The following is a 1,153,433-nucleotide window of genomic DNA, read 5'->3' on the forward strand; positions in this document are numbered from 1 at the left end:
GAAATAACTATAAGTTTTCAGAAAAAATTATCATTTTGATAAACTTAATTTAAAATGAACGTAATAATATTGATGAATCATGAACTACCTTCAATTACAGACACTGTATATTAATAAGGCAAAAATTACAATTTCTCATTAAAAAAGGTACGAACACAAATATTGCATCCGATGGTTTATATGTATTCTTTAAAATATCCTACAGAAACCTTAATTCAATCTACGATAAATCAGAATTTTATATATGTAGAAGTTTTCGCTATAACTCATGGACTTTACATCGAATTTATACTATACTAGTTGTAGTTTAAACTAATGTTTTTCAAATAAATAGAACTGGTAAAAATGAATTCAGAGAAAAGAAATATAATTTCTGCAACTCAATATCCGAGAAATATATCACATAAATTAATAATAAATTAATATAATGATTAAAAACGTTCGAAACAAATAAGAGAAAAAAAAATGTTATTTCTTTCATTAAATATGTATTCAATTACAATGACCAAATTAGAGATGAAATGAATCAGTCCATTTTTCTTGTATACGATACAAATGATCGCGATTATAACAATAATTATCATTTTCAAATAAAAAAATTAACAGATATTGGCCACCGAATTGATTTCGAGGAAGAAAAACAAAATAAAACTTGTTATGTAACACAATGAAAACTTGAAAAGAATTTATTAGTAACGTGTAAAAATAGTATAAAATTAGTGTAAAATTAGTAATATTCACGTCTCAGTGTATTGCAAATTAAGTTCAAAAATACGCAGAAAATATCCAATATATTTTTGTTGTAAAAATACAGTAAAAAAGTATATTTTATAAATTGAACTTCGAGAACAAACTCCGATTACGTAAACGTAAATTAAATACAAAAAAGGAAACATATTTCAAATCAGAATTTTGTTATCAAAGTGAAAGACTTGACCAAGACTTAGCTCGAGCATCTTTAAAATTGAATGCACAATTGATTTAAATCGAACTTCCATTTAGTCTCGAACACTATTGTAAAATTATAATTATGAAATTACAACTATCACTTACTTTATCTTGGAACAACAACACAAGGACAAATGAGAAAGAGAACGATCTAAAAAGAGTCGAAACTGGACGGAAATAATTAAAAAAAAAAAGTATTTGTGTTTATTTATTATTACCATTGTACCGTATCATTATTTACGATTATATTTTATGTTTTGCTGTTGTTTTCATTTCTTTTTCAATTAAGTTCACAAAATTTATTTTCGTTTATGTTAAATTTGCCGTTTTTTCTTTTTACTAACACTCACACCCTTCTAGGTCCCGAGGACAAGTTGAAGACAGAAACTTTTTCGACGGCCATCAAGATGGCAAACCTTCAAAAAATGATGAACCGAAGATACTACAAGATACCGCAGTACACAATTACTGGATTTGATGCAAGATAACGCAGACTGATTTGTTAAACGTAGTAAAAAATTTTAAACAGAGGATTACGAATATGACGAGAAACTTGGCAGAAATTTTCTAAATTAGGCACATAGCAGAAATTGAAATTAAATTCAATAAACCGGAAATGGGAATGAAAAAGATACATTGTTTAATAGTCTTTGGAACTCGCTTCAAGCTTACAAATTGAGAAGATCTATAAACCCAGTAAAATGGAAAAATTTAATAAAATAATATTACCACAATGAATAAAAGTCCTTTCGGAATGCAAACAGAATGTTTCGACACATGAAGAAAACATTGTGCAAACACAGTACTGTGTTTCGACACAGTAAAAAAGATACTTTAAAATATTTCTATTGAATCAATGATTGAAAAAAGCCTTGGAACCGGAAAAACATGATTAATGAAGCAGAAAAATCTGAAATAGAAAAGTAAAAAAAGAATTAATAAAATTTATTAGGAACGAAAGGATCTTCTACGAATCAGGATGAAAAAAATTAATAGAATTGTTTTATTCAGTTGGTACTGTCAATGCTATCTGGGATTTCGTTTAAAATGTTACGTGGTGTCGAAAAATAAGAATGAATCATTATTCGCAAATTTGTTTAAGCCCTAATATTTTATGTAAAAATTGCACATTAGTTTGGTATAAAATCGAAGTAGTTTGTTGGATAAATTAATTCACGACTAGAAAATTGTTAAGAAAAAACAGTACAATGATAAGAAGCTTTCGATGAATAGAATTCACTTTTACAAAATTTTTTAAAATTATTTCTATAAAATTTTGAAGGGTTTTTGCGATGAAAAAATATTAATAGTGATAATCGTTTGTAACGCTTGTTTTCGTTTTTCTTCGTTTCTTTGATTCGTTAAGTTTATTCCTCGTTTGTTAAATCGTTTGTTAAAAATATTGTTGTAGAGACGGTGTTACGAAAATTAGGAGTTTTTTGTTAAAAGTATTGTTGCACTTTTGTTAAGTTTGTTGCGCGCTCTCTCTTGTTCTCGTTAATGTTAACGTTTCGTTAAAGTTAATGTTAAATTTGACAAAACAGAAAATCGAAGTTACATTGTTTTAAGTTGTTTTTGTTACATTTTTGCAAAAAAAAAAAAAAAAAAGAAAATATTTTACGTTGAAAGTATTCGATTTTTACGCATAAAAAATTTAAACGTTAATTTGTGCGTGAAAAATCGTCCATATACTTTTCACATAAAATGTACAAAACAAAAAATTTCTTATGGACATTTTGTTTCTGTTTATAGCTGGTTAATGAAAATATTTTCCATTGTTCATTGTTTCACAGAAAATGTTTTTTTAACTGTTGATATTTGTTGCTAATTATGTTAATAGTTGACTAAAAAAAAAAAAATTGTTTAAAATTTTAGACATTGTTTTTGTTTCTTTTCTTTTTTTGGTGTTCACCGAAGTGCCTTCAGTTTGTTATTTGATCTATCATGTTGGCCGATCATTCATGAAAACCATAAATGTGTGAACGAATGAATTGGTATGCGAACGTATTCTAAAGCACAATATATGAATGAATTAACGATTCGATTGATTCATTTATGTATTCATTAGCGAATTATTGTATTAATGTTAAGGTAAATCGATCACTTCGTCTCTTGTATACTAAGCTATTACCGATTACTGAACGAATAAATAAAGAAAATTAATTGATTCGTCTGTTCACTTATTGATTATTCGACATCATTGTTTGTCGGCTTGTCAATCAGTCGTTGTACACGCGTGTACTTGGTAAAATAATAGTTTAAAAAAGTGATTCGACCGATAAATCAATAACATAATTATTCATTAATAGAATCGTGGGCGAATTCAACCGTATAGTATGTAATTACTTTACATAGTTATTCCTTAGTATTACGTGCGTATGAGTGAATTTTTGTCAATATTCCCTTTTTCGAATAGTTTCGATTAGAATTCAACAATTCGATATAAATGCTGTAAACATCAATGAACAATGAGAGAAGACTTGACTTGTATTATGCGTGTATTGATAATGATTTATCATTTAGAACACTTTTCTTGTTCTGTAAAGTACTTAAGATGTACAATACATAATAAACATGTGTAAATATCGAATACATTTCTTTGCTTCATTTTTCCAATTTAATCATCCTCTCCCTCAGTAATTTTTCCTATCGCTTGTCCCATTAAATCATGACTTAGTGCTTGTATACATAGTCTAATTATGTCCCTACGGTTGTGTTTCAATAACACTAAAGATCTCAAAATTGTATTATCTTTTATCCCTCGAGCACGCGATTAAAGCGGTAATTAAATTCCAATATTATTCCTCGAACATTGTCGCGATTGGATTAATTAAACGACAATAATTACCTAATTCCGTTTCACTTAGAATATTTCACTTTAAAATATCCACTCTTAGAACAAGATACTTGTGATCGGTTTTTGTTTCTTTCTAGCTAGATGTAATCTTCGAAACCGACCTGCATTCTCTGCGTTTGAAATAAATTCTCGTTGACCTTAAACTCCGAAAGGATTTCGAATTTTGTGTTTCCTCGAATCCGTTGTTCTCGTACTTAAAATTCAAATGGGTTTCTAGAAGTATTCTCCGTGTCGAGGATAACAAATTTCCGAAACCTTTGAATTCGGCGTTAAATTATGGAAAATTAGAGTTTAACTGGACGCGTCCGATCGACGGCCGAGGTGTGTATGTTAAAGGGAAGCAGGGTCCAGAGGAAAATAAATGTGGAAAAGCCTGGGAGCACAGATAGAAACTGACGGATACCGATAACCGGAATCGATAAAACGAAACCTGGGAAAGAGAAGGCAAGGAGGTTAAGTAGAAGCAGAACGATTCGTGATGGAACGAAAGATATGCAACAAGGACTTGGAAATTGGTTGTGGTCGTACATAGTTCAGAGTGGAAAAATGTGGCGATCGACGTTCGCTGGAAAGGGCAAGCATTATATTTCAAACTGACAAATATTTCGGAACGTTCGATTGTTTCACGGTGCACCGTTTTCGGCGTGACGTTTCATCTCGCGATAAAATAATAATCGATGTTTGAGGAAGAATAAAAAGAATCCCCCCCCCCCCCCCCAAGAGAATTAATATTACGAGACCAGAAGGTAGATAACAATAACGATGTGATATGAAATTTTATACAAAGTAATATTTTCGAATTATCGAAATTTCGTTGCATTAGAAGAAAGCATTTCTTCAGACAAATACATTACAGTTGATTTCGATTCAACGAAAATCTGTAATAGAGAACGCCGAAGAAGGTGGTCTACCACAAGAAGGTATAAAAGGCTCTGTCTAAGGAATGAAGTGGTTCAGTCGTTCGAAAAACGATCGAGGGTTCAGAATCAGTCTGGAAGGCCCTTCTGCGGGCTTCTTCATCTCTTCTTTTTCCAACTCTTCCTTCGATCTAGCGTGGTCCTCTTTGGTTCCATAATTTCTCCGGCAAGACAGTTCTTTAAAATTGTGTTCGATATAATATAATAAAGCGGGGGCACTGAAACTAATACTAACGACGAAAATCGAATAGAAGAAAATTGAAGATCGAAGGTCCCAAGGAAGAGAGGTCAACAAAGTGAATAGAAGAAGAAGAAGAAGAGGATTTGAACTAAAGATTTTGAAGGAAAGGAAGAGAGAGTTCGTAGGTGAAGAAAGATTAGCGGATGTTCGAAGCCGAGAGAAAATCGATTTCTCCGTTTGTTCGTATTCAAACAAAATTTTAACAGTTAAACGACCGAGTGAAAACAGTTAAGATTTCAGATTTCAGATTCTCGTTTCTTTTTTGGCCTATGAATAAAGTAACGAGGAGTTAAAAGTGAAATTTGGAAAAAGTGAAGCCTCATTGAAAACGAAGTTTAGGAAACAAGTACGTTCCACGAGTAGGGATAAATATTAAAAGTGGGGGGGAGGGAATAAGAAGAGCAAAGAGAAGAAGGGCATAAAAAGAGAAGAGAATAGTGGAAGAGGAAGGGAAGACTAAAGAAGGAAGAGAGGACGGAAGGAAGAAGAGGGGTGAAGGGAGAATGGTAAAAGAGGGAAAGGAATAAAGCAGGAAGAAAAAGGGAGTGTGAAGGAAGACGGAAGGAAAGGAAGAAGGGAGAACGAAGTAGAGCAGTGGAAGAGGGAAGGAAGGAAAGAAAAATAGAAGAGGCAAAGAGTGGAGGAAAAAGGAAAGAAGGGAAGACCGCAGAAAGAGGGAGAGTGAGAGCAAGGAGTAAGAGAGGTGGCTCCGAAGGTGTTCCAGAGGGACAAGTTTTTCGAGTGCACTTGCTCTTCTTCGTTCGGGGGCAGAGGGTGAAGAAGACAGCGATGGCCGGATGGTGGAGCCTCGGTGGTGCTTTTCTTCTGCTTTTTGGTATTCTCCTTGCTCCCTATTTGTACAAGATCAACTGGATCAAGGTGAGTCTTCTTTGATACCTTTGCCCGGCTTACCTACTTATACAGTATTTTACTTGCGTCTTCGCGACTCTTAAACCCGACGGATATTTTCTGCTCATAGAGAGAAAAATAGAAACCATTGGAACAACACCAATTAACGAAACTGTTCGACTAAAAATTACTACCAGAGACTAATTTAAAAAAAAATTTTCGTTAGACCAAAGTGAACATTCTTTCGGTCCAAAGAGCAATAGTACAGCGAAGGATTACTATATATTTGTATTCTTTTAGTCTTCAGGGTAGAAGGCTAAAATCATAATATGAAAACGTACAAAAATTCTGAAGAAATATTATGTATCATGTAGCCCATCAATAGTATAACAGTATAATCGATATAATAACGATAATGAAAGATCAACCTTGTATCCTGAAGGGTGTCATCGACATTGGTTGAAACGGTGATATATAAACGTTACGAAAACAAATTTCACTGCAATTTATCTAACATTATTCATTGATTTAAGAGGGAAAAGTGAAAATTAAAACTTTTAAATACAATACTTTACGAATCTTTAAAATTTTCAAGTTCACCTACTTACGTATTCTCATCGAACGGGAACGTGCTTTTTGTACATTTTGTTCATTTAATTATACATAAAACGTGATCCCTTACCCCGTTTTAATTGGCTTTTATTTAACTGCGAAGAGGTGAAAATGTTTGTTCTTATATTGAATTTAATAAAAACACGAAAAAGCTGGTAAAACCTAAAGATCGCGTTAGCTTGCCATAGAATTAGCATTAAATTTCAATCGAAAACGAGCCAGGTCTGCGTCAAAGTTACGTATATTGCAATGCTACGTCAACTGTTACCGGATATACATTACTCATTCTCTTGTTCAACTCAACAATACCTTTTTGATTCGAGCGAAGAAACTAAGGTAATAAATCGATAAGAAAATTGAGGAAAACCGTCCTCGTCTGTGATAGAGTCACTTTCCTCTTGTTCCATTTGTTATGCCTCGATTGTATGTAATTTGACATAAAAAAAACATGTCCAACGTGAGTACAAGCCAACGCGATAACATTATGTGTTATGATGAGGAAGCAAATATCTTTTGCGCGTGACATCATAAAAGTAGAGGAATCCTTTTTCTTCGTATCAGCGATTCGTGACATCCTTTAAAAGGAAATCGTTCAATACCCTATGGTAATATCAAATATTTAGAAGCAAAGATACATTTTAATGATATTTATAACGATAATTGACCATCAGATGGATTTATTTAAATTTATAGGAGCTGTCACTAACTTTGGACAAGAAGTATACCAAATTTTTGCTCAACTTATTTAACCAATGACGATGTATAAACATTTTTTAATATCATTTTACACATTTTCGTCGAAAAGAAATTGTATTATTAATAATAGAAATATCGAATTTATTGCACCGTGCACAATGACGAATAGATGAAATTCAACATTATTTTCTGTTATATGTGATCGTTGTAATATTTCTAATGTTAATTCCGCTACTCGTTAATATTAGTTTATTTCCGTACAGTATTATCGACGAAAATTATTTACTCAATAATATTTCACTTAGCACGAAAAACTTCAGAGTAACTATCACTTCTTCTTATTTCTTTTTGTTTAGGATCTAAGGCTAGTGGGTGACAACAAAAGGGTTCTGGCAAATCATTTAGAATCGAAGAAACGCAAATTGGGAAAACTTCCTCCCGTTTATCCGAATGGATGGTTTGCCCTCTTAGAAAGTTCTCAATTGGAAAAAGCCCAAGTGAAACACGTGGCGGCACTTGGACAAAATTTTGCCGTTTTTAGGTAATTCAATATTATATATTTTATCCGATCTACTGAGATTCTACTGACAAAATTAAATGGAATAATTAACAGCAATATTCGTTTAAAGAACAAATAAAGGGACGGTAAGGATTTTAGACGCTTACTGTCCTCATCTTGGCGCTAACATGGCAGAGGGTGGTCGTGTGAAGGGGGATTGTTTAGAATGTCCTTTCCATGGTTGGCAGTTTCGTGGTTCCGATGGACATTGCGAACACATTCCATACTCTGACAAAGGTAATTTATGCAGATTACCGCATTATTTAATTACTTGTATCTTCCTGTCAAATTTATCCTCTATCTTGTCTCCTCTTCTTAACTATTTTTCCCTCCAAACGGAGTTAAACCGTGTTGTTATTCTTTTTTGTTTCCCTTCAAATTATATAGTATGACGGATCCTCACTTATTATTCCTATTTTAGTGCCGCACATTGCGAAAACAAAAACTTGGAAGAGTTGCGAAGCTAATGAGATTATTTTCGTTTGGTACCATGCGGAAGGATTGGAACCAAGTTGGCAGCCGCAGACAATCAGTCATGTATTAAATCGAGCATGGCGTTATCAAGGTCGAAACGAATTCCTTATCAACTGCCACATACAGGTTAGTTTAATGAAGTTGGAAACAAATTTTTTGGTCTACTCTGATTTTATAATTAAATAGACACTCTAACCAATAAACAAATCTTATTTTTGAAAATTTCAGAAATACGCTCTTTAAGTGTATGTCGCTTCTGATTCGTCACTCTAGGACAATCGACCTCGTTACATTTTTATCGATAATTATTTGATACACACTGCTAACGATAAGTAAAATTGTTTTACAGTCAATTTCAAAAACTTTAATTTCCGCCAAATTCTGTTCTCCATTTATGCGGAAATAAAATGAGAGAAGAAGCACTGAAATTGTCAAATTACTTTATTCGAATCGAAACAATTTTACGAAGTATCGATATAGAAAAGCTATTAATAAACGTTTAAAATAATATTTAAAACTAACGAACCCACAAAAACATTGTTCATAATTATAGATAGCTTTGCATTAACAGAACATGTAAGTATAAATAGTGGGTATTTCACAATATTAGATTTGTGAGTCCTCATAGTGAAAACAGTGAATGAAAAATGTTCAGTTATCGATTGAAGTGTTTAAAAACTAAGATTAATGAATAAAACAAATTCCTTAAATTTATCATGGAAACTAAAATCAAGGAAACCAACTTGCCATTAATTTCTCGATCGACAAAGATCTCTTAGCCTTTCTCTTTTTCTTTTTCCTGTTTTTAGATATCTTTTAAGTAAGGCAGATGGATATTTGAAATAAGAAATGGATTTTGGACTCCTTGATTGCAACCTCCATGATGAATCCTAAGAACAATGATCAATACATCGTTTCAGGTACGAACAGGTAAGAAATACGTCGATATAGCTGACAAAATGTGAACAGAATTAAAACTTCTTTTCGCGAATAACTGTTTAAATCAGTAAAAATAATTTTACAAACAATGCAATAAATTAAAAAAAAAAAAAGACGCATACACTGGTTGAAATAAAAATAATTAAATAAAATTGAATGAAAATATTCAAAAAAATGAATTCACGTTCACAAAAAAAAAAACGACATTGAAATCAAACAGAATTTTGTTTTCTGTTCTATTATAGACCAATAATGTGTAAAATTACATTATTTTTGTATAACAAACTATCTGAACCATTTTCCTAATGCTACAAATATTTCGGAGATTTTTAACAAATATAATTTTAATGATAATAATTATTACTCTGCCGATACCATGTACATATGTAGATATTCTTCCTAATTTTACGATATAATCGCCATACTACAATTTCAGCATTATCTCATATTGTCTTTCCATAGTTAGCGTTACAAATTTCTATTTTGACTATTACTAAGCAACAATGCGATAAAAGTGGTTCTACTGTAATACTTAATTTAACAAACTATTCAAAAAATTGTAAAGTTACAACAAAAAATAAATTCAGAATATATTACGTGTTATAGGAAGTTGCAGAAAATGGCGCCGATACAGCACACCTGAGTGCAGTGCATGGACCAATAATCTTTTCAAATTTTATATACCCGTTTTCTTGTATCGCTCGTCATTCTTGGACGAACGTTGGTTGGAGACCACACAATTTGTTCTCGGAAAGCAAGAGCTCCGACGGAGACGAACCAAAGAAGCAAAGCAGCGAAAACTTGAGTCACAGAGCATATACAACTCTAAAGCACAGTTTAGTTCTGTTCAAGAAGTACAAACTTTTGAACTTGGATGTGCACGTTCAGCAAATCGGTCCAGGCTATGTTGAATTGACGATGGACACCTATTTTGGGCGCATGTGCATTTTTCAAACAGTGACACCGATGGAACCCCTTTTACAAAAGGTTCCTTATTTTAATTAAATTTTTAAAGCCATATTTTTTACGCTTTTTCATAATTTTATTTGTTTACATTAATTTAATAAACTATATCCTCGTAGGTTTACGTAATTTTTATTTGATAAATTAGAAGAATCCTATTTCATTATTTTCATATAAATTTTTAATGAAACAAAGTATTAACGAAGGAAGTTGTTACATCGAGTCGTTAACAACACAAATATTCCATTAATCTTGTTTCTTTATTTTTTGTTAATATTTATATCGATATATTTTAACCGAAAAGGAATGAATTCCAATGGAATGCAACATAATGGATTTTTAAAGTTATAATTTTTAATAAAGGAAAGTTGCAATAACATTTGTTGTTTTTTACTTAAAGATCTTCATCCGATAAATTTTCTAATAAGAATTTGAGGAAAAAAATGAAACCGAAGTGACATACTTTATTAACATTATTATTATTATTATTATTGTTATTATTATTAATATTATTGTTATTGTTGTTATTAGGTGACTCATTTAATTTATGCCGCACCGCTACTTGCTCCATACACCTGTATGATATTCTTAGGAGAGTGTTTAATGTTTGAAAGAGATGTAGCCATTTGGAACCGCAAGAAATATGAAAAACAGCCGCTCCTCGTGAAAGAAGAGAAAAGTATTCTTAATTACCGCAGGTGGTACTCTCAATTTTATTCACAGCATAGTCCCAGTTATCATTCAGCTATGAGATCTTTACAATGGTAGCATATATTTTTTCTGTTATAATTGAAGATCTTTCAATTTTTAAAGATATCCGACAAGATTTTATAATATTAATTATAATAGTATTAATGATTAAAAACTATAAATATTATCTAATGTAATAAAATATATAAATACCAATTTCATTTGCATAATGTTAATAATGCCTTTTTTGGGCGTAAAGTTCGCTATATATAGTCAATTGAAAATTCAAATACTATGTAAGAGACTATATTATTCCTCATAAGTATTATTAAATGTTCTACCACAAAAGTAGATTATTTATGAATCACTTTATTATTGCACCTTCTCCCTACTGTTGATACATAGTACTAAAATCCACAGTCACGTGACACATACCATATATTTAATACCTCGAAAACAATTAGATCCCTCAAATTAGAATTATTTTTTTCGTGCAGGAAAAACTATGATCCACGAATTAAGCCTCGAAGATGTAAGTAATTTAAATTTCTCGCAGTTTTTTTCTTAGCCAATTGAATTTGACTTAATGTTATTTCAATACTTAGACGGTTAATACATCACACATAACCTTAATTGAATTGTGTTTTCTCAACATTCACTCTAGAAATTACTTTTAACTACAATCATTTTATTAGAGAATTACAAATATGAATAATTTATATTTAGAAGGTTTATAATTGAAAAAATGACTGATTAAACTTCTCTCCTTACTTAATATGCTTTATATAATGTTTCATTCTTTCAGAAAATAGTATGTCAAATGGTATAACAAAATTTAATGGTAAACAAAGAAAAATTTAATGTTAAATGGTGTAAAGGAAAAATTGAAAGAAGTAATTTATATACAAATTTGACAAAACTTGGTCATATATTATATTATACTTAGAAAAAAAATTATTGTTTTAGAAATGTACATATGTCGGTGTGGCTTTTATAAAGTGAGGTTAAAATAATTAAAGAATATTATAAACGTGATTCTAAAACAAAAAGCAATCTAATTTTTTTAATATTATACGTTTCGCATGCCTTAAGATGGAAAATTTATTATTTTAATTAAGATGAAAATTAGTGGAAAATTAGTAATAAAAGTTAGCCCCTTATGCAATTCAATTAAGTTTATTGTATATTTTATATTTTTGTTTAAATTAGTATACATATTAACTAAAATAACAAAATTAATATCTTCAACAAAATTTTAAGATGATTTTTTAGATCTAAAATTTCACACAAGAGAAATTACAAATGTAAAAAAGAATTCAAATTCGAAAAGTAAAATAAAAATCAAGCATATACATACCAAAGCAAGATACTTTTTATCATTTCTTAACAACACTAAGTTCCAATGGATATTAATGAATAATAAATTTTTATTTTAAATTGTGTTCAAAAATATGATTTATTATTAGACAATTTTATTTTAAATATTAACATATTTAACTTATTTTTGTAATACTAATCAAATTTTTTAATTTTATTTTTTATATAGTTTCCAACGCTGCAATCAAAACATGTCCATATTAAAGACAAAGAACGTCTTCTGAGGATAATAAACACAATTTTGAAGGATGGTTGTAATTCTTTGCAGGTATATCTATTATTGTTTATATCACACTTATGTTATCATCGTAAAAGTGATCATATAAATTGAATTTATATATTCACTATAAAAGTGTATATTACTTTGAAAGTTAAAGAAAATATTTGTTGTACTTAATAATTTCTACAAAATTATGTGTTTACAGTAATTCCTTGATTATCTGATTCTTGTTTATTTGATTCCTAGATTATTCAACCATCCAATTGTAAAGCAAAATATTCATTTATTACAATAACAATACAACTTAAAAATATATAATTTGCAAATTTAATTATTTATAACCAATTTACTTTATATTTGTAAATCAAGTGTCATAGCCTTTTGGGTTGTGACGTTACATTTAGTAATTTAAAATATTTTACTTTCAGATTGTTACTGATTTTGATTTAACATTAACAAAACAACATGTTAATGGTGCAAAAGTTCTCAGCAGTTTTGGTAAGTAAACATGTAAATAGTATCTGTATTTTATTAGTGGAATGAAATTTTAAGTTGTGTCTAGTTTAAATATTATTACAAATAAACAAATAGCAAATAATTTTAAGTTGTAAGTTTTATATAAGTAATGAGAACCTACATTTAGATATATTTAGTTGAGTTCTTCTACATACTTCTCCTTTTAAAATAATAGAATTTATGCAAAGGAAAAAAACAGTTTTTAATTTTAAAATATAGGAATCTTCAACAAATGTAAGCAACTTCCACAAACTTATACACAGGCGTCAACTCATCTCTACAATACATATAGGCCAATTGAAATCGATCCTTATTTGCCACTTGAAATAAAAATACAAGAAATGAAACATTGGATAGTTGAGACAGAAGAAAGACTAAAAGAAATACCCTTTGATCCTGATGAGTTATCAGAAGTGACTAAGATTTATGGAACAGATTTCAGGGATGGTACTAAAGAACTTTTTGAAAAACTACAATCTGCCGGAGTACCAATATTAGTTTTTAGTGCTGGCTTAGGAGATATTGTTGAACTTCTTTTAAGAAATCAAGGGGTTCTATTTGATAATGTAAAGGTAATATATTTAACAATTTTTATAATGGTACTGAATTGATTTTCAATATAATGTAATAAATATTTCACTTTTGGTAATTGCTTTATTTTTGAAAATAGAACATGTTACAGGCTACAATTGTTTGATTTTGGGGGAGATATTTGTCTGGTTCTAAATGGATTTTTCAAAAATCATGCAAAATCACTAACATTTTCTATATGGAATTTTTAATTTAAAAAATTATGCATTTTAAAAAATAATTTTTATAGTTTTATACATACTATTTTTAAAAATATTGGTTTCAACTGTCTTTGACTCATCTATTCAAACAATTCCTGCCAGCAACAATTTTTATCATCTTTCAAAATTAAAGAGATATTCAGTTGAGCTACTTTAAATACTTCACTCTGTGCAATAAATCTATTTTAAACGTTTTTAATATTGATACCAACTTGATAGTAGTAAAAATAAAATTACGAGTAATATAATAATAGTAATCAAAATTCTTATTTTATTAATAAGGTAATCTCAAATTTTCTTAAATATGAAGATGGAAAGTTAGCAGGCTTTAAAAATAAGACACTACTTCATGTTTTAAATAAAAATGAACATGTCATAGAACAAGAGTATCTTAAAGTTCTTGAAGGAAGAAAAAATGTTGTTTTAATGGGTGATCATACAGGAGATGCTTCAATGGTAGATGGTATAGTAGATGCACATGCAGTACTAAAAATTGGTTTTCTCTATGACCATGTAAGTGTTACATATTTTATTAAATATTTCTTAAGTATTAATTTCATATTGTTTTTTATGAGTTTTTATATTACACAAAATTATAAAGGACTATAATCCATATATAAAACCTACTAAGGGAAAATAGGAAATATCCAAAAGTTTTTATTTATATCTTTTGCATATATAAATATCCAAAAGTATATGTATATATATATTGCTTTCATTTAAGCCTCAAGAATTAGAACTACTTTCCTTATCGAACAGTACTTTTTTCTTTCATTTTTAACCTACAAGCCAATACTATCCTTTAGTTAGTAACAGACAACTACTAAACTTGTTTTGACAAACATATGGATATTTTCTGCTTTTTCCTGATAATCTTCACATATTGATATTGTTAATAATTTAATAAGATATAAAATGTCATCTATAATATAAGATTTATATAATAATACATGAAAAATACAAAACATGAATATAATTTAGTAAATAAAGCTAGTATATTTAATAATCACTTGAAACATCTTGTAATTATTTTCTAGGTCGAAAGTAGTTTGTCTTCATACAAGGAAAAATTTGACATTGTCTTAGTTGATGATCAAACAATGGAAGTTCCAATTAATATACTACAAAAATTATTTTAGAATTTCTAGTAAAAAGTTGTTCGAATATATATATTTTTTTTTATATTTTAATCCTATTAATTCTCGAAAAGAAAAAGAAATAATGCATTAGATGCAAATATTATATTGGAGATATGTACTAATTATAAAGATCTAGAGTCTCTGTTAAATATCCATTCGATCGCATTAATTCATTCCCTATTTAACGAATGGTTATTGGCCCGGAACAACCAAGATTCGTTTTTTTTCTTAGCAAGCATCGCAATTGGAACGAAGCTAGTGACTTTTTTTGTAAGTGCAAACAAATTAATGCAATTGGGTGTTCATATACTATAAAATTCCCTACATACTATGGAGGTATATTTTAAGAGAAAGCAAGTTGAGAACCATTTACCGCCTAACGCGCAGTGTATTCATTGTTAACCACAAAATAAGTGTGTTTTTCGGTAATAAAAATTTCGTAACTTTAACTTTGAAATAGACAATTAAAACGTAAGTTATTTCTAATTTGTTTTTACTTGAATCAATTAAATGTTAAATTGTAGTTTTGTTTGATGAAAACAAATTGTATTAAATCAATACATCATAACTTGATACGACAGTATTGAACTCTAAAGTACAATTCGATTAATCGATTCCGGTCGGTATCAAGTATTATATTGTAGTTAAAATCGATGACAAGTCATAAATCGACCTAAGATTCGATATGAATTAACTTCAATAATTTCAAATCATGATTTACGAATGATAAATTTAAAAATATGTGTTTTATAGGTATTATTTGTTGATTAAGAGAATAATTGTTTAAAAAGAAACTCTTATTTTCTTTTAAAAAGTACCATACCAAAAAAAAAACTATCTATATTAAAAGTAGTAATATATTTGAAAATTAAATGAATAGTACTGCAGAAGCTTGTAATCAATTCAAAAAGGATTACGACGCGTGCTTCAAATTTTGGTTTTCCGAAAAATTTCTGAAAGGTGATTTTGACGATTCAATGTGTTCAAAATATTTTAAATTATACAACCAGTGCCTGCAGGTAATTACATTTGAATCTTTTATTATTTACTTTTATATATTTAGTTTTTCAATTTAACTGAATAATTTTAAACATTCGTACTTTATTTCAAGAATACTAAAATAAAACCAAATAATTGAGTGAAATTTTGTTCGTATGCACATTTCTTCGTAGATAATCATACAATGTAGATTAGAGAAAATTAAATTTTTTAAATCTTCAATTAAATTGTGGAGTAGTACTAAAAATATATTTGATAATATTAGAAATTATTGTATATTGATATAACCTGTGGTATCCGTTTTTATGAATTAAATTTAAGTTGAGGAAAAAAATAGAAAACAAAAAATTTAAGAAGAATTTTGGAGATATTGTATGTATTTATTTATAAATGATATTTCTAATCCCTTTTTAATTCAAACTACATTGTATTGTAAAAAAAATTATACAAAATGAATCATATAATGAGTTACAAGTTTTTTCTTCTGAAAATGTTATTGACAATAACAAAATTCTTTTTTAATATTTTGAACTTCCTTGGCTCATTTTTTATGCGATACATACTTACCGTATTGCTATTGATTTGTCGATAAACATACTTTGAAAAGAAAAATTTTATTTCGATTAAACGACGTATAATTTTGAATACTTTTTGATAATTCGTTAAAAATAAGTAACAGTAATTTGAGATATTTTTCATATTATGTATAATTAAGAAGAAATAATGAAAAATATTGTTTATAAGAATACTTTCGATTTTCTACGTGATAAACGGAAGCGAAATTGATAGTGATATAATATACATATACGTATATGTATACTGTAAATATCGTATTCAGGACTTCAATTAGTCCTAAGTTATAAAAATAGAATTTTGTTATTGTCATGAAAAATTCTTGGAAAAAACAACTCGTAACACTTGTACATCTCAACATTTATAATGATATCTTGTAAATTGAAATATTGATGGTGCAAAATGACTAAAACGAATTTCTAATTTATGAAACAAATAAATTACATATTTCGTCTTATATGAGTTACAAGAAAATAAAACAAATTTTCATGAATAGTCGAAATATAATGTTGGTTTAACTGATGTTTGAACTCACAAATGTGAATGATAGAACGGAAAGTTTTTAAAAATTTCGATAGAAATTAACACAACAATAAATTATGGAGGCTTGCAAAGAATTGAAAGAAAAATACGACCACTGCTTTAATGTCTGGTTTTCTGAAAAATTTTTACGTGGGAATTATGACGATAGTGATTGTGCATCGTTACTTAAAGTTTATACTGAGTGTGTCACGGTAAGTTAGTTTTAGAAAAAATTACAGTTTATTTTTTTATTCCCTAACCTCGGTTTGGGCCTTTTAATATATATGTACATTCAATATCCATAAGTTAAATAAATAGAGAAGGTGTATTTGAACAATTAAATAATTACATGTCTTGCAAAATTTTAATATCCTTATGATTTGAAATTATGCATGTTATGCTGATAGTTTTTAAAGATGAAATAATAATCTTTTAAAAATAAAGAATACGAATTGTATTAAAATTTGTACAATTTAAAAGTATATTAACCTCAATTTAATATTATGTTAATCACGTGTGAAATTTTTAAATTCAAACTGATGTTAAATTGATCTAATTGGAAATATATAAATAGCAAAAATTGTTAAATATTTAGATATTTAACAATTGGAAAAATGTGATTCAAATTTGTTATAAACTTTTTTACAATTTTTCAATTGTATATAACCTTGTGTTAAATATTAAGTTATTAGAATGAAATAAAATATATAAAAATAATTAATTTTTATATTAAAACACTTTAATTATATTATGTTTCAGCAAGCAATGAAGGATCAAAATATAAACCTAGATGAAATTGAATTAATACATTTGGGGACAGACAAAGAGAAGGCAGCAGAAGGTTAATTTTGGGTGTAATTAAATTTACTTTTCTAATTCTTTGTTATGAAAGAAAAAGTGGATGGTATACAGTTAAATAAATTGTTATAATTATTATAATGTAATGTATAATTGTATTTTTCTTTTTGTTAATCCTTTCAATGTTTAGCCCATACAATGTAGAAACAAGGTAAGATACATCAAACTATTTAGCCCATCCTACATACAGGACAACCAAACTGCTTTGTCTATATAATAAATAATCAGGATATAGTGTTTAAGCTATAATTTCTTATGTCGCTAAACAAATATATATGTATACACAGAAGGTATGAAAAATAACTTTCTCTTTCTTATAGATCAAACTGTTTGGAATTTATATATCTTATACAAAAAGAAACTAAAGTTCAAAAACTCATTAGCAATTTCAATTATAACTTGTAGGTATGTTAATATCAAAACGTTTCATTACTGATTTACTAAGCACAAGAAAAGGCAAGGCAATCTGCTATACCAACACTAGTATTTCAGAGATTAGCCTCTTTTTTAAATATTATAGCATTAAAAAAAAACAAAAACAAATTCACAGATCCAGTATATTGCATGCTTATTTCAATGTGTTAATGGAAAAAAAATCAGAAAAATGACAAGATATTATTGGTAAAATTTTACCAATTGAACTGTGTATTTAAAATACTCTTATAATAATTACACAATAACAACTGTAAAAATATGTATAAAATATATTCTTTTTGACTATTTATATCGAATACAACTAATTTAAATAATAAAAAATAGTATTCTCTTTTATCTGTATTTCATTTTATTATACAGCAAAGGAATTAATATTATAATTAATCACATTTCCTTTTAAATAATTTTCATTTTCCAACACAAAATTTTTTAAATATAATATTAAGAATATCCTCACTGCTAATGGAACCTGTAATTTTTCCTAATTCTCTTGCTGCGCTCCTAATATCCTGCAAGGATATGGCTATATCATAATTCTGAATTTCTGTCTTTTTTAAATATGCTTGAAGATAATCGATTGCAAGTAATAAGTGACTTCTGTATCTTGCGTGACTTATTACAGGATTTTCTTCAGATGGATCACCACATCTGTAATTAATAAATTAGAATAAAATCTAATCAAAAATGGTTCATGGAAACTAAATATGTAAATATAATATATAGATTTTAATCAATATTCTCTAATTTTTGTACTACATATACTATGCTGGATACTGCAATAATTCTGATTGTATACATACGACACGTACATTTCCTTTAAACACTGTGTTAATTTGTTTATAAATTGCTCTAAGCCTTGTTGTGTTTTACATGAGAGAGTAACGATATTTTGTTTTTCCCATTTCTTCATCTCTTCCTTTTCAAGCAAATCTACTTTGTTCACTATTACAAGAACTTTCTCTGTTTTTATTCCCAAAAAGTTCTTATAATGTTCTAAAAATTCTTTAAAAGAACTTTTGAAACTCTTTTTTGCATTTATCATGCATATAACAAGGTCTGCTTTTTTTGTACATTCTTTTGCTCTTCTAATACTTTCTACTTCTATTTCATTTTCTGGATTATTTCTAATTCCTGCTGTATCTGCAAGAATTATTGGATATCCACAAATATTTATTGTTAGTTCAATAATATCTCTTGTTGTTCCTGGAAAAGGTGTGACAATAGCAGCACTTTTTTTTGAAAGAAGGTTTAAAAGGCTGCTTTTTCCCACATTTGGTTCTCCAAGGAGTGCCACACGTACTCCAGTACGCAAAATTTCTCCTTTTCTTCCATCCGACAGATGTTGTTGCATATCTATAGATAACTTCTGCAGTTGGGTTTTAGAATTTTCTAAGATATTAGATTCTAAACTGTGCTCTTCTGAGAAGTCAATATAAGCTTCCAAGCTAGCAAGACAATTTAAAAGAGTAATTCGCCAAGAGTCATAGAGTTTGCGAAGAGAACCACTGGTTTGATAAGAGGCCTGTTGAATTTTAATAATAAATTTTATAGTTTAAATTATACAACATGAAAAATTGAACAGAAGTCTAATATATTTAAAAATATTGTTACATAATACAACAAATTTGAAAATCTTTTATTCTTGTACAAAAATATGATTTAGTAACATCTTTATTGAAAGGTTTGTACTTGTTTGCGTTGTTTTTCAGTTTCTGCTTCAATTAGGTCTCCTATACCCTCTGCTTCAGTCAAATCCAATTTCCCATTTAAAAACGCTCTTTTAGTAAATTCTCCAGCAGATGCAGGCTGAAAATGCAACTTTGATAGTGCATTAAGGATTGATGTCACTACTGCAGGGCCTCCATGGACATGAAATTCTACAGAGTCCTCCCCAGTAAATGAGTTAGGTTCTAAAATTGATTATTATTTATTGAAAATAATAAATTTTTTGTTTAGTACTTTTTTTTCAATGTTATTACTTAAAACAATTGTACATCATTTTCTTACATATTATAATTAATTTGTGATGCAAATGCTAATTCTCAGAACAAAAATTAACACTATTTAGATTTTTTCTTTATTCTATGTTAAAACTACCTGGAAACCAAAGGCAAAGGCCTTTGTCTAGAACTTCTGTTGTTTCTGGATCCTGAATTTTTTGTAGAACAGCTTTTCTAGGTTTTAAATTAGTTATTTTAGTCATTTTTTGTAGGGCTACTGATGCATTTGGGCCAGATACCCGAATGATTGCTACTCCACATTTACCATATCCTTTCATGCAAAAAAGTATAATGACAAAACTTGTTCATATAGCACTCTAAACAAATAGTAATAACAATTACAGTATTACAGTATAATATTACAAAAAAACAATTACTCTAGTAATTTGTATTATTTATTCACAATTTAATTTATTCCTAAATAAATAAGTAAAATTTTATTTATGTTTGTTTTCTTATCTAATGTTAGGAATTAAAATTGAATATCTTTAAATTATGGCATTTCTGCAATGTTATTTATATTTGCAAAGTAAATACAAATTATTGATAGACATTTCAATTTTGTTATCATATATGCACGTTTTAAACAGTAAAGATTTAGACACACACAATATATGTTTAATAAAACTGTTACTGTTTAAAACATGCATGTATAATAACAAATATTTAATAGAAAAGATTTGTGTGTGTGTATGTGCAAATATAAATTTATTGTTACCAAAGTAGTATACAAATCTTACACATCTCATTCCTTTAAAAACAATTTTAAATCATGTAAAGCATTCTTTTTTTTAAGAACACGTCATAAAAAATAAAAATAGTCTACTTCAAAGATAAATGTTTCAACACAATTTGTAAAAAAATTATGCAAAAATATTTTTCTTTATTTTTATAATATATTTCAAATGGAAAATATTAGTTTCGCTTAATTTAATTCAATTTTAGTATATTTCTATTTCTTTTTGTACTGCTATGAATCGTAAATAAAATTCTTAAAATTGCCTTAAGTTGTGAGACGCATGCGCAGTTAAAATTGGCGGAATATGAGACATGTCTCGTTGTAGGAGAGTGTCGAACTTTCAAGCTAAAACTAAATAAGTCACATTATTCTATAGAAAATATAAAATATATGAAGAATGTAAAAACTAGTGTAACAACCGGAGGACAGTGCGAAAATTGTAGAATATTTTTTATATCCATCGACGTATCGTTGCAGTGAAATTTGTGAACCAAAATCTGTGCATCTCCTTCCCACGGACGCAGTCGATAATTTCCACTTTTGATCGTATAGAAATTTTCGAAGCATTTAAACGTTGAATAGTGAAATACCAAAAACTTTCTTTAATATAATACAACACTTTACTTTATAATTTATTTTACGTTAGATTACAATCAGGTTAAGTATTCAAACCCAAGAGCTAAGCACGAGCATTGATAAAAGAAATATAAGATTGAAGTCAAGGACTTATTGGTAATTTTAAGTTTAATAAAAAATCGAAGATTTAAAGTAAATCATTTAACTTTTTATATTCTTAATCTCTTGGAAAGGAACATAAACATAAAAAGAACAAAATTTATATATTAATTCTGTAGAAAGAGTTTTAAGAATGGCAGAATTCGCAAAAAAATTAATAACTAGTAAAGATATGCAACAACGGTGTAACGACTGGGTAGAATCTCAAAAAAATTTTACGTATATGGATGAAATACATTATAAAAGAAAACAAACTGACGATGATGACAGTTACAATACCGATTCCGAATTCGATTCTGTATCGGAATGTGGTGCAAAAAGAAGGAGGGTTGGTTTGCCGTTAAAGCGCGAAGTTTTCCATCTTTCTTGCGAGTGGATCGGTTGTGAATACGAAGCCAATCATGTCGAAAGATTTGTACAGCACGTGGCTCAACACGTGTCTGAATTAAATATACAGACCAATGAACAAGGTATTAATGTTTATGTATGTCAGTGGAGCGGTTGTTTTTATGAAAATAATGATCCTGACGAGATTTCGAGGCATGTAAATTACCATGCATACCATACAAAGTTAAAATGTATCGGGTCAAATATTCGCGCCAGAATTAAATTGCCTGTAAGGAATTATTCGATGTCTTTTTACTTTTTAAATAAAATAAAGAGTTTATTTTAAAAGAATTAGTTTCATCATTATGATTATTAAATAAAATAGTTTTAATTAAGTAGTAAAATTATTTTATACTAAAACAATTTTCGATATTATATCTGTATTTACATTAATTTCAATTTTTAAATTTACATTATTCTTTGATAAATTGCTTAAATGCATAATTTTTAACAATTTAAGAAACAAACTAGATAAATGTAAAATCAATAGTATTCTAATGATACTTCTCATTTCTTTTTTCAACATTATCATTTATAAAAAAATGCATATATTATATACATATACAAAGTGAAACATTATAATTTCACTTTTCATTAGTACAATGAAACAAATTTTTGTAACTTTACAATATGAATCTAATGTTTTCTTATAGAGATGTCGCAGAGATTCTGGTTGGAAAAATATTGTAGACCTTCCAGCACCTCTTCTTTGTCGCTGGGAGGAATGTTTAAAACGTTTTAGGAATTATCAGTTATACTTATACCATGTAACTGCTCACATTGAAGAAGGTCCACGAGGTAACAAAGTTGAGGGAGGCATAGAATGCAAATGGACAGGTTGCAATAGCTTGTATCCTAATTTGTATAAATTACGGGATCATACACGATGTCATACAAAGGAAAAAATTGTTGCCTGTCCAGATTGTGGTGCAACATTTGCATCTAATACAAAATTTCATGTACATTGCAAACGACAAATTCCAATTGACGGTAAAGTATTATATCAAGTTTTTAATTTTTCTATATCATATATCAAATACTAAAGCATGTGCAAACATACAACTTGAAAAATTATATAAAATTTAAATGACTTTTTCACATAGTTACATTAACTTGTATAAAAAACGTATTTATTCATATTTTGTACATTATAATAATACGAAATCTGGGTAACCATTTAATAGCAAATTTCTGTAAAAAAATAATATAAAATTAATGTTAAATAAATTTAAATAAGTAATTTTAGTAAAAAGTAAATTTAAATTCAAAATTTAATATTCTTTTCTAACACAAGTTAAATTATGTTAATTATGAAATAAAAAGATTAATCTAACTCCATTCATAAAAATAAATTTATTTGTTCATAAGTCCAGGGATTCCAGTGCTCTCATTGCAATAAGTTTTATCCTACGGAAGGAATCTTAAGGGACCATATGCGATTGCATGTTTTTAATTACAAATGCAGTCTTTGTGATATGAGCTGTGAATCACCAGCTGGTTTGGCTAAACATGTTAGATATCGGCATGTGTCTACTAGGAGCTTTCCCTGCCAACTTTGTAGTCATGCTGCCAAATCTCAACAGGATCTTGATTACCACATGTCAGTACATACAAATGGACCCAATTTTTCATGTCATTTTGAGGGATGTTTATACACATGCAAAGGCGCATATACTTTGGACAGGTAATGAGTAAGGCTACTTAAAATTCAAAAGAACAGAAATAGAAAAACTTCTAACTTTCATTACAACAATGTCAATAAACTTGTTTACATAAATGTGTCTGTATGAAATTGTATTTAAAGTGTATAAATGCACCCAAATTTATATGACTTGTAATTTATAAATATTATTTAATTAAGTTCTAAAGATATATATTGTTTGGTAAAGAATAGTAGTTAATTTTACGATTTTTGTTTTTTAACTTTTACTTTCATTAATAAAAAATTTGATAGGGATAATGAAAATAATTTGAAAATAAATTTTTAATAAATTTTTGGTATTCTAAGACATGTAGAACGAGTTCATGGGATGCAAGTACGGTGGTATTGCTGCCATGAATGCCCAATAAAGTACAGAAAAAGTTATGGGTTGACAAAACATTTAATCGAGGCACATCGTTTACAACTACCTAGTGGTCATACAAGATTTCAGTTTACGCATGATGAAGATGGCTGCTATAGATTGCAAATGGTTAGATATGAGGCTGTTGAAGAAGAAAGTGATTCTACAATTGGACAATCAAAAATTCAAGATAAAAGATACAAAATTAAATTAAATCAAAATTCCAGTATGCCTCAAGTTGAAGTAATATTTTTTCTTATTTTAGAATAAATACTTATAACAAATTTAAGTATAGAATCAAACAAAATTTTATCATTTTTAGATTTTTGAAGACTTAGATGAGAATGGGGAGGAAGATGGACAAAGAGGAACAGAAGAAAAGTCAAAAGCAGAGGGTTACCAGGGAAAATCGATGCCCGTTATTTCGAATATTCTAATATCAATTGATGAAACCGATGCTGAGGGAAATATAATTAGAAGTAGAATTGTAGAAGCGCAGGAAACAATGGAATTACCACCTTCCGAGGGATCACCATTAATTTTGACACAAATTAATTTCAATTAATTAATAAGAAATTTTAATGAAATTTAACAAAGATCAAATATACATTTTTTATTAACAAGACAATTAACTATCAGTGTATGTTTTTATGTATAGATTTTCCTTGTTTGACATGTTGGTGTTTTAAGCATATTCTACAGATTTCTGAAGTTAATTATACCAGAATGCAATAATTAATTCTTTATATGAAGTTAATAATTAAGTGTAAATTATTACATAATTAGTAATTATTTATATTTCAGGTAATTTTATTAAATATATTTCAATAAATAAGAATAAAATAATTACTAAGCAGTTGATCGTAGATCAAAACAAGCTTTGTCTTCTATTTCTAATGAATCTGGTGTATCTGTTATTGCAATTAACTCCCCATCGAAGTACAACTTTATTCTCGATTCTTCAGTATGTAATTCCTGTGCACATTTTGTCCAAAGAGTTTTAAAATTTTCATCTCGTTTAACTAATATTGTCAGACTCATCTTATTTGTTGTTTGTACTTTTATAACACAAACGTCTTCATTGACTTTTCCTTCTAGATTCTTTTGGAATATAGTACTGTCTTTTTTGATAATACCTCCTTCTATAAAAATATGTTTTCTTTAATTTTCTCTGATAAAAATGAAAAAAGACTAGCCTGTAATTCGTATCAAAATTAACTTTAAAAGATTTTAATTAATTTACCAAGTATATCGATCACGGACAAATTTATGGAAGCTGGAGTATCATTTTTTTTAATGGTCCTATCTTTTTTAGTTATAAAGATTTCATCTATCGAAACTTGTTCCAAATTCGCAAAATGTTCAAAAATTTGTCGGAAGTTTTCATTCTGAAACAATGCAGAATATAAAATGTAAAATAAATAATATACTTACTTAATCAATTATTTATTCATGAATTTAGTTCTTTCGTGTAATTAGTAATCTATTTATTTATCCATTCATCTTTTCTCTTTTAATTTATTTGTAATTATTACATACGCGACGAATATTCAAACGATGCATATTTTTCGATCGCCAGAGGATTTTCAAATCTATATCATAGTTTTCATCGTCACTAGAGTCTATATATATATTCTGTTCTATTACTATCAAATCATTCTCTATAGCATTTAATTGCTTTGGTAAAGCTTTTCTCTACAAAAGAAAATATTAATATTAATATTAATGATAGTAAAATTTGAAAACATATTACATGCTCTACAGTTATATAATATATTTTAATTTGATAAAAAATTATAAATTTGACTTGAATTTTAAAGTATTGTTTGACAAATCAAATTTCCAATTCTGTATATTATACTGATTGAAATTTAATATTGTTGTGTGCTGTAATTATAGTAGATTATTTTACTTGTGTTTGCTTTCTTGATGGATAATCAGAGGTATTTTTATGGCGTCTTGTTTTCCGAGTTCTACTTGTTGCTACAGTTTCCTCGTCAGTTTCTATTCTGCAAATTAAATCTGTTGGTAAAATTACTATTTGTTTATGCATAAAATTTATATAAATATTAATCAAAGCGTGATGTAATAAATTCTAAGTTACAATGTTCTAAAAAAATTAATTTTTTATGAATTTTATTATATATGTATCAAATTTGTTTGAACCCTTTTATTTTTTCTTCTTTTCCTTCATCCTTTTTTTTGTAGGACTGTGATATCTGCTTCTTCAGGGCTGTAATTAAATTTTTGCTGAATTTTTATAAGAGACATATAAACAAATGCAATAAAACATCCTATCAATCAGCAAGTATTTTAAAAGTATTTCATTGTTAGATATAAATTTTTTTGAGAAAAATTTCTAAAAGATACATTTTAATTTTTTGTACTGAAAATTTGTAATTATTAACATCAAATGTTTAATAGCTGAAAAAACTTGAAATAATTTAAAAAGCTGATTATTAATAACTGTAACAATATTCATACGCATACCATTTAATTTTGCAACAGAATTTAAATATACATCGTCGTCATCTTCGGATGAACTTCCTACTTGCACTGTTTCCATTACTCAATGTTTATATAATTTACAAAAATCAAAATTAAAGAAAAACGTGATAAAATCACACCAAACAAATATTTTTACTTCATATGAAAATAAAGGTGAGGTTAGTTTCAACTTTTTTTGAATTTTTAAATATTCAAGAATGACAAGTTTTGCTCAATTTATATTAACAAAATAATATGATGTTATATATTATTACATGTTCGAAAATCAATTTTACAAAATACACATCGAAATATTTAACACATTTTATTGGTAACTCTCATACTCAGGGAGCAAAATTTCTATGTATTGTACATGTAACTAATCTTTATATTCTTCAAAGAACCCTAATAAATAATATTATTTGAAAGCATAACGAAAATAAAGAAAATTCTTATTTTGAATTCATAATTTAAACTTATTCAAATCACAACAGTATTTTGAATTATAGCTATGCTGCCATCTTCAGAAAATAATATGATCCAATTTTTAAGCACCGTGGGAGACAAAACATAGAACGTTTAATACACACTAAACGTACACAACTTAATTCATTTCCACTTCAAGGGAAAGTTACCAGCTTTGCATTACCATAATCCATTTTGCTTTCTATGCCATTTATTTAAGACGGAATCGTTAACTTTCTTTTGAAGAAGAATTTACCATACGTTGTCAAAGAAACCTTATGACGCTAAAAAATCGTAAAAAATGTCCATGGTGCATATTCTTGCGTGAGGGGAAAACCTTAGAAATTTTACGAAGCTTAGCTTGGACATACTGACGTAAATTATATTTCCAGGATCCAAATATACTATCATTGATAGGGGATTTCCAGAAAAATTTCATTACTTTTTATGTTCGTTGTATCAAAAATATAAGAATCATTTAAAATGGGTATTCTTGGTTTAACAACTTACATAAAGAACCACTCAGACTGTTATCTAAAATATTATGAACTACACGATACATATTCGGTGATTGATGGTAATAATATATGTTGTAAAATATATGATTCCTTTGAAAATATGAATTATGAGTTTGGTGATGACTATGATAAATATGCTCATTGTGTGTCCAATTTTTTTGATCATTTGACAAAGTGCGATGTGACAGCAGTAGTACTATTTAACAGAGGTAAGGAGGATAAGAAATTAAAAACAAATGTACGAAGATTTGAAGAAATAATTCAAAGAGCAGAAACTTTTTCTCTGATCAGTAGAAAGAAATTTCTTCCTCTATTAATAAGGCAAATTTTTAAAGATGTTTTAAACAAGAAGAATATTCAGTTTGCGCAATGTTTATTTGAAGTTAATAATACTATTACTTTAGTTTAAAAAATGTTTGTGTTTATGTTTTTATATTTATGGAACTCAATATATACCATTTTATACATTGAATAATTATATAATTAAGAGTCTAACTGGAGAAAGTTATGTAAAGCTCTGCAAAATTTATAGAGTTAAATACTTTGAGAATAATATTATAGAATATGGTATATTAAAGAACATTTTTCTTCATCTACAATCAGTGAGCTTAATAACAAATGCACATAATTATTTTAAATATTGTAGAAAAGTTGTTTTTAATAGGTTGAAGAGATATACGTTAGAGGAAGCTATTTAAAAAATTCTAAGAGAACACTTATATCAATGCGACAAAGAATATTAAATATAATAGAAGATACTAAATAATTATAAAAATATATCTGCAGAAATATTTATTTTGTTGAGATTTCCAGGTAATTATAATGCGCAAGTATCCACAGATTTTGCAAACAGAATTTTTAAATTTAATAGACATTAATAGTTTTCCTTACATAAAAGGAACCTATGAGAAAGAGAACTTTTAAGAATATAACGAATAATAAGAAGATATAGATAAAATGTATTAAAACCAGCTAATATTGCCATTATTAATAATTTGGCTGCTTGGTTTGTAAATGAATTTCATATTGGTAAATATGTAAGATATTTTATAGACCCACTAGTTCAGAATTTATATATTTGTCCAATATGACTAAAGAATTTTTATAATTCTTCAAGCAATGTAATATAAAAATTCTTGAAATTATATTTGGTCATCTAAAAATGGGAATAAATGATAAAACAGCTAATATAAAATGTATAATTAGAGATAAAAATAACAAAATTGCATATTATCCATTAGAAGATATTTATTCTATATCTCAGTTTAATCTTAGAGAAATTCCATTAATTGCTCAAAGACAAATTTTAAATGACACGCTGAAGGCTGAGAAATCCTTATATTTAAAGTTCGTTTTGTCTCATACCTAAAAAGGTCAAAGTAAATTTCCATAGAAGAGTATAATCTTGATTATCTGAAATTTGTGAAAATAACAATTGAATTGATTCTGAAGCTAAAGTCTTCATTAATACATGTTCCTTTTGTACCTAATCATAAAAATAAATTATTGTGAATTAATAAAATACACATAACACATTAATGTAATTCATAAATTAATATAAAATCAAAAATCAAATACACACGTAATTCATATTATTTGAAACAGTTTAACAGGAAAAGAGGGGGCATCATCTCTCTCTTTTGCTCTCTTATTTCTAAAAGCTATTGCGATTGGCTCGTAGCCTATGACGTAGTGAACGACGGTTCCACTCGTGGACCGTGTCGACTTCTCTTTTATTTCTTCAGATACTCAGTGAAAGCGAAATCCCTCGAGTATCATGTTAGTTGCATTGCCCGCGAGAGACTGAGCTTCCTTCGTCATTCTTATTACCACTTTCGATGCTAAGAATTGTTTTTCGTCAACGAAACACCTTAAGCAACTATTCTCCATTTTTGATCGGTGAGTATGTCTTCTGCTAAATTTCCGGTCGACTGTCATTCTACAATATCAACCAAATAACTATCGCAGACGAAATTTAATGATTGTGAATAGTATCATCTTTATCAAAACATTCCACGCTTTTAATTTTCTGTTTAAACATAGAAATCGATTAATATAATGTTTTTTTCTTAAATCGAAGAATTTGGTTGTGGGTTTTGTAATTGGACGTTGTCCTTAATTCAAAAATCCTTGTTGACCGTCATTGATTGATTGAAAGCAATTGTTCATTATTGAAAAGTATTGTCAAGGTTTTTCATATTTTGAAACCTAACCTTTCATGCATACAGTTTTCGATGTGGGTGGTCATTACCTAACCTATTTTATTGGTCACTATATACTTTCATAGTTGCATTTTGCTTTGTATATATTGTTACTGTTCACAACCTTATTTCACCATTTCTTCAATTATATTTAATTACTTCATCATTAAATTATTGATTTGTGTATTTCATTATTTATTTATAGATTCTTTTACTTAAATATTTATTTACTTATCAGTATTTATGTATTAACAAGTGTGTGTGTTTTTTTATATTTTCTCATGTTATTTTATCAGAATAAAATTGTTACCCATATTAAAATCGTATTTCAGATTTTGCTAACTTTGAAGTTTTTTTTTTGTAATTTTGTTTAGATGTTTCGAAAACCAGTTGAATTTCATATTTACTCTTTACAAAGATTGTCACGTAAATTTTGTTATCTGTACTTTAATACGTTATGTAATATTTCTTGAACATTTGTTATTATATTAAGCCTCAAGGTTATGACAAAATTTCAATTAACGACAATTTAAAAGTTTACAAAAGATGGGTCTGTAAAACCTCTCTTTTAATTCAATGCAATATTACAAAAATAAGAATTTGAGATTAGCAAAATCTAATAGGTATTAGTAAAATACCAACAGTTTGGAAGCTGTTTTAATACTAAACAAAAAAAATGATCAGAATAAGAATTTCGGAGCATTTTAAGTAATTTTGAATTTTCTCGAAATTTGATAAATTTGAAATGTCAAATCATTATTGTTAAACTGTTTTTTTCTTTTTTCGGAATCACTTCATACGAAGTTTGTAACACAAATAATTTATTGTTTATTATATTTTTGAAATATTGCACGAAATCGTATAAATAGTCGAAAGTGTTACGTGTTTTATGTATTCACTGTATCAAACATAAAACATATTTTTAAAATAATCACTTTAATTAATTAATCTTCTTTATTTTGTAATTAATTAATTTTTATTTTTTACTTGCGGTATATTTATTCTTTTCTGCTAATATATAGAATTACGTTGGTCCGTTAATAATTTGTTGGGGGTACAAAACTGGTTTCTTATCGAATTTGTTGGGATGAGAGCATTCTCTCAAGAAATACCGATTGATACTTATGCCGAAATTCTTTATACTTTAATATATCAAGAAATCGTTAACAATGTTCAAAATAGGTCACGAAAATTGTTTTCGTACTTGCTAATTTTTATTACTCTAAATGAAAAAAAGTGACACTGAACCAATAATAGTGTACGTATATATTTATACGGATATATTAAATTAGATCAAGGTTTCTCAATAATTCAAGATATTTTAATATTAATATTTTATATCGCAATATTCCAACGTATTTTTAAATTCGTGTTCGAATTTTTCATATTCCTCTGTTAAAAATTCTTATAAATTATGTTGTACGTAAAGACTAGTTACTCTATTAACGGAGTCATTTAAATGATTGAAGGCTTGTTGTAAGCTGACGCGTTGTTTGTAGGTGTTTGCTGGAAACTGCGGCTTTCGTAAGAAATCAATGCTGTGTTCAGGTCATAGTACTCTACGGAGAGAATAGTAATAGCAAGTGAGAATATTGCCGGAACGATAGGGGTCGTTTACATTATTATACGTACATAGAATATACACATAAACGATTAATGAAAATGTTGATATTACAAATGCTTCTTATTGGAAGAGACGAGAAAACTTACGAGTTTATAAAAATGACGGTTTTTTGAATATATGTAGTAGCTACGTTCAGCTCTACTCACAAGTCATAAGACACTTTTCTATTTTAACAAATTTTGATTGTATAGTCTAAATTATTGAAATTATTTTTCTTTATTTTCGCATATATTTACGAATATATAATTGGAACATTTTAAATGATAAAAAATGTATCTAAACTGTTGCAAAACAAATGTCCAAAGTCACAAACGAAGCTCAAAAACATTTCACGAGATGAATGGAACAATATTAATCAAGAATAATTTGAGTATAATTTGATTTACCCCTTTTATTTTTAACTATTACGAATAGAAATACATTCCAGTTAACAACAATAGCTCATTTGTATCTGTTGATCCATTTGCAATAAGTTTTTAAAATGGCAGTGTGTATTGATGTTACGTGATTAATTTTATAATTCAATTGTAAAGTAAAACACTAATTCGCTCAAGTAACAGGAAAATGTATCTCGCGGGACTTGAAGTTTTAAATGTATAAAATTACATACATGCGTATATATGCGCAGCTCCACTGTTCGTCCAAGTTTTATATCAAAATTTTCCTTCTAAATATCTGATTGTTTTATCGTTTCTCTTATCAACTGATACGCATAGGATCTTTTTTTACCTCCTGTTGCAAAAATTGATTTAGATTTCCTTTTTCGATAGATTTAATGTAAATTGTGAATTTGTGAGTTACAGGTTAATTAATTTGGTCAACAAACTATAGTTTTAATAAAAAAACTACTGAAATTAATGGAAGTAATAATAATAGAGTAATTATGAAAAATAAATATAAAAAATAACATCTATTACAAATTATAAGAGTATCGACGTTACTCTTTTGATTATAAAAAGAAAACAGATTTACAATTAATTCAAGATAATGAATAAATAAATAACCGGTTCAATAGTGATAGCATTACATTTTATACTTAGTAAATATATTTTTCCAAATTAATAGTATATTATTATATGTATTGGAACCATTCTAAGGAAGACCAAAATAATTTGTCAAGGATCACTCTAATTATATACATACAGTTTTTCAAAAATATAGGATAAGTTAAACGCGCAAATTGCATGTGTTTATTGAAATATTAACAGATGACGTATTTACGCGTGTTGATGAATAGGCACATGTTTCTCACGTGTGAATGCCTGCATATGCAGTCGCACGATCAGCTGACTGATACATAAATAGCGCGTATCAGGAGTCACATCAGCAAACTTTAACTGTTAATAATTACGATTGCAAAATGGTAAAGAACTTCTCGATTTCTCTTTGTACGAAAAATTTGCATGTTCGGCTTGACCTATACTTTTGAAACACCTTTATGTATATACACGTGTACATTTCGGTAGAAATAAAAGTTTTCAAAAAAGGAATTGATTCATTTATTTATAATAAAATTACCAGATATGCGAACAAACTGAAGTATCACAAATATTTCAAATAAAAAATGTCGCACGGAGCAGTATTTGATGGTTGGGTGTATGATTTAATAAAAGTAAGGAATCGAGGGCGAAATGATTAATAGACTTGTTTAACGATGTGAGAATAGAGTGACGCAGGTCCAACTCCTTTTGGACCTTTGTTTATTTTCTAGTAATTTTCATAATTATTGTTTGAATATTTGATATAAAAAAAGTATGCAATTATAGTTCGAAATGTACGAAATATATTCTAATATATATGGTGTAGCGACATTAATGACATATAATAATAAACATATTTATTAGGATATATTATAAATGAGAAGGATTGTTTATTGTGGAGAAATAATAAATTATAATTTCGTAATAGGGAGGAAGTTTTAAACTCTAGTTTCAATGGAAAAGAACAGTGTGAAAGCTTCGGATCAATTTCAGTAAGTAAACACCCTTTGAATTAAAATTTGTGTTCAATAGAATAATCAATCCTGTAATCGAGAATAATAATTTAATTTGCCGTTAACTCAATTTTAATACAGCTCTATCTGTGATGAATCACGCAAACGATTGATAATAAAATTTCATAAGGAAATCTTATAATTGCAGACTCTTACCAAAAATTATAAATGGCGGAATCGCAGGTATTATCGGGGTCTCCGTCGTATTCCCACTGGACTTGGTTAAAACACGATTACAGAATCAAGTTATAGGGCCTAATGGTGAACGAATGTACAAATCTATGTGGGTAATTTATATACGATATAACAGACTACTTACAGTACTTTGTAAATGTTGTATATATTTAAGAAATACATTGAATAAGTTCGCAGCCATAAAAAATAATCGAGTTGGATGCATTTTTAGGCTTGACTGTTTTGTGAAAACTTATAAAGCGGAGGGTTATTTTGGCATGTATAAAGGATCTGCTGTAAATATTCTTCTAATCACGCCTGAAAAAGCCATTAAACTCACTGCCAACGATACTTTTCGACATTATCTATCTAAGGGGCCTGGGTATGTTAATTTTCGTTACAACAAATGTAATTTTATTATTTTTGAAAGCATTATATTTAACTTCATTCGGAGCTTGAGGACTACTGTTACTGACACGAATACCAGTATCGACACTGACACAACATCGTTACCAAACCAGTGCTGGTACCAGTGCCGGTACCAGTGCCGGTACCAGTATCGATACCAATGTTAGTACTGGTACAAACGCTGATTCCGATATCAAGATTAATATTGCGTCCTCAGATTCTTAATGAAATCGGTTACAATGACGATTAATTTAAAAATTTCTTTTTATATATTTTAGTCGGTATTTCTCATACTTGGCTGTTATATAATCCAACGTTGAATAATTTTCAGACAGAAACTGCCTATAGAACGCGAAATGCTTGCCGGTGGTCTAGCAGGAGCATGTCAAATTATTGTTACAACTCCAATGGAGCTATTAAAAATTCAAATGCAAGATGCTGGACGAGTAGCGGCAGCAGCAAGAAAAGGTAACTACATTTTTGTAAAATTTATACATTTTCATGGAATGAATGGGTACATATGTAAATTACGGCAAACAATTAAATTATATAAAATATAAATTATGTATTTAAGTTTTTAAGTTTTCGAAATTATAGAAATTAATAATAAAAACATTTCTTTTGAAGAGTTCTATGACTGTGTACTGTTTATAAATAATTATACGAACGTATTAAACGTTTTACACTTAATTCTGTTTAACACATTCACGAAAATATTAACAAGTGCCATCGATGAGTCTATTAATGAATTGTAAACATGATTTTTATCGAGAAACTTCATCTCGTTCGATACATATTGTTTACAGCTACGTGACATCCGCGATATCCAATAAAGTTAAGAAAAGGAAGATTTAGTTGAGGATGGACAACTGCATATCAAATATAGATTGGTAAACAGTTTGAGAACACTGCATTTGCTTCGAATCTAGAATAGAACTGTTAATTGTTAACACATTTTGTGTCAAATTTTAATTTTTGGAAATTGTACCGATTTTGAAAATTTGCTTTTGAGAAAAGCAAGTTAATGTTTTTGTCTTAATTGCAGAAACACTCTTGTACTCTCCTTTTTTATAATGAAAATGGAAAATTGTTTTTTTATTTTATATAGACTTTATTTTTCGCCCTTCAAAAATTAATAATTTCTTCATTCAAATTTTATTGGTTTCGAAAGATATACATTTACTCTCAACATTTAAAAATTCGTTTTTTCCTTTTTTATAAGGATTGAGTTTTCTTTAATATAGAAATTCCATTTCCATTGTTTACAAACCATTTATTCCTAACTTCTTGATGTGTGTTCTTTTCCTTCGTATTGAAGATTCTCCTTGTGTGATTTCATGCTAGTTATTTATTTGTTTTTAGTACAAAATATCTAACTAACCAATATTAAAAACTATAAAAGTAAAAATTAATAATTTTCAAAATTTTTGTAGAAATAATTGTTTGCGATGGTACAATCCTGTTTTATTTTAATTTGAACCTTTCAAAGTTATGATATAATAAAATAGTTGTATATTATAGGAATACATCTTGTTAAGGAGGTAATTTTCGCCTGATTAAATAATTATAGATAATTCTCTCTATACATTTGTATACAAAATTTTAAAAAATTATAATATAAATATTTAGAAAAAAATCAACCCATGAAATGAAAATTAAAAAAAAAAAGCTGTTTTATTGCAGCTGGGAAAACTGTAACAAAGGTATCAGCTTTGTCCATAACAAAAGATCTCCTTCAAAAAAGAGGTATTTTGGGACTCTACCAAGGCACTGGTGCAACAGCGCTTAGAGATGTTACTTTTTCTGTTATATACTTCCCATTATTTGCTAGACTAAATGATATTGGGCCTAAGAGAGAGGATGGCTCTGGTAAGTCTGTTTACAATGAAAAGAAATCTGTTTAGAAACTTATTTAAAGTTTAACATTTTAATCAACATTATTTGAGAATGTATTTTTATTTTTATGGTCAGCTGTATTTTGGTGTTCGTTTTTGGCGGGTTGTGTTGCTGGTTCCACAGCTGCACTGTTTGTTAATCCATTTGATGTAATCAAAACTAGATTGCAAGTAATCAAGAAGGCTCCTGGTGAACCGACATATAATGGTGTGTTTGATTGCATAAGGTAAGTGGAAATGTATCAGAAATGTTTACCTAAAATCAAACCATGCTTTGTTTGTAGTTTAACTTCAAGTTGACAAAAATTAAATTATAAGTAATAAATTTGAATATACAGAAACATTTTAATAGATTAGATGTATGATACTCAAAATACTTAAAATATCATCTGCTTCATTAACTTTATCGCTTAGTAAAATCTTTAGTTCTTTGCTCTAGTACAAAGCTTCAACATACCTTGTTATATATATTTAATAAAAGTATTACTATATTTAATTTACAGTATTTTTTTTATCTCTCATATTTAGATTATTTTTCTAAATCATATAGAAACGTATTCCTTTAATTGTTTTTGGCAGCAAAATATATCTTATTTATTACTTTTTAATTATTGATAATTTATGAGAAAACTTGAAATTTTCTTAAAAGATTGCACCTGTGCAGTAATATGAAATGTACCTTGCAGTAAAACGATGAGGAATGAGGGTCTGACAGCGTTCTTCAAAGGTGGAGCATGCAGAATGATTGTAATAGCACCACTTTTTGGGATTGCACAAACTGTTTACTATCTCGGCGTCGCAGAGAGACTTTTGGGCCTTAAATGAACATTGCCCTCTACCTTTTTCTGCCGTTTTGAATACTCTGGGATTAAACTGACAATAACTGGCGTATTATAGATGTATTTTCGCTTAGTATGGTTCGCTAGTTACCCAGTAAGTGAATTGTTCTTTTTTTTTAAATCAGTATAGAACCTTGATTATCAGAATTTATTTATAGGGTATTTTTTATACACTATTTTGTATGTACCATTACTTTGAGATTTGTTATATCGATTTAACATATTTTTATATTACAAATGGTTATTTTCCTTCTTCTTTTTTCTGTTATATACTAAGTTCCATCATATGATGAATTACAAACTTAATGATTCTACAGAAAATCGAAATTTATATATGTAATGTGAATTGATTAAGTAGTGGAATTTAAAAACTATTTTAATTGAGTTCTGAATAGAATTGGTTATACTGTATTCTCTGTATTGTTATATTTATAACATCTTCAGATAATCAAGGTTCTTCTATTCCATACCAGGGCCAGATCAACGCTGGTAATAATAACGTTGAATCCGACCCAGTATTATAATTAAATGAAGATAAAATCCATGATTTTCGACCATGTTTGTTTATTTTTATTGTCGAACTAGTATCGTAAGTCGTGGATTTTATTTGATACATTATACTGCCTTTTACATGGATTAATTTTTCCAAAACCAGTGTTTCCAGTTTTATACTCAATTTTATTTAATATCTTAATTAAAAACATTTAAAAAAAGCATAATTTTCTTACTGAATTACTAAGTTTTTAATCAAGCTCATTGAAATAGTTATTCACATGTTCTATAGAGAAAATCATAAAATATTACATATCTGAATATAAATTACTGAGGAGAAATTGTTTAAGAATTAGAAACATTTTTTTTCTATTTAATTTCTTGTAAATATTTTATTAGTAATGTATATTATATTAGAAATACTTTGGGAACACTGGCATAACACATGTTATCCTCTTCGTATAACACATCGTGATAATAGGAGCTTACATTTTGTAAGACTTTAGTTTCTTATCTAACTCTATGATTTAATTGTCAAGATTTACTATAACTGTAAGAATCAAATGATTCAGATTAACTCTTAATTGGTATGATTAATAAGAAACAGTAATAAAACACACTCAATCTTTTAGTTTTAAATTTTGTATAAATGAACAACTTTTTTAATTAATTAAAAAAATAATGCAATTCTCAATTTCTCTTTTAATTGATGTGTAAGACATTATTAAATTACATTTTATTAATGTAATTAATTGTAAGATTATTTTAAATATATTTAAAGTAGTGAAAAAGCAAATATTGTTTATGTCTTTGAAAATGATCTATTCCCAGTATTATTAAATTTATATTGAGTTTGTCTAAAATGTTTAGATATTTTCGAAGAATTTTACAAAAGTATTTTGAATTTCTTTTAAGTATTATTTTAAGTATATATTGTATTACATGCAATGCTATTTTTAAAACGTAACATAACAATTAAGGGTTAAACTGTTCTTCTTCCTTTTTTCCTTCCTAGGGAATATTATGGGGAGATTCTAGTAAAGTTTTCCAAAAGGAATTCACTGTCAATTGTAGTTGAGGTTCTCCAAAAATGTAATAGAAAAATTAATGTTATTAATGTATATTAATGTTATACAAAAGTAAATCTGCCCTATACAAATCTTGACTTATTTTTAAAAATATTCCTATGACATCTCATTTTGCATTCAACAAAGTATTTTAAAAAACTTCTTTTTGGAAATAGTGTTGAAATATTTTTATAGGTGCATTTATTATTCATTTTTGTAATCAAAATTTATGCAGAACAGGGAATGATAATTCATTTCATCAATGAAACTTTGAGTAAACAATTTTATTTAACAATTGTTTCTGCAAAACTGTGTTATATGTTTTATTTTTATTAAAATCATATGTACAAAGTCAGAGTGGAAAAAATCAAAGGGATTCAATTTTTTACTGTTGAATTGATCCCTTCTTAAACAGACTTATACAGAACTTCCCTCTGAGAATTCTTATTCTTTACCATTCTTAAATTTTATTATGGTATTCAGATCTCTATACTCTTAAATGTTCATTTCAAGTTAATATAGTTAATTTCTGTTTATTTTCCTTTCCAAGAATAAACTATAAATCTTTGTGCACGTTAACTGTAATAATGAGAATAGTTTTGTTAATAAATCTTTATAGAAAATATTTTTATTCATGTAAATAAATTGTACTTGATGTCGATGAAAATTAATATTTAAAAAGTATGACTACTGTTTTAAAATAAAAACCATAATTTTACCTCACGTTGTAATGGTGCACAGGTTTGCGATAAAGTTCAAAGGCACTTCCTCTTTGCTCTCTACTTCCAGCGAGATCCAGTCCACTCGGTTCTCTGTTGTGCCCTGGACTCGTTGGGAAGTTTTGTGCAGGAACGTTATGACCGTTGTTCCCAACATATCCGTTGTGATTCACATTGTTTCTATTATGCGAGAGACCAAGACTTAACTGACTGGCACTATTGCTGTGACTATGAGCTGCCGATATTGGCGGGCTACAATGCGCATGCGTATGACTTAGGCTGTGATTGTGCGCAGGCGTAGAAAGATGACTCAAGTTGTGGTGGGAATTTCCAAGATTTGAATCGTGACGATTTGGAGGTGGAATATTGTAATAATACTGGCCACTATTACGCTGGACGTTGTTATTACCTTCTACCTAAGAGAAAACAATAAAATTTTGTTTAATTAGTTTTTTACTTTTGCATCTAAAATTAGAATGTGTGGTGCATGAATGAGGTAATGGGAAATAACATTTTGTTCATTTTAACCTTAGAGTGAGTAGGGATGAACAGATTAGTGAAGCTCAATATGTATTTTGAAATTAATTTTTTATCTTCTATAATTCGAATTATTTCTATTTTACCTTTGTAAAAATTAATTTATTCCTTTCAGAAAAAGAGAAAGAAAGTTACTTACATGAGAAGTAGCAATGGAGTAACTCTTTGAATGTTGATGAGTATTACTTCCATCGTTTCCATTATTTTCTTGTTGTGTTAAGTTTGTTTGTGGTGGTCTGTAGTTTTTTGGTTTTGGAGGTGGTATTGGCTTATATGATCCTCCAGGTTTGTTTTGGGGAAGTGTTATCGACTTGTAATCAGTTGTGCGGCTACAATATATATAAAGCAGAATATTCTAGCATATAAGGGGTATATTGGATATTGAATAATAATACTGAAAAATGTAAAATATATAGAAATCAATGGTTCAGTACCTAAAATATACAAGCTATGAAATAAAATAAAGAAATAAAAGTTAGCAAAAGTAATAGAAGATAGTAACTTTGGTTGGTATAAATTACACAAAAGAAATTGAGGCAATAATGTTACAAAACAAGATTCTTCTTTAAGAATAATTTCAAAACAAAATTTTCTTTTGTTTTACATTGTACATTTGATATAATCCTTTTACAAAAAATGGGATTTTCAAATATTTCTTTCAGCTAAAAAAATTAGGAAATTGTATTCTTCTTACGCAAAAGGGTACATGCATTTGTATATTAGCTTTGGATGAAATAAAAAAATTGTAATAAAACAAAAAATTCAAACTAATGTATCACGACTAGAAATATATATTCTACAAGCCCTTCTCAGTGGTCGAGGTTTCCGCGCCACCACTCTAAAGAGAGAGGGAGAGAAAAATTGACACAGAAAAAGATTAAACATTTTTGTAACATTTAAATAGTCTTGTGTTTAGACTTTAAGCTTCTCTATATAATGATACTTGAAAACAAAATCATTAAAAATATAATGTGTAGTTATTGGGCAAAACATGGAAAGTACAATTTTTTTCTATGCAAAGCATTTTGAATACCACGAATAAGGTACAATAAGTAAGTTTTCAGAAAACTTAGGATATGAGATACTCTATATCACCTTATAAATGCGACAATGAAGTATAAATGAGTAAATCATATTTTATATTCAGTGATAAGAAAGTACCTATATTTGGCATAATCAGTTCGTGTCTGTGAATCGTGACTCGGTATCGGTTGTGCTGTTGATCTGGTAAATCTGTAAGGATCATGTGACCTTGCTGGTCCACCACTGCTTTTTAAGTCGTCGGGTACATTAGGGCCCAATCGACCAGTTGACGTACTTAATCCCGGTGCTCCATAACTGGTATTTCCATTTGTATTATTATAGGAATCGTAAGAAGACATACTATCGTAGCTCCCCTATGTACACATAATATAACAAATTACAAAAATTAAGTAAATAAGATCACGAATATAATACGTCCCACAGAATCATTAGAGGAATACCTATAGATAACCAATATTTTTAAAGTTATTCATATTATACATGTTGAACGTTCAATAAACATTCTATGATACTAAATTTGATTCATTTGACAGACACGAGATTAATTATTCTAATTATGTTGAGTGCTATAAAGAGATTGTAAACAATTTTTACCGCTTTTGGCTGAGCTCTTTCGAGTGATGACGTAGCATTGGCTTTATGGGGTGTGGCATTTATATAATTTGCAACATCCAATACTGAATCCGTTTTATTGAGTAACCGTTCTTGAGCCGATCTTCCGATCGTGTTCCGTCCTGACTGATTGCTTGGTTTTGCATTACGATCTACCCGTGGAGGTAAATCAGGAGGACTATGATGAGATGATCTCGGTTCAAACGAGCCACCGAGATATTCGGGTGAGCCGGACTGATTACTGACTTGCCCTGATAACGAGAATCCATATTTACCATCACCCATTGCTCCTTGTGATCTCCTTTTTGGTTGTTCAAAGGATTGCTAGAGAAAAAAATATTTAGAAATTTATGTAAATGCTTGAAAGAAAGCTATGGAAATTACACATACTAGAAACTTTATTTTGTTTATCTTTGTGACATAAGGACATTCTTGAAATTTTGACAGTTTTAAAAAAACAATACAGATCATTTTGCCTCTGTTCTAAAAATTGATGATTAAGAAATAAAATTATAAAAATATTCCAATTTCATTTAGAAAATTAGGATTTGATTAATTAAATATAATTATTATGTTTGTATAACAGTTATATATTTACCTGATAAGTGGTCGAATATGGTGGTGGTGCAGCAATATCATCTTGCGTTGCGATACTTGGGTCAGAGCTGCTTTTCAATCTAGACGGTGCACCCAGAGCACCTGGTAAAGCTGGTGCCGGACTGAGTTCCAAGTCACTCTCCGGGGAGGAAGCATAGGAGAGGCGAGAAGTCATCGGGAATAGGAAGTCATCCGAGAGTGCTTCTTCTGGCTATCATCGCAGGACACAGAGGACAACACGTTACAAAGGTTTATGCTCTGGTATTCCTTTCAGACTTTTCTTCTTTTCATTCATATTAACATACTTTGAAAATATAACATACATATTTCTGGATGATATTGACTATACCTATTCTTTAAAGAAAGTTTGATCATAATGATTTCTTTTAGTCTGCTAAAAAAGTGTTAGAATAAGTTAATAAATTTGGCAAAACAATCTAATTGAAGTAATAGTGTCTGAAAGGGTTAATATTTTACAGACCGCTTCCAGGATTTGGCAGCTATACAAAAGCCTGAATCTGCATTGGTGCAAAATTAAAGTACATAAGGCGATTCTCGGCAAAACCCTTATAACTGATACAATATGATAAAATGCGTCAGTATGCACTCATAAACAAATTGATTCAGCTGCACTGTACTTATAATATTACTTAAAGTTTAAATTACAAGAATTTTGCCAACAATTTTCTCTATACACTCTAACCCTGCATAAGTGTGGAGCCAGGTTTACATGCATATACTAAATTTTGTGCTAGGATAAAAACGGTCCATAAGGTGTTAAAATTGTAATGAAAAACAAATACTTGCCATTCGGTTTAATTAATTCTTAAATTCAGTTAAGGTGTTTTGAAGATTACAGGATGGATTAAAACTAATCTGATTATGCAAAAGGATAAAACAACATGATTCAAATTATAAGTATTTCAATATTCTTCAATTACTATTTGTTTTAGAATAGTGAAATGTTTGATAATTACTCATTGTCAGCTCTGGAAACCTCACATGTAAAAATTAAGACAAGACATACCAAACATTCTGTTAGTCTTGCAAGAAGATGCAGGATAAATAATGAAATAAATTCCTAGAAAATTAATTTGATTAAAAGGTTTTACTGATTATATGTATATTATCTATTAGGATAATACATTTAATCTTACAATCTACACAGTTTGAATAATATATTTCGTAAATGTATTAAATAATTTAAAATCAATAGTGTTAAAGTACAAATAGGTTTAAAGAAAGTAAATTTGTATGATAACCTTTTAATCTTAAAAAAGTATTCCTTGTTATACATATATTTAATTTAATAATAAATTTTGAGATCAAATTTTTATTTGATTTCCATGAAATCTTTTAAATAAATTCTGTAATAAATTTTTATTAAAAGAAATTAATTCTAAACTTTTAGACATAACATTATTTTTAGAGGATCATATATTTATTAAGTTCTACCAATGCATGAGATGAAAAATTGTTAAGAATGTGTTAATCATATTTTTTAATGAAATTATGAATTAGATTTGTTTTCTCCTCGTGATTCTCCCATTCAATGTGATCCCAATAACGCGCTTTGATATTTTATTTAAAAATCATCTTATTCAATGATACAGAATGATAAAAGTTCTTTTGACTGATTTTTAAATATTTATAGCATATTTCGTATATTGTGCAAAATCTTCATTTTAACTTATGGTTTACAATGGTACAATAAAGCTATGAAATGTAGTCATGCAAATTGAATTTAATAGAAAACGCAAGGTGTCTCGAGTATCTTAAGATATAATAATATGTAATTTTAATAAAAAATTTGCTTTTGGTTAGTTATTAATTAATAAAATCTTTAAATAGGATTTGCCAATAGTTATTCAAAATGAAATTATGATTTATGAAAAGATTAAACTGTAAAACAAAAAATCTACTTAAGTCTTACAAATATATTTAAGCTCTTTGATCCTACCAAAATGACCTAAAAATATAACTAAACTACAAAACGGTTATGAGAAGTTGATAATCAAGACACCTGACAAGGAGAAGCGGGATTCAAATGTAGCCGAAAAATTGCTCACGGACAACATCAGAAGTTAGAGACGGATAAGAAGGTAATGACAATAATTTGTCCGTGCGATAAGTGTCATTTTCGTTCACATCATGAAACGCAGTTTCCTTTGTAATCGGGGGTACAGGAGGGGGAGGTAAATCACGAGGGTCACTGGACGAACGACATAGCTCCCACGTCATTTGTCGACCATATAACGGCTATAATAAATTATTACAAAATAATTTTATCAACGTAATTCCGTTGATTTTCGACCGAATAGAATTTTCAATATTAGCGCGTTAACCCAGTTTAAATATTCCCAATATTTTTGTTCAAATAAATATTTCATTAAATTTTCCATTCATTATAAATATTATGTAATAGACATGAAATAAGTAAATATTCAATACCAAATTACTTTATTAATTCATGATTTTTTCAATTAGACATTTAAAATCATGCATGTAGAATTACAAATATTTTGGAACAGATTAAAAAATATTGTTACCTTAGTTTGACTCATCCACAGTAATCCCTGTTGTTGTCGATCGATCAATTCTCTTAATTTTCGATACCAGGCTTCCGGTGTGGTTAACGTGATCACTGCGCTGAAAATGTGGCCCCAAATTTTATCCAATTTTTGACACTGCTCCAAAAGTTTTTTACTGCTCTTATGTGCCGATCTGTAATAAGTATAACATTTTTCACTAACGGAAATCCATATTGAAGGTACATTTGTTTGATGAGTACTTACTTAGGAATACCAGCTCGCATTTCTTTGATAATTTGCTTTGTTTCAGCTTTCAAAAAAATAACTATGGGGTAAAACTGCGCGTAGTTCAATCGGTCCACCGCATTGGGAGTAATATCCAGTAATGCGTGCTTTCCTCGATCCATCACTTCTCTAATGGCACTCAATCGGATAATACCTGACGATTTTGTGTTTTTTCCAACGCTATCATCCAGTTGGTTTTCCATTTCTATATATATGTATATATGTATATATGTATGTATATATATATATATATATATATATATATATATATATATATATATAAAAAGTTTCATTAAAATGTTTGAAATTAATTTCAATATTAATTGAAACTGTTTCCACTTACGCGGTGATGTAAATTTATCAGGAAAGTCTTTTAAAAGTTTTTCTCTGGCTAGATCTGCAACCGGTCCAAAGAGTACAACGGGTCTAACAAAACCTGGATGCCTAAGAATAACTCTTTCGTAGGCAGGAAATTTACTAACGCTGTCCGAAAACACTACATCATCCCAGTGATCCTAAAAAACAGAAATAATAACAGTAATTATAAATGACTATTTTTCCTATTTACTTCTATTTGCTGTTGAACAAGACGATTTACTAACTATTCCTACTTAAATAACTTCAAAATTATAAAAGTTGTACAAAAATCTTTGTAATAAATATTGCACGTTTCAAAAGGGTTTATTATGATGGTAATAGTGGCAATAATTTTACTTGATCACGTTATGTAATATGAAAATTAATTTTGTGAAAGTTATTCAATAAATTATGTTTGAAATATCATAGAGTAATTTAAATTGATGTTTGTCTTAACAAATATGGTAACTAGTGAAAAGGAGTACAATGAACTTACTCTTCCAAGAGATTTTGAACGTCTATGACTGCTTCTTCTCCTTCTAAAAAAGCTACCTCTACTTTCACTAGCGCTCTGTTCCTTTTTCGTAGCATTAAATTGTGCAGTTGCTAGTTCTTCAGCTCGAGCTTTGTTCGGAATAATCCCTTTCTGTACTTCCTGATTATTCCTACCAATACGAAAGACTTGCCAAGAACCGACGACTCCATTGTGTAACGTATCCACTACGTGAAATACATCTCCACTGCGGAAACTCATTTCACCCTTTTGTGGTTGTTCGTAATGAAAATGAGTCCTGCAATGTTTTGAGTGAAGTTTCTTGTCATTAAATACTCGCTAATCTGATCTATGATTATTCTTGTACGAATACGTTTATAAAATGTTCAAACAATACTGTTGAAATTATCAACAAGTGCATACTTTATATGAAAAGAATCACCCTTTCCGGAGGCTACTACTTGATCATACTCTTGTCGACGATGCTGAACAATTAAATCGATTTGTTCTTGCAAACTAAGCAAGAAAAGAACAGCTTCTTCTCTTGTTACTCCCTTCATGTCCATATCATTTATCTGTAATATTTTAATATATTTAATTCATATTGAAATTTCATAGATAAAGTTTATATAGTAGTGTTTACAATAAATTGTATTATATTTTATTTAAAGAGAAACGTAAGACACTGAATTGTACTGTACCTTAAGAATTTTATCTCCAGGTTGCAAGCCTTGAAGAGATGCTGGACTCCCTGCCTGTACAGCAGTAACAAAAACACCGGTTTCGTTTCCACCACTTAAACGAACACCCACTGATCCTTCTTTTTGAAAAGTAATAAATCGAGGATCTGGCCTAAAAAAAAACGATAATAAATGTTAATCGGGTAACAAACTTTTCTTTATGATTACTTACAGCTAAAGGATATCATTACAAACGTACTTTCAAAGTGTGTTCCGTTGTATAATGCTTGTTTTTTAAGAGTCAGACTAATACAATTATTTTTCTCATAATAGAAATCACCAATATAGTAGTAAATAAATTCTTACACAATAGTAGTAAACAAATTCTTCATATTAAAAAATGCAACTTACATTGGAAGTTTATTCCGAGATAAATCCTCGTCATACAATTGTCTTCTTGTGCTGTAATAATCTGAAAAAAATCTTATGCTTAGTATTAATTCTAATTTTCACACTTTTTGTCAATTCTCTTAATAATAAAAATGACTGAAAATGACATTTATTTAGTGAAGGAATATACATTGAAATTATACCTTCTGGTCTTGGAGGTGGTGGTCTGGGAGGATCAACAGTAGGTGTTGCAGGAAGATCCAACTGACTAAGAGAGACATCCATCAAAGGTCCTCTGGCACGGCCTCTGGGAACAAGATTACTTTTGTCCTCTATTGGTTGCCTCGTTGGGGGTGGAACATATAAATTCTGGCTACTGTAACTTGTCGTTCCAGAGAGGTACTCCCCAGTTTCATTCTTCACTTGTTGCACGTGACAACAGGAATTATCTCGGGTTACTACAATTGATAATCTATCTTTGCATTGGTCCATCAATTTCTTGGCCTCCTTTAGACTCATATTATCCGTGGCTACACTGCCGATTCGAGTTAAAACATCCCCTGGTTTTACTCCCGTGTTTTCACGAGTTACTTCTTTCACGTAGAGGCGGCAACCGAGAACAATTCCAAAATCTAGAGAGAATTGATAACAATCGTCATAATCATTGTTACAATGAGGTGGGATTCAATTTTGAACATTTGTATTTTAAATATTATTGGTGGAAGATGTTCTGCTTACCATCTTTTTTATTGTTTCTCGTAAGAGTTAATCGATGACTCTGAAGGGTGGAGTTTCCTAGAATGCCAGAAGAATTCGATGTAGCTCTACGTTTGACGACCAACAGAACTGTCGATCCGGAATCCCTGAGGACGCGAATTGCGGCTCCATAATCAGCACCCTCCAACGATATTCCATTCGCGGATATTATCCGATCGTTTACTCTAAAAAGTGACAAACTCTTAGAAAATTATTATCCAAATAAAGTAACCTTTCAATAAAAATTGTCCGGAGTCATTAACATCTTACGGACCGTCCGTGTCCACCTGTAATAACATTTTCTAAAACGTTGTCTACTTTGATTCGTTTGAAATCACGCTTTCCTCAAATGAAAAATAAAAGAAAAAAATAATAATATGTACATCACTAATTCATGAACATTTTAAGATCAATTTACAGTTTGATACTATTTGGTAATTCCAGATATAAGCCATACTCTTTTAGAAAAATGTTCCGACATTTGATCGGTATTTAAGTATTATTATCAGGTAGTACTGATACCAATATCGATGGGACTAACACAGTTTATATTTGAAAATTTGAAACAGTACCAACCGCGAACGTAATTCGACTGGTGTCTCGGATGTTTTCTCTTATTGATATTGTCATACGTTCGCTTACTGTAATTTTCCTTCAGCAGGTCCAGCTTTCAAGACATCGGAAATGGCAATAGCCGGATCACCATTAGTGAAATGGGGATTGTCCCGTCCACCGGAAACAGCGATCCCAAATCCGTAACCGGGAACTCTGGTAACTGTGACATGATGGACCTCCCATCCTCTGTCTCCGTTCTGAAATATGATTAGTACAAATAAAATTTATTTTTACAAAAGTAAATTAACTTGGCAAAACTTAATACACGTTTAAGTGAATTGTTATCCAATAAATGAAACATTGATTTTTCATTTCGTTTGTCTCGTGGTGACGAGATCATCGGTTACTTGTACGTTCTAGATACTTACAAAATTACTTATTTTCCTATTAAAGTCACGAAGAAATTAGTTCTCGACGAACTAATAGAAGGAATTCGAGAAAACAAGCGGAACAAGTAATTGGATGAAAATTCTAGGGATTCTCGTTAAGAGGATTCTTCTTCTACTTATCAGGTATTTAACTCGAACCCAATCCAGAACTATATTTTAGGTCATAATTTATCTGAGTTGAATGTTTAATTGAAAGTTTTGTATTAAATTTAAATTTGTTCACAATTAAAACGCGAACGCGTGAGTGTGCTTCGAGATTCAATTAGAAAAGTGATTGTCATTTGTAATTACTTTCATTTAGTTAAGATTGAACTGAAACATTTCTTTTTACTACGAATAATAGAAGTTTTACTTTAAATATATTTCATATTTAATTTTAAATCTGAAATTACACATATTCTACAAATCTATCAGATTCTCAAAATTCCAGAAAATTTCTACACTTTCAATAAAAAATAATTTTGATCACTAACAAATTACAATTGATGATTCTTGATTAATTGAAACTATTTGTTAAAAAATAACAATTATGACAATCATGCTAAGAATGATAACGGGAGAAATTTTAGAAAATATTAGAAAGAAAAAGTGAATTCTAATAATAAAAGACTGACAACGTTACATTTCGTGTACGGTATCATTTATTTACACAAAATTGTTTAGTTCGCACCTGTACATCGGTTCCACTGGAATTGTTGTGAAGATTACTACCGTGTGTCGCTGGAGACGAATTCGGGGGATTTCCCGAATTTCCAACACCCACATTGTTATCGTTTCTATCCATTCTCACGTATTGAAAAATTTCAACGTATTTGAAGAAACATTTTTGCTATATGTACGCTCTTTCTCCTATATATTTTCTTCTAAATTATATTTCCATATTCGTTCGGTTAAAATGAGCAAAAGAATTTTCTTTCACTCAATTTGTTTTTATACGAAGCTGTTAATAATGATACGAAGTAGTCTGATAATTTAATATTGCACTTCTACGAAAAGTGGGATTTAAAAATTCGTTTTTTTTTTTTTTAAATTTTTCCTAATTCTCACTCGATTATTATTCGAAGCACCATTTACTCATAGCATTCTTCTTTGAAATTCACCTTCTTACATCCGGACCTTTAATAATCTTCGTTGTTTTATCCTATAATTTTCCTCAATTTACGAATACTTTCTTCACGCGTTTAATATTTTTCTTCTCTTTCCTTTCTTAGAAAAAATTCTTTTCTGTAAAATCTCCATGAGTTGTTCCGCAATAGAAATTCTCATCTTCTTTCGTCAACATTTTCTTATCGAACGAATTTTATTTTATTTCGTATAATTTTCTTCTTAAAATTGTCTTGGCTCTTTTTGTATTTAAATACGCTATTCTTTCTTATTATTTTCAATTTAAACATATCATTTTACAATAAAATTTATCATAGCCCTATGGTTGCTAGAAAAATGAAGTGGATGAGCGTTCCTTCGGCAGTGTTTTCCGGTGCATAGGCGTCGCAGTCAATGGTGTAGGAGCGATCAATCCTACGTGCATGCCCCAGGCACCTACAACGTTTTTTTCTTTCTTTTATTCTATTATACTTTTATCGCATACTATTCTAGGATGATCTATTCTATAGAATCGCACGACCTCATTTCTAATGAGAGAGTTTTCCCAATCGCGTTGCGTTTTATACGATGCGCTGCGCGCAACACGCGGAGAATTCAAAGCAATACACAGTTATGGAATTCCATTTTCCTTTCGAGTGGTCAGACCTTCACTTTCCTCGTCGTTCTAATTCCATGTTTCACACTCGGCGTTTTTCTATGCTGATCTTGAATATTTCGTTCAATCTCGATTGAACCAATTCCAGTCTCTTTCTTCCTTTACCATTCATACGCTTGAAAGTTCTTTCCTTTTCTTACTACGTAAAAATAGTTTCTGTTACAGGGAATACTTTTTTCACGTGTAATGTTTGTTTCTGTTCGTTTGAAACATTCTTTTATTCGGGTTTCTCTATATAATAATTTTCCATTTTTATTATTTATTTTTTATTTTTAACGAAAAGAAAAAGAACATTACATGGTTGCTATTTGGAACATTTCGTGACCACTTTTTGTTTTGTACAACGTATTAGTCTTTTGTTATTCGCATATTGCAATTGTAGAATTTGTATTTGCGTCTTTTTACAATTCGACTTGCCAAACATCGGTGTTATTCGAAAAAAAACTTTTGTATTTGCTTAGCTTTTTCACGCGTTTGTTAACTGCATCACGAGTACATGTGTTTCACTAGTGGTGATTATCTTCTAGCACATAATACTGTAAATTTATAAAATCATGCGTCAAGAAATCACGTACGTTATTAAGGACTTTTTTTTACATACATGTTTACACAGATGCATTGAGAATAAAAACGGATTACAAAAATATGATCTCCAACCTATAAACTTCCAACTTGAACCAGAAATTATTTTTTGCATTTCATTTACTTTTAAAAACACATGAATTTTTAAAAGAATGTTCCGTTCAATTTTCAAAGGTATGGAATTCAAAAAATTTTAATTGTTTTTTGCTGATCAAATGATACGAGAGCAGTACATTTATTCGAAATTTTGTTATTTCATTCGATCTATTGCTTACAAATTTTACACTTAACTAAATATTCCAAAGAAATAATGGTTAATACTGATCATTGTAACGATTATCTTCATTATAATTTCAAGCTTATTTAAATGATTCGAAATGTTACGATTTAAAAGTTAACGTTAGCACGAATTTCTTTCTCGGATCACCACTTGTTGCACAGAAATGTAAGCCACAAGTTCTTAAGTTTTTACGTTCGTAGAGTTCCATGATTCTGTTTTATCACTCGAACTTCCATTTTCCAAACTCGATCTGTACTACAAGGACAAGTTCGAACCACTGTAAACACACTTGTATACATACTCGGCAAGTGGGGAAACTTGGAATGAAAAGTAATCTCTGTCCACTCGAAAAATTACTACTACGTTGTCAGTGGGGAACAAATTCCAATGATCCGAGTCACCCTCGGCCAAAGAACAACTGTGAGAAAATGCTTTTAGAAGCTAAGGAAGCTCTGCAACTTCCGCATTGTTCAATGAAAAAAGCTCGAGTTATTCGCTCTCCAATTACAAATAACTGAAAATGTTTAAAAACTTTGAAAGTTCTATTTACTATAAGTAAATGTACTAAATATATTTCAGTATTTAGTATATATAATCTACTCTTAAAGTGTCAAGAAACAATCAAAATAATTACTGGTCAAGATTCATTAATATGAATTTAATAGAATAAAAAGAAACAGAAAAGAATGAATTATATTAAAAATAGTTAAACTTTACAATTCATTTTCACATCTTAACTATGATAAATTTTTTAATGGAAAGATTCATGCAACAGGAGATTTTCTCAATGTATTCGTGCAAATAAAAGGCATCGAACTCTACATCCTCGCATTGAATCATAAAAGAAAGGAAACAAAAATCTTCTTTTGAATGAGGTAGAGATCAGGATATTTAATGTTAAAAAATTAAAAACTAAAGAAAGGAAAACCTCTCACGTGATCCTAAAAAGGAGAGCACATCGATCCTATACTATTTAGTGTAGAAAATCCATGATCCACGTATCGGAATTCCAAACGGCACAGGCACAACGTTTAACACATCCACGAACTTAAGATCCACAATGAGAAACTTCGACACGATGCTCGATCACTTGGTAAGCTGCACGCACATGAAACCGAGTCGAAATAAACGATAAAAATTGATAAATGTGCCACGCTACACACATCAGAAAGTCAAGAAATTCTCTTTTCCCGAAGATCGGTTCATAGTTTCAAGCGTGGCTTGGCTGCGGCAGGCAGCAGGTCGACGCAAATCGGATGAGAAACGGGCTTGGCGGCTGCGGGGAAGAGTACAGAGCTTGTCGAGTGAACGTGTCGCGAGGAGTGGGAAATGGTGGGGACCGTGGACCTGCGCAAGGGGACCGGGGAGTGGTAGGGGACCATACAGCATGCGCGTGCCTGTGCACCGGTTTTCGGCTTCGCTAGTGATGGGCCCGATCTCGAGCCGTGAACTTGATTGGGTTATGTTAATCGACGTTTGTTCGAGTGTAATGATAACCAAATGCATATTTTATTCCATGAAACTAAAAATATTTGTTTTCATCATAACTTTCCAAACTACAATGTAATCTATCATTTTGAATTTTAAACTGGTGCCAAGTGAATTTTTAACGGGATTAAATGCTAATTATGAAAGTGCTTCAGTTTATTCAGATCGATCTTGTTCAACTTCTTTTTAGATGGTTAGAATTTCATTTTAATTTAAACATTTAAGGATTCATCGTGATTTGAGATTGATATAAAGAGTATGCGTATTATTGTTAATATCTTCGTATAAAAAGGCACTCAGTTGTTTTGTATAGAACACCCGTTATGTGAAAGTTACGTTGGTTCGGACGCACGTGCGCATAAACGACGATGAATGCACATACCATACACGGTCCAGTATGAAATGCTCAAAGTGCCAAATTGGCATACGTATAAAATAGACAATAATTAAAGAAAAATTATGAAAAAGTATTTACTGACTGAGATTTGTTTTACTATCTAGCCTAGACTATTGCAAACTTAGCACCAAGACAATTTTCTCCATTGAAATTTGTTCTTAATTTCATTAAAAATAAATAGTTTAAAGCAAAGTTTATATTTCATTGTACGTGTGTTAAATTTTACTTTACTTCGTAATTATTGGAAGTATTTTAAATTTTAATTTCTATTGCACTTGTTCTGAATTGTATCAAATACTGCGTGCTACCTGCGAATCTAGGAGAAAATTAGAATAAACGACACAAAAGACTGGTACCTGAGCCACGCCGACACATTCCAGCTGCTCGAGAGGTGTGTCATATTCCAGTCAAAGTGGCGCTTTTCTTTGTGTGCGTCTTCAGCGATGGCTTTGAGTCACGAATTGATTTAAAATAGCATTTTTCTCATAGAATCTCGATAGATTTGAAAATTAACTTCTAATAAAATCTATTGATGACAAATAATATTATATTAAATGAAAAATTATTGGCAGCATATTTCTCATTATTGTTTTAAATGTTCTTTGTTTTTTTATTCTCCATAATAAATATTTTTTTGTTTCAGATGCACATCATTATTTTTCTTTCTCTATTTTTTAAAGTATGCTAATCCTGAGTGATATACAATTGATAAATATTAAACGTTGTAAATGATTAACATTTTTTTAGAAACACAACTTGTAATATTTCTAGATCATAAAAATTATAAAGACAATCGATTTAGTAGAGAAGTTCTCTGTTTTATAACCATTGTAAGGTATAATATCATTTTTCTAAAAAATTATACAAATTCGAATTTTTAGAAGCCTTAACTTTAATGCAATTATCTACTTTATGTTTATTTCTTTTTTAAATAGGTCATTTACCTTGTGTTTCCGCTTATGTCGTTTAGATTGGCTTCCACTCAGAAGAAAGCTGTCATGAGGTGCATGACTCTTCTTTTTTAGTATATCTTTTTTTGAATCGCGCCCCTTTCTTTTTCTTTTTCTATTGTGAAATAATTTGCCGAATATTTTCATTGTTCGGTTTCAATCCCTTCTTTATCGACAGGCCGATAAAGACAATTGTTGAGAATGTTGATCTGACGTTGGTAAGGTCTCGCAATCAATAATAAGCTCCGTTAGTAGCTATATAAATCGAAAAACATTAACAATTTAGTAGTATTTGTTCGTATCTAGAAATACATAAAATCTTATACGAATAAAAATTTTATTTTTTAAATATTGCAATGAATGGAACATACATATTTATTCGATGCGCTGTTAATTAAATTTTTATTATTATAAATTACTATTTATCTTGTTCAAGCAAATGTGTAGCAACTTAGTGGTGGTCCTCGTTCTAAGTAAAGATAGAAGAGAGGGGCTCGAGATTGAAATGGTAATGAAACGTGTCAAGACAATAAAGTGAAATTATTGCAATGGAGAATCACGAGTTGTTTTGTAAAATTTTTTAGGAACTTTAATAATAACTGCTAGATGACCCAATAATATATAGGTGTATATATATATACACATACACTCACAGCAAATTTATTTCACATTTCGTAATTCGTAGTTGCTCTTAAAATTCCTTAACGATCTTCCAAAACAACCTTTTCTACTTTCAAAATACATATTTATATAAATGATAATAAAAGCAAAATATTTAAAAAATATTTCAAAACGAAAGAAAATATTACTTTGGTGTTATTCAAAATATATTTTCAAGCGAAACAATGTAACTTGCATAAATTACGTAATATTGCGCCAAAGAATTAATTAATCTATCCATACGTATAATATTCAAAAGGCAAACACGATACCTACAAGATCCAACACCCCTTGTGGTTTACGCGATGAAAGATTTCCTACTTAATTCACGTTATCCTCGAAAATTTACGATTCACCACTGAAACACACCATGCCACAATAACATTCAATGGCTAAAAAGCTTACTGAAACGTATTTGAAACGATTTAACGAGGGGAAGTGTAGTGCGAAGCACTCTGAATGTTGATTCACGATAGGATAGTGGAAAGTGAGCAGAGGTACCATTTGAAATGTGGGCGGCTTCGCAGCGTGGCTTATCACGGCGGGTGTTGCTGATACGAGATGAGCCGATGAAATATCTGTGTAATTCCTTGTCGACTCCGGAAGAACGATCGATCTATCGACCCACTGAAGCCCCAGAATCACGAACTGGCTTCATATTCATACTATTTCAACGTGTTTTCCTTTACTTCTACCTCCATTTCGTGAAATGAAATATATGTACACACTGCAACGTAATTTGCGGTACCACTGAAAAAAAATAATGATTAGCAGAATTTGCGAGAGCCTAGATCACTAATCTGTTTCAGGCACATAGATACTCTTTTAGGAAGCCTCAAATTGAAAAAAAAAACTCTTTTCTATTTAATAAATGATACAAAGAACAAAATTACTGCGTATCCGCTAGCAGATTCTATATTAGACGTTTCATTATTACTTATTATCACCGAATCACAAACTGATTAGAACAGCATGCAAATTTATTAATTTCTTTTTCTTTTATAAATTTGAGCTCCTCGTAAATGTGAGATTTGTATCAAATAGCCTGACCAACTTCCTTTGTAATAAGGTCTGATAATTCCATGTGAACAAATTAACCGTAAATGGAAACTAAATTTCTCTCTAAGAAAATGTTCATTTACCCTTAACTTTGTACCTACTCTAATTACGTCGTGGTAATTGGTTTCCAGTTAAAGAACGGTGATTCGTAAACATCAAATTTGATAACAGGTGGACTTCGTAAACGGAAATATGAAAATTATCACACGTTAGGCACTCAAAATTTATTAAACAACAGAAACATTGCTATTTAATAATACAAACCCTAAAAATACTTTTAACGAATATGCAAATACAATAAAACCACAAAAAGAAATTTATTTTAAATCTGAGGTACGCTATTAGACGATGGACGTTCTCTTTCCATCATCGAAGCTAAAATATCGTAAATATTTGAGCTATAAGCCGAAATATTAGGAAATCAATGAGAAGTAACTGCGATAATTACGTGTTTAAAAGATGTTTACTTGTACTTAAATTTAGTAACGCAGGTTTCTACAAATGTTTAACACTTATGAGTTAATAACGAACCTTATTGTTCGATAATTCAGAGATTTCGTGAAAACTGCATTTAAAAGTGTATCGAAATTTTACAAAATTTAAGATAATGGTAAACAAACTTTGACAAAAACTTCTCATTGATTTCTGTAACGTTCGTTGACGACAATAAGAAACATTAGAGAAATAAAACTCTAAGAATAAAACGATATTTACGCTTCGTTTATGGAATTCTTCTAGGCGAAATGCAGTTGTAATTGGTTCACGTACGCGCCAATATTACCGCGTTTAATGAATGAATCGAAGCTATTGATTTTGGCTATGATTCGATCGTTCGACTCACATAAAAATAATTACTTGCATGTATTTCATCTATAGTTAATTATATGATTATACTTCTTTCTAAACACTCAGATCTTTACTGCTTCGAATGCAAATACAACTACGTTACATACGAGGTGTCTCAAGAGATCAGTTGACGATAGATCATAATTTTGTAAAATTGGATACAGTGTGAAATTTTATCTTCCCAAGAATTATCATTAAGAAGAATAGAGATTATTAGATGTTTTTTTGCTTATTTTTTTTTTTTTTTTTAATATGAAAGAACTGAGACCGAAGTTTCGTTACTTTCATGATTTTCCAAATCAAGGCAAGGAATCTATTATATAAATACATCTATATATAAAAATGAGATCTATACTATATAAAGGTAACGAAAATTAATCATTATTAATCCTTAAAAGCATAGGTACTTAATTATAAAAATAAATTACAAACATATTTACAATAATGGAATAGAAAAAGTGGTCGCCAATTCGCTTCTACACAAGTGAAGTGATATTTGTTCCAATGAGACACCTAGTATAATCACAATGATACAACAACTATTTAATTATCATTACTTTAGTAAATACTCCCTTCTTCTCAATGAGAACAGCATTCACGTTGTGTGAAGTAGTAAATAGTCCTTATTATAAAAACTGAAGTTCAGGTGAAAGTTAAACACCATGAAGATTTGCATTCGTATTGGCCCGAGGATATTTTCCTTTTTCGGAAAAAGTTGCCTATAATAGTGACAATACTACGTGCCTCTTTTGACGTAAAAATTATCGCTACACTGGAATAAAACAAATGAAAGTTAAAATTGAAACGTATAATATAACGTTTTGTTATTTTTTTTCTATAATTACATATTTTTTCTCACGTTTTTAACACACCATTATAGTGTTGTCACTATAATAGGCATGAAAATTATGATATCACCAATTCGAGTTGTTATTAAATAATCCTAATGATAAAAAAAAACGCAATATTGACAGCGTTCCGAAAGAAGTAATCTACAGCTTATCATATAAACAGATTTTTATTTATTATTCTTGATACGACACTGTCATACGAGCCGCTAATTAAATTTACCTCCCAAATAAGGTAGAGTAGTCAATTCGAGAAAAATAATAGGCGTGCATTTAGTCATCAAATTTGTAGCAATTGTTTCAATATCGCTTCAATATTATTCAAATGTTAACATACGTACATACTCGATAACTGAGTATTTTAAGTGGAATAAAACGGGAATGTAAAAGTCATTCGTCATCCATTCATTATTATATTAACTAAATATGGATTAAATATTCTTCGTTATTCTTTAACTTCAACGAATATCACTGTTTTTAAATAACTAAATAGTAGTTCGACTTTATATTGACGCAATACAGGGTTGTCAACATCAAAACTAAATCTTTAAGTTTATCATATCCATTCGGCGATGCGAATGTTTTATTACTTCAAAAACGCAACTTTATTAATCTTACAACTAAATTGAGGAACTGGGACAAAAATGTCGTACGATTATCGAAGAAGGAAATTATATTTTTGACATATGACTCGAATGTTATTAAAAAAACAAAAAGTCGAATCGGTCCAAGTCTGTTGAAAATACATATATTCTTCAGTTTCTTCGTATTTTAGAGAGTTTATCCCGCTTGTGGTAACCCTCGATTAAATTGCTTGAAACATTGCTCTCCCAATTTCTCAATTGTATTCACTGTACACGCTACATACAGTCAAATAATCGTATTCGCAGCGTTTCAAACTAATATTACCAAACATTAATAAATCTTAACGGAACAATCTCAAATTCTTTTTGCAATTTTTGAAATGATTGAAAATTAATTGTTACATTAGCCGAAATACGCGACACGTCGTTGCGACTCAACGGTAAAGGTTCAGTATTGATCGATTTATAAAAAGCGTAATTGCAATCCGCTGATGCATTGATGCGGCGCGTGGCGTATTGCGAGTTGGGGACCCTCTAGTAAGATCACGTCGTAACAATAAGTAGAATTAAGAACAATTCGATTTCCAATGGAATCCTAATTCTCGGTAGGTCCAGTATTGTAACGTTACGGTCATATCCGCGATTCTCTATGAACACGTTATAACACGGTAAAATATATGTGCATGTAACTACTTAAGAATTATTACAGAGCCGCTATCCTTTATCCGTTTACATTACATATATACGTGTACATATACATGGTATTCTGAAAACGGCAGTACAAATGAAAAACATAGAAATTCTTCGCACATGATTGAAAGAAGAAAACATTTAAAAGGATAAAACCTTTTGTCTTCAATTATCTGTTACGATTGAATGCAGCTGCAGCTGTGCTTTTATTTAATCGTTAAAGATTTGCTCCGAAGAACATTTCTAATCTCGAATGGATGATAAAGCTACGTGCACAGTAAATTTTTGTTTAAATCGTAACTAATTCGAAAACACCGAGGCTTACAAAAACAAGTTACTTTTCTACGTTTCCTTGTTTTTAGCGACGCAGAATCTTTACATTTCTCGCTTGTGCCGCTCTATTTTCGGCGCACCTTATATATTATATTAATATATATATATATATATATAATATAATATATATATTATATTAATATATATAAATATATATATATGCATTTATATTTATATTTATATTTATATATACAGGATGCTCCATTTAACATGAGCACCTTAAATACCTTTTTTGCAATTGTAAACGTGAAAAAATGATAAAAGGAAAGTGACACAGTTAGAGGCAGGGAATGAAATAGAGCAAAGCATTACCACTAAGATCGTTTTAAGGTTGCTAACATTTTTCATATAGTATCACATATTTTGTTTCATCACGTGGTGTTATAATCAGTATAGAAACAAGTTCATCGACCGTTTAGATCTTCTAATACAAGACCTTGAGAACGAGAAATCAATGTTAAATCATTTCTCGACTCTTGCCCAACTTCGACACAAGCTATATTCGACTATTGATTATTCAAATTGTTTGTTTCATTTATCTAAATCACCAGAATCAGAATGTAATCGATCTACAGATTAAATCGATAGATTAAATTATAAAAATTTAATTATTGTGAAAAATGTACAATCAAGAGGACAAAGTGAATATAATATTTATGTATGATGAAGCTGGAAGAGACGCGATTCTAGGATGTAAGCATTAGATGGAAAGATATTCGACATGGAATCACCTTTTTTGAGCTACATTTCGGCGGATTATAAATCTATTTTACGAAACGGGCAGTGTTTATCTGTATAAAAGTAAAACTATCACTGCTATTAACGAAAGAACAAAAACTACTGTACTAGAAGCAGTTATAAACATTCTATTACAACAACGAATTATCGATGTGATATACCCTCCAATCATTGGATTACGTTACATTTAAAATTTTTCTTAAAGTAAAACAACTTGTTTCTTTTGTATTTCTCTATATTTACTTTGTTCTGATTTAAACATACTTTTTTATCCATAAGATTATTTCAAAATCATGATATGATGGGCTGTTAAATTTGTCTCGATAACAGTTATAACGCTACGTGATGAAAAAAGTATATGGTATTACATGAAAACATATTAAGGACTTTGAAATGATCTTGAAAAGGAGGTAATTCTTTTTGTTATTATCAGTTTCGTTCTCTCACACTGTGCAATTTCCCCTTAGTTATTTTCTCGCACTTTTAATAGCAACGAGTATAGGTAAAATGCTCATGACAAATGGCACACTCTGTGTACATAATTCTCTGGATGGTGAGTGTCCATCTTTCTCTTCCACGCTCTTGCACACTTCCTTATCTCAATTTCGAATATGTACTCAAGGACAGTAACTCAATTTTTTTTGTCTTTTATTCTTTCTTCGTTTTTGCTTACGCCAGTGAGTTCAGGTGTAAGACTTATTATGTGGTCAACAATAAGAAGCACAGTTTTAACAAGTAACGTTTGTTGTCTTTCGCACATATACCCATGTATTCTTTATATTCTTTCATACACAGACATACGTACATGCACGCGCACATTCTCACTTTCCCTCCTCTTTATCTCCTGCTCACCTGCCTCTTTAATTCTCCTTCGCCTTCCTCTCCCTTTTTCCATTCCTGTTCTCTTTCATTCACTATGGTTGTCTTACTATGAAAACTTACTCTATCGACATTGCTCAATGAACTATCGAATGATCGAAGAGTTTCTCGCGGAGCTTCTGTCTTCTCTTTCCTATTGATTCTTGCGTTGTGTCTAAAACAGGTAATGAAACTATTACAGAAATCGCTGTTAAGAACTGTTCTAGAAAAATTTGATTGTAAAATTAAAGCTGCCTTGGACAGAAACGGCTCTCGTATAGATCGGTTTCACAATCAGGACAAAATCAATTAGTCGCTCAAATTCACAGAGGGACTATTCTCGGTGTGGCTTTTTGACTATCTTCACCACTCTATCTTTTATCTTTTCGTGCAATCCTATAGGTACACGCTGGCAAATCATCGAAGTAGAAGTTATACATAACATGATTCCCAATCGAGAAAATGGTCTGGGGTCGCTAATTGATATTTTCCCGACTATACTCATGGTTGATCAGATTCATGGGAATTAAAATGATTAAAAACTACGCTAGCGCATGTACGTATATACATTGTATATGAAAGTAATTAAAAATAATCATAAAAACTGTTATAACATCGTTGAGTTGATCGTTGTTTTTCAAATTATCGACATGATGTAAAATAGATTTTATTTTACCGATAGTATTAGATTATGTCTGAAGGGGTTAGTAAGCCGGAGCTTGGAAATCGGGCATCCGTTGTTGCTGTTGCTGTTGCTGTTGTTGTTGTTGACCGAATGGTGGATCCTGGTAGCCAGTATCGTTCGCATCAGGGTAACTTGTATATCCTGTTCCACCAACAGGATCTGCCTCGTAGCTGGGCGCGAAAGCAGCATCGGTTCCTTGTTTGAATCTTTGGAAGGCGAACCAAGCACAGGCGGCCTATCGAACGTTTAAAAAAAAATTATATTAAGTCCAGAATTAAAAATACATATTAAAATAAAAATTACTTTTTATATTTGATATATTGAAACTTATTTATCATTACGCCATTCAAAATAGTTAGATACTTTTTTACGGTAGCTCATATTTTAAAAGCTATTCATAATATTCTATAAAAGGCATGTTTGATAAAAAAAAAATGCTACAATTATAAGTATAGGAGACTTTTTTCACCTATAATAGGTAACATATTTTCCAGACATAAAATCCTCTAATTATTTTGAGAAGTGTACAAATTCTTAAATTTTTTGTTGTTCTTTTCATGAATACATGAATCTCTGTCTTCCGTCAACGATCAAAAATATTTTGCTTATAAAAGCATCAAATACAATTTGTGAATTTATTGATTGAAAATGTTTAACCCATATACCCAGGTAAAAATGGAGAAGAAGGAAAAGGCGATAGCGCTTTGGGCATTGTTCACTCCGTGTTCTGGCGTAGTTTTCGTTTTGTTCCAAGCGTTAGTTAAGTAACAGAATCCGACGAAGTAGAGGAATGCCCAGAAACCTGAAAATCTAAATATCAAAATACATTTTAATTGTGTTTATAATTTATACTTGTATGAATATTATTTCTCATTAAAAAAAAAAGAGATAGTTTTCAACAAAGTTTTATATGTTTCTGTTCTAAAATCAACAATTTAATCAAAACATTTCAAAGGATTGAATCATATTCGGGGCAGAAAATATTGACTGCTCAAGGTGACTGAGCGATCCCCCCCCCCCCCCCCGTACTGTTCGCTTATCACATTTTTTCATTTCTCATCTACTTTTTCTGCCCCATTATTGCGTTTTAAAGACAGGCAACGCATATATGTAGGCACCATGCTCTCATATAGAAACAAGCTATTGTTGATAGATGGGGAAGGAACCTTGAGCGGCCAAATTTTTTACTCTGAAAATAATATTTGATGCGAATCAATAATGTGTAGAAACATTTCAATTGTATAAATAGAAAGTTATTTTCGCATAAAGGAGTTAGCCAATAGTACCCCAAGTCAAGAAGGACAAAGTGCTTCCTGGTCTTAACAGAGGACATTTGCTCGAAAAGGTATTCCCCGACGAGGAATCCCATGCTGGCAAGGAAGGCAAGTACTCCGACTCCTATTCCATAATCGCAGGCGTTGGAGTCCCCGTAATAGATGCATTCCTCTTTTCCGTCTGCCCTTGTAATGTATCCCTTGTTGCTTATGCATCCAAACACAATTATCGCGAAGAGCTGAAAAATTGAATGATAATTGTGCAGTTTCTAAATAACGTCAGCTTATCTTTACAAATGAACACTCGTTTTTACTACCGGCGACACAATACGAAATTTATCAAGTTTTTAATTTTACCACCGCCTCTTTAAGTAGTATACGACGTGAAAATAAATAAAAATATTTAGTGATCTGAAATTCCTTATAAAATGAGTATGTTCTATTATATTTGAAATATCTGTACTTAAATTGAACTTCAAATCGATTTTCCTTGAAGTATTTGCCTTGCCTACAATCTTCTTTGCGTGAAATTCAAACTTAGTTTCGACTTGGACCACTTTCCCCTTGACATGGAAATCAATTAGGCGAAGACCACAGTTCCGTCAAATGCGAAAGAAATTAAAAATACAGAAAAAATTCAATTACAAAATAGCACAGATAAAATACACGTAATATATTTGTTTACATTATTATAGTATTAAAAACAGTACTTAGAAACTAAAGTAGCCTTTATTGTTCACATTGAAAAAAGAAAATGTCTTAATTAGAAATAAATGAAAAAAAAATAATAACCCTCATAAAAAATTGCTAGCTATTATTCAAATATTATTTCGTAAAGATTTGTTAAACTAAACAAATAGTAACGTAATGAGTAATTATAATGATTAAAAATAGGATTTCAGAACGAATGTAAAACGAATATTAATATCGATATTCATTTCCCAATGTTTTTATACAAATACAAAATTATGAATTTTGCTCATTTTTACTAGAAACGTACCAAGTATTCTTAAAATTTCGGACATTTAAAATAATCAATACTCTCCGAACTCTGTAATTCAATGCTTGTTAATTCTAACTCAGAATTGTCCAATGGTGCGCAGGAATTTTTAGTATTCCAAAAATTCGGGAAAGTTTGGTATACTAAAATAAAAATGTAACCATGATTATCATGAACTGGACTACAGTCAATACTTTTGGAACCTTGACGACTTCAAAGTTTGATACTTTTAATATTGAAAAATATTAAAATATCACAAAATTCTTGTATAAAGAGAATAAATTTCTCCAATCGTTAAAGAGTTTAAAAATTATAAAAAATGTATAATTGTAAAAATAATTATAAAAAGTATAGCCAGATAATTCACGTATTACAAAATTCGCGTAATCGTTAATTACTCGCAGCATGAAACATTAATTGATAGATGTTCCCTTTCTTGATACGATTTCCTATATTGTAAATTACAATTAGAACCTCGTTATAACAGTACATAGTTCCCGCTTCAAATAACGCCCAAAATCGATCTCAATGTTTCCTTAATAGTTCATCTCTCTTCTTTAAATCAAAAAGAATTTCGAATTTTTTAAAAAACCGCGAACCATCTTTGCGATCTAACACTGGCAAGATTTGCCTTTCGAGAGTCATATACTTTTCTTCAATGTATATTTAGAATACCTTGAATGTTTCAATTTATTCCACCTATCCAAACATTGATAATAAAATGGGATTAAAAAAAAGAATATACAATTTTACGGGATCCTGTATTATGGGGTGTATCGCAGGAATTCACGAAAAATCAATAGAACCCCATCGTGTTGGATTGGTGGGGGGAGTGGTGGTTCACCCTTTAAAATCAATGTTTGTCGCATAAAATTGACATTTCCTTTGATTCGTGAAATCGTCATCCAAGAAAACAGTTAGATGTTGGATTTTTTATGAGAGAACTTACCAAGCAACCGGCTCTTAAGATGACTTGAGGCCTTTGAACAAAGGCAATGGGATCAAAAGGGGCTCCTGCCTTTCCTCCACCGTACGCTCCACCGTCCATCTTAGTGCGACTGAGCTGAAATTTGAAAGCTTGAAGCTGATAGAAGCACGCATGCGCCACAAGAGGTTACCCTTTTTCTACCCCCACCACTTCACTCTTTTGGGGTGGATCCTCTCACAGGCGCGCTTCGGGTGGATGGAACGTAAGTTAATCGAGAACTCGATTGCTTTTGATCGATTTGTCGAGTTTAATTATCGCATTATCTATCATTTATTTCGTACAATCAACACGTGTTTGTATATTAGCACGATTATATGGTAAAAGCAATTTGTTTGTTTGTTCAGTTATTTCCAATCAACGCAAAATTCAAGATTTAACAACATAATAACATTAATTCTATCATGTATAGAATGCTAAAATTTATATTTATAAAAAAAACAGTAAACGACACTTTCAATACAAATAAGTAGGAACATCGTTAATAGTATCACTATTCGATTAGATGACATAAACAATATCAATTTGACAGATGATATTAATCGAAATCTCGATACGAATTCGATAGAATCGAACCTTCTTTATTGAATTCCATTTTTTCGATATTTGTACACTTCATTCATTTTCCACATATTATTTATTTATGTATTCTTTACTTTTTCTTTACTGTGATTTAATATGTCATATATTATAACAAAGAAATTACATCCAAAATAAAGCAAACGGATCAACTGTTTTAAAATTGAAAGTTTATTCATAATTAATCCTGCCTGCATTCTTTATTAACAACCTTGTTCATTTGCCATTAACTATGACAAATACTGAAAAAAAAACAGTAACTAAACATGGGAAAAAGACAAGTTGTAACTTGGAAATAATTTTCCTGAATACTATTACTAAAGTATAATTTTTATAGATTATGTACAGAAAAAATGTGTATTTATTATTTATACATTGCTTACATCGAAATAATCAAATTAAATATATCTTCAATACTAAAAGTGTTACCAATCCTATTCCACTAATTAAAAAATAAAGTCGAGTATTATCGTGTTTTGATTTCACTCTTAACTGTAAAAAAATAATAGAAATTTATTCATATTGTACTTAACATATATCAATTAATTTTGTTTTCTTATTCATATAATGTAAGTAATGATAATTTTATTATAAACATATGATTAAATTCATTGCACTCATAATATAACAGTATGCACTCATACACATCTTTGTGAAAATTTAGTAGAATATCTTTAATTATCATAAATATCATAAATATCATGCAAATTATAAATAAATTTAATGTGATATTTTCATAGTATGACTTATAAATATAAATTAAATGTTTATTAATAGAGTATACATATACAAAACTATTAATAATACATTAAATTAATAGTAACTTTATATATACAATTATTGAAACATACCCCTAAAATTAATTTTTTTAGTTCAGAAAGATTTTGTTCTGCTTCTTCTAGTTCTGTTAATGTTGCATTAACAGAAAGTGGTAATACCTCAGAAGCACTTAAACATTTGTTGGGATCAATAAAAATGTTGATCCTCTCTTTTATGAGCCTTAATCTACAGTATACTACAAATGCTTGTATCAAAGATAACTGTTGCTCTCCATGTTTAATTATTTCAAGGCAATCTTGAAGCCTAAAAAGTTCACATGTCTTAACCAGTTGTTTCTATGTCAATATCTATCTGACTAATTACATATATAATTTGTATCTAAAAATAGAAGCTCTTTTGCATTACTTTAAATGATTTATAATATAATTATTTAAAAATACTTGAATAAAATAACTTAAAGTGAGTTCCTACCTATCTGAAACATTTGTTCTTACAATGCCAGATTTTCTTCTTTTCACATTTAAAGAATTCTTTATATCTTCAGCCTTTTTAGAATTAACACCTGTATTAAGATCAGTTAAATCAGATATGGTGAGTATAACTATGAAAACATAATATAATAATAATCTTATAAAACATATAAGTAATACATTTTGACATATTAAAAGAACTAATCTATAACTAAGAAATCAATATTTTAGTTTAGTTAGTATTAATATCATATATTGTTTAGTTTACCTAACACAATTAAATCCTGAGTACTGAGCTCATGCAATGTATCAGTCGATACATTTATTTTTTTGCATTCTGGTATTAATTCAGGTGCACCCAAACCACGCAATAGGGTAGCTGTTTGTTTAGTAAAACTAAAAGGATCAGAGTAACTATCCATCATTTGAAATTACACAGAAAGCCTAAAATTTGAAAGCCACTGACTTAATAATTGTACAGATGTTCATGGAGATTTTTAATAATATACTTGATATAACTTAAAAGAATTTGAAAATATATTTTCTACATTGTAAATCTTCTTTTTTAATATTGAATGAAAAAAGAAAACAAACAATTCAAATTGTAGTTTATTGTTTATGAAAGCATGGCAACGTATGTTTTACCTAATATTTACATTTAAACCGTTGCACTAAATAAATTTATATTAATATAAATTTTCCATTAAATATTTAAAATACAGAAGTCTTGATGTAAGAGGGAATATTGCAAACTTTGTCTTTGTCAACATAAATTTAGTATTGTAAACATTGTACAGTAATGCAATTTAATAATATTATTTCATTGGTCACGCATAAATCTAGTTTGCATATTCACCAGCTTATTTATTATATTTGTTTAAATAACTGTAATAATTTCTATTTATAAAATAGATTAAACTGAATATAGATTTCTAAATTTATAAAACATTGGTTAATTTTATTTTGTAAGACAATATTATAAATTAAACTTGTAGTTTATACTAAATAATAACATAATTTAAATAATTTGTACATACACAATGTAACTGGACAGCATCAATTTCTACTATTTGAAGGGAAATTCTAGTGAGTTATATGTGGCTGAAGCACTAGATGGTGCTACTTGGCGTTATCTCAAACTTTAAGATTTGTACTATAGGCTTATTTAAGATCTAAGCTTTAATGCAGTTTTATTAAGAAATATTTTAAAATTCACGTAACTATTACCAGACTATTATATAATTATTTTATAGCGGTTTAAACGACTTGTTACATGTAGATTAATTGCGTTCGGATTAGACGTTCCAAAGGTTTGACTATTCTGCTATATGATGAATGACATAGTGATTCTATACTCTTACATGAATTACGTCGAATTTTGGCGATTTCGTCATTTTACAGGTGTAGCAATATAGTGTACACTTTGCGAACGCACGTTAACAGAAGAAAACAGTAATATCTACTTTGATCATTTTTATGCTCTCTTTCTTATTTTAGTTGGAGACATAGTAAGGTCTAGATGCTTTTGTTGTATCCACATTTTCACGTGTACATCGTAAAGGTTTTATAATCTTGTTTTGTATTGTACTTTATTGTAAAATGGTGTAAAATACAAATTTGGTTAGTTACAATAAATATAGCGATAGTTATAAATATTTTGTTTTTCAAAAATAGAAATAACTTTAAATATTGAGTCTATAATAGTGCTATCTGTTAATTCAACCATGCAACAAGTTGAACTTGAGACGGAGAACAGGATGCTTTCAGTGTTCCAAATCCTCTCAAACGCAGGAATCTACCAATTGGAAATCGAAGTGCACTTATCATTTAAATAGCATAGATAAGTTTTTTTGTGGTCAGAGTACTTATACACTTCTGATCAGGATGGCGTGTAATCACAATACCAAATGAGACCTGATCATATGAAGATCTGTTTGTTTACATGTACTCTATCTTTATTTTGGCAAAATAGATTAGACATGTCCAAATTATACTCCGAAGCTTAAGCCTCTTTTGTCACTGTTCCGTTGGCATGAGGACTAATGTCGCACTATTTATAAGATACACATTCAATGTGTCATGCGAACGTTTCAACAAAAATTAGTGTATCGTATTTTGTTTAATGAACAAAATACTCAGAAAAAGCGGGAAACGTGATTTTGTTGATGGTTTTGTTTCTCGATAGTTATATGTGAAAGAGGAATAAATCACGTAAGGGACTCCATCCGTGGCATGCCTGTAATAGATTATAGATTTGAATGAATATACAATTAATATTATAGATATGCGTATTGTAGTTAGGTTAGGTTATTGATATAACATGTATTTGTAACAAAGTATTTACAAAATATGACTATTTAACTAATTTGTTTATTAATATAAAGTAGGAAACAAAAATCTATAAAAAAAATAATTAATAGTAAAATTTTAATAATGACAGAGTGAATGCATCAATTGAAGAATATCAGCAATTAGATTAATGTGCACCAATCAAATAGTTTTCACATAAACGTTCATTGGAAATGCTCAATGATGCTGCAGAAATCAATTCAATATGAACGGGCCTTATACAAGGCCAAAATACAATTCGTGGTTTCTAAAGTATCGAAAAATCACTGGATATCTGTGCCGAAGCGCAAGATACCTAGCGACATGGAGGAGGTTGTGCTCGACAGGACCGACGAAACAAGTGTCTGTGTACAAGATGGCGGCGCCCGGGGCCTTAACTGTCGTGAAAATCGCCAGGAAGTAACCCGTAAACGGAAGCCGCGCGGTGTCGCAGCGAGCCGCGGATCCCCGCTCCGAAGGATGTGATCCGAGGAAGAAGAAGAAGAAGGCCGAGTCCGGGCCAGAGGAGCCTTTTTCTACACTGCCACGAGGAAATTCGGATTATCCAAATTCCTCGGGCCAGTATCCTAATCCTCTTCGTGGCCACGCTGACGATGGAGCCCAGGGAACGCTACCAGGAGCTCTGCAGACTTTGCGCATCCTACGACGCCGTCAAGATGGACATCTTCGGTCAAGAGGGCAAGAATAGACAGCTCGTTGACAAGATACAAGCTTGTCTACCGTTTAAGGTTCGTCTTCATCCCTGTATGAGACTACACATTGCTTCTGTATTGAACTTCCTTTCACTTCGTGTCAAGTTGTTGTTTAGAAAATAATGTTCTTTTTTCAATGTAAAACGTTCTGATTCATTGGCATTCAATTTATCTTTGACAAAAACGTTTTCGCCCGAATAATAACTTTTCGGCGTATTTTTTACGTGTGTGCTTTGTAATTTCACCTTCGTAGAGTTTATATTTTGTTTCTATTTTCTTAGATACATTAAAGTAAATTGTAGAAGTTTGATTTTGTAGATTTTTCTGAATTTTTTCTGAATTTGTCTACTTGACCTTTCTTTAAATATATTTTTTATGTATACTTCATAATATTCATATTTTTTTTTTTTAAAAAGCAGGCTTAACAAATTATTTAATGTTGTATTAATAATTTGTTATAACTTACTCAACAATTTCCTTTTCGTTTTATTTCTTAACATACATTTTCTTTTGCTTTGACCTTATTTTGAATATTTTTGTAATTATGTCAAAATTAATGTAAAATTTAGTATAAACCAATTTATGCAAACATTTTACTATTGCATGTTTTGACATGTGTTTGTTTTTCAATCTATATTTTTATATTTCTTGACTTTTTTTTATCGAATATAATGTTTAAAATGTTCTTAAACCTGTGTATTATAATATATATCATATACTTTTGAAATAAGTGATACACACACACACACACGCGCGCGCGCGCGCGCGCGCACACACACACACACACACACACACACAGATCCATATAATAATAGTATTAGTGTTGTACTATATTTTAATCATAAAAAATGATAAGGTTGAACAAACTATTTTGATATAAGTTTTTTATAAGAAAGTTTTTTTAAACTTCTCCCTTTATAATGTTTTAATTTAATACATTTTCATTTGATAATTTTTATTTACTATTCATTACTCAATTTAGATTTTAATGTTTGTTGTGAATAAAATATAATGATGTTGAAATACATCATTTTTCTTAATTCAACTGTTTTTATTTTTTTAATACTATGTGTTCCTTCATTCACATCATTAAAATTTTTCATATCATTTTATTTGTTATAATAATTCATTCTTTTAAGTAATTAGAATCACCAAATGTGAACAGTTTTCTTCTTATTAATATTAATTCATCTCTATTCTGGTTTTTACTAATTTTTATTATTTTAAATGAAATTAAATTATGGTCAGTTGAATAACTAATAGTTTGATTAAACTACATTTCAAAATCTAATGTCAAATTTTAACCAACTTTATAACAAGTTAAAAATCTATTGTTGATTCCAAATGATATATTCTTATAATTAATAAATGTAATTATTTCTTTCATGTTTTGTGTAACTTGGTTTCAAATTATTTCTTTACCTATTAATTAATCTCTTTCTGTTATATTTTCTTCTAATATATTCTTTTCTTGTTAATTTTGAGTGAGAATTCATATATTCATTACACATGTAAGAAATTGTAATATAATTACAAAAATTGAACCTATTATGTAAGAAATGATCTATGTTAAATAACACAATAAAAATGTAAAATAATATTTAAGAAATAAATCAATATCTTTAAAATATATTATTACCTCATTAAAAATATAAAAATTCTGTTTTTGCAATCAGTTATATAATTCTTATTTACATCATTGTTAAACACAATCAGTGTTCAAACCATTTTTATGAAAATTCTTTCATTAGTAATGCTAATTACAATTCATTGTATAAAATAATTTTGTTCAGTAATGTTATTTGTATATTAGGATAATTTTGATTACATTTAGGTTTCTACTATTTAATCTACTAAACTCATTTATATTTTTAGTGAATTCTCTGGAAAATGACAACATTAATATTCAAATATTTAATTACAGATTGCAGAAGATGATCGTTTACCAAAATGCCTCTGTTACCGGTGCATGTACAATTTGGAAAATTTCTATGATTTTAGAACAGCATGTGTCAATGCAGTGGCCCTCTTGGAAAGATGTTTACCACCTTCAGATTTGGTAAAATTAAATGCAATTTCAACATTTTAAAATGTTTTTTTCATTTCTTTTTTTTAATGTTTAATATTTGCACTTCAAAAAATGAATAATAATTAATGTCGAATTATCATTGAATATTAAATAATAAATAAAAAATAATTGTTATGTTATTTTCTTAGAAACATGCACATATATGAAATGAATATGAGTATACTACATAATTTTACTAAAACGTTTCTATATATTGACAATTTTTAAATAATATAGTAATAATAATGATAACAGAAACACTGATGATTTTATATTTTATTTCAGGCTGGAGGTGTTACAACCATCTTAACATGTTGCAACGATTTACAGCTGTTGAAGAGAAAGGAAAACATGCCCATGTTGATTCCAGAGGCTCCTGTTGTGAATCCAAATGCTGCCTTAGGCACACCACCTAGATTAAATTCTGATGGGGAAGCAGATCATGAGACCGAAGAAATTGTTGATAATAGTGGCACGGATGATGGTACTTTTATATTTTAATCTTTGAGAAATTTCTGTTTACTAATTTATAAATATATAATTATATAAAGAAATTAGGCTAAAAGAAAAAATTATCTAATATTTTAAATTGAATCAGTCAATAAATATTGTACTGTATTGGAATTTATTTTTAATTCATATTACATATTAGTCACAAAATAATTATTTCTTCTATTTTCCTGTTTAAGCAACGATAGTGGACGACTCTGAGGATCGTCGTTCAGAAGAGTATGAAATGGATATGGAAACAAATCCAAGTGATTTTTTAGAGATGACTTCAATAGTTACAGAAGAACCTGCTGAATCAGAATTAAGACACCAAGAACTTTCCAACAGCTTACCAGAGGTATGCTATTTAAATTTAAATAATAACTGTGTTGTTCTTCAATTGTAGTGTTGAAAAATTTTGATTGATTGCTGTCATACAATTTTTGATTAATTATTTCAGCATACATCTCAACAACATGAAGTTTATGTTTGTTCTTTGTGTAACAAAGCATTCAGTTCAAAGGGCCATTTATCGTTACATGCACGAATCCACGTTGGAGCCGGTGATGTAATTGGTGAAAAAGTTCTTACAGATGATCATACTTCCTACAAGAGACCTTATCAGTGTGATCTTTGTCATAAATCGTATTCGACCGCAAAGCATCGTTGGGGCCATGTTTCAACAACTCATAGGTTTGTTTTTAATTATAAAGTACATTGACATTAATCATAATCAATATATTTTTGGTTTTTTCATTTATGCTTTTTCCCTACATTTATATGAACTGTTACAATTGTCATAATGAAAAGCAAAACGTCAATACAAATAAATTCTAGGGAAGGACAAACAATATTCTGAGTGGATGCAGAGGAAAACATTAGTTTTAAAATGTGTAAAGGTGTACCATATATATTTATAATGCAATGATAATGATAATAACAATGATAATATAATAATCTTTGTATTAGAGGCCATCCAGCAGTGACATGCGGTTATTGTTCCCGAATCTACTCAACCCGAACAAATTTGGAAGAACATATAAAATCTCGTCATGCTGGTCTTCCAGCGCCCACGGAGGTTGCAGTGAATAATTCCTATCGTTCAGAAAACAGATGTCAATGCAATGCTTGTGGAAAAATTTGCATGGATGCTATGGAATTGAACCTTCATGGTAGGATCTGTATCGAAGAACAGAGATTAGATCATTTAAGGAAAAGTGAGAGTAGAGATAAAATTGTGGATAGTTCGGAAGCATCAAGTATTGGCAGCGACGATGATAATAAAGATTATAGGTATGGTTACTGTCACTATTAGACAATAGTTCAAAAGTTTATAACGATTTTTCGAAAATTCAATGAGTAAATTATAACATTTTCATTTTTTTAGGAGTGCAGAGGCAAAGCTAGCTAAAAATCCTCAATTGACAATTCTGAAACAAGCATTAACAAAAGGAGATAGCCTTAAACGAGATTTTGATGACAAATTTACAACAAATTGCAAACCAAAAAAGTTGCCAAAAACAGGTAATTTGAACATTAAATCACATATTTTTAATTATAAGTCATCATTAAATTTGAATATAACTCAAATATAAATTGATTAAATTGTAATTTAAAATAGTTCAATATAAAAAATTACTTCAATATAACAAATATTTATTTAAAATATAACTTTAAATTAAAAACATTATTTTCTCTTTTGTATAGAAAATACGAATATGAGAAACGACAAAAAATGGTACTGTGAATCTTGTCCCCAACTTTTTACCTCAGTTGAAAATTTGAAAGAACATGAAGCAACTCATGATGCTGATAAGCCATTCGTCTGTATTCTCTGTAAAAAAGATTTTGTTCTGAAGTCTTCCTTAAGCCGACATATTCAAACATTGCATGGTGTTGATCCATGTCCTATCATAGAAAGTGAAAAGTGTTTAAAGAAGTTTGTTTCACGAAATTGGAATGAATCTATGGATCTTGATTATGAGGGCAAAACTTCTGAATTTCCGTTATCACCAGAGGTATATTTTTTTATTAAGTATAACAAAAGTTCTATTTATATTTGTATGAGACTCGTAATAGATTAACGAAGTACTATAAAACGTTCTAATTATGGAGGTATATATACTTTGTTTTAAATTTAATTTGCCATGTTAATTTTTTTTCATGTATATAAAGATTTCCTTCATGGAGATTACAATTTACGTTTTTTATAATGATCTTGTTTGAAACAAATGGTTAGTATTTTAAAAAAATTTTACAATTTTAGACAAATGCTGAAAATGAAGAAGAAGATCATGAGAGTGGACAGGAAAACCTTATTGAAATTGAAACTGTGTTTGTCTGTGAAATCTGTACACGTGACTTTAATGATCGTGCATCTCTTTGGCTTCACATTCGAGCTACTCATAAAGAATTTGCAGCATTTGCATGTGGCGTTTGTTTGAAAATCTGTGCAGACAACACGCAACTTTTAAATCATGTTAACATGTACCATGGAGGTTCAAAATTATTACTTTCTGAACAAAGAAGGTATTGTTTTCTAAATTATTTGAAATAAGTGTAAACAAGTCTAAAAAATAAATGTTTTTCATGTATAAATTCTTGTACATGAAACGTACAAGTATGTTTCCTGTAGAAATTTTTGTTATATTCATATGCCATATGATATTTAAACTATTTTTCTTTATTATTGATTTTTGTTTTTATCATTAATAGGTACAGTTGCACGATTTGTGGCAGACAGCATGATTCTAGGAAGAAGTTGATCGCACATGTGTCTATACATAATGTAGATCCAAATTATGACCCTGCAACTTTCGTTCAGTTGAATAGTAATTATTATGGAGAAAATATAAATGGCAACGAACCTGTTGAACAAATGCTTGATTATGAAGAAGATGGAGACAAAGTAGACTGTTATATTTGTTATAAATCATTTCCCAACGAAGATCATTTAATACGGCATCAACGAAATGCACATAGGGTAAAGATCTTTGAATGAATCACAAAAATATTTAACTCAAGTTAGAAAACATTCATTAAAACGTAGTATTTGATCATTTTGATTTTTTACTCTTCTTTATTTTGTTTATCATAACACTTATAATACATATTTAAAACCTTTTTATCTTTCTATTTCACTCCATCAATTTGTCTCTATTTAGAAAATAAGTTTTTATTTTAAACATTTTAAACATTTTTAATAATTTTACAATCTTTCAGTCAGAACAACTAATGTCAACAGGAGACTCTTTAAATTCATCCAATTTAAATGGTGGTGGAAATAGAGCTCAGTACCACCTTTTTTTTGTTTGTGAACTTTGTGGTAGTTCACACCCTAGTAAATGGGAACGTTGGTTACATGTTAGCTCTTCTCATAACAACGAACTAGCCATAAAATGTGATCGTGAAGATTGTGCAAAAATCTTTGCTACAAAATCTCTCAGAAATGATCACATTCAGCACCATGCAATTCAAGGCTCATCCCCAAATACTTGTGAAATTTGTGGTAAACTTTGGGGTAGTAGAGTGGATTACTGGAAACACGTTATGGGCGTTCATTCTGATACTGTCCCGTTAATTTGTGGTGTTTGTCTAAAAGTGTTTCCAAATGTGTTACAATTAAGTACTCATGTCAAATCGAAACATTGGCCGTTAACGAATGGCGATTTTAGTTGTGATATATGTGGAAGGCCATACTCAAATAAATCCAAAATGTCTAGACACAGAAAAATTCATGGTTTTGAAGAAGCGTGCAATAACGGAATGGAAAATAATGAACATAAAATAGATGGACGAATCAGGGAGACAGAATTAAGGTGTGAACTCTGTGCAGACTTAAAATTCACTAGTTTAGAAAAATTGTGTAATCATAGACGAATTGTTCATGGACTTTTTCCTTGTGATCTCTGTAATAAATGTTATGGAAGAACTTCGCATTTATGGAAACATGTAAATAGGGTTCACAAAGGTCATGAGGATGTTACTTGTCCTTATTGCTTAAAAACTAGTGCTTCAAAAGATCACTTGGCTGCTCACATTTCAAAAATTCATAGATATGAACCTGATTCTAGAAAAGACGGAAAAGATAATAGACAATTTAAAACTGAGGAAGTTAGTTTACATTATTGTGAGAAATGCAATAAAGGATTTCACAAGCGATACCTTTTGCGTAGACATATGAAGGGATGTCAGAACTATAGGAAAGATCCGGGAGCATTGCTAACAAGATGCAGAGCTTGTGAAAGAATATTTAAAGATCGTGCTAGTTTACAAAAACATATTGAGAATCATCATAGTACATACACGTGTCATCTATGCAATGAGACAATCACCTCAAAATTGGGCATTATGACGCATAATAGAGTGAAACATATGGATCACCCAGATTTAACTTGCAATTTTGGAGCTTGTAGAAAGTTATTCAGAACAAAGGAAGATTTAGAAGCACATAGGAAAGACCATAGGTACTTAATTATAGTATACAATTATTAACCAATGATTTACTATAATTCATTCTTTTTTTAAAATCTATATATTTAATAGTTATAATTATAATTAAATCAGTCTTTTGAATTTTACACTTATCCTTAATAAAGGTACTTATTAAGAGAAAATATTCCACTTCTAAAATAATAATTATGAACTTTTTTCTTCAAGATATCATACAAATCCTAATGTCTGCGATTTCTGTGGCGATACTGTCGAGAATAAACTGAAACTAAAAATGCACGTATTGTCCCTTCATCGTAATGAAATTGGTGTTTCTTGTGGAGTGTGTTTAATCCCAATGAAGGATCCGAAAGAGCTTAAAAGTCATGTAGAACAAGTTCATTCCAGTGTTCTTTCAAGACCTAACACTTGTCAAGTCTGTGGAAAACAATATGCTTCAAAATGGAAAGCTTTTGATCATACTAAAAAGTGTCATGGAAAAGTATTCCGGACTTGCAAACAATGTTTAGCTGTTTTCACTGAAGACTCAACTATTAGAGATCATTACGAAACGATACATAATGTTCCAAAAGATCAACTTGCTGCATTTGAATATAGATTGGATATTGGATCGAAAAATGAAGATTTTGAAATGGAGGTAAGTTTATGGTAAATAACAATGATAAATATATTATACTAGAACTTTAACTCGGTTTCACTCGCGAAGAAGATAGATTATCAACAGGTTGTAATGTAGTTATTCTTGAATTAGTAGAGTCAAGTGTGATATTAGTTACTCGCATATAAAAGTATTTCTTTATACATAATGCTGGTAGTATTTTTAGAAGGTGAGAACATATATAAACAACAAGGTGTACTCACTTTAGAGAATGTTATATACAACTAGTTAAATATAAATAAATTTTTAACGTTCTAACAGACAGATATTGCCTTCTCTTATGTAGAGAGAAGAAAAGAGATATATTGTGCATGAATTAAAGTAAATCAAAAAGTAATATATGATTAAACAAATGAGTAATTGATTATTATTTGCTTTATAGTCTCCTGACATCATTGTTAAAGAAGAACCAGATGATTTGGAGTATGATGTAGATCTTTGTGATGAGGATTCTAGTGATTCAAAAAGAAGAAGATCTTTAACAGACACTTTTGATTGTGAAATGTGTCCGGAAATGTTTGTGAATAGTGATGCCCTTTCGAAACATTATCGTAATATGCATAATACGGATCCAGAAAGAATGTTTAAGAGATTAAAACAGGAAGAGCAGAGAAGAATGCGTGGAAAAATGAATTTTGTTTGTAAGAATTGTAAGAGACAGTTCTGTACAAAGACACTATATTGGAGCCATGTGGCGACTTGTAGAAGAAACATTTTGCGAAAAGAAGTAATATTATCATTGTTTTTTTTTTTTTATTTATTATATTTTAGATAAATTTTTTATTGAAAATTAAGTACAATTTATACTAGATCAAGAATTGTTTTATTTAGGTAGAACTCCTGCCCTTGCGAAATGATATTTTAGATAATCGGGAAGAAATTTCGAAAAACAATAACCAAGTTAAAAAGGAAGAACCTACATCAAATTTGAATATTCCTGATTTCAATCTTTTTGAAGATATAAATCTTCAACTATCAGGTCAGAGACCTCTTCCAAATCTTATGCCACTCTCTCAGAGGTAAATATTATATAATATAATAATGCACAATTAATAAAAAAAAGTTATTTCTTTTTTTTTACTGTATCTTGCAAATTATGTTCAATATCTATTTCTATGTTACATCACTCAAACTTAAAATACTACAATTATTTACATATGATTTCAGGGTGAAATCCTCAATAAAGTGTTCAAGAAAGGATTCTAGAAAAGTTTATGATGAATCAACAAATACAGAATGTGCCTGCGAAGTATGTGGAAAACAGTGGCCAGCAAAGAAACATTTGTGGCAACACCTAATTCGATTTCATCGAGCGGAAGCTGCAGTTACTTGTGGAGTATGCCTGAAACTTTGTAAAGATTATGATGATCTGGCAGAGCATTTGAAAGCTATGCATGAAGCAATTTTATCGTGCGAGGGAAACAATTTTACGTGTAAAACGTGTGGCAGGTACTATATTGTGTTTTATTAATTTAGTCCTTAACCCTTGAATTTATTTGTAATACTTTGACTTTTATTTTATTATTGTTGTCTATTTAAGCATAAAATCTACTACATTTTTGTGGGTGAAAAATTAAAATTAATTATATAACTTCAATTAATCCACTGTTGAAAACGAGAATTTTTTTTCTATTAATTATATTATTTTGTGCAATAGGTATCACAATGCACGCAGTAAGTTACTACTACACACGAGTATTCATATTGGACACGCAAGTAATGGAACCTCATGTCCAAAATGCCAAAAAAATATCACTGACGAAATTGATCATTCTAATACCTGTTCTGGGAAGACAGAAGAAGAAGAAGAGGAAGAGGAAGAAGAAGAAGAGGAAGAGGAAGAAGAAGAACAACAACAACATTTGAAGAATGAACAAAAGCTGGAAGTAAGTACAATAGAAGAATCCTGATTATCTGGGTATATCAGAGAATAAAATTTCACATATAGTCAAATTCCAAAGTACTTTGCAAAAATGTGAAAAAAAATACTATTATATAACACTAATACAGTTACATTGGCCGACATAAACTTGTTAGAATTAGACAGTGTGCCATAAAGATGCAGAAGCTTTCAATTAATGGAATAAATTGATAACTTACACTATACCGATCGGAAGCATTTGTGTCTCCATGACGCACTCCATAACTAATAAGTTTTATACCGGTAAACGTACATTAAAAAATTATGAATAAAGTATATGCGTTATTTATTAAACAAAGAAAGTAAAGATGTCTACATTTTTCAATATCAATTATTGTGTATAATACAAAAATTTCACAATATTAGTTCTATAAAAGTGATATTTTGCTAATGGATTGCTCCAGGCTAGGGACAATTCTAATTTCGAGACTCGGTTAATTCGCAATTCGGAAGTCTGCTTCATTTATAACTGCAATAAATTAATGTATTTAAGAAACAAAAATTTTTCAATTTAATTATAAATATTTATCATAAATCTTATCATATTTTAAACTTAATTTTCATAAAAAGGGAAGCCTAATAGCGGATAATGAGATAATTGAAGTGGAGGAAGGGGACTTTGAATCTGAAGCCGAGGAAGCAGACACAGAAGAATCGGAAAGTGGTAGTAGCACCGAAGTTGAAGAAGAAAATGATTCCGAAGGTGAATCCAGAGCTACCGGGGAAATTACTTATAATTCAGAAAGTGAAGATTCCGAAGAATTAGATAATTTGGAAATAGGGGAAAAGAGTATACAATGTTTCACTTTGGAACACCTTCAGGAAACCAAAAGCACAGGTAATAAAATAGATATTTGGTATTTATTACTTATTACTATAAGATCTAAAAATGAGGAATAAAAAAGTTAGATATGAATAAATGTTCAATAATTATTTTAGAAGCAGAGAAAAATGACGTAGATCTATCGGATGACGATGGACCTCCAGTTCTCAGTCCCATAATGCCCTTACTTCCAGAAAACATATCCCAGGAACAATCGATAGGCCGCAAACTCGATACAATAGTAACTTTAACTGAAAAAAGGATAGAATTATGCAATTTATCAGAAATTCGAAATCAGTCTGTTTCGAAATCAATGAATTATTATGGAAAAGATATATCTACCAATGAATCTTTAGATTTTAAGTCTGAAACGTTTGTAAATCGAAGTGATGATGACTTTGAAGACACGAAACCTGAATTTGACGAAAATTCTATGGAAGAAAATAAGGATAATGAAGAAATTGAAGAAAATGAAGATAACGAGACAAATGAAGAAGTTGAAGAGAATAATGACATAGAAGAAAATGAAGAAAATGAAGAAAATGAAGAAAATGAAGAAAATGAAGAAAATGAAGAAAATGAAGAAGATGAAGAAGATGAAGAAAATGAAGATAACGAAGATAACGAAGATAACGAAGATAACGAAGATAATGAAGATAACGAAGATAATGAAGATAATGAAGATAATGAAGATAATGAAGCTAATGAAGATAATGAGATAGAGGACAATGAGGAGACTGAAGAAAATGAAGATAGCGAGGAAAGTGAAGAAAGCGAAGAAAATGACGATAAGGAAGAAAGCATGCAGTTAGATGATCTGGAGGGTGCGGTTTTGATGGTGGCAGAAGGAAATCAAATACTGATTCAACAGAATATGTTAGAAGTCGAAAATGAAAATACAAATCAAGAATACGTTTATTCTACGTTTACGTACAGTTCAGAGGAAGACAGTGATGATGTAAGGAAATGAGTGCCAAATTGTGATTAATTAATTTGAAAAAATGTAAGACAAAGAAGTTATTAGATGTTTCAGGTATCAAGAATATGTGGAGATGAATTGAGTGAAACTTAAAGTTACTGAGGATCAAATTTCAAAAACTAAAATTAAAAGGATATTTTAAATAATACCTAAAGATCAGAATGTAGAAAGCATAATATGAAATACAATATCTATGATTGTATTTAATATAGAATACGAAATATTTAAATTTTTTGAATGTCACGTATTCAAATTCCAAATCAATTGAACGCTTAAGAATCGACGAAATCTATCAAATTAAAAACATAAGTTATAGAAATTTCAAAAAATGTGTATGTATATATTTTTACGAAAAATATACTTCCCACATAAAGATTACTGTTATACAAGAAAATTATTGAAAATGTTAATCTCCAATAACATCACTTACAATATGTCCACGTATTCTTAAAATGTATAGGAAGATAATCAGGATTTGTATTGTTTTATTCTGTATAAAAAAACAGAGATCGACTATTACGTGATATGTACCTTGGAATTTACGGAAATTCATGCCGATGTTGCGATAACTTGTAAATATGTTAAATTAAGTGGTAAAATTAGCTTTCGCAAATTTTCTGGTAGGGGACCGTTCTTTCATTATGTCAAATAGTAAGAAAGAGGGATATCAGTGAAATTTGTACTAGGGATATTGTAGGGTTATATAGGAATATCAATGAATTTAATGTAGAATGAGAACAGACTGGACTAAAAATTCATGCAATGGGCATAAAGGGATTAAAGAAGGGATTGAAGTAGTGTAAAACGACCAAAATCAGTGTGATGTAATAAAAGAACAACCCCTAAGCCCCTAGGACAGGGATGGCCAACTCGTTATTCCAGCGTGCCTGGGCAAATAGCTTTCAGTGGATAGGGTACACTATGAATATAGAGAGAGAGTATGTATAAGTGTAAACTGTAAACCTCCTACAGCTAGTAACAAAATCTTAAACAATATATAAGATGCAATGAAAAACCAAACATTTTTAAAAATGTGTTTTACAATTTCATGAAAATTTCCTAGCGTATTCGTGAAATTAATACTAGGAGAACAGAAGCTTCAAATATGTAAAGTACAGAGTTTTTATTTAACAGTAAAATTTTAATAATATGCAACACTAAAAATACATGTTATGCACTTTTCTCTTAAAATGACTACTTTGATATATTTGTTATAAAGTTTCATTATAAATTTAAAGTAAACTATTTGTAATTATACGCAAAAAAATGCGTCAAGCATTTATGCATAACACACTGCAAATCCGCTTAGCATAGCATATAAATTTGCTTAGATATTATTTATAAAGAAATATAAATATAAATACGATGTAAGATCTAAACTTATGTTAAGATGATATAAATTGAGAGGACGATAATATAGCGGTCAAAAAAGTAAAATCACACATATGTACTAACGACCAACAATTGCTGGTGACCGAAATTGTACATTGGTACAGCAGTTGTCAGTAAATGTGTACCCATCTACTAACTAATTGATTTTCATCTGTCATTTCTTGCTATGATATCATGTATCCGAAGATTTACTTTGAAGTAATAGTAGGCGCTCGAGTTCAAATGAAATCCAATTGGCCACTCCTGCCCTAGGAAATTTATTTAAGTTTTTACCGATTTCGACTTTGCAGCGCAGATCCGATTCGACCTCGAAGTATTTGAGGTAATTCGATCGGTATCGATATCTCATTTTCAAAATTTTTTCTATAAATATTTCCAAGCGAAAATAGTACAAAGATAGCAATATGCAGAATTATCGTAATATTAGATAAATAATTAACGCTAAAATATTACACAATTTTTGAAATTCTACTAAATTATAAGTAAATCATTTTGTATCTAGTATTGAACATTTGTTTCAAGTATATAATACTGTATGTGTTATACTGTTATACATATCTATGTTGATGCTCTATTACTACTATTATTATTATTATTATTAATATTATTATTTCGGTATTATATTAATATCGATTCGATTGAATCTACCGCAAGAAATTTCAAAATCGGAGGATGATAAAACAGAAACAACTTAGTGTATATAGTAGTCATGTAAGTAATTTCGTGTACAGCTATGTTATACTATACAAAACAAGAACATGTTTATATGCGTGCATGGAGAAAGCATGATCATTGTGTGACAGAAAAGAAAGGCCAGCTTCTATTACTTTTTTACCATCGGACCTTGAAAATATTTAAGAAGAAACTGATAATCGGTTCTATTTTCCAATAAAAGTGTCCAATAATTATATATACTAATAAAACTAAAATTTCGATAATAAACAAATTAAAATTTTGTCAAATATACTGAAATTTTTTTTATTGATTGTATGGAATATAAATTGACTCAGTTTCTTTAACAGATGTCGTTCCGCTGTACTTTATCAGCCTTCGAGTATGTGTATATCTTAGCGTAGTAAATGACATTTTTTTAATCGCACTAATTTTGTTCGAATTTTCCATTATCCTAACACCATTGTTGATGTCCATTAAAAAGGAAAGTAAAACAAAATATAATTTCCTTTTTCATTTATCTAGTTATCCATGGTCATTTCTTATGAGTTTTGTTCAATTTCTTTTGTTTCGTTTATTATTTATTGGAGCATTCGCTTCCTTTCCGGCGTGTTAGTGCATAAGAAATGAAAATGGCAATTCGCATTTAACGTTTGTAACGATTACAATAAAAATTACTAAGTTGATTAATACTTTATTTTCATTTCGATCCCATAAGAATTACATAAACATTTAGATTCAAGTATTTTTTTTAAATATAAAGTAAGAGCTTCAATCTGTACTTACTATTAGTCATCATACGTCATGCGTCTAGCCGGCATTGTTTTGTTGTATGAATGAAATTAACAAATAATTAAAAAATATTGAGAAGGATTTGAAAAACTTAAAAATATGATGCTTTAAATCTATAATATTTTCTTTCATTTTTCTGTTTTCATTAAAGTAACCTGTAAAGTTCTCGTAAGTTTACGATTAAACAAACATACCAATAGATAAATTAAGATCTAAATAAAATATTCTTTTACAAAAAGCAAAATTATGTATAGAATAAAGAATCGCACATTCGTTTCATTTGTGTTAAGAAAATTTATTTCACAATCTTAGACATTTTAATATTAGAAGTTATATAACTATAACTATAATTTTATGTTAGAAGTGCAGTTAAAATTATATTTAAAACGTACAATGTATCTTCTAGCCTATATGTTAACAATTGTTCTAAATTTTAATTGCATATATAAAAAGTATAATGGTAAATAACATTGAGTCATATATTGTTTTTTTATAAATTAGTTAAAGTATACACGAATTTTTCTTCAACTGAATTGTAATTATCTTAAGGTCTAAGGCAAGTAATTAATTATTTTTATATTATACTCAATCATATTTATCTATCTTTTGCATCGACAACTTAATTTAAAATTTAATCACCTAATTTTATTTCAAATCGAATAAAACAATGAGAAAAGAGAAGACAAAAGGTTATTGTTTTTTACTTCCAACTTATAATTTTGTATTCTTCAATTACGACTTCGAATATTCGATCTTTTTAGTAATAAGTTTAAGGATGAAAATTTTAATGTAGGAACAAGCATTAAAGGAGTATTCTATTCTAGGTGGTCATATTCAAAATCTTTGAGAATTACAAAAAAATTATTGCAAAGAAAACCGATTGAATTAAAAACAACCATTGAAAGGAAACCATTGAGGTTTTATATACATAAATTCATATTTATGTTCCAACTAATTGTAAGCAATATTTCAAATAATTATCTTCAATATTCTATTAACTGGAGACAATGTCATAACACAATTTGAATCATACATACATAGTTTGTTTTAAAATTTCTATGTAACGTCATGGTAACATTGATTAAGGTTTATTTTTATAGTTATCCGAATTAACAGATATCAAGTCTTTTTTTTTAATATCTATGAATATGACTATTGTCTGAATCGGGATAAATACGATAGGATAATGTTTAATAATTTGATGGCCTTCAAAATGTAAAATTTAATTTTCAATGTTAATTTTACAATTTTAACGAACAACTTTTTATTAAAAAAAAAGTATTGCATGCATTTATATAATTGATGTAGTATTTTCTAAGATATTAATGTAATCAATTCGAAAAACATCCTTTTGACTAAATGTAACAGGATTTCAACCATAATTATTCTCAGTTAATGATACTGGAACTGTATAATGTACTTTACTCTTCTTTAAAAGTATCATATTGCTGAATGATATCTTTTTTGTCATGTTGAACAGTCGCCATTTGAACCGCAGAACATGTTGTTTGTCTTTCACAGTGGATTTTTATTCTTATCACTGTCAAGATTTGTAGAACCATATTAAATTTTTTGTTAAATTCATTAGTTCGCAAATGTGCTTCGAAACAGCCCACAGAAAGATCTTCATAAATGAGTTTTTCCACCAATTTTATGATTTTTTTTTGCCCTTCGGATCTTTGACCCAATCGTTTTTTCAACGTACTCTCCACTCTTTTTTTACGTAATAATAATGTCTTTATCATATGGCTTCACTTTCGAAAAAGTTGAAAATGATTTACTGTCGCCACTTGAATTAACGTGGTATATTTATACTTACACGTTACAAGGCTAATATCTTCTTTATTTTTACAAATTTTAATAAAACTCCTTTATAAATGTATTTCCAAAACCGTACTATTATTTTCTAATATTAGAAAATGTAAGAAAAAATCAATTTTTACAAAATGCTAAAATAGAATTCTCTTTTAAGCTGGCATTCAGTTGAAGTTAATAGCTTTTCCAAAAAAATCGTCGGTGTGACTAAATCCGAATCATTCTTTTCTCAGAATCCAGAAACAAAACTTTTATAGCACTCTTATATTCCAATATTTCTACAGATAATTTAAACATTACTAATATTGGAACATTATGCTTTGTTTAAATTAAAACATAATTCAAAATGTCTTTTTGAAGATATTATAAAAAATAAACATCCTCGAATACTAGGACTTATAAGAAACATTAATATTAACTATGTTAACGAATTAATTGACTTCTCTAAATTACATAAATTAATTATCGTTTAGTGTTTCATTTAAATGTTTTTAACATATGAAAAGCATATAAAAATATTGTGTAGATCATGGTGTTGAACGAAGATCGACGACGAAACGAGGCGTCCTCTCAAAAAGCTGCGGAGCGTGGCTTGGAGCGAAAGGAGGAGGGTTTCAAGAAATCGGACGATTGCTTTATTAAGACGTCAGAAGGTACAGGATAGGCTGGGCCTGCGGTCGTTATTGCCTCAACCGGGTTCTCGCTTGGAACAATTGCTGCGAGAAGATCAAAAAGACCATCGAGAGCAACTGACAGCGAGAAAGAAGGAGAAACACAGAGCGAGAGAGAGCAAAAACAGCCATGTTAACCGTTCGTGCGCGGCTCACAAAGTTGAGATATTGGTCCGAGTTAGGTATTCGTAAAATTTGTAAAATATATTTGTATTTCTAATATATTCAATCTACTGTAGATTATCTTCAATCAGAAACGTATATTCGCAAGTATTTAATTAAATTTGGATTATATTTACCTATCTGGAATCAAAACATGTAAATATTAGAAACGGATGATATCGTTAAATTTGTCATAACGAGGAAAAATTTTGCAAAACAATGTATTAACAATTTGTTACAAAATAAAATGTCAATTACATTACAAAAATTCAAACATTATTACATGCGTATGTATAACTTCGATAATTAATTATTTTTAAGAGATGTGACAGTAGAATATACATATAGAGATATTGTGCAGCATCGAATTCCTGGAAATTTTCTAATATTTATAAAATATTTTCTACATTTAATACTTTAAGAGTCACATAATGTACATATACATATATACATATTTTGAATCAACCAAATAATTGATATATTCAAGTCATTAATTAAACAAACGATTTTTCATATTTTTGTACTTCTGTATCAACAAAGTATTAACGCAAACGTGAGTTATCGTTCGTGTATCTCTGCTTCGTATCTAACAATCTATTTCCTTTATATCGTCTAGATCGTCCGTGCTTCATCACAATTTGTGGATCTAGATCTCTTATCACATTTCCTGCAATACAGGAAATTAAGTTTCATCCATCATCACACAATCTGTTTGAAATTTCAATCCTCGTATATTTTATTAAATGTGAAGTGAATATGGTTCACCTACTTTTTTTATTTCACATATCTATAAAGTGTTAAAGAAACTAGCAAGTAAATCGGTAAATAAATGAAAAACCGTTAAGGATCAATAAAACTTATCTTCAATAAAACATCAGTCCCGAGTAAACGAAGCCGAAAGCATTTATTGGGATATCCTAAACAAACCAAACACACGTTCTTGTCAACTTGTTAATTTTTAAACAAATGTTCCCTCTCATCTCTTTTTCATTTGTTTGATTGGAAAATAATACTTATATGAAAACTATAAAATATGCAGCTGACAATGTCTTTAATCTTTCGCTTAACAATAACAAATAAAAATGAGTAAAAGATAAAAATACTTTTCGGTAGCACTGTGTCGACTAAGAAGTAAACAAAATGGAAACGTGTTTCGCAATTATTTCGTTTCCTTCGGTGCTCTCGCTCACCCCGCAGAATCGATTAACTGGTTCAATTTGTACTCAACAGCTAATCTCCTCTGCGCTATCCACCGCTTCTCGGTCGAAGAAGCGAAATTGAGTTGAGAGTCGCAGGAGCCAGCTGAATGCTCGTGGTAGGGAATAGAAGTAGTAAGGGCTCTGAAAGGGAGCCCAATGGAAAGCCGGCACGGGAAGAAGGAGAAACGTAAGAAAGAACGAAACGCATCTAAATGCGGGACTGTTCGACGTCGCTGTTAGAAGGGTACGGGTGAGGACGGGGAAGAAGGAGATAGTGTTGGAACCAGGCTGGTGTCTCAATCAGCCAAGCAGGTTGGGGCACCTTGGACCCCTGTGGGTGGAAGATAGAGCTAGTGATGACAGTAAAACGTGTTCGTGATAAAAACAAGAACAACTGAACAATTCAACAAAATTAATTAAAAACTACAAAGTTATTGGAAAATATCGATTTAAGATTATTTTATTATTGTTTAAAAAAATACTTTAACAAATTAAGTGTGACATGTAATTAAATATATACGAAATAATCAAGTGCAATCTATAAGAAGCACTCTTTTATGATATGTATGTATATGTCTTTATATACACCTTTTAGTTTTTATTTTAAAAATAAAGCTATTTGAAAGTAATAAAAAATAATGTTTTACAAATAGATTGTTCTTGTAAAAGACTTTATATTATTGATTAACATTATTGAATGTATAATACAGTTATGTATATAATATGAATGTGAAATATAAAGAAATTTTTTTAAATTTCTAGTTTTGATCATAACTTGAATCTATCAGTAGTCCTCCGGTCCGGGCCAGTGGCTGGTGGTAGGGGAAGAAGAGCGGCGCGCGCAACTTCTCGATGAAGCGGGGCAGGCCGTCACAACTCAATCTAGTGTCTCGGTGACCGTGCGCTCGTGAATAAGTTTCTCTTTTCTTCTCTTCTTCCACAGTGTTATAATTCTTAACACGGAATCGCAGTTTTCATTGGTGGTTAGCTTGCACCTGGAATCTTAAACTTCATATCTTTCGGCTATTAGAACAATGTAATTGTTCACAAGGTTTGTATCAGAAATCCCTGCTATTAAATCTAACAAACGATATTATTTTTGTACCTCGAAAAAATTTATAGATGCGACGTTTCAGTAGTTGTTTAGATGTATACATATCAACGGTGTACATTTTATTTACTGAATAAAAAAAAAACTTGTAATACAAATAATATATTTAAATACAGTGCGTTAAAACTTCAACTTATCTGTACAATAAAAATGAAATGTTTGGTTCGATAAAAACATAAAACAAATAATGTTAAAAATGAAAGAAAACTATTAATATTTTGATAACGAATATTAAGTATAATAACATCTACCGATCCAGTACACATAATTTCTTTTAAAGTATATACGTATTAACTGTTACATGTTATTTATTAAAAAATAGTTCTGTAGAAACGTTCAATGTTTATGATGTTATATGTGTTTTGCCAAAACAACTTGTTACACTTAAGGAAAATGAAAGCGTTACTAAGATAAATTGAATTAAATTGGTGGTACAACTTTAATTGATTGATATTAAACCTTTGATTTGTATCTCTTGTTTCTTAGTCATGTCAGTATATGTAACGCGAAGAGTTTTAATGTGTAGACATATTGATACAACAAATTGTACAAATTTATACACACATTTTACATTTTAAATTATTTTATACTATATGCTAAGAATTCTGCTTACGAACTTCGTAAGGTTTATTTTATGATTGATTTTTATGCAATTTTCTCGTAATCAAAAATATGTATATGTATATAAAATGAGTAAAAAATATTTTGGCTAGATAAATTATGTATAATACCGAAAACAAAAATATTGATAAATTACAATAATCTTGATCAACGATTGTACATTATTGTTGCAATATTTTTATAAATAAATATTGTTTTCACTTACTTAGCATTCATTGTTTTAAAGAATAATTCAAATTACTCGATTAAATTATTATGGAATTTAAATAATTTGACTTTTAACTAATATTCCATAATAAAATTTTCATTATTTATTGAACGACATTAGCCAAGTTTATTTCAATTTGTGTTGAAAATATTTAGAAATGAAATTTACTAATTCCTACTCCTGTCCCAATAATTCGACATTCAAAAGAAATTTATTGTACACGCGGCAAATTTAACAACTTGTTTATTACATAATGTGCAAATGAATTATGCGAGGGCTTTTTTAATAAATAAACAAATTTATTTTTCACGAGCGGTTACTGATTCCTGATTGATATTTGAAACTATATCTAACTTTTGTATTTACTTCTCACAAACAACATGAATACTATTATAATAAAACGTATTTATTAACTGTTATTATTGCGGTCGATACGTCATTCATGGAAAGTATAATATAATTTGTTTTCCCAAAATAACTCGTTCATCTATTCGTGAGAAATTATTTATCATCTCTCATAATTATAATTAATTGACATTCGTAAAAAATTGTAGGTTTATTTATTATAAATTTGACATTATTCCTTACTTCCTTTTCAATATATGTGTTCATTACCTCTAACATATCCATTTAAATATATCTTACATGTCGAATATTATAATCCTAACACAGAATATAAATATATCTTTCATTTTTACAAAGCTAACATCTCTACCTCGACATAATATATTCAAATATCAATCGATACTTTATTTCGAAAGTATTTGTATTCTGTAATCGGTGTTTGTTTAGGTATTGTTCCTTTGCGGCAACTAAACAGCTTCCCGTTTCGACACCAACTTAACGCCGTCGGATGAGATTAGTACAGTTAACACCAACCAAACATTCTAGTACAAAAGATAGCTAAAATAGTTTTGTTGTTAAGTGTTTTAATATTCCTCGTATTTATTCGAAATGAGATTTAAACTTGAGAGCAAAGTGAAGTTGATGATCACTGACGGTCTATAGGGCTGGCCATCTGTCCCTCGTTGCCACGTCTGCGACGTCTTGGTGGTCCATTTTGGGGCTGGTGCGCAACAGCATCGGCACTAGCGCTGGCAATGAAGCGCTCTCAGGTAGAATCTGCCCCCTCCTTCTCTCATTATATCGTGTGCGCACTGGCGCACGTGCTCTCTTTCACCCCCTTCTCTTCCTCTTCCTTGCTTTTTTACTGGTATCAGTAGAGAGCAGTAGAGAGTAGACTGGGAGAATGGTGAGCTGCGTTGTTCTGGTAGAAATTCTAACGACGTGAGCCACACTTTTCTCGTTGTTCAATTACAATTGTTTGTATCGATGGACATACGGAGGTTTTCAACCAGAACAACTAACATCCGTCCATTGATGCAATTACGATTTTTGGCTGAGAGTAAAAATCATGAAAATTTTAAGAAAATGTAGCACCCTTGAATATATAGTTAATACTCGGTACTCTTCTTGCACTTGAAATATAGAAACGATTACATTCTAGGTGTAATTTTACAATATCTATAAAGTTTTAAAGTCGTCGTTTTTTGAAATTACAGAATTGTAAAACCATTAGAATTTTTAAAATACATCAAGAATTGATTACTTTACCTATTTCTAAAATTAGACAGTAGGTGAATTTTAACATAAAGAATTTCCAATGTTTTCAAACTAAATAACTTTTATAAACTTAGAAGTAGCTTTTTGGGATACATAATAAGTAACAAACTTTAACGATATTTGTATTCTCTAAATATGAATGTAAAATCCTTCTATTAACTAGAATGACAGACAGAAGACCGATTTATTTTAAGAATATCATGGAATGTCCCTTATACCAGGCATCTGTTACATGAATCCGCAAGCACTTCGTAGTATAACACAATGTTTGAATTACAATTTATATCGTCCAATACAAACTGTTGACACGTGTTCCAAAACATGTAAACAAACAAAAATTTTATTAGTTAATTTTATGTATAATTATGTACACATTAAAACGTAATTAAAACGTTTTAAAGTGTTAACTAAAACTATTTAAAGGTCTTGAAAATAAAATGGTATTATTTTACTAATCGAAATAGAAATTACATGCATTATAATTTATGAATGAACAAATATAAACGAGACGAGTCAAATTATCATTATTTCCAAAAATGTCAATTTGAACATTAGTAACGTTCTTTGTATCCATTTTAAAAATATTTGTATTACAACAAATCAAGTATTAAATAAAATATAGCGATATTAAAGTAATAATATACAAAACATTCTGAAATACTTGATAAACTTAATATCATTAAATTACTGAAAAAGTACAACTAAACGCGTTAAGACGTTAAAATAGTAACTGTCTACTATAGAGCTAGGAAGAATATAGATTTAGTTATCAAAATTTTTGAAAACAATTATTTCACTATTAATCAGAACTTCATTATGTATAAACTAATGACTAATAGCATTACTACCGTGGAAACATATTTTATTAACGAGAAGACGAATTTTTCTCACATCATGTACATCACTCAAGAATACTATGGTTTCTTGCAGTATATGAAAGAAAAAAAATATAACAATATATTAAAAGCATTTAAATTTGAATATCACTTTTATAAATCGTTTACTACAGAAAGAAACTAAAATTGTTTAATTGTGATTTTTTTATTATGAAATAAAAATTAGGAAAATGCTTAAAATTCTTTTGAAAAATTTGAAAAATAGAAAAATTAAAAAACTTCTTTAAATTAAAACCTACAAAAATTCTTATTGAAAAATCTCAAATATAAAAAGCTGTTTCGAGATTTATTCATTTTTATGTGTTTAAAAGTAGTTTTACAAATTGCTCTTAACGTGTTTGATATTTGAAGATTAGATAATTTTGTTTGATTTACATTACAACGTTAATCGTTGTAATCTAGTTATATGTTACGAAAATTTTCATTGATGTAATTATTTTGGCGATGTTTTAGAAGGATGTCACGCTGGTTGGATCGATCGGCCATAATCCTAATGGATATGGTATTGATTAGTACAATAATATTCAATACAGCTAAAAGTTCAATAATCAGGTGCGAAGAAGCAAAACTAAGGTGCGCTTACAGAACAGGCTGTGGTACTGCTTTGCAACATTATTTTACGGGCTGTGCGCCCGTTCTCCAAAGCAACGATTGTTCTGAGACTTGCCAACATGCCCTCATTGCTCTTACTAGCACCGATGAAGGCAAAGAATTGATGACAGTACATAGCATTTATTTATTTTATTACATTTTCTTTTATTCAAGCATATGCGTCATTTTTTTAAGCAAACACCAATTTAAATATTTTATAATAAGATATTGCTAATTTAAATTTTATAAAAAGAACAAATATTTTTAATTAGTTTAAATTACAACAGTTACTCCGAAGAATAATAAAAATGTATTGTTATTTAGTGCGAATGTGAGGATAATTTATGTTTACAATCAAAACAAAGAGTAGAAATCTGCAGATCTTCCGTGACAATGGCAATGAATAGAACAAGAGTGTCTTGCAGAATTGCAACCTGGATTTGTAACGCCGATGCGCTCTGTCAAACTGCTCTTAAATATTATAATAAGTTCTGCAAGAGTATGTTTCAAGGACGAAAATGTACTAGGCGGTAAATAATTCTTTTCTTTAATCATTTTGACAGAATTAAAAATTTTACAGAAACAAATCCTAATAAACTTCATCTATTTGAAAATAAAAATCAAATAATTTCTAAAAAATATATTCCGTTGAAAAGATTTTAAATAATTATATTTTTATTTCTAATGCTATAAACTAATTTAATTTATAAATTATTTAATATGAAATAATAAGAATAACATTTTAGGTGTAGAAATTCAATAAGTATTCTTACACGGCAAGAAAAAGCTGCAAAATTGAATACATGCCAATGTGATGGTTTTGAAGATTATGACTGTAAGGAAATTCACAGGAATATGAATCTTCTTTGTTTTGGAAAAATACATCATGGTTATCGTGATGTCAACATCAATGATGATAGAAGAAATGAATTCCTGAGGCCAAACATAACTGTTAGAGGACATGCTGTTCAAACATTAGTTGACAGAGGACTCTTTTTATTTTGTCTAACAATTTATCACATATTTAAAGTGAGACAAGGTAAGAGGGCTCAATTTTGAATAAAACTGTATTTAATTTTAAATCCTGTTTTAGTTAACAAATTTTAATGTTAGTGTTATGTAATATCCTCTTAATTAACTTATTAAGCAGTCTATTTATTGTTTTGAATTCGTTAAAGATTGTTTTTTTCAGTCTGACGATCAGAAGAAACACACAAATTTCCAAAAGACAGCAGTATTCCATGACCAAAGATTTTTATCAATCTATCCTTAATATTTGAACAATTTTATACTGGTAATAATGGATTCATTTTTCCTACTATAAATTCTTTACTAGCATAATTAAATGATTGAAAGGCTGCATCTCCTACTAAAGTTTTACATGTTTTTTTATTAAAATTGTAAAAATGAAAACAGAGGAAGGAATCCTGTACAGTAAAAATATTGTATATTGATTGTATTATAGTAAATGTAACTGAATAATTCATTGCAGATATGTAGTTGCAGATGAATTTTATTTATGAAGGTATAATCATGTAAATATTCGTGTAAGAAAAGATTCTAATTGTTTGTCTTTTATTCTCCAATTTGTAGCCTCAAAAATTCTATTCTTCTTGTAAAAAAGTATTTTCTTGAAAGAGACCTCGATATACACGAGTCAATGTTGGGAGAAGTACACATACCGAAATTGATTTGATATAAATTTTTTCATAGAAAAATATTAAAAATCTTAATAAATAATATTTTTTATGTTTCCTAGAGAATTAATTTAAAAGATCAATTTTAAATCGTTCCAAGTTTTTTTCAAAGAACGACTTTAATATTTTTTAACTAAGCAAATTTGTTTGTAAAATAGTTATACTTGAAGAATATGAGGTTTCAAGGCTCATACTATTATTGTATTTATATATGCTCAAAAGTATCTTATGTCTTACTTCTATGTAAAATTTTCGAAAAATTTAATTTTGTGATTGCTGGATCTTTAAAGATAACTGATCATTACCACTTGATTGATACAAAAAATAATTAAATTTCAAGTATAAAATGGCTCCTAGAATTTGTATACTAATTGCATAGTTACCGAATGATTCAAAGCCTGTTGTAAATTTATTATAATGTATTATTACAATTTCATTAAGTGTAAAACATTTGTGATCTTCATATTTTTAACATTAAATATTACAGCATTGTAATATATATATATATTACCATTTTCATTAAAAAATTATTAAAAATTTTAGAATTACAAGTATTTAATTATAATGAACAAACAAAATATTCTGTTGTATGTTATAATTATATACAGTGATAAATATTACATCACTGAACATTATAAATGACATATCTACATTCTAGAAATTCTGATCGAAAAATTTGAAGAAATATTTACAACAAATTAACTTCTTTATTAAAAAAATGTATTAAAAAAAAATTCCTCCATATTGAGTGTATTTTAAAATATGCTGTATTAAAACCAATTATCCTTCATATCTAATATTAAGTATAAGAAAGTTTAACATTAACTTTCTTCATGAATTGCTTTATTAATTAAATATATCCAAAAAATAAATAGCCTAAGGAAATCCATCATCATCTTCCTCTGCCATTTCTTTTGCAAGTTCCAAATCCTGTTGCTCCCTTTCTCTACGTTCCTCTGCCGATTCAAGATCCTTTCCATATGATTTCGGAGGGTATCTCATGGCTTTGACACTCTGATTATGTAAATCTAAGCAAAAAGTAATTCTTTGATGAAACGCAAGCAATGGTTCTTTTGTACAATAAATATCCGTAGTTTCTTTGCTACGCATGTATCCATTCTCTGGTTCTAATGTAGCCTCAATTACACAGTCTCTAACAGCTTTAGCAACAATGAACTCGGCATCAATACTGGAATCTAAGCCTAATTTCTTTGCAATGTCTGCAGGAGAAATTCTGGAATAAGATAATCCAATTGATCTAATTCCAGTTTTAATAACATTATGTCTTAATCTGAGGATTAAAGTGAATGTATGATCTGCTCTAAATTGTGGACCAAAGTTTTCTAAAACTTCTCCAAACCGTTGGAGATTTCCTAAACGCACAGCTTGTGTTAATTGGAAATATGGAGCTAAAGCATGACGCAAAGCTGCTTGTCGAAACGTTTGACGTTCAGGGATATCACCAAGAAGAAGATCCACCGCCACAGCTAGTTTCTGAACTGTTTGGCGGAAACCTACTGCAGTGCTTTGTGGTGCCTTTCTGAGAGCCTACAAAATAAGCAGCATTGACAAAATAAGCTAATAAATGATTTCATGATCGTAAAAATAAATAAAATACTATTAAAAATCTAACTTACCTGTACTAAATACTTGTGTGCAGCAGAGTATTCTAATCTGGCTGCCTTAATACGTCCTAAGTAATACAAAAATCTAGCCCATTCATTATTACTGGCAGATTCTGGGAACGTTGATTTAAGTACAAGCTTGTCTGCTTGATCATACAAATTATAATGTAAATAATTTCTCAATAAACAGTTAATCAATACTGCCTGTCCTTCAAAGTCATTCCTCAGTGTTGCCGTTCTTAATCTCAAATGCAATAATCCACGAATTTCGTCCAATCTATCCACTAGTTCATATGCTCTTGAATAATAAAAATAACATTTTGCAGCAATCAAATCAATTGTACGCCTATTTTGTGCAATAATTTTTCCTAATAATGCCTCAGAACATTGAATGGTTGCTTCATATGCACCAATATCAATTAAATGCACAAGAACTAATAAATGAATGTAAGCATCAATTTCTGGTAATGGACTTATGGTGGAAGCACGAAATTTCTGTGTTTCTCCTAGTTCTGTAGTTTTTTTTAACCACATTAATAATGTATCACGTTCTGTGCATGGTTTTGAATAAAAACTCAATATTACTCCGTGTAAAACATTAGAGTTTAACTTGCGACGTATACTAGGCAATGTACGCAAGGCTCTTAAAATGAAGCGGGGCTCTTTACTTTGTACAGCTTTCTCTATTTGACGTGCATGTTCACGAATATCATGAATTGTTTGAAGTTCAATATCTTTTTTATCACTGATATCCCCATCACCATTTTGACCTTTTGGAGAAATTATTTCAACATCCATGGCTTCAGGATTTTTGGACGAAGGTACTTCCATTTCGTCTGCTCTGAAGAAATTAAATCTTTATACATACATACATCGTCCTGAGTTTTATGCAGAAAGATATACTTAAAATAAAAATATTGTGATTTGATATAGTAATTGATAAGATTTTGTAGCAAAGACGACAGTAACTAGTATGAGCTTAAATTTCATTTTGTATTGAACAGTAGTACTTCCAATACATTTTTTAGTTTTATAGGAAGCGTACATTATAGTACTTAATATATTTGATGATTCTTTAATCGAATAATTTTACAAGTTACTTAATGTTAACGATAAATATTGTACAGATTAAATACATGGAACCTAGGAACATTGCAGAATTTATTTCTACAAAAAAGTTTAATAACTAATTTCATTATTCAAGTAACTTCTTACAATCAGAAATATTTAATACTTTTCTGTGTCTAATATAAAATTCATTATGTACAAAAATTATAGTAGTAGAAAATAATTTCAATAGTGAACATTTACCTTTGGTTTAAACTTTTTTTTACACAAACAGAAGTTCTCTGAATAACTACAATTTTACGTTTTCATCCAACCAATTCACAATCATGCACACGACTTAACATAATCAACAGAAAGGATTGAAATATTCCTATTTACTAGGGTATTCCATTGCTAATCGTATAAAAAGGAATTTCTTTATTTTAGTAATTCAGAAACAATATTTTCAAATTGTATTAAAAGTAGTTTCAATCTCTTTAATTTTGTATTTCTTATAGATAAAACGTAAAATTATATAGCATGAGATAATATATATGATAAATGAAAATTATCGATTTCCTAAAATTATTATAGTTTTATATAAATAAAAGTTATAAGTTTTATACAAACAAAACTTATCGTACAACTAATGTTTTATTGGTCCAATGCAGTCTGTTACATCGACACATTATTTCAGATTATCGTAGATCCAAGGCATGATAAATTAAAATACACAAAACAGACGTAAAATTTGAAAAAGCTATAGCCAAGCTTCTATTAAATAATTATTACACAGCACAGACTTCAGTACGTACAATCAACAATTAGTCTATACGTACATAAATAGTACCTTGATCAATTTTACTGATTTGTATGTACTCGGGAAATAGTATTTTGCTATATAGCCTGCGTAGTCAAGTGTGTTCTGATTAGATTTACTCATCATCGGTAGAATAAACTGTAATTTTTTTATGAATATTATTTATCACTATGTTACTATTTAAAAGTATAACTTGCACAAATATAGTTTCTCGAATACAAGCATATTATATTTTTATTTGACAGTTCTCATAAATTAGGAAAGTTTTGGTAGATGGCGCAATTCACAATTTCTTCACTAGTTCTCATCTAAATTAATAATTTAATCAAAGGATAGGAGAAACATCATTAGGCATGAGATAACCTCGATCCTAAATAACACAATATTTTTAATTACGATGTATAGGAAAATTTAACATTAACTTTCTTCATGAATTGCTTTATTAATTAAATATATCCAAAAAATAAATAGCCTAAGGAAATCCATCATCATCTTCCTCTGCCATTTCTTTTGCAAGTTCCAAATCCTGTTGCTCCCTTTCTCTACGTTCCTCTGCCGATTCAAGATCCTTTCCATATGATTTCGGAGGGTATCTCATGGCTTTGACACTCTGATTATGTAAATCTAAGCAAAAAGTAATTCTTTGATGAAACGCAAGCAATGGTTCTTTTGTACAATAAATATCCGTAGTTTCTTTGCTACGCATGTATCCATTCTCTGGTTCTAATGTAGCCTCAATTACACAGTCTCTAACAGCTTTAGCAACAATGAACTCGGCATCAATACTGGAATCTAAGCCTAATTTCTTTGCAATGTCTGCAGGAGAAATTCTGGAATAGGATAGTCCAATTGATCTAATTCCAGTTTTAATAACATTATGCCTAATTCTGAGGATTAAAGTGAATGTATGATCTGCTCTAAATTGTGGACCAAAGTTTTCTAAAACTTCTCCAAACCGTTGGAGATTTCCTAAACGCACAGCTTGTGTTAATTGGAAATATGGAGCTAATGCACGACGCAAAGCTGCTTGTCGAAACGTTTGACGTTCAGGGATATCACCAAGAAGAAGATCCACCGCCACAGCTAGTTTCTGAACTGTTTGGCGGAAACCTACTGCAGTGATTTGTGGTGCTTTTCTGAGAGCCTAGAAAATAAGCAGCATTGACAAAATAAGCTAATAAAAGATTTCATGATCGTAAAAATAAATAAAATACTATTAAAATTCTAACTTACCTGTACTAAATACTTGTGTGCAGCAGAGTATTCTAATCTGGCTGCCTTAATACGTCCTAAGTAATACAAAAATCTAGCCCATTCATTATTACTGGCAGATTCTGGGAACGTTGATTTAAGTACAAGCTTGTCTGCTTGATCATACAAATTATAATGTAAATAATTTCTCAATAAACAGTTAATCAATACTGCCTGTCCTTCAAAGTCATTCCTCAGTGTTGCCGTTCTTAATCTCAAATGCAATAATCCACGAATTTTGTCCAATCTATTCACTAGTTCATATGCTCTTGAATAATAAAAATAACATTTTGCAGCAATCAAATCAATTGTACGCCTATTTTGTGCAATAATTTTTCCTAATAATGCCTCAGAACATTGAATGGTTGCTTCATATGCACCAATATCAATTAAATGCACAAGAACTAATAAATGAATGTAAGCATCAATTTCTGGCAATGGACTTATGACGGCTGCACGAAATTTCTGTGTTTCTCCTAGTTCTGTAGTTTTTTCTAACCACCACAATAATGCATCACGTTCTGTGCATGGTTTTGAATAAAAACTCAGAATTACACCACGTAAGACATTAGAGTTTAACTTGCGACGTATACTAGGCAATGTACGCAAGGCTCTTAAAATGAAGCGGGGCTCTTTACTTTGTACAGCTTTCTCTATTTGACGTGCATGTTCACGAATATCATGAATTGTTTGAAGTTCAATATCTTTTTTATCACTGATATCCCCATCACCATTTTGACCTTTTGGAGAAATTATTTCAACATCCATAGCTTCAGGATTTTTGGATGAAGGTACTTCCATTTCGTGTACTCTGAAAAAATTAAATCTTTATACATACACACATCATCCTGAGTTTTATGCAGAAAGATATACTTAAAATAAAAATATTGTGATTTGATACAATAATTGATAAGATTAATACAATAATTACATAGATTATACAATAATTGATATACTTAATATATTTGATGATTCTTTAATCAAATAATTTTATAAGTTACTTAATGTTAACGATAAATATTGTACAGATTAAATACATGGAACCTAGGAACATTGCAGAATTTATTTCTACAAAAAAGTTTAATAACTAATTTCATTATTCAAGTAACTTCGTACAATCAATTCTTACAATCAGAAATATTTAATACTTTTCTGTGTCTAATATAAAATTCATTATATACAAAAATTATAGTAGTAGAAAATAATTTCAATAATAAACCTTTTCATTTACCTTTGGCTTAACCTTTTTTTACACAAACAGAGAAGTTCGCTGAGTAACTACAATTTTACGTTTTCATCCACCCAATTTACAATCATGCACACGTCTTAACATAATCAACAGAATGGATTGAAATATTCCTATTTACTAGGGTATTCTATTGCTAATCGTATAAAAAAAAATTTCTTTATTTTAGTAATTCAGAAACAATATTTTCAAATTTTATTAAAATTAGTCTTAAACTCTAATTTTATATTTCTTATACATAAAACATAAAATTATGTAGCAGGATATAATATGTAGTATAAGTAAAAATCATCGGTTGTATAAAATTGTGATTTCGATGTAAACTAAATTGATCAATAACCAAAGTTTTATTGGTTCGAGGCAGTTTGCTATATCAACACATCATTTCAAATTATTGCAGATTCAATATAAGAAACGTGACATATAATTTGAAAACCTGTAGCAAAGCTTCGATTACTGAATTGTTACAAAATCATAGCCTTAAATAAGAACCAATAATATTACTGATTACGTACATAAATAGTAATTTGTATAAATTTTATTGATCTGTATATTCTTGGGAAATCGTCTTCTGCTACATGGCTTGTGTACATACACGTTATCTTGTTAAATTTACTTATCGTTTGTAGGATAAACTATAATATTTTTACTAATTAGCTTATGAATCTTATGTATTGCTATGTTACAATTTATATACTTGCATAAATATAGTTTCTCGAATATATGCATATTACGTTCTTACTTGACACTTATAATTTAAGGAAATTTTGGTAGATGGCGTAATTCACAATTTCTTTACTAGTACTCATCTAAATAAATAATTTAATCAATGGATAGGAGAAACTTCATTAGGCATGAGATAACCTCGATCTTAAATAATACAATATTTTTAATTATGATGATGTAAATACTTGTGCTAAAACGTAATCGAGGACTTCATTTATTAGTTTTTGTGTCACACTTGAAAATGAATTTAAGTAAAACTGAAAAGTTAGTGGCTGCTAAGAAGAAGGTATCACTTTCTTGAAGTATTGACAGCTACGTAGATATTTATATACCGATTAAAACTTATAAAAAGTTCATATGTTAAACATGTTATTTAAATAAAGTTTTCATGCATCAATCATAAAAGGAAAGAGTATTTTTGTTTCTATATTTATAGATTTTGTATTTTATCAAATTTGTAGGTTATATTAACTGTCAAACATCTTTATTTATTCTATTATAGTTATTTATCAATCATTGAAATTATTTAATTAATAGGAACAATTTACACCTTTTAATACATGTTTCTTAATATTAATATTAGATATGTTTGATATGTTAATTACTTGTGTTTTATGAATTGTCTCACCCTTTTAGCTCAGAGAATTTCAATTGAGCAAAATGATGCAGGATAGTTCTACAAAACAAAAACACCAATTAATGGATTCATTGTCCTCGCAGGTAAATGAAATGCTTATTTGTCAATTATACTTTAAATTTCAAGTTTAGATTATTAGCTGCAGTATAAATGTGAGTCAATGCAAACATTAATGTTTAGATGCTAATAATTCGTTTAAGAAATAGGTAAATTAATATTTCTGGTTAATTTTGTAGTGTCAAAATGTAGAAATTAATAAATCAGATTTTGAAGTTGTAAATAATACACCCACATTACAAACAACTGAAAGTAACATAAATATTGTTGGTCAAGATTTCCAAAGGAATGAAACGATATACACAAATTTAATAATAGATACAGAAAATACAGTAAATTGTGAAGAATTACAGAATTCTGTAACAAAGACCACGAAACCCATACAAGAAATGCAGGAGATTAATTTAACAACAGATATTGAAAAAAAAGTGGAATTAAATGATTTTCCAAAAGTACAAAAAGAACATCTTTTGGAAATGGCTTCTGCAGTTGCAGATGTTTTGACAAGTGATTCAGAACATATAGATACAACTTTGGACTGCGATTTGATGTATCGTAATCAGTTTTTAAGTTCCTGTTTGGAAGAGCAGAAGAAGATTGTAAATGAATTACACTTAGAACTTAGTAACTCTGTAAGTATATACATTGCATACGTTTTTAAAAAATTGCAAAAATTTAACGTTCGTAATTTAAATTAACGAACTTTATGATTTTAATTATGACATTAATATTTCTTCAAGTACAATTTATTTTTAAAAACATTTTTTAATCAATTAATCAGCGTAGCAGAGTTGTAGACTTAGAAGCTAAATTAAATGCAAATGAGGTAGAATTTCAGGCGCAATTAGCGCGTGAAATAAATCCTCTAAAAGAACAGCTTCAAATTCATACTCAGACAACTGGAATCCTAATAGCAGAAAAGGCGGAGCTTATTGCTGCTCTTAATCAGGCTCAACAAAGTACTAGACAAAGTTCAGGTTTGTTTTTAAATTTTATGAAACTTCTTACACAGTTATTAATTTCACATCATACAAAATTTTGAACTAATAAACATTTTTCAGGTGAGATAGAAGAAATAATGGGAAAGTTTAAACATTCACAAGTTCGTGTAATTGAATTAGAAAAAGAAACTGCAGCTTTAAAAAGTAATAATGAAGAAATACGAAAAAATTGTCATCAATTGCAAAATGATTATGATTCTCTTGAAAAAAGATTCTTTGAATTAAAAAAAGAAAAGGAAGATTTAAATTTAGAGGCATCAGAATTGAAACAGAAATTAAATCTGAAAAAAACGGAATTAATTGCTGTTCAACAAGAACTCCATGAGAAGACAGCACTACTTTCATTAAGTGAATTAAGAATACAACAGGTAAATATATACATATTATTAATAAAAAGTTTGTGTAATTTTAATTTCTTTTATTACTGTAGATGAAAGGTGCTACGTCAACAGAAGAAGAAAGACATGCAGGAGCTCTTTTAGAACAGGAATTAATACAAACCAAGGAATCTCTAAGAGCTGTTAGTACTGAAAAGGATGAAGCCAATAAACAATATCAAAATTATGTCAAACAATTAGATATACAACAAGCTAAATTGTTAGATGAGGTATATTATACTTTATTCATAAAGATTTTAGAAAGCAAAGAAAATAACAAAATTTGAAAGTAGAACATGTTTGTATTTTAATACAAACATAAATAAACTTCTATGAAAAAAAGAAATAACAAAAATTCTACATAAATTTATTTTATTAATAAATAATCTGTCATGAATAATTTAACTTTTTTTTATAGGTACAAACACAAAAGAAAACTATAGAAAACTTACAATTAAGAGAACAAAGTTATGTGCAAAGACTATCAGAATTTGAGCAACAGTTACAACAAGAAAGAGAAAAATTAGAGAATTTATTGCCTTTACGAGATCGTAAGGAACAAATAGATAATCTGTTGAAAAATATAGATGAACTTACACTAGAGCAAGAAAGGCTCCATATTACACTTTCTGAAAAAGTAAGTTCTTTTTATAGTGATTTTCATTGTTTTAGTATTCTAAATCTAATGTAAATTATACAAAATGTTATTTATAGTTAAGTATAGTAACTTATTTATAATCAATAACAGCTATAAAACTTGCAAATATTACTGAGTTTAATTAGAAGTGAATTTTATATATCTAGGATTCACACATTGAAATGTTAACAAAAGAAGTAAACGATTTGCGCGAAGCAAATAATCAAGAAGCTGAAGTAACAAAATTAGCTAATGCTCTTGAAAGTGAACAACTAGGAGCATCCAGAGCAGTTCATCAAAATAGACAATTAAAAGAACAGTTGACTGACATGGAGAATGCTTTTGTTTCTCTTGTAAGTGTATGTTTATAATTAAAATCTTAATTGAATCTTCGAATGTGTATTTAATGATTGTACGTTGTTACAAATTTTCAAGTAAAGTTAAATAAATGATACAAGTCTTTAACATGATTTTTAAGAGCAATGCAAAGTTGGACTTAACAGAACAACTTCAAGCAGAGCGTTCCATTGGACGCAAACTAAATGCTCGGCTAAATAATGTTGAAACTGAATTAGGAGAATTAAAAGAAAAACTGAAAGAAAAGGAGGTTATTCTCGGAGAACTTGAAAAAGAAAGGCTTCAAAGTGCTCAGATAGCTGATCAAATACAACATTATCAAGCACAATCACATCATGCTGATACTTTTCAACAAGAACTTCAAAATGCCTTGGTAACTATTTATTTATTTCATACTTCATCAAAATATATCATTTAGTAGAAAAATTCAAAAATTTGTTAGTGAATTATTTATTATTACTTCCCACTATTTTAATATTAATATTATTTTATTATTTTATTATTTTACAATAGAACATTCTATATATTGCCTTCAGAATTACTGATACTAAATGAGTTTTCATTTTTGTCTTAGATTACTATAGAAAAGCTAGAAAAAGAGAAGCAGGGACTTATAAAGAAATTAAAAGAAAAAAATCAAAACAGAATTTTTTCTGAAAATGATTTAAGTGCAGTAAGTGTCAATAATGAATCGAATCAGAAAGAAAGGGCACATCTGGAAAAATCAGAGGAAAGTGATATTGTAGTATCAGAACCCATGAAACAACTTGAACAGAGATTTAAACAAACAATGGAACGAGTTGCTGAACTTACAGAAGAGAAACAGAAACTTGAGCATCTTGTTTTGCAACTTCAAAGTGAAACAGAAACAATAGGTACAAGCATTCAGAGAGTACAAGTACTTAGTATTATCATATTATGATATAATATTATATATAATAATATATTAAATCTTTTTGTAGCTTTTTAGTGAATCCAATAATTACTTTAACTTTATATTCAAGAAATTTATTTTTTAGGAGAATATATAACATTATATCAAAAACAAAGAGCAGTTCTTCAAAGTAGAGCAAGAGAAAGAGAACATGTATTTCGACAATTGCTTGAACAAAGAAATCAACAACAAGAACAATTACATAAATTGAAGATTTTGGTCGGTGATTTTCTTAGAAACGAATATATTCATTCGAATGGTACGGAATATCTAATTCAGACAGGTATAAATTAAAGCTTAAATTTTATTAAAATGTAATTACATTGAAAAAATATTTTGTAAAATCATATAAATTGATTTCTGATATCATTAAGGTAAATAGAATTATGATGAAAAGGCAATTAAGAATGTATTAGACACCCAAGTTACTATGTTTAAGAAAATCATAATCTTCAATAATAATAAAATATTAGATTTTATAATATACAAAAAATTTTTTTTCAGAGGTGAACTCTAATGATTTTGTAGCTACGGAAAGAAAGAAAGAAGCAATAGTGTCACAAACAGACAACCAAAGTGTTTCAGAACTTCTAGATGTTTTAACAGAAATAAAGGATTGTAAGGATTCCTGCTTTTTTGAGCCAAATTACCACCCGTGTCCTTGGTGTTCTGGAAAATTACTCACAGTATAAAAGATATGTTATGTACATATCCTGTATTTTTAGTATAGAGTGTTAATATAGGATTTCTAATGGACAACGATTTGTAGGATATAATTGTATATAAGACAAATACTATAATAATTGTAATTTGTAAATGATCAATATAAAAGAAAAAAGTTTCCTTCAGAAACAATTCTTCTTCAAAAAAGAAAAATATGAAAAGGGAAGTCATTTTGACATTGAATTCTTATTCAAGAAATTAATAAGATTAAAAAAAAATACTCTTTCAAACAATTGTCCTTATTCATAATTATGTAAAATTTGTCACTTTATTACATTTTATTACTTTATCCTAAGTGGAAATATATTTGAAATATTTTTTACATGTTTCATCATAAAAAGTAATTAAGTTTCTGAAGAATAATGTATCTCTTTCTTAAATATTCTAAATAAAAAAACATATTTAATTATATTTAAATAGGATTTTATTTAATATCTTTAGAAAACTGGTACCATGTTTTTAATACTAACATTATAATTCATTAAGAATTTTTTAATTATTAAAGCATTTAAGTAGTTGTTTTATTTTCATGAATATTAATTTTCTTGTTATATTTTTTTAAATACAAAGATAACTATTTAATATAATGACAAATTTTAATGTTTTTAAACATTTTTATTAAAAAAGATTATTTTAAAATTAGGAAGTTGTATCAAAGTTCAACAAATCTATAGTATCAATATTAAAAATTGAGGAAAAGACAATTTCATTTCTTTAATATCATTCTTCTCTGTTTTTTACAAACTTGATTTATAATTTCAATTTTTTTGAAAATCTCCCATTGTCTCCAATAATGTTAATTGTTTTGTTTCCTCTTCGATAATAAAAGCTGCCTTTCCCCTACGTCTTCTTTCTAAATGAATAAATACAGCAGACAAAAATTAGTACTTTTATTCAATGTGATTCTATAGTATATGAAAATTTATAATAATAAAGAAAAAAGGCATAATTATGAAATATATTATTATTACTATTACTATTATTTTTGTTATTTACTTATATTTTATTTTTAGATATATATACCTGCTCTCAAAAGAAGTTTTTTGCATTGATATAATATTGATGCCTTTGCTTTAATTTCAGATAATCCAAGTAAGCATGATAAATTGATTAAATCATATGGATTTCTAATGGTTTTGACATTATCGGAACCACTGGATAATATAACATTCTGCATACAAATAATATTTAATTAAAATTGTTTGTAATTGAAAGATTTTAAATAAATATTTGTAAATAACTACTTTTTTAAAAGTATTTATAAGTTTTATAATCTATTATTAATAAAAATATTAATATTGGGGCTAATTTACAATATTTATTATTGTTTTACATTATATAATTTTAAAAAATTTGATTTTTTAACACTAATACTTTTATACCTTGCTTTTTCCATAAGTGTGAAAAAGATGTGAATAATGAATTATAAGTCTTCTAGATTCTACATTTAATAAATCTGTATATTGAATTTCAAAATGTATTCCTCTTTCAACAGCTTGTTCATACAGTTTTTTATTAAGTTTAAAAGTTGTAGAAGACGATTTCAAAGTAATTATATCTGCATTTAACTGAGTACATGCAAACTGTAATGCATTTTGTGTTTTTGGAACAAATGCATATAAATCATACTTCTTTAAACTTGTACAATGATTCAGCACATGTGTCTTTGCAGGATTAGAACACGAAAAACTAATTCGATTAAAGATTTTTAGCTTTCCATGGAAATCTCTTTTTACAGTTTCTAGGTTCACTGTTTCAGGAACAATATTTTGAGACAATTCTCCTTCATCACTTTTTTTTTTTTTTTTCTTATCCGTTCCAAGAACGCTTTCATCTATATTAGTATTTATTGCTACAGTTTTAAATCCAAATTCATGTAATTTTAATAAAAGAGGATATAAATTGTACTTCGCATTCGCTGATACGTTTACACATAAGTCATAAAATCCCGTACTTCGTCTAATATCCATTTTTAAGAGATATTGAATCTACATAAAAAATAACTTGAAATGATTATATGTTAATACACATTCAATTAAATTCATTTGAAAATTAAATTTTAATTAAAATAAATTACTTCTTAAATTAAATTAAAATTTCATTATAAAAATGATGTTGTTTTAAGCGGCCTGTAATGGCGGATATTTATTAGAGGTTTAGTTGTAAACTTTGTCTTTTCTATAAAAAAGATGGTTGACTATATTCGATCAAACCTGCGAGTAAATCGATTCCAATAAATTTCTATGTATATGAGTCTACTCAAATCATATGTAACACTAAAAGTTACACCTAACTTGCAAGTATGAAAACTGACAGAAAAATTACTATAGTCCGTTCTAGACATAGACTTCATATGAATAAATCGCTGATTATAACAAGACTGAGATGGAAAAGGGTTATACTCTGAATAGAAATAAACTTTCAATATGATTGAAAGTTCTAACATTTACAAGTTTTAAATTAAGGCTTTGTTATTAGTTTTTTAACCTGATATTTGTTGAATAGTTGAATGATAGTTTGTTGAATCTTTCCGTATTTCAACTGATTACGTAACGCTATGGGTTGGACTTAAGTATACTTTTGGCCAAAGGAGCAACAGTTCAATAAGGTTTTTCCATAAATACGAGTTTTATTTGGTACCCAAAACCTTGGAATTAAACATATGATATAATAAGTGAAGTAAAAATCTTATTGCTTTGAAGGGAACATTTGAACTGAAGAAAGTAAATAAAATTCGTGATCATTACTTTTTAATGAATGCTTACAATTTATAGAAAATTTATGTAGAAATTCACTTACAAAGTAACTGCAAGGTAAAAAGAGTATATTACGAACATCTTATTATACAATATTTCAATGGTTTTAAATACTATTACTTATTAACTAAATTACTATTTTCTTATTTACTAATAAATTATGATTAGTTGCAAGTAAAAAATGAAGTTTTTGAATTTTAATTACACATTTTAACTAACTTATATAAATATTTCGACTCCTAGTCAATTCAAATAAATGATAATCAAACAAATATAAATATTTAAAATACAGATAAAAAATATTTAATTTTTTCAGAAATACTAATAATACACATACATGTATAATGATCGTAATTAGTCGCTATCCTTAGATTCTACATCACTGGAAGGTGGAGTGCTTTCAATAGGTTCTTCATCACTACCTTCATCGGACTCGCTTTTCTTTATTTTCTTCGTTAATTTATCATCATCATCCTATAAAATAATTTAATCAATTTAATTTATAATTACATACAAACTTCATGTAATTATTAAGCAATTTACATATCAAGTATATATGTTTGACTAACCAAACGTGCATAAAATTAACTTGTTTTAGAAAATAAGATAATAAACTTATTACCGTGCTACGTTTTTCTCCTCTTTTCATTCCTTTATCTTCTTCGCCGTCTTCATCAGAACGTTTCTTTTCTGATTTCTGTACAAATGTTTCATAAATAGAACTGAATTCGTATTTTAAAAGTAGCAATTTTTTATTTACTAGTAATAATAAATTTAATTCAAGTTATTATCTCTTATTTTTAATACAAGTACCTTAGTATCTTCATCACTACTGCTTTCATCTTCACTAATATATTCCTTACTCTTGAAAGTATTTCCTGACATAAGTTTACTACTAGGAGACTCTTTCTTTACATCTTTCTTTTTCTTATCTACCTTTTCTTTCTTATCTCCCTTTTCTTTTTTGTCTTTTACCTGACCACCTCCACTGGCTTCGTACTCTTTCATCGAAGCAGTATATTCTTTTTTTGCCTTTGCTGCCTTTTCTTCCCATTCCTAAACAATATTTATACATATAATTAAAATATAGAGATTAAATAATAATGAATAGACCTATAAAACAGCAGTAAACAAAGAATAAGTTATATATTACTACATCCTTACAGATTTGTCTTTGAGCTCCCTCCACATTTCCCCTCCTTTTTTAGCAATCTCTGTAACCGCAATTCCAGGATTATCCGCTTTAATTTTCTCTCGAGTACTATTCAACCATATCATAAAAGCAGTTGGTGGCCTCTTAGGTTTGTTTTCATCTCTTTCTTTCTTCTGCTTTCTAGGTTTTCTCGGCTTTTCCGACTAAGGAAATGATTTTTCTATATTTGATTGTGCATTTGATTGGTTACTATTTTAAGCAATCTTTCGTATTAATTATAACGTATTTAAATTACTTGTGATTTTAATAAAAGATTTATTAAATATTAAGCAGTATAAATGAAGTTATAATCATATTATTAAAATTCAATTAATTTTGAAGCTGATTCTATTTTAAAAATTGTGTAATACTTACTACCGTTTTTGCTGATTTCGTTTTTTTTTCCTTCTTATCTTTCTTGTCTTTCTTTTGACTCTTTCCAGAAACATCGGAATCATTTTCACTTTCTGAAGTGTTAGGATTACTGTCATACTCCTCTGCGACATCACTTTCATCCTAAATAGGAAAATACACTTCTTAAATATATGAAAAGTTAAGCAATTTTCGTTTAATAACATTCTAAAAATAGAATAAATCAATTACACAAATAATGTAGTTGAATTCATTACATTTGTAACTTTAAATATTGGAATAGTATTAAAATATAGCAAACTTTAATAATAAACACAACTACTTTCTAAGGAGGAAAAAGATAGTGGAAGAAAGAAGGAGAATGTAAAGAAATCAAGAAGAAGAATAGAGAACTGGATAAGAAAAAAGAAATGTTGAAGAAAATGAAAAAGAAGACTGTGTGATAAAAGAGTTAAAGAGGAATAATATAGTATTAGACTAGGATTACATAAAATTTGGTATCGAGAATGAAGTATAAAATACAAATGAAATTAAATGTGTTGCAACAGAAATCACCTGAAGTCAAAGATCAGAATTAATAATAATAAATAATAATGAACACCAATACTATTATTCTTAATTATTAATAATAATTAAATTAATAATAAACTTGAAATACTTAATTTCCTAACAATTTAGACTATTATTACAAAAATAATTCTATTTCTACCCAATCATTACATATACATAAACAATTAATAAATAAAATTATTTTTGTATAAAATTTTAAGAAAATCAAAAAGTATGTTAATAATTTATACCAATAATAATCTTAAATTCTAATATAATCATACTTGATTAGGATTGAAATCTTCATCAGTAGATTCTTCTTCAGAATCCTGATTTTCTTCTGCAGCCCGTTCCTGTGCTTCAGCTTTAACTCTTGCCAGGTAAGCATCTGGTTCATCTTCTTGATCACTGTCTCCAAAGTCATTATCATAACTCAATTTATCCTATGATAAAGATTTAAACAATTGTTTTTAAAGATAATTTTTAACAATTATAAAATAACTTAAAGATAGATAAATTATTTTACTTACACTCTTGCCTCTATTTTTAACACGCAGTTTTTTTGATGTAATGAAATCAAAAAGTTTTCCATATTCTTCTTTTTCAATACTACTAAATGTGTGAACTACGCCGCTAGTTAATTCAATTTCAAAGTCAAACGATCTGGTTGAGCCTCCACCACGAGCAAAATTTACAGATGCTATTTCTTCAAAACGTATGTGAATTGGAGGTTTGTGAACATAAATAAAACCTCTTTCTAGAGGATATAAGTATCCTGCAGCTGCTTTGAAAGAACAACTAATTGCAAGGGCTCCAGAATGACTACAAATTTAGACAAAATAATATATAAATTAATAAATTATAATATGCTTAATATATATTTTACAAATAAAATTACCTCGTGAAATTTCCAGGTCCTGTAATTTTTCTATTGATTATAACTTTCATTACTTTTCCTAATACCTCATAAGTTGGTCCTGATAATTCTTTTGGCAATTTATCTTCATATTTTTCTTTTAATTCTTTTCTATAAACATAATTAAAGTATTTAAAGTACAATTTTATATTTGAACGTTATCAAAGAGAACTTTCACTGAAATATTAAATTTATATTTTAACTAGAAATTTCTAACAACATTGTATTTTTACATACTCTGAGAAAGGTAATTCGATAGAAGTTTCTTCTTCTTGATTGAACAGTAACACCAAATAATGATAACGAGTTTGACCTTGTTTAATAGGTGGATCTAAACTGACCTGGAAATACATTAAGAACAATAAGAAAATAATAATATATAAGTTAACAATTGCTTTGAATATATAATTATCATACAAAAATGCATATATTCATGTTTCTAAGAAACTTACCACAAAATACATTTGTCTACTATCTTTATGTGGTAGAAGGAAAAGCCTCAAAACTGTTGACATTGGAATTTTATAATCAAAAGTTTTACCATGTAATTGGAAGAATGACTGAAATATTTTTATATCATAACGACCACTGAAAATAAAATTTTACTTTAATTTAAAACTTAAAAACTAGTTATGTAATATTCTTAAACAACTTAAGTCTATTTAAATATACAGACTGAACATAAATATGTACCGGGGTGTAAGACATTGAATTTCTCTAAATATGGCAATAGCATCTCCACTGACACTAATAACAGAAGCTTTTTCCATAACTTGTTGATGAAATGCTTCTACAGGATCTTGATCTGCACTATCACTAACCGGAATATGAAATCTCATTTCCATTAAACTTACTGGAGCATCATCATTCTAGAAAATTAATTATTGAACTATTAATGTTAATAATTGAAATGGGACTTAATACAAAACATTAAATCATTGATACAACAAGGAATTTTTTAATTCATTACAATTTACCTGATGAAATTCTAACGTAACTTCATTCTTTCCAGTATTGCATTGAGATACATCATAAAGTGGAATTTCAAAAGCAGTATGATGACCAACATCAAAACTCAAAACAGAGCCATTAAACCTAGCTGTACCCCAATTCCAACCTTTTAAGCTGAGTTCTTTTTCTAACATATCTTTCTTATAATTTTGTGCAAAGAACTTTGCAATTTTTTCCTGATCCTGCATAAAAACTTTTATTTATTTACAATGTAAATTATAAAGTACCTTGTAATTCATTTAAAAATCTTTCACATTAATTAAATGTTTAATATAATTTCTCTTTAAAAAAATTTCATTATTTTAAAAAGCTTACTGCATCCTTAAAGCCACGAAACCTATGTAAAGTTCCATTTTTAAGAAATATCCGCAGACCCCAGGTACCAATGAATTTTTGATAATTTACCATTTCCATATCAAATGCTGAAATTTGTTCTACCTTGCCTGTCTTCTGATTTTTAAAAATTAAATGTTGATCCGTCAGTTTCAATCGCCCTGGAGTCTATATATAACAAACATATCAAGTAATTATACTTAAAATAGAATTACATCAAATTATACTTTCAAATATATTACTTGACACTAAGATACAATTTTTTGAAAATGTATAACATGCTACTATATAAATATTTATTATATATTATACATTTATAAATATATAAAAACAGTTTTAATTAATAACAGTGACTGATCAATATATAAACTAGAACTATGTAAACACTTTGTTACTATAATTAATAATAAGATATAACTACACAAGAATTGTAAATAAAATATGAGGTAATTGTACAAACATAACAAAGATTATTATCGATTAAATAGAAACAAATGTCTAACCTCAAATACTATAAAAAAAAATGATGTACATATTAGGTGCACTAAAACAGTATTAAAGGAATGTCCTGTTAATATTTGAAACAGAAGTACCCATATTAACTGTTAAAATTTGTAAATAAGATATTATTTACCATAGCTCCTTTAACTTCTGCAATTACATCGGGATATTCTAAGAAGTCCATTTTCGAATTCAATTGAAAATGACTTGCTTATTGTTTTATTTTATTATTTAAACACTAAACACATAACCTTGGAATGAAATGTTTTTATTCAGCTACTTTTTCTTAAAAGCAGAAATGAAGAGAAATTAGAATGAATCACGTGTTAAATTTCTTGCGTGCTGCATAACCCTTTAGAGTCCGTTGTAGCCCGCCAAATCACGCGTCACTCCAAGTTCGTTCGTTTCAAAATTTGTTTGCGAACATAATTGGTCAAAACCATAAACTAAGAAAAATGTAGAGTTTATAATGTGCGAAACATGCAACATATTTTGCAATACTTCAAAATATAATAAATATTATGTTCACCATATATTAAAATATAGCGAAATGTATATAGTATGCAATATATATTACATGACAACTTACAGCCCATCCAAAAGACGAGATACCAATGTTTATATTAACGCCTGCGTAATAAGTTCAATGGTCTGTAACTATTAGTTTATTTTCCTGAGCTCCAGAAACGATCCTCACTCAATTATAGAAGATGTTTTCTTTAATCAAAATTAATCGAATGGTTTAAAAGAACTTTCAGAATTCATATTGAACCGTTATTTTCATATTGAACCAACAATTCTTCTTTCAAACCGTTCGATTTTCCTGAAGTTGCTCGGTTTATTCGAAATGTGGATGAATTATTTCATCACGTTAGATGAACTATATTGAATTATATTACATGTATATACGTACATTATATATTCTTTATATCGTAAACTATTCCAATATATGCTGTATATTAATTATAATTTTTAAGTATTATATTGAATGTTGTATGTGCTATTATGTTTTCAAGTATTTTAATGTATGCTAATAGTTTTCGATGGTTTGTAACTATTTTCTACATTAAAACGTACGAACTGTATATATCTATGTAATATATTTGTGTTTATTACTTGATTAAAATATGTAACGTTTAGTTACATCTATTAAAACAGATACTCAAAACACAAATATATTTAATAAATAAAAGTATAATTCTTGATTTAAACTATTGACTGAACACTTATAAGTTAAATGTATCAAAATTAATTCTATCAATGGTCAAAATTAATTCTACAAACGGTCAAACATTATGGCGCGCGATGCATAATATAAAACAGAAAAGGAAGCCAATGCTAGTTCTTTTCCTTTTAAACAGGAACGAATTAATGTTCTCGGCATATCTACAACTTGGATCTCTGGCTAAGAAATGTTATTGGTTGAAACGTATTATTTAGAGAAAGTGCAATTCATGTCAGACTATTTTTCATATTTTTTTGTGATACATTCGAATGGATAAAAAGAATAACAAAAAAGAAAAAAGTATTCGTTAAATAAGAGAGTGAATTTAATTCGTTAAATAAGAATTGAATTGAAATATAAAACACTTTTTAATGATTTTGTAGGTTAAAAGTAATAAATTAATCTATAATAAAAGGTATAAAAAGAACAAATAGTAAAGCATAATGCTTTTACAAATGCATTAGTATAAGATTTTTATGAATTATTTAATTGTAAGTACTCAAAAGTAAAATATTTTATAAAATATTTTAGTTTCATTAACTATGATTCTTTTTTGTTTTAAATTTTATTTAAATTTCTCTCATCTTTGTACTATTATTAAAATTAATACCATTTTTTCTTACAGGTCCGTGAAGGCTCATAATTTCTTAAATATAAATATTTTTGTTTAAAAATAATAATGGCACAACTAGAATTTCCAGCATTAAAAAATGATTTAATTTTGAAAGCTGCATATGGAGAACCAGTGGAACGTGTTCCAATATGGATAATGCGCCAAGCTGGAAGATATCTTCCAGAATTTCAAGAAGTCAGATCAAAACACGATTTTTTTACCATTTGTAAAACACCAGCCTTAGCTTGTGAAGTTACTTTGCAACCTTTGAGGCGTTTTAATTTGGATGCCAGCATTATTTTTTCTGATATCTTAGTTATTCCACAAGCAATGGGTTTGACTGTTGAAATGGTACCTGGGACAGTATGTTTTTCAAAATTTTGAATTTATCCACTAAAGATTTTAAATTCTTTGAAAATTTCTTATTTGATTTTAAGCAATCTGTAAGATATTAGAATTTTAAATTTATAGGTAAAAGACTATTATTAAAATTTGCCTAGTGTCTGAAACTTGTACAGTTTTGAGAATATCAAAAATATAAGTATTATAATATTTTTTTATAAATTATTATTATAGGGACCAATTTTACCCAAACCTTTATATGATCCATCACATTTGGATAGATTAGTTCATGTAAATGTGGAACAGGATTTAAAATATGTAGGGGATGCTATAACTTTAACACGATATAAATTAGAAGGAAAGGTACCATTAATTGGTTTTACCGGTGCTCCTGTAAGTAAAATAAATTTTAAATGCTGTCCATTATAATTTTCAAGAAACATTATTTTTTGAAAATTTTGTTGTTCATTTATACACATATATAGATTTTATAATAACAGTATTCATATTTATAATTTATTAGTGGACATTAATGTGCTACATGATCCAAGGTGGAGGTAGTTCAAAAATGACTAAAGCACAGTCTTGGTTATATAAATATCCAGAAGATTCTCACAAACTGTTACAACTCATCACAAATGTCATAGTGGACTACCTTGTAATGCAAGTTAAAGCTGGAGCACAGGTATAAAAATATGCTCTTGATAATAAGTTTAAATTTTAGAATAAATTAATAACTAGTGTAATAAATTAACACATAAATTGTCATTTTTTACTTAATCAATACAACAAACAGATTATATTGAAAAATCAAATTAAGTAAAATACTTTTATTAAACATTTACCCATATGAAGAGATACATCATAAAAATTGAGTGGGAAATAGAACTGTTTAGAAACAAAACTTTTGATATGAAAAACATGTTAAATAACATAACATTTGATATCTGTTAAGTATATTTTTAATGATTTCTTTTTTATCTTATTTCTTTTTTGCAGTTATTACAAGTATTTGAAAGTCATGGTGATGTCCTTAATGATGAATTATTCTTAAAATATTCATTTAAATATTTGACGGAAATAAGTGAAAAAGTCAGGCAACGACTTAAAGAAGAAAATATTCCTGATGTACCAATGGTAAGCTTCAAAATAAATATTATCTATAATGTAGTTTATATTTTATTTTTTAAGTTTTTATAACTTCTATTTTTGGATTCTGCAATGATTGAAATTACATAAGAATGAAAGTAAGAAAGATTTGATATTATATTGTACTAATAAACTATCAAATGAATTCTAAAGTTGTTGAAGATACTGAAAAATTAATATATTTCCTATGACATTATTTAGAAGTATTTATAGGAAAAAATAAAGATAAAATTATTTATTTTCACAATTTATACAAAAATTATTAAACTAATTTTAGATAGCTTTTCCTAAAGGAGCAACAATGAATTCTTTAGAAATGCTAGCAGTTTCAAAAACTTACGAGGTATTAAGTTTAGATTGGACTGTAAACCCTATAGAAGCAAGAAGAAGATTAGGTTCTGATATTACTTTGCAAGGAAATTTGGATCCATGTGCATTATATGCTTCTGAGGTTAATATTCAACTGATACACATGTATATATTTAATTTTTTTTTAATAAAATAATTAATATTTTTTTTATATAGCAAGAAATAATGAATCGAGCAAGAGATATGACAATGCAATTTGGTAAAAATCGATATATTGCAAATTTGGGACATGGTATTCTCCCGGATATACCAATCACATCTGTTGAAGCTTTTGTTAAAGGAATTCATTCAGTGTAATTTATTAGACTGATTTTTTCTTTCATGCATTTATTGTAATACAAACTTGTAATAAATTATAATTGATTATGTACTTTTATTTGAAATCAATTTGTATACGTCCAATGTTAATTTTTACATATCATGAGATACGATTTATTATATATAGTTCTATTTTAAAAGATTAAAATCGTTCTGTCATGATGTCAACAGCACATGTTGTACGTTCTATATTGCAATGTTTCTACGTATCTATAGTGTGTGTAAGACTGATTATGAGATGTGTACTGCGCAAAGAAGGGGTAATTAAAGCTGGTGATTTTCCCCTCAAACGGCAAGTTTTAATGATCCCCAATGTATTTGTATCTAGAGGGCCTCAGAGACCTCTACTCCTTGCTGTTCGGTTCTATCGTAATCTCATGGTTCTGTATACACAAAGTTCCTCTTTTAGTTAAACGTGGTATAGTGTTCACTTAAGAAAATTACACCACACGAAACAGCGCCTGCGTATTACACTAACTTCTGACTGGCAATCAAATTTCGCATCCAACTCTACCCCCACGTAGACTCTCAGCCGGAATCCGTGGTTCTATTCGGGTGGCCCCCTGTCGCCGTTTAGCGGTTCGCGCAAGCGCAGTCAACTCTTCTGGTTAGAGTGTCCATTTTGATCACATGTGAGTATCTCCAGCCTGTTCTCCATTTTTCACGGCGAGTCTAGCCGATCGGCTTGTGATCGCTTGAGCAAGTTCACAAAACGTGTACTGAAAGATCCAGAAAATAAAGGGCGACATTATTAGAAACCAGTTGTCATCCGTGATTCCTCGAATTTTTTCTGAGAGTCGGCAACTTCGACTACAAACCGCACGCAATCCTTTTCGCGCCATCTTCTCGAAGAAAACGGTCAAAAAACCGCAGTAAACTCGTCCTCGAAGGTAATTCGACTTCCGCGAAGCTTTCCGATTGAGTTTTCATATAAAAGCTCTGATAATCAGGGAACTGTCAGCCGGGTTGAATCTTTGGTTAGCTCGTGCTACCACAACGTGTTCGTGTACTTTTCGATCATTTTATGTAAACTTTTTGAAGCTATTTACGTTTAAAACTTTTTGAGAACATTTTCTGGAATCGATATTGCATGGTGTTCCAATTCTTTCTCTTTTTTTTCTTGTTTATAATATTTCTGTATTATTTGAATTTGCTGAAATTTGAAGTAGTTCTCATTCCATAATATAATAAGATATTGTACTTCTTTTATTGTTCCATGTAATTTATGTATATTTAGTTTCTGAATTTTATTCTTAATTCAAGATTGTAATTCTATTATGCATTAAAATATCAATGTACTTTTTAAATGTAAAGAAGTAGCAACCAGAGCACATATACTGTTACGTTTCAAAACATATTGAGTTATATAAAATAATTCTAAATTTTTCACCATTTCATTTTTATATAATACTTTCAATGTAATTTTAATGGTTTGCAAAACTATATGAAATTAGACTTTTATGGAATTTCATTTTATTAGAAGTATTCCTAATTTATCTTTATGAGATCATTTAAAATAATTTCAATGCAATCTCAATAAGTTTTTAAAATATTTTTTTATTAAAATAGTTCTAATAATGGTACGTTATATTCCATATGGCAATTTTGAAAAAATTATAATACTTGCAAGGTTTTGAAGTTTATTGAAATATTTTTAAATGAATCTGCGAAGTTTAATGGACATGATTTCTATAGAATTTTTATAATTTTTAAGTATACAAAAAAAAGTATACGACATTTAATGAAATGTCTTGTCACTTTTATGTTTTTTATACAATTATTACAAATTTATTTTTTCTTAATGTCACATTGTAAGTTGTAAAATAGTTACAAATCTTTTCAATGATTGGTTATTATTATTTATAAAATGGATTTAAAAATTTTTGTAAATTTAAAATATATTTTATTATTTTCTTCAAATTTAATCAGTTTGTAATTATTTGTTACATATTGGTTTTTAAAAATGTTGTAGGTTATAGAACTCATTGGTTTATTAAAATCATTTTATTATAATAAAATTATATCTCATGACCTATTAAATTAAAATTTTTTTAAGTATATAAGTTTATTATGAATTTCTAATTTTAGTAATTTGTATGTTTTATTTGAATTTCATTATTAATTTATTTTAAATCATTATTTCAGATTAACAAAAACCAAGGATGGCTGACATTGAGGATACTCATTTTGAGACTGGAGACTCTGGTGCTTCTGTAACATACCCAATGCAGTGTTCAGCACTGCGTAAAAATGGATTCGTAATGCTCAAATCTCGACCATGTAAAATTGTAGAAATGTCAACTTCCAAGACAGGAAAACATGGTCATGCCAAAGTACATCTTGTAGGCATTGATATTTTTACTTCAAAAAAATATGAAGATATTTGTCCTTCTACGCACAATATGGATGTGCCGTTTGTTAAACGAGAAGATTACCAGGTATTCAAAAATATTTTTATACATATTAGACATTAATTAATCATTCATGTAGAAAATATTAAATGTGTTATTTGTACCAAACTTCATATTGTATAGTTTACTTATTTCTGATTGTTTGTCATAATAAAATTATTATGATTCTGCTATAAAAATTGCAATAAAATATGGAATCTTTGTTGAAAAATAAAACTAACAGTAATGTTTCATTACACTTTTTTAACAGAAATAATAATTTCTTAGTTTTGTTCATTATTTGTATTCTTTATTTGTAGCATTTATTAAAAATTGATTCTTTTAAATTTAGTGTCAGTTTTCAAACAATTTTATTTCTCTACAGAACCAAAATTGTAACAAAAATTTGTATATTTATATCTTCTGTTACAGCTAGCAGACATATCTGACGATGGCTATTTATGCCTGATGGCTGATAATGGTGAACTTCGTGAGGATCTGAAAATTCCTGATGGTGAACTGGGTACTCAGTTACGTGCTGATCACGAAGCTGGAAAGGAGCTTCTTGTAAGTGTCGCTATAGTTTTGTATACAAATAAAATATTTTATTTTTATTCAGAAGTATAATACTGAGTTTAAGTAATATATAAATGTGTTGAAAATGTTACGAATATTAAAAATAATAATGTTATGAATCCAATTAAATAGAAGTTCAGTGACTCTTTTGAAAATTTATAGTGAAATTAAAAAGACTTAATTACTTAGTTGGTTTTTTAAAAGTATAAATGTCATAGATTTTTATGTATTTCCTCATGTTGCCTAATATGTAAAAAAAATTCAATTTTTATTTTAAAATGTGATTTCTTAGAAATTTGTTTAAAATTGTATAATTCTACAATATTATTTATTTACTCTCAGTATCTACACTTGGAGATTTTGTGCTATTTCATACTGTTTGATTAAAAAAATAAATATAAAACTAAGTCTGCTGTAGTGAAAACGAAAAACTCAAATTGTTTTATTTTAGTGCACTGTACTGAAAGCTTGTGGTGAGGAGGTCGTGATTGCCATCAAAACTAACACTGCCATCGATAAATAATTGTGTTCAGTCCAAACTCCACCATCACATTAAAGAAAAAACAAAACACACACAGCTAATATATTATTAAGCGAAACCTAAGATACAATACAAGATGATCAGTGGTTAAAATAAGAACTACCAACAACATACAGAAAGGAAAAGAGTGGTGGGCACTTGAAAAAGAATAAAATGAAGGAATACGAAATAAAGGAAAGGAAAGAGACTAACATATAATTCAAAAAGAAGGGAAGAGAAAAGCAAATGTGCGTGAGCGTGTAAGTGTGACGGAGGAGAGGATTACAAATAATGAAATAATTGCAAAAAAAAAAAAAAAATAAATAAAAAGAGAATAAACCAAGAAACAGCATCACCTTAGACTTTGAGGGAGAAGAATGTTTTTGGCGGCTTAAAATGTTGAGATTAAAAGGCAATTTTGACAGTCGAAAATTTTGAAAGAGAAATAACTATTTTGCCTTCATTTGTGATTTCTAAAATTTCAACATGATTAGAATTCTATTTCTATTGGAATTTCGATTATTTTGTAATAGTGATTACACAAACTTCTTACTGAAATTATAATTTTATTGAAATTCGAATACACCTAGAATTCTAATTATCTAAAAGTTTTGTTCCCTTATGATAACCCTTTCTCTCTTTATACTTTAATTGAAATTTCAATTCCTCTAAAAGTTTCATTTTTTAAATTTTTTCTAGTGAATTAGTTAGAATTTCAATGTTATAATTCTAATTATCACAGTATCCTAATTTTATTGGAATCCCATTTTTTTTATATTTAAGTTCACAAAATTATTTCTATTACACTTCTCTATTTTAAAGTATCTGTCCTAATTCAGAATTCCTGTCTCATAATTTTGAAATCTTTTTTATCGTGTAATGTTAATCTAATTTTGTCCAATCTTCATTAGAATTCCAGTTGTATTAGAATTCTATACTGATGAAGTTTCGTTAAAAGATGTATGCCTTATTAGAAATTCCCAAAAATTTGTTTATCCGAAATTTTCCTACTAGAATTTGTCCTCATAGAGGTTTTTATTTAATTCTATAACTCTGATTCTATTACAGTTTGGGTAGTCATACTCGAGTTTTTTTTTTTTTTTTTTAAATTATTTACAATTCTGTTTTGATGAAAATTAGAAACATCTAACAGTTTTCTTAATTTTTCAAATTTATATAAGAAATTCATATTTGTACTTCTCGCTTAAAATTTAAGTGTAGCTCTTTACTCAAAATTCCAGAACTTAATATCCAACTTGGAATTCTGGAACATTCAACGTAGGTCTGAGAAGTTTTTATTCATTTTTTTGTGAATTTCTGAAGTTTCATTTTCAATTCATATTTTGTACTGCTGTTTTGTATTTAAAAACTTCTAAAGAAAAGTTTTGCAAGTCTTGTATTAAAATCGAAACTTCAAATTCAATGAATGTTAAATTTAAAAAAAAATTTCATTTTGAATTTCAGACTGCGATCATCTAATAATTTCACAGATAGACTTTAAAGATGAATTCTAAAATTTTACGTTCACTTTTTAATTCTGGTTTTTTATTTGAAATTTGAGTTTCAATGTAGAAATTTTGATATTGCATCAAAAACTCGATTTCAAATCAGATTACATCACCTTCGATAAAACCAAGGAAGTTTACAAAAATATAAAAAATGAATAATAAGAAACGACTAAGCTATATAATCTAAGCAGACTAATTTAAGATTAACACGACCTAGATAAATGAATTTAATCGATTCAAACAAAAAAAAAATAAAAAAATGAAAAAAAGAACAAAAACAAACGAATCAATCGGCCTCATGGTCGAATTTCAGCTACGAGAGACGGAAACAATTTTTTTCTGCTTCTCGATATTCTGTTTAATTAATTATACACCACTGCTGGTCATTCTTTCAAATTCTAACGGTTTTTACTTATAATAGATTTCAAACACCGAAAAAATTGTAAGAGTAATTATGATCCTATAAGCACGTATATGAGATGATATTTCGAGAATATTATTGTAGAAATATATTTAGTATTTGAAATTTCGAACTTTTGTTGCAAGTTATCAATTTATAGATAAATTGATAAATAATTATCAGTATTTATGTAGGTAATAATACATTACCTATTATAGAATAGAATTCTTAATATTAATATATTGAATTCAATTAGTGAAGTAATTAGCATTCCAAATTATAAGTACTTTTAATTCAGAAATGTTCTCGAAATATTTTGTATTTCAATGTGCACACAGTAAATCAATTCCTAAAATATTTATAAAACGATAACAATATTAAATACTGTAACACATCAAGGTATGCAAATAGTTATAAAAATATAACCAGCATTGGCGTATATAGGCAAGCAAAAATACATATACATACACACACGTATACAAATACACGCAGTGGTAAAGTAAATGAAAACACACAAGTTTATGTGAAAGTTCTCGATTATGGAATTTCAAACAGAAAACAAACGTAAAATATATAAATTAACGGATATCAACGAGCATTTGTTTATACGGCAGAAATCAATGGAGGATAAATAAAGGAAACAAAAAGCAATTTGTGCTTTTGTGCCACCTTCGATAATATTTAGTTGTTTTTTTTATAATCACATTTTGTAGGTAATTTAGGTTGTAACGATTTTGTTACTTTTTCTCATTGTGTGCTTTTATGTTAATTAATGCTACTGAAATCATATTGAAATATTTCTATTGGAAATGATAAATTAGAAGCACACATAATATAGATTCATAAAATTCATGGTTCTGTAACTAGTAATATTTTGAATTTAAAAAATTCTCCATATTAATATTATTTGAATGTCATCAACTTGGGTAAATTCAATTCAGTATCACAAATATAATTGATGCAGAAATTAATGATGATAACAATGATGAAGTATATTCAATTACATTAAATTGAATAAAATTTGTCATCCAACTAAAACCGTGTTTTAAAAATTTGTATCCAATGTTTAATCAAGTTTAATTCGAAGCTAAATATGTTGAAACTAGAAATCATTATTCGTAAATATTTTCATTTAGTAATTAATCTAATTCAAATATATTTAAATTAATTTTAAGTATTTGTTTGGGAAAACATTAAACAAACTGTTAGGAATTTATTCGCAAATATTCTCTTTAATATTCCTACATTTTTCAAACATTAATACTCTTACATTTTGTATTATTAATAATTATTAATAATTAAAAAACATTACGAGTGCCATTACATATATGTGTGTGTACGTGTATTTATTATATATACACACACATACATATTTGTGCTCACTTATACGAGCGCCGCGCGCGCGCGCACACACACACACACACACACACACATACATACACACGCCCGCACGCAAATATGCCGAAAGATATGTAACCCAAAAACGAAAATGCGTTGAAATGTGCGATGACTGTTTTTTCTAATTTATTTGTTGTAAAAATTAGACGCGATTATACAAGTACAAGAACATGTTTTTATAACTTATAACTACACATCTTAGACATCGCGTGCACACCAGATGATGAAATCATTTTACTTTGATAAAAAATTCATTAAGCACTATTATGAAGGCTTTGTACGTTTGCATAGGTCAAATTTCTATGGAAATAACAAGAAATATAGCGATTTATAAAATTAATAATAAACAATACATAAAACTATGAAAATGTACGAAAACGTCATAACAATGCTTTATAAATTAATATTTAATACGTGCATGTTTAAATTAATAAAAATAATACAAAAAAATTGCACAATGAGATGAAATATAAGTACGTAATTTGTTATACCTGTATTTAAGAACAAAGATCTTCAAACATAAATATGCATTCTATAAAATTACCATCAACTAATTATTTTGAAGTTAATCACATCAATTCAAGGTGTTACATACCTTTAAAGACATCCTATATATAAAACCCAGCGCTCGTAATGTCTCTTAATATTTTATTCAAAATCTTGACATAATTAATAATTGATAATCAATTATTATTCATTTTTTAATTCTTTAATACTTCAGGAAAAATTCATCTTTACCGTTGCACCCTGCACCTCACAGGAAACTGTTCAAAATTCTTGTCACAATAACTGCAACAAATCGAACCTTAATTTGATCATTTACGATTATCTGTTTCTTTTTTTTTTTTATTGACACTCTTCAAAATCGGAAGAAAACTGATGTTCTTCATAAGATCAATTATTAGCGTTTCTCCTTTGAAGAGCGGCCGCGAGATCCTGCCTGAGGGCAGCTTGTTGTCTCTGATCAGCTAGAGATTGAACAGATCTTAACCCATTTACAATATCTTTTGTTTTGCCGAAATAAATTTCGTTTAGGGTATTTCGAATTTTGTTTTCCATATCTTCAACCATTCGTCCAATATTGACAATATGTGGAGAGCTCTCGCTTATTTGTGCATCTTGCTCAACCTAGAAGAAAATTTTGACTAAATTTAACTACATTTAATTCAGATTTAATACAAAAAAATAATGTATAAGATATTAATTGTATCAAAATCAAAAATAATTAAAAACATACCTGTCTAGTAAGACTGCCCCCAAGATTCATTGTTCCAGATCCATGTTTATTAGTTTGTAACCAAAGCATTGCAGTAGAAGTTAATTTATAATGTGCAGTTCTGCCATTGGATTTTTCCTGAACTTCTACCACATGGATTGAATCCCAACAACCTTTAATTTTCTTTGAACCATCTCCAGCTTTTTTAATAAGAATCACTGCTGCAAACCCATGATCCAAATCCCAGAGATAAACAGAGGAAACTCCACCCTCAAAATAAAGTTCTCTGTATTGATCAAATGCATGATTTGCATCAATCTCTAATTTCCTGAGTCTTTCAGAAGGCATTGAACCGTCTTCTAATGGTGGATCATATGTATTGCTCCATGGAGATCTGAAAAAAATATTTATAAAAAGTACTTTAAACTATATTATACTATAATATAAAATAAAATAATATGATCCTAATAAACCAATGAACAAAGTTTCAAAAGAATTTAGTATTTTTTTAAATCAATTACCTATACGAATCTCCATCTCTATTATAATCACATAATAAATAATCTCTTCCAGACTCTTTATCTTTTGCAATTTTTAAGGGTTGATCAACAGAAGATAAAAGATCTTCACACAAAGATGGCACTAGATCTATTAAATCACTTAAATTTTTTTCAATTTGCTGTGGTGGCAATCTTCTCATCAAATCCAATGCACAATCCATTTGCTGCTCCGTCTTTGAAAGTAATGTATAATATTAAGTTTAATATTTTACAATTCAAAAAAATTTTCCATAATATTTACTTGACTTTCTATTAACCATTAATTTTATGCATTTATAATTAAATTTGGATAAGATACATGTAAATATAATTATTCATTCATACAATCGTGTTATATATAAATTCAATTAAATGTAACTCGTTCAATTTGATGTTAGTTTAACATCATAAAATATTTAACATAATTCAATTTACATAGAAATTAATTAATAAGAATTAACTTTCGTTGATCACTATTCATTCCTATTCGAAAAGCAGAAACAAATATGTCACAATTTATAAATTTTAATTTGTCAATATGAAAAAATTAAATTTACAATACCGCTATATTCGTATAAACACTTATTATAATAAAAAAATATATACATATATTTAATATTCTCAATACTTCTTTAAAACAATAAAAAAATTAAAATTTAAATGTATGTCAGTGGGCGCCGCCATTTTGACGTTTATATCATTTGAGGTTAGGTACAATTTTCTTTGTATTCTTTTAAAATTGCAAAAAGTTACTAATTTTCACAGTACATAGTTATTAAAAATTCGTTCAAATCTAAAAGATTTTATAAAATCTAATTTTATTATAACAAACATTATTTATTAATAGTTCTAATAATGATTTCATTTAACATCATTAATAAAGAAATATAACGTTACAGTTATAAACTGGGAGTGTTAACTCACCATTTTAAACAATTGAGAAATTTTGCAAACGTCGATCAGAGCATCAATCAATAAAAATTACAAAATCAATGAAAAATGTATCGAAACTGTTTATCCTCTGACCCGCATTCAGTCACCGAAAACGAATATTCGAGGGGCGTGTCAAGACTAGTGCTGATTGGCCAATCCGTTACACAATGCTAGCAACTTAACACAAATGAAAATTAAATACAAAATTAACAATAAAACGATAATTAATTTAATTCTCATGTATCAGGAATGCTTAAACTAACATCAAAATAATTAAATTAATGTTAAAAGGAACTCTTTAAATTGAATTATTAACTTTCTTATATACAGTAGATTCAATTGTTAAAAATTAAAATTCCTTATTTTGTCACTTGTAATTTAAAAAATGTCACATCTTTTAGTTAACAGAAGACAGTTTAATTGCATTAAACTATTTATGATTTTTAGAAACTATTTTTCTCTATCAAAAATAATGTAATGTTTATATAATGTTTGAACCGTATAGGGATTTTAATCATTTTTAAACATTGTGTAAATTACAAATAACATTTTCAATACATTTAAAATAAAACTATATTTCAAAATGCATTTAACTTGTTTATTATTAGTTTAAATAAATTTGTATACACACATATATACTCAGTATAGAAATTTTATTCTTTTTAAATATTCTATAATGTGTATTAAAAACAGGTAAGGTTTGATATTTCGTGTCTAATAATAATCTATAGTGATAAATTGAGTAAAATACAAGTTATAAAATTATATCGTGTAAAAAAAGATAAATTTGAGAGTAAAAGAGACATATTTTTTTTCAATTTTGAATAATAAGTTAATATTATTAATAATAAATGAGAAAACGCATTGTTGGAATAGCATTTTTCTATAAACTTAGCCTACATTTATAAGATCGAATAATGCGTTAAATAAAGATGCATATACTTCATTTTTCCATATTCATTTCCACATTTTTAAGAAAATATCAAGCATGTAAAATGTTGTATACTTGTTGTATACTTCCTAACATTGTTAGGAAAGGATTATCATAAATTAGGATTTGAAAAATATTTAATGTATAATATACTTTTATGATGTGTAAAATTGAAATAAATTTTCAATACAGAATAAACTTTTATTTTTGTTTCTGAAATAATAAAATAATCATTTATTATTCTGTTATGAATAAAAATTATTAGTTACACTTTCCAGAGCACAGATTGGTTGTATAAGTTATCAATATATAGAAATTATTCAAATAAACTTAACATTTTGTTCATATTTTAGGACTCTTTAAAAGACAATGTATATAAATAAATATTAATACATAGTATGCATGAACTTGAAAGATTTATTCAGTATACTTCACTACATCTTAAGAATTAGTTTTATCAAACCTACTTAATATTTCGTATATTGTAGCTATATGAGTACATACATAATGTACAGTATTCATTACAGCTGTTTAAGATATAACAAACATGCAGCGTACAGTATAATACTTAAAAGCAAAGAATATATGATATTCACTACAATATTTTAAAAAATATTGAACACAGCATTCCTAATAATATATTAAAATATAAAGAATATACAATATACACTATAATGGTGTAAAAAGTAATAAATATATAACAAACATTAAAATAATTAAAGATATAATAAATATACAGTATTCAGTATATTACTTAAAAATATAATGAATACATAGTATACATTGCAATGAGTTTACATTATACAGCACAATACTTCAATATGCGATGAATATACAGCATATTCTGGAATAGTTCACAATACAAAGATTATATAACATACAGTACAATAAATTAAGCTGTCATTTTGCAGATACTGCACATTATACACATTTTGAAGTTTCTATTCTATTGTAATATATATATATTCTTTATATTTTTAATTAAACTCTTTGTTTACATTCTTTATATTTGAAACTATTTAAATGTATGCTGCATATTGTTTATATTTTGAAGTCGTGTGATGCATTCTGTATCTCCAATATACAATAATAACTTTGCATATTATTTTGGCTTGCGCAAATGCTTTCATCTGTGCTTCTCACCAGTACTTAAATTTCTAAGAATATGAACCAAACAAGATGATGATTGCTGATTGCCTGTATAAAACTACTTGTTATTATTCATAGATAACTATTTGCATACTATACAGTGAAATAATTATTATTCGTACTTCAGTGCAATTCACTATAGTGACTGTATCAATCTTCTGAAAACATAATAAAATATATTTAATGTTTTAAATTTTATATATTAATGAGTTTATCGACAAAGCATTGTCATTTATTTATAACCACTAATGCGACTCATTATGAAAAAATTACATGTATAAAAATTAATTCTGAAAATATAATGAAATATATTCAGTAAATAATAATTTAATCATTAGATCCGACGTTACATACCTCGAAGACATTGCCAGTCCATTCTTATTTTATAGTGATTCATGCATTTTGTTGTACATATGTTAGTCGCATGAATGCCAAATACTTTGAAAAACTACAAATGTTTTGTTACGGAAAATCCGCATGCGGCCTGCAACATAATACTCCGCGCAACTTGTCGCGCAGCGTGTACGGAAGCTATCTTTGAAGAAGTAGTCAACATTAATGCATTTGCCTTACGAGAGAACGAATTAATGCTCGTAGGTGTACACCTTTATAAAATGCTAAAGTTAATGCAAATAAAGTAATATTTCACGTATAATACGAAAATCTAAGAAATAATTTTATTTAAATATTAAATAGTTGGAATTAAAATATTATATTTTGAAATATTTTAAATATTTAAAATCTCCTGCAACATTATGGTGTAAATATAAAAAAAAAGTAACATGTCAGAAATTTATTATATTACTGGCTAAATTCATGGGTAACTATTAAATTATTTAAAGCAAAATGTATGTTCAAGTAATAAGGATGTACATTTAGACCTTAGAATGTTCATAATCTAAATTACATAAAAATAATTACTACGCAACAATTTTGAATTAAATAAAAATAATTATTGAATTAATTTAATTTTTACAAATAAAACATCAATTACAGTGGTGTTCAAATACTTGCATAAGTTGTATGCTTGTACTTGTGTTTTCTCCAAAAATGAACATTACATTGTTGAATTATCAAAATACAATTGATGTCATAAATATGAATGGTTAAGCATTTACAATTTTCTTTTAAATATTAAGTATTGAAAGTAATATAAACTTCTATAAGCCCGATACAATAGCTCTATTATATTTTTCATTAAACATTTTACACAAATTGTAGTCATTATATGATTTTGTAAATCATGTAATGATTGAGTCATCTATGATCACTCTTAATCTACTTATTTATTGTAGTTGATTCTACTTCTAACTTATATTAAGCTTAAAGCTGCAGATTTGAGTATTCCAGCTAATGTAAGCGTAAGAGCTTGTAATACAGTTAGTATAATACAGTAATGTAATAAAACAGAATCAAATGCATAATTTTTTAACTGTGGTTATTATGATTTTAAAATGGCTTATCACCATAATAGTATAATGTAGTAGTAATATGCATCATTGCACAGACAAAATTTAATTTGTATTGTATCATCACATCACTTATTGTATTAATACAAATAATTTATTTTATTCATTCCTTGTATGCAGCAGATACTTGTCTGTAAGTTACTTTAATAGTACTACTAATAACAAAAAAAGAAAAATAGTTGAACATCAATTCCCTTCAAGCTGCCCTGTGACCAAAAATGTCTCTATGTTATAATATATTTATTTATATTTGAAACTGTATTAATAATATTAAATTTAAAATTTAACATCTAAGTAAACTATCAATAATTTTTCCTATAACACATGCATGAATACAACATGCATTAGTGCCACTTAATATTTTACTGAAATATCAAAAGCTGATACTAAACAACTTTAAAGTAAATTTCAGATTCACTAATATTTTCAGTTGGACTTTTTGTCTATATATAAATCCTAACATCATTGAGTTCGTTGTTATTACACATATTTATAATACAGCATATAGTTTTGATCAATACGCTATATATTAGACGGAAGTTACGTAGAATTAATTCAGACAAGCAATTTTTTAAGTTTAAAAAAATATCTATTACATGCGATATGGAGTGTTTATAAAGAAAACTAAATTTGATTGCCTAAATAATGATTTCTCTTGAACAAATTTACATAATTTCCTAATCAATGAATATTTTAAAGATAATTCAAAGTTTAATATTGCTATACAAGACAAAATAACACAAAGAGCAGTCTAGTTTTGTAAAATTTCAGTTGCTTATATTATGCTCTTAGTAACTAGATATAATAAAGCGCATACAAATTTAAAAAAATGTTAATTCAAAATGACAATAAAGTAAAAAAATTATAGAAGTTCAACTTTTAATATAAAGCTTTTAAGGGATTCAAGGCCTTTGGGTGGTGAGGAACATGTTAAAATTTGACTGAAGTATATAATAAGGTATACAAGTTTATAACTAAAGGGTTTTAAATAGCAAAAAACTATCAATTTGAATGAATCCACATTGGTCACATTTCCCAACCTTGTTCAAGTTAACTTTCAAAAAATGAGTAAACATAAAAGACAATGTAAATTAAACAGAGTTGTAATAATGAGGTATGGTAAAAAATTCCTTATTTTTGATAATCATGAAAATACAACTTAAAATATTTTACTGGAAGTATAATAAAAGGCATTTAAAAAATTAGAACAAATATTCTATGACCTTAAAAATGTTAATTTTTTTTACTTATGAAGTTGACTTTTTCATAATCATTTGTACATAAAAGTTAAACCGAAATATAATTTATGCAAGATCAAAATGAATTGTATAAGAAAGTATAAAATATTACATGCAGAAACAATACATTTTATTCACATATAATTAATCTCAATAATTAATACTAAATGTCACTTACTAAAATAATTGATATTACAAATCATACCAATGTGAAGACATTTAGAATTAAATTCTGATTTAGGAATCTCATTTAATACACATTTTATGGAAAATCCTTTTTATAGAGTATTTTATAAATTATAGTATATAATTAATAAATGAGAATTCATTCCACGAAAATAAGAATTGTGGTTTTTCATGTAACAATTTATTATAAATGTTTATGTTAATGCTATTCGCTCTAAAATTTTTTAATTTTTCATTCACTATACAGTTTCTGTCATCAATAACTCAAAAAATTAATATTGATTGTAAGAAAATGTTAAAAAATGATTTTTCTCAAAAATCACTCGTTTTCTAGTTATATTAGTCTTATAAACTACTTGTTAACAAGTTACATCAAAATTTTATAAAGACCTACAATAAAATAATTCCGTAAGCAATATTGGGAACTAAAAATTAATTAATTAGTCCATAACTTACAAAACATGGGACTATAAAAACAAGTATATCTTGATTAATTAATGAAATAGTAATATTTCATCTACTGGACAATTATATATGTCAAATATAACATTAAAAAATTAGTGATCTGTTACAAAGCAAATAGCTATAATAGTATGAAATAAATGACATACAAATAAAGTTATAACTGTGTTAAAGAATTGGAAAATTATATAACTATATGATTGAATATTAGATAATTTATATAAAAATAAATAATAACCTACTGATGAAGTATTAGTATTAGTAGTAAGTAATAATTACTACTTAAATATTAATTAAATAATTAATAATTAAATTAGTTTTTTATATTGTATGTCAAAGCACCAAAATATATCACAAAAGTATTAAACTGTGACTTCATTTTTATAAATAAATAATTCTATAGTTCTATTTTTTAAATTATTTGAAAGTTTTACTTTGTGTACGATAAGTATCATTTTAAATTTATTAATCAATTACTAGGTTATTAATAATTAAAACATCGAAAATGAAGAATTAAATTAAAAACTTGTTTAATTATTAATTATTTATTTGTTTGTAATTAATTACGCAATTAATTATCTATACATTGACATTAAATTCGTTGTGTAATTAATTACACCAATTAATTAATAAGTCAATTGTTGGAAAATGGTAAACCAGTCAGTTAAAAAATTTATTGACTTAATTGTGTAACTAATCTAATATGGACATTTTTATTAAAGTAACTAATGATTTAACCTTTCTATTATCTATCAGACAATAGTGAAAATTTACCACAAACTGAAAATGTTAGATAAATGAACTCTAAATTTTAGTAATTCATAACATTGTTTATCAAGGTTCTTAGCATATCACTTCTGCTCTGTTTTATCACAGGACGGCATGCACTTGAATCTAACATCAAAATTAATTTGTTCTTGAGATGAAAAAGAACTATTGTCGTCGTCTTTTTCTATATCCTCTTCATTTTCCTCATCTTTTTTGTCATTTTCGTCCTCATCTTCTTCATCTTGTTCAAGTAACTGTTTTCGAGCCATCTGTACTACTTGCCACTCTTGGTAATGGCGTTTTCTCTTTGCTTCAAATGCTTTTCGTTTTTCTAAAATTTTTGTAAATAAATTGATATATTTTTGTCACTTTAAATAATATCTTTATATTTTTTCCTGTTTCTTAATAAGTTTAAATTACAGATTATTTTTATTTGATATATTTTAATATGACTAAAATTTTGTCAAACAGTGATAATAATAGCAATTGTAATAAAAAAAATTTATAATCAAACTTGAAGCATAAATATTATACCTCCTTTAAAATATATGAAATGTCATAAAACCATAAGTCTTATAGATTTTGCAGTTAACTACATGTACACAAACATAGTAGGTATAAGAAATCCATTAAACAATATAAATTATTTAAAGATTCTTAATGTATAATTAAATGCTTACCTCTTTCCTCAGGAGTCTCCTTTTCTTCTTCGTCATCACTTGATTCCTCAAATATTTTTGGTTTACTGCTTCCTGCCAACCTATAAAAGTTAAAAAATAAATCATTCAATATTCAATTCCTAATAAATAAATCATAGAAGGAAATACAAATTTGTTTATTTCAATTTATAAATGTCAGTAGATTAAAATATTTATAATTAATAATTTTATGGAAATGCAGTATGCCTCCTTATTAACTTAAAAACTTATTTAATATAGAGATAATATACAACTTCAATGTAATTGCAACTTGTTTTTTTGCAACCACTATCTTTTATAACTTGCTTTTGACTAATTAGCATTAGTTCCTTTGTTTCAAATATAATTTTAATTAATTCTGATTATTATAAAATGAAGAATATTGCAGCAAAAATTATAAATTTACCTATATTGGATATGTTGCAATAGTTAACCATGGTTTTTTAATAATTCACATGCGGTTCCCAAAATAAGATTTTAAAAATATTAATTTTTGTATTTAATAATATTCAGATATGATACATTTAAAGATGGAATATTGTTGTATTAATACCTTAAATTCTATATTAATTTTATTTTGACTTTTACTTGAAATTTTAAAGGTTAATTTTGATATACAAATATTATTATTATGAACATTTTTTATATACTCAAAATGCAATTGTTACTTCAACTTTAACTAGGTAAATAATAGTAATAAATAATTCTATATTAAAAATAACCATACACTTTTGTACAATGTTATTCAATAAATATGTTGAATCAAAAATGTAATTTGAATGAAAATTTGAAAACAAATTTTTTAAATAAAAATGATCATTTCATATTGCATAAATTAGTAACGTTTGCTAATAGTAAGTTGTTCTTATATCCTTAATGTATACCACATTAAGAAAAACAAACAAATTTTTTAGAAGATATAAATTTGTAATTACAATGGGGTTTATTATTTCTCAAATCCTGTATAAAAAATTAGTATATTTTTAAGTAAAACCCATAAGACATATTAATTTACTTTATTTACCTATTATTACCTCAATAATTGTTACTTATTGTACAGTAATAGTGAGCAATATTTTGGTTTAAAATTTAATAAGTATGTGAGTTGAGATAAATGCAGTACTTTCTCTATGAGAACATTATTCTTTGGTGATAAAATGCAATTTCTTTAATCAATTTAAACTTCCTATTATTTATTAAATTACTTACTAAATCATTAATTGAATATTTGTTAAATATTCTATCAATTTAAACAAAATAAAAGTACTTTAATGTTTGATTATATAAATAAATTTATTGACAATAATAATTTAAAAGATAAAAAATAATTTGAGAAATAAAAGTTTTTAAATAAGTGGGTCAACATTGCTGCCTTGCCAATTAAGAATAGATTTTCAATAACAAGGAATTATTAACTAATGCTTGTATGAATATATCAAATAAAATCTCACTCTTCATAAAAAAGTCTTTGATATTTTGCATGTACATAAGGTAATATACAGGATGTTTCAAAAAGATGAAACAAGCACAAACATTCAAATTTCTTATGCAAACAGAAATTAAAGTCCTTTACTATTTTGTAACCTGAGGCTTCATTTCTGGAATATAAGTAGTTAATATTTACTGAGATGACTCTCAACATATGCTACTTATATTCTAGTCAGTTGATCACATGGCTGCACATATATGCATTCATATACGAAAAACACATATCAATATCACCACATACAAAAACTTGAAACTGCATAAAACTCGGAAATGAAACCTCACATTACAAAATTGTGAAGAATTTAGCAATTTCTCTTTGAACAAAAAGTGTATATGTTTTAGCTAATTCTGTTTTTTTTTTAAACGTTCCATATAAATATGTTACACAAGGTGGATCAACAGCAATTTTCATTTTGAATATCTTAGGAACTATGAGAGTGAAAGAAAAAGTAACATTTTTATTACTTTTAACCTTTGTTAACTTTAATGTTGGTCAATAAAATAAAATTACACCTTGTTGTATTTGCTTCAAGAATTACTATTAGCAGATGACTTATATTTAAAGCGATTATATATGCTACAAAAAAGATTACTATTACAATGTTTATTTAAAAATTTTTTTTTCCCACTTCCATAACTTTGAAGATGTTCAAAGTAATAATTTTTGTTGATTCATCCTGTATATTTCGAATTTCTACAGTAGTGAATCAATTTTTAATTAAAGCTACTTAACTATATTTTCTTCTTTTCTTACGCCACATGACAATTCCAGTTAAATGTTTAAATTACACATAGTATAAACATGTATTTTGGAAAAGTATAAATGTAAGAGAGTTTTTTGGAAGATGTGTAACACCTTAAAATAAGAACAAAACTATGATTTGTATCAATCAGTTTCTACAATTTTTATACAACATATAGTTATGAGTTCTTTTAGATTATATATTATTAAAATTGAATGCCCAAGTGACAATTTCAATTTGAAACTATTGTACAAAACTATATATTTATATATTGAAGCAATACATGAAATAATATTTTGAATTTTCTAAATTTTCTAAATTTTTTACAGTTCATTTAAAATTAATACTTTAATGCAGTGACAAGCAACTTTTAATCTGCAGTATACCAAAATTGAAAACCTAATTAAATATATTAATTTAAAAAATTGAATTTATAGAATACAATTTCTTATTTTCAACAATAAAATATTTTTTGACAAATTTTCCTCTTGTACACACATATGCACATATACACTTATGTTCTACTTTTTCAATAATAGGCTTAGATTTTGAAGAAATTTGTATTAATAAGTTTATTTGAAAATAATTTAGCTATTTTTAGATGTCATTAAAGTACCATTGCTAGTTCGCAACTGAAAAGGCGAATAACACAATTGTGGCAACTATAATATATTGCTTGTTTCAACTTGCTATCATTTGTTTTTGTTGTTTTCTTTTGTTTTCGCTGCACCGTCACGAACGAATAATTTTCAAGTATAAATTGAAATCATAAATTGTGACATTTGCTAAAATTTAGTACACTTCAACTAAATGAAGTGCAATGTTCTGACAGGTTGCAGGTAAGTAGTTGGAAGAACACAGGTTGCTCATCACTGCTTTAATATATATATTAGGAAATAATTAATATTATATAATATTTTATCGTTTGTAATTTATTCAGTAAATATATTGCGCAAATTTTTGTTAGATTTTTTATTTTGTTATCATACTTTAATAGCATTTTAAACTACATAAAAACAGAGTACATTGTTGTTCTTTTCTTTCGTCTTCATTTCAAAATATAGATTGATGTAAACTCATTAAATAAAAATTAACATTTTATGAACACAATATATGAAAAGTATTTTGATACATATATGTGTTCAATTCTGACAATTAATAAGATTAAAAAAAATCATAACTATATGTCATGTAACTCTCAACTTCAGGATGTTACATACCTTCTGAAACACTCTGTAAGTTTCTTGGTGTTCATATTCAATTAAAATTGTTTGATCATTGAATTTGTACATAGTATGAATCATCTTAAAAATTGGTCCTTTTTATTCAAATATGGAAATCTAAATAAGACTGTATTGAGGAATTCAAGTAGTTTTCCATACAAGTAGCTCTTTTTGTGTAGAATTACTGAAAACAATAAAGGAATATAAGAGATTCCTCTGAGAAGGAAACGTAGCAAATGTACATTTTGAAGGGCACTAGAACTTACCAATGGAGATTAATTCCAACAAAAAGAATTAATCAACATGAAATTTCTACATACATTTGCATATATTCATTATATTATTAACATTTCTTCAATACTATGTATACAACAATATTAAAACCTACATGATGATGCTGCTGCTTAGTAGAAATTAGTTGCATAATTTAAATTTGTTAGCTTCCATTTAAGCCAATCCTGGTACAAAGCTTTAAAGAGATAGTATAAATTAGACTGAAGAACTTAAAATAAGTAAGAAAAAATACATTTGGAACTAGTCCTCAAATAAAATGTTATAGTTACAGTTGCTTCATATATAAGTATTGTGATAGATTTATTTGAAGTAATATATTTTATTTTGTCACATTATCATTAACCAATAGTATTTTAAAATAAATAATTTTTACATTTAAAATGGTCCTAAAAGTTAATGTTTGGGTACCGCATGAATTAACAAAAGAGGTCAAATTATGGAATTAAACTACTTTTGAATGGAAATTTTATTGGAGAGAAAAAAGGGCAACTATTTACAGTAATCTCTGGATAACTAAAACGAAATTCGATCCTCAGCATTTCAGTTAGACTGAGAAGGCCAAGTTGTTGTTCCAAGAATCAAACATTTTCTTATCTTGAACTGAAGCCAAATCATGCATATACCATATGACAAGGAGAGTGAATAGGGTACAAAGGAGGTAAGCAAGGTAGAGCAACAGCAAACAAATCTTGTATTACCTGCATTTGATGGTTCACAATCAAGAACAATAAGGCACGCATCCAGGATAAGACTATTCATAAAAATTAAAATCTTTATATTTTTCGTTATATCTTCAGGAAAACATCACTAATAGATTTGTTTGACTTCTCTGATGAAAACGAGTTCAAACACTATTTGTTTTTTAATTTTGCTATTTTTAACTCCACTTTTGGACTATTTTTAATTTTATGTTATTTGAATCATTAGTATAAAACTAAAGTTACATATAAATCATAAATAGTTTAAGTACAATTGTGTTTAGATTCATATTTACTTAGAAATCTCTATTAATCTATTTTTAATACTCTTATGAAGATACAATGGCAAACATACAAATTTTGATTTTACTAGTAGATGGGTCACTCACAAGGAATAAATATAAATAATGGTGAGAATAATTTTATTTCAGATATCTGGAGATTACTGAATCTTTAATTAGTCTAATCTGAATTCATTAAAGGTTGTTGACTTTTTTCCTTTTTTCATACAATAAAGCATTCTGTAGAATGACATATAAAATTTACTAATGAACAAAATTTAAAAAATTATGAATACAATACCTATAACTAATAAACTTACTTAGCAGCAACAGCAGTTGAATCTAATTGATCAAATTCAAATTCACTGTTCAGGCCTTCGTAGTTGTATGGGGTTTTTGGCTCATCAATCTTCATATGACCATAATCTTTTTCTGCTGGATGTAATGTTGCTATTATATTCATTTCATCCCATTTTGTCTCCTTATTTGGTCTACAATAATATTTATAACAAACTATTACAAATTTGATTTTGACAATAGCATGTAGTGAATTAAATTCTAATTTAAATTCTTCTCTAAATAAAAAAAAATGAATATCATTAATTTCATAGTGACAAATAGAATTACTTTTTGAAATCACTTAAAATTATATAACTATGTAATATTCCAGATTGCTCTTCTAAGCTTTAAAAATACATTCTACAAGAAAATATACTTCTAATACCTTCTAACTATATACTTCTAAATTAAATTACAGTAATTCGACGATTATAATTTAATTATAGGCAAAAATTCTCTTCAAAGTCAAATTTTTAAATTATGATTTTTAATGGAAATTTAAAATTGAAAATAAAAAGTGAAACCAATACATACTAATGGATTTGTAAAGTAAAAATGTGAAAAATTAAAGTACATACAATGATATAAATTTCAATTAACCTAACCTTAAAGAACAATTTTCAAGTTTACTGTAACCCAATTATTTATTATAAAAAACAGTTAACTTTGTTTTATAATGCTTTACGGCGATAAAACTGAAATTAAATTTTAATATAAAAACATAAATTTAAGACGTTGAATAAGATAAATAAAAAATTTTTACCTAGGTATATCTGGATTATCAAAGCTGCTAGATGTTTTTAAAATCCCTTTAGGAGGCCGTTTCGAAAGATTTTCTGCCATTTTGAGAAGAATTGATTCACAGTTGATAATTATAAAACATGACCGATCTTTATAAAGTTAATTTTTCGTCGCAACGTTTTCACTCAAATTAGGGGTAATCAGGCTGACAATTGTTTACAAATGATGACAATTTGCCACCTTAAAAATTATAAGTTTAAATTACAAAATCACGAGCTGTGATTGGTGCCATGTTGCAAAACACATTATACAGTGAAGAATGTTTCAAGCATATTACTTTGTAACATTTCAATACGTTTAAAATGATTACTGGAACATTAAAATCTATTCTTTGATTACCACCATAATGTAACAGAGAAGGAATTGTAATGTTCATATACAAAACCATTCTTTATTACCTACTGACTCGTTAATAAAATGAATAACTTTCTATAACAGTAAAAGGAATTTTACATACTATTATAGATCATTCGATACTTGGGATGCGGCTTACTAAGTGAAACGCAAAAAGGGATAGCTTATTACCAACACAAATTTTTTAGTAACCTTTTCTTCAATAAATTACTAGTAAATTAATTTCTAAGGAATAGCACATTTTTATGCATTTTGTTTAATGCTATAATTAATGGTGATGCTATTTTTTACAAAATGGTCACATTCTTTAAAATTAATTAACCTTTACTAGTAACATAAAATACTAGAGTAGATACACTATGCTTTACTCGTGTTATATTTCACAGGGTAAAATCAGATTCTTTAATATAAAGTTAGTTTCAGGAGACCCTATAAAAACAGAGGGGTAGTATTGTAGAGGGGTAGTTTGGGTAGTATTTCATATTTTTAAAAAGAGATAGCACATTAATTTTTACATTTTTGTACACATATTCCTCGAAGGAAAGTGTTTGATTGATGTTCTTCTCATAAAAATAGTAAGAACATTGATTCATGCGTAAGAAAAAGAATCATCAGCATTTATTTATTATCCATCTGTTGAAAAAAAGCCAGGTATTGGTTGGTAGAACTGGTAACTTTCCCTTGAAGCAAGAACGAATTAATTTTACAAGTTACAAGGATTTTGCGACACATCTAGTTGATTTTTATATCTGCAGCTATATTGTTCAAGATTTACTCAGTCGGTATGGCTGTTGATAGACTAAAAAATTATTTTCAACTTTCTATCTACTGTATTCTGAAAATGTAATTGTCATTTATGTTAATTTGAAATTAGTGACTAATACTGCTTTGAAATATGTTGAACTGATTATATTTAATTGATTAATGTCCTAATACTTGTTGATGATTGTGATGTCAGTTTATTTAATGGATGAATAACAATCAACTCGATCAAACCGTGATTCAAATATTTATCAAATTTTTTTTAAAAAAAGAAAAGTTTATTTTGCTGATTCAGGCATTTATCTCGTAAATTTTGTCACAACGGGTGCCGAACAATCAGCCATGTCTGTCTCTCAGATGGAAAGTATCCTTATCTAAATATTTTACAAATTTGACATTTGTTATTTCAGACGTTAATCAACGATCTTATTAAAATAAATATTTTCTTTTGTCAAACAATATGGATTGTTTATAATCGTTATTAAAGCTTTGAAAGAGAATCTTAATACTTTTGATTTTAAGTTAAATTATTAAAGATTATTTCTATAATAATTTTTGTATTTTGGTTCAATAATTGATGTTTGTATCGAAACACTAGTTACATGTTTCATAAAAATAAATTACAATATTTTTATGTGTACTATTATGACGAACTTTGACAATTTTCATTTTTGTAAATAAGGTTAGATTAGATTTAAAGTTCATATTCTAAGAATAAATGATCATTAAATTAAAAATATTCCATTTATGGTGTTTTTGAATGTTTAGAACATCTTAAGTTCATTTCTTTTATAAAATAAGCAACGTATACAAACCTCTTACATGGATATAAACTTATATAAAAATTACAATTAAATAATTGGAATCTAGTAATGAATTAAACTAAATAGGAGCAGCAAAATATTTTCCTAAATTATTGATAAGAAAATCTATTTAATCTTAAGTTTGCAGTGAAAGAGTTAGAAAGGAACTCAAAAAAGTGTGAGAAAGAAGAAAAAGTTGAAAAGGCTAAAATAAAAAAAGCCATTCAAAAAGGTAATATGGAAGGAGCTCGTATTCATGCAGAAAATGCAATTCGTCAACGGAATCAAGCATTAAATTATTTGCGTATGAGTGCAAGAGTTGATGCAGTAGCTAGCAGAGTACAAACTGCTTTGACTACGCGCAAAGTCACTCAATCAATGGCTGGTGTAGTTAAAGCAATGGATGCTGCAATGAAATCAATGAATTTAGAAAAAATTTCAGGTAACTGAAAAAATATCAATTTCATAAATATATTAGTACTATAATTTAAAAAGAAACTAAAATGTAATCAATTTATTTTAAATATGCACATTATTGGTAGTAAACTAATAAATATTTTTATCTATATTATGAATTTAATATAAAAAGTACTATGAAAAATAAGTATATGCAACTGTATAGATACATTAAAATTAATCTTTTACAAACTTAATCTCAGGTTTAATGGATAAGTTTGAAAGCCAGTTTGAAGATCTTGATGTTCAAAGTTCATACATGGAAAATGCAATGTCCCAAACTACAACTACTAATGTTCCACAAAATGATGTTGATTCATTATTACAGCAAGTTGCAGATGAAGCTGGGTAAGTATTTATCCTGCAAATTTTATATTTAGTAAAAATTATTTACTTCATGCAATCTGAATACAGTTAAATAAAGAAATATTATAGTGACAACAGTTTAATAATCTGTTGCAGTATTTTATAATGGTAGAAAAATTTTAACAAGGAATTTTATTTTATATAATTTTTCACAGACTGGAATTGAATATGGAATTACCAACTGGACAAGTAGGTAGTATAGGTACCACTACAGTCAGCCAAGAACAGGATGAGCTTACCCAGCGACTAGCAAGGCTTCGTGAATAATAATATAGAAATAGAAATCATTCATAGCATAAATACACAACAAGAAAAACATTTAATGCTTGTTTATTATAATCAGCACGAATCTATCACAAGAAGAAAGCAGTCATAAATGATTTCAAGTATACTTTATTGTTTTAAAAAGCAGATATGCAGAATATTTCAACATAATGGGACAAATAAAAACATACAAAGTCCTCATTCAAAGAGATTAAGGTATCTGTTAACTGAAACCTCATATTAATGTTACAAATGTAACGATCTTATGTTATAGAATTTTATCAAAACAAATATATACAAACTAATTAAAATTTTATATCTATTTTTGAAAGTTACAATTTAAACAAATTGAAAGCAAAAAATATTTAGAAAAAAGCTTGCACATTAAAGCTTTTTATGTGTTATTCAATAACTTTAAACAATTTCAAAAAAGTAAATCTCTAAAAGCTGCATAGTACAATAATTATATTCATGTAGGCTATATTTGCATTAATGATCAACAAAATATCGATAATCAGTTTATTTCAAAAGTGATTATAACATAAATATAATGCTTTTTAATACAAACTTGAATATATAATGTAAATTTAAAAAGAGAAATAATGTAACATTATTAACTATAATTAATTACTATGATATAAAAGAAATTATAATTTAATATAAAAACCATTTATAAAAAGTGTGCTTTATTATTACAATATTATTTATGCTTTAAATTTATTCTATACAAAAATAATTCACACAAATTGTATTCTAAGAGTACTTTGTAACAAATAAATACTTGTATTATATGTATCACATGTTGAATATACAATATTATACACAGTTTATTGTATATTTGTTTTATAAAAATAAATTTATTTGGAGAATACCTTAATAATTGATATATTTTTACATATGTAACTGTTGTGAACTTGTAGTAATTGCATCTACAACATTATCTTCACCATTTTTTGAAGAGTAGTAAGGGTATTTTTCAATCCAAATTGTATGAAAGGGTTGATCCTGTTTTAAGATCAAAACATTTTCCGCATGGAATTCTAAAAGTGTGTAACAATTGAAAATAAACAATTAAAGGAAAAGGTTTTTAAAATCTAAAGAACTGCAATAAAATTCTGTTTGGTTTTAATGTTATAATAAAATTTACTAAGTTTAATAAATAACTATATTCACCTAAGCAATATTGAAATGCACATGAGGCATCGAGTTTGTTGTAATCCAGTGTGATTAAATCCTGAAATTTCACTAAATTTCCTTGGTACCAGTGGATTTCCAGCAAAGCTAATACTTCTGCTTTGATCAAATGTATTCTGGAACTATTATAAAAATCAGAATACTGTTATTTGCTAAAAAAACTTTTAAAAAAACTAAAATTATTATAATACTTTAAAAAACATTTTAAGTACTTATTTTATTGTTTATATAAAATTTAGAAAAAACAAAAAATTCTGACCAAGAAGAAAAACTGGACGTTGATAGACGCCTTTTTCTTTCATTTAATTGTTTCTCTAACATTTCAGTATTTGACGTCTGTCTGTAAAAATTAATTTTTGTTTTAATGTTTAATCGAACATGTATTCTACATTACTTATCATCATGTAATAATAGAATTCATTTACTGTAATCGAAAATAAATTTATTGAATGTAAAATATGGACTGTAATATGGTAAGTGTAAAAGAAAAAATCAAAATAAATTTATACAATGAATACTATTCGTAACATAAAATTAAAATAAAATGTTACACTATATTAATTAATTAAGCATTGAAGTATACCTAATTTTCTCTTCAATATTAGTAATTTCTGGAAGTTCAACCAGAGATTCTTCAATTTGTTTTCTCTGTTGCTCTTCAGGTATTTTTGCCCGATAATGGTCAATTGGAAGTATTTTCTCTATAGTTTTAGAATAATCACTTGTCTCCGTTGTGGTTGTTATTGCAATTTTACTTGATAATTCGCCTATTTGACCGTGTAATTTACTCGACGTGTCTGGGCGTATAGTTTCTTTAACTGCAAAAATATAGTCGCAAAAGTGTATACTTCATTATTTGACATATTTACATATCTTTTCTACTGAAAACCATGATAGTGATAGTTTAATAACACTTATATGTTTGAATTTATTTATTTAATATTTCATTATTTATTACTGAATCAATGTAATAGAGTTAAAATCGTATTATGTTGCTCACATTTTACTTGGTCAGTTTCAAAATCTAAAAACTCATTTTGAGCAAAAAAGGGTCCAGTAAGGTAATGTCTAAAAAGTTTCATTAAAGGTTCTGCCCATGATGTGCCTAAATTTTTTAATGTGGGCTGTGTTAAATACTCCTTTGCTGATGGTAAAGTAGCAGTAAACGAACAATGTTCCTAAGAAATGGCAAAATTGGAATCAAATAATTATTTCTACATATTTTCAATAATTCGATTATTTTAAATACTTAGTACCACATGAGTCAATCATTTCAATTAATACCTTTCCTTTTCAATAATTTTTCAAATAATTTATTTAATTTTCTATGTAAATTATTTACTTATCTATAACTTCATTTATTCTAAAAACTTATTAGTATTTTTGGTATTAAGGAACTTACTACAGTATGAGCTGCAACATTTTTAATCCAGTTGCGCATTACATTGCTACTTAAACCAGTTTGTTTATCAAAAAGTTTTTTTCTTCGTCTTGGTATTATTATCTCTGTTAATTGTACATTTTTAAAAGCAGATCTTTGTTGTGGCTCAAATTCTGATGAATTTACAGATGCAAGCACTTGTGCAGTTACGTCTGCAAATTCTAGTGCATGTATTTCTGCAAGTGGTAGTGCAAGTATTTCTGGAGGTGGTAATGGAGGTACATCTGCAGATATAGATTGGGATGCTGGTACTTCTTCAGAGCTGACCTATAAAATGAGGAATTTGGAAAGTTTAATTTTATCGCGATTTATTGACTTCAATATGAAAATATGAAAAAGAAACGTAATCCAAATTGAAACAAATGTTTTCTTTTCAAGATACCTTTCTTCTTTTTTTAGGAGTTTCAATAAGAGATTTTGTAGTTCTCTTTTTGGGAGTTACAGCAGCAGGTTTTTTTAATTGATGATCTGCAAATAAAATTGCCAATAAAAATGGCCAATATTTATTAATAGTAATATAAATGTTACATATCTCTTTTTAAATAAGAACATTATTAAACTTATTGAAATTCAAAGACCTTCATTTATCAGCAAAGATTCTCTTTGATCTTCTTTCGTAAAAACTTCTCGCGTTTCGATTTCCGACTCGACAATATCGATTTCAAATCCATTAAGATCAACTAGAGGAATTTGTACACATTCTTCAATAATGTCTTCTGATTCATTCCAATGAAATTTCCGTATTTCATTCCTAGTAAATAAATATAAATAATTTTATAAAAGTTAACAAAAAAGATAAGTAAAAGAAAAAAATTTTTGAAGATTAATTAAAAGAAATCAAATACAAGATTTAGTGTAACTAATCATAATTATATAGAAAGGAAAAGGAATACATTTTCGTTTATCCAAGTTATAATATCAGTAGAAAATAGTTTCTTTTTTCCTTTGCATTCTTATAAATTAATTTTGAAATGATTAGAATTCAAACTTTTTACGTTATACATGTAAAAGGATTTGGAATCATGGAATCAGTGGAATCATGGAAAACTAACAAGCACTGTTCTTCTGCTTCAGGTAACATGAATTTCTCCATCTCAGAATCAGTCAACACTCCAAAATTCATTTCATCTTGTATCTACATTTGAATAATATTATTACACATTTAATCAATCATAGATTAATGTAAAAAACAAAATAGATAGAGTAATCAAGATTACAGAAAAATTTAATAAATAAAATTCTTTGTCATTAAAAAAAAATTCACTTATGAACGTACTTTGTTAAAATGTTATATTTTAAACAAAGAGTAACAAACATGAATTTTTACTTTTTAATCAAATATAATAGTAAAATAAATAAATACTGTACATCTAGTATTAGATTTTAGTACTACATTTATCAAAAACTGTGTATACTTTTTGCACTTTCAAAAATATAAATAAATTATTTCTTGTTAATACAATGTTAAGGTCATGTTAAGTTTGTGTAATATATGATGCATACAACTATGATTACTCTATGTAATAATATCTTTAATTTGTGTTTACGCAACTGATTCATTTAAATTTTGGCAAAATATCAGGTTTTAACAAAATATTTGTTTGTTTTAATAATATTTTGACATAGCTTGATTAAACTTTCTTACCAAGTGTTCTATGATAGAAGTGTAAGGTCTTTCCGTTATGAGGTGCAAATTTAATGGTCGTTCTACATCGCGAAACACCTCAATTACAGGAGGATCTTCTAGTTCCCTTAAAGCTATTGCTAAATTAAACTCGAATTTACGCCTATAAAAAATGATATCATTTAAAATCTTGCTTCTTTAAACTATTAACAGATTTCTCATTATTAATGTACATTCAAAATTCAAAAATTCTCATGAAATTTATATTTTCTTAATTACCAATACTTTCTCTACATATTAAAACTTTTAAAATATTAGAAATATATTTTACAAAAATGTTCACAGATTCAGGAACTAAAAGATTTTCATAGAATTTTAAGATGTATAAAGATTATGGAAGTGTGTTGAAACTATATGCATAACTATGAATGTACATTGCCTTATGATTTTTTACTTCATTGTTACCTGTTCATTTTACCCATTTTCCAGTTTATTGTAAATAAATAATCTGTAACAAAAAAGGAAAAAATAATAAATTTCCTCTATACATAAAAAAAATAAAAAATTATTATGATTGTGAAAAATTATAATGAACTAAATTAAAATATTATTAATATACCCTTATTACTTAAAAATATGTTGTTTATATTTTTTAAATTTGACATATTTCATATTAAATATTATTTTTTCTTAGTTTTAAGTAAAGTCGAGTATGCAGCAAAATTACCTTCAAAAAGTTTCGTTTGATAAGAGAGTATTTTTGTTGCTCCATACATTAATTGTGAAGAAAGATAAAGACTAAATCTATCGTAGTTCCTACCATTCTGTATTGCGAATGTTAAAATCTCTTTGCTAGAAATCCAAAAATAATGGAAATTATTAATTTAACAAACAAACAATTACTCATTGAGAATAAAATTACATTTATAAAAAAGAATTAAATAAACGAAATCTTTAGATAAATTATATGCTAGAAGAACAATTTGCGATTTTATTTAGAAATTATCAATCAGAAAATTTATCTCTTCAAAACCCGATATTCTTTCTGATCGTTAAAAATAACGGAGATATTTGTTTTGATCGCGATTTCTGAGTCACCCTATGCATTATAAGATATTACAGAAATATATACTCGAGACAAAAAATATTAACCATTGAAGGTTCTTGAACAATTACCCTCATCATATCACTTGGATGATATTTCTCTATTTTTCAATACAAGGCAAGACTTCTTACCTCCTTGAAAGTTGAACAACTTATTTATCTTAATTATTTACAGGATATCGATGTTTTTGTAACAAAAAATAATATACATATTTATTAAATACCTATCTCTATACATTATTATATAAAACTTTGAAAGCAATTGTAGTGGAATTCATTGTAATTTATACAAACATTTTTTGGACATTTTCGATTCAATTTTTGTGCAAAAATCCATGCTCTTTCGGGTTGTACTGAGTATACTGGGACACACTGTGTATATTTCTAACTTATATTGGGAAAATACTCTGCTCCATTAATTTCTGTCAAATTTCGTAAAAAGTTAAACGCGGAAAATTAAACGTATTTAAATTTTATTTTGGCTTTTGTTTTTTTATGTTCCCAATAATTATTTGAGCATTTATTATTGGAAATCTTCATTACCATAACAATGTAGTAATAAACAATATAAAAACAAATGCATATACACACATAAAAAACCAACTTTACCAGATAACGGTTACATCAATCTTCGTAATTGATCCAGGTTTAAAAGTTTGTCTAAACATTTTTTCGCTGATTGTAGCGGCCAACCAACATCGCGCGAGTTTGCCTTTTCGTCGAAGAGAAAGAAGCTCAGATGAGTAAAACATCGGAAAACTGAAGAGTTAAATAAGAATACAAGTATAAAATGCAAATCGTCCCACTGGTGCGTTTTGTTTCTTTCAGATAAATGAAGTATCATTAAGTAATCGATCAATCGATTTTTTGGAGAAACTCGCTTCATTTATATATCTATTAATATCTAAATTCTAGACAATTAAAGATTGTCTTATATTGTTTTACCATGTGAACAAAAAATAGTACTATTATATATTTTTAATTACAATGAATATACAACATAAATAATTTTATTTGTAAAGCAACTATCTTTTGTGTATAATGTAATTCTAATATACTTATCAGTTCATTAGAATTTTCTTCAAACACATGTGTAAAACGTAAAATATGATTGCATTTATGAAACATTTAGCATAAGAATTTTTGGGGATTTTGTTCAAAATTTTATTTGTACTGTTATTAATAATAACAATTAGAATACTTAAAAAGGGCGCCATTTAGTTCAAGTTCTCATATGTACAGATAAAATACGTATTGAGGAAAACTACTGACCACACCTGGCTATATTCACGTTCAATCCGTTTGTATGATATGAATCTCTGCATACGATACGTATCTGAAGTTTGTAGAAATACGACAATGCACGACCAATTTTCCTTAATATTTAAAGTCATTTTTTTTATTAAATATTAAATTTGCGTTTATATGTTCTGTCCGTTTAATTCCTTATGCAAAGTGCGTATAGGTGAGGGATCATATTTAAAAGATACTATAATACGTATACACAGTGAAATTAAACATTGCATTGCATTCAGTTCGTTTGAGCTGTCACTTTGTCATTTTCCGAATAACCTCTATTTGCCTCCCACGTAAGAGTATGAGAAGTCGTGTCAATTTTTCGCACTTGTAATAAAATAATCGAACGAACATGTTTTCAAGCGGCCCGAATTATACGAAATTGAAGACACTTCTGCGTCTATCAATAAATCGGTTAAAATTACTTGAGAAAAAGAAAACTGAGCTTGCTCAAAAAGCACGAAAAGAAATTGCTGGTTACATTGCTGCAGGAAAAATTGAAAGAGCAAAAATACGTGTCGAACATATTATTAGGGAAGACTACATGGTCGAGGCTATGGAATTACTTGAAATGTATTGTGATCTTCTATTGGCACGTTTTGGACTTATTCAGCAAATGAAGTAAGAGCGACATTTTAATGACGATTAAATATTGAATTTTAGGTTTTATTTTTTTAATTACGTCGTTTAGATTTGTAATATTTTGTTAACAAACCACTATTAAAAATCGTAAAAACAAAATGTTATTTTCTTTTTTAATAATATTTAAATATTAAATCATTTAATATATATTACTACATTATTTGTATTTTTATAATTATAGAAACTTAGATGAAGGATTGGCAGAAGCTATTTCTACAATAATTTGGGCCGCACCCAGAATTCAAACAGATGTGCAAGAAATTAAAGCAATTTCTAATATTTTAACATCTAAGTATGGTAGGCAATATACCGAAGCTTGTCGGGAAGAGGCAGTGCAGACTATTTCTGAAAAATTGAAACACAAGATGAGCGTACAATCACCATCTAAGCTTCTTGTTGAAAGATATCTTGTGGAGATTGCAAAGAATTATGATGTTGAATATGAGCCAGATCCCCAGGTAAATATAGTTTGTCAAAATTGATTCTCTTGATTAATATTAGATACATCATGATAAAGATAGTAACAAATATATAAATTTTAATGTTATAGGTAATGGCTGAAGGACAAGATGCTGTGTTGATCGATGTTGGTGGTAATGGAGAAACTAGAAATAATTTGGATATAGCTTCTGGAGGTTGTATGCCACAATCGATTGGATTCGTTGAATTTCCGCAAGTTCCACTGTTACCAAATTCAACAACTAATTTAATAGTAAGTGAGACTTCCATGTTTAAATTTTTATAATTTTTTAATTTTGATTTATTATTAAAAAAATATATAAAGATATCAATCAACTTTTGTTATCAAGTGATCAAACAAATTTGATATATCATTATTTAAATCTCTATACTTTTGAATAAAATGTATTCTTATTAAATATCATTTATATTACGTATAATATTTTTTAATTATATATATTTATAGCTACATCAACTATTAATAGTTATTATTACATATGTAATAAAATAAATTTTACAATAATTTGCGTTTCTAGAATTCAGAAAAAGGTCCTATTGGATTTGTAGCTCCACCAGGGCCTTCAAGAAATAAAGATGAAAATGTTCCTTACAATCCTACTAGTGTCTCTTACAACATTCCATTAGACAACTCCAATGGTAACAAACCAGTAAGTAACTTTAACATCACATTTTGAAAACAATTGGAACATATAATTGTTACATATAACTATTTTTAATTGTGGAACTATTTATTTAGGAAAATGATTTACCTCCACCGTATGATTCATTCCCACCTGATTTAAACAAGCAGGTAATACAATAATGAGAATATTGATATAGATATAAATTACAATGAACAAAAGTTCATAGTATTACATTAATAGTATTACTTTATTAAATCAGTAGTGTTTCTTTTGTAATATATCATTTTGATAACATGTAAATATTCTTTATATGCTAATTTGTGATTATTTATTACAGTCTGATCAGAAACCAAAACCACAACCAAGATCAAAAATGCCAATGAATGACTTTCAACTTCCAGAATTACCAGCTGTGCCATCACAGAATGATTTACCCTCCAATAATCCGTCTTCTAGTGAAGACATTGATTTTGATGATTTAATGAAACGTTTTGAAGATTTAAAAAAAAAGAAATAGTATTTTTATTTTTATAACATTTTGTGACATTAATATGTATGTTATAATATAACACATGTAGGTATTACTGTAAAAATTGAAAATAATATAGATTATTCGTTATATATTACCTTGGAATTTCAGTAACCCAATAATATTATCAGTAATCATTTGTATAAAATATTTTACAACAGTAGTTTAAAAAATATTAATAGAATTATTATTTACAATAATACAGCCAATTTACAAGTGGTCATGATATGCGAAGAAGTGGCACGATTTCGCGGATTCTTTGAAATGACGTCGAATTCCAAGAATTTACGCGAATTGAGATTTTGCGGAATTTTCGAATGAATTTCTGAACTTTTGCTAAAATTTTTCGTCGATTTCGGGACTTTGGTATGAGGAGCACATGATAGGCGAGGAAAAAAGAATATTTTGCCTTTCTTGAAGTAAATTTATTAAAGTACATAAATACATTGAAGATACAAACGCATTCTTTCGTGTCATTAACATATTCACACTCTCACACGGATTACAAGAATGTTGTTTTCTTCTTGTTCTTATATCTTAAATAACTATTCTAGGTTCGCAGCTAATTAGCTCGGCATTACTCGCGGCAAGTAATACTACATCGCGAGTAGTCCAAATCACAAGAATTAAACAATTATTCAATCGATGTATTTAATAAACAATGAAGTTCAATAAATAATGTATACTTATTCTTTAAGAAAACGTATGCATTATTTAACATGAGTTGTACTTAAAACTTGTATTGCAATATAAATGTCAAAATGTAATTTTCCTTTAATAATGAGGAATAAATTTTGCTTCAATAGTTGAACTTAGAAAGTTTGTTACAATGTTAGGGTTAAAAATTATAAATTTCTCTTAAATAACCAGAAAAAATAATGGTTATACAGGTATGATATAAGCATAATAAATTAATTTTTGACTCATAATGGCATGCAAAAGCACAAATCCTAAAAATAATTTAATTTGTTTAAAATTTAAATAATCCGAAAAAGTACAGGTGGCTCCATCTACGGCAAAACGCCCAAGTTTGACGAGAAATAGTTCGTTCGTAAAACGCTAGATGGTGACGTAGGTGCTGTTAGACACGTATTAGAATATAGTTGACAAAATATCTATTCAGAACGTGTATTGCAATGTAAGGATCGAATAAAATTTATACGTAAAGTATTTTACATAAAATTGTATGTATAAATTTTATTTCGAACCTTACATATATAACATGCATCCTGTGTATACCTCTAAACGCGATATTTATGCGTTTTTTTTTGTGAAAAGTTTATATTTTGTAAAAAGTCAGCTACATTCTAATACGCGGTCTAACAGCACCTACGCTACCATCTAGCGCTTTTCTAACGAACTATTTTTCGACAAACTTGGGCGTTTTGCCGTAGATGGAGCCACCTGTACTTTTTCGGATTATTTAAATTTTAAACAAATTAAATTATTTTTAGGATTTGTGCTTTTGCATGCCATTATGAGTCAAAAATTAATTTATTATGCTTATATCATACCCGTATAACCATAATTTTTTCTGGTTATTTAAGAGAAATTTATAATTTTTGACCCTAACATTGTAACAAACTTTCTAAGTTCAACTATTGAAGCAAAATTTATTCCTCATTATTAAAGGAAAATTACATTTTGACATTTATATTGCAATACAAGTTTTAAGTACAACTCATGTTAAATAATGCATACGTTTTCTTAAAGAATAAGTATACATTATTTATTGAACTTCATTGTTTATTAGATACATTTAAAATTTATCAATATACATTCAAAATTTTTTCAAGATTTTTTGCAAATTATCAAACGATCATTTAAACTTTAGTATCTTTTTCTGAAAATTAATTTAAGATCTGACGAAGAAAATGAAAGGAAAAAAAAGCCTTTTTGTTATTCGAAATGAATTTATTGAAATATATAAAATTATAGACATATTCTTATATTCTGCTAGAATAATCAAAGCTTCAAACATTCTCATGTGTCACAAAAGTTTCTAATGGTATAATATAACATATATTTTTATATCTATTCTAACATATTCTACGTTCAAATCCGAGTATGGAATAAGTGTATTAAATTATAATTCGTGAGGTTCCGAATTCGAATTCTATTAGGAAGAAGAATATTTTGATTCTACTCGCTTGCCGCAATAGTACTGACAGTTACACGCGATCTGCGCAATACAGTTGTACATTAGTTGTTAGTGCGCACATGATTCCACGTAAGTGACAGACACTGGGGAACATAACCTTTCAACGATCTTTATTTAATCGTTGAACCGTTCGTAATTTTTTACGTAAATTTGAGTAGAAAGTATTGTAAAAATGGTGTCTGTCTTGAATACTGTTGACACCGGACACGAAGATATGATCCATGATGCAGAAATGGATTACTATGGTTTGAGGTTAGCAACTTGTTCCAGTGACAATTCGGTAAAAATTTTCGATTTAAAGAACGGGTCGCAAAGTTTAGTAGCTGATCTGAAAGGTCACGTTGGACCTGTGTGGCAAGTTGCTTGGGCACATCCCAAATTTGGAAATCTCTTAGCTTCTTGCAGTTACGATCGGTATGTTAAAATTTATTTTTCTAATGTGTCAATACTTATTAATATCTTTCATTTGGTACGAATTAAGTGGAAGTAAAACATTTTATTTTATTTTAAAATCATTCGATATTATTTTTTCTAATAGAAAAGTAATTATTTGGAAGGAACTAAGAGAATGGACAAAAATTTATGAACACACTGGTCATGATTCCTCTGTTAACTCATTAGCATGGGCGCCACATGAATTTGGCTTGATTCTTGCTTGTGGTAGCTCTGATGGTTCATTATCTATTCTCACTAATAATGGAGATACATGGGACACACAAAAAATTGCAAATGCTCATACTATTGGATGTAACGCTGTAAGCTGGTGTCCAGCTATTGAACCGAGCTTTGATGCCAGTGGCACACAAAGGAATGGGCCTGTAAAAAGATTAGCAACAGGAGGTTGTGATAACTTAGTTAAAATTTGGAAAGAAGAAGGTGACAGATGGATCGAAGAAGACAAACTAGAAGCACACAGTGATTGGGTGGGACTTTTATTATCTTTCAAATTTAGAAAGCATGGTTATATGTATATATATGTAGTAAATAAATTCTTTGTTTTTGTAAATATTCAAATGTAGGTAAGAGATGTAGCATGGGCACCAGCAGTTGGACCGTCTAAAGCTGCTTTAGCTTCATGTTCACAAGATCGTCGTGTGATTGTATGGACTTCAAACGATTATTCCAGTTGGACACCAACTATCCTTCATGTCTTTGATGATGTTATTTGGAATGTAAGTTGGTCACTTACTGGAGGTATTTTAGCAGTTAGTGGTGGAGATAATAAGGTATATCTTTGGCGTGAAAATACAGAAGGACAGTGGACATGCATTTCTGAGACAAATAAAGGTCAAGGAAATCTTAATAATGTAGATCAGCGTGCACTTTAATATCAGAGAATAAAATATAGAATAATGTTTTGTATCGATAAACATTGTAAATTAAACCAGTTGTTCCATATTAGTAAGAATCTTATTCTATATGTTTGTACTCTTATCATATATCTAGACATAAAGAACTATAATTTATATAATAAAATTAAATTTCAATACTCTACATTTACAGTGAAAATCATATCGCAGTTTTTTTTAACATATACTTCATAAATGGTGTATAAATTATAAAAATATACCTATTTCTCAATTATCAAAATTGAAAATGTTTTGAGAATTTATACATAAAAATAAATTATTGTATATAGAACTCATTTAACAATTAATCTTGCGTGTATAAAGACGCGGCAAAAACAATATCCCTCTTAATAGTTGTAGAAGCTTCTTCCATCTTTTCCTTTAAAACGGGATCACCAATAGTCACAGATGCGTTTTTAACATCTTTTAAGGTTTCACTTAATTGTTGAATACATCGCACTATAATCCCTTCTTGTACATCCGTTTTTTCCATTATTTCAGCAAATGATTTTGCTTGTGCCCAATCATATACCACTTCTACTAAACCGAAGTTCAATTGCTGCAGTGTAGCTAATTGATAATGCTGTTCTAATGCTTCTAATTCGGCATATATTTTTTGTATTTCTTCGCATCCCTAAAATAGAACAAATACAAATGTTTCAAACAGCAGAGCATTTTAATTGCAATAAATTATAAAATTATATTAAAAAATTATACCTTTTTCAATTCTGGTGTAAGATTCGGTTCAACGTACGTTCGTTGTTGAAATATTAGGGTAGACAATAATGCTGCAATTTCAGCTGGCTGAAGTACTGTTAATACGTTTTTAAGAATAAGTTCTGTAATTAATAATTCGTTACTTCCCATCTGTAACGCAACTCGACCTTTTAATGCAACTGAAAAATATTTAAATATTCATGTAATAATTTATCAAAACTGATGATCTTTATAAAATATTACCCTATACCAACTTCTATTGTCATTATCTATGTATCCTAAATCTTTAAGAAGAGCAACAGCATTTGTGTAATCAGGGTAAAGACTCAACCCTTTATCACTAAGTTGAAGTTGAAGTTCCATTTTCTTATTTTCTAATTCATTTCGATTAAATACAATTTCAAATTGTTCTTCAAAATTTGAAATTTCAGTACATTTTGTATCGTAAACAGCATTCTTTAACTTAAGTAAGTGTTGCATTTTCATCTTAACATGATAGTTTAATTTCATTACTTGATATGGTTGTAAAATAGAAATATTATTAGCAGCCTTTAACGATAATGTTATTAATTCTTGTATAGCAGTTTGGTAAGTCTGACTGGGAATTTCGTTCCTAAAAATAATTATAAATTATGTATTATGTCAAATCGAACCTAAGTCTACTCTTAACATTAACCCTCCTTACCTAAATCTTGCTATTTGCCTTTTCTCCCAGTTTGCAAGGATTAGATTACAATCTAGTTTTATTTGACAATTAGTTATTTCTAAAATATGCCATGCTGAAATAATCAATACTTCATCAGATGGCACTCCAACTGGTACAAACATCTTTTTTACTGTTAAAGCAACCATGTCATGCCATTTTTCTGAATCCTTAAATGTAAGTCCTGGCTCATCTTCAACATGCTTTGATGTTTCAGAATTTTTAAGGACTAATACCCTGTATTGTATTTTATTTTTACTTTGAACAGTACTCAGCATTAAAGCTAATTTATTGTAATGACTTGCATATGATATAAGTAAAACCCTACCAGGCATTAAATATTGATTTGTTTTATTCTGTGTCTTGAACAATAAAGGTTTCAAATACTTCAGATATTCTAAGTAATCAATAGCAGCCTGATAGAAGTCACAAAGTTCCTTTTGTACATCGGTTAAAGGAGGTAACTTAGATAGTTCATCTTCCACTTTATGCAATTCAAGTTCGTAAATATTTTGTTTCGAAATTAATGACGATTCTTTAAAGGATCTACGCATCATTGCCTCAACTGTTACTGATTCGTTTATTCTTCTCAGATTTAGAACCATTGAGTATGTTACTTTAAATTTGGATTCTAAGTTTTGAGCTTTACCACACATCATACGTTTCAACTCATTAAAATGTGGTACAGATGTTTTACACATGATTATAACCGTTCCTGTCGTATCATGACCTCTACGGCCAGCTCGACCAGCCATTTGTATGTATTCAGTAGGATAAAGTGTTCGAAAATTATTACCATCATATTTTATAATTGAGTCGAATACTACTGTACGTGCTGGCATATTTAGACCCATTGCAAATGTTTCTGTTGCAAATAATAACTGCAAAATTTTTTTATAAATTTCCAATTTATAAATATCCAAACGTTAATATATTTTTTGTCTTGTAGGTAGTACGTAGGTAAATAAAACATACAATTAGAAACGAAAGAAATTAAATGATATTTGAACAACTGACCTTTACTACTCCATTTTGAAAAAGCATTTCTACTATTTCCTTTAAAATAGGTAATATACCACTGTGATGTATACCAACACCATTTTGTAACAATTCTTGCATCATAAGAACTTGTGGCAACTGTCTATCATTACCTTTTAAATGCTTAATATTATTTTGAAAAAAGACTCTAATAGTATGCTTTTCCGTTTCGGTGGTGAGATCGATATGCTTTAATAAGACAGAAATCGTGTCGCAACGTTTCCGTGATAACATAAAGACAACGACGGGTAACAATTTCTAAAACAACAAAATTTAATCACTTATATGAGTAAATAACTACTAATTATTAAATATGAATACCTTAATCATACATTAGACTTAAGATGATAGATAAAAGCATTCCATAACGTCTGCTCTTGTTTTAGCGTCATTTTATTATCCTTCAAATTTTTGGAATTATTCTTTTTTGATTCTTTTGTATTTACTGCCTGGTACCATCTAAATTAATGATTGTGTATTATATATATAATATGTATGTATTAAACATTTACACGTCCAATTGAAGATAAAAGATAGCACGATCATTACCTATCTAATAAAAATGCGTCATTTTCGGTTAACAATAAAAATTTATTATTCTTGGTTTGATTATTAGTGCCAGTATATAAATAATGTTGGAGCGGTATTGGTCTTTTTAAAGTACTTATCACATACATTTTCTTTTTCTTAGTACGACCAACCCAATTTGCAAATATTAATGGATTTGGCACAGTTGCAGATAACATTACTATGTTAACTGTTTTTGGTAAAAGAATGACACTTTCTTCCCAAACATGACCACGCTACAATAAATAGAATATGATAAAATAAATCATTAATTATTTTATAACAGAAAATTAATTAAAGTTTTACTCACTTCGTCATTATTAATATAATGTACCTCGTCGAAAATAACAAATTCTAAATCTCTTAAAACATCTGATGCACAGTATAACATAGATTGTAAAATTTCTGTAGTTATGATAAGACATGAAGCATTTGAGTTAATCTGTAAGTCCCCTGTTAATAATCCAACACTTTCAAATTTTTGTTTAAACTCACGATATTTTTGATTTGAAAGTGCTTTTATAGGAGATGTATAAATGACCCTAAAACAAATGTAATTAATAGTGAGATAGAATATAAAAATTATTAAATTGTACCTTGTCATATGTTTTTGACTTAATGCAATTGCATATTCTGCTACTGTTGTTTTTCCAGCTGATGTATGAGCAGTAACAAATACATTACAGTTTTCTTCTAATTTAAGGATTGCATACTTCTGAAAGTTATCTAATTCGTATGGAAAAGTTATTGCTGGATCAGGAATGTGTTTTTCAAAATCAGTTAATGGAACAGACACATTCAATTCTTCTGCCCATTCTGATTTTGCATTCTCTGCAGGCTTTTTTGAAATTTTCAAAATAGGAATATTTGATTTGTCTAAAAGTTGATCAATTTCATCAAACAATGACTCTTGAATAGTTGAAGGTTTAATAGTTTTATTCTCAATCTTTGTTTCTTTTTCTGGTGACCAGATGTCAAGTTCGTTTCGCTCATAATTTACAATATCCATTAAATTAATCTTATCTGCTATTCTTTCAACTTCATTTTTCTCTGTATCCAATAATTGTTTTTCCTGTGTTATTGTCTCTTTTGGAGTGCAGTTATCGCTTTTAAACTCTACACCAGCACTGAATCCTTTTGCTAAAGTTCTTAAATTGTTTTCAAAGTCAATATCTTCCATCGATGGATCTTGTATCATTTCAGGTTCATCAAAGCCGCCTGGCCAAAATAGAATATTACTGACACTTCCTATAAACAATTACCATAAATAATTTATAAAATTTCATTTTAACATTTTAGACACTACTAATATTTTTTAACATATGGTTTTATATATTGCTTACCTCTAATGCTATTTCTAGCAGGGCCTGGTGCACGAGTCATAGACATTGAATTTTGTGCATTTTCCCCAGCTGATGTTACAGGAACTTCGTGCATTTCACCAAGTTCTCCAGTAACAGGATTACGATCAAATTTTAATGTAGTACTAAGCGGTGCTAAACCAAAGTCCAAAAGGGATAAAATATTTGGTTTCCTTGGCCAATAACATTGAACTTTATCCAAGTGATATATTGGAAGATTATCCACACATGTAATATATTCTCTCAATACATTCTGATTATCAGGCCAAAGAAGTGATGTCTTGAGCGAAAACTGTGAAGCAAAATATTTCCAAAATGTAAACAAATATTTCATATATTTAATTATAAAAGAATATCCAGAAAGAAATACCTCTGTATCTGTATTTGCTTTCACATCCATTTTACTGAATTATTGTATTTATGTAATATAAATAATATAACCTTTGTACTAATTACTCAATAGGTTTCAATTTATCACATAAAACACTATAAGGAAAATGTACACACATAACAAATATTAGTAAATACTGCACACCAGTCTTAAGAACGAAAAATGCATTAAAATAAATTCTATAATTTATGTAAAATATGTTTGTTTTAATTATTTTTATTGAAATTAGAAGGTAATTGTAATACCGTTAAAATAAACTTTATATAAACATTAAAGAAAGAAATTGAAATATACCATTAGTTTTCGCAAATCAGTTCTATATGTAAGGTTATATTTATAAACATTGTAATATACCAACATAACGTTCATTCTACCAACGTAATCACAGAAAATTACTTATATATTTAGTCCAGTATTATTATTTAAATACAAATAAAACATTTAATCGGCAAAAGTGAGAAATTATTGTATTATCGTAATAAATAAGTTTGTTACAATATTATATAAATCTATAACTCTATAGATTTTGGTGTATTCTACTTAAAAACATAAATATAAATTGTAGTTACATTTATTTGAATCTTAACTATACTGTTGGTAATGCATTTGAAAAATAAACGTTTTATAGTTTATGTGATATTGGCCGTTTCTATCTGCATTATTATAAAGATTTATATTTAAAGCGGGAACAGATAATTTACGACTTAACATGAAACGAAAAGTAAATACAGCAATAAACGAAATATTCTACAATGTTCAATTTAACAGAACTTGTCATCAAAGTAATCTGAAAAGATTAAGAGAGTATTATAATAAGGTATAAAGAAATTATTAGAATACGTTGCAATCTTACTTTCATTATCTTAAACGATTAATTGTAATATTCTTTTCATATAGATTTACATAATTTAGTTTCAATATAAATATTTTCTACATAAGGTTATTATAGATTGTCAATAATTCTTTTTTTTTTATTTTAGAGTAATATTTCCAGTTTTTGGGAATCCTTTGTGTCCTGTTTTAGAATTCCACTTACTATTGCACAGTCTCATACACAGATTCAATATACTCTTGAATTTGTTGCTAATTTTGCTGCTAGTTTATATACAGTCACAGATGAGGAATCAGAGGAACCATTGTGTCCTTTTCTCAATGAATTATTCAATTTTATTTTGACAAATCATTGTGCAAAGGATCCTGCAATAAGATTTCGCATTTGTCACTTTTTGAATATATTATTGAACTCAATGGGTGATCAAGCTTTTATAGATGATACTCTTTGTGACAAAATTACTGTTTCTATGATGAATCGTTTATTGGATAAATCTGCAAAAGTCAGAGCACAAGCAATTTTTGCTTTGCATAGACTTCAAGACCCCATGGACGATGACTGTCCAGTTATAAAAATGTACATATTCCATGCTTCGAAGGATCCAAAAGCAGAGGTTCGCAAAGCAGCATTGATGAGCATGGGAAAAAATCAAAAAACTTTACAAGTAGCATTAAGACGAACAAGGGATGTGAACGAAGGAGTACGTAAAACGGCATATGATTTTATTAGCAAAATTACAGTTAGATCTTTAACTATTACACAAAGAGATCAGTTATTGAACGATGGTCTAAAAGATAGATCTGAAATAGTTAGAAAGTGTGTACAAAATGTTTTATTACCATCATGGTTAAGACATTTTAGTGGGGATTTTATGAATTTAGTGAAAGCTCTTGATGCTGAAATTGGTACAGATGTATCTGTTCTTGCTTTAGAAACTTTATTTAAGTAAGTATTTCATTACACATAAAGAAATCAAGCATTTGTTTTAAGTAATAAGTATTTAATATTTATTCAATTAGGAATTGTGAATTGAACACATTGATAGAACAATTGCCTATCGACAAAGAAAGTAAATTAATTCCAATAAATAATTTAGCTAGTGAGAATGTATTGTATTGGAAATGTTTAATAACATATTTTTATCGTGAAGCTTATACAGAAGAAATAGAAAGAATTTTACCAGAATTATCTATATTTTGCACATACATCTCTGACTTTCTAACAGCAATGTCTGTGAGTCAAACAGAGACATGGGTGGATCATACGCAGAAGTTCATTCTTTTGCAATTATTTGAGATAGCAACAACATATGATCTATCTGATGAAGTGGGACGGAAGAAATTGAAAGAATTAATATGTAACACCTTGTTGAGTAACTACTGGTCTGAAAAAATCATTGAATGCATAGTGAAGCATTTACAAAAAGTTATACCAGATGTAAATACCAGATTGGACACTTTAGCTAATATAATCAGTGATATCAGATTACCTTTGAAAGAACATACCCAAGGTACTCAAGTTTCTGAATACCAACAAGAGGAGATGAATATGCAAGTAAGTTTATAATCTACAGATAACATTAAGACATTGTTCATGGTACACATTCTAATTGTACTGTATTTTGTACTTATATTAATCAATAGTACTTTTCAGAGAGCAAAACTCAAGGTGAAGTTACTAGAGTTAAAAGAAGAAGAATATCAAGCTGTACAAGACAAACAGTATTTGAAGGCAGATAGTCTAACAAACGAAATAAATTTATTACATCAAGAAATAATAAAATTGTCAGAAAAACCGCAGATAATGATTTCTGAAGAGGTCAAAGAAAAAGATGATCCAGAAACAATGATCAAATGTCTAAGCATAATATGTACTATGATGCAGTCTATAACTACATTAACACCAACTATTAGTAATCTCATGCAAATAGGTCTTGATAGTTTAAATGTATGTATTTGTGTTTAATTTCACTTCATTTTCAAGTGATTTAATATGATTTTTACTTTTAGAATTCAAATGATACTGTACACATACTAGCAATAAAAGCAATCAGTATTTGTTGTATATTGGATAAAAATTTAGCAAAAAAACATATCCTAATGTTATTCCTACAGTTTTCTGTAGAACAAGAAAATCAGGAAATTTGGATTGTAACGTTGAAAGGAATTTTCGACCTTTTATTATTGTACGGTCTCAAGTATTTCGACATTTTAGAAAATCAGAACGAGAGCATCGATCGAACTGAAAAATCTCGAACAAAATTATATACTAACACCGACCGAGAAGTATCTCTGTCATCGTCGCAGAAATCTGACACGGAGAGAAGCAATTATAATTTAATCAATATTTTAGCAGGATTATTAGATAACGCGGTAAGCATATGTCATACGTAACGTAATATTCATTTACGTTAAGCAAATTATATTTATATTTTCTTAAATAAAAATGCAGGATCAAGGATTAAGAACAATTGCTACTGAAGGAATATGCAAGTTGCTAATTAATCGACGAATCACTAGCTCTAGTTTATTATCGAGATTAATAATTTTGTGCTATAATCCTGTGAACGATAACGACTTCTATCTTCGGCAATGTTTAAGCTGTTTCTTCGATCATTTTTTAATATACGTACCTGAGGCACAAGAATTATTGGAAGAGGCGTACTTACCGACATTACGAATTTTGTATAACGCGCCAGAGATTAGTCCGTTGCAGGAAATCGATCCCTACGACGTGTCCAAATTTTTATTGAATATGACCAGGCATAGAATTTCCAAATCTATAACGGAAAATTACTGTGCACACAATAATCTCGTTTTCATTATTTTGGCGGAAATATTGAATCCAAATAGCTGCATTAGTCAAGAAATGCTCATTCAATCTCTACAGAATTTGTATCCAGAAATAGACGACAATACGTCAAGAGAAAATTTACAACTATCTATAAAGAAAGTTGTGCAAATGGTAAGTTTACACAAACGGTTTATTATTATTTGTAAACTGAAATGTGTAAATTTATTATTTTCTGTAGATGAACAATTCTGAGAAACGATTATTGAGATACATAGAAATTTTTAAACGGAAATTAGAAACACCAAATGCAGTTGATGCGCCAGAGGAAGAAGACACTGAAGCCGATGATTGAAAATTATCTTATAATTTATAATGAACGCGTACATTAATTGTACACACGAACAAATGATTGTACTCTGTATACTATTTAGTTAAATTATTTATCATTTTTACTTAAAAGTGTATCAAATCTTTCTTTTATAATAAATGACGGAATTGGTGCTTACAAATCTTTGAATTCCAAATTTCCCGCGATATTGTTTTTGATTACGTCACGGTAGATGGTAGCAAAATTTGTTTATGGTTACTTTAAACAGGTTGCTGTCACGATCTTCCGAATTTCGGTTAGAAATAGGACTGTCCAGTTATAAGGTTAATTTTATAAAGCATGGAGCAACTCGAGAAACCTCAAATAATTTGTCATATTGAGAAATCGGTAAATTATTCCTTATTTGATACAAAGTGGATACCATGCAGTGCAAAATTTGTAGTTATGGGTTCAAGACCGCGTGGTAGCGGTATTATACAAATATATGAAGTGTCGAGTGGTGAGCTAAAACTTGTTAAAGATATTGAAAAATCACAACCATTGAAATGTGGAACCTTCAGAGCCTCTAGTTTGAAAGATAGATATCTGGCGGCTGGTGATTTTCAGGTATTGGTAAAAATATTTGTTTTAAAATTAATTAAAAGCCAATTAAAAAACTTCTGACTTCTTAAAAATCAGACACATTTGAACAAGTTGTTGTCCCTACATTCAGAAGACTTAAAATCACCTTTATTAGGGTAAACTGAATATCTATAACCTAGAAGATCCCTCAATACCAATTTATACAGTCAATGCTCATAATGAGATTATAAATAGCATCGATGGTGTGGCTGGACAAAGCATCGGATGTGGTGCACCAGAAATAGTAACTGGTTCCAGAGATGGAAGTGTTAAAGTTTGGGATCCTAGACAAAAAGGACGTCCAGTAGCTGTAATGGAACCTAAGGAAGGTGAAACCCATAGAGACTGTTGGGCAGTTGCATTTGGAAATTCGTACAATTCTGAAGAAAGAGTTGTAGCTGCTGGTTATGATAATGGAGATGTAAAAATGTTTGATTTAAAAACAATGTCCGTCCAATGGGAAAGTAATCTCAAAAATGGTATTTGTAGCCTCGAATTTGATAGACAAAATATTCCAATGAACAAGTTAGTAGTAACCACTTTGGAGTCAAAGTTCTACTTATTTGACTTAAAAACACAGCATCCTAAAAAAGGATTTGCTTATCTTACTGAAAAGGTACAGTATTGAATGTAAAAGTACAGATTTTCTTTACTTCATTTTTTATGTTCGATGTAGTCTAATATAACCTGATACCATTTTCAGGCGCACAATTCGACTGTATGGTTAGTTAGACATTTACCACAAAATCGTGAAATATTTGTTACTTGTGGTGGGGGTGGAAGTCTTTGTCTTTGGAAATAGTAAATATATTTTTTATATTTTCTTTGTGTTTAATTTCTACATTTCTAAATTTTTAATCATTTGTTATTAATTTTCTTTTTATTATTTTAGTAATTATCCAGAAAAAAGAAAAGTAGCGGACGCGGACGGCATTGAATACGGAGTTGTTGGTGATCTAAGTCTTCTACAAAACACTACTCTTTCGTCACAACCTGTTAGCTCTTTGGACTGGAGTCCTGACAAACAAGGATTGGCTGTTTGCACTGCATTTGATCAATGTATAAGAGTTATTATCACCACGAAACTCAATACTTTTTAAGAAAACTTATAAAATCAATTGTAGACTTCGCAACAGAGAGTACGTACGTTTCTGTTACGTATCATCGTTTAACAGTACGTCGTTAAATATTGCGGACACTAAAGGAAAATAATGATGAAGGCTATACTTGCATCATCACATCGATAATTGCACATAGTTGTGAATATCAATTGCTTTAATTTATAAAATTTTGCTAATCAATAAACAAAATAACAAAGTACTTTCAAAATGAGATTATTCGATTACTGTAGTATTAACATACTAATCACTGTATTAAAATTTGAATTACATTTCCTTCGTCAAATAAAAAGAGATAGTAATCGGTGAATTATAGTTTCACGGTGATACCAAGAGTTGGCAGTACCCTCCTTGCTTACGACTATCGATTTTTCTTAGCCTCCGTTGGTCCCTTGCGGTTGTAAGCATTGCGCAACCTCGCACGAGCGGCCAGATAAAAGCGAATTATATGTCATTGGGCCAATCTATTTAGGATCAGACCCTTATTAAGTGGCAGCCATGTTGCAGAGCGACGGGTTATGCAATGGGCCGCCATATTGGGGCTGTAGACGAGCCCACGCCAAATGCACTTATGCTACATTGTTCGAGCTAGCTTCGGCCAGCTCGCATTAAACCGTACAAGGTCAGGAATATCGCGAGTTTAATTACATAAATTAGCTCTTGGCTCTTCCTCTTCTGGTGGTGTCTCTATCGCGAACTCTTTTCCTCTTTTGCTGTCACACGTTCAACGCGAACCCGCATTTCAATCGGTTTACATACTTCGTTTTTAGCTATGTTCTCCAAAATGGCATTGTAACCAATGTTTTGATTATTTTGAGGATCTGACAATATCATCGAGTGTTTCTCAAATTTAAGGAAAATTAATTATATATAAAATAATCTAGAATTTACATTGTCTATATATTTTTGCATTTCAAATCCGGCCATTTATTTATACTCTTTCGCGATAGATTGGGTTATATAAATTTTTAACTTAGTAAATTATCAAATTTACACGGTCTCCTACGCTTAGAATTGTATTAATATTTTATTAAAACGAATTTTTAAAGTCTACGCCAATTACTGAGAAATGATTATTGAGCATAATATCCCGTGTTATTCTGAATAATTTGATAACGTGCCTAACGAATTAATTCATTATTGAAAGCAGTCGATAATCCGCAATGCAGTGAACTGATTGCCCGGGGAATTTCTCATTCTACAGCGAGGCAAAAAACTTCGAATAAAAAAGAACGAGAAATTACGGAGTCTGGTAAACGTAATGCAATTACAAAACGATGCGATATTAAACGACTCGCAACGAGGTGCAGAAAAACGATTCGTTTGGATTTGTACCAATTCGGTTGGCTGATTGCAACGCACGGTGTAAATCTAGAAACTTATTGGTACACATGGGAAGGGATTCGTTGTCGCCTGTTTTTCGAACGCGTATTTTATTTAACAGAAAAATTGTTGATGTTTTATCTAATTAGTAAATTATATAGAGACGTGTTTCTCAATTGTCACACATTCGCTCGTTCCATATATTACGAAAAGCTAAAATATGTATTATATTTTCAGTTGAATGATTGGGATACAATATATTATACTTTGTAATAAAACAGGAATTAAGGTTAGAAGGGCATCATAAATGTGGAAAAATATCTTTATTAATTACCGTGTCTTAAAAATTGCAGTGGCAGTGAGAATACTTAATCCAGATCCTTGTATTCATACTTGAAGAGTGCGAATAATAAAAGAGAATCTTTTTTTCACAATTCTCGTTTTCAGTACACAATACAGGCCTTTCTTTTTCGCATCTATATCAGTCGTTATAAACCACGAGTAGTTCAATCGTCTTTTTAACACAAATTACACACTGTATAAATTGCCTCGGAATTTAATTACTCGTGACTATTAACAAATAGGGGAAAATATATATATAAAACAGAAATTTCCCAAGTCGTGTCACGATGCACGACGCAGTTAGAAGGCGAGTTTCTTCATGAGTAGGTACATATGCTGATCGATCTCAAAACCGTGTAGGTTGTTTGCGTCACCCTGTAACCTCATCAGTAGTCCTCCGAACGAGACGTAGGCAGACCTGCAACAGAAGGAAAAGGCGAATGTAAGTCGCACTCTAACCTCGAACAAAAGTGTGTAAAATGTTTTGCTGCAACGTAGATTCTTTGTTTCGTCTCGGCTTCCTTGTTCAGAAAATTATACACGTATGATAGAGATTTATACTTTCTCTATCAAAAAATCACCCAATGAATTTACAAAACCGTTACGTGCTTTTTCGTCGACTATCAGAACTTGGGAAGACGGAAAACCAATGGACCTTGCTGACTCAAGTGGTAAAGCAGTTCGGTCTAAATAATGATCATGCTTTCTTTTCTTCCTACGATATAAAAATTCTCGATCAAGTTTCAGAATAGTAACTTTTACGAATCCAAAGAAGCTCTCGAAGATTTCCGGTTCCTGAAGGGTCTCTTCTTTGATCGTAGTGTAACCGTAGATCCGCGATCGTCATATAATTGCAGTGCCGATAGCGGTCGTGTATATGATTTAACCACACAACCAGCTAACCACACTGCCAACATGCCAATCGCAAAAATGTTCTCTCCAAGGATTCCATGTTCTTGGGTTCCCCATCTTCCGTGTAACGCCATGTTGACTCGTTCAGTAAGAATATCCATAGTTCCTTCCTGGTATTTAGTGACAGTATCGCTTCATCCTTGGACTTCGATGACGATACAAGCAGATATATGTATTTAATATTTAAACAAAAAAATAATATCTAAAAAAAAAAAACAAAATCACATCGGTAGGTACTTTACATTGCCAACGTTGCAAAATTTACTAAAATTAAATTTTATTCTCCTAGAAGGAATATGTATTCTTTTATATTTATAGCTGCACCGTTTTACGCACTTAGTACAGAGAATGATAATTTTTGTAAATTCTACGTTAATATGAACATTTCGGCGTTGTTCAACCGAATTCAGTTTTGCGATACTATTTTTAGAGATAAGAATTCTCGTACGATAACATTCGGCACAGAACGTATTTTGCACTTTTTACTTACTCCAGAAGGGCGATATATGCATACACAAATCGCAAAACTGTTTGAAAAGAAGTTCAGTCGTTCTTACCGTCTAGTTTATTTACATAAAATCTCGCTTGGCATTGCAGAACGCAGTATATTTTTAGTAATATATTCTGAAGTAAAATGGAACTTCACTCCCGCGCGATGGTTAAAATAAACGATGTGGCCCGGAATATATTTAAAATTTATGCGACAGTTTTGCAACAAAGATACGACCAAAAATGTGTGTTGTACTCGGATGGTTTTTATTAAAGGAAAACGAAGCACGTGTATCAAAATCTTGAAGAAATTTTTCGATCGATTTTCATTTTTAAAATTAATTTTCAGCGATACTTCACTCGCAATAGGAAATACAATCCTTTTTTTTTTTTTTAAATATCTTTTATAAAGTTGATAAATACTATAATGTTTGAAAAAGAAAAAAATAAGAACTAGTAAATATATATTTCCTATCTATTATTCGCAGTAACTATCAACATTTTATCTTCCAGCTTAATTAAAATAACCGAGAACGATTCGAGATGAATATTTATACAACACATGTTTAGGAAGTTGCGACGCTATCGATCGACCTTGCTCCCGAATTTCTGACCATCTCAGTAAGAGTTGATTATTTTTACCCGAAGTATTTTGGGACTCTGTTCTCCATCTATTGGCCTCACCCCTGCCCCCTCGTTCAATTACGTCCATCTATCTCTATACTAAACTTCTCGGATATCGATAATATTGAACTTCGGAGCGACATTGACAATGAGGCAATTTATAAAAAGACGTTTCCACTATTAATTCCCAGAGAAGTGTGTCTTTGATATTATTTGCTTAATAATATCGCGCGTACCGTGTGTCACGAATTGTCCGCTGTTTTTACACGAAAGGTTATACTGCAAGTATCGTAAATAACAATTTGAAATTAGCTTCTCTCGAGGTACTATTTTTATTCCCTAGAATTACGTCCAATTTATTGCTATTAAACATGCTAAACATGGCGCTGTAAAATCTGAAATGAAGTCGAATGGCGATTTGTATAAATATAGGTTTATGTCATTCGTAAGAAAAATCCGCGTAATTTGCATAAATTTGTTTCACAGCACAACGTACACATCGTGAACAAAGTAAACGAACGGTGACTTTCTCGCTTTTGTCTCGGTGAAGTGAAAAAAAAAGATCGTTTTCCTTGGTCCGAGAATAACTCTACCTAATGAAATCGACATTCCACGAGCGCTACTCCCGAAGGTGACGGTATGAAATGAAATATGATAGGAGGGATGGTACAGTATGATTTTTATTGTCATTAAAATTACAATGAGCAGTGATAAAAGACGGTGACAACAAGGTAAGCCCGATCTCATTACTCGATTGGAGGAGAACGCAGGCTCCTTAACCTATCAGCGACAGAGGGGGATTTTGAAATTGAGTCTTTACGAAAAATGAATCGAAAAATAACTGTCCCTATTCTCGAATCAAAACATTTAATAAAAGACCTGTCCACAATCGGCTCTGGAATCCAAGTCGCTTCCCCCATTTCGTCTCCGTTACGAAGGTGCAAAGATGGTGGCTGGATGCAGGGTTATGTGCAAGAAACGAGTGGCCAGTACGATCATTCCCGCGAAAACCTGCGACTGTTTGTCTTTCGGTTCTAGAACGTAACGTGGGAAGGGCAAAATAGCGCAGGTGGCTCCATCTGTGAGCGAGCCTAATGTGAAACACCATTTGTCGCTGAGAGGTCGAAAAATCGGTCGAAAACCGCGCAGATTACATAATTAACGACGATCTTTGATCACTCGAGGCAATAATGATCGTAAATCATGAAGTGGGATACGTGTGCATTACATAACATAATAACGTGTCAGGCATACACAAGGACCACCAACTGCGAAACGCAACGAATACGGATACGGTATAAACATCGCGTAGACGATCAAGAAACTAATGCATCGATGACAAAACAGGGAGTGGAAAAAATAAAACGTCTACAGCATGTACACACTGCGATCCGTGGAAAACACGTTCGACCGATTCTTTTATATCGAGACTGTCTCGAGAAACAACGTTCCAAGAACACGCGTGTTTACATTACTCGCACAACTCGGTGAAATGTCTTTTTCGTGCAACGCGTGAATTTATCGTGACACATGCCGGCATTCCGAACAAGTTTTCCATATCTCGTGCATAAGTTTGCATTTACGCGCGGTTCACAGGTATTGTGCGAGTGGACACATTACTATCGCAAAATCTGCGAGATATACGACGTCGACAATACCTATTGTGATCTGTGCAAAAATCATTCCTTAGATTCTGCTGGGTGTCTTCGATCTCTTTTCCCTTGTTTCGTCCTCGGCTATTTCGAATCTCACGCGATACTTTACAGACCGTTCAAGCACAGTGAAGTCCTTTTTTTCCTGACGTAGCTTTTCATGTTACACACATATTCTCGTGTCTAATGTACTGTTATATTTTGGTCAATTTATTCATTCGTGTTGTAATGGAATTTATGGCTTTGTGGAAACGTGATAATATACATTTGTACTTGTAATTCCAGTGGTTATGAAATTTACATTCTTACATGGACAGGATACGATTCCAAGATACTTCGAACGTCACGTTCCAATGTTTATATTTTGAAATCGGTGGTTTATAAAACATGGAATGTTTAGCAAGATTACGAATAACGTGTATACAAATGTTCGTGTAGCGGTTTCCATTGAAAAATCGTGTAGATTTAATCGATTCCAAATCGAATTATAAACGCGGTATATGCACAATTTTAACATCATTGACAAGACGGATCACGGGGTACGTAACACTACAAATGATTTTTCGTATATGATTCTTCCTGTATCGGTGAGAGATGTATATACACGTGCTCACCCGTGTTCCGTGATTTCTTCAGCGGATGCTCTACACTCTAATTTTAGATTATAATTTCGCAATCTCATTCTATGATCCAATTTTAACTCGTTGGTACACACGTTCGGACGCATGCACTCTGGCACGATATGCGTCGTCAAATTGGAAGGAGATCTTTAATCTTAGACTACCTTGCGGCGCACTTTTACAAACTATATTATCGTATAATTTATTTCTACACCTACATCATATTTCATTTTCGTTTTTAATTTGTTTCACCATCGAAACAAAAATCTCACCACTTGCGTCAATGTTAAAGATCCAATTCTAATCCATTGTTTACCAGATCGATTTTATTTCTAATTTCAGCTCGTCGAGGAATCTATTAAAATACCTCGTAGATAGACGTATACGTACTAACGCTGAAACGTCTTATTTACTCTAAAAATTTTTTTTATCACATATCGTAAGAGTATGTACCAACAACTATATCAATTAAGATAGCGTTCTTACTCGATATATTGACACTGATATAATACGAAGTTAACGATTCGGGTGTTAATATCGCAATTTTTTAGCGATGACTGTTACAATACACTTTCGGTCGATATAAACGTTTACTCGACGGTAAACTACCGAGATTTTAATATTAATCTACGGTATTGTAAATCTTTCGAACAAACAGATTCCACCCGTGTAACGGATGATCGGATAACGTTGACGCGTATGGTATTACGCTATACCGGAACAGAATATGATACACTTTGCGAGTAAAGCGATCCGTGTTCTTCGCGTATCCAATTGTTCCCTGATTCCCGTCTTCGCGAGCGTGACGTAACGTGACATTGCGTCTCCGTAACGTTTTCAATGACAGGCACATCGGATCTCTCTCGTCGACGTGTGGATGGATTTTTCTGTTGGGATGATACAGAGACGAGGATAGAGATGCGAACTTACAACACACGCAATCTGCACCCTCGTTGTTCATCGCGGTATCGTCGTCGGACGAGTTTCCCATTTTAATACATTCACCACCCCTCCCCCAACCCCTTTCATTTTCTACAACGTTGAACGTCACGCTTTCGTACATTCCCCGAAAATGGGTACAATCGTTAAGTACGAAAATAGTCGGTACCGAGCACATTATTAATTATCCGAACGATTAAGAAACGTTTCGATCTTGGTTCCAAGTCCTCCCTTACACGTAAAAACGAAATTATTTTTATATATCTCTCATTTTATCTTGTTCGTTAAAAGTCGATACAATTATCGATCTCGTGGAATCAACTTGATTTGTCCACGTTTAATTAAACTTTTACACAATTAGCTCGATTCTTTCCTGCTTGATATCAATTTTCATTCAATCTTCCTTCCGTGTATATATAAAAATACTTGTACCAAAGATCTGGAAAGCCCAAGAACGAAACGTTCGTTACAGGTAAATAATAACGTGCTCGTATCGACTGTTCTCGTACTTGATTTGGTCTTTCGATTCGCAAGCATCGATTTTAATGGATACACTTGACGGGTGTTTTCTCTGCGAACCGCAAATTAATTCTTTTTACGCGCAAACAGCGATGTAACTCTAGGGGAATTATTTTCATGAAAAATGACAAAACAGTTGAAAAACTTTACTCGTTTCGATTCCATTGCGAGGTTCCACCCTTCGAGCTACCGAGGATAGTTCACGCGGTATAGAAAGTAAATTCAATGAACGTGAATCTGATTAACGGTTTCGCAAAGCAATTATCATTCGAAGGATTGGGAATAGAGTCGAAATATCTACGTCTTTTTTTCTTTTTTTTTTCTACGCGCGTAACCGAAAATTTGTTTTTTTTTTCTTTTCAATTTTTTTTTTTGTTTACGTCGCACCGCCGAAAAGCAGCAGCTCGGTGACCGTTACTGATGGCGGCGACAGGAGAGATGTCGTACCAGATAGTGCATTTACAGCATTCACGGCCCGTGTAAACGCGCATCTGGCACGAGCCCCAACTGCCCTGTAATCTCATATTGGCTCGCTTCCGTTAGCTCTCTCGTTCGTGCTCAGTTTTTCTCGTTTGCTCTCTCTCTCTCTTTCTCTCTTTCTCTCTCTCTGTTTCTCGTGTTGCCTTCCTTCGCTGTACTGTTCTACTTTTACATCCCTAAGGACCTCCCACCCCCTCCCTTAATTAACCCTTTAATACACCCTGGAAAGGGCATACGTCCCTACGGTGAAACTTTCTTGAAAACGGTAATGACGCTCCCGATATTTAATCAAGCCGTTTAATTACGGCTGCTCGATGTTTTATTAGTAATTTATTCTACATCAACGTTTTTCAATTCCGAAAGATTTTTTTCATCGAGCCGCGCACACGGTTACCATTGTTTTCAATTCCACAGGATTTTTATTAACGCGCGACTAGGATTCGAAGTTTTAATTTCACGGTGTTTTGTGCGGTTTTTTAAATATTTTTTTTTCTTTTTCTCTCGACGATTTCGTCGAGCGATCCCGCGCGATAGGATACGAGCGTCGCTGGGTCAGGATTCGTGGAATTTCGTTCGTTCAACAGCCGACAGAAGTGTTCGCGGGTTCGCGGAAGCTGCGATCGAGCGTGACAGACGCGAAGTGCGTCGTGCCCGCGGGCAAATTGGTTTCCCGAGCGGGCGCCCTACACTGTTCGCGTTTTATTCGCGCCGCGTCCCGGGGACAATGAGAAAGAAGGGCGAAACAAAGAACGGGGCGGTCTTCGCGTTGCTGGTTTCAATAGCTCAAACACACCAGCGCTACGGACTAATTACTTCTCACTGTACGAACTGGGTCTTCGTTTTAACTTCATTTCTATCGGATAATGATACATACTTTTACACAGTTTTCTATTTTTAATCCCGCGTATTATTAATCGAGCTACACTTAACATTTTTAAGCAACACCTTTCTTCGAAGGAACAATTTATTCGTTTATTTACCCATTTCCAACGATCGCAAATTTTAATTTACCGTTTTTTTTTTTTTTTTTTTTTTTTTTTAAATAGAGGTTTAAATTTTTTTTACATTTCTTTCATTTTGTTTAAATTTATTACACGCTCGAGTGCAAATCTAAGACAGGTTAAAAAGAAAAAAGGAAAAAAAAATCGAGTCGAGTGTACCGGTGAAAGTCTCGGTGTGGTAATTCGTTTGGATGTTATTGCGCCGTTTACAGGACAAGTTGCAATTTACACTATCGGTCGAATCTTCAAATAGCCGCGCAAGTGGAAAACTGAAAATCGCGTCGTGCCTGAGGGGTTAAGGAGTGGAACGAAGAGAAGAGACGTTTCTAATAATAGGCGACTGTCCTCGGTGTCGCGGCGCCTTGGCGTCGGGACGCGCTCGTCAGTTACGCTCGATATAACACCTTAACGCGTGTAATTAAAAACGTTGTTTCTCGCGACGAAATTAGAATCGATACGTCTCGACGCGTTTTTATCGAGAGGCATAAAAATTTCTCGAAATTATCGAACACAAATTACATTCGACCAACGATATTTCCGAACCGAGTACCGATAAGACTCGTTATCTATTAAAAGCCATTGCCTTACACGTGTTGGTCGGTTTACGTCGCATGACGTCACGCAAAGGCGTGATGCTACCACGTGCTACGTGTATCTTCGCCTTATTACGATTTACGTTTCTTATTTATACCGGATTATATAATTTCACGTTAAATCTCTCCCGGTTTAAGGATCGTTAAACGAATTCGGTTAATTGAATTTAATAAATTCGTTCCGGCGCAGATTCGTTTAACGAATCAAAGTATGCGGGTAACACTTCGAAATATCAATTTTTAAATTCCGCGTTGGAATCAATTTCACAGTTCGACGGCCACAATTATTTACGTTCGAAGCACAAAAAATTACCACGAATTTTACAACCTCCTGTTCGACTCGTTCGTAAAGCGTCGAGATATCGGAGACACGCGTATGCAGTCGATTACACAGGTTTCGTACGCGAGAACGCGACACGTTACGAAGACGACGAGTTACGCGATGATGCACACTCAAAGAGTGCGATAGCGAGACTACGATGCGGACACACGTTATTGCACAATCACGATTTGGACCTTCGTTTGTAATGTAACTTTACTTTGCATGCAATTTCGATCGTAAAAATTATTCCCGTCGATTGTACACCGTCCCGACTGCACCTTTCGTCACTTGGATCGGCGAAGGTGGATTTTGCATTATAGAAATTCAAAGATGAAATATCTACATTCACACTGCCGTGAATATGGAATTACACCGTCGTTTCGGTAGCGGAACCTTCGATGAAATTTTATCGTGAAGTCAAGAACTTCGAAGATATTGAAACCTTACCGACCGAAGACTTCCAATACTGCGAACCATTCACACAACCGAATGCCACAAAGAAATGCCTCGATTATCTTACTATTCGTTTTATTCGAATAGTTCCGTTCGAACGATCGCACATTTATTCCCGGTGTTTTCTCCAAGGATTACCGACGGAGTGGACGCGATTTCGATCTATGGACTCGTCCAATTAACTTGTACGTTGCACAACGCGCGTAAAATCAAAGTGTGCATAGATCGACTCGCGACGGAACCAAGATTTAATGTTACCCTCGCATGCAGTCGCGCGACGTTACCGACGTGGCGATTGTAATTCACACGTGTTACGCAATCGTTCTCGTCCGTGGCTCGAAATATTCATCCATTTCCCTCGGGAGACTGTGTGTATCGATTAATAAACTCGAGTCAATTACAAGCTGGCGATCTACTTTGATCTTACATAATCGAGAGATCGACCGTGAGATAAAAAAACCGTGGCGTGCGAAAGAAAAAACTCGGGGGAAACAAACGATATCTCGCGATACCGTCGACCGAGCACCACTACCGCGCCACGAGCGGCAACTGCAATTCACGCTCTGTCTACCGAGCGGAGAGCGCGTCCCTAATGCTTGTTACACAATTACGACCTTGAAGACAGGCGTGCACAGGAATTCGTTCGACGAAATCAATTCGGAATGCGTGGGAGGAACTCCCCGGGTTTCGTTTCGCGGCGGTTGGATACTTTTTCACGTAGCCCACTTATATTTACGTCGCACATTCCGAGCACGTTGTATAATGCGTGCATCGAGCACAATGCGCGCGCGAGAGCGATAACGCGACGACAGCCGGGAGCGATATTTATACACGATTCTCGGACGCCGAAAGGCGAGGTCTATTTCTTCTCCATCGCCCGTTTTCGTGCGTTGAGTAATCGTCCTACACGATCGACCGTGCGACCTTGACTAGCCGCAGGGAAAACAACTCTACGCGAGGATAACAGTGAGGCCACCTATTGAGAGAATTTTCATCGAGAAGAAGGACGATGTATCACTCTGGCGACCGTTCGACGATGCGAAAAAAACGTCGAGAACGACGACGCGGTTCGTCGGGAACGACCTAACCAATTTCGATCCAATTCGCTTCGGCTCGACTGGAACACGTGCGCCAAGCCGTTACGGAGAAACCTGATCCGATGGAAAGACGAACAACGGAATCGGACCAACGCGAAAACGGATCTTGATCGACGGGGAAGAGCAACGCGCAGAAAGAACCGGTAGTTACACGCGCACGAAATTCCACGAGGAACGACGGGAAACACGGCGACAGAATGCACGCGGCACGTACGACGACTAGACGACGACTAGAGTCACGGTGCCTGTAGGGGCTACAGCAAGCCTACGATGCGACCGTAGAGCAGCACAGCAGCAGCAGGCCGAAACGGCGCTGCACTCACGCTCTATCTCGGCTCTCTGTTACACAATCCGCGCGTATACAGGGTGAGTCACGCAATTGGGCCCGGGTTGTATCTCGAATTTGATGAAAGATAGAAGGAAACTGCGGAGGGAAAAATCGAACGGTACCGAGAATGTCTATTTTTTCACGACTTTTCACCAAGTCGAGACAAAATCCGATTGCACGACTCGCTCTGTACATCGGGTATTTTTATTCGATCGACGTTTTCCCCGAACGATTCGTCCGGTGGAACGGTTTTAGGGGTCGAGCGCGGGCCAGGAAACTCGTGAGTTCGCACGTACCTCGTCCGAAAAATGAAAACAGCTGTTCTATCAAGGTCGGACGAACCTCGATCACCAGGAACGTCCTCTTTCTTGGATCCCTCGACAGGAGAAGAAATCAACGCTTCTCCCTGGATCGAATTCGTCATTCGTGCAACCGAAATAATATTTATAGCGTTCTTCGTGTTATTGTTTGCTCGGTTGGATTTCACGCGGACACGGTCGGTAACAAAGATTTCATCCGCGTGGAATAAGGCGTTCGATTGGAAAACTTGCTTCGAGAATTGCGTCGATTTTAACCCTTTCGCTCACGCGAGCGCGTTAAATTTATCACATTCCCACGTTTTCACACAGATCGGAGAACAAGATACTCGAACAAGTCTCCGAGAAGCCAATTCAATTCGAGTTTTTTTTTTTCCGAAACCGAGAGAAAAGTTCTGCACAAAAGATTGGAAAATCTTTCGACGTCCAATAACCTCGAAGTTAATTTCTTTTTTTTTGCAATCGCTCCGAGAAGAAAATTACCATCGAGAAGCCTATTCGATCGAAAGTAACTAATTCGAGGTACCGGGGGACGGTTCGGGGAACACTGTACCAGAAACCAGCACCCGATGCGCGTGCCAAATCAGGCTCCCATGATGCGTGTTGGCGGCGTACAAAGATAGAAGACAAATGGAAGAAAACATGCAAAGGCAATTGCTGTTGCTCTGTGGTGCGTGCTGCCGTCGATTGAGACGACTACGTGATTATACGGTTTTCTGGCGCTAAAAAGCTTCCTCCCACAGCATCCACGAGTCCACGAACCGTCGTACAAACGGTCTCGTGACTTTAATTTTTCTCCAGCGTATTGAAAAAGAAAAAAAAACGACGACAGCCAAAGTTGAGAACTCTTCGCGAATCGCGTTACACAATCCCGATACGCGTACCCCGGGACTAGGTCCGCGCGCTCCAAGAGCCAATCCTATTTAGGTCATAGTGGAAGATGTATATTCGAGAAGAAACAAGGAAACGGAATGTGGAACGGTGTTATCGAGAGGGGACTGATACGCGAGACTCGAGGAGGTCGTAAATTCACGATGATAAACGTCGTTGTGATACGTCGTTCGTGAGAATGGTAACCCCGAAAACGGGACCAATAGGGTGGGGGGGGGGGGGGGGGGGCTGAGAAAAATCCACGGGCGATCCGCGTGGCTTTCAGACGAGGTAAAAAGCCACAGAAGAGCGGTAGCGGTTGTAATTGGACCACTTTGCCGCTAAACGAGCTTAACGATCGATTCTGCCTTCCACTCTAATGGCATAATGCGGAGAGGCGACGGAATGGATCTTCCGACCGGTTACGTTGTTTTAATAACGATCGCGAGCTAAGGCGATGCGTCAGTTCCGAGTGAAACAAATCGAACTGGAACGCAAATTCAACAAAATGGCGGATAATCGTCCACCGGTAGGGGACGATAGTAATTGTTACCAGTATTGTTATTACTAACGATTACTTTTTTTTCCAAGAACACCCGTATTGCTACAAACCTTGGAAAATCGAAGCTCCGCGGTCCCAAGGACTGTAACGCAAAGAAATTGATCGCGTAATCCTTCGTCGCTGGGACCCGTTTTGTGATTCGTGGATTCATCGTTCGAGAACTCGAGATACAGATTATTTTCTCAAGAATCGAGTTTTCTCGAAAATAGCCCTACGTAATTAATTACCGTGGACGAAAGCCAAGATTGGAAGACACGGTACCAAATTTGGAACGCAATTATTCGTTAGTTTCGTTCCAAAAAGATTATTTTTCAACGCCACGCGACTAATTACCGTAAGCTGACCCTCGAAATTACCGGGTCCTGAGACCGCGAACGCGAAAGGAACATAGAGAGTTAGAGCGTTAAGAAGAATATTTTTCCCCAGAAGCGATTCCCAGCGTTGATTCCTACTCCTGGATCCCCGTTGGAACTCTCGAGCGACCGATCCGTCGTGTTCGCGCCTCGCGTGTACCGCCGCGAACAAACTACATAGAAACACCGGAGGTTCGGGCGAATCGATCCCGAAACTGGTCCCGGACTCTCCGTAGTCGGCATCGGGCCGCGTAAACCTCACGTTTCGAACGCCCTGGTACAAGAGCGGAGTCCTTAACAAGATCCTCTCGACCGCGACGTCTCGAGTTGCAAGCCGAGCGGCACTACTACTGCGCGTCCGAGAGACGAGAGACCATGGATATCGCCTCTCGTTTCGATGCTCTCTCCACCGCCGTCCACCGGTGGTGTGCCAGCGGTCCCCTATAACCGTGTACGTTACGAGTCTCGTAGCCCGCGACACTGTTATCGAACCGTGAACCGCGACACGTCTGGCGGTACCGAGAAACGCGTGGATCGTGCCGGAGGGAAAAAGAATCGATTTCGTCCCGACGTCTCGGGCCTCGCGAAGAGAACTAGCCCGCGACTAGGCGGACGACGCGACATCGCGCTTGTAAAGCGCAACGGGAGAGCCGCCACCGGCAAACCGTCGACGACGAGGAGACGAACCGGAGGAGAAGCGCGTTACACAACCGAGATGGCCGAAAAAGCTGTGCCAAGCTGCGTGGCGCTGGGCCACGGCATAAATGCGTGTGTCCACCTAACCTCGAAACAGCACCGAACACGCAGACACCGATACGATACGAAGTGGCACGCGCAACACACACGGTCCACGTACACGTGTTCTGTACGTATACACGGGACGGTGGTGGCTGTCTCCCAAACGCATTCGGGGTTGCGAAAAAGCCCAGGGTTATTTGGACCATTCGGGTCGCGCCTAGGGACGACTCCACCTCCTATAGAGGCTCTCGGGGACCTCGCGACGCGTCTTACACAGTGTCCCGCGACCTTACAGTGACTCGAGAAAGTATTCGCGCGCTATATTACCAACCAGTCGATTCTTCTCACCCGTGAAAACGATCTCGACGAAAGTTTACGCGCACCTAGAGCGCAATGGTGCGCGTTGCGGAGAGATTCTATCTCGCGCGCAGGAAATTTTCTTCGTGGTGAAATCGAGTCTCGAAAGTTTTAACGTATTTTCTTCTTTTTTTTTTTTTAACGCGATTCTTCGCGCGACTTTTTCGCAACGTCGACAGAGCACTTCAGGGTGAACACATTTTTCGTATTAATGCGGCACCGTGAAAAGATGGATTTTAGCACACTACACACGATTGGTGAGCTGGTAATTTTCGTTTTTTTTTTTTTTCGGTAACTGTTCTTTGCAATCGTGCGAGATACAAACAATTTTTTCTTAGATCGAATGTTCAATTTTTAGTGCTCTGTTGTACTACTGCGACAGAAATCCCCCCCCCCCAAAGATTCTATTAAAAAATGAAGAAACGTTGAATTTTCGAGTCTTGATTTTATCCCCTCGAGAATATTTTTTATCGACGAAGAAAATTACCTCATATGCGGTTCAGTATGTTTTACGTGCGCAGAAACTTTCGTTAAAATCGGATTTGTAGGTTAAGGGTATTTTCTTACAATATAGCGTACGAGTATACTTTTTTGAGCCACTGTACGTCTAAGAAGGGGCTCGCTGGGCCAACCAGATATTGCACGAGAGACGGGGGGGAGGTGAGACGGGCTTGGAACGAATTTTCGAATGTGTTGCCATAAATGAACTCGAGCGATATAGTGTCGGTAACGTTAAACGAAAGACCTCGAGGAGCACGAATTTGTAAATTTTACTCGTGGAGCTTGCGATACTCGTGACGAGATTAGGCGATCGGTGACAAATGATGAATCTTTAACTTTCTGAACGATGGTTCGGGATTTAATTTTGCATATATAGAGTAGAGTAACGTACGAAAGGGAATACATAGTTTCTTTCGAGTACGATTACTATCGAAGAAGAATAATTTTGAGTAACTCCTCTGTGACGAAGGAGGATCATTTTTGAAAAAATGCGAACGTAGAAGAATTTTTATTACTATTTCCTCGTTTCACCAATTCGACGAATATCTTAATTTTCCGCGTAAAAGAAATACAATTTATTTCGAGAAACTACGGACTACTCTCTCCGAGGATTTTTTTATCAATTTTTATTTTCAAAGAAACCATTCCCTCGGGTGTCCAATCGACGAAGAACATTTCAACGTAAAAAGTACGGTAATTCTCCTTTTGGAAAAACACGGCTCTCCAAGGTAGGAACAATTTTGATTAATTTCTCTATCGAGGAACGGGGACACGAGCGTTCCAATTCGAAGCTTTACAATATTCGAAAAGCCGAGAGAGCTTCGACGATTTTATCAGGAATATTGCGACCGGGTTAATTTCCCGTATATAGTTGTATTAATCGAGCGCCCGGAATTTTTTCCAATTTTTTTCTTTCTCTTCGTTTTTGAAATTTTAATCGAAATATTTCCCCTCGGTCGCTCGAAAGGGAGCCTTCGTGTTTTTCAGCGCCGGTGTTTCTCGGTTATTAAAATTTTCGATATCGTTTCGCGCGTTCGTATACGGGGCTCGAATCGATTGGAAGTGGATACATTCGATACAGCGGAGTGTGTTCCACGTACACGATGGTTCCACGAAAGCAGTTGTTGGGTCGTAGAATAATGCCGGAATTCGCTTGCACGAAATTAATATCAGACGTCAGCTGTTGCGACGCGGTCCGCTTCGCATCGTCGACGAACGACTTTAAATTCCGTTTTATCGATCAGGTACGCGCGCGCGCGCGCGCACGCGGGGGTGGTTCGTTCCGAAACGTTACGAAGTGGAAAGAGCTTCGATTTTAATTATTTATTTACGCGCCACGATCGAACCACCGACTGTTCACCGAACGGAATAACAGCGTTTATCGTTTTTCGAGCAACAATTTTCTCCCACTCGAAGCGTCATTACGATTTTTCGAGAATTGTTCGTGAAAGTAAATAAATAACAAAAATATATATATATTCCAACGTAGGGCACACGTAAAACAATTTTTTTTTTTTAAGCGTTGTTCGAGAGACGTTGACAATTTCTTTTTTAAGCTTTGTTCGAGAGACGTTCACAATTTTTGTTTATTTTTTATTTTATTTTCTCTGGAAGCTCGATAAAAAGTTACGCGAGAAGCAACGATCGAGCAAAAACGAGCGCGTGGTATAACTAACAGGCCATTTCGTCGGTATTTTTGCATATTTTTTTAATCGGTTAAATAAATTTTATTCGCGGAAGATACGTACACGAACAGCGACGAAAAGTGTCACCGTGGTTCTTTCTGGTTTGTTTGTAAAGACGATTGTTGAAAATTGCGACTTTTAATGTTTTTCTCTCGCGAAAGGAACTTCCAGGTATCCGATGCTATAAATTTCGATAAAGTATTTAATGCACAGTGGCTTGTGTGAATTTTCCCAAGGTTCGTTTCTATTCGAGAAACGTATATGTATATTTACAATCGTTTCGAATAATACAGAGACTTATTTTAAATGACCTGCGTGTAATACCTTTTGTCTCGATACACCATTGGGGATGAAATATCGATACAGGGCGTTTCAGAGAAGAGGTTACGAACTTTTATGGCTCACGGTTCCAAAGTTTCAACGAACGTACGTTATAAAACTAATACTCGCCGAGATACGTCTTCCGTGTTATCTCTAGACAGCCCAGATTCTCTGGAAACGCTTTTTAAAGAAACTCGTGTGTGGTCTTTAGCGGTGTTCAATTCTCATTAGCGACTGTGTACCCACGAAAAAGGTGTCCTTGGTAGAATCAGAGATTTTCTACCTCTATTTAATACGTATTAATACATCCGAACACACGTTTGTTAAGACTCTTTTACACAGCCGTAAAACGCTCATAACCGATTTTCTCGAAACATCTGAAATCCTTTTAAACTCGTTCTAAAGAAATTCTCGAAGGTGCAATACGAACAGAGGAATCGCGACTGGATTCCTGGATCGAGCAAACGCGAACGAGACACATCCGAAAACGAGCGTTACTTGTATCATTCCCTTCCCTAAATCTCGATTCGTTACCAAATCGTGCGTCGTTACTGTTTCTTGGAATTTTGCAGTCCCTAACAAGCATACGTTTAAATACGCGTAAAATTTAAACGTTCCAAATTTGTACTTTTTACAAATTTTCTTTCGCGCGATAAATAGGCTTTATCGTGTTTCTTATTTTTCCATTGCGTGGAAAAAATATTTCTCGACATCGAACTCGGGCGTAGTAAATAAATTATATCATTTTTCTTCACTTTCCTGATTTTTTTCATCGCGTAAGAAATATTTCTCGACTTCGAACTCGGGCACAGCGGGTAAACCTTTGTATTTTCCTGAATTTTTCTTATTTTTCCATACGAAATATATTTCTCTTTTCTCTACTAAACTAATTGTGTTCTCTTTTTTCTATTAAACTAATTGTATTCTCTTTTTCCCACTAAACTACCCTCTTCCTCCCCCCTTCCTTCCCCGACCAATTAATACGAATTGTATCCTATATTCTAATTATACCGAAGGATACTCGAGCGAAGCGTACGGAGACGTACGCGTGTGTATTTTAAATTTGGATTTACATTCGACGAGCACTTATCGTTTACGAAACTGTTTCGTCCAATAGTTGTTCACGAGGGTCTTGGAACGCCAGGCGACGTCAATCGTTTCGCGAGACACGTTCCACTTCTTTTCCCGTGTAGAGAAGAGCTCGATCGTCCCGGGTGCGGGCCGATTAATATAGGTCACGTCGGGAACGATCGATTCGCCAAAGGTGGATACGAACGAGCCTCGAGAATCGCTTTAAAACAATGCCACCCCGGCTTTTAACAGTTTCCGTGGCCGACCTTCGCGCGAAATATAATTAGCGGTAATTATTGAATGCGCGGCGCACCGACGTCCCTGAATTTCGATCAATCCCTCGAGAGAGAGTAAACCCACCGAACACGCCACCTGGTACATATATTCTCGCACACGTGTGCTTTTACTTTTAATATCCAGACGATACCGTACACTCACCTCCGCTCCGATTAAGACCTGGCCTCTATCGATCGTTAATTGACTATTATGAATGAAGCTTCTTTCAATTTTCGTCGGACGAGGGACGCTTTTCGCGAGTATGTTTCTTTTTTTTTTTTTATTTTACACTTTGCGTTCACCTTTCGGTAGAATTCTTAGCATTTTACACAGATTCGTTGATTATTGGTTAATTATTGTCCGGTTTATTCACCGATATATGAATTCGAATATAATTGTGCGTAAATATTCATAGATTTTGATTCGAATATAATTGTGCGTAAATATTCATAAATTTTGATTGGAATAATTGCGTGGAATTATTGTAAATTAAATATTCGCGATCCAGTGTCGTGTTAAATGTGTCGTATTCCTTTTGCGTAGAATTCTTACGATTCCGTGGGGATAAGTACATAGTGTTGATTGTTGTGTAATTTTCAAATATCAAGTGTTTCTTTTTATGGAATTTTTGAATGGGAAATTTTCCATTCCAGTTGGATGTAAATTGAGTGCAATTATTATTGCACGGTGTACTGTGCAGTATAGAATATATTTCTAGTATTTTGTATTCCACGTAAGCGATACAACCGGTAAAAATATTATTGTATCCACTTACGTAAGACTGTGCAGACTCTTAACGAGGGTGGGTAGAGAATTTTCTGCCACAGATTCGGATACTGCGAAGCAACAAGCTGCGATACACTGTTAAACGATAACATATGTCACGGAAATTCTGCGATTCCAGGTGTGTCGCGAAATAAAATTATTTAACCGTTGGATCCTTTTCAAATTGCGTTCCTGGTCCTCAATTCGATCCATAAAATGATCAAAAAAATCTGATTCAATTATGTCAAACGCGGGAGAATAAAAAATAATCAGTTAAAAAAAAAAAAAGAAAGAACCGTACCGTGTTCACGGAATCGTACGAATAAACGAATCTGTTGTACACCTAAAGCCGCGTTTCCAAGTAGGTAGATGCATGTATTATACGTGATTGGCGTGACGTCACCTGGACTCTGTTGCTCGTCGATATTCACCTGCGTAATCGATGCTGCGTTCGAATGGCAACGAAAAACTGGACCCGGAGGCTGCCGCGAGAACCAGAAAAAAATCGATCGGAGAGAAGATTGATTGATTTTCAAACGTTCGTCGGAGAACGAACTTTCTATTAATAAAAAGAAAAAGAAAAAGAAAAAAAAAACAAATTAAGTCTCGTTGGATCTTACACGGCTCGAGAACAAGAATCGGGCAATCGAAATGCAACGGAGAGGGAGAGACGTACGTAGAGGGGGACGAGGGAACGCAGGGAAGAACTTGCCAAGCGCGAAAGAAGAAGCAGGGACGAGCATGCGAAGAAACAAGAAAAAGAGGGGAAGGAGACCGGGAAGATAAAGAGCAAACAGCAGCCTCCCTTGCCAGGTGAGCGGAACCTGGGCCGACTTAATCTTAGAACACCTCCTCTCCACTGCCACAAACGAAGAGTTTCTCACACACCGAGACAAACACTGCGCGCCGCTGGGTCCCCGCGTTCGTGTGTCACTTTCGTCATCGGCGAGCGGCGCGGAACGGCGCACGTACGCAACACACCGCGACTACCGACGGGAAGCGGACTACTAAAGCGGTGCACACGCAACGGACGCGAAAACCGACCCCACACGCTGTCGCGACACCGCGACGACGCGACCAGACGAGACCGATGGAGAACAGGCCCGAAAGGAACGATCGAACGAGTGAAAGAGAGGAAGGAAAGAGAGACGCGGATGGAATGGATGGATATCTCTCTCCTCGCGCTGCCGGGTGTGCGCGGTCCCGACGCTATGTAAACGCGGCTTAAAGTAGTAGTCGAGGATCCTCCTGGTCGATCTTTCTCTCTTTCTCTTTCCCTCCTCGCCCCTTTTTCCCTCTATCGGTCTCCCCAGCTCGCTCTCCCGTATAGTAAAACCAGAACAGTATCGCGCGAGAAAAGCGCACCTGCGCGCTCCTGCGTCGTTTTCTCGGTCGCGGCCCGTTTGTCCCTGTCCGTGCCACCTCTCCTCTCCGCTACTCCCTCGACCGGCCGACTAAACCTTGTCCCCTTGCCCCCTCGCCCCCCCCCCCCCCCCGCCGCGCGACCGGAGCACTCGTCGAGCGCCAGACCACCTCCTCTCTTCTGCGCCGCTAACTTGCCAGTCGACAAGGGGAGGGGGGACTAGGAGGCACCTTCTGCCACCTCTTTCGCACGACCCCCCTCTCTCTCTGTCACGCGCTCTGTTACCCCCTCTCTCTTCTCTTCGTCGCGCCGAGCCAACATCCACGTCGACCCTGTAACACCACCCACCCACCCACCCGCCACCCGGCCAGCCGGCGTGCATCGTCGAGAGTCGATTATCGTCGGTAGAACCAGGGACGGGCCCTTCTCTCTCCACTCGATACAACAAGCGCGACGAAAGAGACACCAATATGGCCGATCGAATTCGTACCAACAGTCGCACCAGGGGATTATGTAAGCCCGCGAATGATTATCGTTACTCGCGTCGTCCAGACGCAGTGGCGTATCGGGCACCAAGCGAACGCGTGGGTTTCTCGAGGAAACGGGTTTGTCGGGTTGCTCGGGATGTTCCATTAGGGAATAACTGGGTTGCCAGGTCAGAAGGTGGGGATATATTTTTTTTTTTTCTTTTTTAGATCGATTGGTCGTTGTTAACCCTCAAACGGAATTTATGGGGTGGTCCCGGCCACTTTGACCGCAGTCGACAGCTGCTTCTGTTTTATTAACTAGAATTTTACCTTTTATTAAATCGTGGCCGTTGTTTAATTTTTAGCGATCCATCGCGAGCGGAATATGTCGTTGGGTGCGTTTCAGGGCCGTGTAAAAATTGGTGCGATTCTACTAACTCGACTATACTTGTGACCTATATAACGACGGGGAGCTCGAAAGATCGTCCCTGGACCTCGATTCAATCGCAGTTACCTAAAACCACGTTCTCGATGATTCTCCCGCGCACGATCCGCGGGCGTGTTTTTAGGTAGAAAACCGAGCGGCACAGCTCGTGCCGCGAATCTAAAATTAGAGACACTGCCAATCACCGAGTCCAATCTATATTATCGGGACAATCGATTGGAGCACGCCGTGCCGCCGGAGCCACCGTACGTACACACGGTGATATTAATCGACCGTTGTACGGCGATATTAATAGCTGGATTAGGAAGGACCAAAGCAATTGGTTCGCGATAGGTCGAGTGCCAGGGAAGTTAATACGATTCGATGACGTTTCACGGAGTTGCGTTATTGCCAATTACGTACGTGGATCTTGGTGACACCAGGAGGAAACGTTTAATTATTTAAAAAAAAAGAACATTTCCAAACACGAAAGAGTTCCACTCGGTCATGAAGCGGACATTGTTTTACAAGTGTAAAATTGCCACAAAGTTTGGCTCGACGACAAACCCGAGGTGCGCAGTTGGCTCGCTCGGATATGAAAAGAATTCGCGGGTCGGATGGGTTGGATCGTTAATTGGAGCGTGAAAACGTTAGCGAGCCACATCGTCGCGTAATTGCTGCTCGAGTTTAAAACTAATAACATTAAACAGCATTAATCTCGACCACGGTACTTGGCGAGTACTCTAAGAACGACGTGTACCGTAAGTTTCGTCACTGTCGATGTTGTCGGTCGCTCGAACGGGGTAGCCCGAGGGGTCCGTAACACACCCGGAAATTTACGTAAACGTTCTGAGAAAACTACTGAAAATATTTTATATTTCGACATTGAATTACCATCCGCGCGAGAAGTAGGGAATTGCGAGTCATTCCCGCGCGAAGAAATTCCCAACGAACGTCTTCTCCACGGTGGAAATGTATACGAAATTATTTAACGTTGGTCGAGAACGAAATACGTTCTTCGTGCTCTAATCAGAACATTGATGCGCGCGACTGCCCCCCCCCCCCCCCACGCTCTACTGGTCGAATCGCAATTAAATTATAACCGAAGTTCCAATTACGATAACGGTAAAGTAATAAAAGTCTGATTGTTAATTAGCGTTGCGCGAGAGCGTCGTAAGTAAGAAATACTCTCCTGAAACACCGTAAACAACTGTGAAATTATCCACGGGGCACTGAAGAAACGAGTCCGAGAAAAGAATGGGGAAAAGAAAAAAAGAACGCGCATCTCCGGTGACCCGCACTGCGACTCGAAGGCCGCGTCGCCCTGTCTGGCCACGAATCGAACTTTTCTACTTAGAAACCGGGCAGGGAGACCCGAGGATGCACGAAGGGGCACGAGGGAAGTCGAAGCAACACGTGGCCCCGGGAACGAACCAACCGACCGCCGCTGGCTACGAACACACCAGTCGATTATTCTAGCTACGAAAGTCCCCGGAAGAGCCGTTACACGCTTCGCGTCTCAATGTCACGGCTCTAGCACGCGCCGTGTGCGCGTCGGTCCGTGAAGGGAATCCACGCGACGTCGACAACGACGACGACGACGACAACGGACGAAACATCATCAACGAGCGCGAATTATGGACAAACGAGTAAACAGCGGTACGAACGAGTACGGCGCACAGAACGTACGCGAGAGAGAGCGCGATTGGTTCCGTCGTCGAGCGTTTAGATGGGCAAGGGCCTGGTGGTGGGGGTATCGAAGTAGGAACACCAATCGGATTATACCGGTGATATATCCGCTGCACAGAAGCGATTTTATAGGACTTGAAATTTCGCGATCAATTTAAATGACCCACATTCCGGTGAACGATATACGGTGTACCGGGTGTAAAAGAATTTATGACGGTACTTTGATAGATAGAGTTACGGGACTATAAAGAAGAAATGTATGTATAGAATAAGCGCGTCGTAAATGTATCGCTGGTGTATATTTTTACGAGGCAGCGAGCGTGAGATTGATACATTAACTCCTTAGGGCGTAAATTCTGCCGCAAACAGGAAACGCGCGCGCATGCATATCTGTGTATGTGGAAAAGTATGCTTTTCAGTACGTATAATCGCATGACCTTTTTTCGACACCAAGGTGAGCAGAGTACTCCCGCGAAGTTCGGCCACGATGTATGTCATAACAAAGATAATGCTCGTCGAGGTGTATCACTGAGTATGTTACGACCGTTCGACTTTGAAGTATTAATGAATAAATAAATAAATAAATAAATAAATAAATATATATATATATATTGGTGGATAAAATATACAATAGGAACAATCCCCAGTGAACTTCCACCTACCCGAAACGTTCACAACTTAACAACGCGTTCCATATTATTTCTTTTCTTTTCAAAAATTTCTAATTTTAATTCCAACCGAAGTATCAAAATTCCCGTATACTCTACGACATCCTACATTTTTTAGGATGCACGCAGACACTCGCGGTCGACTGTATTTATCCGAATAGAAATTCTGTCCGGTATGTCTATCGCGTTGTATCATATTGGACCGTGACACAAGTATTTTATTGGTTCGTCGTCCAAATGGTTACTACTCGGTAGCAAATATCGACCATTCGGAAAGCAATTTGGAACCGGATCGTAAATTCCCTACGGTGGTTCGCGTTAGTTTTTTTTCATAAACTCGTACGAAATTTTGAACCGGGCGTTCATTGCGTATCATATTTTATTCCCGTAACCGCGGACCGAGTTTCACACGCCCTCTGAAACGTTCTCGAGTAATTTTCTAACACATTGTACGTGGAACGCGCGGGAGAGTAACTCGGTGTTCTCGAGTACGACGGACAGGTCGAGTAATTGGATCGAGCGGCCGGGCTGCGATTGGCAGCCGAGTAACAGGCCTGTTTCAACCCCCCATCCAGGAAGTGGCAAGGGCTTGAGGTCCTCTAATGCTTTACTCAACTTGACCTTAATTTCACGGGATACAATCTGATTGCCGTTTATGAGTTCTTGGAAATTCTGGGGCACGTATCGCTTTGATGGAAGACTCGCATTCGACGAACCATTTCCAGCCCACTTCCGCCAAATGGAAAAAACTGTATTTCCCATTAAAATCCACGCGGGAGGTACACAACGTTCAATAATTTACCATCTCGCGCTACCAAACCGGATTTTTCCCAGTTGAGAACATACAAAATCGTTCGATTGTTTGGAAAGTCGTTTCGTTCTCCATAATGGAGAATGTACAATTTAATAAAATGTATCGGTAAATAAATGTATAGTAATTTATACTATCTGTTAGACTATTATACTATTATTATTATTATCTATTATTATATTATACTATTAGAGTATTAACACTCTAAAAAAGTCATGTTCCATTTCCACCAAAGACGACTTTCCGAACAATCTAGTACAATAGAAATTCTCGATTGTGTATCTCATTAGAAAATACTCGAAACGAGTCTCTCGTAAAAAAAAAAAAATTACTTTAAACTGCTAAAAATTACTCTGAAATTAATTTCCAGAACGCTCGAAACGAACTTGTAAATATACTCTCGGGTCAGAAAATTCGTCGAAAATCCGCTTTGTTTACCATCGTTCCAAGAAGCACCGAGTAATTTCAACGAGCCGAGAATCATTAATATCGATGCTCGCCCAATGTTTACTACGCTTTTACAGAGCGAAGCCCCGTTTGGGGATAATTTCCTTTAATCTTTCGCTCTTTGATCTCTATCGCCACAATTGCGATACGAGCTCGCAAGTATGACGTCAGTGTGATACCTCTCCCGTGTTCCCGCGCACCGCCTCTTGTAATCCCGACCGGAAACGGGGAGGCCACACGGGGGTGGTACGGCAGCACATCTTCTCCAGTCAATAGCGAAACCGGGGGCCTCGCAGCTTTCGAACATTTTCCGTGTTCGAGGACCAACGTATTCATTCGAACTCCCGTATACCTCCATCGCCTGAGAAACACTTCCATTTTCCATTGAAACACGTTCAACCAAGTGACAAACTCTCGTTATTTTTCAACGATACGAAGAAGTGAATTGGACCGTCGAAATGCAAATCTCGAGCTCTGCGAAAGAAACATCCTCTCGTTGTACACTCTCGGTGGTGTCGAGTCACGTTTGTCGAGATGGGGAAAAAAAAGAAAAATGAAAATGGTGAATGGAAGAAGAGACATAGCAGAAACGTCTCGTTAGAATCGGCTTAAGGTCGCGTTCGAAGGAAATACAATGTATATGGAAATGTTCAAAGTATGTTGAACAGGTATACTCGAGAACTTCGAAAGATAACGTTGAATTCGCAGATGGCGAGGCAAGAGGAGGGGGAAACCTCGTGGAAAAGTAGACGACACGTAGGAGGAAGAGACACACTATCGATCGTTGCTTAATCAGCTTTTACTTCTTGGAGCGCGCGGGGGAGGGAGGGACGTCTTTGTACCAGCGAAGCTCCAACCTTGGTGCGTATTAAGGGCACCATAGTTTGCTCGATGATAATAGGGCCAAGGACGCGTTCCCAGCCGCGTTCCTATTCGCTCGAATAAACGACAAACTATCGACAAATTGTTCCACCTATCGAAAGCGTCGCCACGGTACTCGTTTATTGACCATTAACCCATTTAACACCTCGTGTGTCGTCGTCGTCGAGTCTTTTTTAAAACCAGGTATGCACGTCACTTTTCTCGAAATTCGCGTGGTTCCTCGAACCTCCACGAGCTGTGTTTTCTGGACATCGTTATTTGTTTGCAAAACACTGATATTTGTGAAATATCCAGTTGGTAGGATACACAGTCTCCATAGTTATGTATACACAATTATCGATTGGTATACTTGTATGAACATTTTATTCAATTCTATTTATTCTCCACTTTGGAAAACGAAATGACTTTACGAAGAATCGAATAGTTTCCAAGGGTACAAAGATACTAGAGATTCTTTATACAATAATTTACCAATAAATAATATTCTCGATAAAAAACGAAACTCTTGAGAAGAATTAAGGTAATCGTTTGTTGCCCAATTTACCGGTAAATTCTTCGCGATTTGTAACAGTTATGTTCCAATTACAAAACGAAAGACCTTCGCTTAAAAAAAAAAAAACTTACAAATATATTACCAAATATACAATTTATCTATATAATGTTTCCATCGGTTAGGTTTCTCCCCGTAGAATATTTCCCAGTGAACGTGTCCTCGTGAACTACATTTCGTTCACAGTACCTGTTTCCTGATTATTCATCCTTATATAAATTCTTCGCAAAAGTTACGTTCTCGGTAAAAGACGAGGGATTTTCAAAAAAAAAAAGAAAAATGAAACCAATCGTTCCAAGATTGTGTGAAACCAAACACACTTTATCTTTGATACGAACTGTGAAACCGTCTGAAAGTACCACGTAAATGTTTCGTCGACGGCCACGCGAGCGTTAAATTTCAGCTAGCACGGAAAATTAAGAGGAAAACCTAATTCGCAGGTCCCGCACGTTCTCGCATTCCTTTCAATTTCTTCCCACCGTACTTTATTCCGGTTTCGCTCCTGAGCGTAACCCATTTTTTTTCCCACCATCAACGACACCCGCACGCTTTCTGGAGCTCTCCTGGAAAACCCTCTGGCCCCGTGGCGAGGAGACCAGGGGATTCATGCACGAGCGGCCGTCAGGGGTTGACCCAATTTCACCGGTAGGTTGGCCTCTGACTGTCTGACCTTTTCCCAGGAGAGTTCCTGGCGAGGGTGCGCGTACGAACGTGCATTGGAGAGAGATCAAGCAGAAAGACTGTACGAGGGAGCACCAAAGAGAGAGAGAGAGAGAAGCCTCTATCCTGCACGTGTACGACCTCAGCGTACGTGGGAGGTAAAACCGAGAGAGAACGTAGGAAACAATGAGATTACGAGCGCGCGGAATACTCGATGGAAATTGAAAAAGAAAGGAACTTAAATCTTCGTTCGTCGCCATTTTCCCTCGCCGGGACAACGCGGGGTGAAATTTTCTTCTCTCGCTTCGAGATTACCGAAAGTGTAACAGGTTTGTTGGAAAGGGAGTTTAAACTTCAGAAACTGAGGAAAAGTACGATCGATGTTGTCGTAATTGTTTAAAATATATATTCTTGTCGCGCGAGTGCAGAAAGAAGTGTGTACACGGAAATTCTGACTACTGAATCGGTCGAGCTACAATCTCGTTTAAAAGTGGTTGGAACGTACTTGTATTGATATTAGTAAAGCAAAGTGGGAGAAAAATCACTTTCTCTCTATGGATATATTTTTGTTAATTTTTATATTATATTTCTCAAATTATCCTTCTGCGTGATTAAAATTCTATCGCACGAGAGGATGGACGGACGAACGTGAAACGAAACGAGGGAGAGGAGAGAGAAAGAAAAAGTAAGCGCGTAAGAGGATAGAAACGCGCGCGCGGCTCTGAGTCGTTGTTAAATTCGTAGGGTCGTTACACGATGAAGTGTAATCGGCTTAACGCCGCTGTGGCTAAGAATCCAAACGATCGAAAGAAGTTTTCACCGGCTGGGAGTCGGGCAAGTGGAATAAGTAGCGCGTACGAGAAGGGTCACGTGTTGCGGGGTAAGTAGAATGAGACGTTAACAGGGCGGACCGACGCGTCTGACCAGTGACGACTCCGAGTCCTTCCAGGAACGATCTTTATCTACTTATACCACTGAATCGGTCGAGCTACAATCCCGTTTAACCCGTTGGACTCGAGAGGAGATACTCGATCGTCACCCAATTCAGTGCACTATTTTCAATCCGGGGAAACTTCGTGGTTTGGAATTCAAATTGAAAGTTAAATATTACGTTCTTGCAGAGTGTAAACGCATGTATGGGAAGTGTATCAAAATGTTCCATTTCAGATGAATATTAAATATGGGAATATTTTCCTCAGATTCTACTTTTAATTTTAGAAACAGCTTCAATGTTTAACAAGTAATAAATAACCACTCTCCGAGTATCTCGACCGTGCAACAAAATTTCAGCTGACACATTCACCGATAGATTCTTTTCGTAATTCTGAACACACCATAAATACAAATCACAACAGACTACTCGACAAGAAATGGAGCTCTATCAGATTCGTCGTTTCATTTTCCTAAAAACGATACTACTTATGAACTCGTGCTTCAAGTTCCCCATAGATCTCATTTGTACATTCATCGCACTTGTTGAAAATCCAAGCGTCGTAGTATTTTACTCGATAGGGGAAAAACGACGAAACTTATCGAATAACCTGATACAGGGACGGTCCGTCCGCACGGTTTCGTAATTACACGTGCGCAAAGACGTAGCGCTCGCGTGCGAATAAATAATGCACGTCGTCGGATAATCGACTTTAAAATATTCCGCTCGCACGGTACCCGAAGGGACGTAAAACGCGTCCGAAGTTATTTACAGTTACGTGCCTTTATTTACCGTGCAGCAACCCTTTGCATTTGCGAGGGAACGTGGAGTCGTTCGCAACGAGAAACAGCACGAAAACAACGGGAACTGATTAAAAAGGGATTCGAGGGGAGGCGGTGGAGCTCGAGAGGGAGTCGGTGGTAGGTGGACCGAGCTCCATCCGGAGAGGCTGCCTGGTGAATCCGCGTAGGTGGTACACGAGCGCGTACGTAGGTGGTGGAGGAGGTTCGCCAGGCAGGTGACGGCCAACCGTGAGAGGATAAACGAAACTGGGTCACCCCTGGGAACCGGTGAGCCTGGGGCTCGTGTCCGGGAACAACTGGCCGGAGCCTGCGAATATCGGCTACGAAACGGAAGCTGTTGCGCGCGCTATTTACAGCCAGAGTTTTCGGATTCGTGCGTTACGCGATAATGTTATTCCAGCAGGTTGCCCGTCCCTCGCGTTCTTAGAGGGCTCTTTTTCGTTCGTTTACGAGCTCGAGAGGGAGCTATTGGTTAACAAATTTCTCGAATGTGTGGAACTTGTGCTTTTTTTTTTTTTTTTCATTTTATTCTTTGACAAGAATGGAATATAAATAGAAAGATAATTTATTATCGGGCAGAGCTTGGAAATATCGATTTACGAAATGGAAGGTGTGTTTGTGATGGAAAATCTTTGGATTCCGGTGAATCCAACGATTTATCGAACGACGAAACTTATAGAGGAACCTGGTTCCTTTGATCGTGGGAATGTTCCAACGGGTCGAAAAAGACCCGAATCGTCGCCCATCGTCGACACAATACTACCATTTGGAGCACAAGTGCTCGAATTCCGAGAAAACAGAAATGCAAACCGATTACTGTGTTTCCTCCGTAGTATCACTTCGTGTCCTCGCGAAACAATCCCCCGAGAGATTCCTGTCTCTAACGTCACAGGTTAATCGACGAGTCTCTATAGGTAACACGAGGAGCCAGCGGTGAACAAAAGGAGATAGGAAATTAATGTTTCGGTGATATTACGTATCGGTGTCTCTCTCTCCCTTTCTCTCTCTCGAGACGAGAAGACAAAAGAGACCCTTCGTAGGGGGATGGGTGGTGGTGGTGGTATCGATTACCGACCGTGCACAAAAGGAAATATTAGGGATCCAGTGTACGTACGGTACATAGGGTAGGCGCGGAACACATCCGTGAAATCACGCGCGGGATCGTTCTCTCGCGCGTGGAACATGCGCGCTCAAAACACAGAGAGAGAGAAGTTCGAGAGGAGAGAGAGAGAGAGAGAGAGAGAGAGAGAGAGAGAGAGAGAGAGAGAGAGAGAGCATCGATATCGTTCCGTGTTGACCTACATCGTTTTAACAGGGGGGAGGGAAAAAAAAAGAAAAAAAAAGGAGCAGTAGGGGAGGAAACAAGTGATTTGATTATCCGGAATAATTCCGCCTCGGACTCGATCGAGCCTGATCGATGCGCGCAATTTGTACGTACGCAGACGCCTGGGCCGCGTACACGGTACGTACTACACCGCCGTGTGTGTACGTCCGTGGTGGAATTGCAGCCTCGACGAACTAGACGCGGAGAGCGAGCTTCCACGGAGGAGGAGGAGGAGGAGGAGGAGGAGGAGGATGCGTCAGTGCTAGGAGGAGCAGACCGGAATCGTGGAGCTCGGAATACGGATTAACGTAACGTAATCGAATAACTCTTGTACCGGCTCGGTGTCCCCTTCTGCGCGGCGTGACGTCAACGCGACTAATTCCCGAGCTACGTGTGCCGCGCATCTGCGCCCGTAAAATGACTCCCGACACCAGTCGAGTAGAGTGGTCTCCCGAACGAGACAATGGGTACCCTAACGACGTTGCGTACCGAAGTTACGAGCCGTGGACAGGATTTACGAAAGGTGGTGGACACGTCGATAGGCGGCGGGAAGACGAGTAGTCGACCGTAGGAGGACCCACTTTGAATTCAGGGGGGATTTGAAAGCGAATAACAGGTCGAGACGTCTATTGGCAAAATCCATTGCGTGGATAGATTCAGCCTCTGATAGGAACATAAAAGAGTTCGTGTGTAAACGTATGACCTAACTGACCTTGTTTCCAGTTATAACTGCTTATCTTTACATCGAGAGCTCGAAACGATCCGATCTTCTCGCGAATGCTTATCTGTTCTGGATGATCTCCGTGTAACGAGGAGGATTCGTTGAAACAGTACGGTGAATTGTTCGAGATCGGTGTCCGATGGTAAGGATTGCGATCGATGATCGATTATTGATCGTTTGATCGGGTCGTGGGCAAGGGTTGCACGAACAACCTTTTCCAGATTCTTTGCTAAGGGTAGAGATCACGATAGGGTGGAGGAGTAGCCAGCAATGATGAAACAGTAGGAAGAATACGCGAAACACTGTGTCAGCTAAAAAAGATCAGCTGTTCTGTTAGCGCACGGGCGGTGCTGAGTTGCATAATGCTTGCATTACGTGACGATGCATTCCCTTCCTCCTTCCGCTCTTCCGAAGTGCCTATGTGTAATGTATATAAAGCCTCTAAAGTACAAGGCTACGAGACGGCCAGTAGCGTATGAAATGTTGGCGCGGTACGTGCGCCACGATATTTTAACCTATCGCGTTACCAATCTTTCTAGCCCGCTTTGATGCAAATGCATACGTTACGTGATTATTCGTACTGTGTGTACTCGTCTTTATTCTCGTACTTGTATCGATATCGACACTGGAAATCGCGATACTCGGAACCTGTGTAGATTCCTTATATTTGTACTCGTACTAATCTCTTGGTACTTGATGAAATATATATATATATATATATATGCTCCTGATACTGGTACATTCACATTGATGGCTAGTCTGATACTGATGTTTGTACCTATACCTAAGATTCTGGTAAACACGATACACCCATTATGTTTATATTCGTACCGTTACTGAGTCTAATAACTACAATTATACCGATTCTGAGATCCTGATACTGAGTCGTGCTGATACTAGTACCGATACTGATATTCCAATACTCGTACTGATACTGAGATCCTGATACCGATACCGACACTGATACTCCAATACTCGTACCAATACCGACACTGATACTCCAATACTCCAATACTCGTACCGATACTGATATCCTGATACTCGTACCGATACTGATATCCCGATACTCGTACCGATTCTGATATCCTGATACTCGTACCGATCCTAAGATCCTAAGATCCTGATATCCTGACACTTGTACCGATACGACCACACCATAGCAGTGTTACGCTGCCCATAGTAGCGTGATGCAGTATTTTTCAAACAATGCATCGTCGGTAGAGAACAAAAATGTTTTCCTTCCGTGCCAAAAACACGAGCTGCGGCTCCGCCGTTGCTGCAGCGGGACCTTACGTAATCTCTTCTCCCTCCCTGACTCCTCTTTGTGACGAGCCACGCCGCGCCGCGCCGCGACATTTTTACGCGCGTCGCTCCTCCCCTCCACCGCTCAGTTTTCTTCTAACGCTAACGTCGAATGACGTGGCGGTTAAATATTCCGCAGACTCGCGCTGGTATATTTACGACTTCGAGCGTTCGGCCCTGGGCTTCCTGTGCCAGGAACCTGGCCGACTCGCGCGCACCTCGCGAAAAAAAATCCACGTGTAGGTACTGATGGAGGGGGGTGGGGGATGTAAGGAGAGCTACAAGGAATTGATAACAACACTCGACGAGTGAAATTATCGACACTCTCCATCTTTTACACGCTCATGGAAACCGATCTTTCCTCGTACACGCGACCCGGCTCTCTGCAAACCCTTTCAAACGAGTCCCACACGCTGTACACGGCGGTCACTTATATTCGTAACAGCGCGTGTGTTTGAAACCTTTGGGCGCTGAGACCTTGAATATAAAGCGTGCGTTTCGCCTACGATCGTGTTCCTCGGTGCCTTGTGTGCGTTTACCGCAAGCGCGGGAAAGATTTATTAACATGTTGGCTAACAGTCTATAGTAAACAGGGAATTAGGAATTTGTGCGTGGAACTCATTGCATGTATTTAAGTATCTCGGGCGAGGCGCGACGTAAGAATTTTTTTTTATACACAATGTGGTCATCGGTATGAATATCAGGAACAGTATCGGTACGAATATGAGAACGAGATCGGTATCAGGAGCAGTATCACCGTGAATTGAAGAACAGAATAGGTGTATCGGGAACAGTACCAGCGTGAATAGAAGAACAGAATAGGTGTATCAGGAGCAGTATCAGCGTGAATAGAAGAACAGAGTAGGTTTATCAGAAGCAGTATGAGGGTGAATTTAAGAACAAGTTCTGTATCAGGAGCAGTATCAGAGTAAATAGAACAGGGCAGGTATCAGGAGCAGTATCAGCGTGAATTTAAGAACGAGATCAGTATCAGGAGAAGTATCAGAGTGAATAGAAGAACCAGAATAGATACGGAGATACGTATAAGAAAGAACCTCCAAGAGTTAACTAAGTGGTCTTACAAAGAATCCAAAAGTTCGAAAGATATTTTAATTCCAGTAAGCGCCATCTAACCGGCGCTGCAACATCGGAACAATTTTTATTATCCGTCGATTCACTGAAACTCGCGTTTGTAAACGTCTCGCCGCTACAAAAACGGAGATTTCGATCAAGATTCAATTTAGATACCCGTACGACAATGCGAAGCAATTATCTCAATTATCCTATCGCGATATAATTATCGAACCGTCCTGTAGCCTCCGTCATCTCCGTGTGTGCACCGGTGTGCACGGCGACGATAACAGAAAATACGGCATATGCGTTATGCACCGCTTCGAACTCGTATTTTCCATCGTGGAGCACGCGGAAGGTAATAGTTAATTATCGGTTACGTTCCCGCGGCTACTTTTCGCATTAAAACGCGCGCCGTTAAAGCCGCGGACAATGGATGGAACTACCACGTTGCCCGCGGTCCTATTTTCAGTTATTCCGGTTGTTTTGATCACCGTGGCCACCGCGAGCAATCGTTATTTTCCACGTTGAAAACGTACCACGCAAGGAACGTGAACGTTTACCGATTACTTTCGTTTAGGTACATTTAATCGCGATAATGGCGAGGTATGATGTCATTCGAGATATTAACGTTTGACGTGTGTCGCAACGATTCTAATGCATGCATCATGGGATCTCGAGCGAGTAGCACTCGTGTCGGCACGCCAAGTTCTCGTAGAGAAATTAATCGAATCGTTCGATCGAATTTCAAACGGTTATCAAGGTTACACTTCGTTCGATTATTTCTTTTTTTTATCAATAAACGAATACACGCTCTTCTTCGGGAAAGTATGCGAATGATTATCCATTGTTAACGTATCTAACCTTCGTGTGACGAGTGATCGAACTTCGGACAGGGTAGACTGATCGTCAATATTTTTAACATTTAATAATCGTAAAATATTGCACGCGGTCCGATGCGAATTAATTAAATAAAAACCGTTCCAACTTGACAATACCGATAAAGATCCCGGATACGACTAATGAATAATAAAGCTCGGATAATATTTAAAATCGACGAACCAAGGTCGCGTTGAATATTCGCGAATGTATAATTATCGAGGAATTATAATTCTTAAAAAAAAGTGAGCGCGTGTCCAACAGCGGTAGAATTCGTCCGCGCACCACGAGCGTATTTATTTAAAACTTTTCTTTCGACCGTTAACGATTTGAAATATATTCAAGCGGAAAGCACAATGGTAAAATCGTTCAAGACGTTCAGAAGTTCCAAAAAATGGAATCGAGTCAACTATTAATCCACAAAATGGAATCGAGTCACCTATTAATCCACAAAATGGAATTAAGTCACCTATTGATCCATAAATTCGAATTTAAATATTCACCGATACGTTGAATCGATATAAATGCACGAATAAGATGAAAGAAGAAAGAAAAAAAAAAGAAGAAGGAGAAGCAGCAGAAGGAGGTAAGTAATTAGCTTTAGGAGCGGTCGAGAGATCGAGCGCCCTCTGAGCCTCGAGGGGCCAGGAGCGTCGAGTCTCCCGCGGAGCTCAAGGGATCAGCTGATTGGTCACCAGAGCGTCAGCTGATTTTGACAGCCCGGGCGACCTTGCGCGCATCCTAGCGCGTCGCGGACCAATTCGAATGCAAGTCTCGCAGCGTTCGCGCGGCACGGTTACGCTGCGCGCATTCTCCCGACCGTGTGAACCGCGCATTACGAAAAACAACCTCGAAACCGTTACCAGGCTCGAAAGAAAAAAATAAAGACTGTTCGAATACCGAACTCAACGACGCGAGTAACACTTTGTGCTCGAACCGCTGGAAACAATGGTAAATGGGAGACAGAAAAAAAAGAAAGAAAACAAAAATGGCGTGAAAATTCCAACGATGACGCACCACTTCTATAGCTTTGTTCCATTCGCTGGAAGATTACCTGTATCCCGGGGTCTCCAAAGACCCCAATCGATCATTCATTTCCCGGTTGTCGCGCCTCTGTTCAATGGATTCGTACGAAACGTCGCATCGAAGCGAATGGACTGTCGTCTCTGATAACGCGAAGCACCTGTGTGGTGGTTTTTCTTCGTGCTTTTGTGCACCATTGTCCGAAAGTATCGAGTCGACCAACTCGGAACAGTGACGATTATTTTTGTACCAAAAATAATATTATTCAATTGTTACGGTTCGCACGAGGTTTAAGATCATAAAGCTGATTATGAAATCGAGACACCTTCTTTATACGAGAAATTTGAACAGATCGTCCCGTGTACTCGGTGTATTTTTTCCTTTTCTCGGTTTCGGTTTCTTTGGGTTTCTTCGGTGATACCGTGAACCATTGTTCTTCCACAAAACCACCACAGGTAACTGCAGGTAACACTCTCAATGGGTTGCCAACGCTCTCAGAAAACTGAGATACCACCAGCTGTGTTCACCCGCTTCATTACCCACCGAGTGAACGCAGAGTGGCTCCCTGTTCTTCGAGAGCCCGTTTCGGTGTCTCCGTTCCGCTTTTACCGACCGAAACTGGTGTACAGATAGCCGCCGCGCGTCTTCGCGACTCGTCGATTGGTCGATACCTTCGAAAAAGAAACGGGAACCCCGTTTTCGAGTTCTCGATGTTGACCGAGAGCTTGAGATCAATTTTAAATCGTCGATGAATCTTTTCTCCTTCCATTTCTTATCTCTTTGGGTAGCGGAGAAACGATATCTCTTCAAATTCGCTGGGCCATCTTTGTGCTTGTTTGGAAATTCCGAATTTCTTCACGGTGAATAATCGTTTTTAACTTTCGACTCGTTTATGAAAATTTCTCAGCGGTGAATTATCTTTTTACTTTCGATTCGTTTATGAACATTTCTGAGGTGCATATTTTCACTTTCTCGCCCGTTTATGAAAATTTCATAACAAACGAGCAAACTTTTCACTTTCGATTCGTCTGTGAAAAATTCTCTTTCTATTCGCTCGATACGCACTCGGCTTCGCCGCCGTGGAAATAATCGAAATACGTAAGTTTTCAAGCCAAGCGTCGTTACTACGAAAATAAAAAATAAAAAAAAAGAAAATTATGAATACTCGACGATATTATTACTGAGAAATAATCGATCTTCTGCACGAGCCCGGTGTGAAATGATTTTTTTCGAAGAATAGAACACCGCCGAGCGCGATAAAATCCCCGACAACAATTGAACGCAAACACCTATACGAAGTAACGAGGGAACCCGTGGATCATGTGCAACAAAGGGATCGATAAATCGATACGAAAGCATTCAGAAGGCCTGAAAGCGAATTGCTGTTCAGACGGCGTACATTCCCCACCGGGACCACTAAACCCGCGGATATGTCCGATAATAAATTGCAAACTGTCACAAGTTAATCGATTTTGCAATCATTCTTCGCGCTACAACGACGAGTATCTATCTGTCCAATTAATTCTGTGGCGATGGAAAGAGTTGCCAGGTGGCGTTAAGCACTTTATGCGATATGGCCAAGAGAGAGAGAGAGAGAGAGAGAGAGAGAGAGAGAGAGAGAGAGAGAGAGAGAGAGAGAGAGAGGTCGAAACTTTCTGGCGCGTCAAAAATGCTTGATCGAAGTAATAATTCTCCCAACCCCCTCCTCCTTCCCCCAACCGTGCGTTAAAAAAAAAAAAATATCTGTCCATTGTCGTCGATAAACGCCGTCGCCGAGTTCTTTATTCTCGGATAACGGGTTACATTGGTAAACACAACAGTCGTCCTTCAAAAATTTGTAACACGAATAATCCGTATCGATGATCGATCGACGATATTTACAATACGGTTTCGTTCCTCGTCCATTGTGTCTTTTTTTTTTTAGTTTTATTTTTTTTTCCGACAGTGTCGACCGAAAACATAACGATAATAAATACAGGGATTTTCTACGCGTCGTACACGACTCGTATAGAAAAAAAAAACAATTGCGTAATTTCCACGCATTGGTTAAAATCTCTCAACGCACCACACGGCGAGTATACAACGAGAGGCTTTATCTTATCGAGCGTCGGCCACGGTGCACTCTTCCATCTTCAACAATGCGAGCACGCACAAATACCCGGGAACGAGTCCGCACACACGGTTTACGACACAACCTGTGCTGATCAAACATCAAAGTGGCCTTTACTGCATACGTTGACTGCACGCGGTAGGAATCGAGTTTCAAGGTTAAACGATAAGTCGGTCAAGTCAGGGTTATCGCGGAACCCCACTGCGATGCAACTTTCTCTCCCCTAACAATTCGCGAAGAATTCCAATGTCGAACGCAACAACCGCGGCAAATGTATTTACTTCTAAATGAGAACAGTTTTCCCATCAACCGTAACCCGATCGATGTATATTAAATTATTATCGACAATTATTCAACAGTCGTTCGCAAATACTCCTAGCCCGGTCGATGAAATATTTCTATGTACGGTTTCCTTTTACCAATATATTTCGAGTACTGGCACAACATTCCAAGAAACATTTCTAAACCTACATTTTATCGACAATTCCTTCCCCGATGTGTTTTAAATTATTATCGATAATTATACAGCGGTCGTTTTCGTCACTGTCAAATGTTCCTGGTCTAATTTAAATATTTCGATAGTTTTTTTTTTCTTTTTATCAATAGTATTTCGAATATTGGCACAAAATTCCAAGAAATGTATCTACATTTATACGTTACAAGTTATCGGATTTTCTGTGCGCCTTTTACGTTCTCTTAGCGCGATCCACTTTCAAGGTACTTCGCGAAACGATCGTAATAAAAACCGTAGCTTTAACCATTTTCTTTCCATATCGCATTGTACGTCGATACGAATTTTTATTTTTTTTTATTTTAGCGAATGTTCATCGGAAATTATACTTTCCAGAAACTCACGAGACTTCATTGAGCACTGGAAGCGAGCCAATCGGAGATTCACAGCAGAAAGAGCGCGTTTACACGCGCATCGACGCGTACGAATGACGTCACGCTATGACGTAGCGTGCGTGCACGCATGAGATACGCGAAGCGATTACGGGTGGATCGTAACAGAATAAAATAGCGATGGAAACGTAACGCAAATTACGAGCGCTTTATATAGTTCAATACTTTCCGGAGATACTTCGGTGAAAACGCTGCATAAATAACACAATGATACGTAACGAACATTGATTCGAATTCATGGAGAAAAAGAAAATTGGCAATTCAGATTATTCGAGCTCGAATCGTTTAAGCATCGCTCCGCTTAAACCTTCGTGAAGAGGTGGTGGTAATCGGTAGATTCTTTCTCCCCTATGTCTATTCCAAAATGGCCGCCGTCTACCGCTCGACGAACGCGACGGTCCTCGATTACGCACGAAACAACACGAAATAATGCGAGAAATATCGAAACGTTCGCAATACATTTATTGAAAAATTGCAAAAAGAATCGACCGAATTGCCAGAATTTTCTCTTCCGGTCCGATTGCACAAAAATAAATAAATTTTATTCTGTCAAGAAGTACCGTTAACGCTACGACGAACGAGATGATCGATGGTAAAATAAAATACAATCGTTACTTACAGTCTGCTGCTGGGCTCGTTGCTGGCTTCGTCACCTTCGATTCTGTAAACCTTGCCAGACATCACGTATTCGAAACTGTCTGCCCTGGAACCTCCTTCCTGTTCCGTCGCGTTCCACTCCCCTCCATCAGGATAGCCGTCCTCCCTCAAGGTCGTCGCGAGAACCAGACGAAACTTGTCGCCTGCAACGAGAAAAATAATATTCCGATGATGACAAATCGATCAGCGATATTTATACGGTGAGTAGGGAAATATTATCTCTTTTCGTTCAGACGAGCCACCGATGCGTCACGAAACGAGCAACATCGGAACAGGAAGATCGACTACTAATAATAAACCTCAAGGCGGTTGCATCGAAAATACATTGGGGACGTTGCAGAAACGTACTTCGGCACTTTTAACGAGATTCACACGGTTGATCGCGCGAACCAACACGGGCCCTCTCCTTGTCCTCTCGCTATTTTTGCGAGTATCAGGAATACACGGTATGCTGAAGAGGCGACACCGTTCGCCCGAACATTTTCGTCACCGTGTCGTATCGCGCACATACAGTATTACAGTGGCACACGGTACACCACACTGCGGAAGAGAACGCACGAAAACTATAATACGTCGCGACGATTATCTGCACTCGTCGTTGATTATGCAAGAGATCGACGCGAGGTAGGAAAACATTCGAAAAATTACTGCGACGGAATGGTATCTTAAACGAGCGGAGATCGACGATCGTGCCGACCGCGAAGGTAGATTTTCGAAAGGGTGATAGAAATTTGACTTGTTCGAAAAAAATTGTGAAAATCTTTCGACAAATCGTGCAAATCTTATGAAAATTTTTTTATAGAAACGTTTCTCCCCCAGTAATTGTTTTTCGATAAATTTCAACTTTTTGACAAACCGAGAATAAATAAACGAGAAAATGTAACCGGTTGTATTTACATATATGCGCGTGTCGGAACCTTCAATGAAACTTGGAACGTAACCGAAGAGCAAGAAAAAGGGGCGAAGAATGAAAGGCAGCAGGGAGACCGAGAGTAAGGGACGCCTGGAAAGAGGTTAGCCTATAGACGGTAAAGGACGATCGGCGACGGGAACTGGAACACGAACGAAAACGACGGAAAGCGGAAACACCGTGGAGACGCAAAAGACGCGAAGCACCAGCGTGCGATAATACGCGACAGATAACGAGGCCTGACGAAAGATAACGAACGTTTGATGTGTTCCGCGGACTAGGAAACATCAGAGTCCGCATGTAAGAGTTTCGGAGAACAAGGGTCAAGGTTAAGTCCACGGCTATGTCGATGATAGATATAGCACGGTAATCGATATTACCGACCGTGGCAATGCCTAGAGGACGGCAAAGAAACAACGAATGAAACGAAGTCGGGGAATCTGCATAACCAATTGATCGTGTTACAAACCGTACGTGGATCGAGCCTCGCATCATAATAGCGAGTGTAACGATTATAGATTACCTAGTCGAACGATGCACAACCGTATTATGTGCCCGGCCGTATTAACTCAATAATGCGAGCCGTGGGAAGAATTACGTTTTGTTCGCGTGATTTACAACGTTAACCTTGACACTGGCAATCGTGTATACCGTACGTTTGCTCGTGTGGACACGTATTATAGCTTTACTTCCCGGTCAGTCGTATTTAGTCATCAACGTTAGTGACTGTTTCTAAACACAGCTTACCAGAGCAGCCCGTACCGTATTGTAAATATTTTGTTTCAAACGTTAATAAAGCCTTCGCACAGAACGCGACGCGTTAAAAAAACTTGCTTCTCTTCTTCCGCGTCGTGTGCACAGATGAATAGACAGTAACGAAGAATAAATAAGGAACAACGTATTAGAACTGGTACCGTGCAAGGGATCCGGAAACGTCAACCATCCTAGTACGGAAACCTTTAACGACTGTCCCGGGTCTACCGAAATCCGCCATCTTGTCTCGTGACGTCAAGCACGATCGAAAGATAAAGAGAGAGAACGCGCGCGCGCGAGAGAGAGAGGGGGAGAGGGACAGAGAGAGAGTGGACGACAATAGTTTATATCCATTCTTCGTATGATGCGCATCCGCATTCGCCGCGCAGGACGTCCTGCTCTCGTCCTCCACTAATATTCACGCACCTGTCACGACCTTGCTTCTGCACGAGCTGGGCTTCTCGACGTCGCGCGATAACGCACGAATGTTTCCGACTGATTGCGCACCATTACGTTTACTTGTCGGTTACACATTGTTCTCGTTTATCGTTCCCAGTCCTTGTAACTCGTCGAACGATCGAAAAAAAAAACAGACGGTAACACATCCCGACTTGACTCGACGCGTCCACTGCGATTCGCCGCGATGATTTCGTGTCGAGGAACACCGCATATGTGGGTTAGTCGCGCGAAAAGAAACGAAAAAACGTCGCCGAGGAAACGAGCGAAGAAAAAGCACGCGCGGATGATACAGCGGACGATGAGGAAGAAGATCGAACGCGAATACACGATGGAACGACGAACGTCGGCAGACGCGACACACACACGACCGCTTCTTCTCTCAGCGAGCGAGTATCGCGACCGACACGACTACGAGCCGTGGCCGTTTTGACCTTGGCATTGAACTTATGGGAGCTACCGGGTGAGGCAGGAGAGAGGGAATGGAACAAGCGACGAGGAGAGGGGAGGCTAGCAGAATGTGGCACGGGTAGAGCGGCGAGAGGGGGAGGGAGATTGCGTCATCTCGCGCAAGCCTGTGCGCGCCGCGCGTCAATACAGCGGGACTGCCTGGCCCTATGGACTAACCTTCGTTCCTTCTCCCCTCCCCAACGCTTCTCGCTCTCTTGCACGGACTCGACACAATCGCCTTCCCGTAAAATCCATCTCGCTTCGCTCTCACAGCTGTAAACGCAATTTTCGATTTCCTTTCTGCGCGATTATATTTCGTAGCTTCTGGATTTTTCCTAGTCCCGGTCCCGGTCCCCGGGAAATTTATAATCTCGAACGCTTCTCGCTTCGTTCATTCCTCGCGCGATTCTTAATCTCGACGGGACGTTACACACGCGTTTCGAACGAAGAACACTTATTGCCGGGAAAGAGGGTACACGCGAAATTGAGCTGCTGTAAACCGATCCAGGGTCGAAAGAGAGAGAGACACAGATGGGAAATTATTCTCGAAGCGAGAGGAGGCAGGGAAACAGGATACGAATCTGTAAACACACAGAAAGCAGGCAGGGGTGGATCGACGATGCGGTGCACCCCACCTCCAATCCCCACCCCTGGAACCGGTGGGTGTGACGCACCCACTCCCTCTGCAGCGCCCGAATCAACGGGATACATCCAGAACTGTCCGTAGGGCGAGTCAAAATGACGATATTCGAGGGGAGAAGGGAGGTTGCTTTGCTGCAGCGTGACGTGGCCTTGGGCACACTTACGAACCCAATGCACGTTATCGCGAATACCCCCGGGTTTGTTTCTTCCTCTATCCATTCGATTGCAAACATCACGTAGTCGTCAACCATTAAGAATTTCGATTCGAGATATATCGCTCTGTCTATGATCACAATTTTTCCACATTCTGACCTAAATTTGCTATTCGAAAAATTGGCTCTCCCACTGAATAGCCTTCGTCGATCGTATATATTTATTTTCACGTCGCGCTACGAAACGAGAATCACCAATGGCTTTCGTCGCCGCGTGAAAACGTTCGAACTTTAAAGAGGAATAGCGAGAATTTAAAAACGGGACGCGTATGATGATTTCTTTATTTAATCCTCGAAAGGGAGACGGCGACGCTCGACGCGTCGAAGCGTGTCGTGCCACGAAAACGTTTCGTCTTCGGGAAAGAGCACGATGGAAGTCACCTTCAAGTGGGTACACACAACGTTGGGACAAGTTGCTTCGGGCTGCGCGCGGAACACGTTCCGCCAGTGTCCATTACCAGGGTCGTCCTTCCGACGTCTAGCCAAGAAGTGGAAGTGGCAGCGGAGAATAAAAAGGCTGCCGCGGGAGCACGTGTGCCCGTTAGCGCGAAACACGTGTCACGTTTACCAAAGGGCTGAGAGGACGGCGGTATCGATTCTTCGACATCGATCGCATGTGCCGTGGCACTCATATATATATTTTATATATATATATATATGTACACACACATATATATATATACACGATCTCGTTCTTTTATAAACGTTTCAGGCCCACAAACGCGCTGCTCTCCAAGCTTATAAAAGAGATGCGCACGGTCTTGGCATGTCAACAGTTTTGGCATACGTTGCACGACCGGATGTAGAACTCTCCGAAAATTCCCTCGAGAAAGAAAATAGAAATCTCGGATTCCTTCACAGCTGCCAAATGTGATCTCGAACGTTCCGCGACTTTCACGGGCGTAAATCTTTTACTCCGAGCTCAAAAAATTCCCGAAGAATCTCCTCGATCGAGCAATTTAAACAAACCATATATATCTGGTAACGTATTTTCGATCCGTGAAATTTTATTCGAGTTTTACCGCGTAAGTTTTCTTTTCGACAACGTTTTCGGCGCGTTTCCGCGCTCGCATCGAGGGGGTAAACGAAATCGAAAATACCACCTCTGGTGTGCCAAATCGAGAAAGAAGTGGTACGTGCCAGAAGTCTCATCGGCCGGAAATTATACAAGTAGGCCCTCCCGCGCGTTCGGAACGAAAAAGATCTTGGCGTTACCTTTCTCGCGATTATACGAAACGATTGCAACGATCGCCCAGTCCTACCCCCTCCAACTTCTCTTTCCCTTGACAATTCTCGAGTTTCATATTTTTCTAACAACGATTACGTATTCCGGACTACGAAGAAATTGCCACCGAATGTCTCGTGTACGTATAACCTGACGTTCATCAACTATTTCAGACACGGTCTCCAATTAAACGGGACTGCAAACGTTGCGCTAACCCTGCAAAATTTACGCTGCCAGTGTATCGATCATGTACATACGCCAGTCCGTGAGACAGGCGACGTAAACAAACACAGGAGTCGTGACAGCGCGTCTGCGATATGGCAAACAGAATTTTCATGCGATGCGAGAGAGCTCCGCGCAGGCTATCCTTTGCCAACAAAGACCGTTTAATTACTTCCCTCCTTCGACGACAGTCCACGCGGACACGAGCGTCTATGATCCAACGAGACCGAAACCTTTCCCCTTAACGCGTTTCTCCGACCAACGAGAAAAAAAACACTGGCTATAAATCATCCGCCCGACCGATCTTACGACGGCCGTGTTCCGTTACGAAACCGAATCTCGCAGCCTTTGAGGAATTTAAGCGGTGCGCGACGATGTATCGCTCTAACCCACGAATCACGGAGGAAGATGTTCCTCCCGGCGGTATTTTTATTCCCGCGATCGGAATTCACGCCGGTGTGGGTCATCGCCGAATACGAACGGTCAATCTCGTTGACACAACGTTAATGAACACCGTACGAATTCTTCGATTTCGAAGTACCACGGTTACCCGAAAATTATCATTAATCAGGCGAGACGAATTATTTTCGTATAGATTACTCGCAAACCGTTTGTGTATTCAAGACGATATTTCGTCTAAGATGCAGTATTAAATACTTTTGTATAAATTGGTTTTGTAGATTTTTATAGGTTAATTTTCGTACAAAATAGGAGAATATTTATCGATTGTATTTGTAACAGTAAACGTTCCCACCTTAAGTTAAAAAAAGAAAAATTTAGTATCACGTAGAACGAAAAGTTTGTTGTAAATAATAATACACTTGCATCGAGTGCTTATCGTTAATTTTATCAATGCTTCCGGTAACAAAATAACGCACACTTACTCTCGAGGTGTTTATAAATATCGACGTTTTGAACACGACTCCGTTCATCCGCGATTGTTATTGTACGAATTTTTCCGATCGTACATTTGTATTTGTAAATGAAATACGAACGTTTTGATGCTCGTAGCAATAGAGTAGAATCATGGAAAGACACTCACCCAGTTCCATCGGATAGAGCCAGCTGTTGATGTCCAGGATCAGGTCCATTTTAAAGGACTCGGACTCGCAATGGAGCCTGCTCACTGCAACCCATCGTCATCGATCGCCGCCCGGCCAGGGAACCGGAAAAAAAAGAAACGGGAAGGCATCATCGTTAGACAGTTCGGTCGAGGCGCACGTATATTTTTCACGGGCACAAATGCTGCGCCAATCGATATACGGAGAGATCAGATTGGCCCGAACCGAGGTAAATACGCGTTCGGATCGCGCGGAAAAAAGAGAGGAAAAAACGACAAGCGTCACGTGACATACGTGTCAGCGACGGGTGACTCACGACAGTCTTCGTACACCGTCGCGCATAGGTTCCCGATCGCGCGACCGATCAGGGGGGAAGGGGAAAGGTGGTGGGGAAAAAAAGCGAATTTTCACGGGGTCTTAGCGAACCGCGCGACGCAGCCTTTGCCACTTGACGGCTGCCCACCGGCTTGACGTCACTGTCAGCCCAGCCAATCGCATTTGATTCGCGATACGAATTTATCGCCCGAGCCGCCGACATTCGCGAAACTCACCCACATACGAAGCCGAGGAGGGCTCGAACGTTCCGGCTCGTTCGGAAATGTGCACCCGTGGCCGTGTATACACGGTGTGTGTCTGGCCCAGTGTGTGCGCGTGCCCCGAGAGTAGGTGCGCGCGTTTTCACACACGTGCCCAGGTACAACACGACGAGAGCTCATCCACACACGGCAAGCTCGCAATAATTGCGCGTAGAACCACCGCGCGTTCATGTTTCGCGTCGGTATTTTTTTTTTTTTTTTCTTTTATTTTCGCGTACTCGAAACTTGTTGACTGGTAGTTTCGCCAATCTGTGAATTCCGTGTCTCTCCCCACGCGCCCTACCAGTTTTAAATTTATTCCGCGATACCGTTTTTCCCTCGTTTCTCGTTGAGAGATCCGAAGTAGAATTACTCGATATAAAATTCGTCGAAAATATGTCCGTATCATTGTCCAGCGAATTTGTTCGATCGAAAACTATACGTAAGAGCAATACGAGAGAAACGATGATGTTTAACGTTCGTTGAAAATAATGAAAACGAGTCTATTCGGATTTAAAAGAAATTGGTAATCCGTGACGCGTATATCGCGCGCGCGTCGGTAATCGTCGCGCATTGATTCGTAATCACCTTGAAAATTTCGAAAACGGTCGACGGTATTAATCTCTGTGTTACGAAAATAGATCCGAGTTAACTCGGGAGTTACCTGATTTTAGCTCGTGCCCGATAATAATCGTTATTAGCGGTCGCGCGTATTGTTCGGATTATATAATTCGTCCTTGCACCGGAGCTTCGTCTTTGTGCTACGCCATTGTACCCGCGAAACGGCCAATAAGACCTTTGCTGCATCACTGCGCCGATGATTGCAATGGACCCGTCCGCGTGACGCGGCAATTTCGAACGAACACGCGCCACTTCCAATTCTTACTATCGTCACCTCGGCGTCCGATGGAACAAGATTTTTTTTACGATCGCACACGCATCGAAAGTGAATCGCAAGGCACGGAGGAAACGGGGCGGGTAATGCGACATGATAATTCAGTCGTTCCCGGTGAAATAAACGTCCGGCAAATGGAATTGCATCACGGAGAAAACGAAACGAGAATAATCGCGGACAGGTTGCTTTATAGCTCGGTAGTACGGTTTGCAATTTTTCTACACTGAAAAAGATTGTTTACGGCTCTCGGTGTGCAGAATGCGCGAACGGTATTACACTGTAATTAAAATGGCGCGATCTCTTTTTAATCGACCCCATAACGCTACGGTCGGAGACTGACTGGAAAGGTTCTACGAAACCCTCGATTGTTTCTCGAGACGTGTATTTTACACTATCGATGTAATTTTTTCAGGTTTATCGAATTCCGTCAACTGAACGACAGTTCGTAGGTTCCAGCGCATGCGTCACGAGGCATATAAATTCCGACCAATGGGGGACCCGCGTTCCCTTCAAGGCTGTTCTCTTCTGCTTCCAACAGTACCCTGTTTCGTCGAAACGATGCGCGACCAGTTGCTTATTTTTAACGATTCATCGAGCGTTTTCGACTATTCGACGCTTACATACGTTCGTACAGATCACGCGTGGGATTTGTCCGTTGTCGATCATCCATATGGCGTTCGTTTGAGATATTATGGGCAACGAGGGGGCGAGTCTAATTTGTATGTATCTCATTGCCGGGATCGTATTCGTGTGAATTAATGGTATGTTCCAACAACGTGACTCAGTGCACATTTTAAGTGCAGCTCGTGTTATGCACTTCGATCTGTTCCGCCGACAAGACCATCGATGCTAAACCGGTGAGAGAGCTCGCGCGCGCAATTGCTCTCGTCATTGTGTCCGTAAAAAAAAAAAAACAAAAAAAAATAAAATGTGTGATAGGGTCGACGGATTCCATTTGCGTCAATTTGTTCTTCGAGATGGTGCTTGATCGTAATTTTCCGAAAGAAAAACGCTCGAAATTCACGAGGTCTCGGCCCAAAGCCGATTCGAAGTCCACTCTTGATATTGATTCCATCGATAAGCCGGTTTCGAGATAACGAAGCGTTTGCAAAACCGAGCGATACCGCGGAAAAAACGTCGACGAGTATCGAGTGTCCTTTTATCGGAATCAAAAATTGCGAGCGCGACGAGGCGGTGAAGAGAAGGAAAACAGAAGACGATACAAGCGCAGAGACACACGCTAACAGCAGCGGGTTGGTCTTGCGTTTGCACGCGTAATTAGTATTTTCTGATTGTGCAAAGGTTTCTTGGACAGAAAGAAAAAAAAAAAAGAAAAAATAGTAAGGATACCCAAAAGCAATGGACAATAATAACAAAGAAGATTCAGGCTACAAAATTGTGATCCGGATGAACGAGAAGCAAAAATTTCGACGTCGTGTCTTTCTCTTAGTGAACGATCGTGAAAACACGATTCCAATACGGACGAGTCGAACGGGGGACAAAGGTAAACAAGGGTGATAAAATTGATATCCTCTATGCAGTGAATTCTACGGGAATCTATTTCCCCTGAAATTACTCACGCTAATCGTTGACGTGGATCGGGGCACGGAAGTCAGCCCGTGATCGTGACAATTCCCACTACTGGCCGGTTACTTCCGGATCCTCTCTCTCTCTCTCTCTCTCTCTCTCTCTCTCTCTTTCTTTCTTTCTTTCTTTCTTTCTTTCTCTCTCTCTCTCTCTCTCTTCTTCCACCGTATCGTTCTCTTTGTGTTAATCGTCCCGACGCTCGTAACACGTTAAATCGATCGATTATTCTCCGGTACGATCCGGTTCCCGGTCCTCCTCAGGCGAAAACGTTTCCCAGGCCCCCGCATCGGGTTACCAACGAAGGAGAAATATTATCGGGAATACGGTATGTATATCTCGGTATATCTCCATCGGGGAGGTTGCGGCATCGGGAAGGATCCGGTAAGAGCACGGATCCCGATGCTGGCACACGGTGGACTGATCCGTTCCTGGTTGCTGACGTTGCTGCCAGCTGCTCGACTTCTATGTGCCGATGTGGAGGAGAGAGAGCAACCGACGACCTTTACGGTCGCCCGGTGGTACGAGAGTTCTCCAACGAAACGCACGGAACCTGCCTCTATCCCCCACTCCGTCGCCCGACTCACACCCTCCAACCCCACCTCCTCCTCCCCCTCGTTTCCCTCTACCCGGCTGATCGCTCTCCAGCTACCCTCCTCTATCGCTCTCTGCCTCGTCGTCGTCCTACCTTCTCCTTCACTACCCCGAAATGTTCTCCAGCCAGAGTCCTCTCTCTCTCTCCCACTGCTGTTTCTCTCCACCTGTCGCACTCTAGCTCCCTCTGTTTTCGTTTCTCTCGGTTCTCGAGTAGAGGGGTGGGCTTTCGCTTGCTGGTCCTGTTGGCGAGCCTCCCGATATACCCATATTTCTCAGGAATCTTCGCTGTCCTTCGTACCACGTCTCGAAAAAGCTTTGATCGCCACCCGGGGTCTGGGTGTTGTGTAATAACAAAAGAAAATGACAAATTGGAGAGACGGATAGGATTTTTCCACCCGTTGCGCCAGCTAAATGATTGGAACGGTATTAAATAAGAGGCGCGTTTAAAAATATCTCCGACTTTCCTCCGTGCTCGATACGGTGGTCTCGCTCGTCGGACTCCGATGGTTCTCTTCTTCTCTCTCGATCTCTCTCTCGTCGCGCAAGTGACGTAGGATCCGTAATTAACGTTTTTCCCATGCTCGACGTGTGCCTCGAGAACGGTGGACGCGATATCACACTTCGTGAACCAGAATCCTTCCCAACAGTGTCAGCTGGTCTTCCGCCATCGGGATACGCGCGACAATGCCTCGGCACAGCCGACGGCTAATGGGTACCGGGGCTCCCAGACGAAATGTGCAAGGAGAGAAGCCTGCGATTCCCCGCCCTTCGTCCCACTCCGTTTCCATCCTTCGACTGCCCTCTAACCTTCACCGCGCCCCGAACGCACTCCCGTCCCCCCTCTCCATGCGACCCTTTAAAATTTCCTCGCAGCGCGCGCGACAGAGACAGAGGGTAGGAGGATATGACACATTTTCCACTGAGCTCCCGTTTCCGGTCTCCCATTCGGACTTTTCCCCAGGCTCGATTGAAATTCTTATCCCTTGATCCCGGCGATTCGGTGTACACCGCGAAGAGACTCCGTTGATTTCTGAATGTTCCAGTCGAGCGAAATGCGCGCCCCATTGAACGACGGTGCGGTGCACGGGACGCACTGGATCGCTCACCGTCGCTGCGTTCGCTGCCAGCTGGTCGGATTCGACGTTAAAGGACAACGGAGAGGATAGATAGAACGAAAGAAGCCAAAAGAGGAAAAGAGAATACCGCGGCGACCTTTACGGTCGGCCGGTAGTTAGTTCTCCAACGAAACGCACGGAACCTCGGTCTCTCTTTCTCTCACTTTCTCGCTCGATCTCTTTCACTCTGTGTGTATTGTACCTCTTTAGCCTCTCCGTCTAGCTGGTTCTTTCACTCGCGCGCTCGTCTCCGTCACTCGGGTTTCCCTCGTTGGCGATCATCGCCGTCTCTTTGTCCAACTAACCAGCTTCTATCCTTTTCCACAGTAACGCCCACGCTCGATCCGTCCTCTTCCGTTCGCTCGTTTTTCGCGTCTGCCTTTCTCCGGCTCGCGCTGAAACCACCGGGTGGGGAGGGTGACAACCCCCTGATGCATTCCGGCCGCCAGAAAGGGACGGCGATAGATTTACCCCCACCCCGTCAGGGGCGGCGCTCGGCAACCCTCTAACCTCCCTTTTCTCCTCTCGTTGTTTCACTCCAGCTCGGCCACCTTCTTGCTTTCTCTCTACGGCAGGTACATACGTTGATACGTGGCTTTCTCGTGTCCTTTTTCAGACGAATTCTTTATCTAACGACGTTTCTTCTTCTTTCTCTCTCACACTCTCTCTTTCCACGTGAAGTTTCTTGTTTTCTTTATTCGCCTGTACTCTCTCCCCTGTATATTCTTCTTCGTTTTCTCCGCTGTCTTGGCCGATCTGGTTTTTTGTTTTTTGTCCGCGGAATGGAGACACAACGACGTTGTTTTTGCATTCGGCTGGCTCCTCGGACGTAACAGGCGCGTCCCCTTGGATGCTCTCTGGTCGACGATCAAATTCCGTACCAGATTTTCATCGTCCCTTGTTCGAAGTAATTTTTACCACGATAAATTATTACCAGCTAATACCGTTGATTTCGCGATTTTAACTCCGTATCCTCTATCTTCTGTTCTCTTTCAATTAGTTGATCCCATTGCATCGCGGAAAATTACATCCTTTCCATCGCGTTGGTACGCGAATTTAACAGAATAGTGGAACGTTATTGTCGGTAATAATTGAGCACCCCAAAAATAAGAGTAATTTATAGCGAAAGAGATACAAAATTAAATTACACACCTATGTTCCCATTTAAAACCGATTTCATTAACATTTAGCATAGGCGCTGGCTATGAGGTAACTTGTTATCTCATTTTTTTACGAATATCTACGAATTCGGTTCCTCGATGTACGCGCTGATTTTTATTCTTCTTGGTAACAATTATATTATACGTTGATGGTGCGCGGTGTAATCTAACCCGTTAATTATGAAACTCTCCAATCGGTCTTCAATTTTGTTCATTATTAATTATCTCCAATAATTAATTGTTACACTAAACGCGCGAAATTTAATTTCAGAGATAAAGAAAATTTTCTCATTAAATTCACACTGCCCTCCCCTCTCTTCCCATTTATCGATCATTATTTGCTACCAGCACGTGTACTTCGATGACTCGGTAATCAATGGCGTGACGGGTAATTCTCGTTAATAATCCAATGATCCATAATCCGTTGTCTTAATTTAGCGCTACCGGTCAGCGATCGTTCTCTAATAACGCACACCGTGAATTACCGCGAAAATAGAGCTAAGCCTTCTATACTTAGGACTCACGATAGATGACACACCACTGCGTTGTCCAAGATGGATATGCTTCCGCAAAGCGGAGTCGCGCTACGCAACTACAGGATATTTGTTCGATGTGCCTGGCCGGCGGCGACCAGTACAGGAAAACATACGCCGACTTCGACAGAGATTCTCAGAACTCGGTATAAACGAAAACATCCTCGCGATAATCCCCCGAAGAAACCCGAAGCTCGCCTCGCGTACGTCAGCCGTCACGCAACGTGGACGAACGAAACACGATCTCGCGCGATATCTTCGACGGTATCTGAAACTACTACTAAACCATCGCTGCTAAAAACACCCAATCAATATCAATATCGACCTTTCCGCGTCCTCCCGAAGCATCGAGCGACCTGGCAATAGGCAAAACTTTATTCCGATAACGGACGACAAATAAAAGCAACGTACAACTTTTTATTCGTTTGACGGTGAAAATGTAAGTTCGTTTTGTCGTGAACGTTCTGTTTTTCTTTTTATTTGCTCCGTTTTGCGGATCGATCAGTCCGTGCGATGGGAAGTAGTCGGGCAAAGATTTATCGCGAAACGATTAGATCGATTATTTTATAATGAATTTTAATCTCGGCGTTCGGTGATATTGTTTTTCTCGAACGGATTAAACGTCGATTGCAATTTTAATTCAACAAGTAAACGTGCGAGAAGTTGTTCCTCGTTTCAACCGTTAATCGAAATTTTTACCTAAATAATCATTTTTCCCATCTGTGCCCATGACCAATATCCCGAGGAAAGTTCCCTCTGCCTCCCGTTCGCCTTCTATGATGTACCAACAGGAAAAAAAGAAAAAAGAAAAAAAAAAATTAAATTTAAAGTGAAGGCGGATAGAATGGGGGAGAAGAGGGGAAGGAGCAAAAAGCCTTGATGCGAAAGGGGTGGCCGAGCAAGTAAGAGGTCGGTAAAGGGTGGACGGGGGAGGGTTGTTCGAAGGTAGCTGAGAGACAAGGACAGAAGGGAGAGAAAGAGGAGGGCAGGGGAGGGTGGACTTCGGTACGAGGGCTTCCCAACTGCGCAGTGTCGCTATCCGCTATCGACCGGTTCGCAAGCGCTATAAATACTGGGCACCGGGCTCTCGCCACCCCTGGCACACACCCCCACGGCCACCCACGCGCACCCCCGACCTATCCCCCGTTCTCCGTCGCCCGCTCGTCTACCAACACTTGTACGCCTGCAGCCTCCCCTCTTACCCCCCCCCCCCCCCCCCGCGTAATCCTCTTGCCTCACGCGCGCACACAGAGGGGCGCGGGAGAGAAACCTTGACCTTCAAAAGAGCCACGGAGGGCGAGGGTGGTAGCCGCCACCTACCGGTGACGCATCTCCCGCCTCCCCAACCTCGTCCGCTCTAGTAGCTAGCCTTCCTCTGTCTTTCTCACTTTTTCGCCACCTCTGTGCTCGAAGGCTTTTAATTCCAGCGCGATGAAGTACGCGAGACGCGGCGCGGTGTGTTTTCCTTTCTTACTTAAGGCGACGACGTCGTCAACGACAGCAGTTTTTTCTTTTCGTCGTTTCGTTCCGTTCGGGGCAGCAACATCGTGCGCGCGCGCACGGCCATCGTGTCCACATTGATTCCTTTGATCAGGATCGACAGCCCGGCGAAGAGGGACGTGCGTTTTAATTAGTCGGCCGACACGCGGGAATTTTGACGGTCCTTCGCGGCTTTCGGGCTTCCCATCGATCCGCCCGGGATTAGGGGTTTTGTATTATTGATGAACGTGTATCGGGGGATTCGCGGGGAGAGCCCGCGCGCGCGAGTTGATTTTTGAGCCCGTTTAGAACGGCCTGGACCAAAGTTGGTGGGTACAAATGGGAAATTTTCTCGAAATCGAAACCTTCGTTGCAGTTTTCTTATTCCACATCTTCGTCTTATTCCGAGCCATAGAATTTCCCTCACCCCGTTGAGGGGTGAAGTGAATTTTGACTCTCACGATTGTATATGTAAATGACAGACGCGAGACTTATTGGGTTCTCGTTTCCTTCGTGCTCTCCGTTCGTATTCAATACGCGTCTCGGTTTCATACCTCGAACCAAATCATAACGGGAAAGAGTGTCTCACGGTGATCTCGGGCAGTCAATTAAGTTCGTTTCAACATTCAATTTTACCAACGCGCCCGTTTATTCGGAACGAATCGCTGGTATTTCCGTTAAAATGGTTAAAGAATTTTCATTTCCTAAATCTTTTTTAACATCCATTTACCAAATTTATTTTTTCATGAAGAATCATCGTTCGCCGATTTCTCCGAGCTTTGTAAGTGCAGGGAGAAAGGGATTTACGTTCATTGAAGACAAAATTCCACGAGCAGCCTTGATCGCTCGCGGCACTGGTTATTTGCGTGAAATATGAATTTCAATTTTGGCTTCGCGCAGCTCCGTCTATTCGCGATCGAAGGAAATAATATACCGGCGATAGAACGATTCAGGAGGTACCGTGTAGCGTCGCGCGGAAATCGAAGACGAAAGGGACACGTTCCGCTGATCGATTTAATAAAATACCGCACATATCGAGCCGAAACGAGCGCCGGCCGAATCGACGATCAGCGAAGCCAGCTCGGTCGAAGGTCACGGCACGTAACGAATTATCGGTACACAATTCTCTCTCTCTCTCTCTCTCTCTCTCTCTCTCTCTCTCTCTCTCTCTCTCTCTCTCTCTCTCTCTCTCTCTCATCTGTTCGAACTCGAGTCGCAGACCGCGCTAAGGACGCTCGAAAGTTCTTCTAATTAGAGGAACGACTTTCACTAATAATTAAATATTAACGGTTAAAGGAAAAAGGGACCAAAACGAAAGGTCCCGCGACTTTTCAAATAAAATCTCCACAACTTTTTACTCGGTGGCGTGTAAACCCTTCGTTCGAAGTTTTAATAAAGCTCGCGGAGCGAATGAGAGAAATTAAAAGAATCTTCGTTACGGAGCCTCATCGATTTTCCTTTAATTGCCACTAGAGGGACGATGCAACCAAAAAACGTGGTACAACACGCTCTCTATCGTTGCGTTTCGCGCACGAAATAACGCAAATAAATGTTCCCAACGGAACGGGGATGGGGAAAAAATTGACGTTGAAAATTGCGCGGAGCGCTAAAACTGAAAAATTTTACTATCTCGCTTTCGAGCCGTTTCAACAAAATTGTTCAGCGATCGCGGTGCTCGAGAACCGTACCTCGCGGTAAACACCGTACCTACGCGAAACGAGCCATATTCCAACGATTACGGTACGTACTTGAAAAAATATTTTGAACCGTTGTATCTTTTTATTACAAATGTACACGTACACGCGTATGTGTATATATATATATACATACATGTCCTCGGTATCATTTATGAGCACGGAAGTTCTAGCGGAAAAAACATAAAAAAAAAAGGGAATATATTACTTCAGAGGCGAACCTCCGTTTAACCGAAAAGCGAATAGAGACCGTCGTTGATTCCTCATCGAGCGACCGCCGGTATGAATAATCCCGGCGCGCTTAAAAGTTCGCCACGGACCGCGATTTCGCATAAATCTCTTGTCGGTGAAGTCGAAAGGCGTGTACGAAAATAAATTCGTCCGTCGGACAGGCCGACGTTCGGCGTAAAAGATACAAAGAGACGGGAATCGATGGAGAGAGAGACGGGAAAAAAGGAGAGAAAGAGAGACGGAAAAAAAAGGGGAGAGAGCGAAGAGGCGACCACACGTTGGCCTGTGCGCCTTTTTTCCCCCGCACCGTGACCGCCTCCTCCTCCTCCTTCTTCTGCTCGTTACGAATTCGCTGAGACAAAGAGGAACCCTGAGGATGTGGCTGGGTGACCGACGATGGGCGTTCCTACGTCATGGCATTTCGAAGCATTGCGCAATCTCCCCATCGAACGATGGTGTTGCCGCCGCTTCTTCCTCGGTTTTGTCAGCTGGTTTCAAGGTCGACTGGTAAAAGAGACCGGTCCTCGAAAGCAATCTCCTCTCAGGGACCAAGCGTTGAAACCCTCGCACGAGACATTTCGAGATTAGAAGACCGACTAGCGAACTTCAAGGTGGACCGAAAGACGGATTCCCGCGCGAAGCGGACTTAACGATATTGAAGATTGCGTGATCCAAACACGTGCGAACAGTTTACCACTTTGAGAACTACGCTTATGGGCATGCCGACAATTCTTCAACTACTTGCATTGGATCAACGAGAAATTTATTTCGAGTCGATTAGAATTACTATTATCAATGGAAGAATGTTTGGAGGAAAATACATAATACAGAGTGTTAAATACAAAAGACGAGTAACAAAGAGCGTAGAATTTAAGAAGAGTAATATCGGAGCACGAGTCAAATTTAGACGTTTAAAAAAATCGATATCAATGCACAATTTGATAAACGTTTCTAATTTAACGAAGGAAATAAATTTCAGAAATATCGAGTTCCTGATATTCCACGAACTACGGGCGCAGCCGATAAACAGAAATTATTTTCCGTTTCTCCGTTGTGGGAAAATGCGCCGGATTGAACGAACCGTTTTATTAATTTGTTTGTTTTTTTTTCAAGCAGCGTCTTTCAGTCATTCCGGGAAACAAATCGTCAGTAACGTATCGGTGAAATTGTTGAAAGCGGTGGGAGGGGCACTTAACCGAAGAATGCCACCGCGCAAAAGCGTAGGAGAAATTATTACGGTTGACGAGATGGCGGAGGGCGCAAAAAATTTCATTAGATTGGTCGGGGAATTATAGAGAGGAATTGCGGGATATGATAAGCACTATATTTGTCTGCCCGTCGAAGAGGGTTTAACTACTGAACTATGTCCAATCGGTGTCGTACCTGTTTTGGGACTAACTACTGACGACCACTGATCCAGCATAAATCTCACCACTGGTATAATACTCCCGAGGTTGAGATACAAACACGACTTGCCGTATCAATGAACACGAAGAAATTAATCGTAACCATTTCGGGATAAATTCGAAATCGATTTCCACGGAACGTGTAAAATCGATAGGGTGAACCGTCGATAAGTTACGATACCTAAAATTTGTATATTTCTAACCGATATTATTTATACCGAAACAAACGCTAACCTATATTTCTAATTTCAGTCCATGAAAGTACACGCTTTAATTCTATCGATTTTAATGTGTAGGTAATGCAATAATATTTTGCTAATTTGTAAGCGATTCTTTATGTAAATCACCGGTTAATATCGTTGAATTCCCTCGATGATCTTTTGACCTTTCGCATGGACACGCAAAACTAAATAGACGGCGTCATTGTTAACCGACGCACCATTCTCCTTTAGGGCAACTGATGTTCTGTTATTGACATACTCTTTACACGTTGGGCATCGAGGCTGCGGATAGATCTACACGCTGCTTTATCGACGCCTGTCGAAGCGCGCCCGATTAATTAATACACCACGAAATTGAACCGTCGCCGACGCCGCCGTGCTGAAACTCCGACGGCGTTCGCCTCGCGGAACATGTTCGCATGGAACGGCGAAGAGACTGAGGGAACCAGCCGGGGACAGGTACACGCTTTGTAATGATCCGAGATTTAAGAACCGGTTCTGATCTCGGTTCGATTGGCAGAAAGTAATGGCCGGGAGAAATTACGAGCATAACCGAGGCAGAAAGAAACACAATAATCGGATATAGCCTAGCGCTTCGTCGGTCGATAGTAACAAGGAACGGATAAAGGAAAAAGACGACCGCGGTAAATTCTGAGAATAATTGATCCAGCCGATACACAGGGCGACATTTATCGAAGGTTCATAAACATTTCCCCGGGAGAAATATACTGTTCGTCCAAAGGATATTACACCGTTGTACACACGTGAACAAGTTTGCGTAAGAGACGGTTGAACGCATCGCGGCGAACATCGGGAAGATTCGTCGATGCTTTATAAAAAGAAAAAAAAAAGCGACTTATCCTGAACAAAGAAAATCGTGGAGTCGTTTAAAAGTCATTCGAAATCGTGCTTTATGGATTTAGTATTCATTAGGAAATTACATATGTTGGGTAAAGTCGTAAACGTACGAATAAAGGGAGACCGAAGAAAGGACCGAATCCTTTGTGTCTAATACCGCCGGCAGACTAATTCCGTATTAACAGTCAAACGGCATATTAAACGACGCCACGCGGTTAACATTTCTAAGCTTCGTGGCGCACGTCGAACAGAAACGCTCTACACAATAGCCAGTTTCCATGAAATTTACGTTCGGCCGATTCTTGTACGATATTTCGAAACGTAACACAGCATATCCTAGGTAAATTTAAACTTATTACTGAAATTTAAATTCTATGTAATCCACTCTACAATTCGTTTAAAATCGAATATGTTCTCAACGACAGCAACAAGTCTTAAACCTCTCCACAGAGGTATCCATCTTCCTTTATACGTTTCGAGAAGGAGAGAGGAGAGTACGAAGAATTCAAGCATCGATCATGAAAACGTAGTCGCGAAACGGTACGAACGTTTGCGCAGGTTCACCCGCGCACACAAGACCCCGTCGGTTGATTTACGCTCATTCCCCTAATCGCGTTAACGGGGACACCTAGGCGACCCTCAAGTGTTACGAAGAGGCAGATCAGGGGATACAACCCGTTAACTACGCAATTTTCTTCGACCAGCTTCCCTCTGAATCGATTTTGCATCGCAGCTTGCGTGTAAACACGCGCCGTGTCGTGCACAAGCGCGAGCAACAACTGCCAACACAACGACACGGTACGGAAACGTTCATAGGAAAACGAGATGCACACTTCTCGGACCTTGCAACGATTTCACAGTATTGCGTCACCTTCTGAATTGAATTCGATGCTTCGATGCCAACTCGAAGTCGACGAGAAAAAAAGTTCACGTTTGACTTACGAGACCAAAAAGCATCGGACACTTGTACGCAAAACTGGCTGCAAGATGTAGACGTCGCTACAATGGCTCTATTTTTATGCTTCGTTTCCAGGAGGCTACGACAAATTGTAATTCAATATCTTGTTTACTTTTTCGATAACCAGTAGGTCGTAATGTAATACATCTGTATCAGGCTCCTATCGTGTCGTCTTAGTTACTAAATAATTTATAGTTAAAAAATCGAACATCGGACGTATGTATATAATTGGAAACCTTTCGGCTGGAAATATGTGCGACGGCATCGAACAAGTCGAGATAAGACGTGACACTCGATGAAATCGGAACGATTTATGTCGGTGCTGCCCATTATTTCCTTCGAGGCGCTTAAAACGTTTCCACGTTTCAGAAAGTATATTTAACTGTTCGATACGATACGATAAGAAACGGCCTTAAACATCGTTGGTAGCAAAATTTGTAATTTAATATATTTTAAATTCATTTCTACGACTCTGTACTTATCAATTATTCGTCGTAAAATACCGTTTTTATACGATAGTCATATTTACGACCCAGTGTTACAGTTCAATATATACGAAACTCTTACGGGTTCGTAAAACTTTCAAAAAGTGTAAATATCAAAATATACGAGAGTAATAAAACGTTTATCGTCGATTAAAGAGTGTGGCTGGATGGAATCGCGTGGGCAATATCGCGCAATTCACTAGCTACTTTTAAACGTTAACGAACATTTCCATATCATTAGCAAGTATCGCGCCGTACCAACTTGAAAAATTTTCGAACGAGAAAAATTCGAATTTGAATTTCATTTATGAGCTGGCAATACGATGAAAAACCATCGTTTTATCGAATTCTATCTGATTTAACCACGAGACCGCGAGATCCGCGCAACATTCGAATTCCATCCGGCTCCCGTACTTTTCACAAAATAATCTGACTTCTACCTGATCATAGGCCCGTTCCTATGGCATGAAGCCATTGCAAAATTGTTCAAAAGATGTCCCATCGTCAATCGTTCCGCTGTATTTGCGTGTCTCCATGTTCTTTCTCGGGATTTTCACGCACACACGCACGCAGACGCAGCACGACGGCGACGCAGTGCTGCCAAAGAGCCGACCCGACTGAGTGCCGGTTCACCGTTGGAACAGTCTCGAAAACGCATCGCGACGGGAACCGTGCTTACGGCTAAAAAACATGAACAGAATATCTCGACGAGTCGCGAGGTAGACCGGGAGGAATGACGGAACGAATGCACGAAGGCGAGAAACGAAGGAAAAGGTAGCTCGATTCGCGGTCGCGAGAAGGTTGCCGGCTGCCGCCTTGGCACTGACAGTGGCCCTCGCGCCTAGCAACACCGAACGCCAAACTGTCGACTCGCCGAAGGCAGCCGGCACCGCACCACCGTGCCCCCCTTTTTCATCGACGTGTCCCTCTCGCGCTCTCGGTACGTCTTTCTCGCTCGTGCCGTTCATCCGTAGCACCGTCTCGCTTCCACGCCCGCTCCGTCTTCCTCTATCTCGCTTCGTCTCGACGCGTATGTCCATTTTCTTCTTCGCTATTTACTTTTGTCTTCGTTGTTCTTTCCGTGCACATCCTTCTTTCTTTCTCGAGCACACACACGCGAACTGGAAACGTTCGTCGGCTTCGTTCCGATCGCGATTTTACGTTCGTCTTTTTTTCGCGAACACGTACACTGATCACCCTCGCTTTTTCTCGCTTTGCGCGCAATTGCTAGCGAGTCAACCAGCCGCGGGCAAGCCAGACGAGCGGGAAAGCCGGTAACCGGCGCATCGTGCCATGCTAAAGGATTCACGCGATTGGTCGAGCCGTCGTGATGCAACCAATCGTGCGCCTCCTTTCGTCGTCAAGTGGTATCGCGTTCTCTCGTTCACAAGTGTCGGCCAGCGAAAAAAATTGGTCTTGCCGGTTTCCAACGCAAACGTTGCATTTTTCGGGGATGCTGCTTAATAGATTCGCATGTCCAATGGTACCTTTCGCAAGAAATCGATTAATACCGATTTCCAAAATTTCAGCTCTACGCGCGTAATAACTTTGATTAAGACTTCTCTCCACGTATAAAATACGAAAGTACAAATGTAAGAAAATGATGTTCAAAATCTCATCTAATCGACAAATACATCTCTTTGTCGTATAATTTGGTTATATATTTACAGTAAAATGTGCATACTACTTCCTCGTGTTCCTAGCCTTCCCAATTTCCCGTATATCGATGTTCTTCGTACAATGAATCTTCCGACACAGTATTGCATTCCTCGAGGAACAGAGATATATATACGTAGAGTATCTATCGAATCGTTCTGCCTCTAAATGGATACATTTATACCGTCCATTAATGTGACACAAAGATTGTCTTAAATTACCGGCGCGTAGGTGTGCCAACTTAACAGCTGAACTTAAAGGAATCGCATGTGGCACAAGTGGACTCGTTTTAGTACGGCAATGGGCAACATCGCGAGGTGTTCTCATCGCCGGAGTGTCTAAAAAGAAACCCCACCGTGTCTTCTACCATTGTCGAACGTTAGCGAACCACGAATCACGAATTCTCGAGCGTACGGATGCGAATCTATCTGTTGAACGTCGCGCGTTCGTTCCATGCGTTCTCTCTATCCGTTTCTGTGCTTTCTATCTCTTCGAATTTTTTCCTCCTTTACCTTTGCCCCATCGAAATAGGTCACGGTGAAAAGGACTAAGCAGATGGGTCTACTTGCGGCAAGGAGAACAGTCGAGGACGAGGATCACGCGTGTTTGAGTACGTGCCTTGCATCCACTGCGCCGCGTTGCGCGTTCCGTTCGTCATTGCCTGATTAGCTCGGCGTCATTTATCAGATTAAATGGATAATGCGGCCCCAACGTCTGACGTAACCCGCGCGCTCCCAGGAACAATCGTTTCTCAAAGATTCTTCACTGACCCGCTCCTGTGGACGCTCCTTGCACAATCGAACGCCAACTAACATCGAACGCCGAACAATCGGTCGCGTTAACGAGTTCATTGTGTTTGCGTCCGAAACGGGGAACGGTGTTACGTAACGGACGGAATCAATTTTAGGAATTAAGCGTGGAATTGAAAAATATTCGACCATCGATCGTTGGAAATAGAATTCAACGCGAAATAACCGATAATTCAAGAAGCTGATAAAGTACGAAAATAATTGGTGGACGCGTTTTATTATCGTTTGTAATAATTTGTAATTTTATTTTCGACGATCAAAGACACGCAATTCTTACTGGCTTCTTTTCAAAGATAAGTTGCACCGAGCTACGTACACCGAGTTCATTTTAAATGCTAATATCGCAATCACATCGTTACAAATGTATAGGTTAACCCAGTAATTAGAGTTTGCGCCATGTACTTTGATTAGGTCGTTAAAGAAACCATAGGAGTGACTAACAGAGTCTGGGCATTCTCTCAACCGTAATTTGATGCAACGCAACGTGTCTAGGTGTCGAATCGTGCACGATTTTAAACTCCTCGCATAAAAATATCGGTCTCATTTTGAAAAATGATGCAAACCCCGTCCAGGTGCGTATCTCGTTGGCACGATGACCCGCGATAAAATTTGTTTAAAAATACTCGAACGATTCGGATTATATTTTTTTGTTTTTAACAATTATCGTAAACATCCATCGCGAATCGATCGAACAAACGGACGAGTATAGATTGAATTTCTCGCGTAAGAACACCTGCGAGTTATCCGTGCGCGATTCTATCGTTCGCGGAATCACTCGCCGCATTTCCACTCCTAAAAATAACGTCGAGCCGTGTATGCACGATTCTTGGACAGAAAGAGGAAATTATTAGGCTCGTCAGCGATCTGCCCAAGTCGTTCGAGCAAATTGCTCGAATTACCCCAGCACCCAACATTGGAAGGTGACCTACTACGAGAAACGATCTTCCAAGATTGTGCAACTTGGGGTTTTTTTTTCTTTTTTTTTGTTTTCGAGAGGGACCTTATTACAAAGTTTTCTCGAACGACCTCGACCACCAGAGTCGTTCGTTCCTCCGATCGAAGATCACGTTCGGCAACTCGCTCGCGTTCGATTCACCGAAATTCTGGGATATTTTTAGACACCGTGTGCACGCGAATAGAAGTGTACCGGACAACCACAAATTTATCGAAAGCTTCCATAAATATTATCCGTCGGGAATTTATCCGACTCGTTAAAGATTTAAAACTCTTTCTCGGCGCAGTTGCCGGCCAAGGTCGTGGCCTTAATCGCACATTGGGCGTCTGACCCATATATACAGATACGCTCTCTAGGATTTAAAGTTTCTGGAACCACCGCGGCTGTATCGACTTCAAGGAGCTCCTCTAGATAAACGATACGGCAGTGCGGAGGCTGGGACACATTTCCCAACAATAGTCGAATAAACGAGTTTGGAACTTCGATGATCAAACGGCCTCAATATTCGCGCGATAAACGACAAATTACGACAGTTCTGGGGGGAAAAAAAGAAACGTTTGTCGAAATCTTACCTAATCGTCGTAATCGCGGTACAATCTAAGATTGAGAATATCACGATTACGTAACGTAGCAAAATAACCTTGAACGAACAATATACAACACAGGCCATTCGATTTTGTCTTTTTGTCCGAAACTGTGCTCGAAGCGTACAAAAAAATTGAAATATTTCTATAAGTAAATAAATTTAATATTTTTCTTGATCGTTCCTAATATAAATTTATCCGTTACGTTTTCGAGCAATATTTTTTCTTCTGGTACAGGTCCTCTTTATTCACAACCAACGGTGGAACGTATTTTCGTTCGGTTTACTTCGAACCGTGTAATTTGGTTCGTTCTCTATTCCCGTTCGGTAATACGAACCCCGATTTGTTTCCAAGCAGTACGATTCAAAGAGACCGGAGCAAAACGAAAAGAAACGTTGGAATAAAGATTCAGATCCCTGATGTCGATCAGAACGAATGGAAGTTGACCCATAAACGGTGATTTAATCCCGATGCCCGATTGGCCTTCGCGACAGTCGATCATCGCCATCGACCTTCGCTTCGACGTGTACCAGGCAGACTCGCTTCGGCGGGCTTTTTGTCTCGCTATTCGACCAACGCAAACACCGAAGACACAAACAACGCGAGATCGCCGCGTTAAGGGGCTATTACGGTTTAGAATTTCAAAAAAAAAAGTCGATCTCCTTTTTTATTTTATTTTCTCAAAGTATACCGTTTCGAGTGACTTTAAAAATATCCACGCAGAACCATTTGCTTCAATTCGCGAAAATATAGATACAAAGGTTCGAACATACATTCCTGCTACGTGCGAAATCGACGAGAGAAATTTTCAATGCATTTCTCTCGGAACGTCGTTTTTTTAAATTGACTTCCACGATATCTCAAGGTCCAGCTGATCGATTTACATCAATTTTGGAGAGTATTTGGTAGATGTGCCTTTATCCCTGGAAGTATAGATTCTTGAAAAATCGAGTTGCGTTATTGTTTTTTTTTTAACATACTATCCGGGTATTTGAAAAGGTGGGACGTTTCTTAACCCGCTGTGCTCCAAAGAGTTAACGTTATCGTTGCGCGACCTACCGGGCGAAATGTTCTTTCAGTGAAATACGCTCGTGGATCTCAAGGACGAAGCCTTAACCCTTATTGACTTTTACGGACAATAAAGAATATGGTGACATTATAACGTGAATGTTATCGATTGTATCGATGTAACTTTTTTTAGACGCGATATAATCGGCCTACCGATGGTAGAAATAGTGATTTGTAGTATTAGCGATTTTTAAGCATACTATATGTCAGATAGGGAGAACATTGAGTAGAATCTCCGTTATATGAATACTATAATAGTATATATCATAATACTATTATATGTACATTCTATTATATAAATATTATTATAATAGTATTATATATCATAATACTATTATATGAACATTCTATTATATAAATATTGTATTATGTGCAAACTCTACTGTACGAACATTCCGTTATGTGAAGATTCTCTTGAACGAACATTCTATTATGTGAAAGTTCTATTGTATGAACATTTTATTATATGAAAGTTCTATTATTCAAACCTCCTGTTACAAGAAAGTTCTATTATATAAACACTCTATGTGAAAGTTCTATTGTCCCCTAATTAGTTCGTGCAACGGAGGTTCCACCGTACTACGATCTCATATGCTCCGATTTACTTCGTGGAATTGATTATGTACAATATATTCGAGAAAACATAAAATTTTTATTTCCCGAAAGCATTCCGTCTATTCTTAACAAATGAAAAATCATCGAGTAAAAATTGTAAGATTTTCAATTGGAAAAAAAAAAGAGAAAAAAATTACCAGCACGAGTTTACACGATTATTTTCACTGGACGTAAAATGCTGACGGGTTTGAAAATCTGACGTTCCCTTTAAAAAATTAAAAAAATGCCGCTTTCGTGACGAACGTACCTATTCCTGTAAACCTTCGTCGCGTTTCGCGTAAATCCGTTGAAAAACGAAGTTCCGCATATCGAGCCACGCAAAACGTACTGCGGCGCGTCTCGCGAAGGCATTTCACGGTTGAAATTCGCTGACAACGCCCGTTTCACGCGATTAATTTTATACACGAAAATGGAAATGAAGTCGATATCGTATGTCAGAATTAGAAGCACGTATCCTATTGGAATATCATACCGGCGGAACGGCCGTCAGAAACAAGAGGTTGGGATTAATGGAACAAATTAATAATATAATTTCCTCCTACCCGTGATGCGTCTGTTTCGCTGTCCGGTCTGTCCACGTTTGGCGAAAATGGATCCCGTTCACCGTGATCGTGGAATCGTTGGAATGTTCCCGCTACGATGAAATTTATTAGTTCGGCAGTTCAAACGAACCATAACGCGCGAACACGACGTTGTTCACGCCATTGAAATTTCCAAACGTTCGACGAAAAGTGTCGAAACGAAATCGGACGACCGACCAAACAACCAGGAAACAGATTTACACGTATCGCAAATAAAGTGCTGATTGACCGGCGGTTCGAGCTCGGATTGATCAAAACGTTATTTAATCAACGTGGATCGTAACCGTGGAAATTGACGCGACCTCCGACCGGCCCGCTAACGAAGAAAATCAATTTCGATGGCCGGAAGCCTTCACCGTTTTCCTTAAAATCGGTAGTCGCGTTTGCGAGAGCCGTGCGACGATGAGCACGATATTGGATAATCGTCTACGCGGAGAAATGTGGATAACTTGAGTATCTGTTTGTCCGCTGCGCGAAAGGTACTGTTGAAATGAAATATCACACGAGTAAAATGTATAAGAGTAATACGGAAATTTAGGAGTATCAATTTTACGCTTATACGCTTCTTCGCGTAGCTCGAATCGGTTCCCAGTTCCCGGTATTAACGCGCCGTACTGTTTTCGTACCGTAACGGGGTATCCCGACAGGAGCACCGAGTAGCGCGAATAAAAGTTTCGGCCCCGTGTTCCCGAATCGTTATAGGAAAACCGGGCACGAACGACGAAAGAGCCAATGCACACAAGTCGAGGAGTCGGGGGCGACCTTCGATGCGTCGCGAAGACGGTATAGCAAACGAAATGAGGGTACGGAGCAGCGGAGGCAGAGAAACCGAAGAATAAGAAGCACTAGAAGAAATCTGTATTACACCGCAATTGCCGTAGCGCACCGAGATAGCGAGGGAGGCAGCGCGACGGAGATCGCGTTAACGGTCGCGAGCACAACGGAAAGAGAAACGACGAACGATGAAATAGAAGACAGCGCGAACGAGAAAGTGGGACAGAGAAGGAAAGACCACGCGTCTCCCTCCTGAGATGACATCTCCCCGCGACCTTGGAACGGAGACTGACCTTGACCGTGTCAACCCCCACCACCATCGCCCTAACGCGTCCCGGCTGCTCCCCCCACTCTAGCGGCCTCCCCACGGTATCCAGAGTCGCGTCGTATTACGCGAATGCGATGTTGCTCGGTGCTGCCTGCTGCTGCTGCTGCGGCTGCGGGCATCGTTGCTGCATCGACCGGCCGCAGCAGACTGCCAGCCCCCTCGTCTTTCACCTCTCAACCCCCTGGCAGAACCCATCGCACTGCCCCCCCGCCGCCTCGCCACACCCTTCGAGCAGCCACGACGGAGCTCGCAGCCTGCCGGCGGATCGCGTCCCACCGCCCTTTTATTCTATATACCTATATAAACGCGTCTATCCGTGTTCGGCGGGTGAAAGTCGAGAGGAATCGCATAAATAATGGCCGCGAATATCACTGGTAGACTCGCGAGTTCTGTCGGTGACGATGAATCATACGACGGAGAAACCGGAGCAACGTCACTCGGAACTCGAATTTCTGGACACGTTGACCAATCGGTCGCTAGCATTACGTGGACCGTATCCAGGGACCGCTGTGTACGTTGAAAAGGTTTCGACGGTATAACGACCGTATTCACGTGCAAAGCGTGGAAAAAGGAAAGGGTGCTGTTTATTTCGCACTCGTATCGACAGGAATACCCGGGATACAGATGTGGAGACGGTAGGTACCGATTCCCTTCGAGCCGAGGTAACGTATCGGAGAACGTTTTGAGCTACGGTGAAACAAGAGAACGAAGAACCGCCGTCCTCGCGGGCAGAAAGTTTCGAATGGGTAGCTTGGATTTACAGCCACGCGCAGCGCTGCGATTAGTCGCACTTTTTTGCGTAGACAGCCCCGAACAACGGGCCCTCCTGCGCGTCAAATTTCGAGAAACGGAATCGTATGCAGTGCACAAGGGAAAGAAGTGCTTTTACCGTCTAGCCATCCACTACGATCCTTCGAGAGCTGCCGTAAAGCCGCTCCCACCCGTCCTGTCGGCTTTTTTCCCCCAACCCCTCGCTCCTTTCCCTTCCCCGCTAACCGAGATCCCATCTTTTCTCTCACTCGCTCGCATAGCTGGCTCCACTAACACCCATCCGCGTGAACGCTGCTGTTCCAGCGGAACCCTTTCCCCGGCGATAATGTAGGTGAAAATATAGGGTGACGCTGCGATGCGCGCCACACTCTTACGAATTACACTCGCTGGCTCGAAAATGATCCTTTGTACGATTCGTATTACCAAATAGATATGCGGTTTTAATGTACAAATATGATATAACAAAATGTTTCAGTTTTACGGTTACCTTTTTTTGAGCGAAGTTTATAAAATGCACGATGATGCATATTTGCATCGATTCGATTTTACACCGATAAACTTATATTAGAAATATGTCGTGTGCAGATAACTAATTCGTGTCTGCTGATTATTCATAAATTGTTCGTGTGTGATATATTATGTGACTGTTTAATGCGCGTATATAAGTCAATGTTTGTTTAATACCAAATTTATTGAAAAATTGCCTAATATTAATATCTCATGACACATATAAAAAAAAAATAGATAAATTATATAAATTAAATTTATTTAAGTTAAAATTTACATTGGTTTTCAAAAATGCAGATTAAAAAATTCACCGACGAATTTCTTAATCTTAGGGAAATTATTAAATTTACAGTTCTTTCTAATATTTAAAAAATTTCTTTTTAAATACACTTTTGACACGAGCGTCGTAAAACTGTATCATATAACGACAATATTAGAGTAAAGCATTAAAATTTATCATAAGTTTAATGCAATTCGTCAGATTATGAATACTTTGTTCAAGGTCGTCGTTTATATGAAAAATTAATTCACTATGACATATTGTTGTAATATTTATACCGGTTAAAAAATGTAAATATTTCACTCCCAGAGATGTATAACGAAACAGTATCCATTGATTTTTCAACTTTTTCACTCGAGATAAGATATCATTGTGCATTGAATTTGTGATATTCTGAAAGTGATTTTAGTTTTCAATCCATCGCGTAAAAATGTATATAGAATGTAAATATCGTCAATCGTAAAATTGGAATATTTAGAACGAATGCAGGGTCGCAGGACTCAAAAACAGTTCGATTTCGTCACTTTTTACTGAATGCAAAACAGAAAACCGATAAGAGGTTGTGATAAGTAAAACAACAAACATCGTTGAACGACACACGTGGCGACGCGCAATCATTAAAGGTTTCAACAAAATTCTCCGTGTCACGAAATCGTAATTTTTGTGTACATGTGGGACTGCCCACAAACGTGTGTAGAGTAAAGGAAACATGAGCAGCAAATCTCAAATCAGAGTTTAAGATGAAGAAAAGAAGGAAACTGTATTGTTACGAAGCACTACCTTTCACATTAATGTTAAACATACATGACCTTTGCACTTTTTTACTAAAAAAAATCGCGATAACAGAATCTTTGTGACACATCGAGTGAATGTCGATAAATAACTGAAGGTTACGTTAAACTGACTTCGTTATAATATCGCAATCAAAGTAAGGAACTTCAACTATCAACAAAATTCAACGCCGTGAATATGTACTATTAACACACTTGCTTTGCTAATCTTGCCTTCGAAAATACTACTTTTCCTGATTTGTTTTCTCTTTAGGAAAATTTGGATGAATATTACAATGTATAAGTACATTTATCATGCGTTAAATGACCGTCATTTTGAAGTCAACCACAAGTCATTCATACTACTAACGAACCAACTAGATTTATCGTTATGATTCTATAATAATTATACATTTCGTTATTTAACTTTTAAATTACCCGCCGTCGCAGAAGACCAGTTGATCAACGAATGACTAGTGCAATTTAGGATGATCCAAACAATTACACGACATTCTTATCAATGAACGAACGTCAGATGCTAGACACACTACTTATATCAGATTGTCAAAACAGTTTCTTAAAGAGTTCACGTACAAAAACTAGTATTTAAATCAAGCTGTCACACCATGTGCTTCCCGGCAACTTCCGCAAGGGACAAACGTTGTCAGAACGTACTTCGTTCAACGCTTACAAATTTCGCGTCAGGGCCAAGTATTCCCGCGCAACACTGTTTATAAACACATGAAGATGTAACGAATGTTATAGACTTACCCCTGTCAAATTTCTTGCCCTCCGGATCGATGTCTTTTACGTTGAAAATATCCTCGAACAGCACGCCCGCCATTTTAGACACTTCTGATAGTGCTTCCCCCTCGTAGCGAATGTTCGATTTACACTTAGGAACATAATTTCGGATAGCTACAATTTATAAATGTAGATTAATAAATTAATTTCAAATTTGCGAGACAAAACTTGCATATAATGCAGAACCTTTTAAAATTTTATTTTGTAAAATGTATTTTTGTACCAACTACTAGGACATTGATTTTTGTTAACTTACATCTGGATTTAAAATATAATTATATACTTAAGATTCATATTGTAATTATTTGTTGTATTTTTTATAACAATTTGCAAATATTTTCTTAAGTATACATATTATATTTGTAAATTTTATTACGTGGTACTTTAAATATTCTAGCATGATATAAGTACGTGTTCTTTAATCATGTTAATAATAAAATTGTAATAGTGAAGGCTAAGACAGCCTTTCTTTACATTTACAGCAGAACATCAATATAATTAGGAAGTAATGATGTTTATTAGATTGAAGACTCAGATAACCTTGAAAACTGAGCTTGTAAAAATGTGTACAGAGGGACCCACTGTACAGACTTACGGTTTTTACGCAGTACAATTATCCTTTTACGCAGCTTGAGGGGGTTCTATCGTGATACATATATAGCAATAAGTTTCGGTATTATGACACATATATTAGTGCACAGCGTTACGTAAAATTAGGGATTTCATAATGTTACGCAATGACCAGGAAATCTGCATAAAATTACCACTAAATGTGGCCGAGAGAACATGTACGTACATAGGTATATGCATACATATACGTAATTTATTATCTGTCGAGTTTTACGCATATTTTAGAATTTGTATGTAAATCTAATCAAGATTTTTTAATAAAGACTTTTCCTATTTCTACTGTTTTTATTTATATATAAAAATCCTCTACATATGGTTAATGTAATATTATAATAAATTTTATTACTTTAGTTATTGAATGTTATGTGTCTGAACTATATTACAGATAATTATATTAATATTGTTTAATAATGCATACCACTCTAAGTAACTGAATTCTATAATCAATACTTTACATCTAAAGAAATGCGAATTTACCATTTTGCAATAATTTGTTGGATCGGTAATGCTATTGTATGATTATACACAGACGAGATATTTCATAGTAGTTCGGTATACAAAGATTAGTGGCGACATCGAACAGTAAAACTGGGAATTATTTTGTTACAAACTTGGGCAGAATGCCGTTAAAGGCGCAGTCTGTACTACAAACTTAGTTGCAACAACAGTAGTTCAATCTACTCACCATTAGGTGACTATTTTATTTTACTGTTCGTTTTTATTGTAAATTGATTATTGACCTATATAAGGCTTGAGGTTTCATTAATTAGTACTTTTCTTTATAAATAAATTATCAGCCAAAGGATTAAACTATTATTTATTAAATATGTATCATTTTGTTTTGAGAATAAATTTCGAAACGTATAGTCTAGACACGACGAGTGCTACGAAATAAGAACTATTAGTAGTTCCACGATATTTTAACTTTATAATGAAGATCAGTCCAATAAACACATTTTTATAAAATATGTATCATAGCATTTTGGAAGTGAATTCTATTACATGTAACCAATATTTTGTATAGTTTATTTAAATTACAAACACACACATTTATTAAAATGCAATAATACGTATTTAACAAATAATAATCCGTTCATTGAATTGATAACCTATTATAAAGTATAGATAAGTAACACCATCTAGCGTTTCATTCGCATGGTACCTAGTAGCGTACCGTGATGGTGAAGGGGTAACAGGATTTTATCATTTTTTCCCTTGTGCGACACGAATTCGTGTCACCAGGTATACAACCAGCGAAAATCTATTGTCAATTCATTTTTACGGTAACTTTTGCAACACGATATGTGCTGAGTCTTCAAATCTTAGAACCGAAAAGATTAAACAGTAGTAGACATTACTTAATAATTTTGAAGTAAACACAGGAACATTTGTATTGGAACAAATATCAAAACTGTATTAGTAAGTTCATCTGCCTTTTTCTCGACAAAAGCTCTTGAGAAATTGCAAAAACGCATAGACAATGTATTCCAGTGTTTTTCAAACTTCACTTATTCACGAATGATATTAATGCAAGAAAACTATTAGCAGGCCTCCAGAGTAGAATTAAATCAGATTTTTAAACGTATCTTAAAATTTTTCTTAAAAAAAGGGATTTATATTTAAAAAATTTTATTCACTTTAAATGGTTTTATATTTTTAAATTTAAACTTTTCATACAATCTATTTTAAAGCAATGCCCAAGAATAATTATGGAAAATAGCTAGTGGTTTCACATGAATTTTCTTGGGATTTATTTGACATTATTTAAGAGTAAATTCATTTTTTATTGAATAGTATTATAGAGATAAAATTATCTCTTTGGAAACGAAATATCAAAAAAATTAATTGGTGATTTCCAGCGGTACGCGATTCGTTCATAGTTTGAAAAACACTGGTATATATTCAATGCAATTAAAAATCAACCAAATTATTAGCTACTATGTCTTAACGAACAAACATAAAGTCGCTGTATCTTGTAAACGAAAGGTTTGCGCACACGTGTTGATTAAAATATTTTTCTTAATTCTGAAGTGTAGAATACGCCTGTAAATTTTTTGACACCATTATTGAATCACTCTTGCATAAAAAACAAAAGAAGATGAATCGTTACGTCAGGCGTAAACGCGTAGCATCGTCGACTTACGAAATTATAAGTGAATAAAGGAGCGCGCATTCGGCGGATGTAATTCAGCTTGAAACGAGTTTGGCTCGACACCGACATCATTGAGCTCTTTTCATTATTATCTTCAATCGATTTGCAGTTCACACACAGTGCGCGTAAAACCACATTAGCGATAAATCGGGCCAAAACAGTTTCGAGCTTTACATGATCTTCCGTATTTATATGTAGCTTCAACTGATTCGTGCATCTAATTCAGTTTCCGTTTTTTCATGTACATTAGTTCAGTTATTTGTTCCTTCTCCTCTTTTGCAATACGTAGAGTAAGTAACAAAAGACTTATTTTTCATCTATAAATGAAGGTTGGAGATTGATAGAAGTTGAGGAAGATTTGTAGATAAAGATCAGTGGATGGTGCTGTGAGGGCATTTCAAGGTCACTTTTGTTTGTTTTCACTTGGCGCAGTAGTTGGTGCGCGATCAGTGATCCTCACGAGACGTGTTTAATCGCAGAACACGTTCTGAGATCTACTTTTTCGAGTTTAAACATTAGGAACCGAAAAATTTAACTTAAAACTTATATCGTGAATTAGTTCCACTAAACATTTTGTAAAAAGACATTGCGATTAATCCTCTGTTCTTTTCTTTTCAAAAACAGATCGAGTTCAAAATTTAAACCGGCTCTCGAAATTTAAACAATGTAAACATCGATCAATTTTCGTTGTTTAATTTTCCAAATTTCGTAACAAACTTATATGGTATTGATTGAATTTATTACCAAACAGTACAACCCCACAAGTTTAAAGCACGATTCGTTTTTGAAGAATGAAGTTACGAATTTAATAAATTTTAGAATTTCTCGAAATTGTTAAAACTTTGTCGAGTGTTTCCTCGGTAAAGTTTGGTCGGTGCAATTTTCTTCCTGAACGCTTACGATTTTCTCAAAAACTTGGTTTGGTTAACATATAGAATATTCCAGAATTATAAGTACAATTTTAACTTTCCGAAAGTTTCTTTAACCAGTTGTATTTGTACCTATAATTCTGAAATATCCTGTTCGATATTTGAAACTGTGCTGGCATCAAAAGGGCTAACGTGACTCATTGAATGAAACAAATGTTTGACACAGAAGGATTGTATTTCGATGATGGAGCGCAAAGGGTTCGGCAATGAAATCAGCACGCGTGTAAATACATTGTCCGCTTAACGAGGTAGATGAATCGGTAAATCATTCTGTTGTCTTTCTTTCGTTCAAATAGCCTCGGCGAAAATCGTCAAAGGCAAATGAGAAACGCGGAGTACCGAAAGTGGTGGAGAGCTTGTTCCAGCGATGATTTTTGTACATTAAAATGTTAAAACACACAGTGCATCATTGTATATAAAAAACGTTACAGAATTGTCGCTCTAAAAACAAGAAAAAAAAACAAAACAAAAAGAGACAGAAAAAGAACTTTCCAGAAATGCGCTACGCTACTAAATGAACGAAGTTAATTAATCTCCTTCCGTTTATTTAATTTTACTGACTAGAGCGTCGATCGAGTGAATACATAAAATTACGTTTACAACTAAAACTAAACGGGCATCAACGAGGGACTCTGCTGCTTTCGTTTCGTTTATGTTTTAAGAAAGTTCTCCACGTTTGAATTCGAATTGCTAGGTCTTTTTTTTTCCTTTCATTTTCGTCACGCTTATAAGCATACATATGTACAGCTTTAGGTTATATTCTTCTGTTTCATTGCTTCATATGCATTTGCCTTTGATTTTTGATTGACACCTCTCGATAAATGTTGCATCGATCGCTTTCGTCTCGTTATCAAGATTTGTAAATGGTCTTCTTTTTTTGTTGTGTTTTCTCCCAATGACGCTCCACGCAAAACAAAAAAATGGTAGTTCGTATTATGTCGTTTCTGTGTCGTTATGGAAACGAATACCGCGTTAAAGATGACCGCCAATCTTGATCGACTCTTATAAATCTGTTAGTTTACACAGAAATAGTGATAATGAGAATGCTCGCGTTCGATGAAATCACGATTGTTTGGACAGTCAGTTGATTGTTTAATTAGAACCATGTACCCGGCTGTCGCATCTCGTGTTGTTCTCACTTGTACCTCTCTATCGCTCGTTTAGAAAGAAAAAGAAATTAATATAGTAAAGAAACAAATGATACTACGTTGTTGTATCATGACACAAACTTCGAGGTTCGACCGCATAAATCTTGACATTGATTCTTCAAAGAAATCAAGTTATATGTATATGTATATATATATATGTATATATATATATGTATATATCATACAAGACGTGTTACGCTTATTTAGCGATACAATTAAATATTAAATAATTATAGACTACATTCTCTCGTTAACAAAAAGAAAGAAATGAACTTAGCATACAGTCTGTGTACAAAAAACCAGGATTTACAATAGCGTACTAACCTCAATGTATAATAGGAATATAATAATTTTTATCACATATAAAAAGCAGTTGTATATGTACATATCTGAGTAAGATTAGGTACCATTATCATTATCATTATCATTATTATTATTATTATTATTATTATTATTATTATTTAACCGATAGAAGCTATTATATAATTTGGTACACTGTTTAACATGGATATTTGATAAATACGAACAATAATCAATATGTCGTTATTTCCTGGTGTCTTGACATTGTCGTTGGTTTCTCATCGCACGAATTCCTATGTATACACACGGTTCGCTTATTCTCGTTACACGTGACTTTATTTCACTTTTTTCCCAGTTTCTTTTCGTATTATTTATATAATATCTATATAACACATGTTATTCAATAAGTCAGAGCTATGGCCAGTTCATAAGTTTAAGAATCATCCGATCGCAGTCACGTTCGTGTCCTTTTGTTTACACGTATGCCCGATAAAATGCCAAAGGATACTAGGTAGTCTGTCTAAATTCTTTCTTACCGACTGAAAACTCAGAATTGTCTTTACAATACTGCGAAAAGACCACAGCTCTTTTCTCAACGATGGGATCGTACCATAGAACGATACAAATTAGCGTTTACATTTGCTCCATACTCTTTTGTTGCTACTGTCACGCTTTCTTCAATTCCTTTTCTTTGTAAAAATTTAGACTTCGAACAAAGCTCGTCTTTCTTGCGACATCTCCACCTCTTGTGCTAAAACCGGACATTTCCTTCCTGCAGTGTTCTATATTATCCATCGTTACGGTATTGAGTTAGAGTTATCCCGTCGTAGCTCGCGTTTATTCACATAATTTATCGAACAGTCGACTCTGCATCGCGTATTTTGACGTATTTCTCGCGTAGTTCCATCGATTCTTTCTCTAGTTTCTCCTAAGTAGTCAACGTAACAGACAAAAATAGAAGCAATCAAATTCGAAGCAATAACTTGATCCTTAAACATCTACCTAAAAATACAAATGGAGTCGCACAATATCGAAGGCACAACTCTTTCAAATTGGATGAACTGAAAGAAAGCACAATGGGAGGCATCATTGGTGTATGTCTAAATTCTTAAGCAGCGTAATCCACTGCACAGAGAATGACTTTCCTTCTTTCATGCTCGAGATTAAGTACAAGGAAATTTCTTCTTTCGTGTGTGTGTGTGTGTGTGTGTTTTTAATACGTCTCGAAAGACTAAAATAGTGAAATATCGATAGTTGCATAATTTTCTTTTTTTTTCTGTAGCTCTGCTCTTTCCAATTAAATTGTAAACTACTGTACTTTTAGCCTTATCTTTCGGTCGTTAGAAAGTTCCATTTTAACTCTTTTTTTATTAGTAACAAATTTACATAGGCAAACGGAAACTTTGTTTTCTATTCGGCAGAGACGGGATTCCATAACACTATTCGCTATACATTTATACAATCTTATCGTATTCCTACACTTGAATTTGTATGCATTAATCGAGGCAAGTCAGATTCATAGCTAAATTATTTCTTTTTTTCCTTTTTTCTTTTTCGTATTCGTTAATCTCTACTGGAGATTTTTTCCTACCAAAACGTCCTTTTTTCTAAATTCGAAAGCCGAAACGACCATAGATGCACGAAATGAAAAATATGCGAACGTTAAGTGTAAGAAAAAACCACGACGAGAATTGTTTGCCTCAACCAATACATAAAATTCTGTTCTTAATCGTAATCGCCTGCTGTTCTATCATCGTTCTTCTTTTTTTCTCAATAGTGCAAATGGCTATACCACATCGTATCGTTATGAATTGTAACTGCCCACAGTAAAACTGACAGATTGCAAATGCAAAGTTCGTGAATACCAGTTGCAAAAAAGAACAGTTTTGCGAGTTATATCTGTACAGGTGCCTCTACCGTTCGGCACCAAGCTGCTGGCGCAGTAACATCTAAATATTTTGAAATGGTTTCACCGAGGCAGCAACTTGGTAGAACGTCAGTATTTAGCGTTCATTATGGATCCCGGCTGGTATTTTGTGATGACTCACAGTTCTGTGGACTATGTAACTGGTGAGCTAAAAGAGGAGTGTGAACTGGAGCTGGTCCAGACTGTGATTGTTGTTCCTCTAGCATTTGTTGCATTATAGTTACATCTGGATATCTGCATACAAGAAAGAACAATATTTTTTATATTAATATAAAAATGAGAATTACTATTGTAGCGGTAAATAAGTATTTAAAACAAATATTTGGTAAGGTTAAAGATATGAATTTTTCGTATAGCAAACAGAATCTTACCCTAAAGACATCCATCCTAGATTACGTCCTGATCGCATTATCACTCTATTTTGTGGCTGATACTTCTCTGCTTCCTCCGCGCAATCTTCACTCGCATCTTCCACCTCTGGTTCCACATCGGGACAAAGTTCACAAGCTCTTTCCAATGTCTTCCTTGCACTGTTGCTTCGCTCCAAAACGTAACCATTTGTAGAATCATTAGACTGTGCTGGTGGAGACCAATTACTGTACGCGTGAGTGTACGGGGCCGTAGAAGCATATGGTCTCTAAAAATACAATTGATATTGTTCGTAGAATCAGCACTTTATTTAGTAAAAATGTAATTAAATCGTCGTTACTGTTGAACGCTCACTTTGTCAAGTTCTTCATGAAGCCAGTCAATAGCATGTATCCACTTCCTCTTCAATTCCGAGCTGTGATGTAAAAGTTGATGAGCAGGTCTACATTTACTGAAAAGCTGTACCATACATTTAATGCACTGGTAGGCTCTCTTCTGATAATGATGTTTGCTTCTTTGTATTATTTCGAATAAACCTTCTCGTTCATCCGGTACACCTAAAAATATTTGCATTTTATCTTCACTGGTCCATTATGGTAATCTTTTTATCTTCACTAAAAATTTACATTTTAAATGTTTACCTTTAAGTGCATTGTGAACACGATGCGTTTGCCATGAATCTTCCATAAGAAGCATGGCGAGTAGTAACTCTGCATGATGTTTGAGTTCGTGTGTGAAAGCAAATCCAATTTGCCATAATAATTCACTGAGCACTGTCCGTGATAAGTGTGGATTTTCCCAACAACAGTATTGCAATAATTTGACTGTATCTTCAGTGACGTTAACATCGGCGTCTTCGATCAGTTTTTTCATATAACTGTCAATAAAAACATAATTTATCTCGTTGATCTTTGGTTTGTCTTTCATTTAAGATATGATCTTCAATCTTACTTGTTTTTAACAAAAAGAATATCGGCTGCCTGCGGTTGAATAGGCATCAAATATTCATTCTGACACGCCGGATCACCATACGGATTTGGGAAAGGCGCTACTCCTGACTGTGCATGACTCGAATGTGTTTTCGATGATACATCACAACAACGTAACAGCATACTAACTACTTGATGCAATTTAGTCAATTCAGGATACTGATACTTTATTGTATGGCCGGGTCCTTCGTCGATTGCAACTAACATAAATGTAACCGGAACATTCAACTATAATAAAAGAAAAATTATAAATAATGCAATTTACGAAATAAACATTATTTCTTGTTCTACGAGAAATGGAACAGGCTCTTTACCTTAAGCAATTGAGCCTTTTCAGCAAGACCGAGCGATGCATATGTGTAGAACAAAGAAAAGTAGTGTGGTAGGTGACGCCCATGATCTGAGATTTCGCGATGAAGTAAAGAAAGAACTGCATGTAATAAGTGATCACTGAGCGTCGCCGTTGGGTCCAAAAGTATGGCTGAAAAAATTTGAAAAGTTTGTAAAGAAATATTTGTGTTACTACTAATTAAAGAATTGAAAATCATTGAAATGAAAAACATCATTTGAAAAACATTTCATTCCTAACGATTGTGTAGAACGTACTATAGAAGAACTTACTTGGTGCATTTAAACTAGGTGGCACGCATGGGCCATCCTGAAGGGAAACGTGTGCAAGAAATACCAAAATTTTGAGAAAAGCTGTTCGAACTTCTGTACTTGGACAGCTCAAAAGGTAGTCGCAAAATCTAAAGACAATGAATTATTTTTGTTAAATATCGACAATTCTTACAATCATGCATACATACTCAAAAAAACGTGGTACCTATTTGGATGATTAAATAACACGTTATGAGCAAACCAGGACCGCACAGATTTACTGCTGCGTAAATGGTGACAAACAATATCGTACCAATCCGTTGCATTACCACGCAAAGTCTTCTTAGTATGGAAACCTGTGTGAAACAGGAATCTGGATGCTAATTGAACGGACAACATAGCAAGTTCTTCCTGTTCGGAGCTCTACAATAACAATCATAAATTATTATGAATTGTTCACAAAGTAACATTTAAAAAATTATTATTTGCTGTAATCAACTTACAAGTTTTTCGTTCATATTTTGTCTATTAATGTTAAAAGGATTACAAGATACAAGTTTTTTAATAAATTGAAAATATTCTGCGCTAAACTGGTTCCGATTATGCATGAACTTTATATTCTGTTTTCTGACGCTGTACTCGATGGCTGGAGGCATTTTCATGACTCCCAATTTCGTATCTAAAAGTCAAAGTGTCTCCATAGTATGCAAATTTAACATTTGAGTCAGTACAGAATCTAAATGATACTTACACAATGATAATTCATTAACACTTTTCATTAAAGAATTTTCCTCTACATCTAATCTGGTGTAAAATAACATATAGGCGTTCCACCATCGTTTCTGCTTCCGGTAACTCATTCGTTTAAGCATGTGGTCAAACACTTCTCCCAAGTAATCACCACCAAAACATTGAGATTTCATTTCTTCCTCTTCTTCCATTTTACATTCGGTAACATCACCATCATCGAATTTGTACCACTTGGCAACACCATCGCTTTGTCTAACAAACGAATATTAAAATTACTTTATTACACATACTGCACACAATTATTCAATTCGTTTCTACATACAAGTTTCTTAAATACCTGTGTAAAATATAAGAATAATAATGACCCCCGCTTGCTTGACCACTATGCACTACGATGCCAGTCAATTGATATTTAGTACAGGTTCCTTTTATTGACTCCTCGTAATCACAGTCTATAACTTCTCCCTCCACTTTAGCTAGTCCAGAAACAGTGTAAGGTTCCATATCCAAATCTCTTGGGAATTCAAAATAATCATTAAATTTTATAGCGCAAACTCTTTCAAAATCATATTCAAATCTTTTTAATTGAATGGCTAAAACAGGTGGTAACTTCTTTACGCATAATCGTTTCACCGTTACGACCTAAAAAATATAATAAAATTAACATTACATTTTAAGAATAACTAAACTATTTCATTCATGAATCTAAATATCTGAAGAATATACCTTTTTGTTACATTTATCACAATGATAAGCGTCTGCACCTTCTAGCAATTCTCCTTTCACATATTGTTCAAGGGAGTCCAATAAATTGCTATGATTCCTGATATCCACGCTTATCAAACTGAACGGTTCCTCCTTGGAATATCTGAAGATAATGTAATGCGGTATTACAGTTTACCGAAAAAAGCAAAACGTAAGAATTAAGAAGGTACCTATGAGGGCAACCTTTGCAGATTTTTTGGTCACTGTATGAACCACCAAGAATCCTGCTCATTATTTGTTCATGTCCTAAAGCTTTTAACGCCTCATCTAAGCTTTCCACTAGGCTCATGAAAAATTCTACTGCGTCCTGTTGTTCCCTAAGATTTACAGGTTCACCCTGAAGTCTGAAAATATCATAGAGCCTAATGTAATAGAACTTTTATTACATGAATGTAATTTTTCGATAGCATGTATAACTAATTAAAAAATGTATAGAAATGTGTACTTACTTAAAGTGTTTCCAAAGCCCTCTAGGTATATAATATTGTAATTTGCTGTAAGCTAGATGACCAAAGATAGCTTGAACCTGTTTCAAAATACCAATATTATATTCTTTTCTGGATTCATCGGCTCCGCATTTTTCTTCATTCGTATCGTTATCGTTCGCTTCGATCGTTTGTTCTCCCTCAATTCTTTCTTCGCCAGAGAAATCTTCGTTTAAGTCTGTCGCTGCACCTTCTGCGGCCAAAAGCCCGATTCTTATACTTTCAACCATGTACAATTGTTGTAATACTGAGTTCATGTAGCAAGTCGCGCCTGCATTCTTTAGACCTACAAAGCCCTTCAACGGCCTAAGTCCAACTGGTGGCAGGTAATCCCATTCTACTAGCGGTTCGTCTCTTTCTGAGTAGAACATGTCAGTGAGCATTATGACTAGAAGTTTCATGTTGGGTACACAGCCTATACAAAGACCTACAAGTAAATCGAATGCTGCACTGGTCGACTGAGGTGTTGTGCATACTGGACTCGCTTGCGAAGCGCTTAACTCTCCAGTGCTACGAAGTTGCAGCATAAGACGCGATGCAGGGAACACAAAATCTTCGACCAATTCTTTTATCAAATTTGCGCCATGTTTTTCATCGGAGCCCAGTTCATACTTCTTGCTTGGAGGTAGGAATGCCAGCAGTTCTTTAGTAAGACCAAGGTGTCCTTCAAGGACCGCTTCATCGATTTGACTCTCTCCAGTTTCTTTAACATTGTCACGAACTTTCTTTAACCATGCTATTTCGATGTTCAGTAACGTTTCAGCCGTCAAGAGAGGGCAGCCCGACATATGTGCAAAATTTAACAATCTACATAATAGATGAAAGTACTCGTGGCTTTGTTTTGCGTGTTCCATAACAGTGGTGTTTAAAACAGAGAAAAGTAGTGTTATCGCGAATAACAACGGTTGATGACCGCTGCTGTACCACGTTGATATAAGAAAAAACTGTTCAGCAGCAGCCATTCTAACTACTCTTGATGTACTCAGGAGCACAAGATCTATCAGAAACGTGTGCCACATCTTGTCTCTTGGTAACGACTCTAACGCAGTTGGATTCAATACCAATGCAATTGTTAGAACTTCTAGTGCCTCTTTACATACTAGTACGTCATTGTTGTCAGGATTATTGAACGCTTCCTTTTCGTTCGTTTCATGCAGCGTATGAAGCATCTCAACAGATATGTTTATGTTGTTTAGATTGCCTGTGGATGCCGCCCATGCTAGCCTAATTATGGCACGAATGGTAGCTACGTCCGGTAGCTCCCAGGATAGGGCTTGCATAAAAAGCTGCCGGCATTTGTCAGATTCTGTTCCTCCACACAACATTCGACGCGCTAAATGTTGAGCTAACTTCGCTGCTACGCTTCTCAACATGTATTCAGTGTTCTGATTAGGTACACTTTGTAACGCTTGTTTCAGGACCGCCACCGGACCTCGATTGTTATGAGCATGATTATCGTGATTTTCTGAAATCCCAGCTTGTTGCACTTCATCCATCACGCAGGCCATTACGTTACCGACTACTGTCAGTAAGAGTTTGCACAATTTCAATACCGTTAAATAAGCTGCCCGCTTTGTAACTTCATCGGCATTTGGTAAAAATTTGTTTTTAGTTAACATTTCAAGGATAACACCAGCTTCACCGCTCTTTATGAAACTGCATTGAAATTCAAATACCCTTTCTGACATCGGGTCTAGAGTTGGCATTAACAAACTATATAAAACCTGAAATGCAGATCAATTATGAATTGTTCTTGAAGCTTGATTAATAAGCATCGGTTTTATAGGCAATTTATATTGTAAGATAGTACCTCTAGATTGTATAAAACTTGGCTGGGACTTGCAGTAAAAAATAAAGAATCTACTGTAGTATTTTGTTCATTACAAAGAGCATTATCTAAAGTATCATCATCTTTACAGTGACCAAATAACCACTGTAATCGGGATACAGTAAGTGTATCTGGTGGCACTAGTTGTAACAGATTTCGTGCGCCATCGCGTAATTGCGCATGTTGAAGTGTACATCCAAGATCTGACAATTGAAAGAAAAACGTGGCGTATTGCGATCTTTGCGATATGACCTATAAGAACATAAAGTCAGGAGTTCAAAATCTTTTGTTTAAGTTTTGTAAACTTGTAGAAAATTATGAAACAAATATTTTAATAAAAACTCAAAAATTAATTCGAAGTTTATAGTATACAAAAAAAATTTAATATTATCGTTTTATCTATTAAGACATACATACCACACCCGGTAAGCTATTTTCTGCTTCTACGTTTGGTCCATCGTATGGATGATGTGGAGAACTAGTAGAGCTATCCGAACTGCTCTCTGGTGAACTTGGCATGTTACTGTTTACTTGACTCAGCTTCGCAGACAATAACTAAATGATAAATATTTAACTGATTATTTATTTAATCACTGTTATACATTAAAAGTAATTATTAATACAAACCATTTTATCTCTTAATGGCGTTTGAGAAAGAAGCTTTCTATCATCTGTTGGCTCCAGAGACTCTCCATTAAGAAATAAGTCAAGTTTTACATTCGAGCCGTTCGCTTTAATTCTGCGTAATATTTGTCGTCTCAATGATCCCAAAGTGTCATTACTGTGTGTGAATACATCTATATCGTCTACGTTACGACCAGGATTTACAAAACGAATTATGAGAGATAAATACTTCCCACGAGCTGCTCTGTAATCAAACACGATACAACGTTCCCATTATATTAAATGGTATACTTATAATAAATAAAAACAATTAATTTTACCTATGTAATGGCAATATTCTCCGATCTACTGGAAATGCTGAATCGCACTCATTTATGTATTCCTGTAACACTTTCATAACACGGCACATTTTCATGGCTTCTACTTTAATTTTATTTGACATTTGTTCCTCGCGTTCCTCTTTTCCTTCGAGATACACTTTACTTAAGACAGACACAGTGTCGTAATGTGCTTTCAATCTGTCCATGCATTCTCCTATGTATGTTACATGAAAAGCCAGAACTGAAGAGTGAAGTCGTGGTCCTAAATTAGTATTTACTTCCTTTAAAAGTTCTATGGCTCGATTTGCAATTTCTTCGGGACTATTAGTTACCACCTGAATAAATGAACACATATAATAACAAACACTATTATTACCGTCGAAATAAGACAACTAATATTATGATTTTACTCACTCGCCACAAATAATCTGTACCAATGAGGTCAACGTCATCCATAAAAAAAGTTCTTCTTTTCAGTTTTAGTTTTCCTTCTTTAGAATTAACGGCTTTGAAAAATCGCTCGTAACATTTAATACCGCTTTCTGTAAGTAATATTGGATCTAGTTGTAGTATATTTTTTTGGAAAAATTCTTTGTTTATTGCCGGGTCAAGATCTGGTTCGTCTCCCATTAGTTTTGAGAACCATTTGAAGCAAGCTTCACGATCGGACACGAACACTCCTTGTTCTGCTAAGCATTGCCAAATTTGTTCAGCTTGATCCTCGCATAACCATAGTTGACCGTCCTATTAATGGACAAGTAGATACATATTAATTAGTTATACAAATTTGCAGTTAAATATTCTGTTACTATATAACGTAACATACTTTTAATAAGAAACGTAGGAAATTAAGCCTTTCTTGCACTTGCATAATGTGGCTGTAACGATTATCGGGCATGTAAGTATTTGCATCAATGTCCGAATTTTCTTTGACCAATTGCCGTGTTTTGTCCATATAGTTTGTTAAACTGTTTGTTACAAGAACTACTATTGAGTGTTCTGCTTGAAGTCGTTCTATAACATCTTGCCTAAGTGATGAAAGATGAGAGGTAAGATACAATATAGAAGAGAACAAGTAGTGACGATTTTAAATCACAATTATCATCCTTAAATTACATATACCTAAAATGTAAATGATGACCCCGTGGACCGTTGCCTACTATATTAGGATTTGATTCATACAGACAACATATTTCTCGAATTTGTTTCAAGGCAGGTAAAGCCCACTTATCGCCACTCTTCAATTCTTCCACACATTTGTCTAGCCAAATTGTTTTTTGAGCATCTCTTTCTTGTGAACACGAATAATCAAGAATTTTTACATGAGCATTTAGTGCTTGATCCATAATCTCCGTAGGCACCTCGTCAGAATGAGCCAAGTTCCAAAAAAGGGTTAAAACCTAATTTTAAAGAAATATTCGATTAAATTTAAATAACACTAGAAATATGATTATATGTACATATGTGAGTAAAAATTACAAAACCTTGTGTGCCATTACACCATCCTTATCATCTTCTGCCAGTCTCCTGATTAATTCTAATAACTTTTCTCTTTGTTTCTTATTGGCAGTCTTCCAACTCATCTGAGATAAAGAAAATTTTAATTAAGTTATAATAATCATTACAATGAAAACAACTGTAATATCATAATAATAAACACCTGAAAACATTCAAAAAGATGATCGAGTTGTTCAGGGCTAAAATCCCAAGCAAGTTTGGCCAGTAAGTCATGAACATTTTTCACAATTGCTTCATGTTTTCCAGCTTGTGCCGCCCAAACAGCGTCTAAATCTTCTAAAGTCAGTGCGTGTTCTTTTATGATAAAGCGTAAAATTTTTTCCAATTTTTCAACATACTGAGGCTGATGTAACGAATCCCTTAAAACGATTTCTAATACTCCATTTTCTTTTATCCATTTCTAGATAAACAAAATAATTATAAATGCTTATTAATCTTTATCAACAAATTACAAATAAAATTAATAAATAACTGGAGCCTATAAATTCTAATTTAATTTCTTTAAATTAAACTTACAGCCATACGTTCTGCGGTAAGCCATTCTTCTTCTTCAGTAATCGCATTTCGATGTTGATAAAAACTAACGGTTGTAATTACTTTATTTACTTCATTTAAAGCATTCATTTTCCCATTAAATGAAGAAATTTGTAGGAGTCTCAATATCATTTTCAGTCTCAGAATTTCCAAATTTTTAATCATCTCATCCTGTTGTGGTACTCGCGACACTAAACATTTGGCGGCTTTGATTATGGCTGATATTGCATCATTTTTTGATTCATTTTTCGCCTCTTTCTTTAATTCTTCATCAGTCAAATTATTCAAAATTACAGGCACCATTTCCTATAGACAAGAAAATATTTTAGAAAATGCAAATTCAAATATAATTAAATTGTACTAATTGAAACGATGTACAAGATGCTTACCACAATAGGCATAAGATATTTAACTATTGTGTGAACAGTAAGTAGTTCATAACACAAACCAAAGGGTCTAATTAAAGCATAAATAACCGGTACTGTTAAATTTCGGCCGCTCTGAAATCTAGAGAGCAAAATTTCAAATCCATTAAGACTTCCAAACCTATAAAAAAAAAAAATAAACATTAAGAATACTGAGTACAAATTGCAATATTGTGAGGCAAATAACATTATTCATCCACCTATTTATGAGATCCACTAGCCAACCACGAGGACTTCTTGAATCAGATGGTGGTCGTGCATAAAGTTCTTCATCAGGAATATCACTGCCAGGGGGAACAGTTTCCGAAGACCTTGCAGCATTAAATGTGTGAAATCTAGAAAAGAATATCAAGAATTAATACCAAAACGAAATCTTTTTAATTACATTTTTAAGAACATTGAACTCACTTATTACTAGGATTAAAAACCATCGCCAGCAAATCTAGAAGAGGAAACCAGTCCTCATCTAGTTTCAAGACACATAGTTCCACCAACCGCTCACAATTTGCATTAATACAATTTTGAATGTTCAGTTTCCAACTACTTACTGCATCATCAGTCAATATTTTGGTAAAAGAAATTGTGAGTCCCTCTCGAAAAAAGCGCTGACACGCTTCACTTTGTACATCAATTCCTACAGAATGTTACACTCAGAATTAGTATTGTTCAATTATATAAAAAACGAAAATAACTTTTTATATGTAACAACCTTTTTTACAAAGATCGATACTGGCTTGCAACAGGCACTCTAACTCTTGTTCTGGCAGAACTGGTACAACCCAGCGTGGACTAGATATTTTTTCATGAAGAATATTGAGTTTTGCTACAGGAAAATCAGGCTCCCCCTGGAGTTGATTACTATCTTCTACTGAAGTTAAGGTATCATTGGTGCATTCTGTTTGTACCACATTCTCTGTGAGTTGAAGTCCTGACATTGTGTCAGCCAACTGTTGCGGACCCAGTGGACTGTGCATCTATTGTACATTTTACATTAATTGCTTAATTCAATAATGTCAATTAATAAAGAATCGATTAAATACATTTAAAATCACAATTCTTATGAACATGAAATTACAATAAATTTTATATGTAATGTAAAATTAATTGCAAACTATGTTTACATATAAAACTTATTTTAAATATTACTGCATAGTAGTAGTGCAATATTAAAAATGATATTTACTATGAATGAAACATGATAAAGGTAACTGTTAATATATTACCTAATATCAAAATAATATTACTTTAATGTACCTGTGTACTTTGCTGGCTGTCAGGAAGGTCTATGCCTACACCTTGGCCTCTGGTGGCAATCGTCATTTTGTGTACTCTTTGTTATATTCCAATTATCTCAATACCTCTTGGTCCAATAATCGCACCACCAATAACAATCATCCAACTCATTCACTGACATTAAATATAATTATACCCTAAAGGCCTTGTTTGAATAAACTATACCTACATTATCTGAAACAGAATAATAAAGTTCAACAAAACATTAAGTTTACGTAAAATTGCTTAATAATGTTTTAAGAATATTAATGTGCAATTTTCTACAGCTTTCAATAAATGTAATACTATTCCAATTATTAAAAAGTTAGAGCAATTTTACAGGAATACATACAAATGCATCACGGAATATTTCAGAGTATTTGTGTTTGCAACTCACTTTTTCAACTTTATAGCTATTTAAATATTCATTCGTCCATTATTTGGTGTGATGCTTAACTACTATTTATTTCCTATGTAAAATACTGAAATTCAAATCAGTATTTATGGAAAAAATTAAAATGGTTAAAAAATCCATAAGACGAAAAGTAACTCTTTCTATCGTAATTCACAGATTTGTTCAAATAAGATTATAATATTACTCAATTTACTCATTTGTATTAATAATTCTGTTTTTGACATTAATATTAAATAAATCAAGTACAAGACAAATAGTAAGACTATAAAGACAATAATAATTTTAATTTTGAAGGTACAGAACAACAATAATAATGTTACTTTTGATAGTAAAGAACATTGGTCTTGGAAAAATTATTCTTATATTCATTTTTGAAATTGGTATGTAAACTGCAACTTTTGTACAATATTTTAAGTAAACTCTAAATTTAATAAATCCTTCTGTCCATATTTAGATTGATGATCAAAATTTAGTACAATATTTCCAATTTTTTAGACCAGAATAAACTTTTGTTTTAAAAATTTGAAGAAAACAAAGATGCACCACAGTAATTATTACAATTACTTAATACTCCAAAACGTTCGAACAAATCTGGGTGTTAGTGTAAGTCGAGCCCGTCCCGAGGGACACCGGTAAGCGTCAATATTTCGCCGTTGAACGTCACAAAATGAATTTTAACGATGTCTACGACAAGATACAGATAACGAGGGATATGTCGCGCATTTGGTAAGTCGCATGACAGCATGATCTTGCTAAGGTTTCAACCGACGAATACCGATCGTTTGTCTCGACCAACAAGAGTGATTCTTTCGTAAACGATAATGGTGTCACTCGACCGTACAAAACTAGTGCAAAACTAATAATCGCATCTAACGGGTTGTATTCTTTTTTGGAATTTCGCAATCCACGAAAGGTACGATGTCATGTCGCGAATTATTCCTCTATCTTGCTTTCTCTCACTCTGACTCTCTTCCTCTTACTGGCTCTTTTTATTTCTCGGGTGGATCGTCGAACGTACCGAGAGCTGTCAACCGTCAAAAATTAGAGCCAGGAAACGGCCAAGCCGGCTCACTTTTTGTCGATGAGATAGCATCGTCGAGCAAAGGATATCGTGAAAGATCGTCGCTAAATTAGCTTGAAATTGCGCGAAAATACGTCTACGGCGTGCTTACAAAGGACTAACGTCGAGCGGCGACGAAAGAAAATCTTGGATATTTGTACGCGTACACTTCTCTTACGAGCGTCAGATTTCTTTCGTTTACGAGAATTAGGTGAAATGATTCCACTCGACCGGTACCTATGTGATTTCAACGATCCTCGGTGTTCAGGGAGCAACTATTTTCGCCCCGTTCACTCAACCGGGCCACCTCCGGACAAAATGGCGACCATCCTAACGATTAGCACTGCCGTATTAAGAAAAACCTTTTAAATTTCCGTCTCGAAGAAATACCGACCGGATAACGACTTACAGTGACACAAACTGTTCCTGCTATCACCAATTATCGCATTAAACTTCTAACAAAGGGAAACGCACCTTTACATAGTAAACGGTGGTAGAAATATTTGTTGCACTTTTTGACGTGACGTTATGGAACTCACTGGCAAATCTGTAAACACGGCTATGTTACGGCGCTACTGTCGTCCTCGAGTTAAAACGACCACCGCACCACTGACATTACTACGTTCACAGTGCTTCTCGTGCCTTTCCTCGATCATTCAATCTCGATCATCGCTTCCTTTAACTCCATTGTTCATTGATTTCTTTCGTAAAAGTTAATTTTTTTTATTGTTATTAAAGATTATATTATAAATACTTGTCTTTTCGAATTTTTTTCGCTAAGTTTATTTTGATTGTCCTTTACAAAAATTTCAATGGTATGATAGATATACAAACGTCTTATTTTTTCAACCCCCGTTCGTCCTTACAACTTTCACCCTTTGTTGTAACCGTTTGAGATAGATGAAGAATATCGAAAATTAAAATACGAGTACAGCATCAATAGATAGACATTGTTACAACCTTCTTTTTAATTATTTAATTCCATAAAATTTAATCTAACTGTACACAACATTAGCGAATGTAATTTTTTTTCCGATGTAATTGATTTTGTAATATGTTTATTACTCAAGAAATTAAGCTATGATTTATACAAATACCATTAAATGTATGTGTCTCGCATTTCGACATAGATATACCTCGTATTAATTTTGTTTTCAATTGAACAAAGACTATCGTATAAATTTTGTGATTAAAGTGTCAAAAGTAATAAGAGCAAAGTAAAGAATATATTTCTTTCTTCATTTGTACAATTTCATTCATTCACATAAACTTAAAAATCCTGCTAAAAATAGCACATGTAAAATAAAAACGATCTTGAGGTAATACAACAATTATTCTTATTACACATTGTATGTTCATAGAACAAACTGAAAAACAAGAAAGGATAACTTTGAACTTTGTTAAAAAAAATGTTTTAAAAATGGTACATAATAAGTCAACTAATTCAAAAAGCTAAATTTCCTTTATTATTTAAGTGTTTTTTAAGCTGTGGAACAACGGTTGATACTTTTTTTTGGAAGTTCTCTTCATTTATTTAATAAACTGTGCCAGGTAATCGTGTTTTATCTGACCAGTCTTATAATCCTTGAAAGCAAAAAAAATATAAAATGCGAATCTTAAACATAATGCAAGGCACGAAAAACAAAAATATTGTGTATAAGAACGAAACGTATTCTCAAAGACATTATCGCAATACCCATGATTTCAGTAACAATTAAATCACAAACTAATATATCTACTTCTAACCCTCACTAAATGTTCAAGAATGGAAATTCTTACAAGGAAAAGAAAATAGTATACAATAATTTATGAACATGAGAATTTAAATAATAGCACCTGCCTCCAGGAACTTATTTTTGTGTGCATTAAATCTTACAATCACGCTATTTTTTCTTCTCATGCTATCCATGTGATTATATATTTTATATAATCGCCTACTCGTCGAATATAATACCAAAAAATGCTTGTGTATCTTTTAGTATTATTTAGAAATATTATTTAAAATGAAAAATCTGTTAAGAAAGAAGAAATCGATACTCCTTAGTTATTAAAGAAGAGGTGCAATGGGGCATTTTAATCCCTTCGTTATCGCTCATGATTAAATTTTATGATTGTATCTTAAATTCTAACAACCTTAATAATGTGGAAACCTGTTCAATCCACTTCCAAAATTTAATTTGTTCCCACTACCTCTTCACAGAATGAAAATTTTATTTACAGCCAAACGTAACTTCCGTACGTACAGTACTGTAAATGATGGGCCGAGATCATTTTCCGTTCTCACGAGAAACATTCGGACTCTTTTTTTTTTTAACCGTATACATCCGTAGTTTAAAATGTTCATCATAAAGCAAGTTCTTCAAGTTCGTTTAGTAAATCAGCTTCTTTCTTGATTTTGTCCAATTGATTGATTTCTAATTGTTTGCCAGCAACTAACTGTTCCTTCAATTTTGAAATCTGCTCTAATTTCTGTAAAGAATAAATATATCAGAATCATAATTATTACTTCTATATGATTTTGGTATATTAAACAGAGATTCTTACAACTTTAATCCTTTTAATTTTCTTACTTCTTTCCAAATCATCGCATTCAGGAACATTTGCGGTAGTTAATTGATTTTTTGTACTTGTAGTAACTTGTCCATTTGTATTTGGGTTATTAAAATGCGACTGAGAAGATGCGGAAGCTTCTGGTTCTTTCTTGACTTTCTTTGTCTTTTTCTTTATTTTTGTTGTATCTTTAAAAGGACAAACCACTGCGTATTTTGCTATAAATAAATTAATGCAACTAACACATAGATTGCATGAGATATTTACATGTTTTTTGAATGTATTACCAAAATTTTTTCCTACCGTCTGTTTCTCCTCTTGCTGAAGGAGGTCGATATGCTTGTTTTGAAGCTGTAAGCAAATCATACAAAAAATTGTATCTCATTTGGTAATTATTTATTTTCTATTAATTAACTAAAGCAATTTTATTGGTTTGTTATATATTATGATAAATCATTACCTTGCGGTTGACTAGGAGCGATACCCTCAACAGCTTTATAACTGATTGTTTTTTCTGGAAATGTATTTGGTGGAAAAGTTTGCCAAAGTACTTCCCACAGTTCTTCTTGTTCGTTCCATGGTCGCTCATATAATAATGTTCCAGTGTAATGCCAGATTTTAAATCTTTAAAGTAAGTATTATATTATGAATAGATACTAACTTAATTAATATATGCACACAGAATATAATATTTCATTCATTAAAATATTACTTACCCATTACCCATTCGAAGTCTAGGTGCTGTAGTTGCAGTCATAAAGTGTTCTCCATCTGGAGACCACTGAAGAAGTGTAGTATCAGGTGCTTCAGTTTTAGCAATTAATTTTCTTTTACCTACATCCCACAGTTCAATACCACCGCGGAGGTTGCCAAACCCAGTCAATATCAGAAGTACAAAGTGGTTAAGGAACTTAATTACTTAATACATCAAAGAACATTTCGATTAAATAATTATATTATGAATAAAAATGAATGAAATAATATAAATAATATTTTGAAGTGATTAAAGGATATTATTTCCTTGAGGATTGTAATAAATGCTATTTCGATGCAGGGCCCCAAACTCGAATATAGATTCACATTTAAGATTAAACAATGTGGCTTTAGCTGGCATAAAACCATATACAACACAAAATTCAGTATTTTTTGGAGACCACTGTACTGCATGTATGGAACCTTTCTTACCTAATGTAAAAAAATGAAAATTACAGTTTTTCTAGACATTAATTTCATTATTTATAAAGAGTAAAGTGAGTTTATTAGTTTATAAATAACTAGAATCAATAAATTATTACTTACTAAGCATAACCATAGAGGTTTCTCCTTTTGTACTAAGATAATGTAAAGTCTGTTTTCCATAATATGAAGCGTTCGTTTTATCGACCTCTGTGCTCGTCATTAACAAAGCATTTGTTCCAATGTTATTCCAGTAAATATTAACTCTATCTGCCTGAAAAAGAAAAATTATACAATTTTATATAGATAAATGTATATGTATATATATTTTGTATAAAAAAATATAATACCTGAAAGAAACTTTTATTTGCCAAAGCCTGTGTAGATTCGAATTTTGGATATTGAAACAGTCTACCAAATGAAGGCTGACCAGATTTTCCTATGAGATAATAACATAATTTACAAAAACAATTCAGTATTTACAATTATAATGTATATGATTATACAATTAAAAAAATTGGTATTTAATGTGGAGAGTACTTATTTTTACAATGTTTTATGTAATAATAGAGCAACAATGTTATTTGTCGTATTAATTTCAAATCTACAATATTAAATGTATTAATGTTTTGAATATAATTCTATTTATAATTACCTGTTAAACATTCATTTTCATTCCCTATGATTTTATTAACGTACTTACATAGAAAACTGTGCATGCAATAATCAGGAAAATTTCCCATTACTGTTGATCCTGATTATATATTCATATTTGTCTATTTTGCAAAATACCATTATGTATTAATATTCTGTCGTACTTCTTTACAATATTAAAGTGTTCTACAGATATAATTGTCTTATAATCTTCATTCCACCTGTGCATTACATGCTTGCCACGCATATTTGCTTCATAATGAGAGAAACTGAAATAAAAAAGTACTTCATAACATATGCCAATTTTTATCTCAGCTACACTTGAACTATATTATTATTAAACACTTCATAATTTACATATTTTAATTAATGACGCACAGTTATCACTCATATATAATACATTGTATTATTTTTTCATTAAACTTCTCATATATTTGGATTTATCTAATCTTTGTTATCTATTTTTGTTAGTCTTTTTCATGATAAATTCTACATTTAACGAAAACTATTTTGTTTTTAAATAGTTTTTTTTACAAAAATGATATACTCTCCACATATAAGTACCTTGACATAATATACATATATTTGTAAGATTTAAAATTAAATGCAACAAAATGTAATTACCAGGCATATAACAGAGAATATAATATGGAGTATTATTGGGTGATATACTAAAATTAGCAACTTTGGCTATATTTATTCTATGAGCAATTTTTTTAAAATTGACATCCTCATATAGAACGACATTTGCACCAATTAACATCCCACAGAGTTTTTCATCGCTTGACCATTGGGGTTCCCTGAATAGACACGATATAAATATAGCTACATGTTGAACAAAATGTATCAAATATTTTTTTATATACATCTTGTTAAATTTAGTTCTCTAAGCGAAAAAATTATTAACAAAGTGTATAGAAGAGATCTCTTGAAGATATTGTGTAAAATTAAATTATTATGCTTTCCAAATATAAAATATCCATAAAAATAAAAGTTTCTTCAATCTGTGAAATGCAAAATGAGTAAAAAAAATTGTTTTGTAATACGACATTTACTAAGCCTATTGCATAATTAATAATGAATTTTAGTTAGTAACTTAGTAATGTAATAATTAAATAATACTTCACCAATCTGATTGTTTCTTCTGTATTAAACTCTTCATTAATTCTCCACTTTCAGACTTCCATATGTGAAGATTTGGTGTTCCTTGAGGATTTGATTGTGTTGCTATAACAGAAAAGTTAATAATAATGTAAATAATATCAAAATAAAAAAACTTTTGGGTATAATATAATTATAATTATTTATTTTGCTATAAAGATTTTGTAAGAAATAAGAAAGTAAATAAAATGATAGAAAATAAACATAGATTATTAATAATATAATATAATTTATAGAAGTAAATAACATTATATGCAATTTAGTACCAATGAATGGTTCCCATGTCATGAAATATGTGCCTCGAGTGGAAAATTGAATTGCAGAAATTTTGGGTCTTTTGATTTCTATAGCAACTTTCCATGTATCACAGTGCAAAATCTTGGCAGACATTCCATTGACCCAAGCAAAATAACTTCCCTCTGGACTAAAAACCATCGCTTTACATGTTTTGCTATCATCCTTAGGAAATGATTTAACAGGTTCGTATGATGGTGGACCTTGTCCTAAACTGACCCCAATGGAACCTCTCACTAAACAAAATTAATTTTTAAAATTCTTAGTTTTCTTTGACCTTTACAGAAATTTTAATGGTTATGAATATCATCTTATTCGTTATTAAATAATTATACAGAACTTAAAAAATAACGTTTTAAAGATGTTTTAAAATGTGATATAAATTATATAAAATTATCAAGGTACTGTGACCAGAAACAAATTTCAAGTACGAATCATTTCGAAAATTATTTAAAATTGTCACAAGAAATGCATAATAAATATTCTTCTTTAAAACTGTACATTTATTCATATTTACGATATTGTAACGTAATAGCATGCTTTCTATCATAAATGTGTTTTCATTATATGGTGCCACATGACACAATTTTGTACAGTCAATCGCGGCATATTATGAAACTGTAACCATATCATGAATAAATACATGTTTAATAAATCCGTATATTATTTGTAAAGAAACAGCAGTTAAAATTCATTTTTCAATCGAGTAAAACATCTGTATAAATAATATGAAAATACTTACCAGCGACACAAGAAACAGGCAACGCCATTTTACCTCCGTTACCATGTGGTACCGTAATATCGAGTATCGACCACTCTTGCCAGATTGAGGAATTTGTCCCTTGAAAAGGATTTCTTGCACATGCGTCGCCAACATCGTATGCAAGGAACACGTGCGCTCAGGGCCGTCTATACAGGTATTTCATATAATTTTTTGACATTTATCCGATTTTTGAAAAGTCTATTAATATCTAGAGAGTATATCATTTATAAATGGTTATCAACATCTAAATCAAATAATAGACGTTGATTTAAATATAATGATCAACAAGTGATGCATAACGCATCACTTATAGTTCTATTAGTTGGAAACTATATAGACTGCATGCGGGTCAATGGATTCTGGCCATTTAAGGGGAAAGTTACCATGCTCTGAATACCCTTTCTTCTTCATCATTTACTCGCGCACACTGCGCAAACAGATGCGCAGAAGTATTATGTATAATGGTCAAATCGTGACTACATAGCGAATCATGGAATTTCCCCCACTATTTCATACACTAATGCAAGAGCCGGTTCAGTGAGCTCGACATCGCGGCTTTAGCAAATCAGAAAGAAGAGTGAGGTTTTCTATTAAAAGAAAAGAAAAAAAACGCAATACGAACCATTGTGTTTCCTAATTTTTATTCATTTTATTCAAGAATGTAATTGCTTAACAGAACTAAATGAGAAAATCGAAAAAACTTTGATTCCATCTATGTATGCAGGCCAGTACGTTCAAATGTGGTCAGCGATATAACATTTCCAAAGGAGAAGGAGAATGCACGCTAGTGCTTTTCCCCTTATGAAGAAATATTAATGTTCACTGGTGTACCTAGTGACTCTAATATCGATTAATTTTCTCGATCATACACTATTGCCCCTTAGAAAATCGATCTTTTAGTTTTTTGTAAAGAAACATCTTTTCTACTGAAACGTTCTAAGTAATACATTTATGTTTAAGTCGCTTTATTCGAAATTTAATGTTTAAATTCGTCTATTGATGAACATATATTTTCTAAGTACATTATCATATATACACGCAAAATCTTATCGACAAAATAGATAATAAGTTTATACACTTTACTAATCAAAGACCTAATATGCTTATTATAGAACATTGATTTTGGTGCTTTCAAAAGTCAAAATCGTAACATTTGAATTATTAAATTTACAAATTATACATATACATGAAATTTAATCTAAAAAGTGGTAAAAGGTACATCATTTCTACTGTGATATATTGACAATATTAGCTAATATAACAATGAAAATGCAAAGTAAAATTACAATTCAAAAAGGTTTGCTGAATACTCTATATACAGCAGAGATTATATGTCAGCATCATCTCGTGTGGGGTATGGCAAGTTCATGTTTTAGGTAAGTATGAAAAATTTGGCGTTATTTTGTGATAACACTATAACCTTTTACTTATTTCGCAAAAATATGTCAAAGCTGTAAACAATATAATTAATGTACATACATTGTACACATATCTCCCGCTTTTGTTTCAATTTAAGTTAGGTTATGTTTTCATAAATATCATTTCTAATAATATAATGAAAATAAAATAAATGACAATTAAATATAATAAATGTTTTGATTGTATTTTAAAAAAATGTTTTACAGTTACTTTTTCAAAATAACTCTGTCATTATCTTCGTATAAAGTTTATTTATATTATTCTTCCTTTTTATAAATTTTTACTTTTGAAATTTAAAAAATATTAATTGCAATTTCTAAATCAATTGATAATTTTATGTCGTTTAATCCATTAGTAATGTGGATGAGTATGGCTTTGAAAGACCACATGATTTTGACTACGAAACTTATGAAGATTTTATGTCGGAGTACCTCAAAGTACTTGCTAAAAGAGCAAAAAAATGGGCTGAAATTATTGGCGAAGGAAAATCATTACAGCGCAGTATTACAATAAAGAGATATGTTCGTAAAGGTATACCAGGAGAACATAGAGGATTGGTAAATACAAAACTTAAATTGTTTTTCACTATATTTTAAATCAAACTAAGAATTTTACATTCACTTTTTGTTTTTATGAAGCAAATTAAAAATTAAACTATAAATTATATATCTAAAAGAAAATTTAACTTTCAAAGGTTTGGCTTTCTGTCAGTGGAGGAGAAGATATGAAGAATGCATTCCCAGATTTGTACCAGAACTTATTACAATCTTCACATAACAAACAAATTGCAGATATTATCAGAATTGATTTACCAAGAACTTTTCCTGATAATATATTCTTCAATAATACAGAAAATCAGCAGCATCAGTTGTACAATGTTCTATTAGCTTTTGCTCATCAAAATGAAACAGTAGGATACTGTCAAGTAAGTATTTTAAAATCTATTGTAATAATGTGTATGATACATTTATAGTATATAATTTTTATGAAAATATTTAAAATTTATTTTAGGGTTTGAACTATATAGCAGGCATATTATTACTTGTAACAAAAAATGAAGAAACAGCTTTTTGGTTATTAAAAATTTTAATAGAAACAATTTTACCTGATTATTATACACCGACCATGGATGGCTTACTTACAGATATTGATGTGCTTGCAGAATTAGTCAAGTAAATTTTTCAATTCTTTACTGTTAATTTTAGAATTATTTATTAATATATTATTTACTATTATTTTAGAATAAAGATGCCAGATATCTATGAACATGTTACAAATATAGGCCTACCTTGGGCAGTTATTACAACAAAATGGTTTGTTTGTTTATTTGCAGAGGTCTTACCAATTGAGGTAAAGTTAATTACATATGTTATTCAAATTAAAACTCATATGAATTTGATGTTTTAATCTTTTTAAATATTATTATATATAGTGTGAACAGAGTTGACAAATTATTTTGTTAATTTAACATTTTGTATTAATAATTGAATTCCTGTTTGGATTGCCATAAACTATAGAAGTACTGAATAAAATATTTACAACTTGGTAGACTACGCTGCGTATATGGGACTGCCTGTTTTATGAAGGCAGTAAAATAATATTTCGTGTTGCATTGACTTTGATAAAAAGGAATAAATGCAACTTACTTGCATGTCAAAATTTTATGACATTAGCTGAGTGCTTTAAAGAAATAACAAAGGACAGTATTGTTTTAAAATGTCATGATTTTATGCAGGTAAATATAATTTATTTCTTAAAATATAATTACTTAATTTGTTTTTTTTACTAAATTGAAAATATTTTATCACTAAAATACTTAAGCAATTGTCACAAGATATTTCTCTTTTGTTAGAGTATATTTAAAGTACCAGGATCACTGCCTGGTAGTACTGTTCTAAAATTACGAACAAAAATATCGCGACAACGCATAGAACAAAAAGAAAACAAACTAGGACGATAATACTAAAACAGAGTTCACTGAAATATTCTAGTCAATATATTGTTCTTTTGTAATTCTTACAAAATGAACGTGCTGTGTAAAATTGTATCATATTACGTTTACAGTGTTCCTGTAAATATAAATTTAGTACGAAAAGGTAAGACAATATATCGATGATCTTCGTATTATTGATTTATAAGATTCTTTATACTTTTATTATTTGTAAAAAGGAACAAATATTAGTAAATACTAGTTTTATTATGTACTCCGTAAGATTGTAATATATTGGTTATATTAGAATCATGTATTAGGTATCTTTATTACTATGATTTTTAGCTCAAATAGACAGTATTGAAATTAAAATAACCAGCAATGTATCTATTTACACATAACTTTATTCTAAGTTAAATAAAATATAAGATTGATTTGCTTTTAGGTATGTACATACAACTTTTTTTACTACAATTAAATTTACAAATGTAGATGTAATACAAATTATTATATCTAATCCCTCATTTAACTAAGTGTACTTGGATTACTTTTCAAGTAAGTCCTTTGCTTCATTAATTTTTGCTGCAATAAATGGTGATCCACCTCGATCTGGATGATTTACAGCCATAATTTTTTTAAAACGTTCTTTTATTTTTGCTTTATTTGCATTTGGTGATACACCCAATATTAAACTAGCTTCACGTCGTGTCATTTTAGATTCAAAACCACCTTTATAATATTTGTTATTTGCCAATGTCTATAAATATAGATTTGGATATATTCATTATATCTCTAGCTTATATTTAAAATAACTTACTTGTGAATCTAGTTTTTGTATATTTTTAACAGTCTCTGACATTCTTTGAGATATAGTTGGTAGTTTTTTAAGAATATAACGTCCAGAGAAACCCAGTGCAGCAATGCCTAAGCCTGCTATAATGAGCGAACTAGCCTGTAAGAATTGAAATCAAAGACTAATATACATATTTCAACAATTGCCCATTTTTATAGTTATAAAAATATGATACCATATCTTAAAGTTATTCAACAAAGATTCTATAATAGATTCAACTACGTTCATTTAAACAGTAAATATTCTTATAACCTCCAATTCACTGAAATAATTACATTTACAAAAACATTAAAACTATTTGTTATTTTTTTTTATAGTAAAGATTATTTGAAAAGTAATGATAGAATTTTGATTAAATAAAAGACATAATTATGACATACACGTGTATATAATTAGTGAAACTTCAATGATGAAATCTTGAAATATTTTAAACTCAATGATATATTATTAAGAATTGTGATGTTATATCAATTAAGGATATTATAAATTTTTAGTTTATTCTTACCATTTCACTAAAATTGTCAAAACAATGAAAATTTGAACACAGATAACTTAACTTCAGATAAAGTTAATTCTGTCAGGATGTCGAATACACTATTAAAAGAGATGTTCGTTTGCACAGTATGCACACTTGAGCACAGTAACGCTAAATTTAAAATTATAGCTATAGTTTTGAAGAGAGTAAAGAATACTCAAGTTTTATCTATTTCTTAATTAAAATAATGACATCTGGTGGTTAAATGAAAAAGATTGTTTTTCAAGGTTACCAGATCAGATGATTATATGACGTTAAAATAAACTCAAAAATAATAAAACTCAATAATAGTAACTTCCATTTTTAATAATACAGTATTTTATATAATGTGTAGCATATATATTGAAATTTCATTATTCTCATTAAAAACTTGCAATCGTTCTCCATGCAAGAATGGCAATATTACCACCATTATACATATATAACAATGATTTTGCTTGATATATAATCGCACAACCATATGATTCTCCAACAACTACCTGAAACGGACCTCCAAATCTTTTATCTAAACTATCTTTAATTGTTCGAGCCGCAATTTCATAATTATCCGTAAATTTTTCTGATGCAGTGACACATATTTCCATAGCTTCTTGTTTCATGTCTTCCTTCATGTCACAATGCTGTAAAAATGGTACTTAAGATAGAATTTTTCTGTAGAAAAAAGAATCAGTAACTATTATGTTAATGTATTAAATTTTTTATGATAATTATCAACTTGATCTCATATACATATGTACCTCACACAAAGGATATGTATGTAAAATCAAAGGTTCTTCAGTTTTCTTTACTTCCTCTGCTGACATGCTTGATTATCAGTATATTTTACTTTGACGTAAATTAATTTTGGTTAAAGATATCTACTACAATATAAGAATTAAAAAATATACTGAAACATGTTATTGTATACAGTTTCATTTGTTATTATATAAAGTTGTCAAGAAATGAAAGCAGAAATAAAAATTGTGAGTTGCTTATTTTTAAAATATTGGTTTTTCTTTTTTTCTATACCGAATGTGAATTGTTGGATTTAAAGTTTAAATGAACGATATCTATAAGATTCAAATTTAATGTTTAAGTTTATACACATGTAAAATTTATACACATGCAAAAGATGCATTATATACATTTTGAATTACGCATAACCAAAATTGATAAAAATACGTTGACCTTTTGTGAGTTGAAAGCACCGTGTTATGAATTGAAAGATGTTACTTTCCGAAAGTAACCAATGGCTTGCAAGTATTTAGATATAGGCTCCAGCAGGCTCCAGTCAATCTCTAAACTTCGAAAGGATTGTAATTATAGCTTGAATAACCGCTTTATTTTTGGCGCGAAGTTGTTTTATAGTCATATTTAAAGAAAAATAATATAAAGTGATATTTATTGAATCGTACAATACACAAGTATCAAAATAAGGTATAATAATGTAGTAATACCTTGTGTAATGCACAAAAACTTCAATAATTTTTGAAAACATCGAAACGTGAGACTAATAAGAAACATAAAAAGAAATGTTAATTTAAGGAACTGAATGAAAAAGTTTTGTTAATTATTAACCGGGTAATTTGTATTTAATTCGGTTTGTGATTACAAATATATTGTACTTAATATATTATTAAATTGTATTATACGCGCTATATAACCTATGAATGTTGGTTTGGGATTCCTATTGATCAAGGTCAAGTCTGTGTAATTAAAAGTATAATATCAAATGATTTAAAATACTTACTGTATGATATAAATATGATTATTAAATATTTTTTATTTTATTTTTTTGTATGAAAATAGGATAAATAATCAGGAATATTTGTATACAAGAGATTAAATATATTTACCATAAATTAACTACTAATGTGTTTATAATTACAGATGAATATGTTATTTATTGTATTCTTACAGTAAAATGGAAGATCCAGCTATGGCACGTTTAAAAACTTTAGTAGTAAGCAGCAATGAAGCCTTGGAATTCAAATTGATCCGTAATGTAGAAGATCTAGAAAATGATGAAATCATATTTAAACCAGAAATGTCTCATCAAGTATTTGGGGACAGGTTTGTTGTTAAATTATATGTTATATATTATATAATTAAAGAGGTATTTCTGTATTTATACATCTTATTTTCAATGTCACTTTATAGAATGATCTTATTCCTTTGATTATAATTTATAATATATTATATAGACATGTTGTTAATTACATTATATACATATATATATATATATATTAAATTTATTTATTAATTGTTTTCTTGAATATTCATTTTATTTGTCAGTGAATCTATATTTGGTTACCGGGATCTCAGAGTGAAGCTGTATTACTCATCAGGTTGCTTAGAAACTTATTTGGGCATGACATATTCAGAAAAAGTAAACAAAATGATTTACGAAGGAGTTGAGGCTGATGAAGTATTGCCAAAAATTGCAGAAAAACTGGCACCACGAGTTCATGAAAACTTAGATGCATTTATTAAATCCCTGAAGAAAGACGATACATTTAGACCTCATGGGGAATTGCTCCATTCATTTTCTATTAATGGTAATTTTTTATTTTGCAACTGAATCATAATTTGTCCATTATAAAGAATTACATTCACACGTATCACATATATTGTATATATTTCAATGGTAATATGTAATATAGTTAATTAATAAATATTTATAAATGATATGTAGATAAAGGTTGTACAAGGAAATTTGAAGTTTATAAAGCAGATATGACTTACAAAGGATTCAAAGAATATCACCAACGTCTTCAAACATTTGTCCTCTGGTATATAGATGCTGCTAATTTTATAGATGTTGATGATGATCGATGGCATTACTTTAATATGTAAGCCCAATTATCATTATTCACTGTATACTAATTATTTGTGCTCTCTTTAAGCAGTTTATTTTTTCTCCATATAGGTTTGAAAAGTACCATGCAGCAGATGGTTCTGTTCATTATGGAACTATTGGTTATGCAACTGTGTATCAGTATTATGCATACCCGCATCATACTAGACCCCGTATAGCTCAAGTTTTAATTCTACCACCATTTCAAAATATGGGTCTTGGTGCTCATTTATTACATGCTATTTATCGCGAATATATTGGAAGAAATCAAGTTAAAGATATAACAGGTAAATGAATGTATATTAGCTTGTAATTGTAATAATCACATTTCCATGCCTAATCAGTGTTTAGCTTTTGAGGAAAGCAAAACGAAACCGAGGCCTGATCAATCAATTTCGTTTCAGTAAATCTAGTTCATTTTGGTAAGGCATTGTCATCATTTTTGTAGTTGAGGACCCGTCTGTGACTTTTCAACGACTAAGAGATTACGTGGACGCAATGAACTGTAACACGTTACCTAGTTTTTCACGAGAGTATCTACTTCAAGGTTTTAATAAAACAATGGCTGCAGAAGCAAAAGAAAAATTCAAGATCAATAAGGTATTGATAATGCGCCTTTTGTCGATATTAACTAATATAAAAAGATATTTTTTATTCATATAATAAGAATTCATTTTTATTTTTAGAAACAAGCTCGTAGGGTGTATGAAATTTTGCGATTGCGTGCAACAGATTTAATAAACGAACAAGAATATCGCGAATACAGATTAGATGTAAAAAGGAGGTTGAATATTCCATATAGACGTGAACAAAACGATTTAAAAAAGTTGGAATGTGCATTACAAAATATTGATAAACGATCAAATATTACATTACCCACATTGGAGCAACGAATGCAAACACTCGAGAAAGAATATAGAAGTTTAGAAGAGGAATATAAAAAAGTTATTAAACGCTTGGAAGAAGCGGAAGAACTTTGAAGTTTAAGTTTTTCCTTTTTTGTTATTATTAAGCTGTCTATATATAAGTTGATTAATACTGTTTGAATGTGAAGCATCGTCCGAAGCATTTTTTTTTTATTGGCTTAATAAAGTTTTTTTTTTATAAAACAATTAATTAAATAATGATACTTAACAAGATAAAGTATTTATCTAAGTTACATATCTTTATAATGCTGCTATGCCATACCAAAGTTTAAATACTTATACTTTAAGAAAACAGAAATATAATGTCTATTTATTTTTCTATAAAATCAAGTTTATATGCATTTCTATATATATTTGATAATTCGTTAGTTTGAATATTTCTTTGCTTTAAAAATTAAATTAAATTAATAATTTGAATGCAATCCGCATGATGTACGTGATTTGTTTGTTTGATAGTTGCAATAATTTTAATATTTCTTGTAATATTCTTACTTTTTCAAAATAAATATTTTAGAAAAACTGTAAGAATAGGAATATATAAGATTTGATAAATTTGATAAATACAAATTTATCTTTAAAATCAACGTAACATTTTACGAGCTTAGATATTACATAGGTAGTGTTGAAATTTTTAATATTATGTGATATCAGTGCTAGATGGCGCTTATCCAACTTATTTCCATTAAGTGATACTTGTATTAAAAAGTTCTTTATTGATAACACATTTCTGCAAAATTAGCAAATAGCAATCAAATAATACTGAATTGGTTTTAAAATGGCTACGTATAAAGTCAAGGTAAGATAATCTTTTTAACAATGTAAAAAATTTTAGTTTATTCGTATAAAGTGTTTTTTAAGTTTATTCTATCGATTTGCTGTGTAAATATTAACTTATTTTTTGCTTAGTCTTATACATTTTATGAATTTTTACGTATAATATGATTCTATTGTGTAGAAACAATTGTGTCTTTATGTAGAATTTAATAGTTGCAATCGCTGACTTAAACAGGTGGCTGGTGATACTTTTTTAATTCAAAAAGAATTACTCTATTTGTAAATTCATGTAATCGTGATTTCTAGATCGGTATAATTGGCGGTTCTGGTTTAGATGATCCTCAAAATGAAATCTTCAATATGCACAAAGTAATTACCCGAGAAGAAGCCAAAAATGATTTTGGATTACCTTCAAGCGATCTCTATTACGGAACACTTAATCGTGTAGACGTGATATTATTATCAAGGTAATACTGTGCTTGTAGTAGTAATTTAATTCTTAAAATCAATGTATAATATTCTAAAAAATTAATATTAAAACAATTTCAAAATTTAGTTTTCCATTTATATTAATAATAATAATTGCTCTGATTTACAAAGAAAATTTAAAGAAAGAAATTTTGTATAATTAATAAATGTAGACATGGATCAGGTCATAAAATAAGTCCAACTGCAGTGAATTATCGTGCAAACATTGAAGCTTTACGATTAGCTAAATGTACTCACATACTTGCATCTGCAGCTTGTGGTTCCTTACAAGAATCCATTTCCAAAGGGCAATTGGTTGTTCCAAATAGTTTTATAGATAAAACAATAAAAAGAAATACCACTTTTTATGATGGCACTTCATCTGAATATTCAGGTAAAGTATTCTGTTTCTGTATTATATTAGTACATTATAAATTATAGAATAATAAATGTAATATGATATAAAATTATAGGTGTGTGCCATATGCCAATGGAACCAGCCTTTAATCCAGAGACATCAAAAATATTATTCGAAGTTGCCAAAGACCTAGGATATGAAATACGAAATGGTGGAACTGTAGTAGTTATAGAAGGACCTCATTTTTCTTCAAAAGCCGAAAGTAATGCATTGCGTCTATGGGGTGGAGATTTAGTTGGTATGACTACATGTCCAGAGGTATTATATTTTTTTCAAATTTCAAAATTAAAGTACAAATTAGAAGTTCCAATAAATTTGGAAAAAACAAAATGTACCATTTTATATTTAGATAAAATTTTAAACTAGGTATATTTGGCAAAAGAAGCAGGTCTCTTGTATACAGTTATAGCAATGGCAACAGATTACGATTGTTGGCGAGACTGTGAAGATAATGTTCATGCGGCTGATGTGGTAGCAGTATTTAAACAAAATGTCAGTAAAGTAACAAACCTACTCCTTAAAGCAATCGAAGTTATAGGTGAAAGGAATTGGGATAATGAAATCAATACTTTGAAGGTAACATTTATCTGATACGCAAATGTATAAAATTATCAATTTTATCATGGATTTTTTTCATTTTAGGCATTGTGTCACAGTAGTAATGTTTCTTCTTAAATTTTATTTCTTACCAGACCGGTGTCTACAAATTAACAATTTCATTTTAAGGTTTTGTATAAAACCTAGATACCTATAAAACAAATATACCTATACAATTAATAAAAGCAAATTTAATGACTCGTCATTTCCCTTTAATGTATTTATAAGCTATAACGGTAAATTGTGATTACACGTAAGAATTCTTTTATTCATGGATTCAACATACATTTATAATTTGGCTAGTATTGTCATCATTATAACTGAAATATTATTTTTACAACTGGAATTTTAGAATAATAGAAATATAATATTATAACTGATTTTATGGTATATAAAATAATACATTTTCAGAATTATCAGTATGATACATATTATAACGTTTTAAACATATAGAATATGTTCATTAAATAACATATAGGAAAATCTATTTTTGTACAAATTTTAATTAGCGACGATAAAATTTCTTTTCTTTGTTAACAATTTATCGCCAACGATACAATAATTTACATTTTGGAGTACACTTGTGTTTTGAAGCACCAATGGTAGTTTATTATTATAAACGGAAATTATAAACTGGGTAAATTATATTTTCACAGGTTAAAATAATTTGCATAAATCAGGAATAATGATACTATATCTGCAACTTATCCAGGTTCTAAAACGTATATACAGATTAAAACTGTGAATACATTTAGACATATGCTTCAATTTATGCTCATCAATTAAAAGTATCATTTTGACGAAAATGAAGTTAAATGATACTTAATCATTGATTAAAGTAATATTGCATAGTATATTTTCTATACACAAAGCATTTATAATACATTCTGTTCAATCATTCAACATTTATTGCAGTGATTTCTCACTGTTACACATAATTTTTGTGCTGCCTTCAAATTAACATGTAGCAAGTTTTAGCAAGTACTGCTGATTAATACCTTCTTGTATAATATGCATCATTAAGATAATAATTTTGAACAAATTTTATGAAATAATTTTTTGTAGGACAATATCCAAATAATACTTACTTTACTAATTGCTATATAGCATGTATAATATGAAGGCTCTTTGAATGAAGACGGTTAAAACATCACTTTGACCAGTATTATGATTTCTATGTTATTATAACAAGATGCACTTTTCCTTTCATAATAATATTCACAATGTTCTTAATTTTATAGATAATACATAAAATAATACAGTTATACATTGCAGAATTTCTATTCTGGCACGATACTCATTTTTTTGTTTCTGTAATACCATGTAAAATAGGTTGTGCTATATTTAATTGTGAGAAGTTTAATAAATTAATACATTTAGGCGTTACAAGGAATATATGGATTCTATAACTGTAACAATAAATCTTTCAATATTTTCAGGTTTTTACAGTTCCTAGTTTAAACTGGATAGAGTAGTCATAGTATAGATTTAATTTGTACTAATGTCTATTATTCAATTAAATATAGTCTGTTTAAAAAGAAAAGAAAGTTTGCAAAATGTATTCAAATATGTTTGTTGGAATTTATACAAATGATTGCACAATCTATTATGCACAGTTTATATTGAGCTAATATCATAGTTTATACATCTCTCCAGGTATTTCAATGTACTATAAAAATATCACTTTTGGATAAATATTTGGTCTATTCCTAGAAGTGAACCAATAATAATTATAGTTACATTAAAAATCAAGTTTGTAACAAAGTCCTAAAAATATAAATCATATTTCATATGAACAAAAAATACATTTTATCTTCATATGCACCTGCTGTTAAGTACCTGGAGTTACAGAAGTATGTTATGTAAATGAAAAAATATTTAAAATATAGGAGGAGAATGGTCTCATTTTCATTCTCATTCTCATTTAACGATTAAACCTTATTGTCGATCATGTCTATATTGATTTTATAATACACATACGGGAAATAATCGTTTTGTCCAAAACCTAATCCAGGTATATCCACACTCTGTTTGAACAAATCAATATGCAAAATATTAACGAATTTGATATATTAAAACATTCATTTAAAACATTTAAAGTAAGTTTATATTCAAAAAGAACTATTTATAAAATATTTCGTTAAATAATAGTGTACTATAACTTACATCTTGATTTCCTTGCGCAGCTGTAGCAGATGAATCTAGATGAGCATACAGCTGATTGAGAACATCACGTAATCGTTTTGCACACTTCTTTTGCGGACGCAATAGAATTGCTTGAAAATTCACAGGTAAGCCATACCTGTTAAGTTATTGCTCTAATCAATATATATATATTCAGAAATTTCATATAATCAGTTATTACCTTAGAACAGATTCCACAAATACACGCAATGCTTTAACATGAATCCATGCACAGAAACATTCACTGAAATTGACCTTTAGCCAACGTACAAGAGGTCCATATTGTTTCTTTTTATCAGTTACCAGTTTTGTAATCTCATTTTTCCCTATAATACATATTAGTTAATATTATAACTATAAGCAACATAAGATGTTATATACTGTAAATTTTTCTGTTGTAGATTACTGTTCTGTTCTGTTGAATTATATTTAATAAAAATATAAGTAGGAATTTATGTAAAAATAGCAGTTACCTGCTGCTAATTCTTCTTCATTATATGTAAAATCACGGACAATGAACTTCTTCTCACGAGCGTGTAATTTAAATTCTTCAATAACTTTCTTGAATAAGGTAACAGTAAATAATCCATATTCAGAATCCTGAGTAATAAATTCTGTACTACGTGGTACTACCATAGGTGTTAATTTTTCGTATACACTGTGCCATTCCTGGAAATTTGCTCTAAAATGTTCATGTATTAATATTCGTTATTAAATGGTAACAATAATATTAAGAATAGATTATAGGAAAACTAAACATATATACCTTGGCACAATTACAAGTAATGTAGTTAAGTATTCACTATCCAAGATGAAGTGTTCCTTTTTCACTAAGTCTGCCAAGTTTCTTGTTAATAAACTTCCTCTGTACAATAGAAATTATTTAAAACTATTAGTATAAATTTGTATAGTACCAATTTTCAGTATTTAAACTTATTTAAATTAAGAATTAATTTTCTATTAATTGTAGTTATTAAGAACAACATTCAAAGCAATAATAATAAATTGAGTGAAATACATAAAATATTAAGTTCCTAGCTAGCAATGACAAACATACAAACAATGAACGTTTTAATAAATATTTTCCCATATTTTAGTAATGAACTTACGTTTGTTTCTTTTCAAGATTTTGCAAGCTGCCTTTTAAATTATTATATGTTGTAGATTTAGTTTTGAGGTCTGCATCAATCTGACCTACTTGTTTACTGATAATGTCGGCAATATTTCTCAGAGATTGTTTGATAGGATATTTTGCCAGATCCCACTGGAATTGAGTTATATATGATGGTAGATCACCTAGTAAATTTAAAATATTAGAGTAATTGTCTTGTGGAACAACATTTTTCATTTTCTATAAATATATTCAAACAGAGCTCACGAAATTTGGAAAGTATAGAATCATAACATGCAATGTTTAAATTACATGTAATACTAAGTGCTTAAATGTGCTTCCAAATGTAGTATTAAATATATATCTTTTATGATTTAATAAAATTTAGAAGCTGAAAATGATAAAGCTCTGTTGAATTATACAGTATTTGTACAAACATGTGAACAGACCATACGTATTCACATACAATATATACACAAAATAGTGAGCCTATATTATTATATTTTTGAATAGAAACATTTTATGTTCACTTTTTATATCTTTTTTATGTATCTCTCAGTTGAGATTTTTACAAAAATTTGTATACAAGTGCTGATGAGTTTATTTTGCAAAAAAGCAATTTATTCCAGGTTGTGTTCACAATTTTGTGTTTTCTAAACACATGTGTGTACACATATTTATGCATATGAATATGTATCTAATTAAATTAATTTTAGCTGGATCAAAATTAAAATAATTTTCAAACTCTGTGATAAGGAGAGTATTGACAACAATGAAATAACAGAGAAAGACTGTTTCTACTAAACTTATTTCTCTTGATTCTAGTACGCTCCTTACTAGTTATTAGCATTACAAAAATAAGCGAGACATTAACAAAATACAGCATGCAAACATTAATGTATAGAAGCATTTTATATTATCAATGTATCTTTTTTTTATATGAGAATTATTTCATTTAAATAGAGTTACTCTTCAGCTAGATAACATTTTTAAATAGTTTAAATTAATTTATTTAATTTATTCAAATAACTATATGTTATGGAATTACTTGTAAATCACGTTTGAATGAATAAAGTATGTATAATGTTCTGACTAGTCTCATCAATTAAATTTGTAACATAATTGCATATCAATATAATATTAAGCATTATCATAAAGTAACGGATTGTATACTTTTTCTTATTTATCATTAATTTAAAAAATAAATTATATTTTTTAAAATATTCATTCAAACAAAATTTATGATAACTTTGTAACTAATATAAATTTTGAGGTGTTGCATTATCATATTCTTTTTTATAAAGCTGTTAATTTGTAATAATATTGAATAAACGCACGCACGCATGCACACTTGGTTTATTAGAGTATGAATGTAATGAATACTATAAAGTATAGTGACCATCGATATTACATAATATGGATTTTTCATATATTTTAAAAATTATTCTTAGTATTATTGTCGTCTCATGTATATTAGTGACCTAAATGTTTTATACTATGAGAAATAGTAACATCAACACAGAGTATGCAACTAAGCCAAGATATTTAAGCATTTCATGCCAACTGTTTATGAGGTACTTTATTAAAGTTGATCAGTAGGATGTATTTTGTGAAATGGTAACTTGTAGTGTTGATGGGTATTGAGCACCATACTGTCTTCAAAATCTATCTGAACATGCGAAACAGTATTTTATAAGTCCATGTACCGATCGATAAGTGTTTTTAAATTTTTATTAATTGTGTCCCTTCTGTAATCTGTGCTAGCGTCCATAATACATATGTTGTACATGTATTATAGTTTGTGCAGTATTGTCCTTCTATGAAAATTATAGAAAGTAATGGTTAAAAAGCAATGTGAAAGCCAGGTATGGGAAAAATGCTAAATAATATACTAAAAGAAACGAAATTATATAAGATAGTGTTGCTGCTTCCAAATTTAGAGAACACATCTCTTACAACTGTTCTTAAACCATACTTTAGATAATATTTGTGGATATAGCTAACAGTTTACATCCACAAGCACTTGTAATTTTTAATCAATCACTTCAAATTTAGTTTTATTTAAATTAATAAAATAATTTAAAGTAATGTTAAAAGAATGATATTTTTAAAACCAATTATATTAACATATATTGATTGTACAAAAGAATTCTATTAATGAATTTAAAATTTATTTAAACATGTATCTTTCAAAATTAATATAAAAAAAAATTATGTAAATATAATAAACTAAAACAAAGTATGGTATAAGAAAATATTAAACAAAAAGAAGCTATTAAAATATTAAAAAAGGTTGATAATGATTAAGGTAATACACTGTGTTCATTCATTCATCTACATCACCTGGAACAATTGATTGAACAATATCCAAAAATATTAATCAAATATGGCCCTTTGTATCATCAAAATCAGACTTAAAAAAAAAAAAGAAAATTGATAAGTTTCTTAACGTATCTTGTAATTTGTATAAAATTTGTGAAATAGTCATAACTAGGACGCAGGAGTAAAAAAGAACTAGCTAAGAAATTAAAACATACTAGAGCATTTCCCGAAAACCAAACTTTCCGAACATATGCACATTTGTTGCAATTAAAATGTGCTAGAAACATGGGCATTTGTTTTTGTTATTTTCCAATATTTTAATTCCTGCGTGCACAAGAAATCAAATGTTGTTGCAATATCACCAAGGAAATTATTGCGATACAATGTAAAGTATTCGATATACTAGGGTTCTTTTTATTTTGAATCACAAGCTAAGTAAACTAAGCGAAGTATTTCTCCTTTTGGTACTGTCTCACTTTGTGTATGCTGTAAGCACTGGAGAGAGATTGTCATGACTTTTGTAAAGTGTTCTCTTTTCTTTTGATACATAATTGAAGTATATACAAATATATATGATGTACTTAGTCATAGATACAAAACAAGTTGTGTCTTTTGAACAATGCAAATTCAGTTACAAAAAAAGTGTAGAAAATTTACTTACAGTGAGAGAACAAAATATAATATGTAATAAGCAATGCTTTCTGATTTGACACAGCACCTTAACATTTAAAAACGACTTTAAATCATCTATTACATTAGAGGCAAAATTTGGCAGAAAATACTTCAGCGTTACAAACATTGCATATGTAGTGCAGCTGTGCAAAATTGACATTGAAGGAAATGCGCACTAGGATCATAAAGACGCTTTCATTATGTAGTGACTGGGAAGAATTGAAATAAGATCAATGTGAGTTTTAATTATTTTCTTTCCTAGATATTCCCTAAGCAAAAGCTGCATGCGAAAATTACTGTTTAAAAACTCGAGTACCATGAAATGACAACCTCTCTCTTTCTTTCTCTCCTATATCTACCTCCAAAGGAGATAAGACAAGACAAGAATCGGTCGCTAAACGGGCGAATCACGAGGTACACAGGAAAATAGGTTTGAACAAGTCTCGCAGCTATGTTGGGAATAAGGTTCGACGGGTTGACCTGGCGGTGGTAGGACGGGTACCTGGATTGGGCAAATTGCCGCTATGGTCTTGGTCTTGGTCTTGGTCGCTGTTTTGGTCCGCATCGTCTTCGTCGTCGTCGTCATTGCCGAGCGATTTGCGATTGAAGGTAGATCGATCTGCTTTCTCGGTAGTCCGATGACGTGTCGCCGACTGCCATCTGGTCTCTCCTTCGCTGCTACAGTTTGATGAAAGGGAAAGGCTCGGACTCGTAGGGGTAGGACTAGGAATAGGTGTGGAAGAGGTAGAAGCGGCGCACCAATGCGCATGGTAGCATGAATATACTGATAAAGGATCATTTGATCGGACATCACAAAGGCCTTGAGGACTGTGTGATGATTTCTTTTCGAAATCAGAAGGATGATTATGATGTTTATGACTATGATGATGCTCATGATGGTGATGATGACGCTGGTGATGATGCTGACCTAAACAGGTGGCCGGTTCTGGTTCGCATTTCTCCGATTCCTTCCACTGCTTATGGTGCTCCTTTGAAGTCTTGTGTGATGGGGTGACGGGGGTGTTTGGCGGGGTGTCCGGACCCCCTTCGGGGCTCGTGCTCTCCCCATCCATTGACGTTTGACCTATCCATTACAGCCCAGTCCCAATCTCCGCGCGATTTTTCTTACGTCTCGTTCAACTATTATTGCGTCCTACGCAAATGCCTAACGACAATGCTGTCGAAACTCAATCAAAATAACTCAAAAAAAAAAAAAAAAAAAAAAAGGGAGAGAGGGGGAAAAAAAGAAAAAAACACGGAGTATTTAGCGGACGGAAACCTCTATGTCTTAATAAAGATTCAGTTACAAATTTCAATATTATAAAATGTTGTATATTTTTATGAGACAATGATTCTTGTAATTCATTTTTAATAATAATAACTATCTAACTATCACTAATTTTATAATTATAAAACATTACATCTTCATTAAAGAAGAATAAGTTAAAAGAAAAAGTTATATTTGAATAACTATATTCACCAAAATTATGCACCTCATGATTACATTATTGAATTTTCACTTTAATATTCTTTATTTCTTTTCGTTACACAAATTTAATGTGATTACCTATATCATGAAGTAAACTTTTCGTTAAATACTCCAATGTAATAAAAACAATAAGAAGGTATTGAAAAGAAAATAATACGTAAGTGGAATGAATAAAAAACTGAAAACTGTATGAGTAAATGATAGGCAGTGATTAAAACATAAATTGCAAACAATCTATAATGCCAAGGGAGAAATAATAAACAATAGAATTAAAGAGGAAAGGAAAAAATCCTTGTAATAACTAATTGGAGCTTGGTGACCACAGTAACCCAAGCAACTCCTTGCGTCCGTTGTAAACTTTTAACAATGAATGTGGTCTATGGGTCCAGATTTGTATGTACTGTTTTGAAAATTTTCTTTCATCTTAGTACATTATACTGCATGTTTGTGTCTTAAAATTTGTTGTAGCTTTATACAACATTTTTGATGGTGCACATGTATGAGCATTTGTTAATAAAATAATAAGTAAGGTAGGGAAACAGGGTTAATGTGGTCCAAATTAAACAAAGCAAGCCAAGCAACACCACAAACATGAAAAATTATTTGTAGTAAGTAATAAATGATATGATGTCTAACTCAATAGTAATAATAAGCATTCTACAGATATATAAATTATATGGCAAAATATGATGTGTACCACAATTATTTCGAGAAACATTAATTTAAAAAATTTAAATAAAAGTATACAATAATGCTAATTGTAAAAAGTTCGCATATATTAAATTAAGTATAAATATAAAAGTGCTTAATAAAACAAACTTTAATGCTTTAAGAAATTTATATTCAGAATCATCATTAATATCATTATATCTTTAAACAGTCATTTGTAAAAAATACAATACATTAAATTTGGGTTTTTATTAAAACTCGAGTATAATGATTTTCTATAATAAAAATTTTATTAGATCAACCTTAATATATTCAATAAAAGAAAATGTAAAATGTAATTCATTTCTCCATTATATTTTAAATGCATAGATTACCTATATGTTTGTGATTCATAGTACACATCATACTTATGAATGTTAGTTACTATGTGCTATAGCAACAAGTATTTTGCCTGTATATTATTCTTAACAAAAAAAAGGAAAAAAAAAGATGTCCGTTCAGATATATTAATAAAAAAAATATGCTTTTCATATTATAATTAGCATACACAGACAAAATTTTGTTTTCATCTATTGATCTATTAATGTAGGGTACTTAGGAGAATAAGGATCAAAGACTCTAAAGTCGTGCTATTATTATCTTCAATGAATAAATAAAAAATCTTAATAAATTAACTGATACATGTTTAAGATTATCATTAAAAACAAATTCTAAGTAGTGTGCATGTTTTGTGTTGTGTATAGTATTCATTGATGTTTTTGCCAACTGATATTATTTTATGTTAGAAAACATCATACACAAAAAATCGATCGATACCTGTCTACAAGGGTCCAAAAACTAATATTTTTAATCAGTGTTCTATTCAACCTTTATATTAGTAATTTTGCCCAGTAACATATAACACATAAAAAAAAGTTAAATAATTTTGGACCCTTGAATATTTGGTAACCTACCCTCTTCCATCGGAGGATAGATGTAAATTAAAGAGCAAGTTCTAAAGATACAAGCACAACATTATTGTACTCACTATTGTTGGCCAGAAGATTTTCATGAAGCTTGTCCCTTTGATCGTCTAAGACCTCTTTCATATATGTTGCAACCTTGCGGGTTATCTGTTCAACATAGGCATCAAGCTTTCCAAGGTCATCTGACAGACCAACCAATTGGTCCAAGGTTCCAACCTTCAGATCTGGGATATGGAATTTATAGTTGACTGATAAAGTATGTTGCTTAGAAGTCAAATTGTTCATAGTTTCCCATGTTTGCTGACATGTTTTATCTCCTGGTGCAGATATTAACCAATATTCCGTCATTTTGAATAATTTTTCAAAATAAATGTCCTACTGTTTCTGAAACATTTTTTTATATTGTACAAATTATACTTTGCTTTACATTATATGAAACAAACTTAGGCTAGTCAAGCTTAAAAATACGCTTTTCTATATAATTAAATTATCCAATAATTTCATTTTTATATTGCAGTTTTTATGATAACTTAGCAACACATGTTCAGTTATCACTCATTGTATGTATTTTTACAAAATCAATAACATATTATTTCGTATGATTTGGATTCAATAACACTTTAACATTATTTTACAACGATTGTACATCATTTGTTTTATATACGCAAGTAACGATCTTCACAATTGTTGAAAATTGATCTATAAGGAAAAGATAATTTCATTAACAACCACCTGCTTCACCTTCTGTATATTATTGATCTGACATATAACTCTATAATGTTAGGGGCATCATTCATTGATTTGTTGGTCAGTTGTAGATGAAGTAATCAATTGTATAAAATTCAAAGTTTGAAAGATTTTTAAAGCATCCATGAACTTGTGAAAAGTAAAATAAAAGAAGGGGGTGTGGCACAATGTATTTCCTCGGCTACGGTATTATGTAATTAGGCGCGCTTTCCACGTGACACATACTAAGTGTAAGAATGGCGCGCTGAACTTGTATAGTGATCAATATAGGGAAGTGACAAGTATGCACGAAATTGCATACGAAAAGGTGTCCTTGAATTGACGTTGACCATGTGAAGACATTACTACGAAGTCGGGGCTATTGCCGAAATGACTTAATGGCGCCCACTATTAAACCACTGGTAAAATCGATAATACAATAGTTCTTCTTTAAAATGCATCACCTATGAAGTTCCGAATTTTATGGAAACCTAAAGTCAATTAGTACGACGAACTGTTGTCATAAATGTTACAAAATTGTGCATAAAGAAACTTTGACAGAAGCTTTCGACACTTTTGAATCATAAAATACGGATTAATAGTGTTTTTTGATTCGACAAAAAATTCTTTCTGTATCGGTGTATTTCATGTAACAAACGAATTATTTCCACTTACCAGATATTTTGTCTTACACCTTTCTATGCAGAACTCGGCAGATGCTTGAATTTCTCAAGAAATTCAAAACATTCGCTGTTCTAATCACTCGTCGCCGAAACCATCAGAAACCATTGTGACCTCACGTGATGATAATTGTGTGCTGCTGCCTTACGACCCGCCCGATAACTAAAACATAAACTGAAAGGGAGTATCATCAGCTGACTCGGGACCAGCTGCAACGATCGGTACTGTTGCCAAACACTGAAAATTTTCATTCTCAACTTTCGGTAGACTTAAATGAATTTAAAATTTTTGTTTATTAACGATTCATTCGTTATATATTGTTGGCATTAATTGTAAAAGAGATACATATGTTTCTTTCAATTTAATAAAATTACGTTTGTTACGAAAACATTCTTGTTACGAATGGAAAGTTGGTAACACTAAACTCGTTTACTTAAATACTATAGCATTGATTCTCAATCTTTTTTAAAAAAATTTCAAACTTACATTTTATTCGCAAATCCTATTTTATACTGATGCAAAATATGAATAAATTACAACGAAGTTGAAATAGAAATTAAAAACAATAAATAATCATAATATATTTTTAATTTGTTCTTGAACCACAAAATTATTATATAAATTTATACAATTAATAATGATGTAGATCATTTTTTTCTAAAGTAGAAAAATTAATATACATATTTGTTTACTGACCTCTAAACCAATCTCTAGTAATATACTAACACCTATTCCAATCGATTGACTCATTAGGAGTCGCTAGCGATTGGTTGAGAACCTTTGCTATAGTCCATAATAGCATTTGACGTAGATCTTGTTCGAGTCCATTAAGTCATAATTGTTTTCCGATTTTGGTCTAAACATCAGTATATATCATGGGTTGCGATGGCGGAACTATTCCTCGTAGAGATGAACTTGTCAGAGTTAAAAAGAAACCAGAACAGGTAATTTTGTACTCATATTTGTGCATGAGTTGTATACTGCATACAACATTAGCGTTTTTCATTTACAAATTTCCTACGTACTCTTGTCATATATAAGAACTTCGTACACTAGTGAAGTTATTTACATATATATTACATATGAAAAAAAAAAAACAAATTTAATTGTCATATATTTTATTAAATCATACACTCATAAAATGTAACTAAATTTACAGAAAAATTTATGTTTTTATGTAATTATTTCTAGAAAGATAAAGAGGCAGAGCTAGCATTTAAATGGAGACATTGCACAATAAAACAATTACCGCTACAGCCACCAGTAGTTGGTTGTGCTTTAGGGCGCCTGTACAGCAAAGAATCTGTATTGGAAGGTCTTCTTGATCGAAGCACACTCCCAGAATCAGCACAACATATCAAGAGCTTGAAAGATGTAAAAAATCTAAATTTAACACCAAATCCAGCATTTGATGGTAATAAAGCAGAAAAAGGAGATTGTTATGCAGATGGTGGTAAAAGTCCATACATTTGTCCAATTATTGGATTAGAGATGAATGGCAAATATAAATTTTGCTTTTTGTGGTCGTGTGGTTGTGTAATGAGCGAACGTGCACTTAAAGAAATCAAAAGTACAGTAAGTAATTACATTAGGAATGTTGAGATAAGGACAGATTGAAATAAAACTATCTGTGCAATTAAATAAGTTTAATGATTTATATTTTTCAATATTTACCAGATATGTCATCGGTGTCAGCAATTTTTTACTGAGGCAGATGTTATTATTATAAATGCAGAGGGTGATGATCTTAAGCTAATGGAGGAAAATATGTCAATTCGGAAGGTTGCTCAAAAAAAATCTAAGAAACAGAAGCATAATGAAGATCATAGTCAAACACAAGATGTTAAAGAAGATGAAACACCGAAGAAGAAAATGAAGAAGGAAGATAAAACTGCTACATTTAAAATTAATACTAACAGAAGTGAAGCTGAAGATCCAGCATATAAAAAAGTTAAAGACAACTATAGTGTTGCTAAGGACCCTAAAGCATCAGAAGTCTTTAAAAGTATTTTTACTACTCATAAGTCTGCAGCGGAACAGGATAGGGCACATTGGATTACATATAATCCATTTTACAATTAATGTATTATTAATTTCAATGTAAAAAGTTTTAAAAACATACAATTATTGTTTTGCACATTGACAACATTATATACAAAAATAATTAAAACATTGCAAATAGTAAAATCTTTCCATGTCGCTAAATAAATAATTTTATATTTAAAAAGGATAAATAATCTTATTATTTTTATCGTTTCTTTGATTGTTATAAATCAGGTAATTCATCTTACTAAATAGAAACATTTATAAATTAAAAGTATTGTATTACTGCTTATTGAAATTATGTTTGTAACAAAAACCGGATATTATTATACTCATGTGTATTAAAACAATAATAATTATATATCACAAATTAATAACAGTGAAAAAACTTATATTATTACTCTATTAATATTAATATAATATAATAATCCTTTTGCATATGCTTGTGCACCACAAGCAAATATGTATTTTATAAACTTAAAGATTAATGTGTTTGATAAAATACATATACAAACATATAAAATGCTACTAATGGTAAATCCAAAATATATCTTTGCAATCTGTTGGAAGTGCAAATTTATATTTATTTTCCTCGTATTTCATTAACATATTTCTATATTTATTCATAATGAACTTATATTTGGACTTAATTTTATTTAAGCGATTAAATGAAGAAATAATGTAGTGATTTTGCATTTTCATGTATGTATATCAACAGAAATATGTACATGTATAGAATGAATTAGCGACACACAAAATTTATCAAAATAATTTATATAATTTTTAAATGTATGTTGAGTACTGTATATTTAAAGGCACATAATATAGTTTGTTATTCTCTAATCGTTTACCATAGATAATTGAACATTATCTTGCATTGGTTAAAGATTTGTCAGATGTAAAGTCACATTTGAGGCACTCTGCGCACAGAAATTGTTTGAATAACTCTGCGTAATCTACCGACTGTTCGTTTTCTTCGAGAATGCCTTTTTGATATTAAGCAATTCCATCGATTTAATAAACAGAGGACAATAATTCCTACAATAATGATTCCTGCCATGTAACGCCACTTACTTGTAAATATTTCACTATTATCTTCATCAGTTTGTTCTAATTCATCAATATTATTCTGCTCTGCATGATGCAGTGTAGGAATGTTTGCACCACCAACTCGCCTTCTAAGCCACAGAGGACTTGAATCTTGCAAAACTGGATTTACTGCAACTATGGTATCTCTCATGGAGAGTAATTTCTGAGGTTTATAAAGATTTCTGGAATAGAATCAAATTTATGAATAATATTATTTAATGATGGTAACTTGTAAATGAAATACCAATATAACAAAGTTTATAATTACTTACATAGGGACAGATTCATTCAGAGGTCTTGGAATAGCAAGAATGATAGTAGGGCAAGATGGAAGTGGTCGAATATGGCCAGTATTGGTATTTTCAGGTAGTAATACTTTACTATGACGTTTTAAATGACTATCTTCCATACGTTGTGGTAATTCGTTACTATCTAAAATGCTAGGCTTTTCAAGAATTTTTGCCTTAGTTTGACTTTCGTCCGTAAAAACAGTTGCAACGTGACCTGTTGTTGTATACTCTAGTATAGCATCAAGCATCCAAAAACAAGCTAATAATAATGTAACGTTAATAAATTATATATATGTATACAACTAATTCATTAAATTAGTATTAATTTTAAAACATACGTTTTTGTAAATGACTATCATCAATACAGTTTGAATCCCCGTAAACAACAATTCTGCCTGGTACAATATTTATTTGATCTTTTATATTATTTTTGTCTAAATTTTCTTTATCTGCTATTATGTTGCTGTCATAGTTATCATTATACATTTTTTTAGTACTCCTATAACCATTTGTTTGAAAAAGTCCAAGAATTGGCATAGACATTGTAGATCTTGATTCAGATTCAAGAACAAGTTCTTGTCCTTGATCGTATAATTCCGCATAAAGAATAATTCCATCTTTTGGAAACCTTGATTAATAGGAAAATGTATTTCTCATACTATAAACTATATACAAGTAATACAGACGAATATATTTTTAATAATATTATCATACCGAGTAATTGTAGTACCAGAAGCAAAAGCAACAGGTGGATGTTGACCAAGAGTAAACTGGCCATTGCGCACTTGATCCCCAAATGCTATTCCCCAGTTAGGATATAGTAGATCATTTAGGGCTGGTACATTTGCTCCTCCTGTATCTGGGATCCACCATTGTCGAGTATTTTCATCATAAAATTTTACCTTCCTCATAACAGTGACATTATACCAATCTGCAAATATAATTACGGAGAGACCTTCTTCTTCTACATCTCGTTTTAATTTAGCGACCTGAAATAAGTTTGCCATTGTTTAGCGCAATTAATTAAATGTTATAGAAAAAGTTATTATTAAAAATTGTACAATGCATGCAAGATCACCTCTTCAGGAAAAAATTCTTCTTCTGTGTCTACGATAAGCAAAGTACCATAGTTTCTAGCATTAAAACAAGTAAATGGAGCACCAAGTACTTCTAGGTAGTAACCGGCATTACGTAAATGCTGATACATATCTTTAAAGTTCGTGTGAATGTGATCTCCATTCCAATCAAGGGGGTCATTTTTTGCGCGTAAATCATCTCTTGGGAAATATCCCGGAGGATAACGTAAATTATGATATTGATCCCATAGAATACGTTTTCTATGAAATAAATATTATTTGTTCTAATTATATTAGTATTCATAATGATATTAAAGAAATTAATTTTTTTTTATTTACTGGCGGGGTGGTGTAGGAATAACCTTTGCCTTTAAAGGTAATTCTATTTTAGATTGTCTCGGTTTTTCTTCTCCATCACTTGGTGGCGATTCAATTGTAACAGATACGTAGCCTACATAAAAAGTTAAACTGTATAAATAGAAATTTTATACAACACAAATACATAAACAAGGAAAGTAAGGCATTGTCAACCTTGTGCTATGCCTTGCCAGTCACGAGCAGATGATGGAACTGTTATTGCAACTGCTAACCACCCAGACCACGGCCAGAGAACGTCACTGTGAGTTATTGATACATCTATTCGTTCACCATTTCCATTACCGGTATAAGGATGCCATAAAAGATCTGCTACGTGTCCAGATACTCCCAAACCATTTATTATAGTTATATTTACAATTGTAGGCATACCAGTGTGATACACAGCTTGGGTACAGTATGGCCACATATACTGACATTCAGTTAGGTCTATATAGCTAGTAATATACGACATATTATACATAATTATAAATAATGTTAAATTAATATATTTTACAATATAATGTAAAAAAGTAAGTACCTTGGACTAAGTGTAGCAATCGGTGTATATGAACGAAGAAAATGAAATGCTCGTAACAAATCTAACTTTCCTGCACCTTGTTCAAACATTCCAACGCCAGGTAAGCGACGCGCCGAACCAAGTAATGCTTGTTTCATACTTGCTGGAGTTACCTTATATCATATACAACTTCTAAATTAAATTTTTATTTGCTAATATAATTTTAAAGTAATTAATATATAAAAATATTAAATAGCTAATGCTATTGTGTAGAATACATAGAAAAGTACAAATTTAAGATATAATTACTCTTTGTTTAACAGTTTGAGATCCATCTGCTTGTACAAATCCACTGGCTAAAAGTGCTACAGCACCAGCAACAACAGGACTAGCAACAGAAGTTCCAGACAATGTTCTGCAACCTGTTTGTAATGCAGATCCTCGTACTCCTGATCCATATGTAACCAAATCAGGTTTTACTCTTCCATATCCAGATGGTAACTCCCATGTTGTCATGCCTCGTGATGAAAATCTTGCTATTTGATCCTCCCAATTAATTCCACCTACTCCAATGACATCCATTTGATCCGCAGGATTATTTAAAGTACTGTATTAAATAAAATTAAATTCACTTATGAAGAATAATTTAAAATTCTGAAATCAAGAAGAGTGAATTTTTAATTCCTTACCCATATAAAGGTCCATCATTACCAATTGCTGAGATCATAATCACACCATTTGCTGTTAGTTCCCATACTTTATCAACAAATGGATGATCCATAAAGTCTGGCCCTCCAATACTAAGATTTAGTACTGTAACTTTTGTAAGAATAGCATAATTGAATGCATCCAAGAACCATGAAGTATATGATACCTATAAAAAAGCAAAAAGTTTTGCAAAATTTTGGATTTAAGTAGGAAATATATTTATAAAAAAAATAAAAGGTACCTGAGTATTAGTAAAAATACGAAAAATATGAAGTTCAGCATCTGGTGCAAAACCAAGACAATCTATACAAGATGATGCAATAACTCCAGCTACAAAAGTTCCATGGCCTAATCCATCTTCCAATGTCTTTTCGTTTGTCCAATTTGATCGTTCTTTTATTTTTTTAAAATGTGGATGGCTTGCTGCTAATCCAGTATCAAATATTGCTACCTAACAATAATTATTGTGCATACAACAAATATTTTATGATTTTTTCTTGAAGAAATTGTTTAAACTTATATTGTTTACCTTGACACCATATCCAGTAACACCCATTCCCCATAAAGCATCAGCTTGAAGTATGCTTGTAATTTGCCTTGGTATAGCTCTTAATAATCTACGGGATGTGTGACGATTGATTGATTGCCAGAACTGGTTGTTCTAAAATTTGGATGATTTCTCGGTATAACTCATATATTATATAATAATATACACTTTATTGTATCAATTAATACCAATATCTATAAAATATAACAAAGTATGATTTAGACACTTACATAATTGTTAATTTTTCTTTTAAAATTTTTATATTCTGGGAAATCAGCATCTTCTGATGCATTAACAAACTTTAAACTTCTCTGTACAAGTCTTTGTGGAGTTACTCTTCTAATAAGAGGATGATCAGTTAAAGCATCAAGACCATTATGTTTGTCTGTTTCTTCTAAGAGAACAACATCAAAGTCACTAGGGAAATTACTGGCCAAATTGTCACGAAATAAAATCTTCCAATTACGAATGCCAGATAAATTCAATGCAGCCCTTATATAATTTTCACGTGTATGAGGTTTATAATAACCCTTAAATGCAACAATGTATTCATTTTCAACAATCCTGCTAGCAAAATGAACTTTTACTTGTTCTGGACCATTGTTGTGACATGGTAATTTGGCAGTGTTAGAATTTATAGAATTGTTGCTATCGACCGAACAATTTACTTGGTTGTGCGATAATTCAATCCCATTACAAAGCACTAACAATAAAGAGATATATAGCCAGCATGTGTGTGGCTTCATACTATTAATATCAGCTGAAAAATATGTATGACAATTAACATAAATTATAAACGCTTGTCAGTATAACAATAAATTGAATTACTAGGAAACCATTTATTAACTTCTATATTTTTTCAGTGCTGTTATCTTATTGGTTTTAATAATAAAAAAAATTTATTTTAATTTCGATTATATAAACATAATTGTCTTACAGTTTGTAATTGTAGTTTGTGAAACTTACATGTAGTAGAAAGGCATAATTTATTAAACAGTGTTTCTCCCGATCATGCTTCTTTTTAACGATTTGGATAGTAAGAAGCTAATATAATATTTTTTATTTGATTAATTTTTAAGAAAACCAAAAACGGCGTAAAGGCGTTTTTTATTGTCAAAATTTTGTTTTGATGTCATAACCTCAACGTTTTCAAAATAAAGATACACTTCGATCGAAAAATCGAAATGTTCAAAACATGCATTTTCGTTCAATATTTTCACGTTCCTTACTTCTTTGAAGTACAATCGATGTGTTTCACTGGTAATAAATTGCACTTACGAACAATGAACAAACAAATCATAATGCAGCATATTATCACACTGTTTACAGAACTTCACATTGCACAGTGCTGATGTCAGTAAGAGAAATTACTGTTTGTATTATCTATTTTCCGATACAAGAATTAAAGTACATCAATTGTATTTTATATCTATAAGAAATTTATATTGTGAAAGAGTATTTGTTTGCTGAAGGAATTTCATGTAAATTACATCGTGTGACACTTAACGAAGGTAAACAATTTACACAACTTAACCTCAAATATAAATTTATTTTTTATAAGTACGGATTTTATAACGTAAATACATGAATTTTAATGTACACAGATTGTTAATAATATATAGAAATTATTTAATAATTTAAAATACAAAGTTTTAAAATACTTATCATATGTATACTGTTTGACTGTTATATGTCGTGACTATTGAAAAGTGTTTAATTATCATATTATAATTTTGTTTAGTATTTTCTGCAAGGTTTATTTTCTTATATTTTTATTGTACAAATATTTTCACTGTGATTTTTAAAAATATTTATGTTTATGAAACTATTATTAGTTCAATATAATTATTTTAAACATATTTTCTAATAAAAATTTAGTGTTTTGTACTGTGTACAAAAAGTGAATAATTTCATAATGGCATCTAATATGCAAACTGATATGGATGAAGAGGCAGTAATTGAAATTAATTTACCATCGCCAACTCACAAAGACAATGTGACAATCAATGAAGAAAGTACAATAGCATCGGTGATCATAGAAGAACTAGATGAAAATGCTCTTAATAATATGAATGTAGATATGACAGAATTTGTTGAAGCAAATGCTTTAGAGATTAAAGATATAGCAGAAAATATTATACCAGATACATATGCTGAACAAAGTAATTCTATCATGGATATTACTACAGACATAGAAGATCAAGACATATTATTGACTGCAGATGAAGAAGATCAATTAACAAAACAATTCTTAAATGGAGAATTAACATTCTCTGAGTATTCTTTGAGAATGGACCAAGGTGTAGATATAGAAACTCTAGAAACTGATCCTTCTAGGTAGTATTCCACTAATGATTCTTATACATTACGTAAAACACCTGGCAACAAATTTTTTTTGTAGAAATGATAATGAAAATGAAGAAATAGAAACAAATGTATCTATCTATCGCAAAGCACCTAGACGTTATAGGCGAAAAAAAAGGACACTTCCTCCAGTTCTACAAGGTCTTATGGGTGAAGCAAATTTAAGATTTGCTAGAGGAAATACAGAATTAGCTGCTCAAATATGTATGGAAATAATTAGGCAAGTGATTTTTCCAAAATTAAAATGTAGGCAGCAGTTACTGTGGATTATAAGACTTAGTAGAAAAAAAATATCAACAGCTTGGATAGATCGATTAATTAAAGCAGTCACCTGACATGAAAATTTGAAGTTTAAATAATAATCCATCATTCAGATTGATTGATTCTTTTTTTTCTACAGATTCATAAACCACAATGGTTGTTGCATACAAAACATACATGTTATTTTGAGATTTACAAATAAAACATTATAAAATATATATTGTGATACTCCTTCAGACAAGTACCAAGTGCTCCAGAACCATTTCATACATTAGCTATGATATATGAAGCAGATCAACCAGAGAAATCATTACAATTTGCTTTAATAGCAGCACATCTCAGTCCAAGAGATGCTGATCAATGGGTGCGATTAGCAAATATGTCATTGGAAAGTGGAGACATTAAACAAGCTATAACATGTTATAATAAAGCAATTCAGGCAAATCCAAAAGATATAAATTTATATGAAACACGAGCACGACTTTTAGAACGGAATGGAGATAAGAAAGCTTACTTAAGGGGATTTTCAAAATTAGTTCATCAATTGGAACCTGAAGATGGTAATAATATAGTTAAGTATGCTAAAATGTTGGCTAAACGATACATGGAGGAAAATAACAATGAGCAAGCATTAGAAGCAATGGAAAATATTTTTTCAAAGTGTCCTACTTTTATTACTCTGGAAGAAGTTAATATTATGACTGAAATATTAATAGCACTAAAAAGATTTAGAAAATGTTTAAATATTTTGACTAAATATACAACTATCTGGGTAAAATATAAACATATTAATGATAAACAGAATCCATACATAATGGTTAAAAAATCTGAAAATGAAAAGAAAGAAGAATCAGAAGATAGGGATATAGGTGAAATAGAGGCCTGTGGTATACCAGATGATGTTGTTGTTGATTTAAAAGCAAAGTTTCTTATAATCCTTATTGAATTAGATCAAATGAAATTAGCCGAAAATCTTTTGTCCAAATTTTATTTGAATGAAAATCCAGAAATTTCTGGAGATCTTTTTTTAGACATAGCAGAAACTCTGATGGGGAAAAAAGAATTTGAGCGTGCTTTAGCATTATTAGATCCATTAGTAAATAGCAATAATTATAGTTTAGCTGCAGTGTGGTTACGACATGCAGAATGTTGGGTTGGCTGCAAAGATTTGAAAAAAGCAATAAAATCTTATGAAGTTGTTACAAAGTTATCATCTCAACATTTAGGTGCAAGAATAGCTCTAGCTAAACTTTATCAATTAAAGGGTCAATACAACAAAGCAATAGAAGTCCTTGATCAAGATCCTGAGTCAGATACTTTAGATCCTCATGTAATTTATCGAAGAACATTGCTTCTTTTTAAAGTAAGGAGATACGATGAATATTTTCGATCTGGAATGTTACTTTTCTCCAGACATTGTGTTCATTTAAGGAGCAAAGTTGAGTTGAATGCATTAACTAGAGCATATGGAATACGACAACGTATAGATTCATTAAAACTTCATCGACTATCACGAGGAGAGAAATTTGAAGAAGAAAATGTACCAGTCTTTCTCAATACTACAGAATTAAGTGAAAAGAATGAATTTTTCTTACTTGTTCAAATGTGTAAATTAGCTTGTAAATTAAAGAAGTATGGTTTACTGCAGAGAATATGTTTGAGTGCTTTAACATCGAAACGATTTGAAAAGAGAAACACTCATATTATGTTTTTATGTTTGCTCTCTTGCATTTACAATAATGATTCCTATCATGGATATAACATTGTTCGACAATTAATACGCATCTGCCAGAGGCCAAACTCTTGGAATTTGTTAAATATTATTGTTCAAAATGCCCAAGATTGTAGGCATAATAGATTCATTATGCGTCTTCTTGGAAGGGAAGATGTATTTTCTTATTTAAATATAATGCATGCTAACAACTGTCTTGTTTCGGGAACATATAAATATGCCCTCAACGATTACATTTCTCTTTTTAAAGTTGCACCCAGTGCATTATTGGCATTACTTATTGGTGTAACTTTATTACAAATGGCGTGTCAAAAATTATCTGCTAAAAAAAATCAACTTGTAATTCAAGGTAACTATAGCTGTATAGATAAAGTAGTTTATTTTATTTAAGAAGTGAAAGATTGCGATTTTTTTAATACTTTTATTTGTTAGTACTTTTTACCTCATTTTGTTTTAGCTATCGCTTTCCTGAAGAAATATTGTCAATTACGGGGTGAAGATGGCAAGCAAGAAGCCCATTACAATATGGGCCGTGCATTCCATCAGATTGGTTTATTACCAGCAGCTGTACATTTTTACAAATTAGTACTTAATGAAGATCCTGGAGATTTAGTTAAAAAGAATTCATATCTTTTAGACTTAAAACAAGAAGCTGCCTTCAATTTACATCTTATTTATTTAGAATCAGAAAATTACTTGTTGGCAAGAATGTACATTGAAAACTATATTACAGTTTAGATTAAGAATGTTAATTTATATTATTACTAATGCATGATTAATAATTTATTATGTATTACATACAATCGCAACTATCTACAAGAAATATATACAAACGATCAAAAGTGTAAAATAAACTATAATACTGTAAATAAACATCTAAATATTTTTATACTTTAAGAATTTTTATGACTAAACCTGCGATATAGTGTTAAGTGTTAAGTATATCTCCTTTATATTTTTGATCATAAACGTGTTGTTGAATGATTAAACATTATTGTTTTTTAGATATAGAAGTAAAATGAGTGTAACATTAGCAGCCGAACTTGAATTTAAGAAATTATGTAATGTCTTGGAAGAAATCAAGAAAGCACGTGTAGCTAAGAAAGCCGAGATTTTAGAGAAATTCATCCAACAGTGTCGTCTTATTAATAACAAACTTAAAACAAGATTTCCACGTATGGTATGATTATGAACTTTTTAATTAAATTTCATTAACAATAAATAACAACTATTTTTTAAAACGAAATTAAAAATTTGTATTATTAGGATACTTCACTCTTTTCTATAATGAGATTAATTTTGCCACATTTGGAACGAGAACGTGGACCTTCCAATTTAAAAGAGAAATCCCTTGCTAATCTTTATATTCGTGTATTTTGCTTAGGTAAAGGTAGCAAGGACGGAAATAATCTTATACGATACAAGTAAGATTATTACTTGATATTTGTTTCTTTTCACTATCAATGTTGCATTACCATTTTATATATTGAATAAAGAACACTGTTTCAGAGCTTCAACAACGAAAAAGATTGCAGGATCTGACTTTGCAGAAAAAGCTTATTGGATTCTCAAAAATAGGTTGCCACGTGAGAGTTCATGTTTCAAAATAGAACGAATCAACTTATTCCTTAATAATATATCATCAAGAAATGAAATTATTCAGGAAAAGGATGAAGCATTTAAAGTTTTATTCGGAAAAATCAATGCATTGGAGTTTAAATGGATAACACGAATAATTCTTAAAGATTTGAAACTTGGTATTGGGACAAAAAAGATACTACGAGGTTTCTCCTTTACATAAATATTGAGTTATTATATTTAACTTATAGCTTTGACTATTTCTCATTAATTTTGTTTTTAATCTACTCACTTTTATTTCATGTTAGGAGAATATATTTACAGATAATGTGTTTTTTCAGTTTTTCATCCAAATGCAAATACATTGTTTGATGTGTCATCAAATTTACGTCAGGTTTGCGATACATTGTATGATCCTCAGTTGAGATACTATCACAACATTAAAGTTTTCTCTCATATTAAACCCATGTTGCTAGAGAGGTGTAGGATTGAAAATACAGAGAAACTTTTCACTAAAGATGAACAGTATTTTATACAATTCAAGTATGATGGTGAACGATCTCAAGTGCATATGAAAGATGGTAAATATAAATACTTTACGAGACAAGGATACGACATTACAAATAATTGTGGTTACGGGGAAATTAGTTCATCAGGTATAATTCAAATATATTATAAATAAACACATTCTTATTGCAAAAAGAAATCTTTATACTTCTAATCTTTTTACCAGGTTTTATGAGTAGTGTATTTAGCCGACTTTTAAATTTACAATGTAAATCAATAATTTTGGATGGTGAATTAATGGGTTGGCATAAAGAGAAGAAACTATTGGGTTCGAAAGGAATGAATTTTGATGTTAAAAAGCTTTCAGAAAATAGTCATCATCAGCCATGTTTTATTGCATTTGATATCATTATGTACAATGATGATTTACTTGATAATAAATCTTATGAAGAAAGGCTGAGAATCTTGAAAAATGCGTTTAAGGAAGAAGAGGGCCATCTAATGTTATGTAAATCCGTTAAAATTTCTAAAAGGTATAATTAATCTTTATAAGCAACTTTAAGAATACATTTTGTGTGTATAATTTTAATTATCTTCGTTAAAAGAGAAGAAATATATACAATTTTTGAGGAAAGTATGAAAAATAAAGAAGAAGGAATTGTAGTAAAGAAATGTAACACTAAATATAAACCAAATGTGCGAGATGGAATTGGTTGTTATAAAATAAAAGCAGAGGTAATATTTTCTCTTTTTTTAATATTTATTTATAAAATTATTACTTATACATTTTTATTTAATTTTAACAATAATGTTTCAGTATTCTGATAATTTGGTACATGATGTAGACTTGATTATCCTTGGTGGTTACTATGGTGAAGGAAAATTTATGGGTTTAATGAAAAGTTTTCTAATGGCAGTGGCTTTGCCACCAGATATTCCAGGAGAGAATCCCTCACAATTTTTATCTGTTGTATCAGTCAGTAATGGTATTTCTATGGAAACCTTGAAAGAACTTTGGAATAGATTCAAAGATAAATGGCAAATAGAGTGCCCTGCAAATGTAACTCCCCCTAGGGTAAGTTTTGTAAAATAAATATGTATGTATTTAAAGCTTTAACATTAATATTTTACAGCTAGATTTACCGGATAAGTGGATTCGTCCTGAAGATTCCATTATTTTGACAGTACGAGCAACAGAGATGACACAAAGTAATGATTACCCAACAAATTACAGTTTACGATTTCCAAGGGTCAAGAATGTTAGAATTGATAAACCATGGTATAGTGTTTGTACCACCAGGGAACTGTTATCACTTGTCAAAGTGTGTGCAATTAAATGAATAAATTTTAATTACTTGGTTACATAAATATACGACTAACAGATTTTATTGTTATGCAGGATTCAAGACCGATTCAAAAGTTAATAAAACCAGATGTAGATTTCAATGATATAGAAGAAGTTCCTGAAATTAAAGTACGTAGAATAAAACAGTGTTCAACAAAATTTGAAGAGAAATTAACAAAGTCTAACATTTTTGATAATTCACTGGTTTATCTTACACGACTTTTCGATGGTAAAGAAATTTGCGTGATAAATGGAGATGACGAGTTACCTAAAGAACACATTGAAAATATTCTTTCACAACATAGAGCCAAAGTGGTTCAAACTCCATTAAAGGAGAACTACTGTATTATTGTTGGCAATGTTAAAACGGTAAAAATATAAACTATATTCTTTTATTATGTTATCAATAGAACTTCAATTATTTATATATGAAACTAAATCCTCTAGGCAAGAGCAAAGAATATTATACAATGTAAAAAGTATAACGTAGTATCGTTAGATTGGTTCAAACGGGTCACCAAGGAAGAAAATTGGTCATCATTACAAGACTTTCTACCATGGGATTTAATATGCAGCCGTGAATCTACGGAACGTCAATTAGCACAATATTACGATCAGTATTACGATAATTTTACTGTGGATGCAAACAAAGAGAGTTTAGCACGTTCTTTCAGAAAAGCTGAAGAAATGGTATTATGTATTATTATTATTCTTTGTATAACGTTAGAAAAAAATTTGGGGAATGATGATAATTTTAATACATCTATTAAAAATGTGATTTATGAGGGTACTTAGAATTCTTTTGTAAAATTGTTTTCAGGCAACTACTATTGAGTTTGACCATTTGCAAATAAAAGAGCTAGATGAAGAGTTGTTTGACAGTGGAACATCACCTTATTCCATATTTCGAGGCATAATAGGCTATTTTGATGACCATTCAGATTGGTTAAAGTTTGAATTTCGTTTTTTGGCAGGAATAATTAAAGATACTATTGATGACTCTGTTACACATGTGTTTAGCAATGAAAATTCTATCAGTTCTGAACTCAAAAGTCTAATTGACAATGAAATACAAAGACCACTAATAATCACTAAAAGCAAGTGGATTGGTGAGTGTTTCAGACAAAATAAACTTATTTCAGATAAAGAATATCTTATTCATTTTTAAAATAAAATTAGCGATGGACTTCCATTGCAAAGTATAATGTAACTTATGTACATATATATATTTGAAGATATATTTAATGTTCAATGATTCTTACTCATGCATATGTTATTTTCTGTAAAATGAACGAATTTATTTCTAAATAAATTCATGAATTAAACTATGCTGATCCGTTTTTTATTGGCATTAGCAGGATAAATAAAAATGAAAGTATAATTTTGGAATCGAGGTGTTTCGAAAGAAAAGTTGTCGTGTAAGTATATTATGCTAAGTCTATTTGTAACATAGATACCGAAAATATATAGATTCATTTTGGCTCATATTTTCGTTAAGTGCTAAGAAACTGGGTACTAGGCAGAGTGACAGTTGGACAGTTCGCTCATTTAACATCCCGTTTCGAAATATTTCTTCTCGGTTGAAGTCGGCACCCTTGCTAGCCTTGTTTTATTTCATTGGAATGCGTGCAAAATACGAGGCGTGAGGGACGCAGCTGCGACGTTTCCTTTACAAAGCCTGCCATTCAGAGAGATTCTCGAGTAGATTAAGACGAGAGAACTTTTGGGAAAAAAGACTTCACAAATACAGAGACTGATGCGCCGACCAACGTTTTTCTTGCGTTATTAACTTGAAACGAGATCTCTGTAAATCTCATTCCTTAACCTAACTAACGTGAATTTTAGTTCCTGGTCCCTGGATTACGATGTTAAAGTCGTCATGGAATGGAATTAGTAAACACTTTATTAGTTTTCTATCAAATTCTGCAAAAAATAAAATAGTACAACACGATGTTAAGAAGATACACCGTTATCAAATATAAAACACTATCAAGGCGAAAGTTTTCGTTTGAAGTGTTCTTGAGCATGTAAAATGACTCGAAGAAGGGAAATTGGTGGTTTCTTTTTCTCGTCGGTTAAATTGTAGCTGAAATTTTCGTCGAAGATGTATACCGTGGCATTGCATGATGTATGCATAGTGTTAACCGTTGCGGATATCTCGTTAGCGTAAAGGAAGGTTCCGTCTACCAGGTCGGAATATAATATATGAATATGACTGACGTTCGTGTCCGCTGAAGATTCTACTTATAGACTCTTCACCTACGGACACGACGCGTATTAATCGAGTTTCAGATTTTCCAAGCGCGTCCAACGGGACGCGTCACTCCCGCGCCAGCGCATGTCCAATTTATTCACGGAGTTTCAGTGCTAACTCGGTACCTGCCAATTATCTGTTGTACTCGTTACTGTTGTTGCTTACTCGTTCATCGTTAACGCAGTAAATTTGCGGTCCAAGAGTCCACGTCTGGATTCCGTGTTTACCGACGGTTCTATGAAAGAATCATTCGAGTCGCGAACGTTGCATCGCTCTCCACAAACGTTCAAATTTGTTCGGATTCGTTCCTTTTATTAAGCGATGCCGAACCACGTAAACCTGTACCTTTTTGAGTCTTCCACAATATACAATCTTTTGCATTAAAATATCAATAATTAAATACAATGCGCTTCTTTCTATGTCATTTATAAAGTTACTTGTTTTCTTCCTTCGATCCTGTTACTAATACGTGTGCTTGATGTTCCACCTAACGTGTCTTTCATTCATGTATATCGCTCTCTTCTTCTCGTGTTCACGAAATCTTGGTCTTTTCCATAATTTTCGGTTCTTTTTTAATTCCCTAATGTTACTTATTTCTTCACCAAGCATGTCGTTACTTCCCTTTAATACGGTATACATAGTTTGATCGATGTCATTGATTCTTTCAAACTCGCAGCCTTTCTTGTAGGTCGACAGGGATGTCGAAGACGAGGTTGAGGAAGGATACGTGCTTGTTTCTTTCGCGTTCTTTGGGCTTCTTCTCTTCCATCTTTGAATGTTCGTGCAGGAGGAAGACGAGATTGGTTTCTGTTTATGACAGAAAGAGTCCTGCGACATCGCCGTCCAAGAATGGTGTCGCTTGGAGGAGGACAGACTCGACGGGGATGAGAATAGGGATGAACGACCGAATCTTGAGTTTTGTTTATCGTGTTTGAATCGATCTTTAAAATTTATCGCGTACTGAGATTTATAAAGCGGGCACTGACAAGCGACTCGATTGCTAGAGTTCTCGGTGAACTGTGTAGAAGTCGTAGAAGTATTATATGCCGAACGGGTCGAATTTTCGTATTTCGATTCATCAAGGCTTCTTGGCTCGCCGGATCGTTTGTTCTTGAAGAGGACCAAAGTTGGTTTCTCTTTGCATTGCGGAAGCAGCGGTCTGCACTTCACGCAGCGGGTTTCTTGAGCCAAAATGTATTCACGATCAAACAACGAGTCGATGTTCTTCTTTAACTTTGAATTCTCTCGCCGGTAATTGTTCTTCTGCGATTTTGAAGAGTAAGGATTAAATTTCAACGTGTGCGAGCTCGCAGAAAGTATTTTGTATTGCGACTGTAAGGAGTAAGGATTGAATTTCAACGCAGGTTCTTTTTTGGCGGTGTTCCATTGCGAGCCATTGCGATTACGTGCCCTAAACAGATAGAATAAGAGGAATTAAGTACAGCAACTTTTTTTGTAATAACGATAGAATAATAAAAAAAAAAAAATGTACGTATTAAAGATGATGTAACTAACTTTGCGTCGCAAGAACAATTTTCACAACGGAACTTAGACGTTCTTTTGTAATTTATTCCAACTTTTTGCCAAGCGGTAGGAAACGTCGAACCAATTTCAATTTCGCGTTGAAGACATTTTTTTTGACACCTCGAGATCAATTGATGTTTATTCATGGAACGTTTTTTTGAATTGTAATTTTGTTTATGTTTCTCAGAAAGTATTCGTGCATCGTCTGAAAAATTTCCTATGTTTTCAGTGTCAATGTCAGACTCTTGATAGGATTTTGTGTTACTAGATTTGAAGCTCGATTTCAACTCGATACTTTCTGTATCCTTTATGGAATTTAACGAGTGTTTCTTTCTATTTGTAGGAATACATCTTTTTCGTAATTCACGGTACAGAATCGAATCCATGCAATTATCTGTAATAATCGTTTCACTGAAACTGGTGTCACTTTGCGATTGTTTCTTCATTCTTCTCGAATAAGGCTTATACACGTTTGAATCAATATTCTCGATCAATTCTTCATCAGAAAGTACCTCAGTGATTTTACCTAAACTACTTTTCCTTTGCGTTCCAAATGCACTTTGACTAACGTGTTTGGGAGAATATGTTTCATTATCACAGCTGATTTTAACAATTTGTGATTCTGGAATACTCTGCGGAGGAGTTTCATCTAACTTCTTATTGAAACATTGATTTTCTTCATGGATGTTTTCAGATGATCGAAGAGACAAGTCAGACCCGTTGCAATCGACAGATATGCATGAATAATCAATTGATATTTTTTGTTTAGAATCTGCTTCATTAACACATAACTTTGAAGATATTTCTTCTTTTGGGTATCCCATATAGTTTTGCATGTCTTCTGAGCCTACCTCTACTTCAATAGGTTTAACGTCCACGTCTAACACGTTGCAAGAACATTCGTTTATGATTTTTTCCTTACTCTTGTGTACTTGTACAGTCTCTTTTGATTTAGTTAAAATTGCTTCGCGTATTTTGTTATTATTGTTAATAATATCGATTGTGTCAACGTCATTCGTATCGTTCTTCAGTTCACCGTTATTATTTTTATTGTATATTTTCCAACAATTGGAAATAATGTCTTGGGTAACGCGCAGATGTGTGCAAGGTTGTTTGTGTTTTCTTCGTTTCAATAGTTTTTCAGCGCATACAATTCCACTGCAATGGCGGAAGAGACAAGATCTACGGGATCGTTTCCTTCTTACACTTGTCGTTGATTCTGTAAGCTGATTACGTTATCGTTACAATCTTTTTATCCCCAATATTAACGGTATTAATGTACGATTAGCAATGATATTTTTTTATACCTTATCCTTTCGGTTGTGCAATGTTACACAGCACATACAATTTATGGACGATATATCTGCAATAGAAGCAACCACAGAATCATTGATCTATTGTGCAATTAAAATGATCCCCGATCGTAAGACTTACAGCGATTTGCTGGTGAAGTCGAAATTACCATTGTCATGTTTAGGAAGAGCTCTCCCCAGGGTAAATGCAGTCTCCGAGATCCTCACTGGATCGGTCTCCTGAAACCATTTCGTGAACCTCCTATACCCTAAAAATGTAACGGATACCGTCACTTTTAAATACCCAGTGTTACTTACAAGCATCGTCAAGCTTCAGCGAGTTGTATTATTTGTAATAAATAAAGAAATATCCGTACTCACATGTCCATGCGTTTTCTGCAGCCGCAAATATAAAACTTGTTCCGCATTCTATGTAAAAAACGATCAAGAAAATTCGTATATTAATTTAATATTAAGTACATGATAAAATATTATATCGGAGCTTACCCCTCTTTGCAATCACACCTGCCTGGTCGTCTGTGGAGCAGGAATTAGTACTAAGTATTAGAACTTTTGATTATGCCATGCGCATGACACTGTTGGTCATACGATGCGTGATGTCCTTTAGGGTTCCGTCACGGCCGTCTTTGAACGTATGGACAACGAGAAGACTACAATAATACTCCTCCGCGAGGAAATAATTCAAAAACGGTTGCCTTAGAGACCTCGCACGTATGACCAACGTGACCCACTTTTCTCTTTTCTGGCGTAAGAAGTTTCTTATTCTTGCTCTGCAGAGGCAATTATATTCCCTATAACGTGCACAAATATTTCTATTGTTAGTATGTTCCCTTCGTGTTGCTCGAGGTCGGACGATTTACTTACTCTTCTTTCAAGAAGACCACGTAGAAAAAAAGCATACCGGTGAAGCTTGCGATGAACTTCCCCAAGTACAATGCGAAGTTTTTCGTACAATGGGGCATCGTGATGCGTTTAATCGCTAATTGTTCATCGGTCCCGCAGCTGCACAAAGAACGTGAAAATATTAAGTCGATTAAGAAAAATGGAAAAAACATTCTTTGATATTTGTTCGTCGTTGAACAATTGCAGAAAGATTTTCAAAACCATAGTGGCCCACGGCTCTGAACATTTGCAAGACCGAAGAAACGATTGTCACGATTCGATCGATATTCTTTCGGAGAGTATTCGTAACGATTGAAAGTACACTTCCGGTGAAAGAAAAATATATGAAAAAAATATTTTCACGAACCTATCTACGCTTACTAGTTATTAGAGAAGAGATACAATCCTTTTTCGTAAGATGATTTTATCGAAAAGCAAAATGTCACGTTAAAAATGGCAAATAGTCGAGAACAGAATGTCCCTTAACATTGTTTCTCTCTGCACTCTCACCCCTCGATGTATGAAATACCTATAACCGATGAATATCCGTTGTTACGTTTATTCATAAATGACTGAATTACGTTTCACGGTAACTAGCGGTGATGATGTTGTCTCAAATTTCTCGGGGTTAGTTTCGACATACGTCGTCATCGTCTTCGTCGTGTAATATTTCTCCCGTTTGATTTATCGTTCGGATTTCGCGTTACATAACATGTTTGCAACTTCGAGGCCCACGCTCCCGTTTCTCTTCGCCGGTCCTCGCTTGAAAGACGCGCAAGGCCGCGGTGAATTTCAACGAGAGAGACTTCTCGAGACTGTCAAAACGGATTTATTAATTTTCGTACGCCACGGATCGCGGGGATAACGCGAAGAGTTTTTCACACCGCTTGCGGAACAAATGCAAAGTGCCACGATTTGCAAATGTCAGAGCTGTCGGGTCCTCGTGAACGTCGCCTACTTCTGTTACTTGACTTTTGATGGCTTGGAAACGGATCGTTTCTTCGCGATGCAACGTCTTTTAATCGTCAGAAAGTGTCGCAGATCTTTCCTGGTTCCCCCGAGCATCGATGCGTGAAACGATTTCATCCGAAGTAACCCAATGGGTATCATTTCGTGCATTTCACCCTGTACGAACCGGATTATCTGCAATTAAACGATACGATAAACTGGTGAACCATGTAAGAAGACCACGATGTACATATTGTAAAAGAAAATGATGTGTACACCGATACAGAGAGACTGTAGTATTTTTTCACGAAGAATTAACCAATCCTACGGTCCAAGTTCAATCGTTGATCTTGATTATGTCCCCTACGTCTTGGCAGCAATTTTGTAACGAACCTGTGTACAAAATGAGTCATTAATTCATCAAATAAAGACTACTACTACTACTACTACTGCTTAATAATAATAATTAAGAAATTATCCACAAATTTCTTCACTATTCGTATGTCACTGTACAAAAGCTTGATGTATATCCGCATAGACAATAAATAATAATAATAACAATAACAACAACAATAATAATAATAATATTTCCACCGATGATCGAAACTTGTTGTGCATAATTATTGCAGCCTAACGTGCGACATGTTCGAGTAAAGTTTCGCTCTTTCGAGGGACGACGAGAGCCTTTTGGACTTTTTCTCGTGGACGACGAAAGAAGAACCGATCGGGGAAGTTTAAATTTACATCCGCCAGTAGGCACGCGTGAAACGCACCGAGGAATTCGTCCTAATGAGCGTGGAACGAAGGGGTGTCATCTCAGACGTTTCGCTCCCCCGTTTCCCATCGACAACGAACAGCTTTTGCTCGAGGGGTGTTGTCAGTGCGGCAAATATGTTGACAGGTCATTCAACATCTTTCCGTCGTTGGCAGGGACGGTTCCGCTGGAGATGCGTGACCGGAGCTATGTTGCACCTCAGAATATCCATAGCTAAGATTGGTCTTCCCCCTTCTTTCTCTCTCTGTCTCCCTTTCCTCGAGGTTTTTTGTAAAAACGCGGTGCCCTGGGACAAAGGACTCCCAATTTCGTGGGCTATTAACGGAAAGCTGAACAAAGATAAAAAAAAAAACTTGAAAATAAAATTCGCTTTATTTTTGAAAAAAAAAATAGACCATTCCGATGAAGAGATTCGTCGTAGAATTTAACTCGATAATACGGGCCGGTGAACAATTGCGGATTTTGCACTCGAATGTTACGTTTTGTAAAAATGTACGGAACATCGAAGAGAAAACAATGTAATGCATAACTTTTGCTTCGAGAAATTTTGCCCAGTTTTTTATTGATCTATGAGTCAGCAATGATCGAGGAGAACGGACGGTTCGATCGAATCCGAGAACATCTCTACGTTTAAATTCTTCGGGCATGATAATTGCACCGAAATAACTCCAAGTTGCAAGAACATTTTAAACACGGGGACGTGTATGGCCGCCAACCGGAAAGTAAACAAAAATGATCGATTACTTCGCGCGCGGTTAACGAACAACGTAGTTCGCCCCGAGAACGTCATCGAGCGTGACGAGAAGTACGGATCGGTTACGGTTACAACTAAAAATATGATATGCCGGTCGAAGTATCGGAAAGGCGGAAGACAGTGCAATCCCTTTCCCCGCTCCCATTTAGTTCTATCGCGTACTGCAAAAATAGAAGACAGAGAGAGAGAATCTCGTTGGACTAACAACGGTACACACCGCCAGCTGCGGCCACATGGCATTCTTTCTGTGATCTTGCTCTAAGAGCTCGTTAATACGATCCTCTCGGATGTTGCCAACGCGCAGTTAATATTAGTTTCGAGTATGTTTTCTTAACGTATGAGCGTTCTTTCGGGTGGCCGGACTCTTAAGTGCCCTGCCCCCGTAAACTTTATGTTCTACCCTAGGTTTGGATATAAAAATCTATATACTCGAACCGTTGAGGAAACATCGCACGATTTACCGTTTCTCCCTAACAGAGAACACCTTCCCGGGATCCAACCCGATCCACGACAGAGTTGTTCCCGTTCAGAATCTTCGCTTACATCCTTGAGATTACAATGATAATCGTGGTTCTCCGATCACGAAGACTCGATCGGAGACCGAAATACGTTCAATTCGAATCTTTGTTTACATCTCTCACATTAATAACCCTGTCCGTGTACACGTGTAAGATGCAACGACGTAATCGATGCGCCTTCCACGGATATTTTACACGTAAGACGGTCGTTCGCGCGGAATCGAGCGCGATAAATCTCGCTGTTTCGCGTAAAGCGGTTCACTGTGCGTACGCATGTCGGCCGTAGGATCTTGGGCGCGTAAGATCGATACGATCCCGTCACGGGGGTGGCCGGTGGTCAAAGAAGTCGCCGGTTTAACGATGATCTTCGCCCTTTTTCTCGAGGTGATACAACCGGGCGACGAGCAACAAGAAAACACCGGGACGCCGTTGTTGCTCCTCGATTGGCTCACGGTTCACCAGGGTGGCGGGGTTTCATCGCGTTACGGGCCAATCGTGGCGTGTTCCTTCTCTAAAAATAAATTTCGTATCGGTAGGAGGAGATGTGGAGACACCTCCCTCGCCGTTGGAAAAAGATTACCTCTAAGTATATAACTCATTCAACAGTGCGTACTGACCGCTTCATCGGTTAGAGGCTCGCGGACAGCTGCCAAAGAACAATTCGGTAGGGTGTGAGGTACCGGAACGCGGTTCGTTTTCGAATCGTCGGTTTCATCTGCGGCGTGTGTTCGTCGAAACGGTACCGGAGTGTCTCCGGACGGGGAATAACCCGAGTTCGGTGATGTGATCAAGCACGGTATGCCGTACCACGAGGTTCTGCGCGTGATCGTTCCCTCCACGATGATCCCTACGATTCCGTCGTAATTAAATTGCAACGCGTTGAAGGACCACGGAGACGATTTCGAGGCGATTCGCGTAAGAATTCGTGAAATTGATCTAGCCACGATGAAGACCGAGAACGGTAGTAATTCGAGTCACGGTAACTCAAGTATCGAGCAACGTCTGAGAAGTCCGAAGTGCGCGAGATGCAGGAACCACGGTGTGATTTCCGGTCTGAAGGGTCACAAGAGGTCGTGTGCGTGGAAGGATTGTCGTTGCCCGTGTTGTTTGCTGGTGGTCGAGAGACAACGGGTGATGGCGGCCCAGGTCGCGTTGAGGAGGCAACAACAGGCCCAGGGGAACTACTTCGGCGAAAGTGTCTCGACGGTTTGTCACGGACCACCGATGGACACTACCGGTCCACCGTATCTACTCAAAACCGAGCAGGGCCCTCTCTGTCGAAGAACGAAGAATTTCCAACGTCATCAGCTACACTTCACGCAGACCAGCATCAGCGTCACCCAGGGGTTCTACGGATTGAAGACGATCCATGGTTTACCTACAACATGTTAGCGATTAGTAACAAGTTAAAGAATAATAAAAAAAAAAAAGAATATAAAATTATAAGTACGAGTAGATGGATAAGTTCGTTGAATGCTACTTAATGAACGCTTGTAATTTTTATTCTCGGGGGTTCGTTCGAAGTTTTTCGTTTTTTTATTAAAATTTTGCGTAACTCTTTTTCTCCAAGATCGAAGTGTCCTCCCCGTTCTTTGAATTTGTGTTCTCTGGATTAGTCAAGAACGTGGAATTTGGTAGACAAAGCACTCTTTTGTAGATGTTTGCAGGAAATCGTAAAAAAGTAACGCCCGTGTGGCGTCAGCTGTCGTTGATATACACAGAATTTTGGTTTGTTACGATAGAGGAGATTATATTTAACACTCCTTTACCAACAAAGGATGATTCTTAATCATCTTCTCCGTGCTTCTTCGTTGTAGTGTTCGCGTTGCATTCCCTGCGAAATATCCAAGAAAATTAGTCGCACGAATGAATAGTATTTTAGGAGTAGACGGTAACTTTAATAATTTTTTATGAATTGAAAGAATGTTTTTCGTTCCAGTTACCGCAGACGCCCCTTTATTGAACGGATTGTCGCATAATCAAGAATATCGACAAGAATCCGAGGGTTCGAAAAAATTGCAGCCATTTCCGACTACGTATTCCGCAATTCCGTGGTTCGAACATGTAACGGAACCCCGCAAGATGAAGAAAAATTTTAACAATTTTAGTTCCGCTGTGACGGATCTCGACAATATCTCTGCAGCCAAGAATGGATCTTGCTTGGAAAAGAAGTCCACGATTTCATTTAGCGTGGAATCTATCATTGGAACAAAATGATGCGGAACGACTGATTTTACTTAGCACGAGATTGCATTTCATTGTTGTAAATAGGACTCACCTTTATGGTTTGTCCATACTTAATAACTTATGGAATAAAAACATCGAATAGAAAATATACGAGGATTAATTTTTTTTAAATTTATACAAATTGTATTAGACGAATTACCTTCTTATAAAATGTAGTCAATATACTTCTGGAATGTCTTTTTTTAAGTATATGTTTGTATGTTGGTAATTGCATATCACTCTTAAATTAGAAGGCTGCTAATTTGTTGCATATATTTAAAATACATTAATTATTTTACATTAACATCGCGATAAACTTATGTATTACATAATCGTGAATAATTGTATAAAAACTTAAGTATTATATCGCTTTAATTCGTCACCACGATTATTTTAAACGTGTCAAAGATATTTAAATTAATATATTGTTACGTCTTGTCCTACAATCTGTGTATTAAATTAACAAAATAAATATGAACACATACTAAGGAACATACTTTATGAATTCATATGAATTCACACTACCTCAACTGAAGATCTTATATAACAATATAATAATTAATATATAAACCACTGATATTGTTTAGTGTACAAAAGGACACGATAGTGTTTATCACTTATCGTTTTCAAGTGATTCGCTACAACGTTTCATGTATAAATCCATCTCAGAAAAATCAGATAAAGTGGTATGAATTATTTCGCGTAAAATATTTGGCCATTTATTTTCAAGTAATTGTAATTTTTGAATTGCATCTACAGTGATATTGATCAGATTTAACAGATGTACTTTTCCTTTATGTCGCCAAATAAGATCTTCCTATAATTAAAATGAAATTCAGTGAAAGAAAAGATTAAAGTTAGATTAACTATGCACTGTCTATAAACACTGTATTTTCATTATATCACCTGTGTTATACTTCCTTTTCTCCATTGTAATGCTTCTTTGGCAACAACACTCCTGAGGGCTGGATCACTGCTAAGTAAGAATTGTTTGGCAGTAATTTGTTCTCCATTTTGTCTTTGCATTTTTTCTAAATGGAGTCTTTGTACTAAAGGTTGTAGCAAAGACTCTGGCAGTGAACACATTACAATATCGACAAGACCAGCATATTCTTTGTTTGCCAAGTCGATTTCTTCGTTTGTAATCTATATATAAAGTGTATCTTTTAATAAGTAAAATTCATCTACTGATATTTATAATTTGATGTTCTTCTTTTTACAAAATAAGAAATATTTACTTCTTTTCCATTAATAACTTTAAGTCCCCAATGAGCTAAACGAAATATAGCATAGACTTTCCAATCCTTTGATATAATTGGGTTTCCTGTTTCTATATGAATGCTTGTTAATCCCTGTACTTCTGCTAAAGCATTAAGCTGTCCAAGGTAACTGATGTTAGTTTCTTTAAACATAAAGTGTTCTATGTTTGGAAATCTATTTTTTATTTTACATAAAACTTTGGTCACATCATTAAACTGTACATAATTAAATTTAACTACATTAACATCTTCAGCTTTCGAAGAGTCCCATGGTCGATCGATAAAACGTAATGCACCTTGACCATAAACGTTTAAGCATCGACCAACTATTTCTATTAAATAATCTCCTCCTAAAAATTGTTTATTTATAAGTTCACAAATGGATCTGGATATTAGAGTCATTTATTTGTAACAGAAGTTTGCAGTAAATTGTAGTTTGTAATATATCTTTTGAATATTGTTGCTACATACCCTGTTCTCTTTCCTTTGGAGGATTTTGCAATGGAGGTGTACTTTGTGGTGTCAAAGCTCTATATTTAGCTCTAGCAGTTGCCGCTCTATTACTTTTGTAACTCACGATTTTCTTCACTTGAGCACTTTTTACTCTATTCTTATCTTTTTCTGAATTTTTGTACTTTAACAATACGTTTTTAGTAACAGATGATGTACTGGAATCGCTCAACACTGATTTACAACTATCCATGCTGTTAGTTTTAGAACTTAAAGAACAATATCCAGAGGAACCAACACTTGACTTTGATTGGCAATCGCTTAAACTTTGCTGATCATGAAACTTTATATTTTGAGACATTTTTGTTAAATCTTTGTCACCATTTATTAATACTTCAGAAGATTTGAAAACATTAAAACTTTTTCTATCATCTGTTTCGTTAGTAACACTTTCTGATATAGGTGAAGAAACGTTCGAACAACTGAATATTTTATTAGTCATAAATTTATTAATATTACGAGAAGAAATATGATTGCTGGAGTCTAACAGATGAGATTTTAAACAACTTTTCAGATTCTCATTACTTTCGATACATTCTGAATCACTGCTCAATGCACTGTCAGCATCGCTACTGGTTTTTGGTTTTGTCAAGCCTTTACTGCTTTTATCTACTGTTTCATCAAATTTATTATTAATTAAATTATCTACAATAGAACCTAAAATAGGTGGAAGTTTAAACTCTAATGGACATGTTTTAGTTGTATCTTTTAGTCTAAATAAATTATCACTAGAATTACTTCTTTTCTTTATATTTATTTTCGTTGCTTCTATATTTTCATTTATGGAAGTCAAACTTCCAAAACCTTTTGTTTTGACTTTTTCTATGTTTTTGGGTTTCAGTGCATGAAACTTGTTTGTTCTTTGAACTTGCTGTAAACTAATGTTACTTTTTCGAACATTGCATCCATTGTTATCTGCGGAGGAGTTAGAATGACATCTGAGAAGTTCCCAATTTATTTTAGCATTTGATATAATTTCTTCTCGTCGAGCATTCATACAAACTTGTGTGCTCAGGTTTAAAAAAGTGGAATTACTTTGCTCCTTAGTTGTCCTCCAGGCTATAGCAGTTCTTCGAATTTGTTCAGTAATTTGTATAGTAGATAAAAATTGTAAATTAGGTAAATATGACACAAGGAAAGACAAATAGTCTCCATTTAATGTTATTGGATTTCCATCAATTGTTATTTCTCTTAAATGTAATGCTTTTGTAAGACTTCCTATATCTTCGATTCTGAAATAACATTAACAAACAAAGACTTGTTATAAAATACATACTACAGATACCATTGACATATGTTTTGTATGTGATTGTAATAAATTAATAAAATACTTACTTTTGAATGTCATTATTATTTAAATATAATTTTTGTAATTGTGGTGTTTCACCAAAACCTAATAATTTCTTAATTTTATTACGTCTAAGGTTCAATTCTTTCAATGATGTTAAACCTTGAAAATCATGATACCCTATTACTTTAATATTATTACCAGCTAAGTTAAGCACTTTTAAAGTAGCAAGATTATCTAATTCAGATATTTGTAGAATCTGATTTCCATGGAGATCTAACACCTCTAATTTAGAAAGGTGTTTCAAGCCTTCAATCTTTTTTATTCTATTTTTTCCAATCAACAATACTCTCAGATTTTCTAACAACTCAAAATTACAAATTTTTTCAATTTGATTATCGTACAAATCAAGAAATACTAATTTTATTAACTGAGAAAAGTTGCAATTCTCGATTTTTGTAAGAAGATTATGTTGGAGAGATAATAAACGTAATCGTGGTTCTCCAACTATATTTGGAAATGTAGTAAGACCACGTCTGTCGAGACACATTCTATCAGGATCTTTTTCTTTTTCTGCAGCTGTTCTTGTTGCAACAATGGTCTTTCCTTCACTTGTCCATTGTAATGCAACTGTATTAGAACTTTCAACTTTGGCATGTTCTATGTTAAACGGAGAATCTGTTGTGCTATATGTAAAATTTATAAAACTGTTTTGTAGTTTAATAATCCATAAGGATTTATTTATAAATTATTAATTATAATTATTTGGTATATATAAATATACCAAATAAATGTTACCATTACTTTTTAATATGTATTAACTTGTATTAGTTATTAATACCTAAATGAATTATAACAACGTTTAGATAGTTTTGGTGGTACAGGTGCTCCAGGTAAAATTGGCAAAGCAGGTGCAATTGTTAAAAAATGATTGTCCCCCTGAATATTTATGCGAGTTTCTGTTGATTTTCCCTTTATACCTTTTATATCAAAGGCAACTGTCTTTATCTATAACAATAAATAATATTGTTTAAATTATTATTTATTATATCAAAATTGTTTGAACTAAAAAGCAATTGATAGGAATAAATTTCAAATTCCATGTTTGTTCTAACAGGTAGTTATATAATTTAATAAAATTTATATAACTTTAATAAAACTTTAATAAAACTTTAATAAAATTTTATCTATTATAATAATATAATAAAATATATGTAATATATATAATCTAAAAGAATATATTAATAAAAGTACTCTGAATTTGAATTAATTATCATGTGAAAGACATGTATGTATTATTTTATTCATTACATATTTTATTTGTTTTATCAAATACTGTATACGATTTTATATGGTATTTTATGAAAAAGTCGAACCTACCCGCGTCGCTCTATCGCTGCTTATTGGCATTACATAACCGAAACATAAAAATGTAATTAATGTATTGCGCCACAGATTTATGATTTTAATTACAGTCATTTATAGAATACTGATAAATTCATGATACACTTCAAACCTTCCGTTTTTTATTAAATAGTGAGTAAATTAAGTCAAATATAGAACAGACTTTATTGTTTGTCATTGCGCATTTGATCTTGTTACCGTTGTCAACGTTTGAAAGTTGCGCGTCGTGTCATAACTATAGTACGATATTGATACTATATAAGCAATAAATATTTTGTTTAATATTCAAATTTATATTTTTGATTATTAAGTTTTTAAATTAGCATTATTATATATATCAAAACCTCAAATTTGGAAATTTAAATATATAGTATTGTTAGTGAAAAATAAAACATAGAAAAGAATTGAAAAGAAATACAAATTATTGTTTTTGCGAGTAGCAGTATATTTGCTATTGAAGTTAAGATAAATGTGCATATAAATAAAATAAATATTATATTTCATTGTTACTTGATATCCATTAGCCGGATTAAAAGCACGCTAGGGACTTTACAATTTATCAAATTGTGTTTACAAAGTACTATGTCTTTTCTGTCTGCTTTGCGATTGTTTCAATTCAAGGAATGTTTTATTATTCCAGCACAATATGCGATACAAACGAAAAACTATGCGGGTAAATATATTTTCCATCGAATTATTATGTTTATTTATTGTATAGGTTATATTCTTTTCGAAGCAGAGGTTATGTTCTGTACATTCACATTTTTTAACTTTTTCATTTCTAATCTTCCTAATGCATTAATTTTACACAGAAATTATGTTTCTTTTAATCTATTAATTAAAATGTTAACAAACCAGTTATATCGAATAAAATTGTGTCAATTGTTGTAGTTGCAACCGGAAAAAAAGTAATAAAAAAAATGAAGATAGAAAAAGTTCAGTTACCCGTTGAAAAGGATGTTAACAAACTTTTGACTTACGTATGTGGGTCAAACATTTATCAGACAGGAGAGGATGTAAAACTGAAGCCTGATTCTGAATATCCTGATTGGTTATGGACTCTTAGGTTGAAACCAAAAGATTTCTCAGAATTGGATCCAAATACTAAAGAATATTGGAAATATGTACGAAAGCATGGATTGCTACAAAATAATAGAAAAATGAAGCACCGAAGATTCAAGTGATTTTTTCATATATTGTTACAAAATTATGTTAAATAGGTATAAATATATAATATTCCATTTATAAGTATATGTGTACTTGATTACAGACACCCTACAAAGTGATCTTGTACATTTTTAATAGTATAATTGTAATTCTGTTATTAGAATAATAAGTTTAAAATAGTGGAGTTCGATACAGTTTCACTATATATTAATGAATGAATTATTAAAAATTTGTAGAAAATAGAATCTTAACAATTATGTTGGTAAAATATTGACAATGAAGTATATAATCAATCAATTGCATTAATTAAAAATCCGTCCTGTCGTAGCATCTTTTTTTTTCATTTAACAATCGTTAATCAATTATTTCTGTGGTTTAATGATCTGCATTTAAAACAACCATATCTACTGGTGATTATCTACAATGTTCAGTGATCTCATTTGTTAAATTCGTCGAAGAAATATTCATTGTATAACGTTCCGTATAATTCCAAAAAAGTTACTCATTTAATTCCGAAGAATCCGTAGATTATCGGACGATATACGTGGCGCGTGTACGTTCGATAATTCCCCGTGTTATTATACATAAATTAAAAATGTTTAATTCTATCGTAAGTATCCAATATCAAGATATAAAATATTTGACTAATTAGATTACATTTCTGTTCTTAAGGACAGTTTGCTTAAAACATTACAAAATTCTCAAGCTCGCGACACCGTGACTTTATCGATATCGTTGGCAAACGTATCGATCAATTCTTAACACCTTTATCGCACGTTCTTCAAAGTCGCAATACGAAAAGAAACGAGCCCTTTTTTCGTATGTTAACGTTTTATCGATAAAACTACACCATTCTCTGATAAACGCGTAGATTACTATTGATAAGATTACTATTTGTAGTTGGAGAAAGTAAATTTTTCGCGCACAGAGATGAGTTAGTTTGCGGTACTCTAATCTTTCAGTGAAGTATCGTCTATTGCAAAGCCAATATATGAGTAGTATGAGTTGATCAACCTAGTCGATAGACAAGTAGCCGCCTTCGAGCTTGTGACGCATTCAGCTCGTGAAACGTCTGACGGAACCAGAATTTTTTCACCTCGTAACAAGTAACATTTTCCCTTTATATTTATTAATTTCTGTTCGTTTGTATACGTATCACCGTAATCCGTGTACGGTGAACATTGTGTCGAGAGATGCGCGTGCCGTTACGTCGTCGAGATTGTGAAATTGGTATCGCGGTGGAATAACAGATTTACTTGTGATCTCGGGGGTTTTAGAAATTCGATAAATCGTCACTGTGGTGTGCTCGAGAATCTTTCGTTCGACGCGTTGTACAGTGTAGGCCCGGTGTTGCATATAGTACGATATCAGTTACTATCTAACGCGGAATCGTAAATTTTATATGGCCTGAGTGCTTTGCCTTTACTGCACCTTCGTATCGCGCGGAATTGCGACACCCATGCGATGAGGTCCTCGAGGAGAGACACTAGAAGAGCAAATACTCGACGTTAACACGTTGACCACCATGCCAGTTTTCCATACTCGAGGATGTCTGAACGAACGTGAACAAGTAGAAAATTCGATAATTGGTCGATGTACTTTTTACTTTGTAGCATTACCGACGCGAGTAATTACTTAAAGGTTTACGAGTATTTACGTTTCGTGTCTTGTGAGCGTTTTAGAGAATCGTAACTTTGGAGCGCCGGTCACCGATGACCACCGGCGGCGCGTCCAAAGTGTTAACAATGGAACTAGCCAGAGATTCCTCGTGTTTATTCATACGAGGAAAAAGAGGAAGTTACACGTACAAGTACGTTTATGGAGTCTCTGGAGAACTGGAAAAGGTGGAAAATTTTGAATAAATTTCCTCGCGAACGCAGTCGAGTCTGGTGTCAACTTCCGGTAGCCAAGGAAATATTTTCGTTACAGAAGTACTGTGTACCTTGTTCTAACGATTTATCGTGCAAATTTGCAACTCGATTTCGAAGAAACTTTTGCGTTTTCATTCGAGGCAATTGTTAACGGTATCGTTGCAATTTAATAAAATTGTTAACGGTGTGTTACCCCGTTTGGTAGCCGTAACGAAGAGAACGATCTACACGAATGATCTGCACGTCGATTTACGCTCGTTCGATTTACGTCGGACCATGTAGATCGAACACTTCGTGGAAGTGTTGTAATTATGTGCTCAGCTTGTAATACCGATAAAACCTTTTTTCGCTATAGGTAAACTGATACGGGCGATTAATTTTAAATAAAAGGCAACGTACAATTTCGATTGATAATACAAATACTACCGATACGTTTCAGTAAAGATCGACGCCAAGGTAATATTTAACGTTAAACGAAAAACAATTCGTTCCAGTTCTCGAGATCTTACGTTGAACGTTAGTTCGTCTCGCCACGAGGGCCTGCTGTTCGTTCGTGACTGGAGAAACAGTCATTGAGAATAACAAATTTAACAATTTCGCATTCGGAGTTATCGTCGTAGTTATTTGTTGTCGAGGAATATGTTTTATCGCTTCTAGACATTTTTCTCGGAAGGAAAATATTGTCTGAGTGTTTCTGAAAACGCGGGGGCCTTTTATTCAATTAAAGGTTAAAAGCTGCCTGCACATAAAGTCTAAGGTAGATCGGTGTAACGCGAGATAAGCTTCTGACGAATTCAATTTCTTCGAATATTTACGTTCGGTGTTATTCAGTTTCGCAGCGTTCATTTTCGAACTTTTAACATCCGGTTGCTCGACACTGATCCATTTTTTCCGGATAGGGAGATACTTTTCGTTCTAACGCAGTGACGCGCAATCGTTTTGGACCAACGATACACTTTGAATTTGATCAAATTAAAATATGAAAAGAAAGAAAAAAAAGAAAAGAAAAATGTTTGAATTGCTACAATCGTGATACACTTTCGTATCAGTTTCTATTTATCGCGAAAGAAATAATTGTATCGAATGTAACGGTGTCAAGTACGGTTAGAAAAGAGTTATTTATTTAATGGAAATAAAATTCCAGAAACACTGTTATGTACATAAAATATAATTGAGTTCGGTCGTCGAGAATTTTAATATCACCGTTACACTATAGGAATTATACGTTTTCAGATGTACAAGGCAGTACTGTTGATTGTTTTCCTGGCGTTCGTCGCTAACAATGTACAAGCTGATAGTAAGTAATGATTTATCGCCGATAATAGTTGAGTTTTCTTTTTTTTTAACGAGCTAGATAATCCGAACAACCTTCGGACCGTTGATCTTTAAACGGTTGTATCGTCGTAAAAGTCAATCGAACTATAATCTTCGTGGAGTCATTTTAAAGGTCGAAACCTCCCCTTTTCAACGACGCCCTAAAAGTTGCGCATTATTCTCTTCTCACCGTACGCTTTTCGTTTAATGTGGAATAACACTGTAAAAAAGAAAATCGTACTCCGTTCCCGAGGTGGTCGTTCCAAAAAGTAGATTTCGAGCTTCAAATCTACGAGAACGTCAGTCTTGTGAAAAATTGTTTACGCAAGTGTGAGCGGTTTGAAATTTGCAAAAATTTGTTCTGGAAAGAAACCACCTTTTTCAATCACTAAGCGATATAAAAGAATTTTCAGGGAAATTCGATCCAAGCACGTGAAAGCAGAAGGTTCACCCTTTAAAACGACCCCACGAAAATCATCGTACGATTTTTCGCGGAGATACAATCCTTCGAGGATTTCGGTTGCCTCGAACTTTCGAGCGAGGGTGTAGGAAAGTAACTAAAAGACCTAATTTCCCTCGCGCAGAGAAGATCGTTTGCTACTTCGGTAGCTGGGCGATCTACCGGCCTGGATTGGGCAAGATCCATATCTCCGATATCGATCCACGTCTCTGTACTCATCTGATTTACACCTTCGTCGGGATTAGCACTGACGGCGAGGTCAAGATTCTCGATTCGTGGGCCGATCTGGCCAACAATAGTGGTAAAGACGGTTATGGGAAATTCAATGCACTCCGTCAGTTGAGTCCAGGCCTCAAGACGTTGGTCGCCATTGGTGGTTGGAACGAAGGGTCTGTAAAGTACTCCGAAGTCGCAGCCAATCCTGAGATCCGTGCACGATTTGTTGAAAATGTGGTGAAATTCCTGAAGGAGTACAAGTTCGATGGTTTCGACGTCGATTGGGAATACCCTAATCAACGTGGCGGTAAACCAATCGACAAGGACAACTTCGTGTCCCTGTTGAAGGAACTTAGACACGCTTTGGATCAACACGGTTACCTCCTTAGCGTAGCGGCAGGCAGTGCCGAAAAGTCCGCCTCCCTGTCCTACCACATTGCTGAGGTATCACAATACGTTCATTTCATCAATCTGATGACCTACGATTACAACGGTTCCTGGGACAATTTCGTGGGGATTAACGCCCCCCTGTACGCCTCCTCAAAAGACACCGGGAACTCGGCTGAGCTGAACGTGGTAAGATAGATAACCGCTAGAAACGATCTACTGTACACCTATCTTCTTTAGGTTATTTAATCTATCCACCAAACTCCCCTCGTCACATCCCTGAGCTCGACGAACGACCGATGTGACTCGAATATCAATGAAACGACACCGATGTGACGATGGAAGTTTTCTATTCTTCTCCTTCCTTAACGAAACCCTCACAAATGTACCCGTGAAGCTTTTTTTCCGTTTGAAACGATATCATCGTGTTATTTAACAAGTAACGCGAGAAAGATACTATTGCTTAACTACTGTTAAGTTTCTAACTACCGTCCACGTTATCTTCACACCCGCTACCGGGTTCTCTTTGATCCATTGGTCAAATGGAGCTAACTATAGATACTGGCTTGGAGATAGATTAACATTGACAAAAGTGTATCCTGGAATCGCCACAGTAATAACGAAAAATGGTGCCAAGACTTCGTGGGTTTAAATTTAAGAATTTTTCAAAAACATTTAGGAAAAAATGTTCAATGAACGTGCTAGAGTTGTAAAATTAACTTTAGTTGTTCATAACTTTCCAATTTCAGAATGCATCGGTTCGATATTGGTTGTCGCAAGGTGCATCGGCCGAGAAAATTGTGCTTGGTGTGCCCGCGTATGGTAGATCCTTTACTTTGGTGAATCCCGTTAACAACGGGATAGGCGCGTTGAGTAGTGGTCCTGGAAATGCTGGACCTTACACACAACAGGGTGGTACTCTGGGTTACAACGAGATCTGCAGCTACTTGAGTCAGGGTGGTTGGACCGTTGTCCGTGATCAGGAACAACGTGTGCCTTATGCTTACAAAGGCAACCAATGGGTCGGATACGACGATCCTACGTGAGTGTTTGAACACTACTCTCGAAATAATTAACAACAAAAAGATAGTAATCAAAGATAAAAAGAATCGAGATAGCGTAGAAGACAGTTACTTAAAAGATTTAAAATTAGGATACAAGTCTAGCTCATGTCCTATCCCCGATGGAATTGTGTTAAACTCGCGTGAATGAACATCCTTGCAACTGTTGTACGGTAGACCAGTCGATGGTCTACCGTATCATCTTTCTCGATGATTCGAATACGATGAGAGAATTTGTTCGTTATTAAACTCTGGTAATGGCTACCAAATAGTTCTGTAGTTCTCGATCTTCTAATCAGTTAGGGTTATAGACGACACCTATAGGTGCTACTGATATGGAACTTATACACAAACGATTGATTCAGCGGATCGAATGAACCACAAGTGGTTGTGCGTTAATTTTCAGATCTTTGCTAGAGAAGGCTAGGTACATCAACTCCATGGGTCTTGGCGGTGCTATGATGTGGAGCATTGAGACTGACGACTTCCGAGGCACCTGTGGCGAGAAGTATCCACTTTTGAAAGCTTTGAATAGCGTTTTGAGAGACAGTGCAATCGCGTCAAGTCCTTCTGACTCCGATGACACTACTGTAGTGCCACCAGAGGTGGTGGAATCAACGTCAATAAAGCCAACGTCAACTAAACCAACGTCAACACAGCCAGTAACACCATCGAATTTTGTTTGCATACGCGAGGGATACTTCCGGGATCCCCAAGACTGTTCAACGTTCTACTTTTGTCGATTCGTTGAAAACGATTACATGATCTACACGCTTCACTGCCCTAATGGACTTCATTTCGACACATTGTACAATGTTTGCAACTACAAATCGCTTGTTACTAACTGTTGAGTGATCGCACATGATCAAAACTTGTTTACAATTATAAATATATGTATAGTATAATAATAAATGACCATAAATTGAAACTCGTGCCTAGTTTATTTCTTTGATCGTATTTCCGATGAACAGGATACACGAATTGCAATCTGAGCGTTGTTAACCGATTTTCCGTATTTAAATGCGATCTCTATGTTTGTAGAATTTGTAACGTACAGAGTAAAAGTATTCGATTAATTTGGGGATCTACTTTTTGTGTTTATTTTAACGACGTTGATGTTCCTTAATGTTTAGAAATATTAAAGTCCGTTTATTAAATAGTAAGGTCCGTTGTATGCGCATTGAATGTCACCCATGACCACGGCCGCGAATACTTAAAAATATAATATAATGTTTGATTAAGCGCATAGGTATTTATTGAAGATTGTCAAAATGATGATTCAGTATAATTTACCCTTTGCAAACAATATGTTATCACTTTAATAACAAATAGAATAATATTTGACGGTCATATAAGCTTTTGTCTCAATTAGTCATTTCTTTGAGGAGTTACTAACCACTAATTTCTTTGTCAAGTTTTTATTCGCTGGGAGTATAAATACATGCACATGGGTGAACATGATCATTATTGTGCGAAGAGAGTATTCGAAGAGACTGTTCCAAGAGACTATTCGAAGAAATTAGAATTCGATCATCAAGGTAATAAAAACGTCATCAATATCTTAGAACGTTGCAAAACAGTTTTATCGAAAAAATGAAGTTTCGATACTTTGGTCCATAAGTAGCACGTCAAACATTCGTAAGAATGATCAATAAAATAACAATTGTTTCGCGGTAACTTTAATTTTTATCCAATTCTAACAGAACATTGAAAAAAAAAATTGTTTCGCTATTAAAAAAAAAAAAGAAAAATAGAAAGCAAAAAAGAAAGTTATATACGCTTATGTAACAGACATAATCTCGTTCGAAGTAATGCTCCGAGTACTCTATAAAAACGTACCTTTCCAGATGTTCAAAGCAGTAGTTTTGATTGCACTCGTCATGTTCACCTCTAACGGTGGTGTGGCTGCTAGTAAGTATCGATTTATTGCTGATGGTACACGGTATTATCAGCACATTGTATCTACGTATAAGTGGTTCCTGTCTTCTAATCGGTAAAGTGACGATTTAAGTTTCGCCATTACTTAGAAAAAAAAACTCACGTCATCCATCACGATACTTTGTCTTTTCGTTACTTAGAAAGGATCGTTTGCTACTTTGGTAGCTGGGCGGTCTACCGGCCTGGAATAGGTGCTTTCCAACCTACCGACATCGATCCACGGCTCTGTACTCATCTGATCTATGCCTTTGCCGGACTCAACACCGATGGATCTATCAAGGTTCTCGATGCATGGGCTGATCTACCCGACGGTGGTGGTAAAGCTGGTTACAACAAATTCAACGCGCTCCGTCAGTCGAATCCAGCCCTCAAAACGATGATCGCCATCGGTGGTTCGAACCAGGCGTCCAGCACGTTCTCCCAAGTTGCAGCCAATGCAGGCGTCCGTTCCCAATTTGTTCAGAACGTTGTGCAATTTTTACAGAGATACAATTTCGACGGTTTCGACGTTGACTGGGAGTACCCCAATCAACTTGGCGGTCAATACTACGATCAGGACAACTTTGTGTCCCTGTTGAGGGAGCTCAGACAAGCTTTGGACCAACACGGTTACACCCTCAGCGCGGCGGTGGCCGCCGCCCAATCGTCTGCCGCTTTATCTTATCATATTGCTCAAGTGGCGCAATACGTTCACTTTATCAATCTCATGGCGTATGATTTCCATGGTTCCTGGAATAATTACGTGGGCATTAATGCTCCACTGTACGCTTCCTCCGGAGACACTGGATACGCGGCTGAATTGAACGTGGTAAGTAGTCTTCTATGTTTATTTTCTTTCAAGAAGAGTGGAGTCTTGGTCAAATTGAACGTGACGAGTCCTGCTGCTTTATAGTACTGTAAAACGTGCTTTATAGTACTGGTTTATACAATAGTACTTCCGCCCATAATCCTGTAAAGTTAAAGACACGTGTTCCACATATTCGAGACACTTTGTTTCAAAGACTTGTAAGATAACAAATATCGAAGACCTCTGTGAAACAACCTTACGAAGATCTGCTCTTTTTCACCCTTGTTAAATTGAGACTCGATTACTTAATAAACAAAATAGATATTTTTCTGCAACACAATGTCACCAAGATCGAAGAGTTTAGAACATCCGTGATTTAGAATGAGTTCTTACAGGTTGTTCCAATCTTGATACACTTTTCGTTTTAGAATGCAGCGGTTCGATATTGGTTGTCGCAAGGTGCACCGGCCGACAAGATCAACCTTGGAATACCCTCTTATGGTAGATCTTTTACTCTGACGAATCCCGGTAATCACGGATTAGGCGCGCCGAGTAGTGGTGCTGGAACGGCTGGACCTTACACAAGACAGGCTGGTATGCTGGGTTACTATGAGATATGCAGTGACTTGCGTCAGGGTGGTTGGACCGTTGTCCGTGATCAGCAGCAACGTGTGCCTTATGCTTACGAAGGCAACCAGTGGGTCGGATACGATGATCCTACGTGAGTGTTTCGATGTTACTCTCAAGGTGGTTAACAACAAAGCTTTGTCAGTAAAAGATAAAAAGAAGGGTGGTAGCGTAGACGACAGCTATTTAAAAAAGTTAAAATCCAAGTTTGTGGATCATACTGCATATTATATAGTATATCACATTGTATTTCACTGCCTACCGTTTCATCATTCGATGATAAAACGACGAAGAGAGTGCATTAGTTTCATGGCTCTGTTACAATACTTGCCACAGAAGTGACACTTCTACGTTCTAGTGAAATGAGAAAGTAAAAGAAGTCGTCTTGTTTCATTTCTGGCATAGACGACGATCGTTTGGAAATTAGATTTAGAAAGAAAAATTCTAATTTCGATTTCTTTTTCAGATCTGTCAGAGAGAAGGCTAATTATATTAATTCTTTGGGTCTTGGCGGTGCTATGTTATGGACCATCGATACTGACGACTTCCGTGGTAGCTGTGGCCAGAAGTATCCACTCTTGACTGCTTTGAACCAAGCATTGACATAATAATTCTAAGTGATCTCCTCGAAGTGGGCGGATTGGGCTTGATTTTTATTTTGTATTTTATAATTAATGAGTGAATAGATTTAGTATTCCATTCTTTGTAATCGACACGATGTAACTATACCGATAATTATGTATACAATTAGAGAATAAATGAACTTTGTATAATGCACGATGCTTTGTTTTACTACGTTATTATTTAGTGAGGTAATTAATTGAATAATTGATGTTTTATGTAAGTAGTGTAACTACTGCGGCTATGGTTGTTAATCAATTTTCCGAATTTAAATGCAATCTCTATATTTGTACAATTTGTAACGTGCAGAGTAAAAGTATTTGATTAATTTGTTGGTGTACTGTTTGTGTTTATTTTAACGACGTTGATGTTCCTTAATGTTTACAAATATTAAAGTCCCTTGTTTGCGCCTTGAATGTCACCCATGACCACCGCTACAAATGCTCAGAAATATAATGCCTGGTCTGATTAAACGCATAACTGTTTATTGAAGATTGTCGAAATGGTGATTCAGTATAATTTACCCTTCGCAAATAATATGTTATCACTGTAATAACAAATAGAGTAATATTTAACGGCCATATAAGCTTTTGTCTCAGTTAGTCATTTCTTTGAGGAGTCATTAACCACTAATTTCTTTGTCAAGTTAAAATATTCGTTGGTATATTCTAATGAAAACAGATAGAAAGCCAAGGAATATAAATACATGAACACGGGTGAACATGATCATTATCGTGCGAAGAGAGTATTCGAAGAGACTGTTCGAAAAGATTAGAATTTGTACATCAAGGTAATAAAAACGTCATCAATATCCTAGAACGTTGCAAAACAGTTTTATCGAAAAAATGAAATTTCGATACTTTGGTCCATAAGTAGCACGTCAAACATTCGTAAGAATGATCAATAAAATAACAATTGTTTCGCGGTAACTTTAACTTTTATCCAATTCTAACAGAACATTGAGAAAAAAAATTAAAAAATTGTTTCGCTATTAAAAAAAAAAAAAGAAAAATAGGAAGCAAAAAAGAAAGTTATATCCGCTTATGTAACAGACATAATCTCGTTCGAAGTAATGCTCCGAGTACTCTATAAAAACGTACCTTTCCAGATGCTCAAAGCAGTAGTCTTGATTGCACTCGTCATGTTTGCCTCTAACGGTGGTGTGGCTGCTAGTAAGTATCGATTTATTGCTGATGGTACACGGTATTATCAGCATATTGTATCTACGTACAAGTGGTTCCTGTATTCTAATCGGCAAAGTGACGAATCAAGTTTCGTCATTCCTTATCAAAAAAAAAAAAAAAACTCACGTTATCCATCACGATACTTTGTTTTTTCGTTACTTAGAGAGGATCGTTTGCTACTTCGGTAGCTGGGCGGTCTACCGGCCTGGATTAGGTGCTTTCCAACCTAATGACATCGATCCACGGCTCTGTACTCATCTGATCTATAGCTTTACCGGACTCAACACCGATGGAACTATCAAGATTCTCGATCCATGGGCTGATCTAGCCAACGGTGGTGGTAAAGCTGGTTACGACAAGTTCAACGCGCTCCGTCAGTTGAATCCAGCCGTCAAAACAATGATCGCCATCGGTGGTTGGAACGAGGGGTCCACCAAGTACTCCCAAGTTGCAGCCAATGTAGCCCTCCGTGCCCAATTTGTTCAGAACGTTGTGCAATTTCTACAGAAATACAATTTTGACGGTTTCGACGTCGACTGGGAGTACCCCAATCAACGTGGCGGTCAATTATACGATCTAGACAACTATGTGGCCCTGTTGAGGGATCTTAGACAAGCTTTGGACCAACACGGTTACATCCTCAGTGTGGCGGTGGCTGCCGCCGAATCGTCTGCCGCTTTATCTTATCATATTGCTCAAGTGGCGCAATACGTTCACTTTATCAATCTCATGACGTACGATTTCAATGGTTCCTGGAACAATTACGTGGGCTTTAATGCACCACTCTATGCTTCCTCCAGAGATATTGGAGCAGCGGCTAAATTGAACGTGGTAAGTAGTTTTCTATTTTTTTTTTCTTTCAAGAAGAGTGTAGTCTTGGTTAAATTGAACGTGACGAGTCCTGCTGCTTTATAGTACTGTAAAGCATGTTTTATAGTACTGCTTTATACAATACTACTTACACTCATAGTACTGTAAAGTTAAAGACACGTGTTCCACATATTCGAGACACTTTGTTTCAAAGACTTGTAAGATAACAAATATCGAAGACTTCCGTGAAACACTGTTTCGAAGATCTGCTCTTTTTCACCGTTGTTAAATTTAGACTCGATTACTTAATAAACAAAATAGATATTTTTCTGCAACACAATGTCACCAAGATCGAAGAGTTTAGGACATCCGTGATTTAGAATGAGTTCCTACAGATTATTCCAATCTCGATGCATTTCTTGTTTTAGGATGCAGCGGTTCGATATTGGTTGTCGCTAGGTGCACCGGCCGACAAGATCAACCTTGGAATACCCTCTTATGGTAGATCCTTTACTCTGGTGAATCCCGGTGATAACGGATTAGGCGCGTTGTGTAGTGGTCCTGGAATAGCTGGACCTTACACACGAGAAGCTGGTTGTCTGGGTTACAATGAGATATGCAGTAACTTGGGTCAAGGTGGTTGGACAGTTATCCGTGATCTGCAGCAAGGTGTGCCTTATGCTTTTAAAGGCAACCAATGGGTCGGATACGATGATCCTACGTGAGTGTTTCAATATTACTCTCAAGGTGGTTAACAACAAAACGTTGTCAATAAAAGATAAAAAGAAGGGTGCTAGCGTAGACGACATTTATGCAAAAGAGTTAGAATCCAAGTTTATGGATCACGGTGCATAAGTTTCTTGGCTCTGTTACAATACTTGCCGCAGAAGTAACATTTCTACGTTCTAGTGAAATGAGGAAGTAAAAGAAGTCACCTTGTCTCATTTCTAGCATAGACGATGATTGTTTGGAAATTAGATTTAGAAAGAAAAATTCTAATTTCGGTTTCTTTTTCAGATCTGTCAGAGAGAAGGCTAATTATATTAATTCTTTGGGTCTTGGCGGTGCTATGTTATGGAGCATCGAAACTGACGACTTCCGTGGTATCTGTGGCCAGAAGTATCCACTCTTGACTGCTTTGAACCAAGCATTGAGATAAATATTCTAAGTGTATTCTAATTATGTATTCAATTAGACAATAAATAAACTTTGTATCATACACGATGCTTTGTTTTACTATGTTATTATCGACAATTATCTATCCATTTACGAGAGAAATAAATTAAATTATTCATTGTAATTATTAACAATTGTTAGCAAATCATAGTTGCTACCATTATTAACAATATTTCCGTCCAAATAATAGCTTAAAATGTCATTTTTTAAAATATTCTTTTTCATGGAGCAATTTTTCCATTTAGTGAGGTAATTAATTGAATAATTAATGTCTTATGTAAGAAATGTAACTACTGCGGCTATGGTGTATATTGTAAGAATTTGAGAAGTGTCTAAGTAATATATGTAGTAAATAATTATTACATTCTATTCATTAACTCTAAACTTATTTAAAAGTTATTTAAAAGTAACCATCTTTTACTACGAATCTTAATCAAAATGAATTCCTGTAACTATTTAATCATTTATAATGCATAAATAATATGCATATTCCAACATTAATATTTGGAACGTGCGTAAATGTTAATAACAATCGCGCAAATGAAGAAACATTCACTGAAACCGTTCGCCTTTGTAGATTTTGCAATATCTTGATGTTTATTTATCGTAATTATTAATAACCGTCATAGGAACATAGTTTCAGTAATTATTTACCATATCTTAGCATAAATAATAGTTTAAAAGCCATCAATTTGTTGGAAATTCGGTTAAATCAAACAGAGGCAGTCGAAGTAATGGTAAGTCACCTTATGGAGGATATATATGAACTTACCGGTTGCCGAAAATTTGATTCCAGAGGTAGCCTCCGAGGTGGATAGATCTCTTCCAGTAGTGGACTTTAATTTTTTGTTTTTTTTTTATTTTATTTGTACTTATTCTCCGATTTTAATTTCTCCTTATTTTCCCATGTTTACTTCTTTCTCACTGCTTCGTTTATATTCTCTGTCACTGCACTGTCGTGTCTTGACTTGTTTAATATTTATTACAAATTTAATTTAATTACCTTAGCTAGGTATATCAGAAAACGAAGAGGACTGCTTCGTTGCATCCTCCGCGGAATCGTTTATTTTAAGTTTAGACTAAGTTAATTTTAAGGCCACCATGTACAAGTAAGAAAACGTAAGAATATGAATGTAATTCAATAAATTTATTATGTATGACACAAATAGCTCTTTTCTTTTCCTACTTTCCTTCTTCCATACCCTCTACACGATCGTAAATTATAAGTCAAAGGAACATGAGTAAATATTAATTACAATCAGCATTTCGAAATAAAAATTCATTGAAATTGTCGGACCTCACATGTTTCGCAATACCTAGATATTTATTTATCATAATTTTTAGAAATTGTCATCTCCAGATTTCATTACCCAAATGGACCCAACTTCGACAAATTGTACAATGTTTGCAAATACAAATCCCTTGTTACTAACTGTTGAGTGATCACACACGATCCAAACTTGTTCATAACTATAAATATATGTATAATAATAAATGTTCATAAAATGAAACTCATGCCTATTTCATTCTCTCGATCATATTTTTGGTGATCTCGATGTTTGGTCAATTTCTAATGTGCAAAGTAAAAATATTCGATAGTTTGTTAATATATTATTTGCATTTACATTAACGATGATAATGTTATGTAAACATTTATAAGTTTTGAGGTTTCTTTATCGTAAGCGCATTGAAAAGACATTGAGAGTTTCAAACGATAATCACCGATTGACCAATGCAGCGAATGTTTAGAAATGTAGTGCTTGATTTGATTATACGCGCAGGTGTTCGCCAAAGATTATCAAACACGTGGTTCAGTATAGTTTACCGTTTGCAAACAATATGTTATCGCCGTACTAACGGGTAAAGCAATATTTAACGGGAATATACCCGTATGACACCTTTTGTCATTTCTTTGACTAGTCCTTGACCGCTAATTTCTTTATCAATTCTTTGTTCGATGGGAGATTCTGATGAAAACAAGTGGAGAGCCTACGAATATAAATACCTGCATCCGTCTGGACATGGTCATTATTGTACGAAGAGACAATTCGAAGAGACAATTCGAAGAGACTATTCGAAGAGACTGTTCAAAGAGTTTGGAAGTCGATCGTCAAGGTGAGAAAAGAATCTTTGATTTCGAAGAACGTAAAACTACCCTATCGAGAAAACGAAGTTTCAATACTTTGATCCATAAGTAGCGTGTCAAACGTTCGAAAGAACGATTAATAATTTTCATTTTTTATCCAACTCTAACATAAAGTATAACAAAACAAAAAATTTCCACTTGTATTATTATTGAAAAAAAAAAAGAAGAAATAATCTCGTCCAAAGTAACACCCCAAGCACTGTATAAAAATGTACCATTTCAGATGTTCAAAGCTATATTCTTGGTTGCGTTTATGACGCTCACCTATTCCGGTTGTCAGGCCTCTCATGACAGTAAGTATCGATTTATCGTTCATAAGTTCGTGTATTATCAGCACGTTGCATTCAAGTATCATCGTCTCTTGTCAAAGATACAACTTGTGTCATCCATAACAATACTTTGTTTCACTCAGAGAGGATCGTTTGCTACTATGGTAACTGGGCCGGAAACCGACCTGGATTGGGCGGGATTCATATCGGTGATATCAATCCGCGTCTCTGTACTCATCTGGTTTATGCTTACGTTGGACTCGACCACGATGGCGGTATCAAGATTCTCAATCCAATAAACGATCTGGCCGACCATGGCGGTAGAGCCGGTTACGAGAAGTTCAATTACCTCCGAAGGTGGACTCCAGGCCTTAAGACGATGATCTCCCTCGGTGGTCGAAAGGAGGAATCCAGCAAGTATTCGATTATCGCTGCCGATTCCCATAGACGTGCACGATTCGTGCAAAGCGTGTTGAGATTCCTGCGTAGATACAAGTTCGACGGTCTCGACGTCGACTGGCAGTACCCGAACCAAAATGGCGGCCGACCATGCGACAAGGAGAACTACGTACTGCTGTTGGAAGAACTCAGAAGAGCGTTCGAGCACAACGGTCATATCCTTAGCGTCGCGGTGGCAGCCGCCGAACAGTCAGCCTCACTCTCGTACAACATTGCTGAAATATTGCGACACGTTCACTTCATCAATCTCAAGACATACGATTTCAATGGTTCCTGGAACAAACACGCGGGCATTAACGCACCGTTGTACGCTTCCTCCAAAGCGACTGGAGCCGAGGCTAAATTGTGCGTGGTAAGTAGTCCTGCTGTTTTACTTTTCGATGAAGTTCGTTGATTCCACTCGTAGTATCGTAAAGTTAAAGACAGAAGTTCCCTTCGTTTGGGACACTTTTCGCCCAAAGACTCGTAAGTTATCAAATATCTGCCCGTTTTCACCCTTGCTAAGTTTCAGACTCGTCTACTTAACGAACGAAACAGATATTTTTTGCAACGCAATATCACCGAGATCGAAGTGTTTGGGACGTCTGTGTTTTAAAACGGTGTCATATAGGTTGTTCGAATCTCGATGTGAGTATCTTTTGTTCAGGATTCAGCGGTTCGTTATTGGCTTTCGCAAGGTGCACCGGCCCATATGCTCAATCTTGGGATACCCTCGTTTGGTAGAAGCTTTACTCTGGAGGATTCCGCTAAAAACGAAATAGGAGCGTCGTGCAGTGGTCCTGGATTAGCTGGACCTTACTCGCAAGAGGCTGGTAATCTTGGTTACAACGAGATATGCACTGACTTAGCTCAGAAAGGTTGGACCGTTGTCCGTGATAAGGAGCAGCGTGTGCCTTATGCTTACAAAGACAACCAATGGATCGGATACGACGATCCTATGTGAGTGTCTAAACGTTTTTCCTGCGATGTTTAACGATTAAGGGATGATAATCTTGTACCATACTTGGCACAAAAGTGACACTTCCACTTTCGAGGGAAATAAAAAAGTCCAGGAAATCAGAGTTATAGGGGAAGGATTTAAATCTGGGTTCGTTTTCAGATCTGTCAAGGAGAAGGCTAATTATATCAACTCTTTGGGTCTTGGTGGTGCTATGTTATGGAGTCTCGAGAACGACGACTTCCTTGGTAGCTGTGGCCAGAGATATCCACTCTTGACTGCTTTGAACCTAGGATTGAGAGGCGGTGTGAAAAAATGGTGTGACTGAACGATTCACACCAAGGGGTCGAGATGGAGTTTGTTTTTTATTTTGTAGTTTGTAAACAATCGGTGGTTAGATTTAGTACTTCATTCTTTGTATTCGACAGGGATTAATCACAATTATAATTATGTATTGAGATAGAGAATAAATTAGTTCTGTATTGTACACGATACCTTCTTTTCTACTATTTACCTTTCAATCTTGTCACTGACAATGATTTCTTCGTCTACGAGAGAAATAAATTGAAATCGTCATAGCAATTATTATTAATTGCCATCGAATGATAGTTGAAAAAATAATTATTAACAATATTTTCGTCCAAGTAATAATTTAAAGTGTCATTTTGGCGAAATATTTTTCGTTTACGAACCAATTTTACCACGACATCAATGAGATATTGAGTAGAATAGCTCTCATCGGTTTTTCTGTCTAATGAAGTAATTAATTAAATAATTGTTTTTTTTGTATAAAAAATGTAATCAGTGCGAGTATGTTGTATATTATAAGAAATAAACAAATGTAAAAATAATGTATCTATTAAATAATTAATACCCCCTATGTTTTAAATTTAAACTTATTTAAAAAACGTGTGAATAATCATCCGTTATTTCGAGCCTCGATCAACATCAATTTTTATAAGCCGATTAATCATTTATAATGCATAAATAAGATGCATGCTATTGTAACATTAGTATTCGGAACGTGTGTAAATGTTAATAACAATCGCGTTTATGAACAAACATTTCCCAAAATCGTTCGCCTTCACAAATTTTGCAATATCTCGACTTTTATTTATTATAATTATTAACAATCGTCATCGGGAATGATTTCAATAATTATTAGCAATATCTTAGTATAAATAATGACTTAAAATATGATTTTACTGATATACTTTTTATTCATCAAGCAACTTTTCGATTAGTTCGAACAAAGGCAACCGAAGTAACTGTAAATCTTTGAGAAATAGTAAATCATTTCTCTTAGATGTAAGGCAAAGTTCTGTCATCTTTTATTTTTAGGAAAATAAAAATGATTGTTCAAACTTACTTGTTAAAATTTATTCTGAAATATAATTTCCTTCGTTAATTAAGACTGTTTTCCATCATTCTGGTAACTTCTCCACTACCCTAGAGGAAAAGTCCTATCTTTTTCACGCGAAAATGTTTCTACTGTTACTTGACATATTCAAAGCTTACGTATTCATTACTATCGAAAAAGATTTACAGATATCTGAATAAACGACAGTTCAATGGTGCATTCACCGATAAGTAGGAGGAGTGGAAAAGTGAGAAAAAATTTTCTAATAAATCTCTGTTCACTTTTGAATGGTCTTCCTTACCACATATAGTCTAACATCGTCACGTTGAAAGCCACATCTGTTTGTAAAAGACGGATACTTACGTTAAATTTCAAGTTTCAAAAGCTCAAGTTGGGAACAGTAATATGAGTCTCGTGAAAAATTTTGTACACAAGTGAGAATGGTTTGAAATTAGTAAAATTTGTTGGGGGGAAACAACCACCTTTTTCGATCATTTCGCAATGTAAAAGAATTTTCAGGAAAATTCAACCCATGGACGCGATAGCAGAGGGTTCACTCTTTAAAATGACCCCACGAAAATCATCGTACGATTATTTTTCACGGAGTTACAGTCGTTCAAAAATCTATAGCGTTTCGGTTACCTCGAATTTTTGAGCACGAGTGTACAAAAGTAATTCAAAAACTCATTTTCCGCAAAAGTAGAAGAACTATCCACGTCTGAAAGCTTTGAATAGCGTTTTGAGAGACAGTGCAACCATTCTCAGTCATTCTGAACACGACAATTTTATAGCAGTGCCACCAGAACCAATAGAACCAGCATCACTGCCGAATTCCATTTGCAAACACGAGGAATACACTCAGAGTCCCCAATACTATTCAACGTTATACTATTTTCGAATTACGGACAACCAATATCTGATCTCCACGTTTCACTGCTCCACTGGACTCGGTTCCAACACGTTGTTCAATGTTTGCAACTACGAATACCATGTTTCTGACTGTTGAGTGATCACACACGATCGAAACTTGTTCACAATTATAAATATATCTATAATAATAAACGTCCATAAATCGAAACTCGGGTCTAGTTTATTCTCTCGATCATATTTCCGGCGAACGAGATACATAAATTGCAACGTTAGCGTTGTTACCCAATTTTCCATATTTAAATGTGATCTCGATGTTTGTTCAATTTGTAGCGTGCAGAATAAAAATATTCGGTAGTTTGTTGATGTATTTAATTTATTTGCTTCAACGATGGTGGTGTTACGTAAAGGTTTACAAGTTTCGAGGTTTGTTTATCATAAGCGCATTGGAAAAACATTGCGAGTTTGTAACGATGAACATCGGTGACCAATGCAGCGGGTGTTCAGAAATGTAATGCTTGATCCGATTATACGCACAGGTGCCGGCCAAAGATTGTCAAGCACGTGGTACGGTGTAGTTTGCAGTTTCCAAGCAGTATGTTATCGCCATAATAACAAGTAGAGCAATATTTAACGGCAGTATATACATATGGCTCTGTTTGTCGTTTCTTTGACTAGTCCTTGACCGCTAATTTCTTTATCAAGTCTTTGTTCGCTGATGGATTCGAATGAAAACAAGTGGAGAGGCTACGAATATAAATACGTGCATCCGTGCGAACATGGTCATTACCGTACGAAGAGACAATTCGAAGGGACAATTCGAAGAGACAATTCGAAGAGACTATTCGAAGAGACAATTCGAAGAGACTGTTCAAAGAGATTGGAAGTCGATCGTCAAGGTGAGAAAAGAATCTTCGATTTCGAGGAACGTAAAACTACCCTATCGAGAAAACGAAGTTTCAATATTTTGGTCCATAAGTAGCGTGTCAAACGTTCGAAAGAACGATTGATAATTTTCATTTTTTAACCAAATTTAACGTAAAGTATAACAAAACAAAAACTTTCCACTTGTATTATTATTGAAATATTTACTAATAATCCAAATCTAACGTAAAGTATAACAAAGCAAAAAATTTCCACTTGTATTGTTGTTAAAAAAAAAAGAAGAAGAAGAAATAATCTAATCCAAAGTAACGCTCCAGGCACTGTATAAAAACGTACCATTCCAGATGTTCAAAGCCATATTCTTGGTTGCGTTCATGACGCTCACCTATTCCGGTTGTCAGGCCTCTCATGACAGTAAGTATCGATTTATCGTTCATAAGTTAGTGTACTACCAGCACGTTGCATTCAAGTAACATCGTTTCTTATCAAAGATACAACTTGTGTCATCGGTAACAATATTTTGTTTCACTCAGAGAGGGTCGTTTGCTACTTTGGTAACTGGGCTGGAGAACGACCCGGATTGGGCGCGATTCATGTCAGTGATATCAATCCGCGTCTCTGCACTCATCTGATCTATGCCTATGTTGGTCTCGACTACCAGGGAGACATCAAGATTCTCAATCCATGGACCGATCTAGCCGAAGATGGCGGTAGAGCCGGTTACGAGAAGTTCAATTCCCTCCGAAGGTGGAGTCCAGGCATTAAGACGTTGATCTCCCTCGGTGGTCGAAAGGAGGAGTCCAGCAAGTACTCGTACATCGCCAGCAATTCTCACACTCGTACACGATTCGTTCACAACGTGGTGAGATTCCTTCGTAGACACAAGTTCGACGGTCTCGACGTCGACTGGCAGTACCCGAACCAAAATGGCGGCCGACCATGCGACAAGGAGAACTACGTACTCCTGTTGAAAGAACTGAGAAAAGCGTTCGAGCGCAAAGGTCACCTCCTCAGCGTGGCGGTGGCAGCCGCTGAAGAGTCAGCCGCACTCTCGTACAACATTGCTGAAATATTGGAACACGTTCACTTCGTCAATCTCAAGACGTACGATTTCAATGGTTCCTGGAACAAACACGCGGGCATTAACGCACCGTTGTACGCTTCCTCCAAAGCGACTGGAGCTGCGGCTAAATTGTGCGTGGTAAGTAGTCCTGCTGTTTTACTTTTCGATGAAGTTCGTTGATTCCACTCGTAGTATCGTAAAGTTAAAGACAGAAGTTCCCTTCGTTTGGGACACTTTTCGCCCAAAGACTCGTAAGTTGTCAAATATCTGCCCGTTTCCACCTTTGCTAAATTTCAGACTCGTCTACTTAACGAACGAAACAGATATTTTTTGCAACGCAATATCACCGAGATCGAAGTGTTTGGGACGTCTGTGTTTTAAAACGGTGTCATATAGGTTGTTCGAATCTCGATGCGAGTATCTTTTGTTCAGGATGCAGCGGTTCGGTATTGGCTTTCGCAAGGTGCACCGGCCCACAAGCTCAACCTTGGAATACCCTCGTACGGTAGAACCTTTACTCTGGAGGATGCCACTAAAAACGCAATAGGATCGACGTGCAGCGGTCCTGGATTAGCTGGACCTTACTCGCAAGAGGCTGGTAATCTTGGTTACAACGAGATATGCACTGACTTGGCCCAGAAAGGTTGGACCGTTGTTCGGGACGAGGAGCAGCACGTGCCTTATGCTTACAAAGACAACCAATGGGTCGGATACGACGATCCTACGTGAGTGTTTAAACATTTTTACTGCGATGGTTAACGATTAAGGTACTTTCGTGGGAAATAAAATAGTCCAGGGAATCAGAGTTATATGGGAAAGATTTAAATCTGGGTTCGTTTTCAGATCTGTCAAGGAGAAGGCTAAGTATATCAACTCCTTGGGTCTTGGTGGTGCTATGTTATGGAGTCTCGAAAACGACGACTTCCGTGGTACCTGTGGCCAGAAGTATCCACTCTTGACTGCTTTGAACGGGGAATTGAGAGGTAGTGAGAAAGAGTGGTGTGACTGAGCTCTCCCTTCCAAGGATGGAGTTTGATTTTTATTTTGTATTTTGTAAATAGTGAGCGATTAGATTTAGTATTGTCTTCTTTGTATTCAACACGAAATAACTACAATGATAATTATCTATTCAATTAGGGAATAAATTGGCTTCGTATCATGCACGATGCTTTGTTTTACTACTATTTATATTAATACGTTATCATAGATTAGTTAGTCAATGTATACGAACGAATTGAATATTGTAACGTAGAAAATTGTTGTAACATGTAGAAAAGTCTGAACATGTTTGTAGAATGTAAGAATATTATTGTAACTCTGATGCATTCCAATAAAGTTATTCGTAGAAACACGAACTTTTATGTTTCCTCCGTTCTTCACCCCTTTGCCTTTATTTATTTATCAATTGTATTTGATATGAACCTTTAAACCGTTCAGTAAAAAGTATTCGTTCCAGCAGTCACTTCATATTCGAATATATATTTTTTCTCGCGTATCGATAAATTTGAATATTTGCCTAAATTTACATATGGTTTGAATATTTTCATTCGTCTGTGTAGATATAAACGTATAGTTAAATATGTATCGATAATGATTCTGTACATTTATTCGGTAGCTGATAGAGTAGTTAAAATATTCCAAATTCACGCTATTGACACATCTCTGACACCTGTTTTAACACGAAAGTGCGGAAATACCTGAAATTTTGAATATTTTTCTTGATTGTCCGAATAAACAGAAGATACAATATTCTCATCAAAGTAAACTAAATAGACTGTAGAATGTTTTGTACGATTGATAAGATTATTAGATTTTATAATATTTTATAAAATATTAGATAGTTGTAGATTGTATGTAAAACATTTTATTGAGGAGATCGAATACGTAGAATTTATACCCTTTCATCGAGATACTAGCATAGATAGAGCATAGAATACTTTTTTAAGTATTGTAAATAAATGAAAAATAGAATATTCTTTTTAGCTACGAAGTAGGTAACGAAAGAAATTATTTTAAATGGTAGAATAGAATTCGTTAGCTAACGAGATACAAAAACATCAGTATCTCATATCGTTAAACAAATAATCTGGGCATCAAGAGTTTCAACGAAAAACAAACTCCACGTGATTTATAATTACAAGTTTGTTTTCTCCTTTCTTGCTTCGCATAATAGACTTAATTTGATAACCCATTTATAAATATGTAAGTTTTCACTGACACTCTTTAAGCAAAGAGTCCAAATGTCATGTTAGTTCTTGTTGGCTTAAAATATGTTTACGATAAGAATTACTGAAATTGTACAAAATGTAAATGCATACATACCTTTGTAATAATCGTTCGGTTACTTTGTTTATACATTTGAATGTAAAATAGGTACAGATAGTGCGAATATAAATACGTATAGGTGTTCGAGAACACCATCATTATAGTGTCAAAAATAAGAAAGACTGCGTAAAGATCGTAGCCTAATCGAGGTAAGATTCACACTTACGGGGGTTAACTGGTTGAATTTGTTACCATAACTTTCTGCTGAAATTGATCACGGAATAAAATCGATCTCGACAATCTTACCAGATCAGTATTATCCGTTAGAAAGAATATTTATATTAGTCGATAAAATAGAAAATTTTATGTTCAAAGTCACAAAGTGTCCACCGCCCTGTTTTCCTTTATAAATAACATTTTCGAAAATGATTTCATCGTTCGACGATTTTCCAATTCACGATACTTTTCATCTCGTTGTCAGTTAGGTCCACCGAACAGTAAAATAAATCACGTATCATTGTGCGAAAAAAAAAATCCCCCAATTATATCGAGAGTAAACAATGAACATTTTTTTAACAGATGCACGCGAAGCTTGTGCTTTTGAGCTTTGTTCTAGCGATTGCTGTTACAACGTACGCAGATAGTGAGTATTTAAAACAATATTTAAAAAGTCGAGGGACTATATCTTGTTTTTAATAAAGAGCAATCCAACTGCAAAAATATACCGATAATATTTAAATCGTCAATTCAGGAAAGATCATTTGCTACTATGCGAGTTGGGCAAAATATCGTAACGGGCCTGCGAAGTACGCCATAGGACTGCTCGATGACGAAGTGGACTTATGGAAGTTCACGTGAAATCACGTGAAAAGGCTCGGCACGAAAGCGATCGTATCCATAGGTGGCGCGAGTGAAAGTTCGGAAAAATTTTCCAATGTGTTCAGCACCAAAGATAGCAGCAAAGAGAACAGCAGTTCGCAACGAAGGTACTTGCATTCTTGAGAAGATACAACTTCGATGGCGTAGACATCGATTGGGAGTATCCGAATCAAAACGGTGGCAATCCAGCCGATAAAGGGAATTTCGTATGGTTAGTGAGAGATCTGAAGAATGCATTCGCCGGCACAGATTATACCCTCAGCGCCACTATCGGCGCGGAGGCCTCGGTGTCTTATCCGGTATATTATTCCGGTATCGCGGAAATATCTCAATATTTGGACTTCATCAATATTATGACGTACGACTTTAACGGATCGTGGAACGATTACACCGGCCTGAACTCCCCTCTCCGCCCCTCGTGGATGGACGATTCGTACCAAAGGACATTGAACGTGGTATGTGAGAATCCCCGATGACGAAACGCAAACAAGGAACAAAACGGATTGATCGTGACATAAAATATTTTGTCTCAGCACGCGGTGATTGTATACTAGCGCTCCCAAGGTGCTCCCGCTGATAAGATCATCATAGGTGTACCTTTCTACGGAATAACGTTCACTCTACAGGATTTCCAAACATGGTCAATATCCACTCTTGAGTACTCTCAACCAAGTTTTGAGATATTGAGATCACTTTCATGATAACATGATAACATGATAACAAATGAACGACAATAACAATGTTGCGGTTCAACGATCGATTTGATCGCGAAAACCATACAATGTGGTGATGTGAAGGTCTAATGTAAACAAACTACTACGATTATTGGCTATTATTAATGATATGACGAACTTGCACAATTTTGTAGCATAAATGCTAAATAAACAAATAATAAAATAAAATTTATTCTTCGAGAAATTTTCTCGTAATTGCCGCAAATTATGATTGTTTCGTTTGTACTAATACTATTTATTGACGAATAAACGATTTTAAATTTAAAATAGACTGTAATTACCTATTATTTTCCTCTTTGTGCTTTGCTTTTAATTGAAGGGTTACTAGCAACAGGCAAACCGTCCTACGTTGATTCAGACGAAGTAGAACTTAATGCTACTAACGATTATACTTTAAAGATTAAGAACGAGCTTCGTTTACTTTTTGCACCTGAACACTCAAAACATATCCCTCTAAGACATTTCAAGGCCCTTGATATTGAGGAGATAGATATTATTAACAATCATCATCGGGTTGAACTATTTTTAAAGCTGTTTATACTACGCTAGCGTCCTCGACGGTAAAATGACTAAGTTTGTAGCGAAATGGTTTCCATTTTTAACGTTATATGGCGCCACCAATTTCGGTAAATCGATACTGTACCATAATACCAATGTGTTTAGAATCCAAAGTTTATCAATAAAAAGAAGATGTACTACAGATGAAATATAAAATAGACATATAGGTAAAGTACGTCTTCCACTTCTATATCACTTTTAATGTCATTGACTCGAACTGGAATAAAATGCCAACGCTATTAAGTGTAAGAATTACAACTAAACATGACAAAAAGTAATTACTTTAGTAGCAAATGGAATTACAGTTTTCTACGTTTACTACCTTTATCGACTTAATGGTTTAGTTGAATATAATTTCTAGATTCACCATTCCAAAATCATTAGTATTTTACGAGGTCCGTATTTCAGATTGTCTAACACCAAAGCATAAGATGGAATCTTTTTTAAATATTATATTTTGTTTATGCATTGTTCAAATGTTTATATTATATAAAAATTAAAAAGCAATAAAATTTGTGTACGATTTATCTATATAAATTTATTTTTTATTATTATGGCTGTTTAGTTAATTTTATATTTCGCACCAATGAGCGGAAATAGTTTTGTATATGATCACCGCAGTACTACTGCGAAAACATTGTGGCGCCTTCGTTCCACTTCCTTTCCACGACGTGCTTACCAAAATGCAGAAGGTAAGTTTTTTATGCTGCTAATTTTTCGAATTTATCTCATTTTATGGTAAATAAATGTACGTTTTGAGATTGACATATGATATTTCTTACAGAAACAGAAGGAACCGATCCAGTCCGTGCAAGTTTTCGGACGCAAAGTGAGTGTAACTGCCAAAAAATATGTATGGTTATGTTTGCGCGTGATTTTTTGTAATTGTGCACATTTGTATTTACAGAAAAGTGCAACCGCGGTCGCTTATTGCAAGCGAGGCCGTGGAAATCTTCGTGTTAATGGGCGTCCATTGGAATTAGTAGAGCCTCGTGTATTACAATACAAATTGCAGGAGCCCATTTTGTTACTTGGCAAAGTAAGTACTCGATAATATAAAAGCCATCATGAAAGTCGAAGTATCTCCTCCTACAGTAACTTTCTTTAAAGAAAAATTACATTTGTAAGTCTGTCATTAATCTATCATTCCTCATTCCAAACATGTTTATTTGTGATTAGACACAAGGATACTGAGAAGGTGAACTACGTATTGTTTATATGAACATGTTTATGTGAAATCGTGATATTCAACTTGGTACATTTTTTATTTAGGAAAAATTCTCTGGAGTTGACATCAGAGTAAGAGTAAATGGTGGTGGTCATGTAGCACAAATTTATGCTATCCGTCAAGCTATTTCCAAAGCTCTCGTTGCATACTATCAGAAATGTAGGTATAAGTAATGGATTTACATTACCCTTAAAATATGAACATGTAACAGTGATTTTGAAAATATTAATATTATTATGTGCAAATAGATTTAACATTGAAAATATCTTTTTCCAGATGTTGATGAAGCAAGTAAAAAGGAAGTGAAAGACATTCTCATTCAATATGACCGTACTCTTTTGGTTGCTGATCCAAGGCGGTGTGAGCCAAAGAAGTTTGGTGGTCCAGGTGCCAGAGCCAGATACCAGAAATCTTATCGTTAATACCTACAAATTTCACATTACATTTTATTCATATTATTGAATAAAAAATTTAAAAACCGACTTTGTTTGTTGTTCTTAATACATTTTAAACATGTAAAAATCATAAGTTCACTCTACTTTGTTATTAATGATAGTGGAATGTTCATGCTCTTTTTTTTACAAAATTTTTCAAATTTTGATTAAAGTTATGAAAATTTAATTGATCTAATGTTCTATATTCGCATAAAGTATATAAATTTAATGTTTCCAACCAATTTATATAAGCATGTCACATGGTTGACAATTGCATTGCTGCACACATGCATCCGAAGTGGTACTATTCACGTCAAGATTGTATCGTTCCGATAATTTATATTTCAAATATAAGAAATAACATATAGGTAAAAATGAAAAATCGATTTAATTCCTACGACATTGTTTGTATTATAAGTGAGCTGCAGAAGTAAGTAAATCATAAGAGCACATAATGAAAGTTTAATTTTTTTAATTATAGAGGTTATGGCAATAGTATGTAAATATAATACATTTCGTTTAAATTGTTCAAATTAATCTTATGTTGATAAATATATTTGTAATGCAGTTATATTTTTAGTTAATTTTGATTTTTAGGCTCATTGGTATGCGTGTAAATCAAATATACGACATTGATCATCGATCATATCTTATACGTCTTCAACGAAGCGAAGAAAAATGTATTCTTTTAATAGAATCTGGTAATAGAATACATACAACGGCATTTGAATGGCCAAAAAATGTAGCACCATCAGGATTTTCTATGAAGGTATGTAGCATTAATGTTTTTATTACTTTGCACTACAGAAAATAATATTCTGAAATAATCTTTGTAGAATGTATTTATTTATTTATTACAATACATAATTTTCTTAGATGCGTAAACATCTCAAGAACAAACGACTTGAAAGCCTTACACAAATAGGTGTAGATCGAATAATAGATTTACAATTTGGTAGCGGAGAGGCAGCTTATCACATAATTCTAGAGTTGTATGATCGTGGTAATATAGTTCTCACAAATTATGAAATGACTATATTAAACATTTTGAGACCTCATACAGAGGGTGATAAAATTAGGTAAGGAATAATTTAAACAAATATTAAATATATCATATAAGTATAAGAATGTTAAAAAAAATATGAATAATTAGGTTTGCTGTGAGAGAAAAATATCCTATAGATCGTGCTCATAAAAATACAATGCCACCTATAGAGGAAATTCAACAACATCTTCAGAATGCTAAAGCAGGAGAGAGTCTTAAGAAAGTTTTGAATCCACTTTTAGAATTTGGTTCTACTGTAATTGATCATGTTTTATTAACACATGGTTTTACACTTGGTTGCAAAATTGGCAAAGATTTTAATGTTGTAGAAGACATGCCAAAATTAATTGAAGCATTAGAATGTGCAAATAAAATGATGAACTCTGCTAAAACAAATATTTCTCCAGGGTATATTATACAAAAGAAAGAAGTAAAACCAACTACAGATGGCACAGATGATTTTATATATACCAATATTGAATTTCATCCTTTTTTATCTGAACAACATAAAGATCATCCTTATAAAGAATTTACTTCATTTGATGTTGCAGTAGATGAATATTTTTCTACAATGGAAGGTCAAAAGTTAGATTTAAAGGTTTTGCATCAGGAACGCGAGGCTGTCAAGAAATTGGAAAATGTAAAAAAAGATCATGATCAAAGGCTAATGACATTGGAAAAAACTCAAGAGTTAGATAAACAGAAAGCAGAATTAATTTCTAGAAATCAAGGTTTAGTGGACAATGCTATATTAGCTATACTAAGTGCTCTTGCAAATCAAATGGCTTGGCCAGATATAAAAATTCTATTAAAAGAAGCAGAGAGTAAAGGGGATCCTGTTGCATCTGCAATTAAGCAGTTAAAATTGGAAACAAACCACGTTTCGTTAATGTTACATGATCCTTATAAAGATAGCGACGAGGAGTCGGAATTGAAACCTATGTTGATTGACATTGATTTGGCTCATACAGCTTTTGGAAATGCTAGAAAATATTACAATCAGAAAAGATCAGCAGCTAAAAAACAGCAAAAGACAATAGAATCTCAAGATAAAGCCTTAAAATCTGCAGAAAAAAAGACAAAGCAAACACTAAAAGAAGTGCAAGCCATTCACAGTATTAACAAATTAAGGAAAATATATTGGTTTGAAAAATTTTACTGGTTTATTAGCTCCGAAAATTATCTGGGTTAGTTGATAATATATTATAATTATTATAACAAGATATTAATATCATTATACAAATGTATTAATATAACTTTATGATTTTATAGTAATTGGAGGAAGGGATCAACAACAGAATGAATTAATTGTAAAAAGGTATCTTAAGTCTGGAGACATATATGTCCATGCAGATTTAACTGGTGCTAGTTCAGTAGTTGTTAAAAATCCTGGTGGCAGTCCTTTACCTCCAAAGACTTTAGCTGAAGCAGGCACAATGGCTGTTGCTTATAGGTATGTCAATAATTGTAACTTATTAATATGTAGTTTTTAATATAAAAATATTATAATTGATAATTACTTTATTAGTATTGCATGGGAAGCTAAGGTGGTAACAGGAGCATGGTGGGTAAACAATGACCAGGTGTCAAAAACTGCTCCAACTGGTGAATATCTTACTACTGGATCATTTATGATTCGTGGAAAAAAGAATTATCTACCACCGTGTCAGTTAATTATGGGATTGGGATTTCTATTTCGCTTAGAAGAAAGTTCAGTTGAAAGACATAAAGATGAGAGGAGGGTCAAAGTTGTAGATGATGAAAGTGAATATACAGAATCTATAATTGAAGAAGATAGAGAAATCGAATTAATAGAGGATTCTGATGAAGGTAAAATGTCAATTATAGAAGTATGTAAAATAAGTAACAAATTGAATTCATCATTAGTAATTCGGATTTTATAATTATATATTAAACAGATGAACAACCAGAGAAAACAAATGATTTAAATCCCATTCAGGAAGAATCCAAAGATTTAATTATGGAAGAAAATAGTGTTAATCAAGATTTTAGTGATGAAGATGATAATACACTTCAGTTTCCTGATACACAAATTACTATTGATGTGTCTGATTCAAAGTAAGTTACAAAATATACAGATTTATAATTTCTTTGTTATTGAAAATGATGTTTACAATTACGAATTCTTGTACTATAGAATGAAGCTACTTGTCAACAATAGTCAACCAACAATGTTACAAAAGGATGAAGAAAATGTAATATATTTGGGTGATGATAAACCAGTAATCATAAAGACTGCTGTGGAGGGAAAAAATTCTAAAAATATACAGAAGCAATCTTCTAAAAAGGAAAATGAAAAGATTGAAACAGAAACTAAAAAAAATGATCAAGTAGTTTTGAAACAAGAGCAGAAAGGAAGATTGAAGAACATGAAGGAAAAATATAAAGATCAAGATGAAACAGAAACTAAAAAAAATGATCAAGTAGTTTTGAAACGAGGGCAGAAAGGAAGATTGAAAAAAATGAAAGAAAAATATAAGGATCAAGATGAGGAAGACAGAAGATTGTCTATGCAAGTTCTTCAAGTAAGTATAGATTATTCTTTGATAATATTTATATTATTACAAACATTTAAATTATGACAATGTAATGCTATTTAGTCAGCAGGCGCTGCGAAAGAAGATAAACGAAAAAGTAAAAATAAAGATCCTTCAGGGCCAAAACAACAAGGAAAGAAAAGAGGTACAGCAAAACCACCTCCGCCACAAAATTCCCAAATTATAGATAATAATGAAGAAGAGGACACGGGTCCAGGACCTGAAATAGACATGCTGGATCAGTTGACAGGAAAACCTGTTGCAGAAGACGAATTGTTGTTTGCTGTACCAGTAGTGGCACCCTATAATACACTACTAAGTTATAAGTAAATCAAAATGTTCACATTTGCATTGCATTATAAATAAGTTTACTAGTTACATTTATGTAACGTATTATTTTTCAGATTCAAAGTAAAGCTAACACCAGGAACAGGTAAGAGGGGGAAAGCAGCGAAAACCGCTATGACGGTATTTATGAAAGATAGAGAAATTACTTCACGAGAAAAAGACTTGTTGAAAGCTGTTAAAGAAGAATCAGTAGCTAGAAATATTCCTGGAAAAGTTAAGATAAGTGCTCCACAAATACAGAAACTAAAAAAATAAGTGTTTCTAGTACCTAAGATATTTAACAAAGTACTGTATACAAAATATATATAGAAAAAATCTTAATTCGATTTATATTATGATTAAATTACTCTCTCCTTGCTATGGAATGTGCAAGGTACACATTAAGGTATTACAACATGTTTATCATTTTTAAACATTCTTAATACACAGCTATGTATTTATATATATATGTATATGATGTGCTTGTACAAAACTCATGTATTGATAAAAATCTTTTCAATAATAGACTGCTAACTTCAAATCCGAGTTTGTTTTTATCGTCAAATAATTTATAGCATGTTTTTTATTTTTGCATAAATATAGAAAATTAATACTGCTGACCAGTCAGTACTCATCATTTACAATTTGGTAACTTTATATACTTTATACAATTTCTTAGTATGAAGATGTATCAAAATATATCGATTTCTCTCGGTACAGGTTACATGAAAGATACTGCATATTTGCAACTAGTATTCCGTTTGCAGAATTTACATACTAACAAACATTGCCTTTACAAATTTTGATAAAAATACAGTAATGTATAAAAGTTCTACCAAATAAGATGATTCTTAATGTGTGAACTGCATTTGAAACATAATTATTCACTTTATATTTGTAATGATTATACATCAAACATGTCTTCGTCAGTAGTACTTTCGCGCATTATCAATGCTTTTGAACGTTCTTTTCTATTTGTAGATGTTGCCTTTCTAGTAGAATTAGATCGTGATCGTGATCTCTTTGGTATAATCTGCAGAGAAAAAATATACGCATATAAGATAATTTTAATAATAATAACGTATGACTTTATTATAGCTATATGTTAATTTAAATACTAAATTAAAAAAAGAAGTAATTGTACGTATTACCTCTGGTTCAGAATCCGAGATCGATTCATCAATATAATTTCTTTTAACTTTTTTCTTCTTTTTAACTGTAGTCTTTGTGCCTTTAGATTTATTTACAAGTACAGAATTGATAGGCTTCTTTGATTTCTTAACTATTGTTATATCATATTCTTCATCAGATTCAATATCTTTCAATACTTTTTTTATGTCTTTTGCGCCACCACGTTTTTTATCCATTACTATATCTACATTACTATCATCAAGATTCCTTTCAGGACTTGGACATTTTATTGATTTTAAACGTGGGCTTTTCCTACTTTTATTAACTGTCTCTTTCACTTTTTGTGGTGTAAGTTTTTGATTTTCTGGTTTATGATTATCAATATTATTTTTAAATTCCAATTTTCCATCCGGTTTATGCGACAATTGTTTTAATCCTTCTGTTAGTATTTTCTTGAATTTTTCATAATTTGGTGTTTCATTGAATTTCATACTTGCTAAATGAGTCATATACTGAAGTATACAGTTTGGAACTGAGCCATTGAAAGACTTATTTAAAAAATCTGGTATATCAGCAAATGCTTTTTCCTTTTGTTTTTGTACTACAACTGGGTCTGATAAATCTTTTTCCCATAACAATGAACCACATAACCATTGAATCATATTATAACCCAAAATTTCGAAATCACCACGCATTGTTGGCACTGGAATTTAAGAAATGTATCATACTATCATAATATTGAGAAACAACAAATGTGGATTCACAAATTTCATAGAATGTTCTTCATCTTTACCTCCTATGTGAGCATCTCTACTAGTATATTCAATAGTTCCATTATGTGCTTTTTTTGGATCTAATTTATATTCATCTTTGGTTGTATAATGAGAAGCTAATCCAAAATCTACTAAATAAACTTTATCTTGAAATTTTAAATTTAACAATAAATTTGCTCCTTTTATATCTGCATGTACATATGTTTTAAAATGGATGTATTCTAATACATTTATCTAAAAATTATATATATACATAACTTAATACACTATTTTGAAAATATTTATAAAAATATACATTTATGTTGAGTTTCAATGAAATGTGAATAGTAAATGGCAAAAATATTTTTATGACCTCTTACTATTTGTAAAGCTATTTTGTACACTGTATGTTCTGGAAATCGTCTATTATTTTGTTCGAACAGTTTCCATAAATCCGTACCATATCGATCCATTACAACAAATCGGTATTTTGTATTCTCATATTCATGACTTCCAGAGCCTATATATTGAGGCATTCCAAGTGCAGAAAGTTTCTTTTTCTTTCGCCAACTATCAACTAAAATAAATAAATATGGAACATTTAGTCAATATCATATTCAAATATGATTTCATGTAGATTACATGTAGATATTACAGTTCATAAGTAACTTACTTTCATCTGGTTTGGCATTTCTCATATAAAAATGCATTTCTACAAACAATGGTCCATTTCCATGTGGTTCCTAGAATTGTTTAGTTTACAAAAAATATTATATTAAGTAAATAGCTAGGTGTAAAGGAATAACTAGTCAATACTTACAATTTTAATTACATAAGAATAATCTTTTGGAGTTTTCCCATTGTAAGGAGCAGCTGTAATTGTTTATCATATGTGATTTATTGTACACATATTTTGTATTAACAAATTGTGTATCATTTACAAATATAAATAAAACGGAACTTTGTTTATGCCTCAGAATGTGATTTTAAAAGAACTTGAACACAATCATACCAGAATAAATGCTTACCAGAATAAATTTCACCAAAACCCCCGACACCAATTGATGTACCAAGAATCCACTGTTTTTTTGTTATATCTGTCAATATCTCACCGGCTGATATCGGATCTGGCAATTTGTATGCTTTCGCTGCTTTTTTTTTTATAACTTTCTTCACTCCTTTACCAGACATTGTGAGGTTACGAAAATGTATCACTAAAAACGTGTATAGAAATATCCTACGCTAACAAAATAATGTCAGAGAACTAAGAGCGATTTCAAATAGTGTAAATTAAAATTATTATATCGTAACAAGTTACATTTAAACGAATATTAGATACGCCGTTGTACGCATTCAATGCGAACAACGATTTCTCATGCACAGTTGCTGAGCTGTTAACTATAAACATAATATAAATTTAAAAGCGGGAACTGTGTATCATCAGTGCACTCTTAAAAGATCATGAAAATTCCTATGAAGGAGAACGTGTTACAATAAAATTATTTGGAAAGAGCGTGCACGGTAAATTTAAAAATATTTTTTTCGTTTAATGTCGCTAACATTTTTCTTCATTGTTAAATACTTTCAATTTATATTACTTAATGTTTCATAGAGAAAAAAGATTACTATTGGTAGACCTGATTATTTCAAACGGTTTGAATGCAACGCTTTTTCTGTCACATGTTCACCATCAGAATGTTCAGTTTAGACGTCTTCGCGGTTATGTTTATAAGTATTATTTGAAATCATGCGCTTTAAATTTTAAATATTCACACTTGTTCATATACAGTAATTAATTTTGAGACTCTAAACAATTTTAAGCGTTGCAAAATGAGGATTAAACAAGGAAAGGCACGATTCGCAATACTATAGAGTATAACTTAATATACGTTTTACTGTTTTTTTGCATATTGTATTTAAATGACATATATATAAATGTATGAATACAAAGTGATACGTACGTAATAAATAACACTTTGTTAGTTTTATTGGTAACTTATTCGAACATTTAAATAATGTTATCTAGCATATTATGACAGACCAGAGGAAGTTACATTTTTCCCTCACTTGGCACAAATCTGTGTCACTGGGTATTCGTAACACTTGTTGATCTTCAAACTGTCAGATAGCCGTTAAAGTATACTTATGTACATGTACACGAGAAAAACACACAATATGAAAGAACGATGAAAAAAAATCTTGTGTTTTTTGAGCCGGAAAGTTATTTTATGAATCAAAGTTTCGATATTTTACGTTCCTTTATATAGGTTCGTGACTTGGTTCCCGATTAGGTTACGTTTTTAAATGGAAGAGGCGGCGATTGAATCGCCAGAATTACGTCTAAACGGTAATGATCAAATTATTGAGACAGACGATGAGAATTCTTGCGGGAACTACAATGGCACAGAAATTGAACGTGAGATTCCATATGGGGAGTGTACACCACAACAGTCATCCACATCTAGACAAATCGATAATTCCATTTTTAATACCATTTCTAAAATTGTTAATCCTACGGCAAAGGTAAAAAAAAGAAAATATTTTTAAGTTACTTGTTAATCCTTTAACCGATATCAGTGCATATAGATGCTTATCAATTTATCTATCCATTTTTTTTACAAATTGCTTTATTTAATTGTTGTACACTTATCTGTTTTTTGAATTGCATAATCTGTTTGTAGTTTATTATAGTTTGCTTATGCACAAATATTATTTAGTTAAAGGATTAGTTATGTAGGACTAGAATTTAAAATTTGACTTTGTTATTATATTTAATACTCAGGTACCAGAAATTCAAGATTTCAAGATCGTGAAACCTATAAGTCGTGGAGCATTTGGCAAAGTATTCCTTGGATTCAAAAAATCGAATCCTGACAAAGTATATGCTATTAAAGTAATGAAGAAGATCGAAATGATAAATAAGAATATGGCTTCGCAAGTGATAATCGAGCGTAACGCATTGGCTTTAACACGTAGTCCTTATTGCGTGCAATTATTTTATTCACTGCAGTCTCTTACCAGCGTCTACTTGGTAATGGAGTATATGGTGGGTGGAGATCTCAAGAGTTTGCTTGGTGTATATGGATATATGGAAGAGTCTATGGCAGCTTTTTACACTGCGGAAGTGTGCCTCGCATTGGAGTATCTTCATTCCCATGGAATTGTACATAGAGATTTGAAGCCGGACAACATGCTATTGTCCCGGGAAGGACACGTCAAGCTCACGGACTTTGGGCTTAGTAAAATATCCTTGCACAGAGATCTTGAAATATCTGATTTAGTAAATTGTACACCTAGTCTTTTAACCAGGACTCCTGGACAACTTCTTTCGTTGACGTCGCATTTATCATTTGGCTCTGGACACAGATCCACCAGTGAATCTAATCTCAGTGATGGGAGCATACCTGCCGCTAACTTACTCCCCACCCTGCAAAGGAACTGCCCCAAATTCCAGACATCGCCCAACTCGGTAATTTCTTCCGCCACGTCAGGGGATTACTCTCGAGTATCCGGCGTTACTCCTTTCCAATCTGCCGAGGATCTTCGTTTCGGGGAACGTTTGGTAGATAACGCCATTGTACAAAATCTCGACGAAGGACAAGAGAGTAGTTCTGGTAGCTATCACACGTGCGATGCATCTTCCATTCGTTTGAACAGTCAATTCAATAACGACGGAGAAGACGAAGACGAGTCCACGCTAGAAGCTGAACAATCCCAGCAAGCACTTTTTCATATTAGTCCGTTGAGCACGTGCACGAATTCGCTTGCAAGAGGCGCGAAAAGGAAGAGGACAGCTGCAGCAAGTGGTACCGGTTTAACCTGCGAGATAAATGCAATGGAATTGGACGTGGACAAGACACCTAAGAGAAAAAATCGTGGTAGCATATTTTCCAGGAGTCCGTTGGATCCCAATATCTCTGAATCCATAAAGGAACCGAGCAGCGTTATCGATGTAACACGGGGACAAGAAAACGGATCCGGCGGCCGAGTTGCGTTCAGTACACCGGTGTCGTCGATGAAACAAAGGTGTCACAGCGAAGAAGAGGGTGTGAAATGCGAAGAGGTAACAGCACCGTTGATCAAAACCACGAGATTCCAACTTCCACCGCCTCTTACGGAACAACTAACACCCGACGTATCGACCCACGATGCATCGGACAAGCATCGTTCCCCTCAGGGTATATCGCCTATCAAAACCCCGGCAAGCTCTGGCAATTCTTACACACCTTATAGGACACCAAAGTCCGTAAGAAGAGGTGGTCAGTGTGCTATCAGGAGTTCGGACGACCGTATACTTGGAACACCCGATTATCTCGCTCCAGAGTTACTATTGAGACACGGTCATGGACACGCGGTGGATTGGTGGGCCCTAGGCGTGTGCCTCTTCGAGTTCTGTACCGGTGTTCCGCCGTTCAACGACGAAACACCGCAAGCCGTGTTCGCGAACATTCTCGCCAGGGACGTGCCCTGGCCCGAAGACGAAGAGGCTTTGTCGTTGCCGGCTACGAAGGCCATAGACACTCTTCTCACTTTGGATCAACACGAGCGACCATCCGCGAAGGAGGTACGGGCCATGAGCGTCTTCCAGGACTTCCCATGGAACGAGCCGCTCAAAGCGGTCCCACCTTTCATACCTCAACCGGACGACAATTACGATACGTGTTACTTCCAAGGTAATTTTCATCCGATGTCGGGTGCGTTGCGAGCCAATCGATCGCTTAAATATCATCTTTGTTTGTTCACAGCGCGAAACATCATGCAACACCTGAACGTGAGCAGCTGCGACGCATGATCTAGGATGAACTGGGACAACTTGTCAATACGCTGTCTGTCCTGCGAGAGGAACAGAGATCACTAAACGCAACGAATTGTTATATTGTAAAACTATTTTTTATATAGTTGTATATGTATAATACTAAAAAAATATTTTGTTACGACTTGTAATTTCCGTGTGATCACTTATCTGTAGGCGATGACTCGTGACTACTGTTTTCTCGTTTCGCTAACGATTAAGAGGAGAATGGAACTAATTGCGTGGATCAGGAGAGAGCGTCGATGATTTTCTTAACCGATAGAATGAAAGCTGTTTGTTTTACGTGTGTGTACAAAGGTCTCGTTATCATACAATGGTGGGTGTATCTCGTGTGGTTGGATGACGGTGAGGATGAATTATCGACCGAAACGGAATACTTTATCAAGCTGAGGATGGTGTAGCACCTGTACCGTGCTCGCTTTTACTTCAGATTCTTGTAGATCCAGGGCAGGAAATGCGTCACTCTCGTGTAAACACCCGGATACTGGCCTTTACCGCATCCGATGCCCCAGCTGACGACACCCACTTGCGTCCAGCGTCCGTCGTTGATCATCAATGGACCACCGCTGTCACCCTGTAATAAACATGGCCATCGTTGAACGATCGAGCGGGACGCAACAAAGAACTACCGCTGTACAAACCGAACAGGAATCCTTCGCGGCTCGTCCTGCGCATAAAAAGCTGTCCACGATACCACCGGGTGCTGCAGCACCGTACTTCGATTTGCATTCGGTGTTCGACCAGACCGGTATCGAAACCTCTTGAAGTACAGCCGGTTGGGGCCCACCTTGACAAACCAAACGTCACACCACGTGAATTACATCCAACACAGGAAGCGTGGACTCGCGCGAAATTAGAGTCTGAACTTTCGTTTTTCTATCTAATGCTCGAAATCTGACACAGCTCTGCAACTGTTATCACTCTTACTCTCTCTCAAGGAACCCCAGCCAATGACCGTGGCAGTTTTTCCGGAGTACAGTTGGGAACCGCTTGGCAAACAAATCGGCCGTATCTGGGCCGTGAACGGAACCGGCTCGCTGAGGGTGAGGAGAGCGATGTCGTTGTAGAGGGTGCGAAGATTGAAGCCCCTGTGTCTGACCACGCGTTTCACTCTGCGCTCGACGTGTTGGATTTCCGTGTTGGTCTTGATGTTGTGGTCACCGAGACGTACCGTTAGTCTCGCCACGTCCCACGGATTCATGCTGGAAACAACGAGTTTCGCGTGTACGCATATGAAAAATTCACCCAATGACGATTGTTATATACACGTGGTCCGGGAGTTCAGGGTCCTCGCGATGTCACGAACGTTTACCGGAGCGTTTTACGTCATTCTTCGTTTCTACAAATTCCACAAAGACCAAAAGACAGATCAGATAAATTTCATAGTACTCTCCTTAGGTCGAGAACTTCTCAAGATATATCCCACAGACCGAAGAACAGATCAGGCAGACGCTACGATGTTCTTCGTAGGTCAAGAACTTCTCAAGAAATTCCCACAGACCAAGGTACAAATTCAGGTAGAATACTCGGCAATAATCTCCGTACGTCGAGTACCGATTCTCTTCTCTGAAATTCCACAAAGACCGAGGAACAGGTCGGGGAGATGGTTTTGTCATGCTGTGCGTCTTTCAGGGGACTTACTTGGCAACGCAATGAGCCGCGGTGAGAATGTGTTTATCGTCTATGAGGGAACCGCCACAGAATTGTCGGCCAGCGTTGAAGAGCGCCGCGATCCAAGGCCATTCGCCGAGGTCGGCGTTCTGGCCACCCACGATCCTCTCCTGGTCCTGATTACCGTTCTTCGCTCCACATTGGGAGGTGTCCACGCCAGGAACGGTTCCGGAGACGGCTCTCTCGGTGGTGGTCGGCGTTGTGGGTGCACCTGGCCACCAGGCAGGTTTCTTCGTCGGCCAGGTCGTCCCGTAGCTGGGTTTTTTCGTACTGGTAACTGGTTTTGACGTGGAGATCGCCGTCACGTCGTGATACGGGGGATGGGTGGGCAATGGTGGCACCGTGTGGTTCGGTGGATGAGTCGGTATCGGTGGTGGCCAAGAACCCGGTAACTGGGGCCTCGGTTTCACGGTCGTCGGGTCGTTAAGCCTGTCGTTTTCGTTGCCCTGAAACGATCCAGGCTACGTCGACATCACCGATGAAAAGATTTCACCGTAGGAACCGGGCACGATCGGGCACGGCAGTTAACGCCGATCGTAAAAGTCCGGTTTGCGAAACCGCGTGGTCCGATAGAGACTTTCTACGCTGGATCTAATGTTTTTCGATTCGGATCACGTATTATTTTCACGAGTTCCTGGTAACTAACCGAACCCCACCGATCGACCGAGAATTCGCTCGAACCGGGACTCTATCCCAGCGGAACGCACTGTCGGATCGATAGCGAGTCTTTGGGACATAGTAGAATCTCACTGTGTGGTTTTCGAACCGACTCGTGAAAAATTAAAATAACACTAGAATTAAAATATTCTCAATAATTAAATATCTAATCCATTTTTAAGTTTCGTTCGTTTTCTATCGTTTTGCACGTTTAACAACTATGCCCCAAAGAATCAACGGTTAACTAACCCCGTGATGTGGGCTCAACGAAGGGTCTAGAGAACGGAAAACCGAGAGCGCTTCTTTACGAATTTTTTCCTCCAAGATTATTAACGACACTTCGATCAAACTTTGCACGTTTGTTCGTACGTGTTTCGAGAAAGGGTGTACATTTTTTTTATAACGAAACGTCACTTCACTCGGGAGATACGTCATCCGAGGTATCTCGCTAAAAATAAAAAATACAGAGTCCTCCTTGACCGTCCGAATTTCATCGAGATCTACGCTGTTTCGTTCGTTCGCGTTCCATGCACTCGGTATAAATTTTATTTCGATGATTATTGTACGTTTTATTCGTAGAGAAAGAATCGTTTCCATCGAGTGCGTAGCATTGTTGTGAAAAAATCGTAAAGAGAGCCTTCGTTTCGTCATCGTCGAACCGATCCCCTTGATTTGGTTGCGTATCGGTACAACAGCGTTCATCGTCAATTACCTGAGCATCCTCTACAACGGTGTCCTCCTTGTTGTCCGTAGGTGGTGTAATAACCGGAAGTATGTTCGAGCAGCAGATCCCGAAGTTCGTCTGACCGTTCTCCCGTACGTAGCTGCACGTATCGTAAACACCGAGCACCCAGCCATCCAGGGCACTCAGATCGGGAATTTTGAAATACGGATAGCACTCCTTGAAGCTGGTGCAACGTCCAACCTCGCCCTTCGACGTCAGACAGGACTCGCGATTCGAAATTCCGTTCCACAGGATACCACGGCTGCCTCTCGATTCGTAACGAGCATCCGAATTGTTGGGAGCTACGTAATCAAATGATGTATCACGTCATTGACGATAAAATTCACGTCCCGTTGTTGACGAAATTAATTTACAAAGCGAGAGAAAGAGAGGGACCAGAGCAAAATTTTGTTCACTTTTATTCCGTTGATGAACACTTCTTTTAATTTCCCAACACCTACGTTTAGATACTCGTCAAATCAATGTATCGCGTCGTTGGTAACAAAATTGACCATCCATTGGTAACAAAATTGACCACCCATTGGTAACAAAATTGACCACCCGTTGGTAACAAAATTAATTTACAGAACACGAGAGAACAAAATTTTGTGCATATATCTCTGTACATACATACTAGGTTGTTCGGTAAGTTTGGTCGTTTTTTTCATTGAAAAAAAAAATACTAAGACGCTTCAACTTCGAACAACTGTAAATATACGAACGAGTCGACGGATCTACGTGAAATTTCGCACATGTTCATCGAACAGTGGTACCGTCTTTAGAAAAATAACCTAATAGCTTCGTTTCTTATTGAACGACGTATCGAGCAATCTATTATGTATTACAAGGTCCTGGTATCAGATCCTCCAGGAAAATTCTTCAAGCACACTAATACATCGCAGTAATTTACTTCTTGCTTTTTAACAAGTACCTCGACATGGACCACATTTGTAACGGACCATCGTGTCACATTGTTTACCGAAGAATTGAGCCACAACCGCGGATACTCGTCCCGTTGCGTACACACGTGCACATGTATATATTCTTTAATGATACCCGACACAAAGAATGACACATCGTCTACCGTTGCGATGAATGCAGATCGCTCTCGCGATGATGCACGGTCACCGTGAGTGCACGTATTCGTCGAGAGAGCGTGCCATTGATATCGTTGAAAGATTGACCGTTTCCATTTTTCCGTCAAGAATCTCCGACGAGATTTCTACAATTGAAACGCTCACGAATCACGAAAAAATTTCGTCGAAAATTTTACGCGATGTGTCTCCAATCGTACTCACTGGCGCATACTTTTGCACGTTTACCTCGAGCACCGCGAATGTATTCCTCTCATGCACGCCGCGACACATTCTGATACGTCCTATTGTTGCAGAGAATTTTAATTGCAAAGGATCAAGAAAATGACCCACTTGGCGACCATCGGTTAAGGCCTGCTCGACCCGTCGTGCCCGTGGAAATTGATCTGACCGATCGCGACCGAGATATTTCAATAAAATTCTAGCAAGATTCCCGGTGCACGAGTTCGCTGACCCGGGTTACACACAGGTGCACGCGCGTGTCAACGACGAGGATCGTTACGCGCCTGGATGACTTCCGTTCGCCGTGTACGGTAAGTGACGGGATCACTCGTCGATACTCACCTTCGCTAGCACGCGCGACGATCGTCGAGAGTATCCGAAACAGTGCGACAACACCGGATCGATCGATCCTTCGTCCGAAACCGAGCTGACGAACGATCCAACGAGAGTCCAATACTGCTCTATTACTGTTAATAATACGATAAATGATCGTACTATTGCTACTAACTATTATTATAGTACGTGATGTACTATAAACAACGATAAATGATATTCTAATTCTTCACAGTTCGGAAGAGGATGTGTTTCGAGAAGAGTTCAACGATCCTGAAACGATCCTCGAGCTTGACGCGAGCTCACTAATTTCGATCTTCGTAAATGAAATTATCACGACTAAGGAAAGAACAATCTATCGTTTCGCTAGTTTCGAACGGTAGGCAAAGGTGAAGTGTTTGCTACCTTCTCGGCATCGAACAGCAAGTTAAAACGATGTATTGATTATTGTTTCGTTTCTGTTACAGATACTTTGGACGATTTACGAAGTTAGAGAACCGAAGGAACCGAGACTGTCCCACTGCTCTGAATAGTACCGTGAACGAGAATTTTAATTCCCCACGATTCGGGAGACGACGTTTCGAGAATAGTACAACAAACCCGTAACTTGACGCGAGTTCACCAATTTCAATCTTCGTGGTTAAAATCATTATCGTTGAGAAAAGAAGAATCTATCGTTTAGCTAGTTTCAAAGAGTCGGTCAAGTGTTGTACGCTACCTTTTCAGCGTTAAACGATCCGTTAAAACGATCTAATACTTTTTCTTTATCCCTGTTCCAGGGATCCCCTCGACGATCTATGATGTTAGAGAGCCAAAGGGACGAAGTGTGGGCACACAATGGTCGCGACTCACCGTCAACGATCACCGCGTTATCGTCCTCGTTTCCACGGGCATCGTCGATCGACGACTGGTAGATCATCGATCTGGCCGCGGAATCGGCGTAGGTCGTGTCTGCGATCGTGATGATCGCCGCGATTGTCTGCACCACGAGCACCAGCACCATCGTGAGCGACGACATCCGGTGTACGTGTAACCACCAGCCGAGGGAACAACGCGTAAACCTGGATCGAGCACGAGATCTTGGGGCGCTGTTACCGGTAGGGATCTTGGGGCCGGCACTAAGTTGCCAAGCTGCTGAATAGCCGGTGCCCGAGCTTATAACGGGCCTCGTCCTCCCCTCTCGTGCTCACTCTGCTGTTCTTTGCCCCAAGCAGGTTCGATACGACGAGTCACCGGGAGTCATCGGGCTCTCCTCTTGTTCTTTTACCGGCTGACAAACACCTCGGGCGTCCCACCGCGAGGAAAACGGTGGGCGGAGGGCGCGAACGAGAATCGAGGACGACGATATGCAAATATACGATGAATTGAGAGATCGGATCGCGCGAGAGCAATTTCGCCGCCTCCTCGCGATTCGGCAACCCCTATATTTAGGGCTACGGGATCATCGAAGAGACGGGGATATTTATTTCCTTGTTTTGGAATCGAGGGAATGTAATTATTCGCGGTAGGGGGAACGGTATCGAAGTAACAAAGAGGGTTTAGGTACAGGTACTTCTAAGTTTGGAGAACCCTTTACTTTTTTGGAATGTTTAAGTTTGGAGGACTCTTTACTTTTTTGGAATATTTAAGTTTGGAGAACTCTTCGATTTTTAAATCTTTGAGTTTGGAGAACCCTTTAGAACTTTTAGTTTACATACGCGAACGTTTCACTGAAAATAGTAGCCTTGTATATTAAATGGGCAATGTTTAAGTATAATTGAAGACAAAAGTTATAATTGTGGATTGAGACATTCGCTTGCGGATTCTTGGCAACCTTTATAAATTTCTTCAAGGGACTGAATATTTATCGATGTAAATTGTTGCTTATTAACGGAATATCTATAAAACACCTAGATGATTGATTACTGAAGATTGTAAGACTGAAACATACTTTAGCAACATAATCAATCTCGATACTTCGTGTTCCCGGGAAAAAGAGCAGTTTGTAAACTTTCTCTTCTTTTTCTAAAGAATATTTACGATACGCAGTTTTGGTTTTATTTCATACTCGAGTATATACCTTTTAACGCGAAAAGGGATAACATTTTCAGCGAAGCGAGTGTACAAAAATTTTTCTTTCCATAAAAACCGCAACTAAAAATTCTCGAGCCCTATTCTTCAAACTCTTCTAACGGTATTCTTACTTCATTGTGGTTTCTCTTTAATTTTCGTCACCTCTTAAAACAACAAAACTATTAAATTACGCACGATATTTCCCAATTAAAAGATTCGGAGAATAATTTACATATCTATCGAGTGTAAATTTGCTTACGAATCGTAAACCAATCGATCAAAGAGAGTAGCCAATGTTCCGTTAACAACTCGAGAACAACCATCACTTCCATACATAGAACTCGATGGCTCGGTCGTTCCAATTTCTATAGCCTTTTTTTTTCCCCCCGTCTGTCTCTGTCACGATGATTTGTTTCCTCGAAGATACAGGCTGTATCTAATTTCCCCGTTCGATAACGGGTGACCGGACGGTTATCCGATATGTATCAGGAATATGTAATTCAACGAGGAACGAAAATACGTTCTGGACGACCGAGCCGATTCATAGTAATTTCGCGCGTCGGTGATTATGCAAGTTACGTGACGAAACCGGCTCAACTTTGATTTGTCGCCGTTCAAATCCCCTGTCGAACATGAATGCCGAGCTCGAGTCGCATTTGCATAGAGAGTACGATCCTCGGGTTGGCCTTGAAGAGGCCGGCTAGAAGGCTGCACGTAAGGGACGGCCGTGAACTTGCCAGCCGTGTGATCCTCGCTCACCATCTCGAATGCCAAGCGGTAAGGTGTGCATTTCCTTCTGACCACAATGAATGGAATTTCTACGATCCGGCCAGTGTACGTACCATCGAACGAACAGTGTTCTCCGGTTCAACGATTACAATCTGCGTAACGAGACACTTGAAACTGACCTCTCTAACGACACTTTTATTTTTTTTTTTAGAAAGAGTGACCAGTACTTTGGACAGAAGTTGAGGGAAAGAAGAGGACCAAGATTTGGATAACGTCAGGGGAATAGGCAGGAACAAATACACGGGGTGATTCGTTATTGGTGAACATTCAATTGAGGGTTGGTCAAGGTCGTCGAAGATCACAACGGGAGGATAATTTAAAATCGGTTACTCGAATGACGGTTTTATTTTTCAGGGAGAAGGAATGGTATTTTGGGAAGGTAATGCGAAGAAAGAAGATTGAAGATATTTGGAAAATGACAGGGAAGTCGCGAGGAAGAAACGTATAGCGTGTTATTGATGAAAATACGGTTCAAGGTCGTTCAAGTTCATCGAAGGACGATCGTTCATCGGCCGAGTGTACGACGAATATTATGGGTTTACAGACCCGTGTTTATATACCCTTTTTCATCCTTACGGTGAGCGGAAGATGCTCCTACTCACCTATTTCAGAAACACACTGTATACGTACATGACGTTCGTGCATTCTGCGATTCGAACAAGCGAAGCGCATCGTACACTGTGAATGGGGGCCAGTCTAGTCAAGACATAGAAGTAGATTGAGGGTCATAAAGAGCGCCGTGGCTCGATCATCGGCGCTTGTTATTGTTATCGTTGTCGTTATTATAATATCCTGGGATGTTGCTCGGACCGGCGAAAGGTGAATATTATCGTGAATTTTTTTCATTGTCGTGGATCGTTAAAAATGTATGCTAAGAAAAATGTGCCGTAAAAATGTGTGCTCTTCTTCGTGTAAATATAACGCAAAGGAAAGGCTTCCAGGGGGAAAAAAAGGAACAGGAGGATGGTAGTCCTTGAAATGGACGTAAACTTCGCGTTTCGTGGTTCAACGAACTGCCCCCCTTAAAGGGCAAGGGGAGTGCACACAATTTAGCTTCACTTTTTTTTTTTTATTCCTTTCGTGTCTAGTTCCAGGAGACCATTAATAATTCGTACCGGTGAATCGCAGATCGTAGATCTTTGATACAGTCGCAGGTATTAGACGATAACCCTCTCGAAGAATTCGGTGGGTTCCAATATTTTTCCAAGGTGCCCTTCTATAGAAAAGAGGCAAAAGAAACGTCTGTATACGAGATTTATTAAGCAAACATTTTTATCTTTATTTTAGAATTATGATAAAAGAGACGTTTAAGTTGTACACATTTTTTCAGACTGAAAAATGCCACAAGCTCCGGGGGCGGGGGGGGGGGGGTGTCTTTCGGAAAATTTTTTGAAATTTGGTCAAAAGGCATGCTCGGAAAAAATTGTTTTATGTATAAAGAAAGAATAGTATTTCTCGTAAATGAACAACTGTAGGACAATATCTTTCCATTATCGTTTATTCTGGACACAAAAATATTTTTGCTTCCAAAGGGGGGCTACCTTTCGAAACAATTTTGGAAACCACTGATCAATGGGTCGAAAGGGACGCTTGAAAGAAAATGTTTGACTCTATATTTTTTCTTACTATAGTATTCCGAGCAGAGAGGAGGGCACTTTTCGAAAAAATTTTCAAAACCATCGAAAATTTACTATTCACTTAATGAATTCACTACTAATTTATTAGATCACAAGGGTGACGGAAATTATTTCAACAATGCATGAAATTTACAATTCCGAAGAAAGGTGTCGCCGTCCCTGTAAGGGGGGTTTTAATAATCCATAAGGGGACCGTGAGTCCACTCGTCAAACCGGACCGATCCGAAAATATTCGCGCGCTAATTGCTGGGCCCAGAGAGATCACGGGGTCCCGAATCGTTGATCCTGGCGTTCGGAGAAAATCCTCATGGTTCATTGTCAGTGTTCGTCGATCTCCCTTTTGGTGGTCAGAATCTTAATAGCGCGTTCGTCGATGCTATCTTGGCGCTTAATTGCGAACCGATGTCACTGGAAAGATCAAGGGGACTCGGTTTTAATTTTAGTCGCCGATGATGGCGTGGAATTCTTAGATCTAGGAAAGCTTACATAGTTCTTTACACGAACGTATTACGTTATTTGAGATACTCGTTCCAATTCGAGGCGTCTTATCCCGATCGACGCCTCTTTTTGAACCTGATTTAAATATCCGGACAGATTTACGACCACGTCGTACACGGTCTTACGTGTACGTTCTGGTACCTCGTGAGCGAACAGGATATTTCCTTTAAATCCCCTACCGTGAATTTTTAACGTTTGTTGTGATTGCTTGATGGTCAGTATTGGAAACTTGAACGCTAGGTTCGACGACCGATTACGTTTCGGCAGTGCGCGCGGCGCTTAGCGTCGCGTGTATGAAATTCGTTTCGATTTCGCGATGGCGCCACCGTTGGATCTCCCGCGAAACCGGTTGCGTCAGGATTGCTTTTTATTATGCAGCCGTAAACAGTATCAAAGCCCCTCTATAACGAACCGCGTCTTGCGATGCTGTTCGAGAAACGAAATGCACTATCCCGTCGGGTATGGTCGCTTTCCTGAAACGAGGATATTGAAAAGTGATGAAAATTTTACCTACGCCCATAAAATATCATCTGGACATCGTTTCGTTATTTCAAAGGACTTGCTAACTTACAATTATTCCGTGCGATTGTTTAGAAAATGTCGATTCAATCGAATAAATTAATTATTCTTTATTAAGAAGTATCACTTGTCGCTAAAAATTCTCAGAAGTGACAATTATTCACATTTCTTTCACAGAAAGAAGAACCGAGGAACTTGTAAAAATTCTCCGCTTCAACTCGTGTTCTGTTTACTTTACGAATCTTGGTTTATTTTTCAAGTTCTGGTATTACGATGTCGAAAGGTTATTAATTTGCTTTAATGGGCGAAGTAAAAAGTTTTGAGCGTTTTTCGTTAGATGGCTTTAGCGAACTATATCTTACGATGTATACGTTGCATCTTGTCGTTCTATGCTACGACTTAAAGGCGACATAACGCTTTAAAAAAAGTTCTCCGACAGTTTTGTGTTTAGTGAATCCAGTTGGGTGTTAGAGCGTTCCAAAATGGAGGTAAAAAAGGAGAAAATTCGATACATTCTTCAGTACCACTACGATCAAGGGAAAGAAGCGGAGTAGGCGGCCAAAAAAATTTGTGCTGCTTATGGATCCAATACAGTATCGAATGTAATAGCAAAGCAGTGGTTCGAACGCTTCCGTTCTGGTAATATGGACGTCAAAGATGAAAGACGCTTTGGTAGGCCAATCATGGAAATGAAAAAATCATGGAAATCGTCGAGTCGGACCGGCATGTGAGCACTTATTCCATTACCCAGGTACTGAAGATTGGCCAGAAAACCGTTTGGAACCATTTGTATAAGGCTAGTCTTAAGAAGAAGCTCGGTGTATGGGTCCCACACGAATTGATGCAAAAGAACCTTTTGGAGCGAGTGGATGCCTGCGATTCTTAGCTAAAACGTAACGAAATCGATTCATTTTTGAAGCGGATAGTGATTGAGGATGAAAAATGGGTCTGCCAAGCCCGGATTAACGACCAAGAAGGTTTTACTGTGTGTTTGGTGGGATTGGAAGGGAATCCTCCTCTATGAGCTGCACCCATCGGGCCAATTACTCTATTCGGACTTATACTGCCAACAGCTGACCAGATTGAAGCAAGGAATCGACGAGGAGGGTCCAGAATTGGCCAATAGGAAGGGTGTTATGTTCCATGAGAGCTTGGATGGGAGGTTATATCGCACCAGCTGTATAGCCCAGACCTGTCCCCAAGCGATTATCACCTTGTCGAGCATTTGCAAAATTTTCACGAGGGTAAAAACCTGGCTTTAAAAGAGGCTTGGGAAAATAAGCTGGTCCAGTTTCTTAGCAATAGAGACGAGGACTTCTTCAATCGCGGAATTATGAAATTGCCTACAAAATGGACAAAAATTACCGAACAAAACGACACATATTTGATCTAAATTCGAAAATCCTAACCTTGTTAATTTCATCGTCGGAAACGAAGAGAAAAAACACTCAGAATATTTTACCTTACGAAAAATGCATAGGGTGGACAGCTTTAACCGCGTATCTACAATTAAATTTTCTGTATTTTACAAAATTTTCAATTCGTAAAATATTCGACGTTACAAATTAATATAGATAATTTAGATAATAGATAATGGCTAATAGACAATGGATAATAGATCACTCACGTGACCACCAGTAACCTCCAGTTACCTCACGCCAAATCACGTGAAGTCACGCCTCCTTACGTGAACTCAGGCCACCTCACGTGACCTCACGAGACCTCCGATGACCTCGCGTGACCTCGTGTGACCTTCAGTAACCTCCAGTGACCTCACGACACCTCGTGTATCGCGCATTCAGTGAACGGAGGAATTAAGACAAAAATGTAATATCGAGTATCAAAACTGCAGCGTAAAATAGAAAAAAATGTTACGTAAACATGATAACGGTATAAATGGTGAGGTTATTTGCCGATTTTAACAATTTTATATTGTAGTTTTTGTATCCTCTTACTTGTGTAGATTGTGTTAGCTACATTCTAATATACGTCCTAACAGTACCTATGCCGCCATCTAGCGTTTCATGAACGAACTATTCCTCGACAAACTTGGGCGTTTTGCCGTAGATGGAGCCACCTAGACTTTTTCAGCTTATTGAAAATTTGAAAAAATTAAATTATTTTTAGGATTTGTACTTCTGCACACAATTATGAGCCAAAAATTAATTTATTACGCTTATATCATGCCTGTAGAACCATTATTTTTGCTGATTATTTAAGAGAAATTTATCATTTTTGCGTCACTGATTGTACTAAGCTTCCTAAATACAACTAATAAAGCATAGGACGTAGCTGACAAAATATAAAGTATTCATAAAAGATAAAGGTAAATATTCTGTTTAGAGGTGTACATAGGAAGTCAGCTAGAATGTAAGTGTTAATTATAATTTATGCATAAAGTATTATATATTGGAACTCTACTCAGAATGTATATTGCAATATAAGGATCGAATAAAATTTATATATAAAGTATTTTACATAAAATTGTAAGTATAAATTTTATTTCGTTCTTTACACATATAACACGCATCCTGTGTATACCTCTAAACGCAATATTTATGCATACTTTTTGTGAAAGGTTTATATTGTGTCAGCTACATTCGAATACGCCGACTAACAGTACCTATGCCGCCATCTAGCGCTTCGGGAACGAACAATTTCTCGACAAACTTGGGCATTTTGCCGTAGATGGAGCCACCTAGACTTTCTCAGCTTATTGAAAATTTGAAAAAATTAAATTATTTTTAGGATTTGTACTTCTGCACACAATTATGAGTCAAAAATTAATTTATTACGCTTATATCATGCCTGTAGAACCATTATTTTTGCTGATTATTTAAGAGAAATTTATCATTTTTGCGTCACTGATTGTACTAAGCTTCCTAAATACAACTAATAAAGCATTAGAACGTAGCTGACAAAATATAAAGTATTCATAAAAGATAAAGGTAAATATTCTGTTTAGAGGTGTACATAGGAAGTCAGCTAGAATGTAAGTGTTAATTATAATTTATGCATAAAGTATTATATATTGGAACTCTACTCAGAATGTATATTGCAATATAAGGATCGTATAAAATTTATACATAAAGTATTTTACATAAAATTGTATGTATAAATTTTATTTCGTTCTTTACACATATAACACGCATCCTGTGTATACCTCTAAACGCAATATTTATGCATACTTTTTGTGAAAGGTTTATATTGTGTCAGCTACATTCGAATACGCCGACTAACAGTACCTATGCCGCTATCTAGCGCTTCGGGAACGAACTATTTCTCGACAAACTTGGGCGTTTTGCCGTAGATGGAGTCACTTGTACTTTTTCGGATTATTTAAATTTTAAACATATTTAATTATTTTTATGGTTTGCGCTTCTGCCCGCAATTATGAGTCAAAAATTAATTTTTTTATGCATAAATCATTTTTCACATTATTTACTAGAAATTTATAATTTTTGACCCTAACATTGTAACAAGCTTTCTATGTTCAACTATTAAAGTAAAATTTATTCCTCATTTTTAAGGGAAAATTACATTTTGATATTTACGTTGCAATACATGTTTTAAGTACAACTCATTTTACAAGGTTTCGTTTTCTTAAAGAGTATGTATACATAATTTATTGGACTCCATTGTTTAGTGGATACATCCATTGAATAATTGTTTAATTCTTGTGATTTGGACAGTACACGTAGTCGTGGCACGTGTTGGATAATGGAGTCAAAATATAATTAATTACTTTGCTAAACATAAAATTTATCATCGTGAGCACCTGTTGAAGAATCTATCGTGGAATTTCAAATATGTCTATCCTTGTACAAAGGAAACCCAATTTTAACAAAAACAGTGTAATGTAGAAGTTCTGTTTTACACGTTCTGTGTCCTTCATCAGAATAAAATAATACGGATAGTCCGGATAATCCGATAATTCGGATAATCCCGATAATCCAAATAATCCCGATAATCCAAATAATCCCGACAATTCAGATAATTTTCAGATAATCAGTGAAAATTTTTATTGCACTAAATTATTCCCTTCCCTCTCGAATCTGTGCAACTTGCATTTGAAATATTTTCTGATATAATACTTTCGATGGGATTGATTTAATTGAAAATTTTCTTGGTAGGTTTTAACGAGAAACGTCGAGAACATTCTGAGAATACCAAATTTTTTTTTCAATGATATATATTTTTTATTTATTTTCCGGTAAATTTAGAGTTACCAGGAGAAATATTTTTCTCGATGGTCAGAAACAAGAAAATGGCATAACTCTCGACATCGAACGACTTCGACTTGAAATATTTTCAGGTGTCTTTAAAAACGAAGGAGCTGGATGTTTTAATTGCCTCGTTTTATTTTGTCATCGTGAACAGGAATCTCATTTCGTTCTTCCGAAGGACTTTCCGCGCAGAGGGTCCTTTTATTAGATTCTCAACTAACTGGTTTCATCTGTCGACAGAATATCCCGATGTTTCTCTTCCATGGAAAAAATTTAATTACGCAAAATGTGTTTGCGATTATCGTAGAATAAATTCAACATCTTCTAAAATTTTAACGGGAATCGTAAGACTCGATACGGAAAATCCTGAATTCGAAGAGACTTGTTACGCAGACGACACCAAACTTGTGTATACGTAATTCTGGAGTAAAGTGAGCGCCGTATATTTTGGCCGCTCGAGGCCAACGAGGAGTCATCCCCACTATACCTCCTACTCCAACACATCGTGCATTACAAAAATTAAAATCTCCGAATCTCTCGGGATTGCTGTTGAGTATCTTAAGAATCTTACGGTTTCGAGAAATCGTAAAATTTGATTATTAAAAATTAATATTAATGTCTATGAAGGGGATTAACTTCGCAGATTACCCTTCTTGCATTCAAGAAGACCGTCTTCAAGGTTTTCAGGTGCCCCCTCCCCTAGTAAAAACACGTAATTTATAAAACGTACTAATATAATATTTATTGTTTGCAATAAACAGCGTAATATAATATCACCTCTGGCACAATCTCACGATGGCAAGACAACGCGAAAACGGTATATAATCGGTACTCTCACATCATTTCTGGTCCGGCGACGTCTCTCCGGCTTTCTCGCTTCGTCCAAAACAAAACAGTGCGCTGCGCGCGCTCGTGTCGGGGATCCCCAAATAAAATCAGGCCCTGTTTCAATATTCCACCGCCTCGCGCGGTCACATTTCTAACGAAAAGTTGAGGCTTGCGAGCCTGTCGGGCGCGTTCCGCATCGTCGATCACGTGGTTTAAGTATGGATAATCGAGATGAGCTGAGAGACGATCACGAGAAGACCGCAAACGCGAACCGTTGCGAAAAAAGATGGCGGACGCTGGGGCCCGCGATCTTCTTGCTCACCCGCGGGGTGGGAGTGTGGGTGGGTGGGGGGAGTGGGCTTGTCGTTCGCCGATTGAAGTCTCCTCCTGACCCTAACACGTGGCTGCCTTTCAATAATGAATCATTAATTAATAATATTAATAAACGTAAGGATAATAAAGGGATCATGCGATAGCAATAGAAAAAAAAAGAGAAGGAAGAAGAAATCGTTCGCTAGAGGCCGTTTGTGCACTTCGTCGACGAGTCTCTATCTCTCTCTCTCATTTTCGAGAGGTGCAACGGCGAATGACAAAAAAACATTTGGGGGTGGTGGTTCAAGGGCATCGGGGGCTGTGTGTGCGTGGCTGTAGGGGGAGATATCGATTACGAATAAAAATGTCATGGAGCAACGCTAACAATCATAATCTGTGGATATCCCTAATTCTCTATTGTTCTTTCTCTCTCTCTCTCTCTCTCAACTCACAAACATACGCTCTTCCCATTCACTCTCTCGTACTCTCGCATTCTTTTTCTCGCTTCGATCTCCTCGTTCGGTTCTTCTTTTACTCTCATTCTCGCACCGTCAAAGTCACTCATCCCTTGTATAAAAATAATAATAATAATAATAATAATAATAATAATAATAATTATATACGGTATTACGTAGCTCTAGTCAATAGAATCAATAATATTAATAATATCAAACTATATGCTGTCTTGCAATAGATGTAACAAAATATAGTACTCATTATAATAATATGCATTTTACAAGCGTATTTTGATCCTTGCTTTGATATCGGTGTGTCGCGACGTGCGTGTACTTACGTGCGGCCGCGTGTGTGTACGTGTACGTGTACGGTTTCTGGTGCGCACGATATCGCGATATGCTCTTCTAGTCCAATCTAAACGCGACTAATTACCATTTTGTTTTCGAAACATGTACGCGCATGTGCGCGGTGCCGTGTCTGTTTCTCCGTGTGCGTGTATACGGGTCGTAACTCGTTTCTCTTTTTTTTTTCCTGTGTCTCGATAAAAAAAAAATTATGCGACGAGAATGGCAAATGGCTCGCTGTCGTCGGTGGCACGTTAACGTTAAATTCACCTTAAGAAACAAACACGATCGCAGGCTATCTATCGGTACTCCGACACCGTATGTTCCGCTCACACGGGACGAGCTTGCTCGAACTCGTTGACGATGTGCCCCACACAAAAGTGGGACACAATCGCGCGCGGATCGCTCGCGATCGGAACTCGGTCGGAACATCCCCTGTCACGGGACGCGTGCGCGCGTTTTTCGAGATCCTTGACCGGAAATGGTTCGTCCACGTTCACGTTTCAACGTCCAGGTGACGTTCCATTCGAGCAAAGACGTCCCGAGCGAGTAATAAACGAAATTACATTCCGTTGAAAGAGTTCTTCCTCCCCCTTGTTTGCGGGGGAGTCGTTCAACGTTCGAGAATGTTTGTCAACGGATCGATTACGTCAATACAGGCGTGGTTGCTTATAGTAATCTATCCTAAATAACGGTCGCTGCAATGACGCGACGTTCACCGGTAATTTCATCGAAATTTGGGGTCGCGTTCTACCTAAGTCTTCTAAACGGGTACTGTTCGTTTCTTTATTTTTCTCGTGGATGTTGGACGGGAATGGTTGGATGACGGGTGGTTACGTATTTGAGTAATACTTGGTCTTTGTATGATATCAAAGTGATCCTGGGATACCGAGGAGGTTCTGGAATGATCGCGAAGTACCTAAACGAATACTTACAAGTACGCGGATCCTCGTATAAATAACGGGGTATAATAGACGGTTCGCGCATGAAACACGAATGAGGGAGATACCGGTCCCCGTGGAATGCCAGAGAACCTTTAATTATGACACTGGTACGCTCCGGAACCCGAACAAGACCGAACAGAACGATTGAACGCGCGCGCGTGTGTATACGCGAGCATAACGGTACTACGAAGCGACGATCGCTTGGATGGCACCCGTTTATCTCGGAATGGCGGCGTCGAGAATGATCGCTTCGAAGTTCTACGGCTAAGACCAACGACGCTTCGCGAACAAGTGTCTCTCCGACTCCGAACCGACGATTACGATAAAACGGAGCGGACGTTTTTCATAAAAAATCATGTACGTCATACGTATGCTTAACATGTAACATGGGCGGTTGATATTAGAATTAAAAGGTGAGTAGAGGGGGGGGGGGGAGGGTTCCTTAAATCAATTTTGATTGATTTACATATTAGCCGTCGCGTTTCCACCACGACGCCCACGGGTATCTCTCTAAGCTAACAACCATCGATATAAATTGTTCACAAGTGAAAACAAACAAAAAAAAATATATATATATAATAACTGGGTCGCCTTGCGCGGAGAACACGCTCGTAAACGCGTGATCGAGGGATTCGTCGGTCCGTAGACTGTTTGTTCCCCCGTGGGGTTTGATTTTCCCCCACTCCTCTGGGGTTAACGCCTATTCGTGAACACGATTACCTCGTTATAAGAATTTCCATTCCCCCTACCTGCGTAACGGTTCGACAACTCACCGGGAAAATGTGCTACTCGGCGGTAACTAGTGTATATATGTATATAAGTTTCCGTGGAAACACGTCGAGAAACTTCCAATATTTAAACGAAACAAAAGAGAATCGAAACGCGTCACGCTCCGTGTTCACGAAAACGGTCCCATGAGGAGGAGGGGTCCGCCAGTATCGTCGTTCGTTGGATGGCGCAAGACGACCGCTGTACGACTAACAATCTTGATTTGTCTCCTTAAATTGTACGGCACGGACGAGTGAGTACATCGGTCCGTTCAGCAGTCCCGAGAGTACAGAACAGTCGAATCCGTTGCTCCTCCTAGCAATGGTCCACCAAACGCGTCCTCTTCGTTTCTTCTTGGGGCCATCTTCTTCGCCGGTTGGCGCGTCGAAGCAGTTCCATCGATCGGGAACGTTGAATGATCTTCGGTGTTGGTCCCTGAAAACCTCTCTATCCGTCTCTGTCTGTCCCTAGATCTTTCACTCTCACTCCGGTCTGTCCTTTCCCATTGCACCGTGATCGATGATCACCCACGTGGTCATCGTCGGTTTGGCCACGTCGTCTCCTCGGACATTTATATACACAAAGCTACGGGATATGTATAATACGTTTTCATCATTTGTTTCGTGCAACGCTCGCTTCACGTGTTCCCGTTATCGTGGACGTGCGCATGAGCGTGCGCCGAATTAGCGAGGGGCGAGTGAGCTATGTGGGCCGGCGACGATGGTAGCTCGATCAGGGTGACGTCGTATCCGGCTGTGGTCGGCGGATCACCTGGATCACCTGGATCACCAGGCGATCCGGGATTATTCGGGTTGCGATCGTTGCTCGGGTCCTGGTTCACTCTGGAGTGGCTCACTTCCAACAGGAACAGGTCCTCGTCCACGTAATAACGGATCATGTCGTCGTCAATTTTCGCTGTAATTCTGAAACAATCGGATGAGTCGGTCGTTAGACGCGTACGTAATCATTCGGACCGTGAGCGTACCCTGCTTAAAATTTTGAGGGGGTTCCTGGGGTTCGATCGGGGGGAGGGGGCTTGGACAAGAACAACGTGTCTTGGAACCTGGCGGTTACGTGTGTTTCGTGTCATGGGACGGGGAGCTCTGTGAATTATGTCGCATTCGTTCCGTGTGAGGTACATTTTAAGCAGAGTATGGTTAAGGAGACCTTGCTCGATAGTTCGACACATTCGATCGCGCGTCGAGGGACTTCCGTTGCGTTTCTTTGGATCATCTTTTTCTAATAACGAAGGGCTCCGCTCGAAACTGTTGAAAAATATCGGGGACACTTACGTGGAAGTCTAAACTTTTCGAATTTTTGGAACCTTTTTAGAGGTTATGGTTATGAAAATCGATGAGAACGATGTCGGAGAAGAATTGTGTACGAAAAGAAACGATGTATCGGTGGAAAAAGTATCGATATACATTATCCTTGTTAACCTAACCTCTACTGGAAAACTATAGCGGAATTATTACGTATCGAGGAAGTCTGATTTTTGTAGTTTTTGAAACATTGGGGACGATCGTGGTCGTGAAAATTGATAAGAATGATATTGGAGAAACATTGTGCTCAAAAAGGAACAAAGTATCGGTCGAGAGAAAGTATTGGTGTGTATTACTGTTGGTAACCTAACCTCTATCGAAAAGCTACAGCAAAATCGAAAAATCGTCGTCGACAATTCCACGTCGACGTGGAAGTTTAACTATAATTTTTGAACCATCGGACGTCGAAATCATCGTAATTGATAAGAAAGATATCGCAGCGAAACGATAGGCAAAGAAACGAAGTGTCGGTGGAGAAAAAGTATCGGTACGCATCGTGGTCGCTAACCTAACCTCAAAAATCGTAACGTCCTCGGTAAATTTGAACACATCTGAACACATTTGAAGATTGCTTCCATGAGTTACTAATATCAAAAATACATATTCGTTGCAAAAGAAATCATCACGGTACAAAGGGGAAGTACTGGTGTACCTAACCTCAAAAATCGAAATACACTTTGTAAATCTTATTATTTTCGACTTCCATTTGGTTATCAGTTCGAGCGGATCCCCAAACTACTTCTAGGAGCAATTTTCAACACAAATTTCCGTGTCAAAGTCATCAAAATTGAAACATCCTTCGCGACTTCGATCATTGGGGCATATGTGCGCGAATCTGTCGGTTCCATCGAACGCAGGGGTACCGAGGTCACGGATCAAAACGCCGAGCAGGGTGGGTGGGGACTCTGGTCTAACGCAGGCGGAAAGTGAAAACACAAAGAGCAAAACAACAAAACAACAAAAACGTCAAAAATAAAAAAAACAAAAAACAGAAAAAAGAAGAAAAACGCACACGTTTAATCTGAAGCGAATGAAGGTTGACGTGATGGCGTACGAGAGGTGAGATACGCATGCTGGGGAATACCCGAGAAGCGAGAAAGCGGGCATGCTGAGAGGCGTGCAAGGCAGGCAGGGCGTGAATACTCGTGACAGTGGAAAAATAGAGAAGTCGCGGAAGAGATTAGTGGATTAGTCGGTACACGGTTCGAGACACGGAAGCTCGATGAATCGGTGTGGTCGACAGCAATGAGCTTTACGCGCGCGGGTGAACATGGCAGGCGGTGGTTATGAGGAGGTAGCAAGAAGAAAGAAAGAGAAAGAGAGAGAGAGAGATTACCAAGTACCAGGTAGAAATAAATGATTAGAGAATATTGAGCGTATATCGGATAAGAGAGCCACAGAGAGAGAGAGAGAGAGAGAGGTGGTCGCTTTCGGAAAAGAAAGAAGCACGATCGCAGGCGAGAGACAGAGAAAGAAAGAGAGGGAAGAAACTACCAAACCAGCCGGAGAGAAGTCAGGCAATGTCACCGTTATGGCATGCACTACGTGGGCGGTGCATGCAAGTAAAGATGACACTCTACTAAACTTACCCCTTTGTGTTTTTGCGATAGAGGTTATTAATACTCGAGGATGCAATTTTGTACTTTGACTCAATCTGTAAAATAGAAAAAAGTAGAACATTAGAATTTTGACAGTGGTTGCGGACCATCAAGTTGGGGAGTTTTTTTCTCGTGCTCGAACCCCCGCGAGAAAGGCTACACAACGTACGAGACCGCGGGCGCGCGGAACAGAGACAGACGCGAGAAACTGGACAGAGAGAGAGAGAGAGAGAGAGAAAGATAGAGGGTACGAAAGAGTTCGAGTTTCTGGAAAGTAGACAAAGAATCAAAGACGAGAGAGAGAGAGAGAAAGAGAGATACAGGTTGGAGGAGTAGAGGGGAGGGAGTACAGAGAACAGAAACGCGATTCGCGACAAAAATTGAAAAATTGTCGCGCACAAAATGGTGATTCGAGATTGCGAAAGCTGGACTCGTTTCCGCATAAGAGCACGTTGAGCCGAGGGAGAGTAGTGAAATAAAGACAGAGAGAGAGAAGAGAGAAGAGAGAGAGAGAGAGAGAGAGAGAGAGAGAGAGAGAGAGAGAGAGAGAGAGAGAGAGAGAGGAGAGAGAGAGAGAAGGAACGCGTCACAGCGAGAAAAAAGAACAATGTTAACAAAATTTTTATTTCTTTTCCACTTTTTTCTTCTGCCACTGGAATCGCTATGAAGAATGCGACCCTCGGTGTGTTCTCGTAGCATTATACGAGCAACGGTTCCAACCCGACGTCGAAACCATCGATCGTGTCTCGCATCTCAGGGGGTAGGGGTTTCTGGGGGTTGAGGGTTGGGGGGTTGTTGTTGTTGTTGTTGTTGTTGTTGTTAATCGATCAGTCGTTAACGGCTGGATCGTTATTAATTTGCGAGGATCTTTGGAGGAGTGATGCATGCGCGTTAATAATTAATACCAGCGTATGGAACGGTGCAACAAGTATTAATAAATGGGGGTGGTGGTATGTCCCTCGCATGCATGGCTAGTAGTAACTCGTGGGTGCGTTTCTTGTATATATCCCCCGTGTATACTCTCATCGCGCATCACTCATTGCTCATACTGTGGAGGGAGTGGGCGGAGGGGAGGGCGTTAAAATCGAACACGGCCGTACAAAGGTGACAAAATGGCCGCCACGGGTAACCGTCGATGGTAATTGTCGAAATATGGTCGCTAATGTGTCGCTCTCTATCGGGTGCCTGTTTCGAAACGTTATATGGACGTTATATACAATCGTATTTTCTTGGAAATTTGTTACCCAACCGAGCTTCTCCAGCGCGAGAAAAATGATCTTTGGACGGTTTCGCGCGATCTCATCGTCAGAATTTTCCCGCCATTTCGAAAACGGAAATCGCGAACGTGACGTTACCGGATCCACGCAGCCGGACTGGTTGCTACGGTTGTTCCATCGTCACGATACCGCCGAAGCATCGGGTACAGTCGCTTTGAAGGAAGAGTCGACTCGAGGGAAGCCCCCACCGATCGTCCCAATATGGAGGAATTACATCCCCACTCCGTTGGGCGATCAGTGACGGGCTCGAGAGTATCGCGAGTAATCCGATAACCCTACTGCGTTCGTCGGGTCTTTTTTGACCCGTCCTTTGCAAAACATTCTCTTTCCGTAATCAAAGCTATCACGATACACGCATCCTATATCTCGGTTTTCTCATTGCACAACAAAGTTACAAACCCGAGATTTGGTACAATTTTCAAAGACCTTGAATATACAATCGAACGAAAGAAAGCTTTACGTTCTCGTCCTAGCCTTTGATCCTCGAATAGGACAACTCGAAAGAAAAGTAAAGCAATTTTAACGCGCGAAGATCGCCGGTTACTCGATATCGGAGACTTGCGCGTCACTGAAATATAAATTTCACGTCGACTGTAAAATTTTCATGTAAAAAAAAAAAAAGGTTTCTGCCACGGTCCAAGCGCGGGAGAGTGGTTCTCATTCAAACATCAGCTGGTCGAGTCGAGTCTTCCTTCGATACTGTGGTCTCTACGAGTGTCTTAGGCTAGGTGTGTTGGATGTGTGGTCGTTACAATAATCCGTGACGTGTCTTACAGCGTTTAATAGTCCCTGGACGGTCGGCGGCGTGACGTGCAGTGGTGTGTAGACGTCCTCGGACTCCTGGCGTACGTACAGCATCACCCTCTCCTCGGCGTCGGCTGGACGCAGATGGGGTGGTTGTTGTTGGAGATGGAGACGATTTCCAACACCGGAGACGACCGTTCCGGTGAGACCAGCTTGCTGCACGCCCTGCAGCACCGAGCCCTGGAGCTCCTGGACCTGCATCAGCAACGAGTCCTTCTTGTCGTGCAGGCTAGTCAGATTGTCGGGCGGAAAATGGTTGTGGAACTTGAGGGCCGGCAAGCTGGGTCTGCCGCAGGCCGGGTAAGGGCTGCTGCCACCCGCCTTCAATCCTCCGCCCTCGCCATTACTGAGGGACGACGTGTCGGTGTCGCCACCGCCTCCGCCGCCACCCCCGTAGAAGCCCGACAACTCCATCGTCGAGAACTGTCGTGGAACAAGAAACATAGATTGTTGGCCATTCGCTCGCGAGCTACACGCGGACAATCGTTGCGCGTACCCAGTAAGATCTCGTGTCAATTCGTCGTGAGTCGAGTTATTAAAAATAAGAACGTTGGAAGGAAAGGAATACTCAAATACAGGGGAAGGTAATAGTTTCTCTTTGGTGATTTTAGAGCGAACGAGGTTCAAGGATGTAGATTTCTTCACCGAAGGTATTTACCTGAATGTCTAATCGACTGATAAATCATTCTACAGGTGTTTAATGCTTGGGGAAGAGAACAACGTTGGAAGACTTAAGAGAACTACATCGAACGAGTCAACAATGAAATTCATGGACGTCGATAGTGTTAAGGGAACTCCATTGGGAGGTTGGTCCAGCAACTGCTGGTAGAGTTTGGACGAGTCTGTTGTAGTTATACGGAGAACAAAAATGTTTCTGTAAGTTTTATTCGCTCTAAAATTTCGGAAAGAAAATTTGCCTTTTCCTCATATCTGATATATTTTGTAGAAGTACAGGTTAGGGTATCAGAGGCCTCGAGGTAGACCCTTCTTCCATTGAGCGTCTATGGACGCTTCGGGTACTGTCTAAGGATTAGACAATTTGGACTTGTGTCGAGAGTATAGTCGGTAGTGTTATCACCAGTGGGTACTAGAACTCGGTCTCTGTAGTTGTTGTCACGATGTAAGAGTCGCGGTTAGTACAGAGTTGTGCGGTAGTGAGAGCAGAGGATTGTGATGGGTACTGTCTAGATATTTTTCAGTCCGTTTCTCACTAGTCGGGTTTGTTCGAATTGACCACTTCGTTTGAAAAACTGTGCACGGAAGGACCTCGTGTAAACAACAACACGTGACTAGAAGAGGATCTCATTGGTTCACCGCGGCTCCGACAAGGAGGTCGGTAGGTTAAACACGGAATAATTCGACAAACGATAAAAAAGAAAACAATGGCAGAGTATCCGTAAAATTTATTTGTAAATATTAAAGCTTTCCCGAAAAATGTTTACTTTAATATAACATTATACTAAACATATAACATTATAGTATATGTATACATATACTATATATATAACATACGTATACTATAAGTTTACTATATAAATTATACTTATGTATAATAGTAACACGTACGAAATTCTACGTAAGAAAAAGAAAATAGTTCTTTGACGACAAAACGAGCAAAGAACAGAATACTTGTAATTTTGGCCAGTAGCGTAGCTCGACGAAGAAGAATAAAAATAAGAAAACAAGTAATTTTCTCTGCTTAGTGTTTAATCAGGAATCTGGACAAGTTACCTTATCAATGGTGTGCTCCGCTGGTGGTGAAAACAGGACCGGTGGTTTGTGGAGGTCGACCATAGAGTAAAATTCACTGCGTTCCGTGACCGAATGGTAAAGCTCGTCGAGCTTTTTCCTACCGGTGGCGGTCATCTTCCTCTTCGCCGCTCTCCTCTCCTCGTCGCGAGTCTTCCTCTCAGCACCCTGTATAAACGACACCAGCGATTCATGAGTCTCTTCACTTTTGAAATTTACTTCGATCGTTCACCGCGCGCAACAAATCTAGACGACATTCTTATCCTGATAAAAAAAAAGGAACGTCTATAAAAATCGCAAATAATCGTAGTCATTGGAGCGTTTCTTCGAAATTCGTCTAGGTTTAATAACAGTGTGATTAATCTTGCGCAACAACGACGGTTTATTATTATTATTATTATTTGCAGGTTAACGAGCCGCGAAAAATTGTCCCCGTCTATAAATTCTTCTAGGTTCTATAAATAGGGAAATCGACGAGGGAATAGACACGAGTGGGAGGCCCCGGGCCGAAAATGGAACTGGAACCGTGTCTGGCCACGCACCAGAGAGACACGCACCGGTAATTTCTTTCGTTTGCGCAACGACAAGCTAGGTAAATTACAACTACCTTATCGCAAAAGACTTTGATCTGACAGTAGCCACGATGGGACGGCGGTGTGTAAGAGTGAGCGTGAGGCGGTGGTTCCTCGTAGGTGTCCACCTGGATGTGGAGCGGTAAACCCTTGACGCCCTTCTGACTGGAGAAATCGGTGCTGAGACACTGGACCGCTACGTTGATCTGTAACGTGTAAACGCGAAGAGACGCGATCAGCTCGACGCAATTCTTGTCGACGTGGTCTCTCTCTCTCTTTCTCTCCCTCCCCTAATGAAAACTCCCTACGGATCGTTTCATGCGAACGAAGTATCGAGCGTTAATGAACGTTGAAGGACTCTCATACCTTCGCCGATGATTCGAGTGGGTTCCAATAAACAGCGATCGCATTGTGAGCAATTTCCTCTATGCAGCCCACCAGGCCCACGCTGTTCTTCGTGTCTGTAATGGTACAGATTGTTGTTAAATTTGCAAATCGCTCCGCGACTGGCAACGAGAATGACGCAATTCTTTCACCGTTTCGCGTTTTCATCTTACCGAACGCATGATAATCCTACGTTAAGCGGCTTGCGTGGAAAATATAAGGTATATATTTAAATACGTCCGTGTATGTATATATTTGTGTAGATATATATATATATATATATATATATATATGTGCGTTTTACGTACGTGTGCAGATATAATTACGAAAGGTATATATAAAGACGTAAGGTTTTCCCTCAGATCGAGTGTGCCGATTAGATTGTAATTTGTACGTATGCGTACGATGGTAGTAGCCATTATTTAGAAGAGGACTTAATGTGCACCGGGGTCGGTGATTTCGCACGCTTTACTTACCGGCGTCGAGAATACGTTGCTTGACAGAATGTTGCCTTCCGTGCCAGAACTGCCACGCCTTAATCTCGTCTTCGGGGCTCTTCTCTTCTCGGAACATCAACATTACCACGCTCTGCGCGACAAACCATCGAGAAAACATCGTAAGTACTTTATTAAGGTTAATACTGTAAGGGCAGATAAATATGGCTTTCGCTAACGTACGCGTCTGGGTGATTCTTTCTCGTTTGTTTTTAAGTGGCAAGTAATTTCTCGCGATTACATTTTACTACCATCGACAGTATCGGATTTAATATCGTAAACGGGCGGTACACGAGCGTGGAAAAATTATAAAAGGGGCCCTGTACGAACGAACGACCTACTTGACCTTTAGATCTTTCCTTCGATTTTTGTTACACGGGACGGTTATATATTTTTATCGCGCCTATTACGGTCCGTTTAATTATATACATTTGCTCGACACGGCGTTCAGGTTGTTCGTCTTTCGTTCGGATAGTTTGTGCGTACCTCGGTCGTCAGTGTGCCGCGATTTTAAAAAAAGTCCGTGGATGAATCCGTTGTGGGCAAAAAATCGACGTTCAAATTGATCGCGTATTTCCCGCGCGAAAAATGTGTTCTCTTGCGTCCCATTCGGATCGCGAGGCTCGTTTGGGGGGGTTGGAACGTTCCGTTACGGGGAACGGTTGGTTTTAGATCGTCCGTATCTCGCGACAGAAAGTGCGACCGAGTGTACGCGCGATCGCGTGCATCGTAAATTACACGGTAGCGTGCAATTATGCAACGCAAATTACAGAGATTCTGGCATCGACAGGCATCAATGAGCGGTTGCGTATCCCGCGCGGGAATTTTTCGAATTTCACGCGTAATGACGACGCTGTGCGCCGGTATTCCCCTGCCCCCCACCACCCCCTGTATCGTTCGCCTTCGATGATACGCGGGGACGATCGAACAATGCTCGGTCGGTAACGGAACACCGTTGCGGAATCCGTGTGACGCGGCAAACCGCGTGGCCAACCGCGCGGCACGCGAAACGCGAATTTCGCGTGAGCGTGGCATCGTTCGCGCGACATAGACACGCTCGAGCGAGCGAGCGAGCGAATGAGCGAGCCGCCCGGCGCAACGCGTATAAATCACGCCGGTACCGTATAATCCGGTAGCATAAATCGCACCATTCGACACTGCTAATTCCCAATAAACGACCGTGTATTCGTAGATAGCCGTGTTTTTCGACGTTTTTCACCCCGCGCGGCGACGCGTCCGCTCGCGATCGTGATTCATTGGCAAAAATGTGTCGTGCGAGCACCGGGTGCAATTATGTTGATTAATCGACGGGGACACGAGACGGTCGATTTTTTAAACCGTAACGAACCATCGATCGAATCGATCGCTCGTTTCGATTAATATGGCCGACGGTCGAGCACCGCCGTGTGTCGGCCGCGTCTTTGTAATTACGGGTTGTAAGGTTTTCGGTGCACGGTGCAGCGTGTCTGTTAACAAGAGGGAAACGAACCTGCTCGCGAGGAATTGCGCGTTAATCGACGGTATTTAAGAGGCTCTCCGCGGTCGATTCGACTGGAGAATGTTACTGAACCCGGCGTCGATGATTTTCCACGTAGACGTAAGTACGAAAGTGCCACGTAATCGATGATAACTAAGTACATCGGTTATCGTGTAATCGTTGCGCGCGAAACGTGTAAGTTTTATGATTAGCGATTGCCATCGTCCTCGGCGAGCGAACGTTGTGAAAAAAGGTCGAGTGCGTAGAGTCGACGAGCTTCGCCAGTTTACGATTCACCGGTATTCGTGTAACCGAGCAAACGTCGACTCCGATGATAAGTAATGCGATTCGCGTATAGTTTAGTAAACAAAACACGATAGCCGAACGTTGTTGTTGATACCGCGCGCAGAGGACAGCACGGGGCCCTGCGTAACCGACGCGTCACAATAGAGACCTCTGTCGTGCGTTCGTACGATCATAAGTTCCTTATTGTCCCGCCGTATTAAGCCGCGAGATCAGATAAAAGGCTAACCTTCGCGGCTGACCAGTTTACACGTGTCCCCGGGGCGTTTTCGCGGGTTAACATTCATACCCTGGCTGTGTACAGATTGCCGACAAATAATTTAGAATCAGGCAACCGTTCGACGGCGGTAGGCGATGAAAAATCCGTAGCTGGGAGCCGCCGCGATAACACGGGCTTCGCGTGAGCGTGACATCGGTCGCGACAGAAGCACGCTCGAGTGCGCAGACCGGCGCGAGCGCGTTCTCTGGTGATTTTTCGTGATTCGGGTGAATGGGCGAAGAATTGCACGCATCGAGAAAACGCGGAGTCCATTAAACAAAGAGAGGTTCGACGAGCGGAAGAGTGTTTAAGATTCGATGGCAGAGGCGAACTCGCGGAAGGACGAACACGAAAACAAAAAGAAGCATCCAGAATGGCAGGGGGTAGGGGAGAAAAGTAGAAGATGGAGGAAATCGGAAGTTCGATCGGATTAACGATAGAGGGCAGGCCAACTCCGAATAAAAAGAAACCGAGCTGACGAGATTACGGAGAACGAACAGAGAGGGAAACACGCGATTGGAGGATAAAGGAAAAATCGAAGCCGCGGACGATCTGTAGCTGGAACGAAATAGAAGAAGATAAAGCAAATAGAGTCGAGTGGTGGTAAACGTGGACGAAGAGAGATAAAGTAGAAGGGTTGTCGGGGGGGGGGGGGGTATGGATAAACGGTGAGTTTGTACCCGCGGCTCCCTCTTCGCCTCCGTACGCATGTACGTACACCGTTCGAATCGCCACGCGGCCCGACGCTCGATTAGCAATTAACGAGGAAGTCGTAACTCGTCCTAGCGGGAGGAAAAAGAAAAGAATCGGCAGCTTTATCAGGATGGAAATTGCTAACGGTGCGCCGTGCTGCCAATTAGAGCCGCGAGAACAAACGACCTCGTCCGACTTCTTCTTTCGACGCGAGCGCCCCGGACGGGCTGTGCGAATTCTATCGCTCGTAGGAGTCGGTAAACGAGCGTAATACTCCGGCATCGCGATGCCAGCCCAGCCTAATGTGATTTAAGGGAAGTACGTTGCAATTTCGCGTGACGATGTTGCGGCGATGCGTGCGCGCGCGCGTCTGGTTTATTGTTTATTGCCACGGGATTTTTATTCGGCGTCTCATTGTATCGCGGATCGCGTGCACTGACGATCACGCCGGGGAAAGGAACGATTCTTACGCTGCGAGCGCCAGTGGACCGTTCCTGGACGTTTGTTCGTTGATTGCGACCGGCCGACACACGATTCCTTTTATCGCGGTAAGTATGCAGAACTCGGTTCTCAAACTTCCTTTACCATTATTCGATAAAAAGCCGTGTGCGAGAACAATCGGTTAACCTTGTCGGTGTGTTTTGTTACGTGCCCTCTGTTGTCCCGTATCGCGCACCAGTGTCGACGCACGACCAGGGTAAGTTAGGTTAGTTTTCTCGCCGATGTTACTATCGTTCGTGCAATCGTGCTCTGTAAATTTCGTAATATTAATTCTCCCGATTAGAAAGTTAAATATTTCATTCAAGCGTTATCCGTTAATTAACTTGTATTCCACTGTATACAACGGTGCTCTCCCCCCCCGGGACAATTATTGTCGAGAATAAATTTTTCTCTCGCACCCTTGAGAAGTATCGATGCGATACCGGTGCTTTAAAGTATTTTCTATGCACGAGTATCGTTGTGTAATAGATTTCGGAAGATATTAATTCGTGTATATAGGCTAACTCACTAGAAATTGAATTTCTTTTAAAAATTCTTGCCTTTAAAGTCGCTTGAATTTACCAGGGACTCATTTAAACGATTTGTGGTTTTTTTCCACTATTCGATCTCGCTTTTGAATACCTCGCGATCGATTAAAACATCCAGCTTACCTTAACAGTCTGCCCCGCTTTAAGGGTCGGCTTGTCCGGATCGGGGACATAGTCCAACGTGATCCCGTAGAATTGGCCCTTGTTGATGTACGTGATTCTGTCGTCTTCGCGACGCTGCGAGGTGCTAATTGGCGACTCCAGGTGATACTTGAACCCATAGGCGGAGAATCTGCGTGCAGATTACGCTCGTAAGAAAAATTCCCACGATTTTTCCTCCACCCTTTAATTGGAACTGTTGGACGTGCATCGATAAGCGTTCAACAACAGATTGATTTATAGGTCCACCAGCAGAAATAAACTGCCGGGTCCGATAGTAACTACCAACGTGCCGAACAAACAGATGGTGAGTCTCCGATCTTTATACATTAAGCCGCGATTTTATTTTCCATTATCTTGATTGGAAAAGTAATTCAAAATAAACTCTCGACCATAAGAGAGTTCTCGAAAGGAAAATTTATTTTCCAAAAAATATTCTCCGAGATCCAAATCGATGATCTCGAAAGTTTGCGCATATCAATCCAAACACGGTGACATCTAACAGAGACTTCTAACAAAGAATCTGATGTTCAAGTAGTTACGTAAATTACTTGGAGGATCAGTTACCAAGGTTGACCCTCCATGAGACAAGGACCACGAGGACGAAGTCTCGATTAAGAAGAGGATCGCGCGAAGGACTCTCCAAGAGGAAGAAGAGGAAAATTAAAGAGCAAAAAGGGAGAAGAGTCCTCATCGTGTCTTTTAAGAATGTTTGCACAGATCTCCGAGATTGATTTTCCGCAAAATGGACACGTTCGACCGCCACGGTTCTAAATCTAGAGCTTTGAAACGCGAAATAAAAGGCGATTATCTTTAACCGAGGGAAGCCGAGCTTTTTCCTAGCACGGCCTATCGGCGGTGTCGGCGAACTTTTCGCTGTACTCTAGTCGACTTATTATCTTTATCTACGCGACGACACGCGTCGGAGATCGGCGTGGTTTCGTATTCGTGGCGGTTCTTTTTTTTTCTCTCTTCTTTTCTTTTTTTCTCTTTTTTCCACAGCCGCGCCAGTCGCCAACGGAGAACAACCAGGACAGTGCGGTGCGTGCGAGCCGATAACCGAGCCTGGCCCGGGTGAACGGCCTGCAAGCCTTCTGCTCCTGTTCACTGTACCGCCGCCTACCTTTGGTTCAGCCTTATTATACTTCTGTGTAGGTTACGCAGTGTCCTCGACCAGAGTCACAGAAGACCTCCCTGCAGCTCCAACTTTCGGGAGAGACCTCTCCGAGAAGAGCCACTTCGGCGTTGGTATACACTTTTTAGAGGGGTTGGAGGGAAGACGCCTTGGCATGGACACTTGAACGGTTATTTGTGGAGGATTTGTAGAGAATGGGAGGAGCCAGTCTCCAAGTTCCAGTATCTAAGAGAGACGATCTTCGAGGAGGACCAGCTACTTTGTTGGTATACACTATATGGTGAAGAAAGATAAAGTTGAGGACACTTGGAGGGTTCTCTGAGATTCGAAATGCGTTTGTGGAGGATTTGTAGAGAGAATGGGAGAAACTTTTTCCCTTTTTGCAGACTCTAAGAGAGATGATCTTCGAGGAGGACCAGCTACTTTGTTGGTATACACTTTATGGGGAAGGAAGATGAAGTTGAGGACACTTGGAGGGTTTTCTGAGATCCGAAAAGGATTTGTTGAGAATTTGGGAAAGGTCTGTGGAGGATTTATACAGATGATAGGATGAACTGTATGATAGGATGATCACCTTTCTGAAAAGGACTACTTTGGTGTTGGTATACATTTCTCGAAGGGACTGGACTTTTCGATTCTAGCAGTTTGAAGGTGCCTTGGGGCGGACACTTGAAGTCACCTCAGTGTTCGTAGAGGATTTGGAGACAGGACGAAAGGACATTCCTCCCTCCAGCCAAGATCGAGTACCAGAAGTTCAAGTTGTCTTTTCGTGGACACTCGGAGAACTTTCTCGAATCTGGTAGAGCTCACAAAGGATTTGTAGCGGTGAAAGCTAATGGAGATTTATGGGGGTAATATAAGAACCGCGCAATCTTCGAGAAACAAGATCATCTCTGTAAATACGATCGTCTATGTTCAAGGCAGTGACGGTTTAGGAGGATTGGAAGACGAAGTGTTGAACCTGTTTCTCTTTCGAAGCGTACACGTGGAAGACTCCTTATAGCCTGTGGAGGGTTTACAAATGGCCCGTAAAAGGGTACTTACAGCCTACAGAGTGAAAGACTGAGAATGTTGTTTCATTTGGCGCGCTTTTACGAAGCCACGGATTTTCACTTTGCGTCAGGAGACGAGTCATCGGGATCCGTGACCACCGGTTACTTACATTTTTGGTATCTGGATTTTGTCCGCGTCGTTCTGTCTGCCAAAATCGTGCCACGGTCGCGATCTCGGTGGATTCGGGTTGGGGTTCGGGTTCGTTGCCGCCGAGGACACCAGAGCTCCGCGTTGCACTTGCGCCTGTGCGTGACTCTGCTGCAGTTGCAGCTGCAATGGCTGATGGTGTATCACAGCGCCGCTCTCCAGAACCACCGCTGCTCCTGCCGCTGTTCCTCCGGGACATAGTTCCGTGTAGTCGAAAGAGGACTGCGTGAACAAGAAGCAAACACTTTATTACTCTGCTTCAAACGATTTTCCGTATTTCTCCAAGTACTTCAAAGTCTCGTCCAATAGTCTCATCGGTACAAAAGGTTCAGTTTTGATACTTTGAAGTATACTTTGAAGTACTCAGCAGATAGGATACGATCTTTACATCTTTACTACACTGAGTTAGGTGACAATCGAGGATCTCCTCTCGAGTCCAAAAGGTTGAACAACCCTACCAGATGACCCTACCCTACTCAAAACGCGAAAATCGTCTCGAACCCTCTCAAACAGCTAAAATCAACCCCAAACTGGTAGTGGTTGGCCGCTCGAGAGTCTCGGGACGAGCGCTCAGCCTCTTCCGTGAAACAAAAGAGCAAGGAGCCGGAATAGAATAGGCTGTTGCGGTCTCGTAAAATTGACCAGGCTGGCCGCACGTGCTTCCAGCGGTGGTTTGTTAATAAGCGGTCTGCCCGTACGGTTTATTCCCTCGTACGTCTTCATGCGAGGCTCGTCGGAGGCCGTCTCGAATGTGGCGTGGTTACCGCAGCTCGTTACTTGGCCTGACGAACGGCATCGCGGAAGCCATCCATCGAACCTGGTCCGTGAACGAACCCGAGAGGGAACGACGTTTCGTTTTCCCGTGACCGGGATGCTCGGTGCATCCCCCTCCACCTCCCCTGTCCGTATCGCGAAGCGATAAATTAATACCGCGTCGATCCCGTGATTAGGAATAATATTCCACGTGTTCCTGCGATCGTTTCTACTTTATCCGACTATACAGCTGCCGGCTGAGTTCCGGCTTAACGTTGATTCACATCGATCGTTCGTCACAACCGGTGGTTCTCCTTTTGGAAAATTTTATTTACGGTTACACGGTGGCGATAAGTGCTCGTTCGTATGGAAACTCGGTTCGACTCGTCGGGTGAAATTATTGCTTTAACGTATCTTTTTTAATATCGTGGTTTCGTTCCAACGAAGATGGAGTTCCCTCGGGAAGTGTTAACGAGGTAAACGATTCCTCGTCGTTGAAATTTCGAGGTTTCGAAGGGTCTCTGATTCGAAATTTGAACAGCTTCGACATTTGTAATATTATAGATACTATTAATAACGCGTCCTTTCACAGGTCCCGAGGAATGGCAAACCTGCGATTATTTATCGCAAATACGATGGAAAAGTTACCAAAACAGCGGATGAAACGACAGATGCGCAAAAACAGCACATCGGACGTGCCGGGTGAGTAAAAGAGAAAATTTTAATCGTAATAATTGTTCTCGTTGATAATTGTTATTACGTAAAGATTTATCTTTAGTTATTACCGATGTGTTTCAATAGTCGCATTCGTCACGTCACAGATTTCTATACGCGATCGCATCGATCGTTGATATAAAATGCGTGCAATTCTCTGGTGCGACGCCTAGTTTAATTTACGATATCTGTACGCCACTAGTAGCGTAAAGATTTTTATTTATTTGCAACCATTTGAATACTCGCGACAATATGAGAAACGCGTCGAACACTGTTTCGACGAATAATCGTCCCGACCGATAGCACGAATCAATCTCAATTACGTTAAAATCGATCTCGTGGAATATTCAGATTGTTGAAAAAAAAAAAATAAAAAAAAATAAACAAGACGCAATAGGACACGAACACCACATTTACGATTAATTGCTATACCTTCGATGGCGCTCGCGCTTTTTCTCAATAGATTCATCTAATGGCGCCGCGATCGGAATCGTTTATGCTCTCCGCCCCCTCCACGATCCCAAGCTCTCGGTATCTCTCCATTATGCATTCTTCTGCACGACACTATCACGCGCAATGGTACGCGTGTACCGTACACGTGTTCACCACGTGTCGTTGTACAGTGGCGTCATTCATATTTCTCGAGTGAAAACTTCGGCATATCCATCGTCGGTATCGCGGAACGATTGAACGACATAATCGTGTTTTTATCGGTTACATGTGAACGCTACGTAAGACTTTATCGTCGGACGATCGATTTTTTTCTCGTTATTTAGGAAACCTTCGATTTGTTACCGCGCAAAAAGTTGCGCTGCTTGGCGCAATTCACGACACGATCGACGATTGACAAATCGAGAGAGGAAAATCGAAAGACGTCCTCGAGACCTCGTCGTCTCGCGAACACTTTTTCAAACAGTGTAAATCACTTCGATCGATTATCATTGCAATGTCTGTTTGCGTTTTGATCCGCATAATTTAACGAAACTTTCTGATTCGAGGCGTGGATCATTTTTCAGGTTTGAACACTCGATCGTAGCAACCTTCGTTAATACTAGGTTTGCATACACTCGCATGAAACGCGTATCGGGAATAGGTGTAATATATAGAGAATTATTAAATTAGAAAGCTTCTAGGAAAAATGAATTTTCGTATTGTATTTACGTCGTTAAATGGACAAAAGGTGCAAGGTGATGGAAGGAAAAATGTGAACTGGAATTTTCTTCGCCAATCGAAATGAGTCGAAATGACGCATTCTGCAAACCTAGTGTTAACGCCTCGAGTGATTGTAACATTACCCAGCATTGAAATCACCGTAGCTGTTGCGTTCGCGCGACTGTGTGTACCAGTTCCGAGCAAGGAGAACGATAGCCCCCCCGGTTTACGACAGAATAAATTATTTGGAAAGTGCAACGGGTGGCGCGAAGTTTTAAAATGGTAGGAAATCCAACGATTATTACGGTATCGCGGGAAGTCACGGAAACGCGACGGAATCATGTAACGAATTCTCGGGGCGCGCGGCGGAATTACAAAATCATAAAATTCCGCGACAGGGAGATACCCGTTAGATTACGGGGTTACGAAATCGCGAGAGAGAAAATTGCAAAACGAACCCGAGCCGTAATTACGAAATTGGCGCGGCCACGCTTCCGAATTTCACTTCGCGCGTAAGTGCCCGACCGATTTCCTCCTCGCTTCCAAACGCGCGAGTTATCCGCCGCACGTGAAATTTCCGCATCCGTTGGCTCACGATCCAGCTTTAATGGTGTTATCAAATCGCGTCGCGGTCACTATCCACGCGGACAGCGTAGCGAATATTGCGCACTCTGGTTATTTACGCGTGTCAGGGGAGTGGGGGTCCTCGGTGTGCGCACGCGCGAAAAGCAGCGGGAGATTCGATCCGTAATTACGAGTGTCAGTGGTGCGCAGAATGAACGAACAGTTAGAAAGAAACTCGAAAATCTGTATGCGAAATACCAGAAGAATTCGTTCCATTGACGGTAAAAGGTTGCGCGCCACTGCTCTAACGTACACACGTATCGATTTGAAATTATTCCGAATAGGAATGTATAACTTTATTCCAGGTCTGATATAAAAATTTAACTCTTAAGGATAATATTCTACTTCGTTCGTCCCACTGACAGAAAAGGTTGCGCACCACTGGTCTAACGTATACATATATCAATTATAAACTACATCGAATAGGAATATACAACTTTATTCCAGGTTTGATATAAAAATTGAATTTCTAAGGATAGTATTCTATTTCGTTCGTCCCGCTGGCGGAAAAGGTTGAGCACTACTGGTCTAATGTAACGTGTTCGCCAGCTTGGTAGCCGGCTCGACTATCGCGGAAGTCGTCGATCGCCAGGCCGGTTTATCCGAAATTGCCTCGCGGAGCGAAACGAGCTCCCGAGGTAAAGAACGAAACGGAAAGAGAGCAATCGTTATCCGCGCTCGCGCGAGTGTGAGCGCGCATGCGCGCGCGCACCGGGGCTCTAATATGAGCATTTTAATTACCCTCGGACGTATCGGTTTTCGTGCGCCGTTTACGTTCGATAGGCGGACGAGCTCGGCTCTTTTTATTTTCAACTGCGTTCGCGACAAGCGGAGCAGAACGGAACGCGTGCTTTCTAATTCGTAATGTCAACCGCGAATGCTAATGACTTACTCGCGCGGATAAACCGCTGCCCCCGTCAGACGATTAATGTTTCCGGAAGCGGCCGATTACGCGCGACAACCGAATCGCGCGTGGGAGTGATGTATCGTGCATGGTCCAGCGTGTGGAAGTCCTTCGACGGCCGCGAAAATTACGCGTGAAACGCGCCGCAAGCGAACAATATGCGAGGGACGTTTCGATCTGACTGGGGATTCATTGTTTTCCTTGGTTTTCGTCTAACATGGAGGTACCGTGATCGGTGGACTGTATTTTTTGAAGATAAATTGCGTGAAGATAAATTTTTTGAAGATAAGTGCGTGTATGTACTGTATGAAAGTGGAAAGATTGCATCCGAGTGATTTGAGAGAAATTCGTATCTCTTTCACGATAGCGACCCTACCGAGCTTTATTTCGAGCTATACAACGGCGGAATAATCATTTCTGAAAATTCATGTGTACTGTACGGAACTGGAAAGATTGCACTTGAGTGATTTCAAAGAAATTCTTATTTTTCTACGATAGTTATACTATTAATCGTTACTTTACGCGATGCAACGATGAAGTAACCTTTTTTGAGAATTGATATGTGTACAGTACGGAACTGGAAAGATTGCATCCGATCGATTTGAGAGAAATCCATGTATTTTTACACCAGTGACGCTACGAATCGTTAATTTATGTCGTACAGTGGTGAAATCTTTTTTAAAAGTTCACACGTGTACTGTAGAAACTTCTAAAGATTGCAACCGAACGATATTCACGATAATGATGCAACTAACTCAAGCAACAGTGAAACCATTTCGAAAAATTCTAATCCCCGAATTTGAATTCTACGATCAATCTCGTCGAGTGATTAGAATACTACCTTTTCTTGTAACTTAAACAAGGAACCGAGAAAACATTCTGAAATATCTATTTCCATCGATAAATCGGTCAGAGTTTAACGATTGTATTATATATTTTATCCAGTTCGACAGCCAATCTCGTGACACGTATTGTACCCGCATTCCGTCCAGGTATTGTCTCTTCGGCACCCAATGTGACCTCAGTGTGTTATCACAGCTCTCTTAGTCTCCAATTCGATTTCAGTCGTGTACATTACGCAATCTCTCGCGAAGCATCTAAACGAATTGTTTACTCTGCCATCGGCTCTGGCATTAACTGCGCGAGGGTTCACGAGAGACTCGAGCGGCCAGGTGTTTTGTTCCCGCTTCCTCCAATCGACATCTCTCACGGGGCGCGTGATAATAATTAACGACCGATCTCGATTAATTTACTTCGATTTCCATATTATCGCCACGAACACAGCCGGCGCTGCCATTACATAAATACTCAATGAAAATCAAATCGTTTCACGATTCTCCGCGTCGGGAATTCGCTGTTACGCGATCGAATCAATTCCCGCGCAAAGGTCGCGTTCCGTAAGTCGAAGGCGGTGCTTTTGTTTCACGAAAGTTGTATCTTTGCTTCACGAACGTTGTGCTTTTGTTTCACGGAAGTTGTACTTTTGTTTCACGAAAGTTGTGCTTTTGCTTCACAAAAGTTGTTCTTTCGTTTCACGAAAGTTGTGCTTGTGTTCTGCGATGGTCCTGCTTCCTTTTTCGTGGAAGTTCCGCTTTCGTTTCGTGAACGTTCCGTGTTTACAGTTTCGCGACTCCCGGGGCGTAAACCGGCGTTTGGCGACGCGAAAGAAGTCGCCGGCTGGCCGTATTATACGATTCTCGGGGCGAGTATAAATAAATGTGTCAGTATCCCAGAGAGATATGCGTTGCTGATTATGTAAAACGCTCGTGTCGTTACCAGGCCGTGTAAGTTCTGTTCCACGAGAGCGCGCAGAAAATTATTGCGCGTGGAAGAGGTTATATCTGCCCGAGATGAGGGCGCGATAACGCTTAATGGTAGGCGTTGTCCGATTAATTTGTTAGAAGCGATCAAAACATCTTTACGGTGCCTAGGCACGAAATCAACACCATGGAGGAAAGTGATCGAGGGGGAAAAACGTCCTCGTCGAAAGTGCCCGCGCGATGTCAATGATGGTTCTACACGAGTGTCGGCCATTTAAAAGTAATCCGAGGTATTCGATATTGCGTTTCGAAGGTACAGATCTTCGCGACATGGCAAAACTCGTCGTTATACGTTTCGTCCTGGAAAATAAAGAATATATGCGTAACGTTCCGTTTTCTCGTTTAGGCTATTCAACGTTCGTGTACCCCGAGGAACTAATCGTTTGAAATAATCATTCTCGAGTTACCGATAAGATACGTTACAGAGGCACTCGTAGCAAGAAACCTGGCGTGTTCTCTGGTTCAGCACTTAAAAGCGACGAAACTAGTCGACGTAGACACGCCTGTCTTATTCCATCTCAAATTTAGTTCGACGTTCCTTCTCGTTTGACCATGAGTTCGAACAAACGTTCTATTTTATCTCAAGTTCGGGTAAACGTACGTATTCGCCCTTTAATTAAGGTAGACGTTCGTCCTCTTTGACCTCGAGTTCAGACAAGCGCTCCATTTGACCTTTAGTTTGCGTAAACACATCCCGTACGACCTTGGGTCGTAAACACGAGGACTTGGTCGCTTTCGAGTGCTAAATCCAGTCTCGTTTGAAAGAGCTCGAGTTCGATGATAAATCTAGAAAGATTGAAAAAAAAAGAGAAAGAACGAAAAGGAAATGAAACGTTCACGACCCGAAGTAAGTGCCAGATGTCGGGTGTTTCGAGTGTGAATCGTCTCGTATCGTTGTTTCGACTAACCTGATGCAGCGCCGTGGGCGGATGATGATCTTGCCTGGGCGTGACCGCGTCGGCGCCGATGCCAGAGTCAGGGCTGGGAAGATCAACGGTCAGGACTTTGCTGCTGCTCGAGGACGAGCGTATCGCGTGTGTCGTCGCGTAAGAGCTTGGCACAACCTCGTACCTCGTGTACGAAGCGGTGGTGGTCGACAAAGAGGATGAGCTCGAGGAGGCCAACGGTGGCAGAGCGTCCCCGGTTACGTAGACCGCCGTCGCCTCCTGGTGAAGTCCGCTCGGGTTCCCAGCATTCGCCGCGCCCGTCGCCGAGGTCGACGTATACGCCGTGGACTGGAGCCGTGGGCTGCACGAGGTGTAGGGGTCGTAGGGACTTCCGTACTGTTGCACCTGTAAATCATTTCACACGGTTGCTAGAGATTTTTAATATTGTAAATTTCTAGGAAATATTTCTTTTTCAGCAATGATTGCTCATAACACTCGTGAAATATTTCGTTTTCAAAAGTCCGACATGTTTGACACATGCATCACTCTTCGTTGCTGAATTAACGAGCAATAGGAACACTGAATTAATTTCACAGTTTACTCGTTAATAATTGTGTGTATCGTCGTATGTAGAAGCCGAACGAAAAAGTAAAAGATCACGGTTGTCTAGAGCGAATAAGAAGTCTATACACCCGGTGTTCTCTTTAACTTAAACACCCAAAACAATATTCTCAATCCACGACTCTCGAAAGGTTAATAATTCCTTTATCATTAGATCAAATTCCATAAAACAATTCACGAGTAGCAAGCAATATTCACGAGTACTTCGTTGAAAAAGATTTCGATTCGATGTATATCTATCTTCCCCCTCCCTCCCTCCCTCCCCAAAAATGGTAAAAATCTATTTTCCAAACTTGAGAAAACTCGGTAAGAGTGTTAATCGGTAAGAGGTACGGTGAATCGCTCACCTGCAGTTGATGTTGATGATGATGGTACATCCCCGGTGGCGTGGGACTGTCCGGTTGGGCCTGTTTGTGCCTCTTGCTGGACTGCTGGGCCCCTCGGGAGGAGCTCAGGTCCTCGGGTTCCCTTTTGACGCCGGCGATGCCCGCGCTCGAGGAACCGTCGTGTCTGAGGGACTGCGGGCTAAGCGGAAGCGGAAGGCCACCCTGCAGGCTCTGGCCGGGACTGTGGGACTGCTGGTTGTACTGATGGAGGAAGTGGTGTAGCTCCCCCCCTCCGGCGCCTTCGCCGCCTTCCATGCGATTCGTCGAACCGGAACCGGAGCCAGGCGCCTCCTGCACCAGCAGCTTCTGGCCCATCACACCCCTTCAACAGTCCGTGGAGAATCGACCTTTAGCTCGTCGGCCCTTTTGTGCCCGACTTTCGAACTCGGGATCGGGATCGATCGTCTATGCTAAGTACGCGCGTCGAATCGTCTCGCGAACGAAACCATCGTCTCTCGTCTATTTGCCCCGGGTTACGTTTTCGTTGGGTACGTCCGTTGACGGGCCGAAGAATCTCGAATATACCGGGGGTCTCTCGGATACATGTACGGGGAGAAAGTGTTCTCAAAGACGGGAGAGCCTCTTTGTCTTTTTGTGTATCATCGTGATCGTTTCGGTTCTCTGTCAGTTCGTCTTTTGTATCTTATCGATGTGCGAGAGGAACGTAATCTTTTGATGCTCGGATAAAAGATCAGGGAATCATCAGAGACAAGAGTATTTTATCTATCGACGGAATAACATACTTCCACGAGGAAAGAACACTAGTGTCAGTTTCTCTGTTATATCCCCTTGATATACGAGAAGAACTTAATCCCTTCGTTGCTCGTTAGTTGATCTGGTGTTATATCTCGATATATGTAAGAGGAATATAACTTTATTGGTTGTACTTGACAAGAAGTTCAGAGACACGAATATGTTGTCTATCGATGGTACAGGATAGTTAGGCATATGGTAAAAATGGATTCACCGTGGAAAGTACGTCAGACAGAGGGATAGGAGAGAATTTTTATCGTTTTGTGTATCATTATGGTCGTTTCAATTCTCAGTTAGTCTCTTTGTCATTATATCTCAATATATGAGAGGAACGTAATCCCTTCGTTGCTTGCTAGTTTCATCGTCATAATATCCTCTCGATATACGAGAGAAACATAATCCTTTCGTTGCTGGCTAACGGAGAACTTGGAGTAGCCATGATGGTGCACGAAACGATAAAACTCTTTTTCGAAACTCTGTATGATAATTTTCCAAGAAAGAATGGCACCTTTCTCGAGCAATGTCAGTCATCCGATAAAATAGATCGATATCTTTTCTCGAGATCAAATTTTCGAAAAATTTTTATCCACGTCCGATATCTCCAAGATTTTTTAATCCTTCTCTCACCAAGCGGCACGTAAAATAGAGCAACGATCTCTCGAAATAAAATTTTTGAAAAATTTCCATCCGCGCATATCGCCATACCTTCTCGAGAATTTATGGTAATCACGTTCGCGGTAAGAAGTTGGAGACGCGAGACTGACGAGCCAACTATTATATATCCTCCTGCCAGCAGCGAGTAGAGATAAGTTTGTGAAAAAAAAGAGAAAAAAAGAAAAAAAGTGAATCCAACCCGTTGAGGCACCTACGTTAATCTGCCCTACGATAAGTTAATTACTCCGCGATTGTTTTTGGGAAAAATAAATTTCATCGCTCGCGGATAAGGTAATGATAGGCTTTCACGGGCTGGATGATTGCTTCTTTCAACTGTCCCGTTGAAATCGATTGCGTTCCAACGAATCGCCTGGATCCAATGCCCCGTGGGAAGTTATAATGTTAATACCGTATTAGCTAACGAGCGGTGCGATTTATTGCACGGCGCAGCATTTATGACGAAGCGAAGGCATCGATCGACAGCGCGATTTCTGCGGTACATTTGTCATCTCGAAACTCACGGTTCGAGCTACGCGATATCATCGGGCAAACGCGTAACATTCAAGAAAAGTATAATTAATTCATAGATTTTCAAGGTCCGTCACGGAAAATAAATGCGTAATGTGTCTCATCAATAACGTTATGGGCGCACGCGCGCGCGCCGGGTGTTTCGCAACAGCGGCTTTTTCTGAATAAAAACCGAGATAAAGACACCGCGGATAAATATCAATGTTCTCCAATCATTACTAAATATAAACGATAAGCGCGAAGCATTCCACCCGGGGCGTTAATTAATTGCACTTCGATTTGCTATCCGAGCGTGGACAATATAATTAATAAATCGAGATTGATCGTCATCGGTTCGGAGAGGAAAACTTTGTCTGCTTTGTTCGTTCATCGTGGGGCTGTGGATAGAGATGGAGAGAATTAGTAATTTTAACGTAGATTGTACAATTATGTTTAATGGGTTCACGGTGCTCGATCCATCGTGGTAATCCCTTTTCGAACAATATGTATTATATTTGTTAGGTCCGATGTCTCCACCACTGAACTTCACTTGGATGTATAGAAAATCTTCGGTTCAATTGTTGGACCTAGTTTTCCTTTTTAAACTCTCACTATTAACGCCTACGTATAATACCAAAAATTCCAAGTATACTCAAATCCTTACCTATCAACTACCTAACTACCCCAAAGTGTGTTGCACTCGGTGCATCCTCCGTACATCGCGCAAGAGCCAACTTCATCCACCCGAAATACTCCCGCGGCCCGACTCACGGGGCCCGTTTACCCCGGAGGCGTTCGAAATCTCCATGAATCTTTCGTCCTACATCATGGATTAGCATCGCATTACCACGCGGCGGGCATTAAAGCAACGCGGAACGAATACGCGACTCGGGCGCGACGACTCCCGTGGATCCATTTCACGTAAGCCGAATTCATGAGGCCGCGAGGAGCGAGCGACCGTGGGCCCTCGGGTTATGGCAGCGAGCAGCAGCTTTTCGTCGTGGAAAGGACAACGCGTTCACCTCCAGCGCAAACTCCCGGGGTTCACCCGTCGTTTTTCCAATCCTATCCGCACCTCTTCAAGCACAAGTGTGCCGAGGGCGACGACGTGTCGCGTCTCTCTCTGTCTCTCTTTCTTCCTCTGGCATTTCCTCTCTCCTTCACTGGTGCTTCTCCCGTGTCACCCTTTTTCCTCGAGGATCTCCGAGGGCCTCGAGCGAACGAGAGCCGCTCAGCAGACAGAAAACACCGACCCGAGCGAGAACGCGCCGAAGGTGGGGGAAGTAGAGAAGAGACGTAGGGATGCGGGGTGGGGAGAGGGTTCGAGACGAGTGAGATCAGGTATCAAGTGTAAAAAAAGAGCCATTGTACGGGAGCATCTGACCGTAGGGTAGGTACCCACAGTGGCGATGTTCAGCGGGCAGAAAGAGAACGAAAGAGACACGAGGACCGTCTACGATGCGCGAGAGAGACAAAGTGGTGGGGGGCGGTGTGGCGAAACGAGGAGGGAACGAGCGAGTGAACCTGGCGGAGGTTGCCACGACACGTCGGCAAGGACGAGAGCATGGAAGAATGGAAAAGAAAAGGAACAAGGGTGAGGTGGGGAGCGAAAAAGAAGAACTCGGAGAGAGAGAGAGAGAGAGAGAGAGAGAGAGAGAGAGAGAGAGAGAGAGAGAGAGAGAGAGAGAGAGAAAAAGAGAGAGTGCGCGCTCTTGCCGTGCACCGAGAGCGTTGGCAGTTTATAAGGGTCCCCCGTATTGTGGATACGTATTATCATGCTAAATATAACATGTTAACTACTTCGCATAATGCCGCCGCGCGATCCTCTCGATTCTTACGACCCGTACGACCGTTCGGCGAATCGCGTTTCCGCGCCCAGAAAATTTTATTGCCGCACGTTTCAGGCAGATGCACATCGTACTCGGCGTTTGAAACGATACTCGCGGTTCCCAGACCGGGGAACGGTTCTTCGATAGGAAAAATGGGAACGAGGCAACCGACGTTCGATGCTCGCCATCTTTGTCACGTAGGGAAATTAAGCGGAGGGATCGTTGCAATTTCTGGAGTCATTGTAGGTGTTTCCCGCGAAGTGTTGCATCTGAGAGCGCGAGGGTGGCTCTTCGCGAGGTCAGTTGCAATGGCAGTACGGAGGGAACTCTCTAGGAGTGGGAAGGAGAGAGAGTTTTCGATGTAGAAAAATGTGAACGATCGGTAAATTAACTGTCTCACGAGTCTATAAAACGGATAATAATGGAAAATTTTGAATATTATTTATTCTGCGAAGGATGGATGGAAGGAGAATTTTTAATACGCAAAAATGGAGACCACTCCTAAGGTAAAGGTTCCAATTATCGACACATGTCTTGAGTCACTTGGAACGACGACAGATGGATAATTATCTGAATATTTAAATAATTCTGTAGTATTATTTAATTCGATGCTTTATTCCGTACGAAAGCGTCACCTACTTATTCATCGAGTCTCCGTAATAATTCACGAATGATTTAACAATTGCATACGATGTTCAACAGAAAAAAAAAAGTGATTTCCAGTCAATTTTGCAATTAGTGCCTCTTATTAGCCTCGCAGTCGTGGTATATCGCGAATGCTTGAGCACACACCGGAGTTCTTCCTACTCAACTTCATTAATCACACGGTTCCGCAAATCGCGTGCGGCCGCGCGCAAATTCACGGAAGGGAACATGCCGTTTGAATTGAAGAGAAGGAAAAAGAGAGAAAAAATGAAAATGTCAATATCGACCGCTCGTTACGCACCGACGACGTTTTCTGAATAAATTCAGACGTCTCGATTTCCTCCTTTCCATTTTAATAACGTATTAATCGTAAAATCCCGACGCCTGGAATCAAGGACTTGGCCAACATCAACGAGAACTACGGCCCGTTATAATGAAACTAATAATCGCATTAAAACGCGACGATTCCTGTTAGGAATTCTCGTCGGTGGCTAATACTTCCCAAGCAAAACAATAATGCCGCTACCTTTCCCGTTTACACGGACCCGCAAGTGCCTCCAACAATTATAGGAGGTGTATAACAAATTAAACGCAGCGCCGACTTTAATGGAAGTACACTCCGTCGGAGATTGCGTTCGCGATGTTGGATATTTCGTACATGCGACGAAAATTTGTTTTCCAAATATTCTAGGATTACAGAAACCATCAAATTTTGAATTAAATTTTTGCTCGATATGCTGGACGTTTCAAACGTGCAACAAAAACTTTCTCATCGTATAACTGTTTTTTCAATATTTTTCATCGTTTCGTAGATATTCAAAATTTACAATTTCTTTAAGGGAAAAAAATAATATTTAACCAATTTAACGTTGTCGACCACAGCCTGGTCATCGTATTTTACTACTCCAAAGATCAATGAAAATGTTAAATGTATCGTTTAAATATTTATTCGGAGACCGTATTAAAATTCACTGCTTGAACGACCGGACTCGTATTTTTGTTTTTTTTTGTCTTCCGACAAAAAAAATTTGTCAAGTCGTTGCGCTATACTTGAGAGTTCCTTTTTGTCGACTTGGTATTCTTGGAGAATTAAATCACAAGTGTTTCGGCAGCCGCCTTTTATCCAGGCAATTTTCGAACGAATTCGCCGCTAATTCAGGAATTCGCGACCGTTTCCCGTATAAACGAGCAAATTATCCCGCTGTAACGTTACACGATCGTTTTTGCCGCGTCGTGGTAGCCACGCACCGTTGGTCTACGCGCAAAACAGGCAATTACGCGCTTACGGTGCAGCATTATCGACGACAAGACAGACGTACCTCGCGAGCTTCGAGGTCGTCGGGTCAGTGAAGGGTCACGACGCGCTCACGGATTTGTGTGTGAGTATGCTCGCGTCGTTCGAGGAAAAGAGGAACCGACGTGTTGTAGTATCGAGGGAAAAACATCATTTCTGGATGTAGCATTCGAAGATTCTAGACTCGGTGGAAGACTCCGACAAAGACCCCCGTGTAAGTCAACCGGTTCCTTTTCTGAACGGGCATCGATGTATTACTCGGACGATGTTATCTCAATAATCCTCGACATCGATTAAATCTATCGATACGGCACTAGGCGAGTTTGAAAATCCACGGAGTGTTTAAATATGTTCTACATGTCCGAACTAACGCAAAAGGTCTAACGGACGTAGAACCCAAAGTGGTTCGTTTGTGAGATACAGCGAAACCTCGATAAGAGTAACTTCGACGATGGTATGCGAACCTCGTTGTAACGACAAGTCGAAGGCGTGTACGAGAGGTAGATCATAGATACTACAATTTGATCGGATCGTAATCATTTCAGGATTTCTCTATTCACGAAGTTTCAAATTTGTTTTCAGTTCTAAATTATCCACACGCGTAAAAAGATATTGCAAACAAAATAAAGATTTGTACCATTCCACGAAGTACAGATCCGTTTCACGATCAAAGCCCCATGGATACCGATACTTTTTGAGTGTCACTAGTCAACCAACAAAATTACCGGATGTATCAAGAATTCTCCGCTCAAACTGTGCCCAAGCACGTTCAACCGGTAGAAACAAGAAGATACGCAAACGTTATGTTCGCCCGCGCGGCGATCCTGAGGTCGCCGTGTTCGCGATCGGAGGGGTCACGTGACGCCCGTGACGTGTTCGCGTCGGACGAGCTTGCGGTACCCTGGCAGGAACCCGGTTCGGAACCGGAATCGGCGTTCCTCAAACCGGAAATCGACGGCGGAAGAGAGTGGTGTGCGTGGCGGCGGGACCTGCTGCGGTCGGACTCGAAAGACAGGTCCGACCGAGTGGCGCTCTACCGGCTTGGGGCCGGGTCACGCGTTTGATTATTATTGTCTGGCCTCTTCTTCTCCTCCTTCGCTGACGTCTTCTGTTTTTTTATATATATAGATATATATTCTCTCTCTCTCTCTCTCTCTCTCTCTCTCTCTCTCTCTCTCTCTCTCTCTCTCTCTCTCTCTCTCTAACTTTCACTTGCTCACTCACCCATTTACTCACTCACTCACTTATTCATTTACTCACTCAGTCACTCACTCACTCATTCAATCACTCACTCACTCACTCACTCACTCACTCACTCACTCACTCACTTACTCACTCACTCACTCACTCACTCACTCACTCACTCACTCACTCACTCACTCACTCACTCACTCACTCACTTACTCATTAACTCACTCATCAACTAAGTCATTGACTCGCTAATTTTCCCTCACTCAATTACTCACTTACTCGTTCACTCGCTCGCTCTTCCTCCCTCTGTACTCGCTTTTCCCAAGCGTGGACTTTTTGCCTTTGCGGGGCACGCACGCACGCACGCACGCACGCAGCCACCACGTCACCTGTGCGCGCAGCACGTGCCGCCAAGGATCCACGCCGCGCATATGTATAGCGCGCGTTTTTCGTCGTTCCGCCCGGCGAATTTAAATGCGCGCCGCGTGGACGCGCGCGGGCTTCTGCCAGCGACGCGTTCTGGTGCGTACCGGGAGGAATTGCGCCGTTCCCGGAAGACGGTGTCTCTCGTGAAACATTGGTGGGGTGATTTTGTTATGTCGGGCACGCGTCGTCGGTGCTTCTAAGTAAACTCGCTATTTCGGCGAGTAACTTCCTCGGCTCGTAATCCTTCCACGGTCGGAAGCGTTCCTGTGCTCTAATTATGCACTCGACCCTCTTATAACACTGGTCTCTCTATGATACGGTCGAAATAAAATTTCGAAGAAATTACTCGTTACATAATAAAGGAAAAGCTACTATTGTAAACTATCCTACTGGAAAAATGTCCACAAATGATAGACGTTTCTCAAGAAATGCGAAAATTCAAGAATACAGAGAAAATCTTCACGATGTTACACGGTAACAGAAATAAACTACTGATAGTAGAAGAAAACTATTACTCTTGGTATACATTCTAAAGAAAAGATAAAACAAATGTTATTTCTTAGAGTTATCCGTTAATTGTGCTACCACGAGAACAAATCTTTCGGAGTCGAAGAAAATTGGTCGCTTCAACGATAGAATCCTGGTTCGAAAGAATAGGAACAATGACTCTAGGGCTCTGAATTGACCCAACGGTGAAATAAAGATTGAAATCTTTCCAACGAATACTTTCAACGGGTACAAGGAAAATAGGAAAAACACCGTTGACACGTTCCAGGAGTTAAAGCACAGATTCAACGCCATCAAACTGAACTGGTCTAACAAGCTCGCGGCAAAGATTCCATCCACGCGCGAAACCTCCACCGCAAAGTTTCATTAGCGCGAAGTCACGATCGCGCGATATGCACGACGGCGCTGTCGATCTCTCGTTTTACCCGTGTCAGGTAGGTAGGTCCTTGGCCGCTGAAATCGTCGCCTGGACGACCGTGAATACTCTATCTGGCAACACCGGGACACCAGGAACCGGCCATAGAGATCGCGGGGTCAGAAACACGAACAGTCAGCAATTCTAACATCGAGATTCCAGTTTGGAACATTAAGGCTCGTCCCTAATGCTCCTCGGTACATTACGAATGAAATAATTCATCGTGATTTACAGATACCCACGTTGATGGAAGAAATTTCAAAATTCAACAACCGCTACGGCTCGCGCTTAATTAATCATTTTTAAACGGCATCCTATATTCTCTTGTCGTTATCCTTGTGGAACACGATGAAAAAAGCAGATCCAACGAACTCACGAACTGTGTTGTTCTTATTATTCGAGTTAATTCGTCATTCTCGTTAATGCAATAATTTAGTCTCGTTGTAAATTATTTTTCTACATTTTCTAACTTCTGTGACACAATTGAAGCAGATGTTCATTGATAGTTAATTGTTCCGTATCCTCCAGTGTTGTGGGTCTGGGTTAAGTTTGGATTAGTAATAATAATTTACGTAGTTATTATAGAAATTTAAAAATTATTTGTGTCGTATCCTCCACTGTTGTAGGTTAGGTCTGGGTTAGTAATAATAAATTTGAAGTAATTATTTTAGAAGTTTAAAAATAAAATCAAAAAAACGATTCGCGATCTCGTGGTAGGGCATCCACGTTTTGGTGAGGGGGTTGCTGACGAGATTCGACCCCCTCGAGGGGCGAGGTCCGAAGAACCGGACTATCAGTTGCGAAACAGGAAGGCGTGGACTCGTCGCGCGTTTTAACCTCACGATACGCGAGCGAAACGTCTGGGAACCGGAATTACACGAAACGAGAGTTCACGGTTGTCGTTTCGCGACATCGACGGTAATTGAGACAGAGAGGTCGAGAAACGAGCGTTACTGGATTAGAAATCATAAAGGACAATGTCGCCGTGACTCGTTACACAAAAGAAGGCCGCTCGAAGTGTCGCGCACCAATTTTTAACAAAGCGCGTAAATAGACGGAGTAGTAGAAAAATATTTGACCAGTGGACGAACAAAATTATACCTAATGCAATAATGTTCAGCTTATGGTACTCCTTAGCTATGGAAATTGAAGAATTAAATACACGTGAAGACACGTGCATTTGTTCCAATCCTTACGCAAGCTAGAAGAAAAAGAATTCCCCAGATGCAATCTTCTCAAGTGCGTACAGTACATTTCCTCAGACTGACACAAAGTACCCGTGATTTCTTCTTCGTCCTTCGCTCACTGTTCCCCCAAATAATGTAACGTTCCAAGGACATTTTCCCAAAAGCCAGAAAAAAATAAAACCTTCCCCAGATGCAATCTTCTCGGGTGCGTACAGTACATTCCCTTACATCGACTTCAAATACCCGTGATTTTTCTTCCATGGAACAATGTACCAGCCTTCCAAAGACATTCGTTCAAATCCTTACCTAAACACCGGGAAACAATACTTTTTGCAAAATATTGCGAAAAATATTCCCTCGGACGGACCCGACCATTCGTTGTCAACGAAACCGATGGGCCTTTTTCCCTCTCAGGACCAAGACCGTTCACCCCTTCCCATGGTTCAACGAAACCCCCTTATCGCGTGGATCTCACGCCTGGAAATAACAGTCGTCCACTCCGCGTCCAGTTTCGTTTGTTCCAGCGCCTCCCGCAATTACGTCGGACGACCAGTTGCGCCAGGGGCCTCATAAAACGGGGCCCACGGACCCACGTCCGCGGTCACCGCGTAGTTTCCTTCCCGTCCCGGAAAACCAGTACACGACGAAGGGAAAATCGTCGACGCGGCGGGGGTGTGCTTCGGGAGCGGGGGCCCGCGCAGGAGTGGGAGGAGGGGGGAGGGGACGTTTACCGAGGTTTTGGGACCATAAATTCAAATAAAGGGGGAACGCGCTCGCGTTACGTGTCGGGCATAAAGCACCGGCGGGCAGCGAAAACGGGGCATGCCACTCGTCCCGAGCGGCTGATTCTGGTTCTTCGGGCCCGTTTCGTTTTACGACGTGACACGAGGCCCCTCGTCAAGTGGGTCAGAGGCCAGCGTGTACCGGGAGGCACGCCGGGTTCCTCGTAGCCGACAGATCTCCGCGTAACGATAAACGAACGACGAAACGCGTAATAAGGAGTTGGGTTCACTTTAGACTACTAGGGGTGGCTCGACGAGTACACCTTGGTATTTAAAAATTTCCCCAAGGGTTAAACAAAACGTCGATTATCACTCATCCGAATTTTTCCTATCCGAATTTTTCTTATCCGGAACGAGTCGTATTTGGATCATGTATATAACAGTGTGTGCATTTTTGCTTTGAAAAATTTTACTATCGACCATGTTCAGAAATTGTTAGACACGGATAAAATTAATTTTGGATAAAAGTAACGTTGTTAAGATTTTATTTGAATCTTTCTTTAAAAAATACAATGATAACAATGATGAGATGAAGGAAGACACGAAGGGATGTGTAGTCTAGGTATTATACTAATGTGTATACTGTGAAATTGAAAGTGCATTGGATATTATATTATAATGGAAAAAACAACGAAAAGAAATAGATGTTCTATGGATGTTATTTTTACAGAGTGTGCCATATGAACGCAGATAGAAAGTCGTACATTTTAGGAAGACTACAATGTCTGAACAAACTATCAAGTATGTAAACATTATTTGATATTGTAAAGTTGTTCTTGTATATCAAGTTGTGTTAAAAATTACATTTTTCCATTCATAAATCAATGCTCTCATATTTCAATTTTTATATAACATTAAAATCGTAGTCCCAATGGATAGAACACATCCCTAAGTTCTCTCCCCTTGTTTCAAGAATGCTCCGCACATCGAAGCAAGATTTCGAGACGCTCGAAAACGCAAAGTGCACTTCCCGAATCGATTGATCTATGCAATATCTATATACAATAAATTTAATAATTTATGCAACGAATTAGCAATTCACCGAGAAAACGCAGGCAACTCGCAGAGATGACGCACTTTCAAAGATGCGTACAATAACCACCCGGATGATTCATGCGCCACTGAAAATAGACGTGTGGCTGTGTATACGCTCAGACACAAAGGCTTCGTTTCTTTTCTTTTTTTTTCTTTCTTTTTTCTTCTCTTTTATTTTTTCTTTTTAGAAGATCGCGGCCTAACGATAACCCGCGAGCGCAATAAACGGCGACACCGCGGTCAATCATTGCGGACGCTACCGCTTTCATTAAAAGTCGACCTTTGAACCGTTTTTACAAGGCGAGTGTCGTTTTATATTTCACACGTAAAACGAAACAGGACGAACAGGTCTCGTTTTGAACGCTCGCGTTTCTACAATTGCGTTATCGTTGTGACCGAGAATTGTGAAATAATTCTTTTCTTCTTTTTTTTTTTTATTCGTACCGAGAAAGCGATAACTCGTTAACGTTCTCCGAAATCGAGAGACTCCGGTTGGTCGACTTTTTGTCTGAATTGTCGAGCGAGGGGAGTTTCTCGAACATTTGTTTCAACAACGATGTGTGAACGTTATTATCGCGGACGACAAGGAAACGCAAGCGCGACGAAACGAAATCCGCCGCGAACGAAGGATCTGGTTCGAATTCCGTTTCTCAATACGTAATGCATCCCTTGCTACTCTGTAACTCGGATGTAATGATACGCTATCGCGTGTCGAGGAGAAAGAACCGACAAAAACCGTGCCCGTGATACTCTGGCTGGATTGCAAGGAACGATTAATAGCTACGTCGAACGTGGCAACAATATCGACGCGGGTATCCAGTCCGCGATAGTTATTCCGTGTCTGGAAATTCGAACTTTCGTGCCCCAATTGAGCAACATTTGGAGTGGGGGACTGCGCAACTGTGTAGATATTTCGGGGGTAGAATTGCGAAACGATTCTTTCTATTTAAGCCGAACGAAAGTTGCGGATATATAGTCTCTAGGTGGAGGGAGTAATTTTCAAAATGTTTGAAAAGTTTGCGCAAGTCTTCCTCGTTTATCGTGCCCGGTTGTGAATTCTTTCACGATGCAGTTCTATTGCTCTAGAATTCTTTTAAGCTATAATCCTTATAGCTTTTGCTCTAGAATTTTTTCACGACGCAATTCTATTGCTCTAGAATTCTTTCAATCTATAACCCTTTTGCTATAGAATTCTTTCACGATACAATTCTTTGCTCTAGAATACATTCACGCTATAATTTCTCTTGCTCTAAAATTCTTTCACGATACAATTCTTTGCTCTAGAATTCACTCAGGCTATAATTCTTTTACTCTAGTATTTCTTTACGCTACAATTTTAATTCCCAAATTACACGACTTTTTCCCCACGAAGGAATAATTATACATTACCACCAATTAAAGAACTATTTTTTACGGCTTTCTCAGCCGCTGTACATTCCTACATAATGTTACATTGTCCTCTGTGATTCCTCATCCAAGACGACACGGACAATTCGCCCGTTCGTTTAATTCCCGTGTGCTTCAGGGTTTGAAGGTCGCGGTTGTCACTTGCTGGCACGGGCGTTTAGATTAAAGTGGCGATCGCAGGGGCCCACGGGACCCGACTTTATCGCGGCGGCTTGCTGTGAAACCATACGCCGATTCCGGGCGACGTTACAACCCCATGGCGAGCGTTAAGTGACTCGACTCGAGCGTAACAGCCCTCTCTTCGAAATTATCTGCCTCTCTGGCTGGTCGTCCTGGCGAGATTTCACCGATTCGCGAAACTTTCCGCCGCTTAATGGCACCATCCTGTGTCCTGTGTAATAATAATTTCGCTCGTTAAGGGTAACACGCGCCGCCGCGATCTTACACGCGTTTCGTCGCGCCATATTTCGCACCGAGGATGTTGATGTTCCGATTTCACTCTTAGGCATAGATATTTTTTCGGTCGAGATGATGAGAAATTTTTAAGAACAGTATAGACGCTTTATTTTTTATCCACTTTTGTTCGTATAGTAGTTTTTGGTTAATTGAGGTTAAGTGTAGTTATTTTTTTTGTCAAGATGGAGTTTTTTTTTTAAGATTTTGTGTTTCTGGCTGGAGTTTAGAAACTATCTTTGACTGTGCATTACTGATAGCGTTTTTTACGTATGTGTACAACTATTCTATAATAATATAATATTATATAGCAGAAGTAGAGACACTTTCGTATAATAATAATTAAAAACATCTAAAATACATTCACCGAAAAATATATAAAATAAATTCTTAAAAAAAAGTTTCTAGAAAGATTTCTTCGCTCGAGATTCAAGAACGCGAACAAAATATTCCAATTAAATCGATATTCGGTTACGAGTTCTTGTACACGGGATCCATAAAAGAGATTATTACAGTATTTGAAAAAAGCTGCTCGACGTAACACCGTAAAATTATTTTTCTCCCGTGTAAATATTTTCATTCCGCCGGGAGGTCTGCACAACGAGTCGACGATTCGATGAAAAAAAATTCTTAGCGTCGATAAAATTTGGATAATTCTTACGTAACCGTCTTCGAGCACTCTGAATACTAAAACACCTTCGTTTCGTTCGCGTTCGATTCATGGGAGAGCCATAGGTTCATCGGATGCGACGTATATCCGTGTTAGAACGTATTTTACAACCGTGTCCCTGGGGTTGTGCAACTACACGGAACTTGGACTGTGGTTAGCAGTGTCGCGGGATAGTTTACAAACTTCGACGGGGTCTAAAGAGCCCCATAGAATGCACGTATTTATCGCGATCCACCGTTTCCTGAAGAGATCGTGCGCGCGAAAAAAAAAAATTCGAGCGTGGTTACGTTTCCTAATGAACATAACTCTCGGTACCATCGCGCAATTAAGAAATTTCATCCAGCCGAAGTGATCTCGGGATCAAATAAAAATTTACGTACAGTGAAAAACAGTTGGTAAAAATGAAAATATTTTTCTGGAGAATCTTCGAACGATTACCAGTGATTTGTCGACGTTTGGGTCCTGTGGTCCCTCTTGGAAAGAATATAAAATTCACAATCGAGTAAATACGAAAACTACCCAATCCGTCAGACTTCTACGTTCCCGTAGCAAGAAAATCGTCGAATGAAGAGTACCTAACCTCGGTAAATCTCTCAGGAATGTTCAACAATAGAAACTTACTCTAGAAATCCACGAAACGATTACAGTGGAGAAGTTTATCCAAAGTCGAGCCATCGTGGATTCCAATTAAGAAGCACGGGAGAAACCGAGCCGGACGAATCTCACGAGCGCGTTGTAAGTCCGTGGCAAAATGGCGGATTTATCGAAAGAAATGCAATTAATCGCAAACGCGTAGACTTTCACTCCGCACAAGAAAATTCGCCGGTTTCCACGAGCGGACGGAGCCGATTGGCGAGCAATTTGTCCCACGGTAGCCGAAGAATTTTCGTTCCAAGTTATTTTTTTCTTTTTCTTTCTTTTTTTTTCTCTTCTCTCCGTGCGAGGTCGTACTCCGGTGGATCGCGATGACGTACGATTTTAACGGTCGGGTGTTTATATTATCGACTATCCGTAGAAGAATTCGCCTGGAGACCCTAACGTCTTAACACCGGCAACGGTATATGCCTAACCCAGACCTTGTGTTCACGGTGCAGGCGTATATCGTGGCCATTAGTAAGCCCATACCTGAAAAGCAGCATGGAGGCGGCGGCGGCCGGCTCGAGGATCGCGCGTCTTCGCGTTTATAATATTCTTCGCGGTTTCTCGAAGCCACGTCGACTGGCTTTCGACCGGAGGCGTCTCTAAATTGTCCGCTCGTAACCTATGGGAGACGAAGACGCTTTTCTGCTACGTGATTCTTTTCGTCGTTACGTGGAATCCTCGCCACTTGGGAGGTAAACGTTCCAGCGACTATCAGTGAAAGTCTCGTATCGGGCCGGAGTCAATTTGATCGGGTGGACATTTTGGTGATTACCGGTGAAAGTCAAAACGGGAGGTTTAATTAGATCGAAGTCATGTCTGTCGTTCGGGTATTTTATCGGGTGGACGCCGTGGTTTTATCGTTATCGGTGAAAGTCAAAATGGGGTATAATAGGTGATCCAGTTGGCTCGAAATTATTTTTATCTTTTAATAGTGATTATGGATCTTGGATCGAATAGAGTTCAAGTATCGGTGGAAATTGAAACGGGGTGATTTAATTAGAACCTTTCATTCTTGTTGTTTAGGTAGTTTATGGGGTAGACACTGCGGTGATTATTAATGAGAGTCAAAATGGGGAGTAGTAGGCGATTAAATTAGATCGAAATTATTTTTTTTAACTCCGGTTTAATTATAGATCTTGCAATTAGATCGTATGGAGTTGATTGTACCGGGTAGATACTCCGCGACGATTATCGGTGAAAATTGAAACCAGGTGATTTAATTAGATTCGACTCGTCATTTTTATTTCTCTGGTGTTATCAATCTTGGATCGAACGGAGTTAATTGTATCGGGTAGACCATGCGGCGATTATCGATGAAAATTATAACAGGATGTAGTAACTGATTCAATTAGATCGAGAGTCACTTTTGTCTTTCAGTGGTTATACAATAGATCTTAGAATAAATAGGGTTAATTGTATCGGGTAGGAATTCTGAAGACTATCAATGAAATTAACGTGGCAGTTAGGGGCTTAATTATGTTAAACGAAGCTATGATCTTTGTCTTTATTTTCTTCACGCGACTTGAACTTTATGTGAAAACTTTATATTATTTTGTTATATCGGACAAGGGGTACAGAATTAATTTATTCAACAGGAATACGAATATCCTCAGTTTCGAAGGACAAAGAGATGATGGAAGGAACGAGTTCCCGAGGTTAAACACGACTTAGAGGAGACGCTGTTCGAACATTAATTTGTGGAAGACTATTTTTACTTTCTCGAGTGATTCATCCCATACTTCGAGCGACACGAGGTAAGATTTATTGACTGTGGTACTGGTTTTAAATGAAACTGCTTATCAAAGCCTCGTTTAACTTTAATTTCATTAACGATCGTAAAATACTTCGCTGGAATATTTCTCACCAGGTATGTACTACGTATTATTATATTTAAATTGATCTCTAAACCCCAAGAAGGACCTATAGTAAATTTCAAAACATAGAGTTACAGTAAAAGTTTAAATCTTTACTATCAATTCTTTGCGAAGCTTAATTACATATTCGTTCTTCATTTTTCTCAACAACTTTCACACCCCCAAAGATCCAACTCAACATCTCCCCAAGCTTCACAGTACAAACCCCCAAACCTGACGTCAAACTTTTGAGAAATGGTGGCTGAAAATCGTCGCTAAAAACCTAAAAAAAAATCGCGAGAGTGTCGAGACGAAGAATCCTCGTGGTCGTTCACGAGTGAAAACTCGATTACGGGGTGTCTCCCATGAAACCAGCCCGTGCGAGTCTCACGCGTTGATTTCGATCCCCCGTTACGCGTCTCCGCGACACAATGAAATTGGATTAAGCTCGTGCTCCTCGGTGCACATCGTAGCCACATCGTGTGTGTCGGAGCTCCGCGCCGGGTAGAGCGACGAGTTTTAACGATCCAGCGACGTACAAATTGTCGAGATGGTATCGCGAGGCCCGCGGGAGCCTGGCGGGCGCCCGATCGGGAGCCGCCGTGGGAGCGAGAGAGACGGACGACGACGACCGAGTGTAGAGACTGGCGGCGCAGATAGTGGATACGATAACCCGCGTGGAAGCGAAAGAGTGGGGGGGGGGGGGCCGCGTAAAGAGGAGGGGCGAGAGAGGAAAGATGCGAGGGAAGATTAGAGGCGGTATCTCCTCTACCTACGGGCAGCGTGTAGAAGACTCTCGGGTGATCCTACGTATGCCACTGTTGCGCGCGCCGGTACTGCCGCGCGTTATTCGTCGCCCTGGGCCCGATCCTCGGGGCCCCCGGGGTCTCCCCGTACGTTAAGGATTCTCAACAGTAAATTACAAAATATGCTAAGCGGACCGATATAAATCAAAAAAACCCCGAGCCAAGGGTGCCCTAGGAAGTCGCTGGTAGGCTGGGAGGGGGTAGACCTAAGGTGTACGGGGGTTTCAAAGGAGGGGGGCACTCGATCAGGCCGGTTCCGGGAGACCCAAAATAAAGAGGGTGCCACGGTGTATGTATTCTAGGGCGATCTTTCTCTTTCTCTTTTTCTCTCTTTCTAATCTTCTCTTCCGGTGTACGAAGATCAGAGTTTGCAAACCGAGCAAATGGGCCGGAAGGTCTGGCGCGAGCGTGGATGTAAATAGGTATAGTTTGCCGCCGCGCGGGAATAGTCGGTTATGAAATACGAATTAGTCGAGCAGATCACGGGTGGGGACGGTGCACGGTCCTCGCGACGCGGATCAACGACGGTGATTTATGGGGGGGCCGGGGTCGTCACGGGGGCCGATTTCGCGGCGTGGTTGGCTACCTCGCGGGGATTCGCGATATCCAGGTGCGATAAAAGCGCCGCGGTCGCGTTTGATACGGCCGCGGGAGCTCGGGGAGATCGATGCGCGATTGAGATACCGGGAGAAGAGGATCGATCGGCTTGTACGATGCTTCGCGCGGTACAGGGGGGCTGGGAGGGGGCTGGGGGGACGAGCTGCCACTGTTTGCACGCGCGAGGCCACCCTCGGGGAAAACGTAATTACGACGACCGAGTGAAAAATGCGCTTTCGAATCCGGATGGCTTGCCCGCCATTAACCCTCGACCGGACGACCCTGGGTCATTTTTGAAGCCATCCCTTGCGGTACAGTGAGTCTCAGAAGTATCGATGCCACTTCTTACCGTGACTTTGAACGATTGGTATTTTTCAGCGACAGGAGTTTTAGTATTATTGTCGGAATAACCGAGCTTTCGATCGATGGAAATTTTATTCGCGTTTGAGAGAACCTGGTTTTTTAATTATTTTAACGCAATAGTGTGTTTTATAGCAGAAGGGAAGAAAGATCTATGCGAAATATTGCGACGAGAATCAAGAAAGAGTCAGAAAAGTATCGAAAGCGAGACTCGAGCGCAGCTGAAGCTTATAGCGTGGAGATCTTGGAAACATTTTGTTCGAGAGCTGAACAACGAATAAAGACACTTTATTGAGATTTATTCGACCGAAGTATTGGTCAAGTTTAATATACAGTTTCGTAGTACAGATTGTAGCTTTTATCGTGTAGATGCTTTTAACGCTCCTGCTCTACGATAAGAGACTCGATAGTTTGGATACTTGTACGGATATTCGACGGATGATTTTAATCTTTCAATTTTGTGTGTTTTTTTTTTTATCGAGCGCGGAAAACAATTTAGTTAATGGTTTTAAGTTATTCGAAAAAGGAAAAACGGAGAAGCAGTGGAACCCTAAGTAGCTTTCTCCGTTTCTACACAATCGAATGGAAATCGGTCCATAATTTTCTCCACGCTTTCAAGCGTCGAACATCTCGTCCAACCGGCGCAATAAATCGTACGTAATAATGCAATAAACAGCCGCAATAAATCCGTTTCTCGCGCGTCTGAAAATTCTGGGATCCGGGAGCGTCGCACGAACACCATCGGCCGTTAATCTTTCGTCTCCTGAAACGAGAGAAAACAAAAACCCCCTCGAAAGCTCCCGAGCACGAGGAAAAGATCCTTCAATATTTTAACTTTTCTTTTTTCGCAATAATTCCCCCACTTTCTCGCCCGAGACATCTCCGTTTATAATTTACAACGCTCGACGTTAAAATTCAAATTAATCCTTTCCGGTTTCTCGACCCGAAAAGTAACACAATGAGCCCGACAACTGTACCGAATAAACAGCAAAAAAATATCACATCGTTAAAATTCGTACTCCAGATTTAAAATTGTTTCCAGTTTTTCGATTCCTTACGAATAAACGTACAAAAAAAAAAGAAGAGAAATGACACAACGTTGAAATTCCTGCTTCGTGTTTTTATTTTCACCGGTTTCTCGGCTCGAGAAGGAGTACAATTGTCCGACTACTGTACCGAATAAATAAAAAAAAAAAGAAATGTTACGTCGTTGAAACACATGCTTCGGATTTGAAAATTTTGTCCGGTTTTTCGACCCAAAAACGACCACATAATCGTCCAGTAAACTGTACCGTAAACTACTACTGTGACTACAAAGTTCGATAATCATCGAAACAGTAGAATTGGCATCGAGTTCCCGGGAGCTAAGGAATTATGGTCTTTGATAAAGGAGGAAGGTCCCTTCGAGTCGCGTTTACTCGTTGGAATCGGTCGCGCGATTGTTCCACATAGAGTCGACTCGCGCGTCGCGATAAATTATGCCGGCCGCGAGCACTCAATTATGCGCGCAGGGACTATTAATCGAGATACGGGGAAACGTGGATGTTAATAAAGCGTCGAGCCGCGTTGAAAGTGTTTTCAGCGACGTTTACACGCAGCTATCTGGCGATCTACGCTAATCGAGTACTCCCGATGCACCCAGTCGTCACGCGCCGCTATCTTTACGAACTCGCGAACTTTCTGGCCTCCCTTTCAGCCAATTCGACGAGCTGGATCGTTGTATATTAATAAATTACACGCCGTTGGTTAACCATTTTTTTTTTCCTAACCGCCAATGAAAACGGTACAAAATGATCGATGAATGTATCGAGTATTTATATTTTTCATTAGAGCGTGGTTTCAACAAATGTCGAGGATCATTCCAAACGAATAATAATATTACTATCGTTGTGAACACTCGTAAAATGATAAACGAAGTAATTGAGTATTTTTATCAATTTCTTACGGTATAACTTTGACGAATATCGTTTGAACAACTACCTCGGATGAGTTAGTGTTATCAAGAACACTATAAAGTGATAGGTGTCGAGTATTTTTATTCTTTCACACAATACTTTTAACAAATGTCGAATAATATTACTGAGGTTAGAAACCGTGTAAACTGGTAAGGTATTATTTTTATTTTTCATGGTGCAATTCGAACAAATGTCGAGGACAACCTTGGATGTACACTGTAAAATGATAAATAGCGTATCGAGTACTTTACGTTTTGCACTATAATTTTAACAAATGTCAAGGACAACCCCAGTAGAATAACGTTACCGTCATTTGGAATACCGTATAATGATAAGCATCGAGAATTTTTTATTCCCATTATAATTTGGACAAATGTCGAGGACAACCCCGGACGAATAACGTTCCCGTCGTTGGGAGTCACTGCAAAGCGATAAGTAAAGTATTTTATTTTTTGCACTATAATTTTTACAAAATGTCGAGGACAACCCCGGACATGGAAAATTGACGCGGCGGTCGGGTGTATTAAGCGTGGATTCGTAAATGTATTTTAATCGGCTTGTCACCGTTCCGTGAATATTTATGGATATTTCAGCGACCATTGCGAAAGGAATCTTTAGGCGAAGTTTAAGAGATGTAGAATATTTTTAATTTTATTGTTGATGCAAGAGAACAGTTTCACGTGGTATTATTAGCACGAGGATGTTGCGTAGAATCTTCTAGGCAATCGTTCCATGGTTGGAAGATTGTAACGTGATTGGAAACGGTGGATTTTTCAAGAAACTCGAAAGTTATGAAGTTTTCATTCAAACTCTGTTCTATTTTAATTCCCACGAAACAATCTCAAACTTGATACAATGTCTTCTACGAGCAACAAGAATTCTTCAACAAGTGAAAAAAGAAGATTCTTAATCAAATTTCTGTTTTGGAATAGAGTTTCAAAATGAAAAGATTCGAAGTGTTCGCTTCGATTCTTGATAATTAAGGAGGAGTGAAAAAATATGTTCATCGATAACAATTATCGTTACGCAGATGGAATGTAAAGAAATGGAAAAAAAGGTGGAGGAAAAAAATTTGAATATCATAACCATCGGAGTCCACGGTTAGAGGTAGAGCGAGAAAACAAACGAGATGCATCTCGATGCACCGATGCAACGTAGGTTTCTGCGTTATTCAGCCGCGCCAACTGCGTGCTTAGAATCTTTCCATGCATCGCGGGAAGGCGTTGCGGGATAACTGTGGAAAGTTGTGATTTTTATCTGGTGACCTTAAGACACAGATACTAATATGCCATAGGTTCAGCGGCGAGGCAACGCGTCATTTTGCATTAGCAATGCAGCCGCGCGATAATGAATAGTTTCGCTATAGTATCGCTGCCTTGAGTCCGGGTTATGGGATAAACGAATGTATTTTAGCTCTTCGCGATAGGCGAGGTTCGAATGTCTCTACAAAAGTGTTTTTTTTTCTTTTATCCATTTTCGAACAGTATCGAAAATACCTAAGCTATTTAAGCTCGTACATCTTTGGCTCCCAACGATGGATATTAACGGGTTCTCTAGATGCTCGTAGATAAATCGAAAGAAATACACATGGACCGGAGTTCACGAGTGGGTAGATTTATCCGTGATGTTATAAAGTTTCTTTTAATAGCTATCTTATAAAGTTTCGATTTATCTTTCTTCTTCGTCATACTGGGAGAAAAAGTACCCAAATCTTTCATTTAATAAATCTTCAGCTCCCAACGGTTGATATTAACGCGCTCCGTTCCCAGCAGTACTCTCCAGCTACTCATAAATAAAATAAAAGAAACCCACGTGGACCAAAGTTCACGAGTAGGTAGGTTTGCCCATGATATTAACTTTTCTTTAATAACGATCTTATAAATTTCTCACGCGAACCATAGTTCACGAGTGGGTAGCAATTTCCCGTGATGTTACACACTCTCGACTTCGTGTTCGTTCTATCGCAAGAAAAAATACCCAAACCTTTCCTCCAATAAATCTTCAGCTCCCAGTAGACAATATTAACGCATTCGGACTCTAAAATCACTCTATAGACACCCAATAGTAAAATAAAAGTAACCCACGTGGACCATAGTCCACGAGTGGGTAGCTTTGCCCGTGATATTCCGTACTTTCGACTCGCATTTCATGTTCGTTCTATCGCGAGAAAGAAATATCCAAAGCTTTCCTCTAATAAATCTTCAGCTCTCGATAGTCAATATTAACGCACTCGGACACTAAAATCACTCTACAGACGCCCAATAGTAAAATAAAAGTAACCCACGTGGACCATAGTCCACGAGTGGGTAGCTTTGCCCGTGATGTTCCGTACTTTCGACTCGCGTTCCATGTTCGTTCTATTGCGAGAAAAAAAAAACCCCGAACCTTTTGTCTAATAAATCTTCAGTTCCCGGTGGACGATGTTAACGCGCCCGGACTCCAAGATCGCTCTCTTAGACGTCCATAAATAAAACGAAAGGAAACTCACGTGGACCATAGTTCATGAGTGGGCGGTAGCTTGACGTCCGCGGCGGTCTTCTCCGGCAGCTTGTAGTACTCGTACACGTAGGAAGCCGCTGGATCGTCGCCATGGCTTGCGACGGCCGAGACCTGGTGTTGTTGTTGAAGATTGAGCATAGCCGCGGTCGCTACGGAGAGCGGGTGCTCGCAGTAGGTCCGCCAGTCGCCCTCCATACCCTGCACCTGCACCTGCACCGCAGCAACCCTCTTGTGTACTTCGGGGTCGGCGCCCTCGGCGCCGCTCTGCAGGGACTGGGCTGCTTGCGCCGCCGCCTCTTCCGCACCCAGTTCCTCCTCTTCCTCTGTTTCCCGTTGCCCGGATACGTAGCTGGGTTGCTGTTGCTGCTGCGAGGTGTCGTCGTTGACCACGCCGCCGTTCGTCTCCTCCTCGCCGCGGCTTCGTCGTCTGAAATAACAAACGCGGTTTCATTGTTAGACGGATGACTCCTCTTCCCTCCACGGGGAATAAGCGATTCGCGCGCGAACCTTGTGTAATCTCAAACCACCTCGTGCGCCATTTTGAGAAATTGGCCGGAAAAATACGCGCCATACGGGAATGAAAATCATTGTTCTTCTTCTCTCCTCTCTTTCACGAGGAATTCTGGACGTGACGATGGAAACGCGACGCGGAGTTACCGTTTGTGGGTAATCTTACGCGGTGTGGAACGGTCGTGGGTAGTGTGCCGAGGTGAGGACTTGACCTCTGGGGAAAAAACGCGAATCGTAGTAGGTCGTTTTAGTCTTTCAGGGCCAGTGAGTAAATATGATGTTTGTATTCTTTTTAATTTAGGTGCCACGTTCTCGGTTGACTATAGGTGGAATGGGTTGAATAGACCAGTCGTAGACAATGATAAAAGTGTATGTAAACCTGCGGAGCTTTAGGTTATCCAAATAGTTACAGCAGATCTTCAAGTGCTTTTCAAGTGGTGAGAACTATCCTCAAAAATTAGAGGTCTCGAGAACTAATGGAAATGGCTATAGATTATGGTTACCCGATTGGCTACGGTAGATCCTCACCCATGATTTGACAAGTATTGATAACTGAGCAGCTATGTTTACCACTAAATTCGAGGGTAGTTGTCACCCTTGGAACACGAACGATAGAAAAGTATACACGGTCCTTGGTGGATCGTTCCGCAGTTGGAGGACATGTTTCCTCGGGAAGGTCTCGGGTGACAAATATCCAGGTGGTCATTCGTTCGACCGTAGCGGAAACGCTTCGCACGGGAGTTCTAAGAAGCGATTAGATATCGCGACGCGAATGACGATAAATTATCAACACTGGCGAACGTGTGTGGCGACCCACCATCGCGGTGGCCATTGCTAAATTGAGGAATCATCGGCCCGGGATTTCGCGCGCCGCGATTATCGTTAATTGATAAATTCGACGACCCCTGCGGTAATTTATCCCGCGACGGTTCCCGGTATTCGTGAACAGTTATTCCGCAGCGAATGTGTTCACCGACCTCTGAGAAATCGCTGGAGAATCCCACCAATGACAGTTGGTCGGACTTCAGCAACATTTGCTGGCTACCGTCCACGTTGTCCAAGGGTCGTGTCTTTGATAGAATTGTGTTAAACTCTGGTAGCAGAAAGGGCACCAAGAGCAGTAAACTTCCTTGCAACTGCTGGAGACTATAGAATCCCTAGTTTCTTAGTCTTTTATACCTCTGCGATTCGAATACGAGGTCTAACACCTCTGATAGTGGATAATAGGGGATGGATACTTTTATTTAGCTACATTTGGATCAATGAGGTTGGAGACAACTGTAAAATTTCAGTAGCAACAATGATTCCGAGAGTAATCTTCCTTGCAACTGCTGGTAAGAGATGCCTAAGGTCTTTTGTGACTCTGATGATTCGAATAGGACTAGAGAGGACAATTCTACTAGTTGTCGAGATGTCTAACATTTGAGGAGAGTTTTCATCACTCGAACACGTATAAAAAGAAATACCTGTTTAGTGGAATATTTTGAAAAATAGTGACGATAGAATAAAAATAAGGGGAGAAAGATTTAATTATAAAAAATTCTCCCATCTTTATTAATTTTCTAATGTCATCGAAGGAAGACAGAATCATCGAAGAAAGTTTTCACTCCTCGAACACGCGTAAAAAGAAACATCTGCTTGGTTGAATATTTAAAAAAATAGAATACGGAGGAAAACTTTTAGTATTCGATCGGATAATTATACAAAGGCAATCTGGCGACAGTGGAGCCACCTTTTTCCTCCATTTCGAAGAAAAATACTAAAGAAAGCGTTTGCTTCGGGACGAGCGATCGCCAAGTGTCGAAATCCTCTCAGAGTCACAACTGAGGCAACTCAGGCATACGTGACCAGTGGCGTCGCCCGCGAAATTTTCCTCCATACCCGTCGCTACTTTCACCAAACTTTCCAACCCTGTAAAACACCGGTAAAAAAAAATTTCCAACGTTCTATCGGTGCTTCGAGTTCCGTAAAGATCGTGGATCGCCAATTGGTCGACGTTTCTCGGTATAACGTACGCAGTACGAGCTGAGAGCCGCGTCTCGGCGCGCGATACGCTCCGAGAGAAAAAATTCTCGCCGGATGCGAGCAGATGCCTTTAACGCGAGACGCCGCGCGAACGACGAAGAAAGCCTCGGAGAGGGGCGACAAGGACGATACATATATACATGCACATGTATATACATACATATATATACATATATACACGCACGAAGATTAATTATTATAAACCCCTGCCTTTTGCCTACAGTCATCAATTTATACTCCTCTCTCGCGCATCCCAATTCCAATCCCAATCCCGATCCCGTGAGTCGCGCACGGAATAAAGGCTCATCCTCTCTAATTTATGCATGTCGAATCAATCTCCCTTTTCCTCCCCTCGACCCCTTCCCCACCCCCTCTCTCTCTCTTTCTCACATACGGTCCCGCTTTTCTGTCCTTTTTCTTCGTCTCGTTTCCTTTACGCCCGACCTCGTCCATCCTTCTTCCCGGCGTCGTTCAACGCCGTGGTCCCGTCGCGGCGTCTTGTTGCTCCTGTTCCAGCACCTGGGCAACCGTCGCCCCTTCTGGTGAGGAGAGAGCCAGCTACCCCGATAATGAGGGGGCCGCGTTATCCTGTGCAAATATTTTCCTCGACGGGTGTTTGCACAGCCACACGGTTCTCGGCGACGTCGATCGAAACTTGCGTACGCGCGCGGATACGCGAGATTCGTCGGTAAAGATCGTCCTGCTCGATTGTGCACGCACGTATGTATATAGGTACGTGTGCGTACAATGAGTTCATTCGTGATCATCAAAGTGAAGACGCGCACCGGGGCATCTGCAAACAGAGTTCTCGCGACGGGTGAGGCTCACGATCCTGCGAGGAGGGTTTTCACGTGGTACGGTTCGCTGCATCCCCGTGATTCGAGGATTTCTCGAGCTAACGGTGATGCAGGATTTAAGAACATCGGTTGGTTGGAGTTTCGCGCGGATGGGGTAATTCGATTGTTCGCGCAGATACGGAGCATTATTAATTCGTACATCTGGTCCCTTTAATTCGGGATAATTAATCTTGTCGAAGAATTATTCCGGATCGTATCGCTGGAATGAAATATAGTATTTCAATGTTTTCGCGATTAGTCGAATAATGTTATTTGTTCAGGTACATTGAGATTCGCTTGTAATTTTTAATTTCTTGAAAAGGTTAGTCTTACTTTACGCAACAGTCTGTTGTTATTTGCGTTATCGAACATTGAATCGAGATCAAATCACGCGAGTATGGCGTGAGAAGATTATAAAAAACGCTGTGTCTCACTATGATACAGGGTTTGTAGATATTATTGTGTAGCTGGTATATATAAATACAGAGCAGTAGATTATTAAAGTTATTCTCACTTTATTATTAAAATTTCTCTTCCTGCATTATCGAAAATCGAGTCGAACCATTCAGGAGAAATTAATCAAAGAAGAAAAGGTGTATCCTCTCACTATAGTAGGCAGTTCGTAGACTATTTAGAGCATTGTGTAGCCTATGGAGCATTCTCTTATTCTCGCTTTATCGATGACTCGACTTGGAAGAATCTCACTTTCTCTGTCATCGAGAATCAAATCGGACCAGAAATCGCGCGAAAGTAATCAAACAGGGTGAACCCTCGTCCAGTAACCATTTATTTAGTAAAATCAGCGTCCAGGAACCAACTGCCACGTTGGTTGGACGTCCAGTTGGAGCGTGCGCACGAGTGGAGGCGGGTTTATTGAAATGCACCGCGATGGAGCGACAGGGTGGGTTCTCAGGTCGCGTGGACAACACTCCCGTGGAATATTAAACGCGTTTCACGTCTTCGTGTACCATCCTCGTCTCGTCGTCGGGGGTTCCCGCGAGGTTTCACGCGGTGACAACGCGCGATAACAACGCGTTGCCTACGATCTCCAGACGCGACGACGACGCCTTCGTCCTCGTTTCCATCGAGGCGACCGCGATCATTGGACCGGCGCAAGACGTACGATCGATCGATCGATCGATCGAACGTCGACGATGGATCAACTCGAGAGAGTCGAGCACGAGACAATTTGTCTCGCTCGGTCACCGTTTTTCTCATTCCTTCGTCGCGATATCCTTCGAGAACACGTTTTGCATTGGAAAGATGTCTCCTCCAGAGGTTGCCGTGTGCGTTGAAAGTTCAGATATGTTGCGTTTAGAAAAAGATAGAATAAAGAGTCAAGAGTCTCGATCATCCACAGGATACTTGAAATTCAATTTTTGGAATCTACATTTTCTGATAACCTATCTTTCACTCTTTGATGGTTTCCTATCCCCAATAAGGGGTTTGTTATTCACGTATAGACTCTAGGATTGTTAGAGTACTTGTCAAAATTGAATCTAAAATTGTTATACACTTATCAAACGTCTCGAAGGAATATTCGTCTATTTGATATTTCACGTTGGGATAGAAATAGCTAACTGTTACCGGTTGGAACGAAATATTAAGGGGTTACGTCACCTACGCAATAGGAAGGAGATTTTTTCATATAAAATACTCGACACTCGACCATAGAGAGCTACTCTCGTAGCAAAGACCATAGAGCGGTTTCCGAGGTAATAGAAGGTTACCAGGCCTCGTGTTCCCAGAAGCTGACGTATGGTACTTTTTCGAGTGTTTGACAGAGAAGTGTTTGATCTAGGCCTGGTTCGAGCTCTCACGCGGGTCACCATTGTGCGCCATCTTTGAAAGACAGAGGTGTGGATGGATTCCTCGTAAAAGTATCCGCGATGACTAGATAGACGAAGAACAATAACTATAATATTTGAGTGAAAACGGCGAGTATCATTCGCACAAGTACTTTGTGCTTAATTAAAATAATTTCGCTGCAGTATTATTATTTAACTATTATCATTCTTACCCCCATTGTTATATATCTTCACCTAATCTATCGTATTGAAAGTAAAATAGTTTTCTTTTGTTCTGAAAAAAATCGAGTCGATGAAAACCACTTCGAGTCACTATATTTTAAGATATTTAAATAAATAGCTATTTGCACTTGTCAAGGGTTACATCTTTTATGCTCTTCTCGATTACAGCGTATAGTAATGTGCTAGTTTTCGTGTAGTTTCAAAATTGTTCGAACGTGGCTAATTTTAGACTTGTCCTGTTCGTCGACTAATCGATTCAATTGTGAAAGAAAGGATTGTACAGGCTTCTCGTGTCAAAGGGGGTATCCAGTTCGATACGCTGTACACGGTGTTTAATATCACGCTGAAATTGCATACTCGAAGTATTTGAACACAGTTGGAACGAACGTGGCGTGGTATAAAAATGTCGATCGTTTAAAGAACCTGAAAAGTAGTTCCAAGAAAACGGAGCTACTTTCCGTTCGGAAAGGAAACTGTTCACATTATTAAACCATTATCGGTATTCAAGTTAATCGAAGACGATTATAGTTTTATGTCAGCGCGGTTTAATAACATACAGTGACGTCGTTTTTTAATTCAACGTAATGACACGTACCGTTTAATAATCCAACGATCGACAGTTAGACCTAGTTCCTATTATCCACAGGGATGTCTCGACGATCTTTATTACAAAATGGCCTCCCCCTAATTACCAGACCTCAATCGCATCGAGTGGTTGAACAGACAATTACTCAAACTCGTTAGAGAGATTCGTGGAAATATTTAGAAAAAACAATTAAGAACCGAGCAGAAAGATTATTTAATTTGATTCCATTTAAAACGCGATTTATTCCACAGAGTTTCACCCCCCTATGGTATAATATCTCATATTCTTAAAAAACTTATTCGACACAGAGATAGAATACGGTATAAATAATTCTTCCATTCCCCCAGTATCAAATAACATCGATAAAAACATTTCAAATCTGAAAATTGATAAATGTTGTCAATCTTTCTTCAAAATCTGTTCCAGATTAAACTTCACATTAGTTCGTTCCTCGTATTATCTACTTGTGCTTATACATTATTCCCTCCATATTTTTCTACCAAAGACTTTACCCCGTGAGTAAATAAATAACAATAAAACATTCCATCCATCCAAATACTATTTCCAGATCACTAAACGACATTTATACCACGTTACTGCACACCCCGGATTTCCTGTCAACTTGCAAGAAAAGAAGTTCCGTTCGATCTAGCGATCGATCTCGATCTCTCGTCGATCCCTTACGTCGCTCCGCGGCCATTTTTCCGTACGACGTTTCTGCGACTTTCAATCGCGAGCCCACACGTGTGTCTCGTAAAAATTGCCAAATCCTCGCTGGCATTCGCCATTGAAAACGTGGTTTTACACTAGCGGACAGGTTTTGCGCAACGTCTCTCTACCGTTAATAACAATTTCGCGAGCAACGGCGAGGGATTACGCGTTCCCTTGCTCCGTTGCGAAATCCACAGCATCCACCACAATGGCGTTTGTCGTGGCAAAACCGTAACGATATCCGAATGGATCCCGCGCTTGCGCCGCACGGGCGTTTTCTCTCCATTCAATGCTTCCCTCGATTGTCTTGTAACCTCGATGCATAATCCGTCGGTACCGATCGCGGTGTTAATAAGATTTATAAAGGAGAAGCGGGGAAAAGAATGCCGCGATACTTTTTCAACGATCGTTATCGCGGTGTAATGTCACCTTTGCTCGCTCACACGTCCCTGTCGTTTGCTCGGCCGGCAGTCCATACGGTATGCATACTAATTCCACAAATAAATCTGTTTCACCGCGTTTCGAGGCCGCTGCCACCGGTCGAAGGGTGAATAAATTTCCGACGGTGATAGTTTCCACGAAAACTAGCTCGCCTAACCGCTGAACGGATCGCTACCGATCGTGAACACGGAAGATCGTGCCAGCTGGATCGATTTCTAGAGCCCACTGACGAGTAAGGTATTACGGTATCGTAACGGTGTTAACTGAGCGATAATATAGGTTCTGAAAGTTTGTAAGTTTGTAAAAGGTGTACTGATGTTTTCTATTGCAATGGTGGAAAAATGGGGGAAGATGTTCCATGGTTCAATGTATGTATACTCTTGCCAAGCGTTGAAATCTCCACAATGGTATACATCTGGATCGTCTTATACTTTTAATTCTTATACTTTCAAGTGGAGTGATGCGCTATCGTAACGGTCGAGTGATAATATACGTTTCGAAATTGTTAATCGGTGAATCGATACCTTAGTTTATGCGTTGTGTTAATATTTTATTTTGTAACGTAAAAAAAAAAAAGAAAAAAGAAAAGAACGAGGAAAGACGTACTTCGACGTTTGCAAACTTTGCACGCATTGAAGTCTCCGCGATTGTACCCTTGCCGCGCATTGAAATCTCCGCGATGATACTCTTACCGTACTGTCAGCGGAGCGTAGCGCGCGTTAACGTTACCTACGCGATCTTGTTACGCGAAAACAAGCCACCTCGTCGACTCGAATTTTCGCTTTACGATTCACCATTTAATCGCGATATCTCCAACGAATCCTTTGACCCTAAAACGATGGGTCGTAAACGTCCGATTTCACTCTCAAATTATTTCGATCGTTTATATCACTCTCAAAATAATCGTTTTACGATTCACCGTTTAATTACAATATTTTTCAACGAACTCCTCGGCCCTAAAACAGCGGGTCGTAAAGGTCCGATTTCACTCTCAAATGATCCCGGTAAACAAATACGTCGATTCCGCGTCGATCCTAAAAATTTTCAATCCCGATTCGCAATTTATACACGTTGTTTATCGCAACGAAGGAAGCGGTCGTAAAAAAATATGGTATACCTGGACGAAAACGAAGGTAAGAAAATGGTGGCCGCAATTACACGAATACGTTAATTCTCTGAATATTTGTTTTGCAAGGAAGTCGTGCCCACTTTCGAGTATCACCCCTCGCGATAAAACTTCCAAGGGGAACGTTAAACGCGCAATTAATCGCGCAATTAAGTCTTCCGCGCGCGCTCGCGTATCGCGGAATGCCTCGTTTCCTCTTCTGCATAACCAATGGAACAATGGCCCCGTAAATCTTCACTCGCGCGTGTCTGCCTACGTAAAAATCCACGAGATGAAAACGAGAACGACTCTCGCCACCGAGCGCATAGCTGTCGCGCGTACCACCGTGTCGTTGTTTTGCATGTATCGCCGAGGTTGTTCATCCTTGCCGTTAATACGAAACCCTGAAGACCGAAGTCGATCGATCGTTACTCGGGTTTCGAATCCTCGATATCTCTCGAAAGGAAGGACTCGTCAAGGTTGTCAATCTTTGCGATCGATTCGAAAGTTTGAACAATCAAACACGATGGAAGTATTCTGAGTTTCGAATCTTTCCTATCCTTCGAAGAGAAGTATCCTAAGATCGTCGAGATTGTTGGTCCTCTTGGTTGATTAGCTTCCTTGTGTCTTTTCCGACCCATCCACCCGATACACCGTACTTCTGTCATCAAAGCTACCACACTAAGTTCTATTCAATATTCTCCCGTATCTCTTCAATTCTCCCATTGTCCTACAATATCAGAATAAATTGCACATTTTCTGGACACGTCAGATCCAAAAGTTACCCACACGTCCCCGGAATCGATACCAAACCCCCCGAGTACGATCGAACCGAAGTTTTCGATTCTTCGTCGCCGTTCGAAAAGATGGTTTCCCCGGCAAGATGTCTTCTCGATACCGAAGAAGTTCGATTAGCATTCCATTGGTACTTTCAGCCTCTAATAACGCTATCCTGGTATTACGATCCTGCACGCTCGTTCCAACGCGTTTCGTCGACAACAGAAGTTGTACGATATAGTCGGCGGAGCAACTTTCCACGAGTTGCAACGCCAAGAATATCGAGAGAGGCGCCCCTCCCCCCTCGCCCCCTCTACCCCTCCCACCACCGGATCCCCGCGATCGCGGTTCATTGCTACCATTATCTCCTAGCGGGGCTTGTCAATTTCCAAACGCCCCTTCGACCAAAGCACTCGTTCATTTGCCACCATTACGCGGCACCGGCAATCCCCAATTTACTGTTATTACTTCTCCCCTTGGCTACCTCGCACTCGCTACCGTTTTTCGCCGCGCGCTGATTCGCTGCTTTTTCATCGTCCCGTGTTCGCATCGTCTCGGAAGTATCGCGTTTCAACCCATTTGCGTGGTATTTAAATACCCCATGGCGAACCCCATGGTAGCCGGATTCGAACGGGCAGAACTTTTTTACGAATGCTGCGAACGAAACGGGCAGGAGGGGGGGATTATTTTACACGCGACAAGTGGACGCGTGTAATGGGTCGAAGTCGAACGAGTCGCGGTGGACGAGAAATTTTTACTTGATCGTATCACGTGCAACGTTGTTCGTTGGTTGTAGAACACCCTATATGTTTCGCGAAGAAGAGGCGTAAAATCGTTTCTTGTCGTTGGTATTGTATCTTTGTCGGTGGTTGGACTTTTTCAACGTGAATTTTTTCGTATCGTTTTTAACGATTCGAAGCATTTATTTGTAGGAGAAAATATAAATTTCTATTTTGATCCCAACGGTGACGCAATTGTTTAATATTTTGTTCGGTGGGATGACAGGCAGTATGGGTCGACGTACCTTGTAACAATTTGAATTCGCTTTCGATCGACGATAATTGAAGAATAAGTATGTTAGGTTTCTAGAAGTGTATAGAGAGTTTGGAAAAGTTATAAAATATTAAATAATCGCAGTCGTGTAATTCTGAGACATGAACGAAAGGAATAGTTCCAATTTGGAGCTCTAGTTTCTAGAGCAATATTTGTCACGATACATCTCTCACAATTACGCATCGACAACACCTAAACTTTGTACACGTTTTCGATCGTGTCTCGAGACAACAATATTAAATTTTTAGCCCTCAATCTTTATCGATGCTTACGCGATCTCACGTTTTTCACATCACGGTACGGTGTGGAACGGGCACGGTATCTCAATCATTACGATCGATCTCGTCGGGCATGAAGGCCGAAATAAAAAATCCCCCCCACCCCCAAAGAATCCCTAGTATCTGGTCGAATCGAGGGATCGGCGTAAAAATTTCGTCTCGATAAATAAATTCTACCGTACGGTTCGAACACGAGAACGCTTTCGATGGTCGGTTTCGTTGTTTATATTAACAGCTCCCTTGGGACTGGTTCGATCCATCGCGAAATTTCTCGTTTCGGCTCCGCTCGATCGATCATCGAGAGACGCTCGTTCCTTCGACTCGGGGAAGCAACCAGGCACCCGAGAATAAGACGTCGGCGTCGTGAGGGCTACGTCTTTGTCCCGCGAGTCGACCCTCGTTCTTCTGTCGCGAATCGACGGTCGTCCTGTAATCAGTATTCCTCCGCTCTCGTGCGTCTGCGCCCGGTAACCGGTCACTTCCGGCGGCTACACCACCCAGCCACCGAAACAGAAAAAGCAAGAGTGTCTCTCCTCGGCCTTAATACGTGGGCACGGTTATGCGCCCGAGACACGCGAGTCTACGGCTACGGGAATTGGCTGAGAACGAGGACACGGGTTTCACGATATCCTGGAAATATCCTTCCCGTGAATGTGCTTTTCGTGAATTTTTCAGGGGAGGGGAAACTCTCGTCGAGATATATTCAACGGTTATTATTATCTATCGTGAGGTCTAGAAGGGTGGAAGCTCTGTACTTCGAGACGATCGGAGAAGAATGATTATTAAAAGATTCTGGGAGTAATTTTATGCATTTCAGTGCATTGGTGTATTTGGAAAATTATGATTTTCTTAAGTAGAAGTCTGTATATCAGTTCGAAAGTTATTGCAGTCAAGAAGTTTTAACTTCCTTTCCTGGCATTTTGATCAGTTTCTAGTCGTTTCGAAGATACAACTTGTTACAGTTGCCCAGGACACTCTGTAGAGTTGAAGAGGTTAAGTGTGTTAATGTTTGGGAATTTTGTCGAATACGGAGAAAGTGTCTCGGACGAATATTCTTAGCACGGAATAAGTTTGATCTCTGATGAGCAATTACAAGATGCTGTTATATCATCTTTTGTGGCAAAGAAGCTTCTTTACTCTGTACAGTTCTTCCCCGACCGAAAAACGCTCTCCCGTAAATTGCAAAATTACTTTAAGACCAAACGAGAATCTCATCTCTGGTTTCTATCAGCGGATCGAGAGCGTTGAACGATTGAAATATTTCTCGGCATTCCGGTGTCTCTCTTCCACACGACTTTCCCCACGAACAAGAAGACGTAAACCCCTGAACAAAAAACGAAAGCAACCCCGTGCTCGTAATAAGTTCGTCAAGCGCGTTCGACGTGCTCGTAAAACTTTCACCGTGCCGAACTACGCGGCGGTAAAAATCTCGCTTTCGAGTCGTGGCTCGGAGCGACGAGGACAGAAGCGGAGAGGACACGATCCAAAGGGGGTAGAAAGGTGTCAAGCGTTGACTTTGATGGATCGAAGATCCCCGGGCCTCACCTACCCCCGTCTCCCCTCTTTTTGTTCACCTCGGACCACCGAGTAGGTATGTATTTGTTTCTTTTTTTTTCTTCATTCTCTACGGATAAAACGGCGTGTCTGACAGGTTACTCTCTCACGGTGTATGTTAACGTTTCCTTTGCCCAGAGCGCGTGCACTCGATACGCGTGCAGATGCGAGTACCTCGCGCGAGATCGAGCGGCAACTATGCAGCTGCAGTTTTGTCGCAGCGGGCGAGAAATCGGATCTCGGGCGATCGACGCTCTGGAAATTTCACTTTCCACTGGTTGCTTAAAATTGCGCCGATCTGCGCGTGGGCGGTGTCGTCGTTTCGTAGTACCCGAGGCGAGAAGCCTCGAGAGCCTTAGAACTATCTGGAGGAGGGATTTGTAATTTTCTTGGCAATTTTTACGGAACGATATTTTCCCTTTTGGAAGATCCGAACGATAGCGCGCGAACGGGATAGTAAAGATTCGAGATCGATATCGCGGCCATTTTGTGACGAGAAAAACACGAATGATAACTTCCAAAGTGCGCAGTAAAGATTCGAGATCGATATCACGACCATTTTGCGATTAGAAACACCAACGATGACGTCCAAACGGGGCAGTAGAAATCTGAAATCGATATCGTGGCCAAGCGTCAGATTACACGGACAATCGTGCTCTAAAAGACGTAACTTTTAACGAGGTAGGACTCGAAATGCCCCCCTCCGATCTTAACGCAGCTTCGCAGGATGATACAATACACCAACCCAGTTGCAACGCGTAAAATATCAAGCGCAGACGCTCGGTAATCATAAATATATAAATAAAGTTACTTACGATAGGTATATACTTATATCGAGGTGCCCTTTTGTCTTTCTTTGTACGTTAGTACTTACTCTCGGCACGAGTTTTCTTCACTTTTCATCTCGATACGGGGAGTATTCCACGCATCGAACGATCCGAGTTACCAATAAATTTCGATTATTTATATTTTTATAATTATCGAATGTCTACGTCTAATATTCTGCGCGCACCGTTAGGGAATCGTACTCTATCATCCTGCAAAGGCGCGTTAAAATCGGAGGGGGACAACTCGGGCACCTTTGCAATAATCACCGAGAAAATGCAGCAATAGGTCATTAATAATGCACAGGAAGAGGTGCGCTACGAATTGCCCACCCTTTTCAAATACGCAACGAGAAAATCTCGGATACGTGACGTTGACAGTCACGTTCCTTCGCGCGAGATCGAACTACCGACTCTTTGTAGCCCGACAACGAGCCACATAACCTTCTCCTCTCGTGCTTGATGAGCGATTGTTTTAAAATAGCGATCCTCGACGTAGGAAGCGCCGTTACAACCGAAGGGCGGTCCCCGATGTTCAGGGAGCGTTTGAAGCGATCCCATATTTTTAGCCAGCTACTTTGCATCCGGTTGGCTGTATTACTTGCATTAAAGTATTATATCACTTTCTCTCGACATCGTTACTTACACTTACAACAATGTCTTTGTTGAATTTTTCTCGTGTCGTGAATAACCGACCGATGCGAGCTTCTAGAGATACATTTGCTAGAGATCGTTATTAGAGATCGTTACTCGTTTGTGGAACTTCGACAAGTTTAGTAAACTTACTAAACTTAGTAATTTGACAAGAAATTTAATTTTACGAAGACAGAGTCGGTTCAAAAGTAAGCGTAGTCTCCTGAAAGTGGATGTAACTTTTATCGTAGATCTTCGTTAAAGGTGACTCTCGACGCTCTAAACGAGAACTGTGTCGAAGCTTTGTCTCGCAACTGGTCAAGAAGAATGCCCAAACAAAGTGTAACGATTTCGTCGAGAAAGAAATACGATTTCACTGACGTAAACTCGGTTAAAAAAATAATCATGGCGTCCTGGAAGTCGATTTCGCCTTTATCGTCGATCTTCGCTAAGTGCAACGTTCGATGCACTAAACGAGAACCTAGATAGGGGAACACCGCGAGCCCGGATATCCTGCATTACGCGCCTCCGCAAGTCGCCTAATCCGATATACGTGGCTGGAAAAATTCGTCCGCCATATTGGCGACGCGTAGACAGCTTTCTTCGATAAGGTTTCGAAAAATCATGGCTACGGGCCTCTGCCGATCCATCGCCGCGAGAGGTGCAGTTTACATAATTACCCACCGTGCACGATCGATCGGTCGTGAGTCACGTTGGAAATCGATAACGAACGCCGAGATAATAGCTCACCGTGCACTGGAATTCTTTCCTTGAAAGAAAAAAACAAAAAAATGGCTTCCTCACGAAAAGAACGCCACTCGGCGCGGTACAAAAGAATTTTTATCGTTTCGTGTACCCATTCATCATGAAACCCATAACCTCGATGGTCAGTTAGGTGTCTTTGTATTGGATTCATTTCCAAATGCATTTCTCCCGATGCAATTTTTTTACAAATTCTTCTTACTTCTCGTGGAAAGAATGCCAGTGGCTAACTCCTGTCGCTATTCCATCGACGAATGCTCCTCTCTTTGAAAACACTTTCTCCCTGAATATGTATCCGAACATGTTTCTCTCGTACATCGAAAAGATAAATGGGGGAAAAATGGCGCGAAAATTAAATAGAAATTTTCTTCGAGTGGACTCAGACACGATTGGAATTTCTATGACTTCACGAAAGTGACTATGGAAGAAATGGCGTACTTTAATCGAGGAAAGAATGTTAACTGATCGTGATGCTAACAGGGGGCCTCGTTGGTCGTTTTCATCGCGCGAATCAAAATTGTGAGTAGCACGCGTCGTCGTGCACCGATATTCACGTTACAGGTCAGGGTATTATCTTACCGGCTATTGATATTTCGTTCCCCCGATCGTGTTACAAATTCGTTGCGCGTACGTAGTACGTATCGGAGCCAGCATCGCTGTCCTGTAATTTCGTCTCGTGTCGTGCACGCCGATACACGCGCGCGCGTTTTGTTCGACCCGCGTTTTTCGCGAAACGCTGCCTGTTGTGCAACCCGAGATAAAGACGAAAGAACGATGCCGCGCGAATCACTAATACGCTCGCGATCTCGCGTGCCGTGATTTCTACGTTCGAAACGATGACACTTAACTCTGGTGATTTCGATGCGTGGGAACAGTATTATGGAACAGTACACGAGGTATCTAACCTGACACCACCATCTTGATTTACGTCGCTATTATTATCCGTACAGCGATAAATGAAAGTTGAATGGCAGATGGCACATTTTTGTACTATTAATTTGTTCTTAGATTGGGGATATAAGGGATCTGTCAAATTTCTTTTTAACGGAGTTTTAACGAGAATGTATTAAAACCAAAGCTTGGGTCGCAATAGTCGATGCGAAGTATACTTCTGAACCGCGGTGAAGTATTACCCGATACATTGCACGATGTACGACGATCGTTGCTTGGTCGATTTTGAAAATTTCGCGACAGAGAACGTCAAGTTGCATCGATTGATTCGTTAAGAAACACATAATTAAGTAAGCCTTGAAATTGTTCAGCTTGCGCGTGAAACGTTTCTCATCACAGCTAATAATAGCAACGTGAATCAAGGTGGTCACATCGAATGAGACACTGTACATTACTCTCAGGATCCACCGTTGGTAACCGAAGAAAATTCTCCTAATTCGCTCCAGAATTGTCTTCAACGTATTTAAAACACAGCATTGATTCGTTTTCAGAGACTTCTTTCATCCCCTGGTGGAGATTTCTCGAACTACCCGTCAAGATATAAAAGTAAAAAAAAGAAACAAATAAATAAACTTGCTCTGAAAACTATACACAAAAGTCTCTGGTAGTCCAGGTTCCCATTACGGGTTCCTCGAAGTGGACTTTTCCTCATTCCCCGGGATATCGGATTAGGTAATGCGCGGAGGCGCATAATACAGGCGGTTATCTGTCGTTACAATGTACACCCGGTATCTAGGCTCTCGTTTCGAGCTGCCTCTGTCGCGGCTTTCTCTCTGTCTCGCCCGACGCGCCGTATTCGCGTATCTGAAAACGGGGCACGGACGTGGCTACCCAGCGTGACCGGGCGATAGGATAAGCGTCACCCTGGACTTCCTACGCTGCATGAAAATTAACCGGACAGGACGAGAACAATTAGCATCCGAGCGGCGTAATCGCGCGCCGTTTACGGAGGACGGTGGACGATAACGCGACTAACGGAACGACCACGGCCGCGTATGGTAAATCCTTCGTTCGTGGTATCGGTGAAACGAACGACCGAGTGCGGTGGAAAGAATTCGAGAGGGGGTGAGTTACTCGGAGAACGATCGCGGAGTTCGGATGTATCTTACCCATGTGGCGCGATAGACAGAGCGCAGCGTGTCCGTGGTCGGGGGAATTGAAAGAAGCGGTTGTGGAATGCGGTTGGCGGTAGAAACATCCCGGTACAATCTTTCATTTCGTCGCTTTATCCTCGCAATAATGGTGTCAACGAATCGGCGAGATTCTCCTGAGAAAAATGAGTACCGACACGACGTACCTCGGACGGTATTTATTCGCGCAAAAACGAATCCAAAATTTACTCCGAGAATCGAAAATCACGGATGAGTGGTAAGATTGCTCCGATCTGTATCTGTGCCGTGTTTGGGCTCGTTTTAACGGGGAGGATCTCGCCGATCCATCGACACCACTGTTACGACGATAAAGCGAAGAATGTGTAAACTAAAATGTTCAGAATTGAATTTTTCTTCGAAGTTCTCGATTCGACCATCATTGTTCGACACAGCCTCGGCTCCAGACACTTGGGTAGCGGGGACGAGTTGAAATTTAGGCGAGACGATTCCAACGAAATTCGAGGGAGCGTGTATACATTTTTTGTTATCATCTTTATCGCGTATCTCGAAGATTGAATCCGAATCGAACGGACGGCGGGAATTTTCTCTAAGACTAGCAAGCGATCAAGAACCGTAAGGTAGAAAATTAATTTCAAAGCGAAAGCAAACGTCGAATCGTTCCCGCGGGTGGAATCGATGCGTCCGCCGCGATAACGCGCATGCGCGCGGAAAAAAAACAAGGAGGGAAGCGGGTAATAGTCGAGCAGCTTGTTAGCGACCGTCGCGATAGAGCTATCATCGCGGAACAAGAGTCCGCACTTAACTCAATTCGCTGTGAATATGGACACGGCCGATCTCTCGAATAGCCGATTCGATCGCGTCGATATCTCAGCCTGGGCCTAGCGGGATAGAATAGCCCGGGAGTTGAAGTTTGATCGTAAAGTTAATATTCCCCACTCGGTCTGATAAATGCGCGCGATTATCGTCGCCGCGCGAACGCGCGACCGAGAGACCGAGAGAAACAAACATCATCCCCCCTCCCCTTCCCTCCCGCGTAAAAATCGACCATCCTGATCATGGGAACTCGTTCCTTTTCCCTCGACGTTCACCCGGTTCGTGTTTAAGACGCGTTTACATTTATCGCGTCGAGCGGCTATTTGCGTTTCCGCCGTTTTCCCTATTTTTAGAGCGCGAAGATCGATTAGGATCGGTTTCTCGGTGAAACAGTAAACGAGGTTACAATTTTCACGAACACGGATCGAAGATCTGTGGGGGTAGGGCACACGGGGGGAGAAAAGTGAGGTTATTAATCGAGAAATCGGTGGGTGAGTTTTCAATTTAAGAATGGAAGACTCGTGAGAGTATTTAACCTCGAGAGTTGCCAGTTTTTCGACTCTTGGAGCGGAAAATTCGATCGATCGACGAGACGATATTTTTCACGATTACGAGAAGAGTGAAAAGTTAGACGATCGAAAGATAAGTGGATAACGTCGCTTTTCGAAGACAGATATTTCGCGTCGTTACTTTTACACGAATTTTTGTATCATACGGTTAACTCAATTTCGTCTCTGAAATTTCTATAAACTGTCCCAAAAAGTTGGTATATACCCATACGTACGTAAATTAAGGGGGTTCCACTCCTGTCTGTGTCGATCTTAATTTTATTCCTACTATAAAATTAAGTCAACATCGCCCAAACACGCTTCCATACCAAGGTACCCCTTCTGTCCCCCCTTATTCTAATGGTTCGAAGCGAGGGAACAAAAAGTGAGGTTATCGACTGAGAAAATTTATTCGAGCAATCTCAAATAAATTGGGTGGAGGTGTCGTGTGGTGGGGGGACAGCACGTCACGAGCAATTTTAAACAAATTAAGGGGGGGGGGTAGTGCTCCGATCCACGTACATCTTAATTTCACTCCCACTGTAAAATTAACCAGCGTCGACCGGACACGCTCCGCGAAAATCGGTGTCGCGAAATTTCCATACCCACTTACTGTGCCCCCCTACTACCCCTCTTCTCTTCTCCCCTCGCGGTCCTCGTCACGGTCTCGCGGCTTCCTTCATCTCCCGTTTCGCTCGCGGTGTACCGTGCCCGCGTTGAAAAGGGAACAGGAACCTTGGCTCTCTCTCGCGTGACCCCACTCACGGAGTTTTGACTTTTCGCGCGTGCACGGAAGCGCCACGGGATCAAAGCGACGAGAAAGAGATTCCTCCGGAGCGGTGAGGAGGGAGGGGGTTGCCCCCCGTGGCGAAGGATCGAACACACAACACCACCCCGCAACGCGTCGATTCTCTATCCGCGCCCGGAAGGCGCTGGACCGCGATCATCGAGACGAAAAGGGGACCAACGACCCGTGTGTTAGGGTCGAGACGAAAGAAGCTCGTTGGAAAATGAAAAGATGCACGGTGGAAAGGTGGGGGGCAGCGACGGTGGCGGGGTACGAAACTGTTCCCCACGGGATGGAAGAGTGCGGCGTGGATGTAACTCTATATTATTATCCTCTTTCACACCTCCCTGCACCTCTATGCGCGAGGTGAAGCCACGGTAACAATCAACGAACCGGGGGCCCCCATTGTCTCTCATTGTCGGTCTCGTGCGCGCCGGCTACCCCTTCCCCCCTGCTCCTCTTTCGGTAAAACGTGAGCCACGAGATCCGTTCCACGCCGACCTGCTCCTCGAGAATTAATTAGTCCCGACGTGGCCGCTAATTAGCAAATCGAGCCGGTGTCCCCCCACCATCCCTCTCACTCCCTCCCTCGTTCCTCCTCTTCTTCATTCTCTTCTCTCGTCTCGGTTCCCCCCTTCTTCGGGTGTGCCCCCGGTCGGACGATTGGAAAGCGAGCGGCTAGTAGGTAGGTACATACGTCGGTGACTTTCACGTGGAGCGTGAATTTTTTTGTTTTTTTTCCTTCTCCTCCTCCTCCTCCTCCTCCTTCTCTTTCTTCTTCTTCTTCTTCTTCAGTCCCCCTTCTGGCCCCTACGATGTGCCCATCTATCGGTCTGCTACCGCGGTAACGATTCCGTGCGGACTCTCCCAACGCCGCGCGCCGCGCCCGGGGGATTATTAAAGGTTCTTTTTCATCGCGTGTGTTTCTTTTTCGTTTGGTAGCACTCGAGCGAGGGATCAGAATGCGGAGTTATCTAGATGGACGTACTCTCGCGACCGAGTTCGAGACCGAGTTAACTCGTTCCGACTTGGCGCGAGATAGCCTGCGCGCCAACCCCCTCGTGGAAAAATATTAATAAGCTACCGAGATGGTGGAAGGAGGCGGTGGAGTTTTAATACAAATCTAATTAAGAGTACGAGAAATCCGGGAACGGGTTCTCGCTGTACTGCGGGACGATTAGGCGAATCCATGAGCGTTGCAAGAGGGATGCCGCGCAAACGTCTTCCAAATATGGCGTTTAATGCACCCGCGAGTCCCTTGGGAAAATTAAACGCGATCGTTAGGGAATTTCATCGGGCAGAAAATCGAGACGGTAGTCGATTTTTAGCTCGCCGGAACGAGCAACGAATTGCCCCGGTGCGCGGATTTTCGACGTCGAGCGGAAACGTCTCGATGAGCCTCGATCGTGCACGATTTGAATAAATATCTCGTATCCGCGTATGCATGCTCGAGCTTGAAAGTTCGCGTGTACATAATTCAGGTATATAAATGGAGTCTTTAATCCGGGGCATCGCCGTGAAACAGAGATTCAGTTTGCCGGCCAGCTGAATGCCTGTGTAACAAAATGTACTTATTAACGAGCTGGGTCTATAAATTCCCGACCCGCGGAAAGAAATTAAAACCGTATTTATTAAACACTTTCGTAACGAAGGTGGAATAACGCGAAAATAAAATTGCGAGGCTCGAAGCGGGGACTTGATCTGGAAATGGTCTCGGAAAACTTTTCTTCAAGAGGTACAGAAGGTACAGAAAGTGTAGGAATGAGGAATAGCAACGGTGGAAAATTCTAGCGCGATCGAGACTCTAGCGTGAAATAATTCTAGCGCAGGAATGTTTACCAGTTGGAAAATTATAGCGCAACGATATTATAGCAAAGGAAAATTCTAGCGCAGGAATGTTTAACAGTCGAAAAATTCTAGCACAACGATGTTATAGCAGAGGAAAATTCTCGCGCAGGAAATGTCACTGTGAACAATTCTAGAGCCGAATGTTAGCGCACACATGTTTCCATTCGCAGATTACTCTAGAATTTCTTATATTTACATCCTCCTAACACAAACTACACACGCACATTTATTTTCCTTTATAGTTCTCTTTGCGCTAAAATTCTTCTGCGCTAGAATTTCTCGTACACCGTCTGATTCTCGACAAAAAAGAAAATACACAGACCCATTTATTTTCATTCGTTGATCTCTTTACACTGGAATTTCTTACACTCGCGTCCTCTGACTCTCAACAAAAAAGAATCCACATGCACGCACACATTCGCAGACACATTTATTTTCCTTCATAGATCTCTTTACGCTATAATTCTTCTGTGCTATAATCTTCTCCCGTGGAAAACGGTTATAGATCGCGGTTTCCCAGAACGAAATCCCAGCCTCTAGCTTGCAATATCAACATCATCGAGCGTCGAATCGTGCGATTCGTTTGGCTATCGTGCGTTTCGCGACGGCGATCCATCAGCTCCGTGTCTCCTTCGTCCTCCTCGGTATTAAATAATTCAATGAACCGCTCGGCGAACGCCGAGAGGAGGAAAGGAAAGAGTGAGAGGGGGACAGGACGGTGCACTGTTGAGAAACGGTAAAAAATGACGATAGTCAAGCACGGTTACGCACGGCCCGCGGTGATTCGATGCGTGACATTGCTCGTTTAAGAGCTCGGGGAGCGCGAGGCGCGCGTCTTTTTCCAACCGTGGTTCGGTTATCGCGCGTTAATGCGACGCCGCTAATAAGAGGTGTCTCCTGTTTCGAGAAATGTTCCCCTTTTTGCCCTATTGTCAGCGTCGTGCTCGCGGAAGTCCCTCGTCGATGTCGTCGACCTGGATAATCGACGAACCTACTTCGATAAAAGGGCGCACGATCGCATCGCATTAAGATACAATGTTCACAATCGTTTGTCGGTATCCTCCATTTTTTACTTTCGAGAAAGTAACACAAAGATCCGTTGTACTTGTCCGTATATAGTAGCGGATTTTGTTACCGCGCGTTTCAGAGTACTCTATCGTAGGAGAATAATTGTAGCTCTAAAATACTCGGAGATATTTTAAGGTGTGATGAAATTTCCAGCGTGGAGGGTCTATTGCAAGAGAATTCTACTATGGAAAAAATACTTTAACAGAATTTTAGTGTGAAAGTATTCTAGCGCAAGTAAAATTCTGTTCTAAAGAAATTCTAGAGTAAATGAAATTCTGCTATAAAATATTCTAGCGTGGGTAGAATTCTCCCGTAAAAAAATTTAACTGTAAAGAAAATTTTAACGTAAGTAAAATTCTGTTCTAGAGAAATTCTAGAGTAAATGAAATTCTGCTATAAAATATTCTACCGTGGGTAGAATTCTCCTGTAAAAAAATTTGACCGTAAAGAAAATCTTAACATAAGTAAAATTCTGTTCCAGAGAAATTTCAGCGCGAATGAAATTCTTTCGTGAAAAAATTTAACGTAAATAAACTTACTATTTACTAGTGAAAAAAAAAATAAAATCTACCACGCATCGAATTCACCGAAACAACATTCGCATTACCACGCATCGAAGTCACCGGATATCGACGTTATCGCGCATCGAAATCACCGAAGTGTTCGTATTAGCGTTCGCGATTTTATAATTCTCTTGCAAACGTCGAGCATTCAATCTAAACGAGCACCATCGTTGAATCTCGCGAAGGCATAAAACCGTCCTCTCGTCTTAATTTCGCGTTGCAACAACCTCGTCCTCCCCGGAATTCGACGCCCTCGAGGCGTCGCTCGTAAACGATCGACGTTAACGTTCTCTTCCGGCATCGAGTTACCAAATTTCTATTTCTCTCTTTCTCTCTCTTTCTCTCTCTCTCTCTCTCTCTCTCTCTCTCTCTCTCTCTCTCTATCTCTCTATTTCTCTCTTCTTTTCTACCACGAACGAATTTCACGCCCCCGAATGTTAAAAATAGGAAGCGAAACGAGACACAAGGATGCGTCAACAGAGGGTACGATAATCGTTGGAATATATTGCACGAGGTGTCTCATCAATTGGCGTATCGTCGACAGGATAAAGGATTAAGCGCGCGGTTGCGTTATAAATCGTTCGTGGATACAAAGTAATTGGTTTCTCATTCGCCTTTAAAACACCGTCATTCGGAGCGTTATCTTTGCATCGTTCCCCCGAGATGACAAGCCCCCGTTGAAATATCGAGTACGGGGATCTTTAAGGGATTTTATTTTCATACTGAGATCGTTGTCGCGATAGCCCCGATTCAGGTTTCCACGTACCTATGTCTGTTGACATCCTTTGACGTTGCGAAACTCGCCGTGTCTGGCGAATCGTGGCACCGAATAAAGCGGAACGAGTGGCGCAAACCAGAATGAAAAACAATTTCTTCGATTTGTTTTCGTCCGTAATTACGACTCGAGAAGCAGTAATTATATACATTTATATATATATATATATATACACACACACACACACACACACACATATACGTATACAATGTGACCGAATTAATCAGCGTCACGTGTATTTAACATGTTTTGCGTTCGATCAATGCGAAGAATCCCATAAAGGAAGGTCATTCAAGCAAAGTCGTTACTCAAAAATTCCAAGATTCCATTGCTGTCTCGGAATCTTACAAAATGGTACCAAAAAACCATACACGAACCTTTTATCTTCCGTAAAAGGAAATCTTTACTCAAGGATCACTATTCCCAAGATTCTATTGTTATTTGGATCACGTCTTGAACTTAGAGCTATCCTCCACTATGAAAAATCTCCACTCAAAGGGCAACCTTTTCAAAGCTTCTGCTCTCTGATAACTACCCAAGGAAAGTCTTCACTTAGAGCACAAATTGCTACCAAACAACCCATTCACGATCCTTCTATCCCCGATCTTGGTCACACCTAGCTACACTTCATCGAAACACGAATTCCTACCAAATAGGTATTTAAATTCCTAACAAAAAAATTCATTCACTGATCCTTCTATCCCCGACCTTGGTTACACCAAACTACTTCTTCGTAGTTTCGCGTAAGAGGCATCGGTTCCTCGCGGGCGATAACCGCTCGTTTCCAGTTAACGGGCGTCGATCCTGGCAACTCCAGACCGGAGACCATCTGCATCCGGTGTAACAAGCGGCTACGAACGTCGTCCGAAGTGCAGGAGGTCGATCTCGTGTACGCGCGCGTTCAAGAGGCCCCTTCTCTCTCCGTTCGCTCGCGCGAGCGAACGGAGAACGAGCGACACGGGCCGCGGCGACTCGCGCGCCCGAGGAGGATGGTAAATGGTAAATGGGAAATTGTAAATGGTAGGCCACTAGTGCGCTCCGAACATGAATGAATGGAACCTGCTTCGCCACTTGCATACCCATTATAGGAACTCAAGACTCGCGCTCGCGTACGTGTTTGCGCGCGTCGGACACTAGCGGGCCGCGCTTACTCGCGTGTGTTCGTCTCGGGTTCACGAACACACGCGCGCGCGCGCGCACACACACATACACACACAGAGTGCACACGTGCACACAGTGTGTACACGAACACGTGTAGACACGCGACCGTCTCTGTACACAATACGCCGATCTGTTTATCCGTCTGTCGTTCGGTCCGTGAGGCTTGAGAGCCTCTCCAGCTTCGGTTAATAGATCTTCTCTCGCGAGTGAGTCACTCGCAGGATGCGTCGTTGGTACGTCACGGCGCCACGTATCCACACGTAGGACCACCTTTTGTTTCGTGGCTCCGTTTTGCATAGAACGAGAATACTCGAGCGAACGATCTCACTTTGTTCGGTTCGGTGAACGGTTCTACCGCGTTTAGATCCTCGGTGACACGGCGAGGATGTGGGTTTAACACGTGTTTTTGATTCGCAAACCGATTTATGCTTGTTTCCAGCATCACGATACGCGCGAGCACGGACGGAGCGGATTCTCCGTGGGTGAGAATTGTTACGAGCGTTTTGAAGCGATTCTTGGTGTCGAGTCGGTTGCAAGAGTGGTGGGAGAAATTTTCTAGGCGGTGAATCGACGAGTAGAGTGGGAGAGAATATTTCTAGCTTGCGAATGGAAGATTGGAAGAGTAAATAAGTATCGTCGGGTGGACTTTCACGTGGTTCTTGATGTCGAATAGGTTGCAAGAAGAAGAGTGGGGGAGAAGGTTCTTAGATTTTTGGTAGAAGACTATAGAAGAGTGGGAGAGATTTGTTATGTTTATTTCATTGTGATTTTTTATGTCAATTGGGTTACAAGCAGAAGATTAGAATGGGAGAGAATTTTTCTAAATTTTAGGTAGAAGACCATGGCAGAAGACTGTAGAGAATTATTATGTACACTTTAGTGTGATTTTTTATGTCAACTACTACTTCATGAAGATACATTATGGCGTCGTGCATCCTCGATGACCACCTTTCGATTTGTGGCCTTGTTTCGCGCAGAACAAGAAGACTCGACCCGGTGATATTATTTTATTCACCCGAGAGCGTTATATGGCGTTTAGATCCTCGGTGACACGGTGAGGATACAGGTATAACACGTGTTTTTGATATGTGAACCGATTTGTGGTCGCTTCTAGGTTTACGATACCCGTGAGTACAGATGAATGGAGTAGTTTCTCTATGGGAGAGAGAATTGTTACGTCTATTTTACTGCGATTCTCAACGTCGACGAAGTTCCAAATAACCAGTGTCTTTTCGAACAAGAATATCCCAAGGAAGGTATCACTTTTAAGAAAAATCCTCAATAATTCCAACTGTTTAAAATTATTCCACAATACAAATTATTGAAAAGTTAAGCATCAGAATTACCGCACACTTTCTTAAGAAACCCAATATACACTACCTCCATCTTTCTTCTCAATCATCAAATCACTGTCCACTTGTTCCATTCGCATCTGTGCTATGGAAACAATAAAATAAAATGGAGGTGTTCCTTCGCCAAGAGCACACCAAGAGTCTTTCCTCTCGCGCGAATTTGAACTTCTCGACGTCAGTGTCTCTCTAAGTAAGTTAGTCAGACCCAAGGGACTCGTTCCCCAGCGAAAATACACCACGGAGAAAATTTTTCCCGCGAAAGATACCGAAGTTATTCGAGTCTAAGACGGGCTGATTCAATTACGGCGCGCATCGCGTTCCGTAATCCTTTCGAATGTGGTACCGCGCAGGCGCGCATACTTTATGAAGCCAGTTTCGCTAATTGGTAACCGCGTAGCTTAACAAGGTAGTCGCCGGGCAGTAAAATGATCAAATTTTCATCCTTCTCGTCCGATCGTCGAGTATAACCCATCGTCGTTTCGCATCAGAAAAGTGGCTCGTTAGTTACGAGTACCGGCTGATAATTACTATCCCGTTTAACACACCGAATGAAATTTACAGGCCGATATATTATCCTTTACGCGCTCACCAACGGACCGATTTAATGGTTTCATTCGCGCCGCGACGTTCGAGCGTCCCTCGGCGCCGCTCGTGAGCGGCCATTGCTTGCACAACGTGGAAAACACAAACCGTCGATTCGTCCATCGTCGTTTAAATCAAAGCAAGCATAATGCCAACTACTATCGCGGTTCTCGCGAAGTCTCGTAACGACGAGGTAAATCTCCGTGGTTTTTTTCCCCCCCTCTGTTCCTGTCCCGTTCTTTCGTACACGCGGTGAACAGTTTTACGAGGGAATCGAGGTGACTCTTGGGACGAGGAATGTTCTTAATTTCTCTTTTTACGCGCGTACCACGGGTTAAACCAAACCCGCTGTTAATATTGGCAAATTCGTCCCACTTTTTCTCCAGGTAGGGACCTCGATATCGTACACGCGGTGTCCCAATCGTCGCCGGTCGATTTGAATTTCCCGCTATTTTTCAAACGTCGAACCGATTAACCCGGAAATGTGACCTACGCGATCCAGACGGATGGGAAATTAATCGTGGTGGAGTACACGGTGAAAGAACGCGTGCAAATTATTCGGGTTGTACTTTGGAAATTCATCGCACAAGTTTTAAAGGAATATTTGGTAACAAATATCTCGCATCGGAGAAATAATTGTATGTCCGTGAATCTTTTATATCGAGAATCTAGTATTTTGTTACTTGAAAAGGTGAAGACTCTGAATCCTTTGACGTAGAAACCAGATTGATAATGCTGCTCGTTTTTCTACAATAAAATCGTGAACGTAACACGAACGTACACTTCGGTCATTAATATTTCTCCTCGCGGTTGTACTACTTCATAGCTTATTAACTTCTCGATAATGTCTACTATCAATTACCTCGAAAAGGAAAAACAACGCGAAAGTGTATTTCCACGTATCTAGGTACTCGCGGAGCATCGTTTCATCGTGCTTGATCGATATCGTGACGACAATCTCGGTACTCCACTTTGGAGACTGATCACCATCTTTTTAAACAGAACACTGGGAAGAACGTGACAGGAGACATTTGAAGTTTTGTTACTCGTAGAATAATAAATCATGACGCCTGCGATGCGAAAACCAGATCGATAGTGCCACTCATTTTTATACGATAAAATTATGAACGTGACACCTCGGTCGGTGATTTTAATCAACAAACACGTTTTGTCATTTACACTACTCTACAACTAATTAATTTATCGATAATGTTCCGGTTAATTAACGTGAACACTGAATATAACGCACAAGTGTACTTACGTTAAATATTTTTTCCCCCAAGTTACTCTCGTTTGTGACTTATTAACTCCTAGATAATGCCTACGATCGACTATACGCACCGCGGACGAAAAACAAAACACGGAAAGTATACTCCCACGCACCGGTACACGCACTATGTCACACTTGTCGATATCACGCTCGATTTAATCCTCTCGTTTCAGCGTGGCCCACGCGAGAACCGCGTTGACTTCCTCTGCGCGCGCGCGAAACTCACCGAACTCAACGTTAACGCGGTGACCGCCACGCCAGTTTGCCATACGCAAGGATGTCCATTATATTTACTCGAGCCGTGGTATAAAACGTAGAAATATTCGATAATTTGTCGATACACTTGTTATTTTACAGTATTACTAACGAGTGTAGTGTTATTTAAAAGTGTACTATTAGAGTTCGCGTCTGGTGTGTGCTCTAGAGGATTGTACTTGTTATTTTATAGTACTATTAACGAGTATAGTGTTATTTAAAAATATACTATTAGAGTTCGCGACTTAGAGGTACGTACTTATTATTTTATAGTACTAGAGGTACGTACTTATTATTTTATAGTACTAGAGGTAAGTACTTGTTATTTTATAGTATTACTATAACGAGTGTAACGTTATTTAAATTTCTACTATTACAGTTCGCGTCTGGTGAGTGCTCTAGTGTATCGTACTGGTTACTTCATAGTATTGCTATAACGAGTGTAGCGTTATTTGAAAGTTCACTGTTAGAGTCCGCGTTTGGTGAGTGCTCTAGAGAATCGTGCTTACTTTACAGTGTTATCGACGAGTGTAGTGTTATTCAAAACTTTACTATTAGAGTTCGCGTCTGGTGAGTGCTCTAGAGGACCGTACTTGTTACTTTATAGTATTACTATAACGAGTGTAGCGCTATTTAAAAGTGTACTGTCGGAGTTGCGACTTCGTAGTGACCACCGTGGCGTTCGACGTGTTTAAGGGTTACAACCGCGCGGCGATTCGCGACGAAATGACAACCTGACGCCGCTCTATACGACTCTCGCGGACGAATCGTGATATTTCGTGCGCGCGATCCACGGACGGGATGTTAAAACATCTCTACCTGGACGGGGTTGCCGAAGTCGGTAACACGTTTCGCATTTATTACCTAACACGGCGACATTATATACCCGTTGGGGTAGAAAGTTCAACTTCAACGCGGTCCGCGATCGCAATTACCGATCGTCCTCGCGGTCTTCCTGGACAGTTGGACGTATCGTCGTCTGGATAGCCGATTTTACGCGACGACTCCCGGACCCCCCACTCCTCGTTCGGCGCGCGAGTAGCGTGCACGGTGGGGGGAGGAGAACTGACCATCTCGCTCGTTTTACGCAATAGGCCAAACGTTTCGCGCACTACGTACCTTCGCCTCTCACCGAATTATCGAAACGCGGTGAATTTATCGAGTCGTTCAGGAAGACCGACGATCGACGAATCGTTACGTGACCGTCGGAGGTTAAATGGCAATTTCGTACGATAAAATCACTTTTATCGTTCACCGGGCTCTCGTTCGACTGTGAGGTAGCTTTTCGGCTCGTTCGATACCAGGCGAATTTAAACCGCTTTATTTTGGGCGGTAAGATTTTATTTAAAAAAAAAATCATGGAAGTTCAGAAAATTTAGTAATATTTATACAGTAATTTGAAAATTAAAAAATAACTACCAGGCAAAATTAGAGCATCTTGCATTGGACGTTAAGATTTTATTTTAAAGTGAACATGGAATTTTATGAAAGCTAATAATATTTAATTATGGGTACAGTACTAAAATGGCAGGTTCGTGGTGTGTTGTTAATATAGGAAGATTGGGAAACAAAAATAAAAATTCGTGGTTTTTTTTTAATTCACTCGAGGTCCCCTTATCAGGGGGTAAACTGTTAACTGATCGTTCAAATGTATAATAATTTGATGAATTTTTTTAAATCTGTAAAATAGTTCCTAAGAAACGAATATTAATCATTTCACGATAACGAATTAGTAGTAGTTTTACGACCTTCCATCCTTACGACGATAATCACGTACAACCGTACTCATTGAGCAAATAACTCCTAACGGCCCTATTATCCAACCATAAACATTAAACACACCAGGAAATATTCCATTATTTAAATTTTATTCCCAAGTCAGGGCACACATCCACCAAAAATTCCACCGTTCCCTTTTCCGGTGATACGATTAAAATTCAGCGAGCGTTTCTCGAAGTCCGGCGTCTCGATGAAATTATCTATCGGAACTCTCCCTTCGTGTTTAATAAAAAGTAAATTATCGCGAAACAAGAAATCATCGACGATCGCAATTTAACGTTACCAGGAATGTTTCCTGTATTTGGCGTGCGGTTGGTTACACTTGAAATTTATTCGTTCCCGAACTACGGTTTCGGACCATTGTTTTTATCGTTCGATATTACAGCCCCCCCCCCCTACTGGAGTGAAAAAAAAAGTGAAAACCTTCTCTGGTAATATAATTAAAATTCAACGAACGTTTTGTGGCGCAGCCCTTCTCGGGGTTCGTTCCCGTTGCAATAATTAGGCATCCAGGCACCCGTGTAAAGACGACCCGACTCCATTCGTCGCCGTGTTTCGCGTCCGGCTCCCGGGTTGGACGCCCGAATTAATTGACGGGCGGTTCGAAAGTCTCGATTGAAAGTAAAGATTACGCGCGCGGGAACGGTTGCCTCGGGAATCGCATGAAAAATGACAGGGGCCCTGCAGGGGCTTAACACCGTTATAAACGGAACGAATCGATCGATTTGGGTCAGCCACGAAACGAATCGTAAAGACAATGAAGCGCTACGACCGCCGCGAAGAGAAATATTAATCCTTTTCGTACAAAATGGCCGATTTTCTAAGGAAGCGAACTTTCGTCCGATTCGATGATCGAGTAATGTCGGATCGCGCGACAATTATCGTGTACCATCTGCTATTATCGCGATATTCGATGGATATTGCTCTATATACTATGCTCTATATGGATATTGCTCTATATATTATTCTCTATATGAATGTTGCTCTATATACCATGCTCTATATGGATGTTGATCTATATACCATGCTCTATATGGATCTTGCTCTATGTACTATACTCTATATGGATGTTCCTCTATATACTATGCTCTACATGGATATTCCTCTCATTGTACGTATTACTTATCATTGTTACGATATTTGATATTTGACAGTGATATGTACTATAATTGCGAAACGATAGTATTTTATAGTTCACGGCCATTTTGCAATTATCTGATAAGTTGGTTCTTGGCTTAGACAGAAAGCTGTACAGACGTTAAATTTTTACATATGTTGTACATTTTACAGTATACTTTTCGTTAACCACGAAGGGATGTTTTCCATCTTTCCATTTCTGTCATTTTATCTCGATTGCAAAATGGACCAACTTGCGAACAATTGCACAATTCTGTGCAACGTCCTTTGTGTGCGATGGTTCCGGACTTCAGTATACTCTTAACGAATTTAGAACTGTGAATGGGATGTAAAATTTACGGACTTGTTAGAAAACCACTCTTTCGTATTTTTATATTTCCATTGTTTCGTCTCGAGTACAAAATGGATCGTGCAATTTTTAATTCAACGTGATATTCTTCTTCCCAGGCTTTTGGCCAGTGTACATAAATATACATCACCGATGACAAAAGTAGGCGGGACGTAAACACAGTACACCGGGTAATTTTCGACGCGCGATTTTCGTTCACGATTTACATCGACCGGAAATGTCACGGATCAAGCGAGCTGACAGCGCGGCCATTAAGAACCGTCGAAATGAGCGTGTCGATTTGACAGTCCTTTAAAGTTACACGAAGTCGTTCCCTTCCCCCTCCGGGCAATCACGAGGACCCCCCTGATCATTCCGCGTTCAAGTACGTATGATAATCAACCAGTCACTCCGTGCGTTACCGATTTAAACAAAAGTTAACGAGCCTAACGACCTTCGTTCGCTTCACGATCGAATCGTCGATATTTTACGATAGCATCCTTTTTCATCGTGCGCGTGCGCCGGCGCGACCACAAAAGCCACCTAAGCGGTAATTAATCAATATCGGACCAGTCGTTTCCTAGGACCTTAAAAAAATTTACGATTCTTTTTATTGCTAGAGTCCGCAACGAACGTCTGCTCCATATGTTGAATTTATCGTCGAACTCGACGATGATCTGGATCTTCGATCTTCCGTGCGTGACCTTTACGTGACGTTCAATCAATGAATTCAAAATTTATATTCATAAATTAGGGTAAAAGTTCCATTATGGAGATTTCAATACATGGTAAGATTGTTGAACTGTGAAACATTTTCTTCCGCCATTTTTCTAGCATTGAAATGTAAAATTGTACAATTTTTATACAATTTATTCGTTATAACGAAATTTGAGAAACCACATTACACAGAAGATAATAATGGGTGATTCGAATGCACGATAAGAGCACCATCGCGGTGATTTCAACGCGTGGCGGCAAGTGTTCAAATTACAGGGTGTCCTAAAAGTTAATCATTGGCGAGAGTTTAACGAGTATTGTCCATGTTGCAGGAATTCAATCTGTCATTACGTAATATTGTTATATCGAGTACCCAAATTATTTTACAACAAGATACAGGGTGTCTAAAAAATTAGATCAATTGTTTTCACATTATTCGAAATTCGATATTGATATTTTTCATTGTTTCTCGGAGGTACGCGTTTCGATCGAACACGTTGAAAACTTTTCTAAAATAATTACCTGTCCCCGCGTGAGATTAACACCGTTAAGTATAATAAGTGTTTGCCAAAGTGGAACTAAACGTTGCATTCCATCGGTTGATATCGAGAGGAGCATACTTATGCGTGTGTCGCAAAAAAAAAGGAACGTTAGATCGCGATGGAAATTTCCAGGAAAATGCGAATACGTTGAGTCTCGTCGGTTCGCGGCTCGATGGTCGCTCCAATTGCACAACCGTGCGTTGCATTTCGTTAGCCGCCTCGAAGAGCCTTATTATACATTAATGACGCACTCGACGACAGACCGCTACAAAAATTGCCTCGAGAAAATATTAGGTTGCTGTATAAATTCAATCCGCCGCGTCGTTCGTATAAATCGTCGGTGTTATCGCTTCTGAGTGACTGTCGATATAAACGGTGACTCCAGATCTTGAAAAAAGCAGGAACGGGATATTTTTCGTCGATTCTTCGGAAATGTTTTTCATTCGAAAGTTGTGATAAAAGGATCACTATTATTATTAAAAAAAAAATATTTTAATGAACATTTTAATGGACCACTATTACAAAAATACAAAAAGAAACGACACGTATTTTATCGAACCCCTGTAACCGAACCAAAAATATCACGTATTTTACAAATGGTTAGATTCATTTTGCGACTTGTTACGTATACGGAGTAAAAACGTCGCGTATTTTACAAATCGATTTTCACTTGTTACGTCTCGTAAAATTTTTTTCCCCACCATGAGATTTTTTTACTTTACTTTCCAGATAATAATGCCATGTAAGTTAAATTTTGAAATTCCACCTTTTCATTCTCTTTCTCAAATACCTCTCTCTTTTTCATAGCGATAATATTCTATTTCGATAAAGATTCCTGGTGACCTTAAATCTGTCACATTGTCGCACGGAAACATTTGCAAAATTACAATCGCACAATTCCATGGACCCAATTATCGCGAGAAACGTCTATTTAATAGAAAAAAAAAGGAAACGTAAAAATGGATCCTCGTTTTTCTTTCCCCCGTTACGCTTCGAATACGGTCACATCAACGCGAAACTACTCGACTCGGTCGCTCTAATCGTTCAGTCTCGATGCCTTTGGAAAATAATTGCAGTTTGCGCGCCAAGATTAATGTATGATAATAGGCAAGGGTAATAGACGGTTCGACCGCGCCTTCGAATTTGCATTTTGAATACTATTTAATATTTAAAATTCAAGATAGAGGAGGCGATCCCGTGCGCTCGCGCAAACGGCTCCCCTACACCCCCTCCCCTCACCTTAATGCGCGATTATATCGTTGAATTCAGGCATCATTGCGCGGAATCCGGCCCCGATTAATTGATACAATTACTATGATAAAATGTTTAGTGGCCGGGGGGACGAGGAGCGACGTGATTCGCGACTCGGTCGATCCACGGTTTTCCATTCGCCACGGCGGCCATTATTCCGGAAATTACGCGGTATTTTCTGACATTAATCTGCCGTGAGCTCTTCGATCCACTGTAAAGGATTTTCGAGCTCGAGGTCCGCCCCGAGATCCGTCCGTGACATTATTGATTTACGTCGCGTAGCTCGCCCCATCGAAATAATATATCCGCGTATACTTAGTCGCGCGTATCTGATTATATTACGGTGATTAATAGCACGGGCCGTCGAAACGATAACGTTTCAATTCAATTTATGATCGACCATACATTAGTCCCCGCCGGTTAATACGTTGCGATACATCATGCCCGGTGGACGCCTCGCGCGCAGGTTCTCGTTCAGGTTGCACAGCCTAAAACGTTCGCGAAATTTTTCCCGCCTCGTGGCGATTGTACATTCCACGTCAATGGTGAACGTGTAACGTTGGGTACCGGGTTGCACAATTTTTCCGGGGGAAATTATACCCTTCGAGTGCACGAGAATTGAGAATTATTATGTGCGAAGAAATTTTTGAAATACATGAGATTTGTAAGAGTTTTCGTAGACTTGAGTTCCTCGAGAAATAAATAATTGGAAAATTTCTCGAAAGAAAATATTAAATTTGAAATAATTTCGAAAAGAAATGAGATTTGTGGAAGAATTTTTTCTTGGTAAGTTTCTTGAGAAGTAATTGTGAAACTTCGCGAGAAGTTCTTGATATCGAGAGATTATTAATATCGAGTTTGTTTTATCAAGCGATCGCAATGAAATGCCACACGATGTGGATGTACAACGTTAGAAAGAAATTGAGAAATTTTAAAGACACCGCGCGCCGTGAGTGTGTAACGTTAGAAACAAATTGAAAACTTTCAAAGATTAATATTACGTCTCCATTACGAAGTGGTCACGGTGGAATTCCGCACACCGTGAGTACGTAACGTTACAAACAAATTGAGAAATTTCAAAGATTAATATTAAGTCTCCATTACGAAGTGGTCACGGTGGAATTCCATGCACCGTGAGTACGTAACGTTGAAAACAAATTGAGAAATTCCAAAGACCAATATTAAGTCTTTATTACGAAGTACTCACGATGAAGACCCTACACTCGCAATATATTACAATCGAAGAATACCCAAGATCGATATCTTGAAATATCGAATACAATTATTGATCTTAATAATCAAATTATTACAATAATAATTATTGTAAAACAATATATGTCTGCCAAGTATTTACTTCAGCCAGGTCTCAAAATTTTATCCAAATTTTACTTCCAAACCATACCTCTAGAAACTCTATAACAAACTGTACCGTTCAAAGTACATTGTCACACGTGGGAATCCATATGGATGGAAACCATCGATTCCAATCTTATTTTTAAACTACACGTTCCTAGAAACTCGGTAACAAACATACCGATCCAACATCGATTCAAATTTTGTTTTTAGACTACACACTTCTAGAAGCTCTGTAACAAAGTATCAACCGTTCAATGTACATTGTCACACGTGCGAATCAATATCGAGGTAAACGTAGAGTACCAACGAGATGGATCACCACGCATCGAAATCACCAAACCGCTAATCAAATATTTCAATTTCCACGGACGAGCAGCGGCACGTCCTGTGTAATTCAATTCGAGCACCGGTCGATAAACAGCACCGTGGTCCAGGTTATCCGTGCTCGTGGCGGCATGAATATTCTCCTAGGAGAGCATAAGTGCTCTGGATTCTGGTCTGGTTCTCTCTCCGGTCGCCGCGGTCCCAGAGCCGGCTCCGAGCATCGGAAACCAGTTCGAAGTCAGCGAAGCATTATGATCCCGAATACACATCCGTGGCCCGTTAACTAATCTCCCTATGGCGACCTTCCATTAGCTCGATTCCACGGCCGATACATCATCGCGAACGCCGCGTTTCTCTCCTCTCCTCTTCCATCGGGTTCGTTCCACCCGACGAGCGGGGTTCGTTGGGCCAGGGGGGGTGAGGTAGTTGGGCGTAGCTCACCACGACGATCCACGACTCGCGTTGACGCGGAAGAATAATACCTTGTTTACGACCAACGAGAAACACAATGAGAACGGGACCAACGGTCGTTAGGGAAATTAGTAATTGGTTCTACGGATGGTTATGAAATTTATTGAATTAAACGAGTATCGGGGGTTAAATAACTAAATTGAGATTTCAAACGGGCCTCTAATAATCTCAATCGTTGATTGTGTTTGCCTATGGACTAATTCAGAACACCTATAAAGATCTATTAACCGTAATATAAATAAAATTTTGGTACAAGTATAATTAAATAATAAAAACTTGTACGTGAATTAGTAATATATACTTAATATAATTAATTTTTTAAAAGATAGAAAAAATTAATTAGATATTTTTATTAAAAGTATCTTAAATTAAAAATTGTTATTAAAAATATCTAATTAATGCAATTGGCGGGATATGTTTTTAATTTTGTTGAAAATGAAAACTTAGACCATTAATTTGATATTTTTTTTATTCATTAAAATTTGTGACCGTGGAAATCGACGGATATCGATAGTCGAACGGTTGGTGGAAACGTTGAATACACGTTCAACGTATCTCACGAGTCGGCGTGAAATTATTGGAAATTGCGCGGCGCGAAAAATTTGTAACGTGTATACCGGTAACCCTTGCGGAGCACGTTTAATTGGTTCCGTGTTATGGGAAACCGTAATGTACGGTACGATGCTTGCGCGATTAAATTTGCATGGATAACTGGTAAGATAAGACTTGGAGCGCCGCGAGTTTTCTAAATCTATTATGTGTATAGGGAAATAGATAATTGTTCGTCGATTATTAAATTTACATCAAGAGGACGAGATAAGACTTCGAGCTACGTGATGTTTCTTTTTTTCACATCTGTAGAAGAATGTATATATTACGCGCATTGAAAAATAAATAATTGTTCGTCGATTATTAAATTTGCATCGCGAGGCAAGATAAGATTTTCAATTTTCCTAGTTGAACAAAATCTATGTTGTATCTAAAGAAGAGGAAATAATTCTTCGTCAATTTCCAAGAGAACATTTCCATTAAAAAATTCTTAAGGTATTTTGATCCAACTGAATATTATAAACGATATACTGTTATTTTAGTAATAACCTACAGGAATACTATTTCAAAGCACTCGATCCCAAAAATAAAAGTTCCTCTACAAACAGGAACCATTTCCCAAAAGAATAATCACAGTAAAGTTCGTACAGTATTGATATAGATATTACTTATACCCTTTAAAGGATTCCGATGTTCTCGCGACGTTCAGACACCGACCACGATGTTCCCGATCTTTGATGAAAAAGAACCCAATCGTCCGAGAGTTCGACGCTGAGAGCGAAGCGGAAAAGGGGTGCGCTCCCGCGGAGATCACGATCGACCCTCGCCCGCGGTCAGCTTCCGCCGTTCGACAAATCATTCCTCGTTAACACTGGTCCCCTCCTTCTCCTCCTCCCCTCCACTTTTTCTTTCGTCCAGGGACGCAACAGAAAAAGTATCAATTTGCAGTATATCTGGTGGTGCGTACGGACCGGTTAACGGTTCCTTCCCTCCCGCGTGTTCCTCAAGTTGTCCCCCTTCTTCTCTCTCTTCGTGGACCGATTATCGAGCGTTCCTCATCTTCGATCCCTCCGCGTCTTCCGCTTCCCGCCACGGGAGCATCTGATACGCGTTATCGTGTCGGTTGTGCCTGGTCTCGCGGTGGCCTCCATCGCTTGTTAAACGTTCAGGATCGCTTATCATACGGCTAATAATTTATTGTCACGTTCGACACGCGATCCCCTTATCCGCCGGCTGTTACGGTTCAAAGACACCGAGAGGGAGACATTCTCGTGTGTTCCGCCATTTTTCTCGAACGTTTCTTCTTCAATGTGTTCGCAATGTTCAGGGTGGACAGTACTCGTCAAACGGAGTGGAAAACTTCTAATAAACATCGATCAGGAAACTAACATTTACAGAATTATGGAACGTTTTTTAAATAATTACTTTTATCTGTCTTTTATAGGAGTATCTATCAAATCGTCTTTGTTTATTTCCTAATTACTCGTTTGTTCAGCACCGTGGTGTATCGTGTGAAATTAAAAGAATCTTCATCGTTCGGTAGCTACCTGTACACATGGTACCACGATCTCATTACAAGATCGATAATATTTTACCGTATGAGATCTATAAAATGGTCTTTGTTCGTCTACAATATCCATAGAGTTGTCTTCGTTGCGAATCACTTGTACGTTCATTGTCGGTACCACGTTCCATCGTATAAGATCCACCAAATCGTCTCTATTCGTTCCCAGGTATACACACGGTGTCCCGTGCACACCGACTCCCACTTGACAAGATTCCTCCCGAAGCCGGAACTTTTACACGGCGCGGATAAAGCGTTAACTCTCCGACGGACACGTTCATCGGTTTCCGCGATCACGGACAAGCCTTTCGGCCACGGAAAGCGTCCATTTTGTCACGTCGTCGGCGTGTCTTCGCGATCAGAGAGGAATCTCACCGCGTGGACAAATCGTTCGTCGTTACGACGATTTTTTCCCCGCCTTTGGTCGAAGGTTGGAAAAGGTGAAACATGGAAAAAAGGAAAAAAAAAGAAAAGAAGAAAAACCTCATCGAAAGATACGAATTTCTACGGTTCGTAACGGTCCGTGTTCCCGCGCGTAGATTTATCCTCGGTGGGTCTCGTACGCGTCTTCTTTTCCTCGTCGAGGTGATAACCAACTCCGTGAATCCTCGGGTAAGCCGAGACGCGTAGGTACACCTAAACGATCATTCTCATCCTCTCCTCGTGCGTGCGCGGCGCGCGTGAAAGGCGCGCCGAGGACGCGCAGGGGAGCGAGACGTCGCGTCGCGTCGCGCCAGGCAAATGGCGTCTGGATGCTCGTGAGGCCCCACTCCGGACCCCCCCACCACCAAGTAGGACCCACCAAACGATAATATTAACGCGATTACCGACGGAGACGAGGTAATTAGCGCGACGTTATCGGTCGACGCGCGTGGTTTTTCCGCGACTGTGTATTTCCTCTCGTCGTCGTACCCCCAACCCCCCTCTCCCTCGCCTACTCCCCCACTCTTGTCTCGAGTTGAGAGATTTCAGGTGTACGGCGATCCGGAGATATGGTAATTCGTTACGAGCGATTCGTTGCGCGATAGCGTAACGAACGACCACGGAGAGACACGATGTGATTTTCGGGTGAATTTGCAATATGAAGGGGGGAGGGAGTGAAGAGGAGGAGGGAATTTCTTTTTCCATCGCCTCTCTCGCGATTCTCGTGTTTCTTTTTCTCGGGTTTCGTGGTTCGACCGGACCCCCGTATAATACGGGCGTTTCGACGGTCGTAGGCGACGAGGACACGGAATTCCACCGGGCCCCGAGAATTTTTAGCGCCGCCGCGTCGTTTGTCCGCGGGCCCCGACAAAAACCGCGGACCGTCGAGGCTGATGTATCTCCGCCGCGGATGCCATGGAACTTCTGCCGGGATTCGGTGGAACGATAATATTCAGATTGGCGGGGAATGTTCGAAATTAAAAATGGCGCCCGGAGATGATGGTAATCGATGTTCGGCCTTTGGGCCTTCCGACGGATGTGAATGGGGGACTTTTTGGTATCGAGGTACTGTGTTTTCTTATTGGTATCGACGGTTTGGATTTTTCTATTGTTTAGAGGTTCTGGTAGAGTTCGATGGAACAATAACATTCAGAATTTTTGAAATTAAAAATGGCGGGCAGAGATGGTAATCGAATTTTGGGCCTTTCGGTGGATGAGGGCTTTATGGGGGATCCTTTGGTATCGAAGTACTCTGTTTTCCTATTAGGATCGGAGCATTCTATTTTAAATTATTACTCATTGTGTTAACTATAACTTATTAGATATCGAATTAACTGTAACTTATTAGTTGTCAACTTATCAGTCATTAAGTTGACTATAACTTATTACTTGTCAACTTATTAGTTACCTATAACTCATCGATTCTTCAGTTAATCATAACTCATCAGTTCTTTAGTTAACCATAACTCATTAGTTATTAAGTTAATCATAACTCATTAGTTATTAAGCTAACCATAACTCATTGCTTATCAAGTTAACCATTAGTTATTAAGTTTAGTTTCTAGTTATTAGTTATTAACTCATTAGTCATTAAGTTACCCATAACTCTTTAGTTACTAAGATAACCATAACTCATTAGTTACTAAGATAACCATAACTCATTAGTTATTAAGTTACCTATCACTTATTAGTTGTCAACTGAGTCATCTATAACTTATCACTCGTCAACTGAATCACCTGTAACTTATTACTCGTCAGCTGAGCCACCTACAACTTATTAGTCACCAACCGAGTCATCCACAACTCATTAGTTACTAACTCAACTACAACTCGTTAGCCATTACTCCGTGCCGGAATTTTCCCGTGGATTCTCTTTTCCCTTCGGTGCTCGAAAATTTCATCGAATCAATTCCGTCGAACGAATCTCAGACCTCCACCCGGCCGACTAATAACCCCTCGCGTTAATTTTCCCGCGTATTCTCAGGGAAGATCGTCGCGTTGTTCGCGAAGAATGGCCGTGGCGATGAAACGTTCGTACGCCCGGCGACGAACAGAGGTGAAAAGGAACGCCTCGCAGCAAGTAGCGAGTGCTCGACAATACTCGACGGGAGTGCTTTTACCTCGCGGCTCTTTTAGCCCCCTTACGTGCCATTCAGCGAAAACGCCGCGGCATTATTGGCATTGTCGCGGCGTGGCGAACGAGCGAAGAAAGAAAAAAAATAAGAAAAAAGAAAACTCGAGGCAACCCCGTGGCTCGAGTCTCTCTCAGTGGGTTAACGATCGTGTTATTAGCGCAAATCAAATTGGCGACTGTCTCACGGGCGCAACGAACAAAGAGACTACAAGGGAGAAAGAGAAAGAGAAAGAGAGAGAGGGAGAGAGAGAGAAAGAGTGAAAGGGGCGAGGCAAGTCCAATTTACCAGTGGCACGCAAAACGACGCGTTAATTTGCATATCGGAATCGAACGCACCGCCCCGAGTAAAAATTACTTTAATTTCTATCCGCGTCTGGGGCACGTGATATCCACCAATGGGAAGGTTCACTTCAACCTATTATTCGTCGTACGTTTGTATCGCGAGATTGAGAGTGTTTGTTATTTTATTTATTATTCGGTAAGTCACTTTGGCTTTCTCCGGGTGAACGGTGTGTAAATATTTTTGAAATTTACGCAAGATCGAAGATTTTAATTTTAGGATAAAAGTTGTGAAAGTGTGAATAATTTTTCCACTCTCCATGCGAAACACCATCGGTAAGAAAATTGTTTCCGTACCATTGGACACCAGCACTGTGTCTAAATAAACCATGTACACGTTTAGATATTAAGTGTCCAATAACGAAAAGTTTCGAAAAACGTACGGTATTGTGTCTCGAAGGAACATTTGGTTTTCTATTATTATTTTTCAACCTTTTCGCGTCTCAGAACGTTGTATCGTCACGTGACGAATCGGACCTCCTAGCGATTCATCGCGTGACGCGAATGGATCTCGAATGTTTCGACCAAACCGATCCTTTGTCATTACGATGTGTTCCTGTCGTGTCATTCACCGGAACGAGTACCTTGACAACATAAATAAGGATATCCGTTAATCCCTCGTCATTATCCATTCGCGTGATTCCCTTCTCACAGAAACGGAGTCTTCGGTGTACGATGGGGGACATCAGGTACAGGTACCAGCAGTCGACACCAGACAGAGGGATGACACTGAGAACGCTATCTGTGATCCTGCTTCGTTGTTTCGGAACAATTACAACACACATAACGATGAATGTTCGTGGCGAAGAAGGTGAGTGTTTTAAATTTCACAATTTTTTTTAAAACTATTTTTTTTCGCTGTGCATTCAACATTTTGTCACTGTTTCAAATTTTACTATTTTGTCAAAGTATCCATTTTTCTGTGCTTCCAATATTTTAGCGTCATTATTATTGTAAAGACACTGAGATACCAGTGTACAGAAAATATACTGGTACCTAAAAGTTTGGAGCATTTTCGATTTTTACAGGAACAGGATTCTTTTACGTAGACGTAGCCATTTTGTTGAAAATTGTTTACTATGGTTTTAAAGTGACTGTACATACTTAGGTTCGTTATAGGATTCAAATTGCACGTCCTAAATGTTCGTTTTACGAACTATTTTTGCAATTACAAAACGTACTAGAGTTCTCCAAGAGCCTTTCAGAAAAATTACCCTAATTAAATCCCTCCGCATTCGATAACACATGGTCTCTCGAAACGATAAAACAACCACTTGTCAGGTGGTTTAAAAAATTCACAATCGTTCCAGAAGCATCTCCAAATCCGTTAGATATCCACAGAACAGAAATTTTAGCCACAACGCAAACCCATTCGATAGATCCCATAGCCACATTCGATGATCGTTTTCGCGTGGAAACGGTACCCGAAGACCGGTACATTAAATCGCGTGTCACGCGAATCGCGCGAGCGTTTTACCTATTACCGAACGAACGTAACGAAGCGGTCGGCGCTCTTCCGTTTTGTTTCCACGATAATACTGAAAACTGGTTTGCCGGTTTTCACGGGCTCACGCGGCGGTAGGCTTTGCATAACCGTGGCCGCCGCTCATTGTAATATTTCCGCCGTTTTATCCAGTAGTTGAACGCGGTTAATTAGCACGCTGTAAAACAGCCGGCGATACAATTTATACATCTGCCTATTTATTACTATTATTATCGCCGTGGCTGATAAACAAGTTGCCAGTTCGCGTCGTGAAAGACCCGCGGAACTATCCGCCCGCTGCGTTAATTACCGTGTCTTCTCTTTGCCGGCGTTGGCTTCGCGGTGCAACGATCTCGAGGGAACGATAACGCGGGTCTAGATCTGATTGCGAATCTTCGATTCCAGTTCGAGGGCCGATTATCGGTAGCTCCGAGCGGGTAGTCGCTGCTGCTTGGAAAGTTTCACATTTTTCGCGCCACCGCAATTTACGCGTCTAGTTCCACGGTACGATTTAGAGGAGATTAGAACATTCAGGGAGCAGCACGGTTGGTGTGGTTACCTCGATCTTTGTAAATTCTTGCGTTTCAGAGTTCCGCTGCACCTCGAAGGCGCGTATGTTAAGGTGGGGTTGTTGGGTGTAAAATGGTTAGAATTGGTACGAAAGTCGAAGCAGTGTTCGGTTACTTCGAGTCGAACTTGAGTTTGCAAGTTGCATTTGTTCTGATGTTTCTAAGTTTCTGCGTTTCGGAGTTCTGGTGTAGCTTGAGGCATGTCGGTTGCGTCGGTTGCGTCGGTTCGGAAGGTTGTAGGTTAGAATCTGTTCCAAAATTGGAGCAATATTGGGTTGATAGATTCTTGGGGAAATTAGAGTCAATTATCTCGAGTTGCAATTGTTCCGATCTCGTTAAATTGTTGCTTTTTTAGTGTTTTAGCGCAACTTGAAAGTGGTCTAGGAATGTATTGTATACGTTTTGTGGAAGAAATAGATTCTTATGGAAATTAATTTATATTGTTAAAATATATAAGAATATAAATAATATATGTTCTTTATTCTTCTTCTTATATTTCGATGGTTGACATTGGCAAGATCACGTGTATTATATTTAAAGAATGAAAAACTAAGAAAATATCCGTGAAAATGAGGAAATACTGTCGGGTCGCATCGGTCCGCAAGTTGCAGTCGCTACGCTCGTAGAGTGAACTTTATATTTCGTTAGCTGTCGTTAAGAAAACATATGTATCGTTTAATCAGGGAAATTTCCGCGCACTTCTGTAACCTATTGTCATTCGAAACGCAAAACCAACCATTTCTTCAGACAATTTCAGGATGAGGGCATTTGTACAAAAACGGTGAATTACTATGGAAATTTCCGAGAAAATGCGAACATGTGAGCGGGTTATATAGATCCACGAGTGGAAATCGCTTCGGACGTAATACCAACATCAATATTTCGATGTTTGACAGAAAAAAAATCATAATGATTTATCGCAAGAATAATTGATTACAGAGGAAACTTCTGAGAAAATGCAAATATATAGCGCGGTCATGGTCGCGTCGAAACCTAACACCAATATTGTATTCCTTCTTGAGAATATGTTTGTAATTATTGTGCTTGATTATACTCGACGATATTCCAGGTACTCGAATTAACGAAAACACCAGATATATAAACGTTTCGATTTTTCTGGACAATTTTTTATGATCATCTGTTTCCTCGTTTAATGTTTACATATTATTTGAAAGAGTAATTATTTTAATGTAAATTGTACAATTAATTCAGCCCAGGGACTTCTCAATTTTCACTTACTCCAATTCTAAATTTTACACTACATTTCAATAATTGGTTCTGAAAACGTCATATTCACGTCACAAAATTGCAGTTTATCACATTCGTATAACAAAACCGTCAAGTTATTTCGAAAAATACGAGAAACTACGAAAATATTTCCAGTCACATCGCTCCGCAATTTTCAATCGCTCCAATTGTAAACTTTACATTGCATTTCGATAGTTGACAATGAAAACGACATATTTACATCACAAAATTACAGTTTCTCAGATTTACGTCACAGCAGCGTCAAATTATTGCAAAAAATTAAAAAAAAAAAAACGAAAATATCACCGGTCACATCGGTCCGCAACTCCTCGGTATAGATAGACAAGTTGAAAAATATTTTCTCCTCTATGATCCTTGCATCTTTTTATTAAATTTACACGCTTCGACGTTTCGAGAAACAATCCCTCGCAAAATAAGTTTCAATCGCCATTAAATTCCCACCGCATAAGTTCTAATTACCGTATCGTTGAGATCTGTGCTTAAACCTGAAACTATTTCCGCGGATCCGCTCCACCCTTTCAGATCTCAACGAAATGGAACTTCTCGCAATCGGAGTGTTACTTCGCCCAGGAATTCAATTATCGCGATACACAGGCAGGGGAACGAAACAACCTAAAGATCCTATTATAAGATCGAGCGCGATCGATCGGTACGATCTCGCGTTATCGCGCCAGCTCGCCTGTTCCGTATGTTCCGCTGCGTACTGTCGCTAAATAACGCGTCGAGTTTCGATTCCCCTCCATTTTCTCGCGCAATTCGTGCACATCGGGTCTCTTGACCAGAGATCGATTAATCTTCGCGATACCGACGGAGAGTCCGCGCGTGGGTCAAACCGACCCGTATTCGTCCTGCGTTGCCCAAATATTTCCAACGAACGTTCTGTCGTTTAATCGTATTTCTCTTGACGTTTGTGGCAAGTCGTACCAAACGTATGATCGAGCAATGCGAGTCTCTCTGGGTCCGAAAAGACCCATGGCACGACAGGGAGCGTGTACAAATATTTGGATCGAAAATTCTATCGCGTTAGGGTATTATTCTTAATTCCAGCGAAAGATCGTACCGGTCAAGCAGTGTGAAGGTTTCTGCGGGTCAGGAGAGACCCAGCCGTGTTACGGTCAATCTCAACACGGTTTTATAGCTCCATTAAGCGTTCATGGGCATTACGAGACGGGCGTGCGTCTCCCGAGGGCAACGATTATCCGATGCTCCGGGGTTTCGTGATGCCGTCGATTGCCCTTTCGAGACTAATTGTCGATTAAACGGTGGCAGTTTGCAATCGTCCCCGCCCGAACCTGGCGGACCTTTTACCGGATTCGATCGACGTACGTGTTCCCGCACCAGAATCGCGAATTATTGTCCGTGCGAGTTTGCGTGCGCCCCGATACGCTCGTATGGGTGATCGCGCGCGCGTGTACGTGTCTTTTTTTCGGTGCCACGATGGAGCTTCAACGGACGTTTACCGTCTTGTGGGACCTCTGCGCGTTTACCTGCATACAGGGTGGCCCATTACCGCTCGTTAAAGTCTCCCGCGCGGCCGCGCCGGACCGCCGTTTTCCGTTCGATCGCGAATCGCTGGAAGTCTTTGCATTTTGCCGGGTACCCCGATTTAATCGCGGTGTTGAAAGTTTATCGACGCGCGTGCTGTCGTCGATCGTAAATCTCGAGGAAACGACGTCTGGATGCTTTTCGGTGGGAGACGGTTTCATTTCGTTGAACGCGCCGGTCTAAAATTGTCGAGTAATTGGGCAACGCTACTTTTTTTCAACGGGGGACGAACACGAGATTTTTTTTTACTGGAAAGTATTTCGAGCCTGGGGGAAAATTTGGGGGGAAGATTCAGTTTCGATCGTGAGCGTAGAATTGGGTCGAATAATTGGATAAGGTTTTTTTATTTGGTTGAGGAATACAGTTTTAGGAATAATCTCATGAATTTTATTAGCTTATTGGCTTATTGGCGTAGGTTTAAAATTGTCGAATAATTGGATAATGTTAGTTTCCATGGTGGGAATATAGTCTCGTGAATTTTTATCGAATTCTTTTGTTGGAATTTTACTTTAGAATTTGTTAAGAAATTGGAAGAGATACGGTTCCAGTGCTTGGGAGAGGAGTATAGGCCTAAAATGATCATTTACCGAGCAATATAATTGCATAATTGCCCCCTCTTGTATTTTGCTCGAGTATTCCCCAATTTCGGTGATAGACTAAAGAAAGTGCTGGATGAATACAATTTGACGAATCCTTATCGAAATCTACTCCAATACTTGCCAACAAACTAGAAAATATTAAATATCGAAGAAGTACCATTCGTGTAAAATCCTCAATCTATCCTACCATTTTGTCAAATCGATACAACCTTAAACATGATTAAACCCCCCTCAAATTAGATCAGTGAAGATGGAAAAAAATCCTCTGTTTATTTTCCAAGCGGTCGACGTATCCTAAAACTTCGAATTCCTCCAATGGAAGGTCGGATCGAATCGATTAGCATCTCGAAGAATATATCCGTTCTATTCAACCCTCCAGTGCGTTCTTTCGCGTTGAATTCAATTCCGCCAGGTGCGAGGACGCGCGAGGTATATTTAGACGACACCCTATAGAAAGAGAGAGCAACCTGCGGGTCTTCGTGGGCACAGGGATGGTCAAAGTGTCCGGCAGGCCAGACCGTCCACCAGGAGCGGTCACCCATTCCAAGGGTCATCCACTGGCTCTCCTCTCACTTAGCATAAAGGGGTAACTAGCAAATGCTCAATGCGCGTACTATAATGGAACGAGTGTCCCATGGACATAATTAGGCGCAACCCATGGGAAATTCAGACCCCATTTCAGGGCATTCCGTTTTGTACGGACTCTGCATAAGCCGGGGAAATAGCGAAGGGTCATCGTATGATCAGTGAGAAGACTTCGAAACGTTTCGGGCTTACGGCAAATCGCACGACGTCATGCACGTCTAGATCGAAACCCATTATCGATATTTACGAGCTATTTCGCAATGTGAAACTCTCTGGAATCGCGTCTCGTAGCGTTCGACACTTTGAGGGTACAGCGGGTTAAGAAATGTCCTACGTTTTTTATATATTTTTCAAACCACCGGGAAAAATTAAAGTAACTTCGTGCAAGTTGCACCGAGTGCGGTGAGACTGTTCGTGTTCCATCTTGTAATTGAATATTGTAATTGATATGTTTTCAGTTTTAGTTACTTTGTATCGTTTCACACGTTCGGCAACTGTGCCTCAAAGGGTCGAAAGCTGTTGTTACGTGAAATCGATGGAATTTTATCGAGGTCCACTTTTTGAGAATTCGTAACGATTCTTGAGTTCCAATTATCAAGGAACAATTGATTAAAGACTCGTCGGTTATTCGAAGCACGGTCGTTCGATTCTTCGACGTATTTCAAGTAATAATATCGGCTTCGTTTAACGTTCCAGGTATTTTGAATTCGGTTTACTGTAAGAGTAACTTTTTGTAAGAGTACCAGTTGGTTCTTGACAGATGGTTTTCAAAAATATTAATGTCGTTCGAAAGTGTTTCCTTGGAAATTTTCCAATTTTCAGACACGTAAGTGCTAATTTTTATTCAGTACACTTGAACTTTGCGACGCACGAATTTTTATTCAATACTCTTGCACCTCGTACAACACGAGTGTTCAACTTAATGAACTTGTATTTCGAAGTAATCGTAGTACTCGTAGTCGAAAAGTTCATCCCGTAACTTAAATATTCTCACTGTTGAATCGATCGATGGACGAATTAATTGTAGAGATTTATTTTAACGCACGCACGCGCGCGATAGAGAGAGGGAAAGAAAAAACAAAAAGAAATGGCGGCACGACGCATCGAATTGGAACGAAATAAAGTCGGTGTCGCGCGCGAAACGATAAATTAGCTGCGATTCGATTCACGCGGAGCCGGAAGTCAGGGACACTCGTCGCGCCTGTCGCTGATAATTCTTATTGGAGCGAATTCCAACTTTTTCATCGCGTCGATCGTTATCGTGGGAACGTGTTCGCGCTCGACTCCCAAATACCGCAAAAATGCTGGCGAGTTCAAGGGACGAATAACACGAATTCCGTTAAACACTCGAGTCCAATAAATAATACATGAACACCGGGGTGGAATTTCATCAGTGGAAACGAGCATCCCAGGATCGCTAGATTCCGCGAAGAGACGCGCGCGTCTCGCGTCGCGAGGTTGAAAACGCGGCTTCGCCGACGTACGCGCGAATCTACGATCGTTTCGCGATTTGTCCGTGTAATTCATGCCCGGAGCAACAACCATGATTGTACTCCCGAAGACGAAGACTAACCAGGCGAGAAACAGTAGCCAATTACCTGTAAAGACTACCAATTACCTCGAGTGCATCTAAGAATATTTTTTAAAGATTGATACTAAATATGAGAAAAGAAAAGTTTGGTTCACGATTTGTCCGTGCAATTTATACGCAGAGTAACAATATTGGTTATATTCCTGAAGATGAAGACTATCCAGAAAGGAAAGAAGAGCGATTTATCTTTAAGGAATAGTTTTTGAAGATCGATAGTGTACAGAACGTAAGAGAAGAAAAATCAGAGGAGAAAATAATCGTGTACACTCCTAACACCGTCTAGGTGTCTGTGGTATAAATCTCCGGCTGAACGTTTCTTCAACTTCCACGAGATTCGAGAGAAACGAGAACACGGATCTTCTATATACCTGTCACCGAGGGCAACTTCGCTCTGAGACACGGTTTTCCTTTATTTGCGCGAAATCGAGGGTCGTGGTCATGGAAAAACAGAAGTTTCGTCTACGCTCGAAAACAGGGTACACGAGACAGCGTGGACCGAAAAACGAGGGACAAGAGATACAGGAGTGTTTCGAGATACGAAACTTCTCCGCGAACCTTTCCACGATCCTGAGCGTCGTCGCGCCCATCAAAACACGCCGGAGAAACACGACGAAAGTGAAAGACAGGTGGAGAGAGAGAGAGAAAGAGAGAGAAAAAGAAAGGAAACTTTGGAACACGTTGTCGAATTTTATTAATCGTCGACCTTTCGTCTCGGGCAAGGTCTTGTGCTTTAATTACGCGCCGTAAAGGTCTCCGTGCGTATTTTCGTATTCCAGCTCGAAATAATGTTCTTAATAGCGGTTCGAGGCAGAGGTGTGCCAAACTGACGATTTATTTCTCGTGAAACTTTTAACGAATATTATGCAATTGGAAGCACGATCAACTGCAGCGAAACTGAGACACAGATAATGCTGTGGAAACGATGCTCTTAGAAATCATTTTCAAACAATGTTAAATCAACCTATTCTATTCGTATCGAGGAGTGAGTTACAAAGTTGCGATCTCTTATCGTGTAATTCATTACAAAAGCAATCGAGTTTCTAAGGTTCTGTGATACAATCGAGGCACAGTTAGCGGTAACGATACTGTTAGAAACTATTTCCTTTAAATTCAAAAACGTCGGTTATCTTTCGTTCTATCGTACGGGAAAGGGTTCAGATTTGTGATCTTTTATCGTGTAGGTAATTCATCGTGAGAATATTCGAAATTTCAACGTTCTACAAGTAAGATAGAGGCACAGTCAGCAGTAACAGTACTCTTGGAGATCGTATTTCCTAATTTCTAAAACATAATTCGTCCCTCGAGTACTCAACTTTGCAGTTCCTTGCATCGAAATCTCAACGAAACGAATACCGTGCAATTCTAATGATCGATATTCTAGAGTTCTAAAATAGAATAGAGGCACACTCACTTGGAAACCGTTTCCTTCAATTCCTAAATCGTTTGATTCTATCCTACAGAAAAAGGTTCAAACATTCAACATTTTTCATTTATCAGAATGTGATAATCTAGAGCATTCTCTACGATCTTCTAGAGTTCTGAAATAGAACAGAGGCACACTCACTGGTAACTCAACTCTCGACGAACCGTTTCCTTCAATTCCTAAATTACTCGACAGAAAAACCTTTAAACTTTCAACGTTTCGCATTTACCAGAATCACGATCATTTTTCTAGAGTTCCGAAATAGAGTACAAACACACTCACTGTTAACCCAACTCTTGGCAACCGTGTCCCTCGGTTTCTAAACTACCATTCGCCTTTCGTTCTACCCTCGACCAACTTTCCCTCAATCGAGAAACCATCATCCTCTCCGAAGCCACCACGACGATCCAAGCATCGGGCACAACCCGCGAACGTTTCCCCCGTGCGAAAATAGAACCCTACGATTTCCGTAACTCGAAAATCACCATCGTCCAAGGACGATCGGAAACGCGATACCCGTCGCGGAATTCCGCGTTCGCGCCAAAAAGCCTCCGCACGAGGAGGCGACGTCTCCGCCGCGGCGGACTTCCGACATGGTATCGTATGGTAAATCCTCCGCAGGCTATCGGTTTCCACGCGCTCCCTTGCTCGATCGCTCGCTCGATCGCTCGGGCCCGTGCCCGGGTGCGCTCGCTCGCTCGCTCGCTCGCGCGCGCACGTTCGGCGCGCTCGCGCGCAGTTTCATCTATTCCGAGAAATCCGTAATCCGATTATGGTTAAAGAATAAAACTCACGGCCACGCTTTTTCTTCGGGGGGCGATGTCAGCGACCGGGCACACTCATCCGACAAGACGCGCCTCTCTAGATCGGGATCTAGATTGTTTATCCAGGTACAACATACTCCTCGCGCGCGGAATGTTCGACTCCTCGCGCAGTTTCCAACCGTCGACAGAAGAATTTACACAAACACACACGGTGCACTGGCTCTCCGTCTCTTGTACGTGTACGTACGTGTATCTGTACACACAAGAGAGAGATCTCTTTCCGTAAATACACCGACTCGCGCGAGCGCGGCGCGGTCTCGCACACGCGTCCGGCGAGGACTTTTTTTTTTCTTCTTTTTCCTCACTGTTCTCGGCTACGACACTTTCACGGCACTGAGAGGTTAACTGTCTTTCTCTCTCTCTCTGTCTCTTTATCTTTGTCTGTCTTTTTTTCTTTCTCTGTCTCTTCTTCTTTCGGTCAGCCGAAAAAGGGACAAGAGTCCGTCCCGGCAGGTTATCGGTCCCCTGATCACCTCCTAAGGCCCCGTTCGCTCGTTGAGTCGATCGACGACAGATTTTCGTTGCTCCGTTGCCACCGCCTCGTCGGCTGTCCCGCGAACTGGCTCGTCGAGTCGCGCGTTCATTAATATGATAATCATCCGATACGTATACGATGCCTCTCGACGATCATCGTTCTCGTGATCTTCGTCGTACACCGCGTCCACGGGCCCGCGCTGCGGCACACCATCGCGAAACAACTCGCGTTACGCGCGATCGACGGGGACCGCGGCGATCTTCACGCCCCCTTTCGTTGTTCGGGTATTCGGGAACACGTTTCGCGATGTATCGAACGGGCCGATCCGCGGTTAAAGCTCTCGATGAAAATTCGTGGCTATCGCGCGTGGTTATCGGGATACGCGCGGGTGGCTCGCGACATCGAGGGAACGATTATTTCCGGCCGCGGGACCACGCGGGACCCACGCGATTACCACCGAAAAACAAACTGGCGCGCCTCCTCTGTTTGTCGTCTTCTATTTTGTCCACTCACCGTGGCCGCCACGGGATCGCGATTAACGTGCGCGTATTCCCCGCGCGGAACGTTTTCTTCCTCCTCACCGTCACTCGCCGTGTCCCGATACGTTTTCACGTATCTCCGCTTATTTCGTTATCGTGCCTCCGCCTTCACCGCCGCCTCCTCGCGTCTTTCTCATCCTCCACCTTCGTCTCCACCTCCACCGTGCGCGGCTACCACCACCTCCACCTCCTCCTCCTCCTCCTCCGTCTCTTCTTCTTCCACCTCCAGTTTCCTCACCCTTCCTACGCCCCCGAGGACTCCACCGTGCGCGCCACTCCGTCTTCTCGCCGCTCAGTTCGGTGTCTCTCACTTTTCCCTGCTTGGCGTCTTTCTTTCTTTCTTTTTTTTTCCTCTCTCCACCTTTCGTCTCTTTTCGTTTCTTCCGCGTCCTCCTCGTTTGCGGACCGCCGAGAGAACTCTACCTACCACGGTCGATTCCAAACAATGGGGAATCACCGCGGTTAACGCGAGAAGAGAACCACCTCTGCGCGCGTACCGTGAGACTCGAACTCCCCTTGTAACCTCGCGCAATAACGTTTAGTTGACGGCTAATTTTCGGGACGAACTTTCCGGTTCGGTGTCTTGTATTGGACTGTGCAGAAGTGGCACCTTCCAGTTTCTGAACTTACATCTTGTCAGGTAAGTGTGAGCTTCGGCCGTGTGTCCCGTAGGCGAGAGAGACACGGATCGGTGCGACGGGGCGCGCGTACGTGTACGTTCCCCTGCGCGTGCGTGTACGGGGCGCCCGCGCGCGAAAGAATCGCACACGGCAGCGCTGCGTGTGCCCCGAGAGACCCGCCTCTATCCCCACCACCGACCCCTAGCTGGGTCTCGCTCGCGCTACGCCGCACGGCCAGTCTTCCGATAGCCCTCTCTCTGTCTCGCTCGTGTCTACCTGCGCGCGCTCGGGTTCACGCATACCTATCGGTGCCCCGTTTCACGCACGCGCTCCTTACCCCCGTGTGTCGGCCCACGGTAGACCACTGGTAGCTTGGGTAAGTAGATGTCGCTCTCTGTCTCTATATATGTATATATATATATATGTATTTCTCTTTCTCTCTCTGTCTTTCTCGTTCTCCTCGCGGCGTGTCCCACTCTCGGTGGTCTCTCCCTCTCTTCGTTCGTTCTACGCGCGGGTTCCCTCGCCACCTCTTTCCCTAGGTGCGTAAGTGCGTGACTCCGGGGACGTTTCAGCGTGTCGCGATCTCTCGACGTTCCTATCCCCACCAATCCGTCTCGACGTTTTCCACGTACACTCGTGAGCGACCACTCGAACGAGAGGAGGGGGAGGGAGAAACGGTGAATAGCGCGAGTGAGATAGAGGGTAGGGGATAGTTTTCGGGACGGAGGAAAGGGTGATTCTTTCGTTTAGACTCTTCCGGGGGTGAGCTCGAGGACGTCGGGTACCGGCTCTCCCGCTCGTCGTGTTTCTGGTTTCGCGACGATTGCGTGCCTTCCTTCGGTGTGACTGACCGATATTTTCTGTTGTTGTTTATGCTCGGGGACTGAATGGGCTTTGTGCCCATCCGCCGACCTCGAAACTTGCACGGCTTTTCGCGCGGTCGCGATAAGGGCGAGCACAGCGCGACGAGTTGTTGTTGTTGGTTCGATTTTATCGGAGAGACGATTGAGGTTAAGTACGCGGTTTGGTTAGGTTTTGTTAGGATGTCGATGTTTCCTCTTTTCACCTTCGTGTGACTAATCAAATCGTGGAAATCAAATCCACGTGATACGTTTGTATTTAAATATATTATTCACATTAAGGCTAAAAAGGGGACGACTGCTCCTCGCCGCCGGCAACTTCCGCGAGAGTTTTAACAGAACGAGAGTTCGTTTGTTGGAAATTGAGAAATTGATACTTTTACTGTGCTTTTATTAGCGGGTAAAGTTAGATAAGTAGCGATTCGTGAGAATCGAAAATTACGGTTGGGTTGCGTGAAAAATCGTTTTCGAGAATGAAAAACTTGAAAGAATTTTGTCGATTGACCAAGATTTATGGATCGATGCAAGACACACGAGAATGTCACAGTGTTGTAAAGTTTGTCTCTATGAATATACGGTGTGTAGGATTCAAAGTTAAATAGAAATTCCCTAAGTTGAGTGGATGGTGATGCAATAAGCGACGGAATAAGATCACGTATACGTGACAGCGAACGTGAAAGTGTTAATAATCGTTTAACAGAGTTCCAATGAAATAGGAACCCCGCTGGTAGCGTAGAATGTAATCCCAAGTGGTAGCGAGCATGTCGACTCGGGGATCGTTACTTGGCGAGATTTTTCTTCAATATAGTAACCGGTGTGTTATAAATTTGTTATTATCAGACCTACAGGGTGGAAAGAAGGAAGGGTAACTTTGTAAATATCAGATTTTCGATTTATGTCTATTAAGAATTTTTCTACTCTATTTGGTGAGTACTATCTACTCTGACAGTTACGAACCTCTTTTTATTTCCACCCTGTATAAATTAGTAAACAAGAAGTAGTATTGTCGACTAACAGCTGTCCTTTTCTATTTGTTGACGTACTCGATGAAACATTGATAGAACGAAATAGAGTATTTTAACACGTACAACAGTATTAACCCTTGAGAGAACTGAAAGCGTTTACTATATGCAACTGACCGATCGCGCGAGTCTTTATACGCGTCAGTTGCAATCAAAGCGTTAAGAAGACAGGGTGTTTTCGTGAACAGTATCATCAATTCTAGGTGTGACCATTATTTCCAAGTATTTTTGACATCAATAGTGTCTTATCGGTTAATATGTTCCCTTAAACGAATTAAAAATCTTATGTTTGCAACACAGGTTGCTTCTAGTTCTTCGAGTTGCAATATGTATTTCATATGGCCTTATGACCTCTTCGGAGCAATATTTCCTCGTCTTCTGTTCGCCGTTAGGTTTACGTTCACACATCGGAAACAATTTTCAATAATTCAACGTTGAAAATTCTTTAATTCCATTTTACAAACAATATTCAAACCGTTCTCCTTGCCTGTTAATAATAACAGTAAACCAAGAGCCAACTGGTGATTTCTATGTACTCGACAGTGAGTTCTTTTTTCCTTCGAGTTTTTTCCAACTCGTGTTAGAAAAAAAATTGAACACGACTGTCGTTTTGAACGCAAACGTGGACTATTTTACAGCACTTTGAAGATCGGTAATATTTTCACATCGAATATCGACCGTAAACATAGAGGACACCGTGAGGTTGTCGGTACAACGCGATAAATGTTTTCTTTTTCCTTTCGTATCGAGGGTAATAAACGACAGGTTGGTTATCCAATCGAATAACGGTTAAATATCGCAGCACACGTCGACTATTAACGGACAACGGAGACGCTGTTCGATTTTATCGAAACGATCCGCTAATCGTACGACGTGGTGCAAAGAACGCATAAAGAGAGATATCCCGCCAGTTGCCAGGGCGTATGTCGTCGTTTCTGGCACGAATAATTCACTCAGAGAACACAACCTCGGGCGTGGAAAACACTGATCTCCATTACCCCTGATCTTTTTTCCCCCGTTGGAAACTCGTCGAAAGTTTCACTGCAATGTCACCGCTAACTATTCCGATGATGTCGATTGGGTCAAAGACCCAGCGCGTGAAACGCGAGTCTTCGTTATTTTCCACCGATGCGGAAAGAAAGAAAAAAAAAAAAATAGAAAAATTGCTTTGAACTCGGCCCCGTGACTTGGATGGGTAATTGGAATTTTTATCGAGTTATCACGTGTGGGAATTATTTTTAGAATAGTACAATTTTATATTTTACCAAGGTTTCGCGTATATTTGATCGAATCGAGTAGACTTTGTTCATTTTCGTGCATTCACAATAGTATCGATGCTTACTCGATATCGTAAGCAAAAATTCCCCCCGCACCGACAAAAAACAAGTAATTGTTTCCACCCCTAAAAATTTTCCCTCTTTTACGTAAAAAAAAAAAATTTACGAATTTTCAAAATTACTCAAAGATCCTCCATATCGGTCCCATCGCTAGCTAATCTCGATGCCTCGATGCTCGAGCCGATCGTTAAACGTTTCGAAGACGACGCCCGTTAGAGTGGCGGGGATTCCAGCGAGTTCGATCGAATTTAATGAAAACGCTTTCATCGTGGCTCGGGCAAGTTGTTCGCGGCACGTCCGTAACGATCGAATTCGCCCGTTTCAGCAGAACCTCGGGCGTGGAAAACGCGGATCTCCGTTTCTTGCCGCAGCGCTTTTTCTCCCCGTGATATATATTTTCCCTCGAACGTCGCCATGGAACCTGGTCGGCCACGGGGCCGAGTTTCACCTATGCCGTCTTCGTCGGCTATTTTAACGAAGTACGGCCGCGGTTCGCAAATAAGAGATAGTTTCACGACCGGCTCGTCGTCGACGACCATTTTTCCATGGCTGGTCGATCGTGCGTTACGCCCATAAGCGAATACACGAAGCGGTGGCGATCTCGTAGCTATAACGAGGCTGATCGGGAGCAGCACCTTGGCCGGAGAAGAGAAAAGGGAAACCAAATCGAATAACGTTACTTTTATTTATTAACTACTCGAACACGATTTTGGCGCAGTTTCTAAATTAAATTCATTTTTGAGTTTAATGACGAATGATTTTTCTTTCTTTTTTTTCTTCATATATTTAGTATTTCATTGTGGGTAGATAAGGTAGGATGGTTTTTAAGTTTTCTTGTACTGGGTACTTTTTGGGGACTTCCTGGGGGCATCAGTGTTTTTCTGGTACGTTAGTGTCGGAGTTGAAGGTTTATTTGAGTCTAAAGTGTGTGCGAGTAAGAAGGATTGGAGTAAAAATATTGGCGTAAGAAAAACTTTACAGTGAAGAAATTTTGGATTAATAAATTCTACTGGAAAAGATTCTACTGGAAAAAATTATTCTTAAGTAAATGCATTTTAATGTAAAAATCTTCTAGCGTAGAGTCTAGTACAAATATATTCTAACGTAAAAAATTCTAACGTAAAAGAATCCTAGTTAGTTTCGAGTCTCAAAAAGCAAATATATATAGATACACATACATATATCGAAAAGTTGTTTTTGCCAGCATACCGAGGGGGACCCAACGGTTGAGATCGTTTACGAAGCGATAAACCCTGCTCGTTAAAGCTCGAGTATTCGATTATTTGATTTTCGAGCGTTGCATACCATACCTACTACACACAGGAGAAAAGGAAAACACGCGGGGGGAGGGACGAACGACGACGATGGGTGTAAATGGTACCCAAAGAGAAACGGCCCCGTCGAGGGGAAGGGGAAATGAAAAAAAAAAGAAAGAAAAAGATCAAGAAGAGCGCAAGGTGCTGTTAATCGGGTAAAATCCGACCAGTTCGAACCAGTTCCGTTAATGAAGCGGTGACACTGTATTCATTAGCGTACTTTTGTGCTTTAGTGAAATTTCTGCCGCGCGAGAGAGTCCAGTGTGGTTTTCGTGCGATAATTAATCGGTGTGCACGTCGACCATTGTGCTGGGTGCGTTTAGGGTGATCCGAAACGACGATACCTGATGCGATATTAGTATGCACGGGTTTCGTAGATACCCGTTCACGAGGCTCTTACATGCTCGTTTTTTATTGTGTGGAGGATGACGAAAATACAGTGGTATGTTAATCAACACGTTCGATAATTTTCTTTTTGCGTTTCATACTCGACCGTGGAACAATACGCGACATTTCGACTTGAATATTCGGACGCGATTCCGCGGATTTGAAAAGGTTAATTTCTTGAAAAACGGGAGGTGACACATGGTCGCACGTCTCCATAGTAAACAACGTTTGTAAAAACGAAATATTCAATTTGTTTCTCCCAAGATACTTCATTTCTCAATTTACATAGCAACATCTCTGTCACCGTCAACTTCCACCGAAAATTACAAAGCAAAAATGAAAAACACTCTCGCGCTACCAAGCAATGCACCCAATGATCGTGGAAGAAAAAGCAAAAAATACTGAAGAAAATATTGCAAAAGAGACAAGCGACGCCAGAAATCAGAAATGTCTCTTCTGTAATGTCTTCCATTACGTTTCACTTCCGTGGTTTTGACCAGAGGTCGCAACTCTTCCTCCCCCTGTGTGCACCGGATAGTTCAAGAGTTCAACGAAACGATTCGCCGGATAGAAAGTCGTGGACGTCGTAGGATTATGTAAAAATCCACGGTTTCGATCAGGTTGCATTAACGAACCGCGAGTCGATACTTCCTGCATTAATTAACCCGTTCGATTTTTTGCCGCGTAAAATTCTGGCTCGCAGCGTGGACTTCGTGGCGCGAGCGCACATAGGAGAGAAGGAGGGGAGCTTATAGCGCGTAACGAAGTACGGAACGCGATTTGCTCGTAATCAGCCTCGGTATCGAGGGCCTTTCCTTTTTTCTTTTCCTTCTTTTATCTGCAATTTACAACGATCGAGAAGTAAGCAGGAAGAAGAAGTCGAAAAGTTGCCACCCAAAGGCGAAGTCACATTTTCAGAACGCGTTCGGGAAAGTGAACGCGCCGCTTTCACGTGGTAGGAACCACGGCAATTCGCGATGGATTTTTCGTTGGAAATAATTTTGTACGGCTATCGTCGATACGAGCTCCGCGTACGATAATAATTGCCGAGCGTGTTGCAGGGTTGTTGTACAAACCTGTCGTACAACGACATACTGCTATCGGTGCAACCCGATGAACGAGTTGTCGTGGAATATATCATTGCGTCTGTGGCCCCTATTAGCGGGCGATAATTCGCTGGAAAATGATTTTTACGTTGGTTCACGCGTAGCAAGTAGTAGGCGCGCGTTACTAGTCAGACGCGTTGCTTCGGTGCATTCGATGTAGTCCCATTAGAGGCAGATAGGATCGGGAAGTTTTTTTTTTCTTTTTCTTTTCTCTATCGGCGGTTGAGTAACGATCGACTGTCCTGATAGCGATCGTTCTACGAAATTTTGTTGTATTTACGGTATGGAAGAAGAAAAATCGAGCGTGGAACGCGCGACGACGAACCTCGGTGGTTCTGTACGATATGAGAGAGTAGTATCGCTATCTTTCTTTTCCCCTTTTTTTTGCACCGCGCGGTATCTAGTTTCTTAGATCCCTTTCGGGAGTGATAAATCAACGATCGAGAGTTCGTTCCGCAGGGTATCTGTGCGGGAGAAAAGAAAATGGCGAGTCTTGACCATGCGCGATTTACTTTGATAGTTCTATTCGATGTAAGAATCTGATATTGCTTTTCCTTTCTTGCCCTGTGTCATTTGATATTCGATCGATGTTTCTGGATTTCTCTCGAAGATCCACCAACGATTGAGAATTTATGTCACAGAGTATTTATGAGAGGGGAAAAAAATGGTAAATTTTGAGAGACTAGGACGAACTTTGGTAGTTCTATGCGATATGAGAATCTTATCGTTTCTTTCTTTCTTATTTCGATCTATTTTGCTAGATTCCTTTCAAGAATGATAAATCAGCGATTGGAAGTTTATTCTATGGGATATTAATGATAGAAAACGAACATCGACGCTCCTATTCGATACAAGAGTCCAATATCCCTTTTTTCTTATTATATTTCTCGTTTCTTAAAGTATCTGTCTGAAATGCAAACCTTCTCTTCGATCTTTCGTTTAAAATAAATATCTCCAACGATAAATCAGCGATCGAGAATTTATCGTATAGAAGACACCTGCATTTTCTCATTCCAAGGAATACTAGTATAATATCGGAAAGGTACAAGTATTACATTACTGTGCAAGTATTACATTTAGCTCAAAGATGAAAATTCACCCACATGTCAAATGAACGCAAAGTTTTCCAAAAAGAAACCGCGCCTCGTTGCCAAAAATCGTCGCTCCCTCCGATTTCTCCCATGCTCCGCCATTTTGTACGCTCGTGTATTACCATAACCCAACCCGCAAGAAATACCAGATCGCCGAGAACTAAGAATACCTCTCCCCTCTAAAAAAAAAAGAAAAAAAAATAATAAAAAAAAAAACAAAAAAAAATTCCCTCTCCCCAAAAAAAGAAATAAACCAAAATAAACGAAACGAAGGATTACGAAGTCGAACGGAGACACGAGACGAGCAAGGATTACATACATCGGTTTCCCCCCCGGTACACATACGGCGCGCGTCGTCCGAGTTGAAGCGACTTCGGACGATTTATCGGGTCTCTTTTCGAATTCTTGCCGCGCTTCATAAAAACGACGTCGCACGTTATGTTCGTGCCCGGGGCTGGCCCGCGGTATAACCGTGAATCGTCGTTACGTTTGTCATTGTCGTTGTAAATAAAAGAGCCCCGCGGCAATCGTATCTGCCGGTGCCGCCGAGAAAGAGAGATCTACCGCAGATATTCCCGGGTAAACGAGTATCCCCGCGCGTCTGCAGCGACAGTAATGTCAGACCGAGCTCTTTTATTACTCGACCCCTCCCCCGTCCGCCCTCGAGAGCCCCCACCCGCTCTGCCCCTCCCCGTGCGATGTCCTCGTTGTCCAACTAAATTCTCGGTGTTCGTCTTGAAAAAATTTGAAAAAAATATTTTTTATATTTTTTACTCGTCGAAAATCCTCAACGAACGAAATGTAGGGTCGAATCGAGAGATCTCGCGGGACCTGGAATACATACATTCGTCCCACTAAATTCTTGGTATTCGTATTTCTTGGAAAAATTGAAAAAAAAATTTTTTTTAATTTTTTTTTTCATTCCTAGAAAATCTCCAGATTCCTAGAATTCTCCAGAAAAGAAAAATGGAGAACCTAACCCAGAACCCAGCTTAGGAGTTACTTTCCTCATTCTCGGTACTACCGAGAAAATTCTAGATAAAGGTAGTTCCTGTGAAATATTTTGAGCCGATCTGAACTCAAAATTCCGCTCTTCTCCCTCTAACCGAATCCCGAGCAGGAGGCGATTTCTGATTGGCGCGAGCGCGGGAGGTGAGGTCTCTCGAGGGAGATAGTTTCTCGTTCGGGTACGTGGGTCGAATTTAAATGTCGTCGCCGCCGCCTTGGCACACGGTCGGTCTGCTCTTTTTCGTGAAACGCCCCGGAGATTTAGATAAAATGAAATTTAGACGAGATCTCCGGCTTCCACGGGGCGAGTTAACGGGCGGAGATAAGAGGCGAGGCGAGTTTCTCGGTAGTGACGAGAAACCGTGGGGGAAAGCGAACTTGGATATTGGGGGAGGGGGTTCCAGGAGCGTGAAACGTAGCTGGATATATTGCAAAAGAGGGAGGTGTCTTGACCACCCCTTTAACGAGGAAGATCGGTTAGTAGAGAGCTTTGGAGTAGTTTGTAGGAGCCATTTTTGCGTAGAGCATTCTCGGTAGTACCGAGATTGAGGAAAGTGATCAAAGGTGAGGGATCCAAGGGTGAAAAATATATGAGAAATGTTGCATTTAACCATCCTTGAACATAAAAGTTCGATCGCTTCGGAATATTTTCTAGGAGCCAATTTTATGTAGTACAATCTCGGTAGTACCGAGATTGAGGATGTCGAGTGGGATTTTCATGACTGAGAAGTACGTGGGAAATATTAGAAAAGGCAGAAGTGTTTTAGTAATCTTTAGGTAAGATCGATTGATTGTTAGATCGTCTCAAAATATTTTACAGGAACTACCTTTATCTAGAATTTTCTCGGCAGTACCGAGAATGAGGAAACGACCTCAAGTGGAAGTTCTAAGAGTAAATACTAAATTGAGAATATTAGAAGTAAGAAAGATAACTGTTTTAGTAATAAATTTCAATCAATTGTTAGATCCACCCGGTGGAAGATATTTCATACCAGTCACTTATATGAAACATTCTCGGTACAACCGAGAAAGAAGACAATACCCTCGAGCGGGGATAGGGTCTTCCAAGGATGAAAAACACATGGAAAAGGACACATTAGAACAATTAGAACGACAATTGGAAGTTAGAGAGGCGCTACAGAAAATATTGTGTAGCTTCCATGTTTCGTGGAACACCCTGTAAGTTCATGGAGAACATCCCGTAGATTCACGAGAAATATCCTGCACGTTCCTCGAGAAGCATTCGTCTTCGAGGGAAAAGCAGGAAGACGTCGGGGGATCGAATAACCGTGTCATACATATTCATAATCCGGAGTGAATTTCACGCGTGACGGCTGAGAACGCTCGCAGGACGAAAATGGGAAATGGTGCCCGATAAAATTACACGCGGAGAAATGCATTGCGAATTAATCGTGCCACGGTTGCGCAACATCGCGCGGGGACGAGCGATTATCCGTTCGGTGCGAAATTGCGTAATCTTTTTCGCGGGACGTGTCTTTTTCCGGCCGAATGATCTCTAGAAATAATCTGAAAAGTGAAACAGCGAGTTTCGATCGGTTTGAGAAGGGATAACGACGTGAGGGGCAATCGTAAAAGGGGTTCCACCTGTAGGCGGTTACGGTGACTTGGAAACGTGAAAAAATCGCGATTCTTTAAAAATTTATCGCAACGGAACCACGCATTCGGAAATTTTGTCCTTTTAATACGTGAATGTACACTGTTCGTAGTACACACGAGTATTTTTATTTCTACCTAAAATCGATTCTTATCCAAAATGGCGGCCTCGACAGGAGCGATGTTTTCTCAAACGTTCTACGACGATACGGATGATCTCTCTCTCTCTGGATAATTAAAATTAGAATTTAAAAAAATATTCTTCATTCACGAGAATGTATTCTTCGTTCGTGCAGGTAGAATTTCTTTTTTTTTCGAATACCAAAATGGCGGTTTGATATTTTTCTCCAGGATTTGACCCCGGAATGAAGACTTTATTCCGCACGTGGACAACTACGGGACCAATCGCGGTGCTAGGCTGGTCGATCGGTTGGTCTGTGTGCTTTCCATCAACGAGATCAAGATTTCGTGCACGAAAGGAACGTGATCGGACATTCGGCACTCTCACTACCGGCACACCGAACAACACGTTCGTATAGTTGCTCGCGGGGGCAACATTTCACGCGGGAAAGACGTCTATCGAGTCTCGGTAAACGCGTGGTCGACGTGATTGATCCTTTTTTGCGTCTCGTTTGACACCCACCGAGTCCTCGTAGCGCGAAAACAAGGAATTATCCACGGTTTTAACGGTACCGTAGACGCGCGAGACAGGAAAAATGATAAGGAATATGGAACGACGAGTATGAAATTCCGTGTGCCTCGTGTAACTCGGAGTTTAGAGAATTTTTATTCTCCACATGGGGAAAAAAATTCTAAACCCAACTTTCTGATTTATCGTTCAACGAGAAAGAAATTTTCGTTCCCAGCAACGTTCGTCGCGAAAGAATTTTATCTCCTCTCGTATGGAAATTTATTTATTTTTAAGGTCACGTCTAACCAAATGGGTTACCAGTAACCGTGTTAATTTTCCGGAAGTGTCTACAAGCTTTCGTGATAAAAATCTGGAGACTTCCAGTACGAAACCACCTAGGTACCGTCTAACTCGAAGTTTGTAGAATTTTATTTTAAATTACAAAATTGTACGATTCTTCCGTAAGAATTTATAATTTGTTATTAAGGTTACATCTACTTAAACGGCTTACTTGTAACCGTGTTAAGTTTCTAGAAGGTTTTATTTTTCTTCTATCGCCACGGATCCAACGTCCAACCGTGGTCTTTTAACACTTAACGCCCCCAATTCGATATCCAGTTGCTTCCTATACGTGTCCATCGCGAATTACACGGGATTCGAAATTCCAGCGACATCAAAAACCACCAAATATCGATATAAACCAGGGACAGACATCCTTCGGCGTGTTACAAGATTCCTGGAATTCGCCCACGCCGACTCGGTTCGCATAATCACCGTGGTCTTTATTAATTTATCAGCCCTCTTGGCTGCCCCCAGATCCGGGACGCTCAGATAAGACGATCAGTGCGAATAAAACCTCGTCGTAGCGAATTTAGTGTTCCAGCTTAATCGACGTGTCTGGACGACTACACGATGCGAATTCTCTGTTGGTTTTCTCCTTTAATCCGCGTGTACCTGGTGGGACGTGTGTGATATTTTATTTTTTCATATCGAATGACAATTTTATTTTTTCACATCGTAATCTTGAGATAATGGAACAATCGACTCGAAAATAAGTATTTCTAATCCACGAGGTGTCTATTTTATCTCGAATCAATGGAATATCTCACGTGTAACCGAAGGTATGAAAAAATAAAAAAATGTTATTTCAAACAGAAGAAAAATTATTTGTACCCTATAATGGTATCTCTGTACTTTAAACTCTTTAAGAATATATTTTTCATATCTTAGATTCTCCGTGAGATTCTTAGTTCAATCGTATCGAGATAAAATAATACCAAACGACACACCCGTGTAGTGTAATAGGCGACTTAAAGAAAAGTATTTTTAATCCGTATAGAATATTTTTAATCTCGATACAATTGCCTTCCACTCCGTTTGGGAACGCGTAGAGCCCGATCTGCTAAATTTAGCACGCCGTGAACGAAAGGGTTAATGGAGCCAAGCCATCGACGAGTTAGTCGTCGAACATTAAAACAAATCTGCTCGGCGGAACGACGACGATACCAATCGACGATCGTTTCGCTCGTTCGCGGGATCTACGAACGCGACAGCAACCAGTCCACGTTTAACCCTGTAACGGCCCGCGATTACCCTCTTTGCGCCGCGACGTTAGCAGAATGGCCGCTCAGCCGACGAAGGAGGTGTGAATTTATGTGGACGACCGAGTTGGTGATTTCAACGCGCTTTACGCGCTTCTGATTGCGTCTCGAGCCCCGTTGTAGGGAATATCCAGCGTGGAACTCGCAATTCGAATTGCTATGATGTTCCCGGGACACATCGATTGTTAATTCATTGTACGCCTACGGTGAAATTTCTTTTCTTTTTTCTTTCTTACAAAGCTTTTTCTTTGACCGAACCGGAACGTAAACAATGGTGATTACTTTATCATGTAAAGAACACTCTGTGCTCTTAGAGTGAAATTTCTCGTTGCAATTCTGTGACTTTATCTCGACGAAACCAGAACGTAAATAATCGTGATTATCAACAAGGTGTTATCTGTGTCTAGTGTGAAAGAAATTTTTTTGTAATAATTCTGAAAGTTTATCTCGACGAAACCGGATAGTAAACAACCATATTTGGGTCTGAAATATACTTGGGACTATATTTGGAACTCTTTGGGTCTAGAGCGAATTTTTTAGTACAATTCTGAAAAATAAGGAATAGTAAGATTACTTTTGTATTTTAAATAATCTTTAAAGGTTTCTTTTTTTTTGGTGAATTTGTTACCAGGGCATTTGTAATTTCAAGAGTTTACTTCGACAAATCTACAGTATCCAGGAGGTAAAAAGTAACGATTAGTATTTTTTGCTACGTACAGGCACCGAGAGTACACGATCACGGGTACACCATAAACAATCAATTTTGAATTCACTTCATTGCTCGTGATTAAAGACGACAGCTTCAGGGGTGTCTAAAAAACTGGAGTGAACTTGGAACATCGCTATGGATCGTAATCATTATAAGCAGCATTGCTCGTAGCAGAAAGAAGTAATTTTTTTTTTTATCTAAAAATCAAGGAACACGCGAATGAAATTCATTGGACGACCAATGGAATTATTTACACTTTCGCGTACGAGGACATCAGTGCGCAATCATTTGTAATTTAAACGATCGTAAGGGTCTCCGCTCTTGTACTCTCTGTTGAATAATCTCTCGTAAAAAATTTTCCCTTCCACCCAACTTTGGACTCGATCATTCGAAGCACAATGTTCTCAAAGAAACGTCTCATCGGATACTCATCGTAGACATTTTGTAATTTTTCAATCGTGAGAAATTCATTTGCACACGATCGAAGTTTACATTTCGAATAAATTGATTTGCACACAATGAAATTTTTCATTTCGACGCGGAAAATTCGAAATAACGCAAATTACGCGGTTGGACTATTAATTACCCCATAATCGAACGTTCGATTAATCCATTCTTTTAGTTTCGTTCAAGCGAACGAATAAGCGTAAATTTTACGCGTCCCAACATCTGTGCTTCGAAGAGCCCATTCGTTTTCTTTCTTTGCTCTGTCTCTCTCTCTTTCTCTCTCTCTCTGTTCAACGACAGTATCCACGACGAGACTTACCACGGGACTCTTAATTAAACGTACTAGGATTACCCGGTAACTTTATTATCTTAAAATGCGCGTTCCACCTTACAAAGAGACCAAAACCCTCCCCTCGTCCGAAACGAAAAAGAAAGAAAGAAAGAAAGAAAAAGAGAGAGAGAGAAAAAAAAGAAGAAGAAGAAAAAACATCGAAAAAGGAAGGCAGCGTTCGTTTCGCGATCGCGCGATTAACCGAAGCGTAAACGCATCGTCGTTACATTTTTCGATGCTTCTTGATCTTCGTCGTGGCGCGTTTTGTAATTCCCTATCCGCGAATCGTCCGATTTATTGTAACGTTCAATTCAGAAGTCGAAGGTGTCCGCGTGTTTATCGCCGAGTTAACGCGCATTTTCACTCCGCACGGCGAAACTGGTCCCACTGGAGCGCGCGCGCTTATCGGGGGCCCCGAGACCGCGCGAGCAGGTAACCGGCGAATACTAAAATTAATGATAAAATATGAATATTTACTCGTTGGTCGCTTGTATCTCTCGCTCTAACGATGACATATAAATATTATGTAATTACTTTTACGTTGGGGCCCCTTATCGCGTTATCGGGGGGGACCTACCGATGGGGTGGGGATGGAAGTGGGCCCGCGGAGAGGGGGGCAGTGAGATTTCTGGCGAACCAGTGGTACCGGTGGCAGTCGAGCGAACACGAGATAAATTTCACCCACGTATCAACGATGATATCGGCTTATTTACAGTCCGCCGCCATTGCGCATGCGCGCGAGCGAACCCGTTGATACAGAACCATATCGAAAATAGATTCGCGCAATTGAAACGCGCGAACCTAGCACGGAATGGTAATTTATCGATCGTTGCCGTATATCATTACTCCCGCGAGCTTTTAGGCGATAGTTATATTAAATTGACAACGTTTTATTTATTTATTACCGAGGGCCCAGGCACGCATGCGCGACCGAATTAACTTCCTCGGAGATAATATCGAGATTTTATCGACGGGACGTCGAATTATCCGATATTCGGTATTATTCAAAGCTTATCGTTTCAGGAGCAACTCCACGCTTGGTTATCAACGCAACCGTTCCACACCGCACGCCAGTTTTATCAATGTCCTTATACGAGTATATCCCCGACGATCGTTACCAACGATTGCGCTTGTAACGTATATATCATCGGAGTCGTTGAAACTTCTTGTGGAAATCTTGAAATTATTCTCGGGAATTAATCTACGGGGTGAATTTCTGTCTTCGAGGACGAGAAATGTTTATCGATCGAGGAAACGAATTTTAATCGGGTTTCGTTCGTTGTTAGAAAATAATCATACGGGTGAATTAAGAAAGAAATATAGTGGAGTGACAGAGTTTACTTTATTCTTAGAAAATAATACGAGTGGACAAGAAATAAAATACAGAACAAGTACCGAGTGACGTGGAATGAAAATTTCCGTTTTGTTATTAAAAAAATAATAAAGAATACATGTTAACCAAAAAAATTAAAATTGAGTTCCGTGTAAAGTGAAGTGAAAGAGTGTTCTTTGTTTGGAGAGAATAAATAAAATAATTCGACAGTATCGAATAAAAAAAGAAAAAAGGATCGAGTGCAAGGCTGACCAACGTACGTTTCACACGAAAGATTAATATTTTCATACTTCGTGACGTTTCAACGTGCCCGTATCGTAGCTTCGACGCTCTCGGCAGTTGACTTTATATGGTTTTCGCACTCAAGCGTCGAAGTCTCTGCCTGCGATGAATCACTCTGTGTGCTTTATAAATTGCACGGAAATATTTATCAGCCTGTTAATGTTTTGTTCAAATGAAGTTCACTCTTCCATTCAATTTGCGCGCGTACAATAGCGTTTTCTACCTCTAATACAGGCAACCGGTCGCGAAAGTTTACGTACGTTTGCCTACACGAAGATCAAAGGAAGATCTACGGTCTTTGTACGTAGGGGTTATCGGAGTGTAAGTTTAAAATGTTGAACCAACGAAATATTGACACAATGATTAGAATAACTTTTGCAAATTTTAATACACCTCTTTCTACATGCGCGTATCTGTGACATTGAATTTTTTATTTATCGATATCTTCTCGTTAATCGGTTTTCAACCGTTCTTAATGAAACAGTTTATATGAGAAGTAGATATAATTTTATAATTATAAAGCACCAATCGTTACGACAATAACTCTTTGAACATTTCCACAGTTGTTGAAATCTCGTTATAAACAGTTCGTGGACAAATTATTACATAATCGATCGACAGGTATAAATCGTTCAAGAAGATGGCCTTTCATCAAAGACTTACGAAAAGTATGCCCATTTTCGAGGGTTCCTAACCAAACAATTTTTTCCGGAACTTTTCGAAAGTCTCCGAATGCCATTTTTGCCATTTTTGTCATCCAGATGCGCGCGAACATGTCGAATTCCTCCTTTTGTAACACTCCTACGTCTCTCGCCATTCTCCACACGCGTTCACGCGAGACTAGTGGCTCGATATTACCGCGAGAGACGACCGTACTTTGTCTGCCCCGTTAAAACGCTCGGCGCGGCACCCTTTAATTGGCTCCGAAAGCCGCCACCACGTAGCCTCGATCTCACAGCGTGGAAAACTCTCATCTTAATACCACGTCCGCCATTTTCGTCCATCCTCTCATTACCGACAAGATTAATATATTTTTTTTTTTTTCTTCGTCACCGCGACGTTCGTCCGGCCTGTGCGCGTCCCCGCACGAAAAGACGGCGCCACCGAGCGTGAAATACAAGCGCGAAACACTTTTCGAGCGTCCCGCCGCGACTGGGCTTAATTATCGCATGCCAACGAATCGCGCGACCATTAAGGCGAATCTCTTCGCGGAATGGCGGCGATCATTGCCCAGCCGCTCGCGCTCACGATCTACGTACGGCGATCGTCGACAGGCATAAACGCGGAATGTTCGCGGAAAACGATCATTGTCCGCGACGTTACGCGTCGCAAGAGCACCACGGGGACGTTTACACGGGCCAATTAAACGTCCCGGGGGACAATCGACGACACCATCGCCTCGGAACTTTATGTCCCGCGGGGTTTCGTCTTGGATCCGGGACCATTTCGTTTTTGGATCGTACGAGCCGTGGAACGATTATCGCGCGATTACACGTGTCGTAATTTAACTGGAAAATTCAACTACGTGGGATATCGATCGAAATTCCACGGGTGCCATTTTCGCCATTTTCGCCATTTTTGCCATTTCGGTTATTTCATTGCGCGCGAACGCCTCGCGATCTCGCCGGGGTCTGGGCTGAATTAATTAACGACGTTTTTCGATGCGAGCGTGTGCTACAATGAGCAATAAGAGCGTTCGTTGGATATTGGAGTGTATTCGAACTTAGTGAGTATTTAAATTTGACCAGTTGATTTTAGCTTTCAATTTTCTTTTTTTTTTTTTTAAACGAGATTCTGTTTTTGGGAACTTTTATCGAGGGAGAGCCAGAGAAAGGAATTAAAGTTTATTAATGTCTACTATAGGGTGATCGTATAATATCTGTGGTGGTAGCTTGATTAAATTAATGTGTTGATTTTCTATATTCACTTATCCGTCGTTAATACGTCCATTTATATTCCTAAATTTTACGTTAATACGTCCTAAATTTTATCGTTATTTGTTTTTTTACATAACTGAAAAAAATATTGAACGAATTTACTCGTGAAACTTTGGCCTTCCTTGTTTTACTCTCGTTGATATTTATTTAAACTCTCGAAAGACAGACATACAGTAACATAACAAGTAAGGGAAATAATAAATAAGTATAAATGGATAACACACGAGTGATCATTGTTTCAAGAAGGTGAAAATATATTAATGTAAAATTTGATTTGAAAAAAGCCTTGGGGAAAGTAAAGATCGACCAACTAGATCGATTTCCGTATGGAAATATTCGTAATCGTTCGATTAACAATAGAATTATGCATACGAGGTACGATGTTGTTCGATATGCAACAAAGGAAAATGTATCAGATGTCTAGGTGGTATGTTCAAGGAGAACAGTTCAACGATAACTGGTCACGGTACAGAACCTTCGAATAGCAAACAAACATAACATCGAACATTTTTTTTCTACCACTTAATGTCAGTTATGCGAAGTTATCGACAAAGGATAACCATCGTGCTTGGTAGCAAGACGTGAAAATTTTTATTTGTCATTTTTAATATACATTTATTATAAGGAGACCGAAAAAAACACTGAAATACTCCAATCCAAGTCTTGCTAGAGTATAAAATAGTATTCAGAGAAAATTGGTATCGTTGAACAATTTTAAAACTTCATAAAATAATTCCAGTACCTTGAAACTTCTGGAGATAATATTTTCAAGGTATATCGAATACAAACATAATACTCATGTACCCTTTTCGCGTGTTTATTACAAGAAAAATGAAAATTTGTTTACTCGCGAGCCGTTAAATTTTCCTTATTTCCCTCTCCTATAAGTATGACCATAATAGGATGAAACACTTTTGTACCCTTTTTTACACGATCATTATACCGAAGAATATTTTTTACTCGCGATACGTTGGATTTTCCTTATTTCGCTCTCCTCGGTGTATAATCATACTCGTCTATCTTTTCCACTTGCTCATCATGTTGCAGGCATTTTTTTCACTTGCGAAACGTCGAGTTTTCCTTATTTTCCTTGTCCATCGTCGATGCACCGGCATAATGTATCGGAGCACTCGTGCATCTTCTTCTTTTTTTTTTCACGGTTTATTATAAATTACAAAAATTTGTTCTTTTTTTCTTTACATTTCCTTGTATCGTTCTCGTCGATACACGAGCACAAAACGCGGTGAAACGCTCGGGTACGATAAATCATGCTACGCCTCGAGGGATGAATTTTTTCCCCTCTTCGGGTGCCTCCTCTGATCCGGACACAAAGAGAAGAATCATTTAAAAACGAGAAAGAAAGAAAGTACAAAAATAAATAAATAATACCAAAAAAAAAAAAAAAAAACAAAAAAACAAAAACAAAAAGGCCCGAGAAATTGAAAAGGATGTTTGAACACCTCGCGCGATTCGTTATCTATTATCCCCCGTCAATTTACCTGTCCCGGCCCATTTTGCACGCCTCTTCCTTCATTCCGAGCACTCCCATCGCTATTTGTTTCTTTAATGGCCTTCTCCGCGCTACCAGCGATCGGCTTATCGCCCGTATCAATCTATATATGCGTATATTCAATACAATCTGCTTACCAATTGCATTACATCACGTGGACTTTTTTTCGTACCGTGGCTCGGTTATCTGATAACCGGGAGAACGTCTCGTACACCCTCCCTCTGTACCCTGTATCTCCTCGCCAGTGTCGCGAGAAACGGTCCGCGAGTGAACAAAACGAGGAACAAGGGGAATATACGAGCGATTACGTTGTTTCGTGAGATTCTAACGTTCGGCGAGTCAATGACGCGCATGCGTACATGGCCGCGCGCTGATAAATCCGTGCCAGCGATAAACCTGGAACGATTATCGTCCGATAGTAACTGAGAGATAGGCCATTCTCCCATTTCAGGGGGTCTGGCTAAGGCCCCCGTGTTTGTCTTTTGAATGCACAATGCGATAACCAGGTGGTTATTTTGCGCTTCGTAATTGTAAACTCGCGCGTTGTATCAGATAGGCGGGAAGTATACACCGGGTAGATTGGATAGTTATATAGTAGACCTGGAGGTATACTCTTGCTTTTGGTCGTGGTTTATTTGACTCTTTTCAGGTCTTTTTTGCGACGAGGTACAGTGGTGTCCAGATCGTGACGTTTGGGGGATCAAGAGTGGGGAGAATGCGCAGCTTGGGGTAGGATTTTTGAGAGGTTCTACTTCGAGGATTTAGAACTCATTGGTAAGTGTGTAGGGGTAGAAGTCTGAGATGACGGTGAGTTGGGTAGTTGCAGTACCGATGATTTATAAATGATAGTGTTTGAGGATTGTAGGGGCTAGGAGTGTTCTTTTGGAAAACCTTATCGTGGGAGGCAGTGTTCCTTTGGAAGATTTTACCTTATAAAATACTGTTCTTTTGAAAGATTACTTTAGGTAGAAGTGTTCCTTTGGAAGACCTCATCTTGGGAAGCAGTGTTCCTTTGGAAGACCTCATCTTGGGAAGCAGTGTTCCTTTGGAAGACCTCATCTTGGGAAGCAGTGTTCCTTTAGAAGACCTCATCTTGGGAAGCAGTGTTCGTTTGGAAGACCTTATGTTGGGTAACAGTGTTCCTTTGAAAGACTACCGTAGAATGTAGTGTTCCTTTAGAGGACCTTACCCTACCTAACCAGGACCCCTATCTAACCTAATCAAGGAAACCTGCTTATCATAGGAAGCAGAGTTCCTTTGGAAGGTTTTATCTTGAGAAAGAGTTCCTTTGGAAGATTTTATTTTAGAAGAGTTCCTTTGGAAAACTTTACCTTGGGAAATAGTGTTCCTTTAAAAGACTTTAGCTTAGAAAGTAGTGTTTCTTTGAAAGACCTTACCCTACTTAACGCTAGAATGCTTAAACACTATCAGCTATAAAGTAGTCAGATTTAGGTCAGGCAAAATCTTCTAAGGGAACACTGTCCACTAGAGTAAGGTTCTCAAAGGAGCACTCTTTACGGAGGTAAGGTCTCATAAAGGAACATTGCTATCGAGATCGATACGAATTCTTTTTACTGGAATTTTTCGACCATCGGACAGCGCCGGAGCCTTGGACATCTAAAAAGAATTTACCCAGAGCGAATGTTACGTTTCTGGACATAGCGTGAAAGGCTACGAATGTCTGTTTGACATTTATTCGAGTGAACGTGGATGTGTTGAATCACGCAGCGCAGAGTAATACCTCAACGTTTTAAAGCGTTGCGCATCTAATTGAACACGGATGTTCGATTCATAGACAACCGCGTAACATCGTATCCTTTTCGAGAATCCACGAGTGCCATTATTGCCTTCTTTACATTTCCGTAATGGTAAACATCGATGTCAGATTCATGAATTACCGTGCAGCGTCGGTTACTTTCCAAGAGTCCGCGAGTGCCATTTTTGCCATTTTGTATTTTCTCGATAGCAATCGTCGGTATCGTATACACGGGCTACCGTGCATCGCCGTGTCCATTTCGAGACTCCACGAGTGCCATTTTTGCCATTTTGTGTGTACTTTTTTCCGATGGCAATCATCGGTATCGTATACACGGACCACCGTGCAGTGCCGTGTCCGTTTCTCGAGGCCACGAGTGCCATTTTTGCCATTTTTGTTTCGTTCACTCGCACGCGAAACACCCCACGGTTTGTCTCCACCGCGACGCGTTATCCTCGCGTCGCTCGCGATCGGTTACGCGCTCGCGGGGCGAAAGTGACACGATATTAGCGTCGAAGACTATCGCGAGATTAACGCCGACAGACCGTTTGCTGGCGCGCGCGCACCTGCGCTCACGGTTTGACGGACCGTTCACTTCGATAACGAAAAAATGCCACGTGCTCCGATCGGTTCGTGGGTTTATCGTGCTCGTAGCTGCGTATCGCACGTGCGTCTGGCCGCTCGAAAGGTCGCGAGTGCGTTAATGGTAATGGCGAGATATAGAGGCGAAATGGAAAAAACGTCCGCTTATGTGCGCCGTGGCGGACGTTTCGAAAGGTTCCACGGCGTAACGCGGCGCGCGGCGATAAAAATTATTGATATACCGCTCGAAAGGCCTTTGGGAAAACGCGAATGGCACAGACCGGGGCTGCTTGCACTCGTTACGCGCGCCGGAGACGCGTCGTCGTCGCGCGGGATCGCGATTGGCATCGCGGCGAGAGTTCGGCGCGTACTTGTCCACGGTTGCAAGAATTTTATCTAACGTTCTACGATCGATGCCTTGTTGATCTTTGATTGCGTATCGTTGCGGAACTGCAACGCACAGTAACCGAGCGTACGTATTCTGCAAATGCAACTGTTCCATGGTAGTAGTCCAGAGCAAGTAGAAACACGTATAGGATGATTTTAGTAGAGCCTCTTTCGAGTACGATGTTGCTCAAAATTAATCAACGGTTGAGTCACACGAAAGATTAAAATACTCGAGAATAGAAACTGAAGAATATTCGAAAAGAACTCGCAATCGACGCGAGAGATATCGAGTTCAAGACCACGGTTGATCAAAAATTAACTCATGGTCTGTATTATTGACTCATTGGAATTATTCAATGGTTGAGTCACACGAGAGACCGAAATACACGAAGCGATGAAAAATAAGAGATCGATATCCAGCTCGAAGGAAAAGGGACCCAAGCTGTCGTAGATGAATAGAATTCGGGGTGAAACTCGGCGCCGATAAAATTGGTTATTCGCGAAGCGGGTGGAACCGCGCGAGCGGATCGAGCGGACAAATGAGCACGGTGTTGTACGGATTTCGCGATCAGAATCACGCAGGCACGTTTCGGTTCGCGTGTCTCGATTTTTCGCGGCGACTTTCTTTCATTCGGCGAATACACGCGATTCCGGAACCGTTTCGCGCGCAGAGCGAGCCGACGTCCCGACATTTGCTCGCATGAGCACGCATCGAGCCGATATCAAATCCTCGCGCGGAACGAGCGCCGGACAGCGCGCACGTCGAGATGTCGTATCGCGTTCAAGACCCGTGTCACGTATTAGAGCCGAGAGACGGATTAAAATATCAAAGATCGCCCGCGGCCGCTCGGCTCGAATCGCCTCCTCGATCGCTGGATCGCGGAACAATCGCGGCACCGTACCGGGAATCGCGGAAATTTATTTACATATTTATACGAATTAACGTCACCGCTACGGGAAAAGGGAAACTCGGTCCTGGCGATCACGTCGGATCGAAATTAATTTCGTTTAACGTCTCGAGGGTTCGTTCGTTTATTCATTTAATAAACTTAATATGTGAACAAGGAGGAAAATTGAAAAAGAGGTGCAACGTAACCGAAAAATATATCGAATGAATTTACTCGTGAATCTTTGGTCTTCCTTGTTTTGCTCTCGTCGATATTTATTTAAACTTGTACAGTTCTTTATTAGTTTGGACCACGTCTTACTTTTAATAGAAGTAAAGCTTCTTTTCGTAAATCTATCCTGGTTTTAACAATCGTGGTAATTCATTTAGATTGTTTTCAGATCATTTCTATAGCGACGAACTCATTATGTGTCTTCATTTTCCCTCGATAATTATTATAATTTCCTCTTTGTTAGTAACTGTGCATGCTTTGCATCACCGAAGGCGATCAGGTACGGTCGAAAACGTTTTGAATAAATATTCAACACCGGAGGGATTGCTTGAACGGGCACGAACAAACTATTAAATTTCATTTACCCTCGAAGGACGATTCATTTGCAACTATTAAGATTTCTTTCTTCTTAATAATTGTAAACGCGTCGTGTCACTGACAGATATCAGGTTGCTCGAAAACATTTCGAATAATACACTCAACACTATAAAGTTTCACTTATCCCCAAAGAATTATTCAAACAGACAAATAATAACATTCGTAAATTAATTCGTCGTTTTCCCTTCTACTTTCTATACCTATAAAATTTTAATATTAAAAAACCCTCTACCACGTACCATTTCTTTAACATTTCGTCCCATTGTTATCGCAAATAATGCAAAACCTTCCCCCAAACGACCCATCGATACTCCAATGTTCGATATACCCCGATTCAGCGATAACCATCGATAACACGGGTTCGTTGGTTCCCAGGAAATCTATTTCGGATCTAGACATCTCGGAAGACGGACGTATCGCGTTACGAAACGGATCAAAATAACAAAGGTGGATGTATATCGTCACCGGTTTATAGGTGAGAGGCTCACGACCAATTGGACGCGAATGGGCCAGGGCACGTTGCTACGGGGCAGCCTCGCGGGTCCCCCGAATGGAACGAGAGTGGGGGGGAACGACAAAGAGCGACGAAGAGGGAATCGATCGGTCATTACCATAATTTGTGTATGAGTGCCACCTGGAAGGTTGCGCACCGGCATCGAGGATCGATCGCTCGCCTCGCGAACCCCCTTTTTCTCGCCGTGTCGTCTTTCTCTAGCCACTTTCTCCCTGCGGCCCCGGACCCTTCGTGCCTTCCTTTCCCGAAGGTATGCGACACGCCGGTGTTCCATGGCGACGGGACGACGAGGAAAAACGGGTTCGTTGAAACGATCGCACCGAAGCGATCTTGTCGAAGAATCGTTCGGACAGAGACGGAGGAATTTCTCTTCTTCTTCCGCGGCCGTCCGGTAGAAATCTACTAGGACGTTTGCACGTGTCCATTAAGCTGGAAACACATTTCTATCGGTGTCTCGTTGAACGATATCGGGGAACATCCAAACTCGCGTACTAGTTCGTACAAGTGTCTAAGCTTCGCGTTATGGCATCTCGCGTAAAATGTCTTTCCTAGATTATTCAGAAAGGGACATTCTGAGGACAGTGTCCGCCATTGGGAGATGTTGCGAATTTTTTCCGCACGCGCAAGCTGTGTTTCCTATATTATTCAGAAAGGGACATTCTGAGGACAGTGTCCATCATTGAGAAATGTTGCAAATTTTTTCCACAGATGTAAGCTGCGTTTCGTAGATTACTCACAGGAGGATATCACGAGGACAGTGTCTACTATTGGGAGATGTTGCGAATTTTTTCCGCACATGTAAGCTGCCTTTTGTAGATTATTCATAGGAGGACATTCTGAGGACAGTATCTACCATTGGGAGATGTGATTTTTCTCCTTTCTCGTAATCTCGATCCACCATGTCCCTCTTCTGCTACATCTAGGTTAGGTCCGGTTTAGATATCTACTGCTCACACTTCACAAACATGTGAACAAGTATCTCACCCAAAGTATCTGCTTTACTTTTCTTCCTCTTATCGCAATTTCGTTGCACAATATCCCCTTCCTCCAAGGTTCCCTTTAAATCTAGGTTAGGTACCCACTATTTGGTCCAGGTTACTCACAGTTCACAGTTTACAAAGCTGTGAACAAGTAGCTCGTCCAAAGTGTCTACCTTCATCTTTCCTTTTTCTTTTTCTTCCGTAATCTCGATCCACGATGCTCCCTCCTCCCAGGTCTCGGTTAGGTCACTGTTAGGTACCTCCAAGGGTGTGCATACCTTCCCCGGAACGAAGATGTTCCCTCTGTGACGAATCTACCCCTCTCTTCTTAGAGAGGAGCACATCGATCGCGCGGGGTCGCGTCGATAAGATACTCGAACCGTTCCCGCCGTCGTGTTTCCGTTAAAAGTTCTCTCTTATCGAGGGAGGAGGGGTCGGTTTAACGTCTAATCGATTGAATTTTATATTCCATCCCGGGCACTGGTACTCGCTTGCGCGGCTACGAGAAAAATCTCGATTTTAAGGGGGATTGGCGTTGCGCAAGATTGTTAATTTCCTCGATCGGGACGGAAAGTTTCCACATGGTGGGGGAGGGGGGGGGGATTTGCATATCGCGCCCCGCGACTTAAAGGACGCGTTGCCTTCCAGAGAAAGTGCCCACGCGTTATCGTAGATACGCTCATTATCGCGGCCGTGGCGCGCGGACGTGTAACAGCGCCGTGGCTACCGTAATTTTGCCGCAGATAAGGGTTCGATCGCGATTTCCGTAAAACGAAAGAATAATTGAAATCGTTCGACACGATTGCAAACCAACCGGGTGCATTTAAGCGCCGTGTAGATACGCGTACGCGAGGAAATGCGGCGAGTGTTGCGCACCGATTTCAACGAATTTTTCCACACGGTTAGAGCAACGAGAGATTCGTCGATGTTTCTTTGGGCCGTTTGCTCAGATGGGCAATAATTAACGAGATATTTAATAATAAAGATCGTGTATCGGACGGTTCTATGGCCTTCGTAAATTAACTCTCCAGGTAGCGAGATTCCAGCGAGTCATTAGTCTGGTACCGGACCGCGGCTGAAAGTTTATTCTTCTTACTGTACGCGTAGGTTTATTCTTTGCACTGTACCGTGCTTCTAAACCCATTGAATTGAGAACGTTACGATAGACAGGCTCGTATCTTCGCGGCTTAATTAAAGCGATATTTAATAATAAAGATCGCGTATCGGACGCTGCCACGATGAGCTTTGTAAATTGACTCTCGAGATGGTGAGGGTTACGGCGAGCCATTGGTCTCCTGGTGGACTGCGCTCGAGAGTTTACACTTCGTACTGTACCCTGAATTTTTATACTTTAAAGTAAACTGTACGCGCACATTTATTCCAGACAGTGACTAAGAGTTCATTTTTCGTACTAGATCGCATCTGAACGGTAGTTGCGCAATAACAATATTTATTCTGCGTACTGTACCCAAAAGTATATTCTCCGTGGTAAAAGTTCAGTTTTCTCGCTGAATTGTATCTAAAAGTTTATTCTACGCGCTAGACTGTGTAAAAATTTATTCCTCGTGCCATACTCTACCCAAACGTTCATTCTTCGCACCAATCTACACCTGGAAGTTTACTCGTTGCACTGTACGTACTTTAAAACCGATCGAACCGAGAAAATCACGATAAACGAGCCCCTATCTTCGCATCTTAATTAACGAAATACTTAATAATAAAGATCGTGTATCAAACGATGTAACAGCGCTCGTAAATTAACTCTCAGGCTGAGATTGCAACCAGTCGAGAGTCTCCTACTCGAACTGTACCCAAAAGTCTTCACCCCGTACTGTACATTTCCAAACCGCTCGAACCACAGAACCTTACGATCGATAATCGGCAAAAATCGTTCGAAAAACCAAACTCAGAGTTACAGACTACGTTTCATGGTTACCACAACAACGAAGTGGTACTCTAATCGACGTCATTATCGCAGATTCCCCGCAAATCGTCCCCGAACCGCGAAACACACTCCGGGGAAATTATCCTGTCAAAATTTGAATAAGCAAAAAAAAAAAAAAAACGGAAATTTAAAAAAAAAAACCTCGACGTTCGCGAGAACAGCGCGAAGCAGCCTTCAATATCCGTGGCGTCGTGACGTCCAGCGCGATAAATCAAAAAATCCCCTGGAAAGGTCAAGGCGCTCGTTATCTCCGGCGTGTAACGCACAGTGTCCACGATTTTTACGAGCCATCCGTGAACGCTGCTACACGCGCGTCGGTTGTTCTCGTCTCCTTTTTTCTCTGCCTCCCCCCTCCCTTCCGCCCCGCGTTTTATTTCGTGGAGCGATCCGCGCCCATTAAAAATTCCACGGGCGCGAAGACGCGGCATGCTCGCTCTCGCGTACACCTGCAGCGTTTTCGTCGAGCTGAAACAACGACTCGAAGCAGCGTCGCGTCCGATGGACGCCAGGCCTCGTCGCGGTTAAGCCGAGACCTCGACGCGATCGTATATCAATCGCTATAGGTACATACGTTGCGCGAATAAATATAATTATAAGTAAGAGCAAGGCTGGACCACGCCCTGTCTCCGCTCTGCTCTCTTTTTCGCTCCTCTCCCCACGCCCCACCTCGAGCCCCCCCCCCCATCCCCCCAGCTTCGCGTCTCTCCCTACCGCGGCGGTCGTGCGTGTGCACGCGTGTACCAGCACCACGCACGCTGGTATATATCCTTGCGCTCTCTTTTCACCGCGTCTCGCTCGCCCCCGCGCCCTCTACGTTGTGCGCGCGCCGGTGCGCGTACACGCGTCTCCGTCGTGCGCGCGCACGTTGCGCGTAGACACGTCTCCGTCGTGCACGCGGTTCACTCGTTCGCGAGCAGTTTTATACTCTCTCCGTCTCCGTTTTGCTCTCTTTCTCCAGAAGAGGCGCTCCTTCTCGCTCTCCAACAATCTCTCTCTCTCTCTCTCTCTCTCTCTCTCTCTCTCTCTCTCTCTCTCTTTCACTGCCTCTTCTTACCCCCGCCCCGTCTGCTCGCGGCCCGCCATGCGGCGCCATTTCTCTCTTTTTCACCGGTTTTCCTGCTCCGTCCTCGTTCAGCACGCGTGCTTCTCATTGAAAGCACCGTGCACCACACGATAAATGGGTTTAGCTCCGGTTAGGTCCCTTTTCTCCTATCGTTCGCGCATACACGAGAGCGACGAGATGCGTGCACCGGTGCGTGTGCGTCCAGCTACCCGGAGGCCGAGCTCCTATGGTCGCGAAATCCATGGACGATCGAGTTTGATGTCGGGACTCGTTCGCTCGTAGTTTTCCAGTCGAGCGGGGAATTTTCGCGAAGTTCAAGTGTTTCTTTGTATTTTTTTACCGGGAATTAAGTATCGTAGGGGAGAGTACTCAGTGTAGGGGGGAAGACATGAGGATCGAAGAGTAAGTAAAAGTGTGGTACAGAGGAAAAGTAAACGTTTGGGTATTTGAGAGATAAACTTTGCAAATTTTTGTTCCTTGTATTTTTTTTAAAGAAGATATCTCGATGTTTAAGAACTAATTATCATAGAATTACAATTGTCAACTAGACACTAGAAACTGAGGAAAGATTGCAAACTTTGACAACGCTCAAAATATTGCAGATTCTCCAAATACCGACGCTATTGTACCTAATTTGAGTCTCATCAGTTTCAGAAGGGGCACGAAGACTTTTATCGGGGTTCATTGGTCCCCCTTCGCGCACAATGAAGATCGTCTCTCGAACTGAGAACTTTGACAACGCACAAAATATTGCAGATTTTCCAAATACGAACGCTATTGTACCTAATTCGAGTCTTGTCAGTTTCAGAAGGGGCCCGAAGACTTTTATCGGGGTTCGTTGGTCCCCCTTCGTGCACAATGAAGATCGTCTCTCGAACTGAGAACTTTGACAACGCACAAAATATTGCAGACTTTCTAAATACCAATGCTATTCTACTTAATTTTAGTCTCGTCAGTTACAGAGGGGGCCCGAAGACTATTATCGGGGTTCGTCCGCCTCGTGTCGGTTTTCTCGGTAAATTCGCGTCACGTTCGCTCCCATCGCTACCTCCCCTCCTCACTCTGCGTGATCTGGTCTCAAAATACCAATATTCGCCGACGAGGAACGTCCGTGAACGGACATGCGAGGCGTCCATCCGCTGAGAACAAGTATCCGACTCATAAGTGTATAAATCAGGAAGAGAAATGGCAGCGGCGCGTATTTTGCGAGTGCGTCTGCTCGTAGTCGTGCCTCGCTAACAAGATCGCGTTAACGTAAATTGTGAAAAAAACATTTACACGCGGGTAGACGAGACGAGATGAGCCCCGGAGGATATTGCATATTCCCGGTAACGACGTGCGATCCAGTTGACAAAGAGGTTCTCTCCGTGGCACGGTGATCGCCTCGAGGACTACGAAGGCAAAAAGATCTCGGCGACTCGTGGACGCAGGAGGTTATCGTGACATAATCGCGGTGCCATTCCGAATCGCCGATACCGACCATCTTCGCTCGTTCGTAGGACGCGATTAGACGCCGCGTCGGTTTTGGTATCGGCGCTCGTCGACCTCGGTTTCCGTTCGTTTCGACGGCTGGAAAAATGCCGGAATCTCGGGATTATCGGGGAAAAGGATATAATCGGAATAGTCATGGAATTGCGGAGATAAGACTTCTCGAAGGGTCCAAGATTTTTTAAATTAGAACTCAAGATAAGAGATTAGTTTATTATTGTAAGCGAAATGGTGGTATCTTGCAACTAGAGGAAAGGGATATAGTCGAAATAGTCATGGAATTGCAGAGACAAGACTTTTCGAGTGGTCCAAGATTTTTTAAATAAGAATTTGAGAAGAATTACTACTTCATTGACTTGAGGTAGAAAACTGTGGAATCTTGCGACTAAGAGGAAAAGAATATAGTCGAAATAGTCATGGAATTGCGGAAAGAAAATTTCTCGAACAGTCCAAGAGATTTTACACAAAAACTCGAGAAGAGTGAGTACTTCGTTGACTTGAGATAGAACGTTAATTTATTATTGTAAGCAAAATGGTGGAACCTTGTGACTAAGAGGAAAAGGATATAGTCGAAATAGTCATGGAATTGCAGAAATTGGAATAGACAGAAAATTTCTCGACCAGTCTAAGAGATTTTACATAAAAACTCGACAAGAGTTAGTACTTTGTTGACTTGAAATAGAACGATAATTCGAGACTAACAGGGAAAAGGATATAGCGGAAATAGTCATGGAATTGCGTAGAGAAAATTCAAAAGATTTTACGCAAGAACTTGAGAAAAGTTAGTACTTCATGGATTCGAGATAGAAAGTTAATTTATTATTGCAAGCAAAAATGGTGGAATCTTACGATCAAAACATCGATTATAAGGTGCAAACGGTTAATGAAACTTTCTCAAGATAGTAGTCTTCTTGAAAGGTTCAAATTTTTGAGAACCCAATTGTCGAAGAGTTAGTTCTTCGAGTTATGAAATAGACACGTTCGGCAGAATTTTGCAAGCAGTTTCGCAAACAAAACAGAGGTTCGGAAAGCATTTCCCAACCACAAGATGGAGCAACAGTGTGCTCTCGTTGTTGGTTTCGCGAACCAGATTTAAAGCCTCGTTTTTCGAGCCCGGAGCTACTTACGACGCGCTATAATTAGTGTCTCTATTATTAACGGACTCTCGTTGAATAACAACTTGTAATTAATGTTAAATGTCAAGCATACGCTTCTCGCGGAGAGTCGAACCTTGGAATCCCGCGAGATTATCACAACTTCGTCTTTTCTTCGAATAGTTCTCTGGTTGTTTTATCTAATCAATTATATAATTAACATTGTTTTCCACAACCCTCATTCAACGTCCTGGAAGCTCTTTAACGTCATTTTCGCGAAAAGTAACTTTCGATTCGAAAATGTTACCATAATTACCCTTGGAGTCACGTTACTCAAGAATCATAACAGTACGTGCTATGTCAAACATAATTACACGAGCGATCTAAAGAAGACAATAACGAAAGGGAAAATAATAAAATAATATAAAATTTCCATTTTTCTTACCGCTACATTCTCCAATATATTCTAACATACTCCATAACACTCCGCAAAGAATAACACAAAATAGTTTATTTACATCAGATCGTTTTATTTCACTCTGGGTAACGTTAAAAGTAATTACTACATAATCCAAGATTTATTTGCCTCGTAAAGTAGTTACAAAGAGTACCAAAATATTAATACGATTAAAGAAAAAAGAATACAAAGAATTATTAAAAAATATGTTGTCCCCGTCATTGTTCATGTAAAAGTGGACTCTAATTTCCAGATTTACCCTGTTATCGAGGGTTAGACCTTAGCTGTAATTTTTGTATCGGGAATAAGAGACTATACTCGGTCGAACACTCGGACGATGGTTAAAATATTTCAGGCACGCGTTTCCTGGATCTCTGGTCGACAAAACGAGCGAGACGAGGGACCCTCGGGTTATCGAGGCGTAATCTGCGAGCCATTTCGACGTTCACGATCACCGGGCTAATCCAACGCGATCAGAGCGAAACTAGATCCAGGCGGGGAGCGTCGTCGCATCGATCAGGACGTCGATTTGCATGCGCGTTAACTTCCATGGTTGCCGCGCCTGTATATAACACACACGCACGTCGAATGGAAAGGAAAATCACCGTGGAACAGTCGCGATTCCCCGCTAATTTACAAGGAGGCTTCGAGCACCGACGACACGACTTTTCCCTCGCTGGAACGAGAAATTTGTTATTAAACCCGCCGCGCTGCGTCTCCAATCGGTCGTGACTCGTGACAGTTATCGAACCCGACATTACGTTGTCGAGGAAATAAACGTGTAATTTCCCGGCAACGGTCGATACGATTGGGTGTTTCGCGATTACAACGTGGATTGTAATTTCCCTCGTCGATGGAATTGGGGTTCACTCACGAGAAGAAACAATCACGTTAAACGCGTATCGATGATACGGACGGATTCTCTACATTGACGCGCCGAATATGGAAAAATTCGACGGATACGTGTGGAACGTTGATCAATTCGCCGTATAATCTCTCAGGTTTGTAAAACTGGAATTACGAGCGTCGAACGAAAGTAGAACGTCCGGTTGGCGCGAAAAGTTCGCTGTTAAAAATTCATCAACTTCATCGAGCTTGTCACTGTCAGCGTAAGTGATAAGGTCTATAAATCGCGGCAGTCGGAGAAAGTAGGCGTTGGTGTTTCTAAATCCCGCCTTTTTCCAACATTCGGGTCACCAATTAACGCCTCTCGCGAACGACGATTCGCTTCGGTATCGATTCGCGATTTTATCGCACGAACGTCGAAAGATCCCGGCTACGGGTACAACGTATAAGATGTTCGTTCGTTTGTGGATAGCGGTGGTTTATTGCGTTCTGTGTGAACGATTTTATTACTGTAAATTTTTGTGAACGAGTCTCGGGAATTTAATGTCACGGATTTGGGAGATTGGAAACATTCATGACTCGCAATGATTATTAGGTAGTGAAAGGATAGTTTTGTAAGTGTGTGCAAGTTTTTGTAAAGTTAACAAATTTGTACAAAGGTAACACTTTGTATCGGGAGAAGACACTATGATCATATTGAAGTCATCAGAACGTGGGTATTATGCGTAGTATGACACGCATTGAAGTCACCAGAGTGTGGGTACTATGCGTACTGTGACCACGCATTAAAGTCACCAGAACGTGAGTACTATGTGTACTATGACCACGCATTGAAGTCACCAGAGCGTGGAACTGTGGTTAGTATGACCACGCATTGTAGTCACTAGAGCGTGGGTACTATGCATACTTTGACCAGGCATTGAAGTCACTAGAGCGTGGGTACTATGCGTAGTATGACCACGCATTGAAGTCACCAAAGCGTGAGTAGTATGCATACTATGACCACGCATTGAAATCACCAAAGTGGGGTACTATGACTACGCATTGAAATCACCAAAGTGGGGTACTATGACCACGCATTGAAATCACCAAAGTGGGGTACTATAACCACGCATTGAAATCACTAAAGTGGGATACTATGACCACGCATTGAAATCACTAAAGTAGGATACTATGACCACGCATTGAAATCACCAAAGTAAGGTACTATGACCACGCATTGAGATCACCAAGGTAAGGTACTATGACCACGCATTGAAATCACCAAGGTAAGGTACTATGACTACGCATTGAAATCACTAAAGTGGGATACTATGACCACGCATTGAAATCACCAAAGTGGAGTACTATGACCACGCATTAAAATGAGCAGACGACGAATAATGAAATAGTGAACATAAAATTAACCAGAAGCTCACGAACACAAAAAATGATCTCTCCCCCCCCCCCCCGAGTATTCATCGCTATTACGAAAGTTTGATTTGCACTATCTAAACCTCATCTTACTTGACCCATAGAGGACCCTGCACCTCGCTCTCCAGCAATTGCAGAGAATGTTTGCTCTACACTTGTACTCCTTGCTACAGTTCAGCACATTTCCATCGGTGATCTCGGGGTTTGATCCAAACTTTCCATTGAAATTCTATCAAAATCTTGTTAAAAAAAAAAATCGTTTCGGGGGTAATGAGGAAACGAGCGTTAAAAAGCGTTCCACGCCCCTTTTCATCCGTGCATGCGAGGTCGCAATTGTCCGCGGCCCCGTTGGAACTGCCAACGCGCTCGTGATGCAGAAGCGCGAACGAGAAACGGGAGAGACGACTGGGCGCGCGCGCAACCGTCATAAATCAAAAGCATTCCTCTCTTTACGGTGACGTAAGAAAAACAGCTGCTTGCACGACGACGACGACGACGACGACGACAACAACGACAACGACGACGACGACGACTGTACGAAGGCGTCGGATGATATGCACGAGGTGTGCTCTCGCGCAGGTTCTCGCACTCGTGCGTACGAGCGAACGACGAGTTCGCGCGCGTAGCCACGGAAAGTTATACACACGCGTGTAAAGCCCGCGTCGACGAACAATGCGCGAGATAGCACAAGGCTCGCTAATTCCGAGCGATTGTGCTCTCCTCGTGGCTGTCGTTCAACAGACCCGCTTGAAAAAAAGGAGCTTGACCGTGGATTCGTTCAGACAGCTGGCGCGTCTCGTTCCTCCTCTTCGTTCCTCTTCCTTCCAGCGTCTCCTTGATCCCGAGCGGAGTCAATTGTGCTCATCGGGACGTGTGGAATAAGAGACTTTTTTCATCGGGTAGACCCGTGACCTCCCTTCTCTCGTTTCGGGGATGCGCTCGTCGCCGCCATTAGCCGGCCATACACTGGTATTCTTTCCTCGACGAGGAAAACGGATTCCGCGCGGGGAGAACCCTGGTTGGCGCAATACGAAACGGTTTTCAACGTTTCGTGGATCGTCACGGGTGTTCCGAGTTCTCTATTAGCGGGCAACGAAAGGATTTTTAGCTTTCGGTGTACCATTATGGTCGCTAACCTTGGCTCACAGTTGGATTCGAGTTCTCCGTTGGTGGTCGAGCAAAGGATTGTTACCATTCTGTGCACCAACATGGTCATCGACTTTGGGTTCGAGTCTCTGTTAGCAATCAAAGGATTTTTATGGTTCCGTGTAGCTATCATCGTGACGACTAACTTTGAAACCAACTTGGACCCAAGTTCTCTGTTGGCGAGTAACGAAAAGGTCTTTATCCTTTCGTGTACCAATATGAGAATCAATATCGAGTTGACTTGGACTCGAGTTCTTTATAAATGTCTAACACAAAGATTTCTATAATTCCATATATCGTCACGATTATTCCAAGTTCTCTGTTCGTGTAGCTACCACCATGGTTACTCTAAATTCTCTCTGACTGGCCAACAAAGAGATTTTTATCGTTCTGTACGCCATCACGGTTATTCCAAAGTCTCTTTTACCGAACGAAAGGATCGTATCTCTCTCGTGTAATGAGAAGGTTGACGAGAAAAAAATGAGGCGTGAATCAGTGACAACGTTTCCGAGTTATCGGATGATGACACGGTTACAATTCCTTGAACTTTACCGAAGGAAAGTAACGACGCGAAAGAGATGACGCGCTTCTCTCGCGGAAAGAATGCCCAATGTATAGCTAGCTTATGATTATTGTGCTAGTCGCGACGTCATGTCACGAGACAAGATTTTGCACGACCGTTCTCGCTGAATTGCGAATTGTGTCGCGCGGATCCGACGCCTCGCGAACGCGCGGGAAAAGCATGGCTGATTCGCCCGGGGGGCCCCACCGAGTGGGAGAGGCCTTGAGCCAACCGGGGGGAACAACGAATCATGGAGAAACGAGCGGTTAGGAGTGCGAAGGTTGTCCACGAGTGTGTTTTAGGAATTCTTGGTTCGATGGATGCAAATCTAGGATTTCAAGAGGGACCATTTGCAGTCGAGAGACTCGAGAGTGTATTCCTGAAGTTTTGCGCGGGAATTCGAGAACCTGACGATGCTATACAGTGGTTACAGAGTAGTGGATAGCTCGAAGATTAGGTCGAAGTAGTTAACAATCTCTTTTGCACGTTTTAAAATTTGAATTAGATTCTAGAGAATCTTAGATTTCTAGAGCTGGAGACTCTAGAGGATACTAACTTCGAGTCCATCTGGATCAATATGTACCAATTGCATGTTTTAAAGTTCTAATCGTTTAAGAGTAGATTTCTAAAGTCTCATATGGTGACTGGAGAAACTAACTTGAAGTCCACCTGGACCAATGAGTACCAATTGCATCTTTTAAAAGTGTAACCATTTAAGAGGAGATTTCTAGAGCTCTAGTTGGAGGCTCGAGAAAACTAACTCGAAGCCCACTTGAAGACCCAGGGTTACCAATTCCATCCGTCAACGATCTGTTCGTTTAAGAGTAGATTTCTAAAGTTCCAGTTGAAGCTGGTGAAAGTGACTCGGAGCACACCCGGGCCAACGAGTACCAATTGCAACTGTCAAAAGTCGGGCCACTTGAGAACAGATTTCCACAGCTCCATTTGCACACTCGAGAAAACTAACTCGTAGTCCATCTTAACAACAAGAGACAGATATTTTCAACGGTGGATAATTTTCTATCCAGTCGCGTGTAATAAAGTTCGTGAGTTCCCTGTGTCCCCGGAACTTCGATTTTACAGTCTCGATATCCAGGTTCTGGACATCTGGCAAGGTAGTCAGGCTACGCTAGCCACTATAAAACGCGATTGTTTTATGAATTCTCGAGATACTGCCGTAGAGGAAGGTCGGAGAAGAGCACGCGACCGTTACCGATGAAATACATGTCCTCCGGATGGAACGAATGACCATTTTCCAGCTCCCTCTGAAAGACTCCCGAAGTCTCTGAACTTGTACAGGAAGAGACGTCGAAAAAAATCCCGCGCGAGGAATTCTTTGGACGATCGAGGCGAGGCAGAAACACACCCATGTCCGCTGAGTATGAATAGGCAGATACGAGTATCAGGCCACCGGCACATCGTGATCATAGAGAAGCGGCCATGCGCGTTTGATACGCGGATGTAAACGGAGCCACGCACGTCGGTTCCAGCTTTCTCCGATTCGACGGAAGACAGCCGGCAACTAAGTGTCCGGTGTCCACAGAACCCCTTGATGAAAACGCCTTCACGCGAATTCGCCGTGAAATTTCCAGCCCAGCTTCCAATTAGAACCCGTTCTCCGTTTTTGACAAGCTCGCGTCGACGAAAGGAACGCGTAGATGGCGCGACGAGTCTAATGATAGCCTAGTTGGGAATGGATATCACGTCCGAACGAAAAGGGATCTAATCCTGGATGATCCTTTTGTGCTTGGTTCGATCGATTTAATCTTAGTGGGTTCTTCGGGTCTTTTTTCGACTCCTAGATTCCTCGTATTATATTATTGTTTTTTTCTTTTTTACTGTCAAAGCTGTATAAGGAATACGATTTGACGGGGTCAATTTCTTCGGAGTATTCATAGTGTGCTATGAAGTGAAGTGACATTTTTGATCCCGAGACTTTAGTGTAGTCGAATTAAGGTCAACCGTAGTATTTTACAGAGTATAGTACTCTAAGAACACGATATAAAAATTGTCTAATAATCCTCATATGACACGGTTATCCATATAGCACGATTTGATAAACTTGGACAACTCTCATGTAACATGAATGCCTCTATCACTGTCCAGGTTTCTCCCAACGTGTAATTAAGTGTAATTAATCCTGTCACATGAGGTTTCAGTGTACAAAATTGGCTGGTTCACGATATCTAGTCAAAAAAGCTATAAGACCTATATACTATAGGCTACAGGTAAACTACATCTATACACCACAGACTATATTAGACCTTTTTACTATATACAATAGTAAACCTACATACTATAAATTATAGGCAGTAGTAAATCCATACATTATAGCCTATATTGAACCTCTATCATCCATATTAGAGCATCTCGTCCCCACTCTTCGCATTTGAAACTGCCCAAAGCAAGAAAAGTCTTCTCCTCGGCTAACTCCGCGAACGGTAATCCTCGCCAACTTCTCCAGTAGCTTCTCGCTTCTCTCGCGTCGAGTCTGTTGACACGGACTTTAATCGCGAAAGCGTCGAAGCGTGTACGAGGAGGATTCCTCGCGAATCGTTCAACCGCTCTATTACGTCCCCGGGGTCAACGAGTCGCCGGGTCGCGGAACGGAAGTACCTGGAACGAAAGAACCGTTCTGGAACGACGTAGTGGGGATGACGCTCGACGTTCCCAAGTATCGACGGGCGTAAACACGCGTTCACGCGTGTGCGTGCACGTGTCACCGGCGTTTTCTTCCCCCTCCTGGCGTCGTTCCGCTCGGTTCGTCTCGCTCCCGCTTCGCGTCGGCTGGTTCGCCCCGTCTCTCTCCGTTCCTCTTTGCCGGGTATGGCCGAAGTGGCGTTCAGAGTCTGTCTCTCGCGACCCGCGGTAAGCAAAGCAAACGACCTTCCGTGGAATCTGGACAACCTGTCTGCCCGCCTGCAGCCGCCGAGACCAGGCCTGCACTTGTTCCAGCATTGAGCGCGCGCGCAGCTCGTTCCGTCTCGCTCGCGCACGCTCGTGCGCTCTTTATCGTACCTTACCATCCGTCTCGTTTCAAAGCGCGCTGCTAACTGCACCGAGGGTGTTCCGGGGCGACCCTTTACTTATCGTTAACCGCTGGAACGCCGCGCCGATGGGACGTATGAATGGGAACGCCGCGGACCGTTTCGCCTACGAGCGGAACCGCTCGGTGGTGGGGGCCGCGGGGGAATTAACCTCAATCCGTTCCTACGGGTACGAAATCTACCGTGTGCACGGAACTCGTGGTTTCGGGTTTGTTAATTGCAACGGGAACAGTGGAAGGGAAATATAATAGCTGATCTTTTGCGATAGCTTTTAGGATAGAGCGAGGATGTAGAAGTTGATCTACTGTGATAGTATTTGGGATAGAGCAGGTGTATAGAAGCAGATCTATTGTGATATAGCTTTTGGGATAGAGCAAGTATATAGAAGTTGATCTATTGCGATAGCTTTTGAGACAGAAGTACATAGAAGGATATTGAGGTCACCATTTTTTATTATTTTTCTATCGATTGTATCGTGATTTTGACTTTGTTAATGTAATGAGAGGGGTATGGAAATGCAGGAGCTGCTTTATTATAATAGCCTTCGATAGAGAGTACTTATAGAAAAAGAGTATACAGGGTGTTTATTATGTTCGATTATACATATCGGGGTGAAAATGGCCTCAGCATGTGAAACTGTATTAAGTTTATAATGTAATGAGAAAATGAAGGAGGCCAATCTATTATAATAGCTTTCGCTATGGAAACAGCGTGCACAAGGTGTTTACTATGTAAGGGCACTATATTGCTTCGTCACCATTTTTCGCTATACTCGATGTCATTTGTGGCCCAACCGTCGTTTAACTCGGACATCAACCACTCATTACGGAACGTTTAACGCTTCAACAACGTATCTAATAAGGCGATGCCTATCGAATTAATAAGGCGAATGTTGAAATAATTAGTTAGGCGGCGGTAAAGATACACGGCGGATATCTGAACGTGGAGAGAATTTAATTTTATCATACCTAAGTGGTGTGATTTTTATTATAACGTGTAATGTATATATATTCCTTATAATCCAGAGTAACAATCTTGATAATAATTCTGAAACATTGTAATAACTTCCTGATGCTATTTCAGGTGTATTTTATTTTCAAATTTTATTGCACACTCGATATCTGCAAATTGATCGCTAATTAAATACATATTATATTTTGATGTCCCCGTAGACGTGTTTTTGTTGAAAGTTTTTTTGTTTGTTATCTCATACAAAGAGGATGGACGCAAGATGTACAGTGAAACTAACAGTGGGATAAATATATCTTCACGGTAACATTTGTCTTTCATAAAGCATTTAAAAAAAGAAGACGACCCTCTTCAAAAGTAATTAGCTTCGGGCCTCCATAAATCTAGGTCCGTCGCAGCGAAGAAACGCGTTAATCGATTAATCATGATCTTTCAAGTATTTCAATCTCCTTCTTTCCTTAAGAAAAAGCTGCTCGCGCAAATATATACCCCAACGACAACAAAATAATTAAAAACAATTGATCTTCACCGTGACTAAAATATTAATTCCTTGCAACCCTTAAGAAACCCCTACCCCACTATTCAAAATCGAATAGAAAGAATACTAATCTCGCGAAATGATTAAAATTTCCTTCACAATTCTCTCTATTCGCCTTTTACAGCCGCCATATTGAAATTACTGTTGCAACACAATTATTCCAAATGAAAAAATTCGTCCAATCGGAAACTCGTGCGATACTTATCGTCTAGATCAATTTCATAAATTCTCCCCGCCCGCCCCCTCCCCTTTTGTGCAGTTGCACGAACACGTTGTCGTTCCCCAAACGAAGCACCCTGTAAAAGAGTCCGTAAACCTCGGTAATTGCATCCCGGGCGCTTTTCATTTTCATGCGTCGCGTCGTCGCCCGTTGTAATTTGAATTTCTAATTACGGAAAAGTACCTCGCGGGGCACAACACGCGGGGATTGCTCGTATGCATATTTATGAGAGACGAATTTAATCGCGCGCGTGTCTGCGTACTAATGACCGAACGGTAGCGGGCTAGAAACGAAAAACGAGTTCTCCGTCGAATAGCTCATCCCGCGGAATAATCATTTGATATTTATTTGCACGGTGTAACATCCACTACTGGTCGAGTATAGTAGCCGGTGATCATAATTTAACCCCACGAAGTACTAAAACATCGACGATTTTCAACTCGCTCTCTGAGGTTGTTTAAATCGTCGCTCTAACGACTCGCGAGCGTTCATTCTCCCTGGTGACTTTATGAATATTGAAATTTTGAAAGGAAAGAAAAAAAAAGAAACCGAAACGAGCTGTCTAAATCTCTCGAGCCACCGATTTTTTTTCTGAACAATTTTTACGCGCTTAATGTAATAGAATGTTAATTAGACCCGGTGGGTAAATTATTGGAATACCGAGGAACGTTTGTGTGGGGGGGGGGGGGGAGAGAAATTAATGGCGAAGTAAAGTTTGTATTTTGGAAAAGGTGAATAAAGTTTTTTTTGTTAAGAGAAGAAGTGAAACAGTGAAGTAGGTTTCTTTTTACTTTTAGTACGTTTTGTGGATGAATTATATTCGGTACACAAGGACCGAGACACACACGAGAATTTATGAATATTGAAATTTGAAAAAAGGAGCAGCTCGTTTAAATTCATGAAGATAGTGATTTTTCTGAATAATTTCTACGTGTGAATTGTAATGGAATATTAATTACTAACCCACCCGATAGGTGCGCGTTGTAAATTATTGGACTATCGACAAGCATATGTCTAGAAAAGAGAAACTAAATAAAAAAGTAGTTTTTTTTATTTAAACAAAAAGTAAATAACAAAGTAAGTTTTTGTACTTTCGTTACGTGGATAATCTGACGGTTTCGTCGATTAATTATGCTTGATGCACGAGAATCGAAAATCAAACGTTTTAAACAATTTTTTCAGGCTTTGTCGAAAACTAAAAAAATCAGATGAAAATATGAAATTGTTTGAATTTGTATAATTATAGTCGAGTCCACTGCGAAGGAAAATATTCGACCTCGAGGAATTGTAATCTTTTTGTGCTCACGGCGCAGACTGGAGATAAGGAATATCCATCATTGTGAATAATTACAGTAAGGATCTTGAAAACTGTGAAAGATAAAAATTGATCGAATCTCTTGCCAAACATTCAACGTACCTGGGCCTTCTAAGAAACAACCGATTCATCATTCTTGAATTTCCTGGGGATCCTCAAAGACACCTAACCTAAGAAATTTTACTATCAAAACTTCTGTTTAGTTAAAATTGAATTTACAGAATATTCTGAGGTCCTTCAAGGACCCCTAACCTAAAAAATTTTGCTACAAAAACTTCTGTGTATTTAAATTGAATTTATAGAATATTCTGAGGTCCTTCAAGGACACCTAACCTAAGAAATTTTTATACCAAACCTCCTCTGAAGCTAAAATTGAGCTTGTACAATATTCTGAGAATCCTCAATGACACCTAACCTAAGAAATCTCGATACTAAACCTCTCGTGTATCTAAAATCGAGTTTGTAGATCCACAAGGACACCTAACCTAAAAAACCTCGATACCAGAGACCCTATAGAGTTAAAATCGAGTTGGTAGAACATCGAAAACGTGCAAAAAGTTCCACACCTTTTATCACACCTCCATAACCTGAACAATAGCTCGATGTCAAAACACACGATGTCCTAGCTGACCGACGAATCACAACGATTAGAAGCTTCGGACTCGCAGACGTGCTAAAATTTCTCACTCGGAGCCTCTTTTCTCGAAATTGTCGTCCAAAACGCTACGGCTCGTATTGTGGATCATTTCGTTTCGCGTATGCTTCTCCGATCGACGACCATAAAAGGAGGACAATCGCGGACGATCCAATAAAGCGTATCCTCGGGATCGAGACGATGAAAAAAAAAGAAAAAAAAAACGTTTTCACGACCGGCAATTAACACACACGCTGGAACAAGATTTAAAGCGGAAATCTCAACCAATGAGGATGCTGGCCATCACGTCTATTTTAGGGACGCCGATGAATCACGAGGAGACACGGTTTCCACGTGTTCGTCGAATCGTCGACGATCAACGTTTATTGCTCGTTCGCGGAATTCCGAGTCTCGGGTCTGGCGATTCTTTCTTTTTTCTTTCTCTCTCTTTCTCTCTCTTTCTCTCTCTCTCTCTCTCTCTCTCTCTCTCTCTCTCTCTCTCTCTCTCTTTTTCCTTTTAAATTATTTTTCGGCTTGTTCGGTCGTGGATATCGTTGCTCGTGATTGTTGCAGCCGGGATTCGGTGTTCCGTGACGCGTCTCCTCGTAAGGATACGTTTATATTACGAGCGGGGAACAGCGTTAAGGGACATTAAAGTGTTTTACGCTTCCTCGAGGCTGACGGCGTGACTCGTTCGATTTGGAATTTCATTGAGAGTGAGACACATAAGTTTCGCGACGCCGGGTAACACCGACGTTTGATAGGCCCGTTTAAACCGACGATGAAATCCGTTTACGATATGCCCGATAATTGTACTTGTATCCGGGGTGACTGCGTGTGACTGATAACCAGCCGAACGCGACAACTCGGTGTCAAGTTTATTCGATTCGGTGCAGAACAGAATTGCTGGTATTCGTTGAAAGATCGTGCTAGAGTCGAATGAACGATATTTTGAAAAATACTCGGGACAAATTTCTAGCAAAAATTTCATATAAAAAAAATAAGTATGAAATTGTACTTCTCACAAGAATTCTCAAAAGATTCTTTATATAGAGAGTAGGCACGGATACACGAGTACTTGTAAGAGACATTTGTTGAAAAAATTTTATTTACTCGAGAAATTTGATTTTACAGCTGTTACCTCGAATAGAGCCGCCATTTTTATTTTGCGAAAGATTTGTATTTCGTATCATTGAAAAATACGTATCGAAGGCTGTGAACGACGAGAATCGAGGCGGAACAGACTACTTTGTATAATTTTTCAATTTTCCCGCCGAAAGTCACGCGTAGGGAACTGTCGCTCGATAATTCAAGCACGGACGTTTAAATTTGTTACAGGTGTAACACACTGGCGCCTGTGCTCAACGATTGGCACGCTAGACCGCGTATTCTTCGTGTGTTGCACACGGGGGCATTTGAATTTCTATTAAATGTATATAAATATCCCGTGTCCGACAATGGATCAAATGTTCACCTACGTGGGTACGTTCATGGGAGCTCGATCCATTAATTCGACTATCGGTCCCACGATCTTACTCGTAGATTTAAATGTTTACGTCCTCGATCGACTCGTTACTTTCGATATTTCCACGACGGTCGCGTTCCGGCTGCGGAAGCAAGAACCAGCGGGGAAAAATCCTGCTGCGGCGATTAACCCGCGGTAAACGTCGCTCGGTAGCGAAGCGTGAAAACCGACCGGGCGAAAACCTTTAATTCTCCGTTCAATCGCAGATAAATCACATTACGCGGGGAGCCGATAACTCCCGGTGGCTCGTACAATTTTTTCACCCGTTGTATATACCGTTCGCGCGAATCGATCTCCCGTGACGCTGGCGCTCGATACCAACGGGGCGGAATTTTTCCGCGGATGGTGAAAAGAAACCGCCTTTCGAAAGGGAAAAGGACGTCATCGTGCGCGATTAGAGTGGGACTCGATACGAGAGATATTCACCACATCGAGGACGAATTCTGTATTTTGTTTAAAATCAACGAGACCGCAAACTTGAGTAGATTTTCAACGTATCGAGTCTTACGAAGATCGTGTTGTGCGATTGGGAGTTTAGTTGCAATTTTAGCAAACATTGGAACGTGAAAATTACTTTCATTATTTAGGTAAGGCATCCACGTGGGGGCAATAAAAAATCTGTAGTAATGTCTCGCGTGTTGGTAAAACTGCTCGGATTCATGATCAGGAGTTATTACCTTCAATGATCTCTTTCATGCTTGGGAAAAAAATACAAGGAAGGAAATAACCTCGAACAAACCACTCTATTCTTCCCCTACAGGACTCCCCTCACCGACATCATTCCAGACTGTTCACTTGCAAGAGCGTTACTCTTGAGTGCAAACCATCAGAAAATAATACACTCTGTCATTAAATTTCATCTATTGTCGTTCTCTTGCATAAAAATATTCTCCATTCGTATCTTGCGTATTGACAATTCTCAGTATCGTGTTTCGATCATTAAGCGAGGCACATCGAAGCTCCTTTATCCTCCACCGTTATGAAACAGTTGAAAGAGGAAAAATAGCCTGCAACTATCTACTCTCGAACACTCTACCCTCCCCGTGCAAGACTTCCCCCCACCCTCGCGACAATTCCAGACTGTTCGCTTCCAAGAGCGTTAACTCTCCCGCGCGTAAAATCCCCGAGGAACGGAGACCGGGCAAAACGTTCGCGACGCATTCGAACGCGGTCGGTTGCGCGCGCACACCGTCCTCGGCTTGGTGGTCGAATCGATATCCAGACGCGATTATATTAATTACGAGTCCGCGTTATGAAACGGCCCCGGTGCCGCGTTGATTTCAGCTTCATTCATTAACCGGCTTCTATAATTGCCGCGGCAATCGCGCTCCGACCGTAAAGTATCGCCGTGACGTTACTCCGGCGACCACCGATAATTATCACGGACGATGGATATCGATCGTCGGGATATCGATGAAATATCGTGGCAAGCGGTTACCGCGAAACTGTGGTAAATAGAGGGTAACGCTTCGGCTTCGTTAACGAGCCGATCTCGAATCGCTCGATTACGCTGGCATTCATTAACAAACCGTGCATGCGCGCCACTCTTTCCCCTCCCCCCACCGTGTCACCTCCCCTCTATTTCGTTCTTTTTATCCCCACCCCTTTCACTCTTCACCCCCGTTTACCTCTATCCCTCCTTCTTGACTCCCTCTTGACGCGCGCGCCAACCTTCTTTTCTTCGTGTCTTTTTCGTCCACGCGCAATTTCCACGACGCCGATAGATATCCATCGTTCGATCGACGACGACGACGACGACGACGACGACGACGCGGAATCGGTCGCGCGATTTACGCGCGAGAGCGCGATAATTTCCTACGGAACGGTTAACCGGACGGTTTTACCGTTAAAACGATTTTCCGCGATGCAGGAAGACCGTCTCGCTATTGAATTCGTGTCTCGCTCTCTCTGACGGCGTAGCTCACCGGAAGCGTTAAATTGGCCCTTTTTACGGGGAAACGTGAGCGCGCGCGTGTGCACGAGGAATGTCGGTTAATTGGAAAAATGCATTTTCCGGGTAATTGGAAGGAGGATCGACTCTATTTCATCCGCTTCGAATTCCTCGTTGTCTTTATTTCTGGTTAATCGAAGTTTTTGTTTTTCGTTTCCTTCTTTTTTTTTCGTTCGTTCGTTTCTCTTTTGAGGGAATCTCGTATCCTACTCTTTGCCGTAAAATGGTACTCGTCGGTAGGAAATAGTATTTAAGTGGTGGAATTAGTAAGGGGATTCGTTTTTTTTTTTTCTTTGTTCTTCCTGTACACGTGAAATTGTATTTGATTTTATCGCGATTCGTAATGGTGGTCGATGTTTCGTTTTTTTTTCTCCTCCTTTTTTTGACGAATGGTACTCGTTAATTGTGAACGATAGTATCCGATAGATCGGAGATAAATTGTTTCGTAAGTGCCGGTCGTGTTACCGAGTAAATGTTCCAACGTTGAAAACACAAGGTTTTTTTCTTTTACTTTTGAATTTCCTCTTCTCAAGGGTTTGATCCTGTTCGCTCAGATGAATTTATACCTTCACGGGTGTAGTGTGGATACTGTATGCCTTGGTTTAATAGAGAAATAGATCGTAACTTTTTGAAATTTTATAGCATTTCTCGCTCAGGTTGTCGGAATTAAACCCCTTTTCCCTGCGCAGTGATTTTAACACTTTGCGAACGTATTAATATTTGTATCAGATCAAATACACGTATCTTGAAAGTTAAACGAGGAGAGGACAAATTAATTCACGAGTACCATTGGTTCTTCATTTTGATAATTGTCCACGAATATTGTAGGCAAAGATACCGTTAATAATTATGGAGTAATTTGAAAAAGAAGTTCGAAACAAGTCATATTGACCCCTTCGGTAGTTCTAGTGTTAAGGCCTCGTGATGGCGCGACGAGCGGTGTTCGTCGAATGATTCCAATGATTAATTCATCCTCCAGATCGATGGTTGAAAAACGTACACGGCACGATTAATTCCTGCCACAGAGTAATTTCAAGTGAGATGACTTTTTGCATACCGTGAAATTTCTTTTTTACTTTCAATCAAAGATTATCCTTTAATTCTACACTGACATTCTAATTTCACGTGTAGCCATTTTTACAAGTAATACAAATTTCTTTGCTTCGTTCTTCCTTCTTTTTCAAACTAAAGATTATTATTTGGTTCCACGCTGATATTCTAATTTCACGTACATACATCTTCGTAAATAAATTCCGTTGTGCAATCCTTCTTTCGTTGATCAAAAATTATTCCTCGATTCGCAACATTCCAATTTCGCGCATCACTCTCGCAATTAGTTTTTCTCCTTGAAACAATTTTTTTCCCCTGAAACAATTTTTTTTCTTGTGTTCTTCACGTACACACGTGAAGTTCGCTCGCGTTCTTGGTTCCCTGGCGCCAGATCATCTCGCGTCTCGGCTTGGTTCGTCGCACGCGCGCGAAACGGGACCAACGAAGCGGAGAGGCGCAAGATTTAAGCCCCCTTAAGTGCATCGGACGTAAATCACCGGGCCCAATTTTACCGCGGTCCGATTTATTGGCCGCGCTTAACGCGATAATCAATTCAAATTGTTGCGCGCTTCGCTTTGCGGCGCGAGTGTACGCTCCGGGCCCCCCCACCACCGGCTGCGAAAAATCGAGACGCGTCACCTAATCCTTCGAAAACGATCTCATCGTCTCGATCACCGTTATCCAACACGGTGCCACTTATCGCTGCGTCGGCGGGTTGCGGAATTTTTTATTCGACGATCCGTATTTATGCACATCTCGAACGTCTCGCGGCAATTAAATCAGCGTTTCGCGCGGCGAGAGCTTAGGTGTTTCTTCCTTTTTTTCTTCTTCTTCTTCTTCTTCTCGTTTTCTTTGCCTTTTTTTCTTTGTTTCGCGTCGCGGCGACCAAGTAGACCGGTACCGCGCGATATCGCCACGCTAATCGACCGCGAACGATCATTTCGATAAGGATACGCGCGATACAAGGAAAGAGTCTAATCACCGTTATTCGAGCCGAGATTCCTGAATCTTTACGAATTTCCACGATCGTTAATTTCACGGTTAAAATGGAGATTTTAGCCTAGCTCGAGACGGAAGATGGAATTTCAGCCGATGGAGTGTTTAGGGAGATTGAAAACAGTTAGGCGACTGTTTTTAAGACGACGGGGGAGGGGAATTTTAGCTGGAGTTTAAATAGAGGATATCTAGACGACGGAGTACTTGGAAAAGTGGAGAATTCTATGATAAAATTTTAAGATTAATCATATTAAGCTTGATGATAAATTCAAGTGATCAAATTTAGTTGCTCGATTGTTTTTAAAGAATTAGAAGTGGGGGTCTAAGTGGTGGAATATTCTGGAGAATGGAGAACAGTTGTGTAGTTGGATTTTGGATAGCTACTAGGGACGAATTTTAATTACAGTTAAGATAGAAGATGAAATTGTAGATGATGGAATGTTCAGGAAAATGAAGAACACTTACCCAACAATCTTGCAAACAAACCCACAACGTTAAAATTTTTAAACTATCCTCGAGAGCAACTATTTATATATAAAGTTCATCCGATCGACGTTCGATTATAATATTTCTTGAATAAATAACACATATCCTTAAAGACTCCAAAATTATGATTCTCTAAAGTGCCTACAAGACACAAACTCCACTTCTTGTAAACTTTTAAATATCACTACTCTCGTTAATAATACTCTAAAATGAGTAGGTCGATAAATAATCGAATATTTCAACCTTTTATCAGTGATATCCTTAAATATTGAAAACCAACGTAGTATTTAACATTAAATTTACCACTCAAAATGGCTGGTTGTAACTGCTTTTATAAATAAAATTTACTTTAAATTCCACGTTACGAAGACATTATAATTTGTCTATTTCACTCGTGCGATCAATTATATAAATTCTTCTTTCTCCTCGTCGATTGATTCTCTTTTACATATACACACACACATAAGGTACACCTTGATATCGCGAAATCTTTCGATGGTTCTAGTGTTAAAGTGTTAAAAAGAAAATTGTACATTTTTCAAATTTTACCACGGTTCGTGGTACCGGTGTGATTGTTCTCCACGTGGACAGGCTAGGTTACGACGAAGAAGACGCGACCGGTTATTACGAGCGTTGCTCGAACGCGAACTTGTCCCCGGTCGTCGCGATAACGAGTATTGCGTCCGATTGCTATGATCGCGGCGTGTATTTTTATGCTACCGACAGACAGTACGGAGAACGAAGCGGTAATTTCTTGTACCGCGCCGCGCCTCTGCGATGCGATGTTTGATTTTATTGCTGGAATCCAAGCCACGATGGTCCGCGTGCTCGTTTTGCGCGAGCTTTGACGCGCGCGAGGTGCTAAGCGTGTTTTAGTCGTGGCACTCCGGTGCGGCAGGTGCACCGATCTTTTAGGAAGTCCCCTTAATTGGCGCGAGTGGGATTTTTCACGCGCCCGTATCAGATCTGTGCAAGCAGCACGAGAAACCTACGCTCGGCAAAGTTATTAAAAAGGTTGCTCGGGAAGGGAATCTTTCGAGATGGAAAAAAATTCGATGATCGTGGTTGCAGCGTTTACGAGCGTGGCTCAACTTGTTTATCGAACAACGTTTCTGCCATTCGTTTAACATCACGATATCGTATAGTAGCAAGATACATATTCTTTGGAGTATTTTTGGCAGTGGAGAGGATTTCAGTGTAGAGGGTACTCGATGGAGGATTCGATTACAGGATTTTATTTTTTCAGTTGCACCAAATTTCGTTCATTCTTGTTTAAAAAGTTAAATTTATACCATCTACCCCGCATTGAAGTCTCCTGAATTATTCTTCTACTATTATTGCGATTCACGATGTAATTATTCCAAAGTTATCCCTCTGGATGATCTCAATTCTCTTCGCAAAAATTGCACTCAGCTCCCTTTTGCAAACTTTCGAAGTATTTTGTTTAAAAAAAAATTTCTAGAAATTTCTCTGTTCTTAGAAACCCAAGTGCACGATATCCTTTCATTTGTCTCGGACTTGTTCTTTTCTTTCCTTATTTTTCAGAAGTTAGTACTTCGGTGATACTGTTTACCTTGCATCGAAGTCTCCAAAATTGTCCATCTATCGCCTCGAATTTATCCCTTTTATCGATTCCAAAGCACAAATTTCACTTCTTTGCAAACTTTCGAGATGCAATTTCGTTGAAAATAAAAAAACCCACCAAAAATTGTTCTACCTTTAGAAGTCCAATTGCAGAGTATTCCTCCTTCTGTTGGCGGACTCTTTCCGCCCGAAGACATTTCTTATTATCATACGTTTTCCATAAACCGCGTTGCACGTGCACGGCCGCACGCTATGCGAGAAATAATTGATTATATCGTGCTCGTTACGCCGCGCCCAGGGGCGCCTATCGCTCGCTCGCGCGAGCGAGCGAAAACCGAAGAAATCCATCGCGTCGATCGTTCGCGAGCTGCAATGGCTGCAATTACTCGAACCGCGCGGGATTGTACGAATTCGCGCGGCAAAGTCCAAACGAGGCCCGATTTCGTCCCGCGTGATTATGGTCGTTTCCGCGGATCTAATATTACGACCGTGCCCCATCGTGTGCCCCGTCCACTAGCTCCTAGACGTAGAGCGTAATGATCATCATGCGGTCGCTTATTACCAACATAGTATAAACACCGGTGCTGTCTGTTCGGCTTCGTTTCGCTCCATCAGCGAGCTAGAAGCGTTGCGCGGACGATTCGCGCGCGTATTCGCGAAATTGCACGTACGAGGGAACGAAATGGTGGGGTAAGGCGTCGAAGAAGCTCGAGCTTTTCATGGTGACTCGTTACCTGTTCACGGTTTGATTAAATCGATCGTGAAATTCGAAAAAATTGATAGTCGCAATATATTTAAACTATACGTTGTGTCTCGAGAGTGCATCGATGCAGTTGTGCGTTTCGTCTTTTAGCGCAACAGTTCTGCTTTTCTGGTCCTTGAATGGAACTGTCGATGATACATATCACTCAGAAATGTTTACGAGAAATTAAACGCGGTGGCTCGAAGTGGCGTGTGTATATACATTTATGGTAATTTATTGCTTGTTGGGACGAGGAGTTTACAATTTGGTTAAATCGAGCGTTGAGAAATTTGAAAAAATTTATAGGTTTCAAATTATACGTTTCTGGTCTCGACAGTGCAACTGTGCAGTTTTGCGTTTCGTGTTTTAGTGCAACTGTTGTGCTTTTCGTCCTTGAGTCAATTCTCAATGGTACATTTTACCCGATAATGTTTACGAGAAACTAAATGAGAAAACGTCGAAGCAGCGTCTGTACTTTCATGGTAATTTTTTGCTTATTAAGACGAGGAGTTTCACTGTGTAATTATAGTAATATACTAATTGTACACTGTCGCTCAAAAGTTTGGAGCACTCTTCAATGTTCACAACAATAAAGCTTCTTTATACGCGTATAATTGTTTCGTTGAAAATTTCACTCTTTCGTACTAGAATTACTTAGGTGTGTAAGATAAAATATTTATTGTAATTGTATCTTATACAAAAGTCATCAAACGCTTAACTCGGATATTATGTAATCGACAAACTATTTTAAAAAACGAGTGCGCTCCAAATTTGAAGGATGGTGCACGCGTCTGTACACAGTGCAACAATGCAACTGCACTTGCACTCTTCACCTTTTAATGCCACCGTTCATCTTTCACGCGATGCACCGATTCTGTCCACCATGTTACACGAAAACGTAGTAGCTGCATCTCGAAAATATACACGCTGCACCGAAATATCGATATACAAACACAGATACGCGACTTGCAACAAGAGTTTACAGTTGCATTTTAAACGCTGTTTTACATACGCTTTTTCACGTTTATCATAACATCGTTAAACTGGTCGCCATTTGCATTTGAACAATGTACCTTTATACGCTCTTTTAAGTTATTCACCGAAACAAAAGCACGCCGGTGCGCACGCGCACGCATTTCGTTCATCGGGAGATCATTTTTTCTAGATTGTGTTTTCAAATGTGTCGTTACTATAATGTATAAATGCGAGCGTTTTTATACAACGTTTAGCGACCTCGTTACACGTTTCTTCCATTCGGAGTAACGAGAGATGCAACAGAAAGTATATACATATAGTTTCTCGAAGAAAAAGTGCAGCAAGAAAATGCAACTTTCAATCGTAACGTAATAGTGCAATTGCACGTTTCAAGTGCATCCATACTGCAAATCTACAAACCCATATTACTTAAAAAAATCCTGGCACGAGAAGAAAGATTTTAACAGTGAAAAAATTCTGGTGTAAAAAACAATTCTACAATCATTATTTTTCTCATTATTTTTCTCACCAGTTATTTAATATTCTACACCAGTATACACTATTCCCTATTTTTTAACACGAAATTATCATTCCATCGAACAATCACTCGACAACGAACCAACGAAATAGATCTCGACAACAAACCAACACACACATGGTGCGACTCAAGATGCGTTAAATTTCAATTACACGTATCTCGAAAATTACTGAGTATCTACATCCAATATTCTACAGATCCCGTCTGGAGCCCTCGCATCGTCATCATGCGAAAGCACGTGAAAATCGGAGGGGGACAGAGGGGAACCTTCCCCCCAGAACGACCCACGCGGTATAAACGCGTAATGCAACCGCCTAGCCGCACTAAAGACAAACATATTAACCGTGCAATCTTCCTACAAAGTTTCTTCCTTGCATGTAACGTCTTGAAAAGAGACATAACTCGTCGCTATTACTATATCTCCCCCCCCCCTCCCACCCTACGGGTTTCTCACATTGCGCCAAACCTCTAAACACACCGATGCACACCAGCCATGGTAGATGAGTTCTCCGTCTCGTTGCATCGTGACGCCCGACTAGGCGGTTTAAGATCCACGGTGCAATTAATCGCGCGAGTGTCCCGATGCAACATGGCGAGCGATAATAAAATTGTAAGCACAAACCGGGGCCACCTTAAGTCCCCCCTCGTTTACGAGCCGGCGACGACATTCTGTCGACGTGTGCCCTGTCGTCGTAGTCGTCATCGTCGTCGTCCCCACGCCCCCCTCAGAATTATTATAATCACGGAAATTAAACGTTCCTCGAGAGTCAGGTGTACCGAGAACGAGAGAGAGAGAGAGTGAGAGGGGGGGGGGGGCTAGAGGCGCGCGCGCTGTAAATTCCCGCGAAACATAAAACCGCGTATAAGGTGGGGGTCGATAGGGGGGCACAGGGGACAAAAGAACTCCCGATAATGAGAGTCTCGTTAAGAAACCCCTCCAATCGAGGCACGTAATTTCCACGCAGCGTTCGAAAGCTACTGTGGAGAGAGAGAGAGAGAGACGAAAAGTAGGGGGAGGGGGCACACGGGGGGAGAATTCGTTGAAAACCAGGTCCCTCCCCCCTCGTAATCGATCTTTTTCGACCATTCCGATCGGGTACGTCTCTCCTTCGGTCGGACCGTTCCCCCGTCGCCCCCGAATGAGACAACGACCAAACGTAGGGGGGTTCGAAGGGGGTACGCCGCGAAAGGGGGACAAAGAGACGCCATCTTCGTGGGGGGATAAGACAAAGGAGTGAGAGATCCACCGGCCAGGAGAGAGCATCGTAATTCGATAAACGTACGGATCGTCGATTTTGCGCCGGTTTTCTGGGTAGTCGGTCGCCATAAAACACCCGACGTTCACCCGATCACGTGGGGGCATTATGGCGATCGAACCGCCAAACGGGAGAGGGCTGGAGAAGGGGGTGATGGGGAGAGGAGAGGGGCAGCTTTATGCGGAGGAGCACGAGGAAACCATCGATGGGACCACGGCCGCCACGGAACGCACCAGCGGCGTCGAAGGTTTCGAAAAGAGGAGACCGAGGTCCGGCCGTGAGGGGCAACGGGGGGCACCATGGGATAGGGAGAGTGAGAGAGAGTGAGAGAGGGCGGGGGAGGGGGAGGGAGCCGGAGGAGGCAGAAACGAAGGACACACCGGTGGGAATTAAAAGGAGAGACGGACAACGCGGAGGTCCGACGCTTTTCCCCGTACAGGACTGTACCACGGCGGCCATCTTGCCCTCTTGGTTCGCGTTCGCGTTCCTCGATCTGGTTCGCTACGGCGTCTACGAGGGTGGTTCGAATTTCTACGTTTTTCCTTTTTTGTAGACACTTGTGTCCAGCTGGGAGAAAATTAATGGCAATAACGGGGAGCAGCGTTTCAAACGAATTATTGTAATTCGATTTTATCGACCGAGAGATGACGGAGGATCAGATGGTGTGTTTTAAATATTGTGTAGAAATAGAATAATATATAGAAAGAGAATAGATATTTCTGATACTAGATTTTTTCTAATAGTAGAAATAGAATAGAACTAGAATAATAAAATAATAATCGAATTTATTCATTTGGGTTTAAACCCAATTCATTTGGATTGAGACTTTGGTCATTTTTTAAAGATACTTTTTGAGGTACTCTCCGAGTGGAAATACACGAACTTTGGCCCTGGTTTGGAATTCTATGCATACTTATGGTTGTGTTAAAATTGTTCTTAGGTGTTCTTTCAAGGAGTTTACAGTTTTGGGTATTGTAAAGGTATTGAAAGTTGTAATTTGGAAGATTGGAGTGTGAAACACGTATCGAAGTTATTCGGTGACAGTAAAAGATTTTCAATGGATGGTAATTATTTGGAGATGTTTAAAATTGTGCACGTGGCCCTTCGTTTTCGAAGAATTTCTATTTTCGAGCAAGAATTTCGATCATCTCGCGACCTTGTTCGAAAACTCGAGTCGCCTCGAACCCATCGCTCCGCGCGCCATAGAAGCGTCCCTACGCGTCCATTCTTCCTCCTATTGTTTTACTGTGTGGCTCGCTTCCTCACCTACGCTTCATTCGTCGCGCGACAAAATTACGCTAGTGTGCGCGCGCGCGGCGTCACGAGCGCTGTTCAATTTTCACGAAAAACGAAACTGCGGGGGTGTTGCGCGTCGTTACGATACGAAACACAAGGAAGTCGTGGATATCTTTTCGACCACGAGTGGGTAGATCTTCCTCGAAATCATTTGGTCGTATATCTTTCTGCACGACGAGGATCAACGAAGGTAACGATCCTTCGCGAATAAACTTCTCACCATAGTTGAGTTTGTACTCGTCTTGGTCGAATCGATACAAACACGTAAACAAGGAAAATATTTTTGTTAAAATATATGACAAGGACAGTTACGTTACAATTTCTATCGATAAAAAATTCCCACCATTTGATAGTATCGACAAATTTCTTTAAAACGACATACTTGGGACCAATAAAAATCTCCACCAAAATATATAAATCACCTCAAATTTTTTTTAATCACATTGATAGACTTTCTTACAAACTTGCCCATTGGATCATCCAATGAGAATTCTTATACAACTTCCATCGATAAAAAATCTCCACTCGAGTAAATTAATCCTCTTAAATTTTATTTAATTACAATGAAGAATGATGAATTCTTAAGAGCTCATTCGATATTGGATCATCTGAGAATAAATAAATAAATCCCCTTAAATGCTATTTAATTACACTGACAAATTTCCTTAAGAACTCATTCGACATTTATTTACCCGAGAAGAATCCTTACGCTTCAACTTCCATCGCTAAAAAATCTCCACTCGAGTAAATAAATCCTCTTAAATTTTATTTAATTGCAGCGAAAAATTTTCTCAAGAACACGTTCGACGTCGGATCACCCGAGAAGAGTCCTTACGGATCAACAGCCATCGATAAAGGATCTCCGCCGAAAGAAATAAATGCCCTTAAATTTTATTCGATCGTTTCGATAAACCGTTCTCGCGGCGAGTCCGTTGGAGAAATTTTCGTCGGACGCGAGGCAAATTCTCGCAAAAAGTGCATCGTAATGCAGCTCGGCAAAGTTCACCGGGGACGCGTATCGAACGAGTGGCTCTCGAGGGCTCGTCGCGAGGATGCCTTGGAGAACCGCGGCATGAGTAATACGTTTAGGTATGTGATCTCCGCTCGCGCGGCATGTATCGGTGAGGATTTTCTTGCGCGCGTGGCGTGCACGCACGCACGCATGCGCGCCAGCGAGCCACCCGACTTCTTTCTCTTCCCTTATTTCGGCATTAGTTTTTATCGGCCTAAGGCAACATAAGGACACCACGGCGACGACTAATTGGAGTTCTTTGCCCGCGAGGCCGTACGTGCGGTCATCCGTAGTACAATTAAAATGGTTTGGGAAATTGCGGGACGGGGGTAGGAGTAACGGTGGGGGGTTGATGGGGGGCTATCAGGAATCGCGACATCGGAAGAAAATGTTGTAGATAGAAACGTTTAAGGGTTGGAATCGATTGAGCGTATTTAACGTTATCGTTTCGTGCCATTAATTGAACCGACCACTCGAAAAAACAGCGCCGGCCGAGAATCTACGTTTTGAGATATTCGAAAAAACAGCTGTTTCCACTCGTTGAACTCGAGCTATTACTTGAACAGGGTTACGATGTGTTTCTTCTGCCCTGTTCCCGAGACTAACGCGCAGTTCCGCGCATTTTACACGTAGTTTTCGAGATTTTTCCTGGCGAGGAATTTTGTACTTCGGTCCTACGATTATCATAGTTTCGAATCAACCCCTGTTATGGTAGGGTAGCCGCGGTGATGCGTGCCCACAGTTTTCTAGAAATAATTCTTTAACCCAACCTAGAATTCATTGCAACAGAACGAAGATTTTCGTTCGGAGAACACTTCGGTTGACTTCGAAGCACTCTTCTGACTATACTTTAACTTCGAAGCATCAACTTCAGCATTGTTCTGACTGTACACTGAAAATTCATTGTTAAAAAATGTATTCGAGTCTTGTTTTTAAATTTACAATATACCGAAAGGGGTATACAACTCTCCGTAATAATTAGTTTCAATTATACAGAAATGATAGGTTGCAAAGTTTCTACGGGTCGAAAAACACCCGAGGGACCGAAACCTGATCATTCTAGTTCCTCGTTTCTTCGCATTCTCTCTAATCGATATGACCCATCTTTCAGGTACTCGGTGTTGAAATATTAACCACCATTAAACGTTACACCCAATGCTACCAACATCGATACCACCAGCATCTCGTAAATTCGTACACAACGAAAAGACAACATATCAACCAATCGGGCGACATTAGACCTGATCGATATTAGATGAATTCCTAACCGTTAAAAATACAATAGACCATTCGACAATCGATGTCACGGTTATTAACATCAGGTAACATTAGACGCTATATTACCACATAGAGCAATATCGGATAAATTCCGACGCAACTGAAAGATAATGGACGACCGAATATGGTAAGCAACGCCGAGTCCGGAGATTAAATATCGCCAGGGGTATCGATCCAAAATCGCAATGGCGTCCGTCAAATCGAACTCGCGCGCGTCCACGCGTAAATCCGGCTGAGATCTAGATACGGAAAACGTCGAAAAAAAAAAATATACACATATATATATATATATATATATATATATATATATATATATATATTCCGCGCGGTGCAAGGGAAATGGGGCTGGGTAGAGGGAGTGGGGGAGGGGGTAGAGATATCTATATCTGTATCGCGTGGAAATAATGTCGACACGCTCGACACACGCGGTCGCTATCTCGTCGGGGCTGGCCGGTATCGTAATCACTCACCGGCGCGAACAGAATTTGTCTTTACGTCAGTCGATTTCCACTGGTGAATGATTACGATACGCGCCGTGTTTCACGGTGGCGATCGAACCGAGAAGAAATGGACGAAAGTGGGGATAGAGAAAGGTTGAGTGGGGGGAAAAATAAAGAAAAAAGAAAAGAACGAACGACGAAACGGGAGAAGGGAGAGAAGGGGGGGGGGGGAAACGAGGCGACTCGGGATATTGGGAAATCCCCGACGACGTTTCTAATTTTAGAGCGGCTATGAGCCCCGACAACGCCGGAGAGAGATACTCGTCACGCTCCGGCGAACCCAACGAACCGTGCACCATTATGGAAAAAAATCAACGGTGCACCGAGATTTCGTCCAGGGATGGAAAAGTTCCGCGAGCGTATCGTAATTACGCTCGTGTCCTTGTTCGAAGGATAGGGGGACCAGTGGGTAGTCACAGGTAGGGAGTGGGAACTATGGAACGGAGTTGTGAAAAGGGGGATTGTCGTTTTGGTATACTAGGATAAATTTCTGTCGATTTTACGTGGTACGTGTGAGGGTTTTTTTTTATATTAGAATTTATACGGGGAACCCCCCTTTATTTTTGCGATAGAGTGTGTTTTTTGTAGCGAGACTGTACGACTTTGGGAGCGGAGATAGTAAAATTAAGTCCTGGTGCGTTTTATAGAATTTTTAAGTTACAGAAGAATATTTCAAACAAAAGGTATAGTGTGTCTGGAGATCTGTAAATCAGCAAAGGAACAAAAAAATTGATTCTTCAATCAAAAATTACCGGATTACAATGCCGCAGGAACTTGAGACCTCGCGAATGTAGCTCGTAGCTCTTATCGAAGAGAAACATTGACCTTCCATTGTACCCCTCCTTTCTTCGAATAATTCAAAAGTAGCAAGAAACAAACTCGTTTCGTTCGAGAAGATAATTCCGTGCGGGAAATGACGAGAATCGTCCTCAGGATCGCGTTGGGTGACCGTAGTCATCGTTACCGGTAAAAAGGGGGGCCAAGGGGTCGGGGGTACGACGGGCGTCGGAAATCCCTAAAAGGTTCAAAACGCGAAGCTCGCAAATCGCGAGGGGTCCGGCGATCGACCGAGTCCATAATTGCGGAAGATCGTCTCGCGAATTTTTGGATCACTTGGGAACGGGGGGAGGGGGGCCCCCCTCACCGTTTCGTATGCGCGCCAAATTGCCATAATGACGGCGCGCGGCCGTACGTAAAAAGCTCCGCGTTCGCGGAAAGCAGAACGCAAGACGGAGATCGTTCCCTACATCCTTTCCTGCCCCCCCCCCTTTCTCGACCCCCTGGAGCCCCCTTGGATCCCTCGGGCCCTCTGTGTCCGCCAGTTCGTTGCTTCGTCGCCGCACCCGCTTCTTGCGCAGCTCGGAGGTGCCTTTGATCCGTCGAGTTTTCACCCCCCCTCTCTCGACCCCCTCCTGCCCCCTTACGCACCGTTGTATACATATATGCGAGCTTCTCGACTTTTTGCGGCTTTCGGGGGGGCCGCGCGAGACTCGCGAAGGGGGGAACAATGTAAAGAAGAAATTATTATGTCGTACTGGTACATCGATCGATAAAAATCGTCAGTGAGGGAACAGGGGGGCTGGGGTGGGGGACAAAGCTCAGGATCGGGGGCCAGGATCGTTCGAGTCGTGCAAAACTGAGAAACGATTGCGATCGGAACTCCACGCCGAAGGTAACGAGATGTTTTTTCGGACGCCTCGTTGCATCATTGATAAGCGTGGGTCGCGCCATATTTGGCCCTTTCTGCGCGATAAGAAGCCGAGATCATCTTTCGTGGGTTATATCCGTTGGGAGCAAGAATGAGTCCGGGTTTGGTGCATTGATACATAGTTTCTCGGAGGGAAAAAATAGAAAGGTAGAACGATAGATTTTTGTAAACCGTAGAATAGTTTTCTGTGTCAATTTTGTGTTCTTTTTGTTGGTAAAGAGGGGGCAGATGATGTTTAGATTCGGCACCGTGGGACGATGTCTTCCAAAGTAGAAACACGAATAAGTGTTCCATTTTGAATTAATTTTTTTTAGAAATTTAGTATCAATGATAATTGCATCGATGAAAGAAACAATTCTGCTACGCGTTAAGAGCTTCTCTATGGTAAACTACGAACGAGCCAACGAGAATCAAAAAAACTGTCGAAGAAATAGCTTTCTTGTATTTTTTCTCGACTATGGAACAACGATGGAGTAAAGTAATTTTCTTCCACGTTAAGAGCTTCTCTTTATCGAACCAGGGCTCAACAAAAAACGCTAACATTCCCCATCTCTCAAGAGAATCCCTTCTTCGTGTTTTCCCATTTCCATTATTTCATCTCGAGCGTACTTGCGGTGACTTCGTAGTAAAGTAATTCTTCTCCACGTTAAGAGCCCCTCTCGAAAGACGTCACAAGATCTCGAACCCTCAAGAAAGTGGTTTCTTCGTGTACTTTCGTTTCCATTGTTTCGCAAAATGGCACGATGGCGGAAGAGTAAAATAATTTCCGTGCCGTAAGAGCTGAATTCTCTCCGTTACGGGCAGAAAACATGGCGGACTTGGTTTAATAAATCCGGCAAGATGGAATCGCGATCGTCCCGCAGAAAAGCGAGAACCGCTCGAGGGGCGCGCGCGCTTGTAATCTATGTTAATGCGTCGGAGGTGGGTGAACGATGCCTATAATAATAGTGTTTTCGAGGATGTGACGTCACGCGGGGAACAATACACGCGCGAGCCGAGTCGGCGCACACACGCTTTCGGCGGATTATTTATTTGACAGACCTCCCCGCGGGCCGTGTCTGCGTTTACGGTTCGGCTCGGCAACGCTTCGTCCAGGGATTTGCAACGCGTCGGGACGGTTTTTTGCGCTGTTAAAGCGAACGCTGATGCGGTGTTATGCAACGTCGACGTGCGTTGATTATTTTCTGCTTCCCTTTTTCCACGGGACGAAGCCCACTTTTTTGGGGATTCGAATTTTGCCGGTGACTCCGATTTCTCGGCTGTGAATCAACGCGTCATTTTCGATGCTTCGTTTCGCGAAGGAGGTATGGTACAAAATGGTCGAAGGAGGGTGGTAAAAAATTGTCAGAGGAGAGTGAAAGAAAAATGCTCAGAAGAGATTGAAAGAAAAATGGTCAGGAGAGATTAAAAGAAAATGAGTGAAACATTGAAAAAAAAAGAGTGAAACAAAAATGGTTAAGAAAGAGTGAAAGGAAAATGATGACTACCCTTCGTTTAGATAATTCTGGCATCTGACATTTTCTAAAAATACCAAAAATATTGATTAACTACCATCGAGAATGATAAATTGAGATAATAGATAACGATGCACTGAAATTGTAAAGAATATCTGGTTGGGATTGAGGAAGAAATTTTCTTGTCTTTAATTGATTATAAAAACAACTTATTCAGACCTTATTCGAGAAGATGCAAGACAGATGCTTAACGCATATATCTATTCGGATATTTCAGCGAATTATATGACCCTAATGGAGACGGAATGCGTCCAATGCTATAAAGTGTACTTGTACCGTTACAAGTCGTATATAACCTTGGCTGACAGGTTTGTAGCAAACGATTGATCTACAAATTTAGACGTTTATATCAGGACAGCATAAAGTGTTCATAGGAAGGAAGACACTGTCTAGTCGGACGATGATGCTCTAACCACGCGTTGAAATCACCTAAGCGCTGGACCGATTACGACATCACCATGCGTTGAAGTCTCCCGAACAAGATACGTCTTAATAATATGTAGTTACATTGTTGTAGTTATATTATTTTCTTCGAATTCTAATGTATATGCATAACGTGTAGTCGTTTAGAACGAACACTTTTTTAACAATTTACAGTAACATGAGGCATTATTAAGGTACACTCGCGAACTATTTTACTCGACTTTAATATCTTCTGCTTGGACAAAAATATTGCAATCGAAAAATTCAAAAAATTTTCACCATTTCGATTCACACCTCTGTTTTTTTTACTTATGGCTTCAGAGCGTTTTCAATCGTTCCATCTTGAAATATTTGCACGATCGCGATCGCCAAATCCCAATCACTCTTTCGAACTCATCCTCACGCGGGCAAGAACTCCCGGCCATCGACCGCGAGCTTTCGTATTAATTTAATTACAGGCCGCGGTCGCCTGTAATTTGGTGTACTAAAAAAGGAAATGTATCCCAACGAGGTACGAGGGTGGCTCACATACGAACCAGACTGTTTTCTTTAATCAATTCACTCGAGAAATATTTTCACGAATCAAGAAAGAATTATTTGTCCACAATCTGCATTTCAACTTCAGCGCGCAATTATCATTGAAATAGCCAGTTTTTAGTTATCATTGGAACGGAGACAAGGTCGAGTCACCTTGGAAGAAGTAAATATTTCGTGTTTCAAAATTCTTTTCTTTCGTTTTACGCGTACGATGATTTCTTATCGAATTGTAAAAAAGGTAATTTTCCAATTTTGTAATTTACACGTTGTATTTTCGATCTCCCTCGGATCTCGATTACACATTGATGATATAATGGTACGCAAACTCCCAAATTCACTATCGATCCACAATTATAGAAAAATATCATTCCATACCAAAGATCCCTCTGGAAACGAGAGCTCCAAGTACCCCTTTAACGAACCACTCTTGTGTTATTTGTCCTTCGATACTCTCAATTATTACTACTTATTACAAAAAATATATAACTCGACAAATTTCCTCTCAAAAAAAGGGGGTTCACTCTCTTGCGAACCATCCTTTCCATCAATCTCGTTGAAACTCGCCCCAAGATATAAATGTAATAAATGGCTTCGAAAATTTAAAACCTTCGCTTCCACATTCAATGATCGTTGATTCGACGCGGTTTTTCACAAAACTAGAAAAAAAAAGAATTTTGTTTTCGCGAGGAACGCTGTTCGTACGTAAAAAGACGCGGATAATTTCGTGAACGCGCGCGCGTTTCGGTAGTCGCCGCGAAATATATGCAAATTTGATTGCGCTCACACCGGGCCTGTATTCTTCGTCTCGTATTTATAATTTTATGCCGCGTATCGCAATTTAGCTTCTCATTTCGCAACAGACCGCTCCCGCGGACACACGTTGCGCGCTCGGTAAGTATGTACATACGAAACACGAAGGAAGTTATAATCGCCAGGTTGGACACGTGAGAACTCGACGTTGAACGGCGGTCGCCTATGTTGCAAAAGCATCAGTGTTGTCAGAACCCGGAAGTCATAGTCTGGACAGGGAATCGGTGCACCGTTACGACGCGCAAAATTTGTTGCTCTGATTCTACGTGAATCATTTTTTCCATCGGTTCCCTGTTATTGGTTCTCGAGGAATTTATTGGGGTAGATACATATCTTGGATGATGTCTAGCCTGACCAGTTGTTTCTTAGTTTTTATTAATAGGACAATTTTTCGAACTTTGTAGCACCAGCTAGGTGGTCGCTGCTAATGATAACTTATGAATCATGAATTACTTTATCAGTTGTAAGAGTTTATCGGAGCGGACCCCGACGTCCACGTCGGATGATGTGTAGGTGAACCAGTTGTTTCTTATAGTACTTGTTCTTTTAATAACTCTTAGAACTTTGCAGCACGAACCAGAAGGTGTCTACTTGTTGATAGTGTGCGTATATTGAAATACTTCAGGAAGCTCTCGTTATGTAAATTATGTAAAGTGGTAAGTGTCGACGATGACGGATTTCTGGTTGGTTTGCATTTTTAAACTTTCAGAGAAATGTTACAATTTTTGCCGAAAAATTATCCTGCTTCCATCTTCGTTTAACGTTCTTATCCTCATACGATGAATTATACGCACGTAGTTGTTTATTATACTTGATTCTTTTACAATTTTTTGAACTTTGTAGCGTAGTCTGGGTTTACACTTGTTATTAGTAACAGACGAATCTTGCAATACTTCAGAAAGTACTTCTTACGTAAATTACGTGGATATATCTAAGAAACTTTACTTTGTTAATATCTCGATATTTGGTATGATCTCTACTTTTACAACCAGACAATATTTTATTTATCTTTTCTAGATTAATGTTATTTCTAAGCAAGAACCTATTGCAAATCCAATCATATTATCAATTGTTAACGTTTCGACTCGACCCTGATGGACATTCAAACAACACCGCCATAACGGGCCGACCTTCGTAGTCCTTTTCCACAGAAGAAGAGCGAAACGGTAAAAATATCAACGAAATCGATGGCGCTTTACAATACGCCACAAGGTCGTCGCATGAATTAACAATTCTCTTTCTCGTCTCGACTGTTTCTTTATTGGTTGCGCGAATAGCAGATTACGGGGACTCCCCCGGATTGGATCGCCACGAATCGAGAATCCTTCTTGGATTTTCGTTGACGCGTGTGCTTAAGCTCTGGAATAAGTAGCTTACAGGGGGCTGCGAAGACGAATCTGGATTCTGTGACAGGTCCCACCGTCGAGTGACGGGACCATGATCGAGGCCTCGGCCGATTTTAATCTGATTACCGCTACTTTATCGTTTAGGGGATAATCGGTGTTCTCACAGACTGGAAAAAACCTTGTCGATTGTTTTCATTTTTTTCCCCTCCCCCCTTTTCTTTTTCTTTTGTTTACAGACTCGAGAGATAATTTTAAGTCGAAAATGGGCACCGTCGACCGTGCCATGGTTGACACGTTGATGGTAGAGGAACGAGTATTTCAATATCGGGATTAACAAACGAGACTCTTTAAAAGTCGTAACCAGAGTTTCACTGTTCATAGATTTCTCAATGCTGAAAAATAGTATTTAACGTTTTGATTATTTTTTGTAATATTTTCCCCGATTGTCGAAATTGTGATGTTACGAATGTAGATTATTTTGAAAATGTTTTTTATATCTAAGGAAATATCGAGTCTTTTTTTGTGATGCTTGAGTGACTATTCACTGTTATCAGTTTCACGTTGAATTTTTTTTTATCACGGTAGTTTTTTTTATACTACGGTATCTTGTCTTACTACTATTTCACGATATGGCCGTGTCGTGTTGAGCATATTTAATATCGGAGTATACCCGTGATCTAAGTAGGACACATTATTATGTAACTTGAACGATGCAAATCTATGAAATTTATGCTGTAAGTACTCTCTCCAACATTACTTCATACTCGTGGTATACGGAAAACCAGATAACAAAAGAATATTCTAAACATGTCTGACCAATGTTCCATATCGTTACCTTAACCCTTTCTGCTCCAATGGTTCAATATTCTATAATATTCGTACTATTTAATGTAATCACTTCTCGATCAATTTTGTTGTCTAAATACGATTCTAGTGTGACAATATTTTTACGTAAAATACTTTTTGTTTACTAAAGTGATTCAGAATAAAAATAGTTAACAATGTGGATATTCCCAAATTAGTGCTAAATTAATAATACTCCAAAATATATTTTTCTACTAGAATAATCAATTCGGAAGACAAAAAGTGCCAACAAAGTGGATATTTCTAAATTAGTGTTGAATTGTACAGATCTCTATATTTCTTTACTAAAATAATCAATTGGGAAGGCAGAAAGAATCGACAAAGTGGATATTTCTAAATTAGTGTTAAATTATATACAACTCGCTGTTAAAGCGGTACTCACGACGTTATAGCAACGTTATCATATTTTCGTTTCTCGTCGAATGCATTCGAATCGTAGGTAAGGATCGTGGGTCGTCGAAGTGAAAGGAAGCTCGAGTTTTCGAAGTGTTTCGCTTCTCTCCTCGTCGTTGTCCCACGAAAAATCATCGTCGAGAGAAGATACGACGAACTCTGGCCGTGGTCTCTATCCACCGGATGAAAAACAAGAGCGCGGGAAAAAGTTGAAAAAGAAAATCGACCGTACGAAACGAGGAGCCGAGATTCTGCGTAGATTGGCTCGGCAAACATCCGATTTATAATAATCGGGAGAGCGAAAAATAAGCCGAGAGACCTGGGGTAAGGTAGAAGGAGCAGAGAGAAAGAGACACGCTTGTTTTCGAGGCCCCCAAGGTCTCGGCGTGCATATCTTACGACCGATTAATTGCGGCTGATTTTTATTTATTGCAAAGGAGCAAGGCGCGCGGCGACCGTGTGTGTGCGTTTTAATGGTTATTGGTTCGCGAGACTCCGCGATGCGCGCGCATCTCTACAGGCCGTCCCCAAAGCGACGCTCCTCGCCAAATCGGAGCCGTATTACTTAGAACAGTCATTTACAGGAAAGAAATTTAAATTGAATTTTTATTTACGAATAAATGCTCTCCCAGGAAGTTTGCTTTAAGAAGAAATTTGAATTGAATTTTTATTTGCAAAAGAACGTTTCCACGAGAAGTTTGCTTTGAGAGGAGATTTAATTTGTATTTTTGTTTACGAAAGAATGCTCTCTGGAGAAGTTTGTTTCAAGAAGAAATTTAATTTGAATTTTTATTTACGAAGATATGCTTTCTTGTTAAAGGTACTCTGAAGTTTGTTCGGAAGAAAAAATTCTCCAACGATGATCGCCTGGGATCTTTCGATTTATTATTTAAATTCTGAAAGGTAAAAGAAGGTTATCTCTTTAAAAACAGTTTTGGAATTTTTTTGAGAAGGAAATATTCCCCGAATGATCGTCTCGAATTTGCCAACTTATTTACACTTTTGGTGGCTGTGTGAAAAAAAGACTTCTTATTAAAAACAGTTGTTTCGGAGAAGGAAACCTCTCGATATTTGTCGGTTCGAATCGTTTGATTTATCGATTTATTATTTAAATTCCGGTAGCTGTGATCCGAATCTAAAGTATGTTACTTCAGTTTCGAATCGATGCAGGTCGCCGCGTACCTTTCGTTTTATTATTGAAATTCTGGTTACGATTCAAATTTATTTTATTTTTTAATCGATTTAGTAAATGTCGTTAGCCTTCAGATAACATTACTGCACGGCTATTTGCTCAATACCTGTTCTCTCAGGTTCATTAAGCATTTGACTTCTATGAATCTTTTTTGATCAGACATAATATTGAGTCTAAAACCAATAGGTTATTGGGATCAGCCTCGCTAATGAGTTCACCAACAGTCTAACATCGAAACGCGTTTTTCTACATGGGAACCATCTGTCTCCATTAAAAATACTTTCAAATTTCACTTCGAAGAAAAAAAGCACCAACACTTTCGTTTCACGATCTAAATTACATAATTCAAAATTTTTTTCATTTTTATTTTCTGTTCGATTCTATCCTCGGTTAAAAATACTTTCAAGTTTATGTTCGAAGAAAAAAGTCACTTTCGTTTGACGATCTGAATTGTACGAATTTATTTGAATTTTTATTTTCTCTTCGTTTATATTCGTTAAAGATACGTTAAAATTTTCTTTCAAAGAAGGAAATACCAACATTTTCGTTTCATTATGTAAATCGTACGAATTTACTTTGTTTATTAATTTTTCTTTTCCCGTTCGATGATTATTCATTGTGTTACGGTTGGTCGCGTGCGCATAGTTCAGCGCGCAGCATTTGAAACGGCACGGAGGAACGTCATTTCTAAATATACCGGGTGAAACGTTGTTTACCGACCCGCGGTTCCGCTTAGATGTAGATACGGGCACGATACGGAAACGTTATATTCAAAGTATATACATATTATATATTATAACGTGTGTATGTATAATCTCTGGATCTCGATCTTGATCTCGAATTCGGCGTGTCGCGTAGTTTTCGAAACACGTGGCGGCCATGATGCTTTGAAGCGAGTCGAGAATCTTTTATTCAGGTCGCGCGTGTTTTAGGTTAGGTACGCGATTTAGATACGCTTGGAAAACTGTCGTTCGCGTGGAATTCCTCGGTTATAGCGTTCATGAATTTTCCACGAAGAGGAAGAGGAAAGAATTGGGGGATATTTTCCCGGAAAATGATTAATAAAAATTGAAAATGAAGCGAATGACAGACGACGAGGAAAGTTATCTACCAATGGATGCATATTTTTACATAACTTACATAATATTTTTATACGATAAACTTGGAAAACTTCAGGATAGAAAATATCTACGATTGAATTATAGAAACTGAGATTTTTTAAACAAGTAACATATTTATTCCATTATTTCCAAATAATATATTTGGAATTAAAATGAGTAATGGTAAAATTTGGTAATAGGTGCATTGAATTACAAAAATTAAGATTTCTGGAATAAATAATACACTTTGAATTGAAACGAGTAATGTATAAATTAAAAATAACTAATTTACTGTGGAATAGATAATACGTTCGAATTGTATAAACTGAGATTTCTAAAATAAGAAAAATATAGTTTGAATTAATACAAATAATGGTAAAATTTACAAGTATTAAGTTACTCTATTTTGCTCCAAGTGGAAAAGAAGAAAATTATTATTATTATTTGGGGAAACTGTCGCGGAAGAAGATGAAAGTGATTAAGTATACTCGAGGAGGAAGTGAATGGCAGGCAATGAAAAAAGTTAGTTACCAATGGGGGCATATTTTCAGGGAGCTTATGGAACCTTTAAATACGTCTGGTAACACTGTGCAGTAAATGTAGCCTCGTTTCTATGCGCGAGATATTGTCACTGTGGCCAAGAGAAACGAGAATAGATACGAAACGGACACATAAATGAATACGCGAGAAAACAGAGTACTCTTGCGATTTGCAGCGTTACTTCACATCGTGTCTAACACTTGTTCAATGGAAGGTTGCTAACACATGTTGCAACTCCTTTGCATTTTCAAACACTTTGGTTGTGTTGCAGCCGGTGAAAGAAATTAACAAACCGGGGTCTGGATGAGAAAGAGAATACAGAAGGAACAGGATCAACAGGGTCTATACAAAAGGTGTCTAAAAATTGTTGAATCGACCGTTGGTAGAATATTTTATGCCTGTAAAATTACTAAAAACATATTTCCTCGTGCGGTGTATGCAACTTTCAGAGAACAGTCGTCTTGCGCTCTTATCGGGTTATTAATAATGCAGGTATGTGTTTAATATTAGCGTCTTCTGTTTAAAGAATACTTTGTATTCAAATTGGTTCTTCGTAAATGTTCGTGCGTCCGTGATTTCTTTTTTTTTATGATTTCAAAGTATTCGTATTGTATTGGAGAATATTTTTTCTTCTATTTTCTTTATTTCTATTTTTTTGTTTTGTTTCTTTTTTAATTAAACACATTGTACAGTGTTCTCATTAGAATTAATTACCACACGAATGTGAGTTACTTCTTACACACACCGTACAATTTTCTTTGATTAAATAATATTTTTTCTTCTACTTTCCTTACTTCTTTCTTTCTTTTTTAAATCAAACACATTGTAGAGTGTTCTCATTAAAATTAACTACTACACGAGTACTTTTCACTCACACCGTGCAATTTTCTTCGATTAAATAATATTTTTTCTTCCACTTTCCTCACTTCTTTTTTTTTTTCTTTTTTAATTAGACACACTTTACAGTCTTCTCGTTAAAATTAATTACCGCAGGAATACTTCTTACACACACTGTACAACGTCCTTCCAGGACACCGCACCTGGGTGGCGCTGTACTCGCGCGCGCGCACATCGCGTCGTAATAATAAATTCAACGCGGCAACGTGACTTATCCAACGTGCTCGCGGGTAGGTGTGCGCAATAATTGTTAATTGTCGGCGCTGATACACGGGCCCGATAGCGCGCCGCGTTTCAACGTGAACACGCGCGCAGGGCGATTCCGATTTTTCCGTGCCAGCGAGCAGGCTACTGTCCGCGTGTAGAGACACTTTTCGCGATACTTTACGGCTTATTAAGGCGCGAGACCGCGCGGGATAAGTTCTCTCCTCCAGCGGCACGATCCGCGTCGCTTTAATGCTGAATCGGTAATTGTCGGCGCTGCCATGGTTCGTTGTGCCGCGGAATTCCATTTTTCCGTCTCGTTGAACGTGCGCCGACCGCCCGATTGTTCTCCATTCCACGCATGCGCGCCGGGACGACGGAATACTTTTGGCGCGTAAAAACCCACGCGACGATAATTTAAATTATCAACCAGTGCAGAAACAATATCTTAAAAATAAATTATTTATTTCGAAATTCCGCGCGCGTATCTCTCTTCGAAGGAACAATGGAGAATTGGAATCTTTGAAATTTGGAAAAATTCTTTAAGTTTTTTTTACCTCAACTTATTATCGAATTGACATTTTTTCAAAATCGAAGTTTACTTCACGTTTAATCCTTTTCTTTTATAAAGAACCTTTCGTTTAACAAGGAACGTAAGTATCTGTTGCAAAGAGAATTTGTTTAACTTTATTTTGTTAATTTACGAAGAGAAAGAAAGCTTTCTAAGGTATTGATTGATTATATTCAGCACTTTGTCCACCCCCCTTTGAATTAACTTCACTTATTTATCGTATTGCCCTTTTTCATAGATTTGTACCCTTTTTGCTCGTTTTGTAAAAATTACTGTTCATCGTTTGAGCTTCTTTTATGTGTACACCGAAGACTAATTTACAATTTTCCTCGATTTATCAAAACGACATATAAAATAACAAAAACGATTCTATCATCTTTCGATTTTCTCGTAAAAGAATTCACGAACGAAAATTGAGTCGCCACGTTCGCGAAGTTTGAGGTTAATATCCCAGTTAACTGTATACTTTTCGTATTGCCTTGCGGTCGATTTGTATTACACGCTGTAGTTTGGTCCGCGTGTTTATTACACGTGTAGTTTGCGTAAAAAAAAAGTGTCGTCCTCCATCGTTAAACGTCTCGCGGCAATATTTCGACTTGAACAGGTTCCTAGTCGCAGGAATTTCGCGCGTGTCGTTTTCGTTCATGCTGTGGATCATGGATGATGACCCGTAATGACGAACTCGCGTTGAGCGTACGTCCATGGACACTCGTAAAAACATGAATGTCATTAGAATCTTAAGGAGCGGTGAAGTGTAATGTGTGTTACCAGTTGTACAGGATGTTTCCTACCAAACGTAGATTTAAAATTACACTGTTTGTAGCACGTTGGTAATTGAGCAAAGTTTGTACCATTTTAAACGGAGATACTTGTCAGACAGAATTGTACGAATCTAACTTATTCGAAATAAAAGTCGAAGAAAATAGCAACTCGTTATCATCGTTCTCGACACACTTAGTTTCGGAGTAATTCAATTTAATGATTTTTAAATTACAAAACTCAATTTCTTTTTTTTTAAGAATATGCATTGGAACTGAATATTCTAAAAAATGTTCAATCTTTAGAAATTTATCCTTCCAAATATCGATAATTTGGACTCCACTGAGACACCTTCATTGTATCAACACGTATAAGAAATCTACAGACCCTATTCCATGGAGGACTTCAAAATTTGAATTAAAAATTCAAGTTTTACTTATGGTAAGCCAAGCTGTCTAAACTAATTTAAACGATAAGGATTTATACATTCATGATGAAAAATTTTTAATTTTCAAAAGGGATATAAATACTCTACAAAAGATTGAAACCTCCAACAATTATAGGGCTCCTAAAATTACTCTCTTCTCACCTTCAAGAAACAAATGATTCATCAAAGGAAGATTATCTTCACCCCTTCTCTCTCCAAAAGACAAGTAAACTTTGAAATGAACTCCTTCCAAAACTCCTATTCACAAATTTCTATTTTTCAGAAGAGCCACTACAAAAATACCCCCTGCTTGGAATCTTCACCAATCGTGTGGCTCTCAATCTCAGCCTATTACCTCGAGATTACCTCGATCCCCAAGAAATATAAAAAGAAGAATAAAAGAAGCAACTGATCGCTTACCCAGCGCGTAGCGAGGCAGCAGCAGCGGCAGCGGTGAGGGTGAGTTGTTGAGCTGCGGCGGCACCAGCTGCAGGGTCGGCTGCTACCAGCTCCGAGAGAACGAGGACCGTCGTGGTTGTGGTTGCAGCTCCGCAATTCGGTACAGTAGCGTTCACCGCGTGACGCACGCTAGGCGGCAGATCGTCCTCGTGCTGCAGCTGCAGCTGGGGATAGTGGTGCAAGTGCAACGCGGTGGCTGAGGCCGACCTGGGGGTAACGCAGGTGGGCGGCAGGAGTCCTGCCCTCGTGACGGCGGACGGTGGCGACGGTGAAGGTGGCGAGGGTGGCGGTGGGGGATACTCGACCACCTGGACGCGATCCGCCTCGTTCTCGTAGATGATCTCCTTGTCGTGGGTGTACATGACGGTCTTTTGACCGTCATTGTAGATGAGATCGATCATCTTGTGTTCACCGACGCCGAGCGTCGGATTCCCGGTGGCTGTCTCGCCGCCAGGCGTCACCCTACCGTCGGTGTCGTCTGCGGAGCGTTGCTGGACGTCGTCCGGGTCCTGGATGTGCTGCGGCTGATGATGATGATGGTGGTGATGGTGATGGTGACGGTGATGGTGATGATGGTACTTGGGATGGAGGGAGTGCACCGTCGCGGGCTCGTGCAGGTCCAGCACGTTCACCGGCTGCATCGTCGCGAGCAACACCTGCTGCTCGTTCTCGTTTTGATTCTGGTTGCTCAGGGAGGAGGACGCCGGGGACACTGGGCCCTCCTGCACCTGTAACGAGCGAAGATTCTAGGTTCAGATTTATAGATTCTGGTAGAGGGGGTTACAAACGTGGGGTCACGGGCGCGAATAGTGGTAAAAGTTTCGGAATCCGTGAACGAAACTCGTAGAAATCTTCATTGTGACTACTGACCTCCGTTGGATGTTCTCACGATAGTCAGTTGCAATAGGGACAATAGAAGAGGTGCAACTCGTGTGAAGGAGTTTAATATTTTTTTAAAGATTTGGTATTGCAGTAAGGTAATTTGTTGTATTTATACCGAGGAGTGGTGAGTTGGGAATGTAATAAAAATCACACTGAAAGATTCTACTATTTTTGACTACTATCCTATGTAGAGTCAGTAGCAATAGGTCGACAAGTGAGGGACAACCCCTGTCTAAGAAATTAACAATTATTTCAAGAATTTAAGAAGGTTTAGAATCACAGAAAGGTAATTATTTCTAGTTATAAATACAGATAGAACAAAATGTTCTCCCACTCCCCAATTTGAAATCTTATACGCAATACGAGAAACTGTAACAAGAATATGTTGCTACAGAACTATCTCGTATCTTCTAAATGGGAAGTATTACAATCTTTGGGACATTTCTATGAACATTGTTGCAACATTATATTTGTCTATATCTTCCGAACGATTTCGCGACAGATATTGTATTTTATATTTCGTCGAGGACCATTTTACCCAACGCTCGAAAAGGGGGGTTAAAGAGCACAGGATGGTCGAGATGAAGGACGTCGTCGAGAACAAGAGGCTCGAAGGTCTGAATGCGGGCATTGAGGGTGGTTATTCAGTCCCCGAGTCGCAATTCTCTCAGAGGGGGGAGGGGGACCGTTTGACGAGGGTAGATCTCGACGAGAACCGCAGGTTGATCGAAGCCGAAGGTGGATTTAATAATAGGGCCAGCGTTCCTCTGAATAACTCTCGAAGCCCCTTTGTCGCGGGGCGATAGTAGGAAGACGTTCAGAGTTCCGTGAAAGTTTCAGATTTGAGCGTATCAGGAAGATCGACTTTGGGTCACGTGCTTATGCAATTAACGTATTACGTGATGAACCATATGCGATTCAGAAAGTCTCCGATCGATCAACTGTAGCGTAAGGCTTCGCGTAAATTATTTCAATTTATTCCAAATTTTTTTTTGTAAATACCTCCGCTCAATCTTGAATACAAGTTCTTCCCGTTAATAATTTTTCCTCTGAAGCCAAAGGTGGGCAAAATTCAATTCGAATAACACACAACGAATAGAAACACTGTACACAGTCATCGGGGTAGTTTTTTTTTTATACACAATTTCAATCTTGCTATTAAATAAAAATTCTACATCTAAATCGTGCTCCAAAATACACAATGTCAAGTATTCGGTACGAGAGTAAGTACTGTAACTCGATGTAATAATGATAGTTGATGACTCTGAAAGTTGATGGGGTGTTAGTTGGATATATAATAAAAAATAATTTCAATCTTTGAAATTCGGATAGTTATTCACACCGAATCGAGAACTCTTCGTTGTTTGTTGTAAAAATGTTTCCCACGACCTCGTTGAAAAACATTATCATCGATCGACCAGTCGTGTAAAATCAGTTACTCTCATCGTATTTTAATCGTCGTAAGAATCTCGCCTTCGATCGCGAACGATCAATTATTTTTTTTATCGCGCGACGAGGATCTACGAGCGACATTGAAAACGTTAAAATCGTTCCGGGCGTAGAAACGAGTGATTTTTAAAGTTTTATTGAACGGTCCGGTGGTTTACGGCGCCCGGGGTGATATTCATTATTATTCCCGCGTGTTGTAACGCGTCGAATGCTAATAACGGTGCAATAAAAATCACGCTAATAACTCCACCGGGACCAATCCGGCGTCACTGTTTCGCGATAATTAATCCCGGTGCCCCTCTGTAACGCGTCGAGCAAAATAATCCTTCTAATCTGAGCAAAGATCAAAGGATCACCACGCGAGGCAGTAGTTGTTGCCACCTTCCACTTGACTTTCTATCGTGTCGGTTACGCGGCTAGCACCTCCGTAAGTGATCCTTTTTCGTCACGAAATTCAGGAAGGACTCGCGTGTTCGCCACTTTCATTTCCGAGATGCTGGCGATCCGTCTTCGAGGGCTTATTTAATCGCGGTGAGGGATTTGAAAGTCACGTCGAAACCGCGTGGTTCGAAAAATTCGCGAATCGAGCGTTTCCTCCATTCACGGACCGTTACGGACGCGTAGAATTATTCAGGAGGAAAAGTCTCGGGGAACGTATACACGGATGACACGTGTGTCACGCGTGAAAAGGGAATTTCGTGGAATTTAAAAAAAAAAAACGATTTCTGGGTCTCGTACGGGGAGAGATTCTAATTTTATTCTTCGGTCGTAAAACCTCTTACTTTAGTGCTCGGTGGTTTTTTTTTTTTTTTACGATTGAGAGGATTTTTATCGTCGTGTGTCCACGGGTATTGTTTCTTTGTTTCCACGAACGTGTGGAATTATTCGGGAGGAAAGATTTCATAGAATGGAAATGGAAATCGTCTACCGTGAAAAAGAGGAGGTTTCGTGGAATTTTAGAAACAATTGGAGTTGCACTGAGAGAAATTCTAATTTTATTCCTTGGTCGTGAGGTACTTGTTGAATCACGTTCGCTGTCTTGATTCATATTTTTCATTCTCTGGATCTTTATATTTTTGTCTTTTAGATCCTCTGGCAACTGGGCACATTTCTCTAAACTCTAAAGTAACTCGACGTATTTCTCTAAACTCTAAAGTAACTCTAAACTCTAAATAATCTAGAGGTAGGTAACTCGACGTATTTCTCTAAACTCTAAATAATCTAGAGGTAGGTAACTCGATGTATTTCTCTAAACTCTAAATAATCTAGAGGCAGGTAACTCGACGTATTTCTCTAAGCTCTAAATAATCAAGAGGTAGGCAGAATTTTATTACGTCAGAATTCGTTACGCTGGAATTTTTTTCATGCTCGTATATCTTTATTGCCCACAAAGAGAAACAAAATACGAACGCTCGAAATGATTAAACTCTAAATAATTTGTAGTTCGTCGGGCAGCGAACGAGCCTCGTACGTGTTACGAGGCTTTCGACCAGCTTCGACGGGGATTCGTCGAGTCTGTGCTCGTGTACGCAGTAACACGCTCGAAAGGGCACGGAAAAGCGCGCTATTAATCGGCGCGCAGAATTTACGACTGTCGATGGAAGAAATATGGCCGGTCCGGTGTCCGCGACGCGTAAAGAGAGAGAAAGAGAAAGAGAAAGAAAAAAAAAATAAATTTCCCCGTCGTTACCTAACTCGATATTTAAACCGAGCGGAGCCGTGAGTTCGAATATTAGAGAGCCAGCCGGCGATATTGTTACTCGAGTTAATCGACGCGCGATCGTAAATGGCGTCGCGTGTTACACGACGCTCGAGCGACTGACCGCGACAAAAGGAGGAGTCCGTGATAATTCAGCTTCATTCCGCTTGGAAAGCGTCGCGATCCAGCGACACGTGGGAAATTCCAAACGACGTCGTTAGAGAGACGCGACACACTTATTTACGTGACGTCGGCGGCTTTCTGCGCTCAAGTACTTACTTGCATCCGCTCGAAGTTCTTTCAATAGGGAAAATAATTGTAGAAATGACGGGACTCGAAGAATTCTTTCGATTGGAGAATAATTGTAGAAATGGCTGGTGGTACTCCCAGGAGGGAAAATAATTGTCCAAGTGGCTCCTAGTTCTTTTAGAAGGGACAATAATTGTGAAAAGACCAGAGTTCTTTTAACGGGGGAAATAATTGTAGAAATGGTGGTGCTGGAAGGATTCTTTCGATAGGGGAAATAATTGCAAAAATGGTGGCGCTGGAAGAATTCTTTCGATAGGGGAAATAATTGTAAAAACGACTGGAGGTACTCCCAAGAGGAAAAATGATTGTCCAAATGGCTCCTAGTTCTTTTAGAAGGGACAATAATTGTGAAAGGACCAGAGTTCTTTTAACGGGGAAAATAATTGTAGAAATGGTGGTGCTGGAAGAGTTCTTTCGATAGAGAAATGAATTGTGGAAACAGCGTGGCTCAAATTTCTTTAAATAAGAGAAATAATCGTCAAAATGGAGGGATACTTCGGTACCAATTTAGAACTCCAATGCGTATTTCTCTGATTGAAACTATGGTTCTCAGTGTACACTGAACGGTATGAGTTGTCGTATCTGTCGGTAATTATAACAACGAAACGGTTAAACAAGCTGGAAAAATTATATTCATCGTTCGTATAGTGTTTTATTGTACGTTGGAATATATTGTACGGTACGAAAATTATTGTCTTTGAGAATTTTCACGCGTGCTATAAATATCATGGTACAAAATCTGTAAAAAAATTGAATTTATCCCACGCTGTGCGCTACAACGTCCTTCGTGGTAATCCGAGAGGAAAAATATTGACTTAGGTAATTTTTATAATCGCTGACACTTACACGACGCCTACCAATGTTTCCTACTTCAGTGTCCCGTTCAATCCACGTCGTTCAAAGAGAACTATTAGCTTCGTTCTATCAATTGATTTCTACAGTCAACACGAGTCACCAGCTTCTTGCTAATGGTACTCGAGGACCTCGATGGTTTACAAGCTGACAAGACTCCTCTCTTAAAATTTTCCCGCCCAAACGGTAATTAACGGTTCTCTCGGCCTCGACCATAAACCTACCGGTAACGAATGTTCAACATCCGCTTAGATCGTGTAAATTCATCGCCAGAATGGAAACTAACTCGGTTGAGATCAAAATCTGGAATCGACCGATAAACCCGGTGTCGGGGCACACATGTTCCTTCGTTCGTGTACTCGCGAAGATCTACATGCAACACAGATCCAGCTGTCGTAATCGAAGAGGATGACAGTGTTGTTGATGTCTGCGAAGCCTCGCAAGAAGGATGACATCCACGATCGTTCCCAAGGATGTTTTATTAGGAGCTCGGAGATCTTTATTAAGAGATCGTTGATCTTCCAGATTGAGATCTAAGTAAATAATCGATAGCGGAGATTCATCCTAATTTTTATCTTCATTTTCCTCTGTATCATTGTCTTCGTTCTTCTCTAGGGGCATCACTATTCTCTTCAGTTTCTTCATCTCCTTGTCTTCAGTTTCTTCAATTTCTCTATTAACTTTATTTCATTTCTATCTCATTCTCTTCAGTTTCTTCCACATAATTATTTTCTTCGACCTCTTCTTTTGTCTCCCAATCTTTACTTTCCCATTTTCTTCAATTTCTTCATTATCCTCACGTTACTCCTCATATTCCTCCACGCCATTGTTCCCTTCGACCTCTTCGTTTACCTTCATTTTCCTCGTTTTCTCAAGAGTTTCTTCCTTATTGCACTCTTCATTTTCCTTTGCACCGCCATTCTCTTCAATACTTTCCACCATCTCATTGCCTTCGAAGATCAAGATTCGTAAGGTTGTATAAGAAAGTGTGCTCGCAAGCTCTCGCGTTGACGTTCCCCGAAGAGTCGCGGGGACCATTACCCGTACGATTAGAGGCAATATCTCCTGGCCGCTATCTCCGACTATAGTCATCCACGGTGATCGTAGGACTCGGAGCGGTTACAAATTTCTTCGAATCGTCGCCGCGCGCGTCGAAATAATAATTGCGCAAAAGGTGAAATAACGGCTCGATCGCGTCGCACGGTCGATCGAAATCGATCGAGGAGTCGAGTAAAAAGGAGAAGAAAGTGGGGAGTAGAAGGAAGGACAACACCAAGGTCGAGAACGTCCGACGAATCGTCGCTGAAAACGCTATCGCGTCCGCCCGGGTTACATAATCGTTCACCTTGACAGCGATACTAGATTGAATCTACGGTACAACGTCGTCGTCGTCGAACGAGCCGTGTACACGTTATTTCATAAATCCCGAGATAACATCCTCCAGGAGCACTACGAAATCGTGAAATATGTATTCGTGCGAGGAGTACATAACGAACCCGCGCGGCTCTTGTCTCTCTTTTCTGTACACCTCTCTCTTTCTCTCTCTCTCTTTCTTTCTTTCTCTCTCTTTCTCTCTCACTCGGTCTGACTCGCGGCGTCGTTGTCAACCGCGTGTGTAAAACGTCGTAAAAACGTAATGGATTCAGTCCCAGGGCCCCGTGAGTCAACGCGTTGCCGCGGTACCGCCGCATCGACGATCGCGATAAATTTCCCCCGCTTGGCGGCGCGCGATTAGATTTCGAATGAAGTCGGTACAAGACCGGCGCGGTTCGACCGGAGGAGTACTTAACGTCGTGTCGCGACCGCGGGAGGCTTCGTAATCGGGCTGATTAATGTCTGTTAAAAGTGGAGGGGGTCTACTCGTATCACCGTGTCGAAAAATGGTGGATATTCGGGACACTGTTTAGCAGTTTTCTATTTTCTTCGAGAGAGAGAAAATTACGGAGTGGAACGTAATTTGGAAATTTTTCGACGATTGGTGCACTTGGGAGGAGATCGCACGAATGTTTTTATGCGATTAGATCTGGTGGTGAGAGAGTTGTTGGTAGTGTCACGGGTAGCGCGTCGGAGAGGAAACGTATACGATTCTTGGAATTCTTTCTCGATAACAAAGCACGCGATATATCTCACCGAAACTTCTTCCGATGATTCACGCAATTAAAAAGAATTTACAGGAATTTTATCATGTGTGTTACTCTACTGGAAAGTTCTTAATACGGTTGCTGTACCGAAAGTGTCCATCACGAACCAGTAACTGGAAACGAAAATACGAGACTACACCAATCATTTTACCAATACTTCACTCTTCCAACAACGAATACAATTTCCCAGTCGTTACAGGAATTTTTTCACCCCGAGTTTCTCCATTGATACTCGACTGAAATACTTCCAAAAAAATAGAAACGGAACAACCACCCTACGAATTGAAACTCACTGTCTTCCGATATCCCCCTTTTTGCAACAATTAATCTCCCCACCGTTCGTAACATTCCCCCGGATCGATTCCCCGTAGGGAAAAAATGGCGGTTTCGAGGGATCGGGGAAGCGATGCGCCGTGGATTCTGCGCGCCCGGTTAGGCCCCCGGTGTACCGTGTTTACACGCAAGAACTGGCTGATAATAACAGTTAATTGGCCTGCTGGCCTGCGCCCCGTGAGAGACTATTCCAGGTCGTACCGCCGCCTCCAGACGCGTCTGTCCGTCGAACGGGGCCGTGACTACGCCAGCGGATGCGCCGACCGCTGCTCGATTCGTTTCTTCGGGCTTACGCGCACGAGCACGCGCATGACCACGCGCACGCGCACACGCACGCTTACCCGAGCACCGAGCGCCTCCGCGCGCCGCTCGGTTATCGCCGATCACGTCGTTGGAATACGCAGCTGCGCGCGCTTGGAAGATACGCGGAATCGTTAAGGGCCTTTCTTTCGCTTCTCTACGCGGACCAGTGTTCCACGGTGTACGCGCGCATCCTAGCCACCGCTGGTTCATTGTTGCCGCTCTTCCCCTCCTCGTCCTCCGCCTCCTACTCCGCCGCGTCCCCAAGCCTCCCCTCGAGCGCCGTACACGATCGCTCCTCGGTTTTTTGCGATCCTTCGTTGAATCCTTGTTATATCGGCCGCGTACTCGCGGGGACGGCCATCTCGCTCCGACTACAGGGGGAGGGGAGCCGAGGGGGGAGAACACCTGTCGGCGTTTCTGTTATTGCGGCTTCACCGCGGCGGTAATTTCTTCCCGCGCTTGGGTCGTTCCCGTCCACACGGGAGCTTTTGTTTCACCCTTCTTGGTCTCTTTTTTTTCCTTTTCTTTTTTTCCGGTGCTCTCCGTCGAGAATGGCCGCGACGTATTTTGGTTTTTGCGGGTGGGTCACTTTTTTCGCGGTGGTTTTTAACTGACCGTGGTTATTTTGGGTCGGTGGAGGCAACGGTGCGAATGGTCACTGGAGGGACCGTGTATTCGGGGGAGAATAAGTGTTTCGAGGCTTGTTGAGTACGTGGGTATCTATGAGGAGAGAGGAGGAGGGGATTGGGAGTGCTTCGAGAGCGGTGAACGGTCGGAGAGTATCGATTCCGAGTGAATTGGGAAATTTTTGTGGCTCGATAGTGGGAATTTCGGAAAGTTTGATACACTTTGAGGTTATGTGTCCTTGGAAAGCTGAAATTGCGAATTTCTGAAACTTCGATAGCACGCGAGTATGAATATCTGAAAGTCTGAAACCCCAAGGTGAGGAAATATGAGTTTACGAAACTCTGAATTTACGAATTTCTGGAGCACTGAAATTCCAGAAGTATCGGTTCCTGAAACTCTGAAATTATGAATTTCTGAACCGTTGAAATCCAAGGGGTACGAGTTTCTGAAACTCTGAAGTTATAAATACTCGGAATGTCTGAAACTTTCAAATAATATATGCGGTTTGACAACAACCTTTCCTGTTCAGTTTCGTTGCAGTTCTATAATTTTCGTCCGTATATATTTTCTTCGTTCAGAATCGAATTAATAGGGCACGTGTTGTGGAAAATTGTTAAGTAACGCCACGCTTGGCTGCCGTTCGGTTTCTCGCACAATTATTGCAACTATTTAACAATTCCACGGAATCGTGTATACAGACACGACGCGTAACGGTGTCGGTGCGAAATTTCGCTGATACTATTAAAAATTCCATTGAATAATGAAAGTGGCACACCTATGATCCGAAATAAATTACTGTTATTAGTTATATCCATGCGTTTACGCTTGGCGACTTCCTGTCACTATTTCGAGTCACCGGTAATGATGAAAATAGCCATGTGATTGTTTCGCGATACTCTTTTTTTTCCATCGGGACTCACGAATATACCCACAGGGCACACAGAGGTACATGGAATTGCTCGCAACGTTTACGGTTGTCGACGATCGTATCATTATATCTCCATCGATTATTCCTCCTTTTTCTAAACGCACTTGGCATTTCACTTGCACTTTATTCATATTCTTCGTTTACCGACGTAGCGTGCGCGTTGCTAGGCGTACACGACTTTCAGAATTCTTCGAACCGTGTGTACCCGAGTTCCGAAGTTGTACAATTCTGATATTCCGAACACTCTGATTACTCTCGAACCGCGATCATTCTGAAACTTTGAAAATTTGAGAAGCCCGAAAATTACGGAACTGGACGAATTCCGAAAGCCAGAGCTACCAAAATTCTGGAAGTCTGAAAATTCGGAGACTCTAAAAGTCTGAAACCTGGAAAATCTGAACCCTGGAAAGTCTGAAAGTCTGAAAATTCAGGGAGTCTGAACATTCGATCACCATAAAGTCTAAAATCTCTAGAAAATTCTGAAAGTCTGACAACTCTGAAAGCTCTGAAAGCTTAAAAATTCTGAAAGTCCGATAGCTCTGAAAATTCTGAAAGCTTGACAACTCTGAAAATTCTGAAAGTTCGACAAGTCCTAAGAGTGTAAAAATCTGAAAATTCTGAAAGTTCGACAGCTCTGAAAGTTGTAAAAGTCTGATCTCCGAAATGCTGAAAGACTGAAAGGTCTGAATATTTAAAATCTTGAGTCTTCGGAACCCCAAAACTCGGAATGTTCCAAATCTCTCCTCCCTGAAACCCTGAAACTAATATTCAGAATCTGATATTCTTAATTCTGATCTCTTGAAATCGTCCCAAACTTTGATTCTCAAATTTCGCCAAACGCTTGGATTCGGGAGCTTAAAACGCTTCGATTCTAGCCGAGACTTTCTACAGGAAATTATTAGAAGTCTGCAAAAAGTAGCGTCTCGAAATCATCGAAGAACACGACAATCAACCGTGGCCGTTCGTTGAACGTTTATTATTACTTAACTGTCATCAATCACAATTGAAGAAGCAAGAAACAAGCAATATTGTTGACACTCGCGCATCGCGATATTATTCATATAATTATCACGTGTCCCGAGAATCCGACCGATGTGTACAGAGCAATAAATCATTTTTTTACAATAACGCTGCGGTCGCGGCTGAACGTAACGACAAAAATCTCTCCCGCCGCCATTATCTTTGATTGATATCTCCAAACAGCTCTCTCGTTGCGTTTCTTGCTACCATTATTCCGTTCCCATTATACACTACTCAGAACGGTTAAGGGAACGCTTTTTCCTAGAGCAAAAGTAATAACCCGCTCCTCTAATCCTTTCAAACGATCTTCGCTTTCGTTGATTTCGTCACGAACGTGTACTTCAATCAACGCGGTACAATCTCGCAGCGGTCGTTTCTGATACGTTAAACGATCACACTTCGCGAAACAGTCGCTCGTATCGATGATAAAATATCATTGACAAAAAATATCACGGCACGTTGAACGCCATTTCGGTAAGCCAACCGAAATGATTTAAAATCTAACGGAACATTCTAAACGACGTAAATAGCTGGATACAAACTCGATGTAAAAATTAAATTACTGAACGGTCAATAAATTTTCTATTTACCAACACGTACTTTGCATACATTAAATATTACGATGCAGCTGGAAATGCGACGAAACGTTACGAAATATTATTTAGTGTATCGTTCGAAACGATGCAAATTTTACAAAGCTCCCTGAACCGCGTAAAACAATATGGCTACCTCGAGAACCGTGCAATTCACGGGAATTCCCTAAAAAAAATTGAAAAATTCACGACGACTTGATCGAACACGGTTCAATTCCATCGGATCTGTAATTTTATTTGCACTCTGTTTTTTTTTTTTTTTGTTTCCTTTTACATCGTCAATTTTTCTATATTGCAATTTTCATCGTACTAGAATTGTTCGTTCGCTGTTTTTTTTTCGGGTCGGTGGAAAAAAGAATTTAATAAAGAAGGCAAGTTGGGGAGTCGTTCCTTCGATTCTATTAAGTAATTTGCGCCGGTTACTTCGATAATGAATAGCACGATCGCCGATCGAGCGTTCCCTTTTCGAGCGGAGTGGTATCGTGTACGTGAAATTCAGCGAGTCATCGTACGCGGCAAAATCGTCTTCCTCTTCTTCCACTCCCCTCTCGCGAGCGTTCCAGGCACGGCGGGCTGGAGTGGCTGCGCTGGAACGAATGGATGGCCGAGCGTATACCGTTCGCTTCGCGCGGACGAAAGAATGCCAACGTTCGATGGGGAATCTCTCGTCGGATGGAAAATTCAGCGACGCGGGATTCGACGATTACCAACGAGAAAGAAAATTCCCTGTGGGACCTCTCACGAGATTCTAAGAACTTTTGAATCATTTTTTTCAACCCCTCTGCTCATTGAAGGACGTTACAAAAATGTCGATTTTTGGAGGAAGAAAATTCCCTGTGATTGGAAAGGTTGTCTTGGTAATTTGTAAGAATTTTTTTTTAAAATTTTTCAATCTTTTCTGTTCATTAAAGGATATTAAAGAGTAGCCATTTTTGGGGGAAGACAATTCTCTATTATTTGAAAGTCTTGTTCGTCTGTGAACAACGAAGATGAAATCGGGTAACAGTTTTACGTCGCGTCGGTGGAGCCAATCAGCTGACTCATCGGTTCGAGAAAAGGATACAATTCAAAATGTCGTCACTCTGGAGGTATGCGTGTTTAAAATTTTCTTTTGTGCGAGGAAAGGGCTACTTCGCTAATAACAATCCTCGAAGCGAGTGCATACATTTAGTAAATCGCGAGACAGCGGTAAGAACCGAGCACGGTAAATACCACCTCGAGTTATTTAAAAAAAAAGAAAGAAAAAAGGAAAGAAAAATTGTTTCCACTCGTGTAAACGTTGCAAATAAATCGCCGCGTTTCTATTCGTTAACTACTGTCACGTGATTAAACCGGTCGCTAGACCGGTGGATTTTATGCATTTATGGTGCACGCAAATATAATAAACTCGTACAAAATGAAACATTGTTATTATAGTATTAGTTCGTGAAATATATTAGACACAAATTTTACCATACACTTTCCATATTATTGTGCGTCGTAAATGCATAAACTCCACACTCTACTAATCACACTACACCTTTCTCAAAGTGTCTACATTTCCTTTCATTTTATCAAACCACTTCGAGTAACATGTTTCTTTGAAAAATTTATATTTCCTTCTGAAAAAATTTACACGTTCTCTTAAAAGATCCGCAAACAACTGTACAAAGTTTCGAAGAACTATCGTCGCAATTGTTTCGAGAAAAAATTCACAAAGAAACGCTCGAAGTAAGAACGAACAGTCTCGGTAGCTCGAGAAACGTACGCTCGGAATAAAAATTTCCAGGAAACGATCCCGTTTCCCTCGGGAGCGTGCTCGCGGGACTGTAACCTCCGAAAATTTCTTAAGATGAATTACAGAGACCGTCAGACTCTGGATGGTAATAAAGACAAAGCCAAGGGGTGCGTCGTATTATCATAAATTATATCATCGTTTTGGAAAGACCGGTACAGTGGCTTTGGCAGCAAAATCTACTGTAATAATTCCATGGGGATTTGGCCGTAACGTCCTGGGCCCCATAAGATTCTTGGGGGGGGGGGGGGGGGGGGGACCTCTTGCTTGGGACTTCTCATTGTGGAGCAGCGCCACGCAAATAACGGGCTTTCGTCCGGCTGAGTTTCACTTTTCAGCGACAGGTATACCATTGTGAGGTTAAAAACCTGCGGCCAGGTGACAGTAAAAATCTTTTCAGGCTTCTCGAAGTCGAGGAGTGGCCATCGGGGAACGATACAGGTATATACGCGCGCATGTATCACCCAGATGCGATAAACTATCGGGATTCGTTCAAAAATAAGGAGGAGGGGGACGGTGAATTGTCTGTTAATTTACAAAAGTTGGATGGTTTGTTTACGATGTTATCTGTGTCGTAAAATTCGATTTTGCATCTCGAAGAATGGTTTTTACTCAAGACACGAGATAAAATGATCGAAGAGTCACGGAATCCCGAGAGTGTTATTTCTGCATTATTTTCCTTCGATTAGCATTAGTTTTGCATTTCGGGGAATTTTAATCGAAATGTGACGTAGAATAATCACGAAAATACGTTTCTTGTTTGGAAGATTTATGAGTTTTGGAGCTCGGAGAATTTGACGCGTAGTGGAATTTTTTTCTAATCGAGAAACGCTTGAGGTATGAGTCATATACATATGTATTACTGTAGTATTTTCAATGGAAGATAATTTTTGTGAAAATACACTTGTGGGTCTACTGATTTTTATTTTATTCGAAAAACATCGGTTTTCCACTTGGGAAAATTTTGTCATCTTGGCATTGGATGTAGAATTATTTTTTACGATACTCCAAAAAGTGTATAATAAATAAAGAAAATATATTCTTTAGTGTTCTACTTATACAAGATGCTCTAAAGAAGAAATTGAAGAATTCAACCCTCCCTCCCAAACACGGTTAAACAACATCCAATGCACCGTCCGCAGCAATCAATTTTCCCATCCCTGTCTCGTACATAACAACCCTAACCTCACCGTCAAAAAACGAACCAACAAATCCCATTCGATAACCCAGGCACTCTACCACTCCTATATTACAATCGCGCCATTATCGACCCCCCTAATCAATCGAGAATAATCACAAAAAATTAAATATGAATCTTCCTCCTGGATAGAAAAAAAAAACCAGAAGCCCCCTGATCCTCCGGACAAGTCGTTCTGTCCGAAATCGTCGAATTCCACGAAACTCAGATAAAAGTCGAACAATGGGAGGGGTGGCGAGAGGAGGCCCCCCCGTTAATGCGCTTACGCGCGGTAGATTCGGATAAATATAAATACATCGTCGTCGGCGGGTTTCAGGAATCGAGGGGATCGTGATTAACGACGCGGTGGTCTCCACGCCCCCCTCGTGGCCCCCTCCGTGCCCCCCTCCTACCAGCGATTTCGACAATTCACGGAATGCAATCATATCTCACGGCCGTGGCGATTTTCGTGCGGGTCATCGTTTGACCTTCCTCCGTTTCTCTTTCTTTCAGCCAACCCCCTCCCCCGGGGCCCTGTACCACCCGTTGCGCGAAATAACGAGAATGGCGGCTCCGTAAGATTATCGCCCGGTCGCGCGTTGTTCCAACGTGTGCAAGGAACTTCTGGGACGACCCTGAGACGCCAAGCTCCGGAGTGATGGACGAGTCTGCCCGGACCGAAAGATCGAGGATCGCCTGTCAATCTTTCGGCCCGCGAGCGAAAAGCCATTCGAAGAACAAAGATGTGTTCCTTTTTTTTTCGGAGGGAGGAGGAGGGGGAAGTTCTTTTTTCTTTTTTTTCGTTTCTTCTTTAATCCTCATCTGCACCATCGACGCTGCCACGCGGTTAATTTGCGCCGATTGGCCACGTTTATTCACCCCGTTGGACCATCGTCGAGTATCGGTTTTGGAATTCCCGCGCGTCACGCTTTTGTTCGGGGAACGAGACTAACCTCGGTTATAGATACTCGAGAAGCGGGAGGAGCGACTCGAAGACGGTATTTCGAGGATTCCGAAGACAATGGAACGTATCGGGATGTCGAGAACCGGGATCGTGATTTACAAAATGGTAGATGTTTAGGGGTACGGAGGGTTCTTTTACCAAGATAGGTATTGCAGCGATGAAAATTTAACCAAAATAGACGTGTAGAGTATACTCGCAGATAAGGTTAAGAAGATCAAGTTTTGGAGAGGACGAACGAGTGATTGTATACGTTACGAGTTTGAGGTTTTAGAAAAATTTTTACAAAGGGTGCGGTTGCTTAACAATATTAACAATATTATAAAAGATTGAAAATATTATGATTAGTATTGAAGAAGAGTGATTGAATATATTAAGAGTTTCCAGGTTCTGCAGAATTCTTTACGAAGGTTGTGGTTGTTCGACAATGTAAAAATTATCGAAGTTACTCAATTTTTCTCCATTTAGAATGATTAAAAATTAAAATAAAAATTTTATTTTTGATCGATTATAAGGTATCGTGCCATCTAATATCACAAAAATAAAAAATTCAGAAATAGAGGCCCAAACTTTGTGTCTAAACACGAAGGAATGCATGCACATTAAATGCACCTCGAAGTAACTCGATTTTATTTATTTAGAGAAGAATTATATTGCAATTGAAATAAAAATAAATTTTATTTTTCATCGACCATCAGGGTATAATGTATTTAAAATTACAAAAATAGAACTAACCGGTGACAGAGCCTCCTGCATGTGCAGGGGTGCGTTGTCGGCCTCGTCGGTGCAAGTCGACATTCTCCCGCGCTGTCTTCCGGTTCTCTTTCCTCGTCGTATCGTGGCGTCCTGTACGATCCGCGGTGTCTCAATGTCGCGCCCCTTCTTCGTCTCCCTCCTGGCGACGATCTCGTCCAGGGTCTCTAGCGGTCGACTAACTCTCTACTACGTCTACGGGAACGAACGGTTCTAGGCATGGGGTAGCGTATCACAGGCTGGCTGAGCGTTGTATGGCACGTCGTTAACGGAAGAAGAGGAGCAGGCGGTTTCGGAGGACCTGCGAAGCAAACGAAACCGGACAAAGAAAAAAGAGGAACTCCCACAAGAGCAAGATAAGCGACAAAATGTCAGAGAGACGCAGTATTTCACAGTGTACAACAATTCACATTGGTAACGCCGTGTGCAATAATCGTAACAATGTTCCGAGAGAATTAAAAATCGAATCGGTGAGAAATTGATTTGGTAAATAAGTTTCCTTCCCGCGTTTTTTTAAATATTTTATTTTCGTCTCTACCATTAGAAGGAAACGCATCTACCAAATAAATTTGGATAATTTTATTTTTCCTTTTTATAATAGTATTTTATTTTACGTAGCTTTCCACAATTTAGTAAATTGGTTAATTGTACACTTTTGGTTTTCTGGTTAGAAATATTGAATTACTGTTTTCCGTGATTCCGAGGTGGTAAAATTAATTTTACAGAGACAGTGTCGAAATAATCGATAAACTTGTTTTTAAGTTTTTATTCGAGTGTATAACGCGTCGACAAAAATTTACATTTTCAAATGGATTTTCCTTCTAGTCATGCTACGTATTCAGTTTCGGAAGTAAACTCATAAATCCTGCTATCGAAGTAATTACAGTGCAAGATAGTTCTGTAACAACAACTAGGTAGAGCGGTGACGAATGATTAATGAAATTTATGCGAGACGGTGAATGAAATCTGCGTTTCAAAGCGCGATGGTGCACGCTGCGCTCAATATGCACCCAAGGGGTGGCGAACCTACATCACGCGGCCATATTGTAAATAAAATTCGTTTCTTCAAACTTTCGACGATAACTATAAAATACAAACATTTCTCGAGAGTAGTAACAGCCACGCAATAATCTATCAAATACTTAACGCAACAAAAATCTTGTTAAAATATCTTCCTCTTATAAAAAACATCAAAATAACGACTATAGCAATATTATATTAAATCTACTATACACTGTGTTCTACCACAGCGCTAAAAATCATTCTAAACCTTCTCTACTCAATCTTCCATTCTCAAATTTTCGATAAAAAGATTAATCTTATCATACCCCAATACACACCTAAATCTACAATAAAAATGATCCCAAAGTATTCAAAAATCCATGAAAGTTCACCCAGAAACATCTCACAAAATCAATATGCACCTATCGCTGTGAAAACGCTCACGGAGACGCGAAAGTGTTCACCCAAAAATTTGTCTACATCCCCCCCCCCCCCCAAACCCTCTTGCCTACCAACCGAAAGCTTCGATCGTCCGTTGTAAGTAGCGCGGGAAAAAAATATTTTGCCACCCCCGGAGTACCGAAGAGCTAATCGCGGAGAGGGTACGGAGCGCGTGGTTCGATGACGCAACGCGCGATCAGCGGGGACCAGCTGGTCGTTCCATTCATTTCAACCGGGCGAGCACGTCAAACTGGAAACGGTTTCGCGGTCGCGAGCTGGCTGATAGGCACGTGTAATAAACTGGCGTCGAAGACGCGCGCACGGACAGCACGAGACGAGAGTGAAAAGCCCCGGTACGAAAACCAGGTAGGGGTGTACACAGTATATCCGTGGCTCCAGGACCCTAAACGATGCTGCGTGGAAGCCGTTGAACCGGCCTATACGCGAAGAAGTCGACCGAACAGGAAGCCCCCTTGGAGCCGCATTTTTGCGAGTCAGGTTGACGTCGGAAGAACGAGATCGGCCCCCGTGGAATCGGGAAGGCCATCGAGGGGGTTCAGGGGGCGGCTGGTTGGTACCCCGATACACTCCCGCGGATCCGTGAGGAACGCGGTGGCCGGCCAGAATAGCAGGTTCGACGATTCAGTTATCACGCGCGCGCCGTGGTGGCCCCCTTGGTGGATCCCCACCCCTCCCCCGAAAACCAGTCGGGGGACACAACGAATTCTACGTCTTCGGGGGCCCAACGTCGTCGTCCAGGTGGATAGTTAGCGAAAACCAGTTCCCTCGTTCAACCTGGCCACGGTCTCCTCCTACTACCAGGGACTTAGGCCTGGTGAGGTCGAGGGAGGGCGAGACGCGTAAAACTGGAATTCCAGCCGGACCACCGGCTGATGGATAGACAGGTGTAATAATAGACACGGAGCTGGGTATCCAGAGGAACCCGTAGGATCTGGATGGTTCGCGTTTTCCATCGGCGCGTGGGACCGAGCGGTGTCCTCCTTGGTGATCGTGGTGGAACACGTGAGGTGCCCCCCAACCACCGTGGCGGAGAGAGAAACTCGGATGAACCAGGGTGGCGGGAAGTAGGTAGGTAGGTAGGTGCCTACCTACTACGCGGAAGAAGGAGATTGGGGCGACTGGGGAGAAGGAGTAGGTACACGAGGCCGGTATACAACCGCGGACCGGAGACGAGAAGCCAGAGGAGCAGGTTCGGCCGGTCTAACCTGATTCTCAAAGGGAACCCTGCATCAGATTGGACCCACCTCCGTGGGTCCGTTTGTATTTCAAGTACCTGTACTCCCTCGCTTCGCGTCAGTGGACGATGCCTCCGGAGACGGAGGACTCTCTCGACCAGGTCCCGCGAAAGAGGGAGGTCTTAGTGAATGATCGGGCCCCGAATATCTACCTCGAGCACGGTGACTCGGTTAGGAGACCGCCGCGTCGGCCGACAACCGACCCCGCGAGTGCTCGGCTGCCTGATCGTTTGGCGGGTGGACCGGGTCAGGGAGTCGCGATCAGTGCTGCGACAGTGAACGTCAAGAGGTTCGCGAACCGGAGACTTGTCAACGTCTGGTGGTATCGACACGAGAAGCTTTCGGACTCTCGTGGTGCCAACGTACGAGATCGTCTCGTGGGGCCGAAACACGAGAGACTTTTGGGTGTCTCGTGGTGTCGGTACATGGGAGTTTGAGTGTCTCGTGGAGCCAACATAGAGAAGTTTACGTGTCTCTCGAACCCAACACGGGAGACAATGGGTGTCTCGAGAAGCCAACGTGGAGATGTTTAGGTGTCTCTCGAACTCAACACGGGAGACTTCGGATGTCTCGAGGAGCCAACTTGGGAGACTTTAGGTGTCTCGTGGAGCCAACATGGGGAAGTTTAGGTGTCTCTCGAACTCAACACGGGAGACTTTAAGTGTCTCGTGAGGCCAACATGAGGAAATTTAGGTGTCTCATGGAATGAACAAGAGGAAGTTTGGGTGTCTCGTGAGGCCAACATGAGGAAGTTCAGGTGTCTGATGGAATGAACAAGAGGGAGTTTGGGTGTCTTGTGGAGCCATTATGGAAAATTCTGGGTGTCTCGTGGAGCTAGAAGACTCGTCTCGTGGGCTGAACACGAGAGAGATTGAATACCCAGAGCAGACCCCGGTCAACGACGCTCTTCTTTTACTACCTGAAACGTTCTATAGCTTCACAGAGGCGATGTTCTCCCGTCCAGTGTTTCGGGAGTGAGAATTAGTGACGAGTTTCGGTTGTGGGAAAGATTCCTCGGTCCGTGCCCGAGACTACGTGGGCAGAGCGATTAGCACGTGTCTCTGTGGCTACGAGGAAAGAGAGAGGAGAGAAAGAGAGAGAGAGAGAGAGAGAGAGAGAGAGAGAGAGAGAGAGAGAGAGAGAGAGAGAGAGAGAGAGATGGCTGGACGACGCGGACCGTTCGAGAATGTTCTTCAAACGCCTGTCGTTCCTCGACGTCGCGTTATATAAACTGGGGGGAACCGGAGGTATCATTAGAGGGGTAGTAGAGATTGGATCAGGTTATTGCGCGTGAAACGTTGGGAGACTTTAACCCTCTGTGGACACATTGGGTCTTTCGAAGAATTGTCCAGCATCCGAGAGACTCGAGAATCTTGAAACCGGAGAGTCTGTGTAGATCAAGGTTAGAGTAGAGAAAAATTTGACTTTTCAATTCTGTGTAGATAAAATTGAGGTTAGAATACCTGAGGAGGAACTTGGAAAAAATTCGAGACATTTTTTCAACTTAAAGTTAAGATTTAGTAAGAAGTTTCACCCTCGAATTCCTTCTTCAAAGAGCGATCCAATTCGAAAAAGTGTTAATCAGTTTCATGACAGGTGGATGCGAGAGTCTCTGGAGGTATTGGGTTGGACAGTCTATATTTTTCAACACACAACATCTATTAAGCGTTATGCGATGCTAGTGCTAGTCGCGTTCTGTGCTAGTCGCCCGCGCGTATACATAATCTAACGATATGTGCATGTCTCGATGAAAAAAGTTTCATACTCTTTGAAATTGTTGTCCAACTCAATATTCCGTCGATTGCTCGGGGCATAATTGGCATCTACTCGAAAAGATTTGCGTTCTCAATAAAATATACCTAATTGAATGAAACCCTGTGACTAATAGTCCAAGATAGAGGTTTCTGAACAACCCATGTGGCTCCCTATCTACACACGCCTTTAGCAAATCAACTCTGTTCGTTAATGGACGCGCTCGAGTCTCTCCGGTCGTCTCTAACATATCCTGTGTCCAATTTCAAACTCACGTAGAAAAATTACGTATCATAACCTCGCACCTGACAAGCCTCTACCAACTTCAACAACTCCCGGACCATAAAATTCAACGTTCCACCTGCAACACCCCAACACCTGAACTTCCAATGTGCACCAAAGTCAACCATAGTAGTCGACTCCCTACCTAAACACATTGAATCTCATCGCGAGACCAGTTTCGTCGTTATCCATCGTACGTGGTACCCCGAACACGACCAAAATGGCAAATAATCTCCCTGTGCCCGCTTTCAAGTAAACGCCGAGAATCCCGTGGAAGCCGTCGACGCGGAAAAACCGAATCTCCAGTCCCGCGGGTTGTTTACCATCGCGCTGGTCACCTGCGCGTCACCTGTGCGTCATCGCGCGCAGGTAGCCACGGTCGAACATCCGCTCCGAATACCCTCGCGCGTCCACCGAGCGGAATCGTTCGTTCTCGCTCGCAAGATACGTGTATACTCACTTGTATCGGGGGTTGGTCGCGTTTTGCGCGTAAACGGAGGAAGAAGAAGTAATCTGTGGCGCATCCGATGGCGGCGTGTGCCCCTGGTCGGGAGGTATATCCTGTGCGTGCACACGCTCAGGAGTGTGTGCGTTGCTGCGTGCGTGTTCTCTCTGGTGCGCGCGCGCGCCCGCGCCTTCACACACAGACACACGGGCACACACACGTGCCAAAGAAGTGGAAGAAGGTGGTAGAACGGTAGGTGGTAGGTCGAAGGGGGTGTTGGTGGGGTGGCGACGGTCGTCGAAGGGGGGAAGGAGGGGGGCCAACTACAAACTACTAAGCGTCCCTCCTGTGTTCCGGATCACATCTCAACGGATGATAGTGTCACCGCCATCGACCGCGGACCGCGGCGATCCGCGCGAGAGAGTCTCGGTTCACGTTCACGTTCACGTTCACGTTCACGTTCACGTTGTTCCGCGTTGTTTCACCGTCTCACGGGTGTCTCACCGGTTCTCGGTCACCCGTGATATCAAACCGATACAGCTCCAAGGGATCCCCCGTTGGCCCCTACACGAACGTTGCGTCGAGTCCACCCGTTTCGACGCTGCGAACACCCGGCCGGGGAGGGGGTGGGTGGATAGGGGCGGGGCGGGGGGGACCAGGGAGTACGAAAACACCACCGAATATCACTCCGCGCACCTCATTATCCTCCTCTCTGTAAGGGAGGGGGGAGTTATATTTTTCCTCCTCGCGGTTTCCAGCCTCCGGGTCGCGCCAGCCCCCGTTACGCGGTTCACACCCCTCTCGGTGAAGCAAGCTCTGTGATCACCGTGCCAAGGGAACGGTTTTCCCCAAACCGGATCGTCTTGTCCGCGATTACACCACTTGCACACCGGCGTGTTCAGGCACAACACGCGCACGCTCGCGCGCACCGCGGCGAGTACGACCGCGACGACGACGACGAGGACCACGACGAGGACCACGACCACGACGACCACGAGGACCACGACGACCACGACGACCACGACGACAACGGCAACGACGACGACGACGACGACAACGAAGGCAACGTAGACGACGACATCGTCCACCACCGTGGGGAGATACTCTCTTTACGCGTAGTCCTCTCCGCGCGGGCACTCTCCGACGTGCGACACCGCGACGCGCCCGATCGTTTACCGCGTTTTACCCCCGGTTGGACGAGGGTGGAACGATGCACTACCCCGAACTGTTGCGGCCCAACAGGTAGAATTAAACCGCCCAAAGTTTGGGCAGCCGCTGCAAGCAACAAACGAAGCAGCCTCACGGTGCTCTCTCGGATCGTTCTCTCTTCTCTCGGGATACGGCAACATGGCCGCCGTCGCCGCCGCCTCCCAGCATCCCGCTCTCGGCTCCGTGTTCCGCCGACACCCCCCTCTCCCGCGTCTCTCTCTCTCTCCACCGACGCACACACGCTCCGCGACGGTACATTCGTCCCTCTCTCCGTTCCGTGCGCGCTCGTTTTTCGTCGCCCTACCTTGTCTGCCTCCCTCGCTCCCGAATCCATCCCCCTCCCTCTCTCACGCCACGGTGTCTCTCCTTCGGTTCTACCTGGCCACCCTACGACGCCTCCCCGTTCCGAGTCTCGTTCTCTCGGTGTCTCGCTCGCGCTTACCGGCCGTTCCTCCCCTCTCTCTCGTTCGGTTCGTCTCCCTTCGTCTCTCTCCGATGCACAGTCCCGCCTGTGACGCTGTCTCATCGCGCCTCCCACTACCGGTCCACCGAGAATCTCACGGCGCGGACTCAGCCTGGCGGGGAGGTGGCGAGAGGGCCCCGTATAGCTCCTCGGTCTTCCCCCTCTCTCTCGCGCCGGTCCGTTGCCATTCCGCGCGTAGGTGCCTCCTCGTCGCTCCGCGTCTCCCTGGGCAGGAGCGGGCTACAGGTGAGACGAGGAGTCCCGAAAGAAGGACGCTACCCGCGGTGCAAGCGAGAAACGAAATCGGGGAGACAGGCTGGCCGGCGCGCAGGTAGCCAACGCCGGACAAGGACCCAAACCCGGACAGGTACGTCGGTGGAAGCGAGACGGTGAGCGTCACGGCGACCTGCACGGATACAAACAGAGCATCGAGTCATCGACGAGGCGGCCGGGCCGCCTGGGCTCTCGGCCACCCGGCATTATCGTGTCTCCGAGAGCGTCTCTCTTACGCGCAGCGTTCCCCAGCTCCGTTGCGCCAACGCGCGCTACCTTGAGAGGGATACCTGGGGGCCCCGTGGCGGGAGCAACGAGGACGGGGGTACAACCGCGGCACACACGGGTCCATTATCGTTTGCCTGCCCCGTCCTTCTCCGTCCCGATCGATCGGGCCGCGCTTTCTCCTTTTCCGTCTCTCGCTACCTTGAGAAGGATACCTCGGGCACGCCGACCGACGTCGTAGAAGGAGGACACCGACGTGGATTATCGTAATTCTCTCCCATGCCCCCCCCCATTTCCCTCTCGACCGTGTGGAGAGACGTTTCCCCTCTCATTTCCCTGGTACTCGGACGGAGAGACGTTTCGCTCCTCGTTTCCCTCTCGATCCGAGACGAAGAGACGTATTTCCCTCTTCGAGGGGAGGGGGAGACCCCCCTGTTGAAGCGTAGGTGCAGAGGGGCACCGTTTTGTTCCCACCTTGAGAAGGATATCCAGATATCTCAGGGATGTCCGCGACCCCGGGGGTCGCCAAGGTGAACGAAACCACGTAGGGAGCCACGTGTGTGACCACGGTTCTGTCGATCCGCGTTTATCGGACCCCCCTCCACCGGCCCTCCCTTGAAACTTTTCGACTTTCACTTCGTCTTCGTCTTTGTTACACACGGGCGAGCGAAGACGTCGCCTCAACCTTCTCTTATCGAGCTTTTTATCGAGGACAGAAGCCCCCTGGAGGAGGAGGAGGAGTGGTAGCGGTGGGAGAGGGGGAAGATTCCACGCGGACGTTCGTATGAAGCGTCTCGGTGTTCGAAAAAAGAAGGACACCCCCTAGAAGAAGAAGAAGAAGAAGAAGTAAAAGAAGCAGAGAAAGCAGAAGAAGCAGAAGAAGCAGAAGAAGCAGAAGAAGCAGAAGAAGCAGAAGAAGCAGAAGAAGCAGAAGATGCACAAGAAGCAGAAGAAACAGAAGAAGCAGAAGAAGCAGAAGAAGCAGAAGAAGCAGAAGAAGCAGAAGAAGCAGAAGAAGCAGAAGAAGCAGAAGAAGCAGAAGAAGCAGAAGAAGCAGAAGAAGCAGAAGAAGCAGAAGAAGCAGAGGAAGCAGAAGAAGCAGAAGAAGAAGAAGAAGAAGAAGATGCCTCCGGTGGGGACGAGGAGGAAACGCGTTCGTAAAACGAAGACGAAAAGGGCCCGCGCGCACCGATATAGGTACACACGTGCGTGCTATTGATTCCCTCCGTTGCACGAGGCGCGCCTGGAGTGTATATAGACACGCAGACCGGCGAGGTAGAACCGAAGGCTGCCGTTGCTGCTTCTGCCGGAGCTGCCGAGCGGCTGAGACGGACTCTGGATCGAAAGAACGAAGGATGGGGGGCCCCCCCGGGGGAGGTGGGCACAGAGGTAGGGAACGCGAGAGTGCGTGAGCTCCCCGACGACCAGTCAGAGGGAACGAGAGGAGAAGAATGAGCGACCAGGACGAACAACTCCCCACTTCCCTGCCCCCCTGGCCCCCGTGTTGCTCTCTCTTCGCCGTGCTGGAATCCCCGCTGTCTCGTTCCCGCAGGTTGCCCTCCCTGTTTGGTCCTCTTGGGCCTGCGAAGGGAGAGATTAAAAAGAGAAAAAGGAGGAGAAGAAGGAGAGGTTGGAATTAAAAGAGGAAAAAACGACGAGGAGGAAGAGGACGCACGTTAGAGGGGGGCACGCGGGGGGCACGGACGAAGGGAGAAGGGAGACCACGTGAAAAATGGGCACCCAGCGAGAGAAGACAGCCTCGGGCTACGGTCGCGAGATGCGACCCTGCGCAAGAAGGGATCTCCCTGTTCCTTTGCGCGCGCGGACGTATATAAACTCTTTGGAGTTGCGCTCGCGCGTCCGCGAGCGGAAATTATTCCTCGCGCGGCGGAGGGGGCGGGGGGCGGCGACCAAGAGGAATACACAACTTTCCCGTAACCCACCCGGGCGGTGTGTTTAGTAGGGGGAGTAATTAGGGGATCCGGGCGTCGCGACATGCGACAGAGAGGGCAGGGAGGGGGGCTCGGTATAATTTGAATACGCGCACGCCCTCCCCCGTGAGAATCGTCGTCGCGGTCGTTACGCGGGCGCACCGCTGCCGCGTGGGTGGTTGCACGCAACCGCGTGGGCGGATCGCGGGAGAAGGGGGAGGAGAAACCGTCGACGTTTTCGCGGCGCGGTGGTGGGGCGGGCCCGAGGGCGGGGGGATGCTTCTTTTTCGTCGACCTTGACTCTCTTACCGGTCGAAACGGATGATCTTTTTTCGGGTTTTTCGGTGCTTAGAAATCGACGTCGAGAGGTACGAGGAGCAGCGAGAACGGATCAGGGGAACGTTTACGCGTCGTATTGTTAATTGGGGGGAAAGGGGGGCTTGCGGGGGAACGGTTCGTCGAACCTTTTTCACGGCGATGGGAACCCATTCGGTTGTAAACGTACGGGGCAAAGTTTGTTTAGAGACACGGAGAATTTTTTACGTTTCATACCGTGCAAATTATTAATTCTAAAATAAGGAGAGGGGGCTGGTCTAGGAGCGTTCGTTAAAGGGCAAAAAATAGTTTCATTTTAATTTTTCACGGTAAGATCACCTTGTTAATGAGACTTTGTATTCGAATAAAAATTGTAACATCGATTAAAAAATAATCTTCTACACTCGGATAAAAATTAGAGGTATAAACCGAGATATTCCGCAATGAACAATCGAACTTCAACTATCTGAAGTTAACTGTGGCGAGTTCCTCGGGTCTCTTTTGACCCTGTTAGGTCTTCTCAATGTACTGGTTATTTTTCTATAATTAAATCTCACGTTGCTGCATCAGTTCCCTCATCGTAGCGATCAGGATATTTTTTATTCAAAGATTGGATGTGTACAGCTAACGGAAGAACGCTTTAAGGTTAGCTCGCGATTACATCCGGAGTTTGGTTGGAATCCACCGGTACTCGAGACCAAAAAAGAAAAAAACATCCCCACCATCGTACATCCTGAATGGATTACATTATTCGGAGTTCACGATTTTGTATCTTCCGTTCGCTGATACTGAAAATAGATTTCCATATACAGTGCCGGCCAAAAATTTGGGTACATCAACAGCATTTGTATTCCACACTTTTCCCTACATTTCAATTCTTACATATTGTTTGTGTAATTTTACTATTGCCAGGAGGAACATTCGTAGCTAAAATTAGTTTGGAGAATGGCCAAATTATGTAAAATATTAATCAAGAAAAAAGTAGTTATTTTGACGAATGGAACATTTAGTAATGTACAACATTTCTATAGAAGATATTACAACTATTACAATTTACTTCTATAATTTTTTCTATCTAAACAAAGGGTAATAAAACACACCTATTACGTTCCTAGTGAAAATTAAAAAGTATTTCACATATAAATAGATCTAGCCAAACTTTTGTCTGATAGTGTATATCGCGACGGGTTTCCATCGCGATCAATCGTGTTTCTACGATTCATCACGTCGAACGGTAAAGTTCGCGGAAACACCGGGAAGAAGTATAGCCGCCATCACCGGCCGTGGAGAGAGCGAATTAGTCGAACGGACGTCTACAAAATCGTTTGTCCCGTCGAGCCGCGATTCCGCGGTGTTTATTTTATTTGGACGACGAACGAATACCCCATGAGAGATACATCACTGGGACGGTTTCAGTAGAAACGTCCATGGTCAACTCTGTCGTAGGTCGTGTCGCGCGTAATTGCGCGCATCCTTCTGAACGCTCGGCGACAAGTTATTATCGGTGAAAGACGCGTCCTCCGCGACCGGAAGGCCATTTGTCATTGGCCACCGAGCCGCGAAAATCTCTCTCAAGTTTCGTTATTCGCCTTATCGTTCGATCGCGGTGTCGAGTTCCTTCGTGCCTGGAAAAAAATTGCATTTTCGCTTGGGAAACTTGGCGCGCGTCTTTCGAGGTTATATTGGGAGGAAACACACTCGGAGACTCGGTAAAGTATACCTATTTGTAGTATCGGAGAAAAGACAAAATTTTATTAATTGCTGAAAATGTGTGATACGTAATGTAACGTGTTACTTTGTCTCTAAGGACACTAAGGCAAGGGTAAAGGCAAGTGGAGGATGTTTGGTGTTGAGTACCAAACTTTGTAGTAACCTAATATGGATCAATCTAATATGGAACTCCCTTAAATTGGGTCCACTCAAGAAGAATAAATCTAATATTGAATATCGTTAATTTGGAACTCTCTAAATAAAATAAATTCAATATCACATCGTTTTGAACTAGACCCCCCCCCTGCCCCCTAAGTAGAATCACTCTAATACTAAACTCTGTTTTAAATTGGAACCCCCTAAATAAAATAAATCCAACATCAAACTCCGTTCAATTGGAACCCCCTAAAATCACTCGAACATTAAAGAATTTTAAATTGAACCCCCCAGAAGAAAAAAATCAACCCAACATCGAACCCTGGTAAATTATAATCCCTTGAATTGAATCGCGATATCGAATATCGTCAAATTAGACCTTCCTAAATAAAACACAGTCAAATATCCACTCCACTTAGGGTGTCCTAATTTATCAGAGTTCCACATTGCCATCTTGTCCTCCATTCGTAACAAACATCCTGTTTTAATGCTTCGTACCCACCGAACGTAAATCAGTACGAAAGATTTTAATCACTCCTCCCGGATGAGTTGTCAGTTGATTGCTCGCCTTCAACTTTTTTACGGTCGTCCCCGGTTTCGATTAAAAATTCTATTATGTCGTCATTACTCGAGCAAAAACGAGAGCGTGTAACACGGTTCGGTAATTATGCGAGCCAGAGAGAGAGTTTTCATCACGTGGCGCTACGGTTGGCGATGCTCTTGGAAGAAGATTCGGTTCCCTGTCGTCATCCTCGTCGGCGTCGTCGTCGTCGAAGTCATCACGGAGCCCCCCGGTTTTAAACGCGCTCGTGTGCCCCGTATAATGGCCGAGACTCGACCGGTTCGCGGCGTTTCATTCAGAGAGAGGACGTCAATGTTGCATCTATTCACGCGTACAGGCACAATACATCATAGGCTACCTGTTCGATGAAAGACCGGTCACCCGGCTCTTGCCCGCGTTTTGAAAGTAAACAGAACCCACTTACGAACGAGCAAGAGAATCCCCCCCCCCCCTTCCTCCCACTACACTTTACCAACGTGACGAAGACAGACGTGGAGCGGGAGGGGGAGTGAAACAATCCGTCGTACGACGAGAGAGAGAAGTGCTAAAAAGGATTTTACAACGAGCCACCACCCGACGAAAGAAAAGAGCCATTGTTAACGCTCGGGGGACTCGCGAAGTGGGATTAGCGATTCTTTTTCTCGGAACCATAGTGCGTCTTTCTCTCTCTCTTTTTCTTTTTTTTTTTTGCTTCCTACCTCGGGTACGAATTTACGATGCCCGATGATTTGCATAAATCGTTGCTCCTTCGCTATGAATTTTCTCGCTTTTACCGGCCGTTATTTGTGCACCCGTGGGTAAACAGAGTTGGAAGTGATTTTTAGGCGTAGGCACGGGTAGGAGAGATGGAATTTTTTTAAACAATTTCGCTCGGGTTATTTGTTTAAGGGGTCGTTGGAATATTTGGGGCACTGTTCGATTATTTACGGAGACAAAGATTTGTTAACGAGATGAAAATTTATTGGTTATGTATACTATTTTTCTCAGAACTCTTCAATGTGGAAAATTCTCAAGCAGTGGTGGAAAGACGCCCCCCCCCCCCCCAAGAGCAATTTATTCTGGTGCTTAATGTGTTAATGAGTAACGGTTAATTTTTATTTTTAAAAGGTTCACTTCGAGAACTAAAATATTCCTTGGAAGATAACAGTGAAAACGAGGGGGCTCCCCCTATTGGAGGAGCTGATCTCGGCGCTTTAAAGTCTCAAATTAATTTTCATTTCTAATTATAGAAAGAGTATAATCGAACTTGGAGTTTACTCTTCCGAAAAATTCCTAACAACGAAAACTCTCGACTCGAGTAATGAAAAAAAGGGGGGCCCCCTCGAGAGTAATATATCTCGACGTTCAGCGTGTTAATCAGATCAATTTTTATTCCATCGTACGTAAAGAGTGCAATCGGACTTCGAGTCCACATTTCCCAGAAGTCCCTAACGAGGAAAACTCTGGTCGCGGGTAACGGTGGGAAAGAAGAGGGGGGCCCCCTGGAGCAATTTATCTCAACACAACGGCGACGCAAACTTTCACCAGGGACGGCTCGATGGGTGCTCGACTGCTGCCCCGTGGAAAAAATATTATCACCGTTTACCATTAATTACCGATTTGCGATGAAGAAAAGAAAAAAAAAAGAAACCCGTGCCCACGGTAATTACCCCTCGGTACCCCCCGTTGGCGACTACGTGCGTTTCCAATCGCTCTCGGCGTATCGGTGTCGGCGTAGGAGCTCGACCGCGAGGATCGTCGGCAGGAAGTGCGAGCAAACGAGCGGGCGTCGTGATAACGGTATCGAAAGTGTTACGCATACGACCCGCGGGGCTCGCTCGCGAGGTTATCGGTGGTTAAACGCGCGACGAGCAGCGACCTCTAATTTGCGTCGCGGCAGCCATCGGCCGATCTGCGCGCGCGCGGAAAATTTATTTTCACCGAGGGACGCGCGGTCAGGCCGCCGGCGTCGAGAGACGCTCGTTATCATTAGGACGTCACGGAAGCCGTGTCACGTTCACTCCCGAATCGTTCCAGGGAGGGATCGGCGATCAAGGTAAACGTCACAATTATCGAGGAATTTTTTGTACGATAATAGGAAACACCGGAGTGGGGGGATTATTCTTTCTGCGCGGTATTTTAACATGTAAAGGGTGTCTTACGAAGTAGGAAAGATCATTTTTATTATTTTTATTCTTTTTAAGTATTGCCGCACCGGGGGGCATTTTATGGGGTATGAAAGGTACTCTTTTTTTTTATGAAAACTGTATTTTGTGTGTAAATTATCGAGGGCTATCTATGTTTGAGTATTTAATTATAGTTACTTAATACCTTACACGAGGAGGACATTACATGGGGTACGAATGGTACCCTTTGTTCTTTTATTTTCTTCAACGAATATACTATTTCGGATTTCAAATTTCATCGGGCACCTCTGTTCAAGTATTCTTCGCTTTCTTAGAGCGAATTTTTTATTCTAGAGGTTACTACAACTCTACAAGGTATTTACGTAAATATGAATTATTTCGAAACGAATCATAAGTGACCCCCTTTGATAGTTCCACTGTTAATTAAAAAAAAGTATTCCGTACAGAATTTATTCTGGTTAGACGAGAAACCCTCGACGCAAGGCAAAGAATTCGAAAGTCTGAAACGTCGGGTCGTGAAACGGAATTTATTATTGGAAAATACAACACGGCCATTATTGTTTAAAGAATTCGCCATTTTTGTGCCCCGAGTTGCACGCGCGGGGTTATTTCCAGCGTTCCGCGCAATTCTTCGTTGTTCCGCAATAGTCGTTGGCCGTTTCTCGAGCGACAGTCGATAGCCAGGAGGTAATGAAACGTTTATTCCTCGCGCGATATTGTTAAACGATGATTGTTATCGGTGACTTTCCCATTCCTGAGAATCGGTCAGTGCGGAAAGCGAACGGCCTCCCGTCGTGCATTCGCGCGACTCCGAGCACGCGTTGTTTTCACTTCACGACTTTCGCGAACGGACAGAGGGAAGCGAATTACACGTGCGATCCGATATTCTTTTACCCCGGCCGTGTAAATTTCTTATTTGCGCATCGGTGCGCGCATTGAGCGCCACGGGAGCGACGAAACCGTTCCGAGAAACGCGAACGATTCGCTTTTTTCCGCGATGCAAGCGGTTTAAATTGTTGCACCGAGGTTTCGAAATTTACATAGGAAGTGGAACGAACGCGAAAGAATCTTATCGACTTCGTCTGATAATTTGTGGGATCGCCCGAGGTGACCGTAGTACTCCGTACAGCGAGAATTCCGATAAATTGAGCGAAATGTGTCGCTGTGAGTCACTGATATTTAAAAAAGAGAAAAAAAATCTTCGCTTTTTGGGAGAAGAAGGAAAAGACTCGTTTTGGGTATTTTTTAATTTTCATTATTTTGTTCGAAATATAGTATTATTTGTGACACTCCTTCAATAATTTTGCCCCTTTATTAATATAGATAGGGTACATTGTACCAATGGGGACTCCCTGTGTTTGTATAATTTTTTAAATCTCTGTTATCGATATTTGTATTACTTTCCCTAAAATACAGAGTGATATTTAAGAAGTATTGCTCATCTTAGTAATACCAAGGGTCTAATGTACTTATAGAGGCCCCATTCCCTGGACTTATATAATTTTTAAAAATTCTATTGTCTATATTTATACTACATTACCTTAATTAGATGATATCTAATTAACGCGGAGATTCCACTGTACCAGTAGGGGGCCCCCCACATTTATAAAACTTTAAAAAATTTCTAATCAATATTCACACTACATTGTCCCAAGTATAGAATGATATCTAATCACTCGTGTCACCTTATCAACGCAAAACTTGAAAACTTTGTTCCATTGTAGGGGGGCCCCTTATTTAAATTCTTGAAATTTCTACGATCGAAACTTCTATCATTTCACGCAAAATGTACAACGATCCTCGATCAGTCTTGGCCCGTTTTATTAACAAGGATTAAGGAGACTCGATCTCCTCCAATGGGCCCCCTCCTCCCCAGCGACACCCCACGTTTTCTTCTCATTCCTTCCGGTCGGTATTGTGTAATCTTCGGCACAAAGCGGGCGACGTGCACGCACTCGAGCCTATTTGTAGCGTAAAAACTGGACTACTAACCGAGCGTGTCTAAATCGAAATCATTCAATCGAGTCACGATTAATGGACACAATTAGTCTCGCTGGGGAAACGTCGCGTCGCACGAACCCGGAGGATGGTGATCGGCGAAATCAGGTTGTCGGGGCGACCCGCTCGTACCAGAAAAAGAACTTTCTTCGCGCGAGTTCCCTGTACGTCTTTTCAGCGACACCGGCTAACGTTCGGGCGACGAGAGAGTGAGGGGGGATAGGGGGGAAAAATACGGCAATTAATTCGATCATCTTCGAGTAATTTTTATCGCGATGATTCCGTTTTCCGATAATATCAATTCGTGGAGAACTACTTTCGTTTTAACGATAATTGATTTTCGTTTACAGCTGTCGAAAGGTATTGGAAATTTTGTATCCTTTCTCTGAAATTGTAAAATTTTTTTTTCTACTCAATTGTGTTTCTAACACTTTATTTATTTATTTAATAAAAGTATTTGGTACCCAACTAGTGTTGGAAATTTTTTTAAATCCTCTCGATTCGGTGTACAGAAATTAAGAGACTACAGTGTGAAATTTTTTTTAATACAATTTCGTCACTACGAAAGAATACATTTTTATAGAATAATTTACCGAAGATCGTGAGAATATTCGGATTACGGTTCTTGTAGAGTACTCAAACGTTTTGTGACTCTTCTCTGTTTACAGATACGATGCGAAATTTTAAGAGTTGCAATATGATATTTATTCGGTAGAAAAGAATAACATTTTATCGCATAATTCACCGATGAAAAGTAGCACGACGGTGTTTCTTAACACGAAGCACGTTTAATTATGCGTCGACTGTGCGTTATCGATGTAAAATGGCGTCCGGTTAAATATGCAGTCTCGTGTAGAGAGATATGCGAAACAAACGACAACGTTATCACGCCGGGCATGTTACAACGTAACATTTCTGTAAAGTAAAATTTTAATTGTTGGAGCTGTATATTTTACTACGTGAATGAATAATGCATCGATAACTCGTTCGACGAGTTGCTCTCCGTATTTCCCATCGAGAGAGTGAAAATATTGATAAACTTTAACGATCGTCGACTCTTGAACGTAAAAAACACCCGCGACGTTTCGATATGAGTAATTAAAACACGAAATAATTGAATGTATACTAATTCCACACGCCGCAACATTGTTTGCTGTGATAACGTAATTATTCGTCGTTGCTTTGAAAATATTTCTTTTTTTCGTTTTACACAATATCTAACTCGCGTGACATATTCTCAAATAGTTTTTTTTTTTATCACTTTTAAATCGTATGTATTCCTTGTCGTTTGCAATAGTTTATTACGACAGGCCTTTTGTAAGACAATGGATATAAATAAATTCAACAAAACTCACGATTCTACTACTTTCAAGGTGCTCCACCGTGTTTGTAATTTCTATTGTTTATTTCGTGGGTTAGATGTTTCGTCAGAGATTTGCTTGGAATTGTGAAACAGAGTTAGATAAAATAAATTCAATTTCACGGCTTTAAATATTACAAAGTTTTCATACCGATCTCTTTCTCTCCTCGTGTATAAATATTTAAAAAATTCTCATGTTTGAACATCTAAAAGATTCTCAGAGACTCTACCACCCAATAATAAATATTGTCTGAAAATCAAACTCTGGTGATTAGAATAAATTGTCCAATAAGTTTCGTGGTTCGATAAACCTCGTTGAATAGTACTGTACAATAAATTTTATCGAACCACAAAACTTATCGAGCAACCCAGTACTACACTTCGTCGTGCGTTAAAACTTATCGAACAACCTAGTATTCGCGATCTCAAGTTGCACCTAAGTATCCAGGCAATTGATCGTGTCCCTTTCGTCGAAAAATTGGTCTCCCTTGCGTCAATTGGAACGCCAAAGGTACCTCGGTACCATCGACCACCATCGACCGCGTTAATTGTCGCGCGCGTCGATGGCCGTTGAACGATTCCGAGAAAAAACCTAACCCAGCCCCGGCTACGGTGAACGGGAGGTTAACCGTCGTCGTCGTCGATGGAAGAAGTCGGCCGATACGAGGCGGTGCCCCGATAAATCGATCGTCGACAAATTAAGCCGCTCTTGCGTAACGGTAACGCGAAAATCGCGCGGATGCCCGAGGGCCGTTCTTGCGCGGCCGTTACGGGCGATACGCGTACACGTTGCCCCCTCGTGAAGAACGGCGAAATCGCGCGTCGGTGCTCCGTGCCGTTAACTTTTCGCAAGAACGGGAAACAGTTACCCCGCTCAGACATGCGCGCGGCCGAGGGATAAGGAGAGCGGTTCCATTGACTCCGAGAGCCTCGGGGACCTTAATGGCCGTTGCGAGATCGACCGCGGATGTAGTCGCGGAACAGTCTCTCCTTTCTTTTTTTATTTTTTCTGTTACCATCTTTTAGCGAGAGTTTTACATTTTTTCCTACCGATATTGACGCTTCTTGGATCGGTTTCGTCGATTGGAGAACTACCGAGGACCTCAATGCCGACGAAACTGTTCAAGCTGTTTTCTTCCTTGAGTTTCTTTGTCGAGTATTTTCTATTTTTTTTTTTTTTACTTTCGTCGAGACTTTCTGGAACGGTTACTTCGACTGGGAGAACCTCGGGTATCTTAACGAGAGCGAAGTTGTTTTCTTTTGTAAGTTTCTTTATTATAAGCATGTGTTCTTCATTTCTTTCGAACCATTGTTGAGACTTTTTGAAACGATTACCTCGACCGGGAGAACCTTGAGTTCGAAGGCGAAGTTGCGATTTCTTTTACGTTTTTTCGTTAAGCGTGTATTCTACTATTCTTTTTTCACCATTGTCGATACTTTTTGGGACTGTTCCATCGATTGGAGAATCTTGAGGACCTTGATAGTCATGACAGAGGCTCTTTTCTTAAGTTCATTTATTAAGTTTGTGTTATCGATACCTCCGTGCAATTATTTACACTCTTCGTAGCAAAATATTTTTACCTAACGTCACCTATAACAAGTAAAAATCTTCACAATTCTTCTGAGAACCTTAACTCCTTTGTTACTTCTAACAAACGCAATGAAACGTAACAGAAGCTAAAAGTAGACTATCATGGAGGCAAATTCAATCAATCACTCTAGAAAATGACCCTAACCTCGTCATACCGTTCAGTTCCTTCCTTACTGTACTTCGAAAACAAATATCGGTTAATACAACACCCAATGAATACTAAATTCCCTACGACACGAAGGGTGAAGGTACAGGGTTAAAGATTCCCCGAATCATTGCTTCTAATCTCGCGAGGTTCTCCCTTTGATCGAGTCGACACTATATCTAGAACAAAAATTCACCTATCCGTTGGTAAAAAAGTCTCTGCTTCTCTCTCTCTCTCTCTCTCTCTCTCTCTCTCTCTCTCTCTCTCTCTCTTTCTCTCTCTCTTTGGAGAACGAAAAACGTCGAACAGTTCTGTCGCCCCGTAAAAACCGCGCGGCGATAACCGAGAGTCGACGACGAAATTTGCATTCTCCTTCGTTAGAACATCGAGCGGGTCCCTTGGTCGGGGCCCCCGAAACGGAACCCAGATATGCCCAATCAACAGCCGCGCAGAAAGAGGGAACGCACACGGTCGCGCAAAAGTGTGCGAAAGTGTTGCTGCTTCGACTCCGCTCCGTTCCGTGTGTCGCCGACACGACACGAACACGAACACGGGCACAGCTCCAGCCATCGTGGATTGGTGAACAGCCATTGGGGACCCGCCATCAAGGATAGGCCTGAAACGAAGCGGCCTGGCTTTTTATCGGCTGTGGAGAGGAGCTGGCCTCGCTTGATATCGTCGGTGATTTGAATGTAGGGTAGGGGAGAGGGCCGCGAGGGGGGACCGAGGAAGCGAAATCATCCCGATGGAAAATTATTATGTCCTTTTTTTAACTCTAAAGCGACTGCGGAGTCGAACTGTTTGGACAAGAAATGTACCGAACGGAGGGAACTTGTTTGTAAGTTTGTAGGGAAACGAGAGATCGAGGAAAATTATTATTTTTTCTTCAAAGCGACTATATGCTCTTGCGAGAATGTACCGGATGAAGGGGTCTTGTATGTTTGTGTTTAGAATAGAGTATGATATTGAGGAAGAGGAATTATCTTGATGGAAAACTATTAGTTTTTCTTTGTAACTTTAAAGCGACTACACCCTCGGTCTTTGAACGAAAATGAACTGTACGAAGGGAACTCGTGTTCATGACTTTGAAAAATAAATGAAGATACTGAAAGAAACATAGGTAGTAGATACTATCGAGAATTCTGTTTGGAAAGATACTCAACCCTCTGACTTTGATTAGTCGATTCCGTGCGGTAAACGCCCATAGGCGTTCACTATGTATATACTCTCAATACGTGAGAAAGTCTTTCGCACAGAGTGTCTTAGGTCAAAGAGTTCATTTCCAACCTCCAGCAGAGTTGCAAAATTGTTCACTGTTGGTTTACTTTTTCCGACTGAAATTTAACAAAATTTCACAAAATCTTTTCTTCTCGATATTTTGTTTACTTTCTCGATCAACGTGGTAATCTTTTCCCCGTGCCGTGTCGCGCTAATCGTTATTAGATCGTTGTTAAACAGCACCATGGTTAATAACACACGTTGGGGTTAACGATTACCGGTTCACGCGCGAATAAGCTTTTAAATGGCTGTTAAAAACAGCGAGATCGAATATAACGATAACGCTAGTGTGTCGGGTGACGTCGTTGGTTTTTAACGTCGCGTAGCCACGGAAACGGGCGAGCTGTTGCGCGCGATTGCGTTTCGCGGGCCGTTTTGCATGCAAATCGCTCCACTCGGAATTTATGCGGACCTGGGCAATAAGGAACACACGGAGACACACGTACGTAGGCCTACGAACGTTTATACGTTCCTTTGTGAGACTCTGAAACATTTACCGAAAACGGGAGCGATGTTGGTCGATTTTGGTTCGTGTTTAAAAATTTCACAAATTAAGGAATAATCTATTTTGGAACCATAATTGTGTACCTTAAAAACGTAGATCTTGAAACATGTAACGTTATACGGGGGATGTTGCTCGATTTTGGTTCGTCTTTATCAATTTTATAAATTAAGTCATTTTCTTCTTACAAAATTAAAAAGAACAAATTAATTTATTATTTTTTTATGTAATTATGAAAATTTAGTTCGAAAGTCTAAATCCAAATGGTTGGTAAGCATTGAATATCTAAATTGCTGAGTTAAATACCCTAAATGCTTTAAATGTTACGTAACAACTCTAATAGTTAGATTGAAACGCCCTGTAAAAAGTCAAAAATTTACACTGATCCTTGAGAAATCATAAAATATCAAATAACGAATAATTTGCTTAAAAGTTTTTCACGTGTAATCTTGAAACTGTAACCTTACCGTAGGTACTGCAAAAATAAACGTAAAATATAAAAAATTGGGATACAGGATTCATCAAAGTCCAGTTATATTTGCGGAAATTATGGGAAGATTGTTGGAAATCGAAGATGTTAAAGCCAACCAAGAATCGAGGAAACCAATAGGGATGGAGCGAGATGTAACTTTTCGTTACGAGTTGTTAAAAAGTTATCGGTTTAAATTTTCGACTTGTCGGAGAGTTTCGAGCACTGTCGATCCTCGAACGAATATTAATGATGCGCCATTGTGCGGTTGTTTTGCAACTGGCGCGGCGTCTCGCGTCGGTGCAATTTTTCCGCGCGGTGCAGGTAGCGATGGGTTTGATAGGTGTGAACCATACTCGAGCAATTCTGTGCCAAAGTTCTGAATAAGAAGTATACCAACGTCTCCAGTCTCAAGAAATTATTTTTTCCTATAAGCTTTTTCCTTTCACTTTGTTATTTTACTAAAATATATGCGCAACTTTTATCTTACATCGCTCCTAAGTAATTTTCTTTCGTTTCCAGACAGTGCACACTTAACGAAACCAATAATATAAATTCTAATTCTTATTTTACACCATATCCAAGTTGTCTTCTGTTAATACATATAAAGTGTAAAGAGTATTCGAGAAACTTCACACTAAACGAAACCAATAATATTGACTCGGTATCGTTCCCATCGCTACATGCAACGAGGATGCACCTCTCCGTGCAGGTGAGCGCGATGCTGTCGGTCGTACGTCGCCTCATTGCGCGTGGACCGGCGGGAGAGGAGATAATTTATCATTAGACGGTTGCGCAATTAGCGTTGATTACGCGTCCGCCCCCCTCCTACGTTCGGATCGCTGAAATTTTCAACCCGTCGCAATTTTTCGTCGGACGTATATTAATTATGCACCGCGCGTTGCGCAACAATTCGACAGTTCGCAATGTTTACTACAACGCGTCGAGCCTCAGAGACACCTAGACTTAATAGTGGTCGATCCACGGGAGTCGATTTCTAAGAGTCGATCGCGCGTAGATGAGATTATCGTTCGATGGTAGTATCGAAGCATCGGTTACGCCGATGGACGTCGTCCAAGATCGGAGAATGTAACGATTCTATCGTGGAAGATTCTATTTCAAAAGAGGAGGAGGAGGTGGAGGAGGAAAGATGGCGAATCATCCAGGAGAAATAAATTTATTCCGCTACTACGTAGGTGCTGGTTAGAAAAATAGCGAGCGGTCGAGGTGCAAATAAATTTACTCGCGTTGCAGAAGATTCTATTTAGAAAGTGGAGGAAAGATGGCGAGCGATTAAGCGGAAATTAATTTATTCCCGTTGTAACGGAGAACTTTATCGAATATTGGATCTACGGAGAAGGTAAGTGCGTGGTTAATCGGGGAAACGAATTTATTCGCGTTGAAGGGTGTTGAACTGGTCGTGGCTGGTAAGCGAGAAAGGGGATTTATTCGTAGAACTGAGATCTGTAATTATATAACATGTAATTTATTTTAACCGGACTTCGTTCTAGGGTTATTTTTCAGAGATTGTTTAACGATCATTTTAAGAGATATTTTTATTCCAATTACCACAGTAATAACCGTGGCACAAAGTAATCCGAGTTTCCCCAACGATTATTTTTTCAGTGCAATGGAAACTTGTTTTTTTTTTTACAAATGAAGGCACCGATTTTAACACCATATTTTCTGGGTAATTTATCATAGAATTAGTTATGGTGCAAACTTATCTCCTCTGCTATAATCTTGCCAGTCTTCCTTTTGAAAAACATCTAAGATACTTCCTGTTTCCTCGCAAATCGAGTCACTGGTTCTAACAACTCTCTTCTTGATCATTTTTAAAATGGTACTTCCTTCACCGTTATATCATTCGACACTAAATCTCCTCCTCTCTTTTAAGATCAGTCATTGCACAACAATTATCTCTTCAATTTCAAGCGAGATATTCAAATTATCTTATCTCCAAACATTTTTCTTCAGAATTTATAAATGGTACTTTCTCGACCATTATCTCCCAACACCAACTTCTATCTTCCTCTTCAAGGCCACCCTCCCCTAACTCCTTCAAAAATTCCCTTCCCCACAACATTCAACTTCAATATCAAAGTCACACCACGTAACTCCAAGTCTCTTCCCTCCATTTTCCCTCCAAATTCCTAAAAATGGTACTTCCTCGACCATCATCACCCAACTCGAACCTCTTTCTTCCTCTCTAAGATCCTTTAACTCTTTCAATAATTTCCTCGCCCAAAATAGTCAACCCCAACGTCAAAGTCACACCCCAAATACTCCCTTCAAACATTTTTTCCTCCGATAATTCCCCAGAAATGAAGAAATACGCGTCATCTTTTTTCAGTGGAGGGATTCACCGCGGATTTTCCACGGGGTAGGGCCCGCTATCTGGCCGTCGGATAATCTTCTCTCCCCCTTAGTCATTCGGGATGACCTCGGGTAAGGGGTCCTCTAGGTATACGGGACTTTCCTACCTGCCTGTCTCGTTCCAGCACGCTGGGCCCCATCTACCTGAGGTGAGGGTATATTTATCTCGACGCCTTCAGCGCGCGCACACAGACGGGAAGCGACGTCGCGCGAGCGCAGAACGGAGCGGGTTCGAGCCACGGATGCTTTTCGGGCCCCGAGGAGGATGCCCCCATAGAAAACGTCGGGGAAGAGATGCACCTGTCAGGCCGAGGAACACCCCCGTCAGGGCTCTACCTGGCGGAGCGTAAAAAGCCAAAAAACCTTTACCACCTCTTGCTTGGTTAGAGAAAGAGAGAGATTGTGAGAGGTAGATCGAGAGAAAAATTGTGCGAGAGAGAGAGTGGCGGGGAAAGATCGTGGGAGAGAGTGACAGAATGATCGAAAGAGTGAGCGCAAAAATTAGGAGAGTTAGAGAAATATCGAGACAGGGAAAAATATTGGGAGGAAGATTGTGATTGTGAGAAATATTGAGAGAGTGAGAGAAAGATTGAGGTAGTGGGAAGTATTAAGAGAATGAGAGAAAGATTGAGAAAGTGAGAGAAATATTGAGATAGTGAAATAAATATTAAGTTGGTGAGAAATATTGAGAATGTGAGATAAATATTAAGAGAGTGAGAAAAATATTGAACGAGTGAAAGAAAGATTGAGAAATAGAGAGAGAAAAATATTAAGAGGCTGAGAGAAAGAGAGAAAAATTGAAAGTGAAATAAAAATTGAGCGATGGAATGAGAGATAAAGAGTAGAAGAGGGATGGTAGGGTTTCCCTGTCTGTTTTCATGGTGTCGAGGATTGCGCGCGCGCACACAGAATCCCGCGCATTCCAGGCGTGAGAACGGCTTCTTTCACGTATTTTCGTGGCCGAAGCGAAGGCAGTCGGTCAACCGTGATCGGAAGCTGCCCGATGGCGGGGACCGATTGGGACTATGGGGCACCGTGGAAAGGGTTCTAGGGTATCGATGACGCTTTTAACACCTTACGGGCCGAATGGTGATTTTAGGAGACGTGCACGATCTTGGAGGTGGGTATACCTACACCTAACATCGAACGTAATATACTGTCTAGTTTTTAAGAAAGAAAAAATTGCTATAATTACTAAGAAAACTTCGTAAAAAAGATCTGTGATAAATATTTTGTAAAAGTTTCTCAATTTTGTCCTCTTAGTTTCACCAGAAAAAAGGTTGTATAAAATTTCGTATTATTTGTTCTCTATGTAGGCAAAAAATGATTTATTTGTAAAACTATATGTCATACCACATGGTTAAGTTTATCGTGAAAAATCTACACGTTTGTACAATACGAAATAATTTGTTGCATCTCGTCGGGAAAATCGAAGCTGAAACGTAAAAAAATTAATCTAAGCTCTCGTATACTTTATAAAACACAGTGAAACATTTTTCTCTTCCAATCGTCTCGTACATTTAACACTGTTCCATAATACATCGAACACCCCGTACAAACACTAGAACACTTAATTCACTTCACCAGACTCTCTAATTTGCAGTGAAATCGAGACGGTAATTCCCCGATGATATTATCTCCGCGTTAAACGTTCATTGTAACATACTATCGCGAAAAAATTGTCCAACTCGAAAATTATCGGAATTATCGCGTTTCGCGCGACCCAGGGCCTGGATTATTAAATTATAAACGTAAATCAGTCCCTGTAGATTAACATTCGCCAACTTTCTCGCGCCACCTTTTTTTTTTCATTTTCTCTCTGTCTATTCACCTCTCTGGCTCGCTCGCTCTTTCTCTCTGTAATGGGCGAATACGCGACGAGTGAAACTTCTCGGGACGAAATTGTAATCGTCGTGTCTCGGTTAACGCGCACGATTATATCGATCGTTTAATCGAGCCGCGGAGTTTTCATTAAACCGCCTCGAAAGCGGCCACCTCGTTACGTCATGGCGGTGAAACTTTCGACATATAAATGAAAATAAAGAAAAAAGAAAGAAAAATTGAACGATTAATATCGATCAAAGGAGGGAGAGACGAGGGAGTCCGTGCTGACTGTACCCTCCGTTTCCGGTCCCCGCTCCAACAAGGGGGTCCAGAATCGACGCGCGACGACTCATCGAAAGCGGTAAATTCAATATGAAAAGAGGCGAGACACGTTCGATGATATGTTAATTAGGAGGTAGTCTGTACAAGGGGACTTAAAATCCTCGGTTAAATGAAGCTGTCGTCCCGTGCTTCTCGACTAATTTGCGCGTCGAATGATGCAATTTTCGAATCGATCCCTCCGGTATCTTTTTCTCGGGGGAAATTTCGTAAAACGTCGTTCGAACATCTGGATTTATTCGGTCGATTATTTCATCGATGGAGTTTCATTCGGAGATTAAAATTAAGCTTCTTTATCTCTCATACGCGTGCGATAAATGGTCACAGTTAGGGGAAATGTCGAGAATATTTTGGATATAGATAATCGAGATAGGCACGAATTTTATGAGTATGTTAATTTTTATTCAAAGAGAATACACATTTTCGAGACTTGGACTCTTTCGTTGTTATTATTATTAAATACTAACTTACGTATATATCTCACTTTCGGGCTGTCCATTTATTTCTTAAATGTGTTTACAAAATATTAAATAAATTTTGTCATTCTTTCATAAGTATACTACACAGAAAGATCAGTATTGATATTTGTGAATGTTTGAGTATATTGAAGAAAATAATCGTATTATCGTTAATCGTTTTGTATTTGCGAATACGAACATTTAAAAATTTTGTCCCCCTTATTTAGTTCGTCCATTCACCACCATCGTTCAAGGTGACAGTTTTTTGTCGATCTAAGTATACATTCTCGTTCGATCAGAGTTTCTCGATCCTAATGGTACTCCTTATTGCACGGAGCATTACAGGTAATTACCTGTCCCCTTCCTTCTGGTAATTTAACCCTATTGCCAAATCCACGTGCACTCCATGTTATTCGTTATATTACACTCTGGATATTACGCCACATCGGTGACTTTATTTTGCAAAGGAAAGAAAAAGATTACAGGTGGTCACCTTTCCCCCTTCTCCATGGTGATTTAATCTCCCATTACCAAATCCACGTATACTTCATATTTTTCCGTCGTTTTCTCTAGATATTACGTGCGTTCCATATTGCGATACGATCAACATTTATTTTGCAAAAACGAAGAAAAATAAACTATTATAGGTGATCACCTTTCCCCTTCCTCATAATGATTTAATCTCCACTGTCAAATTCACGTGCACTCGGCATGTTTCCATTGCAGTGCTCTCTAGACATTATTTGTGCTCTATATTGCGATATCAATGACATTTATTTTAAAGAAAAGAAAATACACTATTACAGGTGATCACCTTTCCCCTTCCCTACTATTATTTTTTTCCTTCTCCAAAAAATTGACCACTACAACTGATCTCCTTTCCTCTCTTCCCATAGTAATTTATCCTTATTTTCCTTTGAAAGAATAGGCTATTACAACTGACCACTTTCCCCTTCTCCATACTAATTTAACCTCCATTGTAAAATCATGGTGACACAACCTCAATCATCAAATCCCCAAGTTTTCCGTTAGGTCGTTCTCCACACATCGTCTCTCGTATCACGATATCAATGATCTTTATCTCCCCAAAAAAAGGGAAGAAAAGAACCAACTGTTACAAGCGATTACCTTTCCCTTGTATTTTTCCTCCCCGCAATGATTTAACCCCTCGTATAGCCAAATCCACGTGTATATCGGAAATCATTCGCACTTGATATCACCATATCGTTGGATCTCTGTTCGTACGAACCGAAAAAAAAAAGAAGAAGAAAAAAAGAGAGAAAAAGAAATACAATCTACACGTCCATACATCAAACGGAACGATATTGCACACCGACGGGGGTACGAGTTAGCTCCGAGCGAACCTAACCTCGATAACCCGAGCGTGCTCGAACATATTTCGCGAGACGGCGCAACACGGGAGCGCGTAACGCGGAGGGCCAGGTAGCCGACAGGATCTGGACAGTTGACTTCCAGGTGTAAGAGAACCTGCAACGTGGAAGAAAAATGCAACCGCGAAGACGAAGACGAAGACGAAGACCGTGCAAAAGGAAAAACGAGGGAAAAACGTGGCCTGGCGTGGGGGTAGGAAAAGGAGAAACTGGAATCGAGCCCGAGTCTCATAGGCGTTTCCTATTCCCTATCGGCAAATTGCGATCCCCCCTCCACCTATTGGTCTTCCCCATCCCCGTTCCCCCTCTCTCTTCGTCAAGCGCCCTTACCGAGCGTTCGAAACGACTAGCGACCGAGCTGACAGCTTTGTGGACGCCTTTTACGTTATTAATTACGACCAGGCATGCGAGACGATTCGTATACGCCGGTTTTCTGCGAAACGGCCTACCGATCATAATTATTCCGCCAATAATAATCGATCGAGCGTTTCGTGCTCTCGCGGAGTCACTGGCGGCGGCGACGGTTGCGGCGGCGGCGGCGGCGGCACGATCCACGCCCGGTATGTACGGGCGTCGATGCAGGATTTATGGATCGACGATCGCGCTGGGTGTAAACAAGACCGCGACTCGGATCGTGACGGGGAATAGGAAAAAGTCGACGCGACACGACGCGGGGCGACGCGATCCACGAGAGAGACGCCCTGGCATTCCCGGAGTGCCGAGTCGCGATGGCGGTTACAGCGGGGGAGAGGTGGACCTGGTCACCATAGTGCTTCTCGCGAAAATCTGCAAGCTTCTTTACGAATTTTTGCGTTTTGTAATGTTTAAAATTTCCCCTAGAAAATTTTCTATCTTGTTTAGGAATTATTGTGTTTTCGAGTGTTCAAAATGGCCCTTGCGAAAAATTTTCCAGCTTGTTTACGAATTACTACATTTTGGAGTATAAACTTTTGAAACACCGAAGTGAGAGGCTGTAAATTAAATATTCCGAACTATATAATTTGTTTCTAGATGAAAACGTGTAATATTGGTCTATTAAATATATTTAAAAAATGAAAATGTATGTATGAAAATAATAGTTGTCAGGTGTGCCAAGTCTCGATGGCATTTTAAGGAATAGAAGTTGTACGTTCTTATATAAATTCGTGAAAATGTGAGTATCGATTACAAACAGAATTCGAATGCCCCTATTTGACGCCTATGGCCACAGGCACTCGCTATTTCGAGTATTATGTGCAGGGAGAAGGAATCTCAGGATGACCTGGATAGTTGGAACTGTCATTTGGCAAGATGAGTATCTGGGGGTCGAATCTCGCAACCGTGTCAGGTCAAAAACCTACAACAGTGTCCTGTAAGGTTAGTTAGGGTTCTATTGGTCAGGTAAATGGTGGCACAGTAGGAGCAGAGGGACCCGTTATTATTCTAGAAGAGTAAAAGGATATCATCTGGAACAATGTCCATCGTATAACAAGTTCCCTATAATAGTTGAAATCTACGTGCACTCGACTGTGAAAGCTTTCTGCAATCGTATACTATCTCAAGTTACACTTTCAGTGTACTGTAACTATAGTATACTTACCGCACAGATCTGTAATCGGTCCAGCTGACATTATAGGCTCTCAGAAAAATAGACACCTAGGAATCTGATAGTAATACTACAATTACCAACAATAAAATTGTCTAATAAAAATTTAATACCGGTGGTAAAATTAATCACACACCAGCAATGTCTATCCAACTGTATATTTAAACGTTTCGACCACCATAGTTTCCTCTTCTCGTCGACACAACAATACTATAATAATCGAATTATAAGAAGAAGCACTTAAAATAAAAATTTATTTAAGAAAAAGTTTAGACAGTTTTCTTAAATTGAACCCAGTACTTAACCTTATGCCTTATGGTTGAACCCAAGCCTCATGGTCAAAACTATGGAGTTTAAAGATTATACATTTGTAATAAATAAATGTTATAGATCAATATCAAACGATTGGGGATTAAATTGCCTACTGATCAATTCTGTTGCCATTGTTTCAATTTCTAAACATTCTACCACCAATAATTTAAGTCAATATTTAAAAATTTTCAAAAACCAAGCTTCCACTCATATTTTCGTCGTTTTCCATTTCTCCGCGAGATTAAAATAACGCCTCTGGCGTTCTAAATTCTGAGAAGACGTCCTCAGCGTTAACCAAGATCTCTTCCTACTTTATTTGCAACGTTTCCTCGGCTCCTTCCTCGTCCTTTCTGACGTCCATAACGCATCAGCGATTCCTCGAAAAGGCGCGTTGCCGCGAACGATAATCAGGATCGAGATTTATTCAACTGCGTCGATAAGGATCACTGCGATGAAGTCGTAACGATTGTTGCTACGGGCGAGGCGGAAGCGAGCCAACGCGAAATATGAACGCCATTAGTCCGTTTGTTGGAATCGTTGGTTTACGGTCGCGTGTTGCGAACACGTTTCCAACCATTATTGTAATGGAATAATTGTTACTGCGGATTGGTGAGCGGGCACATAAACCAGTTGAAGGGAGACTGTAACTTCTCCGTGTAATTTAACGAAAAAAGCAACGTGGTATACTTCACTCAACCGACTACCGGAGGCAGTGACGCCATTTTCTGTTTTAATAACAATTTCATTTGGCTGCACCTTTCTATGTACCGTTACTGGATATTGTGAGTAGAAGTTATTATTCATTTTTTACGCTTCTTTTGTTTTGCACCTGTGTATGGGGGGCGGGCGTGTATCGTACACATCGAGTAATATAAGGTATATGGAGGTCGAATTATTTGTATCTTTAAGGGTATTGATTATCATAATGTTTTATACGGCCTAATAGGGTTAGTTCGCCATTTTGCAAGTGTGTTACTTCTTATTCTTTGGAAACGAAATCCTCCTCTCTGGGAGCATAATGGACATTTTTTAATGTATTATGTTGTGTTTAATTATTTATATCTTCAAAATTATCTAGCATCTACGTCTAAAATTCCATGCAATTCACCATGTTTTCATAATCTACTATTCTGCAAAAGCGTGTTCAAATCGTAGGGGTACACCCGATAACGTTTCCCTTCCCAAAGTCCAGGGGTCAGTATTAACTTACATATAAATCTTCAATCATCTGTATCTCAAAAACTATCCACCATCTACGTCCAAATTTTCACTCGTCTAACCAAAAACCTATACTCCACCATCCCTCAAAAGGGCGTTCAAATCGGAGGGGTACACCCGAGAACATCCCCCCTCTCGAAGTCCAGGGTCAGTATCAGGCCCTCTCGATTACCATTCCGCGAGATCGCGCGCATCAGGCCCGGTGTGCTCGCAACAAATTATCATCAGTCGCGTTGATTTAATGCCCCCGACGGATTTCGCGACGGGGGCACGGCGCTCCGCGCGTTATTTACGCGCCCGGAACCCCGGAATCCGCGCGCTCGTTCCTCAGCGTACGCCCGCGACCAACCGGTCCCCGCTGAAAGCAACGTCCCCTCGGCCCACCCCCCACCCCACCCCTCCCCCGTACGTGCAACCGTACGCGAAAAACCTCGCTAATTTCAATTCCGGTTTCCCGAGGGGGGCTCGGGAGGGGGCGAGGCAACGAGGACCACTGAATCACGGGGCGGCGAGGCCAGCTAGACCGGACCTCCTGATCTGAATATCAATGAGCTTGACGCAGTCCGCTTTGGGAATCGTCGCGCGATCGCGTTTATCATCGCGTCCGTTCCGGAACATCGCCGCCCTGTATCGCCTGGGTACCGCGTAGCAGCGTTTTGCATTGCAAAGACCGTTGCGGAGGGGCCCGGGGGGACAGGTCGGGGGACAGGCACAGGGTAGAGTATATCGAGGGGGCCGATCGAGCGGACTTCTTCTTTCGCGCGCGTGTAACGCCGAGGTGTTGCGATCCAGCGGTACAGGCAGCGCGCAAATAGCAGAAATAATCGATGGTAATAACGCGACGCTGCTCGGGGTACGGCTCTGGTAACTAATCTAAATATCAATTCCGCGGATCTGTTGCTTCCGGAACGCTTACTAGGCGTCGCGGGGCCCGCGCGCAGTGTCTCTCATCGTTGATCATCGATCCACGCGGGGATTGTTACACATTGTTGCGGATGAAATTGTAAAAGAGGGGGGTAGATCTAACCCAGACCTAATCTAGATTCGAACCTAACTCTTGTTCTGGAGAGAGAACATCGTCATGCCCCCCCCCCCCCTTGGTGAAGAAATGAAATGGAAGTGTAAAATTATTGGGGGGTAGGATGAAAGTGAAATGTTTGAAAATGAAGAAGTATAAATTTTGGGGTTTACGAAACTTCAAGGTAACCCTGGTAAAGTGCTTAGGCTTTTTTTGTTGATTCGTAATTTATAGGGGAAGGGGCACTAGAGTTTTAAACAAAGAAAATAATAGATTGAAGGTATTGGTGACAAATAAGAGCGAACTGATTAATAAAGAAATGTAATTTTTGTGATTTATGAAATATTCAAATGCCCCTAGGCAACTGCCTAGATTTCCTTAGTTGAGTAGTTCTATAGGGAAGTATTACGTATAGTTAAACTATCGAGAAAAGTTGAAATACAAATGGAGCATTAGAAAACACTGCCCCTGTCTATAAAACTATCTTCTATATTGTGTATAGAATACTTAACTTTCTATTTTAACTATTCCAACCTTACAGTTTCGGGCCCCCCTCGATAAAAGTACATCTACGAAGATCGCGGAGAAAGAAGTATATAATAAAATGAATTTTTCCTCGTATCTTCTCAAAGATCAAAGTATACACAGTTATAAAAATGCTCCGAAGTCAAATCCTCAAGGATCAAATAAAACTACGCATAAGTATCATCGCTTGAATTTCGTAACAAATATCGATGATACTCGATATTGTAACAGACAACCTTAAAACGACCTTGCAAGTAAAAATTTACAATCAATTCTCATACTTTCCGATCGAAAATTTCTTTTTTTTTCGACAATGGTCGAAACCGGGGTCCTCGAATTGAGAGGCACTGTTCCAGGGGCACCGACTACGTCTATATGCGTCCAAGGGAGTGCAGAATTTCTGTCGGTTAATTTCAGATAAAACAGAGATCGTCGCGGCTTAATTACAATTTGAATGTAAATTCCAGCGAGAAGTAACTTACGTCGCGCGTAATTTCAATGAATGGCCCGACGTCGGCCAGATCGAAGTTACACGCGAGCGGAAAAATGAAATTGTTTGCGGACCGTTCCCGACGCTGCCGCTGCTGGCCGGCTGTAATTGGATTGGATAAGAGAGGAGACGGGTCGAGCGAGAAGTTGACGGTGTAATTCTGTCGCTAGCAAAAACGCGTTAATGCTCAGGTGTCGCTAATAACTTTGAGAAATGCGACGGCGTCGCTGAATTATTGTATAAAGAAGAATTAAATGGGAAGCATTCGCTTATTTATGGAGTACCATCGGGCCGTGGCGGTTTCGAAACTTAATTCCTTCGTTCGCTCATGAAGAAAGTACCGACGTGCGAACGTCGAAGTGGAAATTTAGCGGGCACTAAGTGGAAACGAATTCTAAGTGGACAAAAAGTTAAGTTACAGGCGTACCTCGTTGGTTCTTTTCTCGTGGAAAGGTGGTCGCGATAGCAATGTGTTTTAGAAGTTCGTGAAAAGATCCAATGGTCGATGGGAGACCACTTTGTAAAAATAGTAACACAAAAATAAAGAATTGCTAGAAAATTTTTATTTAAAAAATATCCGAGAATCCTAATGTAAAAGATAGTAATGTAAAAGAATTGTAATATCAAAAATTCTAATATCAAAAAACTGTAATACAAAAAGTTCCAATGTACATTTATATATATCTGATAACCTTCCCATTTGTAACATGTGCAGTGAATGAATACTTTGAGTACAGTAAATTTTCTTCCCTGTGCGTGACAATTGCCAAAATTCTTTCATCATCGACCAAAGAAATACAACATCGATCCTAAAAATGTATTATATCAAACTACTTACAAAAAGAACGATTAAAAAAAGAATAATCCCTCTATCGTACATATACAACACTACAACGAATCATGGTTAAGTTCTATGCATTTTGGTGCATTACACTCGCACGTACACCTCCACATATACTTAAATACTTTTCTAACAACAATTCTCCTCCCGCTCTAAGAAACTCGTTAAGAAAGGCTAGAATTCCTCAAACCTTCCCCCACCAGGAAGAAAAAACCATCTTGGAGCACGGTCCCGGCAAACATTGACCCAGTGATTCGAAATTGAAAACTCGATCGAAAATCAAAACAGCTCTCGAGTACCGTGCTGGTACTTGTCGCATCATTTGCATGCATTACGCGTCATTACGCGTCCCGGCGTGACAAAGTCGCGACGTCCAGCAATTTATAGGCGCAGCCTCTTTTCCCCGTTCCATCAATTCAGCGTATCGCTCAAGTGGGATCTGCATTGCAAAATTCGAACGAGCGGCACCGTATCTCGTCGCGTATCTCTCGCTAGCGTTATCGTTCGCGAGGGACAGCTATCAGGGCTGGTCGAGATAGCAGGAAGGATTTAACGGAGCGACACGGCTAGGCGCGCTGAAAGGAAGAGAGAGAGTGAGTGAGTGAGTGAGAGAGAGAGAGAGAGAGAGAGAGAGAGAGAGAGAGAGAGAGAGAGAGAGAGAGAGAGAGAGAGAGAGAGAGAGAGAGAGAGAGAGAGAGAGAGAGGTGAATATGCACGAGTAACCACGTTTACGCTGTTCTCGAATCGGACGGCTGCTTGTCGGCCTCGCTTACCGATAACGGAGACCTGGAGCGAATGCTCGAATCGAAGAATCCGGCTTTCCTGGCTAAACGACGCCGACCAGTGAACATTTTTTCATCGACGTTGTGTTCTCTTCCGATCCTGACGTCAGCTCGGTAGGTGGACGTTGATTGATGTACCGGGGAACGATTTACCGGGTGCTGATTACACGCTCGGGAAATGAGACGATTTTATATTGTTAAGGGACGAAGAGATTCGTGACGAGATTCGTACCAGGAGATAAGGAGAACATTACTCGAGTTATTCGGGTGGAAAGTACGTTTTCACGACAATGTAATCGTTGTCGAAACAGAGACTGGAAGACTACTGTTAGGAGCAGGAGAGAAGTGTCACGTGGTCTGCAAACTCCTGATAGCTGGACCACTTTCCGATAGCTCTTGAGTCTTCTTGTAGGTTACCTTCTGATACCTCCTGATACCCCTTATAGGCTACCACCTTCTGATAGCTCTTGAGTACTCTTCCAGATTACCTTCTGATACCTCATGATGCCCCTTATGGGTTACCTCTTGGTAAGCTGAATGTTACACGACTATAAATGCGCGAATATTATGACAATTGGGTAGGGTAACCACAATGGAAGACTATTGTTTGGAACAGGATTGATGGAATTGTCTCGAAGAGTATTAGGAGGTAAGGAGAATGCTATTCGAGTTTGAATATGTTCGACATTATAAGTACAGTCGAAACAGTGGAAGACTATTGGAAACAGGAAAGTATTGTTTCGAGGGCTATCAGGAGATAAGGGTAACCTCTAATTCTGTAATACTCATGTTCAAGTACTTTGGAATATAATTTACAACATAGAGAAAAGTAAAATAAAATACATCACTTGACCACGATACGATGAAAAAGTTCAGCTGCTGCTGCTTCAAAAGTTAACTCTAATCGTGCCTAGCTGACTCTAATTATATTTACACGCTAGTTGCGTATCAAAAACCCATAGACTACGCGATCGATAGGATTCCTATTAATCATCCTTCAACGGAACAACACTATCCGGAAGTCTCCTTTACCCTAGTGCATCGTTACACAGAAAATTCCGTCCACTGAAACCTACATACGTCTTCCAAATCCCTTACCTTCAGCTCCCAATAGTACCGAATCCCAATTCTCTGTACCCTCTCGATAAGAACCTCTGATCCAAAATCTTCCACGATTCCAAAGTTCTCTAATCACCTACACTTCGGTAATGTTTCATTTATCGAATCAAGATCTCACCGTCACGTCACAATGCCAGACGTCAACGTTGACCACCTAGTTGCTAAATCATCCACCGTCATTGACGATCCATTAACACGCTCTGTCCAATAACACGCGACATCGGGCGCAGCTATCCGAGCTAATTAACGCGGATTCATCCAATCGAAGCAGGGTCAGTCGCCACGGGGATCGCCTGGTAGCCGAGTTCAGTGACAATTCAGCGTAACGACGCACGGACGTTCCCAAGTCCTGTAGACGTGGTTACACGCGAGCAAACACGCGCGCGAACGAGTCGGTGGGCCGCAACCACGGCACCAATGCGCACGAACGTAAATCATAACGCATAACCATTCCCGAGGCAGGCTCCACCTTCCTTCGATAGGTGCACGCGTGCACCAAGAGAGACGCTGTTACCATTATCGCGTTTCCCGAGCGGCGCCGTCCTGGCGAGCATCGCGGGTAGCGCGAGCGAACCACAGGGGGAAAAGGAACGTCTAGAGGGCACTGGGATCGAAACGGAACCGACGGGCTCGGGGTGGTCCGTTGATAGCTGCAATAACACGGACATGGCGTCCCAGTGTCGATGGACTCGATTGATATGGGAGCTGCAGTCCTGACGCGAGACTGTCGACACACGTGCAGCTGTCATAAGCCGTGGGGTACCGGATTGTTCTAGGAGTTTTTGCGTCTTTGTTGACAACCGGTGTTCGTCAGTTTGACCATCTTTGGAGCTGGTACGATCTAGATCCGTAATTGAGAAAACGAATCTCAGGGGAAATTTTCTTCTTTTCGGGGGGGGGGGGGGGGGGGGAGGCTTGAAAAGATATTTGGAAATTTTTAATTTTCAGAAAAGTCTGCGATATTTTTAGCCGATACCTATGATTGGCGGAGTTCTGTAATTGGAAGTTCTTGAGTTATTTGAAGGGGGGACACGGGGGTCAGTGTAATCTAGAGGTAACGTAAATCTTAGTAATAGCATTCGAGGTGTGACTCGAAGGGTTCAGTGATCAGTGTCACTTTGATCGTTTTTACAATTGGTTCGTGGATCGAAGAACAAATTTTAATATTTATTTTTCTTAAGGGGGCCTCCCTTAGAAATTATTTGGCTACAAATCTCAAACAAAATTTTCTTTCTATTTCGGGCGTCGCCGTTGGAAATATATTTGCCCGAAAGTATCAGGCGCAGAAAGTTTCTTCTTTTTCAGGGGACCCCCTGGAAAAATGTAGTTTTCCACAAATCTAAAGCGCGCAAAACCTGCTCTCTGTTTATAATGTCCTCTTAAAAAATATATTTTTCCACGTATCCCAGATATAGAAATTTTCTTCTTTTCCAGGGGGCCCCCCTGAAAAAATACATTCGGAAACCACTGTTCTACGGTGGTGTAGTCCTTTGAGTATTTCCCAAGGTCTAAATTGCTCGGCTAATACGCGCTAAATTACGCCGCGAAACGTTATTCCCGCGCCTGATAAATGCCGCCTATATCGGTCGCGATAATTCCCCCGGCGAGCGGGGGATAAATCATCCCCGTGGCTTGATATAACGCCGCTCCACACGCAGACGATTTTTCTTCACATCGAAGCGCGCGCGGCCGCGAGTTTTCCCGCGCGGCATGCTTTATGCTCGTCGCGCGCTTCGCTCTCTCGCGGTATCCTGCGGCGCCCAGCTGATCTCCGGGACGGCGATATTTCACAATTAAACTGGTTCCCAGGACGGAGCGTTTAATTATCGCGACGTCATAATCCGGGGCGCGTGATTCAGTGGCGTTCCGCGGACGGACGACGACGAACCATCTGATTTTCCGTTTCGAAGCGAGTTACACGCGCGAAGCTCAAAACCATCGCGGCTCGACCGTGGAAGACGAGGATATACAACGGTGATGGGCGAAATGCTTATCTAGATCAGGGCCGTGACAAGGTAGAAACGAATGGGGCGCCATGTTACGAGAAAATTAAATTTATTCTATTCACCGTTCGAATGTGGTTTTATCGATGTTTTTCTCAAGAAATTCGGAATCACAAATCGTTTACAATAATACCAAATTAACGGGTGCAAAAATACCTAGGCACGACCCTGATCTGGATGATAAAGAGTTCCAACAACTGATCAATAGTTTTCGATACGTTAGTTATTCAATAAAAATTATAATGTAAGATAGAAAAAGAATGTGCGTTTATACTATCTAAAAGAGTGAGCTTTGTAGTTCCATAAATCGTAAGCATCGTATCTTCGCATCGTCGTTACTCTTATCCTGTAGGACGTACTATTGTCCCTCTAGCGACTAGAGACTCTCGGGGAGGAAAAAGAGTTAACATTGCGAATAAATCGCTAAAAAATTCTACAATCTACGAATCATAAACATTGTTTCTCTTATCGTGTATGACGTACCATTGCCCCCTAGCGAGTAGAGACTCTCTGAGTAGAAAAAAGTCAACATTGCGAATAAATCGCTAAAATACTCTACACTCCCCGAATCATAAATATTATTTCTCTTATCGTGTAGGACGTACTATTTTCCGCTTAACGACTACAGGGTCTCTGAACGGGAAAAAAGTTCAACATTTCGAATAAATCACTGAAAAGTACAGTGTTTCTCGTAGTCGTTTATTATTCGGATAAAATTTTGCCCATCTCTGATACACAGCGGGAGGACGACGGTATTCCATCCAGTATTTTCTGTGAAGGATATTTTCATTTTTGCCCAGTTGGTAACGAATTATTTGTCAGCGTTGCGTTATTAAATATCGATGAGGTAATATTTTACATAAATATGCGTCCTCGAACGTGGACGTAAAATATAGTTCTCACAGTGGGTCGCCGTCGGAATAGTTTTGAAAAACACTTGCTCCCGAGTACTAACCGAGGAGCAACCCCGAGAAGGGGCGGACGCTGATTGGTCCGAATTCCCGATCGCAACGGCTGCAAATCCACGGTGTCGCGTTTTCATCGCGTACGAGGCACTGCTCGCGACATTTATCACGGCTCCCACGTTTTATGCTAATCCAGGATTCCGCGACGGTCCAGGGAAGGAATCGATATCTAATAAAAGCAAGCGAATCGGGCGAATGGAGAAAAAGCCACCGTCGGTCTCACCGGGTACTGGCTAGCTGCGCGCGCAACTGGTTACGATAAATCATACTTAACTTCAGCGAAACCTATAACTTGTTGCCTGGCAACGTAACCCGGCGAAAGACGCTGAAAAGCCCGCAGCATGTACGATACGCCGGGTATCATCGATTTATGATATCTGCAATTCAGTTGCACTCGATCGAAGGCTGTGCGCGAGCGCGAAACTTTGAGCGGATGCACAAGCGCGCGTACATATGCATGACCACGATCTTGCATTTTTATCCAATGTCCCTCTCTATCCTTATCCTCTTCCCTCTTGGGGATTTGTCTTTGACTATTTGATACGGTACTTGTACAGTGGGGAGAGCTGTAGAGAATAACCCTGGATCCTGACCTCTCACCGGTTGTACCCTTCTGGAGGCCATCTTAAAGAACGAAGATGAATGTCAAACTATTAAACTTCTTCGGTTTCTGAAGATTAGATCGTCCACACTGCTTTTAATATGTATCCACTTTGGATTTTGCTTTCATCGTGGAGAAGAAAAAAGGGAGGAGTGTATACTCATCTGGAAAATTGGAGGAGATAGAAAGGTACTTTTACATCCTTTGGTCTCTCAGAGGATCATCCATTTCTTTGGATCTTCTTTCGCTAATACATCTTTGGGTTTAGCTCTCATCGTAGAGGAAGAAAGACAGGACAACATGCTCATCTGGAAGCACGAAGAAGAAAGTCAGAAAACCACTTTCGTCTTCCATGCGGTCTCTCCGTGGATTCTCCGTCTCTTTGGATCATCCTGCTCTCCGGAGTTTGCTTTCATCGTCGAGGAACAAAAACGAGAAGACTAGATGCCCATCTTGAAAAATGGAAAAGAAAGTCAGAAAGCCACTTTCGTCTCGTTCGGTCTCCCCACGGATCCTTCGTTTCTTTCGATCTTCTTCCATCGACGCGTCTCCCCGAGTCCTCTGCTCTCGTCGTTTCGTTTCATCGTGGTGAAAACAAAAACGAGAGGAGTGTATGTATATACGCTGCGAAAAAAAGTGCCGCTGGAAACGAGAGAGAAAGATGACGAAAACGAGCGGAGAACGAGTGGATGCGAACGAGAATCTGGAAAGGCCAGAAACCGCTTGGAATCTCGGTGCGGGGAGGGGCAGGGGGAGGAGGAGGACGGTGAGCGGTATTTTTAGGCATTAAAATCGCTCCATAAATTAAATCCGCAAAAGGACGAAGTGGCCCGCCGGAATGAAACAGCGCCGGGTGGAATCGTTTTCGGGACCTGCTTGAGTTTCTCCGCGTCTTCGCGGCAGGGCCCCGTGGGAGATAAGCCCATAACATGACCTGACTTAACGCGTCGTTCCGCAACGAGCAAACGCGCAAAAAACCCTGCACGTCGGCGGTTTCAAAACCGGGGGCCACAGATTCTCGAAATTTCCACGCATACCTGGTGCACCACCCTCCATCGGGTTTTGAAGAAGTGTACCAATTGTAATTTTAAATTCAACAACGCACGATAAATACTTACATTAATAATTTTGAACACAAGATATCGTTGTACGACAAAAATAAAGCTGCCCGAAAACGAACGAAATCAGACTTGTTTATTAGGAGAACATGACAGCCGACGAGGTGGTTACTTTCTTAGCAAATCTTTAGTTTTAAGCTTAGATTAAGTGCATTTTAAGGCCACCATGTACGAATATCTGTGCTCTGCCGAGCAATTATCCAATCTTTAGCTTATTTTTGCTCGCCGTGTTTCACAGTCCAGTCACCTCTGCTTGTTGCATAAGCAAGTGACCGGCCGTGTAAGTGATCCGACCGGTCAGTTGCCGTCTCTTCTATTGTATCCGTTTCCAGGGGAATATGTTGCAAACACAAAGGGAAGTTTGACATGTGTCTCTGTGGAAGCCACCGATCGCAGTAGATGACTCTCTTTTCCGTAATCCTTCGTAAGTCGTAACCACGCTTGCTTGCCTCGCGACGCAGACTTGTGGGGAAATGGGGCACTCCTTTCGGCGGCGTCGACCAGTTCCTCCCGAATTGGGTCCACTAAAGGGAAACGGGACCGATCTAGTAGTACCAACTCCACGGTTCATTTTACGTCTTCCCCAATTTTGCCTCGTTTTGTTCGACGATGTAATTGCTTGGCAGATCTAATCGAGGAGCTCGAAGGAACTTTGATTCCTTCTATTTCTGTGGTTCAGTAATTTCGTTTGTGCTACGTATCGAGGGAGATCGATGGAACTTTGATTCCATCTATCGAATCCAGTCAGCTCTTCTCGTTGCATAAGCAAGTACTGTCCGTGTAGCTGTTTCGAACGGTCAATTGCTCTCTTTTCTGGTGCGTCCGCTTTCTGAAAAGGATGTTGCGTACTCAGAAGGAGATATTTTTAACTCTGTTTCTGTGAAAGGTATCGATTCCAGGATAAAACCCTCTCTATGTCATCTTTCATAAATCGTTTCCATGCTTGTATGGTGTTGTGGAATTTCAAATGAATTTCCGAATTTTTGCTAGAATTTTCCTTTTGCTGAAATTAAATTTTGTAACAACTTTTGTGTTTAAATTAAAATGTTATATAAAAACCTTGAGATCCGCTACTCTAATTTACCTTGATTGCCTTCAGGTTGACATATTATATTTCATTATAAAATTATCGTCACTTCCATTTTTGAAAAGGGACCCAGCATATGGTCGAAATATTGAATAAATAAGTACACGTATTATTATCGTCGAGAAAAATTCACGGCTTTCGTTTACATTTCTCCATGAATTTTATATTGTATTTTATTACAAAATTATCGTCACTTCGATCTCCTAAAGGGGATCCAGCATATGGTCGAAACATTGAATAAATGAATACACGTATTTATAACACCGAAAAAATTCTACGTTTTCGTATACTCACACGGTGAGCAAAAAATGAGAAAATATCACCAATAACCCGTACAGTCATTGCGAATAACTTAATTTCAAGCAACATCGAAAGATTCGGTACGAGCCCGCGCGTACGAGTGTCGCGATCGCCGATGATCGATGTAGAAAAAATAATTTACTCGAGAAAGACAAATGCAAGGGGAACGTTCGTCAAAAAGTTCCTTCATTCCGGAAGCGATAATTAGTCGCTTAATTAAATGTCAAAATTTCCATGGTCAGAAATGCAAACGATTCCGCTGCCGAATGGGTCAATAAATTACCAACCACGAACCAAGCGTTTCTCTCGTTCTCGCTGGAAGGACGCTTGGTTGATAAAATTATAATTTTTATTGCACGCTCCACGGCTATTTTCGTCGACTACGTAATTTCGTTGCCGCGACTCGTGATATTCTTTTCACGTTCGAAATAATTCCTTAACGTCGATCCTTCGACGAACGACGTCGGAACGAGGGTCTCGAAGAGATTCTTAAAGGAGTGGCCATTTTACTTTGGACCCCTGGCAATTATACAATCTTGGAGAATTTTTTCGAAGAAAACCAACGAAAGTACGAATAGAAAAACTTTACCGGTATGTTGACTTACGATTCGAGAAGCTGTATGAATTTTTTTGGGTCTATATACTAGGTGATCCAGAACAAAAGTGACCAACTTTGTCACTATGTTTAGGGAACTCGAGTTCACACGATACTCTACTGTATTTGTTTCACGAGACAAACATTTTTGCCTCTGATAAATTCCAACGTTTCGTCTTCGATTCAAATTATAATGGCGGGGCGATAAATTCCCCGCGTCGCGGATTGTGCAACGTCGCGACAAGCACACTCGTCCTGATTCGTAGATCCGAAGCAACAACGAACGAATCGCAGTGTCTGTTGATTTACGACGAGCGTTCTCATTATTGCGCGCGTTTATCAAAAATTCACCGCTAACCGCGGCGGCCGTGTAATTTATGCGAAAATCTGGCCCGAATATTTGTCAAACCTTCGAAGAAATTCCTTTTGAAACGACGAGAGGGTGGAAGAGGACAGGCGAGATTCGATTGGGGAACGAGTATCCGGGAGAAAAATGGCGGAGCAGATAAGAAGCGAAAGGCTATCTTCTCACCGAGGACGTTGATCCATGGGATTGAAAAATAACATCTCGAGTTAAAATATAGAAAAACATCGATCTTAACGTTGAAAACACGTTGGTTATACCTTTGTGCAAATGGCAAATTCGGACGAATTGTTAAGATTGTATAAAAAATAGAGAAAGAAAATTTCTAGTCAGAATTCTATACCTGAGTCGTTAACGCTTGAGAAGGTGAAAGAAGCTGTGTTAGAAGATATAAAAAATTGTTCGAGAATTAAATATTTCTAAAATGGGATAAAAATTGATAGAGAAAAGATTTTCGTAAGTAGAAATCTGCGTGTGAAAGATTTTTCGAAAGAGTTCTCGAAACTTCGTAAAGGTAAACTCTGTTAAAAGACATCGAGGAATAGTAAAAAATTAAACGATAACAAATGGTGCTAAAATCGGGAGAGAAAATCCCCTTTAGTTAGAAACCCACGTTAGAGAGACTCTTCGAGAGAGGAACTCTCTAAAATGGCGCTGACAAATATTGCAAATGGTAGAAAAGTCGAGAGAAAATCTACCTTAACGAGTAATTTACGTCAGAGATGCTCTCTGATAACTAGAAATCTATGCCGGAGAGATTCACGAGTCTTCGAAGCTCCGGACTGAAAAAGGAGCTGTGTTAAAAAAAAACTCTAAGATCAGCTAAAAAGGCATTGGTCAATTGTAAAAAATCTGTAGGGAAAATCCAGGGATTTAGAATCTATCGAAATAAATTTCTAAAACATGCAAGAATCTTCTTCGACTTGAAATCGACTTCACGAGTCCTCGAAGCTCGTGAGGGAAAAAGGATGTCTGGAAAAGGTACCAAGAGATCCAACAAAAAATGAAACAGGAAAGATTTATCTTTTCACCATCTCTGTTACCTACGTATATATACATACACATACACGTATATAGATTACCTATTTTCATTTACATTCGCGAGCACTCTGTGCCAGCTAACATCCCGAGTCCTTCCTTTTTTAAAGTATCCCGCGTCTGGACCGATTTAAAAATAGAATTCGCGTTCTGACACGAAGTCTTAAAATCGAATAAAAGATCCAGGGCGCGTAGCGCCGGGCTTCCATTTATCAAAAGACAGAGAAGAACACTGTCAAGGGAATGAAGTATCGACGCGCCTACCGGCGTAGTCTCCGCATGGAAGACCGTATCAGTGACAACGGCAAAAAGAAAACCGTTTTATCTCCGCGCGCATAGTCGGATTGTGCGTCTAATGGCTGACGCGCGAGCACGAATGGCGATCACGCGAGTCCCTCGTTTCAGATTTCTCGTTATCGAGGCGTTACGTGCCGCACGGTCGTTACGTTTGTCGAAATATACGGCGGAAAAAATATCACACCGTGGTGTACGGTTCACCGTACACCACCGGCCATAATGGCTTATGATATAGTTGTCAGCGGCACGGCGCGTTCACACTTCATCGAAGCTGACGGTCAACCTGTCTGACAAGTCGCGAGCAAATGAACCTTTTCTACTGTCGATATCGCTTCGAACGATTGCAATACTCTTTGGGAAAGGGAACACTATCGATGGTGGTTCAACTGTTTCTTTCGTGAGTTTGGAGAAAGTAATTACGGAAGATTTTATGGGGATTTGTTAACAAGGATTTTGTCGAAGGGTATCATTGTTAGACTCGGTGAGTAATCGTGAGGATTTCGTTGAATTTTCGCTGGAAGATTTTACCAAAGTGGTGGGTACCATCGTTACGTTTACATTGTTGCACACTCTTTCGTTGAGATTTGTTCACTGTTGCAAAATTATTAAAAATCAATGCCACATATACATTTTTCCATGAATGAATTCGAAGAAAATAATCGCAAAGAAATTGTGAAATATTCACCGAAGAAGTTTATGGAAGCGTGGGGTGCTATTATTATTTATTTCGTAGCATTACTTTCGTTGTGATATTTCTTTTTTTTTTGTTGCTGTAGCGCTGCTTGAAAATCAATGCTGCATCAATGCAAACGCAGCTTTGTTGATTTCAATGGGTGGTAATACTTTAACGCCCAGGGTGATTTCAATGGGTGGTTATGGCACGAGTAGGAAGCATTGAAAGCGATTTGAGTGTACAGCCTTGGTTTAATTCGATCGTGCTTCGATTATTAAAATCCGTTATTGAAAATTCTAAAGATACCTAAAGTACTAGAGTTCCGATCCATGGTATCGGTCTGTTTCTGTTATTATAAATTATTATCTGTCGTGGAAATATAAAGAAAGTTAGTCAATGGCAACAATTTATATCCCTTTATCTTTCTAAGTTACTGATCTGTATGATTTTGTATTGTATTACGTCGACGATAAAAAAAGTGTGATCTATTTAAAAATACAACAGAGAGTAAACTATACTTTATCATCTCTTTATCCAAGAGAACTAATTTCTAACACTCTAAAAAAACAAAACTCGCAAAACTAACGATAGTCGTTAACTAATTTTTCCGATAAAAATACTTTCGATCGAACCAGATGTAACTTCCCCATTTTTAATACCATCCCTGTGAAACTCTTGCAACAATTACTCCAAAATGGAACAATACAGTTCACCCGCCCCATTGTCCACCTCCATTCTTTTAAAATCCCTTTATCGAAGAGAAATGCGACAATTTCTAACGCTCGAAAAAACCGCGGCGAGTTCCCCCTACCGTATACGGATCATAAAATTAACGATACCCATTAACAATGCGCAATTTGCATCGAATGGTGGAACAGAACCGCACGGGAATAATCAAATTACAAGACGTCCAAGATCTAAACGCGCTCCATGTACGAACTTCTCCACGAACTCATTCGCGAAACATCGAGTTTCGCTCGCGTACACGACTCTCGCGTCCCGATGTCCACCACTGTGACTCCCTCCCCCCTCCATGGGTCCTCCGGGCCTCTTCCATCACAGTTTCGACCGTTGCCGGGCCCGTCGAAACGTCCCGAACGCAACAGAAGCGAAGAAAAAAAAAAGGAAAGGGAAAGAATAAATAATACTGGTAAAAAAAAACAAATCCAACGAAACGATAGCCGCGTAGCACGAGACACAACCGACAATGGGGCCCCGAATCTCGTTCTTGAGACTGGGACCACTGTCCAGTTCTCACCGGGGCCTCGGTATTGGTCCCAGTACCGGACAACCAGATGTCCGCGGAGCGCGTGCACAGGTGAACACAGAGGAGGAAGAGGGCCGGTTCAATGCCAACCGACTCGTGGAACGAGAGGGGGCAGAGGGGCCCCCGTAAGACACGTGAAACTGACCAATAGATCCGGTTTAGCGGGTTTCCGGATTCCGCGGGTCATCGGGCGGGACCCCGTTGCGCAGCGGTACCCGCGGTCAGCCCCCGTTTTGCGGACGCGTCCTCGATGTCCCGTGAGAGAGGGAACGGATATGGGGTCCGGTCGGAGAGCAACCCCTTTACCACGTACGCGAGCGTGCGCGCGCGCGCGCGTAATGCCCATCCGCATACATTAACGAATGTCCATCTTGGCGCATACCCCGGAATCCGGTTTTTCGACAATATGTTCCGACCGCCGCTGTCCGGATCTTGGGTCACCCTCGTATGGGGGGAAGGGGCCCGTAGCGAGGGACCTGCCGCGTGTTAGGGGTCGACCGAGGGAACGGAGGGGACCTGTGCGTCGGAAACTTCCCGAAAGGTGGGCAAATTATGGGATCGGGGAATTTTTGGAATCGAAGTGGGTCTCGAATTACCTGTGGAAGTAGATGAGATCATTTGGAACGCGATAAGGTGGAACGAGTGGGAGAAGAGGTGTACGAGACCTTTTATCGAGGGAAGAGTGAAGGAGGATAGAATTGCATCTTGAAACGTGATCGAAATGGGTGATAGAACTTTTGTAATTGAACTCAGTTACGAATGACAGTGGAGGTGGATGGAATGCTCGTTTAGATTCATAAAATGAAGAGGGTATATTCCTCTTTATCGAATGAAGAATCCAGGAAAAAAAGATCGTAGTCAAATCTTGTGTTAGAGTTTATAAAAAGCTATCAAACTGTAGTATAATAGGAGGGAACAGTACACGAGTAATGTATACTGAAAAAACGGGAATTATTACCAATTCTCCGTGTTCATAGAAAGCTTTGCGTTCGTCCAATGTTTAACACAGAAGAACAAGAAAGAAATTCTAATATTCGCGAACGAATGAACCGTAAACCGTAAATCATAGAGCGAAAAGATCGGGGCGATAAGGCCGCTGGTATCCGTATAATAAAATCGTAAACATTATCGCAAACGCAACTACGGAGATTTCAATGCTTGGTTATACTACAACGGCCGAGTGATTTCAATGCACGGTAACGGTAATATTTTTGGCTAGTTTCTACGCGTGGTAAAACTACGAGCGATTTGAATACGTGGAAATGGCGTTGCTTTCAAATAATTTCAATATACGAAAATAATACCAGAATCGTTCTGTTAAAAGGGACTATCCGAACTTCAATTAATTCGATTACGTTCGTGGAACTTACAACGACATTTATACAGTTAAACAATGTCCCGAGGTTTTCCCGCGCTCTAACAGTTTTACGAACAAACGACCCACGCCCGAGTGACTTCAATGCGTGGCAATACTAATATTTTCAGGTGATTTCAATGCACGATACCACAGTACTACTATCGGATGACTTCTATGCGCGGTGACACAATGACTCCCAAAAATTAGTTCATTTTTAAATAATTTTCAGAGTAAATAAAAGACTGTTGATTCTTATATACATGTAAGCAAAAATTATCTTATTTTATTTTGTACAATTATTCGAGTAATGACAAAGATAATGGTACAAAAATGGTAGAAAAATATTCTATACCAAAGATCGCTCTAAAAATAACAATTTCAAATGGAAATACCCTCCTTAACCTCCTTACGCTTGTCTACTATAGTAAATTCAATCATAGAAAAGCAAATTTATTAAAATGGATCTCGAGAAAGATTCGAGGAACCAAAATCCAACCATAAGTGGAGAAAATGTTCTTTCATACACTTTTTGAACAAACCCTCAATGTTTCCTCGTTGTTCAAACAATTTCACCGATCCAACGACCGACATTTTCACCCTTGCGAAAGAACCAACGACGTGTATAGGTGAAAAGAATTTTAAACCGACCTCGGGGCCGTCATTTTTCATTTTCATCGACTCCGTGTCTACGTTTCGCCTCTGCTCCGATTCCTTAACGGTGACTGATAGCAATTACGAGATCGCGTCGCACGGTTTTGGGGTTCCAACCCCCTTTAGGCAATTCTAATGCGCGCGTACCATCCGCATACATTACTGGCCGACTGTCCATCGTCAGCGAAATCCGGTTTTCGACAATACCCGATACACGGTGCCCTCGCATGGTGCTTCGTTGCTCTGACCGAGGGTCAAGCTTCACCTCGCCGTGGATGAGAAAGGGGGACCTGCCCGCAAGAAAGAATTGCCGCGATTTATAATACGGATATTTCTAATACGACGATTGTTCGTCGCTTCAAAGGATCCGCCCTGCGAGGAAGACGATTCTCCGCTTTCTGCGCCGGCTACAATGTCGTATTTGTCGAAGCCTCGGAGTCCGCTTCAAGGTTGAAAATAAAAATGGCCAATGCAAAGCGCAAGAAACGTCAGCTGTGCGGTAACTCATCCTTGGACAATTGAACGTGGTTATTTTTGGATTAATCGCGATACCCCTTGGGAATCAGAGACTAGTGGAGGTATTCTAATGGTTCGTGGTACCTTTCCCTGACAACTGTTCAGTCTGTTCTTTGAACTTCGAAATAGAAATTGGAAAAAGTTCGTTGGAAATGTTAACTCTTCCGTGACCTAGTAACGTGTTAACGTGTGACCTAGTTAACTCTTTTGTGACTTAGAAACGTAGATTTTTTTTATTAATTATGGTGTTGATAACTATTTGCTTTACTTTGTAAACTTGAAGAAGAATTCTATAGTAACTCGTCTTTGTAAGGTAGTTCTTTTTGGGGATAGTAGGATGTCCAAATTTTAATAGTTTAGGGTAGCTTATCTTAGGGACTATTTACCCTGATTGTTTAAATTTTTCTACTTATGAAAGACGAGTAGTATAACGCTACTTTCGATTAGAATAAACCTAGAAACTAGTTTAAGGTAACAGAAGCATGTATGTGTTCATGGAACTCTGAAGAAATCTTTACTTTTGGGGTACGATAAATGTTATACCCAGTGAATCGGTAGATACTTATGGCCTAGGCTCACGTCGTCAAACTGTACACTATTACTATAGTATCTCTCTTTAACTTTAAATAACCCAAACCTAGGAACTAATAGAGACACATGTGTTCTCCTAAAGCTCATAACGAGGATCATCCTTTATTTTTGAGGTTATTTACCAAACTATAAATGTTCAAATCTATTAAATCAATAGATACTTATAACCCAACGAGTGAATCTCTCCTAATCTCTAGCTGACTCAACCTAGGAACTGACGAAGCCATGTATGTACACGTGGAGACCGTAACGAGTTTTCAGCAAACCATAAACGTTAAGTCCTGTGAATTAATAGACACTTATACCTTACGTTCACGTCTCCGTACCGTGAGTCATCATCGTTTAACAATATCGCGCGCGACCGTTCGACGCAAGCTGCCCCAAACCCTCTTCTGCGACCAAGCACACCCCTATCCTTCATCGAAATTTCTCAACTTTGCTCCCTACCCCGAAAACTGACCTCCGTCCATCCGCGGGCCGTCTGCGTCCGCCAAGAAATCCGGTTTCTCGACAATAACCCGCGACCATAAAGGGGGGATCACGGGGACGGCCGGTTCCGCAAAGGAGGCAGAAGATCCACCAGGGCAACCTGTCGAGGAGGTGCGAGAGAAAGGGTCCTCTCCTCGAAGGGTGACGCGCAAAGAAGGGACAGTGACCACACCTCTGTCCAGTGTTGTCCATTGGGGATGACCAAAAGCGATAAGTCCAGGGGTTGCTCGCGACTTCGTTTGTTGTTCCTTTTTTTTTCTTCTTTTCCATCTTCTCTCCTTCCTGCGTCTAATTCCGTCGCCCCGGTTCTGTGGGAACGAAAACCTGATCGCGGGAGTTCTCCGTCTCGTTTCGCGAACGACCCTCTGGAAGGAAGGAGACCGACAATGGAGGAAACCGTTCGAGAATTCGCCGCTGGCCCGTGGATACGTAGACTATAACGTACTATAGACGCGTACGGTATACAGGGTGTATCGGTAATCGTGACAGAGTCGAGAAAGAGGGCGATTCCATTGTGGAAATAAAATTTAAAGAAAAGGTGGAACAAATTTTTCTTGGGCGAAGCTTTATACGAGAGGAAGTGGAATTTTAATATTTTTGGGGTGATCGAGTATTTAACTATATCGTGGTTGAGTAAAAAGAAAAGTAGTGGAGGCGATTCTACGTGGAAAAATAAGAAAAAGATGTAGGATAAACTTTCTTCGTACGAAGTTTCGTTTCCGAAGAAATCGAACTTTAATATTTTTGGAGCAAACGTGCACTTAACGCATAGAGGACACTTTGTGTGCAATTTTTATAATTATCCATAACTGGAAAACCATGGTACCTAGGAGAAATCTTCACAGCACATTTTTTACTCGTCCTGATACGTAGGTTCACCTCCCGCAACATGCGTTTCCAAAACCCCTTGTATAGACGCCCGAGCGAAAGATTATAAACCCAGTAACATTAATTGTGGCGCATTGAGACACTTTGCCAGCGTTCCCTTCAACTACCCATAGCTCGAAATCCAAGGTGCCTAGGAGAAATCTTCACACCACATTTTTTACTCGTCCTGATGCGTAGATTCACCTCCCGAAGCATGCGTTTCCGAAACACCCTGTGTAGACGCGCGAGCGAAGGATTACAAACCCGGTAACAACGATCGCGGCGCGTTGTCCGACAGGACGCATGGGAAAAACCGGACGAACCGGACAACACGCACGACTGGACGGAAGTGCTCGATAAGCCGTTTCGGTGTGCGTGCCCCCGCGGTACCCCCTCGAAGAATGGAAAAGAAATATCACCTGGCAGTTGGCCTCGAGATTTCGCGCGATCCGCCGACGACGGTTACGCACGCGGTTCTTTAACAGGCGGTACCTTCTCCTAACGACCGCTGGCGGAGATTTACCGCGAGGGGCGGACTTCCTCGAGGAGGTGAGTCTTCTCGTCGGAGGATTGATTTCGGTTGGAGAGAAGACGGTTTGCTTTTCTTCTTCTTCTTCTTCTGCTTCTGCTTCTTCGTCCTCTTCTTACATGGAACCACGGTCGATGTTTCGTGTTACGAAGTTAGGCTCGGTGTTCTTCCTTTGTTTAGACGAGTCACGGGGCGGTTGAATGAAGATAATGGGACTTGCTCGATCTTCGTTTGAACGTTCCACATAACGAAGTTCACGGTTTGGAATTTCGTTTCGAAGAAGAATCCCCCGGTGAACGAAGATAATGGAAGTTACGAGCGGTTCGTTTCCAAAGGTTTCGTGTAACAAAGTTCACCGTTTGGTTTTGTTTTGCTGAATTAGGATAATGGAGGATGGGGGTGTTTCGTACGAATCGTTTTTTGCCATCCATTTTCAAAGTCGAGTTTTGCTCGGGAGAAGAACCACAGTTGGTGACGGGGGATAATGAGTGTTCCAGGCTCTTGGTTCCGTGGTATGGTGTATCGAAGTCCATGGTTTAGGTTTGTTTAGGTAGACACAAGTAATGGAAGTTCCAGGTTCTTGGTTTCATGGTATGGTGCATCGAAGTCCATGGTTAAGGTTTGTTTAAGAGAATAGAAGTATTGCAAGTTTAGTGTTTTTTTGTTACAACTTTTTATACATTAAAATTCATGGTTAGATTTTGCCTAGGCAGAGCATTAGAGTCGAAGAAAGTACTAAAAGTTACCATTCGTGTGAAGATTCCATATCATCATATCAGAATATTAAGTAACAATAAATAAATACGTAAATAAATTATTCCGACAAAATAGAGTAAAAATTCATTGCTGCGATAATTCACTTCAAGCCACACGTATACCGTCACAGCTATCCGACACGATTTGATTTGATCCGGCCTCGCCGAAGGGTTAAACAAGCTATTTCCGCGTAAAAAAATTCTTTTCTTCTCAATCATAATTTGGAAAAGTTAATTGAGACAAGAACCGGAGATTAAAATATTAGGCGAGGCCGTTTCGCTTCGTGGAACGTGTCTCGATAAACAAATGAACCTTTTACGAATATTCTATCGCAAATTATATTAATCCTGCCTATGCAACGGATTACTGTCTAATCGTTCGCGCGAATTCTTTGATTTTAGCGATCGATAACGAAGCCAGTCGACGGTATCCTGCTCCGAAATGAGAAATTCTGTTTTAATCGTCGCTAATATCCTTTTAACTGCTTCTTGAATTACCAAAGGATCCTGAAACGTGTTTCAGGATACCGCTTGTACAGGGCTCAGCTTGTCGCTGTTCGTGATTGATCGATCTGCCCGGTGTTCGCGTTCACCCAGCGCGATCCGATTTGATTTCTCTCCGCCGATCTCGCCTGTCATAGTCTGAAGGCTTCATTATGCGGCTTGCCTTATTACCCGGTGTTATTATCTAGTCCAGAATGCACTCGAGCAGCTTAGACGGAAAAGGGAGCTTTGCTTCGTGCCTCGATAAACGGATCGATCGAGACCTCGATAATCGCTTGTTTCTTTGTATTCCAACTACTGTTCGACATTCGATCTACAACTTTTCGATATCGTAATGATTTATCGAACGAATACTTTCCACGATCGTTTCAATTATTCTCAACCACCGATTCCTCCTGCTGAAATACAACGAATGGAAAATTTGTGAAACGATTTTGAGAAACGTTCACAGGTTGGGTGTCTTTGGAAAGCGTCGACTGGAAAACTGTCGACGATTCCAAAGTTTTCGATTCGAAATTTGAATTACTTTTTTCAGTGAGTATTCTTTTTCTTTCCGTTTCCAAATTTTATGAAATGGTTTTTTGCAAATATTAACGCATGGAATGTCGGTGACATTTTGGCGAAATATAGGCCACTAATGATTCTAAAGTTTTGCGTTTAATTTGTATTATTTCTCGAGGCATATGTATTTAAATTTTGCATATTTCTTTTGTGTTAAGTGCACCTCGATTACTTCATTGAACAGTACATGACACCAGTTATTTGCACGATGTAGAATTATCAACTTACAGATAAAAATAACCTAATCACAGTACAGAGAATCAAAGCAAACTAAAAGTGTACACTATTATTATTCAGGTTTAAAAATAGGTAAAGATTCTTGTAAACTACTTGCGTTTCTTCGGTACATCACCAAAGTCCCTGACTCTCATATTCTCAACCGCAAATTAATTCTACAACGCTATAGTGCGGATTGAAAACTAAACAACGATTCCCGTAAACTACTCACCGATATTTCCTCTCAGTCGAGTGCAACAACTATCCTCATTTCTCCAAAACATCAACCCTAAAATCCTCTAACCGTCTCTACACCCAATCGCAAAAATTAATCGACCATAAACTTTTGCGCGTGAGTGTAAATGGTGACCACACGGTATCATCGACCGATTATTTATCGTTCTCGAAAGGAGAGAACTCCTTACACGTTCTTGCTCGTCAGATTGTTGCAAAATGAACCACCGGAAAACGAGCGGCACAAGTACAGGGGATTACTTAATTTACTTGTTGCGTGACGCGCGACGCTGGCGTTTCTCGAGCTCTTGATTTCTTCTCCTTCCTGCGCCATATTTCTTTCTTTCGTTTCGTTTCGTTTCATTTCGTTTCTTTGATTTTTTTTCTCGCTTTCTCGAACGATTCGCGCACGTCGAAGCCCTTATTACACGAACGTTTATTTTTTCGGTCTAGCAACCGGTGCGTGTCCCTATTATCGTCCTCGCCATCGCGAATTCGCAGGATGTTCGTCCCCCCCTTCCCTCCTTTACCCCCTCTCCCACGGTATCGGTGGGGGTCGAAGACGGTTTTCTTATTTTCCTCGCCGCGAAACGTTCAACCTCGGTGAAAATTAATGGTACGCGAACACTCGTACGGAATAACGAATCGCACGATGCCAGTTTCCTTCGAATCACACCGTTAAACGATACGTTCTGCAAACTCGGTCGTGATAAGGATATTTTTTCCCCACATCTGTGCACGCTGACAGCCGTGGGGCGACTCTTGTCACCGACATGTGTAAACGAACGATGAAAAAATTCCACGTTACAACGTCTTAATTAAAACGTTCTAAGTATTATGATTAATGATGCTCAAAGAGAGAAAATAAATGGTACGAATTCGGGAAATCAAGGTGCTTCGGCGACGACGAAAAGTAGGGTTAAGTAGTGCGTATAAAAGCGCGGGAAAATTGAAATTGAAAAGGTGGAAGTGGGAGATATACTTTTGTAATAATTTCGACCGATATTAGATGTATAATTCACGTAATGGAAAATGGAGTACTCTTGAGTATTCTACACTCGGTAAACTACTGTTTAAAAATTGTTAAAAAGATTGACAACTCTTGCACACATATTTGAGGAATTGAACGAAGAATGGACGAATTTTTGTAATTGCAGAATTAAAATGTGAAAGTGTATAATAGCGTATATGTACACGAGGAAATGGTAGTATATTTATATGTGATAATTTAGATTTTATTAGTAGACTAATTAAATAAAAAGTGCACCCTATTAGACGGGAATTCTACGCTCAATTTCTGTTTGAAAAATTAACACTGGAAATTAATAACTCTTCTATATACATATATATACTCGAGCAATTGAAAACTTTGACGTGAATTAGGGTAAAATGAAGGTGTAAAAATGCACACCAATTCCTACGCGAGGAAAAGCCATTTAACAAGTTTGACCAGTACCAGGAGACCACTTAATTACATCAACAAGAAATCTACCATTTTAATCTAGAATAATCACCAATTATTCTACAATCGATAATTTCAGTTTCAAAAGTTGTTAACATACAAATTTCTTAACTCACAATCCTTCTACATGGGCACCAAACATAACAACTTGAACGCAAGCAGGATAAAATTAAAATGTAAATACTAACCCATACTGGAGAGAGACATTCTAACAAAGAGCGTACTATTTTCAAACCAATAATCATCTGAATATTTTGCATTCGGTAACTACCGTTTAAACATTTTTAACGTTGAAAATTGACAACCCTTGTACGAAATAGTCCAACTGTTGCACGCGATCGATCTCGAATACTGATCGAAGACAATCGCCTCAGTGTCTCACGTTCACCTAAACGTTTAACAGTCGCTCCTATAATACCCAGCTATCGACCACGTATTTTTAGACACGAGCCCGGCGGTTTAGACGCCAGTCATTGTATATTGTTTCGATAAAACGATCGGCGGGGCATTGCTAGATCGCCGCGATTGCACGCGCCGACAACGCGAGCAATTCTCCACGCGTCGATGGATAATTATGAATTCCGTTTGATTGTCGAACTATCGACGGTTTAAGACACACGCCGCGCAAACTTGTCCATTCCCCCCCTACCCTCTGTTCGCCGCACACAATCGTCCCCGGTGTTTAATGACGCTGCGATTCTTTTCCGTGAGCGAAATCCGGTTCGCGTGTTCCTTTGCGCGGCAAATGTCTGATCAGTGACGTAAAATCGTTACGTTCCGAAAGTGTTACACACTGAAAAGTTATCTACAAGGGGCAGAAAAAATTGAGAAACAGCTGCATTGGGTTTTGTAATCCGTTGACTCGATCGATTGTCGAAGAACGGTGTTAAAAAGTCGCCATTTTTCACCCCGGAAAGGAAAATTGAAAAAGAGGTACTTTAAAACATATTTCTCGAGGAATGAAAAATATTGGATCACTTCCTCGAGAGGTAGTGAAAAAGTTGTTAAAAACGAGTCAGTTCTCACACTTTGTTAATTGTTAATTTTGTTGAGAATGTTTCGAAGATTGAACAACTTTAGTTCACACGTTAAGACTCGTTTTTAACCAATTTTCCATCATTGATTTGTAGTCAATTTCCATTTCTACGTTTGAAGACTATTTTTTCAAACCCTGGTTGGATATATAAATCATAGTTTTTAAAGAATCTACTTCTACAGGGAGAGATTTGTTCATTTTTGCACGTACTACTACCCCCAAAAATTTAAATCCACCACCATCATCAATATGGTTAGAAATTCCCCAAAGATAACTGCTTCTAACTCGACCCAATATCCAACTCGATCACCTTCGATCATCTTAGCCTAACATGGCACAGTCCCTCACTGTGCACCTCATCGCTCTTGAACGAAGCGTGACTTCACTAGTGACTCCGGACCCAGTATTCGGAATAAGCCGATTTTCTGATCCGAACAAGAACAAGAAGGAACGGAACCATACTCGCACTCTTCCATTCATAATCCATTCATAAATTAGCTCGAACCGGTGGATAATGGCGGACGGTCCGCGAGGATCCTTCCTCCTCTGTTGACCTGCGAACCGGTCGAGGGAAACGAACATACTCGCGATCGGTTACGATCCGCTCGGCGATTTCGCTTTGCCCAACGTGGAACGTCGCGCGGCCAGGTCCACGGAATTTATGCGCTTAGGCGTCGGCCAGGATACGCTGATCTATACGAGGTCTCTCGTATAACGTTGCTATCGCGGCCAACAGGCGTAATGGCGTTCGTTCGCCCCGCTTTCGGTACCCCAGCGAGTGTCGGTGATTATTTATCGAACGACCGCCGGTTATACGACCGTTCCCTGAGCGCTCTATCAGACCCCAAGTACACAGTTTTCAGACTACCTCGCGTTTCCTTGCATAGAGGCAGTTTTCGGAGCTATGTGTGTGTACACGTGTTGGCGTGTATGTGTATGTGGGTCGACGCAAGAGGAGACACAAACACGCACGTTTCGGAGGACATTGTCGATCGTTGCCTCGCTGGAGTGGCTTCTCTTTATTTATAGAGACACCAATGGATTAATCTTGACGAGCAACACGCTGTTAAACTGTGTTCCCAAAAGGCAACATTGATACTCTTGGCGACGAATGCGGAGGTGTTTTAAATAAAAAGGGCAAGTTGTGAAACTGTGGGTACTGTGGGAACCTCGAGAAAAGAAGAAATGTGTGTTTTATTTCTCGGGGAATTGGGTACCATTTTGTATGAGCTGTGAACAGTGTAGAGTCTGATCGTACGGAGTTAATTAAGCGTGGCAGGAATGGGGTCAGGGGATTGGTTTTTTGAGAAGTTTGAGATTAACATCTTCTGGTAGGTCTCTGACAGGAGAGATTAAGTTTTGGGGATTGGGATGAGTTTATATGCGAGGAACGAGAATCTACTCTTACAAGTATTGAAGTACAATGATCGTAGTACTTCATAGTAGTTGTAGGTTGGATCTAATGCATTTAGGTAACAGTTAACTCTGGCGTGAACACAGTTCTAATGCAGATTTAGAGTTATATGATACTGGCACGACGCTGACGTAACCTTGATATAACGCTGATTTAACACAGACGTAAGCCTGACATTATAGAGATCTACTAATGTTTTAACTCTGATGTAAGATCTAACATAGATGTAATCTTTCTACAATACTGATCTACAACAGAATATTACTCCGGTATATTATAGCTCTACTTATATCTATCCTCGATATAATTCAGGTCTACCACAGACATAACCCTGGTATACTACGGATCTACCACAGGATTTAACCCTGATATAAGATCTACGAAAGGAGATAACCCTGATAGAAGAACTAACACAGATATAATACATCTATCTATCACTGAATATAACCTTGATTTACTACAGACCCTCCACAGGATTCAATTCCGATACAAAATCTACTACAAGACATAACCTTGATATAAGGACTAACCCTTATATAATACATCTACCACCGAACATAATCTCAATTTACTGCAGGCCCATCACAAGATTCAATCTCGATACAAAATCTATTACAGGACATAACCTTGATATAAGAACCAACATAAACATAACCCCGATATAACATATCAACCACCGAACATAACCTCAATTTACTACAGACCCACCGCGGGACTTAATCCCGGGTAAAAAGTCTACTACAAGACATAACCTTGATACAAGAACCAACACAAACATAACCTTGATATAATACAACCACCACCGAACATAACCTCGATTTACAACAGACCCACCAGGGGATTTAATCCCGATACAAGATCTACTACAAGACATAACCCTGATACTGGAATTAACACAAATATAACCCCCGATACAATACATCCATCTACCACCGAACATAACCTCGATATACCACCGGTCTACCACAAGACAACCCTGATATAAGATCTAACACAGACATAATCCTCCTCGTAACACGAATCTACTCCAGACTCCTTTCACCAGTATCGGTGTTACACGTGCAACAAACTCGTGTGTCGTCCTGTCCTCGGTTCCTCCTTTTCTCCATCGTAACGTTGTATCCGAATTAAGCGATCCTCTGTTAGAGGGGCGATCGTCAACGCCTGGAGCAACGCTACGCGGAATAACGACACGGGCGTCTCTCGACGAAACGAATGCGCGTCCGTGTTCGTATTTATACGGGCCGTGTCGGTGAATATGGCCCTCGTACGGCCCCGCTATCGTGGACCAACCGCGTAATGGCCTGCGTTCGACGATGGGGACGCTGTTTTAGGACGTAGCTAAGCATCGGTAATTATTTATCGGGACAGCGGGAACGACGGGTCGTTCGAACGAAATTGTTCCACAGGCGCGCTCTATCTGCATCCAATGGGGCCCCGTGTTTCCTCGGGGCGTCCTCGCCGTAAGTCCCGTCATTCTTCACGGTTTCGAGGCTGCGTCTAGTCAAGGCTTTTGAAGCTGCATTACCGTGGAGGGAACATGGAGGCGTCTGGCGATACTCTATCGGGACTCCTTGCCCGTGATCGAGGTATTTAGACGAGATTGGTGCGTATTTATTAAGATATACGTAGACACACGGATGTCCTACAATTTAGGTGATAAAGGAGGGTGCTGATGGGAAATATAATGTTTTACGATGTACCGTGTCTTTAGATAGTTATTTTCGTAATGTTATCGAGAGTCGATAGGGCTGAATCTAGTCGCTGTCAGCACCGCCCCTAGCACCGGGGCCCTTGCCTCGGGCCCCCCAACTTAAGGGAGTCACTTATCCGTTACCTTTACGTTTTATAGAAAATAAATGAACGTAATTGTAACAAAGGTATCTAACTTCTCTTAACGTACTCTTGCAACTATATTATTTGTGTTGAAGATTTTTGATCATTTAAATTAGAAATTATATCGATACGTATAATTTTCTAAAATGTGTAAATTTTTTAAATATTGTGCATATTGTAGCGACTAACGACTGAAAAGTTTTTAATTGTACCAGAACAGGAATAGCGGATCCCATAATCTCCACTTGCCTCGGAGCCCTGAAATTTCTACGTACAATACCGGTTACAGTGTTCGTAAAGGCACAATCTGTGTGCGCAAAATCACACCTTCCACCGGTATGATTGACCCAATATCGTTAACCTGTCGCTACAGGTACTGCAAAAAGTGGCTATTGGTTTAAAAAGAATACGTCATCATCAGTGATCCTCTCTTCGTCGATACCAGGGACCCTCGACTCGTAAAAGGGTATACTACCCGGGTATCAGTGTTTGCGAAACGAGTTCGAAAAATCGTCCGAACGCGATGTGCTCGCCATTACCAGCAACCGGTGCAGCCGACGGAGGAGGATCCAGGTTCAACGGAGTCACCATCAGCCACGATGACGCTCGGTGATATCGGAACGTACAATGTAGCTCGGTCTAACGGGGGCCCGCCCTGTAATTTCATTTGTCGAGATCCTATCGGATGGAATTTATACGGTCGGTCGGTGAAAATACGTCGTGGAAACCGATAAAATGGTCCCCCGGTATACTAGTAATGCCTATCGTGGCCCCTGGTATAATAGAGCCACAGACGACGTAGCAGACTTCTCTCTCTCTCTCTCTCTCTCTCTCTCTCTCTCTCTCTCTCTCTCTCTCTCTCTCTCTCTCTTCCTCTGTCTGTCTGCATAGCTCTCTTCGTCTCTCTAGACCGACGACGACGCGTTCGTCTCGTCCGCAACGACCACGGGACTATCAATAATTATTTATCGGTCGATCCTGAATGATGGTCACGTACACGCATCACGGAACAGGATCCTGGAGCACACGGTGCATCGGTATTCGTTATATTACAGGCAACGATACGCTCGCTACTACGAATTATAAGCTTCCGAGCCGGAGCAGACGAGCGCCCGGAGCGGATCCGAGGATTGGCGGAGAATTCGAGCGCGAGGGTTTTCCGCGAATGATGGCAGACTCGGAGATGATAACAAGAATTTCAAGGTTCGATGGTACGTATACAGAGAGTCTTTAACAGGAGGAAGAAACACGGGGGAAAACGTAATGGTGAGAGGTGTTCGGTGACGAAGACACTATTTGGACGAGGAAAGTGTCTTATGTATTGTAGGGGGAAGGAAAGATTACTTCTGGAAGGAATCACGAATCGAACTGGTTCTATTTAGAGATAACAGGACAATCTTCTTAACACAGGATTTCAAGGTCTGATGGTTCGTGCAGAGAGTTCTTGAAAGTAGGAAGGAGCATGTAAGAGGACACCACGATAAGTTGTTTATAGGATCAAGACGCTGTTTAGATAAGATCCAGGGGCTAATGTATTGTAGGGAGGAGGAAAGATTACTTCTGAGACTACAGACGTTTACGTGTCTGTAACATACTGTGCAGTCTACGAAGACGTTAAATAAAGATAGAAAATAATAATAAAATCTTGTAACAGTGTTCTCTGACCTCCAATCTTCCCAATTCCTAACCTATGTTCGAGTGGTTATTCAAAAAACTTTCAAAATTTGCGAATAAAGTTCTCAGGAGGTATTGTACGGAGTTTAGAAATTGGCCACTTACTGGGTCAGACGCTCACATTCTACTTATCGATAATACCACAATCTCTCCAAGTCAGACTTGATTTCTTCTGCTCCCTAGAATAGATCAGGGTACAAGTACAAAATTTCAAACCTCTCGAACTACATTACCTTCCTCTTGTAACTTGCATTTCCTTCGAAAACTCACAAATGAGAAAAAATTACTCAACAATTATCAATGGTATCGCAACCCCCCCAACTCAAACTTAAATTGTTCTTCTTCCTAGAATAGGTCAGTCCAAGTACAAAATTTCAAACCTCACGAACTACTTTACCTTTTCCTCGTAATTTGTACTCTCTGCCGGGTACACTGTACCATCCACATTCCCCTCGATCCAAGAACGGTCTCTTCAGCTTTGAAGCAGTACCAAGAGCTTTTCCTCGAGATGAGAGTGTCCGACGGTGCGTCGGGAGTACCGCAAATCCTCGTATCATCGATTTATCGTCTCCGCTACGGCGTACACGCGGTGCAGTCGCATTGTTTCAGCGATTCCCTCAAGATCCGTGGGTCGTCGACAACCCACGGCGCGGCAGGTTGATATCGCGTTAACGGTACCACCGTATCGGTATCGGAGCCGTGCTAGAAGTAAATACTCTTGTAGCGATATTCGCGACAAGAAAAGAAGGCAGTCACGACCGCAGGAAGAAGTCGCTTCGTCGGCCCGTTAGTGATGACCGATGACACACGGTGAGTACTACTACTTAATAGATCTTGAGCTTCCACGCGGCCCGATAGGCTGTTCCTTTTTTTTCTTTCTTTCTTTCTTTCTTTCTTTCTTCTTTCTGCCTCGTGCCACTGGCGTGGAAACAGGCTTGCCAGCAGGGTGCTTGCAAATGAGACGGGTCCCTCGACCGAATGAATGCGCCGTTGGTAATCGGTCGGTAAATCACTCGCGTCGTGAATTGGTGGAAATTCTCTGGCTGGTATTTGGCGAGAGAAAGCTCGGATGGAGTGAAAACGGTTTGAGTCGTTACAACAAGACACACGATGATCCTGCGTTAGCTACAAGCAGGATAATCGCTCGATGAGTTTTGACAAGGATTTATAGCGTATTTAACGGAGACCTCTATGGATGATGGTTTGTATTATCACCGGGTCTGGAATCTGTAATAACTGAACTCTGTCTTGACACGGGTTAAGTTTACCCAGTCTCGAAAGTAAGATCTAACATTTTTCTTTTGTTACATTAATCTTTCAAAGCACCCTTACATCTTAAACTTTATGCACTACTTGGCCCGAGTAAGATCTAACCTGTATCGTAGGCCGATCCAAACTAGTCCACATTATACTTTATCTGAGATCTTTGTCCAAGCCCAATCCCGGTTTAATGTATTCCTCGGTCACAGTCTGCTCAACACTGATTTGTGAGACTAAACAACTACTTGGTATCGGTGCCTATAATTAGTCCGAACTTCAATATTATGACCGCAAGGCTTAAATGGCGTGTCAAGTTGAATTTCGCTACAATTTACTACGACACGCTTCTTTGGTCAATCTTTAATCAATTTGGGTTTGGATCGCTCCCAAACTACGATACAATCTTAACCTTAAACCATTTTAGAGGTTAGATTAACTTTTTCAGATTAATCCTCGGTCGATTCAGATCTGGTTATCTAAACTATGGTACAATCTTAACCTCAAACCATTGTAGAGTTTAAACTCTACCTTTTACTAGAATGTGCTCTGATGAACTTTTTATCGAAGGTTGATCTTTATCAAAAGTTGATCTTTAATCGATATAAATCTTGATCAGCCCCACCCTATGATACAATCTTAACCTTATACCATTGTAGAGGTTAGATTTCTTCCCTTCAGCTAGAATTTTCCCCAATAGACCCTTCAGATCGATCTTTCGTCAATTTAGATCTCAATCGGTCTTAAATTACGGTAGAAACATAACCTTAAATGCCCACGTTTCCTAAACAATTGACTCTCTAATCGATCTGTGTTGGAAACGTTGTGGAACACGCGTTCTCTTAATTGAAACGCATTTCCCGCCAACGCGGATCCCACTGGCGACAATTGTCCTCCGAGACGAGCCAGCAACCGACGCGACGCGACGCGTCTCAATATCCCAGGCGTCGTTTACGAGCGCGGCGCAGCGCGACTCTGTGCAGTTTGTTAGCTCGATGCACCAGGAGGCGGCGCCGGTACGCGGAACGGCAAGCGCCTACCTACCGGACGAGAAGTCGGGGACCCATTGGCCACCGCAATGACCAATCATCATTTGACATTCTTTCACCTTGCTCGTAGTGTGCGGTAACCCACACTGGACGCAACTGCAAACCGCGACGCCGCCACCACCGCTGCCAGAAGAAGAGATTATGTCTCGAGCGCGCCCAACCAGCTGTGGACGCGAGTCGAGAACGTGCGCGCGCAGCCTCGTGCCTAGAGCGCTGATAACCCCGTAGGGCCTCCGTGATTTAACCTCCGCGGACCCCGTGCACGGTAGGCGCATTAATTTGTAGCTAACGCGGCTCGCAATTCGAAGGCGTCTCGTCGCTGATGGTGTTTGTTTTTGAGGACGAAGCTCCGGGGAAGATATCAATGGAAGATATGAAAGGTGATGGAAGGTGTACTAAAGACAATTCAGATCTAGGGAATTTTGGGCAATCTTATCTCTAGTTTATTTTATAGAAACATTCAAGTCATTTGAGTGCATTCTTTCCAGTTTCACGTAGTAGTGGAGATATTTGTTTTCAGAGATGATTCTAGAGAAGTGTATTCATTGAAGGTATAATGGAGAGAATATTTACGAAGAGAAGAATGTTATTTTACTAATGATTATGAGCATTTTTGTAATCTAAATCGGTTCAGATCCCTCAATTGCATTTTCTTTAGGTTTCCATAGACGCTACTTTATCTTTTTCAAAGTATACTGGAGAGTATATCCAGGATGGAATCCAGATAAAGCGATCAGGATATTTGAGAAATGTTATTTCGCTATTAGCAATACGCATTTTTGCCGCGAAAATGCATTAAAATCACTCGGCTGCATTCTTTCCACCTTCTCGCAGTAGCGATATCTTTTTTCCGGATGGAACGCTTCTTGTTGGAAATTCTATCCGACTATTCCAGGAATGCGAGTTCGTTTTCAAGTCCCTCCACCCCCCTGTTGTAAGTTTCGTTTATTTCCTGGCAATCGTTTCTTCGTCGCCATCGGATCGATAGTCAAGAAATAGGTTCGGCATACGTGGTAAAGGAAAGTTCTCCTCCGAGAAGCAATTAATTTTATTTCCACGACGTTCGTTGGTCAGACGTCGTTAAATGCATTTTACGTTCCGATTCCCCGACGGTTGTGCGTCGATACAGTTTTCGGATGCCACGGATTCCCCGCGTAAACAGATTTCCCGTAACACGGTATGCTATGCATGGGTGTGTCCCTTTCCATTTCGCGAGCCGAACGCGAGTGCCTTTCGCCAACGCGCTCCACGCAACTCCAGGAATGTCGTGCCGATCTCCTTCTCGTCGATTCGCGACGCCTGCGTTCGAGCTACGGAATTTCATTGACCGCTATCGTCCGGGAATCGTCCCGACCTCCAAACCGATGCGACTCGGCGGCCATTTAAAACTGGAAATTCGTTCCGCCCGGTGTGTTGGGTTGAATGAAACGAGGAACAAAACGTATCCTACAAAAATGTTATAAATCTTCCTTTCTGGTCCCTTTGGGACCTATCACCCTTGTGTCTCTTGCGTTATTTGTAATTATTATTTTATCAGGACGATTAAGATTCTGAATAAATAAAGATTCTATGCATGAGAATGGGTATTTTACAAAAATGTTATAACTCTTCCTCTGTGGTCCATTTGAGACCTATCACCCTTGTGGTTTTTGCGTAATTATTATTTTATCAGACCGAAACGTTGAACAAGTAGAGATTCCATTCACGAGAATGGGTACCTCTCTGTAGTAATTCACGTTGGCTACCTGGGTTCATTCAAGTACTCCACTGATATCGGTGATCTTCGTATAACGTAGAAATAGGATACCGGGCTGTGAAAGTTATGGAAGATCGAAAAATGTGTATGGGGATTCTCGACGAGGGAGGTAACGAAATCCATGTTACGTGGAATAGAATTTTTTGCGAGGAATTATATTTTTGTTATTGATGAGGTAAAACTTTGACGATTCTCGAGGAGCTACATGTTTCTGGGAGACTGGGGATCATCTTGAGTTCTTCGCGATGGACGAAACTAACCTAAAAATTTCTCCATATCTCAAATCTCATACAAAGATCCTATTAACTATTCAACAGTCCTCTAGACTCACCCAAAACCCCTAATGCTCCTTCCACAGTAAAACAACAACTATCACCGTAAGAAAATTAACCTAAAAATGTCTATACATACGTCTCATCTTAGTATAGAATTCTCGGTGTCTCCAATCTCATCTAAGGACTCCATCAAACCATCCAACTGTCCTCTAGCCCCATCCAAAGACCCTAACCCTTCTTTCACAGTAAAACATCAAGTACCATCGCAAGGACAAGGACTCCATTAACGATTCAACCGTCCTCCAGTCACATCCCTAAGCCTCGACTCCGTTTTTACCCTAACTATCGAATATCACAGAGCTCCCTCCAGAGACCCACAGTTCCTCGCGTGGTCTAAACGCCATTGAAAGGACGTTGCTCGTAAGATACCACGGATACTTACGATCGTCCCGCGGAGCAGCAAACGCGCGCAGTCGCGCAACCACTCGTTTGCACGATGTCGGTGTCGTCCGCTCGTTCGCTCGCGAGCGCGCGTGCGCGCGTGCACACGGGCGGCCCCGGCCAAGTCGCCACGGGGCTTGGGGCACCAGGGACACGGGGGTTGTTGACTCGGCTCCTCGCTTACTTACACGCTTGACGGAAAAACGTCGACTTAGGCATTCAACGTCAGCTGCGACCGATTCCGCGGTAGCACACGCCAGACCAGTTCAGCGAATTGAGTAGCTCCACTTGCCATATCCTGCCGCGTCCTGCAGACATTTTCCTGCCTATTACGGCCCGGCCGGATCGGCCTCGGGCAAAGAAATGTTCAATGAAATTCTCCGCTCGGCGAGCAGACGATCCCGCGAGCAAATCGCGGCTGCCGATTCCGCTTCCGTCCAGTCTCGCTGACGATGCTTCTGGCGAGCTTCGTTGCCGCTCGGTTTCAACCTCTAGAGGACTTTTAACGAGGGAAAATTGCGCAGTTTCAGTCGATAGTGGCTGGTAACTTGTAATAATCCAAGACACGGGACTAGATTGTAACGGAGGCACTCCAGGCTCGATATCTCCGTTATTATTGATCCTATCGAAAATTTGTATGGAAGGGAAAAGTTTGGTAATATAATTTTCAACAAATTCGGTGGTATGTATTCCAAAGGTAGGCGGAACGGTAAGCGAGATATCGTCGTGGGAAGAAAATGGTAAAAATGGTAACTTCGTAACGCGTGAAATACGACCGACGCGATGCGAACTAGTGAAAATTCTAAATAAAGTCGCGGAGCCGAGATCGGAGTCAAGTATGCGTTACGGTTCGCCGCAGATACAACAATCGAGGGAAAAACGTTCGCGCGACGAAGGTCGCCGCGGCGCGCGCCATTACCGATCAATCGGTCAGCCGGTGCGCGTCTGACCTTTTCCTTCGACGTGGCGTTCTGTGTGTACCTCTCGTCGCGAGAGTGATTGGAAAAAATCGAGATAATGAATGGGAGGTGTGGACGGCAAGAAACGCGATAACAGAAATGGTGCTCGAGGGAAGGGGAATATAGTACTTCGAGTTTAAACATTAAGAATTACCATTTTCTTTTCCTATAACAGAATAAAATTAGAAAATATATACCTTGTGTAATGTAACGTAAATATATATTACTTTTTCGAAACAATTTTTTGTTCTCGTTTTTTTTAATCGAAAATAAGTTGGGGAAAAACCTGTTTAAATGTTTTTTATGATTCTAGATAAACTACATTACTTTGTCGAACAAAAAACAAGAAGATTATTAATCTATCGAGTGAACCAATAAAGAAACCAATTTTTAAAAATTAAAAAAAAATGACACTTTTGATAAATATTCAATTTTTTAGTTCTTCGTCTCCTTGAATCAGTTACGAAATGTAAATATTCCAAATTTTTAACCAATTTCACTCTTTGGACGAATCAAATAACTTCTACGATATCGTATTTGTATATTTTCGAATTTCACTGCATTCTTTTCGGGATGATGCTTTCGAGCCTCCAATGTTTAATAAAACGCAACGAAAAATGATTTTTCAATCATCGGGTACTCCCTTAAGACAAGGTTCGACAATAAGCAATCTGAGTGAATCAACGTTCCTATAAATAAAATGCGCAATAAAATATAAGAACGTTGTCAACGAATGGTAACTACGATCTCGTTTGGATGATTGCGGAATTAAAGCAGTGAAAAACGAGATCGCTTGTTAATAAGCGCACGCTGATCGCGTACGATTCGCCAATCGTAAGTACCATTCTTATGGTCCATCCATGAAGCCTTTGAAATTAAAATCTAACGACTCTTAATACTCTTTTAAGATCCACTCAGGGGGCGGGGGAGACAGACGATTCTCGATCATAAATAGATTTAATTCCTTGGAAATCCCACGGATTCTATTACTCAATCTGAGGAATGATAACAAGCTTCCATGTCGATGGAAAGCAATAAAAAAACAAAATGTTCCTCCCAAAGTCGTAACTGTACGACTTTGATCGTGTTTTCACGTAGACCCTGGGTCAACGAATCCTCGTGGTCAGAATCTCCCGTCTATTCGTTTTGTAGCCCAAGGGGGCTTTTATGCGGCGCAGAAACACGACAAAGACATTGTTGGCCAGTGGCAGATACAAATCGGGAGCGATACTCAAGGAGATTTCGAACTTTCATTAAGCGTACGCGAAAAAGAGACCGAACAAGAGTCTCAAGGATTCCACCGTCGCGGCGCAGGACGAAGGGAGGCGCCCCATTGGCGTAGACGCGCCGAGAATCTCACCGGATCGTTCTCGATCGCTTCTAAAACTGCTGTTCCAAGTCAAGGTTGTCCGAAGGTCGTGCTAGGTCACCGAACCCACAATGTCAAACAGTGATGGGCGACGAAAAATATGTGCACAGTGAGTCCACCGAAACGTAACCTTGAAACAACCTTTCTTCCCGAACATACCGACATACCGTTTCGAGGCGTTCACTTCGAGGATTTCTCTTTACAGTTTCACTCGATTCCAGATATATGTATCACGAGGTACACAAATAATAAATAATCGTTGTACCACGGGATTGTTCATGAGTGACCTTGAAGCGACCTATCTTTCGAACCAACAACCGTTGCAACGTGTCTGCTTTATGGATTCCTCTTTGAAGTTTGACCGGATTCTAGATTTACGTATCGCGTTACAAAATGCTCGATTGTGATAAATAATTATTATTCCGTGGAATTATTGTTAACTTATTGATATTTATTTTGCGTATCGTCGATTTTCAGATCCCCTCGCCAAAGAAAAACGCTCCTCGACCGCAGACACCGCGATAAATAATTCTTGTACCGTAGATTAATTATTAATTATCAATTGTTAACTTATCAGTGTTAATTCTACCGGTCCATGTTTCTCGATTTCTCTCACGCCTCGTCAAACGCGATTCCCTCGCCGAGGAAAAACGCCCTTCATCCATCGGGCACACGGACACCAAAGAACACAGATGTGTTTACGCGGGTGCGCGCGAGCGCACGAGCGCGTTGCGCCGTGCCTTTCTCCGCTCCTCTCCGCCACGAAAAGTCGCAGGAAGGCCGTCGTCGGCAGGGAAGAAGACAGGGCGTGGTCGCGATCTCCCGCGCTGCGAAACGCGTTTATTTGATCGAGAAATTTCTCTCGACCCCCCTCCCCTGCCCTTCTATCGCTACCCCCACCCCCATGTCTCCGTTTCACCGATGCTTCTTCCCTCCTCCTCGATCCTTCGCTACGGCGACATTTCGCCTCCTCGTTTGGTCTCTTCTCTCTCTTTGAATCTGTCGCTCTCTCCCTTCGACTCTGTCCCTCTGTCACTCTGCCTCTCTCTGCCTTCGACTTCGTCCCTCTTCCACCATGGACCGTATCTTTCCTCGCCATCAAAACTCCGTCCCTCTTTCACCTGTGGACTCTGTCCCTCCTTCCACTTTGATTCTGTCCCCCTCCGTACCCCCCCTGACTCCCCTCCAGCCACCCTTTCTTCGCGGTTCTTGCCTGTCTCCGTTCGAACGGAGGCTGCCCAGCTCTTTTTCGTCTTCTTTCCACGGTTTCCAGAGCCGCTCGACTAGGAACGTGCGTGTCGTTGCGTGCGTGTGTCGCGTCCTATCGCAAGGCGCGTCACGCGCGTGGGACTCGTCCTCGCGAGAAAACGACTCGCGGGACCCCGCGTGCGTGCGCGAGCTCGCGCGCGCGCTCGAGGGAAGGAATCGGTGGAAGACGCGGGGGGAGTTCGCGAGGGGAAAGAAAAAGCAGCCCCCGGCGGCGCTGCGCGTTCGTGTCAGCCGGGAGAGACGAGGTCGAGGCGGAAAAAGAACGCGCTGAGGGACACGGAGACGCGGATAGCAAGGAGGGGGCTCAGGGGGGCTAGGAAATTTACGGACGGTCGATTATGGATCGATCGGGGCACGCTCGGATTTACACGCGTTCCCTGGTCCAATTTAATTGCCGTACGGTGGGACGATAGTTTGGGCTGAAGTGACAGGATGAAGGACACCACTGTACTTCGAAGCCTCGTAACGTCCAGATGAAGGGATTTCGATTTTTGACGGAGACTGATGCGAGCATAGTGGCGAGAATCGCTCAAAGGTATGTGAAAGGACGCGTTGAGCGATGTATTCATGGGAGATGAGAAAATCACTTTTCGTTTCGAGAAAAATTACCCTATACTGTCCAGAATCCTCCTATTCGTGGTACATCTTGTCGCGTTATAAATAAGGTGAATTGTATCATAGTATCTCCTGTGACAATGTCTCCCGAATGGAGCAGAAAATAGTGGTCTAGAATAGAAGGGTTGAGATGACGGGATGAAGGACATGCCTGTGTCGAAAAAAGTACTCCTCGACGTCAGAGACGCGAATCGACCGATCAGTTTGCAAATGGGGAGTCACCAAGACGCTGTAATTAAACGAGAGGGAAGTGGTCTACGATCTAGATGTCCCTCTCCCGCAACCTACTAAATAATTTATTTACACCATCCTCGTGGCTACCATTGTGCGATTCGAACTTCTATTTGCAATGCACATTTATAATGACACGGTGCGCGGTCGCGATCCGCGCGTACAATGAAGCTACAGGACGTCGTCTCCTGGTTCATCCGCGCTCATGGTTTCCAGACGTTACGCTATCCTCCCCGATGAGGTGCCAGAGGCTGGACGAGAATCCCGGGGCATGCGTTCACGAGGCATCGACGTGTTTCCCGTGGCGCACGCGTTCCATCGAGCGTGATTGCATCCCCGGATGTTCCGGTTAATTGGGAAGAGGCCGGGGCGTTTTTAACGCAAACGCTGCGGCGCGGATCGACTAACGAGTGGTGCCGGCGTCAGAGACGTAATTACAGGGCGTGGCGGATATGGCGCCAATGCTCGGCAAATACTTTGCCTCTGGGAATGAAATTAATCTGCATTAAAGGGAGCGCTAGAAACGCGAGCGCCTAGCCATACCGCCTAATAACTGATAATGAGGATAACGCGGGATCGGAGGGACGGAGTCGCTCTCGCGGTCGCGTGGTGGAAAATTCTCGCGTAATGTAACGGGTGAGCTTTAATCAACGATCGAGAATCTTCGAACGCGCGGTACTTCAAAACGCAGGGGTCGAATTGACACGGTCTGTAAATTATTCTCAAGGGGGATGAAGTTTCGAGGATTCTTGGAAATAAAGGGTCTAGATATACAGGGTGATCCGAAAGAACGGTTCTAAAATTTAGAAGTATACAATAGCGTAAACGTAAAGCCAAAATTGCAAATTTTCGTGGTTTGTGAATTATCTTCGATAGATCTGAAGTTTCAGGAACTCCTGGAAATAAATATACAGGGTGGTCCGAAAGAAGGGTTCGAGAATTTGGAGGTATACAATACCCATTAAGAAACGTACAAATAAAATTAAAAACTTCCAGGGTCCGATATATACTTTAAAACGATTCTCGCGAGGGACATACAGGGTGGTTTGAAAGAAGCGGTTCGACAATTTGAGGGTGTACAGCGGTGAGAAACTTTATAGGCAATGCATCAAGTGGGCGCGGTTCATAAATTGCTCTCGATAGCGGGCACAGCTTCGTGCGGCTCCAGAAATTAATATACAGGGTAATCTAGAAAAAGGGTGCAAGAATTTGAGGATTAATGGTACACGCGAACGCGGAGGTGAAATGATAAGTTGACCCGGTCTATAAATTAGTTTCGATAGCGGCGAAGCTTTGTAACGCCGTGGAAATAAATATACGGGGTGGTCCGTGTGAGACGTGTTCGAGAATCGAACGACACAAAGTACCGACAAACGGTGCACGCGGATAATTCGTCGGGCTCTAAACCTCCGTGTACGTACTGGGTGATCCTGAAAAAGGGTTTGAGAATTCAAGGGCGCACGGTACTCACAAATATAGATGAAAGATGTTCGCTTGACACGGTCCATAAATTATCCTTGAGCGAGGTACAGCAGGCTACGCGGAGGCTCGATATTTAAATGAGACGTTTGATGGCGAAGTGGACAGGAAGCGTCCACTCGAATGGCCGCCATGATCGTCGGCAGCGCTCCACTTAATAGCGATACACGAAACCTTCCACGTCCTCGCTTAATGATCCATCGACGGTAGCTGCACGAGAGTACCGTACCTCGACTTCAAATCTCCCTTTGCTGCCCCTCCGCCCCCCTCCCCCATTCCCACCCCTTCATCGATCACGATTGAAAAACAATTGGAAAGTTCACGGTACCCTGGAAAACCGAGGACACCTAGCGCGAAACGATACGTACGAGTATGTACAAAAGGTGGCCGATAAATCCTCGCTCTCCATATGAACCTGAGGAACGCCCCTAAATGAAGAGGAACGACTTCAATTAGTCCAACGAGTTATATTCACGCGGTGGACTAATATAATTCTCTCCCCTCGATTATAGGGAAGCAAAATGAACGAGTGGCCGCCATTAAATTCCGCCCTGGAGAACCGACGGAAAATATCGTCTCCATTCCGAAACACGTTCGCCGTCGCGAACGCGCTCGTAAATCTATCGGGGCGGTGAGTACGTCCCGATGGCGAAGCGTGTAACACGAGCAAAACAAGTTCGCCCATTTACCGGCGACACGCACCTCAATTCGTCCGCCCGAAACGAACCTGTCGATCGTCGCGAGCGATACGCTCCCCGCTTATCCGTCCCGTGACGGTGATCTCCAAAACGACCTCGATCTAACCGTGGCGCGACCGTATCGGTAACACGAGATCTCAAGGCCGGTGGCGCTACCGTGCGCGAAACCCCGGAATCCTGCGCTCGTATACAGCGTCGTCGAAAAAATAAAACAAATACTATTTCTAAGGAGTGGGGGAAGGCGATGTGAGCGAAACGGGAGAAGTAACGGGTGTATGTATTGTACTGGTATACCAGGCACAAGATACGACGGTATACATAACTGCAATATTGGTTTACCAAGTGTAAAGTATAACGGTGTGCTTCGTTACGATATTGGTACACTAAACACCTAATTATCACTGGTATATAATGCTACACCTGACTACCATTGGTATATAATGATACACCTAACTACAATATTGGTATACTAAATACAAAGTATAATGGTGTACCTAACTACAATATTGGTATGTCAAATATAAAGTATAATGTTGTACCTAACAATATTGATACACCATATAGTATTGGTATATTAGTTATAAGGTATACCTAACTACACTATAACAGTTACATCCGTATAAAGTTCGTATTCTTAAAAATATCGAGATTGGTATATCAAGTTACAAGATACGTACCTAAGTTTGGTACAATAAGTACACCCGTTACCTCTCCCACTCATCCGTCTTTCTCCACTCCTTGTATACGAGATTCGGTTTATTTTCCCCCTCCACTCTTGTCGTGTACCTCGCGAAATGTTCGCGCGAGATCTTCACCTTTCCTCGTTTCAACGCGATTACCTTTACCTCGCCTCGATACAGCGGTGCGAAGACCTAGCGTTGTACTAACCGCGCGGAGAACATACATCACGATCTTTGAGAGTTTGAGAGGAAAGGGTATAAGGAGAGTATCGAGTCGATCGTTAATTATCTTTTAAACGTCCGCCATGCCAGGACGATCGTTTAGCAGCCAATCGTCGACGTTAAGTCTGGCATAATCGATCCCGCCGCGGAGGTGTTTTCGTGCCACGATGTTTTAAGTTTAATAGCCTGGACCCCGTACTCTTAAACGTTCACGCTAATTACTGTTTGACGAGAGTAATGCGGCTCGTTTTGCGCGCGCACTCGTTCTATCCCCCTCTCCGCTCTGCCCCTTGCTCACGGAGGTTTGTTTACGTCCTTTTGAGATTGTCGAGGATAATGCCCCGTTCACGCTTGCGGCGTAGCGTCTTAATGCAACATCGACGCGTAACATCGAACCTTGCTACCGGGCAGACTCGCGCTACCAGTTTGTATGGTAATACTATATGTTTGTTGAGTCGCGGTAAACGGAGGTCGATAAGGTGAACGTGGACACGGGTGGGGGCAATTGGTAACACGAGGTCGCGGTTACGAGGTCGGTGGGTTCGATCAATTTATTTTGGGTGGCTCCCGAGAGAGAAATTATACCTGGAGGAATGTTTAAAACGTCGAGGGATTTCTTTTTGTAGACGAATGGAATAATTGTCAATTATTAAATTTTAAATCAGTATGAAAATTTTGCGAGAAATTGGTCCTGATGGACGGATACATCGGGTAATTTTTAAACGATGGAAATATTCGCGTTTCGATGTATAGCATCTTTCCCGCCATTTCCCTAACCTCACATTTTCTAGGTTATGTTCGTTCTGTTTATTTCTATGATATTGACGCGTGTTTGATATTAACAATGATCTTGAATTTATTTTCATATTGTTTATTCATCTCCCCACTTGATAATTAGCGAATATAATGTATTTTTCTCGAACGATAATAACTCGTGTAATGGTCTTGGGCCCAATGGGTGGTACATACCTATTCGAGGTTAAGAATTCAGTGAAATCGTAACGTATCGCGACGCTTATAGGTCACGTGATGCACAGTGAATTCTTATTGCGACAGCGCCATTCGCCGCCTTCCTAAAAACGGTCAAAAAGGAACGGGCCACGTTCGGTGTCCCGAAACGCGACAATAAAGAAGGTCGGCGAATTTCGTTCCGTCCCCTTAAAAGCCAGCGGCCTCGGATCATTATCACGACCGTGGACAGCTATCGACCAGACCTTCGAGTTTTTACGGTTGCGGATTATATTATAGCGCTTCTCACGTTTCCCGATACGCGGCCGAAAAGGAACTACCTCCCCGAGATCGTGCTTGCCTCCTCCCACCCCTACTGTACAAGGTATTCCACTTCGCCTTATCATAGAATATTTCACATAAAATATTCGAATGGTATCGATACTTTTATGATGCCCGAATATTTTCGCGATAAATACACTCGGGTAACCTAGAAGTACCTAGAATCACTCGCCATTGAATACCTCTTCGATTAAGGTGTCTCCTTAACACTGTTGGTTATTTGTCTTTCCGTTAATTACGACTCCATTAGGTTCCCAACTGTAACCTCGACCTCGATTAGACAACCAAGGTCATTCGACTGCGAATCAAGTCGAACACGACCGACACTTAATCAGAGGCGCGTATACATTTACAGATAAATAAGGTCGGGATGATAAGAGTCTGTAATATTGCATTGCGGGAGTAAGACCCGAGTTTAGTTAATTAATTTCCTTCCAAATTCTCTTTGAAGATTACTCCTATCACCTGCTTTCCGTTTAAAAGTTTACGGTCGAACGTATCCATGGTGACCTTGAGCGGCCAAAACATCGCGCGCAGACCCAATAATTTCTCTCTAACGGTTCTTCTCGTCTTTCTGCGCGCTTAAAGCGTACCGATCGAACGAAGTCTAACCACGAGCGAATATTTGGTTTCTTCTACTCACACTGAATAATATACAGGGTGAACCAACGGCTACTGAACCCGTCAGTACCCCAAAAACTGTGAGAATCGTTCAGGAAAAAATAATTTCACGTTACAAGAACCTTCACAGCGATACCGTCCTTCCTCTTCTTCGATCGCGGTCGCTTTCAAGGTACAAAGCAGATCTCTGGCGCGTTGGTACGGAACCTTGAACCGATTTTTCTTTCTCTTCGCGTTACAATGACTCACCATATCGAAAAACGAAACCGTTTCCACCGCGCAACGACCCCCCCCCCCCCACCCTTCCGTTCTCGGCCCTCCCCACCTCCGGTTCGGGACGCGCGAAGGCGAAGGAAATATTTCAAGCGATAAAGTTAAGTGCTGCACGCGTTCGGGCCGACGAATTTTACTCCCCCCGTCAACTTACTTTATCATAGCCTTTATTCGGCGTCTCCTCGCGCACGCCAACGGCATTAATCGCGATAATCCGCGCGGGGGCCCGGTAACGCCAATAACGAACGCTGTTTATAGTGCGTACCACCGGTGCCTCTCCCCCTCCCCATCTCTCGCGCGCTCGCAATATTGTAACCCCGAATTACTGTAAAACGCTTTAATTCCCGGCGACGTCGGGCGCAAGCGCCTAATTGCCCGGCTCCCGAGCGCCGACTTGTATCCGATTACCGCGCGGTGTTTCCGTATAGGTAGCGAACGAACGGGCACGGTGGAGAGGATGAGAGTGGGTGGGGCGTACGACGCTCGCCGCGGTGAAACACGGAGCGTCTTCGCGGCGCTCGTTAAATCGGCACGTTCGTAAAGCCGAAACGATGTCGAGGATAAAAATGTGCTAACGATAATCCGGCCCGATCGCTTCTTTCGAGGGCCCGAGAGCCCCGGGGTGGATAAAAGGAGGGACGGGGGGGAGGGCTACGATACGGAGAGACCGGAGGCTGCGTTGCGGTGCAAGTGCACCGTGCGTGCAACTTTCGAAAATGTCTTCTTGGTACTTTGTACACAGGGTGGCCCAGAAGTCCGTACGATCGTACGGAGAATAATCGTTTTGTTGACGGTGTTTCTCGATGTGGGGATAAAGAGAGAGTTTGGTCGGTTTTCAGCAAAATTCTTCGTAGGAAAATGTGAACTTTGTTTCGTATGATAGAGCCAGTAATGAAACAACAAAAATTGTGAATAATTGGTTAGTTGTGAGTTGTCTAGAGTGGGAATGGGAGTAATGATTTTTTAAGGCAAAAATTAATTTTCCAATTATAAAATATTTCGAAGAAAATCCCCTTCGGATAAATTTTATAGAACAAAATGTACATTTGAAAAGATTGGTTTTTTCTTTCATAAAAAAGAAAATCATCATCGTGATCGATTCCACTTCTCGAAAATGCACACCCCCCGAGTTTCGAAGCAAATCCACTAATCCCGTGTACACGTATCGAAACATTTGTTTCCACGTGTACGACTCGATTCTAAAAAAAAAAAACAAGAAAAAGGCAAACCTCACTCCTACGCGTTGAACTTGATTCGATCGATCGAATTCTCGCTCCAGTGGGATGAAAATGGAGGAGACAGAGTTCGGACGAGACTGAACGAGACACGGTGGAATAGAAAGAGAGCAGAAGGCCGCGAAAACGATGTCAGCACGACCGTGCAGACAAACGGAGGCGGGGGCAGAGAAAGAGTTTCAACCGGGTTCGGTTTTCTCCTCGGCCCTCCGCGATCGCGATCGCCTCGATCGGCGGAGAACAGAGCAAAAATTCACGTGCCGTGGCGCGGCGGGACAAAATTATAAAAATTGTTAAAATGTGTAATTATGTAAAATCCTGGCAGTTTCGAGGCGGTGCAGGTGCTGCAACCGGTGTAAAATATGCACCGGATTAACGTTTCGGCTCCGGGTGCGAGCCCCTATCGGAATTTACAAATTTATTCCGGCTGCGATAGTAGAGAAAATGGTAAAATTATATTTAAAAGTCCTGGCAATACGATAGAGGAAAATGGATAGTCAAAGATCAATATTTATTCGTAGATGTATCAATTTTGTACGGAACTAGTTTATTTCAGTGTGTTAAAGTTAAAATTAGCGGGGAGTTACGATAGAGTATAGTAGATATTGCTTAGAGTGATTATATTTTTGTAAATTTCTTATTCGTTCGGTAAATAAACTAATTTGGATAAATAATCTTTTCACTTTTCGTCAGTTGGTAAGTTTTTCAGTTTATCGCGATACAAATTTAAAAAGACAATAAAATGTAATATAGACGCTCAGAGGGAGAAAGTGCATCGGACCTATACTATTCTACGATGTAATATATCTACTAATTTGTAATGTACTGCAAATATCTTTTCGTGAAAAAAAAGAAAGATAAACAATCCTCAATTATCTTTAAAATACAAAATTATCCCATTTGAAAAGACGATCTAATTATTTCCGACATCAAAAGTCCATCGTACATGCACCATTCCATGAGAAGATATATCCACTAATTTCCATTATCGTGCAAGTATTTTCCAACCAACAAAAAAATTAAACAATCCTTAATTTACCACAAAATACAAGATCATCCCGTTCGAAACAACGATATAGTTGTTTCCAAGATAAAAAGTGCATCGTACATGCACCATTCTACGAGAAGATACATCCACTAATTTCCATTGTCGTGCAAGTGTATTTTAAACAAAAAGAAAATTAAACAATCTTCAATTTATCTTAAAATACAAGATTACCACGTTCGAAACGATAATCCAGTTCAATTTTTCCGTAATTGGTATTTCAGAGACAGAAAATGCATCGTACCTGCACCATAGAGGAGAAAGTGCGCAAAGCACCGTGCTGGCGGGCACGCGGAGGTTGATCGCGGCTGAAAATTAATGGTCGTAGCTGGTCATTGTGAGCCGAAGAAAGCGAGCGCGGCGTTTCCAACGACGGATTCCTCCTCTTTCCTCGAAGCGCGCGGAATATACATTGTCGAGGAGCGGTGTGCACGTATCGCATCGGATTTCACGTGGCGTTTGCGGTTCCTCGGGAATGGATACTCGGTTATGGGTTACGGTTACGAGCGTTCGCGTCTCAGCGAAGCCGCGCCGCGAAATGTAGCACGATTTAACCGTGAACGATGGAAATTACACCGGGGTGAAGTGCGTCGCGGAATTTCGCGCACGAAATTGCGGTTATTGCAACGGGTTTCTTACGGCCAGACGGCCGGCCATCCTTATATCTCAATTAGGAGACTCCAACATGGCCGAGCATTTTCTCGACGCTCTTCGATAACGTGTTGCATCGACCCGGTCAACTTGACAGTAGCGAGAATGCGAATTTACTTTCTGGTAGATTTAATAACTTCGTCGTTCGTAATGAAAAATGCGCTTCAATTTTACCAGAAAAAATAATTGTGTATAAAATAAAGCTGAAACGAAGATCTACTTTTTACTCCATTTGATAATTAATATACGCCAATTTAACCAGAAAAGAGAAAAAATTGTTGATAGAGATAGAAAAGGAAATCTATTTTTTATTTTGTTTGATAACTTCATCGTGGACGGTGGAGTATGTATACCAATTGGATTAGAAGGGAGAAATAATTGTTCATAAAGCTAGAGTGAAGAACTGTTTTTTATTCAATTTTCTAACTTTATCCTGAACGATGAGAAACACATGTCGATCAGACCAGAAGAGAGGAAAGATTGTTAATGGACTTACAATGGGGTTTTTTCTTTGTTCTATTCGATAACTTTATTTTGAATAATGAGAAATGTATGTCAGTGTCAACAAAAGAAATAATCGTTGATACAAGAATGTACCTGAAAGACGATGCAACGTTGTGTCGGATACAAGTGTATTTAGATCACAGGATAGGTTATAGGGTAATTTCTGATTGTAGAATGTTAAAGTCTAATGCAACGTCACGCGGGATTTGACACCAATAATCTGGAGTCCCGGGCTCCAAAGAACCAATATCGATGACCCCCCGACTGGAGAAATTCAATACCGACAACGTCTGACTCAAGACATTCGATATCGATGGCTTCAGAGTCGAGAGATCCGACATTATGTAGTAGCTCCTGAGTGTGGAGACCCGATAATGAGGACTGTGTACCCCGAGAAACCCGATATCGATGACACCCAAATCAACGGACGAGATATATTGTTGAATTCTAATTCGAAGGATCTGTCGTTGATAATTGGCGACTCGAGGGACCTGACATTGACAACTACCAACTCGAGGGACATCATTATAGAGAGCTGGTAATTCGAAAGGTTCCAAATTTCAAAAACTTGGGATTGAGAACCTTTAATTTGGGAAATTTCAAATGGAGGGACGTGAAATCAAGAACAACCTACTCAGGAACCTGGTATAGACTTTTCTGAAGCTGGAAGAGTCAATATCGATGAATCCTAATCGCAACTCCCTTTAGTTTAGTGATCTGACATCAACATTTTTTGGCCCAGAAGACACCTATGGATATTTCTCACCTCGGTAAACCTATCACCAAGCTACCCCAAGTCAGTAGACCCACCATTAAGCTTCCCAACTTGTCGAATCTCAACTCTACCGACCTGACATCGGCAACCATAGTCCCAAACGACTCAACATCGACATCTTTCGATTCCGGAGGCCCTCCAAAGATACTTCTCGGTCCAACGAGCCTGTCATCGAGATCTACAAAGTCGGAAGGCCCAACCCCGAGGACTTCAAACGTGCCAAATCCTCGAGCCTAAGGACCTGACATCGACAACGTCGGAGCCAAACGACCTGACATCGACTACCTCCGCCTCAGTGTACCTCGTATCACCTACCTCCAGCCCGACAGCGCTTGCGGACAGCTGAAAAATATCGTCTACAAAGTGCAACGGATATTGTATGCACGCCAGACGTCCTCCATCGTGTGGGACGTTCCGAAGACCAGGAGACCGGGCACCGAGCGTGTCGCAGCTGCAGCTGCCGCGATCGCGTAGGATTCGTCGCGAGTACATAAAGCGTGACAGTCCGTTTCGCTGGTGAAAGACCCACGCTCTCGGGCAGCGTTCATTTGCACGCTCGCGTCCGCGTGACGCGCGGTTTCTCGTAAACCCGTTCGTATCTGTAATGCGCCTGCCCCTATCAGCGAGTGAGCAATTACGCTCGCGACGAGCCGCGCGCCCGTAGATTCTTTTTCACCCGTGGATCGCGCTAGGAGAGCCGATCACCGCGAAATTGCGAGATAAATTGGCTCGGATGTAATCGGAAACTTAATAGCCTCGATTAACCGCCGACGAGCAAATTACGGGGCTTAGGCACGGTGACGGGTTGGTCGATTTTGCTTAGAAATCGAGCGAGATGCTTCCGCGATTTTTAGAGACTCTCCGTTAATCCTGGAAAGAATCCTTTTCATATATATTCCGATAATCCTCCAAGTCTACCCGGGGAACCACAAGCGATTGATATATGTTTTAGAGTTTTTATTCTAATCGGAATTGAGGTTAGGAGCAGTCCGTATGTGTTGTTGGACTATTGGTCGTTCTTTTGTTCTAATACTAAGTGAGGTTATGTTCAATATTTATAAGTAGTGAGCCATTTGTGACACAACACCGGAAATTATTAATAACTTGTGTATTGTTAAATTGCGTTACCTCAAAATATTCGTGTAATGTTTTTATAAGTGTGCTAATAAATACCAAAAATTTCGAGAAAATAGGTCGAATATTTTTCTCGAGAAAAAATCCCCAAGATTGTGTACTTTTTGACAACGGACGCGAAGGCGATTGGAGGGCGAAACCAGGAAACGATTATGGTCGTCTCACCCAAAGAAAATTCTCTCTCAATCGTGGCTCACCGACCGTTTGGTGTTTATCTCGTTGATATTTGACACTGTACCGTAACGATAGGGCGAAATCTTTAACTAAGTGACTGCAATTACATGCCACGGTGAAAGTTAATTTATTTCAAGTAATGTGAACATATTAGAGATTAAATGTATCAAATCTGTATTTCGTAATTCACTACGTTGGAAAAATTATTCGGGTTTTCTCGTTCAAGATTTCTCATGTTACGAAGTCACTGATCGATAAGGGGAAACATTTAATTCAAATTACTATTTCTCGATGTTTGATAACGAAGTAATTATTTCATATGCAAAATTAATTGAAATTTAATGGCGCGAAAAATACTTCGATGATAGTTGTTTTTTTCTTCAAATTTTAAACGGTTGCGACACGGTACTCGTATTTGAACGATATCGATCGTTGCGTCCTCGATAAGTCGAAAGTCTGGGAGTCTCGTAGGTCAGTAGTCGAGATTACAGAGAACTGCACGAAAGATTATCCGAAAACGTTACCGATTGAGTTTTCAAAATAAATAAATTGTACAGAAAATCAATCCACGTATTAATGTGTTATTTTACATAAACCGATGAAGATATGCAAAATAATCTGTAAAACTAAAACAATAATTGCCTTTACAAGAATAAACCCTTTATATTTGTGATTGAAAATATTTAAAATGTAATAAGAAGACCAGTAATAAATAAAGATGCGTTTTGAAGATTAAACTATTTCTTTCCTCTGATAGTTATGGTTTCTGCAATTTATTTCCATAAAATTCTCCTCCAAAATCACAAGACAAACCTTTGGAACTTGTCGACGATCTGGTGACGCCATCTGTCGGAGAATGGTTTAATTCTTACGAGGTTGAAAGGAATGCACTCCTTAAACAAATAACTCGTGCGCTCGTCACACTTTCGATGATAAAAAATTGTCGTTTTTTACGACGGTAAAAAACACAGTAAAATACATTAACGATCGAACTAAATCACGAAGAACAAAAACTTTGCCATGATACGCATTTACCTACATATTTAAATTAAATAACCTAATCCAGACTTAACCTAAAACGAACAAAAAATTCTCAATCTACCAAATTTCTTTTACCCTGTTCATTTCAATACTACCTCAAACTTCGTTATTTGTTCTTTTATACTTTTATAGGTTATGTCGACTCTACATTACTTGCGCGATGTACATATCACCACTTTAAACTCGTCCTCCTAACCCTGTCTTTACCCCGACCAAGGCCAAATACGTCGTGCAACTTTCCAAAACCTATTCGAACGCGAAAGAAACCTCTCCACACCCTTCTAGGAGGAATTCGTTGTAAAACAAAAAAACAGCCACTTTTCCAAATTGATCCGGATTCCCCGTGGAGAACCGAGGAAAAATCGCGGAGTCGATCGATCGGGGTGGTCCCAGAGGTAGTACGCATTCCAGCTGGAGTCCAACAGTGAAACAACGACGAAGAAAGGGCAACAGGGCCCCAGGGGCAGCCACGTCGCGTGACATTTTTTCGAGAAAACACGCGTTTCTGGCTAGTGGGACTCGCAAAAAGATACCCGACAATGGGTATCTTCGGCGAGGGAATGGCTAAACGAGCGCCTCATTCGGCGATCATAGTCCCTAAATGGCCAGAAGGCGGATGGTGCCTTTAAGAGTAACGGGCGAGTTACGGCGCTGCCATTTGCCCAGCATCTCGAAAGAATAACGAATGAATGGATGTAATGACGGAGGGGGACACGCTCGGGGAATAACCAAAAACACGATCGTCGCAGAGACAGGATGAGTCACGGAATTGGGACGTACTTGTTTCGTTAAGGTGCCAGTGACCAAGCTCGAGATCTGCGTTTTCATTACTTAACCTTTTTTATTACTACAACGCACGTGCAATCACCGATTGGGATTGAATCTGTGACCTTGGATAACCAAAATTGCGATAAAGTCGATACTTTTGGCTGAGTTACCTTCGACCGAGATTCTTTTCGCATTGCTCATTGGGGATTTTGATCACTTCGAAGGAGACGGATCCATCCTCGAGAACTGAAAACAAACTGTGAAATGAAAATTTCGGAAAATACAGAGTATTTCCTTGTGCAATCTTTAAGGTTAAGATATTGCCCAAGGCATATTTTTGGTGCTACTTTGGTCTATGGTTTTTCTCTTTGTGTCGGAGTATTTCATCGTTAATCTACGTGCACCGTTCTTTTCGTTGATATAACCTCTGAAATTTAATTCGAGGTGTAATATTATTTGAGGTTAGTTTATAATCATTGGACACGAACTTATGTCCGTAGTGTTCTGTATAAATTAAGTCTAAGTGTAAAAATTCTACTTAAAATGATTATTTAGAGAATTAAGAGCTCTTTCTTGTATATTCTAAGATCAAATTTAATTGTTATCTACTCGAGGTAGAGAAAATTTATTGGAAAAAAATACTCACATACTCCCCGATCGATCCTCACGGTCCTCGTCAACAAACACGTATACTCGTGTTTGAAATGTTCCCAAAATCAAAGACGTCGATTCGTCGGGGACCGAAATTTTCGATTCGACCTCCCAGAAAACTCTCGCGTCTGGTTGGACGCGATACCGTGACAGAAGTTCAAGACCAAATGTAATCGTTTTCACCTCTTTATTAACCCTCACATTCCATCCCTCTCTTATTGCATATCGTCCCATTCCGCAGAGCGTGAACTTAAAACAGGGAGGTGTCCGAGTTTCTTGGAGGGCGACGCGTGCGTTAAACTCAAGGGAAACGGATTGTAATACGCGTCGCGAAAAATCATCGTATCACGACGTAGAGGTTAGGTTTCGGGTCAAGGGGAGGAGGAGGGAACAGGGTTTATCCGCGGTGTCGTACAAATATTGTCGTTCGAGTGATACAAAAACGCGTGCCGCCGGGTTAAAACGACGATTATAAAAGGGGTTAAATGCCTGGAAGAAAGAAGCAGGGGATCGAAGGTTCAGAAAAATTGTGCGTTTATTAGTGAAGATGACGCTCGACCCAATTCTCACCCTTCACTTACGCCAGCGTGTTTCGTTTCACTGCCCCCACCCCTCCGTCGCGGCGTGCGGCACGCGCGACCCCCTCTCCTCGTCGCTTCCATTCCGCCCTGTACAAGTGACGCTCCCGCGACTGGTTGCGAGACACTGTGCCGGTGGTTGCTCGCGCGCGCACGTTCCTGCTTCGACAAAATGGAGAACAGAGGAAACGATAATACTTGAAAATTTTAATTAAACATTAACGTGTACAATATCAGTCAGTCGACCCCCGTTATTCCGACGCGGACTTTCTTCCCTTCGAAGATCGAAGTCGAAGAGGATCGTGCACGGAAACGACAGTTTCACAGGGGAAAGAATTTTTTCGCCCTGGGGGAAAGTCGTTCGGTACTCGTGATGGTGGGGGGGGAGGGGGGGACGGAAAACGACGAAAGTGGGGGGTGGGGGGTCACGAAACGTTCCGACGAAGCCTCCTCATGTTCACCCCGAGACAAATTCGATCGCGAACAAAGTCTCGCATGGAACGTGGGATCAAAGAATGGAAAAAATTGTCCGATCTCTCTCCTTTCTCACCTATTTCGCTCACTCCCTCCCACTCTCTCCCGCCCTTTCTCTCTCCCTCGCGCGTGATTCGCACCCTGCCACCCTTTTATGCCGAACGTATGCAGCACATGTACGTGATTTCCATATATACTTATAATATATATATATTTTTTTTCCTTGCTTCCTTTTTATATTTATATATATATGTATATTTATATATTTGCATGTATAATTAGTTTTTATCCGCCTTCCGTCGTCGTGTAACTATCTATAATATTATCTACAGGGCAGTAGCCAAACGCTGTGACTGACTGTGCGACTTGGTTTTTTTTTCCGCTTGTGCGATCGGCTCGCGCGACGATTTACACTCGCGTTCGTCGATCGAGCAACGCGCGATCGATCGGGTCTTGCCCCCCCTAAGCGTCGGTAGTCGACGAGTTTCGAGCGATTTTCTTGTTCTTTTTTGTCCTTTTTTCTTTTTTATTCATTTATTTTGCACGCAGTCACGTGGCCAGGGACGAACTGCAAACACCCTCCTCCTTGTCGGTGTAAAGCGACGTCGAAAAAAGCTCGAGGAACGGTAGAAAGCTGGGCGAGCATCGAACGACTTTCAAATATTCCTTATTGTTGAAGAACAAAGAAAATTACTGGCAACTTTGGTGCAATGGAGACTTGGTTCTTTGGTTTTCAGACGTTCTCGTTCGGCGTGACTCGAGTATCCGTGAATTGTTTCAACGACTGGACACGGTTTAATAAATAACGACTCTTGATTATTATTATTATTCGAGTGCGGTACGAGCATCTACATTGGCTAACTAAAATTATACAATCGAAAGAAATTATTCAAGAACCCTGAATGCTTAAGCTCGGTAAAAATTGCTCAGTCAACGAGTGTCATTTATCTTCGAACTGTGTTGATTAAGAATTGTTTACTCGGACGAACGCTGTATGGCCTTCGAGTCTTGAATAGTTTTTTTTTTGTAAACACCCTGTATTTAACATCGATGAGCCTTCATTGTACGTTTCTTTGGTAAATGGTAAACTTGTGCGGTTACGAGGGAGACCCCTGGTCACGTGACTGATCGTGTGCACGTGTCCCGCGAGCGCATGCGCGCGCACCGCGTCATCGCGAGTCACGCTTGAATTCGGTTCGTTCGCAGCTCGTAAACGAAATTTTAACGTTGTTGCGCGGTCCTCTGGGATGATATCGAACGAGGTCCGTTAATTTGGTCGATGAAGGATTCGAACAAATTTCTACGGTCGCATTTGTGAAAACGAAGTCAAAGATTTCCGGAAAATATGGCGGTAACAAGCAACTTAAACGTCCCGCGCGAAAACGCGGTTGAATCAAAACTTTGGGGACAAATTTCGGGGCACGTTCGATTTTTCTATTTTTTTTTTCAATTATCACCCGCTCTCGACATTACAAAGTCTACGATTACTCGAAAGAAAAACAAAAATAAAAAAAAAGGAACATAAAATAATGGTACACAAACTAAATCAAACTTTCTATTCCGATTGTATACTTTTTTAGAGCAAATCAATTGTGTACGAAACGTGCCAATTAAGTATGAATTCTACCGGAAATAATCGGCGAAATAAAATTGAAATCTCTTGTAACGAAGAAACGAAAAAGATTGGTAATATTTTTCATCCGTAATCGAAACAGTGGCCCGACATTTTGTCTTCGCGGCGATAAGAACAAAATGGCGACCAGTTCAAGCCTCAGAGAAGTGTCTCGAACTCGCGCTCCGAGTGTTTTCTGCTTAGGCCTTTTCCTTTCATCGACACCATCGTCTTCGGTTTCTTGGTTATCGAAACTCTCTGTTTCGAGGCGCGTTCGATCCTTTTTGTGGTGTCACGCTGGCAGTAACTCGGCGTACGCCCTTCAGGGATGACGGTCCTCCTTCGTTCATCGAACGCGTCGCGACGACGAGCATCTTTATTCGCGAACAATCGCCGCCAAATGGAAGATACGCGGCTTGTCGTCGTTGAAGATCGTCGAGGAGCTCCCTTGTTCCCCTCCATTTCTCTTCATTTTTTTTTCCTTTTCAGAGAACCGTAGGAATTTTGAAAACTTTTTGTTTCACGCGCGTGTCAAACCCGAGCCACCAATTTCGAGCACTTTGACAATTTTGACCACTATCGTATTAAAATTTCTCGACAGATGTCACATTCTGCTCACTCTTCAACGAATATGGAAAACATTCATTTTGTATAACGCAGAACTTCTGTACAGACGATCGATATATATCCTGTGCGGTCGTAGCTTATTAAAATGGGTATATGTGAATTTTCTTCCTTAACATTTATCACAAAAAAACCGTTATATTTTTAAAAAAGTAATTCACAACGCACCTGGGGGGGGGGGGGGAGCATTTATCGTTACGAAGTCAAACTTTACTAAAAGTGGCCGAAATCGATGACTCGACCCCAATTGACATTGAAATTTACGCGAACCTAATATTCCTTGCACCCTAAAATCTACTATTGGGGTTGCTGCGGTTATTCTGGAGTATTATTACTTCAATTCTCTTCTATCGAAGATTCTGTTATTAAATTCTTAATTTCGATAGGGTTAATCGAATGTTCCCACCGCAACACGTATCTTTGCTTCAATCGTTAATAAAAATGATCAAACAACGACGGTATACCTTCCACGGTTCGTTTAATTATTTTCGTTAACGATCGAGGTAACTCGAGGAAACTACTTAACCTCGAAACACGAGTGTCTCGGTCTCGTTGCGAGAAATTGGCAAGAATCTCCGTGACACTCCAACAATACTTGACACTGTTGCAATTACTTCGTAAAACGGTGTTGTAGAAAAACAGAATTCATCGCCGCGAATACTTACTCTAACGCTTTGTGCTTGTAAACGCGAAGCGGAAACAAGACGAAGACGCTGGAATGGAGAGCACCGTGGAAAAGTAAGAGTGCAAAGGGTTCGATTGGCGAATTTCACTTGCCAATTAGGTTTGTCTGGGTCGGCCTTCGATCGCTAATGAGACCTATTCACGGCGATTTGTCGATAAAGTTCAGCCGATCGAAAGCCCGTCGAGTGCAGGCGCGTTCTAACGAATAAATTTGTAGAAATAAAATAAAAACGAGCGAGACGCATCTTCAGGGTGATTGAATCGATTGATCGATTCACTCTCCCGGAAACCTTACAAAATTATCGCAATTCCTCGTCCACGAACTCGAAGTTATCGTCGCCGAACGGTTTCCCGCGAAACTCGAGCATTCGAATTTCCCGCCATTGTTCGGGCGATCGTAACCTCGAAGCGTCATCCAATGGCGTCGATCGACTCTGGCGCGACGATCGCGTACGAACTTCGTGCGTCCATTACGATTACACAGACCACAAATTCTCGTTTCGGTACTCGCGTGTCTCTTAGGGAAGAAAATAAACGCGGCTCGTTCCCTTCGGTGAAAAACGATCAATAGTAAAAATAGCAATAGCAAGATTCAGAGATACCGAGTCCCGTCTATGCAGCACCCGTTATCGCGAAATGTGTCCCGTATTTTGGAGGTTATGTTTGCCGGTCCAAAATCGAGCGTCGCCATCTTTTAACGAAGAGATTCGCTCTCGAATCAACGAGCGAGTACCTCGCAAACGAGACTCCGTTTCACGCGCTAAATAAATTACTTCTCCCTTCTCGTGGTCCCGTTGCATTGATCGCGTTTCTAACGAAACGAACAAGGTTGTGCTTGCGCTGGTAAGCCCCTGTCTTTGCCCGCCACGGTGTCGCAAATAAGACCAGGCAAAATCGAAACCCTCTTCCCAAGGAATTCTAAACATTCACGACCTTATCGGCGCAGAAACGTCGGGGAAAGAATTTCTCGATTTGCAGGAGTCTCGTTCGCGATCGTTTCTCGTCATTCTCTCGTATATCTCGACATTTGATCGACGAGGTTAGGTTTCAGCGACGTATACCGTTTCGCTCGAATACAATCACAACAATACGCATGTAATTTTCTCTCCAATCGAAACAGCAGGAACAAACAAACAAACAAAAGGTAAGTCGAAAGGGGCTTCAAACGAATTCAACCACAAACATATACGCAGGAGTTTCCTCGAATCTCGTTCGCGATCTTCGAATCGCTTTCGTGCAAGACCTCCTCCGACGCGTGCGATGAAAGGGGGGAGGGAGTTACAGTAGAAGAGTGCGAGAATAGGGGGAAGGCGTGAAGTGGAGGGGGTAGAAAGCAAAACAGTGACAGAGAAAGAAGTTCCGAGCGGGAGAGAGCGGACGCAGTTTTCGTTTCGAGCTAGGAGAAAGAGAGAGATCATCGGCGACGATCAGTCGCGCGGTACACCCGGAACGATGAACTTAGGAACTTCCTCGATAGATGAACGTCATCCCCGACCGACCCGCGTGTGTCCCGATCTTCGATCCACCATGTCGCGTGAACGAGCGTGTGTACCAAAGAGTGTCCTGGAAGGAAGAGCCGGTATAATGATCCACGCGATCGCGCCGTTTCGATTTACACTCTTCGTTTCCTCTCTCTTTTTTTTTTCTTTTCTTTCTTCGCCCCTTCTTCTTATTCTTCCTCTTCTTCTCTCCTCTACCTCTAATCTTATCGACCCGCTCCTTCTCTGTGCGTTCTCGTTTACATCCGTTTCGATTTTTTCCTTTTCTCGCTCGTCAGTTCGGTCGAGTTCGTGCGCATGCGCCGCCTGGCGGCGAGCGCGGTCACGTGGCCCCAATATGGCGTCGCGCAGAAGAGCGAGCCGCTTCGAGTGTAGGTTATCCGTCGAGGTCCTCTCGGACGACGAGGGCGACCTCTACGCGAGAGAGGTTAATTCCGATGTCCGGTGGTCGAGGGGAGTGGCCGGGGCGTTTCGTACGCCCTGACCCGACGTCTCCGATCGCCAATGCCTCCCGGGTCCCGTCATCGGCCAGCGTTGACAGCGTCGCGGGCGCCCCGTGTCTACGCTGGGCTGCCCGCTCAAGAGACTAAGGGTGTGTTGGTCCGCTGCCACCCCGTTGCCCACGACGCGCGATTACGTCGTTCCCTTCTTACCCTTCGATTTACCCGTTACGTGCTCGTCGCTCGTCGGGTTGGGTGTTACGCTGCCGAGTCTGGCCACCCGTCGGTAGATGTCGCTGTTGACGAAACGGGGATACGAGTCGCGGTGCATCAGCGTGTAGATCTGCAGCTGGGCCTCGTCGAAGGTGTGCGGGGTCGGGTGCACCATGTTGCGGTTCACTATTTCGCGCACTCGCGAGTCCAGGCTCACCTGAAATCAGTCACAGGTGTTCACGCGAAGATCTTTTAATTTCATGGTTGGACAGGAGCAGTAAGATTCTAATTGGTGCGTGACGGAAACGCCAGATGGCGCCGGTCGAGAATCTGCGACACATCTAACCTCGACACGTCTGACGTGCTAAAAGTTTGCAGTTGGTTATCGAAACGCAGGTTACATTATTTTCATAACGAGTAAATGCGTACCGAAATTGAGAGTTTACTCGAAAATTTCGACGAAAGGTTGAACGAAAAGGATAAGTGCCCTCTTTTCCACGGTACGTTTCTACACGGAGCATAGTAGAGACGCTAGATGGCGTTGGTTAACTGTTCGCAGACACTAGTTGCGCGTTTAAACGCAACAAACTTATCTTACTCATTACGATTTACGCGTTTAAAGATCGTAAAGAGTTAAATTTAAATTATTTCTGCAGCTCGAACAGTAGAAGCGTACCGCGTTTGAGTTCAATCACATTGCAATTAACCAAAGCGCTGCTAGATGGCGATCTTACCACGCTAATTTAACTCTAGACTAGAATCTCGCGAAATATCTAACCTCGACGCATCCAATATGCCCGAATCTCACAAACGTAAATCAAAAATTGTTCCTTCAAAATCTTTAACCGATCTAAAATTTACAATATACACAGATGATCTTACTCAAGCATCTCTAACGATTTCGTGGCACATGCCGCACACATGGGCACCTAACCTAACATAGAACAAAGGCCAGGACTGCACGGATGTTTGAGTCGCGATAGCGACGTTTGCCATCGCTCATTGTTACAGGCTGTCATACCCTCCCTATGACAACAGATTCCACAATGGTTCAACCATTATCGAGAACTGCAGATGGCGATTCTTTCGTCCCAGATCAAACATCCGAGCAGTCGAGGTTCATAGCCAACCGGCACTCACTTCCTTCGGCGAGAGTATGGATATGTACTCGTCGTAGATGAAGCGCGCCGATTCCTCGATCCTCTCCGGATTGGTCTCGCGCTTCAGCTGCTCGCACGCCAGCCAGAACGCAATGTTCTCCTCGCTGTACTCGCTCACGAGGAACTCCCTGAAGAGCTCGCGGCCCGCGGGACTCCTCATCAGCTTGTCGAAGGACGAACCCCAGGACCTGACCTGCTGCAGGTCCTCGTCCAGGCTGCACTCTATGTTGCCATCTGTGCCGTTCCCCGTCCCTGTCAGCTCGCCCCCCATGCCGACGCCACTCCCGTGATCACCACTGACGCTCGCGTTTCCCTTCTTCTTCCCCTGGTCACCTGCACCGCCTGCACCCGTCGAGTTGCCGCCGACCGCCGCCAAACTGTGGATCCAGTTTTCTTTTCAATGATTCGTCTCAATACAATCGATCGACGTTCGACGTTACCCAGAGGGAGCCATTGGTCACGTAAGACCAATTATACTACTCACGAGTCAGAGATTACTCTGTGCGGAGACAGTCCTCAACGAATTAAACCCCGTGTACCTCTAATTTCGACACTACGGCTGTTTACAGGATTGTCTGAGCCCCTATGGTGGAACGAGGATCGAACTGCGGATCCAGTTCTCTTTTCAATTATTCGCTTCGATGTAATTAATTAGGTTCAACGTTCTGTTACCCGAAGACTGTCCTTAGAACATTTGTTAAGAGCTCCCTACTTAAAGGGTTCCGCACTTATTAGTTACTTTTATATTTTGCAAAGAATAAACGAATGTAATCACAGTAGAGGCGTCTAATTTTTTTTAACCCACCCCTTTAAATCTATGTTATGTTTGTAGAAAAATATATGCTTTTAAAGTATTCCCGAATACCTAAAAATGTTTTGATTATATTATATTATGATAAGAATAACGAACCCTGCAATCTCTAGAGGCAGCACTACTCGAAGACAGTTGCCAAAAAAACTACTCGAATAATGTGCTTACTTTCGAAACAATTACTTTGTTACTCACAAGTTGTGTAATCAATCACTCGAACTTCGACACTACCGATTTTCAATTACAAAACTCTCCACCTCTATTCTCTTCCACTCAAACGCACAAATCCATTATTATCGTCACAGATGCACCTTAACGAAACCATCAAAATTAAGATTCCACGTTTTGCTACCCAAAAGATAATTGGACAAATACGATTTCTCGTATTTTCCTTAAACAAATCCTACTTCTATTCACAAATTAGAGGTTACACGGTGTCCACTCGATCCTCGTACGATCTTTAATTTCGACACGGTTCACCAGAGATCTTCCGTCCCCTATCTTTTCCCCAAAGAACGAGATGCGGGGAAACAGGGCCCCGAAACTGATCGCGTTATCGCGACGATGGCGACACGGTGGTGAATAGACGCGAAAACGGGCAAGAATCGGGTAGTGGGGGGGGGGGGGGGGGGGGAGAAAAAAATAAAAGAAGAGGAGGACAAAGAGCAACCCCTCGTTCGACGCATCGTTGTGGACACGCTACAATGCGGCAACGATAAATTGAAACACGTTCGCTCGGCGCTGGTACGGGGCAAAAATAAAGAGACGGCGCGGAACGCTTTTCTCATCGTCGTCCGCCCGCCGTGTTTCCCGCTGCCAGCGGCTCCATTATTTCCGGAAACTTCCACGTTTCGTTCTGCAAACAGTCGGCCGTGCCGATAACGCCGGAACGGGTCGGGAAAAGAGGCGCGCGGATAAATAAGCAGATAGAGCCTGGCCGGAAAACCGTACCCTCTTGCAACGAGGGGAGAGAAGATTTCCGTTCATGGGATGGACACGTGTCGCGCCATCCGTAGGGATGTTTTTTTTTCTTTTTTCTCTTTTCGGCCGTGAAATCTTCCCCGAAGCTCGAAAATATTGAACCACTGGACGGTGAATTACACGACGAGTGCCTTCAAAGTTGATGGACTTGCGAAACTTGTTAAGAATTTTATTTCGTTCATCAACGGTTGTTCATATTGATGTATCGTTTGATGAGAAGCTTTTGGAAATGTTTCTTTTGTAATTGGTTGCTCGTGATTATTTAAAAGTATTGTGTACGTTGATTAATAATTGAGAAGAAGGAAATATTTAGAAAGAAAAGTTTCTTTTGTAATTGGTTACTCGAAAGTATTTAAAAGTATTGTGTACGTTGATTAATAGTTGAAAAGAAGGATTTGAAATATTTAGAAAAAAAAGTTTCTCCTATAATGGGTTACCCGAAATTGTTTAACTGTCGTTTATGGGTTAATTAATGGTCAACAAGAACGATTTGAAATATTTAGAATATTTAGAAGCAAGCTTGTTCTATAGTCGATTATACGAAATTATTTAAAAGTATTTCATACATTACTTAGTAATCGGAAATATCAATTTGCAATATTTGAAAACAAATTTTCTTCTGTAATTGGTTATTCGAAATTATTTCAATGTATTTTATACGTTAATATATTCGAAAAAAAAAGATTGATGTTAGTATTTTGATAAAATTTATTCGAAAGAGAAGTCTGTACTAGGATCGAGCGAAGAGTAATGACCGTGACTTTTGAAATAATTGTTTCGTATGTTGTTAATAGAAATTGATAGTGTTAGCATTTTAGTGAGTACTAATAAGGAAGATATAGATACTTTCTTCCTCTTATCTATCTGGTTTCGTCAAAGAATGATTTTTAAATCTTCTTAAAAATTAATCGTCTACTATAGTTTTTAATTTCGTTAATCAACAATGTATTAATAAATGAATCTAAATTGCAAGCTTCGAATCAAGAACTCCCCTTTCACAAAGTGCTTATCCAGTGTTACAATTTTCTATCTCGATCGAATGACGTGTCCAATCGAAAACGATTACGATTCACTCGTTATGCATTCCTGCGGATTATCGCAGGGATTTTAATTACACCGGTGCCTGTGTAACTGAGAACGTCTCGAGACCTCTAAACCTCTTACAATCGGCAAACAGACGCGATAAAACTTTGAAGACGCGTCGTAATCTTAGGCAATCCTTGACACTTCGACGACCGCACGACTCGGGCAAATGTTCGATTGTGAGTTTATAAATTCAGCATTTTATAAATATTCAAACACCACCGTCCCATATTTCCATCGTCGAATTACATAAAATTAATTTACGTGACCCGTTTACAGGTTCGATGTATATTTCGTTCCAATCCTCCAAAACTTTATTGAAATATTTTTAAATTCTGTATTTATATAAAAGGAAAATTCTAATCGACGAAACTTATCGAAAAATAAAATTTACTTAATAAAAATATAAAAGATCGTTTCTGGTCTGTAAATTGCCCGCAAAGAATATTAAAAAGAATCAACCTTCAAATTTTCTAAACCAAAACGTCTACCATTTTCAAAGGTGTGTAAATTATTCTTGATAAAAAAACTTGGTAAGAAAAGATACTAATATTCTAAAAGAAAAAAAATCCTCCCATTTTTTTCCCTTTAAGAACTTTAAGCTTCCAACGGTGCAACTTTTGCTGGAAACGTTTTTCACAATTTTTAAAAAAAAGTTACGTGGCCGTAAATAAAATGCCCCGATACAAGGGGTGGTTTTCACCAAGCCTCGGAGTCGCGAGCCGAGGACCGACGAAATACCGCATACTATTTATAGGTCGAACCGAGGAACATTTACTCGAAGTTTCGTCGCATATCGTACGACAGTTCGCAGTCCTTCGTTGTTAAACGGAAACTTAACGAGTTGGTGACAGTGGGACCGGGGAACCCCAGATCGCGTATACGTGACGGCGGCTGGTAACTCCTACGTCCCGTACGAAGTCACGTACACGCGACAGCGGCCGTCAAAGTGTTGATTAATCCGTACGCGTACGCCGAGTTGATCGAGAGGAGTCTTCGGCGTGCCTGAACCGCGACATAACTTCGCGAAACAACGTTAACGAGTCCAACCTCCGATGGCCTGCTTACCATTTATTCCTGCGTGCGGCATGAAACAAAGAAAGAGTGTAGGTACGGTTGCTCGACGGGTAAAATAGGTCGTGGCTCCGTTTAAAGACAATGGACTGACATCGTTCCGACGACGATTATATTACGAAACGCTTGGCGATAATGGCTTGTCACGCCGGCAGGATATACGGAGTTATCGCGCGACAAGTTCCGAGGATCGATCGTCGGACGACCATCTTTTTTTTTCTTTTCCTTTTTTCGCTTTTTCTACGTTCTTATCTTTCTTTTTGCGATCGAAACGCGATCCATTGGTGTACTCGCGAGTCGCCCTGGTTTTCTTCAACCCCCTTCGCCCCAGTGACGTTTTATCGTTACAATTGTCCGTTGTCTTTCGAGAGCTTCCGGTATCCAGAACGTTACGACGCTCTGAATACCGAAGTAAAACATGTAATCGCGCGCGGACGAAATTTTCAGTGCTTTTGTTTTCAACGAGAGTAGTATTTCGATATTCGTTGCACGGGAGACGTTTTTTTTTTTTAGAAGTTTTAGAGAAATTATCAAGTGAGATTTGAAAAATGTGCGTTGGTAATGGGGACTCGAACTTCTGATATTTAGAAAAAAATATTTTGATAAATGTATCCATTGAAAAATAGAAGCGCATTGGAATTGGGGTTCGAAAGTTTGATATTAAAAAAAGATAAATGTTTTGGTAAATGCATTGTAAAAATGGTCTATGAGAAAGTTTTGTTTTTCATATTCATGGTGCATACGTGCTTTTATGTATGATTTTGGTTAACGATTGATACAGAGATGTTTGATATAAAGAGTGTGACATTTCGAGAAAAAAACATTGCAAGCACACCACTTTCTGTGAAAAACAACGCTTTCTATTCAATCCCAAGCACGTGTTGCTTTGTCCCAAAAAGATCTCTACAATTGATTAGATAACCGAGCCAAAATACACCCCTCTAATCAAAAGAAACAGGAAACCTTTTACGAGCAAAGGGAAAGGTACACTTAGATGCTCCTCGACTCTACAATCGAATCGCATGACGAAATCAAAGGAATGCAAACAAACCCTCGTCGCTTCTCCACTCTAAATCGCCCACGTGAATTTCGTCAACGCGTGAACACGCAGGTAAAAACCAGAGGCGGGCATCATCTGCACGACAAAATTATTTGTACGTGGAATCGAATGAAATAATAAATGAATGTTTGTTAAGTTTCATTCGTTATTATAATATTATTCATTGCAAGCTTGTCTTTAATAACGTCGTAACCTTTCGACCGGTAAAAAGTAATGCCTAATCGGGAAATATAAAATATTTTATAAATTTATACATACAGGGTGGAAGAGTTCACCTTTAATTATCAGTTCTGTTTTTAATTGCACGAAAAATGTTCACGAGAAAATTTGAACAATTTTAAAGAAGTAATAACGTGGAAGTAGTATTTGTTTCTATCGTCTCATTTTTCTGAATTTATTCAAAGTCAGTAATATTTTTACTAGGAAAAAATATTTTTTGGATATATGGAAAAGAAGCTGTAAAAACCTACTTTTGTGTACTTAAAAAAAAAAGAATAATATAAAACTCAAAAAATGTTTAGCAATTTTGAAGTAAATACTTTCTACTAATATTTCTAAAACTGTTCCCTCTTCTGTATATATTTACATTTACAAAACATTCTATCATTTTTCTCATTAGACTCTAAATTTCAAAAAACCTACTGTATAAATTGCAAAAAATCACCTTCCACATACTAAACAAAGAAAAAAAATTGTAAAGAACTCAAAAAATTTTTAGCAACCCCAAAATAAATACCTCTCATTAATATTTCTAAAGATCCCCCCCCCCCCCCCCTCCACCAGCGTATATTTACCTCGATAAAATATTCTCTCATTTCTCTCGTTAAACATTACCAAAATCCTCAATTGAAGAGGTCTATGCCACGATCGAGAGCCACGAGTTTGTTAAAGACACGTCCCCAATTAAATTTTTGTCAATGAACAACCCTGTCCGTGTTTTGTTTACCCCGACGATGTTGCCCGACTCTAAGAAATAGACAGGAATGGTAATACCACGAGCAACTACAACACCAGCACCAGCACAGGCAACAGTTTTCTTTCTTCGAGCGTCCCATGATCCCAGATCCCTGGCGTTGCTGTTGCTGCGGCTGCTGCTGCGACGAAGGCGGTTGCTGTTGCTGCTGCTGCAGCTGCTGTTGCTGCTGTTGCTGCTGCTGAGCGCTCTGTTGCGGATTGCTATGCTGCGACGAGGACCCGGACGCCTGACCTTGGCTCTGGGCACGGAGCCGGCAACCACCGGCTACACCCTCGCCGCCCCCTGTCCCGTGACTAACGCTGATCCCCATTGCAGTTGCACCGATTCCGCTCGACATCTGCAAACGATATCTCGTCTTGGTGAGCCGGCCCGTCCTCCACGGGAACCGCCGACCGTTCGCTAAAAATAAGCGCACCGAGACAACCGAGGCCGCGGCCGACACTTCTCGCGCTTGACCTTAACCTTCTCGACGAGGCGGTCGGAATTTTGGTTGCGCGTTCGTCGGTTGGCCCTCCGGAGGGCCTTGGCTGAGAAAGTGTAATTGGACTTGCGCAAACACGCGAGGAAACGAGGGAAGATAACTCAATTCGAGCGGAATGTTGAATCTTTTTTAGGTGGCAGAGTTGAGGTTCATAGTGGGGTTGTTCCGATGTGGGAGATTGACGGGAGGATGTGAAATTCTTGTAGGAGTCTTCCAGAGGAGTTCTCTAGAGTATTTCTCATGCGAGAGTTTGATTGGAGAATAGAACTATCCTCTATAGGAGTCCTCTGTAAAAGTCTTTAGAGGAGTTTTCTAGAGCAGTTCTCGTGTGAGTGTTTAATGGGAGGTTGGAATTATCCTCTATAGGAGTCGTTTAGAGGAGTTCTCACGTGAGAGTTTAATAAGAGGATGGAACTATCCTCTATAGGAGTCCTCTGGAGGAGTTCTCGCGCGGGAATCTTCTAGATGCGAGGACGTAGAGTTATTCAAATAGATCAATATTTGGCGATCATGGAATAGGTAGACAGTCGTAGGACTGTCTCATTGGAAGGTTCCATTGGAGGTGACGAAGTTGAGGTTGATAGTGGAGGAGTTCTGACGTGGGAGTTTGATTGGAGGACGTGAAATTATCCTCTATAGGAATCCTCTAGAGGAGATCTAACGTGGGAGTTGGATGGAAGGACGTGCAATTACAGAGGCAGATGAACCTTTCGTGGTCAAAACTAAGTTAGTAGACAGTCGGAGATGTGTATGGGTTAGTAGATGGTTTAATTGGAGCGTAATTTCGAGTCCTTCTAAGGTGATAAAGTTGAGGTTGAGAGTAGAAGCTACCTCTTCCTAATGTATATAGTATTTTAGGGGGATTCCAAGCAGAGAAGATTGCTTTCTGAAGGTATGAAATCAACCGGTATAAAGAGTGGATAATTTATGGTCGAAGGAATAGGTGGTGATTAATCGAAACAAAATGTTGAATCTTTCTGACCTCAGAGTCGAGTGTGTCAGTGAAAATAGTCCTTCAAAGATCAGTCATGGAAATTTTAATCAGAGGAGGTGAAATTGTCCAGCAGAGGAGTATCTAGGGTAGGTTGTGACGAAGGAGTAGATGAACAGGCGAAGATGGTTTAATCGGCGTGAAATCTTGAGTGTTCTAAGCTGGCAGAGTCGAGGGTGCGGTTAGAAGTTGGCTTCTAGAAGGGTTCCTAGTGTCTGTTGCCTTTTAGCGAGGTTCCAAGTGGTAGTTATCTTCCAGAGGGGTCTCCTCTCGAGAATATTATTGCAGGACTATAGAATGGTCGAAGCAGAGTGAACTTGCTCGAGGAGTACCCTTCTACCAATGGAATAGCTACAAATAACTATATAGTTAATAATCACTACAACAAAGTAGAGCTCCTCGTTAAAAACAAACACCGATAGGAAAAAGAAACCAAGGCAAAGATTGAAAATTGTCGAATCCAAAAAAGAAGAATCCTTCTCGTAGACAACCAAGGGACAATTTCTATCTCGCTACGAAGAGTTCCTTCGTCGGTAGGCGGTTGACTAATGACGTCGGTGTCGTGAACGATTCGAAGTCAGTTGCTAACGAATCTCGAGCGACGGCACAATGAAATTTGTCTCGACGAAATTTTAAAACAACCTACGCAATTTTTCGAACGTTTGTTCCGTCCCGCTGGTCCATTCGAATCCGCTGATTTTGAGTTTTATTTCGTTCGCAGAAAATTGGAGCGCCCGAAGAGAGTCAAAATGGAGTTTCCGCTAAAATTGGAACGCGAGTCCGTTTATCGTGCAGTGAAACTGGATGAATTCTCTGGTTTATTTGAACGCCTGAAAAACATCACAGTCGGATTCACACGCGGAAGCACGATACAGTCGTTAAGCTTTAATTGAAACAAGCTGACCGTGCGGTAATTGACACATAAGCTTTCAAAAGGCAGCCAATTAGTTTGGTTACCATTGTTGCACGCTCAGCTGCATCTATCGATCCGCTCGTATTTTCAAAGTTAACGCGGAAACAACGATAGCCGAATGCAAGATTCGCCAAAGAGATTCACTGTTCGTGTGTTCCCAAAGGGAACAATGTTTTCCAACGGTCAAAGGAAGCTGGAAAATTATCTTCCTCCCCACTCACGGGTTTTTCTTTTTGCAAAGAAACTTTCTTTCATACGCGACAAACTCTCGTCCTAGCCTTTCACCCCTAGACTTTGTCGTTCCAGTTTGAATCGTACTCCGAAAACGTCTCCAAAGTACAATATGGAATATTTAGAACCCGAGTGTACGCAATTTCTACAGACGACTGGCGAACTCTAGTCAAAGGAGAACTCTGAAAAAAATGGATACGTAATTTTCTACTATCCGCGTTCCTTCGTACGGAATCGAGAAACTCGAGCCTCCAAACTTATCTCAATTTTAACCCCAAGGACGAATTATTTTTCACGAAAGAAATAAAAAGTTCAAATCGATACTGACCCATCGGCCTTCTAACCGTGTTCTCGCGTTAAATTATTGGAAAATTTAATCACCAACTTGCAATTTTAGTCACTTTCGCGTTACAGTGTCCGGTAGTAACCGTGAGCGTTCTCGAAGTTGGTAACGATTCCGTACTTGAACCAGAGTGTACCGATCGTATTCATTGTGTGATTATCAGACCGTTAAAATCGAGCAAGTGCCTACAAAAGGAACCTCGTGGATCGAGGCTTCAATGAGCAAAGCTGCGCGCATGCACAGCCACCCCACTCCACCCCCTCTCTCTCACTCTTGGGGGCCGCTTTATTTTTACGCTCACGGTGTACATCGATGATCTGCTTCGCGAGCGGCTTCGCACGATAACGACCACGCTCCAGAGTCGCTAATACGGGCTGTGGGCAGAGATTGATAAACAACAGACATTTGCGGAGATCCACGTGTGTGCGAAGATGGTGGATCGTAGAGAGACGACAATTATTTTGGGATAGGAAAATACTTATCAAAATCGAAACTAATCCTTGAAATTTGTTTGGAAGAAACAACCTGGTAACACCTCTTTAGAGAACAATTTCGGAACATGAAAATAGTTTATTGGTTATGAATGATCTTTAAACATTCTATGGGAGGTGAAGATTCGAGAGTGGATTTTTCACGACTTCGAATGAAAGGTTAGGAAAGAAATGAAGAGACACGGAGGTTGATGTCATAGGTGTTGACATCTTGCTGGAAATTTTGGAAGATTTTCATATTTTCGAAATTATCGAGTATTTTAATTTTTCGCGATTAAAAATCTAAAAATGTCTATTCTTCGAAAATACTCGAGGGGAGAGTTCTTCGAACGTATTATTCGCGAGGATAATCGAAGAATCAAAGATTCTAAAGAAAAGAAAAGGATCTATTATAAACAAAACTCTCATTGCGTAAAAGAACATTATTTTATCAACGCGCTACACGAAATTGTTCCTCCCAACAGTATCATCATCGAGTCCACATCCCGCGGAGTTCGAAACATTTACAAACTTCGCCAAGTAAATTTTCGCGAGAAAAAGGTACGCGCGTGGGAAATTGCATTTGACGAAATAATATTTACGTGATCGGTTCAAGCGATACGAGAAACGTAACAGATACAAGATGGACGGGGGGAGGGGATCACAGGGTACTGAATCACCCGGTAAATCGTTGGAACGTTGCCCAAAAGTGCATTCGCACAGTGTTTACATTCAACGATTTGTAAAAGTGGAGGGGGAAGGTTGTTGGAAAATATAAAAATATTTTCGAGACGAGAACAATACTAGCGCGAAAGGTATTGTCACCAACGACGCCATCTTGGCGCCACGATTATTTCGATTCCAACGGACGTCATCGTTATCATATTGACGCGTGTTTCGAGTCGTACCACTTGTTCTAATTATGCAACGCGCTCTCGGACACTTGTTGATGCGCGTGTCGCGGTTTAGCCGCCGTTAAATCTTTAAACGTTCGTACATATCTCTCGAAAGCGCCGCGACGCCGCTCGTTATCGACGCGAACGCGTCGGTGGATCGACCCCGTCGACACGTTGCTCAATTGGAAAGCACGTGCACGGCATGAGGAATGCGGCACCCTGAATTCGTCGAGCCGCACTTCGCTCGCGTATTGTGTCAGTTGTACGAAGACCCGCTTTATTTGTTTACCCTGGCTACCGAGTCGACGCGAGATTAGTTTGATTTCCGTATCGACAGTATTTTTAGAACTCTCGTTTGCACGTTTGCAGGTTTGCGGCTCGTCGGGAAGAAGAATTGTGGGATCTCAATGTGATGGGGAAAAAGTCATCCTCGAATTCGTTGGAGGACATCTGGTGTTGCAAGTGACTTCGTAGGATGTCTTTCTCCGACCTGAGTTGCAAAGGACACCTTATGATGTTCCCAGGCTCTCTCTTTCTTCGATTGAGTAATTTTTTCTGGATTATGACTATCTTGAGAGCGGATAGAAGTGAATTTCAATTTGGTAGAAGAAAAAGTCGCCTTCGAATTCGTTGGAGGACATCTGGTGTTACAAGTGACTTCGTGGAATGTCTTTCTCCAACCGGAGTTGCAAGTGACTCCATACAATGTTTTTAGGTGACTTTCTTCCTTCGATCGAATAATTTTTTCTCGATTGTAACTATCTTGAAAGCAAATAGAAAACAAATCCCAATTTAATAGAAAAAATTCGTCCTTGACTTCTTAGGAGGAGTTTGAATTTGCAAGTGACTCCATAAAGTGTTTCTACGATCTCTGTTTGTCTGACTAGTAATTCTTTCTCGATTGGAACTATCTCGAGTGCAGATTAATAGTGTGTCTTTAAAGATTAGGACAACAGGGATATTGAAGATCGATAGGATGATGATGGTCGAGTTTGAGAATATTTGGCTGAACTTTTTGCCCCTGGTATTGTCTCGTCTTCGGTGTGTTTACTTTGTGACCCATACGTGTGTAATTGTCATATAGAATATTATGTATATTGTTAGAACTCTGTATAGAAAATTACAAAAACATTTTCAATAGGAAATTATACAAAATATTATACAAAATATTTGTACAACTCTATAAAGAGTATTGTATAGAATTATCGATAAATAATTATACAATTTTTGTATTCCCCTCCTTCCGAATGTTTATAAAATTTACATCGAAAATGCGCGCATTCCTCGCGTATTTTAAAAAGAACTTCGCCCGATTGTTATTGTTTTCCAACACCGAAGAGGATCGGGACAACAGGGTCGGGAACGTGTAGCCGATAAAGCGACTTGCCAAGACTGCCAGCAATTTGTAATTCCGCCGAAACACCACCCCCGTCACGCGCGAGTAGATCGCGAAACGCTTCCTAGTCGCGGCGCGTGTCAGCGGCAACGATTCCGTCCGTGGCCGAATATAAATCCCGGTTGGATCAACAGGCTAGCCAGCGGCCAACCCGAATCCACGGTTTACCGACGCCTTCCAGCTGTTGAGCGAACGCGTTCGACGCCGTCCGTCTCGTATTTGCTCCGCGCACTCGGTATTCGCCGAATTACGAATAACGTTCGTCACTCGGCGAATACTTAGAAGAGCGAGGTTGCCTAAATTGGACCGTGTTGACGGGACAGTCGAAATTGGTACAAAAATATCGTTTATTTAATTATTTGCTTCTTCTTGAATTAAGTTGAATAATTTTGACTCTTTTGCTGGAAATTCAAGATTAAATAATTTTGTTTTGGTTGCTGGAGATTTCACAACCAACGACAATGTCAAAAATGGTCCAATCTGAGCAATCCTATAGTACAGAGCTGTAAAGAATGACCTTGGATGGAATTACGATTTGGAGATGGAAATTTTTCGACGTCGTTTAAATTAATAAGTGGTGGTATCGAAAAATGGATTTCGCGTCATCGAAATTCTTCAAGGACATTCCTCGCAGTTCCTTGCAGCAGTGTGGATGGAATGTTGGAAATCGAAGTGTTTGAAGTGCGAGATGTGGATTGCACGATCATCTTTTCTAAATTTACCGAGTGTATTGCAAGATTATTTATATTGTTTCGGATCATAGTTCCGCTGCAAGGAAACTTCTACTTTTTCGTCATTTTGTATATCGGTTTCCCTCGAAATTTATCGAGTTATTTCAGCTCGACGTGAATAAGATAAGCCTGGACGCGTAAACTCGAATAAGTAGAAGTTAAACACAGTTTCGTTCCTTTTCGATATTTTCTGCTTCCTTATCGTATATGTGGCAACCCAAGTAGCATCTCACGATGAAATAATTTTAGCTTCATTTCTGGAGTAGACTTTACCTCAATTATTACTATTAATCAATCAAAGGTTTCGATTGAATTCGTACCGCGTGTTATCGTTAGTTCTTGCATTTTTCTACTACCTTCTACTCGAAGGGTCATTGACTGAACTTTGTATACGAATATTTAAAAATCCATTCCATGAAAATATACGCGTTACTACGTCTACGATCTTGAGCTGAATTTTTTCTCTCAAACTCTTCTCTAAAATATCGAAAAGGAAGACAAAAGTTCGTCACTCGTGGTCATGGTGTTACTCGACGTAAATAAGGAACTAATGTGGATAGAAATTTTCGTAGAAATTTTCCACATTGCGTACGCAACGTTATTAATCGCGTTTTGACGGATCGTCCTCTTCAAGTAACTCCTTTCTTTTCCAATTTCAATCGTACTTTCCGTACGATTAATTTCATAACAATTCTTCCTTATTTACGTCCCGAGGTTCCGCGTTTCCGCGTCGGAGGGGAACGCGGCGTCCGCGCCGCTTCGAACTCCTCGCGGGCAAGTCGCTTGCCCGCGAGTTGCCCGTCGCCGCGGCGCGTACGCTCGGTCGGTCAATCGATCGATATCGCGTCGCATCACCTCTCTCTCTCCCTCCCTCTCCCTCTCTCTTTCTCTTGCCTCACCTCTATCATGTTCCATGCGCCCGAAAGCGAGTCCAGCTCGCTTCCCGCGTCCGTGCGATCTCAAAGCCTCGACGCTCAAAGGACGCGACGCGCGCCACCGTGCAACGAGTCGTCGTCGTTGACCAACCCCGTGGACGCAGTGTTCGCCCCCCGCCCCTCGAGGGAGCCTCCCGCTCTCGCGTGGAAATATATTCCTCCTTTATCCCGGTCCAGCGACGAGACCGAGGCCTCCGCGGGCCTCGCCCAAACGTGGCTGCATTCTCCCCCGCGGGCAACCGCGGTGCCCTGGCCCCCTCCGCGAACTTGTTTTCACGCACTCACGGACGGACACATACGCGCACCACGCACCACGAGCACCGCGTGAAACGAACCGTGACGAAACGAGAGGAAGGGCAAAGAGGGACCAGTCACGTCTTCCTCTTGGTCGTATCGGCGCGGCGAGGTCCAGCCAGACGATCCGTCTCGCGCATCATACACCACCGCCGGCCATTTCCCGCCACCCGTCCTCCTCGACGTCTTCGTCTCCTCGGCTACCGTTGGTAGCTCGAGACAACCCTCGAGCTTACCGCCGGTCGGGCTCCGCGATCACCACCACCACCACCACCGCGTAGAACGCTGCGCGACCCGGCCCCATCCACCTAGGATGGTCGGGGTCTGGGTCCCCCCTCAGCCGCGCGCAGATCGCCACCCGCGCGCCAAGGGAGAGGCGGAGGAGACCCGCGATGAACGACGTTCGATCGCGGAAAATAAGAACCGTAGCAGCGAGTTGCTTGTATTTTTTTCCTCTCTTCCTCCTCAATGGCGTCGTCCCCTATGGGCGGGCACCGCTCGCAACTCGCTCGCGACACCCGTCGCGGTCCTGTCCCATCGGGATGTCTGGCACCCGGCCGCGTCCATCGACCGGGCGGTTTACGAGGCGGGACACCGGGGAGTATTTCCACTCTCGCGGTTTATCACGTCTATCGTGGTCGTTTTCGTCGTCTCGTGGCCTCTCCCTCGGGGGAGAGTACCCGCGGTCCAAGTGTCTAAGCCGCGGCGTGGGCGGCCGCTCGAGCACCGCGCTGATTCTCACCGCACGGCGTCGTCCTCGAGGACGGTTTCGCGGTGTATAAATAGGCACGGTTCGTCTCTCTCTGTTCGTGGCTCGCCGCAGGGCGCTGGCGCGGCCGGCTCGGGAGCGCCGCTACCGCCGTCTCCGTCGTCGCGAGACGACAGAACGATTCGTCGTCGTACGACGACGGGACCGACCGTGCCTGGCCGCCGGTTCTAACAGGGCGGCTGCCACCGGTAACCGGAAACCGGGGGCACGGAAGAAGGAGACGCGTTCCGAGCGTCCAGCGAGCACGGAAGCGCGACACGGGGAAACATCGTTCGAGAAGTTCGGCGCGCCTCAACGACGCATCCGAGGGACTTTTCCGGCGCGCTTCGCGCCTGTCTCTTTCGGGAACCGTGAGCCGAGCGCGGTGGGGATAGCGGAGAGGGGTGGGAGCGCACGACGGTGACCGACGACGCGCGACGAAGCGAGAGAGAGAGAGAGTCTGCGCGCTGGAGGAGTGGGGGTACGGTGAGCGCGAACGAGTCGCGCCGGTTATTGATTGGCAGAAGTCGGGAACAGAGCCGTAGAGACGAGCCCACGGCGCTGTCGCGCTCAGACACCGGACCTCGGTTCGCGTCCCACCGGGGGTGGTGTTCCTCGCTCCGGTACCCCGGAGTCGACGAATTTCACCCCGGGGGTTGAAAACCACGTTACCCCGCGGGTCCACCGACCCCTCCCGTACAGACGAAATACGGTAACGAGAGGAGGGGAGCTCCAAGGAGCGACCTCACCCTGTCCACGCCGCGGATCAGTCGATGCACTTGCTCTCGCGTTTCGGGGTCCTCGATCTCTTCGGTGGGGGTTTCGCGTAGCACACACCCTTTCACCAGAGGCTGGAAACCACCCCTAGACTCGACGATATCACCGGGATTCTCTGGTTTTATTCCAGGGATCACTGGACACCTCTCGAAACGAGAATCACTGTCACCTGGGGAGGGGGAGATACACACTTATTTGACCTTTGTCTCTCTCTCTCGCTAGCTTTCTTTCTTTCTTTCTTTTTCTTTTCAAGTATATCTACCGTCTGTCACCCTCTTTCACTTTTTCTACAAAACGTTCGAGGCGTATCTCTACCGTCTTACGACGTTATTGCCCTCTTCCGCCACCCCCGTCGCCCGCCTCGCGCCGGGTTAACACGACACGATCGTGTACTGCCTGCTCACGCCCTCCGTACCCAACCCCCTTTCGCGACGCGGAGGATACACCGAGCGATGGTACGCGCTGGAAAGCGGGCAACCGCTCACCACCGGCCCTCGACTGGCCTGACGGGCTCTCTCTCTCGCGGCCAATATGGCGGATTACGCGGCTCGCGCGATGCGTTGGCCACCACTGTTGGCCTCCGTCGACGGTCCCAGCGACGCTGACGCGAGGCGCCGCGACGCGTACCTACCCGCCGCGCCGCCAACGCCGCCCGTGAAACGCCGACGCCGACGCCCGCGCAGCCCGGCCGACCGGCTGGCCGCCATGCTTTGTCGGGGGCTCGTGGCTCCTCGCGATCCTGCGTGCGAACGACCCGCCGGTTGGACGCTGGAAGGAGAGAGAGTGGGGGGCGAGAGCGAGACGGACAGACCGTCAATGAGACGATACGTCGATGATTTCGACTCGGTTTACTTTCTTCTCAGGGCTTGGCGTCTTTGGTTCGCGAGATTCATCCATCTTGCGATTTCATTCAAATTTTTTCGACGCATTTATATTTTAGGCGTTTCTACCTTTCTGCAAGTGCGATCACTTTGAGACCGGGATATCGCGCAGGGACGTTTTCCTTCTTGAATCGGGAGATTTTCTTTTGGTCCATTTTTGCTTTTCCAGAATTTATTTTACGAAGAAGGTGAAATCGCTTTCTTGTCGAACGGAGGGCTGTCTCTTTTTATTTTTGATACAATTATTTTCCAAAGAGGAGTATACTCGCTATCTCGGTGGACACGAGAAAACTTTCTCGAACAAAGGATGATTTTCATTTATTTTTATTTTCCATGCAATTATTTTCCGAAGAGGAGTGTAATCACGTTTTTTTTTTTTTTTTTGGCGCAACATGATGGAAAAAAACTTCCCTTCCGAATAGAGATTTTTTTTTTTATTTTCGATGCAATTATTTTCCGAAGAGGGTTGTCATCGCATTCTTTTTGGTAGAAGCAGCGAACACGGCGGAAAGAAATTTCCTTCTCGACTGGTGGATTTTTGTTTATTTTATTTTTATTTTTAATCCATTTATTTTACGAAGTCATCGCATTCTTTTTAATGAAAGCGGTGAACACAAACAATTTCCTTTCCCACTGGAGAATTTCTGTTAATTTTATTTTTATCTCCGATGCACTAATTTTTGGTAAAGAATCTAACGAAAGAAAAGATTGAAAATAAGTCTCTTCCAACGAGTCATAAGTCACGAGTGTAAAGTAAACGATACATCCTCCATTGATTATTCCAAGCGTGTTAATATATTCCCGTATATTACTGCTTAGGACGACCGACATAGGATTTGATATAAAATAAATGGCACCTCGACGAACGAGTCGTGTATCGACGTGAGTGTTTTCGAATTTTTCAAATTGGACTCGCGCGGCGATGTTGCTCTTCCTCCGATATTAAGTGCGCAGGAGTGTTTGCGGTTAATAAACAAAGAATGTTTTGCCGCGAGAGACGGTAACAGGTGCCGTTTCTTGCGTGGTTCACGCGCAATAGCACGCGTCGCGATCTGCGTGAGAATAATAAGCAATGACGTGTACCACGTGCGACACGGTATGACGTCTCTGCTTTGACGTCGATAAGGTGTACTCGGTCTTATCGTTTCCGAGACTGCATTCAAAAAACTGTCTTCCAAAGTAAACATTTTCGCTCGACAATGGAATTCTACTCCCTTGAATAACAAACGAACAAAAAAATTACTCCAACGTCGCATCTACATTTTTCGAAGTAAATCCACTACGTTTGAAATTATACGTCATGAGACACACGCCGTGTGCGGAACGACTATATCCACAAGTATGCACTGTACACCTCGAACGCCCATGGGCGTTTACCGCATGGATTGGTCTATCCCCGTCCGCGACGCCGAAGGGGTTAATTCCACGGAGTGTTTTCAAAGCGACCCAACTGCGGAGGTGCAGTTTACCAACTCCGACAATGAAGAAAGATTCCGTAGAAATTAATTAAAAAAGTCTACCCTCTCTTTCCACTTCGTTACGAGAGAATTTTATAACAACGCTCGGCGAGTAATCAGGGACGAAATTAAAAGTTCTCTCTCTCTCTCTCTCTCTCTCTCTCTCTCTCTCTCTCTCTCTCTCTCTCTCTCTCTCTCTCTCTCTCTCTCTCGAAAAAAGTAAATCTCCTTTAATTTCGTAGGAAGCGCCCTACTTTGGTCTCGAATCGTGTACGTTTCATCGTGACATACATATACGTGCACACAGGTAGGAACGACTACTTTTCGCAGAACGTCGTTAACTCTCGCCAGCGAGGAACGAGCTCGCAATGTTTTCAATTACTTAAACGCACCTTGCATTTATCGCACGGCCGCGCAAAAGCGTTCGTTCGTTCGATCGATCCTCCCAATTCTACGTGCCCCTTTTATCGTCCCGAGGAAGACCCGTGTCGCGTACCATAATTTTCCTGCGCGTTTACGCACGCCCGTACGTCACGATGCGTCATCTTATACGCAACGCTGGCCGCCCTTACCGTCCTTAGGACGTACTTGCCTTTTGTTTATTTATAGCGGGAGTGTGTACCTCTGCGGATACGTGCAAAATGTCCGCGCTAGATATTGATAAGCCATTTTACTCGTCCAAGTGTTCATCATCGAACTTCCTCCGTTCCGTATTTGTACTTCGAACGTCCGCTTTATGAAAATTTCCAACGAGCTCATTAACATAGGGTTAAAACGGTGGAAGTTGGAACAATGGGGGTGCAATCCAGGAGGGAATATTCGATTCATTGGTCCGGGTACAATGACGCACAGGTAGAACGTAACAGGTCGAATCTTCCTCGATTTGATACTGTTTTCGAAAAATAACTTCTTCGTTTCGAAGAAGATAAATATGCGAAGATCGTCGGAAAATAATATTTGGTAAATTCAGATATAAAAGTGGACTTGCGAAAACAGTAGAAAAATATTGCGGAGCAATTTATTTCCGAATTGAAAAAGTATTCCTGGGAGAAGTGCTACCATCGAGAAAAATTTGGAATTTCTTTTCGGAATTGAAAAGTGCAGGAAAATGTATCACGATCGTGAAAAATTTGTGAACGAAGTAATTTTTTTATTTAGAAAAGGATTCCAGGGAAGGGTACTAAGACCGAGAAATATTGTGAAATAATTCCTCTGTGAATTGAAAAAAAATCCAGAGAAAAGCTTACTAGTGGAAAGTGGAAAATAATTTCAGAAAAAAGTACTACGATCGTGACATTTTTTGAATTAAAAAAAAATGCAAAAAAGAGCCTATCACGACCGTGGAAAATTGTAAAATTTCTTTCTCAATTGAACAAAAATTCCAAAAAGAAAAAATTCTGTGATCCCAATATTCGGCGAATTTATTTTCAATGTCTACGAGAAAAAAATCGGTGTAATATTTTGCGAAATATTACTTTATTAAACGATCGATTTAAAGAGTATATCCACCCTTGCTTTTCACCGAAGAGGAATGTTTCTAGGGAGTTCCCCCTTCGATCTGTTTCGTCGGGAACAGTCAACCACGACTTACATGATAAAGTGGCGTGGATCGTTTCGAATCGGAGCTGCTGGCACCTAGTTCCGTCCAGATCAAGCTTAGAAGGCAGAGAAACGAAAATGCCGACGAAGAGACCGCCGAGAACGTCGTCGTTCCCTTCTTGTTGGCAATGCAGTTACCTGCAGCTCGGCCAGACGCATGGAAACACCTTCGCCACGGGCTCTCGCTCTACCCGAAATATTCCACGAACATCCGTGAAACCAGGTAACAATGCAATTTTACCGTTAGATCGAATACAATCATTCGGTAACAATTACCACGATCCGTGAACACGATCGTCCGCATTTCACCGATTCTTCTTTTCGATTTCGCGAACGGTTCGGTCGCTTCGAAGCTTCGTTCCTTCGTTTTCGGTTCGTGAGTCATCGTAAGAAACAGCGGAATGACTAATCGAAACCCGAAACTTTCCTAGTTGGACGGAGAGAATCGGAGACAAATTTCACACGTTGTGACGATGATCGATCCCTTCGCCCCAGATATCGAATTTTCCTATAAATAGAGAGCCTCTAAAAACTTCTGCTACACCGACTCGCAGCCCGACACTTTCGAACTCGACTCTCGCCACTTTGATTCTACGATCATCCTGCTCGTTTCCTGGACAGACCATTTAATTATATCCTGTACAATATCAAGTCGCTCAATTGGACGTATCAATTCTTTTTGTCCACTTAATATCAATTCGAGTGATTTTGGCTAATTTTGTATCGTTGGTACAATGTTGGTCGAAAGAATGGCGAATAAATATATTTGGAAAGTGACGAATCTAAAGAACCACTAACACCAAGGTTATTCGTTCCGTAAACAATATTTTGTTTCCATTGAATCTACCGAAAAATTAGCAAGGTTATTCGTTCCAATAATATTATGATATTTTCCTAATTTTCCATCGATAAATTTACAGAATGTAATCGATAAATGTTTAGTACGTAAAACGATTCGAGAAACGGCCTTCTGCATGTTCTTTTCCATTGAAAAGCCCACCGCGATAAAAAAATATAATTCAACGAATAACGGCACCATCGGAAACCGTTACTTCCGAATCGAATCAAGAATGAAAAATGTAAAGCTCGTAGAAGCATTATATAATATATTGGTAAAACGATTGAGGCTTCGAGACTCTTGTCAAGAATTCTGCTAGCCCACGTACACACGCCTCAAATAGATTAATTGATTCGATCCGGGTTTGGAACATCGAAGGAAAAAGTTACGAAAATAAACTTAGCGTCCAGGTTCTCGGAGGCGTAATCGCGTTACCGTTGTAGATTGCTGTGAGGGGTCGTTAATTTCTAGATTTAAAATTAAATCGAGACGACCAACTGTAAAAATACTGCCTCCGTTCGCGAACGCAGAAGACGAGTAGACGAATTTCGGGGACACCCTGTAGCATTCTAAGGGGTTCGAGAGCAGAAATACTCGCAACCCTAACGCATCCTGCGAGCAACTTCCGTCACCCCCGTTCGTAACGAGCGAACCGTTCGAAAATACATTCAGGGGAAGGGGGCCTTCTGGCGAAGACCCAGAAAGGTTTCGGGGACCCTTCCGTGGAAAGGTTCCCTCGGCAAGGACCTCGAAGGGCCTCCGTAAATTCTCCTCCCTCCCCTTCTTCTTCGGCTGGCACCGAATCCGCCCCTCGACAGACCAGGCTGCGTCGTGAACACGTGCAGGGAGGTTTAGCTGCGCGCCGATGTGTGCGTGACGAAGGAAGACAGGCCCACGCACACGTACGAACCAGCCGCGCTCACCGACACGCTCGCCAGCCGGAGATGGGCAAAATTTTATTCGTATAATAGACGAGAGAAAACGGCTGTGTGTAACGATATATTCCGAACATTCGTTCCGTGGCACGCTCAACCGAGATAAAAACTTCCGTTCGTTGAACCGTGAAATATAATTCAGATAATAATATATATAAAATTTATCGAAGAAATATTACAAATCGGAGAATTTGTTTATCTGTCTGGTTTCATTGTTCGAAATGTTTGATTCAGATAAGGTGCGCGATTCCGCTCGGTAATACGGATAGCAATATCGGTCCAACGGGAGAGTAAAAAAGAAAAAAAAAGAAAAAACAACAAGAAGTTTCCCTGTACGAAATTCTACACCGAGATAAGAAAATTTGTGCCCGATCTCCGCTCACCGTGCGCTTGTGTCGTCATCGTCGACGTCCTCCTCGTCGTCGTCGTAGACGTTCCTGCCGCTTGGATGTGTGCAGAGGGAGGGAGGGAGGGAGCCAAGGGGTGGGAGGGAGGGAGGGTCGGGAACAGGCTCGACTGCTCCCCCTAATACTGCAGGATTGAATGGGCGAGGAGGGTGGTATTGGGTTCCCTCACCCCACTCCCACCACCCACACGCCGCTGCTCCCAACCCACCCGCACCACCCACTTCTGTCCGCCTGCCACCCCGCCTGCCCACCCACTCGCCACCCGACTGCCGTCGAGGAAACAACCTGCAACCGAACCAGCAAACCGACGTTTTCTCGAACAACGAATTTCCCCGTCGAGGCACCCGGCCTGGTCCGGCCGTCGTCGTCGTCGTCGCCGTCCTGGAACCGTGAGTACACGCCAACCCGATCAGTGTATATCTCTCTCTCGGGCCAGTCACAGTGCGCGGCGTCTCACCACGGGCATCCGTCGCTCGATCTCGCGCGCGCCCACACGATTTTTCCTACCACGGCCCCCACGGGCAGTCCCTCTTTCTCCCGTCTTCGTCGTCCTCCTTTACTTTCCGTCCTCGCTCGTCTTCCATCGTCGCTCGCCGCGCTGTCAACCGATTCGCTCGTTCCTCTCGCGGCGCGCGTGTGTCCTCGTACGCCGCCCGGTGTCTCGCGTCCGCGAGCTACGCGCCGCGGTGGAAAAGTATACGCGAATCGATGGGAACGTCGACGACGGTAGCGAGTGCGCGTTACGGCCACGGAGCCGAGCACCGACGGGGAACGCGACGACGGTCGCCGAACGCGCGTGTCGTGTGCATCGGCCGAGGAGAACGAACGCGGGTTACGTATCGCGAGTGTGCCACCGTGAACGGTGTTCGTGTTGTGCGCGGAACGATACGCGACGAGCGAGAGAGAGAGAGACGACGTCGCGGGAAAGGAACGCGCGTACGACGCCGGCCCGCGCACGAGTGGATCGCGGTGGCCACCGTGCGCGAGCGACTCCGATATGCGCCCGCCGCCGCGTGTGCGTGCCACGTCGTCGTTGTGTCGTCGTCGTCGTCGTCGTCGTTGCCGACTCTTCTTCGTTTCCGCCTCGTGTGAGCGCGCCCGGTGTTTCGCGCGAGAGCGGCGGCGGGCGAAGCGAGACGATCGCCGCCGATAGAGAACAACACCTCGTAGCTCAACCGTCTTCTGAGAGAAGTGTACGGAGAGACAGCTCCTCGCGTTGCAACGACGCACCACGTTTCCACGAGGCTGCGTGTGAGGGAGGGGGAGGGGGGCGCGTCTCTGCGTGTACGCGTATTTCTATGTGCGCGTGAACGCACGGATACACGCGCGCGCACGCCAGGCGACGAGACCCGCTCGCCGTCCTTGGTCGGTCGGTAATAATTTCCGGACGAATTTGAATGGCACACTGCGCGCGCCTCCTCGGTTCCCCCACCGCTGCGGCTACCCCCACCTGCCGCTCCCTACCAACGTCGCTCCGTGCTGCTCCGCGGCTGTCTCTCTCCCCCCCACCCGCTCTCTCTTTTTTCTTCACGTTCCCTCGAGCCGTCTGCGCGACCAGGGGCGGCGCTATGGGTCTCGACGCCCCAAGACGCAGCTTCCGATTCGGTACGCGCTCGATCGCGTTCGCGTGCTGAAAATCGACGAGTTGCGGTACTTTTTCCAAACCGGAACTCGAGATACTGGCCGAAGGAAGCGTCACAGCAACGCGGGGGATAAGACTTTGTCGAATAGTTTCTCTATGAGAGGCTACAGGGGAGTTCCTTTTCATTCAGTTCCATGTAATTAAAAAAGTTCTGAAATTATTCCGGGTACGTAGAATCTATATAGAGAAAATGCAAAATCGACACTACTCAACTATCACTTTGACATCAATTTTCTTCTAAACTTACTCGGGATCTCGTATACGTACCCATAGGTACGAATCGAAGATAATTTTCTCCGTTAATACTCTAATCGTCTTTAGGTCATCTCGAACCCCCAATTCCCCAAAATTTGTCTCGATTTCACTCTCCGTCGAACTCGTAGCTTAGAAATTTCTAAATTCCAAGCAATATCTGTCTACATACAGTACCATCTTACAGTATTGCACGAGTTACCCTCGGTCTTGGAAAAAGTATACTTTGTCCGCTTTCGAGGCAGGAACCCAACATACCCGGGTTCTCAGTTCGGTCGGTTTGTGCGAAAAGCTGCAATTAGACGCGTGACGTTTTCTTTGTCGATCGTTTCGATATCATGGCGCCCCGGACGCGATCGCGTCGTTTCTCGTCCACGTGAACCGGCCCTGCGCGCACCCCTCCCCGGTTCACCCACCCGCACCGCCCCACCAGGCTGCGTTGTAGTTTTCTTCGGAGACAGCGGTGCTCAACCGGCGCAGAAGCCGAGCGACGCCTGAGGGCCGCCACCCTCTCCGCCATCTGTCGCCTCCGCAGGACGTGTCCTCGATCGCTCGCTCGCCCGCTCGCAGAGGGGAATATTGATTTATTCGTCGCTCCGGTGTTAACCCCTTCCACGTACGCGAACGTGCTCGCTCACCCCTGGCGCGCATCGGTGTGCGTGCGCGCATACATGTCGCGAACGGTACGTGTCACGGACGGCCTAGGGTTGCCAGTCTCTCTCCAACGCCCCCCTCACCCGTCCCACCCGCGCGCACTCGGCTCCCGATCAATACGCCGCAGCCTTCTTCCTCATTCCGGACGGCACCCCGCCGAAAAACCGTGTTACGTCGTCGCCGAGATCGAAATCAATCGGAACGGCCCTCACGCTTGGAGGGGGGTTGAGGGAAGGCGGGATCGAGTTCGATGCGCGCCCACCGGGGCCGAATCAACTGGTTAACCGAGTAGCTTTTTGTTAGGATTGACTGGAACGGATAGAAACTGGTAATGATTAACCCTTTCGGTGCGGCGAGCGCCGCGCGTTACCGAACGGGAAACCGATCTCGAGCGGTACGCACAGATTTCGATTAAGGTGGATAGACTGAGATCTGGGGGATTGTTTCGTCCTTGTTCCAGCGTTCGGATCAGGAATTGATTTTAGACGTTACTTTGAAACAGGAATTAGCATTTTTCATTGCAGAATATCTCAGAATGGACCGATCGAAATTTCACTGCTTTGAGGATGGGGAATGTTTGGGATTTTTTTCTCCGGAAAGTGACGTGTTAAATCGACATTTTTTTTGTCGATTAGTATACTCATGGAGACACCGTGTAAAATTTGTTGTATAATTTAGTCTGGTGATAACCGAGTTAATAAAATTCTTGTGGAGTATTGAAAATTTGTTTCTTCGGTAAATCCAAACCGTTTCATATGAAGATTTTCCAGAGAAATGAAAGTGATAATAGATATACTATCATATATGCTTTGTCGTCGAAGAGTATCCACTGTCAGATTCTTAGAGCACTTGGGGCGCATTTCTCTCTCACTGTGTGTACTTCGTGAATCGGTGCACGGTATTAAAAGTTTTGATCTCGCGGTTAGCTTGTATGAGGGAGAGGAAATCTGTCTGGATATTTGTTTCGGTTAAGGCAGCTTGGACGAACTACAGATCCTCAACTGTGGCTTGATACAGTGAGCCGTGCGGTCGGTTTCTTGTTTCTCCACCCTCCCTCGTAGTTGCTTCGGGATACGACAACGTGGATACTTTCGAACTCGGTACAATTCGAAGCATCGTTAGTTTACGGATGATTTATATTCTCTTATATCAATTTCATATCCAAATACTTCCGATACAAAATTCAATAATGCGTTATCGTTCGTTAAACAATATTTCGAAACGATAAAAAACATTCATTTTGTTATTCAACACCGATTATCAATAACAGAACTGCTAGTATTCTCGATCGGTTTGTACTATCTCTCCGATCGAATTTACCCCAATGTTCGTGTGCACACTGGGGGTTGGAATTGGCGTGGGGTGATCGTGTTTTAGATAATTACGTTCGGGGCTTTCGTTGATCGTTACCACGAGCGAGTAATCGAGTAATTGACGTCGACGTTCCTTGAATTTCAATCCTGAGGGTCGTTGATGGGTTGTTTTCACGTTACGCGCGTTTAACGTTCAGGAAATGAATATTTTCCGAGTGGGAGTCATTTTTCCGTATCTGTTTTAACTTTCGTAGTCCACGTGGTGTTGTTTTCCGTTTAATTTTCATAATTCGTTTCGACAAGGGTCAGCTACACCCTCCTCCGTGGAAACACATTCCACGTTCTAGCGTTGCGAGAACGAAGCACCACTCTTGTTCAAGTTCCAAGTGAAAATCGATACCTCTTTTCAGTCGGTATCTAAATTGTACCGCGGTCCAAAGGCGAAAGATTTCCCGTTCATGAATATTTAACGCTCTGTAACACAATCGGGCCTGGATTTTTCACCGTCCCTTTCAGGTTGACGCGGGGGTGAGTCCATGACTGCTCACGCTCGAGCGAATTACAAAGTGGCCTTAACTTCGATCGAGTTTCTCGAGATCCTCGCGGAACGTTCGTAATTGTTCGTCGTCCCTTCTTCATTACCGCGGTTTTAAAAGGACGTTGAGTCGCCTCGAGTGCTTTCCTAACATCCAACATTTCTCGATCGCTTCTCGCATCCCCCGAGTCGAAACCCCTCTCGAAGAATCGCAAACAAAATTCACTTCATCGAACCGTCTACCGTTGTCTGGAGGATAAATTTAAATTAAACCTCTTCCGATTGAAAATACCAAACCTTGCTCCACTGTTGGTTGAACGATTTTGGTAAAACAATTCAAGGCCATTTCTTACATTTACTCCTTCGAGGGAAACTTTTCTTTGTACTTCCTGTGGTTCGAAAAATAATCGCGTCTGCAGGCGATTCTTACCTAAATACAAATTTTAAATAAGGAACACAAAATAAATATTCGAAAAATTCAAATGATATTTTGTAGTCTTCTGAGAAGGTCCCATAATTACAGGTCGAAGAATTGAGGTTTCAAAATACTTAAAATATTCCGAAAAGTTCAAAGAAGAAATTGTGCATTGTACCGGAGCAGAGAATACTGTTTAAATTTACATGATATACTGTTTAAAAAAATTGTTGAAAGTTATAGAATCGCGCGAACCTGAAGAATAAGTCTCTACTTGTTGTTTTTATTTTCATCTGGTTCGAGTAAGATTCTTCTCGTCCCTAGTGTACTCGCATCACGTACACTGTACATAGTCCAATCAGATATCGGTTGTTGGTAGGCTCGTCAATCAAATTTGAAATTCCACGAACGCAGTATTGCGATAGGGAAACAATCGTCTCGACGGTGCAGGCACACCCGGCGTGCATAATAATTACTTCGCGTCGGTGTACTTGATTTCCGAGGGCTCTAATTGAAGATCCGTAACGTCGATCGGTGCCGCTAAACGGTCTGTAACAACCCTGATTCTAATCCCATCGTGCCACCCCGACGAGAACCTCGTTAACGCCTCTGATACGGAGTTTCGCGTCGCTTCGAGTTCCTGTCATTGGTGCACAAGATCCTCGCGATTTCCGCGCGCGCGTTAAACCTGCATATATACGTTGAAACTCGCGAGAAATGCCTCTCGGGGCTAGGAAGTAGTAGCATTGCAGCAGCTGTTGTCTTGAATCGGAGCACACGGAACGACGATTATAAATACAAATCACATTAAGCCCCGTTCGCGCTTAGACGAACTTTTGGTCCGACATTTTCATTTCTTTGGAACGAAAAAAAGCTCCAGTACGATTAAGGAACACCAAAAGGCCACTTCTGAATGGGATTTTATTTTTGCGGTGATTTCGTACAAGCTTTCACTAGATGGGGTTGTTTCAAGTGGGTTTATGACTTCAATTGAGGCACTACTTTTCGTTCGTGACGTGATTGTGTCTTTACACTGTGTTATTTAAAACAGTACGGTCGCGATACTAAACATTTTAACAAGTGCATATGTGGCTTTAGTATTATGTTGTTCGGTAGACTTGCATTATTAAATTTCTTTATTAGTGCAAGTGTGGCTTAATGTAATTCAAATCGAATCATTGCTTATTCTGTGTAACATCATTCTATCTTTAAACTACGTGACTCGGTAAACTTGCACTATTGAACTTTCTTACAAGTACGAGTGTGGCTTAATGTATCTTAAACCGAGTGACCACTGGTCGTACGATTGTTGTACCTTTAGGTTCCGTACTAAACATTTTTACAAGTGCGTACGTGGCTTAAACTCATGCTCGCGTGCAACGTTCCGCTTCGAGAACGTTATCAACGATTTCCGTAAGTGCGAACGTGGTTTAATGCGATCGTTAAACCACGTATACCACTTCGTAATCGCGAACCCGATTACGTTACAGAATCGGGTTACATTGTGAAATGTTTTTCGAGGTGTGCGCGTGGCTTAATGCGATCCGGACCGCGCGTATGAGCTTCAAAAGGGCACGCAATCTTCGCTCGCTTGAAAAGGTCGAGACAGCGACACTTTGTCGCGGAATACTTAACTGTAACGTAGAACAAGATATTCGTTCGTTCGTTATGTATGACATCGCGCACGGTTCTCGATCGTGTTTCGCGACCAGGTTGCACGATGACGCGCGCTTTTTGAAAGCGCGCAGCAGCACACGGCTTCGCGCGATCCGCTCCAGTCACGCTCAGGACTTTGGGTGTTCGAATTGTTTTCGGTGCTCGGTATCAGGATGAATTGATTCTCGAGGTGCATCGGTTTGGAAATAGAACGTCGCTTCCGAGAGCAAGATATTTCAGCGAGTTCCAGCTGCACATACAGAAGATAAGCACGGAATGGGGGGCGAAGAGGGAAGAGTCAACGAAGTGGGAGAGATTGGAGGGAATTGTACCGAGAAACTTGTAAGGAGTTTCCCTCGAAACGATTGTTCCGTTTTGGTGGAAGATCGGCGCGTAAACGTGAAATATAAAATTGTTGCGGCGATCCAGCACCGGAATAATAACGAAAAGTCGAGAACTCCGGTATTATAACTTTAAAAGGGTTCCATTACTTTTTACCCATTGTTTCGACCTTTCCGTACCACGGACGCGTTCTAAAGTTCGAAAAAAAAAAAAAAAAAAATTGAACACTCATGGGGAAAACATTGCATTTCCTTGCGTCATGGTCTGATAACATCTCGGTATATCCGCGTAGCCAATCGAATTCGCCGATGATACGTCGGTCACTTAACATCAGGGTACGATCGACTTTATTCAGAACCGAGACGTAAATCCAGCGAATTTACACGGTAATGCACTCCATCAAGATTTATGAAGCTCGAACATGCCCAATCCTCTTTCCGCGTACACGATACCCAAGATTGTCGTTTGAACTCGTCCTCGGTAATCATGGCTGTAAAATAACGATTACCACGCGCATTCTACGATACTCTCGCTTTAACCCTTTGCGGCATAGTGGACTAAGAAATGTCCCACCTTTTTAATATCCTGATATATATATATATATATATATATATATATATATATATATATATATATATATATATGGTAGGATATTTTTCAATCCACCACGAAAAATTAAAACAACTCCATACAAGTTGCACGGTGAGATTATTAATATTCCATCTCATAATTAAATGTCTAATTAATCTATTTTTTAGTTTTAATTATTTTGTATTGCTTCACATGTTTAGTATCTGTGCCCCAAATAGTGAAAGGGAGCAGAGTGTTTGTTTATACAAACCTGTATCGATTTCTCGAATATTGAAGAATCTTGTACGCGTTCTCTTCTTTCAATGGCGGACGGTCTAAGGGTAGAACATCCCCTTGAAGTTTCGTCTATTCGAAGAGACTATCTACCATCGATAGATATTAAACTATTAGGAATATTATAATTTACCGAACTATTAAGATCGCTATTCCCGAAGCGAAATACTTCATTTTCGAAGAATCTTTTTATTTCTTAATTTTACAGTATTTTTTTATTATAAGAAATATATAGGTCATGATCGTAATAGTTTTCTTGTTCAATTGTATTATTTTTCTTTTCGAATCGTACTATTTTTCTTGTTCAATCGTATTATTTTTCTTTCTCGATCGCACTATTTCTCTCTTCCGTTTCACGGACGTGGACGGGTCTCTGTAGACCCCCTGTGGATAGAATCGAAACAATCGTGCGTCTCTTATTGCAAAATTTCGCACACTCCGAGCAGAGGTACCCGGCGTTTAATAAGGATGGATAACAGTAAGGAGCGATCTCCCCACTTATGCAAATCAGCCGTTTAACCCGAGAAGAAACGTTGAATCGCGGTGGTTCAAGGGAAGTGTACCGCCTGGCAAAGATTTAATTAAGGTTCGATGACCCAATTAGCGTCGACCCTTTCATCGATTCAGCTCCAATTACCCCTCAGAAAGGGTTACGGTTCTCGAGCGAGCGAAAAGAATACACATTGGCGTAAGAGCGGTCTGTAAATTTAAGATCAGAGGCGGAGGAACGTTGCGAAAAGGAAAGAGGAGGGTGGGGGAAGAGGGCAGAGTCTCGGGGATTATTAGTTGCAACCCGACTTACGGCTACAACTTTGTGCGCAGGTAGACGAGCGGGGAGGGCTCATTGTTCCAAGGATAGTGGGTGATCGTTGGGAACTTTGAAAATGGAGGGCAGCGGCACGGGAATTAGCAGGCTGGACTGCTATGAAGACATGTTCAAGGAAATAACCAGGAAACTATACGGGGAAGATCCTGATCACAGAAGTGAGTCGATGCTTTGTTTCTGTTAATAATTGGTCACGGTATTAGGTACCCATCTGGTGTTTTTTCTAGGAAGTGGGAGAAGGGTGAAATTTTTAGAATTACATTGGCAAACAGTTGCAGTAAAATTGTTCGAATTTGTTTGAGAGCGATGTTTAGTTTCTTTTTAATATTTGTAGCATGTAAAAATATAGGTACTCATCCGGTACTTTTATAGGAAGTGGAAGAAATTTTTTAAGTTTGATTAATTATCAGTTGCAGTCAAATTAGTTTTTTACACAGTAATATGTAAAATATTTATCTCAACGCTTTAACGTAATCTAGCTGTTACAGGATAATGGTACTGCTTTTGTAGACATTATTGGAGCGTAGTGTTTAATATTTTGCGTAACTGTTATCACAGAAAGTGATTAAATAGAGGATAAGTACGGTCAGGAAGAAAATTAGAAGATAATATTTTTGCAGAATTAAGATACCTACTGGACGTAAAGTACGTTCCACTTTGCGAAATAATATTATAATTTCGGTAGTAAACTCCGTGATATCTATGTAAAATGGATAAGGTGAATTACGAAATAATATTCCTGTAAAATTAGGATGCTTTGAGCAAACTATGATTTCATACTTTTGTTAATAGTAAAAATAATGTTAGAAAAATTAGAGTTTAGAGAAATGAATATAGAAATCTACTTTCATTTAAATTGCAAAAATCAATCGAAATTTATATGCTCGAAGAAAATATTCCTTTCAATAGCGTATCATATTTCTTTCTCCAAGAGCAAAACGACTCACTATTTTTGCCTGACGTAGCATCGAGCGTGCAAAACGAGTTTGAAACGTCTGTGTCGTACAAGAACGACGAGGACACCGGAAACGGAACCGACGGCAGCGACGATGGAAACTGGACGTGCGAAGAAGAGCCGCTTAAAGGGACCGATGGAAGTCGTATCGCGGCTTATCATTCTGGGAAAGCCACGTGGAGATGCTACGAATGCGGTTAGTATTCTTTTTTCCTTCCTTTCAACCGGCTACAATATGCTTCGTAAATTTCACGGAGGAAAATTTTTTTTATATTTTACTCAGTTCCATTTTAAATTTACTCGACGAATTTATTCCACGGTAATGGAAAAGCTTACGTTCAAATATATATGTTTCGTTTGAATCTTCTACAATAATAATAATTAGAAGGAATATGCATATCACGACAGAAGAAAACTAAGATAAAAATATTTCATAAATATTTATTACAAAACAAACGAGTAGAAAAATACAATTAGTGATAAAATAATTTGTCGAATACAAATACATTTTACTTGTGTACAGGTCGAAAGAATTCAAAAATTCTTTCTCTTATCAGCCATCGGTGTGTTCCGCGTTCGACGTAAATTGTATTTCAGAGTGTGCTCTATTCGAATGTAAATTCTGTCGAATTCCAAAGTCAACATGTACTGAAATATCCCCGTTAATTTCTCATGTTTCGTCGACGAGACACACTGAGGAATAGACCTGGTGCTTTGAACGCGAATCGAATTAATTCGTGTCGCTTTTCACAACAAAGCGGGCAGTTATAACCTTTAGAGGCCCCCCAAGCTTCGAATTTTCCCCGAATCGCGTACGAAGCACGAGTAATTATTATAACGACGTTGACTGTAGTGGCGGACGGGCATAAATAGCGAACGTATCGTCGAAATAACGGGTCAGCAGGCACGAAAGGCCCCGGGGGCTATATTGACACGGAATTGGAGAGGTAAACAATAACGACACGCAGCCTCGTTAAGCTGCGCGGGTCCTTCCCGAACAAAAGACAATTTTATAGTGCCGCGCGGCGCGTTTCGACGGGTAATTTCCAGCTGTTCGTGTCATTGGGACGGCTTAAGGATTCCGTTCGTATTGTAAACAGAGAAACTGTCGTAGAAAGGAAAATGCCTGATCGCGATGAGCCGTTTCATGCTGTTGCGTCCCTAAATATCTTTGAGCCGGTACGTTATTGCCTTTGACGACTGTTGACATTGTTAAAGCGAGCCTTTCATTCCGTGTCACGGTGAATTTAAGCGATTCGAGTACAATAAAATACTTAGACACACCGGTCGCCTCGATGTTGACCCAGAAATTGAGACCGTTTTAAATATCGATCGTAATTGGACGATAAAATATATTTTTTTGACTCGGCTCTCTTATATTTGTTGAGACATCAAGGTGACCTTGAATTTTTCAAGCGTTACTATGTACTGTTTTTGGCGATTCGTTGTAGACGATGAACTTGATGACCTCTAAGTGACCTCTCCGTGACCTCTCGGTAACTTCTAGGAAGCTTTTATCCTCACAACCCATGTTTACCAGTTATTATTAGATATTATCTGCTTACCAACACGCACTATGTTACTCGTAGGAGGTTCAATGTGCAATTTACTGTTCGATAAATGATTTCTGATAATCTAAACAATACCTCTATAACAAAATTCTCTTGCTTCGCAAAACGATTATTCCAGTATAAATCTCAGCGAAACATCGTCTACGATGTCATCGTGTCTATTAGCAATGAGATGGCAGAGTTCTATTTTCATTGATTCATCGACTTAACAACCATTTTAAAATCATCGTCTTCAATATGATGCCTTTTTTATGAATTTTATCAAACAAAATTTTCTTTAATCGATTGTTTTTTTGAATAAGCTACTAGACTCTATTAAAAAAAATACCATGTTTTGCCGAAGAAGTGAAGATGAACCAAGCTTCGAAATCAGATTGGTAAACAATTTAGCAGCTAAACCGTTCAATGAATTGTTTAAGATCGTACATCGAGCGACTCCGTATACTTGTAATCCAATGACAGATGTCAGTGAAACGTTTGAGGATGATTCAGTGGGTATTCACGAGTTTCGAAAATTTGGAGGAAACAGTTCGAACTTCGCGAACTGCAACTAGACAATTGCACCTGACCCGTGTCATAATTGACGAATCCCTTTGTTGAACAGGCGATGTGATGGGCGGCGGGCCACGCGACGTGGCCGAGCACTTTATGGAACTTCATTCCTCGAGGATCCTCGTCGACGACAGCAGGAACAGGCATCACTCGCCGCGCAAAGATTACCTGCAGACCGAGTTGAAAATCGAAGACGTTATTTCATACCTGGAGAGGTTACGGGAGCGGGCCGAGCGTGTCGCGCCGCCATCCAGACGGACGCAGGAAACGCAAACCGTACCGGCCGCATTGTTGCCGGTCACGTCGACCTTCCTGCTACAGGAGTTGCCCTCCTCCCCTGCACCACAGCATCTACATCAGGTACGAGTTGAAAATTAATTTACACCCGGCGATAATACAGAAATTAATTTCACGTGGAAGTAGTCATTGAACGCGGGTGATAATAATTAGAAAATAGAAAGAATATTTATTTTCCCGCCGGTCTTTAAAGGCCACCTCAATGTCACTGTCCGTTCGATGGAATATTTTTTCCCCGTCAATATTGCGAGAGTACGGAAACTACGAGACTCGCTTGAAATTAGATCGCGTTAGTATACTCTTGCGTGACCTTGGATTGTTTCAAGGACACTGTAAACGAATTACCTTAAACGCGTAGATCAGGTCCGTTGTTGCTTTTTGTACTTCCACGGGGCTGAAATGAAAGTGCGTTTTAAAAATAGAGGTGCCCTTGATGTGACCTTGGGAAGACAATTTTTCTTCCGTACCGAAATTGTGTCGAGTAGACCATCCGGTCAAAGACTGTCTCTGTTTCACGTATCCCTTCCCTAGTCTCCGTTTGTAAAATAGTGAAGAGTTGAAACGAAGCAGAAGGTAAAAGAGGACAGTCACTAGGGAAGTCTACTCGACTATGACGTTAGATGAGGACTGAGAGACATTACTCCTTGTTTAGAGTATTCGAGTCGAGAAAATTTATTGCATCTAAGTTAAGGTTCCCTCTCGACTCCGCTATCAAAATCTGGACAAAACACCATTTTATCTTTCCATAACATTTTTTCATATCCAAGTTCAAAACTCTCAGCGAATAATATGTAATTTATTCAAAGTACTCTGTAATGGAATCATGGAGGCGTAGTAATGTCCCTCGTCGGTGATGATCTCTTCGAAACCATTCCTTTCATCTTTATTCGTTAAGATATCATTCGTGTCGATTCGTCGGATCGATCTATTTTTTCATCCTTCTCGTATTAACGATATTCCCGATTTTGCAGAACACGGCAACAATGCCGACGTCGGCCGCGGTGTCGGCGAGCGGGAAACGATACACCTGTCCTTACTGTCCATACGGAACTGACCGTCGTGACCTGTACACGCGGCACGAGAACATCCACCGCGAGGAGAAGCCTTTTCATTGTTACATTTGCTACAAGCCGTTCAATCGCGCGGACCATGTGAAGAAACACTTCCTGAGGATGCATCGCGAGCACGGCTACGAGTTGTCCAGGATACGGAGACCGGCTGGGTCCAGTGCGCCGAAGCCCATGCAACCAGAGACAGGCACAGGAACTACCGGGAACGCGAACGGGAATGGTCAGCAACAACAGCAACAGCACGCCAATTACTCGTCGGGATTTAACAACAACAAGGGCTACCAGTTGCAGCCGAATCCTGGAAACGGGACCACTCCTGCAACAGGAGGGATTTATCAGGCGACGTCCATGCCTGCCCCTAGCATCATGCAACCGGAAGCAACTAACTGCGCTACCGGGAGGAGGGTGCAAAACGGAGGGTGCAATAGCAAAAGCCATCTTAAAGGTGGTTCTAAAGGTGCACAGGAACGGAGGTGAGCAAATATTGTCTATACGCTTTAAAAGCTATTCTAATATTCGATTTAAGACTTATACCGTATCTACACTGTAAAAGCTACTCTGATATTAATTTTAAGGCTTGTATTCTATCTACACTTTAAAAACTACTCTGATATTAATTTTAAGGCGAGTCAAAAGGTAATCAAGGATCGTCGAACATCGTCAGTTCTCGACTAACGCGTTCACAATTTTCAGGTACACTTGCTGCTACTGTTCCTGGAGCGGTGTGGACAACTGGTGCCTGAAACGACACCTCAACACTCATCTAAAGCCCTTTGCGTGCACCCTCTGCGAGTACAAAGCTGCACGCGCCGAGCGTCTCGCGACGCATGTGCTGAAGGTGCACAACAGGAGACAGTGTTCGAGGTGCTCGTTCCTCGGCGAAGACGCGGCCCAGCTACAGATGCATCAGCTGCACGTACATCGTGTGAGCAGTGCGAACGCACCTGCAACCTCTACGGCCCAGGCCGCACCGCCGCCCAATAATCGCCACCAGCAACCCCTGCAGTAAGGATTGACCTTTCTGTTTCTTCGATGATGAGTCCTCCTCTTGCTCTGGTGTCTAGTCTCTAATGCGAGTGTTAGGTTTAGGGAGATTTGGTTGGAGACTTAATTGGAGATTTGAACGCCTGACTGGCCATATCCTGTAGAATTCGGTCACTTGCACTGTATCGTTACAGTTCCATTAATTATTGCTGCGTTGCGTTTCTTTGCATTCTGATACAAGACTGTTTATGTATTTTATTTAAGAAGATTTTCAAGGAAGAATCTTCGAAGGAGTATCTCTTCTAGTTGTACCTTCTACAATATTGTTACATGTATTATATTACTCTAGTTAGACTAGATTCATTCTTTCGGTCTTCACTGACAAGAGATAGAAACATTTAACTGATAATGAGAATTATAATTTAAGAATACTTCTATGAGACTATCGAAGCTATTGTCCATTGGCTTTTAGATGTTGACTGTTGCTAGAATCTTTGAAATATTTAATACTATTGTTCTTTATTCATAGCAAATTCTGTGTGATCAATCATAAAGATACCATGAAAGGTATTAAAGTTTTTAGTTTGCATTATTACGAAGCTTTCACATCAATATAAATACACTTATTAAATCTACAAGAATTGATGATCGTTCAGATCCAAGAACATGAACAGTAGTGGGAATGATTCGGCATGTTTTATCGAGGATCCAACTCGACGTTTTAACGAGGGTTTACTGCACTCTGTCAAAAAGTATTACACGATCAAGGGAATGGTTCCAACGTGCACGTATATTTCTATCAATTTCTTCGACTTTGCGTACCGTATCCGTTTGAATTGAAATTAGAAACGCTCGGTACTCCGAAAGTTGTCGAAAATCCTCCTCGAACAAATTGAGCTCCGGTGCTAACTACGACCACCGTCATTCGATGGCTCTAATTGTGTTCGAGCGACAGGAAAACCAAACTTGCCTATGGATTCGTTGGGCTCGTAACATTTTTCGTCGCGGCGTCGTTAATTGAAGTCGGATCGAACGGCTTTCGCGCCGCGACGCCTGTAAATTTCGTCGGCGCGGTGTGTTTGGTTTAGCCAAGCTGCGGTTTGGCCATTCGGGCGAGCTGACGCGGTTCGGGTGACGTCGTGCCTCCCAAAAATCGTGTCCGCTCGGATAAATTCATTAAAACGATTTAATTGGAAGTCGATCGCACGACTAATCCCGACCGTTATTTTTTCGTTGGCGGGCAAACACCGTGTAACGAGCGGTCGTCGGATTTAAACTGCAATCGGCCAGTGACTGAACATGTTTCTCTTTCTCGTTAGCCCAGTTTAAACGGAATTATTTCCGTTCAAATTTACCGCCACAGATGACGAGGTAGATTGGACTATCGGGGATCAAACTTTGCCGATTGGTTCATCGAGTTTGTTAGACGTGTATCCGTTTTCAGAGTGAATTACTCGGTGTCCGATGGGTTGGGGGATATTGTTGCGATGCAAACGTTACTTTGACATTTATCGAATATGTCCTTTGTATTTACAAGGGAAGGTCACGACTTGTAACGCGCTTTTGCAGGGTGGTAGAAGGCCAGTGTCCCATTACAATGTGTAAATCGTTAAGTGTAGATACTCGATAAGAGTGAAATTCGTTATATTCGTGATAATAGATTAATATATATATTGTACAATCATTGTATATTGAACTTCAGTTAGTTATATCTCTAAAATTACCGAGTATCTACATCCAATATTCTGTTGTAAAGCAAGGACTATCGTTTAATTTCTTATGTTACTTATTTTTACATTTAATTTACATCTGTAAATATTTGGGGAAATATTTGATAAAAAAAAAAGGACTCTTTACACGTGTCGATACACTTGCCCCAAAGTTTTATCTACCGCTGTAAACAAGTTTGGGAGTCTCTTCAATGAGAACACTGTTTATGGTCTCATATTTTTCTTTCGCTTCGTTTACATTAACGATTAATTATTAAATTTACAGTCCCGCGGGAGGAGGTCGGCCGCCACCTGGTCCGCCAGTTTTTCCAGCACCAGCCCCGGCCATCGCACCTGCTACCACCGTGATACCACCGACAACGATACTCGGGTAAGCATCCTAGTGTCCCTGTTGCCCGTGCTACTTGTTCGCTTTTATTTTGTCCATGCCGCAACTGACACTTTTGCGCACGCGTCTCGATCAGTGAAACTAGCTTACGTATACAGCTAGACACGAGGAGTCCAGACCCCAAGTGCGACCCGTGTCTCTAAATTTCATCAAAGAAGATGGACAAAATCGAACTGTCCCCAATTGTGACACAATGTGTTTTAAAAATCTACCAAGACCTACATTGCACTAGTTGGTACCTGGACTCTTCAGAAAAAGCCAAGGTCGTGACGTTTCAACCTCAATATCCACTGACAATGGACTCTAGCCTGGTAGTGAAGAACCTATCTGCATAGGTGACCTCGAAGACATCTCTTCGAGGACACCGCGCAACAAATGACCGTCAGTGGAAGGTGGTGAATTCATATCTCGTAATGTCGAAGTGTCAAGTCGCTGGTGACGAGTGTCGAGAACGATTTCATCCTTCAGAAATTCGATCATTCGTCTTGCCGGTTTGGAGGCAAGTGAACTAAAATCTACTCTCTGAAGTCGCTCGTCACCGGTCCACCCGCTCTCCCCCCTCCACCTCTCCAATTTTCTGTTACGTTGCAGCGTCATTTTTTGGTTGGACGTTTTTTCCGTTCGCGCGCGTGCACGCTTACCAATTTGTTTGCTTTCGGTGTTGTCCAGGCACGCGTGGTCCTGACGAAAAGAAGAATCAAAAATAAAAATAAAACAAAAAAAAAGAAACACGTGCACGTCAGACACGTTCTCCGTGGCTCCCTTGCTTCTTTATTTTCACTGTTGTTGCTCCAATGTGTTGTCTCTGTCTATATTTCACTCTCTCTTTCTCTCTCGTTCTCTCTCTCTCTCTCTCTCTCTCTCTCTCTCTCTCTCTCTCTCTCTCTCTCTATCTATCTATCTATCTATCTATCTATCTATCTTTCTGTACCATCTTTCTCTTTCTCTCTCTCTTTTCTAAACGTCTCGTCGCACGGCGTCGACGGACGGTCGTTGATTGGTAGAAAAATGACGCGAACGTAACTTATGGAACAGTGCCGCGGTGGTTGCAGCCACGAGATGGTAAACTCCCCTGCAACTGCAGCGACAATGGCGTACCCGACATTGGAAGAGGAGGGGCGGTCGAGGGGCGGTATACGCCGCGATCACGACGACGGCCACGACCACGACCACGACCACGGCGACGTCACCGACGACCCCGGGACACTACACCACGTGGTGCTCGCACGACACGTTCCCGAGCGACCCGACTTTCGCGTCGTTGTGCCGCCCGCGGGTCGCGGTTGCAGCGCTGGATCAACGGTCGATACTGCTATTATACTTAATCGTGATTTTGCGTGCAGCTACCGAGCCGTGCTCCCAGACGAGTCGTTGGCCGGTGAAGGAGAAGGAGGAGGAGGATCATCGTCCCAGTGTCCATGGACCGTGGACAGCCAGAGGAAGCCGAATGAGAGGCGATCGAGGAAGCAGAGCCAGCCGAGGAAGGTGACGTGGAACCAGGAATTCGAGGAGGACGACCTGACAGGCCCGGAGGTGAGCAGTCAGGATAAGAGACGGGACGACGTTGTGTCCAGACCTGGAAAGAAGACCGTGAGGACCAACGAGCTAGAGAAGAGGTGCAGACGTCGATCGAGCAACAGGCTGTTCAAGTGTCGTCTATGTCCTAACGATTCACCAGCCAGAGGCTCGGTTCGTCGACCTTATCACACTAAGGCTTCCCTGGCCCTTCATAAGCTCTGGAGACACGGTACGCGCAAGAGGTTCCTGAAGAGCTGCGCGTCCAAGGATCGTCCGTTGTCGCAGGTCTCCTCCATCACGCTGAAGGCTACCGTGTTCACTAGCCCCGGCTACAGTTACCATAGATAACACCCGGTGTGCACCGTTGCTCTGGGTTGGTTCTTCCGGCTTCTGGGGACTTAGCTAGCGGATGATCGTTCCGGGTGGACCTCGACTGGCGTGAAAATGTCCTCGATCGGCGTTGTTAGTTTTCCGTTCTTCCGAGTGCTGGGGACGACAAATTTTTAAAGGAAGAGTCGGTCGAGATTTGTGATGTCGCGTAAGTGTCTTTTGTTTTTGGGTTTCTCTGAGGAGGATGAGGGTGTTCGGATGAGATCGAATCCTCGAGGTGTCGCCTTTCGACGTCCACGCCGTCAGTGAACGCAGTGTTTTGGATTCAGGGTATTTCGATCGAGAGCTTTCGTCCTCTCGAGGTCCGACCAACGTCATGTGAAGCCGATGCTCGTTTCTTGGGGGACGCACTTTGGTGGTTCCAGGTAGGGGGCTCCGTTTTCTTTCCAACGGGGGTAGCTAGGAGCCAATGAAACCGATAGGTAGAAAAGAATTTCATTGAGACGGTAGTCGTCGTCGATAGCAGAAACGAATTAACGTCACCGATGGGAGGAGCTAAGTTTAAGCAACTAGGAGTTTAAAAAAGCAGCGAAAACATTAGGTATTAAGAAATGACTAATCGAAAGTACCTTGACACGCGTTTCCTTGCGGGCTCTTAATCGCGTTCGTTCGAACCTAGGTCACGATAACGATTTATTTCTAAGCAGAGGCGGGGAACACAAAGCTAAACGCACCGTGACGATATTTTCTTGTAAAGATTACAAAAAAAAAAAAAACGGAAGAAAGGAAGAAAGAAAAACCGTGAACTAACGATGCCGATATGTCCAATGATCGTATCCAATCGATGTCTTGTGCATTTGTCCATCGTCCGTCTGTAATTACGTAAGGTTGCTTTTCGTTTTCCGAGCGATGGAGTCGTTTAACGTTAAGTGTCCGCTCGAGGATTTTAGCCTCGAGGATCGCTATCGAGGGTAGAAAGGGTCGAGTCGATACTTGTAAATTTGAAGACCAAGGCGAGTAAGAAGTCGCTACAAGGATGAGTATTATTTATAGTAGGAGGCAATGTTAACAAATTTTCAAATCGATTGATTAAAAAGTGACGAAGGTTTCAGTAGCCACTATCCTCGAAATAGTCTCCTCGTTGAGGTCTAGGGATTCTGTCGTCTCTCCTCGAATCTCAATTGTGTCGAGTCTCCTTTGAGCTTCGTCTTCGTTCTAAGGAAGATAAAAAACTCATAGATGGCCAAATCAGGAGAGTAGGGAGGAGTTTCATTTACTCAGGAATTAGGATGGAGCTTAAAGGAGATTTTGTCCACTTGAGAAGATTCAGAGAAGGGAATAACAAGAAAGAGGACCTCCAGAAGACGTGTTAACAATTCTAGAATCTCTGTAATCCGACCCTCAGGCTGATCACTTTTTCTAGACCCAGTTGGAACATTTTTAATACCATCTCGTACTATAAATAATACTAAGTCTATACCAGTTAATTTACTCTCGGTAACGACAGTCCAGGGTACGATTCTCGAGTGGGACACCTGGCCCAAGAGTCGAGAAAGGAGTTGGAATGGACCCTGTCTGTAGCTAAAGGAAAACGAAGATCGGGCCGCGCGACATGTGTAACGCGCTCGGGCCGGGTAAGCATGATTTTTATATAAGGGATATTTGTACAAAAACCACTATCTTGTTTACGTTATTATATGAAATATATTATATCTATTGTACTTGAGCAGAGGACGCGAGAACCCGGTGGAATGTAGGCTTCCAGAGGCAATCGCGTCGCTGCTTCTCTGGGACTCTGCGGTTTCCGGTGTTTCATTTTACACACGCCCTATCCTTCGTACGAGAGTGTAGGTTTAATTTCGTTCTCCTATTATTTGAAACTTGGTGTTACTTTCTCGATTGAGTACTTTTATAAGCGTTTCACTAGGAATCTTTAAGGTTAAACAATGCAAGCGCAGGTCTGCTCGGTCAATGCGTTTTAATACGAGAAGAAACGCAACGTATAAGGATCTCTGTATCGTGGGACAGGTCGAGGCGGGCAGTATTGGCCGTTCAAGGTCACCGATACCCCCCCCCCCCCCTCACAAACGTTTGACTTGCGATAGGGAGCTTTACTCGATAAAAATATTGTCTAAAAATATTAGCGATACACGAGCAAACGACGCATTGAGTTTACTTTAAATTTAATTTGAAAAACAGTCTCGCGTAGACCAGCTGATTTTTTTTTTTTTGTAAGAAATTTCGATAGCAGAACAATAAGTACCTAACAAAGTAACATAGTAACGGTAACATGTAAACGAACAACGTTGTGCACAATTTTTGTAGACGACATCTAGCTCTCTTAGGTCCAGTTTAAGTTTTATAAAACGTATAAAAACGGATAACAGTTCCAAAGAGTATAAAAACCTTAAAAAAAAAAAAAAAGAAATACATGCTTCTTTCTGTATTTTGAAAACTAGACTATTATTAATTCCTCCGCGGAGACGGAAGCGCTCGAGTTTATTTTGTTCACGTTACCTTGTCGCGACATTGGCAATCAAAGCTCGGGTGCATCGAGACCCGCTATGCATTTGTGCACCGGGAAACGCTACCGACGCCATTGCCGTGTTATTTTTAGCCCTCCTGTGACGATCTCACGTGCAAAAAAAAAAACACGGCTGAAAAATGTAGATGCACTATTTTGAAATTCAGGCCATAAATTATAAGAAGCTGGGGAGTGTTTTTGCAAAACGGGACCGACAGTGCTCGTAACTCGTTTCGCTTGAATATATGTATGAATCCGCTCATCCTGTCACTTTTATCACGTCAGAATTTTGACCACTCGCGCCATTGCGCATTGAGAAATGATGTCGCAACACTTTTTGGGGCTTCCATGCTCTCCAGTACCAACGCTCCCCTTGACACGAGGGCATTAAAACGATGCTCTCTATCGTAAACGTACCGGGGAAAAAACATTCAAAAACGAAGATTCATTGTTCAATAGAGAAATTGCAACGACGGGGGGACAATTGCCCTCCCAGGATATTTTTGTTGCGTGTTTTTCAAGTGCACTGTATTTTTTTAAACGATGACGTACAAATGTTTCTGTAACGTCTACATAAGTTTCACAAAATTCCTACGATTGTACTTGCTCTGTAAATGTAACGATGCGTCCATAAAGTGCAGTCGCTTTTTTTCCTTCAACAGACCTACGCAATTTTCTACCTGAAATTTTCAACGAGATGTTAGAATAAGATACACGACGAGTGAATATTTGATATAATTTTTTTTTTTTGATAAGAAAAAAGAAAGAAATTTACCAAAGTTGCGTGACTGCTTTTCTACAGCTACGTTGATAAAAGTATGTGCACTTGCACGAAAAATAACGATTACCTTCTTCGTGACTTGTAAATTAAATCGATGTAAATTTTCTTTCCTTGTTATTGTTTTCTTTTTTTTTTTCTTCCAATCGATACAACTTCGCGTCGCAAATTTACGTCACACAGTTTTGCACAATACAATTCCATTAAATTGCTTCAAATCGTGCGAGCGTGAAGCCTCTGACACGACGGAACGTTTGTATATTCAACGTTTGGAAATTCGATTTCCGTTTCGAGTTGGTTCTCGGGTTTCGAGGTGAATCTTATAATCGACGAAGAGAAAGGACGCACGTGACGAATGATTCCGATTCCGATAGCTCGAGGAAAGTGAGCGTCGTCGGTGCGGAAAGCTCTGCGGAGGAAATGAAAACGCGAGTTCGTGGTGAAAGCACGCTGCCAGTGGCAAATTGCATCCTATAGGACCAACGACGAAGCCAGCTAATCGTTTGAGCGAAACAGGTTAGGAAAAAAAGAGAGGAAATCGGAAAAGGAAGCGTCGCGTGAGCTTTCGCTCGATTGCCGCTCGCGTGCGAACCGTCCTGCCTTATGCGGATTATTCTGAAGCTGCGTATGTCGCAAGAGCAGATTGTTTATCTCGTTGCGTGATCAACATTATTAATACTTTCCGGATTAGTTGAACGGAGATCTTTCACGTACGATAAAAAGTTATTTTGTATCCGGTACGGTTTGTTTATTACACGGTATACGAATTATCAAGTTCGATTGTTTTTGCTAATTAGAACGATTCCGATTCCGAAAGCTCGCACCAAAATAGACGCAAACATCGATTCTGTTACTAATAAGATACGAGCTTTAGAGTTCGTTCGTTGGCAACGCCGGAGCTTGCAGGGTTTCTCTCCGTTAACGGTCGAGATCTCGAGTTTCCTCGTCGCGGACATCCGAGCTTTCGAGATTTATCGTCGTTAAAGGCCGAGCTTATGGGTTTTTTCGACGATAAATCTCGTGTTTTCGAATTTCTCTGTTGTTTACACCCGAGCTTGCAGGTTTTTTCCGGTGATAACATCCGTGTTTTCGGTGTTGTAACGTGTTGTACTTTTGGAAACTGTGAAAGTCGTTTTCGATTCGTAATCGGTCATTGTTATTCGTGATCCTGGTCAAGGAGATTATTCGACGACAGAGAAGAGCGTAGAATGTCACGTGAGAGGCAACTTTTTAATATTTGGATCGTAGGCGAGGTCGGCTATAGCGGTCGTGGCATCGGTTTATAGTGGCACTTCGTCGTTTCGAATGCGCGTAAAGTGGTGCCTATATATATATATATATATATATATATATATATATATATATATATATATCCACGAGAACGCGAGGGAACAACTTTTTCATCATTACGCATGCCGTATTAACGCATGAATATTCACGACATATGCTTTTTTTTTTTTTTTCAAATTTCTTAACCGGCGAGAGCTTCACAGCAAGCCCGGGAATTTATATTCGCCAGCAGCGGCCAAACGATGAATGCAATTCCCTTTTCCGTTCTTTTGCCCCCTTTCCCTCGTAATCGTTTATTTGTACCTCATTTACGCCGGCGAAGTGTGCTTTGCATTTTAATTACGTCAATTCCGTGCTAATATTATTGCCAGCGTAATTTCTACACACGATACCGTACCTACGTCGTTACTCCAAGCTTGAGATCAAACAGCTTTTAATCCGCGCCTGCCCCGACATCACAATTTCATTCGAACAGAATTACGAGATTTTTTCAAATAGTATACTTATTACCTCAAATCATATGTAATTTTAATACCATCTTCCAAAGGAATGAGAAATGTAATTAAATAATTCTTCATTTAAAAATACATCCATTCACGGAGGTACTGAGTGCCTCTATAGTTCAAGCTTCTGAAATTGGCCGTTCAAGGTCACTCGCCCGCTAATTTTTTCGCTATTAGATATTGGTGGTTTCTTTTCGAATTCTAATTTTTTCATTTTTATTCTCGACCAAAACTGAAAATCAAATATCATCAATCGAGTGTCAGCCAATCCGCAGTGATGTGTCTTATGAAACACCCTGTACCCGATTCAAGTTCTTCGGTTTCCCACCAGTTTGCGCCAGCGAAACGCGCGAAATACGAATCGTCGAAAGCATAAGTGGCTCGTAATACGCGCTCGTGATAATCGCGATTCTGCACGGCCACGATAACAGAAGTTCCGTTAATGCGGTTGAAAATATAGCGTCCCGTGGTAGTTTGCCTTGTATTTTTCGAAGGTAGGGTGTCGTGAGTATAATTCACGCGCCATTACACGACCCACGTTGCGTTGTAGGTATATCCGCCACGACCGTACGAGACACCGGGTCATTCATGAATACGCTTTACGTACTCGCGCTGCAACTAGCTCGCAAATGCATTTTACATCGCGAGTAAACCGGTTAAAGGTTAAAGAATACCGCCCTCCCTTACTCCACACCCCTGAGCCATTTTTATCCGCCTCGCTTCGAGAATGCGAGAACAGCCTCGCGCCAGACAGCTTTCGTCGTCATCTCTTGTATGAATTGTCAAGAGACGAACCTCTGTATATATTTTTATTTTATTAAGACGAACAGATGATGCAAACACCTAAACGTTTATGACACAATTCGTACTTTTAGGTTCCTTTTTCCTAAATTAATCATCGAATGACAACAAACGAGGGTATACTTTATTTGCTTATTTAACCGATAATTGTAAATAACAAAAAGTGAATGTTAAGTTTCAAGATAAATTTGAAGCGGAGTATCGAAGAATATTCAGATCTGAAAATGGAATTTCCTATGTATATTGAAGAGTATGTCTCCGAAATGAAAAGAAAGAAAAAACGCCTGCAGTAGGTAACCGGGCCACTGAAGTTTAAAACAGTGTTTCTCAACCTTTCTGGATTAATAACACTTTTATGTTTCTGTCTGTTACGAAAGAAATAATTGTATCACGTATAACGGAGACTAGTTGAAAAAAATTATTCATTTATTCAACGAAAATGATATTACGAAATTCTAAAACACGGGTTGGGAAACTCTAACCCGAAGCACAATGTCGAGTCACGTCTGGAAAATGTTGTCACCTTGCTAAAGGATATTGAAACTCGAAAAGCTCTGTGTACCAGAGATATAGTGGCGCTCTCGACACCAGCCACTGAAACACTGACTTCGGGTAATTATAAATTAAACAAGGGTAAGGCTCGGGTTCCATTAAATTCGGTGAATAATTTAGAGCGTCGAAATCTCCTCGAGCATGATGGCTGTTGAAGAGACGCATCGCGGTTTTGGAAAGCAGTACTTCGAGAAAGTGGATCTCGCGAAGTAGGGTAGCCGAGGATAGAAAGGTTGGGCTCTAAGTTGTTCTGAAGAAGGGTGGGGGGAGAGTATAGGCCCCCCGAGTGCACTTTCGCAAGTTGGCCGAAAAATTTGTGTCTACGTATCTATTAAACCGTACGTGGCACGATGGTAATATAAATTTACAAGTTTTGCGCCATCTATCCTGGTAACTTACAAGTTCTCATCACCTGAACCGGGTTAGCTTTGGCGCGTTTCGCGGCGTGCATTCGGAGAGTCAAGTTCCTTCGTATTTGCAGGAATTGTTTTTTAAAGTGTTCGCGAAAAATTGACTTGGAAATTCGGAAACAGAACGGTCATTGGGGAAAAATTTGGACGAATTTCGATCGACGATGATTATTTCTACTGGTGAGGATGCGAGCTTTTGAAGTCGCTCGATGTTAACACTCGAGCTTTCGTGTTTCACTGAATTTCGAGAAATTAATTGCGAAGTTTAGCAGAGCGACGATAATAATTCTGGTAGCGTGGAAATATGAGAAGTCATTTGAAATTACTGTGTAATTTGTCTTGAGTAAATGTTGACGATAAACAAGCCTCCGTGTCGGTTACAACCGCTTCCTAAGGGAAATAAGCGAGATTGAATAAACAGGCAGATTTGATCGTTACACGTCATTCGAGGGTTCTAATTAACAATCCTAAATTAAACGACGTTGACGGAAGTGCTGGAATTGATCTTCCCGTGTCGCCCATTAACCGACGTTTGCTACCGTTGTTAGTTATTTATCGAACATAACAAAACGGTTTCGGATAAATTCAAGAGAATTTCGAAAATCGTGTCTCAAATATTCGAAAAAAAAAAAATAAATAAAACGACTCATTTCGATATTATTCCGTTCGTCCGTCTGTGTAATTTTATTTGTCCATCGAACGCGAATGATATTATTTTAAATTCAATCTCGGGGATGTTATTTCTTGCTTTGATCGGGTAATTTATTTTACAATTTCAACGTGACATTTGTATTTAATAATTACATCACTCGTCGGCCTCAAGTATTAATGGTAAAATAATTACAGTACACTGTTCACCTCGATTTTAATATTTCACTTAATTAAACATAAATTTATTGTGCAACCCGACTCTAATTAACTCCAATGAGATTATTCTTATTTTGCAGGATCATGCAATATTACTTTTCGCTTTGACCATTTTGTTTTAATGTATGTACAGAAATTGAACAAACTGATCGACGTGCAGAAGAATTTACAATTATAGAAAATCGTGACCATCAATTTACAGGATTCCCTGAGATGTTCTTGCACAATTTACTCAATATTAAATAAATACAATTATAAGTAATTTTCATTAGCGAAATAACTTTTTCCAAGTTTCTTATATTGAGATAATTTCTAGATGAAAGATCAAATATACGACAAATTCGTATACCACGAAAAAGTTAGAAAATTTAATTTCCAAAAACTTCGGTTATGTACGCTTTTCTTGTAAAATCCTTTCTAAGCGAGATATCGTATATTTTATAATTGGTGCCCCATGCAATCCCCTCTATAGGTAGCATTTTCGTGATGTCACGTGTCTCAGACTGTCTCATCGTATTTTACCAATCCTGGTTATCGTAAAAACACGTATTGGAACAAATATTTTTCGTTGAAACTAATTTTCCGCCGTAAAGGCCATTTTTGGGAAAATCTGCGCGTTCTCGAAGTATTTTGCGCGTTTGGTGCAACGGTCGGTTGCATACGAATGTATTTCTTACGCCCAGGCTCGAGAAGCGTTGTCATTCTCGTGTGAAATTTATGTGACCGTGCACGAAACGCAAATCCATCGGACAGTTATGAAGTTTCGCGGCTTTCCTTCGTAAGAAAAGGTACCCCACGGTGTCTCGAAGTAAATGCATTTTTCAACGAATAACAGTCAGATTCTACAGCGCATCGTTCTGTTTCCTTTCGAATTTTATTTCCACGATCGAGAGCTGCAACGTTGCTCGTCGTGGATGCGAAAGTTTCGGGGTTAATACGTCCTCACACGACAACGTTGAAACGCTCGGGGTCGACAGCCTGCGACACGCAAACCGATTTTGTACGGTTTCCATGCGGATGAAAAAAAATTTCGATCTACGAGGCGATTGTTTTGCAACACGGCGTCGGATGGGAAACTACTTGCGCGCGCCGGCTCGCGTGCGATCGCGTAATTCCGCGAACGATTCCTGGGGTAGAAATGCATCGACTGCATTCGCGATGCACACACTCACCGAAGCATTAGCGTCGTTTAGGGCAGCGCTCGATGGGGAATACGATAGATATGAATAAAAAATTTAAGGATTATAAGTATTCAGGGTTGAATTGAAAAAAATGTTGATCGATTAGAATAGTAACAGTTTGAATTATTCTCTTGGTGTAAATGCGAGTATAAAAATTAGTTGTTAGAGAAAACAATTATATAAATATTCATGAGAGAAACTCATATTTTTTATATTGATAAAAAGAGAAATTAATATTAATTATATTAATATTAATAAATATACAGGGTCCATGGGAAAAAGTAACAATTATTCGTTTGGTGTAAATAAACTATTATAATATGCGGTAAAGTCGTTGTAAGTATTTTTCATGCTTCAAGCCGTTTCGTTCTTTTACTTTTAGAAACAGTGTGTAAAATTAACATAAAAGAACAATGTGATGTATTGAATAGGAAAAAATTGTATTAACCTACTAGATAGAAAAGTTATACGTCTGCATATGTGTACGTAACCGTGGATAATTTTTATAACTTTCCTGTCGCGTAAATTTATAAAAAATAAACCCAGTTGCTTTTTTCCTCCGTTCCACTTTACATTAATCTGGATTATTTTATATTAATTTTACATATTGCATCCACAAGGAGGGGGAGAGTATAAAATATACCGAAACGTTGAAAATAATGAGAATAAGTTAAGAACAATACATTCGATTTTCCCGAATTGTTGAAAATGGTAAACACAAATTAAAAATTCAGATTATAAATAAAAAAAAAGCAAGTGCAGAAACATTGTCGTTCAGTATCCACCATAACTATAAAAGTAACCAGTAAAAGAATTTTTTCATTTCTTTCAGACAATTTTTAGGAAAGAATAAAATCTTCCAAAGCGTTAAAAATGTTCGGGTGACATCTTCTCGCTTCGGATTAAACATTCAGATCGTAAATAAAAAAAACAGGCGCAGAAACATTACCGTCCAGTATATTCACCATGACATTCACCATGAAAAGTAAAAAATGCAGAACATTTTCAAACAATTTCACCAGACATCGATACCTGAAACAATTCAATTTTTTAAACAGAATTTATCCCGATTGATGCATTCTCGTCGCGTCTGAAATTTACATAAAGTCACGTTCGACGTTCCCGGTGTTAAAAAAAGACAATGGAACGATACTAATTTAAACGTGACAACGTTGACGAAAAACATCGAATCCCGATACCAGTATCGATCGGGCCGGTAATTAATTACGACCGATGGAATCACGTCCGAGTTACGATAAATCGAGCAATCCAGGGATTATTGAAATGAGCCCGGTTCAGCTTCCAAACAATTTCCGACGAGCTTTCGCGGCGCTTTCGCGCGACAGCGTCACGCGTTTTCAAAGCGCGTAATTAATCGCCTCCTTCCCGCCATCGCTTCGATTCACGTGTACTCCTTGTTCCTCTTTTGCTCGGGGCGGCCGCGACGACCTTCTCGCTCGGTTGTTTTTTTTTCTTTTTTTTTGTTTTGTGGTTTCGCGGTTGCGACAATGTCAGATTTCCTCGAGAGATATTTAACGTTATTCATAGCCGTCGATCCCGACGGTTTGATAAATAATCGCATTAATAATCGCGTAATCGGCGCTCGTGCGACTCGCTGTTTGCACGACCGAGAAATTAATGCGAAAGAACCGTCGCGTGTTCGAGGCATCGACGAGCAATCTCCGATGTTGACCCGACTCGGTCGTGATGCACGCTGAGTATTAAAATAGAGCTATAAAGAACGGATGGAACTTTAATCGGGTTCGTGAGGAGCACAGAGAATTCGCGTATGATTATTGGATTATTGTCACAAGAATGAGATTCTTTGTGATGAGAGTAAGGTGTCTCGGTTGAAGGAGGTATGAAGTATGTTTCTTTCGTGAAAAATATCGATCGAGATAATTTTTCTTCTTTTTTTTTGTATTAAAAATCTTTTAAGATATTTTTTTTTTATTTTATTTTCTCCGGTGAAAAATATTAATCGAGGTCTTTCTTCATCAAGGTTGTGAATTTTTATGTATAAAAAATGTGTTTCTTTTTTCGTAAGTAATATTAATCATTGCTCCTTCAAAACCGTTCACATTGTGCTAGAAACTTTTTTCATGTAGTTAAAAGAAACTTAGTGATAACTATTTTTTGTCTATAGTATATTAATGTTAGAGATTGACTATTCAAGAAACATAAAAATGATTGACGAATTGTGACAGTTTTGACTACTGAGATTAGCAATGTCAAGACCTCTACAATTGTAGAATCTGACAGTGAAGAGTCACAATAGTCTAAGCAGATTGTAGTAGTCTCAGAACTAAGGGTATTTAGAGGTCAAGAGGTTCTAGCTCTTACGACACTCACACTGACGACTCTAGAATTCTGGGGTATGGGAGAGAGTTCTCAATCTTGAAACACAGGTGCTAATAACTTCAGAACTGTACAACATGATACTGACGTGTTGTAACTCCCTAGACACCGCTTTTGGCAACCTCAGAATCGTGGAACATTATGTCGAGACGTTTCTACTATCTCGTCATCGATTACAGCAATCTCAAAATCGTGGAGTATAGTAGATACGAGTTCCAGCTCTTAAGACACCGATACCGACAGCTCCAGACTTTCAAGTTATAATAGAAACAATTCTCATTCTTGAGGTCCAGGTACTAATAACTCCAGCACCGTAGAACGTGATACCGAAGTATTCTAACTCCCTGGATATCGCTTCTGGCAACCTCGGAATTGTGTAACGTTACACTAAGGCATGTTGACTGTCTAAACATCTATCTAAATAACCCCCAGAACTGTGCTACCAGGACACGAAGAATTCTCGAGACACTAACTAACCAACCCAAAATTAGGGGTAGACTAGGGTCACAAGTACTTACGTCGAGACCAGGTGATTTAATTATCGTAAATCGAGCAAGAGAGAAGACTATGGAAGGATGATCAGTTTGATCGAACCGAGTCCAGGTGCTAACACACATTGTCCTCGGAGCGATTAGCCACCTTTAGCGTACATATCTGAAGAAGTCTAGCTAGAATTCTTAGTGTTGCGTATAATTAACCACTTCTCCCCAGAATAAGACCATCAAAGATTTCCGGCCGCGATATCGCCAACGAGGAAATGAAGTCCCTTATCGTTTTACCTCCAGTTTTACAGAAGCGGCCCGCGAGGGTCGCTACTTAACGCTCAGATAACGCTCCACTAGAATCTCACGAACCCTCTATTCTTCTTTTTACTTTCTATTCCCATCCCTGAACGCCGCTGGTAAATCCGTACGGGGTAGATTATCCTTCAAAATCAATTTTCCTTTCGTCGTCCTAACTGCTCCCGATCTATCGGCCCGAATTCGTTGAAATAATAGCCAGCAGGCTCCAGACCATTCTCTGGACCAGTGGTTTCCAAACGGTTTCAAAGCATCCCCCGCCCTACCCTCTCCTAGAAGGAAGAGAGAATTTCTCTGGCCAACATTTTTCTTATATTTACTTAACCTGATTCAAAATTAAGTTTCTCTTACCCGGTGAAATTAAATGTTCACAGAATTCTCGCGTTGATAAATAAATTATACTCGTTTATTAAAGAGAGAATGCAAAACTGTCCAAATTTTTTCTGTCGGAATATTTACAAAAAAAAAAAACGTTCCACACAAAAGTAAGAATCTTTTTTCGATCGTTTTTATTCGAGAGCCACGAAGAACAGAAACCATCTCGTGCTATGAGAAAATAATACAAATATTTTCGCACTCCACGAGCATAATGTTTTCAAATTTATATCTCCGGCGCAATAAATTTCTCAAGAATCGTCCGAGAAACAAAAATCATTCCAGGTGAACAAATTTGTTTACACCCACTCCCCCTCTTCCGGATTATATGATACTCGGTCATTTTGGTGTACACTTTCCCAGATCGTCCCTGTATATTTTTACAAAGCGATAAGCGATCTTCCGGGGCCGATGGCCGCTGGACAGTATTTCTCACTGTCCAGTCTGGAACGACGAACTTCATTATACCGTGTATCAAAATTCCACGAAACCGACACCCAAAATGGGTTACACGGAATTTCCGGTATTGTTAGGCGGATCGATTCGTTGGATTCATTTAATGATCGACCCGTCGCGCGTTTTCCGCGCGGGCGGCTCGCGTCCGTCGACCCGACATCCCGCTGGATAAAATAACGGTAAGCAGCGAGGGGGATTAATTAAAAAGTTAATCTCGTTGCTCGCGTAAATTTCGCGACCTGGAAAGAATAATTCGGAGCGTGCAGTAGCGTTCCTTCCGCATGCGTTTTTTTTATTAATTTTTTTTTTTACCGCCAGAGGATTGTTAATTCCGCGATTCAATAAAGTGGCGTTTTTTATTCGCGTAGTCCAAGGCGTTCTCGAATATTTTCTTCTTCACCGGTTCGCGCTATAGAGAGAACGTTAAATGTATAGTTCACGCACGAGAAAATTGCATACGGAAGTTACAGGGAGTCTTAGTCTTCTGGTGCACGAAAAAATGGCCCCTTCAACGAATAGGACCAGCTATAAATTCAGATGCAATCTTCTCACGCGTGTATTGTACAGGTGAGAGTTGGAAAGATGACATCTGAATCGAGGGGAATGTAGTATCGTGTGTAAAGGGAATGTGGACAGTGTAGAGCAATTTTTTCGTAAAACGTCTAATTAGATAGGATTGGTAATTTTTTTTCAGAGGTCAACTTTTCAACTTCGCGCAGTACATGATTAAATTATTACAATAGTGAATTATAGAAAATTTCAAGTCTTTACAGTGGAAACTTTTTAAGCTTGTAGTTTGATGTTTGGTCGATTATTGCACGAATTTAATTAAACGCCCTAGATTCTCATAAATGTGGAAGATATGGCAAAAAAAGGTTTTCTTTATTTCAATATTATTATTCTCGTATTTAGAATCTGCCACCGATAAGTGTAGATTATAAGTAACGAAGTTTAAAGTGTAGTATTAATCTCGATATTATTATTTTCACATTTAGAGTCTGTTTTTGAAGAATATAGATTATGTGTAACGAAGTTTTCAGCCCGGAAGAATGCAAATTTCCAAAGTCAGGAAACAGTTCTGGCACGAATTCCACAAGGAATTTAAAACACACCGGTGTGTTATCTAAATAAAATACGTGATATTTCGGAATAATTCAACCTTTTAAATTAGTGAGATAACGTTTTCAACAGATTGATATTTCGAAGCTTCAAACCGCGACGATATTTCTCGCGCACTTCGATCCAATCAATGTCACTATTTTAAACGATTATTAAAATTACTGGTCTCGCTGTTTCTCTGGGAGAATTGATCGAAAATTCGTGCGAATGGAATTGAAAAGTGGTACGCCGACGACGGATAAAAGAATTAATACGCATTCGTGTCCACGGCCATGATTGACGTATATACTCGGATTAGACTTTTCTTACCCAATGAGTTTAACGAAAAATCAAAAAGTCATAACCAGTCGTGTTTTCCATCAATTTTCCTTCTCCAATTACAAAATTGCCAATACCGTAACAAAATATCCATCGAACGACACTATCAATTTTTCGCGATCCAAATTATTTTCGATTGTACGATAAAAATATCGGTAAACATTGAAAAATGAAAAATAAAAATACCTTCTAAAATAATAATGAATAAACAAGAGCCGTATTTTCAACTATCTGGGAAATGATACTACAATCGACAAATATTGAAAAATGGGGAAATTTTAACAAAAATATCCTTCGAAGTGGACTCGAGCGCGGTACGAGAAATTGTGATTATTTACCAACTACGTATAATTGTGCACCGTATATTCAAAAATTATATTATATATTCCCCTCTGCAAAGAAAATATCGATGTTGAATAATTTCTACGCGTTAATGGAATCCGTTTCGTGGAATCTTGTTTTCGCTAGAATAGAGCAACTATTCGGAAATGAGCGTCGAATGGCGATGGTTATCTGGAAAAGTAAATACAGGTAACGAAAGGGCTCGTTTCAAGGATTATACGGCTGTTTCATTTATTAAAATATCCTCATTTGATCCGGGCTTCCAGAGCTCCAGGCATTTACGTTCATTCGAGCTTGGTATTTGATTCTCGCCGGCGAATAAATTAATCGTAACGCGGCCGCGTGGCGAATGGCCTCACATGTTTTCAGACTGTGTAAGAGCGACAATTATCAGCTGCATACACTGCTCCGTCCCCTCGTATATTCGTTCCGGAAATGACACTGACCCTGTCTCGTTTCCTTCCTTCCTTCCTTCCTACCTACGTGTATCCCTACATATCGCGGTTGTAAATTCGATCGACTATTAACACCGAATCCGACCAAGATTTAGAACGTGACTGTACCTAACAATATAAATTTCTAATTGCTAAAATTTTGTTTATTATCGATGGTACTCAATGACAAAATTAAACTTGTTGCTTTGTACAAATGTGTCTCTTTGGTGTGAAATTAAAATGGTGTACAAGTAACAAATTATGCTATTATTGTTTTATACAGGGTGTGATTATTATGTTTGTATTTAGGGTGTATTATATAGGGTATTCTGTCTCGAAACGATGAAATGTAAACAATGTCCTTACGAATGTAATTTAGGATAAAGTAGGTTGGAAAGATTATGTAATTATTACATCGTATAAAGTCCTAAAGGGACAACTTTTTGTTCAACGTTTCGATGAAATTTCAAAAATTTCGATCTGTTTCGCGAAATATCTCGCAAAATATCAAAATATCTCCTTTTTCCAAAGGCATCAATAATACAATACTCGTTGATTCAATTTTCTCAAAGAGTGGTCCGATCGAACACAAAAATATTTAAATGTAAATAATTGTATAAACTGCGCTTTCGTGCACCGTTGTTCTCCCTTATTGACTCCTAAAAAATATCCAACGTTAATAATTTTCAATTTATCGTTGCACACAGATAGGTTATAAATTTTCTCCAACCGAGAATATAAATTCTCCCCAGTTCCCAACAATCTCGAGCGTATTGTCCGACGACTACGAGTCTGTGAGCTGATTTTTCGATGCATCTTCCATGGTGGATGGGAAGGGGGAGGGGGGAGAACCGATTCAACTGGCAGTAAACATAACTGCACGGTTTAATAATTACCCAGAGCGGGCTCTGCGCCCGTATAACACCGCTATCAACGTCCGAGTAATTATTTATCGATAACAAGGCATTATTATTTAGAACGACACTCGTCGGAGTGATTATTTCGCGAGCTAACGACTGTACCACGGTACAACGTCTCGCGATTGTTTCTTCGTCGATCGTTCCGTTCTAATTAACGACGTTTGTTAAAGTCTCTTTCTCGGAAGAAAGCATTAGCGCGAAGGTGAAACTAATTACGACAGTGATTATTCAGCTGTAAGTGTTCCGCTTCCGTCTCATTGTTTATTTTTTTTTTTTTTGCACACGCGAAACGCATCAATCTTCGCGATAATTGATTACGCGCGAGTTCGGTGTATCGATGAACGGATTGTTTAAAATTTTTCCGTATGTTTCGTCGTCACGTTATCGTCCCGGTGAAAAATAAAAAAGAAGAAACGAAAAAAAAGAAAAGAGAAAAAAGAAAAAAGGAAAGAAACGTCGAAGCACCGGGACAGTGTTTTACCAATTAACGGGATCGTGAAGTGGGCTTAAGTAAAATTAACGAGTCGATAAGTTTTCGAGGACCGGCCGACGTGATTTGTTCTCGTTAATCTCGCGCGAGACGCGGAATTTTTGAAGCTCGCGCGAGCGAAAAACGCCTACCAATCATTAGCGGGGGCTTCGACTGTCGCTAATGATCATCGAATCGCGGGAAGGTGATCACCGAAATGATGCTTCAGAATGATGATCCCGTATCGCGGAAATTAGGGGTGAATGCGTTCGGTTTCGCGCCAAGTGTCCCGAATCATCGGGAAATGTGACAAATTGTTTTCTAAGTGTCGTAGAAAGTGTGTCTAGGTATTTTCGCCAACATGACGATCTGGATCAAGGTGGTGACAAACATTTGAGCGGATAGAACGATTTGGTACAAACCACTTTCACGATCTTTGGATTTAATGGTGATGTACGAAGAAAAAAAAATCGATCCCCAGGTTAATACTTTCACCGTTTGCTACAATTAGGAAATATGGTGTACGAAATGTTTATTTACTTTGTAATTTGTATTAAGATCCTTTACGGTAAAATGTATAGAAATATGCCCTTCAATGTTCAATAATCGGTCTCGCGGTGATTATTGTGCAAAATGTTTTTCCAGATGGAAGATATTTTTATTTTTACTAACACTCGCTTGGAAACATCTTTCACTTCCCTCGAATCTAATGGTAACGTATGTATTGCACTGAGAAAGAAAAATCAGTCCTCTGGTTAACAATTTTCCTGCTTATTAAAATAAGGATATGCGAAGTATTATTTATTTTGTAATTCTAGTGATCGTAAATAAGATGGAAATATACTTTTCAATGTTTGATAATTGGTTTCAGGTAAATGTTGAAACACGGTACGGACAGAGTAACGTTACAATCCGAACAATGGTATCGTGTGTCTTTTCTTATTATTTTCCCATCTGTGCAACACGCTGCACGTTGCTTCTGCCTCTGCACGTTCCTTTACGTTCGGCTAACAAAAATGTTACAAAGGAACCGCATATTTCGATCCCCATACCTTTCATCTGCTCGTGGAGATAGTCTTGTAACCCGATCTGTTTGTTTTCATAGTACAGGCGCTAATCGGCTCGCCTGTCGACGTGCGAACTAAGCGGTGAAAGGGGCTAAGGGGAATGCGGTTTCACGAGTAAGTAGAACCGTGAACATCTGACTAAAATATATGACCCGATAATTAATTCCACGACCGATCTTTCTTTATTCTTATAATACACGATATGTGTACAAATAGTGCTCGTAAATATAAAAAAAATGCTAGTCAATTTTTTTGTTTAATCTAACGATAATACATGATAGTACATCGTTTTGCACAGTTAAAGACGCGAACAAACATTTTCAAAGGTCCTCTCGGGCTCGATGACATCGATTAGAAACAACTTTCCTCATTTTGCATAATTAAAAAGACACAATGACAACGAAAGTCAATGTTTTCACAGGACAAAGAGGAAAGTGGAAACCGGCCGTGACGATGGCAATAGACGGGAAACGGAAGAGCGACGAGGATAGACAGAACGTTAACCAAACACAATTAAAATAATTATAGTGCCCGTCATGCGAGATTCCGCGTGAATCGAAATTGTCTGCCGCGTTCTTACTACTCGATATCTCGCGCAACGTCGATATCGAAATAGCGTCGAGACTCGTTCAAATTTCACGTTGAAATTTCACATAGATTTAAAAAGAAAAAAAAAAAAAATTGCAGTACAAAATAGTAACATTATTCCCAGATATACGTAGAAATTTAACAAAGCACATTTTAACCCGAATTTTACAAGCTGTCGCGCTACGAACAACATCGGAGCACTCTGCATGCAAAAATAAATCGAAAATGCGGGATAACGTTTTTTTTTCCCCGCGCGGTGCTTCGTTTTTCGAGAAAATCGATTTCGGATCCGCTCGGCGCTCAGCTCGGAGAGGAATTGTACATGCGGGGGAACGACGTGAATAAATTGTACCAACAATGGTCGATTAGCCCGCTGAGCGCGATGGAAAACACCATCGACAGGTTAAAGAAGAAAAAGAGTCCATTTTCGAGCGATATATCTCGCGAGAATCGATCCAATGATTTATGTATTACAAAGAATCGGAAAATCGATCGACCATTAGCGCGCGCGGGGCTGAAAATATTATCGCGACACGTGTTGGCCGCGAACGATGCGAAAATGAAAATGTTCCACGCGCGAAATTAACGCGAGCTGTACAGGGTGTGCTTGAAAAAGAATCGTTTAAAAGGTGTGGAAAAATTCGCGTGGAAACACAGCACCGTGAACGGGTCTTTTGTTGGTGTTCGAAAGTTGCTCGTTGCTCGTGCGTGATTGGAAGCTTTACGAAACAAGTACCAACGTTCCTGGAACGTTCTACATCGTGTTTTTCGTTCACGTGGCAATCCAATTGAGACGTAAAAAATTAGCCATCCACCTCTTTGATGAAAAGAAGAAAACAAATATTTCGAAGATTCTATTATTTTATCGTACTTTTCTTATTTTCTAAGGACAGCTTATACAATTATACTAATGGTACAATTGATCGATGTAAAAGTTCTCTCTGGGTCCGAGAAGACCCACACGCGGTACTACTAGGGTCAAGTATGGTGGATCGAGACTTTCGAAGGTTCTCTACCAATTCGACCATCATTTATCACCGTGATAGCTTCGCGTGCAATTTTGAAGGTCACTAATTCCGCAAGAATTACTATAACCGGTAGAACATATTCTACCGCAACCGTTATGGAACACGTTTCCCGCATTTCCAGACCGCATACCGGGACCACCCGGTATTAGTTCATTTGCTCGGCAACGAATGAATGTTCGGGCCGGAGACGCGTCGCTAATGATTTCGGATCAATGTAGTCGTGTTTGCGGGATTATTAAGCTGCTGATTAATCGCGTCAGCGGCGTAAATGATTGTTATTAGACAATGAGACGAGCCATCTGACAAGATTGATTGTTGCCACGAACGGTACGCTGAACTCGTGAACGATCGACCATTGTTATCGACGATAGGGCGGGGTGGGGGGGGGGGGGGGGTGTCTCCATTGTTCCTCCCGAGGGTGGGGGACGAAAAATATAATGTAATGGGTGTAAATGACTTCGCGAACGTTAATTGATTTTGTCATCGTCGAGCGACCCGATACGTCGAATTCGTCGATACCGCCGCCCGGACAAAACCTTTTGTTCCGAGTAATTTGTTATATTCGAGCGACGCTGATAATGTTCAACTATTCGCGAATCTGATTGTTTAATAAGTTAACGATCGTGTTTTAATTGTATCGGGTTGTTACAATTTTATCCAACGATGGTATTAGAATTTGGATCTGACGCGAGTGTGCAATCGGTGTGTGCTTTATCAGGACTGTGAAAAGATTTATGATACAATTTAGGTATACCAGGGATACGGTGTGTGGGCGGAAAGAAATTAGGAGATTTATACAATGGCGTGGTTATGAAATATGAAAGAAGAGAACGATGTAGAAAGACATGCAGAAAGGTGGGATAGGTGAACTCGAAAGTGAGATTAGAAAAAAGAGCGGGAAGAACGTTGCGTACATAAACATAAAAAAGTATGGAGAATAATAAGGTGAGCACAAGAGATATTAACAGAGATGTGAAACAACCAAAAAATGAAAGATCTAGAAGTTCCGACAATTGTTAAAATTATTACAAAAATTCGTAACAGAGTTTTAAGTATCGAACAAATGTTTCTCGAACGATTGCACAACCCTCAAGAATCTCATCGTTCTACAACTTTCTACACGTGACGTCCATTATCACCCCCATGACGTAACAAATGCTTTAAAAAATAATCCACAAACTGCGTGACAATAAAGTTGCGAAAAACAACCCCTTCGAACCAACAATGGCAACAAAGCTGTCAAAAAAACAGTACACCAACCTCGCTGTAGCATCAAAATCTACACAGAGGCAAAAAAAAAAAAAAAGAGGAAGAAAGATCGGAACAACTTCGCGAATAAAACCCTCTAACAAAACAAACCACGTGTACACGGGGGCAATAAAACACGAAACAATCCCCGACGAGCATCGATCACCAATAAAAGCAACTCCTCGCAAAAAGCTTCGGTCGAACCAAAGGAGGAGGTTGTCGGATCTACTTACAACCCTCTCGACGCGGTGGCTCGTCCACGTGACTGCCGCCAATTTCGACCGGCCACCCTTCTATCCACCCCCTGCAACCCCAACGTATCCCGAACGTCATGCAACAACCGCGTACCGAGGGTGCAAAATCGATCGACGATTAACGACGGTCCTGGTAAAAAGATTATCGTATCGCGTGCTGGCTACGAGATAGCGGTTAGACGGGATGGTCGAGAAGAGAGGAGGGAGAGGGGGTATCGTCATCCGGACGCTCGTCGAGCCAGAAAATTGCCGCGACGTCGTCGTCCTCATCCTCGTCCTCGTCCTCGTTCGTTCGCTACCTGGATTTATTCCACGCAATTACCGCGATAAGGGGCTGCTTTAATAATCGTTCGTTAATCGTCACCCACCGACCCGCCTCTCGTTCGTCATTCGTGCTACCCCCACCATTTACTACGAACGCCCGCAGCTTTCAGCGAGCCGCGATCTTATCTGTTACAAACGATGCGCGAATGGTATTTAGACGTTTTCGAGTTCGTAACGGTTGATGGATGATAATGGGCCGCGATGAATACTCGTCTCGCGTCTCACGCCTCGCCCGTCTCGTTTTTTCTTCGTTGCGGGCGTTCGGAGCGATCGAGGCGTTGGCGAATGTTTTATTCGGATGTTGCGGGATTACTCGGTATGGGTAGGAGTGGTACCGAATGAAACAAGTCGATCGGATCATGGTTCGAATCGATTTTGTAAGCGGGAAGTAGATAGTTGGTACGTAGAATGGTAAACTGAAGTCGATAGTAATTGAAATTGATGATTGGGTGTATTTATGAGTTATTATTTAAGGTGGAAATATTTGTGAACTACTGAGCGAGGGAGGAGTATTTGTAAAGTAGCAAGAGAGAAGTATTTGTAAATTATTAAATAAAAGAATGGAACAGAAGGGCGTGGGAAGCCGAGGATAGACGAGATTCGAAAGTGAGGTTAAGAAACTGGCGAGAACATTACGTACACCCCCGTCCAGAAGTATTACGACACTTATCGAAAGTGAATTTAAAGCTGTTATAAACTTATCGAGGGACTCGAAAGAATATTCCCCCTTTATATTTTACACTGTAAAAGAAGTATTAAGGGATTGAGTCACCTTTGCAATGTGAAAAAGATCGACGTTCTTTCATGTGTAAAACTTCGTTTCAAATCCTTAAAAATAACATAAAAAATATCACACAGAAGAAGTCGTATCATCGATAAATATATACCCCCTGTAAAGAGAAGAGTTTTCACTCTTTTTCAATGAAATATGTACAACGTTCTGATATTTACAGGGGTGTACATAAATAAGAAGGAATAACAAAGTTTTACCAATAGAAAATAAGCGATGTGAATTTTCCAATGTAATATTCTCGATGTAATATTTTCCAAGATGAAGGTAGGACCATTTTTACTATTTCCCAAGTGGAATCTTTTGTTTTTTATTTCTTGAATATTCTTTCAAGGAAAATTCGATTTTCGGAAACGACAACCGCGACGGTATATTCGATTGATATTTGGCGAGATTAAACCCCCGAGTCGAGCGGTTGGAACGCGAACACCGTGTATTAGGGTTGTTACTTATTCTCACGTACGTCGAAACCCCAACCATGTGACGTGGTCCCGCCAATGCTCTCATTACTTCGCGACATTGCGCGATTCTCCTCTTCGCGAGTGTCTTGGTTCCCGTCAGCGAAACCAGTTACGTCAGCGAGACATTTACGCAGGGAGGAGCGCGCCTGGTACCCCGTCCGGAAAGCTTGCAGAGAGGCGTACGTGACGAGCAACGTGATGTCGTATCGTCGAAGATAAATTATGAACAGTTCGCGGCTACATTAGTACCCTTTCGTCTGGGAGCGACCACGCATCGAGATTGTTTCTCTATCGAAATTACCACCAAAGAGGGGAGACGTAAGTAACAACAGTATCGATCACGTGAAATGGCTTTGAAACTGTCACCATGGAAGTTAGTTGCCCGCAGGCACTTCTGGTCTCCGTATCTTACCTGATAATTAACTTAAGTGAAAATTAAGATAATTCATTGGTCCATTAGAATGGAATTATTCGTGAAGGTCATGGCAGGTAGTATATTTTATAATAAAATAATTAACTTTAAATCGTCACTATTTATAGTGGTCGTACCGAGTAGTTTTTACAAAAATAATCGACCTTGACCTTGCGTGTCTTTGTACCTAATTTGATAATTAATTTGAATAAAAGTTAAGATAATTTTTGATTTCTCAAAACAAAGTTATTCATAAGCGTACCAAGTAGTATATTTTTTATTAAAACTATTTTGATTTTGCATGCTAGGTCTGCCATCAGCACAGTTTAAATTACTTTCAATATTTAATCGTAGATATAGAATATTGGTGCTTCGAAATACGTTATGATTACGACAGGACCCCGTACGAATTAAGTTTCTCTACCAAAGTTAATAAAGATTCCAGAAAGTTTGCGATTTCAGTATTAATTTTAAACACACTTGTCGTTTTAATGTCACGGGAATTTCCGGAAGTGAGTGCCAGTAATTCAGGTTAAACCGTCGTAAAGGACCTAAAAAGCCGGAAGTATCGTAATTGAACATAATATTCGTGGGTTCTTGCCTCCGGTTGGAATTTCGGGAGCGTCTGAGCTCGCTTAATACTCCGTGATATATGCATATACACATTTACGGGGATGGCATAATATCGTGTGGCTATACAGCGGCGGGCAATAACAATAACATCAGCGAGGGAAGATGCAGGCGAAAACGGGAATATAATAACGCCCACGCCGTGTAACACTGACAATTATTAATTGGCATGTACGCCCAGCGAAGCGGCCCGAAACGTTTTTACACGAGTCCGCGTTCATCGAATCCGTTCGTGAATTTCATTGGTCCCGTTTCTTCGAAAGCGGCTACAAAACCGGCACGAATTGTTTCCATCGAGGGTGTTCACGTTTTCATTAAACTTTATCAACGCGTTGGAATAATTATCACACAGCCCGCTACGTTATTCATTTATGTATAACGGAATTTCAATTTACACGTAGAGCCGCGTGAACGATATCTTAATTCTTTTTTAAATTTAAATATCACGGTGAAAAAAAAGTCCCGTCAAAATACCGTCTCGCTGTAAAATTGAAAATACCCGAGGAGGCATCCTTCTGGGGAATTTTCTAAAAAAATTTACATCGCGATCGACGCGTTAACCATTGTATAAATATTTCTAAATGATAATGAGAATTGAAAAAAGAGGAACAAAGATTCGAAACGAGATCTATTAATCCTTTCACGTGCCACTCGAGAGTCGTTATTAACGTCAAAGCTGTGCCCGTTACAAAATTAACTTTTTCGACGATCCTGAAACTTTATCCACCCTTATCACGTTCGCGTATATATATATATATATATTTTTTTTTTCCTCTCTTTCTTTCTCTTTTGTTCAACCCTCGACGTTTTCGTCGGCATTATTCCGACGTTAGAACTTCCTACGACAGGCGCAAGAAACCACGGTTATCAGCACTCTGAGTCCGCAATTTTTTCGTCGCCTGGATAAAAAGTCACGGCCGCGAAGTCTACGGGGCCGTCTCGTCTCGTTTTTCCCGCCACGTGTTCCCGGGCATCGTCATTAGCGCTCAATAACTTCACCGTAATTAATAATTAACGACGTAGCGACGTCCTCCGTTGAATCTGTGCGACGCGACAAAGCCTATCCATCGAACGGTAGTCACGCCGCGCGTGTACTATAATTGGATACTGCGTGCAGCCTGGGCTCGCTTTGTACACAGAGAGAAGTGCTCGATTGTTCGTCTATGAAACTTATCAGTTTGATTCGTTAAATGCGACTTCCTCGATCGTTGGGTTAAAAATCGTTCCTTCGTGTCTTGATTCTCCTCGAGCTTCCCAGAAACTCGAATTCGCGGTCCGGTGAGGATACAGGCTGATTCGTAAATGTATATCTACGCTACGGGGGATGAATCTGCACAAAGGTGGCTCAACATCGGACAAATTCAGTAGCCACGTAGTATAATTACGATATCTCTGATATCCCTACTATTAGTTGTTCATCGTTATACTACTTTACGCTTCGTTTCATGTGTTCAGTTCGTATCAAGAGATGATAGCTAATTTAAACATTCGAAAAATTGTGAAACTTTGAAAATTCGAAAAATTGTGGAACTTTGAAAATTCGAAAAATTGTGAAACTTTGGAAATTCGAAAAATTATAAATATTTGGAAATTTGAAAAATTGTGGAACTTTGGAAAATTTGGGAAAAATGTATGTGGATTCATCCCTTGAAGTATGGACATGTATTTGTGGATCACCCTGTATGTTTCAGTTATCGTGCATCGTTAGACGCAGATTCAGGAATCGACGAAGTTCCTGAAACGTTTAAGATTTTCGGGAGGATCGAAGGTTCCACGGGTAGGCACCGAGTCGTGGGAAACGGTGACGAGTCGGTTGAAGTCGATTTGCATGTTATCGGGGTTCCTCGTTATTGGATTTCTAGAGTTTAGAGGTCATTGGTATCGGATTTCTCGAGTTCGGGGGGTCGTCGATATCGGACTTCTAGAGTCGAGAGTTCTCGACACCAAAATTCTCAAGTCGAGGGTCATCGGTATCGAACTTCTAGAGTCAGAGGTCACCGACCGTAGAATGTCGCCAGTTTAGAGTCGTCGGTGCAAGATTTCCGGGATTGGGAGCCTTCGATATCAAATTTTGTAACTCGAGGGGCCGTAGTATCGCATTCGCAGAGGTGGGATCGAAATTCTAGCGTTGAGGGTTCTCGGTATCGAATTTTTCAACTCGTGGTTCACCACTATCGAATTTCTCGAGTTAGAAGTCACTATTGCCGGTTTTCTACGGTTAGAGGTTCTCAATATGAAATTCTTCGAGTCGTAACTTACCGATATCGAATATCTCGAGTTAGAGATCGAAAAATTGTGGAACTTTGGAAATTCGAAAAATTGTGGAACTTTGAAGATTCGAAAAATTGTGGAACTTTGGAAATTTTAGATCGAGTCTCGTTCCTTGAGTGCTTTCGTTGAAAAATTTTTTCATTCTAGTTCCGATCTCTTATTTCCAACACTTTGCCAAATCGATTCGCTTTATTGCACAGAACTATAATAACAGGTGGAATGGAAGTTTTATATTTGGGAAAGTACTATAATAACAGTGGAAGCTTTATATTTAACGTCTTGTAAATATTTGACGATGTCGCACGCTATAGTTAGATGTTACTGGAGCAGACGCGGGTATGCGACCGATTCTCATCCCTCGCTGCACCGATCTAATTCGACTGAATCGAAATCAATGCGTAATACCCATAAACGCGACATAACGGCTCGGAGCATATATGGTGTGGTCTGTTGTTCGTCTGGGCGATCGATTCACGGGAAGTTGCATCACGATGTCGCGCGATGGATCGAAAACAATTGCACGGAAATCAATCAAGCCGAGACGTTTCATCAACCGCTCGCGTGGAATTGGACGATAGATACCGTGGGATCGTTCTTGTAACTTGATACCGAGAGAAATCTTCTTCTATCTCTTGTGATATTTTCTTAAACAATCTACTCCGCTTGTAGAAAATTTTCGTATACTCCTGACGTACGTATCGCACGATTCACGATTATAAAAAGTACTCAAATTTTTGCAAATATTATTCTTATAGAAAAATTAAAGATAATCGATTTTTTGGAACGCGTTGGACATTTTATAATAGAAATTTTTTAGTAAAAGACACAGAGGATTCGTGTATATACGATGGATCATTTAAATGGGAACAAGTACATATATATCTCTGTTGGCTACAGACACAGTAAAACACACATAGCTCTGTGTTCAGTCCTTCGAACAGTTTGACTTCATCCTCCACAGTTTTTTTCATATATCCATAAGCAACGGAGATATTTAGGTGTTTCAATTTAAATAGAGCATCCTGTATATTTGTTCTCTCTGACCCTGTTTCCCTGAGTTGCAACTGCTTTTAGTGTTCCAATAATTCTCGTTTCAAACTGAGCCGACGCTACTGATTCCACTCAGCTATTTACAACCCACGCTTCAGTTTATTTCTTCGATAAAAGCTGTATATGTACGTCGAAAATTTCTAATAGCACTCTCCACGGAAACAACCGAACAACTGGTGCAACAGGAAACTGGCTGCAACTCGGAAACAATGTCGTACGGGACAAATGTGTACATGAACTTTTTGTGTCATTTTCCTGGGTAGAATTTATCCTTGCGATTTTCGTGTCTACGTTTCGCGAAACATTCTATCCAATAAATCGGTAGGGAACTTATGGTTGATAAAATGATCAAATAGGTCGATCTGTTTATACAAAATTTTCTTTCATAAATTATCAAGTGATCAAAATCAAAGAAAATGCACTTCGATTACTTTTCTTACAGATCTAAGATCTGTAGAATAAGATATCTGATTGCAGATTTTCATTGCAACAAATACAGTTAAGAGAGTAATAAAAAAAAAAAAAGTGACACTGTTACAACCTACTGTAACTAAAAGTTATTTGCCTAGCCCCATTTCCCTCGACACAAAGTGAAACCTTGGTTCTCCTTCGAACAGCCAGGATTTTAACGATTCTCGTTCTCACCGCTCTGTAAGAGTATTTGACAGAAACTGTATTTTGAGTTTCCGGCCACTTTTTATACTCGCATTATCGCGTCATAATCCAGGTCGAATACTGATATTAAGGCAAGCGGAAAGTTTACGATCCACCTGTTCCACAGCCGCGAAGGGTTTCGCCACGTTTTCTATTTTTCGGCCGTCTCGTGTCTTCATCCTTCCTCTGTCTTGGGGCGGCACAATTTTTCTAGAACGTTCGCCACATCATTTCCTCTGACATCTTCCCATACACGAGACATAATAATTTGTCTCGCGCGTGTAGGGAACATACAGCGTCGAAATTGTTCGCCAAGAACGACGTTTATAATTATATTTCCAGTTAGTGACCACTAACTATAAGAACAATTTTTCGATGGAATATTTTTGCACCTCCGACTGTAATAATTCTTCGAGAGTATATTTTTGCGCAACCGACTGGAATAAATATTCTTCGACAGAACATTTTTCTACCATTAATTGTAATAATTATTATTCAACAGAATATTTTTGCACCACTAACTCTAATAGCAATTTTTCGATAGAACACTTTTAGCAGAATAATTTGATCTAAAAGAACAATTACGTATAATTTCAAATATAATTTTTTCAGTTCAATATTTCGTATATTTTTACATTTTACAAGGCGTAATATTCGAACGCGAAGTCTTGTAATTTTTCATCGTGCGATATGACGCGAATTGCTGCGATAAATTCTATGGCGGCTGGGAGTCGCCTTTTCAATGTAAAGGGTTAAATGTAAGATCTGAACTCTTTCAATTTTTCTCCAGTGTAAAGGGTTAAATATAAGATACCAACAGTCTTAATTTTTAAATAAATGTTAAAGTATTGCACGCAAAGAGAATAAAAATCACAATGTAAAGATCTTTAAATGTACAGATTAACCTATAGAAGTGGAAAACGTGTGTAACAAATATGCATCATCGAGACCATCGATCGTGAAGTAACATAAATACATATGCAATAGGTGTAAAGTAAAATTTATGGTAATTGCGGTCGCGGAGACTATTTTTAATCAGCTTTTGTTTCAAACTTAGTCGACGCTTTGGAAACAACGACGTCGACTTTAAATCGTCGGCACTTTTGTTTGGAGGTGAGGGGTTCGAGGGATGGGGGGTGTATAATACACCGAGCTGGAATTCAGCGGGGAAGGATCGTAGATTCGGAGATAGATAGACCGAAATCCGGAGCTCTCCGCCAGGTGAATACTGAATACATTACCCGCGTAATGCAGTTCGCACATAAATTAACATACGCCACCGTGGAGTCGCCGTTCCGCGAAAGCTCCTTAAAGTTTCAATGGGCCGCGAAAACTTCCCGACGAAATGAAAATTTCCCGCGAGCCTCTGCCCTCCTCTCTCCCTCACCACCACACTGTGCCGCTCTTTATTCTTACGCGAGTCTCCAGGGTTATTATGAGTTCGTTAAAGTACCGGTTAAAAAGATCGGATTACGGCATCTGGTCGATCGGTTTCCTCTGTTTTGAATTCCATGGAAAAAAGCTCGACTATGAAAAGTACATTGAAAACGGGACGTGGATTTTTCGCGGTCGATTGTAAATCGCGCAGATTCGAGGTTGTTTGTTCTTTCGAAAGAGGACGAAATCGAAGCTTCGATTTTCAAGCTTTGTCCACGCGATTTTACCAGATTGTAACGTATACACGTACTATTTTTTCGGCTCAGTGGCGTACGAGAGCATTTTCGATCTATTGCCAATCTCGTGCACACGTGTGCCCGCTGGCAAACATTCCCGTGGATATACAGTAGAAAATATAGAGAAATTTAAACTTACTTTGACGGACGACTCATCGTTGAATGTAGGTAATTGCGTAGTTGTACTCAGCTGAAGAATTCTTCACTCTGCGAAGATGTATGGTACGTCGAACAGATCACGACACACATGAAAACACAGTCACGTGGCAGCAACACGGCCGATCGACGATGGTTATGTTTAGAATAGATACGAACAGGATAATAGGATTTATACGACTCACTGTTGAAATATAACGATAGATTTCTTTTCTACGGCTCTCACACTCACAAATGTGTATCATTAGAAGCTTTGCCACCAATTTTCCAATCGTTTATCGAGTCCTCTCGAGATTCGATTCATAACACGTCGAACTTGCGATACACATTCAATGCGAGTGACGCAATAAAGCAGTAGACCAATCGGATTCGACTGTGGTCACATGACTTTATTTATCCCGAGTGTCTCGTCCTTTGGACCAAGTATACTTGCATTAATGTGGAACCTTTTTTGAGGGTCGATTCCTCGTGCGAAGAGGAATCGAAAAGTCCTTTATCGTTTTGCAATTCGAAGTTTCCTTACCGAGATAAAAATAGTGAAAGTTAGATCGCCGATTCGCCGCCATGTTTGTTCTGATCACGTGTTCGCCCACATGATGCAATCTAAATCGCGTGTTCATAACGTTCGCACGTCTTACAACAGTCGCTTGTGTCTCGGTAACTACGCTTCGGATTGTGATGTGGAAAATGATTTAAGTGATGTATACTTGCGTGAATATCACGATACAAGGTACTACATTTTCGTTAATATTTCGTAGAATGTTGTTATTCGATCTAATAAAAGTATTTATCATCCACATGACCGCCAGACGACCACATCCGTTGTCGAGTGCTATCTGTTCTTCTGCGGCACGGTTCTGTTTAATATGGCGTGCACGTTGCTGTCCACCGGCAGTTTCTGGTGGTTTCTGGTTTCTGGTTTCTGGTTCGACTGCCCATGATCCATCTGGTGCGCGATCCTTCGAGGATCATCGTGGCCCTGAGCGCTTACATCGTCGCCGCTGGCACGCTCACGTTTCCCGCCTCATGCATCTTGTACCGCGAGCGCAACGTGACCCGATCTCGCCGCCCTTTGCTTCCGGTAAGTCTTGTACTGTCTCTCACTCGGGTAATTAAGGAAATACTGCGATTGCGTAAGAGTGTAAGATAATTGAAGGGCTTCCGGCCGGTTTACGGTTCGGCGGAATGCCGCAGCGCGGATTTGACGTCGTTACAAAATGTCGGAAACAACGACGCCATAGTGTGTTAATATTTATTCGTAGTGGAATAAAAAATAACTTATTGTTTCCAGTAGAAAGTAAAAGTGATTGAAAAGTAAAATTTGTTCAAACATTCTTTCACATTTCAAGCAGTTTATTTTAATACTGTTCAGAAATAATTTATAATGATCTAAAATATGATATATAATATAAAGAGGAATGATTATAATAAATATATAGAGTAGAATGTTATAAGAAAGATATATGTTCAAACACGAAGCATTTTAGAATATATATTAATATGCATGAATGTTAAAATTAGGTTAAATATTAATGATAAGCTATAAATTCAATATGAAAAGGTAAGTGGTAAAATATTAATGATAAACTACAAATTAAATATAAAAATGTAAGTGGTCAAATATTAATGATAAACTATAAATTATATATGAAAAGGTAAAAGAAACACAATTGAATATATTAAAGTTCTATTTATATTTGGGGTAACTGTGCTTTATAGTAATTTTCTATAAATAATAGAAACTAATACTTGAGAGAATAAATAATTTCTCTGGTATTTTTTTATGAAACGCAGTTGTTTTTATCTTTCTTTTGTTTAAGCTTTCACAGTCATAAATTAGTTCTATTTATTACATCATTTCTTTTAGACAAAATACGTGTCTTAATTATAAATAGTAAATATTAAATGTTATGCCTGTTGATGTAATAAATAAGAGATGACTAATTATCAGTCTCGTACAAGAAATCTTGTATTTAACGTAACGACTCATATCCTTGAGTCACTTTCAGAATAATTAAACATTATAAACCTACAAACAGGAGATTATAATTATAGTTGTTATATGATTATATAACAATTAAAGTATAGAAAAAATTAGTTTATTAAACATCATTACAACATGATGCGCTCATTAAAAAGCAATAATTGTTTCAACCATTTTTCTTCAATATGTGACTTCCAAGGTACACATGTAACCTTGAATTGAACTTCTTCATTTATTCAAAATTTATTTTTTTTCAAATCATTCACTACTGTCTGATTGAATTTTTATCTTGCTAATATATTTACACTTTCCTCTTCAAATTTTTCAGTACAAAGTAACCAACACTACTCGAATTGTTTGATAAAAAGGTGAAATGTAACAATCTTATAAATCAAATTTTATAATTGTCAACGAAATTTTCGCCCGATAATTTGAATAATATAAGTAATTTTATCCCATTTTAAAATGAAAATGTGAATTTTCATTAACACGGCATCGCGTGTCGTCCCGATGCACGTAATAAAAAACTAGTGAAATTTTGCAACTCAAACGGCACGCAGTAGCAAATTAGCGTAATCGTAGAACGTGAAATTTTCAACGTCGCTATTCGCAATGATCCTTCCTACCATTCACCATCGAGTGAATAAAATACGTTCTTTTCATTTCCACGTTTTATCCCGTAACAAGCGTACACTTTTTTTTTAAACTAGAATTCAATTTTTTTATTTGTCATTGTCGGTCAGGCGAGGCCAGATTGTAACGAATTCGACGAACCAAATTGAAATGTTATCCGAACGAAAGATTTGTGATATCCGAACTCGAAAGTGGCACGTCGAGGCGAATCAACTGACTAAGCGTTCTATATTCGACAAAATGGAATTTTAATAGCCTTTTAAAAATCACCGAGCTTACAACGAACGAATAACCCAAATCTATCACGAACGAATATTTTATAGATTCATCAACTCTTCGAAAGAATTTAGAACCATCTGGTATCCGAAAGAATAGGTATACGAAAAATATATGTATACATATATACATACATACATACATACATACATACATACACACACACAAAGTGTGCAAAGAAACTACACTCGAACACACCATTTAAGAAAAGACCGATTGCTTCGAGAACTCTAAAACGAGGTCCTCGAGAAGAGTAATCCTTCTATTAGCATTTTTTCTTTTGAGCCAAGCTTCTACATTCTTTTCGACCGTTTTCAAATAGTTCAGAACTGCACACCGAGTGAAGAGTGCGAGAACGGGGAGCTCGAACTCTCCGACGTTACCTAACTTCGTCCTCATTAAAAATTTTAATAAAGAACCTCTCGTCGCGTTCAGCTACCCCCCCCCCCCCCGTTCGTCTGCAGACATTAAAATCACGATCTCTTCTTTTGTTGGCACCCAACAGAACGCTGGTAAATTTCCATCGCGAGCGTACGCGGGAAACGTCGTCGCTACCGTAACGCGCCAACCGGCAATTGTACGGGGACATCGAAGTGGTGCATGATCGGTGACATAAACGACACACTCGCCCGGTGTGTACCACCCAGGCGGTCCACCTTAGGTCGACGTCGTAAAAGTCGTGGGCGTCGTTCGTGTCGTGCTTGAAACTCTGCGGGAAACGTGCCCTTTTGGGGCTGTTTGCTTCTCTATTTCTGGACATCGTTCGGAACAGCTGTTCGAAACGGGCTTGCCCCGACGTTTCCGGTTCCGTGGACCCGTGCACGGTTTCGTCGATGATTTCCACCGATAGTTTTCACGCGAGTGGAAACACAAGGGTACCGAGTTCGCGCGATATTGTAATCCACTCATTATGACGATGAGAAGTTTCACCGATATCAACGAGGCTCCGAGGTCACGATAGCTATACTGTGTTACAGATAACGCGATGAAAGGGAATTTAAAGCTGAAATGGGTGATTCTTTAATGGACTCAAAGACTAGCGACGAACTAACCGATGTCCCTGTTGCGACCCCTACGACCAATCGTAGCCGCATTCCTTTCGTTGGTCAACTTTTCAGCAATGCACAGTACTTGTAAGATTTGTGAATTAAAAACATTATCATTAGAGTGTTCGGGCAGTGGCATCGTCTTTGAGTTCAATGGCGAGAGAATCATCCTGACTATCGTCTTCGAAGTACACTTCACGCGTGAAAGTATTTCCCTTCGAATTACAGACTTTCGAGGCCCAGAAATCAATATGGTTACTTATATGAAAGTAGTTCACACCGTGGCAAGTAAAGTTTACTACGTCTCGAGATTTAACGAGAAATTTTTGCACGATAGCCAGCCCATAGGTGTACAGCCTCATAGTGTTATTTGTAGCACCGTTGCTGAATTTCAAGTCCCATCCAACCATCGATACCACCCCCGTTTAATAACCTGGAAAGGTACTATGCATCGTAGAATCAATCGTAACTGTAACTCTCTGAAATTCAGACACGCGCTCGGGTCTCGCAGAACCCTCGAAAAGTTTTCTCCAGCATCGGGATTCGAGAGTCTGGCTTCCTCCTTCGTGCCCGAATTCACCACGGGAAAATCGTTACCTATTTCCTTGCTTTGAGAGAGGAGGGGGGGGGGGGGAGAACCCTTGAATCCTATCATTACCGAAATCACCGATCGCGCGGCAAAAGATTCCACGCCGATTCCTGCGAATCGATATCATTCCTGAAGCTACTCGCACAGCTATAGAAGCCTCCGAGGAAAAAGGGAAATATATTACTCCGTTGGAGGGATCGCGTCGAAAGATCTTATTCCGGGTAGCATTCCCGAGCCGTAAAGATAAATTCGAACGGTTACGGTGAAAATCCAGTTTGTAGCATCCAGCTCCTTCGTGGACTTCCTGACCTGATAAAATCAATGAGAGCTCGCCAAGATCGTCTCATGCACGGACAAGGGAAGCTTGACTTTGCGGCCGTTTAGGCTCGAGCCTCGTAGACGTCCGTAAGAAGTGTTCACGAGAGGAAACGACTCGAGACACCCTTGTGGGTAACCGGGTGACCCAGTGAATTTTAAGGGGATGGTAGCCTTGGTCGGAGGGTTCTTTGTAATTAATTTATTGCTTCTGGAATTTCTAGAATTTTAGAGAATCAAATGTTTTCGGAGCACCCTTGAATGTTAACAGAATTGAAATTTTTTTTTTATGTGAGTTTTTTTTATTGAAAAGTTTATTGTTTTTTCAAAGAGATTACTTAGATGTGATTTAGAAAAGTACGAAAAGTTTAGAAATTACTTCTAGCGATCGATTGTCCACTTGTTTTGATGTTGATAGCGTTTTGTAGACAATTGAGGGCGATCTTCTGCTATTAAGTAACAATAGTGTGTAAATGGCAGGATTTTTTTTTTTGTATTTATTAGACAGACACCTGGAGGAAAATTCTGGTCGACTAGGTTCTTAAGGTCAAATTTCTGACCATACAACCGCATTTCAACTTGTCTGACCATACATCCATAATTGTCTGACTGTACACTCGCATTTCTACTTGTATGACCATAGACAGATGTAATACAACTTATCGGGCCATATACGAGGTTCTACTACTTGTCCGACCATATACAGTGGTCATACTATGTCTATGGTCGGACACGTAGTCTGCGCTACTATAATGGTTATAGTATAACATCGTTAAAAATCGATCTCATTTAGAGGAAGCGCGGTTGCGCTGTTCAGGATTCTTAGACAGTGTTTTTTCAATACCCCCTGAGACTCAAACGGTTAATGCTCAAGTTTTATTGAAAAAATAAGCTTCTCATCGACTTGTGTTTCCCTTCACTACCAAGGTCGTCCCTCCCTCACTCGGGATTAACCTTGTCGCGTTGTAGGGCAAGATAGATGTATCGATTGCTAATAGATTAGAGTTCTTTTGCATTACACGCGTACTAAGGGAGCTACTAGTGCTGTGGGAAGCTGGAAAGATATCTCCTGGAGTAAGGGGAGTTTAGAACCATATATAAGGGGACTGTGAACAGCACTGAGCAATTTTTGCTTAGTCACATCTTCTCCGAATGTCGACTGAACTGTCTGACCCAATACGATTTCCAACGTATTGTGTCAGATGTGACTTTTGACTGAACAAAAATTAATCTACGCTGTCCACATTCCCCTTAGACATGCTACTACGTCCTTCTTAATCTAAAGGTCGCCTACCAGCTATACTTAACGATTGAAATGATATTAATTACGAAGTAAACAAATTTTGCAATTAAATTCAAAGGGTTGCTTTAAGAAAATAGACAATAGAGATCGATTTTTTTAATCCGAATTTAGCAGACTATCCTCTTGGGGAAAGGTTCTGGTCAAGTCGAGCCATGGAAGATCGCTGGACCGCTTAAATCTTCTCGGACGATTTCATCGTGATCTATGAAGGACAGGTCGCAGCGGAAATAAATTTCCCTGGGGCAAACGGGCGGGCCTCCCTCGAGAGCTAGCTCGACCTATTAACCCCCTGACGGTTTATGGTGTTTCCTTTCTGGCTGATCTGGCAGCCGATCGGATAAGTCCGTTGAGACTGTTGCGGCAGGGAATGGCGAATAGCCAGCCCATCCCCCTCGTATTCTTCCGGGAAGTTGATTCAGATCGTGGTATAAGTTTGATCTAAGATTCTCCAGCTCCGAATATTTTAATTCCAACATTTAAAAATTATAATCGCGCTCGGGTTGTATTTTACATTTTATTCTTTATTCGACGACTTTAGCACAGTAGAAGAAGTATTGTAGAAGAAGATTAAATGGTACATAATCTAACCTTTTTTCATACCAAATTTATATAGACTATAAGATAAATATTTGTACATTGTAAATTATTTCCCTCTTTTTACGTAATATTATCTGGTACGGATAAATCTCATGTTTATAATTATCATCAATTATTACTATCATTCTCTATATTCTACTTCGTAACACACATCATTGTACATAGAGAATCATTGTAATTCTCTTGGATTATTTAAATTCTAGGAAAATGTGCATAGAAAAAGAAATAATTTTCAACCGAGTAGCCATCTTGTAAAATTCTCCCACGTTGGATCAAGTTAATACATCGATGCTTCGTTCATAGAGATTGCGTTCCTTTTAATTAATTCCTCTTTCTATTCACGATACCACCGAGCGGATCTTGGTAAATGCACGTTCTTCCATTTTTTGTTTTCTCGTATGTTAATTCCACCGATTTCAGCGCACAAGCTGAAAAAGCTGACCCCCCCCCCCCCCCCCGTGCAACGCGTGTTCAAAAATTACGGAATTTTATACGCCGCGTCGCTCCCACGGGTAGCCACCGTTTTCGCGTATTTTCTTAAGCTACTGTTTCTCCGATAATACAGCGCATTATACGGTAGTTTAACAGAACTTACCGCCACGACCGGAAGCAGTCCGGCGCCTACACGCGCAAACCGCACACGAACTTTCTGTAATGCGCATAACCGGAACGGGGGAAACTTCATTAGAGTAATGTGCGTGGCGTAACAAACTTGTTACACGGTTGGTCGAAATCTCCTTGGCTAGGCTCGAAGTAGACATTCTATTCGAACATTCGCCGCCGAGTTTAACGACGTTTTTACTTCGTCGCGTGTAGCCTATTACGAGTCGAGATTTCTATCGAATTTTTTCACCGAAACTTCGGTATAATTTTGTCTTTACATTCGGCGAATACTCCCGTCGCAGCGTTATCGCATAATCGTGCTTTCGAAACGCGAATTATTTTCAAAACTTTATTTAAATTATTTACTTCGTTAATCTTCCGATTGTATTTCAGCCACAACTGCGGTGGAATCATTTTATTTTCCATTCGTTGAAAAAAAAATGGAAAAATTGAATTTTTATTCGTTATTTTATTATTTATTTGATGAACACTGTTGAACACTGATTAAACCGTCTGGTATTTATTTTTAATTCAATTTTTTTTTTGTCACCGATGCACAGAGGGACAAAAGAGGTACGTGAGTGCGTAAAAAACGAAGTACAATTTTTTTCAAACCTAATCTCAATTTATGGATTCCAATTGAAGTATTTTCGCAGTCGTATTATGCGAAATATTGTCGTGCATTTCCCACACAGTACAAACGTTAAAAAGATTCGCGTACAATGCGCGCACAGCATTCCTCCGCTATTCAAATAACATACGTCATTTCCCCGTCAAATGTGCCCGGATAAACGACGGAAAATTTCATGGTGAATTCTTCAACATGCTACGGGGAGGAGCGTTCCTGATTCCACTGACAAATTTATGAATGCACGACGATCGCGTCTCGCAAAAATACTTTGCAGAGAAATCTATTTCGCCGTCACACGCTGACCGACGAGTCTTTCGTTTAAAATAGCGCTCAAAGTTTAATTTACACTGCCAAATTTTAAGACGAGTGTATCTACTTTTGTTCCCAAAATTTGATTGCGTAAAATTATTATCTACGAGAAACTCTGCATTCTGATTTAAAATAGTGATCTTCAAATCTACTACACGTACTGTCCCTCCTTGACAAGAAGGCAAACGAGTGTTTCCATCCGTGAACTAGAGTGGGGGTAGAAACATTCATCAGTCTTCCTCTCGCGGAGGGACAGTTCAAATGTACGATGTCCTCATATCATACTCTCTTTTTAGACGTATAAATTCTTTTTTTCAAACATTTCTTCCCATTTCTACGTAAAATTATTTGCAAAATTATTGCAGATCGATACTTTTTTTTTATACGTTGAAATTTTTAATTTTCAAAAATAAATATTCAGAGAGATTTTAGACTACCCTGTATATAGAAGAAAGTCGACGAAGTCTCTTCGCTTTAAGGATCGCGTGGCGGAAAGGATTTACGCCATTTAGGAACGGAAGTCGAGGAAAGAAGCGGGCAAAATATTGCCCTCGAAACGCACGATTATTAATGCATTTCGCGCCCCGTGTTTGTTAATACATCATACTTGAGACGTCGCTGTTGTTGTTCTTTGCAGTTGTTCCCTCGGTCAATTACGGCGTCGAACGAAGATTAATGGTCGGCCATTTTTCATCGCGCCCGCCATACCATCTTTTATAATTATTGTTGTAGAGAAAGAGTTCTGTTTCGCGAGAAAATACGCCGAGGAATCGAAGAACTCGATGAACGTATCTTCGCGATCGGATAATCAAAAACAAAAACACAGATGACGTTTTCTTTTTGTATAACAAATTATCGAGCAACGAATACAATTTTGTAATAAATTTAATCTTTTGTTGGTTTATTAATATCGGTCGTGTTAGTCCGAAATTGTTCGAAATTGTTCGAAATCGTGCATAAAAAATCTGACACGAATGATCGAAAGTTAATTACGTTTTATTACTGGAATCGGTTATAGCGCGATAATTACGCGGAATTATTTTCACGCGTGTTAACTATTGAATTTGATCGACTTTTAATGACTAATCGGGATTGAAAATTGAAGTATTATTAGGTCTACTTGCTCTTCAAAGACACGAGATATTAAATATTGACGATAGATATTCAAACTTTTAAAATTCCCTTTTGTCTCGTAATATTGTATTTTTAGATCGTATAACAACTATAATGAAACGATCGTTTAATTTCCATTATTTAGATTCCGTTTGAATAAATTTAAAAATAAACAATTATTCTCTATTAGTATTCGATCAACACCACTGACTCGTTTCCGCTCCCTTGCAAATATATTTCTTCGACCAGAAAATTGCACACTGCACGGTGCTTCGATTTCGCTAGAATATTTTGTAATAATGCCTAAACGTTAAATGCACAGACTCGGAAACTCTGGCCTCATTATTTAATAAGTGCCTTTTCCCGTGGTCACAGGTTAATTTAAATTCTCGTTATTGAATTTCTGTCCGCGATACTAACTGCTGCTCGTAATAACGAACTCGCGATTCCCGTTCGCACAACATGCATCGTTAGAGTCTCGTAATACCCGAATTCGGTATTTACATTGAGCACTTTAACCATGCTTGATCAATTCGATGATGATTGGTTTCATTAGTCGATCCTTTGAGGTTAGGTTTAATAACAGTAATTTCGTCGTTTCTCATCCCTTGCCTATTCGTATATTCCTTGTATTCGTTTACAATGGAAATTTTAACAAAATTGAAATAAAAATTTCCAGCAAACTACATTCCACGAAAGAAATAATATTACACCCTGTACTTTAACCGTAAATTGTGTATTTCTCGATCAAATCGTCCGAAATTCATATTTACCAGCGCGAAAACACTCCTGGTAAGAAAATTGTAGAAAAATTTATCCGTTTTTACGAGTGTCACGTATTGTTATCGTAACTCCGGCAGAAATTTTTACAATTGTTCAAAATAAAGTCGGTTTGATCGCTGACAAATTTTCCCCGGTTACAATACAACAGTGAACACGAGAATATTCACATTTGTGAAATCACCGAGCGGAATTGTCCACGTTACTTCGTATAGCGAAATTATTCACGATTTCAATTCCACGGTGACGATAAAAGTGATTCGAAGCTATGAAAATGGTTTTTTCGGGGAGAAGTACACGATCCGTTCGCCTGATCGTTGCGAAAATCTCGCGAAATCCACTTCGACTTCACGTTGTATTAAACGTACGAGTTGTTTCAGCCAGCAGGAAGCGATTTAACGGCTTCCAGAAACGTGAGCGTATTTTAAACCATTTTTCACCGTTCGATCGTCTGGTTTCGAAGGAGCGTGTAAAAACAAAAAAAAAATGAGAAATAAAGAAAAACGAGAAGAAGAAGGGGAGCAGGGTTTTCCGGTGTTTTTCAATATTTGATAATTCCGGAAAAGAGACGTCAAGCGGAGCGCGCGCGACCGCATCATCGCGTCCCGTTTTGTCGTCCAGCGAGCGGCACGTGCTAAATTACACCTGCCACGTTGGAAAACCGGGATTTCCGCGCGGTGCTGTACAACGATACGTTGGAACCGATGTTTACGTCGGGCTGGCGAAGTGTATCCAACGCGCGAGGGTTCGGCCGCGAATCGGTCCGGGACGCCGCGGCGGATTTAATCTGTTTGCAAATCGGCGGAGAGCGCGAGTGTAAAACTGCCGGCTGTCGCGAATGAAGTCGCGCTTTTCCGCGTTTATTAAAACGTCGCGGTCGGAGCCGCGCGGGCGTTCGCGAAATTGCGCGCGGGGAGTTTCCACGGAAAGTCACCGATAACTGTGACCAGAAATGATAAATGAGCCGTTCACGATGAAAATGGCGAGGAAGTTCGTTTGAAAATAAGAAACAGAGTCGGGGTGGAGAGAAGAAAAATTTGAAGATCGAAAATAACATTTTGAAATGATTTTCCGAACATCCTAATATATTAAAGATAAAAATTGAAGATTGAAACACCCCGTATTATATCATAGATGTATTTGGATATTGATGCAATATATAAATAGTTGTGGGTTGAATTTAAATATTTATGTATATAATTCATAGAGTACCTTTGTAAAGAGTATAGAGTAAACATGGAGATATAAAGGAAAGAGATGGAGTAGTGATGCAAGTAGATTTAGATCGTAGTCGGACGTCGAAGAGAATTACAGTGATACTCTATGTACAATATGTGTTACGAAGTAGAATATAGAAAATTATAGTAATAACTGACGATAATTATAATGATGAGATTTATCCGTATCAGATAATATTACGTAAAAAGAGGGAAATAATTTACAAGGTACAAATATAAAACTCTCACATTCACGAAAGTGGAACAAGATAATATATCAGCGAGCCACGCTATTCGTTTAATTCGACATACGGTACGGGAAATAAGTCACTGTATGGTCAGACGTCGAGGATAAAATAGTGGCTGGCTCGCGAAACACGTCGTAGAACTTCTAATTTGATTCAATATTTAACTTTCAATAATTATGGGGATTTGTCGAAACTATTACTGCAGATTTACATTTGATTTAGTGTGTCGTAAGTAACATTACGTTAGTAATCGCACAGCTCTGCTAAATAATGGTGCAAACGTGGATGCAATTGCACGTATCGCGAGTAGAATAAACTCGTCTACGATCGGACAATATATTCCAGTCTACCATAATCAGGGGTACAGCGAACAATGTCTGTTAAACAGGTTGTATTATATATTCGTTGATCAAAGTAGATCTAATAAATCTTCCTATTTTTTTATCCTCTAATAGAAAATGATTACTTCAATCTTCTAATAGACGAGTTCAGCTTGAAATATTATTTCCAACGAACGCTGGATTTTGAACTTCTGTGAAAATTTCGTAATTCTGGGTCGAATTCCTTTTTCCATATTCTCGAGTTCTTTGTTAAATTTGTATCGCTTGATGAAACAACTTTGCATTTACAAAACGTGTTCCTCAATCTATTTACTTGTATAGATTCGAAGTCCAGTCGCTGTACGTACAGCGAGTGTCCATCAGTATGCAGGTATTGGCATTATAGATCACGTAGTGGATTACCTGAACGTATCATGCACCAGGAATCTAAGCATAGGTCGATCGAAGCAACCATGTCAATATTAGCCTCTGTTATAAATCATCCGGACACATGAAGCTATCTGGCCTCGACGAAATCATTTAAGCTTAACCAGGGAGGGTGGATGATGTTTCCGCGCTAATCATAATTTCTCCCCACAATGACTGAGAAAGCGGAGAAATAAAACAACATCGCGCAATAATAACTTTACTCGCTGTTAATCAAAGTTCTACTTCGATTTACGAATGATTACGATACAAATTCCACCGAATTGATCAACGTGGATAATTACCAACGTTGTAAGAGCAAATTGCAAACGTTTGGCTTTGATAGCGTAATCGATGTAAATTATTAGTATTCCCGATGTAAAGAACGATATTGGTCAATTATTTTATATCGCTTGTTTTACAGATAATACCGCGAGTTATAACGTTGTTGCTTTAACAATTTCATCAAGCTGTACGTTACTCCGTCGACATTTTATTAAGACAATTCTGTTATCCATGAACGTTTATCCTTTATTTTATGCAGTCTTTAATTTTACCTACGACGTAAAACGCGCGAACGTTGTTCAAGCGGCCATCTTCGCTTTAGATGCGAGTGGATTCGATCGAGGATCGCGATTACTTTACGATTGTCTCACTTTCCACGATCCTGCAGGACGAGGGATACGAGGAAGCATCAATTTTTGATCGTCGAGGAACCATCAACTTTTCATCGACTCCGGGTTATTATACGTACTTTGTCTTTAATAACGGTTGCGTTCGCGGCGGTATAAATTGGCCTGCCAGTGTCACTGAGAGGCCATCCCCACTACTTAGTTCAACTAAACCACGCCTATGTTGTTTGTCCGTTGCTTCAAAGGGGTGAAAGTAAAGATGTTTCGACTCAAGATCTTCTAACGTGGGTTCATAATTAATCAATCTTCTGTGTTGGACGTAAATTGCATCTCAAATTATGGATGATAGGAAGAATGGACACGTATTTCTGAATTACCTTGTATACATCAAGTATTTAAAAAGAATACCGTTAGTGACTTACAAAATAATACGATGCAAAGAGTTTCTAATTAAACTTTATTTAACTGACTATTTTATAATTAAAAAAACGAATGTTACAAAAAGTCTACGTACGATTTAGACAGACATTGGGGAAAAGTTATTATGACTGATAAAATCATTTACTTAAAGAGATTCATTAATTTTCACCCTATAAAAAAAGAAAAAGACAAAATTAACTTCTACAAACGTTGATCAACGATTTTCGAATAAATTGTACCCCGACCACGGTGACACCCAAACCTCGAGGAATCCGACCTTGGACAATATTCATCGGTATTGTCTTAAGAGACAAAGATTTTCAGGAGAGATAATGTTGGCTATCTCGCTTTATACACAGCGAACAATTATTTCTCCGAAACTGGTCGAGACAAGGATTTTGCGAAGAGTGTCCTTCACGACCGGAGGTGTAAAGGAGAAAACATTGGAAGCTAAGGGGTGGAAAAAAAGACGAAATTGAGCCCGGATGAAACGTAGGGGGAAGGGGGTATGGAGACAGAAGCGACGGAAATAACGCGAGTCCAAAGGGAACCGAGAGTCGAGGAAAAGAGTAAACCTGAAAACAAGAAAATAGAGCGATGCAAGCGTAGAATGAAAAGGGAGATGGGAGGTAGGCGAGGGAGTAGACATAACGCGAAAAGGGGGAGACTGAAACGAAGGTCACATGGCAGAAAGGTTGCGGGAGCGGGGTGTAGTGGAGCGGAAGGGGGGGGGGGACAGATGGAGAGAAAGTGGAAGGCAGAGAGTACCTTCGGGACTCTGGACGGTTCATACTCGAAGGCAATTTCGCGAACATTCGGGGTGAAAAAAGGCCGTCAGCCGGCGTGAAACGAGACGACGGAGAATTCATTTTTTCTGTGCCATTGGTTCGCGGGAAATACTCTGCTTTATAACGTACATAGAACGCGGCGGAAGTGTCGGTGAACCGTTCCTTCCACCTCTACTCCTTCTACCCCCAACCCCCCTCTGTCGACCCCTCTCACGCGGTTTTCTCGTTTCCTATTTTCTATCGATCCCCGAGAAGAGTAACGCGTCTCGTTGAAGCCTCGAAGCGAACGAAAGCGACCGCGAACGCTCGTGTATTTTCGTTTACGCGTAGTTCGATCAACGCCCCGGGGAAAGCAAAATGGTCGAGCTTTTTTAATACTCCGGTTTTCCCGCCGAGCCACGAATTAACGACCAGACGTTCGCAGCGAACAGTCACCGTCCGAGAAACTATCCGAATGCCACGGAGTGGGGGAAGTAACGAGTGTATCCTTTGTATTGGTATAATGGTGTACTAAGTTACAAAACAATACGAATATTAGTTCTTTCACTTTACCCATGCTACTTTCCTCCAGTTACACACGGAATATTTGTGGAAACTCGGAGCGTGTACTGTATGGTACACAAGGGCTACACGCTATCTCGCTCGATCTCGATGCGTCTAGTCTACTGTTCATCCACAAAAAGAAGGCAAATGAGTGTTTCCATCCCCACTTTAGTTCACGGAGTACTTCTTGTCAGTCGGGAGCAATACATCGGACGCGGTGAAAGTATAGCTCGTTTCGTGTGTAGGATAATACGACGCCACGTCAAATGGAGGAATCTTATGTGGATGGGGATAATTATTTATTCATCGTGACATGACAGTAAAGAGGATGCTTTTAGCGTATGCATAATGCAGCTTGTGTATGCCCCGTTTTCCTTATTCGTAAATAGGTGATGAGGTCCATTATTCTATAGAGACAGTGAAAGTCCTCGCTGCCCTCCTTACGGAAGCTGCTTGACACTGAGCACATGATTATGGAGACTCATCAGAATCTTGAGTGTACTTATTTTGCGTAGGTATATTAACAGTTATCAGTTGCTACAACGAGAATGTAGGACACAAAATTGTTTCACCTGTTTGGGTTTTTTCGGTGTTCAAAATTTTTAAATGAAAGTGTATTTTCAATCAATTTTTGCTTTCATACGTAAATTTGTACGTTTCAAACTAATTTATGTGTATTAACAGTTATCTGTCGTTACAGTGGAAAGTAGAGCGTGAAATTATTTCGCGGTTTTGAGTAATTTTTTATTTTATCGAGAATGTAGAGACGTAAATTTTTACACCAGGGTGGGAGAAATTAATGAAATTCTAATACACGTGGATTTATTTTAAACTCGCTCGACTTCACAACTTTTCAGCGTATTACGTGGTAGCATTTTATTGTTTGTCTATTTCGTTCTCGCTTCACGAGGCGGAACGAGAAAAATAAATCCAACGCTGCGCGACGTTAAAACATGACCCGTTGCACGCGCTTCCGTTTACACTGAAATTACAATCGCTGCGAACGAACACGATACATTCCGGGAATTAAAGAAATTTTTCTCGAGTCTTGAGTTACAGCGTTACCGCTGGTAAACTCGATTCTCCTTGATCATCTGTGTCGAATACAACTGCGACTCCGTGTTATTTTCCATCTTCGACTCCTTATACATTTCCTCGATTAGCACCGAAACGAATTAATCTCGACCTCCTTGTACTTGTTATCTGTTTTTATTGCACCGTTTCTCAACGCCAACTTCATTTATCTTTCGTAATAAATTACCGAATAGAATGAAATCAAAGATCTCTGCAAAAAGTTCTAACAATAATTACTCCATCCACTAACGACAAAAAAACAAATATATATTACCGAACTTTGTGTAGTGGAACGAGCTCACTATTTTGCGCGAAACTTAACACAAATACGTTGAAAAGAAAAATGAGAAGTTTGTTCGGTTGAAAATTAATTTTCGTATTTTTAGAGTTATTGTGATCTAAATTTTTTCGTAGAATCATTTCATTTCGTTTTGCAAATATTTGGGGCAAGAATTATCGTACACAATTTCTGAACATGTATTAAATATTTACTTGAATTAAACATGTCTACTCTCGCGCTCTCCGATATAGGGGGTGAACCACATAATTTGATCACTTTGAGTGCTCCGGGTAGCAGTGGACTGATTCAAATTTCACATGAAATATTTTTTTTTATACGAAAGGTCATGTGTCGGGCATCAATAATAACTAACATTAACCGCGCAGCGAAATCAAAAAGTGTACCGTGTTGTATGAATAATTTAGTTCGGTATACCTTTAGCGGTAATTGTGAAACAAAGTGACACAAGAACTTTTTAGATATTAAAAATATACGAACGATCATTGGCATTGGAAAAATCGAAGTTGACCCAGACAATTTCTTGAGAAAAATCATGACGTGGAAAAAGTACATTATAGTGTCCTTTTAAATTATTCAAAATAATTAATGATCGCCAAAAAAAAAAAAAACAATCACAACTATCGATTAAAGTAATTGGACCTGTATAAATACTTGCCGCGCCTGTGAATAAATAAATAAAAATTAACCCCCACGTTCGACAAACTTTCCAAGAAAATCATTATTCCAACGTCACAAACTTTCCCGATAGGAAGTAAACGGAATAAATCTCTTAACAATCATCTCATCGCTGCGCGAACCGCTCCTTCCGACTAATCGATACGTGTCGATAAATTGAACGGTCCTAGCGCCAACGAAAACGTTATTATTACGCGCTTATTAATCCAATAAATTTGCTTGTCGATAGTCTACCGCCGTTGAAACTTTTGCATATTCGAGCCCCTCTTCGGAGCAGTTCTTCTCCGAGCTGGGTTCCCGCGTAAATCCGTCGATTTCGCGAGTTATACTGCGTTCGTGTATCCCAAAGTATGGTTCCCACAGACGCTTGGGCAACTGCTTGACAAAGAAAAAAGTGCGTGCATTCCATATAGAGGGGATAGTGTGCTCACAGTATCTGGGTATTGGATTTTAACACGAGCATCCCTTTAGCGCGAAGATTTATAGAGCATACAGCACTCTTCAGCAAGAGTTCCTTTGAAAGTAGACCTATATTGAACACAGAGCTCCTCTGACAATACAGTTCCCATGCGCATAGAGCTTTCTCGGGCATAAAGCTCTATTGAGGGTAGAGCTCTCCTGAATATAGAGCTTCCTTGTTCATAGAGCTTCTTTGAGTGTAGAGCCTCCTTGAATGTAGACTTACCTTGAGTAGAGACCTTCCTTGAGTGTAAAACCTCCATGAATGTAGACTTACCTTAAGCACAGCGCTTTCTCGAGCATAGAGCTTCTTTGAGTGTAGAGCGTCCTTGAATGTAAACATATCTTGGGCATGGTGCTTTCTTGGGCACGGTGCTTTCTTGGGTATCGAGCTTTTCTTGGGCATACAGCTTTCAGGGGCATATAGCTTTCTCGGACATGAAGCTGTATTGAGGATGTAGCTGCCGTGAGGATAGTGCTCTCCTGAATATAGATCTTCCTTGAACATAGCGCTGCTTTGGGTATAGTGCGTCGTTGAATGTAAACTTAGCTTGGGCATGGTGCTTTCTTGGGCATGGTGGATTCTTGGGCATCGAGCTTTTCCTGGGCATACAGCTTTCAGGGGCATATAGGTTACTCGGACAAGAAGCTGTATTGAGGATGTAGCTGCCGTGAGGATAGTGCTCTCCTGAATATAGATCTTCCTTGAACATAGCGCTGCTTTGGGTGTAGAGCGTCGTTGAATGTAAACATATCTTGGGCATGGTGCTTTCTTGGGCATGGTGCTTTCTTGGGCATGGTGCTTTCTTGGGCACCGAGCTTTCCTTGGGCATACAGCTTTGAGGGACATAGAGGTTTCCCGGACATGAAGCTGTATTGAGGATGTAGCTGCCGTGAGGATAGTGCTCTCCTGAATATAGATCTTCCTTGAACATAGCGCTGCTTTGGGTGTAGAGCGTAGTTGAATGTAAACTTATCTTGGGCATGGTGCTTTCTTGGGCATGGTGGAATCTTGGGCATAGAGCTTTCTTGGGCATACAGGTTTCTTGGGCATACAGGTTTCTCGGGCATGAAGCTGTATTGAGGATGTAGCTGCCGTGAGGATAGTGCTCTCTTCAATATAGATCTTCCTTGAACATAGCGCTGCTTTGGGTGTAGAGCGTCGTTGAATGTAAACTTATCTTGGGCATGGTGCTTTCTTGGGCATGGTGCTTTCTTGGGCATAGAGCTATCTTGGGCATAGAGCTTTCTTGGGCATAGAGGTTTCTCGGGCATGAAGCTGTATTGAGGATGTAGCTGCCGTGAGGATAGTGCTCTCTTCAATATAGATCTTCCTTAAAAATAGCGCTGCTTTGGGTGTAGAGCGTCGTTGAATGTAAACTTATCTTGAGCATTATGCTTTCTTGGGCATGGTGGAATCTTGGGCATAGAGCTTTCTTGGGCATACAGGTTTCTTGGGCATACAGGTTTCTCGGGCATGAAGCTGTATTGAGGATATAGCTGCCGTGAGGATAGTGCTCTCCTGAATATAGATCTTCCTTGAACATAGCGCTGCTTTGGGTGTAGAGCGTAGTTGAATGTAAACTTATCTTGGGCATGGTGCTTTCTTGGGCATGGTGCTTTCTTGGGCATGGTGCTTTCTTGGGCATCGAGCTTTTCTTGGGCATACAGGTTTCTTGGGCATAGAGGTTTCTCGGGCATGAAGCTGTATTGAGGATATAGCTGCCGTGAGGATAGTGCTCTCTTCAATATAGATCTTCCTTGAACATAGCGCTGCTTTGGGTGTAGAGCGCCGTTGATTGTAAACTTATCTTGAGCATTATGCTGTCTTGGGCATGGAGCTTTCTTGGGCATACAGGTTTCTTGGGCATAGAGGTTTCTCAGGCATGAAGCTGTATTGAGGATGTAGCTGCCGTGAGGATAGTGCTCTCTTCAATATAGATCGTCCTTGAACATAGCGCTGCTTTGGGTGTAGAGCGTCGTTGAATGTAAACTTATCTTGGGCATGGTGCTTTCTTGGGCATGGTGCTTTCTTGGGCATGGTGCTTTCTTGGGCATGGTGCTTTCTTGGGTATGGTGCTTTTTTGGGCATGGTGCTTTCTTGGGCATAGAGCTATCTTGGGCATAGAGCTTTCTTGGGCATAGAGCTTTCTTGGGCATAGAGGTTTCTCGGGCATGAAGCTGTATTGAGGATGTAGCTGCCGTGAGGATAGTGCTCTCTTCAATATAGTTCTTCCTTAAAAATAGCGCTGCTTTGGGTGTGGAGCGTCGTTGAATGTAAACTTATCTTGGGCATGGTGCTTTCTTGGGCATGGTGCTTTCTTGGGCATAGAGCTATCTTGGGCATAGAGCTTTCTTGGGCATAGAGGTTTCTCGGGCATGAAGCTGTATTGAGGATGTAGCTGCCGTGAGGATAGTGCTCTCTTCAATATAGATCTTCCTTAAAAATAGCGCTGCTTTGGGTGTAGAGCGTCGTTGAATGTAAACTTATCTTGAGCATTATGCTTTCTTGGGCATGGTGGAATCTTGGGCATAGAGCTTTCTTGGGCATACAGGTTTCTTGGGCATAGAGGTTTCTCGGGCATGAAGCTGTATTGAGGATATAGCTGCCGTGAGGATAGTGCTCTCCTGAATATAGATCTTCCTTGAACATAGCGCTGCTTTGGGTGTAGAGCGTAGTTGAATGTAAACTTATCTTGGGCATGGTGCTTTCTTGGGCATGGTGCTTTCTTGGGCATGGTGCTTTCTTGGGCATGGTGCTTTCTTGGGTATGGTGCTTTCTTGGGCATGGTGCTTTCTTGGGTATGGTGCTTTTTTGGGTATGGTGCTTTTTTGGGCATGGTGCTTTCTTGGGCATAGAGCTATCTTGGGCATAGAGCTTTCTTGGGCATAGAGCTTTCTTGGGCATAGAGGTTTCTCGGGTATGAAGCTGTATTGAGGATGTAGCTGCCGTGAGGATAGTGCTCTCTTCAATATAGTTCTTCCTTAAAAATAGCGCTGCTTTGGGTGCGGAGCGTCGTTGAATGTAAACTTATCTTGGGCATGGTGCTTTCTTGGGCATGGTGCTTTCTTGGGCATGGTGCTTTCTTGGGCATGGTGCTTTCTTGGGCATAGAGCTATCTTGGGCATAGAGCTTTCTTGGGCATAGAGGTTTCTCGGGCATGAAGCTGTATTGAGGATGTAGCTGCCATGAGGATAGTGCTCTCTTCAATATAGATCTTCCTTAAAAATAGCGCTGCTTTGGGTGTGGAGCGTCGTTGAATGTAAACTTATCTTGGGCATGGTGCTTTCTTGGGCATAGAGGTTTCTCGGGCATGAAGCTGTATTGAGGATGTAGCTGCCGTGAGGATAGTGCTCTCTTCAATATAGATCTTCCTTAAACATACCGCTGCTTTGGCTGTAGAGCGTCGTTGAATGTAAACTTATCTTGGGCATGGTGCTTTCTTAGGCATCGAGCTTTTCTTGGGCATACAGATTTCAGGGACATAGAGGTTTCCCGGACATGAAGCTGTATTGAGGATGTAGCTGCCGTGAGGATAGTGCTCTCCTGAATATAGATCTTCCTTGAACATAGCGCAGCTTTGGGTGTAGAGCGTAGTTGAATGTAAACTTATCTTGGGCATGGTGCTTTCTTGGGCATGGTGCTTTCTTGGGCATCGAGCTTTTCTTGGTCATACAGCTTTCAGGGACATAGAGGTTTCCCGGACATGAAGCTGTATTGAGGATGTAGCTGCCGTGAGGATAGTGCTCTCTTCAATATAGATCTTCCTTGAACATAGCGCTGCTTTGGGTGTAGAGCGTCGTTGAATGTAAATTTATCTTGGGCATGGTGCTTTCTTGTGCATGGTGCTTTCTTGGGCATAGAGGTTTCTTGGGTATGAAGCTGTATTGAGGATGTAGCTGCCGTGAGGATAGTGCTCTCTTCAATATAGATCTTCCTTGAACATAGCGCTGCTTTGGGTGTAGAGCGTCGTTGAATGTAAACTTATCTTGGGCATGGTGCTTTCTTGGGCATGGTGCTTTCTTGGGCATGGTGCTTTCTTGGGCATGGTGCTTTCTTGGGTATGGTGCTTTTTTGGGCGTGGTGCTTTCTTGGGCATAGAGGTTTCTCGGGCATGAAGCTGTATTGAGGATGTAGCTGCCGTGAGGATAGTGCTCTCTTCAATATAGTTCTTCCTTAAAAATAGCGCTGCTTTGGGTGTGGAGCGTCGTTGAATGTAAACTTATCTTGGGCATGGTGCTTTCTTGGGCATGGTGCTTTCTTGGGCATGGTGCTTTCTTGGGCATGGTGCTTTCTTGGGCATGGTGCTTTCTTGGGCATAGAGCTATCTTGGGCATAGAGCTTTCTTGGGCATAGAGGTTTCTCGGGCATGAAGCTGTATTGAGGATGTAGCTGCCGTGAGGATAGTGCTCTCTTCAATATAGATCTTCCTTGAACATAGCGCTGCTTTGGGTGTAGAGCGCCGTTGAATGTAAACTTATCTTGAGCATTATGCTTTCTTGGGCATGGTGGATTCTTGGGCATAGAGGTTTCTCGGGCATGAAGCTGTATTGAGGATGTAGCTGCCATGAGGATAGTGCTCTCTTCAATATAGATCTTCCTTAAAAATAGCGCTGCTTTGGGTGTGGAGCGTCGTTGAATGTAAACTTATCTTGGGCATGGTGCTTTCTTGGGCATAGAGGTTTCTCGGGCATGAAGCTGTATTGAGGATGTAGCTGCCGTGAGGATAGTGCTCTCTTCAATATAGATCTTCCTTAAACATACCGCTGCTTTGGCTGTAGAGCGTCGTTGAATGTAAACTTATCTTGGGCATGGTGCTTTCTTAGGCATCGAGCTTTTCTTGGGCATACAGATTTCAGGGACACAGAGGTTTCCCGGACATGAAGCTGTATTGAGGATGTAGCTGCCGTGAGGATAGTGCTCTCTTCAATATAGATCTTCCTTGAACATAGCGCTGCTTTGGGTGTAGAGCGTCGTTGAATGTAAACTTATCTTGGGCATGGTGCTTTCTTGGGCATGGTGCTTTCTTGGGCATGGTGCTTTCTTGGGCATGGTGCTTTCTTGGGCATGGTGCTTTCTTGGGCATGGTGCTTTCTTGGGCATAGAGCTATCTTGGGCATAGAGCTTTCTTGGGCATAGAGGTTTCTCGGGCATGAAGCTGTATTGAGGATGTAGCTGCCGTGAGGATAGTGCTCTCTTCAATATAGATCTTCCTTAAACATAGCGCTGCTTTGGTTGTAGAGCGTCGTTGAATGTAAACTTATCTTGGGCATGGTGCTTCCTTGGGCATAGAGGTTTCTCGGGCATGAAGCTGTATTGAGGATGTAGCTGCCGTGAGGATAGTGCTCTCTTCAATATAGATCTTCCTTAAACATAGCGCTGCCTTGGGTGTAGAGCGCCGTTGAATGTAAACTTATCTTGGGCATGGTGCTTTCTTGGGCATGGTGCTTTCTTGGGCATGGTGCTTTCTTGGGCATGGTGCTTTCTTGGGCATCGAGCTTTTCTTGGGCATACAGCTTTCAGGGGCATAGAGGTTTCTCGGGCATGAAGCTGTATTGAGGATGTAGCTGCCGTGAGGATAGTGCTCTCTTCAATATAGATCTTCCTTGAACATAGCGCTGCTTTGGGTGTAGAGCGTCGTTGAATGTAAACTTATCTTGGGCATAGAGTTTTCTTGGGCATACAGGTTTCTTGGGCATAGTGGTTTTTCGGGCATGAAGCTGTATTGAGGATGGAGCTGCTGTGAGGATAGTGCTCTCCTGAATATAGATCTTCCTTGAGTATAGAGTTTTTTTGAGTGTATAATCGTCTTGAATATGAACTTATATGATATACATATGTATATATATATATATATGTGTGTGTGTGTACACCGACACATCTCGGATTATTATCTTTGGATGGTCGCCACCGTACATCGAGTGTTACGAATTCGGTAATTTTAGCGCGTTGGACTTTGAAAAATTTCTTCGGTCTCCAGGCTGCACGGGTATTCAGCAACTCGGTGACACCGAACCGGACGAATAATTTATGAATTAAAGCCGAGCGAGGGATCGGGAATTTCTACCGGTTTAATATCCTCCCGAAGCCTTTGATTCCATTTGAATTACGCTGCGAGTCTCCGATGTCCGCGTGCGCAGGAGTTTATGAAAATTGTTGAAATACGAGACGCGAATAATAACGGGCGAGTGATCAACAAATAGTCCAGCATAAACAGAATATTCTATTAAATTTGTTTAGTTATAATGAACAACGGTTAAATTATTTTTACGAATTTAAACAAACAAATTGAGTTGTCACTCCCGTTTGATTAATTGGTTCGTGTTATTAATAGAGGGAAAACGTAATTTAAACATGTTTCCTTCAACATTCAGACTTTGATTTTGGATATTGATTGCAAATAATTGTAATTATTTTTTTTGATTTATTAAAAACTTTAAAAAGTGTTCAATCACGTCTTTTGCTTTTACACTTGATTTGTAAATTATATTTTTCCAAATCGATACTTGTTTATCGAGTATGATATAACACTAGAAAGTGTTTGATAAATATATTCAAACTGTGAGTTTCAATATTTGAACCGAATCATATTTTTACAGCTTTAACATTTTTGCGTTGGAATATAGGTGTTATTGGCAAAAAACTATTCCGAATTCTTCGGTGACAACTCATGTTTCACCGAGAATGTTCATCAAATAGTCGAGGAAATAAAGATCGACCCTCGAGTACACTCGGGAGACACGATACGTGGTAGAGAATCGAATCTCTCTTAGGAAATTAGAGACTAATTCGTAAACGTTCGGGAAATTAAAAGTAGAAATACCGTGCACTTTCGATTCAATCTTTCTTTGATTAAATTTTACTTGGTAATCTTATTCTACTGCATCCGATAATCTCAACATACTGTAGGGTCGTTTGAGTTGCAAACATTTAATAAATGTTAATAAAAGACAACAAAATATTAATCCTTTTTCCTAAACTTGGAAGCCACATTAATTGAAGAAATTAATTTAAAAAATTTAATTAAAAAAATTCTTTGTTTGAAAATGGAAGTCCAATTTTGCACTATACTTGCTCTATTGCGCATATTGTACTATTAAGCATAGAACTCTACTGAGCATAGAGCTTCACTACAAAAGACACACATACACACACACCATTTCATTACCATTACACAAACACCACCGATAAATTTTTCTCACACACCTTGTTCCACCAAATCGACACAGCATTAAACTTATCGTCACAAATCTCAAAGCAATCGACTATCCAATCACTCGAATATGGCGTTGCACAATACCATTTCCTTTTTGAAATTTTCTTTGAGGTACAAATCACGGTTCACGGTGTTCCGCGAAATCAGTCCAATCGAATAAAAAGAAAAAAAAAAAAAAAAAAAAAAACGATTCGTTGAGAAGCTAAATTAATTATTCTCGGTCCGACCAGACGTTTACCTGTTCTACTTCCGCGTACGAACCGCCAATAATATCCAACCGCTCTCGCGTCCGCAAAAGGTATTTCGGATTAAATCTCGGCTAGCCAGACCGCGAAGCACGTTGGAAGGTGTAAATTTCCGTTTGTAAATCGAACGCTGGTCGACGTTCGGCCTGTGGAAAGGCCACGGGATCGCCTAATGGCCGAAACCGCCACGCGGAGGTTTCGTTAGCCAGGAATCCGCAAGCTCGTCGCGCGATCGATCGGAATTCCAATGGGTTCGCTCTATTTCTTTCTTGGACGGTGTCCTCCACCCTTTCCGGGTAACGACTCGCGGACCAAAACGGCTCGTTAGCACGGGGGACGAGCTCCTAATAAAGCGGTGAACCTCACAAACGTGAAACCGACGTCACCCTAGATGTATACCGCTCCGCGAGTTTTTTCACCGGGATGACGCGATAAACATCCTCGATATTACTTCGTTGCATCCTCTATTGCGGTCTTGACAGCACATTGGTTCGCACACGGAAGCATGCGAGTTCCTCGATGGCCGTTGTTCATAATCGCGAGCTGGGTCGTGGAAATTCTCGGGGACGAAATTGATCATTAAACGTGAACGTGAAACTAACAGCGTGAACGTGATATTTATGAGAGACGGTTTGAGTATTTTGGAATGTTTCTGATGGGAATTGGAGTAATGTAAAGCTACTGTTCAATTGATCAACGTTTGTAGATACTGTTAATTTGTTTTTTCGATTTTGTTGAAAACTATGTTCAATGTTTCATAGGTGTCTCCGCTTTTAGAGTGGATTGGTGAATTATAGTTTTTTAAAATTAGCACTTCTATAAACGTTTTCAATTTTTTGAAAATTAACTAATTAAACTAATTAATTAACTAATAATATTTTAACAGCTACAAAATATTCGAGTAATCTCAACCTCGATCCAGAGCTTATCACTTTCGAAAATTGCTTCACCGTAGCAATAATTTCGTGGTTTCTCGGTTTCACCAGACCGTGTGAGTAATTACTACGAAATTCGAGAACCTAAGCTTTAATTCGAATTTCCAATTATTAAAGAGCAGCTGTTATCACCCCCTTATTTCCGACGACGGTCGCAGACGGGCCATTATGAAAATATTTTACCTTATTCGACCGAAATGGTTGATGTCGTGCATCCACTCGTCGCGATTGTTTATCACCGCGCGAAATATCCCGAGTTCCGCGAGAATGGATTTGTTTAATATCGAAAAAACAGGCAACGGTGATAATTGATACTTGCGAAATGGATTTACGGCACGGTCGAAGAATGCGAACAGATTTATGGGCCGGCGATTGATTAAAATCTGTCTTCGTCCATTTGGCGAAAAGAGAACCGAAGAATTTATGCAAGGAAGAGCCAACGTTGGTAGAGAGAGGGAGAGAAAAAAAAGGAAGAACGGAAAAAAAAAGGAAAAAAAAAAACGCGACGCAAAACGACGGTATTTGTGTTTGGCTCCGACGCGGAGCAATATTATTTATGGATCGAAAGTAAATAAGCCAGCACGCGCGAAATATCGGAGCTTGCTAAAATGGGAACAGCTTTTATTTATTTTTTGGCAAGTATCTGCGATATTTGCGTTACGAGGGGTGATCCTCTTCGACGTAAACCTCTCGGTTTTCGAGCGACGATATATGTATTTATCTTGCTAAAGAGGGCTGGAAATATTTCGTCGTAGGGACGCGAGTCGAAAATCAAATTTTAAAGGAAACCCCGGGTGAAATTTTTCATACGCGACCGGGAGGGGATTTATTAGTCACACTCGTTCCATTAATAATAATTTTAAACATTTTTCACCGGGGTTGACTTTTAGGCGCAAGGTTTATATTTCATTTTTATACTCGAAAGGGGAGTGAAGATATTTCGTACGAGAACTCGAGCAGTCAAGAATTAAATTTAGGAGAAAAATATTGAGATTTTTAAATATGACAGGGGATAGTCACCCTCGTTCCGTTAATAATTCCTCTGGATTAGGTTCTGGCCTTTGGTTCATATTCCATTTTCGTGTTGTTTACCGGGGAAAGGCAGGGAATATTTGAAATATTTAAACGCGAGTGTTCGAGGGGAAGGAAAATTGTTTCCTAATTATTCCATTTTTCTGAACCTTTTGTATAGTTCTTGAAAAATGTCCTGAATGATTACCTAAAAAAAAAAAACAATTAGGTCATTGTACACCAAAGACGAAGATGAACGGTGCAAATTAAATAACTATGGTGTTTTTAGTACAGCGCGGATGTCGCGTAACAATTTTTCCTCTCCGTTCCGGACGAGTACCAAAAATAACCATTTTCGAACGTGTTCTTTCGCGCGACAGTGGAAATAAAATGTCTGCGCGTGAATTCGGGGAAAATATCCGCACAGAAAATTGGTCCGCAGTTAATTGCCAGTCTAAACTAAACGGCCGACATCCGCAAATTACAAACGCGATGTATTAGCGCGCGACGCGCGGACACCGTGACGGGTCGCGCGGAAAACTTCGTTTCTGATCCCGTGTGGTGCGTAAACAATACAAACGAGCTTGTGGAAAAATTCATTCGATCGCGAACAATATGCAGTTTGTCTCCCCGTTTATGTTTTAATTTACTTTTCCTTATTTTCTTCTTGAATTCCGTCAACATTACACCCAGCATTGTTTTCCCTTCGTAAAGCTCCCAAAATTAAAAATTACTTCGCAATAGTTTCATTTGTAACTCATAAAGTGGGATCTAACAGTTATCGAGTAAATCCGTTATTGGGAAAAATTCAATTTATTTAGTTTCTTAATAAATTCTTAAAAATTATTTTATACGAACTTATCTCGTAACTTATAAAGTAGAGCCTGACAGTTATTGAGTGATTTTGTTATTGTCAAAAATTCAATTTATTCGGATTCTTAATAAATTAAAATATTGGATTTTTTTTCTTATGAATATTTAAACAGTTCTAGGGGGTTTTGTAGATCCTATCATACTGTATGTGAGCTATAATAATCGCCATACCGAGTTGGTTGATACTTTTACACACAATTTCGTTATATAAAACTCGATGGGCGATAATTTTAATTAATGTTAATAACTAACTTTCGGTAAATCATAATTTTCATTTGTCGAAGTATAACGTATCCGTTTAATTACTACGAAGTTGAGGATTCCGACCCGATTAATATGGATTATTTTTAATTAGGATATCGTCGGTAAGTGTTCCTTGAAATTGAAAAATTTCCCAAATATTGGAATTCCTCGATTTAGTTTCACCTTGGCATGGAATTCGACCCAACATAATTGCACCGAGGACCAAATATCGAGCACAATGTATCGTTCGGCTAAAATTTCCCGAAACTATGTATGGTCACATGATAAACAATGCAAATTATACTGGTATAAATAATGGTAAACGGTATCGGTAACCGAAATGCAACGATACAAACGGTGTAAATGGAGCTGGCAGTAATAGGGTTGGTGAAATTGCTAACAGACTACGGCTGTGTACAAAATGTGTCACGTGTATTGTCATCTACAAAGTTTCTGTCAGTTTTGACAACAGAACAATATCTTTGGGGATGAAATCGTTCTGCGTTCGTACGGGAAGCGTTGTGCGGGTGACAGGTTAAATTTCGAATCTCTCGCCTCTTCAGATTTTACAATCGTCGATGATTTTGTAAATAGTGTGTTCTACGTTTTTGCTCGTGCATGTTTCATATGCATAACAAAGATAATAGTCATTACGTAACAGTCTAGCAGATGTTACCTGGCGAGGTTTGTTTGAATATTATAATATTGCATAGAATAAATTTCAATAATAGTACAGTTGTTACAGTACATACAGTTGGTATTGCGATATATAGTAGACCTTGTCGATATAACCGCTAAAATTGTTAAGGTAAGCATGCTATATATACTCTAAATATAACGGACTCGGTAAGTACACTATATATACCTATAAAATCGTAGTGAACATAATGGTCAATTTTATCAACATTTTCAAACATTCTCGTTTTAGACGACAGCAGTCGCTCGATTCCGTACAATATTTATCCAATTACTTGAAATAAATTCAAAAGAAAATTCTACTTAATATTCGATTATAATTAAGAAAGGCTCGACTTGCCCCCACGAAAATGGACATCTTGTTTAAATCTATCTGGCGGTGTCCCCGACACGGAACATACATCCGTGCATTAAAGTTCACCTTAATCATTTCCCCGACGCAATCGCGAGCGCACGTCGTCTCATAAATAACCCGGTTGCATCTGATAAATCGCGGCCCGTTTCATTTTATCGTCGCCGCGGCCGCTTTAAAGAACATATCGCGCCGCTCTTAAAACCGCACACTAATTTCAGCCCGGCGTATGAAAACAGCACACTCGAATTTCAACCGGCGACGCGCGTTCAACGCTCGCGAATTTTCCACGGCGTTTGTGTTGCGCGCGCGCAGGGAAAACCCGATGAATAACGACGCCGGATAAGAAACTCGCGGAAATTCCGCTCCCGGCCCTCCCTCCACTCTCATGGAACACGCCGCGCGGAAGGAAAGTTTCGAAGCGCGCGTGAATCGTGCGACGCGTCACGACGCCTGGCTGTACACGCGCGTGTGCGCCGCGCTTCGAAAGAACTAGTCGTGTAACGGATGTCACGTGTGTTACGCCGCATCGATCTTCCCTCTACGCGAGTATGTACAGGGTGATCAAGGAACAGTGGCCCAAAAGGGGCGGAGTGATTCTCAGTGGTGTAACGAGTTGAAATTACATTCGAAATTACATTACATTCGAAATTACATTACAATCGAATTACATTCTTTTCCTCCCTGTTAAGTTTTAAGAGACTATGGTAATTATACAGAGAGTTTGTTTGAAAAATTATTAAATTGTCACAGTTAGTTGAAAATGCGTATAGATTGTAAGAACTGTTTTCGATTTGTTTTCGCAAGAAGCATTCTTCGATTGTAGGTGATTCTTCGCGGTGACATAAGTCGAAGAAGTTGAATGAAATGTTTTCTCTCGGTCAATGTTAGTTCGAAAGTGTACTAATCGTATATAGTTTGTTTAGGAATAGGTCGGATTGTTATAGTTAGCGAAAAGTGTGTCGTGTAGATTTTCGAAACTTATCTCGATAAAGGGGCGACACGAAAAAATGTATTCTAGGTGTTTGATTTGTTTCTGCAAGCAGAAGCACTCCGTTCGCGATTTTAGTGGTTTGTACTGGAACATCCTGTAGATCACGGTAGCGCGGGCGTGAAGCTTGCGGAGTATTCTTTTGTTTGCCGTGTAAATTTGCGTCGAAGTGGCGTGTTAATAAAAATTGACGTTTTATCGAGGTCGTCGCTGGATGCTAGAGCAACGAAGGGAATTTATAGGAACCGCGCACGGACGGGCAAGTCTGTTGCAGTTGTTTGTTTGCGAAATGTGCTTCGTAGCGACCACGAATGCGTCGCGTGTCTCGAGTACCATTCGGCGGCGAAGATGATAGAACTTTATCGCTACGATGTGCTGAATGTTGGATCTGGAAAACGGGGATACGTCTACGACCTGAATTTTTGAAGAGAACGTGAAATTATACTTTTGGAAAAAATATTAGTCGCTCGGAAAGAAAATTTAACTGGCTTGTCAATTTTAGAACAGTGTTTGAAATTTTCTTTTAATTGTCGAGCCAAAAAGATTAAGTGTTCGGAGAAGTTCTATCGAATCTACAGTATCTCGTACTTTATTTTACGGTTGGTATTCGATTCAAAATGTATTGGCCGATCAAGGTCATACTTTCGAGATAAAATAATACAAGTTTAGATTGTTCTTCCAAGTATACAGTATCTTACACTTCAATTCCTGTCCGCTGTTCGCGATTACAGCCAATACGAAACGAATTGTGCGTTCAAGGTCGCACCAACAACCGTGGCACTTTCACCGCACACGGGCACGTGGTGGGGATAGCCACTCGACGGGTCTAAGCGGCCAATTTATTCCAACCCGACCGTAAAGAATCGAATCGCTTCGTCCGTATTCGTTAAATCACTTTCGTTCGAGTGTTATATTAAACACGATCGCCGACAAAAAATCGCTTCTGCAAAAAAAAAATTACTTCAGCCCCATTGATACCAGCGGGTATAAAACCGATATTTCAGCGGAACGTTCGTTCGACTCGACGATTTATAATTGCTGCGCGCAAAATTGAGTAATCGAGCGATTCTCGGTTGTTTATTTATCGCCTCCTCTCGTCGCGGAAATCACCGTTTAGCTTCACGAACCGCGTCGCGTCGCCCTTATCGCGAGCGTGGTTTTTGGTTCCCCATCGACGCGTTCGCGCGAAAATGAAAAAAAAAAAGAAAGAAGGAAGCCCCCCCTCCGCCCCAAAAAAAAAGTAACACGATTTCGCGTCCCCGTCTCTTTCGCGCGCATCGATTCTGCCTGTTTCGTCTAACAAATTCCGTGGTTTTCCGCCCCGTTCCATTTTAGGTCTGGGTTAGGTCTGGGTTAGGTCTGGGGCAAACCTGACGGCGACTAATGGATTTTCAAAATAGAATTTTTCAATTCTGCCGTTCATGTGTCCGGTTGGGCGACGACTAGGATCGTCGTTTCAACGACAACACCCCCCTACCCCCTCCTCTAACTCCCTTCTCACACTCAGAGCGAAAATCAAGCGGAATAACAATTTCATCCCGTTGTTTTCGTATATTTTCCGGGCGACATTTTGCGCGCTGTTTCGCGGCGGTGAGGGACGGTGAGGGGGTGGGGTAGAGGGGTTGTCTCGTTCTTCTCCGACTCGTAAAAACTGTAGGGGAGTCACGCGTGTGTCACGCCTATGGACTATTCTTCGTAGACGCGACAGAAAGGGACTGTTCGAAAATATTTGCGAAATCTGTTCCCCCTCTCGGGTTCTTCCATCACTTTGGGCGTGAACACGCGCGACAGCGCGAGATTGAAATCCTGAGAAGCTGTTCGGCTTGTAGTGTGTTCGAAGACACGCGGTTAGGGGGAGTGTACGATAATTTATATCTCGTACATTTGCAGCTGGTATTTCTGGATTTGCGTTATTCCCGGCACGAGTGCCGGACGAGGGAGGGATTGCGTGTTCTGTGTACGAGGGTGCAGGATATTGTGAAAAATGTTGGTCCTCCTACTCGAGACTTATTATTGTACGTTTTAATAACGCCGGGGGATATATTTTTGGGGAGACTTTACCCGACAGACGTACGGCATTTAGGATTATCCTTCGTACTAAGGGTATACGTAGTTGTTTACAATGTCTCGAAGTGATTATGGTCGAATTTATTATTCGAATGCACTTTTAGTTGTTGAATTGCATGCTCAACTTGCGGTGTTAGTTATTTAAATATTCTCGACATGTTCAGACTATTCAACATATTCAACATATTCAACATATTCAGCATATTCAACACATTCAACTCATTCAACATATTCAACTTATTCAACAATTTCAAGTCCTCGAGCACAAGTATATACAATTGCTCTCACACTCGAGATAAAAACGTTGACTTGTCACGGTCACTTCCTCCATTCCGCCTAATTGTTCACGAAAGCTTGTACTTGTAATTTAACCAGAACACACGAACGAACGTCATCCAAGGTCACTCGATCAATTCAATGTTTCGCTGGTAATACCCGTGCATGGAAATAATTTATGTTCCAACGTTACTGTGCAATCTGTCGTAGAATACGAAAAGTGGAAGTTTATTACTCCGCAACGTGGCGCCGATACGAGTGAAACTTCTTTGGGCAACCCAGAACCGTGTGTTCTAGTTACGAGTTAAATGTTGAACCTTGAGAAACGCGTACCCGCGCGGATAATAAAAAATTAGATTCGTTTCGAAGTTTAGGTATTTACTCAAATCTCTGTGGGAGGTACACAGGCTCGTGCTGATTCCAGGTACTCTGCCAATTTGTTACATTTCTACGGAGTTCGTTAACTTTTCCGGCCTAATGAACTCCGTGTACGGGAAACTTGCCGATTTATGTATTTAGATTATATAATATCGGTCTCACTCGAACACTACCCGGAAATGTCACGTGTTTTTCTTTTTCTTTTTCTTTTATATTTTTCATTATGTTTGAAATAGAAAATACATATATCGGGGTGGGTTACTTTTCGCTCTCCGATTTAATATATATATATATTAGAGCTGTTGAGCACTTGGACCTTGCCAAAGCTCGCTCCAAGCGACACTCTAACAAATTAAGCTACCGTTCAATTAAATAATAACGCCTGCGCGATAGATAAATCAATTTGAATTCCAGGCGATCACGTAGCTCTCCATATGCACGATATTTCTGGCCTGCTGCGCCAGCCACGCGATCGTCTACCGCAAATCCGCCTACTCGGATCTCGAGGACTCAGTGGCATCATCCACAAGTATAAATCCAAATTCCTCTCCTGCGAAACTGACTTGACGTCGCCGTGTTTGCACACCGGGTGTGATACAAAATCGCATAATTCTCGCGGTCCTTGCGCGCACGCCAACGTTTCCGTCGATACGAGATTCCAATCGGCGGGCAAAAATATTTTCGACTGTTTTATTTTACACGCAGTTGACCAGAAACACTTTTTCCGCGTTCCGAAGTTGAAAATAAAATAGTCATGTTGGAATTTATTATCCGGGCGATGCTGGTTATACACGTCAATTACTCGAGGCTCACAACACGATCCAAAGTATTCAACAATATAAGATTGTCAACATTTTCGATGTTTGTACGATACACGACTTCTTCAACGTCAACAGACTCAACGATTTCAACATTCTCAACGCACTTCAACAGTTTCAACATTCTCGATACATTTCAACGTTTTCAATATTCTCAATACACTTCAACAGTTTCAACATTCTCAACGCGCTTCAACAATTTCAACATTCTTAACGCGCTTCAACAATTTCAACATTCTTAACGCGCTTCAATAATTTCAACATTCTTAATGCGCTTCAACAATTTCAACATTCTTAACGCGCTTCAACAATTTCAACATTCTCAACACACTTCAACGATTTCAACATTCTTAACACGTTTTAGAAACGTGAGCAGTCTTAACGCTTTCGACATACGTTTCGTACTGTTCAAAGTTTCCAACACTTAGGGGATTTCGACGTTTGGAATACTTTCAAGAACTTTCAACTTCGTACAATATTCGAGGCTAAACGAATCTTCCTAGTGTTAAATTGTTCGCAAATTTCCAATCCGGATACTCAAACTCTCATTTCTTACGGTTTTCCAGTGTTCGGTACATTTTTCAAAATCTATCGAACGATCCCTATTGGGTTGTGCAATGGGGTGATGGGTTGGGTCATGAAGCAGACAAAAACGTCGGGAATGGAAGGGGGAAAGCAGAACGAAGGAAAACACACGAATTACCGGGCGAGCTCTTGTTTTCTCGGCGCGCGTTTTCATTACGCTTGCTTGCTGTAGACTCGAGAGGCCGTAGGGCTCTTATCCTTGCACTTCCGGTTCAACAGGCATTAAGATGAGTATCGTTGACATCGTTTCCTGCCTGCAGACGCGGTGCCGGAGCCGCGCAAAAAGGAATTTAACAAACAAAAGAAAACCCGTGGACAGGGAAAGGGATACGGTGGCCGTGTAATGTTTCTCTGCTTGCAAGCTCCGACCACCGAGAAACTTCCGTTCATTTTGGAAATCTTCTCGCGACGAGTAAAAATTTATCAGGTCACTCCATGAGTCAGTGTTTCTCAAATTTCACCATCCCGATGAAAAGCCACTTTTAACGCCCCCCCCCCCCCTCCCCCGGTGAAATTATTCTTCTTTAAATGTATTTTCAAATTACCCTGTATAAAAATATATTTGTGTTTGACAAATATTTTCTTTGATTCAAATAATTCCACACTTTTTAAATTAAATTCTTTATACTTTGTTCATCAAATCAATTAGAGAAACAAATATAAACAAAATTAGACCCTTTGAGTGAGTCTCCTTGAAAATTTATAATATTATTCCATAATAAATTAATTTCTTTTCATCGAGCAGCAGTAAAATTACTCAACTTTTTGGGATAAAAATTCACGAGAATGTGAATAACAAATACGAAGTTTCGGCTATTCTACACCTTCTAATGGGTATTCTCAATCGGAGTACAGTGTTCCAGGTACGATTTTTAAATTTCTACCGTATAACATGCTCTTTAGTAAAAAATATTATACATCGATGATCAAGGATTGGGAGAAAATTGTCCCCATTTGCCCCTTCCAATAATGACAAATATACTCGCGTTACTTATGGCGATGACACGGTATATTCGCCCGTCAGGAACCGGAAACGGGACCCCGTCTAGCAGTCGCTGCCCTCGTGGCTGGTCTTTCGCTGCTTGATTTTCCGCGAAACGTTTCTGCAGTGTTTCTGGACGCGCCAGGAGTATTTTCACACAAATTTCAGGCCCGAAAAGCGAGAGAAATAGTTGGTTTGTTCGAACGTGTGACCGAAAGCGTCAGTATAAAATTGCAACGTCGTTACGAGCATGACGATTTACTTTCGTCTTGTACGAACGCGATGCAATCGTGCGACGTTGCGAAAATTGCAACCCAACGAAAGTGCTCCGTAAAAGGAATTCAGTCCCTACGTTCGTTTCTTTCCCTTTAGCCGGTTGGTATCGTTATGAATCACGACACAGCTCGCGCGAACGCGATACGAATTATCATGCCAAGTTGTGTGTCAGGTTGAGAGGAAAAATCTTGTCTTTCACAGCGTGGGTAACCGTACTTGCATTTCCGGTCAGGTAGAAACGTTTTATCGACTTCGTATTGCACCGTGAATCTGGAATAAAAAGTATTGGGGGAAAGGTTCGGAAATACATATCAAAACTCGGCGACTTGTTAAATTTATCTGTTATTAAATCACACGAATTTCCTCCTGAGTAAAACTATAGTAAAGTGTTGTCGAGATTATTAAGTTTCATTTAGCTGCACGCCTCTTGCGTAGCTCTCGTTTCCTTTTTTTTTTTTTTAATACTCCTTTCTACTCTATACATTATATGCAAAATAGAGGTGTTTAATAATAATAATAATAAGATTATGGTAGTATAAAAGAAAAAAAAATAGCAATGAGGAGTACATTATAAAGTAGAAGAGTTACGAGGAGTGCGAAATGTTTTCTTTTTACCGTGGTCGCAGACAAAGATAGGCAGTATTTTATTCGAAGAAAAGAAGACGAATAAAATTAACGTATAAAGATTTATTCACGTTTATTGGAGAGTTAAATTTTTATTTGTTCTTTCTGAAATTTTTCGTTCTAGTAAAAAGCCATTCGTTTTTTTTATATTATTCAAAACTTTAACGTGAATAAAAATTTTGTTCCAACTCTGGTGGACGGATAGAGAAAGAATTCATGTGGGAAATTTTATGACACGCGTATTGGATGTCTTATCAGTTTAACAGTTTCGCGAGGCGAAAGGCTCGATAATTCCGAAACACTATCGTGTTTAAAATGCACGTTTCACATTCGAGAACAGCGATTAAAATCTGCTCACGAACAGTGACCAAGCTGGGAGGCAACTATTACGTACTAATTAAAAGGGTGATTTAAAAAATTTATGCCCGAATGGGAAAAACACGTGTCACGCGCTGCGAGAGACGCGTTAAAATATTCGCGATGCCGCAAAAATTTGGAGTCGACTTCTTGCCATTTGATATTTGGTGATTACATATCCCAGGGAAATATAATTATGTAATTATAGTTACGTCTGCTGAAAATATCGGTGTGATTTTTAACGATGCTTCGATTTAGAATTTCTCCAATTATTACTAGAATACAGGTGATTATTTTTAATGAGGCAAGGATGAAAATACGATATGGTGTTTCGTTCTCCAAAAATTTCATGTTCTAAGACCCGATCAATTTCAAACAGAGCTGATGTGTGTAATATTGCCTAAACACTGCTCGAATACTTGACTATTCAATCATTTCATACATTGTTCAAGTATCTGGATATTCATAGTATTCGAATACTGCATTGTGGAGTTTATATCAAGTAGTACATGTCCCAATGAAAGTATTCGAATACTTTATTTTTCGAATAATTCATATAACGATATTCGAATACATATATTTGAATTCTTAAATATTCGACTATTCATACAATTGAGTACTAAAATATTATTCAAATTCTCAAGTATTCAAATATTCGGACACTCGGACACTTCGGACAAATACTCAAATTCTCGAGTTCTTAAATATTCGAATAACGATATTTAGATGCCCAAATTTCGAGGTCTTAAATATTTGAAGCTTACGCGCACCACTCGAGCACATATACAAAAGTAAATTATTCGAATAGTCCAAGTCGTGGTACCAAACTGGTCGTAAATCTTTCCTCCTAGTACAATTAAATTCTTTGAAAAGCGGAACCGTCTCACGGCACAATCTCGGCCGCGACAATACGCGTAAATGCGTTCCCGGAAGTTGAGGCTACAGCGCGCGGGATCACGGAGAAAGTCTCCAAGATGGAGAAGCACAATATAGAACTTCCGCCTCGCGTCGCCCGGCGCGTCTTTCTTTCCTACGTCGTAGTCGTCGTCGAGACATTCTTCTCCGTGCAAATTTAACTTTCACCATGTTATAAAAACAAAAACAAATTATAGGACCAATTAATTTCACGAAAGGAAATAAAGAAAACTAATTTGTCCAAAACACTCGGTGGTCCTCATTTTCGTTAACTCGAAACTAATTTGGTCGCCCAAATCAGTGATGTTGACGATCGATCCGGGCAGTAACGGGTTTGTTTAATGAGGAGGATGATGACAAGTTAATAGGCGAAATTAATATTCATCAGTTGGAACTAGCGCTACACTGTTAGTCATGGAAGTTGATTTAGGGAAATGCGCTAATTGTTAGTCTATGCAGAGCATTGAAGTTACGAAATAAGTCGTCCAAACATTGACAACTACGATGTTCTATATCGAGAAGATTAATTTTGTCAGCGGCCATGTACAGAGCGAAGATTACAATTGCAGAAATTCGCTATTCGTGTTCCTCTAGGTCCGTATTTATTTGCAACAGAACTAGTTGAACGTTCTTCTCGCATAGAAATATGTTCGGTATTCCAAGTATTTCATTAAGATTACAATTAAATTACAATTTTATCGGTGCCTTCGGGCTAGTTTTCCCGGTGCGCGAGTGAACATGCAACGAAGGCATATTTTTTTTCTTTTCAACTACGTTGCGCGCTAAAGCGCAACGCCGCTGGTGCATCGATTTTCTGGCTATAAAAATTCTAAAACCTCGTTATGTAATCGACAAAACCGCGTGTAAAATTTGAAAATGATCCGGCTTGTGTTTTCTCTGAAAAAAAAATTCTCGAACACGGACCGTTCTTAAATCCGCCGAAGCGAGAATATCCGTCGATTAATTTCGCAATTTTAATTATTTATACTCGCGGAAAATTGAATACCGAATCTTGTTGAATTGTACACGAAATTCGAATGATTGATAAACCTGGTATTTATTTATCTTTTAATTTTAGAAGTTGGGATAATATTCTTCGGTGGTTAAGGGTTTCTGGAAACTCGTACGAAACAAAGATTTCGCAGAACGCGAACGAACGAACGATGGCGACTACCGATGAAGAGTCGTTTGAATCTCGAGCACAGATTCCGCCGGATTTCCGCGCACGGCCCATAAAAATCGTTGGCTCTCCGTAAATCGCCGGACATTTCGGATTTCCGGATTAGCCCCGTCCACGTATCCGTTCAGCCCTGCCGGTCACGTCGGCTCGTAAATTCTTTCCGCTGAAAACGAGTCGTCGGCCGACCCCGAAGACCGCGTGTACCAATTCTTTGTTCGTTTTTCTGTTCTCGTTTGTCTCCGCGCCTTTTACGGCTAAAAATCGGTTCTTCCGCCGCGCGAGAAGCGTCACGACGCGCGAAAGTTAACTGTGGGAGTCGTAGAGGGTGTCCAACGACATCTGCTGATTACCGAAGGTTAATTCTCGCCGAATAATTAACCCCTATAGAAGAGTGGATCGTATAATTCAATCAAAGTAATTATTTTTCGTGTTGGTCGATCGATTCAAATTGTATTTATTTTCGGGGGGACGATTCTAAACCAGGACTCGTGATTGATCGGTAAATTTTTCTGTATTCGAATGTTCAAGTACTCGAATGATTCAAGTATTCGAGGAATATAACTCGAATACTTGGGTATTTCAAGTGTTCGATGAAGAATATTATTCAAATACTTTAATGATCAAGAGTATTCGAATACTTGAGTGATTCAAATATTCGTCGAATATAATTCGAGTACTTCTACGATTCAAGTATCCGAATACCTGACCGATGCAAGTATTCGATGATTATAATTCGAATATCTCCACGATTCAAATACTCGAACACTCGACCGATTCAAGTATTCGACGAATACAATTCGAATATTTCTACGATTCAAATAATCACGATTCAAATGAATATAATTTGAGTACATCGTTGATTCAAATATTCAAATACTTCGTTGATTTATGTATTCAATAAATATAATTCAAATACTCGAATACCCGACCGACTCAAGTATTCGACGAATACAAGTCGACCAATCGACTAAACCAGATACAAAAAATTTTCAGTTTACATCGAGCCAGGTAGAAGGGGAAGTTTCGTCGATTTTTATCGAGGTCCATCCTCAAGAGATTCGACGTTCAGTATTCATGTTTGTCCTCAAGTCAATAAATTCTTGGATCGTTGACAGGCATCGATCATTTTATCCAAACCGTGGATCGAACTTCGATTCAACACCCAGTTCGGCTACTCCCGACGTTGCCGACGTAATTTCTAAGCAACTTTCTCGATGCGTTCGCGCCCCATAAACAATCTGTCGCGTTGTACGGGCGCGAACGACGAAAGGGTTAGCAACATGGGACAACCAACCAACGTCGAGTCAGTTTCGACGCGGGGCGAAAGTTCGCGCGAAGAGAGACACACGGCGACAACACGGATGGCCTGGCTTCCGGATTACTCCAACCTCGCCATTTTCCAACAGGAGGGGGGTTTATTAATATCGCGGCGACCAGAGCGAGCCGCGCTCCTGTTCGGAACGCTGCGCGGTCGGATTAACGCTGCGCTTACTTCTCGTTTACGAGATTACCCGAACTACTCGTCCGCCTGGGATTTAATGCAGGTACGTAACTCGAGTGTGTTGCACGCAAGGTCTGACCCGGATGATGGAACAGTGGTACTGATACAGAGTGTCGAGAGCTACCATTTCTTCGAGGACCTCAACGAGGTAAAAATAGTCCCAAAATTTTGGCGAAGTTCGAGATTTTTTTCGGAGAAAACTTATCGATTGCAAACTATGTGAGTATATTTATCGATGCTTTGTGAAGACGTAGGAATTTTTTCAAGCGCATGTAATTGATTTTGTCAAAGTTATTCATGATTGTGGAGGTCTTGATAGTAAACCCTAAAATTGGGCACGTTTGAAGATTTTATTTTCGAGAAAATTATTTGACTTATCAATTGCAAACTATGTGGATGTTTGTTCATGCTTTGTCAAGATACAGGAATTTTTTCAAGTATATATTATGAATTTTGTCGAAGTCTTTCACGATTATGTGGAGTCCTCCTCGTTTGAGAACTTTGAGATTTTTACGAACGAGTTAAGAGTTCGAATTTGTGCTGGAATATTTAGCATGTTTCGATTATTCTTTGATTATATTTGTTATTAACGTCAAAGGAGAACTTTTCACCCTGTCTGTCCCTCTAATTTCTCTGGACGGACATTCTACAAGCTGAAGAGTATAACTAGATATTAAAGAAATCTAAAAGAAACGGAAGGGGGCGGGAAAGAAGGTAATAATAGTGAAGGAAGAGATCAAACGAACGTGACGGATGGCTAAAGAGAGGTAGTTAAAGGGGAGGAGTTGAAGAGAAGGTTAAGAAGGCTTGTGAAGAAACCCAACAGCATGGGGTTAAGGGGATTGGGGAACGAGTAAGCGAAAGGGTGAGGGGCGTCGAAAAAGTGAGATAGAGGTGAAAGAGATGGAGGGCAGGAAAACAAGAGGGTAAGTTGGAAAGAGAATGGGGGCGGTACTGGAGATGAAAGTAACAGGGGAGTAGACGAAAAAATAGAAGAAATCAAGAAGGGTAGCGTGGAACGCAAAAAAGGGTGAAAAAGTAAGATCAGTTCGAAAGACCCTGAGAGACGAAGTGAGACGAGACGTTGAGTAAAAGAGATGTAATGGAAGAAGGTGAGGGTAGAGGTGACCGGGAACACCAGAGCGAGAGAGAAAATATTAAGTAAGAGTGAGAAAGCGGAGCTAAGAAAGGGGAGTGAGTTGAAGGGAGAGTTAACAAGAGTGTGAGCGACAGCTGAAGAGCAAGGGAGTCGAAAATGGGGTCAAGAAGGGGACTGAAGAAAGTCGAAAGAGGGGATGGGACGGGAGTAAGGGTAATAAGACGAATATTAAAGGTAAGAGAGTAATAACGAGAGGAATACGTTAGTGAGGGTGAAAATAAAGAAATGGGATAAATTCAAGTGGTGTCGGAGACAGGGGGTCAGAAAAATCGAACGTTACATTTAATACTTTCTGTTTCATCCACTTCGTTTGCGACTGTGTTCGATTTTCTGCTTCATAATATTATTATGCAATAATATGGCTATGATTATTATTACGTAATAGTGTATCCGTAATATTATTTTGCAATAATATATCTGGAGAAAATACATTATGTAATAATGTACTTTCAATATTATTTTTATATAACGGTATATCTATAACATTATTATTCTATAACAGTGTATTTGCAATATGATATTCATGTGATGGTATACCTATAGCATCATTATTATGTAATAGTCTGCAATATTATTATACGGTGGTATATCGATAATGTTAGAGTATGTTATGTTGAATCGACGAAGTTGAAGGTATCGAATAATGCAGAATTAGAAACTGAGGGAGCGTGACTCGAGAGGGTGAAAAAGATGCGTTATTAATTTCAGACCAGCAAAAACATCATAGAACTGAGATAGGCAAACGTTTATCAACGAACTAATTCTATAAAGTGACCTCATCATAGCGCAGACAGTGTCACGTGGAAAGGGTAGCAAGCGAACCGGTTGGCAGACTGCCGTTCAAATTATCTGGTCAGAGATCGTTATCGACCTAGTTACTAGATGACGATGTTTTCCCGACCGAGCACGGTAATTGCCGCTTTTTCAAGCCTGCTCCCGGAGAGTGAGCGTCGTTTAACGTAATCGATTCCCGAGTTTTTGCAATCGAGTTTTGTCGTCGCGCCATCAATGTCCCACGTGAGCAATTCTCGGTCCATTTTTGGGAATTCAACATCCGTTCTTCGCACCCCTTTTGAAAATTAACGACGAACGTAGAAAGTACAATATCGTTACTCTCTTGTTTCGGGTATCACAAAAGACTGCTTGAGACGCCTAAAAAATATTTAGAATCGAACAACTAAATTGACGTTGACGCCTTTTTAAAAGCTTTTCGAGAATTTTGTTTGGTATCCTAGCTATAATATTACTTAAAATACCTATATTAGAACCTAAGATAGCGATAATAGTATCTAAGGTACCTATACTAGAACCTAAGATACTTGTAATGATACCTAAGGTACCTATATTAATACCTATAGTACTTATACTAGTACCTAATTTATAGAAAGGATATTGTTTAACTTGTCATGTTTTTCATAGACTGATACGTAATCATTCAAATTTGAAATTTTTCGTGATTTCGGTGCCAGCATTGAAGAAACTAATATTTATTTTCTTACTTCGAACATGCTCTCGATTCGCGAACAATAGAAACAGTATTTCTTTGACTGAAATATTCGACGAATATAATTCGAATACTTCGTTTTTTTCAAATATTCGTGAATATAATTCGAGTACTTCCGCGATTCAAATATCCGAATATATGACTGATTCAAGTATACGACGAATATAATTGGAGTACTTCCGCAAATCCATTCTCTCGATTCGCGAACTATACAAACACGTTTTCGATCCTACGCGATGTTAAAAAACGCAACGGAAACGCGATTTTTTTTCAATTCCACGAACGAGGATAGTCCACTAATTCGCCTCCTCTCCCGTCTCGCTCAGACACGGCGGAAGTTTCGCGCGACAGGTCAGTGGCCTCCGTGTAGTCTCCGTCGGCGCGGATGCGCGAAATAAATTGTCCCCAACGTGGAAAAAAAGCGCGGAGAGGCCTGTCAACAAGCTTCCTGGCACGGTGCCGCTGGAATTTCGTCGGAAGATTGTCCCCGACCGCGTTGCCAAACCCCCGAAGTCATGCCGCGGAAAAACAGGGGGATTTCCACGTTCGCGAGCCACCCTTTCACAGGAGGCGCGCGTTTTCCCACGAATCAGGCTCCGCGGGGAAATTAATTTTCCCGGTTCGAAACGACGACGCTCGAAGGTGCCCCGAATTGAAATGGAAGGGGGTACCAGTCATGAACGTGTTTCGACGTCAATTAAATCGGACTCGTAATTTTCCCTTCGTATATTCAGATGAGAAGCGGAGATATTATACATTTCGAATGAAATTTCATGTTTCCATCATTAATTTGGAGAACTCGAACTCTCGTCGTCTGGACTCGAACACACAACCAGTGATATATCCATTCATCTCTTCGTGTACCATCCGTTATCAAAAACCCATATATGGCCAGGCAAGTAGTATAACCCCGTTCACGGCTAGACAAAGTAGTATGTCCCGTCCGTGACCAGACAAAGCAGTATGACCGTCTATGGTCAGACAAGTAGTACTACCCCGTCTATGGTTAGGCAAGTAGTATTATTCCGTCTGTGGCCAGACGAGTGCTGCAATTGCATTTTAATGCTCTAGCGCTCGCTTGAAAGGCAAATGATTGCGCTATCCGACAATCTGACCAATAATTTACTAACTCATTTTTTAAGCAACAATACAAGGAAGAAGTCTTGTAGAATTATTAGTTTCACCATTATGTTTTTACAACAGATCCACAGAATTACAATATTATTGCTGTCAATATTAGATTTACGTTAAAATATTTTTTTCCAAGACTATAAAGTAAGACTATTTTATTAAAGTACAATTTTATGAGGGAAATTACAGTCCGTTGAGATAAACGTGTGTGAATCGTTTTGATAGTAAAAAGAAACTTTTGAAAAGACGGTAGGGTTCTCTTTACGCTAGAATTTTTTACCAGGATTTTTCTACCTTTATAATATTTTTTTTCCCCCAGGTCAATAAGGTGAAAGCTTTCTCATTGAGATAAACTTTGAGAGTGAAATTACGGTTTGTCGGAAGACGATCTTGCGAATTACTTCGATTATGCACCAAATAAGCAGTGAAAAATCCACGAAAAGATTTCCAAGATCGACCAACTCGCCAATCGATTGTAGAGATTTTTTTTTACGTTAGAATTATTTTGCAATAGCTTCTTTTCGCTATAATATTTTTTTACTAGAATTTTTGTACACCCGAAACATTTTTTTCCAAATTAAGACGAAAGTTTTCCCCCTTGAGATAAACTCGAGTGAAATTACGATTCGTTGGAACACAATCTTGCGAATCACTTTGATACGGACCGCGTAACCGATACACCAGAACCCTCGAAAAGATTCTCGAGATCGAGCAGCCCGATAATCGATTGTAAAGTTCGTATCGAAAGTTCGAAAGCACCCTACGAACTACTGTTTCACCGGGCGAAACAGTCCGTGGATCGGATTGTAAAACGTTTTCGATTGCTTTTTGCTAAGGCACGTTTACGATGTTGCGGCGTGAACGGCGACGTCGACTGGGTCAGCAACTCGACGCTCGCGGCACTCCTGGCGTCCTGCTACACCACCAGGTCCGTTGCACCCTTGAAACAGCCTCGAGTGCTCGAGACGACGGCGACACAAGTTTCAGATTTAGTAGCAAGTTGCCCCGAGGACTCGTCGTAGATGAGAATCCAACAAGCCCGCTAAGCGTCCAGGCTCCTCTTTAAAGAAACCCTCTCGGTGCCACTTAATCGATCCCAGCTTTTAGGGCACGAGGGTAGGACGTCGACGCCCCATTCTCAGTGTCATCGTCTCGCAACCAAAAACGGTTTTACAAGCTCATGTCGTTAATATGACAACCTTTTGGTTATCAGTTCTGTTTATTTTCTATATTTTCTGTCCATCGATTTCGGATGCTAATTGATGCACTGATAAGGACAAACTCGGAGTACAATCGTCGTAGAATGATTTTTTGGGTAAAAATGAATCGAAAGTGCGGGATAGTGTTTTTTAGTACGAGGTTCCGTTCTCGAGAAAATCGACTCTGAATTACTTTTGGGGCACGCTTAGAGCGCTCTTGGTGCGGCGCGTCTGTCCATTACTGAGCACTTCTATTTGTGGCGCTGCTTGGAAGGATTGGTGATCGTGACTAGTTAGAAGTGACCCTTTCGAGGTTCAGATTTTAGTTGAATGACACATTCTGGTAAGAATAATGTTTATTTACAAATTTTCGAATCCAAAAATTAATTTTTCGTGCATTTTCCCTGCCTATCGTGAGTTTCAAAATGTCACTGCTTTCTAAAATTATAATGTTATTTTTAGGTGATTTTGTTTGGTGTTTGTAAAAGTTTCGAACGTAATTTTCATTGAGTGTTTAGTCATAGTTGATATTGGGTACAGCCATAGTCAAATTGTTCGGGAAATTGCAACACGTTTCAGGCCCAAATTATTGCACGAAACTGATTTTCAATTAACGCAAAAGACCAATGGTTTCGGTCCCCTTTCATAAACCCTTGTCTCCATCGCGTTCTATAATTTTGTGGTTTCTTGAAGTAGTCAGCGGCGAAGGGAGAGACGGGGGGTATCCCTAGAAATTCCGTGGCATCAAGAGCACGGTTCGAAGATTGCACGGAGTCGAGGTCAAGATGGAACTTCACTTTTTGCAACGAAAGAAACTTTGCATGAGATGCACCTTTAGGAAGAATCGAGCACTCTGGAATTGCCTCGCAGTGCGAAATTAACTTCAACCTCGAATCTCCCTCTAAACCGAATTTAATTGGGATCGAGTTTTTCGCAAAGAAATTAATTTGTACTCGGTGTACCTGCGAAAGGGGAGCTGTGGACAACCATTCCTTCGCGCCCAATTAAAATTGCATCGAGTTGTTTTCGAGCGACGGAAGTTTCCTTTCCTTTTTTTTTCTTCTTTCTCTTCCCCTTTCTTCAATTGCAAATCTCTCTTTTTGTTAACGATAAACGGTTCGTGGTATCATTGGTTCGAATTTCCAGAAATTTCACCACGTGTGTAATAGGTTAATTTCTTTCCTGGAGCAATTAGAGTGCGCGGGTGCACGCCACCGGCAGCAATTTCCAAATTCGTCGAAGTAAAATCGAGGCAAACAGCCATGGGTGCTGTGATTAAAGTTAAACTGACAGTTGCCGGTTGCATCCGCGAAATTGCGCGCACGGTTTTGCAATTAAACGCACGTGAATACAAAGTAAACTCGCCAGTCTTGTAAACGTCGTTACCGGAATTCATTTCCTGTCAAATCGGTATTCGATATGATTCGTTCCGCGGCGGGATGAAATTCATTAATGCAAATATTCGTTGCGAGCGTAATTTCATCGGTCGGTTGGATCCATTAACGGATCGATCGTCGATTCTTTCGAATGTTCACCGTAGTTCGTGTGTTGTACATACTATGTCCCGATGGTTATGTTTGTTTCTGTAATCGTCTTTCATTTTTCACACCCGTCGCGAGGAGACGAGGAACAATTTTAATTCAACTACATGACAAGCGCGACGCTTGGATTCATCAATCAGCATCGAGATAGCAACGTAAGAAGTGTTATTCTTAAGCGGATAAATGCAATCGATTAACCGTGTACTGGAACCCAGTGAGGTTTAACCATGAAAAATGGACGATTTCTCCAACACGATGAACAATCGCGCTGGTAATTATATTTCACTATTTGAAACAATCTTGGTGACACTCATTTCGGATGACAATCGTAACGAAAAGTTAAAAATTTTGAAAGCGAAAAAAACTCTTTGAAACGTCAAAGGCGAGTAAAATTAAAGGAGCATGTGTAAGGGTTGAAAAAGGGGAATTGTAATTATGACCCTGGGGTAATAATAATTATCATTGCACAGTATCACGAACAGGTATCTTCCGAGGGTGGAAAATTTCGCATAACCTTAACAATCACGTGACCTCGGGGATCTCGCGTGCATAGTTCTTCTCGTGCCCCCATTACCGATGTTGAAACTCGACGACGCGCGAATAATGCAATTGAAAACGATGTTCTCTTAAAAAAAAATAAAAAAAGATACAATAACTGTCGCGGGAGAGAATACATCGCAAATCACTGCGAGAAAAAAACTATAATTCAGCTTGAGCGCGAAAGGTGGCTCTGATGGCTAAAGGTCACCGGAGCGAGTTTTTGCCGAATACGGTTATGAAATTTACGAGCCAGTGGCGCGATAGAGAAAAAAAGAAGAATTGCTTTCCGGTTGAGTTATGAGCGCTGCATAATCGGGTGCCTATCGTGTTCGAGCCAACGCGAGCTCGTCGCGGCGATGCAAGAAAAAGGAATACCGACGAACCCGTGTATTTGTGTCCCCAAACCTTTTCTGGGCCCCTCGATCAATCCTTTTTCATCCAGCGGGGTCGATCGTGATGTCGTGGCAACGACAAAGCCACAACAATGCAACTAGATGCTGATTTCTGCACGGTTACAAGATCAGAACCGCGAGAGCGTGCGTTTACACATAGCGAATGGCACCGAAATATGAGTCCTCCGCGCAAGGTAACACCGACTTGTGCCAAGTGGGGCAACACGATCATTTTCGCGCTACCCCCTCTCCTGTACTTGCGTTCTACGATGGTGGGGCGACTGCGCGCCACAGGTGCGCAGAATCACTTCACCGCTGACCGCGAGACAGCGTGTATGCTGTCTCGCTTACCGTTGCTTCTATGGGAAAAGTCTATATAATCAATACTACTGAAAATTGAATTCGGAATCTTTTTTATCATATATATATATATTCCAGTTAGTAGTTCCAATGCCTTGTTTACATTTGCTCCAGACATTAAAGGTATTGAAATTTAATTCAAGAAGTATATGTACACATAAATATGCAATTGACAAATTGAAAGAACATTATAACAGAGGTTAGACTTTTTAAGAAACGAAAGAACTGTATTTTTACAGTACGTGACTTTCGTTCGAATATGTAAATATATATATAAATGTTGATGGTCAACGAAGGTGGAAGCCATTCGTTTGGTACGTGTAAATACGCCTTGAAACAACGCTCAGCGATACAGACGGGCTCGTTCACACGAGTGGAACGCGTCATTATTTGCCGAGTCAGGAGAACCGCGAAACCGGTATCGATGACGAACAATCGCGCGAACGAAACCGAACAATAGAACAATGGCGTCTACGTGGTTGTAGGGTGTTTCGGTAAACTTGAAGCGTATAATTTTGGTACACGGGGGAAAAAACGTGCGTGCAAATAGGTTATCTGGGAACGTTACGAAATACCAATCAGCTTAGCGTACGTTTATCATCGTCGCTGCGGTTCTGTTCGGATTAACTCTCAAACTGGAGAGGTGAAATACTTGTCCGGAAACGGTAGCGTTCCAAAATACAGTTCAGCTCACTTGATACGAGGGAAGTTTCGGTTACAGAGCAGGTGCGCGTTAAATCGATGTCGATTTGACATTTCAAACCCAGATGAGAAGCTGCCTTTGATAGTTTCCATTATTATTATAAACAGAAAGAACGATAGATTGGACCACGAAATATCGATAAGCGCAGAATAAATTAATTAACGGATGGAAAGGAACTTGTTAATAACAGGAACAACGATGTTAAACATTTTTTTGCAGTCAGAATGAACACATTGGGTAAACCTTCACCCGATAAACACCTTCTATGTTGCCACGTATAGTATGTATAAAGAATTCATAAATTGTACTAGTCTTGTTTAGAATAAATAGTCGTTCCAAGGATAACACTTTGGCAAACTGGTCAAAGTATTTGTTTATATAGAAAATTTCTAAAGATGACCCTCACTCGGGATTACCGGATTTATTAATTGATCATGGATACATTAAATCGTCATAATTGCAGCAGATAGATGTCACCAATGGCTCGCTATTTTAAATTTGAAGAAAGCTGTGAGTAAAAATAATCTCACGTTTCTCTTCTATTCGATTCTTCATACTAGTGAAAAATTTAAGAGTGCTAGAAACAGACCACATTCTCACACGCAACCCAATAGACAACAATGATCATTATACACTCCCGCGATCACCAATTAAATCTTTCTAAATAGAATATTTTAGATAGAAAAATTGTTCAATCAAAACAATATAGCTATTGTTGGTGTGATATCTCAATAAGGTCAGTTATTCACGTGTTGGAAAACACAGGTGAAAACAATTTACCAAATGTCCACAAGAAAAATTGTAAATTTGCAATTAATTAAAAAAAAAATTCCAGGAAGTGGCCTCCTAATTAATTCTTACGAATTTTGAATTCCGTTTACGATACAGATGTATCATGGCGTGTCATCGTCTCGTTCGCCATTTCCTGTCAGGCGAAGCGCGACCGAGGGGGCGGGTTCGCGTTTATGGGCAAATTATTTTTATCCACCGCGTACAAAGAGGACGCTTATAAAAGAGCACGGAGGGTCGTCCAGCGGACAAACGAGGCTGAAAACGGCCTGGAAACGAGTAGATCGATGCCGCCTCTTCGGGGTGAAACGTCACGTAACTTCGCTCTTGTGCGTGCACAGTGTCCAAAAAAAAAAAGATAAAAAAATAAAGTAAAAAAAGAGCGATGAAAAGTGTCTCCAAAAACACCACGCAGAGGCAATGTGCTTGGGCGAATACGCGACAGAGATGAAGGATCTCCACCTCGTCGAGGTCCTCTCAAAGTCTCCAGATATTTAATTTACTTGAACCCGCTCGTCTACTAATAATTTTGCAATTAGTAAATTTCGTGTAAATGTTTTTCTGCTTTGCTGACAAATTTCGAGCTACCTGTCCCTACCTGCCTAACATTTTAACGTGGCTTTTTCTCTTCTAATTGATGTAATATGGATCACTGTACGTTTCAACGTTTAGACAACTCGTTAGTTCTCTTCAATTTACTCGGTTGAATTTTTTTTATTTGGATGGAAAATAATAAAACACAAGTTTTATTGTATTCGAGTTCTATTGTAAGTTTATGATTAAATTGGATGGAAATAGTTAGGAGTAGTAATCTATTGCTCGATTATAGTTTCTTTTTCGGTATTGAGAGCAATTCGGGTGAATATTTAAATTTTTCTTTCGGTGTGACTCGCGTGTGTAACAATTATACGCGCAAGCTGTACTTATTCCACAGTACAAAGGATAAAGTGGTTAAATACATTTTTTACCACTTATTTACCGGTCCTGAATCGGCATGAAAAACATAATCATCGGAGAATTTAAACACATTTTTCATCAATTTTTCGTTTACCGTTCCATCCACTCCGATAACTGGAAAACATACAAAACTGTAGTTGGTTTGATTCTTATGCACATTTTTCAACAAATATGTGTGTGTGTGTGTGTGTATAAATAAATAAAAATACAAAACTGCTTTTTTCTCGGCTCGATGTTCGTGCCGGTATCGTTCATAGCGAGTTGATCCGACGATTTTCGAGAACGACGAGGACACGCGTCAGATGGCAGTCTGTCGACGCGAAATTGATTCGAAAGTTAAGCTGGACCGTCGTGGCGAGGAGCGTGGAAAAGCGCCGATGCGAATTCATCACGAGGACCCTCCGCGAGTAAGCACGCGCGTACAGCGTCGAGTAGTTCGTGTCGTGAAAAAAATCTACGAGCAGCCCCTTTTCTCCATTTTCCATTTTTTTTCTTCTCCCCCCCCCCCCTCTTTCTCGATTTTTTCTTTTTTTTTGCCAAGGGGTAGTTCGTTCGACGTGCATCACGACTGAACTACGAATGAAACGTGTACTCTTCCTCCTTTTTTTCCTGAATGCTCCGTTTTTGAGCACCAACGATGGTACACGATTGACCTTAACGATCGCGTTCAAGGGGCTAATATGTACGATCTACAGTCACTTTGATACTGTTTTAATTCGAGGAAATAGAAGTCGATATTTTCACGAATACATTAACCGAAACATTTAAGAATCGTTTTTTCGGGGTTTCGTTATTAACGAAGGATTCATTCGAATCTTTTATACAATTTTTTTTTTAATTTATAGAAATGAAGAATACTTATTAGAAAAATCGCTAGAGTTAACTGTGATCGTTCATAGATTGATTTTGCTCTAAATCGAATTGGAGCTCAAAAGAGTCTGGTAAAATTAAAATGTATTCGAATATTAGAAAAATAAAAAATCACAAGATTTTGTGATTATCGTAATCATTATTTTCCGTAAACTGATCTTCCTTGAAACTGATGTAGAGCTTCGGATGGGTATGCGAAACTTAAGTTTAAAGTTTTGTTGAAATGCATTTGGTGCAATCTTGTCGATGCAGATACGTGCGTATGTGCATTAAAAAGTAAATTTTTCCGTTTTATAGCGTTCAATGTATGTACGGATAACCGATAACGTTTGAGTTACTGTAGAGAATGCTTAGCGATGATTTTCTCGTGAATCTCCTGTTTGCGACATCGTCGTTGGGAAATCGGATTTTCCCGTAAATCCGGAAATGCGGTAAAGAACGTTCGGTACACTCCGTGTACTTTTCGTCGTGATATTTTCAGGGACGAACCGCCACGGCTGTTCTCCTGTTATTAAACAAGCGATTTTCGTCGTCCAAATCTTCCATGAAATATATAAGCTCCCTTCGCTTCGGCATTATTGGAACCGAAACGCGTAATCCTGTGTATTTCTCAATATCGCGTCGAAACTGATCGTTTTCGAACCACTGTAGCAAAATTATGAACATCTGCCAAAATGATACCTCGACGAGTTTCATTTAAAAATTATTTCACAAAGAAACCCGTAATATTTCTTTCGCTCTCAATATTCATCTCGATTTTCATTTGATATGCACGCTTTCGAGGATTCACCGTGTTAATTTGCCGGACACTAAAATGAAATATTCATATCTTCCAGTATTGAAAAAAGAAAACAAAATTTTCACTCGAAAATTGGTACAAACACGGTATAATTGCATCCTGAGTCATTTGTGAATTTTTAACGACGGTTTCAAGCGTCGAAAAATGGTTAACACCATTATTTTTCGTCTCTTGGACAATCTTTGGGAGAACATAAGAAAATCAAATGAACGTCCGATCGATGTAAAAGCTCGAACACATTTTTCATCGGCCTGGCCTCCGATCGGGATGAAAAACGCAAACGATAAAGTGGTTAAATACATTTTTTACCATTTATTTACCGGTCCTGAATCGGCATGAAAAACATAATCATCGGAGGATTTAAACACATTTTTCATCAATTTTTCGTTTACCGTTCCATCCACTCTGATAACTGGAAAACATACAAAACTGTAGTTGGTTTGATTCGTATGCACATTTTTCAGTGCCGCCGCTTCCAGTGTTACAAAACAAGAATGGACCCATTAATTTTTTTGTTATCAATAACACCGTGGTTGTTATCGAGATCGGGGTATATTTTTAATCGCGTGCAGGCTGTTAACTAAATTAACTTAGTCCACGCGTATTCTATTTACTCGCGGTACTACATTCTTTTAATCCGGAAGCAATTTGTCTATCTTCGTACAATACATTTGAGCTGCGCGTGTGCATGTCCTCGAACACGATCTCGAACGACGTAATCGGATAAATTTTTTCGTATGTTTCGTAGAAATTATTGATACTCTAGTTCGACATATTGTATTACTCGGACAAAAAAAGATTGTTCCTGGAAAAAATTATCAATATAATCTTGGTAAGATCGACAGAAAAATTGATCGACACTCACGTTCTACCTACCCACGGTAACATTTTCTTCTTAACCCAGAAATAATCTTTCTACCCTCGTACAATACATTCGAGCTGTTTCCACGTCCTCGAATACCATCTACCGTGTTTTGTAAAAATTATCGACCAATTATATCGCTTTAAACGAAAAAAAAAAAAATCACATTTTACTCAGTTACGATACTCCTTTCCTTTTAACCCAAAAGTAATCTTTCTACCTCCGTACAATACATCCGAGCTGTTTTTCACGTCCTCGGACACCATTTCGTTCGTTTCGTAGAAATTATCGACGCTCTAGTTCGTCAGATTGTATTGCACGAAGAATGAAATATCGCTCTCGTAAGAAATCATCGGTATTGTGTCGACCTTCGTGAGCCCATTCATGTAAAAATTGCTCGCCACTGTTGTGATTCAAATTAATCACGGCGCCGCATTCTCCTTGGCCCGGGAGTGATCTTCCTGTCTTCGTACAATACATCTTGAGAACTGCGCGTTTCCACGTCCTCGAACCCCATCTAGGACAGTGAAAACTGTTAATTGTACCGTCTGAGACGTCGAGAGTGAACGCTCGTTGTTCTCGCGGGCGTAAAAAGCGAACGATACGGTGGGCATTGTTGACGCGGCGCTTATTGAAAGTGCGGACGTAGGTTCACGTATTACCGCTCGGTACACATCCCCTGTATAGCCGACGATTCGAGCGTTCCTCCTTATCGGGCTTGTTCCCGAGAAACCCGGCCACGTCGAATCCGTGGAACGTTGGCGAAAGAAGGGCCGCGATCTCGTTCCACGTCTCACGTGATACCTTTCGAGATGAATTTCTCTCCGGCTCGTCGCTCGAGAAATGCTATAGCCCTAGGGTCGACGGAATTCATTTCGATGATCGCGCCCCCTCTCCCTTGGGTGCAGGGATGGCTTGTTTATTTTCGAGGGATTCATTTGTTAACGGCGTACGTCAATGGATGCCGACGAAGGGAGTTAGCATATAGCGAGGGTCGGTAGATGAAAATTAATCATGGAGATCTGAACGTCGGATCCCATTTATACGGACAAAATTTTCCCGGTGTCGATTGTTGGAGGATAATAATGTCCTTCGAGAAATATTGGTTTTCCTCGGCGGAGAGATACGTAACATGTACTGGTTTTTGTAGTACAACCATCGTTATATGATAAATATTATTGGTTAGTGATATCTAGGTTAATACTATACGGTGTATTTTTGCCGAGAAGGAAAATGACGAAGGGGTCGAGACATTCATTGATAACGAAAGGTTCGCGAGCACAACTTTCGTGCATCTAGCGATAACCCAAATTGATATTCTTCCTATTGGATGTCCAGCGATTCCCGCTTTCAAGTGACACTTATTAATGCGGGGATCGGATAATTCACAGCAACTTGACAAGAACTTGGAATTTTCATCTTGCTGTTTTTCAACTTTAAAGGAGAAACTATCTTTTACATGATACGCATTTATTTTATTTGTGTTTATGTAACTCCTAAGTTACCAAAGGTATCGAAGAAATACTTTTAATAAAGGTTGCACCGAAAATCTGCTAATTCCAATTTTTTTTCTAATATTCTTCTCAAAGAATTGAATTGACCTTAAACTGACCTTAGATCGAGTATAAACACAAATATGAAATAAAAAATTGAATCTTTCGTATATCCAACGAGATTACAAGTGTACCTCAAACACAAACATTTAACGAATGGAAATACTTCGTCAGCCTTTTGTTTCTACAATTGACCCCTATCAGGACAGTCACCCGTTACAGTACAATATCGATCGTTCTCCAGAGTGTGATTTTTGCCAGGTTTATACGACCGAATATACCAAACTTTACTTACTCAGGATATCAACATCCACCTACGCTAGTTTGGATCATTCGTCTATGCTCTCGTGCTACGTCTCGCTTTCACATCCCTCTCGTCTTCTTCCATTTCGTTTCGGACCTGGGTGTCACGAAACATTCCCCATCGAGGGCAACAAACACGCGCAATATAAATATCAGTTCGATCGGGTCTCGGTTCCAATTCGTCGGCGAGTCTATTGGGTTGTTCCAGAAAATATTGCGCATTTTAGTCACTTTACTGTCCGTTATTTTTAAACTGGCCATTGGAATAAAATACACACTGTCACTTGAAAGCGGGCTGCACTTCATTTCACCATTCATTTACATCCACAATATTACGAGAAAATACAATTACGTTAAAAACGCTGGCATTCCCCTTTTCAACGTATCAATGATCTTGACACCGTTACTCGACACTGCTCCGAAAGTAATTACATTCCTCCACAACACCACGAATGGAAAAAATCCAGTAAACCCTGCTTTCAAGTGAATCATGACATTGTCACTTGAAAGCGGGCTCTATATAATTCCACAATATCACTTACATCCACGGTATTATAAAAAATTAGAGCACTATCAGAACCCTGACACTCCCCGCTTTCAAGCAACAATCTCGACACTGTTGCTCGAAAACGGGGTCTCTGTTCTACCGTTCCACCTTTCGTGGTATCACGGATAAATCGAACCACTTCCAGAACAACGACAAAACACCTTCCATCGCCGATCCCGAAACAATAATTATTAGAGGGAAAAATAGGTCATTTTTTCGAGGAGCACAATATTTCCCGGAACATCCTAAATAGTTCAGCTCTGCTCCCGGGACCCGAAAAGCTCCCCTTCGATCTGGTAATTCCCCCTTTAAGCTTCAAGCCAGGTGGTCCACTCGCGTGTCACACATAGGGTAGGTGGTGGGGGATGTGCGATGGGCGATGGGGAGGGAGGGATACACAGAGGCGCCTTGAGGAGGCAACCGACTGCTGGCTTGTCCCCGATACACGCACGACACCCGTGTCCATCGGCTTCGGCTCGTCCCTGTATTGTCCCCGTGCATGTACGGTCGTATGGCTTAGGCGCGTACATTCGTAGGAGGCTTACCGAAGACGACGATGACGACGACGACAACGACGACGTCCGACGCGGCGAACAATAGGGCGATTAACGCGGCGAGTACATGGAAAAGCAGCACGCCCGATAACGGAAACGCTTCACGCCTGAAAGAGCCGGTGGAACAAGCGGCTCTAAAACCGTGGTTGAGAGAACGACGAAGGATGACACAGGGGGACGAGGGATGGAAAGGGATGGCGCGTGGAGATGGGTGGGAGGGAGGGAGGGAAAATACACCCAAGAGAAACGCGGAGGTGTTTTCGCGAGAGTGATGTCGGGACGAGTGGAAGAGGAAAATGTCGGATGATACTGGTCCGTGGGCGGATACACGGCCGAGCACTGGGGTTGAATTTTAATTCATACGAGATAATTAAATGTGTGCGGGGTGAAACCACCCCGCACAAAGGAGTTGCTTTGGACGTTGTTGGTGGTTTACGCTCGACACCGAGGAAGCTGCAAATGGTTTCAAAATATACTTGGGGGGATCATGTACCTATTTTCTTCTTCCGTTTCGGTGATGTATTTGTTCAAAAGCTACGCCCCACCCCCCGATAGAAGAGACAGGTTGGTTCGTAGAATTATTTTCGAGACGTTTTTCTTGGTGGAACTTCAGCTTATTTTGTCGCGAGCGGGGAACTTTTCCCCGAGAATTCGAGGTTAGGACATTTTTCCTCGTTAAGCGGGCTGATGTATGGCACGAATTCTACCGCTCGAGGTAGAATTTCTAAATTCTTGCGCATTCTTTCGGACGCGTCCCGCTGTGCCCCGTAAAGTAACCGTGGAATTTCTCTGGTATCTTTGAGGTTAAGTTTTTCTTCGTTAAATGATGCCGCGTATAAAATGAATTCTTTTCTTTGTGAATGCACGCTGATTTTTAGGGCAAACTGAAAGACTGTTAAAAATAGGTAGAATAGTTCTTAAAGGTATTGGCTATAATTGAGGTTAAGTTAGTAACGATAGTATTTTTTAAAGAAATTATCAACACTTCAAATTAAGTTGGCAGTATTTAACTCGTTTTATATGCACAGAATTACATACACGGGCAATAGAAACGTGAAATAAAATTAATATAAGACATATAAGAATAGTATAAAATATATAAAAACGAAATAAGGTAAGGAAAAGTAGAATAAAATAAATGAAAACCTACTGCTATTAAATATGGTACAAACTTAAACCACTTTGATTTCGAGAATGTAAAAGTAGCCAATATCGAAGGAAATGCTTGCAATTATACTTGAATTTCCGGCTGGCTGTTACGTAAACGTTTTTCGAAGTTTCACTTACATTCTTAAGAAAGGAACAACACCAACGCAAGAATGCACCGTCTCTCGGATAAATCGCAGATCACGAGGAAACTTTTCAGACGGTTGAAAAAGTACAATAATGTTGACGTTCAAAAGTTGAACTACGATTATTTTTCGCTCTAGCCCGGGTGTTCTCGTTCGAACGACTCGCGCGTCCCAAGCTCTGATAAGGATCGTCTCGATCTTTCTTATCGCGGGATACTTCGGTCGCATATATTGGCTAACCCCCCTCCCTACGTTGTTACACTTTCGGTATCCTTTAAGGGGGCGTATCTCTCGCCTAATCTCGGTAGGGGATCACGAGGTATAAACGGAACCATCGTTGGCTCTCCCCTAATTGCCAACCTTCCACCGAAATACCACCTGAACGGGACACTGGGTGCGAATAAATGTGTTGCTATACTTTCGAGAAAGAAGATAGCGCACGCCAGTGGCGACATACTGCACTAGAAAGTTATAATACAATATTATATCTCTTGCGAGTGGACTTCTGTCATGCCGATTGTGTCAACAGAACCATCTCCAATATCTTGTTATCTATTAATTTCATAAAAAACAATATTTCATTCGAAATTCATTTCATATAAGGAGACTACTCTCCTTAATTTTCTATGTCTAATATTTCCAAAAATATTCAAGTGACCTCCAGTTTTTCAAAGATTATATTCTATCAAGGTTATCCTTAAAATCACCTTATCACTGGTCATTGAATTCATCTATTGACTCTGGAAAAAGAAAACGTGCAGTGTCATTTAAAAAACGCAAGGTCATTTAAATAACAATAACAGTTGTATAGAATATCTTCGTATTTCCAACGAAATATTTACAACGAAAATGAAAAAATAAATAACCCACTGAGTTTCGTTCATATCCCGTCGGTAGTAAACTCGTATCCACAAGGCTTCATTCCTCGATCTCGGCTCATTCTTACCCAAAGAGCCCCAATAGCCACTCCTGCACCCTATATATAATGTTCACAGTCAGTCCCGACCGCCATTCGATCTCTTTTACGCACACCGATTGCGGAATTCGTTGAAACGAAATATCGATAATACCGGGCGCCGTTTAATTCCACGGGGACCGGGTCCAGCGATGATATCGGTGACTTGGAAGGCATCTTGCCTCTGAAATTGCATTTCGAGGAGCCCGCGGTGCATTCCCAGTTGCACTCGAGGTACAATGAGCGCCGCGAACAACAGAAATCCCGGAAACTCAAAAAAGTAAACCAGCACGCGTGCCAATGAAAAAGTGCAACGCGTCGGTGGAAGAAAACACCGTCGAAGTGTTCCCCGAGCGAAGAGATGAAGATGAACGGGTAACGGGGGGGTTTGAGGAGAACAGAAGACAGAAGACCGTGCAACCTTCGCTGTTTCCCTGCAGTTGTCCTGCACTCGCGTGTAGACGCTGAAGCAGCCGGGCGGAAGACGCTCGACGCGTCGCGAACAATGGGGCAATTAAGGGGGTTCCCTCGTGTCTCGGTCGGAAAAAAGATCATCTTTTTTCCCTCCTTTCTTTTTCTCCCTTTCTCAAACTGTCGAGTTTGGAAAGCACAACTTCCAATCGGGAAATCAAAATCGAAATGGAATTGACGAGGATAAGGATGATCGATTTCGTGGATGGAATATCGTGCCGGAATGAGTTTACAAGCTTCACCAGTATCGTAGAGGACACTTTTTGTCGATACGTTAATTAATATTTCGTTTCCCTCGAAATGCGATGAGTACAAAGTGCTGTAGAAGTAGTGCTCCTCGGTTATTGATAAAATACGTTCCTCCTTTTTGCGTTTCTTCAACTGGATTGTCATTTCGGCGAATGTATATCTACGAGAAGAAAACCCTATTGACCGAACTTCGTCCCATTGTATACCATTCATTGTCCTCTCCGACAAAGAGGAGCGAAATTTTATTCGAACAATAGGTGACGTATAGAAACAATGTAGGCCTATTTCTCTGCGATGTTTATTCGACCGAATGGCGATTCAGATACTCTGTATTCGAAAGATGCAAATTTATTTTCGAGGGTATTGCTCATTATTCGAAATTTCTATCTAAATTGTTACATAAAAATGATCGTGATTACGCAAGAATTGAAAAAAATTCGAAAAATCGTCCATCCTTTATAGGTAACTGGCGATCTCGAGTCTTGGACATTATTCGAGGCACCACTGTACAAAAAGATTCAGTTCGCGTTCTAATAATAACAAAGATCTCCTCTTTTCTGCGATATTCTCTTCCTCTTTCTTCTAATAATTACGGTTTTCAGACTTAACCTTCGGTCACGTTCCTCTAGAAAAAAAGGGGGAAATAAGTACGAACGTCTGGGAAGAGCGAAGCGAAAGTAAGAAGGGGGAAGGGTTGTCGCGCGTACGGAGAGACGCGAGGTTATCGCGTTGATAACGGCGGGGGTACACGAGCCACGAAACAGGCGACATTCATTAATCGACGCCGCGGCATCGTCACCCTTTAAGCGCAAAAGCTTTTGCGTCTCATTAGTGTGGCACCGAGAGAGGGGTTGCATCGAAGAGGAGCCACGCCAGCGCCACTTCACATTCACCGCTTTTCCTCTTTCCCCTTACCTGCGATTTTGCCCAGTGGCGTAGCCAGCAATTCAATTCGAGGAGTTTACTTAGTTCTGTGTTTTTGTTTGGCCTGGGTTAGATTTTGAACCAGCGACTCACAGGGTCATAGAAATCGCGTTTGTATTATTCCAACGTTGCCGCACGATGACAGCCTTGTTAGTACAATTAAGGGAATCAGTTGTGCGATATGGTGAACACTTGGCCCGATTAAAATAATTCGTGTTTCAGGTAGAATCGTGCACACATCAGAAATTTGCATTCGAGGAATTTAACTAAGTTCTGGGGCTGTAGATCACAAGTCCGAGAGAATGTTCGAAAAATTAATGAATTTTTTATTTTGCGACGATAAACAAATTTCGTATGTTTGTTTTGTATCAATCTCAACTGACGTTGTATCTATCGAGTATCGATTTCTCTTTCTCGGTGTCGAGTTTTAGTTCTGGGATGTGGTGGGACTAACCGCGCGACACTTATCAAGGGACGGCTCACGACTCTTACCGAGGATTTTCTGTACTCGATATATTTCCTTGAAAAACCAAATGCAGCACTTATATCAGAGATACTTGTATTCATAACTATGTTACTCGATTGCAGAAAGTATTGGGAAATATTTTGAACGAAAGTTATCCCGATTTTAGAGGCCTGTAAATTTCCAGGAAAAATGTCCGGTAGGGGAAAAAGTTTCTCGCATAAGATTTACCATACTGGATGCATTTTCTCGGGGAACCAAATGATACACGCTGGTCTTTTCCACCTCGGCTACGCCACTGTCTCTCCGCGGCGTCCTGTGAAGTGGAAGAGGGAAAGATAGGGATGAAAACTGGTCGGGCAGAGTCTCCTTCACTTCGTCGAATGTTCCCTTTGTACTTAGCCACGACGAAGACGATAACAGCGGGGAGAAGAAAATCGCGCGGCGGCCTGGCTGTCTTGATGCGATAACGTTGGATCTGATGTGGATTACGGCGCTGACTGTCGGACTCTGCTTCGTAGGGATCATCACTGACGTTATGGTGATCTTGTCTATCGGCCTTCATTTATGGACGACTGATTGTCGTTGCGAATGATTCGAAGGTAATTTCACTGCTCGACGAGCGAAATTGGTCGTGCATTTTCTTTCGACCTTATCAAAACCTATAAATCTTCCATTTTATTGGATATATTCATACTTTTACCCGTAATAACCCGTTGTTGAACATTAGAATCTGAACCGTGAGTTTAGAAAATAAAAAATAAAAATAAGGTAGTGGGGGTAGTTCCCCAGTGACCTTGAGCAGCTAAATTATTTCGTGTCTACCTCTGTTTCGCGAGCTTGAGTTCCTTGCAGAGAAATGCACTTGTTTGCGATTGATAGAGAACGCGCACCATGTTCGAAGCGTGAAACGTTGAAGTTATGAGCAGTCTGTTTCATTGCGAAACGGAGTTGTAAACTTATAAGTAAACATAACACAATATTTGAACAATCTTCGAGCAAAATTCGATAACTTTCATTGTCTACGTGATATAGGCGGGAGGGAGCTGGTTGAACAGCAATGGTGGAGAGAGGTGGGTGGAAAAGCAGGCAGAACGCGTTATACTTTGTCATTCAATTTTCAGACAGGAAGAAAGAAGAAAAAGACACGAAGACAAGCAGGCGGCTGAGATTGCATCAGGGACGGCGGGTTACGCGGTGGAATTATATTTTCTAACTAGTTTGAAGTTATATTGTTCGATGGTATTAGTTTGCAAGTATACTTAATTTAACCCCATCGAATAGAAATAGAGTTACGATGAGTGGAGAGGGTGCAAGGGGAGATGCCGCCTGATATATGGGTCCTGGGCGTTTGCTAATGACGCAGGTAATAAAATGAGATCGAAACGGTAGGAAATGAAACGCGGCGGGTGAGGAGTGGGGGGAGGATAATTTTGTGTTTTATTTTTGCGTCTTGTACACGTATAAAACTTTGTGATAAATTTATTTCTAGATACGAGTTGCGTACAATTATTAAGTAACAGAAGCAATATATATTTTGAAAATTGTTCAAGTTTAGTATAAATACAAAAAAGTAGAATTTTGTTCAATGTACAAAAACAACTTCCGAGAGTCTCTTCGATAAAGGTTTTGATAATTTACCTATCCAATGCTATACACAGTATATTTAAAATTTTTTTTTCGAAGTGTTTACAATCTTTCGGTGTTCCTTTGCGTCGTTCCACTGCAAAATAGAATCCTGTAAACGCTCGTAACGAGAGAACTATTCCCGGTCCGTTACGGGGATGAATAGTCAATGAACATCGAATTAACATATTTCCGAGAGACAATGCGTTGCACCGATTGTTGGACTTGGTTGGAAATTGTTTCGATCGGTTCAATTTCCCTCCGATTTTGCGACACTATCGACGACGTGGCGACGAGGAAGGAAAGTACAGCGAAATTGTGTCTCCTGTTTTTTTTTTTTTTTTCGAGATTGAAGAAGGAGAAAAAAAAATTGGTGATGGATATTCATCGAGTCCGTTGCTTTTGTGCTCGGTCAGGACAACGACGACAATGGAGAACGCGTCTCGCGGAGAACAGGATCCCCCTCCCCTCCTCTTAGACGTGATAACATCGAAGATGCAACGTATCGTCCCAGCCCACTATTGGATTTTGCTTTACAGCCGGGAATTCTTTCGCGCGCACTCAATCGGTCCAAATTGGTCGAGATTGATTCGTTTCGAGCTTGCATCGATGGTCGATCGAACTTTGTCGTCGAGCGTAAATTCGCTGGTTGCGCTCCATCTTCCTCGATATTGAATTTGATGAGGAAACAGAGGAGGGGAGAGCTTACCGCGTGGAAAATGTGTTTTGTTATCGCTGGCTGAGAAAGCGACGAATTTTCAGCGAAAGTATTTACCGAATAGAAAATGAATTTCTTATGAAGGATCACCGCCAAATGTTTTGGTCTTTCAAGGTCAAACGATGTCAAACTTACGATTAGTTAGCTGTCGTCAACTTGAGGTTTCATTTATTGAAAATCTACATTGAATCGTTGACCGTTACTGGACGTTCGCTTTGATCGTTGTTAGGGTCTTGAGACGTTTACTAGGTAAATGCTAAATGTTTTGGCCACTCAAGGTTATCGCCAAATATTTCGACTGCACAAGATCACACGCTTGAATGCAAGAGAAATATACAAATACGACCCGCTGATATTAGAAATTCGGTCAACCTTTGGCACACCTACAATTAGCGATGCTGTCCTCAACTTGTTCCAGTCGCCTAGATCTCAGGTCCGTCGCGAACTGATACGTTAATTTCGCTGAATATAAACTCACCGAAAACGAACAGTTCAAAGTAACCGAGATCAGCGAGCAGTCCGAGATAGAAAAGGGATTTCGAGACAAAGGGCCGAGGGAAACGAAAGCAAAGAGGAATGCCAGTTCGTGTTATCCGATTGGCGAGATAATTAGAAGCTGTAGACGCCTGGTAAACCGGGAAGGTCTCATTATGACGAGTTTTACGAACTACCGGATCGTATTACGCATTATAAAACCATGGTGCCCCGGTTTCAAGCTATCGTTCTCGAGGCAACTGTCGCGCCAGTTCACAAATGCCTGGACGTTGAACTACGAGTAAACGAAGAATGTAATTAGAGGAATTCCTTTCAAACTGGTTACCGAAGGAATCGCTATGTAAATTGACGGGACAGGGGGATAAAAATGTCGCCCGCATAATTAGAGGTACACCTTTTACAACGAATACCGGTGATTAAGTAGATACTGGTCTCTCTCTCTCTCTCTCTCTCTCTCTCTCTCTCTCTCTCTCTCTCTCTCTCTCTCTCTCTCTCTCTCTCTTCTCTCTCCTCTCTCTCTTCGTTTGTAGGGCTTTTATTTCTCATCGTGGAAGAAACGAGATTTAATTTCGGTCGCTTTAAATCTCTCGTTTCTCTCCCGCGACGATGCCGACCACGGTGAAATGAAGAAACAGGAAGGGGGAGAGGGTCGGAGCGAGGGAGAAAGTGACGTCTGTGCCTTCATCTTGAAAACGGTGGCTGGGCACGGACGGACAGTATGGAAAATGAAACAATTCCGATTTACGTCCGGTGTTGTCTTTCACTCTTAGAGTCAGGATATTCCAATATTCTATCAGAGAGAAACTTCTTCCCTTCTTGGAATATTCAGTTTCCGCGGGAATACCGATAGAAATAGAAGAGCAAACTTCTTATGACGCAATTAAAAGGAAATCAAATATAAGCTTCAGCTTTCTGCGGAATGTCAGAGACGACGCGCTCGAGGGGGACAGAGAGCCGCGGTGCGCGTGCGGAAACAGGAGGGGGAACCGATGCCATGGTGGGGGTAGCTTATCGGTGACCTTGAGCGGCCAGTCGATCTTGCGCATCGCCCGCTGCACTCCTGTTACCCGGTCTGTTTTTCTGTATTCCAAATAATTTATTCCAGTAACGTTAACGGTATGAAATATCTTTGGATCGCGAGCAACAAGACAAAATTAAACATCCTCGTTATCAAACACAAAACAGTGCATTTTGCAAACGAAATTAATATTATTAGATAATATACTTAACATATATTATTTTTAGATAGTTTCCTCTCTCTCTTACTCTACACAATTTGTTTCCACTCTACATATAGATTAACACCAAGGGAGACTTAAAATTATAATCGAAACACCTTTATTGACATTATCCTAATTCAGTTTGCCAATTTTCTCCCTCTCACTCTCACTGTATACAATTTCGCTTCTCCGCCTCTCCTCTCCCAGAGTCCCCTCTCCGTAGATTGATACACCGTGGGCTACTTGGAACTACAATTGCATTATTACGTTTATTACAATTATCCTAATATTTGCATGTTAATTCTCTCTCTCTCTCTCTCTCTCTCTCTCTCTCTCTCTCTCTCTCTCTCTCTCTCTCTCTCTCTCTCTCTCTCTCTCTCTCTCTTTGTAGACCGATACATCGAGTGAAACCCGAAGCCCGAATGAAACGTTCGTTATCATTATCCCCAATTGCAGTCATCTAGTTACATACTATTTTATTCGTTACGAATAAAAATGATTGTTTTTCCGATAAACGGATTGTACTTGACACTCTCGTTTTTTTTGTTCAGGTAATCGCGAAACGTGTCACCGCGGAAGCGGAAGATTTCGCCACCAATTTCGCATCAACATTCGTCACTGTTGAATTAATCCCCGACCATTCACGCTCGTCGAGCGTTACCCGTGAATGCGCCTATTTGCTGTGTGCAAATTGAATGAATTTTTCCCGGTGAACAAAGGCAACATTATTCTTGGCGGCGCCATTGACGCGCGGGATGCAAATGCCGCAAGACCATTTGTCGCGGTCGAAACGCGAGCGAAATCGTTCGCGAGTGTCTGAGATGTCTGGGCTTGAGCGAGCGTGCCCTTAAGAACGCTTAAAATTCTTGGAACGCTTTTCTGCTTACACAGAGGCGAAGATAAGGGGACCAAGAAAATTACGAAAGCCGAAAGTAACGAGTTTACGGCGAGTCTAGCTCGCCGCGGTACCGTGGCAGTTTTTCGGAGGAGATCTTTCTTTGGGGATCGGTTCACAACAGGTGGGGAGAAATTGAACTCGATTGTTGCAAAAAATATACACCTAACCTCCTCTAACTCCTTCATCACACTGTTCGTGAGAAGTCGTGAAAATTCGTTCGCAAAAAATATACACCTAACCTTTCTCTAAGTTCTCTATCACCCTGTTCCCGAAAATTCGTGAAAATTTGTGAAAATTCGTGAAAATTCATTTCTGTATATTTCTTCGTAACTTCTTCCGTCCGATATAGTACTCCACGTGTGGGTGAGATAGCGTGGGAAGTTATGGAGACTATGAAAAGGGACCAATGATTTATTTACGAAAGTCTCGACTCGCTAGACACCGTCGAGAATAATTTTTCCATTCGTCGGGAGGAAATGAAAGTGCACGTGGATAAACGGGAAGATCGACCGGACGAGGATTCGATTTATCCCCGATCGACCACAATAGCGATAATCGTGGACCCCGCTGGGCCAATGAGACACTCGACTTCGGTTCCCGATTTACAGAACCGTACTTACGTCGTTCGTCGCATCGAAATTCGCCCGGTGGCTATCGATTTTGCGGCGCCAGCTTGTTCCCGCAATTACGCGTCGTTCACTTCACGCTTTTGAGTCGCGTTGACGGCACTTAAACGCGGAAGATCGAACGTCTCTTTGAATTTAATCATTATGCAAAAATTGACGAGTCTCGCAAGTTCGTTTCCGCGTTAACTTTTTTTCATCTACACCGCGTCTGAAAGTTTCGCTGCCGATCTCGAGGCAAAATTAAGAGTTTCTTTTTTTTTTCGAAGGGACGAAAATTCACGGTAGGGGTGAACCACCTCGAAGAGATCAAAACAGTATTTTTCAAAGTAGTGAGCTTCTTGTATCGATAGATCGATTTTAAGGGTTGTATTCTTTTTTTTGTCGAGCTTTATCGATAATTTCAAGGGAAACGAAAGTCACCGGGAGATTGAAACAGTATTTTCCAAAGTATCGAACTTCTTGTGCGAATACGTCGATTGGAGTTTAACAACCGTAGAATTCCTAAAAAAATACCCCTTGATTCGTGAATATTAATCTGAGAATATTATGTGTATAAGCAACGTACTTAAATTCTCGCGGTGTTTTCATTTCGTTTCATATAGCGCAGCAAATATCATTTATACAGTATTGTGAGAGTTTTCCAAGCATTTAATTTGGTCAGAGTGTCTCACCGAATATTTCGTGCTCAATGAGTGGAAGATTCAATCAGTAGAAATCGAAGGGTACGATTTCGTTCCGAATTGATTAAAATAAACATATAAAAAATATTTCGTCTATAAATTTCGCTCGCAGATACACGTCTCGAGAGCTGGAAAATATTCGAACGTTTTCCTTTACCGGGGTGTTCGGTCGTTTTGAAATAAATTTTACCCAATGAAAATCAAATAATTACTTTATTGTTTTCTCTCTTGGGTAACATTCGATTCTCAGAGAGAAACGGAAAGAGAGAGAAAGAGGCGATAGAAGAGGATGAAACGTCTGCGTAACACGAGTCCCAACTTTCGACCCCAAGGAGATCCAGGCTACGTCATACAGAGGAACAAGATGTCTCGTGGCGATAACACAGGCTCTATCACGGATTGTAGCGCACATACGCGATCGGATAGCACTCCAGGACGTCCTGGCCCACATTTTGGCACTCGTGGTACCCGTAGATTCTTCCGTGAACGACGGATTATCGAACGGTTGATCCGTTTACATCGGTGCTCCATTATCGCCGAGACCGATTCTACTTCGTCGTTAGGGCGGACAATGGTCGCTGGACGATGGATATGCAGTCGACTGACTGGAGAAACGGTCGATCGATAGACCCACGGAACGGCCGAGGGCTTGAGAATCGCTTGTGCCGATCTCAATGGAAGAACAAAGAGATTGGGTATCCGCAGGAAGCTGGACAATTTTCGGGGTCCCGCCCCCATTTTACGGAGATCCAAAAGTGTCGATTGCTTCTCGACTGATGTGCAACTCGAGACGGTTTCCATTCTGCAATCTCTAATTTTGGACGAGAAGTGTCATAGGAAACGTTCAAAATATCCTTGATGGTTGACCACTTGACTCGCAACCTTTTTTATTCCGTTGCTTCGATTTGACTTCCCTGTGATTTTATTTTCGAGCTCTCCACGTGATCTGGAATAATTGAAAATCATCGAGTAACAATTCTCAAGTCTGTACTCGAATAAGACGGTCGTGGTTTTTAATAACTATGAAAAAATTCTTCGTCGATACCATTCAAAGCGATATTTCTCGAAAACAAAGATTCGTATCGAGAAATTTCATTCCCCATGTTTCCTTTACTTTTTCACTAGTTACATTTCGTATATCCTCGCAGTACCGTACAATACAAAACAAAGGCCCTGCATCCAAAAATACCCTGCTAAAATTTAAGCCACGATTATTCGCAAAGAACTAAATCGCAAACAAAGAATACCCCCTTCCCTGAAAAAAATTTTTAACAGGGAGTAAACGATTTCCAACGAAAAACCGAATCAAAAACGAAGAATGAATTTTTTTCGTCCAAGGCTTCGTTCTCGAGAAAATGAACCCCGAACCTCACCGTCGCCGCGCACGCACCCCAATACCGTTCCAAGTGAATTTTCTGAGAAACGAAGACTCGTATCGTGAAATTCTGTTCCACATATTTTCTTTATTTTTTCACGTGGAATCTATACATGGTCCTCCTTACCGCATTCCGCGGCGTGGGCTGCGCATATAGTAATACCGTACGAACGCGACACGGTCGTGCCGTAAAAAGCGCGATCCGATGACGGAACGGTGCACGACACGCGCCGCGCAAATTACGGCGATTTAAAATTCCGTATGATAATACTCGGCCGCCGGAAGGGATCAGATTCTCATTTTCCAGACGGCTGAAGCATCGACGGTGTACGTACACGCACGCCCGATAATTTCCGAGTGCAATTACAGCGCGATCAAACGACGCTAGATGTGGAGTGGGCGGTATACTTTGGTGGGGAGAGGGTGAAAAATCCCATTTGCGCCTCACCCGTGTCCACGGGGGTTGAATATTTGAAACAGTGACATAGCTAACCCGCGAGATGTGACCGCCTACCGGGATTATACATCCGAGGGGGAGTTCTGATACTTTTACAGCTATTCTCCATTATCGTTGGGTCGAGGCAGTCGTCAGGTGGTGATCAAGAACAGAGGTGAGTTCTGTGAAAAGCGACGACACTCGAGAATCGTTTCCCGAAAGTTGCTCGCAGTACCGAGGGCAGAAGAAAGGAAATCGCTGGAACGGGGACAAAATGTACCGAGAGGTAAATTGGCGCAATAAATTTGCAACGGGAGGAACATTTGGCGCGACGATCGAACAAATACGAGAGGGATGGCTGGGTGGGTGGGTGGATGGAGGAACGGGTACTGTGGAAGAGGAACGGATAATGTTTCGTTGTTTGCGGCCAGAGTACGCGCGGCCAGCGCGTTACACTTTTTGAATTCGGTATTCGATTTCGTTCGATATCGAGGAGACACCGCGCTCTCGAGCATTGCGCTGAGAGTGTCCTCTGGCTAGAATTTGGAGAACGATGGTTCAATTGAATTGAAACGATGACGGTGGGACGAACTCGATGAAATTTCAGATAGGCTTCGAGGGTTGCGTGTGACGCGTTCAATCGCTTTTCGTTCAGTTGCGAGCGGAAAGATCAATGATGCGGGACACCAGAGTTGACGCCCTCCTGAAAGTTTGTGTTTCACCGCTTTTAATTTAAGTGTGGATAGTTGGATCGATGATGTGGGACCTAGAACTGACGTGTTCCTAGAGGTTACGTGTGTGACTAGTTGTAATTTAATTGTGAATAGATAGATTGATGATCTGAGACTCCAGATCTGACACAGTACCTAGATTACACGTTCGACTGCTTTTAATTTAGCTCCAAATAGATAGATCGATGATCTAGGACCTAGAGATGACATAGTCGTACAAGTTACAGAGGTGTCATGAGTTTGCAAGGGATTGAAAGGTTGATCTACAGGTTGTCCAGGTTGCTGTAAACGGGTAGAATCTTCTGGAACTTCGAATCCTAGCTCAGATCACTTCGAGAGTCGTCAAACCATTAAGAATCCCTAGACAGTCGAGACTTTCGGGATTCCGGAATGTGTAGCACACTGGGAATCTTCTGAAACCTCTGGATCCCCCAAGGATCCTTGACAATACTAGATCTCTGACACTTCTGATATCCTTAGAGACTTCAGGATGTTCCAGTACGCTTTACGATCTTCAGAAAGAACAGGTTATCTCAGGAGTCGTCGATATCGAGAGTCTAGTATCGAATTGTTGGCATTTGCAATCCTTGATATTGGATCGTAGGAGTTCTGAGTTGTATCGTGGTTCACATGCTGTACTCCAACAGTCAGGAGCGTTAATGTCGGATCTCATGAATTCTGAATGTCCTATTTCGGGTCTAACAACGTCGGTGTCCTGGGTATTAATCACATACGAGGTGTAGATAACATGGACATTCAATGGAACTTTCTGTCTCACCTTTAAGTACCCCCATGACTCTATCGTCTCTGTAACATTTTCGTCTTTCGATCGATTCAGTATCGAATAAAATGGCTGTGCTTTCAGCAGCATGAAATAGAACAAGTAGCTTGGGAAAATGTTCCATCCGTACCATCAGCCTCAGAAAATATTGTAACAATACGTTATCGTAACACCAAGAATAGATGGAACTTGAAAAATTTTAGTACGGTGCGGGGATAGTTGTAACTTTGTAAATATTCTCAGTTTCATATACTCTGGTACCTTGTTAAAATATCCCAAGTTTCGTGTAATCTCTTCTATAAAACACTTTATTCGAAATATTTTAAATACTCAAAGTCCCATCTATGTACTTAGATAAAACACTAAATATTCCAAGTTCCATCTGTTACATAAAATATTTAAAATATTCTAAGTTCCATCTTATATCCAATACTCTAAATTCCATCTTCCATCAAATATTCTAAATATTCCAACTGCTATTATTTTCTTACTTTGCTCCATCTTATACTCGTGTCAAAATTAATCCAAATAGTTTTTCGTACACTTCACATATCCGAGCAACTATACCTCAGACCTCCCTAAAATTATTCTCCAATTTCGACCGTTCCTCGAGATTTTAACATAATTTCCATCCCTGGATAACATTGAGTTTCATCGTTATTTCTCTACTCCGGACTTCAACGTTGTCATCGAGGATCTAAAGGGCGCAAATCGTACGTAATGTATTTTGATTACTATCTAAATGTAGGCGTGTCACGTAAACGTAATCAAAGGCCGTTTCTTCGTCCCGTGTCGTTCCAGCCGTGTCCTCTTTAATGCCGCAAATGGAAGTTACGGTGAACGGTATAATCTGTTTCTCTCCTTGGGACACGTTTTTCTCATTTAACGAGATTAATGGAAGACCATCGAGCATCGTTTTCTAACGGCAAGTCCGCCGCTGTAATACGCTGCAATTTATTCGCAACGAACGTTACTTATTAATCTTACTTAACCTCTCTCTCCCCCCCCCCCCCCACACGCCCCTTGACGGGATAAAAATATCGCGAACATGCAGCTTTTGATGTATCTCGTTTAATGTAATCGTTCCGAGCGCAGACGCAGATTAGTGCTTATTCAAAATCATCTGTTCGCGATTCTCGAACGTAATTGTCACCAACGGATCGAACAAGAAATATTTTGCAAAACACGAATTCAAAAATTTCTCTGAATTTGTAAATCGGCACACTTCGATCTCCTCTTGCCTTTTATGAATAATATTAACTCGCAGCAGGAGGGGAGGTTCTATCGGTGAATGTAAAACAGGGAATTTTATTTTTTTATTTTTTTAATATTTTACATCCAGAATTGTATATTTGTGTTGTTTACACATAGGTGGTTACTGTACGGAATTCTAGAATTTATTATTCGGAAGGGAATTACCAATGGTGTGGATCGTAACTACTTGTTTCTGAATTTCAGATATTAGTACAAATTCTACTGATACGGTATTTATTAATACTCTGTGAAATTTAATTTATGTAAAGTGAATTCCAGTGTGGAAATCTACTTTGTAGAAACTGGACACTCGATGAAAGGAAAGTATATTTTTCTTCCAAATTTTCTGTTCTTTCCACTATTTCTACTATCTTTGCATTTACATTACATTTCTTTTATTCCTAATTCTTAGCTCTTTCTACTATCTGTACACTTTAACAAAGAGATTAGATACTCGATAAAAGTTCAGTGTATTTTCATTCTCAAATTTCTGTTCTTTTCTCTATTTCTACTATCTGCACGTTTTAAACAAGAGACTAGTTACTCGATAAAAGTACAGTATATTTTTCATTCACAATTTTCTGTTTTTCCCACCATCTTTATACATTTTCACTGTTAACAATGAAATGTATCTTCGAGTTGTTTTTCGTGACCTATGAATGACGTAGTTTCTTCCAAAATAAACAAGTGTTCCGTAGAATAATTATTCTCGTTACCGAACGTGCAACGAGAAATCTATAATTAGGACCTACGAAGGCTAGTACGTTTACAGTATTCGGCAGCAGTGTGTAAACGCGACACATTCACAGGGTGCCCGTTTAATTTCAAAAAGTTCGTCCCTGGTCATGCGAAAGCACATTTTCCCGTGGCAGTCTCCGCACGCATGTTTCATATTCATGAATTCGGAAATCTATGCGGAACATATTATTTATGCGACACGACGTGGATGCTGAGTTGCCGTGGAAGCTGCACGTACAGTAATAGTATATTGTAATGAGACCTAGAGTGTTTGGCACACGGTAAATCCGCGTATAACTCGGTAAAAGGTATTAGCTCTTATTTACAAGCTCATTTATAAAAAAAAAAGGGAACACAACAACAGTTCGATTAAAGTTCCCTTGAATCAAACGTGTCTTTTTCATTTCTCACGAAAAAGCTTCATCGTGCAGCGAATGGTAAAAAATTCAACACTTAATCTGTACTCGAATTTCCGGACGTGAAAATACTCAAACACATTGAATACTTAAAAAAAAAAAAATAACAAACAGAAAAGATAAACGAAACACATAATGCTGGAAGAGAAATAAAGTTACATCGTTATTTTCAATGTTCCTTTATTAGCCCGGTTGATTTTATTTCAATGGAGGATATTACCTGAATGATAAATATTTGTTCGTAAAATAGAAGCATACGTATTTTCCGATGGTTGCATGTTTCACGAGGAAAAAACTTTCCCTTTTATTTGCATACGTTTTGTACAGAAAAATAATATTTTTTGGTACACCTGCTTCGACGTGTAAAAGCGCTGATTCTAGCGTGTTTTTCGCGCTCCAGTATTGAAATTTCAACCCACCGATGCATCCTCTGTGTGTTTTGTAAATAAATAAAAACATTACCAGGTTCATACTTTATCGAAATGAAGAATGTTTCTTATTATCTTTTTTTTCGCTGTTCGGGTAATTATTATCTCGTTTTATTATTGTGCATTAGGTCTAATTAGGTGGGATTTGCCTTTCATGTTACTCTGTTTACGGTATTATCATTATTATTATACTTTGTAATGACATTATTATTGTGTTGCTTTTCTGTACTGCGCCACTGTACTTACATTACATTCAATTGACATCATATTCTATACTTCTTTTCGAATATTTATGTTTTAATACAAAATCGAAATATTATTTAAAATTTCAGATAATATTACGATACTTTATATAATTCTCTACATAGTACCCGTATATCGTACAAATTTGCATATTTTTCTAGTATAAATGAGCTTCTCATTTTGGAAGCTCTAAATTGATTAACTCACTCTCTGTACATTTTTTAATTTTAGGAGAATTTGAGAAATCACTGTGTAAAACATAAATTTTCTCTAGATTTTATTCTATGAAATTCAGTTATATTCACATCGGTAACTTATGTTTTTTTCTTCTTTGTAACATAACCCGGATCGTATTTTAATAATATTTTCTGGTCATCTTTCTGTATCTTACTCATATCTAGACAATGAACTATGACGATGCAAATGTTCCAAAATCGAGTACTTAAGACTATCTTTGAATACTTATCATTTCCAAATAAATCGTTGAAGCTGAACTTATTCACTTACATTTGGACAATGATCTATGACGATGCAAATATATTACAATTAAGTACTCAAGACCATCGTTGAGTACCTAACTTATCATTTTCGAATAAAGCGCAGCAGCTAAACACAAACGTTTACGTGTAACGATCGGTACAATGTCGTTTGGTTTAATTTTTCGATGATAAACTATATTGCAGCAACCTTCGAATATTGTATCGCGACAAACAGGTGCGCATTGAGTGGAGGAGGACGAGGAAAACATAGATTAAACGGTAGTGCATTAACAGAGGATAAATTATTGCCGCGGCGAGTTGGGCAGCTGCCGCTCCGAAAATAATTGTTGTTCCCGCTGGCAACCTAGTAGTCGTAATTATTGCTGCGGCGTCGATTTATAGTCACGCTCGGTGCTTTCGAACTGCTCATGTGTCGGCTACGGGACTTCCGGTTGCGAATCGATTTACTTTGGACGCGAAGGGTACCTTCGAATGCTACGTTCAGAACCCTGAACTTGTTGCAAAGAGTACTCGCTCGTTGAGTACTTGATTACAGGACATTTGCAACATCGTAGCTTGTTGTTCGTATGTAAATCTACAAGTTCAGCTTCAACGATTTATTTGAATATGATAAGTACTCAAAGATGGTCTTGAGTACTCTTTTGTGGAATATTTCCATAATCGTAAATCAGTATCTACATACGTGAGTCTTCGCATTTCTACGATTCATTTAAGAACGATAAGCCAAGTTTTATCTCCACTCAACGATGGTCTTTGGTATTTAATTACAGAACATTTGATTATACGATTTATTAAACATGATAAGTAAGGTTTCCTCCCCACTCAATGATATCCTTGAGTACTTAATTACAAAATATTCGCGTAGTCACAGATCTCTATCCACGTGTAAGTCTACGCGTTTAACTTCTACAATTTATTTCAGAATTATGAATACGGTTTTCTCTTCACTCAACGATATTCCTCGAGTACTCAATTATAGGGTATTTGTATCGTGATAGATCGTTTTCTGTATGCCACGAGTCTATATATTCACTTTCTGAGATTTATTTAAAAATAATAAGTTAAGTTTTTCCTCGATCCGACTGAAACGCAATTGCACCATTTATTATCCTTTATCTGCGAGAGTTATAATTCTGTAATTTAATATCCATTAACCCAGCGACGTATAATTTTACAATTTATTACTCTCCTTTCCCATCTGAGTTAACTAAAATTTTACAGCTACGTGTCCATTACTCCACGTTCAATTTCATAACAGGATTGTCAACCATTTGAGAAACTCGTGATTTCTATTGGTTATTATCTGTCGCAGTTCTATAATTTAATATCCATTAACCCAACGACTTATAATTGTACAATTTGTTGTCTCCCATCTGACTTAATTATCGTTCCGCACCCACGTGTTCATTAACTCGCTTGCATTTCGGTGTCGCGCGAAATTTAAAATAAAAAAACAATGTGGTTATTCGACAAAAATGATGCATGAAACTCTTAATTCGAGATCTACAATTTGTTGCAAGCAACAAATTAATAGTTGCTGCACACCATCCAATATTGAATTGAATTTTGTACTCCATCCATCAACGAACAATTCTAACATTACTCTTCGAAGTTGCTTTTGTTTCACACAATGTTCTTGCTCGAGCAGAAAGTCATCGTTAAATGTGCATCGATCGTCTGACAAGATCAATTAAAAATTCACACTGGATGCTCTCAGCTGTTCTCACTGTGTTCAGTGATCTTACGAACTGGAAACAAAATCTCTAGTTGTTCCAGATATCATTTCTATTTCCAGAATCGATGATCGTTTCCACGAATAATTAAGAGTTAACATTTTTGTCTTCTCGAGAAAGAAATTCGCGTCTTGTCGAATATAAAATATTTTTAGGTTCAAGGCGGGTGCTTTTTTTTATTTTTATTTTTTAACCAGAATAACCCGAGTGAAAGTGGCTAGGTAGAGGGTAAGCCGACAGCTGAAGATATACCTGACGATGCAAGTTGTTCGGAGTCCAATCCGATTAGTAGCTACACCTTGTATAATTTCGAGGAAGAAAGACTAGTAGAATTCAAGCAGGTGGATCATTAACAGACGTAAGCAGAAAAATATTCAGAGTTATGTTCTCGGTAGAAACTAATACGATCGAGATGTATAAATGACGCGCGATATGAGACCTGAGTAAAAATTACGAGTGTTCCATTTACAGAGGCAAAGGTAACTGTGTCGCTGATCAGAGAAACTGAGAAAGAATATTATATTAAACGAGTCACGTACTAATTTTGCATACATCAACGTCGTGCAAAATAAATTCAAACGAGTCAATAATTTCTCTTGCAATTGAACATTATAATTTACTTCCAGTCACTGACGTTTTTAATCCCCCGTGATTGTTCAGATACTATCTTTACGTTTATTAAATATTAAATTACACGTTCTTTCATTTATAGAATTCCCTTATTGTATTGTTTCTGTATTAGATAACATGAAATTTGAAAGAATCGTAATTCGAAGTTTGTTAAAATCGTAAATCCTGTAATAGAAAATGTTTCTTCCCTGAAAGAACCGTGCGAGTAATTCAAGATCATCGAGTTAGGTAATTCACCATGTTCGTGCAATACAATGGAAACAAATTGAATTTTCTTTCAAACTCCCTGGAGTTCCACCCTCACGTCAGGTGCAAGTGGAATGCATCGATAGATGTTCGATCGATGCAACTTTATCTACTCCGAACTATATCTATATTTATCTTTTAAAATAACTATATCTATATTTATCTTCTAAAATAACTATATTCATATTTATTTTCTAAAATAACTATACCAATATTTATCTTCTAAAATAATTATATCTACTTATCTAGCTGTGCACATAATCACGATAAAAAATTAGGAGAGCAACGAATCGAGATTGTTAATTACTGTTGCGGTTAATTTGCAATTATAAACCCTTGGAACCTTTACAATCTTGGACGGTTGTCCATGACACAATCAGTATTCACGGATTTTCCATAAATCCCTGTACGTGTAGGTTCTCCGATACCCTTCGAATAGATCCTTCTCCCAACACTGAATCCCCTTGCCCTGAATCCTTCGAGGCAGGATCTGTTACGTAATCCTACTAAGAAGACCACTACAGAGGATGATACCGGAAACTTGGTCCAGCCATAGTCCATTCTCACGTAAATTTTAACAAAGTTGTGCAATCTGTTTATATTTTGAACTCAGTGACCTTGAAAGTACTCATAGTGAACTCTGATTTTTATTTATTCTGTGAAACTTCTTTGCATGGTGTATTTTGGTGTAATCTAAGGAGTTCTATATCTGGGATATTGTTGCATCTAACTTTCAAAAAAAAAGCAGTAAAAAAGATCGATTATTTTTCAATTCTAGACAAGAATAATACTCCCTTACGGTATTTTGAGTTACTCGAATCGAGGTGTCTCAATGTTACTCGGAATCCATTACGGTGATCATGGAGGAACTCGTCTTGCATTTGATGATCCTGTGGCAGTGTTTCCTTTTCGAGTGCTTCGTGGAAACTTTGTTTCCGTTTGGCATCGACTCGATGATCTCACGATGTAATCTTCATCAGTGGATCTCGAGACGAAGCGTTATCCGAACGGAGCGCACTCGATGCTTCGTTATCGGGACGAAACTCCTGATAACGGGGTCGAAACTTTATTAAGTTCAAGCGATTTTGTAAATCGAGTTAACTGAATTTCGTGAGGTTGTTGCCTCCGAAAGTTTCTTTTTTCCTTCATTTCTTTTGCATTCTGCACTACGAGAAAGCATTCGTTGCACCTGCAATGATCTTCTCTAACGAACGATAGCGTCGTGTCATCGACAAGTTATTCTAGGTTAGGTTCTCTGGGGAAAAAAAATTCAAAAAGTGGGAGAAAATAGATGAACACTCACAGCGCGTGGATCTGAGGTAAATAAATATTTTTTTGAGCCGATTATCGTTGCAGTACCTATGGTGGAAAAATACTCGACGGAGACAACAAAGAATTTGGAAAATAATCTCAATGTAAATAAATAAATAGAGTCTGACGCCAGAGGGCCCGTAAAAACAGAACTAGCGCCACGGTAAACAAGAACGTGGAAAAATAGCGAACAAAATCACGTGTATGAAAATCCGAAACACCAGGGGTGGATTAAATTTAAATTTTACGGACAGATTGGTCTATGAGCGGTGTAATTTTTCTCGGTTTTCGGCGATGATAATTTGTTTACATTGTTCGGGAAATTATATTTCAGTAGTGTGTTTTATTTTCTTTTTTTGTTGAAAATATTCAAATATTACTCGACGAAAATTCAGATATTATGAATTTATTGCAAAACACGCGATATCAAAGGCAAACAAACGGGTATTCTCGGGAAAAATGGACGAAATAAAAAAGGAAAAAAGGAATGTCCATCACGCTGTGTCCAAACATCAACAATCATAATTCGTATTTCGACTGTTTGATGGGATATACCCAATTTGGTCGGTGAAATTCTGCCACTGGCGTATTGACAAGCGTTCTGCGGCTGGGATGGGATGATCAGAGTCTTCAAAAAGCCAAAAATCGAACGCGAAAGCTCGCTATATGTACGATGACTCGAAGGGAGAAGAATTTTTGGTCGCGCGGATATGAAGGGATTAAAATCGCTCGCGAACAAAAAAAAAAATAGCGAGGAACGCGTATCGTCGATTGAAATTTCCGAATATTTTTGCGGCAGGCATTCAGCCGTTTTTAACGACCCGCGAACCGTCAAACGGGGGTTTCATTTTTTCCCCAGGACCGATAATTGTTTGCGCGCGGCTAGCGATGGCTTTGACGAGGCTCGGATCGTCTCGAACAAAAAAAGTTCTGACTTTTTTTAATGAAAAGAAAACAAAGATATTTAAAATTTGTATTTACAATCTTTCGAAAGTAATTTACGATTACTTCTATCAGGGATATTTTGATACTTGGAATTGAAATAGTTAAAATTTTTCACTATTAGAATCGAATTAGTCTAACTCGTGAAAATTTCCAGGTGTGAAATTTTTGCATCGCTCGAAATCATTGTATATTCTAAGATTATTATAAAGTAGTATTTTTCAAACTATTGTCCCCCCTTCTGGCAAGAAATATATTATACAATGGTAATAACAATTGGATATCATTTTGCACCGTATACTTCTCTACAAGAAATTTTTTTTTTAAATTACACTCTTCATTTTGCTTCTATAATAAACATTAATTAGACAATTTTATTCAGTGTTTCGTTCGCGATAGAACACTTTTGATCGAAGTTTAAGAAATAAAATATCTCTCTATACTGATCTGTAAAAAGAATTACTGAATACCGAATCAATCCCATGATATTTGAGAATTTGCTACATATATTAAAAATACCTTTATAAAATACTCTTTCTATTTTGAATTTTAATTAAATTAAAATTGAAAGGGAAATCAGTCATTATTTGAATTTAATTTTACTCTGAAGACTTGCCAAAAATTCTCCCAACTTGGTAATGAAATAAACATTTAGGGATACCGTCATTTTGCAATAAACAGTCAACGACAAATTGTTCGAGAACTCGCGAGATGGTGGTCCTGGGTCCCCATCGCTACCCATGGACTGCAGGGGTCGAAAAAGACCGCGTCGATCCAACCGATGGAGCAGTTAATTGATACAGTACAGCGGGGGCCATATTTCGCGCGCTCCGGATTTCAATGGCGGCATTTCCGACCGGAAAGCGTGTGGCCATCGGACGCCTAATACGAAGTTTTTAACGCGACAGAGCTTTAAGACCGAGCGCGGCAAATAAAGACCGATTTCACGCTGGATGAATGCATACAGGCCTGGCCAGGTACGTGTGGGATTTTTTTTTTTTTTATCTCTAAATAAAAATCGCCGGCTGAACGTTTTTCGGCGCCAATCGCAATTTCACGTTCGTTACGCTCCCGCTGCTTTGAAAATGTGAACTCAATCGCTCGCGATAATAACGCCCAATTAGTTTTCGAACGAGGTCGCGTTACTCAAACGGATACCTCTTGGGATAATTATTATTTATCTTCGAGGAAGAGGACGACTCGATTTTCTAGTATTTCTTTTTTAATTTTGAAGTAGGATTTCTTAAAGTTATCGAGAATACGAATTATTTCGATGATGATCTTGTGTTCTTATTGATTTTGTTTTTTAATGGTGAGGAGGGAGGAGCAATTTTTAAGTATCTCTTTTTTTTTTGAGGTAGAATTTTTTAAAGCTATCAAAAAAATGAAATATTTTGACAACGGTTTTACTATCTTAATAATGGTTTTCAAAAAACCGTATGGAAAAGGTAGTGAAATTTTTTAATATTTTTTATTTACAAGTAGATTCTAAAGCATCTGCACAAGCGAAGAACGAATTCACCAGAAAAAAGCTGTGCGGAGAGTTTTGTTTTTTATTTTGATAATTCTCTTGAATTCTTCACGGTGTTTTCAAAATGGTGAATATTTCTCTATTTCCAGGTAGAATTTTCAAGCGATGCACTCTCAAGTTCTTAATGGCTAGGTTTGAAAATGTGGAAAGAGGGTAGTGTTATTTCTGATACTCTTTTTATTTTAATTTTAGTACGATCGAAAAAGCAAATTATGCGTCTACCGGAGAAAAATTGTACGTAAGATTTTCATAATTAATTCGATAACGCTGTAATTTTTTCAACGATGGTTTTTAAAAAATTGGAGGGGGGTGATGCAATTTTCCACGTATTGTACAAATATATTCATCTACGCGTAGACTTTGAAACAGGCGACGAATATACGAAGAATAAAATTTTATCAATTATTCTCTCGTAAGGGATAATTTTAACCTGTATAAGCTTCGATGTTTCATCGACGAAGTTAGAAAAAAAAAACGTCAATTGTATTTCACTCTGTTCCGTCGATATTTTTTTTCCATTATCGTAAAAAGTGATTTCCCCATTTCTCATTTTACAGGTTTTTATTAATCCCGTCGTCGCTTCTTTCCTAGTATAACCGTCCTTTCGTTTCGTGCAAGCTTGATCTGTCATGTGTCGCGTGCATAATGATCGAAAAAATGTTCGATGCGATAAAATTAAAAAATAACCGATCTACGATTTAACGTTGATCGAGATCGATCCGATCATTTTACGAACCCGATTAACCGACGACGAAATGGGAGCCCCATCTATCCAGCTTCATTCGAACTCGATACTTCAAAATAATATCATTATTTGCTTTCATCCGTTTCGAATTTATTGCATCCACGGATCATCGAACATTGTAAAATGCGCGCGGTATTTCTATTTATCGTGCAGGGTGATTTATTTATTTTATTTTATTTTTTTTATTTTTTCTCATACTAGATCGAGTAATACAAATGAACGGAATTGAATATAAATGTTGTCTTTTAATGCCGCGATAAAACATCTATAATCGAGGAAACGTTTATTATGTTCGAATAACTTTTTAAAAATATTACTAACGCTTTGAAACGAAAATTGAATTTGATGAAGTACGCTGACGATCGATTGATGTATTACATTTTGATAAGCACAATGCATGTACCTCTTTGGCCAATTAATTTATTTTTATTTTTTTCCTGTACTTTTATTCCTCTGGTCTTCTATTACTCTTCAAAGGTAGGAAAAGTCGGGTCGATATCTCGGTTCCTGTCGAGTCTATCGAAAACATGTACATGATATAAAAGTTTCCAAATTTACTTTTAGATAACTTGCGTTATGTACATTTTTGCTGTAAAAGTAATACGGAGCGAGATATCGTCCAATTTATTCCCTGGTCCTTTTTGAGAAGAATTTTGCGACGTTTTTAATCTTGGATTTTAAATAAAACTATATTATTATTGTTATCATTATTATTATTATTACCAAGTGTGTTTATACCTAAATATACAATTACAGATATTTCATTCCCGTTCGATAACCCGATGCAATTAAAACGTGTTCCCATTGTGGGAGAAATAAAAATACATAGTCGAATGTAAAAATAAAAAAAGAAGCCACACGTTTAAAGTATGGAAGATAAAAAGGGACACTTTTGCATTCGAAACACCAGTCTCAATTTATAACTAAAGAAAAGTTTAAACCTACAACTAAAAGCAGATTGTCATGGAATCGACTTGCTCCAAAACGTACAGTGTCGACAATTCGCAGAATTCTAACCTCAAAATTGATACAGCGTCTTGAGGAATAATCGTGCGAGTGTCGTTGAAGTTACTCGTTTCATTCCTCCTCCCCTGGTAACTCCCTTCCACGTGGAACTGTACCGTTTCCTTCCACGAGGGCGGACGCAACTCGTCCTTGAGACCTGGTAGGGGTAATGGAGACCCAATGAAAATAAAAGCAGCTCTTAAGTACCAGTGGTGGGTGAGGGGCTCTCTAAACACGTTATTTGTATGCACCAAGAACGCAGAAGAAGTCCGAGCGATTGTTCTTCTTCGATGTTAGCGCTTGCTAGCGTCATTGGACGGAAGGGGGCGGTGACTAGGTGAGGTGGGAGGTGGTGGAGGGAGGTGGAGGTGGTGGCAACGAAACGAAACGATGCAGAAAAGGGCAATCGCGTCGATGTGGAGAGAGATGACCCGCAGATAGTACGTATAACCCCGCGAGAAGTTGCGGGGTTGAAGATTAATGAAGTTTCGATCTTCCACGGGATCACGTACGTACTGTGAAGGGGTGCATGTGTCGATGCATTGATACGGGGGGAAATAATGATCGGGAACGGGAGATACATAGCGTCGCTCAGTTTAGACTGTGAATACCGAATGGGAGCGAATAACAGGTAGGAATTTGTAGGGAGATACTTCAATGTTAGATTCGAATCCAATTTGCACCTTTTAATGGGGGGGGGGGGGGGGGGGATAGTTGGGAGTTGGTTTATGGGAAGAAAACACAGTTGTCAGTGCATATGAACGTACGCACGTGAAAAAATATTCTTCCTCTTTCTATTTTGCTTTTTGTATTTTCTGTAAGTTCAGTATTTTTTAAATTTTCCGTCTGTTCGGTATTTTTTTTTCTTCTTTTTTCCATATTTCTACAAGTTCGGTATTTTTATATATCGTATTTTCTCCTTCAGGTTAAAACATTATTTTCATTTTTTATATTTATTGTAGGTTACAACGGTACTTTCATTTCTTTTATTTTCTATAGGTTATAACAATATTTTTATTTTGTGTTCCTCCTGCAGATTGGATGGTATTTATATCTTTCCACAATTTACATAGGTTGTAACGATAGTTTTATTTTTTATATATTGTCTGGGTTGCAACTGTATTCTTCTTTTCTATATTTTCTTCAGGTTATAATGGTATTCTTATTTTCTGTATATTCCTCATATTTTAACAATATTCTTATTTTTTGTAGTTCTCGTTCCAACAGTATCACAGTACTTCGACTATATTTCACTGCCATTGTTCTCACGTTCCACGTATCCCAGTCTTCGAAGAAACGTACCGAAAATTTTTTTCGAATTTCCTGACCATCCCAACCCGCTTCAAGAATGTAGATTTCCAGGTATTCTAATGCACGTCGCGCGTGTACATGTGTTCGCTGCACCTTGAAAACCGTGGCCTCTGTTCGGTGGTCCTTTGTTCCGGGGAAACGAATAATGGATTTTCGGGGATGAGGGTTCGTTCCCGTGTTCCCCTGGCCGGACTCCCAGAATTAGAAGGGACCGTACGAAAATAGAGAACGTAGTTGATGAATGTTGTCCCGAGCGAAATTCGGTTAACGTTGCCCGGTGAATTATGAACAATTCCGTTTGGAGCCCCGATCGCAGGATTTAATTATCGACGCGGCTCGGGCACTATTAATCGAGCGTCGCCATCGAGACGGAGTTTTATTTTCTAACACCGTGAAAACGGCGAGGTGGTCCGAGGGAAAAGAAAAAAGGAAAAAAGAAATACGACGTCTGGACACGAGTGGCGCTATTCGTAAATTTTTAATCGAATCTACCCGATAGGACCAACCGCAGCTCGTGAATTTTTATTCTAACGCGTTCCCGGTACTGGATTTTTCCACTTCGGCGAAAATCAAAAATGAAATCTTGAATAACCGAGAACATTTAGGTATTCGTCGATATTCTTTCGATGGGTCGTACCGATATTTACAGATTTTTCTTTAACGAATTCGCGAAGAAATTATAGTATGTTCTATTGGATCATTTTTTTGACACTCTCTGTGTTTAATTAATTATTCGAAAATTGAATCGTTCACTATATATAATGAAAAACATTTTTTACTTTCGATTGATTCCCAAAGGGCGAACAAAATTTTGGTATTTGAGTGGTTGTACTCTGAATCGATTCGCCCTGAGATTAAATTTATGTAAATTTTTATGCGAATTTTTTATTACACAAGATTTGGGTGGAATTTTTCTTAACACGTCTGAAACTAAATATTTGAGAAAGAACTGAATCGAGGGAAGAAAGTAAGAATTTACGAAAGTAATTTATTAATATATTAATTGTGATGTAATTTGTAATATGTGTAGATGTTCCTTAGCCCAGTTTTATGCTGAAGAAATTTGAATTGTATAATGGAAGAGACGAAAATTAATATATGAAAATGAGTGAAAAAAATATTTTTCGATAAAACTCGAAGATCCGCACAAGTGTTTTCCGATCTTTCGGGAATAGATTCGTATATTGTAATTTCGAGTAATAATTTACCCACTTCTGTCGAGGGTTGGAGCGTTAAGCTACGTGCATAATGATACTGGTTCACGGGTAATTACGAAAAAGGGATTAACCGCATAACGAGCAGGTTACGGTTATTGTATAACATAAAATTTGAGAAAAAATGCTCGATAGCGGTAACATTATTTTATGATAAGATTCTACCGCAGTTGGCACTTTTGTGGCACGAGGAACAGAGACTTGCTTCGAATCTGTACAGGGTGTCACGAAATATTCGGTGCATATTGAAAAAAAATTCGTTCCTTGCAGAGAAAAGGAAATCTATAAATTGAAATTTTATATTGTAAATTGAGTTTCTCAAAGAATTAACCAAAATGATATTAAGACTTATATAATATAAATTAATTCAAATAAAAATATTGATAACTCTTGTTGATTTTAAAAATAATCGCTACATAGAATCCTAACCTTGTAAAAAATGATTAATAATTTCAGTTGATTCGAAAAATGATCCGAAATCTGGGACCTAGAGTCTTAACCTAGATAAAAAATTATTAATAGTTCTCCTAACTTCTAAAAGTAGTTCCAATACAGATACTCAAACCTCAGGCTCGGATCATCCCGCCAAAAATGATCAACAATGGTAATTGATCTTAAAAATGGTCCCAAAACAAGGAAATACGAACCAAGTTTGTTCCCAACTCCGGGCAAAATCGCTTAGAATTTTTTCGCTTGTCATGACTTCCGAAAATTGAGTACTCGTACGAATCAATTTGTCGAAGGAGTCGCCAGAGATCTCTCGTACGAGCGTACTCGTTGTAGAATTGGTGAACAAATGGAACGAAAGAGATCGGGAGGGGGGTTACCGAGAGGAAGAGGAAAAGGCAGAGCTTAATAAAATTCCAATTTGGAGGGATTACCCGCGGAGAGCGAGCAAACTGGCGTTTCTGTCGGGATGGTTGGAACTGGGTTCAGGCATAAACGGAGACAGAACGAGCATCCGCAGAGGGGGCGTCGTAGGCGCCGACGCCTGAATGGAGAGAAATTACCCCGAAGAATTGAAATTGCTAGCGCGCTGCCTCGGCCTTTTGATTTCGCTGTTCCGTCGGCTCGATCGTCAGCTGTACACCGACGGGGGTAAACGGAAACCTGGACGTCGAAGAGGGTGGGCGGAGAGGGTGGCGTGAAACGTTTTATCGCGTCAAACGCGTCCGCTTCTTTGAATCGGTTCCCAAAGCGGTTTCGAGCGTCCTCGTCGCACGCGACGCCCGAATAACGGCTCGAGGGAGACGGGGACAGATGGATAGACATATATCGAGGAAGCGAGCGAGAAAGAGCGAGGAGAGACGAGTGGACAAACAGAGGAGAAAAGGGAATAAGGGTGGATAAAGAGGACAGAACGAGAAAGTTCGCGCAATGAAGAGCTCGCTGGAGAGGACAATTGGAAAATAGCGGGGGTCGTGCAGCAAGGGGGTGAAGGGTGCCCCGAAAGTGGCGCCGTTTCCGTCTCGGTTTATATTTGCATTGTATCATGCTTGTTGCGAGTAATGGCCCCGGTTGAATTTAATATATTTATTCAACGTTTCAAAACGTTTCTTTGGATCCTCTTCGTTTCACAAGAGAACTAACCTATATAATTAAACAGTATGTCTAACGAACAAGGGAGAGAGCATGCGCGTACGCGAAAGCAAAATTTAATTCTAGTTAGCTTTCATCATATAGCAGTGAAAAGTTCCAATTTGTTCCTTCGGCGAGCTTTTATCGTAGAGGACTGACCGAGTGTGCTTTGTTTCTAACTTTTTCGATCGGAATCTCTCTTATCGCGAATAGCACGATTTCCGAAGGACGTTCACGGTTATGGTGTTTGATCTTTCGTATAACTTTTTATGTAAGCTTTCAAGGTCATCAACTCTTATCTTACGTAGAAATTTTTATTCCCATAAAAGAATTCTTGTTCCTTGGACTCGTTGAATCCCTGTCAATATCAGCTAGCTAGTACATGAAAAAATAAATGATAAATTTATGTATAGAAGAGTTATTGGTGACCTTGAAAACTTATACAGAAGAAAGGTATACAAAGATTCAAATGTCATCACCTGGAATGTCGTTTGAAATTATATTAATACAATTTTGATTTGTTCATTAGTTAGAAAAAAATTAGTCAAGTTAGGTGGCCTTTCCTTCACAAAGCCAGACAATGTGGCTCCACACGATTGCCCATAACTTTTCCATGAATCAAAATTTTATCATAAAATGTCGTACGTTTGTAGTCTAATGTCTGTACTTCCGAGTAATGGGCAAAGTTTCGATGAAATTGCACACCCCTGTTCGGAAAGAATTTTCGAATGTTAGCTTTTTCCCTGCAACCCCTTAAGGATTGAACGCGAAGCGAAAAGCCTGTTAAAAATTTGCATTGGCAGTTATCGCTATTCGCGAACGACGCGGACGGAACGAACGGTTCTCTCACCCCACGTGCAATATGGATCCCCCTTTAAACAGCAATTTTACGATATCGTTTCGCGGCGTTTACTCCGTAACGTATTACAGAGCCGCGCGAGTGCACGGTGTTGCAGCTAAACAAATTACTCAAGCGGGCGCGACTATGTTTGTTTAATGTCGCGCATACTTCGCGTCAAAGAATGTGATTTGGCAATTGCAGGCGCGAAACGGCGAGGCACGATTTTTTTTTCTTTCTTTTTGAAAATGGGCGAAATCAATTTAGATAACTTTTAATACGAGTCGTGACGATAGAATCGCTTAGTTTATTTTTTTTTTTTTATCGGAACGTTAAACAACGGAACGTTCCAATTTTACAAAACCGATTTAATTGCAATCGATCAGGTTCAGAGAGTATAATAATTTAATTCCACGTTGGAGATTTAATTTGCCTTACACTGATCAATTCCCGATTTATACATCCCGTTATTTATACGTATAATCTACCATTAAGAAATTGTCGTCTTCTATTTTTTTAAATATTTTTTATAACTTTTAGTTTAGACACGAGTGAATTAATCGCGAAGGAACTGGATTATTGAAATTCCAATATTTCGTAATGTTGTAATTATTTGTTAGTTCTTTGATAGTCTATTTTTTAATAATATTATTTCGTAGGAAACGACTCAGCACCGGAGTTAAATGTAAGGTTTCCTACTTTTTAAAATATCAAATGAAAGCAGTCACGTTAGGCACAATCGAGTTAATCACGGGACGGTAGATTATTGAAATTGCAACAGTCCGTAATGCTATAATTATTCAGTATGTGAATAGCAAATATTATTCCACGTAATGGAGCTTCTGTTTGATGCTCGCTCGATTGTTCGAATTGATGCACGATGATGCGCAACTTGCGCTGAATGTGTAGAACCGTATAGTGGAACGATGAAATACTAATTAAATAATATTAATCCACCCGCACAATGCACTTTTTAACCTGTTGGCACGCAACGTGGAACCACAATTGTACGCAGTTTCAGGATGGCACCCATAAATGCGTACAGGCTAACAACGCCACAAATCGCTTTAATGAACCTGCAACGTCGATCCTCCCATTACACCTCTCATTACCTTCCCATTACGATCTACAAACCAACCTTCTCCGCTTGTCACCGCTATTGAACCCTCCTCGAAATCGAATTTCACACGAACGTCAAAAGACACTCCATTACTTTTCAGTTTCTCTCAGTCTACAAGCACCGCCAAGACTCACTAATACCGACGACTTTATCATTCCTAACGACCCCCCAACCACCATCGTTTCACCTCCTTGTTACTTCCTTCACCCCTCTTTCGAATCAAATTTCACGCAACAGGCAACGGTAAAGGCAAATGTAGTCAATTTTCTTTGATCTTCGAAGTCACAAAGACAAGTTACACCGGAAATCAACGAAGCTTCAATTACCATTTTACTCGTTCATCATTTCTTGCAACCCCGTACATAAAATAAAATATCACGTTCGAACCAGAGGACAACTGACTATCTTTAATGCAAACGCAATGTAAATGAACAAGAACTCTGGAAGTATTTTGCGATTGAGAAAAATTCGAAAATTTATATTTCATCCCCTAGGACAACGTCTTTGGAATTTTATAAAAATATCGAACGAAAAGAAACTCGATATTTCTTTCATTCTCTGCGTTTCCTTCTCTGGAAAAAGTGCAATGACAGGAAGTAAGAGATCCAAAACAATTTGTCTTCTGTGATCTTAATTTCACCCTCGATCACTTTTCTGATTTTCCACGTTCCGTGGGTAAACTATTCCATAGAAATAAAAAAAATACTCCTTCACCTTTGAATTATCAGAAGAATGGGATTCTATATCTAGGAAGATTCGACGAATCCTGCGACTAACCTTTGCGCCAACCCTCTATCATTTTGTCTGCTCCCGTCCCTCCTAGAAGTCGAACCCATTGCAGCTACAATATCATCAATCATAACCTCGTTAACCGAACAATGCGCGCAACACTTGGATATCACGCCACCACCCACGGACCTCGATCGAGGAAACACGAAACCGTAGAAAATGGCAGAGTGAGCCTGAGGGGTGGCAGAGGTCGAAGTCTCGCGACAAGGGTTGCAGGAGCAGCCAGCAGCCACTCGTAGACGCAACGATGTCGTTAGATCTTAATGGCCGACAACGATGCTTAAGAACGTTTCGACGAGCAAAACGTACGCGGTGGAGAAACGAACCGGAGAGGGATGAAGCAAGATCGCTCTGGGGGTGTGTCTGGAGGAGAGAAGGGTGCTCGTTCGCAAAACGTGGTTCACACGACAGAAAGTGCCGTAGGCTATGTGAACGTAATTCCGCGTACATGCGTCGTATGTCAATTCCATTCCATGTACAGTGACGTCGAAAAAACTTGTCTACCGTAGACTGGTTAGGGCGTCACGACTTTCGATTGGTGGAATGCTGAATGCGCGAGCCAATTGACGACTCGTTTCAACGAGTATTTTTTAAATACGAATGCACACTCTGCCCTTGGCGCACGACTTTCTCTGTATGCTTCTAGTTGACGCAGTGGGAACGCTAGATGACAGCACTGCAGCTGCGCGACGTAGGTGCGCAGAAAACAAACCTATTTTAATCGAGCGTATCGTTATGCAATAATATATTCCTAACGGTTTTATGATATTTGAAATGCACAAAAGATTATCTATCTAATGAACAATTTATTGTTCATTAAATACTTATTGTTGAATTTTAATACCTCGTGCGTGACAAATGTCTACTATTTTGCCGATAACTTTTCGGTAAAGATTCGAGTAATTTATCAATCTAGTGAAGTATGCTCCACTAAGCACATATTGTTGCGTTTTGTTTACGTTTCCCGAAACATTTAATCGATATTTAGCATAGATTATTCAAACGATACGTTTACAATGGTATTATAGACATTTAATACATTAAAATACAGATAATCGATCAGAATATGTAAAATCAATTATATAGAATTTGATAAAGTATGCATAATGTACAGTTTTTGCAAAATTATGTATAGTCTATCTAAACAGCTTACATTTAATTTTACATTTAATACACATTTGATAAAGTCCAGTTTTTCGTTAGATTGATCAATTATTTTTATCTTTAAATTATTGCATCGTAGATAGTTGTATGAGTTATGTGTATCGGAATTTGTTCTCAATAGTTGCTGACATATTTAATAAACCTATTATTCTTAAAAGTTTGCCGACGGAATATTAGTTTATACGAAAAATGCGAATCGTTGCAAATAGCACTGGAAGACCCTACCTGTCATACGATCGGCAGAACAATGACTCCGCGCAGCGACGTCACGCAGCCTCAGTGGCGCCATCTGTGGAAGGAGAGGGAATAGCACGAGCCAAGTGTCTCACGCGGCACGAATCTGACTCACCAGTGGCGGCGAGAAATCCCCCAGAAATCGTCTCACGTAGGAAAGCTGCATTTTGAGACCACCGAGATGATTTTAAGACCATCGCCCCATGGAATCCTGACGAAATTTACTACACGACTGCGTGGAAATAAAAATTTATTGAGCACTACTGGAATGAACTCCAAGTGTGTACGAAAGAAAGGAGCGCTCCTTTGTTTTCGTTTGGAATCACGAGGAAGTGACTCGTTCGCCTGGAAATACTCTTCTTTAATTCGATCCTGCTTCGAAGTTCTCTTCTTCTTATCAAAAGAAGTTTCGACTTCGTTACGAGAAAGTCTTTCGATCAAGAGGAACGTCATGACGACTCTTTGGCGAACTTGTCTGAAAGTGGTTTGAATTTACTTCTGCAGTCAAGGCGGATAGTTTGATCGGTATTGGTTGTAAAAAAAGAAAACAAAATTCTGATGAGCTGTGTCGTTGAAATCGAAAAGTCAACGGATCGTAAACTGGTATTTTTTTTCTCTTTTTTCTCGAACGAACACGGATTATGAAACGTATTATTCATACGAAGGAAGAATTACTGTGCGACACAACGACGAAAGAAAAAGAAAGAGAAAGGTGCAGGGACGTGACAAGCAGCCGAACACACGGCCATGACGGATGCAAGCCATTGAATTGAGTACCTTAGACGAGGTCCGGTTCTCGAACCGAACTTTCAAGCACCGAACTCTAGAAACGAGAAATTCAAGAGGTTGCGTTTCGGAAGAATACTCGAAATTAGTTTTGGTCTGAACATCTGTGTATATTGCAATTTCACTCGTGATAACGTGGCCTACAGCACACAGGGTAAATTGGAGTTACGAGGTAAGATTTTGAAAGTTACTTTTTTTTCCTCCAAACGTTTATAGAACTCTTTCTCGCGTTTCCGCGATGAAATATTCGTTTAGCCAAGTGGCGTGTGTTTGCAATTGGAGAACGATTCGACGTCCTCCGGAATATTGTAATAATCCGGTATACGCAGTTTAATGAATAGTGGCGCGGATCCGCAACGCCCCGAGCTATTAATTTAACGATCAAGAACGTGTCAGTCGGTTAAATCGATTGTTCAATGAGCACCGATTAATCCGTTTAGTCGATTTACCGGTTAACAGCGTCAGCAGCAATTAAAACCCGTCGGGCGGCGGTGGTGGAAGAACGATTTTATACGAGCTAGGGTGACGGTGATTTGCTCCGACCTCGGAGCGTGGATGTCGTACATATACCGTGAGAATGCCAGCAGTTAACTTTGATGTTCCCTGTAAACCGGCTGGGAACTTTCGCCTTATTCAAATGCTGTTCCGCTGGAATAAAGTGTGGAATAACAGTCGTCGGACAAATCGACTATTGGAAGACATTTTCCGCGATAGTGTGTTCCTTCTACAGTGGTGCGTGAAGACAAATCGCTGGGAAACTGAAACGTTGGTGAAAAAGGGCAGGAAATTGGATCCTTGTAATCGGAAAAATTTCGAGCGGAACGTGGTAAACGGCTCGATCGCGAATCTTCAAAGTTTCGGTTAACAGAACGGTCTAACTCGCAAGTTAGAGTCTTGGTACGCGTGTAATGTGGAAGTGCAGGTGTTGCTCGCGAAAGAATGAAATAAAGCTGCAAGCTCGGTCGAAGGAACCGAGGTACCCTGCAAGCTCGGCCTCTAACGTTTGTAGAGCTTCATTAGGCGGGCGTAGCGCTTAAAATAATTAAAAACCCTGCAAGCTCGGCAGAACGGCGAAGATTTTCTGAAAGCTTGGCCCTCCGCGCGTTCTACGCTCCGAGAGGCAGACACTACGTTGAAAAAGTTCCGGAATTTCGCGAGCTTAATTTGCAAGACGAATTAAAGGACGACGCGCGAATAATGCGATTTACTTTTCCCGTTAATTGCACCGGGCACGTTCGGTTTGCAAAGTAATGTTCATATCCGTGGCTAGTGTTAGTAGAATATCGATGTTTCCAGAAATCCACCCTGTTTCACCCTGCGTGTTTTTTTCGGGCGCGTTTGGAAAAAAGAGCCCTATATCCGGGAACTATCAAAAGCTTCACTTCTCTCGGCCGAACTTCCGAACGTAACCCGCAAATTTCATTCCGCCCCCGCGAAATCATAATACGATTACACGATGAAATATGATTACACGGTGCAGTAACTGTTGCGCGAAATTATTCTCTTGCGTAAATCTGCGGCGCGAACGAAGTTACAGCGCGCGAACAATCGGTCGCCGTGGCATCCGCTTCTCCTCCACTGATTTGCAAAGTTAATCGATCGTATCGTCGACCTAGGGATTCAATTTGCGATGGGGGATTGTCGACGAGCAAGGGACGGTGTGGGGAAAAAAAGCTCACGTGGCTTGGTTCCTAGCGCACTGGGACACGCGAGTTTCATTCTTTCGTGTAGTTTGTCCCATAGATCCGGTACAAGGAGTTCCGGCTGGTCGAATTTCCGCGAGCGACTCAACTGGATGAGAAAGTGGTTGGGTCGTGGGGGGGGGTTTAAAAATGATTACGTTCGACGAGCTGGGGTGGGATAGGCTGGTGCGGTGGAGGAGTTCCGGGCACGGGCTTAAGCAGTAATTTTCGAGCGACGTGAAAAGGAAACGGGGGAATCCCATTTCGAAGAATTCTCGATGCAAAAATTGTCCTCGAGCCATCCCCCAAAGAGATTATCCGGCGCGTCGTTTGAACTCGAACAGATGGAAATGGGTCCCCGGGTCGGTGCGGTAGAGCGATTAGATAAACTCGTTAATGGCATAATTCGCTGATTAATTAATTTAACGTCCCGTCTCCGGGGCGATATCAAACCAGGAAGAAAATGTCCCGGACGCTTAATAGTCTGGTTTGAGGCGATAACGACCGTTGGATTCTGAAGGGAATCGCGCCGTCCAGGGAAACATTAATCGACTCGAAAAAGAGGAGTAAGAGTGTACGCGGCTTGTTCCGCGGATTTTTTATCAACGATGCTGGGTTTTTATTATACTCGGGGACTGGACGCCGATGGGCCACTTGTTGTCTGTCATTGCGATCTAACTAGAGCTGGGTGTAAAATAGGTCTATAACGTTGGCCATGTATACATAAGTGCATAACTACATTAGACATGTAACTACCTGCTTTTGAATAGTTTTAGGTTAGTTTCACAATTTGACTCTCTTACGCGTCACTTTCCAATTGTTCGCTATATTCCTTGTTTAAAATAATATGGAGTATTCTTTAAAGTATCACTGAAAACGATTTCAAGAAATCAAAGCAAAAGCTAGAGATCGCTGGAACCGATTCAATAGTAACCAATTTTATTATTTTGATTCGAATATGTGTGATTCTTATTTCACCGCTACAGTGTGCGTTTAATTAAAAATAATTTCCTTCGTTGGATCGCTGACCTGTTATGGACTTCACGATGATTCTGCGCAGCCGTTTCGCGCAGCTGCAATCTCGCCATCTAGCGCTCCAACCGCGCAATTGGCTCCTCCCAGGTAAAAATACAGAAGATTCGTATTTCTTTCTAAATGATAGTAATCGAAAACGCCAGGTGCTCGTAAAAATTTTGAGGTTAGGTGGAGAGCTCCCAGTAAGGGAAAAAAGAGCTTCGTGACAAGTGTTCCCTGTCGATAAGACTCCTCGAGCGTGTCACAGCCGCGCGAGATTGCGCGCAACGCAAGAGTTGTTGTCCCGTATTAATTTATGCAGGTCTGTCGGAGCGCGCGGCAACGCGTGCCAGCATTAGTTAACGTGTATTATCCCGCGCGTATAAATATGTGCCAACATGCGCAAAGCCGCGATAACGAATACAAACATAACTCGGGTTTGCGTGAGTTAGTTTGCGCGTGTCCGCAAATATATCGTCGCGGGCTCTTTAGAATTCCGTTCGGTACGCGTTGCACGGAATAAATTAATATATTTAATAATAAAAAGAAGAAAAAAATTGTGTCCAAGGGGTTGCAGCGAGAGATAAGTAATTCCCCGGGCATAATCCTCCCGGAGAGCACGCGGTATTCAATATTCCTTCCCTCGACGAAAAAAAAGAACATCGCGTTCCACCGGTAGGGTGGAAACACGATAGTCTATCTCCGGAATATGCATATTACATTCCTCGTTGTAAGTTACGGAGGTGAACTAAGCATACGGATCCCCAGGACCACGTAGAGGTACACGGAACGCAACAAGTAACCACGGCCAGGCTGTATCGTTGAAAAATTCCCGTAGCTGGTTCGCTCAAAATATTTACGGAAATGTGTTTTTAATGTCATTAAAAATCATATAACTGAAAGGCAGGGTCGAAAGGATCAACAGGTAATGGGGCGTGTTAATCAGCGACGCTGGAACTCGATAAACAGTCCGTTACCACCGGAAACGATTTTTGTGCTAAATCGAGATCGTAACGAGTTTAGAAGAGATAAGCGGCGATATGAAAGACACAGCTGCGACACTCGTCACTGGTTGCTTCGTAATTTTTTTCCCCTGTTTTGAGGGGCACGCATTTAGCTTAGGGAAGCGACGTTTGCTTATCCGTGCGCCCATCAAGGGGCGCCATTCTTTTTTTTCACACCTCTTTCGTGTTTCAAAAGAAATCATCGTCTTCGTCAGTTCATCTGGGAATTTATCGCGGCGCTTCGCTTGCGTTTTTTTTGATCGCAAACGTTTAAACACGCGAGCGAAAAGCTTGCCGCGGGTGTTACCATCGAGTGCGGACTTTACTCGCCAGAGCCACGGTGGACGGACTCGACGAGATCGAGGACCTGAGATAGAATCAGTTGGCCGCTCAAGGCCACTCATCCGGCCGCCTGCGATGCCCAGGAGCGACATCTACTTTCGCACCGGGGAAGGCCCATTTCCGCGCGACGCGGAGTTGAGAATTTTAATGGGAGATCACAACGCGACCCGGAATTTAAATTTTCGCGATGACAAGAGTCGTGGGAGATTTACGTTCGAAGAATATGCAAGAATGAACATACATACTAGTATTTTAAAAATATAAAAACAATATACCGAATGTATATATTCGTGAAATGTGAAAAATATATACTGAACGTATATATTTATAAAAAAATATAGATATTGAATATATATATTTGAGTATGAAGGAAATGTACTAAACGTATAAATAATACATACTGGACACATGTGGAAGATAATAAATTTGGTGACACATTAATATAACAATATTAATTTACAAAATACATTCTGCATATATATCCGACCTTGTGTAGTTTTACACGAAGACGCGAGTTACATGGTGGGGAAAGCCGAGTGTTGTGGAGGGGGTAACTCTTCCAGTGACACTCTACGGCCACTTCAGTTTTCCCTCACGTTTAGAAGTTCAGGCTTCGACCGTGACGCGCAGATTCGGTAAATTTCCTATGAACCATACACATTTCCGTATACACTTCGCTAAATTCTTTATGAAAAGTACACGTCTTTGTATACACTTCCACTAAATTCCCTATGATATGTGCACGTCTCCCTATACATTTTCGTTAAATTTCCTAAGAAGCGTACACTTCCCGTGACCAGTGCTCGCATTCGCAGCAGTTTGCCCTCCATTGGAAACGCGTATAGAAGTGAGCTGTCGATCAAAGGCTAAGAGCGATAAAATTTCACGCACCACCCTTTCAGGCTGTCCCAGGCCTCGAACCACGCACTCGGAGAGGATTCTCCGTGCCGGCGAACGAGTGGAAACCCACGAACGCAGAGGATTTAAAAGTTCGGACCTCTTGATCCGATCACGGTGGCACATGGGATCGGTCCGTTGCTAAACAACGTAGTGCGGCGTGCTCACGGTCACCCTGAGCTTTTACTGCTGCCGCTCACGCTCGTGGCACTTGAGCAAAAAAGAAAAAAAAAAGTCGAGCACGTGCTTCGTCGAAGTTCTCGCGCTGGTCCTTGTAATCATTTCCTCGGGCCGAGCTTACGACTCGGTTGCACGCTATAAATTGCAAGGACGAAAGTGTAATTCATTTGCGTAACGGCTTAATTGAATGAACGTTGAAGCTCTCCGAGACGACGGGGATTTCTCTTGCGTCTTTCTTCCGCAGCGTGGTGGGGCTAGCGAGTTTATTTCTGTATAATCGCGTTGGCGGCGTTGAATTTTACGTCGCGGAACTGCGTCGAGCTTTCCACGACGAAGATTTGTCTAGTCTCTCGGCGCGAGATCCGAGAAGCCCAGCTCACGAGTAGACAGTGGAGAAATTCAAGAAAATGATCCTAGATTCCCCGAAGGAGTCTTTAGTGCTTGCTTCGTATTGTTTCCCTCTCACGATTGTTGGAAAAAGCGTACTGAAAGACCGTGGGTCGCGAGCCGTAACCAGCGACGAGAATCGAATTGTTTGAGAGCTTGCGAGTCCCCGCTAAAAGGGGATCGGATTTGAGCTTTCGGAAATACGAGGATGATCCCGTCAAGGTTAGTGCGAAAAATGTCCGCCGTGGAGTGATTCGAAGGTTATGTCGCTGGAAAAGTCACTCTCGCGGAAGTGAGGGTTCACAAGAAAGAAGCTCTGACAAAAGCTCAAAATACTCCGAATAGGCAATATCTACGATACGTGGAGTCAGAGCCCGTAAGCTCGGCGGTACGAAGAAATTGCGAAATGAATTCTCGAAAGCTCGACGGCGTCTACAATTGGAGCTTGAAAGCTCGCCAATCCGGAAGTTTGCGATCTAAAAGCTCCACGGACGGTGAGATCGCGGCTCGAGAGCTCAAGTGCGCGTAGAATAAGGGTTCGTAAGCTCCAGGATCGATGGCACTGTAACTCGAAAGCTCTGCGATCGGCGTCGTCGCGATTCGAAAGCTCTGTTGCGTGTAGAATCGGGGTTGAGAAGCACCGTGATCGGGAGCGTAGAAACTGGAAAGCTGGAGGATGAATCTGTGACTTGAAATCGAGTTTGAAAATCGAGAACTCAATAATTGAAAAGCTCGTCGCTACGAAAGTTCGGTAGGGTAGGGATTCAATACTGCGGAAGTTCTGTACCGCAGGATAATTGTATGCTTTTAATCGGAGTCGTTCATTCCGTCGCTGTTAAACCTTCACCGTGATTAATTATTGATTTTACCTTCCCCCTCGTTCATGTTTAATAGTGTAACGAGAACGAAAGTAGAAGGTACAATTATTTCTGTCGTCCTCGTTCGCGAAAGTATCACGTCTTCGATGAAACGTACAATTCAGATTGACGTATTGGCTTATCTGGAGGATTAAGTTCTTGATCCAATCAAACTACTACGGTCCGATGTGCAATTACTAATACACGGCCGACCCTTCCATTGGCTTCCAGCCGTTTACTTTTATCGGCTTATCCTACCCGATAGTCGAGCAACGACTAAAGCCACCGATGCGTTCCGTTTGACGATTCTCCAGTGATACCTGGATCATCATCTACCTAATTAATTTCGTTCGACGTCCCGATGAGTATAATCCATCCATCGAGCGGCCATCGAATTTATGAAACGTCCATTCCGAGTCCTTGTGACTGTTTATCCCTGCGGGTAAATGCCGTAATCGAGTATTACAAAGTTGCAGAATCCTGTAAAGGAGTCTCAACCGCTTGTAAAAGGAATACTTGAAAAGTTTCGAGAAAAACTAAATGAAACCTTGCTTCCGCGATGTGTGCTAAAGGAACCTAATTCCTGGATACCGTACTTCTCGGTATTTCCGTTTCCCAGACCTAAGTCCTTCTCCTCGGTCCATGCTCGCGCGGAATAAAAATAAAGTGCACCAAGGGTAACGTGAATTAATATTTACACAGATGTGAATCCACTTCTTGTCGATTTAGGTACTTTCGGGAGCTTTGAAACTTGCACGATCGTTGCTCGAACTCTTTCAACCATCTACCCTTGCACGTGTTGCACTCTCTCTTCGAACTTCGCGTCGAGACCTAACCTTTAAGCAATTACTATCAAGTACACCTTTCGAGGTTAGTTTCTATTATACGTTTTGAGGTTAGTTTCTATTATACGTTTTGAGGTTAGTTTTGAGCACACGTTTCGAAGTTACCGACGTGTGTATGTTTTGAGGTTAGTTTCCAGGTTAGGAGTACACGTTTCGAGGTTAATTACGAGTAGACATTTTTGAGGTTAGTTTCGGTACAGCGGCGTGAAAGCAACTGCGAATATCGATAATTAAAATATCGACTCATAATATTTGTTTCCTTAATAATAATTCGTCACCGGAGAGGTTAACTCCTTAATGATTTTTTTTTCTTTTGCGATAGAATGAAAATTCTCGATTACTTAGGCGTATATTAATTAAAAGAAACATGGCTCAGTTGTTCGAGGTACCAATCCACACTGCCTCGATTCGTTTGCGATTCCGTAATTTTCACTTCGATCGGTGCGTCTCAGTGACTCGTAAAGATCGTTGCTCTCGATTTTTATTCAAATCGATACTCCTGCGTTTTTAATCCGCGCGCAAGTGGAATGTTGTGTTCGATCACGCCGAAGAGTACATACACTTAACGGCGATCGCGCTAACGTGTACGGGTTCCGACACAATATTATTTCACCCGACTGAGAAGAGAGCTTTCCGCTTTTATCGCCGTTTCAGGACACTCAAGGGCGGCGTGTAAAGCTCTCCCGCCTCCCATCGCCTGCCCCCCTACCACCAACCCCCGGCGAGCGTAATGTGTTACGTCGATTGGCGACTTGGCGTAATCGAAAAACTTCCCTGTAGAATTAAATGTACGAGTCGTGGACGGGGGAAAGAGAGGCAATTTGAAACTTAAATAACAGCATCGACGACTTTCGAACTACCCTATGCCGGAGAAAAAAAGCTCCAGTCGATCGAGTGATCCTCACTGTCAGCCTTTGTTACCAAGAAATTACGAACTCCATCTTGGATGCAAGTTAACGAACTGAGCGGTGTCACTCGCGTAAGCGAAACGGTTTAGACGCTATTTCACGGGGAGAATTCGAGACAGCCCGAAGTTTTCGCATAATAATAAATTAAACATTTTTGTTTATTGTGCTGAAATGTTTTCGACCTTTTTCTCGAAAAAAAAGACGGTTGATGAAAAAAATTAATAAATAGAGGAAAATGCAGGTGGTGAAGTATAAAATTTAAAAATTAAAAAATTTTTCTTTTCATCGAGATTACTTTTGCGAGGCCATTTTTTCCGCGAATAAATTGTAAATTTTTTTTTTTAATTTCTTCGTTACTTTCGTTTCTTTGACAACTTTCTCATCTATTTTGTTTCTGGGTCTTTAAGAAATAATATGTCGAAGACTTTGCCTTTGAAGGTGTATCGCAAAATATTACTCGACAACTCATTAAACCTTGCCATTATCAGCCAACCCTGAATATTTCATGACGTATTAATCGTCGTGAGGATTAAGCATCATCGAAAACACTGCCACCCCTAAATAATTCGCGACGGATTAATCGTCAAAAATTGCTATCACCAAAGATACATATTACCACCCTTAAATAATTCGTAACATATTAATCTTTATAAAAAAATTACTTCCATTGAAGATACTACGATCCCTAAATAACTGATGTGCGAAATATCCTTGAACCCACTCTCCTCGTTGCTCGTCACCTCGAAATAACTACAAAAAAAAAAAAAAAAAAAAAAAAAAGAATAGAAGACGACAGTATTCAAATTTACCCGGAGTTTCGTCAAAGCGAGGTTTACTGTTAACACGGTGCCGTAATTACTCCTACGAAACGGGGCAGACTTTTCCAACGATCCAGCAGGCCACAATTATCTTCACTCGCGTTATACTTCCGGCTGCCCTCTCTCTCTCTCTCTCTCTCTCTCTCTCTCTCTCTCTCTCTCTCTCTCTCTCTCTCTCTCTCTCTCGAGCCTCCTCCCCTCCTCATCGTTTTCTTGCAATGGCGTCGAGACGTCGTCCACGAGACACGGCTCGTGGCTGACGAAGAAACGACTGACGAACTCCGATAATTGCTGCAGGGCGGGAAACAATTCATGGCAATTATCGCGACGACGTCGAGCGCAACATCTAATTACCAGGGTGTCCACCCTTGTCCGCCAGCTTTTCCACGAGTTTTTTACTCATCGAGATTGCTTATTGAACCTCCACGCTTGCAGAGAACGCGTTGGATTTTCTTGTGTAACGGTCGTTTAGGAACGAGAATACCGTGGAAAAGGTACGCGGGAGAGAGAGAGAGAGAGAGAGAGAGAGAGAGAGAGAGAGAGAGAGAGAGAGAGAGAGAGAGAGAGAGAGAGAGAGAGAGAGAGAGATAGCCCAGCTAGGGAGAAAGGTACACTTGTGTCGTTTTGGCTTTCGGAAAGAAAAATAAGTTCGTTCCTCTGCTGTTGTTTTAAACGTACTGTTTCCACCTCGAGTTACTTCGACCACTTTCGGGGGTCACGTTCCAGCTTTGGGAACTGACGGGCTGTAAATATGTTTGTTTAATAAAGTCTCGCGACAGTGTGCAGAAACAACGAAGAAACTTCGAGTCGATGGATCGATATTTTACGGTAGTAGTACGTTCTTTGATTATGGATACCGAGAGTAATCTTCGTGTTTATCAGGCTGGTGTGAAGGACACCGGATAGTTAAGAACAGCCGTATCCTTTTTTCGTGGTATTCGATGGCACCGCGTGGAAGGTCAAGACTTGAGAAGAAAATCGGAAACTTTGTCAAATATTTTCTTTCGGTTTCAATCCGATTTAAACGGCGTGAGATCGAATGAAGTCGATTTAGGTGTGAATTAAAGTTAGAGAGTGTAGCATTATTGTCGTATATCGGGAAGGAGATAATCTAAGTAATATTAGCAATATTGATATAATACAAGGCATAGTAATATTGTAATAATTATTATACCACGTACTTCGATTTCCACGGTGACTCTTCGGAATAATATTCAGTATTTTATTTCGTTCCCACTGTAGTATCAAATTTCTGTCTCCCATATACACAACCCCCGGCAGCTTTTAACAATGTTACGATCAACATTCGATGAAATAAACTAAAATACGTTGAATGAATTTCAAAAATTTAATAATCCACCCCTTCCCCCGTGTGGTTGGAATTACAACTCAAAATTTTACCCTGAGAACCACATTCTGCGACATTAGAACCCAGACCTAACCCCCTTCCCCGTTTAGAGGGATTAATTAGACCTCAATTAAAATTCCACAAGAGACCCCTGAGTAGGGTTAATTGTAAGCCGATCAAAATTCTACCGTGAAAATCGAATTCTGCGACCTCTTACCCCCTCTCCCTCCGCCTCTCTACTTCCCCCTGTGACCGCGTTCGTAACGAGAGACGATCGAATCCAAAACACGATGATTTTTCCACGTCGCGATCCTGTCCGATTCACAATTCAATGACTAATAATCGAACCGAGAACTATCAAGGGAGAATGGGAGGGGAGGGAACGCCTACGGTGCTGTTTCATCTACAAAATTGTCGCGTAAACGTAGACCCCATGAGCGTCTAGTGTTAATAACCGGAGCGCGCGATACCGATCGAGGGGTAAACGCGATCACCAAACGCCCCCGGGGACGAGGGAGAGCGACCAAGCGCGAACGAGAAACCCGAACGGAGAAATAAGGATGATAGGGGGCTGTGTGGGTGGGCTGGTGGAAGACACGGACGAAAAAAGGGACGGCAAATGACCGGAGCAGACAAAACACTGGGAGGAAAAATGGAATAACGTCCCGGGCGAAAAATGAGATGGTGGAAAATGTGGAAGAAAAATAAGGGAATGGTGTGAGTCACTGGGTGGGGTGTTGGGGAGGGGGAGATGGCAACGTAGAAGGGTCAAGATGCAGGCGAAAATGAAGGAAATATGAGTAGGCTAGAAACTGTAGGAAAAACGAGGGAGGAAAAGGGGAGGGGGGTGCTTCGCAAGCCCAGCGTCACGACTACTAATATTTTCCTTCGCCCACTGGAAGCTTCCGTTCTCCTTCGAGAACTTTCTCGTGCCCGTTCTTTGTCCGTCTCGCCCGTCCGCGTCTAGTACCGTCTATCCGGTCGTCGTAAAAAGCTCATTTCAGGAACGTCGCGTCGGGGACCGTCTCGCGGATATCTCGGGTCTCGTCGGGCACGAAGGCCACGCCCCCATTCCCCGTCCGTGTGCTTCGTGCGTGGTCTACCGCACCGCGACTCGTTCGAACGACGGAGAACGAAGAGTGGTGGGGGTTGGAACGCGCGTAAGAAGTACACGGGGCACGTCTACGCCCTCGGAGGGAAATTGAACGAGCCACGAGTGTCCGAATCTCGTGAAAGAGATTCCGTGGAGAAGTAAACGTGTCTCGCTGGGAACGAAGAGGTTGGAGAGGTGAGGATCAAGAGGTCTAAATATTTGCAAAATCACCGTTGCGTCATCCTTTGGTCATGTACTGGGGATTCGGTATCGTTGGGTTATGGGATTCTACGTGAAGAATCGAATCGAAAATTTGGAGTGGATTTTTTTCCTACGAGATCGCTTTGTCGATGAAATCGACTCTGAATTTGTTTGGGTTTCGTCGTATAGTCTCGCGTCGAAGATGGGATATTTTTGCCTTGGATTAGGATTCTACGTGAAAAAGTGAATCGAAAAGACGGAGTAGAATTTTTTCTTTACTGGGCCGCCTTGTCGAGAAAATCGACTCTGAATTTGTTTATGTTTCGTCGTATAGTCTCGTGTCAAAGATGGAATATGCTTGCTTTGGATTAGGACACTACGTGAAAAAGTGAATTGAAAACGTGGAGTACATTTTTTTCGTACGAGGCCACCTTGTCAAGAAAATCCAATCCAAACTTGTTTGGGTGATATGAGCACTGAGGCTCACACGTGCCCCGTTTACTTTCACGATCAATTTCCTGAGAAAGGGCGCATCGTACGAAAAAATGTTGTGTTTCGTTTTCGATGAATTTTTGCGCGTAGAAGTTAATTCCGACCGTAACAATATGTACTTCTTATCCCAAAATTTTTTACAGTAAAATGTATACGTTTTTGTACTCCGAAATTTTTTACAATGAGATATACACATCTCCTTTATTGAATTTTTTTACAGCAGTAAATGAGATACCGAATGAGAAAATTGACGAATACAAATGAAAATATACTTAACTTACCTCTGAAGAAAATATAATAGAAGTGTAATTGAATAATACAGAATAAGGGGAAGAGAAATATTGTCCTACTTTCATAGAGATGACAATTATCGTGCTTTACCATTTCATTTGGTGGTAATGCGATTTCGTTATAACGATTTTTAAATGCTATCGTGTTACGATGTTATTGTTATTTTGGAGTATCAGGATACAATATTCGAAATGCGCCGACAGTATTGGTCGTATGGTTCACAAACGCTGTTATAACACGTCGGATATATTATTATTGTTTACTCTGGGATTCAGTTGCGAATTATTAACGTTATTCAGTCGTTGCGTCTGCTTGGTACTTCCGGATATAATGGAGCGTTTTATTGCGATCAGCGGGGCCTCGCACAAAGTAACGGAGATACGGATAATTGCGCAGCAGGAAGTGGGTCAATTTTCGCCTCGATGGACAAACACACGGCCACGAGTCACTATGTACATATTCGCCATGGGAATGGCCGCAGCAGGTGAACTCCGTAATTCGACTATGGCCAATCATCGTTATTAATCGCGCTTTGTCGCCGTAGAGACAAAGGAGACAACGACAAGGGAACCGTAATAAACATTACCCTTAATACGCATCCATAAACAATCGCAAAAAGATACCGAACGACGCTCGAATAAAATTTTACAACGTACAGTGGCCGGTTCGATAAATAAAATACAACAAATCGCTCGTCTTGAACGACTTATTTATCATTTCGATGAAGAAGTTGCGGAAATGTATCAGAAAACAGTTTTTATTTTAATGATCTTTGGAATAATCGAAGATTACAAATCCACGAATACGCAAAGAAAATAAAAATTAATTAAAATAAGTTATACAAGCTTGGTAAAATTATTTTACCATTAATAGCAAAATTATAGAAAAATTGAGTGCTCCGCAGAAGATGAAAAATAAAGTCGATTGAATAGTCGATGAAAAAAGAAAACGGGGTAAATATTCAACGAGAAATGAATTTGATAATTGCTCGAAGGACTCGTTATCGTGAAATCGGCAATCTTCTCGCACAAAGCGTTAATTTGAATACAATTGATGCCAGTTGCAGTTTGTAGCACGAAGAAGACCAGAAAGCTCCGTGGCTGCTTGTACATTGTAACGGCTGGTTTTCATGCGACGAGACTTGGCGTTTATACGACCGTTGTCTTCCAGTTTCGTTTCGTCTCGGATGCTCTTGCAGGCGAACGTTTATGCAGCAACACATAAAGCTCAAAGAAACGCGCCCCGTTCGTTAATATCGCGTCTGCTTTGAGAGGCAGAATATGCGTAAACGACGATTGTTAAACAATGAACGACAAGAATATCGTAATATAAAATGGAAACGTATAGATATCCACGCATTGGTGTATTTAATGCAGAAAGGAACTCCTCTAGTTGGAAGATCTAAGAGCGAAATATAAAGCAAGGCATGCTGAATATATTGGAACCGATCGTTCGCGAAAGCAGCGTTATATGGTAGACTTCTATCGATAGTGCTTGTACGATAAAGCACATTACATGCTCCCGTGAAACACGAGAATTCCGATCGGTTCAATTCCGCGTTATAATACCTTGTTATGTAATAATCGCAACGAAATCATGTATATGTAACTACATAGTCAAGTTGGTAAGATATGTATCTAGACAATGTAAAGTTTCCATGTACAGACCATTCGTCGTGTGTCATTTAGGTGGAAGAAGGGCTTAACGGTTTAATTTATTCTGATATATTAACTAACTATTCTAAATTCGCAGCCAATTAGCTCGGTACTACCCACGACGAATAATTATTGTTCGTCGGAAGTAATACCGATTACCAGGTCTCACCACGCGGAGGTTGCTGCGAGCGGAGACCCGGAGAGAGATAGATGGAATCAAAGTTCCATCGATCTCCCTCGACACGCGATACAAACGAAGATACTAAACCAAAGAGATGGAAGGAATCAATGATCCTTCGATCTCCTCGTTTAGTTCTGCCAAGCAATTACATTATGGAAAAATTAGGCAAAATTGGGAAAGACGCGACACGAACCGTGCAGTTGGTCCTACTAGGTCTATCCCGTTTCTCCTCCGTGGTTCCGATTACAGAGAAAACGAACGACGCCTACCACTCCCCTGGAGGAGTGCCCCGTTTCTCCATCTTTACGACGAGAGGGTCTTATTTTGGAGGCTTTCGCAGGGACCGGCAAAAATGCCTGCACCTGTGCTCGTAACATGCCCCCTCTGGAAGCGGACACATCGGAAGAGACGGCGATAGACCGTTCGGACTACTTACACGGCCGGTCACTTGCTTGTACAAGAAGCAGTGGTGACCGGACTGAGGAACGAGGAAGCGAGCAAAATTAAGCTAAAGATTGGATAATTGCTTGGCAGATCACAGCCTTAAAACTAACTTATTCTAACTGCAGAGATAGAAGGAATCAATGTTCCTTCGATCTCCTCGTTTAATTCTGCCGAGCAATTACATCATGGAAAATGAGGCAAAATTGAGGAATGCGCGACGCGAACCGTAGAGTTGTTCCTACTAGGTCGGTCCCGTTTCCCCTCAGTGGGCCAGATTCTCAAGGAAATGCGCGACGCCTTCCACTCCTCTAGAGGAGTGCCCCGTTTCTCCCAACTCCGCAGCCAGGAGCCACGCAGAGCGTGGACCTGACTCACGGAGGATGACGAAGAGAGGGTCTTATGGAACAAGGGCTTCCGCAGGGACCGGTGCGAACACCTGCCCCTGTGTTCGCAGCATGTTCTCTCTCGAAGCGGACGCACCAGAAGAGACGACGATCGAGCGTTCGGTCCACCTCCACGGCCGGTCACTTGCTTATGCAATAAGCAGAGGTGGCCGGACTGAGATACGAGCAAGCGAGCAAAAAGAAGCTAAAGATTGGATAATTGCTCGGCAGATCACAGATATTCGTACATGGTGGCCTTAAAACTAACTTAGTCTATACTTAGAATTAACAGTCCCGTGGAGGATGCAATACATCAGTCCCCTTCGTTCTTCGTTCTGCGTTTTCCGATAATTCTAAGAGAATGTATCTAAGAGAAACATAAAGTCGAGACGTAATAGAAAATAGAAATGAAGTTGGTTAGTGAAAAAAAATAAACATGGAAAAACAAGTAGAAATTAAAATCAGAGAACAAATGAAATGAATTAAACAAAGAAACAATTAAAAAAAAAAGAAAGGATTGAGAGAGTGGTCGCCAGTACTGACCACCGCCTACCGGCGGCCAGTACCGGTTACCAAGGTGAGGGGTCCCCCTTCCATGAACCTAAAACGAAGAGATCCGTCCACCTCGGAGGCTCCAGGAACAATGAAATTTTAAACAACCGGGGGCTCCTTATATACCCTCCCCAAGGTGACTTACCGTTTCTTCCATTGTCTTTGTTCGATCTAATCGAATATTTCAACGGATTGATGGCTTTTTAGCCATTATTTGTACTAGAACGTTGTTAATAATTGTTTAAACTACGATCCTACGATGGTTGTTAATAAATATGATAAATAAATATCAAGATATTGCAAAATCTGCGAAGGTGAACAGTTTCGATGCATGTTTGTTCATTTCCGCGATTGTTATTAACATTTACGCATGTTTGCAATATTAATTGAACAATGTGCATCTTATTTATGCATTACAAATAATTAAGTAACTTATAGAAATTGATTTCGATCGATATTTGTAGTAAAAACGTGTTTCGTAATGTTTTAATACATGGACAGTAACAATTGTTTATTAGGTACATTAATTTAATATTTTTTTAATTTTTATAATTTTCGAAATACACGTGGAAGTTGTATTCTTTACTTAAAAGCTCCGAAATTCAATTAATCGCTCTAGATAGAAAAATCATCGTGATGAAAATTTGTGAATCGATAATCGAAACGTGTAGCCTTGACAATGTCGGTTGGACATCAATGAAAAATTCCATCGCGAACAAAGAATATTTCAACCAAATGATATTTTTAGCCATTATTTCTACCAGAACATTGTTATTAATTGTTTAATCTACGGTCCTATGACGGTTGTTAATAAATATGATAAATAAACATCGAGATATTGCGAAATCTGCGAAGACGAATGGTTTCGGTGAATGTAAATTTCCGCGATTGTTACTAACAATTATACATGTTCCGAACATTTATCTTACAATATGCATCTTATTTATGCATTAAAAATGATTGATTTGCCTACAGCAATTAATTTTGACCGAGATTCGAGGTATAGATTTGTTTCTTAATGTTTCAAAGCATGGAAAGTAACAATTGTTTATTAGATACATTAATTTAACATTTATTCAATTCTTATAATTTTCGGAATACGTATGGAAGCTGTATTGTTTAAGTAAAAGCGTCGAAATTCAATTAATCGCTTTTCTAAATAGAAAAATCATCGTCATGGACGTTTGCGAGTCTATAAACATTTCCAGCCTTGACAATGTCGGTTGGACCTCAATGGAAACAATGAAAAATTCTATCGCGAACGAAGAATACTTTAACGAAATGATATTTTAAACCATTATTTTTACCAGGACATTATTAATAATTGTTTAAAGTATGATCCTTTGACAGTTATCATTTATTATGATAAATAAATAACAAGTTATTCTGAAATCTGTAAAGGCGAATGATTTCAGTGATTGGTTGTTCCTGTACGCGATTGTTATTAACATTTACGCATATTCCGAACAGTCATGTTACAATATGCATTTTATTTATGCATTAAAAATGATTGATTTGCCTAAAGCGATTAATTTTGATCGAGCTTCGAAGTAAAAGGATGTTTCTTAAAGTTTTAAAACATGGACAGTAATAATTGTCTATTAGATATATCAATTTAATATTTGATTAATACTTGAAGAATCGAAATGAATACCTCCTCGGCGACAATGTTCTCCCGATACCAAAGTCTGATATTCGGGCATAAATTTTAGAAATTGTTCGATTTTGGGACTCTTGGTATCAGGAGCATATGATATGCGAGGAAGTGATATGATTTCGCGCATTCTTAGAAATGATGTCAAATTCCAAGAATTTCTGCGAATTGAGATTTTGCGGGATTTTCGAATAAATTTCCGAAATTTTGCTAGAATTTTTCACTGATTGTGGAATCTTTGTATCAGGAACACATGATAGGTGAGGAAAAAAAGTGTATTTTGCCTACTTGAAATAAATTTATTAAAGTACATACATTGTTAGGACATACTTGTGACGAAATTAGCGAATATGAGTCCAAAAGTGATCCATGGGGTTGCTTGACAAGAGCCAGGTAGACGACGTAACAGTTCTATTGTTTCAGTACTTATTCGCTGCCTCCGTGGACATGGGCGAACATCCACCAATTGAAATCCTAAACTGGTCAAAAGTTCACTCCATTTCGGTGCCGGAATGTTATTGGCTTTCTGCCCAATTACAAACAATTGCACCACTGGACGTGGCAGCGCAACGAAGTTTCGCGGTACCAAGCGTTCAGCCCACGCACAAACGCGAACTGTTCTCTAACTGTAAAGTGTCTTTCAAAATAACGATACAACCAAAATCTTTGTGCTACGGCACGTGCGCATCAAACGACCCTCTATTTCGAAACGTAATTCGGTTACGAATACGTCGATTCACCAGGAGTTAGTGGGCAATCTTGATCTACACTCTATACTCGATAGACTATCGCCAATGTCAACCGCGGAGTTTTTTAATCGTCCGATTCTACTCCATTGATCGCGTAAAGTTTGTTCGGTTGATCTATTTTCCCGCAGACGATTTCGCAAATTTGCGAAATTCTCTGTACAGACATTTTTCTGTGCATTGGATCCATCTAGTAGGCTGGACTATAAGCTTGTTTTTACGAAAAATGGAACAAAATGGCGGAGGAAAATTTTGCATTGTTCGACAAACTCAATTGTGGGGCGATTTTTTTTCGGGAGTGCATCGGTGCAGTTGCAAATTAATACAATTGCACATGTTCTTCAAATGGAATCCTATAATTTGTTTTACACATAAATTAATTCCTCTAGAATTTTTTTACGTGAGATCTCAAAAGGCAGTTCTTGCCTACACCCCCTATACACTTAAGAATCTCAATTTTACATTTGATTTGTACAAAGTATTTTTCTACTTTTTGGAAAAAGAAAAAAAAATACTACCCTTCAGGTCACCAATAACAACATGACTTTCACTCAGTCTTGAAAAAAATGGCTCTCTTGTATGCAACGTATTTCCTACGAAATATCTTTCGACAAGCAGCTGGATATTTCAGGCACAAGTTCTTATCGACTCACCCTGTATAAGATATAACCGTTGGATGCAAGACGAGAAACGATTGAAAAATAAATACCGAGAATGGGGGACAGAGGGATACGACGAAAAACAGCTTACACGGAGACCGTATATACATGCAACAGTCGGCGTAACTGTAAACAGTGAACGCAAAGAGAGACCCAAAACTCATATCGTAAATTCAACGACGCAACGAACTTCTCCGTCAAACTACGAAGTTGTGTTTTCTCCCTCGGCGCAAGGTCCGCACGCGAGAGAAATTTGTTCGGAAATCTCGACTTACTTTCCAAGGAGGAATCGTTCTTTGTAGTGTGGCCACTGGGAGGATGAAATTGTTCGAAAATGTTTATGCTTGTTGAAGAGTTCAGGGGAGTGAAGAAGGGACATACTGTTCACTTCTGACAGTGCTGACGCCCTTCGACCATCGTCAGAAATCATTACGTTGGTCCCTTGTCCGCTTGCTCCTGAACAAGCAAGAGTTTCGGAAGTTCACGTGGTGCGAAACGTCGCTAGCCTTAGGGGATAACAGTTTTTGCTACAGGCTACAGAAACCCGATTGTAATTTTTTCTCGTTCCGTTGAATTACAGAGAGAAACTCTCTGGGTGTATTGTTACGCGGGCTGATGTGTAATCCTGTGCAGCGAAGTAACTCTTGACAGTTTATTAAATATAATCCGGCTTGCATTTCCCACGCGAGGATTCAAGATGTTGCCAGTTCATCGTGCCACTGATATCGTCCGACAACATCGTTATCTATCGATGAGTAGCACAGGATGGACGAAGAAAAATTACGTAGGTAATTGCTAAGAAATACGCGCGCCATGGTACAAATAAACGTTTAAAAAATATTATCAAGTTCAAGTGAATGCACGGTTAAAATAAACGAGAGACTTTCGGGGCCCCCGGTATAGCAATAAATGATCAGAGCCAGAGAGATTACGCGCTAAGAGATAAATCGAGCGAGCTTTGAGGAATGTTGATGAGCCACGTGGCTGGAATATACCGGATAACTCGTTTTCTAAAATTATGGTAACTATAGTGTATTTTTAATTTCTTTACACTTTCGGGGCCACATTATAGCACGTCGACCACTTATATTGATTTTGTAAAATTATGGTAAGTAGAATGCAGTTTTAAGTTTATGGCGTTTCAAGGTCAAATTATAACATCTTGAATTTTCTTTCTATCCGCTGAGTCATCGAGTTGACTTTCAAGCAACCTTTGTAGTATTATTGCTCTTTTTAAAATTAGTGTTTTGGAAAGTACTTATCTCGGAGCACCCGATAGAATAATGGCGGAATCAGGTCGCAGTAGGGAAAGATCGTCGGTTCATTTTTCACAAGGAATCGACCTATTCGCGCTTTCATCATGATATATACAGTACCTTGTACGTTACACGTTGACTGCAGACACAATAGCAGCACCATAATTCCCTTGACAACGCGTCCGACATAGTCTGCGACATTTCTTTGATTCTGCGATCGATCGCGCGTGTCCGCGCGCAACACACGCCTCGCCTTTGAATTTCAAACGAGCATTACGCCCCCGTGCACCCAACGTCACGTTCCCCCGATCTGATTCCCTGGAAATCGGCGCCGCGACGCATTGTTGCGTGAGAGAATCCATTCTCATGTACAGCGATTCGAGCGAGCATCTTGATTTTTAATTAAAGCTACAGGAAAAGCTCCGAACGAAACCGCGATGTTCTTTGATACTTTTGTCAATGTCGATGCACTAGTTGTGCTTCAGCGACTGTCACTGTCTCGGGATCCAGTCGCGACAGTTGAATAGTCATTTCGTCTTGAGACGATCGTTTGTTTGTACGTGGAAACCTTAAGGTACTTTTCCATTTAAAGAACGCGATTGAAAAAATAATTGTAACTTGAGTGAAAAAATTATTGACAGGTGTCTACGTATTAAACTTTTAAACCGTCCTACTATTTAAAGAATACAATTCCAATGCGATCGTGAACAAAATTGCATACAAGAATCACAATCAGGTGGAAGAAGAACTTAAACACAAGCAGATAACTTTTGATTCGTAACTTTTTTGGTTATGTACCAATTGTGTCTCCAGTGACGATTAATCGGCAAAGGAAATATTGAAAGTAATTTAACATATGGCGGATCGTGAGCAGTGGTAGCGAATGTTGAAAATATTATTTTACATTGAAGAGATTTAAACATTTGAACGGTACTTGTTTGCAAAAAATTGAATCACATCGTTACTCGTTTCGGTGCAAGTTTTCTAGTATGTATGCATAGCCATCTACTCCCACACATATACACATAACTTCCCGAATAGAAATTCAGATTGAAAGACATGAGGCTTGGAAGATACCTGTGAAATCCGGAAGTGTTTCACGGACAAATGTTTGAATGCAAGCTGCAAGGTACTGCGAAACGGTGCAACGCAGATTTACCTGGCTCCGTTTTGTGAAAGAATCTTGAAGGAAAGTATAATTAGAAGTTTCTCTCGGCGCTAACCTATTAACCCTGCAGCACTCGCGTGGAATACGTGCAAGTCCCAACGGTCTTGAAACGGCGCATGCGCCATTTCCTGCCTTTAGACTTTTGCTAATCTTTCTTGGCAATCTGTTTTTAATTGTCACAAAAGTCTGTTACTTTTCGTTGCATTAATCATGTATTAGTTTTCTTTTCTACCCTCTGTGTGAAGGGAGTAGCCATCCTGAGGGGTAGAGAGGGGATGATGAAACGCCAAGTGAAGAAATGTTAATAGAAATCGATAATAATTGGATTTAAAGTTTAAGTAAAAGTGCTTAATTACTATCTAGGGACGAGAAAACCCTCTGTACAATTTTATGCATCGTTTCCTCCTCTGTGTATCATTTCGTTGATTCAGCGCCAACCATGAATACATTTGTCGAATCGAAAGCTGCAGAAACCATTAAAACATACTTCGATAAATTTCTAAGCGACGAACGAAATCGATGACATTCGTGCGCATAAATTTCACTTTAAAATACTTTCAGTTTAAAGTACACCGCTATTGAAAATTCTACACAGTTACTTGGACTAAAATCTCCTACGCAGCTCGAAAAATATGAGATCCTTAAATATGGAAACAGTTTCATCGACTTCTATCCGAATAAACAAAGGTCGATACGAAAGAAATGGTTAAAGAATTTCACTATTCGGTTACGTTTGTCTCCCTATTAGTTCGGATACGAGAATCCACTGTACATTGTTTAAGAAGTTTCGTTAGAGATACGGGTCCACCTCTTGGGTAAGAAATTTCCAAGTAGGTTGGCCGAGAGAAGTATTGGATCATAGTGGAAACAAAAACCGATGGAGCCAGTAATAACACCGAGCGTAGCTAGTCGCTGAATTCGTCCAGTTTTTCGCTTCGAGTTCTCCCAAAGTCACGCCGGAACGAGAACGATTTTCTCCCGTTCCGCGAAACTATTTAATATCTCTCGCTGCGCAGTCGCCCAACGAGATTTCACAGGCGACATTTCCGAAATAGCTCTCCCTTTGTCGACCGGGGAAGGACCAGCCATTTATGCGTGCAAATTATGCAGAATTCCATTACGTACCCCCTCTCCACGAAACCAGCTAATCTTTTATTATTCACGACGACCTCGCGGTAACGCAACGATTTTAATTGCATAAATATTTAGCGCATACGATCTCGTGCCGCGTGTAATATGTAATTCATGAAACTTTAAAAATGCAACGGGATTGGGTGATGTCTACGCGATCCGCGCACGAAAATTGCGCGTGGCGCGGCCGCCGCGCTGATTGATCGCAGCGCGCCGCCGTAGAACGATTCCTCGCCCAAAAACGAATCGAAAACGAAGAATGCAATTTTTTCATACACTGCTCTGTTTTCGAGAAAAACGACTTCGCAAATTTTCCGGAGTGTAATTTCGTACAGTAATTCCAACGATAGAAAGAAACGCGAACCCAAACGTTGAAATGCTTTGAATTCGGTGCACCACAGGTTCGGTAATTGACGAGTAATTTAAATAGTTCAAATACACTGCACGCGTTTCGTGTGTTTGAAAGAGACAGCGCAATTAAAGAATCGCGATTTCGTTTTTTTTTTTTTTTTTCAAACATAGCTTGCAAAGTCCGGGCAATATAATCCGCGATTATACACGTTTCATTCTCAAAGGGAACAAACTTGAAACAGTATCAAAGGACATTGCTACTAACAAAGTTCCCTCTATCCAAGATTCGCCACTAAAGTTTTCGCTAATGACTGAAACGTAATGTAACAAAAAAAAAAAGAGAGTGAGAGAGAGGGAGAGGGAAAAAGAAAACTAACTAAAGCACTCGGTTTATCTTGTGTATGCGCCAGGCTGTCAGAGAGTGTAGGAGGAGGATTGTAAGAGGTGGTTGCATGGTAACACAACGAGCTAACGAGATTCCGCGAGTCTCATCGACGACGGGAACGATACGCATTGTCTGCTTACGGCATTGCATCGCGTATGCATCGGCCCGGAATGTCTCCCGAGGTGCATATGCAGCGCGTGTTATTATCGTTTAGGGCGATGCGTCCCCCGACTACACGTTGAAACGCAGATACTCGAGGGTGTGCGTGATTCTCGCGTGCAAATAAATACGAACAAAGTATGGAAAAGATTTTTCAAATGTAATACCAATTTGGAGATTGCGCGGAGTTTTCTGAAAGCGAGGGAAAAGAAAATTCGATTTTCCTCCGTGTATAAGCTGAAGAGTGAAGAATCGACCCGAGAGGGCGGAGCCTCTTTGCCACGCCCCATTAGAAAATTGTCGAATATTCGACGACGTTTTTTGTCACTCTGCGATTGAGTAAGTTGATTGTACTACTTACCGGTAGGCAGATACTTCGACAGCTTGGAATATATATTTATATAGGGTGATCGGAAAACATTTTTAGAAATTGTTGGTTCTATCGACTTGTGTCGTGAAATATTTGCATTCTATTAAAGTAAAAGCAAAGTTAATCTTCAAATCTTCTCTTTGGTAATATTATAACTACTCCTTGAAATAATATAAATTGCACTTTTAACCTATTATTTAATACATACGAAGGTAGCATGTTTCTAGTGAACAGATAAGATAGATGTACAAACATAAATTTTGAGCAATTGTAGAATAGAAATTACTAATTATAAAATGCATTTTGAGCTATTGTAGAGTAGAACACATACTAAGATAAAGTTTGAACTATTATAGAATTAAATTATATTAAGAAAAAATAGACAGAACAAATCTCAACACGCTCCGAATAAAACTCAGTAGCCTTCAACGGATAAAAGATAAGGTTTGCGCGATCGAATTGCTCATAATTAAAGTCTACGAATCAGTCGATAAAAAATGATTCCGTTTAACAGGGCTCGCGCGAGCGACTTCCTGAGAGACGGAATATATCGTTTTTCGATGCCATTGCTATGATATGGGTGTGCATTTACGTAATATCTTTCGAGATATATTGTTGGTTCTGACATTGCGTTGCGTCATTTTTCACGAAACGAAACCACGTTTTCTTCTTTCCCACTTCCGATTTTCTGCCCCCCCCCCCCCCCCCCCAAAGGCAATTCCTCCGCATTGCCCCTGTACCTCGTATCAATCGCTCGGAACGCTCGACCATTTCTAACAATTCTTTCTTCTCCTTTCGTTTTTACCTATCCAGGCTAGTAACAGGGTGGAGGGGTTGGGCAAGATGAAGCACTTTTTCGCGTAACAACTTATTGTCGAGATTTATAGTACGATAATTCACGAGTTCTCGGCCCGAGTAGCGAGGAGACGCCCCGATTAACGCTTCGTCAGCGAAATTGTTTCGTCGAATTAACGATAACACCCGATTACGTTTGCGCGAGAAGTTTTCGCTGCACCTCAGGGGTTAGGGTGGAGAGTGGGTGGGGCTAATATTTCTTACGCATTAAGAATCGTTACAAACTGTGACGCGCGCATTAATCGAAACTGTGCCACCGAAAGCGACAGAGGCAATGATTCATAACTTGTAGGTAATTATCCCTCGCGCGGCAATTAGTCATGTTTTCCGAGGTAATGAGCTGGTTCGCGATAACGTAATATCGGCTAAACAGCGTGCAATTTTCTTTCGTTTCGCTCGAGAAACGATTCTACCACTGGTTGGCATGGAACACCTACACCACTCAAAATCCGTACAACTCGATGTAGGTTTTTCGTCACACGAGTTACATGGATCGGTGAAAGAAAGTACATAGAACGATTGTACACGTAAAAATGAATTGAAAATTTGTAGCAATTTTTTTTGTACGATCCACGGTTTATGAGCAAATCGAGTTCGAAGACACAGGTTCGCGCTCCAAGTTTAATCGATTTCCCAAACATCTTTGATATTAATTTTCTCGGGAATAATGCTTTCTACGGGAAAGCTTCCTATCACCTTTTCAATGTATTTTTACGTGCCAAATTATATTTTGCGGATAAATTTTACAATTTTCACTAGTTTTGAGCTTCGAGAGCTTTATTCGAGTAACGTTTCGGACCGATACGCTTTTCGGTCTTTCATGTATCGTGTATATGGTGATTGAGGACAAGTAGGGAAATTAAAATTCCTCGTGCATATATGGGTGGAAAATGTATGGTGAAAACGAACTCGCGTCGAATTTCGCGTACCGTGAGTCCAAAGGAGTTAAAAAATAGAATCGATTCTCTTTTTTTGAGAGCACGTTCAAAAGAGAATCGAGTGTATTGATATTAATATTCCAGAGTTCGTATCGCCGAAATAAAAAGTCGTTAATGGATTCCAATTAGAATGAGCGTGGGGATTTACGGTCCGATTTACCATGGGCAGCTTGGTAATTCCATAGCACGGGAGTTAATCGTGGAAGAGCACGTGTCCACGCCATCCATGTTGTCCGAAATACGAAGCAGATTCGTCAAGAATTTCTCATGGAGATTCGAATTTCCTCGAGGAATGTCGAAATACAACAACGGTCCGTTCGGTGACAAGCCACCCTTACCCTAATGGGGCACTATTCAGACGAGCACCCTATTCTGAGCTTTCCATGGAGTCGAGAGTCTCGAAACTTCGTCCGAACGTTACTCGAATCTTGAAAATTGATCTCCAACGTCTTCGATAGTTCCCACTTTTAAAACTCTGGGCGCAAAGTGAGTGGATTTTATAATAGAATTTAAGGGGAAGAAAATAATAGAGAACATTGAAAGTACAGATGAGTAATCTATTTTAAGAAGGAAAAAAAAAAGAAAGTGAAGTGTGTTAGTTCTCGCGACAGTTGGAAATAATTTTATCCTAAAAAATTAGAATTTTGTTTAAGATTAACAGTTATCGGAGTTACTTAATGCAAATCAACGATTGTCAATTTCGAAAATCGATTACGAAACAATTTTTCATTTCTCCACTCGTCCCGACAGTTTTCGAAAAATCAACACCGCTGGAATCGCCATAGATCTCGCTGTTGAAATTTTTATTGAATCACACGACGTAACAATTCAATACCGGTTCCGTTGCACTTTCAATATCGTAATTGTTTGTTTTTCTACCGAGTTTTATTCCAAAATATCCCATTTTTCCAATCCTTTATTTATCAATTTACAATCGATAAATAATTTTATTCTTACTAATCGTATTTTTCCTCTACCCGGCGACGTCTCGATACTTTAGTTTCTTTTGTCCCGCGTCAACGAAACGTAAATAATCCACTTTGCGTTTCATTTGAACGTTTCGCGTGCACAAACACTAATCGGGTGCCATTTTGTATCGAAATTCTACATCAAATCGAGCACTTTGTTCAAGTTTTTTTATTTTCGGTCGATCAGACAACAAATTTATTTGATCGACTCGTGCGCTATGTATTACACACAATGTGTAAATGTTGTTTTTGACATTATGGCTTTCACGCTTATTAAGTTACAAGAGCGGAGGAAACGTATTGTTTAATTTTATCGTTTCTTATTTAGAACAATGAAATTGCAGGGTGGATTTAACGTGCATTCGTTGATTCGTGTCAATGCATAATTCTCTGCATTCGGTTTATTCGATGTTGTTGCAAATAGGAGTGTTTAAAATCACTCCACCCCCCATCCCCTCTTGGTGACAAGCAATTAGAACGCCGACGCTATTCATTCAAATTTAACGTTATACCGAGCGTTCGAATAGTTTGTTTCGCTCCATAATTTCGAAATAAATAAATAAAGAACATGGTAATAATTGCCTCTCGACAGCATATTTCTCCAAAAGGGACTCGTTAATTTCCTCTATTCTGGAGGAATATTTCCTCTCGATCTCGAAATCTCGAACAATTGACGCAAATTTGTCTGGAATTGAAATCCTTTGAGTTCACAAAAACACGACTGCTTTCGCGCCATATTAACGTTTTCCTTTCTCTAAATTCTGTCATTATATCGTTCGAAGGATTTTTATGATATCTTTTTTTTTTAAGCTACGTATAGGTTTTCTTTGCTCTCGTGAGTGGTTGGCAAAGGTTCGAGAACTTTCTAGGTTAACGAAGAATGTTACATTATACGTGGTCGATAAGATAAAATTTATGCGAAAATCGAAACTTACATTTACGTGAGCTAAGGTGCCGCGCGTCGAAAATTTTGGATTTAGGACATCAAATTTTGTCAAGTTATTTGTCAAATGTACAGAGATTTCTGTAGAAAACACTTGTTGCATACACGTGCTGTAGAATGTAATACACTTCGCTAATGAAACGAAATTTATAATATACTTACCTTTATGTAGGCTTGTGTAACACGTGTTCAAATGATGAAAATTCATATATAAACTTGTTCGTACGATCGTGAGAAATTTTATTAAGTAATGTCTCAAACGAACAAAAATTTTCACGTGTAACAATCGGGATATACTTACTCGTGGAAGAAATTTTCTTAAACTTTCATCCGTGTTAGATTTTTAAATTATTTTATGACTAAGTTAATCTTGTCTCTACCTAAAGAGGATCACGACCTTCGTTGACGAAACACTTGTGATATACTTAGTGGTATACTACAAAATATGTTTTCTAGTGAAAACTTAAACTTATACTCAAGTATAGATTTTTCAGAGGAGGATCGGCCATCTTTGTCGATGAAACATTTATGATATACACCTTACTCGTGGAAAAAATATTTTAAACTTTCCTTTGAACACAGATCTTTAAAATATTTCGAGACTAAGTCAATCTTGTTTGTACACTAACTTCTCAAAACCTCCCCTATTCCCAAAAATATATGTCGAATTGTTCGAGCTGTCTAGCAGACGTTAAAAATACGGTGCCATGCGGTAAATAATGGAAAAGAAAAGAAGCAATGTAACATTCAACAATTACACTTTGTCCCGATGAAAAAGCTGTTATTCGAAGCACTCTGGTGCAAATAAAGGGATGATAAACTACTCCGACCAGCAAGAAGGGTTCGTTGCGTACGTCAGACTGTTTTAAACCAACAAGTCGGGACGGAAAACGCTAGAAGCGTCCACTTGTTTTCAAATTCAAATTCCCCTCTGACTGGCACTGCCCCGTTTGTTGAAAAATTTGCGTTCCTGAAAGAATTAGTTTTATTTACACGCTCCTTTTAAGCGGGGGCCCGACATTAATCTCGTCGACGTTGAAATAATAGCGAAATGCAAATGCGGGTAATACCGGAAATGAAGCGCACTCTTTTTTCACGGGTTTGCTTTCTTTTTTTTTACCCCCCCCCCCCCCCTCCCCCCCATCCACGCGAAAGCATTTTTTGTATGCATGAGTTACAGTTTAAGTTTCACGAGGGAGAGCATGTTAGCGAAACGGAACCGTGGAGGGGTGAACAAAGATGTCCGCGCGATGGAAGACGAATGTTTAAAATATAATGCGGACGAGCGAACGTTACCCGTGGGGAAGTAAATTTTCATGTCGCTTGTCAATAAAATTCAACGTGGCTTAAGTGACACTTGAACCGTCAGAAATACGGAAAAATAGTTGGCAAATTGGCAAGAGGTGTATCTTCAACGAGTTGTTTCGCGAATTACTTGGAAACGCAACATTTCCCCTTTTTGATGAAATTCCTTGAAAGACCGAAAGAAATTCCTCGCGATCTCACGAGTCTCGGGGAGAGAATTGTTTCTGTTGTTTAAATGGCAAGTTGGTGGTTTAGATGGCAATCGAGTTACTTTTTAATCAAATACTGCAAAATGAATCATATTCACATGATTTCACAAATCACCAAATTTGATTTTCTGCATTTTTTTAGTATTGTCCTTTCGAAGGTTTAACTCGAATGCGCAATAGAAGTTGCAAGAGTTTGAACTCCAAAAATATTTCCTCACCATCCCCTCGCTAAAATTTCTCCCTCCCTCCCCCCCAAGCTGAAAGAATCCCTCCCAGATCTCGTTAACCACGCGAAGCGATTATTTTCCAAGAAAAAACCACCCAGCATTTCATCTCGATTTATTGCACATTCCTTGTAACGAACTGAAAATTGCCGCGTTCTTTTTGAAAAATTACTGTCCATGGGGAATTTGCGACGTCGACTCGTGTGTCTCTTTATTTTTCTTCGAGTATCTTCGCCTGTTGGAACGAAGTTCCACCGTCGATAAAATTCTCCAGTTACGCAAAACGCGAGACAAGAGAGGGTAGCAAATAGAGGGTCACACGTGGGAAAGTATACAGGGAAAAGATCGCATAAAAATTCAAAAAGGCATCGACGAAGGTGATCGAACAAAAACACATGTCGTGTTTAACCCATCCCTTCCCCTCCCGAACCCCTGTGCGTTGTTACACACCGGCCCGGTAGTCGCAACGCCTATTCGTACGATTTCAAAACTCACGCGAATTTCCTCTTTTTTTCTCCACTCGCTCCCCCCGCTCTTCAGCTCTTCTCTCTCTCCCTCTCCGTCTCCCTCTCCCTCTCCCTCTCTCTCTTTCTCGTTGATACTCGAACTTGTCCGGTATATTTCCGTTCCACGAGCGGAGTTTTTTTCATTCGAACGACGCCAACACGTTCCGAGCGTGAAATTTATGGCGAAACGTGGAAAAAGGAACGAACGGGCCAAGGTCAGCGCGATGGAAATTGGAAAATCGCGTAGGGATAGGACCTTCGATTTTGAGAGAAACAAATGTTCGAGTCAGAACGATTAATCACGATTGAATGTTCTTTAAGGTCGAATTTCTGATTGTACAGTCGGATTTCAACTTGTTTGACCATGCACACGCATGCCTACTTGTCTGACCATATATCAATAATTGTCTGACTATACATTCGCATTCCCACATGTCTGACCATTGACGGGGTTATACTACTTTTCTGGCCATTGGCGGGGTAATGCTACTTGTCACTAGAGACAGGGTAATACTACTTGTTTGATCATGGACGAGGTAATACTACTTGTCTGGTCATTGACAGGGTTATATTGCTTGTCTACCCAAGGACGGGGCAATACTACTTGTCTGATCGCGGACGGGGTAATACTACTTGTCTGCCCATATACGGGATTGTACTACTTGTATGACCACACATGAAGTAGACCTCGTCTATGGCCAGACAAATAGTATAACCCCCGTCTATGGTTAGACAAGTAGTGTCTAAATATTGTATGTGTATGTTCTAAACATTATTGTTACAACATGTATCTTATCAACGAAACAAGTATGAAATCGTATCTCTTCAACGGAACAAGTATGCGTGGACGAGAAAGCTATGTTTCTACTAAGTCGAGGGATGTTCCAAACTTTTAAACGGGACTATACACGAGCCGGTAGCCTCGAGGACGATTAATTTTAATTTTTGCAAATATAAAATTGCAAATAATAAATCGAGACGTGTTGAAAAGAGAATCTGAGAATTATAAAAAGACACGAGAAGTGGGAATGCACGATAATTAGAAAATCCCAGAGAGGGAACGAGAGGAAAGAGGGATAAAAAATAAAAGAAACAGATGGGAAGCGGAGGTAAGAGCAAGCAAAAACAGAAAAATCGGTGCGTTTCACTCTCGGTAATTGGACACATTCGCTTGTATAGTTCTGCAGAAATGGCGATGCAAATTTGGCCATAGTCAGAATTAAAGCAAATCCTTTTTACCTTGGCTGGCAGCCGTGGAACGTATGCAATCGCGCGAATCTCTCAAAGTTCCGTTTAAAATGAACATTGATTTGTGCCCTTGGAGCCTTAACTGACCTTAACACGGTACAATTTCCCGAGCAATGTTCTTTTCGGTTGTAAAAATTCACGAAACGCACAGCGAGAGAACAAACGATTCGAGAATAATCTTCCTTATTAATCACGTCGTCGTTTAAATGTTCTTAATAGAAATAAAATTTACGGGAGAAACTCGAAAATTTCCTGCTGCCACTGACGGAAAGGCAACTTCATTTACAACATAGAGGAGGGAAACGAATGAAAGAGCTCGAAGGACCGCGGTACATATAGAGTGGTTCAGAAATACGAGCCTATACTGCGGGGGATGGATCAACTCATCGAAATGAGTACAAAATATACTACGAAAATATGTCCTATGTACCTCAGTTTTCGAGTTATGGGCGATCGAAGAGAACGTTCAAAGAGGAAACCAAAAGTGTACTGTGCGCAGGTAAGAAGTTGACCTCCGGAGGAAATTGAGATCTACAGCTGACAATAAATAAAAATTACCTGTTCACATTCCCTCAGTAGTAACATGATACTACATTCCCTTTAATATTCTGGGAGTTATTCAGGTCAGTTAAAAAAAAATTAATTTTCCTTTTGACACTTTCAACATTTTTTTCGACCGTTCACTACTCGAAAACCAAAGTACATACGACATAAGTTTATAGGGAATATTTTGTTCTGTTTAGTATCTAGATTCGCCTTCTGAAGTACGGTCATGTATTTCCGAATCACCCTGTATGTACATATTCACCTTCGAACGAAACGTCCTCGTTAACTCGTTCATCGAATCGTGTGGATTTCCAAACAGGGCGTTCGTCATCCCGAACCGTTTGTATACGGTTTCCATCGACGAACGCACATCCATCTAGCTTTTCAATTTCCAAAGTCCGTCGAGTTCCGCGCGACCGCGTTTATTTTTGTACATAAATGCGCGCGCGTGCTAGCGTGCTAGTGATCGGGGCTAAGTAACGGGGCAACAAGAAAAGCATTTCGGAGATGAAAGAAGGGCGGCACCTGCAACGGGTAAAGGGTATTGGGAAACGATGAAGCGGCGCGAAAACGGTAAAAATACTAAGAAGAATCGAGAAAGACGGGACCAGTGAATCGATGCGACGGTAAACGCTGCGGAACGTGACCGGAAACGTGGAAGGTTGGCTCGACGAACAACGAACGAAAAGCCCCGCGTACGCGATACTCGACGTGAACGCAAATTTTCGACTTCTTTCGCCGCCCGTTCAACGTGTCCGCCCCCCATTTTCCTCGGGAGACATTTGCGTTCCTACCGGCTGGCTTTTCCCCTCGAAAAATGGGCGAGCTTTCGGATTTTTTTCGTGGAAAGCTGTGGAATTTTTTGTTATGTAATATAACAATACAGAAGTGTGATTTTTTTTTGTTTTAAGTAGACTGGTGCCAAATATCGAGTGATGAATTTTTTTTTTTAATGAAAACTATGCAACGTCATGAACCGATACTTTTTATATTTGGAAGGATATTCACGGAGACGTTGTTTAAATTTTTTTATGCAACGCCTTCTAGTAATACAGACTTGTAAATTTTTTTTAATGATGACTATACGATGTATTGAATTGGAGATTTTCATGTCGGTTGAAATACTTTCGAAGACTTTATTTGAATTTCTTTTATATAACTTTCCATAATAATCCTACTGTAAAATTAGACTGGATCTTTTTACAGTGAAGCTCCATTTATGCGAACCCAATGGGGGACAAGTAGTTCATATTATCGTGTTCGTATAACAAAAGTTCATCAATTATCCCCACTACTTATAACTTTTCGTTCAACTAAACGGAGTTTTAGTACAGATAAATGAATTATAACCTTATTTTAATTTTTATAAAAACTTTTTTTTATTTATTGCCACCTCAATCTTTTACGTTGAACAATTTAGATGGACTTTTGTCTTAATGTTTTTCAATCTCTTTAGGATTTCTCCCAAAGTACCAAACACGTTTTGTTTTCATTTTCATTTACGACAAATGTTCGCATAATTAGAGTAATGCTCGACGGTAGTTCAGATAATAGGAGTCCCTTAGTTCGCTAAATCGGACATTGGCGAAAATTTCGTTCCACTAAATGGAGTTCAGATAAATGGAGTTCTAGTGTAGTTAAATTTCCGTAATGACTAAAGAGGTTCGCAAAAGATAGTCGAAACGTAATACGCGCTCTAAGGAGCAACATTATCGTTATACAATTTACCTCCAACAATTTAATTCCAAATTACGTATGTTGTATCCACAATCCACAAGTTGTAATTAAAATTGTGAAACAGACATCGATCGCTTCTAATCTCTTTTCATGTAGAACAAATGAATCGAATGCACGAGCTAGTGTACAAGTACAAGTCCGAAATTAGCCACTTTCAAATAATCTCAAAATTACATGTAAAATAAATAGAAATACACACAACAATGAACGGAGAACATTGCAAAAGAAACGTCTCTATCTTTTCAAGCATCGAGCCATAAAGGGTACCAAGAATTATTTTCCAAATATCTTAAATATCTTTTTATCACATCGATTCACGACACGAAGAAGTGTATTCTTTATCATATTCCTTGTCTGCGTACAAACGTTGTGTAATCGTTTGACGAATGAAAAAGAAAATGTTCTCGTCAGTACGTTGTACCCTCAAAATAGTCGAGACGGTTTCAAACAATTTATTCCTTCCCGCGCGAAAGAGAAATAGCTAGTAGGGGGACGAGAGAACAACGAGAACAACGAGATCTTCCGTAAAAAATGATAAACTGAGCGACGAAGAAAACACCGCGGTCAAAGAAACGGGGTGAACGAGGGAGCACGCAACCGCGAAGTACGAAGCGAAAGCATAAGCCCGCGCAACCGCGTAAAAACTAAACCGACGAGAAAACGATGGAAATGGGCAACGAGACTCGTACGAGGCGGTCCTTTTATAATTAAGCTCGTTTGTTTACTGTTTTGTCGCGAACCGCCGGGGATCGGTATCGTTCCGCTCACCCACCCCCCACGCGGTTCATCGTATCGAATTTATTTCCGTATCGGTGACGTTTTTCTCGAACGCTCTCCTTTCTGCATAGCCTTTTCATCCTCGGATAAGCTTCGCGGTCGTAAAAATGGCACGAAACGCGGTTACAGGGCGAGGTGGGGGGCAGAGTGGGGTGAAAAAAAAATAGAAAAACCGGAAGAGTTTCCACGGTGAAACTTCGTTGCGCCGAGGTTAAAACGAAGCCGCGGAAAAACGAGGTGAAGCAAAGCGAATGGATTGAGCAAACTAATTTATAAAAAAGGATGAAGGAACGAAGAACGGGGAAAAAACAGGGGAAGGAAGGAGCAGGGAAGACGGAAGCTGGAAGCGAGGGAAGGACAGAAATACGATTAACGGGTTGGTGGCCAGGTGAACGCAAGAGAATCAGGAAAGATGGAGGGAGGAGAGAGAAGGGCGAGTGAGAGCGACTACGAAAAGCCACTAAGATCAGAAAGAGAGAGGAGGGGGACGGTTGAATTTGTTTCACTCTGTAATTCTCTCTTTAATTAAACATCCTCGACCGTGCGCCTCTCTATTCAACCCCCTCCGCCCGTTGAGGGACGCGCTGCTGTATCTGGCATTAATATAAACGCGAACCTTTGTCATTTCCATTCATGATTCTTCAATATCTTCTCGTTCTCTCTGGAAATTTTTGCATTCGAGCGCGAGCCCCTGCACAAAGCGCCCCGACTTCTACGCCACGATAAAGGAAAAGGAAGAGAGAGACAGATGGGGGTGGGAGATGAGAAAAAATAGGAGAAAGTACATACAAGGGAATGGAAACAAGTGCGCGGTGGACGACGACGACGACAACGGAACGGGGACGGTTTTGTTGTTAAAAGAGAAACCCGGTGGGTGGAGGAAGCACCCCGTACTTTACGGGGTTGGAACACCGGCGAATCGTGCATTCGATTCCAGATGTATAATTGACCGGTTCGATTCGCGCCTCTATTCAAACGTCGCCGGGAAAATGTCGCTTTATTTCGAATTAATAGGAATTCCGTCTGCTCCGCTTTCCAAGCTTTTTTGCTGTTTTCAGTTCCCATTCTTGCACGAGACTCTGCCAACCCCGTTTCCGAAACTCCGCTAGACACCGACCTCCGAATGGATTTCATTCGCGAGGAAAGAAAACCCGGTCCGGGAGAAAATGGGTGAACGGGGTGGGGTGATAACGGGGAAGGGGTAAGGGTATAAAAGGATGCGGGAAAAAAGGGTTGGGACAAGGACGAGGGGGGAGCGTGTGGAAGAGTGGATGTACAACAAACGGAAACGAGAGGAGTAATTTATTCGATTAGCCGTAACGTCGACCCCCTGGTGTGTAGAAAAATTGTTACGGACCCGTGGATCACCGGAACTAATATTAATTCTCGGTAATATATTCGGTCTGTTCAGTAAGCACTTTAAATTACCAAATAGATTGTTTATTAAGAGTCGTTCTTTGACAAGAGCTTTAGAAACTCTTATGGAAAGTTTGGAAAAATTCGTACAAGTACTCGCAAACTTTGATATCAATATCTTCTGTTTTCAATTAATACTACACTAGTTCTGATCATACAGAGTGTCCTAATAAAATGACACATTTTTAAGACACTGTTGGAACCGTTTCCCGCACTTCGTATTTGATACACTGTCCAGAGACAGATAAGGACGTATGTGAGCGCGGGAGTCTTCGAGCCGCGAGATATATCGTCGAAATATTGTTCCGAAGGACTTGGATCGTTCCCGGATACACCTGAAACGGGATGAGCGATTCGCTCAAAGGGTCAACGAAAACGCGGAAGATTAAAACTGTACGGTGTAGGCAGAGCCGGAAGGGGCCGGTTCCGCTCGATTCTCTGTACAATCAACCGCCGACGCGTCTACTTGTATTCAAATCGTGCCGCGGTGCAATACTTGAAAATTAACATAAACTCTCCGTCTCGTTCGTCTCCATTCATCGGCCGTCTTCTTTACACACACACACACCCGTTACTTTGCCGAGAGCCTTGGGACTACGCGAATACCACGAAGAAAGAGCGAAGAGAGAAAAGCGAGCGAGCGGGGGACATACAGGATGAAATAGCTTGCGACGCAAGTAGGAGGAAGACGTAGCTCTCGGTGAACGTGCGCGCGGAAGCGAGAAGAGAGAACGTTGCGTTCGATACGCATGCGAGGTACAGCATGTGCGCGGGCGCGTACAACAGGGCCTCTTTTCGATCGACGTGGCACCACGACTCCGGCAGCGACGTCGAGGACGACTACGATGACGACGAGGGACGACGACGACGGCGATGGCAACGACGATGATGGCGATGGCAACGACGACGACGGCGATGGCAACGACGACAACGACGACGACGACGACGATCCACAACGTCGGCGTCGGCAGCTGGCATGGCTCGCAGCGTGGTAGTGGTGCCGACTATAATGTCACAGTGGTGGCTGTGACCGCGAAGGGTGGGGATTGGCGCGCGCGGTGGGAGCTGCGTCGATGGTGGGGGTAACAGCGGTAGTGGTGGCAGCAGGCTCGACAGTGGCGACGCTAACGTCGACCGTGGTAGCTCAGCGCAGCGGTGTGTATCGTACAGGCCGGTGCTGATACAGTGTTAGGAGGCGAGCGAAATCTCGCTCTAGTGCGAGTCGGCGCGCGGTCACTTGGCTCCCTTGTTCGGTCGTCGAAATCGTTTCAAATCGGGACACTATCGTTTCACGGTGAACACATTGGACGTGCTGTTGCGATCGGGTGAATAAATCGGATACGATCGGTGGTGACGGCAGTTTGAAAGTCGAACGGGCCGGGTAGAACGTAAACGAGTACAGGGCGAGAAAGAGCGGAAGAACGAGGGGGGAGAGCAAAGGAAAGGGAGAAACGTGTCGTGGAATATCGCGTGCGCGGCCGCGAGTGATGTTACCTTCTTCGTCCCGAGTGTGATCTCGCGTGTTGTTGTTCTTGGGTATTGTTGCGTGTTCGCGCGACGGTGATCTCCGACGGAGTTGCGAGATAGAAAATTAGTGATCGACAGTGCGCGTTTCGAACCGTACGTCCGGTCGTCGGTGCGTTCTCGGACGCGATCTATCGCGTTCTGAAATCTATTATTGGGTCACACGTACGGATAGCGTCCGTAACCTATCACCAGATTAGCGTTCGTCCCACGGTCGTGCGTCGTGTCTGTTCGCGGACCACCGTTGTGCATGCAAGAAGATGCGTGAATTGTGCGCGAGGGACACGCGGGACGACGATTCAGGTAGACAGTCCCCGTGAACGTGGAGGCCGATCGTCTGACGGTGTCGATTCGCCAGGACGACAGGCCGCCAGCGGAAATCGGTGGACGACGGTGCTTGATGATCGGTTGCTATGATCGAGCCGCGGAGAGTTCACGTGGAACGATCATGATTTACCTTAGGCTGCACGTCGGGAGGAGTTTACGGTGCAACGCGAACACAAGGCACTGGAACGTGTTCATAGTACCGCTCTTCCCGCTCTGGATTATCGGCGCCTTCTGTGTGAAGGACAGTGAGTACACAGTCCGTTGTTTTCTTTTTTTTATTCTCTCTTCATGTTGCGTCGCACCAGACGGTCCGTGTTTACAAACAGGTCAAACAAACGAACCGAGGCAACGGCCGCTCAGAACCTTTCGTACGAAAGCTTGCGGCTCGTTTCACCGTGACTTTCGAAACTCACTGCTATGGGGGTTGCGTCGCATGGGAATTATACAAAACATCGAAATTCCACGAACGTATGATTTCGCTGCCAAGGAAACGATCCGTCTTCTTCTTCGAAAACCACGTTATCTCTCTTCACGCTCGACAATTATTTAATCGGGATACCGAAAACGGTGTACACTTTGGTGTATTACAAACATAACAACTTCAACAATCTTTGATCTGTAGGGCTTTCTCACGTCGAGTGACCTCGAGATTCTATCGAAGAGGTTCGATCAATGGTATCGGTCGTCTTATTTGTTTCTTTCGAAGACGATGCAATGGGACGTTTCCGTACACGACGTCTCCTTGTCGATTGTTGCGTCTCGCTTGATATTCCATTGGCTTCTGACGATAATCTCGCCGTTCTCGCGTAACACCACGCTCGATTGTGGCTACCTGCTGATCGTTGAAAATTGCTCGTCAAAAGAAAGGACTCCCCGAAGGGGTCGCGGGGAGCCAAGGGTCGGGGAAAGTAATGGAATCGAAGCAATCCAGAAACGCAACTTCGACGCTCGTTCGAAGCGGGTCTTCGAATAAATTTCTTCACCCTGTGCGGTGTGTGAGCCGTACACTCACCGACGGAGAAAATTGGCGATTAAATTTCTGACAATTCCACGGCCACCATTGTCGAGACGTTTGATCTAACCCATACCTAACCTATAATAACGGATCGTTCCCGCGATACGATCCGCGATGGCGTTGGTTTTCCCCATCGGTGTTTTCCCCGGCACTCGTTCACCGTCGAAACGTGAAAATAACGAGGCGCTCGTTAAAATTCAACGGTAGCTTTATTGAACGTTTCAAAAAGTTATCGGTGGCACGGTTACGAGAACCAACCGGGTTTATTGCATCGGTTGATTTAAAGACCGATTCTGAACGCAGCAGCATCTTTCTAGCTGGCAACGTACGTGGCGCACGATCCGTTACGCGGAAACGTAAACGGTGTTACTGTTATTTATTCGTTAACTCTGTCGATGAGCTTAAAAATAATCAACGAGACTTGAAGAATCGTGCGACGTCACATTAATACGACGACGAGTTTTCAAACAACGAGAACGATTCCAACTGTACGCGAAAGAGGAAAACATAGGTTCGATCGGTCGAGTTTCGTCATATGTAAACACATCCAATGGTGTGCGTCGGGTTTGCAAAGCGAGCGACTCGAGTGACCGCATAAGAGTCGATTGGAAGTTCGGTTCGAGTGCGTTCAGGGTACGCGACCTTTTTCGATCCTTCGTGCGCGGTCAATTTGAACGTCAAAGAAACCGACAAAGATTCGGATTACCGTGTTACGGTTCCTCGAACCACGGACTCGACCGAAATGACCGCAAACAAACCGTTGAACCTGCTCTTTTTGTTTATTGACAACTCGATTCCCGTACCGTCTTTGAGGTTTCAGCAATAGGGAAAAAATGAAGATTGGCTCGGTACTCGATGTGGGTCATTTCGAGTAGGTCCCGTTTCGTCGATGGTTAATCGAGATCTCGTAGCTCCGATCGATCCCATGGCGCTTCGGTTGGCACGAAATCGTCAGACGGAAACCGGCGGAAGTTCCGTTTCGCGTTGCATATTCATCGTGGACGCGGCTCGACGCGCGCGTTCGCTCGTGTCAAGCTCAAAGACAACTTTCCACTTTGACGAACGCGTATCGGGCTCATATTAACGCGTATCGGGCTCTGTGGTGGCTTTCGGCCATGGAACAAGACGGGAACCGGACGATTGGTTGCCCCTGGTTGGTATTCGAATCGTTTCTTCGCGTTTTGAAGTCCACAAACCCGGAAACGCTTCAATTCGTGGGGACGTTTTAGAGTCGCAAGGCGCGTTTCGAACTGTCGGCGACTTATCCCCATTGCGATCGAAGGTTCGTTCGCAAAAAGCAAATAGCAACTCCAAATTTTTACGCCGCAGAGAAATCGTATGAAAATAAATCTTAGGCGTATAGAGGGACTATTTTACTTTGGTGTTTTTTGTATTTTTTACTATACATGGGACTCGAAATCGAGTTTCGAACTTCGTACGTTTGCTTTTCATTCGAATGTTTATTTTTTTTTGTGACATTTTTTAAAACTAACGTACGTAACTGGTATGCTAATTAAGAAATACGATTTTTTTTTTATTTCAAAATTTCTTGCATTTTTTCACAATATTCAGGACCTGAAATCGAATCTCGAGTTTCATAACTAATTTCCCAACATCTCAGGGCAATTACTGTCTTCGCTATGTTCGAATACTTCGTTCACAATATTATGGATTTAGTCTCTAAGCGATGTTGGTGTCTCGTGAAGGGGGGGAAATCTATTGAATTGCGCTGACAGTGCAAATCGATGTATTTGTTAATAATTTACGTGAATATTCGACGCCACACGAGGGAGAATTTCAATGCGGGCCTGACACGATTCGACCATCTTGCTCCGAGCTTCTCGAACAATATTCTCTGGTTGGCGATTGTGTTAAAGGGGCACGTGACTTTCTCAGTGAGAACAGAGATGCACAAAATTGCAAGCGACGTGGAATACGTGCGACTTGCATTTTTCTAGCGGCACGAGTTGCGTGAAGTTAAGTGCACGTGCAGCATTGCCAGTGGCGCTTCGATTAAACCGAGAAAATTAGTATTATTTAGAAACAACCAGTCACCGGTCTCTTTATCGCTTGCTTTTTTGTAAAAAGAAAATTCACCTCTTCCGAATATCAATAAATTTTTCAAAATCCAAATTATACCACGAAGTACCTCGGAAATCTCCTGAAACTAACGCAATAACATTGCTCAACTTCGTAATTGAAAATTAAAAAATAAGGGTAAGAGTATTTTGTCGCAGCTATAGTAAATTTCGCGCACAAGTACTTCCGGACTACTTTTAGAAACGTTTTCCATCCCCTTAAATTGTTCATCGACGAAAATAACGATAAAAGAAATTTCACTTCTGTTAATAAACTTTCGTAAATCTCACGAACAACTCACCACGCGTGTAATATTTTTCTGCACTCCGGAAAATCACCCATGATGAAGAAAGAATTTCGTCTCCAAGATGAATGCACTTTCGTTGCACTTTTGTCCCATCGTCTTGCGTATCGTTGCAAAATCGGTGTATAATGAACGACGAGTGTTTATTTAAGGGTGGTTACCCTTTAATCGCACGAAAGTTCGAAGGAACGACAACAGTTCACGGTGCTTGGCACCATAAGTCAAAAAGTTACGACAGGACTCGCCACCATTTACACGTTCATCATCGGGGTCAGGCTTCTCGCAACTCATCATACAGACAGATCACGTCAGCCCGTTACGGGCGAGCTACACAACTGTGTCGGTTCATCCTGTCGACAAACAGATTCCAATCTGTCGGCTCTTCCCTTTCCTCGAATTTTAAGCCCAGCTTACCTGGAGCCGCGTCCTCTCGCTGATCGCAGTGCAAATTTAGCAGCCGAAGATTGCTCCATTCGTTATTTGCCTTTGGATTTAGGCCTCGTCAGGGACACGCTCTCATATTCGACGAGGTCACGGTCGAAAAGTCGAACCAATTGCACGGACTCGTTTTTGAGAAATTTCTTTCTCGACGATTGAACAAATTCAGATTCGTCGAAATTGAAATTGGAGTTGAAGACAATTAACATCGATGTGAGTGAAATTTATCGCGTACGTACGTCTCGACGATACGGTTTACGAAAAGTTGAAAATCGTCGTAAATCATTGGACGAGCTAATAGCTTTTTCTTGCGTATGTATACAATTTTACAAAGAACGATGGAAAATTATTTTAAATACTGCCAAATGGTGACGTCCATAGTGTAATAAATTATAAATACACTATTAATTCGAGTATATTGTTTATACTACGCTTCGGCGGTTTTTAATCGTGTACTAAGAGTTTTCAATCTATGCAGGAAGTGGTAGGCGAACGAATTTTAATTCACATGAAATACACCGTTAATTATAAAATTGATAAAATCAAAGAATCATGGGTCTGCGTATAATCGATCAATTTTCATTTATCGTGAAATAATAAAAATATATACAAACGTATAAATAATACACTTGTATAAGTTTTTGCGAATTATCATTGTTAATTAACGATAAACCTCCAATTGTCTAACTTTACAAAGCACGTTAGGGACATAATGCTACTATGTGTTCTTTTTGTAACCACGTGATTTAGCGGCAGTTATTATTCATGGGTTTATGTTTCTCTGGAAAATTTTCAACTCGGAAACGACCTTATTACACGCATTGTTAAGTTCAGTTGCATTTGTTTGTAAATTCAGTGGTTAGTTCCTCTAAACATTTGATACATATCAGCTCTAACAATGTCCATTTATAACATTGTTCTTCCATCTACCATCACCAATCACCGCTTTGCGAGGCACCCGAGTTACGTACAATAACATGCCTTAACTTAAGTTCTGTAACTCCTGTAATGGAGGAGTTACTAACATGAAATTTGAAATCAAAGTTCATCCTATCTCTAAAACTATCGACAATGTTTATCATTAATCATTAGACTATTACTATCATTATCACTGCCCGAAAATATTAAATTCCTAAGAAGTATCGTTTCTATCGTACATTTCATCGATATTATCGCACATCAATTTCACAGAATCTAAAGTTATATTTGTTCGATTAAATAACGTTCCACAGTATTTTTACCTACATTAAAAAAAAAAAAGAAGAAACTAAAAGAATCCACAGACCAGGATGTGTAAACATATATATATTCATAAAGATGATTCATTACCTATTGTTTGACGCGTAATGATCGGTCCACGCGTATTTCACACTCTTCTGGTGCTTGTTACCGTTATCTTTTGCCATAGGTTACTATAAACATAATAATAGACCACCAAGTTAAAACTATTCCCACGTTCGTCAAGATTTCTATCAGCGTGGTTGAAGATCTCGCGAGGCTCGAATTCGTGTCTCTGTTTCGTCTCCCGTGGCACGAATGTCTATAACGCGCATAATCGTTCCCAATAATCATATTACCGCATTATTTGAGTAACACAGATTCCGGCGGTACTCGTGTTACGCGTCCAGTACGATCGGTTCGCGTATAATTCGGACCAATTCGCGTAGCATAGATGTCCGTCGTTTTAGAAATTCCTTTACCTCGGATTTCTGATAACTGGATGCTACACGCGCATTCGGTGACCCTCGTTAATAGAAACACACGCGCCATGATTCGAATGTTCGGGATCTCGTTGTCAACTATCTCGCGCATATCGTTTATTTGGACGTGTCGATCATTCTCCCGTGCCCCGAAAGGAAGAATTGGTGATTTTGTGCCCCAAAATGAATAATGATTCCTTCGTGTCCCCGAAACGAACAATGATTTTTTTACCTGGTCCGAAACGAACAATGGGTCTCCCGTACCCCGAAAGGAAGGATTGGTGATTCTGTGTACCAAAATGAATAATGATTCTTTCGCGTTTTCGAAACGAACAATAGTTTTTCCGTGGTTCGAAATGTACAATGGTTCTCTCGTGCCCTAAAACGAACAATGATTCACCTGTGGTCTGAAACGAGCAATGATTCTACCGTGAACCGAAACAAGCGATTGGTCCTCATCTGGCCCGAAACAATTAATTGATTGGTCCTCCCGTGCCTCAAAAGGAGCAATAGCAATTCTCCCGTGCTTCGGAATGATCGATTGATTCTATCGTGCTCCGAAATGAGTATCGATTCTTTCGCGCTCCAAAAGGAGCGATTGGTTCTCTCGTATTCCAAAACAATTTATTGGTTCTCACCGTGCTCCAAAATAATTGATCGATCCTCCTGTGTCTTAAAACGAATAATAGTTCCTCCGTGCCCCGAGGTGAGTGTCGGTTATCTTGTGCCCCAAATGGAGCGATTGGTTGTTCCGTGCCCCCAAAACAATCGACTAGTGCTCTCGTGTTCCAAAACGATTGATTAGTTCTCGTGTGCCCCAGAAGAATTGATCGGTCCTCGCGTGCTCCGAAACATTGATCTGTCCTTTCGTGCTCCAAAATGATAATGGTCTTCCTGTCCCTCGAAACAGGTGATTGATCTTCCCATACCCCGAAACGAATTATAATTTTCCCGTGCTCTAAAATAAGCGATCGATCTTCACGTGTCCCAAAATAATTTATCGGTTTTCCAGTGCCTCGAAACAATTGATTGGTCCTGTCGTGTCTCAAAACGAGAAATAATGTTCGCGTGCCTCAACATAAGCTGTGCTCCTTCCATCCCTCGATACAAACAGTCTACCCGTGCCCCAAAACGAGCAATGGTTCTCCTCCCATGCCTCGAAACGAACGAGTTTCCTTCATCGTGTTCCCAGAGGTGTTTGTCGAGACTAATTTCAAGCGTGACTCGATGGTGGTCAGTTTCTATACATATTCGGGGGACGAATATCATCACAAGTGTGTTGCAAAATTTGCTTGGTTGCGTTGTGAACGTCGAAGTTTATACGAAACTTTCTACAAATGTTGTCGTGTAAACTTAGACTGGAATTGCGAATCGTTAATTCTGTTTGAAAACACGCGTTGCAATTTCCAGCCCTCGATAATGCAATTTGCAATGAGGAAAGTGGGAGGGGGGGGGGGGGGGGAGTTTGCAGCGAAAGCGTTAGGGAGATTATTTTTCCATTTGAAAGTTTTTAAATATTCGTCACGTATTTTCGGAACACCATATGCGTACAATTGGGATGTGGAGGAAATGATAAAGTTCGAAGTACTTCCGGGTTGTATAATTTTAAATCGTAGAGTAGGCTAATTTCCTTTGGATTTTCTTAATCGATGTGAGAAATTAAAAACGAACGTTACACAGAAATTGAAATTAATGAAAGTTACGCAGATTAATATGGTCTATGATAATATACGAATATAAGAACCAATATACACAGCAGTGTAAGTAAACCGAGAGTTCGATCGTTACGAAGTTTCTCTTTGGTTAAACGAAAATTCCCTTGGCTCGATTAATAAACTTATTAGGGTTCTTGCTCGACAACGAACTTTATTGCAGGGAGATCTCAAGTTGATGTCTCGAAAATTAAAACCGAAGAAACTCGTATGGGAAGAAAGATAATCCTGAGAGACTGTAGTTTCGTGTAAAACGAATAAACGGTCCCCTGAGATATTCTGCCATTCTGAAAATACATAACCACTCCTCTGTTGAGTTTAAAATCTTTTTCGCAAAGTATCGAGCTTGTTTTATATTTACTTTCTTCTCACACTTTTACGGTTAGTAGGAACAAAAGATCGCGCCCAAGCTTACCGATTTCTTCAAATTCGATCATACTTTATTGCTTAGAAACACATGGAATACACGTAAAAATAAAAATTTCTTCAACATTTTCGTGAATCTATGCGGCACGAACAAACAATCGGAAACTATAGTCAATTTTTCAAAACGTTCAGAAAAAAGATTCCTTTATTTTTACTTCTTCCTCGTATTTTCACGGCTAGTAAATCACATGCAATCGTACCGTATTTCTTACAATTCGATATTTTATTCTTTAGAAATACACGGAATACTTACAGAGGTAACAATTTTGAATATTTTCTCGAATATATACGATGCGAACAAACAGTCGAACTCTCATCGATTTTTCAGAACGATGACATAGAGTGTTCCATTATTTTTACTTTTCTTCTAACATTTTCACGTCTAGTAAATCACACGCAATCGTGTCGTATTTCTTACAATTCGATATTTTATCTTTCAAGAGTACGTGAAATATCTATCTAAAGAAGAAAAACTGTTGACCATTTCCTTGAATGTATCAAACACGAGAAAATGATCGATCATGAATTTTCCATCTCAGTGACAGAGAAGCTCGTTAATCCTCCCAAATTGCACCGACTACTTTTTCCAAAAATTCTCATAAAACAACGGTCACGTGTCATCCCCGTGAGTTCATTTTCGAAGCGTGCGCAATGGCGCAGTCGCTCGTGTAAAACTTCGAAGCCGATTAATCGACATCACTGTTGAAAGGGAAAAAGAGAAAGAATTACTGTAAAAGTGGAAACATCGTTTCTAGGGTCGCGTGACGCCTGAAAGAACTCAAATTGCCCCGGTCAGCGTTGCATTCTGATTGGATGCGCGTCAAGTTGCATAATTATTCAAATCGAGTGACACTCCTTCGCTCGTGAATTAATTCGCTGCCCCTGGAGACGCGAAAAATCGTTTATCGAAAAGATAATCGCGCGCGTTTAACGCGCGATAACGACGTAAAAAATTGTTTAAACGCTTTAATCACGGAGCGGGTTCGTTTGTGTGGTAACTTCCGGGATGGTGAAATATTTCTCATCGTTCACAACCAGTGAATTTCATTTTGTCAGGGACACTGCTATATTAATTCGAAACTGCCGCGAAAATTTTAACTCGCGTAATGTATCATTCGGGCGATAAATCGCGGGAATTCTCGCGAAGATATCACATCTCTTCGATTTTAATGGAAACTCGTTAATTACGATCTCGGTTAATACAGTTTCTTTCGAGCAATAATTAATTTTACCGATGAATTTCGCTCCGTCTTATTTTCCACGGATGGAATGATTACGAACACGAATGGCGGACTTTTGACTGAATGTTTGATGAGGTCCGCTGGAGCGGAAACCGTACCGCACCACGGAAGTACCATTAATTTCGATCTGGGTTTCAATTAGAAGGAACTGGAAAGTATTTAAATAAGATATAAATTAAATTTCGAGCCAAATTGTTCGCGGCTCCGTATTAATTGTACCGTCTGTCGATAATGAACTGAATTTTAATTTCGTGATATATGGTGTGTGTGTGGGGGGGGGGGGGGTACGGTCGGACGCGGAGTGTGATTTCTTGCTCGGAAATAAATAAAAATTGTAAAACTGAACGTTTCGATAGAGGTCTCCATCCGCGAGGAAATTCGTGTCGGACCATTCACGGTGAGTATTTCACTCGTATCGATATGGAAACTAGTAGAATGGATCGATGTTTCTCAATCCGTGTACTGTGGAGATGTGTTACACTTTTAGAATTTTTTATTGTATTTTTCATAATTTTTATCTAATAAATAAATAACCTTTAACTATTCTGGGATCCATTATTGTGTAGGTGTAGGTTTGTAATTTCTACTGCACTATTCTTGGATCCATTGTACTCGATTTCGTTCGATACATTTCTTTCTTATCGAACAGAAACATATATATAAAAATGTACTGTGATTAATGACGATAATTTCGAACACTTTCGCGTTCAAAATTTGTTACATATCGCGGGAATCTTACTACATTTAAAGTATACAGTTTGTCCAAAGAGGTTACGAAATCCTAGAACAGATACCATCGCTCTCGATAGTTCTAAACACCGATTTAAGTAGAGAGGACGAGCAACGGTCAGACGCGTCGTATCGAAATCGCACGTCCCTCAACGTTCAAAGTCAATTTTCTCGGAAACTAAAGCCTCTGCGAAAAGTTATTCCACGCTTTAGGCTCGATTTTCCGCAAACTATCGGCCTACGCTTGGTCGCGTCTCTCGTCCTTGCCCGGCTTGCGCAAGAAGCGAAGAATGATTCGATGGTGGGCTCCACGATCGACAAATACGCTCTTGTTCGAACAGAGCGAGAAGGTAGATCTGGAAACGTCACAGGACGAGAGAGAGCAAATTGTTGCTCCTCCAGGGCACGATTGCTCGACGCAGGAAATGTTCCCGTTTACGAGCTTCCCGCGATAATAACGCGCGCAATTTTGGAACGGAGTCTCGGCGAATTGCCCCACTCCTCGCGTGCAAACCAGTCACCGGGCGACATTGATGGAAAGTAATAGGATTTCCACGTCGGCTTTTATTATAAGCGTAGCCAGGGACCACGCCTAATGGACGTGAAAAATGTACAGCTCTCGATAGCCAGCGTGTGGAAATTTACGAGGTTCTTAGACGAGCACTGCGAGCGAAGTTTCGGTTAAACTTTAAAGATGACCGCTATTGAAGCTGCTCGTTGGATAATTGGCGCGAAACGGCAGCGGCTCGTATCGATAAACTGTAATTTGGCCAATGTGATTTGGGATAATGACATTACAGCCGGTAGGGCAATGATGGGGTAGTTTCTTAACGTCCTCGGGGACGAATTATTTTGGGAAACTTTTCGTATCGAAGGACACTGATTCTTTTTGCGATTTCTCGTATGAACGAGCGTAACAACACGGATTCGATATATAAACGTGACCTGGGTGAGAGTCAAAAAATATTTTTGTATAATTTTTTTAATTTTAGTTTTGTTAGAACGAAACTGTGGAAACGTAGGTGTACTTGTTACACGATAATAAAATTTCTTAATATTCTTTTTAAAGCATTTCCCTTCGCGCCTTCCTTTGTAACGTAATAATCGAGTTATCGATATTTTTCTGTATTACAAACTTCTTCCCTGCCCCCCTTTGTATAATCCGATATTCAAGTTCTCCGTATTTTTCTATATTACAATATTTTGCTTCGTACCCCATGTGTCACTCTATATTCAAGTTCTCCGTATTTTTCTACATTACAAATTTTTTTTTCGTGCCCCCTTTACAATAGCATAAAGTTATCCATAAGGTCCACGTTAGAAATTTTCCTTCGTGCCCCCCAAGCAACATAATAAACTTGTCCATATTTTCCACGTTCAAAATTCTCCATCGTACCCCTTTTGCAGCATAATAAGTTTTCCATATTTTTCTGCATGGAAAATTTTGCGTCTCTTATGGTCCCTTTATCCATGTAAATTACCCGCGAGAGACCCGTACATCGCGGATACAATTATTATTTTCTTTTTTCGAAAAAGAATATTTTAAAAATACTCCACAGAAACGTATTGTAATTTAGGTTGTGCCTACGGCTTCGTTGTGTTCAATTAACTCGGAGAATTTACGCAGTTCTACGCTGAAACGGAAGTTGTGGATCGAAAGTTTCGTACGCGGATACCGAAATTCTCGAAGGAATTCGAGTTCAACAGGTCAGCGTCGAAAGTCGAACTCGAACACCCGACGTTTATTTGCAATGGCCGCGAGTTCCTTGTCCGGCGAACGGAAAATCTTCTCGCTCGTAAGTTTCGCGGTCGAGCGGGGTTCACACGATCCACCGAGCGACGTTAATTGCGGAAGATTTTGCAAATGGAGCACAGGGAATTACCCCCGTAATGCGTTCGAAAATGGAGTGCTCCAGCTTCGCGTCGCGCGCGCGCGCGCGAGCGTGAGTTTCGTCCCTGCATTAACGTCGCTTACGCTGGTACTTTCTTCGAGGGAAACGTTGATTCAAGAAATTATCGTTACAACGAACGTAAGAATCGTTGGCGGAAAAATTTCAACCGCGAACGAACGATAGCCACCATAGTTGATAAGAAAGACAATAAAGGAGACCAATTGCTTTGATTATACGTGGGAACTTTTACCGATAAAAGTAATAAATACTCGCGACTCTCGGAGCGAGGAAAGATTGCCTCGTTCTGATGGAGAAAAGTATGGTGGCAACAATTAAGAAATATGTTGGTAAAATAATTAAACAAATAGTAGTTTCTTGTTTCGTGTAAATATCGATCCGTACATATTAAAAATATTTAGTTTGTCTCTTCGAAAGTAGAGAAATTTTTTATTATGCATCTCGTTGCATAACGTGAGTCGTTTAAGTCGTTCTCAATCTCTCACTAATTAGGGATTAATTATTTGTTTTATAAAGCATCGATTACTTTGCAGAAATATATTCTTGCTCTGCTAAAATATCGTTCGATGAGCTTTGGAAAATATTTATTAAATTTTCCCAAGGTACAGAAATTTCGATGATGCATCTTGTCATGAGAAATGAGTCGACAAGTTCTAAGTCTTTCACGAATTAAGAATCAACTTTTAAACTACCTCGTTCCTTAAAAAAACCACCGATTACGTTCGATCGCGTTGATGCGCCAACGATACGATGTTTCTCGATTCTAATGGGATTCGAACGGAAACGGATTCTCCGATTTCACAGATTTTCGCGAGCACGTTAAACGCGCTGCGACAGAGTATAAAGCGTGAAACGCGTCGACAATGCCTCGCGCGATCCATCCGTTTATCTCGTTGAATTTCCGTGGAATAAAATTGAGCTGGGTTTTTTTTTTCTCCTCCTCCTTCTCCTCCTCCTTCTGCGCCCCTCCACGGAAAAAAGTGCCTTTGCAAATTATGCAAACGTCGTCAGCCGCCACGAAACGTGAACGATTTGCGGAAATCCCTACTTTCCGAGTGAGTGGCGCGAACGACTCGAGAATCCATTCGCTCGGCGAATTACCTAGCAATATGGCGCGGCTCGTTGTAAAATCCCTGTCGAGGCGACACGAATCGGATTTCGTCGTTCAGCTCGACGACATATTCGTCATCCAATGCAGATTAAAACGTGTACAAAGAACTAAGTACACATTCACCGTTTGTCCGCAAACAGAGAGAACAAGTCTAGACAGCGAGGACGATGGTAAGGTTGGACGATAGTCGATTAGTTTGCGATTACTTTCTCTGTATCAATTGTCGACGGTGATCGAGACAATACGAACTGTTGAATGGTAAATAATGTTTGTAATCTTTGATCATAATTCAATATGTACTAAATTCTCGCGTGGTAAATATTAATAAAAGGAAAAGATCGTAAATTGATCTTTTGTAATTATTCTATAAAACATCATTGTGCAATTTTTTTTTTCTTCATTGGGCTCTTGTTATCGAACTTAATTGATTGGGTCACGATCAAAAGTACGCATTTAAGCAATCATTTCGTCGTCCATAATTATTGATGAGTTGATCGTGTCCAATGGTTACATTAGCTTCTGATTTTGCGTTATTTATTAATTATGATTATTGAATATTCGGTAGTTGTAATCATTAATCACTGAGTTGATTACACGGCCAATAATAATGGTTGACAATTAATCAGACTATGTTTCGTTATTGGCTCTTTTAAACGTGAACGGTGGGGGAAATTTTGTAAACGCAAGGAAACGCAGAATACCACATTGCACCTACGAGATGCAACTGCACCGTGTACGTTGTGTTTTAAGTGGAATCGTATACTGGGTGAGTAAATCACACGGGTCGTATCCTCTGTAATGTCGACGATGAAAAACAAAATGGCGGTAGAAAAAGTTGAACGACACAAGCTTGTCTATCTTTACGTGACCTCGATTTTTCCTTAAGTGCAACGATACGTCCGGTATGCAGTTGCCATATTCTTTTTTTAACGACGTCGTATGTGTTTTCTCCTTTCTTTTTTTTTCTCTCTTTGCGCGGATCGATTTATCCGAACATTCCCCATATAAAAGTATTAAGGCAACGGTATCGAATAGTGAATACTTTACAAGGTATTTGAAAATGAAGCGTGCTCGGAGATGTACGGTGTCTACCTATGGCAAGTGATAACTCTGAACGCGCTTCTTCGAATATCTTGCAAGGTATTCATTCTTCAACGTCTCTACCTTCGTACTTTTATACCTAGAATGTTTAGAAGAATCGATTTACTTGAAAAATTTAAGTTTCATTTAAATATGAAACGATAAAAAATCCAACTCATCCAATTTTCTCGGCAAAACCTACAGACTGAATTGTGAACCAGATCATACACTGAGACACAGAATATCGTTGCATAGCTACAGATACAGAAGAGGTACACTTCCGCAAAAAAATGGAGACCTAAAAAAAATAATAAGAAATGTTCGATCGTTCAACAAAAATGTTTCCTTAAATTTTACACCATTTTAATTGTGCGTAGAATGAAAGATATGTGCAACAATTTGCATAGAATCTGATCGAAATTAATTAAATCATTTCTTCGTGTATACATCCACCTTGTATGTTTCAAATACCGCTTTTTCTTTTTTTATAATTTTTCAATTATCATCATGTTCCAATCTCCGTTTGCAACGAGACATTTTTTTTTCACCGATTCGAATATATTTTTCACAATATAAAATATTCAATTTTTTTATACTCAGAAAATACTAAACACACATCCGTAAGTATACGCAACAAGGAAACCAAAAATATCCCATTAATATGCATTGCTTAAAATTTGTTAAAACGCGTGTCTCGCCAAAAAAGAAGTATAATAAGAAATGTTGTATCATTTACCAAAAATTTTTTCTTAGATTTCACACTACCTTAAGTATGCGTATAAAAAACTTTTGGACGAGTGTGTACACGATTGTGTACGCGGTGCAGCGAGAAATAACCACCTCGCAAGCATGTTTCCCTGTATCTGTGACGTTTGCGATACGTTTCTTCGTCCAACGAACAAACTCTCGGCTGGTATCGCGTCTCACTCATCGCTACGATACATTCGAATCGACTCCCTCTCCTTCCCTCTCATCCCCCTCTTCCCTCCACTATATTAAGTTCTCGTAAGAGCAACGATTCCGTGTCCCAGCATTCAACGAACCTCCTTGGCGCAAAGCCACTTAAATTGCTTCGTGTTCGTTTCAAGTTCTCCGTTCGCCGATAAAGTACATCCCGATGCGGCCAATGCTCGTTGGGAATTGTAGCGGGGATGGCGAGCGTTACGTCGTGGGTTTCCCCGTGCACGTAATGCCGTTTCTCGTACGGTGAATATTTAAGCATTCGTACTTCGTTGGCAATTTTCATAAAACCTCGTCTCCTTTTCTCGGTTCGGCCGCACACAAGGAAAGAGGCTCGGCTAAAAGCGCCGTTAACCAACGCCACGTGTAAAAGCCCGGGCCTAAATTATTAGCACGGCAACATTATTACCATTCTTAATTTAACGCCGCCTAGGCTGGCCGTGCTCCAGCTTCGTGGCTCCGCGAAATTAGCATCTGCGTTTCGAGCCTTGGAATCTGCTTGGAATCGAAGCGAGCCAAGACCAGGAGGTGCGCGCCCGATATTTTGGCCGCTCGGGACCACCACTTCTCTCCACTTCTTTCGGTAACGTGGTCGCGCTTCACTATACAGGGGGAGGGTTATCTGTTCCAACAGCTTTGGCAAATGATTAAAATGAGCAAGAGGGTGTTCATTTTTTAATTTTCGTGCAAGAGAGTGTCTCGAGGTGGTAGGTCTAAAGAGTAGCTAGTCGAAAGAGTGGTTGGATGGCACAGTGGGATCTACTGCTCGGTGACCTTGAGCGGCCGAAACATCGAGCGTGCACTTTTTGTCTGAGTTGTCATACACGTAGGTGAAGTTTATCCCGTTCGGATTGTGTTGATATGTAATAGAAATTAGTAGAAGAAGGCTATCTGTATTAGTAGAACGACACGAGGAAAATTTTCTCCAGGATAATAGACTAATTCAGAACATGATGTATTGAATTCCGTACCAGAGTCCTTCTAGCAGATTTGGGACTTACGTGCGAAATATGCAACGGTTAGAGCAATTAATCGGTGCAATGAACGGTACTGCTCGGTTACCTTGAGGGACCAAAACATTGGGCGTGCACTTTATCTGCATCGTACGCTCGGTATCGGTAACGCAGTGCACAAAGCTATGAATCGGGGACAAAGTAACCTCGTTTTCTTTGTTTACCGTGCGTAGGACGTTCGCTGGAAGCATCGTCGGAGAAAATACCATTACTTGGGTCTTTAACGTTGCTTAAAAGCAACGGCGAGATCCGGAAAGAACGAAGTTAACCCGCCGGTTCCGCTGTGGGGCAAGACAATCGCGCGGGTAAATTGATTAATAATCAGAATGAAATTTTCGGCCAACCTCATCATTTCTCCGCGATATTCGTGCGTCAAGTGCTTCTCGGTCACCCTCCCTGCCCTTTGAACCCCTCTCCACTCGAAAGTATCATCACTGGTTGCATACATTTTCGTGTCCTTATTCATTATTCGTTTACTACGGTTACCTGACTATTTTCCGTGCAACTAGTGTACACAAGAGGCAGTAGTTCTATACAGTCGTCGCGCGGAACACTCGGGGATCGTCTCGTTTAATGCATCTTCCGCTGACAACTTCAGTGTCGTACTTCGAGAAACCCTCCATCGAGTATTGTGTTTTAACGTCACATAGACCCGAGGTGTGGTGGGGATGGAAGATGGTGGGAGATATCTATTGTTCCTCTTCCAGGGCTTCGTAGTTGCTCGACATAATGTACGTGTAAGTATGCGTGTACCCATAGTGTTTCTTAATGCCTGGTTAACGAGAACCATGTAATCTAGTCGACCAAAATGTGCGTATGAAGTTCTGATCGATGGATCGGTTTTCTCGCGATTCTACTCTACGATGTTTCAAGGTCATTTGTGTGTGTCAATGTGCTGCATTAACGATAACGGGCGGATGAAGTGCATGTCCAATGTTTTGGCCGCTCAAGGTCACCGAGCAGTAGATCCTAAGGTTGTATTTGCGTGGTGTTGTTCGTAATTTTGACCTTGACTTTTACCATTTTAACGGGTCCAAGAACGATCCGACGCGAACATAAACTCTTGTGTTCGAGGTCACGTTATTGTAGTTCGTTAAACTCTTGTCGATGACACGCTACTAGTGTAAATTGAAGTTTTCAAATTGAAGGTCATTCGAAGGTCATCCTATTATAAATCATGAAACTCTTCTCGACGTTAAGTACACTGTATCAGCGGAAGCGATGTCTTCGGTAAGTTTTTCTTTCATCAAAGATTATTTCACGACAGGTCATTGAATTATTTTTGAATTTCTGAAATTTAATGTTTTCGGTGCTACATGAATCAACATCGATGTCCTCGAAATCGTTACAAACTTTTTTTTATAAATTTTCCACGAACCACGGATCATCTGATAAACTGGTACTACTTTACTATCTAGATACTATCGTAGCAACACTTTTGAACTTCAACGAAATTGTTTCTTTTATTTTGGTAGCGAACCGTAGACATATTTTTCAGAAGCAATAATCCAGTGGAGTCCCCAGCTCCAGGGATTACAGGAACGAAGGTAATTGGTCCTCCGTGTCCTGTCCATTTTCCAGAAAACCGTTCATCCAAGCAGTCGTTAGCTTCTCTGTTAAAGCTGGAGGCTGCGTTAGACTTTAATCAAGTTCTAAATTTTCAACTTCCGAAGCTTGCGCGAACGTAAATAGATGCGGAAGTCTGAGAACCATTGGCTCTGGAAGGTGGAGGACCGTATTATTTCGAACGTATGTTTAGCACATATTTTTTCGTCGGTTTCGCGTTCCCGAATCAATATCTATGATGCTTAAGAAACACCATACGTTTCGACTATCCTATTTCGAGCAAGCTTTTCGGATCCAATACGATTCTCGTATTACCCGACGAATTTTATATCGCGTTCCTACGCGCGCTCTATGCACGCCTGGTATCGTCACTTCCACCGAGGTGGGATGCAGTTTATGTTGTTTTTGATGGTATCGAGGGTTCGTTCGAGAGTCTCTTACAGATATTTTCGTCCTCCTGAATAACAATATCTTCTCCCTGACTGGGAACGATCGGAGTCTTTATTGTTCACGATGATATCGTCGTCGAGAATTTTATTTTTCACGTTTGCCCGGTGTTATCCATTTCTCAACATGCTTTTACCACCACGAAGAAGTGAAAGAGTGTTTTGAGTATTTATTAAATTATAATATCCGTGGTATAAATTTTAAGAAAGAATACTCCATCGAAAGTCTGAGAAACTTTAACCTTTTAACTTTCTCGATACATCGCCCTGAACATTGTCAGACCAAGAAGAATATTTCAATATTAATTAAATTATAATAACTGTGAAATAAATTTCGATCAAGAGTACTCAATCGAGAGTCTAAGGAATTTCCTATTTCGCGATACATCGCCTCAAACGTTGTTGGACCAAGTTGTGCGACGATCACTAATGACTGACTCGTACGGCACTATACTACTAGTTGCATTAAACGAATAGTAAAAAGCCGCATCATGGTAGCCGTAAGTAGCATTGTCTGCCACTAGTAAGTCAAAGTTTCGAGGCCATTGTTTTAGTGACGTGGCTCGTATTAATTCCAGTGAAGATCTTCGCAAGTAAAACTTACTCTTCGAGTAAATTTTCGTATTGTTCCTTGATATCAAAATATCACTTTTTATATAATGGAATGCATCCTAATCACTATTTTCTTATTTGTCATTTACCTCCAAAATACAATTTCAAAATGATTTCTCGCGTAAGGATATCGATTTGCTTGCTTTTTCTACCTATTTTATTTTTTGTTCAAGAACTTCGTTCACCGTATTAAAAAAAAAAAAAAAACATTATAATAGCTTACTAGTCATCGTCAAATTAGAAATAGTATGTAGTAATTTATTATTAACTTTGTAACAAGTATTGGAAACATTCCGAGGGAATTTGCTTTCCGATAATATTACTCCCAATTGCCTCTAATAGTACATTTAATTTTGTATTATCAAAATACACGTATCCTCTTATTTTCACAGGTGAAAATTTATCGTATCATTTTTGTTTCGTTTCATTATGGATCATTGTATAAAATCATATTTTGTTGCTTGCCCAATTCTTCGTGATAAATTATTTTTATGCAGCCCGTACCTGCATATTTATTCATTCATCGGTCGTTCATCAAAAAATGTTATCAATGAATAAATGAACGTGCTTTTTAGACCATGTGAGTATAATTCATTATTTAATTTTGTGGATAACTGTATCTGTCGCTTGAAATATTCCTGGTCATTCGGTACAGCGGAGGTGGGGCTGGAGGATAGATCATTGATAGAGCCAGCGTTTGGAAATATTCTAACATGCATAATTGGACACGCGTTACCGCTTCACCGATCCTATCGACTCTTTTGTTGAATTATCAGACGACTGGAGTTTAATTAAAATATCTGACGATGAGGCTCTAAATTAAGCAGGAGTTCCAACAGCAGGGGCAGTTTCCAGCCGTCTGGAGGAAGCGTCTTAAAATTCCCCCCTAGTTTATCCCGGAGAGGTCGTTGGTCATTTAAATTATTCAGACGTGCTTCGACCGCGTCTCGAACCTAACGACACTCCATTAACACTAATTTCCTGGTTCTCGCGCGCCCAGATCTAGAAACTCGTTGAAAAGTCTCTTGTCAGTGGTCCTGTCTCGTAATTAACACGTTTTCCTTAGTTTGGTAGCTACAAGCAACTCCGTTAGCAAAACTCGGGCGTCTCGAATTAGACATTCCAGGGGTCTCGATGAACTAAGATTTCGTTTGTTGGCGTAACCTTCGTGAGAGATTTCTGTCTCGTAAAATGAAACTTTCCATCTCGCATTGAATCATTTGATTTTTAGCACAAATGGATTTCGATGGACCTTCGGTCGCTGAATACTTTGAGAGAAATATAACTTTTAGAAGAATATTACAGCAGTGTACTCAAATGTACTTTGCGAAGGTGAGAAGATGACCTGCGGAAGTTTAAACAGTCTTCGAAGATCCGTGACTGAGCAAAAACGATTCGACGTTGTCCAGGTTCCCCTTACACACATTACAGCACTCCCTTTAAGTCAAAAGTCATCTTTTCAACTTCCAACTGTACATTGCATTTCAAAACATTCCTAAATTGAACAAATTCTTTTCGATTCGCACCTCAGATTCTTAATACTTGATACTATTTTTCTCAATCAGTCACCGGTATCATCTTACGTTCTATCGACAATTGGAAAGAATGCCTCTGGGTGGATTTTCGATTTTGCGATCAGAATTTTCAAGAATCGTTGCTGCGAATTAACGACGAGCAGTATTATTGTCGCGAAAATGCAATTTGTGCTCCGGAAGACGGATTTTTCTCGCGTGCATTCTTTCCAACCGCGTACAGTAGTACAAGTTCGCGAGAGATTCCGCTTTCGGATACCTTTGAATGCTATAGAGGGTGTTCCGCGTGTGTTGCAGCGATAAACCCCTTTTCTAGCCTCGATACTATTCGCCCGGACGTTGGTAAGCTTTTTCATTAGTTTCGGCAACGATTACTCGATCCTCCGTGTTTTCGGAACACAACACGACGGTGTACGCTAATTTTGGTATTATCGGTTCCTACGTACAGAGGCACGCCATTGGTCGCTAATCTTGACAATCTTCGTATCCTAAGCGAGTGCTCTTGAACTCGGCTACGAGGCGCGAAGGGTCCTCGGTCTGCCGACGACGCTATCGCGTTACGTCTCAGCCGTCCCGTGGCGTTTCGCGTTATCCTCGAGAGTCCTCGGCGGCCTTCGTGAACCTTAGACGAGCGTAAATTACCAGAGTGTAGGATACGCCGCGGTTGATGGTGTCCCTTTTCGCCCTGTCGTTGGAAATCGTTGAGGACATCTCGTGTTCGTCAGCAGTGGCGTCGAATCGTGTTACGTCGAGCAAAGTGTCGGATTCATATCAGTTTCGAACGAACGTCCGCTGTTCGATCGATTTCAGACCCAAAAAATACGCATGTACAGTACACGGAGAATTTGTTGACTGTTCAAGATCACCCGCTCTCCTCGTACACATTCAAGATAAAACCTCGAAAAGTGAAGATTTATTGTTTATTCCGATTTACGCAGATTTATCTATCCACTTTGTACTTATTTTGATGGTGAATTTTTTACATTATCCTCGATTCTAAAACGGACACGAAGAATTCTAAAACATTCAAATTACACACTGCAGATTTTCTTCCGCTTATTAATATTTTTTCTTGCTGTCACGGTTCGATACCATCCTCCGTTCTCCTGTAGCACCAATCGCGAGCAGAGAATGCGTCGATGCCGATTGTACGTGACACCATCCGCTTCCCTCCATCCTCCACCTGCTCCTTTCTCTTTTTAGATCAGAACGACATCGTATAACTTACGTAGTCTCCACAATGCCCCATGAAGACGTTTCCAGTTCGCTTAGATAAGAAGTGATATTTCTTCTGCGACGAGTAAAAAGCTCCACAGGGTGGACTGTTACGAAAAAGCTGGTGTCGATGAATCGATAGCTACTCCTCGTCGAACCGTTTTGACTCCGGTCTTGGAACCCGGTCAACGTAAAATTGACGAGCTATCGGTGAACGGTTCACTGAAACCGCGAGCAACCCTCTCGACAATTTTGCATATCGTTTCGACGATCCGCATGGTGTCCCTTTGAGAGTAACAAAAATTCCACGATCGATCCCACGGTACTTGGTAATTTTTCTATCGGAATACTTTCGGACTCGATCGGGTGTCGAGAATCATGAAAACGCTCACCAGGACTTGAAAATACAAGTATCGCCGCCTTCGAGCGACAAAATCGGGTCAGCCAGCTGTGATAATAAAGTCTTTAAAAGGCAACACTAGTGGATTTTTCCTCGTCGGAAAATTGAGCACTCTTCGGGAATTTATTCCCAGCGTAGGTTATGGTCGATTTGTCCGTGGTTTTTATCGATCGTTTGACATGTTTTTGTAGTACGAAAAATATTTTTTTTATAGTGATAAAGTAACCAATGGGGTTGCTAGGCCATTGCAAAAGAAAAGAGGTGTTTACCCGGACATAAAAAGGATTCGTAAAACTACGAGTAAAGATATATATACACACAAAAGAAATGAGTGCAATAAATAAATAAAAGAGTACAAAAATTGCGAGTGTCAAAGATTTGCGATGTGTTCGCAAAAAATTAGATCAAACCAACCTCAGATGTGTCGACAGCAAAGGTATTTCTATTTGCACCAGATACGTGCGCAATTAAAAGAGGAAAGAACAAATTAATTTACAAATATAAGTATTTCTCCGTTTCAAGAATTGTCGCTGAATATTTCGAGGCACCGAATACAGAGGCACCGTTAACAATTTCATAATTTTGAATAAAAGTTAGTTGAAATTCAGTCCTTTGGCAGTATTATTAAAGAGGGATGATTCGAAACGAAGCTTTCACCCACGTGTTCGTAGGAAAGAACAGTGATCGATATCTTACTCCACGACCTACACGAATGGATCTCCGTATAATGTGACACCACGAAATGGACAGAAGGTAGCTCTCGAGAAGCTGACTCACGAAACTTGATCTCAGACTGTACAATATTACGAAAGTACGAAGGTGCGGTAGGGTCAAATCGCGGTTACGTCTCCTGGCTAGCATTCCCTATTGCTCTCAACGTCCACCGCATATTATACGAGAACGATGAAGGAAAAAAGCACACACAAAATATTCAGCACCCTCGAAACTTTTTTCTCTGGTCCATAACCGAACCCCCATCTCATCACCGAGGAATTTCATCGCGCTGGAAAAGCATCCGAGCGATTTCGAAAAGCTCGCTTTCGCTCTCGAAAAAGCTACTTAACAATTAACGTTTGTTCCACGACGAAACCATAAGCTCGAAAAAGCAAACCGTGACAAAAGAAGGTAGGTGGCCACTCGTCCGACCATAATTAGCAAACACGGGACGCCATAGGGTTTTCTCGCGATTCCCTCGGCCAAAGGGACTCTTTGAATGCAGAGGGTTGCAATGGGGGTAGTAGGGTTGCGGAGGGCGTCGAGTATTCTCGAGTCGTCGTCGAAGTTACCACGGTGGCGTCGTTTCGACGCGTTTAGCTAACGAGAGAGGTCCCTCTGTTTTCTATGGAAACCGAATTAGCTCGCCGACTAGCCTGGATGGACAAGTGCCGCCTCAACTTGCTGGTTTCGCTCGGTACGTGTGTTCCGTAACTGGATTTGCGAACTCGCGCGTGATTTTCAGGAACGTGGAACTAGAAGGAATTACAAAGACCCGGTTTTTCGTTCATGAATCGACCTTGACAATCCGTTCGATCAAAGGTTTAATCGTCCATCCGATAGAGTAGTGCCTCTCTAGGTTTGTAAGTAATCTGTAACTAACGCTGAGTTGTAGATGCAATAGATTGATAAAGATTGAGAAAGAAAGAAAAATTTGATAAAGAATGACAGTACAAAATTGAAGAGGGAGAATTTGGGGAAATATAGGGACATTAGCAACTCATGTATTTTAATATTTTATGAAAAGTTTAGTAATAGAAAAGTATAGAATAGATAATGTAAAAATAAATAGTGTATCTATTGTTTGGACGTGGCTTAATGTAAAATATATAATATGAAATATAAATAACGTATCTTATATTGTTTACAATAATAATATTGTAGAAGAAAAATAAACGGTAACACTATAATACGTAGCCAGTGACGAAAGAAGCAAGAGGCGAGGTGCATCTGAGGTGCTATTTCCAAACCCAATATCGCTAACGAGTACCTATCCCCTATCGTACTTCGTGTACGAGGGATTGGCATTCCGAATTCCAACTAGCCTAAAATTTGAATAGACTATTCTATGTTTTACCTGTCTCAACATCCGAACAAACCGTTCCGTGTTCCCTGTCTATTCCAACAGCTTGAGAATATGCTCTGAATCCTCCATATTTTACCAGACTATTGACAACGTAAATATTCCATCGGTAGGGTAACATTTTTACCATATTTCGATTATATTATATTCGAGTACCGAGGAAATTTCGAACGAATTGGAGAGAAATACCGTGCACAAATCACGCGGTACGGTCTACTTTATTTAACCGTGTCGAAAATATTTAATCTTTATCGCGATTATTTTCACTATCCTCCTTCATGGTTTGTGATATTTCTAAACCGATCTGAAACAATTTTTTTCCATCCCGACATGGACGAGAAGCAGCTGTGGAGCGGAAACGCCGAGCGTCGGGCTTCATAATCCAGCGACGAGCTCGCGCTTGTTACGAGAGAAACAAAAATGGTAATTTACCGTGAAGGCTTCATTAAAAGTACTTTGATTTACTGGCAAACACGCGGGGGAGGACGCACGAGTCGCGAAATTAGCGCGCCATTTTTGCCGGACAATAAGCTTAATTCGCGGCAGCTCCCACGTGAACTTGCGGTAACATTATGAATTATTACATAGCGGTCGCGCGAAATTAAACATCGGACGAATTCTTTTCTTTTTTTCTATTTCCAGCGTCACTGTTTGAAAATAATAATCGCATTGGTTCGATGCAAACGCAATCGTGAGCAAAGTGTTCGAAAATGACCGTTTCTGGCGCTAGTCGGAAAAAAACAATTTTGTGCGTGCGTGAAAATGATCGTTTTTCGATATGGACCGAAAATGGTCATTTTGGAACTTCCTTCATGCGGTCAGGAAACTGTGGGAATATTGGGCTGTAGGGAGCCGTTTAAAATTGCCACTCGCAGGGGGGGGGGGGGGGTATTTTCCTCAAGTTTATCTTTGCTGTTTGAACTGGTATGGGCAGAGGTATATCAACTTGTACACACAAAGACGACACCTGTTAAGTGTTGTCGAGGAAAATATAAACGAGACATAACTGACCGTTTAGAGCAGCTGTAGAGCCGGTCAGTTGCATATGCAACTAAGATGACCGGATCGAGAAATAAGTGAGCGAGCAGACACATACGATCGGAAATTACAAACACAGAAACGATCACTATCAATTCCACATAAACTCCCATCATTGTAACCCATCGATCGCGCCAGGCACTCCATCTTCCCCCCTCGTTTGTTTCCCCTATTCGATTGTTTCGCACTCGGTCAACGCCAGTTTCTGCTAAAATTATAAAAAAGGACCAACGAAGCGGATCGGTTCCCTCGGACCAAACCAATTCAATTTCGCCCAACCCCTATTCGTTCGGCGTATTCAAATTTCATCGAGCTCCCGGGACATCGTTCGTCTTTTATAACGAATTTAGAAGCTTCCCGCTCCCGACTCGTCGCCCGGAGTTATTTCATTCTCCGGTTTCCTAATCCTGTCCGGCTCCGATACGTGAAATGATATTTTACGGATGGTCACTATTGCCCCCCCCCCCCCCCCCCGGTCCCCCGTCCCATAAACCCGCAAAGCTCGAATTTACAGCGTCGTATTTCGTTCGGTAGTCGCGTAGAGGCCAACCGAACTGGCTAAGATCGGACGCGATCGTATTTCTTAGAGGCTTGGACCCCTTTGAGGACTTTCTAGGGACCTGGACGACGTTTAACGACGTAACGACATCGCCCTTTAACCTGTAAACGCTTCGAGCGAAGTGACGACAGAGTGCAATGTAAACGACGGGGTTAGCCCGGCGTTTTCTATGTGAAGACGCGTGTGGAGTTCCCGGTCGACGATGTCGAGAACCACTTTGGAGGGGCAGTACGTGCGCGCGCAATTACGTGGCTCGCTCGGTTCGGCCGCGAAGAGTCGCGCATGCGCGCAACGGAGTGGGTCACGTTAGTCGGCGCGGCTCGCGCCATTGGCTCGCCAGGTACTGCAAGGAGCTATAAAGAATACTCCGCGCGAACCGTACCGCTCGTAAAACGCGTGTTCACGATAGTGACGCTATTAGTCAGCGGTTTACGCGCGGCAAAATCCTGACCAATGGCGGAATAACCGTTTTCAAACATCGCGGTATCGTTAAATCGGATTTTTTTCAGATCTTCGTATCGACCAGCGACGATTATTAACAGGGGGGGGGGGGGGGGGGGGGGGAATACGAACACGTTGTAATCGAGAAACGAATGCTGTGAAATATGTTGTATTCAAGAGGGTCTATTGAACGAATGCCTTTTTACTGTTTTACGTTTTACATTTCCAATGATGTCGGGGTGGCCTTGAGTTTTCTAACGGCCACCGTTTGTATGTAATATCTTTGTTACTGCATGTATTTACATTTGAAACGTGACAACGAGAAAAGGTGAACTAAAAATTAAATTGATCGGTCGTTTATCCGACTTTAGTGGATTCGAAAACAGCAAATCGGATATTATATTATTCCTGCACCCCTTTTGTGGTACTCCTACCGCCGTGGGATTGCGCCACAATCGAATGCAACCCCTTCGACGTTGACCTTAGTGCCTGGCCACGCGCCACCCCTATGCAAATTACCGGCTGCGCTTCTCAATAAAACTGCCGGGGACTCCAGGAACTTAATTATCGCCGGAAGTTGTGTAACGGATTGCATTGTGCGCGCATTTGCTCGCGGAACGAGAATTAGTAAGGGTAAATAACGATACCGGGGTAAGGGACGCGGAGAATTAGATGGAATCCAGCTGCCGTGACCTGGAAGGTTTAATTGATCCAGAGACGCCTCCGAACTAACAATGTTTGCTTTTTGATCTCTAGCGTTGACTCGTTTGCTGATTTCGTCAAAGAAATGGAGGAACGTCTAAGTCTACTTCGAAAGATCGATTTAATTTTCAAATTTACCGAGAAATTTATTTACCTTGATGAACTTCATAGCAGATAATGGGGTGAGTAGTTGGTGAACGTGTTACGTAGATTGTGGAGCATTTAAAATTCAAATTCCGCAACAAAAAAGTTATATCGTTTGGGTGTTCCAGAATCCCCGTTTACAAAAGTCGTTTCCCAAATTATTATAACGCTAAAGTCAGGGTTCTTAAACCATCCGTGAAGCAAGCCACACGCCGGAAGTAGAAGAGCTTCGAGTCTATTTGGACCGGGGGAATGGAGAGAAGACGGAGGAACTTATTTATTCAGATTGTCGCTGAGGTAGCGTCAAGAATGCCGTGCATGTAGCCGCGCGCAGAGCTTAAGCCGGCGCATTGTGGCATTGAAAATTAGCATTTTAAATGTTTCATTAGCGGCATATTAAGCTCAACTTCCTAATTCAACGGGAAGTCATTTAAGCACGGTGCTGTATCTTCTCGAGTGCGTTACATGAAACTATGATGCAATCGGGGCACTGTTACGCGATTAAACCGTCGATTTTAATCGAAGAGGGACACCAACCATTTAATCTTTCGAAAAGAAACAACAAACAGTGTCACAGTATTCTGAAGAGCAGATATGGAGCAGATTTTTGCGATATTGAAATTTTATGGAAAGTGAAACTCACTGCCTTGAAAGAAGACTTATTACTTTTATAGCACTGGAAGGTCGGTTCTGGGTTTATCGGACAAATTTCTACGATACACCGAAAATAGAACTGCACTCGTGTAAAACCAGCCAAGATAGAGTTAACAGAAACTCGGATAACGATACAATCTTTCCTAAGTAAGTTTTAAAAAAGTCATTAAAAAGAACAAGACAAGATAAAATATGTAAAAAGAAGTTAAAAAGTCCTTTACCATTTTGCGATACGACGCTCCGTTCTCCAGATATAAGCGTTTGAAGTTTACTCATGTGACCTCCGCGCGTCATTTACAAAGTCAGCTGACCGCGGCGCTCGCACGTCAAAGAAATTTCGACCGCTTGTATCTCGAAAACGGAGCTTCGAATTTCAAAATGGCAAAGGACTTTTAGGTTAAGATTTGCACGAGGAATTTGTCAGTCGCGTAGATTTTCGTCAATTTTTCCAAACAAAACTATTTCGATTTTCGCGCGTGGATTATTTTGCACCATTGATGAGCAAATTTTCGTATCTGAGAACACTGTAAGCTGTCCGAGAAACAGATCTGATGGGCGAGAAGAAGCGAACAAGTGTGAAAGGGAAACAGGGATAATATACAGAGGCATTGGAGTGCGTGAAGAATCCGTTATGCGCAATTTCATACTGCGGCTAATAAGTTCAAAGTAATGCACCGTGCCGCGCGCACCAGACAGCAGCAACGTGCCGTGGAAAGAAAAAGTCTGTGTAGTTCAGCCGCCGCTTGTTGATCGCATCTTAATATCCCTGTGGCGCGCGTGTACGTCCGTGCAGTCACGTTCCAGACCACCACCGTGCTAAAACTTCGACTTTACACTGCCACCACCGTGTGGCGTTAATCTTCCTTTTAACGCGGCTGAAACCGCGTCACAGCTGCTGTCTGCAATCGGGCCACGAAAAGTATTTCCTCCGTGGGAGACGTTGACTGGGTGTATTTCGCAAGACGTTGACGATAAGATTGCTGCAGCGATTTATTTTGTCCCGTGTTACCAAATATCAGTAATCGAAGCAGTGTGGCTATTTATTCATACTTAAAGTATAGTATACGGAGTGAGTCAGTATAAACTGCTACACAAAATATATAATAAAGTGTTTTATTAAGAAATATTTTACACGAAATACATTGTATTTCGAGCTCGATTGAATGCTTCTTCAATTGTTTTTATTTATTATACTTTCAAAGAATATTAAGGTGACCTTGAATGTGCTTAAGCGATAGTGTATTTTTCTAGTGTCGTGTTGTAGCCGATAGAAAAGAATGGTCTACGTGTTACACAGTTACACATCCACATTGGGGATGAAAAATCGTTGCTGACATTCTCGTGTCATCTTTCGCCGGTATCTCGAGTAACTATCCGTAACAATAAAGTACCATGCAATTTCACCAACTTGCTCGAGACACCGCATCAGTCTACGATCTGTAACCTAGAGTTGCTCGATAGAGGCATCGTCAGAAGCCTCTGACGGCTATTCAGTTGGAATCGGTGGCCGACAGATCTTCTTCAAATATCGTAGACGCAAGACACCGCAAGCAAGGGGATAGAAGGGAGGTTGTGCACGCGCTCACGGGGCAACCAATTCGTCTTTGAGCGCGCACAGGCTATGAGGTCCACACAGGTGTACACCGAGACGTGTAACCAATGTAGTAACCGCTGAAAGTTAAAGGATTCGGATCGGTTGACGTCGTATCCAGCAAGTGGCCCATGAAATCAACTTCGTGGTATACGACGGGTTGAACGAACCCGAGACGGCATGCTTTTGTAAAATATCAATTTTCCATTGAACACCTCGTCCTCGCATCAATGTTTAATTGCACAATGTTAAATTGTGGGGATGTCTCAGGTGGAGAATAGGAAGCTGCGTGAGAATGGCTGGAAGAAACGAATGAAGAATACATCCGAAAGAGGGACAGAGTGGCCAGGTCTGGAGAATAGTCCACGGTGGAATAGTTGTGGAGGATAGTATGTCTTCTTGGGTTTTTGAACAGCCATTCTTTCGGCTTCTTGACTCTGTGAGTAGCATAGAATAGAACTAACATAGTAGTAATCACTTCCCGTCTACTTGGAAAAATGTTACACTTCTGTAAAATTTCAAAATACAATTACATGTTCCGTTTGAAAAATATTACAAGACTATTCTTTCGAACCTTAAGTTTCTATAGTCATTTGAGAAGTTGTCAATATTGTTTTGATCTTGTGATCCGTTCCTATTTCACTCATGTGGAACCTGAAATTTGTACACTTACCATTTATTTCGTATCAATTTGCGAAAGTGTTGGAAATGGAGAGTGTTCGATTAAAAAATTGGAAGGAAAACATTGGTTTTCGATGTTGCGGTGCATAGCTCTCTTTAACAAAGGCGCATATCGATTTTGATGGCGCTCGAGTGCGAATCGAAAGACGCGGATGTTCGCGAAAGTAAAGACAAATATAACGTCCGGTCGCTGCGTTTTAATTCATCTGGCCGACATTGCACACACACGCACACGCCGTCGGTTCTCGATGTTTATCCAAGAAGCGTTTAATTTTCCTCTATGTTTGCGAGCCTCGAAACAATTCATCGCGTTTCTACTGTTCTCGCTGCGTAAAAATTTGCCCTCTTCGTTGGCCGACGAGAGCCACGACAAAGCTTCGTCAATTATTAATCGCTAATCGATGCGGCATTGACAAAGTTCGCACGAGCCGGGAGTAGTTTAAGCCGCGAATCGTGACGGTCGTCGTTTATAGACGACGAGCGCGATTCGATATGCAGAAAGAGAATACGAGAGTCGAGCTTATGGATTCGGTTTGTCGTATGCCGACGCACGTTAGGCTCGACACAGATTACGTACATGCGCGCGACAGCCATAGGCGCGCAATTCTTCGTAAACGTAACTCTGTTGGATAAAGTGTTCTCAAACCGCCACCTGCGAGACCGTATAGTTCCGCTTCGATTTTCTTTCTCCCATCGTGAAACGGAACATGATATTACTCCCAATCTGGTTTCGAGTCGTTTAATCTATAGTAGAACAAACACCACTGCGAACGATTACGATATTTGCGGATAGATAGCAATATTGGTAAACATAATACGGTGGTCTTGGAAGGAATGAAAGATTAAATTTGTGGAATGGAATTTTTGTATTAAATGTACAATATTCTATTAAATGTAAGATACGAGTTCTCCTATAGAGATAGCGATATTGATAAATACAAGTCGATTCTCCGTCTGAAATTAAACAAAAAAGATAGAAGAGAATTTTTTAATACGAGTCTCTGCTTCTGAGATAATCGTCTTTGAATATGACTTGAGAAATCAGTTGAGTCAACACCAGATAGATTGGCCGTTCAAGGTCACTCGACAGAAGTCTTCTACTTTCTACTTTACACTTTCACTCCTTGTGGCCTCTTCGGGAATAAATTTATTTAAATTTCTTGTGACGTACTATACTATAGAAAATTTAGTCACGAATATTTGTTCATAACTCTAATGGAACTTCTACCGATAAGAAATTAATATACACGGGAATATCTATATCTTTGGAGGGGTTTGAGTAATATTTGTAGCAGGTTCGTTCGACTAGACAAGAGATAGATGGAGGAAGCAATTTTTTATTAACTTTTTGCGGCCAGTTGATTTCTTGCCGACTGGAAGTATGATATAAGGAACTCTGCTTTGGCGAAGAATATATAATATTTATAACTTTCTGATAACGAAAATATGTTCAAAGAAGTGAAATGTAGTCTTACAATTTAACGTGACATATTCTGTAAGTGAGAAAGATTGACACGATAAGACCTAGAATCGAGAAAAAATTTCCCTCGTAACTTCTGAAACAGTGGTTCTCATTCCTAACAAAGTTGCTATTCCTGGAATTCTGTTCTACTAATCTCCTATTTTCTCGGGTTGAACAATGATACATTGTTCTGAAAATAATCATCTGGACATATCAATATTTAACCTATATTATTATTGGAAGCCTTTATCCATTCAAAAATTGCAAAGATTAAAATTAGACTTTTAATAAAATATGGGTGTAAATTGAGAAAATTTGGAAGAGACTTTCTCAGAAACGAAACAATAGGACATTACTTCACGTTTTCGATTCAATTTTTACATGCAGAGCCATCGGTATTTTCATCGTTACCCTCGTTGCGGGTTACTCTGTGATATTGCACTTCGTCGACCAGCGAAGTATAATAGTTTGAATGAACGATTCCCTAATTGTTTGGAACAATAGGTTCGCCAAGATTACAGGATCACTGTCGGATCTGGAGTGTTCTCAGCCATTTGGAGGTCCGTCTAACAAAAAGCAACTGCGTCTGAGTTGGTTTTCCTGGGGAGCTTTTCGTTCGATTTCAAACTGCCCCGAAAGATCGAACTTCTACCATTTTGATCCAGTTATTTCAGATGAGCGAGCTAGCCTCTTGATCGATCAGAAAATTCTCACTTTCGTCTACCTATTGAGGTTGTCGGAGATTTCTATGTGTTCGCGTCGCTGGAGATGGCTTCCCACCATTTTCGAATTCTCGGTGCTGTTACTCGGGTCATGACGGGGCCTATTAACTCTTTCGCGGTTGAAAATTCTTTCGAGCTCCAGCGTGGCAAGTTCCGCGGACTTCAATAAACCTCGGGAAACACTTCGAAGAGATTTATAAGACTGTGTTAACACTCCGGGTAAATTTGCCTGGGGAAAGTTTTGGAACGGTGCGCGGAAAGTGATGAGAAATTGCGGGGAAAAATTGGATTTAGAATGAACTGTTTACTGAGGGCGGTTATGAAAGGGAGAAGAATCTTTGGAACTCGTAAGGGTATTTATCTCCTTGTAAAATATCTCGAAGAAATACTACAAACATGTACGAACCTGTTCAAACAATACAAAAATAATGTACAAACGTGTACGATCATTCAGAGGCGTGTAAAAATATGCGTAAATATTTAAGATCATATTAGTAACTTGCACAAACACGTACGAACCTGTACAAACAATGTAGTAACAATGAACAAACATGTATGATCATTTTGGACCATATTGCATCTTCTACAAACATGTAGATTCCTGTAAAAACCAAATAAATGTGCACGAATATGTAGAATTGTTTATAAACATGTATAAGCATGTGGACGCGCGTAGGAACATGTTGAATCGTGTATAAACATATGAAAACATATAAACATACACGTAGGAACATGTTCGATTGTGCACGATTATGTAGAAACATGTAAACACACCTGAGAACATGAAAAAGCATGTGAAATTGCCCAAAAATATCTAGAATCGTGTACAAACATGCAAGATCATAATATTGTATGCAGAAACATGTACGATCATAGACAAACATACGACAACGTGTACAAACACCTGGAAACGCCTCCAAATATCTAGTATCGTGCATAAACACATGATAATGCGTGAAAACACCGTCAAACATATTCAAATACGCACAAACACGCCCAAACGGTGTTCTCTCAGCTTCCATCCCTGTTCCTTGAGATTTCTCCCTTGGAAGAAGCACGTTTCCACGTTAATCGCATTATAAACATACCCAGAAACAACAACAGCACGGTCTTAAAATTGGGGAAAGCACGACAACCGTGTCGCGAAGCAGATCAGCGCCGGCCCGGTTTGGAGTTTCCAAGCCACGTCGCTTCATTATCCACGTACAATGGCTCAAAGAAGTATTCGTGCTCCATATCATTAGAAAATTCCCCTAACCTACAAGTCTAATTTTAATGAAACTTTGTGCACGTAAAACATACAAATAAAACCAGAAAATTCAACATTTCTTCCTTCTTTAATACTATTTTTTTTTAAAGATTTTTTCACAATAAATTAATAGAATACCAAAAATTAAACATATTTCGTAAAAGAAATTTTGGTTGTATCTCGTACGATTACGAAGTTACAAAGAAAATGAAAGTCGTTGTGAATCAGCCTTTACATTATAACTTTCTTTTCGATTTTTCAAATACAACTTCGTAATAATTCGAAATAGACCAAAACTTTCCATATGAAAAATGTTCAATTCTCAATGCTTTACTATTCTGTTGCAAGAACGTTCCAAGAAAAGTTGCATTAAAAAATTGGAAAAAAAAAACATTCAAGACTTGATTTCACCTTAAGAAATTTCCTATGGACAAATTTCTGTATATATCTACTATTACACTCTACATGCACGCTTTCGGTAAAATCAGTCTTACAAGTAAAAGAATTTCTTTATAATACATCGTACGAATATTTTTCTCAGTCGCTGTACACACGCGCTGATGGCCGTCAGTTTGGCGGAACGTACACACAGCGTGGAACACGACTGCCATGGATAAGTACAGACATCGTAGACACGCAACCCTATTCAGTAACCGGAAGATAATTAGGCGCGTGCATTAAACGACCATCTATCGCGCTGGTTCGAGGAAGTGGCCCATGAAACCCTCGGTTGTCCCGTTTCCCTTGTCGCGGTTGATGACGACCTTACAGATTGAGAGGGGGGCCGAGGGTTGGGTCCCGAATGTTAAAAATGGCGTGACGAGGCCCCGTGAAGAATTTTAGCCGCTTTGTCGCTTTCGCGCGCCCAACACGGTTGCCCATATAATTAATTTTTCAGTCGTTTTGGAATTCCGTTCTCGCGTGCCCGCTTCCGTTGCCCCCCCCCCCCCCCCCCCAAATAATTACTCGCGCGAACGTGTTTCGTGCGGTCGACGCCAGGTGGTGATTAATTCTTCGGTTGTCTGGTTAATTTTAATGCGTCTCGGAACACGCTACGCCATTGGGTCGATAGATCCACTATAGGGGCTCTTAGACGTTGCTGGCGAGTTCAGAGGGTCTCCTTCGTTTATGTAGGACAAATATGCGTGTAAGTAATTATTCTTTGGTTTTTTTTTCTTTTTTTTTGGCACGCGGAGAAGAAGAAATTGCGTTATTTGGCGAATATAATTATGCTCGCTCGGTTTTGTTCTTCCTCACGGAGCCCCGGAGCATGAAAGGTTAACCGAAAGAATGTGTGGGTAGAATTAAACATAGGTACTCAAGTATTGTACGAATTACGAGTGTGTGGAGAATTGTTGAACATGGATAGAATTGTACAGAAAGAGCGAATACACATTGTGAAGAATTTAGGGCTGTCCAAGTGCAGAATCGAGTCTCTGAAAGATGGTTCTGTATCTTTTTTTTTTTTCAATTTTTCGATCCCTTTTTTTGGGTAATTCTCGCGGAGGAATCGTTAAAAGCTCCATCGTGGAATTTTTCGCTGAGCTTTCAACGGTACTTACGGTGCATCGTGCCAGTTTCTTTGCGTTAAGTTCGTAACGGGTTAAAAAGTATCAGCATGGCTATAAATTTTGTATCTTACCAGCATGTTTCACGGGCGGATCTAAGCGGCAGTTAATTTTCCACCTTTTCCTCGGCATTGTTTTTTATCCTGGTAATTTCACTGTTTCGGTGTTCTCTTCGACGATTTACAACAGAACCCTTCGTAATCCGAGACGATCGGAACCCCGTTCTTCCTTCTCCGCCACTACCCCCCCCCCCCGGATTACAGCGAAGTTTTAAAGACTTTAAAAATCCTCGGAAAGTAATTGCTCTGGTCCGGGTTCGACAAATTACGTTAATTGCCTGGTGAACGCGAGATAAGGAAATTCGAAGGAAGTTACGAGAAAGAAAGATATCCCAACACAATTTTTGCGTGCTAAGAGCGATCTTCAATTACCCTCGGTCTTCGTAACCATGATACGATTCTACGAATCGAATGACAAAATCGTTCGATTTGTTCCTAAGGGGCAGACAATTCCCGAAAGAACGGTTTAAGAATAATTAATTTGACTAGTTATCTACTGAGTACTGAATCATACTTAGTGTACAAACTCTTATCGAAACTTTTTTAAAATATTCAACATCTATAGAAGGATTGTCCAGTTATCGAATTATTCCTAAATCATTGCTATCATACGTTCTCCTAACAATTTCAGAGTCTGGACCAAAAACATGTTCCCCCACTCCTCTTTTAAACTATGAACTCTTATCGAAAATTTTGAAAATGTTCAACTTCCACAGAAGGGTTATTCAAGCAATAAATCGTCTCTAAATCTTTTCTCTATTCCCCTGACAATGTCTCTTTTATCTTCATTGGATTAAAAAAAAAGTTACTTCGACATTTGCATCCCTCTCTCAAAGCACGGTCTCTTATCGAAAACTTTCAAAACACTCAACACGTACACAAGGGTCAACCGAGCAATTATTTCTAATCGTTTTTCCACATTCTCCCAACAATCTCTGTGACAATATTTCATAAAGTTACAACGTTTCATCCCGTATTCTTTTTTTTTTTTAAATCAAAATTTATCAATCTCTGGCCAAACCATTGACAAACATCTCGTTATACACCCTGTGGACGATAAGCAATGGAACAAAGTCTGATCATTATTTTTTTAAATAGACTATCTGGTGTATTCGACGTAAAACATTTTGAAGTCTCGAATATCGTCGAAGAAGCAACGTTTGGAATTCATTCGTTACAGGGCGATCATGTTCTCCCCCAGCTGGTAGGTTACAAGGCAAACGGCGAGGGATGGGGATAAGTGGGCTGGAAGATGGTGTCTACGACACTTGGACGCGTCGGCCCGTTGGTTTCTCATCGTTGAAACAAAAGGGGCTGCCGTTGCTTAAGTAAAAGTCACGTTCGACGGTTACGGCAAGTGGCACTTGCTCGAAACAATCACGAATGCACGAATTGGGGCTAGGTACGCCTCTTGTGGCGAACCGAGGCGCGTTTAATCGTCGCGAGGATGTTCGCGCGTGGCGTCAGATCCCCTGATAGGAGGCGTGTGCTGCAGTTATCAATACGCGAGGCAAAAAAAAAAAAAATGGTATGAACAGCAAGGACTAGTACCGATCCGAGCCCAACTAGTAACCCTTTTGTAACGTTCCACGATTGCAAGTTCTGCGACGATCGTGAGTATAAAAATATTTTTTCAAAGCTTACTGCAAACTTCAACCGTGGAAACGAACGTTACTTTAATTGAACGTATAGTATCGTTAAAAAAAAAAAAGGTCAAAACAGCCTCTAGCCTGTTCTAGTTTTGGAATCCTAAAAATTGGACGATATTTCAGAGATTTTTGCCAGGAAACTATTTGCCGCCCCGAATATCAAATTTTATTCGTATTATTTATTTACGTTCTGCGTTGAATATTATTATTTGTCATCGAAAAGAGTAGTCCTATTCGCTGACAGAAATATTTTTGAAATAATAAATAAGTTTCTTATTTATTTTTTGTTAGGTTCTAATTACTTTTATGTACAATTTCTGAACAGTAAATAAGTATTATTATTATTATTATTATTATTATTATTATTATCTTTATTATTATTTTTATGTGTGAATCAATTTATTCGATTCACTGGTAACAGCAAAGTGTACGTTTATATGCAAAAGGTCCAGGCAGTTAAATTTTATCGCCGTTTATTCCGTTATCCTTGCTTGTAAGAGGGGTTGTTGCCAGTGTTCGATTTCAGGTGGGAAGGAATGTCGACGAACCGATAGAAGAGTTGTAAAACCGGTTGCAAGGGCCGCAATAAACAGTCTCATTTGCTTTCTCTTATAAAAAGCGGGAATTTTACGAGGTTACGCAACACTCCGAAATGTCGTCAATATTTTGGGTTTTAACGCGGATCCCTGTGTATCGCGGTGGAGTTGTACATCGTCACTTTTAATCTGCAAATTGCGAGGCAAGTTTACGAGCACGTGCCTCGATACTGTAGACGAAAAATATAGATGTACATTACCAAACGCACAGTCGATTTTATTCTCCACCTCGTCCGCTACTTCCTCTCTCGCGTTGTTCCATCGCGTGGATGCTCGAAAACACGCTTTCGATTAAAAAACGATGTCAAATCTGTGTGTTTCCCTTTTATGAATTATAAGGGAAATGAATATATACAGATGTATATGTAAGGTCGTGGGTGTGTGTGTGTGAGCGCGCCCGTATATATATCAAAAGCGCTCGCAGGATGCGATATGAAAACCGAAGTTAAAAATTGGGGTCGTAAACGGAACCAAGGTTTAGCGATCGATGCCACTCGTTCGAAATATCGAACGAAAATCCGAAAAGCCGCGGGATTTTCAACGGGGCGCTTTTCATTACGAAAAAAGATTAAAAAAAAAAATTGAAAGAAACTATCGCAACACCCACTCCGTCGGCGCTTTTTCATTTTGCCGTGGCTCGCAAAAAATCGAGGTCGACGGTGAGCTGACCGAACGAAGCCCCGGGCGTCACCCACGGGATGCACCGACCGGCCGGACACAATCGCTAATTAGTTAATTACGGGAGAAAAAGAAACGCGGAAGCACCTGTCGAATTCACTGCCGCGATTTTGTGTACAGTTCGTACAGATTCGGGAACAAAAATGTCCGCAGATTATTTTTACAAACAATCACGAATGCGTTGCAGTCGTTTAAACGTCTACAAACATCTGCAACCATGTGCAATCTTCGATCGGTAGAAATGTATATACGAACGTGTAAAAGTATTTGCAGAAGATACAAAATCGTGTAAGCACACGTGAAGGTACGTACGAATACCAACACACATGTACACACACGTGAAAACGTCCAAACACGTCCAAACACCTCTTACGTAAACACGTAGAATCGTGCAGTGACACGTATGAACATCTACAACTATATACACAAATATGTATATATAACCGTATGCAAATGTCTGTAGACGTATTCTCACCAGGGAGTACAAACACGTGCAAATATATTGCGCGCAAACACCGGGGAACACCAACATTTACAAATGTGAATCATTTAAATACGGGCGAGTCGCGTGCGAATGCGTGCAAATACATACAAATATATGCGGCCACGTGCAAACATATTGAAACGCAAACAAACGCCTACACACGCCCGTCACACAGGCCAATATGCCCGCCGAAAACTTTTGAAACGCTCTATGTGCGCCATTCTTATTCGTTTCGTTGTGGCGCGACGAAATCGTGATCAAAGTGTTTCGCGGGGCGTGGAGGAGGGGGTTACTGGTCAAGTCCAAAGCTCGAGCGTCACCTTCAGGATGTGCAGTCCGATGGAAAACAATCGCTAATTAGTTAATTACAAGGAAAAGAAGGAACGCAAAACCCCGTGGAACCTCTCCCAACGATTTAGAGTACGTTCACCTGGCATCGGGAACGAAAAGAAACTTGCGGGGCGTAAGATAAGCATTAATTAGCGAGCTTGCGATTGCAGAAAAATAGAAAAGCGCCGATCCGTTGCTCGTTTCTTGAAAGCTTTGACGACTACAAAGACGACGACGACGACGATGGTGATGGTAGCAGTGGTTTTTTTCCCCACTCTTGTATTCGGCGCGCGGTGCTAGGCTATAGCGCGGGCTGCAATCTGAAAATGGGGATGGACGGGGACGGTGGAGGGAGTACGTGCGACAGAACCAAGCCTAATCGATTACATTATGCCGGATGTAGCGTGCACCGTGGCTTGATTATCGCGGTAGCGCTACATAATACTGAGGCTGCGGAAGGTTCGGGGTCCCGAAAACTGGCCTGGTGTGCACACCAGAGCCTACCAAAGGGAAGGATGACATTTAGACAGAATTTAGATACTGTTCCCGGTTTGGTTTAATAACAGTGTCCTGCTTCAAGAACGCGCTCGACGTCCCGGTTTTAGATTGTTCGGTATTATATCTCCCCTCCTCGATCCTACAAATAACGATAATAATATATTAAACGGGAAATATTCCCTTTGTTCATTGATTACTTCGTGAGAACAATAAGCGTCCACGCTTCGAAATTGGTCGGTATCAGGTGCAGTAATAAATGTAGCACGAAATAAATCATTTCAACGATTTCCTCGGCGTTTCGTGCATGACGTATACCTCGCGACTCGAAAAAATGCACTTACCGTTGAGACGCGCTTATCTCACTTTCAAGTACACACTTTTCGTTAATTACGTAGAAGGTACACCTTCTTGTGATGATAATTTCGATATCGATTAGAAAAAGAAAATCGAAGTACAGTTTAATTTTGTTTTTTTAATTAACGGTAAGTTATGCAACCGTTAGGTCGTGTAGATACTGTTAAAGGTTATGTTACATGCTCGGCTATTTTTCTTTGCAATCCCTATGGTACAATTTCATGAAATTCATTCTTTCGACACGCGAACAGGACATATGTACACTGCAGCGTCGAATGAGCACTACTTCGGCCGACAATAGCCAACAAATTTCATTTGCAGTGACAGGGCCACGAAAACAGCCAAGAGTTCTGAATAGACTGCGGATAAAATCTAAAACGATGTTCTACGAAGAGGAAAATACCCTTCCGCGAAACAAGGGGAGTGCTGGACGTTCAGTGAATCCTGCTGTCGGCTGTTTCGTGGAAGTTGTCGGAACGAGAAGTTGAAGGGAAACGTTAGACGGTGTTTTACAGAAGGAATCGCTCGTTTCCAGCAATTGGTCGAGTGGAGTTAGCAACTGAAAATGAGACCGTAACTGGATTTCGAAACGCTCGGTATCGTCTGCGATTCTTATTAACCCGTTAATAACGTTTGAAGTGTTTTCTGAAAATTTCAAGTCGGACATAATCGTTTCTTCTCCGCTCATTCGTTCGCATTTCCGTTCCCCTCGTAACAATTGGAAAACTCATTTTCATGGGCGAAGGTAAACAGGATATGTTTTTCATTCGCCAGAAATTAATTGAACAACATATTCATGGAATCCAATCGAGAACTCTACGCATAACAATGCTATGTAATACCGGCGCGACCGATATTAATTTAAACGGAATTGCGGGTCGTTTGTATACATTTGAGTCCAGTTTCCAATTAAATATTTTTCGAATTTTAACGCAGTCCGTGCGTGGATCGGGTTCTTTGTGTCGATGAAGTTGGGATTGTTCTACGTTGTGTATTTTACGTGCACGATTTTACCGCCCGACATGAATGCGTTCTTATTCGATAAGGATACCATTCCGTGACCGAGAAAGAATTCCAGGGGTAGACAAGCTCGTCTCTGGAGTAGCAAGATAAAAACGAATGTCGCGGGTATCTTCGCAAATATACATTCACGAGCAGAGTCCTGTTTGCTTCATTTACGTTGGTAAGTAGAAAACATTGTTACGGCCTCTTGCATGGCAAGAGTAATAAAATTTAGAAATTATTAACGATGCAATAGGAACGAACACCGAAGTACAATGAAAAAGAAAATAATAATTCACGGAAAGCTTCCAAGCTGGCTCATTTTGTTTCGTCCGAATATAAATGTGTATTTATTATTGTAGATCCTTATTATTCGAGATTATTTTTACGCGCAAAGTAATTAATTTTGTTTTTAATAATCGATATGCTACAGCCAAGAGAATGTTGAAAATAATATTTTTACGTCGATATGGGTTTTATGCGGAAAAATCATATTATTCTGTAACGAGTTGGTTTACATTTGGACGATGTTGGAATCAGGAGCGTTTAAAATAATACGTTTACGTCGCAACAGATTCTACATGGAAAAATTATATTATTCCGCAACGCGCTGATTTACGTTCGGATAAATTTTAACGCTAGAAATGAACTAGTAAATAGCGGTGCAATTATCGAAGTTTACACTTATCGAATGCGAAGAGTATCTTTCTTAATCGAGGGAAAAGGAAAAAAAATTCTAGACCGAGAACCTGACAAAAATGTCAACATTTAATGGCACACGTAGGGAACGCGGGCGCAGTTTAACGTTGAAACGACCTTCCCCGAGAAATACTGGAAAATACGGGCGAAGTAAATTGAATGAGCGCAACATAAATGTACCGAGCGAGCGTGCAATTAATTTTTAGCGCGACGTCGCGTCGTCGACTTCGGTCTCGCCTTGCGAAAATGTTTCTTACAATTCCGCGGAGTCAGAAGTTCCTATTGTTTCGCATGAGTAAGCAAATTAAAGGAGACACACGTACACGCGGTCTCTATATGATGAGTTATGGAAATACGAGCCAACTACCGTGCGCTCTAAACATGATTTTAACGAACTTAATTAAACAGGAACTTTGGATATGGAAGTTTTCATCATAATTCACGGGGTGGTTCCTCCATGATGCTATTCGGTTGGATTATGTTGCTCTCACGTTTTCAACAACTTTGCGTCCCTCTTCTCGTCCACAATCCTTCGGTTCTTGTTCAAACGTAGTTTCAAACTGTGAAAGCAAGTTAACGGTACGCACGCGTCAATTTTGCGATCAGTTCCCGTGTGCATCTGATCGGAAGCTCCCAGTGGTGCAATTTACCAAGTATGATAGAATTTCGTGGCAAACGGATTTGAAGCGTCGATGTATTGATTTTCTGAGACACCGTGGACTCGTGGAATCCGGTACCAACGACTGGGCGAATCCATGTTGTCTGTTGCAGACAATTCTGAGCACTTGGGCTTCTACGCGAAAGACTTTGTGGACGCTTGATACCTGATATTGATCACCGTTAACATATGGAACCCGTTAAAAGGGACTTCGAATCCGTGGAGTCTGTTACAGATGACTGGGGACATTGAGGATATTGGGGCGTCTGTACCAAAGATTTGGGATTCGTGAAACATGATCACGAACTAATGGAACACGACATCGATAACTCCATGTACATGGAGAGGACGTCACAGACGACTCACTACCCGTGAAACTCGGCAGGAATATTCCTGAAGGTGTAATCCATGTGTGTGTGACCACTAATATCGGACATTAAAGGTCTTCAGGTTTAATGGAGTAAACCTTCGTATCAATTTCCGTGAGAGTAGAGTACTTGGTGTTGGGTTTCATGAGTCGTGAGTCATTGATATCAGGTTTCATAGATCCAAAGTTGCCGATATTAGGTTTCTCGAGTCCTTGGTATCGGGTTTCACGAGGCTATGGTTCAAGGTTTCACGAGTTCTTAGTATCGGGTTTCATGAGTCCTTGGTTTCGGGTTTTACGAGTCCTTGGTATCGGGTTTCACGAGCGTTTGGTATCAAGTTTCACGAGTCCTTAGTATCGAGTTATACGATCGCGATTCAGGAATCGTGAGTCATTGATATCAGGTTTCACGAGTCCAGAGTCGTCGATATTGCATTTCACATCGCTAAATTGATCGGTATAATTTTTTTCCATGTCCTTATTCATCTCAGAGGCGTATTAGATTTTTAACTTGAGTAACGCAACCTGATAAACTGAACTCGTATAGTTCTCCATGAGTTTTTCTAAAGTAAAATTTTAAATTTCTGTTTAAAGCGAGGTACGAGACTAATGCACGAACGTATGTAGCTTTATGGAAATTATAATATTCGTAAAGCGTGAGACACGGCGAATGGCTATACCGTGAAAGTGACACTAACAAGCGTAATTAACCAGATAGAAAACTGAATGTTTAAAGCTCTGCCGTAACGTGTCGTGTGTTAGTGATATCTTTCGCTAAAAGTTGTACTAGACGGTTTCACGAGCATCTCCCAAAGGCGTCTGTACGACATTTTATTATTAATCGAGGACGATGCACGTTCCAAGAAATCGTAAAAAAATTCACCCCTAAAGGTACATCATCGCGAATGGTCGAGTACGAAGAAATTTCATTGGGAGTGATTACAGAAAAATTGTAAAACCACCCTAGTGAGGGAGAAAAGCAAGGCGAGGCTAATTAATCGCTGGCAAAAAATAAACAATGTTGTCGCGGGGAATTATAGAATAAAACGACGAGTGGGTATTACGGTTATTTTCCATGCGACCCACTTTAACCCTTATAATTTAATTACATCATCGTAAGCGACGTGTAATAATTTTATATAAAAAAAAAAAAAAAAAAAAAAAAAAAAAAAAAAAAAAAAACATGAAATAGGGGTAGGAGAGTGTGAGGCGCGCAGTCTCTCTAAACCAAGGCGATGATTTAATAATATACCATTTGCTATTTTATTTTCCACGTTCCGTGGTGGTCTAGCCGTCGGAGGAATTGCATTTGTTTAACGAACGAGTGATATTTGCGTGGAAATTAATTGTGTGGTTAATTGAATAGTTAATTAAATTAAATGCAAACGATCGCGTAGGCTGGACGTGCAATAACGAGACACTTGTTGAAGTAGCGGCGAGTAGTTGAAAAAACGAGATTGTTGGGGGTGGGGGGTGGGGGACCTCAATTAGAAAACCTGTGTTTGGATGGACCTCGTACAGTGTGTCTCAGAAATAAGTGACCAAACTTTGTGATATTATGCTCCCAGATTCTCTGTGAAATTTTTTCGATTATCACTGTGTTTGTGTTAAACTACTTTAACCAACACTATTTACAAACAAATGCTTTATTAGATATTACGTCACATCTCGCATCTGCCTTTGTCCAAGTTTATTACTTCGATAAACCATCCAATCCGTGTGTATTGTTGCAAATAAATTTTATATTACGTTCAATTGGGATATTGTATTTTAAATAAATTTTATACAACGTTAAATCCGGGTACATTATTTCATGTAAATTTTATATTGCGTTATATCGAGACACATTATTTCAAATAAATTTTATATAACGCACATTATTTTACATTTGTGTTTGCTCAGTAGGTACTTGGAACGTAGAGAATTTTAATTTACCCGACAGAGATGGTTATGCTTCGTTGGTGGCGCATCTTGAACACTCTCGTTCGTCACGCACTCGGTTTTCTCGTTAGAATTTCCATCGGCACGAGGAGGACCGTTTTTCACGCAGTCAAACATTACACGTGCTCGCGCGCAAACACGATATTCCATCGGCCGAAAGGACTGCATCGGGGAGGTAAACGTTTCCTCGATGTCGATAGCAGTTTTCCACGGGGTGGAGTTTGATCGAACAAAAGCGTGCGGCCGGCACGCGTTGTCCCGGCTATTTTTTCCGCCAGCCCCGTTCAACCGGGACTGGCTCGCATGGTCGAGCATCTCGAGCAATTACGTACGCTGCCATCTCGGTCGGTAAGTGGCGTTAACAATCGAGAGACAGACTCGTTATTTCCTGTGCAGCCGACAGCGCCAATGGGACCGCACCGTTCGAACCACGGTGCACCCGATTCGAATATTCTGGTCGTTCCCGCGCAAATAAACTCGTCGTGATAACCGAAGAATCATGCGCGCTGTTCAACGAGGAAACCTACCCAAGTGTAAAACTCATTTCTCAACGAACTGTTGCACATTGCTGGAGCTTGAAATACCGAAGATAATTATATATGATTTTAGGCGTAGACGGATTACAGTTTAGCAGATATTTAATGTTAAAGTTTTTGAAGGGTCTTGGATAATGTAAACAAGATTGGAAGAGTCTGTATATGAGTGTTAGTGAATACCTTTGGGTACATTGTGTATTATGGACGAGAAGAAATCTTTGTTTCTAACATTACTGAATAAGAATATTATTTTTGGTGTCATTAACATTACTAAATAACATAGTGTTATTTTTCTGACCTTGAAATACATCATCAAGGTATGTTTTATGTAAAGAAAGAAACGTTCAGAATGTTGACCGTGAGAAAATATTTCAAGCCCGTCGATATCGAGGAGGTCGTCCCCTGATGTAAATCATTACTCTGATTTATTTTAAATTATATGCGTTACGTTCCTGGAGGGAACTCCCCCTGAAAATGTCCATCGAAACGTTTAGTACGTTTAAATATTTATAAACAATTGCAATCTGAATACTCAGCGTTACAAAACTTAGCATTGTTCGGGAAAGTCTAAGAAAATTTTTCTCTTCGGCTCTACACGAAGGATTTATTCAATTTTGTTATTAAATTACAAATCTTGTTATGTTCAATTTCCATTTAATATTGCTCCCGTGATGAAGTCGTAAATTTTATAATTCCTGTCGTCATTTCGCTGCCCAAGACCAATAAACAGTGGTTGTTGATTGTAATACCAACTGAAGGAAACGTGTCATTTCTGGGCCGTTTTTATCGGAACCCTATCGAAACCAGCCCTGGCGAACATGCCATCGAAAGATGCAATCTATTGTTGTCAGTAAGTTTGACATCGGGTAAAGTTTTAATTGCTCGCTACGTTTCTCACTTCAGAAATGATTACCGTGGTATACTGGCGTGATGCTTGCAACACGCTGGAACTGTTCGCTCGAAATTCGGTGCACGCGCTTATTGTGACCATTCGCGTAACTCGAGAAAAAGGGGGAACCTACACGCCGCCATTTTCGAGGAAACAAATTTTCTAAGTCGAGTCACGAGTTTAACTTCAGATTTCTAAAGATGTTTAGAAATCTAAAAATCTCTTCGCCCATTATTTTCGCAAGCACGATATGCAGTGCATCGAAACGAGTTACATCGACGTGCGCGCCAAATGTTTTGGCCGCTCGCTGAAAAATCTGGATACTGCGTCGCTCTATTTTTGGCAATTACTTTAAAAATCGTACAGTTAAAATTAAAATTGAATTTTGATAATTATTTAAATTCATGAACTAACATAAAATAAAAATTTAATATTATCGATAATTATCTAAATTCTTATTGAAGAATTGAAGAACTTAGGTAGCTAGCTAAATTTCTTAAATTAAAATTTGTAAATGGGAAAATTATTGATTAATTTACTAACTCTGTTCGAACCTCTACGACCTCGAATATAACCTGAAAGTATAATATTGAGAAATATTGTTCCATCTACGAAAATGATATTATTCTTACTTTCGTGTCAACGTTTTTTGTAAAATACTTAATTTTTCTCCATGGATAATCAAAGATCTCGATTATCGGTGCATCAATAGCGAATATATTGAAGTCGCCGCCGATACATCGCGGAGCGTTAAAATTTCGGTGTTGGAAAATCTAGAGGTATTGATAATAAATGTTTCGCCCATATCAATATGTCAAAACTTCCAAACGTCAACGTTCGAGGCTTCGACGTATCAATGCGCGAAAGTCTTCAGGTAACAATAATGGAGGCTTCGTGATGTCGATGTAAAAAAATTTCAAGGTATCGACATGCAGAGCTCCGAAGCACCGACTTATCAGACTCTCCATGCGCCGATAATCGAGGTCACGAGTTTGAGTCCCTTTGTGCTCTCGTTTGCACTCGTTTGCATTCGAGTTTGTACTCGGGTATGAACGCGTACTCCACGGGAAAGAATTTTTAATCGTTTCTTCGTCGCCGAATTCTTTGTTGAATTTTCGAACGGTGAGAGAAATGAAAAAAATGCGCGAGTATTATTTTTCTAATTCCTCGAGAGTGGTTGCACGGTGCAATGGACCGCAAATTTTTTTTTCGTGAAACACGACGAAGATAAATACAAAGCGCGCAGGAAATATGCCGCGTTAATTTACTTTCTATGCAAATTTTTCATTATTTGCACTTCTTCCAACCTCCGACTTGGTTCATTTTCTTTGTAATAGTTGAAGAAAATTTTCTTTTCATTATTTTCGTTTCTTCGTACAACCATCCAGTTCGATTCATTTTCTTTCAAGTAATTGAAGAGAATTTGATAATAATTACATTCTATAGAAACTGAACAGCATGGTTTTTTTAATCGCCCATTGAACATCCGATATGAAATAATTTACCCATTTAAAGTACTATATATAATATACCGTCCAAAGAGTCACGTTCCCTTACCTCGATATACTGTTATGTGCGAAATTACAAGAAAAATGTATGCAGTGAAATGCATATTGCACCGTTGCACCGAGAGGAAAATTATACCACGATTATACCGCCCAATTTTTTGTTTTAGAAAAGAGCTCGGTTTCTGGAATCACCCTGTACATCAGACACATAGCGTCCTAGTTACATATTTCATAACTCGTTTCATCAACTCGTAAAACACTTCCCACCGGTGATAAACAATTCGTATCAAGCGCTCATACGATTCGTTAAGAGACTCACTGTATATCCCGTTTCACCCATTCGTCACTGTACTTCGATTGTAATGCATTTGAAAACGATGTTTCGAGACTTTGAACACCCCCACTCCACCCTCGTGCATTGCATAATCAACGTACGAATTTTCTTTGACACGAGGCGACACAAAAATGAAAGAAACAGGGGGGTGGGGATACGACACTGAATGTTTCAATTATTCTGAATATTCATCACGAAATTAATTAACAGATAGGACGAACGCTCGGTTAGTCTGCTTGCTTCGTTTGCATGAAAATTTATTGAGAAACCGCTCTAGAAGGTATTACGATTAAACGTGACGTAGAAAAGGGTGCTCAACAAACAGTGTGAGTTAAGATCGCCTAAATTGGACTACTTTCCACGGATTCCATACTTGGAATAAATTGCAAATATTTTCAGAGATTATCGAGAAACGTGATTCTTTTTTCTTAATAAATTTTACCAGTACTGAAAGAAAGTTATTATTTATTAAATAAATCGGTCCGCGTAAATATTTGTGTAGCATGTTTTTAGTACAAACTTCTTAAATATGTTTTAAATATGTAACTAATGATTTAAAATTAAAATTACATATGTAAATTTTAACACAAACATAACTATATTATATCCTTTTCCAGATTTGTTGCAAAAGGAAACCTAATTAACGATACTTGTATTTCAGGTCTAATTTCAGATTCAATTGCGAACTATTTTCACAAGAATTATTCTTGTCGCGACTTGGGTTTTTCTTTTTTAAATTGAATTCGAAAGAATTAAAAATACATATTATTTTCTCTTATGCGCGAGATACATTTATCGACTCGATTCGATACGGAAAAAATTCGCGAAGGTGCTCCTTACAACATTATTTATAAAAATCGAGGATCGGATTCGCGCGGTTTCCTGGAATAAAGTTTCTTCCGTTGTTCCGTGAAATTGATCTCCATTTCCTCCTTTCCCTGTTTCGCGGGGATAACTCGGGCCACCGGAAATAAAATTTTTATTGTTGATAGAATATAGTGGATTTCTTCGTCCCGACTATTTATTGTCTTATGGCGAGCGTGCGCGTTACGGTTTTTGATCGATTACATCGAGTGCAGCGACGATGTTCCTATATTTTTTTATTGTTAAGTGAGTGATCGTGCGAATATTATTCCTCACGGGGATGATCCATCTGGTTCGAAGCTACTAATTCACACCTCCCCCCTTTATATGTTATCCTTGTATTTCTTGGATCCCCGTTGTATCACATGTCTCCGTTCATCCCCATTTCTCGTTCCATTTCACGATCCATCCTCTCTCGTTTCGAATAACTTCCCAACCCCTGCGCCCTTGCTTCCTTAACCTCTTCCAGGATGAATTATTTCGTTCCATGTGTTTCGATTGCATTGAATCTTATCCGTACTTCATGCGTATTTTATCTCCTTCCTTGATTGTGAAAATATGGCGTACGATATATATATATGGATACAATATTGTCTGAAACGTAGGAGAATTGTTGCAATCGTCTAGAAATAAAATAAATGGGAACTAATGCTGCGATCTCTCTCGCTTTCTTTTCTAAAAATACAGTTTTAAAAACAAATAACGTAAAATTGTACTCCTGTAAAATAGAAGGTACTTTTTGTAACTCTTAAAGAGGTAAAATATGAAGCACGAAGAATAATAATTTGCATACTGATTTTCAAATTCTACATAATTGTGCACTTCGTACTTAGCTTGTGACTCCCTTTCACATTAGAGTCGAGACGGGTAAAATCGATGAAGAGATATATTTAAATGAAAAATCTTCGATCAGAAATCGATTCAATATGTTTGTTCTTTCGTGTAAAACGATGAATATTGAACCTCTTTGCTAAAAAGAAATAACAGAGCGATCGAGTCACACCATTCGCGAGAAAGTTCGTACAATTATCGATTGGCTCGTTGTTCGAAAGAAACGCTGCAAATGAACGCCATCTTAATTACGCATTCCAGTCATTATACAAGGGACCGCGGATCGTGAGGATTATCCAGGATTCGATGAATTATTAAAGCAGAAATTCCCCGCCATTGCCTCGAAACCACCGATATATAAATCGCTTTCGAATGCAACGAGACCACTCGTGGCTCGCTCTAAAAATAGAACGTCGAATGATAACAGTCTACCCTAAATATTCGCGATATTTGTACCACCGGAGGAGCCTCGCCAAATAGTTAAAATTCATAAAGAATAAACGAGGTACCAGCTGGAGATCTCTCTCTCTCCTCTCTCTCTCTCTCTCTCTCTCTCTCTCTCTCTCTCTCTCTCTCTCTTTTTTTTGTCATATTCAACAGTGATAGACCCGAAACGTTCCTGCAGAAAGTCGACAAAAATGCGAAACAATAGCTTCTCGAAACCTAGGGATCGACTCGAAAGTTTTAGGTTAGGTTTGGATGAGATAAAACATCTCGGTCCACTTGGTATCTGATCCTGTAAGACGTGACCTTTTGGAAGAATGTTCCAACGTTGACAGTGTAAATAGATGTCCCAAATATCAGTGCTAACACTTGCGAGAGGACACTTGGCAAACCTTCAACAATTTTATGCTATGGAGCTCGGTGTACCATCTTGTAGACATCATGGTGAAATAGGTGTATATCCGGACCTTTCGTACCCGTGAACACATCGATTTGTAATTGGTTAAATACAAAGACAGTCACTCAAAGATGTCACATTCTCGTTTTCTGATCTGGTCTTCGTGTATTTCACTAAATAACAATCAACCAGGTGGTCCGGACATCGAATCGATTCTTGTCCAAATGCTTCCAAATCCTGACAGTTTCAGGACCCTCATCAGAGTTAGAGACTTTAACTCGAGATCGGAGCGTTAACCGTCACCTACCGACGAAATAGTCCATCCCAACCTTGGCTGACGTTACAACGTAATTTTCCGCGTCACGTAATTCCTGAATCCTCCACTGTGTCTCGATTCAATCACAACAGCAAGCTAATCGTACGATCCACCGTGTTTAGAAATAAAGATCTGACCTGATTTTTCTGTTGATGCTTGAAGGATTGCTATCCATGCTTGACAATCTCTGTCTGAATATTCCTTTCGGAACGTTTCCCTTATTTAAATATAGATTATTCAATCCGAAGATTCGTCATGCCCATCCCATCTGTCGAACGTGCATCCTGGAGTTGGACTTCAGAAGTTAGACCATACCCGCGGAACGAAACTGTTATTCGAAGTTATCGTAATTTGCATCGTAACAAACGTCTGTTCTGTTCTCGGTCGTTATAGTGACTCGTGGATTCGTTGATACGGATTAAGAATAATAAACGAATGCAAAAGTTACCTGCACGTTATCTACTTTATCTTTTCTGTTACTGGGTGTCTATCATTCGGTTTAATTTCGGTGGATGGTTACTACGAAGGTCGTTGCACTTTGATATGCATTCCGATAGGGTACCTGATGATGATGTACTATAAGGATACCGTTTATCGTCAACCCTAAAGTCTGATTCTAGTCTGAATAAGAATTGTGACATAGTCTATTGTTAAAACTGATCCTCGGTGGGGTCTCTATATTAATTTTTATAAATTACAAGCGATCTATCTTTTGTTCTTCGTACGTTGGAACTTCTACAGATCTCCCAAACATACAACAAGTGGAAAAAAAATTCATTAGGAATATCTACCGATTGTTCGACACGGTAAACGAGGTACGAAATAATTAAGGAAAAATATACGGAGCGAACATAATATATTACATTACCATAGGAATCATTTCGACAATGCGTTTAAACAATGCACCTGGGTCCTTGGACGACTTCGACGGTGGAATTTATTGTTAATCAAAAAAGCTCTGTGAATCGTTCGCTAATTAAACCAAGACCCGGGAAACTAATCGTCAGTTCATGGCGCAGAATCGAGGTTGTTGAATAAACTTTTTTAAGGAGATTGAATAATTGCCCCGAGACGATTTCGACTAATTTTAATCAGTCCCTTAATTAATCTCGACGAACCGTTGCGACCGCGTTGATTACTGAAAGTGTTCCCCACCCAATTAACAGTTAATGCTTCGCAGACAACACGGCCGGTTTTTATTTACGGTTCCAGTATCGTTCCGTTCCGTTCCGTGGGTTCAATTACAGCGATTTATGAAACGAAAGCGTAGCGAGGGTCGCCGTATCGAAGGTTTAATTACACAAAGTACTCGTGGAACCGCATTAAATGGGAAAGGACGCGGAAGTCCACTTTCATCGTGGACGAAGGATCCTGTGAGGGGCAGAGGGGGCAGGGGTTGGAGTGGACGTCTTGAGAAAATCTCGAGTAATCTTCCTATTAAAGGAGCGCCGGCTACCCGGATGGTGCTCTGAACAAATTCAATTGGTGTAACGTCTGTGTTTGTTTGTATTGATACCCAGAGAACAACTCGACGAATATATTTTACCGCGCATTCTTCGAGTGAAGACTTGATACCTTGCGAAAGTCTTCTCTTCGAATGTGTGCCCCACGATAGACAATGTTTGTCCATGTACCATGACGGTGTCAGAAATTGAGAAAAAATGGTAAGAAGTTTCGAGACTTTTATTTCGTCGAACACTTGGTGGTTGTGAAAATGGAGACATTCATCTTGGTTTGTTTACGGGGACTTTAGGTGAATACTAGTGGGTTTAAGAACAGGGTTGACCTTCGAATGACCTTGCGCAAGTAATATTCGCCGGAGAGGGAACAGAAGCACGGATACGTATTTCAGATCACTCGCAAGAGTCCTGATTGCACGGTTATGAATCGAACTTCGTAATTTTGTACGACAGATCCTTCATATTTCTTCGCGACACTGTGATAAGAAGAAATAGAAATTCGATACGCTGATTTCATATCGAGGACGTAGTCCTGGACGATAGGTATCCCTCGACGTGTACCTCCCCAAAGTGAAATCACTTCTCGAGGCGACTTCTTATTGAGTTCCCCGTCTCTGAGTACATCACGGATATCCATTCGAACGACGAGGATGTATACGAGGTTTTGATTAAATCTCCGTTGCTTGGAAATACAGTTTGGTAAAAACCATCGAGCAGAGGACGCGCAAGTGCACCGGGCTGAGTGACTCAATGATTGAAACTACCTGATTACCGTCGTGCTTTTTACTGACAGGTACCAGTGAGATGGATCGATCACCGAAAGTTTCGCGTTATAAATAGATCGCGATCTATCACGGCTCGGCAACGTATCTTGCGATCCAAATGGTCGGGCTTTCAACCACTTTGGAAACTCTGAGCCTTTCAGACGTCTTTCACAGGTACACGTAGATCCGCTGAAAGCGATGCGGATTCGGAAAACGGCGTGATATATAGTGCATGTATTGATGTCAGTGTTAAATTCCTTAATGGTAACATTATTGACGGAATTATATTCCAGTGGTAGGTACTTGGTACCTACTCTGTACTTGGAGAAGATCTTTATCCTAACCTTATGATATTCTCAATTTTCAATCTGTAAGTGGCGATTCAAATGTATTAAAATAAATCGAGTCCCTTGGTTAGTAACTTGTTTGTGAAACTATATTCTACGGATAGCAGATGGTATCTGTATCTTCAGTAGATCATAGCCTCCTCTGTGTTTTGTCCTATTAGTGGTAGTTGGACTGCATTGTAATAATTGGAAATCACCATAATAGTGCCATGTTACGTCCCTTGAAGGTAACCTTAATGTTGAAACTCTATTCTCTGGTAAATTAATTCCACACGTGGAGTAGATCCACATCCTGACATTCGAGACTCGACCCTACCACCAGTAATTAAACTGTACCGAAGTAATTAAAAGGTAACAAGAATCGAGTTATGGAAATGTATGCGCGATACAAAGTGTTTGTTACAGAAAATTGATGCAATCGTTCAAACAATATTAATTTTAGAAATAAACTCGGAGAGTCCATTCTTGGTACAGTTGACCCTGTAGACTTTCACAGTCATTGTTCAACCAACTTTGTATCGCGATAAATCTTCGACGAGTGGAGAAGAAGACACGACTGGTATCGGTAGGTTTGCCTATTCGTTTGTTTAAAATAACGAATTAATTTCTCTATAGTGGATGGGGGAGAGGCGGAGCCTTGTAGGGGAACCAACAACCTGTAGATGCAAGTTTTTCATCGCGCAAACCGCGAAGCAGCCTCTACAATCACGTCACGTTCGCAGCGTTCGCGGATGCAGCTGTGCATCGCGGAATGTGAACAAAGACGACCTTTCAGGTTAACTAGAAGACGAGCGTGATCGCCAGGCACGTGTTGCTGCACCGCGGTAAATCGTGCTCCGAATTCCAGGAGGGTGGTTGGATAAGGGGGGCAGGCTGTTTTCGGTTGAAGGGTTCTCCTGACTGAGAGAACGATCTAAAACCTTCGATGGAACCAATCAGACCCCGTGGTAGGGTTTCACACCTCCTTCGAAAGTAATCGAGAACGCTCGTTGCTGAGGGTAACTAACTTTCGTGCGATTATTAGTTACGCCACTTTGACGAGAAGGGGATTGTGCAAAATCTTTCTTCTCGCTGATAGTTTGAATATTAAATGAAAATCTTGCGACATTTCCTGGAAAAAATGATTTTCATGTCGTTAAATTGTATTGAACAACGCGTGTGTGCACTAATTTTCATTGCAATGCAGTCATTCCTTCAAGCGGAAAAAAGTGAACAAATTTTAAATTTTCAGCTCTCACCTTGACACGATCTTGACTGTTACCGCGTGTCAAAAATTGGCAAAAATTGTCAAAAATTTCTGAGAAGGCAGGTGATGTGTAGTATGTGCACGAGAAAATGTAACGTCGGGTACTTCTGTACTGTTTCCATCTGTATTAAAGATAATCTCGATTTTATAAATATACTCAAGATATTTTTGTACGCGATGAATTCTGTTACAAAAACATTTTATTGCGCGCAATATGTTTCGTTACCAATTTTCTAGAAAAAAGATTCTACGCCTATGCAACGCAACCACTCTGCATCTAACACGCGTACCCATGGGCGGAGTATGTGCCTTCGTGGAGGTACGATACCTACAATCCCCGCCCAGTACACGCCCATGATGAGCCCTGAACGAATACGACCCGCTGTAACTCTGTGTGCAATCTTCTCGCGCGCGTACAGTACATACACACATATTCCGTGGTAGAAAATCCTAGACACTGGTGCACGTTCACGGTGTTATCTGCACCGTGGAAGAAAAGTGGAGTCAAGCTCGTACATCATGACCTGTCCTATTAATAGGGACGATAGTTCTGGAGGACGACCGGGGGGTGGGGGGAAGATACGTTATCGGAGGAAGCGGCCGATACTCGAAATTCTCGATGCTGGAAGGATAGCGAATTGAAATAACCTCGCGAGAAATCTTCTCGAGGAAGCGGCTGCAGTAAATGTGCGATATATATGCAAAGTATGTATCCGGTGAAATTTCGCGGCGAACTAACGACCCTTTAATGCCATATTTTAAACCGTCCCCCATCCTCAACCGAGCCAATGTGCGTCGACGAGAAATATCGGAAAACTATGAAATTTCCTGGTGTGGATCTCGAGATTTCCACGTGCATTGATCGCGGATTACCAGAGAACTCGTGTGTTTGCGATAACGCGAAGGGAGGGGTGGGGGGCATAAGGCTCCCCTCGAATAGATCCGGATGAATTATCGAAAGCTTTCGAGTGCACCTGAACGCGCGAAACTGTTGCGTTCATCGATACAGAATTATCTGCACCGGTTGCTCGTAATTTAACGAGCAATAGTTTCCAAAGAGTACAAGAAAAGAAACTGTACGGATGCGTAGATTGTATCGAAACCAAGTGTGGCCAATACCTAGAATTGTTGCTTTTATAAGAGAGGTACCCAACTGTCCCCCTCCGATTTTATCGAGCTTTTGCACGATCGTGGAGCACGAATCCTTCGTTAGATTGCCTGGAATATTAGGTGCAGATACTCGATAATTGTCGAGATACGCGCGATTGAAGTTTATCAACATACATCGGTATCGATGACGTTGAAACGTGAACTCGCGTAATTACACAACGAACTTTATCGTACCGGAAGCTTGTGTTAAAAATAAAAAGTGACACACTGTTGTACGATGTGAGGTAAACATATCTCTGAAGTTACTATCGAAGGTATTCTTTCATTCAGAAGGGAAGAACGGTATACTTGCGAGTAAAAAAGAAAAATAATACACTCACGAGCGTTCGTGGCATTACGTTACGTATTCGCGAAGATATTAATATCTTCACGACGTTCGAGTATCTACACTTGAGATTTTGCATATTGCAAGTCAAACCTGTATTCCACTATCCTGCCAAAGCTTGTGAAAATCGGAGGAGTACAGACTTCGTTAATGAAGAAACGATATTTATCTTTAATTCCACACCGTGGAATTTGTCACGGTGAAGAACCTGGGTAGACAAGCACGGATGCGAATCGTAGAGAATTCGTGGGAAATTTAAACATTTTCACGAATTACCATAAACATCGTTGAACGACGCGATCCCCAACCGGATCCTTCGACTCGTTTTATTACGAGGGAAAGGTGCAACGTTGCAAAAGATTGAGCTGTTCCCCGTTTGATATTCGCCGCTCCTACTTGTACAGCTGACAGTAGGACACCACCACCACCCCCTCCCCCGCGCAAAGGAAAAAATCTTCCTTCCGGTAGCCTGCGGCTGTCCGACTGAATTTTAGCTTCCAACCCTCGAGAAATGTATTGTACCTAATTAGATCCGAATTATCGTCGGTTTGATGGCAAAATCTCAACGTAATTGGTTCTATCCTATCCGGAGACACCTTGGGTGGGGTGGGGGTCGAAGGTTTCGCGAAGATTGAACGAAATTTGATAAAGCTGTAAAAGAAAATACAAATTTAATCTACGGATATTGTTCATATTATGTTCTCGAAAACCTGGTAGTTCCGTCACTCGTGAAAACCTCTGGCACGAGGTCCAAGAAACCGATCAGGACAAATAATCCCGAAGGGATCGACCTTCGCGCGACAATATCGATACGGACTCCTGTCGAAAGCAGCACGGTTCGCTGATAAATCGACAGTTCCCCAACGTTTCTCGTTCGGCTGGAACTCAACTTAGCGGTGCTGAATTCGCTGGCGATCACCCTCTGCCATCATCCGACCCGATCCTCTACCATCATCGTTTAATCCGACGAACACCAATTCCACGGTATCTCGTATTTACGACGACGGGGGCTAATCGGCGCCGAACACTTAAACGATCGAATAATTCCGTTCGGGACACGCTCGAAGGTAATTAGCGCGCGAGGGTACTCTAGATTTAACTCGAATGATCAATCATACAAGCTGCAACGCGGCTCCAAGTTTCCTCGGATTGCAGAGCGCATCTATACCGACGGTGTCGGGAGAGATCTTAATCGAACAGGCGCTACCGGGAAGCGCACTCGCATTTGCATTAAATCGTCCCGGTGCGCCGACATTGGGGCGATCGGTAGAAGGGAGCAGGAGTGGGGCGCGAGTTTCCACTTTTCGCGACGCGAGAAATTACCAACGAACCCGTTAATCGCGAAAAACAAAGGAAACTTGTGTTTTTAATGAGGTCATCTGCCAATCACCGATTGCGGGACGAGTAACGAAGAGAACGTTCTCGAAAGTTCGATCAAGGGGGCAGTTCACATTTGAGATGATTGGATATATATTGTTTTTTTTTTTTTGCATTTTCTTGTAGGGTACAGTTTCGACAATTGTGTGCCTCAAGAATTATGATGGAATTCGTAAAATTGGTAATTTTATATGGCTTTCAAAAGAACCTTTATGTATACTCGTACTGTTCGACGAACTTTGAGGAGGCAGTCTACTTTCAGGGCGAAAGAATCTATTCTTGTTCTATATTTTTATACTTCGGAGTCTTAGAAATTGTGTGCCCCGAAAATTACAGTGAAATTCGAAATATTGGCATTAGTGCAAAACATTAACCAGAATTCACACTCGAACTTCACACCAGTGTTAAGAACAGTTTTTTATCCACACTCGACTTAACATCTATAACTAGACAGAATGCAAATAAATGTGGGTACAATATCTAAAATTAATATATTCGATAGATTGCTATCTGAACCCTATTTTCGATTTATATATCAAATGCCCCCCCCCCCCCCCATCCTCCTCTGCAGATCGCTGTTCAGCCTGCAATTTTTCGAATTTCACTATAATGCTTGGGGCACACAATTTCTGAGACTCCAAACTATAAGAGAATACAAAAAGAATAGATTCTTTTACCCCGAAAGTAGACTGCCCCCTTAAAATTCGTCCAACAGAAATTTCAAGGCTCATTTAAATTGTGTTGGGTAAATAGAAGTAGGAATATGATGAAATACAATGTCAGATGAGTTACACAGAATCCGAATATGTTCTCTCGGCAAAATTGTCCCGGATTTTTATCGATGTCGCCTATTTTGCAATTACAGTCGACCAATACCGCCCGTTAAAACTCGACATACAAAGAAAGGGTCCGCACAGACATCGTCGTGCTTGCAAAAATGGACACAAATAGCAGCTTGATGGGCGAATAGATGAATGAATGGACACAAAACGAGCTGGTTTCTTCTCTCGCTTCATCTAGCACGGGTTATCTATCTTTCGCAGCACGTGTCCCTCCGCTTTCTCAACAGCGGTTGTCCTAGCTATTTCTCTCGAATCATCTATCTAGCTGCTCATCAGGCTTTCAACGAATATTACAAACTTCACCTTTTCATCCGGTTCCTGGCCCGATCGAAAAGACGACGAACTACTTGGAGACACACTATAAGACACAATTGCGTTTCTGTTCTCCTCGATATGATTAAAATACCACAGTGAAGAACTACGCCATTTTGCTGATACTTCGTGCTCCTGTTCCACCGAAAATTCGAGGAAAGATTGAATTCATAAAGAATAAATGGATAGAGACACCTCGGTTCGGGATAATACTATTTGTTAAAGACATAAAATATATGAATAATAATTTTAATTTAAATAGACAAGAATTTAAACTTCCTTTTGCTGGTGGATATTATTAGATTATCTATTACGTGGATTTTCTTTCTTTGGTACTAGGAATGATTCGATTTAATATGGAAATTTTTCTTTCCTGGATAGAACCTTTGTTCGTTTAAGACCTCGATCCATACCAGAAGGTATTAGTCACATTTATTTAACCAGATATGGTCCTAATCGTTATTTGGTTTTTGGAGTTACGTATTTAATTATTTCTGAAGAAAACCTCAACGCAAGTGGAAATGTTGATTAATTAAAAATTCATAGCAAAAAAGGAAACACTTCTTCTCAATTATCACCGAAGAGAGGTTATATACTCTTTCGAAACGTTTAAGTAATTACCAAACATGTTTAAACACTCGTGGTTTCTAAATTGGATCACCACATCGCGAGCACTTATCGTAGAGCTCTCCCGTTGATAAAATATTCTGGTTAGCGGCGATACAGGTCAACCGAAGAAACGTAATATGGAGGACAGGACACTTCCAGGAAGACTCGGGGAGTCACGGTGCAACGAAAAAGGCCGCGAGGTCGTAAAATTAATGCAAACGTTGCGACGCTTAGTGACAACGAACGACGCGGACACAATTGGTCCGCCAAAGCCTTTCGTAACGACTGTTTATTCTATGATTTACGTTAATGAACCTCTAAAGTTAATGAGGTCATTCACGAAACAGTGGCAGAGCGCGAAACGAGATTAAGAGGGGGCCAAGAGAGCGGGGCTAACCGGCAAACGTCTTGGTATCATTTGGTGGGGAGTAGAGAGGCGTGTTCGTTCTTATAGTCGTCGTGTGGGTCCATTAGCCACGTTGCAACGTGTAATAGTTACTTATAGTCGTTGGTCGAAGGTGCGTTAGCAACGTTGCGGTTGCTTATAACGACCGAGGTAATTAGTATTTACCAGGGAAATACGTTGTTTCCATGGTTATGGTAAAACTTGGGGCTGGGGGAGGGCACGAGACTGAGTATACATAATTGTATATTAGGGTGTTGTAGACATCTTAGTCGAACGAGTAGCTTGGCAGTTCGGAAACGCGAAACCCATTTGTACTGCTAAGAATGATTTATTGCATGATAGCGGGGTGAACTGTGCTTCAAATTACGAATTTCTAATCGAATAGAAGATGATCTATCTTCTGGGGTAATGAATCGTTTCGTTAGAAGCTACTTTAGGCTTTAACGATAATTGTACAGTTTACGCGATTGTCGATTCTCTTCGAATTTATTTTTCCGTCGTTAAAAGTTGCTTTCATTTTCGTCGAATTTTTGTAGGATATTTCGACAACTTCGAATATGGAACACTATGGTCGATGGATTTGTTAATTGAGAGGAAGGATAGCTGAATTCGCGGGAAGACTTGCGAGTAGGAGTCGATCGATTAAGTAGATAAGGAGCAAGGGTTGGAAACTTGGGTGACTTGATGCTGCAGGTAACTTTCTTCGTAAGTTACGTAACGTTAATGAGGACGTTGGCTAGTAAGACGTGTTTCGGCCACGATTATGACTTAATTATGGGTCCGCGGAGCATGGTTCGCTTGCGATAGTAAAGTAAATTAGAGATAGAGAGAACAGACTCGCTGAACTCGAGGTAAGTTAAACAACTTAATCAAAATCGAGAGAAGTTTAGTTAATAGAATTGGGATAATTTTAATTAATTGGTCGGGTCGAGTGGAATTGAATTAACTTTGCAACTTCTCATTGACTTTAACTAAGACAGGGCTCTTAACTCAAATTACGTTACTCGTAGTGGATCCCACGAGTTGTTAATGCTCTTAATTCAAATTAAATTCACACCCTTTAACTCAAATCAACTTCTTCGTGCCCTTGACTCGTATTAAGCTACTCCTCGTTACTCGAATTAACGTCAAGTCTTGACTCGCATTAACCAAACACTCTTCGCTCAAATTAATTCAACCCCACTTAATTCAATTGTACTTGGCCAATTTTACTCGAAGTAATTTAAGTTACACCCGACCAGAATTAAATCGACTTAACTCAGTCCTTTTATAGTAGAATTGACTTGGCTTGAACTTACCTCTCGTTTCTCAATATAATTTTACACGCCTTCGGCTCAAATTAATTTCGTTTCCTAGAGTCGAATTGAGTTCACGTTCTCGACTCAAATTAATTTCATCCTCTCCGCTCGGACCAATTTCACCCTTCTCTTCTCAAATTAATTTCACACACTCTGCTCAAATCAGTTTTACATACTCTGTTCATATTAGCTTCACACACTCTGCTCAAACTAATTTCATCTCCACGACTCTTATTAACCAAACCCTCTCAATCAGAATCGACGAAACCCTCTTAACTGAAATCAACAGAACCCTCGATTCGACTCGACTGCGCCCTATCGACTCAAATTAACCTATTCCTCTAAACTTGACGCAACTCAAGTTGCTATAATACCTGCCCCCCTCCTCCCATCCGCGGGTCGTGGAACTACGCGCTAACGAAATAGCTCGAGTTCAACGGGTTAAAGCAAATCTGGTATTTGGAACACGAGGTTCTGCAAGGCGTGATTCGCTTCTTCGCGCTCGCTCGCCGCGAAACCAGAGAGTTTAAGCGCGCGACCGGCGCTATTGTTCGCTCGCCCGCATGAATGTGAATTAGTCTTCGGTTCTGCGCGAAAGAAGAACCGTGGAGAACGCGCTCGGGACGAGAAACGGAACGGAAAGAGAAAAATCTGAAACAAACGGAAGAAAACGGTGGTTGTACGGAACTTTGGAGCGTTAAATTTAAGTAACGGCGGTAAAGGAAAAGAAATTGGGGAAGAAGGGGAAGGGATAGCGTTTCGTTCGGAGCCTGGTAGCGGACTCATCTCGGTAAGACATCCTAGCAGGCCGTATATATACCGATCGGAGCTGGTACGGGAACTTGCGGGAAACGGTCAGTGGTCAGTGTTCCTCTGGTGGCAATCATGGGTACTGCCGCCACGGAACGATGGAAGCACCGACGACACGGTGAAATTCTGGAAGTGAAATTGGCTCGAACGTCTCGTCTGCGGAACGAGTAATTGCCGCGGCCCAGTTTCCTCCACGCCCGATGAAATCAATCAGCCAGCAGCCGGTATTACGTAATTATTACGCGAGGGCCCGTTGACTGGCACACGGTTCGGTGATAACGCACCGATATTGCAGTCTATCGGCCAAGCCGGCACAAAGTGGCGTTTATGAAAGACGAACCAGACGCACGAGATTGCGTATTTAGGGTTCCTCGTGGCAAGGAGACATGCTCGCTTTATTAACAGAGGTATCGTGCCGAGAGCCGCTCGAATGTACAGAACACGTTGGAATAGGATTTTCAAGCATCGATAAAAATAAATTACTCTCGACTTTTGAGCAACACCAGTGAAAATACTCGCGCTCGATACTCTTCGAGAAATCTTTCATCGGCCATTGAATTGTTTGTAAAATTTTTTTGAACGTGTTCTACCAGATTGATTTTTTCAAATACATTTTTCTCCAAACGGAATCCTTGTGTGTAAGTTTATCTCATTTCGACCTGTTCGTTCCACGAATTTCGATTTGCGTAATAGGTTGCGCAAACGAATAAAAAATAAAACGAAACTATATATGTAATATATAGTGATTCAAACTTTACGTTAAAAAGTGATAAATAATCCAATATTCCCCCCGATGGAAAGCGAGATCCTTTTCGCGATAGAATGAAAGAATCATCATCGAAAGAGTTAATTCCTATCGCAAAATGGGAAACTCGTTCCCAAGACTCTTGCATCTCCGCTCGGAGTGTCTTCCGTTTGCTTCACAATTCTGTGGAACGAAAATGACTTGCCCTAACTCCGTTTGGAACGACGTAATCTCCCTTGTCGCGAGAAGGGACGAGACGCGAGAGTTACTCGCTTCTGTCCGATTCTCGAGCGAGTGCATCTTACGTGGATCGTCCAGGTACCAGACACCGAATGAAAATGCATTCCCGTTTTGCCCCCCCCCCCCCTATCCCTCACCCAATCCACCCACCCACCCCCAAACCCTCGTCCCTGTAGGTGGGGTAGATTGGTCCAGATCGAGGCGAGGGAACGTCTCGCAGCGTCGTGAAAAACGAGGCCCTTCGTGGCCGCGACGTTTTCCATTAAGAGGATCGGCGACGTGTGCAACACCGGCGCAAATGGTTTCCGAACGTGACGTCGTAAACAGACGCCGCGACGCCAGAGACTACGAGTGCGCAAGAGACGAGACGCCTCGTCATAAAACGCCGATAAATTCGCGGCGCGCCACGTCTATAGGCTGCGGCCGAAACGTGCGCGGAATCGGTGTCGTTATAATTGCCTTTGATTCTCACCGATATGAATTGCGGAGCATGATGATAGTAACGGTAAAAATTCGTTGTACGTTTTGTATGTTAAGGGGGTAGGGGATATTTTTTTTTTAATGTGTAAATTGTTCTTGGAGCGTTGTGGTGGAGTATAAAATATACAATACAAAATGTACGGCGTGAGAAAGAAATTTCGTTGATGTAAATTGTCCTTGGAGCAAAAATATAGTGATTCGAAATGCTTTGTAAAGAATTTTTCGAAAAAATTTGTTTCGACTTGAAGCGTGAATCCAACAAGTTTGAATTTTGCAGGAAAAACTATTAGAATATTACAGAAATATAAAATAGAAGTGTAATGTAGTAGTTACTGCACGTCCACCAAAAGAAGGCTGACGAGTGTTTCCCTCCCTACTCTAACTTACAGGCTCTCCCCTACTATAGGCTATTGGCCGCTGTAGATCCCCTTCACCATCCTCGGCTAATAGCGACAATGCGTATGATAGTAGGCGAACCACTGTGAACCATAATGAACCTTCTTGTTATGCACGAACAGTTCAGGCTCATGACACATAAGTTTCACGTGAACAAAATTTTCTTGGGCCATAAAATGACGAATAAAACATACCACGAGTAATTCACATTTATCCCCCCGAACGGTTAAATTTTTTATCCGTGGTAAAAATATTTCGTTTCATAATTCAAAATATAGTTTTGGTTCCACGAGTAACGGATAAAACACTTGGTTGTCTTTTATTTCTTCTTCGAAACTTTTACATGGATAAAAATGGTGTAATAATGTCTCGCGTATGATTTTTTTCAACTTTTTGTACGATATTAAGGATTTATCTGCTCTCTTGAAAAATACGTAATCTTGACTTAAGCCGGCACCACCTGCCCCGAACGATTTACTCGTATTCGCAATGTGGAAGAGACACGAAAGAACCAGGAGGTTGGGGTAGTAGGAGCAACAACCAGGGGATAGTCCACGTGCGTATTTCCGCGAACAGCGAGGGAAAAAGTTTCGGGAAGGCGTGGAAAAGAAGGCTTTTGTGCCGCTGGGTTTTCCGGCGTTGTCTAACCAGCTGGAAGTGTCGCTGCCACGTTTTCACGGCACTCGAACTGTGCGTTAACGCTTCCCGCGTCACGGACCATCGTGTAAAAAGTGTCTACGAAAGAAACGAGAACCGGGCGAAGGCAAGAGCAATTAACTTTAATTGGAAACACCACGCAGACGCACTGCCCCGTACTGACATATTTGTTTTGTTTGTCTCAGAACGAATTATGCGGCATTGTATGCATGGAATTTTTGAATTCGTGTGGAGAACAAGGTGATATCAATTTGCAACGAAGAAGCTTCCGCGAAATAAAATTCTCCCGGTGAGAAAATTTGCTCCGAAAATCGATTTTGTTATCGGGACACGTTAAGAGGTTAACCACCTTGACGGTGATCGATACAGGGTTTTCACAAATTTTTTATAACCAAACTTCATGGACAATTGAAACGAATTTTCTGCGGCGGATTAAAAAAAGATTCGATAGTATTTGAAAGAAAATGTTTCATTTGGGTAGAATTTAATTGTGAAAATTTTTTATAAATAGGGATATGATAATCTTTAAAAGAAAATTTTATATTTTGGGTTTTTGATTTTGTCTCGACTGGTGCTTGGAAATACTAAGTTGAGCAATATTATTATTTTTAAATGTGTTCTATATTGCTAGAATTTTTTTTAATGATACTAAGGTTGAATAAATTCTTCTAACGAGGGGTATGTTAGACCAGACACTCAATTTTGTATTCCGGGTTTTTGATTTTGTCTCCATTGGTGGTTGGAAATACAAAGTTGAGCATTATTATTATTTTTAAATGTGTACTATATTCCTAAAATTTTTTCAGTGATACCAAGGTTGTATAAATTCTTCTAACGGGGTGTATGTTAGGCCAGACACTCGAAAGGTTGAGAAACCCTGCCCCGAATGGAGAGCACTGATTTGAATTACCGAATGTAACGTAAGTACAGCGTCGACGAAGCCGTCAAGTCGCCTGTTTGCCGCGTTTTGATATAAAACGCTCGCCAACAGTACGAACCAATGATTGTGATGACGTATGAATATGCATACAGTGACGTTAACCTTGCATCTCGTTTTGCAGTTGGCGCGAAATTGGCATCACTTTGCCGCATAGCACGACCGCAAATGTTCAGTTGCACAGTGGACGAAGCTCTGTGCACCGACAGGTTATAGTAACCTAATAAAGTAGAGAACAATCGGAGCATTGTATCGCGAACAAATTACGGAGAAATTTCTATCCTACTTTTCGGTCTGCCCATAAATAACTTCACGAATGATTATCGACTTTCAACCACATATATCTTAACAATTTTTTACTCAACGTTGGATATTCGTTCAAATATCAGAATGAAATATTGGTTGTTCCATTTAAAAATTCCACTGTGACCTCCATATCTAGATGAAAAAGCAAGATATCAAAAAACTGATTGTTGTACGATATACGACCGATTATACCGCGCAACTTTTGTCCGAAACATTTTTTCATACGCTAAATAGTTCACGAGTAGTTTAAGCTGGTCCACAGTAGTGTATATTCTAAGGTGAAGGCGTAATATACGTTCTAAGGTGAAGGCGTTATAAATTGACCGCTCAAGGTCACCTGGCAAACTCTCCCTACCGCACCACCTATGTTGAGTCTCGAGATTCCTGTAACTAGCGAGACGAGTTTGAATATGAATTTAGAGTCGCAGGAACTTGGCACTGTTGGTTGTTTGCATTCTGAGGCCGCACAGTAACCGGAAGCTCGATCGTTTACGCGCAAGATTTACACTGGCAGCCACGGCACGGTCAAATATTATTCAATGTCGTACAAATGCATGCGTACCAGCTAGTCGGCGTTCTGGTATTTGTTTTAAACTGAGTTTCACGGAATTGAGTAACGTTTCGACGGATAGCGGGACTACACCTTGTCCGTCCTATGACCAAGATTGTGAATCGGAAGAGCAGCCACGTTTTCCAATCTAAAAAGTTCTCAAGAGTCAATTTCGCAACGGTTAGGAATTGGGTCTCTAAATAAATACGACTTCTTGCCAACACAGCGAATCGAAAAATTCGAAATACGTCAGAACGCAGCGCTGCTTGTTCTGATTGTCGATAAATGTTTAAAAATATTGATACCATGAAACTTACCGTATGGATATTAATTAAAATTGATGCTGATCGAAGCCCGTCGCTAACCACGAGTATACAGTGTAGAAAAAATAATTTATTTATCAATGAATATTTCCCGACCGTTTTTTTTGGCCAGAACTTTTCGTTAAATAATATTTCATAACACAATCGGTAAAACATTAATTCGATAAAAGCGATTTAATATCGACTTATCGACATTACACAACAAATTCTCCGTCCATAAATTCCAAATAGCTATGCTTTCCAGAAAAAAAACTTTTCCCCAGAAGAAGATATGTTTAAAAAAATATTGAAAACCACTACTCCACAATAGTGACCCTAGATTTTCGCAATTAGATTTTCGCGTTTACCTACACATAAAAAAAAAAAACGCGTCGGTTGGCTGTACCAGAGCTTTGCTAACGAGAGTGAGGATTGAAACTAGAGGGTTGGAAAGGATTGAAGGTAGGGGGTTGCGTGCGTACAAAATGTACTCTCACGGGAACAAATAAATTCCATTAATGCCCGCCGCTAATATCTGTAATTGAATGAACGTCGATCGCGTTCGATTCGATCGCGGTGAGTTTGCGCAGCTCGAGCGAGCACGAAAATTGTTGGGGGACCGGGGTTCAGCACGAGCTTGCAGAAGCGGAAGCGGCGATTTTATCCAGCCGCGTATAAAAATCGCAGTTGCGTCGACGCTCGTCCCAACGGACCTGAAAGTCGTATATTTCAACTGGACGCGGCTCTGGAGAAAAAAGGAAATCGCCTGCTGACGCGAGATTCGGGTCGTTGATATCACCTCACGTGGAATGAAATTACCAGATCGGGATGTCGCCTCGTCGCCACCAGGAAGACGCTCGTCTGCCATTTGACGGATTTTCGCGAGCCCTCGTTGATGGATTCCGGATTCCTTCCGGTTCGTGGAATGACTTCATCCCGGAGAATGTTAGCACACATCCATGGAAGACGGATGAACGAATTCGAAGAAGAATGCAGGTAGCGAGGTATTGGCCGAGAAGGAATTTCGGTTGGATAGGTCTGAGATTAAAGGAATTCTTTGTCAAACACTTAGCTAATTTTTTTGTCTAGTTACCAGTGTTTTAATTACTGAGCAGATTGTCACTCGGTTATCTGACGGCCATAATGTTCCAAATAACAGAGAACGATTTACTTAACTTGAGTGGAATGAGTAGAGACGATATTGTTAAGGTGTTCTAGCCAGGAGGTAGTGTGTAACGTTCGATCGGAGATTGGAGTCAGTTTTGCCTTCGGACCGATGTGACTGGTGAATTTAGAATTATAAAGCGACATTGTTGGACAACAATGGTCAATTTCCATGAAAATTTTTTACAAAAAGATTGTTTCACAATACGGAGCAACTTTACAGACAATTTTCATTGCAAATAGCCATTTTTAATTGGAAATGTTTTTTTGTAGGTATATATTGTCCAGTCGTGTACTTTCCGTGTTGAGCTCGCCGGACCGATGTCACTGAGGGAATTTTCCTAATTCCCTTTCCTAAACTTTTCACTTTGACTTTTGTTATTCATACACATTCGAATGTTCATTTTACACATATATTAATTCATTGATAGGACCTATGTTGACTAAATATTTTTGAATCCTTTCGATAAGAACTACAAACCCTTGAAATCTTACATCCTCTTTTATTACCTTCCTGTATATAACACGGAATTATCCATCGAAGCCAGACCCAGATTTTCCTTAGAACTAACACGACTGGAGAATTAAGACTTGGAAAAATTTTCAATTAGAACCTTAACACACTTACTTTGTCATTAGACACCTATTGTCAACGCATATTCCTGCGTAAAGTAACTTTGACTTCATAAATACTTTACTATTACCAATGTCCTTCTTCAAACCACTCACGAACCACTTGTGCAACTATACCTTCGATATCCAATCGAAAAGTATCCGTACCGTACCAATACTAAAACCAGCGATCAAGTTTTACCACACGTACAGTAAGTTATTTCGTTGATTACTCGACACCGTAACATGATCCTTGGGAATTGATACCCACCAGGTATTAATGGATACATCATTGAATTGGTCCCAGTCACCGCGCATCATTGTGTCAACCGTTTCGAATTACACCGATCAATTGAACAACGGTGTGCTCTGCGCGGAATTAATGACAATTATAAGAGGAAATCGATAATTTATTTCGATAATCGCGAGGGCGACGATCCATCTCGGGGGTTTGTTTTCCGCATCGAACACAAGAACCAATATGTTCGAGCAGGTGACGAAACCGTTCCTGTGTGTAAATTTATCACCGGGTACAAAACGTTGAAAAAAAGAAACAAATAGAAAAAAAATGGAAGAAAGCTCCGTTTCACTGTGGATACGTACACGAGACAGCGGGTCGTTGGTGGAAAAACGCCTACATCCAGCTGCCCGTATTTTAATTGCGGCTAATTAATCTAATCCCCCTGGCTGCATTTTGCATTTTCCTCCTCGTTATTAATTCCCACGGGAATGGGACTTCGTTTATTAAATTAACCTGTATTACAGGACGATAAAAATGCGCGGCAAAGCGCAACGATGCGCCTCGGTTATTGTTTGATAATTAAATATCAACCACGAGACTGCTTTACAATCGCTAATTACGCGTGCTCCACGCGTAACGCGTAACGATGATGAAATAATGCCCGCTCGACGATCCCTAGATCGAGCGTGATGTGAGTGGGTTACTTAGAACGGAAAAAAAATTAGAAAATTTAATTTTCATTTCCACTTCGATCCCGTAACGAGTTCGTTTTATTTCCAAAACGACGGGGGAACCCCGAGTAACGAAGGGTTGCGGAAGTAATTAACACAAAGCTTCTTATTCGAGAAAGTTCCACCCTTAAGCGTGGCGCGGAAGTTTATCTGGCCCGATACAGGCAGGTTTATAAACCGCATTAACGCGTTAATTGAAGCTCGCCTACCGGTCCCAGTTGCGTGATAAAATTGCAAAATGTTTGCGCCGTCGAGAACGCTAACGATTAATCGAGGCGCACCCGCGTGTCACGACGAGAAACTTGGGGTTGATATTTTTTTTTTTGTTTGGAAATCATCCGATAATTATACGATGCATGGTTCTTTTTGGGTTGATATTCGACTGAAAATTTTTAATGGTAGGGAAATAATTTTTGGATAATATTTAAATTATCTCCTGTCTAGTAGAAGTATCAAGAAACTCGACACGAATGTACGGTGCATTGTATTGATTATTTATATAAATATATACGTATTGATAATACGGTACTCGTGGTATCTCATTTATTTTGAGTCTTTCAATTCGCAACGATTAACCGGCAGTTTTCTATGTCGCAGTATTTTATTCCCTGCGCGGTAAATATTTTCATTCGGTATTGCAATTGAATAAAATTAAACCGTTGGCCTCGTTCCCTCGCAATTTTTCCGACCGAATTCCCAATTTCGATCAAGTAATATATTTTCCTCTTACTCGGAAGCACTAACTCTATTAACGCCGCCGAAATGGGAAAAAAAGGAATGGCGATTCGAGGCAATGAGATAGTTAAATGGGACTCGTTTGGCTACGAAGCGCAGTTTTATTGAACTCCGATGGGATATTAGCTGACAGTGATTGCGAGCTGGGGCGGAATCGAAGCTGGGAGTTAATTGGCAAAAATTGACGGCTGCCATTTTCACATGGCCCCAGGTCGAAATAAAGGGGGAAATTAAAACTAGAAACTAATTTCTCTAAATCGGTTGTAACGTGTTTTCGATAATGTGCAATCTCTCTTTTCTGTCTGCTCACAGCTAAATTAGGATTTATCCTAATGTACGGCCCTCGTACAGTACTGATTAACATTTCGCGAGAATGACGGTATATTGCGGGTGTTCGAATAATTTAAAGCAAAATCGAGAATGAGTCGGAGCTTTGACACATTTCCCTGAATATAAATACGTTTAGCTAAATCCACGATTGTACGAAATACAAGCTTTCCAAAAAAAAAGAAACGATTGATCAGTCTCCTTGAAATTTCAGTGCTATCTTTTACATTACCTACAAGCGATTACAATACAAGTTCACGTACCATGTACGATCGCCCAAGGTCTGGAATACGAATTAGGTACACGGCAGGAGATATTGGCCGCTTGAGGTCGGCCGAGCGGCTGCCCCCACTCCTTCGCGCCACTCTTCGCCCCGTCCACAGGCAGATATCAGTACGATTACACGATTCCCACGGTCTTCGAACGTCGCAACACCATGGAAAAATCCTTCGCGTGACCTCAAATGCCAGATTTGCTACTAATCTTCAACGAAAAGGTTCTCTTTGTGCGAATTGCAAGCCTCCTATACACACGCTACCTCGACTCACGGACCACTCGCGCGTTTAATCGTTTGGTGCCGCAATTTGCACTGTCTGGGAAAAATCCGGGAACGGAAACAAAGGGTTGGTAGGAAAGCAAACTTGGAGCAAAAGAGCCGAGTAAATTTGTGCCGGGCTTCGTTAACGAGATTCAGCGGCGGTCGGATTCGGTGCGTACGTTACACGTTTTAACTGTTAATTTAATGAAGAACGCGAAAGGGGCGTCACGGCGGAAAGAACGAGTCTGGTCTGGGTCAAAATGGAAAGGAACGTATTTAATCCCTGATGTTTTTCACCCTGTTCCTACTTTCCGCACCGGAAGGGGCAGATTTGTTCTGTTCATCGCAGCTGGTGAATCGCGCGCATAAAGGAGGGAAAGGGGGATGATACAACAAACCTAGCAAACCGCCGCAAACTCTGTGCGTGCACTAATGAATTCACGAGGAGTGCCAAGGACGCGCGCCCGGGCGCGTAACTAACTTTTGAGGGGGTATTCTCGCGTGAAGTGTTTCGAACGATATTTAAGATTTAGTACCAAAGAGAGTGTAAAACCGGGAAGGTTGAAATTTGGTAGGTATATACATCTGCGCCTCGAGAAAGAAGAAAAAAATTGCCCTGCGATTATTTCGTGCATTTGTAAAATTATTAATTATTATCCGCGTAGGATCCAGGAATAAACTGTTTATTATTTGGAATTTAATATAAAAACAAGTAGAAGATCGAGACATCTAAAATTTGGCACAAGTATACACTTGTGTTTAAACGAAAAGTTAGTAAATTATTGGTCAGATTGTCGGATAGCGCAGTCATTTGCCTTTCATACGAGCGTGGGAGCATTTAAATGCGATGATCTTTAACGATGTTATAACTATAACGATATTATAGCGCAGAGTACCCGTCTTACAGTAGGTGAGGTCTTACTACGTGACTGATCATAGACGGGGTAATACTATTTTTCTGATCATAGACGTGAGTCCTGCTACATGTCTGATCATGGAAAGGGGTTATACTACTGGTCTGACCGTAGACAGCATCATACTACTTGTTTGGCCATGGACGGTAGTCATACTACTTGTCTGGCCACAGTCGGGGGTTATACTACTTGTCTAGTCATAGCCGGAGCAATGCTACTTGTCCGCTCATCTTGAACACATATGTCTACAAAACATTTTAATTTCTACGAGTGTATTTATCCCCCGTACCGCTATAACGTGTCAACGGTACAATTCGACAAAATGGCACCCTTCCAAAGACAGAACATCAACGTTTTTGTACATTTTTTGACATCAGGGTGGAGGGGAGGGGGTTACGTGACAAAATTGAATTTCGCAGTAGGTACAGTAGTACACGATTCGTGCATTAGACGGTGACCAGTTCAAAAACGGAAGAAGCTGTGCCAAGAATCAAGCCGCGTATAAATTCTCCTCGGAAACGATTTTTCGTCACCGGGGTTCGCGTGTCTGGGGGATCGACGAAAGAACATGTGGGTACGTAATATTGACGAACTCAACAGGGATCGATGGAGTATAGTCCATACTCCTGCGTGGAGCGTCGAACTATTCGTTGAATCGAACGTCGAACGAACCGTTGAATTCGACCAATTGTGGACGGGGGACGCGATCACTTTGGGCTTCCAGTGTTTTGCATTCAATCTACTCCGAGCCTCCCCATTATTTGCCTCGAGCCACTCTACATACACGCAACCCCTCGCTCAAAACCCTCTACACACTCCGTAACATGTACGTGCGATGCCTTTTGATGGTTCACCGAAATGTCAATCATGGACGAATTCTGGTCTGTCCTGGGTTCACCAGAACTCTCGAGCTAAACGCTCGACAGTCGATTAACTCGATACTTCTGGTAAAATAAGAAAGGTAGGGATATAAATTTCATTTTACCCAACCAATTTTCACTATAGTCGACTGCAGTCGTATTGGACTACATCTAAATTCGCTAGGAAGAAAGAATAATGTAAAAGACATAACGAGGGACTATCTAGAACTCCTTGCAGGAATTGGGGTAGCAAATATTGTCAGCATTATTGTATCAAATTCGATAAAACAATTCCTGACATAGAACGAGGGGGAATGAATAGAAATAAATAAATCCTTATAGACTGATGGAGCAGATACAAATTGAAAGGGACACTGCTCCGTTGAAGCGTATCTTGTCACTGATCGCCCGAGAGATGTTCAATTTTTCGAGATTGTACGTCAGTTTCTTTTTTTTTTTGTTATAGATCGTAAACGTTTGAAGGAGAGTTTTATCGTTACATTGGGAAGTATAGACCAGATGCCCTCAATCTTTAATCTACACACGAGGGTGAAGGGTTCAAAGTAGTATACAAACCGCTGGAGACTTTTACTTCCACCCTTTAAATATCGAACCACAACATGTGTTTTCCTTCGCAAAATTTTGATAAGAATATCGATCCAAAACGAGCTCTGAAGCTGTACATTTTCATCAAAGATGTAATTACTATTTATAACTAGCTTAGAAGAGACTCTTAACTGCTTTTCATAGGCCGAAGCAAGGCTCAACCGTCATCTTTAATTTACGGTAAGTTCCTGACCTTACTGTTAGCTCGGAACTAGTTTTGACGCATTATATTTTCACTCAGAAAAGATGTTAACATTTTCAATTAGCCCGGGACAGACTTCTTACCTCAGAAGTCCACCGAAACAAGTCTCAAGCTTCGTCTCTGGCGTACAGTAGGTCCCTAAACTCTTCTGAGTTAGATCGAAACAAGTTCTGAGATGCTGCTCTAGATTGGAACAAAATCGTAACTTCTTTCTTCAGTGTAAAATAGCTTTGAATCTATCTCTACCCTGGGGTAGTGTCTTAACCTTTTCTTTTAGCCAAGTACAAGTCTCTACCTTTAGTTTCGAACAACTTTCGAACTTTCTCTTTAGCTTACTATTGGTTTCTGACCTCACTGATGGCTGTAAACTAGCTTCGAACCTCCGCGTTTACCCTAAAAGAAGTTCCCGATTCGAATCATTGTCTCCACCATGAATTCTTCATGGTAGAGAGGACATCAAAGGTTTCCAAGTTCTAATTACAATTTGGAGTCCCTCTGATTCTCGAAACCCGTGGTTAGAGTGATCTCGACAGGCATATAACGAAATCCTTGATCTATGGCCGATGTGCCAACAGTATGGAACAACTTCTCGAACTCTGTTCAACAAACTCAGTAGTCAACAATTTAATTGTTTAACGTAGTATGTACTTTGATTTCGTCGAATATTGAGTATCTCTGGTTAATCACTGTTGAAAAAATTACACTTGACTCCAAATTTGTCTCACGAATAAGCAGGTAATATTAAAGTATAGTACACATTATAGTTCTTTTTTACACGGAGTCATCTTTAATGATATTCTATTATTATTTTTAAGATTCCAAGGATGTCTAGCTTTAATCGAAAACCTTAAACTTAATTTTAAAAGATGAAATCAAAATATGTGCTTGCAAGGATTGCTAAATTTCTTGTTGCACCTGGGTCTACAGTCGAAGAGCAATATTACCTGCTGACAGACAATTCGATGGGAATGTCGAAAATCCAAGCGTAAAGAATTATACTTGGTGCACCGATAGTGTCTGTCGCTCGATAGAGCGTTCAACGTTATTCGCGCGAAGTAAACCGCGCCACTGTTCCGTGCTGCGGGTAAAATCCAGTGTCACGCGATCGTCAAGCGAAGGACGGATAACAAGCGTTTAACGTATTTTCGCGAAAACATTGGTCGGTCACGTTTTTCCCAGGATATTTCGTTGGGAAACATGGGCAACCGGCGCGGGAGAGCTCGTGACCGAACGAAATGAACGAATAAACGACGCGGTCGTGGAAAAAGCACGCGTTGTTTGCTGTCAATACGCGCAGAACTGCCAGTTGGCACTTTTGTTTCGCGGATCGCTTCTGCGGCGGTGGTTTTTCAATTGATAAAAGTGCTCGAAAATGAACTGCTCGACCATTGTTGTAAACATGAACGTTACGTTTACTTAATCGTCGTATTATAAATATACACGCAGTGTGTACAAATATATTCGCGGCTCCGCGCGAAAATAAGTCGAAGTCGTTGAACGAAATCTTTTATACTGAGGTGAAAGCAGCAATATTTGGCCGCTCGAGGTAGCTCCCCTCCACCACGATTCGCGCGAGATCGTAAACCCGCTCCCACTTGCACCAATGAGCCTTTTACTTCGACTACGTGAACGTGGGCATCTACGCGAGGGCGTTGTGCGAGGCAGCAAAAAAAGAAAGGGAGGTGGCAGCGCGGAGTAGTGGAGATGAGCCTCAAGCGGCCAGTCGATTCCGTGCCGACTGAAGAAAGAATTTTCTCGTTCTATCCCTGCTTCTTTTGTTCCACGAATCTGTAAACATTGATAAATTGCAAGAAGTGACACACGAGAAACGAGTTCTGTTTGTTTCCCCTTTGTCGAACAGCCTTGTTTGCAAAAAAGCCCAAACATAAAGCACGAGGAAATGGAAGTACATTCAAAGAGAACGGAATCGAAGAGCGCGGAATAATTACAGTCGTTCCGTTTTACAAACACGTATCGTTCCGCGGCTGGCTGCCGCACAGTTTGCGGGTCCTCGAGAGTGGAAAATTTCGATGGAGGTGAAGCTTAACAATTACACGATCTGTTACGCAATTTCTCTCCGGGGATCGAGCATTCGCCAGCCCGGGAAATCCATTGGCAAGCCGCTCGTTAATCAATTCTACGCGCCGATTGCGAGGTATTCGTGGTCTGGGAATAAAGTGCACCGTTTGCACAAAAAAGACCGTTTTCACTATAATTTTCTACAAGATCCTGATACTTTGACGCCATTACTTATCCAGCCAACAGTGATTGGCCGCTACCACGTTTACGTGAGTATAATCTTTCGATCACTATTCACTGAACCTTAAGTTTTTTCGGTTTCCGTTCTTACGATATCCATGCTTATTCCTTGCAATAATACTTGAAAAATATTTAAATGAAAAATTGTTTACATATCGTATAAACACATTCTAGTCCATAAAAAAAAAATTTTTTTCTGCTCTCACTTTCGTTTCCACTACAAATTAAGGTTTACCGAGGGCTAATTTTATTTTTCTTCGCCAGTGACGAGCAATCTCGACCGACATTGCCAAGGGTTTCTCTATTTTTACGGTAACCTCGACGAAATGTGCGCATAAATAAGTTACTCGTCGCTGAACAGGTGAATTATAAAAGTGGTCCCGAAGCTGCTATCGGTAACGAATCCATGAATCATTCGAGATTCCACTGCATCGATTAGCCGACACGTTTCAATATTCAAACCGCCCATCGCTCGAACGCCCGCGCGCGTAAAAATCTCCTTACAATTCGCGCAAGTTCGCCGGACGATAAAGGCAGCTTCCTGTCATTATAAATTTTCACGCGACAGCTTTTCCCCGGCTATTAACTGGCTGCTTTCAAGAGGACAGCTTCCCCGCCCCGCTATTAACCAACGTCCTTTCGCTTCGTTCCAAGCTACCCTCTAATTTCACCCGGTCACGTAGTTACAATTCCGTGGCTCGTCCTCGAGGCTAACGACAGTCCTTTCCCCGGTTGGAAGGTCGTCGTCTCAGAGGGCTATCGCCGTTTGAAACTGTTCAACTGCCCTCCATACGCGCTTGGGAATCTCAACGACGAAGATTCAACCCCTCCGGGTCTGTGTACTTTCGTTTCCTACTACTTGCCTCGTACACTTACGTGGAGAAGTACAGGGTGTCGTGTAACGACCAATGCAAGCGGGTAGGTAGTGATTCTACGAGAGAAAATGAGTCGAAAATGCAGAATGAAATTTTTTCGTACAAGGCACCGTTTTGGAGAAAATTCACTCTGAAAATTCTTGTGGCACGTGCGCAATTTAGATGTGGGTTAACGAGGCTGATCATTGCTCGTTACTTCCACTTGTGTTTTCTCGGGTATTCATCGTGGAGCGTTGCAATCGTCTGAAATGGATAATTTTACGATTAATATTCACAAACGTATCAACACGAATAAAAATAACGACATGCCCCGAAAATTTTTAAAATTGGTTTCCTCGAAAACGAAGTCTCGTGGGGAAAATTTTACAACACTTTCGGCTTGTTTTTTTCACGTAGAATCTTTATATCGTTTTAGAAAAAAAAAATATGTCGCAGTTTCGGAGTTGCACGGAACAGCATGACATTGTACTTTGTTCGCGCGTAACCAGTGCATGGAGAGAGCATGTAGTTACTTTGATACGTTCTCAAACTGTTTGTTTCTATTTTCTGGGGGTTGTATTTTACCGCGTCGACGCTTTCCTTTTTCTATTACACTCTCATATTTTCTAACACCCCCACTGCTGGCTTCGCGGCATACGTTCCTGTCGTACCTATTGTTTTGTTCTTTCCTTTCTTATTTGCTCTACGCTACTTTCCCCCATTTTTCTTGGCAGCCATTCTTCGTCCTTTATTGCGCAGCTACTTTTTCAACCCTTGCCTTTGCCTTTCTTCTTCACCCTTGTATCCTGTCTTCCACCCTTTCTAGTGTCTTTTCAAGCTTCCTTACCCTCTCCCGCTTTGTCGAGTCAGCGACTGTTTTCGTCTTTCTTTCTTTCCGAGTCGGTAACTTTCCTCCGCCAGACTTCTCGTTTCCATTATTTTTCTTCGTTCTCCCGCGCTCCAAATTTCTACCCCATTTTATACATTCATAGTCCACCCTCTGCAATTTCTTCGCTGAACTTACACTTCGATTTCCTTCGATCCGTTCTCGATTTGTTGCTTCCATCTACATTACTTTCATCTATTCGGAAAACTCCCTTTATTTTCCTTTTTAACGTCTTTCTCGTCTCATGTTTCAATTTTGCTTCTCGCTCTAATCTTTGTTCCCCCCCCCCCCCCCCAGCATTACCTTCTTTTACCAAATACAAAGCGTACAAATTTTATTCCATACATTTTTTGTTTTCTTTTACAAAACTAATCACCCTATCGATAAAATTTTATTCCACATTTTTTATGTTACTTTTCCACAAGTTTGTCATTTTTTAAGAGAAGGTTAAAACTATGTTACCTTTGAATAACCGTACTGCTCAATTTTGTATCACAAATTTTTTCAAAATGGCGATCTATACGGATGCATGTTTGTTTTGCAAGTGCGACGAAAGTTTATGCAATTCGTGCCGGCTTAGAACTCGATGGACCAACTTGGGGTTGTGGGGGGGGGGGGGGGGGGGGTGGTACGGAAGTTTGCCCAGGTAATTCAATTCGTCGCAGAAATTCACGGCTCCAGTTGTGAAGAAATTAAACGTCCGGGTGTATGTCAAAAGATCAGTCCATGAGAACCGGTGCAGGAGTCTCTCAGGGGGTTGGATATCGTCGCTTGACGTGTTTCAGGGTCGTTCGACGCGACGTTTCACCACTCCATTGGCAACCATCACCCTCCATCGTGCTTATACTAGCAAGAAGAAAATTGCTAGTTCCTCTCGATGTAAAATTCAATCTCAACTACCCCTAACCACCGTTGCTCTCTACGAATTAGTCCAAGCCACCCCCTTGGCATCCTTCTCCAGCCACCCTGTTATGCTCGGCTGACGTTCACTTTTGTTTTCAAGGCTTTTGTCACGCACTGGACGCTTTCGATTGCTCCTTAATCCTCCCCTGGAACCAACAGGCTTTGCCGTGTTATTCGTTACTCGAATCGAGGTGGAGGCGGTCTTTATGTTCTCCAGGAAGGGGCGAAGAAAAATCCAGGTGCGATGGAGAATGAATCTAAATTCGATAGGTAGGAAATTGATTACTTTCTCCCGGGGTACCCACGTAGTCTTGAAAACCATAAAATGAAAGAGAGAAACTCCAATTTTAAAAAGTCTAAACTAATTCTCGAGAAATACATCGAGAGGAGAAAACATCGAGAGAATCCAATCTTAAATAAAACCTAGTATAATAGGAATTAGAATTTTAATGAAATATCCATGGTAAAAGAATAAAGTTTTTAATTTCTAAAAATTCTAATTTCATTAAATTCCGATTATGCAGCCTGGAGAAATCCACCCCCATCGTGTGTGAGTACAAAATTCAAGTAGCATAATAAAAGGACAAACACAGTTTCTAAACGCGTTAACATTTTTTGACGACAATTGGCGAGAAGATTATTGGAAGTACGTAATTTTAACAGGTGTATGAAATATTTTTATCGGACTTCCCGTTTCGCAAAGAAAAATTCCCAAATAACTTCCTCTCAACCCTCGAAGGTCGTAATATTCTGCCCGGCTCCTCCATCAGACAGGCGTAAAATGTAATGAAAGAGCGGCTACCACAAAGAAGTGGAATCTTGAAAGAAAAATGGAATAACTGCTGGAGGGATTCGCATCCCTCTTTGGCACCGTTGGTTTTACAAATTGCCCCCTGTTGATTCCCGCCGCTCCGCTATCCAGCGATCGCGCTGGCCACCGGCAATCGAAGTTTAAATATTCGAACGTGCAAGAGAACAACGATAAAATTTTAATCGACTTCCGATTGAAATCCACCTGGACCCTCGACCGGATCGGATCAGCCTTTCGGTGCGAAACGTGGAAGTCAAAGTAGTAGCGGGCCAGAAACTTTGTTCTGAAAATTGTCTGGGTACTTTCCTCCGTGGTTTCTTCCTTATCCCGTTACATCAACAAGGGTCGTGAAAGGTGGTGGAAGTAACCGTAGTTAGTTTTCGGATGGTTTCAGTTGCGGAATGATTTTCAACGCTGTACGCTTTTTGGGTCGAGGAAAAGTTTCACGGTATTAAGTACGGAAATTTGCGTTGTATGTTACGGGAACAATTTACCGACATATTTTCTGGACTAGAATTCGGTCAACGAGGTATGTCGAGTGACGGAACTTCATTTGGCGAAACATGACCGATATTCCGGTGAAGGACGAGGAACTTTGTCTGTTTATGCTACGCGTAAGACACGCTACGTTTGGCAGGGCACAAGTTTGCAGGATTGACTGCGCTCGACACTTGTTCGCGTGTTTGGTATGTTGCCAGTGATGGACATTTATTATTCGAATGTGTTGCACGTGTACCGAAATACATTGGTATGTTCATGCGCCGATTAGTTCTTGGATACAGTGATATCTCGGTGTTTCGATCGTTCAGTACACTGGTGCTCCGATACATCGACGTTTCGGTATTCCTAGGGGTCACCATATAACGGTATAATAATACTTAGGTATTTCGGTACTTAAATAGTTTCACTTAGTAGCTCAATACTTCTAGTTAGTACCCAAATAATACAGGTATTCTTGGTCAATACTTAAATAATACGTAGACACTTATAAGCAATACCAAAATACTTTTAGTCGACTCTGAAACAATTCCGACCAATACTCAAATATTTCTAGTGAATAGTTAAACAATACCTAGACAGTTATAAGGAATACCGAAATATTTCTAATAAATACTTAAATAATATCTAGACACTTTTAAGCAATACCGAAATACTCCTAGTCGACTCTGAAATAATACTGACCAATACTCCTCAAATACTTCTAGCCAGTACTCAGAATATCACTGACCTCGAAAACATCTATTACATACCAATCGAGATACGATAATCTGGTTGCGTCCCAATTAGAAAACGATTGCAATTTCAACCCTGGTGCAACGTGAAACTTTGCACAATGTAGATACACGTAGAAGTGTCGTACGAGAAAAAGCTATAGAACGAACTGCGAAACCACATCCACGGATTTCGAAGTTGGCTAGAAAATCGTAACCAAACCAATCCCCTATTGGTGTCCTCGTTGCCCTACGCCCAACGATCCCCTGTTATCGCTTCCGAAACAACAGTTTCGTAGCTGGTAGCAAATGAAGCGACCGAGCATTAATAAGCGTATATTATTGCGTACATGCACCACGGTTTTGCAGGGCATACCAAATGATATGAACATCCGAATCGCTGACGCAGTAACCGAGATATCGCCGCAGCATCGTGGTTTACTCTCGAACTCGTCAGCTCCCACTGCGCGCGATAGTTAGGATGTCCGAATAACCGCAATTCATTCGAACAATGCGGCTGAAACTGGTCCACGGTTTTGGTCAACGATCCGCGTTACACGAAAAAGGTTGACGCCCATCGAGTCACCGATTTCCTCGATCACGTTCCACGTGCACCCATTGGTTCACCAGCCTGGTCTTCCGTCGAGGATCAGCGACACACCAGCGATCTAATACGGGTCACTGAAAAGTAATTGCTGCGATGCGACATACCGAAGACGCATCTGCTAATTAAACTATGGGTAACTTTTGGACATCGGCGCGTGGTCGCAGCCCTCGATTAACTTCCGAGAATGGCGATTAACCTCCATCCACCATCGTCTTATTTCTCATCGTGTGATAAATGTACATTCGTACAATGAACTGTCGGGGATAAACTGCATGGCCGTTTGGATGGAGGATGCAGCTGTCACGAGACGATTTGAAGAATGAGGATTTCGATTCGTGGAACTCTGAAACAGGGGGAGAGATTCAAACAGCGAACTCTGGACCTGGGATAATCGGTTGGGTCGAAGAATGTGGATATTGTAGAGTGATTCTTGCGTAGTCATCGTAGAGGGGGTAATGATACTGGTCTTCAGGAAGGTAGACTAAAATGGCTGGAACGACGAGATGTGTAATTGCTCCCAAGATCGACCTTTCTTCAATCCGATATACACCCATCTTTTGTGTTCCGAGTATGTATAGTACTTAAAATCTCTAAACACTATTCAGTAATGCTAGATTATACGAGGTGCGACAGTATGGTGTCAATGTCTACATCTACCTAGCTCGAAGTGAATCGAAGGTACCGTTTACATGTGTAAATAAATATTACTTTAAATTCATTGGCAGTACTGTTCGCTCAAACTTGAGAGATCATTTCCTGCGGCACGGACTTGAACTTAAACGATGTCGTTTTCTGTTCTTGAATCCGGGGTAACCGTTTGTCGCTCGAAAGCGGGGACAACCGGACGTCGAATTACCGTGCGTGCGTGACTCGAAGTAGATTTTTCTACTTGGAAGTCACCAAAGGTGATCAGCACACCCCCCCCCCCCCCCCTATCCCTAAGTCTTGATGGAAAGCAAACGCCAGGCGTCGTGTCACGACAAAAGGCTTAATGAGACGAATAAACGATGCGTACTAGATCGGAAGTTTTGCCGGAGCTATTCATAAAGCGACGCGAACACCCTCTTCCAGCCATCCGTCTGCTTGTGGAAACACCTCATCAAGATCCCTGTACCCCCCCTCAAGGAGGAATTGTTCCATGCTGAGTTGCTGCTCGAATTACGTCTCATCAGCACGAGTAACGCACGATATTCACATTATCTCGCTGACTACTGCCGCCTAATGAGACTGTATGCAAATAACGTGCCCAGTCGGGACTCAAAGATGTCTGACGCGAACCTCCGCATCACTTATTTACTTTAGGTAATTATTGTTTGGTCGGACGCGACACGTCGCTTTCGAGTAACGAGGTGGGATTCCATTTGGCTAAATTGAAATCGAGCATGGAGTTGACGTCAGATGAAGCGATTTTTCGAACTTTTTCGAATCACTGAAAACTTAGAAGTTCCGTTGAATTCCATTAGTCAAAGGTCATCGATCATTTCTCGAGCTTCGAGTCGTTGTTGGTGTTGGATTTCTCGGATTCTAAATAATCGAAATCGAATTTCTCGTGTACAGAGTCTCCGGTGGATAATTTTTTGAGTTTGGGCTCATTGGTATTCAGTCTTCCGAGTCTTTCGAGTCTAGAGTCATTGGATGTCCAAGCTTTTGAGTCTATACTCGTGGGATATCCAACTTCACGATTCCCGGATTATTGATATCCAACTTCTTGAGTCTAGACTTATGGAATATCCAACTTCTTGAATCCATAATTATTAATATCCAATTTCGTGAGTCCATAATTATTGATATATAATTTTTCGGACACACAAGTCGTTGATATGGAATTCTTCGAGTCTAAATTCACCGATATGCAATTTCTTTCATTCAAACTTATTGATATCCAATTTCTCCAATCTAGACTCATGGGATATTGAACATCTCCGACTCGGAATCGTCGATATCTAATTTCTTCGGGCCAGGGTTGCCTGCATCTAGTTCCACGGTTCAATATCTATCGTTATCAGGTTTCTTGAGTCAGTGAACAACACGCATCGTACTATCCTGATTCAAATATCTTACGAGCTATCGATACCAACTTTCTAGACCGAAGAGTCTCCCATTACGTGAGATTCCTATTCATCATTTTCGTCCTCGTTTCTTACCTTCCAGTTTGTTCACCTTGCATCGTCCCTCTACAACCAGGATTGTTAAAATCATTTACCACACGCGAAAACCATGAAATCCCAGACTGTAGGTTTATCTCGGTGTCCGAGTTGATGGAAGGCTGTCAGTGTTTTATCACGCACCCTCGTCAATTTCCGGGTGTCCACTCTCCGGAGGACGGTCGAGTTTGTAAAATTTTGGAAACCGTGTCGCGGGCATTGGACTGCGGGGAACCGTGGCAGAAAAACGTCACAGGCGATTGGAAACGTTTTCAAGTGTTGCAATTAATACGTATTGACGCCGGAGAGAATTAGCCCTCGGTGGGGTGATGGACTTTGCAACGAGTTGCATTCAAGCTAGCACTTGAAACCGCCGGAAAAATAGGTCTTCGAACCGTTGAAAAATTTGAATACCCTTCGATTGTTATTTATTTCCCCCTTGCTGTTCCTTTTCCGTCGCGAGTGTTTTATTTATGTATTTATTTATTTTTTCTACCCTCGAGCGATTGCACGCTTGACGTTCGTTTTTTATTTTCAGCTTGCAACGCAACCGGTATTGTCTCGCGAAGATTTTAACGATCGTTTCACAGAGGGAACGTTATCGAAAACCCCGTTACGCTTTTATGTAATTTAATTCGAGACTTGATCGGTGGAACGAAATCTGGAACGGTCATTTTGTTTGCGCTCGCGTTTCGGAACGCACAATAGTTTGTAGCGGTGAACCTTGCAAATGTTTAGCCCGCCTCGAATTTAATATTTGCTTTTGAGCGGGTGTTGTCGTTTTCTGCTGCTACGTGGAAGTTTGCTGTTAGTTGTTCGTGCAATTTAACGACGATTTAATGTTTCATTGTTCTGCCGTATTTAGGTATCGACGTATCGTGTATTGCAATTCGAAGGAAGTCAACGTGTTGCCGCTGATTGTGCAAGAAGGTTTTAACGATTCGTACTCCGAGTTGTTTAGATATAATAGAATATCGAGAGAGAGAGAGAGAGAGAGAGAGAGAGAGAGAGAGAGAGAGAGAGAGAGATTTTGCACAGCAAAATATTTTAGCCTTCCTCGGTTAGAGCAATTTAATCCTAAGTATGATTGGGTCATTACAGAAATAATTGTAATACAATTGTAAGAATCAAATGCAAAAATTATCAAACGGAGGTACCAACTTGTAACCGATATAACATTAACCTGAAACCGCTCTTTCCATTCTAATAGATACTATTGATCATTGCCTCAAGCGATATAAAATTCTGATCAATAGGAAAATGACCATTCCGGAAAATTGTATCCATCTACATTCTTTCCAGTTATCCACACTATATATGTTACAATCATTAATTTTACACTATTCAATGTTTCCACATGTATATATACACAAACTCTGCAATTTTTTGCAGAGCATTGCTCGAAAAAATCACGAGCTTCGAAAATGTTACGAACAAAACGTTTGACCAAAAATCGGCGACGTGGCGTGTTCGATGGTCACGGGACGGGCGATTAGTGTATGAATGAGGGAAGAGGGAAGGGGGGAGTGCAAATGGCGTCTCTATTATTGTAACTTAATTAATCGGTCGTTGCTCGAGCGCGGGAACGTATTTAAATTATTCGCGCCTAGTGTCAATTGAACGTACAAATAAGCGCGTCGCGGCGATCCCAGCGATCGATGAATTAATTATTGTCGCCGTGCTGACATTGGTTAATACGGTCGGTAATCTACACGCAACAGCGCTTTACGCGAGCGTAAATATGCTCCGGGGCGCGGCTCTGCAATGTTCCTTCAAACGTGGACCAGTATTTTGGATCGTTGCCTCGAAACGAGAAAAGATTTCCGCGAAAATGTATTTCAAAGGCCGAGGTGAACTGGTAATTTTTAACAAAAAAAGTTGGTTTTTTGTTCACTTCTTTCAAGACTCGCGAGAAAGTCATCTGGAAAAAATTGCGACGAAATTCGAAAACTTGTGACCGAATGACGTAGGACTTTGTCGCGATTGGAAAAATTCTCCACGACTTGCCTTGCTTATTGATAATCAATGGTCTTTGTCATTACACGAGGCATTATTCGTACTTATAGATTCGCAACACGAAACATTAGCAATGTCTTGCGTATTGATAATCGACGGTCTGTATTTTTGAAAATTGAGGCACCGATTGTATAGAACCGATCGATTTGAAATTCGAAGACGTTATAGGAAAAACATTCGTTTATAGAACGAATAATTATCCGAGTCGAAATAATCGTATATTTCTATTTTTTAGCCGTCTCGAAAAGGATTTCTGGATTTTTGAAATTTTAGTTTCCCGGTGATTCACTCTCAAATCTTGATTATTGTTATTTTCAATCGAAGCAAAAGAATAAGTATTCCTTGCAATTTCAAAATTCGTTCCAGACTTTATTATTACATCTTTCAAAAAACAGTATCAAAAATCTATAGATACTCAGATACTTACAGGAGCAAATAAAAACACCGAGCTTCCCGAATCCGAATTAATTCGACTAATAAAATAATTCTGACGCTACAATTTCATTTATTCGTACAGAAACGAAGAGAGTTGGCAATTTGTTTAAATATTTAAAAATCCTCCATACGTTTGCCATCAGCTCCAATATGTAAATAATCGTATGTTTAAGTATTTGTGCACGATAGACTCCGCTACGATATTATTGTATTTTTAAATTAAATTTCCCTATATTCGAAGTACGATATTCCTAAATCCCGGATTCGTGTAGAACAAATTTTCGTTACTTCATACCTCGCGTCGCCGGGCGTAATGAGTTTAACCGTGTCGCGTTCGAGCGCGAATTTTTCAATAGTTATACACCATCCACGTAGCGATGGAATTGGTTTCGAAATTTCGTCGAGCGTCGACCGCTCGAAACTATCGACTGGGCCGCAAAATAGCGTATCGGTTTCCGGCAGATCGGTTTCCAGGTTCTCGGTGCTCGGTTCTCGGTGAGTTGTCGTGGTCGACGAGCGTTTAAAGGAAAATAAAATGTCGATATAAAGTTTCGAGGTGACGTTTACTGGCGGTGTGTCCTGCCAGACATCTGAAAATACGAGAAACGCGTGTACAGCGGAAGATAGATCGCGAGCGTCAGGAAATAAGCTTCGAAACCGGGACGCAGACGGCGCGCCCCGGCCAGAAGTTAGATACGAGTTCCATTATGTCACATTTGCGACACATAAGTTTCGCGACTCGTAAACGGCGCCGGGGAATTATTTGGTAAACGTGAAATTAATTCCCACCTCACCTGTTTAACATCGATTCCGGTTTATGGATTTTAATATCGCATTATGGGGGTTACTCCGCCGGGATTAACGAACGAAATTTTCCCGTGTAAATTTTGACCGGTCGCACTCGCAAAAAGTAAATAATTGTTTTTGAACGTGGGTTATTTTACGTAACAACGTGTAACAGTAATTTGTACACCTGAGTTCTGATTTATATGTTCTTCTCAATATTGATAATATAGATAAATGTTTAAATATTCTCAATGTAAATAATATTTGTAGGTGACTGTTTAAATATTCTCATTGTGGATAATACGAATAATCGTTAAAAAAAAATAATGTTGTTGTCGTTCCGTGCGAAGAATTGAACGAAAAACGTAGATTACAATTTTTTCGTACAAGACTTTATTCTCGAAAAAATAAATTTTGAATATTCGTTGGATGGATATGTGACATAGCCACCGCATCTGACCAATGTTGGTTATTTCTACTGATGTTTGTGTTCTTGGAATAGTAGTGGTACGGTATTTTCCATTTAAACCGGTATATCTACATAGTTAGAAAACAATATGACCAATGAAAAATTGAAAATACCGGCGACACATTCATAAACACCGACACAAGTAGAAGTAACGAGCAATGGGCAGATGCAAACGAGTTGCAAAGTTATTTTCAAAATGTAGTCCGACGAAAACAGAGCCGCGTGTAAAAAAATTTCATTTCATACTTTTGCTTCAATTTCTAACGAAAAACAACCATATTGCCGTTTCCATCACCAATCACCAAACATCTTGTACATTATCATCAAAAACCGAGAAACAAGTATCCATCACTATCCCCGCACTGGTGTTGCTAAAACTCGAGAATGGTCTCGTAATAAAAATGCGAAGCTCAAATACAAAGTTTCGTTAAAATCCGTTCCGCGGTTCACTCGACAAACACGTAAGACTCTTTTACGATAACCGAGATTGCAATAACCGAAGTTCCACAGTGAGATCGGCCCATCTTATCGAGCGTAACCGTGTATTTTCAAACAGTGAATAAAGAAAAAAAAAATCAAAAGTGGAAATCCATACGGTTCGATCGCCTCGCGGGAGATCGGTGGGCAAATGGCGGGGGCAAAAGTAAAAAAAGAAAGAAAAAAAAAGTAAGTAGAAAAAGTAGAGAAAGAAAAAAGGTGAAAGAAGAAAAAAGGAATGGTGCATGTCCGTGCATTGTGCAGCGACCTCGGCTGCATCGTTGCCGTGAAAACAAAAGTTTCGCCGCCCTCCCCCCTTCCCCGTTCTACCCGTGCCCCTGCAACGTAGGCTTCTGTTCCACCCCGTACGGCGCTCCCTCCCACCGCCCCACTCCCTCCTCTCCTTGGCTCGAGGGAATAGCTTTCCGGTGAAGCGTCGGAGAGATTCCCGCGTTCCGACGCAGCTCACCGCCGAAATTGCACCGGTGACTTCTCTCGCGCATCCTGCAACCCTCTCTGTCACCGACCTCCTTCCTTCCGTCGCTCCACCCCCACCCGTAACCCAGCATTCGTCGTTTTTTTTCTTTTTTTTTCTTTCTTGTTGAACCACGTTGGATGTTTTTCAGTCGCGGGCTCGAGAGAACCGGAAGTGGATTTGGAACGGTATCGCATCTCGTCCGGTCCCCGATAGTCGTTACGCGATACTCGGTACAGTCGCTTAGAAGTCTTTGGACACTTGTTAAAATTGCGCGGGAAATTTACGCAAAACGACATCTACTCTCGCGAGGTCTCGTGCGTTTCTTAATGCGTTGAAAAGTTTCGTGAGAAAGTCAAATGTTAAACGAACGTACTCTGTGTACGTGTGTTCGTGTGTATCCTACGTGCCATGTATGGGGGCCTTGGGGAACTTGGGAAGGAATTTTTTCATCGATAATATCGTGGTTTATTTTTTTGTGGGTGGAGTGGAATCTGTTTTTTCTTTTTTATTTGAGTGCTGTAGATCCATTGCACGGCTTGATTTCGGTAAAGATTAGGTTTGGTTGTATTGTACAGGAGTATTGATGGGGGTGCCCTCTCATAAAGGGGTCTATTAGGTGAACTTTTATGTGTTGCACCAGTTGGAATTGATTTTCATGAATTTTTGATCCGTTGCACAGTTTTTCAAATATTGAAGGGGGCCCCCTTCCGTATAGTTCTGTGGCGGCACTACCCACACTTGCCACCAGAGGGAAACTCACCACCAACCGTTTCCCGCAAGTTTCCGTACCTGCTCCGATCGCTATATATACGACCTCTTACCTATCTTCCAATGTCCCGGCGTATAAGGCAGGGCCTGCTAGGATGCCTTACTGACGAGTCCACTAGCAGGCTCGGGATGAAACGCTTATCCCCACTTCCTTATATTTCCGTTCACTCCTTCCTCACATACTTCTTCATAGCGCCGCCAAAGTTCTATGATTTTTGTTTTTGTGTATTTTATGTTATGTCTTGGGAGAAATTTTCACATATTTTTGCTGCTCCTTCTGGATGACACGTTTGTTTGTTTATTGTACTATTTATTTAATTTTACATTCATCAATTGAGCAGCAAATACGTAAAATAAATTAATTAATCAATCTACGTCCGAATGGGGTCATCGCGTCAGATGTTCAAATATTGTTTAACAAATTTTCTTTAGGAGGATCGTGCTTTAATTGTGAAGTGAAAAATTGCACTCTGTTTAAAAATGAATTCGATAAAATTATGTATTTAAGGTTCACATAAATTCGTTATACCCTGAGGTAAACCAAAAATGTTGTCAATATGTGTTCAAAGGAATGGAATTTTGCGCAGAAAAGTTAAATAAACGCCCGTTTTTTTTTTTTTGGAGAGAGAGACAGAGAGAATTGTTACTATATATTTGTCCTTGTTAATTTTAAAATATTACTGGTGTAAAATATAGCGTACGGTGCTTCAAGAACCTAACTTCGAAGGAATAATTTTCCGTCTCCAAAATCGTCGAATTTATGCTTTCGTTGTCAGGCGCGTCCAGCTGGACAGATCGTTGGTATTTTTGATGGAATGTCTGCTCAAATTGCGAATTCGTGGCAAGCGTCCTCTTTCTCAAAAAAAATAAATAAATAAAATTCAAAAAAAAAAAACAAGGACGGAGGAAACACATAAATCCTGTCGACGAACGCGCTAGTTTTTTCGAGATACGCGGAATAAATCTCTGTGCGATCGTCACGAGGGAATTTTCCAGCATTTCTTTGTTTTCTATTTTCCGTTTTCGAACGCCTTTCACGGAAGGACGTGCAGCGTGACGAAAAGCCGTTGTAACGTGACTGGCAGGAGTCGTTCGCGAGATGTCGGCACGTGAATTACGAAAATAGTTGTTCTGAGTCTAAAGCTAATATTCAAATCCACGTGCATCCTGGAATCCCTTCGATCCTTCTAAAAGTAGTCAACAATATTTTCAGAGGAAATTGAACGTTTCGGGAAATCGTAGTCGCGGGTACAGGAAGGAATACTTTTATGAAAAAGAATTTCCCTTGTCCGCGAGGAAGTTTCAAAGATTTGTCCGAGAACTATGAAATACGGTAGAAATATCTAGAACAAACCGAGGAGAATCATTTGTAAAAAAAAAATTCACTGATATCGAAATAATTTCTGTTCCCGTTCGGACATAGAGCACGCGTGTTCTACCATCGGACATAGAATATGCTAGTCAGCTTAATTGGGTTCGGGGGTGAATTCAAAAATTAAAGTAATAAAAAGTGGAAGAGAGTAGGGAGAAAAAAAGTATGTAATTACGTAGACTCCTTTTCAGTATTTTATTTTCAATGTAAATTTCTTCCTTTTTTCTTCTCCTCTATCTCGTCGGTTTTCTTTCTCTATTTGTAGAACGATATTATGTTACTCCTATACATTACCGAAAATTACCTCGACGAAACGGAGGCGGAACGTTTAAAATACAAAAAACTAAATATATTTAAACACTGGTATTAAACTTACATCGTTTCATGGATTAAATTTATATCCTACTACGTAACTTTAACATTTTTTTATGTAAAAATGGGAGGGCATCGCACCGAGTTGTTTTCTAGTCTCGTTAAGAATCACCTTCCGAGTAACTGAAAAAAATTTCACATCAAAATGAAGAATACACTCGGCAACTACCCCCTCTCGATTTCCCCTACCCTTCTCACGGAATTACTGATCCATAGAGAGCGGATAATGAAATTGTTGATATTGTCGGTCACATAGAAACGCGTCGGAATTGCAACGAGAGCCTCTTTCCAACTCGTGGATCCTCGCCGAGTGCCCCGTCGAGTGCGCGACACGTTCAGAGCGACTAATCCGTCGAGCTGCCGGATTCGTTCGTTCCACTGCTTTGAAGCCACTCCGGTAGCGCAAGCGTTCTCGCTACGCAAAGCCGCGGCGAGCCCTAACGAGGTGTTACAGCATTTCGCAGGACGTTCCCGGATCCATCCCCTTGAAACTCGGTAATTAATCTCCCGACGCCAACTCGGTTTCCGTTTCGTGCATCGCGCGGCACTCGACGAGTGCGCGCTCCGTGAATAGCCAGACCCTTCCGCGCGCCACCGACTTTCTGTTTTCCCGCGTGCAACGTACCTGTCTGCCATTTTTTCGGTCCCCCGTCTCTCGAGCTGTACACAAACACACCCCGTTCTCGAGAGGGAGGGGAGCGAACACCGACGACGGAATTAACGGTAACACTATACCTCGTTGATATTCGGTTCGTTGTGTTCGCCGGAGTTGTATGAATTAACATTCGGTATATACTGGGTGCATTGTATTTTATTTATTTTATCTTTCGAAGGTTGCGGTCGTGACGAGCGATTGCTTTATCGCGATTATTCCGGTGGAGGTCAATTTCGATAGACTGGGTGAGGTATACATTGTAACAGGAAAAAATACTGTTTTGTGTACGTTAATTTGTAACGGAACAATTATAGAGGTTAATGGTAAATGATTTATTATTTAATGTTTTATTAAATAATAGTTAATGATTTGGGTGGATAGTGGAATATTATGTAATGTAATGACAGTGACCTTGGTTAGAAAGTTGAAAAGGTGATAGTAAAAATATTGCTCGAAGTGAACTCTACGATTATTATTTTATCTTTCAATGCGTATGTAAAACCATAATGGTGATTATTTAATTGCAATACTATTCGATGGTTAAAATTGAGAGTCAATTTTTTGTTCATTCTGATTTCGTTAATTATATTGTGTTGAAGATATTCTCATGGTTCGCGTATATATAACATACAGGAGACCCGATGAGGTTAATTCGACTTCTAATGCGTTCCCAACCCTCGTCCTCTTCGCTTTGAAACTCCTCAAACGTCGAGCTAAAGCTTTCGAACTAAAAGCTCGTGAAATCTTCACGCGTCGACGGTCGACGAGATGCTCCGGACGCGCGTCCTCCATCAAAAATGCAGCCTGCATCCGGGCCTCACGTTCTCGTATGGAGATTCGATCCGATACCGATTTAGGTGAAGATGCACCGTGAAAGATCCAATGAGAACGTAAACGCTTTATAATGCGACAAGCGAGAGAAAAGAATTGATCGCGGTTGCTCCTCGTTTCAGGCATGCATAATAATTATATTTCTACAACTATTAATATAACTCTTCACATTTATACACTCTACACATTTTCGATTGCAATTAGTATCAATTTTTATTAATTAACCTAATGATTTAACACCCAAAGAGTTAACGTAAATTAATTCGTAACATATTAAATAATTTTTATATTTCGAAGACTTTTTCTTTACTCTATCGTAACACAGATCAGCCTCCCTTCAATTGATGATTGAAATGTTCGTGCAAAAATAAATTTATCTTTAAAATAACGTACAGTAGACGGAACGATCGAAACCCCGATTATTGCACGACAGCCTCATTCGTTGCACCGCTTTGGCAAGTGGAAGGGTTGGTCTGTTTAACACCAGGTGGAATTGGTGAGAGAAGTAACCGATAATATGACCACAAGTAATGAAGATGCACTATGTAAATGGTGCTCCTTCTTATTGGATTGATTATCTCGATTATCACACGGATATTCAAGCCCATCTTCCTGCAACAACCGAGGTACGGGATTCAATGAGAAGAAGCCTCACTTGCACAGTTTATCTTCGCTATCAGTTACTTCCTCCTTAAACGCCACTCGTTGTTAAGTAGTCATCCTTCCACTTGTCAACGCAATTCGAAGAACGAGCTTTCCATCGAATCGATTACCCCGATTATTGCACGAATTTTCGATCCAATTTATCTTGCAACAATCGGGGTAGTCAATCAAATGAGAAAAATCTTTACTCGCAAGATTTATCCTCATTATTTACAGTCAGTATCATTTATTTTCACCTCTTTGTTAAGTGACTATCCCGTCCACTTGTCAAAGCGGTGCACCAAACGAGACCCGTGCAACATTCGAAGTCCTCGCGATGTCTCGGTCAGCGCGCCTTTCCACTCGATCGATTACTTCGATTATTCCACAAATTTCTAGCCCAGTTTCTGTGCAACGATCCAAGTTTTGTCGTATTCGATGTTTTAGTAGAATAATGGTTCGCAGTGGGTCGTTCGATCGAAGAAATGCTGGAAGAAAATACGGAAAAGAAAGAATCAACAGAGTAGCTTGTCGATATCGTATACTGTACCTGGTGCTTTTTTCCACAGGGAGGAGCCGAGTAGGATAAATCGAAAGACTCCAGAAACGAATTTGGACCAGATGTTAGATAACCGAAGGAATCGGAATCGGATAGGATTTTATTCGGCTCGTACATAATGTTGTATTGTTCGCGAGGTTTTTTGTTTCGAAATTTCGAACATTTATGCTTGAACGGTGAAGTATTATCGGTATAGTAACCCTGTCGGTCGTGGTTATCGTTATCGTTGGCGTATCATTATCGGTCCCCAGAAGAGTTGTAAAGTTGCGAGTAGCGAATCCTGACGAAGACAAAAATTAGAAAATAATATAAAAAGTAAAATGAAACATGGACGGCCCAAAAATCCAAAGGAATTGGGGTTAACAGGGTTCGTGTTAACGAATTTTGTATTAACGAACCGGAGGACGCCTGGGTGATGTTTCGATGCTCGCAGATGTGTCGCACGAACAATAATAATAATAATTATAGTAATGGTAAACCGGATGTAAAGTTGGCTATAAATTTACGATGTTATTATAATTCTAATGTACCGCGGTTTCGCGAGTTGTACATTAGACTAATTAGAACCGGTTGAAATGTAATTTCGTACGCTGTTCTGCGGTATACCGGGTGACTCTAGAACCGGAGGCTCTATTTTCATTCCTGAGCGAAGTGACAAACAAATTTATATATTAGATTCGTTTCATTAATGCCAACTCGGGTGAAATAATTTCCAATTTAACACTAGAATTACCAAAAATATAAATTTCACCTGTGTCAGACTTATTTTTAAAATTACTCTTATTTTTAAAATATATTTACAATTACTAACGATACAGTTGCTTACAATACTCGTGGACAATTATCAAAATAAACAACTAATGGTACACGTAAATTAATTTACCACTATTACTATTTATTTAAATTGTAACACTGTTACAATATTAATTTCCAAATTTGATTATCGTCCCTCTTGAAACAATTATCTAAAACCTCGTACGAAGGACATATATTCCAAATCGTTTACAAGATTTTGTTTAAAAATGATGGAACTGTTATTCGACAGCTTCTTGTATAAATTTTTTCCACCCTCAATGGGTAAAGAGTTACAGAGCTGACCTTATTCGCGCTACTCGCGATCCTCGCTCAATTTTGTTCAATTAAAATCGCGCCACTCGAACCTCGACACTCGAATTGTTACGCCAGTGCCACTGGGGGCCAGGGGGTTAAAGGGAGACAAGAAAAGCGTTCGTAAAGCGGTCCGCGGAATCTCTCGTGGCGCGTTTCGAGAATCGATCGCGTTCACGGACCGTGGGTTCGCAAGTCTCCACGCGCAAGCTCCGCGAGCGCAGCTTTTCAGCGAGCGATGTCGACTGGGGAGCCGTTTCGCGTCCGAGGAATCTCGAAATTGGCCTCGACTTCGCGCACAACACGCTTCGACGCATTCTTTGTAAATCACACGAAAAAGTTTACTTCCCGAATCCACGCGACCCGAAGGGACGTAACGTTGCGTCGTACCTTTGAATTTCGTGTAGGTCTTGCGCGGTCTTTTTAATTTTTAAAATTTTTTAAATTTATATATATATAGGAAATTATTAATACTGGTGGTGGTTATTTATGAAATAAAGGTGAATAAAGTTTTAAGATATACGTGTATTGAATGAGGCAGTAGTAGAAACAAAACATTAACGAGGAACACAAATTATAACTACGCTAGCTACGCTGACTCCGCTGACTACTCTGTTCTTATTTCACGCGACACGACACGCTTCGACTATTTTTCAGCAATGACTGCCCTCAAAATATTCTTCTCTCGCATCTTATATATTCCTAAAGCGTCGAGTTAACGAGTAGGTTTGGTAATCCCAAAAACTGAAAATACACGGAGGAATTACCGTAGCGGTTATTTTTAAACATTTTATTCCCGGATACGAAAATTCGGTTGTCCGTGTATAGAATAGCATTTTAATGCGTTCGAAATATTAATAGAGGGCACGAAATAGGAATCTGTTGCGCGCATATTTCGTCCCGTTTTATCTCGTCGTGCCGCGTTTCCATTTGGGAAGTTTTTGCCCCAACGGCCGATTATTGTTTTATTTCCGAACCATTATTCGACCAGCGTTATTGTAAATAATATTGTGCCCGTGGGCCGAGCGAAAGTATCCCGGGAATCCTTTGCAGGTTGCAGTCGATTGCCAGTAACGCAACGGAACATAATTAATTAACCGGGCCACGTTTCGACCAATAAACTTCTCAATTATTCCGTTTCCCGTTGTTAATCCGGTTTCCGGGTTTCCGTTTGCCGAATCCGGGGGTCAGGAGATTTTATTCGCTGGCCCGATAACGTGGCGAATTGTGCTCGTTATTCGACGATATTTAAAACATCATTCGTCTTTCCGCGAACGAGCCCCTTTTAAGGTTGAAAACCCGATAATCGATGGTTCCTCGTCGAAGAATATTTCCAACTGGAATTATTTTCCGTAAGGAAGCCACGATCGACTTTAAGAGAAAGAGAACGTTCTCGGTTTGGAGTTGAATCGAAATGGAATTTCAAGCGGAATATATTTTGTTGCACGAACAATTTCTTTCTTTGATAAATTTATCGACGTGTGAAACGTTTCAAAGAGAAAATATTGGTTATTGTCGAAAGAATCATTTTTTTAATAATGTTGTAAAAAAATCGGCAGGTAGGTATCGTTGGAGCAAAGAAATTTAATTAATGTAATTGTTTATCGCGTTTTCGTCCGAAAGACAAGGTATTTTCTGTACAATGTAGAGGAGGTTAGGTAATTTCGGTAACTGAAACGTCGAAGAAAGTAGATTTGAGGAACAAGCGATGAAGTGAGTTCCATTAACCGAAAACTGGAAAGAAGTACGATCGGAACACGAGAAGAATTCCGAAATAGGAGGGAGGCGAAAAGTAAGGAGAAAGAGAAGTTCCATGCGCAGACATTGGCGTTATACTTTCTTGGAGGAACGAGCGTATAAATATTCTTTTGAGAAAGTTTGCTTTGAATATACAGACAGGAATGGGGGAGCCAGAAAACTAAAAAGTTGAAACGTCGGCTCTTATAATTTGAAAGGTAAATAAACCGAACATACCCTGGGTATATTAAAATGTATTTGAATTAAATTCTTTTGAAATAAGAATAAATTTAAACGGTTTTAATCTTACCGATCGTCATTTTGTATTACTTTATTACGTGGATCGACTTCTTTGTCAACGTAATTGCGACAAATGATTTGACTAAAATCATTCATCTAAAACCCAAAAGATTGTATGTACAGTAAACATAATACAAGAGTAAAAAGTACCAAATGTGTTTTCAATAGTTTGTGTGAATACAAAAAGTGTAACGTGTAATAAAGTTTTCCTCTTGTACACTTATCATGGTACTATACTTTCTTCATAGTGTTTGTTTTCTTTTCAACATTATACGTATATTTACCTTCACCAATGTTACAATATTTCAAGCATCATCGAACACTTAACATAATCCTCAACCGAAGAAGCTTCTAATCAATTTTCTAAACTCTCGTTTTAAAATTCAAATATATTTCTCCCATTAAATCGACTGTACATTTACAATACACATATACAATCCACTCAAGAAGATCCAAATCACACAATGCCAAAAAGCTCTCCACTTCGATAAAGATTTAGCTTCCGGTAACAACGCCAAATTTTCCAACAAATCAAATCGAGGTACCCTTGCTGAAACCACTCAGGCTCTCGGGTTTCACGAACAAAAATCGCGAGCGAAAATGGCGAACAAAACCAGAAACGGATCCAGACCGTCTGCGTGACTAATTACACAGACGTGAATGAGCATCGAAGTTGTTCGGGCATCGTTTCGGCAAAGAGACACTCGACCAGTAGTCGCGAACAAATAACTCTCAGCTTGAGCAGCTTAATACAGTTCCCGGGCGTGGCGACCCTCTTGCGTTCGCAAAAAGGTCCCGCGGGGATGAAACGACATTTGGGGGGGGGGGGGGGTACTAGCGTCACGATAAAAAGTACCGGGCGTCTCTCGGTGGTGAACTTCATCAAAGTTGCAGCCGTTCCGCGGCCGAGTCGTCGCGGAATCTTTCAAACGATGTTCGACGGCCAGTGGGATAAGCTCCGGTTGTGAGGGGGAGATGGTCGAGAGAGGGATGCTCTCGGGTCAAAGTGAAGGCAGAAGGCGCGCAAGGGTTTGGGTTTCAAGCCCATTTTCTCGGCACCGGAGGTGCCAGGCCCGAACAAACGGCGAAGTGGCTGCGCGGCGTCGATTCGAATCCAAGTTTCAGGCGGAACGGGAAAGGGACAAGGAACGACGATTCGAGGTTGGGGGTACGGTGGAAACGGAGACAAAGATAGAGGGAGAGATGGGAGGGATAGAGAGGGAACGAGACCACTAGGCAAGGAGCGAGCGATGCACCCACGGGAGACGACCGCGCCGGTGCATGCACACGATGACGCGCTGCATTAACCGCGACAGGAACTTCGTCCGTTCCGGGATTGCGTAACGTCGCTTTCAAGATCAAACTTTCAACTGAGAGTCCCCAACCAACACGCGGGCGTCGCGGACATCAAAGCTTCTCACCGCTCCGTGACTGAGAGACGCAGGCTGCGAATTGTTCGTTTCAGTCTCCCCCCCCCCCCCCTTCCACGCTGGAAAGATTTTCTGGTTAATTCGACCCGCGGTTAGTCGCTCGGATGCTTTCCCTGTATGCGAGCACCGTTCAATTCTAGAGAGTAGATAACCATACCGAATGAAATTTTTTACGAAAAGTTCGATGGAGATGCAAAGCGGGGGACTTTCGTAGATGTACTTGGCAATTTTGTGGAATGTTTCCTGAGGTACATTGCAGTGGAGCCATTTGTAGGTAAGAAACGTTCGAGACAGTGTACGATGATGGAGAGAAAGTGTGTGGTAAGCACCGAGTTAGTATGCTTTTGATTGGGAAGGTGAAAGTATGTAAATATCTATTAGAAACGAAAATTGGAAGCCAGAAAGCGTATAATACTGTGATAGAGAAAGCAGAGAAGTCAGATTGACGGTGTAAGTGAAATAAGGCAAGTTAATGATCGAACAAGTAGAATGGGAATTATCTTCGTTGTGGTTGTCTGTAAAACGTGCGAAGTGAGCGTCGTTGTTGCTTAAACGAGTGGAAAGAGTTAATGGTCAGACGAGTGAAACGAGTCTGGTTACTAACGGATAAGTGAAACGAGGTATGTCCGAGGTCGGACAAGTGGAAAGAATTTGGCGCTAGTCGGACAAGTGAATCGAATCTTGTCATCAGTTAGACGTGCGAAATGAATCTCCTAACTAGCCAGACAAGTGAAATGAATCTTGTGACTGGTCAGACAAGCGAAGTAAATCTGGTCACCAGTCAGACAAATGAAACGAATCTTATTACTAGTCAGACAAGCGAAATAAGTGTCCTCGTTACTCAAACAAGTAGAGACGGAGATCATTAACGAACATTTTATGACCATAATCGTAATGTAATCGTAATTTCTAACTACATAAGTAAAACGAGTTTCGTCGACAGTCAAACAAGTGGGACAGACCTTGTAATTAAATAGACACCTGAGACGAGTTCCGCTTTGAATCAGACGAGTGAAATTAGTTCGATACCCGATCAAACACAGTGAAAATTGTCTCACGAATAGTCAGACAAGTGGAATGAGTATCATTTCGGATCAGCCGACTAGAAATAAAGATCGTTCTCGAATACATACGCGCAATAGGTTCGTCATCCCATCGGACAAGTGGAGGAAGTCACAGTCCCTGGATACACAAGCGAATTAAATCCTCATACCTGGTTGGACATATAGAAATGTTAATTCCCCTCTGTTACATGAATTGAAATATTGATCCCCTTCGGTAACAAGACAAGTAGATTCGGGATTCTCATCGGACAGACAAGTAGAATAACGATGGTGTTCAACCATACGCATGAAATTATGAACGTCACTCGTCAGACAAGTAGATTCGGATCGTTCGATGTTATCCATCCACGTTGCACTATAAACGGGGACCAATTAACGTGTTTTGCAATTTATGGGGGTGAAAGCTACATCGATACAAGTCTTCTTCTCCACACTTTGACAAACCGTAAGGTTTGTGGTATTCTTGTTAAAATAAATGTCAAGAGCAATTTAAAAAACTCGACTCTCGCCACAATGGTGATATTACATCTTAATCTGTGGACCTAAGTTACAGCGTTTGCTTCATGAACGCGAAGGCCATCACTTCTCTCAGACTTTTAATTAAGCTTCTCGACCGCGCAGTGTAGCGAAAAATAAGAACCACACAATTTCCCCCTTCGAGAAGTATTCGATTCTCTCGCGCTCGACGAAAGAACACCGAAATGGGGGGTGGGGGGGGATTTTACGTTCGGGAATTTTTATCAACGTCGAAACTGTGAAAAACGCGGCTTTGCTCTTGCCGGTTTAATTTAATTTGAATTTCAAGCGCGGCGCGCGCCGCTCGATAAAATTCGAAATAATGGCGGCGAGAATATAGTGCGCTGCCGTAACGGACGTGCAATTTGGGGGGTACAACCGTAAAGGGTGTGTGCTATTCAACCTGGGGACCGACGTGTTATTTTATTAATTCATTAAATGCATCTTATCCGACGGTGAGTGGTCGTCGAATTTTTCCCACATTTCAGAGGCACCCCCCCCCCCCTTGACGGGTGTTTTACGAGCCCTCCTCTCTCTGACTCCATTTTCATTCGTCCCTGTAAAACACTTTTCGCTTCTTCCGTTGTGATGACCTTTCTCGAGTCGATCCATCAGTCCCGGATGTTACGTAACTCATTGTGAAATTTTCGCCTAAGTGAATTGTATTCGAAAAGAGTATACGTTCGTGTATGCACTACTGTAAAGTTTCCTTGACCGCAACACTATGAATCTTTGAACTGCTGTAACTCGGTGAAAAATGGACGCAGTATAAACTTTAGGGGGTCGTTTTAAAGGTCGAATCCTCTACTTTCGTGTCGCTGAGTTGAATTTTCCCTGACAATTCTTATACCCCAAGCGATTGAAAAATCACACTTGGTTCTTGAAAAAAATTCAAAAACTTTAAACCGTGCTCGATTGTTTACAAAATTCTCTATGCATATAAGGCTACCACGAATTCGAAGATTGAAGCCTCCCCTTTACAACGAACCCCTGAAAGTTGGTATAAAATTTTCTTATTTATTTTTATTCCATGAATAAAAATTTTATTCAAGGTCCATGATCTTGCGAGATCGAAAATCAATATTAATCCACGTATATCTAACCGTAAAATTTTGCATTAAAATTTACCGTAATACATTCTCAAGTCTACTTCGAAAACACAGATAAAAAAGATTTTTAAATTTGAAGTCACCCTCTTACGCTGACCTTTTAATTCCAGGCAGCGATAAAAAATGGCTCCTCGTAAAGTGTTCTGGGTAACTCTCAGTGTCCTCATCCTGTTCTGAACACGGAATGCAGGTTCCTCCGCGTCCAGTTAGGAACAGACGCCTTAATTTATGAGCGTTCCGCGGGGTAATGTTAACGAACAACGCCGGGGCACCGTAACGCAAATATCGATGGCGTTACACGGTTCTCGAGGCAACTTTCTAAGTGGAATTCGCGATTAGCTAATCGACGCGGGCAACGAGCAGTGCAACATAAACGAAGTTACCAACGTCGCTCGAATTTGAAGGCGCAGCGTGTACTGAACAACTTCGATCTGGAAATATGCATGTTCGCGCATGAGCGCGCGTGCGAGGGCGATACCGACACCGAGCGCTGTAGCAGTTATTTTGGCCTTGCACCAAAACTCCCACGCAACGATCGGTTACCATAAACCTCCGTAGAAATCGTTGGAAGTTCTCGAAATTTCGCCTGGGAACGCTCTCTGATCCTTTTTCTATCCCTCTACCTTCCCCTCTCGTTCTGGTAAAAATAACGCTTACGGTTCCGCGGTCAAATCTGCATAAACCGATACACGCGATGTTCGATATTAACCTTTTAAGGACGAGCATTTCGAACGAACCTTATCCTGCAGAATGGAGGGATAAAAGGGAGACCGTTTATGCAAATCGGGAGAATTTTGCAGCAGGTGCATCTTTAACGTATTTTTAGTGAAAATAATGACAAATTTTTAAGTTGCTACATAGTACTTCCTAATTTGTAAGAGTAGATTCGTGTCTTGGGATTGCAAGTGACGTGCGAAGAAGCGTGCACATAGTCACGAGCTTCCCAGAAAGTCTATGTTTGACGTTCTTTGCGTAAATTATCGATGCAAAATGAATACATTTTTCGGTGCAATATTTTCTAACGTATTTCCACCAAAAATATTCAGGGATAAATTCTTGCGGTTAACATAGAGTGTGTTCCAATTTGTGAAAATAAATATATACTCTGGATTGCAAGTGACTTGCAAAGAAGCGTTCTCAGGAGCACGAGTTGCTCGAAGAATCAATGTTTCTCGTCCGCCTTGCGAACTACTCATGCAAATGAGTAAATTTTGCAGTGGAATCTTTTTCAATGTATTTTTATTGAACATACTTCGACGAAGACAGAATGACAAAATTTTTCAATTGTCACATAATGAGTTTTGATTTTTAAAAACAGAGTCGCGTTTCAGGATTACATATGAGTTACAAAAATGCGTTCACAAAGGCACTAGCTGTCTGGAGCGTTGACGTTCGACACCCTCTGCGCGATTAAACACGAAAAAGCTCGGTCGATTGGTTTTCAATTAAAAGAATCGCGTCAGTCCCGCAGAAAACACCTGATAGACGATCTGACGATAGAACCTCGAGGTATCCCTTTTAAATCCAGGTTCTCCAATCGAGTACGTTGTATCGAGTAACTGATCAGATAAATTGAAAGGGTATGAGTGTGGTAAGACGGATTCGGAATTAAAAAATATTTTGTATTGTTTTTCAGTGTGCTATTTGGTGGACAATCTTCAGATTCATAGAAATAATTTAAGGGAAGAGAAAATTATATGATTCTTTTTCTCCATACATCACGTGTGTCCTTTATTATTGCAATTTATAGTAATAGTACCGTCACGTAAATTTAATTTTAAACAAGAAATAAAAATAATTCAATATATTATATAATAAGTCAGGATCAAAAATACTTCGAATTGTATAATGGGGAACAATACTAATTTGGCGGAAATTTCTTTCTTTTTGTTGAAAATTATTTTAATTCAATTCTTCTTCTCTGTCACAGCTTAGTGTGACATTTCAAACGATACAACGCAATAAAATTGGTCCCTTCTCGAGGAATTTTGCTTTCTCGACGAGTTGGATGAGATGTTACGAAGTTGATGGTTTTTCTGGTCGATGTTGGGATGCATGGTTCGCATGGAGTGTCTAGAAAGGTTGCGATCGGATTTATACAGCGCGCTGAGAGGGTCGGTAAAATAACTTTATGCGCACACGTGTCCGAATATGTTTTATTGAAGAGTCATGGAAAATCAATGCTTCGCTAGCAACGCTTTGCTGATGGACAAAGCCTGTATTTTCATAAAAAGTATAGGGCACTGCTTTCGAACACGTACTGTAAATTACACAGAGCAGCCAACTCCAAGCAAATCATTTTACACTATTCATACTTTGTAATAAATAAACTGGTAAAATTTATCTGTGAAAAAAATTCTTTAATTTGAATGTCAACATTTTACATATAATTTGTGAAGAAAAAATAATGATTTATTCTCATTTTTATGTGAGTAAATTTTGCACTTGATTATTAATATTAACAATATTAAAGGAAAGTAACGATAGAGGTCTGTAAACAACAGCAATTGTTCGTTCAAATAAAGTAACAACATTCTTGCTATGTAGCGAATCATCGAAGAATTTCAAGATAAATATTTATTCGATTTTTGAGTATGGCTGCATAAATTTGCTCGTAATTTTTCTGGACACCCTGCATAACATAGTTCCTGCAGGATCGTTGCCATGAAACGGTATATACTTGCTATGGATATTGAATAACGGGGCTGACCTTCGGTCGCGTAGCGAACCGGTGCCACGGGGTAGTTTATGGCTACGATGTGTAAATTACTCACTCTGTAAATTTCACCTCGTTCGCTCAGCGAGCATGCGTTCACTAATATTTCAAAGTAAACACGTAGATATCGCGTTACCTGAATCGTGGTCGTTTAAACAATGGAAAAATAATATACTTGTCGAAAAAATAAAAATTTCGTTTAAAAAGTAAATACAATGTGTACTCGCAAACAAAAACAATTTCTCTCGTAAATATAGTACACCGGTGAGAGTAAGTGGATTGTTGGAATGAAGTAAGAATTCCATCGAGATTTTTCCCGTCTTACCAGGCACTGGTACATTCTACTTGCCCGAACAGAAAGACTTTAATGCTACTCGTCTGACGACGCGCGACCCCATTCTACTTCCAATGCCAGACGCAATTTTCTCCGCATTGTCTGACCGGGAACCCTGCTATTCTACTTAATTGACAACACACGATTCCACTTGTCTGCCCCGCTATGCGTCTCTGTACTCGTCCGACTAGTCTCTGTCCTATATCACTTGCCCGACGAGACGCCCATTCTCCTTAATTAACTAGACAACGTTATACGGTATTTATTTAACTAGAATTCATGTTCGTACCTATCTGTTGAATTGTACGTATAATCAAAAATTTTGTTAAATTTACAAGAGAGAAACATTAATTATCGCTGAAAAAAATATTTGAAAATTTCTTCGACCTGATTTAGATATTTATAAGTAAAAGCTTGTACAAAATATGAATTGATCGACGACAATCGAGCTCGATATGCATCTCGATATTTTTCCATCTTACCAAGTACGGTTATGTTATGCTTGAACGAATAAGAAGTCTCGTGACTACTTGTCCGGCGAAGTGCGGTTTACTAGTAAAATTCGAACGCAAATTTCTCTTCATTGTTCGTTCGACGACGATCCTATTCTACGTAATTGCGCGGACGAACTCCCATTCTACTTGTTTGCTATGCCATGTGTCTCTATACTCGTCTAACTAGACATTGTCCTATATCACTTTTCCGACCAGGCACCGTTCTAATTAATTAACTCGAGAGCTGTACATCGTATTTATTTAACCAGAGTGTCCTCCCGTCTGTCTGCGAGTCCTTTTAAAATTTAAATTAATTATTCAATTCAATATTATTTTATTCATTAAACATTCACAATTATCATTTTATTCATAACTAATTATTTTATTCATTAAACGTTCTCAATTTTTAAGTACACGGTAAATTTGGGTTTCTCACCTCGGATGCACTTTCTCGCGTACGTTCTCAGATGCAGGAAGAAACAGATATCGGAATATTTAGCGTCGCGTAGAATGTAACTCGTCCGCGACTGATAGAACGCCACGTAAACGAAGATTTATGAATTCTGGGTTAAAAGTCGTCGTCGCAGGACTTCTTCGCGTGATCGCGCACCAAATACATTTAACGTCTCCCATAATCGACATCGAACCGGATGAATTGAAAATTTGTCGACCATATATAACCAATCCAGTCTACCCCGAAACGTCAAGGCGTCTCGTTTGTTTCTTTTTTTCGCGTCAGACCGGCAGTTGCGTAATCTACCTTCATTTTTCGATGTTTTTAGTCACGGAGGGACTTCGATGAATATTGTTCCCCCATGCAACGTAAAAAATTCTTTTACAATCATGACAATACATGAGATATTACGTTGGAAGATGTTCATAATATACTGCATCATATACAACTTCTTAGACTTTGTTTATAATATAAATATCTTATTTAAAATGTAATGTAAATTTGATTTTTTACAATGTTGGTAATTTTTTTCTAAAATTAAGGAATAAATTAGAAAATGATTACAAAATTTGTATAAGATTGTAGAGAAAATTATAGATGCGAAATATTACTGAAAGATGTTGATAGTATACCATAAACAACGCCTTAAAACATATTTAAAATTAATCGTAGAATTGTTCATCACAATTTACAACTTCTGCATTATTAATTGTACTTTTTAAATTTAACGTAATTCAAGGTCTAATAAACACAGCTCGACGAATAAAAAAACAAGAATTTCCGCGTGACGAGCAAAGACACGAGTCAATAGAGGTTTATGGGACCGCATAAACTCCGACACGGAATCCCCGGGGTTCAAGATATATTCAAGTTTCCCCGAGGAATTCTTTTAGGGAATTAAGCAAGCATTTCCTTACCCTCGTTAGTCCTGGAGTAAAGCCACCCGTGTAATGAAAGGTGACCATAAATTTCACCTTTTTCCGCAATAAGAGCGTTGTAACAGCTTTTGGTAAAGCAACACTCGCTTTTATCCTTACCTCGCGATATTTATAAATTAATTCTATCCGGTTCGTCAACGTAGACCACTTACTTCGAGATGCTCCGGTGCATCTGTAATATTCTCGATTTTTTCCGGTCGAACATTCTTTCTTTTTCTTTTCTCTCTTTAAAATTAATCAACGATAAAACTTCGAATAACAAAAACCCTTGTGAACTCTGCGTAGACACGAAAGGTTCGACAATTTCGCCGTGAATCTCATTTTAGCGCGCCTTAACAAACAGACAGAGTAATCGAATTTTACAGTTCCGCATAAATGGCAATTAGTCACCCCCGTTACGGGCGCATCGTAAATGCATAGCTAAAATCCAGTTCAACCGGGGTAGTGCGTACCTATCCGCTACGATTCAATCAGAACTAATTACTTGGTTTACGTGCAGTCTGCAGAATTTTGGCGTCTCGTACATCGTTAGCGGATTCAATAATTTCCAAACAACGCTGAGTAGGTAAAACGCGGTCCAATTTGCGAAATCGGTGTACGCTTAACTGGAAAATTTATTTATTGGCCCGAGAAAAATACGGTTACTACGCGTGTGGAACGACAGCATCGATTAACCGGTGCAATTCGCGCTGATTAAAGTTTCGCCGATCATCGTTCGATCGTTGGATCGCCGGACAATCTACAAAATATACCTGTCGGTTAATTGATGCTCACGTCTCTCACATGATTATGGGATTTCCAGATCTGGTTGAAATACAGAACCTTTTTGAAACCCTGTGTCACTCACCGGATCGTTCCTGCGATACTAATTTGCGAGATGGACGAATGGGTCCCACGCGAGTGTAATTTAACACTAGAACTACCGATAGATGTTGGTGTATCAAGGTATTCCTCATACTTGTCTAAAGAAAATCGATGATTGAGGAAAAAGTGGAACTTGTGAGATCGATTCTATATATAGAATAAAATGAGTCGTAACGTCTTTTGAAAATATGCTATGGAATTTAAAATAAATTTCTTTGTAGAAACAGTTGAAACTGTCAAAATTACTGGTTGGTAAATCTGGTATTAAATTAATTTATATGTATATATTCTGAAAACTAACATCGGTCAATTGGTTAACGACGTCTGACACTCCTGACGTCACTGTTGTATTTGTTTCGACTTTTCTAATAGTCAGACACATATATTATTCTATAAGTTTCTTTCACTTTAATCGAATTAAATAAATTGTAGATCGAACTGTATCGTTTTACTGAAGTTACAACGCTAACCTAACAGCGATACTCTTCAAAGTAAGTTCTTCGAGCTCGAGTATCTACCACCACAATAAATATTATCGTCGAATAAACCACGAATAGCCTGCGTCGACGAATTTTTCCAACCCTTGTAGACACAACCATCGCACATAACTTACGATGTGCATGTTGTAATGCACAATTTATGGGCATGCAACGTGCGTGTATAAATCATCATTGTTCACGCCAACGCTTCCTCGCAAGCTGTTCTACTCGATGTGCGGCTCGCGTGTGACGGTCATAAATATTTAAAAATCGCCCCGGTTTCATGATATCCGTTACGTAACTGTTCAACAATTGTACAGCTGCACGATTAGACGAATAAACCGATCGGTCGTTTCGAAAGGGACCCGATTCTTTAGACGGGAATTTATTTAACGCCATTTAGCGCGATTTTTTTTTTGTAGGATAAAGAAAGTCTCTCATGTCTGTTTTAACGCGAACAAAGGTTTTTATACGAGAAAAATCCTTGCTATCAACGAAGTGGAGCGTCACGAGGGTATTTTTCTGGAAAGCTTTTTTGCTTTTTTTACAAAATTTGTTAGAGAATAGAGCTTTCGTTTTCCCCGTGTAGAAGAAACGCCATCGTTCGATTTTTCTGATTTGAACGTTGCGGAATCGAACTGCAACAGTTGTACCAAATTGTTGTACCGAACAACTACAATTTAAAATAATTTAATCGAATAAAACGAATCGTAGATCACGATGACTACGAAGGACGGTTTTTTTTTGTTATATCGTTGCTATTACTGACTATTTTTAAGCATTTGTAAGTATTGCATATTTTGTTGGCTTTTTGTTCGTCATTTTTCGAACTATGGCCTAAATTTCACGGCACAGAATCGTTTAATTGAAACCATACTGTTCTTTATAATCTACCTTGGAAATAAATCTCATCCTCGACACCAACGTTTCTGACCAAACGGATACACAGAGAATAATATCTTTTTAAATACATATACTCGAATTCTAAAATTTGTTCGGGACCGATTGTTATGCAACATGACCAATAAATTCCCAGCCGGTGGCGTAACAGATTCTGCAGATTCATTTTACGCTCCCCAAGGAACGATGAGGGAAACGCTACCGTCTAATTCGCGAGAAAATTGCACGAGGAAGCAATTTGAATAAGAAAGAGGGGACTGAAAATCTGGCAGCTTAGGTGTAGGCAAAAAAGCCTGGTCTAACATCGTGGTCTGGCTATGTTTACGACGTAATTATAGCCGCGTAAAAGACGAACGTGGAACGAGACGATAAACTAAAATTTAGGGCTAGGATGGAGTACTTGTGGTGCCCCATACTCTCTCCCCTCTTCCCCCTGGCCTTTTAAAAAAAAACATAATAGCGCGTTACGACGAGCATTATGAGTGTACGCCGCAGTAAGGGGGCTATGGGGTATGATAAATCCCCGGATGAGTATCTTTTATTACGCAAATCGATTCAATGAAAGCGGCCAACACGAAAGCGGGGTATTCACGAATTCCCGCTTCGCCGAGGAGAAATTTCAACCGAGAGAAACTTTACGACCAGAGAAAACGATTTCGTCAGGGGCCCGTACTCGTCGACCACGACTGAGAGGGGTGGGGGGGACCTGAAAGATGACTGTAATTCATTTTCAACTCCTCCATTATTTAATGAAGGCCACGGTAATTTGACAAAATCGGTCGTGCTGGTGTTTCGCACGCGACTGTGCATGTTTTATGTGAGGAAGGGGGGAGGCACGTCATTCGCAAAAAAAAGATCTTGAAAAGAAGACTTTCAAAATTTGCTCTCTTAAAGAGAACAATTTTTTAAAGTGATGATTTCTTTTTTTTAATATTGTGTAATAAGCGTGTCATCACTTGCAAAAGAAACACTTCGAAGAGAAAAATTTTCAAAATTTGTTCTTTTGAAGCGAAACATTTGTTTATTATTAATATCGAGTAGGTGTTAAATAATAGGTTTTGAGTAGTAGGTGTGTCTAGTATTGGGGAGGGGAGCACGTTATTGAGTAATAGGCATGTCTAGTATGGGAAGGAGGGGGGCACGTCACTTGCAAAACAAACACTTCGAAGCGGAAAACATTCAAATTTTGCTCTTTTACAGGTAAAACCTTCTTTATTGATAATATTGAGTAAGCATTGAATATACTGAATAATACACGTGCCACGTTTGAGTGGAGGGGGCAAGTCACTTGTGAAAGAAACACCTTACTGAACAGTATACATTTTGCTTTTGACATTTTAAACCTATTCATTTGAGTGCAGACGAGCGTTCTGATTTTATTTTCAAAAGTGTAGAAATCATTCTTTCAATAGTTTCGACCGTTTAGAACCACTTCGGAATCTATTAGGAGTAACCTAAATTATTTTTCAGCGAAAGGCGCCAAGTTTACTTTTGAGTTCCTGAGTGGCAGTTATCGCGCGCGCGGCGCGTTGACATTCCACGCGACGCTCGATGAATATTTTATTCATCCGATCGTCTGATTTCGATTTCATACGTTCGCATGGCTCGCGCGCTGTTAGCTTGATTAGCATGGAACGCGTTCGACGTTTCAGCGAAATCTATTCCCGTCAAACCAACGTCAAAGTTCGAAATCGCGTTGAAAACGGACTTGATTTTTTCGATCATAATTCCCGTTAAGGTACGTAAACCTTTTTTAAAATTTTTGGAAATTTTTCGTCTAAACATTTATAATTCTTTGGTACCGAAAAAAACTGCAAGATGTTCTATCGTTCTATATAAAACGACTACAAAAATACAACTTTGCAAAATATCGAAACAATTGTAATATTAAAGAAACGTATTTTAATGCTTTTAAGTTGCCTGGTTTGAGATCATTGTGAGATTTTTAAGAACAGACTGAGAGAATAAAAATTTCAAAAGAACCTTATGGATTGAATTCGAGCGAAAAGTAACGAAGAAATATAAAAATCAACCTGTGTGGTATAACCACCTATAATTTAAAACATTGGAGCAATATTAATCAAAAATTGTACATGAAAAATTGTATCAAATTATTTATATCCACTAACGAACATATAATGAAAAATAAACACTGATCGAAGATAGACATTTGTCTCTATTATTTTTGAATACGCATGAATTTCTTTTATTTAATCACGTAAAAGATACAATAATTAATTAATTATTATTTAGATATTCCCAAGAATTGTTACAAACTTTCGACAAAATTAATCCTCTTTTATTCCCAGCCACTTCGCACTGAAAGTCTTTGGTAATTGTTTTATTAATATTTTCCATTGTTATTAATTTCCATGAGCGGAATCTTCCCGGAAAGAATTAATTTTAACCTCGAATCAAAAACTGGCAAATTATTTCGAACCTTCACATTACAATCAACTCCGAAATGATTCAAATATCAAAGAGCAAAGCAATTAAGGTATTATGGTATTAATGTGATTTAAAAACATATTACAATATTCGTGCAAGCAAAATTTCCATCAGAGGATTAATATTATCGTTAATTTCATTTTAATCGTCATCTAGATAGAGTGTGTTGTAACAAGTGGAATCTAAATAACAAAATCGGGGTAATTATTTTCCGTATTTAAATAAGGTTTTATCAAGAACTATAATCGCGAATTTATTTGTCAGATGAACAATATAAATAATGAAAATCGTGGGTATTATGGGCTTTACAAAGTTTATTCGTTGTTCACCAAATAATTTAGTTATATTTATCAGTATTTAGTTCGCGCCTGTTTGCACAATTAACTCGTTTGACGTTGGTTCAAAGACGTGTGGGTGACAGAGGGTTGGAGGGGTGGAGGGGGACGTTGGGTTTGTTTTGCCGAGTTTTTCGTTTGTTCGTGCAGTTTACAGTACGCAAGGCCGCCGTGAGCCTATGAATCGGCTTGCTGTCACAATAAACTCGACCAAACGAGTACGCCGCTCTTCCCGCTATAGTCGGTGTGTTTGTTGTACAAATTTCGACTAATACGGTTCCGTAATGAATACAAACTCGCGTGAAAATAATAAAACGTCGCCCATTTTTCCAGCTCTCGAATTTCCGTCTCGCCAGAAAGTGAACCAGTAGCTCGTCAAATCAAAACTAATACATACGTTAATAAAATACATATATGCAGAATGAAAATTGTCATCGACATTTTGCATTCAAATTTTTCTCCAGTAGCGAAGTATCTATTGGAGAAAAAAGTATTAATAATATTTGTATAAAAGTTTTCGAGAATATTTTTCTTTCGAGTTGGAGGATCTTAGAGAAGACTCAGGTTATCGTCTGAAAATTTTCACCAAAGAGAAAATCTTCAACGTGAAATTTCTAACGGTTGGAAGGTCTCAACTTATCACTTGAAAATTTCTCTCAAATAAATCACAATTTCCCACCTTAAATCTCTCTGAATATTTTCCTTAGTTACTGTAAGAATTCTGATCCCCAACTTAGAGTTCCAACGTTCGAATAATTTCAAGGTAACGCCCTTGATTTCCCTTTTAAAGGTTTTCACTCTAAACGTAAAAATTTCCTCGGAAAAAGTGTCCAGTTTCCAGGTCAAACCCTCGGTCGAAAGTACTCTATTTCCAACTAAAGAATTTTTCTACGAAAGATTTCATTACATTCCCGGAAAATCTCTCCGTCTGTAACCTAAAAATTTTCCCCCGGAAAATCTTTATTTTCCACCTAAAGTCTTCTTTTGAAATGTCTTTATCCGTCTTTTTCCATCTACTTCTCCCACCTACTCTCCTCTGCACAAGTCTCCATTTCTACCTTAAAAATTCCCGTACAAAATTTTTTTGCCAAAAATGTCTATTTCCAAACTGAAATTGTCCACCTATACCTAAAACCTTTCCACCAGTAATCTACCTTTCCTAGGTTTTAGAAAACTACCTCGTGAAAACTTTTCGTTTCCAACCTACGAATTTCGGCACGAGAATTTCCCTCCGAATGCATCCGCTCCCAAATTAAAACCTTGCCACCACAAATTGTCCACCTGTACCTAAAACCTCTCCACCTAAAATGCACCTCGTCAAAACTCTTCACTTCCAACCTACAAATTTCGGTACTAAAATTCCTCTCCAAAAGTCCCCGCGTCTAACTTAAAATCTAGTCTCGGGAAAACTTTCCGCATCCACCTAAAACCTATCCTCTGAAGGAAAAATCTCAATTTTCCACCTAAAACCTATCCTACCCTAAAGTCCCCTAAAACTTTCGGATCAACGAGCCTTCGATCTCGTCAACAACCTCATCTGACGCTCTTTCCTCCGTCCAAGGAACAAGACCGATCCCCGAAAGCAATTAGTATCGAAAACCAGGTCAGAAAAACCACCCTCGAAAGCTCATACAGCGCACCGGTGTCGGTGGTGGCGCGCTGAAGACCAGAAACAAGACACGGATTACTCGCGGCCAGCAAACAGGAAGTCCATTTAATCTCTTCTCGTTGCACGAACGAAAAATGGAGCAACGACGCAACGCATCGACCCGACAGAACTGCCCTAGTAAATCGACGTCGGGAGTCGCGTGCCCCGCTGAACTTTTTTTATTCACTGCCCGCAGTCGTGGGGGCTTAGTTACGCGTGTACACGCGCGCGGACGAGAGTACGGAAGAAAGAGGAGGAACGGAAACTGAAATGGAAGCATTAAAGGAAATTCGATCCCGTTGCAGGTGCAATCCGTAGACCTAGTTGGTCCTCGCGGTGCGCAACCACACCTTAGCATTTACAACCATTTGCCGATACATTTCGCGGAATCTTATTGAGGAAGTTTGAGCAATTCTCGAAATTTTGGATCGTGCGGAGGTTTCACCGACATGGCGACAAATTTCAAAGAGCCAATAAAATCGATCGGTGAGGGTGGTTAGCTACGAAGGGGGTTGCTGTGTACGCTGGAAGAAATAGTACCGGCTTGGGCTCCTCTTCGAGTTCAGAACAGGATACGGGGGATTGCTTGGTGAAATTTACAGTATTCGTATGTTCGAACACTTTGGCTATTCAAATGCTACTCAAGTGTTTGGAGGAGAATACTCGAATACTCGAATATGTGTTCGAAGAATTCGGTTGTTCGAATACTATTAGAATATTTGATCGTGGGAAGTAGAGGTTCGATTATTCGAATACTTGAGTATGTATTTAAATATTTGGCTATCGGAATAGTCGGGTACGTACTTGAATATTTGTCGATGGGAATATTTGATACAGAGTCGAGTATTTAGTTATTAAAACACTATTCGAAAACTTGAGTATATATTTGAATACTATTAATATACTGGAGTACATATTCGAATTGTAGTCATATAGTTGAGTATATATTCGAACATACTCTTACACGTGAGTACATATTCGTATGTACTCTTACACTTGAGTACATATTTAAACATACTATTAGACTCAAATGCATTTTCGAACATACTATTTCACTCGAGTACATATTCGAACATACTCTTACACTCAAGTACATATTCGAATATACCCTTACACTCGGGTACATATTCGAATATTTTGTGCACTGACCGACTACCTGGATATTCGTTGTACGCAATTGGATCCACACGTGGAGATTTAACGCGCAAGACACTTACCTCGTGACAAAGTCGAAAGCTTTCAAAGACGATAAGAACATGCGCATCGTCGGCAGAAAAAGCACCGAGGGACAGCTGGCTAAATCCCGTTAACAGGTTCGCTGCGCGGACCGTGTTAGAGGGGTTGGCCGGATTTCGTTGGCTATCGAGGGTTTCACCGGAAGCCGACGATCCTTTAATGCGGTCGAGAGCAAATGAAACGCTTCTTACTGCGACGCGTTGAAAGCTAACGAGCTTACATCATCGCGTGCACGAAGCGAGCTCTAGTGGGGGGGGGGGGGGGGGGGGGTCGAAGCGAAGTGAAAAATTGTAGGTTCAGAGAGGGGCGACGGCGATTAGGGGAACACCCCTTATTGGGATGGAAGCGACGAGTGCCTCATTCGAACGTACCGAAATTGTGCTCCATGACGATAAGAGTTCAATGACGTTGAACAGAAGTGTAATCTTCTGTTCGCCGTGAACGGAATTTAGAACACTTAAGTAGACTTACAACCCCTACTGGAATACCATCTGCTGTTTCTCGCTATCGGTCCTTTAAATTGAAAATAATGCTTGTTAATGATAACTTCGAAAAAGGAATCGATTGTGAAGATCGTTTGGGAATTGTTGGAAATAGTGAACGGTCACACGGTTAACAACGAAGCAAATTACGGTAATATAGACATACTTTATTACGGTAATATAGATATACTTTGTCCAGTATGTATTATAATTACTGTTACATCATTTTTATTAGTTTACATTTGCGTAATTGAGCGCTCGTAGAACGTCACTGAAAATACTTGAACTGATATTGTAATAAAGATAGACGTCCGTGTTGCATCAACATTGTTTAAAAAATAATTAACTTTGAAGACAATGTAATAAGAGTGCATAAGAGGTTGAAGTATAAGTGTGTGAGATGACTGCACATTACGAAGTAAATTAAAATAAACATGTAATATCTATATATACTTTAAAAATAAAATACACATACTTTACGAATAAAATATAGATACACACTTTAAAAATAAAATATACACACTTTAAAAATAAAATATATATACTTTACATATAAAATATACATATATGAATTCTTTTTTATCTCGTACCGTGCAATCAGGCGACAAAGTACCCCCAAGATCCCAAGTTTAAACAAATTCAATGCAATAAGAATTCTGCGTAATAGAACTCGTACGTACGTACGTAGAATTGCAAAATGGAGACCGTAAAAATTCCTTGAGACGTTATTACAAATTTTCTAGATCGTGAACTCGATGCACGTATCGCTCGTTCCCCAGTTTCCAGCGAATCGAAATGGCCGCGAGTAAGTCGTTATCAGCGCGAGGAAGGCCTCGCGGCTGCAAGAAATTTCATCCAATGATTAAGGTCGCAGAACGCCACGCGCCGGTAGTTTGCGCGCGAGGGCAGCCCAAGCGGACTGAAATATCGCGCGACGTTTCATAAATTACCATTCATTAGCGGGAAATTACTACGGGGCATTAACGGAAGATTACGTCCGCGCGTTTCTAATTGATTATTATCGAGATTAGATCGAAGACAATTTTTTCACTGCGGCCCCGGAAGCGGAAAACGTTGTCCTGCGGCGCGGGACACGTGCGTGACGCACAATGATTCTCTTAGGCTATTTTTCGTGAAACACCTCGTGCTGCAATTACCTCGTTCGTCACTGTAAATAATTACGAAGAATTTAAATAATTACGAAATGCGGAAGAGTGTTCTTAATTTGTTCGTAATCGTTCCATCTTCCTGGAGAGTACCGGTGGAGTACTGTTAATATTTCATGCTCTTGCAAATCGACTAATAAGAGGAATTGGCGGTTACGAGAACGAAATATCTAAAACGTTAATTTTTTACGAAAAATGTTCTCTTCGGGAAAGCTCGGTATTTAAATACAAATTATTGAATAGAATTTAAATCCGTGCTTGGGATTTCACAAATAGAGATGTTTGTGTACAATCGGGCGTTATTTGTATTTAAAGTTCCTGTCATTCATTAATATGATCCAGCTAATTAAAAATATTATAATAATTGACGAAACGAGCAATTACGTTTTTGAAACGTTAAATATTGGAAATGTTTGAATCGAGTGTACGAAAGAGTGTATATTATATGGTAACGAAACTAGAAGAATTATTTATTTAAGAGCGGAGAATAAATAAAATGGAAGAGGAAAAGTGTATATGCACCAGTTAGCTTATCTTATTCATCAAGGGAGCTTTACTTAAGTGACATTTATCTTCTGATTGGAACAAAATTCTCCAGAATTATTTCTTTCCAAATATATTACGAATATATTTACCAATAACGTACCCCCAATATTTTTTTTTTATAACATAATCACAAACATTGCCTTCCCCTCAACCCATTACTACGTACGTAGTTTATGTGCATATCTTCGTTGCTTTTGAAACGAAAATGGTACAGGTTAAGATTGGACAAAATTATTTACTTTTTAATTATCGATAAAATATTAGAAGTACATTCTCTGCAGGAGTCTCCATCCTCTTAGAAACATACCACTATGAAGATACTCGAGAAAAATAAATCATCCCCTGTAAAATTTAAACAATTCCCGGTATACACTAATGGATTAAATAGAGTGCCAAGAATTGCACTTATGTTGCAACGCTCGATGTTGTTTCTAACCACTTTTCGTATCCTTGGGCGCGCCATTAGTCAGCTGGTAGATTGAATCGCGCGTTATTATTGCAACGTCCGACGTCAGACGCAAAATGGCGTCAGTAAATAGTCGCGAACTCGGCGGAGATCATCGTTCTTGGAAATTTTCGCGAACGAAAGCAACGGATGCAACTCAACGCGGGACAACGGTGGGTTTCGATTCGGTTAATGAATACTTGTCGGATTCAGATTATCCCCGCCGATACAGTATGGCGTGTAGGGGGGGGGGGTGAAATATGATCACGCGACTCGATTCGCAAACGAACAGATTGCCGCACAAACACCCGACGCGCACGGTTAACTTTTCAAGTGTGGGGAACAATCGCTCGAAATGAACAATGTAGTCCCGCTGTGGGCGCTGAGGTCATTCACGCGGAACGTCGCCCCGTTTTAAATATCCGCGTCGCGCGGAAAACATTCCGCGGCTTGTCCACCGGACAATCACGAACTGCACCCCCTCTCCCCTCCCCTTCCCTTCCTAGTCGTCGATCAGCGAAAAACATTCTAATCGAGCCCTCGAGCGACCGTTTTACCGATTTTCGATAGGTCCTGAACAATTGGTAAAAGTGACCCCAGAGTGAGGTGGAATTCGGGTGTAAGGGGAAGGGGCTCGATAAATCGTATTTTCGTGAATAATAATAAAAAGAGAAACATTTTGGCGCGATGTGTATTTACTTGCACGAAACCTTGGTATTTCTAAGAGTTTTTGAATTAGATACACCTGGGAACAATGAAAATTATAAGTTTTTAAAGAGGGATGGAAAATATTTCGGGTCCGGTAGTTAGATATTGATTAAAACGGGGGAGAAAGAATATGTGGATGGTGCGTAGACAATGGGTCTGTGTGATCTTTTTTTGGTGTTAGTTTTGATAAATTTGGAGTAAAATAATTTACCGAATTACGATATCAGAAATTGAAAGGCATATTTTGTAAATGAATACTTAGAACGTGTAATATATCGTTTATTGTTCATTACGAAATAGTAACTGTACCCAGCCATTCTGTTCTAAATTATTATTTTACAAAAAGCCACTATCGATACTTCCAGTCAAAATTATCACGACCTTGAATCAACCTGAATATTTTTGAATCGTTTGTTTAGTCCCTTGGATAAATTTTCAGTATGCTCAAAAATTTTGTCCACACGACTCTACTACTTAGGCTTCCATACCGCACTACATAGTAGTGCTTCGCTTATTGTTCGAAGACCTATTTATCAATATGCGAGGCCCGGGTAGAGAATTCACACCGGAAATGAACGAGACACAAGTGAATAAAGTTCTCGAGAAGAAACACTGTTCGAGGAAGGCTCCTGATCCGAGTAACAAATTCGATCAATAACCGAGGCATTACTGTATATTGTTCCACGTCCTTAAGAACAGTTATCCCCCACCTATTAGACGAACATTGGTTCGACCGCCAGATTCTCCGCATAGTCGGGCATAAAACTTCCGCTCTACCCCCTGTAAATCACTATCACCGCAATCAACAAGCCATTCGGTCTGGAAAGACCGTAATGAAACAATCCTCGAGGTCTAACTTCACGAAACCGGGGATCAAGCCGCCGCTAGTCGTGAAATCGAATCTCGCGTCTCCATAACCTGCCTCAAGCATCCGACCAATTCAGAAACAATCCAACTCGCTTCACTCAGTCGAACTTCCGTTCACGGGTTTTCCGGATCTCCGCAGTTTTGCCACTCCCCACCAACCCCCGACCCCCAGGCCACGCCATAAAGTCGAACTCGCAGCAATGATTTATCAGCGCGGCCGAGATTTATAATCGAACTTCAACCCGGGGTGAAACTTACGCTTTATCCGTGGCCGCGTAGTACGACCAATTAAAGTTTTCCAGCCTGAAAGGAAAATGGCGACTCGACGAGCACGGACAATCCCGCCTTTGATTCGAATCTCTGTCTCGCGACCTGTCATGAGCTGCTCAACTATTGCATGGGGTTAACGATCGGTGTCATAGCGATTTCATTCCGTTTCCCACAGGACATCGAGGAATTTAACTATTCCTGAGATCGTGAAGCCCGTTAGGAGCCGGCCATTGCGAAGAAAATGGAAATTGTATGCTTCAAGCGAAGATTAAAGTAAATTTTCAAAATTTTAGAGATGAAAGGAAATTCCAAAGTTAGATTGACGATAGTTGCTTTACGTATTTTTAATCTCTTTTTTTGTGCAGTTAATAATGCATTTTATTAACTTTTTAGTGTGTGCAATCTTGGCACAGTAGGGGTTACACTACACAATCTTTATGTATATTCCCCGCTTACAGGAACACTCGACGTGAAAGAAAATTTCACTGAGTTTCGTAAAAATATTATCCCTTCTTTTCCAAATCATACACATTCGTTCCTCTATGGGACATCAACCTTTTAGAAAAGCTTCCATTTTAATTGTACAGACAGTAGTCGCTGAAATTAGAACCGACCAGACTGGGACATCAATTGGGGCACTGTGAAAGTCCTACAAATCGGATTCAAATCATCCAAGTCGAATGAAATTATTCGCTTAAATGGTGTACGCTCTAAATTACCTCTATTTCATTCCATTCGTAAACCCAGTGCTAAACAAGCATTTCCCTTACATTTCTAAACGGGGTATCGAAAGAAAGTTTTCTTTCTAGAAAAATGCTAATATCTATTTTTTATTATTTTTCACGCATTGCTTCATCAAATGTGCTGCTTACTTAGAACACATAAATTTTCACTATTTTACGATTTGGGGAAAAATTTTTCGGAAAAGTTTGGAAATTACTGGTCTCTCGGGTTGTATAACGCTTTAGTACGGGCTATCTGCGTATCAAAAATGTGCACGGTGTAAACTAAGTCTGAGAGCGAATCAAAGGCTGGCTTCCTGGCGTCGAGTTCCTCGCGTTCCCAGTCGGTAATCTCGCCGAGGCGGCGCGAAAGTTCGAAAGCCATGCCCGCAATAAAACGCTCAGCATTACTTGCTCCTTAGCACTCGCTCTGCCGAGACCTAAGGCGAATTCTCATCTGTGCGCGGTTACTTCGTCGGTTAGAAATTCCTTTCCAGATACCCCCTCCTGAACACCCTAACCACCTCCTTCATCCTTCGTGGACGAAGAAACCGAGCGGGATGAAAAATGACGGGACTCGGTCGGAGTCGCAGCGGGCGAAAGAAGTTGCGAAAAAACGATCGCGAAAAGCGTTAGCTCGCCGTTGGCCGCAAAAAGGAAAAAACAACGACGACGACAACGACGACAACGTCGACGATGGTTCGATCCGGAAGCCGTAGGCTGCCTGAAAGCACGAAACTAATTTATTGCGTCCCCCGCGACCGCTCGTGACGAGGATGTCGGTTCGAAGTTCGGAGATTTATTTATTTAATTCAATTATGAACCACGATGCCTCATTCTGACGAATGAATAATAGTCCCTAGGCGTGGAAGTGGACTGGGGAATTTTAGTACCCCGTATTCAAGTCACTCGAGTCTTCTAGAGCAATACCTTGGCTATTGATAAAATTTTAATAGGAAGATTAACCAACAGAGTGTTTTTAAACTATTGTGGACGATAGAGAATTGGGTGTGAAATGTTTGGAAGTCTGCAAAAATGTGGTTATAAGGTGTGCACATGGACTTTTCTCATTCTTATTAAATACTATTTATATAAATATGACAACTTGTCCACGGTTGGACTTGTAGAACGAATACACGCGCGGTTAAACAAGTAAAAAATTCCTTGTGTGGTGGTGGAAGTAAAAACTTCCGTACATAGTCATGTAAGTAGAAAATTCCGTGCATGGTTGGACAAGCAAAAATTCCGTACGTGATCGTACAAGTAGAAAATTCTGTGTGTGGTCACACAAGTAGAAAATTCCATATATGGTCAGACAAATAGTCTTACAAATACAATCCAATGAAAGTAACTCGTGAGCAAATTTCCAACATATTCTCGTTGCATTTCCAAAATTTCTGCTCCTCGAAATTCGATCAGAATTTGATCGAGAATCGCGTACAGGATCATGGAAGTGACTGTACTATTTAAATCCGCTACCCCCCCCCCCCCTGGTGGGGGTACGTTTGCGAGAGTTGGTTCGTAAATCTACTCTACCCTGGGCGACCGCTAGTAGAACGCACCGCTGCGAACTTAATGCGTCGTGGCGGCAACGGCTTTAATCCGGATATTTCAAGAATTCCCTCGAGTTGGTAGACACTTGTAAAATACTTGTGCAACTATGCGAACGGTAGTTTCGAACTTCGAGTCAACGTTAACTTTTTAAGTACTGCATAAAATACCGTGTAATACGCGTGACGCATAACTGGAACCCGTTAGGACCTTTGTCGTGGAAAGTTCATCGGGTTCTGTCGCGGTTCGAACGTGACGTGACAATGCTGCTGAGACCATACCCCGTAACACGTTCAACCCTTTCGTTCGTGACGTGCTAAATTTCGCAGATTTAGTAGGAAAATTTACTTTCGTATATATGTGTATAACACAGTTCGACGATTTTCACGAAACGTCGCGTATTTGCGGCTCGAGTTTGGGAACACATCACCCTTCATTATTTCACCCCTAATTCTACACTGAAAACTGTTGCACATAGGCTAAACTTTTTTTTAAATAAATTCTTTGCAACGCCTTTGAAAAATTAATTTACGAATCTTGACAAGTTTGCATCCCGAATTTAAAAGGTGATACCACCCTTCAAATTATCACCCCTGTTGTACGTATGCTAAACTGTTTTTAAAATAAGCAACGAAAGAAAATTGTTCAAAACCTACCAGTTCATTGATACACAACGTTGGTTCGAATTTCCCGAAGTTTCCTTTCCTTCCGGTTGGTCCCACGTGCGCGTAACCCGGAAGTTCATTCTGCGCGCGTAATGGGCCGACGGAAGTGAACGCACACAGCCACGGAGAAAGAATGGAAGAGCTGCCCCCCTCTGTGGCTGAAACGGACTGTATTCCAACAGTGATGAAACGGAACCAGATTCGAGTCCCAAAGGAGCCACGGCGAATTTCCTCTCGTCTCTCGCGGATTCTGGGCTTATATCGCGGGATCAGGAACGTTTCCCGCGGAGATAACCGGATTCGTGCGAGTAATATACCCCGGAACGACGAAAGAACAGCGTCGAAAGTTTCCCGGATGCGGTAACAATTTCGCCCGCGGTTAAACGAGCCGAGATTCAAATCTCGAAGTAGTCCTCGGATTGTCTCCCTCCTTCTGGGGACATTCAAGATGCCTCGTCTCCGAAGCATACAAGAAGATCGTTAAAAATTCAGCGAGGAACAGATACATCGGAATCTCAAGTTTAATCCTGAAGTATCTCCTGGAGGCTGTATGACGCCGAGCAAATTTTAAACTTTCATGGGCGTGTTTCTGAATATTTGTCTCCCTGTGTGGGGGAAAAATCCCCACTTTCTATCAGACTGTTAAATTACGAAAGATTATTTGGTGGAGGTCTGTAAATTAGATAGCAAAAACTGGCAGAGGGAAACAAAAATTTGTAATATTTCTTTCGTTACTAATTTACAGGTCTCCGGGAACGGTACAATTTTTATTCGGAGTAGTTTTTATTATTTTGTTTAATTTAAAAGTTAGTCGGGAATAAATAAAGTACGTGACACCGATACGCGTAATTGTAGCTTCCTAAAAAATATTAAAAATACTATTCTACTAATTTTTCTAGAGAGATGGTACCATTTTTATTCCACTTCAATATTTTTTATAACCGAAGTGTTACATGAGCAAAAATAAAAATAGCAGCAAAAAATAGATACTACATAGTTGTTAAATTGGACCAATAATCATTTGAGAGAAGGTAGAACAATTATAATTTTTATCCGCAGTACCGAAAGATCGATCACCTGCTTTTTGTAATTTTTTGCAAATTTCATATTTTACCGTATCGTACGTTGCCATTGCCTAAAAGTACATCTGTGTACATTATTCGATGGAAACAGCAGATTCGTGTGCCTCCTCATTGTGATCCAGAAAGGACTAGATCACGCGCCTAAAGCACGCAAATTTCCGAATGCTCGTCCAGCTGCCTCGCAATTACCCAACTGGAATCAGAAGAACCCAACCGAACGTCCGCCCGTAAATCCTCCCGGTGTCGCTAAAACACGTCGCCCTGCGACCCATAAACAAACCAGTGCTTGGAGCTCAACCGTCCGTTTGCTCGAGGACTGCTCGACAGCGTCACACCCCTTGTTTCGGAAGACATTGTTACGCCCTCGTTTCCCGCACGTCTTGTCTCCATTCCATCTCTTTCCATGTCCAAAATATACGTCCCCCCTATATATCTAATCCAGTTTACCACCACCCCCCCCCCCCCCCCGCCCTCCGATCCGCGCGCCTACAATTAAACCGAGAATGCGTCAGAAATGTTCCTTGGTTGGTCGAGAACCTCTATAGACGCGACGACTTTACCCACACCCCAAACTTCCAACCCTTCTCATCTGCCCTTCCTACGACCCGAAACACACCAAAACTTGCCGCAACTATCGAAAATTTCTGTTTGTATACGGTACAGGAAGAGTCGGATCGATCTTCGTCTACGTACGCGACGAAGCGGTCGTGGCAATTATCCCGAAACACGCGGCAATTACTTCAGGCGGGAACCGAGTGCAAAGTCGTCGGAAACCGGGAATCGAACGGGAATCCCACCACTGGCCTTTCAGAAACTCGAGCCGCAGGGTCAGTTAATCACACGGGTTGAGAGAAAACGAACAGCGTGAATTCCGGCGAGCGCGCACCAGCCCGCTTGCTGTCCCCCACTTCCAAGCGGGTTCGTAAATAACGCTCGTTTTGCCTGGCGCAACGTGCGACGACAGAGTCGGACAGGTAGAAATGCGAGTGTATGGCCGCACAAGTGAAATGGGACCGCACACGTTTTAACAAATAGAAATACGGGTGTATGGTCAAACAAGGGGAAATGTGGATGTATGGTCAAAAAAGTGGAAATTCAAGTGTATAGTGAGACAAGTAGGAATTCGAGTGTATGGTCAGACAAATCGAAACGCGAGTGTATTGTCAGACAAGCAGAAATGCGAGTGTATGGTCAGACGATCCCGACAATTGGGATACATCGTATTGCTAGTCCTACGAGTGAAATGCATCGTGCGAGTAGTCAAGCGAGTGAAATATATCGTACCAATAATCAAATAAGTGGAATATATTTTGCGCCTAGTCGGAGAAGTGGTATATATTGTATACCTAGTCAGACAAGTGAAATATATTATACGAATAGTCAGATAAGTGGAATATATTGTACGCCCCACCTGAATTATCGAATGTCATCTATATATGTGCTACAGAAGGGCAAGAGTTGCTGGAATACGACCGATCAACAAGGGTTGTGCAGAAAAAATATAAACCAAAGTCGTAAGAGTGAGAAGAAAATAAAAGTCAACAAAAATACAGCGGCCGAAAACTCGGGGAACTTTCCACGATGGTAATCGTGCTCGTCGTATAGAAGCTCACAGCTTTCTTGGACGACATGCACGAAACCGAAACTTGCTAATTATCTAAAAGAAACAACTCGCGAGTTCCTTAATCGAAGCGACTCCGGGGAATCTAAATTCTTTCTCCCACCGGTGAAATTATCAGGTCATCTCATATTTAACGCGAGTCAGACATGGGCAACATTTTGTATAATACTTCTATGGTGTTTTCAGAGTTTGTACGTTAATGAAAAATAAAATTATGGCATACTAAGTGAAGAAAGAAAAAAGAAAACGAAAATGAAAAGTTAATATACGGAAACTTAAGTATACGTTTGGCGAAGAAAAGAACTAACTTTGAGAATAATATTGTGGGAATGAGAAAAAGAGAGAATGAAAAGAAATAAAAATAGAATATATGACAGTAATTATCTTAAAGAAGGAGAAACAATGGAAAATAAATTGAAACAAACAGCAGTGGAAATGAAAAACTATTATAGTAAAAATAATAATTATTGTAATAATGGGTGACTAGAACCAACCTGTAGTAATTAATTTTTGTCGTTCATTTCATTGAACAATGGTGTAAATAAATTTTTATTCTTCCACGGATCTGGAGAGCACAATTAAAGGATAATACGTTCGTTCAATTTTCCACTCGATGTTTATACAGCATTCTTTTTTTTTTATTTCTCATCATAGAACATACCATCGAAGTTTAATTTCACTTTGGAGTATCCTATATGCCATATGTGTAAAGTAGGACCATGAACATAAAATTCTCGATATATACATTATATACTTGTACATGTATATAGTGGTGTATGTACGTATTGAGTTTGCCGGAGATTTTTCAAGTACAATAATATTTCACGTCGAGTGGCAAACATTGAAGGAAACTGGGTCGCGGTTTCATTGTGAATATCCGCCTTGCGTTAGAGAGGGCTAGAGGTTACGATGTAAGGTTGTAAAAGAAGGCGATGTAATATGTGATTACCGATAACGAGGGTCGGTAGCGAGAAAGAGTCATAAGCGATGATACTTCCGTTCTTCGCCCGAGTGCACATTAATTCGTCCCCCTGTTTTTGGAGCGAAGTTTAATCTCGCTCGAAAATCGATTCATTAATGGGAGCCAACCGCGTTGAACGATTAAAAAATTTGAAATATATCTATATAAAATTTTATACGAAACAAAAAATCACAATTTACGACACAAATATTATTGAAATAAAAGTAACGCACAAATATTGTACATCACTATTTAAAATAAAATTAATATTCTTTAATTCTCCTCTTTCATCGCACTTTCCGAGGAATTTCTTAGTGTAAAAAAAAAATAAAATTTATATTCTTCCATTATCCCGTTTTTTTTAATCGTATCCTACGAAGAATGACTTCTTAGTGTAAAGAGAATTAATAAAAAGAAATCTTTAAATACATCGCCCTGGTTGTTACCGTGGAAAGAACCTCGGCTCTGGGATTTCGATCGTCGTAAAGTTCTCACGAATATCGCAGAGACTCATATTTTTATCTACAAATTCGCAGAGTCGGCCATCCGCTTGAATGGAATCTTCTCGCGCCGGATATTTCCCGAAAAAAGAGACGCGAGTAACGTTCTTCGCAGTCCCTCGAAATTTCTGGCGCGAAAACCGATAACAACAGAATTATTTCCCCGCTGCAATACACAACGAACCAACACGGCGTGTTTCGTCCTCACGGTACTTGCAGTAGCTTTGAAATTCATCAGCCAATATTAGTTTGTCGGATGATTGTTCAAGTTAAGGCGTGCCACTGTGATTAATCTCGGTCTGTACAACCCCAAGAGGATTTGCGCGGGAATTCCCGCTGTTAGCTCACATCGTTCTATCTCAATCGAAACGGAACCTCGAACAGTGTCTGATAATACTGGTATATGAGCACTTACGAGGCAAAAGTTTCAGGGCAAGCGTGTTTTCGCGACGAAACAATTAACGTGTCAAATTCACCCGTTATGGCGGTTCAGCAAACCTCTTCTATCAAACACCGTACAATATGTATGTCAAAAAACATACGCTGGACTGTAGTCCATTATGGTGGTGAGTATGTACTGAGAATGATAGTATTTTTTATATGGATACATCGATGGTAATATTTTTTATATAGATACATCAGCTGAAATAGTATTTTCTTTACAGATACTGCACTACGTACCATCTAATGGAACCTTTATTTAACGATTAAAAATATTCATATTTTTAAATCGTGAAAATGCTAGTATGTGAATTCAAGAATAATAATACAGTCTAAATCAATAGTATTTTAATTCTCATTATTTGGGACCACCTTCAGATTTCTAAAAAGAAAATTGGGGGTCAAGCACTCATAGTACTACCACGAAAAAAGTTTTAATGAAGAACAATATTTGTACATTAGTTTCATAATTGTTCGTCCTCCCAAGTTGTCCTTAAAGATCTGAAGATGCTCCCAAAGTCTTGGGAGCAAAATCTTTATTATCTAAAAGTTTTTTATTATTTATTTTTTCGTTTCGGATTAACTCTCTGCAAAATATCGAATCTCTTACACCAGAGACCATTTCGAAGATGTTTTCGCATGGACGTTAGAAAACTGTTCCAAGGACGTCCAAGGACGTGACAGGAGGGCTAGACGATTACACAGGATCGAGGGATCGCTTTACATACGAAAAGTGTTTGCCATACCGCACTTCAGGCCATGGTCGATGCAATTAATCACTCGGTGCGGATGACGGATCGCGTAGTGTCATGGATGTCGGCCTATTTAAGCTAGCGATCGTCCGAACGCGAAAACCCCCTCTCTGGCCCCCCTCGAGCCACTCAATAAACGAGAATTGCGTCGAAACTGCGAGAACCATGAATTGACAGTACGAAATTTCATTTCGAAAACACAAAAAAAACGTTCCAATACAGACAAAGAGAGACAGTGATATCAAAATTCGTTAAAGGGAGGTTTCATGAGGGCGCTGGATTTGTTTTGACCACGAGGTCGCGCAAGCAAATAAAAGACCCCCGATCGGCTATGTTAACAGAGTTAATTTCATCCCTCGCCTTGGAACAATTTCCAGATTTCTATTTAAGGCCATTCGGGTTCAAAATTGATTACTATTCACCTCTCTCGTTCGAGAAAAGTGGGTAAAAAAACCCTTGGAATGTTGCGCGAGCACTCTGTTAAAAGAGAATCGTTCAAACAACATTCAGCAAACCAGGAATCATTTCGAATCGATAATACAGTTGGAAAATTTAATTCAGTTTTGTCCCTACGTTTCCCAGTCGTTTTCATCGATGATAACTATTCTAATGGTCAGACAAGTAGAAATGCGAGTATATTGTCAGACGAGTAGAAATGCGAATGTATCATCAGACAAGTAGTATAACTCGTGTCTATGATCAGACAAGTAGTGTTGTCCCAGCCTATGGTCAGACGAGTAGTATAACCCCGTCCATGGTCAGACGAGTAGTCTAACCCCTTGATGGGCAGACAAGTAGTATTACCCCGCCTATGGTCAGGCAAGTAGTATTACCCCCGTCTATTGTCAGACAAATGATATTACCCCCGTGTGTGTTCAGACAAATAGAATTGCGGGTGTGTGGTCAGATAAGTAGAATTTCGAGTGTATAGTTGAAAATTAGATAATTTTAAACAGAAGTTGAACATCCTCAGCTGGATTCTGTACATTTTCACGTACATTTTGCAAGTTTCGTATTTTTTCACGGGCACAGGTGATACAGTGCGAGTTACCAAGCTACATTTACGACGATCGGGAGTTACCTTTCGATCGCGAAAGTTAAACTTCTAATAATACGTATATTAAATGTCCTTTTAGGCCATCGTCCCTACTAATCTCGATATTTTCCATCAGTTTGTATAATAAAAAGAACCATTGTGAAAATTTTAAATACCTTTGTGATTCAATATCTCGATATTTCCCAATCGTTTGAATAATAAAATTGGAACAACGTTTCGCGTTATTATCGACCGTGTGTCACGGAAAATTAATCGAACTTCCCGGAACGATTTCCAGTTTGCTAGATTTACGATTAATTTCCACGGAACTTCGTTCATAAGTATCGAGAAATTTGTCGTAGAAAAAGTTGTCCCGTTCGGGGCGCTATTTGTCACCAAATGCGTAAAAATCACGTAAGTTCCGCCTAACAAGGACAAATTCACGCAAGCTTGCACCAAACACGAGTCATTCGTCTTCGGCCAATATAAACGAGGACACGGGATCGACGTGGCGAACTTGCCAGTGCATTAGCTCATTCCGACAGATAGAAATCTCGTTTCGCGTGGGTGGTCGAAGCGCTGCCTGTGAATTGCCACTCGGACGCCTAGAATTGCTCTGAAATTGAAGCGTCAGATGGCAGGAAGAGAGATGGCGGTCACGTATATCCATCCCTCTTTCCGCGAGCTCGAAGACGCCTCGCATGGCCGCCGTGAAGGATCCTTTCGAAAGCACGGGGCACCTAGGAATCCCATTGGAACGCATTCGCACAGGAAGTGGCCACTTTGCGACCTGGACGCCCGATTTTCATTGCGGAATCGCCCCTCGAGGACTTGCACTTCTGTTGTCCGGGTAAAGAAGTACACAGGTAGCGGAAAAGAGAGGATGAACGATGAGCAGGTAAAATATTAGGAGAGTGTATAAATGTAGGAATAGAGAGTGAGTTAGGGGTGGATTAGATTTAGTTTTTATGTGGATATATTGATGATAATAATATTTTTTACACAGTACCTATATCAAAAGGTACCGGGATACAGTCCATTATGGTGATGGGGATATACTGGAAGCTATAGTATTTTTTATGTAGATACATTGATGATAATGATATTTTTCATATAGGCAATTTGGGCTTAAAACATTTTTATATAGATACATTGGATGTAATAGTATTTTTTATGTAAATGCTGTACTATGTACCATGTGATGAAATATTTGTTTAATAGTTGGATAAAAGGAGGACGTTCGAAGAGGATAGGAATAGATGGTGGGTCAGGTTTGGGTTAGGTCTGTTAAATGCATCTGATTGAGAAACTAGTTCACTAATTCACAGTTTATTAATGAGAATTCGAAGAACATTTTTTTCTCTCTTGAAGGACTCGAATGAGAGAATGAAAAATATTGTACGTTAATATGTGCGTGGCCAACACATTAACACAGGTATTTACTCTTTTTATATTATCGATAATGTTCAAGTAAAAAGATTGAAAAAAGATACACTTTTTTCAGTGCTCTGGTGTAGAAGACGTCTCCTAAATTCCGCGGCAAAGAGAACGCAGCGAATCGATCGTCGATCGCTCTCATACACGATGATTTAAGAAAGACAAGAGTGTTTCACGCCTTCGGCCTCCTTGGATCGCCGCCAAAGTTGAAAAAACCTCGTCTCCGGGGCCGTGCACGTTTTTCACAGCTGTATACGCTCCTGTCGTGCGATATTTCAATCCAGGGAGAAAAAAGGCGCTGATCAAACAAGCGTGGAAAACGTAGAATCTAACCTTCGATGACGAGAAATTTTCCACCCGAGACTCGAGTCCGGACAAATTGTCTTTGCATAGAATATTGAACGCACATTTCCGTACCTCACCGAGGAGAATACGAAACGTTGTTTTAAAACGTATTCGTAAACGTTTCCACCTTGTAATTATAGGTCCTTCTCGGTGTAAATTGAAAAGAAAATACTCTTGCTTTATTGTTTTTTTTTTTTTTCAACACGGTGAATAGTGCAGATTATATTTTTTATAGAATTTTATAGAAAATAATAAACGTTTTGTGCAATCTTTTATTTAATCTTAACGCTAGATTAACAATTGCTTTTACAAAGAAATTTACTTTAAATAGATTTTCTTTGGTACAAATTGAAAAAAGAAGATTCTTCTGTAATATTTCTTTTCAAAACGATGAACGGCACATAATTTTTACGATTCACTGACAAGCATACCAAGTAACCGAAACTATTATAACTTTGAATAATATGGATTCGTTTTCTCGAAACTCGTGTCCATTGACCAACGTTAAAGACAAAATGCAAAATAAAACTCGACTTTAATAGAAATGACTCGGAACGGCAATTAAATTTTACATTTATCGTCTGTCGTTAACATTTAAACAAAAATCCTTCGGAACTCGAGCTCCACAAGTTCCGTCTTCCATTATATGAACAACAATTCCTGCTTTGATGCAACGTTTTACATTCAAGGCTATTCTGGGTCGAACTTTTATTTCGAAAAATAGCGCAGATTAATCCCCGCGGGGAGAACAACAACAAAGCGAACGGGACGACACAAACTTTTCGGTATTTGTTAACCTATGATTTTTTACCCTTTTTGTTTTTATTTTTTTTTTCTTCTTTTTTTCCACCGAAACAGATACCAACACGACTTTGACGCTCGCGTATAAAAATTACTCACGTTCTTATAAATCAACGAACCGTTTCGCGTTCGGTGGAACAGAATACAAAACGAACTACAAAAATCGGGAGAAAAATCTGAACAAAAACGAGCGCAGATCATGGAACACGTGTACTGTGTGTGCAACGACATTTACACAAGTCTGGTAAATCTAAAAATCGGGACTGGAATTTATTCAAAACCGTCTCCGTTTCGTCGTGGCTGAGTTAAACGGAGCGTCGAACGAAGATCGATGTAAACGAAAAAGGTTTCGCTGTTACTCGATTAATAAAAATGACAATCCCACCGGAAGGGAAACACGGGGCTGGTATTGCTGGGAAATAGTGCAAGAAGAACTGGTAAAGATTTTGCTGGAAACAATTTGCCAATAAAAGAGAGAAAATCGAGGAAGAAAGCTGTCGAGAAAGAATATTAATAACGTTTATAAATTTCATAACATATTACTTGAAGAGAAGATATATCTGTTAAACATCTTGGGTCAATTCATTCAATATTGCAAACTTTTAGGTAAAATTATACTTTAGTCGCAACAGAGAGCAGGTTGATATTTTTAATTACTCAATTTATAATCCACAAAAGTGGGACAAGAGGTGAAATATTTTCGAAAGTCTAACAAATAATTTTCTATATTGTTATCGATTGAAAAATGGTATTTTTTTAAAGAAAGAACGTAAGAAAATTTTATATTGAGCACAATACATGTATTCTGCTTTCGATTACGTATTACAGGATACTTTTTAAGAGACTTTGAAAAATTAATTTGACGAAGGGCAGTCGTACGAGAAGACAACTCTGCGGATTTAATACACTTGTTAATATTCTAGTGAGTATTTCCCTCAAAGATGATTTTCTTAACTGAAAATGTCAAATGACTCGATACGCGAATTACAATAATTACATTAATCCTCTCACCGTGTAATTGAACGTTCGCAAGCTGCTGTTTCTCAAATACGCTGTAATACACTTCATCCCGCTGTTATTTCATTGGATTTTGCGAAACATCCACGTATTATTCTGTTTAAAAGGAATCACAGTCGGATTACTAAACGAGTTCGTTTCACTTTCAAATGAAATTGCGACCAAATTCTCAGCAGCTAAATTTACCCGAAAATATCTCGCGACGACTTTCTTTGAGCGAATTAATTCGCAACTGCAAACCCCTCGGGCAAAAACGATATTCATTGCGAAATATCTTACAATGTCGACGAATCACGATCGATTATCTGTACATTGGAATTCCTAATGTACAAATATGTAAATTTTTAGCACAAAATTCGTAGTTATTAAATTTTTTCATTTTCGACCTGATAAATATTTTCAAAGAAAGTGTAATCTGTCAACGCATGTCTTTGTACGAAAAAATATACAGTTTAGATGAAAATTGATTATCCGATACGTAATGGAAAGTTTACTTATTTTTAATATTATAATAGGTTACCGTGACTTCGTATTGGTGCATCAATTTACAGCAGAGAAACTATCGAATTCTCGAACTAGAGAAAAGAAGAATTGGAAAATATCAAAAAAGATGTAATTCCGTTTCAAAATTGGCCTTTCATTTACCGAGTACATTTTTCAGACTTTGCGATTTATCGTTCGTGATATAGTTAATAAAAGTGTAGCAATTTGTAACGGAAACAATAATCCAACTCTTAATATAGACGAATTGAAGAAGTATGAAATCTACAAGATATTTCTTACCGTTTGTTTTTATAGGTCAGGTTGAAACTGACCTATAAATATACTTATTTTACGAATATAAGTGTGTCTTCGTACTTGTAAAATATTTTTAAAAGTGCAACTGAACAATAAACGCGATTAATAAACACCCTAATCGTTGGGTAACACGTTTAAGGAAAGCGAAATTACGGAAACGATACACGATTTGTTTCGACAACGCGGATTTTTTAAAACACGAAATAGATCGTAATATTGCGATAGATTCCGATCGTTAAACTCATATACGATTTTTTTATTTCATTACTTGGCGCCACGTGTCGAATTTTGAAAGTAATTCCAACAACGATCTTCGTCGATCAGAGGCCTTCGTGAGAGTGAATCACAGTCCATCGAGCTACATACCGGAAGTCAGCCGTCGCTCGAGTCGAATTTCGAATCGAATTGGAGCCCGAGGGCATTCGAACGAAACGCCAGCGGAGAAAGGAACGCGACTGAGCGGAAAATAACAAAACAAAGAACCCCAATCAATCGCAGTCCCGAGCGTAAGTGAACGGGTGGGGAGAATAGGGAAGCGAGTTCGACGACTCGAAGGAACCTTTCGAGAGAAGGTGTCGTTTCTATGCCTAGGTAATACGTACATTCGAGCATTTGAATTCAAAGCTCTCTGCCTATTTCGTTTGCTCGTCGTTGTATGAAATAATTATTTCGAGCGAGAAGAATTATATATATACCGTTTTCCATATTTAACTTCCTTCTCGTGTAACGATGCTCACTTGTGAAATAATCTTCCGCGTAGAATCATTTTTCTTCTCTATTTTCTGTTTCGTTACGTTGCAACAAAGATATTAAATGAAGAAGAAGGAAAAAGGAAATAAATGAGAAGGAGAATAGATCTTTCTAGAAAGAAAAATGCGTGACCTTGAAATATCGAGAACGTGACTTTGAGAAACAATTATCGGAGAAGGATAGAACTGTCTAAAAGGGAAAAAATACGTGACCTTGAAGTATCGAGAACATGACTTTGAGAAAAAATTATCAAAGAAGAATAGAACTATCTAACAAAAAAAAATACATGACCTTGAAATATCAAGAGAATGACTTTGAGACAAAATTGTTAACAAGCGAATTTGAAATTCCAATAAAGGTGTTGTCTAAAAAGATATTCAGCATTATTAAAAAGAAAAATTATTAAACATACGTGACTTTGAAATATAGAAAATGATATTGGGACTAATTTTGTGTATGTATACACGTAAAATAGTTCGTTTTAAAAACAGTTTCTTTTGTATGAAATTGATTCAAACAGCGTGTAATTGTTAAAGTACGAAGTAGAGTTCTGTGTATTATGCAAAGAAAATCCGAGAGAAATGAAATCGCTGGTAAATACACATAGAACAAGGAAGACAAATTTCCTCGATGGGACATTCGTCCCAACGAGCCACGCATCTAGAAGAAAAATAATGGAATTTTCTTTTCTACCGACTGTAACGTAATCGAAAAACTTGATGCACGTAACGGAACCTTTAACGTAACTTTTTCTGTGTCGATGGCCATGTTAGTACGAGCAACTTGTATTTTTCATTTCCGTTTCGCATCGAAGAACCAAGTATTGTAATTTTAACAATTCCTGTTATTCCACGGAGCTGAATTATTCATTAAGAAATCGTGAGAAACCCGGCGGATGGTATTCTTCTTAATTAATTACAAATTCGAGTAAAATTACAGAATCGAAACGTACGTTAACGATAATTTTCATTGAACATTCAGCCTTGGCCAATTTCATGCATATCCTCTAGTTTACAACCAATCAGAATCAAGAATTATCGTTCGACAAGGACCCATAATGAATCGAAACGTAATGTTTCAACCTGGTCTAACGATGATAAGCTACTAAAATTGATTTACCATGGAACTATAAACCCGCAACATCGAATAATGCTTGTTACCCAACCGTCTATTAATAATCGCATTAACGAAACAAATTGAAAGTGTTTGCGGATTATCGAGATTAGATATGCTTAGTTTAATTTTACTTTTTACGTCTTCTGTATTCCTAACGCGGACAATTGTAATAACACGAACCGGAAAAATATACGATACAATATAACGTACAATAAAGGAAGAAAAATATAAGATACAATTTCACGTACAATAATAGAAGGTAAGTATAAGATACAATAAAAGAAAAAAAAAATAAGAATACATTGTAACATACAGTAAAGAAAGAAAAATATAAAATCCATTAAAACAACAAAGTTCGCTATTACGAAAATTTTTTAAAATTACCACGTACTTATTTCTTAACCCAAGAATTACACTTTCATCGAGTAGACTTCTGTGCCAATTCGGTACCGTGGTGGAAAAAACAAAACGCTCGTCCATTCCCCCCCCCCCCCCCCCCACGCGAAACATCGGCCCGCGATCGCCAGAGAATCGCAACGGTTCTCTGTAACGAAAAAAAAAAAAAAAGAAAAGAGAGAAAAGCAGAATGAAGCTCATCGGTCCGGGAAGAATCGCAACGCGCGGGAAAGACTCGTTCGTTCGGAACGCTGCCCCGATAATCCCCGACAGATTCATTCGGCCCCGTTAACCTCGCTGTTCTGCCTCTTTAATTCGGCTTTTGTCCGTCCGATCGGATAATTTTTACAAGCGTCGCCGCGATTTCCTCTGCGACCATTAAGAGGTTACGCCGCCACGACAGCAACGAAACACACGGGTTTGGATCTTCGCGAATTTTTCGCGACGATACCGCTCACCCGCGCGAAACGAATCCCTCACCGTGAACGAAACGTACAATGAGCTATGAAATAACATTTTTTATGGACACTTCGAACGCGAGCTGACAAAATTGCATCGCTCCGAAAATCGCGGTGCCCGCGGCGCATTCGCGTCGACAACGAGCAAAATTTCAACTCGCCTAATATTACGAATTTCCTATCTGCAGTACAAAGATAAAGGAATTTATAAGATTTAAATATTCTTTTACCGTGAAAAATTTCGTAAAAAATCAATTCAATATTAACGTTAGATAGGATCAGTTTTGTTGACCGAAATCTAATTCTACGTTAGAATAATTGATCGAGTTATTGCTGAAATAGAATATTCATTTATCCATAATATTTCGTAAAAAGGTTACAGAAATATTACCTGGGAAGTCACGTGGTATTGAAATTTAATACATGTAAGAAAAGAATGTTTTCTTAAATAGTTATTAAATAGAACATTAAGACCATATTTCAGTTTAATTAAATTCGGACTGAAATATTCTGTCATTATCGAAAAGTATCGTACTTTATCCCATCGATCAACCTAACCTAACATTCTTTCACAGTATTTGATCTTTCTGTTCGCTGTTTTTTTTTTTGCGTCCAATTTAGCATGCCTTACACTCATTTTTCTTTCATCGAGTGAAATTTCATTTTATCGTTTAATAGCATTCCCATAGGGTCGTTCTTCGATCGTAGGTCATGCGAACATCGTGGTACTCGCGACATTAAGGAGACAGGTTGCCCCGGCATTCCGCGAGGAAAAGATCCATAAAGAGTTTCGGAGGACGTTCCAATAACCAAAGAAGCCGGTGATTTATCGCCGGACGGATTCTTCGATGTACCGAGAGAGGATATTTCATGCTATAATGTTGGATGTTCGACGATCGAGACGAAGAAATACTTTCGGGTTGCGTGCCGAGTAACGATGGATTCCGACGCGAATATTAATTTCAACTTCCGAGAGAAATTATCCTCGCGTCGTTGATTCTCGATCTTTGTTCGAAGACGATACTTAACGGAAAATTATGGTACAAAGTATTGGAGTTGGCGACTCGTAGTAGGCGGCAATTCTTCGAGTTGCAAAGTCATACTCGTCACGAACTTCAACGTTGGAGAGACGTCACAAGTCTTGATCTTACGAGGGCATTGGAGTCACAATTTTCGAAGTTGAAAAATGGTAATCGTCACTACTAGAAGTTTCGAAGTCATGGTAGTAACAAGTGTTGGAGTTGAAAGATTGTAGTGGTCACTAGTGTTGACGTTGAAAAGCTAAAATCGTCTCCACTATTACTGACTCGTACCACTTGGAAAACCGCTCCGATAGAAACGACTTCTTTTCGACCGCGAACGCGGTAGCAGTTTTACCGGTGTCCTAGCGTTCGGGCTTCTCTGGTTAATACGTTCGGAAAATACGTACCGCCAACCTATTTAAACTTTCTCGAAACTCGGGTAGTTCCCCAAGGTAGCTCGCGCGATCGCGCTTCAAATTTACCGAGCGGCTTAAATCCGTACGACGAATAATCAGCTCCATTCACGATTTCCCAAATCGCGTTCAAGCGTGCATAAATTACAGGAACGAATAAATAATTCTCAAAGCTTTTGCGGTCGCGTTTGACTTAGGTTAGCGTGGATCTGTTTTGATCCACGCTAACAAAACAATATCTCTGTCGATTTTCTTGACTCTCAATGAATTATTTAACCCGAAGAACTGTTCATTTCAAAACCGGTATGGCGATCGATGAAATGACACGATAGAAAGAAAATACCCGGATCTACGGTGGCCCAAACATTAGAAGCTTCAATTAACGGAGTGTCGAACGAAATCTCTTTCACGGTGTGAGAATCTATATGACTTTTACAGGGTCGAGTCGTGTGTCATCTAGAATAGAACTGGCGACATTCGCTGATAAAATACTCATTTATCCAGCAGATGGAAGGAGAAGAGGGTAGAGAGAAGAAATATAACGAAACCTCTTGCGGACCATCTTTTCGGCCGGTGAGGTTGGATCGAAATTTAATTGGACTTCGTTCCTGCAGAAATTCGAACGAAGAAGCTGACACGGTTATGAAAATTGAACGGTCAGGAAAAAGGGTGATTTTGGTTTGCGATAGCTGCAAATCCTCTCACGGATCGATTGATCCGGCCATACGCGGCAAATTCGGGAAAAATTAATTCGTGAAATGGAAACCAGAACGAGACCGTTGAACCGTGCCCTCGAAGGAACCGATCCAGGGATAAACACAGGATATTCGTCAGCGAATCGAAGAACAGCGGGGATAAAGAGAAGGAAGGTAATCGTGTTCCCGGATATTAGGAAATACACCGACGTGCCTTCATGAAAAATAATTGCCATCGAGAATCCCGATGCTCGAGACGCACCGAGGTTGTTTCGCATCGTGTTTTCCCATCGATTTCTTCGCGATTCATCACTCCATTAACCGGACGCGCGGTCCACGAGATATACACACATGTGGGCATGCACAAGCGCTCACGGCTTCGTCAAAGATACGCGTTTCGTTTGGCAATCGGACACTGCGTCCGTTCATCACGATATATCCCGACTAAGTGAGATTATGAATCCGCTTAGTTCTTCGACTTCGAAAACCACTCTTTCGTTCTTTAGTGACTCGTTCAATAAGTAACTCGTTTACTCGTTCACTCAATGATTCGGTTGTTCGACCATATGCTTGCGCACTTGTCTGCTCGCTTATTCGAATAATACTTGTCTACTCGCTTATTCGAATAAGTAGTGATTCACTTACCTATTCACTTATTCAACAATCCACTTGTCTACTCGATTATTCAGTAACTCATTTGTTCACTCACTTGTCTAATCACTCATTCGACAACTCCCTTATTCAATATCTCACTCACTCATTCACTTATCCAATATCCTACTTGTTCACTCAGCGATTTAGTAACTCATTTATTCCATAACTTATTCAACAGCTCTATTATTCAGTAACTCATTTGTTTACTCACTTGTCTAGTCACTCATTCGACAACTCACTTATCTACTCCCTTATTCATTTATCCAATATCCTACTAGTTTACTCGGCGATTCAGTAACTCATTTATTCCGCAACTTATTCAACAATTCACTTGTATTTGGTAATTTGTCACCTCGACCATTTTCCATTTCTTTCACATACTTAGTGCCCTCATATTTATTAACTCACCCTGATGCTCCTTTTACTCTGCGCTCCGTTTTCATGCTCATCCCACATACACTGGATCGCTTAATTCTTCACTCGTTTACTCATCCGGTCACACATTGTCTCGTTTACTCACCTACTCGTCTAAGTGGCTTTGTTTACTCACCTACTCGTCTAAGTGACTTTGTTTGCTCACACATCGATCCACAGTCTTGTTTACCCACCTTACTCGTCGCTTGATTCGCTCACCTGCCAACGAAAAATAATTTCACTCACGTTCGCTTCTCCTTCCAGTCGTCCAGTCGCTCACACTCACTCGCTAACTTACCCCCACTCCCTCGTCCAACCCCCACCCACATCTTTACTCCTTGCGGACTCCACACACCACGCGCTCGTTCGTCCGCGTGCAATTTCACTCGTCCACTCTTTCTCTCGTTCTCACCGTAATGACTCATCCCCTCCCCCCCCCCCCTCCCGGGTTCTTTTATTCCCCCTCCCACCGTCCCACTCCGCTCTCACGTGCCTCCCATTACAGAGACGTCGGTTTCGTGTCCAGAATACGACCGGCAATACCATTCGTACCGCGTGGTGTCTACGTCGTTGCGAAAAAGTACCGAGTGTGGCGCGGGAGGGAGGGGGGGGGGCAATAAAAGGGGACCAGAAAGGGCACCCACGTGATCGATACAAGGGGGAGAGCGGGACGAACGTACGATCATCGAAGGTCCACTCGCAATTCCGAGTTCCATTCTCTCTCGTTCACCGGTCGAGTGATTTTTCCTTCTCGGCCCCCCCCCCCCATCTCCCCTCGTTACCCTCATGACGCGTTCCGAACACGCTCGTTTCGCGAAACAAAATACGCTCTTGTTCCTACGGTTGTCGCCGATTGTCGAGACCAAGGGTGATCGTGTCGGCCGAGAGGGTGTTCAGAAAAACGAGAGGAGGGGGCTCGACGGATCGATAAGTGGGGCGCATGACCGCAGAGAGCCACGAGCGCGTCGCAACCAGTCCCGAAAACTTCTAACCCTGGAAAACATCCACCGTGTTGTGTTTTTCTCCATCGATGGCACCATTGTCCCTATTAAGGCGTCCTAGAAGGGCAACTCGCATCCTCCCCTTACCAGCGCGCATCCCGACCTCCGCGCAAAGGGTTGGGCGGGGGGGGGGGGGGGAGCGCTTCGCTGACGCGTGGCGGTGTGCTCTCGCCCGCTGCATTACTGGCCCACTGTTCTTCACGGGTGCATAGCTTTAATTAGGCGCCGACTACGGTTTACTGGTTCGAATGATTTCCCACTGTTTTTAGGAGCGAAACTTCCACCGATAGAGGGGTACGTCTCACTTTTGTTGTATCGTTTCTTTCTTTTTTTTCTCTTTCTTTTTGGCGTTCGTTGGCTTTCGTTGGACAAATGACGAATATCACGTACTTTTAAACCTAACCTTCAAATAAGTAAAAATTTGTGGTCGATTGTAATTTAATCCGGGATGGAAATAAATTTACACTGAAATATACATTCGTACACTTCAGACTTCGCAATCGTTACTTTTTTTATACTACTTGGAACACGATTTTGATCCAATGTACGAACAGCGAATGATCCCCTCCCCCCCCCCTCCTCTGGAAATTCAAAAAATTCTAAAATTTTAGGAATCACTGAGGTATTTGTACATACGTGTCGCGCAATTTTCTTTTAAGTTGAAATTAACCTTTAAACATTCGGTTATTTTTTATTTTATTATTACAATTTGTGAACCACCACGAGATAGAAAATTCAGGCCAAGAGGTTAACAAGCGCGCACCAATGATACCGCGTTAGAAATTTTAATTACGAACGTTTATCTACAATTTTTGGAATCTCTTTCCCCGCACCCCTTTTTAACTTTTTACACGGTAACTACCGTACTTTCTCGAGTATCGCGCTAAACCGTGTCGAGACGTACAGAAGTTACAACCACGAATACCGTAATTGGATTCCGTTTCCCGAGCCTTCTGTTTTCAACACAAAATTTTATTGTTCAATGTAGCTTGCGACTACGTCAGCCGCGTTAAACCCCACCCACCCGCTGGTGGGGGTCGTGATTGGATCGCACGAACCATCGAAACGAACTCGACGATTTTCAATTTCTCCGAGACATTTTGCTCCCGAGTCGCGGGAGATAGAGGGAACGTTTCGATTCCGCGCGATCAGAAAATTAGGGGGTTAACGAGTCGTTCGGTGAGGCCACCACGAACGATGAAAATCGGTACGCGACTCGCTTACAAGCGAGGAATTGAATGGAAGAAGGGGGGGGGGGGAGTAGTGAATCCTAACGGTGGTGGAGGAACCCTTCAACGGGGCGAAAAAACGAACTGAGTTCATCGGGTGGCAAACTCGACGTAGGAATAAAAAATCAATTAACCGACGGTTGGAAACGAGAGGAGGCCCCAAGGGGTGACTTTTTCTGCACGAACACGCCGATGGGCGCTAATGTAATTACATCCGCATAATTTCCAGTTGCGTAGAATCAAATTTCGTGGAAAGTTCCTCTTTTTCCGAACTTGGGGCATAATTAATAAAACAACCCTCCTTGGAGCCGAATTTCGTCGGGTTTAACAAATTGGACCTTTCACTGTTTAGTTGAGAAGATATCGGTGTGAGTCATCTCAGGGAGAGATGTTGAGAATACTTTGGTATTTCGAGTAATGTGAAGATAGCGGATTCGAGATGTCAGGAATCGAGAGTTATCGGGTTTGGGTATTCCGAATCGAAGAGAGTAGACGTCGAGTCCCTTAGGTGCGATGTTTCTTGTTTTTAAGGATATAGTTGTTGGTTTGGTGTCTTTCGAATAGTTAGTTGGTGTCAGGTATATTGTAATCGAGTATTTTAAGTAGTTTGATTGTTGAAATAGAATCTTCTATGTGGAAAGTTGTACGTACCATCTTCTTAAGTGTTAAAGTCACTGGTACGGGTCTCCTAAAGTGTCGTCAGTGTTAGTATTATGAGTAAAGAATCACTGGTGTCTGTCAAGTGTTAAGGTAGTGGTGATAGAGTCATTCGAGTGTTAGGAGTCGTTGAAATCGGATCTTTTAGGTGGAAAGTCGTTGATGTCAGTTCTTTTAACTGTGAATATACCTAATGTCCAATTTTCTAGGTCTGCAGTCGTCATTCTGTTCAAACACTCTTCTCTCACTCCTCGAAAACACTTCACTCGTCTATCCTCACTCAGAACAGTACATATTTCGTTACATTCCCAAAATAATTGTACCCAAAGTGTCTCACTTGCATCATAATTGAATGTTCCAGCTATCGATGTCGACGTTTCTGAATTCAAACTGTGTCCTGTGTCAGCCAACTCTGCCCAATCCCACAGCTCATCGATCCTCTTTTAATCACGAGCAATCTGTCCCAACTTTACGACTTTCATTTCCCGTTCTATCGTTCCCAAGGTCTTAATTCCTGGATCTGGGTTCATGGACGAGGGACACTCAGGTGTTCCATAATTTTCCACCTGATCCTGTCGCAGCCTGCACGCAGTTTTGGTCCCCCTGCGGCTATTACCGCCCACTGTTGTGCACCGTGTGCGAGTTATTGGTGGACACAATGGTCGAAAGCATGAGTTTGTTTCTCCGAACTGTCCGTGCGGCGGTCCATTCGCTTTGCCAGCTCGAATTTCATTTTCCGATACAGGACGCGTAACAAACTGCATCGGCGAAATGAGCTCTTCTCCGCGAATCGGCCGATTCGAAACGCTGATCGCGAACGCATCACGGTGAGTGGTGGTCGCGTAAGCGTTGATTTATCGAGAACGCTTTTTCGTGCTTCGAAATGGAGCACGTCCTGTCCTCGTTTCGATGCGCATATCGTGGCTATGATATTTGCACGATACAAGCCCCCCTCCTACCCCTCCACTCTCGTTCGTATATTCTTCAAATCGAATTTACCATTTTCTTGCGCTTATGGTCCAAGTGATCACAATTGGGCCAGTTGAAGTACGTTTTGTCGAAAGAAAATAATTATAAAAGGGAATTATATTTTAAAAAATGTAACTTTCACGAGTATTTGTATATTGTTGTATCAACATTCCCCTCGTTCCGGTAATTAGAAATTTTTCTAGACACGCACTAAGTTTTTCCTTGTGTTTTCTCTTCGACTGTAATATAAATTTATTTTCTCTAAATTCCCTTCCGAATGTTTTATTTAGCATCTAATGATCAAAAATCGTACTCAGCCATGGAGAGAATTTCCAACTTCCTGCGTTTCGTTTCAAGTGTAATAAAAAATACACGTATTTATATTTACCAAATGTTCTTCAACTTTGAACAATGGAAAATAATTCTCAGCTCAAAAGTTGTTTCCTCTTCGGCGTGTTAAATATATACATATATATTTATCATTCCCGGATTTCGAATGTCCCCAGCTTCGAATAATGGAAAATAATTCTCCGACTGGAAAGCATTGCCAAGTGGACTTAAAATCCGGTGGAAAAATCGGTGAAATCGTAGAATTGGGACTCGCGACGTGGGAAACCATTTGGAGCTGTCCGATTCGAGCACGAAAGCAAAAACATACCCCCACGGAGTTCTTTAATCCGACTGAGGGTAAAAGGGTAGGAATCCGGCACGCGTAAAAACGGGAGAAATAATGTTTAACTTGCGCGGAGTGCATTAGAGGCTGCCACGGGCGTAGCATGATAGATCAGGAAAAAGACTAATATGAATATATCGCAGCCGTGTAGCTACACCAGGGGCATAAATAACAGTTTCGTTAAGTTCCAGCGTTTCGCCGCGCGTCCATTGCAAACGCTGTTTTCTCCTTCGTTATTCCCTTTCCAGCTGTATTTTCGTTCGCGGCGATGCTTGCACGGTTTTGCTCACGGCTGCTTTTTCAACGAAAGTTTATTCTTTTCGTGCTTTAAACAACCATGAAAACAATGAAACGCAAGTTGCAACGATAAATCGTAAGTTCGTTCGGTAAAGAATATCCTTTTGAAAATCGTTTCGGTGTTTTTAATCGTAAAATAAACGATACAGCTGAATATCACAGAATTGTGAAATAAAATAAACGTAAAATTGTAGGTATTTACAATATTTGTCCAGTACTTAAAGTATTTGTACAAACTTAAATTTTGTACCCATAGATAATCCACTGGAACTAATATACCTTTTGTGTATTACGATCTTGTATTTGATATCACTGGATTAATTAAAATAAACGTGAGATTGTATTTACGATATCTTCTTTAAAATTGAAGATGTTTGAATTGATTGAAATTTGTATATTATAGTCACAGATAATTTACTAAAACTGTTACTTTCTATATATCACGATCTCGTATTAGTCACCATTGCATTAATCATACGATTACACGCGACTTGAAATTGTCGCGAAAATTCCAGATTATACAACCCTGAGCATTTTTCGAACATTTTCAGTATTTTTTTTATCCAGAACGAGCAGTTCACGAGTAACTTAAAGTCAACAGAGTGAAATAATTGTAGTGGCTGTTTCGTAAAACGTTGCTCGAATAAATTTGCCCAAACCGAGCACCGGATGTGTGCGGCGCATAAAGTTGCGAATTATAACTCAACGAATGTTTCATGCAGAGTCGTAAGTTTCGTTAACCATGATAAGTGGCTCGACGTCAGTTGACCGCTATATAAACATCGCGAAAGTACAGTTCCTTAACAAATTGTTCCAAAACGCCTCTTGAACCCATCGCTACTTCTAACGTCGAACTCCGAATATCTTTGTTCGGGGTTTGGGGGGGGGGGGGGAGGAGAAAATTTGCAACTCGTTCCAATTTAATCGAGCGCACCCGTGTAAGTGTTATCGTTGAAGATTACGTCGTTCGAAAGACGAAAGAAAAATATTAAAAGTCTCGTTAAGAGAACGATGATAAACCGTTTTCCTCGAGACCCAATTTTGCACCGGAATAATTTGGACGCGCACAAGGAAAAACGCTCTTTAACGTTTTTCATGGAACATTCTTTAATCCAGTGAGAGCTCGTCGAAGCACTTCGACGAGCCCGAAACGAGACCGTGGGCTTTTCACTTTGCCCGAGTAAACGTAGATTCATCGAGCAAACAAAAATGATTCTGAGACGAAGTTTCGTCCGATCGTGTACCGGAGCCTGAAAACTCGCCGTGAAGTTGCCTGTGGAAGATTCCTCGGCTATTGTCGACTATCGTCGACTATTGTTGATCGTCGTCGGTCTTCGTCGGCTACGTAACCTCACTTTCCAGAACATATTACAAAGAAACTGAAAGCAAGTGAAAATAAGATTTCTCGAATACCGCTATATGTATAACAATTTGTTCACTTAAATTTTTACCGGTGTCACGATTGATTTTTCATCTTTTATCTATCGTCGATGAAAGGTTAAACGCTTTTAACATTAAACCAAATGTTTCCCCAACGTTCGATTTGTCGTCTAAGAGAGCTTTAAACAAGATATAATTGAGATACTATTTTGTCAACATCGAGGCAGTGTATATTGTTTGTTATTAAAAGGACGACTGTACATCGTGTTAAATAATGGTAACCCGTGGAGACTATATCTATTTGCAATTTTATAAAGGTGCTATGATATTTTCTAAATTACTGTATAAAAATAAATAACAAAATGTTTTTCTTTCCCCCGTTCCGGAAAAATGCATTCAAATTGCATTCGAACAGAAATACTGCAAATTTCATACGACTATCTCTACGACTTTACCATTGCTATATTCGTTCGTTCGTTCATTCATCGTCCAATGTACGCAGCTTCCGCAGGATGCGTGAAATTATCGCTATTTCTTCTAAATAAATAGCACGTTGCGCTTTCCACTCGGAGGCGTATTTATACACGGCGAGAGCCGCGCAAGATTTTAATGGTGGTACATTAGATAGGGGTATTACGTGAGCGTCTTTGTTCCGGTGAAATTAATGAAAAGGTTACGAGTGAAACGTCGAGTCTTACGTGGAAAATAATCGGTTGTTTATACGGGGGTGTGGAAAACACCGCGGAAGCCGCACAACTTTCGACTTAATGCAACGATCATTTTATTCACAGGGTGTTTAAGAAGCGTTAAATACGGAAAACTGTAAATTGAATCCATGTGCGTAAGTACTGACAGGAAGAGGAAACTTAGTAATAATTAAAGAAAAACAAACTCACGGTGAATATATATTTCAAGTATCAAATTTCAATTTATTACAATTCCTTTTTCTATCATTTTTCCATTATCTTTCTAGGCTATGTATGTTTCTTTTTGTATAATTGAGGGGGGTGACTTAATTTTTCAGCGAAAATTTTAAATTGCAAAGGGTCAAACAGTAAACTTAATTCGCATCACGTGATCTCGTGGCGCGTTAAAATTCCCGAAAGTGTATCAGCGATTAAATATCCACTCGAATGATTATTCGAAGCGATTGAGCCGTTTTTTTCAAGGACTTTTGAATAAGCTGCTCTTCTCGATACTCTATTAACTCTTCAGCGACGCGGCAAGTCGAATCGAGCGGTAAAACACGAAGAAACAGGGATTAAACGACTTAAGAGAGAAGAAGAAAGAAAGAGAAATGAACAGGGACGCTTTCGTTGCAAACGAGACTCTCGAAGCAGAGGGCTGAATAAAGTTAACTCGATGTTAAAACAATTCCTATCGTCGAGAACGATTCCCACTTGAAGCGTCGCAGATGCTTTTCGTGGAGTGGCTGGAAAAATTGCTCGTTCGCGAAAAATAGGAGCGCGAAAATGGACCCGAGAAATAAATTCAGTGTACTCGTGAAACCCCCAAACCGTATTAAATTTTATGAAGCACATTGGGAAAAGCGATCGAGATATAAGTGGTGATAAGTACCTCTGTTCGAGGCCTAGTAACAAGAGTGAGAGAGACAGAAATATCAGCGAGTGAGCCTTGCACTACATGCGCCCGAATTAGTGTGCTGGTAGAACCCCTAGACCAACCTGTATACAATCTCACAAAGGGCTTTGACTCGGGATACAAACAGTTGAATGTTTCGATAATTAGTTTGTGGATTCACGATTATTAACAATTTTGATTAATTTTTTTCATTTGTTGAAAAATGGACCACAAAGAGAAGCTTAAACCGTGCAGTTCGACTGCGGAGTCAAAGGCAAGGCTCGGATTATGCAGAGACGAGCTGGCAAGGAAGACCGAGTAGCCTGATTCGACTTTGAAAGTAATACTCCAGAATTCTACTCGGCGTATAAAGTTAGGCGATTGAAAATGTGCGCGTAAGGCTACCCGAAACGCGGCTCGGGTACTCGAATCCAAGTTTCCGGACGAACATTCTCAGGCACTCGCGTTTCTCTCGGTTGATTAAAGGCGCTAAGAAGTTTCTGGTTGGTGGCTTCCCGTGTCTCGTTCCCGCATTAATTGATTCGTGTGCAAACTGAGACATGAATATTGTATGGAGTATCCCAAGGAAGCTGTTTCGCGAGACACGAGTCACGAAAAGTTTCGAAAATCTCTTTCACGAGGAAAACCGACGATGAAGCAATCATAATCGCTGATATCTTTAAAAGAGAAAGGCTCTTATAGGGTGTTCCGATCTCTCGACAATATTTTCAAGCATTTATTCCCAAAATTCAAATCCAGATTGTACAACAACAAAATTGCAAATTTCTTACAATTTGTATAATCGAAATTGAAACTTCGATACTCGTCAAGCTCTGTGTTCCCATTTTGTTATAAATCATTCTTTCTAAACGATTATTATCTCAGAAGACAAGTGTATATATCCAGAATAATGTTCAATTTTTGTGTCTGATCGAAAGGGTTTATTACGAAAGACAGCTTATTATAAAAATATATAAACATACCTTAAGGATGACTCGAAAGTATTCATACTATTTCAGATTAGAGTGTTCCGTAGTATCCTCAAAAAAAAATCGCCAAGGTTATCTCTTTAAGACTCTTTACGAATACCCCCTTAAGTGTACGAGTCGTGTAAATGTACAAGTTTGCGAGTTTTTTGCCATGAACTTTCGAGTATAGAATAAAAAATCGTCCCCCTTCCACCCCTCCTCCGTAAATGTGTCCCTCTTTAGAAATGCAGTCTCGTTCTGACTGTCGCGAATTTTTTCGATCGGAAGCGCGTAAGGAGTGGTGTTTATGTAACCAAGCGGGGGATGGAGGACGGTGAACACTTCGATTGAATGCAGGGGCCTCGAATTGAAAACGCTTTCAAAGGATATCGCCGAGTACCCCGGGAATTTTTGAGCGGCTGTCGAGAATTCTATGGAACTCTGCGACCCCGAATGCACCCGGGGTTTATCATGAATTTCGCGACGCGATTCCGCCTGGAAGCTCGCATTTTTACGAGGACATGTCGAATAACGGGGCGAGTTTTAACGCGAGTTCTTCGCAGCCGCATTTTGGCGTACGTGCGAACATTAAATGGGGTAACGGAGTAGCGGAACTATTTTCGCTCGTTTTTTAGGAAAAAAAAAAACAAACGACGAGAAAATTCGCGACGCCACTGCGAAGCAGGTGATTCTTCGCGGGAAGATAAATTGAAAAGGTGGAGTAAAATTTGTTCGTACGGGGCTTCCCTTTCGAGAACAAACTATTTTGAAAATTCTTGGAGGGAGCAATCTTAAAGCTGATGTCAATATTTCAGACATGTATGCATTTTAGATGTATAGTAATTAAGCATTTTAAGCATTCGATGCATGCACGCGGTATTTTAAGTGTACTCCCCGCTTTCAAGTAACTGTAAGAATATCGGTTTCATGCGACAGATTTATTCCCATTACTGTGTAAGTTTATATATATTACACTGTCAGTTCGAAGTAAAAATCGGTATACCCCGCTTTCAAGCAAAGTCTGCATCTCAATTCTGTGCTTGAAAGCGGGAATTGCTGAGTTTGAATTATAAAATCATTCCGAGTATACGCATCCCTGATTCTCGACATATTAGATGTACAATAATTATGCATTCGATGCCTGTATTCGGTATTTCAGAGGTACAGTAATCCCCGCTTTCAAGTGACTACGTGTATATTGGTTTCAAGTAACAGAATTATTTCCACTAGTGTGTACGTTTATACACACGATTAATTGGTGGTAAAAGTCACAACACTCTACTTTCGAGATGTGATAATCTCGATTCTGTCGCTTGAAAGCGAGGATTGTTGCGTTTCAATTATAAAATGGTTCCAAACGTACCTATCGGTGGTCCTTGTCCATGTGGAATCAGAAACTGAGGACGAAGTTGGAATTAAGTCTCGCGACTTGTTCCCAACGCAATGACATTCGACCCTCGGTGCTTTCTCCATATTGCTCTGGAAATATTTCCGGAATTTACGATCCCGTATAAATCCCGATGTCGATGGGGAAACTTTCCCTATAACTTTTGTCGCCAGCCGTTGCAACTGAACTCTGAACAACACGTTCGACCGTGTAATCTGCTATTCTTCTATCTGTTGACGTTGCTTGAGATCATCGGGATTCTCCTGTACCATTATTAATCGTTTTTATCGTGCCGATAAATAACAACAATTAACATCAAACCAGACTAGAAGAATGGTGTCACAAAACTAATTAAACTTCTACGGTCAATACCACGAGGCCATAGATTATAACGTAACTCGACACAAGGGTTTGAAGCAAACTACCTTAAACATTTACGTTTTACCTCATAACGTTAAGTCAACGTTAAGTATATTTCTAATCCTTCTTGCCCGTTCGATCTCGGGTCGTACAATTTTTCATTTCAGACGTGTAACTTACATGAGAAATCTAAACATATGATCGAAACATTTATCATAAATAATAACATTCGTCTACTTGCTGACTTATTTATTTCGATTTTCCAATTTTCAAATATTGACTTCAGTGTTACTTCGAATGGAAAGAGAAAGGAACCGAGTTGCAGGAAATATAAAACATCGAGATAAAAAGAGGGAAACACGTGGTTCTCGATAGTCAGTGTCTGTTATCCGGATGTCACAGTAAGACGTACGAGATAAAGTACGTTCGCCGAGATATTCGTTTGCGATGTGGCGTCTTTCGAAGATACTCCGGTCGAGAAAACCTTCCGGGCAATTACTCGAGGGAACAACGGGCGTTAAATCACGGCCATCCTTAAAGCAGGGCAAACGAGTCATTTGTAGCTGCTAATGACGCGATCTAGATCACTGGCCCCGTTGTTGTCTCGCTATATTTTCGCGGCGAATTGCTAAGTGGTCGCCAGGATTACAGCCGCGCAATCACGACCACGCAATTATGCGATTAAATCCTCCGCCCCTAATGTACACCCACCCTCTACGGAGCAGCTACTTTCTGACATGCAAAAGACATTTGGCGACGTCTCGACGCACAGTGGACTCGAACTCGTTCATGGCCGAATTTCATCCACTGGTAACCTGAACTAATTAAACGATTCAATTATTTAACCAACGAAAATATTTAATCAGTATATCCGTATTTATTTAACCAATTCTGTGACAGTTTCCAATTATAATTTTCTGATCAGCTTGAATGGATAATAGAAAATTCTAATTTTTTTTTTTTATTTGGATCATTATATGAGAAGATATTTTCTTGGGTACTAACCGTATTACAGTTATGTTTTTTTTTTAGAAAAATAATAGTTTACTCTATACTTTCATTCTGGAGAAAGAATACCCGGTGGTGACAACTAATATAGGCTGTTTTTTCATTAATAGGATTCAAATTTCGTTAGTAGAAATTTGATATAATAATTCAATTTTGTTTTCAAATGATAGTCGTCGGGAATCTCGCGTAGATTTCACAGTGGTACTTGAAAGAAAGAAATTCTTTTCGTTATCCATTCATTTATTCGTTTATTTATTTTTAACAACACGAATCTTTGAATTTGTTCTATTACAAAAATTAATATTTAAAACTTTGTTATAAGCGTTTCCTCCCCGCTACGGATAACATATCTTTAAAATTATCCTGCTACAAAGGACAATATTGAAAAGATTGTTATAAATGTTTCTTCATCCGTCACTGATCTGTTTGTTAAGAATTTTTATCACGATGCCGTATTCCTGAACTTAATTCACACTCTGCTCGATTTAATCTGCAACAAGAATCTTTCCAGGGCTATCGTTTTGCTCGAACGCAGAATATCGAACGACGTGTATATCGAAAGTGTCGCAACCGCGAGAGGATGATCAGAGCGTCTTTAAGGAAAAACGTTATCGGGTTGTTGCGACTGGTTGGCTGGTTTTCGTCGCTCCGAGCGATTCCATTGGAAAGTTCCTGAATGACGTCGAAAGTTGCTCCAACTTCGTTTCTCTGCCTTCGTGTATTCTTTTTTCTTTTTCCAATTTTTTTTTTCTTTCTTTTTTTCGTCACTGTGGTCGCTCGAGCCGCACGAAAGTTGCACGTTTCACCAGGACAGAAGAAACAGAGAACTGGCTTCGTCTTGCGAAAGAGAGTTAGTGTTCTCTTAATAAAATTGCACCGGCTTCGAGGATGAGCGAACGACCGACGGCGATCGATTAATCGAATTTATCGAGGCTCGGTGAATTGTTTACGAGAACGAACGAGACGTTCCTCGATTTCAAATCGTATTTCAAGAATTAAAATTCTCGATTATATCTTTAGTTCTCTTGAGTCTAAACTACCCAAGAAACGATTACACTCAGTATTCGATTGAAAAAGAAAAAGAAAAAGAAAAAGATAAAATAAAAATTCACCGAATTATAATTTTAATTTTATACACAAAAATTTAACAATACAATTTCCACGAAATTATCCCCTGGCCCCTTTGTTCTTTGTTTATTATACACGTAGTGAATTTTCATGTTTTTCCACCTCGACTAATCCGCTTTTATCTCCGATCGTGGTATTTAATAATAACTGTAACTTGTCAAGAGAACCCTCAGCCACGTTGGAGCATTAAATCAACAAGAATTTAATTTACATACCTGTTTCGTCGCTGAAATGCTTCCCGCGTCAAGCTTGTGATTACAACTGGTGGCTGAAATTGATTATTATTCTCGTTGAAAATTGAAACAATTTTCACGCTTCGAGTAGGGTGAGTATAGCCACGGCGTTTAATCGGATAGAAGACGTAGAGAAATTTGTAATAGATCATACTCGAGGAAATGGCGTGGCAACAGATTAGTTGTTCGAATATAATGCGAAACCGTATAGAGAATGGGATACGACTAATCCGTTGTACGAGCATCTACCGTGATACATTGCGCACAAAGTGTTTGAACGGAGCAACTAGAACATATTTCTGTATGGGACGGTGTATAATACACGGGTGGCGTGGTCCTGCAGGAATGTTTAATCCGCTTTAGAACGCAAACAAGGATTTTATCGTAGATACACGTTCTGGACCGTCCTTCGACCGTATTAACTGCAACCGTGTTCGCGAACACAGTCAACTCGATAAGCTTCCACGTCGAATTATTTTATGGGGGAGGAACTTATGCTTGGATCACGAAATTCGAACGTTCGTGAAAATTGTACATCAACGAGGAATTTATCGACAAAAATCGAAACTGAATAAATATAGTCGAGGGGGACAAAAAATTTGTACACTGACGACGAATTTATCGATAGAAAATTGAAACTCAATAAGTATAAAAATATATCAGGAGAGAGAGGGGGGGGAGAGAGAGAGAGAGAGAGAGAGAGAGAGAGAGAGAGAGAGAGAGAGAGAGAGAGAGAGAAAGGAGGGGATAATACGCGTCAAATAATTTAAAAACTACATGCGTTAATATTACGAAGAGCAAATCTGGAGTGCAATAGAAGGAAGAGAAATGTTTAAAACGAGAGAGAGTTTAATTACTATGGAGAAATTCAAGTTAACGAATGTAGGGAGAAAAGAATTTGTATATGAACGACGAATTTGTCGATCAAAAATTACAATTAACGCAAGAAAGAATTTAATTGATACAGCGGAATCTAAATTGACGAACGTCGAGAGAATAGAATTTATTCGGTTAATGAAGCGAATATTGTAACTGCTATGGAAAATATTATAATTTTCCACTTTAATGGTTGTTGATTTTTCAAATAAGAACTTTTCCATGTATTTTAATCCGTTTCGAATCTAATTCCAGTACGTGGAAAAATAATTGTAATATTGGAAATTATCCGAGGTGGTTTTTAAACAAACATTAATACCGAGGAACGATATTGGTCGCATAATTTGCATCTGTACTCGAAATATCGTCTTTGATATTGACATATTGACACGTTTGACTTTGAGCGAAGTGAGCTACAACAGTATTGGAAAAGAATACGGTATTTGTTCCGTGAATTGGAAGACTGGTTACGTAACGACGTTAAATAACGATTGCAGGCTGAAAGTTGCTAAACTAAACCTTTGAAAAAGACGCGGAAACGAAGGCTGTGCGCGAAAAAGCAGTAAAGTCCTCCCTGGCGCCTGAACGACAATAAAGTCGTTTCCAGCGAAAATAAAGTTTCGGAAAGTTTCATATATCCTTCCAAAATGTCAGAAGCACCTGCGCTGTCGGTCAAATACTTTTTACTGAAAAGTATTCCCGACGAACGGGCGTTCTAAAATGAGACATTTCCGCAATTCACCGCGAGAGTGAACATTTTTAAAATACTTCTAAAAGGCCGGTAGTGAGTACGCCTAACCGTCTAGAATATTAAACGAAACCGAAGATTAGTGGTACAAAATTTTAATTAAACGTTCGTAGTTTACGTCAAGAACATAAGAAAATATTTTCTCAAAAGATACCTAATTCTTCTTACACGATCCTCGATCTTTATTGAAATTCGAGATCAAAATCTCTGTACCCCGCTTTCAAGTGAATTACAGGTTCTGGTCTTGATACTTGAAAGGGAGAACTCTCGGTAACTGTTACGATACACATTGATAATGATCGAGTAGTTTGATATTGAGATACCTAACAAAAAATGTCACGATCTCAATTATTTAATATCAACTTTTAAACAAATACTAATCGATGCAAATTTCGTACACTATCGTCCAGGCGAAAACAAAATTACTTATTTCGCATCGAATAATTCTTGTTTCTCCTTTTTTTAAACATTTGCAATACATACTACTCGGTTTATACGGTACAGCTGTCGATCAATATTTATTAAAAGAAACATTTTCGTGTTATCAAGGTTTTACGATAGAAAATGATACTTTTCTACCGGTAGTACTCTCCATCACTATCTACTGCATCCACTTTTCCACATGGTATCGTCAGTATAGACACTATACCAGTCCCCATTTGTAGCTGTTGCGTGCACTTTTCTATGCGGCATCGACGACATAGACACTGTATTAGTATACTCATCAGTAACCACTGTATCTTCGTGAACAACTTACCACAATTGCTTATTTCCTTAGCAAGCTCCTCCAAACGGTAGCGCGCTAGTTATTAGACACTCGATACAGGCCGGTTAGCAGATGGAGTCTGTTCGCGAATGAAGCGTACCGGATCGTGTCGAGGATACCATCTTGACCCGAAGATCCGTGGGAGACTATGCATCCGCTAGTCAGCAGTATTACCAGCGGCCACATCCCTCTTCGTGGCTTCCTCTCAACACTCTCCACTCGTGGCGCACGAACACCGACGCGCCCCGATCGACCGACTTTTTGTGCATGCACACTCTTCACGAGCGTAGGGGGAAGGGGGGGAAGTGGATGTACACCTTCCGCCAAGGCACTTTAGCCACATCGACGAAACCTGTGATACCGAGAGCATCGACGAAAATTTTTTTTCACCCCTTCCCCCTGCTTCCTTCTCATCGACGACCAACTAGTTCAACAAAGCGTTTGTATTTTGTTTCTTATTTTTTTTTTTTCTTTTTGCTCTCGCTTCAATTACTCCAATTTTTCATCTTAGATGTTTTGATACATTGAGTCTTTTTCAAAGTGATTTGTCAAATTTTTTCACAAGTTGTTCGAGATTTTACAACTTTAATTTTACCAGCACAAAATTTCGATTTTTCTTTTTCTTTCTCTTGCTAGGTAAACTTAAAATAAAGAATGCATGGAAAATGTGTTACACCGTTTAAAAGTATCGAATGCACAATCAGAAGAAATTATTAGGGGTTTTTATAATCGAATGGTGATAGCTTGGAGAGGAGGTAGATTTTTAAAGATAGTTTCAAAATTTTTCCCACGCACTGTATGAGCGGTTATCGATCAGGTCCCCGATATTTCGTCGGTACGCGGTACTCTTACGATCACGTGTCGAATACAGAGCCTCCGTAGCTATGGTATTCGTGTTGGGTATCACTGGTATGCTGTCCCGCAACGAGACAATTCGAGGGATTCCGTGAACGAGGAGAAAACGCGCTTCTGCCTACATACACGTGGACTGGCAAGCACCAACGCTTTCGACCTCTTGCGAGTGAACGAAATTTTGACCGAAATTGCGATTGGGACGTCGGTGGTTCGCCTCGTTGACGAATCGAGCGTTCTGAATTCAATTCGAGTGCTTGCAATTCTGGGTGCGTAATTGGTGGCTATCTTGTGAAAAATTAATCGTTGGCTACTTTCTTTCTCCAATCTAAAATTTAATATTCTCTTAAATCAACGTTTCAGAAGAATAATTTTAAGTTTAATGTTCTTTGGTAATATTTTTCTTTTTTTAATGGTTTAGTAGTTCCAATCTGAAATTTAATGATCTTTTAAATCAATGTTTCAAAAGAATAATTTTAAGTTCAATTTTCTTTGGTAAGCATTTTTTTCTTTTAATAGGTTTGAACAGAGGGTAAAAATATTGAAGAAGATACTGATATTTGGAAATTTTTTCTAACGTTACGGAATGTACGTTATGAATATTTTTTTACGTGTACCGAGAATGTATACTTTGGACGATATTTCTAATAATTTTTGTTAAATAATATGGCTGTGTATACATAATATAAACGACCTCGTATTGTGCTGTTCAAATTTTTTAAATTGATGTCTAATTGGATGCCTCTGGTCCTAGCGTTCAGAATTGAATGCAATTGGAATATTTGCAAAGTAGATGAATATCGTTGCACGAACAAGATCGTAATTTTTCTCGGAAAATATTAGAGGAAAGAATCTGGACAAGATACAATAGAGATTGCTATTGTGAATATAGAGTGAAAATTTCAAGTCAATCGAATAAGTAATTTCTGAGAGAAGTTTTCCCTTAATATTTTACAACGCGGTGTTCCCTCTGAAGAGTTAGTTTCACGGTGTAGAAACTTGTACGAGAGAGTATGATTTACGAAGATTGTAAAGGGAACCTAACTGAAAATGAAAATATTTAGTTAAAAGTTTCTACACATAATATTCAGGTCACGCGTTAATTTATAGACAGGAGATTTGAAACGAAACATTTGCTTAAAAATAGCGTAATATACGTTACAAATTGTTGCGTTAAATAACCAGCAAAAAATTTTCTCTCTCCCAGAGAATGCAAGCAAAATTGCTCACCGTGTATTGAAGTTACTCCAATTACAACAGCGTAGAAAACTTGCGAATATTACGAACGTATATTGAAATTACGTTATTGAATGTATTGTTTATTGATTCTACAACCCTTCCGAGTTTCCTATTTCGACGATTAATAACCGGTGGAGTCGGTTTTTTCTTTTTTTTCTTTTTTAACTCGTCAGCTCGGATTTACATTTCGTTGCAAAATACACTGATTGCGTTCAGAACCGTGCAAGAACGATCGATTAACGAGGAAAAAGGGACACTCGAAAGAAGCGTCATTAATTGATATATAATGCCGCGAAATAGGCTCGCGAGCAACGATCGGGAAAATCGGTTTCCGATCTCGTGTAAAATCGCGTACGCGCAGCGAGAAACGCGAGAAAGAAAGAAAAATACCACAAAAGCGGAAAGCAAACATGCAAATCGTGTTCCCTGGATACTTTCCTGCAAAACTGAAATTCGCCATCCGGAATACTTCGTTTTCGAAATCGATAGTTCTTCTCCGCTCTAGTTCGTGTCTCCTCCTGTGCATAAAAAAAAAATTCTTCCAAAAAAAGGAATCGAGCTACGAAAAATAAAACTTCCAATTTGCGTGGACCTGAACCTAATTTTCATCATTTCTTACGAAGGTTCGCAATATAGTATATAGAAAGGTTAAAATATATTTCTGGAAAGATGAAAACGTGAGATACGTTCATTTTGACTAGAAAAGAGATTTTTATAAAATTTGATTTAATATCCAACTATAAAATTTAATCTCTGTTATAAATACTATAATGTGGATTTCACGATTTGGAATCGTGAATTTTCACGATTAATTTCCAACATCTATTTTGACGTGTATGGATGAAGGTTCGTATTATAAAAGACCTTAATAGAAGTATTTTTCTCGAAGAACTGAAATACGTAAAGGGGTTTATTCAGAGCGGAAATTGATTAGTCTACAAGTACGGCTAATAGCGCAAGCCAGACGCGGACGATTAATTGAAAAACAGAAGTTAATTGTTCATCAGCGAAGTTGTTGCCCCGACAACATCCGAGCTCAAAGGGAAAATAATTCACGAAGAAATTTCATCGCATAGAAGTGTTGCTTCGAGACAAGATGGCGGGTTATTGGAAAGCAGCGAAGCGGAATGATTGATTGTCAGAGAAAACTGATAGAGTTGTAATTTAGCGAGAACTGTTAATAAATTCCGCGGACAGTATACGAGCAACGTAACGTTGGTCTGAATGTTCGAGGAACCAATTACAGAGAAAATTGGCCAGCTTCGACTATCGATTGGTTGAAATAGGCATGTGCTGGTGCAAGGCCAACATTTCAACTGCTATAAAAACTTGAATCGTTAACACAGAACCGAAAGCATCTGCTCAAGGTGCTCCGAATTTTTAAACTTGGCCAAGAACTCCGATCATCGTTGATAATTCGATAATTGTGAATTTCAGATTCAAATACGTGCAATTAACGCAACGATAACTTTTCACGCTAATATTCACCACGTATAGCAGAGAAATCCCTTCGACTTTGGTTACTAAATAATTATAAAAATTACATTCAATGACCAGTGTATTCATCGGGCAAAAATGTCAACTTTAAACTCGCATATTTAGTAGACGGTAATAACTACTTTCGCGAACGGTATTCGTTACATTTTACTACCCATTCTAAATGCAACTACCTAAAAAAATTCAATAACAAGTTTCAACTATAACACGTACCGGGTTCTGACATTTGCCTTAAATTGAGGATTCCGTGAACTACTTCAAACCTTCAGCGTTTAATATCTTCGTGGAGTATTGTTACAACGATCGAAGTTGATACGATTATTACACGAAGCTGTGTTCTCGGATTACAATACGAGAAGAGTAACAATCACTTTGCAAACAAAACAATATTCTCAGTTAAGTTTCGCGCGTTGAGTACTCCAAGAAAACTACGATAGACACTGTCACATCGATCGCAGATTTTACCGCGTCAGATACTCTGATCGGGGAGTACCAATACACCCGAATACCCCAGTTTCCACGAGCACAATCGACTCGTCGCGGTTAATAACCGACCGGACGTTAATTGGCTCGACGACGGCCGTTTCGTCGCCCAGTGAAAAGTTAATAAACAGCAGCGACGAGAGGATCGATCGTCGAAGCAACGTGTCACCGAACCCCCCCGTTACCGGAAGTGGTCAAACGTATCCGCTCGACGGCATCCAGAATCGCGAGCTGATAATGCGACAGCTGCGCGGCGAGAAATTAGCAACTCACGAGGGACGTAATTTTTCAAAATTGCCTCGCAAACCTATTGTCTCTTTCCCGATGCACCACGATTTTTGGATTTATTACACGCACCTGAATCCAAATAAAACCAAGTTCTACTAATAATTAATTCTGATAGATCAATTTTCAAAAATTTAAAGTTAAATAATATTTTCTGTACATTCGAATGAAAGTAGATTATGGTACAATTTGTAATGCGACTCTGTACAGAAATTTTATATTGTGATAATACTATTCTGTAAAATATATACAAACGAAGATATAAAGCAGGTGAAGAAAAAAAGGTACTTGAATTACTCGCAGTGAATTTACTTCGTATAACTTTTATACGTCCTTACAAGTTACGAAACTTTTCAATACCGTAATATATCAGGTTGTTCGGAAAGTCATTTCGTTTCTTTTTTTTTTTTGGTGAAAATGAAACACGATTTTTTTAGAGTGTGTAAACATTTTATTAAATTGTATATTCTCCATTTTGGAAAACGAAATGACTTTACAAAAAATCCAATAATATTCTAAATTTGCAGCCAATTAGCTGAATTATTAGAATAATAATTCTTTGTCGCGAGAAGTACCGAGCTAATTGGCTGCGAATTTAGAATAGTTGGTTAACATGTAAGAATAAATTGAATATTGCAACGTGGAAAAGTGTTACAGCCCGCACGAAAGTATAAACATTTTCGTAAAACTTAAAAGTATGAACGTGATTCTGATGCGTTTCAATAAATTCAATATAAATTCATTACTCTGCTTATAAAGCAAACACTGAACCGTTATAAATTAACGTCAAATGTGAATAAAGTGTCCATGTGTGTAGTTTCTCTGAATTATTTACTAAAAATTCTTTACCTAGAACGAAAACCCTATCCACTGAATTTTTAACCAGTCGACAATTTCTAATGAAATTTCTGTTAATTGCAATTGATTAAGAAGTACATCGTAGCTTGACGATCGGTACCCACAGAAATATATGAGAGAAAAGACACAAGTGGGGGACCGTAGCTCTACGAGGATCGCCCACTGGTTATTGGAAGCAAAAATCGTGTCGAACATTGTTATTAATGCTCGTCGGGTAACCCTCGTCCCAACCCGGTCGTCCAAGAAACTCGTTCCGTGACAATGTGGAGCAGTTCAGCATCGAGAAAGCGCGCCACTTAATCTTCCCTGCAAATCCATTTATCCGCGAAGATCGAGCTACGGTTTTGTAACCAGATTACCGAACAGTTCCGCTATTGCTAAGGAGTCCCCGCTACGTCCCGTGAGCCCTCTCCCTTGTCTCTGTGCACCCGTACCGAGCCCCGTATACGCGGCAGTTTCGCGGTACGTAATCCCGGCGAATGCACACCCGTTTTCCAACAGATGGAATAGCTGAACAAAAGGTACCCCTAGGAGGCGAGCGTACCGCACACGGACAGAGAAGACGGGGCTGAATTTCTATTCGAGTAATAGACAACGAACGAGAACGAAGTATGACGATTTGCTCGCGTAGACGGTACAGTTATTTAAATAAGAATTTCGTCCGCCCGGAAATGAGATATTTATCGATTCCATGGCTAGAATATTCTCGTGGCTGGCTCGCTGAATAAGCTTTTCATTTTTTAAATATTTGCGATTCTTTTCAACAGGATCCTGTCTAATTTCGAATTTCCCCCGGGGGTAACTGTTAATTAATAGAATACCACGGAACGAGGTAAAGGTAAAAATTTGTGCTCGTATATTTTCGAATCGAAAGCTCTGTGGGAAAGAAATACACGAATCAATGTTTCTTCGTGCAATATTATTTTACCGCGTCTAATAGTTTTTTTAAATATCGTGCCAATAGTTTCGTAGATACTCCTTCGCGTGTGATATTATTGCACGCGTACCTTATCGTTATATATATTTTTTCATTCCGGTTGCAGTATTTTTTGATCCCTTTGTCGGACTCGTGGGAGCAGAATATTGATTTAATAACACGCGAGCAGAATCTGGTAATTGCTCGGAGAGCCAAGTATTGATTTTATAACACGCGAGTAGAATCTAATAATTGCCGACCAAGCCCGATACAGATTTTTATAACACGCAAAGTGTAATCTAAGTAATCGCTTTGTTGTTGGTACGGAGAAACGAGGACCGAATTTAACTTGACCGTACATTTTTTTGAAAAATAATTTCAAAATCTATTTTTTTTTTTAAATCGTACGATCTAGTAATCAATATCTGCACGTACACCGAATTTTGTTCCCACATTTGATCGCGGTCTATCGGCTAAATAAATATACGTCGCAATAAATATACAATGAAAATCATCTCGATGAGAATAAATCTGCCGATAATTGTTCATAAATATCACCAGGCTATGGAAATAAATTTAAAAACGATTTCAATCAGTCTCGCGCTCAAGACACCTGACAGAATATCTAGAATAGTCTGACAGGCGCGCTAGAAAAATTAATTTACCGAGGAAAGAGTGTCCAGGTTCTGTAGCTCTCGCAGTAAATCCACCCTTCCACGAATTAACCTTCGTTGCTGTGTCTCGAATTACGTCCGAGTCAATTATCGAGGACCGGAAAAGGTACGAAAAAATTCGAAATCACGGATGATCTCCTATTACAGTTTTCCCCTGAACCGTCGTTTAATCGTTTAATAATTTTCAAACGTTAAAACGATGATGGCCATCAACGAAATAAAATCCTCGATAAGGGGAATTAATGTATAAAAGTCACAACCGACCTGTGCACGTTGATTGCTTCGTCGACGTCGCCAGTGTTGTTTAAAAATTGACGACGAAAATCCCGAGAAGGAAAAATTCTGTAGTCGCGGCACCTGTTGGTCGTATCGACGCCTGGCGTCGCGTCACGGCGGTTGACCCCAGCCACAGTCGAGGCGGTGAACAGACCTAACCTCTAATGCAAGAATGCATCGCGCCATTTTCAGGAAATTGCAATTGGCTATTACGGGCTCGAAAATTGAGTTATCTATCATTTTGGTTTTTTTTTTCTACAAAGAAATAAACTATAACAAAATGAAAATTGATATAATTTATTTATACGGTATAGTTTACTGACCTGTTCGTCATTTTTTTACTACCTTTGAATTTATGAAATTGAAAAAATATTAGGTTAGGTTAGATTTTATGTATTAGTGAATATTAATCATTGTGTTCGACCTGGACAAAACCGTAGCTCGAAATAGACTTGGTATATTGAAATGTAGTTAATAAACTAATTAATTATATGTGACGCGTTTATATTAGATTCGTGTTAAGTGACACCTAGGCGTAATTGATTTCTGGCTTACCAAGATTATACTATGGAATTTCCATATTCCTTGAGAGGACACTAACAATTTCATTGATGCAACGAGAAACATACTTGTTTACTTCTACTAACTGTTTCCATTGCATTTCATAAGTACACTCAGAGTTCCGAATAGTTCCATCTTTCTCAGCAATAATTTCTATCAGCTCGGAAGATCCATTTTAGTGGAGCCGTGAATGGAACACTTTAACCCCTGTCGACAGGGAATAGAATCTATCAACTTGATCAATTGACTCCCTCGAATAGTACGTTGCTCGTCATTTTTTGCTCCTTGTGAGAACCAATAATTTGAAGAATAATTATACAAATTATCTTTGATAACAGAAGACACTTTTTTAAGAAAAAATTAATATATATTTATTTCACTACATTCTCTCTAAATTAATATATATCAATTTCACTACATTTCTTAAATTAATGTACATTATTTTCATTACGTATCTTAAATTAATATATAATAATTCATTTATATGTAGATCTCTTCCATTTAAAAATATGCATATTTCTTTCGTTGTGTTTCTTAAACTAGTGTATACTAATTCTTCGATAAAAAAGTGTCTCCTTTAACCAAGAAAAAAATGTACAAAATTCTTCAAATTGTTTACCACCTCAAAGATGCAAATTATAATCTCTTCCTAGATATTTACGAATTTACGAAGAAAATATGTAACGACGCGATTCGATGGGACCAAATGGAGTAACGGAGAGAAATTAATAACGAGACTTGTAGATTGACTGATTTCGGGATTCAATCGAACCTAACTTTCTACACGTTGCCGAACAGATGGTTCGGGGCAATGCGTCAATAGCTCTGCGTCTGTCATTCGGGATTCTCGATGGGCGAAACATCTGTAGAACACGTGTACGAACGCGCTGGAGAGAATCGAACGTCAGCAGATATTTTGAATAATGAAATAAGGCACATTAGCGATGCAAATTGCGGTATTATTTGGGAGCGCGTGCTTGGTTAAATTGTTTGATGAACTTTGCTATGAAGCATCGTTTCTCGAAAACCAGTTTATCTGGTAACTGTCTTATTCGGGAGGTAATCACATAATGCGAAAAAATAGCCAGAAGGTAGAATCAGTGTATGCTGAAAAACAATTAAAAATGTCCTATGAACAAGTTACCATAAATATCTCCTTTAAAAATATTTCTTTTAATCTCTCGTTTTCCAAATTTAATACTTTCAAATTTAAGAAAATTCGCCTAAATAATCAATTTAACTTTCTTTTTACATGTTTCGATACAATAACTCGAGAAAAAACGATGATTGATACTTGAAAAAATTTGCAAATATGGACGAACTATGCGCAAATACGTATACAAAATTTGAAATCGATAGGTTGGATGCTTTCTTCAAAATTAATTCCCCAAAAGGTAGCCTATGTTTACGCCCTCTGGACAGAGTAACGCCCTCTCATTCCCTCCACTCGACTTACCACGCTCAGATCATGCCTTCGGTGGTCATTTTTACACCGTTAAGCTGTACTTCGACTATTCAGAATTTCACTTCTCGACTACACTTCGTAGCCGCTTTGATTTCGCCGCGGATCGTAAGCTCGGGATTAGACGATCGTTGGCCAAAGTCCGTGGAACAGATTGTTGGAAATCGGAATTCTCCAAACGTGGTTTGCCGTGGTCCCGCGAAGCCCACGTGTACGCCAGGTCTCCACCAACCGATATTCCGAAATTCATCCCTCGTCGCACTCGTTCGCGAGGAAATTCAATCGTTTCGTCTCACCGTGAACCGCGAGAGGAACCTCGTTTCGGCATGGTTCGCCAGAGTCTGGAAACAGCGTGGTATCGTGCCGATCGACTACCTGTGGATACGTAATTCTTCAACGGTGCCCCTGGCTGCTAGAACTGTCAAGTAGATGATAGAAAGAGGGGAGAAGACTCGAATTTCGAAGAGATTCCTCACGGTTTCCGTATGCGAAACTACGTTTGACGTCATTGCTCCCTGCTGTCTGACGTTCACAGGTATCCCGAGTAGCAAGAAATATTTTCCTGCTTTTTCGTTCGTGTTCTACCTTTTCTGTTCGAGGTTTTATGCATTCCAGGAGTTGAGAAACAACGCGCTAAGAACTAGAAAGGGAATCCAGAATGTTTCCAGAGAAGAATTCCGAATACGAACAATCCTCACGGATGATGTATTCTCCCTCGACTTGAAAAAATCCTATCGCAATATGTACTTTAGAAATTTTTATGAATAAAATATTAATACTTCTCCAAACCGTTGTACCATGTGTTGTAGAATAATATCACACGTTACCATTTTTTATAAATAATAATTTTTGAAATTAAGAGTAGTCGAATTCTCCTGAATTCGAGTGTTCAGCGAACGTAATTCAAAGATTGAGTAATCGATTCGTGATTCGATAAATGTAAGTGTAAATAATACTTTCATTTTGTACGATTTGAGACACGAGATAAGAGTCGTGCAATAAAATTGCGTAGAGATCGAATCGTAGAAGAGACCCTGTGTAGCGCATTGAGTAGAGCGGTTGCTCGATACTGTGATGACCCCAGTTCGAATCCCCATGATGAGTTGATCAGATTTTTTCTGTGTTTTACGTGTATAGAACGTGTTAGTACGGGGAAATATTTCCACTGAGAAAATAGTTTCCCCCAATATCTATATAAATTTCTCTCGATGCAGATGCAAGTAAGACGTATTTTCTGGTCCCTATAAGTTGTAAGAAGCAGTGTGGTTCTCGTCTGATCATTAAAGTTTAAGAAAAGCTACACTGATATGGTCAAATGTTTAAATATGACCATCTGGGGAGACACTCGTGTGCTCTTGGCACCACCAGCCAGCCAGCAGTTGTGTTCCTAGAGTATTATTGTACCTAAAACTTTGTACGTGTGTGTTAGGAATCTATCCACGGAACCATATTGGTGGAGAACCACTGTGTGTTATAATTTCTGGTATCAGTTATATAATAACACCGATAAAGGAAAAAAAACTCCCCTTAAAGTATTATGCTTAGGACAATCCATTGTAAGTCCGTAAACAGTTTCTCCTTCCAACAACTCACTCAGTCAATCTTCTCCTATTCAGGAAAGGAATTGGAAAATAGAAGAAGTGAGAACGAAGAAAACTTGAATAGTGGAAAGAAACATTGGAAACCGAAGAGGTAGGAAAAATAAAAACTTAAGGTAAACTTTCGTACAGCACCACCGGTGCAACTTTCCCAATACCGGTGTTACTATACAAAAAAGGAGAAACAAAAACAACGTGAAAGTACCGAAAAAATCTACCATTGTGAGTTTAGTTTCCCCACTTGGTTCTCAGAAACGAACCCAGAAAAAGTGTAATACAAGAAAACAGAAAAACTACGCGAAGTGAAGAGCGGCAAAAAAATAAATGTGTAATCAGAGAAAGCTTATCAGGAAACCAAAAATACCGAGAATTATCCAGGGTTTACTGTAATCTCCCAGAATTCACAATAGAACAATAATATTGCGCGTAGAAGCGCGTAACGAGTAACAATTAGCAAGGGCAACATTCGAGAATGCCGCGTTACGGTAATATGGACATTCGTAATATTGGCAGTAATCCCACAGTAACGAGATCACCGGTCGACCTGTTCAAATATTACGAATATCCTTGGCCCCTGACCGTTGTCCCTTAACGAGCGAATCATTTTGCATCACTGCCGTTTTGGTTTGCTGTTGTTCGAACGTTACGTCCGAGGTTAACGTCCGCTTGAATTACGCGGAGCGACGGTGTTAGAGTTGCGCGCGGTCAATGCGCGTTTAACGTTATGTCGCGTTGACGGTGACGTCGCATCAACGTTGGATGGTCCAAGTGTGCGTTGGACGCGTTGTAAGTCACGCGATGGTTGATGGTGAGTAAAGGGCATTGTTTCCGCCGACAAAGGATGTTTTCGGACGCCTACGAAGCGCGAAGTGTTTCATTGGGCAATCGATAGCTCAACTATGCGCAACGGATGTAGTATATGTTTCTAGCGCGGCCATTCTTCGATATTGCGAAATAATTACAATGTCAAAACTTTGGTCGTAGATCATTGTAGTCGTCGTAGACGATATATTGATTAGAATCTTTAAGTGTAGAAATAGAAGGGACCTCTTGGGATAAAATTTAATATTACAAAATAATATAGTAAATTAAGTCGTGGATCATCGTGGTCCAACACGAACAATGTATTTTTATTCATTGGAACGTTTTCGACTTACAAGATATTGGTTATTATTAACCTTTAAGTGTGCAATTTAACAAAATTAAAACTCACGAAGTATCGACAAAGGTAGTTAAAAATATCGAAGTTCCAGTAATTAATAATAACTTTTTCGATTTCAAAAGAAAATAACATACCCGTTTAATTGTTAAAATTATCTAAGACTTCCTCTGAAATTGTACACACTCTTTAAGAATGTGTAACAACGTTAGCAACCGTGATCGAAACAAATTAAATTCCTCCGGTAGAGCCGTAACTGCAAACCTAATTTTCACACACCGACATGCAACAAAACGGAAGTTACCGATCGACGCACGAATCAAGCTATCCCGATGTAACTTTAAATAGTATTCGAATCGAAGTAACCCGATTCAAACTCGACAACGAACGAATCTCTCTGGTTGAGAAGCGAAACTGGAACAAAGTTGCACATCTTCGCTTTCGTGCGTCACTCCATTCGTTATTAAATTACTTTTTAAGGAAGATAACTCGAAACTCGTGTCACTTTTCACCTCGTTCCAGACTTCGTTTGTATTTCTTGAACTTTAATTACAATACTTGTAGAAATTTGATAGCCGTTTATAAACCAAATTAATATTATCGTTCTCAACCCTTCTACGATGCACTTCACAAAATTAATATCTAAAAAATATTAATAAAAAACAAAATCAGAGATGATGAAGTGCTGCTGTATAATATTTTTTCTTTGGAATAAATTTCCAAAGTACTCGCACTGACCGAATACGGAAACTACCCTTATATTGCAACGACAAAAATCTTTTTCGTAATTTTGAAGGATTGTATTCGTCGATGCAACTCGAGGAAGGTTTTCACGGTCAGCGAGATGGCAAGACGCGCGTCGTTTCGAGCAACCAGTTTCCTCCTGAACAAACACGGCGAGAAGGGATTTATCGAGAGGATAGACTGGATATCGGTCTGCGCGGAACCTTCGTATACCCGGCAGACTGTTCTGTATATATACGATAAACGTGGAATCGAAGACATCGCAGCGGATGCCTCTCAAAAGCCACGAGCCGTCGTTTCCAGGCTTTACGCTCATTTGCTAATCCCGTCCGGTTTAGGCAGAGCGCGGCTTCTCTCGACATTTTACGTAAATTAACGCCCTGCACTCTGGCAGGCGCCCTTTCGACGGTGAATATCTATCCTGCCACAAAATGAAAATTTATTTTCGGTAAAATTTTCCGGAAATTTACAGAAACGATAGTTCTGCCGGACGGTCAATAATTGTCGCTTCTGAAATAATAATTTTTTAACGGACTGGAAAATATCGTTAAAACGTTGTGGAACAAATGAGAACACGGAAACGAACGTTGGTCAAATTAATTAACGCCAGCCTGTATACTAGATGCGAGATTTCGAAAATATCATGACGAGAAAAATATACTCTTCGTGGTTACACATTTCGACGTTTCAATGTCACCGATGATATATTCCCACTACCGCATTGGCGTAACGTCGATTTTACAGTGTTTATCACCGTAACGAATTGAACTGATTCGAAATTTAATAAAATAATTAAACTAAAAAGTATTTACCACGTAAAGTTGTGATATAAGAAAATACATCTCAGAAAGTCGTTCAAAGGTCGACATACTATAACAGAGTTTATTCGTCGATAAAAGTACCACTGATCTTGAAACCTCGATAAATACATCCTCCTCGTCGAAAACCACTCCCCCGGTGTACGTCGATCATACGCGTGATGAAAAGATAGTTCTCGCGAAACACAGTTACCACGTCGTTGATCAATCGTCGCACGACCGAAATTTGAATTTCCATAGAAACTTTCCCGCCAGTCTTGCAGTACACTATACAAAATCGTATAAGTGACGAGACATGTGTATCCAACTGTTCAACAATTTCGTACGATATAAAATTATACGGTTAGCGGCGGTCCAATTGAAAATGTAATTAGATTCATTCACGTATCTCGTAATTTTGATCGCGAGCGTATATCTCCCATCAATTTCGCGAAAATTGCATTGGCAAACGGTGTTGTTCAAAGACAACACGTTTCGATATGTATATCTACTCGTCGAATCGATATTGTTCAACGATCGAATCGTCGTTTTTCCTCGTCGTAGATTCTTTTGTATCCTCTTGTGCGTTACTGAGCCATTTAATACAATTGCGTGGTACGCGGGTCGTTATTGGGTACAAATACAACGCCATTATTAGGTGTTCGTAATGCATCGGGCGTTTGTAGGGACGTTTCTTAATTGGGTTACTCGTAATAGGCACACGGAAACAATTAGGTCTTGTTCTAGTAATAGCAGGACAAACGTGTCGAGAACATCCTCTCAGTTACAATATTGGTCGCTGATTCGATCCAGTCCTAATTTTGTATTTTCTCTCGAAACCACCGCGCGACTAACGTCATATACTCGACGCTTTATTACTGTACACCTCCTTGCTTCGCGTTCGCGCGAAATTCTATCGCTATTCTTCCATGATCGCCTCTTGAATAATAATTGGAAAAGCAATTCGTATTCCACTCGACCCACATCGAATGGTCGCATTACCAGAAGGATTTATAACGATTGCGGAAAGTTTTTTAAATCACGAATGAACGAAACTCACAAAAGAAAACTTTCCGTCGAATCGATACCGACCCTCACGACAACGGTGATTCGAACTACGCGTGGGTCCAAACAGACCCGTAACTTGACCATGCCCGAATATCTCGAACGAAGATTGTATTATTTCATCGTACTCCTCTTCGTTCATAAGAAAATCTCTAGTAACGGTGTAATCGAGCGGAAGTCGCTTTGGGTCTGAAAAGACCCACGGGTAGCAAAACGAGCTTTAAAAATTGAATATCGGAGAATTCGAGAGACTCTCGAGCGTTAAAAATGATTAGAAGAAACACAAGTTTCTATGTATCTGTAAATTTCTAATGATTGTTGTCCGATTTAAACACAAGGTTGAACTTTTTCAAAAGCAAATACGCGTTAAGAGTTCCTGACCGAGAAAGTAGATTTTAATTAAAAAGGTGCGTGAAAGGAACTCGCGGCGCCAGGACTCGTTAGACGATTTAAAAAAGTATACACACGCACAACGAGGGGAGTTTCTCTCGTGAACTCGAAACAGAAAGGGGGCGTTGCCCCGATATAAATTCAGAGAGTCGCGAAAACGGGGTTGGCGTGATAAAAGAAACACAGAGAGATTCGTCGAATCGAAAAAACATCATCGTGTCTTCGAAATTGGATCGAAATTGTTCCATGAAAATTGTCCTTCCAGGAGTGGGGGTAGGGTCAAAGCAACGATAGGAATCGAGTCACCGAAAACACGGGGAATTCCCCACGGTACGACAACGATGATATTTTGGTGCGAAGATCTATTGGATGCCGCGTTTCGAAGGCATTGGCCGCACGAACCGGCCAATGGCGTACAGAAATAGCCCTCGGAACGCGTACAAATTGGTAGCACGGAAAGGCAGCGATTTGTCGCTGTTTCCGGCTATATTACGCTCGTTTGTCTAATCGCCGGCGGGTTCGGTTGTTGCGAGCAGATAACGGACCAATTGCAAATAGAACCAAACGAAAAAGTCGCTCGTTTACTCGTCAGGAAATTGATGCAACCGTTACAGGGCAGATGAGAACCGCTGTCCCACGATACGAACAATTTAAGATTTTTACGCACCGTGAAACAGGCTCGAACACTTTTTATCTTCAGGAGAGAAATTTTCGAATTTTTTTCGTAGAATTTTAATTCGTATTTTTTTACCATTGCTCTGTTTTTTTAAAGCTAGATCCCTAAATGAAATAAATGATAAATAAAATAGAAAACACGCGGGGCAAGGTCGCGTGACAATTAGCGAGTTAGTTTTCAGATGATTAGTAAACAGGTGCGAAACTGTTCAAAAATTATCCAATGTATGTTCGAGTTTAATTATTCAAAATCTTTTGTTTTGGACCAAGACTCCAGGAATAAATACTATTCTGGTACATAAGAGAATATTAAAATGGTTCTAAAAATAAATTTTAGAATATTTACATGTCCAGCATTTTGCCTTCAAGCTATGCTCCAATAATAATTTCCATTCCTGTACACACAACCCTTTTACTTAGATGCTTGCGCACATATCCCTCGATTCTTGCACACCTACCGTTTTAATTCGATTTTTGTACGCATGCTCCTTCACTTCAATTCTTGCACACACTTCTTCGCCCTCATTCTTACACCCATACCCTTTCAACTCGATTCTTACAGCGAGCCCCATCACTTCGATTCTTGCACGTATACCACTTCACCTCGACTTCTTGCACTCGCACCTCTGCTCGATCAGCTTTCATCTCGATTCTCGTACCCATACTCCGTCACCCCAATTCTCGTTCACTTCGACTTGATCACTTCACGCATGTCTTCACTTTCCACCCACATCCTCTAATACCGATTCCTGCACCTACACCTCTTCACCCCGATTCTTGCACCCACGCCCCTTCGCTCCGATTCTTGCATCCATAATCCTTCACCGCGAATATCGCGCTCGTATCTCCGCTTCGATTCGTGCACCCATGTAGCTTCGAATCGATTCCTGTACCCACATTCCTCCCACCCCGATCCTTGCACGCAAGATTACCGTAAGCATACGGGACAAACTGCGCGCATCGATCTCGAAATTCGCTCCGGCTGGCCCGAGAGGGAAAAGGAGACACGGAAATAAACGAAACGTAATGTGGCTGGCCAGAACAGCTGGCTATGTACATCCTGGGGGGCTTTCGTTCGTCCCGATCGATCAGCACGACGACGTGCAGGTAGCCACGAGAGCCTACACGCTCTCGAAATGCCTCTGTAAGTACGAGAGTCGCTCGTATGCGTGCAATATGTTCCTCGTGTTGTCTGCGATTGTACGCAGACGAGTCTCGCGAAACGTCAGCCGAAACTGTTTGCGATTCGTAAGCCCGACATAAAACGTGAGATCGAGAATTTACGAATGTCTGCTGGTTCGACGGGTAGATTGCGTATACATGATAGATTCGCGAGACGCCTATGTAAAGACTGCAGGGTTGCTTCCATTTTGTGCTTCGTGGATATTGTTCGAATCAGGTTTTTCCAAAAATGAGTTCCGTGGAAAGATTGTAATTAACAATTGAAAAAAGTAAATCAATATTGGGTATTTGTAGAGATACTTCGCTTTTGTACGCAAGATTTTACTTTTTGAGGTTAGTCGTACATTGGCGTAGGCTAGCCAAAATGTAGATATGTACCGACGTCGTCTATAAAAATTTAGCAACATACGATATCACCTGTATGAATTTAACAATGGTACGGCTGACGTCTGTACAAATTTAGCTATATACCAGAGAGAACTATAAAAGTTTAGCAATGTAGCGACATCGTCGATACAAATTTAACAACGGACCGATGTCATCTGTAACAATTTAGCTATGTACTACTAACCACGATACAAATCTGGCAATATACCAGCGACAACTATAACAATTTAACAATGTACGGATGTCATTTATAAAAATGTAGGAATACACTGATGGCGGCTCCAAAAATTTAACAAAGTATCGATATCGTCTATAAAAGAGCAGCAGTGTACTATAAGAGTCTAAGAACTTGTAGTATAAAGCACTTTCTGTTTTCGCTTTTAAAAATCACAAAATTATTCACAAAAGTGCAATACAGGATACACGAAACAGAAAACAAGTCCTCGCGAACATTATCAAGCCGAAGGCTGGAATATACGATCACATTTTCTATTAATCGTGAGAAATGCTATCGATCGAATTAATCTCCGAATGAATAGAACTGGCTGATCTTCGTCGCAGCTGGTGAATCTTGGTAAGTGGAGGAGAGGTCGTTAGATATCCACGAACCACCTGTACAATCGCGCAGCTGGGAAGGATCAATAGAATCGTCGTTTTTCATTCGTTCAGTCCTCTACGATATATCGAACCCCGTGTAAATTATCATCTTCGAGAAAAATATTAAAAGTGATTTACTCTTTCGATTTTAAATTTCCAATCATTCAAAAATGGTGCTGTCACTATGATAGTATCCCAATAAAACATTCAAGCCTAGTTTTAAAACAGGGTAAAGATGAAAAGAAAACAATTTTATCTTGCGTCTTCTCGCGATGAATCCTTCTATTATCACATTCAACCACAATATTTAACAAAGAAGAAACACCCTGCACATTGTGCATTAAGTTTTTTTAAGTCACTTGTCTCTGCAATTATTTCCACCCACAAGAACATTCCTTCGCACACTGTAGCCATGAAAAAATTCAAAATTTATTTCTCGCGCGATGTTCGAACCCTTTCCATCTCAGTGCTCGATCCTTCGATATCACTCGACGTGTATAAGACAATAGGAAGATCTTCGTTCGATTAGATCGTTTCCTCGACCTCTGTGAGATCTTCGATCTCTCCGATTAACTTGCCCGGAGTTCCACGTTGGCTACAAAGGGTTAATGAATCACGCCCAAGACCTACTAACGCGACACTTCAACTGGCATCTGCCAATGTTTCTCCGAACGCGAGTCAAGCATGCCAAAGTCCTTTTCGCTCGAAACGACTCGTCGGGCGTTCATTGTCGGGAATGTTTGCGATCGGCTCAACGTTCGTCGAACAGCGAGTCAATACCAGCTGGGCCTCATGGTATGCGCGATTCGACGATCAGCCAACGGAGAACGTTATTATCGTCGCCTCTCATCTCCTTCTCCTCCTCCATCCCACCTTCACACGCGATGTCGCCGAGCAGAAAAATGTCTCGGCAAACTATCGGGCCAGGGCTCGTCGGTTCAATATTGACGTTGGCCGTGTAATTCCCTTTGACTGTGTACCCCGGCCGGAGACGAAGAACAAAGAGAGACACAGAGAAGCGGAAACGAGAAAGAAAAGTGCATCGACGCGATCGAGTCCACAATTTCATTCGTAGAATTTGCCAACTCGGTCTTAGCCGGATTCGCAGTTGTTCGAGCAAGCCCCGAGCTGACGTACAACGACGCCTGGATGAAGCACCAAGGCGTCTTATTTCCATGGCAACGCGTCTCTCATAGGCAAGGTAACAGACCAACTTTCGTCACGGATCGGGTGTTCTGCTAGAATGACCGATCTCGCAAGGCGAAAGAAATCTCGATTTTGAGAAGACCGGGATTCGCAGGTCTTACGATTCATGAAAGACTGGAATTCCGAAGTTTGACTAAAGAAAGACCAGAAGTCCTAATTTTGACCGAAGAGAGACTAAAAGTTCCAAATTTGGCTAAAAAAAACTAGAAGTCGAAAGTTTAACACAGGAAAAACTAGAAATCTAAGTTTTGACCAAAGAAAGACTATAGAAGTCCAAGTTTTGACCAAAGAAAGACCAAATGTTGCAGTTTTTTATAGTTTAGGTATTTCAGGGAGCAGGAAGATCAAATTTGAGAGGAATTCCGAGTCGTCTTGGATCTAAAACGACGCAATCCGTGTATCTTCCGCTCGTAGTATTGCAGGTAAAAAGAAGATCAATCTTCGAAAAAATTCTGGGTATTCTGTAATCACGATGTGAGCTCTTCTACTGAACAATTACTGAACACAGACCATATTTTTACACTCCCTAAAAGTCCAAGCATTACAGATTGAAAAAAGATAAATGATATTATACGCAGAAAAAAAGATTGAAGAAACTCTCTCGAATTAGTTATTGTGAATCTCTGTGATGAAAGAAAAATCACTCGATCTTACCACATGTCTCCTACACGTGATATTCTAGGAAGAAAAGAGATCAGTCCTGGAGGGAATTTCAGATTGTCCTGAGTTAGACTTTGCGAGTTTATCCAAAGAAAAATTACTCTACGCCTATGTTTGCCCCACACATGGTGTATATACCAAGGAGACGGAAAGACCAACTCTAGAAAGGAGATACTTTACTAAGCCTTCGCGAGTCTTGTGACACTAACCTATAGCTCTTCGCTTGTTTATACGGATATAAAATCATCACTGTCGGGCATACGTGACGTTGGTCTCTCCTCCGGTTGTGTACCTCTGGCTCACAGAGTCTACGCGGTAAACTTTTACAGCCTGTGTATTAAAATACCTTCAGCATGAGTTCGCCGGCATCATCATTCATGCTCGCGACAGGCGCTCAGCTGCGCAGCATCCAGCCCGTGCCTCGTGCATTCTTCACATTTTAAGTAATGTATATGGCCAGTGGCTTCACGTAGCCGTGCATTCCAAGGTAGATGTCGCACCGAAGAATAGGTTGGGTAACACTGTCGTAAACGTCGATGGTGCTACCGGCATGCCTTTGGAGGTGCTTTCAATACCCGACTGCGTCACCGTGATTCGTGGCGCGTGATTGATGAACCTTTTCCGGATACCGCAGGTGAGAGAGAATGGTTGCAAACGGAAGTTCCCCGGCAACTTGAAGAGCTCCACGTGTACTCGTACACCGGCAATATTCGCTGTTCCTCTTAAAGTATTCTCAATCGACCGTTTCGCACGGAAACTGACGCCCGTAGGACTATTTCTCATGGATGCAACATATTGTGACACGGATCGTCCCTCGACTAACAAATATCGATGAAACGTGGCGCAAAGAGGAAGTATTGAAAAACAATAGACCGCTATCCTTTTCATTGATACTCACGTTTTTTTTTTGCTTGTATTTGTCGTGTACATTCATTCTTCGGATGTTCGAGCAATTGTATATCTCGTGAATTCAAAGTTGGACCGAAGTTAGGATGGCGAGATTTTGAATCAGAATTCCGAGTTCAATGGTGAAATCGATTTACCCTGTTCCTTGTTCGAAAATTCCAGAGTACGTTCAACTTTTTAATGGGATGTAGATGAAGGAGCGGTCAGTCAGGAGAATCTGTTGCCCGATTAGGGGAACCCCAACTACGTTGTTTTGTTCCACCATATGATCCACTTCATCCATGGACCTGCCTCCGATTCTTCTGGCCCTAATTTTCCAAATATTCTCGGTCCTTGTGTAGACTCGCTGAATAATCCAGGGACAGATTCGCAGAAAGCTTTCCCGATTCTAGTATACGAGAGCAAGGATTTGTGGAAGTAGAATGGAAGGGGGAGGGAGTGAGAGAGAGAGAGAGAGAGAGAGAATCTTCGGAATTCGAACTTCATATCTACGTCGAAGGTAAGAACACCCATATTCACTGCTATCTATATACCACAGAGGTCCATTCTAGTTCCTGGCTTCCTATAGAGAGTGCTCCCAATCCTACAATATGGTGGAATCCATGAAAGGGAGAAAATCCGCTAAGAAAAAGCCTGCACCAGCCGCTCCGTGATTCGAATCCGGGTCCTCTTGATTTATAAACAAGCACCCTATCCGACCAGACGATGAATTTTTATTCCGCGTATTTTCCCTTGCATAGATTCCCTTGGCTGGCTCGTTTGCAGAAAAAATTAATTCATCGGTTAATCTTGTACACTCGCAAGTAGTGATTGTGTTTCCCCGGAATTTTTTGTTCATCGAGAATCCGGGGATCCTTCCAAACAAAATAATACCCTGGTCGAATAACAAAATATGAAAATATTCGGAAAGGATATTGTTCGAAAATAATGAGCAATCATTGATGAATATTACCAATTGAAAATCTAACAAGAGTAGACTGTTGAAAATAAGAAAATTTATTTTACTCTAATTTATTTTTCGAGAGAAAACTATCTTCCCATCGTATAAAATATTTTGCAACTAAATAAGAGAAGTTGTTGAAACGATGCAAGAAATATTTCCCATGTGTCTACTTTATTTACTCATTGGACGAACCTGCAGACTCTTGAAATCTTCGATTTCTTAAATCCTCGAAATTGTTATGCCAGTTCGGTAAATAGTACTAGAAAGATTTCCCATGGAAAATCATTCTCGACTTCACTGAATGGTCAACGTGGTTCAAACACGGACGATCAGCGTATTTGCTATCGCTAGGAAATTTCAGTTCGCGAGCTAAGAACAGAAAACGATCGTTGTTACGGACGAAAAACTTTGGACGAGCAGCGGGCGTAAGTTCGGATTATCTGGATGGGTTCAATTTCAATACAATGGTCCATCCTTAATGCTCCTTTCGGGGCAAACTTTCGGCCGTTCCTTCGAGCGGAACCGGAATGGAAACGCGGGGATTATTACCGGCATCTTTTTCCGCTCGAAAATACGAGGGCGAAAGCGATTACCAGATAATCCCCACTTCCATTTATCGTTGGAAAAGCGGCCGAATTCGACGGCAGGAAGGCGTTCGAGCTCGCTTCAAAAATTTTAATGAACGAACGATTTTGTCTGTCAGGTTACGAATATTAATATAGAACCAAACGAGAAGAATAATTTCTAGTCAAGAAAGAGCCTAAGTAGAAATTAAACGGAATATTTCAAACGTGTAACGTTAGAGCTCCGTTTGAAAGGATTGCAACTGACTGCACGAGTCACCTTACTAGACGATCAGTTGCAATTCTTTTACGCGATCATTGAGCGAAGACAGTAATCAGTTTGGGTCGTGAACGACTGACGTCACTTGGGAAAAAATTATATCAGACTAGATAATTTTAACGTCCAATAGAGCGAAATAATAATAAAAAACAATGTTCCATAAATAACATAAAATTTCCCTCTACGATTATTTCCATTCTCCCTCGCAATCTTTACAAATTTATTTCTCGAAAAACGAAGAGAAACGCTCTTTTCTACCATTAGAAGTTGCTCTATATATCCTCCACTCTAGCTCTAAAAAACTTGAATAAATGAAAACTCGACCCACAATTTACCAGTGCTCCTTGTCAGAACGTAATTCCTAGGGACCAGTTACTAAAATCATCTTATAATACACGAACATTAGTTAATAAAACCATTGAGCAAGAAATCCTTGGTTCCCGGTCCAAGTGCTAGAAAATTGCAGAAAATCATCCACGAGTTTCGCGATTCTACCGGATACGAAGAGTTAGAGAAAAATCGGGAAACGGACGACAAAAACCGCCAAGAATCATGACGCACGTACGTATCGGTCCAGACACGGTCCCGCCGTCTGGCTACTTTCATTTTGCCGTTATTGCCCGACCGAAACGACAAGCTGTTCTCCGAGTTCGCGAAGAACGAGCGTGGACCGCTTATAAAATTTACAAGGTCCGCCGTTTCCGCGGTGACACGCTCCGCAGAGGCGCTTTTATGGCACCAGCGGAACGGTAAATACGCCGCACGAAAAGCATGAAGTGGCCATTGCGCGCAATCAATAACGGGTCTCGTTCATCTTTCCGTGGAGAGTGGTCATTAGCTTTCGACAACTGGCGGAGTCGCTGCATCGCTTGCAGTCGCGAAACACAAATTGTTACTGCGCGCTGACTTTAACCGTGCCACGCGGATTGTGGCCAGACGCAGCTGTAACCGATGAAGCGGACGATTCAAACGAGTTCGCCGAATTTTATGATCGAGGTGAAGTACTGTTTCCAACGCTGTCCCCTTCGCTCTTCCATTTCGGACGAAATCGGTCGCGCGTGTCCGTACAGGCAGCGAGGAAATTGTAAAACAGGGAGGGAGGGAGATTTTTTATTAAAAAAGAATAAAAAATGTATGGTGACTTTGGTTTCGAGGAAATTGATTTTGAATATTTTGGGGACACGTGTACGATTGAGCATCTAGTAAAATGACTGGCTAGTAGCAGTTTAGAGTATGGGTGGTTCTTCGTGTGAAAAGGAATCGAAAATATAGAGTCAAAGTTTTGAGTAGGAGTCCTTGTGTTCGATAAAATTGATTCTTAATTCATTTTACGATTTTTAACAATGTTATAGCCATTATAGTAGCGCAGATTACTTGTCTGGCCATAGACGGGGGTCATACTACTTGTCTGGCCATGTACAGGCTAATACTGTCTGTCTGACCATAGACAGGGTAATATTACTTGTCTGGCCATGGCCGGGGGTAATACTACTTCTCTGACCATAGACAGGGTAATATTACTTGTCTGGCCATGGCCGGGGCTAATACTACTTGTCTGACCGTGCGCGAGATAATACTACTTGTCTGGCCATATACGGAGGTCATACTACTTGTCCGACCGTAGGCCGAGGCAATTCTACTTGTCCTGGAGTCACGAAGGAAAGGCGAGGACAGAAAAAGCAAGGGCGTCATTAAATGGTTATAACTATAATACGTTAAAGATGACCTCAGTTTATTGCTCTTGCGCTTGTGACTGCCTAGTGGTAACTGAGAGTGGGAGTAATCGCGTAAAAAAGATAAAAAATGTGGAGTCATATTTTGTACTTGGAGTTATAGTTTTCATGAAAATTGAACGTGAAGATTTTTAGAATGATTAACGGTGGGCAATAACGAATAATAGTCAGACACGTTGTTCAAATTGTATTCACAAAGAGAGCATTAATGTATATTTGGTATGTATTATTTTTTTCGCATTAAGTAAAAGATACAAACCCGTGAGTATCCAACAATTAAAATTCTTCGCGCCAATTGTTGTGTAACACGTATAAAAAATTAAACGTACGATTAAATGTGTTCCAGTTGATAAAATCAGCTGAACGTACGCGAACCGGCGCGAGTCCTCTTAGCCAAATCGCGAAAAGCCGACTGCATTTTTCTTCCTTTCCTTTTTTTTTCGTTATTTTATTCGTGCAAGTAATTTTCATAATTAAAGCGAACCCGGGTCTCGAGGTTTTTCTGCGTTCTGCATTCGAACGTGTTGAATGTGCGTGTTTTACACGCGATATTCAAAGCGTATGCCAGTCTGCGTACCTCGTTCTTCGCGGATTAAATGGTTATTTCGCTAGCCTAGCATACATACTTCGTTCCTTCCTTTTTCCATGTTTCTCCTATACACCGTGCTCGAATGAATACTAATGACGTGGGTACAGTTTCGCCAACGCGTCCGGGCGTCGATTATGCAAATCTCGATACGTTGCATCGAATAATACACCACGGGCAAAGTGGTGTTAGGAGTAGTCGGGAGGCAAAAAAAAATTCGAATCTTTCATCTTCCGGTCAGAGACACTCCAAACGTTCAAAACCTTCAAACTTCCAAGTAGTAATACCTCAAACCTTCAAACTTCCAATCAGTAATATTTCAACTTTCAAACTCCCGGTTAAAATAAATTCAAACCTTCAAACCTACAAACCTGTAACCATACTATTGAAAAATGATAAATGAAACAAAATTATTACATACACAAAATATCCGTACGCAAATTCATTCCTTCGTATGACGTAAATTTTGACGCAACATGAATTCATGTTTGATGCAAACATTCGCGACTTTCTTTCGTATCTCGTAATAAAGTCACCACCATACGTTCATTGATAAATCATCCACCCTATTAGCCATTTCTAACGTTGTATTCTTCTCCTGTACCCGACTGAAACCACTAAATAACACTCGCGGGAATCCGGATAGTACCAGCTCGCCAGAATAGAACAGACGACGCGACATCGAGCCATCCAGTCGCGGAGGCCGCATATTTACACGCAGAGGCTCGTTAATGCGACACTAGCGCGACCATGGCCGCCCCGTGCGAATGGGGCTTAACGCGGACGCCGAGACTGGAATGAAACAGGAAGCAGGCGTTTCCATGGACACGGCCGTATTGGCTTAGGATCGGCTTTCCTCCAGCTGCATTTTCATACCTCGCTGTATGCTTTGTCACGAACGAATGCGAATTGCGACAGTATATGCGATCGGTGTACAGTCGAACCGTCTGCCGAAGCCTGACAAATCAAAAAGTCTCGGATTAATTAGGCAGGCGGACATAAAAGAGAGATTGGAGTGCCGATGTTCTAAGCCACGAACTGAAATTGAAGGATTTATTAAAAAAATTAAATTCGTCAATATTATAAATAAAGAAACGACGATTTAATCAGTCGTGACATTTATAACAATACTTCGAACGTCTTGTTTGGAGTCGTGTTTGGAAAAGAAACGAAATAGTAACCCAAGGGCAAAACAATGAAAACTATAAATTTGAAGGAAGAGTGAAAGCAGAGAATAATATTGTTGAGACGATAGAACAATTAGAAATTTGTAAGATAAATTGAAGAATGAAATATTATGTGAAACTTTGCTACTTTGCGGTTTAATTATTGTCTTTTATTGTAAAACGATATTCGAACAATTGTAGTATTTCAATCCATCGACAGTAGCGTGGCTAAAATCGAGTGGCTGCTCGAGATAATTAGAAGACTATCCCCACCACGTTGCTTACCCACCCCCACCAGTTTATCTTTCGTCTGTTTACGCAAACCTGGAGACACATGACCTATGTATCTCGCAAAGAAGCAAACCAAGGTAGTGTAAACGTACAAATATTGTCGTAATTAACAGTTGTAGAAGCGACCTTAAACAGCCACTACATTTTGATGACTACCTATAGCAATCTCAGGAGGGAACTCCTTGACTTCTCGCAATTGAGCGGAAGTTCTCCCCAATTCACTTTTGTTTTCGTAATAAGAATCCTGCGATCGAGTTCAGATTGCACTTAGATTTGATTGAGATTCGATCGAGATTAATTGAGATTACAGTGAGATTGGATTGAGATTAGATCGAGATCAAATTAAGATGAAATTTAGTTTAAATATACAAGTACGGTACACCTGCCTCTCAAAAGGAAACTGATTAACACGGTGTAAAAGTATAAACCCTGTTGCAACCAACCATCGAAAGAGTGACCTTGAACAGCCATTAAATTTTATTCCAACTGTAGCAGACCCAGAAACTTCTTCGTTTCTCACAATTGGACGGAGGTATTCTGCTGTACTCCATTGTCCCCGCAATAAGTATTCCACGGTCAGAACGAAGTAACTCGCAGCAAGGCTCGAATTACTCTGGAAAGGGATAGTTGTACAAAATCGGCATCGCAGTGAACGCGTTAATCGGCTTTCGACCAACCGGATGTTTGCGTCGGTTCAGTGGCTCGAGGGTAAATGTTTTCCCCCTTAAGACAGCGGCTCGAAGAAGAGGGGGGGAGTCGCTCTGCTCACAGGCTGCTCTCTCTCCAGGCGCCTTTGTGCAGAAATGTCCCTTTGTTCTGGTGTTCGTGCGATGCAACGAAGTTCAAAAGGGGGATTCCCGCGATTCGCCGGCCGATTCATTGTGCCCGGAATAATTTCGCCGTGAAGACGCTCCGATTCATCCGGGCGGTCCTGGCGTCCCGTTGATACGGAATTTATATTTCACGCGCGGGCGTCCGCGGTCTCCGATGTTCCATCAACTCCCATTAATTCCGAAATTTATCTCACCGCGATTGTCTGGAACGTATTCCTCGTAACATGCTCCACGGGCACCTTTTAACGAGGAGTACCACTCCTAACCTAACCGCTGCTGGTATTTAGAAATTTTCTCCAACCACCCGAACCCACCAACACAAACGTTTCATACACACGTTAAAAATACATACTTTGAACAATATTCCGGCCAATTTTTGTCAAAAAATATTCACGCACATGGAAAATATACGCGTTTTCCCCTAACCGCGTTATCCGAATTTTCTGATCGCACTGTAAGATGGATATCTCGGCTCCTAGTGGTCCAAATCGAACAAAATTAGAGTCTTTCGAAACTGGACGAACGTTGCCACCATTGTAACTAAGGATTTAAAAAAAAATGACACGTTTCGAAACGACGATGTGAGGAAAAAATGAAATTTTACATGAAAACGTAAGTTGGACACCGCAGTTGGTGTCGTTCATTCTTTCCCTCAGGACACTGGTCGCTCATTTTCGAATGCTTTCAGTGGTAAACGCGAAGTATGCTTCGTGAAAACGATATTTCAACAAAAGGTGTTCTCGAGCTTTCTTTACGCGCTCTCAGAAATTTCCCCATCCGCGGCTTCCCATTTCCTTTTTCTTTTTTTTTCTTTTTAAACATTTCTCTTCCTTCTATTGCACTCCAGATTTACTCTTCTTAATATTGACGCATGTTTTTTTTAAATTATTCGACGCGTATCATCCCCTCCCTTCTTTCTCTCTCTCTCTCTCTCTCTCTCTCTCTCTCTCTCTCTCTCTCTCTCTCTCTCTTTTTTCCATCCTCTTTGAACGTTTGATGCCGGAACTCGTATAAAACGTTCGCAATATTTTAGGCGAATTGTCGAGGGTACTTATTCAGTATTGCGCAGCACACGGTGAAATATTCCGGCTGTGTTGTTAGAAGCATTTCGGAATGTTCGTGCCAGGTACTTGACGTTGCGCTAGTTTTAATCGTATCTGTTTTCCAGCTGGTACCGCGGAAGACCCCGTGCTCGCAACACCGAATATTACGATTCACTCGAGAGTTGAAAATTGTCGCGACAGTGATGAGAACTTCAATTGGAAACTGCTGGATTTATGCATCAGTGAGCTACCACCCTCTGTCGAGATACCTACAATAATCCGAACTGTGGGTCTCGATTTTTACTCGAACGTCGATTATTTGCTCGCAGCCCTGAGAAATTAATCATCAATGCAAATAATAAAACGTGACAGAAATATTTTTGTTTCTTTTTTTTTGTAACAAAATTTTTAACCTTTACTTCAAAGTTTACACGTGATACAACTTTGTCTCTTTATCCAATCAGTTTTTTAACCTTGAGCTTCCAAGGTTAACGTTTTTTTTCGGTGCTCTCGAGATCAAAGTTTGCTTTCCCTGAAAGCTGGAATGCTTTTTCACTTTTAGATTCTACAATTAGTATTTAAATTTTCGAGATGACAGTTCTCGAGCTTCCAAGATCGAGTCATTGTTTTTTTACCCTGAAATTCAAAGATTGGATACTTCTCGTGACCTCGAGTTCCCAAAATCAAAGCTTCTACCCTTAAACGCTCAAAGTAAGAGCTTTTGTTCCTCGAATGTTCGAAATCGAAATCACTGCTTCACTTTGATTGAAATTCCCACATAACTGAACCGTCACTACGCAAGTTCGAAGCTTTCGAAGTGGTAGTTTCGTCGCTGTGAGCTTTCAGGGCCCAAGTTTCTTCACTTTATACACTTGAGGCCTCCAGATGCGATCAACCCGGAGCTTTCAACGCACAAAAACGTAAAATTTGAGCTCTTCGCATTTGAAAACGTCCCCTCCACGTTTTCTACTTCCCGAGTCGTTCGTTTCGAGCTTTCGAAATCCGAAATTATTCTCAGCGCTGGACTGCTTGCATCTCTCGCGGAGCTTTTTTGCTTTTTTTTTTCAAGGTCGAAGTAAAATTGCACGATAATCACCGACGTATCGAAACTTTTGCTCGTCGAGACTTTTACTCGACTACTTGCTTAAGAAAGACCGATCACTTTTCGTTCTGGAAAGGGTGTCATTCACTTCGACAAGTAGTTAACAAGATCCAGTTTCGCGTTGATCCATCGTAAAACGAAACGATTGACGACGGATCACGATCTCACGGAAGAGAACCTAGGTCCCTACACGTCGTCCAATCATCGTCGACTCAATTTATTCTGATCCCCGTATCGAAACGTTCCACGACCCTTTGTCCCCATAGCTGCTTAACCCTACCCCCGAGTCGCTACTTAATACCGGATCTATCGTGGAAACGACTCTCTGTCGTCGTCTCCGATGACGCAAAACGGAGCGGAGCTCAAATTAGATTTTACATCCATTTTCGTGAAACACAAAAACCCCCGTGAACTGTGTCACGCCGCATTCATAACCTGTCCCGCGAGATGAGCTCGCACGCAAAAACGATACTCTCAAGTGATGGGGAGAGTATCACGTGGAGGGAAGGAGGGAGGTGAATATTAGTAAAAACTGTTAATAAATTGCTTAAACTTCGCGGAACACATCGCAGGAATTTATGTCGGAACCCCCAGATGATAATTGTCTTAAGGAGCGCCATTTTTTACTCCTCGATGAGCTGCAGAACCAGTTCACATGATACACGTGGTGCGCCAATAATTTCGGTACAGTGCGTGTCTGACGAGAAACGACACTTACTGTATGATTTAATGTTTGAGTAAGTGCAGAGAAGAATTGAGTAAAAAAAGATACTAAACTCTTCGATCTTCTGTACAATAATTAAAAACCCATAAATACTAATTCTTTACCCTGAAAATTATCATTGAGAAACATTACTTACCATATGACTTAATGTTTACTTAATGATATGACTAAAGTGCAGAGAAAAAAAAATTAGTAAAGAAAATATAAAAATCTTCAACCTACTTTCTAAATCACCATGCGCAACAGTATCGCCAATAAAGATAATATAATGGTCGCATAATAATTTCCACGATAATTTGTTCCGGTCTGGGAGAAACGATCGCCAAAGAAAATGGCGGACGCGAGAGAGAAGTTTCCGCACGCGGATGATCCGCACGGTCGAGAAGAACGTCTCGGGGACGCGCGCGTCCGCCCCGTGGAATTAGTTTCGTTCCAAGAAAAATGAGCGCCATTCTCCCGAGATGTCGAGGAAGAACGCGTAAAATGTCGATCGATAACCGAGCACGTCCAACCGGAGCAGTCATCCTTCGAATAGGATCATAATCGAACAATTGAAACTTCGGGTCGAGTAATTTCCGAAATAATCACCGGGCGGATTTCGTGCCCGCGATTATATTCGATATTTCAATTATCGGCCTAATTGGAGATACCTAATTAGAGGAAGCCGACAATACGTCAAATAAATGAAGCCGAACAAGCGATTCGCGCAACACCTCGGTTATAGTTTCTGAAGACTACTTCCGGAAGTTTCGATGAAGTCAATGGTTGTATCGACGTCCCTCGAATATCGAATTCTATTAGGCGACACCATCTTGTGGAAATGTACAACGAATTGCTCGAATAAACATTTTAACGAGTGTGCAATTTTTCGCGATGCATTTGAAAATTTAAATGCATCGCGGTCGCAGAACTGCAGTATATTTATCGCGATGTATTTCTCGGCCAGTATTGCATTTTTGTAACGTACTTTTATCAATTTTAATTTTTTTACTTAAACGACATCTACTTATAAGACCGATTGAAATTTTTTTTTATCAATTTTTCGTGTCTCCTTTCGCGAGAAGCATTTCAAAGAACATTGAAATCGAGAAGAATTTTGTTTCGATAGTGTAACGAGTTTTTTAATACACTGCTTCGGTGATCTTATTCATTATGTCACCACACTAGGGTAAACGAAGCCAGAGACGATCGTGGGGAAAAACCGAATGAAAAACCACTAAACAAGCAAAACGCGGGATATTAACGAGAAAATTCGTAAACGATAATTAATGCGAAAGTGTCGCGGCAAATCGGGCCATTTAATTGAATCGCACTCGAATATGAAACCGGAATTCGGTCCGGTTACACTGCGAAATAATATTAAATATTCATTACAAAATAATAGGAACACGCCAGAACGTGTAGCGCGGACAGTACATACGACGATGCTCGACAAGCTATGTGTGTGCACCGTGAACGAGAATATCGATACACGTTTCGGTTTGGGGTAGAGTAGAGGGTAGGGGGAAGGGCGTAATTTAATAATAACATTAACGCTTTAAAGCCGAATACCCAATGTCGCATCGCGGCTGTACAACCGAATTTGCAGAACTTTGAACTTCGGCCAGTATTAATTTTCTCGCGGCTAATTAAACTGTTGGAAAATGAGATGTCCTCGTTACAATAACCGCGGACTGTACTATAATACGTGAGACAAAACAAGAATTCAGGATTCCGGACCAAGATGGAGGTTATAGTGCGTTTAAAAGGATTCGAAGAATATAATTATTATTCGAGAATTATTTTCGAGTGGAAAAAAAACAGTGGGGAAAAAGTTTCGAGTACATGTTATTCGTTGTTTAAAAAAGATTAAAAGTAGGGAAAAATTTCATTCACGAAAAAAAAAGAAATAATAATTATGATCGTCTGTTTCTCATCTGTTTTTTTACTGTTTCTGAAAAAAGTAGTCGAAATCTTGGTGCCTATTTTTAATAATTCTCGGGCGGAGGGACTCACAGTAATTTTTATTGAAAAATACAGAGGAGGGAACGGTGAATAATGAGAGGCCAATTCTCGCGTTATTCTTAGTAATTTCCAAGAATAATAACGCGCGTAATATTCGAGCGGTTCTCTATAAAATGGAATCGTCGATTAGGATCGAAACTAGTTTGTACTGGGATCGATCGAAGGCAATTTTCTATGGATCGTTAAACACCGTGGACACGTACAGTGTTGTTAAATAACAACGATCAATTCGAAAGTATCGACGCTCCGTTGGAAATAAACTTTTCCAAACATTCCCCCCTATGCACGTTCCTTCCAGGCGACACGAAGCCAGTGAAATGGTAAAAATTATCGTAGCTCACGAGAACAGGGAAACTTATCATCCGGGCTTATCTGGGGTCGAGTCTCGTGCGTTCGCACGGCAAGAGTAAAAACGAGTGGAAAAAAGGGGGGAAAGAAAGAAAAAAAAAAAAGCTGATAGAAGAAAAAGAGGAAAGCAATAAATAGGAATGGAAAAAAAGAGGGGTAAAGGAAAAAAATGATACAAAAAAATGATGAAAGAAATAAAGAGTAGTGGTAAAAGGGGGAAAAGAAAAAAAATTATATAAAAAAAAGGGGAAAAGAAATGAAGACAGAATGGAAAAAGGGTGGGGGAAGAAAAGAAAAAAAATGATAGAAAAAAAAGAGAAGTGGAAAAAAGAAGGAAAAGAAAGAAAAAAGAACGATAGAAAAAAAAGAGGAAGGAAATAAAGAAAAGTAGACAAAGAGGAGGAAATAAAGAAAAAAAGTGATAGGAAAAAAGATAGAAAAAAAATAAGCCAGCGTGTATCGAACATTGGCTCTCCGTAGGACGCGGGATCTGATCCTCTTCAAATGATATTTGCGCTTCCGGGTATTTCCCTGCTCTGACATGGCCACGATACGTGCAATCGGATTTAAAACGATAGTAAAGCTTTCCAGCCCGTGGAAACGCGCGGTTATTGCACGTATCCGCGCATAAACCGACCGGTCGGTTTTTCCGTGGCGTTCGCGTGTCGTTCTCGATGCACTTTGTCGCGCGATCCGATCCTTGTCAGCAATTTACTTGTCCGTTTTCGTGGCCAACAGTCGAGTTCCTTTGATACGTCGCGGGAGTCTGAAAAGGCTCTTTTTTCGTGAGGAATAAAGAAACAATTGAACGATATTGGTCGTGGGAGTTTATCTCTGGAACGTCTGAAATTTGAAAATTACAAAGTAGAGGAAATTCACGGTTCTATTGTTCTTGCACCAAACGTGTATTTTTTTGTGTGAAATATTTTGTTAAGCAGTGTACCCAGTGAGTAGGTTATTCGCGAAATTTGGTAAGAGATAAGAAACTGTGAAAATTGTGTGTCGTTCGAGCGATTAAAATATTATTTATCGTAAACGAATAATTGTTTTTTCATGAATCATTCTTTGAAATAATAATTAACGAAATTTGTGGTGATCTAATACACGATGGACTGAATTCGGTTTCGAAGCTTTCTACAATTCCATTACATTTGTTCTAAAAGTGTAAGTTTGTTTAGTACTTTGTATTATATTGAAATAAAGAATAAAATATCTCTTGAATTGTTGATCTTTTGATGATCTTGCCTCGTATATTTCGTGCACAGGCCCCATGGAACCCATTCGTGCAAAAAGTATCACACGTCACTATTTGAAAAGAAAAAATGCAACTGCACTCTATAAGTGTACTGATGCACTTGGAAAGAAATCGTATAAAACAACTGTCGTCAAAATGTTTCTATTATTTAACGGCACTCTACTGTATTTTATGAATATTATAAATTTTCAGGAAACATATTTTATTCTTTTTAGTCTTTAAACAAACAATGTTTTACATACTTTTTTGTAAAGACATTCCTACTATTTAGCTACTTATTATTTAGTGCTAGTTCTTATACATTTGACCCTGTATTTTTAGATCGTACAAAATTTCTTCCAATGATTTCTTACGATTTTTTTTTTTACCTGAGAACTTTTTATAACCTGCAGATTCAGCTACTTTTATTATTTAATTTTATTACGGTTGAAATCGTGGACGAAATATTTTCTCTTTAGAAGGATAAAATAAAATTCATGCAGCCAGAGGGTGCTCGATTCGATTACGTAAAACGCGAGCCTGGTCCTTCCTTGGAACTCGAAATTTCGTAAAATGGCGGCACAAGATTCGCTCAACGTTCCTTGCGTCCCGTTTCGAAGCAAAAAAATCTTCGAGCACGTTCCGGGACAAAGGTAACGCTCATTCGCCAAGATTAGGACTTCGAATTCCGTGCAACCGGAAGTCCCGTGAAACTTTAAAAACTTGTTGATCTCATCGAAGTTGCGGAAGTTCGTTGAATTTTGAACTCACCTTGCGCATCGGGAACTTCCAACAACCTGCTGAACTATCTTGTCGCGAATGGTGCTACTTGGCTGCAATTGCCATCATTTAATAAATTCTATAGTCGTAGGGAGCACTTACTGAAACAAGCGTCTCCGTGGGTTTAACCAGTACTGTGAACTTCGCGAAAACGGAAGCAAGTCGATCTCCATGACCGTGAAAGAAATTATCGTTAAACGAAGACAGGAACAGTTGGTCGCCGTAGTTGTTGATTTTTTATTATCAATTTCAACTGCTATAACTTCTTAAAAAATAGTCGTAAATTAATGTTCATGAGGCCATTTTAAAGGTGAAACCCTCCACTACTCCTTTGTAATTGCCTATAATTTCCCCATGAATTAATTGAAATTTTAAATGTCCAGCCCACAAACGGTTAACTCGGTAAACAAATTAAACCACGTCCTCGTTATCCACGATCTTTTCGATTAATTTTCCATGATGAAAAGCAGTACGTTCGGGGAAAATTACGAAGGGTAGCTTGTTCCGGCAGGGTCAAGATCTCACCTCTGGAACCACCCCTACGTGGACACCTAGCGTCGCGTCGCGTTAATCACGACACCGTTTCGAGCCGATAAAATCCTACGAGAGGGTTCGAAGGCCTAGTCACTCTCCCTTTCTCTCTCTCTCTCTCTCTCTCTCTCTCTCCCCCCCCCCCCCCCCCCTCATCACTGATATTATCGATTCCAAACGGCGCGGTGTGCCTCTGGTTGCCGCGCGACAGCCGTTTACGTACACGTTTCCCGCGGTATGACAAACAGCATGACGCCAGCGACGCGTGCACCGTCCCCACGATATAATACACGCGCACCGCTGATACGTCGCGAAACGTCACGGTGGCTTTCCGTGCGTCCCGGCGCCGCTCGAAAGGGGTCGGGATGTCCGCGCAACGTCGCGTAGAATTACGTCGGGGCACCATTCCATGTGGAAAAACTGTGGCTCCCCGGAGGAAAATAGATCTTCGACCGATCTCTCTTTCGTTCGACGTTACCGGTGAACGTTGGTATTTCTCGTGACCTCCGCGCACTCAAATATTTTAAATGTGCTGAAATGGCGGGAAAGGGCGATCGTCTCGATGACGTCTAACGGAATTCGTTCGCGAACGTTAATTGCTCGATTCCCGGGAGAACTTGCGAAAATATTCGATAACTCGTTCGATATGTCCGTACCGCGCCTTCGTAAATTGTCACGGTGATAAATACAACGAAACGGGAATATTTTGAGCGCGGTTATTGTTTCATTTTTTTCTTTTTTCATTCGAACGTTGGTTTCTATCCGTTAGTGATTTATAACCGTGGTATCGCGGGCTGGTTTTATGTATAAGTGCGGGATGAATAAATGTATCGTTGGAAGATACGTGAACTTGCTTAATTTCGAATCGTTAGAACGATGTATCAACAGATATCTAAGTCTCGTAGTCGTTGAGTAATTCTTGTAATTCTGATGTTTCTACTTGTTTCTAATTTGCGACTATTCTATAGGATGGTGTGTAATATTTTATAGTAAAGGTTTAGGACGAAGGAACATATTAATGGAGAATATACATTCTTCCTCAGTTTTGAATTATCACGGAAAATTGACAGACACGAATATTTAAGGTGCAGTGATTGTACAAATTTGTTCAAGTCTGACGTCGTTAGAAAATGGAAAAATTTAAAATGTTTTGGCGGCTCTATCTAGTGAGTAGGAAAAGGAGTGGAGAGAGCGTTTCATCCCGGGCCTGCTAGTGGACTCGTCCGTAAGGCATCCTAGCAGGCCCCGCCTTATACGCCGGGACATTGGAAGATCGGTATGGGATCGTATATATACCGATCGGAGCAGGTACGGGAACTTGCGGGAAACGGTTGGTGGTGAGTTTCCCTCTGATGGCAAGCGTGGGTAGCGCCGCCACAATGTCATCATTTATTCACTGATTTTCCACTCTAGTATTAAATATTTTACAGTACGTTTTTATGTACAGTTTTATGTACAGTTTCGTTTCAAGATGAAAAAGTAAATCACCGAAAACTCTAACAAATATTCTACGAACCAACGAAAGTATAAATATATGTTAAAAACACGAAGAAATATAAGAGACACTCTGTTGATTTAAAGTTAACGATATAACGCGTAAATGCGCAGAAAAGTGTTGCATTGTTTTTCATTTTTTTTTACCTCGTGTGTTTCCATAATTTTCCACAATAACCCGTCACATTTTTCCGCGATGTTTTTCCATTCTGAAGAATAGCTCCGCACCGTGGTCGAAACATCGAGCGTTAATAACTTTCGCTCCGATGGTCACCGAATTATTTCGATGTTTCCATTTTGCTCGAATCGAATAAAACTTCAAATTAACACGGACTCGTGACACGTATTAATCTTCTGGCGGTGTTACCGCACGTCACATCCGGAGAATTTAATTCCGTAACGAAAATTTCATTTCGTTAAATCCTCCTCTGCCTCGTGTAAAAACTCAGCATCGCGATACACGTTCGTTCATTGTTCCCGATTTCGCTTTGTATCGAGCGTAACAAAATTTCTGAATTTATTCGTGCATTATCCTGAAATGTACGCGTATTGAAATTTGTCTCAGTTCGATGTATACATATGTATATAGTTTTTTCTTTTTTTTTTTCTATTAATTTAGATCATTCACACACGCGCACGCGCGAGAGAGAGAGGGAGAAAGCTCCGAGCGATACGCAAACGCGAGCTTTGCGGCGCTAGCAGAATTGTATTGTATTACGAGTGAAAGCTGATCGTTCGCGTGCGGGCTGTCGCGATGGAATTATTTTGCAACGGAGAGTTTCGCGCTCGTAGTTGTACAATTCATACGCGGGAGAATTATTTGACGATTTCATAAAGGTTTCCTGATACAACCACGGATATTTTAATGAGATTATTTTGCACCGAACTTTGCAACACCGGAGTGGGTAAATTTACAATTCTATGCCACCGGAATACTAATAATTACGTGGCCACCGTTGTCGAATTAATCTCGCGATTTACATTTCTTTATTTGTTTTTAGTTTTTTAAGGTTTTCAAGCAACCACCAGAGAGGAGAGCTTTTTGTTTTTCTTTTAATTTATAACTTACTTCGCGTTAACTCTGTTTTTACACTTTTCGTATTAGGTGTGTCTCTCTCTCTCTCTCTTTATATATACGTGCTTTATTATTATGTAGTTTATTGAGCGTGGTTAGCGAATTGTCGTGGTTAAAAATATTACTCGGTACACTTCCCTCGTATTTATTTATTGGTCAGAAACACAACTCAAAGTTTCTCCTGATTTGGGGTAACAATCTGCTGAACCAAATATTCCTACATAAAGTTTAAAAAAAATCTGTGTTTTATTTGCTGCGGTACACATTGAACTTTGAAAAAATATTATTCGTTGGACGTTCACAATATTTATTCATTCCTAGAGAACACGATCCAATGCTTCGTGCTCTATTTTGGAATAATATTCTTCTGAGCCAAATATTTTCACAAAAGATAAACAAAAATATTTTCTCTAGAAAAATATTCCTTACACTTTCATAGTATTAATTTACCAATCGGACAAGAATTCATTGTCTCACTCTATACATAATACTTTCGCAAACCGAATATTCCCACATACAAGGTGATCCTTCGTTCTTGGACCTTAAATAACAATTTACCGCACCGATGAACAAAAAAAACCTGTCTCAACCTCAGAATGAATATTCACAATCTAAAATTAACCACTCCTCCACCAAAAACGTCGCGAACAACCGAACAATACACCCACCTCGGTATTGCGTTTGTCCGCGCGGGAATACCTCGAAACAAGTTCGAGTAACAGTAAAGCGATGCGTCTGGGGATCCGTGCGATCGTATTTCACTTCGCGAAGAACAAATTCGAAGAATTTCGATCCGCGATCGACTTCAGTTGCGTTTTACCGACCGAAAATCCGACGAAAAAATCGTGCCAGTGATGGACGTCGGTCCAATAATATTTACCTCGATATAACGCCATTCCGATGAATGCCGTTGGTTGGTTGAACGCTCGCGAAAAGGAAAAGGAGCAATGGTGTCGTAGTGGCCGTCTTGAAAATCGACGCGGAATAAGGTCGACATTGGTGTCGTCGCCGGGGAGACGAAAAGAGGGAGTAGGAGGGGGAAGAGGGGCGCCAATTTCCGCGGCGAATGTTTCGAATTTCCTTTTACCCGGTGGAATTGCGCTCGAACACCTGTACTCGCGGGAAGCACGTAAGGCACGGGGGTAGGATCATCTAATTTCGCGAGAAGAGATTCCCACTGTGGGGGTGTGGCGCAGGGTGGTCTGACGAGATATCCGCGTATTTGGGAAGTTTATGGGCTGTGCACAGGGTGTTCCGACAAAGAGCATCCGGGAAACATTTTCGGTTTTGACGGAAAGTTCCCAGGTGGGATTAAAGTGGTAGTATTTTTTTGATCGAGTCGAGCTTAGGGTGAGGGATGAAATCGGTAACTACGAGTGTTCGAGAGTGGTGAGTATGCGTAAAGAGTGGTCAGTATTTTTATTCGAGGTTATAAATTATCGATAAGTACCTAAAGAAAGTAAATATAGTGAGTAATTGAACGTAACATGTTGTTACAAATTATTTTCTTTCGATGAGTCAGTACAATTAGTTTAGATGCAGTTGTATAACGAAGAAAATAGAAAGAAATGATGTACAGGAGAAACGTATGGTTTGTAAAAGGGCGAAAATATATTTGTATAAATGAAACAAATTCGCGACGATTGAGAAAATGATTCGAGTAGTCTGTTTTAAGTGGAACACCTTGTATACCGCTCGAATTTTGCCTTGAGACTCGTACGATAAATAATACACGGAGCAAAGGTTGATTTCTAACGCTTAATTTTGAAATTGCAGCTGGTCTGTATTTTGATGCTGAATTATTGACCCGTACTACTTGGTCTCGCGGAGACGGCCCCCGACTGATTTAGCACCGACTTGTACCACTGTACAGCAGTATCAATTTCAACTATTTAATAATAGAATCTGGAATCTTGGAGTCTCGTCATCGGGTCATTCGTCTTGGACCGTTGGAATTTAATTGCGGCTCTAAATATTGATCCGTTCTACTTGATCCGACTACTGGTGAACATAATATGGCAGTAATTGCTGTCTTACGCCACTTAATTCGTTAATGCGAGTACCTCCTGAAGAGATATGGATCTGCAACTACTTAATCTCGACGTTACAGCGTATCGTGACGCTAATTATCGCCTTATGCTACTTAATGTACCTATTATGAACACGAATGTGCCTACTAATTGTATAGCGATCAATGTTACTTAATTGCAACGTCATAGGCATTAAATTGTCCCCGTAATTGTGAACTTGTAGTACTCGATCCTCGTGTCACGATCCATACTAATTAACCTGGGTATCGAGGAGGCGAACACGGAAGCGAGGGGTGACTGACTACGCACCGTGCACTACTACTTCGTTTCACTCTTGCACGTTTTTATCACTTTCGTGGAAATGATAAAGCTTACAAAGGGAAACACAACGACGAAACGACATCTCTTAAGGCGATTAAAATTGTTCAAACCGTGCTAGAGTGTACTTATATTATTGCAACAATACGTAGACTAAAAATTGTTTTCGACGCATTCACTAGATATATAAAAGTACACATCTTTTGTTTTACTGGAAATCTTGATGCGTAGTTCGCTTAAATCGAAAATGTGAAATTATAAACTTGCAATAATTGAAACGTCGAAAAGACTGAAACACAAGCTATCTAAAAACTTGTTACAAATATATTAATTTATAACTGCAAAATACACCGATTCTTATACGTCCGTCATTTTCTTTACATCTATTCACATACTTAGTAATACGTTGTCAATATTATCCTCGCACAATAATATTCTTAATAATTACGATTAATAATTACAATATTCCCCGTAATACGTTCACCAATGCTTCTCAATATCTTTTTCCAAGCTGTCTCAGCCGTTCCATATTATACTCATAATTCTGGACTACCCTGTATATTCCTTTCGAACTGTCTACTTCTGCAACGAGCGCGAGTTGCTCGACAAACTCAGGACGAAGAACTTAAACTTAAATCGATAGAATTTTCTCGTGTAGCCGATACTCGGTACCGTAATAACGATGAAATCTAAACTCGGTCCGTGGTACCATGTCCTCGACAAGCTCATCTCACGGCGAATGAGAGAATTGGCGCGAAGTGAGCCCTGCCTCGAGACTCGGCGCGTTTAAAACCATTCGCGTAACAAACAACACGAGCGTTCATTCGGCCTAACGGCGACCGACAATGAGCTTTTGTTTCGGAGTTTGTGCCCATGTCGCTCCGGAGCACAATATCCATTTATTTCGAAGATAACAACGAACAGAAGAAGGACGTTTTCGGCGTCGCGGAGCATAGACTCTGAGAGTGCTCCTCTCTCGCGTGGCTGCTTGAAATACAGTCGATCTTTCAGATTTTATTCCTGGAAAAGTACGAGACTTATCGAATCGACATTTCTCGCATATGTCGATACATGTACTATCGACAATATCACGGCGATGTACCGTGGTCGTTCGTTAATTGAGAACGAAAAGTACAAGACTGTTATTCCGTGGTATTGTTATACGCGAGTTGCAGTTCGTTTTCCTCCGAAGTGGAAATAATCGAACCGGAAAATTAGGAGACACGGTACAATTATATTTTTGAGAGTTTTCGAAGCACCAGAAAAATTTGCCTACACGTTGTAACAATTTCAAGAGTATCGCTCGATTTTTGACAATTCGTAATCACCAGTTTGGAAGATGTCTGTTCTAAGAAAACGTTTAATTATTTTCTAATTGTGTAAAATTTGTATAAATGTCTGAAACATTTAATGAGGGTAACCTCAAAGTGAAATAGAAGTAATTTTCAGCTATTCTTTTTCAACGTGAAACCTTCATAAAATTTTTCATCGCACTGAGATATTAAAAACTTTTGTTGTATTAGAATTTATTAGTGCTCTCCGCTTAATATTTCACCCATTACTCCCAAAACATCATTTTTAAATATTATAATGATCTTCCAAATCATGTAAAATTTATCATCCATTGCTTTCGAAACGTAATTTTTGAATATTATAATGATTTCCAAATCGTGTAAAATTTATCATCCATTGCTTTCGACACGTAATTTTTAAATATTCTAATGATTTCCAAATCTTGCGGAACGATCCAAAGAAAGAGTCGACCGAGTTCGTGCACAGCCCGATACCGATGAAACATTAACTAAGCGTTACAGGATAACGCCATACGGTATTCCAGGCCACCTAATCTCACGTGACCATGTGTTGCTGTGTTTCAGTACCTATATCGCACATCGTGGCGCTGGTCGGAGATCCCACGTATCTTCCCTGCGACATATCAACCACCCACGAAGGGGACTCGGTGCATCTTGTGCTCTGGTATCGCGAGGATCTCGGTACATCAGTTTACAGGTGAGATGCAAATCAATCTCCATGGCGCGCGGACACACGAGCGATCTGGCGACGCTCGTTTCTCTATCGGTCTCAATGACAGCTACGGTAAACAGACCGTCGACGCGATGCAAGATTAGTGGCCCGATTTCATCCAGGAAACCAACTTCCCGCCATGCGAGAATTTATTCCGCTCCGCGCGACCGATAATTCCGGTGACTTCGATGCCTGGACGAAACCGAGATTTTTCGCGATACACGTCGTTAGAGCAATCGCTGAAATTCTCATTCAGAGCTTTACAATTTTCTCGGGCATAATTTTAGTCCTTTCGGGGGGGAACGATATAACAATTAATAATAATTTCGTACACATTGAACGCGAAATACAAAATCGAGGTCGTTCCACATTCTCGAATATTGTCAACTGTAAATCGTGTAATTATAAACTTCGTTCAAACTTCACAATTACACGATTACGAACTTTACAAAAAATGAAAAATTTTACTCGATTTTACGAAAAGTGAAAAATTTTACGCGATTTTACGTGAAATGAAAAAATTACCACGTGTGTTCAGCACGTGTATGTGATTGGAAATTGTAAATCCTCGTAATTGAAATTGTATACGATGTTCCCGCTTTAAGTCTGACTTTCTCCGGATGGAAGAGTCGCATTTATCGAAAGGGAGCAACGTTTTCTGTGTTTTATTGCTCGTGAGAAGACACAGCGAAGGACGAAGAGAGACTGAGAGTCGCAACAATGACGTACTTGTTTAGAGTCACATTTAACGTGAGCTAGAAACAAATTTCACGATTTACGATAGAAGCAATTGCACTCGAGAAATCGGTGTATCGAAAATCTTTTTACTCGATATTACGGATACAATTTCCACATTTAACGTGAGGTTCTTTTTCACACTTATCGCGAAAACACTGTATCGCTTGATTTCTTTCGGAAACTGAAACGCTATTAAGGTTCAAATGTCATCTAAAAATGGTCGAAAAAACATACTGTTCCAACCATCGCAAATAGAACTAGTATCTTCGACGCGATTAGTGTTCGCGGATTCCTTTTTTATTCTAGCTTTAAACGCTTCTTCGTACACAGGTTTCCTTCACGCCGAGAGGCTCGTTCGTGCTGCCAGCGTTACTAGTAGGAGAATCTTGAAACGAACTGGTCGACGTTCGCATTTAAAATCCACTAATTCGTTCGTATTCCCTCGGGACTTTAATTTATTCACCGCTGCACTCGGGAAACGCTTCTGGTCGCTCGTTGGAACGACGTCGGTGGCGTTAATTAAAATAATTATGATAAAATTCGGGACCGCTTCTCGAGCCAGTCCCACGCGCCAGAAAATTGAAAAACAGTAGTCCTCACGTGGAAAATAATTTCATGGAAACGAGACGAATGCGATCATAAAGCAAACTCTAACCGCGGTTATACGGTGTGGTATAGTTTGTGATATAGTTACCTGATATGGTTTCAGGTATGGAAAAAGACGAAAGGAATGAAGATGAATCGTTTGGTGTGTTTACACCGAGTCCTTACGACAATTTAAAAATTCTATCTTTACGTCGACCATTTTGTCTGTGAGAAAGTAGTTTTATATTGTACTTAAGGTAACAACACAGCAAATTTACAAAACGAATCGTACGATGCAGACTTTCATTTATGTGTTCTACAATTTGGTGTTCAGTACAGATCAAAATGAATCACGAAAGGGATGCAACATGGCTCCAATGTTTGCATAAAGTGTTGAAAGCTCTAGCTCCTGAACCATGGCAGATAACAAGTTCAAATTTCGCGCGCAGCTTTATTTCACAGCCATCGCATAAATCTCCATCAACTTTGACAAACGAGAAGTATACAAGAAATTCTTTGAGCCGATGATTCTCGTTGTCATTCAAGTTTAGAATTATTTTTAACGAATTCTTTTCTCAACATCCGCGTTTTCCCGATATTCGTACATTGAAGTGAATGAAAGAAACACTCTGTATTCTGTCTGCTTCTCGATATTTAATTAGCCAATAAATGCTGGACATTTCGTGTCGCGGAAGATAAGCAAGAGATTGAAAACGTTTCTAATAAATATTCAATAACCTAACTCTATGTGCTTTACCTCTCTCAATATTTAATTTTTCAATAAATGCAAAACTTTTGCATCCCTGAAGATGACCAAGAGGCACGGGTCGAAAACATTTCAAATAAATATTCAATAACCGAACTCTACGTGCTCTACCTCTGTCAATATTTAATTTTTCCATAAATGCAGATGTTTCGCATCATTAAAGGTGACCAAGAGGTACGGGCTGAAAATGTTTCGAATAAATATTCAATGATCTAACTCTGTGTGTTCTACGTCTCTCGGTATTTAATTTTTCAATAAATGCAGATATTTTATGTCGCTGCTCTAAGGTACCCTTAAACGGATTTTAAGGTTCTAAGGTACTCTGAAGCGAATTTCGGGGATCTAAGGTACCTTGAACCGAATTTTAGAGTTCCAAAGAATCCTGAAAGAAGTTTCGGGGTTCACAGTTACTCCGAAATGTACTTCGGGGTTCTCTACTCACCAATACCATTTTGTTCGTAACTGACAGTGTTGTTCGAATATGTTCCAGTGTCGATGTAAGGGATCGACATTTCGAGATCGCCGATCGATGGTCGGACGACTCGGTGTTCTCGAATCGAGCGTACTTCATGCCGGACAAGCAACCAGCCGAGCTTGGCGTCAATGACATAAGGGAGGAAGACGCTGGCATCTACAGGTGTCGAGTCGATTTCCAAATCGGCCAGACACGCAACTCCAAAGTCAATTTAACGGTGATAGGTGAGTTAACACCCATAGTTTTGCATACCGTGTTGCTCGAACTCCCGTTATCGGGATCTCTGTACCGCGGGGCAGGATTTGTAAAACATGGCGCGGACCAGAGATGGGAAAAATTTTATTGGAATAATTGATGATGAACAGAGACACCGCGTAACGATTTATCCGCCACGTTTATTCCACCGAACCGTCACACGGATAAACTGATATTCGACCAACTTAAATTGTAATTTCACATTCAGATTGTAATTTTTATCGATCAAAGAACAGATGAAAGACTATTTGTCTCGTATCCCTTCGGAACTATATTCCAGTGATTAATTGTGTCTGAATTTTTTTTTTACTCGCACTAAAATTGTTTCAATATTGCAGTATCGTTTTGAAACATTCCGTATGTACACTATATAATAAATTTTATTCTCCCACACGAATGTATGTTTCGATTTTCACCGAAATATAGTTTATCACACTATGATCGATAATTGTACTCTTTTCTGTTACATATACTTAGTCACTATACGTTAACCTGTACACATAAATTGATCAAATTAATCGAGCAGCATTTAAATATTTAAACGGGAGCTTGAACGCGTTTTAATTGTTCTCGTCGAGCAAAAAGTATTTGTTTCGTCCAGCTCCTTGTGTTTCTCATTTCTAAAAGAATGGTTTCAAGGAAGGTTCACGTAGGAAGCGCAACCTTTTAAACGAGCAAAATTAAAATTACGTAGAAAATAGAGTAATTTCATTTCCGGTATTAACGGCGAGGGGTTGGAACAAATTTTTCGCCGGATATCAAAAAACAAATTGCGATATTTTCCACGTTGGAAAATATTTAACGTATTTCTCGGATCTTTTCTACTTTCGTCCATAAATACACTATAAATACTCAAATACTACATATATAATTATAATAATAATACAATATAATCGTACACTATCTTATTTTTTATTTATAATTCAAATACCGTACACCTGACAAATCGAATAAAATTAAAAGTGAAATACAAAATTAGCGCACCGTGTAAAAATTACAATACAATGCAAAAATAATTTTTTTCGCGAGCGGAGAGAAATTCTCTCCTTCCTCTGAAATGAATTTTTATCGTGTTAATAAATTCAGGATTCGGAAAAATTGTCAACCGGGCAGCGAGATAAATCGCAAGAGATCACCTCGACGAATCGACTTTCGAGCACGAGGCGGAAACGTTTTGGAAAAATGCCGCGAGATCGCAATCGGTGCCCGCTCGGCGCGGATACGCGCGCCTTTCGAGCGTTTTTACAGGCACGCAACGACACAGAATGAGAAAATATATCAAGATGAAAACTATGCCAGCTGGAAAGCGTCGAACAATGCAACGCGCCTACGTCGAGCGTTCCTGCGGGGCCGCGTGTGTTTTATCTGTTCGGTGCATCTCTGCGGTTGAAGTTTTTAACGGCTTCTCGTCGTCAGGTACAATTTATCCGCGAGGAATACACAAAGCGGGTCCCGCGCCGCGACGCGATTTCTCCGCGCGCGACGACGTCGAAATTACGCACGAATTTCTCCACGAACGAATTTTCCTCCCGTGCCACGAGCGAACCTAACGTTACACGAATCATATTCCCGTATGAGGTATTTATTTCCTCGAGTATTCCCGAGGTACCTACAAACCGTTGGGAATACACCACGCGAGTTTAGTTCAGTAGTCTTCGAAATTGCCATTGTCTGTCTATTGACACTCGTACCCACTTGTTTGGGTTGTTAACACGTGTTTGTTTTTCTTTTGGTAAATAAGCAAAACTAGTACGGACGAGACGTGTTTTTTAAAATTGCATCTTCGCTTCGTGAAACGAAAACTGGTGTCCATTTACATTCACGAATGTTCTTCTTTTGAATTTAACTCGCAATTGTACAATTTCCCGAAAATGTAGTTCATTGAGATGTTAGTTTAGGAAACGGCATTTTATGTTGTACGAGAGATTCCAGTGTATGTTGTAGTAGACGAAAGAATATATGGTATAAGTTTTGAATTATTTTCTTCCCTACTGTGTTTGGATTTAGTAACAAAGGGGACGAAAGAAGTATATTTCTAATTGATAAACATAAGAATTAATATCAGGAAGATGAAAGATAAGAATAATATCTTTCTTCTCTCCCACATTGTGTAGGTCAGATTTTGCGAGATATTTGTAATGTCAAATAAACAAATAAAAACACCATCTTTCCTTTAAATGATCCTCAACATTGTACCTGACACCCATTACATGATTTTGTGGCCAATTTATCAATGTTCGAGAAATCAACGGTACTCGATTCCCAAAATTAATGTTCCACCACTGCATAAGTGCCCGTGACAGTAGAACGAACCAGATTTCGATCGGACCCAGTACCCGGTCGTCGGACCAGTCATTGGACTATTCTACTGCCTCCAGCGCTTACCATCGAGGGAGGCGAAATTAAATTTATGAAACGCGGTCATTCGCAGTAGCGTGACGGGATATTCGAGAAAAAATTACGCGTTGTATCGTCGTACAATCTACATAATACCCCTCCCCCTCCCGCCCTCGAAATATTTATTTAATTCGTTTCTACTTTCGCAATTATTTTTCTTTTTTTTTCTCTCTCTTCGACGCCTCGGTTCATGAATTCTTCAGCACGATGGTGCACCGATTAAAAAAAAAATCCACGAATTATTCCACCGTCGTTCGTTTCAGCCATTTATTAATACTCACGCGTGTCTGTTTCGTTAAAAACGGTATTCACAAACAGCCGAGCGAACGGGTTAATTTTTTCCAATAGCAGCTGAGAACGAAAAAGCAATCATATTTACTCGCAGTTCCGTGATTTGGCATTCGTTGGAAATCGTAAACAAAATGGAGCGCCGTTTGTGTAACTAACAGTATTATTCGTCGATCGAGGTTCCATTATGAAAACGGAGGACTGCAAAAATTAAATTTCAAGCGTCGATTAGAGACGACGATTTACAACGGGGCTGAACGACGAGCTTTTTTTCAAAGAGGGGAATCAAGTGAAAAGAAGAGGGGTTGAAGGGGGAGAATACAAGCGCTTTCGACGATCGTTAAAACGAATACGTGTTATTTATAAACCACGCTGATCGAATTACAATAAGAGATATCGCGACACGTTCGTTTTGTATGTTAAATTTTTGTTAAAATTCAACCATCGGCATCGGGGGACGCGAGTGATCAAACCGGTGAGATTTCATTCGCGATAAGCCGCAGACTCAGTGTTACCAACCGTTGTAATTTTTAACCAGCCCTCCTGTGTAGCTTTAAATCACGCTTAAAATTATTAGTTGAAATGATCCCGTGGTATTAACGATATCACGGACGTCGCGCGACGCGATAATGCGTATTTTCGCTTTAACGATTTCGCTCGTTTCCCGCGATAAATAACCGTAACCGTTTACTTAATCGCCCCGATCCGATCGACGATGGGGACGGGGCCAAAAGTGTTCGCAAAATGAAAAATAAATTATCGAGTAACGCAACAAACTTCCGTGTTGCGAGAATATCGCTACCGAATCTTGATTAGCGAAGTTTCGATTGAACGTAATCGATGATAACCTTTGAAATATTTCGGAACGTTTCGTGATATTTAGTTTCGAACGATTAATATTAATTAGAGTACCTCTTGGAAGGGAACGTCTGTATTGTGAGCTGATCTGGGCAAAGGGTATTGGTATTGGATATTTTAATATTGAAGCTAGAATTTTTGCGAAAGTAAGTTAAAAATGGTGTTAGAAAGTTGTATATTGAAAGTTTACCGAATTATGCAATGATTGTACATGAATAAAAATCTGTGAGTTGTGTATAAATTTAAGTAATCTACGTACTCAATTTTTGTATAATTCCTTCTCCTTCTAAATAATATATAAATTAGAAACTGTAATTATTTTGTACAAATGTAATCAATTTAATGTACGTCTACTATGCAGATTAATTCAATTTTTCTTCGTCATATTATCTTTTATAATTTATCTTTTTCAACTTCGAGTAAATTTCTAAGATAGTGTCAAGATCTGAACCTAGTCAGTTTCGTGCAGTCGGTTGAATAGCATACCACATACTTCGTTCGCCATAGAACGTGTTTCCTTAATTAGAAAATTTTAATATAAAATATACACAGGGTGGGGCAAAAACTTCGCCGCCTCGAATATCTCCGTTGTTTTATAAAAAGAATCGCACTTGTAAAAGTGGTATTATTTTTGGAATCACGTGTAATCGTAAAACAGAATTTTGTCCAAAGCCATTTTTATACATTTTATTTGATACTTTTTTAAAAATGACAGTGAAAGTGAGTTTATCTTATCGCGGTAAGGTGTCCTCATCACCCCCCCCCCCTCCATAATGGTATCCCATACCAAGGTTACTCGAGAAAAGACAAAGACGCCCCGAGAAGTCACGATTCGCGCTTCGAGGCACCGTAAAACGCCTGTGACGCTTCAGGGGGATCAGATGAGGGGGATACAGTGGAGGGGGGAAGCAGAGCCAGCGCCGCGTCGTGGTGAATAAATGAAATACGAAAAGAACCCCGTCCCGTTAAAAAGAAATGGCCAAGTAGAGCCGGCATCAAGTGAAATCGGAACTTCGTAGATAAAAAGAAAAAAAAGGAAGACACGGTGCAAAATGGGTCAAGAGAGCCCCGTGGGAGGGGAGGGAGGGGAGGACCGATGAAAAATGAGCGAGAAGAGGAAGAGACACCGGCGAGCGGCAGTACCACCGTATAAATAGGGCAAAACAATTCCCGCGGCGACCGAGGGCGAAAGGTTAAGCGTACGAAAGGGGCGTGAGGAGAAACGGAGCCGGTGGGAGGGGCCTGGAGATACGTAACGGTGGGGGCAACGTTATAATGAAACGACGCGAGGTCCGTAGGAAAAAAAATTCAATTAACAATCCCGTTCAAGAGTTATGGAGATGCTGCCGGTCCGACCCGGGACCGGCTGCGAGTCGTTGTAACGTTCCAGGTTGCACGGGGGAATTTTTCCCGCGGGATAATTAGCTTCCCCCACCCCGACCACCCAGCCATTCGGTCCCGTTGGCCGTTTCACGCGATCATCCTTGTGCCCGACTCTACCTCCCGCTCTGGTACTCGCGTTGGTAAACCTTTTCTAGATGAACGCCAATTAACGTGCTTCCTACATCCCCCACCCCCACCCCCACCCCCTTCATGGTTCTTTTAAGAGGGGGAAGAGGAGATCGCCGGGTTGCACGACGTCCCTACGGGTTCGTTACTTTTCCGCGCTATTTTCCCGAAGAAGAGGGAAACGCGGGGCGTGTTCCCGGTCTCGACGACGACGCGTCGTTTCCAGCGCACGTACGCCTGGACCGGACGCCGCAATAGCGTACGGGAGGGGTGGTGGGGGGTTTTCCGGCGCCACCAGGGATTTTTCGGAGCGACGGCCAATGAGGCGTGGCCGCGGTAATTTCCGTCGGAAACGTTCGCGGGGTAAACGCGGACGTGAGTGGTAATAATTAGATCCGGTGGTGGTGGTGGTGGGAAGAGGGGCGCGCTCTCGGACGCGTTCCACCGCGGGGTACCCTAGGATCGTGTGTTATTCTGTGTGGTGGGGGCGCGACGCTTGTAAACACCGTCGTTCGCACGTAAGATTAAATTTTTACGGCAGTCGTTCGGTGTTTTTAATCGTCGGCAACACGCGCGAATGAAAATACTTCGCCGTATGCTCGTTTCGAAAAGTGGCACGGGAACAATTTTTGTTGTTAAGAAATTTTTTTTTATATGCTATATTTCGACGGGAAACCATTTAGAAAAGTTCGACGAGATTCCTCGTATAGTTTTGAAGATAGTTTGGGAAGGAAGCAATCGAAGTTATTCTAGGTAGGGGCACAACGCTTGTATCGCAAGTTGTTTGAAAAAGTGGGGAGGGGAAAAGAATTTTTATTGTTAAAAAACGTTTTCTGAAGGTTATCTTTTCAATGGAAAACCATTTAGAAAAGTTTGACAAGTTTCTTTGTATCACCAATAATTTCAAAATGGAAACAGGGGGAGGAAACTTTAAAGGGTAGTTTCTTAATTTTTAGGGGTGGGGAGGGGGGTCACTTGTGAACATTCCTTGTTAGAATCGACACGTTAGATAAAATTTACATCTACCGATGAATATTTACCAATAGTTATTTAAATCAATATTTTCTAACATGATGGAAGGGGGAGCACGTTTCTAGAGAATCTTAAAATTCAAGGGGGGACCCGAAAAAAAATTCGTCAGATAGAAAAGTATGCATAACTCGCACAACTATAACATTTTTTACTCTTCTTGAGGGGTGAGGGGGGGGGGGAGGATTTTTCAAAGACACCGATTTAAAAAATGTTTCAACTCACCCCAAATTGAAGAAATATCCGAGAACAAACGAATCGGTAAGAAAGCCAAGACAAACGTACACCACCGAGCAGAAACACTCCGGAAAGAGGATTCCGTCTGCGTAAAATTCTAAGGTGTACGGGAATCGTTGAACTAATAACAGTTGTTCAAGTTCGCCTATTACCAGCGGCGCGAGTACGCACGCTCGCCACAGCCGGTAAACTAATTACGCGGCGATGCTAAATTAATTTCCCTCCAAGATTCCGATCGTTGTTTCCGACCTTTGTCGCGAGCTTAAGCCGAAGGCCTCCTTTGTACACCTCCGAGATCCAAGTTGCGCGAACACTTCTCAAACTCTCCTTCTGTGCGACCAGCGTCTGTAGCACGCGCGCCCTTTGTGATCCGCCGTTTGTCCAAGTTCAAACGCTGTTGAACGCGAGCACATTGGAACGAACCGGTGCATACAACGCGGTCTGCTCCGAGGAGGAGGGACAGAGTGGGGATGAGGGGGATGTCGTCGAACGACGAACGCGAGAAATTCAAATCGAGGAGTCCTTTAGCTCGACGCGTTCCTGTGTCGTCTACGTCGACTTTGGCGATCGTGCTGAAACAAAGAAGACGGGGTGGGGACGAAGAATGCAGACGGAGACGCGTTTCGCCTCGATACACCGGCGTGTTTTAAACGAGGAGGAGGGGGAGAGGTGCGACGGAGTCAACAAAGAGGCTTTTGATGATCACGACGATTTTTAAACGACGAGAAGGAAGTAAGCTCCAGAAGAACAGTGGTACGAATTTTGATGGGACTTTCGAGTTCTTCGGTATACAGTGCTTGTAGGGGGGAAGGGGGTGCAAGGGATGGGGTTACAATGTCTTGGTAAGAGTCTGTGATCGTATTTTTAAGATCTTGTCCAGTGTCCACTCTGCGATCTCTTTATTGATCATTCTGATCTCTTCTGATGCTGCACTCTTTCTCGAGCTGAAGAAATAGGGTTGGCGACATTATCGAATACATCGAATGTTTTGTTTTATATAAAAAGAAACAACTACTACAGAAGGCAGATAAGTTGTCTATGCGTCTATTTTCTGTGGTTCACTGCGTACCCTATCTACTCTCTACTCAATATTGTCTACTCGCGACTCTGTAGTGTGTACTCACTAGTATCTGCTCGCTACTTTTTACTCTGTACTCGCTACTCACTAATCACTACTCCCACTCTGTGCTCAGTATTATCTACTCGTGACTCTGTACTGTTTACTTACCAGTATCTACACAAGTAAGCAAATTGTACATTTGTAATCACTACTCGCTTTGTACTAACTTTGCATTTTGTACTCACTACTCGTCAATCTCTACCCTCTACTTCGATAAACACGGTTTCGACTACCTCATATTCACACTCGACCAATACCGATAAGAATCGTATGTCCAAACACACGAGCATTGCATTAACTCGTCGTTTGTTTCCTGAACCGCGAATAAAATTCATTCCGCGGAGAGTGACACGAACATTTCGGGAGAAATTTTCTGTAAAATTCTTTCCTGACATTCCTCCATCGCTATTCTTTATCGATTCTTCCGACTCTCTCGCAGAGTCACATTCTTTACAAAAGTCTCTGTTTGAATAGAATCGAGCCAGATTTACACACAGAAGAGCCAACGATTCAAGAGCCGTATTCAACGATTGTGGAACTTCGTTGCGAAACTTCTAATGTCTGGCGAGCAAACGCTATTTACGATTCTCACTCCGTGAACAGCAAACAATAACAATGTCGGTTGCAAAATGTCGCGAACAAACTCCCCCTCCCACCTCGTAGACAAAATGTGTTCGCGACTCGTTCGACTCACGGTGTAACCGGCAACTCGGGATTAAAGGATTACACGGTAAGCTCGCTGAAATTGTCGTTTGAAAGCATCGAGATGATTCAGTTACACACCTCCCCCCCCCCCCCCCTCACCCGAAGCGGAGTAAAGGTGCGAAAGCGTGTGGAATATAACCGAATCAGAACACGTTCCCTCGGCTGTAAAATATCGGGCACATGAATTCCCTGATTCTCCGCGACAGTTTCGCAATCAAGGTTTATAGAAAAAAATTTTACTCTCCTCCCCCCACCACATCTTCTTCCACGCACGGAAAGAAAATGTTGACTCCGAAGCTCATTTTCGAGTACAGATTACATTCTCGCGAGAAAACGCAGCCGTACAGAGAGCGAAAGGGTTGCAGAGATACGTAACAGAAACACAAATGCGTTTCACGAATTTTTCATAGTGCACGTGGACTGAATATGGCGGTGCAGTTCGAGCCATGATTTCTGTTGGGAATTCACCGCGCCGAGATCATACCTACAGTCGTTCCGATATCGATGCAACTATCGGCAGAAAAATTCGAGACGAATCGGTGGTATACCCGCGTTGCATTTTCGAGAAATTTGTCGAAAATTTTTTAAAAATTCCCCCTATATTCGTTGAGTAGTGTTTTGGGTTTCGAGACGCGGTGAATCGTGAACTACCTCCCCTACAGTGAGGAAACGTGAAACCAATTGCGGTGTGAAGGAGCGTGGAAGTTGTGAAAAAAAGAAAAGAAGAAGAGATGGGGGAGAAAAGAAGAAATCGACGCTACCGAGGACAAATGTTCCTCGAAGACGATCAGATTTCGCTTTAATGGATTTCCCAGTTCTAGGAGTGAATTAAAGTTATTTCTTCGGAGTTTCCGCGACGCTCGTTCGAGCACGAACGAAAGAAATAGACAGGAAGTTGGGGATTCTATAAAACCAACCCCACCCAGCCTCGGGAGCTACGAACTTCGCTACAAGGCGTTATTTGTCGCTTCGAATTGTCGCTTTCGTTCGATCGGTGTCGCGGTGGGGAAAGAGAGCGTTGCTTTCGCGGCCGTGGCTCGAGGAGAACGTAAAATGATCGCGACCGTTTACAGAGTTTTCGATCATTATCGAACCCTCGAGGGCCTCGAGAAGAGTCTGTTCGCGATATCGATCGAAAATTCTGATCACGACAAAATATTTTCCAAAGCTGGGTAGTTGATGGGTTCGATTCGGTAAGTGTGCATTGATTGCCTTGTTTTGTATGGAAAGAGAAGTTGTGAGGAGGTTAGGTGATCAAATGTCTATTATATACTCTCTACTCTCTACTTTGCACTATATAGTCCGTACTCTACTCACTACTCTCTATCATGTAGTCTTTACTCCCTACTTGGCATTGTATATTCCGTACTTTACTCACTACTTTCTAGTATGTACTCTATACTTTATACTCTGCACTCCATTATCTACTCTCATACACTTTTCTCTCTATTATCTATTCTCTACTTTACTCTCTCTCTCTCTCTCTCTCTATTCTATACTCTGTATACTGTATAGGAGTAATATTACATGCAGTATACTTTTACTTTATACTCTCTGTTTTGCACTCTTTAATATATACTCTACTAGCTACTCTCTATTACCTACTACCTATACCATACTTGTTTCTTGCTTCTGCTTCACGTTCGTTTTTCATCATCGTTGCCTACGACGCGCACGCCACGATACGCCCAGGAAATAAATTCCAGTGGAAGGACAGAACGCAATTAGAAAATCCTCGGCCAGTGTCAACAGTGGTTTCATTATCGAACCAGGAAGCAAATATTCTTCAGGAGGTGTATAAAGTCGTTTCACCTCTACTTTCACTCGGGGAACCAGCGAAAAGGAAGAAGTAAACCAGGAAGCCGAATATCGGAACGAACGCTTTGGCAAATTTCCTTACCTATTCGCGCGAGCGTTTTCAGCAGTCTCCACAGGGTGTCCCCGAGCCGACGTTTCGACCGGCTCTAAAGTATCGCCGTGATGGCGCAATTTATTCCAACTTCCGGACGTGGAGAAGGAAAAGAAAAGGAACCTACGGGAACGTTATCTGGGACTCGTCGAGGCTTTTACGCGGAAGTTCGAGGTTTTGGGGGGCAGGGGCGGTACGGAGTGAGGAAGTTACATCCCACCAACTCTCTTTGGGTGTTTCTTTCCCTTCAGCACCGAAGCGGAATTCAATATCACCGACCAGGTCCTTCAACCCGAGTGAAACCAAACGTGCGCGCCGCGGTTAAACCTTCAAATACTCTGCTTGGATTCTAACGATCACCAAGCAGGAAAAAGCCATTACATATCAATCGAAAGCTTACTTCACAGCAGGATCGTGATTTCCTAACCGAAAGATTCCGAAATTCGAAGTAAATACACAAGAGGATAAAGTATAATTTACCGGCAAGTGTACAAGAATGTCGATAGAGTACATTTTCGTAACAAATATAACAGAGTGTCAATAGCATGTATTTTGATAACAAATATACAAAGATGTCGGTTGGGCTATCGCAACAGGTACCGAGTTCTGTCGTAAAATGGGGCGTCAGAAACTAGTGAATATGCATAATGTATTCTCGAGAATTGTACCAGCCTTTCATAAATCAGCGTGATCGACCTAAAAACAATATTTACTAAATTTCCCAATTGCAGCCACAGTTTCAAAAATCAAGGTTTCTGACGCAGATTGTCTCTGCTTTTTATTCACAAGGGGCGAGTTTCAATAGGGATAACGTAATCAATAGTCATTTAATCGATGAAGTACGAACTGTCTCGGGTATGCAAAAATTGATGTTAGATACCAACTGGAAATACTTAAACGGTCGTGAAGAATTGGAATCGTAAGAACCAAGGTTTGCAGTATAAATTGTCTCTACTTTTTATTTGCAAGGGGGTGAGTTTGGTTTCGGAGAGACTCGCGCATCAGGTCGGAAGTTTGAACACACAGATAAAGAAGCGTACATTACTCGTGTTTAAGTACCCAGCGTTTTTGGGTCAGAGCTCCGCGGAGGAACGATGTTACAAATTTCAGTCAGAGTTCGAAAGGGTTAACGGTTCGCGTCGAGAGAGAAAGTGGGGCAAAAAACGGCCCGGAGGTTGAAGCGGACGAAGAAGCTGCCCCTTTGGGGGCGTCCGTTCGCCCCGAATTCGATAGAAGGCTAAAACGTATTTAGCACGGACGCGAGCTAAATACATCCCCGGAGGGAGGTTGGCCGACGCTTTTCAAGTCGACGAGCCGAATAAATTTCCGCGGCCGGGTCGACGCCTTCGGTTCCAATAGCCGCGCGAACCTTCTCGCGAAGAAATTCGCGCGAGAAGAAAGAGAGAGGATCGTTGAGGCAGACAAGCGCCCCGGTCCAGCGTGCACAGAGAGACGAAGCGTATTTCGTGGAGCGAGAGACACCATTTATCTTTTTCAAACGGATCCTCCCTGCAGGGTAAACGAAAACAGAAGAGGCCAGACCGGGGCGAGCTCGGTGGCGAAATTGGGGGAAATTTTCCATCGGAAGTGTTGTCGAGCGTATCGTTGTACATACGGGATGCGTTCGACTGGAGAATTTAATCAAACGATCGTAAAGGTGGACCGAGTTTCTTTTTTTTTTTTCTTTTTAAGAGAGACGAAGAAGAGTGGATCTATAGTTAGGCGGTGCAAAGGGACTCGAAACGAATCGATCCGAATAATTCCTTCGTTTCCAAGTAGCGGAAGAAAATTTGTGGATCGAGAGCTGTCTAGTTTCGGAGAAAAGTCACGTGGAACGCTACTGCCACTTCTTGTACTCTGTTCTACTCTCTACTCGCTCTTCTCAACACTGTGTATTCTAATCTCCACTTCGTACTGAGCTGTACTACATTCTTTACTGTATTAACTATTCTGTATTCTGTCCTGCATTCTATATTATCTACTCTGTACTGTTTACTCTCTACTCTCTACTCCCTACTTCATATTCTCTACTCTGTGCTGTTCACTCTCTACTCTGTACTCTGTACTTCGTATTATTTTCTCGTATCTTTTTTCGTACTCTTTACTCTCTACTCTCTACTCTCTACTCTCTACTCTCTACTCTCTACTCTCTACCCTCTACCCTCTACCCTTTACTGTATATTCTCCACTTTCTACTTCCTACTCTCTACTCTTCACTCTCTGCTCTAACAACGTTCCTTCTTCTTCTCACCATACCCCAGTATTCCACCAACAAAACTTGCGGCCGGACTACATACATTCTGTCTCGATATTAATCGCGACGTACGCCGCGCGTGACTCGGACGAGTTCAATATTGACGCGGGAGCGCGCGATTCTTCTTCTTCCCGGTGGGCATCAAGGATGTGAGTTTTGAGGTTAAAACAACAGAACGACAGTGTCCGCGCGCGACTGTGTAAATTCGATAGAAGATCAACCACGAATCTGTCCTCATAGAACCATAGCTTTATTGGACGTTCTAGGTAAACCCTTACAATTGGCCAGAAGAGGGAGAGAATCGAACGCGTCCGTTCGAGAGTGTGCTTGATTACTACGCTCGGCGACGCTGTTCAATTAACGTCCGGAAGGTGAAACTGGGAACGTTTTTTCCACCGTTCTTTGAAAGTGTCGAGTTAGATCGCATTAAAGTAAACTAACCTGTTAACTGGGGGAAGATAAATTAACTTCGGTCGCTCCGTGAAGATCTCTGTCTTTGGATATATCGTGATATTAGTATTAGAGTAAATTGCGTCGTTCTGGTAGTTGCTTTGGGGCCAAAGCGTCAACTGTATCTGTTAGGGTCGTCCGAGCCTGGGTTTACGATAGGGTCGCCCGGTACGCGCTATTCTCGAGGATCAGTCGCCGGAAATATTGACCTTCCGGTTGGCTAATCGTACGAGGGATTAAGACTCTAGAAGTTGCCTCGTAAGTCCTGGCAATCCTCCGCATCATGGTCAAACTACCTCTACAGTTGACAAAGCGAACGGGAATTGACGTTTTTAGGAAGAACAGATACTAAATAACGAGTCGAGAAAACAATAGATGACAGAAATACAACGAAGAATACCTTGAAACAATTTATTTACCATAAGAGTCGACCTTGTGTAACCTTGAACGACCTTCGATCCTGAATTATAGTACTCCTTTTGAAAAGCTCCATCAGAGTGCCACTAAGAAAAAGCATATTCCATTTGAAGAAACAGGTTCGATCTTTGAACCTCCTCTACAACTTCACTCGTAAAAAAAAGTTATCGATATCTCATTGTGCGTTTGTTGTAATTTTCAGTTATCGAAGTAACGTTGGATTTAAATAAAGAAATTTAAACCGAGTTTCGAACGATAATAAATGTCTTGCGATTATTTCCCTTGGCAATGGTGGTCCTTCGATTCAGTTTCGATTAGTCGGCACACCGCGTGCAAACGCAACCAATTTCACGATAGGTGGAATTAACAGTGTCAACGATCAACGTCAGCGTCGACTGGTTGGCTCTATCCGATACAGCTGTTCCCCGCGATTCATTTCCGCCGCGAGAATTAAGACACAAAATAATTTCGCGGGAGGATAAGGAACGTGTATCTGTATCACCCTCGCGTTTCATCGCCTCGAGCACGATACCCATCTTTGTCTTCATTCTAAAACAATCGAGCTCAGAGTTTACCACGTTCGAAGAGGCTGCCGGGATTAAGCTAGATTAGGATCTCCGTTGGTGCCAGTTTTTCGCGAGAAAACAATGACGCTTACGGTGTTCCACGCCACGACCTCGTTCTCGTAATCTCATCCCTTAATGAATGCAAACAAAGTCTTGACAAAAACGTTTTATATAAATATATATGTGCCTCCGCTGATTGAAATAAAAATTAGCCGGAATGTTGAAAGAAACAGACACAGGGTACGACGAAGAGGATTACGGGGAGTTGCGATCCTCGAAATACGCTTGTATACCTTTGAGTTTAAATCTTCAATTCCTGGTATATGTAATCCGAGACAATTTTCCATGCAATATTCTTTTATGTTCGTCGTGCTTTTCCACGAGTTTTCATATTCCTTGACGAGTTAGCTTTCCGCGACAGTTCTTTAATCAATTTCTTTGTTCGTGTATTCGCTGGCCAATCTCGCTCGCACGGTTTCTCTTCTTTCGAAATAAGTTCGAGCGGTAAAATATTCAAATAATAATGCTCGAGTGGTCAAATATTCGAGTGGTGATATTCCAGTACCAAAGTATTCGGACAATGATGTTAGAGTAATCACATTTGAGTAGTAAACTATTCAAGTAACGATGCTCAAGTAATCGAATACTCAAATACTGATATTCGAATACCGATGTTCGAGTAATCGAATACTCAAATACTAATATTCAAATACCGACGTTCAAGTAGTCAAATACGCAAACGATAATGTTCGAATACCTTAATATTCGATTAATGAAATGTACCGATCGCTATAGAACTAGTAGACTCTGTTAAAATTACTATTGAAAATTCGTTCCTCAATTTCTTAAATTTTCTTCCATTTTCCTAATTTTAGGATACGGTATTCGAAAGAAAAATGATCACAAATCATTGCTTCTATTGTTAAGTAGAATTAACGCACGACTGCAACAATGATATAGTAGGGAGGAAAATATATGGTCTTTGTAAAAGAAGCATCTTTTTCCATCGTGTGAAATTCCAAACGCCCTATATTCTCAAATCTGACACCATCCCCGTTCGTTCGATTAACAGTCGCGTAGCCCATCGATCGACGGCGTTTTATACGTATTATAATCCGGAAGATAAAATATCTACTAGCATCCGGCGAATAGGTTCCATTTGCTCGGTCGAAAGTTTCCCGGATGGAATCCGACCCCCTTCTCCCGGTTGAACTTCTCACCCGCCCACCTTTAAAACCGAATTGTTCTCTTGAAAGGTAATTGATCTGGATTTTCCCTCTCGCGCCTTTTTCCACGAACTTTTAATAGTATTTTACTCGGGGAATACACTTCCAGTCGCTATCGCCCGCGCAGCCAGCCCAGCGCGAAATTCAGCTGATCGAATCCTGGATTTCGAGCGGCTCCTCTCTAGCCTGATGAAGGAAAGCTGACCCCGTACGAAAGTTGACGAGATTGCCGCGTTTCGTCGAGAAACTGCCAACGAGAAAGCCCCGAGAGCTCGTTCGCGCACGTGCCCGAACACTGGCGTCCATTTTGGTACCGATCAGCAAAGAGAAATCAATTTTCGAAACGACAGAACTGCTTCGGGAGATGTTGACTCTTAGAGAGATAGCATGACGAAAGATTGTCCTGCACAAGACCGTTGAACGTTTACTGGTTATCTACGAACACTTTTAAGCGTTCAATATATCTACAAAGTCCTCTTCGGAGAACGATTAATTCCAAAGGGAAGGCTGCGCCAAATATATTGGCCGCTAAAGGTAATAGACGAGATTCTTCTATAGAACCGTGAATCTGTTACCGATCTATGAGCCAAATTTTTGAACGTTCGATTTAACTTCAGAATGATTCATTCAAGGGTAAAGTTCGCGCCGTATATATTGACCGCTGAAGGTAATGGGAGAGGTTCTTGTACAAATTCGAGGATATTTATTAGTCATCCATGAGCTGAATTTTAACACGTGCAATGTATCTTCGAAGTCTAGATCTCCTCTACGGAATAATTCATTCGATAGCGAAGTCTACGCCATATATATTGACCGTTGAAGATAATAGAAGGGATTCTTCCATAAAACCTGGAATCTGTTACTGATCTACGAGCTGAATTTTTAAACGTCCGATTTAACTTCAGAATGACTTATTCGAAAGTGAAGTTTACGCCAGATATATTGGTCATTGAAGGTCACTCGCCCGTCCCTGGATAATATTACAAACTACTCTTATACTGTCACTACATGCTCCTTGCTTAAGATATAGAGGACGTGTGTCAGAAAATATCAGTGAGATTGTTCCTCAGTGACTTAGAGCGGCCAAAATATATGGCATGTACTTTCAAATTCCCACCAAAATTCTATACAACAAGAATGACATTCTTTCAATCCAGGAATGTAATTTTGTACATCACTAACGATTCCTTCGAATTGTAATACCCTATCACTATCTCCGTCCGTGAAAAAAACGCTCACTATGCAGATAGACTCGCGAGAGTCGCGACGAAGACACTCCGAGCGTGACCTATCTAATGGCCACTTAAATCGTTTGATCTCTCCGAGCCACTCATCTTCCGATCTTCCAATTTCCCGAGCTTTTCGATCACACTTTCGTCCTTTAATCTACCGCCTTCCTTATCTTCGAGTTTCTCAACTTCTCAGGCTGCGAAACACGTCGTTAAAAATGAAACTGCACCCGTCCTGCTCGGAAGTTTCCGTTTCCCCGCTTTCAAGTCCTCGCGGGGAACTTGAAAAGATCCACAATGCGGAAGGAAGATATCGCTCGCGACCAACGTAGCTAAAAAAATAACCTGAATGAGCAGAGTGGGAGAAGTAACGGGGGTCCTTATCGGTATATCAGGTACAAAGTATAACGGTGTACCTAACTACAATATTGGTGTACCAAGCATAAAATATAATGCTGTACCTAACTACAATATTAGTACACCAAACATAAAATATAATGCTGTACCTAACTACAATATTAGTACACCAAACATAAAATATAATGGTGTACCTAACTACAATACTGGTGTACCTAACTACAATATTGTTACACCAAGTACAAGGTACAACCATACACCTAACTACGATACTATTGTGCCTGACTAGAATATTAGTATACCATATGGTATTGATATGTCAAATATAACGTATAACGTTACACCTACCTGCAATACAATAGGAACACCCGTTACTTCTCCCATTCCGCTCACGGTGTGACGCAGCGAAGTACCCAGCGTGTCCGCTATCTGTCCCCACTCCTTCCACACGAAATCGGACTTGTTCTCCCCACCCATCCCACTCTCGACGGCACATTGAACGAAGCGTATCGGTTTTCACGCGCGAGTCGCGCACGAAAGTCGTACACGATCGCGAACGCAATCAAGTTCTTGCCGCCAGACCTTTATTCGCTAAACAATCGCGCCTCCGTGAAATGTGGAACGGCCATGAGAACCGGGATACGGTTAATTACCACGGTTTTACACTCGCGCGAACATGCACACACTCGCGCGCGCGCGCAGGGACAATTTATTTCGCAGAACGGAATGCAATAACTGAAACGTTTCCGCCTGACTTGCTCCGCGGAGACGGCTGGAATTTTGATCGCGCGCTCCGTGCAACGCCCTGCTCGCAATTACAAGACGGTTTTTGTCCGCGTACATTCAGCGGGAACGGGACGCGTGAAAAACCGTAAAAAAAAGCGTCTCGATCCGCGGCGAGAGACGCTGTTTATTCAACGCCCGCTCGTTTGTTCGACGCTTTGTCCCCGTGCTCGTGCATTGAAACGATAAATGTCTGAGGTTCGTTAGAACCTGGGAGAAAGAAAACGCACTAAGGGAAGAAACCGAGTAGGTGGGGCGTGTTACAGAAATGGTAACAATGTACGATTCAGCGCTCGTTTTGCGAGAAGAGGATTGTAAGAAACGTCCAAAGAGACGTTCCAACAGGTGACAGATGACTCGCGAGAAGAGAACGTTGCTTGAATGCGGAAAACGCGGTAAGTCGGGGACTTGAATCGGAAAAGCATGATTTTTAAGAACATTCTCCGGGCGACAATTGCACAGCAAGTGAATTGAAGAGAATGAAATAATATGGAGGAATTAAATATGGTGAAATGGATACGAGAAGTGAGAATAAAAATAATGAGAATGGGACTTAAGAACGGATGTAAGAAAGGTTAGAGACGTAGGTTGAAAATGTGTTTCGCGGTCGATCTGAGTCGACGTGTGTGATTATAGTTCCGTATTTGTGATTGTTGAATACGAAACGATGGAGCAAATTTTCATAGCAAACCGACGATAATATTTTTAATAATACTCGTCTGTGTTACGCCCAGTGAGTGTCAGTGTAAAAATACGATAAAATTGAAGCATTAAATAGAAAATAACCGAGAGAGGAAACAATGGTAGTGGAATTTGCAATTGTAGACACCCCGATAAAAGTGCAACAAGAAATGGGAAATAACAGAAAGGAGAAACAATGGTAGTGGAATTTGCGATTGTAAAGACCTCGAATTTCTGAATAAATATTTCCTCCTGCAAAAATGTCAAGTATCGTCCAATTGTTTCAAAACCAGGACGTACTCGTAGCACGGATTTATCTCCCCTAGATATTTCCTAGGTAATAAGTATAATGATGCAGAAATAGGGGATAGAAGCCACCGATACCACGCACTGATCTCTATCCCGGACATGATCGAATCCTCCGTCAAATAAGGTTTTCCAGGCTATGGGCACGGCACACGACCGGAGTTCGTGCCAAACCAATAACGCCGTGAAATCAACAGTAATAACGGCACCGGGAAGGGGAGGGGGGAAAGGCAACAATCGATGGACCCGTAAAAGGGATTGCAGGTTCCACTCTAAACATTGACCGAAGACACGTATCTGGCCCCGTCGATAGAGTTAACCCTTCGACTTCCGGTTGTAGAGAGGGGCCGATCCCGTTGGTGAATCACCGTGAAACGCCCTCCCCGCCGAAAACGTGATGATGACCCCATCGAATAACTCCAACGTGAGAAAATAATTGGTATCGACTGCTCGTTCCTTGCTACAGTCCCCCTTTCTATCTTTGCGATTATTCCATGGAACTTACAGATCGGACGAGCACACCAGATCGACGCACTTGTGACAAGTAGCGATAGAATTGAACATCTCGCGAGCGTGAACAAATTTTTTTTTGCGCGTGTGGGAGATACTTTAAAGATCTATCTTTGTTCTCGGGAGGTTCTCCGCGACTCAAAATATACCGGGTGAATTACTGAAACCTTTATGGGAGACTCTGGTGCGATCCGGAGGGGATATTGAAAACGTGGGAATCACAAAATATAATGTAGCGCAAGAGGTTCGAGTGTCGTATTAATATTAATATTATGTGTTTAATAATGGAGAAACTTCTAACCTGTATTGAATATGTGAAGAATTTATTATTTATTCAACACCGACCAATATTGTATCGTAGCTCTCTTTTCTCGAGATACGAGAAGCTCGAGTTTCATATTATTATTATTTATTCGTAAACGGTAATGTCCCATTGAATACGGTAATTCTAGGAAACTCGAGATACTATCTGGACGAAGATATCATTATAGATTACTAAACGAACACATTGTATTGTATTTTTAAAAAGTGGAAAAAGTGAGCGAGTCTTAAAGAACTTAATATTAAAAGAGGTGGTCGTACGAGAGAACGAACAACGGTATAATTTATTTGGCCATTCAGGATTTTAAACAGGAAGATAACATCAGACAACTTCCTACGAGCTTCAAGCGATAGGATGTTGAGTCGACACAGGATGTGATCATATCCCTGCCATTCATTGTGTCTGAGTAATTGCAACGCCATGACAATACGCCCTGTCCGATGTAGAATGTCGTGCCGTAATAGGAATAATGCTCGTATAATAATGTTCAAATTCTAAATATTCAAATAATGATATTCAAATAACGATGTACGAGTGGTCAAATATTCAAATAATAATGTTTGAGTGGTTAGATATTCAAATAACGATGTACGAGTGGTCAAATATTTCTCTATGAATGTTCCAATACCCTATTATAGTAGTTGAATAATGATGTTCGAGTATTCAAATATTCAAGTAAAGATGTTTAAATAGTCAAGTATTCAGATAACGATATTCGAGTAGGCAAATGTTTGAGCAACGATACTCGAGTAAATTATTCAAATTGTATTCCTAACTCCGATATTCGAATACCTCTAAAACATTTAAACGTTCACCAATTCCCAATTGAACGGTTGAACAGTTCTCAACTCATGCTTCACGAAGTGAAACAATATTAGATCCAATTCGTGTATTGACGAGTACACGAAAAACTTGATACCGTGCACGCTGATAAAATTAAACCGTGGAATCGAGATCGACATCAAACGGGACGCCAGCAGCCTGCTCGATGTTAATTTTAAAAAGAAGCAACTCGGTGCAGCGAAAGGAGGACACGAAGAGCTCGAGAAATCGCATTATCGGCTGCAGCGGCTCGCGCAATTAACGAAATAAGGACTTAACGCTGTTATCGCCCTGAATGCCGAATCGCGCTCGTTAATGAGTTACCGAGTCCGCGATGGGAATGCAGTTAGTGTAATTACGGATTATTGTTGCCGCGAATTGCTCCCCTTTGTGTGTCCCTCCTTCTTCTGTGTTTTTTAGAGCAGCTTCCGGTAATATCGCGTAATGGGGACGAAGGGAATACGATCGAGGAACGTGGACGACGGTGCTGTACAGACGAAACGGGCCTGGTAATTTTACCTAAGAATATTTCTGGGAACTCGTCCCCGACATTGGAGTTTCCTCTCATTGGAGAAGTTCGTTTAAATTCTCCACGAGTTCTCATTCGATTTCGTTGTACGTACATCGTTCACCGAGAGTGTCGTGCCTCGAACGTCGTAATATTATGCACGTCGAACGTTTGTAAATGTACATTTTCCAAACACCAAAGCCTGAAGTATATAACTTTAATTGTAAAATTAAATAGAGTCGTTTTTCCCGCCTTTTCTCGCCTTCGTGTAAAATCGCAAGATACTTTGTAAGATTGCAAAACTACTGCAACACTGTATTCAAATTCGTAAAGTATTCTCGAAGACAATTATCTAATCTGGATCTCAGCCGAGAGTTCAAAGATTAATGTACAATCACATAACAGTGGATTTAGAAACGACAATTGATAATACTTATTTGAAACTCTTCCCAGGTTGACACCTGATACAATTCAACGATGTAGAAGCAACCCTGGGTCAAAAGTGACCCACGCGCAGTAAGACAGAGATCGATACAATATAATTTCAGATTTAAAAATGACAAGTGACGATACATTTTCTGGACTTCCCACGAAATATAACACTCTTTTAAATCCCACGTAATCGTTCTAAGCTCCCATACTCTTACGTCGTAAAAATGCCCCTATATTATTGTACGTATCGATTCGGTGTAACTGTTATCTTCGATCCCAGCTGCGAGAAAAATTTGTACCAAGGCTAATAAAATCGCGGTTTTATTCGTAATTATAATTCGTAGTTTCGCGAGGCGAATGACAATCCTCGACGATAGTTTCGACGTTTTAATCCCACAACGGGGACCCATCGCGTAAACTACCGTCCCCCAAGCATACATATGAAAACCAACGACGATCGAAAGACCGTAGACAACATCTCCGAACGACAAACGACGTGGAAAACAAATTCGCCGAGCAAGAGTTGCGCAAACACGGGCCCATCAAAACTTGCGCGAAACTTTCCACAAGGACCCTACGACGAGTTTCGTCGCGTTCTACGTCTACATCAACGGTACCACGTCGTTAGACTAACAAAAGAGGAATCTCGAATGCGAACGCGAGAAACGCGCCAGCGAATTATAGCCTCTCGCGCGTATCTCCGCTCCTTCGTCGCTTCTCGACGATTTTCGGCCATATTTTTTTTTTATTATACCCTCTTACCAACCCCCCATATACCTTACGGAAATACGTCGAGAACGAGGACTCGTGATCGTTTATCTTTGTTGGCTACTGAGAATATTTGAGTATACGGGTTTTTACAATTGTGTATTGCAGGCCCATGGTATAAATGCTAATTGGATATAACGTAATAATAGCCTAAAGGGATACACACAGAAAGATGATACACGCAATTTCCCTAATTAGTCGAACGGTCAATCAACGACTGTAGTAACCGAACTACTAATAGCAATCGAGCAGTATTTGACCATGGAACGTCTCGTGTGTATTCTTTTTATCGGCAAACAGTACATTGTATATTATGAGTTATAATTGTTTCGGTTTACTAAGATAGAGGAATATAGAGTGTGAAGGAGAAGTGTAGTAATATTGAATTGTTGGATTAAACTGAGGAATATTTGACTACGGGATGTCTCTTGTGCATTCATTTCATCGGCGAACAGTACATTGTGTATTATGAGTAATATCAGCGATTCTTCGTTTTTTATTACTGGATGTTGAAACATTTCAACCGCTACAGGTTCTCATTGGACGATAATCCTTGATTCCGATTTGTTGCAAGACAATGCAAACGAATGAAATTATGCAAAGCAAATGATTTATTGAAAATTATATATGTATATTTAACTGTGTAATTTGACTTTTCTTTCAAATTTACCGAATTATGCAGAGCAGAACGTTTATTCGAAATGACGTATATTCTACGCTGCGATTTTATTTTACTGAATTATGCAAAGCTGAACGTTTATTGGAAACGGTGTATAGTATATTCCGCTTCGTAATATTATTTTTTATTTTAAGTTTATACCGTGAAGCGAGGAAAGATGTGAAAATATTTTATAATAATTAATCGACTTTAAAACAGCTGCATATTAAAACGTTCTACGAGAAGACTTCTTGAAAAATGTTCGCAGTTTAACAAACATGCACAGGAGTGAAATAATAAAATAAAAAATAAAATTAGATCTATGTGTATATACAGGGTATGTACAAACCTACCTCGACGGACTCTTTTTCTTTCGTGACCAGTGAACGAAACAAAATTCCTTTACCGTGGGTACTATCACCTACCTACTTTTCTACCGAAAAGAATCATTCAACGATCTAAAAAACAATTACTTCTCTATCTCAGAAGTAAAAAGTTTGAAGAGGACCTTAAAAACATAAAAAGAAGACGTGTTAAAGCTCAAACGGGAACCTTTTGAAAATCTCTTCGAAATCGTTTTGCTCGCGACGAAACGTATCATCGATACGACCCCAAGTCGTAACAAAGATCGAGTTCGGGTGAACCACCCGGTATATTGAATAACGAACGATTTGGTTTTTGGCCCCACCGAGACTCCGTTCGACTGATGAGTTTCTTCGGTCCGTGACTTGTACAGAGCTATCGAGACGTTTGTTGGAATCTAGGCCAGGCGTCCTATCGGCAAGCCGGAAGCGGAACAAAGATGCGAGCGTCGGGACGTCTGTCCGTGAACGACCGCAAAGAGAAGCCTCGGTGGCCGCAAATTGGAGCGTGACACTCGCTTTGCAGCCACACGGTCCTCGTCGTGGCTCTTTGTCGCGACGTGAAAGTAAGCGAGGCCAACGAACACCCTTGGCAGCCGGTTTATTGTTGGCAGCAATCTGAACGGGATGTTTGTTCGAGCGAACTTCGCGGCAACGATTGCACAGGGTGGAAGAAAGCTTATTTGCAGTCACGGCGATCCTGAAATGTTAAGAACGGCGATAACTTCTCGATAACGTGAACACGAGTACACCTATTAGCTTCGTTACGAGTATATCGGGGCCACTGTGAAAGAAATACGGGAACGTTACTTGTCTTCAAATACTCTTCAGGACAATATTTATTCGTTGACTTTAACGATCGCGATCTTTGTGGCACGACGACTCGAAAATGTTGAAAATAGCCGTAATGCGAATGCAAGTGCATTTATTGGTTTCGTTACGAGTATAACGGAGACACTGTGAAAGAAATAAGGGATGCTACTTATCTTGAAATACTCTTTGGGAGAATATTTATTCGCTTACTTTAACTGTCGTAATGTTTCGCGGATAAAATTAATTTCAAAAAAACTCCAGCTCACAGTCGTCAGGGAAAGGATTTACTATTATTGGAAGCGATCAGAATTTACGGTACTGTTAGCAACAAGAGATAATTAATATCGTAGAGAAAATTATAAATTTTAAAATTGTAAAGAATGTCTATCGATTTTTTCCTTTTTTTTTTGCTTCTCTGGAAAACACGTTTTAAAGTGTAACGATACTAATGAGTCTTCAAGCACGAAGAAGAAACAAGACAAGAGTTTTCCAACACTTATAGCACAGTTAATGTTCTTAGACATTGACGAAGCGTTCATGTTCGCTCGAAGTTAAAAACCGTGTAATAAAAAGGAGCATTAGTATTGGCAAACGAAATAAAAGTAAAAAGGTCTGGTCCTCTCATCGAGGTATCTCTAACATACGGTTAAGGTCAGCAGGTGATCACTGTTTCGTTTTAACACTAAAAGGGTTCGGAAATATTTTGTTCAATATTTTCAAAAATATACGATACGTCAAAAATCGAACCGATTCAATGAAAACCATCATCAATCCCTTGTTGCAAAAATTCGTTTTCAAAACCAACGAGTGAAAGTTTCTAATATTTCATCCTCTGCTAATTCGATGTGTGAAAGTTCGGATTACTGTGAAATCGTTTTCCAAAGCACCTAACACTCGAAAGGACTTCAATTATCCGTTCTCGTTCGATAGTACGCAAAATAGACACCAGTCGAACAATATTAAATAAAAGATTCTCCATTTTTTATCCATCGATCGAAATCCACGAATACGATGTCCGAGTACACGCTGAGCTATATCACTTTCGTCGCAACGTAACTGAGCTTATATTACCGGACACACGATACCGGCCGACCATACACAAGGGTTATTCCACTGCCATGAACATATTTCAGAATCCTAGCACTTTTCCTGTCCGTGTACCGCACTCATATTACCCAACCAAGTATTTACCAGGTTCATGCTACTTATTTTGACCGTGTACCGAGGTTATTCCACTTATCTGACCATACAGCAAGTTATTCCACTTGTCTGACCATGTACCGGGATTATACACCCTTGTCTGACCAAAGCTTGACCTACTTCCCTTGCCTAACCACATATCGATCTGTTCTTCTTGTCCACCTACGCGCCATCGCGTCCCGTGATATTTGTATCTCCTTTTTCAGCTACGAATTCAACCGTGCTCGCGTTAACATTGAGCTCTGCTTCGTTGTTGTTGTAAATCTTGTAAAAACAATTTCGAGCAACACGATTCGTAACTTTTCCTTGGGCATTCGTTCCGTAATCGATACTCGAAATGTGTGCAACGGTTTCTCGAATTTCAAATTTCAAAATAACTAAACTGGTCTACGTCAATCAAACCGGAAAATGAAAAATCGTAAATACGAGGAGGATTCTTGTTTATCGCTCGACGTTCAGATTGCGCTCGGTTGGAACTCTCGTTTTGACAGTGTACTCGTCCAAGAGGGAGAGGAGATGGAAAAAAATAAACCATGCCAATATCGTAGTAAACAGATAACTTTTTACGACGTTATTCAAGGGAAGGGGGAAAGGAGGTGGCAACGAACGTCCGAATTTACACTTCGTGGTTATTGCGAGCTCGAAACGCACAGTAAAACAAAGAACAGCTTTTTATCGCGACCCCTACACCCGTACAGTCCACTTCTATTAATCAGACAACCCTGACCCCCCTCCCTTTTGCGATTTGAAATATAGCCCCCCTTATTTCTTTAGAAAAAGACAAACGTCACAGAAGTGTATATTATACTTTGTTTACAGTATGCAATAGGTTGGAAATAAATATTACATATTAAGTATCTTTTTTGATTTTCCAATACCAAACATTTAGATTCCTGGTAGGGCAATAATTATTTATTTTTTTCCTTCCAAACTGTTCTGTATCGTCTTCCATGAAATTTCCCAAGAAATATTTTTACTTTGAATACTCTTTCCTCGTTTTGTTGTTTGTAATAGCGACAAAGTTCGAGCTAACGGGGAGAAACAAATTGTTGCGAACGTACACTGCAGAAAAATTTACATTTACACATATATGAAAATAATTGTTCCTCTTCTCTGGAATTCGAAACAACCCCGTTCGTTCTTCAAAGAAGATAAACATCACGATGCTTTCCCAACGGTTTTATTTCGCGTGTGTTGTATCGATTGGCTACTCGTTAAAGGAATCGTCGCAAACGGGGAAAGGTAAACCAAAAATAGGAAATATTTTCCTCCCGGATGCTGATGTATAAAAGATGTTTCGAAGGAACTTCGCCTACATCGGTACAATGCTCTTCCGGCCGCGATGTTACGTTGATATTAGACCACGGCCGTACACGCCATGAAAACACATAAATGCCTTTGTAGTCTTTCGCGCAAAGATACCTTTAACCTCGCAATCCTATCGTGCCTCCTTTGTCGCAGGATTTTCTTTCCAGCGAACTCGCCTTCTATGAACTTCCTTCGAGATCAACGCGCGTTTCGTGCCCTGGGAATGGTCCCGGGGTTGTTGAAAGTTTTTAATTTCCAAGTTATTGTGATTATTTTCCACCCTTAGCCTTCTTCGCGAGCGAAATTCGCTCGGTAAGTGATTCGAAGTTTGCGTTAACCCCGTTTATGCCTGAATTAATATTTCCTTTTCTATTCTCGAAAGTTCGATTATGGTACGCGAAAACTTCTTGGATCTAGGGATACGCGGAAGTCGTTTTTTTTTTTCTGTGGAAGAAAATTTTCTGTTAAATGGTGGGAAATCTTTCAAAGATGGAGTGTGCAAAGAGTGTGAAGGGTGGATTACTTCGTCGAGACAGAATTTCATTTTTGTTCCATTTTTGAAAGTATCGTTGTAACAATACTGTTAATATTGTCCACGAAGACTACAGGAATATGAAAGAAAATTTTTTTATTAGGGGAAGAATATTTTTAAAGGATCTTGGACTGAACGTAAGGCATAGTAATTACTTTAACGCAATAGAGTTTAGTTTGTTATCCTATTTTCGAAAATTTTATCGTGGAGATAATACTGTTTACTTTATCCACGAAATCTCCATGAATGTTCTACGAAAGAAAATTTTCTATCGAATGAAAAGTTTTCTTAAGGACTGTACGTAGAGCACAAAGTGTAGTAATTACTTCAAAGCGACAGAATTCTATTTTTCTTCCACTTTTAAAGATTTGACAACGACAGTATTGCTCTTTCCGTGTAAACTTTTCGTAATGTTCCACGAAAGACGATTTTCCATTAAATGGGATAAATATTTTTTAAAGAGCTCTATATAGAACAAGGTGCATAAGTGGGTTAATTGCTCCAACGCGACAGAATTAAATTTTCACAAGGTTTCTTCTGTTCGTGCACGCTGTTATATAAATTGCTACACCGGAGCTCGTTATATTACGCAAGCTGCGCCCTCGTATTTGGATCCGTTTGAAATTTTCATCCTGGATTCTCGGGGCCGTTGGAAAATCTTTCTCGGCCAGCGATAAACTGTAAACAACTTTTAGTCAATCTCCGCAAGCACGGGACCCTTTGGACGAAGGAAAAGCAATTTTGCTTCAAGTTCGAAGCATTTTCGTCGGTATAGAGTCGTCTCGATGCCTAGGGCAGGAACCGCCGCGCATGGAAACTACTCGAAACTTCTCTAACTTCGGGGCAAACAATTTTTAAAGAACCGCCGACAAATAAGATTCCTTCGTCGTCCTAATTTCTGGTCGGACAGCCTGTAACATGTCCACGAGCTGTGTATACGCCCAACCTGGCTGATAAACATTACTGTTTTTTTGGCACGATGCCCGACTCGTAACAACTCAACGAGAATTAACTAAATTAGAGAACACGAAACCGTATCGATTTGTATTTTCAACCGTGCGCGATCCGACATCATTTTATTGCAGTACCGTGACACACTGGTCTACGCTTTTGACACATTTTTTTCAAAATATTACTCTCTTCGTCCTTAGAGACGTAAAGAAAAATTATTATTTCATCTATTGGGTTACTTTTCTCATTATTATGGAAGTCTATCGAGGAAGATTTTATCTAATAAATCAATTTTGTTGAATTCAAATTAGAAGGTAATATAGTGGGAGGCTAACGTGCAAAACAAATTGCAGATTAGTTGATTAGAATATAGTTAAAAAATTATATAAAAGATAAATTGAGGGTATAGAATATCATTAGTAAATAACATAGAAGATAATTTGAAAATTAGTTGGTTAGAATATAGTTAGACGATAACATAGAAGATAATTTAAAAATTGGTATACATAGAAAATAACAGAAAAGATAACATAGAAGATAACATAGAAGATAACATAGAAAATAACATAGAAAATTGTTATACCTAGAAAATAACATAGAAGATAAATTGAAGAAACGAAAGTAATATTAGAGAGAAAAAAATAACGCGATTGCATAACTAAATATTATTTACATTACGTTTATACAAAATACCGTGTACGTAATGTATTCGTCCGTTATTTAAAAAGTGAACAGTCGCGCAAAATTATCCATGAATTAAAACTGATGTGGCTTCTCGGTCGTTGTAACCGAACTGTAATTGTAAAAAGAATAAAAAGAATAATTATATCGAAAATTTCTTCGCGTTGAATAGCTCAAATCAATTTCAAATGCATCTGAAAACATCGAATAAGATCTCCGTTCAGTTCACAAACCCGTATAGCCTGATCGAATCGATTAGGTTACATTTTCGACCCCATCGAATCGTACAAACCACGGTGAACGAATTTCCCGCCATTCGACTTTATCGTATCGTCTCCAGACCGACCGAGAAATCCAATTCACCATTGACTGAATTTACTTAAATGATACCGAAGGAGAGATTAATCTAATCCAGTTGATTGGTTATGAGTCTTATCGCTCAACTCTGCGTTCTGTTGCGCAACACGTCCCCCGATTTGCATATTCGTGAACACGATATCGGGGTAAGCGCGCGCGCGCGCGTTCACACGCCATGTTGGCCGTCAAATATTAAGCTGACGTGCTTTGTTGGCTTCTGTCACCGTTAAGAGAGATATTCAGAATCTTATTCATCGGTGAAGTCGGTAATTTGTAACACACGTTCCCCGTAAAAAACATTACTGCACGAAACGGATTCGTTGTAAACGATACCGGTAGAGAAATGAACAAATATGCGTGGAAAATGGGAAATAAGCTTGTACAATGTTCTTAAGGGAAAGTATAGATTATTATAGTGTTCGATATGAATTGTATAACCAAAATTTCGAAAGTAAATTGTAGCGATACGAATTACAGAATAAAAGGATTTGAAAGTAATAAAGAAAGATAGAATAGCAACATCGAAGTAAAAAAAAAATAGTATGCTTAAGAATACCTTAAGAATACACGTAGTAAAATACTGCTGTCTCCACGTTTTTAAATAATTCGTCATTAGTCCATTTAAATGCTCTGATAATATTTGAACATCGATTCACATCGAGTTCACGGTGATTTACGGAAAAAAACCGTTCGACAACATTAATTTTTACAACGCCAACACAAAGTTTGCGTTTCGTATTTGTGATTCAAGTTCGATTCCGTTCCACGTTAATTACGCGCCATGTAATCAGTACAGACGTCCCTCAGCAACGAAAAAATAAATAAATAAATAAATAAAATTCAGCGTATTATTTCCCTTATTTTTCCCCCCTACTCTCTGTGCACGGTCATTTCTCGAAATTGTACAGATCACGGAAGATAAAGAGCGTTGCAAACGACGCTCTTTGTAATCTTCCACGGAAATAATCACGAGAGGTAACATCGACGATAATAAACAAGCATCTGTAACGAGCATTAACGTTCTGTCCTACGAGAAATCGAGAAGACTATCTTGGCCAGTGGAAATTCTTGAGAAAACGTTCGAACGCGCTAAAAATCTGAAACGACTGAAAATTTAACGAAACGAATACAATATGAAAACACAGTGGTTAAAAATGGTCGGTTCTCGGTGATTTGTTCGGCGACAGTAAAAAAAAAAGGAACGAGAGGAAAAAAAAAATATTCGCGCGAACTATATTTACCGTAAATATTGAAGATATTTACGAAGATTCAAACACTCGAGGTGACAACGATGGAAAAATTCTTTTTTTCATTTCTAGCTTCCCTGTCACACGCCACGATCATTTTGAAAATATTTTTTTGACATCTGTATTGCATATATATGTATCATGATGCACACAGGAGATAAAAGCTGCTACTGAGCTAACAGTACAAAAAAATGTAATGAAAAAAACTAATGTAATAATAATAATAATTATATACAAAAGACACAAGAATTATGGATTATGGAGAAATCTACCGATGATGAATTTTTTTTTAATCGACAGTAGAACGACTGTGTGGAAATAAAATAACAGACTGTCTCTTTCCTTTGAATTATAAAAACGGTCCATTGAGTACAATTTCGTATAAATTCCACAATCGTTTGATCTTTGTTTAAATAGTTGAGAAAATAATTTCGTTACTTTTGTTCGAATAAAATCGTCTCACAGCTCCAAGTGTGCTCGAAAAATACGACTCGAAACTCGAATTCGTTAAAACACATAAGTCACGGCCAGTGTGCATAACCCTTTTGGGGTTTAATCGCAGCAAAGTACGCCGAACGCGGACTTTGCAAAAAGAGGTGCAGGTAACGTTCCCACGGTGTGCAAAAGCGACCGCTTCCCTTTTTCGCGAGAATTCTATTACGCGCGAATCCAGCCCGTATTCCTTTCACGGATGGGAATCCAGCACCGTTCTCTATCCGAGCCAAGAGAATCGAAAAGTGGGTCTCTCGACACGCTAGGACAATCTTATCGCGGTAGCGGAGCCACGAAGAAAGAACGAAGACACACCTACGGTGCATCCGGACGCTGGAGTTGTCCAATCCATAAGAAGGTCATCGCGTCGCGGAGTATATTTTCCGCTGTCGAAGCGAATTTGCGAAAAACACCGCCATTTTCTTGCGATCCCCCGAGAGGAATGGATCTGGAACCGGAATTAGGGCTGTTTTACCTAGATCCGAGATCATCCACGAGTTAATCTGAAAAATGACTCGATGGAATAAAATATTTAACTCTTAAGTTTGGTCTAAGATCATCCATGAGTTAAACTGAAGAATGATTCGGTGAAATAAAATATTTAACCCTTAATTTAGATGTAAGATCATCCAGGAGTTAACCTGAAGAATGATAGAATAAAATATTTAACCTACTTAGATCCGAGATCATCCATAAATTAACTCGAAGAATGACTTGGTAAAATAAAGTATTTATCTCTCTATCTAAATTTGAGATCATCCATGGGTCAACATGAAAAGTGACTTGGTAGAATAAAATGTTTAACCTACTATGTTACACATGATCGATCGAAAACCGAACAAAATAATTTTTGCGACGTTTGGAAGGTTTATGCTGATAATATTCTTTTATGTAAACTATTTAATAGCCTCGTAGGTTCAACTATTATTTAATTCATAAACATAAAAGTAATTATGAAATAATTCTTTTTTTGAGAGATGGAATAAATGTATGAGCGAAGGGTAATTTATTCGATAGAAGTAGGTTAGCGCCAAATGTTTTGGCCGCAAAGAAAGAACGAAGACACATCTACGGTGCCTCCGAATTACGGGAGTTGTCCAATCCATAAGAAGGTCATCGCGTCGTAGAGTATATTTTCCGCTGTCGAAGCAAATTTGCGAAAAACACCGCCATTTTCTTGCGATCCCCCGAGAGAAATGGATCTGGAGTTGGAATTAGGATTGGTTTACCTAGATCCGAGATCGTCTACTAGTCAACCTGAAAAATGACTCGGTAGAATAAAATATTCAACCATCTACATTGTACATACTCGAATGAAAACAATATTTGTTCATATATTTTTATACTATTTAACAACCCCAAAGATTCATCCACATATTGTCGTATTCGTGAACTTAAGAATAATCGCGAAACAATTTCACTTTTAAGAAACGAGACAAAATTCACGAGTCGAGGGTAATCTAAGCGGTAGGACTGGGTTAGCGCCAAATATAATATTTTGGCCGCTCAAGATCACCGAGTAGTTAATCCCACTGTACCGTCTAAATCATCGCGTAACCTTTTCCTAGATGTAAATACTCCTTGAAGATAAAACAAATCGAATAAAAATAAAAACTTTGAAGATACGAAATATAAGCATACAAGTATCTCAATCGTTATAACTTTTTCGATTCAACATCGAGAAAAATCTTTGAAGATTTACTCGCGACCATATCCCTAAATTATTCCCAACTATTGCTCACACCTTGTTCGGCTCTTTCGTTAATAGTTAATTTCTGGCACGTCGATACGATGTCCTCGTGGCGCGGTATTCCTTTTTTCCCACGTTTCTGGAAATGCCGAAACGTGCTCGGAATTCGTTCGAAAAAAAAACGTCGATATCGATGCTCGGCGCGCTTTGCGAATAAATTAATTCCGGGCGTCGTTCTCCGCGGACGGAACGGTGGATTATTAATGAAATAACGTAACTCTACCGGACTTATAACGCGTTATTATCCACGCGTAAATGTCCGTAAATAAATTAGTTCGACGCAAGGGTAACGCAACCGTCAATTAAAAATCGTAATGTATATACATCCGAACGAGGAAACATTAATGTTCTTGATAGATCTTCCGCGGTAATTTCGGCACGAGCGTTCATTATATTATCGAACGACTAATCAGCTTATTTGCGCCAAGCCGTAAGTAATTAAACCACATAAATGTCGAGTTCGATTCATGTTGATTTCAAGCCGATCACCATTAGTATCGAGAATTTTTTGCCAGAAACACGCTCGATGTATCTCGCTATATTTTAAGCTTCCGAATTGAACGAAATGACTTTCTAAACATACAGAACGATAGTTCAATCGACACTTTTTTTTGTAAATTTATCGGACGAATATTCTGGCACCCAATAATCGATATATCGAACTTCGTATTTTTCACCCTGTTGAAGCTTCGTACACTAAAGTTTTTTTTTTTTTTTTTAAGTAAATATAAACAAATTTGTTTATCTGCTTCGCGTGTGGTGTTACCGGACCGATCAACTACGTATTAGGTTAGACAACTGACGATACAAAATATAAAAATTCAATATTTTGTCAAAAATAAAAATTACAGTAAAATTTCGGTAAATTTATCAAAAAAGAACAATCACCTACTCTACGAACGCAGAAGATGCAAAATACGAAAATACTCTTCGCGATTGAAAAATCACCATCCAACTGTAAATACAACACAAAAAAGACGAAACACTCGTGTTGTTTCTATCTCACTTACTCTAGTATTCCTCTAGTATTTATACGCGTAAGAACTAAATTAGTTACCGAGTTAACTAAATCACTCCAGTATTTTATACGCGTTTATTTTCTAAAAAAAAAACTTTACACTGTCGTTGTGTTGTGTAAAATAATCCAAATTAATCCGAAGAGGAAAGTCTCGTACCCGCGTCAGACTCTCCATCGAATACTGCTTCTCGACGACGTACGCGCGCACCTTCATCTCGAGTCTTTTCGAGCTGTCTGTCATCCCAGTTCTCATCGCGCGCGGTATGTAACAGGCGGTTAAGGTATCCGCGAATTCGAGACGCGGTGATAATTTCCTTCTCCATCGAGCAGACTCCGCGCTGACGATAAAGGAACGGAAGCGCCTCGCGGAATTTACACCGTCGCGTCGGATTAACTTCTCTACGGTTCGAACCCCCGAAGGGGGGTAGGGGTAGGGGGGTAGGTTCTCGTCTAGGCGTTCCATTTCGCTCGAGAATTCCTTCACACCCTATTTCCCTTTCACGATGGAAGAATCCACGAGCCCCGTCCGACGTCTGAGCCAACAGGAACCACCACTACCATCACTCGACGAGATCTCGTATCGAGACCTTTCCGGCTCCGGTCCTATTTTTAAAGCGCAGCTAGGTGAAGAGGGAAACGAGTAACGTTGCCTGGAGAATCACGTGTCCCAGGATCCGTCCGTGGAACCCTCCAACGTTACGGTCCATCGAAACGCGAGAGATTACGGGGAAGCTTGGACGATGCTTGAATGGAGCGTGCGGGCGTATTAGCGGGTAAAGAACATAAAGAAACGAGCTCGGAACGTGGAGACAAAATTAGAAAATTTGAATAGGAACGGGGACGCTTTTCGGAGATTTTTAAAGGGCCGGTCGTCGGTGGTTGGTGGCTCTCTTCAAAGAACAGTCGCGTCGGAAAGTCCACGAACGTTCAACCAGAGGATTTCAGATGCTTTTTGTAAACGATTTGGCTCGAGTTACGCGAAATTGGAACTTACGATGGTTCGCAGAGCGTTAACGAGCGTCTGAAATATTCGTCCAGAGTCGATATCGAAGCGAACACTTTTTATTTCGATCTGATTATTATTTCTCGGGTTGGCAGCCTCTATGGATATTCCCGATTGGGTAGATCGCAATACGTTAATGAACACACCGAAGCATCGTAAAGAGCAAAGAAACAATCGAGTTTGTACGAATATAGGGTGTCTTTTGATCGGTATGTTCACTGGTGATGCATCGAAAGGGGTTCGGCGCGAAATGCGTGGCGAGCGAGGTCGATCGAGGTACCCGCCACTTGTTTTGGCCGCTCGAAAGCTGTCTGGATACTCTCCCACTTTTCTTTCAATGTTTTCAGAAACTTACCAGGGGAACTTTCTCGCGCTCGAGGACTCTATTTTTACTATTTTTGAAGAATTAAACGAATGATATAATTCTTCGCGTAGTTTTTATTTCTGTTTCTTCCAGCCAATTACACGAATAACGTAACTCTTCGAAAGAACTCATAGCACACGAAGAAAAGAAAAATATAAATGAATATTATCTTTCACTTTCACAACTGAGTTCGAATCCTTGCTTTAATTATTTGAATCTTCGTCCAAAGGTTACAACACTAGTTGTTGTGTAGTCGACCACGTTCGCTTGTGACCTCCAGCGATCAAAACATTTGGCGCAGACCTCTCTGCATTGGATAACGATCTCACCGTGCAGCCAGATGCCAGTCTGTACGTTTTTCGCCGAATGCTGCTGGAAATTTGAAATATTCGAAACGTCGAACGGTTCGTACGTTTCGAACACGAAAAAATTCGATAAGTAGTCCCGGTTCCGGGGAAGGGGAAATTGTTTTGTTCGCCGGTAACCGTACGGATTATACCGGATGTGTATCCACAGCGTGTACACGCATCACGGCGCGGGCACGTACCGAAACAAAGCCCCGTGTGTACCGGCCGTGTGTATGTACACGGGCAAATATTACCGCACTACTCGTGGTATTCACACTATGCAATTTTTCCTGCTGAACCTCGCTCGTACACGAGAGTAAACGAGAGTTCAGCGTTGGAGATCGTGAGAAAGGCGATACGACGATTCTGTTGCTCGTGGAGAGACAGCCGGAAGCTGCCAAAGCAATTATTGTAATGAGATTTTCGAGGTAAAACGACGCGACGGATGGAGGGGGGGGGGGAGAGAGGAGGAGACTCGAGACAGTCTCGAAGCCGCTGTCTGAGTCAGCGAATTCATCTTCAGAGCGTCTTCTCGCAGGATGGAAGAACAAGATCGTGGCAATTCGTTCGTCATGGTGTCAAGATCGAAATTGTGACACAGGGTGAAGGGAGAATTCTAACGAAAAACATCGCCAAAGTATCTCCCCCTCGATTATTTTTATCACACAAATACATATATATGTACAATAGTTGCCTCGATAAAAGTCTCTTTCATTCACGATTCTACAGTTACATAATAATGGGACAGAGAGGTATTTATTATGTAACTGTAGAATCGTGAATGAAAGAGACTTTTATCGAGGCAACTATTGTACACAGATAGTGAAGCGACCAAAAATAAAGAACACGGGTCTTTCTTAACGGCGGTAAGTCTAGTTCAAGAGTTGAAACCCTCCAAAGTTCCAACCCTCTGATGCTATCTAGAAAACTATCGAAGGTTTTCTCAACTTTGATCTGAGAAAAAATTTATTATCCCCTTTTTTCACGCTTCGCGAAGAATCTTCTCGCTTACGCCACAATGTTATACCGATTACGTAAAATCACAGATATAAATAGAACGCATGAGTGCACGAGTACAGAACAGAGGTATCGATCGATACAACGAATTAACAATTTTACTCCGAGTTAACGTAAAATTATTTTCCAGAGAAAAATCATTCCCATTGACGAATCGATAAATCGAGCGACGCTCGACAAATAAAGAAAAACTTACTCGAGGACTCGCGAACGCGAACAAGGAAATTTTTAATTTTCTAATAAAAATTGAATCCGTATCTCGATAGTCTGGTCGCGCGGTTTTCAATCGAAATGTTTCGTGAGCGCGAATTTTCCGCGTTTCAACGACGAAAGGAACCAAGTACAATGGTTCTCGATTAAAAAACAAAGGTTCACCGGTTCCCGAAAAACCAGTCAACGTACACGGTTGCAGATCGCTTGAATCACAATATCACGATGGACATAAAACATAGTTAACGACACGCGTTCACTGGCCACTGCCGCGAGAATACGCGAGTGCATTTGTCGCGGAGATAGATCTTTCGACAGCGGAATTAACGAACGCGTTTTCGCTCGGACTAAATAAACGAATGGCAGGCAAGACACAACGACGAAAAATAAACAGCGAAGGCGCGGCGCGGGGAACGGGAACTGGGACGCAACGGAATCGAAACACAGAGAACCGTGGAACGAATTGGATCCGCGGACGTTCATCGATGCGACATCGGCCAGAAATCCCAGGAACGACGAGTCCGCGGCTCTTTGAAAATTCCTGCACACGCGTCCGTGGGACCGGAAACGGTGAACGAATATCGATTTCTCGCGCACGCTCGACGCCGCGACAGGTGTAAGAAATTCGCGTTCCTGGAAACCTCGAAACGCTCGAGGGGGGTAGAGGGAAACACAAACGTGACCAAATTAATCGATTACGACCTCAAGGATGAATATTTCGTTAATTTTTGAACGGACATTCGGAGATTTCTTGACCTTCGAGATCTGGGTCTTTTTTGACCCGTATAGTAACGACACTCGCTTAAAGTTCGATCAAATGCGAGCGAAAGTATACTTGCGTTTGGTGAGAGTAAACGAGAAAGAAACAGTGCGTCGAACGACGATTATCAAGCTCGAGCACTTAGAAGGAACGTAGCACTTTTGATTACAAATGTTTTTAACTTTACATTTTTTATTTTATTTTTATAATAATTGTATCAGGAGATTGGTGGATCTCTCCTGATTGAAACGAGTACAAACACGACATACTTTAGAGGAATTGTTCTATTTTCGAAATTTGGGATATTTGAATTCTTTGGGAATAAAGTTCGTCCGATTTGTGTCGCGTTTGGATTCATTTGAAGGGCACAGACTTTTAAAAAATTAAATAATAAATATTTTGCATTGAAATTGTGCTCGACAAATGATTCGAATGGATTAGGGAAAAATATGCCTAATCACATAAAAGCGTTTAATGAAAATATTCTATCGATCGACTAACGTAAACAAACTGATTTGTCGGTAAACGTATGATTTTGCTCGAATTAATTCTACCAGGCGGATAAAATCCGACGCTTGCTCCAATTCAAATAACAAGGGACAAGATTATGCTCGCGTATTATGCAAATCGTGGCAGCATCGTGCTACCTCCTCTCACAGAGAATATCGATGCCATCTAACATACTCTTCAACCAAACTCAAACAGCCAAATATTGGCTTGCTGGGCGCACCGCGATTGCCGCTGGAACACCGCTGATACAGTTCAAATAGTCTAAGGTACAAGGGAGAGCTAATCGATTTCTCTAATGTTACCGGTGCTCCGCAAAGTAGCAGGTTGCTCGTTAGAAGATGAAACCTTGTCGGAGGGTATCCCCTTTAGGGACGAATTAGACTGTTTCAAGTAAATAGAAATGCAAATTGATATTGACCCGTGACACCTGGCAATCTTGCGACGAAAATGAAAAGAAAAATCCAATTACGAATCCCTTCTCGTAATTAATAAACTTCTGGTGTATTCTCTCGTCGATTCTTGAGAAAATAAAGAACGCAGAATAAATTAATTTATTCGAAAAAAAAAATACATTTCAACCGTTTGTATCGTGGCCCTATTTAGGTCAATTTTAAATGTTATTGAATACACTCTATCACTCGTGTCGTTTCTAATTCAATTCTTTCGTACTTGAGTATTTTATATGCGAGCAATAATGTTTATTTGTTTAATCTCTTCTGAAAAATTTATATCATCAGTGCATTAGGACTGCCAGGATATAAGTGACAGTCATCGTTTTATTTCGATTAATTCATTTTTTCTTCTTGTACTAGTTTTTTGTCGCATCGACTAACAATATCCTTGATAAGTTATCTGCAATAGATGTACTATATTTTTGAGAACATGTTTATTTACTTGAGGTAGCTTATCATGTTTCTTAAGTGGTCCTGAGCTGTTAGGGGTATACCTGGATCAGCAACTGTGTTAAGGGGATCTTGATGGTTCAGAGAGCTATTGTTTCTGGTTTACTTTCAATGATAGGGCTTATTTCAATTATGGCTGGTTTTATTGCACAACTCCCTGTATCCTGGAGAGTATATAGTTGGAGGAGTTATTCCGAGCAGAGAAAATTTTCAATGCATATTTTAAGCTTAGGTACTTTCTCCTGTATTCGAATGACATTTTGTTGGCATCGACCAGGATTTATAGAGCATGTGCGGTATACACCTGTAGCTATTCTTAATGCTGTGTATTGTATCGACTCAGTTACTTTTTATACGTCTTTAGCTGAACTGTACACGGTTGAACAGTAGTCAATACTAGATCGTATTATTGCCCTGTATCTTTCCATATACACTAACATTTACCTACACAAGTCCTCGCTTATTGTTCTCTACTGCTTTAATAATATTCCATCTCAAATGTCAACCTCGAATATTACAATACTTCCATAAATCTCGTTACATTATTCTATTAATGCATTATGTAACAATTTCGACCCAACGAGAGCCATAACCCAAATCAGCTTCGATATTTTGTTTCCAACAAATCGATCTTCGTCTTTACTCCAAAAACCAAATATCAATCACAACACCGATACTTGTAAGTTTCCTTACCTAAGTTCGTTAAATATTACGCAAACAAATTATTTTCTACGTTTTCTTTCATTTTCCACGGTTTTTAATTATACCGAGGTAATTCAACAACCAATACCGAGGTGATTGAAATACAACCGTTCGAGACGTTCGACAAACACATTAAATCGAATAATTTTCTGCAACGGAAGGGAGAGAGGTATCCTCGAGGAGCCCGAGTTACCCAACGATCCTAAACACCGACCCCTCCGGGCGAATAAATACCAAGACCTCACGTACCGATCGAATTAATGGCGTCCCCACGGTTACAGCATTCCCGCGGCGTCGTCCTGGATAAAAGTCACCAGCCAGCGCTATCAGCGAGGACATACATTACGCACGGGCCCGTGGATTCGACTGCGAATCCGTTATCGACACGAACCCCCATCATATTTTCTCGAAGAAGCATCCACCCCCTCCCTGTACAGGGAGATACACGATGTACTACACACGGAGACAACGATACCGGAAATACTACAAAAGGCTAATACCGATAAATGGCGGCTCTCCCCTCCGCGCACCATTTGTCAGGATCACTGTGGACCTCCGGTGCCCCCCTCCCCCCCACTCCATTCGAGAAACCATCAAATCGAACGAGAGAAAACATAACGTCGATCGGGCGACGGTAATTTTTCAATTACGTCCACGTAGATACCGTTGTCCCGATAATTCCCCCTCTTCTTCTTCTTCTTCCCTCTTTTCTATGCAGCGATGGGGCACGGAGAGGGGGCTAGGAGTAGGACGCGCGGCGCCGATGCGCCGTATCGATTTCAGATTCCAATTTAATGCCGTCGCGGTATCCGAGCCACGATCTTCCAATACCAATTTCGCGTTATCGGCCTCTGGCCGACTACCGACGGCTTCCGTCTTGTCGGGGACACGCCGCCCCCCTTCGGCTAGGCTCGGATAGGCGAACTCGGGACCCCTTGACGACGAACGGTGGTACTCGAGCAGAATTACCTCCAATTGGAGACGAACTCGCGACGGAGCACGGATTGCGCGGTGGCTAAATCTTGTTTCGAAAACGTTGAACCGGTCGAGAAGTATTTTGGGGGGCAGGGGGCTGATTGATATTGGGGAGACCGGTATGGTCAAAGTGTAGTGTTAAATACGGGGTACGATGTTTATGGTCTGCTGAATTCTCAAATATTGTTTGAAAAATGTTAAACTGGGTAGAGGAGTATATTTTGGGGGGCAGAGGGGGGAATAGTATTTAGGGGGATTGGTAAAATTGAAGTGTGGAAATATTAAATACGAGAAGCGATATTCATAGTCTGTTGAATTTTCAGACGTTTTTGAGAAAAGTTGAACTGGGTCGAGGAGTATATTTTGGGGGGCAGAGGGCTCATTAGTGTTGGGGAGATCGGTAAAGTTGAGGGGTAGATATTGGATACAATGCACCATTTTTACAGTTTTCTAAATCCCCTGATATTATTTTAAAAAAGTTGAACTGGAATAAAAAGAATTTTTAGGGGGCAAGGGGAGATAATTAATGTTAGGGATATCGACAAAGTTGAGGTGTGCAAACTGTAGATATTCTCAGGTATATATTGGGGCATGATATTCGCGACCTACTTGGTTTCCAGGTATTATTCTAAAGGAGTTGGGCTGACCCGAAAGGTGTCTCCAGGAGTGGGGAATAATTAGTACTGGTGAGATCGGCAAAGTTGAAGTGTATTACGTATAGGGTCCAAACCGTCGTCAAACTTGACGCACATAGGAGCTGGCATATATACTGCTATGTGGAATCTTATAGTCGATATACAAGGTGATTTATATAAGATATTATAAGCTATTTTCTCAAAAACTAATCAAGAATATCGACTCGATTTTGTTTTCAATTTAATGGTTCAAGTTGCCTAATCTTTTGATGTATAATAAATACATTTGAAAAGAGGCAACCAATAATCAGAATACGAGGAAAAAGGGCAGAGATATTTTCTAATAGAAATCTGTTGCTACATCGTACACTTCGGCTACCTAAACTACCTTAACTCCCCCCCAAAAAAAACAGCACCCCGTTCCCATTCTACAAATTGAAAAAAAACCATGGATGCAAATTTTATAATAAATCACCAAACATTTTTATAATAAATTCCACCTGTTGGTCTATTATATAAATATCCTCTATTCACTAGCTTTCTATATCGCGGTGACCTTTTGAGTTATTTCTCACCTGGTGTGCAAAATTTCCAAAAAAAAATTAAAAACGATTCATCGATGCGTGTACGTCGAAAATTAAATTTTTCCTCCCGAAAAATGAGTATGCTCCGTCGGTGAATTGGTGGTTGTTTCTCGTGTTCCAGTTCCCCCTCACCAAATCGTGATCGTCGATGACTCGGGGATCGCACGGAACTCGATGGTGGGCCCGTACATGGAGGGCGACACTCTGCGGCTTTACTGCGACGTGTACGGCGGTGAGTACTATGTAATATTACGTCGCTCGTGTTCCCGTGGTTCGCTCGAGAGGACTGCCCGCTGTCCGAAGCAATCCCAAAAACGAGCACAGCTTTCGTGGATCGTCGAAGGCTCGTTTACAATGGAGTTTACGCCCGGCGATCTGCCGTACAGCTCGGTAGGGAATGTTGGGTATGCGCGACGCTACTGCCGTTTTAATTATTTGCGCAGCTCCCCTTTGTTACATTTTCTTTTTGGACTTTTTCCTGTTCCTTCTTTTTACTCTCTTTTTGCAACGAATTACGTGAAATTACGTTATACGCTTAGGCGGAACCATGATTATTAAACGCGCCCCGTAGGTAGAAACGATGTTAGAGCGGCGGGAAGAGTTTCGAGGCACTGGGGCGGGTCTACTATTTTTACCAAAACGCGTAACTTTTTAGTAAATTGCGCTGTATACCGGCTTGTCGCACAGGAAACTCTATATTTTCTCGACCGGGAGGTCGCAATTGTTCAAGATTTTAAAAGAGGCAGGAATTATCTGAAACTGCGCGTTTAAATCTCGTGCACCCGAACCGCTTGTGCTTTTTCGTGTGTTTTGAATGTCTGTTGGTATTAACGAAGATCTAAATTTTCCGCTCATTATACGGGAAACAATTAGAACGAAACAATTTGAAAAAATTGGTTCATTGATAGGATAAATTTGAATAATTTTCGAGGCGATACCGAAGTAATTTCCATCTCTACGATGTAAAGTCGAACGGAAATATTCCAACTCGATAATATCCCTAAATACATTTAATTCTCGGTTCTCGTTTTATCGCAATACCCAGCGACGCGATCTTCATTGTAAGCGCGGTTTTCTCGACATTTCAAATTTCCTCGACGCAGGAATGCATTCCATACAATCGCGCTGCATTATTCGTTCGTTCTGAGTTGAAGCCTTCATCAAAAAAACACGGAAAAATCGGGCCACATGAATCGATCGAAATCGAGCCGAGAGAATTAATATTCTACGGCTGGGCGCGAGAACAGAGAATTTAATGACTACGCGGCCGAAAAAGTCCTCTCGCAGCTGGAAGCCTGGATTTCGATAAAAATCTGTATGCACGGGCAACGTGACACGAGCGCGACTACGATGGCTTGATTTTTCCTACGGTATATTTTTTCTTAGACGAATTATCGAACTCACCGGTACAGCGACAAAAAGTTGCATTTATCGCGGTAATGTCAATTATGCGATAAATCCATGTGAAATAAAAAGAGGACAAACATTATTTCTTCTTCAATCAGAAGTAACATGTACTGACATTTTTTTTAATCGGACGAGTTACGCCACTGGTTGCAACTCACGTGTTATGTTAGCAAAGAGTTACATTTCATGGCAGTAACGTAAATAATTTTTTTTTTCGAATCAAAAGTATCACGCACTGGCATTTCTTTTATCGGACGAGTTATGCCACTGATTGCAACTCACGTGTTATGTAAGCAAAGAGTTACGTTTCGTGTAGTAACGTAAATAATTCTTTCTTCTCGAATCAGAAGTATCACGCACTGGCATTTTTTTAATCAGACGAGTTACGTCACTGATTGCAACTCACATGTTATATTAGCAAAGAGTTACATTTCATCGCAGTAGCGTAAATAATTCTTTCTTCTTGAATCGAAAATTACATATGCGCGTACTGGTATTATTTTTCAAGTATTATATTAACGAAAAGTTTCTTTTAACGTAATAACATAAATAATGCAATAAATCCATGTGAGAAAGATAAAATGATTTTTTTTCCCCGGAACGCGTTCGCGTTCGAGTTTACACGAATCAGAAATGAAGTTGATGCGTTTCCGCAGGTAAGCCAGCACCGACAGTCTCCTGGTACTGTAACGACCTGCTCGTCAGCAACAAAACCGTGACCGTGCGGAGCGGCGTGACGCGCAGCGAGCTCGTTATGAAAAATTTAGGACGGGACGACGTCAGCTCGACGCTCACCTGCAACGCGACGAATAACAATAGGTCGATCCCGCTTTCCTCGTCCGTTCGCGTGAACATGAATTGTAAGTATTCCCGTTTGTGGCCAGGACGATAAAAAACTACTCGTGCCTGTTCCTACTTCCTTGGTTTTGTTCCCTCTCTCCCTTCTCCCTTTCAATGGAGTGAAAAACTTGTGATTTTTCTCTTCGACGCTGTTGAAAATGTTGGTCGTCCAAAAGATAAAATAATGAAAACCAGGAATTTTTTAGCGGATCGAGGAAAAAGGATTGAGAAAGTTTTTGGAAGCTACAGTCGAGTCGAAGAAAGAATCGACTCGACCTCCCACCACTCATGAGCGGGGGCGGTACTCTTCCCCCACTCTGTTCGTTGATAACTGGTGGGAGTCGAGAAAGTTGTAAGCAACGTTGAAAGTCGATCTAACATTCGTTTGGCTGTTTGTTCATGAATTAAGTAAAATAGGGGCATAAATAACAATTAAGTAGAGCATAATCTCTACAATTGGATCCTAGAATCTACTATAATGAAAGGATTATAAATACTCGATATAAGAACTATTTAAAAAAATGATTCTCTGTTTTCTCTTTTGTCAATAGTAGCTAGAAAACCGATAGTAATAAATCGAAACTAGTCGGAAATATAAATTGTTTCGCTAGAAACGAACACGTGACATATTGAATAGATTATTGAATTAATTTTTGCACCGACTGTCCCTTCTCAACCAACACACCATCGAGCTCCAACTTTGCTTTTCTACGACTTCGGGGTAATATTTTGTTATTGACCAGCCATCACCGCGAGATGTTTATCGGCATAATAGAAAATCCGATGGTCATTTTTCTAGCCCCGGTCACGGGCCATGATGCGGGATTGGAACAAACTACCTCGTCGATGGGCGCAGAGATGAAGTTTTCAGTCGCTGAGCAACGAAGTTTTCGATCGACTTCGATCCAATTTCGACCCGACCGATATAGGAATCCGATTGATTTTCAGGGAACTTCTATAAAGAATCTTTCGAAAATTGCCATCGAACCACGACTAAGTTCTATACTTCGAAAATTCCACTCTTGTTATTTTCAATTTACATCGGGTGTATCGTCGAGACTCGTTCCCTGCACGAAATGTGCACGTGAAAAATGTTGAAGAATCGTTGAAGTTGCAGCTTAATATTTTAAACGTAACTTCCGGCTTGGTACCGTTTCAAAAGATATACATTCCGTAACCAAAGGTTAAAGGAACATTTTTTTGATTCCGTTGAGATTGGACTTCAAGCGCCAGCCTCGAGGCATTAATAAACTCGGTTGTTCTACGATTATTATTAAAGATAACTCGAAAGTGTGGCAGAGAACGTTCCTCTTAAATTCTTCGGATATCAATTTGCACGAAACACAGAATTAACTGGGCAAAATCGATCTTCATTTTTCAACAAACGTAAATGTCCCAATAACTAACTATGTCCCTGTAACTGTCGTTTAAATTGTTCTATTACTAAATTTTGGACACTAAATTTGCACTTCGTTTTTACGTAACACTGCACAGAGATTGCATATTTATTTAGAGAAATAAATAACAACAGATGAATGTACCATAAAGAGACAACTACTGTAAGTAAAAAGTATGAGAATTGTCATGATCTAACAAAGGCAATGATTTTACCATTCATCTTACATCCGTCACCCAAACTGTACAATTTTTGTGACAATTTCTCAAGTGACAGTAAGAGAGACATTGTAAATTTTCGATTAATCGGAAGTCGACCGTATTCGACGTATGACAAAATTTTCACAAATAAAAGAGACGTTAAGTAAAATTATGCCACAATTTGGAACGATTTTTTACTCTTCTGAACTTTTGAAATAATTAGACAAAGTTACGGTAAGGAATGACCTTAAAGTGACACTAATCACTTCGGGACATCTAACCAATTCGGATATTTGTTGATAATTTTATCCATCGATTTCCTCGTTACTGAAGAAACTTTTAAAACCAAACGCCACCATACGTGCCTGTATTCCTCAAAGAAAGTTAACTCGTGACGTTTCTCGATCTTTATCGGGTGCAAAACTCTGTAAAAGGGGGAGGGGGCAACAAGAAATAATAAGTATACACGTCAAAGCTGAATCAAGATGAACGATAAGATCTTCCGTGCGGTGGTACGCATCGGAAAGCCCGGGTATTCCCCAAGGGATACCCTTATATTCCTTGCTAGCACCGAAAGCCATTTTCCAGCCGCGATGCGTGAAAGAAATGGAGGAGAAGCGGTCACGGGTGTGGCCATTAAAGGGTGAATAACGTCTATGGAGGTCGCTCTCTGTGGAAAGGATTTCGATTATCTATACAGTGATTTAAAATATTCCCGATAACATTTGCGGATCAGGAAATGGCCGTCTCTCTCAGGAACCCGAGACTCGATTTCATCCGATCGGAAACAAAGCGAGAACTTATGTAGGTATCGTTTATAACTCAATAGCATCGGAAGCTACTCACGAGGGATACGAGGTCGGTTGAAAGGATGACGGTCGATGATGAGATCTCAGATGGTACTGTATTTTTCGAGCGAATTGGAGCCAACGAGGGAAGTTTCGAAGAAGCGTCGGTTTCAACAATTCTTTTCCGAATAATTTTTACGCGGAGCGTAAAAAATCGAAACGATTAATTTCAGTTGAGAAATCGACTCAAAATCGATCGACCTGTTTGAGACAATCGATGGTTTAATAATTCTGAATATAAATTTTTATCGGTACGATGATTTTTCTAACAACTTACTATTTCTGGATGATCTCGAAAGAAAATCTTGAGATTTGATCAATTTTTTTCAAGTAATTTTTTGTTCTATTTCAATTTCATGCAAAAAACGGAACAATTAATTTCAGTATGAAATTCGAATCGAAATCGAAGCCAGAATTGACCCCGATTAAAAAAATTACCTCCAACGTTCGAATTCAACTTTAGTGTCTAAATATTATTTAGTGATCTTAAATATAGACTTTGTTTTTTTTTCTCCCTTGTTTTTTAAATAATTTTATAATCCCAAATATAAATCGACACGATTTCTCAAAATAATAGACAGCTTTTTACATATTAAATAATCTTGAACGAAGACATGGTTTTGACATGCAATCATTTCTTTTCGAATAATTTGTATACAGTGGACAAAAAATGAATGAAATTAATTTCACTAAAGTAATCGGTTCAAAATCGATCAAACCGTCCGAAACGATTAACTTTAACGCGAAAATACAGTTTAACAATCCTAACTATAAACTCTCGCGACGACAAAAAAATTTTTTTTTTCATGACAAAAGACCGTTAAACTTTTTGAATAATCTCCAACTGTAGAAATTTAATAATTAGGTATTCGTGGATCTCGAGAGGAATCAGTGACTGATTGCGAAATTTGTCACGGAGTTTATCGAACTTCTGCGCAAGTGACGTTCTAAGGCACAATCCTCTTTGAACATATCCGATGGTAATGACAGTGGCAGCAATTATTGTACTTAGCCGTAGTGCCGGAAACCTAATCGATACCATTCGGTAGTTTCGTCGATAGTTGAGCATTCTGCAGCGACACGGTCGATGGACGCCAGATGACTGGAATATAACTCCGTTATCTTTGCTGTTGCAAAGTTGTGCAAGATTGTCGTGCAATTTAATAGTATAGTGAAGTTCCGGCTGATGGCTTCGTTTCGCGTCATGTATTTCTTAAACAAAGTTCGGCCCTTACCGATGGTTACTATGATGTCGTTTTCTCAAGTGTCTCGTCCTGGAACAGTGTACATTCTCCTTGATTGTTCCCAGACTGCTGATTCTAAATCAATGATAAGAATTTCTATGCTCGAAGTCTGAAAGCATTGAAAGCTCTCTTTTGTAGTTTGAAATCACGAGAGGAAAACAAAATACGTAATCGTTCTGGAATAGACTACGTTGGTATTCACACGGAGAGATAAATTCATCCTCGAATGTTGCAAAATATCGTTCAGTTTTTAAGGGTTATTGTTGAGGAGAAAATCCTCCGAAAATAATGTCTTGAGTACGTGTAGTGCTACACTGAAGAAATAAGACGTGAATTGAATAATCTATACGATTGTAAACAATACGAATAAATACTTGGAGATGTAACAATAGGATGACCTATATTTATCAATGTCTAAGCAAAGTCAAGCTAGGATCATTTGTATCGAAAATATTTTGTAAGAAGGATTTTAGAATTAATATTATTCGTTTGAAAATTGAAAAAATTGATGTAATTGGCTTTGTTACTTTTGTTACAAGATACTCTCAGGTCCTGAAGATCAATAGAGAGACACTATCCATCAGTGGCATATCACAATGATTGTACATCTACCTAACTAATAACAGGCCTGGAGACGAAACACCAAATGAAATTACTAAATGCTCCTTGAATGATATTAATCGTCCAAATTTCTCTTTGCTCCTTCTACTGGTACTCCAAGTCTTGAAGACCAATAAACAGACATCGTTCATAGGCAACAGATAACGAAGGTTGTATTCAACTAATGGTAAGCTTAGGTACAAATCACCATGCCTCGATGAAATTACCGAGCACTTCCTAAATAATATTAATTTTACTGCAAGTCTTGATGATCAGTAATGACACCATCGTTAGCAGATTACAAACTAGGTCTAACTAACTAATGGCAAGCCTACAGACAAAACACCATGTCTAAGTAAAGTTATTAAGTGCTTCTTAAATAATATTAACCGTCCAAAAATTATATTTATACCTATACTAAGCCTTAAAGTCTTCCAAGAAGACATATCAACAGATCATAACACGTCTACCTAACTGACATTATAACCAATACGTAAATCGTATATAAATTTTCATCCTAATTTCGTAACGTATACAATCCCTGAATACAAAGATAGAGACACAACCCAGTGTCAGATTACAAACTCCCTCGATCTGTTTATTTAACGAGAAACCTAAAGACAAGCACCATGTCCGGAGTGAAGGATACCAAGCGCTCTTTGAATAATGTAAATCGCCAAAAAATTGTTTTCGTACCTTCCACCTTGAAATACACCTCGAAGACCAAGTAAGGAGATACCATAGTCGTTGGATCATAAATGCGGCACGTCCGCCTAACTGACAACAGAATCGCCGAGACAAAGTACCGTGTCTGAGTGAGGTTATTACCCTCGGACCTGATTCAGCCTCGAGGAAACTGGAAGGAACGAACCGGAAGCTAGTGAAAAAACCAACGAACAGAAAACAGACGGCGTAGTCGCGGCGCAGCGAATGCTGTGAACTATATCCCGCAGGGACCGGAGACATCCGGTCGCGTCAAGTCGCTCCACGACAATGCGGGGGGACGCCGGTCGCGCTCTCTCGCACCACTTCTGGGAATTACGCGCGTGGTAAATTATTTAAAGTTCAGTCGAGAAGCCACTCGGGAGGAGCACGCTGACCAGGTTCAGTGCGTCGAGTGGGGACAGGTGTCACGAGTGGACGTTGCACGGAGGGTGCTTGACATCTTTCAAGTCACGGCATGGAATCGCGATGGTCGCGGCTCACTTCCGGGAAACCTGCGAGCCGGAATTTTACGCCGTGAGATTTACGTCTGCCGTGGCCTTATTTTGAAAAAGTGACTCGGTTCGTTCTCCCGAGAGGGGCCGATGCAAATTTTCCAGTTGAATAAAATCGATTCGACGAGCGTGACGCGAGTCGAAAGATTCTTCGTAACTGAGACTCGTAATCTCGGTAGTCGCGGGTAGAGGCGAGAGATGAGGATAGCGTGGCGGGGATGGCTCCTCGCTGACCACCAGCGGCCAATTGCTGCGGAGCGAAAGGATGGTAGGGGTGGCCCTTCGGTGACCTTCAGTGGCCAATTGCCGTGGAGTGAAAGGGTGGTGGGGGACGGCCGCTCGGTGACCTCGAGCGGCCAATTACATTCGCCTCGACCGAACGCCTCGCGTCCTCGGACCTAAACGTTGCTTTAGCGCGCAGTGGTCCTTAACCCTGTTCTCGAAACACGAACACTTTCACAGAAATTTCTCTCTTACCTTTCAGTGGTTTATCAACGATACACTGTTTTCCTGTCCAATTAACGAAGCTTATTTATATATTTAAAAAATAGTTACGGGTGAAACGGACTCGAAACAATCATACCAGAGGATTTCTATAAAAATTGGCTCCATCTTACTTAATTGAAACAACATCGTTTTCAATCCCATTTATATTCCAATTCCATTTCACGAGTCGGGAAACTTTTCGCATTAATCCTTGACCCTATCGAGCCTATATTTCAACCCCATTGAACTCAGACTTCGGCCTAATCGGCGGCCGATGCACGAACTCGCGCTAATGAAAATAAATAGTTCCCAAGGAAATTAGAATCTATGGCTTCCCTCAACTACTTACCGGAAACGCGTAAAATTCCTCAATCAAATTTAAGCGCAATATTTTCAGGGGTCACTAATGAGAAAAAAGCAATATCCCGTTACGAGCGTAAAGTAACCGAGTGCCCTCCGGCGCGCGTCAGAGTTTACGAAGAAACTTGATCGGCCATAGTTCTCGCTAGAAGACATGGCGGATAGTATTCTCCACCGGAGGAAGTTTCGCCTAATGTTTTCAAGCTTCTGACGAGTGATCTTGTCACAAATCTCGTACCTTTATTCGTACCAACCTTAAGATTTCACTTCTTTATATCGTTACTTTGACAATATTAGATAACGCTTTGTTCTATTGTCGAGCGTTCCTCCTTGTATAGACCTCGTGACTAGCGTCCAAGATTGCAGAAACAGAACTACCACGAGTCTCGCCCGATACTATAGACGAAGAGGTTAATAACACCAACACTACAACAATGCATTCGTTTCTTTTATTATCACCGAGGACTATCTGTCCCCTGGATTATCTACCGGTTGAAATTACTAAAATTCGGTCGGAAAAAGTTGACCGCTCCGCTTTAAACGAACGCTCTTTTAGCGTCTTCACGAGGCAGTTTATCGCATTCAGTCATAAAAACTTCTACCCGCTTTAATCTTGTCCGTGTCGCCTGGAAAACGGTACTCGTTTGGGATCGGTTCGTTCGCGATAAGCCGCGAAATTTATCCCGAGTGAAAAAAAAAAGAAGGAAAAAAAGAAAGGGGGAAAATATCAGATTTTCAGAGACCGGATAAGAAGGAGCAGCGAAACCATCCCCGGAGGGAAGTTCTGGCAGACTCGAATGCACCCCGCTGGGCGTCGTTAAATTATCATAACGTCGCTGATAAAGCGCATTATTACTTTGCCACCGCAACACGTCGCGATCTCAAGTGCGTTTTAATCGAAGATTCCTCGAGATCGATTCGCGATCTGCGTCAAATTTTCGCGTCACATGGATCTGGGTAATTATTTCGATTATCAATGTTACAGATCCATCAATATTTAGATGGTGCAACAACGTAAATTATTCGATTCGAATCGCAAATCTGATAAGACAATGTTGGATAATGGAAGCATTAATAGGAGCTCTTGTTGGTTTACGATACAACAGTCGAAACATTACAACGATCGTGCACGCTACGCGTGATGTATATACCGAGTGATTTGCCAAAAGTTAACGTTGAGTTGTAAATTGTTACATAAAAAAATATTTCCAACAGACGTTTCACGGTACGAATGCAAGTTTCTCGAGTTTCTTGATCCTTGTATGTAAAATTTCACCCTCGAGACAAATTTGTTTAAATAGTTATCAGTGTAAATAATTCTCAATAAGAAACTTTCAATTTTTGAAGGTAAACAAATTTTATTTTCACACTTACACTTTTTATAAGAAATTGATGATAAAACTCTCTTTACGTTTTTATCACTGTTCGTGGAACAGCCTATTTATCAAATTCGTAGTTTATCAAACAATAAAGAATTGTTGCAAGATTTTAGAAAAATAGGAGGTGGAATAATCGGGGCTGTCGTTTTACGTTTCGAGATCTTTGAATATTTACGATGATATTTTAATCGCGAAAGTTGTGGGGGGCCGTGCTCTATAAGGAGATTCGCACGAACCTGGCCAACGATTTCTATATTTCATACGTATCTGCGTCGCTCGAAACGGCGAACCAGCGACCTCGAAATTACGGTGTAAATTCCGCCGTAACACGCGACGCGAGTTAATAGGTAATTACTCCCGATAGCGTTGAATTATCGAGTAATTATGCGTACCACGGGAGAAAAAAAAAGAGGAGGAACGCCCGGATCTGGTTTCCGGGTAAAGTGGATCGGAATACGTCGGTCGTTCTCAATTACACCGATTCCTATCGAAACGAATCGCGAAAGAAGGAACCGTCGATCGGACACGTTACTGGGAATTTCATTTACATTCGAGGGTAATCCCCGTGCTTCGTCGCGGCGTATCGAAAGAAGCGACCAAGTTACCGATATCGCTGGTTTTAAATTTTCCAGAGAACTTTGAACTGTTGGAAAAAATTCGGGGAACACGATTGGGTAAATTTTTACGCAGGTATTTGGTAAATTTTTAGTTAGATATTTGGTAAATTTTTATTTTAGTATTTAGTAAATTTTTATTTTGGTATTTAATAAATTTTTATTGTGGTATTTAGTAAAGTTTTATTTTGGTATTTGGTAAACTTTTATCCAGGTATTTGGTAAATTTTTATTTTAGTATTTAGTACATTTTTATTTTGGTATTTAGTAAATTTTTACATAGGTATTTTGTTTGTTAATTTAAGTAATTTATTTATTTCATTTTTATTTACATATTTGGTAAACTTTTATTTAGCAATTATCTGATTGGTAAACTTTGTCGATTCATATGGTAATCTTTTCACTTATAAACTTATCTCGTTAATTTTACATGCTAAAATCGTCCACATATACTCTGTACATAATTTAATACAAAGTACAAAGAATAACACGGATCGCGAATCATTGATGTACAATTCGCAAAGGTTCAGAGAAATGACATCAAAGTAAACGAACATATAAGTTATTGTTCTAAGTTCATCCTATCTTTACATTATCCGTATGCTCTCACAAACACTCTGAAACAACTTCAAATTAATTAAGTTTATCTTCTGGCCTAAAGACACTCCAAACATCCGTAAGATAAGACACATAAAATGCCTTAATGCTACAGCCTGAACCACCGAAAGGAGTAATTTTACGATCCTAATCCTTGGAGGACCTAGCTGAACCTGGAGAACGGAGGTGCTCACGAGAGCTGCCCTTAATAGTTATCGTCGTACTCGCGAAGGGCTTGAACAATTTTCACGCAGCCGTTTTTGAAATTAATGCGATCGCACAAATAGAATCTCATTTTTCCAATACTTTGCAAACTCTTCTTCCTTTTTCGCCCAATCTTTTCTCCTATTTACGTAAGAACATTTATTTCGTATTAATCACGATTTTACCATTAATATAACTGCACACATTATTAGCCCCCAATATAGAAAATTTTCTTAAAAATTTGAAACGCTTTGTTTCTTTTTTAAATTGTACCGAACGATGTTTATTGCAACAATATTTCATCTCATGTAAGTTATTATACTTTACTTTTGTTACGTTTTAATTCACAAGACGTAAAAAGTATTCTTTCTGTTTACACATTTCCATATTTTCAGTTAAAGTAACGTTTCTTTCGATCCTCTCGTGTTGAAGATTTTATGAAGAAATAAACTATACTTGTTAACAGAGATGAATTAAAATCGTGTAGACCCCCGAGGCCACAGGTACTGGCGAGGTACCTGGTAACCATTTACAAAAGAAAAGGAAAAATGTTAGAGAGAAATTCAATTTACCTTTATAAAGCTAACAACGATTAAAATTCAAACGTTCGCTTTGCGCAATTTCTTGGAAACAAAGTCCTCCGGAGCATCGGTAAACTGTAAGTTCTCGGGTACGTCGTTTTCAATTGCCACGAGAGCAAGTCTGTTTTGGCGTTTTTGTCCCATTGGCGATCTTAATCTTTGGAGACCCTCCAGCTGGCGTAGGCTCCTGAAACCTCTAAAGCCATGGCTTAATCCTGCCTCGCTTCTTAAACCTACGTAACTGCGTACTTGATTTTTTACTATAACAATCACCGCCGTATCCTACACGTAGCAAACTTTGTCAGTGATCGAGTGTAATTTCCCCTTCTTTATTTACCAAAATGAAATATTTAATTTCTAATAAAATTTCTAAAATTTCTTCGGTGTATATCCTAATTTAAACAAGTCTAACACAAACTGACATATTTTAATTTTCCCTGTAACAACAATACACAAGGAATTGTGATAAAATTAAAATAAAATTAAACAATACAAAGATACACGTTACAAAAAAAATCATAAGAAAAGGGGATTAATTTGACCATCATGGGAACCTATAAGAAGACCGCGTTTAATAAACCTCACTAGTGATCACACATCTAATAAACACATCTGATAAACCTCATTAGTATAATTCTCTCTTTTTCCTTTACCAAAATAAAATATTAAGCACCATACATACAAACTTCGAATACATCTACAAACAAAAACATTTTACTTTCCTCCCCTGATCCTAAAGGACATGTTCAGTGACCGAGTCCGACCCTCCCTTTTCGTTTATCAAAATAAAATAGGGACGAGGTGTTCTTCGATTGCGGAATTATGAAATTGCCTTCAAAATGGACAAAAGTTATCTGACAAAACGGCGGATATTTGATCCGAATCCGAAAATTCTAACTTCATTAATTTCATCGTCGAAAAGTGAAGAGAAAAAACGCTCAGAACATTTTACTTCGCCTAATATCAACCACCGTATATTCTAACTGTAAATAAGTCTACTCCAAATCCATTCTACTTTCCATCCTGCCCCATTGTATTGGGTTGTTCGGAAAGTCATTTCATTTTTTTTTTTTTTTTTATGAAAGTGAAACACGATTTTTTTAGAGTGTATAAACATTTTATTAAATTATATATTCTCCATTTTTGAAAACAAAATGACTTTTCGAAGAACCCAATAAAAGACACGTCGTGAAGAAATCGTGAAAAAAAAGTAGATTAATTTACCCGTCGGTAAATAAACCAATGGTTCACGAATCCTTTCGAGAGTCTGACCAAAAGTAATCGTAAACATTCGCACGAAAGAGGGTAGACGCATCACGAGGAAATCCGTGTCGACGAACGCGTTGCGTATCGCCCGTCACCGAACGTTGCTCAACCAAGAATGCACCATGACGCCATTGAAAACGTTGGATCCCTTTTAGCGAGTCGTTTCGCAGTAGCGGCCGTCGCGACGCGATACTACGCCGCGCGTTGAACACCGGAAGCGTATTATTAACTCGGCGAGTGCCAAGGTTGGCCTGAATACGCTCGCGAAACGCGCCTCGAACGGGCCGGGGCTCCATTGTGTGCACGCGCATAGAAACGGGCATAAAGAGGCAGCGATGGCTTATTTTGTTCTCCCTCTTTATGGCGTAACGAGCCACGCGTGCACAACCCGATGATACATACGTCCGAGTTCTTTTTTGCCTACTCGCGCGCCGACTGCTCTCGCGAAAGCGGTTCGTTTTCAACGTTTCAACACGCTGCTACTCGCGACGCCCACCGTTGATGTCTCCAATGGTGTTCGTTGAATTAATTTCACCGGTGTGACCGGGAGTGGGGCTGATACACGCCCCCTGGTGAATGACTCGAAACAGGTTTGCACAAGATTCACCGCGAGGGGAAGAATTTCAAAGAACGTTTACGAAAGAAATCTTCTTCTGGGTGATAAACAAATTTGTAAGATTCTTTTCTAGCATTTAACGAAACACGATATATCGTGCACTCCTTACGAAAGAGACGGTGTAACTTTATGTAACGTTCAGGGGATAATTTGTTTACCACAGAGAGAAGAATTTTATAGAACGTTTACGAAAGCTTCTTCTCGGTGATGAACAATTTGTAGGATTCTTGTTTAATATTTAACGAACCGTTATAAAAATTCTACTCTCCCTAGGAAAGGGTTCGAATAAGTTTTAAATGAGGTGTGTAATTTTTACATATAATTGTAATTTTACGTGTAAAATATAATTTTTAAATACAGAAAGAATATTTCCCCTCCGAGGAAATAAATTATTTATTACTTTGTTCGCGATCCGAAAGGCTGTGGAAATTTTTTTTCCACTTGAGGGCCTCTCGTTCCCCCGGTTACGTCGCTTTTGTGAAAGATCCATGAGAAATCGGATGCGCGGCGGCTGCAGCCGGCAAGATTTTCGACTAACGGGAACGTTAATCGGCCGTGAGAACCATTCCGATCCAGAGTGCTTCGGTGGGGTTCGTTCGCTCGCGAGAACGTCCTTGCCTCCCCTCAGCCGGGTAATTGATCGGCGGGATCCAATTTCGTTCGCATAATGATATTCAGGCCGAGAAAACGGAACGATTCACCGTTGTGCGATCGCTCTTATTCCAATTCGGTACGTTTCTTGGAGCTAGCCTCTGCTCCATGCATCCGCAAGCAACGGTTCTCTTTGAAGGAACGCGATAGTGCCTCGCTTAATGTTTGAAAATCGAGATCGTTCATTTTTAGCAATATAATATACGAAGAATTTTTTATCGCCACAGATAAAGCACCCCAATATAGTGGAGATGATCGATCTTGAATCCGGGCAATGAATTTTATCATTACCCGAAACGTTACTGTCAATACACGAAGCACAAGTGGAGAATTCATCGTCAGGACGGACGAAGCTCGCGATGATGACCGAACTTGAATCCGAGCAACAGATTTCTATCAATAACCGAGGTATTACCGTACGTAGATGATGTTTTATCGTTCTTGTGGGCTATTCGATCGATTTGAAGCGTCGAAGAAAAAGTTTCTAATCGCGAATCACCGAGTTTCATTTCCAAGCACCTGTAGGCGTCCTTTCGAGGTGACCTTTTCCAAGTTATCGAGTTATATATTGCCCATGCGAATGAAATATAACAGAAGACGATGATCTTGACGTCTTGGAATCACTTTATCACGCGGTAGGGTAGGGTAACGTAATAAACCGGAATCCCTGGACGGCTGTACGCATCGGAGCCTGACCAACGACCATTAATTCCTCACTTGTCATGTGACAAGTTCCAAGAAACCCTGGGTAATTCGCTGTGAATTAAAACCTTCCGTTAATACCCTAATAGCCGTAAGAAGAATTTATGCGTTGGATGGCTAACTTAGGTCTCCGATGCGGAAACATGTTTATTCTGCCACGTATAAAACGGGGGAGGGGGGTTGTAAACAGGGGGTAATAACGAAAACTTCGCCACGACGTTGATGGGTGGACACTTTGAATTTATAACGCATGTTTGGTGCCCGAAGAAGGCACTCCATAGTAATGGAGAAGTGACCGTTCGAAGATTTAATTGCACACACACGAGAATTATTATTGTTCATCACAATCAAGATGGCACTTAAATTCTATTCATAAAGCTTCGCTCGAAGGGTACATACGCCCCAACGTTTAAAACGCGGGGCTTAGAATTTTCTTTTGGTAAATTGTTGACTTGCACAGATAAGAATAAAAATTGCCGAGCTCGAAGATAAGTTTCAAAAAAGACTTTCATCCTGACACCCTAGTGTTATCGCCCCCCCCCCCCTCCCCGTGGGATATTATCGAAACACCGAGGCTGTTACTTACAAGACCTCTCCCCCTAGACGGGTTATCGTCTTATCAACGCATGATAACCCGTGTATAAAGAGAGAGTCAAGGTTAGATTAATAACAGCATATTGCTGTATCTCACTTTTGCGAAGTGTATTTAATTTTAATTCCATACGTTAGTTTTTTATTCTCTCTCTCTTCGCTCAACACCGTATCATTATTATAGCTATACCCCGCCATTGTACCGGACGTGTACTTAATTACACTTCTACGCGTTCACTTTTTATTTTCGTTTTCACCTTTTCTTTCTCCACTTGGTACCGTATTATTATTATTATTCTTTTTCCTTTATACCGTATGCAACCTTGCTACGATAAAGCCGTAGCTATCATTATTAGCAGACGTATTATTATTTCTGTTACAAGACGTATTATTATTATTCCTATTCTTATTACTACAAGACGTATTATTACTATTCCTATTATTATTGTAACAAAGAAAATAGTCAAAAGAAGAAAGCACTTACAATAAATACATATTATTATAAAAAGCACTTACAATAAGTACATATTATTGTTACCGTTACAATTATTGCATGAAAATGTTAAGAAGAAGAAATCACTCGCAATAAGTACACATTATTATTACTATTACGAAGAAATTGTGAAGAAAAAGTAGTAGCCGGCGGAGCAGCAACGCGAATACGTCGGGATCGAGCGTCGCGACGATTTCCAACGATCGGTTACTCCTTATCCGTAACGTTTCGTTTTCATTCGCTTTGCAATTCAATCCGTCGAATCTCGCGGGATATTCCCGTATGCCGTGGCGAACCTTTCAACGTTCTCAATCGTCGTCGTATCTCTATCGACAACTCTGGCTGCCTGGTGTTCGAGATCGCGACACCAGTTCGGGTTATCCTCGTGCCCGGAGGCGTCGAATTAACGATTCCAGAGACTGCGTCGAGTCGTCATACTACGTCATAGTACGTCTCCTGTCGCAACTTGGAGTATGCTAATTCCGCAGAATTCGGCGTCTACCACCGATAACCGCTGTATCGAAGTTGAATTCGTTGAAGAACGCTTTCGATCGAATGAATTTGTAGTTCGCTAGAATTTATATATAGAATACACTCAAGACAGAGTCTGGAAGATTCTCACAAACATCTATTCTAACGATATTTATTCTCGAGATATAGTAACTTTTATTTCCACTTCTTGCTTTGACGTTTTTTATCTTGAATTCTTTTTAATATCTGTTTAAAAAGCGATAGTGTTTTCATATTACAATTTTTTAATATTTGAAGACACTTTGGGAAGTATATTTGAAAATTTCTGTTTTAAATTACATTTTCTTCTTTTTGTTCTGCTCTGTATCATTTTAGGAGCTTAGCACGGCTTCGCTTGATTATCCGGGGACTGTACAAGTGGGTTTTAGTGTGATCAAATATGACTTGTAGGACACTCAAGTTATCGTTTCAATTCGGTTATCCACTGTCGATGATTTTATAGCAGTTGTTGCAAAGGTATATAAAAATTTAAACTCAAATATCGAAATAGGTGACGTTGAACCAGGACACATTTAAGTGTTTCTCGTAGGTCAATATCGATTAGACGTTTCAAAACGCCTACGTCATTCGAGTAGTCCTTTTGGGACACAACTGGTTCCTGAATCTTTGATGACTGGAAGATGTTAGAGTGCTTCTTCAATAAAACGGTTTCTCTCAGACGATATTGACTCGTGCAATGCTCCTTTAACCTCCGAACAGAAATTCCTGGAATTCATGTCTTGAGAGTAGATTCGTCTGTGATGCAAAAGTAATGAGGGGACCATGACGATACTTTTGGAACAAACTCCCTTCCAAATCCTCGTTTTTCCCTCAGCGAGCATCCATCTCGGCAGAACATCTCTTTAGATCTTCGCGACCTAGCGATTCCTAAAGGCTTTCTTCTAACGGACATTTTCAAGGATTGACGCGCTCGCGTCTAAACACGCCCGAGTATTCCTTCATGCGTGAAATTCGCGTACAAAATACCGGTTTGAACTTTGTAAGACACTTATTAAATGAAATGGTAAAGTACCTCCAGAGATATCACGAAAACATTTATTTTCCGTAATTTATAATGTTTGTAGAGTACACAAAATCTCTGGAATTTTAATCTTTAAAGTTCTAATTTATAAAAATTTATTCTTTAAAATTCTAACTTCTGGAAATTTAATCTCTAGAATTCTAATCTGGAGAATCAAAATTCCTAAAATTCTTGTTTCTAGAATTCTAAACTATAGAATTACAATTCCTAGAATTCTCATTTCTAGAATTTTAATCTCTAGAATTCTCATTTCTAGAATTCTCATTCTTAGAATTCTCATTTCTAGAATTCTAATTTTTAGAATTCTCATTTCTAGAACTCTAATCTCTAGAATTCTCATTCCTAGAATTCTAATTTCTAAAATTTTCATTTTCAAAACATTCAAATCTCTAGAATTCTTATTTCTAAAATTCGAACCTCTAGAAAGCGATCCGAAATGATTCTATCGTTATATACTTTTGATCAGTGTTAAGTTTCTTCTCTCCGAAACGATTGAATCACCTTCCACCAGAGCAGGGTCTTCTTTCGAGGTTCTCCGGAAAAGTCTAATTCTTTAAGCGGGGACAGAAATGCACCAATGACAAAATTTAAATCTTCCCCAATCTCTGCAAGACGTTGCACAAGAGGTCTCTTACTTTCGATAAAATTGGTCCGTAAATTAAGGCGTCTTCCTTCCCTGGAGAATATTGGCCTACATTTTCCAGCCGTAGCCGAGGTCCTCGGGATACGTGACAAACCAGAAACAGGCTTGTGACGATCTCAAAAGTAGTACATCGCGAACGTGGCTCAAGATCAGAGACGTGATGTGAACGCAATCCTAAACAGCTCCATTTGATATCGGTTTCTGTTTACGTCGCGCGGAATAACGCCACCTTTTATTCAGGCGGTGACGATGATTCACGACGTCCTTTAAAAACACCGACGTACCAAGTCACGACGAATACTCGACGTTGCCCTAAATTTTGCACGACGAGAGAACGTTTGGCCGCGAGCGACAGGAGGTCTGGGATCGACGCTACCGTCGTCTCCGGGTGGCTGATCTCTCTACAGAGATTCTTATGTACACTATCGTCCATAAGTCACTGGCCAGTTGCATTTCCTACTTTTCAAGTATATCGTCTTGCAATATATAGATTTTATATTGGAACAATAACTTAAATGAACGTACGCGTAATATATCGTGCAATAATTAAGATATAGATACAAGTTTCACACGTGCAAGGAGTTTCAACTGAAGACCATCTGTAAGAAAAATGTTCTTTCTCGTGAAACTTATCAATGACCTCGAAAAAACTCGAAAAAATTAAAAGACGATTGAAAATTATTCTTCTTCCATGGTATTCCTTCTTCAAAACCACTCTAATTGGCCTATGAACATTTTCCATGGCGTTGAAAAAAGAGGAAATTGTCACCATCATTTAGGTGACCTTCTTTAACTGAGACACCCGGTATACACACATGGATTATGTAATATAACATAATATATTATCCACGGTAATTTAAATTATTATTTGAGTATAAAATTAATAATAGACGTACATATAAATATACAAATTGTGTATGTATGTTATTGAATACAATGTATAATATATAGTATATGTATTTATTTAAGTTATTATTTCGATATAAAATTATCATACGTTGTGCCCTATAGCAATGAAGACACATGTACAATTTATGTACATATACAGGTGATTAAAAAAATGTGAGATTCTTTACATTTAGAAAGGTAAAAGAATCCTGTTCCATTTTACAATCCGAGACTTTTATCGAGACCCGAGCAATTAAAATATCAACTCGTCCTTATTTCGCGTTTAACAAGCGTCCGGTGACTTGTGAAAGGGAGTGTACCCACGCGTACATGGAACGCGAGAACGAGGACGTAAATACCTCGCGACCCTCGGGCAACGGAACGCCTATCGACGGCCCTTTTCACCCTTGTGAACCTCCCTTGAAAGTAGTTTTCGTGTTTGGCGAGAAACCGGGGACGGAGGATCCGCGCTAGGTTTGCGGTGAAAGAAATCATTACCCTTTAAAGTGAAACTATTTGTATCTCTTGCTTTTGGATTCTATGAGAGCAAAAATAGAGAGCAGAAAAGCAGAAGAATGGGAGCTAATGTGTTTACTTTCGCTTCGTGTACCTTGTACGTTAATTGTTCGCAGGTTAAAATGTGCTCAAACATCGTTGTCGCGCGTGTAAGATGCCAATTGGATAGTATCAAAGGAGTAATGAAAGATTTTGACCGTTCAAGGTCACGTTCCATACCTCTGCCCCTACTTCCACACTAGCGATGTGGGCGGAGCATAGAGGCAAGAAGTGGTGGGAGTGTCTGAGCGTCGTAGCGGAGATAGTGACCTTGATATTTTTTATTCGTGTAATAAATTAATTTTTCTATTATAATCCTTGAACGTATGTGCTAGAGATTCAAAGAATGCACGTGGATTACGAGAGAAGTAAAATAATTGTTAAAATTCGATAAGTGAATAGAATAGAAAAGTAAAGTAGAAACAAGAAAAAAGAAAATGGGAATAGTTGAGGGTTCATTTTTCTTCTTCCAGTTTATATATAGTAAGTCTATGCACACGTGTTATCGGGAAAGTCTTCCGTAGGATCGCAGGATTCTCGTAAGAAGACTTTACGAAAAAGTGGAACATCGACTGATCCTCGTTGATGCGGTGATCGGTGTCTTCGCCCCATGATGAAGTAAACTCAGTTACGCGTACCAACGGATCCCCGAGAGCCTGCTAGATTTTTTCCACGGATCATGTGCTAATGTTTACATAATGTACGTGATAAATCCCGGTTGCAGGATCCCGGATTAACGAACGATCCGGTTGCACGATGGAATCCTGGTTGCTTGTTTATCGTCGACCATTCTGTCGACGGTGCAACACTGAAAATCCAAAATTATCAATGCGATCGAAATTATTAACTGTTCTGAAAGCAAGTGATTGGAACACTGTTGTACTTGGAAGTCAGTTGTCACCACGATGTTAATATTTATTACGACAAAGTTGTTCTACGTTGTCGTTTCCATTTGGGCAAAACGTAGAACTTTGTGGGCCCAATAGCTCGTGGAAGTACCATAATTCCTTAATGGTTCTAGTTTAGTGTCGGTCCTGAACCGAATTCAAGTAGAAACCAAATTGATTAGAAATTGGACTCACGTGTGTATTGTCTTCCCAGTCACGTCGGTCCGCAGACAAAATTCCCTTCGATCTTAAATCTAACATAGTAGGTATCTATTGTCTTGTATAACATACACAGGCAGAAAACACTGTAGATAGTCGTGCAAATTTTCGAAAAAATTACACTTCACCCACATCGCTCCTGTGTATCAGAGTTGGGATCCTAATTCTAGGGACATGTTACTTCCCAGTCGTATCGGTTCGAAGAAAAAATTCACTCCGCTGTGAATCTGCTGACAAACCCAACGGGACGTTCGTTCATCGTCTATTACACCCACTACGAATAGTGCAAATTTAAAAAAGTATCTTAACCAGCCCAGAACAAATGATTCTTAGACCTTCGTTGTTATACCTCCGGGTGAAGACCTCGTACAATCATCGCCTAGAGAAAACGTCTTACCAACCGAGAACGAATGATTCTTAGGCGTTTATTTTTATTCCTCTCGATGAATACTCGTGTCCCCCAGCATCCTCCGACTCGATTCTCTCGGAAGGACGGAATAAGTGGTCGCGTTACGTCGCAATCTCGCGTAACGCGCGCGCCGCCCACGATGGAAGAATACGTCCTTGGAAGAACGTCGTTATCATTCCTCCTTCTTCCATCGGCGGCCTCAACCGTTCCGCAAGCTCGTTGTTGGCCGCGACGGCTTTCATCCAATTTTCTCTTGTCTCGAAGAGAGCTTCGTCCACGACACGACTCGCGACCGCCCACTTAAATGGAAATGCTCGCCCACGCGTACACCCAACACCCGCGGGACCTATTGTAGGCCTCCGGATCGACGATCGCTCTGCCCTCTACCCGGTCCCCAATCGGGTTTGATTCTTCTCCCGCGTCGCGACGTGCGTCAAACCTCCCCCACCGGGACGTCTGGCCCCTCATTGGCGAGAAATGAAATTAGACGTCAACCTTCGTCGCCGCGGCGACGAGAAATCGCGGACTACGATCGCTGTACTCTTCCCCTTCACCCCCCCCCCCACCCGCCCTCTTCCGTTCGAACGATCTTCGGGCACTCTCGCGACTTTTTCTCCCGCGGAGCGAGTGTCTCGGTCATTTTCCGCTCGGGAGCCGGGATATACATCGATCTCGACGCTGGCTCGAAAGGCTGTTAAGGGTAATGGCGTATCCGAACTCACCACCCTCCTCCCGCAATCCCCCATCCTTTCTAGAGTTCTCGAGTGCACGCCTCGTTCCCGTCGAATAGAGCCGCGGAATTGTCTCTCTCCCTGTCTCTCTCTCTCTCTCTCTCTCTCTCTCTCTCTCTCTCTTTTCCTTCGGACGTGTTCGTAGATCGCGTCGAATGGGAGGCGGAGGGAAGTTGTACGCGGGGTGTGGGGGGGGGGGGATGCTAAGAAGCGATGGAATTGCTGGAGAACGTTTAAACGTGGCAATGACTACCATCGAGTGATTCTTGGAGGGTGACCTACATGATGATGGTATGTCCGCTGGATGTACCTATCTGTGTATGTACATCTTATTGAAAGTTCAGAAGAAAATTTAAATAATGAAATACTTATGTTTGTTTGGAATCGTGTAACTGTATTGGATGTTTTTTTTTTAATAACCAAAACTTGTACCTGCTACAACTTTCACGTTCCATGTATGTATAATACTACATGCCCCTTGATCTGAAGGTCATCTTTCCAGCTCTCAACTATACATTTCCGTTCCCCCAGGATCGCACTCGATGCGAATCGAAGAGTTACGATCCGAATACCACCCGGTGATCATAAAATTGTCCCCGAGTGTATGTTTGTTAATATTCGATCCTAATAGCGACCATGAGTATCCCCGGCGCATTTCTAACCGGCTCGCGAGTAGTTCGTGTTTCCCGTGTCAAACGCCCTCTACATTTCAACGAGCGTGGTGGCGTTAACGCGACAGGAGGGCGCCTCGACCGCCCGAAATTGCGGTGTTAAATTTACTTTGGTCCCGCAACTCGTCGCAAACCGCAGCCGAGTACACATGGGAGTCGTCGGAACGCCGTTCGCGGTACCGCTGGACCATGCAGAGGGTGGGGCTTGAAAAAACTGATTAAATTTCACCGCTGTCGGAACGTTCGTGCAACAACAACGCAGAGCATTGACGAGGGACGAAACGGGGAAGGGTGGAGAAGGGGGTGTAGGTAGACCGCTTTCAGCATCGCTGAACGAAGAAGAGTCGCTGTTGCAACGAGTAGCAACTCTTTAACTTGGATAAAAAAAAATGAAGTTAGCCAACCGCAGTCACGTGTGGCCAGACAGTCCGATCGACCGGACTAATAATTTCGCATATTCCATTCTGTTGCCACCGGCAGGCCACCGTCTAGGCTCTGGTGTCTCCCTCCTGAGTTGCGGCCAGGACTAATTTACATGACTCTCTCTCCCTCTCTCTCCCCCTCTCTTTATTTCTCTCTCTCTCTGTCTTGCATCGGGCTAATTTGATGCAGCGGTCGATGGCGCCCGGCTAAAGGGGTTGAAACGACGTTTACTTTATTACGTAATCACGAGGAAACCCAATATTGACAAAGCCGCGGCAACTGCCGCCCCGTTTTGGAAGACACCTTATGGCTCTTTTCATGCCGGCCACGAGACCGCCGTCCTATCACGGCTCCCTGTTCCTTTACTCACCAACGCATCGTGGCCAGCTCCCCCACCTCACTCTGCAAATTCGAGGAAACATCGTCGACTGTTCGTGGACGATTCTAACAAGGTGCAGAACGTGGAGAGTGATTTGCAACGTACAGTTGGTAGCTAGAGAGATGACTCCTGGGTTAAGGGAAATTCAATAGCACTGAAAGTACATTCTAAGAGGAAATGTAGACGGCGAAAGACATTTTTTGTTCATTCTTAACCTTTCTTCGAAGGCTGAGTATCGGTGTCTGGCCAGGTACGGTCTGTGACTACTGTCGCAGATCATCTTCTCAACTGCGCACTATACGTGATACGTGATACCGATGATTATTCGTGGGACACCTGGTAACAGGTTTCGAGATATTTGCAAGTAATTTACACAGTGCTGCGCCCGGAGCTAAAGCGTTGAACGTACGCTCGGAAACACCGATTGCGAAATTTCACGATCCCTTACGAATCCGCGAATCGCTCGGGAGACACGGGACGACGTACACTTCCGCGCGATCAGGAATACCGTAAAGCGGACCAGCGGTCGTTCACGGTGTGTTCCACGGAAATGGTTCGTCCACCTACGGAAACGTATGTTAGTTGACCAACGAAAACGACTCGTGAACCCATCCACCATTGTTCTCAAAGGAACCGAGGGGTGGGGGGGGGGGGGGGATAATGTTTCACCATAAAGGCAGTTCGTGCGCGGAAATTTCACCGATACACGCGAGTGTATCGTCCATAACTTTTCCTTTTGCGAGTTTCTGACCGCGCGAGCACACGAACGGACCGGTGCGGAGCCGCCGCGCGAGTTCTCGCGGCAACGTCGCCCGGAGGAAACGCGCGCACGCGGAAAACCGTTCGCCGGTTCCCTTTGTCAGCGATGCAGCTACTCCCACCGGTTGTTAACTTCTCGCCCACGTTAACTTTTCTCAACCGGGACGAAACTCACGGCGATCTCGGGTGTTTCTTGCGGGTAACCAGCGAGGAAATTGCGGGCAAGAAATTCCCGACCCGGCGCGCACGCCGAGCGAGTTTCCGTGTCGTTTGCGAGTTGCAGCGAGAGATTACGCCGCGCGGACGATCTAAATGTCCGCGGATGGACGCAAGAAGAAGGTTCGCGGAAATTCCGCTTGTCAAAGATTCCGGGCCCGGGGAGCGTGACTCACGCTGGGAAAATCGATACGGTAAGGATTCGGGTGAAAGAAACAGAGAATGGTTCCAATATCGAATCGTGAAGACGAATTAATGGTTTTGTTGATACATCACGTTTGGAAATGGATATTTTGTTTTGTTTGTGTATCGTATAACAAGGTGGCGAGTTTTATCCTCGGTGACTGACGAGTAACGATCCCTACTCTTCATGTTTGACTACTGGCGATTGTTATTCTTCTTCTATGACGAACCCTATTCTACTCAGCCTGGTGATTCTTGTCTACTTGTCCGTCAAGTGGTGATTTTCGTGTCTTACTTATCTCGCTGAGAATGATTTATGCGTTGCTTGTCCGACTGGACCGTTTAATTTTATATGTCTGGTTAATGATGCTTCGTGTAGTGTCTTACTTGTACGGCTAGTGCGTATCCTACTTATCTGATCGGGCCCGTTGTATATTCTACTTATTCAGGTTGGCATGATTTGTATTTTGCTTATCTAGGCGCGAATTATATTCAGCTGGTCTAATTAAATATAATTTATATTCTATTGTTCTAGCCAAGATATGGTACATATTCTACTTGGCTAACTAAGCACAGTATTCTACTTGTCTAACTAATAACTGTTCGTATTCCACTTGTCTAGCCAAGCACAGTCCATATTCTACTTACGTAACCAAACACGGATGTATTCTACTTCTCTGATCAGACACGATTCGTGTTCCACTTGCCTGATCATCATTCATACGACCAGAAATATATCTTGGCATTCTATTTGTTTGACCAGTGAATGTTCCTATTCCACTTGTCCAATGAACGATGAGTTCTACTCTCCGTTCAGTTTTTCACGTTGATAAAAGTCTTCAAACTTGTACATCCTTTAATCATAAAGGCGACACGACGGATACAGCGATGAAAGATCGTCACGAACCACTCTCATTAAACGAATTACTTTTCACGCGGCCTCAATCCGCACTTTAAAGACACTACGGTGTAAACATTCCTCGATAACAAACATTTATCCTTCTGATCCACGAGTGTACGTGTACGGCCGCCAAACGAGAAATTAATACACCGAGCGTCGCGTCAACTTCATAATCTAGCGTACGGAACAGCCGCGCCAAGTGAAAAAGTTATCGGCAAGTAGGTCAGGCGTTTTTTGCAAAACGACGAAACTCTTAGGCCGAAAGCAGTTGGCACGTCGAATAAACGCTTGAATTACTAACACCGAGCCACTTGGCACTCCGAGTGCGGGGTATTCAAATGGACCAATTAAGTATTCTTTGCGGTGCTTACTATGCACGCGTACCTATCACCGTTCGTTTAAAATGTATCTTTCGCATTACCACTTGAGTGTTGCGTATACAATGTACAAACACAAAGAGATTAAAAATTAATCCCCCCAAAAATGTTCTTTGTATCGATCGACGTTAACACTAGGACTATCATTTTGTCCTATGTCAAACCTCTTTTAAAATTACTTAATTATTAACAGTATCTTTACAATGTACCCAGACTCGATCATAGTTTTAAAGCTTCTTCAATTCTTCACGAAACGACACGATTTTACAATCTCGATACGAATAAAATATAACGATTAAAATCAAATCCCCCAGAATTTCTCCTTGAATCGATCGACGCTTTCGATTATTGTTCGACATTGAGAAAGAAAAAAAAATGCCTAGAGCTTGAAAGAGCATTTAAAACCATTTCTCGAGTCGTGGCTTGGGCAACAATTTTTCCTCCAATCGTCACGAGGAAGAACTCGGCTTTTGCGTCTCGCGTCGACGAGTACTCCGAGATATATTTCACGTTTCCTCGCGGTGCTCGATCACAGACGATACGCAGGGATCAAAAGGAGCCGTCAGTTCCCGCGCTACGGATGGCGAAAGTAGCGTACAACATTGTCTCGAACGAATGCAAACAGACGGGACCACCCAGGCCTTTCTACGTTCGCCGTCGAGCAACCGGGGTAAAATTGTGTCGATACGGTGAGCGAAGAATTTCGAGATCGCGCGGAAACGGGACCCGACGTCGCAAAGCCGAGCGGATGAGGTGGACCGAGGGTGGCGGGACCGAACGATTTTCTGAATAACTCGATTCACCGTACGGGCGAAGTCTGCGACCTGGCAGCGATGATGTATCGCTTTATAACAAAGAGAATTTATCAATGTCAATTTGTCGCGCTGGTAGCTACACGCCTGGCCTGTATCCCTCCTCCGCCTACCCGTATCCCCACTCCGACTGCCCGTATTTAACCTCTGTGCGGCGCGCGCCACTATCAGCGACAACCTCGCGTGAGAACAGTAGGAATGGAAGGAAAAGCGAATAAAGAACGACGAAACGTCGCCGCGAGGACGCTTAATTTTCGTCGTCGAGACGTTATCGTTCAATTATATAATGATATAATGGAACGGGGATTAATTATGGAATTCTACCATTTGTTTAAAACCGCCATATTATTGCGTTCTTTGCCCTAGGTGAAACGGTCGCCGAATGGAACTGAATCGCCCTGTTCTGTCCCATGGCTTGAAAAGATCGCGGCGCAGGGAATTCCCCTTTGTAATGGAACGCAATTATAGCGAGTCGGATGGTAAAAAGCAATGTTTCTTGGATGAATGAGAAACGCTCTTCGAACGGTTGTATTACCGGTGGAGACTCTGTTCAGGGAATGTTCCATTTTCCTTTGAATTATTAGTCTTGCGTTCTCAAGGGGTTGTAATTCTTCAGACGGTCTTTTCGCAAAAAAACCCGAACGCGTGTATAATTGATATGGAAGATCTATCGAGTATGGGATGTTATTATTATCAACGCGTTGCAATTTCTCAAATGGTATTTTCTGTTTGAATTAACAGCCTTGCGTTCTCAAGGGATTGGAATTCTTCAGACGGTGTTTGAAAAACACAGACGCACGTGTAATTGAAATACAGAATCGGATATGGTATGCTATTAGGCGTTATCAACGAGTGGTAATTTTTCAGATGGTATTTCTGCGAAAAAATAGACGCCCGTAAGAGTAAAAGTACAAGATCGATCGAGTATGGGACGCTATTAGGGGCATATAAGGTACAAGAACAACGAAGGGGTAGAAAAATACATCTACCAAGCTGGATAACGTAAACAATTAGCCGCGAGTAACATCGACAACAACAACAGGAGGGTGATAGCGTAAATATAGTACGTCTGTCAAGTGACCGTTCCGTTAGGCGCGTCTGATCGGGCGCTGTCCTATTTCCCTTGTCTGTCCACGCACTTGCTCGCTCCACTTCCAGTCCAGTCTCCACGCTGCCATTCATCAAAACCGATAGCCTAATCAGTCGCGACGTAACACCTTTATCAGGCCTCGTTGTTAAAAAAAGAGTTAGAAAATTATTGCTTAGATTGTCGGACAGAGCAGTCATTTGGCTTTCAAACGAGCACGAGAGCTTTAAAATGCGATGATTTTTAACGATGTTGTAGCCATTATAGTAGCACAGAATACCCGTCTTATCATAGGGTAATACGACTTATCTGATCATATACGGGGTAATACAACTTGTCTGGGCATAGACTGGGTGATACTACTTATCTGAGCATAAGTGGCTATACTACTTGTCTGGCCATGACAGGTTCTACTACTTGTCTGGCCATATTTGGGGGTTATACTACTTGTCTGGCTATAGACGAGGTATTACTACTTGTCTGATCGTGGCGGGTTATACTACTTGTCTGACCATATGTCTCGTAGTATTACTTGTCTGATTATGGACGGGATAATACTACTTGTCTGGCCATATACTGTAATGCTACTTGGCTGGCTTATACGGGGGTAGTACTACTTGTCAGACCGTATGCGGGGGCAATTCTACTTGACCTCGAGTAACGAAGGAAAGGCAAGGACTGAAAAAGCAAGGGTCTCATTAAATAGTTATAACTGCGTTAAAAATTACCTCACATTATTGCTCTTGCGCTTGATTGAAAGATAAATGACTGCGCTATGCGACAATCTGACCAATAATTTACTAACTCTTTCTTTTATGTCTAGTTGTCTGACTATACCACCGCAATTTCGATATCTCGAATTTTTTATGGGCCAAACGCCACCTCGAAGGCAAACAACTGTTAGAATTTGACAACCCCCTCTTCAAGTGGCGATTTTCTTACTTATGTATCGACCACAATCAAATAGACCATAATAGGAAGAAAGTGGAAGGATTAAACGTTAATTTGATTATCGTGGCAATAGTCTGGGTTTAGTATTAACAAAGTGGTTGCTGCCTGAATTCTTCTGCTTGGGACTCAAACGGTTAATCAATCAGTTTGGCGAGCAACTTCCTCCTCTCCCACCGTTCATTTTTCTCCTCGAACACGACACTGATACCGCGCGAATGAACAATTTTGCAGTCAGCCCGCTGGACGTCAAGATAATCGGGGCGAACCAACCGTTGTCGGCGGGTAAGAGGTACGACCTGGTGTGCACGACATCCGGTTCCAGACCTGAGGCCACAGTGACCTGGTGGAGGGACAGCGAGCGTTTGATGGAGTTCAACAAAACCGTGAGTAAACCTCTGGACAGAGCTATGCGGGTCCCTTAAATCGGGGAATTATTTCTTGTGAATGGAGACAGATGTACAATGTGTCCCCAATAGAATTTATATGCATTCAACAAATGCCAGCCTTTTCCTCTTTACTTGAGAATAATCGTTGAAAAACGAATAATTACAAACGTTCGATTAACGGAAATTTATTCTTCTTGAATTAAATATCGAATTAAAATTTTTAAATATATATACAAGTGATAAACGACCGAAGTATGCCATTAGGACACTCTGTCCACTTGTCAAACGGTTGACTTCACAACCGATACAAATTAGAAACTTTTATATTTCTCATCGTACCTTCGCCAAGGTATTGTCAACGGATTGGCGAGACTCTCCCGTTGAAAATGAGCCCAAACACGACGATAATCGGACAATATTTAGTTACGCGTTACACGAGCCATTTTTAAGAAATTTTTGATTTCGAAAAAATTTTAAAGGAGGAAACTTCTTCGAATAAAGTCGTGTTTGGGCTCATTTTTAACGGGACAACTTCAGGAATTTGTTGAGAATACTCCTACGAAGATACAGCGAATATAAAAATTGTAACTTTCGTTACTATCAAAATATCTTGTTGTTTTTCATCCGAGAGGGAAGATTCCTCGAAACGAGGAGATATAAACAGTAATTGGGAACTATTTTTTCGCACACATACGGACAAAATCGACGCGTACAATCGGGACATCACTATCCAATTTCCTGTAACGGAAAGGAGAGGGGATAAACGGTTTAAAGGTTACCAATGGGATTCGATAGCGCGCGAGCTCGAACGCAATTTGCGATCCGCTGCGAATGCCTCGAAGGAGCCGTAAAATGGATGGTCACGTGCGTGCCGCGCGGCGCGACCGCGAGAGCAACGCTTTGTGTGTTCCGCGCGATAGCGTGCGAGGATATCGTTATCACGGGCCGCGGGCCACGGCTTAAGCCACGCTGAAAGCGCCATTAGACGGCGAATAATTTAAATCGAAGTAAGCCAGTGACGTGATAACGCTCTGCTCCTATTCGCCGCGCGAGTGTATGCTCTCGTTACCGGCGCGTAATTAAGGCAAATTGCCGCGTAGCCTCTCGACGATACCGCGATTAATCAGACCCAGGACGTACGTCCTTCCGGCGGAAAAACGACATCCCGAATCGACGGGATTCGTGGAACGATTTAAACGACCATCGCGACTGCAATTGCTTTGAAGGTTGTATTACTCTTGACAAGGAGCCGTGGAACGTGTTCTGGAAGGGATACAAGGTCAACGTTCTTACGGAATTAAATTAATTCTTTCGTAAAATTAATTCACTTGGAACGAAACGGAATGAAATCGAACGATAATACACCACGGAATTCCTTCGTGAGAAATTTATCTTCTACAAGCAACGAAACGAAAAAGAAAAGACCATTTAATAATTCCATTCGAAACATTACGACCGTCTCTGATCACCTGCTCCAATTAACTGATAGCTATGAAACTTTCTTTCATAAAGTAGCCGCGAAGAGAATGGTGAAAGTTTTAAAAAGCTCTTCATCCGCTGAGAACCCTCGATTAACACGTTCGCAGCCGCTGACGTATTATTATATTACACGATGCCCTATATAGTTGGTTGCAGCTAACGTAATAACCGCATCTTCGCGGTTCCAGTGACCATGCTAGATGATAAATTGATCCCGGGTGAAGGAAAAATAGAGGACTGGGTTTTATGTAATTGACAAAGGGTCGAAGTATTTTCTTTTTTATACAAGTTCGACGTAGTACAGAAGCCTGAGCGAGAACTTTCTTCGGATGAAAACGTGATATCGCGAATTCCCTTGTCTGACCAGTGACCGACCTACTCTACTTACACCGTGGGGACCAGTCGTGTTCTCCGCGTCTGTCCAGCAACGAACTACATTCTACTTACCTGAACAGAGACTGACCTATACAACTTGTTTAACGAGGGAAATATCTTTTTCTATTTTCGTCCGGTGTTAGTAACGTACTACATTATTTAATTTAAGTTCTACTCTATACGTATTATTTCCGTACAATTGTTACTCGATTAATTTCAATTTTGTTCAATTTTTGTTAATTTCAATTTAATTCTTCTCATGTATTAATATTCCAAGATTATAAATGTAGTATTTTCTCGGTTTACACCTATTCTATAAAGATCACATTTATCTTAAATTTAGAAATAATTGAATGAATAATTATCTAAGACAAATTTGTCATATTATATAAAAATTGTACGTACCCTTATATTATATACATTGCATACAAGGATATACAAGTTATATACTTATAACCGGCTGCGAAAGTGTTAAATTGCCCCAAAAAACAACAAGATTGAACTCGAGATTTCGATTGTAAAAATAAAATAATTTTTCGTCGCAAAACGGGCGCAGTTTCGTCGAGCGAGCAATCCGTCGACAAAGTGGATCTTTGAAAGTCTTATGAGCGCGATATTGTTTTAAAAGATTGAGGATGCTTGTCAATTCAAACAGTAAGTATTCGTCGAGGACGATGCGCGTTGTAAGCGTGTTAGCACGAGGGCGAACCGAAGAGAAACGAAACTTTCCAAACTGCAAGATTACAGGAAGAAGAAGAACAAGAAGAAGAAGAAGAAGTAGAAGAAGAAGAAGCAGAAGAAGCAAGAGCAGCACGATCCTGTTTCCAACGAGGTTCTATAGATTATAGTTCCCCTCCGTATTTCTTCTTGCGCCTCCATCCTCTTTTGTTTAACTTTCTTATATAAGCGGCAGAGCAAACTCTTATGGAATGAGGGGTATCGACTTTGAAACAATATTTTCTCTGTTTCCTTCCCAGCTACCCCCCCCCCCCCTCTCTCTCTCTCTCTCTCTTATTCTCCTTCAATCTCTACGTCTCAAATATTTATATCCCGATTAAATAACACGTCTCGATAAAAACGATTCTCCTTGAAAATTAAAATTTTTAAATCACAAGCTCGAAAGGTTGGGGGAATAGGGGGTAAACAACCGACCGGGAAATTAACATTTTGTTTGTATCGGATACCATGAGGAGGAAATTCGCGCGATTGGCGTATCAAAGAGGGGGATGGTAAACAATTGACTGGGAAATTAACATTTTGTTTGTACAGGATACCGTGAAGGGGAAATTCGTGTGATTCGCGTATCAGAGAGGGAGAGGGGATGGGGAAAAAAACTAAAAGTACGTCTTAGCGAGAGAACTTGGCAATTTCGCTAAAACTCGACCTTCGATACATACGCGACTAACGATAACATATTGCCGTATTATCGTCGGGCAAGTGTAATAGGGAAAAAGCGACGAAGCGAGGCGAGGCAAGGCGAGGAAGTTTCGCAGTTTCCACCGGACGATAAATCATGAGTTACTCTTCCTCCTCCGCTCCATCCCTCCTTGGATTGTTGCACGGACAAAAGGATAGAAATAATTAAATCGTTGAAAGAACGTCGACCACGGCTCGGTATTCGTCAAAGACATCGTTCTTAGAGCCACTCGCGATTTCATACAACGACGAAGAGAATGTATCCGCAGTTGGAGGAAATGATCGTCACTGGACCACAATAACTGTCGCGGGATAATCGTGGAATAAATCCTAGCTCGAGCAAGGGGTAAGGGGACCCAAAGCTTCGCGAAAGCTCGTTAAGAACACAAACCGCGCGAGCATCCTCCAAAGCTGTGTTTTTCCTCCAGGGTGAACGAACTAACCATTTGTGTATTCGCAAAAATATTCCGTTAATAACGAGGACCCCGAGCTGGAAGTGATTAGTTCAAGAGATCGTGGAGAATGCAACGAAATCGGATCGAAACAATCGAATGCAAACAGAACGACGAGGAAAGACTTCGAGACTCTTTTCTGAAAGAATAGTAACCTTATACTTCTGAAAGAATAGTAACCTTATACTTCTGAAAGAGTAGTGTCTTTTAAGATTCTTTTCTGAAAGAATAGTATCTTTTATTTTGTTCTTAGAATTCCACAAAGGTGAATCATTGCTTTAAATAGTCCTGTGAAAGCTTCGGACTAAAAGTGCTTTCAAGCGGACTAATTTGCGTCAAATAAGCTTTAAGCTCTCTGACCTAACCGATGTACAGTATATGTTCATGCGAGCCATCGTATGATTATATTTTTGATTCAATAAATATCGAGGTCCAACAAGTTACTAATACTACTAGCTAAAATTACGCTTATAATATTCGACAAGCTTAAGAGTAAATATAGTTTGGATAACGATAGACGTATACATTTACATCTAGTCTATATTTATCCAAGCTGTTGGTAAATTCCTACATCGTGTCAATAATATACATATCCCTAAAATAGTATTACTATTTCATTGCTACCTCATGTTTCTATCGAACAAGGCTCTAAACAATATAAGTTTGTATAACATTTTTTTCTCCTATAGATCCAGAGAATACGCTAGAGAAGTTTGACCGTTAAAATCTGGAACACCCTAACACCCTGTACAATACGCTACGAGGCTCGATTTAACGTCGTTCACGTGGAGAGAAATACTAACGATCGAAGGGGTTAAATTGTCGAAAGAAATTAAACGATAACGTGGCTTTACCTCCCACGATTCTCTGTGCCCTAGATCCTAAATAGATCACACCGGAGCGGCACAGTGAAATTTAACGACTAGCCTTGGGTGGAGTTCGAAACCCTCCATAGAAATAAGTTTGCTTTGGGGTATACGCTTCCCTCTCGGGTGTCCGTAATCTTAGATAATCCATAAGGGATGGACCAGCACTTGGTGCATGGAAAGGGTCGGTCGAGTCGTATAACAAAGCGCTCGAGGAGCTGTGCGATACAGTCACAGACATCGTCATAAAAATGGTATTACAACGTGTTGCAAAGTACTACCTGGATGTATTAAAACGATACAATTATTTTTACCCTTGTAGCGTTCGTACATTCTGAACAATATTTATTTTTACGTTATAAACGAATAGAAAAAAATCAACTTTTGAAATCGTTACTCACCGCTTTCTTCGAACGTCTGTAACTTTGTTAATTGTACAAACTCGAGGCAACCACTTCACGCAAATATTCTACAAACCACACACTTTGACAAAAATATAAAAAAAAATCGATTCTTTAAATCCAAATTATCAAAATGCACCCTTAATGTACCAAAATCTGTTGTTAGTTCTATCATTGGACAAAATTAGTTCCTTTCTGTTCAAAATTTTATAATGGTCCAACGCAATGAACGAAAAATTTCAAACACTACAAAAATACCGATTCGTTGAAAATACTCTTTGAGCAGTATTCTCGGAGAGCCGATTCGCGGCTGTGCAACTTAGAACGAATATCAGGAAACTACGATATCGAAGGGCGTGTTGGAGGGGGAGGGGGGGGGGATACCAGATGCGACACGGAGAGTCTAAAACGAAAAAAGAAACGCGAGTTGGAACGAGACGAAGTTATCATAATGTTGTTGCAGACTTCCAGCGATGGGAACACGACCACCAGTGTCTTGTCTTTCATGGCGACCAAGGCAGATGCTGGCAAACACTTGTCGTGTCGTGCTGAAAATCCAAACATGGGAACCGAACCGATAGAAGACGGCTGGATGCTCGAGATACAGTGTAAGCGTATTAAAAACACCCTCACCGGTTCTCCATCTCGTTCTACTCCACGGTCTGGTAGACCAAGAACGATCTGTTACGATTACATCGCACCATCAGTCGCGACTTATTGATGTTTTCAATTTGCAGACACACCCGAGACCAGGATACAGCTGGGCACGTCCCTAAATCCAAACGCGATACGCGAGGGCACTGACGTGTACTTCGACTGTCTAATCCACGCCAAACCGTCGGTTTACAAGGTGGAATGGCGACACTTGGTAAATATATCGTAATTTCATACCGTGTGTGTGTGTATACACAGTGGCTCGAAAAAATATTCGTACGCTATGTTATTAGGAAACAAATTTAAGAAAAAAAATTTTTTTTTTAAATTTAAGAAAAAGAATTCTTACCTGTAAGACTGATTTTAATAAAAGTTTGTATGCATGTAGAGCATAATAGTGTATGTGTAGAGAAACTTTTGTGTCGGTAGAAAATTTCTTTAAGAAGGTGAAATCAAGACTCGAAGTTTTAACGTTTTTTTTTACTTTTCTAATGCAACTTTTCTTGGGATTTTTTTGCTACAGAAGGGTAGAGAAATCATACAGCGGTGAATAGAAATCGTATAGCGATCTACCTGAGTTCATTTTAATGATAAAAGCTTCTACTCTCTGTGTTGAATTTTTTCGAGGACGCTTTTGTACTTGAATGTCCGACGGGGAAATGAAGATGGTTTTTTTCCTTGTAAATTTAAAAATATTCAAACGACTCTACAAGGCTTGGTACATTTTTTTCGCAACTCGTTTTAGAATGAGTATGAAGACGGAAGACTTCCCTTTACAACGAGCTATTGAAAGTTGGTGTACGATTTTTTGTCGCCGATTTATCGCACTTTGAACGAAAAGTTACTCTACCGGAGGTAGTTGTGTTCTGTGTGTTTGACTAGTGACGAAGTACGTTCTACTTGCCCGAGCAGATACTATCCTGTTCTACTTGTTTGGTGAGAAAGCTTTTTTATTCGTGCCTGATCGACGAGAGTACTATATTACTTGTTTCCAACCCTTACGAATTCAAAAAGATTGACTGCTTTTTATTGTAAAATAATCTGTAAAATTTTTTTGAGAAAATTCAAAAAATTGATTTTGTAATAAATAAATTTGCAAACTCGTGCACAGTCAGCAGTATTATTTGTTTTCTCGAGAATATTCTCAAAATAATAAAAGCAAACAATTTCATTAAACCCTTAAAAATGACACAAAATTTATTAATGAAAAATATATGACACCTACATTTTCACATCGGACCACTGAATTTAATTCGGTAATCATACTCGCTTGTATACAGCACCAATAATTGTTTTTAAATAATCTACAATAGATTCTCTTTTTCGTGAAAAAAAAATCGACTGCATTCAAGCTTTTCCCCGAAAAATTGTTAAAAAATAATTCTTCTCACAAGTGATAAAGGCATGTACCACCTTAATTTCTCTACTCTACCATATATGACATAAAATACTAAACTTCGATTTTCAACTTTCCTCGATAAAATACTGAACTTCGGTTTTCAACTTTCCCCCATAAAATACTAAACTTCGATTTTCAACTTTCCCCCATAAAATACTAAACTTTGATACAAAATTGTTCGAATTTTTTTCGAACGGGAAAAAAATCCCCCATTATCGACTCGAACAACTCGAGGTTCTTTTCTCTATCGATTAATTGTTCGTTTCGTACTCACTGCCATAATTTCGTATTCACCGCGCTGCGCGTGTAAAATGGCGACGTGTTTCGAGTCTCATCGTCGGGATAGCCCGTACCTTTGTTGGTACTTCGTCCCATCCCCCCCTCCCCCTCATCCCCGATTACGAGGATAGAGGCATGTCTTTTCATCCCGTGGCCAATTTAAAGAAAGCCTGTTTTCCGAGGATCAAAAAGTTTCCAAAATGGCCCGTTTCCAAGGTGTACCAAGATCCCGAGAAGTTCCCCGGTTACAAGACAGCGCGCGCGTAGCTGAGGATAGTTCAAAGACTCGGAACCGCCAGACTGGGGGTATATAAAAAGAGAAAACAAACTTCCGGGCGAACGAGGTATTCAAAGTTTTGTAATAAGTTCGATCGCACGGACGAAGTCTCTCTATCTTGCTTTACCATCGAACGAACTAAAATGGCCGCACATACGCGTCTACGTATACGCGAGCATATTTCCCCATGGGCCATGGGAACACGTGAAGCAACGTTCTACGTGTGTGTCGTTCCTAGTGGATAAACGAGCTCACGATTGAACGCGAAGAAGAACTCGTTTTGAGAAAATACGATGCTTGATTTGAACCGCGACGATTACGTACGTATGTACAGCAAACGTTGGAAGTTTTAAATCACGAGGTTTCAGATGTTAGGTGCAACGTGTCCCTTTTTTAATTCAAAGCAGATTACCTAATAGGAAACACGAGATTGGGACAGGAAAAATTCGTGAATAATTAATTTACGGAGAAGTTCGCGATTGCATCGAAACTGTAGGTATTGGAATATATTGCGATAAGTATGGTGCATTCTTGCAAAATATCGTGACGACAGCTTGGCAGATTTCAGAGTTAGGGATATGAAAAGAGACGAGACTCGAGACACTTCACCGAAACTGTGAATATTTTTCAAAGTTACAGCTACCTCGACAGCTTACTAAAATTTTCCAAGTCCCATCTATTCTCAGAGGCTGTTCTATAATACGTTCCAAGGGAGGAAACAGATCTTGCAATATCTGCCACATGAATATCTCTATCTTTGTAATTTGGATCGTGGACCAAAACCATTAGAATCGCGAAATTTGATAAATATCGTCGTTTCTTCGAAATATCTTCAATCTCCAACCCCAACCATCGATTCAATGCCTCTGTAATCATCGAATCGTGCCTGTTTTTATAATATTATTCCGCAAAATGTATACGATTATGCGTAACCAAGTGTATCAGAAGTAACTGTGACGAGAACCGTATAAATACGAACTGGCGGAAAATTATAGGCGCGAACTGTACGCGGTTGATGAAAACTCTTTAAGCCGGAGAGGAGGGGGAGGGGAGGCTGAAAAAGTTCACTTCTTTCCGCGAAGAGTTTCAGCGGAAGTTTGCGCGTGTAATTTCTAATTCAATGTTACCGTAACCGTATGAATTGTTCTTTGTTCCAGGGTAAAGCGCTTCATCACAACATCACACAGGGTATCATAATCAGCAATCAGAGCTTGGTGCTGCAAGGCGTCGACCGTAAAAGCGCAGGCAATTACACCTGCGTCGGATACAACACGGAAGGAGGCGGCGAGAGTTCACCGTTTTACTTGAACGTAATGTGTACGTGTCGCCGTCTCTGAATAAATAATCAGCCACTTCGCTCGACAGTCTCCGCGCTTTCCAGATGGCCAATTTACCGTGTACGAACGGAGATTCTTCCGCGACGAATTCAAACGAGACGATTAAACGTTTTGTTTTTAGTCGTCCGGAACGTCAACTCCCTTAATTCGTCCATGAATAAGTCCATACGTTGCTGAATAGTGTGTTCTCATCCGAAGGGACGTGACACGTTTCGAACATGTTCGATTCTAACGACGAGTAATTTTATTAACAAGTGACGGTGACATACGTTCCTCACGTGCATGCATTATAAGCACACGTTGGAATATTATTCTCGAATCGTTTCTTTTCAAGATAAAGAATCTGTGTAATTTATTATAATTTACCCTCCTAGTATCTACTGTGATACTTTGTTGTTGATAGCTGGTCTAGTCACCAATGGTATCAAAATGTTCCTTACAACGTGACTGCATACTGTCGATTTACATGACCGACGTTTCTTAAAACTTCTCTGTAGATACTAAAATTTTATAAATTTGTTATCGTCTCTTCTAGGTTTCAATTATCTATAAACGCATACAAAGTTCCAAATCCTCGATTCTCAAGATTGATTACAAACAGTAACGTTTTTCTAATGTAATATAAATTGATCAAATTTCTTGGTAAAAATATTGAATCGCAAAAATGTACCGATCTTATTAAACGGACTGTATCTTTATCCTCGAGGCTTTAAAAGGAACATCAAACCGACTCTTCATCTTGATTACAGTCGCGCCCACCTGCAAGCCGAATCAGACTAAACTCCACGGGGTGGCGAAACAAGAGAAGGCAAACATATCCTGCGAAGTGGACGCGAACCCACCGGATGTCCAGTTCCGCTGGACCTTTAACAATTCCGCCGAGAGTATCGACGTGGCTGGCAGTCATATCGCCCGGGATGGCACGTCCTCGACCGTCTCGTACACACCCATGACCGAATTGGATTACGGCACGTTGCTCTGCTGGGCGACCAATCGAATTGGACATCAACAAGTGCCCTGCGTCTATCACATCATAGCGGCCGGTGAGGTATCTTTATGTGATGATTCGATCATGGAAATATAACCTGTCAACCGTGAAACGTCGCGTACAACACAGCCGATATTTCATCGATACGATCGAAATCGAACGCGAACGTATGCGATTACGTGGCATCAAAGACATCGTTTGTCGAGTTGACTGAAAATTTGCGCCACCACCTCGCGTTCCCCGCGTCCTCTATTAACGACTTCGAACGATTCGCGAACGGTGATTTAATCGACAATTTTCGAGAAAAATTACACGAAAAATATCTGGAGATATATGAACGATTTTAAGATAGTCGTGCGAGTTTGGATCTACGTGAAATAATAGTTGTCCGACCATTGGTACGTCTATACTACTTGTTCGACCACGGACCGTCCTGTTTCCCTTGTCTGACCAGTGACGATTTATATTTCTTTTCTGTAATTAGGTACCGAACACTTTGAAAATTATTCCACTTCGTGTTCCTCTCCTGTTGGTCTGATTAAATATCCATGTTCGCTTGTCTGATCAAAAATCCATGTTCACTTGTCTGACCAAAAATCCATATTCATTTGTCTGATCTAAAATCCATATTCACTTGTCTGATCAAGAATTCATACTCACTTGTCCGATCAAAGATCCATTATCACTTATCTAAACGAACACGTTCCAACTCCACTTGTCTGACCGAAAGCCAATCTTAATCCTCTTAGACTACTGAAAGAGTTGTCTCTTTTTATATTTCGTATAGTCGGGTACCGTCCTATTCTACTAGCCGGACAAAGAACAGTCCTATTTCCCTTGTTCGATCAATGACGACTCACATTGTCTTCTCCGACTAGATACCATCCTTGTCTGTTTAGAGAGTTGTACGTTTCACTGCGATGTCTGAACAGTATCAATCTTATTCCACTTGGAACTCCTTGCACAACAAGGAGAACGCTTACGCTTCTTGTTTAAACGGACACGCGTTTCTCTGCTGTTTGTCCGATCAAAGACGATCCGTATTCCCTTGTTCGAGTAAGTACGGTTCTACTGCACTTGTCTGACCAGCTACGGTCTCTCTCCCCTTTCGACCACCTCCATAGTGCCCTATTCTGTTTACCGGATAAGACACTGTCTCGAGGTTTCCGTCTGACTTGGTACTGGCCTACACTACTCGACTGCACACTCCCTGCTCTTGTCCGATTAGAGTGTCTCTTGTCTCACTCCGACGATCGCCAAGCCTCAAATGCAGATTTCTCTCCATTGAATATCCCGTGCTTCTGGTCGTAAAAATGTAAACGGTTTAACGCACGGTGAAATCACAATTTTTTTACGAGACTTTCGAGCACACGGGTGGATGGCTACACGCGGAAAATTGCAACGTCCAATCAGACAGACAAAATATCGAAAGAAACGAAATGTTCATAGGCGAGCGTAATTACAAAAAAATTCCGGACTCCACGTTAATCCGGAGTTGTTCACGGTATGCTGACTTTTCAAAAGCGACAATCTCGACCCACGCGCAATAGTGGAGTTCGGAGATTAAAACGGAAGTTCGTTACAGGGTACGTGTGTCTGTACGCGTGAGAAGGATGGACCATTTTCTCGTAACGGGCATTCCCATTGATCTATCGAGACCGATCCAATTGTTGAGGACGCAAAAAGCGACGCTCGGGAGTAACGTGTTCGAAAACACGGTGAAACTTCACCACGTCTTCTTATCCATTGAGTCTCTCGATAATCCTTGACAAGACTTAGGAAGATTTACAACGAAATACAACGTGAAAACATTAATTTTCTTTTTTTTTTCTTCTTTTTAATTTAACGTCTACCTAACGACTATTAGTGATAAACATTGAAATTTTTCCGACTAAATTTTAAGGAATAGTTATCCTTGATCATTTTTACGATATGCTTTATATGATTCATGTCATGGTCGTGTAGTGAATTCATTTTCATACGATTATTTTCTTTCCGTACAACAATCGATTACTTTTGAACGATACTGTAGCCCCAAGCAGTCCTCCGTTCTCTTTTTCCGCTGTAACTCGAGAAGTTTCGGATCCGCTCGGGTGTTTTCGTATCACCACGAATGAAAAACTCGAGGGAAAATTTCGCTACTTTACGAAAGAGCAGAACCACCGGAAAGGCCTCGCGGACGAGCCATTTCGACTCAACTGTCAGTCGAGGTTGTTCTCGGCAACGTGGAAATGTCGGAGAACTTTTCTCCCTTTGATGCACTTTTTGTTATTCGCTTCTAAAATTAGCACCGCATTTACGTTTTCCTTTCTTTCGTTTTTTAATTATTCTTAGCCGACGGGTAGGTAAAGCGCCGAAACCGGGCTCCGGTAATTCGTCAAGCTCGCGGGAACCAAAATCTGCATTTTCCATTCGACCGTGTAAAATATTTTACAAAAATCTTTCCTCGCGAGTTGTTTATCGAAACATCGTTCATACGGTCGCTCAAAGTCGAAGGATCTGAACAAAAAAAATCGTACACGGTACGCCGTGATTTTGTCATCAGTGTGAACTCGAGTTTTCCACGACGAAGAACGAGATAGCTCACAAGCTCCGCTGCGCGAGTTCGAGAAGCGCTTCTTGTTTACGCTTCGATAAAATAGAAGAGGTCCCGCTAATTGCAGTTCTAGCGGGACGAAATTTAAATTGCCCCAGCCTTTGTTAATCTAATACGTCAAACGAAATTATTCTTTATCGTGCTGCCGATACACGAACTCTTTTATTTTCAATTACTCTCCATTAAGGAGGACTATGTCTAGCCAGCTGATACGTACCACTTACCGATATTGAGCATTTTTAATGCAACAGCAGCTTCGTTATTAATAGTGGTTAAAACGTACGGCGTTTTCCTTTGCACTCACCTTAAAGTTTTAAATGGATGCACTTGCTGTGTCGTGCCGGTCGTGAGATTATTGTCGCGAATCGGCTCGAATAAATGAACACGTCTGCACACCGTAAAGTGTGTAGAAAATTTACAAGTTTTTGGCGGAAAGTTTGGAGAATTTTGAATAAATTATAAGCGACAATGGGATGGTGAACGCTGATCGATACTATTTGAACGTGTCGAAGTTTTGTCGAGTTTGCTGCTACGTTATCGATGGCCGTTCTCTGCTCATAAATTTCACGGACGTGTCGTGAATTGCCCCTGACTTTTCGCGTTTCGACGTCTTTAAAGGGATACGGTCGCGCGTCCTGTTAAAGTTCAAACTCGTCAAATTCCCTCACGGAAGGAAAAATTCTCTACGTTGTGGAAATCGTTCTAGTCGACTTTCCGCTCCGCGGACAATGATGAAACTCAAAACTTCGACTATATTCGATTCTCGGTTAGGAGATAAAATTCACCTCGGGAGTTGTGTCTCCACAAGTTATAGACGAACTGTTCGACGAGTATCATCCGTTACATTTACACGCACGTTAGATTGAAGTTTCTCGACACCAGTTCGTAAAGTACGGTAGAGTCTCGAATTATGTCTAGAAATCGGAATTGACGGTGCAGAGGTAGATATTGTGAGGTCGGAATATAAGATTGATACAGTGAAACCTCTATAAATAGAATCTCGATAAATGGAACCTCTACAACTCGAACCTCTATAGCTCGAACCCTATAACTCGAACCTCTGTAAGTTGAACTTCTATGAATAGAACATCTATAAGTGGAACCTCTATAACTTGAAAACCACAACAAGACCACAATTGTGTTCGTCCCTAGTAAAGCTTATTTTAACTCGACTTATTTTATATGGTACACTACGAAGTGTCGAACAATCTTGGAATCCCATTAACTGAAACACCGCTCAATAGAAGTGTTTTGTATCTTCCCAAGGAACAGAGAATTTTAATAAGTTTCCCATCCACGTGGATTTGTTTGCTCCGTAGCGCTATCGAGAACAGATTTTTCATTCTCATCATTTGTGACGGTTGTTCAAATACCCCCCTATCCTGAGCTGATCGTGTATTATTCATCAGGAGTGAATCGTGCAGGCCCATACGACTAACGAAGCAGGATTCGAGATCCAGGTGGATAAGTCTCGAGGTCGCGATCGTCACCGCGTATTGTCGACGCTAACAGTCGCTGCATAATTTAACCTCCGAGTATCTTTCCATTCGACTGTACGCTAGAGGAAAAATGTCCCAGATTGAAGAGACTGGAATTTGTAACTTTACAACACGATAAGACGATTTATTTATATCATAGAAACATTACAGAAAAATAATCTGTCTAATGTAAGAACGATATGGGTTATATTAGACCCGGGGAACGCACTAGGGTTAACCCGTTCAGCCTTCACTCATTCTGTACTTTATGCAGACAAACTGCGACGCACTACTTTGGTAATTTTTTACAATATTTTACCTCGATGTTTGCAAAATGAAAATAATAAATTACAACCGTAATTTAATGACGTAAAATTATCCAAGTTAGAAAACTACAAATCCGACTCACTTTGGTCCAAGTCGTGCACCACAAGTCTGACTCGTAGTTCATACCAAATGGATTAAATGATCGTGTTCACCGTCAGGTCGGCCGGATATGGTACACAATTGCACCACCTCGAACACATCGACGAGTTCGTTTTCGGTACGCTGCGCCGAGGGTTTCAACGGGGGACTCTCGCAGTCGTTTCTCCTGGAGGTGAAAGAAAGCATCAGCCAAGAGCTGAGAGCTAATCTTACATCACCGGTGCCTAGGTTCAGCGTCGCTCAGCTGGACGCGGGCGTCCTCTACCAGGCCTACATCTACGCCTACAACGACAAAGGACGCAGCGAGTCGATGGTCGTGCAAGCCGGCACGCTCAGACTGCCTGAGAAGCAATTAACATCGGAGTCAGGTGAGAACATATCTTTAAGTATTACAGGATGAGATGTGATCGTTCGCCATGTCCTCCACTGCTCACTTGCCTTGATTCGCTGTGCCGTAGTTACGTATAAATAATATTTGATTTTTTTTTTTAATACTTTAGGATTCTCTCCTTTTCTCATACATTTCTACAAACATCAAAATGATGATATTTAACATTTAAACCATTTAATTTAATCAATGATGTACTCCTTAATCAATTACTTTAAAGTAATATCTGTTAATTGAAATTGATTAAGAAGTACATTATAGTCATTGATATTTACAGAAATATATGATAAAAAAATGCTCGAAATGTAAGTCGTTTCGACACTTCTGTCAGACACTTTCTTCTTCGCAAGTGTCCACAGAATCCTGATTAGAGTTTTTGTCCCAGGTAGAGAACTTTTCTTAAAAATACAAAAACAGTGGTGGGAACTACACACATCGGCACTTTTTTGTCGAGGTTTTAATCCAAGTCCTATGAAAAGTAGGACAGCGGTGTCTGATTTGCATTCCCGGTGCTCGGGCCGCTGAAACGGTTATTCTTTTCTACCGCTGGCCGACCAGTGGCAGTTCTATTCTACTTGTCTGACCACCGACTACCTGTACTTCACTTCCCTAATTAGAGACTATCCGAAATCCACCTTTGTCCAAGGAGCTAGTATTACTAATTTCGTCTAGACAAAGACGGTCCTGTTCCGTTTTCCCGACCAGTGACCGTCCTGTTTTACTTGCCCGGTCATCGATTGCCTATATTTCACTTGGCCAACCGGAGACCACGTCTGTGTAGAAAGTGATACATTTGACTGATTTGTCAGGACAGTGGCAGTCTTGTTCCACGTCTACGTTCGAGAACGGTTCTGTTCTTTTTTCTTGACAATCGTCGACCCTCGTCTCCTCGTCTGATCATCCATCCTGTATTCTACTTGGCCAGGGAAAAGATTGTCCCTTTCTATTTTTGCCTAATCAGTGTATTATTTTATTTACAAATAACTCAAAACTTGCGACTTAACCTATTCATTGTTAAACTGCACAATACACCGCTAGAATATACAAACATAGAATTGCATTTCGTTCGTCGAGAATTGCATAATGCTAAATAGCATTGTGTAACATAAATACGTACAGTAACAATTTCGAAAATAAAGGTGAATTCTTTGATGAAAACATTTTCGATTTCTTTTTATTCGCTGTATTTTTCATGGTGTGAACGTTCAAAGAAAAATTAAATTCCACTGTTTTAACGTGGAAATGTTTTTTTTTTTATTTATCATCGCGTGATCCATTCCAGAGAGGCCGCGGTCGAATATCAGACTGATGCCGATGTTGAGCGTGATGATCGGTGTGGGTACCGCTCTGATCATCGTCGTGGTGATAGTGATGATCGTGCTCCGAATTCAGCACACACAGGTGGACGAGCAGAGCAAGTCGCAAATGGAGGACCACGGCAAACAAACGAAAACGATCCCCATCCAACGCGAGCTAAGGTTCCGCGAGGGTAGCAGTCTACTCTCGGACGAGAAGCATCCTGCCAGCCCGTTCAGGAAATTGGAGAGCAGCGGTGACATAAGCGAAAACGACGAGAAGAATCCGGACATCATACCTCAGCAAATCACTGGTTCGTGTGACTTTAATTCATTGAACGTGACGCGATCGGAATAACTTCTACGGAACATGTACAATGCACAGAATGGAAAGAACTTCGCGACAATGTTTTCTGATTACCCTATACATAATAATGGAGATGTTTCCATTGATCGCGAATACCCTCGGTATACTTTTATCGAATGGAATTGCTTCGTTTGCGTGAAATTGCATTTGACAATAAAAGGAGATCGATAGTCTAAAAAATACAAAAAGTATTTTTAATATGTTCCACGACCCATGCTTGTTCATGGTAAGCCCATACTGTTTACCCAAAATTGAATTTTTCCCGCTTAAAACGATCTGATTTGACACATACCTTTCGAATCGTCTGTTCTTCGATCTTTGAACATTGAAATAATGTTTCAATCTTGTTCAAATTGATAAATTGTGGATCGAAGTTTGTTCTTTTTTCGAGAACCGGTATATACGTATAAACGTATTTAAAAAATGTAACGTAAAAAGTGTGCAAAAAATTATCTGCTATTTTTGTAACGCCGATTTTTAAATTTATTTCTCGACCGTTTCAAGCAGGTGACGAACCGTCCGAGTATTTAAGGAAGCGACGCCTCGTCTCGACGATCGAAACATCACCATCGAGGAGTTTACTGGAACACTCAACAGTGACTTCCGTTAGTGGTCACGGCAGTTACGTTGGCTACTGTACCATTCGGAACGGGATGCCATTGCACGAATTCTCGAATTTGACTACTAAACATAAAAGCGTAAGTTCAATTCGCGCTAATTGTACCCGTTGATTATCTACCAGTTCGAAACTACACTCTAGATATTACCCTAACCATTACGCTCGAAAACTTCCTGTACACTGAAACTCTTGAAACCGGAGTTACTCGGAGACGGACGGTTCCTTCCCAAAGAACTGTGGTTACCTTGTGACAGACGAGACTCTCGATGGAGTCAACAAAAGAAAAGACCTGATTGCAAGGGAGAAGTTTCAGAAACCGCCATTGCGCTCTTGTAACTCTACTCTAATCCCAAATATTTGCGGGGAAGCGTTCGAAACAATTTACGATTGTTGCACAACATTGTCAATTCAAATTTTCGTATTCCACATTGAATCTTCCTGAGAATACTATCAACGGATTGCTCGGGTTTTCCTGATGAAAATGAGTCCAAACACGACCACATTTGAACGATTTCCAAGTTAGATGCAATTTCAAAAATTTTTCAAAAATGATTCGCGTTTGACAACGCGTAAGTAAAAATGGTCCGAATATGGTCGTGTTTGGACTCGTTTTCCTCGGGAGAGCCTCGCCAATCTAACAATAATATTCTCACGAAGGTACAATGAAAAAATACAAAAGTTTTTTTATATTTTCTATTGTGACTACACGCAAATGCATGGACTCAATTTTTCGCTTATAATTGGGCACTACTATACTACGAGAAGCCAGAAAGTCATCACCTCGCAGGAATTACGAGCCATCTTTCCAGCTCCTGGCTGTACTTATTATCAGGATTATTTACACGAAAATATTCGTTCGACTTTTATTTCCAATGTATGAACTCCAGTTTCAGCCAATCGTGGGCGACGTCTACGAGACTGGTGTCTGCACTCTTCCTCGGCAACACTGGCCGAGCCATAGTGTCCAATCGATGTCGATGACGATGAGTCCACCGATGTTGTACACGGGCCTGGGGGTCGTCAGTAGAGCTTGCCCTAGCGGTAGCTTGTTAACGAAGGACATGGAAGCGAGGATTCCCGGCCAGTGTTGCATCCAGTCGCAAAAAGACGGGAAGATGACCACCCCAATCGTGATGGCGAAGAGGGAGAGCTCCGTGTGACATTTCTGTCGCACGCAGACGAGCGCTGTATAAAAGTATCGTTCGACGCATTGTCTCTCGAAGTATGTTGCGCACCGGTGCTCAGGGTTACACCGTCATCGGACAAGCGGCGGCGGCGGCGGCGACCCTAATCGTCACCGATGTACACGAATAAAACGACGAACGTCGTTTCGAAGACGTTCATCATTTTACGTTGCGTGAATGCGAGCGAACTGCGAGATCTTCAAAGAAATTCTTGTTACCCTTCCGTTGGTTCCAGTTCGGTTGGACCCGTTCATCGTTGCGGAATATTCGTGTACAATAGATCGTGCGGTACACTTGCAGCAACAAGTACAGAGCGTGCAAATACGTTTTTTTGTTATCGTGTAACTACTTTGATTACGAGCACACCCCATCGATAAAGTCAAAGACTACCTTCCTCGAAATTGCAAACCTCGAAGATTATTTTTATCTTTTTTTTTTCTTTCGATTATTGTACATTCTCCAATGCCATATTTTTTTGTTTTACATTTGGTAGATCACCTGATATTATACTGCACCGAAATCCTGTGTATTCGAAGTTATTTATTTCGAGAACCATACGACCGAACGAAAAAATTAATTGCACACTTTTTACTCGTTTTTCGAGGAGGAATCGACATCTCGTTGATTGCACCGTGGTTGCGCCGCTGAACAGCCTGTATGTACTGTACGCGCGCGAGGAGATTGCACTCAGAGTTGCGACAGGTCCCGTGCGTTTAAGAGTTGCGTCTCGCGCGTGACTGGACGTGTATACAAGGCATGCTAAACAAAATGTTGCAGGTTTTCTAAGAATCTGACGTAGATATGAACTTCATTCTTGTTATAATTAAATAGATAGGATACTAATTTTTTAAAGTGCAGTAAATTTTTTTGAGGATTCTACTGGGTGGAAGAGAGGGATTCCCCAACGTTTGTAGGTTTTTATTCGGTTTCATAATTTAAAAAAAATGTCGAGGCCCCCTCTTTCCTCCCCAGCAGTCACTGTACCTTAACTATAGCAAAACTGCAGTCAGTATTTCGTTAGATTTCGAGAAAACACCTTGTGACGCTTTATTTGGCACACCCTGTGCTCGAGATGGCCCCTGATCATACGAGACCCTCCGTAACGCCCGAATGTAATCTTCTCGCGCTTGCACTGTACATTTTTCGAGACGTTCCACTCTCGCGGATTCACACTTTTTCTCCCCCGCGGACAGCGTTTCGCGTTTACGTTTCTCTGTTCGATCAAAGTGCCCTTTTTATATTGAACGGACAATTCTCAAGCTACCGAGTTTGTAAATGTAAAGAAACAGAAATCTAACGGAACAAAAAGATAGAAGAACAAGAAGAAAACCTACGGGGCCGTGCGCTGTGAAGCTCCCTGCGTACGGGAATGAATTATTGATGCAACACTTATACATACATGTGCACGGGTGATGGCACGTGCTGTACATATTACCTTGAATACGGAGGATATTTTATACAAAATCGCTAGCATTAAACAGAGAAAGAGAGAGAGAAATTGCTAGAGAAAGAGAGAGTGAGAGTCAGTGAGTGAGTGAGTGAGTGAGTGAGTGAGTGAGTGTGAGAAAGAGAGAGGGAGGGAGAGAGAGAGAGAGAGAGAGAGAGAGAGAGAGAGAGAGAGAGAGAGGAGAGGAGAAAGGTTTATTCCCACTTTTACTATGGTACACTGTACAATTCGTCTAGTCGATGTAAGTATAAATAAATGAATAATGTATATGCGCGAAAGGTCGATCGAACAACCAGAATAACGTACACTGAAGAAGAGGGTCATTTATGAACGAGAGATCGCGATGCGGAAAAAAAAGAAAGCGAAAGGAAACAAAAAATATAGTCAAATGGGAACAAGAATTTCGTTTGCGTGTGTATGTTGACGTGCATCGAGTGTAGGGAACGGGGAAACGAGGACATAGAGACATATCGTACAGCTTTCCATCGTCGAAAAAACCGAAATTAACGAAAAAGGGAAAAAAAAGCGAAAAATAAACAAACGCAACGGAGTAAAGTATTTAGAAGACCAATAAACAAACAAAAAATAAGAAACACACACACACGAACACGAAGAGATCCCCCCCCATTTACTTTCATCAGTATGCAGTATTCTGGATTTTATTGTAAGATTAAGTATCTGTATAATGTATAAAGATTTAAAAAATTTCCTTCCGTGTAATCGACGACGAGCATTGTTTTAACGAAGACTAATAAGAGAAAGTCCCTCGTCTTTGCTCTTGAGGACGACCGATTAAAATTTCTCACTCGGTGGCTACGTGATCGCGATAGCTCTTTCCATTGCTGTGTCGATGCTTAACGAGAGTCTGGAGTTGAGAATTCATTCGGAAATCGTTCAACCGACCGCCTATTGTACAACCTAACGTCCGAAAATATCGGAATCAGAGCGTGGAAATTAATACAGTAGCGCTGGACTACGTGCGAAAAATCAAAATCGTGGCGTATAACCGGGGTTGGTTGCGAATTCGTTCCAAGAATCGATCTTCTCTTATCTCGAGCTGAAACCCAGCCGCGCATGAATCCTTCGGTTAGGAGAACGAACGAGATACACCAGAAGTGAGCAAAACAGCAAGAGTCTCATATTACAAATACTCAGATGCAGAACTTCAAAGCGATACTGAATATTTTTCGTTATATCTTCGCGACAGTTTTATCGATAGATTGGCGAGACTCTCCCGATGAAAACGAGTCCAAACATGACCATGTTCGTACCGTTTTTACTTACATCATTATCAATCGTCAATCATTTCTGAAAATTTTTCAAATTGCATATAATAAAAAATGGTCCGAATGTGGTCGTGTTTGGACTCATTTTCGACGGTATAACTTCGGGAATTAATGGATAATATTTTCACGATTTTTAAAGAGACTTTGGAAGACACTATTATAATTCGAAGAATCAATTTGTAAGTTCATACATAAAGTCGCTGGGTTTCAGTAGCAATCAAAATATAGACGTAATGAGTAAATTGTACGCATAGCTGAACTTCTCGATTAAAAGTAGAAACTTCGAAACGAAAAGCTAGAAACATGTGACTAAATTTGCGAAAATAGTCAAATTTTGTGATTTGTTCCTTTCTGTTTTTGCTTTCAATTCTTAGAGTATCAACTTTCTGGGAGGTACCCTTCAATTATCACTTGAAAGCGAAAGTTACCGAAGATGCTAAACGATCATCCTTTCATTTGTCAACGCAATGAAACAATAGAGATTTAAACATCGAAATTACTCTTATCGAGGTTCTACTGTATTTCTCGTAACAATAATTGGGCGTTAGTGGTCAATATCTCCCACAATTTGGACCAAATTCCAAAGAAGAATATCTTCGTACAATTCTCTTATTGCAACTATTATAAAATCCAGCTCGGAACTCTCCAGCTCTAGATTGGGCTACCGTATTCGAATAAATGATCAAAAGACTATAGAAACGTGACTAGTGGGCCACTCCCACCCGTGGCCACCGCTGAAAGCTCGTGGAAGACTCGCGTGAGGGAAAGACGAGCGTGTACAGCTTCCTAAATTAAACTTTCTTGAAGCAGGATCGCCGGTACTGTCGACGAACGTATTTGTATTTCGCTTCGCTCTGTAAATGTCTCTACCTTTCCGTGCGCGATAAAAACGTCTATGTGTTTAAACAAAGAAGGAATTAAATTAAAAAAAAAAAAAAAAGAAAAGAACGAAAGACACGAGAAAAGATCCGGATCAATTTGTCAACAGGTAACTCGGTATGCAACGCGTTCAGAGCGAAACGGTGACCAGTGGCTCGCTCTGGCGGACCACTCGTGTATTATATCGACGAAGTTTAGTCGTTCTTTCGAGTCCTCTAGATGAATGTGTTCTTTCGATCGCTAGTCGTTAAGTTTTATCCTCGGCGACGATACGTCTGACTGTATAATGTTTAAAGATGCGTAAAGAGAAAATAAAATGCGTGAATCGTTATTTATTATTGCCATTGATGGAATTGATGTCGGTGCATAGTCAGTGTACTAAGAGGAACTTTAATAATCGTTAACAAAAAAAAAAAAAAAAACGCCTACATTTCTTCTCGTATTAGCACCGAACCGAGAGGCTGAGACTGTCTCGCGGTGACAAAAAGTAAAAAAAGACATAAAAAATAAGACAAGAAAAAGAAAAACGAAAAACGGTTTTCACAATCTATCGATGCCAGCAGCATCAACAAATTTTGAATGCCGAACTGCTGAGAGACCTTTTTTGATAGTTTATTCGAGTACAATCTTCTCTAACGCAAAAAAAATAATCCTACTTTTGGGGTCGATGGTAATCGCGCTTCTTCGGAGGAAAAAAGAAACAGGCGTTCAAGCGCAAACGTGACTTCTGGAGCTTCCAGAGGACTCCGCGATCGAATCCATGACGCTGTTTCTAATGGTGCCCGTTATTGGAAACGTGTTTAGACGAATCGGTTCGAAAACTTTGACGACTGTCCCTCTCGAACGCACCAGAGAACATGAAGTCCTGGGCCGGCGGCCAGATGGTGTCTGCAAGATAATCGCCACCCGTTATGCAAAACCTTTTCCACTGTGACTATACAAGACGTTCCTCGATCTTGCGTGAAGCTACTCTCGTAGTGCAGAACATTTTGGTCGGTATGGAAAACGGTCTTGCGATCATTGCGCGTTTAACTGTACTATTAATAGTAAATTAATTTTTTTTAGCCCTATAATGCTAAAATTGTATCACTGAAAATCAATGTCCACCGTTTGCATTTCATTATTATGTAGAATTTTTCATCAAATCTGAACGTAATTTTGAGAATGCATTCAGCTTAGAAAAATAATAGAAAAAAATTTACGTAAACGCTCGTATGATCGAATCAATTTTTCTTTTTAATTAATTTATCACAGAAACTGCTGTTAGAAATTGAATCGCCACCTGTTTATATTGTTTATATTTATTCAGAATGAACAATCCACCAACTTACAGACGGGTGCGATCCTTATTGGCCTCAGTATCAACCGCTATCTACATACCCCGCTTTCAAGTCGCGGTCCCGATTTTGTTTCTTGAAAGCGGGAACTGCTGTGTTGCGGAAGTATCGAAAAGTAGTACATATTCTTTTTTCTTTAAAATAACAAATTGAAGCGTGTAATTACACAAAAGACTAATAACGTTATCAAGAATTGCATTCGAGTTCGCGCAACGATCGCAATATCCACTGTATCGGCTAGCATTTGCGCAACATTCGCTTCGTTACTAACGTATCTTAGAGTAGCCAGGGTTAAGAGCCAAAGAAAATCTCTTTTAGATTAAGAGTATGTACATGGAAGCACCCTTTCAGCCGTATACCGCCTGTACATCTAAACGAACGAGTCTGACCAGCTGCTTTCGCGAAAAGAAAACAAAAACCGTTTGAATGAAATTTGTATATGTAATTAGTTTAGCGATATCTGACACAAATTTCATGTACCCTATAAAAGGAGACTTTTTTTGATATTGTAAATACTCTGAAATAAATAATCGTTTTTATTCAACGATTGTCAATCGTTACGACCACTTAATCCCCCCCCCCCCTTCCACTTCTACTTCAATATTTATTATTTTATATGATTAATTTTTCCACAGTAAAAATTTGTAAAAATTGTTACCATTGTACAGATGGATCAACGGAACCTTGCTATACATTTGAAGATATTCCTCGACGGTCAAAAGAAATTTACTGTTTGCATTTACCAAGTACTCAAGTACGGTGCTCTCGGGGTAAAGTTGTCCAATCTTGTCGTTAATGTTACGCATAACGTCCTTCATCGGTACTGACTTTTCGGGGAAATAGTACTACGATTAATCGTTTGTCGACATTGACTCTAAATCGTTCAAATTGAGGCAGAAAATATTGGCCGCTCAAGGTCACCAATCGGCTACCCCCACCGTATCGTTTCGTGGCTCCATCTATCGTCTGCGCAGACGCGAGCTCGTTATCTCGGTTGCGGAATAGCAAGCCGATGATGGCATAAACATGGACCTCGTGACTGACGTAATTCGCTAGTGACTTTAAGCAGCAAATAATTTCCGTCCCAACTACACCGAAAACACTTACGAGATCGCGAACCGTGTTTGCAATATTAACACATAATATATATATTTTTTTCAAGCAATTAAACATCTGTGTCTTAATTTCGGACAATTCATATGATTCTAATTTTTCTAACAAAGTGGGCGGGATCATGAACACGTTGAACCATTTCGGAAAGAATTTCTGAAAGTTATCAATCGAAATGTATTAACCGACACGTTATTATTTCCTCTGTTTTATTTTTATTTTTTACCATAGAGCTTACTTGATGAACGTAATAATGAGCCGGAAGTAGAATCGCTTTCCCAAGTTTATAATCATTGTTTTTCTTGTCGTACAGAATACTAAAATGCTTATAAATAATGTCTTCCGGCGCCTGTGTTACCAGAACCAATTAACGAAATCATAAAATGACTACGTTACTAACGATTTCAATTATAATAATATGTTTTTAAATACAAGTCAAATTTTTGCATTGTAATTGCATTCACGCACCTCCAACACGTGAATGTAGTAGTTCGGATACACTATCAACAATCCACTTATATTAATAGTGGCGTAATCTGCTTGTAAATCGTTAATGACAGATTCCATTTTCTATCAATTATATTCGTTATAGTTAATCCATAGATATCACGCTACTTTAAAAATTATTTTACGTATTTCATATACAACAGCTCTTAAACTATTTATTTCCTACTTTCCAAAAATTTTCATCAATTGCACCTACAATTCATACCTTTTCTAAATGAGAACGTGAACCGACGTATTTTCCAATATATATGAAACGCGTTACATATATATCCTACAAATAACATATATGCATTTAAGTATGTACATTAAGAAAAATAATTTTCTTATAACTTAATTCAAATAAGAAGCACGTAAGTTACGACTCTGTACAGAATACACGCGATATGTGGGAAAACTTTTCCATCTAAATGTACAATCAAGTTGTATCGAATTAAAATTACTGAATCCTTTCTCTGCGCACGAAAATACTGCTGTATTCAGTTTTCTTCTTATTTTTAAGTCAAAATTCTAAATATATTTTTACCACCTCAATTCTAATTTCTCATTTATTGTCTAGGTCATATATCGAATCTCAGAACAAAATAAATGAATCGTTTAAAAATTTGATCTCGACAAAAGTACGTAGATGTCGCCATTATATAAATTCAATTTTGAAGTAAAAAGAACGTTAAATTACTTTTTTCGTAGCACAGAGTTTATTCGTGCAAATGAAAAACACTATTGTGAAATTATAGTAATGTTCGAACTACAAATGTAAAATACAAACATAATAATGAAATTAAATTATTTTTACCTTGCCATGCGCACGAAGATTTTTCCTTACTATGTCCAATAAACTCTTTCTAGCTGGTTCAAACACTCGTTTCATGATGTATCACTTTTTACTCCACACACGATAGAAAAATATCATTGAATACACAAATATTTTAACATAATGACAAACATAAAAACTGTTTTAATCAATAAGACTACCGTAACGTTACCGATTCAACGAACAACACGATTAGACAGTTCAAAGTCAACTGACGGATGTTCGCAACGATTAGCCTGTTACTACGTTAATCGTTTAGCTACAATTAGGTTACTATTCTTCGATAACAAATGATTTTAACAAAAAATGATATCACTATTATTAAATAACATATTTCTCGATGCATATTGAATATTTATTATATAATTGTATTCTATATTTTTAAAGGATTCAATTTCGAATTTGATACATATTATACAACAATGCATTTCCGTGTTACAATTTCAAATTAAATTCGAAACGAAGTATTCTTGTTTTCTATCGACATTGTGTAAGTAAATGATGTAAATGTACTTCCTTACATACATATTTTATTTAAATTAAGCATAAAGATATCTACAGCAATAAAAGGTAATATACGTAAAATTATAAAGGAAAATTCAAAATGACAGGTATATGAAGTAATTTTACATATATATACAAAATACTAATACTCTGCTTATAGTGACTGCATAAATTTATAATTACAATGATTGCATTAACTATTGCTATACATTGCAAAGGTTTAACAATAATAAGTACATAATTAAGAAATTTTTATCTTCGTAAATTGTATCTATGAAATCTAATAATATCTAATAAAAATAATACTGATTAATGGCATTAAAAAAGTACTTGACATATTTGGAATTGATTGCTTTCAATTCACCAAACTCAAAGCTACAAAAGTTACTTACTTTTGTATTACTTACGAATATCAAGACCAATAAAAAACCTTAAAAACATAATAATTATATTAATTGTAGTTATTTTTTTGCCTTAGGACACTCTAAAATTGGGAGTGGTGGTGGAGTTGCTTCACTAGGATTTCCCAGCCACACAGATTTACTGAAACGACCCTTTGTAACAGGTGCTTGCCATTTATTGATACACATAACTGCAACTGTAGGCTTCTCTGCAGTGACTGTTGCTATAGTTGCAGTTCTAAAAGTGAAATGAAATTTATTTAGATAATCGAAAAAATAAATTATTTGTGCATTCTAATTATAAGATAACTTATTTAGCATTTTGAGGTAGGAAAAGAATAAAGAGGTGTATCATAATATAAAAACAGCATTTATTAATTAAAAAATATATTACAAATTGACTGAAAAATTTTGTTTGTAAAATAGTTTCCAAGTATGTATCAGACAATGTATTCAAGTGTATGTATGTGATCATTCAATATTTACAATAATTCTAACACTCTGCAAAAGATATATTACTTAATCATTTATCATACCTAAAATTCACACTTTAGTAAATTTTGTACATTACAGAATATGAAATATTTTCAATTAATAATTTTCCCAATATAATCTCCCCGTTTTGATTCATATTCTAGCTGGTTCTGATTGGTACTTTTTTAAGAAACGAATAAACGATACATGTGTTGTGTCACCAAAGTCGTTAAACTATTGATTAACATAGAATTTATTACAAAAGTTTCTAGTAAAACATACATTTTATATCTATTTTATTTAACAAAAAATACAAATTATTAAAACAATAGGAAAGTGCGTTACTACAAACTTATAATTGATGTAAATTGGCCTGGTGCTACCAATAATTAAAAATATTTGTTTAGAAAGTAAGAATAATCAATGCCTTTATTGTATAAATATAAATCCAATAGTTTTCATACAAACAGTACACAGTTGTATGAAATAACAGAAAGCATGAAGCCATTGATCATGGTAAAAAATAAATTATTCTTTCTAATGCCAAGGCACTTGATTTGGATGACTAATGGAACCCAATTTGTAGTACCTTGTTGTAGAAGGTGTTTGTTGTGTTCCTGCTGAGTGATTAGGTGGTGTTGCTGCTGTAGGAGTTTCAGCACTTTGAGCAGAAGTGCCATCACCTTTCAAAACAGCAACACACTTCCAATTATTAATATAATTATCTTTCCATAATCGAACACAACCATCGTCTCCCGAACTTGCTAGAATAGTTCCCATAATATTCCAACATACACGCCATACTGTAAAATCATGATCCAGAAATTGTGCTGCTGTAGTAATTTCAAAACGCGGTGAACCGCTTTGTATACTATCCCTGTAAGAGTAACATAACATCTTCTAGTTTCTTATTCACTCAGCATTTATACAAATTGCAGGACTTATACTTACAATATAGGTTTCAATGTAATTATTCGAACATCTTTTGTTGCAGTGGCTAGTGTATGAAAACTTCTGCCCAAGTTTGGAGCAAATGCAATGTCATGAACAGGATCAGTAATTTGCAATGTTTCTGTTTTTGCCCATCTTCTACTACTTTCAGAATATTCATAAATAAAGACTTTTCCTCCAGACGATGGGTTTGGATCATCACTTGCAACTGCTAACATTGGAGGATGTAACCTAATGTACATAATAAATAAAAAAACATTAAATAATTTCGAAAATATAAATCAAATATACTATTAATAAGACTTTGTTATTTCTTCACCTTGAAAGTGATGGATTCCATGAGAGACAACTACACTGAAGCTTGCAACTAATATCGTGTTGTAGAGTCCATTGACTCAAATTCATAACATCTGGAGCTTCATATATTCGAATTACTCCATCTTCGCTACAAGTAGCTAATAAAAGGCCTAGTGTTTTAGGTGCAAATTTTACATCCGTAACAGACTTTCGGGAATCTACTAAATTTGTCCGCCTAACCCAATGTCTCATACCACGTTCACCAGGACCTGATCCTTCTCCAACTATTAATATCATACAAAACCATAGACTAACCACTTATAGTAAAGAAAAATAATTAATAGTAAATTATAATTCTACCTATCTCCTCCCATACAGCTGCTGTCCTATCAAAAGAACATGTTGCAAGAACCTGGCCAAATTCCGGGTGGGCCCAAGTAACTTTCCACACAGAGCCACTATGAGCTTTCCAAGATGCAGTTAAATGCCAATTTCCATGTTCATCTTCATCCCAAACCTAAGTAAATTCGATCATCTTCACACATGACTATACCAACAAATCCTTATAATACAATTGTATACTTATCAACTGTAAACATGATCTTACTTTCACAAACTGATCACTGGAGCATGTTGCCATGCGTTGTCCGTAAAAATCATAAGCTATATCGTGGATCAAATCCTTATGCTCAGCATTAATACTATGGGCTTCAAACATTCTTAATGTTTATTTGAATATTGCGGTGCAAAACAAACTTCCGCCAACAATGCGCGCGTGTTAAAATAGTATAGAGGTTAGGATATAATACTTAAATATTTTTGTGAAATTAGACAAATGTCAAAATATTTAAAAATGTAATATTTGCAGTATAATATATAAACCAAACGTCACAAATGAGAATCACTTATTTTCTTTTATATATACTTAAAATTGTTATATCACTAAAGAGGAGGGAAAACGCAATACAACTAATCTTACTAACATCCTTTATGATTACTTTGAATGCAAAAATAAAATATTTAATAAAAATCACAAAACAAAGTCACTAATACTATATTGATCAATTGAAAGTTCTTTTTGTTCTTCAAATCTTGAATTTCAAAAATACTATTCGAATGCATTTCAATGAACACTTTGGCACAATCTGTACCGCATGAGAGAAAAGTTACCAAGTTCCGCTTCCTTTTATCTAAAATCACTAAAAATTGTACCAATATAAATTAATTACTGATTTATAATTCACAACTATTACGCATGTTATAATATTATCATTTATAAAATGTGTAAACATTAATAGCAATAACAGATGAAAATAAAAATTTATTTAAACCACCGACCTTTACAAATTTTTTTATATCTTGTATTTCTACTTACACTAATTATAAGAATTTTCATCAAACAATAGTTGAAATAATTATTAACAATATCTATTATGTAAATAATGATTGATTATTAGAAACAAATAATCTATTATGTAAATAATACAAAATAATTTGTCGATAAATGAGACAACCAATTGAATTAACTGTCAATCTGCAACGTCACACCCTTAAAAAGTTCACATAGACTCATACTTAGAAACACAAGTGGACGCGAACCAAAGAGAATTTCACGGTGAGAACGTGTCAAACTACATATTTGTTAAAGTATACCGAACAGTATAAAATAAAATAATTATTTAAGGTAATAGTACATATATATATATATATATATATATTTATTTATATGTTTTCATAATTCTTTCACTTTACAAATATTCTTTTTCTCTATTTATTTTATAATGTTCCGTTATTTAAATATAATATATAAACCACCAGGTTAATTTTGTAACGTTTCAGATGATCACGGATGTACAGCTGGCTGTTTTCTGCAACATCCTTGGCGCTATATTATTTTGTTTAGTATTTCTCTTTCACTACATAAATGCAAATTACTCAAAATGAGAGAATAGGATATTTCTCTTAAACTTAACCTTAACTTGCGTCATTAAACATTTTCCACTGAAGTTGCATATCTATACGTTGTATTTGAAACTATACGAATGACGTGTGTTAATATAAATGGCTTTAAGTTTAAAAATACATTCCACATTAAGTAAAGGTACCTTTTCTTTATCCTATTTTATTTCTAAATTATAAAATTAATCTCTCTGATCATGTATAGTGATGGAAAAACAATAAATAATGAAAAATGATGGAATCTACGTGTTACGATTAATTCCTATCTTCGGATGATATTCTTAATCATGAAGTTAGCTACTAGTATATTATAATTATATATAGTCACGTATTATCTTTTGTATGCACAATCGCATATAGAAATTTGCAATAGAGTTTTAAACATCTTGCACATAAATTTAGAAAAGTTAACCGGCAATGACAGACGATTCCAATGGAGAATTCACGTTTGAATTTATTGAAAGAAAGACAGATGAACATTCTGCAACTGGAGAAATTATGAAGACAGGTGAGAAAGGCAAAACATAAACACCTGTATATCTGTCAGATACCTTTCCAAATTAAAACTTTACATTTATTACATTCAGCTTTTATAATTTTTTATATAAAAGAAAATTAATTAACCATAGCATACAACATTGTGAGATGTAACAAATGTATCTTATGATATAAAAGATACAAACAAATTATAATGTTGTTCAAAAAAATATTTTTGAAAAAATGATAATTTTCATTTTAAAAATAGAAAATAAGTAATTCATTCATTGAAGGTTCAATTTTGCAACATGAACATTTCATTACAATATTTACAATTTGTATAAACGATAAAATCTATATAATTTTCAGATTCTTTTAGCAGCTTATTTTCATCTACATCTGAAGCAGTGCCATTAGGTGTGCCAACATCTTCAGAAAATGTAATATCAAATATAGCTCCACCTATAGCATTGCCCAGCTTTGTTTCAAATCCAGGAACCCCATTATCAAAAAAATCTTCTCATAATTTGAAGCCATCTGTACAAAAGAATCATGAGCCTAGTAACTCAATGTTAAATACTGTCGTTCAGTCTATGCCTTCACAGCAAGAACCACATCAAGTAACTACTGCTGTTACTACAACTCCGTTAATTCAAAATGTACAAACTACATTGCAAACAGAAAGCCCAATGCAAGATTCAGGTGGTGGTTTTCTATCATGGGTTAAAAAAACAATGATAGAAAAGGGTATCATGACCAGAATTGCAATGGAAACAAAGAATAATTTTAATAGTATGTTGACAACATTAGATCCACAGATGCGTGAATTTATTTGTAAGTAAGAAAGTTATTAATCCTAAGAGGCAAGTAGAAATCGAAGTCTAAATAAACTTTCTTTATTTGTAAATATGATCTTGCTAATACTTCCTTGGTTAGAAAATTTTGTTCTCAAATATGTGCCATTGTATATGTGATTATGTTATTGCATCATAAGAGAAAGGAGTATATATATGTATTATGTTATTTTTGGATGAACTACAAGCCAAACTTAATTCAATGACTGTAACTGTTCTTTTGTACACTCACTGTCTAAACTGTCAATTGCAAAATATTGAAAGTTTTTAATAAATAAAAATGTTCCATTCATATTTTATTTATGAAGTGATCTAAACTGTGTAAATTGTATGTATATATATATATCAGTGATTCAAATTTTGTATGTAAGAAACAAGTGCATATATAAATGCAAAAACAAGTTAGTTCTGTTGTTTGCATGGTAAATGCAGATAGTAATGATTTACTCCTGTTGTGACTCAAATGAAATTAGGAATGGAACTTTACAGTGAACATAACATTATACCTGTATATAATTTCATAAAAAAAAGATAATTTTTAAACATAATTTTTTATAAACAAAACATCATTTTATAAATTCTTGCATTTAAAACAGAAACCTATTGCTATGGAAATAGAAGTTTCAGAATCTAAGTACAAGATTTATACCATTCTCGTGCAAATAGTGGCTGTGCAACATGTTACTTAATGTACAGGCATATATGCGAACTCTGTTAAAACTGTACATTTCAGATTCTGGTGGTGATGTAGAGATTGTAGTTGCTTCAGATAAGGATGTAAATATAAGTCTTGTAAGCCAAGCATTTCAAACAGTTTTTGGAAAAGCAACAGTGACGTAAGTAATATGTACATAATTCAAATTATGTTTAATTTATTAGATACATATGAATGCATTTTTAATTAGTACATGGTTACTTTTTCAGAGGTGTACCAGTTGATTGTTCTGTTATTGCTGTTCAACCAGTTGGTTTTGCCGCTGGAATAAAAGGAGCAAAAGACAGAATTAATTCTGCCCGAAATGATCCAAGTTTACCAAAAGATATACCTATAATTGCTATGGAAAACTTCTTGTTAGAAGTTGGTGAAGACAAGTGGTACGATTTAGGAGTGGTACTTCTCAATGATCCTAAGAACGACGTGAATTTGCAAACATTTACCCAAATGACACCAGTACCAAGTCATATAGTAACAATGGCACAAGAAGCTACACCTGAAAATTACCCTCTCAAATGGTCTGGATTTACAGTTACTGTTGGTAGTTTAATAGCAAGCAATTTACAGGTATGTTTCAAACAAAAACAGTAGACAATTATTTTGATTATTTTAAAAATATAAAAATATGTCTAAAGGTTTCTCATAATGAATGGTATCATGCACTGACTGGAGTCTCTAGGAGGGATATTATGGTTTTAGCAGTTCAATCATTGGCTGGAATCTACAAGAATACAATTAATCCTGTGTAAATTCTTATGAAGAATATGATAACCCAATTTATCAATAGATTGCATTTTTATAAATGTAATTTTAATAATGTATAATATATTTAAAAAATGTATCAAAATTAATTCCATAAACTAGTAATTCTAATATTATTTTTATGCATTATTGAAATAATAGATTCAATTCAATTCCAATGAATGTGACTTATGTACTAAAGTATTGTTCATAAATTAAGAATGGTATTTTAATCATATCTTGTAATATGTACAAAAAATGAATAAAACGAATAAATTGAAGTATATTAAAAAATAGATTTGGTATGCTAAATTTGATGAGTCATTTTATTCTGCTTTAATTGTAGCAATATTTTTATTATAAAATGAATCTCTCTGATCATGTATAGTGAATGAAAAAACAATAAATAATGAAAAATAACGGAATCTACGTGTCACGATTAATTCCTATCTTCGGATGATATTCTTGATCATGAAGTTAGCTACTAGTACACGTAATTATATATAGTCACGTATTGTCTTTTGTATGCACAATTGCATATAGAAATTCGCAATATAGTTTTGGACATCTTACGCGTAAATTTAGAAAAGTTAACCGGCAATGACAGACGATTCCAATGGGGAATTTACGTTTGAATTTATTGAAAGAAAGACGGATGAACATTCTGCAACTGGAGAAATTATGAAGACAGGTAAGACTGAAGGGCAAAACATAAACACCTGCGTATTTGTCAGATACCTTTCCAAATTAAAACTTTACATTTATTACATTCAATTTTTGTAATTTTTTATATAAAAGAAAATTAATTAAACATAACCTACAACATTGTGAAATATAACAAATGTATTTTGTGATATAAAAGACATTATAAACAATTTATAATATTATTAAAAAAAAATATTTTTAGAAATATGACAACTTCCATTTTAAAAATAGAAAATAAGTAATTCATTCATTGAAGGTTCAATTTTGCAACATGAACATTTCATTACAATATTCACAATTTGTATAAACGATAAAATCTATGTAATTTTCAGATTCTTTTAGCAGCTTATCTTCATCTACATCTGAAGCAGTGCCATTAGGTGTGTCAACATCTTCAGAAAATTTAATATCAAATGTAGCACCACCTACAGCATTGCCTAGCTTTGTTTCCAATCCAGGGAACTCATTGTCAAAAAAATCTTCTCAAAATTTGAAGCCATCTGTACAAAAGAATCATGAGCCTAGTAACTCAATGTTAAATACTGTTGTTCAGTCTACACCTTTACAGCAAGAACCACATCAGTTAACTGCAGCTGTTACTACAACTCCGTCAATTCAAAATGCACAAACTACATTGCAAACAGAATGTCCAATGCAGGATCCAGGTGGCGGTTTTCTATCTTGGGTTAAAAATACAATGATAGAAAGGGGTATCATAACTAGAATTGCAATGGAAACCAAAAATAATTTTAATAGTATGATGACAATGTTAGATCCCCAGATGCGCGAATTCATTTGTAAGTAAAAAAGTTATTAATCCTAAGATACAAGTAAAAGTGGAAGTCAGAATAAACTTTCTTTATTTATAAATATGTTGATCTTAGTAATAATACTCTGCTTTGTAAATTTTGTTCTCAAATGTGTGTCACAGTATGTGTAATTATGTTATTGCATCATAACGGAAAGGAGTGTATATATGTATCATGTTATTTTTGGATGAACTGCAAGCCAAACTTAATTCAATGAACTGTTCTTCTGTACACTGACTGTCTGAACTGTCAATTGGAAATATTGAAAGTTTTTAATAAACAAAAATGTTCCATTCATATTTTATTTATGAAGTGTTCTAAACTGTGTAAATTGTATGCATATATACTAGTGATATAAATTTCATATATATGAAAGAAGTGTAAACATAAATCCAAAAACAAGTTAGTTTCATTATTTGCATTGTAAATGCAGGCAGTAATTATTTACTTGTGTGATTCAAATAAAATGAAATATAGTACTTTACATTGAACACAACAATGTATCTATATATAATTTCATAAAAATATGACAATATTTAAACATGATTTTTAATAATTTAAAATAATATTTTATAAAGTCTTGCATTTAAAACAGAAACATATTGCTATGGAAATAAAAGTTTCAGAATCTAAGTACAAGATTTATACCATTCTCAAGCGAATAGTGGCTGTGCAACATGTTAGTTAATGTACAGACATATATGCGATCTCTGTTAAAACTGTACATTTCAGATTCTGGTGGCGATGTAGAGATTGTAGTTGCTTCTGATAAGGATGTAAATATAAGTCTTGTACGCCAAGCTTTTCAAACAGTTTTTGGAAAAGCAACAGTGACGTAAGTAATATGTACATAATTCAAATTGTGTTTAATTTATTAGATACATATGAATGTATTTTTAATTAGTACATGGTTACTTTTTCAGAGGTGTACCAGTTGATTGTTCAGTTATTGCTGCTCAACCAGTTGGTTTTGCTGCTGGAATAAAAGGAGCAAAAGACAGAATTAATTCTGCCCGAAATGATCCAAGTTTACCAAGAGATATACCTATAATTGCTATGGAAAACTTTTTATTAGAAGTTGGTGAAGATAAGTGGTACGATTTAGGAGTGGTACTTCTCAATGATCCTAAGAACGACGTGAATTTGCAAACATTTACCCAAATGACACCAGTACCAAGTCATATAGTAACAATGGCACAAGAAGCTACACCTGAAAATTACCCTCTCAAATGGTCTGGATTAACAGTTACTGTTGGTAGTTTAATGGCAAGCAATTTACAGGTATGTTTCAAACAAAAATAGTAAACAATTATTTTGATCTTTTTAAAAATATAAAAAAATGTCCAAAGGTTTCTCACAATGAATGGCACCACGCGCTTACTGGAGTCTCTAGGAGGGATATTACACTTTTAGCAGTTCAATCATTGGCTGGAATCTACAAGAATACAATTAATCCTGTGTAAATTTTTATAAAGAATATGATAACGCATTGTATGAATACATTGCGTTTTTGTAAATGCAATTTTAATAATTTATAATATACTTAAAAAATGTATCAAAATTAATTCCATAAACTAGTAATTCTAATATTATTTTTATGCATTATTGAAATAATGGATTTAATTCAATTCCAATGAATGTGATTTATGTACTAAATTATTGTTCATAAATTAAGTGTATTTTAATTATATCTTGTAATATGTACAAAAAGATTAATGTAATCAATAAATTAAAATATATTAAAAATTAGATTTGGTATGCTGAATATGATTAATCATTTGATTCTACTGTAATTGTAGCAATATTTTTTATTTTGAAGTGAAATTTATTTCTATTTCATCCAAAGTTTATCCATTCAAATAACTTTAGTTTTCTCAATTATTTTCTATTTAAAATATTTTGGGCGTAATTTGGGTATTTTTAACAAATCAAGTCAATAAAGAGACATACTGTTTCTTAATTTCATCTTTAATTTCCTGACGTATTTTTTTTCGGTATGAGTACATTGCTGTGATCCTTTTTTTGTTATTAGTAACTTCTGAATTCGTCCAATCATTTGAGAACATCAACAAAGAAATAACAGATTAATGTAGTAAAAAAGCAATGTAAAACATCACAATTTTTGTTTTCCTTCTTTTTATATATACGAAATGGACAACATGTATATTGTCACAATAAAAACAACAATCAAGTCTTTATCTGATGCTGATATGCTAAAAACGTAAAGCCACTAGGTCTTGACAATGTGGCATGCTTAGTTAAATAAATGTACAAAATATTCCTCCCCTGCGCTAGCATACAAGTTTCCGTTATAATTACAATTTATTATCTTTTTCCATATTTATAATCGTGTATTTCTCACGGTTCTTTGCTCAAAACAAAGTTCATAATAAACCGATGTGGCTGTATACGGCTCGAGCGATATTAATTGAATTACAATATTTAAATAGATATTTAAATATGGTGCGCGCGAATCTATGGTTACAATTTGTCAAGGTATGCATTCAAATCTGGGAGACCTTCTTTCAATCCCTTCCTCTTACGTGTTTCCTGTAAGAATAGAAATAATTGTAAATTAGCAATAATCAACATACGTATGAAATTGTGTTAAAATCAATGTTTGTGTGTTTCCCTATTCAGGCAAACCAGGATAGATACTTTACTGGAACACCAAAACAAAAAACAAGTTTTTCTTCCACGAGATTAAAAATGGTAATATACTTATATTTATTCATTACCATCAGTTATGATCGTGGATATAGTTTCAATTAGTTGTTTGACAAAATAAATATTTACCTGCACAACTTGGTAAGGTCTGGAGCTAGGTTCCATTGGATCACCGGGCAAGATTTGCCAATGGTCGAATACACATTGTGGAAAAGCTTGTCCTCCGGTATTGGAACGCAGATCAGCAGTAAAACCAAACGACTCATTTACTGGAAGATATGCTTTAACTACAAACATAGGTGTACCAGCAACTTGTTGTTCTTCAAAAACGTGACCTCTTCTACGGTTAAGGACACCGTATATACCACCAACTGCTATTTCTGGACACTAAAAAAAATACTCCGTTTGAGCAATGTATACGAAATGAATAAACTACTATACGTATTACATACAATACTAAATCTTTCGAACAATTAAGAAGCTTAGTTTACCTGAATTTCACACAAATAAACTGGTTCCATAAGTCGAGGAGATGCAGTAAGGAGACAAGCATAAAGGCAACGTCTTGTGGTAGGGATAATCTGACCACCACCTCTGTGAATAGCATCGGCATGTAGTGTTACGTCATGAATATTAAAACGTACACCTCTCAAGTTCTCTTCCGAAAGAACACCCTACAATATAAATAATTATAAGTTGACAAATCAAGGAAATACAGTTTTAAGCATTTTTTAAAAATATGTTGTACCTCTTTCGTGGCCCATTGGAATCCAGCTACAACAGAATCTTTAATTTCGTTAAGATACTGCACTCCTTTCGAACAATCTACAAGGATGTTGGGTCCAGTTCCCTCAGGTCCGAAGCACCAAATCTTCCTAACTTCAGTTACATCATAGTCATACCTGACATTTAAGTGACGAGCACGTACTTTGAAATCATCCCTTGGATTAATGTCACCCTGTAAAATTTGTAGATAGTAAGTAGAAATGCAAATTATATATATATTCATAAGCAAATGAAACATACATTATCAATATCTTCAGCAAGACCATCGGGCATAGGACATGCCATCATGAACAAACGATTGTGTTTATTGGGTGATTTTGAAAGACACACTTGATTCGATTGTTCCGAAATCGTTTCTCTATAAGAAACAACAGGATCCGATTTCTTAATAGGTATACAAGCATGATCCTCTTCCAAATCTTTCAAACAAATTTCAAGATGAAGTTCTCCAGCACCAGCGATAATATGTTCTCCAGATTCTTCGATGATACATTGTACCATAGGATCAGATTTTGCCAAACGTTTAAGACCTGAACATAAACATTTTAGGATAAAGTAACATCCATGCAAGATGTGAAATATGAATGTAAATCATTAGTCGTCAGATTTGAAATAAAAATCACGGTTTATCATAACCCAATGCTCTATAGGTAGTTTCATCCTTAATTATAAAATTTCAATGAATTACAGATTCAATTAAATAGAGTAATGAATGTACCTTCAACCAACTTGGGCAAATCTGCTGGATTTTTAGGTTCAACGGCGACACGCACTACAGGAGAAACTGAGAACTTCATAACTTTCATGTTATGTGCTTCTTTACACGTGGTAATAGTACCAGTTTTCACTAAGAATTGATCAACACCAACAAGTCCACAAATATTACCTAAATAAAACAATAAACAAATCAGTAACAATATGTACATGATCTTTAAAAAATAATTTGGTATTATTAATTATCAGTTGGCCGTTCTAATGTCTTTCAAAAACTATCAGTACAGGTCTGTGTGAACAATCATCATTAAATTATTTATTTAAGAATTAATAAGGTTGAATTCGTAATCATATAAACATTGAATAGGATTTACTAACCAGAAGGCACATCTTCAATCGCCTCAACATAACGACCCATCATCAAAATTGTACGCTGAATAGTTTTTTCATAAAGATCATCCTTTTTGCCTGGTTGGAAATTCGGACCCATAATACGTGCTTTCATACCGGTACTCACATTTCCAGAGAATACACGACCAAAAGCATAGAAACGACCTTTATCAGAAGTCGGGACCATTTTTGAAACATACATCATAAGTGGCCCATGTGGATCACAGTTCTGTAAAATAAAATATTCATTAATATAAATGTACTAGTTCGTATATATATATTTGAACCAAATGCAAATTTCTAATCAGTTAAAAATTATATCTATCATATATCTCAGTACAGGTCTATGGTTAACATCATATGTAATAAAACTTGATTAACGCGTATTAGAAACATTAAAGATTTAAATACCTTAATACCAATCGCGGCTTCATCGTCATGTGGACCTTCGTACAACATTTCCATACGGTATTTTTGAGCGGTGACGGGAGATGGCAAGTGAATAGCAATCATCTGAAGTAAAGCTTCTCCAGCAGGTAACCACGTTCTCATAACAACCTGAAATATAGAAGAATAGTAATGTACAATAATGTACTTATTAACTGCTAGATTAGTAAATATTTAAGATTCAAGTAGTATCAGAACCTGTTCTAATAATCAGTCAAAAAATTTCAGTAGAGGTGTCAGAAAATATTTAGAACAATCATCATAAATATTTTTAAAATATGTCAAAATTATATTTTCCTAATGTAAGTGGAATTGAATTGATTATTTTACAAAAAATGTTTACCTTAAGAAGTGCTTTACCATCTTTATCTTTGTCTTCTGGCTTCAAAACAATTCCTAATTTCTGCAACAAACTGTCCGCTTCTTTTTTTTTGTAATTCATAATACTACCAAATACCTGTAAATTAAACGTGTATTAGTATTATTTAAAGTAAATTAACAATTAATTAATATAACAATATTAATCGAAAACATACCTTATAAATTGGATCTAAGACATACATGCAGAATGATCGTTTGTTATCAATTTCCTTCTGTTTGCTCCACTTCTTGGTTTTGAGGTTAAAGAATGATTCTCCCCATAATCTATTCATAAGTTTTGCGACATCAATGTTGAATTTTTCGGCGTACATTTCAGAAAATTGTTTTAACGTAAACGCCCAACCGTGAAGACCAGAACCAAAACCGACAGATCCTTTGCTAGGATCTACCTATATAGAACGAGAATAAAATTATTATAAAATCAACATTGTATATAAAGAGAAAATATATACTTACTCTAACTTCACCCATGGGACCATCATCATCCGAATACGTAGCAATAATAACGTTCACGTTTTCAACAATACGTTGGAAAGTTTGATAGAGATCTTCACTATCAAGCTGAAGTTCCAATAGTGCTCTGTCCATCTTGTTCATGAATAATACGGGTTTGATACGTTCAGCAATAGCTTGACGAAGTACAGTTTCCGTTTGTACGCAAACACCTTAAAAAATAAAGGCTGGATTAAAATTGCGATAAAGTAAAAAATAAAAATGTATTATAAAATTGTAGCAATTGTGTCGTAGCATATTAGTAGTGAACATAAAGATAGAGGTCCACTAATAGCGTTTAAACACAGCTGCTTTTAATCTTCTTTCATTACTGCACCGTCAGCACTGTCCATGTACATTAACCAGATAAACCAGCTAATATACTACAGAGTAACACTTTTTGTGCTGAAAGGGAATTTAGTGCAAAACAAATTACTTTAATACACCAATGTCATTATTAAAGACACTCAATATATAATTTGTTGCTAGAATTAAAAAAACCAGTTGTAAAATATATACCAGATACACAATCGACGACTACTAGAGCTCCATCAGTTACACGGAGAGCAGCTGTTACTTCACTAGAGAAATCTACGTGGCCAGGTGAATCAATCAGATTAATCAAGAAACCCTTTTCATCTTTGTCGCGTTGGTCAGGATTTGTGATAAAAACTAAATCTTTCTCTGCGAGGGCAAAGAACATAGAAATAGCACTGTAAAGAAATTTTAAATATTAACTATGGAATAATGAATAAGAATTACAACCTAATAAAAGATACACAGAGCAAACTTACGTAGATTTAATTGTGATACAACGTTCCTGCTCGTCCTTACGAGTATCAGTGAAACGGGTCTCGCCAGCCTTGGCACCGGCAATAATACCGGCTTTGGACACAAGGGAGTCAGTCAAAGTTGACTTTCCATGATCGACGTGTGCAATGACGGACATATTTCTGATGTTTTTCTTTTTGTCCATCATGTCACGTATCTCGTCCACCGTGAAGTTCACCTGAAACAAATGACAGTTTTATAAATACAGAATATATATACTTAACCCATTCTAAGAACACCAGGACAAATATATTAATCGAGATGTCTCATATTCAAAAACTTGATTACATTACGCACAATAATATCAAGAGATGCATAAAGTCAACAAAACTTAACATTATTAACAGTTAGAAACTTCACAAAATTTCCATGTCAATCCAAAGTGCACACTTAATATTTCTTTAAAGTATCGAATCTTGAAGTCAACAAAAATGTTCATTTGCATAAAAAAAAATTTAATAATCTTGATACTGACCATATTGGTATTAAAGCTTCGCAAATCTTGATAAATACTACGGACACGTATACGTTATAATTTACAACAAAAGGAAATAGCATCTTTCCATGTGGACATTTTTCTTTGCACAGCGTCCGTACGTTCTGTGTACTTGAGTAATTCCTGACCCTAGAACTTTACGACTTCCTCATTCTCTATATACACCATGCGAAGTATTTGATGTGTTTTTTTGTACAATAATAATCGTGGATCCTTTCCGTAACATTCCCCAATGCAGAAGGAATCGTCAGAGCTTTTTACGACTCACAATGTTCTGAGAGCATGCTGATTCGTATCAAGAGCTCTGCAAAACTCCATGACACGTTGCCTTCCAAACGAGAGACGAAACATATTTGAACTTTGAACATCGACAACATTGAACCTTTGTGACGTAAAATTTTCCGGAATGTTCCATCGATTTATTCGCAGAACCGTCAGAGATCTTTGTCCCGGCATATCCATCACGAGCCTCAAAATTCGTCCTCGAAAGGAGTTGCGCAATCCCAAGTAATCTGCCAGTTTTTTGAATTTTCCCGAACCCAGGTGACGCTCGGTCTTCAAAAATATTCGCATCTCTGCACTCCACGCACCGTACAGATCTACATGTTCGTGATAGTTCATAACGATTATACGTACCATTTTGGATGTTGTCCGATTTCCGTTGGCCTGGTCAGAAATATACGTGCACCAACAATGGCGGACTCCCTGGGAAAGAACACGAGTTTCGTGAAAGGGACGAACGTTTCGTGCACGATAGAGGGCACCGGTTGTCACACGTATTTCGTGTCGTGCACAGGACCAATTGGAATTTCGTGATCCCTACCACGTGGCTGAACTTGCGTGCGCAGGTTGCAGGTGATTGTGTGCGATTTTAAATGCAATCCGTTAATCTGATTGGTATTGTATTGTAGCAACTGTTGAGTGCAGTGCTGCCACCTAACCGATTCAAATTGAAATAGGAGAAAGGAAACTATGCACTTTTCTTTCGTTATTTCTTCCTCTGTTAAACAATGGTATTACACAAAGAAAATTAAAATTCAGTCAAATAACTGTAATAATTATGCAAATTGCAATTGATTACCCTTAATCGTATATCTTTTTAAAAATATTAGAGCTTTTTGTATTATTCCTCTAACTTTTATCGCCATTATATGTAAACATTGCTAGATCGTTTCATTTAATGTAAAAAATATCCATTTTTTAAAATCATAATAGAGTGGAGGAAAAAGAGGCGCGGAGAAAATTAAGATAAAGAGAAGAGGTATTAATCAGAAATAGATAGATTTATCGTTGCACATTGATTTCATATTTTCTGTTAGCCGACAATGTACTCGTACAAAATATTGCGCTGATTTAACAATTACAACTCGATATGTAATATACGCAGACAATTGTACAAAAGACACGTCAACTACTATTACGATGACTGTGAAAATAGTAACAATTGTGCGTTTTTTTGTAAAACATTCAGTTTTATGAATACTGGTGACTATGTGCAATGTACATATATTACATTCGTTTATTATGTACATATATTATACTGTGAAATTACTTGAAATTATCGCTAATAGTGGGAACGTTATAGAAAACTAGTAGTAAAAAGAAAAACAAAATAAATCTACATTTTTACGTTACGTACGTTCAAATTATTCGCATTGTACACGAATAATGAATTTTACTTCTTCCGAAATATACGTATACGAGTGAATTTGCATTTTGTTTACTGTAGAAAGATATAAAAATCACGCTATATATTTGTACTGCTCGGAATAATTAGAGAATTACCTAATGCTCTTATTTTATCGTTTGACAAAGTACTCAAAATACTTTAAATACGCAGTATTTCGATCACCTTTAGTATTCTACTTGTTTTCCAGAATTATCCAAGAACATGATATTCTACGATCAGGTCGAAGAAAGAATTGACTTGGTCAGCGATTAAGAATACAAGACCCGCCCACTCCGCGTTATCCGGGCAAGTGGTGGGGAGGGGGCGGGGGTCCTCTCAAGTAAATTCTTTTATCCGCCCGACTATAACTGTACGAAGCAGCGTAATTTCAATGTTTCCCTTTGCAACTCCGTTCGTGGACACCCACGCGGTCAGGATTAAAGGTCCTTCCGCAATATTTGCACGGGACCAATTGATTCAAGTGCGATTTCCAGCTGGCCTCGGCCATTGCCATCACGTCAACCACCACGTTCCCTGTTTCTGGATCACCTGCGTATCAATTATAAATATTTAAAAACAAAGCTCGAAGGACACGTACAGAAGAAAAAAAAGATCGAAAGGGTATCACCCTCCGATCGGTATAATCACGATAACATTAAGTACGTTGGATGACCGCGAGGGGTCACTCGACCAATATTTAATTTCCTACAATGACGATCATCTCGCGGCTACACGGGCGTGGGGTATTCTAAATCGAAAACAGAATTATCCGCAACTATATCGAATGAGAGTGTTCGAGCGTATCGATCACCGAGGTTGTTCAACTCGCGGCGTCAATTAAACCGCTCCATTAGAATTGTTCGTCGCTACGTTGCCGAACCGTGGTATCCGCGGGCATGAAATTGATCGATTCCGTCCCCGTTCTTCACCGAAGCTTTTTAAATCGCAAAAAGATATCGACTTACGAGCGTAGATAACCTCGGGCCTCTGTGGCTCTTTCCTTCTCTCGCCGGGCGGCAATTTCTCGTTCTCCACGTGCCACTTTTTCAAACACTGTGGCTCGTGGATAGTTATACTACTCGATCCAAATTCTCGGCCGCATATGTAGCACGTAACCATCCTCTTCTGTTGTTCCTAAAACAACAATCGCCTCCGAGTGACTTCCACGTTGACTCCTCGGTCGTTTACGCTTCCCGTTTAATCAATCAACAACACTCGTTTACAAAACGACACATGTTTATTCTCAGCAATAAATTATCAACAATACGCACAAAATTTATACCGTCCACTCGTACAGCGTACATGAACGTAACGAGGGACCGACAAGGATTTATTCCCACGGCGTCTCGAGTGAATTAGGTAGAGACGACTATCACGCGAACTGGAAGATATAAGCATGCTTTCCAGCGCGACTCACCCCCGTTGGGCTGATGGAGATTTCTTGCACGCTCGACGACCCTAACTTCTGCCGGACATTCGAGTCTCTTCTACGCCGATATCTGTCGTTTTCGACCTGAGACCGTTTGATGCATTGCGGTTCGTGTATCTTGATGCTTTTCGTGCCGAAGTTCCTGCCGCAAGTTTGGCAAGTGACCGTGGGTGGTCCCGATCGCGATGAGCTCGCAAGCTTTTCCGGAACGAGGACCTCCGATCTCTCCGTGTCAGGATTCTGTCGATTCGAGCGTTCGATTTTTAATATTTCACAGTGGAACATTTTCCATTTATCGAAACAAAATTTTCATCGATTTTAGCAAACCTCTACCGGACTACTATTATGAGAAAATGAGTACAAAACACTTCTACTCTAAATTTATCGCTAAACTGTGATATCTTTGTATCGATTGACCCTTTGAAAACGTTAACGATTTATCATACACTGTTTACCTGGCGCGAATCCCACGAAGCTTGAATAGTCACCTTTGGTGGAGCTTTGCAGCTTTTCTGATGAATCGGTAGGCGATCCGGCAGGAACGTTCTTCCGCATTTGGAGCATGGGAGCAACTGTGCCTGAAAACGTACAATTTGGTAATGTTATTTTGTTCCACGTTTCGCGTTCAATTGTCGATCGGTGAAACGAAATACTCGTTACGTTAGGCAAGATGGAGTCGATTCGACCTCGATCGAAAACAATGTGGTGGACAGTTTGTCTAGCGAAATATATCGCCCAAAATAACTTCTTCTGTTGACGGAGTACTCGATACTTCGAACGCTCGTGTTACGTAAGGTAATTGTGTAAAAATAACACCAGTACCGAATGTAACTCATATTTCTTTCACTATTGCTATAACGAAGCCACGGTGAACGCAACTTCGATAGTTGCGCGCGAAACTCGTTGCATCGTGTCGACGAATGAAAAGGTCACTTGGCAACCGGTCGGGGGTGGAAGTAACAGGTAGTATCCTACTTAGTGGAATTATCCTACTTTGGAGAATTTTCAACCCCGTTCTCCCGCCATCGAAGTTCTACTTAATATATATATATTTTTTTTTGAATCTAAAAATTTCATCTACGATAATTTTCGTTCTACTTTACACGTTTCGAAGATTGACGAAAATCATTGATAAACGAAACAATTCGATAATTATTCCTCTACTTTATACTTGTGTTAATTTACGATAAAATTTAAAAGTTCGATCGTCGATAAATCTAACCGACGATTTGATAAATTTTTACTCTTCGTTCAACGTTTGACGAAACACTGGTGTATTAAAATAATTCGTACGCGAACGAACGGTATCGGTCATTGTGATCTGTTCCAATTGCCGGTTGAACGCACCACTTCGAACGAAAAAGAGGAAATCGGAAAGGAAAGTTCCTCTTTAACGTCGAACTTAATGAGTCGCAATGCGGTTCTTAGTTTTTAGACCAAACATGCCGTTAGTCTTGCGGAGCTAAATGTGCGCGATAAATGTGGGGCAGCACCTTGAACACGATAGGGCCGCGGAATTATAGTGCGTGACAAGTTCTCGGTACGGAACCGGAGACCTCGTGAGCTCCTACTTGTTATACGTATATTTGCATTTTCGCGTATGCGTGCGAAACGCGCAAAGGGTGAACTTTAACGAGTCGCGTTACCATTACGCATAAAGAGCTCACGCGATTATATATATAAATATATAGATATATATAGGAGGTCTCACAACGCGGTACAATCGTAAAGAATGCGTGTCGAGATACAAAATTTACAGAACAAGCACCGGTAGGTACTTACAAATACACACATCGGCACAATACGTACCATTTTTAGGGTATAATACGCGTCTCGTTTAACGTACATTTAAATAACAAATAATCACAGGAATATTCATCGAGTCGAATTTTAAGTAGAAACGCGTACAAGGAAACATCGATACGATTCATTAACATTTTACAACAGTGCTTGTTTACTGGAATAGCGATGCAATTTTGCAACTCCCGATTTACGTCCGTAAAGCAACTTGATAAACGATTTAAATTTACAAGCTGCGTCGTTTCGAGCGGTGCGCACTATTCCAGAGAACGAACCGTTTTACAATTTAAATGTCGAGCCTGATATCTTCTAGCATCAAATTGTTACAAATTTTCGGAAAAATAATTCTTCCTGGAATGAATTCAACTATAAGTCCCAATACTCGAAAATCTTTCTACGTGTTTAGAAGTCTACTTGGACGAAGTTTCGCGACTCGAGCGAAAATTTCTAAACGTGTTTCGTACTCTCGAAATGTCTCGCGTCCGTTTTTTACATTTTCGATTAATTTCACGTGTGAGTGAATTATCAATCGATTGCACTCGTTGCGAGACACTCCGTAGATAGTGATCACGTTGTAGATACTCGATCGATTCTTTCGTTCGCAATCACCGGAGATAAATTTCTGCGTTCGATGAGCGGTATACTATGGCTTGGCACGTGACTGGCGCAATACTGTGAAATCTCTCGCGTGGCTCAATACCGCGCATCGTTTGTATTTCGTCCTCCGAGTGTCCTCGTGTTTGCGAAAATTAAATTTAATGGCGGATCAACGATTCTTCTTCGCTCCATTGTGCATTGTTCTTCGAATTCACCGGTGATATTTCGCAATACGTTACATCACCGTCAATATGACGAAGATATCCGTCAACTACGATGAACTTAGCAGGGTGACTCATGCCACCGATTAGAATACATTCGTTGGTATGGACAAATACGGAAGCGACGGTACTGGTGGTGGTGATAAATCGCGCTTGAATAAATTTTCATCGACGGTTAAAAAGGTCGGTTCAAGAAGACCGCCCTCGGTTGACCAAAAGGCTACAAGCGCGATTTACACGTTTCAAGAGACGTTCACACGACAGGGATATACCTGGCTCTCCTCCCATGCCGCTGCGTTCCATTCTGATCGATCGTTCGCAGTGTCAGGCCTTTGAGGTGTCGAGCGTCTTTGGTTCGCTGGCAGAGAACTATTTTCTCGGTCCCATTTCTGCAAGATTGATATTTGTGTTAGACGGAGGAATTAAAAATACCACGCGTAATAGTAACTATTCGTTCACCGACACGAACAGGTAACGAAAATATTGAGTTGGAGGGAAAGTGTAATTTTACACGCAAATAAGTAGAATGAGTCATTTGGAGATTGTTTTACCTAGCTCTTGTATAATATAAGAAAATACTTCACAATACCCTTCGTTCGTTACTTGCGAAGTTAATCTTTTACGATAGAACTTTTCCTCCAACCCAATAGAAGATTGTCGCTCATCGAATAAGATCTTACAAGAAATTTTGTTATGTAAATCTATAATACAATATACATCGCAAAGATCGTGAACAAGCAAATTAAAAATGCTACCAGAAGCTGGTCCGATCTTGAAAGATCAACAGTGGTGGAAAGAAGAAAAGAAGAAAAATCGGAAAAAGAGAATAACGAACCGTCTGTTCAAACTAAATTATTTGCATTACATAAAAATGAACTATATTAAACTAACGATAATAAATTAATAGACGTAAACAACAACAAGAAAATTAATGATAATACGAATGAAATCATAGGAGTGAGTAATTATTCGTTACGTTTATGATAATTTTATGAATCAGGACGTCTAGAAAAAGTGATCATAGCAATGATAATTTTCACGATGACCGCAACAAGCGTACACTGTGACTCTCGTATCTTGACCAGCGAGACAGTTTAAACATTCATTACTTGGCAACGTCTTCAAACAGAACACGGCTATTAATTCAAAGATGACCACTGTCTCTGTCTACCACATGGTTAATTTTAAAGCAAACATACTTGTATTGTTAATCTTAAAACAATCATATTCTTGTATCTTCTAGTTGGAAATTGATAAATATCGGCATATGTAATATGTGTTCTAGTTTGATTCAAGAGCTTTGATCTCATTTTAATATTCATGTTTTCCTTTCACGTACACAGCCAGTGTGATAACCGCAGAAACGTCATCGGTTTTTAATATCGCGCATATCAACGCGATATTATAACAAGTACCAGCGATAATGTCCTATTCCAGAAAGAGTTTAAAGTTTTCTTAAACTCTTGTTTAAAGTTACAACGATATTGTTGAAGCACTAACTGGTCTTGTTATTTTTATCTCTGTCTGTGAAAAAGATAAAGATGAATCTTCTCGTCTTCGCGACTCCTCTATAAAAGATCATTTCTTTAGTCTCTAGCCATCAGTCGATCTTTAGCGTCCGAAGATTTCATTACAAACCTAAAAAACATTACCAGATTAAATACTCGATGCTCGTTTCTTTCATCTTCAAAATAACGATGCTAGTGAAGACGAACGAGACTTTTCTGCCTCTTGCGAAATTGTTTATCGAATCAGAGTAAGATCGCGCGAAAACTTGAAGATTGAGAAAACTCCAATCTCTGATTTGCTATCAATTTCCAGCTAAAAGATTCAACAATACCATCAAGTACTCAATTAAAGCTAAGTATGTTGTAGAAAGATACAATGTTATTATAAAAAAAAACCAGTTGCGTCGGTTTCAAGACAAAGTTACGAATGTTCAACGAAAAGTACATCGTTCTCTTCTCTTCGTTTCCCTTCTTTCTTTCGCAACACATACTTCCGATCTGTATAAAAAGTCCCATGCGACGTTACCATCATTTAGTGTTCCTCGTTAGTGGAATTAATTCTTAAGAGGTTCAATTACGAAGAATTATCGCGGTAACCCGATGCTTTCGAACTCTTGCGTTTGTACATCGAAACTTCGTATTTTTCGAAAATTGAATCGTGTAGCCGTTAACAGAGTTAACGATAATTTAGACGGTGGAAGTGAATTGACAAGTCACGGTACCGTAGCGCAACGATGCGATCGAACGTACCTACACGCGACACGTGTAATTAATGTTCGTTTCGCGAATAGCGCATACGCGAATATGAACGCGACAGTGAGGTCGCGTGAAGATGCATCGTACCGTATACATATACATGTACAAACTCGCGTGGAAGTTACATATGTATCACTGATCATCTCGTATAGTGCTCGGCTACGTCGCGATACTACCACGCGCCGGTTCGTGTATACATAAACGTTTCCGATATCAACTTCGACGATATACGCAGTACGTGTGTCCGTATCGATTCTACAAAGGGCCTTGACGTATTACGTGTTCCCAGAGAGACAGGGAAACTCAATAATATTCATGTCCATCGTGTTCAGTTTCATCGACTGTATGAATAACGCAGTTCAAGTTCAGGGATAAAATTAGATCGGGCTCTACGCGAATTATTTTCGTCGCGGTGTTTCCTTCCATCCGGTGGTGTTCGATTTACTCTTCCGGCGTTCCTTAGACACGTGTTTATCCTAATCTTTACGTATGTATACACGTACACAAATACTGCCTTCTGGAAACAAAAAAAAAAAATGTTTTTGCCTATTTAACGAAAAGGGTACGATAAACCATCGACGTATTTTTCCATCATCTGTAAATATTCGTCGTAAATTTTTTTTTTGGGGGGGTACGATGAGATTCCTTACCTAGATTCGGTGGATACAAGCGCATCGAAATTAATCGATCGTTTGGCAACTTACTTGCATGCACCTGGGCTCGTGAATAGGAAAGCTGGCGGTGCCAAATTCACGTCCGCATATATAGCAAGTGATAGTCCTTGGCCCTTTCTTGGTTGGCGCCGAGGACGGTCTATACAATTGCGAACCACTCGATTTGGATTTGTTAGCCTCTTGTACGACCACCTCCTCGGTTTTGTTCTTGCTCTTTTCGCTACGGAAATGCACGCCCATTGGCTTCTGCACGGTCTTTGGTATCGAGGTCTTCGTCTTCGAATTCGTTGGGCTGTCCTTTATCCTCGAGTGATTCACCTTCGGGTGACTGTGAAATCGCTCCGGTTGATCCGGCGCGCCGC

At 39.3% G+C, this 1,153,433-nt stretch overlaps 65 protein-coding genes and 6 long non-coding RNA genes across 174 annotated transcripts in view; 43 read left to right on the top strand and 28 right to left on the bottom strand.

Annotated features, from left to right (window-relative positions):
* The first annotated feature begins 5,709 nt into the window (after positions 1-5,709).
* Nvd (cholesterol 7-desaturase nvd) lies at positions 5,710-10,823 on the top strand. The gene is made up of 6 exons (XM_076309251.1): positions 5,710-5,842; positions 7,477-7,661; positions 7,750-7,916; positions 8,101-8,279; positions 9,699-10,079; positions 10,587-10,823. The coding sequence occupies exons 1-6, from the start codon at positions 5,753-5,755 to the stop codon at positions 10,821-10,823; spliced, it is 1,239 nt and encodes a 412-aa protein (XP_076165366.1). The 5' UTR covers positions 5,710-5,752.
* Positions 10,824-11,152: 329 nt separating this feature from the next.
* Cn-iiib (cytosolic 5'-nucleotidase IIIB) lies at positions 11,153-18,392 on the top strand. 5 transcript variants are annotated; one of them, XR_012991901.1, is made up of 8 exons: positions 11,568-11,638; positions 11,712-11,743; positions 12,292-12,390; positions 12,771-12,840; positions 13,078-13,430; positions 13,932-14,162; positions 14,687-15,058; positions 15,542-15,653. XR_012991901.1 is itself a non-coding variant. In XM_076310535.1 (8 exons), exons 1-7 carry the CDS (start codon positions 11,584-11,586, stop codon positions 15,045-15,047), a joined length of 867 nt encoding a protein of 288 aa, XP_076166650.1. In that variant the 5' UTR covers positions 11,568-11,583; the 3' UTR covers positions 15,048-15,058; positions 17,642-18,392. The 5 variants fall into 5 exon arrangements, 2 of the variants coding, with proteins under 2 accessions (XP_076166650.1, XP_076166649.1); XM_076310535.1 differs by lacking the exon at positions 15,542-15,653 and adding an exon at positions 17,642-18,392 and having other exon boundaries at positions 15,021-15,058; XR_012991902.1 differs by lacking the exons at positions 11,568-11,638; positions 11,712-11,743 and adding an exon at positions 11,153-11,277 and having other exon boundaries at positions 15,542-15,651.
* Positions 18,393-18,467: 75 nt separating this feature from the next.
* LOC143146329 (5-taurinomethyluridine-[tRNA] synthase subunit GTPB3, mitochondrial) lies at positions 18,468-22,008 on the bottom strand. 9 transcript variants are annotated; one of them, XM_076310524.1, is made up of 6 exons: positions 21,334-21,446; positions 21,178-21,265; positions 20,273-20,492; positions 19,865-20,085; positions 18,985-19,697; positions 18,468-18,823 (listed from the first exon to the last, which is right to left on the bottom strand). In XM_076310524.1, exons 3-6 carry the CDS (start codon positions 20,451-20,453, stop codon positions 18,583-18,585), a joined length of 1,356 nt encoding a protein of 451 aa, XP_076166639.1. In that variant the 5' UTR covers positions 20,454-20,492; positions 21,178-21,265; positions 21,334-21,446; the 3' UTR covers positions 18,468-18,582. The 9 variants fall into 9 exon arrangements, with proteins under 9 accessions (XP_076166639.1, XP_076166641.1, XP_076166642.1 ...); XM_076310526.1 differs by having other exon boundaries at positions 21,178-21,259; positions 21,334-21,445; XM_076310531.1 differs by having other exon boundaries at positions 18,470-18,823; positions 20,273-20,446.
* Positions 21,209-24,953, top strand: Hinfp (Histone H4 transcription factor). Its single transcript, XM_076310522.1, has 5 exons — positions 21,209-22,265; positions 22,690-23,026; positions 23,405-23,720; positions 24,045-24,342; positions 24,422-24,953. The coding sequence occupies exons 1-5, from the start codon at positions 21,783-21,785 to the stop codon at positions 24,662-24,664; spliced, it is 1,677 nt and encodes a 558-aa protein (XP_076166637.1). The 5' UTR covers positions 21,209-21,782; the 3' UTR covers positions 24,665-24,953.
* Positions 24,657-54,914, bottom strand: Pyd (zonula occludens-like protein polychaetoid). 10 transcript variants are annotated; one of them, XM_076310513.1, is made up of 22 exons: positions 54,885-54,914; positions 54,660-54,741; positions 53,718-53,978; positions 47,906-48,075; positions 47,246-47,448; positions 46,711-47,139; positions 46,529-46,589; positions 46,139-46,289; positions 45,861-46,012; positions 45,441-45,735; positions 44,931-45,102; positions 44,567-44,792; positions 44,321-44,495; positions 41,773-41,982; positions 41,157-41,498; positions 40,680-40,915; positions 39,658-39,847; positions 38,982-39,397; positions 26,012-26,108; positions 25,639-25,794; positions 25,343-25,487; positions 24,658-25,241 (listed from the first exon to the last, which is right to left on the bottom strand). In XM_076310513.1, the coding sequence occupies exons 3-22, from the start codon at positions 53,868-53,870 to the stop codon at positions 24,949-24,951; spliced, it is 4,272 nt and encodes a 1,423-aa protein (XP_076166628.1). In that variant the 5' UTR covers positions 53,871-53,978; positions 54,660-54,741; positions 54,885-54,914; the 3' UTR covers positions 24,658-24,948. The 10 variants fall into 10 exon arrangements, with proteins under 10 accessions (XP_076166635.1, XP_076166628.1, XP_076166626.1 ...); XM_076310515.1 differs by lacking the exons at positions 54,660-54,741; positions 54,885-54,914 and adding exons at positions 48,938-50,562; positions 51,817-51,986 and having other exon boundaries at positions 24,659-25,241; positions 53,718-53,800; XM_076310511.1 differs by lacking the exon at positions 54,885-54,914 and having other exon boundaries at positions 54,660-54,876.
* LOC143146325 (uncharacterized) lies at positions 27,543-28,484 on the top strand. 2 transcript variants are annotated; one of them, XR_012991898.1, is made up of 2 exons: positions 27,543-27,778; positions 28,383-28,484. It is a non-coding gene; the product is annotated as an uncharacterized LOC143146325 (long non-coding RNA). The 2 variants fall into 2 exon arrangements; XR_012991899.1 differs by having other exon boundaries at positions 28,234-28,410.
* On the top strand, positions 29,185-48,315 carry LOC143146331 (mitochondrial glutamate carrier 1). 10 transcript variants are annotated; one of them, XR_012991909.1, is made up of 12 exons: positions 29,185-29,468; positions 33,303-33,366; positions 33,536-33,670; positions 33,794-33,943; positions 34,301-34,437; positions 35,653-35,838; positions 35,941-36,091; positions 36,551-36,797; positions 41,761-42,020; positions 46,159-46,320; positions 46,685-46,906; positions 47,925-48,115. XR_012991909.1 is itself a non-coding variant. In XM_076310536.1 (8 exons), exons 2-8 carry the CDS (start codon positions 33,329-33,331, stop codon positions 36,687-36,689), a joined length of 936 nt encoding a protein of 311 aa, XP_076166651.1. In that variant the 5' UTR covers positions 29,185-29,468; positions 33,303-33,328; the 3' UTR covers positions 36,690-38,348. The 10 variants fall into 10 exon arrangements, 1 of the variants encoding a protein (XP_076166651.1); XR_012991906.1 differs by having other exon boundaries at positions 46,685-48,315; XR_012991907.1 differs by having other exon boundaries at positions 46,726-48,314.
* Positions 54,915-58,906: 3,992 nt separating the features above from the next.
* Syngr (synaptogyrin) lies at positions 58,907-66,537 on the bottom strand. Its single transcript, XM_076308836.1, has 8 exons — positions 66,381-66,537; positions 66,114-66,204; positions 65,714-65,945; positions 64,248-64,361; positions 62,311-62,537; positions 61,690-61,834; positions 61,016-61,259; positions 58,907-60,514 (listed from the first exon to the last, which is right to left on the bottom strand). Exons 1-7 carry the CDS (start codon positions 66,535-66,537, stop codon positions 61,044-61,046), a joined length of 1,182 nt encoding a protein of 393 aa, XP_076164951.1. The 3' UTR covers positions 58,907-60,514; positions 61,016-61,043.
* A 2,046-nt stretch (positions 66,538-68,583) lies between these two features.
* Positions 68,584-83,425, top strand: LOC143145448 (uncharacterized). 2 transcript variants are annotated; one of them, XM_076308834.1, is made up of 18 exons: positions 68,584-69,189; positions 71,078-71,212; positions 71,507-71,705; positions 71,911-72,068; positions 72,171-72,403; positions 72,680-73,003; positions 73,098-73,234; positions 73,418-73,728; positions 73,977-74,239; positions 74,426-74,693; positions 74,933-76,176; positions 76,370-76,799; positions 77,203-77,547; positions 77,652-77,839; positions 77,988-78,269; positions 78,478-78,706; positions 79,312-79,579; positions 79,681-83,425. In XM_076308834.1, exons 1-18 carry the CDS (start codon positions 69,055-69,057, stop codon positions 80,532-80,534), a joined length of 6,003 nt encoding a protein of 2,000 aa, XP_076164949.1. In that variant the 5' UTR covers positions 68,584-69,054; the 3' UTR covers positions 80,535-83,425. The 2 variants fall into 2 exon arrangements, with proteins under 2 accessions (XP_076164949.1, XP_076164950.1); XM_076308835.1 differs by having other exon boundaries at positions 71,552-71,705.
* Positions 83,426-88,157: 4,732 nt separating this feature from the next.
* Positions 88,158-93,767, top strand: LOC143145541 (growth arrest-specific protein 1). 4 transcript variants are annotated; one of them, XM_076309016.1, is made up of 5 exons: positions 88,158-88,297; positions 92,159-92,426; positions 92,621-92,826; positions 93,043-93,335; positions 93,475-93,767. In XM_076309016.1, the coding sequence occupies exons 2-5, from the start codon at positions 92,163-92,165 to the stop codon at positions 93,567-93,569; spliced, it is 858 nt and encodes a 285-aa protein (XP_076165131.1). In that variant the 5' UTR covers positions 88,158-88,297; positions 92,159-92,162; the 3' UTR covers positions 93,570-93,767. The 4 variants fall into 4 exon arrangements, with proteins under 4 accessions (XP_076165131.1, XP_076165134.1, XP_076165133.1 ...); XM_076309019.1 differs by having other exon boundaries at positions 93,489-93,767; XM_076309017.1 differs by lacking the exon at positions 88,158-88,297 and adding an exon at positions 90,444-90,473.
* Positions 93,768-94,635: 868 nt separating this feature from the next.
* LOC143145843 (putative 26S proteasome non-ATPase regulatory subunit 3) lies at positions 94,636-97,028 on the bottom strand. Of its 2 annotated transcripts, none has more exons than XM_076309609.1 (3): positions 96,930-97,023; positions 95,631-96,454; positions 94,636-95,541 (listed from the first exon to the last, which is right to left on the bottom strand). In XM_076309609.1, the coding sequence occupies exons 2-3, from the start codon at positions 96,447-96,449 to the stop codon at positions 94,870-94,872; spliced, it is 1,491 nt and encodes a 496-aa protein (XP_076165724.1). In that variant the 5' UTR covers positions 96,450-96,454; positions 96,930-97,023; the 3' UTR covers positions 94,636-94,869. The 2 variants fall into 2 exon arrangements, with proteins under 2 accessions (XP_076165724.1, XP_076165723.1); XM_076309608.1 differs by having other exon boundaries at positions 94,637-95,541; positions 95,631-96,459; positions 96,930-97,028.
* Positions 97,029-97,728: 700 nt separating this feature from the next.
* Positions 97,729-100,084, bottom strand: Rpn3 (regulatory particle non-ATPase 3). The gene is made up of 3 exons (XM_076309336.1): positions 99,968-100,084; positions 98,719-99,547; positions 97,729-98,629 (listed from the first exon to the last, which is right to left on the bottom strand). The coding sequence occupies exons 2-3, from the start codon at positions 99,535-99,537 to the stop codon at positions 97,958-97,960; spliced, it is 1,491 nt and encodes a 496-aa protein (XP_076165451.1). The 5' UTR covers positions 99,538-99,547; positions 99,968-100,084; the 3' UTR covers positions 97,729-97,957.
* A 747-nt stretch (positions 100,085-100,831) lies between these two features.
* Positions 100,832-105,691, top strand: LOC143145387 (golgin subfamily A member 2). Of its 3 annotated transcripts, none has more exons than XM_076308720.1 (12): positions 100,832-100,994; positions 101,345-101,428; positions 101,582-102,034; positions 102,184-102,379; positions 102,464-102,771; positions 102,834-103,010; positions 103,199-103,417; positions 103,585-103,770; positions 103,896-104,147; positions 104,349-104,649; positions 104,794-104,967; positions 105,213-105,691. In XM_076308720.1, the coding sequence occupies exons 1-12, from the start codon at positions 100,950-100,952 to the stop codon at positions 105,398-105,400; spliced, it is 2,583 nt and encodes an 860-aa protein (XP_076164835.1). In that variant the 5' UTR covers positions 100,832-100,949; the 3' UTR covers positions 105,401-105,691. The 3 variants fall into 3 exon arrangements, with proteins under 3 accessions (XP_076164835.1, XP_076164834.1, XP_076164836.1); XM_076308719.1 differs by having other exon boundaries at positions 104,794-104,991; positions 105,213-105,688; XM_076308721.1 differs by lacking the exon at positions 100,832-100,994 and adding an exon at positions 101,050-101,112 and having other exon boundaries at positions 101,343-101,428; positions 104,794-104,991; positions 105,213-105,689.
* A 264-nt stretch (positions 105,692-105,955) lies between these two features.
* Rpp30 (ribonuclease P protein subunit Rpp30) lies at positions 105,956-107,956 on the bottom strand. 4 transcript variants are annotated; one of them, XM_076309339.1, is made up of 4 exons: positions 107,919-107,956; positions 106,814-107,419; positions 106,455-106,602; positions 105,956-106,284 (listed from the first exon to the last, which is right to left on the bottom strand). In XM_076309339.1, exons 2-4 carry the CDS (start codon positions 107,399-107,401, stop codon positions 106,190-106,192), a joined length of 831 nt encoding a protein of 276 aa, XP_076165454.1. In that variant the 5' UTR covers positions 107,402-107,419; positions 107,919-107,956; the 3' UTR covers positions 105,956-106,189. The 4 variants fall into 4 exon arrangements, with proteins under 4 accessions (XP_076165454.1, XP_076165453.1, XP_076165455.1 ...); XM_076309338.1 differs by lacking the exon at positions 107,919-107,956 and adding an exon at positions 107,509-107,869 and having other exon boundaries at positions 106,814-107,434; XM_076309340.1 differs by lacking the exon at positions 107,919-107,956 and adding an exon at positions 107,645-107,868.
* Positions 107,957-108,238: 282 nt separating this feature from the next.
* Ssrp (structure specific recognition protein) lies at positions 108,239-113,490 on the bottom strand. Its single transcript, XM_076308436.1, has 14 exons — positions 113,195-113,490; positions 112,543-112,728; positions 112,194-112,409; positions 111,910-112,085; positions 111,669-111,804; positions 111,454-111,557; positions 111,199-111,327; positions 110,831-111,122; positions 110,585-110,743; positions 109,755-109,895; positions 109,352-109,543; positions 109,001-109,243; positions 108,810-108,884; positions 108,239-108,661 (listed from the first exon to the last, which is right to left on the bottom strand). Exons 1-14 carry the CDS (start codon positions 113,243-113,245, stop codon positions 108,542-108,544), a joined length of 2,220 nt encoding a protein of 739 aa, XP_076164551.1. The 5' UTR covers positions 113,246-113,490; the 3' UTR covers positions 108,239-108,541.
* A 999-nt stretch (positions 113,491-114,489) lies between these two features.
* Urod (uroporphyrinogen decarboxylase) lies at positions 114,490-117,129 on the top strand. Of its 2 annotated transcripts, none has more exons than XM_076308528.1 (7): positions 114,490-114,777; positions 114,912-115,250; positions 115,476-115,634; positions 115,765-115,926; positions 116,241-116,378; positions 116,668-116,841; positions 116,916-117,129. In XM_076308528.1, exons 2-7 carry the CDS (start codon positions 114,966-114,968, stop codon positions 117,054-117,056), a joined length of 1,059 nt encoding a protein of 352 aa, XP_076164643.1. In that variant the 5' UTR covers positions 114,490-114,777; positions 114,912-114,965; the 3' UTR covers positions 117,057-117,129. The 2 variants fall into 2 exon arrangements, with proteins under 2 accessions (XP_076164643.1, XP_076164642.1); XM_076308527.1 differs by having other exon boundaries at positions 114,498-114,777; positions 114,912-115,262.
* A 456-nt stretch (positions 117,130-117,585) lies between these two features.
* Positions 117,586-125,117, top strand: Eef5 (eukaryotic translation elongation factor 5). 2 transcript variants are annotated; one of them, XM_076308531.1, is made up of 4 exons: positions 117,586-117,709; positions 119,223-119,515; positions 119,900-120,034; positions 120,495-125,117. In XM_076308531.1, the coding sequence occupies exons 2-4, from the start codon at positions 119,240-119,242 to the stop codon at positions 120,564-120,566; spliced, it is 483 nt and encodes a 160-aa protein (XP_076164646.1). In that variant the 5' UTR covers positions 117,586-117,709; positions 119,223-119,239; the 3' UTR covers positions 120,567-125,117. The 2 variants fall into 2 exon arrangements, with proteins under 2 accessions (XP_076164646.1, XP_076164645.1); XM_076308530.1 differs by lacking the exon at positions 117,586-117,709 and adding an exon at positions 117,716-117,967.
* Cpb (F-actin-capping protein subunit beta) lies at positions 123,686-126,687 on the bottom strand. The gene is made up of 4 exons (XM_076308529.1): positions 126,549-126,687; positions 125,607-125,818; positions 125,107-125,479; positions 123,686-124,997 (listed from the first exon to the last, which is right to left on the bottom strand). Exons 1-4 carry the CDS (start codon positions 126,549-126,551, stop codon positions 124,764-124,766), a joined length of 822 nt encoding a protein of 273 aa, XP_076164644.1. The 5' UTR covers positions 126,552-126,687; the 3' UTR covers positions 123,686-124,763.
* Positions 126,688-132,630: 5,943 nt separating this feature from the next.
* LOC143145470 (uncharacterized) lies at positions 132,631-139,761 on the bottom strand. Its single transcript, XM_076308868.1, has 4 exons — positions 139,288-139,761; positions 138,506-138,676; positions 133,441-133,520; positions 132,631-133,091 (listed from the first exon to the last, which is right to left on the bottom strand). Exons 1-4 carry the CDS (start codon positions 139,365-139,367, stop codon positions 132,844-132,846), a joined length of 579 nt encoding a protein of 192 aa, XP_076164983.1. The 5' UTR covers positions 139,368-139,761; the 3' UTR covers positions 132,631-132,843.
* Positions 139,762-140,563: 802 nt separating this feature from the next.
* Chmp1 (charged multivesicular body protein 1) lies at positions 140,564-142,833 on the top strand. The gene is made up of 4 exons (XM_076309636.1): positions 140,564-140,805; positions 141,366-141,686; positions 141,904-142,048; positions 142,222-142,833. Exons 1-4 carry the CDS (start codon positions 140,784-140,786, stop codon positions 142,331-142,333), a joined length of 600 nt encoding a protein of 199 aa, XP_076165751.1. The 5' UTR covers positions 140,564-140,783; the 3' UTR covers positions 142,334-142,833.
* Positions 142,834-143,009: 176 nt separating this feature from the next.
* On the bottom strand, positions 143,010-149,525 carry LOC143145854 (uncharacterized). 11 transcript variants are annotated; one of them, XM_076309624.1, is made up of 14 exons: positions 148,966-149,523; positions 148,303-148,452; positions 147,317-147,441; positions 147,055-147,097; positions 146,611-146,752; positions 146,018-146,100; positions 145,544-145,716; positions 145,348-145,433; positions 144,927-145,232; positions 144,525-144,702; positions 144,108-144,342; positions 143,784-143,864; positions 143,504-143,646; positions 143,010-143,370 (listed from the first exon to the last, which is right to left on the bottom strand). In XM_076309624.1, exons 1-14 carry the CDS (start codon positions 149,085-149,087, stop codon positions 143,222-143,224), a joined length of 2,016 nt encoding a protein of 671 aa, XP_076165739.1. In that variant the 5' UTR covers positions 149,088-149,523; the 3' UTR covers positions 143,010-143,221. The 11 variants fall into 11 exon arrangements, with proteins under 11 accessions (XP_076165739.1, XP_076165743.1, XP_076165741.1 ...); XM_076309628.1 differs by having other exon boundaries at positions 148,303-148,405; positions 148,971-149,073; XM_076309626.1 differs by having other exon boundaries at positions 148,971-149,058.
* Ist1 (increased sodium tolerance 1-like protein) lies at positions 148,988-151,360 on the top strand. The gene is made up of 6 exons (XM_076309635.1): positions 148,988-149,610; positions 149,813-150,089; positions 150,182-150,343; positions 150,627-150,758; positions 150,848-150,901; positions 151,072-151,360. Exons 1-6 carry the CDS (start codon positions 149,342-149,344, stop codon positions 151,249-151,251), a joined length of 1,074 nt encoding a protein of 357 aa, XP_076165750.1. The 5' UTR covers positions 148,988-149,341; the 3' UTR covers positions 151,252-151,360.
* A 2,110-nt stretch (positions 151,361-153,470) lies between these two features.
* On the top strand, positions 153,471-154,918 carry Sec13 (nuclear pore and COPII coat complex component secretory 13). Its single transcript, XM_076309283.1, has 3 exons — positions 153,471-153,838; positions 153,963-154,347; positions 154,444-154,918. Exons 1-3 carry the CDS (start codon positions 153,597-153,599, stop codon positions 154,750-154,752), a joined length of 936 nt encoding a protein of 311 aa, XP_076165398.1. The 5' UTR covers positions 153,471-153,596; the 3' UTR covers positions 154,753-154,918.
* On the bottom strand, positions 154,722-159,872 carry Tst (superkiller complex helicase subunit twister). The gene is made up of 12 exons (XM_076309282.1): positions 159,845-159,872; positions 159,530-159,645; positions 159,142-159,451; positions 158,395-159,046; positions 158,109-158,340; positions 157,781-158,034; positions 157,564-157,690; positions 157,211-157,489; positions 156,176-157,074; positions 155,745-156,103; positions 155,491-155,669; positions 154,722-155,407 (listed from the first exon to the last, which is right to left on the bottom strand). The coding sequence occupies exons 2-12, from the start codon at positions 159,557-159,559 to the stop codon at positions 155,078-155,080; spliced, it is 3,651 nt and encodes a 1,216-aa protein (XP_076165397.1). The 5' UTR covers positions 159,560-159,645; positions 159,845-159,872; the 3' UTR covers positions 154,722-155,077.
* A 383-nt stretch (positions 159,873-160,255) lies between these two features.
* On the top strand, positions 160,256-163,678 carry Cap-g (Chromosome associated protein G). Its single transcript, XM_076308237.1, has 7 exons — positions 160,256-160,367; positions 160,531-161,327; positions 161,402-161,936; positions 162,036-162,329; positions 162,392-162,754; positions 162,834-163,346; positions 163,414-163,678. Exons 1-7 carry the CDS (start codon positions 160,260-160,262, stop codon positions 163,525-163,527), a joined length of 2,724 nt encoding a protein of 907 aa, XP_076164352.1. The 5' UTR covers positions 160,256-160,259; the 3' UTR covers positions 163,528-163,678.
* An 89-nt stretch (positions 163,679-163,767) lies between these two features.
* Positions 163,768-165,444, top strand: Wdr92 (dynein axonemal assembly factor 10). Its single transcript, XM_076308244.1, has 4 exons — positions 163,768-164,109; positions 164,240-164,740; positions 164,828-164,925; positions 165,017-165,444. The coding sequence occupies exons 1-4, from the start codon at positions 163,843-163,845 to the stop codon at positions 165,222-165,224; spliced, it is 1,074 nt and encodes a 357-aa protein (XP_076164359.1). The 5' UTR covers positions 163,768-163,842; the 3' UTR covers positions 165,225-165,444.
* A 1,427-nt stretch (positions 165,445-166,871) lies between these two features.
* On the bottom strand, positions 166,872-234,755 carry Rpb8 (DNA-directed RNA polymerases I, II, and III subunit Rpb8). Of its 6 annotated transcripts, none has more exons than XM_076308245.1 (4): positions 234,629-234,755; positions 210,350-210,433; positions 204,400-204,580; positions 166,872-167,325 (listed from the first exon to the last, which is right to left on the bottom strand). In XM_076308245.1, the coding sequence occupies exons 1-4, from the start codon at positions 234,699-234,701 to the stop codon at positions 167,208-167,210; spliced, it is 456 nt and encodes a 151-aa protein (XP_076164360.1). In that variant the 5' UTR covers positions 234,702-234,755; the 3' UTR covers positions 166,872-167,207. The 6 variants fall into 6 exon arrangements, with proteins under 6 accessions (XP_076164360.1, XP_076164362.1, XP_076164361.1 ...); XM_076308247.1 differs by lacking the exon at positions 234,629-234,755 and adding an exon at positions 225,219-225,239; XM_076308246.1 differs by lacking the exon at positions 234,629-234,755 and adding an exon at positions 224,600-225,004 and having other exon boundaries at positions 210,350-210,426.
* Positions 234,756-236,296: 1,541 nt separating this feature from the next.
* On the bottom strand, positions 236,297-254,229 carry Faf (ubiquitin carboxyl-terminal hydrolase-like faf). Of its 2 annotated transcripts, none has more exons than XM_076308235.1 (30): positions 254,176-254,229; positions 252,209-252,421; positions 251,664-251,928; positions 251,363-251,588; positions 251,155-251,289; positions 250,919-251,075; positions 250,512-250,835; positions 250,138-250,395; positions 249,962-250,060; positions 249,600-249,877; positions 249,304-249,505; positions 248,892-249,221; positions 248,478-248,812; positions 248,161-248,401; positions 247,951-248,088; positions 247,516-247,785; positions 245,670-247,429; positions 245,391-245,564; positions 245,182-245,323; positions 244,793-245,097; positions 244,457-244,707; positions 244,209-244,384; positions 243,932-244,128; positions 243,727-243,854; positions 243,420-243,586; positions 243,068-243,333; positions 242,758-242,993; positions 242,471-242,673; positions 242,119-242,384; positions 236,297-241,981 (listed from the first exon to the last, which is right to left on the bottom strand). In XM_076308235.1, the coding sequence occupies exons 2-30, from the start codon at positions 252,272-252,274 to the stop codon at positions 241,834-241,836; spliced, it is 7,743 nt and encodes a 2,580-aa protein (XP_076164350.1). In that variant the 5' UTR covers positions 252,275-252,421; positions 254,176-254,229; the 3' UTR covers positions 236,297-241,833. The 2 variants fall into 2 exon arrangements, with proteins under 2 accessions (XP_076164350.1, XP_076164351.1); XM_076308236.1 differs by lacking the exon at positions 254,176-254,229 and adding an exon at positions 253,939-253,959.
* A 915-nt stretch (positions 254,230-255,144) lies between these two features.
* Positions 255,145-260,424, bottom strand: Eif2a (eukaryotic translation initiation factor 2A). Of its 5 annotated transcripts, none has more exons than XM_076308240.1 (12): positions 260,279-260,424; positions 259,509-259,772; positions 259,209-259,308; positions 258,706-258,881; positions 257,778-257,866; positions 257,551-257,701; positions 257,266-257,436; positions 256,968-257,142; positions 256,712-256,875; positions 256,555-256,602; positions 256,246-256,439; positions 255,145-256,170 (listed from the first exon to the last, which is right to left on the bottom strand). In XM_076308240.1, exons 1-12 carry the CDS (start codon positions 260,304-260,306, stop codon positions 256,045-256,047), a joined length of 1,686 nt encoding a protein of 561 aa, XP_076164355.1. In that variant the 5' UTR covers positions 260,307-260,424; the 3' UTR covers positions 255,145-256,044. The 5 variants fall into 5 exon arrangements, with proteins under 5 accessions (XP_076164355.1, XP_076164356.1, XP_076164353.1 ...); XM_076308241.1 differs by having other exon boundaries at positions 256,272-256,469; XM_076308238.1 differs by having other exon boundaries at positions 256,246-256,469.
* Positions 260,425-261,318: 894 nt separating this feature from the next.
* LOC143145271 (growth hormone-regulated TBC protein 1) lies at positions 261,319-264,021 on the top strand. 3 transcript variants are annotated; one of them, XM_076308487.1, is made up of 7 exons: positions 261,322-261,675; positions 262,074-262,275; positions 262,413-262,643; positions 262,730-262,890; positions 262,960-263,068; positions 263,268-263,453; positions 263,571-264,021. In XM_076308487.1, exons 1-7 carry the CDS (start codon positions 261,563-261,565, stop codon positions 263,676-263,678), a joined length of 1,110 nt encoding a protein of 369 aa, XP_076164602.1. In that variant the 5' UTR covers positions 261,322-261,562; the 3' UTR covers positions 263,679-264,021. The 3 variants fall into 3 exon arrangements, with proteins under 3 accessions (XP_076164603.1, XP_076164604.1, XP_076164602.1); XM_076308488.1 differs by lacking the exon at positions 263,571-264,021 and having other exon boundaries at positions 261,319-261,675; positions 263,151-263,407; XM_076308489.1 differs by lacking the exon at positions 263,571-264,021 and having other exon boundaries at positions 261,320-261,675; positions 263,236-263,407.
* An 11-nt stretch (positions 264,022-264,032) lies between these two features.
* Positions 264,033-265,202, bottom strand: LOC143145272 (mitochondrial import inner membrane translocase subunit TIM14). Its single transcript, XM_076308490.1, has 3 exons — positions 265,007-265,202; positions 264,466-264,600; positions 264,033-264,405 (listed from the first exon to the last, which is right to left on the bottom strand). The coding sequence occupies exons 1-3, from the start codon at positions 265,007-265,009 to the stop codon at positions 264,193-264,195; spliced, it is 351 nt and encodes a 116-aa protein (XP_076164605.1). The 5' UTR covers positions 265,010-265,202; the 3' UTR covers positions 264,033-264,192.
* Positions 265,203-265,398: 196 nt separating this feature from the next.
* LOC143145444 (dynein axonemal light chain 4-like) lies at positions 265,399-265,922 on the bottom strand. Its single transcript, XM_076308826.1, has 2 exons — positions 265,774-265,922; positions 265,399-265,656 (listed from the first exon to the last, which is right to left on the bottom strand). The coding sequence occupies exons 1-2, from the start codon at positions 265,837-265,839 to the stop codon at positions 265,399-265,401; spliced, it is 324 nt and encodes a 107-aa protein (XP_076164941.1). The 5' UTR covers positions 265,840-265,922.
* Hat1 (histone acetyltransferase 1) lies at positions 265,874-269,085 on the top strand. Of its 5 annotated transcripts, none has more exons than XM_076308824.1 (7): positions 265,874-265,998; positions 266,936-267,088; positions 267,311-267,573; positions 267,711-267,867; positions 267,945-268,159; positions 268,321-268,472; positions 268,559-269,085. In XM_076308824.1, the coding sequence occupies exons 2-7, from the start codon at positions 266,940-266,942 to the stop codon at positions 268,850-268,852; spliced, it is 1,230 nt and encodes a 409-aa protein (XP_076164939.1). In that variant the 5' UTR covers positions 265,874-265,998; positions 266,936-266,939; the 3' UTR covers positions 268,853-269,085. The 5 variants fall into 5 exon arrangements, with proteins under 5 accessions (XP_076164939.1, XP_076164936.1, XP_076164935.1 ...); XM_076308821.1 differs by lacking the exon at positions 265,874-265,998 and adding an exon at positions 266,197-266,331; XM_076308820.1 differs by lacking the exon at positions 265,874-265,998 and adding an exon at positions 266,325-266,452.
* Positions 269,086-269,378: 293 nt separating this feature from the next.
* Positions 269,379-271,245, top strand: LOC143145347 (S-methyl-5'-thioadenosine phosphorylase). 2 transcript variants are annotated; one of them, XM_076308650.1, is made up of 6 exons: positions 269,379-269,594; positions 269,879-270,039; positions 270,214-270,434; positions 270,514-270,716; positions 270,825-271,034; positions 271,101-271,245. In XM_076308650.1, exons 1-6 carry the CDS (start codon positions 269,574-269,576, stop codon positions 271,131-271,133), a joined length of 849 nt encoding a protein of 282 aa, XP_076164765.1. In that variant the 5' UTR covers positions 269,379-269,573; the 3' UTR covers positions 271,134-271,245. The 2 variants fall into 2 exon arrangements, with proteins under 2 accessions (XP_076164765.1, XP_076164766.1); XM_076308651.1 differs by lacking the exon at positions 269,379-269,594 and adding an exon at positions 269,683-269,807.
* A 1,414-nt stretch (positions 271,246-272,659) lies between these two features.
* Vha44 (V-type proton ATPase subunit Vha44) lies at positions 272,660-282,049 on the bottom strand. 4 transcript variants are annotated; one of them, XM_076308647.1, is made up of 9 exons: positions 281,869-282,049; positions 280,530-280,851; positions 277,847-278,428; positions 274,349-274,535; positions 274,006-274,104; positions 273,713-273,921; positions 273,421-273,565; positions 273,222-273,357; positions 272,660-273,082 (listed from the first exon to the last, which is right to left on the bottom strand). In XM_076308647.1, the coding sequence occupies exons 2-9, from the start codon at positions 280,813-280,815 to the stop codon at positions 272,987-272,989; spliced, it is 1,740 nt and encodes a 579-aa protein (XP_076164762.1). In that variant the 5' UTR covers positions 280,816-280,851; positions 281,869-282,049; the 3' UTR covers positions 272,660-272,986. The 4 variants fall into 4 exon arrangements, with proteins under 4 accessions (XP_076164762.1, XP_076164759.1, XP_076164761.1 ...); XM_076308644.1 differs by lacking the exon at positions 277,847-278,428 and having other exon boundaries at positions 281,869-282,042; XM_076308646.1 differs by lacking the exons at positions 277,847-278,428; positions 281,869-282,049 and adding an exon at positions 281,209-281,389.
* On the top strand, positions 281,471-284,249 carry LOC143145346 (replication termination factor 2). 2 transcript variants are annotated; one of them, XM_076308649.1, is made up of 5 exons: positions 281,471-281,615; positions 281,900-282,095; positions 282,742-282,818; positions 283,066-283,449; positions 283,552-284,249. In XM_076308649.1, the coding sequence occupies exons 3-5, from the start codon at positions 282,750-282,752 to the stop codon at positions 283,954-283,956; spliced, it is 858 nt and encodes a 285-aa protein (XP_076164764.1). In that variant the 5' UTR covers positions 281,471-281,615; positions 281,900-282,095; positions 282,742-282,749; the 3' UTR covers positions 283,957-284,249. The 2 variants fall into 2 exon arrangements, with proteins under 2 accessions (XP_076164764.1, XP_076164763.1); XM_076308648.1 differs by having other exon boundaries at positions 281,472-281,615; positions 282,686-282,818; positions 283,552-284,248.
* A 247-nt stretch (positions 284,250-284,496) lies between these two features.
* On the bottom strand, positions 284,497-289,960 carry S1p (membrane-bound transcription factor site-1 protease). The gene is made up of 14 exons (XM_076309091.1): positions 289,468-289,960; positions 288,732-289,261; positions 288,484-288,615; positions 288,196-288,405; positions 287,936-288,120; positions 287,556-287,853; positions 287,268-287,419; positions 286,904-287,184; positions 286,712-286,823; positions 286,375-286,633; positions 286,011-286,285; positions 285,635-285,924; positions 285,279-285,555; positions 284,497-285,188 (listed from the first exon to the last, which is right to left on the bottom strand). Exons 2-14 carry the CDS (start codon positions 289,245-289,247, stop codon positions 284,822-284,824), a joined length of 3,354 nt encoding a protein of 1,117 aa, XP_076165206.1. The 5' UTR covers positions 289,248-289,261; positions 289,468-289,960; the 3' UTR covers positions 284,497-284,821.
* LOC143145581 (general transcription factor 3C polypeptide 3) lies at positions 289,670-297,590 on the top strand. Of its 4 annotated transcripts, none has more exons than XM_076309095.1 (13): positions 289,670-289,761; positions 289,831-290,012; positions 293,864-294,038; positions 294,125-294,282; positions 294,368-294,642; positions 294,778-295,092; positions 295,170-295,476; positions 295,549-295,678; positions 295,761-296,018; positions 296,077-296,265; positions 296,343-296,657; positions 296,736-296,978; positions 297,109-297,590. In XM_076309095.1, exons 3-13 carry the CDS (start codon positions 293,877-293,879, stop codon positions 297,454-297,456), a joined length of 2,700 nt encoding a protein of 899 aa, XP_076165210.1. In that variant the 5' UTR covers positions 289,670-289,761; positions 289,831-290,012; positions 293,864-293,876; the 3' UTR covers positions 297,457-297,590. The 4 variants fall into 4 exon arrangements, with proteins under 4 accessions (XP_076165210.1, XP_076165211.1, XP_076165207.1 ...); XM_076309096.1 differs by having other exon boundaries at positions 294,368-294,615; XM_076309092.1 differs by lacking the exons at positions 293,864-294,038; positions 294,125-294,282; positions 294,368-294,642; ... (6 more) ...; positions 296,736-296,978; positions 297,109-297,590 and adding exons at positions 290,380-290,838; positions 290,903-291,085; positions 291,364-293,207; positions 293,316-293,725.
* Positions 297,591-305,896: 8,306 nt separating this feature from the next.
* Positions 305,897-307,873, top strand: LOC143145424 (uncharacterized). The gene is made up of 2 exons (XM_076308794.1): positions 305,897-306,643; positions 307,196-307,873. Exons 1-2 carry the CDS (start codon positions 306,202-306,204, stop codon positions 307,471-307,473), a joined length of 720 nt encoding a protein of 239 aa, XP_076164909.1. The 5' UTR covers positions 305,897-306,201; the 3' UTR covers positions 307,474-307,873.
* LOC143146134 (uncharacterized) lies at positions 307,768-311,949 on the bottom strand. The gene is made up of 7 exons (XM_076310144.1): positions 311,920-311,949; positions 311,381-311,547; positions 310,587-311,225; positions 309,213-310,483; positions 308,721-309,091; positions 308,389-308,628; positions 307,768-308,299 (listed from the first exon to the last, which is right to left on the bottom strand). The coding sequence occupies exons 1-7, from the start codon at positions 311,947-311,949 to the stop codon at positions 308,096-308,098; spliced, it is 2,922 nt and encodes a 973-aa protein (XP_076166259.1). The 3' UTR covers positions 307,768-308,095.
* Positions 311,950-312,359: 410 nt separating this feature from the next.
* Positions 312,360-313,220, top strand: Mrpl54 (mitochondrial ribosomal protein L54). Its single transcript, XM_076309529.1, has 2 exons — positions 312,360-312,616; positions 312,835-313,220. Exons 1-2 carry the CDS (start codon positions 312,526-312,528, stop codon positions 313,125-313,127), a joined length of 384 nt encoding a protein of 127 aa, XP_076165644.1. The 5' UTR covers positions 312,360-312,525; the 3' UTR covers positions 313,128-313,220.
* Positions 313,221-314,127: 907 nt separating this feature from the next.
* On the top strand, positions 314,128-319,300 carry LOC143145439 (chitinase-3-like protein 1). 2 transcript variants are annotated; one of them, XM_076308816.1, is made up of 5 exons: positions 314,128-314,216; positions 316,215-316,278; positions 316,880-317,547; positions 318,108-318,400; positions 318,826-319,300. In XM_076308816.1, the coding sequence occupies exons 2-5, from the start codon at positions 316,215-316,217 to the stop codon at positions 319,268-319,270; spliced, it is 1,470 nt and encodes a 489-aa protein (XP_076164931.1). In that variant the 5' UTR covers positions 314,128-314,216; the 3' UTR covers positions 319,271-319,300. The 2 variants fall into 2 exon arrangements, with proteins under 2 accessions (XP_076164931.1, XP_076164932.1); XM_076308817.1 differs by lacking the exon at positions 314,128-314,216 and adding an exon at positions 314,400-314,469.
* Positions 319,301-320,230: 930 nt separating this feature from the next.
* LOC143146135 (chitotriosidase-1-like) lies at positions 320,231-322,379 on the top strand. Its single transcript, XM_076310145.1, has 4 exons — positions 320,231-320,330; positions 320,447-321,165; positions 321,573-321,865; positions 322,238-322,379. Exons 1-4 carry the CDS (start codon positions 320,231-320,233, stop codon positions 322,377-322,379), a joined length of 1,254 nt encoding a protein of 417 aa, XP_076166260.1.
* A 1,154-nt stretch (positions 322,380-323,533) lies between these two features.
* Positions 323,534-325,545, top strand: LOC143146136 (chitotriosidase-1-like). Its single transcript, XM_076310147.1, has 4 exons — positions 323,534-323,564; positions 323,740-324,407; positions 324,815-325,107; positions 325,404-325,545. The coding sequence occupies exons 1-4, from the start codon at positions 323,534-323,536 to the stop codon at positions 325,543-325,545; spliced, it is 1,134 nt and encodes a 377-aa protein (XP_076166262.1).
* Positions 325,546-325,863: 318 nt separating this feature from the next.
* Positions 325,864-329,701, top strand: LOC143146137 (chitinase-3-like protein 1). Its single transcript, XM_076310148.1, has 6 exons — positions 325,864-325,875; positions 326,192-326,299; positions 327,932-328,001; positions 328,121-328,788; positions 329,083-329,375; positions 329,536-329,701. The coding sequence occupies exons 1-6, from the start codon at positions 325,864-325,866 to the stop codon at positions 329,699-329,701; spliced, it is 1,317 nt and encodes a 438-aa protein (XP_076166263.1).
* A 2,701-nt stretch (positions 329,702-332,402) lies between these two features.
* Positions 332,403-334,663, top strand: LOC143145249 (chitotriosidase-1-like). Its single transcript, XM_076308441.1, has 5 exons — positions 332,403-332,499; positions 332,830-332,899; positions 333,019-333,686; positions 333,981-334,273; positions 334,392-334,663. The coding sequence occupies exons 2-5, from the start codon at positions 332,830-332,832 to the stop codon at positions 334,555-334,557; spliced, it is 1,197 nt and encodes a 398-aa protein (XP_076164556.1). The 5' UTR covers positions 332,403-332,499; the 3' UTR covers positions 334,558-334,663.
* A 1,354-nt stretch (positions 334,664-336,017) lies between these two features.
* LOC143145985 (uncharacterized) lies at positions 336,018-336,782 on the top strand. The gene is made up of 3 exons (XR_012991819.1): positions 336,018-336,022; positions 336,393-336,456; positions 336,565-336,782. It is a non-coding gene; the product is annotated as an uncharacterized LOC143145985 (long non-coding RNA).
* Positions 336,770-337,600, top strand: LOC143146138 (acidic mammalian chitinase-like; the record flags this gene model as incomplete). The annotated part of the gene is given in 2 exon segments (XM_076310149.1): positions 336,770-337,147; positions 337,226-337,600. Coding segments are annotated over 2 exon segments (546 nt in total), but the record flags the coding sequence as incomplete, so codon positions are not given.
* A 972-nt stretch (positions 337,601-338,572) lies between these two features.
* Rps16 (ribosomal protein S16) lies at positions 338,573-339,694 on the top strand. Its single transcript, XM_076308442.1, has 5 exons — positions 338,573-338,676; positions 338,769-338,813; positions 338,892-339,023; positions 339,257-339,371; positions 339,489-339,694. The coding sequence occupies exons 1-5, from the start codon at positions 338,593-338,595 to the stop codon at positions 339,632-339,634; spliced, it is 522 nt and encodes a 173-aa protein (XP_076164557.1). The 5' UTR covers positions 338,573-338,592; the 3' UTR covers positions 339,635-339,694.
* A 228-nt stretch (positions 339,695-339,922) lies between these two features.
* On the top strand, positions 339,923-343,918 carry Clbn (Nuclear export mediator factor NEMF homolog Clbn). The gene is made up of 10 exons (XM_076308407.1): positions 339,923-340,076; positions 340,244-340,415; positions 340,523-340,725; positions 340,800-341,878; positions 341,964-342,144; positions 342,220-342,521; positions 342,611-342,770; positions 342,850-343,237; positions 343,313-343,575; positions 343,654-343,918. Exons 1-10 carry the CDS (start codon positions 340,021-340,023, stop codon positions 343,850-343,852), a joined length of 3,003 nt encoding a protein of 1,000 aa, XP_076164522.1. The 5' UTR covers positions 339,923-340,020; the 3' UTR covers positions 343,853-343,918.
* Positions 343,073-347,987, bottom strand: LOC143145232 (serine/threonine-protein kinase VRK1). 2 transcript variants are annotated; one of them, XM_076308411.1, is made up of 8 exons: positions 347,421-347,987; positions 346,488-346,673; positions 346,280-346,332; positions 346,133-346,202; positions 345,840-346,036; positions 345,501-345,714; positions 344,728-345,410; positions 343,073-344,609 (listed from the first exon to the last, which is right to left on the bottom strand). In XM_076308411.1, exons 2-8 carry the CDS (start codon positions 346,648-346,650, stop codon positions 344,481-344,483), a joined length of 1,509 nt encoding a protein of 502 aa, XP_076164526.1. In that variant the 5' UTR covers positions 346,651-346,673; positions 347,421-347,987; the 3' UTR covers positions 343,073-344,480. The 2 variants fall into 2 exon arrangements, with proteins under 2 accessions (XP_076164526.1, XP_076164525.1); XM_076308410.1 differs by lacking the exon at positions 347,421-347,987 and having other exon boundaries at positions 346,488-347,300.
* Gwl (serine/threonine-protein kinase greatwall) lies at positions 347,165-350,397 on the top strand. Of its 2 annotated transcripts, XM_076308409.1 has the most exons (4): positions 347,407-347,416; positions 347,727-347,982; positions 348,242-350,132; positions 350,205-350,397. In XM_076308409.1, exons 2-4 carry the CDS (start codon positions 347,764-347,766, stop codon positions 350,249-350,251), a joined length of 2,157 nt encoding a protein of 718 aa, XP_076164524.1. In that variant the 5' UTR covers positions 347,407-347,416; positions 347,727-347,763; the 3' UTR covers positions 350,252-350,397. The 2 variants fall into 2 exon arrangements, with proteins under 2 accessions (XP_076164523.1, XP_076164524.1); XM_076308408.1 differs by having other exon boundaries at positions 347,165-347,982.
* LOC143145234 (proclotting enzyme-like) lies at positions 348,858-354,360 on the bottom strand. Its single transcript, XM_076308412.1, has 6 exons — positions 354,256-354,360; positions 353,313-353,626; positions 351,914-352,389; positions 351,200-351,474; positions 350,914-351,059; positions 348,858-350,846 (listed from the first exon to the last, which is right to left on the bottom strand). Exons 1-6 carry the CDS (start codon positions 354,284-354,286, stop codon positions 350,694-350,696), a joined length of 1,395 nt encoding a protein of 464 aa, XP_076164527.1. The 5' UTR covers positions 354,287-354,360; the 3' UTR covers positions 348,858-350,693.
* A 604-nt stretch (positions 354,361-354,964) lies between these two features.
* Positions 354,965-355,976, bottom strand: LOC143146139 (uncharacterized). Its single transcript, XM_076310150.1, has 2 exons — positions 355,826-355,976; positions 354,965-355,107 (listed from the first exon to the last, which is right to left on the bottom strand). Exons 1-2 carry the CDS (start codon positions 355,974-355,976, stop codon positions 354,965-354,967), a joined length of 294 nt encoding a protein of 97 aa, XP_076166265.1.
* A 1,427-nt stretch (positions 355,977-357,403) lies between these two features.
* LOC143145235 (uncharacterized) lies at positions 357,404-358,204 on the top strand. Its single transcript, XR_012991643.1, has 3 exons — positions 357,404-357,859; positions 357,966-358,091; positions 358,169-358,204. It is a non-coding gene; the product is annotated as an uncharacterized LOC143145235 (long non-coding RNA).
* A 1,296-nt stretch (positions 358,205-359,500) lies between these two features.
* Positions 359,501-360,740, bottom strand: LOC143145868 (uncharacterized). Its single transcript, XR_012991788.1, has 3 exons — positions 360,521-360,740; positions 359,938-360,422; positions 359,501-359,859 (listed from the first exon to the last, which is right to left on the bottom strand). It is a non-coding gene; the product is annotated as an uncharacterized LOC143145868 (long non-coding RNA).
* A 4,676-nt stretch (positions 360,741-365,416) lies between these two features.
* Grh (grainy head) lies at positions 365,417-556,962 on the bottom strand. 2 transcript variants are annotated; one of them, XM_076310207.1, is made up of 15 exons: positions 555,679-556,962; positions 550,468-550,786; positions 534,646-535,412; positions 413,118-413,555; positions 390,623-390,983; positions 389,676-390,059; positions 382,763-383,022; positions 380,430-380,598; positions 376,529-376,640; positions 376,035-376,129; positions 375,704-375,874; positions 375,079-375,264; positions 373,318-373,770; positions 371,258-371,322; positions 365,417-369,269 (listed from the first exon to the last, which is right to left on the bottom strand). In XM_076310207.1, the coding sequence occupies exons 2-15, from the start codon at positions 550,528-550,530 to the stop codon at positions 368,984-368,986; spliced, it is 3,810 nt and encodes a 1,269-aa protein (XP_076166322.1). In that variant the 5' UTR covers positions 550,531-550,786; positions 555,679-556,962; the 3' UTR covers positions 365,417-368,983. The 2 variants fall into 2 exon arrangements, with proteins under 2 accessions (XP_076166322.1, XP_076166323.1); XM_076310208.1 differs by lacking the exon at positions 371,258-371,322 and having other exon boundaries at positions 369,114-369,269.
* LOC143146178 (uncharacterized) lies at positions 377,939-535,694 on the top strand. Of its 8 annotated transcripts, XR_012991846.1 has the most exons (6): positions 383,977-384,029; positions 384,146-384,255; positions 406,654-406,812; positions 453,907-454,063; positions 477,470-477,639; positions 479,261-479,390. XR_012991846.1 is itself a non-coding variant. In XM_076310209.1 (4 exons), exons 2-4 carry the CDS (start codon positions 453,928-453,930, stop codon positions 479,637-479,639), a joined length of 693 nt encoding a protein of 230 aa, XP_076166324.1. In that variant the 5' UTR covers positions 404,733-406,812; positions 453,907-453,927; the 3' UTR covers positions 479,640-479,665. The 8 variants fall into 8 exon arrangements, 4 of the variants coding, with proteins under 4 accessions (XP_076166324.1, XP_076166325.1, XP_076166328.1 ...); XR_012991845.1 differs by lacking the exons at positions 383,977-384,029; positions 453,907-454,063; positions 477,470-477,639; positions 479,261-479,390 and adding exons at positions 377,939-378,143; positions 534,104-534,451; positions 534,509-535,694; XR_012991844.1 differs by lacking the exons at positions 383,977-384,029; positions 453,907-454,063; positions 477,470-477,639 and adding an exon at positions 379,264-379,826 and having other exon boundaries at positions 479,261-479,387.
* Positions 556,963-564,434: 7,472 nt separating the features above from the next.
* On the top strand, positions 564,435-575,781 carry LOC143145844 (uncharacterized). Of its 2 annotated transcripts, none has more exons than XR_012991779.1 (2): positions 564,435-564,542; positions 574,330-575,781. It is a non-coding gene; the product is annotated as an uncharacterized LOC143145844 (long non-coding RNA). The 2 variants fall into 2 exon arrangements; XR_012991778.1 differs by lacking the exon at positions 564,435-564,542 and adding an exon at positions 573,136-573,336.
* Positions 575,782-580,808: 5,027 nt separating this feature from the next.
* LOC143145935 (uncharacterized) lies at positions 580,809-590,911 on the top strand. Its single transcript, XM_076309784.1, has 3 exons — positions 580,809-581,043; positions 589,780-590,012; positions 590,092-590,911. Exon 3 carries the CDS (start codon positions 590,268-590,270, stop codon positions 590,604-590,606), a length of 339 nt encoding a protein of 112 aa, XP_076165899.1. The 5' UTR covers positions 580,809-581,043; positions 589,780-590,012; positions 590,092-590,267; the 3' UTR covers positions 590,607-590,911.
* Positions 590,912-633,886: 42,975 nt separating this feature from the next.
* Dhit (regulator of G protein signaling double hit) lies at positions 633,887-654,478 on the bottom strand. Of its 3 annotated transcripts, XM_076308738.1 has the most exons (5): positions 654,337-654,478; positions 647,003-647,322; positions 644,944-644,952; positions 640,981-641,377; positions 633,887-640,057 (listed from the first exon to the last, which is right to left on the bottom strand). In XM_076308738.1, exons 1-5 carry the CDS (start codon positions 654,343-654,345, stop codon positions 639,821-639,823), a joined length of 972 nt encoding a protein of 323 aa, XP_076164853.1. In that variant the 5' UTR covers positions 654,346-654,478; the 3' UTR covers positions 633,887-639,820. The 3 variants fall into 3 exon arrangements, with proteins under 3 accessions (XP_076164853.1, XP_076164856.1, XP_076164854.1); XM_076308741.1 differs by lacking the exon at positions 644,944-644,952 and having other exon boundaries at positions 647,006-647,322; XM_076308739.1 differs by lacking the exon at positions 644,944-644,952.
* An 8,098-nt stretch (positions 654,479-662,576) lies between these two features.
* On the top strand, positions 662,577-681,933 carry Chn (zinc finger transcriptional factor charlatan). Of its 7 annotated transcripts, none has more exons than XM_076309155.1 (8): positions 662,577-662,697; positions 670,804-670,965; positions 671,773-671,958; positions 673,938-674,245; positions 675,154-675,725; positions 675,946-676,257; positions 678,232-678,336; positions 679,407-681,933. In XM_076309155.1, the coding sequence occupies exons 2-8, from the start codon at positions 670,866-670,868 to the stop codon at positions 680,218-680,220; spliced, it is 2,397 nt and encodes a 798-aa protein (XP_076165270.1). In that variant the 5' UTR covers positions 662,577-662,697; positions 670,804-670,865; the 3' UTR covers positions 680,221-681,933. The 7 variants fall into 7 exon arrangements, with proteins under 7 accessions (XP_076165270.1, XP_076165269.1, XP_076165275.1 ...); XM_076309154.1 differs by lacking the exon at positions 662,577-662,697 and adding an exon at positions 662,821-663,501; XM_076309160.1 differs by lacking the exon at positions 662,577-662,697 and adding an exon at positions 662,826-663,501 and having other exon boundaries at positions 679,698-681,933.
* A 28,012-nt stretch (positions 681,934-709,945) lies between these two features.
* On the top strand, positions 709,946-1,126,442 carry LOC143145887 (neural cell adhesion molecule 2). Of its 3 annotated transcripts, XM_076309675.1 has the most exons (15): positions 709,946-710,035; positions 710,115-710,386; positions 1,029,325-1,029,457; positions 1,032,052-1,032,260; positions 1,073,474-1,073,584; positions 1,075,416-1,075,619; positions 1,102,519-1,102,670; positions 1,108,126-1,108,270; positions 1,108,400-1,108,530; positions 1,111,429-1,111,588; positions 1,112,358-1,112,651; positions 1,117,156-1,117,464; positions 1,118,767-1,119,093; positions 1,119,651-1,119,844; positions 1,120,653-1,126,442. In XM_076309675.1, exons 2-15 carry the CDS (start codon positions 710,332-710,334, stop codon positions 1,120,923-1,120,925), a joined length of 2,697 nt encoding a protein of 898 aa, XP_076165790.1. In that variant the 5' UTR covers positions 709,946-710,035; positions 710,115-710,331; the 3' UTR covers positions 1,120,926-1,126,442. The 3 variants fall into 3 exon arrangements, with proteins under 3 accessions (XP_076165790.1, XP_076165788.1, XP_076165789.1); XM_076309673.1 differs by lacking the exons at positions 709,946-710,035; positions 710,115-710,386 and adding an exon at positions 835,831-836,789; XM_076309674.1 differs by lacking the exons at positions 709,946-710,035; positions 710,115-710,386 and adding an exon at positions 835,831-836,789 and having other exon boundaries at positions 1,119,654-1,119,844.
* Positions 862,313-863,272, top strand: LOC143145484 (uncharacterized). The gene is made up of 3 exons (XR_012991700.1): positions 862,313-862,418; positions 862,520-863,032; positions 863,123-863,272. It is a non-coding gene; the product is annotated as an uncharacterized LOC143145484 (long non-coding RNA).
* A 2,825-nt stretch (positions 1,126,443-1,129,267) lies between the features above and the next one.
* Positions 1,129,268-1,132,089, bottom strand: Nup44a (nuclear pore complex protein Nup44A). 3 transcript variants are annotated; one of them, XM_076310571.1, is made up of 6 exons: positions 1,131,561-1,132,089; positions 1,131,314-1,131,488; positions 1,130,976-1,131,237; positions 1,130,657-1,130,887; positions 1,130,295-1,130,582; positions 1,129,268-1,129,469 (listed from the first exon to the last, which is right to left on the bottom strand). In XM_076310571.1, exons 3-6 carry the CDS (start codon positions 1,131,203-1,131,205, stop codon positions 1,129,292-1,129,294), a joined length of 927 nt encoding a protein of 308 aa, XP_076166686.1. In that variant the 5' UTR covers positions 1,131,206-1,131,237; positions 1,131,314-1,131,488; positions 1,131,561-1,132,089; the 3' UTR covers positions 1,129,268-1,129,291. The 3 variants fall into 3 exon arrangements, with proteins under 3 accessions (XP_076166686.1, XP_076166684.1, XP_076166685.1); XM_076310569.1 differs by having other exon boundaries at positions 1,129,269-1,129,469; positions 1,131,314-1,131,470; XM_076310570.1 differs by lacking the exon at positions 1,129,268-1,129,469 and having other exon boundaries at positions 1,129,583-1,130,582; positions 1,131,314-1,131,470; positions 1,131,561-1,132,086.
* A 703-nt stretch (positions 1,132,090-1,132,792) lies between these two features.
* LOC143146355 (dolichyl-diphosphooligosaccharide--protein glycosyltransferase subunit 4-like) lies at positions 1,132,793-1,133,153 on the top strand. The gene has a single exon (XM_076310575.1). It carries the CDS (start codon positions 1,132,793-1,132,795, stop codon positions 1,132,895-1,132,897), a length of 105 nt encoding a protein of 34 aa, XP_076166690.1. The 3' UTR covers positions 1,132,898-1,133,153.
* Positions 1,132,932-1,135,967, top strand: LOC143146354 (protein PRRC1-like). The gene is made up of 6 exons (XM_076310574.1): positions 1,132,932-1,133,054; positions 1,133,315-1,133,420; positions 1,133,759-1,134,223; positions 1,134,977-1,135,079; positions 1,135,168-1,135,525; positions 1,135,594-1,135,967. Exons 2-6 carry the CDS (start codon positions 1,133,330-1,133,332, stop codon positions 1,135,705-1,135,707), a joined length of 1,131 nt encoding a protein of 376 aa, XP_076166689.1. The 5' UTR covers positions 1,132,932-1,133,054; positions 1,133,315-1,133,329; the 3' UTR covers positions 1,135,708-1,135,967.
* Positions 1,135,968-1,136,197: 230 nt separating this feature from the next.
* Positions 1,136,198-1,138,978, top strand: LOC143146353 (protein PRRC1-like). Its single transcript, XM_076310572.1, has 5 exons — positions 1,136,198-1,136,390; positions 1,136,737-1,137,201; positions 1,137,946-1,138,048; positions 1,138,137-1,138,494; positions 1,138,563-1,138,978. Exons 1-5 carry the CDS (start codon positions 1,136,300-1,136,302, stop codon positions 1,138,674-1,138,676), a joined length of 1,131 nt encoding a protein of 376 aa, XP_076166687.1. The 5' UTR covers positions 1,136,198-1,136,299; the 3' UTR covers positions 1,138,677-1,138,978.
* A 182-nt stretch (positions 1,138,979-1,139,160) lies between these two features.
* Positions 1,139,161-1,145,208, bottom strand: Eef2 (eukaryotic translation elongation factor 2). Of its 2 annotated transcripts, none has more exons than XM_076310567.1 (14): positions 1,145,054-1,145,208; positions 1,143,885-1,144,099; positions 1,143,610-1,143,803; positions 1,143,055-1,143,263; positions 1,142,754-1,142,987; positions 1,142,561-1,142,674; positions 1,142,182-1,142,328; positions 1,141,759-1,141,999; positions 1,141,385-1,141,552; positions 1,140,907-1,141,196; positions 1,140,629-1,140,838; positions 1,140,372-1,140,554; positions 1,140,010-1,140,267; positions 1,139,161-1,139,763 (listed from the first exon to the last, which is right to left on the bottom strand). In XM_076310567.1, exons 1-14 carry the CDS (start codon positions 1,145,054-1,145,056, stop codon positions 1,139,695-1,139,697), a joined length of 2,535 nt encoding a protein of 844 aa, XP_076166682.1. In that variant the 5' UTR covers positions 1,145,057-1,145,208; the 3' UTR covers positions 1,139,161-1,139,694. The 2 variants fall into 2 exon arrangements, with proteins under 2 accessions (XP_076166682.1, XP_076166683.1); XM_076310568.1 differs by lacking the exon at positions 1,145,054-1,145,208 and adding an exon at positions 1,144,397-1,144,535.
* Positions 1,145,209-1,145,700: 492 nt separating this feature from the next.
* The window catches only part of Cactin (cactin, spliceosome C complex subunit), a 13,881-nt gene continuing 6,148 nt past the window's right edge, over positions 1,145,701-1,153,433 (bottom strand). The window contains 6 exon segments of the mRNA XM_076310552.1: positions 1,145,701-1,146,635; positions 1,147,052-1,147,220; positions 1,147,504-1,147,755; positions 1,147,971-1,148,093; positions 1,150,406-1,150,522; positions 1,153,102-1,153,433. The exon segment at positions 1,153,102-1,153,433 is cut by the window's right edge and continues 134 nt beyond it. Of these exon segments, the coding sequence (XP_076166667.1) occupies positions 1,146,475-1,146,635; positions 1,147,052-1,147,220; positions 1,147,504-1,147,755; positions 1,147,971-1,148,093; positions 1,150,406-1,150,522; positions 1,153,102-1,153,433 (1,154 nt within the window). The 3' untranslated portion in view covers positions 1,145,701-1,146,474.
* Positions 1,149,233-1,153,433, top strand: part of Cks30a (Cyclin-dependent kinase subunit 30A) — a 12,655-nt gene continuing 8,454 nt past the window's right edge. The window contains exon 1 of one of the 2 annotated variants that reach the window (XM_076310550.1): positions 1,149,233-1,149,285. In XM_076310550.1, the coding sequence (XP_076166665.1) occupies positions 1,149,248-1,149,285 (38 nt within the window). In that variant the 5' untranslated portion in view covers positions 1,149,233-1,149,247. Of the gene's footprint in view, positions 1,149,286-1,150,468; positions 1,150,605-1,153,433 lie in introns of those variants that run through there. The other variant, XM_076310551.1, reaches the window with a different exon arrangement.

The sequence above is a fragment of the Ptiloglossa arizonensis genome, chromosome 4 (genome assembly GCF_051014685.1).
Source record: "Ptiloglossa arizonensis isolate GNS036 chromosome 4, iyPtiAriz1_principal, whole genome shotgun sequence".
NCBI classification, from domain to species: domain Eukaryota; kingdom Metazoa; phylum Arthropoda; class Insecta; order Hymenoptera; family Colletidae; genus Ptiloglossa; species Ptiloglossa arizonensis.

What these genes read in the sequence shown, in the direction of transcription:
- Nvd (XM_076309251.1), top strand. Translation starts at nt 5,753, where the DNA reads ATGGCCGGATGGTGGAGCCTCGGTGGTGCTTTTCTTCTGCTTTTTGGT. An exon ending in TTATCAACTGCCACATACAG is followed by an intron (nt 8,280 to 9,698) that starts GTTAGTTTAATG and finishes TACGTGTTATAG; the next exon opens with GAAGTTGCAGAAAATGGCGC. An exon ending in TGGAACCCCTTTTACAAAAG is followed by an intron (nt 10,080 to 10,586) that starts GTTCCTTATTTT and finishes TGTTGTTATTAG; the next exon opens with GTGACTCATTTAATTTATGC.
- Cn-iiib (XM_076310534.1), top strand. Translation starts at nt 11,584, where the DNA reads ATGGTAAACAAAGAAAAATTTAATGTTAAATGGTGTAAAGGAAAAATT. An exon ending in AAAAGTTCTCAGCAGTTTTG is followed by an intron (nt 12,841 to 13,077) that starts GTAAGTAAACAT and finishes TTTAAAATATAG; the next exon opens with GAATCTTCAACAAATGTAAG. An exon ending in TTCTATTTGATAATGTAAAG is followed by an intron (nt 13,431 to 13,931) that starts GTAATATATTTA and finishes TTTATTAATAAG; the next exon opens with GTAATCTCAAATTTTCTTAA.
- LOC143146329 (XM_076310523.1), bottom strand. Translation starts at nt 21,481, where the DNA reads ATGCTTCGAAAATTTCTATACGATCAAAAGTGGAAATTATCGACTGCG. An exon ending in CCTTTGCCTTTGGTTTCCAG is followed by an intron (nt 20,086 to 20,272) that starts GTAGTTTTAACA and finishes AATCAATTTTAG; the next exon opens with AACCTAACTCATTTACTGGG. An exon ending in ACACAGTGTTTAAAGGAAAT is followed by an intron (nt 18,824 to 18,984) that starts GTACGTGTCGTA and finishes TATTAATTACAG; the next exon opens with ATGTGGTGATCCATCTGAAG.
- Hinfp (XM_076310522.1), top strand. Translation starts at nt 21,783, where the DNA reads ATGGCAGAATTCGCAAAAAAATTAATAACTAGTAAAGATATGCAACAA. An exon ending in GCGCCAGAATTAAATTGCCT is followed by an intron (nt 22,266 to 22,689) that starts GTAAGGAATTAT and finishes GTTTTCTTATAG; the next exon opens with AGATGTCGCAGAGATTCTGG. An exon ending in ACGACAAATTCCAATTGACG is followed by an intron (nt 23,027 to 23,404) that starts GTAAAGTATTAT and finishes TTTGTTCATAAG; the next exon opens with TCCAGGGATTCCAGTGCTCT.
- LOC143146331 (XM_076310536.1), top strand. Translation starts at nt 33,329, where the DNA reads ATGGAAAAGAACAGTGTGAAAGCTTCGGATCAATTTCA. An exon ending in TATCTATCTAAGGGGCCTGG is followed by an intron (nt 33,944 to 34,300) that starts GTATGTTAATTT and finishes AATAATTTTCAG; the next exon opens with ACAGAAACTGCCTATAGAAC. An exon ending in GGTGTGTTTGATTGCATAAG is followed by an intron (nt 36,092 to 36,550) that starts GTAAGTGGAAAT and finishes TGTACCTTGCAG; the next exon opens with TAAAACGATGAGGAATGAGG.
- Pyd (XM_076310513.1), bottom strand. Translation starts at nt 53,870, where the DNA reads ATGAAAATATTCGGCAAATTATTTCACAATAGAAAAAGAAAAAGAAAG. An exon ending in ACTCCATTGCTACTTCTCAT is followed by an intron (nt 39,398 to 39,657) that starts GTAAGTAACTTT and finishes GTTTTCTCTTAG; the next exon opens with GTAGAAGGTAATAACAACGT. An exon ending in GTGCACCATTACAACGTGAG is followed by an intron (nt 26,109 to 38,981) that starts GTAAAATTATGG and finishes TTTAATTTGCAG; the next exon opens with AATAGAAACTGACGAGGAAA.
- Syngr (XM_076308836.1), bottom strand. Translation starts at nt 66,537, where the DNA reads ATGATGGATAGTTACTCTGATCCTTTTAGTTTTACTAAACAAACAGCT. An exon ending in TCAGGATTTAATTGTGTTAG is followed by an intron (nt 66,205 to 66,380) that starts GTAAACTAAACA and finishes ATCTTAATACAG; the next exon opens with GTGTTAATTCTAAAAAGGCT. An exon ending in TAAAAAAATTAATTTTAGGG is followed by an intron (nt 64,362 to 65,713) that starts GTATGTTTCAAT and finishes TTCAAATTTCAG; the next exon opens with CTCAGTCGCACTAAGATGGA.
- LOC143145448 (XM_076308834.1), top strand. Translation starts at nt 69,055, where the DNA reads ATGGAGCCCAGGGAACGCTACCAGGAGCTCTGCAGACTTTGCGCATCC. An exon ending in AAGCTTGTCTACCGTTTAAG is followed by an intron (nt 69,190 to 71,077) that starts GTTCGTCTTCAT and finishes ATTTAATTACAG; the next exon opens with ATTGCAGAAGATGATCGTTT. An exon ending in AGAATGAACAAAAGCTGGAA is followed by an intron (nt 78,707 to 79,311) that starts GTAAGTACAATA and finishes TTTCATAAAAAG; the next exon opens with GGAAGCCTAATAGCGGATAA.
- LOC143145541 (XM_076309016.1), top strand. Translation starts at nt 92,163, where the DNA reads ATGTCACGCTGGTTGGATCGATCGGCCATAATCCTAATGGATATGGTA. An exon ending in AAGGCAAAGAATTGATGACA is followed by an intron (nt 92,427 to 92,620) that starts GTACATAGCATT and finishes ATTGTTATTTAG; the next exon opens with TGCGAATGTGAGGATAATTT. An exon ending in CATATTTAAAGTGAGACAAG is followed by an intron (nt 93,336 to 93,474) that starts GTAAGAGGGCTC and finishes AATTCGTTAAAG; the next exon opens with ATTGTTTTTTTCAGTCTGAC.
- LOC143145843 (XM_076309609.1), bottom strand. Translation starts at nt 96,449, where the DNA reads ATGGAAGTACCTTCGTCCAAAAATCCTGAAGCCATGGATGTTGAAATA. An exon ending in CACACAAGTATTTAGTACAG is followed by an intron (nt 95,542 to 95,630) that starts GTAAGTTAGATT and finishes CTTATTTTGTAG; the next exon opens with GCTCTCAGAAAGGCACCACA.
- Rpn3 (XM_076309336.1), bottom strand. Translation starts at nt 99,537, where the DNA reads ATGGAAGTACCTTCATCCAAAAATCCTGAAGCTATGGATGTTGAAATA. An exon ending in CACACAAGTATTTAGTACAG is followed by an intron (nt 98,630 to 98,718) that starts GTAAGTTAGAAT and finishes CTTATTTTCTAG; the next exon opens with GCTCTCAGAAAAGCACCACA.
- LOC143145387 (XM_076308719.1), top strand. Translation starts at nt 100,950, where the DNA reads ATGAATTTAAGTAAAACTGAAAAGTTAGTGGCTGCTAAGAAGAAG. An exon ending in ACTTAGAACTTAGTAACTCT is followed by an intron (nt 102,035 to 102,183) that starts GTAAGTATATAC and finishes TCAATTAATCAG; the next exon opens with CGTAGCAGAGTTGTAGACTT. An exon ending in ATATTACACTTTCTGAAAAA is followed by an intron (nt 103,418 to 103,584) that starts GTAAGTTCTTTT and finishes TTATATATCTAG; the next exon opens with GATTCACACATTGAAATGTT.
- Rpp30 (XM_076309339.1), bottom strand. Translation starts at nt 107,401, where the DNA reads ATGGATATTAGACGAAGTACGGGATTTTATGACTTATGTGTAAACGTA. An exon ending in ACACTTATGGAAAAAGCAAG is followed by an intron (nt 106,603 to 106,813) that starts GTATAAAAGTAT and finishes ATTTGTATGCAG; the next exon opens with AATGTTATATTATCCAGTGG. An exon ending in AAAACTTCTTTTGAGAGCAG is followed by an intron (nt 106,285 to 106,454) that starts GTATATATATCT and finishes TTATTCATTTAG; the next exon opens with AAAGAAGACGTAGGGGAAAG.
- Ssrp (XM_076308436.1), bottom strand. Translation starts at nt 113,245, where the DNA reads ATGGACTTCTTAGAATATCCCGATGTAATTGCAGAAGTTAAAGGAGCT. An exon ending in CAGAAGTTAAAGGAGCTATG is followed by an intron (nt 112,729 to 113,194) that starts GTAAATAATATC and finishes TGTTATATATAG; the next exon opens with ACTCCAGGGCGATTGAAACT. An exon ending in TTAAAAATAGAGGCAAGAGT is followed by an intron (nt 110,744 to 110,830) that starts GTAAGTAAAATA and finishes TCTTTATCATAG; the next exon opens with GATAAATTGAGTTATGATAA.
- Urod (XM_076308527.1), top strand. Translation starts at nt 114,966, where the DNA reads ATGGCACAACTAGAATTTCCAGCATTAAAAAATGATTTAATTTTGAAA. An exon ending in TTGAAATGGTACCTGGGACA is followed by an intron (nt 115,263 to 115,475) that starts GTATGTTTTTCA and finishes TTATTATTATAG; the next exon opens with GGACCAATTTTACCCAAACC. An exon ending in TTGGTTTTACCGGTGCTCCT is followed by an intron (nt 115,635 to 115,764) that starts GTAAGTAAAATA and finishes ATAATTTATTAG; the next exon opens with TGGACATTAATGTGCTACAT.
- Eef5 (XM_076308531.1), top strand. Translation starts at nt 119,240, where the DNA reads ATGGCTGACATTGAGGATACTCATTTTGAGACTGGAGACTCTGGTGCT. An exon ending in TTAAACGAGAAGATTACCAG is followed by an intron (nt 119,516 to 119,899) that starts GTATTCAAAAAT and finishes CTTCTGTTACAG; the next exon opens with CTAGCAGACATATCTGACGA. An exon ending in AAGCTGGAAAGGAGCTTCTT is followed by an intron (nt 120,035 to 120,494) that starts GTAAGTGTCGCT and finishes GTTTTATTTTAG; the next exon opens with TGCACTGTACTGAAAGCTTG.
- Cpb (XM_076308529.1), bottom strand. An exon ending in AGAGATGGAGATTCGTATAG is followed by an intron (nt 125,480 to 125,606) that starts GTAATTGATTTA and finishes TATTTTTTTCAG; the next exon opens with ATCTCCATGGAGCAATACAT. An exon ending in GGGGCAGTCTTACTAGACAG is followed by an intron (nt 124,998 to 125,106) that starts GTATGTTTTTAA and finishes ATTTTCTTCTAG; the next exon opens with GTTGAGCAAGATGCACAAAT.
- LOC143145470 (XM_076308868.1), bottom strand. Translation starts at nt 139,367, where the DNA reads ATGGCAGAAAATCTTTCGAAACGGCCTCCTAAAGGGATTTTAAAAACA. An exon ending in GATAATCCAGATATACCTAG is followed by an intron (nt 138,677 to 139,287) that starts GTAAAAATTTTT and finishes ATATTATTGTAG; the next exon opens with ACCAAATAAGGAGACAAAAT. An exon ending in GGAGACTCCTGAGGAAAGAG is followed by an intron (nt 133,092 to 133,440) that starts GTAAGCATTTAA and finishes CAAAAATTTTAG; the next exon opens with AAAAACGAAAAGCATTTGAA.
- Chmp1 (XM_076309636.1), top strand. Translation starts at nt 140,784, where the DNA reads ATGTCTGTCTCTCAGATGGAAA. An exon ending in GTCTGTCTCTCAGATGGAAA is followed by an intron (nt 140,806 to 141,365) that starts GTATCCTTATCT and finishes ATTATTGATAAG; the next exon opens with AAAATCTATTTAATCTTAAG. An exon ending in GAATTTAGAAAAAATTTCAG is followed by an intron (nt 141,687 to 141,903) that starts GTAACTGAAAAA and finishes ACTTAATCTCAG; the next exon opens with GTTTAATGGATAAGTTTGAA.
- LOC143145854 (XM_076309624.1), bottom strand. Translation starts at nt 149,087, where the DNA reads ATGACTTTAAATATTAAGGAAAATTGGTCGTGCATTGTCGTATTTCTA. An exon ending in ATGTTGCAGCTCATACTGTA is followed by an intron (nt 144,703 to 144,926) that starts GTAAGTTCCTTA and finishes GCCATTTCTTAG; the next exon opens with GAACATTGTTCGTTTACTGC. An exon ending in AATATTGAAGAGAAAATTAG is followed by an intron (nt 143,865 to 144,107) that starts GTATACTTCAAT and finishes TAATTTTTACAG; the next exon opens with ACAGACGTCAAATACTGAAA.
- Ist1 (XM_076309635.1), top strand. Translation starts at nt 149,342, where the DNA reads ATGTTTTCAAGCGGCCCGAATTATACGAAATTGAAGACACTTCTGCGT. An exon ending in GGACTTATTCAGCAAATGAA is followed by an intron (nt 149,611 to 149,812) that starts GTAAGAGCGACA and finishes TTATAATTATAG; the next exon opens with AAACTTAGATGAAGGATTGG. An exon ending in AATATGAGCCAGATCCCCAG is followed by an intron (nt 150,090 to 150,181) that starts GTAAATATAGTT and finishes TTAATGTTATAG; the next exon opens with GTAATGGCTGAAGGACAAGA.
- Sec13 (XM_076309283.1), top strand. Translation starts at nt 153,597, where the DNA reads ATGGTGTCTGTCTTGAATACTGTTGACACCGGACACGAAGATATGATC. An exon ending in GCTTCTTGCAGTTACGATCG is followed by an intron (nt 153,839 to 153,962) that starts GTATGTTAAAAT and finishes TTTTTCTAATAG; the next exon opens with AAAAGTAATTATTTGGAAGG. An exon ending in TAGAAGCACACAGTGATTGG is followed by an intron (nt 154,348 to 154,443) that starts GTGGGACTTTTA and finishes ATTCAAATGTAG; the next exon opens with GTAAGAGATGTAGCATGGGC.
- Tst (XM_076309282.1), bottom strand. Translation starts at nt 159,559, where the DNA reads ATGGATGTGAAAGCAAATACAGATACAGAG. An exon ending in AGTCAAAAACATATGACAAG is followed by an intron (nt 158,341 to 158,394) that starts GTACAATTTAAT and finishes CATTTGTTTTAG; the next exon opens with GGTCATTTATACATCTCCTA. An exon ending in GACGCATTTTTATTAGATAG is followed by an intron (nt 157,691 to 157,780) that starts GTAATGATCGTG and finishes TCATTAATTTAG; the next exon opens with ATGGTACCAGGCAGTAAATA.
- Cap-g (XM_076308237.1), top strand. Translation starts at nt 160,260, where the DNA reads ATGAAACGAAAAGTAAATACAGCAATAAACGAAATATTCTACAATGTT. An exon ending in TAAGAGAGTATTATAATAAG is followed by an intron (nt 160,368 to 160,530) that starts GTATAAAGAAAT and finishes TTTTTATTTTAG; the next exon opens with AGTAATATTTCCAGTTTTTG. An exon ending in TAGGTCTTGATAGTTTAAAT is followed by an intron (nt 162,330 to 162,391) that starts GTATGTATTTGT and finishes TTTTACTTTTAG; the next exon opens with AATTCAAATGATACTGTACA.
- Wdr92 (XM_076308244.1), top strand. Translation starts at nt 163,843, where the DNA reads ATGGAGCAACTCGAGAAACCTCAAATAATTTGTCATATTGAGAAATCG. An exon ending in TTGCTTATCTTACTGAAAAG is followed by an intron (nt 164,741 to 164,827) that starts GTACAGTATTGA and finishes TACCATTTTCAG; the next exon opens with GCGCACAATTCGACTGTATG. An exon ending in AGTCTTTGTCTTTGGAAATA is followed by an intron (nt 164,926 to 165,016) that starts GTAAATATATTT and finishes TTATTATTTTAG; the next exon opens with TAATTATCCAGAAAAAAGAA.
- Rpb8 (XM_076308245.1), bottom strand. Translation starts at nt 234,701, where the DNA reads ATGGCGGGCGTGCTGTTCGAGGATATTTTCAACGTAAAAGACATCGAT. An exon ending in GCTCTATCCGATGGAACTGG is followed by an intron (nt 204,581 to 210,349) that starts GTGAGTGTCTTT and finishes TTCTCGTTGCAG; the next exon opens with GCGACAAGTTTCGTCTGGTT. An exon ending in AACGAGCCCAGCAGCAGACT is followed by an intron (nt 167,326 to 204,399) that starts GTAAGTAACGAT and finishes CTTCTGTTGCAG; the next exon opens with GTCTGCCTACGTCTCGTTCG.
- Faf (XM_076308235.1), bottom strand. Translation starts at nt 252,274, where the DNA reads ATGACGATTGCCACCAGAGGCCAAGGTGTAGGCATAGACCTTCCTGAC. An exon ending in ACAGCCAGCAAAGTACACAG is followed by an intron (nt 251,929 to 252,208) that starts GTACATTAAAGT and finishes AATGTACAATAG; the next exon opens with ATGCACAGTCCACTGGGTCC. An exon ending in TCCTACGTTTCTTATTAAAA is followed by an intron (nt 249,222 to 249,303) that starts GTATGTTACGTT and finishes GTCCATTAATAG; the next exon opens with GACGGTCAACTATGGTTATG.
- Eif2a (XM_076308238.1), bottom strand. Translation starts at nt 260,306, where the DNA reads ATGGCGTTGCCTGTTTCTTGTGTCGCTG. An exon ending in GCCTGTTTCTTGTGTCGCTG is followed by an intron (nt 259,773 to 260,278) that starts GTAAGTATTTTC and finishes AATTTTGTTTAG; the next exon opens with TGAGAGGTTCCATTGGGGTC. An exon ending in GACATGGGAACCATTCATTG is followed by an intron (nt 259,309 to 259,508) that starts GTACTAAATTGC and finishes TTTCTGTTATAG; the next exon opens with CAACACAATCAAATCCTCAA.
- LOC143145271 (XM_076308487.1), top strand. Translation starts at nt 261,563, where the DNA reads ATGAAAATGCAAAGTAAAATTACAATTCAAAAAGGTTTGCTGAATACT. An exon ending in ATGGCAAGTTCATGTTTTAG is followed by an intron (nt 261,676 to 262,073) that starts GTAAGTATGAAA and finishes TTAATCCATTAG; the next exon opens with TAATGTGGATGAGTATGGCT. An exon ending in CAGGAGAACATAGAGGATTG is followed by an intron (nt 262,276 to 262,412) that starts GTAAATACAAAA and finishes TAACTTTCAAAG; the next exon opens with GTTTGGCTTTCTGTCAGTGG.
- LOC143145272 (XM_076308490.1), bottom strand. An exon ending in TACAAAAACTAGATTCACAA is followed by an intron (nt 264,406 to 264,465) that starts GTAAGTTATTTT and finishes CTATATTTATAG; the next exon opens with ACATTGGCAAATAACAAATA.
- LOC143145444 (XM_076308826.1), bottom strand. Translation starts at nt 265,839, where the DNA reads ATGTCAGCAGAGGAAGTAAAGAAAACTGAAGAACCTTTGATTTTACAT. An exon ending in ATACATATCCTTTGTGTGAG is followed by an intron (nt 265,657 to 265,773) that starts GTACATATGTAT and finishes CCATTTTTACAG; the next exon opens with CATTGTGACATGAAGGAAGA.
- Hat1 (XM_076308824.1), top strand. Translation starts at nt 266,940, where the DNA reads ATGGAAGATCCAGCTATGGCACGTTTAAAAACTTTAGTAGTAAGCAGC. An exon ending in CATCAAGTATTTGGGGACAG is followed by an intron (nt 267,089 to 267,310) that starts GTTTGTTGTTAA and finishes TTTATTTGTCAG; the next exon opens with TGAATCTATATTTGGTTACC. An exon ending in TCAAGTTAAAGATATAACAG is followed by an intron (nt 268,160 to 268,320) that starts GTAAATGAATGT and finishes TCATTTTTGTAG; the next exon opens with TTGAGGACCCGTCTGTGACT.
- LOC143145347 (XM_076308650.1), top strand. Translation starts at nt 269,574, where the DNA reads ATGGCTACGTATAAAGTCAAG. An exon ending in CACTTCATCTGAATATTCAG is followed by an intron (nt 270,435 to 270,513) that starts GTAAAGTATTCT and finishes ATAAAATTATAG; the next exon opens with GTGTGTGCCATATGCCAATG. An exon ending in ATGAAATCAATACTTTGAAG is followed by an intron (nt 271,035 to 271,100) that starts GTAACATTTATC and finishes TTTTCATTTTAG; the next exon opens with GCATTGTGTCACAGTAGTAA.
- Vha44 (XM_076308647.1), bottom strand. Translation starts at nt 280,815, where the DNA reads ATGACGGAATATTGGTTAATATCTGCACCAGGAGATAAAACATGTCAG. An exon ending in AATCTTGAAAAGAAACAAAC is followed by an intron (nt 274,105 to 274,348) that starts GTAAGTTCATTA and finishes TCTATTGTACAG; the next exon opens with AGGAAGTTTATTAACAAGAA. An exon ending in CTGCGCAAGGAAATCAAGAT is followed by an intron (nt 273,083 to 273,221) that starts GTAAGTTATAGT and finishes TTGTTCAAACAG; the next exon opens with AGTGTGGATATACCTGGATT.
- LOC143145346 (XM_076308649.1), top strand. Translation starts at nt 282,750, where the DNA reads ATGGGTTGCGATGGCGGAACTATTCCTCGTAGAGATGAACTTGTCAGA. An exon ending in TTAAAAAGAAACCAGAACAG is followed by an intron (nt 282,819 to 283,065) that starts GTAATTTTGTAC and finishes AATTATTTCTAG; the next exon opens with AAAGATAAAGAGGCAGAGCT. An exon ending in TTAAAGAAATCAAAAGTACA is followed by an intron (nt 283,450 to 283,551) that starts GTAAGTAATTAC and finishes AATATTTACCAG; the next exon opens with ATATGTCATCGGTGTCAGCA.
- S1p (XM_076309091.1), bottom strand. Translation starts at nt 289,247, where the DNA reads ATGAAGCCACACACATGCTGGCTATATATCTCTTTATTGTTAGTGCTT. An exon ending in CTCAAACTGTTAAACAAAGA is followed by an intron (nt 287,420 to 287,555) that starts GTAATTATATCT and finishes ATATGATATAAG; the next exon opens with GTAACTCCAGCAAGTATGAA. An exon ending in CTGGCAAGGCATAGCACAAG is followed by an intron (nt 286,824 to 286,903) that starts GTTGACAATGCC and finishes CTTTTTATGTAG; the next exon opens with GCTACGTATCTGTTACAATT.
- LOC143145581 (XM_076309092.1), top strand. Translation starts at nt 290,417, where the DNA reads ATGGCATCTAATATGCAAACTGATATGGATGAAGAGGCAGTAATTGAA. An exon ending in CTAGAAACTGATCCTTCTAG is followed by an intron (nt 290,839 to 290,902) that starts GTAGTATTCCAC and finishes TTTTTTTTGTAG; the next exon opens with AAATGATAATGAAAATGAAG. An exon ending in ATATGTATGGAAATAATTAG is followed by an intron (nt 291,086 to 291,363) that starts GCAAGTGATTTT and finishes ATACTCCTTCAG; the next exon opens with ACAAGTACCAAGTGCTCCAG.
- LOC143145424 (XM_076308794.1), top strand. Translation starts at nt 306,202, where the DNA reads ATGAAGACCGAGAACGGTAGTAATTCGAGTCACGGTAACTCAAGTATC. An exon ending in CCATGGTTTACCTACAACAT is followed by an intron (nt 306,644 to 307,195) that starts GTTAGCGATTAG and finishes TTTTCGTTCCAG; the next exon opens with TTACCGCAGACGCCCCTTTA.
- LOC143146134 (XM_076310144.1), bottom strand. Translation starts at nt 311,949, where the DNA reads ATGCCAATAAGCAGCGATAGAGCGACGCGG. An exon ending in GCAGCGATAGAGCGACGCGG is followed by an intron (nt 311,548 to 311,919) that starts GTAGGTTCGACT and finishes TTATTGTTATAG; the next exon opens with ATAAAGACAGTTGCCTTTGA. An exon ending in TCCAAAGGAAAGAGAACAGG is followed by an intron (nt 309,092 to 309,212) that starts GTATGTAGCAAC and finishes AACAATTTTTAG; the next exon opens with GAGGAGATTATTTAATAGAA.
- Mrpl54 (XM_076309529.1), top strand. Translation starts at nt 312,526, where the DNA reads ATGTCTTTTCTGTCTGCTTTGCGATTGTTTCAATTCAAGGAATGTTTT. An exon ending in ACAAACGAAAAACTATGCGG is followed by an intron (nt 312,617 to 312,834) that starts GTAAATATATTT and finishes CAATTGTTGTAG; the next exon opens with TTGCAACCGGAAAAAAAGTA.
- LOC143145439 (XM_076308816.1), top strand. Translation starts at nt 316,215, where the DNA reads ATGTACAAGGCAGTACTGTTGATTGTTTTCCTGGCGTTCGTCGCTAAC. An exon ending in ACTCGGCTGAGCTGAACGTG is followed by an intron (nt 317,548 to 318,107) that starts GTAAGATAGATA and finishes TTCCAATTTCAG; the next exon opens with AATGCATCGGTTCGATATTG. An exon ending in GTCGGATACGACGATCCTAC is followed by an intron (nt 318,401 to 318,825) that starts GTGAGTGTTTGA and finishes GTTAATTTTCAG; the next exon opens with ATCTTTGCTAGAGAAGGCTA.
- LOC143146135 (XM_076310145.1), top strand. Translation starts at nt 320,231, where the DNA reads ATGCTCCGAGTACTCTATAAAAACGTACCTTTCCAGATGTTCAAAGCA. An exon ending in TAACGGTGGTGTGGCTGCTA is followed by an intron (nt 320,331 to 320,446) that starts GTAAGTATCGAT and finishes GCCATTACTTAG; the next exon opens with AAAAAAAAACTCACGTCATC. An exon ending in ACGCGGCTGAATTGAACGTG is followed by an intron (nt 321,166 to 321,572) that starts GTAAGTAGTCTT and finishes TTTTCGTTTTAG; the next exon opens with AATGCAGCGGTTCGATATTG.
- LOC143146136 (XM_076310147.1), top strand. Translation starts at nt 323,534, where the DNA reads ATGTTTGCCTCTAACGGTGGTGTGGCTGCTA. An exon ending in TAACGGTGGTGTGGCTGCTA is followed by an intron (nt 323,565 to 323,739) that starts GTAAGTATCGAT and finishes TTCGTTACTTAG; the next exon opens with AGAGGATCGTTTGCTACTTC. An exon ending in GTCGGATACGATGATCCTAC is followed by an intron (nt 325,108 to 325,403) that starts GTGAGTGTTTCA and finishes TTTCTTTTTCAG; the next exon opens with ATCTGTCAGAGAGAAGGCTA.
- LOC143146137 (XM_076310148.1), top strand. An exon ending in CCGAGGCTAAATTGTGCGTG is followed by an intron (nt 328,789 to 329,082) that starts GTAAGTAGTCCT and finishes TCTTTTGTTCAG; the next exon opens with GATTCAGCGGTTCGTTATTG. An exon ending in ATCGGATACGACGATCCTAT is followed by an intron (nt 329,376 to 329,535) that starts GTGAGTGTCTAA and finishes GTTCGTTTTCAG; the next exon opens with ATCTGTCAAGGAGAAGGCTA.
- LOC143145249 (XM_076308441.1), top strand. Translation starts at nt 332,830, where the DNA reads ATGTTCAAAGCCATATTCTTGGTTGCGTTCATGACGCTCACCTATTCC. An exon ending in TTGTCAGGCCTCTCATGACA is followed by an intron (nt 332,900 to 333,018) that starts GTAAGTATCGAT and finishes TGTTTCACTCAG; the next exon opens with AGAGGGTCGTTTGCTACTTT. An exon ending in CTGCGGCTAAATTGTGCGTG is followed by an intron (nt 333,687 to 333,980) that starts GTAAGTAGTCCT and finishes TCTTTTGTTCAG; the next exon opens with GATGCAGCGGTTCGGTATTG.
- Rps16 (XM_076308442.1), top strand. Translation starts at nt 338,593, where the DNA reads ATGATCACCGCAGTACTACTGCGAAAACATTGTGGCGCCTTCGTTCCA. An exon ending in TGCAAGTTTTCGGACGCAAA is followed by an intron (nt 338,814 to 338,891) that starts GTGAGTGTAACT and finishes TTGTATTTACAG; the next exon opens with AAAAGTGCAACCGCGGTCGC. An exon ending in CGTTGCATACTATCAGAAAT is followed by an intron (nt 339,372 to 339,488) that starts GTAGGTATAAGT and finishes ATCTTTTTCCAG; the next exon opens with ATGTTGATGAAGCAAGTAAA.
- Clbn (XM_076308407.1), top strand. Translation starts at nt 340,021, where the DNA reads ATGAAAAATCGATTTAATTCCTACGACATTGTTTGTATTATAAGTGAG. An exon ending in ATTATAAGTGAGCTGCAGAA is followed by an intron (nt 340,077 to 340,243) that starts GTAAGTAAATCA and finishes TTTGATTTTTAG; the next exon opens with GCTCATTGGTATGCGTGTAA. An exon ending in AATACACTACTAAGTTATAA is followed by an intron (nt 343,576 to 343,653) that starts GTAAATCAAAAT and finishes ATTATTTTTCAG; the next exon opens with ATTCAAAGTAAAGCTAACAC.
- LOC143145232 (XM_076308411.1), bottom strand. Translation starts at nt 346,650, where the DNA reads ATGTCTGGTAAAGGAGTGAAGAAAGTTATAAAAAAAAAAGCAGCGAAA. An exon ending in AAATGCCAAACCAGATGAAA is followed by an intron (nt 346,037 to 346,132) that starts GTAAGTTACTTA and finishes TATTTATTTTAG; the next exon opens with TTGATAGTTGGCGAAAGAAA. An exon ending in TAGAGATGCTCACATAGGAG is followed by an intron (nt 345,411 to 345,500) that starts GTAAAGATGAAG and finishes CTTAAATTCCAG; the next exon opens with TGCCAACAATGCGTGGTGAT.
- Gwl (XM_076308408.1), top strand. Translation starts at nt 347,764, where the DNA reads ATGGAAGAGGCGGCGATTGAATCGCCAGAATTACGTCTAAACGGTAAT. An exon ending in TTGTTAATCCTACGGCAAAG is followed by an intron (nt 347,983 to 348,241) that starts GTAAAAAAAAGA and finishes TTTAATACTCAG; the next exon opens with GTACCAGAAATTCAAGATTT. An exon ending in CGATACGTGTTACTTCCAAG is followed by an intron (nt 350,133 to 350,204) that starts GTAATTTTCATC and finishes GTTTGTTCACAG; the next exon opens with CGCGAAACATCATGCAACAC.
- LOC143145234 (XM_076308412.1), bottom strand. Translation starts at nt 354,286, where the DNA reads ATGGTCCGTTACAAATGTGGTCCATGTCGAG. An exon ending in CAAATGTGGTCCATGTCGAG is followed by an intron (nt 353,627 to 354,255) that starts GTACTTGTTAAA and finishes TTGATTACGTAG; the next exon opens with CTCCCAACAATTCGGATGCT. An exon ending in CCGTTGTAGAGGATGCTCAG is followed by an intron (nt 352,390 to 353,312) that starts GTAATTGACGAT and finishes GGATCGTTTCAG; the next exon opens with GGCAACGAAAACGACAGGCT.
- LOC143146139 (XM_076310150.1), bottom strand. Translation starts at nt 355,976, where the DNA reads ATGGTGCTGGTGCTCGTGGTGCAGACAATCGCGGCGATCATCACGATC. An exon ending in TAACGCGGTGATCGTTGACG is followed by an intron (nt 355,108 to 355,825) that starts GTGAGTCGCGAC and finishes TATTATTAACAG; the next exon opens with TAATAGAGCAGTATTGGACT.
- LOC143146178 (XM_076310209.1), top strand. Translation starts at nt 453,928, where the DNA reads ATGGGGGACATCAGGTACAGGTACCAGCAGTCGACACCAGACAGAGGG. An exon ending in GAATGTTCGTGGCGAAGAAG is followed by an intron (nt 454,064 to 474,869) that starts GTGAGTGTTTTA and finishes ATTTTTCTCCAG; the next exon opens with GATTTGACCCCGGAATGAAG. An exon ending in ACCGGCACACCGAACAACAC is followed by an intron (nt 475,048 to 479,260) that starts GTTCGTATAGTT and finishes TTATCGTTTCAG; the next exon opens with GAGCAACTCCACGCTTGGTT.
- Grh (XM_076310207.1), bottom strand. Translation starts at nt 550,530, where the DNA reads ATGTCGACTTGCACCGACGAGGCCGACAACGCACCCCTGCACATGCAG. An exon ending in ACTCATGAACTATGGTCCAC is followed by an intron (nt 390,984 to 413,117) that starts GTGAGTTTCCTT and finishes GGACTGTTGAAG; the next exon opens with GGGTGTGATGGGCCAGAAGC. An exon ending in CGGAGCACACCATTGATAAG is followed by an intron (nt 373,771 to 375,078) that starts GTAACTTGTCCA and finishes GTTCCACGACAG; the next exon opens with TTCTCGACGATGGAGTTGTC.
- LOC143145935 (XM_076309784.1), top strand. Translation starts at nt 590,268, where the DNA reads ATGCCCATCTTGAAAAATGGAAAAGAAAGTCAGAAAGCCACTTTCGTC.
- Dhit (XM_076308738.1), bottom strand. An exon ending in CCATACTCTCGCCGAAGGAA is followed by an intron (nt 640,058 to 640,980) that starts GTGAGTGCCGGT and finishes GACTGATTTCAG; the next exon opens with GTGAGCCTGGACTCGCGAGT.
- Chn (XM_076309155.1), top strand. Translation starts at nt 670,866, where the DNA reads ATGGAGGGCAGCGGCACGGGAATTAGCAGGCTGGACTGCTATGAAGAC. An exon ending in GTGGAGATGCTACGAATGCG is followed by an intron (nt 671,959 to 673,937) that starts GTTAGTATTCTT and finishes TTTGTTGAACAG; the next exon opens with GCGATGTGATGGGCGGCGGG. An exon ending in CGCCACCAGCAACCCCTGCA is followed by an intron (nt 676,258 to 678,231) that starts GTAAGGATTGAC and finishes TTAAATTTACAG; the next exon opens with TCCCGCGGGAGGAGGTCGGC.
- LOC143145887 (XM_076309673.1), top strand. Translation starts at nt 836,618, where the DNA reads ATGATCGGTTGCTATGATCGAGCCGCGGAGAGTTCACGTGGAACGATC. An exon ending in GTTTTACTTGAACGTAATGT is followed by an intron (nt 1,111,589 to 1,112,357) that starts GTACGTGTCGCC and finishes TCTTGATTACAG; the next exon opens with TCGCGCCCACCTGCAAGCCG. An exon ending in GCAATTAACATCGGAGTCAG is followed by an intron (nt 1,117,465 to 1,118,766) that starts GTGAGAACATAT and finishes GATCCATTCCAG; the next exon opens with AGAGGCCGCGGTCGAATATC.
- Nup44a (XM_076310569.1), bottom strand. Translation starts at nt 1,131,671, where the DNA reads ATGTTTGAAGCCCATAGTATTAATGCTGAGCATAAGGATTTGATCCAC. An exon ending in AGCTGTATGGGAGGAGATAG is followed by an intron (nt 1,131,238 to 1,131,313) that starts GTAGAATTATAA and finishes TGATATTAATAG; the next exon opens with TTGGAGAAGGATCAGGTCCT. An exon ending in ATTACATTGAAACCTATATT is followed by an intron (nt 1,130,583 to 1,130,656) that starts GTAAGTATAAGT and finishes TTACTCTTACAG; the next exon opens with GGATAGTATACAAAGCGGTT.
- LOC143146355 (XM_076310575.1), top strand. Translation starts at nt 1,132,793, where the DNA reads ATGATCACGGATGTACAGCTGGCTGTTTTCTGCAACATCCTTGGCGCT.
- LOC143146354 (XM_076310574.1), top strand. Translation starts at nt 1,133,330, where the DNA reads ATGACAGACGATTCCAATGGAGAATTCACGTTTGAATTTATTGAAAGA. An exon ending in ACAGATGCGTGAATTTATTT is followed by an intron (nt 1,134,224 to 1,134,976) that starts GTAAGTAAGAAA and finishes TGTACATTTCAG; the next exon opens with ATTCTGGTGGTGATGTAGAG. An exon ending in TTTGGAAAAGCAACAGTGAC is followed by an intron (nt 1,135,080 to 1,135,167) that starts GTAAGTAATATG and finishes TTACTTTTTCAG; the next exon opens with AGGTGTACCAGTTGATTGTT.
- LOC143146353 (XM_076310572.1), top strand. Translation starts at nt 1,136,300, where the DNA reads ATGACAGACGATTCCAATGGGGAATTTACGTTTGAATTTATTGAAAGA. An exon ending in TGGAGAAATTATGAAGACAG is followed by an intron (nt 1,136,391 to 1,136,736) that starts GTAAGACTGAAG and finishes TGTAATTTTCAG; the next exon opens with ATTCTTTTAGCAGCTTATCT. An exon ending in CCAGATGCGCGAATTCATTT is followed by an intron (nt 1,137,202 to 1,137,945) that starts GTAAGTAAAAAA and finishes TGTACATTTCAG; the next exon opens with ATTCTGGTGGCGATGTAGAG.
- Eef2 (XM_076310567.1), bottom strand. An exon ending in TGTATCACAATTAAATCTAC is followed by an intron (nt 1,143,804 to 1,143,884) that starts GTAAGTTTGCTC and finishes ATTTCTTTACAG; the next exon opens with TGCTATTTCTATGTTCTTTG. An exon ending in GACCTTACCAAGTTGTGCAG is followed by an intron (nt 1,139,764 to 1,140,009) that starts GTAAATATTTAT and finishes CTATTCTTACAG; the next exon opens with GAAACACGTAAGAGGAAGGG.